Source organism: Aythya fuligula, chromosome Z, assembly GCF_009819795.1.
Source record: "Aythya fuligula isolate bAytFul2 chromosome Z, bAytFul2.pri, whole genome shotgun sequence".
In the NCBI taxonomy this organism is placed as follows: Eukaryota; Metazoa; Chordata; class Aves; order Anseriformes; family Anatidae; genus Aythya; species Aythya fuligula.
In genome coordinates, this window is record NC_045593.1 from 70,874,315 (window position 1) to 72,002,744 (window position 1,128,430).

General features: G+C 39.7%; 3 protein-coding genes and 1 long non-coding RNA gene across 12 annotated transcripts; 3 read left to right on the forward strand and 1 right to left on the reverse strand.

The window, feature by feature from the left end:
* Positions 1 to 227,689: 227,689 nt before the first annotated feature.
* LOC116500872 lies at positions 227,690 to 231,729 on the reverse strand. The gene is made up of 2 exons (XR_004254351.1): positions 231,521 to 231,729; positions 227,690 to 227,965 (listed from the first exon to the last, which is right to left on the reverse strand). It is a non-coding gene; the product is annotated as an uncharacterized LOC116500872 (long non-coding RNA).
* Positions 231,730 to 232,511: 782 nt separating this feature from the next.
* LINGO2 (leucine rich repeat and Ig domain containing 2) lies at positions 232,512 to 791,429 on the forward strand. 5 transcript variants are annotated; one of them, XM_032206181.1, is made up of 6 exons: positions 268,226 to 268,328; positions 441,332 to 441,413; positions 509,448 to 509,540; positions 533,255 to 533,337; positions 614,382 to 614,424; positions 789,249 to 791,429. In XM_032206181.1, the coding sequence occupies exon 6, from the start codon at positions 789,285 to 789,287 to the stop codon at positions 791,103 to 791,105; it is 1,821 nt and encodes a 606-aa protein (XP_032062072.1). In that variant the 5' UTR covers positions 268,226 to 268,328; positions 441,332 to 441,413; positions 509,448 to 509,540; positions 533,255 to 533,337; positions 614,382 to 614,424; positions 789,249 to 789,284; the 3' UTR covers positions 791,106 to 791,429. The 5 variants fall into 5 exon arrangements, with proteins under 5 accessions (XP_032062070.1, XP_032062072.1, XP_032062069.1 ...); XM_032206179.1 differs by lacking the exons at positions 268,226 to 268,328; positions 614,382 to 614,424 and adding an exon at positions 232,512 to 232,598; XM_032206178.1 differs by lacking the exon at positions 614,382 to 614,424.
* A 128,323-nt stretch (positions 791,430 to 919,752) lies between these two features.
* C9orf72 (C9orf72-SMCR8 complex subunit) lies at positions 919,753 to 936,591 on the forward strand. Of its 2 annotated transcripts, XM_032206011.1 has the most exons (11): positions 919,753 to 919,793; positions 920,657 to 921,142; positions 924,041 to 924,100; positions 925,086 to 925,181; positions 925,858 to 925,922; positions 927,944 to 928,016; positions 930,917 to 931,033; positions 931,759 to 931,994; positions 932,524 to 932,581; positions 933,192 to 933,301; positions 933,377 to 936,591. In XM_032206011.1, exons 2-11 carry the CDS (start codon positions 920,699 to 920,701, stop codon positions 933,561 to 933,563), a joined length of 1,446 nt encoding a protein of 481 aa, XP_032061902.1. In that variant the 5' UTR covers positions 919,753 to 919,793; positions 920,657 to 920,698; the 3' UTR covers positions 933,564 to 936,591. The 2 variants fall into 2 exon arrangements, with proteins under 2 accessions (XP_032061902.1, XP_032061903.1); XM_032206012.1 differs by lacking the exon at positions 924,041 to 924,100.
* Positions 936,592 to 954,233: 17,642 nt separating this feature from the next.
* Positions 954,234 to 1,043,146, forward strand: MOB3B (MOB kinase activator 3B). 4 transcript variants are annotated; one of them, XM_032205927.1, is made up of 5 exons: positions 954,234 to 954,310; positions 956,488 to 956,569; positions 994,644 to 995,247; positions 1,025,229 to 1,025,431; positions 1,039,915 to 1,043,146. In XM_032205927.1, the coding sequence occupies exons 3-5, from the start codon at positions 994,830 to 994,832 to the stop codon at positions 1,039,942 to 1,039,944; spliced, it is 651 nt and encodes a 216-aa protein (XP_032061818.1). In that variant the 5' UTR covers positions 954,234 to 954,310; positions 956,488 to 956,569; positions 994,644 to 994,829; the 3' UTR covers positions 1,039,945 to 1,043,146. The 4 variants fall into 4 exon arrangements, with proteins under 4 accessions (XP_032061818.1, XP_032061821.1, XP_032061819.1 ...); XM_032205928.1 differs by lacking the exon at positions 954,234 to 954,310 and adding an exon at positions 954,554 to 954,581; XM_032205930.1 differs by lacking the exon at positions 1,025,229 to 1,025,431.
* Positions 1,043,147 to 1,128,430: the final 85,284 nt, after the last annotated feature.

Sequence of the window (1,128,430 nt, forward strand, 5' to 3'; positions counted from 1 at the left end):
GGGTGGGGCTGTCGGTGGCTGTGAAGGTTCTTCTTCCCCTGATACGGGTACAGACGTTTCCCAGCCACCCGAGGTCCCCTGTGGAATTATAACTGTTCTATATGATGGTGGAGAGGGGTAAGACTGTTCCTCAGCTCTTTGTTGAGTAGAGGAAGCAGCAGAAGTCCCCCCATTCTGACTGGATGATCCTAATTGCTCTGTTATGGCAGCAGCTGTTTTTTGTTCAGCTTGGTGTGTTGCTAATGCATTAGTTACCGCCCTCCATGGCTTCATTAATTTTCTCGCCACCTTGTTATCACTAATCACCTCATCAAATAGTTTGTCCCCGAACTTCCTCCACTGTGCTTGTTCAAACACCATATCAGGATTTAAAAAACAACCCTTAGCTACCCCACAAGCTAATAACTCTGGCAATTCCTTTTTACAATATATACACTGTGTGCTCCGCTTTTCTAAAAAGCATTTGAGCAAATCATACGCCGCTTGCCTCTCCATACCTTTATATGCGTCGGTACCGTTGCAGCCTTTGCAAGACCTCGGCAGCGCTTTCCGGCGGGACCCTCTATGGGCTCGTCCCGGGTGCGAGGACTCTCTTTCCGAGCTGCGGGTGTGGGGATTTCAAGTTTTCGTCCCTTTCACCTTTCAGGCCTCGGGTGCGGAGATTCAACAATTTTGTAATCCTTTTCACCTCCTGAGCTGCGTTGCAGGACCGGTCCCCGTATCCCGTCCAACCGTGGCTCGCAGGTTCAACTCCAGCCGAGTCCCTGTTCCCGTTCATATCGGTCCCTGTTCGGGCGCCATTTGTTGTCGACGGGAGGAAGACACAGACGCTCAATATGAGTGAACAGTGAACTTCAACTTTAATGGATAGCTCAGTCGCCTTTTATCTAGTTCGAAACTCATAAATATTCTTAAACTAAACTTAGGATTGGCTAACATTTTCCCGCGCTTTGCAGTTGCTACCGTCCTGCCCCAGGGGGTCTACCCAATCGCCCAAGGGCATCGTGTCCTTGATCCTGATTGGCTCTCAGCCACCTGTGTACGTGCCCAGACCCATGTAAGCTAAGTACGGTACTTTATTAGCTTATTGCCTCCCAACTGCCCCACATTCACATGTCCCACTTCACTTAACCATTCCTCAACATACATATATCTTTGTGTGTTTTCTATATGGATGCATTCAGTCAAACTAAATATGGAATATTCAAGAGACAAAACTTTGATGGAGACATTTCTACTCCTGGGACAGAAAGCTATCATTAGGAACTACTATAATTATGCCTTGCAAAATCTTGACCTTGAATTTTTCTGCCAGTTGTATTTTACATGTTCATTTTAAAAATCCTTCTTTATTTATTCTATCCTTTACAATGAATAGCTAAGAAAAAAAAGATTTGGGGTACCTCTATAAGAAGTATGTTTTAGAAGAAGAGCCGTGGTTATTCTAGAAATATAATACACTGGTTTGTTTTGACTTTAAAAGCCTGATACTGAAGTAGATTAGCCAGACCCACTGGGAAAAGGATGATGTGGAAGGCTGGATCTTTTCTGACAACCTGTGGAAGATTTTTACAATAAAAATGCAATGAATAAATAATGAAAAACGTGACAGTCTATTGCTCTGGTTTATTGTATCATATTATTCATGCAGGTAGCGGAGAAGCACCCTGTAGTATAAGCCTGTATCCATTCGGGAGGATACATCTCTTATTCCAGAGGTCCTGACCTTACTCTCAAAAGCAGATAAAAGCAGATGAATAATAGCACTATGCGTGATTTATTTTTTAACTCATCCATAACAATCTTGATTGGCATGGGGGGAAGGGAAAAATGGCTTAGAAAATTAGATATAGAAGTTTCAGATGGCAGAGCTGGTGCAGCAGTGTATAAGTGCATATGGCCATCATCAAGTGCCTTCCAGGAGAGTGGAGCAAGAGCTATGTTAGCCAATTAATTCTCACAGAAATGAAGATTGAGTCATTTGCTGTTGCTTGACAGAGATTTATTTTCATCCAATTTCTCTGGTCCTTTGTTGCTGCTTTTTTTTATTGGTAAGTTTCCATACAAACAGAAACCATGATGAGGTTCACCCCACTGGCCAGGAGTCTTCTGTCAGAGAGTTTGGCATTGTTTTCTTCCTGACAGAAGATGTAATTTCTCTTGCCACATACTTCATCCAAATCTTCTTTTCAAAATTATTTGTTATCCACAACTCATTACTTCATCAATAAGTTTATTTATCTTTCTCATACTTGAAACTCTGTACTGTTCTCTCAGGTCAAGACCAATGAAAGCAGTTACTCTGGCCTTTAGTACATTCTATGCATGTTTCCTCTTCAAGTCCTTTAAGAATTTGTTCATTTATGCCTGAGAAGTGATAATGACCAAAGAGGAAAGGGAATTACTCAAACTGGGCCCCTCACATAGCAAAAGGTAAGCTTCACTGCAATCATTTTATAGGCAGATTGTACCTGGCACCCTCAGAGCATTTTACTAATATTAACTATTACTGATCCTCTGAGATTTCTTGTCATGTATGAATATCCTTGTATCATAAAAAGTCACTTCAGTTAACCTGTTCAGTTGTCACCCTATGCAGCTGCCCTACAACAGAGTATAGGATTACTCTGTTCTGTGTGCCTTACTTATCTAACAAGGAAAGATGGAAAATAAGATTAACTAGGGTATACCTGAGGTAGCTCAAACGTAGTAGGGAAGTCAGGATGCTTCATAAAGACCCTCATCTCTCCTTGTTTTCTACCCTTGTTTTACTGTACTTAGTACCCTTTAGCTGGATCATGTAGAAATCTTTCTTTGCACGTACTAAACCCTTTTGTATAACATAGCATTCCTTTTCAGTCATCTTAAGTTATAATTACATCTTTCACCTAAAAATATTTCACAACATATCCTCATGCAGATACAATTTTCTTTGGTATCTGCAAAGCAAACTTATTGTTTCTACAAGGTTTTAAGCTTCTCCCGTTTTTCTTCATTTTCTTCAATAGTCAATATTAAAATAATAAAGTGATTTTTCTTGGTCACCACAGTAACAGAGATAGAGAGAGAGAGATAAAGAGAGAGAGAGAGAGAGAGAGAGAGAGAAGGTATAACATGTTAGAAAATATTAATGTTTACATATAAATATGATATTTAGATTTTTATTTTCATCAGTAAGGTTTCTAGACAGTTTTTGTTGTGCTAAAAGAATTAAAGCACCATGAGAATTAAAATTTGTTAGTAGACATCAAATCTCCTCAAATCTGTTCATTTAGAAAAAAGAGAGCACAATTAAGTAAGGTATATTCGACAAAGCCTGAGCTAGGGTATAGCTGCCTAGCTTGAGCTAGGGTGTGATTTCATGGCACATAATGTATCAACTAGCTGCTTTACTGAACACATGTTCAAAAACCTCATCAGCAAAGCAGCAAAGAACAACTGTCCCACATATTCTGTAAATGTGATGAAATTTGTTACACTGCAGAACTACCTTAAGAATTGACCCAGTTTTGAAGCATCCGTCGTCTTTTGTACTCAGCAGTTTCATCTGAGCACACAGTCTTGTTTATATTTTGTTTTGAATGTTTCAGAGTAAGTAAGGAGTCTTAAATAAGTTAGTTTTTTTTTGTTTTTGTTTTTTGTTTGTTTCTCTTCCTTTCAGCCACAATGATTTTCTATAAGCAGAAAACAGTAAATATTAATAACATTGAACATCTGAAGTGGGAGAGGGAGGAAACTAATGCCATATTGCCTCTTTAGTAATAGAATAGAAGCAACATTTCATTTGAAACAATTTTTATGGGTATGAATTCATCTTTAAGAACAATTTTACAGAACCAGAATTATTTTCTTTATTTACTTTTGTGGCTTAAAAAGTTGTTAATAATACATACATTATATATATATATAATATATATATTTGAGAATTATTTTATTTTTCTGTAGTTGCCTTTTTTATGTAAGAAATTTTTCACATCTGTGTTGTTCTCTGCAGAAAAGGCTCTCATACCTGTAATTATGCCTGTTCTTCTTATTCTACATGGCTTTGGGGTAAAATACCAATATTTGTAGTAGAGGTCTGTTATCTGAATGTACACGGTATTCCACAGTATTAGCAAATTCTGTGTTCCTCTTCAAAAAATTAATCATTTTCAGGGGATTTTCATGAGAGAAGTTCCTTAAAAAATGTTGAGGCAGTCACCCTAAAGTTAAACTGCAAGGTATCTGTTTCATTTTTGACAAGTATTACCAACAAAACATTGCCAACATAGATTTCTGCTCACTTCTAAAGTGTGCAGCACAGCCATCTCCTCCCCTACTAGGACGGTAAACAGCAGAGCAAAATCGGACTTTTAGAAAAGGTAAATCACAGAGTCAGGAGAAGATGGATTACTGTTCTGTATATATATGATAAGAATGCCTATAGAAAAAATAATGAAATTATGGTGTCTTAGGTTGTGTCAGAATATTTTGAGCAATCTTGCCCAGGTTGTGTCAATATGAGAATATTTTGAGAGGTCTTGCCCTACCAATAGAACATTTTAAGTTTTCTAAACTTAAGTTCAATAACTTTCTAACACAAAATATATTATGGTCATATGAGATAGTCCTTCTTTGAACCTAACTATGTTTAGATGTTGCCTCAAGAATCACAATAACATTAACTGTAGGCAAGCAGAGGGAGATCAGATGCAGTAATATGTATAAACAATGCCTCAGATGTTGAGTGCTGAGAACATATGGAGGTAAACTGGTTGAATGAAAAATATGGCTGAAAAATCTGAGAATAAAAGCTTATTGCAGGATCAAGATGGTACAGCCACACAGACATACAGACATGAAAAAGAAATCTTAGGATAGGTAGCCATACTGATTCAGTGGAAGGACAACACAATTAGAAATATATACTGTATGTGTTATCCCCATGGGGAACAAAAAAGGCAAAACACAATAAATCAGAAGTTGTGAGAAACAGAACACTGATGTTAGAGAAAGATGAAGACATTAAGGAAAAGATAGTAGCTGACTCAAGGCTAAGTAACAGAAACATTTTTTCAACAGGAAGAGTCTTCACTAACACGGATATTGTGGGGATGTAGAATAGAATTTTCTGACATACAGTAGGAAATAGAATGAGCTAGTCATATTGCAAGGACATTTTACAGAATTAAAAGAAAAAAAAAAAAAGAAAAAAGGAAGGAAGAGTGACAGAAACATAAGAATATTCAGAAACAAACAAACAAAAACAAACAAACAAACAAACAGATTAGCCCATCTAAATGTATTGTATTAATCTGGGGTCAGTGTTTAAAAACAGATGAGGGTTACATGAGGTCCTCTGAAAATTTCTGCAAGATTGAAGTGAAACTCAACAACAAACTTCTAGTGCAGGATTGATCTGCCAGGTATATTAATAATGGGAAATATTAAAAAGAAATGATTAATTTAAATATTTTCGAAACTGTAGCAGAATCTTTCAGCTCATGTGGATATTTTCTGCCTGACAGTGAGTCTTGATTTATGAGTTCGGTTTGGGTGCCATGAGTAAAGCACATGAGATTTTTTTTTGTTCAGTATATACCACTGATTATACTATGCATAATTAATTACATAGCTGAAATAGAGCTAAATACAGCTTATAGCTCTGGGGATAGTGAAAATTTCACGATTTGAAATTCAGGTCCAGGCTCTCAAGTGTGTTTTTAGATGTAGAGTGGTATGAATTCAGTAGATCTTCACTATTTGCACCAGGCAGCTGATTCCTTATTTTTAAAAGGCAGGTTTTATTTGCCTTATACTCTGTCCTATCATAGATCATATGAGAAAAGGGAGTGGTAAAAAGGATTGAAATATTTCCAGACTGTATTTGTGTTATTTGCACTCATATTGTATTTGCACTCATCCTGCCATTGTGGGAGAGGCAGCTAAAGTGCAGAGCAGCAGTTAATTAGTGTTTCCTGCGTTATTTAATCAAACACACCTTTGTTCTCCTTCAGTATTTTGGGCCCCAAGTTGTGCAGACCTTGCTGCAGAACCCTGAGGAACATTCATTAATCTTTTTGTCTGTCGAATACTAATTTGCTGAGTGAGAGAACTGCAATCATTTCATGTTGTAGAAAGAGTTTCCTACCTGATAAACTGCATGTAGACAAAAGAAAATCTGAGGCCTAGGACATTTTCTTTGCTCATTGACAGCATATATAGTGAGGCTTGTTATTCACAAGAGGTATCTTGTGAAAAATATCATACTTTTAGTTTGCAGGCCAGAATTCTTTGTGTGCTAAGTCCCAAATAATCATCTGTTTTGTAACACCCAGGCATGCGAAGCAGAAGAAGAAAAATAAAATAATTGCAATAAATTTAGCATTTTCCTACAAGACAGAGGATCTTCCTTAGAAGAAATATGTAGTAGCACACAAAAAGGCAAAAAATGGTGTCCAAGGCATATGCAAAAAAACAGAACTTCTCATAGAGTAGTCCATTTTTTTCTCCAAACACAAAACATCACCTTCATTCAAGGAACCCTCAGGGAATCTGAACCAAGAAATCAAATGCCATCTGTTGTTTAGCAGATGTAAATATTGACACTGGTAGTATTTCACTTGTTTAAAAGGATAATATAGAAATCATTTAGCAGTCAAAATAGTTGGTGCCAGAAGTGATCTGAAGGGGCTGAGTTCAAGAGTAAAATGCTTAATTTTTATACAAACGGGCTATAAAATCATTAGATTTCCTGGCAAAAATATTGTGCAAGGCAAAGACTCTTTAATCACAAGTCTGCTTATTTAGTATTTATACATAACTGGAAAGGTACAGTACCTTCTTGATTAGAAGTTTCAGAGAAGACCTCTTAGCATCATTTGTCTTTTATGAAAAAATATTATAGAGAAATTCTGGTCTGACTTACAGAAACTTCATCTGTACTGACAGCAATGATGGACTTTGAGAAGAACATCCTGGAGATGATATACTAAAAGTCATATTATTGCATTATAATGCATAAAGCAGATCATAAATTTCTATTCAAGCCCCTTTCTTCTAATACAGAATAGAAGATTCAAACACGGCTGATAATATATTACAGAAGAGTAGTGCTTGCTTATAGAGCAATTTGGTGTTATACTTCAGAACACTATTTACTGAGAAGTGATTGAAAAACTTTTTTTTTTTTTTTTTTTTTAACTGTATGCTTTGGAATGTATGTAGAATGCTGACCCTCAGTTTTGGCTGCACCAACAAAACAATTGCATAAAAAATTACACATTGTTAAGGACAGCAAAAAGGGAATACAAGATGTACAACTTGGTCTTGATTAGTGGCTGCACTAACAACATAGCATTGTGGGAAATGACAGAAAGAAGAAACAGTGTACAGCAAGGAGAAATTAATGTAAATTACTAATCGGGACAGAAATTATCAGGGCAACTCTATCACAGATACTAAGTAAGAGTTTAAAATCTGAAAAATTTGTGAAAGAATGTATGGGGGAAGCTATTTGCTTGAAATAAAATAGTGTGGTGAAAGAGATAACTTGAAGGAAATAAGGGGTAACATAAGGGATATCAAGATTTGGGATCCTTCTGCAGCAGTCATACTCTTTATTACTGTTTCACAAGAGAACCTGTTCTTGCACCTATGCCTTTGCCCATGTGTGACCCATTTCTGCAGTTTGAGGGTACATGAAAGTGGAGGGAGGGAGGAATGGAAAGGAGGAACTGATGGAGCATCCTTACCGTTCAATGCCATGTATTGTTCAGATGTTGTTCAGATGTGCCTGTACATGGTATCAGTATTACCAGTATTACCTTTTTTTTTTTTTTTTTTTAATAAAAAAAGAAAGGAAAGCCCCAAGGTTTTCAGTCTTCACCTTCACCCTGCATGAAGGTCCTTAAAGTGTCCTATAGATATCCTTAAAAGTGAGCATGAGGGATTGGTTTCACCTGCATGAAAATGACCACAAGATTAGAAAGTCACTAAGCAAGCAGAAATGTCTAATTAGTAATTGGTCACTGCAGTCATCATTCAAGTGTGTTGAAAAGAATGGTTATACCTGCAGACTATGAATTGGAGTTGTAAATAGTTTGAGACTGTACAAATCATTGTACAGAATATATGATTCACTGAAAAAAAAAAAAAAAATCACATGGTTTAGCTGAGAAATATACTCACAGCACTAATCTCAGCAGCTATTTATACCAGACTAATTTGGTAAGTGTTTTCCTTGAGGTACCCTAGATCACTGCCTCCATGTGACAAAATCACTGAAACACAATATATTGTGGGTCTTCAAAAATGGAATAAATAAGAATTTTGAAATTGTTTTGAAATTCTGTACTTTTTCTTACTTTTTTTTTTGATAATTTTACCTGAAATAGAAGTAATTCAATTGCCTTTTAAAATGGCTAAACTAAAGTACAGTTTTAAAAATGAAATTTTGAATTACTAAATTCAGAATTCGTGTACACTCTGAAGTTCATTAATGTGGTATGTTGTGTAGATAAGTGTCAATTTGTTCCTTAAGAGTAGTTGTTGCTTTGTGTAAAAAAGACATTTCTAATGTCTCAAGAAGGAAACGGTGTAAAACTTAATGCTACATTCACCATTCACAGATTTTCATGAGTTTTTCAGACAGGAGCAGTGGAAAAACTAATGGGGAAAAAAAAAAAAAGACAAAAAAAAAAAGGATGAGAGAAGGGAAGGGAAGGGAAGGGAAGGGAAGGGAAGGGAAGGGAAGGGAAGGGAAGGGAAGGGAAGGGAAGGGAAGGGAAGGGAAGGGAAGGGAAGGGAAGGGAAGGGAAGGGAAGGGAAGGGAAGGGAAGGGAAGGGAAAAGGGAATATGGGAAAAGGGAAAAGGGAAAAGGGAAAAGGGAAAAGGGAAAAGGGAAAAGGGAAAAGAAAAGAAACCACTCATACTACAGACTGACTTAAAGAAAAAGCAAACAAACAAAACAAAAGAAAACAAAGCAAAAAATGGAATGGTGTAATTTAAGTGTCTGTGGTGTTTGCCCAATTCCTTTGATCTTACTTTTTGTCTTTCTCCTTTCTAGCCTGTGACTTGAGAACATGCATACAGATCTCCTTCCTTGCTCTGTTAGATAAAGGCTTGCTGAGCCAACTAGGTTTAACTCTCCAGTCAATGTTTGCAGAATGAAGACTGCGAACTGCCTTGAGACAGATCTGCCACCTGCAGCTAGGAGCTTCCTTGCTGTTTAAAGCAAGTAAGTAGTAAGTAGCAAGAAGTCCTCGATTTCCATCTTTCCCGTGACAGCAGTCACACATTCTTCCTAAATTTCTATCTCCTTATTTCATGTTTCCCAATGGAAGCTTTCCACGTGTTTTATCTGGACCTGAAATAGTTAGCGTCCAGGTTGGATCTTCTCTAAAAAATTAGAAATAAAAAAATTATAGGTCTTCAAGGTCTGATCTACAGTGGATTATGACATTAACCACAATAAACTGCAGTTAATTCTCACGGAGCTTACCTTAGTGAAATCTCAATTTGGTGAGTTTATAGATAACCAGTAGCATGTTGAAATGATGAAATAGCAAATGAATTTCAGAGTGCTTGTGGACATGTGTAAACATATACATCATTTCTTTGAATAATTTGCAAACTAGGCTTTCCTCAAAATGGCATCAAACCTGGAATGTTCAAAACTCATTAAGGATCATTAAGGCATCTCTGTCTTCCCTAAAATAACATAGAAACTTTCACTACTGTATCTTTAGTTCGTGTGCTATGATATAAGATGTATTGTCAGACTTGAGAAAGTGCAGCCATGATTTAATTTTGAATTTTTGGATAAAGATGATTTCACATGAATTTTCATGTGTTTATCTGTTGGTGTTTTTATTTATTTGTTTATTTTGGGTGGTGGTGGTGTGGGGTTTAACAGTAACATAGCTGTCTTCCAGCCTTGTCAGCCTAAACAGTTTCTGCTTCAAAAGATAGGAAGATGTAGTAAATGTTACTTCCACTGAATCAATAACAAGAGTTGGAGCACATACTATCATAGGAAATAACATCGCAGTTTAATAGTGAAATAATGTTGTTTAGAAAATGAATGTGTGCCTATGAATGTGTGTCTTTGCAAAGTTCTGGTAACACAAAAACCTAACAAGAAAGCACCTTTTTTTAGCCCTATTTTCTTTTTCTATGCCATTAATAAAACAAGAAAGTATTTTCATAATTAAAACAAACAAACAACAACAACAAAAAAGAGATTACTTGAAAATGAATTAACCATGAGTTGTTTATTCAAAAGTAGACATTAATTTTTTTCTACAAGGACTGATGAAAGTTATATCTGAGTTACAAGATGAGGGAAAAAATACATTTCCTTGTTATATAGTTAATTTTGGGTGAACATTACAGCACATTTTGGTATCATAAACGTGGCAGGTAAATAAAATGATGGCAAAATTACCCTTTATTATGTTATCTCTACATACCTCACTCTGTAAACCTGTAATGTAAACATGAAATTAAAGGGTAAGGCTGCATTACAGTTTTGATAAGATATCCTTGCAGTTTGATTCTGATGGATTGTTCCCTAATTAGGAATTAGGAAACCTAATTGATATTTCATTGGCTACCTAATTTAAATTAGAATTAATCATCAACTTCTGTTTGTCTTTCATTAGAACAATTATTTAGTGGGTTCCTGCTCATGGAACAAGGGTTCTATTGTTCACAGGCCACATTTTTTCCCTGCTGTATCAGGTCACTTCATTCATTGCAACACAGAAATAGTTGTAACTTATCTATTTTGTCTCAAACCAGAAATAATCTTAATTTAAAAATGAGTCATACATGTTTCCCTTCTCCAGCTGCTCTCTCATCTTTGCATGATAGTTTTCCACCTAAACACACCAAGGAAAAAGAAAGTAAACTCTTTCCTCTGTTACTGTATTTTTTCCTCCATCTCTGAACATTAGCCTTCTCAACTGGCTAATAAGGAGCTTCACTTTAGCTTTTATGTAACTATCGTGCATTTAATTGGTGTCTAATCAAGAGTTTTAACTCTGTCTATATTTTACAGTAGAGATCCTTTTCAATGGCCTTCAGGTACATTGTACTTATAAACCTGCTGTGAAATTTTTGTTCTGAATTATGAAAGAAAATTACATTTTTGATATTATAAGAATTAGGTATTCAATGACTAATATGACTTTGAAGAAATTAACTCTTATTGAGAAGATTTGAGCAAAATAACTAGTCAATATTATTTCTTCCAAATTACCTAAGGAAGACTGGTCTAACCCAAATGGGTTAGAATTAATTTGGGTTTTGAATATATATGAGCAGCTGTGATGAAAAGTGGATAAGGAAGCTTGCTTTTTTTCTATTTGTAGCCCGAAAAGTAGGTTGTAGTGATCTATACATGAACACAAGAGGTGACAGCAGCTGATGAGCTGTTTTATTAAGGAGGGTGACCTTATTTTCCCTACCATATAGATCCAATGTATTCTTGTTTCTTAATTTAACTTCCATTTTAGAGAACTGTTGTAAAATTTCTATTTATTTATTTTTAATGCAAGTGGCTAGTTATCTCTAGGTAATTGCCTTTGTGCTTCTAAGCATATATTTAGATCAGTAAGTGCCCAAGTTGAAATTTTATTTATTTATTTATTTATTTATTTATAATGTACAAAACAGAGGCATAGATAACAGTGCAGCATTTTGTTTACCACTTTCTGGGTTTTGCATCCGAATCTTTTAAGTGTCCTGTGAATGTGTGAGGAGACAGCTGAGGAGTTACAGCTCAGGCTTAACAGGCAGACTGACAAGCGTGGAGTTACTACTGTAACATAGTATAATATCTATGGACCTCCTAGTCAGGAAGAAGGTGAAGTTTTCTTCAAATAACTGAAAGAAGCTTCCTCTTCTAGGCCCTAGTCCTCACTGGAGTAGTTCTAATCTCTTGTATCTGTTGTATGGATAATATAACACAGAATAAGCAATCAAGGAAGTTTCTGGAAGTGTATTGATGACAACTTGGGAACACAGGTGAATGAAGAATCAACAAAGGGAGATTCTCTGCAAGATGTGATTCTTATGAATAAGGAATGACCGGCTGGTGAAAGCTGGTGGCAGCTTTAGCTGCAGTAATCATGGTACAGTGGAGTTCAAAATCTTGAGAGGAAACGAGGCAAAAAGTAGAATCGTAAATTTAGACTTCAGGGGAGCACACTTTGGCCTCTTCTTGGGTCTGCTTAGAAGAATCCCATGGGAGACATCCCTAGAGAAGAAATGATTCAATTTTCAAGGATCATCTCCCCCTAGCTCAAGAACAGTCCATCTCTACATGTAGGTTATCAAACAACGGTGGCAGGATGCCTGTGTGGATGAGTAAGAAAGCTCATAAAACTCAGAAACACAGAAAGGAAGTGCACAAGAAGCAGGGTAAGATGATCCAGGAGATGTATAGACATGGCTGAAGGATGAAAGGAGTGTGATACGAAAGAAAAACTTAACCTGGAGTTGGACTGGATAAGGAATATAAAACACAACAGAAAAGCCTTCTGTGGGTAGAGGATCCATGCACCATTATGTGCTGTGGGCTGACTGAAAAGGAGCAATGCAGAAAAAGACCTGAAGGTCCTTGTGAATGGGAAGGTAGGAAGGTAAACATGAGCAAGCAATGTGCCGTTACAGCAAATATGGTCAAGAACGTAATAGGCTGCATTAGGAGGGGTGTTTCTAGCAGGTTAATGAAGGTGATCTAGTCAGCCCTGGCCACATTTGGATGGTTGGATCCAGTTCTGGGCTCGCTATCAAAAAAGACATGTACATACCAGAGAGTGTCCAGCGAAAGGCAGCAAAGATATTGAGGGAACTAGAGCATTTCTGATCTCAGGAGAATGGACCGGAGAAGAGAAGGCTCAGGAGGATGGTATTCATGCTTACAAATACCTGAAGGGAGGACACACAGAAGATGGAGACAGGCTGTTCTCAGGGATTAAGGATCAGAGGCAATGGGCAAAAAATGAAATACAATAAATTCTATTTAAACTTTAAAACTTCTTTACTCTGAGGCTGGCTGAATACTGGCACAGGATGCTCAGAGGGGTTGTGGAGTCTCCCTCCATGGAGATATTTAGAACCTGACTGGACACACATTTCTGTAGGGAAACCTGATCTGACCTGTGGGTTGGATAGATGATCTCCTTAATGCCTGTCATCTTCGGTTATTCTGCAGTTCTGTGAAGCTGATATATCTTAACTCTGTGACAAGCAAAAAGTTTCTAAAAGGCAGGATATGGTGCTGAAATAGTTATGGGCATTTTAATTTCATTAGTACACGAGCATCTTTGCCTTAGATTAATCTTTTTCTCCACACAGAAGTGTACCTAAACACACTTGGTTATTTTTGAATCCACTTGTGTTTACTTGAAGTCAAGGAATGCGGTTTCAATTATTCACATGATTATGTTTTATATTATTAGTATTATACATTATAGCAAGGTACAGCCCAAAATGTAACTCAGGAGTAAGGTATAATCTGGACTAATGCAATTTAGATTTTTGCACAGTTAATTTTATATGTGCATGCAGATCAGCTAGAGCAAGCCCTGTACAGTGCTCATGGACAGTTGCATTGGAGATGCTGTCAAGGGAATACAGGCACTGATAATATTGGAGGGGTGGGAGGGAAGAGGGTAGAATCTCTTGTAAATCTTTTGTAAAACTATTTCAGCTCCAATGAATTCAGTGAAGCAGATTTAATCCTGGAAAAATTTGGTCCCAAGTATTAAGGTAATAAGGAATATAAGGAATTCTAAAATTGTATCCACTCCCAGGCACGTGCAAAATGGTGTTCATGGTATCTTCCTTTTTTTTTAAAAAAAAAAAAAAAAATTCAGCTTTGCCAGAGCTAGTGTAATTTTTGGCACTCTTAAGATAGATGTTTTAAAAAGAATTCTTATTGTCTGATTAAGACAGGCACAAAAGCTGACCTGAATTCTACTATAAATAGGACTTAAATGCCAACACCCAAAACCCAATATGAGTGCACCCCCTTGTAGTCAACAAAATAAAAAGACTAAAGGTATAGACAAGAATATGAGATACAGTAAATCTTTGCCAGACTCCAGTAGTGATATATTATGAACATAAGCTTATTCAAGCTTTTCTAATAAAATGTAAATTGATTAGGATTTTCTGATCTATCAAATATCAGGGATTCATTTTTCAGCTTATTAAAAGGGTGTTAGAGCTGGCTCCTTTTTAAAACAGATAAATTAACTGAGAATGTTGGATTTGTTGATTCTGGAACTGATTATTACGCTGCATGAACTAATGATCAGTGCTAGAGTTAATTAATATGATTTTGATAAAGTTTCTGTATCATATTATCATATTACTATGAGTAACAATTAGTTTTTACAAAAGAGTATTGTGGGGAAGATTCTCTACACATATAAATCAGCATTGCCTCACTGGAGTGAGCTTTTAAAAAACAGCTGAATACCTTATTCTCTTCCAATTAATTGTGTGTTGATTTTTTTACAAAAACCTACCATGGTAGAAAACATTTTTGTCTAGTTAACAAATTGTAGACTGAAAATATAATTCTCAAAATCAATGAAAAAAAATCTATTCACTATACATGATAAGAATTAGCTGTATTAATATACTTGCCAGAAATGCAATGTTTTACATGATACAAGGATAAGTATTTCTTACCAGTTCTAATAACAATTCAATTTGGCAGTATTAATTCACAAATCCACACCTTAGAGAACATTGAATCATATTTTTTCAGATAAATAAATAAAAAAATTCACACACTGATGCCAGATTCTTGATGTGTATTTTCCCATCAGAGATCTATAGACCATGAATATTTTAAGCATGTCTATAAGCATGGATGATTTGAAGCATTAGAAACTTTGAAACAGCAACCTCTTAAAACCCTAATGAGAAGCCTTTGGATTAATTCTTACCACTTTGTAAATTGCTTTGTTTTCAAATGAACCTACTCCTAATTTCTAAGTCTCAGACTTGTATTCTCAGAAGCAATGAACAGAATCAGAGAACAACCTTGCAAATCTTGTGAATTATCTGTGCTCTTCAGAGTCTGTGTGTTTTTCAAGACAAAGAGTAAAGTTACAAAGAGGAAAATCTTTTTTTTTTTAATTATTTTGTTATTATTATTATTTATATTATACTACTATTTCTTATTTTTATTTATTAGTTTATTTTTTTAAGCAGAATGAGGTAATAATTACAAAACCAAACCAAACAAAAAAAAAAAACAAAAAAACAAACACAGAGCTGTATAAAAAACAAACACAGAGCTAGAAACAATCCTAATTGTTTCTAGGCTGTGTTGCGTAACCTCTACAGGAAAACACGTAGGAGACTAAAAGTTTTATGAAATTTAATAAGAGATTGTGCTTGCTGCTGTGATTGTTTTTATGGTATTGTTCCTATGTGACTAGACATTACTGCTTACTGAGCAATTACAGGACAAAAATACTGAAAGAAGAGCAAATCTCAAGGTATTTCTGAGTTACTCAGGATTTAGAAGCAATTAAATCTGAAAATCCTTATGCTTTTCTTTACACTAAATGAAAAGGAAAGAATTACATGAAATTATAGCTATACTAAAACTTACCAGCTTAGGTAAGAGTAATTCAGGTTTGTTGTGCTAAGTAAAAAGCTAACATAAAAACAGTCTTTTTCAATGGTCATGTCTTGAGTTCTAACTAAACTGGCTGAAACACTTTCTCACTACGTCACACAAAGAAACTGCATTTATGAAACACTGTGGTACTAGAAGAAAATGTATTTGGTGTTGATGGCACCAAAATGTTTACACACATTACGTTTTTTTATTATACACGTGGGTCAACAGTTGGGCTTTCAACAGAGGAAGTCTAACCCTGGCACTCTTCATGTCCATGGGATCAAGGCACAGAGTGGCCAGCAGGAAACAGCAGTGCCTTCCACTCCCTCTGTGTCCACCTTGCCAGACATCTGATTTTTCCAGTTTGTTTCCAATTAGACTCTTAGCTTTGGAAGAAAATGAAGAAAATAAAAACAACAAAACAAGAACAACAACAACCGAACAGAGAAAAGGATTTAAGGAGCTGTTTCTTCTTATCTGTGATTGAATCAGTTTCTCTTTGTTTGTTACATTTTTTGTTGTCCCTAACTACTTTTATTTCTAATGATCTCTGATATCTCTAATTTAAAGACTTACGATGGAAGAAAGGAGAAGCGTCACTAAGCTGAGGTTAATAATTGTTCAGGGGTGGCAAGAAAGAGTCTCTGAAAGCTTTCTGGAAGTGTAAAGAGAAGTATAAAGAGAATTGTAACTGTTGGTTTCAATAACCATATTTCCATGGTGTATCTTTTATTAAAAAAGGCTGTAGTTTTTATAAGTAATAGGAGACTAGAAGTCTCCTTTTCTTTCACAGGGCCAGAGGACTGCCAGTGTCATTGAGCTGTGACTGAGGAAGATGCAACTGAAGAAATATTAGAGCAGCTCCAGCCTCCTATTTCTTACAGAGCTCTGTGCGAGTGTGTATCTCCACAGAGCCATCTTGAAATAATTTCCAAAACTCTGCAGATTTTAGAAATCTACTTTATCACAGACTTTGGTAAATTGCATTGTTTTAAATGTAGACAATATTTATGCTTGCATTAGATATAAAATAAAAGGCAGCAATAGTTCTACCTGTAAGTCTTTCCCTGAAAACACATATTGATGTAATAAGAATCTTATCTAGCGGTGCAGCATCAGCTTTGGAATCAGAGATCTGTCCCCGGTCCAAGAATAATTTGACAAATGGCATTGAGGTTGTTGGGAGCTCCATTTATCAACTTTATGTATTATGTAAGTGATAGGGAAAACAAGATGTCTATTAATGCTAAATTACTGCAATGTAGACATAGTGTTTTACTGGGAAAATTGCATAATTGTGCTTTGACAGAGAAACAGAAGTACCCTGAATGATCTAGAGGGCCTGATAACATTGGTAATTCATTTGTATGCCGTTGAACTCAGTTGGCTTAAGACAAGCAAATATAAAGTAAACTTTAATTTACTATGCCCTGAAGATTTTACCATGTCTTCCACTACACTTTGAAATCCTGCTAGATATAATCTTCATGTCTTGCTGTTTTTTCAAAGGCAAGCTCAAACTATTCTCCATTATTTTCTATCACAGGCTACAAAGAATAGATAATTTTAAAAATAAATAAATAAATAAATAAATGAAAACATTTTTAAATAAATTAAAATATACTTTTTTCCTTATCTGACAGTCATTCTTAGGTTTTATTTGTGCCATAAAACTGTTCCACAAATGAGGTTAAGGCAATTGTCGATTTGAACTGGAAAATTGTAATGTAACCTGAAGTTTTGATATTAAATGCAAGTATTAAAAGACGTTTAGATGTAGAGCTTAGTGATATGATTTAGTGGAGTTAGTATTAGGTCAGAGGTTGGACTAGATGATCTTGGAGGTCTCTTCCAACCTAGATGATTCTGTGATTCTATTTTCAAGCCTGAACTTGTTCTCTTTTCATTGAGACTTTCAGTAGTTCATTAGTAATTTTTTATTAATTAGTTCATTGTAATTTTCTATTACATACATATATATATATTAGTTTAATTTTTAATTTTCTTGTACAGGAGAACCTTGGTACATCCTTTTTTTTTTTTTTTTTTTCAACAAGCCTGAACAGACAAAATTTTGGCCTATCTCAAGAACTCATTAAACTAAAGCTTTTATTTCAATCTTGTTCAATTATATCAAAAGAAATCTACTCCAAACACTGTTTTAAATAGTTATTAAATAAATAATAATAATAATAAAATTAAATAATTAAATAAATAATGATAATACTGGCATAGAAATATGTATGTATGTACAGTCTAGATGAGATTGAAGATGAAGTCTGCTATCCATATTTAATAATATTAATTGTAATAATACATGCATTAATAAGTGGCAGACTACTTTCAGATAATAGTATTCTTCTTTTGCATGTTATGTAGAGAACCAACTATTTATGAAGTGCTTTTGAACTTCTGGGGTTCCATAGTGTGTTAAAATTCCTAGGAAAGAAGGAAGAGAAAATTGAATAATTATTACCGTTGACATTTTGAAAAATCTTAATTTCACTGGGCTTTCTGAAAAAAAAAAAAAAAAAAAAAAAAAAGGTTCTTTTAAGCATTCTAAAACTTATTAGAAATGTTCATATCAATTGTTGAAGGAAATTACTAGAACAAAGGCATTCATATGTATGCAAGTTAAGGCGCCAAAACAACCAAGCAAACAACCAAACAAAACTAAAACCAAAACTTGTCCTAATTCAGAAGAATTAGTTAAAAAATAAGAAGCGCTGCACCCTTACCAGGTATGCCACTAATTATGAGAGATAAGGGAGGAAGTCCTCAGAATCCACTGAGTGTTGTGTGAGTGAATCTGTATCATTTGTAATGAAGGAAAGGATATTATCAGTAGTATGAAAAAAACAGACCCTGGTATGGCATCCATCTTTTCCCTCTGTTTTGTGAGAAGAGAATCAGTTTTAAAACTACAAAAATCCTTTTTCAACAAAGCAGAAATTGTAATGTAATATTTCTAACTTCAGTCTCATATTTTTTCTAGTTAAATTACAAAGAGAAACCACTATGTGCGCTTCCAGAAATATCAATAATAAAAAATCTGCAAAAATTCTGCTCTGTAAGACAGGGCATCAACTTCTTGCACTTCTCGTAAAATAGATGAGAAATCTGCACTGATACGGTAAATGCTATGTAAAACATTGTAGGACCCTAGATTCCACTTGGAAAATCAGGGCATTCTGGGAAAATACAGAGTTCAGAGAAGTGTGAATATTGTACATGAATATAAACAGAAAAATGACTATAATATTTGTAGCATACAGCAAATCTAATGAGAAGTGAAATGATGGAATGCAGACAAGGCAATTAAATTAGTAAAGACAGAAGCCTATATCGTTATATGATTTAGCTTTATGCATCTCAGCGAAGACTCTCATTAATAAATAATTTGGAAATTTTGGGCTATACCTTTAACTTTATTCACATAATCTTATAAAAGGCCTTCAGAGCTTATAACACTTTACCTTCAATAGAGTGAAAAAGATCAGGAGTGAGAGGGCTCCAGGCAACACATGTGTTAATGCTCTAGAACCATCTTCTCAAAAAATGTTTTCTTATTGCCATCTCATTACCTCTTGGAATACCGGATTTCAAGGTTGAAGTGGACAAATAAATGAGAATGATTGTTTCTGATCAGGAAAACAGAAAACTGTACTCCAGTGCTCAGGTCCTTAAGGTCATAGGCATTTAATGAAATCCTCATCACTGATGTGTAGGAGATGTCGGAGAAGAATACAGAGATGGTATAACACCCGTATATAAGTCTCTCCATTCCCCCTGAGTTCCCCCTGAAGGGCCTGTACACGACACATACAATAATCTAGGGCTGGAAAAAGGAAACAGTGTGAGTAATGGTAAAGACCTATGAAAGAACAACCATACAAAGTATGCCCAGTCAACTGGCTGGCATCAGAACCAGTGCCAAAAAAAAAAGCACAAAGGGTGTTAGTAATTGAAGACTGCTACCTGAGAGGCACCGAGGCACCGATTTGCTGTCCAGATAATCTCTCCAGAGAGGTTTGTTGCCTGCTCAGGGTTCACATTTGTGGCACTACGAAAAAGTTACCAACCCAGGTGGGTCAGAAGACTACCATCCATTCTTGATCTTCTATGTAGGGTCAAATGAGGCTGCAACAAAGAGACTATGAAATATCAAAAAGGACTTTTTGTCCCTCAGAAAGACGTTGAAGGGATGAGGAGTGCAAGTAGTGTTCTCCTCCACCCTCCCAGCTGGTGACTGGGACCCAAGAAAAAGGAAACAAACACAGAAAGTGAACAATTGGCTGTGGGGCTGGTGCCATGGTCAAGGTTTGGGGTTCTATGATTTCAGATATACTTTTGAGAGACTGTGCATGCTGACATAGGATAGGGTGCACCTGGTTAGGTGGGGCAGGGGTTCTGGGCAGCAAGCTGGCTAGACCCATTAGCAGGGATTTAAGCTAGATTCAGCGGGGAAATGGAATGTACCTCTGAGTGATGGAATGAACCTAGGGACATTGTCTCTAGGTTCATTGTCTCTGTGAGAAGCAACAGGGAATATTTGAGAATTGCCCCAAGGAAATTAGGAAGGGTTCTGAAAAGGTGATGCTACCATGAGAAACAAGCAGGAGAAGCTGGAAACCATAGCACAAGCAGGAAAAGATGATCTGATTGCTATCAAAGAAACCTGGTGGGTTGGATCCCATAACTGGAACACTGGAATAGAGGGTTACAAGCTATTCAGAAGAGACAGGCAGGGAAGGAGAGGCAGGGCTGTTGCCCTCTATGTTAGGAATGGATTGACTGAGAAGAGTTGCCTCTGAGAAACAGCCATGGACAGGTTGAGAGCTTGTGGGTAAAAGCTAAGGCCTAGACAAGACAACCTGTGGTTGGGGTCTACCACAGGACACCTGATCAAGGGAAGCCTGTTGATGAGGCCTTCTGGCTTCAACTACAAGAAATGTCATGCTCACACACTCTCATCCTGATGGGGACTTCAGCCACCTGGATGTCTGCTGGAAAAGCTACGCACCAGGCTGTGAGCAATCCAGGAAGCTCCTAGAGTGCGTTGGGGATAACTTCCCTGTCCACGTGCTATGACAAATCATATAGAGGAGAAGTGTCACTGGACTTGGTGCTCACCAGTGCAGATGAACTCATGAAAGAGGTTAAGATTGGAGGCAGTCTGGGCTGCAGTGACCATACCCTCGTTGAGTTTGTGATCTCAAGGAGTATGGGCCTGACGAAGAGCAGTCAGGACCCTGAACTTCTGAAGAGCAAACTTTGAGCTATTTAAAGGCCTAGTGGATGAGATCCCCTGGAACACTGTCCTTGGGGACAGAGGAGCTGAACAGAGCTGGCAACTCTTTAAGGGATACTTTTCTTAGAGCACAAGAATTCTCCATCCCCATATGTAAGAAAGCAAGCAGGACGGGCAGAAATCCTGGATGGCTGAGCAAGGACCTGATGGTCAAACTGAGGCCCAAGACGGAAATGCACAGGCAGTGGAAGCAGGGACAAGCCTGGGAAGGGATGAACAACAAGGGAGAACTGATAAAAAGAGACATGGAGAAGTCTGAGGTACTCAGCAAGTTCTTGGCCTCAGTGTTCACTGCCAGTCAGGCTTCCCATGTCTCTTGAGTTTGTCAACCTCTAGGCAGGGACTGGGGGAGCAAAGTTCCTCCCGCTGTAAATGAAATTCTTGAGACCACCTCATGAGACTGAACAGGTGCAAGTCTGCAGCATCTGATGACATGCATCCCAGGGTCCTGAGGGAACTGGCTGATGGAGTTGCCAAGCCTCTGGTGACTGGAAAAAGGGAAATATCTTTTAAAAAGGGTAGAAATGAAGACCTGGGGAACTACAGGCTGGTGAGCCTCACCTCTATGGCTAGGAAGGTCGTGGAACAGATTGTCCTGGATGCAATGTAAAGGCATATGCAGGACAAGGAGGTGATCTGAGACAGCCAGCATGGTTTCAACAAGGGCAAATCATGTCCGACCTATCTGGTGGCCTTCTATGATGGAGTGACTGCATCAGTTGACAAGGGAAGACTGGCTGACGACTACCTGGGCTTCTGTAAAACCTTTGACATGGTACCACATGACAACTTGATCTCCAAACTAGAGTGATATGGATTTGAAGAGTGGACCATTCAGTGGATAAGGAATTGGCTTGAAGAATGCACCCAGATAGTCTTGGTCAACGGCTCTCTGTCCAGGTGGAGGCCTAAGACAAGTGGTATCCCTCAGAGGTCTATCTTAGGACCAGAGCTGTATAACATATTTATCAATGACATAGAGAGTGAGATTGAGTGTACATTCAACAAATTTGAAGATGACACCAAGCTGAATGGTGCAGTCAGTGCAACAAGGAAGGGACACCATCCAGAGAGACCTGAACAAGCTTGAGAAGTGGGCCCAGGTGAACCTAATGAGGTTCAACAAGTCTAAGCACAAGGTGCCGCAGCTGGGTTGCCATAATCCCATTCAGTTTGACAGAAGGTATTTACCAATAGAACACCATACCTTTTCTTGCACTTGTATTTTTAATTGAAGGATAGTTCTTGCTGGATTGCTATTAGGAAAAAAAAAAAAATCTTACTGCAAGACTTACTCTTGGGTGCACATTTTACAGAAGGTAAATCAAGATGAAAATAATTGTATCTTCTTCCTTTAGAATCTGACAGTTTTGAAATTTCTCCCTGAAGTACACACATCTGGCCTGAGTCACAATACATTAATAATATTTTACTCTTGAAACCAGCAAAAACTAACTGCAGGAAGTCATAAAAAGTAGACAAGAAGAGTCTGCTTTGTGAAAGACTTTAGCATTTCTGCAAGGTGAGATTTTCAAGTGATTCAGAAAAGATTACACTATTTTGATAATAAAATTGAAGACCTGGAAAACAGGTCACGATGTTCACATCTTAAGAATTACAGCTATTACAGAGGAAAGTGAAGGCAAAGGATGATTGGATTTGTAACCACTCTGATAATCAGAATAATGGGGGGATGTGTTTTCCCTCACAAATGGGAAATGACAGCAATACATGGAATCATTCATCTGAAATCCAGTGAAGAGGACGAGCCATGTGTTACCTTTACAAAATTGCTGACACTTTGAAAAAGGTAAAAAGTTTAACACACATTAGGGAAAATGTAAAATGAAACTCAATATTTTTATTACATTTCCATGAACAAAAAGTTGGAGAACAGTGAAAGCAAAGTGTATTCTCTCTAATGCAGAGAATGCACACTGCTACTTTAATTCCAGAAAAAAGGCAGATTTAGCCAAACAACAAATACATGTACCATGCAATTATCTAAATGTTAGGTGAGAAACAATTTATACTCAATTGAGGAAAGACAGACCTCTCACTGTGTGCAGATACATTTCTATATGTATCTTGCTTGATTTATATCTATATGTAGAGAGGTGCAGTGGCAAAGAAAGAAAAGCTGTTTGCCAGAAATGATAACTGGGATGCTAAAGAGTTGTATAGCACAGGACTTGTGCACGGGTGTGGAAGATTTGTGGTTAAACCAGCTGTTTTGATTTGGTTTAATATTGGTTTAATATTCAAAGTGCAAATTATGAATATATTGTCTTAGTGTAGAAATACAGTCATTAACCAAAAAAAAACAAAACCAAAAACAAAAACAAAAACATATAGTTTAGAAATCTGAGATACTTCCTTGTTTCTTTTTTTAAACTAATACTAGAATGAAACATTCATATTAGGGAGAAATGTTGATCCATTGTATATTATGAATAGAGGGAAGATATGGAGTGACAAATGTCAAAGTGCTATCCATGACCTGTTGAATAGCTCTGGACAACATAATGCATATCTTTTCCCCCCAGAGACTAACCTAGAAATTAAAATGTGTGTTACACATCCAGAAGTCAACAGTCTCTGAAGAAATAAAGGTTATCTGGAAGGAGTGACATTCTTTTGCTTCACTGTTTTGCAGTAGTCTTCTGGACATTTTTATTTAAATTTTTTAATTTTCCCCATTATGTTGTTTACATATATTGTGTTTCTTTGAACACAGTTTAAGATGTTTGCTGCAGTACAATACAAAGAAGACGTATTTTATGGTTATCACATAAATAAATAAGTGTCCTGGTTTCAGTTAAGACAGAGTTAGTTTTCCTCCTAGTAGCTGGTAGGGTGCTATGTGTTGGATTACCATGAGAAGAGTGCTGATAACATGCTGATGTTTTAATTGTTGCAGAGCAATGCTTACATTAAGGAACTTTCAGCTTCTTGCTCTGTCCTGCCAGTGGGCAGACTGGGGGTGCAGCAAGAACTGGGAAGGGACAGACCCAGGACACCTGACCCAAACTGGCCAAAGGGGTATTCCACACCATGTGATGTCATGCTAAACAATGTATAGGGCTGGCTAGCCAGGATGGGAGGGCCAGCTGCTTGGGGATAGGCTGGGCATCAGTCAGCGGGTGGTGAGTAATTGCATTGTACATCACTTGTTTCGTATCCATTATTATTAAGAGTATTATTATTATTATTATTGTGATTATTATTATTGTTGTTGTTGTTATTTCTGTCTTAATAAACTGTCTTTATTTCAACTCACAGGCATCACTTTCCCATTTCTCTCTCCCACCCCCAGAGAGGGAGGGGGGAGGGTGATCGAATGGCTGTGTGGTGTTTAACTGCCGGCCGGGTTAAACCACAACAATTACTTTGAGTCTCTAGCTCCAATGCAAGGTCTGATACCTCAGATAGTGATAGATAACCAGCCTGTTCCTTGCTAAATCCTTTATAACTGCTTCCATACTCCAAGTGACTAGCATGCTGTATTAAAATCCATATACCATACTGAAGGGAAAAGGGTAATACTCTGTTTAACTGTAGCCCAAGTAAGCATGTAAGTTAATCTGAAGACTAAAGAAGTACTCTAGAATAGTTTTGAAATTTCTTTTTTTTCTCAGTCTTATCCATTCATTTTATATTTTATAGTGCCTTTAGTACCCACTATAAGAATTTAAGAATTTGAGTCACAGAAGATGAGCAGAATACCTAATCTCACAAACATTTCTGTTTGATATCTTTCTTTTTTTTTTTTTTTTTTTTTTAATGAAAAAGTTGGAGTTGGGCACAAGAAGTAGTTCCTGGATTCCTGAATAAGCTATCTCATTTTTTATCAGAAGATTACAGATTGATGCCATCTTTTACTTGTCCCGGGAGTTCCTTCTGTATTGGTCCCCCGAGTTCTTATTAAATTTGCAGTTCATGAAAAAATCTTGAAGCAATGAAATTGATCTAGAAATAGAAAGATTTCCCCGTCCTCTTTTGGACACTAACACAGAGAAAAATTGGATGCTAATCCTATGGAAGTTGAGAACATTAAATATTTTTTTGTTGACCCCCCCAAAAAAAACTTTGCAGTTCAATGAATAGCCATTATATTATAAATATTTAGGGTTTTTGCATGACGGAGAGAAAAATGTAGAAGTTAAGTTTGTTGTCAGATGAAATGTCAGAATTGCCCATGAAACAGAAATTTAAGATTTTGGTAATTTGCTATCTTCTTATTCTTCTCTTATTCTGCTATTACTTTTTTAGCAAGGAAATAAGAAAGGATTAAGTTCTCCGCCAGAAGGACTAAGGTCTGGAAGAAAGCCATCATTACTCCAGTCTTCAAGAAGGGCAAGAAGGAAGACCCAGGAAACTACAGGCCAGTCAACCTCACCTCCATCACCGGAAAGCTGATGCAGCAGCTCATCCTTGAGGCCATCTCTAAGCATGTGGAAGATAAGAATGTGATCAGGAGCAGTCAACACAGATTCATCAAGGGTAAATTATGTTTATCTAACCTGATAGCCTTCTTATAATGGTATGACTGGATGGGTGGATGCGGAAACCACAGTGGATGTTGTCTACCTTGACTTCAGCAAACCATTCAACTCTGTCTCCAATAACATCTTCCTGGGAAAGCTCTGGAAGTGTGGGATCCATGACTGGACATTAGAATGGATTGAGAACTGGCTGGAAGGCAGATCTCAGAGGGTTGTGCTCAATGGTGCCTAGTCTAGTTGGAGGCCCGTGGCTAGTGATGTTCCCAGGGGGCAATACTGGTCCCAGTCTTGTTGAATTTATTCATCAGTGACCTGGATGAAGGGACAGAGTGCACCCTCAGCAAGTTTGCAGACAATACAAAGCTTGGTGGAGTGGCTGACACACCAAAGGCCTGTGCAGCCATTCAGAGGGACCTGGACAGGCTGGAAGGTTGGGCCAAGAGGAACCTTATGAGGTTCAACAAGGGCACCACTGAGGAACAACCCCAGGCACCAGTACAGGTTGGGAGCTGACCTGCTGGAGAGCATCTCTGCAGAGAGGGGCCTGGCGGTCATAATGGGCAACAAATTAACCAGCAAATTAAACCAACAAATTAATTAAATTAGCCAGCAGTGTGCCCTTGTGGTCAAGAAGGCCAATGGGATCATAGCCTGCATCAGAAGGAATGTGGACAGTGGGTTGAGAGAGGTGATCCTCCCCCTCTACTCAGCTCTGTGGAGGCCACACCTGGAATACAGTATGCAGTTCTTGGCTCCCCAGTACAAGAGGGACGTAGAACTTCTAGAGAGGGTCCAGTGTAGAGCCACAAAGATGATTAAGGAATTGAAGCATCTGTCCGGTGAGGAAAGACTAAGTGAGCTAGGCTTGTTTAGCCTAGAGAAGAGGAGATTGAGAGATCTTATCAACCTCTACTACTACTTGTAGGGACAATATAAAGAGGATGGGGCTAAGCAAAACCTGGTGGGATGAGTCCTGTGACTGGGGTGTTGCGATAGATGGTTACAGGCTCTTCAGGAGGGACAGGCAGGGTAGGCGAGGTGGTGGGGTGGCGATGTATGTGAAGCAGGGGCTGGACTGTGTGGAACTTCAGGTTGGCAATGGCAAAGTTGAGAGTCTCTGGGTAAGGATCAAGGGACGAACGAATAAAGGGGATGTCGTTGTGGGAGTCTATTACAGACCGCCTGGCCAGGACGATAGCGCCGATAAATTATTCTTTACAGAACTAAGAGAGGCCTCGAGATTAACTCCCCTTGTCCTTATGGGGGACTTCAACTTGCCAGACGTTAACTGGGAGTGCCACATGGCTGACATGAGCAAGTCCAGGAGGTTCATGAAGCACCTAGATGATAACTTCTTGGTGCAGGTGCTAACGGAGCCAACTAGGAAAGGTGCCCTCCTAGACCTGTTGCTAGAAAACAGAGAGGGTCTGGTGGGAGATGTGGTGATTGGTGGCCGCCTCGGTCATAGCGACCATGAAGTGGTTGCGTTCAAAATTTACAGTGACAGAAGGAAAAGTGCCACCAAAACCTCATCCCTAGATATGGGGAAAGCGGACTTCAGGCTGCTCAGGGAACTAGTCAGCAAGGTCCCCTGGGAAACTGCTCTTGAAGGCCTCGATGTCCACCAGTGCTGGTCATTCTTTAAGCGATGCCTCCTAGAAGCACAAGATCAGGCAATTCCTAAATATCGCAAGTCAGGCAGGCGGGGCAGGAGGCCGGCGTGGCTGACCAGGAACATTCTAATGGAGATTAGGCGGAAACAGAGAGTGTTTCGCTACTGGAAGGAGGGCCAGGTGTCATGGAAAGAATACAGGGATGCTGTTCGTGTTTGTAGGAAGAAAGTTCGTGTTGCCAAAGCACACCTAGAGTTGAAGCTGGCTGTGTCTGTGAGAGAAAATAAAAAGGGTTTTTTTAGATATGTGAATGGAAAAAGGAGAACTAAAGAATACATAGGGCCGCTCCTTGATAGGGAAGGTCTCCTCACAGACAATGACATAGGCAAAGCAGAGACGCTTAACGCCTTCTTTGCCTCTGTCTTTAATGCCAATGATGGGCTTCGGGACCCAGGGTGCCCTGAGCTGGAGGACCGGGACGGTGAGGATGACAAACTCCCAACTGACCCTGAACGTGTGCGGGATTTGCTACTCCACCTGGATCCCTACAAGTCCATGGGTCCGGATGGGATTCATCCCCGGGTGCTGAAAGAGCTGGCGGACGTCATCGCGGAACCTCTCTCAATTATTTTTCAACGATCCTGGGAATTTGGAGAGGTCCCGGTAGACTGGAAGCTGGCAAATGTTGTGCCGATTTTCAAGAAGGGTCAGAAAGAAGACCCTAGCAATTACAGGCCTGTCAGTCTCACGTCAGTGCCTGGTAAAATCATGGAGAAGATGGTTCTTGAACTTATTGAGGCGCACCTGGGGGACAAAGCAGTCATTGGTCCCAGCCAGCATGGGTTTGTGAAGGGTAGGTCCTGCCTAACTAACCTGATTTCCTTTTATGATAAGATCACCCGTATGGTGGACCAAGGGAAACCAGCTGATGTGATTTTTTTGGACTTCAGCAAGGCTTTTGACACGGTTTCCCATAGGATCCTACTGGACAAAATGTCCACCATACAGCTAAATAAAAACATCATACGATGGGTGAGCAATTGGCTAACGGGCAAGGCCCAAAGGGTTATGGTAAATGGGGCTGCGTCAGGCTGGCGGGCGGTCACCAGTGGGGTCCCTCACGGCTCCATTTTAGGGCCGGTACTTTTCAATATTTTTATAAACGATCTGGATTTAGGAATAGAAGGTATTTTGAGCAAGTTTGCTGATGACACCAAGCTTGGAGGAGTTGTGGACTCGAAAGAGGGTGGAAAGGCCTTGCAGAGGGATCTGGATAGGTTGGAGAGCTGGGCGATCACCAACCGCATGAAGTTCACTAAGAGCAAGTGCCGGGTCCTGCACCTGGGACAGGGAAACCCTGGCTGCACGTACAGACTGGGCGATGAGATGCTGGAGAGCAGCCTAGAAGAGAGGGATCTGGGGGTCGTGGTAGACAGCAAGTTGAATATGAGCCAGCAGTGTGCCCTGGCAGCCAGGAGGGCCAATCGTGTCCTGGGGTGCATCAAGCACGGCATCGCTAGTAGGTCAAGGGAGGTGATTGTCCCGCTCTACTCTGCGCTGGTGCGGCCTCACCTCGAGTACTGTGTGCAGTTCTGGGCACCACAGTATAAAAAGGACATGAACTGTTGGAGAGTGTCCAGAGGAGGGCTACGAAGATGGTGAAAGGCCTGGAGGGGAAGACGTATGAAGAACGGCTGAGGTCACTGGGCCTGTTCAGCCTGGAGAAGAGGAGGCTGAGGGGAGACCTCATCACAGTCCACAACTTCCTCGTAAGGGGGTGTCGAGAGGCAGGAGACCTTTTCTCCATTAACACCAGTGACAGGACCCGCGGGAACGGGGTTAAGCTGAGGCAGGGGAAATTTAGGCTTGACATCAGGAGGGGGTTCTTCACAGAGAGGGTGGTTGCACACTGGAACAGGCTCCCCAGGGAAGTGGTCACTGCACCGAGCCTGTCTGAATTTAAGAAGAGATTGGACTGTGCACTTAGTCACATGGTCTGAACTTTTGGGTAGACCTGTGCGGTGTCAAGAGTTGGACTTGATGATCCTTAAGGGTCCCTTCCAACTCAGGATATTCTATGATTCTATGATTCTATGAAACTCTTATCAGTGGTGGCCAGTGACAGAACAAGGGCTAATGGGTATACATTGAACCACAGGAGGTTTCATCGCCATATGAGGAAGAACTTCTTTATGGTTCAGGTGACAGAGCACTGGGACAGGCTGCCCAGAGAGCTGTGAAGTCTCCTTTGGTGGTATTCAAATGTCACCTGGATGAAATCCTGTGTAACATGCTCTTGGTGGCCCTGCTTGAGCAAGGGGGTTGGACTAGATGGAGGTCCCTTCCAACCTCAACTATTCTGTGATTCTGTGTGATTCCTGAAAGATTCAGTCTTTTGAAAGTTTACTCAGATAACTAGTCTGGGCAGGACAATAAATGGATAAATAGGGGCAACACAAAGCCACTGACTTTGATTCAGCTCACTATCCTGCTTTTGCTACTTCTTACTAATCTTTCACTAAAAATGAAAAAGGAGAATTACCTGTGCAATCGGATACTCTTTCTGTCCTTCTCTAGTGGCCTTCTTCTTTTTATTCAGTGTGTAAGGCCTCCAGATGCCAATGGGTAGGAACACTATGACCAAGAATTTTGTTGTATATGAGCTCTGGTAAGGGAAGAAACTGGGGGAATTAAACCAGATAGGCAGCAAGTCTGTACAGGCACTTGAGGCATGGAGTTTCAAACCTCTCTCCTGCCTCAGGTAACAAGGCTGAAAATAAGCAGAGATTTATCAGAAATCCTGCCTGAATCTGTTATGCTTCTCCAGGAGAGTATGGAGTAGTGGAGCAGTCTTCTCACCACTTAGCTGTCCTTCTTTACCTGGAATAGAATGTAGTTTAAAAAGTTGATGGATAAAGACAACATTCTTTTGTATGACTTCTGCTTACTCTAAAATCTAAGTATCAAAGCAACACACTAAAATCAACAGTCATTAAAAATCAAAATGATCTATTCAAACATATTCTAGCCAAAACACTTATCATGAAAAGAATAATTAACACATCAGCATAAGCAAATGAAGTTGTTTGTCCCTGAGAGTTGATAATTGTAATTGAATTTGACTTCTATAACATATTCTGTGCATCCATCATTACCCAGGCATTATGTCCCCTCAATTCAATCAAAAATTATCCTCCCAATGAAATTCATTTTTTTCCCATTGGATGAACAGCAGAGATTTCAAACCTGGCCACTGTCCACAGCTATGATAGCAGAGCTAGTAAATACTGTTAAGCATATTTCTCTTTGATTCTACTGTTTTCATGAGTATTGTCTGAGTCCTTGTCTTACTCCTCTCTCCACCTCTCTGCCTACTTGTAGCATCTTTTTATCTTTTGCCCTCAATTTACTGAAACTGACAGACTTGCTTGAGGAAAACATTTTACATTCACACTCAGGGGAAAACAAACAAACAAACAACTTCCTCCTTGTAAAATAAATCAGCTGGACTATTCAGTTTTTCATCCTTTTTTACTATCATATTTAAGGTAGCCATGAATCTATATGTAAACTTGTAGTGCCATTCCAATAAAGGTTACAGACACAATTTCTGTTATGTGACATAAGTAATTTCACATTCTTTTCCTCTGTGTGAAGAAAACCAAGTAACAAATTATATTCAATGATGAAAACATGAGAAAATAGCTTGTTTGGAAAGTATGCATGACATACTTATATTCATATACATGAAACTTCATCAATTTGAGTCTAAGTGAGGACTGGTGGTAACTTCTTCACACTGCCAGTGAATCAATCTTGGCAGTTACCTTAGTTATAACAAAACCTTTGCACTTTCAAATGATCCCTCATTTAGCAAGTGACTAAATCCAAAAAGTGTATGATCTAAAACAGATATAGACCCAAACATTAATTCTATAAAACAACTACATTTCAGTTCTGGCCTTTTAAATTCCTGTCTAGTCTACAGGGAAAAGATTAGAGTCTGATTTGCAGAAACACAGAGTTTAGAGCATACCATTCAGTTTAGAGCCAAGCAGGTCTCTAGGTGTTTGTTGCTTCAGATGTTCAAGCTCCTTATGTCCTGCTTATGGCCTATACAAGCAACCAAAAACATTCCCGTTATGATTCAGTGTGACTATTCCGCTTCTGGCATATATAATGAAAGCATTTGGTAGGTAATGCATAAATAATGGTTACTGTTTACCTTGAATGATGCATAACTTTGCAGTATTATATGCATTTTAGCTCTCTTTACTACAAAATGGTATTCTGAATACATTTGGAAATTTGGTCTTTAAAATTTACATGGGATTCATTATACTGAAGAGGTGAGTTGCCTCACCTCTTGTCAGCAGTCAGTATTAGCAAGCCAAGATGATACAGGTGACGTGTTATAATTTCTGGAAACACTCTGGACTGGCAGTCCACAACAGGCAAGATGGTCCTGACAGTTATTTGGAAACAAAGAGTTACTGACAATATGCTGTTTACCCTGCTGGGTAGCTAAACGCCATCATAGCTGACCTCTCAGTCACCCTCCTCAAAGGAAAAGGGGGAGAAAATAAGATGGAAAAAGGCTCAAGCATTGAGATAAGGATAGGGAGATCACTCAGCAATTATTATCATGGGCAAAACAAACTCAGCATAGGCTTCTACAGGCCTGTCAATCTAACCTCAGAGCCAGGAAAGCTAATGGAGCAGATTATCATCAGTGTTATCACGTAGTACTTAAAGGACAACCAGGTAAACAGGCTATCAGCATGAATTTATGAAAGGCAGGTCCTACAGTGCGAACCTAATCTCCTTCTACAACAAGGTAACAAGGATGTTTATGTGGTCTACCTAGACTTCAGTAAGGCATTTGATATGGTTTCCCACAGCATTCTCCTCAAGAAACTGGCTGCTAAAAGCCTGGATAAGTGTACACTTTGTTGGGTTAAAAACTAGCTGGGTGGCTGGGCACAAAGAGTCGTGGTGAATGGATTTACGTCCAGTTGGAGGCCAGTCACAAGTGGTGTCCCCCAGGGCTCAGTAAGGGAGACAGTTCACTTCAATATCTTTTTCAATGATCTGAATGAGGGGATCGAGCGCACCCTCAGTAAGTTTGCAGATGACACCAAGTTAGGCGTGAGTGTTGATCTGCTCGAGGGTAAGAAGGCTCTGAAGAGGCATCTGGTTAGGCTGGACCAATGTGCCGAGGCCAACTGTATGAGTTTCAATAAGGCTGAGTGCCAGGTCCTGGGAGCACAACAATCCCGTGCAATACAGGCTGGGGACAGAGTGGCTGGAAAGCTGCCAGACGGAAGGGGACCTGGGGGTATTGGTCAATAGCTGGCTGCATATGAGCTAGCTGTGTGCTTGGATGGCCAAGAAGGCCAGCAGCATCATGGCTTGTGTCAGAAATAGCATGGCCAGCAGGACTAGGGAAGCAATTGTCCTCCTGTACGCAGCTCTGTGTAGGCTGCACCTCAAATACTGCGTTCAGTTTTGCGCCCCTCACTACAAGAAGAATATTGAGGTGCTGGAGCATGTTCACAGAAGGCCAACAAAGATGGTGAGGGATCTAGAAAGCAAATCCTATGAGGAGTGGCTGAGGGAAATGGGGTTGTTTAGGCTGAAGAAAAGGAGGCTCAGGTGAAACCTTATCACAGTCTACAGTTACCTTAAAGGAGACTACAGCTAGATGGGGATCAGACTCTTTTCCCAAGCACCGAGTGATGAGGGGAAATGGCTTCAAGTTGCACCAGGATATGTTTAGATAGAATAATAGGAAAAATTTATTTACTGAAATTGTTGTGCAGCATTGGATCAGGCTGCCTAGGGAAGTAGTCTCTCCCAGCTGCTGTTGCCCAGCACTTGTTTCCCTTTCTTAACTCTGCTCGTCCAGCGGCCCACCCAGCATCAATTATGGCTCAGCTCTGGCTCACGGCAGGTCCCTTTGGAGCAGCTGGAGCTGGCTCTGCTCTGACATGGGGCAGCTGCTGGGCTGTGCTCATGCATGCCACACCCAGAACTGCCAAAACCTTGCCACATAAACCCTATACAGAGAAACATCTCAATATACCTTATATAGACTTCCCAGGGAGCAGACTTTTCTGCTGTAGAAAAAGAGGAACAGACTTCATGTGCTACACAACCTTCATGCTACAGATGCATAACATTTATAGGCCAAACCATAGTTTATTTCTGATTAAGAATGTTATTATTCCTGACATCTGTAGGACACGTGAATGGTGTTGAATGTAGGAAGATGTGTCACTGTAACAAACATGAATGAGGATTCAGATATAGTCACATGCTTAAGGTTAGGAAAAACAAAACAACAACAACAGCAACAGAAGGGGGTCCTTTAACAAAGGCCCCCTTGTATCCTGAGGATCCATACTACCTACCTCTTTGCACCATGAGGCAGCACTAAGCAACAGAATAGATGATGTTTGGACCAAAGCTGGACAGTCACCTGAGTAGATGGTGTATTGGCAAAGCTGCAGTTACTTCTGTAGACTTCTAAAAATGGCCTGTGGGTCTGATCACTGTGAAAGAAGGATGACAATGGGTATGAAAACAAACAGAAGATACTTTGATATGAAACCATTCCTAATCATACAGTTACCCAGAGTGAGGACTGTTTTCCAAGACACTCTGAATGGCAGTATACAACTGAATGAATGAATCTTGGACATCTTAAAGCCAAGAAAAAACCAAAATATATATATATATACACATATATATAATATTATTAAATAGTTGACAAATAGTTTCAAACAAAGACTGATTGACAAAAAGAACTAGACATTGTTTCATAGAAACCCCAGGAGAAATTCCCTTCCAGATCCCTGCTGTTAATTTTATTCTGTAGTAATGTGAAACAATATATATATATATAAATATATATATATATATATATATATATATCTGTTGAGTACACATTTTTAAATATTTCTTGGAACTACATAACTGAAATGAGTTCAGAGATTCAGGAAAAATAGTATTTCTTCACAGAATCACAGAATTTTCTAGGTTGGAAGAGACCTCAAGGTCATCGAGTCCAACCTCCAACCTAACGCTAACAGCCCTCCACTAAACCATATCCCTAAGCTCTACATCTAAACGTCTTTTGAAGACTTCCAGGGATGGTGACTCCACCACTTCCCTGGGCAGCCTGTTCCAGTGCCTCACAACCCTCTCAGTAAAGAAGTTCTTCCTAACATCTAACCTAAAACTCCCCTGGCTCAACTTAAACCCATTCCCCCTCGTCCTGTCACTAGGCACGTGGGAGAACAGACCAACCCCCACCTCGCTACAGCCTCCCTTGAGGTACCTAAAAAGAGCGATAAGGTCGCCCCTGAGCCTCCTCTTCTCCAGGCTGAACAAGCCCAGCTCCCTCAGCCGCTCCTCGTAGGACTTGTTCTCCAGGCCCCTCACCAGCTTCGTCGCCCTTCTCTGCACCCGCTCAAGCACCTCCATGTCCTTCTTGTAGCGAGGGGCCCAAAACTGAACACAGTACTCGAGGTGCGGCCTCACCAGAGCCGAGTACAGGGGGACGATCACCTCCCTAGCCCTGCTGGTCACGCTGTTCCTAATACAAGCCAGGATGCCGTTGGCCCTCCTGGCCACCTGAGCACACTGCTGGCTCATATTCAGCCGACTGTCCACCATCACTCCCAGGTCCTTCTCTGCCTGGCAGCTTTCCAACCATTCCTCTCCCAGCCTGTAGCTCTGCTTGGGGTTATTGCGCCCCAGGTGCAGGACCCGGCACTTGGCCTTGTTAAACTTCATGCAGTTGACCTCAGCCCATCGGTGCAGCCTATCCAGATCCTCCTGCAGAGCTTTCCTACCCTCAAGCAGATCGACACACGCACCTAACTTGGTGTCATCTGCGAACTTACTGAGGGTGCACTCGATGCCCTCGTCCAGATCATCGATGAAGATATTAAAGAGGACCGGCCCCAGCACCGAGCCCTGGGGGACGCCACTAGTGACTGGCCTCCAACTGGACTTGGCTCCATTCACCACGACTCTTTGGGCCCGGCTATCCAGCCAGTTTCTAACCCAACGAAGCGTGCGCCAGTCCAAGCCAAGAGCAGCCAGTTTCTTGAGGAGAATGCTGTGGGAGACGGTGTCAAAAGCCTTGCTGAAGTCAAGGTAGACCACATCCACAGCCTTTCCCTCATCCACCCAGCGCGTCACTCTGTCATAGAAGGAGATCAGGTTCGTCAGGCATGACCTGCCTTTCATAAAGCCATGCTGACTGGGCCTGATCGCCTGCTTCCCCTTCAAGTGCTGCATGATGACTCTCAGGAGGATCTGCTCCATGAGCTTTCCTGGCACTGAGGTCAAACTGACAGGCCTGTAGTTTCCTGGGTCTGCCCTCCGGCCCTTCTTGTAGATGGGCGTCACGTTTGCTAGCCGCCAGTCGATTGGGACCTCCCCCGATAGCCAGGACTGTTGATAAATGATGGACAGTGGCTTGGCCAGCTCCTCTGCCAGTTCCCTCAGTACCCTTGGGTGGATCCCATCCGGCCCCATCGACTTGTGCACATCTAAGTGCCGTAGCAGGTCACCAACCAGTTCTTCATGGATAGTGAGGGCCACATCCTGCTCCCCATCCCCTTCCACCAGCTCAGGGTTCTGGATATCCAGAGAACAACCGGTATTGCCGCTAAAGACTGAGGCAAAGAAGGCATTGAGCACCTCCGCCTTTTCCTCATCTCTTGTAACTAAGTTTCCCCCCGCATCCAGTAAAGGATGGAGATTCTCCTTAGTCCTCCTTTTTGTGTTGATGTATTTATAGAAACGTTTTTTGTTATCTTTAACGGCAGTAGCCAGATTGAGCTCCAGATGAGCTTTGGCCTTCCTAATTTTGTCCCTGCACAGCCTCGCTACTTCTTTAAAGTCCTCCTCAGTGGCCTGCCCACTTTTCCAAAGCTTATAAACCCTCTTTTTCCTCCTAAGATCAAGCCACAATTCTCTGTTGAGCCAGGCCGGTCTTCTTCCCCGCCAGCTCGTCTTTGGGCACGTGGGGACAGACCGTTCCTGCGCCATTAAGACTTCCCTCTTGAAGAGCGCCCAGCCTTCCTGGACCCCTCTGCCCTTCAGAACCACCTCCCAAGGGACTCCACCAACCAGTGTCCTGAGCAGTTCAAAGTCAGCCCTCCGAAAGTCCAATACAGCGGTTTTACTGGTCCCCTTCCTGGCCTCGCCAAGAATAGTGAACTCCACCATTGCGTGGTCACTCTGCCCGAGACAGCTCCCGACGATCAAGTCCTCCACCAGTCCTTCTCTGTTTGTGAAGAGAAGGTCTAGCGGGGCACCTCCCCTGGTAGGCTCACTAACCAGCTGCGTCAGGAAGCTATCTTCCACGCTCTCCAGAAACCTCCTGGACTGCTTTCTCAGGGCTGTGTTGTGCTTCCAGGATATGTCAGGGAAGTTGAAGTCCCCCACGAGTACAAGAGCTGATGATTTTGCAACCTCTGTCAGCTGCCTGTAGAATTCCTCATCCGTCTCCTCATCCTGGTTCGGCGGTCTATAGCAGACCCCGACCAGGACACTAGCCTTGTTGTCCCTGCCGATCCTAACCCAAAGGGACTCGACCTTGTCATTCCCAACCTCGAGTTCTACAACCTCGAAAGACTCTCTAATATAGAGAGCCACACCACCACCCCTTCTATGCTGCCTGTCCCTTCTATAGAGCTTATAGCCAGGCATTGCAGCACTCCAGTCATGAGACTGGTCCCACCATGTCTCCGTGATGGCAACCAAGTCGTAGCCTGCCTGCCGCACGATGGCTTCCAGCTCCTCCTGTTTGTTACCCATGCTGCGTGCATTGGTGTAGATGCACTTCAGCTGGGCCATTGCCTTATCCACCGGCCTTGCCATTGTTCCCCCTGGCACAGCCCCAACAATCCTAGCTTCAGCCCCATCCCCCTTCCTACCTAGTTTAAAGCCCTCTCAATGAGCCCTGCCAGTTCCTGGCCCAGGATCCTTTTTCCCCTAAAAGATAGGGACCCGTCTGCGGCCATCAGGCCAGGTGCTGAGTAAAGTGCCCCATGATCAAAAAACCCAAGATTTCTGCGTTGGCACCAGCCCCGGAGCCACGTGTTTAACAGGTGGGCTTTCCGTGTCCTCTCTGAACTCCTCCCTGCCACCATAGGGATGGACGAAAACACCACCTGCACTCCCGCTCCATCCACTAACCGACCCATTCCCCTGAAGTCCCTTTTGATAGCCTTGAGGCTTCTCTCTTCGATGTTATCACTGCCCGCCTGGATTATCAAAAGGGGGTAATAGTCAGAGGGGCGTACCAGGTTAGGAAGCTTCCTGGCAACGTCCCTGACCCTGGCCCCAGGGAGACAGCAGACTTCCCTACGGGTAGGGTCCGGCCGACAAATAGGGCCCTCTGTTCCCCTAAGAATCGAGTCACCAACAACAATAACCCTCCTGTCTTTCTTGGTGGAGGCAGTCCTGAGGCGCGGAGTCGACCTCCTCGCCCCAGGCATCCTCCTGGGAACATTTGCTACCTCTTCCTCACACACCGGCCTCTCAATCTCTAGGGCCTCAAACCTGTTGTGTAAGGGCACCTGGGAAGGCGGGGCCGGAAGGGGAGAGCATCGCCTGCGATGTCGAGCAGGGACCTGTTTCCATTCCTCCTCAGCTCCCAGATCCCCTCCCTCTGCCCGACGGGGACAGGGCAGGGGGTCCGCCCCCATTTGGGGAGTCTCACCTCGGCACCTCCCCTTGAGGCCCTGCAGGGAGTTACTCCAGAAGTCTATCTCCCGCTCACACTCCCTGATGGCCCTCAACCTCTCCACCTCCTCCTTGAGCTCCGCCACCATGCGGACCAGGTCATCCACCTGCTCGCACCTCACGCACGCAGTTTCTCTGCCTCCCGCCGATGGCAGCAACAGGCTCAGACACTCCATGCACCCGGTGACCTGAACTGCGGCATTTTTAACGGGTAGTCGGTCTGCGTGTGTACCGACTTTCTGGAGAGCGCGCCGTGCCTGGTGGCGACCATTATCGCCTAGTTACGGCTGTTGTTAAGGAGGTGTTGTTTGTGTGTAGGGGGAGCGCTCTGCCCTTCCTGCGCGCCCTGCCTGCGCTAACTGCCGCGCCACTCCCTTCTGACGCGCCACGCCCTGTTTGCCCGCCCTGTTCGCCGCGCTCCTGGTCGCTCGCGCTCCCTAGGGGCTGCTTTTGAATGGCTGGGGAGGGGGCGCTGCTGGCTCCGCCTTCGCCTCGTCAGCCTCCCTCACGAGGGCTGCCGGGTCCTGGCGGCTCCCTCAAGTAGGCTCGATGCCGGACAAAATTAGCCCTGCCTGGCCCGATCCCCCGCTCCGCTGCAGAACGCGTCTGCCCCGGAGCCGATCGCCTCGGCAAATGGCCCATACTATTCTTCCCATACTATTTAACTGTTCTAAAGTAATGGGACTTTGACAGCTAAAAATTACTGAAAATGAATGTGTCCTGGTTTCAGTTAAGACAGAGTTAATTTTCCTCCTAGTAGCTGGTAGGGTGCTATGTGTTGGATTACCATAAGAAGAGTGCTGATAACATGCTGATGTTTTAATTGTTGCAGAACATTCCATACACTAAGCCAAGGACATTTCAGCTTCTTGCTCTGTCCTGCCAGTGGGCAGACTGGGGGTGCAGCAAGAACTGGGAGGGGACAGGCCCAGGACAGCTGACTTAAACTGGCCAAAGGGGTATTCCACACCGTCTGATGCCATGCTAAACAATGTATAGGGGTGGCTAGCCTGGGTGGGGGGGCTGGACTGCTCAGGGTTAGGCTGGGCATCAGTCAGTGGGTGGTGAGCAGTTGCATTGTGCATCACTTGTTTCATACACATTATTAGTAGTAGTACTATTATCATCATCATCATTATTATTTTTGTTGTTGTTATTATTTCTCTGTCTTAATAAACTGTCTTTATCTCAACTCACAGGCTTCACTTTCCCGTTTCTCTCCCCCATCCCCCAGAGAGGGAGGGGGGAGGGTGAGCAAACGGTTGTGTGGTGTTTAGCTGCCTGCCGGGTTAAACCATAACAGAATGTTATTTAAAATAAGTGTTTTTAAGTGTCGATATCTTACTTTTGGCCATGTAACTTAGGTGGATAGCAACTGTTCTGGACTCTTTTTTTTTTTTTTTCCTCTGAAAAAATACAACTGTAAAAATGAAGAAAAAATAAAAAAAAATAAAAAGCCAAATAAACAAAATGAACACAAGCTAAAGTTGAATGAATACCATAGAAAAAAATATGCCTTTGCTCTCATGTATTTCCTGTGATCTCCCACTCTGGCTAGCCCAGAGCTTTACTCAATCTGAATTACTGAAGATTAAAAAAAAATAATAATAAAGTGGGAAAAACTTAACAATTATTAAGAATTAATAATAAACCAAAAGATTGAGTGAAAAGTAGATTGAGAAATATGAGATGGAAAATTTATCTCACCTGAATTAAGGCACTTCAGCTACAGTATGTGAAGTGCTGTTGCACAACTTGAAATGGATCTGGAATGCCACAATCCATTCAAGTATATAAAAAGGACGATATGACCCATTCTTCAGCACCTACAATTAAAGTGAGATGTAGAATACCTTTCATTTATTAGAGTTTCAACAGCAAGGAGGTGTTCAAAGTAAAGGATGAAAGAATTTACTTTTAAAATGAAATCACATACACATATAAATTCACAAAGAAAGGCTAGCTGTGTGTTTTACAGCAGGATCTGAGACAGCATAAATCTGACTGAAGTCTCTCTTCATTACTGCCATGGCCATCACATTTAGCCCATTAACTATGTGTAAAATGCAAATAATTAATATAATTTTTCATTCCATTTTGTATCTTTGCAATGGAAATTGGGTTGTGTCCTCACAATTTCCTTAGGATCTTATCTGTATTTGAAATTTTTTTAAAATGGGACTTCAGTTTGATTAAAAACAATAACATAAAGACTCTATTATTTTCTGAAAGTGTTGCAAGGAATTAAATTAGTGACAACAATTATTTTGCTATTTCTAAAAAGATAATATTTCCCTAAACACTTATTTTTCTGTTACCAAAATTACTTTGAAAGCAATAAAATCTGTTCATATAGAAGTTTCATTACTAAAACAAATACAGATTTGGTGAACTTTACCATATAAACTCATGCTAACAGATGAGAGAATATTTTATGTCAGGAACCTGAAGCATCATATAAAAATATGTTGACAGTAACAGTAAAAGTCAGGGAAGCCATGATTAATTATACCCTTTGCTTTGCCTCACTCTGCAGTGTTGAAGGAATGACTTTTGAAGAGCATTCAGGAAAAGATCATGGGAATGAGAGGTCAATGGCAGAAAATGATAGTCCTCATACTAAGCCACAGACTTTTCATTCATTAAGATCAGGGCAGCTTTAGTAGATCTTCTGTTTACATATGTATGGAAGTTGTAATTCAACTAGGAATGTACAAGTCTAAGTCTCTAAAGATCCAAAAGCTGCTGTTCCCACCTTTGCACAAGGCTTGAGGCTTGAGGACTTGTAGCATAGTTATACTGTGGGCTACTTGAGCACAGCTGTTTTACAGTTTGGGTGATGATACAAGCATGTGTTTCACCTTGCAGTGGTAGACAGGTAGGCATTCACCCAGGGAATTCAAATTCATTCAAACTTTAACTTAATAACTTGAACCTTTATACTTGAAATTCTGAACTAAATTACATATATTATTAATATTTCTGACTCACAATTTGATCCAGTTTCTGATTTCATACAAAGTAGGTTTTGAGGTTATTCTTAAAATAGTTCAAAAAACAGCAACAGCAACAACAAAACACACACACACAAAAGCCAACGCCATTCTACCATTACTCGGTATTTCGAAGAAGTTTCACAAGTGATAAACAATGAAAGACTGACACAGCTGAGTAACAAAGTTTCACATAGGTGTAGTCTGGTATGTATAGTGACAATCATTGAGTCTTTCAGTAATTTGTTTGTCAAGATGATGAAGTAACTTGATTTTCCAAAAACTATGTATGTATTTGGTATAACATGTCAAATAAAAATAAATAAATAAATGAATAATGAAAAGAAAAAAAAAATTCAATTTTTGTATGTGACAACTTTGTCCTGGAGTTTATTTTTAAACTGAGCTAGGTTTGTCCTAATTTTTTTCTTGCATGAAACTTCCTGAGATTTCTTCTACAATGTGTACGACAATAACTAAGGTGGTTAATTAGTGCTTTCTGTACAATGAGTATGAAATGTTGAAAAGTGGATTGTTTCTTATGCAAGATAATGTACATTAGGATTGCCACACTCAGTAGGTTTAGCAGTTCAAAAGCAGTGTAATGAAGTGTTTTACTTAGTACTGAGATGGAAAAAGGCAATGTTGCCAAGGTATGCTTCGGTCTTCTGTATCTAAAGGAATTTTAGGTAGTGAAAGCCTCTTTCTCAGTAGTACAAAAATACTGAGCAAATTCTGACTGTTTTGTGTGCTCATATTGTACTTAACTGTCTTTTGAGAGCATAGCTCTATTAAAAAATAGATTAGACAGACATTTTCTTCATTTGTGAAATGTTTATCACTATCTCTCTTTTGCAAACCACAGAAATTGCATATTCTTCCATTAGCTGACAAATCTGTCAGTCTTGAACATGGGCCCCTGAACAGAGAGGAAGGTTCTTTCCTGGCCTAGTTCCTGGCAGGAGCATGTCCACCATGTTTGCCCTGGGCCAGCCCCAAGAGGTGGTCAGGACAGACTGTAAATGAAGTTTCAGGTTTGTTACAATGGTACCAAGCATACAGTGTCAGCTCTGCCTACCTCTTTTCATTGCATAAATTAGTGACATTGTAGGATTTGACATTAACAGTCTGAAACATTTTCAGGTTTTCACTGAGAATGGTCTTATATTTGCTGCCTCCCATGAAATTGATAAACCTGTAATTTCAGGCTTAGAGACTGTCTCCACTTGTTACGCTCAGGACTGGGGACCTGACTCTTTTATGTCAGAGGCACTCCTTGGAAGGACAAAATTTCATTCAATGGATAATATTGACAGACTAGTTCAGAGATACTACTGAGCAGCTGTCCTGCCACTGCTGGCCACTTGCCTGCTCTCCAGCCATTGTAAATGCAAAATAAACATTACTAACTGCTTGTTTTCTTTACTCCCTTTCAAGTGAGTTTTTCAATCATGTTATTTCTGAACAGGAGTAGCTTAATAAATAGTGGTGAACTTGTGTTACATGGCATCAGAAATCAGACAAACTCCTGTCCTGCCTGCAGCCCTCATCCCAGATTATCTTGTCTGACTTTTATCTCCAGACTTCCCCAAGGGTGATATTACCAATTGGTTGTGAAGACTGTGACCTCCAGACTGCTTATGAAGTGGCACACAAGCAAGGAGGTATGCTTCTTTTGTCCTGTGCAGTAGACCTCATTTCATCCTGAGAAAATTTCCATGAAAGTACTCTATTGGCATCCCAATATGAATGAGTGTTTTAGAAAGGTAATGAAGCCCTTGTCTAGGTTAGCAGTGGAAAAGAAAATGGTGAGCATAAATTGCACTGATAGGACAACATTCTGAAAAAAAAAAAAAAATATATATATATATATATATATATTTCCCTTTAGTAGCAAACACTAGGAAATATTTGTAATGCCAATCTGAGAGCAGAGAAAAAATGGCATGAAAATGTCCATGAAAATGGTCCTCATCAAATTCTATAAACAGAGTCTGATTGATGATATCTTCCACAACTCATTTTTCTCTCTGGTAAGCAGAATTTCCATTTGCTTTGATAGAGAAAAATTATTCCATAGCTAATTTTTTCCTTTAAGCGTTTTGGTCCTATGGACATCACCTTATCTCATATCAGGAAAGAGTCTGAAACTGGCAAAGACTTTGGTGTTTCCCTGATCACAAGCAGATCTATCATTATTTTGGAGGATTTTGGAAGTGTGTGTACAGGATTTTATTTGCGTCTCTGTCTCTTGACCTCTATCACAGCTTTGTCCTAAGCTTGAGACAAATATGTATTTTCAGAATAAATACAAAAAAATAAAATAAAATAAAATAAAATAAAATAAAATAAAATAAAATAAAATAAAATAAAATAAAATAAAATAAAATAAAATAATAAAATAATTAAACAAAATTAACAAATAAAACATTTATTTTAGAATGTGTCATTAGCTACCCCAAGGAATGACCTGCTCTACTCTGCTTTTTCCTCCCCCCTCACTCAGTTGTCACCTGTAATGCTGCCTAACGTTAATTACTGCTAGATGAGTTGCCTTCACACCTCTAATGCTACAAGAGGAAAAATCTATGCTCCCTGAGGTGAAAAATATTCTTTTAATATTTTCCTCTTTTGTTTCACTTGCAAAAGCTGGATAAAGACAATAGCTGTTTAATTCCATTTTAACAATTCATTGTTTTGAACCACATTTATCACAAACTGCTCCAGCAGTAGTTAGAAAAGTGATGCTACTGACAATTGTTTGACAAAATGGACTCCTGTCCATCCTTGCACAGTTGAGGGAAGCCTTCACAATAGTTAGCAGCTGCAGACATTAAAGGCAGTCAGGTACAGAAAGCTGAATAGTCAGAAATTTTTGCTGAAGCTCCTTCTCAAAGTCTCTGGAATCTTTTCCTGTTTGGGAAATATCTTAAGTTTTATCTTGCATATTTACATGGTGGTCTTTTGGAAGACCACTTTGAATTTAAGCTTTAGGGTAAAACAAACAGCATGCAGCATGTAATCCCTCTGTATCCAGCACACTCTGATACTACCATGTCTGATGCATTTATGCTAACTTGAATGCTGCATCAATCAAGTTCAAGTTCAAGAATCAAGTTCAGCCATCACCAAAATATATGCAAATGCTAGTATATAACCCAGTACATGTTGCTTTGATCTTTGCAGATGAAATTATTTCTAAAGTCTTCAGGAAATTGTTCAAGTGCAGTAGTATGTCTTTCTGGGCAATTCTATTTCCTGCCTGCAAATCCCTTGATATTTCAAGAACCTCTGATTTTTCATTTTGTAGTGTACTTATCCAGAGACACCTAGCCCCTATCAATGCATAAGTACATTCATTGCTTGCACTAACTCAATGTGCTTTCTCATGGTCTGCATTATCTTATGAAAATACCCTAGGTTTTTTGTTTCAGGGAATTCCTATAACTCTAAGTGGCCATTTGCTGAAAGCAATGTGTTGGTGCTTATTTTCACGTAGTAACAGAATTTTCCAGAAGCATTACATAACGGACAGTGGATAAAAGGACATCAGCTTTAGAAATCAAAAAACTGTTGCAAACCTGCAAGATATTGTTAGAAATAGCACAGGTTAATCCACTTTGTTCCTTATATTTTGAAATTAAATGTATTGCACATGCTGTTTTCTTAAATGTTTTTCACTGTTGCTGTACGTTACCATAAGAATCTAAAGCATGTCAAAAGCCTACCTTCCACCACAGTTCCTTGTCAAGTTTTAGCTAATGCAGCAGTCCTAAATAAGTAATTCTGAATCAAGATTAGGTACATGAAATGCTTGTAGGCAGGCTAATCTTCAGAATGCCAATTCACTGTCTCAAGCTGAAAGTTCAGAAAATCTGTGACAGTCAGAGCAGATTGAAATAGAGGTAGCTAAAATGTTCTCTAGAAAACCCCAAAGATGAAATCAAGTATATGATCTGACTGTCAAATGCTTCAAAAGAAATATTTCATAAGAACTATTTGCTCCTATTGAAAATATTTTATAGTTTATTGTTAAGGAAATGTTGATTGCAGAATGAAGGGAAAAGAGCAGTAGATTTCAAAAACCTGTTAAGTACAACAAATTAATTTGCATTACATATCTAAAAATACATATCATGGTTATGTGATATGGTCTTGGAAATGCCAAGCTTTTTTTAAAATTGTTTTCAAGATTTAATATTTGTTTCTGTCTTTAAAGTGTTTTTACAAAGAATACACTTTAGCTTCCTTACCTAGGCAAGGGAGCTAACAGCTACTTATATCCTACTTCTGAAGAAGGTTTAGTTATTATACTTCTTATGTTGATAGCATGTTATTGTACATGGCATAGGAAAGAGTGCTTAGGTTACAAACAGGTGACTACTATGTTTCTAGGTTTTTAGTATCATTAGCTATGTTGGACAACATCTATGAGACTGTCACTAAAAGAAAGAAAGTCCTTCATCAGGACTTGAAAAGAAGTCAGATAAGGCATTAAGGTGAGTAGTATGTGTTTCCCATAGATATTTTTTCTCTAGATAAAACCATCTTCGCAGACCCCAGCAAGGCAGATTCCTGTTGTATTTGGTGAGTATTCTCTCGTGTAACTAACTAACTTTTCCTTAACACAGAAGGAGTTTCTGCTCTCTTCCACAAGAAAAGCCCCTAAGACTTAACATTTCCAGTCTACTTAGTTATCTCCTCATTTTGTTAAGTTCCTCAGGAAACAGGCACAAACACTGAAGGTGTCTAAGGCAATGGTATATAACCATGTGTCACTCATAGCTCATAAGAATGACAACGGGACACGGAAATCATTTCAACACTGGAGCATCACTGATGCTTTCAGACAGGTTGCCCATTATATGTAAGTTTCACTGTACAAAAGTATTCTTTCCAGTCAGCACCACAGAAAACAGAAAATGGACAACCTGCATCTATCAGCTGTAGTGAATGCTAAACACAGACAAAAAATAAATAAAATAAAATAAAATAAAATAAAATAAAATAAAATAAAATAAAATAAAATAAAATAAAATAAAATAAAATAAAATATTAAAAATAAGTGCAGCAAGATGTCTTTGAGCAAAGCACAGGTTCCTGCTATGATTGAGCTGGGACAAGGATGCAAGTGATTTGTATGAAGGCAAGTGGAATTATGGCTTCTGGCATACAGGCCTATTTCTGTTGTTATCCTGTAGCACGTGAGATAAATCAACTTATATAAAAAGTTGAACTTCTTCCTGCATACCCCTTTACAAGATTCTCCAGTGCATGCATTTTCCCCTGAGAAATGTTAATAAGTAATTCAAAATAAAATGGTCTCACTGTCTAATGCAACATACCGTCTGGAATCAAACACTGACAATAAATACTGAGAACTTGGCAATTATTAAGGGTATATTAACATCATTTACTTATTTCAGTGATAGCCCTACTACTTAAACCCATGTTCCACTTTGAACTGTGAGAAATGACAGTGGGAGTGTGGAAAGTCATTCCATTCGTTTCTGGAAGTTCTCAATTTGGAGCTGAGTCACCACAATAAGTAGCCTGGAACACCAAGATAGCTATGCTTATGTACAACAATGCATGCACTGGATTTTAAACCATCTCCACAATATAAAATCATACTTCACAGTAGCACCCCCATTTTAGCAGTAGGTAGATGGTAGTAGGTGGAACTAAGAAACCTAGGATAAATTCTTATAGTGGAAGTTAACATTAATTAGAGCTTAACCCCTCTCAAGTGATTTGAAGTGAACTGGTACTATTTGCACTTCTGTCTTTGTAGAATCACAGAATCATCTAGGTTGGAAGAGACAACAACTCCAAGATCACCTAGTCCAACCTCTGACCTAACACTAACAAGTCCTCCACTAAAACATATCACTGAGCTCTACATCTAACCATCTTTTAAAGATCTCCAGGGATGGTGACTGAACCTCTTCCTTGGGCAGCCTATTCCAATGCCTAACAACCCTTTCTGTAAAGTTCTTCCTAATATCCAACCTAAACCTCCCCTGGTGCAACTTTAGCCCATTCCCCCCCGTGTCACCAGGCATGAGGTGACAACCCCCCTACACATACCTTGCTACAGCCTCCTTTAAGGTACCTGTAGAGTGCAATAAGGTCACCCCTGAGCCTTCTCTTCTCCAGGATGAACAATCCCAGCTCCCTCAGTTGCTTCTCATAAGACTTGTTCTCCAGACCCCTCACCAGCTTCGTTGCTGTTCTCTGGACTTGCTCGAGCACCTCGATGTCCTTTTACAAGAACAAACACAGGTGAGTTTTTCCTTTTCTCTGAAAGTTCATTTTAGCTGGTAAAACTTGAAACAAAACTAACATCACTCTTGAGAATGGTTTGCCTAGGAAATCTGAGAAGACCAACAGGAACTAGTTAGCTGTTTTCTACCAATACAACACAAAGTGAAATTATAACATCATATGTGACCTTTACATAGAAGTTATTTGCTAATATCTGTCAAAAATATATTTTTTTTCTAATTACTTGCATACATAACCAAACTTCTGTAGTGTAATGATCATGAAATGAACATGCTTCCATTTTTGCAAAGTGAATCTCTAATGTATTTGTTGTTGCTATTTAAAAACTAACTGTTCTGAAGGAATTGTATGGAAAGAACTTCTTTGTTTTGCTTTGTTTTGTTTTGTTTTCTATTAATCACCCACAGAATCATTACTTCTTGAAGAATGACAATTTGCGTTGGGGAAAAAAAAAACACTTTTTTTTTTTTTCCTCTTTTTAGTCTCTCTCGTTTCTCATAAAGTCTCTGGTCTCTTGCTTATAAACAGCTTGCCAAACCAAAAGTATACACAAAAAAAGTACTAAATAATTAAAAAAAATAAACAAAAACAAACAAACAAAAATACTTTTTGTGCATAAATATGCATAGGTTTATATTTATATATAAACAGGTTTATATGTATATATGTATATTTACACACATACAAAATAATTATTGGTAGGGTAAGTCTTGCATTCTACCTCCAGAACATCATATTCTGACCTATTACTGCATACAGTAAATCATAGAGTCATAGAATCATTTAGGTTGGAAAAGACCTGCAAGACCATCAAGTCTAGCCTTTAACCTAACACTGCCAAGTCTCCCACTAAACCATGTCCCTAAGCACCACATCTACACATCTTTTGAAGACCTCCCCAGACAATGATTCAACCACTCCCATGGGCAGCCCATTCCAATACTTCCAAACACCTGAAAGCAAAATATAAATCTTTCCTAATACCCAACCTACTCCTCCCTTGGTGCAACTTGATGCCATTTCCTCTTGTCCTATTGCTTGCTGCTTGGGAGAAGAGACCAACCCCCACCCCACGGCAACCTCCCTTGAGGTAGTTGTGGAGACCAATAAGCTCCCCTGAGTCTCCTTTTCTCTAGGCTTCCACAGTTCCATCAGCCACACTTATATGTCTTGTTTTCTTTTAACAGCTTCTTTACTCTTCCCTGAATGTGTTCTATCAACTCAGTATCCTTCTTGTAGCGAGAGACCCAAAACCAGACATGGTACTCAAGATGCAGTCTCACCAGAGCTGCAGACATTCACTTCCCTAGTCCTGCTGGCCACACTATTTCTGATGCAGGCCAGGATGCCATTGACCTTCTTGAACACCTGAGCACACTGCTGGCTCATATTCAGTTGGCTGTAAACCAGCACCCCCAGGCATTTTTATGCAAGGCAACTTTACAGCCATTCTTTCCCCAGCCTATAATGCTGCATGAGGTTGTTACGACCCAAGTGCAGCACTTAGCATGTAGCCTTGCTAAATGTCATGTGACTGGATGTGACTTGTCAATCCAGCCTATCCAGATTGCTCTGCAAAGTCTTCCTACTCTCAAGATGGTCAACACTCCTACACAACTTGGCATGATCTTCAAACTTACTGAGGGTGCACTCAAGCCACACATTAATGTCATTGATAGAGATACTAAACAAAACTGGCCCCAATACTGAGCCCTGAGAAATGCCACTTGTAACTGGCTGCCAACTGGATTTAATTCCATTTATAACAACCCTTTGGGACTGGCCATCTAGACATTTTTTTACCCAACAGTACATCTGTTTGAGCCATGAGCAGCCAGTTTCTCCAGGAGAAGTCTATGGGAAACAGCATCAAATTCCTTGATGATGTCCAATAATATCACAGCCTTTCAATCTTCCTCTAAGAGGGTCATCTTGTCAGAGAAGGAGATCAGGTTAGTCAGGTAGGACCTGCCTTTCACAAACCCATGCTGACTGGGTCTGATCACTGGGTGTAATATCTCCATTAATTCTTTCACTACCAGGAGTGACTATCATGTTTTCTAGGATTATCATGATTTCTAGGATTTGCAGACATAGTTGTTCTTGCAAGGCTTCCCAATAGAGTTCTTCCCAGGCAGTCTGTTTAGTCTATTTAGAATCATGAAGTATTCCAATAGTGTTTGAGCATCCTGGTATATCTAAGAATTAAAAATTCTGAAACTTAGTGCACATCTTCTGTAAATTCACTGATTCAGAAAATGTTCCTTTGCTGATTTATTTAGCAAGAATACTTGTGCAACATAATTACAAAAGGAACATCTTATAGTTTATGCAAATTCATTCAGGTGCTCAGATAAACATCAACAAATAAAATTCTGAAACATTAACTGCTATAATACTTGGAACATAACTGAAGTTTTTTTGAACAGTAAGTAGTCTTCTGGAAATGCTTACAAGAATGAATGAGTGGGAGAAAAATAAAGATTAAATGGGAAACTGTTTTGAGAGTGTTGGACTGTGAACAAACCTCTGAAATTAAAACAAAGCTTGTGTAGACAGGATACTAAAGGATAAACATCAAAATGAAGGCAGTGTGTTGCTATGGAGAGATTTGAAAATATCAGAGAGGCTTGGGTTTAAAGTGAGAAAAAATATGAAGTAATATGTAGATAAGAGAAGTAATATGTAGATATGAAGATAAGAGGAAAGGGGGGGGGGGGGGAGAAAAAAAAGATCTAATGGTCTGAATGAACTGGAAATAGATGTATTATTAAATGTATTACTTGAGCAGAATTCTGTAACAACAGAAATTACCACAGTGAAAACTGATCTTCTTCTTCATTTTTATAGATAAAAGCATTTTTGCAGGAGTAGAAAAGCAAAGGGCGTCTTACAGTTTTCAAATTATTTTATCAAGAATAAACGTTATTAAAATTTGGAATGTGATCTCTGCCATTCTTTTTATAATCTGACATTTCTTGATGTGAACAAATCATTTTATTCAATAACTACATCCAGAATATAAGCGGTATGTACAAGTGACTTTACCTTTTAGGAATAATTCTAATGAGATAAAGACAATATTTTTTTAAGAAATAATTCTAACAAGGCAACAAAATAAATCAGATGAGGTGGCTGTGGAATTTCAATACTTGGAAGTATTCAAACCCTCACGGGACACAGCTGTTTCGGTTATTTTAAAGCTCACATTTTTGGAATTATCTCTGATGAAAATCAGAGATTTTCCTCACCTGCCTGTTGGAACATAACAATGTCTCTTGGCACTTATTTTGAGGTATAAAATGCACTTTGTTTTGATAAAAATATGAAGGTATATAATAAAATTAGTGTCATTTTTTCTAGACCATACTGAAATAATTCAGAAAATGCAAATTAAAAGCTCAGTATCAGGGCTATTAAAAAATACAGTCTTGATATACACAAAGTTAAGTGAAGCGATGGTTAAATTTCATTGTTATGGGGCTGGGTTAATTTTCTTTTGAAAACTTTCCTCTTTATTGAAGAGATTTGAGAGCAGGCTAAAATGCAGTGCAACTCCCAGATTTGTTTGAAGAAGAGAAGGAAGATCAAGCAGTAAAAGGACTTCACTTCCCCTTTTCCAAACAGCTGCCCACAGACTTCCTTGACTCCACAGCATATTCTCTGCAGCATTCAAGCTGTTCCCATAGATAGACAGCAAAATCCACTCCACAAGAGCAACAAGTAACTAAAGGTTACTTGGTCTGGTCTTCCAATTTTCACTGAGTCCTAATGGAAAAGACAAAAAACATCATTTGCTTTGAATGTGTTCAGCGTGGTAACTTCAGGATCTGTGTGTGTCACATAAAATACATTATTTCAGCATTATAAATGCAAAACCAGAGCCCAGTTTTCCACACCAAGTACCAGGAAAAGTTGAATGAAGATTGATCCATGTGGTCCTCAAAAAGATCTTTCTCATGAGAATTTTCTATTAAATTACTTTGTCTTTGACAAATGCTGTTATTTGATCATAAAAGTTCATTTTGGCAAATATAACTTTTAAAAATAGCAGGATCTGACTTCTTAATTCACCTCATTCAGGACTAGGTGTAGATGTGACTTGAGGTCAGAGAAAGAGGATTACTTAGGGAAGAGAGAAGGCTCAAGATGCACCAAGAATCATGGAGAAGAAAAGTATGTTTTTTATACAAACTATCGTATCATATAACATTTGCTATACATACATCTCCCTTCTTTAACCTGAACTACTGAACACTACAGCACTACACCACTATTCCTTTTCTTTATTTACATGTATTTATTCAGTATTCATGAAAGTACAGTAACTCCCTGTTACACATTTCAAGTTCACAGACCACTTGCTTCTTTTAGATCACAAACCAGAGGGCATTATTTTTCCTCTTGCAGTGGAGAACCCAAATTTGTAACAACAGTAGTAGGGAGATCAAAGGGATTTTATGATAACTTTGCAGACATTAGTTTCAAGCATCTGCACTAATACATCTGAATAAATTTTGCATGATACTGGCCTTTTCTTGGAATGGTTTTGAAGACCAAATAGCTTTTTTACAAGTGTTCACAGCAAACAAAAAGACTGTGAAGATTAAAGCAAATCCATTATTATTATTCTAATGACTATTTTGAAATACCTTCTTTTTCAGACAAGATTCTCTTAAAGAGAATTCAAGCTAGAGTATATGGTGTATACAGAATAAGAGATTATTTGTTCTTATGTTCTTCTAAGCATGAAACAAGCACATTTCTTATAGGAGCTGGGAAACAAACAAACAAAAAAAACCTATTGCTTACAAAGATCATTTTTCAAGACCACCCTTGAGAGGAAACCTATTTTATTGGCAAAGCGGCAAAGCTGAAAACTGCAATTAGCAACTTTTCAATACACTTTTGTTTTCTTTGAACACCATTGCATTTTGATGATGACAGTTAGGAATTTGATGACAAGAAACAGTAAATCATAACTTCGAGTAAACTGTGATGTATAGCCATTAATTCAATAAATTTGTACAAATGAATGTGAACAAAAGCAAACGAGAATATAGTGGCTGAAGTGCTGAAGGAGCATGGCAATTCACCAATGGGACCTGGGCAAAGGAGCAAGAACTGACTGGGAAACAAGGCAGAAGGTATGAACAAGAGTTATTTGGTAAAGAAAAAATAAGGGTGGGAGGGGTTGGAATCAAATGGTGTCAAGCCTTGGATTAGCTAACAAAGAAGTATGGAATTGGAGCAAGGTTACCCAGAGCATGGGAAAAAAAAAAAAAAAAAAAAATCATGCAGTAGTACAAAGAATTTTGTGGTTTATTTCTATTTCAGAAGGCAACAGTAAGAAATAAGACATCACAAGGACTGTTTGCAGAGAAATATTGCTCATTAGAGAAAAATCTATCCAGAAAAATTCTAATATTCCTAGAAAGTCTTAAGAAGATTAAGCATCAGAGAAACCTACCAACAAGAGTAGCAGTAACTTTCACTTTTTAAGTAGATCTGAAGTTAGGTGTCTTAACCATGGTTTTGGAATTTGTCAGAGGAGTTTTGCACTGCTTTAGCTCAAATGTCCTTCAGCAGATAAAGAACAATGATAACAATAATGGCACTGTCATTTCACATCCAGACCTGCAAGTGTGATAACAGGAATTCAGCTAAAAAAGGAGCTCACCTTATTAAGCTGTAGCATTTTCTATAAAGATTCAGATATATCAATTCTGCCTTTAATATTAGCTTGATCTAACCACAAACAGAAAGTGAGGTATGAAGAATTTCTAATTTTCATTATCAGCTTTTCCTTTTTCATGTACAATAGCTCAAGCCTGGTAGTCAAAAAGAAGCAAGACATGCAAGTTCTGCAACTACTGTTGTTATAATCTGGGTGTGGGACCTAAGCAGATAGGCCATTTTCCACTCTTTATCACTGTTTTCCATGTTATCTTTGGCCTGTCTGACTGTTGCTGCTGCAGAAATGTTAATATCCATTCAATTTGCGAGTACAACACTTGCAATATTACAGTGTCATATTATAATCTTTTCATTTTTCAGAATAGTTGACCTTGACTTACTCTGCTTGTCAAGACTTCTTTGGGATGCCCTACAATAACTGCAGTTTTGAGTATCTTTGGGATTCTCTGAAGCTACCGACATATATTTGCCTTGGAAATTACTACACTAGCTAAAGAAACTACCTCTTTCAATTACATATTACCATGTATCTATGGAGATTGAGTCCTAATTTGTGCCACTTTTTATCAGTCAATTCTGATCCACAGTGGGGACTTAAACTGGGTTAGTTTTTAAAAGTCAGTGAAGACAGAACATTTTGCTTCAGGTGTATTGGGGAATACAATCAAAACTGAGGTTTGGCGTTTTATCATCAGTAAAAAACCATGAGCCTGTTAAAGTGCTACAGTTGTCAGTACAGCCAGATCAGGAAAATTACATTTGCTGTTATTAGTGCCATTCTGATCCTATTAGTCCTAGCAATAGAAGAATTAGAGTGATCTTCCCTCATCGTATTTGGGGTAGCCCATTGAAGGGTGGATACAGTCTGTTTTCAAACCTGCAACATACAGCATGTGCTAAGCAGTGAAATGGACATGCTCAGGGGGGCAATTTTTGTGAATACAGTGCATTACAATCCTGCAGATGAAATGAACTGTACAAAAATTGTACTATAATGAAGCCAGGCCTAACCTGTTTATAAGAAATTTAGGAATTTCTGCACCAATGAGCAAAGTCCTCTCAAAGGTTTTGAAAACACTAAGTTTATCTAATGCTGGTTGTTCTAAAACAGCATGAATCTAATCATATTGAGATAACAATATTTTGTCTATTTTATCTATTCTTGGAGAATAACCTTATTTCCTGAGGCCAAAATGCTTCCTATTTTTCTTCACCTGCAGATGGTTTATTCATTGTGAAAAATTTCTGTTATTTTATTATTCTCCTCGGAAAGACATGAGTGTTGCATTTTGCTCTATATATGGTGGTGTTTTTAGCAATCCTCTAAGAGGGAGAAATCTGAAAGAAATCTTTTTTCTCTTCCAAAAACTTTCACTGTCATCATACTTCAAACAGGGGAAATGCATGTGATGTGGAAACAGAAATCTTTCCAGTTCTATACAGTTAACACTTACTCAAACTATATTTTTTGAAGGAATTGTTTCTACATCACATGTATAAGATATGTAAATGGGGAGGGGAGGGGGGAATAAAGCTATTAGGAAATAATATTCTGCAGAATTAAAACACAACTTGAGCTGCTTCAGCTGTCTGAGAGTTCATTTCTTTAGGATTTTGAGGTTTAGTTTTGACTTCTGGCTTTTTTTTTTTCTTTTCTTTTTTTTTTTTTTTAACTTTGAGAAATTTAAGACTGAATAAATGGTAAAGTTCTAGCAACTACTTTCTGATGTATTCCAGACCTGACATGCTTAACAAACACAGTCTTTTTGCAGTCCTCTATGTATTTATTCCTACAAGAGAAGGGTAACTCTACTGTGGCCTGTGCATTCATGTTGCCTTAGTCTGTGTGCAAAGATCTGAGGTTTGTCTGTAGAGCTATTTCTTTAAGCTAAAAATAAATAAATAAATAAATAAATAAATAAGTTAGCCAAAGCACTAAACAAGCTGAATTCATTGTTTTTCATACATAGTACTGAATTTATTGAATTCATATTCATTGTATGGTCAAATTCAATTTTTATTAAGTATTAGAATAAATATCTGTCTATCAAATATAATTTTCTGTAAACAAAATAAGCCAATCTTGTTAATTGATAAAATTGGCATGGAAATACTGTAATTGGAAGCTTGAATCACCAGAAATCTTCTTCAAATGAAGATCTGAGCCAATAAGGGAAATCTAGGTTACAATGAGTATGAAGGAGATGAAGTCCAATGAGACTGTCATTTCTAACCATTGAGAACTGTAAATCTTAAGTAGATTCATGGTAAGTATACTGTCTGAAAAATAATAAAAATAGTCAATTCGCAAAAAAGGAGTTGCAGCAGCTCTGGTTTGGAATCTACCTGATCAATCTGTTGGAATTTATGTAGAGTTAAAGACTTAAGGAAACTTCCTGAGGCAGTATCAATGCAGTTCAAAGCATTTCAGAAATAAATACATATGCATAGAGGAAGACTAGGCATAGTTCTTGTTACCATAAAAATAAATAAATAAATAAATAATAAAAAATTGTTGACTTTCACAGATTTTACATTAAAGGCAGTACTCCAAAGCAGCAATTCAGGCAGACTAATTGTAATGTCAAGTGAGTGGATATATTCCATTAAATAAAGGAAATATTTAATTTACATGTTAAAATAAAATAAATTTACATATTTAATTAATTAATGCAAAAAAATTGATTGTTTTTAAAATGATAAGTATTATTTTTCTAGTGTTAAGATTTACTTTTTTATTCAAGGTCATATGCTAATTAGTGGAATCATTTATATTGTTAAAAACACCTTACTAATGTTGAGAAAGGGTGTTGTTTGGAGAGAAGTTTTCAGTTATTTTTCTTTGACATGGACATTTTTCATTTATCCAAAGTAATTAATCTATCCAATAAGTATTCTCCCAAAAGCATTCATTACAATGTAACAGGTTCAGGTATTGAAGTCTTGTGTTCAACTATGATATTCACTGTATTCATTTTTGCTGGGAAATTTAGAAGTAAAAAAAAGGGGGAAATCTTTCTTCATAAAATTGTTCAAAATTTCATACAGTTTCCCTGTTGAAATTAAGAATTCAACTCAAAAACAATAAAAGTAAGTAGTATAGCTCTTGCCTTTGTTTTGTGGGGGTCATCTGTGGATCTGAAACTGAGACTGCCCAGATGTGGAACTGACTATGCAGTTTTGAAAGCTAGGTTGCCAAAGCCTTTGGAAGCTACTTCACTTATCGGGGAAGGGAAGTAAAGTTTCAGGAATTAACTAAAGTACTTTTCCTAAGACTTGTTTCATTACTAACTTGACACACATGTCAACACAAAAACTTCAGGTAGAAGTTCCTATGGGCTTATTTAGATTTATTTGCCAGGGAGAGATCACACCATTCTTCTTCACCTTCATGTTTTTGCTTCCCTTAAGAGTCTTTAGAAGAGGACAAAACAGTCAAGTCTGAACAGCCCCATCCCTTAAAAGCAGCTCCATTGTGAAAGTGAAGGAATAGATTTCTTTCCTTTCCATAGTCTCCTGCTGTTACTTGTGCCTGTGCTTAACAAAGACAGCAGTCCCTGACAGGGAATGAAGTTGGGAGATAAGTGATAGTTAAAAAGAAAATATCTGTAAATCATCCTTTTGAGTCTATTATTGTATGAAGAACAGAAGAGAAAGCTTTGCCACGCACAAGATTATTTTAGCGGAAATCATGAGGGAAGGGAATAGATTTCTTCCCTTCCACTCTGATTACCTAAAGGCCCAGACAGTTAGGATAAACTGTGTATGGTTATGCAAATTAAACCTTCTTTAGAGGTTCATTCACCAGTAATTTTTCATTTGAAAAGATTCTCAACACTCTGCTGAGCATAGTAATTGATAGCAGCAAAGTCTGATGACATAAACTCAGACTTCTAATTATTTCTCAGGACAGGAGTTAGTGCATATGTGGTTTTGTGAGTTTTTGTGTCCAACTTTTTTTTTTTTTTTTTTTTGAGTTTTGTCACCTTTATGCTTTGTATTACTGACAGTTCTGATAAAAAAAAAAAAAATGGAAAAAATATATAATATCTCTTAAATATATTATTTTCTCTTTTATTTTAATTGTGTAATGTTGCATTTTGTTATATATGGAGTGGTAATTCGTGTCAAGAAAATTGTTGATATTAATAAAGAAGGGGGAGATTTGGGAATGGCCGTGGGGGTTGGAAAGCCCCGTGGATGAGATAACATTAGACTCTTAACGACGAGGCCATCAGGCATATAAAAGAGTTTAGAACAAAGAAGGGTGATTCAGGAGACTCCATGCAGTCTCCAGTTTCTTGTTCTCCAGCCATTAAGGCATGGAAGTTGCTGCGTGTTTGCCGTTGTTGTTACATTCAAAGTTGTTTGACCAATGAAAAGTTGTTTTGAAAAGAACTTCTGTGGAGAGAAGGGTGTAAGAGGGGAGCCTGCCCTCAAGAAAGCAGAAGAGAAAAAAAAAAAAAAAAAAAGAAAAAAAAAAAAGAAAAAGGCAACACGATGAAGTTACATCAATAAAGAAGCAGGAAAAAGAAGTGAAGAGGAACAGGCTGGCAGAATGGAGACCAGGACGGGAACAGGCACTTTGATTGCCTCATGAAGATAGTTTCAGCCAAACTCCGCAAACTGCTCAGAGAAGCTCGTACAGAAGGTCGCTGGAAATAGGCACACCGGAGATGGAGAGAAGCTCGAGCTGAGAGAAGCAGACCTGTGCACACAACTGCCTCTCACTGGTAAGCAGTTGCACATTATGAGGAACCTGTCACAGAATCACAGAATCACAGAATTTCTAGGTTGGAAGAGACCTCAAGATCATCGAGTCCAACCTCTAACCTAACGCTAGCAGTCCGCACTAAACCATATCCCTAAGCTCTACATCTAAACGTCTTTTGAAGACTTCCAGGGATGGTGACTCCACCACTTCCCTGGGCAGCCTGTTCCAATGTCTAACAACCCTTTCGGTAAAGAAGTTCTTCCTAACATCTAACCTAAAACTCCCCTGGCGTAACTTAAGCCCATTCCCCCTCGTCCTGTCACCAGGCACGTGGGAGAACAGGCCAACCCCCACCTCGCTACAGCCTCCCTTGAGGTACCTATAGAGAGCGATAAGGTCGCCCCTGAGCCTCCTCTTCTCCAGGCTGAACAAGCCCAGCTCCCTCAGCCGCTCCTCGCAGGACTTGTTCTCCAGGCCCCTCACCAGTTTCATCGCCCTTCTCTGCACCCGCTCAAGCACCTCCATGTCCTTCTTGTAGCGAGGGGCCCAAAACTGAACACAGTACTCGAGGTGCGGCCTCACCAGAGCCGAGTACAGGGGGACAATCACCTCCCTAGCCCTGCTGGCCACACTGTTTCTTATGCAAGGCAGGATGCTGTTGGCCTTCTTGGCCACCTGAGCACACTGCTGGCTCATATTCAGCTGACTATCCACCATCACTCCCAGGTCCTTCTCTGCCTGGCAGCTCTCCAACCACTCATTTCACAGCCTGTAGCTCTGCTTGGGGTCGTTGTGCCCCAGGTGGAGGACCCGGCACTTGGCCTTGTTGAACTTCATGCAGTTGACCTCAGCCCATCGGTGCAGCCTATCCAGATCCTCCTGCAGAGCTTTCCGACCCTCAAGCAGATCGACACACACAAAGACTGTCCTGGTAACCTTACAGCTTATTCTCCTTATTAACAATTGGACAGTTTATGAGCCTGAAATATGGGACCAAACTGAGGTCAAGGTGTGGGACTCTGCAACTAAAAATGGCAAGGTTGCAGTGGGATTGCTCGGCACCTGGTGAGCAGTCTCTGAGGCCTTAAAGAGCCACGTGGGACCACAGTCAGAAACGTGTGGTTTGCCAGATAGTGAGGGAGCTGCGGGCTCCTTTACTGATCTGACTGCTATGCCATTGGCCCCTCTGCTGCTACAGCCATCAAAGGCTTTTGCTGTTACGCCCCCTGTTGACCTGAATGTGCCTTTTGACCCAGGCCTCGTTGGCCTTGAAAAGGAGATGGATATGTTTTTCTTCAATTTGGGAAGGACGGGATACATAAGGCCTGAAGACCGAGTTGCTTGACAACTTAAAGCGAGACATATTGTTCAAAAGGAATGGAAAATGGAGACTGTTAAGTCATGGAACTTATACGGTTGTTTGTTACCTTTTCTGATTGTGAATATGTATAGGCGTACTTGATTTTAGTAAGTTATGGAACTTAAAGGATTGTTTGTTACCTATCCTGATTGTACGTATGTATAAGCATACTCGGGTTTAGTATGTAAAGCAATGTTCTGTATATTTAGAATGTTTGATGTTCGTGTGTGCGTGTTGGTGGAGCAGAGACTCCCCGCACACCCAGCGCTGTTTACTTGCCTTTTATACCTTTTAGAAATATTTGTTTTATAAATATTACAAAATTCAGATTGAGTTGAGACCTCATTTATAACACATTTCAATGAGAAAATTTGATGTGCCGTGCAATTTTTGTTTCTATGTCACTTTGTAATTAGAGTGACTAGAGAAGTGCACCCCACCCCTAGACCCCGTAACAGAAAGGCAGCCTGCTAATGTTTGCTATTTTACTTTATATATTTATATATATGTTTTTTTACTTTATATATCATATTATATATATGATATATATATTATATACTATTTGTATATATTATATAATTTTTATATAATTATATTTTATATACTTTACATGTTTTTAAAAAGGCAAAACACAAGAAAAAAAGGCAAAAATAAAAACCCTAGCAAAAAAGGAAGGGGGAGGGGAAGGGGAAGAATAAAAGGGGAAGAATAAAAAATAAAACTAGACTGACCAATAGTATTTATGATACAGACAGATGAGCAGTGGTGAAGAACAAACATCATTGACCATGAGGAGTTCCCTGCATTTGGTTTTTCATTATGGAAGATTTGCTTAAAATGTAGGATGAGTGTGTTATAAGGCACTTTGAGAAAGGATGCATATTTCTTTAACATGTATTTTCAAAATTGAAAAGGGAAATTTAATTTTTTTTTATTTTATTTTTAAGTATGCAAAGATCGAATAAAGATAACTTTTTAAGCAGCCTGAACTATTTATTGTCTCACATAAGAGGCTATATTCTAATTCCAAGTTAAATTGTCTGACTTTACTGCAGTTGGGGTAGATTTACACCAGTTTAAGGGAGATAAGATCTCTCCATATGTGTCCTTTTTTGTATATGTCCATCAAAACATTGATCTGCAGGAAAGATTGTGCTATAAAATGGGGAAAGCAAACAGATCTGAACTTCTCTATCAGTTTTATTGCACATCATAGCAATTACTCCTGCTGCCAAAAGAAATAAAGTTTGATATCCTTCGAGTTTAAATGTGTCAGATGTAGTTCTCCAAAATATAATACAAGTTGCAGACTCTGAAACACAGAACACAGGCTGGAATTCTATTTGCAGCTGCCAGTGGGACGTGTGGGGATCTGATTTGCAAGCTGGTCTTTCACAGAAAGCAAGAAAGTGGTTATATATGGTACACCACTGCAGAAAGATGGTTCTCAAGATGGGGGTGAGAGATTACATGCTTTGCCACATGCACATAAACAAGCAAGTGTGACTGCATTTTCAGTATTTTCCACTGGCAGGAAAATACTTGCAATGTGGAAGAGGAACAAGCCAGGGAATACTTAAGCAAACTGAACATACATAAATCCATTAGCCACAAGGGGATGCTGAAAGAACCAGCAGATGTCATTGCATTGTCACTCTTGATAATCTTTGTTCAACAACTTTAACTGCGATAAATTCCCAAAGATTGGGAGAAAGCAAATGCCACACCCTATTTCCAAGAAGGGCAAGAAGGAGGACATGAAAGGCAAGAAAACCATCATCAGTAGTCAGCATGGAATCACCAAGGGGAAAGCTTGACCAATGTGATAAACTTCTACGATAAAATGACTGGTCTGATAGATGAGGAGGGAGCATTGGATACTGTCAACCTAGACTTCATAAAACCTAGCTTTGACGTTCTCCTATAAGATCTTTATAGACAAACTGTTGTGTGGGCTGGATGGACAGACAGTGGCGTGAATTGAAATCTGGGTGAATGGCTGAGCCCAGGCAGTAATGATCAGTGGTGCAGATTCTAGTCAGAAACCAGTAACTACTGGTGTACCACAGCAGTCAATACTGGATCCAGTCCTGTTTAACATCTTCATTAATAATGTGGACAATGGGTCAGATTGTACCCTTAACAAGTTTGCAGATGACACAAGACTGGGAGGACAGGCTAATATGCTAGAGCGTCGTTCAGAGGAGTCTAGAAAGGTTGGAGAAATGGGCTGACAGGAACCTCATGGAGTTCAGCCAAGAGAGAGTTCCGAGTCATGTACCCAAGGAGGAATAACTGCAGACACCAAGCAGAATATGCCCGGAGGGTTCCCGTAGACACCAAGTTCAACATAAGCCAGCAGAGAGTCCATGCCACTAAGAAAGCTATCAGCATTCTTAGCTGCATTAGTCAAAGTACTGCCAGCAGGTCAAGAACAGTGATCCTTCTCAGCATTGGTGAAGCCACACCTGGAGTGTTGTATCCAGCTCTGGGCCCTCCAGTACAAGAGAGAGTACGTAGAGAGAGAGACTACTGGAGAGAGGCTAACATGGGGCCACAAAGATGATGACAGCACTGGAGCACCTCTCCTATGAGGAAAGGCTGAGAGATCTGTGACTGTTCAACCTGGAGAAGAGAAAGCACAGCACAGTGGGAGATCTTACCACTGTGTGTAAGTATCTGAAGGGAGGGTGGAAAAGAGAACTGAGACAGGCTTTTTCCAGTGGTGCCCTGTGCAAAGACGAGAGGAAAAGGGCAGAAAGAAACTGAAACACATTCCTTCTGAATTTTGGGAAACACTACTGTGAGAGTGACCAAGCACTGGAACAGGTTGCCCAAATTGGTGTCCCTGCTTGAGCAGTGAGGTTGGGCCTAAACCTTTCTGTTATTCCGTGACTGGCTTGGCAGTTTATTAACGATGTATTTTTCCCACACTTAACTCCCTCACCACTTCAGTTGCCTCCACCTATTTCAAGCTTTATTTTATAGTGAAGAATTTGTTAACCTGAGTGGAACAGTTTATACCACTAGGAAATTACTGGACATTTCCTTCAACAGCCTCTGTTTCTTATATTAGAATTGTCCTTTTCCTCCAAGAAGTGCAACTTAAATCATAATATAGGTGAGTTGGGGCAGTAGGAATATATGCATAAATCTTTTCAACATTTTCTTCAATTTTCATTCATATATATATATATATATATATATATAATTAAAAATAAATAAATAAATAAATAAATAAATGTCAAATATTAAGCTCATGGCCGAAATGGAGTATACTGGGAAAAAAAAAAAAATATATATATATATATATATATATATATATAGTGAACATGTCTTGCTAGCTATCAGGAGTTTTAGTCTTTCAGTTTCCTTCCCTACAAGTGGGAATTCATTAGAATTGTGCATTCCACCTGCTAAGTCAGATTGTTACATAGGAGGCAAATAGCCAGGCTAATAAGCTCCATCACACTTTGTCGGGTGGTAGAATGGTAGTTTCAGCAGTCCCAGGTGTAAAGAGGAGTGAGGAAAGATTCAGCAAGGTACAAAACATTGCCCTTATTCTCTCATTTGAAGCATATCCAGAGAAAGACTACAGGCTTTCCACTGGTAGCAGTTCAGTTTGCTTTCAGGCATTCAAACAGATATTCAAACCAGTCTTCAACTGAACATGAATTTGGCGTGCAGCAGTAATAGACCTTATAGTTGGTGAGATCTTATAGTTATAGACTATATAGTTGTATAGTTGTACAACTTGCTTACCATGGGAATGTTGCCACATAGCCTACCATAGTTTTGTTATGTCACTTAACTTCTGCATTTACACTAAATGGAAATAACCATACCCATCAAGCTTGGTGAGATTTCTGAAGAATAAATTGATTTGTTCATAATTCTGCAATCAAAATAAAAGAATATAGTGGATACTCTATTGGTTCAAAAAACACTTACTAAATCTCACCAGGCTGAAGCAATACTTTGTGTTCACACATACGTTCTTTGTCATCCCCATTCTGCTTCCCAATTCTATTAACAGTGAAGTAGAAGGAACAACAATCTCCAAAGGAAAATAACAGATTTCATCTGAGATTATTAGTTTATGTAGAAAAAAAAAAAAAAAAAAAATAGAATGTACAAAAAGAAAAAAAGAATGCCAGCAGAGTAATGGGCAAATCCAAACTCTGTTTAAGTCAGTGAAGTATTCATTCACACCCTAATGAGCTCATAAATATAGTATGTCTGTAGTTTTGTAGAATACAAAATAATGCAGTATTTAGCTTTTGAAGAAAGGGCCTTTTCCTTTATAACCTTAATGTCAGCTGTACTGTGATAAAAAAAAGGAGTTTACAGATCTTGCTTGTCTTAGTGCAATTTAAAACAACAGGCTTTTAGGCATTGAATAGCAAAGAACTTTCACAGGCATGCACTTAACAGGAAGTTAATATTTCTGATTTCCAAAAGTGTTTTGTAATCATGATCACTGAAGTATTCATTAAGTTTATAGAAGCTATGATAGCTTATTATTGTTAAGGCATTAAAAAGTTGTTCTGAGAAGAAACATTTTTGAAAATGCTACAGAAAAATATAAAGACTATTTCATCAACTGAAGCTGATAAGGATTTAATGGAAATTAAGGGAGAAAAAAAATATATATATTGCTGTCCAAATTCTAGTCTCAGATATGATTTTTGATTGGACTGTTGTTGTTCCAGTAACATATGGCTTAAATCTGCATTGAATATGTTTAGCATCTTGATAAACACAGTGTTGATTAAGATCATTAATTCAGTATATGTCCATATATATATATATATACACACATACATATATATGTTCATGTATATATCTGCTGTTTTGGGCCCCTCGCTACAAGAAGGACATGGAGGTGCTTGAGCGGGTGCAGAGAAGGGCGACGAAGCTGGTGAGGGGCCTGGAGAACAAGTCCTACGAGGAGCGGCTGAGGGAGCTGGGCTTGTTCAGCCTGGAGAAGAGGAGGCTCAGGGGCGACCTTATCGCTCTCTATAGGTACCTCAAGGGAGGCTGTAGCGAGGTGGGGGTTGGCCTGTTCTCCCACGTGCCTGGTGACAGGACGAGGGGGAATGGGTTTAAGTTGAGCCAGGGGAGTTTTAGGTTAGATGTTAGGAAGAACTTCTTCACTGAAAGGGTTGTGAGGCACTGGAACAGGCTGCCCAGGGAAGTGGTGGAGTCACCATCCCTGGAAGTCTTCAAAAGACGTTTAGACGTAGAGCTTAGGGATATGGTTTAGTGGAGGGCTGTTAGCGTTAGGTTGGAGGTTGGACTCGATGACCTTGAGGTCTCTTCCAACCTAGAAAATTCTGTGATTCTGTGATTCTGTGATAAAGAATGGTATAATTAGGAACAAGCTACTTTTTATTTTTTGATGGGTTTAAGATTATTTCCATCTTGTTTCCAGTCAATTTGTTTCAGCGGTTAATGTAATTAATGTTATTTCTTCCAAAATTGAAAAGGAACACTGGAAAGAACTGGAGTGCAAACAACTCAATTCACATTTTTTATTAGTTATATATACTTTTCTTCCTGATAATCTTAACTTGTATACAGCATTAATTCCTCAGTTTAAATGAGTGAAGAAATGAATGTGGGAATAGAAATGTTGTTTTTGCAGAGTTACATTGTTTAGAAGGAGGGAATGTGGTACTGAGATATGCTTACAGTGATAAGAAAGTTTAGCAGGCGACCTTGTAAAATGCAGACAATCAGACTCCTTAGGACAATTAGGTGAAAATCACGGTGTCAAGTCAAGTCAGATAAGTGAAGAAACATTACCACTTCAAGCAGTAAAAATGTCAAAAGAAATTTGAAATTTAACAGGCCGGCGACTGAAGGCCATGCATTGTTTGTGAAGCATCAGATAGATTGTGAATCTGGATTACCCACTCAGTGGGGAAACAGGGGAGGGTCCTGCCATCAAAAGGTATATAAACTGTGTTTTGGAACTAGTAGATGCGCTCTCTCCTGCTTGTGGGGCGCCCGCCATTGCAATCGCGAATAAATTACTACTTCACTGAGATCCTCGCCTGAGCCTAAGTTATTGGCTACGGAGTGTTTCTCACAATTTGGGGGCTCATCCGGGATCCAGTCACCTACTGGGGAGCCCCACCGCCGCAGCTGCAGGAAGGCATACCCCGCTGATTTCAGCGGTCCTGTGCATCGACGGTGGCGGTTCTGCGGAAAGCTGACAGAGGGCCTGAGACTGGTTAAAGAGGCAGGATCCGTGAAGTAGTGGGGAAAGGAAGAAGGTAGGCACTCCGGGTTTTTAAGAATCGATCCGGTAACTCTGTGCACAGACCAAGGTAAGAAATATTAAGTATTGCCTTGGGGGTCGGGTGATCTGGTGTATGGTAAGCCCTTGCACGGGGAAGTGCTGGCACTACACCAGGGGAATCTGGTGTACGGTAATCCTTGCACGGGGAAGTGCTTGGAAGTACACCAGGGAATCTGGTAAACTCAGGTGTGCGGTAACGCTGGCACGGGGAAGTGCTTGGCGGTACACCCCCATCTTTCAGTACGTTGGTGTGTGGTACACTGCAGAAGGGAAAATTCTGTAGCACATACTGGCGAGGGTTAGGAAAGATGGGAAGTACGAGTTCCAGGGAATCTGGTAAACTCATAGGTGTGCGGTAACGCTGGCACGGGGAAGTGCTTGGCGGTACACCCCCATTTTTCAGTACGTTGGTGTGTGGTACACTGCAGAAGGGAAAATTCTGTAGCACATACTGGCGAGGGTTAGGAAAAATGGGAAAATATGAGTTCCAGGGGACAGGGAGATATCCCTGGGGGAGTGCCTACTAATAGTTCTTCCTGAAAAATGATAAGAAATTGGAAACATAATCCCAAAATTAGAGGGATTGTAAAAGAAAAGTAATTAAAAAAAAAAAAAAAAAAAAAAAAAAAAAAAAAAAAAGGTTAAATATTGTGCATCAGTCTGGACAAAAGAACCAATTAAGGAAACAGCAGTATTTTGGCCAAAATACGGGTCTGATGAAAATTCAGGCTTTAAATGTATGTGTAAACAATAAGATTCCTTTTTCAGAGAAGGAGCCAAGTTATGCTCCCTATAATCTTAATATTGAACTGGTGGCAGCAGCAGTCACTCCAGGAAGGGAGACAGGGACTGTAATTAACACTGTCCCTAAAGAAGGATTGTACTCTAGGCTCTGGCAAGAATTAGAACAAGGTAGAAGATATCTTGAGAATTTTGCCTTCCCTGATACTAACAGTACTAACACTAACTGTGTATCCTCTTAGGTGAACTACCCCCTCCTCCTTACCAGCAGAGAGGTTAGGACTTTTTAAGAAGGAGAGGAAGTCTTTATTCAAGGACCCCAACAGCCTAGCTGAACAATTAGACCAGTTCCTACGACCTGATTTATACTCTTGGGGGAGGGAATTATGTCTATAAGTATGTTGTTTACAGGGAAAGAAATGGGAATGATCAGGAGGAGAGCTGCTATACAAGAATGGGAAAGAGCTCATCCTCCAGGACCAGGGGTAATACCGGCAGGGCAGAAATACCCACTTGCCAATCCTGGCTGGAATAATAATAGTGTGCAACACAGAAATTATATGAGAGACTTAGTGTCAGAATGAGAAAGTACTTGGGGATGAGACCTGAGGACCCAGTATCCCAAGGGCTCTTGAAAGTTCATTGTGTGATTAAAGCCTGGCAAAATACACAGAAAATGCTTCAGAAGGTGGGGGGAATGTAGTGAACAGTCACTGGGGGACCCTCCTGCGGGAGGCCCTGGAGGGGTGTGTCTGGAGGGGAGATAAGAAGGGAAAAAAAAAAAAAAAAAAAAAAAAAAAAAAAAAAAAAGATCGAAACTAATGGTATTGACAGTGCAGCAGGTAGTGAGGCAGAGGGTTGGAGAAAGATGAAGAAAATCTTCAGGGGGAGTCAGGGCCAGGATGGAAAGGAGAGGAAGAGAGATGAAGGAATGGCAGGCAAAGAGGGCTGCCTGTATTGTGGCCCGAGTCCTAGCAGAGACAGGCTTTGATAAGATGTTTTAAGTGTGGCCAGGCTGGCCACTTCGAATAGGAATATCTGGAGTGGAAGAAGGAGGAAAGAAGGAAAATGGGATGAAATATGCTATATTGATATGTTGTTTCAGTATCTTGGAGGGAAAAGGTATGGAATTAAGTTGGACTCTGACTGAGCCTTTGGTGCTGGTATTAGAAAAGTGCGGGCTGGAGAAAGATAAAGGAAGTGTTAAAAGTCTTGCCGAAGGTGTTAAAGGTGTGGCATGTAATATTTAACAGAGCTGTTTGAAATTGAATGAGCAGGGAAAGGTGATGTAGGCGTTATCTAAGTAACAGTCTAGAAGTTTTGGTATATTTGCATATTTGCTGTGGTGTTTGTTCAGTTTCCCAAGCATCCGGGAGGGGGGAACAGCCTGCTCCACCAGGGGCCTCTCCAGCGGCCGCAGGGGGGTTTTGGCTCCAGCGCCTGGAGCGCCTCCTCCCCCTCCTTCTGCACTGACTTTGGTGTCTGCGGGGGGGTTTCTCGCTCTCTCAACTGCTGTTGAGAAGCAGGTTTTTGTTTGTTTCTTTGTTTGTTTGTTTTCGTGGATGTGCTCTCACAGAGGCAAGGACTGTATTGCTCATGGCTTGGCTCTGGGCAGCAGTGGGCCCCTTAGGGCCAGATGAAATTGTCCCTTATCTGCCACGGGGAGGCTTCCGGGTTTTTTTTCTCACGGGGGCTGCCACTGCAGTTTCCCACCCCCCTACTCACAGCCCCCGAACCTTGCCATCAAACCCAATACACTGGGGAACAGCTAGGTCATTACTGACCTGTAAAGTATCAGGGATTAAATTAACTAATGAAACCCTAAAAAGTGGGGCTGGGATAACAGTGCCACTTTGGGGGGGATACCAAGCTGAGACTAGGGGATAAAATGATCACTGGGTAATTATTGTATGTACCCAAGGCAAGGACTAATTTGTTGGGAAGGGATTTGATGATTAAATTGGGCATTCAAATAGTAAATTGTTAGACTGGAATAACAGCGTTATTAATGGAGTGCTCTCTGGCCCTGAGAGCAAACATACATGTATATTCACCTCTGACTGGAAAGACCCTTAAATGGGGGCGGAAGCAACAATATAGGTGGACAATTTTACCTCAGGGGTTTACAGGGCCACCTATCTATTTGGGTCAGTTTAAATAACAAAAGATTTTGGAGCAATTACAACCTCCCAAGGAGGTATTAATGTTAACAAATATGTGGATCGTTTTCTATTGTCAGGACAGGAGAAAAGAGTTGTGAAGAAAGCTACTAACAAGCTGTTCAACTTTCTGGGAAAGCAGGGCTTGGGAGTATTAATAAATAAATAAATAAATAAATTACAATATGGAGAAAGAGAAGTCAGGTATTTAAGGCATCTAATGTCTGAAGGAAAACAGAATAAATGCAGAGAGGATTCGGGGAATTGTTGAAAATTAAGAAAGAACTAAAAAGTTTTAAAAGAAAGATTTTTTTAAGGAATCAGGAGCCATGAAGTCTGAAGGAAAATCGATACTCCCTGATGGGAGAGAAATGCTGAATAAAGTGATAATGAGGCAAATATTAACTGTTTTACATCAGAAGAGTCATTAGGAGGTGCAAGCAATGTGTGATGTTGTGCTAAGAAAGTATGTCTGTGTAGGAATATACACTTTAGGGAAGCACATATGTAGAGGATGTACCATATGTCAAAAGGTAAATAAAAAGGTGTTCTGTAACCCATCTAGAGGGGGACGGGAGCCAGGGGTTTGACCTTTCCAAAGTATACAGGTAAACTTTACTGAGTTACTTGTTTGTCCTAATTGACCACGTGACTAGATGGGTGTAAGCTTTACTGCAAGGGTTAAAGCAGGCCTTAGAGATTGAGTGGGATTTTCACAGCCCCTGGCACCCCTCCTCTTCTGGGAAGGTGGAGCGAATGAATCAGACATTAAAGAAGCAATTAACTAAACTAGTGTTAGAAACCCAACTTCCTTTGGTAAAATGCTTACTCCTACAGGTTTAAACAGCACCAAGAAAGGATATAGGAATTTCACCATATGAGATGCTGTTCAGATTGCCCTATCTGGGCAGAAGGGATGAGATACCACAATTCAAAATAAGAGAGTTTCCTTAAGAACTGTATTCTGGGGTTGTCTTCTTCTTTGTCATCTCTCAGGACCTGTGGGTTATTGGCTCAAACCCCACCTTTGGAATTCCCCATTCACCACCATCATCCAGGAAACTGGGTCCTGATTCAGACCTGGAAAGAGTCAACTCCGGCCTGAATGGGAAGGACAATTACTGACCACTGAAACAGCCGTAAGAACTGCGGAAAAAGGTTGGACTCACTATACTCGAGTGAAGGCATCTGTCGACGCTAGTACCTGGGAAGCTGTTCCTACAAAAGACTTGTTGGAAGTTGAAATTGAAGAGAAAAATCTCGTAGTGGACTCTGAGCAGGATAAGAGATTACAATTGTAAACTAACCTTTTATTTTCACAGGTAACTAACGAGTGTGACTTGTGATTGAGAGAAAAGACAGACCTATAGCGAACTGCAGTGCTCCCAAGGGGGGGGTTGTTATAGTAGTAGTGTACATCTTATTTTTGTATCGATAATTATTTGGAAACCTAAGGTTTAAAAATAATGACAGGGAAAAATCGATTACTAATTTTGTTTTTAGTGATTCTAGGCCTCAGAGAAGGCCTTGGTCAATTGGTAACTTGGAAAAGGCATGACCAGATAATAGCAAAAACAGGATACCCCATCAAAATATGGGTGACTGTGACAGAGGGTTATGTACCACAAGCCGTCACGTTTGATGCTTGTGAGGTGTTAGCTTGTGGAGATTTAAATGCCCAATGACAATTGAGCAGAAAGAACAAATAACTGGGAGAGACACAACAGCCAGATTGAGAATAGCTGTATGGAAACAATCCTCTATTGCCATCAGAGAAAGGGAGAAACTCAAGGAGAAAACAGGAGAGTAAACAGGAGGCCCTCTGAAATGTGGCAGTTCAAACATTTGAGATTCAAACAGGGTATGGGGACGTGAATGCCTGGATAGAATGGGTCAAATATACTGTCCAGAGTCTCAATCGTAGCTACTGCTATGCTTGTGCCTTGGGATGACCGATTGCCCAGATAGTGCCCTTCCCATGGGGGTGGACCAAAGACTCCCAAGGGATGCGATGTATGATTGCATTGTACCAAGAAAAGACTGCCTGGGGAAATGAGGCCTGTAAGTCTCTCTTTGCTGTTTCTTGCATGATAACAATATCACAGTTCCCCCTGCATTCTCTACAGCTATAGGTAACCATACAGCTTGCCTCTCACGGCAGGGTGTGAGTGCTACCTGGCATCTTGGAGAATTTGCCTTGTGCTACCAAGGACTTGATGGGAAACTGTTCAAGACTAGAGATCCCCAGGGCAGATCTCTGGTGGTACAGTGGAGGGAAGATCTTACGGTCCACCCTACCATCTAATTGGGAAGGCACTTATGCACTTGTTCAATCAGCTATACCCTTCACCCTGGCATTTGAAAGAGAAACATCACAAATACCCAGAAGAAGTAAAGGAGGCTTAGGAATATCATTTGATGATAGATTATACATAGATTCTGTTGGGGTACCTAGAGGAGTTCGGGATGAATATAAAGCCAGAAATTAAATTGCTGCAGGGTTTGAGTTACTGTTCTGGTGGGTAACAATCAATAAAAATGTGGATTGGATTAATTATTTCTATTATAATCAGCAGAGATTCATCAATTATACCAAGGATGCGATGAGAGGAATCGCTGAACAACTAGATGCCATCAGCAAAATGGCTTGGGAAAACAGGATAGCATTAGATATGATGCTTGTGGAGAAGGGTGGTGTATGCGTGATGCTGGGCAACCATTGTACTTTTATCCGTAACAATACTGCCCCGGATGGCACAGTAACAAGAGCATTGCAAGGGCTTACCACCCTTGCCAATGAATTAGCAGAAAATTCGGGAGCAGACACTTCCATCACAGGATGGTTGAAATCTTGGTTTGGTAAATGGAAAGGGATGGTAATGTCCATATTTACATCCTTGATTATAGTAGCAGGAGTTTTGACAGCTATTGGCTGTTGCGTTATCCCCTGTGTAAGGGGACTTGTCCAGCAGTTAATTGAAACCACATTATTGAAACAAATGACCATAGATCCACCACCCTACTCAGATAAAATGATATTAGAGGAAATGGAGAACAAAGAAAGTGAAGAAGAGGAAGATATTTACCAAATTACACTTAAAATAAATAAATAAATAAAAATAAAAAGAGTTTTTGCAAAAATCAACAGTTTATAAAAAAAAGAAAAGGGGGGAATTGTGGGAATAGAAATGTTGTTTTTGCAGAGTTACATTGTTTAGAAGGAGGGAATGTGGTACTGAGATATGCTTACAGTGATAAGAAAGTTTAGCAGGCGACCTTGTAAAATGCAGACAATCAGACTCCTTAGGACAATTAGGTGAAAATCACGGTGTCAAGTCAAGTCAGATAAGTGAAGAAACATTACCACTTCAAGCAGTAAAAATGTCAAAAGAAATTTGAAATTTAACAGGCCGGCGACTGAAGGCCATGCATTGTTTGTGAAGCATCAGATAGATTGTGAATCTGGATTACCCACTCAGTGGGGAAACAGGGGAGGGTCCTGCCATCAAAAGGTATATAAACTGTGTTTTGGAACTAGTAGATGCGCTCTCTCCTGCTTGTGGGGCGCCCGCCATTGCAATCGCGAATAAATTACTACTTCACTGAGATCCTCGCCTGAGCCTAAGTTATTGGCTACTGAGTGTTTCTCACAATGAAGAGTCATTTTTCTTTTATACTACCAAAATAACACAGCAAATTCCTTTCCTGTAAAGTAAACTTCCCTTCCCACCCCCCACCCAAACACACCTACACCCCACACCCCATAAAGCCAATGATAACTAGTTCAAAAGGAAAATCTTGCTGCAGTTAGTTGTTGCTGTCTTAGGTCTCGAATAATAAGTATGGAGCCAGTGGTGAGTATGGGAAAAGAGAGAAGAAAGCAGGCAGGTTTTTTGCCTGCTAGGCATAAAGAATTTAAAATACTTGACCTTTCTTCAATCAGCAAAACAAATCCACCTGCTAAATAGTGAGCTTTGTCTCCTCATTCAGACCTGATCTGCAGCGTTCAAGTCAGAGAATACTGAGCAGAAGTCCACCTGAGTGTCAAATTTTGTGGGGAGATGGGACACAGACACCTACCAACCTGTCCACTGTTTCTAGCTAGTTATGAAGCAGCATTACAGTGATATTTCCTCATCTTTGATCTGGAGAGCAGGACTACAGAGCTGAGGAAGGAGGCTGGGGGTTAGGACGCTGACACTTAGAATGATTTTAGTAACTCTGCACTGAAGACCTGAAAAAAGAAAGGTTGAGAGAGCGAGATGAAAGGCATAATTTACCTTCTGTCCTGTTTTTCTTATGCCGAAAAGAACATTATGCTGTCACAAGAGCAGAGGGACATTGCTCTCAAATTTTGGAAGGAATACAGAACAGAGACGAGTTTTATTCTCTAAGAAAGCCTGCTCATTTGTATACATATCACATTTCTCAGTTAAGTCCGTACTTCTAGTGACAGATGTGACTAGAGACACACAGTAGTGTCTGAGCCTGCCACAACTAACTTTTATTCCTGATAAGACTTATTGCCTTGAGCTCAGTTCTAGCTTAAACTTACATTAAAAACACATCATGAACCAGGTGAATGTGCTCCCTTTTTGGTATAACCAGAGAAATCATGCTTCTTGCAAGAGTCTCATCTTGCGTTACTGGGTCAGGCTAACCTCTGTATTTCACTGGAATAGGGACATACCTGCTACAACAATATCAGTACAGCCTGCCAGTTGTCAGTGTAATAATTAAGTCTATTCTTTTTCTCTTAGTTTAAGTCAGTGTGATCAAACTGTTTGGATTTTCCTCACGTGAAAACATTATGAGTCATTACCTAAGTCTGTCACATGATGAAGTCATGTTTCCTAAGTGTGAGGTGGCTGATCCCTGAAAAATTAGAAAAATCACCTTTGTAAAAATGAACTTGCAAGGATAGGCCTAGAATTTTTTGGATTCCTTATAAACACAGAATAAAACCTAACTCTTCCTAAAAGGTATGATTTTCCTCTGGGTATATCCTGTGCAAATCATGAAGAACTCTACTGACTGCAGAATTAAATGTAGCACAAGATAGAGTTGCAGCTTAAGCAGTATCAAATGATTTCCAGGAAATGTGTTTACTATGATTAAAACCTCAAGAAATGCTGACAGAAACACTGACAGATAAGTGGGACTGGAGCCCTAGGAGGAGAGGCTGTGGAGACAGTGCAGGCTCATCCATAAGCAGAGGAGGCTTTGGGACACCCTGCAGAACTCTTGATCCAGAGAATGGAGAAAGGCTCTTCGCAGCAGTTGCTGTGGAGAAGTAAAAGTTTTTTCCCAGGGACCATGGGACTGGCTCACATAGAAGTGGTGTCATCTCCCTTCTCAGAGGAAGAAAGCCCAGAGCAGCCTGCTCTGACCCCACAGCTGTGCCTACTCAGTTCAGGTGGCCAGACCGTCCCCAAGTCCCTGCCATCCCAAATAATCCTGCAGCGCTACATTTCTGAATGATTCAGTAGTTCTGTGAGGACCTGTTTGTCTTAAGATACCAAAGAAATTTCCATCTCACATTAAATATATTTTGTTGGTTTCTGTATTGGTCAGTTCACAACACCATCAAAGTGCAGTCTTCAAAAATTCCTGTGTGTGATTGCTGATTGTACGTTTGCTTGCCTGGCTTGTCTCTAGAATTTCAGTTTTATTGTAACTTAAGTTCCCAGCTGGCTACTCTGGGATTCACATTTACAGATCCTGACCTTTTCAAGAGGTTTCTTATATAAACCTTTATCTCTCACAAGGCAATTCTTTCTCCTTTGAACTTGACATAGAAAGAAAAGAGAAATTTGACATCTTGAAGCTCCAACAATAATATGCTGCTCATAAAAGTATTTTAGACAACTTCAAATATCCTTACATGTGTAATACATTCCCAAGTATCAAAAATATCTCCCTTAAGTAAATCACCCCAAAATATAACGTTTACTGACATGGAATATTTTTTTACAACTAAGTTATTCAAATGGCCTGTATTGGTCATCCACTTGTAAAGTATATTAATAATAATGGAATTGAAATTGTACTGTTGAACAGAGAATTGTAGAGTATCTTTCTACAACAATTGCTCAGGAATATTCCATCAATAATGTGTATTGGAAAGGTAATTTTTCAAATTTTAAATTCTGAACAAAAGAAACACAAATTATTTTACCATTAAAAAAAAAAAAAATCTTAGCAGAACTGAAATAAATCTACTCCAATATGACTCTGGTGTTGCTAGGTTATCACAGCTTGAACACTGCAACTAGCTTGATTTAACTGAATCACAAGTTTTAATCACCGAGTCCCTGTGACAATTAATTCATATGTATTTTTATTAGTATATTGTACTTATTTCTGAATACTTATAGTCATCTTCAAGTTTAAACACAACCAGAAATACACTGCCCTGCATATCTCAGTGTTTCCTCTTTATATTTTGGTGATAAAGGCTGCCTTACAGAAGTTTGGGAATAATGTAGATACTTGTTAAATAATACTATTTAAGAATCAATAGAATGGTACTTGGTACTTTGTAGGTCTGGATATAACTATTATCTTGCAGATTTTGTGTTCATGGAGTATTCTAAGACAGTGAAAGATGCCTTGTCTATATATTACTGTGATATAAAATAAGACCTGAGAATGTTTTATTTCCTCTGTAAAACCACACAATATAGTGTTTCTTAATGTTGATATTCTCTGTGCAGGTATAATGACCAAATAAATTTTACTTATAATTATTCTGCTTGCTATTTAAATCACAGTTTTGCAATTCTGTCCTCAGAGTAGAAAAAATCCCTTTCATTTATGAAAGGCAGGTCCTGTAAGACAAACCTAATCTCCTTCTACAACAAGATGACACACTGAGCAGATGAGAGAAAAGCTGTAAATGTGGTCTACCTAGACTTCAGTAAGGCATTTGATATGGTTTCCCACAGCATTCTCCTCAAGAAACTGGCTGCTAAAAGCCTGGATAAGTGTACACTTTGTTGGGTTAAAAACTAGCTGGGTGGCTGGGCACAAAGAGTCGTGGTGAATGGATTTACGTCCAGTTGGAGGCCAGTCACAAGTGGTGTCCCCCAGGGCTCAGTAAGGGAGACAGTTCACTTCAATATCTTTTTCAATGATCTGAATGAGGGGATCGAGCGCACCCTCAGTAAGTTTGCAGATGACACCAAGTTAGGCGTGAGTGTTGATCTGCTCGAGGGTAAGAAGGCTCTGAAGAGGCATCTGGTTAGGCTGGACCAATGTGCCGAGGCCAACTGTATGAGTTTCAATAAGGCTGAGTGCCAGGTCCTGGGAGCACAACAATCCCGTGCAATACAGGCTGGGGACAGAGTGGCTGGAAAGCTGCCAGACGGAAGGGGACCTGAGGGTATTGGTCAATAGCTGGCTGCATATGAGCTAGCTGTGTGCTTGGATGGCCAGCAGCATCATGGCTTGTGTCAGAAATAGCATGGCCAGCAGGACTAGGGAAGCAATTGTCCTCCTGTACGCAGCTCTGTGTAGGCTGCACCTCAAATACTGCGTTCAGTTTTGCGCCCCTCACTACAAGAAGAATATTGAGGTGCTGGAGCATGTTCACAGAAGGCCAACAAAGATGGTGAGGGATCTAGAAAGCAAGTCCTATGAGGAGTGGCTGAGGGAAATGGGGTTGTTTAGGCTGAAGAAAAGGAGGCTCAGGTGAAACCTTATCACAGTCTACAGTTACCTTAAAGGAGACTACAGCTAGATGAGGATCAGACTCTTTTCCCAAGCACCAAGTGATAAGATAAGAGGAAATAGCCTTAAGTTGTGCTAGGGGAAGTTTAGATTGGATATTAGGAAAAAAATATTTACTGAAAGAGTTGTGCAGCATTGGAGCAGTCTGCTCAGAGAAGTGGTTGAGCCACCGCCCCCGGAGGCCTTCAGGAAATGTGTAGATGTACTGCTTAGTGACATGGTTTATTGGTGGACTTCGCAGTGCTGAAGTTGAAGATTGGACTAGAGGATTTTAGAAGTCTTTTCTAATCTGAATGAGTCTATGATTCTATAGTTAACGTAGTTTCTTACTCTTTGTTTTGTACCATTTGTGGTCATGCTCAGCTTCCTAGCAGAAGGCTGTGCTGCCAGATGCCAATCCCTTAACAGGGGAAACGGGTGTTCTGACAGAAAGTAAACATTCAGATCACATGTGGGAATAATCTCTCTCACATCGCTTGATGAAATGCTCTTGAAACTCTGGACCCTTTTGAAACACTATCCAATGTGACAAAACTGCAGCTCTCCAGCAGGACAATTAATAAATAAATAGATAGAAGCTAAGCAAGGTCTATATAGCATAGAGAAATGCAGCTTTTAAAAGTTCAGTATGACCTTAATTTTTTCTGTCTACTGCTGCTTCTCAAGTGATTGAAAGCCTCACAGGCTGCCAGCTGAGCTCTTCCACCTCTCAGTAAAGAGCATCAGCAAGAAAGACTTTGGAACATAAACTGCAGAGACAGCATTGTGTGAACAGAAAAAAATAGCCAAAACCACCAATTAATAATTATCTATGAATTATTATCTCATCTGTAACCCTCCCAAAAAATCTACTCCTGCTGATAGTCCTGATGTTACCATATCTGTTAATCCAAAACCTGCTACTTTGACATATACATATCAATGTCATGAATTAGCGATGGATTCTGTATGTTCTTATGGACACTTATTTTTTGTTCTGACATCAAGGGTTTAAATGGAAAAGAAGCTGAACTGATTCGGTAGAATACTATGAAGAGGACCTATGATCAGTGAAAATCCTTTGGTTCTGACACAATGAAATATGAAGCAGGAATTTGGTAGGCGTCAGCAAAGCCCAGAAGCAATATCATTTCCACTCTATGTTAGATGTCTCATTTTCAAAGCAATAACATTCTGATATCATTTCATGCATGCCATTTGAGTTAGAATGTGTCAAGCAAAACTTCTAAAATTTATATAATAAGATTGCAACAGAGTTAATCAAAAAGAGAATTTCCATAGAAAACCTTGGCTCTAAGTCCTTGCTCACAAACTTCCTTCAAATGGATTTTATTCACTGAGAAGAAGAATTATCAGCTTGAGATATATTGGCTTATGAAAGACTTCTGGACTATCAAAGGTACCCAGAAGTTGAAAATCTCAGGTTTTTGTTCTTCTCTTTACATTCAGCATTTTAAGTTGAGCTACATCTTTTAGGATGAATCTCTGTTTTACCTACAGTGAAATTCATTTGTCTCATTGAAGTGTTGACATATTGCAGGAAAAAAAATAGGCCAATAAGTTTGCTAGATGTACAGCAACTTCAGTGCACAGCATGCCTATAGCTTAGTATTCCTTTGGCCCACAGAGTATAATAGAACCTTACAGTTTTTTTAGACAAAGTCAAACATGGCTTCTATTAAGTAGACAGATTCGCTAGAGCTCATGCATTACAATATGAACAATATAAACTTGATTAATAAGGAATTGCAAGTTCTGTTGTAATGGTATTACTAGACCGAAGGAATTGAAGTAAGACGTTATGAAAATAATTTGATTAACCAGATAGCATTTCAAACTAATGTATTTCTCCAATAATATAGCAATTCTTACAAAGACAATATTTACATTTGACACAATCAAATATATATATATATAAAAAAAAAACATAGTTTAGCAGATATAATTGATTTCCAGTTTCTTCAGAGCAATGCCTCACTAGTTACATAAAACTGCTCCTGCCACATTGTCTTAAAATAAAAAGCTAACTGCTTTCTTCTTCTTTTTAGTGAAGTTACTACTTTTAATACTGATTTCTGCATAAAGGAGCCAACTATTCTGTGTTTTAGCATTGCTCATTAGAAATGATTCTAATAAAACTTAGAAATATTAATCTGATGCTCACAGGAGCATGTAGCTGTGGTGATGAAGGAATTCCCGTTCACTTTTACCGTTAATCTCCTTAAACAATACATCTATGACTACGTAATTTATTTTTTTTTTTTTAATTTTTGAAGTTATGTAGATCAAATGGGATTTTAGTTTGTTTGTTTGTTTGTTTTTTCAACTTTAATTTTTTGAAATATTGATTCCATTAGAACAAATCTCTTTGTTGACTGTAATCTCCCTGAGAGAAATTTAATGAAATATAACAAGGGCAGTGTAGAGTACTGCATCTGAACAACAACTCCAGGTACCAGTATAAGCCAGGGACTGACCTATTAGAGAGCAGTGTAGGCAAAAGGGCCCTGGGGCATCCTGGGTTGCGGCATCCTGGGGCATCAGAATGGACGTGGTTAGTAGCTTGAGAGAGGTTCTCTTCCTCCTCTACTCTGCCCTGGTGAGACTGCATCTGGAATATTGCATCCAGTTCTGGGCCCCTCTGTTCAAGAAGGACAGGGAGAGAGAGACCAACACAAAGCCATGAGCTTGATTAAGGGTGTGCAGCATCTCCCTTATGAGGAAAGGCTGAGGGAGCTGGGTATCTTTAGCTTGGAGAAAAGATTGAGGGGTGACCTTATATATCTGTAAAAGGTGAGTGTCAGGAGGATGGATCCGGGCTCTTCTCAGTGACATCTAATGATAGGACAAGGGGCAATGGGTGCGAGCTGGGATATAGGAGGTTCCACTTAAATATGAGAAGAAATCTCTTCACTGTGAGGGTGACAGAACACTGAAACAGGCTTCCCAGAGGGATTATGGAGTCTCCTTCTGTGAAGACATTCAAAACCTGCCAGGACATGTTCCTGTGTGGCCTGGTTTAGGTGTTTCTACTCCAGCAGGGGAATTGGACTAGATGATTTTTCAAGGTCCTTTCCAAACCCTAACATTCCATGATTCTGTAATTTCTTAGTTCTGTCTGTTTTGTTGTTGTTGTTGTTTGTTTGTTTTGTTTTGTTTTAACCAAGTAATTTCATACTCCTTATCTACCTGACATATATATAATGCAGAAATAACTGTCCCTTTTACAGTGTAAGGAAGAGAGACCAGGAAATAGAACTAAACAATCCTGCCCTGCTGCTTGGCACTGATGAGAGTGCTGCTGGTGTTCTTTCCTCAAGTTTGCTCTCCTGGTGGAAGACAGACTGTGCTGTATAGCAGCAAGTTCAGTGGAGGGTCCCCATGACTATCATTGTTGGAGCACAGGATGCAGAATGGGAGGCGCTGGGGTGTATGAGGCTGAGGAAGGAGATGGGGAAGGGAGACCTTACCAATGTCTGCAACTACAAGAGATATATTGGAGTGTATAGAGTGGCTGCACCTTCTCAGAAGTACATCGTGGAAGTGTGAAAGGCAATGGCCACAAATTTGAACATGGGAAATTTTGTGTCAAAAAACTTTACCACAAGACAATGACCAAACACAAGCACAAAAAGACTGTGGGATATCCATCCTTGGTGTTTATAAAAAATTGTCTAAGGATGCCCACAAGAAACCTGTTGTAACTGGGTTTGCTTTTAGCAGCAGATTTGACCACATGAATCTCAGAGGTCCTTTGCAACATCCCTAATGCTGTGATTCAGCAATTAGCAGTAATTTGTGCTTTTTACTGTTATCCATGTAATTAGAATACATTCCATTTTCTCTAAAAGTATTTTTTCTCTGTAGATAGAAAACAAGACTAGCTCTATGTTTTTAGTTTGTACACAGATTAAAATATTATACCAACAGAAAAAGCCCTTTCTCTTTACCTGCTTTGCAACTTTCAGCTTGACTATTTACACCAGAAACTACCAGATGGCATTAAATTATTAATTTGATTTTTAGTGAGCAGTATCATTTCTATCTTGAGCATAGCACAGTCCCTAGAGTAAAGGTTCACAGAGGTGATAAGAACTTATTTGGAAGGTTAAGACTATGTCTTAGTGAGGTGATACTTTTGTGAACTGTGTCACATATTCAGATATTAGAGGATAAACTTATCATTTTGCTGAAGCTGTAGGCCACAGTAATTAGAGAAGGTTAACACCCTCATCTTTTCTCTGTTTTAAACCAGGAATTGCTTTCTGAGAATTCAATGTTTTCTTTTCTCTCTGTATTAAAGGTTAAGAGTTTACCAAATTATGTGGCAAAACAATTTTCAAGATGTTTCCTTACCAAAATGGTATTAACTTACTATACTTGTCAGAAATAAAAAGAGTTTTATAGAAGACTAAATACATTTTAAAGCTACCTAGCTGAAAGAGATTATAGCTTTAACTATTTTTCCTAAAATATTTTTATCTGATTCTTTTTTGGCTGGACTGTAGTAAACATTTTTACCTTCAACTTTGGAGTCTCAGAGTTTTCCCTGTGATGCACTGCAAGCTTAACATCTTACAGAGATGTCTGTGATTTTCTAGAGGACTTTTTTAGTTGTTTCCCCAGGCATAACTTTATCTATGATGAAGTCAAGGAGAAAAAACATTCTCCAAAATAGTATATGGCCCCTTTGAAAACAGGTATGTGCCAAGTTCCAAGTCCAGAAATAGAATTTTTATGGTAAGGTTCAAAACATTGCCTTTCAGATCTTTTATTCTTGCTGAAATATAAAGCCATGAGGCAAATCCTTAAGCCTGAAAAGCCCATGACTCCTGACATTAAGCTACATGGCTTTAACATAACGACTACCTTTTTTCTCTTATCAGTTTGAAGCTAGATCAAATGTTAGTTCAATAAAAGGTGCTACAGCTCTCTTATCCATATGAATGTAAATCTTAAGGCCTATTTAGCTTAGCTCCAAGACTGCACAGTACTTGTAGGAGTTGAAATGATATATGTATACCATTTTACTGTCCTGATGCACATATATATTTCAGACACAAATATAGATTTGTGGCTGAAAAGCATCTGCAGATGGTGGGTTGTCAGGCTGAGGGCTTTATTTGTGTTTAATTAATTGAATGTTTCTGAGGTTTTAACTGTAAAACTGCATTTATGCAAGATGGTACTTTCCATCCTCTAAAACTTCAGCAATAAAAGCTTTTGTTTTTAAAACAAACAAACAAAAAAAACAAAAAAAAAAAAAAAAAAAAAAAAAAAAAACCAGTTGTTTGAAGACAATTATAACAAACATGTAGCTAAGGTAATTATGTGAAATATGGGAGACTTGACAACTCAAGGCCCCTGAATGCAAAATGCTTTTACTTACGTCAGATAAATCTCATTACTATGTACGGTTCATTGGGTTAAAAACTGGCTGGATAGCCAGGCCCAAAGAGTTGTGGTGAATGGAGTCAAATCCAGCTGAAGGCTGCTCACTAGTAGCATTCCCCAGGGCTTGGTACTGGGGCCAATCCTCTTTAATATCTTTATCAATGATCTGGATGAGGGGATTACGTGCACCCTCAGTAAATTCGCAGATGACACCAAGTTAGGTGCATGTGTCGATCTGCTTGAGGGTAGGAAGGCTCTGCAGGAGGATCTGGATAGGCTGCACCGATGGGCTGAGGTCAACTGCATGAAGTTCAACAAGGCTAAGTGCCAGGTCCTGCACCTGGGGCACAATAACCCCAAGCAGAGCTACAGGCTGTGAAATGAGTGGTTGGAAAGCTGCCAGGCAGAGAAGGACCTGGGAGTATTGGTGGATAGTCGGCTGAATATGAGCCAGCAGTGTGCTCAGGTGGCCAAGAAGGCCAACAGCATCCTGGCTTGTATCAGAAGCAGTGTAGCCAGCAGATCTAGGGAAATAATTGTCCCTCTGTACTCGGCTGTGGTGAGGCCGCACCTCGAGTACTGTGTTCAGTTTTGGGCCCCTCGCTACAAGAAGGACATCAAGGTGCTTGAGCAAGTCCAGAGAAAGGTGATGAAGCTGGTGAGGGGCCTGGAGAACAAGTCCTACGAGGAGCGGCTGAGGGAGCTGGGCTTGTTCAGCCTGGAGAAGAGGAGGCTCAGGGGTGACCTTATTGCTCTCTACAGGTACCTCAAAGGAGGCTGTAGCGAGGTGGGGGTTGGTCTATTCTCCCACGTGCCTGGTGACAGGACGAGGGGGAATGGGCTTAAGTTGCGCCAGGGGTGTTTTAGGTTAGATGTTAGGAAGAACTTCTTTACTGAGAGGGTTGTGAGGCATTAGAATGGGCTGCCCAGGGAAGTGGTGGAGTCACCATCCCTGGAGGTCTTTAGAAGACATTTAGATGTTGAACTTAGCGATATAGCTTAGTGGAGGACTTGTTAGTGTTAGGTCAGAGGTTGGACTCAATGATCTTGAGGTCTCTTCCAACCTAGACAATTCTGTGATTCTATAAAATTTTCTCTTTCTGTCAATAGATTTAATCCTACATCTGAATCTTCAATTGTGGAAACATCTATTTTCTTATGAGGAACTTATTTAACTTTTAAAAAATAAACTATATATACTAGAACCAGTGTCAATTTTACTACCTCTTATCGCTTATGGCATTTTAAAAACTAATGAAGCAATAAGTCCTATTTGGAAGGTCTTTGAGTTCAAAACAGCACTTTATAAGAAACTGATTGTGTTGGAATAATTAAAATAAAAAATAATAATAAAAAAATATCACAGTATCATAGACATTCAAAATGTTCTTGGAATTTATATGGATTAAGTTCAATGGGACACTTTTGTCAAGCAGTTTGGCAGCCAAGCCAGATATGGAATAAGCCATAAGGAACAGATGGGAATACATCTGTAGAGTTGCCATCTCGGTACAGATGTTCTATATTGTGCTGACTACATGAGAAGTATTAAGAAGATATTTTGCATAATGAAGTTATTCTATCCAAGTAATTACTAGAATTACTGATACTTTTTGTTACTTGTTGACACAAATCCTTGTTCTTCAGTGAACATATACAGTTTCATTCTCATTTATTTTTTTCTTAAAATATGAGTCAGCTAGGAGGAATTTTCTTGAAGTAAGAAACAAAACTGAAGCCAGGCCTTAGCAGTGATGGAAAGAGGAAGTTTCACCTAGACTTGCATAGTATATTGTAGAATAAGTTCTATATATTGTAGAATAAATATCTTACATGATATTTATTGGAGTATCATCCAGTTCTCACAGAGTAGTGTTTGTTATAGTGATTTATTTCCCTATTCATTGCTGTGTGTTCTCTTTTGCACTCCATTTTCTCCATTCTGTTCTCAAATACTGCAGGACAAGTCCTTGTCTCAAGGAGGGATTTTTTTTCCAAATCACTGTGGTATCTTCTAGACTGGACTGAACTCAGCGAAGTTCCCTGACCAAAACAGTAATTGTGAAAACTCTAAATATGTTATAAAAATCTGCAGAACACATTCTTACAGTTACAGAAATGATCCATGAAACCAATATAGGGGTTCCTTAGGAGACTGAAGTCCTATGCTAGGCAAACTAGATAGATAGAGGAAAGGTTCATTATTTCTCCTTAAAGGGAACTTCAGAGGGAGCCTAGGTCACTTTCAGTGAAGGATGTAATCACAGAATCACAGAATCACAGAATTTCTAGGTTGGAAGAGACCTCAAGGTCATCGAGTCCAACCTCTGACCTAACGCTAACAGTCCTCACTAAACCATTTCCCTAAGCTCTACATCTAAACGTCTTTTAAAGACCTCCAGGGATGGTGACTCCACCACTTCCCTGGGCAGCCTGTTCCAGTGCCTCACAACCCTTTCAGTGAAGAAGTTCTTCCTAACATCTAACCTAAAACTCCCCTGGCTCAACTTAAGCCCATTCCCCCTCATCCTGTCACCAGGCACGTGGGAGAACAGGCCAACCCCCACCTCGCTACAGCCTCCCTTGAGGTACCTAATGATTCATTCCTTTATGACTGGAAGGTAGATGACACTTTTGAGTATGCCATCTGCCAGCATGTGAATTTTCATTGCATAACAGTTTTATTGTCTACAAGTAGTGGAAGAACTCCTTCAGTTCAAGCAGAAACCACAGCTATCATTCACATGCTGTAAATGTAATAAATACATTTATTTTTGGAAACCTTGCCTTATATGACATAAATAAATATTCTCAAATAAGGCAAGTATTCCTAGTGTAAAAAGTAGTAAATACATACAGTCTAGAAAAACCTGAAACAGCATCCTCATCCTGGAGTCCGAGCGAGGGTCTCCTCAGGCATGGCACTGCCCCATAATTAATTAGAAGTTCTTCACAGCTGTTCCACTCTTCTTTGTCCAGCCATTGTTGCATTAACTTTAAAATATGTTGTACATTTTTCCCAAAAAGGAATTAGCAACTGCTGCACAATCAATGTTTTAAATCATTTCCCATCAAACAATAAGTCTTTAAGGAAAATATTTAGCTGCCTAAAAGACAAAAAACATATTAAATATGTATTGACTTATGGGTAAAAGCTAAGTTCTTTATGCTGTGATGAAACATTCATTTTTTTTCAGACTTGACAATAACGGGTCACATTGTGCCATCTGGCCTTTAAGGGTACCTCCCTGCTAATCTCATGTTCTGTTTTCAAAACAGATGGCACAATATGGCCCAATGTGCATTTTTTACATGATGGTGTAAGATTAGGGTTGCTTTAACTGCTTTGTTTTGGTTTGTTTCTGCTTGAAGTGTTTGTAGTATTGTAAATGATGTAGTAGGTAATTATTTTGTCACATAGAAACCTAAGCTATTTCTGATTTGTCTTGGGGTCATTTTTAAATTGTCTTTTGCAGAAGATATCATTCCACCAACCTGAAGTTTCATTTTCTTTCAGTAAAGCTCAGCTGAATTTTCTTGGCTCAGTATTTTTATATATATGCAGTATTATCATGTTGAAACAACACAGGCAGGCCTGAGGCCAGGCCATTTAAAATGTATAGAAAATATGTTATTTGAGTTAAGAGGACTTTGTACATGTAGTAGTCCACTTTACTTATTTATTTATGCTTTATTTATTAATTTCATCACTGTATAAATATATATATATATATATAAATCCAATTGCTCAAGCCTAAGTTTGAGTATATGCACTTTACCCAGTTTTGCACAGCTTTAATGGGAGATAAAGAATTTGAGCACTGTTCTCTCTTTTCAGCATTTCTATGTTAATACATCATGTTCCTTGTTAAAAGCATGAACTGAAGGGTGCTAGTGGAAGCATTTATTCTTTCACGTTTTAGTACTAGTTAATGTGGAAGCAGAGGCTATATATGCATAGAGCAACAGTAGGTGCCCTCTAAAACAGTCATAGTAGCTAACTGATCTGAATTTTCTCATACAAAAACCGAGTTAATACACTCATCATCTAGATATTCTCTTTCCTCTGGTATATACCATCATGACCATTATTGCAGTATATCAGTAACAAATGTATGTATATCAGAATTGGGAGATTGAAAGGATTTTCCACTTCTATTTAGAGGGGTAAAATATTCACAGCCCTGGCCTCAGTCAACCACATATATTGTCATTTTCTTCTTTCCTTTTCAAGGTCTTATGAAGTGACTGGAGAGTCTGGACAGGTACCTGGGGAAATACAGTACAAGATCCCACCTGAATACACTGCAGAAATAGTTCAAAGCAAGGTTTTCCAAATGCTAAGTAAAAGACCACAAAAAGCCAGATTTCCATGGTAGAGGAAGGCAGCTTCTTACCAGCTCTACTTTCATCTATATGTAGCAGAAATAATTTTCATGTGCAAAAAGCTCACAATGGTAGTAATAAAGTAACTTTTTTATGGAAAGTAATGTAGGTTTTTACAGCAGACTGAGCAATTTTCCAGCCAAGAACCAATAGGCTTAATAATACTATATTCTAAATGGTATTTGTAGCATCTGTGATTATTTTTATAAAGGTTCCAAAGTAATTTAGAACATAAAGTTTAAAGATTCTTCCATCTGTGAGGAAGAAAAGATTGAAAAAAGGAGCTATTATCTCCTGTATTTCAGTAACAGCTGAAGTGCTAAGATTCTAATTGTTAGCTCACAGTCGTTTATTTTACAGAGGGCTTTCAAAAGTATCTTTTATCTTCCTACAGTTTCATTAAGTTAATTCCACACGTCAGGATGAGATTAGTTCAGTCTTCCTCTGGAACAGGGACATTTCTGAGGAGGGTCAAAAGTCACCAGATGTAGTGTCAGAAAGAGAATGATAAAGACTATCCTAAAATAGCATTTGGTCAGAAATCTTGTCATCAATTTTGAATGACATTTCTACCAGGAACACTGCAAATCACATCGATTCCCTCGCTGAGAGTCCTATTGACTTAGTTTGTCACAGTCTGCTCAGGCTGGTGTGCACTGGAGCATATTTGAAAGGCCCTTCATCTCAGCTACAATATATTATTTAAAAATGTCAAGCCTGTTTTGCTGTTGCTGGAAAATAAATGATTCTGTCTGAGCTCCTAACATGTACACAGAATCTTCTCTTACTAATTTCCTTAAATTATGTATTTCAGTGCTGTCTACTGCAGGAAAAAAAAAAAAAAAAAAAAAAAAAAAAAAGTAATCTATTGTATTTCAATATTCACCTTCCTTCATTTGACTGTAGCTTTGAAGTGTATTCATCCTTATGTCCACTTTTGGTAGGGATACATACATGTTTCACAGGAGCATCATTAAGGATTTCAAAGGAAAGAAAAAAAAAAAAAAAAAGATGTTCACCATAGAATATTTCTCTGATGAAGATCAGTAAACCATTGTTTTATCAAGTCTATCAAGTCTTATTAGCCTACATTTATGTCCTTACATTAAGTTCTTGCCAGAAGCCTGGAGAAGAAACGAGGGTTAAGGACCATTACCCTTCCTGTAGCCAATCTCTTTTTTACAGCTCTATGAAGGACATAACATTCTTTATGGTATCTACAACATATTACAAAAATGACCATACTAGTTCAGACTGTCTGGTCTAGTGACTGGCTTAAACAATCGCATTATCTAGATACCTACAGAAGAGAAAGATCAAACATACATGTATATTATACTTTCCCAAAATACTCTCCCAGACTCTGTTTTCAACCCTGGAATCTCTGGATGTTTTCTGTGTAATCCAGGATCCCTAATGTATTTTCTTTTTTTCCAAGTATTTGAACCCCTGCAACCTTTGGTAATGAATTCACTGAGTTTACTGCCCTGGAATGAAAAAAACATCCTTTTGTTCTTTGTCTTGAACTTGGTTCTTATTACTTTACTTTATGACTCTTATACTGGAAGAGTCACTGAGCCACTGAGCTCTCTCCAGGCATCCTGTGTTTTTGTAGACATCTGCCATGTCCTTTTTTTTTTTTTTTTTTTTTTTTTTCTGTCTGAAAAGTCCCACTTTATTCCTCATATGGAAGGAGATCTATATTTTTTCATTACATGCTATTAATGGGTTTTTCCTACAGGATTTGCAGCTGGGTACTGTATAGTTGTAATGAAAAAACTTTTGGTATTAATTTTGTCATTTATTCCATAATGTCTACTGTCATTTCATTCACAGATATGTTCTCCGAGGACTCCCAGTAAAAAAGGTTTCTTGAATGGGAGATTTTTCCCACAGAGAACACCACTGTAAAAAAATATGTTAAGTTTCACTGCAATCATCTTATCTTCCCTGAATGTTTCTTTTATACCCTGATAATCAATTGGCTCTGCAGGCTTTCTGGCAGGCTTCCCACTCCTGATGTTTTTGAAGAAGGATTTTGCATAGTTTAATTTTGCTTGTTTTTCAGTTTTCTTTCCTTTTTTTTTTTTTTTTTTTTCTCTTGAATTTGATCTGACAGTTTTTGACCCTTTCTATTTCTTCTTCTTTATCTATAAACTACTTCAGTTTTTTAAAGAATGTCTTCTTGATTCAAGTTAGCACTCCTTACCTTGCTAGCTTCTTTTTGCCTTCTCTCAAACCTTGTTTAATAAGTAGAATACTATGTACCGGTGTCTTGTTTTCAGCTTGGATAGAGTTACTTTTCTCCTTAGTAGCTGGTATGTTATTTTATTTTGGATTTAGGATGAGAACAATGGTGATAGCACATAGATGTTCCCATGTTTTTTTTTATTGCAAAGTTATGCTTACACAGGGCCAGGGATTTTTCTACTTCTCCTGCTGTCCCACCAGCAAGGAGGCTGGGTGTGTACAAAGACCTGGGAGGGGACACAACGAGGACAGTTGACCCAAATGGACCAAAGGGATGTCCCACACCATGTGGCCTAATGAGAAAAAAATAAAACTGGGGTAATTGGCTGAGGCAGGAGGGTTGCTGCTGAGGGATGGGGTGACATTGGTGAGCAGGTGGTGAGAAATTTCATTGTGCATCACCTGCTTTGCATATTCTTTTATCAGTAGGAGTAGTAGTATCCCTTCCTTTTCTGATGTATTAAACTGTTTTTACCTCAACCCAAGATTTTTTTATCCTTTTTATTCAATTCTCTCCCCCATCCCACTGGGGGGAAGTAGGAGTGAGCGAAAGGCTATGTGATGTTGTTGTTATATTTTTCAAGAGAATGACCTAAAATGCATAAAATACTAGTCATATAAGAACTTTCAGTGTTGAGTGAGTATGGTGAATGCCTTTCAGATCTTTAAAAATTCAGTGATATGGAATATCTTTATCTCAACCCACTAGTTTTTACCTTTCTGTTTTTCTGATTCTCTTCCCTATCCCACTTGGTGTGTGGTGGGGAGGGATTGAATGTCTGTGCAGTGCTTAGCTGTCTGCTGCGTTAAATCACAACAGCCTGTTATAAGATGTTACTCTAAAGTGTGTTCTAGTATCTTCCATGCTTCATTAAATACTTTAAGATATTAGCTCTTTTTAACAAGCATCTTTCCTTTCCTTTTTCATTTCTCATCAGTTTCCAGTGCCTGATCTATCCCTTAACTGAAAACATAAAACATAGTACTTTTACAGAATCACAGAATCACAGAATTTCTAGGTTGGAAGAGACCTCAAGATCATCGAGTCCAAACTCTGACCTAACACTAACAGTCCCCACTAAACCATATCCCTGAGCTCTACATCTAAACGCCTTTTAAAGACTTCCAGGGAGGGTGACTCCACCACTTCCCTGGGCAGCCTGTTCCAATGTCTAACAACCCTTTCGGTAAAGAAGTTCTTCCTAACATCCAACCTAAAACTCCCCTGGTGCAACTTAAGCCCATTTGCCCTCGTCCTGTCACCAGGCATGTGGGAGAACAGACCAACCCCCACCTCGCTACAGCCTCCTTTGAGGTACCTGTAGAGAGCAATAAGGTTGCCCCTGAGCCTCCTCTTCTCCAGGCTGAACAAGCCCAGCTCCCTCAGCCGCTCCTCATAGGACTTGTTCTCCAGGCCCCTCACCAGCTTCATCACCTTTCTCTGGACTTGCTCAAGCACCTTGATGTCCTTCTAGTAGCGAGGGGCCCAAAACTGAACACAGTACTCGAGGTGCGGCCTCACCAGAGCCGAGTACAGGGGGACGATCACCTCCCTAGCCCTGCTGGCCACACTGTTTCTTATGCAAGCCAGGATGTTGTTGGCCTTCTTGGCCACCTGAGCACACTGCTGGCTCATATTCAGCCGACTATCCACCATCACTCCCAGGTCCTTCTCTGCCTGGCAGCTCTCCAACCACTCATCTCCCAGCCTGTAGCTCTGCTTGGGGTTATTGTGCCCCAGGTGCAGGACCCAGCACTTGGCCTTGTTGAACTTCATGCAGTTGACCTCAGCCCATCGGTGCAGCCTATCCAGATCCTCCTGCAGAGCCTTCCTACCCTCAAGCAGATTGACACACGCACCTAACTTGGTGTCATCTGCGAACTTACTGAGGGTGCACTCAATGCCCTCATACAGATCATCGATGAAGATATTAAAGAGGACCGGCCCCAGCACCGAGCCCTGGGGAACGCCACTAGTTACTGGCCTCCAACTGGACTTGACTTTTACTCATATTGGAAAGATAATCCCAAACTAAGCAGTATTCATCAAAGTAAGGAGCCTTTGTAGTTGAACAACTGATCACATTTGTTGCTAGAAAATATCCAAAAGGATTGAAAGGATATTCTTTTCACTGTTTCAGCCAAAAGTTATGCAGTCTGTTTTGAAAACCAGAGGGGAGGCAATCGAAGGATGGAGCTGTGTTGGAGAAACATGATACAAAACTCTAATTACAGGATAGCAGAATTTCTAAAGTGTCCGAAGTATTTTAGAAAAGAACATACTACAACATGAAGAATTAATTTAGCCACTACAGATCTGGAAGTTCATACCCAGGCAGAAGGGTTTGGAAAAGAGAGTAGCAACACAATGGGTAACGACAGACCCTATGAGGGGTGATGGAGAGGTTCATATAGAATCACAGCATGGCTTGGGTTGGAAGGTATCTTAAAGGTCATCTAGTTCCAACCCAGTACATGTCAACCAAACTTTCCCAGCAGCTGGTGCTGTCAGTCTCTCTTTCAGTTTGGTAGATTTGTTTACCATAAGAATTTCAAAATTTTTTCAGTCTTCAGATCTGGCAGTGATCTGCACTATTGCCTAATGAAAGGAGAACACAGTATGCAAGTTATACATTATAAAAAAAAAATGACCTTTCTAAACTTCTGTTGTCCTGTTTGTTGGAAACAACTTCAATCAGAAATATTCAGCTTGCACACGTGTGAAAGACGTTTCTCCTATGTAGCTGAGGAGGAGAGTTCACCTAACATCTATTTACCTTAAAAATTTCATCATAGTATGCGTTTCCTATCAAACTGTCTTCAGTCTTTCCACCTTCTTTTACACATTTTAGTCCAATGCTTTAAAACAAAATATTCAAACTATGGAATAACTTTTCTAATTTACTGAGTTTATCATAATATTGTAAACAAAGACATATGGTGGCAGAAATTTTTTCACCTGCTACTGTTCTTATCCTATCAAACATGATATAATTGAGGAAGCACATTTGTACATTACTGCAGGATTGTTATGATTTCTGAAGCCCTAACTGGATGATTTTTACAACAAAATATTCCTTGGAAAATAATTAAATAAATAAATGAAAGATTCCTCTGGCCTAAGCAAACATAGAAAATATTTTTTTTATTATTATTTTTTAAGTGAAACTACAGCTGTCACTTATTTGCCTGTTCATCTGCTCCCTTGAATCATTCTGGGGGGACATGAAAAATAATTTTATAGTCCTTCTCTATTCTACATTAGATATATAATTCTCTACTCTATATTAGAAGTATTATTCTCATGATCACATCCTCTCTATTACTAGTTCTCAGAAAGATGTTGTCCTAAAATGAACTGAACTTTCACTTTTTACATCGCAATTTAAACAGAGCAGAGTTTACATAAATTGCAGTAGACTTCCAGAGTCACACTCAGGTATAGATTTTTACAGCTAACTCAGAAGACCATAGTCAGTAGTCTTCCCCTCTGGTCTTCCCATCATACTTCCCCTTGCCGATTTTTCTCTCCCAGCCTTGTACTGCATTTATAACTAGGGGCAATGGCACTCACTGTAAGACAATGCTATACAACGCTATTTTGAAAGCCTCATTTATAAAAAAAAAAAAAAAAAAAAAAAAAAAAAAAAAAAAAATTATTTTTCTTTTCATAAAAGTCATGAGGATTCTGGGGATAAAACACAGTTTAGACAATTAATTTGAGATACCTAAATACTTAAGAATTGAAGGGACCAAATCATAATCACCAAATTTTATTTCCTTCATGTCACAAAACAGTAATTCCCATATCAACCCCATAATTTCTTGTTGAATTAGAAAGTTCCTTTCACCAAGGATTTAACAGGCTGTGTTTTCAACAAAGTGTTGGGTGACTAAGCAAGCAAATAGATTTAAACATACAATGATGCTAAAGAAAGGTGAAGTGACATTGTAAATGACAGACAACATGCTGATGATATTCACTTTGTGATAAAAAGCATTCAGACTTACCATTAAAGAAAAACAATATTTCCAATGTTACTAATCTTAACTTATATATTCCACTCAAATCATTTATAGTGGCAATTACTTACTGTATTGGGGGGGTGGAAGTGGGGAGGAGAGGGAGGGCAACAAAGATAAGAAGAATACTGGTATTGATTTAGAACTATTTAACAAAACTAAGTTCATTCCTGATGTCCTTACCTCTTTTGACTAGAAACCTGCTCTCAATGTTTCCATTATTCAGATGCCTGCTGATAGAGGGAAGCCACCATTAATTACTAAATGGGTCAGAATCAGGCCCAAATCCCAATATCTTTATTGTTACTCAAAAAAACAAACAAACAAAAAAAAACAAACAAAAAAGTGTATAGAATATAACAGAATCATCTCACAGTATAGCAAATTACAGTCAGTTTATTAAAATAGGTAGATGTTAGCCACCAGGTGATAAGCATGTTACGAAGGATGAAGGTGCATACTATAGCACTAAGTATTTTGGTTGCTTGTATATCTACAAGTATTTGTAAGACCACAGTTAGGAAAATTGGACATAGATTTGTTTAATCTACTTCTTAGATAAAATTTTTAAATGAAGCCACAGAAGCAGAATTCACTGAAGAGAGGTAAGATGCCAATTTATTTTAGGATTGACTAGAGAGGGTTGGTATATTCAATGTTACTTATTACATGTTATCTTCCATTCTAAACATGAAGTTGTGGTGGTTTTACTCAGGTGGGCAGCTGTGCTCCACCACAACCGCTCTCTCACTCCCCCTCTCCTCAAAGAGGAAGGGGGAGAAAATACAACACAGAGAACTCGAGGTTTGAGATGAGAAAGGTTTAATTAAAGGGAAAGGGAATGGGGAGGAAAAAAAAAGAAACAAAAGAAACAATCAGTCCACGCGGAAGCAAAGAGAGAGAGAAAAAAAAAAAATTATTCTCTACTTCCCATCAACGAGCAGTGTTCGGCCACATCCTGGGAAGCAGGGCCTCAACATGCATAGTGGTTGTTCAGGAGGAACAGCCCCCTCCCCCACCAGCCCCCCCTTTTATTGCTGAATGTGACATCAGGTGTTATGGAATGTCCCTTTGGTTGGTTTAGGGCAGCTGCCCTGGCGATGGCCCCTCCCCATCACTTGCCCATCCGCAGGCTGCTGGCTCCTGGGGGCTTGGAAGGAGTCCTGGTGCTGTGCCAGCACTGGGCAGCAATAGGCACAACACTGCAGTGACAGCAGTGCTGTTCCAGCTACAAGTGCAGAGCAGAGCACTGTGTGGGCTGCTGCAGGGAAAAGGTGACTCCAGCTCAGACAGGCCCAACACAGAAGTTTAGTCATAACTGATACTGTTTCCTTGCCTTTAACACACACGTTAAATTAGCGTACCAGTGTTGGAATGCAAAAATAAGTATGGAAAAGTAGAGACAAGAATACTGAAGCAAAGCATGCAGGTTAAAGTGTCAGAATAGTCAGGTCCTAAAGAACATGGTTGACTCAGCATTAAAAATATAAATAAATCTTCCATATTACATATAATATCCACTATTGATTAATTATATCTGGGGAGGTGTGAAAGGAAAGACTGCAAGATAATGCTGATTAAAATAACAAAAATAGTTTAGCTGTCATGCTTTCAGTATGTTTTGAACTTGCAGAACTGTGACTGTTGCTAATACTTTGTACTGTGCAGGTACAACATAAGAAACATGACTTTTTGAGTAAGGTGAAAGACGTGTCAATGTAAAAAAACAATAGCATCAAATTCTGATGCATTTAGATATTTAGCATATCATTGGCAAACATCTTATTGATGTTAAACCCAACTACATAAGCTAAATGACAGAGTTACTTTTGTACGTTTGTTCTATTTTCCACTACACTTGGAGATATATGGGATCATGAGTATTATTTATTTCACTTTTCTTTTGAGTGATGAGGATGACTGGTGAATATAAAATCCCACCCAGCTTTTCGCTCTGATAAATGTTTTTCAGGCAGGACAATGACCAAGCCAGTAGTGAGCTCACTCACATTCTTACACAGTCATCAAATTCATCTAATTATGCTCAATTCCTTTGTTGTATTAAAATGTATTAGTTCCTCATAAAATTAACATTTACAGGTTTAAAACTTGCACAACAGTATTAAAACTTGAATGAGAAGGAATCAAGTTCATAGAATGAAATCCTGATACTTTTGAAGGAGCTTGTCACCCATTTGATTTAGGGACCAGCAATGATGTGGGCAACTGCAAGATCATTTCAAAAGTCTGTTGAAATGGCTAACAAAATGACTGCTCTTGTCACAGTGTTGATTCTACTACAATGTACAGAGAATTTTTTTAATGGTAGATCTGCTTCCATATACTACTTTGCCAATTTATCAGCATATATCCAGCTGACAATCCCACAAGGTGTGCAAAAACACAGAAACCCAGACAATAATTAATAGTGAGTGTTTGGGAGGTTGCCAAAGAGAAATACAAGAGAAAACATTTACTTATCCTTGTAATCTAGCTTAGTACTAAAGCCATGATATTTCTAAAGAAAATGTAAAAAAAAAAAAAGAAACGAATTAAAACAATGCTAGTAGTTATTTTCTCTCACCTCTCTCACCTCTGTAAAAAGACAGGACAGTTTTCCTGAAACATATTTATTTATTTGGTTCATACATGTATATTTACAAGAGTGCAAACTTCACAATCAAAGCCAACAGGTCTTATAATAAATGAATAAATAAAATGTAGCCTTTTATATCGGCTTTTCTTGACCTTTACTGATTCAAGCGCATGGCTGTTTCTTCTATATCTTTAATAGATCAAAACAGGTTAAAGCATGATATACCATTGGTCTGTATGAACAGACCTTAATGATTTAAACTAGATAGTGTTTGAGATAGAAAGCTATACTAGATGGTTAGGGGGGAATAACATACCTTGAACTATTCTGATTTAAATCACCATAGAGAATATAAAACAATGCATATGAATGTGAAGATATAACAGTTATATTTAATTATATGTAATTTATTATTTATTTAGAAGGATTACATAAAAATGGGACATTTGGAAGTGGAAGATATGCAATTGAAATAGTAACCTGTTAAATAAATTTCACCTAGACATGAACATGCAGGACAGTGATTGCCTATTTTTTGGTTTTGTATTCAGTTAATTGAATATATATATGGGATTTCCTTAATTATTTTTTAATTATAGCAATAGAAGACAATACTTTCTGTAATATTTATTGTGGCATATTAAAAAAAAAAAAAAAAAGTTTTTAAACCAGCAATAATTGTTTTGTATTTATTTCACCATCTACAGACTTTTTGGTGCCAATATGCAAAGTACTCACAGTAAACCATTGCTCCCTTGGTGTAAGGGCAATGTGTGGCACTTTTAACAGTCTCTTTAAGTACACTACCCATAGTAATGAGACCACATTCTTTACTCTTGTGAGGGCTGTTATTCCCAGTACTTATTCTAGCTTTGGTTCTACTTTATTACTAATACATGCATGCATGTACATTTAAACTATTTAGAATGCCTAGAATTTGGCTATTTGTGAAACATGAGCAGAGTAAACAATGATCTAAAAGCCCTACCAAAGAAGGTTACAACTGTAGCAGAATATGAAAGGGGAAAAAAAAAAAAAAAAAAAAAAAAAAAAAAAGTATTTATGCTTCTCTCTTGCCTAACAGTCCAGCATTTTCAAATTCATCTTAGCCACATCCAGATTTTCCATACACAGGAAAAGAACAACTCTGCAGATAATCCTGTTTTGTTTTTTTTGTTTTGTTTTGTTTTGTTTTTGTTTTTGTTTTGTTGTTGTTGTTGTTTTGTTTTGTTTTGTTTTGTGTGTGTTTTTTTTTTTTTTTTTTTTTTTTTTGTATTTTCCCTGTAGGGTTTTCTCTGGCACAAAATTACAATTGCCCTGGTATGCTTCTAAATTGTTTGTAAGCTTACAACAGCAAAAATGTCAAGAATAATCTTTAACTACATGCACTGAATTCTTGTTGTGTACCAACAGTCCCACATCAGTTAATGGTGGCAGTTGTAGGACAGAGCTATGGTAATGCAAGCATCCACCAGGGCAAAGAGGAAAAAGGAAGCATACATAACAAGAGCTTGCCATGATAATAATAAACAAGCCTATATATAGAACTAACACCTTTAACACCTTTTCATGCTTCTGAAGAGCAGACTTTTTTTCCCTGATTTCTCCTGAATCAGTATAGAAAATATGTGATTCTTTGACTTCTCTTGACAAGATTGCTTGTATCAAAATTGCTTGGCATATAGATGAAATCAAGTAGACAATATAATGGCATTATGGCATATGCCACATGTTTATGGCATATGGCATATGTATTTCATGCATGTAGCCCCCCCTAAAATTCAGTGCTGACTGAAATTTTATTTAAATTTTTCTGAATTACTAGATTCTTGTTTACATTTATTCACATGAAAACAGTCAATTACTTAAATAAAGTTTCCAATTAATTTCAAGTTACTTAGTGCATTAGGTACTTTCTTATCAGTTTGTGAATTAAGTTCTGAATAAACATATCTTCTTTAAATTTGTTTTATTTATTTTTGCTTTAAATATAAGTATCATTATTTTAAAACATCTCAAGAGTTATCATTTCCCCAGAGGAAAACTGAACATTGAAATCCTGAATCCGAGTAAAGTTGCTTATTCTATGGATACTCTTTTTTGAATAGTTGAAAGTTGAACTTCTCTGATAAACAGAACCATAAATGTCGTGTCTCACATACAATTTCAAGAGGTGGAATATATGCACATATTTTATTTTCATTGATTTTTATATGCCATGCCAGTATGGTCTCAACAAATTGTCACACCAGAATTTTCTATCATTTCTCTAACTTCAACTATTATTTTTTATTAATTTCTCTAAATGCTTTGTCAAAGGGAAGCTGAACATGGATTTATGGACAAAGATGGATTTTCACAGAGATTTGACTGCAGCTGTCAGGTGCTATTCAGAGGAAAAATAAAATTGCTTTATTTAATCCATCTGTTCCCTAAAAAGAATCATGTTTTACTGGCAGTGATGTAGCTCCTCAACACTTTTTATTTTCAAACTCCTGCTGGTTTAACTTACCACAACTAGTAAGATATCTAAGATATTTTCTTCAAAGAAACTGCTATCCCTGTCTCTTTATTTTTTTATTTTTGTTACAGGACAGGAATCTCCGGTAACTTAAGCAATGAGTCCACAGTATATACACCATTTTTTAATGTAAATTTAATGTTCTGAATTGCATATTTGCATAACTTTCCTTAACTTATAAAACATAGTATTTAATTTGGCATTAAGGAATGTACAGTTTGATAGTTTGATCTGTTTTTTTGTTTGTTTGTTGTTTGTTTTTTTTTTGGCAAAACAGAACTTCACTAATTAAATTATATACAAGCATCACACTTAAAGCATTTTCTTCTACATTGTTTTTAAATCATAGCATGTTTCATTGTAAAGAGTTTGCATACAGAATGGTTCAAATATTTGGCTAGGAAGGAATTTAACCTTTCTTTCAGGCTTGAACTGAAAGATATTCCCAGTACATCCAGGTGAAGAGGTACACTTATTGATATGATACTTGGATAAAAACATGTCAGAATACAAAGCTCTCCTTGTACTATTTCTTACATAAATGCATATATCTTAATTTAATGCACTTCATACACATCATTTCAAGTTTGGCTAGAACTACACTGAAGCACGTTTACAGAAATACTGGTAGACAATGAACTATACACTAGATCAACAAGTAACAAAACATTAAATGTTTTCCTTATTTATACTTAATACTTTAATATATAAATTTACTTAAGTACTTATAGAATCAATGAAAGACAAAGAATGATTGCTGATTATTAGGTTCTTTTTAGATTTATTTAATTTTATTGTTATTAGATTTATTTTTTATTTGTAAAAAGCTTGATTTCATTAGACAGACTTCATGACAAAATTGACATGACAAAATTTAACTTTAATTCAGACTTAGGTTGATAAAATCTATATGTGAAGGTTCTCCTTTCACTTTTCCTCCTTCCCTCCATATCACATTTGTTTCCAAGTTTTCAGTGCTAATACTTGTAGTGGGATTATGTGGCAAGGTTTTGGTAGCAGGGGACCATAGGGATGGTTTCTGTGAGAAAGATCTAGAAGCTGCCCCATGTTTGGGAAGGGCCCCGTTGTTTTCCAGAGCTGAGCCAATCAGTGATGTTGTTTTGTGCCTCTGTGAGAGCATATTTAAGACAGGGAAAAAAAATGCTGCGCCACACAGCAGCTGGGAGAGTGAAAGGAGTGAGGAACAGCCTTGCAGGCACCAAGGTCAGTGCAGAAGGAGGGGGAGAGGTGCTCCAGGTGCCGGAGCAGAAGTCCCCTGTGGCCTGTGGTGAGGACCATGGTGAAGCAGGATGTCCCCCTGCAGCCCATGGAGTACCACAGTGGAGCAGGGTTCCATGCTGCAGCCCATGGAGGAGACCACGAGCAGGTGGCCCTGCACCGACGGAGGCTGCCGCCTGTGGAAGACCCCTGCCAGAGCAGATTCTGGGCCGGACCTGTAGCTTGTGGAGAGGAGACCACACAGGAGCAGGTGACCTGGCAGGAGCTGCTGCCCGTAGGGGAGACAGGTTGGAGCAGTTTGCTCCTGAGGGATGGACCCCGTGGTATGGACCCATATCTGGAGCAGTTCTGGAAGAGCTGCTGCCTGTGGGAAGCCCACGCCGGATCAGTTCATCAAGGACTGCATCCCGTGGGTGGGACCCCACAGCACAGGGGACGAGAGTGATCGAGAAGGAGCGGCAGAGAAGTGCTGTAGACTGACCATAACCCCCATTCCCCCGCACCGCTCGGGGGGAGGAGGTGGAAGAGGGTGGATGAGGGGGAAGATGCTTTTGGTTTCTTTTCTTTGTTTCTCACTTCCCTAGCTTGTTAGTAATAGGCAATAAATCTTACTATCTCCTTATGCCGAGTCTGTTTTGCCCGTTACAATAATTATTGCGTGATTTTCTTGTCCTTATCTCAACCTTTGAGCCCTTTTCACATATTTTCTCCCCATTCCTCTTTGAGGAGGGGGAGTGAGAGAGCGGCTGTGGTGGAGCTCGGCTGCCCACTTGAGCAGAACCACGACAATACTTAAATATTTAATTTTGTCATTATTACAGGCAGCAAAACAGTGGTAAAAGCAAAGCAATGTCTTATGGAACATAACTCTTCTTAACCACTAGCAATGCACTAATATGGGAGTAGCATAAGTAGGTAGCATTTACAATTTATTAAAAACACATGTACACTATTTCATTTCTTGTTACATGGCACCTTATTAAGTCTAAAAAACATATGTGGAATATTTACCTATGAAGAAATACTGAGTAATAATTTAACAAGTAGATCAGCTTCCTGGAGATGGTTGATCTCCCAGAGAACAATGCTGATGCTTTGCATTATTAATACTTAAATCACAGAACTTAAGATAAAAATGTAAGAAGATCATTTCAATCAGTTGTGCACCTCTTCTGTCACTACCTCATTTAGTGACACAGAATAATTGAGGAGTGTTCTTCCTATCAGGAAGGAAGAAGGGAGGAAAACAGGCAACTAAGTTTGCTCTGCCTAGTGATTTCAATAGAAGGATGAAAATATTTGCCATAGACACTTTCAATATGAAGTTCTATGTTCCTCCTCTATTATGCCTACATGTGCACTCTCTTCCATCCTTTTTCTGCTTCTGGATTTAAGAAAACTTTAAAAACTAAAATCACTAATCAAAGATAACTAGTGGAATAATATAGTGAATACCCTTTGGAAAGTTGAAGACAAAATAAGGGTGGGGTAAAATGGAAGTTATCATGCATTGTTTATTATGGTGATGTCTCTTATTACATGAAAATATTTCATTTTAAAACCATGCTGCAACATTATCAAGCTTGCAAAGAAAATTTCAAATTTTAAAAGTTCAGCTCTGTCAGTATAATCTATTTGATACCCTCTTGAATACTTTTACACTGAGCCCTTAATAATAGATGGGTTTTTAAAATACTTACTTTTTTGATTTAGTATCAATGACTATCTCTGATGTAATTTTTTGTTACAATGACTTCAGACAACATATGCATTTTGCATTGACAAAAGTATCAGATATACAACTTTAATTGTCACCTTGTTTAGGAATTAATCCTTGGCAACACTACTTCTGAACACAGAGATTTTGTAATATGTATCATACATATTTTTCCCTTATACTAAGTGCTGCATCTTCTTTCATTTTTTTATTTTGTTTGTCCAGGAAAGTACTTCAGTAGTGTATTTGCATAATTTTTAGCTGGATTTAATTCTCTAAAACAAAATAAGAATGTGTATAATACAATTTGTAGCCACTTAAGTTATAACAGATTGTTTAGAATAACAATTACAATATTTTTAGAAGGAGTAGTTAGACTTTTGTTTATACCTTTCATAGGCTGGCTTGCTTGTGATTAGTTTAAAAAAAAAAAACTTTTTTTTTTTTTTTTTTTTTTGTATTTTCCTTACTACTTGGGTTGATGTTGACTTGGAGAGAGAGGAAAATGTTATTCATGTTTGATTTACCTGACAAAGATTCCTAAGGATTTTTTTTTTCCTAGATAAGTGAGTTGGTAATATTTGATCAGATTTTCCATATGTTCCATGATTTTTCCATGCCTTTTTTGCAGGGAATAAGATTAAAATAAAAGTTGAAGAGCTCATGAGAATATATATCCCTACATTTGCAAACCTGAAGTAAAAAAAAAAAATCTAAGATGACATCTTGTAAATTGATGAAGTCAATTCTATATAGCAGTATCTCTACAGTGTAGCAGGATATTTACATAAAGGTTCCTTTCCTCGTTTATTAGTAGAAGTCCTTAAGCAACAGCAAAAATTCATGATTATTTTTGCTGAGCCTTACCTTCTTACCCAGCATCTCCACAAATAAAAGACCTCGTGAATAAATCAATTTCACCATCATTTCAGTCTGCTTACAAAAGGTAGTGAGTACATAAAACAATATTACTCATACCCAATGATCTCTTGAGGTCCCTTTCAACGCCTACAGTTTCATGATTCTGTGATTTCATGATTCAGTAGCTAGTATTAATTACCAATGTTTAAGTCTTTATCCCTATTAAATTAATGTTGCATATTCTGGATAATATTTTGAGATGTCCATCATCTCTTGTCTCATCTTTTATCTTTTTATGCCTATCCGCTCTTGCCATGACACTGTTTAATTCTCCAATTACTCAAAATGGAATAATACCATTGTGGGGTTAAAATATCCTTCTGTATAGTTTTCAGCCCAGGAAAGACAAGTTCTGTCTCATATTATTTTTACTCATTTCAACATTTAATATCAGAACATGTACTGGCATGTTCTGATATGATCATAGTGATTCTTCTGAAAGAGGCTACAAAATGTCTTTAAAATCAGGCTCTACATAAAACCTCTATTTGAAGGTTTGTTTTGGTTTTGTTTCCCCAAAGGTATTATTCTGGATTTGTTTTTATTATTATTATTATTTCTTTTAATAAACTTGGTTTACTAATATGACTAGATAAAAAGATTATTTTTTTAATCCTCCATCCCCTCTCCCCCACAAAAAAAAAGTAAAAATGCCATTTGAAGAAAAAGTTTTACCTTAAATAAATAAACAGACAACAAAATAACATTTCATATTTTCTTCAAAAAATTAAAAAGGAATCCAACTTTTCTTTTAGTTTTGTTCTCTGAACAAAAGACATGGAAACAAACACACTCCACAACTGAAGAAAAAGTAAGAAAAGTAAAATAAGCAAGGTAAAATGTAGTAGGTAAGCTTACTTGTCAGCAGACATAGTCTTTAACATATATTAAGAAAGAGAAAGCTCTCAAAAATCCTCTCGTTCTAAGAGATGCTCTAGAAAGAGGTAATGACACAGGAGATGTTGACATAGGAATACAATCCGTAATGGTTCTGGCAACAACTTAAAGTCTGTCTATTCTCATGAGATTACAAGTAGTAGTTCTCCAACAAGAGAAGCAAGGAATAAAAAAAGAGTGATTCTTTAGAAAAGAATGAATTCATGGAAGCACAGCAAAATCCCCAATTCTTCACTGTACTACTAAGGAGAAAAATAAAGGGATGAGGATTAGCAAGGAAAAATAATTTGTTCCTTTTGTTTGTTTGTTTGTTTTATTGACTATTACATGCCCATAACTTACTTATAACAATTAGAAATATCCACAGAATGAATGCATTGCTTGACACATAACATTTGCACCAAAATCACAAAATAAATAAATAAATAATGCTTCATTTTGGAGTAACGTTCTTCAGTGCTGCAGAGGATACCTATGTACCACTGACCATTGCTGCAATACTCATTTGTGGGCTCATGCACCGCTTAGAAGATATAACTGTTATGTCCTTAGGCATTCCTCAGTTTTTTGACAGATGGCCTGCTATTGCTGCTACCTTTAGGGCAGTAACTACATAATTATCAACCTTTGGTATCTCTCCTCCCACAGGTGTTGGGAGTTTGCAGCTTGCAAACTCTTTTTGCTAACTGAGAGTGGTTGACAGTTATGGGAACCAAGTGTAATGTAATTAGAAGTTAATTGGAAACAAGAACCTGAAGAAATGAGGGCAAAACAAGTTGAGTACCAAAATATTGTCTTCAGACCAAGAAAGGTGTAAGATAACTTTACTCGGCACCCAGCCTGATGGCCGCAGATGGGATCTTTTAGGCGAAAATGGATCCTGGGCCAGGAGCTGGCAGGGCTCATTGAGGGGGCTTTAAACTAGGTATGAAGGGGGATGGGGCTGAAACAAGGATTGTTGGAGCTGTGCCAGGGGAAACAATGGCAAGGCCGAGGGATAAGGCAATGGCCCAGCTGAAGTGCATCTACACCAATGCACGCAGCATGGGTAACGAACAGGAGGAGCTGGAAGCCATTGTGCAGCAGGCAGGCTACAACTTGGTTGCCATCACAGAAACCTGGTGAGACCACTCTCATGACTGGAGTGCTGCAATGGCTGGCTATTAGCTCTTCAGAAGGGACAGGCAGCACAGAAGGGGTGGTGGTGTGGTTCTCTATATTAGAGAGTCTTTTGATGTTGTAGAACTCAAGGCTGCGAATGACAAAGTTGAGTCCCTTTGGGTTAGGATTGGTGGGAACAAGGCTAGCGTCCTGGTCGGGGTCTGTTATAGACCGCCGAACCAGGATGAGGAGACGGATGAGGAGTTCTACAGGCAGCTGACAGAAGTTGCGAAATCTTCAGCGCTTGTTCTCATGGGGGACTTCAACTTCCCTGACATACCCTGGAAGCACAACACAGCCCAGAGAAAAAAGTCTAGGAGGTTTCTGGAGAGCGTGGAAGATAGCTTCCTGACACAGCTGGTTAGTGAGCCTATCAGGGGCGGTGCCCCGCTAGACCTTCTCTTCGCAAACAGAGAAGGACTGGTGGAGGATGTGGTTGTCAGAAGCTGTCTTGGGCAGAGTGACCATGAAATGGTGGAGTTCTCTATTCTTGGCAAGGCCAGGAAGTGGACCAGTAAAACTGCTGTATTGGACTTCCGGAGAGCTGACTTTGTGCTGCTCAGGACACTGGTTGGTAGAGTCCCTTGGGAGGCAGTTCTGAAGGGCAGAGGAGTCCAGGAAGGCTGGGCGTTCTTTAAGAGGGAAATCTTAATGGCACAGGAGCGGACTGTCCCCACGTGCCCAAAGATGAGCTGGGGGGGAAGAAGACTGGCCTGGCTCAACAGAGAGTTGCGGCTTGAGCTTAGGAGAAAAAAGAGGGTTTATAATCTTTGGAAAAAAAGGGCAGGCCACTGAGGAGGACTACAAGGAGGTAACGAGGCTGTGCAGGGACAAAATTAGAAAGGCCAAAGCTCATCTGGAGCTCGATCTGGCTACTGGCATTAAAGATAACAAAAAATCTTTTTACAAATACATCAATGCAAAACGGAGGACTAAGGAGAATCTCCATCCTTTACTGGGTGTGGGGGGAAACCTTGTTACAAAAGATGAGGATAAGGTGGAGGTGCTTAATGCCTTCTTTGCCTCAGTCTTTAGTGGCAATACCGGTTGGATACCCAGTACCCTGATCTGGTGGAAGGGGATGGGGAGCGGAATGTGTCCCTCACTATCCACAAAGAACTGGCTGGTGACCTGCTATGGCACTTGGATGTGCGCAAGTCAATGGGGCTGGATGGGATCCACCCGAGGGTACTGAGAGAACTGGCAGAGGAGCTGGCCAAGCCACTTATCATCATTTATCAACAATCCTGGCTATCAGGGGAGGTCTCAGTTGACTGGCGGCTAGCAAACGTGACGCCCATCTACAAGAAGGGCCGTAGGGCAGACCCGCAGACCCGGGGAACTATAGGCCTGTCAGTTTGACCTCAGTACCAGGGAAGCTCATGGAGCAGATCTTCTTGAGAGTCATCACGTGGCACTTGCAGGGCAAGCAGGCGATCAGGCCCAGTCAGCATGGGTTTATGAAAGGCAGATCCTGCTTGACGAACCTGATCTCCTTCTATGACAAAGTGATGCGATGGGTGGATGAGGGAAAGGCTGTGGATGTGGTCTACCTTGACTTCAGCAAGGCTTTTGACACCGTCTCCCACAGCATTCTCCTCAAGAAACTGGCTGCTCTTGGCTTGGACTGGCGCGTGCTTCGTTGGGTTAAAAACTGGCTGGATAACCGGGCCCAAAGAGTCGTGGTAAATGGAGTCAAATCCAGTTGGAGGCCAGTCACTAGTGGCATTCTCCAGGGCTCGGTGCTGGGGCCGATCCTCTTTAATATCTTCATCGATGATCTGGACGAGGGCATTGAGTGCACCCTCAGTAAGTTTGCAGATGACACCAAGTTAGGTGCGTGTGTCAATCTGCTTGAGGGTAGGAAGGCTCTGCAGGAGGATCTGGATAGGCTGCACCGATGGGCTGAGGTCAACTGCATGAAGTTCAATAAGGCCAAGTGCCGGGTCCTCCACCTGGGGCACAACGACCCCAAGCAGAGCTACAGGCTGTGAAATGAGTGGTTGGAGAGCTGCCAGGCAGAGAAGGACCTGGGAGTGATGGTGGATAGTCAGCTGAATATGAGCCAGCAGTGTGCTCAGGTGGCCAAGAAGGCCAACAGCATCCTGCCTTGCATAAGAAACAGTGTGGCCAGCAGGGCTAGGGAGGTGATTGTCCCCCTGTACTCGGCTCTGGTGAGGCCGCACCTCGAGTACTGTGTTCAGTTTTGGGCCCCTCGCTACAAGAAGGACATTGAGGTGCTTGAGCGAGTCCAGAGAAGGGCGACGAAGCTGGTGAGGGGCCTGGAGAACAAGTCCTACGAGGAGCGGCTGAGGGAGCTGGGCTTGTTCAGCCTGGAGAAGAGGAGGCTCAGGGGCAACCTTATTGCTCTCTACAGGTACCTTAAAGTAGGCTGTACTAGGTGGGGGTTGGCCTGTTCTCCCACATGCCTGGTGACAGGACGAGGGCGAGTGGGCTTAAGTTGCACCAGGGGAGTTTTAGGTTGGATGTTAGGAAGAACTTCTTTACCAAAAGGGTTGTTAGACGTTGGAACGGGCTGCCCAGAGAAGTGGTGGAGTCACCCTCCCTGGAAGTCTTTAAAAGGCGTTTAGATGTAGAGCTTAGGGATATGGTTTAGTGAGGACTGTTAGTGTTAGGTCAGAGGTTGGACTTGATGATCTTGAGGTCTCTTCCAACCTAGAAATTCTGTGTTTCTGTGTGATAAAGCTGAAGAAAGGAACTCTGAAAGTGCTTTATATGTCATTATAAAGATCATGGTTAAAGACAAGCGTTACAAGTATGCTGGGGTTTTGCTTTACTTGTAATACAGGAATTAAAACTTGAAAAACAAACTGCAGAAATGTTCTGCTGCTACTACACTTATTGTGCAGTCTTCAAGACAACACCTAATGAGCTTTTTTCATTCAGTCAGCTTTTTTATTTTCTGTGATAGCAAGCCAAATTTTAACAAGGGAATAATGCAAGGAGCAGTACTGACCCCCTCAAAAATATTATACTGTATTTTCCCAATGAATTTATTAGGGTTTGCATTTTATTTGTTGTCTAAATATTCCTCCAATAAAACATGTAATCCACCAGTAGTACTTAGTAAATTAAGACTTATGATATGCTGAGAAATAATGCAGAGCCTAATATATGTAATGAAATTATGTACTTCAACATATGTACTATTCTAACTGAAAAATACTAGTGGAACAAATGAAATTTTAGGGAGAAAGCTGTTAAGAAAGAGTAAAACTTTTTATAAATGTTTGGTCTAGAGTTTCTTGCAAATTATGTCTGTAATATCATGTCTGTAATGTTAAATCTGGACATCAAAAGAAGGGAAAGGGATGACAAACAGATGTTCATTGGAAAGAGTAACACAAATTGAAGATGTTGCTTGAGAAAGAGGGAATTAGCAATACCCTAAAAGCGTGGAGCCCTTCAGCACTCTATGTTTTGTACTCATTTGTTTTGGCCAAAGCAAATTTAAGCATGCTGTACCAACTTTTAAAGCCTGTTCCAAGGATTACAACACATGTTACTTTGTGTAGACAAACCCAATTTGTGTAGCCTGAACCCAATTCCCATTACATTATGTTTCAGAAGGTTCAGCAATACAACCTAGAGATTGTTGGAATATTTTTTGGATGCTTGAGCAAGGATATAATTCATGAAGCTGAGTCCCAACCGTGTTCTTTCAGACATTGAATTAGTTTTAGCACCAAAGAGTTAAAACTTTCTCACAACCCCTTGTTTTATTTGCTGCTATATTATTGCCATATTATCTTCATTATCTGAACATAGCCAAAGTTTGCTTCAGCTTTAACTCTGAAAAGAAAAACAGAAAAAAAAAAAAAAAGAAAAAAAAAAAAAAAGAAAAAAAAAAAGATAGTCATTGTTTCCTTCCGTCAAATCTGTAAGCAAGAAGAAAGCAAAGGAAAACTGCTTATTGACTCAGTGATAATGTTGCTGAAGTTTTTGATACGGCTTTATTAAGTGAACACTTTTCTTTTCTCTGTAACTTCTTTCTTCCAATTAGCCACAGCTAGGGCATGGGTTTTTCACTGGAGCACTTGGCACAACAAAGGGAGTTCTGTGTCTTTCCTTCAAAGCTCTTTTGACTTGTAATAGGCATGTACTTTTCATGGCAAGAGCCAGGTAAGAAGAATGATTTGGGAAATTTTCCTTTCCTCCATGATACACAGAACAAACCAATTTTCCTTCAAGCAAAAGTGTTTGCAGAGTTCCGTTTCCTTTAGATTCAATATCAAACAAAAAATTACTTCATCTAAAGTATAATTTATAATTAAAATATATAGTATGTATTAATAATTGAGTTGGAAAGGATATAAGTCTTGAACCTAAACTAGCTTATTACACTAGAGAGTTTTTTGTTCATTGTAGTGGAAGTAAAATTAGACTTGTGAGGTTGGGGTTTTTTTGAGGCTCTTTTTGTCATTTTTTTCACTTTCCTTTTCTCTAAAGAGATACCATTGATCAAAATTGGTTCAGAATACCTGTCTTGTCTTATATTCATTATAAGCTTTTACTTTTACTAAAGAAGAAAGGATACAGAAAAGGGAAAAACAAAAAAAGGGGGGGGGTGGGGGGAGGAGGGGTGAAGGAAAGGGAAAGGAAAGGAGAACAGGATGGGGTAAATGGGGGGAGGAGAGGGGAAGAGAAGGGAGGAAGGAAGGGAGGAAGGAAAAAATGTATACAGTTGAACACCATTATTGATTCTTTCTGTCCTTAGAATTATACAAAATGTTCAGTTACATACATGAACTCTAACTATAGTTCCAGCTTTAGTTACCTGGCCTGGAATCCTTCAATTACTGGAAGAAGTTATAATCTTTGAAAAGGTAAGAACAGGTATCTGATTCTAGATTTTGTAGGTAGGATATGTCTATAAAATTAATTTATAAAGTTTATTTCATTAGTCAACCCTGAATTTTGAAGTAGATACTCAAAATGTGAATGGGAGGTTCACTTGGAAAAGTTCCCTTGGTCTCTGAAACATCAGAAGTCACTGTACTTAAAAATTACAAAACAAAGAGTGCTGGAGTTTTTATTAAAGAGCAGAAACCTTATATGGATTACAATTTGATTGACAACTAACATTATGACTGTTATTATAACAGAGGTCTGGAATTAGCCTGTCAGCTAAATTGTTACTCTTCATTAAAAATTAATATGACAAACCAATTAATCTCACGTCTTTAGCATTGTTAGGACATTCTGTTTCTGATGTTGTATGTCATTCAATGACAATTAATCTTCAGAAAAGTGTTTTTCTAATTGATGGCCTCACCTTCTTTATTCTGATGATGTACTCAAAGAGCAACACTTATGTTTGTAGAGTCCAGACAAAATTGTTGAAATTGAAGTAAAGTTGAACATAAAGCTTGAGAGGGTAAAACTTAACATTGACCCCATGATTATTTCCCAAATCAGTCCTTGCATAGTCTACTTCATTGCAAGGACTAATTATGGCAGAATGTTATTGTGATTACACAAGAGACTGAACAACTGGGCTACCATATCTTCCTCTGCTTTCCTTATCTTTAACTTTGTCGTTGCACCAAGTGATAGTGAAGGAAATTTTACAAACCCAGGAAACTTGAGTATGAAATTAAGCATGGAAACGAACACATTCAGACACCAAACTTGCCTGCTGTGTCTTGTAATGACTGCATAGTACTGCTGATGAAATTGTTTAACCTAGCCATGCATTATATATCTTCCTGACCCAGAGAATACTTATTTTGTTTTTTGACCCTCAGAGATATGGTGACCCTAAACAGCTGAGTTAAGGAATTTACTCTGGCCATTGTTAGTGACTGAACATGGGGCTAACCAAAATACATCCTATTACCAAATGACAATTCTTTCAAGAAATTAATACATACATTAAATAATTTATTCTAGATAGCTGCACAAGTATTGTTCCTTTGCTTTTTAGGAACAACACTTCTTCATCCATAGAGGGAACTTGGAATGACTACACTTTAAAAAGTTCATTTCATGGGATGTTGGGTACCACTGTCACTAGAATAGCCTTGCAAACAGAGTTTCAGTGTGCAGGGACAAGTACATTTTTTCACTATTGTTAACCAAATATTGGATTTGCAGAAAGGTCTAGAAGAATATCTCAATCTCACCTGCACATGGCTACAGTTGCATAGCTACTTCAGTGGATTTAATCCCACAGGCTCTTCGCTTACTTCATCCATTCACATTTAAATCCACCAGTTGTTTCACCGTCTAGCTCTCACATCAGCTTTGTCAAACACAGTATTCTCTTTGGGTGAGGGGAAGTGAGGGGAAGTTTGGAGCAGGACTGTGAAGTCCTGCATTTGGTACCTTAAATGTTTCACGTAGAGCATGTGTGGAGTAAAACAGCCTCTGGATGAAATTGCCTGATAAGTTTCCCATTGCAGGGAATTGGGAGCTGTGGAATAGGGAGTACTGGTCTGAGAAGATTTATGTTTGGTAAAATCAATGGCACTGAAGGAAATGTTATCAACAAATTTTATTAACTTGAGGTTGTAATCCTTGCCCATAATGTTCAAGTGAAGAGGTGACATAAATCAAATAAAGCCTGAATTAAATCCAAATTTCAATGACTTTTGAAGCAAAATTCTTGATGATGCAGTGGATACATGTTGGTTTTGGTGATCAACACTTCTAAAATTAAACTGAAAACAGTGTTGTTTCATAAATACAAAAAAATGAATAAATAAATAAATAAGGAGATAATGAATCTGTAAGGGAGAAAAGTCAGATCTGTGCAACTTGCACAAATATTCATCTCTCTCAATTGTGAGTTACTTTCATCACATCATAGAACCTGCAAGCATAGAGCAGGTACATATAAATACCATAGAGTTTGCAGTGGCACAATAATGCAGATAATGTTGGTTAACACAGAAATACTGATTTATTTTTTTTTCTTTTTCCTTAATTTAGATCCTGAGAGTCAACAACATGATGTGGCAATATGTAAATCATAATGTCTAGGCCATGTTTGATGGATGAAGCAATAGCTGGAGAAGTGAATCTCTGCTCTTCACATAACTGCTTGAGACCATAAAAATACTAATGAAGATGAAAGTACTAATGAACTGAAAACCATCTTAGTTTTTTCTTTCTCTGATGAAGCAGTCAATGGCTCTATGCAGCTGGGTTTGAAATAGTTTTTTATCTTGGTAAAAAACAAATACAGTTAGAGATGACTGATTTTCAAAACAAAGTAAAGTAATCAAAATGTATAAAGACAAATGAATACTTTTTTGCTTACATAAAAATAGAAATGTAAATTGCAAATCCCCACCTCATAGTTAGTGACTATGCAAGATTATACATGTTGTGCAGCTTACTTAGGATCAAACTAGTAGGAGGCTGATTTTTCAGCAAGGAGACACAGGTTATTTTTTGACAAGTATTTTTAGAATGAATAACATGAATATTTATTGAATGTATTATTTGTCTTTGAATCAGGGTTGGATTAAATACAGACTTCAGATAAAATACTCTTTTTGAAGTCATTTTTTAATAGTAAGCAACCATTTGTTGTTAAGAATATTAAGAATGAAGTGCTGAAATAGAACCATTATGCTAAACTGTATTTTCCTTAAGGCACACAGGATTGTCCTGAACTCTGAACATTACTCTTTTAAGTCACAGGTGATTCCCTTATCATAGAATCATAGAATCATTTAGGTTAGAAAAGACCTTCAAGATCATCAAGCGCAGTCATCAATATGACCTCCTAAGTCCCAATATTAAATCATATCCACTAGTGCAACTTCCACACATCTCTTAAAAACCTCCAGGGATGGTGACTACCCTGGGCAGCCTGTTCCAATGCTTGACTACCTCCTCCATGAAGAGATTCTTCCTAATTACTCACCTAAGCTTCCCCTGGCATAACTTGAGACCATTTCTTTGTTTCTCACCTGAGAAAAGAAACTGACACCCTCCTCACTACAAACTCCTTTCAGGTAGCTGTAGAGAATGATGAGGTCTCACCTCAGCATCCTCTTCTCCAGATTAAACAGCCCCAGTTTCCTCAGGTGCTCCTCCTAAATCCCTTTTTCAAGTCCCTTCATGAGCTTCTGTGCTCTTCTCTCTACACTCTCGAGCAGCTCAATTCAAGATATTTCTTAGAGAGAGAAAGGTTTTGGACATAATAGATGAAAAAAATAGTGAGGAACATAAAAATATTAAGAAGTAAAATATAGAAAAAGGAAATGATTGGGACAAAAAAAGAAAAAAAAAAAAAAAACAACACTTTGGAGTTGAGAGAAATTAAGTTTGCAACACAAATATGTTTGGAATAAGATGTGGATGAAAGAACTTAAGGCTAAAAAGGTAGCAGAGACACAAACTAGGAACTAATAAAAAGTTACAAGAAAAGTTCCAGTATACAAGAAAAGGAACTAAAGGGATTTTTATATAAGAGATAAATTGGATTATTGAAAGTCAATAGAATAAGAAAAATAAAAAGGCAGTTAGGGAATCTCTTGATGACAAATACTGTCTGGACACCCTAGTGTTTGACTAAGAAGCACTTTATCTTTTAGCTGAGCAAACTGAAGTAGTAAGTGGTAATGTCAAATGAAGTAGCTGTAGTAATGCCAAAAGGTGTTTTGCAGAAGAGTAAGAATTACTAGGCAGTGTATCTTTGTGAGAGAAAAAAAAAAAAAAAAATCATGAAATCAGTTGAGGTTCTTTTTGTATAAAAAATTTTTGGCCAAACTACTTTTTCCTCTTGATGATATATAGGCATACATTTTTCCAGTTAGTCTGAAGCCTTTATGTATACCTTATCCTCAACATACCAGCCAGTTAGGATATCAGTGGACACAATTGCCTGGTATATATGTGTATTTACACAAGATACGATTCTATTTTATTTTTTTCAGAATCATTTCTTCACACTTTTGAGTGACATATATTTCATAGGAACTATTTAAATTTCTAAATTATGTTAAAGATTGAGCTTGGAACTGTGTTTAAGTATGTATGTCTAAACTGCTTTTTTCTTTTCCTTCCTTTTTTAATTCAGTCAAGATCAATGTGTTGTTATCATCCACAGACACAGAGAGTGACCTGCAGAATGTCATTGAAAGCTTTTTTTTCTTTGTGAAAATCTTTTCATTCACTCCATTCCCCCTCACTACTACTAATTAATCCTATTATAATTTAATGATATTACACTTCTATTGGCTTTTAAAACATTAAATAAAAACTAAAAATATAAAATAATAGTGTTTGTTGCTGCTAAAATTATAAAACTGATGTTTTCTAGGCACCTTCTTATATAACCTCTGATGAATTTCCCACATTGTGGAGATCCATTTGGTGTATGAATAACTTAAATGCCCACTGAACCTTTTGAGTGTTACCTATACAAATGTTTAAGTTGCCCTGTTAAACAAAACAAACAAACAAAAAAAGATTACAATAAATCTCTCAATAACTGAACAGTTACATATTCATCTGGGAAAATTATTCATTTTGTGTTTTCTAATGTTTAGATTTTTATTTTATTTTTGTTAAATGGGTATATCTACAAGCAACAGATTTTCCTAAAGAAGATGGATTAGGCTTTATTTAGCTTTTACTTCTTCAGAGATCAAAATAAGTATTTATTTTATTATTTTATTTTTTTTAACATGGCATTCTTTCTAAAGAATTTTCTCAAACACAGTACTATACTAAACAGCCTATGAAAGATCCTTCCAGGGGTACAGTCATCCTGTTTGGTTTACACATATGGCAGCTTTGAATCATAATAAAATGTCAATGGGGTTTTCTTCTTATACACATGAATCCTTAGAACCTATATGAAGAAAACAATAATACTCTAGTAAACCAGAGAATATCCTAGTTGTATCTGGTTTTCTTATTTTTATTGCAATATTTTTAAAAAGCTCTTCAGATACTTAATTTCTTTCTTGACTTTCAAAATGAAATAGCTCTTTTAATACAGAAGGAAAACTAATGAAGAAACCACTTTTGCTACATACCTACAGTTTTTTATTTAGTGCTTTGTTTCTTAAGAAACAAACAAAAAAATAGGAAAAAATAATAATAAAAAAGCCTACTTCCTCTAAACCTTCACAGTAATGTTCTTTCTTGCAACTTCATTCTGAAGTTTCCGTCTTTCTCTTGCTATGTCAGACACTTTTGTTGAACTCTCAACTTTTACTTTCCTTATCTCAAAGGGTCTGCTGGGGCAGCAACTGTTTATTTCTGGAGTTTGTCTTTGACGTGCCATTTGCTTCTGTGCTCAGTAGTTCTCAGGTGGCAAAATCTGCCTTCTTGTTCGATCTACATTTGGTCTCATAGTTTAGAAAGACCATAAGCAATAAATCACCTGAGTTACTGAAAAGGTAGAAAGGTGAGAAAAAGGGGGCAAGAGCAGTATGCTGTGCTATCAATTGATTCCTTTAGAATATTGTCTGGATATCTCAATATGCAGTAAGATTCGGGAGCTACAAGGCATGTCCAAGTAAGTTGTACAACTTGAACAACTCAAGCTCAGTTCCCTACAAGTATGTTCTTATGGATATACATTGAATGTCATCATTCTGGTATAGTGAAAATGAACTTGAGTCATTAAAACTCACATGCACCTACTTATTTATCTGTCTTGTTGAAATATAAGATAAATCTGTCCTCAACAGTCTCTTGCTGAGAAGCATTTAAGTCTATAAAAAAATAACTTTTCAAAGACAAGTGCATTTACTAGAATTCTGCATCTGTTGCAGTAAAATGCTGCCCTTAAGGTCAAAATCTGCATATTAATTGATCTATATGCACTTTCTTAGGCTCTTGACAAGATCCTTCTTGACAAGGACTTAAATGTATTTACCAAAAGGAGAATAAAGTCTAATGAATCATGAACTAATTTTTTGTTCGTTAGTGCATCAAGGGAGCCTTTTGTCAGTGGTGGACTGGAAGAAATTCAGGCACTTTGTGTGTGTGTGTGTGTGTGTGTGTGTGTGTGTGTGTGGTTGGGGACATTCTTATTTATGTAGAGGTATATATCATTTTATGCTAACATGGAATCTGCCTCTTGGTGGCAACTCAAATGAGAGAAGTAGACAAGAGAAGTATTCTAAACACTCCCCCTCCTTTGACATAACCCTATTTTAAAGGCATGGATGGATTAATGATTTAAAAATGCTGAAAAGCATTTCCTGCTGAAAAGACAGGAAAATCTGATGTTGGTACCTGGAAGGAATGAGCCATTATATGAAAAAGGTGTTTTCCCAGCACTTCTAACTGCAAAGTGTGAGAATATATGGCTAATGGAATAGAGCAAAACATGTTTCCTCAGCAATGGACAGGCTCAGACTTACCTGTGCTGTTTTTTAAGGTACATATACATTTCTTTCTGCTGTGTTTTATACTTCAGCGGGTAGTTCAGCTCCTGCTCACTCTCCACACAGTGATACAGTGAGATGAGGAAAAAGAATGGAAAGGTAAAAGTGCAAGAATTTGTGGGTTCAGACACAGACAGCTAGCTCAACAGGTAAAGCAGAAGTTAAGTGTGTAAGCAAAGCAAACCAATAAATCTATTCACTGCTTCCCAGTGGCAGGCAGATGATCTGCCACTCTCAGGACATCTGGGCCCATCATACAAAATAGTTTCTTGGGAAACCAAAAGTCATCACTCCAAATTTCTGCCTCCCCCTCCGCCCCTTCACCCCCCCTCCCTCCACACCTCCTTTGTCCTTCTTTCCTTCTTTCCTCCAGCTTTTATCATATGGGACTTCCCTCTGGCCAGCTGGGGTCAGCTGTCCTGGCTGTGTCCCCTCCCAGCTGCTTGTGCATTCCACTGGCAGGGCAATACAAGAAGTATAAAAGGCTTGACACAGTGCAAGCACTGCTCTGCAACAATGGAAACATTTGTGTTATCACAAATGTTTTTCATCACAGATTTAAAACACAGCAGCGTACAAACTACTGTAAAGAAAATTAAATTAATCTCAGACAAAACTAGTATACCTTAAGCTCCTAAAAATGCTAATTTATCCCTGAATGGAGGGGGAGGAATATACTGACCACATAAGTAAATGGCACTGGCAAGATTTGAACTCTATTTGTGTGACAGTTTAAAACAGAAGATACACAGTGATCCTTAAGGTCTCTAAAACTGAGGAACAAAATTATTAACCACTATCTATTTTTTTCTCCTTTCATTTATACTTTTCTTAACATGTTCTATTTTGCTTGAAAACAAGGCCACTTGAATGCATCCCGATCCATCTTCTCTGACAATTTGCTAGTTACAGCTGTGTCCGGTTTTATGGAGCTTTTCATCTATGCAGCTCAGTTGTATTGTGAAGAACACACACTCCTGATTTGAATACAGAATACAGAATTAGCAATGAAACCAGGCTGAGAAAGTTGGAAAAGGAAAAAAAAAAAAAAAAAAGGTATGAGCAATGAGTTCAGGCAACACAGAGAATGGACAATAACACTACCTTTTTCCCACCTGAGGATTTTTAAAGTTGTAGAAAATGCTGTCAGTGACAAGTAAGGGTTTTGATCCTTTAAAATGGTGATTTTTTTTATGAAGTTGTATACCTTAGGGGAAAAAAAAAAAAAAAAAAAAAAAAAAAAGTAACAACCTGTTACATGGTTCATCCTTTTCCTTTGTAGTCTGGTTCCCCAAAACCTGGAGCACAGGCACAGAGCAGCCTTTCAGTGACAGCTAGCAAGCAGCAGAGCAGAGCATTACTCCTGACATGAGAAAGGGTAAACTGTACCACAATTAAATATCCTTTAGGGCTGCCATTATGTTAGCTTATAGCCACTTCTCCTTACAGCAACCCCACTTCCTGAGAGTATTTTTCTTGATGATATCTGTGAGAACACTAAGTGAAAAGAGTGTAAGATCTCTTTTCTTTCCCAATGTTTCTTTGAGCAACTGGCTTCTAGGCTTGATGCAGACAGGCATTAAATGGCCATTTTAGGACCACACCAGAAGGTGCTGCTGCATCTTTTTGTTTTGTGTTAAATTTATTCCCATTCCTTTTTTACCTTTATTCTTCTGCTGTCTTAGGTATGGAAGGTAACAGTAGAAATGACTTTTCATTAAGTAAGGCTGCTCCGAATTCTATCAGAACTGCCAGCATCTGTCAAAAATGTTATTTCATTTTTGCAGTTCTGGACTGAATCTTTCAGAAGCATTCAAACAATTAAATTTTACTTTGTTGGCACTCTTAATATTGTTAGTTCAACTAAGCTAGTAATTTTGCTTTTCTTCCTTCTTCATGCGCATGCATTTCTACTGTGCAAAATGCACTTTAAATATCTTGCATGAAGTCCCACTATCGCTGTGTCTTTGCACCCTGATACTGACAGTAAGATTTATTTCTGTCCTTTGCTTACTGAAGGGATGTGCTCTGTGCACTGGTAGTATTCTGATAACATCTGAAGGAGCCTGATAACATTTGCTTTTAAATGCCTTAGCAGCCATTGTTATACTGCCTTTTCCAAAATTTATTGCTAAATATTTGCAGTGTGAAAGCAGTAATGTGGATCTGTGAATCCAGTGCATTTCTTCACACCTGATGTTATTAGAAAACAAAAGAAAGAGAGCTGTTTTATTTTGGGTTTGTGTAGCACTGTTTGAGCAGCACAGGTTTTGGGTAGGGAGTGGTAGATCTTTTTGAAAGTGGAAAACTAGCTACCACTCCAGAAAGCATGGTATTTTAACTTTACAGATCATCTTTTCTCAATTGACATTTAATAAATGTGGATATAAATCAAAGTAGCCATATGTTAATCTAATTTTTCATCAGAAAAAAAATACCATGCAAGGTGAAAACAGTACAATATAAAGAAAAATGATTCATGAAAGAATTTCGTATACAATAAAAAGAGTGCTAGCCTCTTGAAGACCAATTTGTAGAAGTCTTAGCAGAGACACTGCATGCCTAGTTGTTAGAAAAAGAACAGAAAATATCCAAGGGCTAATTCATTTTCTTTCTAATATTTCTGTTTCCTCAGGCAAGCTTACTAAGGAATGCTCTGCTGATGACCCAGACTGCCTTTATGGCTGAGCTTGTGGATGGCAGAATCGAATACTTATGAATTAGTACTAATTTTGAAAGTGTCTCTGCCCAGTATCTCTGACAGCTTGTATTGCCATAGAAGGTCTACCAAGTACAATGTGCAAAATACAAGACCTCCCAGAAACTTTGTTTACATATAAAACACCTGTGTTTTTTTTTTTAAAGATAAAATGGAAATAAATTAGTATGAAAATAGGCACATTAAAAAATAAATAAATAAACAGTTAACTTTAATTTTAAAAAATAAAAAATTGTTAATTCAAAGAATGTATGAATCGATACACAATAAGAGTTGTTTGAATTTTGCATTTAAACAACGTACTTTGTATTCTTATTTTATTAATTCACCCACAGCATTAACTCAGTGTTACAGCTTGTTTTGCCTCTATCTATTTTCTTACAGTTTTCTGCACCTAACCATCACAAATGAATGTAGTTATGCTAGTTACCAGCAAACTTCAGTACTTCTTCATAACACTAGAAGAACGGGTAAGTAGAGATAATTAAAAAAATAAATAAAACAACTGTCCATTAATTTAGTAGTCTTAGACTTGACCAGTCTCAAGCAATTTTCAATATTTGGTATGTAACTGCATCCATTAAGAACTCCTATTTTCTTGTCACACTGAAAGAAGAGAAAAAGCAGTTAAATTTTTCAAGTCACCAACTCACTTATGGTTTAGCAATCTTTTAGTTAAAATTGTGTGAAATATTGAGGTCTAAAGCTCTCAAAATGAACTTTGAACACCTCTTTACAATGAAGATGATCAGAGAACAGGAAATACATACAAAGATGGCTCTTCCAGACTATGTCAAACAACCTCAGGTCAGGGAAGACATTACATTCTCACCTGTCCTATAAGAAAGCTTCTGACATGCAGTTCTTTAAGTTAAATCAATGCAACAATTACACTAAACAGAATTTCAAACTTTTCCATATCAAGAATAATTTAACCTCCTCAGCTGTCATTGGGTATTCCTTAATCTCATGTCTAAGTAAGGTTTTTGTTGCAAATGATGTTGCAGTTGACAGTAAATTTTCACTTCAGTCAAAATTAAATCTTAATAAAGTATTTCCACATTCTTTAATAATAATTTGAAATGTATTTTTTGCTAAATTTATGAAAAGTGTTGAAAGTGACAAGCTAAATCTTAAGCCTTGTATGTTTTCATGGCCAAATTATTAATAGCATCAAGCAACATCTCTTGACAAAAATTCCACTTCCTTGTAAGGAAACACAACAGTATATTTTGTCTGCTAATTCTATCCCAAATTTTAACAATGTTGGTATAATGTGTTTGATAATGTACAATGTTAAAAGAAGCTGATTGGTTTGTATTACGAAAAGTGTTTATTGTATGATTGCACTACTGTGTAGTCTGTAAAACACTGACAGAATACTGAATTGCAAAACACTTTTCCCAAAACAAATGAAGTTTCAGTCTATCTTGATGGATATTCATCCAATTACATAGCATTTTAATGACATGACATGACATTCACTTTGTTAACACTGACATAAAAATTTCAAGATTATGATGTCAGTTTGTCTGCAGCTGCTACTATCTGTATGTGACATATACACTTACACATGTTTTGGTTTAGTTTTCAAAGTATCATAAGCAATATACTCACCAAAGAATATCTTTGCCCTGAAGATAACTCCAATTTACTTCAAAATTTCAATATCAAATATTTGCAATATTAAATTCAGTTTGGCGTTTACAGATTACACAACAGGTTACACAGGTTACACAACACTGAAGATTAACATTGTAAAACATTTTGGGATGACATATAGGCATCTTTCTTTCAACTATGCACTTAGCATAAGAATTAAGATATTTATAGTTAAACATGAAAATTATATATATATATATATTTATTTTTTTTTTTTTCCCACAGGATTTTTCTTTATTTTAGAAAGACTTTGTTGCATGACTAATCGTATGCTTCTATGGAATTAAAAATCTTGAGTTAAATTTTCATATTTGTGAATTTTGTTTGTGATTTATAAAAAATATCTGACGTGACATTTTTGTTTCTGAATGCAACTCCTGTGTGCTATTATCCTGCACAGCCTGAAAAGTCACGACATAGAAGAGGAAAAAAAAAAAAAACAAAAACAGTGAATAACTGTTTTCCGAACTGCATTTTGCACTTTAATGAAAGATTTGGAAAAAATATATACAAATAAATAAATAATCAAGAAAATGCCAGTTTAAGAAAGTAGAGTATGGCTCCTCCAATTAGCAACTTCAGTCAGAATATGGAAGTGAGGCCATCTTTGGGTATTGCTTTTTGTTATTTTTCTTTTTTGTTTTTGTTTGGTGTTGCATTGCTCTTTTTTTTTTTTTTTTAACTTGGTTGAGAGTTTTGCAATGTATATTACTGCCAATTTAACTTTAATAGCAAAACCTTAGTCACATTATTTATCTGTAAAGAATCTCCACAAAATGTGAAATCTATCATTATCCATAGCTTCAAAACTTGGTCTCCTCTTGAATGGTGTACTTTTCAGTGTCGAAGTGATCTAACTAAACATGCATGGAAGCTTGCAGTTAGCAAATCAATACCAGTTTTTAATGCACTATAATGGAAGGAAATGTCACTAATGTGTTCAAACTGTCATTGCATTCTTACTTAGGACAAATAGTTCTGTCATAGCACACCCAGCCTGAGCACTTGTTGCAGATATGTTGATTGCCTTTCACAAAAACAGTAGTTCTGCACACTGGAGAAGAAGCAGAAAATGAACCATTAATACAGCACAGGTCTTCTGAGTCCCAGTCATATGCTTCATTTCTTCAGCAACACATATCTGTGGCTGCCATGGTATTCAGTAACAATCACACCTAGATAGGTATAAGCCAAGTGAGGAAAATGCAAAATTTAGTATAAAAAAGATATGCAGGCAAAAACAAACAAAAATACAACAACAATAAAACTGAACCGAACTGTTAACTTGTAATACAAGAGCAGACAGATTTACACAGGCCTTTCCAAACAAAATCTGTGTTTAACATCTCCAAGTTAAATAAAGATCATATAAGCGGAAATATACTAGCAAAACTCAAAAACATACTAGCATAACCAAAAAAAAAAAAAAAAAAAGTCTGTCTCGCCTCTCAAGGTCCTTCCACAGGTTTTATAATAAATGACAAAAAAGATAGTGTCAGACAACTGCTATAACAGATAAGAGATTTACAAATGTTCCCAACCTTTTTAAAACTCATTTTAACCATGAGCTACATGATTTATTTCAGAGTAACAGGATTACTGAATACCTTTTGGCAGACAAAAAAAAAAAAAAAAAAAAAAAACCACTCTGTAAGCCTATTTGTCACTCCTAGGTGGCACCTATAAAATTATCTGCAATAGGAAAAAAGCCTATGGAGTAACAGATGAACATGATACCATGATATAGAAATATATTTAGCCAAGTATTATATCTGTATCAACACTCTTCTGACAATAGGAACACTGAACACAGAGAATCTGAGCTTAGATCAGTTTAGACACCTGGCCTGTGATTTCTGTAGCATATGGTTTGGTATGGATGATCCCTTGATACAGCTCTACCTCAGGAATATTTTAAATGAAAACAGTTCAAGACAAACTGCTAATGGAAAAACCTACATTTTCATTTTCATTCTGCGTAAGTTTTGTCTACCTGCAGTGAAGCACAGAGATATCTAGATATACAAACTGCATATAAAGCTGGCTCATGTCCTGAAAGGAGCCTAGCTAAAGCAGGATCGTTCTCCTGAGGATCTCTGCCCTGTGTTAGTGGATTTCCCCTAAGCCTTTGGCAAGCAAAAGCCAAAGCCTTTGGCAGCTGAAAGACTTCTGACTTACTACACAGTACAGATATGCTGAAATAGGAGTGAAGCTGGTGCTAAGCTACACTGGATCCTCAGTGTCTGGAGGAGACAGAAAAATGCAACAGCATTGCATTTTTGAAGGACCCTTCACATCTTGCAATTCCAAAATACAGCTTGCAATTCCAACTCAGTGACAGCAGGGAGGAAAAGCTCCACAGCCCCTGTCTGTAATACATTGATACAGGCAGGGAACAGCCACATTGCCTGGTTTTACAGCTAACAGTAATGTAAGCAGTCATGCAAGGAAGGAAATAAATTTAGTTGCAGAACATTTGAGCAATTCGCCTTATCAAAATTGGAACGTGTTCCCACATTTTAAATCACCTATCTAAAAAATCCATTTTAGGAAAATAAAATAATAATAATAATAATGCCATGGAATTAATTTTCTCTAAGAACAGCTAGAATGCTCTTTAGTTACATCTCTGTGCAATCTTTCTTCTGTCTAGCTTTCTTTAAGTGGCTTCTGCCAGGAAGGACCTTTCTCTGAGAAAGCCATGCTTAAAATTACCTTAACTGCAAGAGCAGGCACAAATCTTTCTAACTTCTTTACCATCTGTCATTTCAGAGAAAAGAGTCTCCTTCCCACTCCCTCAGCCTACCCTTGATGAGCTGCATTGTAGAAAGTTAGGAAACCATTGAAGAGGATGTGACTTCTTTCCTCTACAGCTTATTTACAGCAAGAAAAGTTTTGCTATTGAATTGGCTTTCCAGAGGGGAATAGATAATAATCTCAAAATTATTAGTATTAATATCACTCAATGAAAAAAAAAAAAAAAAAAAAGGTGTGCTAGTGTAATGAATGTTCCAAAGTTCTTCACTGTATTGTAAACAGAGATATTCAAATACACTTGATTTGCTAGAATTCTCAGTTGGATTTTTAAGGATCATGATAATTTGGCCTATTTTTATTTTTTTAAGAATTGATGATATTAAAACATTTTCTGGCAAGTGTGTGAATTAGAAAATCCAGCTGAACTATCATATCTTTATTTTAAAAATGTAACCCAAGCATATTAACATTTCTACTTTTATATTCTAAAATATACCTCTCAAAAGTAAGGTAAGAAGTTTCTGAAGAGTACTTAATGTTACAGTTCAGCTAATGGGTGCAAAGAATTTCAACTCTGGATTGTTTAATACACAAGAGGAACTGTATTTGTGATAATATTTAATAAGTAAGTAAGTAATAATAAATAAGTAAGTAATAAATAAGTAAGTAATAAATAAGTAAGACTTTTACATTGTCAAATAAATTATTAATTATAAAAAAAAAAAAAAAAAAAAAAAAGTGGAGAAAGAGCCATAAACTTCACATGTGATTTTATAGATATTTCAAATAAATGTTGAAAATGTGAAGATAGGAAGGAGAAATCATTTATCTTTGTGAAACATTTTCATGGTGTTTTAAAATAAAGTAATCTCCCAGAATTCATGTTAAACATGTCTAATGTTTTTGGATTTCATTGAAGATATATGTTTGAGAACTTCTAGTTATTACAGGAAAATGTTTAAATTTAGTTGTTCTTCTTCCCCTACAAATAATGAGAAATCTGAGAACCATGAAGTGTATTGGGTTTACGTGGCAAGAGTTTGGTAGCAGGGGGCTGCAGGGGTGGCTTCTGTGAGCAGAGCCCAGCAGCTGGCCCATGCCAGTGCAGAGCCATCTCCAGCTGCTCCAAAAAGGACCCTCCGCTAACCAGAGCCGAGCCATGAGTGACGCTGGATGGGCCTCTGGGAGAGCAGAGTTAAGAGAAGGGAAAGAAGTGTTGGGCAGCTGGGAGAGAGGGGTGAGAGCCACCCCTGCAGCCCCCATGGGCAGTGCAGCAGGAGGGCAGGAGGTGCTGCAAGCAGGCAGCAGCAGTTTCCCTGTGGCCTGTGCAGGGAGAGGCCCCTGGAGGAGCAGGCTGTCCCCCTGCAGCCCATGGGTCCCACATGGAGCAGATCTCCACGCTGCAGCCCCCCCATGGGTGGAGGAGCCCCCGGTGGAGCAGGTGGATGTGGCCTGGAGGAGGCTGCGGCCCATGGAGAGCCCCCGCAGGAGCAGGCCCCGGGCCGGAGCTGCAGACCGTGGAGAGGAGCCCACGCAGGAGCAGGGGGTCTGGGGGGAGCTGCCGCCCACCCGTGGGGGACCCGTGCTGGAGCAGTTTGCTCCTGGGGGAAGGATGGACCCTGTCATATGGAGCCATGTGGGAGCAGTTCTTGAAGAGCTGCTGACTGTGGGCAGCCCCCACAGGCTCAGTTTGGGAAGGACTGCATCCCATGGGAGGGACCCCACGTGGAGCGATCGAGAAGGAGTGGTGGAGATGAAACATCATGAGCTGACCACAGCCCCCTGTGCTGCTCTGAGGCAGGAGATAGAAGAAGGTGGGTGAGACAGGAAGGTGTTTTTAGTTTGCTTTTAGTTCTCACTGCTCTATTGGCAGTAAATTAGCCAGCAATAAATTCTATTAATGCCCCTGAGGGTGCTTGTGATGGAGTTTAGCTAGCCATCAGTGTGAAACCACCATAATAAGCCATGTCATAATTTTACATATTATTTTAATTATCAACCAGCCACAAAGAAGCTTTCAATTGCAGTATGGTAACACCTTGTTCTGTGGCAGAAGAGTTTCATTGTATTATTGTTTCATGTCTACCTCACTACAGGAAAGCAGTGAAAAGATGTTCATTTTGGCAGCTGAGAGATTCTGCATGTTTCCCATCTTCTCTCTGTTTTCTTTGTCAATAAATAAGAGAGTGTTGTTAGTGATCACCCACTTAATATTTGACTACCTGAATCATACATTATGAAATTTCTGGAAAAACAAGATGACAGAATTAACACTTTTGTAACAGAAAAAGCTTCTTTCCAAGCTACCACTTTGTCATATGTACTAAATTTTGTTTCTGCCCATTTCAGCACTAAAACAGTTTTCTAGGAAAGCGTCTCAGCTGACACTGAGCATATGATACTGCTCTGCCAAAGTGGAGAAGGAAATTCTTGATCATCACATAAACAGAAGAAATGCTGAATTCCATGATGCTTCCTCTTTCTCTGGAACTGAAAGTGTCATGCATGCCTCCACACCTTTTATTTGGCACAAGTAGAGCAGTACAGGAGGAAAAAAAATGCAAGAAAAATAAATAAAAATAAAATAAAATAAAAATAAAAATAAAAATAAAAATAAAAATAAAAATAAAAATAAAAATAGTTTTTCTCATATCTATTTTAATATGGGCATGCATCTACCTTTACAGTGGCATAGAATTGTGCAGAAAAAAATGAGGAAAGAGATGCCAGAGTAGAAGTTACAGTTTCTAGATTTGACTTTAAATTTTACTATTAAGTGTCAATCCTGCTTATCCTAAAACATCTCCCTGGTATTTCTGGATATGGATAACCCAGTCTTCAAGTTCTTTGTTTATTTAGTAATAATATTAAGGGGGAAACAAATACTTTCATTTGATAAGCAACACATAAGTAGTGCAGTCGTGGGAAAGCAAACTGAGGATGAGTTCACATAGGCTGAAACAAACTGAAAATGAGCTTTATGATTATTTAACAGGTACCTTCCCTAATATGAACTGTCAGCCCAGATACTCTTCCAAAAAGAGAAATGTTTTTCTCTTTTTGTTACAGAGTTCAGCAGACTGACCTGAATACCCTTCATCTATGCCAGTGGTTTCATGCGATTGAAACCTAAAAACATTTTAGTTAATGTTACTAGGTCTTTGCTGCTTCTAATTCAGCAGGCTTCAGCTCCACATAATCAGCAGTATGTGTACAGTAACCATCAGTGAAAAGACACCTGAAATCACTGCCATCACTGCCTTCTGACTTTTCTCAGGAGAACAGGTCAGTAAGATACCCAACAGATATTTGAATGAAATAGAAACATTTGCTGAGGAATAACTCCTTTACTTTTACTTGCTGACTCCTGAAAAGTAGGCCCTGCCTTCTGTTACCTAGTTTTTCATATGTGGTTCATATGTTCATAAGCATTTACTCCAAACTATGGTTCACAAGTTGCTGTGTTAGGAGCCAAGCTGATGGTACATTTATTGAGCAACCTCAACTCCATATGGAAAAGGAGGGCCACTTCACTGTTTGCTTTATAGCCTAAAAGTTTATTGTTTGTCTGTTTGTTTAATAGTTTCAAAAAATGCTAAGCAATCTTTACCTTGTTGAGTTAGAAACCAAAGGGTAATATTTCACCATGGACAGTATGTAATTCAGTCATTAATATCTCATATTTTAGAAAGAGGTAAGCACTGAAGACAAATGAACGCAGGAAATGAAGGATTTGAAATAGCTCTTGAGAAATAAGAGGGATTCGTAATAAAATACAGGCATGCACCAAACTGAAAAACAGCGGAGGAGGTTTTACAAAACATGAGAACTGTGCTACTGGGTAGACCAATGGCCTGAGTAGCTCAGAGTGTAACAAGAAGAGAATTTGCACTTTAACAAAACTCTCTACAAAACTCTCTCCCAAATGTCTGAGAATATGTGACAGGGATTTTCTGGATCTGAGGTGACTTCTGTATGCTCCATTAGACTCAGTGGGTTCTTTCTTCTGTATCAAAATTGCTAACATTTTAATGATGAATAACACAGCTTGTCAAAACTCAGCATTACTCTTCCATACCAAAGTTTGCACTTGCTTAAGTCATTTTGGGTGAATAAAAGAAAAATGGCAATGCTGAAGATGATGATTCTTAATTTTTAAAACAACAGCACAAAAACTAAAGGTGACATGTTTTATCACAGTATTTTCAATGTAAACACTTGAAAAACAAACAATCAAACAAAAATATTCCGAGGTATAACTTAATAACTTTTATAATAACTGCTATAACAGCAATCCTTTTTCTTTTCTGATCTTTTAAGAAACAGCTCTGTTAACACAGAAAGTTTATCTCAGAAATTTTGGCATTTTACAGTAAAAGAAATGTAACAAAAATTTACACACTTTGAAGTAAAGAGCTTTTCTTTCTGATAGCATTCTTGCTCTCCTTTACAACCACATTTTTTCTTAATCTGAAGAGTAGAAACTGTTTCTTCTTTGAATTCCTTTTCAAAATATCCAATAAAAAGCACATTAATGTACTACAGACAAAGGAAAGATGTTCCTTTCCGGCTCCAAAGGGCGTTGCCTTGCCTTTAAGAATGCTGTTGTACCCATTGATTCTGCCTTTAGGCAAGAATTATTTCAGCCCTGAGTATAATTTAGTCAAAGTCTGAATGAGGGCTAGAAATCTCAAAGGAGATTCTTTTCCTTTGTGTGACTGACATAGGAAATGGGAAATAAATGATTGCCCAGGTGACAGAGAAACTTAGATTTTACTCTTGCCACTGTAACAGGAAAGGCCTTTTTTCTACTGATGATCTTTGTAGGTTCGCACAAGCTGAACTGTTCTATTCTAACTGTAATGAAACACTTTCTTCGTTTATTTGTTGGTGTGGTGGGCTGTACCCAGCTAGACAAGTCTTCCTCTCTACCACAGGTGAACATTGTGTCCTTCCATTTCACAGTTCTGTTAACAGTTTGAGAAGTTTCAAGCCAACCAAAATTGTTTTATTTTCCTGTACTATACTTAGAATATTTGTTGTTGATTTTAAGGGTTCCCTCTTCTAATCTAAGGTGATAATAATATCAGTACTACTACTATTAACACTAGCTGCTAATGTAGACGCAAGAGCACAGTTTTCTCAGGAGAGAAAAAAAAAAAAAGTCAAATAGAAAGTGGCTTATGCGAAAATTACCTGTGATTAATAATAGAACAAATTATTTATTAAAAAAAAAAAAAAAAAAGTCTTTTACCTCATTTTTATTTCCTTTTTAGCTTGAGCTATTATTTTTGGCATTAAAAAGTTTTGTTGGGAATAACTCAGCAAGGGTTTAATGGTTCATCAAATATAGGGTCATAGTAACACTGTTTGGCCATAACAATTCTGCATCTAGGATTATCAAAATATTCAAAATTTATATCCATGGTAACAAGATGCAGATGAGATGATTAACATCATGTTCTCCATTCTTAGAACGAAAACTCAGACGTAGAGAACAGTCATTCCTTGGAGACCTTACCGGTGGCAGTTGCTGACTGTTACAACATCTTTACCACAGACAAAGGCTGTAACTCAAAAAATATCATAGTCAAGAGCAAAGGCTATGGACCATGCTGCCATGAGAAACTGGTCACCTAGGATCATTATTTCTGTACCAAAGACTGTTTCAAGTACTTCCAGTACTTTCATGTTCTGCAGCAGAGGAACTCTTTTTTCTTTCTTAAAGGCCTACGTAAGAAAGGCCTACTAAAGGCCTTTCTTTCTTAATAAGCCTACATAAAGATGGTCTTCCCCATACTCACATGCAAATTTGGTGATGGTGTCACAAGCCAAATTTAGGATTCACCATTTTCATTGAATATCTGGACTGCAGAAACAGTCCCAGACTGGAATGGATTGAGAGGCCAATCATAACACAGCCCTCTGTTAAAATGAAAAGCAACAGTTTTTGGCCAGCCAGAACAGACTCACTCTTCGGCTGCAGCATAATGTCATAGAAATTAATGCTATTCTGGACAGATTCTTTGAACAAATTAAACTTGGCTAGAGGGCTACTGTCAAGCCAAACCTATACTTAAATGTGAGTCCCGACAAATTCAGTTCATTTGGAAATGAAGCTCAGGCTCCAGCAGGAAGAAGAGTCAGAATATAAATTTACCTCCTCCATGTGACATGCTTAGGCCACTGAAGAAGACAAAATGGTTTTGAAATTGCTTGTGTGTGGTACTTTCACCCTGCTGGGCATCTAAACTCCGGCATAGCTGCTTTCTCACTCCCCCTCTTCCTCTGAAGAGGGGGAGAAAATACAACAGAAACGGCTCAAGGGTTGAGATAAAGACAGGAAGATCACCTACCTATTACCATCACAAGGAAAACAGACTCAGCATAGAGACATTTATAGAATTTTTTGCCTATTACTAGCAGACTAGAACAATGAGAAGAGCCACCTAAAAACACCTTCCCACCCCTATCCATTCACTTCCATCTTCTCTCCCCAAGCAGCACAGGGGAACAGGAATGGAGGCTGCAGTCAGTCCCTGACACTTCGTCTCTACAGCTCCTTCACGGTCACTCTCTGCCCCTGCTCCATGTGGGGTCCCTCTCATGGGATACCTGCAGGGGCTGCCCACAGGCAGCAGCTCTTCAAGAACTGTTCCCACACGGCTCCATACCATGGGGTCCATCGATCCCCCAGGAGCAAACTGCTCCAGCACGGGTCCCCCACAGGTGAGCGGCAGCTCCCCCCAGACCCTCTTCTCCTGCGTGGGCTCCTCTCCATGGGCCGCAGCCTCCTCCAGGCCACATCCACCTGCATCCACAAAAAGGACTGTGGTGGTTTTACCGTGCTGGGCAGCTAAACCCCACAACCGCTCTCTCACTCCCCCTCCTTTAGATAAGGAGGGGGAGAAGTAAAGCAAAGAACAACTCACGGGTTGAGATAAGGATAATTTAATTAAAGGGAAATAATTATAGTAATTAAATAAAGACTACCATGAACTAAACAATTTAACTAAGGGGAAATAAAAGGGAAAGGGGAAAAAGGGAGGAAAACAAACAAACAAAATAAATGAAAGCTATATGGAAGTGCAGAGGAAAGAAATTACTCTCTACTTCCCACAAATGAGCGATGATTGACCACGTCCTTGAAGCAAGGCCTCAACGCACGCAGCCGGTGTTCGAGAGGAGGACCGACGTCTTCTCAACGAGAGCGCACCCCTTGCTCCAGTGCAGTCTGGATCAGTCCATGGCAAATGGTAGGGCTGTGTTTCCACCCCATGGGGCTCCTCCACCCATGGGGGAGCTGCAGCGTGGAGATCTGATCCATGGGCTGCAGGGGGACAGCCTGCCCCACCAGGGGCCTCTCCCTGCACAGGCCACAGGGGAACTGCTGCTGCCTGCCTGCAGCACCTCCTGCCCTCCTGCTGCACTGCCCATGGGGGCTGCAGAGCTGGATCTCAGCCCTCTCTCCCAGCTGCTGTTGCCCAGCACTTCTTTCCCTTCCTTAACTCTGCTCTCCAGCAGCAGGTCCCTTTTGGAGCAGCTGGAGACTCTGCTCACAGAGGCCACCCATGCAACCCTCCTGCTACCAATATGCATTAATTTGCCCAGTATACATTATTTTCACCCATTCCCAGCATTGTTCTCTGAATTACCTAGAACAAGTTTGTACAGAGACTGTCTTTATATTGAGACAGAGACAGCAGTCTCCCTTCACAGCTGTTAGGTCATAGCCCTCCTCCTTCCACACCTGTAATGCATTGTTAAAGTTGAGAAGAGGGTGTAAAGGTAATTGTTTTATGCCAAGATGCTAATAGGCAATGGTCTGGAGCAAAATATGTCATCCTAGTCATTGTGAAAAACATGATAAATAAACCATGGAGAGTGGAAACAGCAGGTAGAGATGAAGTGAGTTATTACTCAGTGGTGAGAGGAAAATGGAGATGAGACGAATTAGTGGAGAAGGGACAATGAGATGAGTACACTTAAAGTGTAAGTGTCTAGCCTGAAAGATACCACATTTAGTGATTGAAGACAGGCGGTAATAGATCACCAGAAAGAATGTAGTATGTTAGAGTTGCACAGCTAGAAGTGGGAACACAGACACACTTTTCATCACGGTTCAGATAACATCACTCAGACCAGTCATTCCCTACTGCAGTGCCATGAAGACAGCAGATGGCAAAGTGCTAACTGCACCAGAAGGCTTTAAGAAATACTGGGGAGAAAGGAAAATAAGTTATAAGCATTTGGGGACAATCCAAGATTGAGGCTAATGAGTTATTACTGGGAGAAGAGAGGCCTTCAACTCTTGTGGTGCAGGAATTAAAACTACAATGGAGAGGGAAAAAAGCTGTTCAGCAACAAGAGGCCCTTGATAGAGATAATACTGTGACAGAATTTATAAAGGAGACTGGCAACTGTGCAATTAGCATGCTTTCAGAAAACTCATCCATGCAAATGGAAAGCAGAGTAGAGGCCCTGAAGTCTGTAACAAATCAGCACACATCAAAAAGAGACCTCAGAGTAAAAGTATGCGCCCTGCAGAACAGTCACATTTGTTTCACCAGCAATCCTGCTTCAGTTTCTGCTGCAGCTGCAGCTGCTGCTGCATGCCACTCTAAACCAGACCAAGTCAGGATCAAGTCAGGGTGGGTTATTTGTGGCAAAACCAGTGGAGAGTCAGAAGAAATCAGGATTGGTCAGGGGGAAGGTGGGGCAGGGGAGAACCTTTCTTCCCAGTGCCCTCCACAAGAATATTTACAAAGTAAAGTTAAATAAATCATCCATCCACCTTCTCTGAGCACCACAGATACTCAGAAGTATTTCTCTAGGTAATGGCATTTCTTTAAGTAATGGCAGCAAGTGATAGGAATAAGGTGCTGGTGTTTACGGGCTGTGTTTTCCTTATCCTCTTTCACCATCTGGTTTTAGTGAACTACCACCATCTAACGTTTCAGCTTGAATTCCTTCCTCATGTCCTTTAGCAACTTGCAATCATAGCCCCAGAATACTTGGGGAAAACAGAAAAGAAGGATTAGTACAGCCTTCCATCTGTGCAGGTGCTCAGATCAGAAGATCATGCTCCCTTACCACTTGGTATTGTATCTCAGCCTGCAGAACTCCCTTTCATTACTTCTTAACCTGTTGTTTCTTTCAACCTAAGAGTCTTAATTTAACACTGATAAGCTTAAAAAAACAATTTACTTATGGAAGTTTGAGCTATCAGACATGGAAGCATATACTGATTATTAGCTGAGAATTAGCTAACTTAAACCTTTGTGATAACACGCTGTGTAATGGAAATGGTTTGGATAATATTACTTAAATATGCTTGGAGTTGGGGGATTGCTTAAGGAACACGTTATTTACAAACACTTCTACCCATCTGGTCTGTGTGTTCTTTCAACACTCATAACTAGTAACCAATTAAGGTTCACTAATTTCTTCACCAATCTAAAGAAATGCATGCAGTTCCAGTAGATGTACCCAACAGCAAATACTAGCCAGCTATGAGCCTGATAGCACCAGTGCTACCACAGAATTGACCATACAATAGACTAGCCAACCACCAAACCTCAGGTGAATTTTTCAGCCATAATGTACTGCAGAGCTATTATCAGGTCCAGAGCAAGACAGTTCATTGTTAGGTGACGGAGGTTTCCATAAGCAATAGGGATACCTCTTTGGACTGCAAGAGCATTAATATCCTGATTGGCAAACAAAATTTGCTCATAATGGCTTCTGACAAATTCTTCATGTTTTATAATGAACATGTGGAACCATTGTGATTGTTGCTCCATGAGCAATGTGTCTGGGGAGCTAGCTTGTCAATGAGGAAGAAAGATATGTTTCAAGAAGGTAGTGTGAGAAAATCTTTATTTCTGAGTCTGTTCTTGCTGGCAAAGACCAACAGTGTATGCAGACAATTTCTTCTTCTGTCAAGTAGTTAACCTTTTTGCAGATGTTTTTCCCCAATGTTTGCTCAGCAAATTAAAAAAAAAAAAAATCAGAAATAACATGGATGTTTATTCAAGAGTCCCACCACAGATTCCTGGGCAATAATGACTAGAAATCAAAATATTTTCTTTCTCTGGTGTAGGGAAATTAATAAGGAGCTAAGCAAACTGGTTGTCTTAGCGTGAATGAAGAAGGCTGGAGGTGGAGAAAGAATAGGAAAGACTGTTTCCCAAATTCATCCTTTAGGAAAACAATTTGTCAGGTTTTAAAGCATAGCAACACAATGCTGTCAAAGCATTGTATCATATTGTAGCATATTTAAATATATATGTTTTGGGTACAAATATTAAGGCCTCTATGTGCTACAAATATTTCATACAAATAATTTTAAATAGTGACCTTAGTTGACTAATTTTCCCTTTGCAAACAGCAAAATTATTTCCTGGATTTATTCACTGCATGGCAAATCTTTTTATTTGAGAGACACTTCTCTTTTTCTTCTGTCTGTTCTCCTACTTGGCCTCTGCAAGGATTTAGTGTTCTGGAAAAAAAAAAAAAAAAAAAACATATATTTTCTTCATTTCATTATATTTTTTGATTTGTTTAATGTATAGGTTCAAGGCTTATACAAGACTTATTCATGAAAATGCAAGACAACGTGCTGTTAAAGGTAGGCATTGTCATCTTTAATTTGATTAATGGTTTTGTAAATGCAATTTTTTTTCAAGAATTAATCAAGGACATAGAAAACATTACTGCTAGAGTGACACAAATTGGAGAAGAAATTCAGATACACAACAGAACTTGCATGGCCTGAAGTTTATACTAGGTTGGTTTATGTAAAAGGTGCGTAAAATATTCCCATCAGTTAAATTCTATGCCTTCATTTTGAAGTAGGTATCCAGTTTGGCATATATACTCTCTATATATGCTGTAAACCAACTTTTGTGCAAATTTTGTTAGAGTAGTATTTTGAATATTTGGGGGTAAACTATACTTACCACCTATATACTTCAGGAAATCTGGCACTTTGTGCCATTAGGAATTTATTTGAAATGTATTTGGGTGCAGAATAGCCTTTTACTTTCAATATTTATGTTTAAGTGCAACTGTAATGTCTGCAGGTTTTGTACATTCGTTGAACTACTTCATTATAAATAGCCAAGAACAGGTGTACTGTTTTACTAATCAATATGAGAATTTTTAGTTTTAGTTTTAGTTTTTTTTCCTCGCTACAAGGAGGACATGGAGGTGCTCGAAAGAGTACAGAGAAGGGCAGCGAAGCTGGTGAGGGGTCTGGAGAACAAGTCCTATGAGGAGTGGCAGAGGGAGCTGGGTTTGTTCAGCCTGGAGAAAAGGAGGCTCAGGGGTGACCTTATCGCTTGCTATAAAGGAGGCTGTAGTGAGGTGGGGGTTGGTCTATTCTCCCATGTGCCTGGTGACAGGACGAGGGGGAACAGGCTAAAGTTGTGCCAGGGGTGTTTCAGGTTAGATGTTTAGAAGAACTTCTTTACTGAGAGGGTTGTGAGGCATTGGAATGGGCTGCCCAGGGAAGTGGTGGAGTCACCATCCCTGGAGGTCTTTAAAAGACCTTTAGATGTTGAACTCAGCCATATGGTTTAGTGGAGGACTTGTTAGTGTTAGGTCAGAGGTTGGACTCGATGATCTTGAGGTCTCTTCCAACCTAGACAATTCTGTGATTCTGTGATTCTGTAAACAGATGTTTTCCAAATGCTTTTACCTTTATAAGTGCTCCTTTGTTTTTTATACTACACTGCAAGATAAAATGGAAATACTGGTATGTTAGCTAAAAGGAATACCATTCTTATTTTCTATTATAAAATGTTGCTTTTATTACCAAAATCAAACAGTTTAAATACAAGCAACATATGGTTAGTGTCATTTATAAAAATTTAGGTATCTGATGCAAAACATTTAATAGTTAATGGAAATACACCCAGAGACTCCTACATATTTTGTGTCAGGTCACAGATGTACAATTTGTCATGCTATTCATTTACAGAAGTGAAACAGAAGTAAAGATAATATTTAAAAGTGTGACGATATTTAATTGTTACATTTTAATGGCTTGTCAGGTTAATAATAGTTTGTGATAAGTGAGTTAACACAAGGAAAGCTTTGTAAAATTACCAAGACTGAAAGGTTATCATGACAATCATTCCACATAGTTCCTACACAGCAGACTCTGAGGAGGCTTCATGTAGTTTTTTTGTTTTCATGTAGTTTTCATGTAGTTATCATGAGAGTCTCAAAGCTGTAGAGGGCCTGTGTGTCACATGTATGTTGATACTTTACACTACAGTGAACTTGGCAAGAATCGAAGAAGATTTTGTAGTAACAGAACAATGAAGGAAACACTAACATCTTGTAATGTACAAATAAAACAGATGTGCTTAGCTTGGACACCAGTTGTGAAAACTTGTATTATACCTAGCACCAAAGGTATTGACAGCTTTCACGTGTGTGATGTCATCAAGCAGCAAAACAGCTTTTGCAGAGGTTCAATCATGTAAATTTTTTTATTCATTTATTGGGCAGAGTATGTAGCAAAGATTTTGGAATCTTTGCAACAGGTGATCCCAGGCTATCTGTGCTGCTACTAAATGCAGTATTCTCATGTGGTAATCTAATGAAAACTCTGAATCTGAGTTTATATTATAATGAGCCATTAATATAACAGGTGAGTTAGAATGTATTACTGTGAAAGTGGTGTGAAGGAGCCAGAAGGATCTGTATGTCGTTGTTGGGATGTTGGACAGACAAGGGTCATAATCAGTGTGTTTCAAGACTTGTTATTTTTCAACCCAATCCTCTTAAAGAACATCTTCTTAAACAAATACGAATCTGTGTTTTATAATATTCATAAATTCTTCAAGTCCTGTGTCTCTGTAAAAGATTTCACAAAGACCAAAAGCAACAGCTAAAAAGAATGAAATATGAATGAATAACAAGATCTCTAGACCAGATCATGTAGAATATTATTATTTATTTTTTCTTACTTTTGACATTTGAAAATATCAGAATACTTTTTTTTTTTTTTTTTCCAGGAAATAATTTCACATTCCAGAACTACCTAATCAAAAGGGGAAATATAATTTCATAAATGGGTGTTTTCCAGTCCAATTTTCACAATGCATGTTTGCTGGAAAATGTAGAAATCTTCAAAATAGTGTTAGCTTATAACTTTTGTAGAGGTTTTCAGTTAGAAGTTTTTAAAGAGCAATAAGTAAAACTGTTTTCAGTACAAATACAGGATTCTCAGATTGCTAGGAAAAAAAAAAAAAGAAGACATACTATACCAGCCTTTAAAGGGTCCTATCATTTTTCTCTGAAATTTCCCTGAAACAGCTGGAGAAGCTCTTAAAAGAATATTTTTTATATTGTCTTGCGCTAGAAGCAGTATCAGGTGAAATGCTTTCTGCATATGTTTGCTCCCAGGCCAATAAATACAATTTATAAGCCCCTGGGAAAAGTATTGGTGAAGAACCAGCTGTGTTGCTTTTGGGATCAGGAGATAATGCTTGATGGTTTCATTCAGCTTGTCAATAATTCCTTGCACTTTTTTTTTTTTTTTTTTTTTCGGTGGGGGGGTATGCAGTTTGATGCAGTTAGTACCCTAGAATATTGCACGTTTATTTTAACAACTTCTTTTACACAATAGAACAAAACTCCTCAGGAGAAGGGCATGGCAAGTGATCTCTAGGACAAGGCTAGCTAAACATGTTTCAAGGAAGACACTAATGTCACTGTCTTCAAAGAGAGAAACGATACTAGAAAATCTCTTCATTTCCCTGTTACGGTGTTGGCTACCACTGAGATTACTTGAAACACTTACAATGCCATTCATTTCCCACTCTTTCAACCATGAGGGAACTGAAGCAAGCACATGTACTTCAGATGACACAAAACAGGATGTTCTCATGATTTCTCCTCTTGGGAACATCTAGATTTGTGCTCCAGCAGCTGAGTGCTTGCACTACCACTGACGAACAGTTTTAGACTGTACGTATTGTAGGCTGCTGTAAAACACAACAAATGAGAACATAATAGTAATAATTGTTAATGGGGCATAGAAACTTCCAATGAGAAATCCCTGAAATTAGATAAAAAATCTGTCCTGGTGTACTTTCTGTTTATCATGGAAACATCCTGGAAGCAGAAGACTTTATGGAAGAAGAAGACTTCTTACAGATAATGTTGGTGCTTTTACTCCATGCCATCTTCCTTTGATTTTCAGTAGGAAGAGACTGGATAATATGTATCACAAAGCATATTTTCTGTAAGAAATATCCCAAATTTTCTAAAAACATTATTTGGTTAGAAGCGGTGAAACATCTTTTGTGTTGTCCTTTGTTAAATGCTAGCCCCATTTGCGTTTGAACACCTTAGAGCCGTACTATTCGTAAAAGACTTAAAATATGGAATAAAGTGTAATTAGCATATTAGTTTTAATAGATTATTCTCTCACTTACCCCACCAGCTCCTGAAGCATAAGTTGCCCGTATGAACTATGCAACATCTTCAAGAATACTAAAAAAGATCATTGCCAGTGCTGTGTTATCTGCCATACATGTTCTAGGGCTACTGAATAGTGTAAATTTAATAATAATAATAATAATAATACAATACCAATATTACCTATAGGTCTTGAAATTTTACTGTTTGGCTGCATGAGAGCAGGAATTCTCTGGAGCAGATATTGAGTTGGACTTAGAATTTTAAAATCTCTCAAAACTTTGTTTGCTTTGCAGCAGTATTTTGCAGTGTTTTTTTTTTTTACTATGTAGAGGGAAAATGAGTAATTGTCTATCCCACAAAAAAAATGTGTATTTTTTTTCATTGTGCATGAAAAAAATTAGTCACATTTTGCAAATTATGGTTATTGGCATAAGTCATGCTGCTTGTTTTTGAGAAGGTTATTAAAAAGAGAAAAATAAAAGGTGGAAATTTTGTTTATATTCTAAAGGAAAAACTTAAGCACTAATCCTGCAAATGCTTTGACATGGAGTTAAACTTAGTTGGACCTGAATTAGAGTTAGTTCTGTATATACATGCTAACATTAGAATGGGTGATCTTCAAGTCCACTCTTAAAATATAACCTTTTACATCTGAGAGTTGTTTGCCTGTTCCCAAAATCATTTATCTATATCTCAGCAATGTGATAATAGAAAAAGTTGCTTCCCTACAATGTTCATAATTGTTTTTGAAAAAAAAAAATGTTCAAACAACTATTTGTTTCTTTTGTCCATGTGTAGATCATTTATCTCGGTCTTTTCCCAGACTTTCTTATAACTTAAAATGCATCTATTGTGCAAAGAAAATTTTCAACATACAATTTTGAGAAAATGATGGCTTATTATTATTACAATTAATTATATGCATATAATCCACAATAGTGATGATAAAAGATTTCATAAATCTGTGCATATATGGAGCATAAAACACCGTGTTGAAACCCTTGTAGAATTTGAAGGAGGCTCCCCTTCTTTCAACAGAGCTTAGCTAATGCTTTGCTTAGCAAATATCTCTTTATCACAGTATAGAAAAGTATTCTGTATTTTGTTTTCTTTCCTCTGAAAGAACATTTATTGTTCTTTTGAAAATATTGTCCACTTTTTTATTGTTGACGAGTATGATTTGATACCTGATAAATATAATTCTATTTAGATGTGCATTATTCCAAACCAGGTGAAGTAAACCCTCAGTTCAAGATATTATGAGTTTGAACTCACCACTGAAATATAATAATCATAAAATGGTTTATCTTTTTAATTTTAGCAAATTCTTTATCTGTCAATAAATTTTATAAATTATATATTGAAGCTTATGATCATTATTTTTAATACACAAAGCAGTGTGGTGTTGTAGACAATTAAAACTTTTTCTCCTTGATAAAAAGATGAAAAATTGAATAATCTCATTCTATTTATAGCTGAAAAATGAATATACTATTATTATTTCAAGTGCATAATGGAAGAAAATAGTTTAATTGGCTTTTTTATTTGTTAATAGATTTCATATACATTTCTATTTCTCCTGTTATTTTGAAAGCATTTAATAAGTCATAAGTTTTCATTAAAGACCAAACTATTTGAAAAAATACACATGGAAACCTCAACCATTTTGACAAATTTTAGAGTTTAGTTTCAATTTGAAATTGTAATATAATATTCAGTTGACGAAAACTTTTCTCTAGTGTTGACAAACCCAACATGATGTGGAAGGAATTAGTTTCAGACCAATGTGAGTAATAATTACTTGCACTTTATAGATTCAAAAACAGTTACATGAATTAATGGCAGAGTCAACAGTGTGACTCTAATCCTTCTTATTCTCAGTCTACAGTCCAACTACAAAATGCAAACCAGAGGGGAAAGATTTTACATATAGTAGGTGTCTAGTCAATAGTCTTTAAAAGCACAATTGCTATTCTGCTGCTGCAGTTCTGCAAAATACTCAGCTTAAAAGTTGCTCAAAGTCTGATTCTGGAACTTCCTTCAATGTAGAATATTCTGTACAAAAATATACAGCTGTAATAATCAAAAGGGACTATCTATAATGAGTGTTAGTTTTGGTAAGTATCAGACCTTCGTGTAAGCAAAAAATATTATAAATTTTGTCTTCAGAAAAATACACAATTTACAACATTGAGGAACATATGTTTTAAAAGTAGCTTTGGTTTGATACACAATGAATGGATTTTTAAACACCTGAATACTGGATGCTCTTTGTCTTTATATTTTAACAATCTAGTATTATGACTATATGAACTGTACCATTACCCTGTATTAAATGTAGCTATTCAGGTATGCACAATGTTTGATTCATCTAACCTATCGTGAAGCCTTCCAGGATAATTAATTTAGGATGTGTATTTATATATGAGCAAAAAATAACCTCAGGAGGATAATTCTTTTGTTGTCATCCTTCTGCAGCATGAACTGTATGCCCAAACAAAAATATTGTAATTTTGATTGTTATTCTATATCAAAGACCTGTGCCTGTATTTTCAATTTAAGGAGAAGATTCCAAGTAGCTCTACATTGAGGTCACTGCCTCTCACATAAGTCTGCAGTATCACTGTTATCACGTAAAGTTGCCATTACAACTAATGTAACTTATGAGTAATTCAGATGACTGACTGGGACCTAAGTGCTAAGTGATGTGCTCCACAGCTTCTTGTATTCTCTTTTTCTTTCTTTCTTTTTTTTTTTTTTTTTTTTTTTTTTTTTTTTTTTTTTTTTTTTTATTCTCAAAACAAGCAGATATTACTATTATTCTATTCATCTGGTAATTCCAGAGAGCAGTCAAAAGATCTGTTCAGCTGGTTTATGGTGATAATGCTTTCTCGGGAGATACCCATTTACATTACCTATGTCTCCATTGCTTTTCTCTTGGAATTTCTGGCAAAATAAATTGTCCAGAGTTTTATACAGCTCTTAATGGATAGTAAGTTTTCTTTATGGAAGGTTTTGGAAGGTTTTGCAGTTGGCTGGCCACATTTGACTTATTAGCACAGCTAATCTGTCATTCCTTAATGAGTAGAAAATTTTAGTTATATATGAGAGTTCTCTAGTTTTGAAAGTATTTTCCACACTTTTTTCATTAAATGATTACAAAATCTTTTATTCCCACTAACCACGTAATTTGGGTTATCACATATATTTAACTACCTTGTTTTGGTTGGCACACTTTTACTTTACCTTCATGTTTATGGATTAGTACAATAAATATTTTCTTGCCTCGAATCACTTTCCTAAAGAGTTATTAAAGAAGAAAATAAAACTTTCTTTGTGTCTGATATATGATGTAGGAATTAACACTATATTTCACAGCAGTTTGAATTTGTTGAAATTTGTTAGGGAGATAGTTCTGAATATAAATTTAACTTTCAAGGCAAATAATGGATAATATATATTGAAATAAAGGGAAAACATGTAAGAAGTTTTTGTGGAATGTTTTGAAAAACTTGACAAACCATTTTTATTAGACCAACATTGTGTTTTGTTAACAGGTTGTAGCTGATAACGGTTCCTATATGGGATACAAAAGCTGCTTTTCATCCTTAAAGTGGACTTTCTGAGTAACTTAGCTTCTAATAGCAGTTGCAAAAGACACATGTAGATGATATTTCATTGTTGCTCCTGTATTTATAGCTGTCTGGTATGAGAAATTCTTTATGAACCTGAGGCTTTGAGTTGGATCAAAGGGGCTAGAGAGTGCCCTTGCCAATCTGAGCATTGTTTAGTAGTACTTTGAAGTAGAAGCAATATCAGGTCTTCTTGTTGAATTAGGACTGTTGTTATTTTCTTTTCTGTTTGCTTGCAAAGGAAAAATGGCAGCAATTTTATTTTTCTCTGAAGGCAAATATTGCAAGGTTTTTACAGTAATACAGGCTTGCTGAGTAGTCTCAGAGGTCTGTGAAGGAAGGAAGGGATTTTGCTATTCAATTAACAGTTCAGGTTTTTTTAAGCCTAATTACCTGCAGAACCACAAAACCACAAAACTAGCAATAGCTTGGAGACTGACTAATGACTGTAAGCTGACATAAAGGATGACCTCAATGCACAGAACTTTTAAAGTGCATTAAAGAAAAGATAAAAGAGGAGAAGGGTTTCTCCTCTATCAGCGTATAGACTGAGCCCACTGAGAACTGGCACTCACACTGCCACTCACAATTGACCAGTGGTGTGGAACTGTTGTGTGACAGCACAAGAAGTTGAGGTGTCCAGGCTCCATCAATATAGCTGTTCAGTTAGCTGAGCCATCCTAGTGACTTCAGCAGCATGTTTTCAACAGCAGACATTGCCTGATCACCCACAGGTAAATTCATGAACTAACATAGCACAGAGGTAAATGTTAAGCTATCCACAACATCCTTCTAATGTTGCTTATATTCTGAAACTTGAAGTAAGATATATTGATTTATTATTCTAAAAATGCAACTTAAAAAAAAAAATCCTAATTATAGCAACAGACAATAAGAGACACGTAAAGCCTCATTACCTATATTCAACTGTTGTTTGTTTGTTTTGTTTGTTTGTTTTTCTGCAACTCTGAGTGAATTTCTGATCCCCTGTAATTAAGACACTTTCAGGATTTTAAGCGGTATGTAGTCCGAAATGCTTCATGTTCCTGAAAGAGTAATGACTAAACCTTTCTTCTTTTCTAATAAGACTGAGTTACAGTTTATGTAGCTCAAACCAAATGTTAGAAATATTGGAGTATTTTAGAATATACAATAAGCATTGAAATACAGAGGGAAATGTGACATATGAAAGACAGTGTTGCAGAGTAGGCAGCTAAGTGGAATAACTTATTTAAACCATTCTTTCTTTCAATTTCCCTGAAATGGACAGGAACTGATCACTGATGATACCTCCTGTACTGTCATCCCACACTGGCACCCATTCAGCTTTCCCAACAAAACATTATAGTATCACAGTCCCTCATTTTCTTCACAATTATGTCAGCAGTCAGGGTGTCATTTATACAACATTGTTACCTGCTTCGGGCCAAAAGACAAGCCTTATAATGCACTGTTCAGAAATGTCAGAATCAAGTTATTAGTTATAAAAATTAGCTGTAGGAGCTTATCTGAATCTTTGCACAGAGATGTGCACACTTTTAGCCCAGCTAGACAACAGCAGATGAAATATGCAGAAGACAAGCAAACCTTCATTACTCCCTACCATCTCTCCAAGTATATAGAAAACCTCTCAAAATGAACTGATACAGAACTGCTTGTGCAGGAGGTAAGACTCACACTCACTGTGGTACAGCTGTATAAACAGATAATCCTGCTAAAGACAATGGCAGTAGCTTCCTTAGAGATGGATTGTATTATTTTTTTTTATAGTGCTGAGGAAGAATGACAAGTAATGCTGGTAACGTACTTTTCCACCCATTTCTTCCTTGAGCATCTAGGTATTTTGCTCTATGCTGGAGAAGAAGGGAAGCATACCAGTCATCGTCACAATTTTGGAAATCCAAATATGATTATTATGGCTGACATGAAAGACAGAGCTAGCATTCCCCAAAATCCTACTCTCAATGAAGTGATTTTTTTTATTTTTTTTTATAGACAAAACCCAAAAAGAGCTGGCTTAACAACAGCTTCTAAGGCTAAGGAACCAAGTAATTTATCTTGGCTATTATGGCAGCTAGCACAAACTACAGAATAAATATTACCAGTCTTGACTGTTGTTATTATTATAGACTGTATTTTACCCAGCAGTCTGAATATAAAAAAAACTCATGGCTCCAGGACATCCCTGGATACTGAAAGATTCAGAACATATTTTGTCTCAAGACTTTCTTCAGAAAATATTCCTGGCACAAGAACTTGACTTTACATACTGCTACAGGGAAAAAAAATATATATATATTATTTTAAGTCATCTATGAGAAGCACATGCTTAAGTCCATCTCTATTTAAATGATACCCACACTAGATTTTCTTTTCATGAACTCAAGTTGTATTCAGGGAAGGACTATATGGGAAAAAATATTGATGTAGCTTAAATATATCTTGTGAATCTACCTTTGCTTTAATTTTATATATAATGCTTCACTATTCATTACTATTACTATTGATCTCTTAAACAATGCAGTACTAGATTAAAAAAAAAATTCAAATCATTTCCCTTTCAATGTCCCTCTTCTTTTATCCTTAATCAAATGTGAACAATAGTACTAATTCCCTGCATATTCTTTTTCATGTCTTCATCTATTGGTTATAAGTCACATTGTTTGGGAAAGACAAGACTTTTCACTCAGAAGTTTGCTAGTCATATTGTTAAGAATCTCACAGCTTGTCAAGAATTACCACTGCAAAATAAATCATGTGATCTCACAAATGCAGGCTGATTGCACTGTCATCTACAAATCTTCTAGATACCTGATCCTGATTCTGCATCAATTTGCACCTTGAGTCATCATCCCCGGTTATACATTAATATGCAGCCATGGAGGCCTGACCCAAAATTTGCACCATTCCGTCTTTTGAGTAGAGTTATCAGAAACAAGACCTGTCAGTCATATTGACCTGGGGCATTGAGAAGGGAGAGAAGGCAGAGAAAGTCAAGAGAGATTTCCAACAGAAACCTTTTGCAGAATGTGTCTGCACACACTGTTTTTACATGGAGAGTAAGTTTTGTTCTTTACTTGGAGTATAAGATGAGGAGGTTTTGGTAAGGACTGAATGGCAGCATGCTTACACAAACTAACCACGTGCACTGGCTCACTTCTGAAGAGTTTTCAGTAAGTCACCTCTCTGTTATTGGTAGAAACATCACAGGTCCTCTATCTGTTATCACCACATATGTTATGGTAAGTTAAGTAACTTTGTATTAGTAGGAAAGACAGTACAGACTAGAAAGATCAAATGATTAAATACATATATGGTGACTATGGCTCAAGTTTTGCAGACACTTCAAAGTGTGCCCTCATATTTCTGTATACATAAACCTCAGTGGAAATATTCAGTAAATGAGACTACACACTTCTTTAATGCTTTGCATTTTCAATTCAGGTATTTATAAGTATGTGTGTTTGTGTTTAAACAGAGTTTTACTTGATTTATTTGATGTGGTTCAGTATATGTAATATGTATATTTCATTCTGTGTGTATTTATACATATTTTCATATATAACATACATATATACTAGTTACAAGGTAGCAATGTAAATCTTATTTGCAGATATAGTTTATATCTCAGTGAACAAATATATTTTCTGTCTCCCAATCCGTTTTAAATTTTGCTTTTCTTTTTAACTAGAGGAAATGGAGATGCCATTGCTCATGGAAATCCTCATTAGGCTTCACAGAAGCACAGAATATACAGACTAATTTAATTCTTTTTTATGACTCTGTGAACTGAAACTGTACTTTGCCAGAAAGGAAAAGAGACTAAAAAGAATCACTGCCCCTTGCCCAACAGACTGTCATGTTGGAAGTGGATTTACCTATAGCTCTTCAGTGTCCTTATGGTGAGCTATGTCAAGCCCCCTCACATACCTGTATACCCAGAGGCCAAGAGGATAATACACCAGTTTCTGTGTGGTGGCAGTTTTGTCTTGACATTTCACCGCCACGGTTTTCTGTGAATAAGTTAAATTAGCCCTAGCATTTCAGATCAGACAATGATTGGTTCTGGTTCTCCAGCAATGTTATAGCAAGTCTACTGTTAACAAGAGGGAGAAATGCACTATTCCATACTAGGTAATAGGTCATATTTCATCATCCCTTAGGATATTTTATTCAGTCCATTAAACATTTACAGTTTTGTTCAGGTCCAACGTAACAACAACAACCAAGTAAAGACCTTATTTTATCGCTTCCTTCCGTTTTTAAACTGTTCCGTGTCAGAAAATTATTCAGCACTAAAGCCATTAAACATCCTGGAAAATGAGGTATTGAGAAAATATTGCCAATGCTTTAAACTCACAAAATTGAGCCTGATTTGAGAGAAGGCCTTCAGTTAAGGCATCACAGCACCTTCTTACAAATCCCAACTTTCACAATATTTGCTTTAATTATATATAGTTGTGTATGTATATACAGAGTGTATGTATGTATAATATTGTATGGAAGGTAGTATTTTGTGGAGTGTGTGTATATGTGTATGTTTTTATGTATGAATGAATGTAGATGCAAATATATTTGTCTGTTCCTGTCAGTTTGACCTCAGTACCAGGGAAGCTCATGGAGCACATCCTCTTGAGAGTCATCACGCAGCACTTGCAGGGCAAGCAGGCGATCAGGCCCAGTCAGCATGGGTTTATGAAAGGCAGATCCTGCTTGACGAACCTGATCTCCTTCTATGACCAAGTGACGCGCTGGGTGGATGAGGGAAAGGCTGTGGATGTGGTCTACCTTGACTTCAGCAAGGCTTTTGACACCGTCTCCCACAGCATTCTCCTCAAGAAACTGGCTGCCCTAGGCTTGGACTGGCGCACACTTCGTTGGGTTAGAAACTGGCTGGATAGCCGGGCCCAAAGAGTCGTGGTGAATGGAGCCAAGTCCAGTTGGAGGCCAGTCACTAGTGGCGTTCCCCAGGGCTCGGTGCTGGGGCCGGTCCTCTTTAATATCTTCATCGATGATCTGGACGAGGGCATTGAGTGCACCCTCAGTAAGTTTGCAGATGACACCAAGTTAGGGGCGTGTGTCAATCTGCTTGAGGGTAGGAAGGCTCTGCAGGAGGATCTGGATAGGCTGCACCGATGGGCTGAGGTCAACTGCATGAAGTTCAACAAGGCCAAGTGCTGGGTCCTACACCCGGGGCACAACAACTTCAAGCAGTGCTACAGGATGGGAGATGAGTGGTTGGAAAGTTTCGAGGTGGAGAAGGACCTGGGAGTATTGGTGGATCGTTGGCTGAATATGAGCCAGCAGTGTGCTCAGGTGGCCAAGAAGGCCAACAGCATCCTGGCTTGCATAAGAAACAGTGTGACCAGCACGGCTAGGGAGGTGATCGTCCCCCTGTACTCGGCTCTGGTGAGGCCGCACCTCGAGTACTGTGTTCAGTTTTGGGCCCCTCGCTACAAGAAGGACATCGAGGCGCTTGAGCGGGTCCAGCGAAGGGCGACGAAGCTGGTGAGGGGCCTGGAGAACAAGTCCTACGAGGAGCGGCTGAGGGAGCTGGGCTTGTTCAGCCTGGAGAAGAGGAGGCTCAGGGGTGACCTTAGTGGTATTTACAGATACCTTAAAGGAGGCTGTAGTGAGGTGGGGGTTGGTCCATTCTCCCACGTGCCTGGTGACAGGACGAGGGGGAATGGGCTTAAGTTGCACCAGGGGAGTTTTAGGTTGGATGTTAGGAAGAACTTCTTTACCGAAAGGGTTGTTAGACATTGGAACAGGCTGCCCAGGGAAGTGGTGGAGTCACCATCCCTGGAAGTCTTTAAAAGACATTTAGATGTAGAGCTTAGGGATATGGTTTAGTGGGGACTGTTAGCGTTAGGTCAGAGGTTGGACTCGATGATCTTGAGGTCTCTTCCAACCTAGAAATTCTGTGATTCTGTGATTCTGTGAAAAGATGCAAACTCTGAAACAAAAGTGGTTGATCTAGTATCTGTTACTTTACTTGGTCAAGAACAATAACACTTGTTTTCTGCATACCTACAATATATTCTAGGCTTTACTATTAAATAGGAATAGGAATTAGTAATAACGGAGCATATGCATCTTTGGCTATTATGAGGTACTTTATTGGCATAGTATATAAGCAGAAGTCGCAGTGTTCTCGTTTCATTTTCTTGGTTGTGGACTTAATATCATTAATCATAATGCCAATAGTAAGTATGTTGCCTTAATAGTTGATAGTTAACAAAGGTTTTCTCAGATGGTTTGATGAAGAACATACACGTTGGCATTTTACACTTCCTTTAAATGAGTAAACTTTTCTGGCATATAGAGTAATTTACTTTTTTTTTTTTTTTTCAGGCATTTACTTCCCTGAGAGTAAATCAGGGAAAGGAAATCTGATCACATGAGTTTTAAAGTCTGAACTTTCTCAGGCAGAATGGGCTTGAATTCCGTGACACTTCTTTACCGTGACTTTTTGTAACATTTGGATGTAAATTGGAGTGGGAGTAAAATTTTTAGATGCCAGTTTAAATTATATCAGTATGAGTTTACCTAAACATAAATATAGAAAAGATGCATTGGGTGAAGCTTAGAGCAGAAGTTTGGGGCTCTTTCTTCCTCATTCAAGAACTCTGCATTCTGCTATGTACCTTCAACAGCATCACATTTCTTACAGAGCCATGGAAGTGGCTCAGCTCAAATGTCTCCTATGGCTGGTGCTAAAGCACCATTTTTCCTATTTCGTTAATACCACCAAAGCTATGCCATTCATGACATTCGGACTAAAGGTCCAGTTCATCACTCTTACAATGACAGTCTTCTGGAGTCTTGAGAAATGTGAACTCCCTAGGGACTGTTCTGACAACTGTCATTCTGACAAATTAAAAATGAAATTTCATAATGTTCCTAGCTAGGCATTTGCAGCTTAGCGATTCTGCTGAAATATTTACAGGTAAAAATACCAAAAGACACAACTGATTAAATCATTACTTGCTGTAAACAGGCATAGAACCACTGAAGTCAGTTTAACTATGCCAGTCATTCCATTTGAACATCTAACCAGTGAGAAATTTAGTGTACTGAAAGCTCAGGATGGACAGTCACTGATGTACTTGCTTCGTGACAAATCCAAAAGGTAGTATGATCAAGGAAAGGTACAATTTTTCACAAAGTGAACTTTTCTCTACTTAGATCCCAGATGGATTTCAGAGGTTCCAAAGAATGTATCTTCTATTTTTCATTTGCAATATAGACTTACACATATACACCACTGAACAGTCATAGACTTATGAGTATGGGTGCTATTTTCCTACACCAGCCATACTACAAGTAAACTACTTCCTTTTAATTAAGAACTGTGTAGCACTACACACCATTATCATATGAGCAACTCATCATCTCCCCCAAGTGGACCATTATATTATATTACCAATATGCTTTTCTGGGCTACGTGTATGTTGAATCTTATTTCTCTTTAAGTTCTGATTCAATATGAAACTTGTTAATGAAGCTGTTACATGTCAAACAAATTATCAAAATCCACAAATTAACTTACCACTGAAGAGGAATGGTTTCTTTCTGACTCTTATCCATACAGCAAACTATATATATATACATGCATATGCACATGCATATCTGCATATGAATTAAATGGTGGACAAGCATACAAGTAAGGATAACTCTTTATCAGAAAGTTTTCTTCATAAAATCTTTTAGCTTTTACTCTGATCAAACACAAGACATACAATGCTCCTGAAACATAGGAAGTTTCTTGTAGACATAAGGAAGCACTGGGAAGGTGACCAAGCACAGGTTACTCAGATAGATTGTGGAGTGTCTATCTCCAAAGATATCCCAAAGCTGTCTGGACATGGTCCTGGGCAATCTGCTCTAGGTGTCTCTCCTTGAGTAGGGGGGTTGAAACAGAAGACCTCCAGGGGTCTATTGCAGCCTCAGCCATTCCCTATTTCCATGATTTTATGAATGCCCATCCCAGTTCCATAAATACTTAATAGCATGTATAAGTTACTCTAGAAAGACATGCCACTGAGTAAAATGTGACAGAATATTAACTGCATTACACTCATACATCACTTCTCTGTCACCTCTATTTTTTTTTTATTTTTATTTTTTACAGAGCTATAGTAAAATATGTCTCAGCTAAAAGTAGCATACCCTTCTGATACTCCCTTCTTCCTATCTCCCAGTGCCCTCTGGCTTGGAAAGTGCTGTTTGGAACTGTTGTATTTTATCCATCTCTCTGTTACTTTTCAGAATAATTTACTGGCTACTCTCAGAGGAAACTGATAGACATATCTGTTTCATTGCACAAGACATCTGCGTAAGAAGGCAGAATAGTAAGTAAAGCAGCCGTTGAGACATAAAGAAGCTATCAACAAACCAGAAATCTGAAGTACTTAACTAGCAGATGGATAACCTTCAAGGTGTGAGCAACTAGATGCTGTTAATAAAAATAATATATTAGAATTACATGGTTTACAACATTATGCATTATCAGCAAGCAAAGACACTGCAGCAATTAAGAATCTTCTAAACAAATCTTAGGTTGGTAGACAAATATGCTCTTCCTGTAGATCTAAAAATATATTTAACAATGCTATTGCCAGAAATCTTATGAGGACAGGAAACATTTTGATCAGGTAAAATGTCTTAATGTCTTATAAAAATACTGTATGAGAAAACTACTTTGAGATTTAGTAGAAGCTTTAGAATTTTAATCATGGAAACTGATTTAAAAATGCTAATAACATCTCTCTCTATATATAGATATATAAACAAGCTATATATAATATATAAGCTATATATAATATATAAGCTATATATATAATATATAGATATATATATATCTATATATAGAGAGAGAGTAAGCAAAATGTTGGAGTAGAAGCTTGTTTGAGGGGAGTTGGGAAATAGGCAAACATAGACAGGTGATCTAGAGAAAGGATGACAGTAGTGGAGCCAAAGATTACTGATGTGTATACAAAAACTAATTCTTCTTAATTGATTTTGGATTAGAGTGCTGTTGGCTCAGTATGTCCTGGCAAAAATTTCAATGTCAGCCCTTACTCCATCTGAAACTGAAGTACCCCTTACACACTTACAAGTGGATCTTACAGGCTGAAGTTGTAAGTGGCCCTTAAAGACTGCAGATAATCTTGTTGTGTTACCTCACTCTATGTACTACATTTTCTACCAAAGTGGCAATCTAGCATTTGTTCTGTGGTTTCACATTCATATGTAATTTGCACTTGCAGGGAGGGTTTGGAATAGCAAATAGCAAATTTGGAACAGCAGAACTTGCATTCATTTTGCTCAGCTATAAATGATGACATAAGGCAGTAAAGAATTAAAAGCTTTGTTTGAATACTGCTGGGAAAAGGAGGAAAGAAATATAATCCTGAGTTTTGTGTATGACAAGTGTAAATGAAGTATTATGTAAATAAAACCTTGCTTCCCTGTCCTACAAAGAATAAGCAGATTACATTTGCTACTTCAAGTTACTAAAAGCTCTTTTCACCTCCAGCAGACAATGAATTCCCAGCTCGAATCCGGAGGCTTTTTGCTGAAAGCTTTTTGTTTCATTGTAGTTAAGGATGTGAATGATCAGGTGAAAGTGTTTCATTTCCCTTTTTGTGAAGCAAAGAAGATGAGACCATTGTCTCAATGAATACGACAGGACACAGAGAGAGAGAGTTCAGTGTTTTTTCTGCAGTGGAAGCTACACCTCCTATTACTGAGAATTACTGTCAGTTTTGCAAGGATGACAGATGTAACATATTGAGAGACAGAATAAATAAATCTATGTTGGTGTACTCATTGCTCTAAATGGCTTAATTAATTATCTCATTGAAATAAATCTCCACACTACATCACAGATGTGGCAGTATTTGGAAAATTGACAAAGCCCTTCTATTCCGCGTGTCAAGTTCAGAAGTCCCTTGTACTTATTATTTGTATTTGTTCACTTATTAGTTAGAGAATGGCCATTCCATTCACTAAGAGAAAATATCAAAATTCATAATTGACATATCCCAACTGAGATCCCTCTCCAGACAGTAGTACAGTGCTCTTGTAGTACAACGCTTACTTCCTTTCCTCAGGAGTAAGGACTGGTTCATTCTGTTTGCTCCATTAAAAAGGAATTTCCACAGGGAGCCTGAAAGAAGCAAATTATTAACTGAAGTCCGTGGACCACTGCAGCACTGTGTGGAACCCTAAAAACACAGGGTAATATTTAGATTGGCATTGCACACCATTCAGTGGTATAGTAGAACATACATGTATATCTACAAGGTAGATATATTTTAGAAAATCTCTTATTAAAAAAGACCTTTTTTTTTTTTCACCAAAATATTGATTGTTATAAGACAATCTATCCTATTATTAAAGACTGTTCAATCATAGTTTTTCAGCCACTTTGGAAAAAAAAAAATTCTAGCATAAAATGGATAGAACAGATATGGATTTTCTTTGTAAGTTATATCGTTAATAGTAAGAAGGTGGGCTGCACATTATTTGCTTTTGAAGGGAGACAGAAATAATAAAAATATTCTTTTAAAGTCTGTATCAATATCTAACTGAAAATAAAAGTCAGACTCATTGTTTTGGGGGTTCTTTTTAAATTTATTTTCTGCATATAACATCACACCAGCTGTCAGACATTTAAAATGGAATATTATCATGAGTTGTTTATATTGAGAAGGGACACTTTTCAGAACATTCAAGATTTCTTAAAGGTCAGAATGACAAAGTTGCTGTGGTCAGAAAAGTAGCTGTGACAATGACACTTTGCAGAACAGATTGACTCTCTGGGTTACATCTTCCTATGTGGCGAATTTATGTAGTTAAATTGACTCAGATTGAATTAAATTGATTTGTGTCAGTATTAGGACTTCTGTGTATTTGAGTTGTATCAATTTCTTTTACTGATAAAAGGAAGAGTACTTTGTATACCATAAAGTAAACTGGGCACAAAATCACATGAGAATGATGCCTAAAATCATTAAACAATATTGTAGTTAATGTATTTTTCTTCAGTAAGATAAGACTGAGAAAGATCCTGAATTTATTTAATGAGATGTTAGAAAGGAAAAAAGGGTCAGGTTCTTCTACAGCTGAAAAAGTAACTTGCATTGACAGAATAGCAAAGGGATTTCTGAATGAGGTTTAAATTACCCTGCTTATTGAATGGTATTGTTTTTCAAAACCGATATTGATACAATGAGAATATCCCTGCTAGCTGGTAGCTTTTCTCTGATTTAAGTATATGCATATGCATGCATATATATATGAATATTCTGTGCTATCATTCCTATAGCAATGTCTTTATATGCATTTTAAAAAAATCTACAAGTAGGAATAAACAAGTTACATGCTAAAAGTTTTATTGGGCATCACTATTAATCACATTACTTATTCAAATTCTGCATCTATAAAATACTTGTGTTTGACAAGTATAAATGTATTATGTATATACTAAAATAAATTTTAGACCTTCTCTACATTAAAATTTGAAAAGGAAAAAAAAAAAAAAAACTACTTTTATGGGATTATATGGGAAAATTTGTATCAGCTTTACCATGGAACAGTACATTAATATATCTTAAACTCTATCTGTTATTCAGAGGCTTTTCCTACATTAACCTGAGAAAACTTTTTTACTTCATCTAGGAGAAAATACACCTTCAAATGAACAAAGATAGCTTTCTAGAGTAAAAATCAAATGAAATTGCTATTCCCCTAATTTTAAGTCAGCATCTATAATCCAACAGAAAAGAGTCAGTACCAAGCTAAAAAAAAATGTGGTCTTGCAGACTATCTTACAATCACTTGCTAATTAATTTGTAAATTTTAATGTGCTAAGAGATGCTTCTCAATGCAAGTGAGCCTGATAATGCCAAATGCCTGAAGAGCTATGTATGAACATCTAAAATTTTAGATGTGGGAGTTTTTTGATAAAAATTTAAATAAAATTATTAATAAGTGAGACAGATGTTTGAAAAGCATAAGACCAAATCCACCAGGGATACAATAAGCAGGTGTTTCCAAATTCCAGACCTAATTCAAATTTTTCCTTAAATTATCATTCTCTCCATTTCACCTTCCATGAGAGTTTGTACATCCTCTCAACCCCCTGGCTCCAAACAATCCCCAGCATTGTCATGGCTCATTATAGTCTTGGTTATAGTCATGGCTCATAGTCTTCCTTTGTCATCAAGACCAAAATCTGTCTTGCCCAGAAATCCTTCCTTGGCCAATAGACCCTCAACAGTAGTCCGCAAGGAGCAGTGTAACATTTAATTTCCCGGTTGTCAGGAAACACAGAATTGATTCAGACCTTTCTTCCTACAGATGAATCCATTTATGTGTTGTTTTAGTGGTTGTTTTTTCTCTCTGAGACACGTTTCTTTTTTGTTTGTTTGTTTGTTTGTTTCCTTTTTGAAACTCTAAATATTTTCTCAATTATCAAATCTTGGAAAGATTCTAAATAAATCTACTCTAAAATGTTGTTGACGTTCAGCAGAATGAAGCAGAAACATGTGAAGTTTTATTCAGGCCTCTCCTTTCAGATTGTACAATTTCCTGAGAGAAGCTGAGAGGTGCATTGGCAGCAATAAAGGAACTGCTGCATGAGCCTAGTCATCTGTATGAAACTGTAGGGAGTTCAGTTTATCACTCTTCCCTAAAGCAAAGGGAAGTGGAAAAGCAGTGTCCAGACTATAAGACATACAGAGACAATATAGGGAGGAAAAAAAATATACTCATAATTTGAGGATTATACAAGGCCGAGACAGAGATTTTGGATTCCATTTTTACTCATGCTATGCATGGTCTTGCTGAGGTAGGAAAATTAGTGTCATGTATTTTTAAGACCTTAAATGTTTATGAGTCTCTACAGGATTGCTTTGAATTATTGTGAAATGTATGTTCTCAGTCCCAAAGAGATTTAATCAATCTAAACTTTGAAACCAAGGTTCTTTTAGCTGGGGAAATAAATAAATAAATAAATAAATGGATAGATAGATAGATAAATAAATAAATAAAATCTTTAAAATATTTTAATTAATGCTGCTCATACAGTCTGCCTCTGAGGAAAAGTAGAAGTAAGGCTGGTTTTCTTCACCTGCCCAAATGCAGCTTTAGAGGTAGCTGTTCAAATCCCTGCTTCAGCATTATTCTTCTTCTTGCAGTATTAGTTCATTTCTTAATTTCCCTTCCCACTGCTCTAATGCAAGATGGGCATAAAAGCCTTATTTTTCTACCACACTCCTTTCACAGATGGAAAGTCAGATCTTGTAGGTGGGAGAACTGTATCATCAAGCCTATTTTGGAGTGAATTCATAATGTGATGGGGTCTTTGCCATAGGTTCTGGTGGACTAGTAAGGCCTTCCAGTGGCAGTAAGGCCTTAACCAAAACTACAGTCACAGGATGAGTCTTCTCCAGTAATATGAAAGCTGTAGTTAGCAGAACCATAGCAGATTCTGGTTGGGGATTAAGAACCAGAAGTACTGGAGAGGCAAGTACCTTTGCCTCTCCTTTTTGCTCTTTTGGTTTTGAAAGACTTATTACTCTCTAGATCAGAAATTGCAGCCCTCAGTTTTGTCATAATGTTTTGTTTTGGCTCAATACTTAAGTGAGTACTGTTTTTATGTCAATCTGTTTGTCAACACCCCATACTTAAAACACACTCAAACGGTAAAATACTGATAATGCACTTTGAAAACAACACAGTGCCATCTCCACTTCACAATCAGTTAGAATCAGATCAAATGCTATCTAATACTAACTAGAGTTATCATTAAGTAATGAACCATGCCTTTTGACTTTAACAACTGAAACTAAATAGACACGAATCTTGAAGTTCTGGCAGTTAAACTAAGAGTATGCTCCCATGAGCTTTCTTTTGTGTTTTGTTTGTTTGTTTGTTTGTTTTAAGAATAGTGGTTTAATACAAACATTTAAAGATCTACTTCCATTTTTATGCATTATTTCAGCAAGCAATAATGAATATAGAAGATTTTTTTCTAAGAAAGTGATGCATGCTGAAGAGTTTTATTTTCTTGGCTGCTTGCTGGAGTTCAATTACTTTTTGCAATTAGCTACCATTTTGTAGGATTACTTGGAAAAACAGCATATAGCAACAAAAAGTCAAGGAGAATTCTAGGCCAGTGGAAGACAGATTGACTCATTTATTCAGTTCTTAAGATCTGATAATTACAGTCAGGTTTGTTTGCTGTTTGTCATGGAAATGAGTCACAAGGTATGTTTCTTTAAGAAAGTACCATGTGTATTATACATAGCATCTGCCATGGTAAACTTGGTTTCATGGATTATGGAAAAGAATGCACTTAGCATAGAAAGTACACATAAAATGACTGAATATGTATTCTCAATGATGTCCGTGTGCTGCAATAGCACCACATTCCATTCCCTTCATTTTCCAAAGCATCTCCAGGTGTTTTTCTTCAGTGTGTGTGTGTGTGTGTTTAATATGTACGTATTCACAGGCTGGTTTACACAAGATGATATTGGCACCTCATAAATGGATCAAATGTGAAATTCTACATATCCCATTTTTTTCAAATCTCTCACGACTCTTTATAATATCATTCCCTGTTCCTCTGAGAAGATGCTGTTCTCCTGCTATTTTATTTTTAACCTGTCAACTGAAGGCTTATCTAGGGATCCTATCCATATATTGAAGTCCTTTGAGGACATAAAATTAAACAGCTCCTTTTTATACAAAAACAGCAAGCATGAGTCATGAGGTAGCCCAGAACTGAAAGTGAAGAAGTGCAAAGAACTGAGGGCAAATGCAGCATTAGCAAATTTGAAATTACAAATTAGGAGACTAGAAGAAGAATTGAATACATGAATTTTGCTCTGAATAGATGTGGCACAAGGACTCACTGTTTTAGAATCAGAGGACTTACTTTGTTTGACATCTTTTGATTATCCTTTTGCCTTTTGTTTACTTATCTGCAGTTGCTTTACTCCCAAAGATTAACACACACACACACAAAGCAGCCTTTGTATCTGAAGATGTAATTTCTTACTTTGGCTTTAGAAGAAGGAAAGAAAAGAGAAGGGAAGAAGCACAGTGGGTGTGAACAGTATGACCATATCAGCTCCTTCCATTCCTATGATGGCCTCTGACACTTCATGAATTCCCATTGGACAATGAACAGATCTAGGTCCTAAAAAGAAAAAAAAAAAAAAAAGAAGAAGAAAAAAAAAAAAAAAGCAAAAAAAAAAAAAGCAAAGGGAAGACTAAATATCAACTAAAAGTTTTAATGGAAGTTCCAGACTTAGTTCCTTTTGTGTACTCTCATAACCTAGATAGAAATATGACAAGTTGCTGTTCATTTCATTAAAAACTGTGCGAGAAGATTAGATATAAGTATCATATTACTATATAATTAGAAGGATATATTAGATCATGGAACAAAAAAAAAAAACAACATAAGGTACAACAAGGACCACAAGGCACAATAGGAAAGTATGACATAAAAGCTAGGTACAAAACTGATAAATATTTGAGTTAATAATTGGTAAAATTAAACATTACAAGAAATAACTAGAAGACTAGAAAAGATGAGCTACAAATGAAGACTGAAAGAATTTTTGTGTTATTTGTTTTTTGTTTTCTATAAAAAAAAAAAAAAACTTGTTGAAGAAAAAACAATAGTAGGAGTTAAAATGCATTGCTTCCTGTGTAAAGCATTCTTGCAAGCAAGAAGGAACTATGCTGTTCCCTACACATGAGATGAAGCTTGAGGACTTAAGCACTCAAACAGAAACAAAAGATCAGGATATGAAAGGGTGTCAGCTAAGGACTGTTAGAAGTAATTGTATATTTTCCATAGTCAAGTATTAGACAAGTATTTCAGGAAAGTCTAATTCTGCCACTAGATAGCAAGGCAGACTTTCAAGAATGTTTCAAATGGACTTTACTATTTATGATTCTTTTATGATTTAAACCAAATGATGTTTTGAAAAAACTGGTACATTTTCACCTTAAGTCTAATCTGAACAAGTTACATTTGGTTATGTTAAGCCACAGATAAATTAGCATTTTAAAACTTTCTAGTACAATTTAGAAACTCAGCACAGTTTGCTCTAGATGATGTTTGGTTTATCAACAAATGAACTTTCTGTTCAAGTTCTATCACAATCACAGTATCTCTGCTGTTTATTCAAAAGGTCAGCCTGAAGTTAACTCTTATTTTCTTTGAAAGACAGACAGTATGTGATGCACATTTACAGGAATTTCTCCAAAGTGGAAGCTTTTACGGGAGAATGCATTATAGGAATTCTGACAGAGCAAATGCAAGAGCTGCTGATACTATTCTAAATGTGTCATTATACTATATGGTATAGAAATCTTCCTTATATACCCTTAAAGGAGAGAGGACCAAAATCTTGTGACATTTCTAGGAATGGTAATGGGTATGACTTCTAAGATATTTTCAGCTAGATATACAAATGCAAATATATATATATCATATATATATATAAAAGTTGAAAGAATTTATCCTTTGACCCTGACAAAGACAGAGCAAATTGAAGACAATAAGCAAGCAAGCTCCCATGTAGTTAATGGAGGCTGTAGGAAAGAATTGGATAGATTCCCAGAAGTAATACTAACACTTTCTGAGAAAGTTGAGAAATATATGTATATATTGTTTATCTTCAAAAATATTTGGCAGAACTGCTTTTTGAAATGTTATGTTGCTATCATCTAATTAACATTTAAAAACATGCTTGGGCTTATAGACACCTGATAAAGATAACTGGAAAGGGACTATGACAGACATTCAGAGGATAACTAACTTATTTTTATGATTTCTTTAGAAAAAAAAGTAGTCCTATGTTGTGTACTTAAGCACTTCACTTGCTGTTCAGTTCTCAACAACCAATGTCTCAATGGATGGCAAAGAGGTTCCAGTGCCTTTTCCCTTCCAGCTAATATGCTCCAGTGTCACTTAGCAGTGTATGATCAAATTCAGTCTGTTGTCACCTTTAAGACACTTGATATGTCAATAACTCAGTGATCACATATAAAAACTCAAAAGGATGAGAAAGCGTGGCATTTTAGAAAGATGCAAATAGTATATGCAATACTGTAGCATGTAGGAAAACAATGTACACATGTTTATGATCTTCTTGTGGATGATTCTGTTTGAACTTACATGACTTGTTTGCCAAGGAGGAAAAATAGTGTTAGCTAGCTTTTTGCTAACTAATTTTATTAAAATTTCTCTTGCAAGATCAAATTATTTTTAAATGTGTGCATGAAGATCTCTTTAGCAACAGATAAAAGTATCATAATGAATACCAGACATTTAATTCACTTAATTAAGAGAAGAGGTTTTTTTGTTTTTGTTTTGTTTTTTTTTTTTTTTTTGTAGAGAGATCTTTCTGAATGTACAGTGGAGAAATGGAGAAAAAGGTAAAGAGAACACTAAATTCGTATCCATGAGGGGGAATTAATAGAATAACCCTTTCAGTGTTATGTGTAGATTTTCTCTTTTGTATATTAGGAAATGCATACATCAAAGCAGTGATTTTGGCTGATGTTAGATATGTATGTGCAAGTACATGTAGGGAAGGGGAAGGCAATTAGCAAAGAACCTTTGTCCTTCAGTAATTGATAATTAGTGTCATGGTTTCATAATGAATAAAGTCATGGGATTAGCACTTATCTCTCATTAGCCAGCTAAATAAATTAGAATTAAAATCATTTCATCATTCTGCAGATTCTGCAAAATGAATCATTCTGCATCATATGCTACCTATTATTATACCTTCATTTTAAATACAGCACTACAGTGACATGAGAGAAAACAGAAAAATATCTTGTTGTTAAATTCCATACCTAAACATAGTAGGAAAGCCAGGGAATGACACCAAATTCAATACAGAATACTTAAATGTATCTTGATAGCTGAAAGAAATAACATGTCATCACAATACTAATCTCTCACATAAACCTTTTTAGACCATGATTCTGTAATGAAAGAATATTTATGCCGTCTATGTCAAAGATCTGGAATGAAATTTAAAATATTGTGCAAAACAATAATAATTAAGGAAATATTAATAAAATTTCCTGAGCATTAATTGTATATTTCAAGAGAGAAATTTTTAAATAAGTGAGATTGTGAGTTTTATCATTTTATATCTGAACCAAGAGCCAAGGTAAAGTAGCTCATATGTGTGCCTTGCCTGACAACAACTTCTCATCTTCCTTGCAATGCATAATATATGAGTGGTTCTCCAACCCATTCCCTTCAGGCTTTTTATCTAGCCAAAGTTAAATTTACCAAAGAATTTTCCTGATTTCATGTGTGCGGCTATGCACATCAGTAATCATAGTGATCTGAGGAGGTAAGAAATGTTACACAGTGTCAGACCAGTCATCCATCTAGCACAGTAAGCCATCTCTGATAGAGACAGCAGGAGATGTGCTTTGAGAGGTAGCATGCAGCCTGGCCACTCTCCGCTATTCCATTTGGTTTCCACCATTTGGCAGCTTGGATAAAGGATGTATTAATGGATAAAGGATGTAGATAAATTACTGCAGATAAATTACTGTATCTGTACAGCATTACTATATCCGTACAGCATATCTGTACATTAAGCATCTGCTTATGGATCCCAAGAATTGCTTATCCTTTCCAAAGATCCCAACACAACATTTAGTCTAAAAATCTACTCACTATCCACTGTATAAAAATATTTTTTCTGCTTTAACAGGAGCTCATGTAAATGTCAGTAAATTCTAGTTTTCTGAAATTGGGTGAATAACAATTCTGCATTCATCTTATTCACCACTTTCATGATTGTTGTTAAAACTCTGTTTCATGTTCCCTCAGTGGGATTGCACTAGTTTCCAGGTGTGCTGATGAATCAGTGCTCTTGGTAAGGCTGTTAGAATATTAATGGCAACTAGTGGAGTTTCTTCTATCTATGCAGATGTAATTTTACAGATAATACGTGTTTTGTCCCTCAACGTTAGTCAAAACGGGAAACTGGAAGTCACTGTTACCTAAGATGTCAATGATGTTTATTCACACTCTCAAAACCAAATCAGGAGACACTGGAGAGGAGCTAGGCCCTTACTGTTTCATTGCATTGGTTGTTTTCAAACCTCCATGTAGACATGAAAAGGAATATTCACATTCAGCACTTCATACAGCATATAAGAGAATAGGTAGCAGATGTTACAAGTTCTACAGTAGTAATACGGTTACTAAAAAGTGTACCTTCTTCAGCTATAAGAATTTAATATATGCTTATTATACTGTGGTACTGAGTACGGAGTCAGTACTGCAAATCTGGGGTCGCAAACCTATTTATGTTATTGTAGTCATTAATCAAGTTCATTGTTTCACTGCAGTACAAGCAAATGCATGAGAAAAATGTGATGGCTATAATCGTTTCTGGTACAAAAGTGTCTTGTGTGTTGGTGTTGTGTTTTAAAGAATGTCACCACAAAGACATGGAAGATATATTTTTTATGTTGTTACTCCCCACTACAAATTTTTGAGTTATTAGTGATTAGTTTCCTTCACAGTTACTGCTTGCTTGTGGCTGGTAGATAATGTATAGATAGCTGGTATGGTGAAGGTCATCACAGAAAACACAAAGACATACAAATTATATTATATACTATGATCAGTATCTTGCCTCTTTGATATCAAGCCAGCAAAAGTGTGATTCATAGGCAGGACACGGTGGCTGCAGATTTGTGCAGCTACTAACTGTGCCAATAACTACAGAAAAGTGTGGCTGCAACTCCTCTCTCCAAAGGAAAACAATGAATGCCTGAGAAATGCTGGGTATTATAATTATATATTTTCCATTATATATTTTAACCATGTTTTTATTATTATTTCTCACTTCACACTTCCTTCTTGTTCTAGTTCTTTATGTATACACAAACAGTTGGGTTGATTGTGAAAATGAGTTTGTTTTCTCACTCCTAACTCTCCTACAGTCAAAAGATAGAAGAGATAGATGGTGCCATGATCATAGGAATCACATTCAAATACACAGATATGTAGTTTTATGTTAACCTCTATCAAATGCATGAATACCGGTATTATGAACTTACTTAAAATTACAATCTTTGGAGCAATCCAAATATAAACTAACAGCTTGGAGAAATGAATACATGGAAGTATTTTTTATAATTCTTGTTGGAATTCATTCTAGGTTGGCCCTGAAACCAAAAGTACATAACTATCACCAGAATTTGAGGGTATAGCTTAGATTCTTCATAAAAGCATAACTTTCTGAATGTTTAATGTGACAAACATCATAATTGTAGAATCTGGATGCTGAACTCTTTTTTAGCTGCCTAAATGAGCATCAAAGTCTATGGAAAACTGATTACATAATAAGCACTTGTACACATATAGATGTATAGTTAGATCCATCTACTGAAATATGGATTCTTTCCATAAGAAATATAGATTCTATTAATGAGAAATTTGTCATCTACAAGGTAAGACCTTCAGTGTTGGCAATAGATCTGTGCAAGAGCTAGAGACTGGAGAAGAAACAGAACAGGTTTACTTTCAACTTCTTTCCTAAAAATTAATCCTCAATATGCTCTGAATTCTAGAGCTAATATTATCAGTTACCTCATTCAGTTCTGTATCTCAATAGCCTAAAAGTTTGCATGAATTTCTCTAAATTCAGGTTTCTTTCTTGTGAGAGTTCTACTGTCTCCTAATATTTATTTGTTTGTTTGTTTGTTTGTTTATGTTAAAATGGAGAGAACAGATGTTCTTAAGACACAATCAAATTAAATTTCATTCAAGAATGATATTTTTTTTCCCAGTAAATAAAATTGTGATAGGGTCAATATTCTATTTTTGGCTTCATTAGGATTTATATATATATGATTATTCTCTGTAAGCTTGTCAGACTAGGTTCTGTAAACTTGACATCTATTCTATCTACATGTCATTCCTACTACAGTTGAATTCTCTTTCAGTCTCCTGCTTAGGTTATGCATTCAGAGTATCTCCCTGTAATTGCTCTTCTTTTTGCCATATCACTAGCAATGGATAAAGAAACATGAGATGTACTTCAAGGAAGTTACAGTCCTGTACACTTGAAGGTGGAGTGCTTGCATATGACTCCTTTGCTAACACAAACCTCCAGGTAGCCCCAGTGTCCCATGTACAAGGGAAAATGCATGCACTTGAAGACTGGTCAGCTCTGATGTAAACTGCTTTACCTTCACTTCTCCGTGTATCTCTTGACAAGTCCAGCCACATGTCAAGAACTGGTATGAAAATGATTATGTGTATGCTGAGCACATTTTCTCTGTGAATTCTGCACATTTCTACCCTTCAGTTTGATCCACTGCACTTAATAAAGACTGAATTGAATGTGAGTTGTATCTGACTAGTTATTTCTTTGGGGATTAGTTTAATATTAAAAGGCTCTGCTTCTCCTTTGAGTCTCATAGCATAGGAAGCACACAAATTTCTTTCAAAAATATATCTGCATTAATATAAACCTTAAGTCAGGATTCAAATTGCATCTTTCCTCTCCCTCTTTTTAATCTAGAAGAGTCTTATGCATCTCCATTGAAATTATGGTGTATGTAGGGCTCTGTTGCATTATGGTTTCTTTTTTAAACTTTATAATCTGCCAGCTTTTAAAATCTTGAGAGGATATTTTGAATATTCCACTGCATTTGTGTGTGCCCTTTCACAATGTGAGTGTCACCAGAAAGAGACACATCCTTGAATCTGCTGATCTCACTCAGATAAATCAGCCATACACAAAGCATCACAGTTCTGTTATTCCTGAAAAAAACTGATTTTTAATCCTTTCTTGAAATGTAAATATGTTGCTTTCAGAGTGTATGCTTTGTGCTGTCTGCATGTAGATTAAGTACCGTTGATCAATAAGTAAACTTCCAAAAAAAATGCTTCCAAAACTCCAATGATGAAATTATAATGTAAATTGTAATCAATTACAACAACTTTAAATTGAGTCTTCTTTTTTGTTGACTGGTTCAAAATTGGCTACAGCAGGTCAGCTGAAATAATACATATTTTTCCCCTTTGGATCACACACATACACACAAATAAAAAATAAAAATTAAAAAAATATATATTGTTTTGTAAAAAAAATAGCTTAAATAATTAGATATTTGTTTATATTTGGAAGCCTCCAAAACTACATTGTTGCTAGATCATGTCTTCCCCACTGACTATTCTTATTCTAAGGCCCTTTTATTTTAAAGCAATACTTTCATCAAATTGAATTACATCCCAAGTGTAAAATGTACTTGCATAACTGTTTGAAGTGCTAGACACCTAGCTTAAAAATGTTTCACTTGTTTCTCTTAATTTATAACATGTGTACTTTATCATCTGCAAAGCACAACTAGGCAATATTTCATTGACACTGTATTTGTTCTGCCAGTAAGCTTACTGTCAAACATTTGTGAAGAGATACTTGCAAGTAATGAGATTTCATTATTAAAGCTCTATTTTTTTTTATTTTTTTTATTTATTTTTTGTGCTGAGAGGTATTGTCTCTGATATGCGGAAACCTGAAAATGCTTATGTATGTATGAGGTAATTATATTCATGTCAGCAGTCCCATTGAGTTAATGAGATTATTAACAAGAGAAAAGTTGCTCCTATTTAGGTGTTTTCAGAAATAGACTATATTTTCTGTTTCTGTGTTTTCAAAATCTTAGAAGCTGTTTAAGCAGCTCTTTTCCCCCTGGATTTATTTGTTCGTAATGGTTAGACCTATATTTTACTGAGAAGTGGTATCCAAGTCCTCTAAGCAGCTTTAAAGATCTAAGCCTAATATACTTGGTATACGCCTATGCTAATGTCATCACTTTCCCTGCTTCTGTGCTGATTTTCATAAGCATTGCTAATCAGTATGACAGAAAAATGTGATTAATTTTTTTTAATCTCAAGTGTTCTCAGCCTGTCTTATATGTAGTCCCATGATTTAAAACAAACAAACAAACAAAAAACAAACAAACAAACAAACAAATATATATCCCTTCTTTCAATAATGTTTCCTATATGTGTGTGATTTTTTTTGTTAGGCATCTGCTGCTGCCAAAAGAGGAATTGAGTGGCTCCTACTGTGATCCAATATAGTTTTTCTTCTGACCTCATTTTTTTAAGGAGGTCTTCAACTTCCAAATTGTTTTGAAATTCTATGTCCCACTTTGTGGTTGGATACCCATTCAGCACAGTATACACTAATTATGAATTTATTGTGAAATTAGTTCACAGCATATTCACAAAGTGGAAATAATATTCAGAATTTTGCAATTTCTGTTTTGTGGAATATCTGTTCTTCAAATACCAATAGATTCTTAATTTTTCCTGAAAAACACATTTTAATTACTGTTAATAAAATAGTGGATTTCTTTCATGCAGTAAATGTGCACAGGACTACAACTTACACAGCAGATAACATAATTATGTCTGTCTGTGATATGTTAGCTTCCTTCCCTCAGGTCTCTAAAGATCAGTTTTGGCTACTCTCTTATTTACTGCCTACAGATCACTACCGATCACTTAGGTACAGTTTTATTTTATCCTGTCTATAGACGGCATACAAATCTTTTCTCCGTTTTCCCTTCATCAGCAAGGTCTCAAAGGCTTTGTCTTTCTTCCTCCCTTCCTCTGTGCCTCTCTCCCTCCCTCCCTCCATACTTCCCTCTCTCGCTTTTCTTCCTTCCTTCCTTTCTTCCTTCCTTCCTTCCTTCCTTCCTTCCTTCCTTCCTTCCTTCCTTCCTTCCTTCCTTCCTTCCTTCCTTCCTTCCTTCCTTCCTTCCTTCCTTCCTTGTCTCTCTCTCCCTCTCTCTTTCTTTCTCTAATCTAAACATACCCACTTTTAGTTTTAAACCATTATCCTTTGTTCTATCAATACATGCCCTTATAAAATGTTTCCATATTTCTCATAAGTCACTTTCAAGTATTGAAGGCTGCAATAAGGTCTCCCCAGAGCTTTCTCTTCTCCAGACTAAACAACTCCAGCTCTTGCAGCCTGAACACAGCACTCCAAGTGGAGCTTCACAAGGATGGAGTAGAAGGGAAGAATCACCTCCCTCAAACTGCTGGCCATACTTCTTTTTGAATGATACGATTGACTTTCTGAGCTGAAAAACCCACACTTCCAGCTCATGTCCAGTATTTCATCCACCAGAACCCCCAACTCTTTCCCTGCAGGGCTGTTCCCAATACATTCATCCCCCAGTCTGTGCTGATGTTTGGGATCGCCCCAACCCAGGTGCAGGCAGGATCTTGCTCTTGGCCTTGTTGAACTTCATGAGGTAAATGTTGGCCTGCTTCTCAAGTGTGTCCAGGCTCCTCTGGACATCATCCTTTCCCTCTAGTGTGTCAGCTGTCCCTCTCAGCTGGGTGTCATCAGCAAATGTGCTGAGGGTGCACTTAATCCATGTCCATGTCACCGACAATGTTAAAGAACACCAGTACCAGTACCGAACCCTGAAGAACATCACTCATTACTGATCTCCACTAGGACAGAGAGCCATTGACTGTAACTCTTTGGCTGCAACCATTCAGCCAATTCCTTATCCACTGAATGGTGCCCCATTCAAATCCATCTCTCTCCAATTTGGAGATCAGAATGTCATATGGGACCATGTCGAAGGCCTTACAGAGTTCCAGATAGATGACATCAGTTGCTTTTATTTTTCCCGCTCCATCATAGAAAACCACTAGATTGGTCAGGCATAATTTGCCCTTTCTGAAACCATGTTGGCTATCTCAAATCACCTCCCTGCTTTCCATGTGCCTATGAGATATTAAAATAACTCATGATAATAATAATTTAATAGCTATGAGCTATTAAAATAGCTTATTCCTCAGCACTTGCTTGACACTATACTTTTAACACTTACTGATTTTAGACCTTCAGTACAGGAAAGATGCTGACAAAGTAGAGAAGCTTGGGGGGTGAAACCAGGACAGCAAGGTTAGAGCTCTAACCTTGTGAGGAGAAGCTGTGGAACCAGGCTTTGTTCAGCCTGGAGCATAGATGGTTTTAGAGCCCCTAACCGCACCCTTGTGCCTACTGGGAGGGGGTCAATATAAATAAGCTTCAAAACAGGTTGCTCAGAAATGTGTCAGTCTGTTCTTGAAGATTTTTAGGAATGGATAATGCCCTGAGTACCTTTTTGTGAATTTTCACTTCTGACCCTTCTCCAAGCAGAAAGCTAAACTAGATGACTGCTGAGGTCCCTTCCAGCCCAAACTAGTCTCTGATTCTCAAACTAAATAAGTCTGTGGGTGTAAGTGGGAAGACAGTAGATTGTTCTTGATGGAAATTAAATATATATATATATGTTGGAGAGTAATATTTTGAGTTAGAGTTCATTGACCCATTGACTTTTAATGAGAATACTGTAAAGTTGATTATTTAAGCTGGGAGTTCATTTAATTTCTGGGGTTCACACAGTCAAATCCCTAACTCAGAGAAGATTTAGCTAGATGAAGTTGTTCAAGACTTTTGTGAGTCTTAAAAATTGACTGAGACAAAACATCATGTCTGTATTTTAAGCCATAGAACACTGTACCACTACTTACAAATATTAAATAATAAATAAGAGTTTTGACTGCAGATGATGTCAGTGAGTCATCACGGCCCAGTTTTGGATACCTATTTTGAGAATTAGTATTTGTGGTCATAATGAGTCTGCATGGGATCCCACTGAAGTTTGATATCAACCAAACTTCGTGGCAGGCTGGGTATACAATATGACAAAAGGGCCTTTAGTCACAGATAGAGAAGCCAAATAAGCAGTACCTGATTCTGAAACACAAGTGTTCTAAGAACGAAGTGCAGCAGCAATCCTGATGCTTTATAGCTTCTTGTCAAACTGCTTTCAAAATGTATCCTGTTCAAGTGTTGGTTATGCTTTTCATCTGTTGTGCTTCCTAAAAAGGTCTTGGACTAAATTTTTGTTAAGTGAAAAGAGGGTGGGCATTACTTATTCTACCAATAACAGTTAATATAGTTTATGTTTCTCTGGGAGGCTTTATACCCAACAAAAGAAGTTAAAGAGAAGATCTTTATTAACCATTGCAATATATTAGGCATATCCATTAACACAGACCAAGAGCTACAGAAATGTGGGGATGAAATAAAAATCAACTTTGTAGTATACCTTTCCTTCTAGAGAAGAAATGGGGTTTGGGAATGGAAGAAAAGGGCTCCTGGAAGAGCTGGTCAAAGGAAATCATTGAATGGCTACAGCAAGAAAGCAATTAGGTCCATGAAAAAGTATTAAGAAGTCGTGTTCTCATAGGCATGACAGGAACTGTTTACACAACATGTATTTCTGTGGAATTCAAGGCACATTTACCCAGCACAGTAACAAATTTACACTTCTTGGATACAAACTAGTATCTTTATGTTGTTTAGTATGCATTCAGACCCAGCTTTAACACTACACTGCATTGTGTGTTTTAACCTTAGCTTCTGTGATTTAGAATTGATCTACAGTGATTAGACTGCATTGTCTGGCTACCTTCCATCTCTGCCTTTTAGTTTATACTGTTATCCTGAAATATCTGTAAGGAGTTAATCGAGACATCACTGTGCAGTGCTGCAGGAACTGATTGCTTGCACTGCTTTAGAAACAATATGTGAAAGATTTCCCCAAAGGCTGTGGTTTTCAGTCTGAAGCCCAAAAGAATGGAACTGCTGCTGTGAAGCAGTAAGGACTGAGTGAAGAGACTCTGGAAATGCCAGTCCCTCTTGAAACAGCTTCTTATTCCTGCTTGACAAATATATTTTTCACCCTGTACATGTCTTGAAATTGCAGCATTATCATACTGACTGATTTACCTGCTACTGGGGAAATAGAAGAATTAGGAGTGATCTAAGCACTTTTCTTTCTTCCTCCCTCCCTCCCTCCCTTCCTCCCTCCCTCCCTCCCTCCCTCCCTCCCTCCCTCCCTCCCTCCCTCCCTCCCTCCCTCCCTCCCTCCCTCCCTCCCTCCCTCCCTCCCTTCCTTCCTTCCTTCCTTCCTTCCTTCCTTCCTTCCTTCCTTCCTTCCTTCCTTCCTTCCTTCCTTCCTTCCTTCCTTTCTCTCTTTCTCTCTCTCTTTCTCTCTTTCTCTCTTTCTCTCTCTTTCTCTCTTTCTCTCTTTCTCTCTTTCTCTCTTTCTCTCTTTCTAGTTCCAGGTCTGAATCTCTCTAAATAGCATTTTACTATACCTCTGCTATTATGTTTCCAAGGCTGTATATGTAGTTAACACACACACACACATCCATTCACACTGAACCTACAGAAACGGCCCTTGTAAAATTTTACCTCTAAAATGTAAAAATCCGAAGTACTCTATGCTATTCATTAGCCAAAACTGAAGCATTCCTGCAATTTGTTTCTTTAGCTTCATGCCCACTTTGATTCATGGTTTTATCATGTCTAAATATTGCAGATCTTGGATGCATACCAAGTAGATTTTCCCCATAGTAGTATTCACTTATAAGAGGCTGGTAGCATCTGTGTCAAAGATTAATAATTATTTGCTGAAAAGTAAACCAGTCTTCTTTGATCTAAGATTTCCTAACGAAGACAAATGTGTTTTTTCTTTTATCCTCTCCTTCTTGAATAAACAAAGATTGTTCTAGGCAGAAATTAAAATAACATTAAATTAAATTAAACAACGTTACATAGAAAATTAAATTAAAATACATAAAATAAAATAAAATAAAATATATATAATATAATATAATATAATATAATATAATATAATATAAAGATAAAATGAGATAATCATCTCAGCCTAACCCATTCCTGAAGACTGAGGTACAGACCAAATTCATTACTTTACCTGTCCCCTAACACCTGTCACATCACACCTCTTACAATGAAATGATCAGATTTTGGCAAGTCAGATCAGTGTGAAAGTCCTACTCTAGTGGAAAAAATTACTTGCCTTGCACCAACAATATTACGAGTGATTAATGCCAAATTTAGGCATGGTACAGTAAAGAATCCCAACCAATAAAAATTACCAGCCTGTTTCACATTGATGCCATCAGCACAGAGGATGAACAAAAAATGCAACAGGAAAACTAAGAAGAAAAGAAAAAATAGACAGAAGTAGTTAGCAAAGCAACAAGTCTTCAAGAACAGGAAATGAAGGAAGAAGGAATGACATTATTCCCACATAACATCCGGATCTCCACATTGGAGGGATACAGATTTGATGGGTGGACCATTCAGTGGATAAGGAGTTGTCTTGAAGGTCACACCCAGTGAGTGGTGGTCAATGGCTCTATGTCCAGGTGGAGGCCAGTGGCAAGCGGTGTCCCTCAGGGGTCTGTCTTGGGAGCAGTGATATTTAATATCTTTATCAACAACATAGACAGTGGGATAGAGTGCACCCTCAGCAAGTTCTCAAATGACACCAAGATGAGTGGTGCTGTCAATATACCAGAAAGAAGAGATGACATCCAGAGGGACCTAATGAGGTTCAATAAGTCCAAGTGCAAGATGCTGCAGCTGGGTCAGGGCAATCCCAGACATGAGGACAGACCGGGAGAACTCATTGAAAGCAGCCCTGCAGAGAAGGACTTGGGGGTTCTGGTGGACAAAAAGCTCAATACAATCCAGCAGTGTGCACTTGCAGCCCAGAAGGCCAACTGGGCTGCATCAACCGAGGGGTGGCCATCAGGTTAAGGGATGTGACTGTCCCCCTCTGCTCTGCCCTCATGAGACCCCACATGGAGTACTGCATCCAGGTCTGGGGTCCCCAGCACAAGAAAGATGTGGACCTGATACAGCGGGTCCAGAGAAAGGCTATGAAGCTGATCAGAGGGTTGGAGCACATCTCCTATGAAGAAAGGCTGAGAGAGCTGGGGGTGTTCAGCCTACAGAAGAGAAGGCTTGGGGTGACCTCATTGCAGCTCTTCAATCCTTAAAGGAGGCTTATAAAAAAGGACGGAGAGCAACTTTTATCTTGGGCAGATAATAACAGGACAAGGGGGAATAATTTTAAACTAAAATAGGAGAGATTTAGATTAAATATTTGGAGGAAATTCTTCACTCAGAGGGTGGTGAGGCCCTGGAAGAGGTTGACCAGAGAAGCTGTGGATGCCCCATCCCTGGAGGTGTTCAAGGCTGGGTTGGATGAGGCCCTGGACAACTTGATCTGGTGGGTGGTGTTCCTGCCTATGAAAGGGGGGTTGGAACTAGGTGATCCTTAGGGTCCATTTTAACCCAAGCTGTTCTATGGTACGCTATGGTAAGGGCAAGGAGGAGCACAGTAAAACACTAGTTGGAGAATCAGCTGTCAAACATATACAAAATTCAGGAACCAGGCTTAAGAGTACTTGGAAATATTTGAAGGGGTTTCACCATTTGTTATGACCGCACAACTGGCAAGGGTCAGTGTGATTTTCATAGTTATGGCTAGCTGTATATCTGGCAGTAGACTACTGGGCTTTTAGATATCTGCTACAAATGACACAGTCATCAGTAAAAAATAATAATAATAAATCAATATTTTCAGGTGTCTTATGTTTTTGCTTTCTGTTCAGGGATGACAAGAGAATCATACCCCACATCAGTTTCATTTTTCACAGGATTTCACGGGATTTCAAACTTGTCTCATACACACTGACGTGCAAATAAGATGCTACAGTGAACATTTTTGTGTTAAAGGCAGGCCTTGCTTTAAAAATAAATAAATAAATAAATAAAAATATTATGCAGAGTTCCAACATTATACTCCTAAATGCTATGTGTCACCACAAAAGTCTGAGTTTTCATTTCATTTCATTTGCAATTTGCCTCAAATTATTCCTTTTTTATTTACCTTGATTTTTGCACATTCAAGGAAATTTTCCTCCCTATAGGAGCACATGAGCACACCGAAAAGAAACTTCTTCAGAAAACCCCAAAGATTGGTCTGTCTACCATTACTAGTTTTAAGGTAGGAGGTTCATATTATCAAAACGGCAATGGACCACCAGAGAAACTGTATCTTATTTGTGACCCGGTAATGGTAGGTCACTGAAAAGAAGGAAAAAATAAAAGTGGAATAAGTCATTCCCTGTACCATATTTGGTACAGGAAATTTTCTTTCCTTTTCTTTTACAATAGGTAGAGGTATCACATGTACACTGAGGAATCACCCAAGTTTCTTTAGAAGCCTTATGGTATGAATAACAGGGCTTCATTTCTTCATCCTTTCGTTCCCATTCTCTACAAACAGCTGGCCGTGCCAGGCTGCACTCTCTGCTTTCCTGCTGCCACTTATTTCTAGCACTCTGCTCTCCACTGTAACTGCAGGTTCAAACCTGTGATGTTTCTGCTGTGGCTTTCTTTGCTTCCTGCCCAGGACAGAGAAAGAAGCTTATTAATACTTCCATGCAAAACATCAGAAGGTAAAAGCATTTACTGGTGTCTGTTTGCAATGCTGTGAGGGATGTGACTCCTAGAGATAAAGAATCCAAATAAAGTTAATATGTCTGCAAAACTGCAGTCCAGCTTTCTCTTTCTTTTTCTTCCTTCACAGTCACATCAGGTGAACTCCTCCACTTTAATGAATGCAGTAGGTTGAACTTAGAAAGAAAAATGTCCTATTCACAAGAATTTAGAATTGGAATGAAAATAAGTCTGTCATCATTGTATCATCCATCATCTATGTGCCCTTGGCAATTTTGTTTAGTCATATGTCAAAACTAAGTGAACCAGAAGAAAACTGAGCTGCATGAAAAATAAACTGGAATGAGGGAAAAAAAAAAAAAAAAGAACAAGAAAAAAAAAAAAAAAAAAAAAAAAAACACTCATAAAAACTTACACAGGGCTTCTTTTTCCACAATAAATTATTCAAGTGTCAGTCTACTATTTCTAATCTGATTTCTTTTCCTAGCCAGTTCTTTTATCTCTATTTGGTATTGGAATACCCTAAAAAATATCTAGATCAGGGCATCATCCATAGTCTAACTTTAATAGTTTTAACACAGAAGATTGTAAATACATTGAATTTATCCACTACAAGACTCAATAGTGAAGTTGAACTATCAGGATCTTATCAGGTGCAATTAAATGTTGTATCAACACAAATGTTGCTTCTCCTCCACACTGCAGGAGTACACACTGAAGGTTTGAGAGCGTGAAAAGACATTTTCCCCAGACTCATTTTTCATTTCTAACGTCACCGAAGTTCTTGTTGGGGAGAAACTCTAAAGAGGAATCCCTTGCCATTTTGTATAACTGGCCTTGAATGCTAGATTTTCAGACTTCTTCCTTCCTGCTTTCATCTTTCAAGGTGACATAGGGAACTAGATCAGTGCAGCTGTCCAGTGAGACATGAGTTCCCATACAGTTCACTTAAAGACCACTCACTTCTGGGAAAGTTGTGCACACTCTTACTGACACCTCTTTGCTGCTGACTGCAGCTGTCAATATGAATTCTGTTTTCTGGATGTGATCCCAGTGCTACCTATCTATCTTTTCAGGTGATCAGGCCAGACTTTCAGTACTGTGTTCTAACCCGGGCAGGTTCTTCCTTAAAGATTAAAGGACTTCAGAGCCTCAAAGGCTGCAAGAGAAAAACCTCCTTGCCTCCTTGGGACAAGAACTTGCCCACCTACCTATTTCTGGAAGTGAATGACACATTTTCTGGGTACACCCTGCCATCCACCACTTACCAGGGGGAGCAATGACCCAAGAGGATCAGTTTTCCTATTCTGGTGTGTTTGTTGCTTTTGGCAAGATGTGCATGGTCCATGAGCTGCCTTCACTAGGTGGTCCTTAATAGGAAGTGGGGTATCCTGATAACTAAAGGTCTTTTGAAGAGGTTTAAGGAATTTGAACAATGGGGGTGTTTTGCCCTGGCTTTTCTGTGACAAAGTCAGTCAGTGCTCATTGATGCTGAGAGGCTGGATTCAATGCAGAGATACAGACCACTGATGATGCTAGGAGGAAATGAGGATGCAATGAGCAGGCTCAAAGGCAGCAAGCAGTGTTGAAATCTCTCACTAACTCATCTCACCTTTCCTTTTAAAATACCAGGAAGCACATCTGGTTTCACGTGCATCTGTACAAATGTGTGTATATTGCAGAAATATGTTTCTGGCCTGAGAGTGCTGAGATGGTAAAGTGGTAAAGATGTGGGTTTTTTTGTTTGGCTATCGGTAACCCACTGCACAGATGCATGATGCATCTGTTCATGAATCAACAAAATAAATATCTGAGTAATGAACAGTACTTCAAAGGAGAAACTGAGAAATTCAAGATTTAGCAAGAAAAGTGCTAGAAGAGTATTAGGTGTGAAAATTTCTTCTAGGTAAGGCAGTAGAGGACTGGAAATCTAGTTAAAGCCCCTGACTCTAGTAGAGACCCCATAGCAAACTGCATACAGCTCATGTTCCCTTAGGCAAAATCCTTGTTATTTCTACCCGGATAAAGTGTCTCTGTCTTTCAATTTCCATTGTTTTCTCCTACCTACATTTCAAATTCTTTGAGACAAAGGCTTGTGTTTACCATATGTTTGTATGCTGCCTAGCACAACTGGATCCTGATCTAGATTTGCCCTGTAGGCATTCCCACCATTTGAACAATACAAGTATTGCTATTTTTTATTATTATTTTAATGCTATGTGTTCCCTTAAGGGAAGTTATACTGTTCTTACTCTTCTCTTTCCTATTGTCGCTCATTCGTAATCCTCTTGAGTTTGACTCCCATCAGCAGCACACTGAAACCCACAAATAATTACACCAAAAATGATGTCCTCTTTTGCTTGTTGTTTGCTGTTTTATTTATTTATTTATTTGTTTGTATAAGCTGTCAAAATGAAGCTAATAGCTTGAAGTCAGTGGCTGTTAACGAGAGATACGTACCTACCCTTCTCTTAGATGGATGAAAACAATCTATCTGTGTTTACTGTTGCTTAGTGACATTTATGCTTGTAGCAGAGAAAAATGCAGCACTCTGGAGCCTACAAGTAAATAGATTTACATATTGTAATGCTAGGTTATGGTGTTTTCTGTTGTTCTATGCCTACAGATGGATGCAGTACTAAACAAGAAATAATTTTTTAGTAATAAGCCTTAACAATATGTGATCCTTGCACAGCAAGTATCTTTTCCTCCAAATATGCACAAAAAATAAAAATAAAAATAAAAATCTCCGTTATGAAGAGACATTCTGAATTAAATGATGTATGGTTTGCACAGAGTCCTTTAAGCAGTAGCAAACCTGCTTTGCATCTGCCAAACTATAAGGGGCTGAACTTGGCATCAGTGGCAGAGTCAATGGTTTCTGGTATGATGTTTCAACCTGCAGTGTTAACACAAACCTAGAGGAAAGGGTTTGTCATTTGCTGAGATTAGCACCTTGCAACAGGTCATGTGAGGTAAGTCATAGAATCACAGAATCATAGAAATTTCAGGTTGGAAGGAACCCCAGAGATCTGCTGGTCCAACATTTCAAGGTAAAAGCAGATAAGGTTGTTTAACCTGTTGTCTAGCTGAGCTTTAGAAGTCTCAAGTGTTGGAGAACCCACCACATCGTCGGGGAGGTTATTTCAGTGATTGGTTGTTCTCACAGGTAAAAAAATATCCTCTTATATCCAACTGTATTCTCCCCCAGTGCAAATTGCAGCCATTGCCCTTTGTCTCTACCCTGTGAAAATGGAGGAGACATCTTCTCCTTGCAAAAATGTCATCTTCATCTTCTTTGTAGACACCTTTTAAGTACTAAAACAAAGTGATCAATCTGTGGGAGACCTCATTCATAACAGGCTGCCAGCTTGAAAAAAGAGCCATTTATCACCATTCTCTGAGTGTGGTCCATTAGCCAGTATTGCACCCATCTTGTAGACCACTTATCTAGTTCATAACACATCATAACACATTACCTTTTTTTTTTTTTTTTTCTAGAATAGTTTTCCACCACTTCTGGAAATCAGTGTCAAAGCTCTGCAGAAATATAGATACATATTACCAAATGTTCTCCCCAAGTCAACTGAGCAAGTTGCTTTGTCACAGAAGGCCAGCAGGTTTGTCGAGCATGATTTGCCCTTTGTTGTATGTATGCAGGCTTTTCAAAATTACCTGCTTTATCTACCTTGTAATAGTTCTCAGGAGAAATTCTTCCATAACTTTCCCAGGGACTGAAGTAAGATTGATGGGACTATAGTTTCCTGGATCTTCTTTTAAGCACTTTTTGTAGATGAGTGTAGAATTAGCTCTCTTCCAGTCTCCTAGGATGTCCCCTGATCTACATGACTTTTCAAAGACTATAGAGAGTGGTCTCACAATGATTTCAGCCAGTTCTCTTAACATTCTGGCGTGGATACTGTGTAGGCTCATTGATTTGTAAGGGTCAAGCACCTGTAATTGATGTCAGACCAACTCTTCCTTCTCTGATGTGCCAGTGTCTATGTCAATGTATTTTTTTATTCACAGAACCTGAGACCCTACAGTGTTGGTAAGGACAGAGATGAAGAAAGTGTTGAGAACCTCTGCCTTGTCTGTGTTGATGATAACTAATTTTTCCAGCTTGTTTAACAGTGGATTTATGTTTTCCTTAGGTTTGCTGCTTGCTTCAGATATGTAAGCTTGCTTGCTTATTACATATCTCCAGAATTCTTTCCTGTAATTCTTAACATCTTTAGCCAAATTTCAATTCAAGCTGCGCTTTTGCCTTCCTAACTGCAACTCTGCATGCCCTAGCAACGTCCTTATGACTCTCAGTGGGCTTTTATCATTTTCTTTTCTTTTCTTTTCTTTTCTTTTCTTTTCTTTTCTTTTCTTTTCTTTTCTTTTCTTTTCTTTTCTTTTCTTTTCTTTTCTTTTCTTTTCTTTTCTTTTCTTTTCTTTTCTTTTCTTTTCTTTTCTCTTCTCTTCTCTTCTCTTCTCTTCTCTTCTTTTCTTTTCTCTTCTCTTCTCTTCTTTTCTTTTCTTTTTTTCTCTTCTCTTCTTCTCTTCTCTTCTCTTCTCTTCTCTTCTCTTCTCTTCTCTTCTCTTCTCTTCTCTTCTCTTCTCTTCTCTTCTCTTCTCTTCTCTTCTCTTCTCTTCTCTTCTCTTCTCTTCTCTTCTCTTCTCTTCTCTTCTCTTCTCTTCTCTTCTCTTCTCTTCTCTTCTCTTCTCTTCTCTTCTCTTCTCCTCTCTTCTCTTCTCTTCTCCTCTCTTCTCTTCTCTCCTTACAAAGACACAAATGTCATCATTTGGACCCCACACCCTAGCTCATCAGTTTAAAGCTCATTTTACAAAGGTAAACAACCTGTAGGCAAACATTCTTTTGCTTCTTCTAGACACGTGAATCCCATCTCTTCTTAACAGGCTATAATCATCAAAGAATGTCCAATGTTCATAAAAGCCAAAACCCTGGTGATGGCACCAGCCACAAAGTCAAATGTTGATTCACATTATGCACTTACCGCTAGCTGCTCCTTTTCCCCTAACTATTAAAATGCATGAAAAGTTAACTTGGGCACCAATCTCTTTCGCTTGCACCACCAGGGCTTTGCAGTCTTGCTCAATTCTTCCCAGGTTCTGGCTTGCAGTGTCATTCATGCCCACATGGCAGAGTAGTAATGGATAATAGTCCATATTCCTGACAAGTTGTGGCACTCTCTTAGTGACACCCCAGATCTTAACACCTAAAAGGCAGCATAATACATGTGAATATCTGAGGGGCTGGCAGATGGGTGCCTCAGTGCCCCTTAGAGCATTCATTGTTTTTTTTTGTGTGGCTTTTGGTGTGTGCTGTTGATTTGATTTCTCCCTTCAGAGCTTGTTCATAATTGTATTTGTCTGTTACAACCATATCTGTTCTTGGTTGTTACACAATAAGGTGGAGATTGGAGAGGAGTCCTGCTTTTGTGTATCAACAAGGTCCAGGGTGTCTCATTCTGTGTGGTGTCAATCACAACAGATTGATTGTGAAAGCACTCATCTATTTCTGTTTCAGGCCCTCTAATACTGCAGAGACTTCCTACAAGTACTCCACATAAAATCTGGCACTTTTTTAAGGTTCAAGCATTTTCCTTCCATTACCCACAAACATTCTCAGCATTAATCAGAGCATGTGTGTGCAGAATTCACAATAACATAAAAGGGAGTAATACTTCAAAACCGGTACCATCTGAAATCTCTTTCTGAGGTGTTGGAAACATTTCTGTCTCCTACAAACATCTGAGCATGTTGAGCATGTTTAAGGTGAACAAGCATAAATGGTATGAGCTGAGGTAGCTGTGTTTCAGGGCTGGTGTTCACATTTCCAGTTGGTTTGATTTTAAACAAGAGCCTGATGCGGTACAGCTTGGTCGGTGCAGAGGACACATCTCATGTGGGTCAGCTTGCACTGCAGAGCTGCTGAAATTTTCAAGTGAAAAAGCTGGGATCAGGGTTGACATTTCAGTCCCTTCCCCAGCTGCCACAAGTAATTCTTGAAGTTCACAAGCAGGACAAGTCCTCTGAGGTCACCTTTCTTGAGCAAATGCAGATTATTTTTTTCATGGTTTTGCTAAGGGAGCAATACCTGATTTGCTGAAAACAAAAGTTCCCAGAATTTCTCTTGTTTAGACAGAAGTTGTCTCTGATAATGGGAATCACTTTCAATCACATTTGACTTTCTTGCTATAGGTTGTAGATGTTTTTGAACTACCAAGAAGATAATAAGGCTAGACCATACATAGACTCCAAATGCCAAAGCAGGCACTGGAAATGAAAAAAGCCTTTTTGAAAACATTTATTTTTCATAATACCTTTTACATATTTTCATAATTACCTGAATGTTAGCTTTCTTATCAGCAAAATATAATCCATGTCTGTCTGCTCTAGGAGAAATTCTGTAATATTGATTTTTTCCCCCATCTCATAATTGTTTTTCAGTGGTTCAGAATGATTCCTGGATACAATATGAACAGTTTGCTGCATATGGATGGAATCTGTTTGTTAAAACTATGACAAGAAACAGGTAATACCTGCAATACCCACCCTCCTTCTCTATATTTTTCATAGACTATCATAAGTAATCAGATAATTCAAACTCCATTGTACTTATGAGGAGACAAACATCTCGCTTTCATGCATCATATGCAATTACTTCTTTAACAGGCTTGTGTGCTTTTTTTATTTTTTTTTTTTCTGATATCTGCTATTAGTGTGCTTCTTTAATGAGGAACAGTCAGTTACCACACTAATAATGTTGGTACTGAAGTATAATTTATAGTAGTTACTAACTACTTCGTATGGGCAGGTAAGACAAATGAGCCAACGGGCTAATTACATGTAGCTGAAGTCAATGTGTACAAGTTACAGCCTGTTCAGGCTCCATGCAGATTCTCTCATTCATAAGGAAAGCAACTGTCACTGGTAGCCTAATCCCTAAGAGAGTTCAGCTCTACTGAACTGAAGCCATGTGGCTTTCAATTTAAAGCGTCCACGCAGGGAGTCAATAACTGCCTTGCAATGGGATTAACCTTCGGTGAAATAAAGAATTAACTTCACTCTTTTGTTGACAATCTCCATTTTGAAAAAGAACTATTATAGTTGTAGATGGGACCAAACACAACAGCAGAATTATGCTTTTAAATTACTGCTGACATAAGAGTGGTCAAATGCGGTCAGTCAGCAAAGGATAAAAATTGACAATGCCTCCATTGACAAATTCCTCCATTACTAGTTTTTCTAAATTTGAAGTTTCCATAGAAAATAAAACTCAACAAAGAGGGTTTTGCATTGCTTAAAATGATTAAGTTAAAGGAGGCTGAAACAAGACATTTTGAAAATGTTCTACTGAGAGATGTTTTTGGCACTTCGCTATGTGTCTGTGTGGAATGAGGCCATAGGTGATGGAAGAAACCCTCTCTTTTTAGCATACAAGAGCAATTAAATAAAAATTACAAAACTACAGTGACAGGGACACAGAAAGCACAGAAAAGAAAACACTCCATGACATGCAAAAGTTCTAGGGAATAGGTGTAATATTGTGTTTGCCATCACAGTTTAAAAGGTAGACTAGGAGCAAGGCAAACAGCAAAATATACTGCCTATCACTGCTTGCTGACAGAGATTTGAAGCTACCACATTTTGTATTAAGTCAGTAAAACATTAAGTCATTAAACAAAAGTCTGCACATTCAAATTAACTTTTATAAGAAACAGTTACGAGGTGAGAAATCATCAACAGGAGTTGCTTTTAAAAGTTAAATAGCTATATCCCAGACTAAATTAAAAATAGGTACATTTTTTATTAAAATGTATAATAAGAGTAATCTCTGCTCAGGCCCAACGTGCTCTAATTTGGTGTTTGTTTAGAGAAGATATTAAAGAAGAAACACAGGAGAATATATATATGTTTTCTCATTTTATATATGCAATGGTTGGAGCTGAACTGTCTTGCAGTCTCAGATGCTCCAGACTCGCTGACACAGTTAAGAGCAGCTGGAGTTGAAGGCACAGAAGTTATGAGTATTTCAGCAAAAATGCAGTTTGCATGTCAGAAGTCATCAACAATGCCGCATTGGGATCAGCTAACTGCAATTGTCTGAAGCAGGAATCTGCAGTGATTTGCATACAGCTCTGCTATCCCAGTCACTTCTGAAAGTTAGGGACAAGATCAGGCATGGGCATCCCCCAAGACCCCATGGTCTGTGACAGAGTTGCCAGGCCATCAGTTTCACATTCCCATGTGATGAAACAGCAGCTTACCGGGTGTAGAGAGAGACTTGAATATGAAGACTCTCACCATGCAATGCACTCTTTCCTAAAGATGTTATGATAAGTCTGCTGCTCATTTTGGTGTAAAGAAATCTGCGCCACCAGCTCAGCACATTGAATGTGAGTCCAGGCAGTGGAAGGTGGTTTTGTGCAGCCCAGCTCAGCCATGCAGGAGGGTGTGGCTTGTGCCCTGAAGCATCATTCCTGTGATAACCAGTGCCAGGCTGGCATGGCTGCTATGCTTCTGCAGACCCAGGGTTGTATCTGCATTGCACCTCCCAGCTGGCAACAACACTTGTCTTGCCTGGAGCTATCTAGGGTATTTCTGCACCAAACCCAGATTGCCACTTGAGAGCACATACCAGGGTCTTATAGCTCATATGGACAAGGTGACAACAGCCAAAACAATAGTCCAACTGCTACCGACATACCTGAAGCAGGATTCAGTGAACTGAGCTGTCTGGGGATCCAACAGCACCATGGGCAGTACCAGCAGCACCGTCAGGGTATCACGTTCCTCCAGCACCCTTGTGATGTTAGTTCTCCTGCTGGATTGTAACTTCTGAAGTAATGAGCTTTAGTAACATCTTTTCTGTCACAAAGCAGGCTCTGCCAACCCTCTGACAGCAATGTTTTGCAGCATGGTTAATAAGAAAAGGTAACATGAATCGCTGAGTTATCGACTAAAAATACATGAAAATTCAAAGTGCTGTAGTCAAGAGAGATTGTGTTGTGATTCAAATGCACATACAAGTTTATTTTTCAACTAAGTTACTGGGTTATAAAGAGATCAACAAATACAGAGTTTAGATATAGCTTAGCCACTTACAGCTTATGGTCAGAATTATTGAGTCTATATTAATAATATAGACTCATATGCCAAGAAGGTCAGACATGTCCACGTAGTGAAATAAGAGCTAGCTGAATTCTGCAAGGTCTGCCTCTTCTTGTAGACATCCTAACACTGTAATACTGTTATCATTTAATATTGTAATGTACAACAAAACATGTTTCCTGAAAAGCTAACAGACAAATAGAAAGAATGTGTATTTGAGCCAATTTTTGCTACTATTGTGGTAACTTTGAAAAGGTTCTTTTTTTTTTCTTTTTTCTTCTTTTTTTTTTTTTTTTTAATAGGATGTAGAGTCCCTTGAAATTGCTACTGATATTATTACAACTAATATTCTTTTTTTTTTCTTCTGTAAAATGCAGTAATATTCTAAAGAAATGCTGTAACTTTCTCTCTTTGTAGAATATTCGTGATTTGTTGTTGTTGCTGTTTGAAAATTTCAGTTTAACTGAATCTAAGCAAATTATACTTTTTATTTGTATCTCAGTTACAATCTGGATGTTTTTACCTCCACTCTCCTTAGAATTTACTAAATTATATCAAAACAAATCAAAAGGTTTTGTATGTTTTTTAACAAATATCAGAATTAATAGCATCAAACTGTATGTGGGAATGTATTGCTATACACTCATTATTAGAACAAACCATCTGTACAAGGAAATCATCTTTTTCAGAAGCTAAGGAATTTGTGCTAGTAAATGTTGGCATTCTGCCCATCAGGAATTTAATAGTTGCTCATAGAAAAAAATATCCAAGAAATATCATCTTATTATATTCAAAAAGGATCAGCCCCCAAAATGACTAATCTGTAAGTCCAGAAGACTTACATGTAACTTCAGTTGCCCTCAAATATTGAAGGTCTCAACAGGGAAAACCATATCATGCAAATGTGTATTTAATAACTTCCTTGGAGCCTAGTATCAAAAAGTTTCATCATCAGAGTTGATTGTCTGTCAACTTGAGCACAGAATTATGTGGTTTAGGATTGCACATAATAAATACAATGAGCCTTGAAATTTGAGGACAGTACCAGAAATATACTGCTTTAGACACAGTTTCAGTGATAAATTGAGGCTAAACTGGGTCTGTTGAAGAAGGAACCAAGCTACAAGGAGATGAATTATCTACTAAAACTCTTACAAGAAAAACAGCTTGGGGCAGAAGATTAAATGCAGTATAATATATGATATAATTCATAGTACAAATGGAAAGGCTGATAAGTCTTGTTGCATTGGCATTTAGCACCTTCTATTAGATAAAAACTATTAATTGATTTGGACTTCATATAGTTATTAGCACGTGTCCTAATTCTACATTTACAACCTTATTCATCAGGAGTAAATCTATTTAATAGCAGCACACTGTATTTTCAGGTCCGCAAATATTACATTAAAAAAGATGAGAGAAATAGGAGAGAAACAGGACAGAAGCCAATGGGCACAAACTGAAACACAAGAGGTTTCCTGTGAACATCAGGAAGCACTTCTTCACTGGTGACCACTGCCAGAGATTGCCCAGAGAGGTTCTGGAGTATCACTCCTTGGAGATCTTCAACAGCGGTCTCAATATGACCCTGGGCACCCTGTTTTGGGAGTCCATGCTTGAGTAGGGTGTTGGACCAGATGGCCTCCAGAGGAACCTTCCAACCTCAACCATTCTGTCATTTTGTGAAAGTAGATTATTCTTTCTTACTACTGGAGCACATATACCCTTAAGAAAATGAAATGTGTGAAAGACCTCTCACATATGGGTTCTTCAAGAAAGGAGTTGGACATGTCACAGTGAAAAATGGTGAAGTGAAAATTTCTGCAGAATCTGTCAAGAACTGGACCTTAGTTCTGCAGCCAAAATTGTGATTCTTGTAGCACAACTTAATTGGCATGAAAGTAAGATGTTGAGGTTTTAAGTGAAGTCTTTATCAAACTAGTATAAAAATATTTTCAAATTTACTTGCTTTGAAGTGACTCTAGATTTTTTTTTATATGTCTTTTTAATATATTGCTGCTATGCAAAACTAGCAGAGTGGGTTAGCCATGTGCAAGACTGAGATTTCATTTCCTCATGACTAATGTACTTGGATACTATTTTAAGGGGAAACTTATTACCTTGATATTACATGGAAGAATATTAGCAGAAGTAATAAAAATTACTATCGTTTGGGTTCACAGTTAAAAATAAATAAATAAATAATCAACTGAATGGATAAAGTAGCTGGATTTCTTAATTTTCTGAATTTCACACTGCATGCAGACTCTGAGAGACTTTGTGTTGGCTTTGTTTATTACACGAGCTGTGAAGAAACACTTGGAAAAGTATAAACTATTTTTTTATTGGAATATTTTCATAGAAAATTAATGCTTTCTAACAAGGGAATGCTAGAATAGATGTGTTACTGAAAGTATAGAAGTCTAATTTCCATTGCTTCTGGTCATTCTACACTATGCTTGCCAAAATATAGATCTACAGGTAACTGTGTAATGCAAGAACCTGCCATCACACTGGTTTTTACCCTGCTGGGCAGGTGAACTCCACCACAACCTCTCTCTCACTCCCTCTCCTCAAGGAACAGGGGAAGAAAATTTAATGAAAAAGCTCAGGGGTTGAGATAGGAAAAGAAGATTATTCAACAATTATTGTCAAAGGCAAAGCAGAAACAGTGTCGCTTATGGCTCAGCTCTGGTGTGTTGGGTTTATGTGGCAAGGTTTTGTTATTGGGGGGCTGTAGAATTAAGCAGCTGCCCCATGTGAGAAGGACAAGATTAAGCTGGCTCTAAAGGGACTCACTGTTGGCCAGAGCAGAGCCAATAAGCAATACTGTTTGTAAGAGAAAAGATTTAAGAAAGAGAAGACAAAAAACCTGCTATAGAACAGCAGCTAGGAGAGAGGGGTGAGAGCAAGCCCTGCAGCCTCAAGGTCAGTGCAGCAGGAGGGCAGCAGGTGCTGCAGGCAGGCAGCAGCAGTTCCCCTGTGGCCTGTGCAGGGAGAGGCCCCTGGTGGAGCAGGCTGTCCCCCTGCAGCCCATGGGTTCCACATGGAGCAGATCTCCACACTGCAGCCCTCCCCCCCCCCCCCGCCATGGAGGAGCCCCCGGTGGAGCAGGTGGATGTGGCCTGGAGGAGGCTGCAGCCCATGGAGAGCCCCCACAGGAGCAGGCCCCGGGCCAGAGCTGCAGCTTGTGGAGAAGAGCCCATGCAGGAGCATGGTGATATTTTATAAACTCACTTTAGGATAGAATGAATCTTGTAGTTAAAAATGTAACGAGAACAAAATATACTACATTTTGTTATCTGTTGACCTTCTGTTATGTTGAAGCATCTTGTTAACTCAAACGTCCCATTATCTGTCGACCTTCAGTTATGCTGAAACTTGAGTTATCTTGAGCCAACTTGGCATTCCTGCGGCGTGGAAAACAACCAATTCAGCCAACTCGGCATTCTTTAGCAAAAGGTGAAAAGTACACCATGAGGAAGACCTACAGTCTTCTCCCAAAGACCACCGCCCACGTCCCGATTCTTGGGAGGCTTCACGCAAGCACAAAGGACTGATAAGCTACTTAGCATATGAAGCGAGAGTAGGTGGGTTTTGGTAATGAATATGTATAGGTAGTAATTGAATATTCATTGTTTTACTGTATAAATATGAGGTAGTTTGTCACTTCAAACATGCTTGTTAGGTGGAAGGATCTCCCGTGCATCCAGCGCTGACAATAAAGGATACTTTGTCACTAAGAAATTTCGGCTTCGTTCTTTGAATCAAGAGGGTCTGGGGGGAGCTGCCGCCCACCTGTGGGGGACCCGTGCTGGAGCAGTTTGCTCCTGGGGGATGGACAGACCCCATGGTAGAGGGGTCCCGTGTGGGAGCTTGAAGAGCTGCTGCCAGTGGGAAGCTCATGCAGGATCAGTTCAGGAAGCAGGGGGAAGACGATGTATTAGGGACTCACCAGAGCCCCCATTCCCCGTTCCCCTGCGCTGTTTGGCTTAGTGGGGACTGTTAACGTTACGTCAGAGGTTGGACTCGATGATCTTGAGGTCTCTTCCAACCTAGAAATTCTGTGGAGGAGAAGGTGGAAGAGGGTAGATGGGAGGAAGGTTATTAGTTAGTTTTAGATGTTTTAGTTCTCACTGTTCTGCTGATACTAATTGGCAATAAATTAAATTAATCTTTCCCAAGCTAAGTGTTTTTCCCGTGACAGTAATATCCCTGTTCTTATCACAACCCCAAGGCTTTTTCATTGTATTTTATACCCCTGTTCTGTTGAGGAGGGAGAGTGAGAGAGCAGTGGTTTGTGCTTAGATGTCCATTGTTATCAAACCACAACAGTTCTTTCTGACTTTAGTGTGGGGAAGTACTTTTGCTGATGCAAGTGGCATTGGTGAACATTGCAAAGAGACATTCTTCTCTTTATATATATTGATTATCTTTCAAAGAAGTAGCATCTTAGGCTTGGACTACCTGGTTTCTTATTATGGATCAGGTTTCAGAGTGGGGCAGGAGACAGCAACCCCTTAGTCCAGTATTTGTATGGCTTTTAGAGCTGATGTGGTTGCAGAGGCTGTCATCTCTCATGACACATGCAAGCTACTTCTTGGGGAGCTATAACTGTGTTTGGCACTCGCTATGGATAGAATGGTTTTACTCTGATGATCTGTTTCATTTCCTAGTCCAGAGCTTGAAGAACAAGTTTCAGCTGTCTGATTCACTCTTTGTCTTTCCATTTATATAAGAGCATGATAATGTTTGTGTGGAACATTCAAGGAAAGTCTGGAAACACACAGAGAGATTACTTGTGTGATTAAACAGTAGAAAAGGACAAATGTGACAACAATACAAGTTGAGTGAAGTATTCCTCTGTTATACAATTAGTTCTGAAATTTATATGAATTCCTTGAAGCAATTGTCATCATAGGCTGTTCAAAGAATTGTTACTGGAGAATTTATTACAGACGTATTTAAAGACCTTTTCAATATTAATCTTTTTAGATTGCTGCTTGGATTACATAACACAGCTTGAGGTACACTGAAACTCATGTTTTGATGCATGAAAACTAGAAAACATAAAAAGAGCCTCATTTCTGTTTGTCCCTCAGAATAAAGGGAATGTGTACTCCTGTTTGTAGGCAACTGTAGAGCAAACAGTATCAACTGCCAGTATGGGAACAAACCCAGTATTGCTATTTTAACCTGTCCATCAGAATCAGTCTTGCATCTACAATAGCTATGCTGCCTATTGAATTGATTAAATAGAAGTTGGCTTATGTAGAACTAGGAAATGTTTGGGAGATTATGTCTTTCATAATACCTAAGTAAAGTCATAATTTGTCACTGAACCTTCCTGAACACTTTCCACATTTTACTCATAAAAGCTTTATTTTCAAACATAAGAAGATTTAACCTGGTAAAAGGACTGCAGAACTTCTTCTTCTGAGGAACTAAGGTTTATTGCCCCGGACAAGCAAAACATTTTCAAAAATGTGCACTTAAAACACAACAAAAATAACCTCATAAATAAACAAAGTGTATTTTCACTTAAGCATGTGCTGAGCTGTTTTGTTGGGCTCTGGATACTAGGTTCTCCGAATGACTTAAGTTTCAGCATGTTACCACAGCTGGTTTGGCAGCTTCATTTGTTATTGCTTACAATGCAATTAGACATTTTAACAATAATAGGCACGCCTCTTAGATTAGAGAAAAGATGTCGGATCCTTCAATAGTTTCTGGTGTACCAAAAAGAGAGGAGTTTAAAATCTTTTTGGTCAAGTGACTAGTTAGGCTAACTGATTTTAAAAATAAATAAATAATAATTAGAGGTTTAAAAACATTTAAGAAAAAGATGTGCTATGAAGCAAGTTCAAAATCATAATTTATGTCACAGAAAGGAGTGGGTATCAATCTCATGCCAGACATACTGAATAGGCAAGCAGGTATCTCAGCTAGAACACCATATGGAAGAATGTGCATGTAAGTGTACAATTTTACCAAAAGCTGTAGCTTGTCCTTAGGCAACTATCCAGAAATGAAAGCTTGAAAAACCATGAGAAAATAATTTCAGTTCTTTATACTGATAAATTTGTTATAGGGTTCTTTAAATATATTCACTTATAAAATATTTTTCTTTAAAGAGCATACCTTTCCATTTTTGAAAACATTGTATACAAAAGTGTGTATCTAGAGCTGCTACTCTCCATTTGAATAGAGCCACAACTTAATCAATTCTTATGAATAAGACAGTTGGCTAGCTAAAGGTATATTAATCTTAAGGATTTATGTTTGTGCAAGAATTTATAAATTGAATTTACTATATACCATTTAGATTGTTTGTCTTTTGCTACAAATACTTCCAATGAATTGTCAGAATATTAAAATAGTGTGTCATTCTGGTAAGGCTTCTGCATAGTGAATTCAAGGATTTTCATTGTTCTACAAGATAAAGTACAATTCATGAAAACTTGAACTTCTAAAACAATATGTATTTATGCAGTTAATTTGAGAGGGAAAATGCAATTTACATTTCTATTAATCACATAATCTGCCTTCTGCCTTCTAAAATGATGAAACAATATAGTGTGGAACTGTGTTTTGTTGGTTTGATTTTTTGTTTTTGTTTTGTTTTATATTCAGATATTAGCATTTAATCTATGAATGGAATAAACCACCACCATGCTTTTTCTGAAATAGGTCCACATAAAGCACTCATGAAACTACAGAACAGGGGGATGGTACACTCTTATCAGTGGAGGAATTGGAGAAACTGTAGCTCTTGTCACTGCCAGTGTTACTTATTTGACAGGAAAGAAATGTAAATGTTGAAAACAGCTTTATTGCATTAGTAGTTTATTTGCCATCAGAGATTGCAGATATATACACAGTTCTACTTCCTCTTATGGGCCTAGTCTCAAACCAGTGACAAGCAGAATATTTCTGCCTAGAGTACATGGAATCTAAGTTCTGATCCAACTCAGAAAACCGAATCCTTGCACATAAAATGTTTAAACTTACTTTGATGAGTGAGGGACTAAGGAATGGTAAAACAAAACAGTTCAGGAGGATTCCCCTAAGAACAAAACCCTGTGAGCAGATTTCCCTGAGAGTTATTGCCTTCCAGTGATCCTCCTGGCAATTGCTGAACAAGCAATAGGAAAATACCTGAATGGGTTTTAAATGTCTCACTTGCATCAACGTAATTAACAAATTTAATCTGTTTTCATTCAGCATTAAGAAAGTTGAAATGCCACTGATTTTGACTGAGATGTCGTCTAATGAAGTCATTGCAGAAGTCAAAATAAATTTATCTGCTCTCCCATGATACTCTATTGCCAATGGCAGCAATGGGTTCAATTCTAACACTCCTAATTTCCTCTATATTTTATATTTTTTCTTCATTGTTTGTTTCATGTGTACTGCCCACAAATTTTAGTAAGATCTTTTGTAGATATAAGGAGTGCTGTTACTGAGATTTTTCTCTTCCCTTGGAGAGGCTTCATAATTTTGAAATGTATATGTATGTATATAAATATTTTTTTTTTTTGGGTGGGGGGGAGGGTGTCTAACTATTTTTACCCAAAGTAATAAGAAAAATAATCAGCAAAGAATGGGGCTGTATAGATTTGTAGCAGATTAAAGAGAGTGGCTCACTGATCTTTTGAAGAAACACCTGACTTAAATTTGCAGTAAATGAAGGTCAAATTTATAGTAAACTAGTAAGACATGGGCTGAATAGCTGTCCAAATGAAAAAAAAAAAAATAAAATAAAAAAATAAAAATCAGACCATCATTCAGCTGCTTCAAGCAAGAGGCATCTTGCTTGAAGGTAAACAGTTCTGGCATAAAAATAAAAATATTTAATTGTACAAATTATTTCTTTCTTAACTAGCTGAGGATAGATATTTGAGCCTCATGAAAAGAAACTATTTTTTGAAACAGGGAAAGAAAGAAGAGTTACATAATCTGTCAGTTCTTTGAATTTGTCTTTTTAAACAAAAGCTTTTTCTGTTCATAATGTAGGAAGCAGTTTTGTAAAATTCAAAAGGACATATATAGGTTTAAATGTTTGAGATATACATTTTAATAATAATAAGTCTTGAGTCTGAGTAGCTATCATGAATTTAAAATGGAAGGATAAACTGAAACTGTTTAACATGTCTGTACTAATTCATAATTGGATGTATTGTATTTATTTTCTACAAACATGAAAGCATGAACTGCAAACTGCAAAATTTCATGCAAGGTGAAAATTACAAAAATGCCAAGAAGTCTGAGCAGTTAGGTGCAGATGTACCCTAAAGTACATGGAGTACATAATGTATATAAAAACTAAAAAAAAACTCTCAGAAAAAATAACATCCTAAATCACTAATTAAGTATTCCTATGCTGGCTTTCAAGCCAGTATGTGTAAAATGACAAGGTGGAACGTGACTTGTCTGTTAGAGTTGTCTCAGGTGCAATGCTAAATGCATGATAAATGGCTATATTTGGATTGTCTTAGTGCTTCGTAATGTCTTCCTACTTAAGCCACTCTTGTACAAACTGAAAATATTTTCCATATGATGTTTGCTACACAGTTGACAACTGCATCCCCCTTTAAGACACCCAGCATTTCACCTGACAGCTGTAGGTGTTGGCCAATATATTCCCTTTCCTGGGTTATCAGTGACAAGTCTGCACCAATGCAGAGTGAGACTCTGCAGAAGGATCAGGGCATGACCAATTCTGCTGCCTTGATACCCATGTCAGGTCACATTCCCTGAGTAGTTCTCCCACAACTGCAACTTTCCTCTGCCTTGCTACATGGCATTCAGATTTATCACTTCTAATGTTGTTCTACAATAACTGGAGACTTGAAAGCATCTGTTTAAAATCTTGCTGTCGTTACAGAATACCTGGTGATGATAAGAGTAGCATGTGTTCAATGTTGTGTTTGTTTAGGGCTTTTGCCTTGAGAAAACTATAAAAGCGTATTATCTTTGAAAGTTCTAATTTAATTACACTTTGCATAAAGAAATTCTGTCTGAATTGCTTACATGCTAATCTCTTCCTCAATGTCAATAGGACTATTATTTTTTTAATTAGCTACTCTAAGTAAAATTGCTTATTTGCAAGTCTATTTCTTTGCTTTCAGATTCCTCTGTATCTGATAAGCAGGTAATTTTTTTGTTGTTAAAAAATAAAATGTGTTCTTTCATTTTTCGTATGGAATGAAATTAACAAAGCACAAAAGGTATATGTATATTGTGTATTGTATTTGCTAAAAGTTTAAATTCTTTCTTAAAATCAAACTATTACTGAAACCTTAAAGAATATAAATCTAGTGTATAGTCTTAGTATAAATCTAGTGTATAGTCTTCTTAAAAATAGACCTCATCGCTTTACATATCCAGCTCAAACACAGACAAAACACTTCATTAGACAGCTGAACCCCTGGATGAGAAAACTGGAAAAATCAAATCTTGTATGGATATCACTGCCAACATTTATATAACTGTCATCTGCTATCTATAAATAGCAATATGATACAGTTGATAAGATCAACTTTGTCTGAATATAATTATCATTTCACTGAGTGTTTAAATTGAAGGAAAGCTACTCCACCTGGATCCCTACAAGTCCATGGGTCCGGATGGGATTCATCCCCGGGTGCTGAAAGAGCTGGCGGATGTCATCGCGGAACCTCTATCAATTATTTTTCAACGATCCTGGGAATTTGGAGAGGTCCCGGTAGACTGGAAGCTGCCAAATGTTGTGCCAATTTTCAAGAAGGGTCAGAAAGAAGACCCTAGCAATTACAGGCCTGTCAGTCTCACGTCAGTGCCTGGTAAAATCATGGAGAAGTTGGTTCTCGGACTCATTGAGGCGCACCTGGGGGACAAAGCAGTCATTGGTCCCAGCCAGCATGGGTTTGTGAAGGGTAGGTCCTGCCTAACTAACCTGATTTCCTTTTATGATAAGATCACCCGTATGGTGGACCAAGGGAAACCAGCTGATGTGATTTTTTTGGACTTCAGCAAGGCTTTTGACACGGTTTCCCATAGGATCCTACTGGACAAAATGTCCACCATACAGCTAAATAAAAACATCATACGATGGGTGAGCAATTGGCTAACGGGCAGGGCCCAAAGGGTTATGGTAAATGGAGCTGCGTCAGGCTGGCGGGCGGTCACCAGTGGGGTCCCTCAAGGCTCCATTTTAGGGCCGGTACTTTTCAATATTTTTATAAATGATCTGGATGTAGGAATAGAGGGTATTTTGAGCAAGTTTGCTGATGATACCAAACTTGGAGGAGTTGTGGACTCAAATGAGGGCGTAAAGGCCTTGCAGAGGGATCTGGACAGGTTGGAGAGCTGGGCGATCACCAACCGCATGAAGTTCAATAAGAGCAAGTGCCGGGTCCTGCACCTGGGACGGGGAAACCCTGGCTGCACGTACAGACTGGGCGATGAGACGCTGGAGAGCAGCCTAGAAGAGAGGGATCTGGGGGTCGTGATAGACAGCAAGTTGAATATGAGCCAGCAGTGTGCCCTGGCAGCCAGGAGGGCCAATCGTATCCTGGGGTGCATCAAGAACGGCATCGCTAGTAGGTCAAGGGAGGTGATTGTCCCGCTCTACTCTGCGCTGGTGCGGCCTCACCTCGAGTACTGTGTGCAGTTCTGGGCACCACAGTATAAAAAGGACATGAAACTGTTGGAAAGTGTCCAGAGGAGGGCTACGAAGATGGTGAAAGGCCTTGAGGGGAAGACGTATGAGGAACGGCTGAGGTCACTGGGCCTGTTCAGCCTGGAGAAGAGGAGGCTGAGGGGAGACCTCATCGCAGTCTACAACTTCCTCGTAAGGGGTTGTCAAGAGGCAGGAGACCTTTTCTCCATTAACACTAGTGACAGGACCCGCGGGAACGGGGTTAAGCTGAGGCAGGGGAAATTTAGGCTGGACGTCAGGAGGGGGTTCTTCACAGAGAGGGTGGTTGCACACTGGAACAGGCTCCCCAGGGAAGTGGTCACTGCACCGAGCCTGTCTGAATTTAAGAAGAGATTGGACTGTGAACTTAGGCACATGGTCTGAACTTTTGGGTAGACCTGTGCGGTGTCGAGAGTTGGACTTGATGATCCTTAAGGGTCCCTTCCAACTCAGGATATTCTATGATTCTATGATTCTATGAAAGCTGTTAATGATAAAAAATGCCTAAGCGATTTTAGGATGACATAAGCAGTGGAAAGGAAGATGTATGTATTGGAATTGGTGTAAAAGTAAAGATTAGATATTGGATAAGTTTAGATATTCACACAGCCTATTTCCTCATTTGGGGCTTCTCTTCTTTCAGTTTATTTTGTTCTAGATAAATAATACTGTGTTTAAAGATGATTTTGTATTCATCTATCGCACCATTTGTTCCTGGAAGAAAAGAAGTCCATGTAACGAAGTTAATCCAGGCCACATGGGCTAACTGGTATTGATCTCCAAATACACCCTCAGGCAATCAGAATGGATCAAAAGTACAATTAGCCCAGGGACTCTGATATATGCACCATAATTTGCAGCTCAAGGAGAAAAGTAGAAATGAACATCTCATCTGCAAAATAGAGATATAACTTTTATATGCCTAATTCTCTAGGGACATTTCTGATGCACTACAATAGTGTAATTAATTTATTCTCATTTTTAAATTCATTCTTGCAGTAGTGTACATTGTGCAACATAGTTTTTTTCAGGAGTTTCTCTACAATATTAATATGCCTCTTCACCATATAAAAAGCTGCAGCTAACATTATGTAACTCCTTATATGAACAGCCAGCTGAAGCTACAAACTTGCACAAAATCTTCTGTTACAAGATTCACTGCTAATTATCATAGTCTTGATATTCATACAAGTATTCTATACGTTGAAGTGAAAGAGGAAAGTTTTTAGCACTTAATAAAATACATTTACTACCACATGATCACCTTAGAAAGCAGTGCACAAATATTCTTTCATTAGGGGATGTTTTTGTTTGTTTGTTTAAATACTTTCTTAATTACTAATCATTAATTAACAAAATAATCATTAATGATAGAAGTGCCATTTACTGCATTCAAAAACCTATTTCAGTAAATATCTCGCAGAGCTGTCCTGTGTTTGTATTTCTTAATCCAGAGTTTATAATAAATGATGCACTGAATCTTTAAAATTGGAGTCTTGAACCACAGTTTGTTTTAAGAACTGTGATTGCATAAAGGCATTTTGTAAGGAGGCAGAAGTAAGAATTAATTATCTGTGCTTGGCAGAGATCCAACACAACAAAATTGCCATAGCAAGATGGGCAATTTTAATATCTTTGTTCGTAGACATATTCTTTGCACAGCCATGCTTCAAAAAAAGGCAGACTAATGTGTCTGTATGCATTTAAGAGGATGCATTTGAACTAGTAAAAATGTTGCAGTTCTATGGCTTGATGTCATCAGGGTTGTAGAGTCAATAATTACTGCATTTTTTCCTAGCATGTTTTTATAATTTTGCTTAGGGTTTCTAGGCTTCCTTTGGTTATGTCTTTCATTTCCAGGAAGCTTAAAATTTCTGTGGGGATCAGATCCTTTAAGACATTTGTAATGGGCTGTAAGCATGTAAGAGTGGTGAAATGTCTGGCTTAGACTATCTCCTGGGGCTATCAGGAGTATGAATTAATTTCTACCACACTGTGATTCAGCTTGGTTACTTCTTATCCCTCATCTTGAAGTAAAAGTCAACATTTACCAAACAGAACCATCCAAATTATTTGTGAATGTTGCAACTTTCGAGAAACTTCTATTTAAACAGCATTAATAGTGTTCTTCATGACCTAGAAACATTTATCCTCCACCTTTTTTAATGCTGTTTATTTAAAACTATTTATTTAAAAAAGGCAAGTGTAAATTTCAGTTAAATTGCATCACTTCCTATCTTCTTTTCTTGTAATGTCGTTCTGTAGATCTCAAATGGAAACCTGAAGAGCAGGCTGCAAGGTTAAGTTGGCCCTGATTTTAGTACTTTAGTAAATCACAAGTGCTGTGAGAAACTGTATGCAAAATCATTCTGTCTGTTTTAACAAAATGAAAGATGGCTAGAAAATACAGTAAAGAATGTGTATTTTCTCTTACTTGTGGGATATTGGGATTATCTTGATGCAGTCTGATATGCTACAATGGCATTATTTGAATAGGTGTCAAGAGATCTTCTTGCTTCAAGAGTGTTCACACAGAAATCTAGATTAATCTAAAATATTAAATATATATATATAAATAGAGGAGAGGGATTGAGAGAGACATTGTTAGAGGTTTATAATATGTTCCTCCACTTTCTTCTTTTTCCTAGTGAAAACTTGATGTTGTTATCAATTTCTGGAATACAGAAATGGAGCACTCAGCTGGAAAACTGGACTTTATTCAAGGTTCACAAAACTGAATGCGAGAAAATGTATGTAACAACACTGAAACTCTGTGCACCAGTATGCACCTTGGAGAAAAGTGGTTTCCTAAATTTGAAGGTTTTATTTTCAGTTTTGGGCTCCCCAGTACAAAAAAGACAGGGATCTCCTGGAAAGAGTCCAGTGGAGGACCATAAAGATGATACAGGGCCTGAAGCATCTTCCCTATGAGGAAAGGCTGAAAGACCTGGGTCTGTTCAGCCTGGAGAAAAGAAGACTGAGAGGGGATCTCATCAATGTGTATAAATACCTGAGGTGTGGGAGACAGAAGGATTTGGCCAACCTCTTTTCAGTGGTTTGCAGGGACAGGACAAGGGGCAATGGCCATAAGATAGAGCACATGAAGTTCCGCACCAACATGTGGAAGAACTTCTTCACAGTGAGGGTGATGGAACACTAGAACAGGCTTCCCAGGGAGGTTGTGGAGTCTCCTTCTCTGGAGATATTTAAGGCCCGTCCGGACGCCTACCTGGGCAGCCTGCTATAAGGATACTGCTTATGCAGGAGGGTTAGATCCAATGATCTTTCAAGGTCCCTTCCAACCCCTCAATTCTGTGATTCTGTGATTCTATGTGTGACTTCTGATATACTGTTGTGCGCTGTGCAAATCAGCCTTTCATTTACAATTACATTTTTAAAGCCCGAGCGCAGAAATAAGTCATAAACTTGCAAATTCATGCCTCACTGTAAGATGCAGGAGAGTGGAGAACTATTTTTTATGAAACCAATCTAGACCTCATGTGTGGCCTTGACTATCATGATAAATGCTTTGGTGTAAAAGTACCCATGTATAAAATAATCCTTTCCTTCTTCGAAGGGGTGCTAGACCGAATTTGTTACATGAGACATTTAGCTAGAACAGCAGTGACTGTAACCTTTAATGAAAAGAAAACTAATAATACCTGCTTATAGCTCTGCAGAGGGTCAGGAAATGTCCTCTGCAACTCAGATTCCTTATACCAAGCTAGGAGTAGAACAATGCGAAAGTTCTTGAGATTTTTTTCAAAACTCCATCCACAAGAATCAGAATTTAACTTTTTAGCCTAAATATTACTACTTTTGTGTTTTTGTTTGTTTGTTTGTTTGTTGTTTTGTTTTTGTTTTTTTTTTTTTTTCTTCTTCTCACAGGATTCTATGGGTGTCTCACAAGGTATATAGGGGCACTGGGTGGAATCTCATCATTTAGAATAATACTGTCCAAAAGTGAGCTTTTCACAGATATTTGAGACTTGAGGTATTGTCCTTTTGAAAACAGTGCTATAGTATGTCATATTGGTTTAGACAGAAATCCATTATGGATACGTAATACATATACATATACATATACATATACATATACATATACATATACATATACATATACATATACATAGCCAGAGATTTCATTTCTTAAAAAGATAAGCACAAGCAGGGACAACTTTAGTTTTGATGAAACAAAAAGCTTAAGTGTATAATAGTTAGCTGACATTAAGGCTGAGAGCTAGACTTCTTCATCTTTGGTTCCTTGTATATGACCATATCTTTTGCACTTGTCTCAGGAAAGTATGAACGATGTTCTTCATAGCGGTCAGTGTTGCAGCTAAAGATGGTGTCATGGCTGCACTCTTCCCCTGGATGTCTTCAGACTCAGTCTAGACATCAGCACTGTACCAGAGTAAAAATACCAATGCTCATTCACATCCCGAAACACTCATGTAGAACAACAAGAAAGAGTAAAACTCTCTCTGTGATTTCTAATTTTTTGCCAGCTTCTTGTTGTGTTTGGGTTTGTTAAATAGATAATTAAGTAATGTTTTCAGATTGTTGAGATGTAGCCTCAAAGTAAATGATTTCCTGAATGAAGACGGATGTACTGGTTCACATCTGTCATGCCTTGAAATACAACTGCAGCACAGAAACTTTCAGACTAGAGGTAAAATTATGATTTCTTCAGCTACCAGTACTGTAAAGCCAAGAGGATTTATTCTGATTCAAACATCACAATCCACTGCAAGGATTTTTGTAGCTGTAACTAAGGTAACAATGATGATGATGTGTAGCCACAACAGTCCAATATAAATCCCAAGCCTCTGCTCTTAATATCTTTCACTGGAGCAGTTTGAATTTGCTTATGTCAGGAAAATAAGCATGACTAAATGCAAAGTAATGCTGTGCTACCTTGCTTCTTAACCTTCTAGGGCCTCCTGTGTGTACTGCTGCATGTAACAGATTTAAAATGAAGGCCACATAGAAAACTTTAAGAGGTTCAAGATTTGTCCCTTCTGTAGATAAGGTACTATAATATAACTTTAATAACTTTATCCTGCAGTTCTGACATAAAACTCAGTATGGCTTCTATTGCTTTGACTATTACTAATTTTTACTTGACAGTTTTTACTGTCTCATATGAGGAAAAGCCATTCTGATAGAGTATTTCAAAATACTCTTTCAACTGTTCAAACTACTCAAAATGTTCTGATTTGAAATTGCAAGCAATCATTTTCCTATCTATCCTCAAACTGTATTTTTAACCTAGCCCTTCTTTGGAAGTTAATTGTATAATGCTTTCAATTTTTATACATTTAGTTAACCTAGGGTCTCAATGAAAAAGTAGCAAAGCAAAACTGCGAAATGTACAGGGTTCTCTGCTATGCCGTTGTAAGATAAAAGCTTAACACAACCATGGGGCTCTTAGAGTCAAAATAAATGATTGTTCTAATGAACCTTTTCTCAAAGTCCCAGAACTGAAGGGAAAGAATTGTTTGAGTTAATTCTAGTCTTTTGCTCTGATAGGTCACTTTTCAATGGTGTTAAGGAACTCCTGATATACGAGTTTCTCCAGCATTCCACAAAAGGACATTTTAATAAGCAGGAGCTTGTGTTTGGGGTTATAGTTGTTGGTGTTTTTTGTTTGTTTGTTTGTTTGCTTGCTTGCTTGCTTGCTTGTTTGTTTGTTTTGAATGAATGACATGGCAGCTGGGGTCTCATCTTTCAAAGCATTTTCTGATGAAGAATTTGGGCCCACAACCTTTCCTCTTCGTCTTGTACAGCCTCCTTTCAGACAGTGCAGACTGATACTGCATTACTCAGACTGCCCATCTAAAGAATAAAGAATAGAAATTTCCATCAAAAGCTTATTGTTATATATGGAGTGGTAATTAGTGTCGAGAAAATGGTTGATATTAACAAAGAAGAGGGAGATTTGGGAGTGTGGCCATGGGGGTTGGAAAGCCCCGTGGTTGGTGGTAACATCAGACTCTCAACGATGAGGCCGTCAGGAATGTAAAAGAGTTTAGAGGGAACAAAAAAGGGTGATTCAGGAGACTCCATGCAGTCTCCAGTTTCTTGTTCTCCAGCCATTAAGGCATGGAAGTTGCTGGGTGTTTGCTGTTGTTGTTATATTCAAAGTTGTTTGACCAATGAAAAGTTGTTTTTGAAAAGAACTGCTGTGGGGAGAAGGGGGAGAAGGGTATAAGAGGGGAGCCTGCCCTCAGGAAAAAAAAAAAAAAAAAAAAGGAAAAAGTCAACACGATGAAGGTCAACACGATGAAGTTACATCAATAAAGAAGCAGGAGAAAGAAATGAAGAGGAACAGGCTGGCAGAATGGAGACCAGGACGGGAACAGGCATTTTGATTGCCTCATGAAGATAGGTTCAGCCAGACTCCGCAAACCGCTCAGAGAAGCTCATACAGAAAGTCGCTGCAAATGTGCGCACTGGAGCTGGAGAGAAGCTCAAGCTGAGAGAAGCGGACCTGTGCGCACAACTGCCTCTCGCTGGTAAGCAGTTGCGCATTATGGGGAATCGAACGTCCTTAGGAACAAAGACTGTCCTGGTAACCTTACAGCTTATTCTCCTTATTAACAATTGGACAGTTTATGAGCCTGAAATATGGGACCAAACTGAGGTCAAGGTGTGGGACTCTGCAACTAAAAACGACAAGGTTGCAGTGGGATTGCTCGGCACCTGGTGAGCAGTCTCTGAGGCCTTAAAGAGCCATGTGGGACCACAGTCAGAAACGTGTGGCTTGCCAGACAGTGAGGGAGCTGTGGGCTCCTTTACTGATCCGACTGCTACGCCATCGCCATCGGCCCCTCTGCTGCTGCAGCCATCAAAGGCTTTTGCTGTTACGCCCCCTGTTGACCTGAACGTGCCTTTTGACCCAGACCTATTGGCCTTGAAAAGGAGATGGATATGCTTTTCTTTGATCTGGGAAGAACGGGATACATAAGGCCCGAAGAATGGAAAATGGAGATTGTTAAGTCATGGAACTCAAAGGATTGTTTGTTACCTTTCCTGACTGTACATATGTATAGGCATACTAGGGTTTATTATGTAAAGTAATGTTCTGTATATTTAGAATATTTGATGTTTGTGTGTGCGTGTTGGTGGAGTGTAGACTCCCCGCACACCCAGCGCTGTTTACTTGCCTTTTATACCTTTTAGGAATATTGTTTTATAAATATTACAAAATTCAGATTGAGTTGAGACCTCATTTATAACACTCATTAAAGGTTGTTTTATCAAGTCATATAGCTTACTTCCTTTATTAGGATTTCAGTGGTATTTAACAAAGAGTTTACTTCATGGAATTTCTTTGTTATCGACTGTTAAAAGAAAAACCTTACCCAGCAGAGCTTCAAGGCTGTTACAGGACCCTTCATTTGCAAACTTCTTGGACAAGTGCTCATCCATGTACCGAACACCTTTCTGTGCTCAGTGTTCCCATTTATGCTGTAACTGCATTTCTGTTTTTTGTGTGTTAAAATCATATTGCTGCCTGCTTGTTTAGAAGTGAAAGCAAACCATAACGTACATGTAGGTCAAAATCATGGTTACAAATCATTGATCCCAGATCAAGTGATCAAGAAGGAAGGCAATTCTGTGACAACAAGAACGGACATAAACTGAGTGTACAGCAAGTTAGACTGCTTGGTTATCTCTTGACTGAGCAGAACCATTTCAGGTAAATTGGAAAAAAAAAAAAAAAAATCAACCAGCAAATGTTTCAGTTTGGCCAAATGTGAAAAAGCAAATGTGATAAATTAGTAGGGGTTTGTTCATCGTCCTTGAGAATTTAAAGAATCTACTGAGGAGATAAGGTTTCACAACTCACGGCATTGTAACATGGGGACAAATGGGGAAGGGGGGTTGGGTAAACATACTTGTTAAAACAAAGATTTTGTTAGATACCACCCACCCACCACAAGACATCCTATTTTGCCCCCACCTGAATACAAGCACAACGCATGATCACCGGAGGAAGAATAACGACCCCCAACAACAAACTGCGCAGCCTCAGAACAAATCTCGACAAGTCGACAGGTATCAACAAGTCGACAAGTCAAGTCTCGACAAGACAGAACTTGAATGCTATAAAACAGCGACACTGGAAAGGGGACACTGGAAAGGGGAAGTTGCGTGCTGTTGCGGAGCGGAGACTCCCCAGCCGCCCAGTGCTGTTTTGCTTGTGTCTGCTTACTTGATTAATAAAATAACTTCAGTTGACCAGAAAATTGTGTGGTCTAACTTATAACAGCAAAGAACAGTGTTTTATGTAAAATAGTTTAAATTAGATCTTGTGCCACTGAAAAGTAGTATCATTTAATATAAATATCATTTTTAAAAACTTAACCAAAACAAAAGTTCTCTCATTTGGTTTATAAAAAAGTTTTAATCTTGAAATTTCAAGCTGTGAGTTTTCCTGTAGTAAAGTCACTTGATTGTAAAATAATACAAATTAAGTGAAGATTTCACAAATGGAACACTTGGAGAACAGAGATTTTTTTTTTTTTTTTTTTTTTTTTTTTCCTGGAGAATAAAACAGCTATTAACATCTAAAAGTGATGCATTCTTCCAAATAAAACATAATAACATCTTACAGTACCCAGTTTTTGCAAATTTAACGTTAGTGACTTGGGAGTATTGTACTGGCATCTTAGTTTGATTTTACCCTTTGACAATCATTGCAGCAAGATCTGTATTCCCTTATGTTAATTTTAGATTCCTAAGTAAACAGTACTGCTATCATAATTGCTGTATAATTGCTGTAATAATAATAATTACTATAATAGTTTTTCTCAAAACTCAATGTCCTAATTTCCTGCATCTACACAAATGTCATTATTTTACATATGTTTTCTGTGGCTGCTAATGACCAAGCAGTTTCTGCAACAGCAAAACCCTCTCCTCCCAGACAGGGGCTTAAAATCCACGAGGCAGTATATTCTTGAGTCGCTGCATTTCTAGCTGTTCTTTCTTTGATTTTCTCTGATGAAAATGCTGAAAAGCAATGTTTCATGCTGTATTTAAGAAATACGCAATCTGACAGTCAAGCCACTGTTCCCGCAGCAAAAGGCCCTGGTATCACTGTCAGCATATTTCTGTGCTGGTAGAGGACAGCAAACAACCAGTGGGTGCATTTGTCAGTACAGACCTGCAGACCACAAACAGCTACCCCATTTCCAGGATTTCAGGTATATGTGGTGTTGAAGAACAGATAATATCCTGAACTGACACTTACTCTGTATTAAAATACATACAACTAGGAGGAAGCAAACCTCTTTGTTCTTGCAGCTGTTTAACAAAGCAGGACTATGGCAAAGTACTGAAATATGGCACTTGACATGATGCTGATTTATACTGTTCCCAAGGACTTGACACCCACTGTGCAATCTTATTAGCATTATATGAAATTGAACTGGAGTTTTTTAATATAAATATCATACCAAAAGATTTACAGCAAGCAGAATGGCCTAGTTCCAGTTTTGCATTCTGATTGTTCTTATTGAGAGAGTTTAGCAAATAGTCTTGGTGTGCAGATCTTCTATACAAAAACACAGGATATACACAGTTGTGTTATATATGGAGTGGTAATTAGTGTCGAGAAAATGGTTGATATTAACAAAGAAGAGGGAGATTTGGGAGTGTGGCCATGGGGGTTGGAAAGCCCCGTGGTTGGTGGTAACATCAGACTCTCAACGATGAGGCCGTCAGGAATGTAAAAGAGTTTAGAGGGAACAAAAAAGGGTGATTCAGGAGACTCCATGCAGTCTCCAGTTTCTTGTTCTCCAGCCATTAAGGCATGGAAGTTGCTGGGTGTTTGCCGTTGTTGTTACATTCAAAGTTGTTTGACCAATGAAAAGTTGTTTTGAAAAGAACTGCCGTGGAGAGAAGGGTGTAAGAGGGGAGCCTGCCCTCAAGAAAGCAAAAGAGAAAAAAAAAAAAAAAAAAAAAAAAAGGCAACACGATGAAGTTACATCAATAAAGAAGCAGGAAAAAGAAGTGAAGAGGAACAGGCTGGCAGAATGGAGACCAGGACGGAAACAGGCATTTTGATTGCCTCATGAAGATAGGTTCAGCCAGACTCCGCAAACCGCTCAGAGAAGCTCATACAGAAAGTCGCTGCAAATGTGCGCACTGGAGCTGGAGAGAAGCTCAAGCTGAGAGAAGCGGACCCACGCACACAACTGCCCCTCACTGGTCAGCAGTTGCGCATTATGGGGAATTTTGTTTATAAACTTTAAAACCCTGTTTAAAGATGTTTCAAATACCTGGTGTGATAGCCAATTTTGCCAAATGCCTAAGGACTTGCCAACATGAAGTCATTGTGGAAATTTACACTAAATTTATAGTCTTGCACCACACCAAAGCACTGAGGACTACTTTAGTTTGTGTGAAGAGCGTGGCAAAGAAAGTGTGATGCAGTGTGGAGCTGTGGCAAACACCTTGTTGGAGTGCAACATAGAGGTCACTGTACATTCACGCTTAATTAAACCCACTGCCAAGTAAGACCCAAGCCTGTATCACATTGTGGCTGGGATACCATACAGTTGCTGCTCTGATTGCTTATCTTTCCAAAGGCTAATGTCTTCTTAAAATTATGTAGTGTTTTCCTGTGTCCAAAGCTCAACATTTTACATTCATTTATTATTTTATTTTATTTTATTTTATTTTATTTTATTTTATTTTATTTTATTTTATTTTATTTTATTTTATTTTATTTTATTTTATTTTATTTTATTTTATTGTCAGTGTGTACAGCTTAGCACCCATTCTAAGCTTTTTCATGGTCCTATTTTCATTCAGCTCCAAAACTGACGTCTGTATAAACTGTTTTGCAAAGATGCTGCAGATGTTTCTACATGGACCAAGACCAGAGCAGCACTGAGGCAGTGTTCCCTGCAAGATGATCAGCTCTGTTAAAAAGCTGAGGAATTAATACTCTGCATGGGCTAACATGACTGTACTGCTTCTGAGACCTAAAGTCGTACTGTATTCTGCCAAATAAATTTATTGGCTCATTAGTAGCTTGCTCTGAAGCCTCAGCATGTGCAGTGTTACACAGCACAGGCATCTTTGGAGTATCTGCCACAGAACAGAATCACTAAAACGCAGTAAGGAAATACCAGGGAATCCCACAGCTTTTTCCCATTAGCTTTCACTGTTTCATAACGGTACTGAAGTGAAGTGTAGCTGTTCTTTGTTTTCAAGTTCTCAAAAGTGCAGTCTTGGTACATGGAACTGTCACCCCAGTTTTGCTATTCAATTCAGCAGAGACACAATCAAATCTGTTTTGGTTTGGTTTGGTTTGGTTTGCTCCGGTTTTTATTTGTTTTGTTTTGTAGCAGACTCTCTCTGGTGCCATTTCTTTCAAGAGCTCACCTGTTTCTCAGTGAATGGAAGGCAGCTTTGAGCTCCTAATGTATTCTCACATGAGCCTGCTTGCAAACCTGTCAAGTAGTTGTGAGTAGCTCATTGCTATGGATAGTGGTGAGAGGTAATATGTATTTACAAGTTCCTTGTCCAGGAACTTCTCAAAGATGTTATGCTGAATAGCTCCATCACTGCATGTAACAGTTGTTCCCCCACATGTAATTAAGAAGCATCAAACAGAAAATTCACACATGTAGTAAAAAAATAAGATTTAACACCTTTATCTGATAGAAAATACAAAATCATATTTCTTATTTTAGGATACCATTTTTTGAAGAAAGTAATTCCTTAAAGAAAAAAAAAAAAAATATATATATATATATATATATATATATATTTATATCCAAAAATATTAAACATATGAAACTAGAGAATTAAATGGAAAACTAACAAACAATCCAGCAGACACTGTTTTCAGGAAAAAAAAAATAAAGATTTCCTGAAGGCTTCACACCTTTTAATAGTAAACTACTTTTTAAAGAAAAGATCACTAGATTTTTTTTAAGACTAAAATCTCCTAAAACACAGAACCTCAGTTAGATCCAGAAACAGAATTCCTAACTTCTGCTTAGCTTATAGCTTTAGATAAGGCTAATATTGTGCACAGTAACAAGTATCCCCGTTACTTTTTTTTGCCTAGATTTTAGCTTTTGATTCTGTCTTCAGAATAATTTTCTATCTTTCTTTCTCTTCTACAGTAAGAATAATATTTTTCACGGGATATATTTACTATAGATTATTGCGCTATTAAGAAAAACATCTATATTCTCAAACTCTTTTAGAAATGAAATGTTGAATCACAAAGCTAGGAGGTAAGACTCTACCATTCATATTTTGCCACTTGTAACTACTATCAGAATTGAAAACTATATTCTTTTGAGCAATTAACTATTACTTTTGACAAGAACAAACAAGTCTATAAGATCCTAACAAGAGACATGGGTTTAGATGTTTGTCACTAGCCCCATAGTTGCCTCAGTAAAACATAACTAGAAAATGAAATTTGATTAGTTGATTCTAAAATGGAGGAATATTATCAGCTTCTGTATGATGCTGTCCTAAAACTCCACAGACATGTATCACAGTGGTTTTTGGTGCGATGCTTATGCAGGAGTCACTGACATGAAAAATCTCTCTTCAGGGGTTATATATAGTGGCATATAGATTTGAAATTATAGAATTGGATGGAATAGCTCAGTTGGAAAGGATCTACAAAGATAATGAAGAAAATTAATGTCATAAGTCATATTGAAATCATTAAACTAAACTGCAAAACATGATGGATGCTGTATTTTTGAACTACTGTGCAATTAGTAAACCAAAGACCTTATTCAAAATCCCATAAGGCTTAAATCATTCGATCACTTCAGTAAAGATTGGACATTTAACATGCCTGACTAAGGAAAAATCAGATTTAACCTTAGCCTAGAACTTCAGAGTTTTGTAAAAGCTTGTCTATTTTTCTCTGAATGAGTCCAAATTCTACTAGGGTAGTGTACAATTCATAGGGAAAAACTTCTATCACATTTTACAAAATAAATGGTGATAACTGATCTATTTTTAATAATAATTGGTCATAAGTGGATGCACCTTCTTTATACTTTTTAAAAATGCAATCTTTAAAAATTTAGAGTTACATGCATATGAAAACTTAGTTCAAGGGTGGTACTTTCAAATTACAGAATCTTCATGTTTATATCCACTTATTTCAGGTTTTTGATCAATTTATGCACTTTTTTTTGTGATTTGCCTTGTCACATACCTCACTGTAAAAAAAGAAAAAAAAAAAAAAAAGTAGGAGAGGAAAATTTGCAGGAAGCTCAAATATATAATCATTATGAAAAACAAGATTTAATATGAATAAACTTGAAAGTGTGATGTGATTAAAATAATCCCTGCCACAAACCAGTATATTTTGTCTTTACAAAGCTTACCTGACTTTTTATTCTGGTCTTATTTTAGCAAAAAAATACCTAAATTTGCCCTGACAACCGATGCTTGTTCTATGAGGCTTTTTGTTTGGCTTAAATTCTTTTATGAGGAGGATGACAAATACACTCTTTAGGCAGGGCGTGCACTTTGCCAAAGGCGTTCCCCAACAGAGAAGATTGTCAAGCACAGTAAATGAAGTTGTACCCAGGATGGAAAAGATCCCGTGGCTCTGAGAAAAAACTGAGAAAACTTGGAAAGCAGCCAGCCAGGCTTTGAAAAGGATGAAAAAGCCCTTCTGAGGTCCTGGCAGGACTGGGCAAAGTTTACTACTACCATGGAAAGTAAGTGGATTGTCTCAAAACATACCTGCAAGAATAGACCTGCATGGGAGAGCTGTGGGAGCTGGGGCAGTTGTGAATAATCTGTTTGTTCATGTTTATAATATTCATTTTTTTCATCTGACCCAGTAACCACATGTATTTTCTCTGTGAAATTTTTGGATTTTCAAGGCTTTTCAGTCTACTGTGGGAAATTCACTACAAGAAAAAATAATTAAAAAAAAAAAAAAAAGCAAGGGTGTTCACCTGTGTGTTTTGAATGATTTGAAATCACATTAAAATATTTTTTTTCATAATCTATTAACAGCAGTTCCAAATCTGCATCAACTGCATGCTCAGTTTGTACTCCTCTAATGCTCAGAAGCAGGAAGGTCTTTGTGACAAGGGACATTGTCTTCTGTTTTCATAATTTATTATCCATGGGTAGAAAAGAAAGTCTCTGAGAATACAAGTGGCACTGCATAAGTAATAATATTTTTATACTCTTCCTTAAATTCCTCTGACCTCTTGTTCAAACGTTCTCACTGGTTCTGTTGAATGAGAATGTAGGTCTGTAAGGAACAACACAAGCAAGAGCCTCATTTGAATGGAACATATGCATTTTTATTTGTTTGCAAAACATCATGAATAGGTGGTTATTATAAATTAATGTACTATCATTGACACCAGTACAGCCATACTAACATTCCTTAGTGGAAAGTTTTGTCCTTAATCTTAAGAAAAAGATGATACTATTCTTCAAGTATTCTTGGAGGACTTTTTTTAACACTTTTTCCCTTACTTACTTAAATCCAGCAAAATTCAATCTTTAAAACCAGCCATTCTCTGAATAATAGAACAAAGTAAATTTACATTGCTCTGCTGCTGCAATGCTTCCTCGTATAACAAGCATTCATACAGGCATTCTCTGGAATGTAATATTCTGTTTTCATCTCCTTCTAAGTACACTGCCTAGAGAATTCCCTTTCCAAACAACTAATTAGAATATTCCCATCCTTAGCTGTTAGTCAACACACAGTCATTGTATCTCATTTTCTTGTAATTTCCTAATTTGAAAGCTAATTCTGACACATGCTTCTTATCCTTACATAGTACAAACACCTTTAACCTTTCCTTTCCTTAGGGCAATACCACTTGTGAAATTTTAGACAGGCATTTGTTATTAAGTTGACCTTACCAGGTGAAAGAAACATAATAATCTTAATTCTACAAGTCTATTATATTATTATTTATATAATAATTATAATTACATGATTATATTATATTTCTATGATAATATTGGTATAATATAAATAAATGAATTATTATTTTCATTATCACTACCTTACTAATGCATTGACTAACTTAATTTAAATCACTACCCATTTATGTGAATGCTTATACATACATGTACATAATACATTCAGAAGTTCCAGACTGTGGTGCACCAAAATAAACACCTGATAATTTGACACATTGGTGCTGAATTAAAATAGCTTGATGCTACACTACTTGGGTTTTATGCCATAATTTCACATTTCTTCTCAAGGGAGCAATGACTGAAATTCCACATTAGCTCTGAAATGAGCAGCTCAATGACAAAATAGGCAGGTTATCATCCAGAAGCAGCAGGATCTGGCTGCTCCCTCAGGGATGGGGAGCCAGAAACCCAGTGCCAGACACTTGCACACCAAAAAGCAAAGATGGGGTGTGCCAATGCAGCAGGCAGAGCTGAGCTCTGGCTGGGGGTGCATCTGGCTGGGGGGAATTCGTAAGGTCCAGAATGGGTGCAAGGGCAGCCAGCAGGGGCAGCAGATGTAGCCAGCAGCAGGGATGGAGATGAGGGCACAGCATGGGTCCCAATCACACCTAAGACACCAGGGCACAGGTGTTTGAGGATCCAGATCTGATGACCACCACTCCCACAGCTTCATAAGGACAGGGAACATCCCCAGGTGGAGCTGAAATGGGGCTCCTGAGCAGGGCTGGGGGGAGGCTCCAGGGATAGACAGTGAGATCCAAAAAGGCCTGTGAGTGCCCTTAGGGCTCTTGAAGCTGGTGAGGGGCCTGGAGAACAAGTCCTACGAGGAGCGGCTGAGGGAGCTGGGCTTGTTCAGCCTGGAGAAAAGGAGGCTCAGGGGCGACCTTATTGCTCTCTACAGGTACCTTAAAGGAGGCTGTAGCGAGGTGGGGGTTGGTCTGTTCTCCCATGTGCCTGGTGACAGGACGAGGGGGAATGGGCTTAAGTTGCGCCAGGGGAGTTTTAGGTTGGATGTTAGGAAGAACTTCTTTACCGAAAGAGTTGTTAGACATTGGAACAGGCTGCCCAGGAAAGTGATGTAGTCACCATCCCTGGAAGTCTTTAAACGGCGTTTAGATGTAGAGCTTAGGGATATGGTTTAGTGGGGACTGTTAGTGTTAGGTCAGAGGTTGGACTCGATGATCTTGAGGTCTCTTCCAACCTAGAAATTCTGTGATTCTGTGATTCTGTATCTCAAAGGTGGGTTTGTTCCGATACCCCTGAAATAATGGGACCATTCTAGCAATTAGGTGATGTTGCTGTTTCTCCTCCAAGGAATTTTTTTGTGTTAAGCTAACAAGGTTCTGCCATGCTCATTCTTCTTGTCATGTTGATGGTGAAATAGTTTGGACGTGTGTACTCATAGTGGAGAAAAAACTGTAGAAAACGGACAGTTGCAGCTGGAAGTATTTTTTTTTCCCCTGTTGAATTTCTGTTCTGATAGAGAGGACCATGGTTTAGGACAGTGGATTTAGGTTTTGGAGCTATTTTGTGACATTATTACTTAAAGAAAACAAAAGAAAATTGTTCACCAAGCTCAGAATAAGGTACAAATTTTCAGCAAGGTATTACTATGTGTGGCAAAAGCGGGCAATGCCTCATTCAGAAGACTTTAAAGTCCATGAGTTTACAAGTCCAGAAACCAGTAATCATGCCAATAGTCCAGTAAAGACTTGAGAAAATGGGACCTGAATGTGCATGTCTGGTAACAATGCTAGTATGAGCCCTTCTGCATATGAAGTACATTGCTGAGTTTAAACTAGCTCTGGCTATTGAATTTTCTGTGATTTTCTGTCATTGCAAAGTAATATTACCCAGTTTTGCAACAACAAAAGCGTAGATGTGCCAGAGCTACTGTGGTGCAGGAATAGAGCTGTTTAAGTATTTAGTCAGAGCTGTGTATCTGGTGTTTAGTTAGAGTACACTGTCTTGAAAAACATACAGCATTTGGCTTCAAAAGAGAATAAAATCACAGCTACATATGACAGGTTGTTTTTGTTTTTGTTTTTGTTTTTTTTTTCCTCTTCTGTCATTACTGCCTCCACAACTACAACCTAGCTATTTTTATCTGGAAGACTATTTGCCTCAAACTCTACATTCACGTGTCTACATTTTGTTTAGCTTTTTTGACATTTCTGAGAAAGAGCCATCTCCAAAGGGTGAATTCAGCAAACCTGAGAATCAAGCACTGATAATGGTTACAACACAGAAATTATTTAAGATGAAAGGTATGTTCGAATTCACAGGAAACAACAATAACATGAAAATGAGAATTTTGCTGTTCCTGTTAGAAAAGATCATTCCCAATGAATATAAGATTTTCCAGAGATTTAAGTTAGTTGTTTTTCTTGTTTGTTTGTTTCAGGTGCACAATTATTTTATTTTAACTTCTTCCTTTTTACCTTAAAACAACAACAACAACAAAAAAAAGTTCACATTATCATTTAGAAAAAAAAATATTGCTGCATTTTCAAAAACCTAGACTCCAGCATGCTGCACAATTTTATGAATGGGGGTGTCATTATTTTGATATTCAAAATGGGAATTTAATTTCATTAGAAGTTTCAGCGCCATCATGATCACTGGGCTCTTTAGGAGTTCTGGCCCTCAGAATAACCTGAGTACTCCCAGATCAAAAAAGACATAATATACCTACAGAAAATATTCTCAGAATGACTCATATCTTTTATTATTATTATTATTATTTTTCATGTTCCTGTAGATCTGAGAGCTCTTCAAATTCCAATGAGTTAAATATTTCCAATAAGTTTTGTTTAGTAACACAATTCTGGGGAAGGAAAAAAAATTTAAAAAATAATAAAAAAAAGGATCTCAATATTTCCTATGACAAATACACAAATTAATTCATGGCCAGCAGAGGAAAAGCTGCGGTGCAAGGCATCCGTTAAAGCCTGAACTGCTTCAGGCATGACAGTATGCTCTTGTTGGATCAATTAACTGAAGTAGCCATGTGAAAATAGTTGGTAGGATGTACACAGATGAATAAATTCTTTAATTTTTCATACTGCTGCAAGCAGAAAAATAGTCATAGGAGACAATGCATACAAACAAGCTTGGCTATACAGTGTACCTTAAGGAGAAGAACAAAGGTTTTTGCCAATCCAGAGACACTACAGGACTAAGCAGGTATGGGGAAACTACTCTAAGTTGTGTTCCCCTTCACAAATGAAGAATTCATCACCGAAATAGCCTGTTCTTTATTTTTTCATTTTTCTTTGCACAGACTCCCATACTCCATAAAAGCATGGACTTACCAGTCTGGGGCAGGCAAACACTGATTTTCTGACAAAATGACTAGGGTCCTTCTCTTCAAAGTCAGCTTTGACAGGTAAATTGGCGGGAGGTATGCTTATGTCATTGAAAGTTGATTTAAACAGATAATTTCAGAAAAAAAAAAAAAAAAAAAAAAAAAAACACAATAATTCTGATAACTCTGTGATTGTTTATTGCTTGTTCATTTGTTTTTGCTTATTTCCCTTGCTAGCTTGAAAGACAATACACTGACATTACTGTTTCACACATTATACCTTTCAAAAGGGCATCTAGATCTCCGACACTTCAAATGCTGATTATCTGACCTACAGACACCAAAAGTCTGTTTCTAAAGTTTTGTTCCTGCAGATCTTTTTTTTTTTTTTTTTTTTTTTTTTTTTATACCTCAGCTTCTAAATGCTCAGCACCTCCTGAGCCACAGGCCAGAAGGTAATATCTGACGTGCCAAGAGTTAATTGAAATTCTTAAACTTCAGACGTGAGGGCTATGCACAGGACTGTATGGTGAATTAGGGTCTTAGCAGCTTGTTAAGAAATCAAGAGAGCATGGTTTCTATTCTTGGTGTCTGAACAAGTACCATGCAGCTTTAGAATTATCTGTGGGTGAGTTAAGTGTGCCACTGCCCCTCAAGCCAAAGGAGAACACATAGATGGAAAGGCATGCTTAATATATAAAGTATAAATATCTGAAGCCAGAGTCAGCTTTTTCCCTGCCATTAAAGAGTACAGCTAGATAAAAATAAAATAAAAAATAAAAATTAAAATAAAAAATAAAACATGATGCTGGCTTTCAGTGATCCATATACATTCACTGAAACGAATATGAAAGAACCTCTAATCCACACTACCCTCTCACCAGCTGAATATCAAAAGTTCATTAACTCTGATCAGCCCAAAGATACATTCTGAGCAACAACAGGCCACTTAGTTAGCATATGTGAAAACAGCATGACAGACCTATCTCGAGGACATATATTCAACAGTGGGACAGTGGAATGCAACTATATTGTCAGCACATGATGTTTAATCCCATGATTCTATGTTGTGCAATTACAAAAACAATTTTATCCTGAGAAATTCTGAATTTCCAGTGCATATCATGGCACTGACATTTATTTAGTCTTACGTAAAGGCATAGCTCTCAGAAAAATAGAAGAAGAAATACAGTTCTTTACAAACACAGAACCAGAGCCCCTCTCCTTTCTGTGCCTTGAAAGCAGTACAAAGCAGTAACAGCCAGTTTCAATGGAGCCTGTGGAATTTTGCATTGTGTTCTCTTGGTCTTTCAAAACAGCTGATGGACAGGCGTAAGATGAGTGTATCTTCTCCTGCAATGGTCCAAGTGCTAGGCTGTGTCTAGGCAGCTTAGCCATTCCTTGACAGATGTGGAGCAGTTCTGTGCTTCTGCTACTTGTTTGTAGGGGTGACCCTACTGTTAGCTTGTCCTGGACTAACTGAAGAAAGGCATTTGCAGTTCAGCCACACCTCAATATCTGGATCCACCTGTTTGAAGTTTTATAAAAGTCAATATAAACCTAATACTAGTTCATTGGCTGTTTAAAGATGTGAGTATAGCAACATTAAGATTTTTAGTTTTGAAACTGAATGTTCAATTTTATCTGATTTCATTTAATGTAAATCTGTTTTCCTCCACTGCAGTTTGCTCACATCAATAGGGAAGGAGGAGATTTATATGGCATTTGTGCTGTATATCTGAATACACAAAAACCTATCTGTACTTTATATATATCTATACACATAAATATTTTAAAGTAAAAACCTTCTAGCTATTAGAGAAAAAAAAATTCATAATCTGAGTTTAGATCAAAGAAAAAGGAGTTCTAATACCAATTTAATATCTTTAACAACAACATAGACAGTGGGATAGAGTGCACCCTCAGCAAGTTCGCAGATGACACTGAGCTAAGTGATGCAGTTGATACAACAGAAGGAAGGGATGCCATCCAGAGGGACCTGAACAAGCATGACAAGTGCACCCATGTGAGCCTAATGAGGTTCAATAAGTCCAAGTGCAAGGTGCTGTAGCTGGGTCAGGGCAATCCCAAACAGGAGTACAGGCTGGGAGAAGAACCTGTTGAGAGCAGCCCTGCAGAGAAGGACTTGAGGGTTCTGGTGGACAAAAAGCTCAACATGAGCCAGCAGTGTGTGCATGGGCTGCATCAGCAGAGGAGTGGCCAGCAGGTTGAGGGAGGTGATTGTTCCACCTCTGCCCTGCCCTCATGAGGCCCCACATGGAGTGCTGCATCCAGGTCTGGGGATCCCAGCACAAGAAAGGTGTCGATCTGTTAGTGTGGGTCCAGAGAAGGGCCACAAAGCTGATCAGAGGGTTGGAACACCTCTCCTATGAAGAAAGGATGAGGAAGCTGGGGGTGTTCGGCCTACGGAAGAGAAGTCTCGGTGGTGACCTCATTGCAGCTCTTCAGTGCTTAAAGGAGGCTGATAAAAAAGATGGAGAACAGCTTTTTTCTTGGGCAAATAAGAACAAGACAATGTGGAATAGTTTTAAACTAAAAGAGGAAGAAGCAGTGTTATCTATGGTCAATAACAGAAAGAGCAGAACAGAAAGCTCCATTCTTTTTTCACCAGCCCTGCAGAGGGAAGACAGAAACTGAGAAGTGCTCAACCTCCTGCTTACAGAGCTGGAGTGTGGCAATACTACACTCCACTACACTACATGTGGCAATACTTTTCAGTTGCCATTGCAAGTGCTTTACAGTAATGTCAGACACAAATTACACTGCTCTGAACATTGTTACAGATCAGTAATATTATATACGTGTTCTGCAGCATTTTCTGTTAGAAATCCTGAAATATGAATACCATAAAATACAGTAACTAATTAACTGAGGACTTTTCCTTCACTCAGTACAATGGCATCAATATTGCAGGATCATAATACTTCAGTGAAGGCTGTATTGTGACAAGTAACTGAAGGAAGATACCTTGGATTATTAGCCTTTTAAGCAAGCATATGTGCAAACTGGAAGTTGGAAAACTCCTGAGAAAAATATTACTAGGATGCTATATTAATTATTTGACAATCTCCATCTGCTAACTTTGCATGACTGTGTTATACCACAAGTGGTATTTACACAAGATATTTGAGGATCTTAAGCCAAGGCAAGACTAGATAAGTCTGACTGGATATGATACCCAAAATGAAACAGATTCTCCATGTAGAGACAGTAAGTGGTTTGGATTTGTTTGGCCAGATGGGGTTTGTTTGAGGGTGGGGTCTGTTTGTTTGAGTAAGGGGGTGCTTATTTGTCCTCTGCTACTAATCAGCCATCACAGACCATGCAAATGGTCCAAATATGGACCATATTCTGATACACTGAAGCACAAGATTCTGCATACCAATTTACTAGATTTATGTTTGATTTTGTTGGGTTTTGTAGCACATTTTCACAGTTCTTTAAAAACTACAAAAATTTCTTTCAGTTCTACAGAAAGAAGATGCTTTTATGTTCTTGAATGGCTTGTGTTTTTTATTTTAATTTAAATCTTTTTATTTCAGACCATATGTAGTGAAAACTCTGACTCTGACTTGTGTAGATGATTACTCATACAGGTCTACTGTTTACCCACAATACTCTTTTATGTGCATTTTGGATGCAATTTACCCCTGGAGAGAGAGACAGTTAAGAGTTTTATATAGTCCTTCAATGATGAATGAACTTTATGTATTTCTCTATAAAGTTTCCATTTCAAAGATGTAGAATTGAAAGCAAGATATGTTGAAACTTGGAATTATTTTCTGGAACACAATGAAACCATCTAGCATTGAAGAGTAAAGTAATTGTTTTGCAAATTGTGTTGCTTGTGTAAGTCTATAATTACTCTGTTAACATGACGTGTTTATAAGTCAGTTGCAGCATAAGCACATCATTCCTTATGTGTGGAAATCTGCCAGTGGAAATACAGACTACTGTTGGCAGCAAAAGTACGGTATGTTAAAGACATAAATTTGTCAGCTTAAACAGGTGTTATAGTCTGTGACCTTGACATCTAATTTACACACATTGTCAGCCGTGTTAGATTTCAAATCCAGATCTCTCATAGGTGAAATATGTATGTAGATCAGCTGGCTTCAAATGGAGTTTTAAGTGAGCCCCATCTCTTGAAAAGCAAGAGATTTTATACTTAAATCACAATAAAATAGTATCTGTAGGCTATAATGGTGGGTGTGGTTGCATTGGGCAGCACAGAATTCCTATTTTTATTTTTCAGGAGACTGAAGGAAGGACTTTTTTGGGTAGCATTGCCTGTACAGACCCTTTCTAGCATCACTTAGGGCTCCACTACTGCCACCACAAGCAGAGTATAACAGGAGCCTTTATGTTCCTCCGACCCTCAGACATACCATATCATATCATATGTCAGACAAATCATATGCAATTATTGCAGTTTTTTCTTTCCTGGACTCCTGAGAAAAGATGAAGTTAATTCAGCAGTGTCATTATTTTTTGGGCAGTGTAGACTGCTAGTGATACTAACAAAAAGACTGCCAAAATGCCTGATTATTTTCAGAAGTTCAGATTCCTAACTGACTTTATTGAGTTTTGAAAATCTGGTCAGTATTTCTCAGCTGACAGTGCTATCAGTGACTTTTAAGTAAGAAACAAAGCAGATTTGGATCCTGTAATGACTGGTAACAAGAGGCTGGACAGACTCACCCTCCCATGCTGGGTACCTGAGCACACATTCATTCTCCTCCGACCAGTTCATTAGCAGAACAAGTGAGATGTTGAGATGACAAAAGCAGTAATCAATCCAAGCAATTTCAATCAAAGTAGTTATAATTTAGCAAAGATTCAAGCAAACAAAAGAAGATCCTCAAGCCTCCATTGGGAATTTAAAACCTAGATGTGAGAGTGAGAATGTGGCAAAAAGATGGAGAATCAGTGAAAAAGGGACAATTTCCTGCAAGTGAAAATGACTGATATCTTGCCATGCTCAGTTCTCTCTTTTTCTCACAACTTCTTAATCCTCTAAGGAATCATCATAGAAAATAATAATAGTAATAGTAATAGTAATAATAAATTCTAAGCCTATGTAACAAGCTTATAGTAAACATTGTGAGAAACACTCTGTAGCCAATAACTTAGGCTCAGGCAGGGATCTCAGTGAAGGATCTCACGAGGATCTCTAGAATTTATTCACAACTGCAATGGCAGGCACCCCACAAGCGGGAGGGCACACCTACTAGTTCCAAAACATAGTTTATATACCTTTTGATGACAGGACCCTCCCCTGTTTCCCTACTGAGTGTGTAATCCAGGTTCACAATCTGATGCTTCACAAACAATGCATGGCCTTCAGTTGCCGGCCTGTTAAATTTCAAAGTTCTTTTGACTTTTCTACTGTTCAAAGTGGTAATGTTTCTTCACTTATCTGATTTGACTTGACACTGTGATTTTCACCTAATTGTTCTAAGGAGTCTGGTTGTCTGCATTTTACAAGTTCTACTGCTAAGTTTTCTTATCACTGCAAGCATATCTCAATACCAGATTCCTTACCTTTACACAATGTAACTCTGAAAAAAACAACATTTTTATTCCCAGAAATAAAGAGCAGTTTTCTGGATGTTTCCCGTGCTTTTAGTACATACAGAATGCATGATTCCAGGACTGCTGCAAAGAACACAGACTACCAGCTACGCATGAGTAACCTCCCTTTTCAACTGAAATTAATGTATGGGAAGTGCAGTAACAGGACAACTGCAGTTTGTGATAAAAGAAGAAAATCAGCAGTGAGATGCCAATGGTTTGTCATTTGATCTAACCTTCACACTACAGTTACTTTGTTTTTCATGTCTCAGTTGCTGTTTAAGTCATAATGGCTGGGTAAAAGCTATTTAAGGGGGAGAGAAAAGCCAACCATTAAAATAGCATTTTGAGGAATACAGGGGAAGAGTGGCTGATGACCTGTGTCAGAATCTGCTGTTTGGAAAGACTCTTTCAAAACAGAAGAAGTGTGGATATTTACTGAATATTAATTTGCCCTGTGCCTAGCCAGCTAATCAAAACGAACTGGAACATTTTATTGTTCCTCTGACTGAAAAAAATAAATAAATAAATAAATAAAAGACAATTAATTATGCCTTTTCCTGAAATGTCCCCCATTCTATTTGCCTTGTGACCTATTCAACATACAGATTCAGGGTTGAATATATCTACATTTGAATATTTCGAATATTTAATGAAAGGTAGAGTAGGGGGTAGAGACTGTTTATGCTGAGAGTTTGATTTACACAGTAGTTTTTCAGCCCTTCCCTTGCTTAGGATCTGTCACTCACACAAGGAACTGACAAAATGATTTCTATTCATGCCTTACAGTCCCGTTTGCCAAATTGCATGGTATCTGTGGGTTGGCAGGTTGCTGTTATCTAGGCACACACTTACCCAATGCCTACATCTGTTTCCTGTAGAATTAATGGTTCCTTTTTCTAAAGATACAAGGAGCTCTTTCCAAGTGCTTTACACTACTGCAGATATGTCCAGTGAAAATTACCCCATATCACCCTTGAATTGACACAAATCACATTATTGGTACCAGTTTAAGTGTGAACCTTAATTTCCATCTCACCACAGCAGAGAAAACCTTTCATATGTAAACTGGTGCCTCAGGGACCTTTTCTTGCAAAGCAGCCCAGCTGAACTTATCTTCAGTACAAAATTTCACACAAGTCAGCCCTCAGGAACACCCAGTGATGCAGCTCAGTAACGTTCAGCAGAGGCAGTGGCCATTCCCATTGGAAGTCTTTGGGGGATTTGGGCTGTAAAATCCCAGCCCTCTAAAGGACACTGGTACCTGGGTACACCTGGCCTCCTAAGGTATGGCTCCAGCATTGCCATTGTCTTACTCCTACATTTTTTCCAAGTCTTAAATTCAAGAGACTGGAACATGAGTTTTTAAGAACAATGCCTCTGGAGATGGCTCGTCAGCTAGGATCAGCTTTTACAATCTAGTTTTAATGCACGCCACATGCCCGTTTTAGCCCTGGCAATTGTACACTGCTATCATTTATCACAGGAGATATTTGCTCTGAAATTCAGTGTGAATTTCACAGCAGTTTGAAATATGTTCTTTCTGGGTTGTATTAAAGTCACTTGCAGCCACCCACTCTGGGACAACGAGCATAACCTCAGCAGTGCCAAGGCAACTGAATAGTAGTGCATGCATGTTCCTTCTTTTTAGCCCTGCTTCAGGCAACTCTTGACATCAACACATTTCAATAATATTTCTGATGAAGAAAAGGCCTCAGCTCTCCATCTTGTTGCTTGGAAATGTATTGTGGATTTAACACTTCATGGGCCCTCGCAGGCCTCACTGGTTAAGAAATACATGTCGGCATGACCTACTGGCCTCACCAACTCAGCACAAACTAATTAACAAAGGAGTGAATTATTCTCGAAGGAGAGCCACTGCCTAGAGTTTTCTTACCTGACTGTTCAGAATCTCACTGCGTGATCCACATCTCTGCTCGCTGTTGCAACGTGCTGTAGTCCTGCTTATCTTGCACAGTTTACTGAAGAACTGTGCAACCTAGAGGTTTATAGACACTGAAACTGCCCCCTTTGGGCAGAGCTCACATCAGCAGAGGCTGTGTGCTGCTGTTTCTATAGTAAACTGCTTCTGATCTGACCTATATTACACTTATTCCCATGACTGCAGGATGGTAGAGAATTTATCTCTGTGAAACTTAAAATCACAGAATCACAGAATCACAGAATTTCCTAGGTTGGAAGAGACCTCAAGGTCATCGAGTCCAACCTCCAACCTAACGCTAACAGCCCTCCACTAAACCATATCCCTAAGCTCTACATCTAAACGTCTTTTGAAGACTTCCAGGGATGGTGACTCCACCACTTCCCTGGGCAGCCTGTTCCAGTGCCTAACAACCCTTTCAGTGAAGAAGTTCTTCCTAACATCTAACCTAAAACTCCCCTGGCTCAACTTAAACCCATTCCCTCTCGTCCTGTCACCAGGCACGTGGGAGAACAGGCCAACCCCCACCTCGCTACAGCCTCCCTTGAGGTACCTAAAAAGAGCGATAAGGTCACCCCTGAGCCTCCTCTTCTCCAGGCTGAACAAGCCCAGCTCCCTCAGCCGCTCCTCGTAGGACTTGTTCTCCAGGCCCCTCACCAGCTTCGTTGCCCTTCTCTGCACCCGCTCAAGCACCTCGATGTCCTTCTTGTAGCGAGGGGCCCAAAACTGAACACAGTACTCGAGGTGCGGCCTCACCAGAGCTGAGTACAGGGGGACGATCACCTCCCTAGCCCTGCTGGTCACACTGTTCCTAATACAAGCCAGGATGCCGTTGGCCTTCTTGGCCACCTGAGCACACTGCTGGCTCATATTCAGCCGACTATCAACCATCACTCCCAGGTCCTTCTCTGCCTGGCAGCTTTCCAACCATTCCTCTCCCAGTCTGTAGCTCTGCTTGGGGTTATTGCGCCCCAGGTGCAGGACCCGGCACTTGGCCTTGTTAAACTTCATGCAGTTGACCTCAGCCCATCGGTGCAGCCTATCCAGATCCTCCTGCAGAGCTTTCCTACCCTCAAGCAGATCGACACACGCACCTAACTTGGTGTCATCTGCAAACTTACTGAGGGTGCACTCAATGCCCTCGTCCAGATCATCGATGAAGATATTAAAGAGGACCGGCCCCAGCACCGAGCCCTGGGGGACGCCACTAGTGACTGGCCTCCAACTGGACTTGGCTCCATTCACCACGACTCTTTGGGCCCGGCTATCCAGCCAGTTTCTAACCCAACAAAGCGTGCGCCAGTCCAAGCCAAGAGCAGCCAGTTTCTTGAGGAGAATGCTGTGGGAAACAGTGTCAAAAGCCTTGCTGAAGTCAAGGTAGACCACATCCACAGCCTTTCCCTCATCCACCCAGCGCGTCACTCTGTCATAGAAGGAGATCAGGTTCGTCAGGCATGATCTGCCTTTCATAAAGCCATGCTGACTGGGCCTGATCGCCTGCTTCCCCTTCAAGTGCTGCATGATGACTCTCAGGAGGATCTGCTCCATGAGCTTTCCTGGCACTGAGGTCAAACTGACAGGCCTGTAGTTTCCCGGGTCTGCCCTCCGGCCCTTCTTGTAGATGGGCGTCACGTTTGCTAGCCGCCAGTCGATTGGGACCTCCCCCGATAGCCAGGACTGTTGATAAATGATGGACAGTGGCTTGGCCAGCTCCTCTGCCAGTTCCCTCAGTACCCTTGGGTGGATCCCATCCGGCCCCATCGACTTGTGCACATCTAAGTGCCGTAGCAGGTCACCAACCAGTTCTTCATGGATAATGAGGGCCACATCCTGTTCCCCATCCCCTTCCACCAGCTCAGGGTACTGGGTATCCAGAGAACATCCGGTATTGCCGCTAAAGACTGAGGCAAAGAAGGCATTGAGCACCTCCGCCTTTTCCTCATCTCTTGTAACTAAGTTTCCCCCCGCATCCAGTAAAGGATGGAGATTCTCCTTAGTCCTCCTTTTTGTGTTGATGTATTTATAGAAACATTTTTTGTTATCTTTAACGGCAGTAGCCAGATTGATCTCCAGATGAGCTTTGGCCTTCCTAATTTTGTCCCTGCACAGCCTCGCTACTTCTTTAAAGTCCTCCTTAGTGGCCTGCCCACTTTTCCAAAGCTTATAAACCCTCTTTTTCCTCCTAAGATCAAGCCACAATTCTCTGTTGAGCCAGGCCGGTCTTCTTCCCCGCCAGCTCGTCTTTGGGCACGTGGGTACAGACCGTTCCTGCGCCATGAAGACTTCCCTCTTGAAGATCGCCCAGCCTTCCTGGACCCCTCTGCCCTTCAGAACCGCCTCCCATGGGACTCCACCAACCAGTGTCCTGAGCAGTTCAAAGTCAGCCCTCCGAAAGTCCAATACAGCGGTTTTACTGGTCCCCTTCCTGGCCTCGCCAAGAATAGTGAACTCCACCATTGCGTGGTCACTCTGCCCGAGACAGCTCCCGACGATCACGTCCTCCACCAGTCCTTCTCTGTTTGTGAAGAGAAGGTCTAGCGGGGCACCTCCCCTGGTAGGCTCACTAACCAGCTGTGTCAGGAAGCTATCTTCCACGCTCTCCAGAAACCTCCTAGACTGCTTTCTCAGGGCTGTGTTGTGCTTCCAGGATATGTCAGGGAAGTCGAAGTCCCCCACGAGTACAAGAGCTGATGATTTTGCAACCTCTGTCAGCTGCCTGTAGAATTCCTCATCCGTCTCCTCATCCTGATTCGACGGTCTATAGCAGACCCCGACCAGGACACTAGCCTTGTTGTCCCTGCCGATCCTAACCCAAAGGGACTCGACCTTGTCATTCCCAACCTCGAGTTCTACAACCTCGAAAGACTCTCTAATATAGAGAGCCACACCACCACCCCTTCTATGCTGCCTGTCCCTTCTATAGAGCTTATAGCCAGGCATTGCAGCACTCCAGTCATGAGACTGGTCCCACCACGTCTCCGTGATGGCAACCAAGTCATAGCCTGCCTGCCGCACAATGGCTTCCAGCTCCTCCTGTTTGTTACCCATGCTGCGTGCATTGGTGTAGATGCACTTCAGCTGGGCCATTGCCTTATCCTCCGGCCTTGCCATTGTTCCCCCTGGCACAGCCCCAACAATCCTAGCCTCAGCCCCATCCCCCTTCCTACCTAGTTTAAAGCCCTCTCAATGAGCCCTGCCAGTTCCTGGCCAGTGCATGCTTTGTAAAGGCCAGGTATTACAGCTTTCTTTAGGCAAACTTCTTGACAAAGTTTAATGAACACTTTGTCTGGAGACTATGGACCACAGGTATCTTATTGTTTTCTTCTTGAGATTTTATTTTATTTTATTTTATTTTATTTTATTTTATTTTATTTTATTTTATTTTATTTTATTTTATTTTATTTTATTTTATTTTATTTTATTTTATTTTATTTTATTTTATTTTATTTTATTTTATTTTATTTTATTTTATTTTATTTTATTTTTTAGAATAAATTAAAAGCAGTGTGGGAAAACCTGAATGCAAGCTATAAAATAACCATCTTCCCTTCCCTTCCCTTCCCTTCCCTTCCCTTCCCTTCCCTTCCCTTCCCTTCCCTTCCCTTCCCTTCCCTTCCCTTCCCTTCCCTTCCCTTCCCTTCCCTTCCCTTCCCTTCCCTTCCCTTCCCTTCCCTTCCCTTCCCTTCCCTTCCCTTCCCTTCCCTTCCCTTCCCTTCCCTTCCCTTCCCTTCCCTTCCCTTCCCTTCCCTTCCCTTCCCTTCCCTTCCCTCCCCTCCCCTCCCCTCCCCTCCCCTCCCCTCCCCTCCCCTCCCCTCCCCTCCCCTCCCCTCCCCTCCCCTCCCCTCCCCTCCCCTCCCCTCCCCTCCCCTCCCCTCCCCTCTCCTTTCCTTTCCTTTCCTTTCCTTTCCTTTCCTTTCCTTTCCTTTCCTTTCCTTTCCTTTCCTTTCCTTTCCTTTCCTTTCCTTTCCTTTCCTTTCCTTTCCTTTCCTTTCCTTTCCTTTCCTTTCCTTTCCTTTCCTTTCCTTTCCTTTCCTTTCCTTTCCTTTCCTTTCCTTTCCTTTCCTTTCCTTTCCTGTCAAAATAATTTCAACTTAAAAAATAAAATATTTTTTTTTTCTGCCAGAAAATATGGATACAGTTTTACATATCTTTATGTATGTCACTTATTTAAAAGAAAAGGAAGATGCTTTCCACTGGCATGGCCTCATAAAACTTCCCTGCTTACTAACAGTTTGTTTTGGGATAGTTAAGAAAAAAGATTGCAGTTCTGCTGCTTTGCCTTTCTTCTGCCTTTACTTTTTTAGTAAGAGAGAAGGGGGCTAAATCTAACCTGCTGTTCATGAAACACTCACACAGCCCAATGGGAATTACATAGCTCCAGAAAAGCATCTGTGGCACAGCAATAACTGGGATTGTCTTCTAACATGCAGCATACTTCCTTCCCAAGTGATCCTTAAACTAGAGTTGTCAGTCAAAGTATTTCAGACCCTGTGGGAAAACCTGATTTCCCACCACTAATGCACTGATATCCAGCAACCCTGAAAATTTCCATTCACTAAACAGCAGCAAAGCTCCATTATTTTCCTCTTTGTTCTTGTTATAAAAATGTATCTCACATATGGCGTGGGAGGGAAATGCTACAGAGTGCATTTAGAGGACATACATTGGTGAATTAGAATTGGCGCTAGAAGTACATTTTAAAAGTCACTGAAAACAGAACAAACCTCTATCAACTAAAGCAACTAATCTGATTTGATTCAAACACAAGAATTCTAACAGTCACAAGTGCAAATATTCCCTGTTTATCTTAAAAATTTCTTTCTTTAACCACAATTATCAAGGTTTTTGTTGTTGTTGCTGCTGTTGTTGTTGTTGTTTTTGATTTTCTATGTTACCAGAAGCATCTGGCCTTGTCTTATGGTAAAAGTCTTGTGTTTTGTTTGTTTGTTTGTTTGTTTGTTTTTAATTATTCTTTAACTGTTTGGAAACAGTAGTGCTGAGGTACTAACAGGCCAAGTCTTGTTCTTACCCCTGCCATCAAAATGGTTCCAAAGAGCATTGATCAACATGGTGTTAGGTGCTCTCTCTATATAAACATGTATGAACATATATGTAAAACATATAAAACTCCACCTTTGACAACCACACTTTTTTCACATGCTTTAAGAAAGCTGTAGATTTGCAAGGTTTGTTCTGTTTTTTTCCTATTTGGGTTGCCATTTGGAGCATACAGCTGAGCAGGTATCAATTTAACTTTCAGTCAGACATTGCTCTACTTTCTGGCCTGACTACCCAGTTAATTTGAACTTTTTTGTTTGTTTTGGTTTGGTTTTGTTTGCTTGTTTGTTTTTAAATTTGATGCAAAATGTTAGGAAAGGTTTTTAAAAGCTAATTTGAACATAAAATGAATTAGTAATACTTCACGGGATACTGGGTTGTTACTCTGTAACAACAGAGTAACTACAGGGTTGTTACTCCTGTGGATGAGAAATTCCTAGGTTTGCCCTCTGAACAGAAAAGTAGAATGAGAATAAAAAATACATTGCTAAAGCTGCAAAGTCCTTTAAATACCCCAACATACCAGCTGCATGTCTAGACACTCTGTTCCTAAGATTTTGAATACAAAATAAGGCTTTCGGCTTTCCTCAGTAAGGGGTTGTCCTTGAATATAAAACAGACATGGCTTTGCTTTTGACATTGACCTGCTGTACCTGAAAAATACATTGCATTCAACAAAAACTTTTTTTTTTTTTTTTTTTTAACTTTGGTTAGAAATGACAGAAAAATTCTCTCTGCACATTTTTTTTTTTTTAATTTCATGTATTGCTTTTATATTTTTATTTTTAGGGTCTCTTGCTAATGCTTGGCATGATGGAAGTCTTCACTTGATATTAGAAAATATCTAAACTATCTGTTATTCTCTCCTCTTGACAGAGTTTCCAAGGAATGACAGGTATCTTTCAAGTCTCTGTGTGAAGCCAAACAATTCTGGGCCTCCTAAAGGACATTCCGTCCCTGTATAATGTATTGCTCCTGATTATCATCAAGATTGAACCCAGACAAAAGTTTCTACTGCCCTATTTCTGCTTGAGGTGTTGACTTAGTTGTAGCCATTCCCCCTCAAAATCAACAGGAGAGTTAGGGGCTTTCTGTAGTGATGGGTCCTTCGGTGGTCCTCTAAAAGGTGAGATTCATACATTCAGAAAGGTATGACAGGAACATTCTGGTGTGTTCTTCTTTCAGGCTATGTTCCCACTCTTGTTTGCATCCCGACGAACTTGTGAGGCTGAGTCATTCTCTAAATCATGTTACAGCTGCTGAGTTCAGGGAACGGAGGAGGGAAGAAAAACCTGTGACCACACAGCAGTCCTGTTAAAAGCAGAGTCAGATGAACTGACTAAGCAAAACAGCAGGCCTTCTCTTTGTTTTCTAGACCAGTTTGCTCCAGTCAGTACAAAGGAGTGGAAAACTGAAGGATGTCAGTCGTCAACACAAAAGCTATGGTTAGGACTATGTAGCTAAACCCAATAAGAGAAATGTCAATTTAGAGGAGAGAATTGCTGCTAACCTGAAAGGGGTGCAGTGACACGACTGTGCTCTGGAGAAAAGGGAAAATTTTTCTCCATGTGGATGACTGAACTTTGAGAAAGGGCATGTCTCAGCCATTAACTGCATGTGCCTCTGACACCATCCTTCTTGCTGTAAAGATGGGCTTTCAAGTGACATGGGACTGTAAAACCTGTTATTCTTGTACAATTCCTGTAGGAATTCCTGGATTATTCTGAATCAGAAACAAACAAACAAACAAACAAACAAAAAAAAAACAACCCTTGCTGGGTCAAAATATTCTTGGATCTCCTAATGATCTTTTGCCCTGTAAATCTGTGGACAATGACTCTTTTGCTAGGTGGAGGATCAGGTCAGTTTGTTTGTTTGCTTGTTTGCTTCCTAGTTTTCCCTATTCTTCCAGCATAGGCAGGTTTGGAGCCACAACTGCTAGAGAGGAGTTCATATGAACTTCTCCAGAAAGCCCCTGGGGATGGAGGGCTCAGGCAGTAAGGTCTTCACCTGCGTCAACTGGGGACCAACCCTTTGCTGTAGCAGCAGTACTGAGGTCCACAGAAGCCAAAGGCAATGGGGGTACCAGACTGTGCAGGGTCTCCAGGTGAGGGCTGAAGAAGCTGTGCAGTTTGGTTAAGCAGACTGGCTCTACCTGGGGACAGGCTTTTTAAAAGAACATGGAATAGAGGAAGCTGGAACAGATAAGCTGCTACTCAGAATCTGTTCTGGAAAGAAATACCTTCTTAAATGGATAGTAAGAACAGAGTGCACATGCTGCATCATGGACACAATGGATGAGGAAAGTAAGTGTGAGACTGCCCATCTTGGTTCTACTACAAGTTAAAAATAAATAAATAAATAAATAAACAAACAAATAAATAAATAAATAAACCTAGGTCTAAGTTTGTTCCTATGTATAAGAATAACAGATTTCAGGAAATTTTCAGCTACCTGGCCTGTTTGCTAGTTCTAAGTCCCTTTTTGACAAAATTTTAAGTGACTGGAATCTTTTCTTGTCGTGGAAAAAATAACAATTTACTGCAAAACCCCTTATTCTGCTTAAGCAGCCATGCATTAAATTAAACACTTCATAAATCTTTTTAAAGTTCCCATCCAAAGCATACAGAAGGAGAGATGCCTTAGCTCTTAACATCTGAATGTTAAGATGTAATTATAATATATGCATATGGCAAGGTAGAGAAGAAAATTTTATGATACATTTGTTTTTGCCCGTTTCACTGATTAATCATCTGTGTATCCAGCCCTGCTCCTTGCCTATTCAGCCATTCCCTCAAAAATATTCTACATGTCCAGACACCTGTATTTTCATACAGCTACCCTTTTCAGTATCCTACACCTTTAATAGATGTGTCCTTTCACCCCCAAGGTCCACAGGGTGCAAGGCATCGAGTGGGTCTCTGTGGGCACCTCTGTGTGTGAGAGCACAGTGGTGTCAGCTGTGGGACCAGGGGCATCCCAGTTGGCTCTGGGTATGCATGTGTGCTGTCCCAGCATCTGGAGTGGGACTGTGGTCCTGGCAGCTCATGCCTCCAGGTGTCAGCAACTGGAAATGGGGATTGAGGGAAGCTACTCGGCAGACTGAACACCTGAGCACAGGTGCCGGGGGATCCACCTTGTACATCAGTATATACCTATATATATCCTTTTTATTAGTAGACTTCTGTCCTGCTCACCCAGATAGGCGAGCAGGATGAGGCCATTGGTACTGTGTTTGTGTGAGTGCTCTCAGTGTCTGACTGTGATCTGTACAGCTGGCCATGTATATATGTGCTGTATATGTGTAACCTCTGTGCAAGTTCCTGCTGAAAAAAAGCCTTCAGACATCCTGCTGTTTGGACCTGGCTGGACCTAGGGGCATGGGGTTGCAGCAGCCTCACCTCCCTCAGGCTATCAAATCTGGAATCGTATATTTTGCTCTAACCAATGGCACTCTTGTGGTATCCATATCCACAATGTACCTGTACATTTCTGGGGAAACAAAAGCAAAACAAAACAAAACAAAACAAACAAACAAACAAAAACACTTCATGATGCTTCATATTCATGAGCTTGTCACCACGTGCACATTTCAAATGACCAAACTGCACGTGGAAGAAATCAAAGATTTAGTTGATGAAAGTCAGCAAATGTAAGTAAAGATCTGCTGACAGGTTAGGTAACCTTGAGTTTTGAGCCTGTCTGAATTACTACAAAAGTTACTTGGGGGTGAGCTGGGGAGGGGAGAAGGGGCATTCATACAGACAAAATCTCTTATTCTTCTCAGCAAATTCTGAGCTGGAACAGAAGACTTAGATTTACACTGGGAAGGGACTAGAAGAGGTGCCCAAGTCCTTTCACTAAATTCAGTTTCAGTCTGTGTGACTCTTCTTCACTTGTCTGTGCTAACCATCATCTGTGTATCCAAGCCTAGGATGTTTGATACATTCCTCAATTTTAAGCAATATCCTTCTTCAGGTAACTACAATTCTACTCACTTCATTCATGAATTACATAATATTTTCTTTCAAATCTGAGCCAAGAAACCAAATATCTGAACACTTAAATATTGTACAAACTAGTGCAATTACAACTGGATGTAACCATACAGCAACAGAACTTTTCTTTACCAATATTGAGAAGTTTATTTTTGAAAAACTCTTTTTTTGTTTTGTTTTGTTTTGTTTTGTTTTGTTTTGTTTTGTTTTTCTCTTTTAAATCTTTTGCAAGCTGGGTACATCTGTATTAGCAAATCAAATTACTGAAGGAGCTCTTTCTAGATATGAACTTGCTTTGCATCTGTGCTGGGAGTCCTGCAAAATACAATTGAGTGCCCAACTAGTATAAGCCAAGCAGCTTCCCCCTAGTGGTACCAAAGTTGAAGCCACATACCAAGACACATTCCCAGCACAAAGCAGACATGACTTGCCCCAGCAGCTAGCTATTGTCTTGTACATGGTGTGGGCATAAAACATTCAGTGGGAGTGAATTTCATTGCTGATCTGAACATAAGATCCTGAAAAATACAGGACTGCAACAAATCAGACATTACAGTATACAGTTATTAGGGCATCTGTAATATTTTTTTAGTATCTAGATCTGTAGATAAGTATATGCAGTTTTGCATAGGAGTAATATACCCCTTTTGTGAACAAGAACAACACAAATCAGTTCATGAAACTAGATAGTTAATTATTTATATGTCCCTGAGTTGCAAATTTATTTATGGAAATTAACATAATCCTAAATATTAAGCAAAATATTTTCTGCTAGGAAAACAACATGTTTTAGTTTCTTCTGCCTCTCTGATTCCCTGCCAACTTCAACTTTTGCTTAATATCTGCAACAATATTATTACTTTGATACACACCCACTGATGATTGAAACTTTCTCACACAAAAGAAATCAAATCAGTAAACTCAGCAATTTTTCTAATAAAGATTTGACAAATTTGAAATAGCAGACTAGCCATTTTCTAGACCTATTTGTAGATAAAAGTTCAGATTTCACTAAATTAAGAGTGAAACCGTATTTCTCCTAGGTAACTAGTTTCCTATTACAGTAGTTCAATTTTAATCAGTTAAAGTCGAAGATTTGTTTCCCTGTATAAAACACACTATTACTAGTTGCAGAGACTCAATTATTTTCATTTTTTCACAGAAATGAATTTAAAATTGCAGTTTTAACATTATTCTAATATACTTAAAAATTTATAAAAGTTTGCAAGTGCCCACACCTGTTGCTGTTTCAGAAATTTGTGTCCAAAAAAGCTGCATGATATAGTGAGTAATGTCTGAACAGATGGATTTTCAGCTCCATAGCAATAGCTGGAAATCTGAAGCAGAGTAGGGCAGGGATATATTATTGTTTTCCCTTTATCAGCCTTAGTAACACCATCTGGCTTTCAATTATGGAACTGCAACAAAGCCTATTTTCTCTTTATCACCATCTGGTACCTCATAGTCAAGCAACAGAATCACATGACAAATTTAACTGAGGGTTTTAAGAATTTCATCCATTGCAACTTGCAAGGTAAACAGAAGCTGTAGGGTTGCATATGAACTACTAAATTACGAAGTGTAAGGATAAAGGCACTGGAACTTGATCAGCTTACCTTCATGGAGGAAAGACTTGGAAATGCCCTGGTGTGGTCTGGCTCAACCAACAACCTCCCAGATGACTTCTGGGACCACTCAGCATTTGGATGCAAGTGGATGGGCATGTTTGGAGGCTCTGAGGGTTTGATAGCATTGCCAGACTATTTTAGTTGTCATCCAGGCTAGAGAATGGTCCCAAGGACTATTTAATTTCCTAGTACAGCAGTCTCGTTGCTTGGGAAGAGCAATGTTATTGTTCCTACCCACCCAAAACATAAGAAGAAGACACCAGATTGTGACTGATTACTCAGTGATACAAGCTTTTGGCTTTCTGCTGTCCGCAGTTGCTGTACATGGGATTATTATGTAACACATTGATGTTTTTGGAATATTTCCATCCCTTGTGTGAAGAATCTTGATGAGGGTGGAAATAGTTCTGGGTTAGAGACGCTGTTCTGAATGCATGTTACTGTTCTTTAAATTACTATCTTCCATGACACTTGGTGAAATACTCTAGGAATGAGTGATTAGTTGAATTAAAATTAGTTTCAGGTATCATTGAGAATAAATTGTGCTTATTCATTTTATTACAGCATGTGTAAAGTCGTGTGATATGCCTTTGTAACTACCATATGATAAACCTAGACTCAGGTATTTATCAGCTGACATCATAGTTGAGACTTTCATATGTTTATCAAGGCATGTTTATATTCAGAATATAAGCAAGTCTATATTCAGAATATAATTACTTACATGAAGCTCATATTCTTCACCCTGCATTGCAATCAAAGTTACTGATAGGTTAACTAATGATTATATCAAGGTAGAAAAGTCATCAGAGGACATTGAATAAATGTTTGAAGTAATGTTACATACTATCTATCAGGTTTAAAGTGCCAACCTAAATTGTCTATCATCAACATTTCACAATTTCATAGTTTATTCCTTGTCTGCCAATAAAATTATTACTCTTCCTGCTTTACATGTATGATAAGCACCAGTGGTTTAGTAAAATTAGACATAAATAATATTTTATTATTTAGAGCAGCTTTTGAACAACAGCAATAGCTGTATTCTGTCCCTTAGAAGCATATGAGTGTTCTCTGGCTGACCTTTGAAATCACTAACAGAAATATTAATTCTGAAAATGTACATTGGGTTCACCAGTGAGATGCTCCTATTTTACACTGGTAAATTACATTAATTCCATTGACATTGTATGTTTCATAGAAACTGAAGTAAAGCAGCAGTGAGTAAGATCCAGAAAACAGTATTTTAAGAAAATTATAAACTAGCTTCTGTTCAACCAGAGTTTGCATGACTTTGATTTAAGACCAGCTGAGTGCTTTTCTCAAAGTCTTTCGACCTCAAGATACATGTAAACTTCAAACAAAATGGAAGTATGTATTGCCTCTCTAAATCCTTCCTGTATCACATAAATAGGTGGACAGAGATGCATCATAGCTTTTATTTTTTGAGAGTTTATGTTTGTTATGGCCCTGCTTCCAGACAAATACAGAGAATGTGAGTAACTAAGGACAGAGGAAAATGTATCCTTTCAGTGTAGACAGAGATGCATGTAATCCTGGCCTTTCTCACTTTGAGAAAGTGAAAAAATGCTCAGTTCCCTTTAGGAACTGAATGTTTAACAAATAACATCACTTTTATTTCACTGGTCTTTCCATGGGTATTTAAGAGGGATTGCTTCTCCTCTTGAATTATGTGGTCTCCTGTAAAAAAACAACAACAAAATAAAAATCTGATTTGTACATTATTCATGGTTGCTGAATATTGTTTAATAAAACTGGGACACCTCACAGCTGATTAAAAGCGTAATATGGTGAAACATTCATCGCTGTGATAAAAATAGCCAAACAGGGTATTTATTGGGTCTGAATTTATTAACAGGAATTATGGATATATACAAATGCATTTTATGAAATCTCTTTCCCCACTGAGTGATGGTTCAGGTCAAGGGTTTGCTTACTATATTGAAAACTGGTATGGCTAGCAAGAACTCCGAGATTCCCACTGGTGAATTACTGTAATATGCACAACCAGTGCAGAGTGGTATTATTTTGGTAAACATGATCTGAACGTACAGGTTCTGCCTGTGCTCATTCTCAAGCAGCATGTCTCATGCCAGTAAATTCTAGATTGTATCTGCCTTGTCACAAAAGTGCAGGTCCTGGTCATGCAGCAATTGGGCTAAGAAAGACATGTCTGGCATGGATGGCAAATTGACCATCCTGACCAGCTCTGCTAGGCAATGAACCCAGGAGAGCTATGCTGCACCACAACACTCACCCTCAGGTTTACCAGTACTAGATGTTGATTAAAAACAGAAACAACATAAAAAAAAGTGTAGTATGGAGAATTGATCTTAGTCTTCCAATGAATTTTTTGAATTCTCTTTCCAGGTTAGAAATAATTTTGTGTCATAAAAGTAATCTTAATTTTTCAAAACATCATTACTTTTCACAAGAAACAGTAAAAGATTATATAAATTGCATTAATTTAAATTATAATTTTAAAAAAGTTTCAAGCTTGAAGTTTTTATTTAAGTGTAAAAAGTACTTTTTAGAAACCTCATACCATATGCTGATGGGCATGTGGTTGCTAAACTTTTTTGTTATTATTATTTTTATTTATAGATAGAAGCACATTTAATGGTAGGCTCCAAATTATGATTCAGCCCCTGATTTCATTCTACTGAAATGCCAAATAATTTGCTAACAACTGGGGTAATGAAACATGAGACATGGTGAGCCTAACTCATCAGAGATTCATATGGCTAACCAATTTATTTTTTTAATTAGAAAATACTTGCTGTAGATACCTAAAAAAAAAAAAAAAAGTTTAAAAAGTATGAATTCTTGCTATGGAAACGTCAGAATGTTAGAACAGTAGCTGGACTAAACATTTGCAAGATAATGAAATATAGTAAATGTATTTTTGATATATTTAATATTTATTGCTAAATGAATGTTGATTTGATTATTTCTTAATTTAATTTGTTTTGAAGAGGCACTGTAATCTTTACTTATGATACAGTTAAAGGTAAATGTGTAATCTTTTTTTTTTTTTTTTTCTATAGGAACTACCTTTTTAGAATTAATTTCAAAGTAATTATAGTTCTGATCTTTCTTTATAGTGGATTTTCTTCCTTTTCCAGAACTTACAGCAAAAAGGAAGTACATTGCCCTTTCAAAAGCCCTTTCCAATTAAAGAGCTAATGGGATCTTTAAAAAATGCTTTTAGAGCGTGTTATGTACATAATCCCCCAGAGCAAAAAGAGTCTCATCGGCTTCGATTTTTTTATGGAGCCCTGACTGAATGGCCAGCAATACTGGAACATTTGGCTTCTTCTTGTGCATTGTTGTTCTGGCTCCTCAGAAAGCCAAATACCTACAACCAAAAGGAGATGAAAAGCTTTTCAAGCTGCAGTACCGTTCAGTATCCTGCTGCAGAAGCTTCCTTTGTGATTCACAAAATATGTATAATGCATTGAAATGGTCACCACAACTGGGATTTGACTGATGAGATGCAGAAGAGTTCTTAAGTTTTCCTTTGCTTTATCTTTTGATAAAGTTCCCTTTGGTGATCCACTCTCCTTGAGTTTCAGTCTCTACATTAATGCAAAGTTTAAGAGACATTTATTTTTCAAATTTCGCTTGAAGCATTTCCTTATTTCAAAAACAATCCCAACCAGCAAAGTGATAGCCTTAGTTATTTTACCGTTTCTATTTTTAGTTTGTAGTAATTCAGCCTCTGTACAGCTATGCTGCTTTATCTCCCAGTTATAGGAACACTCATGAGGTGGCAGTATCCAGGAGAGACTCCCATTTATCTTGTTGTCAGTACACTTCTTGGAGTAGATGGAGTACTTTATCTTGCTGTTTATAAACCTTCAGAAAAATTACACCTAACTGGCAAATTTTAGGTACTTCTATATGCAGTATAAAATTTCCAGTGGGTATGAAAACATTGGTGTAATTTCCTCTGAATAGTGATCTCTTCGTATTACTAACACTTGATAGAAAATGCAGGAATGTCTTCTTAAGTATTTTTTCTTTAATAACTGCAGCTCAACAGCTGTGTCCCAGTAGTAACTAATGGCTTTGGGTACTAATTTGAGAAAACTTGTAGGAACTTTGTACCATGTGGGTGTACAGCACTTTCTAAATATGGGTTCACTTGAAAAAAGCCCACAAGTCAATTGCTTTTGAAACTATGGGTTCACAATAGGGAGTTTTCTTAGGGAGTGTTTTTTGTTTGTTTGTTTTTGTTTTAAAGGAAAACAGTTTTGTCAGGTATTGCTCATTGGTGGTTCTTCTACAGATTTTACAATAATCTTCTGTCATTTTATTATGTGTTATTCCTTCAGGTTGTACATGTATCTCTCCTGTTCAAAGATATTACAGATAATGTGCTGTAAGCCCTAGATTTCCTGTGTGGATAAGTCATATGGCATCTGATTCGGGATCAGCAGTGCTTCCTTTTATTGATGTGTGCATTACACATATTATAGCACTGCCAGACACAGAGCCAAGGTCAAGAAACTGCACTTTAGCTTCTTATTTATTAGTGGACAAAGGTAGCTAGCTGCTCTTCTTTGGTACTAGCATTATTATCTGGGCAGTTTAGGCCATATGTGGAGACAAAAGGAAACAGCAAGTCTTGATAGCACTGGGTTGAATATAGAAACTGACCACGAATTGAAGAGAAAAGCTTTTGCAGCAAGAAAAAGTTTTCTTATCTCTGAGGTGTGGCCATCAGGGCTACTCTTTGGGATGCTTCGTGAACAAAAAGCATTGGTATAAAAGAACAAAGAACTATGGCTTGTTCAGTCTTTCTTGATAGCTTCCTTTATTCTAAGTCTTCCATTGTCCTCAACAAAACTTGTGCCTGTGCTTTGCAGAATGCAGGTCTGCCTATTTTCATTTACCTCCTACTCCGCTCTCTGAGAAAAAGCCACGCAAACCGTGCATACACACGCGTTTGTACATGTGCAATAGGGAAGGCTGAGTGTCAGAAAAAAGAGCAACTCACATTTATCATTCAATTATTTGTTAACTTTCCCTTCTATGCTCCAACCGTGAAGAAAAATTCTGTGTATGTGCCCATTTTTCATCAGTTTTATAATCTGCACGTTTCTGAGGATCGCAGCCTCTGGCCAAGTTTGCACGCACAAGGATGCAATTTGCCAATTGTAAGAAATAAATAAAAAAGGTCATTCTTAGAAATCGTTAGGAAATTGGCACTGCTGCTACTGAATTACCCACCGGGAACCTGCCACTCCACATCCTCGATTTCGAGTCGCGTTAAACGCCGCTATTTCAGAGCGTGCAAGAGCCTAAGACGAAGTGCCGAGCTCCGGCAACCAAGCACCACCGCCCCCGGGGGATGCCGACAGGCGGCGGGGGGCGCCCCGACGGCCCCTCCGCACCGACGTGGCCTCTGTTCTCTCCTCGGCATCAGCTCGGGGGCTCCGGCCACGGCCACCTGCGGGACACAGGGATGAGGGGCGTCAAGGCGCCGCTGCCTCCCTCTCTCCCCGCTCGAGGAGAAAATCCCGTCCCCGTCCCCGTGGGGGACTCGAACCCGGGTCCTCCCCGCGGGGCCGCGCTTGAAATGGCCGCCCCCTCCCCTGCGCGCCCACCACCCGTCTCACCCCAAGGGGGGCCGCGCCCCCAGACTACAGCACTCCATAGCGGGTCGGGGGGCTCCGGGCCACACCGGGTATATCGGGAGCGGAGCGGGTGCGTGTGATGGTGGTGCCGGTGGGGGGCTCCGGGAGATCCTGGTGGTGTCGTGGGGGAACTGCGGAGTCCCTCCCCGCCCCGAGCACCCCCGGCGCCGCCGTCTCGGCGGGGGCCGCGGCGCGGAAGGAGCCGCTCCGCCTCTGCCAGGGACGCCCCCCCCAGCGCCCGCCCTCACCTCGAGCTGGCGGCGCTGCCTCCCCGCGCTGCCGCCTCGCCTCGCCCGTCCCCGCCGTGCCGAGCCGCGCCGAGCCGCGCCGAGCCGAGGGGGCTAGCCGGCCAGCCCTCGCCCCTACCGCCCCCCTCTTACGGCTGCCTCTCCCCCCCATCCTCTCTCCGCAGTCAGGAGAGCAGCCGCGGAAGCTCGCTTGCTCCCGGCCCTGCCGGCGATGGAGCGGGCGTCGCCCCCCGCCTCAGCCTGCCTGCCGCCCACAGGAGGGCGGTGACCGAGCTGGCGCCCCGCCGGGGGCCGGCGCGACCCCTCGCAGCGCCCCGCTCGGATGTCACGGCGCCCCGGCCGCTGCCCACCTCGGGGGGGGGCCGTGGAGGGGGCGGCAGGCGCAACCCCGGCTGCCTGAGGGAGCTCCCCAGCTGCCGCCAGGTAAGCGGCGGGGTTGTGGGGCTGGGGGGCGGGGGAAGCAGCCCCGCTGCCGTCGGGGGTATCGGCCGCGGGGAGCCCGCCCAGCGGGGCAGGGGAACTTTTTGGGTTTGGGGGGGCGCCCCCCTCACCCTGCGGTGCACCTCCGTCTTCATCCCCCACGGTGTGAGGGGGGCGAGCGGACGCGGGATGGGGGAACCCCCTTTCCCCCTCCCCCCCCGGCGCTCTCGCGGGGGAAGGGGGACGGAGGGGTCGCTGTTGTGGGCATCGACCCCCCCAAGAAAGGGCTCCCTCCCACACACACGTCTAAACCTGTGATGATGGGGGCTGGAGCCCCCCGGGGTGTCAGAGCGCGACAGTCCTTTGTCGCCGGCGAGGTGGATGTGCCGCTGTGCCCTCATCCCCCCCGGGTGGTGGTGGTGGGGGGAAATGCTCCGCGTCCTGCCGAGCAGCCCCCCCCGAGTGCCTCCGTGAGCAGCCCGAAGTCGGGGGGCCCCCGCACGCAGCTGGCAGAAGCACAGGTACGGCCCCAGGACCACCTGCGGCCACGCAGCCCCTCCGCTCCCCTGGGTGCAGGCTGCGGGGTCTCGCCCGCCCTGTCCCACAGCTGCCGGGATCAATGCCAGATGTTCCCGAGCGTTTCTCGCTCTCTCCCCCTCACCCTCCCGCCCCGTAGCTTTCCTCGCCAAGCAGAGAGGAACCGCAGTGCTTTCTCATTGTATGCCGCTATTTCGAAACGCTGTTCTCTCAGAAGTGTAAGACCTTTTCGTCTAAGAAGGAGAAAAAACCTCTGGACGATTCAACATAAATCAGATTTAACTTGGATGTCTTATCCAAGTGTTGGTGGGGTGTGTGTGTGGGGGAGAGAGCACCACACTCCTTTTTTTTTTTTTTATACTGGCTTTGTCATAAAAATGAGCTGTGCAGCCCTCATTTCAGTCAAAACTACAGCACTAAGGGATGGAAGTGAAAATTAGTTCGTGTAACGTTAAGGGAGGTAATCCGTGACCTGTAAAACCTGCACCCAGTACTTCTGAAGCCTTACCCTGCTTCCTGCAGCGATGCACCTGGGATTGAGGGGTCTACAGTCTAAAGTGCGTTCAAGATTATTTCACCTGAAACTGCTGTGTGTACCCTGAGAGAATTATATAGCGTTTTATTCATTCACTGTCAGAAGCAGCATTCACATAAAAAAAAAAAATACAATGATAATCCAGTAGGAGGTGGAAGAGAAGGGTGCCTTTTCCAGTGGAAACCATGCGGTTAGGAGATGCTCAGTCTCCCTGCTGCCTGCAATCCGAGCAGCAGCCGTGCCATTAGGGGCTACACCCTTTCCAGGAAGTGCTTCCCCGTGGATGTGAAGCTGCCGTGTGGTCTGCTCCGGTGCATAATGGACCACAGCGGAGGGAGGGTGCGGAGGGAGGGTGCGCGAGCGTGGTGGGGTTGTGCTTTCTCCTGCTGTGTGTGTGCAGATGCCCCGGTGGAAACGCGGTTTGGGGTTTTTCCTTCAGATCAGCATGTGAAACGATTGACTCCTCAGCTACTGTGCCACCTTCTCACCTTCCTCTCTTGAAACGTAGTGGTTTTGACAGTAGCTAATATGTGTGCAGCAGAACAGCAGTATTTCATTTTTTTTTTTTCCCTTTTTGTTAAACCGAAGGTCCCTGAAAACTGTTTTAGCTGCTCTGAATCTCCCCCCTCCTATCGTCCCCTCTCTTGAGAAAGTAGGGATGACACCTATGTAGACCGAACAAAATCAGGTGCAATCAGCTCAACACGAGCAGCATGGCTCAGTGGTTTGAGGGTAGTGTGGATTTTTGCTGGCGTTCTAGGATCGAGGTATTCTGTGAAAGGGCTCTAGGTGGAAATGTTTTCCTGCGCAGCGGCAGCAAGAGGTGAAGGAATACAAAGTACTAGAGAAGCTTGTCAGTTTAGACAGACATCCGCAAGTGCTGCGATTAGTACTGTGTTGGCATGTCACTGTGAAATAATGCTGTGGATTTTGGTGTCCTGCAGTTAAGGAAAAAGACCAAAGTAACTTGCCGTTCGTAGTCTGAAGCCATATCGTTTTCTTCAGCGCAGAAAGGTAAGAGGGTCTGGAGGCTGGAAGATTAGTGCCTCTATGCTGAGTTTAAAAACGCCCCTGCGTCTTAGAGGGTTTTTTAAGTCTTATGTAAGACCTTGTGAATAATATAAACACAGGGTGGGTGTGGTTATCAGTGAGGGTATTGATGAGGACTCGAGGAGGATTCCTGTGGCTTTAATAATTCATGCTGGTATGATTGTTGCCTTTGTTTCTGCATTTTTAAATTTGGTGGTTTTCTGTTGGTGGCATTTATTATTATTATTATTTTTAATGCCTTTTGACTGTGTAAAGCTCAGGGAATGAAGTGAGGAAAAAAGGTCCAGGAGTTCTGAAGGCTGGGTGTACAGTTGTCTGCTGGTTCATTGGCTCGTCCTTTGTGCGAAGGTAGATTTCCTTCTAGCTGTTGCTGATAATTAAAAATACAGCTGAGGGACAATTAAGTGGATCAGTTTCAGTGAATTTGTACAAAACTAAGCATGTGTATTACTGCATGCTCCTTTTGCATGCAGTTTGTTCAGCTACAGGTTCTTTAACATATTCTGTTAAATACAATCTTAATTCTGCGTACTTTCTTTTCACATTCTCTACAGATATCCAGGACATTTAAGACAATCCTGTTTCTTACTAGTCAGTGATTGACATTCCTATGTCATTATAAAGCTGATTTGTCTAAGCTGCATCTAATTATGAACCTTTACAAACTACTGCTTATTTCTAATTAGTACAATGAATAGCTTGGCTGTTTATTTTCCAAAATATTTTTAGTTCATGTATCTTCAGCCAGTTTTATGGAACTTTTTTTCCCTAATTTGAAAGCATAAGGAGAAGCTTTTTCCTCTTTTCTGGCAAGAGTGACTTCTTTGTTATTTTAGAAAAATAGTAAAATAAATGAGATAACTCCATAAAGAATGAAATTGAAGTATTTGAAATTTATAAGCATTGCTGCTCAAGACCTATGTTCATGCGGCATACCAATCGATGATTTCTGTGCTGAGATATCAATATTATTCCCATGGGATGTGCTGAGTAGAGCTCATGTTTGGGTTGCTTGCCATCTCATAAACCTTTTGATTTCTGGGGACAATTCCATTTCTTAATGATGAAAACCTGTAGAGGGAAGAAACATGGAAGATAAACTGTCATCAGTATTGTATAATGACATTTCACTGACCCATTTTCTGTTGATAAAATGCAAATCTTGGTGTTTTTTTTTTTTCTTTTCCTTTTTTTTTTTTTTTCCCTCTTCTTTTCAGCAGCTATCCTGTGAAGAAGTAGTTCATAAGATTATTTGCAATCGTACTGATCAGAGATTGTTATTTGATTAAAATCTGATCTCACATTCCCTTTGAAACTGGAAGTAGATGTCTGTATCAGTAGTAGGCTGTAGGCAAGTCTTGTTATATGTTAGTACACTGTGTTTTCAGCCTGGTGATTATGGTGAAACTCATAGCAGGTCAGCATGAGTGCTTAGTGAATATCTCTTCTGTGAGATGGAATTAGTGAGCAGTTAAACTCATCTCCCAAAGATATGCTAATTACATACAAACAGAAGTAAAGGTGCATTGAAATGAATATTCTTGCTTGAGTGTAATATTTGAAACTGCTTTTTACTGCTGATTCTGCTGATTCACACTTTGGCTAATTTTTGTGCCTTCATAACAGACCAGAAAGCCCCTTTTGGATTTAGGTTTCAGGAAAAAGACAAGTATCACCACACTTAACTGGTTTTAAAAAAGACGTTTAGATGTAGAGCTTAGGGATATGGTTTAGTGGGGACTGTTAGCGTTAGGTCAGAGGTTGGACTCGATGATCTTGAGGTCTCTTCCAACCTAGAAATTCTGTGAAATCTGTAAATGACATTGTCAGTGTAGGATTATTTTAATATTTATTTTTTTTCAGAAAAATAGTCTGAAGGAAATGGGCACATGTGTTTTCACCTGATGAGCAAATTAAATTTTCCAATAACGACAACAATTTAGATAATTGTTTTCATAGTTACACAAATAAGACAACAGAACTCATTAGTTTTCAATGTCAAAATTAAAGTTACAGTGAAAGGAAAAAAAAAAAAAGAAAATACATAAATACATGCAAAATTTTATCATCATTAGTAATAAAACTATAATTTATTTTGATAGACTGAATAGAATTAAGTTCAGCATAAAGATTTGTCTGTATAAAATCTTACTTTATTATGGAGTTTGATTAACTGCAAAATGTCTGTCCTTTAGTTAGAATGGATAAGAATAATCATCCCACAGTCCTGTTGCCTTTTGTTTAGCTAGGATTTATACAACAGTGATTTGTGATTAATACTTCATTGCTAGTAGTAAATGTATGTTCTATTTTATATGTAAAAATTATCATATATCTTCTTAAAAACATTATTCAACTGAAGATAGTTACAGTTTCTTTTAAACTGTAACAAAATCACATGTATCCCACAAAACCTGTATCTGAACATACTGTATCTGAATTCTGATATGGAATAATATACATTTTACAATTGAAATTCTACTTTTTAAAATTGCATTTGTTGTGATGATTGAGAGCCACCAGTGATCATCAGCTCAGGTTACAGGGGCTAAATAGGAAGACAAAAAAATACCAATTTCAAATATTTCTGTCTTCAGTGCTGAAGACTTGTTCTAGCCATAGGGGTAAGCCGACACTTACGTAAGGCAAAGGCCATAGCTGAGTTCTGAGTTCAGAAGCATAGCTAAGTCACCAGGCCTTGGCTGCAAGGAAAACAGGATTTCAATGGAGTTCCTTCTCTATGTCTTCTTTTCCCTGGTAATTCTGTGGTGAGTCTGGTAAGGGGAATCACACCACTAGAGAAATTGAAGAAGTTGACATTACCATGGGCAGATTGTCATCCTATGTCCTCTTTCCAACTTCTAATTAGTCTTTTCTCCTATCATGTCCTTTACTTTAACTTGTACATGAGAAAATGGCGTTAATTTTTCAGCAAGTGATGATTATCCCTGCTTGCTGTGCTTCATAAGCTGCATTAGGACTTGTGATTTGGTGTAGTCCTTTGGATCAGCAGATACTGGCCATGAGTTGGAGCTTCTGCTGGAGATCTTTTGAGGAAAACCTCAGTTTGGCTTTTCCAGAATTTCGTTTCCTGCAAAGCAAAAAGGTTTACGTCCTCAGTGGGAAGCTTACAGGTTCCCATCATGGTGCAGATGGGTCTCTGGTGGCTGGCCTGGCCCCAGCACTCTGCGAGCGTTGTGCTGGTGCCACATTGCAGCACAGCTGCTCCTCTTAGCAGCAGTGGGATGGTAAGGAGATTTATGTCACTCATCCAGTGATGGAAAGGCACAGAGGAGTTTCCTAGAGATTAAGTTCTGCAATGTCCAGCAAAAACTACACAGTCAGGTTGTACAAATCTATGTGTGGCTATAAAATAAACAGCAACGTTTCATCTTACTGTGAATGCCATTTGCATGGGGTTGTGCTTTGTTGAACTTTGAGCTCAACCTGCTTTGGGTCCTGATGCAAGCTCCCCAGCAGTTTGAATATGGACATGGTTAAGGGGTTGTGTTAGTGGCTCCTCCTGAATACAGTAAAAAAAGAGAAGTTATTTAGCTGCATCAATTAGTGAAGCTCTGTTACAGCCCATGGGACCACATGCATTTATTACAGTAGCAGGTGAGAAAGTTTTAAATGCTGTTAGTGGGCTATGTGTTTAAAACACTTTCTTCAGGAAGGCTGCTTACTTTTTGTCGATATTTGCTGTTATAGCTGTCTGATGGGAAATACCAGCAAATGTCTTTTAATTCCAGTAACTCTAGTTTCAGTTTATTAGAACAGTAGTTCTCTCTGTTGATAGACCCAGGGAAATATGAATGTCTGCAAACCCATAATTATGTCAGGAACTAATTTATAGCCTGATTTTTTTATTATTATTTTTTATTTTTTCAGTGAAATCATATGGTAGAGCTTACAAAGAGAAATTATATGGGTACAGTTCAGATCTTTGAAAGAGATAAGAACATTGAGAATTTTTAAATTATTTTGAAAAGGATTTTCTCAAGGATTATCAAAGCATTTAATTCCTACTACAGATTGAGTGAACACATGTATCTTACAGATGGGAAAATACTTATATTTATTACTAATACCTGTAACCACTTTCTTGTCATTCTTTATGGTAGAGTAAGCTCTCAGTGCCATCAGGCAGGAGGTTGTCAGAAGGATTTGCAGTTGCTTGTTGGGCACTGATTACCCAGCTTGACTGACTGGGTTATGAAGACCACAGCTAACATTGGGAGAGAGGTAGGAAGAGAAACAAGCTTCTTGGGAAGAAGAAATTCTGCTTAGGTCCTGAAGAAAAGGAGAGATTTCAAGATGGTGAGACTTCACCACTCAGCCATCTGCAGGTCTTACCTGGGACATAGTACAGCTGACAGTCCCATTAAACAGGAGTGGGACTCACTGCTTATGACAATATCCCACATTTCTAAAAGGGAGAAGAATAAGGGAGGCTGAAGCAGGAATGGTGGTGTTAGTGTGTCTGGGAATGAGAGAGCCAGCCAGGCCTGTGACATCCCGGCACCTCCATGGATGGCCATTACCAAAAAAAATGAACCACACTTAATTTTAAAAATTGTGATGCACATTTCTAGTCATGATGGTAACTGTCCTGACAGGACAGATTATGCTCCTATTCCTGCCAAAGGTGTTCAGAAAAGTAAACAACCATCTTTAAGGGCCATGTTTGATTACAAGACTTGCTTTAGAGTTTTCTCTCATGTTACTGGTGCTGCATGCAGCAGCTATGCAGACTAGGGTATTTACATAGAAGAAAAGATGGAATTTTAATTTTATTGAATAGAAGTGATAGCATTCACCAGTAGTAACTTGAATAGTTACTTTTTGTTTTGAAATACTTTTTTTTTTAATTTGAAAAATTTTGATTATTTTTGATTTGAAAAAATTAACATTAATAAAGTATGTAGGGAGGAACTGGTGAGAAATGAATTGTGCTTAGGTCAGAAGATGAGGTTGCCTGGAAGAATTATCAGACTTCTACATTCAGTAGTGGCTTTAGAGTCCTTTTAATTGCTATCTTATTTTTGGAATGCTGAGTGTGACCAAGGGAATGAGAAAATACCTGTCTCATGGCAGATTTTGACTGCTTCTCCACTCAAACTGGCATACTTTACATGGCAAAAGAGGCACACAGGCTACAGACACGAAGACAGAAAAGTGCAGTTTAGTTAGCTGAAGCCTTTAAATAGTGAGTAGACCCATTTAATTTGGCAAAATAGTTCTTCCACATCCCCAGTGTTCAGAGACACTAGTGCAAAGAACAATCAATTCCAGTTGGAATTGACTGTGTTTGCTAGACTAGGTTATAAAGCATTTAAGGAGATGTTGAAAAGTTTAAAATACAGGAAGTCTTTGTTTCAGTTGCTTCCATAGAGGGTGAAGCAGGGATGGTTACAGTAGAGTTGCTACAAGGTACATATATATCAAGGTACATAGAAGTGGAGTAATTGGAGAGAGAAGGCTGCAGCAAATCATGAGGGTGTAACAACTTGTTTCCAAGAATTCTGAAGGAAATGCATAGCCAAGCACCTGAGCGACTTCTGAATCTGTCATTTATTTTTCAATACTATGTGTGACATGGAGGATAGGCAACCATTAGGAAGAAAAAAGATGTCAGGAATTAATAGTAGGTTGAAACCCAAAGCGGTAATTGAGAAAAAATAAATTGTCAGCAACATCTAGAAGAACATGTTGTGAAGACGTAACATACCTGTGATCACTTCAAGAGAAAACAAATGGTTCTACACATGGAAACAGTCCTGTACAACCTCCTTCTGACTCCCAGTGTGGCTTAAACTGAGTGTACAACTGCAGTCTTACTATCAAAAACTTCTCTTACTGATAATGCTTTCCATCAAACTGTTCATATGCTTTTATGAATACCTTGGTGAAAACACTTCCTCTGTAGAAGTAAAAAGGGTGAAAGCTACACGCGTGTATGGGATTTTGGAAAAATTAGTGCTTGTGAAGAAACAGACACAATTCCTACTTTGATTTTGAAGTAATTAAGTACTAGACAACGTTATATATACATTAGGGACTGCAAAACAAGTAATCAAATATCTCCTGTCAAGCAATTAAAGGTAACATGAAAAGACAAGCTAAAGTGGTTTAGGAAGATAAAAAAAATGTACCTAGATCTTTTTTAGTAATTATTTTGGACCTTCTGTTATGTGAACAATTTTTACATAAAATTAATTTGATAAAACTTTGGAATGGAAAAGGTAGAGAAAAAGTGAGGGTGTTTAATATTACATATCTTAGTTTCAATGGATTATTTTTTGCTATTAAACAAACAAAAAGTCATCTGATGGGAAAAGAAATTTGAATTACAAAATATTTTAAAATTAATAATACATTAACCAAACATTACTGAAGTAGGAGTTTCAGAACTGTGTCTGTCTTCTAAAACTTAAGAAGTAGTATATCCAAAAGCACCATTTTTTAACTGTAGTAGACAAGCAAAACAAGAAAAAAATAAGAATATATCCTCTGAATACCATTAGAGCTGTTATGCATTACATCATACTACACAATTGCTTGCTTATGCAGTTGCTTTAGCTGCCCCTCTGGGGGCTTTAGCTGTTCTTCTGAAGCAATTTACATTGCTCATTGGGAAGGATTTCAGGCTATAAGGACCATGAATTTGATTGTTGCTGCATTGGTTACTGCACCACTACTCAGCTTGATTTACATAGTATTTTGATCGTTGAATGCTACTCTTTGTAGTCTTGCTTAAAAACAGTTGAGATGTTACTTTGCAGTGTGAGTAGACAATAGTGTCTGAATACTTAAATTGGCATCCAGTTATAATAATGTAGTATGCTCTATCAACACATAATCCTGATATTAGAATAATCTAGTTTACAATTTTTACTTCTGCTTAATTTTTGAAGTAAAAACAGGTTTGCTTGATTTTACTGTAAAGCAGCTTGCAAGAAAATTTTAGGACTTCCTTTTTCATTTGAAAGGTGAGTCAGGTGAGTGCAGCAGTTGAAGGCAGATTATGCTCAGATTTGACAAGTACCAGCCACCAAACAGTTCACTACTTGTTCAGTTTAGTGGACCTGTACCAAATATTTGATGCATATGAAAATAAAGTTTTTTGCTTGTTTGTTTGTTTGTTTGTTTGTTTTTCATTGTTGCCTCTTAGGAAGTGAAACTGGAAAGTGTTGCTGTAGGTTGCAGTTGAAAGACACTCTTGTTTAGCTAGAAAGGAGACATTCCATAAAGGAGATTCATAAAGGAGATTCAAACTTCTCCATCATTGTAGGGGTTCTCTAACAGAATGAGAAATCTATGTCATCGTCCACTGGATTTTAAATTTAAATGTTTAATCTTGATTACAGATTTATTTTATTCACAAGCTAAATAGATATTAACAATATATGGAAGGCAACACAGTAAGTGCCTGGAATATGTCAGGAGCTTATATGGATTTGTCTTCTTCAGCAGCTACCAAAGAAACTCTGTTCTTCTGTCACTTTTTTAATGCATTGAATGCAGTATGATTGTATCTCAGATTTGATATTGATTGTGAATACTGATGAGAAGTAGGCAATACCTTTGGACCCATGGACAAATTACCATTATATTGTTATGCATAGGTTGTGCAAACTAAAAAAAATATACTGTATGTTCAGTCTTTCTAAAGCAAACAGAAGACTGCAGAAAGTAATCCTTCAATATATATGTTAGTATGGTCTTTTCTGGAGATTCTGTTGGAACAATTAGTTACATTTTAAACTCACCAGAGAGATTTAGAATACCAAGGCTCTCCAAAATTTACATTAAGGAGATCTATGCATGATTTTGTGTTCTTTTGAAACTCCTGCTCAAGTATTCTGTGTTTATACTTGGAGAAATGAACTGTTACTCATGTCAAAATTTATTTTGATGAAAATTTTCAAGGACTTGTGTAAAAATCTGCCAGCATTTTTGCACAAATTTGAAATCTGACATGCAAAATATTATTTCAGTGATTTGTAGTTGTTACATAGATACTCTAAAAGGAAATAAACAAAAATGTGATAGTAGATGAAGATCAGAAAATACTTGATAAATAAAAAGAAGCAACATATCTGCTTCATTCAGTGAGTTTGGAAAATAATTTTTATCCAAGTAAACCAATACGTAAGAATATTTTTGGTTGGGTTTTGTAACTGGAGACTTGTGGTATTTCATTTAGAATACCAACAGCACCATTTTCTGCAACTGTCAGGAAAACAATTTAGGCCTGTGTATGAACTGTTTAGCTTCTTCTTTCTCCTGTAGTTCCATTCAAGTTCAAAATTTATCTTTATATCCCACCTAGGTAACAACAGCGGTATTACTGACTGCTATTTCTTCTGTGCTATTCTTTAAAGCACTGAAAATATTAACTCTTCTAACACTTTGTAGTTAAGAGTAGGTTCTTTTGGATCTGCTACCTGTAGCGTTTTCCTTTGAAATACAAACGCTGAGCTCTCTTTAAAGTGGTAAGTGCCTGAACTCTGATATAAGTAATTATTCCCCTTACAGCTTGTTACATAAATGTTTTGCCTCAGAAAGTAAGACAAGAGTGAAGCTCAGTTATTGATGATACTCATTCTATTTGCAGCATGTATTAGTGCAAACTTTTATATTTATGGTGGCAATCACTAGATGGCACTGCTCTATGGTCTTTGTAAGTTGCTATGTTTTACTTTTCTTCAAATATTCATTCTGTTTCGTGTTATATGACCTAGCAAACTGTTAATGGCTTTATGGTTTGATTTTTCCAGGAATTGTGGCAAGTGGCAGGAGAACTTGACTAATGTGATTTTCAAGGCAGGCTAAATCCCCAAGAACCACAGGTTTATGTTCAGAAAGGGGTAAAGCATGCTGTTTGGCAGTCTGTTCCAGGACTGGTAAACAAGAGGCATCAAACAAAAAAGCTGCAATAAGAATACTCCACAAATCCTGTGTTGCTGATTACGTAAGTGTATCTTCTTGGCAGGAATGTCACCAGGTAATCCTAACTTCTCCAGCTGGTAGTTCTGTTTTTTCTGATCTCAGTTGTCAATGCATCTTTCAGCCAAGTGTATGAGGAACAATAAAGTGCAATAACACCATTCTGACACCGAAGTGGTGTCAGGATGTATGGTTAAATACTGCACATTAAAATGACTCTTGTGGGAAGACTGCCCTAACAACTCCTTCCCTAGTTCAGGCTGTGTGCAGCCAAAAAAACAAACAAACAAACAAAAAACAACAAAGCAGAAACTGCTCTTGTACACATGTGGCATCTTTTCAAAATGTGAGGTACCAAGTCCATCACTAAGGTTAGGTATACAATGGTAGTGAACTTCTGTAGGACATGGGTAAAGCTTGGAGTCTTGACAGTCCTTATGTGTTGGTCTGCTTTGGTCCCAAGCTGATATTGTTTTGCTGATATCGCACCCTGGCACAGCAGGCTCCAGGTTTGCCTGGCTTCTGCTTTGTTTGAAGAATAGTGTAAAAGAGTAAGCTTGTCTAATGGCTGCATATAAATGGAAATGCCTTTGATCCCCAGCAAAGCTGTCTCTGGAGCCTCTTCATTTCTTCTGGCTGGAAGCACTGTCAGGCATTCTTCAACCAGAAGCTGACTGTGAATCTCCTAACGTCAAGCTCGCTGTGCTGCGATTCTCTCAAGGGTAGGTGGTTGTACTGTCAGCAACAGCAGCCAGTAGGCATTTGCCGTTGTTGAATTTTGAATGATTAAGGAGCTAGGCACTAGTTCCTGAGTTTGTCATCTGAAAGTGCTTTTAAAGATGTCTGGCTAAATTCTATATGGCTCAGATTCTACTTCTTGGAATTAAAGTGGTGGTTGAAACTGTGCATATTATTTTGGATTTATTGCAGAAAAAGGATTTACCAATCTGGTTTATGGTGAAAATTAAATTTCACTCCCATCCATTCCTGCTGTGTAGTATAAAGGTTGGGAAGTTTTAAATGAAATCCTTTATTCCAGCAAGGCAATTATAAGTGCTTATTGTAGTACTGGATTTAGTGGCTGTTCTTTGAGTTCTCTAAGGCTTTTTGTTATCAGTTTATTTTTCTTTCTTGCCCTTAAGATGCAATCACAAAAATACAACACTATTTAGCCTAATGCTCTCAGAAAATCTTTTTTGAAAGATGAAACTATAAATGCATTGGGGAAAAAAATTGAAGTTCTTGCATGCATTAGTTTTCAATGTGATATTTGTGTTTTATAATGAAACTGGAATTAAGTGGTTGTTCTTAAATTGCTTTTGAGCATGAAACAATATATTTCATTATGTATTTATCTAATTTGGTTATTATTGTGAAATTATCATCTGAAACAATCTCCAAATATGATTTTGGTGGTAATAATTTGCCCAACAGACAGGTGAAAATGATTTTTGCAGAAGATATTCATGAAAAATTGTGGAAGTTCTTGAGGGATTGCTAAATAAATCACAAAATCTAGTCCATTTCATAATCCATTATTTTTGATGTGAGGTTCTGGAGGCCTGAGCATGGTGTTGGCATGGTAATGACCTGTTCAAAAGGACGTCAGTTTACGTATGCTTTTAATGACCAGTTTCAGGTTAAAGTAGAGTGCAAGATGAGGCAGCAGTGGTGCTAGCTTCAGACTGAAAGGATTTAGGTTGAAGAATTATTTGCCCTGGATATTGAGACTATTGCTCACATCTTCATGCAGCAACCAAATGGTTGACACAGACGCATCAGGACGGGAATACTTCTTTTATCACCTAGTGTTTTTGCTAACAGTAAACTCATGACTGATTTTTGAGTGGAGCTGTTTTGTTTAAAGCATTACACTTGTAGACTGTGCATATATTATAGTGAGGAAGCCAGTTGTTCACCAGCTTGTGAGACAGCAGCCTTGTTACAAGTGTGTCTCACCAGTGCTTGTAATCCAAAGCTCATTCTGTATTCATTTCTCGATATAGTTCACCAAATTGGTGAAAATCTTGAGAGAGACTGAATGAACTGTGACCAAATTATCCAAGAAACTGTCATATAGACTGCACTGTAACAACAAAAAGTCTTAAAATGAGTCATTTTCTTTTAGTGCTGGGAAAGTGATTTTACTAACACAGGAAAACATTGTTATGCCTAAGGCTGTTCTGTCTCTACTTGACTCAAGAGTCAAACTCAGACTCCTTCCCTGAGTTCCCTTATTGCCTTGCTATCAGCTGTAGTTGTAAAAGAACAGGCACACATTTTATACTGTGCTGTGGCAGGAGAATGAGTTTGCTTTCAGTTCCTTGTAGAACAGTTCTTCAAGCTGAGAAGCTGTTTTTAGTAAATAAAACACTAGATTGTTTTAAAAAATAAAAACAAAAATGTGAAAGCTCAAAACAGTTGTTTTACAAATTGCCACTTCATTTGCTGTTTGATGAAGTTGTGATTTGATTATTTTGACAAAAACATATATTAGTGTTTTATTTAAAAGTTCTTAGAGGGTTGTGGGAATTCTCAGTTATTTCCTAATTAGTACGTCAGAACGACTGAAAGCTAGTCACTTTTTTCATAATCGATACTTGAATCTAAAAGCGAAAAATAAAAAGTCGCAGTTCAGAATATACACATGGGTATGAAACACTTTACAGTGAAATTAGGGTTACAGTTACAGTGGTAATTTAGGGCCATTCTTTATATGACAGTAGAATATATACATATATGTAGAGATTACCAATTTCAGTCATGAATATCATATATATAGAACACCTCTTTTATATGTAAATAAAAATATTTTTCAGTATTCTATGAACAGTGCTTATGGCAAAATCTCTTTTCAAATGCATTGTGCAAATCTTCAAAGCTGCTATGGCTGCTACTGCATTATAGAATATGTATTCACATGCAGTAGAAATTCCTGCAGCTTTGTTAACTAAGATAAACAAATATTTTTAATAATGAACCATATAAAATGGAAAATAGCTTGATACAACACTGGAAGAACACTTGTGGGTATCATAGAGTCATCTGATAACTTCTCCAATACCCTAAATTTAGTAAATATTGCACAATAAACTGGAATTTCAAACTTGATAAATGTGTGTCTAATGTGTGACATAAACTGCTCCATTAAATGAAGGTGTGCTTTATATATATCAAAGGCCTAACTGAATTCTCTCAAATGACTAGGCTGAATTGTAATAATAAGCATAATGTTACTGTGTTACACTATTTTTTTGTTCTTGTATAATGTACTCAACTCCCTGAGTACTTCTGAGTGTACTGTACTCAGCTCATCTCCACAGATGAATCTCAGACATGTGGTAAAAGTCTTGGTGGTGAACTTCATAAGAGGATTTATTTGCAGTACCCATTTCTGGAAAGGCCTGTGCCAGAGTATGCGCAATCTTTTGTTGACTTTTCAGAGTATTTTTGTGGAGGAAACCATACAATTCCATGACAGACCCTTTGAAAGATCGTGGTTTCAAAGATGCCAAATGTTGTAGAGTTAGGATCCAAAATACTCTTTCTAAGCGTATTTTAGGAAAAGGAGACCCTCTCAAAGGAGCAGGCAGATTTCCACAAATATTTAGTCTGTGGGTCTTTTTTCTCTGAAATAACGTGTACAAACCAACCATAGAATAGTAGGTATGTAAAGTCAGCACCTACAGATTAACTCACAATGAAAACAATTAAATAGGGCTTGAAGAAGAGCGTTTCTTGTTTCTGAAATGAAAGTTAGACCACTTAATCTTAAGTAATAGAGAATAATCCAGACCTTCTTTAGGCACTATTCTCTTGAATATGGTACAGCAGAAGTTAGAGTTTTCAGGAGACACATCTGTGCATATTCATACAGAACATTCTCTTATTTTTGTTAAGAAATTCAGCATTTCTTGGAGAAGTTTCATTTTAATTTTAGGAGCATGAAGATTTTTTTTGGTCTTGCTTCTGTCATAACAGATTCCTTACAGCTTCTGTTACCATAAAAGAAAAATGGAAACACAACGTTTTATTGAAGAATAGGTATAGCAATGGATTTCTTTTACTTTTTTGCTTTTCAGCAGTTACCCTCACAAGGACATCAGGTTGAAAAAAAAATTGCAAGTTTCCTGAACAGGCACAATAAAAACAATTCCACAAACCACTCCTAGCTGAGAGTGGTTTACCTCAGCTCTATCGATTCTGATGGAAATAAGAAATCTCTAATAATTGCTGAAGGAAGTTCCTGGAAGGTATATCAGAATGCTGAATATGTACCTAAACAGAGGTATAAATAAACAGTACTGCATTTTATAAGCAAGTGTTGAATTCACCTTTATTATTTTTTTCTTTTTTACTCCATTTGACTCAGGTTTACACCACTGTACTAAGAGCATTCTGGCTTTGATTAAAAATGAGAACTGATTAATGTTATCACCAGAAAAGCACTTAACATCAGAAAATGTTTAATCATGGAGTAATGGGGTTTTGCTTGCTTTTCAGCTCTTCCCCAAACTTTAAGTCATAGGTCATGGATTAACTTTTGTTCTTTGTCTTTTGTTTACATTTAAGCCCCATTCCATGATACTTTTAGGCTTCAGAATACTCCTTATCATTATAATGTTTCCCAAACTGTGTTATGATTGCAAGCTTTTCTTGAGCTTATCACTTTTTTGTTGTTTACAAGAGGAATATAGCTCTTCATACAAGAAGAAATATTAATACAAAATACAGTTTTGTAACTGAATATTTTTGCTAGTAAGCACAGTAAAAGTGTCTGTCCAGCAACTTGTTTTCAAAGGATTTTTTTTTTAACCAAGGTGTTGTTTGAAATTCTTCCATTTTTATTTTACAACACAATTTCTGAACAGCAGGATAAAATCTTGCTGTTACCACAAAAAGTAGATTCTAAAAGAATCCATTCTCCATTCCATAGATGTCTGCAAGGAAAACTGGTTTGAAAACTGTCATGACAGTTGAACTATATTCTTTCTTTGGTACGATCTCTGATTCAATATGAAGCATGCCAGCTGGTGAAAATGACTGATTTGTTGTTATTTCTGCCCAGGGAAGCAAAATGTGTTACAGGTAAAAAATAAGTAAATAAACAAAGTAGGACTGGATTCTCATTTGATGGGAAATGATTCATCTTTGTTTAGATCCATTTCTCTTAGTGATGCTGATGTGATCTCTGTGAGCCAAAAAAAAAAAAAGACTTACAAGTATAAAACTTCATGTAATATTATGAGCACTTAATCATTTTTTTTTTGTTCTGTCAAGATGGCTTAACAGCTAATAAAGAAAACCAAGTAGGATATAAGAACACTGTGTTGTATGGCTAGAAGTAGATTTCAAATCATTTTTCACTGTTAATTCTAAGGAATCTTCAGAATAATTGTGCAGAAACATGTTTCCTTAAAACATTATATACCAATTACTTTATTTTTTGTTTGAACAAAATTTCTCAGGGGAATAAAAATCAGGGGAAGAAAATGTATTTGCCCCAAATACATTTTGGGCTGTAGTCAGCTGATAGTTTTGACTCTGTGTCTCACATAGCCATAGCATTTTGCAATCTCATTTAACAAAACATCTTTTTGCTTCAGAAGGGTATTTTCCAACCATATTTATATCATTTGCCTTCTGAAGTATGAAAAAAAACACCACACTAAACAGATACAAATATGCTCAAGAGATTTTTAGAAGGGATTGTCATCAGGACTTAAGGTTTGTCATGAAATTATTCAAAGTTTATGTCATGCCAGAATTGTAATGGTCCATATGATGGACCATTTTTTGTGCTGGAAATGCTAGGAAGAAAGGGTGAAGAAGAAGGAGAAGGAGGGGAGTGGCAAGCAGGGGGTGATAGTTGTAGTTTCAGAAGGACATCCAGGTGAAGGATAATCGTTTATCTCTGTCTTTTCCATTAAGGCACCATCTCTGGGAAACCAGTGGATTACTTAAATGTTTTAAGAGATGCTCAGTAATGGTGCTGTCATTGTATTCTGGGTAGTGAGGGAGAAGTGTGTCTGCTAGGTAAGTGCAGTTGAAATCAATGAATGTGTGAAAAGCCAAGGAAATGTGGAAATATTTAGACGAATTAGTCTACTCAGGTTGCAAAGCAAAGATTATTGGTGATACTGTCTGCCGACCATTTTGCTCCTAAGATTTTTCTCTGCTCAGAACATACTAATTGCATGATGAAACAGCCTGCTGTCACATTGATGTATGTTTGGAGGTAAATTTCTTTTTTTTTTTTTTCCATATGGTATTGCCTGGATAATGTTTTAAGTAGGTTACGCCCAACAGTCTTTCTGTTCCTGTTATCTTCCTTGCCACTTGTTCATCTGCAGTCAGTCCTCCCATTAGCTTTACTGTTCTCTCTGCTTCTGATTTTTACTGCAGAGTTAGGTAAAGTACCAGCCACGAAGACTATTGGCACTTGGTGTGCAAAGGTTTCTAAGTCGCAAATCAGGAGTCTGAGTTACATGAGAGGCAGATAAACACCTGGTTTATAGATATTTAGATCTTAAGGACTGACATAAAACATCCCAAGAGGGGACTAGGTAAACCCCATTCTCAGAGCAGAGACCTATTGCTGCCAGGACTTTGAGTGTTCAATGTTGAAGCTAAGAATAGTGTTTTATTTTGACATAGCATTACTGTATTAGATACACTAGAGAGATGTTTGACCAGTAATTTGCTTCTTATTGAAGAAAGGGGCAAAAATGTTTGCCCGTTTTTAAGATGAAGCTTTTTAAGTGATGTTCTTCGTGTAACTTTGATTCTTGAAACTGCCAACTTGCCACTCTACACTGTATATGCCTCCCTGTCCTTGTTCTTTCATTTGTGTATTGTGCAATTGCAGAAATCAAATATGCTTTTGCAGAGACTGGAAAAGAAACTAATATTAAGATTCTACCAAATATCTTAGAAGAAGTTTTTCGTGAGAGATTTAATATCAGTCCCAGAACATTTCAAAGACTTCACCTGGCTAAATTTTATACATTCACATATGTAGCAAGCATCATCTTCCCTAGGGATACCATGCTACTTCCTGCAGTAAAAAACAAACAAACAAAACAAAAACAAACAATCAAACAAAAACCAAAAACAAACAAACAAACAAAAAAAAACAACAAACAGGTATTCTTCAAAATAGAACAAAATTAGAGGAGAAAGTTGAGAAGTAAGATATAAATTCACCCTGATCCATTTCATCCTGGATGAATTGAGCCAGTATGAGGTAAACATTATTCTCATTCAGTTCCTTTGTAAACAGTCCTCAGGGCATGGTTTTCTGTTCAATCCAAGCTGACTGAATTTATCAGAACTAAGGTCTCTTATTTAGTGACAGGTACATTCTCAGTTTTCCAGAAGTCTTTAGTATATAGGTAGGAGCAGCAAGGATCTGATCCAAATGAAAAAGATACGCATTTTTTAACCAATTTGTTTTTAGGTCTTGTCCATTTGAGCATTTTTATGGATAGCATAAAAAAATTGGATTGACTTAAACCAATGTCAAAACTGGGACCAAAGTATCATCTGGGAGCCGTGGAACCACTGCACAAAGATTTAGGATGCAGAACTGAGATTTGCTGATGGTGTCCTGTGTGCCTAGAGCTACACGCTTTTCCTCTGTAAAGCTTTCATGATAGCATTTTCTTTTTTCTACATTAACTCTTTTTACTGCCCAGAATTTAAGCCCTCTGAGGCCGGGAGTGACATCGACCATATTTCTTTACACTATTACCTGGTATAGACAACAACCTTATGGAAACAGCTCAAGCCTTCTGTGGGACTAATGGATATGAAGGTAGTACTATATTTTCAACACAAAAACACCTCTGAGCTGGCTCAGTCTTACATTAAATGTTTGTCCTATGGTAACACCGGTTCTCCACCTTTTGGTGATACCAATTCATTCTGCTAGAGCAGGACATGCCAGGTCCTGTGCATTAGATAAATTGAGTACTATACCTTTATACAGTCACTTCCTAAGGAACATTGCCTTAATCAGTAGATGTTTCTGGAATATAATGAAGAATAAGTCAAATCAATTAATCTAATAAGGATATATTTAGCAATTTTTTAAAAGCTGGCATGAAGCAAATTTTTGTGTCATGATTGCCTTTCCAGGAGCTTTTGCTATAGCTGAGTGGAAAAACAAACAAACAAAAAAAAAACATAGTAACTTTAAGATACTTAAAATATTCCTCACCAGTAGAGCTTTGATAACTGCAGGTCAAAATTACAAAATCTAGAGATCCAGCAATAGTTTGGAATATTTTTAATGTTTTTCTATGGTCTGCCATAGAACTGTCAGCCTTGGAGTCTAATAGATTTAATGGACAATATGGAAGTTAGAAAGAGGGAAAAGAAGTGAATTTCAGTTTAAACTTTTTCTGAAGATTCCAACTAGATGGTTTAGATGGAAATCCCAAAACCATGATGAATGAACATAACCTGAATGTCTTTTCCACATGCCTAAAAAAAAAAAAAAAAAAAAAAAAAAGCACCGCAAAAGCAGAGGGGCCTTAGAAGAAAAAAATAAGGAAAGAATTTTTGATTCTAACAGGTGTGCTTATGTATGGAATTCTTCTTGATAATTAAGAATAAACAGTGTTTGACATCACTACATTGTACATCTGTATACATATAAAATGAGGAAGTAATAAATCAAGGTGATATACTGTGCTGCATTACCCCTGAAATAAAGTGACACATCTTTGTTTCAGAATAATTAAGAGCAGTACTATTGGAAAATAGACAGTCATTCACTTTTGGAATTTAAATCGCTAAGTTAGTTGTGTAATTCATGTTGAGGATATGATGTTGACGACCAGATTCTCAAATGTGATGTCTAGTAATATGGGTGCTGTGGAAGAGCAAGGTACTGTGTTTTGATTTTAACACTTGTAATAAAAATACATTATTGCTTCTTTCTTTACAAAATGGACATCAAAACAAATTCAAATCTTTAAATCATTGTTTGCATAGAGACTCAAGAAGGAAGTTCTCTTGCTTCTTCTTTCTAGACCTGGGCTTCTTTAGACCGAATGGGAATGAATGCTCCCTGAGACAATGTCCGATGCTTTGGTTTTGGATTCAGTTGTACCATCCAATAATGCCGTAAAGCAGTGTGTTCTGAGTTATGACATACTTAGAGTTCTGGTTTTGTTCCTGGTGAAACCAGACTTCTTCAGCTTGTTATTTTCCAGAGGAAATCTAAAAATGAACCAATAGCAGTTGCTCCAAAATATTTTGTACTTGGCTTCCATTTCATTGTTCTGTTTTCATGTGTGCCATTATAATATAGCATAATACAAACAGAATTTGAAAGGGGAAGTCACTTGGAAGCAGAAAACTTTTGACATTGTCAGAATATATTTTGCTTTTCATCTCCAAAATGAACCTCCATCTAAAAACAACCGAGTTTTGTGAAAAGTTACATTCTAAAATGTATCTTGTGATGGAATATAGTTCTAGCACAAATGTTTGCTCTATTTTCTGCATCACATCTATCATTAATTAAAATCATGTTTGATAAAATAGAATCGGTGGGGAGAAGAATTGTTGAAAACCAATATAATAAGAAATGGGGAGAAAGAAAAAAATCACTAAGCAAGAAAAATACATTGTCATGTACCTCATTACAAATGAGACTGCACAAATGAGACTTCAGTGATTAGCTTTCTGAAAGCTCAGTGTTCGTGTACTGTAATTTGTGCTAGGAGAGTCTGGACTTCCTTAGAAATGTGCTGTTGAAATTGTACCAGCTCAGAGTGATGCTTCCTGAGCATTCTTTATTCATACAGTATTTACTTTAGTTCCCTTTTTTTTTTTTTTTTTTGTCAAGTAGTATCTCTATGTGTATGTTCTTCCTTAAATAATGCTAATTTACTTGCTTTGTACTGAATAATTTTAGATTGCCATAATAATACTCCTTTGGTTAGGTGGGAAATAAAATTACTACTTTCAAACAGTTTATTTAGCTAGTTGTGAATTGTTTATGTAAGCAGGTTTGGGATTCAGGTGGTACGAGTAAGAATAGCTTCTGTGATTTTTTTGGAGAGTTGAAGATTCCAACAACTAAAATTTTTTTTTAATGTTTCTATCACTATCAATTCCTTTTCTAGACTCTTTCTCCTGTTTCAAGAGGAGAGCCTGAAACTGCTGATGTTGATGTTTGGTTTAATATGTGCCATTTGCTGCATTTGAGAGGCAGGGTATACTAACAATGCTGAGAAGCCTTAAAAATGGCATATACAGAGTTTACTTAGCACATGGGCAACTGTTCAGAAGAAATTCACAGTGAAAATCAGTGCCCTATCCCTTTTGATAGAGAAGAGTCAGAACTTTGTTATTAACAGTTATTTTTTTAAGGATACTGAATTTACACATTCAGGTAGCTCTTCAGATTCCTGTTCAAAGACAGGAAATTAGGTCTGTGCTGTACATTGTGACTGAATTCTTACAAGTATATCTGTCCATGGGTTACTGAATCTCATGTGAATGATCTGAGCCATTTGAAAGTAAGTCAGGTAAGTCAGTCAGTCATATCTACTCATGACTGCACACACTGATTTTGTGGGATAAGTCTTGAAGTGGAGATGTGTAGGTCTTCTTAATGAAAAGATAATTTACTGTTTTTCGTGTTTCTTCAGCTAAACATGGTTCATGACATATGGGGAAAATACACAGCTCAAACAGCTGATAAAGAACATATTAAAATGGGCATTTCCTCCTTTGTCATATTAAATCCACAACTGTGAACATGATAATAATGGTGAATGGAATATATTATTTCAGCTACTGCAATAAGTTCTGAAATTAATTTAGAAGACCAAGAAGCATTTCTGTTGATGTGGGCATACATTTGAGATGAAATAAGGATTCAACTTATTCTGTTAGTTAAACCAATAGAGTGAAAATGTCAAGCAAATTAAGATACAAGATCTGAAGACATCTAGTTCTCCTTCAAATTAATTTTGCATAAATTTCTTAGAAATCTTACCCAAAATGTCATTGAGTGGGATATACATGAAAGAGTTATTAGAGAAAGTTTTGTATTAGCTTCTATACTGTTTCATTCATGCTTGAATTTTAAATGAGATTAAACTTGGGGTATGTGTGCATACCATGCAGCTCTGATTTCCACTTGGTATGTGGTTTTCTGTAGGGTATCTAATGTGTTTAATCACGTTGTTCTATGATTAAAAGTAGTTTTAATAGGACTGTGAAATTTTATACATACATAATCATATATACATATCACTTTCTGAGTTGTGCTGCTTTAATTTCGTTAGTATTGAAATATTTTGGATGTTCAATTAGGAATGGTTGCCTTAAAAATAGCAAGAACACAAAATTCTGAAGTTGGCTGTATTTCTTCCTGATGTTAGTTTCCTCTGGTAGTACACTATCAACTCCATTCCTTACCCATTATTGAAACTGTCCACTCATTTTCAGGCAGAGCCTTTTCAGAAACATATTGAGGCACTTATTCCTGTACCTGACTCTTCCTACTTGTCTGATAACAACAAAGGGGGTGACATTTTGAAATGTTACACATTCATTGTTTGGAGTGATGTTGTTGCTTATTGCTGCTGGTGTTAGTGAATACAGTTCCAAGAATTTTCCCATCAGATTGTAGTTGCAATAGATGATATTTTTAATCTACCTTTAATTTCATTGCCATTTCTGAATCATAGTTCCTTGATCCAGATTCTGCTGCGTTGCCTATTCTTAAACAGTTATAATCTTGTTTTCTGTAATGCCATTGATTACTATTGTACTGGATTTTAAATTCTACATAAGAAGGTCAGTTCTGAAGGTGGATTACTAGCCCTTACATACAGCCAGTCCAAGCTGACTCTCATCCATAAATCTATGATACAGAACCATTTCTTCTTCAGAGATTAGTGCATCCATCAGTTTGCCTTTGATATCATTCCTTTAATGTGTAAGTACTTGATGCAGAAGACATGGATGGTTGGTCCTGTCATAAATCATAAAACAATTTAAGTTGGAAGAAGCCTTTGGCTGTCCAGTCCTCTTCTTGCCCTGTCTTTATTCCTCTGTTTCCTTAGGAAAGAGTCATAGTCATGTGAAATCTTGTGATGAGGTTCCACTGTTTGCTTCAGTCTCTGCAGCATCCTTAAAATGCTCTCACTGTTCTTTAAGAGCAGTAGGCTACAGAATACGGTAGGGGGTTGATTTTTATATCCTCTCTGTCAGTAATGTCACTCCATCTTATATAGAATAGAATAGTTAATTTGGAAGGAACATTCAAAGAGTCCAACTGCCTGACCACTTCAGGGCTAACCAAATATTAAAGGATATTATTGAGGCATTGTCCAAATGCCTCTTGAACACTGACAGGATAAGGGCACTGACCATCTAGGAAGCCTGTTCCAGTATTTGACCACCCTCATGGTAAAGAAATTTTTTCTCATGTCCAGTCTGAACCTCCCATGGTGCAGCTGTGTGCTGTCCCCTTGCACACTGTCATAGGTCACCACGGAAAAGAGACCAGTTTCTTTCTCTGCTTCCTTTCCTCAGTAAGTTGCGGAGAGCAATGAGGTTGCCTCTCAGCCTCCTTTTCTCCAGATAAGACAACCCAAGTGTCCTCAACCATCCCTCATCAGACATGCCCTACAGCCCTTTCACCAGCGTTGTTGCACTCCCCTGAATGCTTTCAAGTGTTTTAACATCCTTTTTATATTGTGGGGCCCAGAACTGCATACTGTGTTCAAGGTGAGGCCACATGAATCCAAAATGTAGCAGGAGAATCACCTTTTGACCCGTGTCTATTGCTGTACTTAACACACCCCAAAATGCAGTTTGCCATCTTGGTTGCCAGGACATACTGCTGGCTCACATTGAGCCTGCTATAGACCAACATCCATCTCTGTTCCATAGTAAACACTTACTGGAGAAGAGACTTCCTTTTTCTGATAAGAAAATGTTTTTTCTTCTGAAGATAAGAGGCTAGTTCTCCAACTCTATCACACTGGTTATTTCTAGCTATGTCTTTTTTTTTTTTTTTTTTGTCACAATTTTCCATTATTTGATCTGTTAAATAATCTGATCTTTCCTATCTTGACATGGGATATCTGACCATTTTGTAGTTAGATTTGTCTTCATTTGCATCTTCAGTCTGTAGCTCTCCTTCAGTATAATGGTTACTCTCTAATATCTCCTCTTTTGTAAAAATGTTTTCCCTTAGTTGTTGAGGCTCTTTGCTGTAAAGGAGGTGAGCAAGCAGTTAGCTATGTGCTCCTCCCTCCAAGGAAAGAGTAAATCACATGGCTAAAAGTAACCTTTTGGAGGAAAAAATAAATAATTCTTATTTAATGAGATTAGTACAACTTCAAAATAAAACAAAACACCAGTTCCTAATGTTTGTCTATGATACTAATTCTGAACATTGGAATATTTGTGCTCATTAATAAACTTAAAAGAGGACTTGCAACTGGAGTAAAACCCAGATAGTACATATTGTGTGTATAATCATAAAAAATGGATCAACATATCAAAATTGCAATAAGGTTAGTAAGAAGAAAATTGTGTTTTTATTTAAAGATTTATGAATAATTGTGTTTGTTAATGCCACACAAAAGAGGCAACCATGTATCTCACAAAATTAAGTACAGTAGTTGGGAGTCTACTGATGGTTTCACCTATCCAGAAACAGGCCAAAGGAAAGGTGAATATAGAAGGGGAGAAGTGACCCCCCTTCTATAGTTTTGTAGAAGTGACATCCTGAAATAAAAGTGAAGCTTAAAAAATATATATATCTGTTATTTTATGTCATTATAACAGATGTTAGGTTTTGGAGATTTATGATGTTTAACTTATGAAAGCGGTTTCTGCATATTCTGAGTAAGTGCTTCTAAAAAGTCATTCTAAAATTTTGTGCAGGTAGTACCTTCCAGTAGCAATTATCCTTTACATTCATATAATCTTCTCTTTATACTTTTTCAGTCTTTACTAGACTCCAGAAGTAATTTTCTCTCTAATAACTCTTTTTTTCAGTAATGTGATATTTTGGATATTCAGATAAGAACTGTGCAGTGCTTTCATATGTTAGTTGTTTCTTAAACCAGTTTTACATGTCTTACCAGGTCAAGAAACAATGTCAATGTCTTATATGGCTTTTTCTGCTATTACTACTTCCTTTCCACTCTTTCTGTTTCTTAATGACATGGTCTGGAAGGCACAGCAAGAAGTGAAGAAGGTAAAAATTGGCATGGCAGAGCATACCAGTGTCAGCAGTCATTGTCTCTGTATTTGGGTCATTGCTTGGCAAAGCTCAGAGGTGTTAGTTCACTGCTGATTAAAACATCAAGCATCCTGCTTTCCTGAAAGCAATGTGTCCAGTAGGAAAGTTGAGAAATCATTTGTCAATATGTATTGGCATGACTAAAATGATACCTGGTAGTTGTCTTAGAATTGTTGCACTGCACAGTAGAGCAGCTGTCCCTGAGATAATGGGGTGCTTAAAGTTGTCTTATTACATGAGTGCCTAGCAATGAGTAGCCTGCTGGTTAAATACATGCCAAGACTTTCATCAAACACTCAGTCTGGCAGGTCTCTTAATTTCAATGTGTTTTTTCTAATAATAAGAAAAAGAATCATGGATACATACAAGCATATTCATTGGTACTTCTGGAAGAAAGAGTCTAAGATAAAAGGCAATAATTAATAATTAAATTAGTATTCAAAGGGAAATGTTAAGAGCTGTTCATTGGGATATGATCATAGGTAGCTTGTGATTTCCAGAGTGTTTAACCGCAGAGGTTTAGGGAAGCTTAGTTAAAACTATTTGATTTAATGAATAGTTTACTTGAGTGAAACCAAAATTAACAGCTTTTAAATTATCTCAGTATAAATGAAGCCAGTAGTTTACTAGTGCATCAAACTGCACTGGTGTTTCATTTATGAGTGTTTGTGGAAAAGATATTATTTCTGATTTTCTGCTTTTTTTTCTTTTTTTCTTTTTTTCTTTTTTTCTGTAGATCCAAGAAAATAATGAAAATCTGATCTAAACCAAGGAGTATTTTAATTTAATGAAGAATGTTCTGAAATTTTCACTGTAATCTAGCCTTACAGTAGATGAAATCACTTATGCACTGAAACAAACAAATAAAGAAAACCAACACCAATATTAAAAGCAAGTGGTTTAATGAAATAAAACAAATACAGATTTAAAATACAAATACAGAGTTAAGACATGGAAGTTTTGCATGAACTTAGAAGCATTAGGAAAAAAAAAAAAAAAAAAAAAAAATGATCCAGCCTATTATATTCTCTGTAGGAATTCACTTCTAAAATTCATTTCTAAAAGTAATGCCCTAGGTACAGAACAGATTTCAGCACCTCTGTTGTCAGTTACAGTGTTTCATATGACGGAGGAATTCCTGCTTAACAGGATTCAGCCTGTGTAATTCTGTCATTACTTTATTTGAATCCCTTTTTACCAAATAAATTAGCATAACCTTCATTTTATTAGCAGAATGAGTAGTTTGGACAGCTAATGTGTTTAATAAGGGCACACTGATTTATCCAAGTCATTTGTATTATGAAAACAGAGGTTCCAGACTACTCACAGATGACACTTCTAATTTATGAAGGAGTAGTTCTAATTTCAGTGCTGGTATAGACTTCTGCAGTAGAATATACCAAATGGCTTGTCCTCTCCCTTGAAAAACAGTACAGGTGTGAATCATGTTCACGTGTACCACATGCAATGGCTGCTTGCTGTCTTCTTTGCAGTACTAGTTAGCCTCTCCAGCTGACTTTAATTCAGTGATTACCTGATCAAAAACAATAGAGATGTTTTAGGTGTGGAGACCTTGTCAAGTAAATAGCTGTTCCTCAGCATATTTCTACAGAAAAGCTGAAAAGCTTGTAAGTTCTTTGGGCTGGTCTCTCAAAGCCCCAGAAGAATAAAAACAACAGCCTTCAAAGTATGCGGTTTGCTTTTACAGTTGTGGCATGCCTACTATATCTTTCCAGAGGCAACTCTAATCAGAATGCTGATGAATGTGATGCTGACATTTGCTTCTCTGTCATGTTCTTTGGCACAAAATAATTTCCACTGGATTTTTGCTTATTTTCATAAAAAAAAAAAAAAAAAAAAAAAGCAGGTAGATCCAGTTATGCTGAAAGTCTGTCAGTTCTCTGTTAAAAATCAATTTTAATGCTTGACTAGTTTAAATTCATAAACTCATGTAGTAAAACATTAGAGTATCAGAAAAATATTTCTGTGATGCTAAACTCAATAAGAACTTCTGGTATTCTTATCTAGAATTCAAGCCAGCTTGTGAAAAACCTCTTACAATCCTGAATTATTTTTAGAAACTGATTTTGATAAAGAGAATTTAGCAATATATAGGTATAGGCTATAATGTGAAACCTGAATTATGCTCAGTAAGTTCCAGCACTGGATTTGAATAGTAAACAATTGGTTAATGACATTTTAATAAATATATCAAGTATAACCATATACCTTGAAGACCGTGATTTCCTTTCAGCCTGATTCTGTGTTCCTTACTAATTCATTTAATCCTAATCATGCAGACTTCTAAGCTGTTTTTCACTTCTATAACTGGCAGAGAATTTTGCATTGAAAAAAGTTAATTTTTGTAAGATATTTAATAGACATAAAATACTGCATACAAGACTACAGGTAAAATGATCTCAATAAAAATTTGAGGTATCTGCATGTGTGGACATGGATGCTCAGTTAATTTTTGCAACCTAAATTCAGAGAAGATAAGGACTGTTGCTGTTAATTTCAAAAAGTTCACCACAGTAACCCTAAAAGAAGATTACATTTTTGCCCCCCCCCGTTATTTTAGTAGTGGTAATTTAAGAGGGAATAACCAAAGGCCTATGCAATGCTATCTGTGATGATATTTCACAGTATTAAATAATAAGAAAAGAAGAAAGTCAGAATTGACTGGGACTTTTAAAACCTCATTTTCTGTTCTGTCAGGGATCTATAGAACTAGTTGAGGTGTAGTGTGAGGTGTTTTTGTCAAGAAAACAAAGTTCCCCTACATGTATGTGGCAGCTTGGAATTGAATCTAGCAGAAGGAATAAGAGGAATCTGATTTTAATTAAGGCATACAAGTAAATAATGATCTTAGAGATACTAAGATCTTACACAGAAACTTTTGAACTGTCACGTGAGGTTTTCAAATATGCAAAGCTCATGGTTTTATTACTGCAAACAGTTCTGCAGTCTAGAGTCTTCCATGAAAGACTTCAAAAATAGAAATCAAATAGAAACAAATAAGGATTCCAAAGGCTAACATGCTGCAGGTATACTTTGGCAATTAAATAAAGGGAAATAACTTCCAGATCATTCACCTCACAGCTTCAAAAACTATAGCAAGTAATAACACAATAAATCATCAAAATACTTGTTGCAAAACTAAGTTGGACAGCAAATAGCTTTTGTTTCCTAATAAGAAAAAAATCTTCTGTCAGATATGACTTCTTTTTTACCTTTCAAAAAAATATACTCCATTGAGGAATTCAGAAAGCTAAAGCTGCAGCACTTTGAGTGTGTAAATTAATTTCTGTGCCTCCTGCACTGAGATGTATTCCCATAAAACATTGATACACCCAGTGAGATGGTGAGCATGCAGACTTCATACAAATGAGTACAAAATACGCATTTGAAAATACAGGCAGAAAATTACCTATCTAGAATGTGTATAACCAGACTGATGGTTAAAAAAAAATAATTTTTTAAACCACTAATATTTTCAATATAGTGACAAATATCTTAGTATGAGATGATAATACATTGTTCAGCCTGCAATGGCTGAATGGAAGAATACATCTTAGTTTGGTGTGTGGATATTTTTGTATAAGGATAAACCTTCTCCACAAGGAAGACATCAATAAATAAGGTGTTTATGTAGAGGTATGAATTCCATTTCTTCCTTTCCCTACACAGAATGAGGAAAACAAAACAAAAAAAACAAAAACAAACAAACAAAAAACAGAAAACTAACTGGTTGCTTTGTAAGTTCTTTGGAAACTGTACAGGATGGGCTAGTCCTATTCAAATGAGGTGATGATGTAAGAACTGTAAGACTGTGATCCAGTCATTTGAGTCTGATGTGACACAACATTCCATAGCCTGTAAATCTGCACATAATTCATTCAAATTTGTGATAATTGTGTGTTTTTATGATGAGCAAATATTTTGATTCAGCATTAAGTATGCTGGCTTTCCACTTTTCACTGTTGGATAAAAATTCAAGAGACATCAGTAAGTGAGGCATTGACCTCTGAAGCTCATTTAAAAGGAGTTAACCATGCCTGTGGTTTTAAAAATGTGAGTCATTAACATGTGGATGTTGAAGAAAGGTGATGAATGTCTGGGTGTGTTTGTTATGTTGTGGTTTCACCTTTCTCTATAATATGCTCCTTCAGGGCATGTAGTATATACACTGCTTTGCGTGGTTGCAAATATTCTTCTGCCTCACATACAGCCTTTTAACATGTGACAGACAAGAGCTGTTTGTTTTCTTTTTGATAACCTGAAATCCACCACAGTAAATTGAGACAATAGAGCAAAGTGGGGTGTTAAGTCTTAGTAACTCCTTGTTTCAGTACTCCCCTTCAGTATTTTTCTTTTCCACAATAAAAGTAATAGGTTTCCTGACTGCCCTAGTGTTGTGCTCTGTATTAATTAATAGTATTTTAAAATGTTTTAAGGTCATTTTAAATACAGTAGGAGAAGTTTAAAGAGTATTACAGAAGCAAGGCCAAACCCCGCTGAGTAATTTTTCCTTGATGTAATACTCCATTTCTGACTGATAATTTCAGACACAGCATGTAAAAGTAGTAACTTCTCCATCTATTATTGTAATAATACCTTGTTGAAAGAGTTTTATAACAAAACGTTTTCTTTTTGTGTATTAATCTAAACTAGATTCAGATAAGTCGAATGACCATCTTACATATGTCAAAAAGAGGGCATACTTAACCAAATGAACTACTTCTAGTGATTGATGGTGTGATTTATGTGTGAAGTATGATTTAGTATGATTTATCAAATCTATTTTTTAATTTAATCGTAGGGATAGATAATATCTTGGGATGTTACAAACATCACTTAGGGTTAAAAGTTGAATTTAGTAGTTTTGTCCTAAAGCTAACTATCTCAATTTATGCAGTCACCTGCTGTGTTTCAGGCCATTAGTCAGCATCATTGTGTTTTGAGCTGAATTGGAAATGAGAGATAAATCACAGAACAAAGTAAAATATACAGTTTCTGGCAGTCTTGCAATGATAATTCATTCTTTTTTTCCTTTTCCTGCAGTGAGAGAACAGTCATTTTACTGCATACTTTGTACAAGGTGAAAGTTTTGTTTCTGATGTAAGTTAGACTGATCTAGTAATTTTTACCTGGAAGCCTTCTGATATGCAGAAATTGAGATTTAGTTGTTCCCTCTATTTATATTTAGTTGTAACCTCTATTTTAGCCTAAGTCATGCCTTCTGTAACAATTTTTTAGTGTTAACATTCATCTGCTGCTCTTAATTTTAAGTTCTTGTCACCTTGGAGAACTACAATATTAGTATACTTTTTTCTCAGTTTCCTCATCAGTAAAATGCAATGAATTTACCTTGATGGTAAAATACTTGCTTAGTTTGGTTTGATATGAAAATATATTGTATTTTGTTCTTAATAATTTCTGTAATTTTGTATGTTTCTGTTAATTAAAATTACAGGTAATTTGGACTAAATGATCCGTATCAGTCCCTTCCAACTTGGGATTTTCTATGATTCTAGGTAATGGAAGAAATTTTTATAAATATACTTTTAAAGTAAAGACAATGCAAATGTGTTGAGAACTATCAATGCTATATACCTTTCTATTGTCTGTAATGTCTGGGTGTCTCAGTAGGATCAAGATCAAATATATCAGATGCATGTGTATATTTCATCAAAATGTGATTTTAAGTATCACAGAATCACAGAAGAGACCTCCAAGATCACCTACTCCAACCTCTGACCTAACACTAACAAGTTCTCCTCTTAACCATATCACTAAGCTCTACATCTAAGCATCTTTTAAAGACCTCCAGGGATGATGCCTCCACCACTTCCCTTGGCAGCCCATTCCAACAATCCTTTCAGTAAAGAAGTTTTTCCTAATATCCAAACTCAACCTTTCCTGGTGCAACTCTAGCTCATTCCACCTCATCCTAGCACCAGACACATGGGAGAATAGATCAATCTCCACCTCGCTACAGCCTCCTTTAAGGTACCTATTGTGGTGGTTTTACTCAGGTGGGCAGCCGAGCTCCACCACAGCCGCTCTCTCACTCCCCCTCCTCAAAGAGGAACGGGGAGAAAATACGATGAAAAGGTCTCAGAGGTTGAGATAAGGACAAGTAGATCATGCCATAATTATGGTAACGGGCAAAACAGACTCGGCATAGGGAGATAGTAAGATTTATTGCTTATTACTAACAAGCTAGAGAAATGAGAAACAAAGGAAAGAAACCAAAAGCACCTTCCCCCCCCATCCACCCTCTTCCACCTCCTCCCCCTGAGCAGCGCAGGGGAACTGGGGAATGGGGGTTATGGTCAGTCTACAGCACTTCTTCTCTGCCGCTCCTTCTCCGTCACTCTCGTCCCCTGTGCTGTGGGGTCCCACCCATGGGATGCAGTCCTTGATGAACTGATCCAGCGTGGGCTTCCCACAGGCAGCAGCTCTTCCTGAACTGCTCCAGATATGGGTCCGTACCACGTGGTCCATCCCTCAGGAGAAAACTGCTCCAACCTGGCTCCCCTACGGGCAGCAGCTCCTGCCAGATCACCTGCTCCTGCGTGGGCTCCTCTCCATGGGCTACAGGTCCGGCCCAGAATCTGCTCTGGCAGGGGTCTTCCACAGGCAGCAGCCTCCGTCAGTGCAGGTCCACCTGCTCCACCGTGGTCTCCTCCATGGGCTGCAGCATGGAACCCTGCTCCACTGTGGTACTCCATGGGCTGCAGGGGGACATCCTGCTTCACCATGGTCCTCACCACAGGCCACAGGGGACCTCTGCTCCGGTGCCTGGAGCACCTTTCCCCCTCCTTCGTCACTGACCTTGGCTGCAAGGCCTGCAAGGTTCCTCACTCCTCTCACTCTCACAGCTGCTGTGTGGTACAGCGTTTTTTCCCTGTCTTAAATATGCTCTCACAGATGCGCAAAACAACATTGCTTATTGGCTCAGCTCTGGTCAGCAATGGGGCCCTTCCCAAACATGGGGCAGCTTCTAGATCCTTCTCACAGAAACCATCCCTATGGCCCCGTGCTACCAAAACCTTGCCACATAAACCCACTACACCTATAGAGAGTGATAAAGTCACCCCTGAGCTCTTCTCCAGGCTAAACGATCCCAAGCTCCCTTAGCTGTTCCTCGTAAGTAAGAGTAATTTTTTCTTGCAGTCAGGTTCATGTGGATCCTTACACAACGCAGACTCCCCATAAACTTAAGGAAGGTAAATCTGCTCTCTTTTTGTTATTCTGAATTTCCAGAGAGGTATAAATATATATAATAGAAGCAGAATACAGAAATATAATTAGGTGAAATTGAAAAGTGATGTTTCATAATTACGTGTGTATTGATCCAACCTGCCTCTGATTAATTTTTTTAAAGAATATTTATTAAAGAATTTTTGTTCAAAATGGTCTAGTTAAAGAGAATGTCAACGAGTCTGTTATAAATGATACTCTATTTCATTTACACCTTGACAGTAATGTATTTATGAGAAACTAATACATCCCCTCTCCATGCTGCATGACAGAAGCCATAGAAACACACATTAGCTGTTAGTAGCTTATATGGAAACATAGTGCCTGTCCTTTCTTAGAGCAGTGAATAATGTTGCTTCTACAAATCATTCAAAAAGAACTAGAAAGGGATTCTAAATTTCATGAGTGTCATATTTTTCCCTGCCGCTTATTCTTTGTAAGTGGAGCACCCTCACTAATGCAGATGATGCACAGAGACTGTATGAGGTTTTTGGCAGGCTTTTTCCTCTTCTTGAGGAATTTGATCTATGAACCCGTTCCGTGTTTCAGAGAAGCTGTAGTAGTTAGTTAACATCATGCTTCCATTTTTCATAAGCTCTGGATAAATTTGGTCTATGTAATAGCTTGTCGTGAAGACCAGAGTGCAGTATTTTTCAATAATGTTTTTATTGCTAGTCTTTAAAAAATCATTGGACAGTTTGTAGATACATATATTTTAGATGCTAGTTTGTAGATCATGAATCTTCGTTACAACAAAATGACACTGATATAATTTAAATGTACTTTATTTACAGCAGAGTTTTTCTTTGGACTAGTATCACTAATTAGCTTTGCTGTCTGCTGTTGTGGGGTTGTGTCCACACTAATGTCATTGTTTTGAATACAAGTGTGATTTCTTGGAAGCAAACCTCATAGCTGTCTTCAGTTGTTCTTTGCTTCAGCCCAGCTGTCAACAGCAGTCTCAGGATGGTTGGCTTTGTTGAAACTGAAGTGATTTATGTCCACCTCTGGACATTTGGACTCTTGGGCCAGATAAGACCTAGACTATAGTTAAGTTTCCTGAATTATGAGGGTATGAATTATTTGGCTGTATGGATTCACTGCAGTGCTTGTTAAAGTAGTGTGTAAAGCCAGTGTGTAGAACTCAAGCCTCTTGATGTTGAAATTAGAGGAAGCTTTTTAATTCCCATGACTTTAGCGATTTCAGGAAATTAATTCCTACAGCACTGTTTTATTCAAAAGTTACACTTAACAAGACTAGGATTACCAAGTATCATTGCATTTTGTCTACATGTGCATAACCAGCACATGTAGGTTTGCCACCATTCATTCCTTGTGTTTCTGAAAAACAAAACAAAACAAAACAAAACAAACAAACAAACAAAAAAAAAACATTTGTAGCTAACTTACTAGTTTTTAAGATTGCTTGTGATTTTCTTTTGTCTGTTTGTTCAGTAAACTCTTTCAATATCACAGTTATATAATCTTTAAAGGTTACTTTTTTGAAACAAGAGTACATTGAATTTGGTAGCTATCACTGATGCCAAAAGAAGTCTTTTATGAGTAGGATTATCTCAGAATTATTTTTCTGTGCCTTCTACTTTCTCCTGATCTTAGCGTCTAATACTTAAGAGTTAAAAGAGTTCGTAGTAAGGAAACAAGAATACTGCTTGGCTGATATAACACTTCCTTCATAGAGGCTGTTCTTCTGGGCTTTGCCCACCTTCAGCTGAGAGTCATGATTCATCTACTAACATCAAAGATCATCCTACACAGAAGAACATAAATATATAAAGTAATTATTTAAGACTGCATGATTCAGCACTCTGTTAGATGAGCAATAGTTATCAACAATAATAAGCCCGTGGAAGTGAGTGATAATGCGCTTATAATAGAAGGCAAAACAAAATCCTTAAATTCAGTAATACTTTCCAGGAATTCTGCTGTGTGCTTGGTGCCTGACACAAACCATATATTTTAAACTCCTTTCATGTGTTTAAACTTACTTGGCTAATCATACAAGTAAAATAAGGATGTGTGAAAATAATTTTAGGATTTAAATTCACTCCAGGGCCTTGGACTGTGTAACTACTGACTGGTGAAACAGTAAGCACTATTGGTAATACATGTAGTTTATACATGAGTTTATATGCCCTTATAATCCAGCAACTGTTGGATTTTCTCTTAAAAAAAAATAAAATAATAATAACTTGCCAACACACTGAAGAGTAAGGATAGTTCTAAATGAGTGGCCAGATTTCTGTAGTTATATTAGTTAACCAAGGACACAAATGAGTTTATGAAGGCCTTCAGACTTAAGTGTTAATAAGGAAATATTCAGTGGAAAAACAACAATATATTGGTTTGCTATGTATTTAGGGGTTTTGTAATGTATATGCACAAAAACAAAATCACAGAACAAGCAACTTTTACCTCTTGCTTCAGACTGAGAAAGCTGCAAGCTTAAATGAAAGTTGTTTGTTTTATCTCCTTTTTGCCTAAAGCTATTTAAGATTGACAGCACTATAATGAAAGAAACCTAGAAAAAAAATACCAAATGTATACTGTGTGCCTATGTGGAATGCCTGTTGTCACTTACGAAAATAAAATTGAAACACTGCTTTTTATTTAGTGCATTCTCATGTATAGAAAACTTATTTTCTTTTGCTAATCCACCAAGGACAACTGGCTAATTCTTAAATCTCTTGGGATGCTTTCATAATTAACCTGTCATGGTGAGGCCATGCATTGTAGAGCAGTATTTCAAGATAGATCTGTGGCATAATATGTCATTATAGTCTGTGTTTACAAAAGCAATTTACAGAGATATTAAACTAGTGAAATTGCACTTAAATATAAAGCTGTTTAAAATTGTGGTTTCTAAACTGTGACATCCATTTTTGAAAAGAAAGCAGTGAGTTAGGTGTCAGATAAATTAGTTTTTAAGATTATATTTTGTACCTCACTGCCCATTTATTATGTTTTTAATTAGGTATTGGCTGTGTATTTGGTAAGAGTAACTGAAATCAGTGATGCAAAAGTTGTCCATGCTGCTTCACATCTCTGAGATGGCAGTCCAAGCAATATGAAATTCCTTCATAAGGTACATATTTTCATTTTCTTTATTTACAGGGAGATAACTGTCACGAGACGTTTAGCTAGCCATGTTCCAAAGCAGATACACTAAGAGTCATATCTCTGTTAAGAAAAAGGCTTTTAAGAATGACCTGTGACATGCTGATTATATTTTTTTTTTTAGCCATGCAATCAATACATTTACTGGCAAGCATAAAATCCTGCTGAAACTCAGACCCCTGTTATGTTCTTTCTGCTGTCAAAAATGGTAAATTTATCTGTTTTTCAGGAGTCATGCTGACCAAGGGAAGCTAGTAGGTGCGTTTTGTTTGTTTGTTTTAATCAAAGCTTTTGATTTTGTGTCTCATAGTATCCTTCTGGAAAAACCATCCGGCATATAGTTGGGCAAATACAAAGCACATTGGGTGAAAAATTAGCTGATAGGTTGGGCCAAAAATGTTATAATAAATGGGTTTACATCGAGCTGGTGACTAGCTACTAGTGGGGTTCTGCAAGATTCCATATTAGGGCTAGTTCTCTTCAAAGTTTTTATAAATGCTCTGGACACAGGAGTGGAGTATGCAGTAAGCTTGCAGATGATGCTAGATTAGGAAGAGCTGGTGACTTGACTGAGCAGAGAAGCCTTGCAAAGAGAGCTTGACATAATAGAGGTCTAGGCAAGCACTGACCATGTGAAATTTAGCAAGAGCAAGTGCCAGGGATGGGCAATCTTGAATATACATAAAGACTAGGGGTCAAGAGGCTGGAGACCAGCCCTGCGGTCTCCAGCATCGCTAGCTGGTTGAGGGAAGTGATTGTCCTGCTCTAATCTACTCTGGTGTGGCCTCACCTCTAGTACTTAGTGCAGTTTGGGGTACCACAGTATAAGGACACAAAACTACTAGAGAGTGTTGAAAATAGGGCAGTGAGGATGGTGAAGGGTCTGGAGGGGAAGACATACGAGGGAGTGGCTGATATCCCTGAGTTTGTTCAGCCCAGAGCAGAGGAGGCTGAGGGGAGGCCTCATGGCAGCCTGCAGCTCCTTCACAGGGGCAGCAGAGGGGCAGGTGCTGAGCTCTGCTCTCTGGGGACAGAGACAGGGCCAGAGGGAACAGCATGGAGCCGGGACAGGGGAGGGTCAGGCTGGGGGTTAGGAAGTGGTTCTTCATCAAGAGGGTGGTCCAGTGCTGGGGCAGGCTCCCCAGGGCAGTGGTCACAGCACCAAGCCTGACAGAGTTCAAGACATAATTGGACAGTACTTTCAGACTTAGGGATTGATTTTTTGGTGTAGCCTTATCTGGAGCCAGGAGTTGGATGCAGTGATCTTTCTGGGTCCCTTCCAACTCAGGATATTCTGTGATTTTGTGATTTGGTGTATCTATGCTACACTTACGCCCTGGTCTAGGAAGAGATGTAAATAATAGTCTTGTTTTCAGCCCTGCAGGGAAGTGTTGTTGCTGGGTTAAAAGTGTTAATAGCTACTTATAAGTGGGATTTAAGGATAAAATAAATATATTTCTCTTTATTATGCCAGCTGTTCTGATTATTTTTGTTTTGACTTCAGTGTTTAATACCGTTGGTGGAGACAGTAAACAATTGAGAACTAGATTAAGCTAAGAACCATTTAAGTCAGAGTTTTTGTTCTACTCTTTTATTTCCAGGATGATGAGGTTGAGAAGCAGAGCATGGAAAAGAATGTTGATTTTCATCCAAACATGAGGTCTGTGCATGGGATGTGGAAATGAGGTTTTCATTGTTTTGAACATTTCAGCACAGCAGAGCTGAGCTGGTATAAAGAATGAATAACCTGCTTTTGCCAATTAAGAATTCAGGCTACTTTCACATAGCAGGGTAGAAAACATGTCAAAATATTCCAGCTCTTGTCTTCTCAGATATCCCAGTTATTATTGGCAGGAATACTGCCAAGCATTAACTTTACTTGTTGTAAAGGCAGGAAAGAATCACAGCATTCTAGAATAGTTTGGGTTGGAAGACACATCTGGAGGTTAACTGGTACAACTGCCCTGCTCAAACACAACTATCTAGAGCAGGTTGCCCAGCACAAAGTCCAGGCAGTTTTTGAAGGAGGAGTGTGACTCCAAAACATCTGTGAGCAGCTGGTTCTGGTGTTCAGTTACCCTCACAGTAAGAACACGTTTCTGATGTTCAGATAGTGTTTTTCAAAGGGAAATCTAAGTTCCATGCAGGGAGTCTTAATTTTGCCTTAATTTCCAAGTTATCCAGCCAGTGTTAAACAAGGCAGAAAGCTTAGGAGAAGAAGGAGTATTCTGAAGGTTCTTTAAATTGTGACTTTTTTCTGTTCTACAGGGAATTAAAAACTATCAGTTATTTTTGAGCAGAAGCATGCCACAGTCAATAAAAGTCTTCACTGCTTTTTCCGTACTATTGCAGTTCTACTATCTGTTATGTTTAACTTGTTATATAGTTGGGTTGTGATAAGGCTTATCTTGAAACAAAACAAAACAAACAACCAAAAAATTAACATAAACAGGAAAGGAAGTAAAGTTCCTGATGTGATTTCTGTGGTCTGTTTGGCCATGGTGGAGAGAGATTTAACTATATGAAATTGTGGCAGGGCTGTGAAACTGGGAATTTGGGGCTTTAAGCATTGCACAAAAACATTAGCTATTAATTATTTATCATAACAGACGTAGAGTTAGGTGAATACAGCAATTAAAAGGGAAACTGTTTTTCCCTTTGTCTTCTTTTCATTAACTTTCAGTGAAAATGAAAAAATATAAATCCAGCCAAACCTGAACATGGATTTCTATTTAATTCTCCTGTTTATGTTATCATTTATTCTTTCTGTCATCCTTTCTTCTGAGTTTTGGGTGATGTTTTTTATAGTCCTGAAGCATTTTAGTGTATGACTACAAGACTAGTCTGCATACTTTTTTAAATCCCATTAATGCAAACCACTGATGAGAAATATGTCAATGTAGAAACGTGAAAACCGCGAAGTAATGTATTACACTAATTTATGTTGTAAAATTATAGAGCTGTCACATAGCTTGGATTTGTTTTGAAATATTTCTGATCCAAATTTAGATTAGATGGGAAAAAAGCATATCTGGTGAGAAGATAAAGTTGGCCAGATGGACCTTGCAGCTTTACACCCAGGTCATAACAATATAGGCCTGGAACTGTTGGAATAAAAGATTGAGGCATGGGTAGTATTGGAACAATTTGAGGTTGCAGCTACCCTTAAGAGCTGCTTAGAATGATGTATTACACTGAGCTACAGCTGATAGAACTTCAGTTTTCCTTTTAGTAAATTACATGAAAACATAACATTTACAGGAAACATTTTACAAATGAACCAGTTTGGCTAGGAAAAGACAAGTAAATATGATCCTATATGTTTTCCCCCCTCTGATTCTTTCTTTTTTTTTTTCACCTCACAACTTACGACTGGTGATTCAGATAGTAAAAATCTAATGTACTGAAACTGCATTAAATAATTACTCCTTCCTTTGGATTTACATATAACTACATCAGTGTTTTTTTTCTTTTCTTCCCCAAATTTTTAGTGTATTTGCTTAAAGTTATTTCTTTGTATTTATTGATGTTACTTATATCCCTTGCTTATCACCATCATCTAAAGGTTTCTTAAAATCGATGGAATTGAAGAGGCACAAATCAAATCCAAATGCGTAATGAAGTTAACCAGTGTGATGAGGGTAGACAGGGGACTAAAAGCTGGTATTGAAAATCAGCACCAGATTAAGAACTTTCTGTTGAAAATCTTATATGTACAAATAAATTTAGAAATTATACTGAAAGACTAGCATCTATTGCTTGAAGAAAACTGAAGCTATAGGGTTGGATTCACCTTACATTTCCACCAGTGGAACAAATCGTTGAGGTGGTTTAATGCCAAAACCAAACCAAGAGAGTTAAAAAAAAATATTTCAAAGCCTTTCATTCGGTTCCAGGCCTGCCTCTTAAAATCACTGTCTATAAATCAAAGGTTAAGGTACATTTACCAATGCTATGCTATGTTTTTTATTTTTGTGTGTTGTACATGTTTGACTCTGTTACTGCTTTTGGACTGTACTAGGAATATCTGACTTTACTAAGAAGTTTGTTAACTAGAAAAGTAGGAAAAGAATCATAGTTTGCCTTTTTCAAAAAAGAATCCAGAATAGTCGTAGAAGGAGTTATCTGTATAGTAGAAAGGTCATGACACATAATTTTAATAATTCAATTTTAATTGTCGTGTACAAAGAAGCTTGACCGGCAGAATGAGGGAGATGATTCTCCCGCTCTACCCTTTTGAGACCCCATCTGGAGTACTGCATCCAGTTCTTAAGTCCCCATCACAAGAGAGATGTGGACCTGCTAGAGTGGGACTGGAGGAGGGCCAGAAAAGTTATCAGAGGACTGGAGCACCTGTCCTACAAATAAAAGCTGAGAGAGCTGGGGTTTAGCCTGGAGAAGTGAAGGCTCTTGGGAGATGTTACCGCATCTTTTCATTTCTGTAAAGGGCTTATAAGGTAGGTGGAGAAACACTTTCTAGTAGGGCCTATCGTGATATGACAACGGGTAATGGTTTTATTTGAAAGAGAGTAAATATAGGTTATGTACAAGGAAGAAATTAATTTCTGTGAGGGTGGTGAGACACTAGAACAGGCTGCCAAGAGAAGTTGAGGATGACCTATCCCTGGAAGCACTCAAGGTTGGACAGAGCTTTGGTCAACATCATCTAGTGAAAGGTGTCCATGTTCATGACAGGGGTGTTGGACTACACGGTCTTTAAGGGTCCCTTCCAATCCAAACTATTCTATGTTTCTATGGATCTTTGATTTTGCACTTAGTATTTTTATTTTTGTTTAGTTTTGATGTCTTCCTCCTTGCTAGAAGGATAACTTAACCATGGTTTGCTTTTGTAGAAGTTTTAGAAGCATTCCTCCAGTGTTTTGTTTGTGCCCCACTATTCATAGGGAAAGGAGGCAGATTTATATATATTCTTCTCAGAGTTAAATACAGGAAGAATAAAGGAATTTACATTTGTAATGAAAAAGTTGAAGTCCAGTTGGCCAATATCTTCAAAAAAGTGCTACGTGCGATCTTCTGTTAAACAACAATAGATTATGTTGGTGTACACATTGGAACAAATCACAGAATGATAGACTCACTCAGGTTGGAAAAGACCTCTAAGATCATCCTTAACGCAGCACTGCCAAGTCCACCATTAAATCACGTCACTAAACACTATGTCTACATGTTTCTTCAAGACCTCCAGGGGTGATGATTCAACCACTTCCCAGGGCAACCTGCTCAAATGCTCCACAATCCTTTCACTAAAAAAAAATTTCTCCTAATATTCAACCTAAACCTTCCCTGGAACAGCATGAGGCCATTTCCTCTCGTCTTATTGCTTGGTGCTTGGGAGAAAAGCCTGAGCCTTGTCTCAGTATAATCTTCTTTAAGGTAACTGTAGAATGCAATAAGGTCTCCCCTGAGCCTCCTCTTCTCTGGGCTAAACAACCCCAGCTCCCTCAGCCGCTCCTTGGAAGACTTGTTCTCTAGACTCTTCCACAGCTTCACTGCCGTTCTTTGGACACAATCCAGGACCTTGATGTCCATCTTGTAGTGAGGGGCCTAAAATTGAACACAGTATTCAAGGAGTATTCATCAGAGCTGAGCACAGAGTGACAATGACTTCCCAAATCCTGTTGGCCACACTTACTTCTGATAGAAGCTAGGATGCCGTTGGCCTTCTTGGCCACCTGAGCACACTGCTGGCTCATATTCAGCCAACTATCAACCAGTATCCCCAGGTCCCTTTTCTCCTGGCAGTGTTTCAGCCACTCTTTCCCCAGCCTGTTGCTTGGGGCTGTTGTGCCCCCAGTGCAGGATCCAACACTTTGCCTTATCTCATCCAGTTTGTTTCTGTCTGCAGAGTCCTCCTACCCTTGAGCAGATCAACACTTGTGCCTAACTTGGTGTCATCTGTGAATTTACTGAGGATGCACTCAATCCCCTCATTCAGATAACTGATAAAGATATTGAAAAGAACTGGCCCCAGTACTGAGCGCTGGGGAACACCACTTGTGACTGGCCTCCAGCTGGATTTAACTCCATTCACCACAACTCTTTAGGCCCAGCCTCCCAGCTAGTTTTTAATCCAACAAAGCATATGCCCATCCGAGCCATTAGCAGTCAGCTTCTTCAGGAGAATGCTGTGGGAAACATTGCCAAAAGCCTTATTGAAATCTAGGTAGACAACATTCAGTGTTTCCCTCACCAACTTGTCATTCAAGGAGATCAGGTTTGTCAAGCACGACCCACCTTTGATAAACTCATGCTTACAGCCTGATCATCTGGTTGTCCTGTAGGTGCTGTGTGATGGCACTCAAGACAATCTGCTCCATGACCTTCCCAGGCACTGAGGTCAAACTGACAGGCCTGTATGTAACACTGAAGGTAATTACACCTTATTAAAAATGTATTCAGGAGTAACCTACAGAATTACTGTGCTCCTGTTTCCTAGCACAAGATCTATTTCTGCTTTTTAAAAATGTCCGTCCTTCCTTCCTTCCTTCTTTCCTTCCTTCCTTCCTTCCTTCCTTCCTTCCTTCCTTCCTTCCTTCCTTCCTCCTACCCTCCCACCCTCCCTCCTTCCCTCCCTCCTGTCCATCCTTCCATCCGTCCTTCCGTCCTTCCGTCTTTTTAGTGCTAGAGCCATAGCTAGTTATGTGGTGTACTGTCCCCATACATTAGCAGAGTAAGATGGTCTCTATCCCAAAGAACTTCTGTCCTTCAAGTCTGCTTAACTTTGATTGTTAACTCAGATTTGGTACATAACTAGAAACAACTCTTTATTTATCTGCTGCCTCATACAGTAGAGATGTTAACTAATCAACCTAAACTCTTGCAAGTGGAGATGAGACCTAGAGAGAGGTTAAAGCAGAATGGAAATATTTGGTTAGCAAAATTGAAAACAAAAAACAAACAAAAACAACAACAACAACAACAAAAAACACATGGTGACGTACACCAGTAATATAGGTACTATACAGAACAAAAGGTCTCACTTCAGCATTTCAGACTGAGGAACTGGTTAACAATGCAGAAATCTTTCAAAATACTTTTTTATTCTGTAAATGCAAAATAAATACATAAATAAATAAGTAAAAATTGCAGACTTTCTGTATTCAGAAACAAAGCTCTTTAATGTTGAAAGGAAATTCTCTTCCTGTTTTTTTTTTTTTTTGTTTAATAAGGCAATTTCATTAATTTCAGTGACTGCAGAGACCTACCAGACAGCTCTTTTGAGCTGTGGTTTATAGCTTCTACAATTTCAGACTTACTGAGTAACTGTTTTTCCCCAAACAATTTTGTAAAAAACACATCTTTAGACATAACTTGTCTTTCCCTTAATGCACATACAGATGTTCAAGCATTGTTCAAAATATAATTCAATTTTCCGTAGCCTAACCAGTCTGTATATCATTTTTTGGTGAATGATACCCAGGTGTTTTATTTTGCAAAGTGATGGGTTTTAGAGTATATTTGTAGTATTTCTGGTTTCTGATACAGATCTATTAGAAGTTCAAGATTTCCAATGATCCACAATATAAAACCATTTCTTATTTTACCCTGTATTTCCGTTACACTGTTTTAGATTTTTATTTATTTATTTATACCTTTTAAATTTTGGATACTTATGCTTTATCCCACACAGCACTAAAGGCAAAGTTTTAAAAATTGTCTTTAATTGTTATTTGTTCTGTCTCTTGCATGTTCCTGAGCAAAGATACAGAATGCAAACAGAGAATTTTTATGTGTTTGAAAGCACAGCTTTGAAACATTGATGGCATTGCAGAATATCCAAGCCATTCATGAAACCTTGCAGTCTTTTTAGCCTTTCATGATATTTCTTCTTTATCCCCTGAAGGTGTAACATCTGAAGTATTGATCCAAACCATGAACTGAGAAGAATATCATAGTTTCATTCTTACTTGTATATCAAGTAGATGCCAAGATTAATATATATTGGCATGTCAAATCTATCAACACAGAGTTCACGAAAAATTCTTTGTTCTCATTCTTTTGTGCTTAAAGTCACTTTTGAGTAGAAGTACCATGAGACTATGCTGTTGAAAATACCAACGATATATTAAAAATAGATACAGATTTGAAGAAAAATAGCTTATGGCTTATCAACCCCATCAGAGAAAACATCAAAGAAAACATTGTGAACCAGAGTAAAAAAAAAAAAAAAAAAAAAAGGTTTGAGTTGGTTTTAGACATCGCTTTTACCAATCAAAATTGCAAACACTATTTATCAATGGACGTTTTATATGAGATCTTCCTTCTAGATCTGCTGTTATACATATCTTTGTTTTTAATTATATTCACAGTATTGACATTTATGAGTGACTTGTGAAGCTGTCAGACGTTAGTAGTGTTGCGTGATACAAAAATGCAGATATGAAAATGTGCACTATGCATGCTTGACAAGAATCTTTGGAATTCTGTTCAGTGTTAATTTTATTGGAATAGTGATGCTTAATTTTTCTCAGTCCATGTTTTATGATTTTCATAAAATTTGAAATTTATGAATTTCAAATCAATTTGAAATTTCAAATCATTTAAAGAAATCAGTAAAAGGAAATCTGGATGTCTTAGAATTCTGAGCTCAAAAAGTAATGTTGGCACTGCCTTTCTTTTGAGAAAGATCTGGATGGATCAGAATGGGTTTCACCTGGGTGAGGTTCTCCACATGGATATAAAAGAGATGAATCATTGGTTTTCTGCTCGATTTAGTCCCTAAATAGTATTAAAGAAACAGAAATGCATTGGTGGTTGTAAACAAGTATCTTTTCAGAACTGGAACTCAAAATACATTTTTAAGTGGAATTAAGATCTCTTTTCCTCATGTTTTATGACAGGTACAAATAACAGTTGAGATTAAGATTTTAATGTATTCAATCTTACCTTATTAATTTTAATACCAATGAATTTTATTTTTCTAGGTTACTACACTACTTACTAGTAGGAAAGATGAGGGCAATCACTTTTGCCATAATTTTGAGGATGATGTTTGGGTATATCAGAGTGAGTTCTTTTACAATATCCTGCTTATAAGAGCCTGTTTTTAAAGTTGATGTGTATTTGCTGCTATGCTGACTTGAAGAAAATCCCATGACCTTCAAAGAAATGAGGTAATCAAAAATCTCTTAACAATTTTATCTATGCAGTTGATTATATAATGTGGTTGATTATATAGGCAGGAGAAAGAGAAAGGTACATAGCCAATCAATTAATTAATTAATTAATTAATTTATTTATTTATTTTCTGTCTTCACTTTGTCCTCACACCCCAATGATCCAAATTAAGATAGAAAGGGAAAAAAAAAAAAAAAAAAGTTTTGACTGGCTTGGTTGTGTTTGATTCTTAATTCTTTAAAGGCAAGAGTGAGTCACTTCTTTCCCCTTCCCCTGTCTTACTCTCTGAAAGGATTTGGCTGTGTTTTCTAGAGTTAGGACGTCTAGTTTCCTTTACAAAGTACACTTCTTCATTTTTGACACCAAGTAGTATACAACATTACTGGTGTTAGTACTTCATTTTCACCAATTTTTGTATAGTTTAGCAATGAAGGAAATGTGTGTGATAGGGAAGGAGGCACTTACGCAAAAACAAAACAAAACAAAACAAAACAAATATATGTGGCTACTCCAATTTTAACTTAATACAACAGGAAGCCAGCCTTCATCAAATACAGTTTGTTAGCTCTTAATGTGAATCCTGACTGTGGATGTCTTGTAGTAAGTTACGGACATAGTCCATTTGCAGGGACTATGGATCAGAGCTATCTAAGGAGGAGGAAGATATAACATGTGAGAAGGACATGATGGTAACATTCCTTTGGAATTAGGTAGAAAACAATAGGCGTGTGTAGCTGTGCATAATAGTAAATTGTGACCATGTAAAGCAGACCTATAGTTGCCAACCCATAGTAACTGCCAACCACCAGGAACCAGGGGTAGCTCAAAGAATCTGGGTGCAGGCTTCCTTTGGAAGCACTTTGTCTCTCATCTGACCAGTCTGGCATCAAGGTGTGACATGCTGCGTCACAAGCCAGTGAGGAGGGCTGTTTTGCTTGGGCTCGGATCTGATTCGGTTTCTTCTTACTGCTTTGATTAATACTATGAATCATGGAACAGAAATATACTTTCTAAATCTGTAGACGACAGGAAGCTGGGAAATATTGCAGGTATGCTGGGACTAGATTTCCAACTGTTCTTAAATAAAAGAAATTGCTTGAAAGAAATACAGGGCAATTCAATGGAGACAATTGCAAGGTACTGCACTTAGTCATGAGCAGTCAACTATACAAACACAAATAACTGTCAGTTCTTTAGAAAAGAGACATAATGGATCATAGGCTCAAACAAGATTCATGAATGAAATACCTTTTTTAATATATAAGCAGGAGTATAACAAGCTAGATATGTAAATAATCCTGCTTGCTTCAACATAGATAATGCTTTGGGTGGGATATGATGTGCTGCTTTGGGAAATGCACATCAAGGAAGGAAGCATTAAGGAAGCACTATAATAGCTGGTTAGAGGAGGTGGCAGTATTCTTGCCACTGGATGTGTGTGTAACTAATCTCGCCTTGAGGAAGGAGAATAAAAAACATCATTTTGCAAGATCCTTTCACACCTAAGACTTTCAGTTGCCAATAGTGATATTTTAACACATTTTCTGTTAGCTTTGAATCCATTCTCATCAGATCCTTTCCCACATTTCTCTTTTCTTTCTTTTTTTTTCTTTTAATAAAATTTCATAATGTTACATTTACTCTTCACCTGTTTTAAAGACTCCATTTCTACTGGAATGGTGAGTGTTTGGGTGCATGACTAAGACCATTTTACAAATTCTACACATAATGTTGTAAAAGTTCAGAAAGGAAGATGAAAGCAGCTCTTTGTAATATTGAATGGTCTTTTGTTTAATTGTAGGATTAAGGGCCTTACCTCACTTTAATAGGGGATATCCTGACAGGTAAAACAAGATGGCACACTTAGAAAGAATGAGACTGGAACACTTGCAAATGGTGGAGGATCTGCTTTGTGCTATGGGAATGTAATTATGTTCTTTTCTGTCGTGGAGGGGGAAAAAAATGTCCTTAAATAAGAGTAGATTTTAAGATGAGAAATGTGCAAATTTTTTGTTTGTTTTTTCCCTTCCCTTATGACTTCCAACATTTTTTTAAAAAAGACAAAGAGGTATTGTATTTTATTTTATGTTTTATGAGGAAGATTCATCAATAAAAAAGGCTGTTGGTGCTCAGAGATGAAGATGAAAGAAGAGTGCCTGAAATCTAGATTAGTTTTCAGAGTAACCATGGTGTTGTTCTAGGACCTTGATCCAAGAGCTAAAGACTAGAGGTTAACAAGTCTCACAGTCTAAAAAGGAGGTTTATGGTCTTCCTCAAGATTAGGGAAGCTGTGTGTGCATAAAAAGGGCATCTAAACACAACCATGTGACCTTAAAAGTATGCATGTATTTATATGAAGCATGCATGCTTTTATGTAAGCAGTAATGATACTTGAACAAAAGTTAATTTTAGTTGCTGCATTCATGCCTTTCTTGAGATGCTTTATTTACACCACTGATAAGGGCATTTCAAACACAGTTGTGCAGCAAGATTTGCATTACTGTGAGGCTCTGTGCCTGCTTCTTCTTTTTTCTGGCAAATACTTCCATACTTGCTGTCATCCTGCCTTCCTCTCTTGGAAAAAAAACTCTGCTCACACTCTAAAATTACACTATTTTATTCTTTCAAGTTGTTGCCTAAAATTCTTCTCTTCTGTGACACAAAGCCATGGGAAAAGGTTATCTGATAGGAGCCAAAGATGAGATTATCTGGGTTACAAGATATTTCCAGTTGACATTGTCTGAATCTTTCATTGTGAATTGTCTTATTTTTTGTGTATTCTTAAAGGCAGAGACATTCTGCTTTCTTTTGGTAACATGGCTTCTTCATGACTAAGTAAGGTAAAGCTGTAAGTATTGTAATGCTTTACCTTTTTCCTGGAGAAACTTATATCCAGACAATAAAGAAAATATTTTTTCAAAGCCTTTATGGATATGTTTGGATTCATATTTCATTCCAACTCTGATTCATAATATTAAGCCCTATTGAAGCTCTTTCATATCTGGATTTATAGGTCATGCCTCAGCACTGAACTATTGCTTTCATAATAATGAAAGGGGCTCACTCTGGTTTACCTCACGGATTGTTATTTAGTTTATCCTGATGTTTTTCTTTCTTTTTTCTTTCTTTCCCTTTTTTTTCCCCCACACTTTATTTTGTTTTGCTGCACCTTCTGTTTCTGTCTCTTATTCTCTTGCCTCTGGAAACTATAATAAAGAAAATAATTTCCAGGCGTCTTTCTGTACACTGGGCTTGTGCTAGAGAGCTCTTTGTGTATATTTATATTTAAAAGTTTGTTATTTTTAAAGAAGGTGCTGATTCACTTCTGTTAGAGCCTGTTCAATTCAGGCTTAAAACAGTTACAAAAGAAAACTACAAATAGGATGTAACTGTCATAAATCAATTGGCCAGCAGAAAAGTGTTATACCATATGTGGTTTGCCAAAAAGAGTTTCTCTAGGGAGTTGGATCTATGTTTATTTAAACATCAAGAATCCCTCATTATTGTATTATGTTTTTATAATGAAGTGAAAAGTGCTGTTGACAGTTTAATTATGAGATTTGCATGTAAAGAGATAGATAAGTTCCTCTTCATATTAAAAAAAAATAATAAAAACACATCCATGTTTCTTCTGAGAAGTGAAAGATACTTTTTTCAAGAGCAGACATGGATTCATTGCCTGGATAACTTCATATCTAAGATTAGTTTCAATATCCTGTGTGAAAGATTGACTCAGTTTCTGAATATTTGAAACCTGTTGTTCATTGTCCTGCACATCTGTAAGTTTGTGCACTGTAAATGAACTTAAATAGTCAGAAAAAGGCTCCTGCTTTGTTACAGTTTTTTTTTGAAAGGTCTAAATCCAGTTCCCATTCTTACAAGTCGGTATAAATAAAACTTTGGATTTCAGCTGTGAAAATATTCGTTGCTTCTGTTATGTGTGCCAAGAATCTCCACAACTAGAGCTTGGACATAAGAAAAGTCACGAGAAAGCTCTGCTCTCTGAAATGGTGAATATTTTTGTTTACAATTCTTTAGATTTATTTTGAACAACTCTGTAGAAATTTAATTTCTAGGTAAGATTAACAATCTTCTCTCCTTCCCCCTGAAGAGATACCATTTGGCATAAGCTGAGACTGAGCTAATGTGCAGCCAGCAGGATGCTGGTATTTACATATCAAGTCTCAGGAGCAAAGCCAAAAATGCTGTAGATACAACATTTAGATGCCTTCTGCTAGCTGAAATACTAGTAAAAATGATTAATTTGAAACACCAAAATAGCCATAAATAGGTTAATTGAAAGCATAGATTGAAATCTTCATAGAATGATAAAAAAATAGGGCAAAAGAGAATTAAGCAGGTTATGTTGTCTGTGGCTGTATGTATCTCAGTCATTCCTGGGAAGCGTTTAGTCTTCAGAGATGGGGACAGCAGAACTTCCTTAAGCAGTCAACTCTAGTACCTGTGTGTACGGTGAGAACTGCTTTATTGTCTTGAACATATAACTCTCTTGCAGCAAATTAAGCATTACTTTTACTACTTCCTATCTTGCTTGTAGAGGAAAGACAAAACAGATTTTTCTTCTCCTTTTGCACCTACTGCTTTCTCTTTTGAGGATTGTTATCATGTAGCAGACCTGGTTGTTATTTCCTCTGGACCAAACCTCTTCATTCTGTTAATTGCCCTGGACAGTAGATCAGTTTCATGATTTTCTCCTCCATGGTCTCCATCTTTTTCCAGTATTCACTGCATCCTGAGGGAGGCTTTACAATGGTAGAGCTAAGTGCATTGTTTATGAGCTGTGATCCTGCCTCTGTTTCACAGCATATATTTTCACTTTTGGGCAAAAGCTCGATGCTACTGAATCTTGCTCATATTGTGATTTGTCCAATTACTCAGGTCCATGCCATGTGTGGAGTTTGTTTTCCACCTGCATTTACTGATTGTTTATCCCTGTTTATACAGCTGAATGTCTTTTTTAAATCTGGCTGTTTGTTTTGGGGTTTGTTTGTTTGTTTTTGAGGGGCCAGCAAGATATAACCAAAGAAAAAGTAACTGTGCTAATATGTAGAAGTACTGCATTGATTCTGCTCAGCCCAGTGGTTGTCTTTTTATTTTATTTTATTTTATTTTATTTTATTTTATTTTATTTTATTTTATTTTATTTTATTTTATTATTTTATTTTTATTAAAAAAGGACTTGTTTTTAGAAATGAAGGGCATAAGGAGGGAAAAGATGCAGCTATACATGGATAACTTTCTCTCACTTAAAAATTCTAACTGCTGCCCAAGATCTAAGGTACTGTAAATGTAAAGCAACACCTGAACGGTTTAGATGCCTATCTAATCCTAAAATCTTCAATCATTCTATGCAGTAGAGAAAGCTGGTAGAATTGCTTAAACTTATTTACAAGGGCTTTGAAAAGTTTAAATTTGATAACCTTTGTTTGTTTCTGAAAGAAACATGGATAAGAACTTGTCAAGACTTGCACATCAAATTTACCTGAGAATGTTTTGCTGGAACTCTGAAAGGAAATTGCTTATTAATATGTTTTCAGAGATTACTGAAATTTCTAAACCTAACATGGAAAATAGCTTTATATTGTGTATTAGTGGAACACCAAGAGCAGACATACCAGCAGAAGTCTGTAATATATTACAATTTAGAATTGTAGAACAGTGTTGGTGACTGGTAGGCACAATGCAGGCTCTTTTAAAGGCATTGGAAGTCACAGTGCTGTTCCCCTGTGGACTTCAATGAGTGCAGCTTTCATGGCAATAGTGTTAAGTATAAGTCTTGAATTCCAGCTGTCCTCCTCATGGTATTCAGGGGCAAATTATCACCATCCTCATGAGAAACTGCATCAAGAAATAGTTCCTTTTTTTGTTTCTTGTGATTACTTGCCCTCCTGCTGCAATAATAGTGTGAGATGTAACATGTAATCATCCGGGAAAGGTAGATAGTTTCATGAGAAATAGTTATGGCTCCTCAGTCAATCAGTCTGTAACAGTATCTGGAAGAGGAAAAGTTGCTACCTGCAGGACTGAATTTCTGCCACCTATTGGGAGAAGGAAATTTAGTTTTAGAGAGAAAGAGCTGTCCTGATAAACCCAAATATGAAAGTCCTTTACTTGTTTGCAGAATTGGCAGCATATTGCTTTGAGGGGGCTTTCAGTGAGATCTTGGAACACTACTAGAGCAAAATTAAGAAATTTAGTCATTGGCTGTGGTGATTCTGTTAAGAAGTTTATTTAGAATGCAGTCCTATGATACTGTTGATTTTCATTCTGTGTGGTTTAAGTCTTATATTTTACCTTTTTAAAACTCGTACATATTTCATTCTCATGCCACTTTTTAAGCATTCTGTTTTAGAAATGCATGAACTTTGAAGGCTGCTTTATACAGGTCATGTTACTTTATCACCTGATTTTAATGGCTGCCAGCCCATATTTTAATCAAATTCAGTTTTTAACATTGTAATCATCATTTTCCTTTTTGCTCACACTTTAAATAGATATTATATTCTGTTAAGATTTCTTCAGCTTTTTTGGCTGGGTAGCGGTATATTCTTTATTATGAATAGAGATAATCTTGTGGGATAGTGATGACAATATGATGTGTCCCCTGCACTTAAGCCATATAATCATCAATTCTGTATAGTAAAGACATATTTTTTTCTTTTATTTCACTGTAACTACACAAACCATGATTAAAGAAGTATCACAGAATCACAGAATTTCTAGGTTGGAAGAGACCTCAAGATCATCGAGTCCAACCTCTGACCTAACACTAACAGTCCCCACTAAACCATTTCCCTAAGATCTACATCTAAACGTCTTTTGAAGACTTCCAGGGATGGTGACTCCACCACTTCCCTGGGCAGCCTGTTCCAATGTCTAACAACCATTTCGGAAAAGAAGTTCTTCCTAAGAATCAACCTAAAACTCCCCTGGCTCGTCCTGTCACCAGGCACGTGGGAGAACAGACCTAACCCCACCTCGCTACAGCCTCCTTTAAGGTATCTGTAGAGAGCGATAAGGTCGCCCCTGAGCCTCCTCTTCTCCAGGCTGAACAAGCCCAGCTCCCTCAGCCACTCCTCGTAGGACTTGTTCTCCAGGCCCCTCACCAGCTTCGTCGCCCTTCGCTGGACCCGCTCAAGCGCCTCCATGTCCTTCTTGTAGCGAGGGGCCCAAAACTGAACACAGTACTCGAGGTGCGGCCTCACCAGAGCCGAGTACAGGGGGGCGATCACTTCCCTAGCCCTGCTGGCCACACTGTTTCTTATGCAAGCCAGGATGCTGTTGGCCTTCTTGGCCACCTGAGCACACTGCTGGCTCATATTCAGCCGACTATCCACCATCACTCCCAGGTCCTTCTCTGCCTGGCAGCTCTCCAACCACTCATCTCCCAGCCTGTAGCTCTGCTTGGGGTTATTGTGCCCCAGGTGCAGGACCCGGCACTTGGCCTTATTGAACTTCATGCAGTTGACCTCAGCCCATCGGTGCAGCCTATCCAGATCCTCCTGCAGAGCTTTCCTACCCTCGAGCAGATTGACACACGTACCTAACTTGGTATCATCTGCAAACTTGCTGAGGGTGCACTCAATGCCCTCATCCAGATCATCAATGAAGATATTATAGAGGACCGGCCCCAGCACCGAGCCCTGGGGAATGCCACTAGTGACTGGCCTCCAGCTGGATTTGACTCCATTTACCACGACTCTTTGGGCCCAGTTATCCAGCCAGTTTCTAACCCAACGAAGCGTGTGCCAGTCCAAGCCAAGAGCAGCCAGTTTCTTGAGGAGAATGCTGTGGGAAAGTAGTCACATATCAACAGATTGCGTCTTCAGTCTATATCAGAATGCATTAATGAAATACCTACATTGATGCATTGTTGCATTCAGAATGCATGCATTGATGCATTCGGCCGGAACTAGCTATGTCTATACTTTCAGGCATGTCAATCCAGTCATCATTTTGTCTCTTAAAGATTCCTGATGTCTGGAGGCCTTTATAGTGAATGTCCATCCCAAATATCCTGGTGGCTATCTGGATTCAGTTGAGTGCCTTGTCTTAGCTTTCAAATACCAGTATGCCTTCTACTTCTAGTGCCTGGAAAGCACTTTGTCCTGTTCTGATTCTCCTGATACTGGTTCTAGAGCTTCCTGTGGATCCACCAGTGTTCTGGTATGTTCTGTTGTCCTGTGGATAAAATCCTGTGAGTAACAGTATTTGTCCAAATGTCCTACAGAGTTGAAGAATACCTTATTATAATCAGAGATTGCTTTTTTCATCCAATGAGATTAAATTTTAGCACTTATTGAAAGCCTTTAAAATACTATATCTGGATATATTTCTGAAATGTTTAACTGAGAAACCAGAAGAAAAGCCACATTTACCTGTCTTAACATTGAATTTGGATTGGAAAGTCTCTCTTTTCCATCTCCCCAGCTTGCATGTAGTGGTCTTCAAAGTTCAGTAGTTTTATCTTTCCATATTTGTATGCTCCAGGATTTCGGAGAGCTGACCGATTCTAAGTGACATATTTTAAGTTATAATCTACATCCCTACCTTTGGAGTGCTCTAGAGTTTCTGTATAGTATCTATGGTATCTTCTTTGAAGCTAATTTATTTTTCTAAACTTGGAGTCAGTCTGGCTGTTCACCCTAATAAGTGTTACTGCACTTTCTTGGAAGTGTAAAATTCCCTTTATTTGACCACGTCTCATGTCGTGCGCTTACCTGTTGACTCATTCATTCCTTTTCCACCAAGGTGTAAAATCCTTTTCCCAGATTTCAGTGACTGTGGATGTAGTTTGATGACATGCATCAACAATTTAGAGGGTAGCTGCCTCCAAAAATCTTACCTTTGGCTGTCAAAATGGGCAGATTCAGGGCAGTGAGTAAAGAGGAGATTGACTCTGCCTGATCCCCTGTCAGGATGTGTTCTGGCAGCATAGCTTCTGTGGCAGCATTGCTTGCTGTGGGTAGTAGTGTTGGCAGTGTGGTGAAGCAGGATGCTGCCAGGTGTAAAGGGCAGAAAGGGCAAAGGTAAAAAAATAAAATCCATGTAATAGCAAGTATACAATATGTCTATTTCTATGTTCTTTTTTAAATCAAATGCTCAATGTGCTTGTTTCAGTGTGTTTCTTAAGACCAAACTCTTATTTTGAGTAAGATGAGCATACACAGTGTATTACGTGTTCTCATTCTGAAACTGAGAACTTCGTGGTTTTAGGGATGACAACAAGGAAAATTGTTTTCTTTTAAAGAGACCATACTTGAAAATTAGTGATGAATATTTGCAACAAATTTTTAAATTTGCAAAGCTTTGTTGTTATTCTTTCACTGTACAGGTAACTTTTTACCCAGGTTGTACACTACTTTTAACTTTCTGTTGCTGAGGGAACAGTAAAATGTGTGTAGGTGTTAGACATCTTCAGCAGTGAAGCACAATGTTACAGTAGTAACTTACATCCTCTCTAGAATGATAATCGGTGCCATTATCCGAGTGTAAGAAAACTGAAATTTATTTAGCTGTATTGTACATCACGGATGTCAGGGTTTAAATGATACCTGTCCTGGGCTATCTAAGCAGTCATTTAAACTTGAGACAAATTAAGTTTGATGTACTCATTTCAAAACATACCTGCTTCAGTGTATTGAGTAGGAGGAATATTATCCACCGGACTCAAAATTTCTATTTATGGTGGTTTGTCATTTCCCTCACTAATCAATAAGTCATACAGGCAAATTATTTGTGTAATGCACTATTGATGCTCAGATTAAAAAAAAAATAAGGGGGTGGGGGAAATGCTGAAGCAGTGTCAGTATAAAACAAACCCTGTTGGTTATTATCTGTTGTTAAAAAACTGTCCTTCCCTATCTCTGTACTTCTTATATTGTACTTTATATTTTGAAGGAGTGATTGAAGAAGCTAGGCATCCTTCTTTAGCAAAACCCTGAACTCCTGGGTCCTCCTCTATGTTTGGAGCCGTGTATAATGCATGAGGGAGCTGGGTACATAAAAATGCCTGTGGCTTATTGCAAGTTGCACTCTCCTGTCCATGTGGGAGTGGGCTGGTCTGTCTTCCTGCCAGACGGATTTCCTGTACCTGAAGAATATATATTACAATTAATTAAATTATGATTACACTACAATGTCTAAAATGGACTTTATTCATTAGAATCAATAGGCTCAACCTATCTTTCCTCATAATCCACACTAAGACCCTATACTAGTAGTTATATTTTTTTAAAGCACAATGTACTAATCACCATTTGGATATCTTTTTTTTTTTTTTTTTTCTCTACACAAAGTTAATATAGTCATTATGGATCTAATTTGGCAACACTTGTTTTTCCTTGGGTATGGATTACTACTAAATGGCACAGAAATGGGGACAGGAATTATTCTTTTTCCTTTGATACAAATGCAGCAAAATACTGGTTTCTTCATAGGCTCTGAGTGTGTTTGAGTTGCACGTAGGCATAAACCTTTCTACCATGAGTGTTTTAGGTGTGGGGCCAGCAGTATCAGGGCTCCCCACAGCAGGTGGGCAGGGCAGGGCCTGGCAGCCAAGACCTGTCCCTCTGATGATGGCCCAGCCAGGAGCTGAGCAAACGGAGACATCTCTGGCCCAGGCACCTCCCTGGAGATGGGGATGGACTGTCCTTAGCCATAGCAGCCAAATCCTGCCAGCTGGGAACAGCCTCAGAGCCCATGTGTTAGTTTCCTCCTCACTCCATCAAGGAAATCAAGAAGTATGTTTAAAACACGCAAGAGCTTTTGGTTCTCACTGAAATATTGCAGACCATGGACAACAAAGTTAGTGCCTCCTCTGAACTCTCATATTTGTGTTTTGACAGATGACGAAGCATTTGAGTAAGAAGGGAGTCATGAATTCCTACTATCTCCAAATTTAGCTATTCTGTTCTTAAATGCTGACATGTCAATGAGCCAGTGATTGCTGAATCACATTTCTAAACATGAAAACTTCGTGGAAGGAAACACTACTAAGATCTTGAGGTAGAGGAGAAAACTTTTAATATAATTTGATCTTTATAATGTTTATATGTGTGTAAAAAAAAGAGAGATACATTCACAGTGGTGCACCAACATGGCATGCTGTGTTCCTTAAGAAACTATGATATTTAGGTGAGTTTCCACAGGTAGAGAAAACTGTCTGAGAACACATCAATGCTCTTGTATTTTTAACCAAGTTAGGCTGTTAGCCTGAAGCTAAGGTAGCTTTTTTTATATTGCAAAATCTCTGGTGTTTTGAAAGGATAAAATTTGGTTTCCAACTCTTTCCTTAGTAAGGCCATGGAAGATTTCAGTCCTCCATACCTACTGGTTATTTGTTTTCACAGAACCTTTAGGAACTTAGTATCTTTGAAGTCTAGACTCTTCAGTCTGTATATTGAGCAGTTATTGATAGTATGTGCATATAGTGCCAATACCTATGCCAGACATGATAATGTCTTTTTTTTTTTTTTTGCTTTGGGAACCCAACTGACAACAGGAACATGAAGTTGTACTTTAATAGTGTCTTTTGTTGTGTGATTTTGAAAATCTAGTCTGTAACTTTGAAAAGACAATCCAACATTAATTTCTATCTGAATTATACACACATATATGTACATGCACACACAAATTAGAAACAGTTTTTTTTTTTTTCTCATAAGGATATTACTATTGAGATAATATACATAATGCAATGTTTATATGCCCAACAGGAAGTAAACTATATCGTACAGCATCGTGAAACAATAAGCAACGCATAGCTCTTATGATCTGACCCTTGCTGAGGTCTGTTAAAGGAGTACTCCAAGGAATACAGCTTCAAAGATAAAAGGTCTCATAAGATACTTGGAGCTGTGTGAAACCATTCTCTCACAAGGATGAAGCATGTGAATGTCACTTGTTGCCTAATTCATCCTAATTAAAAGTCTTATTAAATATTAATCGAGATTACAACTTCATAATGAGAATAATAATTTGGTAACATTACAAAGTGACTTCTTTCATAAGAGAGCCCTTTTTTGAAGTCTTTCTAAAGCCTGCATATGAGAAATGAAAGTATGATCTGATGAAATTTTCATTGATTGGTCAGTGCCTCATCTTGTATCTTTATTTCTCAGATATTTCTTGCAATCTGATTTATATCTGTAGGAAACTCTCTGTAGGCATTTGGCTTGATTTCTAAGTAGCATAGTTATTTTAATTTATTTATTTGCAATTTGGCATAATCACATATGTAAACGCAATGATATATTTTAGTTGTTCTTATTTTCTTTAGTTAAATTGACAGCAATATTATATATATATATATATATATATATATGCATATATATATATAATTACTGTTCTTAATCCTGAGCTGAGAAGATTAAAGCACTGAATCACACTTGTTTTTGGCAGTCTTATGAAAAGATACACATATGTACTTCTCAATAAATATACGTGCCATTTGTTCATCTCAGGTCAGGAAATCTTTACGTTTGTACTTACAGCTTGAAAATTATGTGCCTTTTTTCTCTTCTTAGAGATTTCCCTTTCATAGTCACTCCCCTTAAATGTAATTTAGTCATGAGGAACAATAAGAATCTAAGTGTTGAAAAAAGTTTGAGTAACATAACATATACTATCTTGACTTTCATCATGGTCTTTATCGACATAAGGTTTCCAATAATCACATCTTGTTCTGCCTTAGGTACAAACTAGTATCAAAAAGAGCATTAACAAACCAGTTATTGTGTATTATAGCTCTAGTTCTTGATCCATGGAGTGTATACTGTTAAGATCTGTGATTCAGTCCTCAGAACAGTTGACTCTGCCCGTATATATTACTGTTAATATTTTGCACAAACAGGTGAACATACAAATTCTCACAAAATCACAGAATTTTCTAGGTTGGAAGAGACCTCAAGGTCATCGAGTCCAACCTCTGACCTAACGCTAACAGTCCCCACTAAACCATTTCCCTAAGATCTACATCTAAACGTCTTTTAAAGACCTCCAGGGATGGTGACTCCACCACTTCCCTGGGCAGCCTGTTCCAGTGCCTCACAACCCTTTCAGTGAAGAAGTTCTTCCTAACATCTAACCTAAAACTCCCCTGGCTCAACTTAAGCCCATTCCCCCTCGTCCTGTCACCAGGCACGTGGGAGAACAGACCAACCCCCACCTCGCTACAGCCTCCCTTGAGGTACCTATAAAGAGCGATAAGGTCGCCCCTGAGCCTCCTCTTCTCCAGGCTGAACAAGCCCAGCTCCCTCAGCCGCTCCTCGTAGGACTTGTTCTCCAGGCCCCTCACCAGCTTTGTCGCCCTTCTCTGCACCCGCTCAAGCACCTCCATGTCTTTCTTGTAGCGAGGGGCCCAAAACTGAACACAGTACTCGAGGTGCGGCCTCACCAGAGCTGAGTACAGGGGGACGATCACCTCCCTAGCCCTGCTGGTCACACCGTTCCTGATACAAGCCAGGAAGGTGTTGGCCTTCTTGGCCACCTGAGCACACTGCTGGCTCATATTCAGCCGACTATCCACCATCACTCCCAGGTCCTTCTCTGCCAGGCAGCTCTCCAACCATTCCTCTCCCAGCCTGTAGCTCTGCTTGGGGTTATTGCGCCCCAGGTGCAGGACCCGGCACTTGGCCTTGTTGAACTTCATGCAGTTGACCTCAGCCCATCGGTGCAGCCTATCCAGATCCTCCTGCAGAGCTTTCCTACCCTCAAGCAGATCGACACACGCACCTAACTTGGTGTCATCTGCGAACTTACTGAGGGTGCACTCGATGCCCTCGTCCAGATCATCAATGAAGATATTAAAGAGGACCGGCCCCAGCACCGAGCCCTGGGGGACACCACTAGTGACTGGCCTCCAACTGGACTTGGCTCCATTCACCACGACTCTTTGGGCCCGGCTATCCAGCCAGTTTCTAACCCAACGAAGCGTGCGCCAGTCCAAGCCAAGAGCAGCCAGTTTCTTGAGGAGAATGCTGTGGGAGACGGTGTCAAAAGCCTTGCTGAAGTCAAGGTAGACCACATCCACAGCCTTTCCCTCATCCACCCAGCGCGTCACTCTGTCATAGAAGGAGATCAGGTTCGTCAGGCATGACCTGCCTTTCATAAAGCCATGCTGACTGGGCCTGATCGCCTGCTTCCCCTGCAAGTGCTGCATGATGACTCTCAGGAGGATCTGCTCCATGAGCTTCCCTGGCACTGAGGTCAAACTGACAGGCCTGTAGTTTCCCGGGTCTGCCCTCCGGCCCTTCTTTCACACTATTCATACTAATTTAAAATTGTTTCTCTTTGGATACAATTTCATTAGCAAAAATAGTATATAGTCATTTTTATGTCACCTGTTTTCTCTTTCATATGGAAAACGTTTTTGCATTACACATTTTTGCCTTACACATTCATGGAAATAAGAAGTCACCTCGCCCTACATGATCAAACATGATTCCTTGCACTTGCAGAGTTCAAGAATGAATTTCACATTTACTGGATGGATTTTCCTTTACACCTCTTGGATATTTTGAAAGTTTTCCAGGAGTCTTTTTTTTCATAATCTTTATAGTTGCTGGCATAGACATTAACAATATGTAGCATGTTTCACTTTTACGAACCGATAGCAAGTGGATGCCACTCGTTAGGTTGAGCTTGCAAGAGGTAAGGCAGATAAATAAAACAACAGCAAAAGAACAGCTAATTGAAGTCACAAATGTAGAGACTATTACAAAGGCAGAATCACTACACAGTATGGGAAATCAGATTCCAGAAACTGAAGATATGGGATATCATTCTGCAAGCTTCCTACTTCAAACTTGGTTTTGGAGGTCATCTATTGTAATGGCAGTGGTATTTAAATCACCATAGAATCATAGAACCATTAAGGTTGGAAAAGACCTGCAAGATCATCAGGTCTTCAAGACCACCACTTTCCTGGCAGCCCATTCCAATGCCTGAAGAGGGTATTGGAATGGGCTGGAATGGGAGGATTTCTGAGAAGAAATGTCTCCTAATTTCTAACCTAAACCTCCCCTGGTGCCACTTGAGGTAGTGGAAGTGTTTCTTTTCTTATGTGCGTATTTTAGTTATATTTAACACTTGGCTGCCATGTCTGAATGGTATAAAGACAGCCATTACACCAAAGAACGACAATTTTTGTAACTTTAAGTTCAAAGTCAAGATATATAATATTTTCATTAATAAGAAAATAAAAACAGACATTTTATGCTAAGAAAACATAGATGAGAATAAGGTTGCATATTTTATTAAAAAAAACACCCTTGTGATAGTTTAGTAAAGCACAGTATTCTTTTCAGATATGATATCACAGTCTGTGATTTGTATCTTTAATACTAAGAAAGAAATCTGTAGGAGCCAGATAAACATGTGAAGACTCTGCAGATGTAAAACTGGGAGAGAATATAACAATGAGTTGCCAATTATATGCCCTTTGTATGGAAGTCGTTCATGTATCTCTATGCTTTTCTGGTAACTTCCAATTGTGCATTAGGTTCAAATAGCTACTAAGTATTAGAGACAATGTCTCTGATTAAGAGAATATTTGCATTCAAAAAAAAAAAAAAAAAAAAAAAAAGGTTGAATTCTGCAAAAATGAATTGATTTATTGAAGTACTTTCAAATGAGAAAATTTTGATTCTATCTAGCTCACCTAGGATATGCTCAGCTAGTTAGAAGAGTTGGAGAAGATGAACAAGTGACCTTACTATAAAAATTGAAAATAAATCAAAGTTCAGAAATTAAGCCTGCAACCTTTTGGCATGCTAAACTGATCCAATAAAGTCAGAATTAGTGAAAAAAAAAAGTTTTAAATTCTGTCGTTACATGTGGTCATTGAAAGCACTAGGACTGACTGAAATGTATAGATAAACCTGTAGCAGCTAATAGTATTGGTCACTATTCTACATTTGAAAGCACGATGTTGTTGTATTGTACTTTAACATATAAGCTGCCACTGATCATAAGCAATATCTGACATTCAAAGAAGGTGTTAGCACAGATCCTATGAAGAGTTGCCAGCTAAACTATAGTGAGAAGCTCCCCTCTCCCCCCCTCCAATCCCCCCCCCCCCCCCCCCCCCCAAAAAAAAAAAAGTATTGATTTTCATAACAAAGCTGTTATCACTTCTGATATTGCTGGGTGTGGAATGAGTTCAGAAGCTGAACAGCAGTTACTTTCACTTCTGATGAAAGCATGTTTGCAGAATAGAGGACACATACCTGTGTAGCTGAGAAAATTTTAAAACCTCTTCCTAAGACCATGATTCCAAAAGAGACGAATCTTGAAGCGCAGCATCTCTCTTGGTTCCACCTGCTGTGCCACTAGCATTACCCTACATGAACCTATTACTTCTTGAGGTACGGATGCTGTCTGTCTGTATATAGAAGAATGCCAAATAAAATTTTCAGTGACAGTCAGAACCTTCATAGAAGAACTAACACTTCTTCCTTTGAGATGCTGTCATTTCTGTCATTGTTTATTTATGAAATAAAAAAAGTGGCAGATGAAAGCATGGTGTCTTCCACCCATACAGTTTTGAATATTAGAAGATTATGATACTCACTTCTGCAAAATGTATAAATATAATTCTGCTCCCTGAAAAGAGGGGGTTGTTTTGACCTCATAGACATGACCTCATAGATGAAAATCCTCAGTAGATTTGGACAGTGTTAAATTCATCCAGTGTTCCTATGATGTACTGGTTTTGACTGGGACTGAGTAAAGCAGCTCATGTAGTTCTGTGTTTTCAATTTGTGACCACACCAGTGCTGATAACACACTGATGTTTCAGCTGTGGCAGAGCAGTGCTCACACAGTGCCAAGTTTTTTTCTACTTCTCATGGTGCCCTACCATCGAGGTACCTGGGAGTGCACTAGAAGCTGGGAGGGGACAGCCAGGACAGCTGGCCCAAATGGGCCAAAGGGATGTCCCTTACCACATGGCATCACGTGCGACAATAAAACTGAGGGAAAGAAGGAGGAAAGGGGGGACATTTGGAGACATGGCATTTATCTTCCCAAAGAGCCATTCCAGATGATGGCCTCTGCTCTCCTGGAAATGGTTGAACGTGCCAGTGGGAAGCAGTGAATGGATTCCTTGGTTGCTCTGCTGGTACGCACAGCTTCTGCTAGAGCTGTCTTCTGCTTCAGCTCAAGCTTCTGCTTGAGCTGTCATCTCAATGCAGGAGTTTTTGCACTGATACATTTCTGACCTGTCCAGCTGGGAGGGAAGTAGTCAGGGAGTGGCTTTGTGGGACTGATCTGCCAGTCAGTGTTAATGTGTGACTGTGGGTACCTATTTAAGACTTGGGAGGATTGACCTTAGCTGGCTGCCAAACCTCAACCTAGTTGCTGTCTCATGCTACCTCCTCAACAGGACAAAGGGAGCAAATAAGAAGAAAAAGTCAGGGGTTGAGATGAAGACAGGGAGATCACTTACCAATTACAGTTATAGGCATGGCAGACTTGACTTGAGGAAACTTTATTTTTTAACTGGCAATTAAAATAGATGTGGAAAGGTGGAAACAAAGACAAAGTTAATACACCTTCCCCTGCATCCCCTTCTCCCAGGTTCAACTCAACTCCTTAATTCCCAGCTCCTCTGCCTCCCCCAGCAGCACTGGGGGATGTGGTAGTTGCAGTCAGTCCGTAACAGTTTGTGGCTGTCGCTACTTTCACCTCATGCTTTTTCCTGCTCTGCCATGGGATCCATCTCACAGGCTGCAGTACTTAAGAAAATATCCACCTGCTCCAGCATGGGGTTTCCCATGGTCTGCAGGTTGCATAGCCACTCCACCGTGGTCTCTCCGTGGGCTGCAGGGGGTCTCCTCTCTGGTACCTGGAGCACCTCTGACCCATCCTTCTTCTCTGACGTTGGTGCTTTTACTGCTGTTTCTCCTGCTTTGTTTTTCTCAATCCTTTCTGCCTTTTTAGACTTCAAAAAAAAATCTGTTAAGGATACCAGTAATATTTAGGCATTGAAACCAAACATATTTTAATTAAATGTTAGTCTTTATTAAAATAACAGGAAAAATTAATGTTAAATAAAAATACATTTGCTGGCCTGGAAAGCCATGTTTCCAAATGTTATTATGCAGTGCTGCTCAGATAAGAAAAAGCTAGAATTATTTGCTATTGGGAAAAAAATAATGATTAAATGATGAGTTTGAAATGTGGACTCACATTCTCAAATGTGGTAGGTTCACATTTCTGTGCTGACAAAATAGCTTGTATACTTAATCTCTGTTCTTCAACCGATTCTTTTACATCCAGAATGAAACTATAGAATTATCTGGAGTTGTACCAGTGAAAATGAAAAAACATTTTTCTGAAGATGTACAGAATAAATTCCCTGCTGCTTTACTACTGTGAGATGACAAATTTGACATATTCTGTGATTTCTCAGCACTCTGGTCTTCCTCTGTGGCAATTTAGCACTCACCAGTTCTCTGTTTTGAGAGCCGTGAACATACCGGTTTGTCCCTTTCAAAGAACATGTTCAATCATGAACATATTTAACTTTATACAAGTATAAACTGCATAGTCTTTCTCCAACTTAAAAAAAAAAAAAAAAGACAATGATATATGCTACTCCAGACCTTTTTACTTGATTATCCTTGACACTTGTGTGGTTGAGAAAAATGGTTTTAGAAGAAACAGAAGGAAAAGATAGTCAAATTTTCATTTTAATCTGCTTTCAGTGGTACTTCTGCATTTTTTTTTATCCTGTCCAAAAAGCAGCTAAGTTGCACTAATCTGGAAGATGAATCAGTTATGATTCTTGGCAAAAATTACTGACATTATAAGACACAAAATTCCCACAGGGCATGCAAAATTTTCTCTAATGATCATCTGTAATAATCATAACTTCAATTCTAAGAGTCTATCTGCCAGAATATTCTTTATCTATCTAAAGAATATCTGTCTAAATATAATATCTATCTAAAGAATAAGGAATATAGATCCTGTATCTATATAATATACACATATTATATTTTGAAATGTTACTGAGGGAACGCTATCTTTTAACTTATGGCTGAGGTTTTAAGTTTTAGTGTTTATTTTGATTCTGGTATCGATGCTGTCTTCAACAGCTGTTAATAGCTAGGCTTTCCAAGAGAAAAAAAAAAAAAAAAAAAGTGCAGGCTTTGTACAGAACATATGTTTTACTTTTTAGAATTGTAGATGTGTCTTCAAATATATCAGAAGAACTTTTATAATAACTCAGGTAATATGCCAAATTAGTAGTAACTGGAGATGCTCAAAAAGTTTCTGTTTAACTTTATTTTGTTTATGATGGCAACCTTAAGCTTTCATTTACTACTAAAATTATCCTCCAAGTCATCCTAAAATAATCTTCAAAAGAAAGATATCTATCAAAAAAGTTGACTTGGTATGACAATGGAACATCTGGAAACTGGGAAGTTTAAACATTATAGATATTTTCCTGTGCTTTGCAGTTCAGATGTTCATTTCCTTAAGTGAATGAGATTCTGCACATGAATAAATTGGAGAGAGTCCAATGCATGGATAATGGATCTAGGGTATTACACTGCTGACAGGATAATCAAAAGAACTTAGTTCTCTAGTATTAAAAAAGAAAGAGGTAGTATGTCAGTTTTTTTTTTCTTTATTCAAGGAAAAAGGTAGCTTATAATTTGTGAAGTAACTTGCATTGGACTACTGTTCTTTAACCACTGCTGTGAGCTTTAGAATAAGAATGTATGGCATTAGAAAATGCACTTAACTGCATTACCTGATGGCTGAACATTGCTTAGAGAGATTCTGGTCCAACCTGAAAAAATACCTTTTTGAATTATATTACGTATAAAGCTGATACTGCTTTGAGATAGAGGACAAGACAAAATGTCTTCCTGAAATCCTTTCTAAGTGACTCTGATTAATGCTTATTCATGAGGTACTTCAACATAGTAACAAAAAACAAGTTGGGGTGAAGTGGGGATGAACAGGGAGAATGAAATACTTGAATTATGGTATGGGAAACTGCAAATGTGATATATCTTCCGATGGCATTGATTATGTCAACACTTCCATTTCCCCTACAGAACAAAGAGAACCTGGGCTTGGACTTTTTAAAGTGTTTTTCTTACAAGTGCATGATTAAAGTATATGTGTTTTGTATTTTCTAATTCACTCTAGCAATAAAATAAAATAAAGAATAAAGAACATTTCTGTGAATTCAAATGTGATTCCTCCCAAAAAAGTTTTTGAAAAAATCTGGCTAAGGTGTTGCTAAAAATCAAAGCTTTAATGAAAGGAATAACTGGGTGTATTTACTTAAAGGTGTTTTCTCAGAAGGGTCCAAACAGCATTAGGTGCTGCCTTCCAACAGCCAAGAGCATTTGTGTGCACAGGACAGGGTAGTCCGGGAGCAGACAGAATGCTGTAGTGTTGCATCGTCCTTTTCTCCACAGTTCACAGCTGACATTTCAGATCAGATGGAACATGAACACTATCATCTTCAATTAGAGTGAAATTACTAACACTCCGGCACAAATCATGGCAAATATATTGAGGAGAAAATACATTGCTACCATTTTTTTTTTTTAATGTTTTCTTTTCATATATAAACAGAATAGAATCCAGAAAATCTTCACTTCCTTCTGACATTAGCATTTATTACTGTGGTTTGAATCTATCATGATTCAGTGAGTAACTTATGATCATCCACAGAAATTCATTGACTGTAAAAGATTGGAGACGGTTTTCTGCATAATGAATAATTTGTTCTTCTTAGTGCAAGGACACAATGTATTTTGCATTCAGTACAAAAGTAGGTTAGAGTCCTGTCTTTACTAGGCAGAAATGCACAGGGCAGAATACAGCAAGCATGAAGGTCCAAAAATCCACAATGGTTTATGTTATGGCAGTTTGTGCTAATCATACTAATTGTGGCATACAAGTTATTTTCTGTAGATATGTTTACGAATGAAAGGGAAGTTGGGAACACATCAAACAGTTAGACAAAGCTTTTTTTTTTTTTTTTTTTTTAATTGGTCTGCTTCTGGAACAGAGGCACAGAAGAAAAATCATTTTCCAGAGCACCTTATTGATACTCATAATTGTGAGAATAGTGTATCACAAATGCTGCATTGAATTGGGAGATGCATAACAAAGCAATTTCTCTATGCTATAGAGAAATCATCTATACCTTGATGAAGTAATGTGTTAAATCCTCCATTCTGTGTACACAGGTACTGTGCGTAGATGTGATACCGTCCTGTTACTCAGGGACTCTTTCGGTTATTCCTTGTGTGGAATATTCTTTGTTGGATAATATTTTCCTTATTTCTGGTTCAGGATTAACAGATTTCTTTCCACTAAATGAGGTGTCCTAATAACAGCTCATAAACAAGAAAATGTTGAACAACAGTGAAGGATAAAATAAAGGAGGGAAGTGTAAATGTATTAATTTCTCAGCATATAGTTTTAGTTTGTGGTGAGATTTTCATAGTTCTATTGCTAACTTTGTTAATAGCTGGATGTGTAGGGCAATTCAGACTGATACAGTTCTGAATGAGTCAACTTTGCAGAGCTTGTGTTTATACACAAGTGGAACTGTTAATTAGGTAGTGTTCTCTTTTTTGATGACATTTAATTTCTATTTCTCAGATAGTTGTATCCATGATTTTATCATATTGACTAGGTGTATTCTAAGGTAATTGACTAAAATAGCTTAACAAAGTTCACAAACATTTATTTGCTGAAGATATGGGCAGGAGACAGCAGCGTCCTTTTTTGGAGAGTTTCTATGGAGGGATTTCTAGAACTCTGCTGTTCTTTCAGCATTGTTTTCTGCAAATTATATACGTTCAGTACACAGCACATATTTTTTAAAGAAAGTAATAGGAAATATTTTTTGCAAACTATGAGAATGCCAATGTAATCCTCCTATAATGACTAATATTTTTTTTTGGTGTAGGATGCCTAGCTGCTAAAGGCAGAATTGGCCTTTCTCCCATCCCTGAAGTTTCTCCATTCTCCTGGGAACCAGCATGAGCTTAGTAACAAATGTAACAAATGTGCACTCTTCTGATATATTTCAGCAACTGTTTCCAAATTATGATGCCTGAATAAACTTACTAACTTATTTATTGCAGTCTCCTATTACTTGTCAGGTGGAGGACTGCTGTTTAGATTGTGATCACCCATTTATAGGTATGAAAGAAGCTGCTTTCAAGTGTGTGCCTTGTGTTCAGTGCATCCTGAGCATAATAGCAATTTCTTTAGCAACTGGAAGCACCGGACCTGCTTGCCACTGGTTTCAAGCACAGAGAAATTATTGACATAGGGATGTCTTCCTCTGTGTTTAATATAAGAGATTGTGACTGTTAGTACTTGTTAAAATGCCTTTTAGCAGTCAGTAGAACTTCACTGAAGACCTGTTAACACAGGTAGCAGCTAATCACCTAATTATATGAATAGCTACTGTTCTCCTTTAATGCTTTCCAGAGACGTTTTCTATAAAACTATTAAAAGTTCACAAAACCTTATTAAGAAGAAGATATTGTGGTGTTAATAGTAGTGAAGACATTTGGTTTTAACAGTTTGATAGGAGTGTGAAGAGTTGGTTATAGAAACTTACCCTTATAGATACCTACTTGACTTAAGACAAAAAGTGTGCATATAAATGTAATATGTCTGTATGTATTTCAATCCCCTATGTAACTTGTTAGAACTAAGCACAGGACTTTTTGCCAAACCTCACACAGCAGTATTACAGAGTCCCAGAATGACTGAGGTTGGAGGCTCCTCAGGAGTTCAGCTAGCCCAAGTTCCTCGGTCAAAGCAGGGCCACCTAGAGCAGGTTATACAGGACTGCATCTGGATGGGTTTTAACTGTCTCCAGGGACAGAGACTCCTCCATAAACTCTTGGGGCAAGTTGTTTTGATGTTCAACCACCCTCACATTAAAAAGTCTTTTTCTTAAATTTGCATGGAATTTTCTCATTTTCAGTTTGTACCTGTTTCCTCTTGTCCTGCCACTGTACACCCCAGATGTCTGGGCATCTACCTCTATCTTCTTTATGCTCTCCTGTCAAGTATTTTTCCATATGGCTAACTTGCCCCCCTGAGCCTTCTCTTCACTTCTCTAGGTTCAACAGTCGTACCACTCTCAGCCACTTCTAGGTCACATAGGTCACATTCCCCGGTCTGTTCATCATCTCTTTGGTCTTTTGCTGGACTCACTCCAGTATGTCCGTGTTTCTCAGGGAAGACAGGACATACTTCTACTGGGCAGCCCAGGACTGGATACAGCACTTCAGATGTCCCTCACCAGGACTGATTAGAGGGGAAGGGTCACTTCCCTTAGCCTACTGTCATGGTTCTCCTAACGCACCCCAGGAGGCAGTTGGCCTTCTCTACTGCAAGAGCACATTGCTGGCTGAGGTTCAACTTGCAGTCCACAGGACCCACAGGTCCTTCTCTATAGACCTGCTTACCAACCAGCCATCACTCAGCATCTACTGGTGCCTGGTGTCATTCCTCGTCAGTGCAGGTTTTTGTTGTTCTTGCTGCTGAACTTCACAATCTGTTTCTCCATCCTTCTGAGGCTCATCTGAAGGGCTGCACAACCATTTGGCATATCAGTCACTCCTGCCTGTTTTCTGTCATCAGCAAACTTGCTGAGAGTGTACTCTGCCCCATCATCCAGATAACTGAAGAAAAAGTTGAACACTATTGGCTATAGTATGGAGTCCTGGGGTTCTTCATTAGTGCCTGGCCTCCAGATGGAGGCCAGTGATTACATGTGGCATTTTTTATCACACACAGAATTATTGTGAAATAATAAATGATTTCTTTATTTACATCTTTGTTTCACAGAGCAAATAAAACTGTATTGGGAATATTAGTAGGTATTAACAAAATTGCTTATACTTCAACTACACTTAAGTAATCCTGTGAAACATTCTCATTGGGGAGACTGAATTCAATAGAAAACTGGTAGTGGCAAAAACAGGTAGAATTTACTAGAATTACCATATACAAGGAAATAATGCTTCACTTTAAAGTAGTTCCCTTTAAAGTAGCAAGACTGATTTCATTCACTCGGTTGAGTCAAATTGACTTTGACACATAGTTCAGAGAAGGTTAAAACATTTTTACATTCCATTACATATTGGTACAGTACTTGTTCTAGGTGAACTTTTCAAATTGCTCTGTTCCATACTCTCAAGCAATTCATCTGGCCACATAGAACCAAGTTAAAGAAGTTAAAGAGATGTTAAAGATACCTGTGTAATTTTCATCACTGAACATTTATGGAGTGCAAAAATTTGTTTATCCGTGTACTGGCCTAAACTAAAAGACCTGCATCTCTTTGAAGGAGCACCATTAATGAATAAATCTGCTTTGTTTAAGTCTGCTTTGCTTTCTAAAATGAAAGGGATTTAAGATGTTATTTCATTCTGTCATTTCTTACAATTGAACTGGTTTTGTGAGACAACTAAAACTAAAATCATTACATTTCTGTATACCAATCAAGTAATGTAGTGAGCATTCAAGTTTAACAAATACATGTGGAAAAATCTACCTTTTCTATAAAAAAAAAGAACTTTACTGTTGTTTTCAGAAGTTTACACCCTTTTCTGATATCCTTAATGTATAGACCTTATAGGAAAAGCAGAAGTTGCTTGCCTGCAGTTCCACTTCTGAGCATGGATTATGGAAGTCTGCAATGGAGAGATTATTTTAAACTATTTCTTTCTACAGAAGAATAATAATTTGTTTTAATCCTTCTATATCTATAATTAAAAAATGATTGTGATCTTTCTGATAAATTTTATTTATTATTACAAAGTTAAGATTAGCAATGTGTATAGGCCATGTACTTTTTTTTTTTTTTTTTTTTTAACAGTATTTTACATATCTGAATATAATTGTATTCTGTGATTTTGAGAAAGGGCACTTTTATGCTTGGATACAGAAAGTGAGGTGATCTCTTACAGTATAACTGGACAGAAACAGTCTGTTGGGGAAGTGATTGGAGAGTCAGAATTTCTGCTGTAAATCTTACTGCGTTATGAGATATTGGAAGAAGTACCTTTTGTTTTTATTTTTTGGTGCTGTGTAAATGTAGAATTGATGGATATTTTGAAAGCAACCTTTGGCACTCACTATGGGTCAAATCCAGTATATCACCTAGCTGTGGTATGGATCCATTTGCAGCTTTCCTTACATACCTGATCTCTGACTTGAGTGGTCTCTTGTGGATTGATGGGTGTTGTGGGCTCAGAGCCCACATTAGAGATCCATCACTGTATTGGTTTATGTGGCAAGGGGAGTGGCAGGAAGGGAAGTTTATGTGGGGGAGCTGCAGGGGTGGCCTCTGTGAGCAGAGCCCAGCAGCTGCCCCATGTCGGAGCAGAGCCAGCTCCAGCTGCTCTAAAAGGGACCCATCGCTGGCTAGAGCCGAGCCATGAGCGATGCTGGGTGGGCCTCTGGGAGAGCAGAGTTAAGGGAGGGAAAGAAGTGCTGGGCAACAGCAGCTGGGAGAGAGGGGTGAGGGCCAGCCCTGTAGCCCCCACGGGCAGTGCAGCAGGAGGGCAGGAGGTGCTGCAGGCAGGCAGCAGCAGTTCCCCTGCAGGCTGTGCAGGGAGAGGCCCCTGGTGGAGCAGGTCATCCCCCTGCAGCCCATAGGTCCCACATGGAGCAGATCTCCACGCTGCAGCCCCCCCATGGGTGGAGGAGCCCCCGGTGGAGCAGGTGGATGTGGCCTGGAGGAGGCTGCGGCCCATGGAGAGCCCCCGCAGGAGCAGGCCCTGGGCCGGAGCTGCAGCCCCTGGAGAGAAGCCCACACTGGAGCAGGGGATCTGGGGGGAGCTGCCGCCCACCCGTGGGGGACCCGTGCTGGAGCAGTTTGCTCCTGGGGGATGGATGGACCCCATGGTATGGAGCTGTGTGGGAGCAGTTCTTGAAGAGCTGCTGACTGTGGGCAGCCCCCACAGGCTCAGTTTGGGAAGGACGTCATCCCATGGGAGGGACCACGCGTGGAGCAGGGGCAGAGAGTGACTGAGAAGAACAGTGGAGACGAAGCACTGGGAACAGACCGCAGCCCCCATTCCCTGTATTCCTCTGTACTGTTTGGGAGGAGGAAGTGGAAGAGGGTGGATGGGGGGAAGGTGTTTTTAGTTTCTCACAGCTCTAGCTTGTTATTAAAAGGTTAAAAAAAAAAAAAATATTAATCTCCCTATGCTGAGTCTGTTTTGCCCATGACAATAACTGCTGAGTGATCTGCTTTCCTATCTCAACCCCTGAGCTTTTTCATTGTACTTTCTCCCCCTGTTCTGTTGAGGAGGGAGAGTGAGAGAACGGTTGTGGTGGAGTTCGGCTGCCCAGTAGGGTAAAACCACCACAATCATGATGTGAGAGTTTTGTAGAACATTGTATTTGCTTTGTCTCTGAGTGTTTTTAAATTAGCACTTCCACAAGGCTAAACATCTTGAAATTCCTACAAAACAGTTGGAGGTTGAAAAAAGTTAGTAACATTTGGAGTATTGGTCATGACCTTTCATCATTCTGCAGGCTCTTTTTTTTTTTTTTTTTTTATTGGTGGAGGAGAACTGATGAAAATCACTTCTAAGGCACAGAATTTCTGTAATGCCTGTATTTTCATATTCATATAAACTGAAACGTAAAAGTTTATGCATTCTGATGAGAGAAGGAGTTTTGAGAATCTTATCAAGTAGAGATAAAGCACTGACGGCATTAAACTAGGATGCTACTTAGTGTCTTTGCTAACTATGGTGCATTGTGCAAATTAACTAAAGTAAGAAGCTTTGGGCCCCTTACCAAGGTCAGTCTCCTAATAAGAGTGTGAGCCTATTTTAAGAAACTGGTAGAAACTGGTCCTGCGGATGGACAAGAACTAAGGAGCAGCTGAGTCTGCGCAAAGACAAGAGGTCAACTAGAGGTGACGAGGAAGAGTCATCAGTCTTCATCCCCATGACCTCCAATGACCACCACCAGGAGACACTGCGTAAGTGCAGATGGGAGGAGCTTATGGAAATGACTCATTGGAACTAATTTTAATATGAAGCAGGGACAGGTTATGAATATGTATAGGCGTATTGTAAAACTTCATGCATATGTAACTCTTTACTGCATATAACCAAGGCAAGTTGCCACGTCAGGGGTGCACGACTTTGGAGGGACTACCCCCTGTGCTGCCCAGTGCTAAACATAAACGACATAAACATACCTACTTTACAATCTTACTGATTGTGGAGTCTGTTTTCCACAAGTCACTGAAGAGAAGATAAATACAAGTTTAAACCACACAAAAATATAGGTCTTAAAAGTGACTATTGCATAATTCTGAATTCATATACTTATTCACCTGAACATCATAGGATATGTATGGTGAAATACATGTAGGTACAGACATAGATGGAATATAGGACTAAAACTTCTGTAAATTAAAGACCACAGACTTGCCCATAAAACCTAGACTTTTTTTTTTTTTTTTTTTTTTTTCAGTTTAACCCAATCTGAAATTACTGGTAATAAAGGAAGAAGTTTAATGATCTAAGTTTTGTAGGGTGCTGAATATAAAAATCCTAAGCCATAAAATGTTATTCAAGTTTTTTTCTTTCTTATTATGATGAGTGCTAAGAAGTGTGCAGTAAGTGTTTCCTCATTACTAATTTTTTTTACAGAAGGGGAAGAAAGGATGTAAGAAGGTTTTTGTTTGTGTTTTAAGAAGTAATATTTGTACCTTAGACAGTACATTCAAAGAATTGCTTGGGGAAGGTACCCTGAGGCAAGATTGATTCCTGATACAATTTTAATTGACTTTGGTGATGTCCTAGAAGAACTAAGGTACATATATTTATGAGTGTGAGGAATTTCAGTTTATTTTCATGGTCTTATTTTTAGTGTGATGGCTAAAATATTGCTGTAGGATCTATTTGAGCATTACAAGAGCATAAGCATAGTCAAACCCTTTGAGTCCACTGATACACACAGGGTACTGTTCTTTGTTAGGGCACAGGTGGGATCTCATATTTATTGAATGATGAATCATACTTTTATTCCTTTTCAGTTTTGACCAAAGTAAAGACTCTATAGACTGATTAGAAGTTTTTCTCTTTTTCTCTATACCTGCCACTTCCTCTGAATGGATTTTCATAATGTAGATAAGAGCTGCTGGTGGCTGACATAATTTATGATAAGGCTGAAAGGTACAAATCAAAAAAAAAATTGTGATTGCTTTACTTCCCCTGAAATGCTTTCAGTATGCATTTTCTGTTCATGTATGTGGATTTAAAGAATAATGATTTTTTTCAGTGATATTACAAGGCACATTTTTTAGTAGGAATGACATCTAATGTGTCTTTGTTTCAAAGGTGAAATAGCAAATGCAAGTTCCTGATTAGAACACTTGTTGTTGGTCAGATTACATTTTCTTCAACCCAGTGTAGGCCATCAACAGTGGCAGAAAACTTTTCCAGCACACTTTGGTTTTAATTACCAAATCCACTGAAAAGCACATATAAACTCCAGATCAAACTTTTATTACACTGGAGGGCTTCCACATTTTTTTATTCTAAAGATCCAGCTCTTACAATCACATTTTCTGGAAGATGTGTACATTCTAGAAGGTAGGAAATCTCTTGCAACCTCTAATGACTATTTATTTTTCCATCAATATTCTTTTCATTTTTAATACTTCTAAAAGTACATTAATGATGCATGATTTTGTTCTTCTTCAATCAGTTATTAATCTATACAGAAGTAACACAAGTAAAGTGAAAAGAGATGCAAATAACCCTGTTATGTATTTTTAATAATTCACAGCTCTCATTTTTGTAATCCATTTTAATTATTACTTTTCTTTCTCCCATGATAAATCAACAGTCATTCTTTCTCAAGAAAAAATAAAATAAAATCCAAGTTTTACAAGAGAAAACAAAAAAGTTTATTTTATTTTATTTTATTTTATTTTATTTTATTTTATTTTATTTTATTTTATTTTATTTTATTTTATTTTAAATTTTAACATATCTATTCAAATGTTAGGAATGAGGAAATGAGCTTTACTACATTGTTTTGTATCATTAAAATATAAGAGATATGTAGCACATAGATGAACAGGTATGATTAAGAAATGTATGACTAAAGCATAACTAGTGCATTAGAGTAAATTCCTTTACTATGGAGAGGTTTTAAAGCTTTCTTGTTTTTCCAGTTATTTTGTTGTGAATATATGTATATTTTTGGAAGTTAAGTCTGACCTTTTACAAAAACTCTTCTTTTTCATCTAGGGTATTTCATTTTATTAATTTTTTTTTTTTTTTTGTAAAAAAGTTTTCTTAAAGTTGTTCAGGAGTACACTAATTATATAGAACTAAATCATTCTCATATTGATCTGGGTGGGTGATAAAAGAGTCATGCCTTCAGGTTTAATTTATTTTTTTTAGGTTACATAGGTTACATTTATAATCTGTTAGTTTTCATTTACTTTATTTTGTGGAACAGATTAAAGCAGTTACAAATAATCTGAATATTTGGGGGTTTATTTTATATTTATTTTTATATTTATTTATAAATTGGAGGATTGATACAATTTCTTGATTATTAAATTCGATAAAATATTTTTTTTATTCTGAATCTCTATTAAAAAATAAAAGTAATGTCATAAAATAGGCATTTTTATATTGTAATTTTGATTTTATACATTTTTTCCTCTGGCAGTCATTTAATCTTATATGTTTTCAATTATACATTTTTTCTTAAATAGTCAGCTGCAGTGAGGTAGGTTATAGCTATAAGCTGTTCAGTTATAGCTATAGCTCTTCAGCTACAAAGAGATTACATTTGCAAGTAGTTGTATAAAGTTCATTTGAAGACATTCACTTTGACGAAACCAACCCATTTTTTAAAGTATTTTGAATCAAACAATAATAATGATTACTGATTTGTCATGGTGCTGAATACTGACAAGTATTTTAAAAATAATGGCAGGGACCATGATTTTATTTATGTTTTTTTTTTCTCTTAAAAAAAAATAGTTTATGAGATCTAGAGGATAATTACAGTAAGGCTTTGAGTAATGTATGTGCTATTGTTACTTTTTTTAGTAGTAAAGATAATACAGATATAAGAATAATAAGATACTACAATAAAAATGAAATTACTTTTTTTCTCTTTAAGTTTCTTGCGTATATTATCATCATTGTCAAGAACTCACTTTCCTTTGTGATTTCCGTAAGTAATCACCAAAGGAAGAATCCAAAAGAGATCAAATGGTTGTCAATATGTATTCTGCAAGATAAAAGACAGAGAAATGTTGGTCAGTAACTGTTTGCAGCTCCTTTCCAGAGTAGATCCCCCCTCTCCTTCAAGCTACAGAAATCTTCAAAGGAAATGTTTCCCATTGGAATGCACTCTGTGTCTTTCCTTTCATATTGCTGTGTGAAAGGAGGAATACATTATTCCCATTTTTGTTTGATTTTGGTATTTCTAGCTGGAAATCATAGCTGGTATAAACTGAATGTTGTGGGTTATGACTGGTAAGAATATCGCAGTGTGTTTTACACATTTAGGTCTGAGTTGCAGGCATGATACACCTCTAGGAGGTTTTCAAAACACTATGGCAGCAGAGCATAGAATATCTTACTATTTTACAGTTGAATGAAATCCCTACTTCTTTCTTGCCTTGGTTCTAAGAAAACTTTACTTTGACAGGCAGTTAACTTTCAAAAAATAGTACTTTTTATAAGGTTTACACTTTTTTTTTTTGCCATTTGTTTAATGCAGTATACGTACTGTCAGGCACACCATCGAGTACATAATGCATCAGCTTTTTTAATCCCCAGTCAGTTAATTGTCTAATGCCACTTACTAATTAGTGTCATTAGCAGCTTTGGTTTGTACAATTATGAATATGATGATTTTTCTTGAGTGGTAGTCATGTTATCTGTTGCAGCGGGTTGTTTCTGATCTTCTGAGAAGATCAGTAGCAGGAGGAACAATTTAATATAAATCCTGTCGGAGAGATTGGTCTGGGCCATGGAAGTTGGATTCATATTTCAGTTCAATATGTTGATAGCAGAACCCTTTGCATCTGCATTTGCAGAACAAAAAAATGTTTAAGGTCCATTTTGCGAAAGTTTTCTTTACAAGTCTTAATGAAAATCAGAACCTGTCCATGTATTCGCTGCCTTAGATGTGAAGCTCTATGCAAAGATGGTTAAGTAGCCTCTTCATAAACCTCTTTAACCAAACAAAAGGAAGACAACAAATCTGTTGGTTTAGATTTAGAAGCGCGAGTCTCCCTGTTCTGGACTGTAAACCAGACTTGATTATGCTTAAAACATATATGGGACAGTTTGGAAAAGTTTTAGTCTTTTGTGCTGATGTCATGAATATGTAAATATTTTGTTTTCACTTTGTATAACCTCACATTAAATAATGTATCTGGTATTTTTCTGGTTTGGAGGGTGTCAAAATTGTGTGCAGCGGAAAACCCTTCTGTTTGTTTGAATTGTTTTTGTTGACCTGAAGTTGTGTTTCTTTCTGAGGCAGTTAACTAGGAAAAGAGCTACTCATCATCAGCTCTAGCTAGAGCTAGTCATCAGAAAGCACGTTATCACTTCAAGTCCAAAAAGTAAATCCCATGAGGAATTGTTACTTTTTAAAGGGCTTTTTACTGATGGTTGTAATCAATAGGGGATTTTAGTTAAATGTGTTCTGAGCAGAGACATAAACATTTGAGATAAGCAGGAAACATTTATTTTGTTTTCTGTATGCATTCACCTGTGTCTATCCTTGAAGGATTTATGTATGTTATGTGCAGCACATTCAATATGGTGATATTGTACAATCTTAGCCTAAGTACATTTGAAGCCCTTAAGGTCTTTTGCAAGAAGGAAAGAGGCAGAGGAAAAGGCAGTGTTAAAACTGCCCGATGAATACCCGATGAATATATTTGATACACTCCTCTGAAGCTGTTACACCTAATGAACATTCTGCCTGTATTTCATTCTTCCTCTACCTTCAACTGGGAGGATGGCATTAACTGTGGTGGAAGAAAAAAATGGCAGATGTTATTAAAATTGCAACTCTCAAAATGCAGCAACATCTTCTGAGAGAGACTTCAAATCCTTTATTGAATCATCTACAGAAAAAGCATGTGAAATTTAAACGAGAATTTGAAATGAGAGAGAAGACTAATTTTCTTCGCTGCAGTAGTTACAAGTTGAATGTTCTGCCTGAGGTCTGACTGCATAACATAAGACACGTATAACTTTATAAGCAAAAGGTAGGGCATCCCAGTATGCGCACGGTGCTGTAGTTGCTGCCACAAGCAATTGAGTTCAGCTTTCTGCTGTACTTCAGTGAAGTTGAAGTGTGCAGTCACTGTGCTAATCAGTATGCAGGTGATCTCTTAATCTAACCTTGCAATAATCAAGCTGGGAAAGTATCTGTCCCTCATCCCACCTAGCTCTTCAGATGCAAAACTTCGAAGCTTATTGGGGTGGTTTAAATACAAGTACATTTAAAGGTGTGATTAAAGTGTAGCATTATGTCTTTATTTTTTTATTTTTGTTTTTTCCCCTCACATTTTAAAAAAAGATAAAAGTGTTCCGAGGAAGCAGGCTAATACAGCATTAGACATCTAAATGAACAGACCAAAATGAACTAAAATTAACACTTCAATGAATAGCTTCCTAGAAAATGAAAAACCTTTCACAAAAAGAAAAAAAAAACTTAAAAAAAAAATCTGTGATGCAAACACAACACCAACAAGAACAGTTATAAAGTTACAGTGTTAAAATCAGACACTTTGCCAGATGTGAATTCAAATAGCAATGGGAACATTTATATTAAAAATAAGAAAATGTACTATGAAGTTAAGAAAAATGTATCATAAAATATGTGCATACAGGTAGGTAATATTACAGGTGAGTTTATTACAGATATAAACTTTTGAATATACGTCTGGAAAAATAGCAATTTTCTGTATGCTTTTGCATGGGGCATACATACCTTGTCTGTATGTTTGTGTGTGTGGATTTGTAGATAACCATGTTGAGGATATATTTCCTGGCTGTAATGAAGGCCAATTCTCAAATTGCCAGAGTTGTACAACTTAATCTGTAGGTGTTAACTTTCATTCTTGTGGAGAAATTAACTGACCTTTTTGGGACTGCATGTCAAAATGCAAGTCAGCCCACGGAAATCACAGCAGTTTTGGAGCATTACCTAAGAGCTTAATTTTAGATTAGCTGCTAATCCTTCACCATTCAATCAAAGAGGATCCTCTTCAACAGAGTGCAACTGTAGTGCAGACTTTGCTGAAATATCCTGATCCTAAAGCAGCTTTACTACTAGTCATTTTATTTTTAAGTTGCTTAAAAAGTCTGCTGGTGCTACTGAATTCACATTGAAACCTCTGAATATTTCTGTGGGTGTGCTGGCAGGCACTGTGCAACCATAAGCCAAAAAGAGAGATGTTGCAGTGACACTAATGACTCACATGCATTGCCCCCTTTTCTTATGTGACAGACCCTTTTAGTACTCCTTATGTACAGTTGTTCTAATATGTAACTTGCACATTCTTTGCTATTTCTTTATTTCTAAACTTACATAGTTATCTCCATTCGATGTTGAAGAAAACATTTCATAAGGGTGAAGGTTACATTTGAATGTATTGGAAGGAGGGGAGAAAAAAACATGCCTGACAGCAGTATTTATGGGAATCTTATTTGGAAGTACATGTGACATGATAGAAAGAAATTAAGGTGAAAACTACTTAATGTCATCAAAGTAGCTCTACAACTGACTGAATATAATACTTGTAATATGGCATGACTGAAGGCTGTCTCTGAGTTTTGTTGATACTTGCAGTGGATCTAGACCAAAGTAAACTTTTTAGTAAGCTTACTGCAAACAAATGGCATATTGACATTGAGTGCTGATTTTGGTGTGGAAAGATGGAATATTTGTGATAGCAATGTTCATTTGGGCAGTTCATATCTTTAAACATTTTTTGGACACAACTCTGATGTTGAAAATTTAAGTTGCTCACTTATTTCTGTATTATGAAATGTAACCGTAGACATAAACAGAGTAATTGGAAGCCAGTGGGACTTAAAAGAACAGTTCATCACTGCTGCATGAATTTGCAGAGATTTAGTTAACATGAAAACTGCAGTAGAAGCTGAAGCCACCATTTAGTCAATTTCAGAGAAGTTGTGGATACCCCATCCCTGGAAGTTTTTGTGGATGTTCAAGGCCAGGATGGATTGGGCTTTGAGCAACCTGGTCTGGTGGGAGGTGTCCCTGCCCATGGCAGGGGGTTGGAATTAGATGATCTTTAAGGTCCTTTCCAACACAAGCCATTCTATGGTTCTATGAAATTCAAGAGTTGAGACAGTGTTGGAGAGGTATACTGGGCATAAAGCACTGACTTTTAAGAATTGCAGTGAACGCAGATGTATTTATATGCATGTTCTAGTCTGCTATCACTATATCTAGACATAGAAGCACAAAAAATCTAATTTTTTTAAAGTAAAACAGTGTTGTCTCTTTTCTTCAGTTTAACTTGTACTCTTCTGCCATATTTTATTAATGTTTATCAGAGAACTAAACTTTATCAATCTGTTGTGAATGATCTAGCATTTCAAGCCAATTCATGTGACAACTAAAGTGATAAATTGGCAGCTCTGTTGTCCAGAGACAACACTCTGAAATGTTTCTTTTTTTTTTTTTTTTTTCCCAGCAGTGACATCTGGGTTCTCATCTGGCTTTCTGGCAGGTCTCCCCTTGGTTTTGCTGGTCTAACCACGCTGTTGGCTGATCAGCTTACTGCAAAGCTGCCTTGGAGGCTGGCGCATGTTCCGCCTGTTCCTAGCCTTCCTTGCATCCTTGGATGCCATTTTTATTTGGCTTCCCTGCAGTGAAGGGAAAGTCTGCCAAGCTGCAATGCGTAGTCTAATGCTAGGAGAGCATTTCAGCAACAGCAGTCCAAGGAAAGAGAGAGAATATGAGCTCCTCAAGACAGTTTATTTCATTATTCTCTATAGTGGAAAACAATGTCAGATGCCACTAGCAGCATGGCAGCACCAGACTGCAGAGAGAAGCTTCCAGTGTATTAAGAGAAGAATTCCACACTAAAACAAGCAAAGTCAAAGCAACTAAAAATTACTAGGTAAACACTGACAGTGATCCTGGGGCATAACTGACACTTGGAACATGTTGAATCTGGAGCTATTCGCCCACTCTTGTCAATATTCTGTTAAAATGGCTTTGAAATAAACTGCTTTCATTTAGTCCAAAGGTGGAAGTAAAAAGGACCTGATATGTGTCAAACAGTGCAGATTTTGTTTTTATTTTTTTTTTAATTTTTATTTTTTAAATTTATTTATTTCAAGGCCTTCATAGAAAATCAATATTCTATTAGTGTATTAGCTAATGAGGTTGCTTAAATCATCTGTCAGGCTTCCATTTCTCTTATAATGTGAGTGTACACCTGCACTATTATAGCCTTCTAGTAATAAAATGAGCTGTCACTAGCACACATTCTGTCAAGAAACAATTCATTTGTCAGGGAGCATATAAGTGCTATACCTTTGTACTTTTCTCAGGTAAAAAGCAATTTGGTTATAAATAAATCTTTGCAAATATGTTTTTCATTTTCTTCTGCTGGTACCTTCCTACGCATCTTGTGAAATATCTCCCCCTCTCACCATAGGAGAATTTCACAGGATTTACAAATATACCTTATTACACTCATTTTTTTCATTTACTAGAAACAAAGTGTTGGAATAAATAATTCACCCATTTACAATATAAGTGCCAAGAAAGTCCCCAAAGTAACTCATAACTTAATGCAATAAATTATGTGCTAACAAGATCCTGCTAGCTAGCTTCTAGCAGGAAAATCAAATTTAGTTCTAGTAATTTTTGATTTCAGATGATGCTTTCTCCTCCCTGCAAGTAGTCTTTAGAATAAATATTCATTATAGGAGGATGAGTACTCAGGGAGGAATACTGCAAGAATTTACTTTCCCCTTTCTTGATAAGTTCTATTTCAGAATCTTGCAGTACAGATCAGTTCTGAGATAGTTCTCTTGTACCATCTTAATATTTACCAACAACAAGAGCCAAATCTAATATGATACTACACTTGCCTACACACCAGGTGTTAGTGGGCATTGAGGATGGGAAAAAAATGTTCTTGCTTTGCATTTCAGAACAATATTGCAAATGCTTACTACTTTCTGACAGTACAACCAAGTGGTGGCAACTAATTGAAAGTAATTTGCATGTTACGCATTCTTTTACACGAACTCTTTGCTTGCACCATTAAGTCTAGATTTCAGAAGGGCTGACTCTGAATAGAGGTGGGTTCAGACTTTTTCTTGCTTGGCTGTCATCACCTTCCACAAAGGATGTGTTTTGTTGCTGTTACCAGCTAAGAACATGAGGTGTTGGGCAGGCAGTGCAAACAGCTTTTTTCTGCTTCTTATGACCAGTAAAAACGTATGTTGCAATTTCCAGATATATTTCAAGAGGAAGGTTTGGAAAGGACAAGAGAGGAAAAGAGCAATCAGAAACATGAATTAAATGCCTGAGGCAGACAAGGGAGTTTTTATTCACCACAAAATTGAATGTGAGCAGAGGATGTTCCAGACTGATAAAATGCACCTTCCATAAGAACAGTAAGCTTACCAGACAAGATGCTGCTCAGGAAATTTGAGAATTATTGACAAATCAGCCTGCATACAGTTGAATGGAAAATGTGGTTCTATATAAATCACCTTACAGTGTGGCCAAAACATATAGATCTGTCTGCCTATTCAGAAATACTCGAAAAAGTCTAGTGCACAAAGAAATTTAATATTGTCCGTATATCTGTGCCACAAGTTGTATAAATCACCAAAGCACTTTGATGGAAGAAAATCATGGAAACTAGTGCCCTTCTTCTAATGTCTGAAATTGCTGATGCCTTTCTGAGAACCTGGCCACCCAAAATGAAATGATGCAGAGTTGGTTGACTGGAGATGTTCTGCTTGAGATGTTTCAGATCACTTTTAAAGTTGAAAGTAATGTTCAAAGTATCAAAGATTTTCTACTCTTCAAAGGTGGTTGAATTTACGATCTTATTTGGTAGACTAAATTTCATACACCACTTCTTCAGGTTTCTTCTTATGTCAGTATTTGTACAAGTAGTACTCAAAATTATTATGCATATTTCAGTGGTATGATATAGTAGCATTAAATGCTGTGTTTTTATAGCTTTGGCCGCCAGATACTCTTGGTTTTGTACAGCCTTATTAATTTGCTAAGGCTAGCCTTGCAGAGAGGTAACTGATGTGTTAAAGAAATAACTGAAAATTGAGTGCTTGCTTTTTAAAAAAAGAATTGAGCTGTGTAAGCACTGCAAGGTTGTACAATGCAAAACTATTCCGTGGATGCTTAAATGGATTCTTTTGAAAGATAAGCAAAGAGCGCTGCATTTGACAGTGGCTGGAGAATGTGTCTTGGCTTATGCTCATGGCTGTGTTTTTGGGTTAAGGTGCTTAACTTTGCCAAAGAGACATAAACGTTCAGAGGGGCAAGTTAAAGTGAACAGCAGTGCAGTCATTCAGAATGGTTTAATGAGGAGCATTCATTCCTGGCAAATTGGGCTAAATTCTGATCTTCAGAGTGATAAAATACCAAAATCATTCATGTCAAAATAATGTTGCTGAGTTACTGCCTGAGTAACAGAGAGACAGAGGTGTCATTCTCCTCCACTTGCATGAATTTTATGCCTCTTCTGACACCAGGAGAATAATGTTGTGATGGGCAGGAAAGTAAGGCTGCTGAGGAGAAAGAAAAGTCAGTGCTGAAGATCTGTGTTCAGTTTGGAGATAACCATTTTTTACATATCAAGACCACTGTGGAAGACTTTAGGGGTTTTCTTGACAAGATAAAGAAAAAATAATCCCACCTGTTGTTTTCATGTTGTTTCATTAAAACCGTTATGTTAGCAGAAAGAAAAAGTAAATACTCTCTTGAGAATAGTGCTCAGATGCCTGTGGTTTCAGACCTGCTTTGTTGAGCATAATTTCAAAGTGCCAGAGACTGTTGGAGGATGTTGATAATTTTTTATGCTTGAGATTGTTTTCATTACTTCATCGGCACAAATGCTTGCTTATATTATATATATATATATATATATATGTGTGTGTGTGTGTGTATATGTATATGTATATATATATGTATATGTATATATATAATATTATTCTATTCTATTATATTAATAGCATTGATGGCATTGGGGTAAGAAAAATGTACCTAAGTAGTATTGTAGAATTTAAGTAAAAATCAACAAAAGAAACAAAGCCATCAGACTTTTTGGAAGAAGTCATGCAGCTGTAAGCACCGTACTGTGTTGGAATACTTTCCAAAAGCATGGCAGTCTGATGCTTGGCTCCCAAGTAAAGTGATGTAATGTTACAATATTACTTTGGGTTATTTTTGATACACCAAAGTAAGTTTTGAGACTCAACATAATCCACAGATCTAGATATTTCAGAGGAAAGCATACACTTACAAACGTTCTTTTTTGAAGTTTCCTTTACATTTTTGGAACTTAAAATACCAGAGTTTTATTTCCTTTTCTAGGACAACCACTGATGAATTCAGTCTCTGATTCATTGCCTGGGATATATTCTGGGCATTCATTATACAGCAATAAATCATCACCAGATTGCTGCTATCACACCTAGCATGAGTTGTTGCATTATTTAGCTTTTTTTATCTTTGGAGCACCTCTTCCTCAGCTTTCACAGTGGACAGCTGGTACAGTCACACAGCTTGCACACTGGCATTCTGTTCAGAGGGATGACTTCTTTTTCTTGAGCTGGTAGTCTTGGCTTGGATTAAACAAGTTTAGAGTTTCATGCTAAACAGGACTAATGTACTGAAGCTCTTCTGTGAAAAACTGTTGTGTTCAGCTCTTGCCTTTTGAAGTTGCATGGTACTTTTCTGAGCACTCTATTTAAAGTTACATAGTTACAGCTGTGTCTTTTTGAAGCTAGCACTACCCTTCTTTAATTATTTTTCTCCTTTCTCATCTCCTTTCATTATTTCCCTTTTATTTGTTTATATATATTTCTATTTTAATTTTGTGTTACCTTGTAGCATCACATTCCTATTGCTCTAGGAAAGGTTTCACAGTAGCCTGTGGGTTTCTTGTTTCCCTTGTTATGGCAGCGAAAACAGCCTCACTGCAGTCCCAATAAACAAAACACAGCCTGCATTTAACTACATTCTGTCAAAGTTCATTCGTGATTATCACTGTTAAATTGTTAGTGTTGGAAGATGTGATCTTTATTTCATTACTGCTCCACTAGAAGCTCCAAAGGAATGCCAATAATCTATTGTGGCAGCAACTATCAATTGGTGAAAGAACGACAAACTTCTCATACCATCCTCTACGGGAAGATGGGGTTTGCAGGGTTTTTTGCTTGTTTGTTTAGTTTAGTTTATCTTTTTGCTTTGACTTACTGTGGATTTGACTTACTGAGCTAGGAAGCCCCTGAGCGTCTGGCACAAGCTGGACCTGCTTTTGTGGGCTTGGACTAAATGAACAGCACAGATCCAGCCTGTGCAATTATGCAACGCTGATGAAAATTTCCACTGCTTGGTTATCCAACTCAAAAAAAAATAGACATTCTGGAAATAAAAGAAAGGATCCTTTGCTTCAATAAAGTATCGAAAGACAGGATGGTTTGTGAAGGAAAAGTAATAGACAAAGGTAGGATAGGAAAGATAGAAAGATAGTTAATAGATAAGGATTTCCTATCCCAAAAATTTGAAGGAAAACATGAGAAGGATGCAAAAATTATTCCTTAAAAGAATATAAACTAATGACCTTTTTTATGTAGCAAATTGAATGACATCAATATAGGGTCTTCAGATGAAGTGATCAGTGTTTTAAGCAGACATAAAGCACTGCTTGTTTAAATTACAGCATAAAATCAAATTGTCAAACTGATGCCATGGGATGTTTTAGAGACCAGAGCCATTAATATGTTTCAAGAGAGGTTAGACACCTGAGTGAGTTTACAAAACAGGGCCTCATTTGGGTAGCTGTCCCCTTGGAAAGGTATACTAGCAGGATAATTCTGTTTCCTGTATTACTGATGTGCTTTCTCAGATACCTTCTGACCACTCGACAGTACTTCTGAGCAAATGTGAATGTGTTTTGATCAAGTGATGGCCTTCATCAGTATGTAGGCTTGAGCACTTCCTTCCCCTAGGGAAGTGCTCCTCTAGTGTTTCATGTGCGTACCTGTGTGTATGCACATACTGTGCTGGTCAGGAGCAGCATTTTTTATTCCCTCTCCTCATCTGACTGCCAATTCCCTGGTGGACTGCTCTTTGAGATGGCAATGTTTGCCCTAATTGATTACACAGTAGTTGTTTGAAGACTTTATTGCACTTGCTTGCAGCATGTTCTCTCTCAGATTATGGCACAAATCAACTTACGTGGTTTATTTTGCATGCACCCTGGCTTGTTGCAGTTATTTCCATTTCTCCACGTGAAAGAAATAACTTTGTTTGGGGAAAAAAAAAAAAAAACAAAAACGGCAGAAGTCTGAAGATAGCGGCTTACACATGATCTAAACCCTGTGGTGCATGATGAGACTGTGAAACCTGCACTGGTGTAAAGTTGTCAAACTCTCATATAATGCAGTCATTCTAATAGATGTATTTTGCCACCCCCTTTTTTAAACAAACACTATCAGAGAATTTCAAAATTATCTACGGAAGAAAGATAGAAGAGAGATATCAGTGGGGTGTGACATGTAATGAAGTCATCAATAATTGAGGACATTATTGGGAACACTGGGATGTACTTGGGAATTTACGGAATTGGGAACGTTGTGAATGCATGAGAAATGCATTCTGTTCTTGGAAAAAGAGGAATAGAGGACAGAATAAGCTTATTTTGTACATCTGCAGTTTCATATAGCGCCACAATAATACACAGTCTAATAATATTTCTAGTATTTAATACCATCACTCTTTCTTAGCAGTGCCATTTTAATCTCTGTTTTCTGGTTAATTATAGTATAATTTGTATAATATTTTTGGAATCATGAACAGTTGCCTTGGGCTTTCTGTGAAATACTCCCTCTCTCTACTTCAGATCTGTTGACTGCCAGATGTTGGAACATATCCCAACATTTCCAGGTGCTTATCATTGTGTGGTCATTGTCAGGACTAACGTGACATTTTCCTTAAATTATTTGCTTGTCATAAACCTGGAGGTGTTAGCCTTTTTATTTTTTTTTAATGTCCTTTTTCTTAAAAAAATATATATATATATGTATATATTCATATGGGGAAACCTGGATCCACGAATACTGGACTACATAAATTCTGAGCTGGTGTTATACTGTTTGCCGGGAAGCATACTGAAGATGCTCCATTTGGCTCTGATCCTTTGGTATCTGCAGTTGTAGAACATCCACCATGATGTACAGCTGTGTAAATAATATGTTTCATATGAAAGTCTTAACTTCTGAGTCTTGATTTTCTTTTTCATATAGACACAGAATCTGAATATTTAATTTGACATCTCCCTCCCCTTCTTTTTTTTGTGTAAAGTCAGACGGAAGTAGAGATGTCTCTTAACCACGTCATGTCCTTTTTCCTAGTGTTTGCATTTTTGTCTGAACTGTAAGAACAGTGGAAATTTCCCTTTCTATCTGGATTCATTGCAGATATATCACTGCAAGTACTGTTTATCGTACATTCAGAACTGAACTGCATTGATTAATTTTCAGTGATCACAGGAATTGTTCAGTTTTGTTTCATTTCCTTAAGAATCAGGCTCTATAATCTCTATCCCATTGTTCTAAATAAGTTTTCCTGCAGTGTTGCTTTCAGACATAGAAAATAAATAGAAAACCTGTGACATGGCAGGGAAAAAAGCAAGAGCCACCTTCTATATTGTTGCCATGTGGCCACAATGAATCTGGGACCCTAACCCTCGTCCCTTGTCAGGCTAGGGCCTGAGTGGAGTGGATACCAGTCACTGGAACCAGATTTGTTCTGGAATAATGACGAAACACACCAAGGAATCCATCGTGCCTGTGAATCTCTCAGGAGAAACGGCAGTTTGGAGGAAGATGGCAGCCCAGTATCAGGGTTGTGATATTTTAAAGCTATTTCCTACATGCAGCTCATATGTTATGCTCAAGCCACTTGCCACCATCCAAGAGTGAGGCTACCAAAGTCAAAAGGCTGATAGCTGTTACAGCTTCAAGAGAAGGTATATGTGCTTCAAGATATATATAGAGAGAGAAAGAGAGAAAGAGAGAAAGAGGGAGATTTTTTTCTCAGGATAGACAACATCAGGGCGAAAAGTGGAAATTGAAGTCATTCTTCCCCACTGTGTACATTTTCCTCTTTACCGTGTGGCCTCCATGATCTAAAACTTGTCAGGTGCATTGAATTCCCTGTGTCTCTAACATTGTCAGTATAATTATACAAGCTACTGCCTGTGTGCATCACTAACATTTTTACTTTAAAAAAATGTGTATGAAGGAAATCCATCTGTTCGTATCAGTCCACAAATGTAAAAACTTGAGGCTAGTTATTTCTAAGTAGAATTACACTACTAATCTTACTGTTGTTTTAAAATCTAATTTAAAAATTGTGGACAAAAGGTCTTTAATAGATGCAGCGGGAACATTTATGTTTATGAATATTTATGTTTTAATGACTGAAAATGTTTACTGAAGCTGTAGTTCTAAGTAGCTTCATTGTGATCAGGATATCACAGCCTTACCACAGCAGGTTCGTTGCATGGTTTGTTTTCCCCTCTTCAAATTTCATTATTTCAGTTTCTTCCATGGTGTTTCTTTTTTACTGTAAAGTTGGATGGAGCAGAACAGTTTATGTCTGTGCATGCAGAGAAATGCAGAACAGGTGGGTCTCCTGTTAACTTCAGTTTGCTCTCTACAGTGCTGGGCAAGTGGGCAACCTGCAAGCAGCCCTGTCTTTGCATCACATGATTGCCTCATGCATGACAGCATTATCATCCTGAAACCCACAAACCTTGTACTAACCCCTTCTAAAAGAGGAGAGATGCACACAGGAAAATAAACAAATCCCCAAAGCAAAAGAAAAGCCTGCAAACACAAATGTTCCCATTTGATAGGAAATAATCTCATGCGTACACACACACAAAGTACACAAACAAACAAAAAACAGTCTGGAAGAGCTAGAAAAGCAGAAGAAAAAAAAAAACACAAACAAAAACAAAACAAAACACACAAGCCACTGGAAAAGAAAAGACTGAGCTATAGTACCTAGGACACCAAGGTTAATGGAGTACTTTTGCTGTCGTCTAAAATCTGTAGAAGGACATCATTTCAGAGGTCATTCCAGACCATTATGGTATCAGTTAAGCTGTGCAGTTCCTGTTCTGTATGTGCACACAGAAGAAACGTTAAGAGAATCTTCTGTGAGTTTCAAAAACACTAATTCTGTGGTGGGGTTGGCAGATGACTTCTTGAATATATACATATTACAGCTCTTTTGATGTGACAATTTCTATAGAGAGCTCAGTTATGCCACATATTGCATGAGCATGCCAAGGCACAATAACCTTCCCATACTGGTCATGAAACCATGCTGTATACACCTGAGTATCACTGCTTTCAGCAATTCTTGAGGTGTGAGCTGCAGAACTCCTCTGACAAATCATAGAACCATACAGTCATTAGGGTTGGAAAAGACCTCCAAGATCATCTGATCCAACCATCCCCCTACCACCAATGTCACCCACTAGACCATGTCAAAAAAAAATAAATGCTTACTATTAAAAGAAAACAGTAAAATAATCTAAAGTATAAATGGTCAGTGCATTTGTGGCTTTTTATTTGTGCTGTAGTACTTGAGACTTCAATGTATAAGGCAAAGGCTTTTAAGCTGCCTAGCTTAAGCAGCAGGGCTTGAAGCCTGATGTTCATTAAGAGATCATAAAATATGCAAAATGTGCAAAACAGAGAAATGCAACATGCTATAATATTCTGAGGATGATAAAATATGGTAACCATGGAAGAAGCAGTTCTATCACTTTGCCTTTTCAGGGAAACTAGATTTTTGAGCTGTTAAATATGTGGCATTAACATTTGTAGAATTTGTAAGCAGTTAAGTATGAGAACTACAGCATAGGTAGAGATGATGTGTTTTTCCAGTTATGCCATGAGATTTTAAACAAAGCCAGGTAATGCAGCTGTAACTGATTAATGCAGTGGTTTGATTATTTATTAAAATTTCATTGCTTTGGTAATATCTGTGATATATTGGATTGATAGCAGTAGCTCCATAGGTGGTCATTTAATTTAAATGCTTGTTGTTTAAAGTATAGCAATCATTTTATTTATTTATTTATTTATTTATTTTATTTATTTATTTTTTGTACTAAGAAGATATGGATTTTCACAATATTTCTTGGGAGAATATTTTCTCACTGGTAACTTTAGAACTGGCCTTCATTCTTCATGAATAATATTTAGTAAGATAAACTGTACTGGTTTTGATTTATCATTTATTTAGTCAATAGCTATTGATTTCAGCCAGTCAATTTCAATCAATAGGTCATTGATTTCAGAAAGATTCAGTCTGTCTTGTTTAACAAGATATCTCTATCATGTGACCAAGGATATTGAAAGTGAGGATGACATCTGGCTTTGCTGAAGTCTATAGTAAGATTTATTACTGTGGGTTAAATCTTGGACTGTGTGTAGTCAATTAAGTTCTATTATGAAAAAAATGCATAAATTTCCTTCTTTGTGTGTAATTGAATTTATCTATGTGTGTTAAAGTCATCAGCAGTATAAAAGGAAAGAAGAAAAGTAAAACTCAATCTGGGTCAAAAGTACAGAATATTTTTTCCCTTGGTAGCAGCATAGACAGGCACGTACTGTGTTAGAGTATACCTAAGAATATAGAAAGTACTTTTTAATTACTTACATAATGCATAAAGGAACAAATGCAAGTCTCATTTCTGTAGTAGATGTCTAAAGAAGTGTCCTGGGAAACTCATGGCTTTATTAACTGTAAAAGAACATGAGTTCCAAAATGAACATGGGAGCAAAACTATCCAGTATCAATAGCTAAAAAACAAACAAACAAACAAAAAACAACAACAACATAATAATAATAGAAGATTTTTCCCAGAATACTGGTAATAAAAAGGGTATATAGTTATATATACACACAGCTATACCATATATGTGTGTATATATATACCCATGTAAACCCCTATTCACAGCAAGTGAACTTAAAATATATAATATATTATTTTAAGAGCAATTGCTTTTTATATTAATTCTTTAACAGTTTTCAGCTTTTGCCCAGCATTAGTATCCTGAATATTTTTCTGGTAGTAATACATACCTGGTTTTGAATTTCACTTGCATAGAAATTCCAGATTCCTGAAAACTGACGTGGTGAGTTGATGATTTGTAGCTCATTATATGCTGGTGTTATCTAACCATATATGGTTGATACTCAAATCAGAGCTTATATATGTGGTTTTAATCCTTCAGTCTGTTGATTTGGCTCAACAAAATAGAGATGTCTTAAATTCTGGTAACCTAGTTCTGTAATCTATATGCTAGAATGACTTTTTTATTTTTTCTTTAAAATTACTTCTGTGTATCCCACTGCTATTTTTCCGAAGTCTCAATAATGCTAAGTAGCCTTTCAAAGTGTTGATTTGAAAGCAACTCTACAAAAACTGAACCTCTGTTAACTCTGTTCAATGATATGGTAACCACACGTGCATATGTTTCCTTCTGTTGTGGAATGATTGTTTTATACATACAAGCATGTTTAATTTTCATTTGATCAACCAAGTTGTAAAAGTTTTGAACTTGCTGGTGTTTTGATACTGAAAGTAATGGAAAAAAATACAGATTTTAACATGATTAAATTTCCAAGAAAGTCATTTTTCTGTTTTTCCATAGTGACAGCTAGGAGGTCCTAGACTAAGGCTTGCTATGCTGAGATAAAAAAAGCAGTAGCAACAGTGTTCCATCCTACCAAAAAATTTACTGAGTCAGAAGGTTGGTTTATCCTAGAAATGAAATCATTTGACTAAAACAAATTCAAAATGCCCCTTTATCATACTATATGTGTTAAAGACATTTTCAAAATTCTGCAACATTTGTTCAGTTTAATGAGGAAACCTACTTTCATACATCTGTCAATTCTGAGTCACTTTACTCTTGAGCCTTGTGAAAATTAAATTGTCTTCTGTCTGCTTTATGAGCAAGAAGGCAGATCTCTTATTTTAAGTTATTGTGTATCTGTAGTCTTGAAGGCATCACATACATGGACATATTGCAGATTCTGCAGATCCTTGACTCTGTTTTATTACTGTGTGTGGTTTAGACAGATGTCTGTGGGAACTTAGGGTGGGGTAGCTACAAGAACAGGATCACACCTTTCAGTGACTTAAAAAATTAAATTTATTTGCTAAGCAGGAAGGGTGTTTGCATAGAGATTTGTATTCTAACGTTCCTGAGATTTCTGTCCTGCAGGGCAGCTGCAGGACTTAGCCACACAAACCAGAGCCCGCACAGAGGATGTTCGCTTGGACCACCTGAGGTGCCTGAGACATACTGGCTGGTGGCTTGCCACATTGTGGCCATTGCCACAGCCCCACAGCTGACCCTCAGGCTCAACCTTCTGCACGCTGTCAGATCTAGCTGTATGAAGATGCCCCGCGGGGCTATTTTCACTTCTGCTGTGTTTTAGCCATTATAGGCAAGCCAGAGCCTTGTTAGTCATACCGCAAGAGGCTGCTTTGTGTTCTTCCTCATATATAAAGTCAATTACACCTTGTTCTAAATGTGCAATAAGGATATGAAGCTGACCACAGTTAAATAACAAAAACCATCCCCGTTGTGTTTGTTGTTGTTGTTGTTATTTGTTTGCTAATTTTTTTTTCCTAAACAATTAGAGAGGGCAGATGTACTCAAGGTCTCACTTACCTTTTTGGGGCTTTCAGGTAGGCTTCACCCTGTAACAACAGCCTTGAACAATTTTCCTGTGTTACAACTTCAGCAGTACCTGTTGAAAAGCAAGCACACAATTGCAGTTGCAGTGGTGATAGAGCAAGTAATAGGCAATCAGGAAATTTTTGAGTAACAATTAGAAGTCAGCAAAACCTATGGATTCTGCTCTAAAGAACTATAAATTACATTGCTGAGAGTTATTATCTCAGCTGCTGTGGGTTATTTTGAGGGGGGTTGCTTTTTTACGTTTTCAGTCTGTTTTTGAAACCATGGAGTGGTTGAAATAAAAGTCAACACGACACTTTTCCATGCAGTTGTTTGTTACACAGTAAGTTCAGACACTGCATTAGCAGATCAGGCTTACAATTTCATAACCTTATAAAGTACTCCATATATCTGTATCTATTTCAATGCACTTGCTTGAAAAGACATAAAGACTGTGATTATTTTTGAGAGTTAAGATGCAGGCCTTGAAAGTTTTCCATGAAAAATACCAATGTTTTACTGAACTGGTGGTTCCCATGCCAACCACTTCTACAAGATGGTGAATGCTGTTATTTAGCACATATATGTAAATGCAAGCTGAGAGTGCATTTTTATACCTTCCACTTCTACCAAGTAGAAGTCACGCAGTCAGGTCATTCCTCTCCACTGTCGATCTTTCTAGCAATGAAAAGTCTAAATATGCTGAAGGAAAGAAAAGAGACTAGTGAACAGAGAAGATAAATGAACATCTTGCACAACATTGTAAGAGGGGATTACAAGAGGAGAACAGCAAATTCAATTTGGATTTTGTAAGTCCCAGTCTATTGTCACAATCAGAACCCCACATTCCCTATTGGGTATTAGATCTCTAAGTAGACAAGCATGATTTTCTTCATGCCACTACCCTGCAATGCTCAGTATCTAGAATATTCTCCTTTATTTTTGTTATACTGAGATTTTAATTGACTTATTAAGTTATCTTATGGAATATAAACCAAATATACAGTAGTTGTATTTTAAGTCACAGAGCTTTTTTTCTATTACTTTTTTTTTTTTTTTTTTTTTTAATCTTGGAATATAATCTTTTCAAAGCAGAAAACTATTAAAAAACATCTAACCAGAAGAGTTGATGATTGTTTTAGCTGTATTCATATAGTGTCTGCAAGCTTAAGTAATGGGCACAAGATGATGTGTAAACACATCAGGGGGATTTCAATTTAGGCCCTGGAACGTGTCCAGAGAAGGGCTACAAGGCTGGTGAAGGGCCTGGAACACAAATCCTGTGAGGAGTGGCTGAGGGCACTGGGGTTGTTTAGTCTGGAGAAGAGGAGGCTCAAGGGAGACCTCATTACTCTCTACAGCTACCTGAAAGGAAGCTGTGCGGAGCTGGGTGTCTGTTCTCACAGGTAACTAGTGACAGGTCTACAGGGAATGGCCTCAAGTTGTGCCAGGTCTGGTTCGAAATGGGGAGACATTTCTTCTCAGAAAGTCAGGCATTGGAATGGGTTGCCCATGGAGGTGGTGGAGTCACTGTCCCTGGGGTTGTTCAAGGAATGGTTGAACATGCTTAGGGATGTGGTTTAGTGGGTGACATTGGTAGTAGGATAATGGCTGGACAAGATGATCTTGAAGGGCTTTTCCAACCTTAACAATTCTATGATCCTTTGATTCTAAATATAAGCATATTTTCTTTGTGGTCCTGCAGGGGTTGGTGGTATCTTTTTACTTTTGTTGAAGTACAGGAAAAAAAATCTGGTAAGTTAAAATTTCGAAATATTAAACTCTATAGACTCATTCTAACTGCACTGAACATGATGTCCCCAGTCTTTCAGGGAACTTAAGCAAATAAGTATGTCAAAAATACTCTCTTAAAATGTAGGTGCATGCTTTAATGCCTTCTTATTTAAGGATGAAGTAAAAAAATCCATTGGATTTTGTGGAAAAAAAAAAAAAAAAAAGAAAAAGAAAAAGAAAGGAAGACATAACATAGTTCTAAGAAGCACAGAAAAAGCAGGAAGATTATAATATGTTTGTTTTTAGGTTAATGTCCTAAAACATGTTTCATGTCCTAAAACATGTCCTAAAAAAAATGTTTCAATTGGGATAGAGTTAATTTTCCTCCTACTAGCTGGTAGGGTGCTATGTTTTGGATTAGGATGAGAAGAGTGCTGATAACATACAGATACATAATTGTTGCAGAGCAGTGCTTACATTAAGCCTAGGACTTTTTTCAGCTTCTCGCTCTGTCCTGCCAGCGGGCAGGCTAGCAGGAGCAGGAGCTGGGAGGGGACAGACCCAGAACAGCGGACCGAAACTGGCCAAAGGGGTATTCCATACTATCTGACGTCACGCTAAATAATATATAGGGGTGGCTAGCTGGGGTGGGGGGTCTTGCTGCTTGGGGATAGGCTGGGCATCGGTCAGCGGGTGGTAAGCAATTGCATTGTGCATCACTTGTTTCATACATATTATTATTATTATTATTATTATTATTATTATTATTATTATTATTATTATTATTATTTTCCTGTTTTAATAAAATATCTTTATCTCAACTTACAAGCTTCACTTTCCTGTTTCTCTCCCCCATCCCAGAGAGGGAAAGAGGAGGGTCAGCCAACATCTGTGTGGTGTTTGCTGCCAAACGGGTTAAACCCCAACAGTTAAACATTTATTTATTCATAAAACACAGATTTTTCTCTTTTTTTTCCATAGAACATACTTACATGTTTTAGCTTTTTAGACAGAAACTGTAAATGTTTTGTTTTGCTCTTTTTTCTCAGTGACAAGAAAGGAAAAACTTGACTCGTTCACATGTACACTGATCTTCAGCGACTGACCATCTAGCAGTTATTTAGGGCAGGTGATACTGAAGCACAGTGATTAATATAATAATAAGATTTAAAATTATGCTTGATTTATTTATATTTGTAAGTAAATCATAGGACTATAGAGGTGAATCCTGAACTGTCATCATCCCTGGAGGTATTGAAGGAAAGGTTGGACATCGTGCTAAGGGATACGTTTTAGTGGGTGGTATCGGTGGTAGGGGGATGGTTGGACTAGATGATCTTGGAGGTCTTTTCCAACCTTAATGATTCTATGAAATGCTCAGGCAAAATCTTCTACTTAATGTCTTTCAGCAAACCAAGAACCATGAGTTTGTATGAGGTCGATAATGTTTAAAATTATATTTTATTCACTTCCACACCTTTCAGTACTAAAAATACATACTTGCCATCATAGCATGTTGTTCTTATCAAATGTTTGTCTCTTCATAAGCCAGGTGAGTAATTTTTTGGTTTCAGAATGGGGGGGAACTCCAATTTACCAGTAGTCAGGTGTAATGCTAACGAAGGCAAAAGTGAGGTGGTAGAAGTGAGATTTACAACAATGTTAAAATCCCATCCTGGCAAAAAAGACAAGTTTTTCATCAGAGTGGACTTACTGTTACCTCTGACATATAAGTCTATGCAGATTCAAGTAAGAGAAAGAAAAAGCAAAGCAGTGAACTCATCTGCTTCACCACATGACCAAGTGATTTTGCCATGTCTGTGCTTTTGTATTGTAGTCACTTCCTTGAAACTGGTAAAAAGTAACCTGTGCAAAATGTCTCAGTCTTTGTATGTGATATTAAATACTTATTCACCTGATTATTGTGTTTTTTTTTTTTTTTTTTTGGTAGTTTTTTTTTGGTAGTACACTGGCATTGTTTCTCACTGTCTTTATTATGGTTGTCTTTTGCTATGGTTGTTTTCAAGGCAAAACAAAAGGCAAGGTACACATTGGTATCGTGTAATAAAGGTGTGGTTGAGATAGTTGTATTCAATTTGACAGTGCTGCATGAATATGAAATGATTCCAAATTTAGAATCAATATTTTATTGCACCAAGAGAAAATAAAAACCTGTTCTGTACATATGTGAAGTTGTGAACTTATTTTCTAGCCTACTTTCTGAATAATCTTTCTTTAATATCAAATATTTATAATCAAATATAAAGATATTTTACACTTGCTGAAGTGTTTTGTTTTGTTTTGTTCTGTTTTTTGCAGATGCATAGTTGGCCAGTGTTAGAGATCAGATTGCATATGAACTGTTTGAATGTTGTTTGATGTGTGCCTGTTTTGAGAAATAGTTATTGGCTGGCTGACATTTCAGTAGTACATCAGTAGAATTTTATTAAATACTGAGACATTTTGACTAGCCAGCTCCTGACTTTTCTGTTTTCAAGAACAATGTACTAGTGTCCTGTTCATGCCACATTAATATTCTGAAAAAGCACCTGAATGGCATGTATATGTATCACTTGAAGTCAAGGGGATTGTAACCTGAAGTTAAGTTCTGCAGGCCAATCAATTCAATGACAAGGTCACAGATGAATTTGAAAATGTAAAATCAGCTCTTTGTGGAATGTGCTGCTGAATAACTATCAACTTTTAGGAAAGTGTTTCTCATGCAATGTGGCAGTAGGAATGTAACAGTTTTAGGGAACAATTATCATATAATTACTTAGTTTTACAGTTTTGGAGTATGTAAGTAAATCAATGGTGTTTAAAAAAAGGTTGGGGGTAATCCAAATAGAATGAAACCCCAAAGCATTGAAATGAATAAGGGATGTTGTATATATGTATTGATTAAATTAGTGGTGTTTATTGCAGATACAAATCTGCAGTTGCAACAAGACATCTTAAAACAGAATAGAAAGCAGAAATACTGAGGTTTCTTGAAACTTCTTCTTGCATTTTACTTGACTATACTTCATCAGACTTACTCATACTAGTGGATTTAACTCATATGAGTAACGTTTTTCATGATCAGAGCCACACTCTGTTAACACCATGTTCAAAGAATATCACACAAGGGACTGTTTTACAACGAATGCTTGTGCAGGTTAAAATTGCAATTCCCGTTAATTAGTAATTGCATGATGTAGACACAGTAAAATTTCATGGGAATGCATTTAGACACAATTCTCTAGAATCACTGATTATTAATTATTACATAGCAAAATGCCATGTTTTATAAAATGTTCTACATAAATTGAGCAAAATTTATAATGCATCAATCTTTTGTAAAGCATAGGAATATGCAGATAGTACTTAATGAAGAAAACAATTTCTAGGATAACAGCAAGGTAAAATCTTTGTGTTGCTGGTGACATATACTAGAAGTAGGATATTTTTATAAGCACCTATGCATGAACTTTCTTCTGAGATTTTCTTTTGAGGAGGACAAGGATGGTTTCAGATGCCTCTTTTTAAAAGAAATATTTATTTAATAGTCAATTAGCCTAATAATTATTGTTTCTATTAATATTTACTGTCTTAATGTAGCTATGAATTAAACCTTCTGTCTACATTGATGCCTGCTTCCTCTCAACTATTACTGAATCTTGAGGCAGAATTCTGTGACCAGGACATTTTCTCTTTTCCTAGAGCATGTGCATATCTGGGCTGCATTCTTGCACCTTAGTCAAAATAACACTGCAAAATGTTTGCCTTGTGCTGAAAAGCTGCTTTTGCATTAATCTTTCATAGATGAGTAATTTTTCTATGTGTGGCGTACTGCTTTTAGAGTCCAAATGGAGAAACCTGAGTTTCTGCTGTTGTGGTAATAATGAAAGTCAGGCTTCGAAAAAAAAAAAAAAAAAAAAAAAAAAGAAAGCATCCTAAAATCTGTGGTCTCTGTGAGTGGCAGGAAAGAGACATATTTGCTGGATTCATCTCTGTGAGTGGCAGGAAAGAGACATATTTGCTGGATTCAAGTTAGAAATAAGTGTTAGAAATAAGTATAAAATTATGTTAAAAAGGCATTGTTGCTGAGCATCAGGAAGTACAAGAATTATACATTTTAGATGCAGACTTCCATTACACAAATCCAGTAGTAGTAAGCTATAAATACCTTTTCTTATTCACCTAGCAGGTTGATTAGCAATGGATTCCATGCATGTTGTAGCAAAAGGCTACAACAATCTGTCATAATGGTGCTCTTTTGCCTAAGGAGTGCAGGATAATAAAGAGGGTCTGAAGCACAAGAAAAGTACATCATCTTTTAGCCAATAGGTAGTCGAAGAGTAAACAGCAGCTGCTTTTGAGGGGGGCTGTTGTGACAGTAGTGAAAGGGTTGTTACATGTCAAGGCAGTAGACGTAGTACCCACTCACCATAAATATTCATAGAATCATAGAATCATAGAATATCCTGAGTTGGAAGGGATCCTTAAGGATCATCAAGTGCAACTCTTGACACCGCACAGGTCTACCCAGAAGTTCAGACCATGTGACTAAGTGCACAGTCCAATCTCTTCTTAAATTCAGACAGGCTCGGTGCAGTGACCACTTCCCTGGGGAGCCTGTTCCAGTGTGCAGCCACCCTCTCTGTGAAGAACCCCCTCCTGATGTCAAGCCTAAATTTCCCCTGCCTCAGCTTAACCCCGTTCCCGCGGGTCCTGTCACTGGTGTTAATGGACAAAAGGTCTCCTGCCTCTCGACACCCCCTTCCGAGGAAGTTGTAGACTGTGATGAGGTCTCCCCTCAGCCTCCTCTTCTCCAGGCTGAACAGGCCCAGTGACCTCAGCCGTTCCTCGTACGTCTTCCCCTCCAGGCCTTTCACCATCTTCGTAGCCCTCCTCTGGACACTTTCCAACAGTTTCATGTCCTTTTTATACTGTGGTGCCCAGAACTGCACACAGTACTCGAGGTGAGGCCGCACCAGCGCAGAGTAGAGCGGGACAATCACCTCCCTTGACCTACTAGCGATGCCGTGCTGCCTATTACTTTCTAATTGTCCAAACTAAGAGTGACATGTTGTCAGATAAGCACTTTGTCGCCTTTTCACAGCTATGTTCCTCACTGTCATGTATAGAGATTTGATGTTTATCCTTGATCCTGGCATCTGGATCATGTGATTAGGCAGGAGCTTCTGTTCTCTTTTAAAAAATGTAAACAATAGGAACACACAGAGAAATAAATTCAAAAAGTGTTCTAAATGTCTTCTTAAAACCTAATAGCTAGGAAGCAAAGAATCTTTCCGTGCTTATAAATTAATCTCAGGGGGAGAGGCAGTTGAACTGTAATTTTTAATTATTAGGAACTTCAGATACTGTGTAAATAGCAGCAGGAGGAGGAAGACAGGGAAAAACTACCATAGGTCTGTGGGTTTGTTTTTTGTTATTGTTGGTTGGTTGGTTTTGGTTTGATTTGGTTTGGTTTTGGTTTGTCTTGATCCTCTTTTGGCTTCCATTATCCGATGATGCTATGCTGATCCCGTGCATAAATGTAACGTTCCATGTTCATTTTAGATTAAAAAATAAATACAAGAGTATCTATGCAGCAAGTATCAGAAGCATAAGAAATGTATAAGAAGCAAGGTAGCGTTTTAGCGTTGTTGTGAAGGAGAATAAGGAAGAAAGGGGAACTTATCTTTGAGTGTGAATTAGGAAGTGGAATAATCAGCTATTTCATATGTTATTTTCACAGTCAGGGAGAGTTTGGTGAAGGGAAAGAAGACTGAAACAAAGAATTGGAAGGAAAATATATATCTATGGGTTTTGTGGAAAATACCTAGCAATTACATTAAAGATTCTGTTTTTTGTGCCATTGATTCCTGGGACTCTTTTAATTGTGATGGTTCTTATTCTTTCACTTTTTCTCTTCCTTTTTGTCACCTTTCCTCATCTCAAAGAGTTTCTGGTCCTGTGTAGTTTTGGTTATCATGTTATGACTTGCTCCTGAATATGAGGAAGTGTGCACATTCCAGTTGTGGTCCATGATAAGGTTGGGACAAATACAGGCATCCTTCCAAAACCAAACCAAACCAAACCAAACCAAACCAAACCAAACCAACCAACCAACCAAACAAACAAACAAAAAACACAAGGAAACATATCAAGTAGCTTTGCAGGCATATGGAGTATCAAAGAAACATGAGAAGTTTCTATTTAGTTTTGTAGGTAACCTCAAATAGAGCAACACAGGTTATTGTAAACTGTGGAATGAAGTCCAAAACTCCTGAGGCATGATAAGTTGAAATGGCCATTAATTACTTATTTCTGTTAGAAGAGAAGTTGTAAGACAGTCTAGCATAAGCAGGACCCTAAATCCAGTCTGCCTTGTATTCAAAACTGTTGTACTATAAATGTCTTTAAAGTTAGCAAAATCTTTGATTTTGCAGTTTTTTGTTGTTGTTGTTGTTTGTTTGTTTGTTTTTCTGTAAATTGATTGCATAGTGGAATTTGCGGTTACCTACAGTAACTTCCAGCTCTGTATCTCCTCCCAGACTACTGTTTGAAGTTGTCCCTGCTGAAAATTGTTACTTTCTTCTGTTCTGTGTTGTGTTGTGTTTGTTTGTGTTTTTTTTTTTTTTTGTCTACCCAAAATTTGTTTTTTTTTTTTTTTTCCTTATAAAATAGGTAAAACTTTGTCAAGTAGTTTGACAACAAGGGATTCAAATACAATGTTGTATTCCTCATAAATAAGTGATCTGACAGAAAGAAAACAAATCTTCAGAATTTGGATCTGTAGTATCACACATCCAGTGACAGCTTTTCAAACACAGTGGAGGGAATAGTTAAGAATTAGTGCTTGATTTCATGTTTTTCTGTCTCTTCTGCCATTGGGTCACTCAATACCCTTGAGTCCAGTTCCTTAATACAAAACGGAGATGGATTGAGCTACCTTTCTCCCTTCTGCAGGTCCTTGGAATCCTTGGTGCAAGGTGATGCCAGAGATATTGCCTTAGCTGAACCTTAGCCATGTGTGACATTCTTTCTTGAATATATTTTTGCTCTGCTGCATCCTGCTATGCAATTTTGCATGTTTCTAAGTGCTGTGGTTTGGGCCCAGCAGGCAGCTCAGCACCACACAGCCACTCACTCACTCTCCCCAGCAGGATGCGGGAGAGAATCAGAAAGGTAACGTGTGAGAGCTCATGGATTTGGATAAAGGCAGTTCAACAGGTAAAGCAGAGGTAAAGCAGAAGCTGTGCATGCAAGCAAAGCAAACCAAGGAATCTATTATCTGCTTCCCACTGGCAGGCAGGTGTCAGCCACACCCAGGAGGGCAGGGCCCATCATGTGTAAATGCTTCCTGGGAAGACAAACATCATCACTCCGAATGTCTCCCCTTTGTCCTTCTTTCCCACTGCTTTTATTGCTGACCATAACATCCCATGGTATAGGATATCCCTGTGGTCCATTTGGGCCAGCTGTCCTGGCTGTGTCCCTTCCCAGCTCTTGGTACACCTTTGGCCTCCTCGCTTTTGGGGCAGCATGAGGAGCTGGAACACAGGTCAGGTACTACTCTGCAACAACTGAAACAATTGTGTTATCAATCCTGTTTTTCTTCACAGATCCAAAACACAGCACGGTGTGAGCCTCTATGAAGAAAACTATCTTTAGCAAAACAAAACAAAACAAAACAAAAAAGTTTTATTTTTTGGTCTCAGGTCTCTTGCAAGAGAAAAAGTAATTATATCAATGGAGTTAAATGCAGTTTACAGTTCTTGGACAATACATTTTAAAGAATGCCTTCTGCAGGGCAAAGTTGCATGGGAGAATGATTGTGCTCCCAAGAAATGTTACTTATACATTTTTATCATTGTTGTGTTTTTTATTTGTTTGTTTGTTTGTTTTCTATGGCTGACTGCAATGCATTCAGCCTTTCCCTTTTCTTTAGAAACTGTTCCAGCAGGAAAGAACATTTGTTCTCCTGCCATGAACCGGAAAGCAAGAGTGGATATCCATGGGGCTGCTGAGTTAGGCTATGTGTTTTCTTTCCATTTACTTGAGAACTGGGAAGTTCTTGATGAAAGCCCATGAAGATACTGGTTTGATTTTTGAAATTATACAACCCTGAGGTAGAAGGAGTTGCCAGTTATCTGCATTTAAACATACTGATAGATTGACATATCTTTTTCTGCAATATCATGAGTTCCATATGAAAATGAATATCAACTTCTTTTGATTACAGTCTTTGTGAGGAATAATCCATGTATCTATAATCCATATACAAAATTCTCCTGCAAAACTCTATAAAGTGTATGCTCATTTCGTTCTTTTAGATATTTAGAAAATACTTGTCTATTCAAAATACTCTCATTTCACCCTTTATGATGATACACTATAAGATAAGGTTGTGCCTGTTATGCATGGACACACCAGATTATTGTAAATGTGAAGGTAAATACATGGGCAAATGTACAGGGTTGTTCTCTATTGGTAATTTTCTCTGTTACATTTCCAACAGACAGAGGACAACAGTCTGAGAGATTTCCTTTTAACTTTTCTTGGTTTGTTGAGACGACTACCAGTTACTGAGCAACAGTGGAGATACTTGTTTATAGTTGCGATGGTGGGCAACATAGAATCACAGAATCACAGAATCACAGAATTTCCTAGGTTGGAAGAGACCTCAAGGTCATCGAGTCCAACCTCCAACCTAACGCTAACAGCCCTCCACTAAACCATATCCCTAAGCTCTACATCTAAACGTCTTTTGAAGACTTCCAGGGATGGTGACTCCACCACTTCCCTGGGCAGCCTGTTCCAGTGCCTCACAACCCTTTCAGTGAAGAAGTTCTTCCTAACATCTAACCTAAAACTCCCCTGGCTCAACTTAAACCCATTCCCCCTCGTCCTGTCACCAGGCACGTGGGAGAACAGGCCAACCCCCACCTCGCTACAGCCTCCCTTGAGGTACCTAAAAAGAGCGATAAGGTCACCCCTGAGCCTCCTCTTCTCCAGGCTGAACAAGCCCAGCTCCCTCAGCCGCTCCTCGTAAGACTTGTTCTCCAGGCCCCTCACCAGCTTCGTCGCCCTTCTCTGCACCCGCTCAAGCACCTCGATGTCCTTCTTGTAGCGAGGGGCCCAAAACTGAACACAGTACTCGAGGTGTGGCCTCACCAGAGCTGAGTACAGGGGGACGATCACCTCCCTAGCCCTGCTGGTCACACTGTTCCTAATACAAGCCAGGATGCCGTTGGCCTTCTTGGCCACCTGAGCACACTGCTGGCTCATATTCAGCCGACTATCAACCATCACTCCCAGGTCCTTCTCTGCCTGGCAGCTTTCCAACCATTCCTCTCCCAGTCTGTAGCTGTGCTTGGGGTTATTGCGCCCCAGGTGGAGGACCCGGCACTTGGCCTTGTTAAACTTCATGCAGTTGACCTCAGCCCATCGGTGCAGCCTATCCAGATCCTCCTGCAGAGCTTTCCTACCCTCAAGCAGATCGACACACGCACCTAACTTGGTGTCATCTGCGAACTTACTGAGGGTGCACTCGATGCCCTCGTCCAGATCATCGATGAAGATATTAAAGAGGACCGGCCCCAGCACCGAGCCCTGGGGGACGCCACTAGTGACTGGCCTCCAACTGGACTTGGCTCCATTCACCACGACTCTTTGGGCCCGGCTATCCAGCCAGTTTCTAACCCAACGAAGTGTGCGCCAGTCCAAGCCAAGAGCAGCCAGTTTCTTGAGGAGAATGCTGTGGGAAACAGTGTCAAAAGCCTTGCTGAAGTCAAGGTAGACCACATCCACAGCCTTTCCCTCATCCACCCAGCGCGTCACTCTGTCATAGAAGGAGATCAGGTTCGTCAGGCATGACCTGCCTTTCATAAAGCCATGCTGACTGGGCCTGATCGCCTGCTTCCCCTTCAAGTGCTGCATGATGACTCTCAGGAGGATCTGCTCCATGAGCTTTCCTGGCACTGAGGTCAAACTGACAGGCCTGTAGTTTCCCGGGTCTGCCCTCCGGCCCTTCTTGTAGATGGGCGTCACGTTTGCTAGCCGCCAGTCGATTGGGACCTCCCCTGATAGCCAGGACTGTTGATAAATGATGGACAGTGGCTTGGCCAGCTCCTCTGCCAGTTCCCTCAGTACCCTTGGGTGGATCCCATCCGGCCCCATCGACTTGTGCACATCTAAGTGCCGTAGCAGGTCACCAACCAGTTCTTCATGGATAATGAGGGCCACATCCTGTTCCCCATCCCCTTCCACCAGCTCAGGGTACTGAGTATCCAGAGAACATCCGGTATTGCCGCTAAAGACTGAGGCAAAGAAGGCATTGAGCACCTCCGCCTTTTCCTCATCTCTTGTAACTAATGTTACCCATATAAATCTCCAGGAATTTCCAATGGCATTAAAAATATGAAGTCTGATATTCACCAGTGGATGCTCATGACTTTGTTAGGTCTGTTCATACTTTTTTTTTTTTTTTTTTTTCCAAAATTGTTTAAATGGATTAAAAGACCTTGTGCAAACTAGTTACTTATATTTGCAAAATTTTTATAGTTACACATATTATTGTTCACAGAAATGAAAGAGAAGTAAATTCTTTGCTCTTACTTGCTCATCTTGTTTGATGTTATTTGTTGCTATATCCATTATTTCTAGCTGTTTTAGACAAACATAATAACTTACTTATGTACCAAAGATCTGTTAGTGTAATGAGAAAAACCTGTGGTACTACAGCTGTTATTCATAATTCTGACAAAAATTCTTCCTGGAAATTTATAATGAGAGAATACTAAATACATTTTTGCCAGTCTGTTTTATGGTAAAGACTTCTAAGTTCTCCTTCCTTCCCATAGTCTTTTATTAAAAACTAATGAGAATAATTTTACTTGAGAGGAACTATTTACATTGTTAGACTGTGTAACTGATTAGCAGATGCTCTGGGTTAGAATATAATGTCTGTTTATATAATAGCCACAAAACAATTGCCTTATCTTTCACATCATTGCTTATGAAACAAATTAGCCTTCAGAGTAAGGATTCGTATGTTCTCACAAACTAACCCATCTATTTGCCAGTTCTGCTATTTAATTAACTGGCATGTCTCCCTTATGACCATCAGGTTGCAAGTTCATTTCCTAGGGGGATGTAATAAAGCCTTTTTCCTTCTCTAGCCTATGTTTTTGATTAGGTAATATGGTCAGCCACAGCTTCTTCCATGAATCGTTCTAAATGCCTAAAAAGTTGTTTCAACACAAAGTGTATATTTGCAAATTTATTTTCTTTTGGCAAATGTTCCTAATGAGATATGGCCGTATTAATTGAGTCTTCTGTTTATTTTCAAATCTCTAAAACACAGATCAATGTAATCATTGTATAACTATTTATTTTACTTACATTTAAATCATAGCCTAGCATTTCAACCTCTAAGTATTTAATTATGTAAATTTCTGTGAATTTACAGTCTCATTGCACAGTTCTGGGCTTCGCTGATGATAGCAGAGCTGTGCAGTTGTACTTTTTCAAGTCCATGAATGTTAGCAATTTAGACATGGATTGAGAAGCATAGTTTTTAGATTATCTTTCTTGGTTTTCTAATTCACTACATGAAGATGAGAGTAGTTACTGCATAGGATTTTGTGGGCCATTACACACCTAAAATATTTTGAGATCTTTTGAATATTCTGTACGGAGACCTCCAGCCCCTAAAGAATCCATACAGCATTTGCCATTCCATCAAGTTTCTGGTAAGTATTCAAATGGTAGAGAGCTGATCAGAAGCTGGTGCTTGACAAATCTTGGGAATTGTTTTCTTAAGCGATAAATATTGTTGGTCAAAAGTCAGGAGTTCTTGGGTCTGGAATCACAGCTCTTCTGTTGTGCCCAGTTTACAGTTTACAGGAATTCAGGACCTTCTGTCAGTAAGAGATGGGAGCCCAAGCTCCTACCTCAACCAGAGGCAAAGTTTATTTCTAAGCAGAGCAGCTATTTCTGCTCCTCTGCTCCCACAAAGTTCAGAAGTCATGGGACGTACCTGTCCTTCACAGTCAGGGTCAGTTTCTGAATACCAATTGCTCCTTCTGTGTGTGGAAACGAACCTTTATGATCTGTGCCAGTCTAAGAAAAAGCTCTTTCCTTTTGTGGTGTCATTTCTCCGCTCTCTTTTGTGTCACTAGTTTAAACAGTTCTAAACATTGCAGGATGTCAGTAAATAGGGGAATGAAAAAAATATATATTTCTTCCTTTCCCTTCTGAGTGGAGTGCTTCTTGTGATTCCTTACTCTCAGAACAGCTAGGGGTGGTGATTTATGGATCTATAGTATTCTCATTTTCATCATATTCAGGGAAAAATAAAATCATATGAGTATCTTAATATTGATTTTTTTTTTTTCCAAAGGAATGCATACACCAAAGCCACCAAGCTTTTAGCAAAGCAAGCTGAATCTATTGGAGAAAAATGAGAAGATGAGGTTCACTTATCGTAGTCAAATATTTTTTGTTTACTCCCCAAACTTTAATGTTTTCCTTGGCCCATATTTAAACAAACATGTATGTTTATTTTTTAATACTGAGAGGCATGATGCAGATTATTAGACACAGTTCTGTGATTTTACTTAAAAATCTGAATCGCCAGTGTTCTTCATTATAAGGCAAATTCTTCTCAGCACTGTATACCAGGTTACTATGAACCAATGAATTAACTCATTTCTAAAAAATAGTGTGGTATGTACATAAGCTCACAGACCACAGAGATTCATGAGGTGAGATGTATTTCTAAGTTAACAATTAACAAGTACTTGAATTCAAAGGACAGCTTAGGAAAGCAAAGTCAAGACAGATACCCATCGCAGTCCCAGCAGACCTTCCTCCAATAGCAGATGAACTAGACCTGCTGTGGGCAGGAACGGCAGTGCAGGATGGTAGGAGGTGAGGCAGTGATGTAAAAACAGCCTTCCCCAAACCAAATCATTTCTTCAGTTCTCCAGGGTGTGTCTGTATTCATGCCTGTTCATAAGTATTTTGTTTACTTTTTAAAATGTGGGTTTTAAGGGGTTAGTTGTTGAGTTTATTTGTTTTTGTAGTTCAAGCTGGCCCTGCAGCCTTTCCTCCACATAAGAAGCTTAAAAAAAAGCATAGTATGAGGACTTAGATTAAGTGGTTTAAGCCATTCTGTGTGTCTCAAATCATTTCCTCTTAGCCGTGTTTGAAAGATGTGCACTTAATCTGTTGTTTACGTAATTCTACTGAGTTTATCAAGTACATACGTTGAAGTTAAAGTAGCAGTTGTTCCCTTGAGTTTGATAGTGTTGTCCATTGCTATGAACCAAAACTGAGTAACTTTGTTTTTTTCAGAATATTCTTTTAATGGTCAATTGATTTTGATAGAAAAATATTTGTAATAAAACCTTCAGTCTGCCTTGAGCAAGCTTATACTGTGGTTTCTGCTCTGTTATTTCCATTTCCTCAGTTGTGTGAAATGGAAAGCAACAGGAGCTCATTAAAATATATGGTGATAATGTTACATTATACATTTTGTTTTTTGAAAGGTAAACTTGCATACAACAGTTGTGTAGATGAAAGTTTTGGTGCAGTTGCTTCATTCAGGCTTCGCTGCATTTGAAAATTCCAGTGACTTCCACAAACTGTTAAAATAATCAAAACATTGTCCAATCAGAGCACAATTTTAGACTTATGGTCTAAATGGGCTAATTTAAAAAAAAAAAAAAAAAAAGAAAAAAAAAAAGGGTTCAGAGTACTTGTGAAGGCTTTGATGAAACCGTTGTAGATGGGAGTAGACCATGGGGTGCAGGCAGCTTTGGATCTGATCTCTGCAACAGGCCAGTATTTTAAAAATATTGCTTAAATAGTGATGGGTGAAAACAAGGTCAATTGACAATACCAACTTCTCATCCTGAAATGCTCTGTGGAACAAGGGGGGATGGGGGGAGTGTGGAACACTGGTGGCTGGGGGCAGTGGGGAGACGTGGTGCTGCACCTGCTCACCTGACTGTTGTCTCCCTGTGGAGATAATCATGCAAAAAGGGAGAAATTTAGGTTTTGCTTTTGTAAAGATACCAATCATTGTGAATGTCTGGCAACAACTCAAGGTTTATTGAAATGCACTGACTGTCAAGAACACCCATGCTTAGAAGAACCGTTAGATATAGTCTTTCTATGAAGGGAGGTTTAAAAAAAAATAATTCAACAGTAAGTAGAGAAGAAGCTTTATCCCAAAAATAAGTGATCCAGGAAGTCAGAGGAGTAAATGGTAAGGTGGAATTAAAATGGGAAGTGCCTTACAGTCTTCTCTGTGATAGTCTGTACTGATGTGACTGCCAGAAAGCAGTTTGACTAAGCAGTAGTATACTTTTCTTTTTCTTTTTTTTTTTGAACTAATCATTAGTTAGGGATTAAAATTTTGTCCCACATCATATATTATTTCATAAGTGACTTTTTGGCATCGTTCCTGTGTCCACTACTTAAACACATAATGTTTCTCCTAGTAGGATACTTCTAGTAATAATACTGTATCTTTAAAATTTGAAGAAAGGTAAATAGTCTGCTTTTCACTTGAAAATTTTCTTTTTTGCTTTTGTGTATCAGAAGTCCAATAAAAGATTGCTACAGGTTAAGGTAGATTGCACATAATTGACATGCTTTTAACTATCAGCATGTTTATTTCCCTATGTTGTGTAGAAATGCTGTATGGGAAAAAGGAAATAAACTTGATACTTCTGAAGTAGACTCTGCATGCAGAAGAGAACACCTGTTAAAACTGTCTTTAAAATGCTTTTATGTTATTAGTTCTTTTCACTTAAGAACTACTAACATACATGTAATTACTTTCTTTGTAATCTCAAGGAAAAACATTTTGTAGATACAGTGAGGGTTTCTATAGAGCTGTGTGAAATTTCAATGAAAGTATTGTATGCATCACATCATTTTAAACACATATTTTTAGTATGAATCCCTTTCCTTTATGATAAAATAAAAATGTTCCATTCCTTCTTCTGCAAGCATTTAATCTTGCAATTAAAAAATTATACTTTGTCTGTAAATTTACTGGGACCTTTTTTTGCATATGCTTGCATTACTTGCACTGCAATGCTTTATTTATACTATTTGATTTTGGGATTGAAAAGCATAAGCAGGGCTTCCAGGTTGCTTGTTACAAAAGCAGTCTCTTAACATGCATTTCAAGCTAGCTCCCCAGTTTCATGAGATGCACGTCAAATCCTTAGACTCCTTACTTTACCCCTCTCTCTTTCTAATGTGGAAGAAAGAAATAGAAGATGATTTTTTTTGAAGTGTTACTGATTAATGATCCAGTAATTTCAATGATGAGACCTCAAACCTTCTGGATATAACCAGCTTTGTGTTGTTAAAAATTTTATTTGTAATAACTGTGTGCACAGCGGATGAGTAAGCCCGCTTTTAGCAAATCATGACAAAGTAACTTTACAAACTGGTAGCAAGCCATAAATTAAAGCAATTTTATAAGCAGGTCGGTTTTAGTTTTATGGCCTAGTTGCTTGACTCAACATATTCTTCCTTCTCAGTTCCCAGCCCAGGTACCTCTTTCTGTGCAACAGCCATTCTTGTTTGGTAACTTTGGTGAACATTTTTGTTACCAGAAAGATATTTCCATTCTTGTTCTCCAGACGTTTAGCATTGTATACATCTGAACTATAACAACTCTAGGAAGGAAGTTGGGCTGACATTTTGGTCACTAACTTGTTAAGTCTTTTGGAAATAAAATGAAAAATAAGGACAAATATCTGTTACTCTGCATGCTCACAAAGTAAAGTGATTTGAGAGCCTAAAATGTGAGGTTATAACTCATTGACATTCCTATTTGACTGAAAGTAATTAACAAAATATGTAATCTGTGGTTGCCCTGCTGTCTAAGCCATCTGCAAAAGAATCGAGCAGGTGCCTTCGTTCTACATTAATTGGGATTTAGTGCTTTTTACACACCCTTTGCTGTTAAGTATATTTAGAAATAAATATGCTGTAGCTAGAGTATTTTTAAAATACTTATCACTTCTGCATTTCAGTGTACACACTGAACTTCTTTGGTTTCATTAGTGCTTTAATATTTTTTCATATATAAAGCCTATAGTGTCTGCTGATTAGAAAATCTCATGTAAGTGTAAAACATGATACAGATGTATCAAAATACACTTTTGCTGCTACTTTTAGTGGGACTTCCCATCAAAATAAGTTTAGCACTGAGCATCAAGAAATAAAGTTATATATATGTTTTTGGTTACTGAAATGGATTTTGATAAACTGATAGCTGATTGAAGTGATACGATAATCCAGCTTTTCTTATTATTATCCATGTATATATTCCAATTTTTCATACTCAAAACCTGACTGTCTCATCTACACCTTAAATAAATTTAACAACAAAAAAATCAATGAACTTATAAAATCACACCAAAAATCAGAAGGAAAGGAAACTGCTCTCATATGGAAAAGCAGATATATTAAACAAAAGGGTGGTGGAATATTGTAAAAAATATGTTAACTTCTTACTTCATTTTTTTTTAAGTTAACACAAGTGCTTGTAGAGATTGAAAAGCACAATCATTTGTCCCTAGGAAGCACTACTTGTATAATTTTGACCTTTTAAAATAGCTAAAGATTCCTTTGGGTTCCTCTTATTGAAGTAAGGACTTCCAGTCTACTTTTGGCTTAGAGGCTTTTTTTTTTATTATTTTTTATTTAACCTGTCATGCTATTGGAAATTACACATAACAGGGTCTGAAGAACTCGTAGATGAAATTACTCTGCAGAGCTGAGAAGTGAAAACAATTTCAAGACTGACTGTCAGAAGAAGAGTCTCATTCAAGTTACATCACAATGGGAGAAATGTTGATGTGCTACTACAAACCTTATTTCACACATATTTTGCTGATCTGTCTTATTGTTTGTATTCAAACATGCTCCATATGATGAACTACATAAATTCATGGCATGATGCCCCTTAGCAGTACATCACACTTAATAGGAAGGTTACCTCGGTACTCCTAAAATTGATTTTCCTTATTATTTTTTCAAAAACATATGTATGCATTTTGTGTGAAAGGAGTATATCATCTTGTGTGAAATTCATTCTACTGCCTGTAGTGTGAGCCTCCGCTTTCATTGTCAGTTACAAGTCTGTGGCTGGAGACTGTTTGCATTCTGTACCTAGCTGAGGAAAGCATGGGTCTCAATGAGATTTTTTCTGCAGTTGAATTACAAATACTTCTTACTTCAACTTACTTGAGTTAATTGTTCTTTGCAGGGCACTGCTGGCCCCCCTGCAAAACACACACACTTCTCAGTCTGATATGAATGTCCCCAGCAGCTCAGTCAGTAGAGCCTTTTGATTAGGTTTCTGTAAGCTGATTCATGTTGTGTCGTGATCTGCATCTTGGAGGTTCTCTGTTAATTTTGTCCAATATCTTGTGTTGTGGCTGGTTTAAACCACCAGGGACAGTGGCCATCATCATGATTATCTATTGACTTCTTGGAAGAGGACAGAGGGTTAATACTGCAAAAGTTGTACACATGTATACCTGAGACTGCTAAGTGCCAGATCCCAATATTTTTCACAGAATCACAGAATTGTCTAGGTTGGAAGAGACATCAAGATCATCGAGTCCAACCTCTGACCTAACACTGACAAGTCCTCCACTAAACCATATCGCTAAGTTCAACATCTAAACGTCTTTTAAAGACCTCCAGGGATGGTGACTCCACCACTCCCCTGGGCAGCCCATTCCAATGCCTCTTAACCCTCTCAGTAAAGAAGTTCTTCCTAATATCCAACCTAAAACACCCCTGGTGCAACTTTAGCCCATTCCCCCTTGTCCTGTCACCAGGCACATAGGAGAATTGACCAACACCCTACTTTAGACCAACCTTAGGTAGGTGGAAAACCTACATCCAAAACGCTAGAGCCAGTCTTCTGTATTCAAATCTCTTTCTTTATGGCATTGTGCCAGTTATTTATTTTTATCATTTCCTTTTTGAAATGATGTTTTAACTAAAACTTAACTAAATAAATTTAAGTTTTATATCTTAAAAGGAGGATTAACTGTCAATACACTCTTTTGGAACTGCCAGTTGTAGGTTTTAAGTTGATTTCCAAGATAAGGGTTGCAACTGTTATAGTAGGAAGACTTGTTCAGTTGAGTACTTGACATATAAGTAAATACAAGTACAGTTCAGTTCTATAAATATTAGAAAATTATTTGGTTGCTATAGCCAGAAAATGTGGAATTTGTGTGCCATATCTAGAACTCTAGAACTCCATTTCAGTAATCTGTCAATTTAAATTCAACCCGTGGAATGATTCTGAAAACAAATGGCCCTTTCTTAACTGTCACCTTTGCTTCAGAAAAAAAAATAAATCCATCAGAGAGATTAAGTGGTAGTTTTTGTAATAGTTTCCATTTAATAAGCTTTTCTTTTTTATCTCCCCTCCCCTCTCCTCCCCTCCCCTCCCCATCCTGCTTCTTAGAAGCATGTGTTGCACTCAAAGTAATGATAGGTGAAATTACTGATTTACTGGTACTCAGATTTAGCCATTCTCAGCCTGTTATCTTTAATAAAAGAGCACAGTTTTCTGCCACATTTTAAGTTACGTTGTTTACTAAGCTATACTTGTGTACAGCATACATGACTTGCAGGTTTTAAATGGTTGCCTTAAATTCTAGAAAGTCCAACATAGTTTTCAGATTAAAAAAAAAAAAAAAAAAAAAAGTTTTAATAAATTTTGAACCCTGTATGACTGAATTTTTTTTTTTAGCCTGCATGGTGGTTTCCCTGGAATATCAAAGAAAAAAAATGTTCTTATCATTGGATTTATTTCTTAGGAGAACTTTGAGAAATGGGAAGTTGATGTACTAGGTGGGTGGAATACAGAAATCTAAAAGTAAGGGCATGACTGGCCACTGTGCTATTTTCTTCTTTATGTGAAAAGAAAGCTGAAAGGAAATGCAGAAGAACATTCTGTCAGAATGTGTTTGGTTTCATTGTTTTTGTGGCTACTCCAGGCAATGAAATGAGGTTTCTTTCCCTCTTGCTGCAATTTTCTTGATCCCTTTAGACTCAATTGTGCTGAGTCCTAGTCTGATGAAATAATAACTACTAATGTTGCTCTCCTCCATGAATCTGTCTTTATAGATCTATTCTCTTGGAGTTACATGCTGACCCTACAGCAATAAAGAACCTAGACCAGCTTCTCTCCCACTGCAGAGTTTTTTGTTACAGCAGGCAGTTGCAAAGAAAATGTGTTACCTGAGCTAAGGCACACAGTCCCAGCTCATGTTGTTTATTTTCTTACGGGTCTCTGTTCTCTGGTCAGTGACTCAGAAGAAGGTAATGTGCAGACCAATGTATCTGGAAGACTGCAGTTGCCTAATTCTGTTTGAAGGTGTGTGGATCATTTATATTTACTTATCCTTCTGCGGGCTAACCCAGAAGTGTAAAACACGCATTTTGAACCACAGGTTGTTTCTTTCTGTCATGGTCTTCATTCTGTTGCATAACTTTTCTATTAGCTCAGAATTCTCACTGTCTAGCTCATAGGCTTGGTAAAAGATAGTTACAATAGATTGAATAACTTCAAGCATATGAGTAAGTTTTTAACCATGCACTTTTAAGTGCTTATTTTAGAAAATTTTAATGTAAGATGACAAGCAAAATATTTTTTGGTTAAAAAATTTCAATAGGCAAAATTAATAACCACTTACTCAAGTATCCGTAAATTACATCTACAATCATGTATCAGAGGTATTGGAGAAGAATCATTATGTGATTCTGTATGTGTTGATCTGTGCCTTATAAGCAACTAATACACTTCTCAGTCTTCTCACCAAAACTCCAGTTGCATCTCTATGCCAGCCACGGAAAAACTAGCTGCGCCCGCTGAGCACTTGTATTGTCAGTGCTTGGATTAATAATATTTATTTCTGAGTATCAAAATCACAGGGGATGCCAAAGGATGTCAGGCACCCTGGCTCTAGATGACATCTCAAAAGTTGTTCTGCACCTGTGAATGTGTGGTTTTTGATTCTCCTTGAGAAACACAGTGGTGTCTGTTAAATAATTAAGTTTATTGCTATGTTTTATATCACTTTCTCATCCTAGTTTAAAAATTTTCAGTTTCTAACTACAGAAGTAATTATGCTTTTTAATCACCACTCACAGGAAAAAAACAAATTGGCAGGGTCCAAGGAGCAGCATTTTAAATTCCCAGCTTGCTGATATTCAACTTGATTATAAAGAATCATTATGATTGCATTGTAAGGTAATAACTGATCTTTAAAATTGTATTTTCAGCCTTTTACTAATATTTTAATGGCGATTTTTTATTTATTTTTATTTTTATTTTTATTTGTTAATGATTAAAATGTACTCTATGGCAGGGCAAAACGCCAGAATTTATTTGAAAATAAATTTAAAAAAAGAGTAATTTGGACTGTCTGTTTTGAATCAAGAGTGGAAGGTTCAAAATAACAGTATTTTGTGGGGTAACAATTTCAAAATAATCACCTCAAAATTTTCTGTTTTCATTTGGTTTTATTTTAAACTGAATTGTGTTAATGTTTTATGAATATGACTTTGCCTCTCTTTCATTTTTGATTAAAGATTCCTGATTTTGTTCAGGAATTACACATCTTAGAAACACAGGCTGAAACACAGCTGAATTAACTGCACCTTCAGCTTATGGAACTATGCTGCTGAAGGGTCTGAACAATAGAAGGATCAAAAGCACTGTTGACCTGAAACAAAACTCCTTCAAGCCTCTCTGATAACTCAGGCAGACTGAAGTCTGAATTGAAATAATGTCCAATAGGTATTATCAGTATTGAGGGAAAGTAGTCTCATTATAATTAGTGCTAAAACATGAAAATGAGACAGATAGTGTTCAAATATCAAAAACTGATTTCATAAGTAATTTACAAACCTATTAAAGAATTTGTTTAGGTGAAATGAACAGCACTGTTTAAAATGTTTGGTCAGGAGTGACTACCAATTAAAAAGGACATTTCCCAATGAGTACTGATGAACAATTCATGAGAAAACAAATTGCTAATTACCAATTCATCTTTGTAGTCAGCAGCACTAAGGTCTTGCAACTCTATTATGGACTTACATCTTCCTGACACACAGTAGATAAAGCACACTTAAAGTACCCTGCGACAGAAGCTCGTCCATTTTTTTTTTCCTATTTGTAATACTCAGAAATAAAGCTGTTTGCACAAAACAGTCTTTGCTGTTTTCCTTCTTTTCCCTCCTTTTCCTTTTCTTTCTCTTTGCTTCATTTGTACATAAAAGATAAAATAAAATTCACACTGTTTTCAGCAAAAGCAGACCATATATTTGAATGTTTTGTGCTGTCAACTCAACATGGAATCATTTTCCCTCATGATAAGTGAATATTTTGAATGAAATTCTATATTTAAACTGAAAGACATTCACACTTATGTGCTTTGTGAATCATTGTACTTGAATGTGTATTAATCACACAGTGATTCAGTATTAATATTTTATATATCACACAGTCAGGTAAAAGCTTAATATAATGTGTTTTTTTTTTTTTTTAATTAATTTTTATTTCTTCCTGAAGAACAGGCTTATAATTGCTACCGCAGTATGACAGCAAAGGTAAATAATAAAGACGGCTGTTAATTAATAGTATATGCCTGTGAATCACATATTGATTGTTCACTAAGAACTATATTTTAAGGAGAAAAAAAATAATCATCTTTCTAGTCATCATGACCTGCAATAGATCATTCAAGTTATTGGAAATCAAGATGGAAATGAGACTTGCGCTGTGTTATTTCTCAGTGGATAGTATTGTTACACAGGTGGTATAAAGTGTGGGGTATGTTCTTTTTTGTCTTGAACCACCTTTCTTACTAAGTGAGCAGAGGAAACCTAAAGTGAATCTTGCTACCAAAAGTGAGAAGTATACAAATGATTTTGAACAACTTCATGAAAAGTATACACTTCTCTGCGTGCCAGCATCTTCCATACCTCATAGTTTGCAGTAGCTGTTTAGTCTGGCAAAATAATTTAATGAAGTCTGAGAGTCTGGAAAATAGAAGTGCTTAGTTTAGGAGTTGTGTCACAGAGTTTAGTTTTTCTAGATAGGAATTGAAAAAGAAGTAACGGTATTGCAGAAGTTAACTTTTGCCTCTCAAAATGTGCTCTCTCATCATCAGCAACAGTTTAGTGGACTACTTAGCTGTAATCAGCTGCCTCTCGATAAGTGTGTCACTCAGTTCGCATTTATTGGAGGGCTGATGAATAGTTCTTCTCATGCCTACACTGACCATAAGCTCACAGTAATTATAGGTTAATTCATACATCACATTTATTGCATTCATATGGCTCCTGAATGGCATTTTAAATAAACACATACTCTATAAAAGCCTGAGAATACCTGCCTTCAAGGCAGGTAGAGCCCTCACCAAATGTGCAGTACTTAATGGCAGTGCTGAGTGCACAGATGTCAGCAAAGCTAATGATTTTTTTCTTTACATTTAGTGAGAACCTTCAAAAAGTCTACTGTCAGAAGTCACAGTTTCTGCAGAAAGTCTTTACCTGACACTGGAGTGGGGCCAGACTTGTATTTGTAGTACAGTGCTGCAGCAGTCTAGTTTTGACTGCCATTTCATTACAGCTGGCTCCCTAAGAATGGAGGATGTGAAGCTGAAGAATGAGTGTTCTGTTACGTGGGTGCTTTTGTGTTGCTGGAATATGCATTGGCATTCTAAGGAAAAGTAATAATGTTCTTTGCACATAGAAGTCACATGTAGTAAAAAGGTAAAGCATCAAAGGTAAACAAGATGAAAGTGGGGAAGTGAGGAAGGGAAAGTTGTTCCAGAAAGTGGCAGTGGATGGACAGGTACTGCCTTCGGCTTGTGGGTTCTATTTCTTTGTTGTTGTTGTTGTTGTTGTTGTTGTTTTGTTGGCAATACTTCTTGGTATTGCTGGTGTCATTTAGCATCATTTTTCTCAGTGGGAGGTGTGTTTGAGGTAAGCCGAAGCTGCTACATTGCTATTATGTCAGAACTGGCAGCTGTGTCCTGAGATCATCTCTGCAGCTCAGCTGCTCTGAAAAATATTCTAATATCCCTGTAGGTTTGAGTCTTCCCATTTATACCAGGTAAAAGTGTTTTGATTGGGCCGGAAGGCAGACCCGGGAAACTACAGGCCTGTCAGTTTGACCTCAGTACCAGGGAAGCTCATGGAGCAGATCTTCTTGAGAGTCATCACGCAGCACTTGCAGGGCAAGCAGGTGATCAGGCCCAGTCAGCATGGGTTTATGAAAGGCAGATCCTGCTTGACGAACCTGATCTCCTTCTATGACAAAGTGACGCACTGGGTGGACGAGGGAAAGGCTGTGGATGTGGTCTACCTTGACTTCAGCAAGGCTTTTGACACCGTCTCCCACAGCATTCTCCTCAAGAAACTGGCTGCTCGTGGCTTGGACTGGCACACGCTTCGTTGGGTTAGAAACTGGCTGGATAGCCAGGCCCAAAGAGTCGTGGTGAATGGAGTCAAATCCAGTTGGAGGCCAGTCACTAGTGGAGTTCCCCAGGGCTCGGTGCTGGGGCCGGTCCTCTTTAATATCTTCATCGATGATCTGGACGAGGGCATTGAGTGCACCCTCAGTAAGTTTGCAGATGACACCAAGCTATGTGCGTGTGTCGATCTGCTTGAGGGTAGGAAGGCTCTGCAGGAGGATCTGGATAGGCTGGACCAATGGGCTGAGGTCAACTGCATGAAGTTCAACAAGGCCAAGTGCCGGGTCCTGCACCTGGGGTGCAATAACCCCAAGCAGAGCTACAGGCTGGGAGATGAGTGGTTGGAGAGCTGCCAGGCAGAGAAGGACCTGGGAGTGATGGTTGATAGTCGATTGAATATGAGCCAGCAGTGTGCTCAGGTGGCCAAGAAGATCAACAGCATCCTGGTTTGTATCAGGAGCAGTGTAGCCAGCAGATCTAGGGAAATAATTGTCCCCCTGTACTCAGCTCTGGTGAGGCCGCACCTCGAGTACTGTGTTCAGTTTTGGGCCCCTCGCTACAAGAAGGACATGGAGGTGCTTGAGCGGGTCCAGAGAAGGGCGACGAAGCTGGTGAGGGGCCTGGAGAACAAGTCCTACGAGGAGCGGCTAAGGGAGCTGGGCTTGTTCAGCCTGGAGAAGAGGAGGCTCAGGGGTGACCTTATTGCTCTTTACAGATACCTTAAAGGAGGCTGTAGTGAGGTGGGAGTTGGTCTGTTCTCCCACGTGCCTGGTGACAGGACGAGGGGGAACGGGCTTAAGTTGAGCCAGGGGAGTTTTAGGTTGGATGTTGGGAAGAACTTCTTTGCCGAAAGGGTTGTTAGACATTGGAACAGGCTGCCCAGGGAAGTGGTGGAGTCACCATCCCTGGAAGTCTTTAAAAGACGTTTAGATGTAGAGCTTAGGGATATGGTTTAGTGGGGACTGTTAGCATTAGGTCAGAGGTTGGACTCGACGATCTTGAGGTCTCTTCCAACCTAGAAATTCTGTGATTCTGTGAGTGGGGTGAGAATATAAGGCTTCATCTCTGATGCTGTTTCCTTTCTATACAGATTGCCTTGCATGTTTCTGCAGCATCATTATTCACACTGAGACACAAGTGGGAAAAAAAAATAATACATTGCATTTTCTATCTTGGACAACACTCTGAAGCAGTGTCAGAACCCTGAGAGTTATTCATGTGAATAAAGGTTTTATTGAAACAACATTTTACATGGGCAACAAGTGATCTTTGACACTTTCACATGGCATCTTTCCAGTTGTCATGCAACTCTTGAGACTAGTGTATTTGGCAACTCTGTTTCCCCAGGTCGTATTTAGGCAATAAAATTGTACAACTGCATCTCAAGAGTATCCTTAATGAAGAGGAATACACACTGTACTAAGTTCACACCTTTAATAACATTTTCTTTTCCTAAGGTGCTCCTAGAATATCAGGAAAAAAAATCACTGGGCTAATGGTTTGAATAACATTATATCTTTAGAGTTGCCACATAATGGGTAACCCTAGTACTTTCTGAAAAAAATAAAAATAAAAATTGATTAGCTTTCCAAACATTTCTCAGTAAGTCCTTATGAAGAAAATGTTCTTGGGTATAGAAAAGGGTATTAAAAATGGTAGGTCAGATCAGAGTTGCTGCTGTGACTTAAAGGAGTCTCAGAGTCTGTCCTGAATGTATTTAGGAATGCTTCCCTCTCTGAAATTAGTCAGAATAGGGTGACACGGGTGGTTTATCTTTGGGCTACTGTCATGTGAATTTGGTATTGTATGGTGAGAATAAGTTTCATAAACACTCATACTGTCTTTCATCTGAGACACATTTTCCGTAAGTCTCACGTTATTCCAGAATGACACTAAAAATCCACGCATTGGGCTGTACTTTCTTACCCCTCCCCTCATAGCAGATGCCCCCATAACAAAAAAAAAAAAAAAAAAAAAAAAAGGAATCTTGACATGCAGCATTTTTTAGTAGCCACAAATAGTTGTATAACTTCTATCAAGGTATCTTCATCAATTGGCAGTGCAAAGTAACATCCTGTTACTGTATCATACTGGTTTTGATCTTAAAAATTATTTGGTGGTCTTGTCTTCCTTTTTAATTTCCAAAAACAATTTGTTTGCATAGTGAGAGGAAAAAGAAACTCTGAAGTGCCTGGATACCAAGGAAGTAGGCTGTTCCCAAGTAGTTTAGAATAGCAGTTTAAATACTATGTTTTGCTAGTATTTTACCCAAAACATGATTTTTAAAAAGTCTCTTTACTTTCTGGAAAGCAAATCAGCACAAAGTTCCATGCTTCTGTTTAAATAGATCACTTTCCTTTTGCTTCCTCTTTTTTTTTTTTTTTTTTTTTTTTTTTTTCCAGATACAACTTGGTACAATGATTAATCCCTAGAGCAGTACGAGAAAATTGAAATTGATTTTCATCACAGCAGTCAACAGTATACCTAGTAGGATGGGTTTGCAAGATAACTGGTAAGATTGCAGGTGATCAGCAAAACCCTCATAGAGTGTACTCATGAGCCCATGATCTTCTTAATTACGGGAATTCTGTTTTTTTTAAATAGCAGTATGACTAAATGGTTTTGTAGGAACATATAACTCAGCTGAACTACTATGTCCTAGCAGGCATTGAGCAGCTGTAATTTCCTATCTGAGTGACACCATTTCTGAAGACTTGCCAGAAGTGTTCAATGTACTTTCGTATGGAAATATCAGCAGGATCACAAGGCTGTTTGCATATTAAAGAGTAAATAGGGGAGCACTTTTGCTGGAGAGGATTAAACACTGGTAATCCCTTTGAGAAACTATCATTTGGATATGTGTGCTGTGGAGAAGAATTCATCTTTGACATTTGATTTCTGGCTTTGCATACTTTATTTTACTAAGAACATAAAGTAGTTCCAAACTTGCCAATGATTATTTTGGCTCCTTTGGAAAGTAAAGTATATTGTGATTATCATAAACAAATGTTAAGTGCAATTTGATTTCTTTTAAAGAAATGTCATGACACCTAGTTTCTAGTTATATTATTGGTTAATTAGGATAATAGAAAATTAAATTACAGAAGCCAACCTGAGACACATCTAGTTTCAGTATTTTAGTCTTGAGTGGAATATAACATGTTTGATAAAACTCTGTGGTCAAACAGCATAAGCGAATGGAAGTATTACTCTAGGGTATTTATGGCTCTTCCACCTCGAGTTTTCACACATTCTGTTCTGAAAGTGTTGTTTAGAAAAAAACAGTTACAGTATTTTGATTTTTTGCTGCTATACTGTCTTTTGGCATCATTGGGTACCAGTAGAGGGCAATAATTGGAGTATGTTGGTGGTTTTATATTATGCTAAATGTTACCTTATGCTATTTTACGTTCCTTTTACCTTTTATTTTATTTATTTATTTTTATAATCCAGAAATTTATTGTTTACACACCAGTCGCTATGGATGTCACATTGCTGTCAAAGTGACGCAGAAAATCAAGTGTAGCGTGATGTGTGAATGATATGGAGACGCGGTGCACCCAGCTCAGGGACCTATTCTGCTCCATCCCTCCCCTTCGTTGCATCCTGTTCTCCCTGAATCTGTCACAGTCTGGCCAAGGAATCCCAATTTTTTTTTTTTTTTTTTTGTCGGAGCAGAAATTGTCTCGAAGCATAAAAATTTTCAAGCAATGCTATGTGTTTCATCCAAGTGGGATGGCAATGATAGCTTCCAGTGCCCAGGCACACGTGGTTTCTGGCACTGCAGGGGCCTTGCTTGATGACAGCTACTAGATTTTTCATTGCCTGACAAGCACATGATTAATTCAGGCAATGCATTTATTACTGGCAAATTGAGGAGGAGTGAAATCCTGCTGTATTTGTCAATATATGTTTTGTTGGAAATCTGAAGATGACTGTGTAACTCGCATTATTTAGAGGCACTGATGGCTCATCCATACTGCCCTGCCGTAGGAGTCCTTCCTGCATAGTGCAGGGCTCAAAACAGTAAATGAAACCTTTAGGAACTGGGACATGAGGCTGCTAGGGGTGGGATTCACCGTGCAATAGCCTCTGCAACTGTCAAATAGTACAGGGCACACTTTGCATACTGCTCTGACTACTTCTTCCATACTTTCCTGTGACTAAGCCTGGTACGTGAGGAGTACTGGGCCTTACTGTGTTTCTGACTTTCCACCCAACGTGTTTTGTTTCCTTTTGTCCTTACTGTAAAATTCAGATGCAGCATGCCTACCAGAGATCAGGGTGGGTTGCACACAATGTACTCTGGTTATCAGAGTACACCAGTACCACTGGTAGAGTAGGGAGTGATGAAAAGTCTGTGAAGAACTGAACAGGAGAGTGCTTTTTGCCACCCTGAATACCTCTGACAGGATTACCCATAACTTCAGAAGAAGGGGATGAGGTGTTTGTAGATGAAATTATCTGCTCAATTTTTGGAGTGCTAAAGAAAGAAAGAAGGAAAAGAATGAGCATACATCAAAATTTAACATCTCCTTTCCTCTCCCCATGAGGGCAGTTAACAGCAGTGTGCCTCTTCTCTTGCTGCCACTGAAATGGCTGCCCTCAGCCCCTCACCCTTTGTGAGAGCATCACCTCAGCATTCATGAGAGAGAGGGTGGTGGCCTACCCCGCCACCCCTAATAAGCTGGCTTCAGTGAAAAGGGTTACTGGACACGGTTTGGTCCATCCCAAGTCATTCCCTGAGAGGAATCTTCAGCATAAAGATGCCTAAGAAGTGACAGAGTGATTTTCTTTTCCAAGTCTTTCAAATACATTATTTCCTACCCAAAATTCATTTTGAAACTTTTCGCTTCATCCCTTCCCTTTTCCTTTCCCCACCTCTCCTCACCTTGCCTCCAGCAAAGTAAGCCCTGAACATTCTCTCCATTGGCAGTTCAGGTTTCTATGTTTTTCGTGAAAAGTATCAGCTGCTGATAGGGGGAAAAAATCCTCCTCAGTACAAGGACTGCCCCATCAAAAGGAAGGTTTTTAATGAGGTCAGTAGGAAACAGATGTGGTATGAGAAAAGAATAATAAAAAATAATAATAATGTGTGTCTAGTGAGACAGAATTTTCCAGAATGGATCTTAATTCCACCTGGGTGGAAATTTTATTGAAAAAAACATGTAATTTTTCTCAAAACTTTTACATCTTCTGAATTGCTGAAGTATTATAAACAGAAGCAAGCAAGAAGCAAGCACAGAGAATACATTCTTTTAAAAATTAACAATCAAGATAAATATAACAGTTGGATAAAGTCAAAATATTCAAAATCAAAATATTTAGATTCGTTTTTGACCTGTAAAGAGATTTAAAACTTTACATATCTATACATGTATTAGTTATATATATATGTGTGTGTAACAAAAATAAGCTAACTGGAGAATGCAGAACATATATAAAATATAGCTTTTCCTCTAGAAATTTGCAAACCACTATTCTGACACGTAAAGCATCTTTCCTTTTCTTCCCACTTCCCTGATCTCAAACAAGCTATCAAAACAAGAACAAAAACCATCCCCAGTCAGGCTTGCAGTGTCTTTTTAAAGACATGGGTTTACATTACTCACTGTGCACGATGCGTAGCCCCAGTAAATGGCACAGTCACTTGGCAGAGTCGAACAGCACTGGCCACAGGGAGGAATCAGGGAGTAGCTGCATATGCTCATGAATTTGTACTTCAAAGCAGAATGAGAAATAATGGACCAATGCTAGAATTCAGTTCATCAGGATTATTTTAGTTCAGCTTGAGTGTGTGTGCATGTGTGTGTGTGTGTGTTTTCACCATGCGGATATACTGACTAACTGGATGGGACAAGTTTTAGACATTCCTAAAGCTAGACTTGATAAGAAACTGTACTGTCGTGCAGAAAAGAAAAAGCTTGATGTGCTGAAGTACCTAATTGTAGCTTAGGGCAGAAGCTAGCATTGTGTATGTATGTATTATTAAAATATATATATATAAGAAGAAAAAATTTTACGGAGAGATGCTGAGTTCTGTGAAAAATTCTGGAGACATTGGGCCCCTTCACCAGGACATTATAGAGAGAAGCAAAAGCACAACTGAAAATTGGTAATTAGATGAGCAGTTGCCATCTGAGTATGAAGTACTCTATGCTGTCATACTGTATGCAAGCAATCTTCTTCACTTTGAAAGGGTCGTCTTTAAACAGCAATTTGTGTAAAACGGATTTCCACAAAGGTGTATCTATGGTTTGCTATTTATTTACAAGAGCAACATGCTTTTTCTTTCTTTACAAGTTTGACACAAGTTTTGTAAAATTGAAAAATCATCTTTAAAATTAATCTTTCCTCTGCCACCCTCCTTCCCCCCCCCCTTTTTTTCTTTTTATTTTTTGCTTCATCATGGTGGTGACAGTATTTCTTGCTTATCTTTTTATTTTTATGTTAACTGCATGCTCTGTTGTCTCCAGTGGCATAATCTATTTGTTCTTATTATAGGTATATTTGATTCACTGATGTGTATTGCTATGGGGAAGCTACTGTGTTTACATTCATAATAATTAAAACTCATCAGTTAATCATCTAATCTTGCTCTGTTTTATATGTGAGATCTTTCTGTGTCTTTCAGCGCATATTCGTCAAGCTTTTTCTTAGCAATGAGGACAGTTTTCACTAGCATAAGAAAACAGTTACTTTGGACAAAGCCTCTCTGATGTGTTTACCTAGGGCCTGTCTCCTCATCATGTCCGCCACTGCCCAGAACTGCAATACATACTCACACAGTGGCGGGATGGTGGCTGGTGAGTGATGTGCCGTGCAATCTCTGACAGCGGCTGCTCAGCACAGATGTGCTGAGAATGCTCCTCTGGGTAACCTTGCAGCCCTTCTCAGACTCTGTTTTTTTTCCTGACACACAGAATATTATGTGCTCTTGCTCAGGTGTCTGAAATAGTGGGAAAAAGCCCAACACAGAAGGAGGTCTCTGGAGTTACAATCCTAATGCAAATGTGCGAGATGGAGGAGCTCGAGTATGTGCACACATTCATACGTGTGATGAGCAAATTCATTTTGCTGTACTTGTCAACATGAGACCTAGACCAAGGGTTTGTGTGACAGCCTGTTAAGTGCGAGTTATAAGTAGTGATAACAAGATATTTCCCTGGAAATATTCATGCAACTTCAATTGAATAGTTGTGCCTGCTATTATGTGCACTGTATATTGAATTATGCATCAAATATGAATCTGCCGAAGCTAATATAATTGAAATTGCAAAGGCTAGTGAGTTGTGTGGAACTGTCAATGTATGCATACCCTAATGTTGGTGAAGAGACAAGGAAAATCCAGGTTGGAAATGATCTGTTGGAAATTAGGCAGATACTACCTAGCTTCAGTTCTCAAAAGAAACAAAAATAATAATTGCTCCTTACTAGCAAATTTGTTGAGATGATTTTGAGAAAGTAAACCCCTTTATTTGGACAACATGTAAACATCTAACTTGAAGGAACATAAGGATGATTTAAAGATCAAAGCCGAATTTCCTTAAGTGGTATATTCTTTTTTGCAGCGCTGGATGCACGGGGGATCCTTCCGCCTATCGTGCATGTTCAAAGTGACAAACTATCTCGTATTTATACAGCGAAACAATGAATATTCAAGTAGCGTCCATACATATTCATTACCTAACCCCGCCTACCCTCGCTTCGTATGCTAATTAGCTTATCAGTCCTTGTGCTTGCGCAAAGCCTTCCAAGAATTGTGGGCCAGGGTCTCCAGGATGTGGGCAGTGGTCTTTGGGAGGAAGGCCGTAGGTCTTCCTCGTAATGCACTTTCTTAATCAGTTGTTTTCCAGGCTGTAAAAATGCTGAGTTGTCTTTCGGTTTAACTGGGGGCCGGCGGATAACAGGATGTCTCAGTTAACAGGACATAACAGACAGTTGACTCAAGTTATCTCAAGTCTCAGCGTGACTGAGTGTTAACGGATAATGTGGTGTTTTCAAATAACAAAATGCTTAAACGTAACAGAAGGTCTACGGATAACAAGATGTTGTTTACTTTGTCCTTGCTAACTTTTAATCACAAGTTTTATTCTATCCTAAAGTAAGTTTATACAATATCAAACCACAAGATTTATTCTATCCTAAAATGAGTTTATACTATATCAAGGAAAAGAAAACTCACTTTGCCTTACTGTAATATCAAGACATTCCTGAGTTTTAGATCAATGGTGAATGTCAATCAAATATATAAAAATATTTGAATTAAATATTTGCATATAGCATTACTGTTGTACAAGGCTTGTTTAGTGAAGCAATAATTGCATTTAAAGCAGCTTGATCTCCTTTAACCAGTTTTACCTGCAGTCATTTGTTTGTACATACAGTAATTTGCATCTGTCTGAATAATGAAACACCTCTAAAAATGAGTAAGGCTCTTCACACCAGTTATGTGAAGTTGTGTGTATTTCTTCTGGGCTGACTCTGAAAGAAGGCATATAAGCCTTTTTGTGGCTATAAGCTGTAGTGGTGTTACTCGGGTGGGTGCCGACCTGCACCTCAGCCACTCTCTCTTTCCCCCTCCTCAAAGGGGAAGGGGCAGAAAATACAACACAAAGGGCTCAAGGGTTGAGATAAGGATGGGGAGATTGCTCAACAATTACTGTGATGGGCAAAATAAACTCAGAGTAGGGAGACAGTAAGATTTATTGCCCATTATTAACAAGCTAGAGAAGTGAGAAACGAAGGAAAGAAACCAAAAACCAAAAACCATCCACCTTCTTCCACCTCTTCCCCCCAAGCGGTGCAGGGGAACGGGGAAACGGGGGTTGTGTTCAGTCTATAACGCTTTGTCTCCACCTCTTGTCCCCTGTGCTGTGGGGGTCCCTCCCATGGGATGCAGTCATTGCTGAATTGAGCCTGCGGGGGCTGCCCACAGGTAGCAGCTCTTCAGGAACTGCTCCCACCTGGCTCTGTACCACGGGGTCCATCCATCCCCCAGGAGCAAACTGCTCCAGCACGGGTCCCCCACGGGTGGGCAGCAGCTCCCCCCAGACCCTCTGCTCCCGCATGAGCTCCTCTCCAGGGGCTGCAGCTCCGGCCTGGGGCCTGCTCCTGCGGGGGCTCTGCATGGGCCGCAGCCTCCTCCAGGCCAAATCCACCTGCTCCACTGGGGGCTCCTCCATGGGCTGCAGTGTGGAAATTTGCTCCATGGGAGACAGCCTGCTCTACCAGGGGCCTCTCCACAGGCCGCGGGGGACTTCTGTTCTGGCACCTGGAGCACCTTGCCCCCTCCTTCTTCACTGACCTTGGCACCTGCAAGGCTGTTTCTCACTCCTCTCTCTCTCCCAGCTGCTGTAAAGTAGCCATTTTTGTTATTTATTTTTTTTTTTTCCCTTTCTTAAATATGCTCTCACAGAGGTGCAAATGACATAGCTTATTCGCTCGGCTCTGGTCAGCAGTGGGACCTTTTACATAACACAGGGCAGCTTTTAGATTCTTCTCACAGAAGCCACCCCTATGGTGCCCTGCTATCAAAACCTTGCCACCTAAACCCACTACACAAGCATCTTTTCAGTCTTGTGGTATAGTTCCCATTTTTAGCAATCTGAATGATGGTAAAATAAGGAAAAGAAAAACAACAAACAACTATGTAAAAGTGAAAAAGCAATGCGTTAAAATGGCAAAGAAGTGAAGTTAATGAACAGGTTTTCTTACGCTGTGCACCAGCCAGGTACAGCACCTTCATACTGCACTTGGAGTGTATGCCTCAGGAGCAGGGAAGGAGATTCTGGACTCGTACTGCAATGCTTACGAGGTAAGGTCTATGGTATATACATGCACAAACATGTAATATATCTGTAGTTCATTCTGTTTCCTTCCATATACAACTTAAATGTAGGTTGGAAAAAGTGTCTCCTAAGTGTTTGTTTACCCAATATGGATAATGTTTTGGTAATATCAGTTGTCAGCTAAAAGTTAGCTTGCACCTTCCTTTAGTGCTGACAAAGCAGTCATCATACAGCTCACACTGTGACTGCTGGGGAGCTCAGTGGTATTGAAACTTTTCCTTTCCTTTCCTTTCCTTTCCTTTCCTTTCCTTTCCTTTCCTTTCCTTTCCTTTCCTTTCCTTTCCTTTCCTTTCCTTTCCTTTCCTTTCCTTTCCTTTCCTTTCCTTTCCTTTCCTTTCCTTTCCTTTCCTTTCCTTTCCTTTCCTTTCCTTTCCTTTCCTTTCCTTTCCTTTCCTTTCCTTTCCTTTCCTTTCCTTTCCTTTCCTTTCCTTTCCTTTCCTTTCCTTTCCTTTCCTTTCCTTTCCTTTCCTTTCCTTTCTCCTGTGGGTTTGGTAAACCCAGAAAACTGTTGAAATTGTTGAGGGTGAGGAAGATGAGCTTCTGTACTGCAGAGCCTCTGGAGAGCCTGCCTGCAGCAAGCTGACCTTGCACACACATCATCTCAGCAGGTGGGCTACAGGGTCTGTGAACATCCTGTTGTGTGTTGTGGTGAAAAACGTTAGTGACACAGGGAGGGAGACTTATTTAAAATAGAATGTAATATAAAAATGGATGCAATTTGGAATCTGGATTCAGTTTGCTGGGTCTTCCTAGGTTTGGAGAAGGTATTGGTAGGAAGAGGATGGTGACAGGTCTCTAGTCAGAGTGTGCAAAGAACAGGGAAATTGTGGGGAGCAGCATAAACGCCAGACTGGCCACAGTCTTTATTGCTCTCACCTGCTTGTCACCTCCAGGTTTTCATACTGACATGCAGTAACTGGTGCTGCTCGCAGGTCTTCTGAAATGGAACTATATAGAGACCACACAGCCTGAAGATACAAAGGATGATTTTTCCTCTTAGAGAGAATGGCTGTTTCGTGTCTGTCTTGTCTTTTTTAAAGCCTCAGTTCTAGAAAAAAAAAATAGTTAGCATTTTTTTTCCTGTGGATGAAGGGTTCCCTAGCTCGGCACCTTGGAAAATAATGCTATTGATCCTTGACTCCTACTCTTAATTGTCAGTGCTTCTGCCCGATGTGGTGGTTACTTAGCCAGTGGTAATGTATGGTTTTGCTTCCAGATAATGGAGGAAAGCTGACATTTTCCCTCGCTTTCTCATCTTTCCCTGGTGACCCCCAAATACTTTAAAAGTATGTAAAGGAACACATTTTCACAAAAACTAAATAGTCAAAGAGATTTGTGGCATCATGTGAAAAATGTGGGCACTAGGCCTGGGTCCTTTGGGTGCGTTTTTTCTGCAATTTAGTGATGATTAGAGTATCTCTAAGCCTAATGTGAAATATTACTGAAGAATAATTAAATTTTCTTGCTCAAATGCACAGCCATTTATAATAGTTATTATAGTTTCTGAATGTGTTTATTACAGAGAAATTGCTGAGAAAATAAAAATTACTTGGCTACATGGTGTTTCTGATTCAAGAAAAGCAGCAACAACCTACTGTTGGGTTTATTGTACTTTTCATTAAAGCAGCTGGTATTGGCCATTCGCAGAACCATTGTTCTGATACAATACAGTACAATACATAAATTTCTGCTTGCCTGTGAAGCCATCTGGTTCTACCTCTGTTCTCAGTATTTTTAGCATTGGTGAGAAATATTGTAATTCTTATGAATACTCCAAAAAGCTATGAATCTTTCTGTAAGTTACAAATACTTATATGCATTTGTTCTTAGTTCAATTAATTTAATACAGAAAACTAAGTTAAATTTTAACTTTGCTGCTAACAAGAAAAAAAAAAAGAAAAAAAAAGAAAACGTTTAATGCAGAAATTAAAAAACAGAAATGCAAAAACTAAAATGCAGAAATTTATTCAAATTGCTTTTTGTTTTGTTTTTCACTTTTAAATGGAACTTTATGTAAATTTGGCCACAGAAGGTCCACTTTGATGGTTTCTCCAGCATTTTTGCATCAAGGAATCATAAAGTGCTTTTTCACAGCTGCAGCAGGAATAAGTATAGACTAGAATCAGGTGGAGGGGTGTCCTCTTTAAACTGGACTCAGGCATGTCTTATAATCAAACCAAGAGATTAAAATGTAACTTGGCCCTTCACGGCTTGACAGAGTGGTAGCAAACTGTTGATTACAAGATACTCATAATAATTAAGCTCCTCTCTCAGAATGCAAATGCAGGACTGCATCTCACAGATTCAGAGGAATGTGTTGAAGCTGTTTGCTTTTTCAGGCACTGGTCACAAATCTCTGAAATTGCTGTAGTTAAAATTCTGCTAATGACTAGCTCAATTACTTTCAAAAAGGTTTTGCTTTTTCACAGTTTAAGATAGCCCCAGTTACCAAATCACCTCTTCTTTCTTCCTAGTCCCCTTAGTGTTTGTCTCCTTCCCAGATACAGCAAAGAACATTTCATAGTTTCAAAGGTATTCCTGGCAAAAGGTATGTAATACCTTTTAATTAATATTAATTGCAGAATTCTCCAGGTACTTGTCTAAGTCCTGAAGAGATCAGTCTGTGCTGGCATTGTGCATTCAGATAAAGCTCTGTGAGCAGTGGGGTCCTTGGAGCTAGTACTGCAGCCAGTAAAAAAAGGACAGCCTGTTGCTAATGGGCTGCCTGTCAACAGGGCTGTGTGCGCTTACAGAAGCTGCTGGCCATTTCATTTTATATCTTACCTAAGGTTTTAGGGCATGTCCTACTGCTTCTTGACTAAATATCATGGTAGTGTAAAGAAAGGACAGAAGCAGTCCACTGAGCATTAAGATGACAAAAACTGTTAAGGCATTAAACAAGTCAGCATTAATAGAACCACACACCTGGGAATTTTATGCTAAAAATTATATTCTAGAATGAGAGTTTAAGTGTTGCGTGCATTCAAAATAGACTGATCTGTTTTGTAGAGCTGATTGTTATTCAGATAACTGAATAGTCCTCTCTAAATAACAAATCAGATACAGGTTATTACTGGAGATGAGAGAAGATCTATATTGAATTAAATGACCAATGTTTTGAGTTTTAAAGGAGTAAAGCTGAGTCATGATGATGTCTAGATGCTGGATGTTATAAAAATATTCACTTTGGAAGCTCAGGCTGTTGCCTCCTTTTGATGTGTGGAAGAAGAATGCAGTTAAAGAAAAGAGAGTCAGAGAGCTTTTAGGGGTGCTTTCCCAGAATGGTACCTCAAGGCACTCCACAAGGCTATGGGATGATTTTGACCTGTTCCAGCAGCTGGTAGGATGAATTATGTGGCTTAATTCAAGATTTAATTTCACCTGCTCTTCATCTCTTAAAGCTTTTCCATGAGTCTGGACAGATGTGGCTAGCCAACAGAAGCTGATTGATAACAGCACTGTCCAGCTGCCAACTTTGGGAAATTTCATACTCTTTTAAGGCGTTCTAGTGAAGAACATGAGACTCTAAATATCCTTTGTATTTGGGTATCTGATCAGATGTTGCTTTGTATAATATTGACTTCCTCTGATTATCTTCGATTTGAAATTCTAAGTCTAGTATACATGTAGGTCAGTGTATAATTTAGATGAGATATAAAGAAATTCTTTACTCTGAGGGTGGTGAGGCACTGTCACAAGCTGCCCAGAGAAGTTGTGGATGCCCATCCCTGGAAGCGTTCAAGGCTGGGTTGCATGGGGCTTTGGGCAATCTGGTCAGGGAGATGTCCTTGCCCATGGCAGGAGGAGGTGGAACCAGATGATCTTTAAGGTCCCTTCCAACCCAAACCATTCTATGATTATACTCTCTAAGTAGCGCAAGAACTTTTAATGTCTGCATTAACCTTTGAGTAACATTAATGATCTCCAAATTTCCTGTGCAGAAGAACTGCTTTCTGTTTTATTCTGGTTAACTTCAGATTACTGAGACTTGGTGTTTTGATTATCATTGTTCTTCTTATTTCCCAGCACTTACTGAAAAATAAATTTGGGTTTCTCAAAACTGGTGTCTAAGTGTGGTCAGCCCTCTAAAATGTCACTCGTCATTTTCGTATTTCTTATAAAAATGTTAGCCTCTTTGAAAAAGAATCCTGGAAAAGACCTAATTTCTTTACTTCCATACACATCCATTTTCTTTTTCAGTACTAGTACAACAAACTTTTCACGTTTTTTCAGATTGGCTTCAGTAATCACAGTGCATAGTTTACACTTCTATATGAAGAGTTCCCCCAGTTTCTAATCAAAGCATTAGAGGTAGTGAAATCAAGAGAATATGAAAATTCAAACCTAATCTCATGGATAGAGTGCTATTTAGGAAAGAGCTTACTTTGAGAACAGGAACATACAGAAAGTTTATTTAAGAAAAAAAAAAAAAGGATCATTAAAGGCACTGTTTAAATCAGTCTTGCTCTCTTTCTGATCTACATTCATGACTTACAGTACAGATACAATAATTAAAATAAAATTATTGTATTTTTCTAAATGTGAAATGAAAATTGTGTGTATTTTTCAAAGCAGTTATTCTCCTTTATTTTATGTGGTGATAATATACATGTATGGATATCTTAGCCCGGTTATTTGGATAGTGGTTACCAAGAGTAAAAACCATATCATTTACTGCATTAATGCTACAATTAATTGATGGTGTCATTTTTATCTTAGGATATAGCCATTTCTGCTCTCTTAGAAAATGGAAGTAATATGATAATTGGTGCTGAAATTATTGCTTATAGAATGCACACAGATTTAGTGGGTTTACTGAATTGCTCTGTGACAAGGAGGCCTAAGACACCATTAGGGACCTTTCCGTTTTGTTTTATGCAAATTTGTAAGAGCCAATGCATTCAAATCCATACAAAATCAGCAGTAAATGTAAGTAGGAAAAGTGTCACTAAGAATTAATTGTTCACAGCTTTTCATAGTTTAGAGAGATCTGTTGGGTACTACTCTTGCTGTCTGTCCTGTGCTGTATGCACTTCCCCATAGCACTGTTTTTTGTTTGTTTGTTTGTTTGTTTTTTAAGCAAATATTACTGGATTATGTTTTGAAGAATATGTATATATTGTGAGGATATTCTGGAGTCTTTGAATGTCTCCGTGTAGACATTTTTCCTCTGCTTATTGAAGGGTGAAAATTAGAATAGAAACATGATGCAGCAGCAAGAGCATATGCAATATAATCTCTAAATCACTTACAATGTTGTGAACATTCATTTTTTTAAAACGAAAACATGCTGTAAAATGAAACTCTTTACCATACCATAGATGTATTATTAATGCCTAAATTTAAATTGAATCCTCTTTCTTCTGAACACTTCTGAAACTGGAACAATTTTAGATCAGAGATACAATTTATTTATTTATTTATTTATTTTTGTAAAATTTCAGTATTAACCAGTAATAATAAAAGATGTCCAATTTATTTACTTTGAGTCTTTCCGTATTGCATAGTGTATGCTACTGTGAAACCAGAGTGTATGTAAATAACCACTTTTCAGTCAAGATTTTCATAATATTTGTGAAGGAAAATTAAAGACTTCAAAAAAATGCAGTGACATTACTTAATTAAAGAGAATACCTAGATGATGCACATGAACATTCAAATAAATGAATGTTGTGCATGTCATATTCACTTTTCCTTGAGAATTAAAGCTTTTGTCACTAGCAATCAAAGAGACTAAGCTTCCTCTGCAGGAAGGAGTACATGAACAGGTGGGCAAGTAAAGAGACATAAAATAATGGGTTGTCCTTCAAGACTTTTTGTAGGGCCATATAAATCGACAGTTGCAGATTGTTCTAATTTACATAAATGTTGCTTGTAGATGGATTAATAGACATTTTGCAGTAGTCATAAAGACAAAATTGCTATCTCAACAAATTAAAACTTTACCATATTTCAAATTTAAGGGAAAGAGAAGAGAAACTGTAATTTCTGTATGGGATTGGAACTTTTAAATATACATGTTTTAGGTTTTTACTGCTTAATATGTCCAAAATGTGTATCAGCACATACTGGAAAGGTAATGGGAAAGAGAAAGTGGGACTTTTGGCCAGACCAGAGATCATGTGGTCAAATCGCTGGCTTGAACCAGGACTCTTGATATGATCCCATGCTCATCACTCACACAATTAGTTTGTGCTTTAGTGGCAGATGTTGGTGTTCAATGCAGAGAACACTTCTAGCTCTTTGGAGTACAGGACTTTGGGATTTTAAGGCAAAATGTTTTACAGTAAATTTGTAGGACCTGAACCAAACACAGCTGGTGCTAAGACTTCATTTGGATCACAGAAACATCCTGGAGTCTGTTGCACCAGGTGGATTCTCTGGTACAGTATAGCACCTACCTGTATCTGAAAAAATAAATGCAGCCTGGCACAAGGAAAAAAATGTCTAATCGATTCAGCAATTCTTTGTGCAGATCTTTGATTTCATTCAGAAACCTCTGAAGTATAGTTTGTCTTAGATCCTTTTATACTTGATAGTGTGAAGGCAGCATTTTCTTTCCAAGACTCATAAATGTAAATTGTTGCAGCAATGACACTTTTGCCATTTAAGCCTACGGGTTTCAGCCTTCTTAGTTGTTAGCCAAGTTAAAGGATTGTGATCTCCCAGTGAATGAAGTATCTGTAAAAGCGATGCTATAAAGCTCCCTGCAGGTCAGGTCTTGGAAAACACGTCATGTTATGGTTGCATATTCATGATCTCTAGGTAGCAATGTTTTTTGTATACTACCACTATTTCTTCTTACTGACATCTTCAGTTAATACAGAATCTGAGCACTGCAGTCCTCTGTTTGCATAAGAAGCAGATCACAGAGTACAAATTTAAAGTAGAATCCTATACACTGCTGATAGGGGGTAAATTGCCTTTCATTGTTATATGAAGCTGAAAATCATGTATATCCTTCTCTAGGAAAATCTAAACTTAATGACCTACATTGCTTTATTTATTTATTTATTTATTTATTTATTTTATTGCTTCTTTAAGTATGTTCAGATATTCCTTTTACATTACCAGTAGAATTCAAAAATGTTTGTAGTGACCTTGCTATAAATAGACGCACATAAATGAAATCAACTGTCAAGTGAGAACAGCCTTCAACATTATTTACAGGGGTACTGGATGACATAAATACATTATTTTACAAGATATTAATGAGTTTCACTGAGTTGCAGCACAGACTCGATGGACTGGATAAGCGTTTAAATTTAAAATGGTACAAAATAGAAATAGTCATTTTCTTTCAGGAATCATGTGTAGAAGCTTGCTGGGAACTTTTCAGATGAATCTAACCTGTCATTTGGAGTCATTACAGTAGACTGACATAATGAAAAAGATCTGAAAGTAGCATATAGGCAAATGAAAAACTACCTGATGACAAACTTTGGATTCATTGTAACCTCTAGACATGACCAAATTACTTAATGTGTTACAGAAAAACATCCTGAATTAGAGGGTTAGATTACATTAAAATCAGCTTCCAAGGAAAACACAGTAGAGTGTGTTTAATTTATTTCTGTCTGCTTAAGTTAGGACTTTAAATATATTCATTATTCTTTTCAAATCTGGGAAAATGGTACTGAAGTTACAGTGCTGAGATACAAGACAGAGTACCCAAGAAGAATGTAGCTTTTATGTCAACTTTGAAAAGAGTAATTTAATTATTTATTTAACTAAATATATAACTAATATTAACTAAAGAGGAAGTTTTTCTTGCAGCATGACTAATGGTGCTAAAACAGGAAATAATGAGGAAAGTAGTGTAATCCTTGGTCCTTGTAAGATCACCACTGTAAATAACAGTACATTCTGTGCCATAAGGAACTAAGTGATTTTGCTTCTCAGACCCTGTATGTGGCATTTCTATGCAGGAAGTCATTCCAGTGATAAAGAACGCAATATGTCCTTGGTGAAAACTATGCAAAAAAATGAAAACATGACAAAGTATAATACTCTGTCCTCGGCATTATGTAGGTCTGTGGTTGTTCAGTAAGATTAAAGCTTAGCAATTGCCAGTAGGCATCACAAAATTAGAATTTTAACTGCATTTAATAGGATAAATGAGCATTTTTTTAGAACTTTGTAGACTTTCAACAAAACTGAATATACTTTATTAAAGGGAAACTAATTTTTAGAGAGTTTTTACAATAGTTTCCACTAGAAACTGGAGACAGTAAACTCAAAATTATATGGTATTCCACAGTACTTTTTACATTTAAGCAACATTAAGGTGCTTCTTTTTCTTCTCTATTTTGTGCTGTAGGAAAGAGATCTGACTTGACTGTCTTGAGGTCTCGCAGTTACAGGGTGTGCCTAGTTATTGGAATTAAATTAAATTTCCAATTTTAATTTTCTTCTTTTGTCAAAAACTATACAGTGATTTTGTTCCTTGCCAAATAACAGCATTCTGTCAGTGACATGAACTTTTTCAGAGTTGCTACTGTTATTTAAAAATACATAAGGATGAAATAGAAAAGTGGTGATGTTAACCTTAAAAAGTTTTGTCATTTCAAAAATGGTCATATGGAGAGAAAAGTATTTGGATGAATACTTGATAATGAAATGTAATAAAAGTTCAACATAAAGTATACATGAAAATTTATATTGTAATTGACAAAGGAAGAAGGTGTTAAAATAAGTTTTTGTTGTCATTGTTTATTCATAGCATGACAACACAAGATAGTTGAATACAATTCATATACCATAAACATAAATGTCAGCAGCTGAGCAAAATTTACCGCCATCTAGATCTCTTACTCTTACAAGGACTGTGGAAGTAGCACAGACATGAAACAGAGGCAAACAATCCCTGTTTCTAAGAGTTAGAAAAACAAATTATGTGCTTCTTTTTATTCAAACGTCTGTCTGAAAATTTTAGATTTGCGTATTGAATTTACACCATTTTTATCAAATAATTTATCTGAATTTAGCAGAACAAAAATATATAGCAGAAATATCTGTGGGATTGAATGGCTTTTCTCACAGTTTTTATTAATTTGACTTAAAAACAAAACAAAACAAAAAACTTACTACTTTATTAGTCTTAATATTGACTATATGCATTGAATATTGATACTTCTTTTATTTCCATTGCACTATATATAGAGATGAAAAAACTCTGATTTTGAAACTTTCAATAGATATCTGCCTTTCTAGTGAGACTCATTCACTTTTCTAACCTGTTCTCTCCATAATTTTCATGGTCAGGAGTAGCTCTTTAGTGGCTGTAAGTAAAAATTCAGCTTTGCTGCTTCTACTGTTTCTTTCTCCTGTCACTTCCTCAGGTACTAAAGTACTGAAAGAGAAAAGACTAAGCTTACAGAAACTGCTGAGCAGTTTACCTGCACTGAAACAAGTCCCAAGAGATGTCAATAACCTTTGCAGAAGAGGCAGTAAAGGGCAAGATGTTGACAGTAACTCTCAGGTTAGCAGTCTTCTTATCAAGAGCTGCAGTAATGTCTTAGTTTATACACTCCATTTGCTCTCATTGAAAATGCAGACTCCAGGCATATCACATACTTAACATTCAGCAACAGTGGAATGACTGCGTCTTACAAGAAGTTACTCTGTCTTACAAGGAAATGCCTGTTAACAATGCGTTAAACAGAACTCAGGAGGAGAAAAGGACATCCGAATTATGAAAATCCAGTCTTTCCATAATGTTACAGCAGTAATACTCATAAGCAAGTCAGTCTTTCTTCAGCAAGGCTAACTCCTATCTCATCTATGAGACAATGACTTCTTTACCTGCCTTATATTGACAGCAATATTAATTCTTGTATTACTAAGAATAATTACTAAAATAAGCACTCCATTTTCACCTTGTTGTCTGAAAAGATTGCAATACAGCTTTTTACAGAAGTTGAGCAATGAGAGCAGCAGTCCCCATCTCTCCACACTGCTGTTTATTTCAACTTTAAATTCCTTCAAGACCTAATATCAAAGAAAGCAAACTCATTAAAAAGACCAATCTGACTGTGATGAGGGAAATCCTTAGTTAATAATTAATTGTATATTTTAGGCAGTGTTGTTACCTAACCTTGTTGTAGATTATGAGGCTTTTTTTTTTTTCTAAATGGAAAATACTGTGGAGGAGATAGAGCTGACAGTATTGGACTGTGCTTTTTGGAAAATATAAGTATGTGGAATTCTTAATTCATAAACTGAGCATACACATTAATCTTGTCTTTCTGTGTAAGGTGGTCAATGATGGAAACAAGTTGAATTTCTGAGTTACTGAGACACAGTGTATAGTGTTAGAATTTTTTTCATCTCTGCTCTTTGAAGTCTCCATAACTGTGTTAAATATTGCAGCTACTGCATTCTTGTAAGCTCTACTACATTTACAGGGGGTCAGGATGTTTCGTCTTGGATTCTTTATGTTTTTATTTTTCTTTGCTATCTTGAAACTGTAATGATCAATCCTGTGTTTTGCATAGGTGAGTTTTAAGGTTGGTTTTCCAAAAGTCTGATTTTCTCCTTTCCTGTAATTATAAAATCCGTTTTTTTGACTGGAGTCAAACCCTGCCTTTGTGGTATCTTGCAAGCATTTTTGCAGGAAGGTGGTGATGTGATGAATATAAAGAGGGAGCTCCAGATAATATTTCTTTTCCATTTCTGTTACATCTGCATTTCCTTAGATAAGCTAATTTGGTGTGAAAAAGGACAAATGACTCTGCATGCCGTGGGCAGAATAAATGTTGGATTAATAGAGTCTAGGAAGCAAGCTTCTTTTACGTTGCTGATGTAGCCTATAAAATACAGAGGAACAGTGTTGTATTTTGCAGACTCAATATAATTGCAGTTTCTAAACAGTTGGGAAACGATTTTTTCCAACAAATGTAATGGGGTTTAGAGTTAATCTTTTACTGCATAGTACCCATAAGAAACTAGTAATAGGAAGATTTTCCCTTCCAGATCAAACCAGAGTCTTTTCAGGACACCAGCTTTCAAATCTGGAAAATTAGTATTCCTTTCATGCCAGTTGCACTTCGTTTAATAAGAAATCCTGAATTATCAAAAGTAGAAGTCATCTATCCAATTTACTCTACCTCATAATCACTTCTCTATTGAAGTGTTCGTATTTGCATAAAATGTTGAAAGATTTTTATAATGCAACTTTTTTCATATTTTCTCTCCTGTGCAAGGAAATAGCAATCATTTTAGTAAGCATTTGTGGCAATTATATGAAGACGTTTGAGATCATGTTATAATGTGTTCTAGCTTTTCAGTGATTTAAATGAAGTTGAATTTCACATTCTTCATTTACTGTAGGGTGCAAATTGTATCAGTGATTTAAATAGATTAGGAGATTAGGTCACTGTAATAGAGAACACTAAGGACACAAATCACTGCAGGTGAGCTGTGTTCTGTAGTCTTCAATACTGTGGACAGTTCTTAACATGATGAAAATCTGTACTGAATAATGTATCACAAAGCAAAATTAAATTAAGTAGCAACCATACGTGACAAAGCTAATATACTTTTGCATTTAGGGTAAAGGCAATTCTGCTCATTCATATTACATATAGGAAAAAATGTAGGAAATTGAGGTGAAGGTAAATGCATTTTAATTGAACTTTAGGAATCCTGAAAGACCTGATTAATACTGCTTCATGGATGTGTCATGAATACATTCCTGGGAATATTAAAATATGTACAGTGTGTTTTTTATCTGTCATTTATACTTTGTGAAAAGCAATTAGATTACAGAAACTGTATTTATTTATTATGGTGTATTAGTGAAAGTAGTTTATTTATTATGGTATATTAGTGGAAGTGTTTTCAGCTCTTTAGAATATTTCTGTTTATACAAAAAAATGCTTTCTTACATATTTTCACAAGATTTGGTAGTATATGGTTAAACAATAAGACAAATATTTTCCAGCATTTGATATTCCAAAGCCAGAAATCAGGAGATTTCAGAGATTTCAGACTGTTTTTGAAAGTAGACACTTTGCATGGATGTATTCTATTTTTTTTTAATGCAAAACCAGCTTCCTTGGGTGGGAGGGAGAGGGAAGGGATAGGAGGCAGTGAGTACAATTTTTGGCAAATTTGAAGATTTGGAATTTGTAGAGGCCCTTGCAGTTGTTGAGTTCTCATTTTTAAAGCTTGTGAGAAACTGGGAGAGAACAGATTGAACACGTGAGAAACCTGTTTTCAGGTTCCTTATCGTATCCCAAGGTTTTCTGATGCTGAGAATTAGAAAGTGAATGATTTTTTTTGAACTAAATTTTCATTCATAAGTGGTTTGGTGCAGGATCCAAGGAGTATAAGTATTGATTTAGTTTTGGGCTCCTCACTACAAGAAAGACATTGAGATGCTCAAGCAAGTCCAGAGAACGGCAACAAAGCTGGTGAGGGGTCAGAAGAATAAGTCCTCCAAGGAGTGGCTGAGGGAACTGGGATTGTTCAGCCTGGAGAAAAGGAAGCTCAGGAGCGACCTTATCGCTCTTTATAAGTACGTTAAAGGAGGCTGTAGTGAAATGCAGGTTGGTCTATTCTCCCACGTGCCTGGTGACAGGACAAGGGGCTAAAGTTGTGCCAAGGTAGATTTAGGTTGGATATTAGGAAGAGCTTCTTTACTGAGAGGGTTGTTAGGCATTGGAATGGGCTGCCCATTCCGATGTGGTGGAGTCACCATCCCTGGAGGTCTTTAAAAGACATTTAGATGTAGAGTTTAGTGATATGGTTTAGTGGAGTACTTGTCAGTGTTAGGTCAGAGGTTGGACTAGGTGATCTTGGAGGTCTCTTACAACCTAGATGATTCTGTGATTCCCTGATAGTCAGCAATTGTACTTGCTTAGACTGTTGTGGAGCTGCAAAGTGGAAAAGACAGGAAAAAAATGCTGTTAGCATCAATTAATCATAATGCAGCTGTTCTATGAATAAGTGATCTAGCACAAGTCCTTACCCCACCACTAAAATTAAACCTTTCTGTACAAATTAAAGCATATGGAGTCTTCTGACTTCAGGCTGTACTTCAGATCAACATACTGGTTTTCACATTGTATATTGTTCATTCTTAGCTCCCTGAAAAGATATGAGGTTTATTTCAATGCAGAATTTTATTTCCTTCTTAATAGCTTGAAAATGGCTAACAATATCTAGTCATGTTTGCTCTAAAAGTCAGCCTAAATACATTTAACATCATTGGCTGCTTGTGTATAGAAAAACTGGCATATTTTTTAGGAAGTCAAAAAAAATAATAAATGTTATTTAACCAGATGTCTGTTATATGAAAGATCCTGGTCAGGTGTTTCTTATGTGACTATATATTAACATATATATGCCAAATATGTAAAATAATTTGAAGTGTGTACTATAGTGCATCTCTGAAGATAATGCATAACTATGTGAAAAACAGATCATTTTCTAATAATGATACTTACAATGAAGATGATTTTCTGTTCTTTTTGTTCTTTTTGTTTGTTTGTTTTCCCTTAGGCATTTGTTCTTTACTCCTATTGCTTACGATCCTTCAGGTACTTTACTTTTCTTTGAAATTGTTGGTTTTGCCATTGTACTTTCACAGTGTTTGCTCTCAAACCAATATTTTTTTTTCTAAGTATGAGTTTTCTCATATAGATACACTCCCAACAGCAACACCTCTCTGTAGAACATAAAAGGGGAAAGAGTGCTTTGCACTTCATGTTCCTTTTCTCTGTTTCTTATGATCCCATATGACTAATCCTTATCTTTCTTGCACGCTGTACCACCTTTCAGCCAATAAAAACTGGAGATAAATAATTTTTGTTACTCCTCTGAAACTGTTGCCTATGAAACACGTAAAAGCAGTAGGCTATACTGCTCAGTGCCAGTATTTGATTACCCCACACTTAAATCAGAAATCTGCAAAAACAGCTGGAGACAATGAGAGTTAAAGATACTTTCTTTGTGGAACAGACATTGTGACGGTTAATGGTATCAAACTGATAGCATTCTGCTGTAACCTCTTTAAAATAAGCCACATACTTTTTTGATCTCAGTTAGGGCATATGGCCTTTATTTCTCCTTTCCTTGTGTCAACTGAGTATGCCATAACAGGTTTATATTTAAGGTGGTGTGAAAGAGTAAGCTGTATGATTTTACAATGAAGTAACAATAGTTACAGAAAAATAAATGATAGACCAGTGGCCCCTTTGTGTGTATCAGCTCTGCCATTTTTCTCTGAGATACAAGTCTAAGAACCTGCAGTCCTATAAAAACCGCTGCTAAGAACCTTCCCGGTTCTTCAGCTGGAAAGCGGATGCATTTATCTGGAACCCTCTGATGTGTGATTTTTCAAATAAAGCTTTAAGTGGAAGGAAGTGGATGTCTGGAGTTAACAAAATAAGGTGGACAGCAAGTGACTTAAAGAGCAGAATGATAAGCTATGGATGCTTAGACCATGCTTCTTTGCCATGTATCAACATATGATCCCAGTAAAAATAGTTTAATTTTATTGTGTTTAATTTACTCTTTGCAGAAATTAAGTTAATCTTGTTTTAGTTGAGGGGGTATGCCATTCAAAATGGGAATCTTCTTTGTACAGTATCATCAACATCTAATGCAGGTATCTCTCAATTCCTGCCCTGCTTCTGGTCTCCTTCAGTAGTGACTTCAAAAATTGTATGCAATATAGTTTTGAAAAATTATAGCGTTTTGCATAGGAATTGCTTTACTGTTTGACTATGCATGTATCAGGCATCAGTTTTATATTTGCTTTTAGAAGCAAAATGGAAAATAATGTGACTTTGCATAAAGTGATTTATTCCCATTTAGCCTTTTTATGAGAGTGTTAGACAAATGTGCTTCATATAAGATACTGGTTGTTGGGAATTGACTTAATAAAATGCTTACTGTGCTTAGATACTAAATGGAGGAAACTTGAAAAATGGTACTTGGTATTTTCTTCATAATACAGAGTAGTATGGGTTTTATTGCTGTGTATATTGACTTCAGGACCAAACCGTGAATAAATGAATAGGATATGTTTAACACTTTTTTTGAGAGTAATCATGGTTTATAAAACTGACCTCTGAATTCCTTCAACTGTTTTTTGTTTGTTTGTTTGTTTTTCTCCAGTAAAATTAAACAGTTGTGTTTTATTTTATTTTTTTTGAAGGCCTTCAAAAATACATGCTGAGTTTCAAAAAGCTGTAAAAAGATGAAAAATTAATTAGTGTCATCAGACAAAGAACCAATATAGAGTTCTGAAGAAGTCTAAAATTTAAGAATTCAGTCTTACCAGAATACCTCCAATCATTTGAAAATCCTACATTTACAAGATTAAAAATCCTACAAATCCTACAATATTAGATATCAAAAATTATTTAGGACATGCAGTGTGGAAACCAAAAAGAAGCCTCTAAGAGATTTTGTTGATCCATTTATCAAGGACTGCAGATCACAGAATCACAGAATTGTCTAGGTTGGAAGAGACCTTAAGATCGTCGAGTCCAACCTCTGACCTAACACTGACAAGTCCTCCACTAAACCATACTGCTAAGTTCAACATCTAAACATCTTTTAAAGACCTCCAGGGATGGTGACGCCACCACTTCCCTGGGCAGCCCATTCCAAGGCTTCACAACCCTCTCAGTAAAGAAGTTCTTCCTAATATCCAACCTAAAACATCCCTGGCACAACTTTAGCCCATTCCCCCTTGTCCTGTCACCAGGCACGTGGGAGAATAGATCAACCCCCACCTCTCTACAGCCTCCTTTAACGTACTTATAAAGAGTGATAAGGTAGCACCTGAGCCTCCTTTTCTCCAGGCTGAACAAGCCCAGCTCCCTCAGCCGCTCCTCGTAGGACTTGTTCTCCAGGCCCCTCACCAGCTTTGTCACCCTTCTCTGGACTCGCTCAAGCACCTCGATGTTCTTCTTGTAGCGAGGGGCCCAAAACTGAACACAGTACTCGAGGTGCGGCCTCACCAGAGCCGAGTACAGGGGGACGATCACCTCCCTAGCCCTGCTTGCTACACTGCTCCTGATACAAGCCAGGAAGCTGTTGATCTTCTTGGCCACCTGAGCACACTGCTGGCTCACTGCTGACTATCCACCAATACTCCCAGGTCCTTCTCCGCCAGGCAGCTTTCCAACCACTCATCTCCCAGCCTCTAGCTGTGCTTGGGGTTATTGCGCCCCAGGTGGAGAACCCGGCACTTGGCCTTGTTGAACTTCATACATTTGACCTCAGCCCATCGGTGCAGCCTATCCAGATCCTCCTGCAGAATCTTCCTGCCCTCAAGCAGATCGACACACGCACATAGCTTGGTGTCATCTGCAAACTTACTGAGGGTGCACCTGATCCCCTCATCCAGATCATCGATTGGATGCCTTCTTACTTTGGAGTTTTGTTGTATTCAGGGAAGATGGATGATTCTCAAATGAGATTTTAAAGAAATTAATTACATGGAGATTCTGGAGTTTCAGACTACCCTGTTACTTCATAGTTTGACCTATGTTTCTTGATATATGATTAGTTTAATAATATTAATTTAGGTGTTTAAAAGAGAATACTCTCTGTAAATATTAATTTAATTCCAGACCAGTCACATCATTAGTCTAAACCAAGAGAATGTAAGGAATGGTTAACTGAAGACACTAAGTCATGGCTACCTCATGGTCATATGCCAACTCCTTATACTACTGGAAAGTAGTTAATTGCTTTTAAGATAAGTATGGTAGTCTGTTTACTACTGTTCATGAAAGAGTAAGTTTAATTGTTATGTATAAGTTTCTGTAAGATTTTTCTGCAATTTAAGAGTTTCAGACTTAAATGCTTAGATCTTCTTCCATATTTGTAGGAACTAAGCATTGCTACAACGACTTGTAAAACACGGTAGATTGTGTATGTTGTGTTGCTTTGCCTGGGAGAGGGATTTGGGTTCAGAATCTCAGGCTAGCAAAGGCAGAAGGTTTCATGCCGGATTTGCATTGAATAGTGGGAGGAGTTGGGAAGCAGGGTATTATTTCATTCTGTGCATAAAATATGCCTAAACAAAGATTAACATCTCCAAGAAGCTCTAGAATGATGTGTGCTTTATAGACCTCACTACAATATCTTGAATATTTCAGTGTACATGTCTTTTATGCAAATTACCCAAATATATTGCTGTTATAGGTATAACATGCCTGAAATAGCTAGAGATTACAGATTTGGTTTAGCCAGTACCTGAAATGAAACCCTGGAGCATTTTGGATCTTAACAGCTTATCTCTTGTGATATGTAAAAGGTAGTAGCTAACTAATAAGATGCAGAATAACTTATTTATATATATATATATACATATATATATATATATAAAATATAAAGAGAGTTCTTAAAAGCTTTTTGATGCTCTTTAGCACAGAAACATCAAGCTCCTTTTGCACAAAATACCTATTAAGTATGATTACCTCAGTTTGATGCTTAGCGGTATGAGTTCATAGAATTTATAGGAGTTAAGTGGTTATGTTCAGTCTCTGTAGACACATTTCCCTGTGCTGACTTGGTACACTGAGTAATGCTCAGGCTGTCCCATATATTTTGGAAGTACTTTTTTTTGATTTGTAAAACTGATTCTGATTACAAAATTTAGTTGTGTTTTACAGATGGATTTGCAGTGTATTCTAAATGATTTTAGCTAAGGTAAGAAGCTTCTTATGCTCTTCTTTTTTCTTCCACGACTCTTGCAATTTTCTACTCTCTGTTTATTTCATCTGCAGTTTTTCAAATGGGCTGATCTCTAGGCAATCAGCCATATTCAAAACACGTGCAACGTATACAGTGATAAGAGAGACTGCTCACTGAGAGATGTAAGTCTATCAGTACCTGAAGAGAAGGGTAAGATTATAGAATCTCCTGCATATGCAGTAATTAACCGATTGACTAGATTTACATAGGGAATATTTGCAGAAACCATTATTTGCTATGCATTCTAAACCTGGTATCAACAGCCCTTTGCTGAACATTCAGCTGAAAATAATCTCGACTCCTTCATCTAATTTTAGTGAGTATAAGATTGCATTAAGGTTATTAAACTTTTTTATTTTTTTTACTACTGGCTCAACTGTGTTGCTCAGGTTAATTGACTTCATTACAGGAAGTGAGATGCAGTCTGTAAATGCTAGGACCCAAAAAATCCATATGAAATCACACTGAGTCTGCTTGATTTGGTTTCTAGACCATGTGTATGTGGCAGGGGAAACTTACCCATTTCTAAGATAGAATGCATAAGCCTTGGATTTCAGAACAAGAGGATAATGTTCTCTCTCATTGAGGTATTTCTCTGTCAGCTTTGGAATGTGTCTAATATGCATTTCTTGTCCATTGTCTCATGTCAACTGATCTGACCTGACACTTGGCAGCAGAGACAGTATGGACAAAGGCTCACCCATTAGCTGAGAAATTGTTCTGAGCTCTCATTATGAAAAGAGAATTCAACTGTTTCAGGCCTGTGAATACATTTAGACTTTATTTGCCTGTGTTGTAAAAGAAATGCATGATGGAAAAAATTAATTGAAAAAAATTTTGTTTTTAATTGGGCTTTGCACAAAAAACTTATAGGAAAATACCATATGCCAAAAATCTAAGTATAATTCAGTCAGGTCAATTCTGCATTAAAAACCAGAATATTCACAGAGGTAGTCAGGAATTCTCTTCCATTTCATCAATGCTTCAGTGTATCTGTTTAGGTTTAGATATTATGAATTCTTCCATTGAGTTTGGAGTATTGAGAAAATGTGAGCATGAGGATGGACATAATCCCTAGTACGCTGGCAATTATGACTTCCCTGCCCGTACAGAGCCAGGCTTTTAAGACCCAGAATGCATTTTGCCTATATGCTTGAAACTTTAAAAGGTAGTCTCAGACTTTTTCATCTATATACTTTTTGCATTGTACTTAAGAGCAGGGTAAAGATGTTTTATCTAGCCTTTTAATAAACAGAAGACAGTGTGGCCTTTTCAAATTTCCATTGATTACGCCTGTAAACAAGTTTATGGTAACTAAAAAGGTGAACATGATATAGTCTTTTTTTTTTTTTTTTTTTTTTTTAATACTACTTGAGTGTAGCTGACTTTATTCAGAAAAGAATGAAAATCAGAAAAAATTGCTGGGCTAGTGGTATGATAATGATCACAATTATTTCAAACTATTTGTATTGGATCCTGATTGACCTTCTCTAGCTGTTGCCAGTCTGTATTCTTTGAAGAAAACTGCCCAGTAGCCCAGTAGCAAAGAAAGGAGTTGTCTCAGAAATGTGTTGTGAAAGCAGAGTGACAGGAATAGAAGTCTGAGCCTCAAACAGAAACAGACATCAGCACTGGTGTATATGACATCCTCTATCTCATGTATAGCACTTCTCACAGCATATTCATGACTTTGCTCTTGGCTGAGCATGGTTTAGCATAGCTTTGTACCAAGACAAGAGGGCCAGTAGTACCTGGTTTGTTTGTTATAAATATTAAAGTCTATGCTTTCAGGCCTGTCAGTTTGACCTCAGTGCCAGGGAAGCTCATGGAGCAGATCCTCCTGAGAGTCATCACGCAGCACTTGCAGGGCAAGCAGGCGATCAGGCCCAGTCAGCATGGGTTTATGAAAGGCAGATCCTGCTTGACGAACCTGATCTCCTTCTATGACAGAGTGACACACTGGGTGGATGAGGGAAAGGCTGTGGATGTGGTCTACCTTGACTTCAGCAAGGCTTTTGACACCGTCTCCCACAGCATTCTCCTCAAGAAACTGGCTGCTCTTGGCTTGGATTGGCGCACGCTTCGTTGGGTTAGAAACTGGCTGGATAGCCGGGCCCAAAGAGTCGTGGTGAATGGAGCCAAGTCCAGTTGGAGGCCAGTCACTAGTGGCGTTCCCCAGGGCTCGGTGCTGGGGCCGGTCCTCTTTAATATCTTCATCGATGATCTGGACGAGGGCATTGAGTGCACCCTCAGTAAGTTTGCAGATGACACCAAGTTAGGTGCGTGTGTCGATCTGCTTGAGGGTAGGAAGGCTCTGCAGGAGGATCTGGATAGGCTGCACCGATGGGCTGAGGTCAACTGCATGAAGTTTAACAAGGCCAAGTGCCGGGTCCTGCACCTGGGGTGCAATAACCCCAAGCAGAGCTAGAGGCTGGGAGAGGAGTGGTTGGAGAGCTGCCAGGCAGAGAGGGACCTGGGAGTGATGGTGGATAGTCGGCTGAATATGAGCCAGCAGTGTGCTCAGGTGGCCAAGAAGATCAACAGCATGCTGGTTTGTATCAGGAGCAGTGTAGCCAGCAGATCTAGGGAAATAATTGTCCCCCTGTACTTGGCTCTGGTGAGGCTGCACCTCGAGTACTGTGTTCAGTTTTGGGCCCCTCGCTACAAGAAGGACATGGAGGTGCTTGAGCGAGTCCAGAGAAGGGTGACAAAGCTGGTGAGGGGCCTGGAGAACAAGTCCTACGAGGAGCGGCTGAGGGAGCTGGGCTTGTTCAGCCTGGAGAAGAGGAGGCTCAGGGGTGACCTTATCGCTCTCTATAGGTACCTCAAGGGAGGCTGTAGCGAGGTGGGGGTTGGTCTGTTCTCCCACGTGCCTGGTGACAGGACGAGGGGGAATGGACTTAAGTTGAGCCAGGGGAGTTTTAGGTTAGATGTTAGGAAGAACTTCTTTACTAAAAGGGTTGTGAGGCGTTGGAACAGGCTGCCCAGGGAAGTGGTGGAGTCACCATCCCTGGAAGTCTTCAAAAGATGTTTAGATGTAGAGCTTAGGGATATGGTTTAGTGGGGACTGTTAGTGTTAGATCAGAGGTTGGACTCGATGATCTTGAGGTCTCTTCCAACCTAGAAATTCTGTGATTCTGTGATTCTGTGATTCTGTGATTCTGTGCTTAATTAAGAAGAAGTTTCAATGATGTCACTGTTAATTGTACTTGTGTTTGCAGCAGCAACAGAAGTACTGTGAATCAAACAATTCTGGTCTAAAACCACCTGTCGTGGTTTCAGTTAGGACAGATTTATTTTTCCTCCTAGGAGCTGGTAGAGTGCTATGTTTTGGATTAGGACGAGAAGAGTGCTGATAACATGCTGATGTTTTAATTGTTGCAGAGCAGTGCTTACACCAAGCCAAGGACGTTTCAGCTTCACACTCTGTCCTGCCAGTGGGCAGGCTGGGGGTGCAGCAAGAGCTGGGAGGGGACAGACCCAGAAAACAGCTGACCCAAACTAGCCATACTAGATGGTATTCCATACCATCTGGCGTCATGCTAAACAATATATAGGGGTGGCTACCCAGGGTGGGGGGGCCAGACTACTCGGAGTTAGGCTGGGTATCAGTCAGCAGGTGGTGAGCAATTGCATTGTACATCACTTGTTTCGTACGCATAGTAGCAGTACTATTAACATCATTACACGTAGTACACGTAGTAGCAGTACTATTAACATCATCATCATTGTTGTTGCTGTTGTTATTATTATTATTATTATTATTATTATTATTATTATTCTGTCTTAATAAACTGTCTTCATCTCAACTCACAGGCTTCACTATCCTGTTTCTCTCCCCCATCCCAGAGAGGGAAAGGGGAGAGTGAGCGAACAGCTGTGTGGTGTTTAGCTGCCCGCCGGGTTAAACCACAACACCACTATAACTTAAACGTGTAAATCAGTTGTAAGCTTTGTCTCTACCTTACAATTACATAAATATGCCTCATCATTGCATTGATTACTCTCAGACAACTGACAGCATGAAATTCATTATTATTAGGAAAAGAGGGGTTTATTGACTTAAGCGCAGTATGAATGGTTTAATTTTTATTCAGATATATTTCTAAGATGTTGCTAAAAGACCTGTTTAGCAGGTAAAGACTTTGAAAGAGTGCTAGAGTAAAGTCAGGAGGGACAGAGAGGACTATGGAGGAAGTACCAAATGTGACATACTCATCATCTTTCAGAAAAGAAACAATCCACCTTCAGTGAATTTAAAACACATTCTTTTAAATATGTATTTTAAAAAGTAACTTTATAACAAAGAAAAACACTTGCTGTTAAACAAGAGCAGCTCAAGAGCAGCTTTATATATAGAAAATTGACTATTTTTGTACATGCAGTGCCAGAGGCATTAGCTTATTTTAGGAGCATTGTTTGACCCTTTCTAGATAACTTTCACAGTTATACAAGTCAGACTCTGAGAATTACATAAGAGTGGAATGATAGCATGATTTTACATGTATCTCTTTTGCAATCTAATCAGTAGTCTTAAGTTTTTGGAGTAGAAGAAGCATTTGCCATGGATGTATTTATTTATTTGTTTATTTTTAATTCTCATGTTAGGCAAGCAACTTAATTTATGTTTTATAAAACACCTTAGACAGATGTAATAGAATACAAATGAAAATAAAATTTAGGACATTTTGCTGAACTGGAAAAGCAATGCAGATTCAAACCCTGCCTCAGTATCCAAGTCTAGATGTTAGGAAGAGTTCTGTTCCCTGTTGCAAAAGACCACTGTGTATCCCTAGGGAAAGAAAACCAGTATTTTCTGGGCACATGGCCCAGAAAAGCTGAGAATCAACAGAATCTGTGCAAAACCACTATCATTTGTAGTGTGGGACGGATGTTTGTCATATTTCTTTGAAGATGATGTAGAATTTCTTTAAAGCAACATTTTCTAAGTGCAGAAGAACTCTAATGCACTGACCTTAATTTCACCCTTATTTATTAATCTAACAAGAAGAAGACTCATTGTGTTTTCTCCTGCAGAAAATAAATCCACCAGATAGGTGAATAAATAGCACTGAATATAATTTGTTAATATGCAAATGTTTCTTTCTGCTTTCTAAAACATAGAGTCATAGAATCATAGAATACCCTGAGTTGGAAGGATATTCTCCCCACAGAGAATATCCACACGGATCCTCAAGTCCAACTCCTGCCTCCAAAGAGGACCACCCAAAAATCAGACAGTGTGTCTGACAGTTCTGTCCAAATGCTTCTTAACTTCTGGCAGGTTTGGTGCCGTGACCACTTTGTGCCATGACCACAGGCTCCCTAGGGTCTGTTCCAGTACCCTCTTGTTGAAGAATCTTTTCCTGATACTGAACCTGAGCCTTTCCTGAGCTCCATGCCATTCTCTCAGGTCCTGTCACTCTCACCAAGAGCTCAGTGCCTGCCCCTCCGCCTTCCTCGTCAGGAAGCTGCAGGCTGCCATGAGGCTTCCAATCAGCCTGCACTGCTCTGGGCTGAACAAACCGAGGGACGTCAACCCATCCTCATATGTCTTGCCCTACAGTCCCTTCACCATCTTTGTTGTCTTCCTTTGGACACTCTCTAACAGTTTTATGTATTTCTTATATTGTGGCACCCCAAACTGCACACAGTGCTAGAGGTGGAGCTGCACCAGCACAGAGCAGAGCGGGACAATCCTCGACCAGCAAGCCATGTTGTGTCTGATGTACCCTAGAATGCGGTTAGCACTGTTGGCTGCCAGGGTAAAGTGTTGACTCATGTTCAACTTGCTGTCAACCCAAACGTCCAGATCCATTTCTGTGGAGCTGTTCTCCAACCTCTTATTCCCCAGTCTGTACATATATCCAGGGTTTCTCTATGCCAGGTTTAGAATCTGGCACTTCGTATGATCAGTGATTACCCAGCCCTCTGATTTGTAAACATCTCTGCAAGGCCTTGCTACTCTCAAGGGAGTCAACAGCCCCTACCAATTTAGCATCATCTGCAAACTTACTTAGAATACCTTCCAATCCTGCATCAGGGTCATTTATGAAAACATTAAAGAGACCTGGCCCTAAAATGGAGCCCTGGGGAACCCCACTGGTGACTGGCCACCAGTCTGATACAACCCCATGGTACTATAACACTTTGAGCCTGATCCATCGGCCAATTGTTCACCCACTGTGTTATGTACATGTATTTATTTATTGGTCTAGATGTATACTGGACATATAGTCCAGAGGGATACTTTGACAAACATCGCCAAAAGCTTTGCTGAATATATGTTAATGTAAGCCTTAAAAGTGATGAAATTACATAATCAGGAGTGTTCCAAGGGAAGCCAGCTGTTGTCATCTTTTGGTACATCATCAAAGCTTTTGACAATGTTTGTCCAAGTATCCCTGTGGACTATATGTCCAGCATACATCTAGACCATGTGTCTGAGAACATTCTTCAAACTCTTCCTGAACTCTGTCGGGCTTGGTGCTGTGACCACTGCCCTGGGGATCCTATTCCAGTGCCCGACCACCCTCTTAGTGAAGAACCTTTTCCTGACACCCAGCCAGACACTCTCCTGTCACAGCTTCAAGCTGTTTCCTCAAGTCCTATATCCTGAAAGTCATTTGAAACAGTAAAGCTATTACTTGTGGTTTAGAATGTGATCAGTGATGTAAAATCAGTTGTGTAAAGTAAACCAGAATTTAAAGTTTAGTATAGCCTGAAAATAAAAATTCTCCACATACGTAACTGTAATGTCATCCCCTCAAATCATCTTCTTTCTGATACTTGTCATTTATTAAACATGCCAGGTTAATGTGTATATTGCTGTACATATAGACACTCATATGTGCTTATAGCTTCTCTACGTTTAGATAACATACTGGAGTGCACAGCAAATCATAACGGAGAATGTCTCCACATGATCCACCAGATGGTTGGACACCTTCACGTCACGTTGCAAAAGCTTCAAGATAATTCATAAAATCATAGAAAAATAATTCATGATATGTTAACTTTTATTCACAGATAAAGCAACGTTTCTACTGAAACAAAGTAATACATTGTTTGAAAAAGTAATCTAACTATGGCTCTCTGTTAATAAGCAATTGGTGTAGCATACATGTATATGGTGGTTGTCAATAGTTCCACCTTAATGTTCATATTAAAAAAAAAAAAAAAAAGTTAAAAATGTTTAATTAACATTAGACTAAAATCACCAACGTTTTGACAAGTCAAATTACACTATTTAGTGAACAGAAGAAAATACCTAGCAGATGTCAACTAGAAAGTTGATAAAGAAATGACTGTCACCTTCATATCAGATGTTTTTAACTGTTGGTTGGTTGGTTGGTTGGTTGTTTTTTCAATCCACATGGATGCTTCTGCATTAAATAACTTAATGTACTGAATAAGTGTCTCTGGGAAAAACCTCTTAGATGTCCATTTTTTAGATAATATGTATTATTAAGGTGGGATTAAAAACTGTACTTAATATAGTATATACCGTATTTACATATACTTAATGTATTTGTTTAGGTAACAGGGTTTCTGAGGCCACAATTACCTAGCAGACGAGTAAGGGTGTTCCTTTATATGTAGTCAAAGATGAATACAGTGTTAGATTGAGTTCAGATGAAGTCAAACAGCAAAAAAAGGAAAAATAACCACAGGTCAAAAGACTAGTCCAGCAGGTGCTATAGTCATTGTAAATGTCTTCTACTGCTGATGATCTCCTAAATACAAGATGCAGCTTGTTTTTTGTGGGTTTCAAGTTCTGTGTTCTACTGTATATAGATTCTGATCACAATGAAGAGATGTTGATTATAGTGTTACTTAAAATGAGCACAAAATTCCACTTCTTTTTTTCTTTTTTTTTTTTTTCCCCTAATCACAAATTTAAGTTACTTTGTGTTTGTGTTTAAGTCTGAAAGTGTTTGTGTTTAAAAGCTACAAAATCTTAATCACTTTTCATAGCTTGAATATGTTGGCCTCACAACCATATTTAATAGATTTAATTAGGCTCAAAGAATAGGATAGTGAATCTTTAAATGCTCCAGTTAACTAGAAAATGGCATCGTCTTCCTTTCACTCCCCCACACTGCCTTTAATTATTCCCCTTGAATTAAAACTATTGGCTGTAATTAATTTTTTTTTTTTCTTGCAGAGGTGCCCCTGTATAAAGTAGGGGGAAATGCATGACTATTACAAATAAAGACAGTTCATCTGATAACTAATTTCTGAAGATATATGACTGAATGTAACAAAAGGGTCTGCTTATAATAGAACTGTTTTAGCCCCAGAGGAAGTGTGGTGGGGATTACTGAATTTCATGGCATGTTAATTTTAAGGTAAAAAAGGCCTTCCTTCCCCTCATTACCTTCCCATCTACAGAACCCACAATATTCTGTTTTTACCTTAAAAAAATGTAGGTGATAAAGTGTGAGGATCTGGCTTGTCTCAACACTTGTCACTTGTCTCAACAGAAGTTAATTTTGCTGTCTGAATGAATTATTCTTCCCTGTATTTATTCAGTTTAGCCTAGCCTCTCAAGGACAATGGATAAACAAAAAGATACCTAAATAGTACTCTATAACTTGTGGTTGTTAAACAAATTCAATATTTCAATTTGCTAAGGAGAGCTACAGAAAAAAATGCTTTTTTTTTTTTTTTTTTTTTTTTTTTTCCTACGAGGCGGAGCTTAGACCTTCCATCTCCACAAGTACAGTTGCAAAAGAAAAGTGTGTTTACAGAAGGAGTTATAAATATAAACTCAGGGAAGGTACACTTGCTCCTTCTTTTCCCAAACCAGTCATTCTCAATGTTAATTAACCTTAAATCGCTGCTAAGGCATCATCATCATTCACAACGAATGTATGTAGAGAGTAATATTTCAATGAAAGAAGAGAACAATAGAAAATATGTAGATTTGGAGAAAAATTCAGTGTTATTTCACCTCAAATTTGCTTTGAGGCCGTGAAAGGTTTCAGTCTTTAAGAAGAGAAAGAGATATATAAATCTCATTTTTAATTTTTGAATTGCATCTTAATCCTAAAATAGTATTTTCAAAACATGGAGTAACAGTTTTAAGTTGAAATACTTTTATTTCATTTTCAAAAATGCTATTTATCATTGTTAAATTTTGAGCATTAAGTCTTTAATTTTGTCTGCCCATTAAATATAGTTTCCTTTTGTAATAAATTGCTCAGTCTTCAAAATAGGACTATAATCAAAGTTTACAATTTATTAAAGGAATAGAGGTAAGCAAACAGCGCTGGATGTGCCGGGAGTCTCTGCTCCACCAAGACACACACCAATTACGTCAAGCAGCTGATTTTTATGATCCTAGGCTAATACATATTATTTACTACTTCTAAAAAAAACAGGGTTATTATAATTAGTTTCCGGAATCCAAACCCTCCTACTGGAGCATGTGTGTCAGTCTCTGGTGGTCCCTCTGGGAGTCTCTGGGGGTCTCTCGTACTGAAGGCTCATAGTCTTCCTCTCTCTTGTCCTTCTCCTTTGTCCAACTTGGCTGTATGTCAGAGACTTGTGCAATGTCCCCTGCAAGCTTTGTCTTTTAGTTGTTCTTCAGCTCTCTCAGTCTCCTTAATCTCCTGGCCAGATGTCAGAAACTTGCATAGTGTCCCATGCAATAGTCATAATAGTTAGTAGATATTCTGAAACCCCCCAGATATCAGAGACTTCAAGGAAAAGCCTACAAATACATTTCCCTTCAAGCTCTCTATTGACATGAATTGCTAAAACATTCCTTTGCAAGATAAGAGAATTATATACATTAACCACTCTGTTTTTCTTAGACTTGTGCTTATACAAGGGTATGTAAGACAGAAGGTCACATTCATCATACCATGCGGCCCTAGCATTGTTCCATACTGACAGGAATCAGATGAACATATCTCACACTTTTAACAAAAGAAACAGAATTTAAATATTTTTACCAGCTCAGCTGTTTAGCTTTCTCATTGTACAAATACTTGATGCTTGAAAAACTTTGAGGATGGGTTGGTGTATCTTTGTTCAGACCATAGAAGTTAATTGCAAATACTCCCATAGCAACAATCTAATAATCTGTGAAAATATAATATTGTGCTGATTAACCACATTTTTTGTGTTAATTACTATGGTTTTTTGTTTTGTTTTGTTTTGTTTTGTTTTGTTTTGTTTTGTTTTGTTTTCCTCTGAGAAAGCAGGTGGTAGCCCCAGGTATGAGAATAATGAATATATCTTGTAAGAAGAGATTATTTCTTCAACACTGGTAGCTGACTTGGAAGAGACAATTAAGTATTTCAGAAAAAAAAAACAAACATGTTCCTCCTTTGTTCAACATCCTATTTGGTACTCATACAAGGGCCTTTCTTGTCCACTCTCCATTTATTACATTTATTGCATTTATTATACCATCCTGGTATTTGGCATTTCTCTCAAGTTGTATATAATCTTTTTCCTCAAAGACTGTAGAATTTACAACACATTCAGACTTCTACTTAAATCATATTACTAGTTGCTTTTAGTATTAAAAAGCCTAAATCAAGTCTAAATCAAGTTACTGGTTTTTATTATAAAATCTATTGTAAAATCACATAACAGGTACATTACAGTACCTGTTATGACTCAGCATATGATTATATATGTAACCACGTGTTCATCTGACATGCCTGGAAAGTGCTAAATCAACTTAATCTCCTCATCTAGCACAGTAATATCAAAATATTCAGGATTTGATTCCTACAAATGTCTGTTTACCATTCCAAGAGTAAATGTAGAAATGGTAAAAAACAATTACATATTTTCTGAGAACACAAATCTGTTTTTCAAAATAAAAAGATTATTTTAAAAGACATCACAAGCCTATTTCCATGGCCCAATAATACAGGAAGTCTTATAATTACCATTAGTAATGATGGATTTGTCCCTAGCATGGTGAAATTAAAATAAAAATTTACTAATTAGTGGTTATTATTAATGGCTAGGAAATGGTAGCCCCATGAGATCTTTCAATGATTTTAATAGTGGTGGTAGTTATGACTAGTTATGATCTCAAAACTCTTCTTTGATTTAATGTGTATGTTAGATTCTAGAGACCAATGTCACCACCTCTCAAAATATTTCTACTTTTAAAAGCAATGTATAGAGTAAATACATACAGCTTGTGTAGAAGCATTACTAGCAAAAGTTACACCCTTCACAAGTTGGATTTTGTTGTTTTTTTTATTAGGGGATATGTCCGGAATAATGTTAAAACAAACTGACATATCAAATGATTCTTGGTCATAAATAATTCTCATGTGTGATTGACTGTAAAGGGAGATTTTCTTCTGCAAAAGTGAAAAATGTAGCAGATTATATGAAATGAAAATATGAAAATATGAAAACATACATGAAAATATGTAGCACATTATTTTGGCTGTGGCAATGTAAAGTTAATCAATTAGATTTGAAAGCCAATACGTAAAAATCAAGGAAGATTTTAAAATGATAATATTTGTATTTCTTTATTATTATTTTTTTATTATTTTATAATAGTAATTGGATGTTATTACTGTGAAGAAATAGCAGAGACTTGGTTGCATTTCAAGCAATGATTATAATTAAAGCTGTATGGGGACATGGCTTATGGCTATTCATATCATCTGGGAGGTGACATAGAAGTACAAGATTCTTGCTGGTAACATAATTAATCTTAATTTCTGGATGCCAGAAGGTAGTGCCATTACTGAGTTCAAAATGGTTGTTAGCTTTGCTTGTTGTATTTGCTCCTCTTTACTTTCTCTTTTGACTTGGTATCAGTCAAGTGTCCTTATTTGGGGAGTTCATAATAATGAACAAGGTTCTGATGCAAAAGATTTGAATGTAAGAGAATTTTTGTGTTGCCTTTTTTTTTTTTTTTTTTTTTTCCCCCAGACTTTAATCATATTATGTCATAGGTACTAAGAAGTCTGGTTAGTGATTTACTAGGAAAAAAAAATCTTTATGCAAGAAATATGGTTCATTACTTCATTTTTAACATATTCTTTTGTTGTGGTTGTTATTGTTGTTATTATTATTTTTTGTTTTTCTTCATCACTGGCCAAGTTACCTTTTCTTTCTGAATTCCCCTTAGTTATTTTGCATTATTTCCCTAAAGACATACATGTATACAAATAGGAAAGTGCGAGAGGAAAAATGGAACTATCTGCTTTAGGAAGAGGTGTAAGTACTGTCGTTTAACTACCTGAGGAATAGAAGAATGCCAAGTAGTCTACATATCAAAAGATCTTTTTTTTCTTACAATTCCAAAATCCTACAGTGATGACAGTAGGTTTCGGAATAGAGTGAAAGTCCTGAATTGAGCAGTAAGAGTTACTATTGTTATTTTGTTCTTTATGGAAGTACAATAAAAATAATAGGTAGTAACATGAAAAATGTACCGAGATAAAAAATACACATAAGAGAAAGTACTTTTTGCCCATCTTATGTTTTTGTCTCTAGTATTTGTAATATTTTGATAATTATAAAGAAAAAAAAAAGCTTCAGGCTGTTAAAATTTGTTTTTAATATATTTTGATCCATTCTTTATTTATTTTTTAACTCATATCAGTAGCAATATCTCACAGTGACTTTTTTGGTCTAGTTTATTTTTTATTTTTTTATTTACGTTGATGGAACAGAAATGCAGCCCTCTGGATAATTTGTTTTCATTATTTTCTTATCCGTTCTGCTTCAAACAGGGATTGAACTGTCTTTCCACAATAGCAACATTCTCCCTGTTTTGTAGTCATTTTACACAGGCTACTGTTGAGCTTGTTTGCTTGCCATTGGTATAACTGTGCAGCAACACAGGTGAAGTAGAGGTCTAAACTGGAACTGAAGGAACTTTTCCTTCAGTTGGCCAAGTTGGCCATTGGAGTGTACACTGCATCAGTTAGACATATTTTGGTACTTACATTTATATTTTTTATCTGATTTACACCAAGAAATCCTTAACAAATAAGAAGGTAATTTCACCTTTTAAAAAGTCGTTGACAAACAGTTTAAAAAGTCTTTTATATGCCTTAGGTATTTAGTCGTCTGCTAATGGTTTTAATCAATGGACATCAACGTAGTTTTTTCATGGTTTGGGTAAAGTGGTTCCTTTTCATTTAAATGTTAAAAAAATGAATGCAGTGTACTAAATTAGTTAATGATCATAAGCTTGTTCTTTATTATTTAAAAGTTCTTTCCAATTACTGGAAGAAGCAACTATTTAAGTTACTTACTTATGAATACTTGCCATTGACAGTAAATTGCAATTTTTTATGCAGATGTACTTTTCAGTTTCACATAGGATGGGTCTGCTCAATCATTAGTAAAACCAAAGCCAAGGGATTTAATTCTGTCATGAATTTTGTTTTTGGGAAGAGTTACTATAAACTAGAGATGCAAATTAAAAAAAATAAAAATAAAAAAATCTGTTTTCAGTACATACACATGGAGAATGAAGTCTTCTGTATGTGGGTAGAGTAATCCACATATTTTTTTTTACTTACCAGAAGTGAGCAGTTTTAAGGGTAGAAATCTTAGAAATCTTTTCTCAGGAAGAAGCTCTTACTAATTCCATCTGCACCATAGATTCTTGGATTTCCCAAATTCAGCTGCAATTGTTGGTAGTACAAGCTGCAATTGTTGGTAGTACAGGTGAGGTCAGGAGAAGCAAGAATTAACAAAGTGCAGCCATAGGATTTGCTCTGCTTTTCTGTTTTTGTCTGGATTCATCATTCCCTGCACCAACATTCTGCTTTTGATTTTTATCTCACTATGAGCTCTGCTGCTGCTCTCAGTGTCTGTTTAGGTCAGTTACATGTAGTCCTACAACTGTAATTGGTAGAAGTTTTTATATTGAGAAAGTGTCGTAGTAATCTTCTACTAAGTTAACAGTACACCGACAAAAATTATGTGGATTTTTTGGAACCAATTTCTCTTAGTCTTTAATCTTCATGTTAAGTGCTCCATAAGTTCATTTTAAACTTCCTTTATTTTATTTTATTGTATTTTATTATTATTATTTTTGTTATTATTATTATTATTTTTGATCAACTCTAACCTGGTTGGAATTCACTGAGACTCCTCTTAAAGCAAAATAGTTTACATTAACCTGAATTAAAATATTTCAAAATTGCCCTGACTGCAGCTACTTTGAACCTTTTAATTGCTTGTATGTTCTCTGTTACCTAATTACATTGCATTAGATAATTAGCGATTTCCTTATTTTGCCTAAATACATCAAAAGATGAATTACTAGAGAATGTTGAGAATGTTGCATGTGAGTGTAATGAATTCATGAGCACTGTGAGTGGTTAATAGCTTTACAAATCACACTGAGAAAACCCAGAATTTATTTCAACACCTCATTGGTTTTCCTTGCTAAGCCAGCAGTTCCTAGTCTTCCTTCCTTCCTTCCTTCCTTCCTTCCTTCCTTCCTTCCTTGCATTTTCAGCAACATGATGTACAGAACAATTCAGGTACTCTTGGTACCTGAAAAGGAAATATTATGATAGATGACATGCTGATTTAACAGCTTTAATGAATAAAAGGAAAGCAAGCTAATGGACTTTCTGACAAGCTTGTACATGTATGATTGATTGATCTTGAGATTTTCATCTAGTTGCTGATGGGCAGCAATCCACTTCCACTGCAAGATAAAATGGGTTAATAGAGAAGCTGCCATGTTTTCAGTGTACAACCAAAACTCAAGTTATATGATGTTTTTTTGTCTCAGGATACCAGTGAACATAATTCATGTCACTCACCCTGAGCTGTAGTTATCTTCATGATGTCCATATTGTGGGGTATTTCACTTACACTGCTCTCATGTGGTCTTCCCAGCCAGATGCACCAAAACCAAAACAAACCAAACCAAAACAAACCAAACCAAAACAAAAACAATAAAACACAATTGCTTTGCTATTACAATGCATGGCAACAGAGAGTTTTGTCTACTTTATTATAAAACACCAGGTCCTCACCCATGCCAAACAGTACAGAATCACAGGCAGTCAGTGCCACTTTTCTAATGTGGAGGACACTGACAACTGCTGTGAGTGAAAGATATGCTTTTTTGTTGGTAGTTCATGGAAACCTAGTAGGTAGAGCATCACAGAGGATTCCTCTGTAATGAGGAAAAGAAGAATAAAATGTGTTCTCTAACATTTCTGCATATTTCTGAGACTGAGATCCATTTGAAATAACTCAACAGGCAATAAGACACTGATTTCTCATCATTGCTCACTTCAAAAACACATGCAGGGTGTCATAAAGAAAAATTCTAATTCTATTTCTTTTTCTTTACCCCTCTTTGTATGTTGATTCTGTATCTTATGGGGATAGAGATGGAGGTTTGGGGTAATATGTAGGATTTTTGTCTTGATGATTCACTCAAGTTCAAACGTATTCAAACATTAACAGGTCAGTTCTAGATAATGTTCAGCAAGAGTTTGTAAGAACAGTGAATATTTTAACAAAAATAATTAGCAATTTTATTTCTTTCTTTCTAAGGAAAAAAAAAAAAAAAGCATATCCTTCAGTGTTGCCATATTCAGGGGTCTTCAAAGAAATATTTCAGACTTTATTAGGCAATAGGAGGAGGAGGGGCTATCAAGTGGCCATTCCCTATACATACTCATTAATCTAAAGAGACATTTTATTTCAGTTAAAAATATGAAATACTGTGATCGGTATTAAAATATTTTTTATTCATACATAGGCATTTTAACATAAGAGTTGTGAGGCACACGACAAGGTTTCCTAGGGAAGCTTTGGATGCCCCATCCCTAGAAGTGTTCAAGACCAGGCAGGATGGGTCTTTGAGCAGCCTGGTCTGATGGGAGGTGTCCCTGCCCATGGCAAAGTGTTGGAACTGAGTGGTATTTAAGGTCCCTTCCAACCCAAACCACTCTATGATTCTATGATTCTATCAATACTTAGGAAGTAGCATGTTGCTAAATATGAGGCAAAGTTAACGAGCTGTAGTAGTCAGAGAGGCAGCCTCTGTTGTGCACACAGGTCTGGTTTCTGAAGAGCAATGGACACTAGGAAACAATAAATGCTGTTAATTACAGCTTACCATTCACTTTGATGGATGTTCCTGTGAAATGAATGTGTTAGATTCAGCCCCGGAACAGTACCATTCTGAATTCCTGAAAGATGCACAGCTAGAAACATAGTTCATCATTAAGCAGCCAATAAATTTCCATGGTAATCTATTCTAGTCCATGTTTTCAAATACACAAGGATACTTTTCTTACCCTTTAACTGTTTGAAGTTAACCAGAAAACTGGTTGTTTTGTGTGTGTGTGTGTGTGTGTTTCTAAGTCTGACAGCAAAAGTTAACTTTCTCATATGCAAGTACTAAATTAGATTCTGTATTCATAGAACACATGAGCGAATGCCTAATATTTTTTAGGCATATAATTTAAATGCAAATGACTCCTAGGCTTTAAATGAATCATGTGCTTTACTAAATAAGTACTGAAACAGTGAGCAGGGCCATGAGAAGTGGGAGGAAGCTCTTCTGTTAGAAACATATGTTAGTTCTGTCTTCTTGCCATGGTCTTAGGGCTGGCTAATACAGGGTACTACATTGTGAAATAATAAATTTTAATTGCTTTGTTTACAGCATGGAGAATTTGTGAATTAAACTTAATTTACGTAAAAGTGTTGTCTAAGGCAAGAGGATGTGGACAGTAGTGGGATAGATGGATTGTATTACTAAATCTAGGAAACAGCATTCAATTAAATGAAAATTAAATTTTCAAGAAATACGATGATTGTTTATAGAAATGTGATTAGCTCATTGCTTGTATTACCTTCCACTGGGGGAAAACAAACAAACAAACAAACAAAAAACACTTGTAATACAATTATAGCAAATTAAGCTAAAATATTTTGTATTTAAAGATTTAGAAGCATTGTGAGTCCTTGTTAATCGAGCATTTTTAAAATAGGTTAATCTCTAACATGTTTTAAAAAAGATAAAAAGCCATATATTTACACAAAAAATACATCTTATTTGGAGCATATTAAGAATGTATAAAAAAAAAAAAAGCACAGGAAAATTATAAGAAAATTTTGATGTGTAAAGAGAATAAAAATGTTTCTCAAAAGCTAACTAATTATTATTTTTTTCTATATATATTTTGATACTAAAAAGAGTGACTGACTCAGATCAGAAGTAGAAATATAGCAATCACAACACACTTAAATTAAATAATTTTAAAATTAGAATTATTATTTAACTATGTGAACACACACAGGTTGGGAAATATTCTGTACCAGTTTACTTTGCACCTTAAAGACTGCACTGCACACTACTGGTATCAGTTCAAATCACAAAGCAGGTCTACATTCAGATACCATAATGAACTATTCCAGTTCTTGCTGATGACAGGGACTACTAGAAATATTTTAAAATATGGCCCTTCAGTTGGTAGCCATTGAAACAGTTTCACACCCAGATGATCTAACAAATATTCATTCCTTACTTTTTACCTGAAGTATGCTGTTCTGATTTTCCCAAAGGTGTAGGAAGTCATGCCGGCCTCTAGCAACTTTGCGATATAGTCTAGTGTGAAAAATATTTCTGTGCAGGCCTTCTTGAGAGGGATTTTTAAGACGGATGTTGCTTGTTTGAGATGAGCAAGAAAGTAATTGCGGTAGGTAGGAATTTTTGCTATACAAGCATTGACGGTTTACGATCAGCCACACCACCAAGTTTTGGGGACAAAAACTAATAGCAAATAGAAAATTAGGAAACTAATTGTCACTAATAGGAAAACAAGAGAAGAACTAGAAAAGGAAGACTACAAGTACCAGGTATCTTTTATAGTGAAAACAATGCCTACAAGAGGAAGCAACCTTTCCTGAAACTGTAGGAAATTGAATTTTGTTACAGCTTCCTCTTTGAATTGAAGATCTCTAACATAGTTTGGCAACATTTAGGAGCATTTAGTTAAGGCATACAGCTAAACCACCAAGGTAAGACTAACTGCAGCCTTGTGTCAGTGGAGGTTTCATACAGACCAGCTGCTAATTAGTTGTTTTTTTTTAAATTCAACCAAGGCATCTCTGGACGTAGCTGATTTCCAAGCTGCTAGAAGGGAAGGACTTAATACCATTCCTAACCTTCCCCACTCCTCACCATGCTCTCAAACTTCCCCATTCCCCACTCCTTCCCAGCTCTTAAACTCCTCTGATAGTCTAATATTACAGTTAATAAATTTTAAGTATTAACCAAATAAAAAGTTGTTTGTTTGTTTGTTTTTGGTTTTGTTTTTGCTTGTTTGTTTTTTCCTTACTGGGTTAGTTTTCTCATGTTACAGTGGGAGGAATTGGCTTTCTGTTTGTCAGAAGTGCTCTAAATGCCTCCCTTTCAGAAGCAGGAGATTGAGAGAAAGTAAAAGAGAAAGCTGGATTTTTTCCATTTCAGTGGCAGTGAGCCATCTGAATCCATCTTATGGACCTGTATCCTTGGGCAAATGTGTATTTTATATACATATATATATATATATATATATATATATCTCCAGGGGCTAGAGAAACCCCTCTGTTTGTTACTAGCTGCAAAGAAGGGTGTGTTACATGCACACAGATACAAGGATCATTTACCTTTGACCTTGCAATAGTACTTTTTGCAAATTTCCAAGTAGAGTCCTAGAACAAATGTATTTGCTTCATTGCTTCTAACTCCTTAATACACTCAAATCTCAAAGGTATGATGAATAACTTTAGTTTCTCCATCAGTCATCTACTTCTCTCTGTTTCAATATAATAAACCCTTTTGCAAATCTACATGCATTTGAATTCTACAGATGTTTCTTCTGTATGCCTTAATATGTATCTGGATCAGGGATAATACAATTGCTCTTGCTGGTCAAAGAGAGCGTTTAGTCCGTGTGATGTGGTCAATTTGCTGCTGCTGTAGGTGCTCACTCACAGCTGTATGGTAGCTGAGCTTTTATTTTTGAATAGATATAACTGTATCAACCATTTTAATGCTTACCTTTTTTTGTGACAAATAGCATGAAGATGTATTTAATTTAATTTCCAGTAAAGAGGGACACTGTCAAGGTTGCATAGGCTTGAAATGATCCCATTTCGAAAGTTGTCCTGCAGTGTACGCATTAATATTTTTCCACAAGCGATCTCTGAAAGAACACTCCACCTTATGAGTCTTATTTCTACCTTTATTATAGGTTCTCTTGAAAGCCTCTAAGATTGCTGTTATCGTAAACACATTGCAATGACAGCACTTCTAACTGTACAAAACATCTTACATATACCTTGGTGGCATGGTAGTACAAGTCTTTGTCATTTCTATTTCTTCTTCTCCTTTGTGAGATTGGTTTATTCTATCACCCAATCCTCTTTATAGCTAAAGGGAGTGTTTTCCTGTTCATGTAGTTTGTTTGTTTATTTATTTATTTATTTATTTATTTATTTATTTTTCTCTATTTAAATTTGCCTGAAAGAGAAAATTTTGCAACTGCGAGTTTATGACTGCAGATGGATAATAGCTCAAAAATGATGATGGGAAATCATAACTGCTTCTACGATGTATAGGTCTCAACGATAGTTTGGCTTCTGGGAATGAGACAGGTGTGGAAAATGCTGTCATCAGGACAGTGTTTGTGAATCTGTTCCTCCAGCATAAGAAGGCCAGAGGTGGAAGGCTTCAGGCCAAGCTCTCCACAGGCAGCAGTGATAGAAAGCTCCACAGCAGGAGCCTCAGAAGCCCTGTAAGTAGGGAATGGCAGCCAGGCTTGGGGTTTTCTGGCACGTGTGGCTGAGAATGACTGAACCTCTCTGAAAAGCAGCTTTAGATGACTACACCTCAGGTGAAAAGGGGTTGTTTAATACCACATGAAGTAAAAGAGGTGCATGAGGAATTTCTGGGATGAAAAAGAAAATTATGAGTATGTAAAAAGAAAAATCATGCTCCATGGAGGATTCAGCTGGGGATGCATTAAATGTGGTGGTCTCGTATATATACTACATGAGTAAGATAGGATGAAAAAGCATAGTTTGACTTTCCAAGAGGTCAAGAAATTAGATATACAGCATCTGTGGCAGAATGCCAGAAGAGCCTCATGGTAGAAGCAAAACTTTATGCATTCTATAATGTTCTTATGGTTGGTTTAAATGCCTTTTTGACATAAAATCTCCTACAGATGGAGCAGAAAAAGGAATTCTTTATTTCCTTATTTATGAAAGTGTTGTTTGTTTTGGTTTGGTTTGTTGTGGGGTTGTTATGGTTTCTTTGTCTTTAAGGTTTTGGGCTTTGAAGAAAAAGTGCAAAGCAAGAGATGTTAAAAAAAATTAAAAAGTTAAAGTGGAAAAAAAAAAGAAAAAAAAAGAAGAAAAGAAACAAATGACAGATGCTACTGTTGCACAAGGAAAAGTCTTGCTGACATTCAGGACAGCCTGGGCCTTTTCAGCAGAATTCAGATTGATTTTAGATCAGGCATTTTTTCTAAGTTTGTCTCAAAAATCTCCATATTTTATACATATATGTTTCAATATGTTTCAATATTTTTAGTAACTATGTTCCTTTAAACCTACTGAGGGCTTATGCAGACCATGGAACCAACTAAAAATAATAAAATCTGAATAAATGGAAAAATGCCTTCTGTATGGAAATTCATCTTATGTAAATGGAAATTTTGACTGTGAGCTTTCAGCAATTCCTATCTAAAATACATTTGCTGTCAGGAATATCATAATCTATTTGCTAAGTAAAACATGATCATGCTTAGATTTCTAGAATTATGTTTTCATGTTCCTTCTTGTACTGCATAATGCTCTGCTGGTGAAGAGCTTATCTGACCTACAAAGATGTCTCAGTACATAGTGCTCATGTATATTGGGACTGCCATAATTAAAAAAGCAATCATGTCACTACTTCAGATATAGAGAAAACAGGAAAAAAAAAATTGCTTTTGTTTCATAAACTCTACAAAAAAAATAATTGAGGAAACTGTACTAGTTTCATTGGGATTAGGATTCTTAGGGGATCGTCATTTGCGAGAACTACTCTGAAGTGAGATCAGTAAGGGAAATTGTCCACCTTCCCACACCATTTTCCATCACTTGCCTCAACCAGGCAGCAACATATACAAACCTGGGGAGGAGGCAGATGGCAAAACAAGCAAAAATCAGAGAGCAATAACTTTTTTTTCCAACAGGAATGTCAGTGCTTTTGTTTTTCTTTTTATGTGTTCCAGATTTTATCATAGCATTGATAAAGCTTTGGGTTTTACATCTGGGGAAAAAAAAAAAAAAAAAAAAAAAGTCTTAAAGTCTTAAGAGTTTTAGGAACTATACACAGTGTAACACAGTCATTTAATACTTTAATACTTTTTCTGTCAGGATGACATGTAGCCTAAAATTATAAGATGACCTATGGAAAGACAAAAGGCTGCACCTCTATTTCATGCAATTTTTCCTGTCCTAATTAATGGTGAGGCGTCACAACATGGCAGAGCTGATTAAAAATCACTGCTGTCAGAGGCCTCCAATTTCTCTTTCATATCCACCATCAACTGCCTTCTGACACCATGTTCTTTTGTTGTTGTTGTTGTTTTTCCTTTGCAGTAGTTCAGTAATTTTGGTGCTCATTTGGTGGCATAGTGGATTTATTCATCTTTCTAAACTGTCAGGGAGTTAACCTGACAAAGTGGCAAATTGCTTTATGTCAGGCTTACAGGTCAATTTGACTCACGCAAGAGGTGAGAGCTGGTGCCAGAGGTGGTGCATGTGGCATCCTGAGGCTATAGGATGTCCTTGTGAGAGTCACTAAGCTCTTAGACAACATTTAATGCAACAGATTTAATGCAGTTATCTCAGGAAAACTTCAACTTCACATGTATGCTTTTCCTTGGTTTCTTTCATCCGCCTAGAAGTCTCACACAATTTCATCTCTTTGCAGAAATGACAAAGTTTTCCATCCAGTAAATAACATGCTATGTGCCTAACTACGTGTTTTGGATTATTTCCATTTAGCAAAGCAGGCAAGAATGTACTATGAAAATAGCAACACACATTCAATGCTTGACGAGACAGCAATTGAATCAGTAAAGTAGGCAAATAGTCTGTTTAGTAAGACTCACATCAGGTATTAGCTTACAGATAAATAGAAAAACTGCCTTTTTTTTTTTTTTTTTTTTTTTCACCTGTTAATATAATAGAGCACTGGTAGGTCCACCTAATCATACTGCTGTATTAATAGCTTATTAGTATTTTGTATGTGATAGCTTTATAAAACAATTTGACTACAATGACCCTTTGCTATTCAGTTCTTATTTACTGTAAGTCCGTACTGTACTGTGCTACTGTATTGTCAGATTTCCAGGATAAGGACTTCTTGCTTTGACACCTTTTTTTCCTATTACTCATTGTGGTGCATGCTAAAATTATGCTAGCTGTATAAATAGCAGTAGACTCGGTGTGTATGTGTACATGAGAGATGGAGAAAGAAGAAGGATAGAGGGTGAGCAGGAAGGATATAGAAGGAGAGAAACGTTGCCCCAAACAGCAGCTAAAAAAAACACAGGGTTCCCCAAAATAGTGTGCTATGGGCTCTACTGCCTATATTGACAATATGGAAATCAGGCACATTATTTACTGTAGTCTGCTTGTGGTTAATTCCTCATTTGGAAAGGAGACTGCAGGTTTGGAGCTACGTAACAGCTGAATTTTCTATAATACTGTGTGCTGAAAAGGAATAAGAAGAAATTTAAATATCAAAAATTCATAAACAACACAACCTTTACCTGCTGAAATTGACATGTTTTTAGTTCAGTGGAGAAGAAGTATATTCAAACCTACTTGCTGCTTTTAATTAGTCCTCAGGTGTTTGTCCAAAACTTGTGAATCAGATCAAGTGCTGACTAAATGAATACTGACCACCATACTGCTGCTGACTAAGGGTCTTTTAACTCATACTAGGTTAGTCTAATTTTGCAGTGTGCATTTTGCAGACATTCTGATACTCCTTTTCTCTGCAGCAGAATATGAATTGTAAATAGTTCATTCCAGCTTTGTGACTGGACTGTAAAAAAATTGCCCTGCTCTGACAGTCACCTAAATAATTCATGATACAGAAACTAAGAAAACCAGGACGTCTTTCTTAACTATCAACTGACAAAGGAAAGATATTCTCAGTTGGTATCATTCAGTTACTTGGATTCCTAGTTTTGATATGGAATACTTTGAAAATGAAATAAATATTTAACTTTTGTCTATCATTATTTATGTGACAAAGGGACAGTGGAATTGAGTACACCAATACAACAAGACACAGTAGGGACTGAGGTGATACCTCTCAAGAAGAAGCCAGTACTTGGAAAAAGTACTGTATATACTTTTGTGAGTTGTTAGACCAAAACCATAAGGCAACTACTTTTAAATTTTTAATATTATTTACATAGAGATTAGGTAAACTTCAGTACACTGGCATATATGCAGTGCTTGTATATTGACCTAGCATTATTTTATTTGTATAAATCACAGATAGTATAAAGTAGCAACCGAAAAGTATCAACCGAAAACTATTCATCAATTCTCCACTCTTCCAGTATTTACAGATCTGATGTGAAGGGCTTAAGAAAACAGTAGCAGGCAAGGGCAGAATAAAAATTCAAAAAACATTTTTGGACATGGAAGTAGCTGCTACTAATGGAGATCTCTGGTGGGTTTCCTCTACTGTTACTGCTTTTATGCAGTTTTTGAATTACCATTTTTATGTCTACAAGTGTGAGTGCTGCCCACCAAGAAGTAGACATTGTTTTTTCATTATAGCCCAGTTGTTGAGACAGTGTTGCGTTGGGTTGACGCAGATACAACCACTTCTCACAGTGATCAGCAGGAGAGGAGGATGGGTTGGTACATCTCACTGCTTCTTCAATTGCAGGTCACCTATAAACAACACAATAGCAAGGGTGTGTAAGTGGAAAAGAAGCAGGTGACAGAAGCACATGGGAAAAGGTAGAAAGTGTCAACCCTTATTCTTATCCTAACCCTCAGGCTCAGAGATGAAGTTAACAAGAGGGCCAGGATGTGCAAGTTTCCCATTTTGCAGCTGACAGAGCTGATGTTCTTGTCCTTGAAAGATATACAACAAAGCACTGGCAGCTGTTTTTCTTCTGCCAGTCAGTTCCCAAACTACTCTCTGATGTGCAGCCCTTAGGGGAATTTACATTGTCTTTTCAATTGTCTTTTCTGCTGGCTTCCCCTCCTGTATTCCTTCTTGGATTTTTGCCATTTGCCTCAACTGTACCCCATGGAAAGCACTGAGGATACTTTAATGTCATCACATTAGAATATGTCATGTTCCTGTATTGCTGTGAAGGAAATAAAAGATCAAGAAAATATTTCCCATGTAGTTCATTTCCAATAAAGTGATCCTGAGTTGAGATGTATTTATCAGCAGTTCGGTAGAATTATCTGATAGTTTCACTGGTCATAATAGCATGATGGCTTTTGTTTCTATTTTTGCTAGCATTGGATTATAATAACGGAAGCAGAACTGGTCTATGCATCTAGAACAGGTCTCAACTGGAAATTATGAAAACAAGACACTATTTAAGTTTTGTTGTTGTTGGTGGTCTTTTTTTGTTTGTTTTTGCTTGTTTGTTTTTGTTTTTAGATTGGTGTCTCCAGAAGAATCATGACATTGCAAACATAGCAGGATGCAGCCTTAAAAATGGTGTACAATAAATAATCTAATAAATAATCTAATAACCCCTTCCTTCTTTTCTGCTCTCTTTTCCTTTCCATTCTGTCGATGTGAGGCTTGGCACAGAACAGGTTTCTGTTCTGAATGCTTTTAACGTGGTAACAAAGGTCTGACAGGGAACCTCCTGACCCTTATGTTTTTTTTTAAGCTATGAGTGGATGAGTAATCTCTTCCTTCAGTCTCCTCCTCCTCAGGAGAACTTAAGTCCCAGCTTATGCAGGGAAAACAAATGTGATAATTTCTGTTTTAAATCTTCCAAATGCAAGCAAAGTTTATAAAGGACATTCTCATTTGATGGTCTTCCACACAAATGCTTTGCTAACATCTTGGTTTTGCAGGTATATATAGTTACGTACTCATGTAGGAAGCTCACTGTTAGATCAGCATCAATACATGGAAAAGTTCTTCTCAGCCATTTGCAGTTATTTCACTTTTCATCATGCTGTATGTGATATAATTATTTATATATAATACACTCAACAAGGAATATTTCAGCACAGAAATGCATAAAAGGCCTATGTCTTTCAAAAAATTAGAGACACGTAACTTTAACCTACTTCAGTATGAACAGATGGTTGTCATATTTACATTATTCACGACTTACTGCTTTTTTAAAAAATAAGCTATACCACTTCTCTGTAACTTTGATATTTTAGAACATTCATTTGCACTGGTTGATGCTCTGTTTTTCTGGAAGATGTTATCAGTGCATAGTGTAAATCTTCTGAGAGTATTTGTTGCAATTCTCTGAATGCAAATTTCTATGTAAAAAATATTAAGAGTTCTAGCAAAGAGTTAAGAGGCTGGTCTAGTTCTGAAAGACAATCTGATGTCTATTAAAGTCATTTTTCTGTACAATCCAAAGTGTTCTTAAGAACAAGTTTCCAGTAGCAGTGCATCTTCCCATGAACAAATAAATTATAGCTTTAATATTCAATTATTGTACAACTAAAAGACGCATACAGTGTTCTAAATAAGTGAACTGCACAAAAGGTTTGCTAGTTTTCAATAGAGGAGTGAAATATGTTACAGTATGTTCATTTTGCTGGAGCATTTTTATTTTTTTCAGCTGAAACTTTACCAGAATTTTGCCTGCTAAGCAGTAAATGCTGTTATCCACTGGAGCTACAGCAATATAACAGATGGTAGCTAAAGTCTTAGCAGAGATGCAGGTCCTGGTTTATTGATTACTTGAAGAGAAATTCATTTTAGCACATGTCAAGATGCCTGGGCATAGGTGTAGGCCTCCCCAGAAAATCTTTGGAAGGTGGATTTTGACATGCACCTGACATAGAGTCACTGCAGCCTGACACTGGGCAGAATTAAGAGTCCTTCTTTTGTATCACAGTGCTTGTCCCTCCCTGCCTCACCTGCGTACAAGCTCCATACACCTCTGCATGCAGAGAGTACCTGTTGGGTGTTTGTGCAGAGTTCATGTAGTGAGCTAACAGGGGAGCAGCTCACTTGCCTTGGGGTACCTCTCCACCAGAACTTGATGAAACTTGCCAAAAATCTTTTGTCATTCGACTCAGTGGTGAGTGGTAGGACAATTCTGTGCAGGTTCAAGAGAGTAACAGCATACAATCCCAAGAATAATACAGAATAATATTTGTTACCAGGAAAACAGAAGCAAGATGGATTTTTTTCTTATTATTATTATTTCTTTATATGAAATAATTGGCAAACCGAAGTGTCCTTTACCTCACTTTTGCACTCCATTTTGTTCTCTATAATGCCTGTATCTGTGAGCTCAGTTATAGCTGGTAAAATCTCTACTGCACAGGTATGTGATGGTGTTAGAACTTTATGATATGTTTAAGTGTTGGTGAAAATATATGTAACTATGGCAACTTGATAAAACAACATATAAGAGCTTGTTACAGGATAGCATGTGAGATATAGACCCTTTAGGCAATAGCCCAGATTTGTAGTGCCTTGGATATTGGATAAACTGCACCCAAAGCAGCTTTCTCTGGGTAATCATAATGGAGGTCTAGTAAAGGAAGAGCTTTGCTTCAATCCCGTGCAATCAGATTATGGTCTGATTTCATTTTTCTCTGTTAAATTAGATGGCCTGAGTGCCGTAAAAGCTGTAGGGAAATGGATATGCTGCCTACCAATTTCTACAAAAGAAGAGTTATGTCGAGTAACACACCCCACACTTGGCTTCCCATTTGACTCCCTCTTTAAACTTTTCTTTCAACAGACAAATTGTTTTGAGAAACAAATAAACAAACAAACAAACAAAAACACAAAACAAACAGATTTCAATATAGAGAAGATTGGATCCTGTTCCAATCATTGTTTTATGTGTTCCTAACATCATTGTTTTATCTGATTGTCACGTTATCTGACAATATTATATATGGCAATTATATATGGCTGTAGGTGTAGAGGGTAAGAAGGGAAAGGGGTACAATATGAACAACACTTGCATTGTATTTTCTCTTTAACATTGTATTTTTTACTTTTAAAAAAAAAATTATATCATCTCCTGTATTTAGGCAGGGGGTTACTTCAAGTTTTATTAAGGTCTGTGTTGCAAATGGAGTCTGTGGAAATACAGTGCCTTAAAATTATAAGTAATTATGAGAATAACCACAGCATACCATGACTTCAACAGTGATGAACTGTGCTCTGCAGTCAAGGTCCACTTCCTGTTAATTGCCATTCAGAGCTATTTTCATCCCATATTTAAAGGCAATCATTTATCCACAACCACATCTGTGAATCTGATTACAAACTCACTGTAGGAGTTTCACTGGTTCTGTAATACCCCTTTGTGGCAAACCTCTGCCTGTGGTAATAGCTAACACTGCTGTGGCCTAAGCTAGATGTAGAATTTTATACACCAACAAAACATACTGCAGTGTTTGGGCTTATCTTTCCAAATGAGGTAATCCTTTACATGACAAGATCACGAATGAATTTTGCTGCCTTCAGTACGGATTCAGATTATTGCTTCTTTTGTGAGGGTACTGAAGGATCAGTATTAGCAGCAGGGCCTGGCCTGATACAGCAGAGTTTGTAACCTTTCACTGAGATTTATTAGCTCTCCATCTGTTTGTTCATGTAGTATTTGTTTATCCAGGCATTTTAAAGTCATCTGTATTTCAGGGCATTCAATATCCTAGTGATAGCCTGGACAGAACTATTGTCAGTATTCTAGCCCTCTGTTGTTATTTACTGTTAATTAGGATAGACTTACAGACTGTTGAACAAGAATTTAGAAGAGTTTGTTGTAGTGTTGGCTTATTCTTCTCCTTCATTTGATAAATGTTTACTGTCATGGCTCAATAAGGTATGAGCTGCAGTCTGTTAATTTTGGCAGTTTGTATTTGTTGAGAATGCTTGGCTTACCCTACCAAATGTCCACCTAACTTCACTTAATTTATTTACTTTCGTTAATCTTTTACATGATTCTGTGATCAACCATGTGGCCATTATTAATACTGATTGGATGCATAATTGAATTCAAAACATTATATTACATAGAAGAGAGAAAGAGTCTGATTTAGGCTTCCCCCCCCCCCCCCCCCCCCCCCCCCCCCCCGATTATCTTCTCAGATACAAAGATAGCAATAGATGAGTTGTGTCAATGGAAATAAATAAATGTTGGCATAATCATACTGACATTATTGTACAAACTTCACTCCTGATGAGCTTTTTACATACATACAGATCTCTAAATACTCTCAGTCTGGTGCAGAGATATTTACATGTGAGTCCTCACTTTAAAAAAGTACATGAAATAAATGGAGATGAAGAACACAGTGACTTTTCTGTACAGGTACACCATTTTGATTAACTCCATTGTCAATAGCAATTTGCATTAAAATGTGGTATTTGGGCTTAGCAATGTTCCTGTGTAAGTTGCAAATGTAAATATAAATATTTATATAATCATCTGAGAGGCAAAAATATGTTAATTTGAAGAGTTGTGCTTATACAGCCCAGCACCTTGTTATGGTTGCTGCAGGTGCCTGCAGACAAACATGCTTTCAGTGATCTTTGAACAGTAACCAGTTGTATCAGCTCTTTATTGTTTTACTGAATTATTTCATTCAACATACCATCGTTAGACTTTTCACTCATTGACTATGTGAGAAAACCTAAACTGGGTGTTGATTATAAAGGTTTAAAATTTATGGTTGATAACAGTAGTTTATTTTCTAAAATGCCATTCTACACAACTTTAAACTGTTGAAACCAGATGCAGTTCATTCCAGGGAGTGGGTCGTTAGTTTAAATGTGGATTAGACAAAATTGGCTGAATCCAATGGTAGGCATGAAACAAGGGAATTAAAGCCCTGACTCATCTGAAGATAACCTTGTGGTAGATTACTAATGTTACCATTTTTTATAAGTGTAATTGTATGGGAAAGACAGTAGAAAGTGATCATTATTTTTGACCAAGCCACTGATGGATTTGAGACAGTTTAATAACTGCAGCTGTTTACCAAATTTTTGCAACCAAAATGATGCAAACCAAAATCATATTCAGTGAAAGGAACAGAATGTCTAAAAATGTGACAAAAACATCCTCTGCCCATATAAATTTACTGCATTCATAAAAGAAAGATTTCATATTTCACGTTCAGTATTCTTTGAAGTTCTGGTTAATACCAAAAATATACCAGCCAAATAATTACAGAGAGTTCTGTTTGAACAGATCTCTCAACTGTCAATTTTAATGTACTGAAATATAATACTGGAAATGGAGCTCAGCTTGTCAGACATGCTTTCAGTGATCATAAGCTAGACACACAAAAAAGCACATGGAGATAGAAGAACTGCTTAGACTAGATGGGAATCAAAAATTCTACTCTCGAGAAAAGCACAAAAAAATAGTAGTTTCTTCAGGCCTTGAAAGTTCAGCTAGGTACTTTTCTTGAGATTCCTGAGATTCCTGAGAAGGAATACTGTATAACTGAAACACGAGAGAAAAAACAGCAAAACAAGAATTCTCACTATTGCTTCTGTCTACTAGGACGAATTGAGGCTATCAAAAATTAGCATATCTTGTTGATAAAGATTGATGCCTATCTCACTCATCTGTATCAAGCTTGAGATTCATGTTTTTTTGCCAGTTAGTTTGGACAGGTCTAATGCCTTTCTTGCAGAAGAACTCATTTACAAGAAGAACCTTGGCTCTGAGCTTCATTATAGTGACGCTGTAGTCCAAATCTTGCTTTCCAGTGATCAAGTACAAATACAAGTACAATCGAGTATAAATAAGGTAGGGTTTATTTATTATTTTTTTTTTCAGTGTTAGGAAATACTCTATGACAAATCCGTATAGCAGACTTTAGGAACAAGGAAAACCTCTTGCACCTTAGCGGAGAATAGTGTGTACTGATAGTCTAGAGAATATGTAATGAAATTTAACTACAGAACAATTTAAGAAAGCTTATTGAAAAATCAAATGTTACTGCAAGAGTGTGGAGGTACTTGAATAGATTTTCTGGGTGAAGTAGTTCAGCCAGGTGAGTAAGGTATCAGGAGAGCTGATTTGGATTAAGGTAGTGGGGTTGACTGGGTGACTCTCAAAGGTCCCTTTGAAATGAAGTTTTCTCTGAGTCATGCCGAAGTTAAAAGTTTTTATCCCCATCAAGAGGAAGATCTCAACTGGAGTAATTCTGCCATGACATGGAAGAAGTTACTTTATTTCTAGAAGTTGATTTGCCATACTTCTCTCGTAAAGAGGAGGGTGAGATGCATCCTTGTGTGTATGTGGATATTGCAACTATAGTAATGTAAATGGAGAAACCTTTCAGGCATGGCCAGGAGATTTGGATTGTCTCATTTTTTTCTGCTGAAGTTCAAAAGCAAATACAACATCCACTTTTGGAAACCCCTCTGGTATTGCTAAGATCAAAAAGCTTATGGACATGATGATTGAAAGCATAATAGAAATAAATACACAGTAATCATTCTCTGAAACAAAACTGATAGTGATGAGAGAGCGAGGCACTCCCTTTATTTATCATTAAACTTTTTCTTGTGTAATGCACTACAGAGTATTATCTGTAGAGAAGATATGTTATGATAATGTAAGCTGCTTGAGAGTTTTTAATAGAATTCTTTATTGTTGTATTTTCTGAAATTAAGTGCAGATCGAATTTTCTTAGTAGTTGTCTTCTGTACGTAGTATACACCAGTCTAAATAAAGACAAGATAGCATCTGCCATTGTATTAGGCACACCAGTGTTTTCACTGACTTAATGAGATTAGTGTGAGCAGAAAAAAACAATTAGTTTTCTGTATTTCCTGGTGGCTTCAGTGCTACATGCACCTATAATTCTTTCCCTCTAAAAAAGTACTCCAAGAATATCAAGATAAGCCCCAGAATACTCGGGTGAGGCACACCAGAAATATTTTGTGCATTTTGTAAATGGAAAAAGAGAGCAGCTGCATACCTGAAAATACAGAAGTTAGATTTTCTGAGTTGTTCTGTTGTTGCATTATTATTAGAGATTTTCTTGGCATTCCAACTGATTATATGCTGTATAGTTTTTATTGGTAAAAGTGAAACAGGTTGCAGCCCTTTCCCTTCAAAACTGGGAAGTCTGGGAAGATGTGCACAAAGTCTTTCAGAGCCAGCTGTGCATGTTTTTTGTGTGTGGCCATCTTCTACCCAGGAGGTTGCTTCTGGAGTCATCATCTACTTGCTTGTTCCCAACATCTCAAATTTCAGGGCCTTACTATGCAAGCCAACAACACATGAAAGGCATGATCATAGTTGAGGTTATCTCTGCACCTACCAAATAAATATTCCCTCTACAGCCTCTAGGTAGCATGTAGCCACACCAAGTAGCTCTCCAGGCCAGTCCTGCATTGAAGCTTGCATGAAGCAGGAACAATTAAGTCATGCTGGATCTGAGCTTGTCCCAATAAGGAGGGCTTAAATGGTTGACACTGACTGACTTAGCCCAGGCTGGATATTTTGTGAAGATACTAAAATGTCCTTGTACCATAAACTTCGGTCTGCTCTCTATGACCCTGCTTAGCCAGATTTTTCAATTACTTCCTAGTTATCCTGGTTAGTAGTGTTGGCTACAGTGTGCCAGCTACACTGGTGCTGCAGAATCTTAGGAAAGAAAGGAAAACAAAATATAATATGCTCTCACCCCTTAAGCACTGAATATCTCCTTTTCTTCTCTTCTCAAAAGGGATACTGTAGAAATCAAATAAAGACTACAGAAAAGGGGAAAAAAAAAAAAGAGAGAGAGAGAGAGAGTTTAAGGATGTGAAACATTGTTATTATAAAGACATTAAACAGATATTCATGAGCCTAGAAGAAAGTAATGAATGAGATATAACATAAATATGCTAACCTGAATGTCACAAAGGTGAAGAGGATTATTACTTTCTGTTTCTCGTAACACAGAAAGAAAGAAGTGTTGGATGTTGTTTCCTAACCAGGGTTATAGAATGAATGAAAGGTGTTTTCCTGAAGTTGTGGAAGTCATAGGCAAAGGATCTTGCAAAAGCTAAAAAATGAATAGTGCCAAAGGGTGATTTCACAGTTTAGCAAAAAGGATGGATCTATTAAATGAAAGGATCCAATTATTAGCTTAAATGCAAAGTTTCCCTAAACTATAGATTTATGCAATCTGAAAGGATACATAGAGCATTATAGCTATGTGCTTGCTTTTACTCCCTTTACATCAACCATTGTACAATGTCAGAATGATACTGAACTCATATGGACTGTCTAATATACTGAATATTTTATTTTTCATCATCTTTAATTATAAATATTTTGTGACATTTTCAATTATATGTTTATTCTTTTGCAGTTCTTCAAGTCTTAAATAAATCTATGTATGTTATTATTTTACATCTAAAACTAAGTTAGCTGCTTTCAGTAGAGGATAGCAACTTGATACCTTTGAATTATGCCTCTAGACTGTAATAAGTGTGTTGGTACAAATGGGACATCAGAAGAACTGATGTGGCAAGAAAAAAAAAGAAAAATCTAATATAGTAATATCTTGAAAAGAACAGGACTAATATTCCTACATGAAATTACTGAACAAAATATTGAAAGGATTAGGGTCTTTTAACCATCACTAGTTTGTATAGGCATATTTTGTCTTAAATTCCTTTTTTCTAAGACGTCAGAAGGAAGATTTGCTACCATTTATCTCTTCAACTAATAATTTCAAGTTTCTAAAGCATCATATAATTTTTCTGTCTCTGACTTCTGTACATGTTATCAATGCAAAATAACATTAAAATAATTAAGAAAGTTAAAATAATTAAGAAATGCTTTACTAAGTTGGTTTTCCTAGGCTGGTTTTGTTCATTTTTTTTTTTCCTTTTATGAGAGAGTACATTACATTTTCTTCTACTAGAAAATAATCAGTTTGCAGCTGTTTTGTTTTTTTTTCCACTCAGTTTGTTACTGTGTCATCCATTTTCTAACAATGTACAAGTAAACATTGAAGAGAAATGAGGTAGATGAAGCTGCTGAAAACCATTCAAGAGATAGCTATGCAAGGGACTTCTCTGTGTCTCAGAGTACATCACTGTATTTTAGTGTGAACCCCTTGACAAAAGGTAGACTTGCTCTCTTTTGAAAGTGCTTGCTCATCTATATTCACAATGAATAACCACACTGGCAAAGGAGAGTTGAAGTTAATTTCCTAGCTTCCTTCCAACTGACAAAAATAGTCCAGGTAACAGGAGATTTGTGATGGTCCTGTTGCACATAGATATACTCGGTCTGGATGATAATACACATTTCTCCCTTTCCCTTAACAGTAACATATATAGTCCTATCATTTTTCGTCCTGGTTTCCTGTTCATGCTCTCTTCGGACAGGCACAAGAAGTTTACCTGGACATCTTTTGAAGGAAAATCTGAAGGACAAAGAGCACCAGATAGCCATGGTGCTTTGTACATTATACTGGCAGTCAAAGGGGGTGGTCGCACTGCACTGTCCTGCAGTGTGCAGGCACTGAAGCAATTAATCTTTGCGCTGAGGATGCCTCTGTGCCTGCGCCAGTCAAGTCAGGTAAGACCTACCCGCACACCTGCGGACAGAAGGAAGGGTCCCGTGGCACCAGCCACAACCTGGCACTTGCACTAGGCCTAGCGTGACTTCAGAAGCCAACAGCAGCTTGGGGACATGCTGTCAAGTGAGGGGAGATTGTTGAGGAAGGAAGGAGAGATTCAGGATCTTGATTCATGCGTATTTTTGAGGGCTGATGGATCTTGTCTGCAGAGACTGGTCGAGGTTAGGTAACAGTAAAATAAACATAAACGAATATGACAGTTTTTACAGTTTTTTGTTTGCTTTTTGGGCCCCCGGTTTGCTTGCCTTTTTTTTTTTTTTTTTTTTTTTTTTTTTTTTGCTAAATCTTCAGAACAAGCTTGGAGTTTTTAAGTGTGTTAACATTTTGTGTCGGCATTTATAGACTACCCTCTGAAGTGAACCCCCAGTCAGGGGCGCCCTTTGGTTCACATTGGAAATCCCTTTGATCACATGGGAATGTCAGAACACACCAAATGGATTCATTATAGCTAAACCAAAGCCAAAAACATCAGTTTGAGCACACAGCTAGCATACACTAAACAGTAACATGCATTCAGTCCATGCACACACTCTAGAGCTAGACCAAAACATAGCTGCAGGTCTTCAGACCCAAAAGTTTTGCCCCACAAGCCTGTTCCTGTTACATTGCACTGCTTACTAATGTAGATACAGAATTTATGCTGAAAAACTAATCATTGTCAGCATGTTCAGTACAGGCAGACAAACAAGCTGTTCCAAAGTTATTTTTTAGCCTTACCACTTTTCCCCCAGTTTTTGCATCTTTAACGTACTTTAAGACCCTGACCTAAACATCATATTGCAATGCGGGCACTGAATTTATTTCCCGTTAATATCTTATTTCTGCTTCTTGCCTTGCAATATCTTACATGGCTTTCTTTTTTTAAGTTTCTGTTTAATGAAAAAAAAAAAAAAAAGCAATTCTGAAAGACTAAGAATACTTGATAGTAGAGCTCTTACAGTAAGTTTTTATTTGTACATCTGCTCCATTACTAGGTAGGATGAGAGCTGGGTGGCTGACAGTCTTCCCAGAAAACACATCCTGCTTCAGCCAGCAGTTCCTGGGTTTGCGGTGGGAATTGCTCAGTAAAACTGTCTGCCTTCTGATAGGTAAGAATTGGTTTAGATTACATTAGGCTAATTTAGGTGATCGTAATGGTTGGTATGAATCAGTTTTGTGGCTCACATGCTGCCAGAATCTCAAAAGAGCAGCCAGACGTTTCAGGGTTTGCACCTGGATTTAACACCTTCCTCAGCCATGTATCTGTCATCAATCTGCATCTGTCCCTTTGAATAGCTTCCAGATTCCAGGGTGATCCATCCCTCAAATGCCGTTCTATGTCTTACTAAACAGTTTTCTCATTTCATCATGAGGCAGTTTGTTTAAAGTCATCTGTTGCTACAAAAAGTCATATACATACATATATATTCTAATACTATAATTTATTCTTCAGTTCACTACAGATGTGATTTGGATCTTTCATCTACACAGCTCTGTTGTGAATAAAAGACAAATGCTGTAATGAATGAAAATATTTATGATACAGAATATTAAACATATCCTTTACCTTCCTACTGTGAGGAAGAGAAAGTGTAAGATGAGTATCATCAAGAATTAGATTCAATTTGCCCTTCTCATTGCTCTTCTTTGGAGAATCCCTGTAATTTTTAGATATTGATCAATCTTCACATATCTCTATAAGTTAGACAAATACATTATTAGTATTTCATTTTAGCAGCCCAGAATGGAAAACATTAAGTTCTATGTATAGTATAAAGATTTATTGATTTTTTTTTCTCTCTCTAAAATGAACCAGATAGTGGGCCAGGAGAAGAATTAGAAGTTTTGATTCAGTTTGCATGAGATACGATACTGTTTTGTATTATTCTGCTGTTTTCAGGTTTTAGTTCGATTTTTTGTTTGTTTGTTTGTTTGCTTTTGCAGACATAACTGCAAAAACAGGACATATCTGAAATGTTCTGCCAAGGTACATGCTTATTGCTGGAAAAATGTTTCTGGTTTGTTACAAACTAGCAGTACTTTGTCTGTAAGCAGTCTGGTCTTGGCTGGCCCTCCACTGAATGTGGCTCTGTAGACATGGAAATGAGCTGCACTTCTGTCATCCGTTCACCTCTGTTTGGATACCCTCTAAAGCATATTTCAAACTGCCATTCTGTGCCCAATCTGTCAACCCAAGCTAGGTTGCATTAACTGCCTAGAGACTGTTGGAGAGCAGGGATTTTTATTACTTGGTGGACAAATAAATGCTGGCAAAGCTGCTTTGTTGCTTCTTAGTTATACAGTTAAGCACTTTCCACACATTTGTTTGCAGAAGCTTAGTCACTCAATATGTTAATGCATTTCCACAACATGTCAAAGAATCTATAGATCTTATTCATTATATTTGGAATATTTCATTGCAAAAGAGCCAGATGGAAGAAGATTAAATGTATCAGCATTGAATTGGAGAAGGTTGGAAGGAACTCAGTGCCTAACTGCTGTTTTGTTACTGACAAGTGTCCTTAATTCTGTTTAAAATTGTTTCTGAAATATTATCCTTGAGGTTTTTGTCACAATTTGAGGTTCAGCTTAGGGTTTTCCTTATTGTGGTCTCTCTCTGCTTCTAGATATCATTTTTGCTTAAAAAGCTTCAAGTGCTCAGGTTCCATGAACCTACATGTAATCATGTAATACACTGTTTATGTGTTTATGGTCCCCCCCCCCAGTGTATTTAGCAATGAACCACTTCTGTCAAAAACTGTACTAGTTCTGGTACAGTAGCCCACATTTTAACATTCATTTGTTTCCATTACAGTCTTTCTTAGACTTCTTTCACTTTGCATATGAATGATATGCTCATCCTTTTTGGTGTATACTCATTACTTATATTTCTGTCGTACGGAATTAAAAATTGCAGTCTCTTTGTTGTCACTGTGACTCTGTTTGCTGATGCCCCCAGTGGCAGGAATTTGAACATCTTTTCTGTAGTAGGCTGAAGGTGTTTTCACTCTTCAAATTCTCCTAGGTTCTTTTGCCTATTCTCATGTCACTTTTAGAGGAGCGGGATCTTGGGTTATTTTCTTTTAAATCTCATGCTACGCTCCAGTAAAGCATGCACTTATAGCTTGCATGTAAGTGTATATACATGCTTATAACTAAGCACATGCTTAATATACTTGCTGCATTTGGAAGATCAGAATCATTGATCTGGTTAGTTTCTAAAATGACCTTTATTTAACATTTGGTGGTTCAGAACTAAAATTGCCACTGCTCTTTGTAGACACCAAATTAACAGTGACTTGGTTTACTATAAACTTGATGGGTAGAAACATAAAATAGTACAAATAATGTGCTGGATTATATATTTTATGAAAAGTGAAGCTAGGATGCTGTAAATGGAGGGTGGATGCACCCTGTTAACTTATCAAATGCATGAGAAAAACCCTGTTACTGATTGTAGTCTTACTGTTTTCTAAGTTGCCATTAAATACTGCATTAGACCAAGTATTAGAAATGAATATACAAATATGTGCAGTTGATATTAAAACTGAATTTTTACATTCATACAGATAGTGTTTTTCTAATGCTTTCATATTGAAAATGTATTTTTCTAATCTCTTACTCTTTGAATAATAATAATTGGATTGCCAATATTATAATTTGTTGGAGCACTTAGCCAGGATTTAGTTCACAGCATGTGTAGTAGACATTAATCAGTTCATGATCAGTTACAAGGCAGAGCATAAAAGAACCCATTATAAACGGCACCTAAGAAAGAAAACCATGCTCCAACTTCATACTAGAAAATATAATGTTTAAATTCAATCAAAATGGACAAATCTTGTACATTTTTAGACTTGGAGGTCTCACTTCAAAGAAGGATAATCAGAGTGCAAAACCACTTCGCATTTGTCTGAACAGTTCCTCGCCTGGGGTCAATATGCTAGTACCTACTGTACGCAAGTATGGCAAATACAGTGATAAACTCTATGACAAATTGCAACAGGTCACACTGAGAACAGGTCTCATTGATCCTTCTGTAATTTCATTTCTGTGGTACTAAACACGTTGTTTTGGCTTTGTGTTAGGGATTGGTGTGTACAGTGTTGCAACAATTTGGCATTTTGCCTGGAGTTATGATCTATATTACTGCTGTTCCTGTCAGAAAGATACTAATCTGGTCTTGTGAGGTGATTCTGCTGCGGGGGTCATAACAACACTGAAGCAGAGGTGCAATTCAATTCATGACCTCCCTCCCAAATTCCTCTTAGGTTGCAGATAGCCTGCTATAACTCCTGACCTCACTCATTGCCTTTGAAGGAACAGATGGCCCAATATTGACAGCTTTGTCTTCTGTTTTAATAACAGATAAGCTGTAATGTAGAAAGAATTTTGGTTAATTCTCGTGAAGGAAAAAAAATAAGTTCTTGAGCTGTGGAGATGCAGAAGAAAAACATAAGGTGAGAAAATGAACATAATTCTTGTTAGCTTTCTCTCACATCCACAAAATTCATTTTTCTGTGATAGTCAAAAGCAACAACTTATCAAGCCAACCACCTTCTGATTACTGTCTTTCAGAGGAGGACCTGAGTTAATTCTGTACAGAATTAGGGCTGGCAATTTTTACTGCCCTCTACTTCTCAGTATGCCTTGGGCAGCTGCCTTTGACACTTTGTTGCTCCTTTAATTCTGATCAGAGCAGCCTCGCAAACACAGCAGCCAACTCTCTCAGCACATTTGGGTGCAGCATGTGGGCTTGTGGAGAGCTCAAAAGTAATCCCTTAATCAACCTCTCATAGTTATTCTCCTTATCCCTGAACCTTGTCCCTTGTCCCTTAAGCACAGCCCTGAGGCCTTGTGGATGAAGACTGTAGCAGCGATCATTCTCTGTCTAGCCTGATGGGGATGGCGCGCTCTTGCCCTTGCAGGATCATAGAATCACAGAGTCACAGTTTGGGTTGGAAGGGACCTTTAAAAGATCCTTTAGTTCCAACCTCCCTCCTGTCATGGGTAGGGACACCACCCAGCTAGCTCCATCCAGCTTGGCCTTAAACACTTCTCAGGGATGGGACTTCCACAGCTTGGCAGTTTCTTCCCATGCCTCATTGCCCTTATAGTGAAGAATTTCTTCCCCATGTCTAGTATAAACCTACTCTCTTTTAGTTTAAAACCATTACCCCTTGACCTGTCATTATACTTCCTGATTGAATCCCTCCCTATCTTTCCTGTGGAGCTCCTTTAAGTACTGGAAGGCTGCAAAAGTTCTTCACAGAGCCTTTTGTAGGCTAAACAAACCCCATCTCTCTCAGCCTGTCTTCACAAGAGAGGTACTCCAGCCCCCTGCCAATCTCTGTAGTTCTCCTCTGGACCTGCTCTAACAGGTCTCTGTCTTTCTTTTGCTGGGATCTCCAGAGCTGAATGCAGTACTCCAGGTGGTGCTTCATGAAGGGGTAGTAGAGAAAGAGAATCTCCTTCCTCAACTTACACTTCTGATGCAGCCTGAGATGTGGTTGACACATTGCAGGCTCATATTCACTTTTTCATCTACCCCAAAGATTTTGCCCTAAAGCTCTGCCAGCTCCCCAAGCTCCCTGACCTTTCAGAGTTTTTACCCTTGGGATTCTGCTTTGTCCCTGAGTAAGACAAAATCTGCTTACTTGAAGCCCCATGTCAGTGCTCTGCTACTGACCTCCCTCTCTTTCTCAGAGATCTTGCACTCTTCATTTCATGATCACTGCAATCTCAGCTGCTAGTGACTTTCATCTGGACAGTTCCTACTTGTTAATGGACAGTAGACCCAGTTGTGTGTCATGCTGGTTGGCCCACCCAGCACCTATACCAGGCAGTTATCCTCAAGCTCCTAGACAGCTTTTTTGTCCCACCATACTGCTCAAACAGGAGATGACAGGGTGGTAAAAACACCTAGGGACAACCAGTGTCAGTGACTGCAGAAACTTTCTCACGTTGTTGAACCTGAGGGGTTGGTCAGCTCCCACTTCCTGACATGTGGTGAGGTTGGTAACACTCTCCTCACCACAATGTCACTGCTGTCACTGCTCTTTCTTCTGAACCTGACTTCCAGCTCTCACCTGACTTCTTGTATGTCCCACAGAGGGGCCCTGTGTATCTACATTGTGCCATCACACTGAGAAACACTCCCTCTTCCCTGTCCATCTATACTTAAGGGTTTTTACCTGCCTTCTGCTCACCCCAGTCCAAGAACCAAGAACCAAGCTGTTCCACCACACTTTAGTCACTGCAGTTTTGTGGCTGCATGGCAAACTCTAGTTCCTCCTGCTTGTTTCCTCCTGCTTGTTTCCCTACTTGCAGTTGTGCACATACCATGGGCTGGGAGCCTTACCACTCTGTGATACTCATCCAGAAGTGTCTTTTGCTCCATTGCCCTGCACTCTTTGCTTTCCACCTCTTCTCTACAACCTCTTCACCAGGCTCAGTTGTCCTCTCCTGATTTTTTTTTTTTGATTCAAGATTTTCGTCACTGAGCTTTGATCTTTATACAAAAATGATACATTCCATATTAGCAACACCAAGGACAGATTTGGGTTTTACACAGTTTTCTCCATCTTACTGGGAGACCGCTGGAGAAGTTGTTCCCTTCCTGCAATATTGCTTATGGCTTCTGAAGTCATGATCACCATCACACTGAGAAACAGACAACAGCCTTGAGGGTCTCAACCTATCATTGCTATGTGAATTTCTGATAGGTTCTGTAGTTGGCTGTATTTCTAATCTCCTGTCTGGTAGTTTGTTTTCATAGTTTAACTTTATTTATTTATTTATTTATTATTTTACCTTTCTGCCAAAATAGAACATTTATACTTCCAAGTTCTTATACAGAATTTGTGTGAATAAGTTTAAGCTCATATGCATTGTCATAACAGTTTTATAATTTAAATTGTGGTCATTGCCATGACGTTCTCATTTTTTTTTCCATATATACAGTTATGCACAAAGCTTCCCTATATAGAAGCTCTCATGAACAGAATTAATGCTCAATTTGCAGCCAAGCTGGGGACTAAAGTATTATTACTAAATCTTTAATCCTGGAGACTCTAATAAGTGTGAATTTTAGAGTTTTCATTTTGAAGTGACATTTACAGAAGTCCAGTGTTGATTTTGTCACTAAAAAAAATTCCAATTTCTTGGGATGTCAGACTATTTGTTAGCTAAATCCCCAGCCTTAGTCAGAGAATGTCAATAGAAAACAATCTAGCCAACTAGCTGTCCCTACAAAATTGGCAGTTTCTGCATGCTTTTGTTTTAGATGAGACATTTCAGAAAATCTTGAACATTTCAGTCAGGTAGATATTAATATCTTCTGATTTTTGTGGAAGTTTGAGTTGTTTTACAGACAGTCCCAAACTTTAATTTCCTTCTGAATTTGATGTTACTTTGCAGTAAAGAGTTTGGAGGAAAGATTTCTGGCTTCCATTTTAGATTTTACTTGTAATTTCTTTAGTAAATTCAGGAAAGTTCTTTATTGTTAGATCACTGATGCTACAGATTATACTCAAAAAAATACTGAAATCAACTTCTGTAACTGCAGCTGAACAACTGCTACCAAGTGATAATTTTTTTATTTTTTTTTTTTTCCCAGCAAAGAATGGACTTCTGTGAGTTTACGTGTTTGAGCTCAACCTCCATACAGTCTCACTATCATGCAGGAACTTTCACTTATGTTCATGCGTGCTCATAGTAACATACAACATCTGTTTACAAGCTGTTCATGACCTGAAAATGCTAAGCAGTCATAAGATGAAATAAGAGGATGGTGTGTTTCTTGCCAATGTGAATATGATGAAGGCTCAATGCTGTAAGAGAGAAATGAAAATGTCTGAAGCTTCCTGCAGGGTTGTGGATTCTTTCACTATGTAAGCAGAGTAAGGTTTACAAAGTAGTTCAAATACAGTTCTGTTATCAATTGAAAAAAATAGCTAGAATTATTTCCAGTTCTAATAGCATGCTGCTCGTTGTCGATTGCTTCATGAATGCAGTAGGGTACTTCAGACAATAAATTGCTCCCACAATCTTTGCTATAAGTATTCCTTCAGGTATCCTGCACTCAAACACATTTTTATGGCCCCATAGATGACATGATATATTTCTGTTACTTGGCTGGATGAATCCAGCAGCTCCATGAATCATGCTCCCCATGTGAATTATGAATTGAGAACTTGCCTTCTGCAGTATTTGCTGAAAAGGGCAGTCATTCCTGTTGATAATGATTCCTGTGTGCCAGTAGAAATCTGCAGAAAGTGAATGCAGATAGTATAAAAACAATGGGTATTTTAAAAAAGGACTGAATAATAATTTGAATAACTGAATATTTTTAGACTTTGCTCCGTGCTTCTCTGTGGAATGAGAGGTTATTTATTTATTTAATCTCAGAAGAATGGTGAGGAACCATTTATGTAATGTCTGGCAGTGTTGTAACTGCTAATGCTATTATTTTTCATTACTGTGTTTGACAGGTTAGCCAAGTTCTTGAAAATAAATTTAGTTCTTCTTTTGTACAAGCTGTTGTAAACTATGATACGGTCATCTTTTTCTGTGCCTTCCTTTCTATTCTTTTGCACTAGATATATCCAGGTATATCCAGGTGCCCTAGAGTATTTACATGAAAAATTATTCCCATGGTAAGCATGTAGTGTGATAGAATGTTGGTGCAGTTCCATGAAATGGGGTAAGTCAGGTTAATAACCCAGAGCTGCAGAAAGGGGCAGTCCCCTTCCCAAGGTTCTCCCACCTTACTCCTACCTTTCACAATCTACCTTCTCAGGTGCTTACATTGTGCATCTTCCAATTGGCTTATTTTTTTTTTTAATGGCTCTGCTAGTCATTAGACTCCTCCCTAACCTGACAGTGTCCTGACCCACTCGAACTGTCCCAGCTGGACCACTGAGCTGAGTTTATTCATCAGAGATATTAACAGGGTCTACAGGTGGAAGAAGGCTGGTGACAGGGTCATACAGCCAGGACTGCTGGGGAGCAAGAAAGAAAGAAAAGGGAAGAAGTGGAAAGTGAGCCTGTCCCTTACAAGTAGCTGTGGTCTGGTGACCAGCTGCTGGTCAGCTCTGTGTGTTAGCTGGTATGTGCTTGGAGACAACCAGCTGCACCAAGGACGTTGCTATTCCAGCTGAGAGGTCATTAAAAGAGGTCATAAGCAAAAACTTATCTTGAAACAGGCAAATCATTATTTTAATTTACATCGTGCCAGAACCTACCACTTATGTTTTGACCAAGTAATATATCAGACAGACTTTAATGCCACGATGTGCATTCTCTGTGTCAAACATCAGACAAAATTTCCAATGCTCCTCATGTTCATTTCATGCCAGAGTGAATTGAGATTATATATCCTCCTTCAAAATGATCATGCAATGAGGACTGAAGCAAAATAATTAGTCTTTGTATCTCAGTCAAGCTAGGTTCACCAGAGTCTTGGTGGATTAGCAGGAGACAGTGGTTGGAAAAGACATGTTTTTCAGATGCTGTAATAAATATTTAGGTCTGACAGCAAGTTGCCTTTACTTGCCTTGTAGATAATTCTTTCTGAGGGGAGAACTGAAATCTGAGTTTGTCTCATTTCTTCTGTTTTGCTGGTGGTTCTTCTGTGCATTGTTCCTTATTTCTCTCTATGACCTCTTTGTTCATGCTGTTTTGAAAAGTGAGGAGACACCATGGTTCTGCTTTGTGTTCCACAGAGAATATAAAGGAACACTATATTTTCCTTCTGTTGTAAACACCTTTTCTTACTTGAAATAACCACCTTTCATTCTCATTATTTATAGTCCATGGTAAATGCATAAAGCACTTCATAGAACACATAAGGCAAAGTCTCTGCACTTCAAAGAGCACTATTCTATCTCAAGCAAGTTAGAGAAAATAAATGAAAATATTGTTAGTAGTCCAAGATCCTAATCCTACGGTACTAAGATTAGAGTGAACCTTGTCATTAATTTAAAAAAGCCAAAAATTAGCTCCTAAAGAGTTCTCAGGATAAACCTCAGAAGAGAAGTAGTAAAGTAAGTTTTGCTTCTTGTGGTTATTTTAGGAACTATGTAACAGGATTACTTGACAGCTAAAATAAATTATGGATGTTTGAATTTTGACAGACTAGCCTGGACTTCACAAATCATATTTCAGGTCCCAACTTGATCAAAAGTAGACTGTATGGCTTCAGGTGGATTAAAGTCTGCAGCCAAACCTTTAAAAGGAAATTGATACCTCGCTTCTGCTAGGCACAACTTCTCAGTAGGTCTGTGAATCAGTCCTGAGTGCTGATTTTTATTCACATTTTACTACCTTAATTTTTCTAAAATACCTTGTAAAGTTGGAATGTGTATAATTAGTTAGAGTTCCTAAGAATTCAAACAGAGATTAGAGAAGATTTTTGTAGTACTACAAATGGAGGATATTTTGATATGTATATATGGAATCAAAGAAATTAAATCTTTTTTGAACAGATTTTGTACCAGTATATCTGTACTGAAGATAACTGAATTAATCTAAGATAGAGCAAGGAAGGTGGCTGAGCTGAAGAAACCTAGGGACCTTGGAGCCCTGAGCAACATGGTCCAACCCCATGGCTGAGCCTGCCCTAGGCAAGGTGTTAGACTGGAGACCTTAAGTGGTCCCTTTGATCCTGTGATATTTCAATGGGGAAAAGAAATATAAAAATCTAGCAGTAATTATTCACAGTCTGAGATGATTAAATCTGGCTGGACATTAAGGCCTGATTTAGGTGCAGCTTACCTAGCAGTATGAGTGCTGCCTGTTGGCTACTCATTTTGCTGACAACCTTTTTCCTCACTGCTCCTTTTAACCATGTTTTGAATTTCTTCAGTACCACACCTAATCGACAGGGCGTTTGCGTTCTTCCACACTTTTCACTGTACTGTTCAGTATACTTCACTTCACATCATGCCTCTCTTTCAGAGCCACTGTAGGTTATTGTTACAGCTCTACTAACAGGTTTATTTATTATTATTATTTTTTTCATCATGCTTCTTGTAATAATATGTATGATGCTAAAAATAAGACATGGTTTTTGAACTTATATCAGACCATTAAGTAGGTTTTCTGATTTTACACTTTGCAGAAAGCCTTAAGACGTGTTCATTTCTTTCCATCCCAGGTTTTGGACCCTAATGCTGGGAGATGTTGGCTTATTGCTAATGCTTACCCCAGGCTCACCGACACAGATAGCTGACTCACTTCTGTGTAAGAAGTTTCACACCTCTCATGCTTTTTAATTGCTATGAAGCTCTTTTTAGCAAAGATTCCTTCCAAACATTATTGCACAAAAGAACTTCCACTGGTCATCTTTATTCTTCTGCCTTTGTTCTGTTGGATGTAAGGAGGCTTCCTGTTCTTGGTTGAGTTTCTCTCTCCTTCAGACAGATAGAGAAACTGAGAAGGATACTTGGGGGGTTGCTTTCTGTTTTGGCCTCTCTAAGTGGCCTCTACATCTGGCTTAAATTTCTAGATTATATTCTTAAATCTTCAGCAATGAAATGCCCACCTGGCAGATTCAAATGGCACAAATTGCTGTAAAGGAATTGTGAGTAGGAATTTGCAAATCTCATCACTCTTTATACACAAAGAAACATCTTACATTTTCCATACATTTTAGAATACCCCAAGACAAGTATATTCTCTATGTAAGCTAACTCCAGCATTTGTTAAAAACATCTATTTTGTGATCCAAAATCAGTTTAGTACATAGTAATCATTTTTGATATTTACACATTTTGTAGAAAATATTTCAACTGTTCAGATGCCAAAGCAACTTGTTTAAAAAAATAATAATTAAAAAAAAAAAAAAAAAAGAAAGAAAAGGAAGTAGAGTCTCTGAGTTCTTTTTGCAAGCAGTCAGAACTTAGCCTTTTTTTTTTTTTTTTTTTTTTTTTTTTTTTTCCCTTCACATTAAAATGTTTTCAGCAGAGTTTCTTTATTTTGGCATATTGTGGGCTTTCAAGCATAATTGGAATTCTGCACAGAGTCGTAGTTCTGATTTGCATGTCCTGTTAGAGACACTATTCAACTGTAAATTAATTATGGAAAATAATGGAACTCTATAATTAAGATTTGGCAAAAGTCAGTAAGTCTCTGCTTTATTGTATTTTATACTTTTTTCAATGTTAAATGAATATGCTTTCATATTTTTATGTGCCTAAATCCGAGTCATTCATATATTTCTAAATAAGCTACTGAAATGTCTAGTTACATTTGTCTCTGAAAAGTATAACCTTGACTGGAAAGTTAGTCATTCTTTCCAGTTGATAGGAATCAGCAACAGAACAGCAAGAGCATTGCTTGTTATGGTTTATTAGCAATGGAGAGATACTCTTAACAGTGTCAGTCACTGAATCTCAGTTCATTTCTGGTTCTCCTAGGCAATACGGGGAAGACTATTTCATTTTGTAGCCTTTGCTATCAAGCAAAATTATACCACAAAGGGAATGCCTATGGTTTACCCAAATCATTTGAATTTGATAAAATTATATTTATTTGTCATAGGGAAGACAACATATAATGATATTTTGAAAAATTAATGTTCAGTGTGTTTTAAACACTGTTAGACATCTGAGTTACACTCACAGTAATATTAGCTTCTTAGATCCAGAGATTAAAAACAAAAACGAAAAAAAGAGCAAACAAACAAACAAACAAACAAACAGCAGCAACATAAAAACACTTATTTTTACTTATACAAACATTAAGCAGATGGTTTGCCTTCTACTCTGTGATGGATTGTTTTTTCCTGATTTTGTCATGGTGCTGTAACAAAGAATACTGCATGCACAGCTCATACATGTTTCATCCTGCATTTTCACACTCTACAAGAAGTGACATTTATGCATATATTATATGAATAAAATAGTGTTCTTAATATAATACTCTTCTTAGTTATGCAGTTAGTTTCAGAAACATAACTGCATTATAACAACTGTCCTTTACCCAGATTTTTTTTTGGAGGTAAAGCAATCAAAAATATTGGTTGTATAGAAATACACTAGAAACTACTTATTTATTTGTATAAAAGAATACCAGTTAACAGTGTTTTACTTGAATTTTTGTTTCTGTGTCAAATTGATCATGGATATTAAAAGTGATCAGTCTTTTATCATCTTTGCATGGGCTCAAATTTTGTCCCTCGGGATCCAGATATGAGATGTGGAGAATACCAACCCTGTTCCTTTCAGAACTTTACAAGTATCCAAGAAGCTTCAATGCATCTTTGCAAGCAAAAGAGGCAGAACGTATGTTAGCTTTGCAAAATGTCTTGGCCATGTAAATAGCCATAATAAGTAATCTCTTACAGCTGCATGTTTTGTTACAACAATCTAACTAAAGTACTTAATATATTTTAAGGGAGTCACTACATTTCTATATCCTGTCAGCAACCACCAAACTCTTCTTTAAACAGTGTTTTTGTTTGTTTGTTTGTTTGTTTGTTTTTTTCCAATCTGTTCTTATACATTCATAATATTCAGGCTCTTTGAAAACAAAGACCTTGTTTACAGAATCACAGAATCACAGAATTTCTAGATTGGAAGAGACCTCAAGATCATCGAGTCCAACCTCTGACCTAACGCTAACAGCCCTCCACTAAACCATATCCCTAAGCTCTACATCTAAACGTCTTTTGAAGACTTCCAGGGATGGTGATTCCACCACTTCCCTGGGCAGCCTGTTCCAGTGCCTCACAACCCTTTCAGTGAAGAAGTTCTTCCTAACATCTAACCTAAAACTCCCCTGGCTCAACTTAAGCCCATTCCCCCTCGTCCTGTCACCAGGCACGTGGGAGAACAGGCCAACCCCCACCTCGCTACAGCCTCCCTTGAGGTACCTAAAAAGAGCGATAAGGTCACCCCTGAGCCTCCTCTTCTCCAGGCTGAACAAGCCCAGCTCCCTCAGCCGCTCCTCGTAGGACTTGTTCTCCAGGCCCCTCACCAGCTTCGTCGCCCTTCTCTGCACCCGCTCAAGCACCTCCATGTTCTTCTTGTAGCGAGGGGCCCAAAACTGAACACAGTACTCGAGGTGCGGCCTCACCAGAGCTGAGTACAGGGGGATGATCACCTCCCTAGCCCTGCTGGTCACGCTGTTCCTGATACAAGCCAGGATGCCGTTGGCCTTCTTGGCCACCTGAGCACACTGCTGGCTCATATTCAGCCGACTATCCACCATCACTCCCAGGTCCTTCTCTGCCTGGCAGCTTTCCAACCATTCCTCTCCCAGCCTGTAGCTGTGCTTGGGGTTATTGCGCCCCAGGTGCAGGACCCGGCACTTGGCCTTGTTAAACTTCATGCAGTTGACCTCAGCCCATCGGTGCAGCCTATCCAGATCCTCCTGCAGAGCTTTCCTACCCTCAAGCAGATCGACACACGCACCTAACTTGGTGTCATCTGCGAACTTACTGAGGGTGCACTCGATGCCCTCGTCCAGATCATCGATGAAGATATTAAAGAGGACCGGCCCCAGCACCGAGCCCTGGGGGACTCCACTAGTGACTGGCCTCCAACTGGACTTGGCTCCATTCACCACGACTCTTTGGGCCCGGCTATCCAGCCAGTTTCTAACCCAACGAAGCGTGCGCCAGTCCAAGCCAACATACCCATTCCCATACCCATTCCTCATACACCATACACATACCCATTCCTCCTGTGGTTATTTTTCTGTAGCATGGTTTCTCTAAAATATCATCTGGTTTACTTACTTCCTTTTATACAAAAGAAATAAAATGCCTAAATTCAAAGCTAGCATTAACTTACTATCTGCTATATCTTCCATTAAAATGCCTTATTCTGAGCGTAGCTGTTCATGCTGTTATTTCAGACTAGACTTCACCCTGCTGATGGTTCAATTCAATGGAAGCAAGTGTTCACATAGTTTGAAAACAACCTTAGCAAAGTTAAACAGCATAAAGAATGTGGTGTGTACAGATCAAGGAAGCAATATCACCTAAGGGGAAGAGTTCTTAATTTAAGGCTACCCAGTAGTCTGTAACTACTCCCCAGGGCGATCATGAGGTGCTAAATTCAGACTATTAGCATTGGTATTTATGGACTGCCATGTAATTTCTCAATGATACTAAGTGATTAAAACTTATTTTTGGTACATACTAAAGTTTATTCAGTGTGTCAGAATAGTTTATCTCTGTAATTCTACTCACAGTTTATTTCCTTTGAAATCTGTGATGCATTTGGAGGCATATTTTGAGCATTTTACACTTGTGACTCAACATACCAGATTGTATAAGAAATAATTTACATTTTCATCTGAACACATACCTTTGCCAATAAACATAGTCAAAAATTAATTGTGGTATATAGATTTCTTCCTTCATAAATTCTAAATTCTATAGCTGCTGTTATTCTTCAGCAATTGAAGTAATTCTGTGCCTATTTCTGGGGGAAGGGAAGAGGGATCCTGTCTTTTCTCCTACATCTAAAGTTTCTATACTAAATTCTTTCTGATAGAGAGAAGGAAAAGGGTTTGAAGCTGTGGAGCACAGATAGGCAGAAGACAAGTATTTCAGAGGTTATATGTCCTGGTTGTCAAGTCTGAGTTTCACAGACTTAAATTCTCCCAGAACCTTATTAACTTTTAGCTCTCAATAAATGTGGATCTTTACAACACTTTTTTTTTTTTTTTCTTTCTCTTCTTAAGAAAAAATGTTGGTTTTCTTATATCTCTTAAATAATATTAATAATAAAAAATCAGTGTCAAACTTCACAAAACTCTTCTGGAAAATATTCTCTCCTATTGCCTCAGAGGAGAAAAGAGAAAAGATGAAATGTCTTCTCTATGCATTTACTGACAAGTCATCTTTATTTATATCACAGAGAATTTTCTCCTCTTTTCACTAAACCAAATTTTTCTGGAGATAGAAATGTTTTGTTGAGTACCAGATTCTAGTAAAAAGAATGAATGTAGTATTCCAAGTGATAGATTGCTAATATGTGTGTTTATTTATTTATTTATTTATTAAATAGATTCAATATTTTATATAATATAGATTATTAAAGATTATTAAATATTTAATTTCAGTCACTTCATTTGGAGTTAGAACATTTTCATTCACTGAATAGAAATGATAGTGATTTTTTTGGGACTTATTTATGTGGTAGTTTATATTTCCCACTACAAGTGCAGTGCTGGATAAGGGAAGCAGATCCAGTTCTGATTCTGTTGTGTTCCAGAAGTGAAAAGGCTGTTCTTTGGAATAGGACTTGCCTCTGTGTAAATTGTTTTCACTGGAGGAATTAAATGGTTCTGAGCAGCTGATGGAGGATGTTTTTCCCATTGTCAAATGTTTTTCACATTTAAAAGTATGTCAGACAGGATCAATACAACACTAAGAACCCAGTGCAATGTTTCGGGAAAAGAAGAAAATATATATTATTTAATTTACAACTGTTAGGTGATACTGATGACCTGAAAGAAAACATACTAATTTGGCAAAAATTACATCTTTTTGTTTGGATTGCATATACTGAAACAACAAAAGACTTATAAAATTTCCTGTTAGAGTCTTTGGAACATATATTCTTCAACAACAACAACAACAAATCAAACAAATAAAAAAAAAAAAAGGAAGAAAAAAAAAAAAAAGAGAGAAGCCATGTATGAGAATTTTCTTCAGCTGAAATAATGAAAAATCACCTTGAGTTACAGCAAAGTTCATTCAGTTTCTCCTAGTTGCTGACACATTTGGGTAGAACTTTCATCTGCTTCCAAATCCCTTTTTAATATGTCATGCTGATCTTCTGCTTTGCCATTTTTTCATTAAAAACTGGAAGAAAGTAGACAGTTTAAGAGTTGCAAAATTCAGACTATATATGACAACAACCAGTTCTCAAATGATCGTTAGAGGCATATGAGAGTATCATTTTCACAGTATGACAAGATCTATAACATGCAAACCTTCCCTGTACCAGTCAGTGTCATTAAAACTCTGTAGAGCTGTCTCAGACTGTGAGCTAAACTTCAGAGCCTTTAATACATTCTTTCCAAGGTCAAGGAGAAAACTTGTAGATTTGGTGTACTAATTGTGTTTCCTCAGGGCTTGAAAACTGTAGGCTTTTCCAGATTTGTTCCATGAATCTATTTCATTTATAAGTTCAAAGGAGACTATAATTGCTGAGGACTTGCTGAAAACCAGATGAAAAAGTTCTCAAGCAGATAATCCCTAATGTTCTCATATTAGTATTAAAAAAGACTGGATAAAAATTCTCAGATTAGCATTGAATAGAAACTTCAGCATCCTGAGTACCTGAGTTCAGTAGAATTAGACTTGTGTGCATATTTAAGCATCCCCAGGAATCAGAGCTAGAGTGTATGCCTAAATAAAGCAAGAGAAAAGTTTAAGCCATTCTTCCCAACCTCAATCAGATATCAAGATTACAGGACCTCCTAAGAAATCTCTTGGACTGTTTATTAACTGGTTAACATTTGAAGAAAATTAATACCCACAGAAAAGCTCACTGCATTGTTTTCATCATGTGATCATAGTAATTTTTCCATTATTAACAGTACTGTTTTTCTTCCTGTTTCATCGTTGTGGTTTTTTTTTGTTGTTTGTTTGTTTTTGTTGTTGTTTTGTTTTGTTTTGTTTTGTTTTTGTTCTTGTTTTTTGTTTTTGTTTTTGTTTTGTTTTTGCCTTTTGCAATGTGTATCTCTTTCTTCAATCTGGAGTCTTCTCAGTTAAATGTTGCCTTAGACATGTGACAGTAGCTTTGATAACTGCACTTGCCTTTAATGCATGGTACATCCTGCCTTGTGTTCCCTAATAATACCAGCACCAGTGAAAAAACTCCACTGAAAGATCTATGACAATTTACACAATGGAAAGAATGTGAATTTCAATTAATACTTGTTTCATATGTCTACAGGGCTAAATACCATATAAAGCAATTTGTCCCTACTTTTCCAATATAGTTAGTTAGGATATTTGCTGTGCTTATAAATAAACAAAAGAAATAAATCCATGCTATGATCACATTTTCAGGTTCACGGTGATTCATGCTGATTTATATTAAAGGTAATGGATATGAGCTGAAGTCACTGCTTAGATGAACAAAATAAACCTGTGACAGTCTCTTGCAGTAATGTATGTTTGCACCATAACCATCAGGGAATTTGCAGGAGCTGTGTAAATGCTGTAGGGATAGGAATGGGGTCTGCATTTCCTACATGGACTCTCCTAATACCGTGCCTGGAGCACTGGTGGGTAGCAGGGGTTCCAGAGGAATCAGCTCAAGCCCAGTTTACCATCAGTAAGTCCATGAACTCCAAAGTGACTCTGTCTGAAGTCTTTTTCCTCCCTGCACCACGATTCCCATGATTCATTTTTCCAGAGATTGCTTTTGCTGGAAGTTTTTGAGTGCAAGAAAAAACTGGCTATCTTGTCCCCCCAAATTCAGTTAACTCCTCAGATAATGTTTTGCTGCTGCGTTTGCCCTCTGGTACATTAAGTACTTCCATAGTGCAAAGTGAAAAAAATCAGCCTACATTATTCCACTGTACTGGGTCTGGCTGGGATGAGAGAGTGGTTGTGGTGTTTAGCTGCCTAGCATGGTAAAACCACCACATCTACGTGCTTCACTCTGCAAAGAAATACTTTCCTGTGGCAAAGGACATGAAAAAGTGAAATATGAGCCCACCAGTTGGTGGAGGTTCTTCTCTATGATCTTCTGTGGGTTCCAAATTTCACGACAGGTATGTATTCAAAACCCTGTGAAAAAAAACTTCAGCTGTTTATAAATTTATAAATTTATGTTTATGAATTTATGTAAAAATTGTGGGGGAAGAGTTTATGATCTGCATTGTACATATTTGTAGCACGAAATTTTAACCTGTACATAGATGAGAGGAAGGTTTTGTAAAAGCCTCTCAGGAATATGAGTTCAATTTTGGGTGGCAGATACAGTCCATTCTCAGAAGTAATATGCTTTAAATAGCCTCTGTATATTCTCTGAATATCTGAATCAGAGAACAATAATTGGAAAAATAAATCACCAGTCCAGATGTTATCAATGACATTTGGTAAAAGTTTTTGATATTCTGGGAGTATTTATCATCTGAATTAAAGCATAGTAGATTTTATCCAAACTCTCAGCTCACAATCTGGGTAATATCTCAAATACCATTCAGGCAGAAAACACTTGTAATTCATAGTATGTTAGCTCTTAAAATAATGTTATTCCTATATTGACATACTAAACTCAAACTATACACGCTATATTCACAAACACAGACTAGTTTAAGTGTATATTTTATCTTTCTGTTTCATATGCCCAGATGGTAATCTGTTTGCTTTGGGGTGAATTCATGAAATGAAGCGTCTGGAGTTTAGAGTGTTTTGATTTGCTTGACTAGCTGCACCAACCTCTTGACTGTGAAACAAAATATTTGCTGCTAGAGCTCTTACCCTGAAACTAATGTTGCCAAAGGGTAAGAAAAGCATAAATGTATTGGTACTCTCTTCCAGACTACTATTCTACTAAGATTACTTCAAACCTTGGGGGCAAGAGCTCAGTTCCCCAATCTGAAGACAAATGTCATGTGTTTTATAAACACAGCCTGCTAAAATGAATCAGGTCTGTACTTGAATCATCCATCATCTTAAAAGTGCAAGGTCAAATAACATTCTGCTTTAGTATAAGAACAGTAATATAAAGTTGATTTAGTTATAGTAACAGTTCTATATTCTGTTTTATATTGCTAAAAGATATCAATTACATTACATGTAGGTTACAGCTATAAAATGAAGTGCATCTTATGTATGCATGCTGCCTTATTTTATAAGTGTAACTTTTTTAATTCAGGCACATGCATGTATGACTATGGATAAGGAGAAATCCTGAGTGTGTAAGACAAAAGAGGAAATCTCAGAGACAACTCAAATTTCTTTGTTTCATAGTATGCCAGAGGAGTAGTAAGCAAAGCAAGAAGAATTAGTTCTTCTGTCATTGGTAATTCCCATGGATTTTAGCAGCACTTTGTGATATCATTAAGCCATACCAGTGGCTCTCAAATTGCTGTGTTTGTGTACCTCTGGCTAAAGTAAATAGCATCCATGGAATTATGACATGTATTTCATACTTTTCTCTGACATAGAGGAGATGCAGGTCCACTCTGAATAACAGGTAAAAGATTAAATATGCTTACCCATGCAGGCTAACAAACAGCAGCTTAACTGAAGGATTTGCCCTGACTTGCATTGACTACTGTAATTGGGCACAAGGCCTACTTTTAGGCATTGCTGAAATTACACATACTGTTTGTTTTTGTCATTAACTTGTCATTAAGATCTGAAAATAAGTTATGCCTGGTTTTGAATAGCAGGAAAGTAAATCATAGAATCATAGAATCATAGAATATCCTGAGTTGGAAGGGACACTTAAGGATCATCAAGTCCAACTCTTGACACCGCACAGGTCTACCCAAAATTCAGACCATGTGCCTAAGTTCACAGTCCAATCTCTTCTTAAATTCAGACAGGCTCGGTGCAGTGACCACTTCCCTGGGGAGCCTGTTCCAGTGTGCAACCACCTTCTCTGTGAAGAACCCCCTCCTGATGTCCAGCCTAAATTTCCCCTGCCTCAGCTTAACCCCGTTCCCGCGGGTCCTGTCACTAGTGTTAATGGAGAAAAGGTCTCCTGCCTCTCGACACCCCCTTACGAGGAAGTTGTAGACTGTGATGAGGTCTCCCCCTCAGCCTCCTCTTCTCCAGGCTGAACAGGCCCAGTGACCTCAGCCGTTCCTCGTACGTCTTCCCCTCCAGGCCTTTCACCATCTTCGTAGCCCTCCTCTGGACACTCTCCAACAGTTTCATGTCCTTTTTATACTGTGGTGCCCAGAACTGCACACAGTACTCGAGGTGAGGCCGCACCAGCGCAGAGTAGAGCGGGACAATCACCTCCCTTGACCTACTAGCGATGCCGTGCTTGATGCACCCCAGGACACGATTGGCCCTCCTGGCTGCCAGGGCACACTGCTGGCTCATATTCAACTTGCTGTCTACCACGACCCCCAGATCCCTCTCTTCTAGGCTGCTCTCCAGCGTCTCATCGCCCAGTCTGTACGTGCAGCCAGGGTTGCCCTGTCCCAGGTGCAGGACCCGGCACTTGCTCTTATTGAACTTCATGCGGTTGGTGATCGCCCAGCTCTCCAACCTATCCAGATCCCTCTGTAAGGCCTGTAAAATATTCATTTTTACACAAGAAATTAGCATTATGCCATGGAAAATAACATTGCTGTTGCAGATAATAGAGGCAGGCAAATTACAGAGGTGGAAGACACCTGAAGAACAAAGCCACTTTGTTCTTATAGGCAACTATAAGAAATACAAGAGTACTGAAGAAAACAAGAGGCTTATGCTCGGACAGATTAATGCTTGCTTAATTCTTGTTCTTGTAACTTCTCATCTCTGCTTGCCTCTGCAATCTAAGTGAAATGGGAAAGTTTCGTGAATAAAGGTCATATGCACTTTTTCTCATGACAAATCCTATTTGCTGACCTGAGGAGAAAAGATTATAAAATGGACTGTTGCAGTAATTTAATATTATATTATACAATCATATTGTTAATTCCTATTTTTTTCTGTCAATAGGTGATTTAATTGTATTAATTATCATGCAGCTAAATAAATCTGTCTCCCAGGACTAATGAAGCCTACAATTAATAGCAATGAGTGAATGTCAGATGTTACAAGTGGATATTGGGAATTTTAGATGTTCATATTTAGTTTGTCCAGTTCAATGTGACATGTTTATAATGTGCCCCTAAATTTTTGTTGTTGTTGTTGTTAATTATTATTATTTCTGAATGGTAGTGTTCAACTGGCCTTTAATATACTTTTGTCAAATGTTTGGTTCATAAAAGACTGTCCCTCTGATACCAATGATAAAAATATCTCATAAATAGAGATAGTCGACCTAATAATTTCAGCTATTATAATCACTCACTCACACAAGCCTTCAAAATTTTAAACAAAGTTAAATCAAGAGTGTTTTCCAGAAAACTGCTTAACCATTGGATATTTCAAAATTGTAAGAAAACCTATGGTGCTCTGGAGCCATGTGGAGCCATGTGGTGTTGCCACAGATTACCAGAAGTGATGTTGTTCTTTGCAAGAAATATTCAAAGTATTTGTTGATCATTAGGCAATTCTTAATAGCTATAACCTGCTCATATGCAACATGCCAAACAGTATTTCACCCACCATGCAAGGACAATTGGATGGGATGGGATGGGATAGGATGGGATGGGATAGATTGAGACTATATATATGTTGTTGAGGCATAAACACCACTGATGTCTGGTTTTCAAGATATACATCATTTGATTTTGGTAGAGGGCTGTAAACTTTGGCAGCATTTGAGCAGTATGTAGTATATACGATCTAACAATTGTATAGTCTTTATGGAAGTAATCTGTTGGTGGATAAATAACTGGTTAGTATAGAATAAACACTGAAAAGAAGAGAGACGGATGATGATTTCATTGGTTGTCACTTTTACATTTATCCTGGATTCCAGTATTTTCTCTGTTATCACTTTTGCTCTTGTTTCCTTGTTATTCTTATTTTGCACTTTGTGGCATATTGATACTATTGCAGAGTGACAATTATTGTGACTTTTATTGAAAAATGAGCAAATTTTTGAGAGTGATAAGAAGTAAGAGCTTTGGTGGGAATTTGTATCAATGTTACAAAGACATATGCCTCTACACATCACTTTTGTCTGTAGTAGTTCTTAAACATTAAACTTAGCATTCATTTTAACTGAAGGTTGTATGATGATGAAAAATGAAGAGAAAGATATAATTTAATTCTCTTTTCTCAGAATGCCTCAGTATCTGACTTTCAACAAAAGCATCAATGAATATGCTTGGGTCTTTTGCAGAGCCAGTGAAATAATACATACTTTGGCTTCAGAAATCCGAAATGTATTAGTTTCCAAAACTCACACATAATGGCTATCTGATTAAAAAGAAATTATAGGAAGTGAAGAACGTATAACTTTTGAGAACGTTTAAAAAGAGAAACTTGAACAAATAGTTTGAACATCCTCGTGGTTATAAACCTGAAAATACTGCCACAGCTGAGCTTTGGTCACTTGTGGTAACTGAAATAAACTAATGAGAGATGTATATACCAAGCTTATATGCAGTTTCTATTGTTAAAATGCTAGACATTACAGATACAACCATGGAAGATAGGTCTGATGGGTCACCAAGATCATATGACCCATCCTTCTCCTGCAGTAGTGATCTAGATATATAAAGGTAATTTCTGACATGTTTATCTGAGTTTAATAATGATAGAAATACTGGAGGTTCCACAGGTAGTCCACATAGTCAGTACATTTCAGTGCCAAACTATCCTTAGAATTAGGAAGATTTTTCCCCAGAGGAAGTTTAATTAATTAATTTATTTATTTATTATTCTTTTTTATTTTTTTTTTCAGCAATGTAAACTCACTAGTTCCAGTTGCATCCACTTTAATGTCTCTCCTTGTTTTGTTTTGCTTATTTTCCAGAATTTTCCTGTGCAGAGTCTGAAATGCTAAAATGCAATTACATGTATACAGAGCCCAGTGTGTCCCATAACTAAATAGGAAGCAGTAGACATTTGAGTCTGATGCCTCCTCTTAAAAATCTACATTTTCACTGTGTTACTGTGAAACTCCCTTAGATAAGGAGAATGGAATGCAGTCAGGAGAAGAATTATAGAATCATTTAGACTGGAAAAGATCTCTGAGATCATCAACTCCAACCATTAACTTAGCACTGACAAGTCTACTACTAAACCATGTCCCTAAGCACCATATTGATGCATCTTTTGAATACCTCCAAGGATGCATCTTTTGAATACCTTCAAGAAGTTGAATACCTCAACTACTTCCTTGGGCAACCTCTTCCAATGCCTCACAACCCTTTCAGCAAAGATTTTTTTCCTAATATCCAACCTGATGAACATGGTGCAACTTAAGGCCGTTTCCTCTTGTACTATTGCTTGTTGCTTGGGAGAAGAGACCAAACCCCACTCCACTACAGTCTCCTTCAAGGTAGAGTGCAATAAGGTCTCCCTTGAGCCTCCTTTTCTCTAGGCTAAACAACCCTAGCTCTCACAACCACTCCTCACAGACCATTTACCAGCTTCATTGCCCTTCTTTGGACACACTCCAGCACTTCAATGTGTTTCTTGTAATGAGGGGCCCAAGACTGAACACTGTATTCAAGGTGTGGCCTCACCAGAGCCTGTTGGCTGTGCTATTTCTGAAACAAGTCTGACAGGACAAGGGAAATGATTGTCCCCCTGTACTCAGCTCTGCAGAGCCCTCCTACCCTCAAGCAGATCAATACTTATTTGCTGTCATCTGCAAATTTACAGAGGGTGCACTTGATCCCCTCGTTCAGATCATTGATAAAGATATTAAAGAGAACTGTCCCCAGTACTGAACCTTCAGGGACACCACTTGTGACCAGCCTCCAACTGGATTTAACTCCATTCACCATAATTCTTTGGGCCCAGCCCTCAGCCAGTTTTTTACCCAGTGAACCATATGCCCATCCAAAGCCACAAGCAGCCAATTTCTCCAGAATGCTGTGGGAAAAGGTGTCAAAAGCTTTATTAAAGTCTCAGTAGACTACATCCACAGCCTTTCCCACAACCACTAATCAAATATCCCTTGTCATAGAAGGAGATCAGGCTCATCAAGCAGGACCTGCCTTTGATAAACTCCTGCTGACTGGGCCTGATCACCTGATTGTCCTGTATGTGCTACAAAATGACCTGCTTCCTAACCTGCAAGATGATCTGCTTCCTAACTTTCCACAGCACCAAAGTCAGACTGACAGGTCTGTAGTTCTCCAGGTCCTCCTTCTGACCTTACTAGTAGATATGTGTCACATTTGATAGCCTCCAATCAACTGAGACCTCCCCTGATAGCCAGGACTGATGATTAATGATGGAAAGTGGCTTGGTGACTGCTTCCACCAGCTCTTTCATTACTGTTGGGTGAAACCAATCTGTCCCTGTAGACTTCTGTACATCTAAGAGGTCACTAAATATTTCCTCTTGGATTATGAGGGCTTCATTTTTGCCCCCACCCCCCAAAGAACAACTGGTTTTACTGCTAAAGACTGAGGTTATGAACGCATTAAGTACCTAAGCCTTTTGATTGTGGTGATCTGGCACTACTAAGGGCAGTAAAGTGTTTTTTTTTTTTTTCTTTTTCTTTTTTTCTTTTTTTTGCAACATATTCTTAGAGTTGTCTGTAAATATTTGTATTTGCAAACCTCAGTGTGCAACAGATTTTCTTAAATGTATTTCTTTGATACCAAGTCTTTGAGATACACATTCGGAGAAAGTATTTGCATCCAGTAAGATTTACTTTTATGCTAGTTAGTTCATCTATGTTTTTTAAAAAATTGTTTCTGAGCTAAATATATATTCCAAACAACCTAACGCATCTGTTAAATAAATAAATAAATAAATGAATGAATAAATGACTTCACTAGGCTTATATGGGATTTTTATTTGATCAATTCTTTAATGCCTGACAAGAAACGTTCATTTTAAGTGCATGTTTTGAAATATGACAAACTTATGAAACAAACAACTGCTCTCCTCAATGAATCCTGCTTAATATCTCTTTGGAAATCTTTGAAAAAAAAAAAAAGTCTGATTTTATATGAAGGAAAACATGACTACTAGCCTTACAAAAATGTATTGCCAAAACTATTCATTATTTTATGCCTGAAACCCTGCCATAAATTATACATAAAACTAATTAACTATAGTGTCAAGATATAGATCTGAAGGATCTTCAGTGTTATTAATAAAATTTTGAAACCTTTTAAAAATCTGAAATGTTTATTATTTGACACTTAAAGCAGTAAGCTTTTTCTCCACATTTTAGCTCTGTGGCCTTCAATGTCTGCCATATCTTAGGCTATATAGAATACATAACTTACTTTTCTAATGCTCATGTTTATTTTGTGCTTTTAGGCCAAAACTATATTCATTAATTTCACGTGTCTGCTGTGTGTCTCAAAAAACAACAACAACAACAACAACAAAACACCAAAAAACAAACAAACAGACAAAAAAACAACTACTAAAATCTCTGTGATATATCCAAGCTGTCCCTGAGCTGTGCATTTCGGTGACTTCCTGTTTTTGACAGAAATTTAAATTTGAAGTGTTCCAGAGCTACCAAAGGTTGGTTGCCACACATGATTTTTCTGTAAAATTTGACTAAGCTCAGCACCTGGGCAAAATGTTCTGTGTTTTTCCTGCACAAATCATGAATGAAGTGAATCTTTTTGTTTGTTTTCAACTTTTCTTCCGATGAATTTTATATTGTTCTCACCAGTTCTTGTAGTGACTACTATCTGTGCCACTAATGATTTTAAATTGTGGTAACCACCCCCCTATCTGTCTCTCAAAACTTTTCAAATTTTTTCTCTATTCTATTCACAACAATTCATATCATTTTGGTTTGCTTTCTTGATTAGTAAGCTGATGTCCTCTCTGACCTGCTTTCTAAGTCTCCCAAATCTTAGTTCTGAGGGGTGATACTGTGATCAGAGTCCACTACTTTTTATTTACTGAGGCACATTTTTATTTATTTTTTTATTTATTTTTCATGTGTATCACTCAGCAACTCTGAATTTACTTACTTGATAAGTGTGCAGTTCTACAACTTCATCTTAGTACCACTCAGAGAGCAGCTTGGGACCAAGGACATCTCACTGTAAGATGAGACACTCGTGACACCCCACTGCAAGGGAAATCAATTTCTGTCTCAGATTTTAGGCAGTCACTTGTCTGTATGAGTATCTCTTCTCTTGTCCCAGAGAAACAGTTTCTCTACGATACTTTTGTGGCAGACCTGTTGAACGCTTGTTGCAATCTGTCAGGACAGTCTTTTAGTCTCCTACTGCCACCTGGGTTTTGTCTTCAGAAATAAAGCACTGTTGAGACCGAGATATTTTCACCATTTGGGAGTATGATTTTTTCTTCCATACACAAGATTTCTCCCACTGTTTTGGGTAGGTTGGGAATCTATATATTTAAATGCCCTTTGAAAGTTTGATATAATATAAAGCACAGTTAAATTCTCCCTGGCTTCCAAAGACTCAGGCTGATCTTTATTCTAAATCTGCTAAGTCTGCAACCAAAAGTAAAAGGAAATGCCTACAATATTTAAAACACTTCCCATTTGTTTCAGAGAAAGGAAAAAAAAAAAAGGTAATTAAACAAACATTTAGACATACTTTGCTTATTTTTATGTTTCTGTTGTTGTTCTATTTTTATTCTGTATTTAGTCTGAGAAGAACCCAAACTAACAAAAGGCAAGATTCAAAAATAGTTGCAATAGCCCTTAAGAAGGGAAAACCTGAAAAAACATATATCAAGTAAAGCTCCTCCCCTTCTCCCTTAAAATCACCAGATAAGTTAGCTTTGAACATACTGAAACCTACGCAGTAGTGAAAGCAAAGCTTGCTGTTTAGTTAATATAATAGTACATAATAAACACAGGAATTCAATACAGTGTAGAATGGCATAGTGAAATATATATTTAGACTGCTCTTCCCGTATGGTTTGAAAGAACTGCTGCTTCTGTGGGAGAGCACTATGAAAAGACTGCTGTTCTTAAAATGAAACAATAAAGTGGCCCAAAAATAATGATGTTAGATACTGCAGTGGTGGAACAACTTGTTTACCCTTTGTCTTCTACAAGTGTTTACTTAATCAGTATAACAGCACATGCATTGAATAACCAACTATATGCTCTTACCAAGCAGTGTGGTTCTGTTGTAAACTTTATCACAGAACAGCACTGAAATAGTGTTGCTTTTTCTGATTTGTCCTCATAATGGGGGCTCGAGTGGCAGCATCACTCATTAGGAAGTAGTAGACACCTCTGTCTGTCTTTCATAATCAAGAATTGGCAGGAGCATGTAGAGAAACTGAAGTGAATTGACTGTGGCTGGCTGACAGACCTCACCCAGACAGTCTCTCACTCCTCAACAGGACACTGGTAGAAAATAAGACCTAAAAAAGCTTGAGGGTTGGAATAAGGACAGGGTGCGCCTTTACCAGTTACCATCATGGACAAAACAGACTTGGGGAAGATTCTTTTTATTTATTGGCAGTTAAAAATATAGTAGGATGATAAGAAGGAAAACAAACAAACAAACAAACAAACAAAAACCACTACAAACATCTTCCCCCAACCCTTTCTTCCTATGCTTAACGTCACTCCTTCATTCCTATCTCCTCTGTTTCCTGCCCCAACCCTTAGCAGTGTGGAGTGATGAGGAATGGTGGTGTTTACAATTCCTAACACTTCAAGTCTGTCACTCCTTCTTAACACTTTTTTGCCCTGATCCACCAGGGGCCTCTCCACAGGCCACACGGGAACTTGTGCTGCATGTCTGGAGCACCTCCTGCCCTCCTGCTGTACTGCCTGTGGGGGCTGCAGGGCTGGCTCTCACCCCTCTCTCCCAGCTGCTGTTGTCCAGCATTTTTTCCCTTCCTTAACTCTGCTGCCCCAGAGGCCCACCTAGCATCGCTCATAGCTCAGCTCTGGTCAGTGGCGGGTCCCTTTTGGAGCAGCTGGAGCTGGCTCTGCTCTGACACAGAGCAGCTCCTGGGCCCTGCTCACAGAGGCCACCCCTGCAGTCCCTTTGCTACCAAACACTTCCGCGTAAAACAAAGATATGGAGTTCTAGACTACTTGCAGTGCTGGCAGGTTTTTGCTGCATTCCAAGTCTTCTTCTGCAAATTTTGTAACTTCCTTATGTTACAGATTCCCTCAACAAATCATTTTTTGACCCATTATCTTATCCGTGATCAACCATATAATATAGTATAAAATGATTGAGTTAATTCACCTATTTGTGTACCTCAGAATAAGAATAAGAATTAGGTACAATATTATGTTTCATCATGAAATATGTATTTACTTAAAATACCTGGCCTTTCCTATAATTACAGTTTAATGTTTAAAGAATATCTTAAGAATATTTAAAATATTTAAATACTTAAAATACTTAGATAATTAGATGCTTAGATAATACTATTTAAATATTTAAAATACTTAAAATATTTTAAGTATATTTGTTTCTTTCTTTTTATATCTCATTATTTCACTTCTCTAATCAATCTTTCCCAGATCATACTGTATTTTATGAAGAGGTGCAGAGTCTTTTTCAGGCAATTTGAAAGGTCTCATAAAGATCATTTCTGCACAGCGGGATCCAAAGCATTTTGTTCTTTTGGTTGCTTTCTGAAAGTCATAGGTGGTCATGTTGATCAGAACAGCCCATGTCATTTATTTCAGAATAATTTTCAGAAATAGCACAGTCCTTCATAGTCTTTTTTGTCAGTGTAGTTTGGATTATTGTCTAATCTATAGTTCTTTTGCTCTGCCAGGACTTATTCTGGTCCTGGCAAACATACAAGAACTTTTCTTACCTTTTCTTACCTTTGCTGTTGAAGAATGTTTTTATCATATGTTCCATTAACATGAACGTAATGTTCCAATTTCAGTTCAATATGGCAAGAGGATACCATAGCTCAGAAATGCTCCTTTCTTTGTCTGTGGATTTGGAGACATGTATGGAAAAGGCTGTGGAGGTGCAAATTTCCATCGCCAGTAGAGAAAGTTTATCCTGATGTTGAAAAGACTTTATTTTTTTCCCCTCAGTGTCCATTCTTGGTTTAATACTTGTGTCAGTTTCACCTTCAGATCCCTTAGTAAACTGCTTTCTAAGCTACTGCAGTTAATGCAGTTGCCTGCTCTCCATGAGTGCCAATGAGTACACAATATTACTTGGGAGCTTTCACATGCCTCTGCTATTTACTTCAGGAGTGACATTCATGGTGCTGACATACATTCTGTTCCTTTATGGATAGAAACTGCATACGATCCTAAACCATGTCAAGGAACTTCCCTAAGAGCATTGCTATTTCAAAAACCTTGATACAACGGACAAGTCTAAATGTATTTTCCTCTTCTTGTTTTCTAGTAAGCGAGCAGCAAAGCTGGAAAACTTGGCACTAAACTCTTTGTCTTTCCTGCCTGTATCCATGGATTGTGGATTTTGCAAGGTAAATGTTCTGTTTTAACTGACTACAGTAGTGTATTGTTCTACAGTTTCCAGTGCCTAAAATGACCTTATAATACTAGTTGTTGAATATACTGGTTGTATAACTCTAGCTATAGAAGAAAATACCCTTGTTTATTATCTCTACATTTTTAGCAATGAATTGTAGTCCTACACCTATATTATATGATACACCTATATCCTTGATATAGGAAGTACCTATATTAGGTGTAGTCCTACACCTATATTATATGGTGTAGGACTACACCTAATATAGGTCCTACACCATATAATATAAATAAATACAGTAAGTTTGCTTTGGATTGATTAGCAAGCACATTTTCAGGAAGAAGGAAAATGATGCCATGATCTATTTTTTTTTTCTTTTCCATGAGTTTCTGTGTTATTGTTCCTATATTTCCATTGATCTGAGTGGACAAACAAATAAATTGAGCCTGAAGATTTAAATCCGAATATGAATGCATTTTTCTATCAAGATATATTTTGTGTCTTCTTTGCTTATTGGTGATTTTGTGTTTCTTGAAAATTTTATTAGATGGGAGACTAAAAGTGATCTTTCAGATATAAATGGCTGTGGTTCATGATCTTTATTGTTGTACAGTTTTTAAAATGAGGTGTTCTTATACCAGGTTTTACACAGACATCTTCATAACATTCTGTATTACAGTATTCTATAATATGATATTTGATTTATATTTGAAAGCTAGTCATACGAAGTATTTGGAAAATTTTGTTTTCAAAATTTGAAAATACCTCAGGGAAACTAGCTTGTTTTGATAATTTTGTTACTCTGAGAGACAGTGCTGCTTCTGCCAGGAAAACTAAATCCCTGAATATCTTCCTCAGCTTTGGTCTAGACTTAATATTACTCTCTTTCCTTCGAGACTTTATTCACCTCTGAATTTTATCTTTAAAGTTGTGTTAGTTGTCTGTAGGAAAGAACATTCCCTTGAATCTTTCTGCCATTGAAACTAGCTCTATTACACATGGTGAAAAAAGGTTTTCAAAAGCTTTTTTATTATATATTAAAAAGAATCAAACTAGAAGCTATGCAAAAGCTGCTCCAAATTCATGCTTTTAAACAGAGTGCTGAGCTGAAGAATTACCCCCTCTTGACAGAAGTGCCACTATGAGCTGTATATTCAAGGTGGAAAATTGGCCCTTTTGAAAAATAAAATCAGCAGCCTTCCCAGCACCTAAGACGGGGGAGTGAATATTCTACTCTTCAGCATTTATTTAACAAGCTGAACACCAAGGCTGTGCATTTTAATGTATTGTATTTCTTTAGTGTGGAGAGAAAAAAGGGTGAATCAGCCTTTGCTGTGAGTGATACCCTGCTATGAGATGTGGGTGGTGATTGTAAAAAGAAAAGTAGCAGCATTTCCTTCTAGTCAGCTTCTGAGGATGGAAGCCATTTGTAAATACTGAAAAAGGGTATCCATTTTTTTACCAACTCTCTTTCAGCTTCTGGAAACAGTAGAAAAATTCCTGTTGTAATGAGAAGCCCAAACACGTTATTTTCCATATAGATTGTTATGCTTTGAACAATAGAACTGGTTAGAAAAGTGTGGGTGATGCTGATTTTCAAAGGGGTGCTGGTACAACTTCAAAGACTTTGTGGTATGTTACATAGGCCTTGTCTATTGTGACAAGCAAAACAAAACCAGCAGAATCTGGGAAAGCATTAGCAATCAACAGCCCAATGGCCACAGCCATAATTTTTACAAGACCTTAAATACATTTTTTTGTGATTAAGTAGTGACAGTGAAGACAATGAGTAAAATTTTCAAAGCATCTAGGCAAGTGTCAGTCTTTCTCCATAATGTATGATGGATTAGTTTCTTATGCAAGATAATAGATGCTGCCTCCCCCTCACCCCAAATGTTTTTAAACAGAATGGACAAACAGCATTTAGTTTCGTTCTAAAAAGCTAGTGTAAAGATTTTTTAGCTGAAATAGCTAGTACTGAGCTTCCTTTGGTTAGAAGTGTAGTTAAATCTGGAGGTGCCATTGATTCTAGAGAGCTATGAGTAATTTTTGGCATTGACATTTCAATAGCAAAACATCAATATTCAATTTGGAGTTGGCAATAAGTCACTGTCAGTGAGAATGGAGTAATATGTCTTATGATGATGATCCTGTGTACAGTAATGAGATGTTTTTAATCAGCAAAAAGGGGAGGTTCAGAGTTGCAATTTGATAATTCTATTTTTAAATAGGTTGGGGAATTATTTTGAACCAAATTGTCTTTCATTCTACCTTTTGTCTTCCTCCTTCTGAAAAGATTCATTACCGCCTACTTAACTTGTTTTCCTAGCATTCTTGCTGTGAATTTGGAATGCATAGTACTTCACATCTGCAGATTTGCATAAGCTGATATTGTGAAAGTTTTCTCTGTACTTTTGATTTAGTATTAGAGTACTAACAAAAACATCCCAACCCCCTGAATAGTTGTTAGGCATCTCAAAAATGTCTGCACTTAATAACCTAGAAAGTATTATCTACTAACGTAAGGCAGTAAAGGTGTAATTACTATTTCTGTTTCAGCAGTTAAAAAAAAAAAAAAAAGAAATAATACTTTGGAGTGTCACCATCTATGTCCATATATATGTATTAATTTTCTAAAGAGAAAAGATATCAACACTTTGTAAGAGGAAATTTTCTGCATGAGCAGAAATTATATATCTGTGCTTGGGAGAAAAAAATAAAAACCAAGAAAATATTGATGAATAGATGTGAATAAAGAAGACAACACACTTTGTGGTGATCTTCCATAACCTAATGTCCCTGTTGTGTTTTTTTTTTTTTTTTTTTTTTTTTTTTTTTTTTTTTTTTTTATGGAAAAGGCTAGTTAAAATCATTTTTCTTCCTGGATGATTGTGAACTCACATCTGGCTTCTGTGTATGGGAATTCTCTTTCTCAGTGTTTTATATAGTCCTTTAATCCTTGATCAGTAAATGCTATTGGACCAGAAATCTTCTAAGTATTTTTTGCAACACTCTTACTGATGAACTGTTTACCCCTTTTTCTTCAATGAACAGCCATTGTAAAGAGAACCCTTTGAAGGTGCTATAGAGTTGAGCTTTTGAGTACCTGCAGTTAACAGCCTAGAGAAGAGCAGGCTGAAGCCCTCATGGCAGCCTGCAGTTCCCTCATGAGAGGAGCAGAGGGGCAGGTGCTGAGCTCTTCTCTCTGGGGACAGCGACAGGACCCGAGGGAACAGGATGGACCTAGGACAGGGGAGGGTCAGGCTGGGGATTAGGGAAAGGTTCTGCACCCAGAGGGTGCTCGGGCACTGGGATAGGCTGCCCAGGGCAGTGGGCACAGCACCGAGCTGCCAGAGTTTAAGAAGAAATTGGAACACACTTTCAGACGTAGGGTCTGGTTTTTGGGTGGTCCTGTCTGGAGCCAGAAACTGGGCTTAAGGATGCTTTTGGGCCCCTTCCAACTCAGGAGATTCTATGATTCTATGAACAGTCTGTGTTCAATACAGACTGTTACTATACAAGCAATACAAGCAATGTGAAGGTTTTCCGTGCTGTGACATTGGCTGTTGTTGATGCTGTGTTCATGTAACCAGACTAACTTAGTTTCCTTCCCCAAATGTGCAGCAATGCTGTGGGAAGTGATTTTCACTAAGGCAGTTACCCCAAGTTTCAGCTTACTATGTAGAGAGGCATATTTTATATCATCAGATATAACCAAACTTCCTATCCATGCAACAAGTCTAGAAATAATAATCTAGTCTTGCCACTGCCTTCGATATTGAGTCTAATTTCTTGTATTTAAACAGCTATATTTAATGTATAACTTCAGTGAATTTGATAGAGTAGCACCTGTATGTTGAGGAAAAAAAAAAGAAAAAAAAAAAAAGACTATCTCGTGAACATTCGTAGAGGAGAAAATCAAAAACTTATGGATGCCAGCATTCCTCCTTCCCCCCTATTTCCCTTTCTCTTAGTGATACTTCTGTTTTTAATCTGTTATTCTTATCCAGAGGTTTAGTAGTGTAATTAATTAGGATTTGTCAGATCTTGTATTGTTATCAGGTCTGCCTGCCTGAAATGAGTAAAGGCTACTCAATAACTACTGTGCTTTTGAGACCAGAAGCTACTGTTCTTCAAACTAAAAAGGAAAATTTGAATAGTTGTGTTGGAATGAGTAGAAATGTATACAACGTGGTATGTAAATAAAGAGAGTAGATCCCCACAGATTTAAAGCATTTGTTTTAATTCATGTGCTTGACTCCTCTCTGATTATTCAAAATAGTATCTTCAAAAATAAGAGGTGACTGTGGGTACTTAGATTTTACAGCATGAAGGAATGTGATTTTCAGTAAATTCTGACCACTCCTTTTATGAAATTCAGGCTTCTTCTTAATTCAATGTGCACAGCAGTAAAATCATTTAGAGAAATCTTTGCTTTTGCTAGAGCCACTTGACCTGCTGATTCTTAAAACTTCCAGAATAAACTAAAATTTCTGGACTTTTTAGGAATTGAAACATCAAAACATGTTTAAACCTGATGCAGAGCAAACAGGACCATCATTTAGAGAGACATGCAGTTCATTCAGTGAAGACATTCCAGCTTGCTCCCTGGCTTTCCCTAAGCATTGAATGAAGTTTTCATCTAAAGGGAGACTAGAATTACTGTTTGAAAATGATAAACTTAACCTCACTATTTTTTGGTTTGGAAAAACAATAATATCAATCAGAGATTAATACATTTTTAGGAAAATGATTTTCCAGAAAATGTGAAATTGTAATTCATAAATAAAAGGGGGATTTCTTTCAGCAAGGAAACATCACATACAGCTACTCTGCAGCCATTTCCTATGGTTTGCTGAAGATAAAGACACCTTAAACAAACTTACAAGATCTGTTGTCTCCCTTTAGTATCAACACCAAAAAGCTTCCATTTTCTGTCACAGGCAATGTACCATTTTAGATTGTGCATCTTCCTTGAAATAATGGAATCAGCCCTTGACTTTCCTTCATGCCTAGCTCATAACCTCATTTTTGCATCCTTAAATCTTTCATTTTTGCATTTTCATCATTGCTCTTTGATCTTTGGTATGGAATTTTGCAATGAGAACTTATCACAGTAAAAAACTGTGGTACATTTAATTAATCAGAAGGTATATAAGCAGGAAACAAAAGGAATAACTTTGTATATTATTACTGTCAATATAATTCTGACACAAGCTACAGTAATAAAAGGAGACTATATCAAGAAAGAGATGAATGTTACTATTGAAAGATGAATAGTATACATTGGTTTATTTTGATGTTGGAAGAAGAATTTACATGCCTAGAAGTGTTTTTCAGTTCCTGACTGGCAAAAAAAAGGAACACGGAAAAATCTGTTACGTAGCAGGAGACTGATGGGATACCATTTTTTAATAAATATATAGATGATCACAGCTTAACACCTTGAATTCTTTTACATAATCTGTATTTTTAATACAGCTCTGATTTCTGGTGTAAAATATGTCAGTACCACTAGAAATTGTATGGAAGCTTTTGACACAAATGTCACATCTCATTCTTGAATAACAAGTTTCTGAGCTCAACTCCAAGCGTGTTTACTGCCTCACTGTGAATTAAATCATCCTTAGACAAGAAGATCATTTTCAGGCTCACTAAATGCTTAAGTTTAATCATGCAGTGTTCTCCCTCATTCCACTCGGTGGACAGAACTTTACTGCCAGGCAGGGGATTTTGAAGCAGGTGAGGCCCCAGACCTGAAAGGCCTTGAAATACAGGGATGCTGGAAAGATATGGCCAGGTACTTGATGAAGAGGAGCCCCAGCAACTCCCTGAAAAGCCCACTCTCACATCTATAAAAAGCCCTAGAATGTGCAAAGAACAGGTCACCTGTTTATGTGAATAAGTGACACACCTATAGGTTGATTGAACATTAATTTTGACACGTCTTGAGAAAGTACTCAAATAGAGAAGCATACAGTGCGTGTGCTTTCCTGGAATAGTGAAAAGGAGCTATGGGTACCCCAAAGATGGAAAGTGATATTTTCCTGCAAATAGTTCTTCCAAAGTGGTTTCTGTCAATGTGAATGTTATTAACTGTATCAGAATAGTAGATGCTACTGTCATGTTCTTAAAGGCAAAATGATGAAGGCTGAGGAGTGAATGTAGAATAATTAGAATATCTCACCTCCGTAGAATATGAATATTTTAATGATAAATCTGGAGGTATTGAAGCAGCATGCTCCTCACTTTGCATATAGATAGCAGGATGAGAAAAAAATTCTTCCAAATTTCCCAGAGAGTCACTGAGATTGTTTTTCCCTTTGCTCATGTAGAGCCCTGTGCAGAGCCTGGTGCTCTGTCTCTGAAAAATATTGTTGCAGCTTCGAAGGCTGTTACTCAGACTCTCTCAGTGCAGCCAGTAGGCAGAATAAATCTGTGCAAAATCCGTCGTTTTCCACAGATGGTTGTTTCTGCCTGTGCAACTGTGAGCATAGATTTGGAATCTTTCTGGAATTATTCTCCTCCAAAATTTGGCCTTCTAATGGGGAAGATGATTTTGCTACAATTTCACAAAAGCGGAGTAGTTTTAATTGGAAGGTTAAAAATAGCTTCTAGTCACCTTCATTTACTAAAAAAAAAAAAAAAAAAAGAAGAGCTCTCTGGTACCATTTATTCAAATGTATTCACTCTAAAAATATTCATATAAATTAAGCAGAAAGCAGCCACCATTTCAGTTTCATGATGTCTTGTCAGACAGGAAGATCAGTGCCTCAGTAGGACATAAAGGTCAATTCAGAAGAGGGAGGGAATGGATAAAAGGGAATGAACGAAGAACTGTATGATTTTAGCTTTAGTTTGGACATTAGGAGAACAGGGATGCTTTTCAAAGTCAAAAACCCAGCATTATGGAGGCAGGAGGCTATTTCTGCAGTATTCATGGTTATATAAAACCATGCCATTCCTAATGCATTTCCCTCTCCTTTTGATTTTCATCAAGGTCTAATTCATGTCATTTGGCACAAAAAATTAAAGGCCATATCCTAGGCTAATGTAAGACATGGTAGCACTGGAGTTATCCTAACTCCAAAGAAATTAATATAGCTCTTTGACCTATTTTGGAACTTCTACTTGCTCTATCGTGAAACTCATGGGAGAAACATTTCAAAATATTTTTGATTAAAAAGTTGGTGGAAATTGTTGAGTTTATTCATTTGAACATTTTCAAAGTAAAAATGTTTATGATTTTTTTTTTTTCTGTAACATATGTTGTTAACTCGATTTTTGTTCTGTCTAAAAAAAAATACTAGACATTGAAATTTGGCAGGTTTGTTATATGCAGCAAGAACAATTAAAGCAATGTGCCTACAGATGGTATCCAGGAGCCAAAAATCCGTCTATTTTAATTTCAGTTATGAAATATTAGGATCGCCTACACTTCCTTAGCAAATCAGTAATTATTTAACAAACGTTAGGAAGAGAGAGAACAAAATAAATCTAAGAGCTATGTTGTTCCTACTTTAAAAAGGATATTTACTGTATTCATAGGCTGCTAAGCAGCTACTTAAATCATTAAAACAAAGAAGAAAAAAAATAAGCAAACACCAAAGTTATTTGCGTGCCGAAGTTGTTCGTCACTCAGTTCAGCACTTCAGTGTACTGAAGTTGTTCGTCTTCATGAAAGAACCCCTGAGTGCTTACAATTGGATATAAGCACCTTCAATTTGAATGTTCTTAAGCACCTCATGCCTGTAGGTTTCTTTAACAACTCAGGAGCATTGTTTTAAATATTGAGGGGTATGTGTTCAATAGTTGGGGTGTTAGTTGTTTTATTTTATAATAATGATTTAAGGCAAGTTAGTTCACTAGATCCCGTCAGCACCAGAGTCTTGGGTAATGCTAAAATCATTATTAATACCTAGGCCAATAAAGCTACTGGTCATGATTTTCTAAAACCACTCTCACAACATTATTGTTTTCATACTTCTCCAAATGCATAAATGGATTACATATAGCATGATTTTTGTGTTGCTTTTTCTCACTTGAGTTTGGAAACCGCTCTCACTTTTATAGAGATTTTATTAAAAGTGAACTCTTCTTGTTTCTTCTCAAAACAGCACAACTGATCATGCCTGGATTTATCTGCATATGATTTGCATATGTTATTTACAGAGCATCCTTCTTTTCACTTTTCCTTTCCCTTTATTCTTGGGCCACCCCATAGTGTCACGTATCTCTTCATGATTAGACAGGAGCACCCCTGGGAAGCATGGCTGCTTGTTATAAAAATAGTACTGTAGTACTGAGTTTTACTCAGGATTTTTCAACAAACCTGTGCAGTCTGAAAAAGGGGTTAGACCTATACTATACACTACAATCTTGCATGCATGCAAAACAACAGTAACATAATGCAAACCAGGAAAAAAATAAAATAAAATAAAAAATTGAGTGATAAAATTTCTCATATGCTTGGACAATGCAAGGAAACAAAAGTACTTTTAGCACATCTGGGTGGAGGGGCTAAAGAAGAGCAGTTAAGCAGTAAGCATCCCAGAAAATGAGAATCATGTCAGTGAAGGTGACAGTGATCAGGGTTTTGAAAGCAGAGGTAATGCAGTGAAGGCAGGATACACAGGAAATGAATTGCAGTACAAAAGAAGTGCGAGTGGGGTTCCAGTGAGTGTCAGTTTTGGCAAAACTGGCAAAGATGACAGACAGATGAAACAGGGACTAATATACGGCTCTGAGGAGAAGGGTAGAGTAAATCTCCAGGGAGACAGAAGACCTGAACTTTGATTGGAAACCACTGTAATTAAGATGTCTGACCCATTTCAATTAAGATTCTGATCTTGGCAGCTCAGAATTTCTTCCCAAGTTTTGGGCTGTAGACCTGTGAAGGCTATTCTGTATTCTGGGCCTGGAGTGCTTACACTTTGTAAGCTGTAAATTACATAATGTGATAATATTCCAGCCTCATTTAACCATATTACAGAACTCCTCAGCTCCGCTGAGCATCTTAATTACAGGAATTCATTTTAGGAAGATGGTATTCGATGTGCAGAAATAAAATAGAATAAAGTGGTTATAGTTGCTGTAGTCAGCAAAATGTGCATTTCATGAGTAACAGCAGGTAGATGGATAATGGTTAGCAGACCTGCATCCTGTGGAGAGTGACACATTTTCTGGGTCACTAAATAGTCAGCTCTCTCAGTTCAAGTACAGTAGTAATTGAATGCAGGAAGATTTATAGTGATAATGCATTGGAGGTACTAGGTCTCAGAATAAAAACAGCAGAGTCCGTTCCTCTAACCACCATTTTCAGCAGTCAGGAAAACGTTATTCTTCTGATATGCAGTGAGCATACTCTGGGATGCTCCCCTGCTACCTGAATTCCAGCTTTTCCCTTGAGTCCACATCCCCTTCAGCAGTCTTGGAGAGAGGTCAGCCTGTGTGTTGGTTGGAGGGATGCTCCAAGTGCTGTCCCCTTCGGTCTTTCATTTCTTTCCCTTCAGTTATATAAACAATAACAGTTTCAGCCCTGTCCCCCCAAGGTTTATGAGCACCCCTGGGTGTAGCTGGGATTCCTCTGAGAGCAACGGGAGGCAGCGCTTTGGACATTGCATGCTTCTGGGCAAGATTTTTTTCCATCTTCAGCTGTCAGAGGAAAGGCTTTTCCTTTTCAGTCAGATGAGGTTTTCACTTTCTAAATGTCGTCTTACTCTGCAGGTGGCTGCATGAAGAAAAAAGGCTTGCCACTTCAAAGGAAAACACACATATATTCATTTGACTGTGCTGACGATACTGTGCATCCTCCATTTACTGCACTGTCCAGTGCTCTAATTCACACACAGTACCCTGCTCACCTTATGCAGTCTGCTAATGGCATATTTCACCTTGAATTGCTGGAATTTTTGTCTTTGCCCTCAAATTAGCATTTTGATTTAAAAACAGAATATTCAAAATACTTGAGAAGAAAACAGAACAACAATAACAACAACAACAAAAGACTCAAGACTGGAATCAGACTGAAACTTCTGTTATTTCTCAAATAAAAGTATTTAGCAGAGCACTGAATTTTGAATGAATACCTGAGGGAAATTAGTACTTAGATAATTTTGCCTTTGAAGCTAATGTTTTACTGAGGTCTCCTAAAGTAAACGTATCGTACTTTTGAATATATTTTATCTTTCAAATAATTTATCCTGCTTTTTGGGTTAATTCTAACTTCTGAAGTGTATAGATCAGTAATGTTAAAAACAAACACAAAGAAATCCAGACAGTTTTTGGTTACAGAAGTGTATCTGAATACATGATTTAATTCCATGCATGTAGGATTTATTTTCAGGTGAAATTGAGTCTGCTGAGAGGAGAAGGCTTTCTATCATTGTAGCTGTGCTTTACCAGACATGCAGGACTAGGCAGGTATAGGATTTTTGTGGAGTGCTGTGACTGTGCACACAGAGAAATACTTCTCTGAGAATACAAAGAGTTCACTCTCAGGATATAGAGAAACTTCAGAGTTTCCCCACTCCAGTTTTCTTTTGGATCCTGAATAAACTATGGTTGTTACATTTATTAAAAGGTAAATTATTTTAATTTATAGTGTTCTGAAATACTAATCCCCAGGGGGAGGGGTGGGGTGTTTGTGTGTGTGGGGGCTCAATTGTATTTTTCCCCTAGGGGTTAGTATTTTACTTGTGTTCCTTATTCTAAATGGTGAAGGTATTTGTTTTGTTCATTTTCCTACTATTATTTTACTACTTTCCCTACCCCTCTCATATTCTTTTAAAGAATTTTTACTGCAATAGCATCTTCTGTTTTTTCTTTTTCTAAATAGAAAACAAAACTATTTAAAATATATAATTCAAAATTCATGAACAATTGAAAATGTCTTATGTAGTGCCCTTAATTAAGTATCACTGATCATTTCTGGCTACTGAGGGAGTCCATGCTCGACTGCAGAAAATATTTCTGGGCAGTTCTGAAACAGATACAAGAAGGATTCTCTGTGCAGTACATTTGCTTCCTTTTTTTTTTAAACAAGTAATAATAGATGGTGCTTCTTCTTTGTCCTCCATCATTTTTTAATGTATAAGTTAGTTGAGATCTTCAGGGGCACTTCATGGACTTTTTGCTTCCCTGCTCTTGAGTAGCCATGTTATACAGACAAAACATTTTAAGTGTGAAGGAGTAGAATCCAATATGGTTCTTTGTTGGTGCTCAATTGGGAAATTGTTTTACCTTCAACAATTCTGGAATGTCAGTCACCCACACTTATCATCTAGGCTTGCTGGCGATTGTTAGCAGCAGAGGCAGTTAGTGCTACCACGTGCTTCCTTCAAGCCCTGGCAGTGGCTCTTGTTACTTGTAAAAAGAGCAGACATTGAATTTTACCTTAAAATATAATATTTAATCCTTCTCACTTTTGCTCATTCATGAACACTTGCTTCCTTTAATCTTATAGTGTGAACATTAACATCTAATACTTCCAGGAGTGCATGATTGCAGCCCAGAAGGCTGACTGCACCTTAGCTGCATCAAGAGAGGAGTGGCCAGCAGGTTGAGGGAGGTGATTGTGCCCCTCTGCTCTGCCCTGCTACATCCAGTTCTTTACAGCACAAGAAAGATGTTGAGGTGCAGGTCCAGAGGAGGGCCATGAAGCTGATCAAAGGGCTGGAGCACCTCTCCTGTGCAGAAAGGCTGAGAGAGGTGGGGCTGTTCAGTGTACAGAAGACAAGCTCGGGGGAGACCTCATTACAGCTCTTCAATGCTTAAAGGAGGCTGATAAAAAAAAAGATGGAGAGTCACTTTATTTGGGCAGACATTGACAGGACAAGGGAGAATGGTTTTAAACTAAAAGAGGGGAGATTTAGATTAGACGTTAGGAGGAAATTTTTCACTCAGAGGGTGGTGAAGCACTGGAACAGGTTGCCCATAGAAGCTGCCCCATCACTGGAGGTGTTCAAGACCATGTTAGACATGGGTTAGACTCTGAGCAACCCGATCTAGTGGGTGGTATCTCTGCCTATGGCAGGGGGCTTGGAACTAGATGATCTTTGAGGTCCCTTCCAATCCAAGCCATTCTATGATTTTGTGAACATAGATGGTAATCATTTCTTGGTCCATCTTGTTATCCAGTCACAGACAAGGCTTTCTTAAGCTCCATTCTCTTTTGTGCAGAGCTAGGACAGATTTAAGTTAAATCTTTAACTTTAAATTAAAGCTTCAGACATAATTGCCCTGCTTTTATTTTCTGTTTCAGTTTGCAATTTCACTGGCTTCCAGTACAAGGACATAGGGAAAGGGCATGTTTTCAGGTGTTTGCATGTTCATTAATTCATAAAACAGAATCATTAATGTACTTGGAGTTGAAAACAGAAGCATAAATCACGCCTTTATCAAATGAGGGATTATGCAGTTCATATGAAGAATCGCTTGCATAGCAGGGAACCATTGTGTATGTTTTAGAGGTCATATACAGATAACAGAAGCTCAGACCTTTGTGCAAATAATTACGTATCAGTGAAGATATAACCAGAAAATCTGATTTGTCATTTCATAGAAAAAAAAAAAAAAAGATTTTATTTTTTTTAATAATTTATTTATTTATTTATTTTCTGATTCTTTTTCTACTTCAGAAAACCCATAACAAAATGGCCATGCCTGTAATGCAGATCACATTACCACTGTGTGGAACCTTTCTTTATTCTTGAGAAATGTTGATCTACCTACAGCATATTCATTATGTTTATAATCTTGATCGTTGTTATTTTCAACTTTAGATGTTCAACTTTAACCACTGTGCAAACAGATAGAGCATGAGTAAAGGCAGAGAAGGATGAAGAGCTTAAATTTACTGATTTTGGAGAAAAAATCTCTCTTCTCTGACAATGAGCATTCATTCTTTTGTTACCAGAATAATGTAAATTAATTATGCAGTAACTGCCCAACTGTAAAACCATCTTGGAGATTGGGCATTGGTATTTTTATTGCGGTATAAAAATGAAATGGCAATAGAACTGTACAAATAACAACTTTTTAGTTTTTCTAATATGAAAATATGGCCAAAAAGCTAAGTTCTGTATGATCAAACTTGTCCAAATTTATGTCATAGTCAGAACAGCAGCTTTCTCCTATTGGTTTTGTTCTAGGTAATTAACATGTTAGCGTAACATAAAAATATGTCTTGCCTGCACAGAGAACTCAGCAAAGGGAAGATTATTATAAGCAATCTTTCTCAAGTTTTCATTACTTTTATAAGTATTTATGAAAAAATAGAAAAGGAAGGGGGGGGGGGGGGAGGGGAGGGCAGGGGAAAGGAAATATGATGTTTTAAAAATTCAAGTGTATATGAAATTCTGGATATTCATATTAAAAAAGATGAATTTTGATGAAGAAAAGATGAAGAAAATTGCTGATCAAACATACTGGTCTTCTATGTAAGATTGCACCTCTTTCATTTGTAAAAGATTGGGAGAACTCAATACAAGAGAGTGTCAATAGGAACAAATCATCATTTTCTATTAGTATAGAAACAAAGATATGTTCAAGAAACAACTTGAAAGATCAAAAAAGATTTTATTTTTGTAAGATGGAAAATATATGGAACTAATAATTCCTGGAATTTATGTTTAGAAGAACATAACAGAAATGTGTAATGGAACTGAATCACAGAATCACAGAATCACAGAATTTCTAGGTTGGAAGAGACCTCAAGATCATCGAGTCCAACCTCTGACCTAACGCTAGCAGTCCCCACTAAACCATATACCTAAGCTCTACATCTAAACATCTTTTGAAGACTTCCAGGGATGGTGACTCCACCACTTCCCTGGGCAGCCTGTTCCAATGCCTCACAACCCTTTCAGTAAAGAAGTTCTTCCTAACATCTAACCTAAAACTCCCCTGGCTCAACTTAAGCCCATTCCCCCTCGTCCTGTCACCAGGCACGTGGGAGAACAGGCCAACCCCCACCTCGCTACAGCCTCCCTTGAGGTACCTATAGAGAGCGATAAGGTCGCCCCTGAGCCTCCTCTTCTCCAGGCTGAACAAGCCCAGCTCCCTCAGCCGCTCCTCGTAGGACTTGTTCTCCAGGCCCCTCACCAGCTTTGTCGCCCTTCTCTGGACTTGCTCAAGCACCTCGATGTCCTTCTTGTAGTGAGGGGCCCAAAACTGAACATAGTACTCAAGGTGTGGCCTCACCAGAGCCGAGTACAGGGGGACGATCACCTCCCTAGCCCTGCTGGTCACACTGTTCCTGATACAAGCCAGGATGCTGTTGGCCTTCTTGGCCACCTGAGCACACTGCTGGCTCATATTCAGCCGACTATCCACCATCACTCTCAGGTCCTTCTCTGCCTGGCAGCTCTCCAACCACTCCTCTCCCAGCCTCTAGCTCTGCTTGGGGTTATTGCGCCCCAGGTGCAGGACCCAGCACTTGGCCTTGTTGAACTTCATGCAGTTGACCTCAGCCCATCGGTGCAGCCTATCCAGATCCTCCTGCAGAGCTTTCCTACCCTCAAGCAGATCGACACACGCACCTAACTTGGTGTCATCTGCAAACTTACTGAGGGTGCACTCAATGCCCCCGTCCAGATCATTGATGAAGATATTAAAGAGGACCGGCCCCAGCACCGAGCCCTGGGGGACTCCACTAGTGACTGGCCTCCAACTGGACTTGACTCCATTCACCACAACTCTTTGGGCCCGGCTATCCAGCCAGTTTCTAACCCAACGAAGCGTGCGCCAGTCCAAGCCAAGAGCAGCCAGTTTCTTGAGGAGAATGCTGTGGGAGACGGTGTCAAAAGCCTTGCTGAAGTCAAGGTAGACCACATCCACAGCCTTTCCCTCATCCACCCAGTGCGTCACTTTGTCATAGAAGGAGATCAGGTTCGTCAAGCAGGATCTGCCTTTCATAAACCCATGCTGACTGGGCCTGATCGCCTGCTTGCCCTGCAAGTGCTGCGTGATGACTCTCAGGAGGATCTGCTCCATGAGCTTCCCTGGCACTGAGGTCAAACTGACAGGCCTGTAATTTCCTGGGTCTGCCCTCCGGCCCTTCTTGTAGATGGGCGTCACATTTGCTAGCTGCCAGTCAACTGGGACCTCCCTTGATAGCCAGGACTGCTGATAAAATGAAGATTTCTAATATCTGTCAAAATTATGTAGCATCTGACCTGGAACACCCATCAATTTCTAATTGCTGAAAGTGTTTGTAGGGGAACATAGCATGTCTCCTGTGCTTACCTGTGGGCTTTTGGTAATGTTCCTCAGTAGTGATGGAATATCTTAATGGTCAATTGGTTTCATCACTGTGAGTCTAGCGTTACAATGTTACGATTTGTTTCGTTTTGTGTTGTTTTGTTTTGTTTTGATTGCTTGGTTGTTTGTTTTTGAGGTATACCCCATACCTTCTATAAAGCAAAGTCCCAACCATATCTCAGCAATGAATTCTGTTGAGAATCATATTTATGGAAAACGCGGTGTTAAGTAGATAAAATTTGCACAGGTTAGAAATAAAGCATTGGCTTTGTATTTATTAATTATTTTTCAAAATGTAAAACATAAATATGTTTGCTATATAGACATTTAGTTTTCAATCTTCACTAAAATGCTGGCAAGTTTGTACTTTAAGATGGAGTAAAATTTTAAAATGAAGAATGAACTAATAACTTGTCATTTGAGGGTCAGTGCTGAAATGAGAATATGCATTAATTTTAGATGGATTTCCTTCATCCACCTTTCCTCTAATGTAATGAAATTAAGTCAAATAACACTTTGAAATGTTAGCTTAAGAATGGCCTGATTTCTTCTAGGGACATAATTTCCCAAGTGTCTCAAGTTTATGTAAATACTTATAAAATAGCCAGTCATGTTAGCCTAAAATCTCTTCCCACCTACCTGGGTTTACATATCCATTTTTCAAAATTATGTTCTTTCTTATTTTTGTTTAAAACTACTACATTTTTTTTTTTTTTAATAATTAATAACTGGATAAAATCATTGTGTCATTTAAATGGTAATGACCAGCTTTTCAGCCAGAAAATGGTAAGCAAATCCTATTTGACCTTAACTAGTTAAGAATAAGATGTAGGATTGGATTTTCTACTCAGGCTTACCTAAAGTCACATGAAAAGCAATGAAGTAGTGATGCATGGTGAATGAATGGACAAAGTTTGGCCTCTGATGATCTCCAAAAAATGATCAATAAGTGAACAATGATCACCTGGCTTAAAAGTTTTCACACATCCTTACTGAAGGTTTATTCCAGCATAATGCCACACATAATTTGGGGTCAGGTTTGTGCATTTTAGCTATATCTTCATATTAGCAAAGCTAAATCTTAACTTTTGGGGGCACTCTGAGCCCAAAGTCCTCTTCTGGCCTGACAGAGCAGCCCAGGGCACCTGCTGCAAGGAAATGTCAGGAGGGAAACAGCATACCATGGTCTCTGTGCTTTTTTGCTTGCTTGGTTGTTTTTCTGCTTCAGGTCTGAGAAGGGCATGCTCATCTTTCTTTTGTGGTAGGGGCTGACCGGGGATGGCATCCCAGATCTGAGACCTGTTTCCCACAACTGTGGAGTCTGCACGTGTTGCAATCTACATGGCATATATGGATCAAAAAGTGTGTAGGGTCATTTTTTAATAATTAAATCTTAAGCATGGATTTCAGATCCATCTTCTTCTTAATTACAGGAGCTACCTGCAAATAGCAGAGAAAAAAACAAAACAAAACAAAAAACAAAACAAAACAAAACAAAACAAAACAGCCTTTTTATTCATGGCTGCTTCTACAACCAGCATGCAGAAAGGGCAGGACTAGCTGAATAGCTGGCTTGGAGACGTCCCAGGGTCCAGCTACCACCTGGTGGTCCATGCTGCATCTCGGCCCAGAAGCAGTGCAGCCATATGGGTGTTGCAGGGGCAGGGCAGGCATGCAGAGAGGTGCCCCGGGGTGGGCAGTGGCAGGGGGAGCTCAGCCATTTCTCATCACCCCAGAAAGCATCACTTCAGATTTATTGCTAATAAATGAAGTGGGTCAGGTGTAGCTTTAGGCAGCGGGGCTTACCATTTGGGCATAATTCAGTCTGAAAACCTCAGGGGATCCCATATCCAATGTTATTCATGTATTCAGGTTTCTGACTTGCTTAGCTGTATGCAGTGTTGGCTGGCCATGAAATAGTTACGGTTGTTACTAAAAATAAATAAATGAAGTGTACCGATGGAGGTTGTCAAAACTGACTTTTGCATTCAGGTGTTTTTTTTCTTTTTTCTCATCAAGGAAAAAAATTCTAGACCAAAAAAAAAAAAAAAAAAAGTTAAGCTATACAGATATGTAAATGATGTGAGAGGAAGGGAAACAAATTTTCTAAGATTACTTCTCACTGTGCTAAAAAAAGCACTCCCTCCCCTCCTCTTCCTTTCCCTTGTCTTCTCCCCCCACCCAGATCCTAACCCAGCTCTCTATTTAAATAGCTAAACAACATAAGCATGTTCTGGGAAGGTACCTTCTGCACAACAATCTGAAGCTTCAGAACTGATTTCAGTTTTTATTTATTTCATGAGGTGCCTTGTATGTTCGTGTCTGTTTGTTTATTTCTTATATCTGTTCTTTATTTACTCAGACATTTAGGCAATCAGTTTTGGAAATGTAATTGTGGATTGAATAACCAGGGAAGAATAAACACTTTGGCAAGTCTGAACTCATTCTATAATAACTTGATTCTGAGCTTATAACTTGCTTTACATGACCTCATGCAACTGAATCTGAGAAATGTCAAGGAAAAGCTGTAATCAAGGTCAGAATTTTTAGAGCGAAAACATTCCAGTTACAAAATACATATCCAGTAAATATATACAGAGCTGTAACAAATACATACCATGCCAGTTAGGAACAAGTAATATGATATGCTATTGGCACTAACAGGATTGTTTCTTATGAAGTTGCTTTGTGGGTCCCAGTTTCGTTGTCAGCATTGCCTCTAGTATGTCCTTCAGACACAGAAGACCTGTGCCGGTGGCCTCTTAATGTCTGGCCAGCCTAGCACATGGTAACATTTGCTTTAGGCAAGTGGGTATTTCCTTGGAAAAAGTGTTGCTGTAGGCACTGAAGGTTTGTTGCTGGTGGCTACTGTGTCATCTTGCAAACAGTGATTTTAGGGTTACTGCTTACTGTTTTATTAGCAATCTACTGCAAGACTAATAACTAAAGGAAGGCTTTAACTTTAATAGTGTATATGGTAAGAATCATTAATAGTAGAAAAAAATATTGCAGTCTTTCAAGCATTTCCATTTTTTTTTTCTTTCTTTTTTTTTTTTTTCCTTAAGACCTTAAGTACAAGTTTCCCGATAAATCACACTCTAACCTTGTTCTCCACCACCTCCCTGGGCAACCTGTTCCAATGCCCAACTGCTCTTTCTGAGAAGAAATGTCTAAATGTTTAAAACACAGATGTCAGTGAGGACATGCTCTTTGTCACCTACATTTCCTTTCATAATTTCTCAAATTTCATAATTTACTGAGTGCACCCTCTGTAAATTTGGAGATGACACCAAGCTGGGGGGGATGTGCAGGAGGTTAGGAAGGCCCTGCAAAGGGACCTTGACAGGTTGGGTCAATGATCAGAGGTCATTGGGATGAGGTTCAACATGACTAAGTGATGGGTCCTGCACTTTGACCACAACAATCCCATGCAGTGCTACAGGCTTGGGGCAGAGTGGCTGGAAAGCTGTGTAGAGGAAAAGGATCTGGGGGTGCTGATTGATGTTCGCCTGAACATGAGCTGGCAGTGTGCCCAGGCAGCCAAGAAGGCCAACAGCATCCTGGCTTGTATCAGGAATAGTGTAGCCAGCAGGACCAGGGAGGTGCAGCCTGTACTCTGCTCTGGTGAGTACCTCGAGTACTGTGTTCAGTTTTGTGCCCCTCACTTCAAGAAGGACATTGAGGCCCTGGGGCATGTCCAGAGAAGGGCTACGAAGCTGGTGAAGGGCCTGGAGCACAAGTCTTATGAGGAGTGGCTGAGGGAACTGGGTTGTTTAGTCTGGAGAACAGGAGGCTCAGGGTTATTGCTCACCTTATTGCTCTCTACAGCTACCTGAAAGGAAGTTGTGGGAAGCTGGGGGTTGGCCCCTTCTCACAGGTAACTAGTGGTAGGACTAGAGGGAATGGCCTGAAGTTGCACCAGGGGAGGTTTAGGTTGGAAATGAGGAGACTTTTCTTCTCAGAAAGAGCAGTCAGGCATTAGGACGAGTTGCCCATGGAGGTGGTGGAGTCACCGTCCCCAGGGATGTTCAAGGAAAGGTTGGACATGGTGCTTAGGGACATGGTTTAGTGGGTGATATCAGTGGTAGGGGAATGGTTGGAAAGGATGATCCTGGAGGTCTTTTCCAACCTTAATGACTCTGTAGTTCTGTAATTTCTCAGAGGCTGTGTTTTGAACTGGTGACAGTATTATTTTAAAGTAGGAAATACTCATTTCAGTATTATACCAGGCTTTGTTGTACAAAAAGATTCCAACTTTAGTTTTATTAATACAAGATGCACATTTATGATATAGACATCCCTTGATATTTCCTATTAGTAAACTTTATTTTTCTTTTCTGCATGCATGCGTATTGTTTTGTGGTTGTTTTTTTGTTTGTTTAATATGTATCATTTGTCTGAGACTGTTTTTTTTCCGTGTGCATGTGCCTTTGTATCATCGCACTGTGTATGCTTCTGGATCAATAAAAAATAAAGCTGCAATGCTTTTTTTTTTCAGGAATATGAAATTGGAATTTGGGTACAAAACCATATATAGTTCAAAGCTGTTTCATTAAATCAATTACTAATCAAATAATCATAAATAAATTACCTGTGTTAAATGGGTAGTCTCTCATCTAAGGAAGATCACTAGAATTTTTGCCTTTACTTTCCTAGGGGAAAAATTTGACCTAGACTACAGTAGAGAATCTCTCTTCCCTCTCCAATATGCTATTATATTCAGTGAAAATTAGACATGTCCAAGAAATAACTTACTTATTGCCTTAAGAATATTTTATGTTTTTTTTTTTTTTTTAATGACTTCATCAAAATCCTGATGTGCTAATTTAACTCAAAGTTAAAGAGTGTAGTGATTTAGTAGGCACAGAACACTTTATACTTAAGAGATTTTAAAATAGAAATAAAACAGTATGTGAAAATGACATACTTCATTGTCCTCTTCTTAACCCACCCCCATGAGAAGTTATTCATTTTCAGTTAATGGGTATTTCCTCCTGGAAACGTTTGATTATCTATGGCTTCCTGACTGGTAATAGTCCAGGTTCACAATTTGGTTTTAGACGTAGGTCATTTAAAACATACATGACCTTGGTAACAGGAAATTCATAAATACAAAAACAAGCAAACAAAAACACCCATGAATTTGAATCTTTGATTTTTTTTTTTCTATTAATTCCCCTCACAGAAACCTTGCTAATTGAAATAATAGGTGATTAATAACAAATGGTGTACATGAAAACTGGATGCAAATGATCCACTCGGATCTGTTATAAGCTGTTAGTACTAAGTGCAAAACAACACAGTTTTTGTAGAAGCAGCATTTAAATTATATAATAATAATTTAAAAAGAAAAAAAAAAAAAAAAAAAAAAAAAGGTAAAATTAACCTGGCACTTATTCAGAAGTTTTTTGTTCTCTAGTTTGTAAGTTAGTCTTTTAAGGTCAAGCCTGTTGATGTAGAATCAAGTGCACACTTCAGCCTAAAGAAAAATGTTCATGTAGCATTTCTCTTTAATAAACTACCAATTTCCCACAAGACATTAAAATTACCTGATATTTAGATATATTGAGATGAGATTGGTTCCCTGTCTCTTCTCTTGTTAGTTGTGTCAGATTTTGCACACCAGTAATAAATACTCACAGAAAACAAAGCAAAAATTGCCGCCTCTCTATAGCCTTCTAGGGGGAAGTACATACAGGTAACATAATTTATCATCGGCAACAACTGCATGAATAAAGCATGCTATTTACATACAAGCTGCAAAAGAGTACACAGCTGGCTAACTTTAGGGAGGACATGAAATGCTGTCAGTCATCGCAATGCCAATGTGTTCTGGTGTCATCAATAAACATGGTGCTCTACTAAGCTTAAACAAAAAATTCTGAAAAAGTTCAAAAGTAGTAAATAACAGATAAAGAATACTATTGCTAAAAAAACACTAAGAAAAAGAAAAAAAAAAGTGTTAGACTTTTCATTTATAAATTTCATTTTCGTTTATAAAAAACAACAACAGCAATACACTAAAAATAAATAAATAAATAAATAAATAATCCTTGTTAGAGCATTTCCCAGAACAGTTTCATGCAGAATTAGCATACTCCTGGGCTGTATCAAAAGCACTGTGGCCAGAAGGTCAAGGGAGGTAATTCCCCCTCTCTGCCCTGCTCTTATGAGACCCCACCTGGGGGGGTCTCTGCACCTAGCCCTGGGACTCCCATCACAAGGACATGGACATGTTAAAGCTGTTATAGCAGAGAAGTGCTATAAAGATGATCAAGGGGCTGGCTTGTTTTATTTAACTAGTTATGTGACTTCTCCAGGTGATTGACATCATTTTTGGGGTAGTCTTTTGGCGACCCAGGAGTTGGACCCGATGATTTTCATGTTTCCCTTCCAACTCGGAATATTCTATTATCCTATGATTCTTTGATTTATTTGTTTTCCATTTTCATTTCTATTCTGCTTCCATATTTAAGGCAGTCAACTCCTCCTTAACTCAGAGTCCAGCTGTGAAATGTTTATAACCTTATTTCTGAGATTCAGTTTAGGTCAGCAAGTGATTTCTTTTCACTGAAAAGAAAAGCAAACTGAGGTCACAGTTTCCTACTTTAAAACCCAACTCCTACCTCCACTGAGGTCAATAGTAATATTGATGTATTCATTATGAACAGGAGCTAATCTTTACATACTGAAACGTGAGCAGTTATCTCTGAAATTCAACATCTGAATAACAATGAAGTTCCTAAAATGATTATCTGGTTTAGCATAAACTTGCTTTAAAATTCTCCATCATCCACAAATCCAAAGAGAAACACCTTTGTCCATGAACTCCACTAAGTTCTGTTGAGGCCAGTTTCTAGCCTTTTTGCAATCAGATTTTAGGCCTCTGCAATAATGTGACTGGATCAACATAAGAAGTTTTCTTCACATCCGTGTTATACAGATTATGGATTACTAACCTCACATGGGAGGTTAATATTTATGGGGCAGTGCCATTACTACTAGAATGAGAAAAGCTGGTAATAACAGATAATCCTTCAGTTTCCCTGGCCAGGCCAAATCTGAGATGCATTAGAAAGCACTACATGATAAGTTTTTAGGAGAACATACTTGAAATATGCCAGCATTGTCAAGTTCTGAGTGGGAAAATTTGAATCTCTGCTGAAAGTGATGTAAAAGCAACACATATAAAGGTCTAGCTGTATTAAGAAAGGGCTGTATAAATAAAGTATAGTGTGTTTTGGTGAGCCTGTATTCTTCTATTATGTCTGGGCTCTGATGCTGACCGGTGGTGACACGCTGAGTTCAGCAGAGGTGTCAAGTAAAACCTAGACACCTCTGCTCTGGTGTACCTGACACAGAACAAGCACATAGCAGGGGCTGCATCCAAGTCAACCCCCTGTGACCTATTTCATTCCCTGGTCTCCTGATTTAATAACACGTGATCCAGATCATAGAGAACTAGTTCATTTTTGCTCCACAAGATCTCTTTGGCATCCATTTTTTACTTGTTACTGCATATTGTTTGAACTTTTCAGGGCTGTGCATGCAGTGCAGCTCTGCATTTTCTGGTATTTTTCAAGCTGTTCCCATGCAAAATGCTACATTTTAATCAGAAACACGTGAAGCAAAACCTGTAAAACAACTAAAGGATTCATCTTTTTTGCTATAAATATATGAAGAATGGTTGAAGTTATACGGTCAGGACAAAAAAGTTGCAGTATACTTCCCTTCACAAAGAGAACAGTTTATGACATCTCAACCCATGTATTTATTATGAGGATAACTTAACATCTTTTTTTTTTTTTTTTTTTTTTCTTTTCCCATTCTTTCTTCTCCTGAGAAATCCATGGTTTAACAAAAGAAGAATGTGCTGCTATTTTACTGTAACTTACTGTTAGTCATTTTCTGAGTTGCATTGTTAGGAATACATTATGAAAACTTTTTATTTTCCTACTTAACGTAGCATTTAGGAGAACAATATAGATGGCCCAAAAAGACAGAAGATACAAATGAAATGGTTGGATAGTCCTTTGGGAATTATAGTGTGGAGATTATTAGAATGCAAGAATATCCACTTGCAGGGGCCACACCTTCCCAAAATTGCATCTTTTGAAAAATAAAATGTTTCAAAGCTTTCAAGCCTTTTGAATTTAAACGGATCTTTTATTTATTTATTTATTTTTATTTTATTTTTTTTTCTTGGCCGAAGAATCACATGGCTGTGTCCTAACTTGAAGATAGAAAGTACTGGGCAGGTATCAGAATCTTTTAACAAATTGCTAACTAACTGGTATGATAGTGGGAAGGGTTGTATCTACTGTGAATGACAACCGGGGCTGAAACTCTAAGGACTTCAAAATGGTCTTCTGCTGTGCTAATCCTCTCCATCAATTCACACTTTTTGGGAGAATCTGTGAGTGGACATTAGCCATGCAGTTAGAAAAGGAGTAACGTGAGTCTCTGTGGAGCAGACTACTTAATGAATTCCCACTGCTTCATCTCAGACCAAAGTGCATCTACCATCACTATAACTCCAGTGAAAACACATAAGAATTACATTGTCCCTTTCAAATGCCTGCCCTCTGCTCCTGAATGCTGAAAGTCCTATGAAATCTCTGCATACCCTTTCTACCTAGGCATGGTACCTTGGGAGCCCCTGCTGTACTACTGACTAAGGCTATCTTCTCCTTGCACTTTCAGATTATGCAGACAGCCTGTGATATCCATAAAATGGTAAAGTTTCATTTAAGATCTTGATGTAGAACAGCAAGTATACTAAATATTTTAGCTGTTAATATAGAATTTTATAAATGTATGTTGTCTTCAAATAGTACCACACAGACACAGGCAGAACTGTACTCAATCATATAGGATGTGTTCAGTAAAGGTACTTACAGGATGTGTAAATACTGCTGTCACAATCAGGTTTGTGTATGCAGATATCTGTAGGCTCTCATACACAGTAGTATAAATAGAATTGAGCTACCTAAGCTGAATATCCTTGGAGGGAATGGGCAGTTCACGTTGTTTTCTCAGCTTGATAGCTTGGACACATCACTTATTCATATTCTCTGTTTTTACTTGCAGAGATGTGTGAAGTTGTGCAGCATTTCCCAGAGGGGTTAATTAAAATATTTGGTCTATTTCATTTCATGTAAGTTTCATCCTCTTGAGTTTTAGATGTAAATGAACAGTAGAAACAGCTCCGTTTCCTTGTGACTTTGATCTGAGGCCATCAGTGCCTGTATGAGTTTCCTAATGTTTGGCTAGGAGTCATCTCCAAGTTGACTCAGTCATGCTCAAGGTTAGTGAACCCAGGTCAAGTTTCAAGACTTCTGTAGCGTTGTTTTCATGCAGTGGGAGTTGCAAGGGGTTATTGGTGTTGCTGCTGAATGAAGACAACTGATTTCTTTCCACAATCCTGACATAGATTTACCTCTTTCCTGTAAATAACTGTGGCCAGCACATTCCAAAAGGTGATTCCTGCAATTTGAACAGCCACTGATGACCATTACACATGTCTCTGGACAGCTAGATATCACCAGCAGGACACAAGCAATTACATCTGCTGTTTTTCATAGCCAAATTGTCTTTGGTTTGAAAATGGAAAAGGAAGAAATAGCTAGTGGGAAGCTTTTGGATTTTATAAATTTGTTATATGAAACCTGTTTACAGTATCAAGCTACTCAACAATGTTATTATACAGCTCCATATTCTTCTCATTGTTTAGCTCTTAGGTGGTCACCAAACCACGCAGAAAGGCAGAGCACTATTACTTCTTGATCTATTATAAAAAAAAAAAAAAAAAAAAGTTGATATAAATATACATCTGAAATATATTGGTGGAGGACCGGGGGAAGCAGCGTGGGTTTGATCTTTCATCTGCATATTTGCAATAAATGCATCCAGGCCAGTTTTCCTTGTTTACCTAACAAGTTTGTTTAGCTACTAATGGAAAATTGCTTTAATTAAGAGGTGTTCTAAACATAGATAAAACATAAATCATTCACATGGAGAATAAACTTTAATTCTGAAATATTTTGTCTGAAGAATTTTTTAACTTTAATTAATTGCAAGTAATTTAGTTATGACAGAATATGACATCATAGAAAAGAAATAAAGAAGAAAAAAACAAAAAACAAACAAACTTCATAACCTCAAGATCTATTTCCTTTCTGTGTCTCTTTCACTAATCTGGAGGACAACAGCACCTAAAACAGACAGTTGTGACTATCAACACTTTTTCAGAGAGATGCTCTTGATATCAGAATGTCTTCTTTCAGGTCACACTAAGCGTGCGACAGGGGGATCCCTCTTCCTGGATTCTTGGGATCCCTGGCAGCAGGAGATGTCATGTACAGCTTGGGTCAAAGCTGAAGTTGCCACTATTTACAAATAAGGTAGGATCAGGACAAGACTGGCTGTTCTCAGTGGGTACATAAAGTAAGGTGTCGTGTTTCAGTTATAGATTGGTCAACACAGAAGATCTGGATCACATACATGAAATGCACGTGTCAAAAAAAAAAAAAAAAAAGACATACTGAATCTGTGTGTAGATAGAAATATAGAAACATTTTTTTCTTCTTGTTTGCTTTTTATTTGGTCTTTTGGATTTCAGTCACTGGAATCTTTCCTTTCTCTTAAACCTTCACTCCTGTCAGTGAAGTCCCGTCCAGCCTCCCATCTCCTGTTCCTAGGCCAAGAACAGGACTGGAGTGGCAGTACGCTTGGCTCAGTTTCCTCCCCACACCCTGGAACAGATGTTGCAGTGTAACACTCTCTGGAGAAAATGCAGAGAAATGGGACCCAGGGTATCCATGTCAGCCAATTTTCCCTCTTGGCATGGCAGTGCCATGAAAGAAGCAGCTGATAAAAACACTGCCTGACCTGCATGTGGGGTTGAACTAGAAAGCCCCAAAGGCACTTTCCAGAACAGGTCGGTTCTGTGACCCTACTTATAGAATAATATTGTAAGAAACTGATTCAGGAAGAAGAAAGGAATATCAGCTCAACAGGAAATGTTTCACTTTGCTGCTGGTATAAAGCTATAGGCAGCATCATGACTCATCCCTACATTGAAGGCTGACTCCAGAAACCCAAATGTATTACTCTTGATACATCAACAAGCAGGCAAATCAATGAACAACACATGGTTACCAAAACTCTAAAAACTGAAAAAGAAACCTCATACTTGTGGTATTTTGTTCCCTAAAAATTTCCCAAAGAATGTTACTTTTAAGGACATGTACATTATCTGTTTTCTGATTATTACCTTCAAAGGTAACTCAGTATGAAAGGGGTCAAGGGGATTGATTATCTGTTTGTTTTCTTCTCCTACCTCCACGCATGTGGGTGAGTCACAGGAGGATGACAGACATCGTGGTTGCTGGAGTTAAATGTGGCAGTGGAGGTTTATCCTTGGAGATGGAAGTTCCCAGAGCCAACTACCGCCACTGGTGGCCAGTAAAGGAAATAAATATTTCTTAGCATCTTGCAGGGGAGAGTGCACTGCATCTGAATGCACAATCTGAGAAAGGCAGATGGTAATATATATTGGATGGTGGTGCAATAAAATGTATAAAAGTGGCTTAAGGTATTCAAAGAAGGGGCTGTTGAAATGTTTTCGGCTGTTATTTGACACACAAGATGATGTTATTATTAAGCCTGGCAGTATTGAATCCTTTACACCATTGACTTTGATTATCCCTTACTAATGGCTGCTTCCTTTTCCATCTCACTTTCAATACTTTCATTTTCTTACCTATGTCTTTTTATCAAGTCATTCAAAAATAGTGAAAGTCATATTCCAAAGCTGAGAATTGGAATAACTCTATCTAAAGAACTCATAAAAATGTCATATCCACAGAAGAGGTGTTCAGAAAATCAAGAATGATTTCATCCTTACTTTGCAGTTGCCAAGCAGTTCTGTTGTCACTGAATTCTGCTGTGTCTAACCACAACTCCATCTAGACCTGTATTCCTATGCTGATCCAGTCCAGAAAACAAATTTGCATGGCAATGACCTGAATCAAGGCAAAGGCAGAGTAAGACATAGAAGACTGTCATTCCTTACTGCAAGGTGATTTATTTAACTAGCCAGGTCCTGACAGTGCATTGATAGGCAGAAGAGCTGACAATGAAAGTTTTCAATTAACTGTTTACTGCAGTGGGTATGGAGCTATGAACAAAACCACAGTTACCTAAGACTAATTATTACTTTTGCTGCAAACAAAGAATAGTGTTCTTTACTTTCTGTGAAAGAAACACTATTGCATTAAATAGCTGTCTCTCATAACTTTTATGTCTCAAGCAACTGGTAGTGGCTTGAGCTTGGATATTGATTATATATATATTTTTTTTCTTTATAGAATTTCCTCAGCTGCAGACTACTGCAGGACAATGTGGCCTAAATGTAGGCATCAGGAAAATGGTTGATATTATATACGAAGATATAGATGCTTTTATGCAGAATAGGGGGAGAAGTGCCATCTGAAATAAGTGTTTTATTTGATCCTGTTCTGCCATTCTTATAGGCTATGTTAATAGCATTGTTAACTGTGGTAGCATATTCCCTAAGAAAGCAAAAATACATTACAAAGGTTACTAACCTGCACCCTTTTTTGGCTACATAATCTTCACATCTGCACATGTGAAAAAAAAATAATTCCATTTTTATCCATTTGTTAGGAAGTTTATGTAGATCATTTTTGCAAAGAAAAGGAAAATGCTTTGTTAGTTTGATGTCAAAGAAATCTTACTTTTATTAAGAATATTAGTGTGACTGCAATGGGTCAGAGTACAGGTACTTCTAGCCCAATATCCTGTCTCTGACACCGCACAATAACAGATAATTACACACATTACTTAAGTTTACTGGAGAAGAAGCTGAGAAGAACAGACAGTCCTCCCCTACAGAAATGCCTGTAGGTGAACTGTGCCCATCATATTAGGCTAGTCAGAATAACAGTGTTCACAATTGCAGTTCACAAAAATAGTGTATCCAAAGAAATATGGGAAGTGAGTTAGAAAAAGAATTAAAATTATAGGCACCATGAATGGTCCAAAGAATTCATCATGAAAACAACACAATAAGCACAAAGACAAGTAGCAGGTTTGTAGACTATAGGGGATAAGATGCATACAGATTTTACATTCCAAAGAAGTGGGTTCCACCAAGAAGAGCATCAATATTAGCGTGACTGAGAACTAAATCCTTGTAATGCTAAGAAGACTGTCTGGAGTATCGCTTTAACAGATTTTACAACTCTCAATGTGCACATAATGCATGAAAAGGCTGTCAGTTGTACAACAGCCAAATTTGCCACTGTGTTGTTAAATCAACAACAGTTAAATCACAGTGGGATTAGGAAGACATCTGTAATTCAGTACTGGCAGTGCTGAGGGGCAGAAATGGACTGGAACAATCTGACTTTGTGTTTGTTACAAGACCTGTTTACAGGGGAAAGCAAGAATAGTTTTAAAACCTCAAGAAACAAAAGGGGACATGACTTAGACTTTATTGCAGTTGACACAGAGGTCATTTTGAGGCAGATGAATACAATATGAAATGCAAGAGCCCTAACAGGAAAATTTGTAAAACTATGTCTATAACCTGGTTATTAGAACATATTAGTATCATACTACTATCCTAATCTTGTTCGTGTTGATTAATCTGAGACTATTATATTCACTTCTTTGTTCATGAAAAAGAAAATCCTGATAGTTTTGTTTCAATGAAGAAAATGTTTTGTTTTGGTTTGGTTTTACGACATCACATTCTTGGCAACTAGCTGCTCTTTCCAAAAAGATCCAAAGCTGGAGAATAGCACCTAATAAGGAAGCTGCTATGTCTTCCTAGCAATTGAGAACATACTGCTTGATTTATCCTGGGAGATCTAGTATCAGAAAGGCAATAGTTTAGTGTAATTGATAAAAAGTGTGTAAAAAAACTCAGTGGAAGAGTATGAACATACAGAAAAGAAGCTACTAGCTGTGCTCTTTGGAATGAGATCATCGCAAGGTAAATCTGCTTTGTACCTCAGTGAGTCTTGATCATGAGCTTCAGAAGCAACATGAAAAAGCCACTGCTGAAAACATCCAGGTGACTAAGATGTCTGCTATTCAGATTCAGGAACCATCAGCTGAAGATGAGGCGTTGCCCCCCAGATTACCAGGACCAAAATAATTCCCTATTTTACAACATTGATGGCTCTTCCTATCAAGAATGTAAGATAGTCTCAACACAATACATTATATGTCCTGCTCTTGTGAGAGACTATGTAATCTAAAAAGCACTGAGATGACAGCTAAAGACAATGTAGGTGGAAGATGTACCTCATGTGTCAAAAGTGTTTCAGTACTTCCAGTGAACTGACAGTAGCTTAGAAAACAGAAGAGAAGAGAAAAGCAAAATTGTGCTTTATACCAGATTTATCTACAAAGGAAATAAAATGATAGCTAGAAATACTAAAATTAAGAATAGTGAAGTAGTATAGCAACCTGGTACAAATGAGGAGCAGAAGCTCCAAAACCATGATAACAGATCACAGATCATAGAATGATAGAATGGTTTGGTTTGGTTTGGTTTGGTTTGGTTTGGTTTGGTTTGGTTTGGTTTGGTTTGGTTTGGTTTGGTTAGGTTAGGTTTGGTTTGGTGTGGTTTTGGTTTGGAAGGGACCTCAAGGATCATCTAATTCCAGCCCCCACCCCCCACTCTAGAACAGGTTGCCCAAATGCCCAAAGCCCCTTCCAGCCTGGCCTTGAACATTTCCAAGGATGGGGCATCCACAGCTTCTCTGGGTAACCTGTTCCAGTGCCTCACCATCCTCACAGTAAAGAATTTCCTCCTAATATTTAACATAAGTCTCTTCTCTTTTAGTATAAAACTTCCCTCTTGTACTATCACTATCTGCCATGCTTGCCATTTGAAAAACACACGATGTTGCAACAACAACAAAAAATGATAAACTGCACTGAAACAGAGTATTTTACAATGATTTTGATTAAGAACAGAGAAACTAAGTTAGAAAAGGGAACATATGCTGTGCAGAGGAAAAGGATCTGGGGGTGTTGGTTAATGCTCACTTGAACATGAGCTGGCAGTGTGCCCAGGCAGCCAAGAAGGCCAACAGCATCCTGGCTTGTATCAGGAATAGTGTAGCCAGCAGGACCAGGGAGGTGCAGCCTGTACTCTGCTCTGGTGAGTACCTCGAGTACTGTGTTCAGTTTTGTGCCCCTCACTACAAGACGGACATCGAGGCCCTGGGGCATGTCCAGAGAAGGGCTACAAAGCTGGTGAAGGGCCTGGAGCACAAGTCTTATGAGGAGTGGCTGAGAGAACTGGGGTTGTTTAGTCTGGAGAACAGGAAGCTCAGGGTTGACCTTATTGCTCTCTACAGCTACCTGAAAGGAAGTTGTGGGAAGCTAGGGGTTGGCTCCTTCTCACAGATAACCAGGGACAGGACTACAGGGAATGGCTTCAGGTTGCACCAGGGAAGGCTCAGTTTGGAAATAAGGAGACATTTCTTCTCAGGAAGAGTGGTTAGGCATTAGAATAGGTTGCCTATAGAGGTGGTGGAGTCATCATGCCTGGGGGAAAGGTGGAACATCATACTTAAGGACATGGTTTAGTGGGTGATAGCGGTGGTAGGGGGATGGTTGGAAAGGATGATCTTTGAGGTCTTTTCCAACCTTAATGAGTCTATATGGTAGTGTAGCCAGACAGCCTCAGCCACTCTGAAAACTTTCATTATGTATTTGACTCTGTTAAAAGTATTGGAAGAAATCTAAGCAGTATAGAATGCCAGTCCAATAGTGTTCAACAGAATTTAACATAAGCAAAATAAATCTGAAGTTTCTATCAATGGTGGTGACATGAACAAGAAAATTTAAATCTTTTGGAGATCATATATTGCGGAACTACCAGGCGTCACGGACTACAGCAAAAACACACTAACACTTATGCCCCTGAGATGAATGTGAAAATACTTTTTCAAAATGACAATGTAGCAATGCAAAAAGGTATATATATATATATTAAATAAAAAAATGACATAGCAATCCATCAGAAATTGGAAGATGGCATCAAGCGGTCAATTACACAAGCCAATAGCATGCAGAAAGCAGAATGTTTCATTAGACACTAGCACTGATAAAGCTGACCAGACCTGCATCAAGAGCTCCAAAATTACTAAGCACATGGTATGGGAAAAAATACAGTTGTCGTGCATGAAAAGGAAGTGCAATAGGCTGATAATACAAATGACGCAAATCTTGTATTTGTCCTTCAACTTGAATTCCAGTGTAACCACACATGGATGTTAACCTGCAACATCTGGGACAGAAAAGATTTCACAGAAATATTCCCTAGTGGTCTTTCCCTGAAAACCTCTATTGAAATCTTAAGTTACTTTACTTTTGTGAAAATTGTCAGAATATAAGGTTTGATTGATAATATTATATTGCCCAGATTGTATTTAGAGACAAATTCTCTAATTTTGTCCACAAAGTGAACAAGGTAAATTCAAAGTGAAACTGGTCCCAGTAAACTATTTGTGGCTTTAGGAAATACATACCTTCAGTAAAAAGAGACCAGTTATTCTTCCTCTCACTGTAAGCTTGAGTCTTTCAGGGGCTACTTCTCACAACTAAATTTATTTTTAAATAACTGATCTCATATATAAATGAAGTTGGGAAGAAATGTGTTCACAAAAAGGCACAAGGGAGTTGAAGGTAGTCTACTTCATTGAGATTCATTGAATTCTATCTATTCAGCATTGTTTAGTGTCCCTTTGCTGTGCAATAAATAAATCACTTTCCATTGACTCATGTTTCCTGTCCATAGGGAGAGTAAACCAGCTCAGCTTTAGTCTTGGGAGTGACTGAGTACTCCCACCCCCCTCAGGAAGCAGCAACTGTTGGGCAGCTTTGCAAGGGAGAACAGGCCAAGGGGTGAGGAGGTAGGAAATGCAGGACACAGGACTGGAAATAGGCAGAGTGAGGAGTACAGCTGTGTTGCAGCTGTGCTTCAACTGTACAACTGGTACATGCCAGGGCCTTTACAATCTCTGCCCTTCAATCCTCACTGTTGGGTACAGGTCAGTCATCCAGCTGTGTGAAGAGCCTGAAAATGGGGGTACCAGTCCCCTGCAGAGAGCTGTGGCACCTGGCATGTTGTGAAAGAACTCTGCTGAATCTCCCAGAAAACCATAGGCTGCTCCATGCTAAAAGAAATGTCCTGAGACAGCTAGTATCCATGCAAGAGATGCTTCACCTGCCTAGGTTGGTGTAAAGGCATTTTTTTTCTGGTCCTGCTATTTCTGTAGAACCTGCTGGAAATGGGAGCATTGTCTCAGATTATACCCCACTAACCTAAAGCCTCATGAGGGTGCGTGAGTGCAGCAAGAATTAGAAGTAGCTTCCATCCCTTGATTTGTGGCTTCAAAAGGTCTTGCTAGGAAGGCAATTATTCATAAATAATCTGAAAAATAATGCAAGAACAGGGAAATGCCCAGCAGTGAACAAGCTAAGGCAATAGGACTTAAAAGATTCACTGTGGGGACGGAGAGGCGTTTTGGACCACTGTGGCTGGAGAATTTCCCAGTGCTTAACCTAACAGGTGCATTTAGGTGTTTGAAAATAGAATAATTTGTGCACAATGAAATTCAACTGGGAACTTCAACTGTGGAGAGTCAGATGATGTTCAGTACCATATTGGAGCTTTTCTTCGAAAGGCAGCTTGGAGATGTCATGCTAAGAGCAGCAGATGTCTGAAAGACTAGTTTCTATAACAGCTTAAAATATTTCCATCAAATGGTTCTCAGGTACAAAATGGGCATGAATATTCTGTGTTTCTTTATGGAACTTGCTGTTATTGTCTTTTTTGCAGTCAATAGAAATGCTACAAATAGCTTTCTCTAATTGAGCATGCAAGATCTGCTTATGAAGGCTCAGGCATTCAAAAGCACAATGGCTTTTATTAAGTATATAGAAAACTATTTTATAGTAAAATGTTATTATACTTCTAAGCACATGTTAGAAATAGAACAGAAATTGCCTAGACCTATTGTATGCTCCAAACACAGGTAACAAGAGCCAGCATGCAAACAATTTTCATGTAGTTATAATTATTTTGATGCAGAATTAGAAAGAATAACACAATAAAATTGTAAGAGAGGTATATTCATAAAGTGTCACGCTTTCCTTAATCATAGCTAAAACATAAAGGAGGGAAAATATAAACAGGAATAAATTAAAAAGGTACTCAGGACATGTGTATAAATGTAAATAACAGCAGTAAAACATAAGACACGTAAAAACAAAACAATAGATTCTCTTACCACAGTTTTAATGGATAAAAAAATTGAACAAATTAAGGTGAAAAGTATTCTTTATTGGATTAGCTGGAAATCTAGTGGTATAAATTTTAAAAATATTTTTTCTTCTTTTTGCAGTAACAAAATAGTAGACACATGAGTAATATATAGATTTTCCACTACTCTAAAATATATATATTTGTATTATTATATTATATACATATATATATATATGTATTATTATATTACGTACAATTATTATATTATTAAAATATACGTATTTGTATTATTCCTGAAATCCAAATTATACTTTAATTACTTGAGGTTAAATCAAGATTAGATATTAATAAAATGATAAACTTGCCCAGAAAAAAAGTACTGGTGAAGCAACACCTGGAGTACTGTGTCTGCTTCTGGGTTCCCCAGTACAAGAGATATGTGGAGCTACTGGACAGAGTCCAATGAAGGGTCACAATTAAGGGACCAGCATACCTCTCCTATAAGGAAAGGCTGGGAGAGCTGAGACTACATTCAGTTTGGAGAAGAGAAGGCTTAGAGAGCATCTTAAGAATGTCTAAAAGTACCTGAAGAAAGGTTGCAAAGAGGATGGAGCCAGGCTCTTTCCAGTGGTACCCAGTGCCAGGACAATAGGCAATGGGCATAAAACAGAACAAGAGAGGTTCCCTCTGAACATCAGGAATCCTGATCCTGCAGAAATCCCATCCAACCTCAACAACTCTGCAATTCTGTGATTCCATGGTTTTATGTGGATTAGCACACAATAGTAGTAAACACTATAAGCCAACACATCATTGTAAATTATTTATTTATTTGTTTGCATAAAGAAACCACTATTTGCAATAGTAATGTTTGAAATTTGGAGAAAGGCAAAGTAAAGGAAAAGACAGACAGCTGACTGCAAATATATCAGTTCTAAGAGTGATGTTAGTTTACCTTCCTGAAAAGGCCTTACTGCTACGGAGAACATGAAGATATGCTTTTCTACCACAACAGATGGTTTAGGAATAATAAATCAGAATGAATAAGACTATTCTCAAATTTTATGGGACTCTACTTGTCACTGCTTATTGGATAAGCATGAATGAAAAATTAAATACAGATGTTTGTGTGCATTTGTATGCTTGATGACTTGATGGTGAAAAGAAAAAGTGTATTTCCAGTGTAAATCTAACATAGAATGAAACATCATGGACTGTCAGCTCACTCTCAGTAATACATGTACATCAGTTTCTTATCTGTGTAAAAATTCCTAATTCAATTTCAATTCAAGCAGTATATTTTCCTGTGTATGGAACTGTAATGTCCAATATATATGTCACAATACTCATACAGAAGCAAATATATCTAAATTTTGCTTTATAACAGCAAAGTCCCTAGTTATTACAGCTAAATTTTTTTTTTTTAAAGCAAGTGATATTCCAGGCCACCTTCATCTCAGAAACATTGCTTGCAGCTTTTCATCAGGAGATTTTCACTTTCTTTTCCCAATGGGTTTTATTGAATTCGCCTTCCAAATCTCTTTTAGTCTAAAAGGTAAATGAAATGTTTGCGCTCTCCACACAATAAAATTTGTGGTGTTGGTAAATAATTTATCTCAAAACTAGTCTGATAAAAGCTGTGTAGACAAATTGTTCACTGTCTGAAAAATTATCGTCTTTTGTTTATTTTGCATTTGTTTCAATCCTTTTTTATTTCAAATGTCCCCTTGAGATGAGGACTCTGATTCCTGCTTCACTTAAAGCATCCTCCATGGTATTCTCAGTCTTACCTAGATAACATTTTGGAGAGAAAATTTTCAAATTAGCCTCTGTCAGCTTCTGCTACTTCACTGCAGGATACTTCAGTCTTAGTTGCTGCAGTATAGCCATATATAGATGTTTTTTCTGTCTGATACTGTGTTAGTATTTCTTTAATAAATTCTGCAATTCATGTCAGCCATTCCTCATGACTACCAAATGACAGGTCAAGTCTCCAGGGAAGGCCTTCATTTTCTTTATTTCTTCTCTTTCAGAAATCAAATGAGAATGAGAAATGAGTGGTGGAGTTAGTTGTATGTTATCACTGAATGTCTGTTGCAAGACAAACCTGAAAGATGATACAGATACCTTTTGTTCTAGCTTTGACAGTCCTCCTGTCCACACTGAAGCCTACTGAGGTTTTGCCCCACACTGAAACCTATTGAAGTTTTGCTATCAATAACAATTTAAAAAAAAAAAAAAAAAAAAAAAAAAAAAAAAAAAAAAGGAGAGAAAAGAGATGTGGTAATATTCCTGAAAGCACCTGATTGCTGAGAAGCCTTGTTTTGTCGCATTCACAGAGGTTTGATATGTTACCCTATCTCCTTTTAAACATAGTAATTAGGGGTTTATTCATTTCCTAATTTCCTTCTTAACTAAGATAAATCTTGACCCAAGCTTGTTTAGATTATTGTGTCGGTTGGATATTTTTCCATGTTCTTAAAATAGCTATCAAAGTAGAATCCAAGTGGGAATGTGATTTTCTGTAACTGTTCTGTTATAGGTATTAGAAGCATAACAGTTCATGAAGTTTTTAATATTTTTAATAAGGCATTTGCTGACTTGTTTCAGTCATTTGCTCAGAGATGCTTCTATTTATTGCTTCCAAAACAAACTAAAGTTCTTTTGAGTTATCATCTTCCGTTTTTGTTTTATTGGAAATTGCCAGATTAGGTTTGTCCAGATAAGGCAGAAAAAAAATCAGTAAATCTAAACGTTTTGATTTTTCATTTCAAAACAACTGTTATTGTTTCAAAATGGATATACAAAGGAAAAAAGAAACAATTCTAATGAGAAGCAAAATGGGTTTCTAGGATAACTCAATATACTTTGCTAGTCCTGAAATGTTGCTGCTCTTTTTATCCTTGCCACAGAGTAACCCAGCATGGCATTCATTCAAATTCATAAATATATCTATGTAATATTTTTAAATATATTTCGTTAATTAATTCATTGGTTTGTTTGAATACATTTGCAAATCCATTATTCAGGCAACCCTATCTGAAGTTGCTGACTAAGATGATACAGGGCCTGGAGCATCTCCTCTATGAGGAGAAGCTGAGAGACCTGTTCAGCCTTGAGAAAAGAAGACTGAAAGGGGATCTTGTCTTGTCAATAAATACCTGAGGTGTGGGAGACAGAGGGATATGGCCAACCTCTTTTCAGTGGTTTGCGGGGACAGAACAAGGGGTAAAGGCCACAAAATGGAGCATAGGAAGTTCTGTGCCAACATGGAAAAGAACTTCTTCGCGGTGAGGGTGACAGGGAGCTGGAACAGGCTGCCCAGGGAGGTTGTGGAGTCTTCTTCTCGGGAGATATTCAAGACCAATCTGCACGTCTACCTGTGCAATTTGCTCTAGGGAACCTGCTTTGGCAGGGGAGTTGGACCCAATGATCTTTCAAGGTCCCCTCCAACCCCTACAATTCTGTGATTCAGTGATTTTGAATTTCTTTATTGATGGTCACAAAATAAAAGGAATTATATTCCTTTTTAACAGATAGTTCAAATATTTAAAGCATTTTTCTGTCTATTATATCAGTGACAGTCTTTGTCATTGTTCAGAGCCAGAGCATAGACTTTTTTGTGTCCTCTTAAGAGTCTGTCAGATCATCAAGAGAAGAGCAGTATATGTAGGACCCATGTTAGTCTTCATTGTCTGCCACCAAGGATAGATCTTTTCTCCTCTTTGCCAAAAATGAGTGGAAATCTGAATAACAGGTTCATGGTGTTAGTTGAGAAACTGACCTTCTGTACTCCCCACAGTTCTGACATTTCAAAATAAAGTTCTCAGAAATGAGAACAAACTAAAATCTTGAGCAAGTTTCTAATGCAAACTATGTGAGTAAAATTGTTCATATACTTTCAGTGAATCTTGTGTGGCAAAAAAAAGTGTGGCAAAATGTACAGAATGAATTTAGAATGCTTCCAGTAAATAACCTAGTATGCTTTGTTAGCTCCTTTGCAATCAGCTTTGGATTATTACCTGTAAATTGCAAGCTCAATCGTGACAATGACATTTTTCCATCTTCTCTGCATTGGTTACTAGTGCTTCCATGTCAATGGTACCATAGAGGTACCAAGCACGTACCAAGCAGGTTCTGGTAAAACAATTGATTAAGGAACTGTGTGCATCCACAAAGGGCAGGTAAGCAGGTGCTTAGGGGAACACCAGAGATGGGTTACCTCCTTTAAGCCACCAGAACCTCTCAGGCAGTACAATTTCACATGAAAGATCTCAGCTAGGGAGCCTTTCTCAGCTGATAGGCTCCCTTGCCATTTACAGGCAAGCTACTTTGAACATTTTGTTAGAAAAATACCACTGCTTGCAAAGTGTCAGGAAGTGTAGCAGCTGATAAGAGGAATAACAGCATTTTTTGAAAAAGTGACTGAGCTTTGAGAGAAGAGATAAGAACATGTCAAGTGTTGTATGAAATGGATTTTCTATATGCAAAGTTTGAAATACATGGAAGGAAAGTATTTTTAAGAATAAAGATTCAATGACAAAGGTCAAAAGTATTCCAGAAAAATGCTTTCTTAGCCCTAGTTTCTTTATTCTATCTCTAAATAATCTGAATTCTTCTACTAGTATTCTTTTTACAAAGAAGTATGAAAAATATTTCTGCAGAAATAATCTATAGGAAAGAAGATGTTTTAAGGGTGCAACTTGTTACATAGATCACTCAAGGGAGATACATGTACATGTATTTCATATCCAAATTACCGTATTTTCTCTACTCGTGTATTTTAAGCCTGTATAGATCAAAGAAAGATCTGACAGTGATAAAAGATGAATAAATTAACTGAAGGCAGTGCTTCTGGAAAGTACTCAGTCACCTGCCCTCACATCTGTAAACAGGTGTAGATTATTCACTATGTTTTATCACATTATCATATCAGAATAGACTTAACAGGTATAAACAAGCTTGTGGGATATGACAAGGTATTGATGTACCCCATGTATCCTCTGCATTCCTCATTTATACAATCTCTGGGGAGTCCTCAGCTCCTGAATTTCCTGGCAATAGAGTTTACAGCTGCAGTGAGGGAGTCACTAAATGGAATAAATGCAGAAGAGAAAAATGGATCTAGAGAACGCTTTTAAGTCTGACAGTTCATCCAGCTTTGCTGGACATATCTGTTATTTTCTTGATGAATTTGCTTTCCTTGTTGTTTTTCAAAGTTACAAGATGCCAAGCAAGGTCATTAAACAAGAGGAAAATCTCTGGCTTTCTGTTTTCCTGTAGGGCAAGTATAGATCACAGTTCAGAATAATATTGCTTCAGGCTAATGGATTTACTGTTTTGTTTTACTGTTTTGTTTTTGTTTTCCTCTTACTCACTAAGACCCCATGTTTAACTCTGGTCTCATAAGTTCACCAACATTTTTCAAACAAGAATGGACAAGGAAAATAAAACTTAGGTCTCTATATGATTTTCCTTTTAGCTAAGGGCAAAAATAATGCTGCAGGCTCTTTGCTGTTTGAGTCTCCCCGGGTGTCTTGTTCGTTGAGGAAGTTGCTGTTATTTGAATTTCCTGTTTCTTAGGAGTTATTCCCTCAGGCCAAACTAAGGCATGTCCAGGTAAGGCGAAGGCTGTTACTAAGAAAAACAAGTTCCCTTTCTACTTGAGCTTAGCAACAGTGCTCTCCTCTGCTGTTGGGCACTGACTGGCATTACCTTTTTTCAGAGGACATTCACTTCACCCAGGTGAGGTGAGGAAGGTGCTGCCTTTTTATTGGCAGAGGAAGAGGAGCGTAACAGCAGTACAGTCACCCTCAGTTGTAGTAAGCAGAGGAAGCAAGGCTTGCTTGGTCACATACAGCCTGTCTGAATGCATTCCCTTTCAGAAGGGAATTTAAACTCAAGCAGCAGATAAAACAAAATTTGATTGAATGAAAGGGGAGGATAGAAAAAAGGGAATATTTTATCTATCCCTGAGGACATATGGGATTTAGCAGATCCTTTCTCAGAAACCCATATACAGATTAAAAAAAAAAAAAAAAGAAAAAAAAAAGAAGAAAAAAAAAAGAAAAACAAAACAAAACAAAAAACTTAATCCCTTCTGCAGTTCTGAAAGGTTCTCTTTCTTCTGGTTCAGGTTCCTACCTATGCAAAACCAAGTAACTGCAACTGGCCCAGCCTCAGCTCACCCACTGATCTTTGGAGAAGTAGGGATTTTATATATTTATGTAAGTACAGCATTGTATGATGCCAGGGAAGCAATAAGGCTTCATCAAGAGGGCTATTTGCTCCAACATTTGAGTGGATAGTTTTCTAATGTAACTATACCTCTTTGCTTCCAGACATTTAGCTTCTGTCCCATTAATTTCGGTTTACTGTGCAATTTTAATTTATCTTTTCCAATACTTACATGCACCTGCAATACCATTAATTGTATTTGTTGTGCTATGAGCTTTAAAGCTTTATAAACACCATAAAAATAACAATTAAAGTATCAAGTAAAGTGTATGTTGTATGAAAGAGTATTTGTCTGGAAAGATGCATCATATTTCTTCAGGGGATATATCAGTTCTCCATACAATAACTACTAAGATACAATTATTTGCAGTCTTTAGGCTAATCTGAGGTGGTTCCTGAACAGTAATAATTCTTTATTATATTGACTGTCCTTTAAGGTATAAAAATTGAAGTTATCATGAGGTTTGTAACTGATGTCCCTCTCTGCTACTTCTCCCATCTATGGATGTGTAAGTAAATGAAAGGGAAGAAGATCTGAGACACAGACTTTCACTGAAGCTTCTTTGTGGGGAAGAAATATCACTTTTTCCTGGGAGTGGGAACATTCAGCAGTAATATGTAACGATGCTCAAAGCAAAGGAATTGATACCTGATTCACCATGCAGGAAAGTGCTAAATAACATGAAATGTCTTTTCTCCCTGTTCCACTTCAGTTTTTCAAACCTGCTTCAAATTTCTGGGCGAATGTCACAAAGATAGTACACAAAGGTGAAAGCAAATGAGAGTCCAAATTGTGCTAAATTCCCAAACCCTATGAAATGAGTGGATTTCTTCTGCAAATCTTAAAGACAGACAAACAAAAGAACATAACCCCATACCACACAACCTCCCACTCATACCTTTTTTTGTAGTCACAAATATTAAATTAAAAAAAAAAAAAAAAAAAAAGATTTTAAAAGGTAGAAAGAAGAAAAGACATTTCATAAAGAACTCCTTATTAGGAATAACAACATATTCTTGCTTCATTAGGAAATTTATTTCTCTATTAGCTTTTCTTCTTTCATTACAGTCTGTGTTCAGCATTCTGCAGGCCCCAGAAATAAGGTTTAATTTCTTTTTTCTTCTTGTTTTGCTATATACACACTACTTTGTTCATTTAGTGTTTTTTGGTTCTATACTATACAGTTCCTAAAATACCATTCAGACATGCAAAATGGAAGTTAACCATAAGTAATGTACCGCAAGCACATTTTCAAAGTACGTTGACCAATGAATGGGCTTTCAAGCTGTCTTCATAGGCACACAATTACCTTTCATATACAAGCCCTCTTGCTAAGTGATTCAAAGTTCCAGTTCTTTCAAGTAAGATTTGCCCACACTCGTTTGGTAAAGTCTAAAACACTGTATTATGTAAATGGTGATAAATTTGATTTTTTTTCTATGTTAAGAAAAACACATACACACACTTTACAGCCTTCCTCTGTTAACAGCGTAGTGAAGGGGATTCCTGGTAGGAGCATAAGGCTTTGCCTCAGTCTTTAGCGGCAATACCGGTTGTTCTCTGGATACTCAGTACCCTGAGCTGGTGGAAGGGGATGGGGAGCAGGATGTGGCCCTCACTATCCATGAAGAACTTGTTGGTGACCTCGTACGGCACTTAGATGTGCACAAGCCGATGGGGCCGGATGGGATCCACCCAAGGGTACTGAGAGAACTGGCAGAGGAGCTGGCCAAGCCACTATCCATCATTTATCAACAGTCCTGGCTATCGGGGGAGGTACCAGTTGACTGGCGGCTAGCAAATGTGACGCCCATCTACAAGAAGGGCCGGAGGACTGACCCAGGAAATTACAGGCCTGTCAGTTTGACCTCAGTGCCAGGGAAGCTCATGGAGCAGATCGCCCTGAGAGTCATCACGCAGCACTTGCAGGGCAAGCAGGTGATCAGGCCCAGTCAGCATGGGTTTATGAAAGGCAGGTCCTGCTTGACGAACCTGATCTCCTTCTATGACAAAGTGACGCGCTGGGTGGATGAGGGAAAGGCTGTGGATGTGGTCTACCTTGACTTCAGCAAGGCTTTTGACACCGTCTCCCACAGCATTCTCCTCAAGAAACTGGCTGCTCTTGGCTTGGACTGGCGCACGCTTCGTTGGGTTAGAAACTGGCTGGATAGCCGGGCCCAAAGAGTCGTGGTGAATGGAGTCAAGTCCAGTTGGAGGCCAGTCACTAGTGGCGTCCCCCAGGGCTCGGTGCTGGGGCCGGTCCTCTTTAATATCTTCATCAATGATCTGGACGAGGGCATTGAGTGCACCCTCAGTAAGTTTGCAGATGACACCAAGCTATGCGCATGTGTCGATCTGCTTGAGGGTAGGAAAGCTCTGCAGGAGGATCTGGATAGGCTGCACCGATGGGCTGAGGTCAACTGCATGAAGTTTAACAAGGCCAAGTGCCAGGTCCTGCACCTGGGGCGCAATAACCCCAAGCAGAGCTACAGGCTGGGAGAGGAATGGTTGGAGAGCTGCCAGAGCAGGCAGAGAAGGACCTGGGAGTGATGGTGGATAGTCGGCTGAATATGAGCCAGCAGTGTGCTCAGGTGGCCAAGAAGGCCAACGGCATCCTGGCTTGTATCAGGAACAGTGTGACCAGCAGGGCTAGGGAGGTGATCGTCCCCCTGTACTCGGCTCTGGTGAGGCCGCACCTCGAGTACTGTGTTCAGTTTTGGGCCCCTCGCTACAAGAAGGACATGGAGGTGCTTGAGCGGGTGCAGAGAAGGGCGACGAAGCTGGTGAGGGGCCTGGAGAACAAGTCCTACGAGGAGCGGCTGAGGGAGCTGGGCTTGTTCAGCCTGGAGAAGAGGAGGCTCAGGGGTGACCTTATCGCTCTCTATAGGTACCTCAAGGGAGGCTGTAGCGAGGTGGGAGTTGGTTTGTTCTCCCACATGCCTGGTGACAGGACGAGGGGGAATGGGCTTAAGTTGAGCCAGGGGAGTTTTAGGTTAGATGTTAGGAAGAACTTCTTCACTGAAAGGGTTGTGAGGCATTGGAACAGGCTGCCCAGGGAAGTGGTGGAGTCACCATCCCTGGAAGTCTTCAAAAGATGTTTAGATGTAGAGCTTAGGTATATGGTTTAGTGGGGACTGCTAGCGTTAGGTCAGAGGTTGGACTCGATGATCTTGAGGTCTCTTCCAACCTAGAAATTCTGTGATTCTGTGATAATGTTGGCATTTGGAAGCTGTGACCCAACAGCACAAAGCTAAGTGCAAAAAAGTTTTGAAAGAAACATGTTTGACTGGGTATGAGGGTTTCGATCATCTCAGTCACACTGAACTACAGTGAAATTCATGGATAGTGTCAGCAATTTTCTTGAGGCTTGATCCTGCTTCCTAGCAGACTGGTTTCAGTGGGATCCTTGTAATGAAGGTAAGTGTTTTAAAAGTCTGGCCTTGTTTCCTTTTGAGAGCAGCAACATGGAATTTAGATTTTGTTATTTAAAGTAACATAACTTGATGTTTGTAGGTACAGACAACATTATGACTTGCCAACAGTTTAGACTAATTGATAATTTTCCATGATTATAGTAACAAATTATGTTGTTACAAGGAAAGTAAGTCCCATTTCTCAAACCGAACTGTGAAAATTTGTGCTACACGTTAATATTCCAAAGTGAAGATTCTGTTGTGTGCATTTAAGCTATTTGCAGGTGGATTAATCATAGCTTGCAGCCAGTCTAGCTATAGTCTGAAATAAATAAATAATCATGTACAATGAAGTAGGGACAAGGCAGACAATTCACACTTCAAGAACTCAGAAAAACAAGATCGATTTTATCTTACAGGTCATCTGGCCATCTGGTCTCCTAATCTGGTGTTGTGAAGAGAAGAGTATTTTGGAGAAACCACAAAGCTAGAAAATTGATATTTAAAACACCTCAGTTTGTGTCTGATCATTTGTATAATCTTTCACCTGAGTGTGGACCTACTACATCTTCTGTAGCTCACAGCTTAACTTGGTGGGGAGCGGTTCTCAAAAATGACAGTCAGACACTGTTTTAAGTCTGGCACACTGTGACGTCTTTGGAGTCTTTTCTGCCCAGCCCTCCAGATATTCACAGAGGTCTGATAATCTTATTTTGTGAGGGAGACTCGGAAATAATTGATTTTTTTTAACCTTCCCTTAATTTAATTGGTATTTATTCATCCCAAATATATAAACATTGTATAAATGTATAAATGCATAATGTCTAATAAAAGTATAGAAAGAAAATGAAAACTTAATTCCAGTTTCACATCTCAAATTTCTTTAAAATGGCTTGATCTGGCAGTCATTTTCTTCACCCTGATTTGCATAAATACCTTCATGCAGACACGTCCATAAAATGGTCATTTTTAGTGACCATGAAGAGGAACTAAACTTTGTGAAAGTAAGAATCTGCATGAACCAGTTTAATTCAGTATAGAGCTGAAGGTGTCATTTACCTACATCACGGAGGCTGTTGCCAAAAGATAACCATTTCTAGCAAAAAGAATAGAAGAAGTGAAGAGATATCTCAAAGTTGTTGTGTTTGTTGTTTTTTGTTTGTTTGTTTGTTTGTTCGTTTTCATTATTGAAAGGTTCATTTCAATGCTAAGAATTGATGTGGTGGCGGGAATATTTCTTAGTCTATTTCCAGTGCCCATAATATAAAATATATACTATGAAATCTAGAATTGTAACTGTTTATTGGCTTTTCAGAAGAAAAGGAGAGACAGAGATAAAGTAAGGTTATACTTAGCACTGATATTTAGTTTTCAAAATGCAGATAGTCCTTTGAGCTTGCAGTACTTAAAAAATTACTAGTGGTGTGAAATCTGTGATTTTTTTAATCTGGTCTAGGCTTTTGGGGGTTTGTTAGATTTTCATGAAGTTTACAAGAAAACTCTGGGCCTTTTTTTTTTCTTTTTTTTTTTTTTTTTCAATTAATAACATCTGATGATAAACTTGTTTTTTAAAGTGGGGGAATACCTATGATATAAACAGGAGTGTCAATCCATCCACACACACTCAATTGCATAATCTCTACTACTTTGTATTCTGTTCTTGTTAGCGGTAGTGATTTTTGCTAAATCGTGTCTTGGAAGTCACATGGTTGTAATTAAGAGCTCAACACTGAGTTCTGTAAAAGTGAAATTAGACACTGAGGAACATTGTGTAAACACTTGTGAATGACAGCATCTTGTAGTTTGTTTTAATGTCTTTGTTAATAGTTATATAACAATGAAAAGAGAAGGATAACTGCTTAATTCTTAATTCTTCTCGAAAGCTGTCACTTCTGTTGGCAAGGAAGCAGTTTTCAGGCTTTTTGTAATGTCCAAGAAACATTCTTCAAGGGAATTGTACCAGTATCACAAAACTGTCAGTTTATATTTTCTCCTTCCTTAGATTCCTTACAAGAAAACTCGTCTAAAGCATCCTAACAGGAGCCAAAATATGCCATGTACTTTTCTAATATGCATTTTCTCATGAAAGAGCATATGCAATAGTATGGCATCCGTTAGACCACCTGAAGTCAATTGATCTGAGTTAAATAATGTTTGTTTTGTTTTGAAATAATGTTGTGTTGAAAATAGTGAGAGAATGAAATTCTGATATGCTTTGGGTTAATGCAGTTGCACAGAAGAAGAAACCAATGAAAGAATGATACTAAAAAAAAAAAGGGGGTCGAGGGCAATGCTGTCCTCTCAGACTGGGAAGTAGAAAAGACTGTCTTCATCTCGGTGCAAGTCATGTGTCCTGCAGTGATAACCATGGCCCACACATACTTTTTTGCCGACGACAGTGTATATCACTTTGCAGTTTGTGAATTCAAGGACATTCAGCTGCACTGGGGAGAACACCCTCAAAAGGGAATGCAGGACCCAGCAGTGAAGCTTTCTAGTCATTTCAAGTTAATATTGTTCTCCATAGAGCAGATACCTTTTATGGATATCCAGGTGTAAAAGATAAAGAAAATCTTAGTATGTACCTATATATTTGTTGCAATTGCCTCAGCCTTTTTGCCCCATAATATATAGTCTTCTATTACAAAAAAAGGTCAGGGACAGTGACATAAACCTGGTAGAAGGGACACACTTACTGATTCTCCATTGTTGACAGATCAGAAAGATGTTTTCTGGGCTTGAAAACAACAAACCTTCCAGTCCAGGGACTCTTCCCCCTGCTACTTCACTTGCAGCAGGGAAGAGCAAAAGATTTTGCAGGGGCATGGTGGAGCAGGGAGTGGTGACTCCTGGCAACAGATGCAGAATGGCACTGGAGAGCACCTGTCCACCTGGGCAATGCACTGAGTTTGTAGGTGCTGAGCCTGACTTGCAGAGCCTCAGAACAAGTCCTTGTGCTGGAAATTTCCAGGTTGAATCTACTGCTGATAGAGAATCTGACCTCCTTGTTTCTTTTAGATGGGATGACAGGTCAGGGAATGTTCTCTCTTGAAAGCTTTTGTGTAGCCACATGTGTAGCTGGGGTGTCATAATATCGTTACCTCTTTGAGTGAAAAAGGCTTGAGTTTGAACCTGCTCTTCAAGTGGATGACTTGAAGGACTATGAGAAGCAGCTGGACCAGGGACAGCCAGGTCCTTTCAGCATGTGACCCTGAGCATCCAAGACCAGATTCATTTACATATAGAAATAAAAATAAAAATAAAAAATCAACTACTTTAAAGAAAATAATAATAATAATAATAATAATAATAATAATAATAATAATAATAATAATAATAATAATAATAATAATAATAATAATAATAATAATAATAATAATCAATTTTTTCCATTCTTCTGAGGAAAAGTTAAACATGGTGGCTTTTTTTTTTTGTCTTTATGTCAGTCTTTTTGCTTTGTTGAATGAAAATGTTGATGAAAACAAAGGCAATTTTCACAGCTGAAGGGTGATCATTTTGGCACACAAGTCGTGTCAAAGTGTAAGTTTCTCATTGCTCTGTTCAATACCCCTCTTTCATTATATGTTGAACATAGCATAATCAAGCTTAACAGCATGTCCAGCTGTTAAATCCACATGGGTTTTCACAAGTAGCAGAAAATCTCAGAAGGCTGCAGGAGGCTTTGCTTATTCTTTCATTCATTCACATTTCCGTTGCAGTTGGTGTAACCTTTGAGGTTCTTTCCTGTGTGTGACTGATTAGGTAATGTAGCAATATGGCTTCTATGTTAGGTATCACCATAATATTTCTCACTTTCTTTCCATGGGGAACCAGTACAAAAGAATATTTCTTCCCTACTTACTGGATTTAAGAGCTACAAATTTTGGACTAATTGGCTATACAAAGATGAATATCAGACTGTTCAGATCTGAACATTCAAAAACCATGATACACTTTAGTAGATACAACTCTTATTAGTCTTCTTTACTGGTCCAATTAGATCTCATAAGGGTCACATACATGCATACATGTACATATTCCGCAGCCAGAAAAACAAAAATCTATGAGTTCTTTTTAATATGGAATCCAAATTCTCAAATGAGACAAAATTACTGTAGTTGGGACTTTAAAAATGCACCAACCATCAGAATAAAATTGTCAAACCTGACAACACCAGGGCTACTTTACAGTAGGAAAACAACATCCAGTTTTCAAGGGGACTGAAATATTTCACCTTAAAACTGCTGTTCGGACAAAGACTCACAAAGACTCTCACAGAGGCTCCTTCCACAGAGTGAAGTAAAAAGTTGATCTGTGTACTGCATCTATCTAGATCGAAATGTCTTTGGTCATAGATGTTCCAGATACTCAACTGAATTCTGAAGCATGGTGTGCAATTGCAGCAGTCCTCAGTCTCCATTCCCATATTGCAATGCAGCTTGTTTCTTGCCCACGTTACATCTATCTTTCTCCATCATACATGTTAGTGCAGACATTAATGATGCTATAGCCACCTAAAGGTCTTGCTGCTGTGATAGCTTGACGTTAGCTGTCTACTACATCCAATCTTTGCCTTCACATGTGTAGAACAGCTGGCTTTTCAAATGCAAGAGGGGACCTGTATGTATGTATAGCCAATTTTCAGAGATGTACTTTCTATTTGGTATTGTCAGAGAAGCACTCTTTGGGAGAGAGGTTGGCAAAGAACTGGCCAACAGGAACTGGCAAGTAAGTGATAATTTGCAATGTACATGTAGGTGGCAGCAACCTGTTTTGGCATAACACAGAATGGTTCTCTGCCTAATTCAGCTCCAGCCTGGGCAAACATGACACAGGGGAGAGAAGGAATTTGCTTTCTGATCCCGTTTATGCTCTTGTCTTCTTGCCAGGAGTGGGTATGATTTGAATGCTTAATAAGAGATCAGTAGGACAGAATGTACAGGAATAACTAAACTGGACAGCCATTATGATCTAGAATAAAACTGTGCTTGTAAACATGCTTTAATTGCAAGTCTTGCTTTCATTCCAACATAGAACAAAATTGTGAGCCTTTGCAGTAAATCATGGTAGTTATACATACAAAAGTGAAAGTAAGAATTTAATTTTGAAAGTTGCACACGGAGTGTCCTAAATAGAAGTCACTGTTTTTCTGTGGGAGCAGTGAAATATTTCACTAATGCTTGATAGAACTCCCAGACAGAACTCCCAAATACTACATATACAGGAATGAGTTGCAATGTGTGAAGGGATAGCCACAGGTTTCCAAGGAAAAGAAAATCTGTGTAATGATTCAGATGGGGGATTATAGTAATGTTTGGGCAACATCATAGCTATCATTGGTTGGCAAAATGTAAATAAAGAGGCAGCAGCAGAGACTCTTTTCCCTGTCTCTTTTTGCCAGAGATAAATATTCCAGACAGAACACCTCTGTGCTTCTGGCTTGAAACCACTGCATTACCTTCACTACCTGGGCAAGCAGCAGCCAATGCCAGAGACAAGCATCTCAGCCGACACCTTTTGCACATCCTGATGGAGCTGCCAGGTACATGACCACCAAGCAGCAGGACAGAACTCAGTGACTCTGCCAAACTCCTTACCTGCTGCTGGTACAGTGCATCCCAGACAATGCCCCGTCAGTCCTGGATTCTGGCAGCTGGGTTGGATGCTGCTGTTTCTTCAAACAAGACACTACACTTTAATTAAATATGTAAAGTGATGTTATTCGCATAAAATGCCAAGTTTTAATTTTGGGTTTTGACCTGCAAAACCATCAGGTTTACTTCCTGTTTCCAACATGTGGAGTGGCAATTGTCATCTCCGACTCTCTTCCAGTAATTTGGTAGTTACTGAATTTTCAATGGTGATGACTACTGTGGTACCAGAAAATGACATTTATGAATCAATGGTATCTTGCTTTGTGTTTTCTGGTAACCAGTGAACATTCAGTCTTGACATTAGGTTATCTTATAGAAGGGTTTCCAAAGCCTCACTTCTGCAGATAGCTTCCCCCGTACTGTTATTCACACGCATGATTCAAATGATAAAAGTTATGAAGCCATGCTTCTGTAAATGTCTCCAATTTTTTGTAACCTTGCACGGCTCCAGGTCTCATGCATGCATTGGGATGAGTCTGCAGATGCACCAAAAGTATGTTTTTTCTAATCCCACTAAGGGTGATACAAAGTGGGATGTCATAGAGCTGAGCAGTGGAGTCGTTCTTATTAGTATTAAAACAAGCAGGTTCCCTAAAAGCATAAGAGAGATCCTAATCTGCTTCCTTCTTGCCAGTCATACACATATGTTTCAGTTGGATATGCCATTTAAAAATATGAACCACAGTTTTCTGGGGCAGGAGTTGTGTGCTCACTAAAGGGTAATTGTTCCTCACAGAATACACACTGTTACAGTCAGTGGCCCAGTGATGTGTGTGACTCTGCATGGCTCCCTTTTGTACTATGTGTATCCAGCACGCCTCTCAAATCCTCTGTGCCTGAAAAGTGTTACTGAATAGTCTTTTTAAGTTTTTCTTTGTTGGTGTCACTCCTACAGAAAGAAGCAAAAAGTTAAAAATTCACTTATTTTGAGATTAGACTGAGAACGCAACGACCTGCTTGGCAGGTTCAGTGGGGCATCCACAGTCAAGGATGAGAGCACCGGTCAAGAAGTCGTTCTTGGCTCTTGGTGAGGCTACACAAATAGGCAGCAGACTATGTATCTGCCCACTTTATGGTAGTTACCTTTAGTTTGACAACTTCTATTTCCACCTTCAGCTCTCAAGTATTTGTCATCATTGTAGAAAACCAGAAAAATCTCTGGATAAATTCATTCTGACAGTCGAGTGGCAATATAAAAGTATCCTTTTATGTGTTTCATTCTAAACAGCAGTTTCTTATTTCATTTACAGTTTTCACATTTATGGCTGGCTCATAACATACTGGTCATCGCATCCTTTCAACATTTTTATCTAAGGAAAGAAAAATATTATTCATAAAAAAGGAGTCTTGGGTATGATATTCCTGATAATGGCTATATTAAAGTGAAATAGCTGAACATAAAAATCGGTAGTATGTGTAAATTGTAGAAATCACTGGAAAAAAAAACTTACACATTGCTAGTAAATGACCACGGAATACCACTCAACTGTCGTCAATTTTGATTATAATAACAGGTATGTATATTATGCTTGCTGCAAAATAACCTCAAGGCACTCTTGAAACTGAATCAATAGAAAGCAAATGCAGCATTTAGCAAATTGAATATTATTTAACTTCAGTACAGCACATGCTAAAAATGATATATATATAAATGAGTAACTTGATTTTACAAATGTATGGATGATTGTGACTGTTAGAGCCATTAATCAGAAGTCATAGACAGTTTTCAATTTAAGTCTTTATAAAATAATGTCTCATTAGAGCCTTATTGCTAATAATACCATGCCTGTATGAATGCCTCTTTCTCTTTGATGAAGAGTTGGAGAGGTAAGATATTACAATGGATTACAAGGAGCTTGCATTGAAAAGAAAGTGACCACTTTGTCTCTTTATGCTAGAGTTGTTCAGGCAGTAATATAATGTTCCCTGCCCATTTGCTTTTACCAGCAAGAATGTGACATGCTTTTGAAGTTAATTTTTGGAAAGAGGCAAAGCAATACAAAATAAAATGTTAGTGCCAAGAGCTGAAGATTCCCACTTTTGATCCATGAGATGAGGAAAAAAAAAAAAAAAGTCTTTATGAAGAAGTTGCTGTTCTAGAAATTGCAGTCTGCTGATATCTGATAGACTGGCAAGAAGCCCAACCTGAGTCTGTCATCTCCCCCAGACTTTCCATAGGAGCTCCCTTGGCATGGGTATCCAGGGTCTTGGTCACTGAAAAAACTTTTTGTCCTCAGCTTCCCATTCTGTGATAGTTATATTAGTTTTACAAGCATGAGACAACTCTTCATTTTTTGTCTTTGGTTATGTGTATCTGATCTTCATTTGGAACAATTTCACTTCTCTTAATCTTTGATTCTTGAACCTGTGTGGTAAATCATTCATCAAAAAGAAGGATCTTGCAGATAAAGTTATGGGGTTTGAAATACCCAAAGTTGCATGAAAAAAGGGAGGACATACCCAATACTTTGGGTACCAAATCAAAATACCAATATTTTGATCGATTAGGGAAACAAGTGAGGGAATCTCGGCTTTGTCCCTATAACTTCTGGCTGAGATGCCCTGTCAGAATCACTTTCTACTAGGGTTCCTTAAGAAACACAGACGCAAGGCAACATCCTCCCAAAAGTGAAGGAGATATACAGACTGAGTAGTTATTAAAAATAATTTGGTATGAATCACTGAGCGAAACGGTCTATGAAAAAAACTGCCAAAATCTTTATTTTTCTGTCTTTTTAAATAAGTAATAACAATAATAATAATAAAGTGTAGATCAAATGTTCCCCCTCTCACAGGTGAGTCTGAACTCCCACAGTATCGTTATCTTTTTGACTACATTTGTAGAGAAAAAGCACTTCAACTGTTTCACCAAAGTCTGATTTTTACAACTCAATCCTTAAGAGTGTTTAAACCCTTAATGACTCAAAAGAAATGAAAGAATAAATATGTGGTGTCTTTTAAAACTAATGTGCAACGCTTTTGTTTTAGAGACTGTCTTCTTAAATGGTAGTCCAAAGCTTAAGTTTCTGTAGTAGAGGAATGAGGTAAATATGACTAACTCAGAAACAAAATGTTGAATTTTCCTCTAAGCTTGTTTTTCATTGCTTCATTCTTAAGAAATCCAAACCTATCGTAATAGCTACATTTTTTTATGCTGTCATATACTATTCAAGTATATGACTAATCACCTACAATGTTTTTTAGAGTGTTGTTAATGTAGTATAGGGACAGATAAAAATAAATAAATAAAAATTCTTTAGACAGACTGGCAAAAGACTAAGGGAGAAGACTTAGCTTTATTTAAATGGTACTCTGTTGAAATTTCTATCCTAATTGAATCAGTTTGTACATTTATACCATGAAACAGAGCAGATGTAGAGATGTCTTAAGCAGGTACAACTGAGCTAATCTTGAAATTTGAAGCATGTACATAGGTATCATAGTTTACATTAGGTATTGCCTGTCAGCAGCTGCTGTGGGAGGTCTCAGAGAATTGTGTACCTTACTCTGTAGGATGATGAAGCCATGCCCAGTTTCTTCCTGAAAGATAGACATACACATATTGTGGTTTTACCGTGCTGGGCAGCTAAACCCCACAACCGCTCTCTCACTCCCCCTCCTTTAGATGAGGAGGGGGAGAAGTAAAGCAAAGAACAACTCACGGGTTGAGATAAGGATAATTTAATTAAAGGGAAATAATTATAATAATTAAATAAAGACTACCATGAACTAAACAATTTAACTAAGGGGAAATAAAAAGGGAAAGGGGAAAAGGGAGGGGAAAAGGGAAAATAAAAAGAAGGGAGGAAAACAAACAAACAAAATAAATGAAGGCTATATGGAAGTGCAGAGGAAAGAAATTACTCTCTACTTCCCACAAATGAGCGATGATTGACCACGTCCTTGAAGCAAGGCCTCAACGCACGCAGCCAGTGTTCAAGAGGAGGACCGACGTTTTCCCAATGAGAGCCCACCCCTCCCCTCTTCTTCCTGTTTCCACCTTTTATTGCTGAGTGTGACATCACATGGTATGGAACATCCCTTTGATTGGTTTAGGTCAGCTGCCCTAGTGATGTTTCTCTCCTCACTTTTTGCCCACCCCCTAGGAGGGTTAGAGAAAGGCCCAATGCTGTGCCAGTGCTGCTCAGCAGTAGACACAACACTGGTGTGATAACACTGCTGTTCCAGCTACAAGTACAGAGTATAGCACTGTATGGGCTGCTACCGGGAAAGTTAACATTCCAGCCAGACCCAGTACAACATATATAGAGTATATACATGTATTTGCGCCTGTATAGTATAGGTGTGTGCATCTGAAGTATGCAACACAGATACTACCTCTGTTTTGCCAATTTTATATGCCAGTTTTTTGCTAATTGCTTTGGCACACTGAAATGATTTAGCTAACAACTGCCAGTCAGATTTGGAGCATCATAGAAGTATTTTCAGCTAGTTTTGGCACTTCTCTGAACTGGATAGTGGAATCAGCAAAGCCCACTGACAGTCAGGTACCTGATTCTTTAATTGTCTCAGCTAGAACCATGGAAACTGCAGAAAATGCTTGGTAAACCCAACTACCATGTATGCAGCAATGCTTTTATTAACATTAAAACATGTTTGTGTGTGTGTGTGTCTCCATATTTATATGGAGAGTAATTTGAAGGTATTGTTTCTTTAACAAGAAATGTAATGTTGCATATATATGGTACAATTTATTCTGTCAATGCGTACATGTATCCTTGAAAGCACCGAACATATTTACTTTGACAAGAGTGGTAAATCCCATCCAAGAATATTTAACTCCTGAAACACAGACCCACAGATTTGAGCCATATATTTCAGATTAAGAATGGTTTATCAGAGCAGTCATAAAAAAAAATAACTCAGTCTCACACTTCACAAATGAGAAACAGGCTAAAGCCAAATCATAATCCATTGTGAAGGCCAGATCTATTGTCAGCAAAGAAGAGTAAATAATGCTCACATCTGGATAATTATGTGCTCATTGAGCAAAACATTTCCCCCCTGTGTTTTGACATTGTGAGAGAAAGACAATCCAGAGCACTCAGCAGGCTTCCTGCTACTATGCAAGCATCCTAGATATGGGTATCACTGCACAGTTTATCACAGAACAGTTTTCATTTGATTGCTACTGCCAGTAAATATTATCAGAATATTTTTAATACCCAGCACAACTAGACTACAATGAACAGAGTACTTGTTTAGTTTTAGTTGATGTCTTAAGAATATCATCTGGGGAAATTATTATTATTATTATTATTATTATTATTATTATTATTACTACTACTACTACTACTACTACTACTACTACTCCTACTACTATTACTATTACTATTAGGTTCAGAAAGTGGTAAATTTAAAATAATAATAATAATGGTCTTACACTGTGGTTTGTGTTGCTGTGATTTTTTTTTTCCTACTCTGATTTTGTAATTCATGTGAGCAGCCATTGCCTAAATAATTCATAAATGTTTCATATGTGCCAGCATACAATTACAGTGATGTAAGCAGATTTAATTACAATCCTAGCACAACATAAAAATTAAAAAAGTTCCCAATTAAAAAGGTAGTCAAAGACATGTTTTGGAACAATGCAAGTGGAGATAGAATAAAGGAAGAATGGGAACAAATAGATCATCAGCTATGGAGTACTTTCTTTCAAAACTTCAGAAGGTGGTATTTCTACAGGTCAGAATGGAGAATTCTTTAGGATAGCGTTGTGACAAATGCACATTAGTTTAAATTAGTCCTTTTTTTCTTTTCCCCTTTGTACATGGAATAAAAACTGGAATGTACATTTACAATTCCTGTAGATAATTATGTGTTACTTTATTGTGCTTCTTCTGAGATAGCTATGAAAATGTTGCCCAGTCATCTCCTTTAATGTCTGACATGTTAACCAGAGTAAGTCACCTAGTCTTTCTGATAATATCAAAGCTTCGGAATAGCTTCCCTATTAACATCAGTTACTAATGGAAAACTATTTTTTCCTTTCCTGTTCAAATACAAGCCACGGGACAGTATTGTTGAGTGCTGCGAAAAAAAAGCTGCTGCATTTCATCCCTGAAGTCACCACATGTTGTCTTCCATGGGACTAATTAGTTCTGCTCTTCTGAAAACATCTTTCTTTTTTCCTTTCAATTGAGAATTTCGTCAAATAACATCTAATAGTTTATAAAAAATATGACACTTCCAGAAATCATCCCAGAGAGATCTACTGACCATTTACAGCAACTATATTCAGGGCCTCACTCTTTTTGAAAGTACCGCAGTCAATGTACTTTCGCAATATTTCTGGCACTTTCAAGGCACATTACACTGACTCAGTGTGCCAGCATGTATCAGTAGATTATGTATGCAGTGAGATTGATGTCCCAGAAGCATTGGTTCTGTGGCATATGCCATCTATACACAACTGATGCCTGAACAGTAAATCCAATGTATTCTGCAATTTCACCATATGTGCAATTCCTATTATGTATGTTATTGATACGCTACACAGTAAAAATGCAGGCAACTCTGCCCATAAATCAAAGATGCTCCTAATATGGGGAATGCATCTTTGAGGTCAGAGCCTGTCTTATGGTCTGACTGACATGAATCTGTCAAACCTGGTAAGGTCTACAGAACTTAGCACAGTGTAAGGATGATGAAATTATGCCCAGAATTTGCAGACTCACCTTTACTCAGGTTTTTGGTGTTTATTGCAAGGGAGTTATGATGTAGAAGAAAATTAGTGAACTAGCATAGTGAGAAACTTTGAAAGATTAATATATGCCAGGAAAAAAAAAAAAAAAAAAAAGGTAAAAGAAAAAAGTTGAATTAGCTTAATCAACCTGGGGGCTGAATAGATAACATTTATTAATAGGCTTTACACTCTTCCTAGCTCTGATATTCACAGCTGAAGACAGCTTATATTAATACTGTCTTACTCACATGAGATGAGATGACATTGCACACTCTTTTGTTTGTTTGTTTGGAAGCAAGATTGATGTTGACTGTTGCAAAACAGAATAGGCACAAGTATCTTTAAAGAGATAGTTTTCTTCCCTATACATTTAGCTCATTAACCAAAAAGATCTTTGTGAAAAACACACATAAGCAGTTTTCATATATCATTGTGCTATGAATATAAATTGCAATTTCAGATCATTCTGGCAGCCTGCTGATTTTCTTTGAGATTTCTCCAGAACAGTTTAATGTTAATCTATCTGGGTACAGGAGAAGAAGTCAATAAAGCTGGTGCAGAGAGGTGGAAATTACACCTTCCTATGTTAGTAACAACTTACCCCCTAAGAGGAACTTTCTTCAGCAGTTTTTGCTGGGAACTTTGACAAGGATGGAGAGACCCAATTACAATCACCAGAGGACATCTGCTAGTTAGTTTTGCAGCCGACAGATGCAGAATGTCTGCATGCTTCAGGTGCCTTAAATTGCCCTTTTATGCTTCTTACCGATTTCATAAGTAGAATTACAGCAGTTGAATATACACTCACAATCTGGCTCCTAGTTCAGGGTGGGTGAGGAACAGAGAATGAGGGAACTCCACCTGGCTTTCTGCTAGCATGTGCCACTATGGTCTACAGGAAAATCTGTCACATGCTCAGCATGGGGAGCTTACAGAGAGATTCTGAACTAAACAGAATTTTGTACCGTGGATGTCTTAGAGGACAAATTGAGTGGTTCAAATGTTTTCCAGTGAAAAATATTCTTTAAAAAAATGCATTGAAGAAAAGATTGTGAGTCTCTCATGACTACCTGTGACTGTAAACTAAGCTTACCTTAAAACCAGGGCTCACCTTTTCCTGCCTGCTCTTTTACTAAGGAGCTCAGGAGAGCCACAAGAAATTTCGTGCCAGAATTGGCAAACAAAACCCGACAATACTAACCAGCTAACTGGTCCTTGCAGTTTGGTGGGATACTAGCTGCAATTATTGGGGAAGTCCTGGGATTTCCAGGAGACAAAATTGATTTGGACTCTGATGTGAGCTGTTGTAAAACAGAAGATGAACAAGTACTTCTTCAAAGAGAGTTCGTTTCACAAAATTTTAGCTCATTGACTCAAAAGGTCTTTGTGAAGGAGACATAAGAAATTTTCATATAACTTTGTGTTTGAGATTTTCAAAAGACCATAACTTAGAGGATGAACTTTCCTCTATATGGTAGGAAGATACAACCGGTGTCTTTGAAAAAATACTCATCATCTTGCTGAGTAAATTCTTGTTTTATAGAGTTTCAGAACTGGCAACTGTATAGCCATCCTCATAGGCAATTGGATGTCATTCAGGTACAGCAGAGGCAGTTGATATTCTTATTTCTCTCCTCTTTTAGAATGCAGTTACCTGTTCTTATTAAGTAGGGACATCCCACTCCATTAGAAAACAAAACAAAACAAAAAAAAACATTTTGATGTGGATCAACAACCCTTTTTTGAAGAGAGTGTTGTATAAATATTTTCTGTATAAATTTTTTTCTTTGAATTCCATTGTAGAAGTGTGGGTTTTGTTGTTGTTTTTGCTTCGTAGGTTAGTTGGTAGGTTGTTGTTTGGTGGTTTGTTTGTTTTTTCTCAAATGCTAATTGCTTTATTTTGTTCAACAAATTATGGATTCTTTGAAATACCGGTATTTCTCTGCTTCCATTTTGAGCTCTTCATGGAAAGACAGCATAACATTATCTATTTCTTCTTACTGTCCAGTCACTGAGCCTATGAAATGAGTTCTTGTCAAAGCAGGAACACCTTGCAGTCTGTTTAGATATACTAAACTAAAACAGCAGTTTAAGGTTACAAGGGTCTCAATTACTAATGGAAGACTCTAGCATTTAGATTTATGAGTTACCTTGTGGAAAAGAAAAGCTTTTCTAGGTTTTCAGCTTAAAAAACTGAAAAGGCTTAGAAGAACCTCCAAGGACTACAGTAAGTTAATTACATCCTCCAAAAGGTGGTTAACGTTATAAAGTTTGGTGGCAGCTGCTAGGAGGCTCAGCTTCATTTCAGGGGCAGGGGAAAAGGGAAGGATTAAGCTCAAGCAGAAGGTTATTGTTTCTTACTGATTGCAGTTAAAAAAAAAAAAAAATCAGGTTATGATATATTAAAATACTTCATAGAAAAGTAATACTAATCCATACAGTGACCCACCTTTACTTCTCCCAGGCATAACACACGAATGAGGAATCATTGCCTTTTGTAGTGGATCTGTTTTGGCTAACAGCCACATGACTCCCAGCTGCCTCTCACTGTCCACTCTCAGCAGGGCAGGGGAGAAAGAGGATGACAAAACTCATGGGTTGAAATAAGAGCAGGGTGATCACTTGCCAATTACCACAGGCTAAAGATAGGCATGATAGGCTTAAGGAAAAATATTTAAATTTATTGTGAATTTATAGTTGGATAGGATCATAGAACCATAGAAACCTCTAGGTTGGAAAAGACCTTCAAGATCATCAAGCTTATCAAGACCATCAGTGAAAAACGAAAATAGAAATTCATCTGCCACCTCCTTAACCTCAGCTCTTGTCTTCATACCCAGCTGCCCTTCCTAATCTCTGAGTAAATGGGGAATGGGTGGGTGCAGTCAGTCTGTAACAGCATATCTCTGCTGCTCTTTCATGCTTTTCCCTCTTCCACCGTAGGCCTCTCCATGGGTTGCAGGGGCATCTGCTCTGGCATGTCCTTCAATGACCCTGGTGTTCATGGTGCTGTTTCTTACAATTTTTGTTTGCTCTTCTTCTGCCTGTGTAGTATGTTCTATTCTTTATGAAGTGTATTTTTCTCAGAGGTGCCAGCATCTTCACTACCAGGCTCAGCTGTGTCTGTTGGAAGTGGCCATTGAAACCACCCCTACAAACTGCCTTGTTACTAAAACCCTGCCATTTACACGCAGCACAGCTGAGTTAGGGGTTGGTGGTATGTAATCAGAGATGAGACCTCCAGATCTGACCAGTGGACAGGGCGTGCTCTTAGAGCAGATTTCCACCACCCAAGGAGCACCGTTCACATGGAGGCTGTTTCTCACTCAGAAATGGTTTCTCATGTCCCCCTGCCTGGTGCTCTGAATGTTGAAAACAAACAAACAAACCTCCTCTGCCCTATAAACCACTCTTTTGGGATGCTCTGTTGCTCCTCTGTCTTCCAGGTTGAACTTTCCAAAATAGCTGCCAGGGGCTGCTGGGGCCTGGGGAGCACTGGGGCTGTCCCAGGGGTGCATGGCATGGCCTGGCAGCCCAGGACCATCTTGTGACCTCATCAGGAAGCGAGGCAGCCAGGTCAAGCAGCAGACACCTCCCTGGGGGTGGGAGCTGGTGAGGCAAGGCCAGGACATGAGCCTGCAGGTGGTGAGGTCAGGAGCAGGTCTGAAGCCCAGCACCAGAACCTCAGAGGAACAGAATTGCCAGGAGCCAGGGTCAGCCTTTGTTGGGATTTATACAGTCACTGGGATGGGTGGGAGACAAAAATGTTAATGAGGGAAGAGCTTAAAAGGAATGAAAAATGGAAAAGAAAAAAAAAAAAAAAGTGAAAGATTAAACAATTAAATTTAAAAAAATGCATATTTCTATCAATGGGTAAACCAGTCAAAAACAAATTTAGCCAGAGAGATTTCTTAGTACCTCAAGGAAAGATTTCCTCTCTTGATAGCATTTGGCTGCCAATTTTAAAGAGAATTTTCCTATCCTATCACAAAATTGCCCCCAATATGTTTTTTCTTTAAATACAATTAAGAACTCTTTTTCTTAAAATGAATCCTTTCAAAATTTAACATACCTACTTTGTATGACTCTCCACAACATGAGAAGGATGACGATTTCCACTAAGCATGAAGGTGGGTAACCATGTGACCCACCTGGTCAAGGTGAAAGGCCTTGATTTCCCCTGAATGGGTGGGTGGAAAGAAGCAGTGATGCTACTTTGACTCATTCAGTCTCACTGAGCCAGAACAGAGGAGACAACAGGAACAAAAAGAAGTCATGAGAGTGTATTTCTGATGTTTTGCCTTGACAGATAGTCAACTTTCCCTTATGGATATGGCTCCTTTCCTGAGCTGTTCCTAGGGTAAAAAAGCAGTAAAGCACTCTAATGGTAAATCTAGATATAAAAGTGCAATGTAGTATTTAATTAGTAGTAAATTAGTTTTTAATACAGTGTTTCTTGTGCAGCTTTGCCTTTGGATACTGAAATATTATTGCTAAGCAACTCACTAGAAATGGTGAAAGGACAAGTGGTAAATGTCTCCTACATTAATGCTTCCATTCTACCTGAATATGGCACTTTATATAATTAATTCACAATTCATTGTAAACCTAAGGCTCTTTTTTTTTTTTTTTTTTTTTTCCAAAAATGCCAGCAGGTATGTAGTCAAAGTAACACACCTCTCCTGCAAAGTATTGGGTAATCTCAGTCAGATTCTGGAAAACTTCTGTTAGCTAACTTGAAAGAACTAGGAAATTCTAGTCTCTGTTTAGCAGCATATGTGATCTTAATTATGGTATCTTTTTTGCTGTATTTTTATCTGGACTGAATTCTCACTGTAGCCTTAAATTACTCGGGAACAACTGTTTCATTACTTTGCCTTTGTGACATATGTCAAAGGTCAATTTTCCAGTAGATTTATAATTCTTTGTAGTTTAGCCTTCTAAGAGTGGTTTTACTCAAGACACGGTTAGTTAAGGATTAAAACTGCTACATTCAAAGGAGTTCACAACAAATTTTTAACCACTAAGTACCACAAATTATTATGGCTAGGTTTTCTAAGTTTTCTGTGGGGATAAAAAGAGATCATAAGTATACTGTTCTTAGGAGCCATGAAGTGGGAACATCCAGTTCCCTCTTCCAGAGAGGAGTGGATTTTGCACAGCCTTCTTTATCTTACTTTGCCATGCAGTAAGTGAATGATGATGGGGATGGCCCGAAAGTTGATTCTTTTCTTCTTTGCTATTTTTCCCGTGTATAACAACAGAAGCAGACTTCACCTGGGTGTAGTCTTCTTCATATGAATAGTAATACCTATGTATAGTTTATTTCTAAACAAACCATCAAATATTCCCAATTCATACTTTCAGTTATATACTGCTTTCACCTAAATATGCATTTTCTGTTCACAGTGATAAAACTGTTCACATGATAAAACTGACCTTTTGCCTTTCCTGTTTTGTTTTGTTTTGTTTTGTTTCAACTGAGATGCTTTTTTATTTTTAGTGGTTGAAAGCACCATTTTAGCTAATACATTGCATAAGCATAAACTGTTCCTGATAGTCCTAATGTGATTCCACTAGAAATTGTTTGTGTTTAAAATGTGACAAATTGCAAGTGCATAGAACACTTTTGGCTCTGTAGAAGAAAAATGGTCTGAACTTTTCCAGGGTGGTAAGTAACAAAGAATGAAAGAATAATAACATTTAACGATTACAGAGTTTAAAAACACCTTTTTATGTGTTAGTCAAATTTAGCCAAGTCTTAAAAAAACAAACAAACAAACAAACAAACATGGTAAGTCTCCCTAGTATTAGACAAGTCAGGAAAAACAAAACTGAAAGCATGTTTTACTGGTGGTATTTTTAAACCAGGAACAGTTATCCTGTTTCCAGTGTTTTTATACCCATTTTTTTCATCTGTAAATCATCTTGGTCCAGAAGCTTTTGTGTTTCCCCTGTGTTGCAGTGACTTGCTTAGATGTAAATGCTACCAGCATAAACAAACGCTCACTGAGCAGCATGTCTTTCAATAAGTGGCGTCAGCAACACCTAAGAGTGAGCTTGTGCATTGTTATGGATGCTACCAAGCATAAGGCATGTGACAACTGCTGCAGGCAGCAGATCTAAAATGGAAGAAAATATTATTTCCCATAGTGTACTGTGGGTACTGCTGAGCTGTGGAAGTCTTTTATCCAAGGATCTGTGGACTCCAGAGCAGGGTCCTTATAAAAGTGACAGATAAATTCATGAAGGTCACTCTTAAATGCAGGGAAAAAGGTGTAGCATCTAGACACTTCTCATTGTCAGAAGCTGGGCAGATAGTAAGGCAAGAGACTAACTTCAGGCTTTTTCCTTTTTAGAAAAATCCTTCCCTTCACTCACTGCTACATGTTACTGGATGTAGGTACTCGGACAGGCCATCTGATTTAGGCAAATGCTGTCTTCGTATGGGATTACTGCCTGGACTTCATGGATTTAGTATAATAATATCTCTTATACTTTCTTCCAGTTTTAAACTAGATCTGAAATTAATTTGAATTTAGAACTGAATTACTGCTTTGGCTCCATATTTACTTTGGCTCTTTTTTTCTTAGGATTGTAAGTCAGTTCTTCACTTCAAACTTGAACTACTTCAGGCTTCACCCAGAAATTAGTAGTAGCAAGCAGCACAAGTTGTTTTGAGGGAGGAATAGTTTCAAGATATATTCAAGCTACTCAAATGCATTGTTTCATTAACTGCTCTTATGCTTTTTCATGAACTTGGACTAATCTTAGAGCTAAGAGATAAATTAGCAATTCAGAGTATATGCTTACCAGATGCTGTTGACAAATGCAAATAAAACAGCAACACAGTCAGGCTGAAAAGAACATTTGAGGATCACCTTGTCCCTTCAATACTAAAGACTAAGCTAGACAACAGCAGTAATATATTCATTCACCCCATGCCATTATTAAATTAGCTAAGCTGAGAGTATAGACATAATACTGTACAAGAGTTTTATTGGTATGAGCTTCATTCCCCATAATTTAGCAAACAAATTGAATAATTCTGACAGGGTTGTTCTGTCTGGCTGCTCATGGTGAAAGTTTCCCAATGCTGGACTCAGTTATTTACAAATTACACATCTTTCTCCATACATTTCCTGACTCCATGATGAGTGTTCTGCAGAAGATGAGGTCATGTTTTTCACACAAAATGATGTACGCCTGTTTGCAAGCCAGTAGATCTGTTTTAAAACAATCCACAGTCCCAGTCACTCCATAATGGTTTATTTTCATGCCTGTTCAGTGTAAGTCAGGGACTGATGCAGAGGGCAAGAATGGCTAGTGCAAAGGGACCATCTTGCATAGGTGAAGCACCAGTCAGAATCCAGACATGTTCATTCCTTTTTATTTTGGTCTTCCTGACAGAGATATGTTTATTTATTTATTTATTTATTTAAGCCATACACTGGTTTAAAAAATAATAATAAAAAACAAATAAGTAAATGGGGGAAAGCAACCATCCAAGTTTCTGAGTTTCCAGCCATCTCCTGTCTAATCATTAGGACATTCCTCTCAGGAGAAAAGTAATTTGAAAACAAAGATGAGAATCCCATCAATATTAAGAGACAATCCCATCAATATTAAGAGACACCTACAATTTTTTATTTTTTTTTTCTAGAACCTATATAAATCTATTAAAAAGAGAGCTGCTATTCCTAGCATTTCTTTTAATCATCGTGCCCATGCTTGTGTACCATGCAGGATTCATTGCTACCTGTCTTTTATTAATATAACTGTGATTGACAATGAAAACTTAACTGTGATTTGGCTGATTCACATAGTATGAGGTATATCTTCTATTTTGTGCTAGAATTGCCACAGGGCCTGTAGCCGTAAGTAGAGGAGACAGGTAGAATCCAGTCAGCCAGCAAGAGATTTGTTGAACAGCAAAACTGGAGTAAACTACTATTAAATCTGACTAGAATGTTTGTTCTAAAATACTATTTCAGCTTGCAATTACTGTTACAATTTGCACTGTTGTTTCAATTAATTTTCCATCATTTTTTTCTGATCCTCTTTCTATCCTGCAAAACTTTTTTCCTTCTGTGTATTTTTTAGTGGATGATTTCCCCTGTCATTAGATCATGCCAATTCCTAAAATATTTGCCTGACAGCTTTTGCTTCTCCACTGGGAGGAGACATCAAAGGAACTATAATCTAATTGATTTATGTTTTGTATTTTTCTTCCATGAAAAATGAGGTCATCACAACACAGGATGAGAAAAATAAAAAAAAAAAATATTAAAAAAAAAAAAAAAGATGCCTTTAGATTCAATATGATCTGTTAATAACCACTATGAATGTTTTCTTAGCTTTTTTTTTTTTTTTTTTTTTTTTTTAAAGATGTTTTGTTATTGGGGGATTTTTTTGTTGGTTCCTTGGTTTCATTTTACCTAAAGTATAAAGAGGTTGGAACATTGAAATACAGTGACATAGCTCACTAGAATATAGAAATCGAATAAATTGTCCAAATGAAGTGGGACACTGAAATTTTCTTAAGATTTATGGTTAGACAGACTCCCTTGTCTATGTAGTTAAGGCTTAAAAACTAACCACTTAACTACAAGCAATATGGATCCCCTGTGCTGCCATTTCAAATGATGTTTAACTCAAACAAATTAGTCAATGTGTAAAAACTGAGATGGGCAGATCTTCAGTTTTCTTAATTCTTTTGTCAAATGTAGATCTATATTATTCCATGCTACTATGTGAATGAAAGACAGTTGAAAGAGTTGTGATTAATTTATAAATCTGTCAGGTAAATTCCCAGGAAAATCAACTGAATTTTCACATACAAAGGTGAAGACAAAGTAGATTGATGTATGTCAGCAACATCTCCCAAATCCATAATCTTCTAATGATTTTTTGTTAGTTATCAAAATGCATTTAAGTTTCAGTCAAACTACTGAGACCAAAAATAGGGCCACACAGTGGGGAAAAAAAGAAAAAGAAAAAAAGGAGGAAAAATGCCTGCTTGAATTGAATAATGGTTCTTTAGCCACAAGACAGTACCTTTCAAATAGCATTTCTAGTGGAAAAATCACCATGACTTTTGGGAGCTTGGGATATTGTTTCGTTGGTTAATTTTTCTAGAAGGAAACTGTGAAATCTGTAGATTTTCATAGTAAGAAAGAATCTCTTTTATCTTCAGTTAGGGCACCTACTTCATGTTTCCAATACAGGGAAATGTTTGGCTAATTAAAACATTACCTGAAGTTTCAGTCCATCTACTTGTAAATTGTGTTGTATTGGTTGGCAAACTCAAAGCCCAGTGAATATTTGCTGTATCTCCAGTTGATTTATTTTCATTGCAAATACCAAAAAGACCAACCTGCATAAATGCAAGGTAGTCAGTTTCTCAGAAAGAATCAATCTTAAATGGTGAGGCACAGTTCCATGTCCCCTCTTTTCTTGCCAGCCAACTCGTTGAGGAATATTTACAAGATTAATTAATTAGCATGCTACTTAGCAAAGAATCTGTAAGCCCAAACTACTCTGTCTCTTCTATCTTTGCTAGTGTGCACAAGGATCATAGCTTATACAAAAATTCTTTGCAGTCTCTAAAATGTTTCTCATGCATCTTACATTGCTTAGTCCAGTTGCCAGAGTGCAAAAGATAGATCCGAGTTTTGCATGGGGCCTCAAAATTTTTGTGTCATTATGATTTTTATTTTAACATTTATGATAAATATACACATATATGATGTGTCTACTCCTATATGTTATAGATCCTCACAGTAGAGTGCAAAACAGGTATAAATTGAATGGATGTAAATTGCTACTGTTCCCTATTTGCTTTCAGGTAGGTGTAACTGATTTCTTCTAGAATATGGCAATAGACAACCAGCTGTGATAGAAAGTTGTTTGCATTATTCACTGAGTAAAACATACTTTTTAGTGAATTTAGCCTGCGTTATCTTATCATGTACTGTTTATCACAAGTTACTTGACAATCCCTAAGCTGGACTGTGCTCACAAGATGTTTCTGTTTAACTTGACACCTTTCACTCCATCACTCAGATAAGCAAAACCTATAGGATATTTCTCCTTCCATAATGTGAGTGGAGAGGAGTGGCAGCACTGGTGATAGCTGGGGAAGAAGAAAGGCCCCCATGCCCTTGCAGCCTTACATTGGCTGCACCATGAACATGGTGCTCTGAGGCAAGTGGTCCTCTTCATCTGCTTTCTTCCCTAACTCCACAGACTTCATTTCTGTAACAGAAGAGCCCCTTGAAGTGGCAGAATAGGGAGGTCAGTGAGAAGGGTACATGGCTCCTTGAATGGGAATCCAGTGCTGCTGCTGTAGGAAAAATGGCAGAACTGTCTGGGAAATGTGTAGTTCCTTTGCTATAGGAAGAGCAAGGTTGGACCTGAGCTGAGCATCTCCGCAAAGAGGGAAAAACTGTCCTGCTTGCCTAGGCTGTGTGTTTGGCTGCATTCTGACCTACAGAAAATTGAATAAATAAACCTTAAGGTATAAAAGTGTGATGGGATTTGCTTTTGCTGTCATATAAATATGAAAGCTAGAATTTCAGAGACCAGCACTGGTCACTAGAAGAGCTATGTGGTCTCAGAGATTAGAGAGCTACAGCATTAAGCAAGCCTTGTCTATCCTTACCTGATAAACATTTTCATGAAGGATGTACAAATGAACCAAAAATTTACTCTTGTCAGTGAGATCTAGCTGACACACTTAGTGATGTCTGGAGAAAAGCTCATCTCATAAAATGAAAATGTTAGTTGCCAGTCTGGTCTCTAGGCTCTGCTGACTGTACTGACATATATCCGTTAACTATTAATAGGAGCTTAGACAGCTACGTGTAGATGCCTAAATATAGTGAACTGCATGACACCCAGATTGCTCTGTTTTAGCATGAAGATTAAGACAAGCATCTGATTGTTATTTGGGCCAGATAGCTTTCTCTAGCTGTTATGTAATTTTCTCCAATTTGTTGAAATTGTTTCAGTTGTTTCTGACAAATGGAGTAGAAATTAGTTTCACATTTATAATCTCCACGTACTGAAATTATTCCTGAGAAAGCCCTCCTAACTGTTTGATATCTCTATGCCTCTAAAATTCCCTGCACTTTTCTAATATCTGTGGTCATGATAATGAAGTCTATCTAGTCTCTGTGCCCCATTGCTCAGGCCTATTTAAGACAAGGTTATGCCATTTTTGATTCTGTGTATTATGTCAAATATTGCACATTTTGTTTTGTTTAGTTTTTAATTCCTGCTGACAATCTACTTCAGAATCCTAGTTTTAATTTTTTAAAGTTTCTAATTTAGGAGATGTAGAAATAAACTAAAAATATAGTCCTTAAAGATTTATTATGAGGAATGAATAACAGGAGTAAAAAATAATTCTTGAAATGACAATATTTTAAAAACTATTTTAATGACTTGAGTACCACTGGAGTCTGATGCTTCTGACTGCTTAGAATTGGATGTGTTAGTGCTGTAGTGTTACAGTGGCTTATTCACAAAAATATGTAAATAAAGCAATATCTGAACACAAATACGTAACTGCAGAGAACAAGAGAGTATGTTACTTCTGAGGCAGTGGTACCCTCTAAGGACTTCCCAAGAATGCAGTTAGGTTAAGCAGAAGATCTGCAGGCAGAAATTGCCCATGAGAAGAGTCAAATCAATGAACATCTGCTCTTTATGGTTCACACAAATTTTAAGCATTATACAGTCATTCACCACTGTCAGAAATACCTGTGACACTTTGTTGATTATTGCATGTACTCCGGAAGTGTATGAGAGATGGATTATAACTTTTCCTGATATTTATTTTTTTCAGTCTTGCTTTTTCCATATATCACTAGAGTCCAAATAAGCATCAGAATGATGATTATTGATGGGTTTTACCTCTTGCTTGCCTGGATATTTACTATATATTAATGTATTAGATTTATAATTAAAAAAACTCATAATGTTTTATTCTGTTAGGATGGCTTGCAGATTTGGTACCTATTTCATCAGTTTGTATCACACATATCTCTTCTCTTTTTAATAGAGTGAGTGGAAATTATACGATTTTAATTTATTTATTTGAAGTATGACACTCCTGGAAATATTTTATGAAGAAATGAAAGTTGTTGGAACCTTTAGGACTGCTTATTTGCCTCTTTTGAAACAAGGGAATCGCCTGGTTTTGGCTGTAGTAACTGCCTCAGCTCCCCTAACTGAGGCCCAAAAAACATGTCTTCCTCTGTTCAGGTCTGAGTATATGATTCCACCACAGGCCAAGGCCAAAATTCTGTCATGAACCACTCAAACGAAGAAAAAAAGTCCAAAATAGAGGAGAGTAACAGCCATAAGAAAGCATAATGTTATTAGAGCAACGTATGAGTAAAGAGACTAATTATTATTTTGTTTGTTTTCCAGCTATATTCGTTGCTTTAATGCAAGCATCTGCTTCATGAGATGACCTCGCTTCACTAATATCTGTGGTCTGTATCAAGCTACAGTATCACTGCTGTAAGTATGGCTTTCTGTTTTGTTTTCAGCCTAATAACAAAGTAGTTTACTAGACCACTTAAGATCTGGCAGGCTTTGAAATGATTCAAAATGAAAGGCTTGTCATTGCTCAAAATATTTCAGATAAATGTGGCCAAGGCTGAGTGAATGTCAGGTTTGTACACTCTTATCAAAACCATAAAGTTAACAAGCAGGAGAAAAGGAAGAAATCTTCATAGCTGAATAATCTTAATTGCTATTTGTAGCTGTAATAGATAGATTAGAAAGCAATACTTAAATTAACAGACATTATTTTAGCTGAGATTGTCTCTTTAATAATTAACTCCAACTGATAGAAAAAGGTATTCCAAAGCTGGAACCCTTTTTTCTTGTAGTCAGGCCTGCTATCATTATTTTTCCCTTGATGTTGGATTATAGAGCAAAGTTAAAAAAATAAAATAAAAATGTAAAAAAGAGAACCTCAAGCCAGATTTTTAAATCCAGAGATAGGCAACAAATGTAAGTGCCCTGATTTCTGAAATGCTCAGCCTCTAGCAACTTTAATTTACTTTAAAGAAAGCTGCCAGAGGCTCAGCACCTGAAAATAAGATCAGTTACTGAGGCATTTCGCTAAGGACTGATCATCCAGAGACAGGAGACACATAACCAGATCATGGCATGCTCTGCCCCTTTGGGAAGAGAGAATATTTTCAATAGAAAAACAGATGTACAGCCTTATACCTATTAAGCAATATCCACAACAGAAAGCAAAGTATCTCCATGTTACATAATGTGAACAATGACTTCGTTTAGTTTTTTGTTTGTTTGTTTGTTTGTTCATTTAAGAAAAACAACAAAAACCCACACTGGAGGAAAATAATAATAATAATAAAATAATAATAAAAAATAAGGATAGCATGGTTTGAAAAGGCAGATTTCTGACCACTGTACCACAGTGTACCACAGTGGAACCACAAGTTTCCTTTCTGGTGTCTGGACTGCTCCTGAAGGGTGGTATATTCCCATTCTTTTCTCTTTTTTTTTTTGTCACATTCAGGTAGAAATGCTGCAATTAGCTTTATTTCCAGCATCAGCATGAATGTAAGACCATAAGGCTACATTAAAGTTGATTTCCCCTCTGTCTTAGCAGTCTCCTAAGGCTGAGTATGGTAGTACTATGGTGTGTTTTGTTTGGGACAAATTTGTTTGGACATTTTCTTTAAAACTGTTGAAAGGAGGGATATAAAAACAGAATTTCCAGCAGTCCTGTCAAGTTACATTGCTGTGACCTTTCATTTCCTTTTGAGCTCCAGCGTGTATTTTTATCAGATACTGTGTCTTAATTTTGAGTCTTCTGGCTCTCCCCTGCACAACGTTGTCGCATGGTAAAAGCTGTCCTGGCACTGACAATAAAAACATCAATATTTGAGGGTTCTTTAAATGACCTGTAGAAATTTGCCCTAGGCAGACATATGCCTCAAACCTGAGATGGAGACTTGAAACTTTCACATTGTTTGTCCCCGAAGTGGCAGTTACAACGTGAAAAATCCCAGAGTTTCGTTTTTATGTTCTACCTTGCTGAAATTCTCCAGAGTTGTCTCCAGTTGCTCTGGTGATTCAAAGTGGTCAACCAGCACCAAGCAGCCCAGCACAGAGCATGAGCAAGGCATGCAGCTGTGTGTGTTGAACACATGGCTAACAGGACTACCTCTTAAGCCCCAGATCAGTGTGCAATAACTCAGGTGTTCACAGTGGCCTGCTTTGAAGACACTAATTTGAACAGGCAGGCCTGACAACAAATGTAGTTTTCCCTCAGAAACTGATTTATGAATTTCCTGGACTCTTCCCTACCCAGACTTTGCTTGTTGCAGCCAGAGATAAGGTTTGGATATATGTATGTGTGGAAAGCTAACAGTTTGAGAAGTGAAAAATCCTCCCAGCAAATGTAAAAAGCCAAACACATCTGGCAAACTGAATGTAGCAGAGGCAAGAGATTGACAGGTTATTTTTTTATTGTCTGTTTTGTTTGCTTTGGTAGAGTCTTCAGTCTAACAGTCTAAGGCTGTGTTTTAATGTGTTTGGATTGAACACTCTTGAATGTACTGCAGGAGTGAGCTGGAACCTCTAGACATTTTCAAAGTTGTTTTACAGGAGCTGCAGAACAGAGGGCTGTATGAAATGTTCCCTTCTGTAAAAAAAAAAAAAATGAGTTCCAGTGCTAATGGTGGTGAAAATTTTGTGAAAAAAAATAGAAAGCTTGGGGAATGTTAAAAGATTGTGATTCCACAGCACTTCTATGTAAACTACTCCAATTCTGAAACACTCTTACTGTTAAGAGTGGTTTTCATTTTGCCCATTTTGAATTCCATCACTTTTCTCCCAATGCAAGGAGTACCTCAGAAACGGATTATTCCAGGTCCCAATCACTATCTCTAGCAATCATTTTATAAGCTGGCCACACTGTCTTTAATATTACCATCTCAACAGAAACCTGTTTAATCTGATTGTGTGTGCACGTCTGCACTTGTATAAAAAAAAGATCATTGAAAATAAGATATGAAAACATGTAAAACTACAACTGTATTAAAGCAGTCTTATGTTTATGTAAATTACAATGCTTCAATGACAATTTTGAATAACAGACATTGTTTGGAAGGCATGAAAGAAGCACTGATATTAGTATTCTGTCACATTTATAGATGATCATCTACTAAAAAGTAGCTATAAGCAATTTGTTATTTTCAAGGTTGCTTCATAAATATTAGATTATGTTTGCAGCATACATATATATATATATATATATGGATGTTTGTATCAAGTATAGCACTTCAGTTTTTACCGACTTTGTACTCTGAAAAAATTTATCTTTTGGCAACAGTTTCAGGTGAATAGAGATTTTCACAAACTCTCTTCCTGTTGGGATAATTTGAAAAATTTTGTTAGTGATCTCTCTAAATGCATGAGTTAATTGTGACAATGTAAATTAAACCACTCAGAAAATAGATACCTACTGAATACAAATTCAGCAATATAAATATGTGTTATATGCTGCCACCTTATGGTAGCAAAAGCTATGTGAGTCTTGATGTAATAAACTACTGTAAAGGAAAAAATTACCAGAAAAATAGGTAATATTTCTCCTGTTGATAATCCTGTATAAAGCCAAGTCTACTAAAAAGATCTTTTTTAATATAAGAGTTTAATTAAAAAACAAACAAACAAACAAAAAACCCTGAAAATTATTGTAATTTCTCTGCAATATTACTTGCTGTTAAAAATCATAGAATCGTTGAATCATTAAGGTTGGAAAAGATCACCAAGATCATCTGGTCCAACCATTCCCCAGCACCAATATCACACACTAAACCACATAACCACATCCCTAAGTGCCACGTCCAACATTTCTTTAAACGCTTCCAGGGACGTTTCACTAAATTTCAAAATTTTCATCCTAAGATTGAGGATGTTAGTTGTTATTGTCTGAAAGGTCATGTTTATTGGAGAATATGGAGATCTAGATATTTCTGGCAGGTTTGTACAAATAACTACTGAAGTGGTATCTTTACTATTATATTTTGAACATGTAGGCATTCTGCCCATTTTTCTGGACAGAAGATGATCATTGTTATTATAGCAAACTAATACCAGAGTACATCTATTTTTGTAAATGTATAATAAAGTCACTTCATTAGCAATAAAGCTTTAAGTTTATTTCACAAAATGTAAACTGCTAAATGTATGTATGACTAAATATCTTCACAAAAGGCCTGGAAGGAATATCCACACAAGACTGCTAGAGCTGAAGGTACCACATGTGCTTCAGATGTCCCTGGCTTGCTACAAACTGGGCAAGAACATGGAGCTACTACAGTAACAAAGATACATTTGCCCCATCCTTACATTTTTCCAAAAGCCTGGCATTTGGCCAGGTGGATCTTTGCTCTGATCAGATTAAGCCAGTCCTCTGTTTATTGGCAGAAAAGCATTTAATGTTTATCTCCATTCTTAATAGTAATTAATATAGTAAATCTGATCCCAGAATACTGTAGTTAAAGAACAATTGATATATACCTTTTTGCTATAAACAGTCAAACTGTGGTATTTATTAGAAAGCAATCTTAAGTATTTAGCAGCGTTAGATTTATTTACAGCACAAAGACAGACATACAAAAACAGTTTTGATGCCAAGTAATTTTCTGTTTGTTTATTTTTGTACTTCCAACTCTATTAAATACAAAGCACAAGAGCTCAGTTGATGAAAATGTCAGACTGAAAACATAAAAGTTTATGTTTAAATGAATCTGAATCTGTGTTCTAGACTCCAGCTGGAAATGGATTTCAAATTGACAAGCATAACAACTGGAAGTATGTGCATTGCTTTGAAATGGCCAACTTCAGATAGTCTCAGCAACTTCTAGACTCTTAAAGATAATAGGGTAGATAAAAACGGAGATTCCAAATTGTGTAGAGCTTTATACTGTAAGTTATCATATAGCAATTTCAAATCAATTCAGTGTTGAACAGGAAGCCAATGTAATTCTCTCAGAACTCAAGCTTCATACCGAGACCTCCTTGCACATGCCAAATCACAGCATCTGGATTTTGTATGCCTAGGAAGAAATTGCATTTAGGGGAAATATTCAGAAAGTCATTCAGTAATCCAATTCTTTATGTTAAGATACTGAAACAACATACGGTAGCACATGCAGTAATGGCATTTTGTGAGCTGTAGTTCAATAGACTAAATCTGGTCTTGAAGTTCCAAGGTCATATTCTTGACTGTTCCTTATATAGTGTGTCAGTTTATCCAAAGAAGTATTTCCTACTTGAAGAGTCCAGGTCTTATTTTCCTTGTTTTCCTTGTATTTTTTTGCCCTCCAGATGTATGAGAAAACTTACTATCCATAATGAAAAGCTTGCCTTTTTTAAAAAAAATCAAGTGCACAACTCAAAAAACTGTTTATAGATCCTGTCATAGCTACTGTCTGTAGAGCTTTACTAAAAGCTATTTTAAACAAGTTTGATGCTCAGCATATAACTTACTACCAAATTTTAAAGGATATAAAGTAGATTTATACAGATCTTGACTAATGCTATCCTACAGACAAAAACAGGAATTTAACTAAGAAAATGTAAAAGTTCTATTATGAAATGTGTCAGTTGACTGAGACAATCTCTGTAATATACCGCTATTTTGGTGAAGTTCATTTTAAGTGAATTTTAACATTTCTCTTTGGCTCCATTCAGGCTACACAGCTTCAAGTAACTTAGGGTGGAATATTCTGTTCCATTGAGAGTATCTCAAACTTGGTTAAATAAAACTTTATAATTAGGACACATCATATGTATGAAATCATAAAAAATAAAATCTTCAAATTCTTATGAAGTAATGCAGTAATTTTTCCTTCCCTTCCATCTCTCTCTTGCTGTTTAGATTGAAGCTGCTATAACAGGTTCCCCAACTAATTGTAAAGCCACCTTCAATTACTTTTCAGACCAATAGCACTACTTGAAACTTTTTGTTGTGCAGAAAAATTGATACTACTTTTTGCTCAAATTTCTTTGTGTTTGGTTCTTAATGTATTTATTCCAGTCTTCATAAGCACTACTGAATGACACTAGAGCTGAAATATCTATCCTTCCAAAGTACTTTAGGAATATTCACTGTGATGCTGGGCTTTTTTATGCTTCTTTTATTTCAAGTTGTTAATAAATTGAAAACTTCTGTGTTACACTTCGGAATGACTATAGAAATTCTCCTGTTGTGCTTCAGAAGATATATGTATGATTTTAGATGGCACTTAATTCAGCAAAGACAGTATTCTTCAACTTTTCTTTCTAGTCTTAGGCTATATAATTCAAGTAACGATCAAAGCAAACGTGCATAGACAGTTATTAGTTTCTTCTTTAATCAGTGAATTATTTAGACTTCTCCATTCAGTGTTGCTCATTCTTCATAGAAAACCTGGTCATTAATATTTTTGTTTAAATGCTCTCTGAAAATTATGAGCAAGATGGAGGGACTTGTTTATTTCTTTACACTACTCATAATAGACTGGAGATGATCAGTTTGGCATAAAGGAAGATTGCAATATTCCAATGAAACAGAAGCTTTCCTGGAAGTTGTAGAGATGGAGGGGCAAAAGAGAAAGGTTTTGCATAATCATCTGGTTATTTTAGCCTTTACTTTCAATGCTAGTTCTTAAATGAAGCTGCAGTTGAGCTGAATTAAGATGATCAGATTGTCCATAAGTGACACTGGTATATGAACTATACCACTTGGGAATGGTGATGTATTTTCTGAAGTATTAAAAAGCAGAAGATAAAAATATTAAGGTAAAGTATTATTGGTTAAAGCATGGTATTCAATAACACTAGGAGAAATTTCTAATCACAGTTGAAATGACAGTGGACAGTCTAATGTAAGATAGTAGATAACATAAGCAAAGGGAACAAGCTCTTACTTTTTTTAAAGAGCTGATATAGCTAAAAAATATTTCAGTAGTAGAATCGATTAGATTAATATGATAAAAGAATATATTAGACAGCACATATAAGCAGAGGCAGACAGGATGTTTTATCCCAGATGCCTTTGACAGTCATACACTCCAGTCTTAATTAATACTTGATGACAGCTGTACTGACAAACCTCAGCTACTGGTCTTTGAGTTACCAATTTGATCCCAAGTAGCAAAACAGTCTGATGTGCTGGAATTCCACTATCCTCCTTTACCACAGAGAAGAATCTGTTGTACTAAACCAGAAGATACAGAAATGTCTCTTTTGCCCTGTCTCCCTTTCTCACTTTAAAAACCAGAAGACTTTTAATAATGAGAGTTAGTAGTTCATTGAATAAAGCTCTCCTGTTTAGGAAAAGTTGTTCAGTTCCCAGCTGTGCAGGTGAGTTACACAAGCTTGAACCTTGATTTCCTGTGTCCCGAGGGAGTGTTGCACAGTCAACATATATAAAATATCACTTGAGAAAGAACAGAGGGGTATTAGAAAGAAAGAAACAGACCTCAAAAGATTCAGGCAGTATGTGAGGCAGTATGTGTCATGAAACAGAAGGCACGACGAAGCTAGAATCCTGTAGTATCAGGTGTAAGAAAACATAAGCTGCAGGTGAGCAATTGAGCAGTACTACAATCTAGGTAATCAGAAAATTAAAATAATGCACAGTTGTATCTGTTTCATGGTGATTCTTAGAATGTTCAAGCTGTATTTTATAGCAAGTACAATCAAAGCTCATTTCTGAAAGGCATCAAGAAAGGGTGAAGGTAGTGTTAAGCATGAGAGGATTTCTAGTAACTCAGCTTTTTTTGTGGTGCCTCACCACAATTTGTATTTGTATTATTTTTTTTTATTATTATAATAAAGGTTATTGGTCATGATGATTAATGGGGATCTCAGTCAGGAATTTGCCAAGGAAAGGGATTACAGTGCTTCATTAAGTTAAGCAGTCCACACAAAGAAAAATCTGAACATCTTTTGTGAAAGGAAGTAAAATGTTCTTGTTGATGTTTTCTGCAGGTGTGGGTTCATCTCTTGCACTGCTAATCTGAATGTGTAACAATATTCAGACCTCAGTGAACTAACCACTTGAAACACAGTGCTGGTGCTGTCTCCCTGATATATGTCTCACCTCACTGACAAATTATTTTGCTTAAATCAGGGTCCTTCAATCAGTCTTGATATCTTGATTATTTTGACAAAATTATATATATATTATTTTGACAAAGATATATATGCATGTTTGATATATGTATATATCTTTGTTCTATTCCCATTAAATTCAGGGCAAAAGCTCACATCCTTTTCTTTTCTATGAACAGAGTTAAACTAACGAGTGCTTTAAACTTCATACCTGAGCTTCCTACTTACTGCTAAAATCCATGCAGTTCATTAAAACCTATGTGTTCTATCAAATTTCAGTCTCTGCCAAGCTTGTGTTACAATGGACTGCAATATGTGTTTAGACAGACAGTTTAAATAACAGACAGAAAACTAAGTTGTTAAAGATTCTGAGACATACCGGCAGATGGTGAGGTTAACTACATGCCCTTCCATGATTTTTTTTCATAACGTCTTTGATGGCTTATGTTACCTCAAGACATTGTTTCCACCAGAGATAATGGCTTATGGCAAAGAGTTATGCTATGTTAATGGAGTTGCAGAGACTGATGATCATGCTGTCATTGAATGAGTATCTGTCATCCCTGTCTCTGTCACCCCTCTTTGGTAAAACAACACTGTGTAATGTAAGAATTCTCATTCAAGGACAAGAATATTTTTAATTCATTTCATTCTTGCTCTGTACTCCTGGGCATGATAACTGAAATGAATAGCAATACTATACTTAAGGAATCTCTGTCAAATAAGCCTTGAAGTACCACATGAAATTGATATACATCTTATCTTTTCTGATGACCTGGATGAACAGGTGCAAAAATAACTTGGTGAAGCAGGTTATTTCAGTCTCTGCTGTTTACTTAATATTAAATCCTTCCATGCCTATATTCATAATAGATTAGACCTTTTTTCTGCTGCTGTTAAAAATAATTTCCAGGAAATAAAAGAGATTAAATAAAGGCACATTAGGAATTCTTGTGTTGACCAGTAAAATAATTAGTTTGTCATTCCTCCATCCTTATATTTAAGGCAGTAGTTATACATTTGTGCATTAATCACCATGAAAGCTTAGAGCTGAAAACTAAAAGAAGGAATTTAGCTTAAAATTTCTAAAAAGTGGGCTATTGCTGTCCTTCCAGATTTGGTTGCTAAGATAGCAACTCCCTTTGGGATTAAAAATGTTAAAAACTTGCTTTGGAATTTGTGCTAATTTTACACTCACAGACCAGACTATGGTGGGGAACTGTATAATGTACATTTCATTGCAGTGCAATGTTGGGACAACAAAAATCCTGTTTCGCCACTTAGTGTAAAAACAGTACAAAAGAGTGAGATTGAGTCCAAATGAAAATCCCAGAGCTGCAGAGAGGAAATTAAATGCCATGCATATGTTAGCATTGTAACCAACATGTTTTCCAGTTTCTTTGGAATTTGCTTATAAACATCAAGTCATATTATTTATTTCTGGTGTTTAGTTAAAAATGCCAAGATAGATTTTACTGGCACAGTTGTTAGGGACTTAAGAACAAGAAAAAAAAAAAAGTCAGCCTCACTTTCTTTAATAATTTTTAAATCTTCCTGATACTATTTGCTCCTGCATCTTTTATTTCCTGTTCTCACTTTATGACAACACAAAACCTTTCTCTTTCTTCTATGTGAAAATTTTATTAATGAGAATTAAGGAGAAAGGATTCTGTAAATATTGAAAGCTCAATATTCTTGCAAGGTCATCTTTTTCCCTTCCAATCATTTCTCTTACAACTTATAACAGCTACTGAGGATTTTATGATTAAAACAGGTTGGTTACAGTAGCTGTAAATTCTTTGCAAATGCACAAAAAAATAATATATTAGATTTTAAGTTGGTGGCCATTACTTTTTATTGTGCTTATGCTACTTTTATCCCTTGGTACCTTGCCGAGTGACTATACTGCTAAATATTATCTGGCATTGGAAAAGGATTTTCCAGGGAAATCATTTAGGTCCCTTGCCTGTACCATCTCTTTCTCTTTTGTTTTCTCTCTCTGTAGTATTAATATTCTATAATTGGAAGCATATTGTTATCCATTCCATTACTTTCAAAACCATAATTTAGAGAAGGACTAGCAGCAACATGTAAACAAGTAGGGGGAACATGACTTTGATTATCTCTAGACTTTTTTAAGGAGCTGTATCAGATTCATTTGTCTGGTTGGCGATTTGTAAGACACTGTCCTTCCATTTCAGTATTAGACTCTGGTAACCATTGGATGCAATTCCAAAATCTTGCTTAAGCCCACACACTCATTCTTGAGTTGGGTACTTTCTTTCTGCCTAAGCATACAAGTTCTCCAGCATTTTGTATGAAACAGAAAAATGTGTTCTATAGCATCCATTTCTCTGAATGGACTTCTGGGGCCCTGACAGCCAAAGATTCTCAAATTAGATGTTAAATGAAGTTTGGTTTTGATGTAGAAGAAGCTGCAGTTATGATATGCTGTACTCTAAAACATAACTGTTTTAAACCTGTTAGCCATAGCATTCTGTTAATGGCAAGTACTGTAAGATATTCCACTCAGGCAAACAAATATTTATGTTTATTGAAATTGCAAGGCTTTCAATAAATGGTCATTGAAAAGTTATTTTTAACCTTGTAAAATTTTGTGACTCCTAAACCTTAAATTAAAACGTCAGTGGCAGCAACTCTACCACAGTTTGTTATTGATTACCACAAGAATTTTAGTGCAACTAGATTCAGTAAAAGCAGTATCAAAATGTACTTCAGGTTTCTGCATCTAGTGTACTGAAGTGAAAAAGCCTAATTCACTTCCCCTCTGTATGTGATTGCAAATCTGGAAAAATTCTCAAGGGAAGGGAAGGGAAGGGAAGGGAAGGGAAGGGAAGGGAAGGGAAGGGAAGGGAAGGGAAGGGAAGGGAAGGGAAGGGAAGGGAAGGGAAGGGAAGGGAAGGGAAGGGAAGGGAAGGGAAGGGAAGGGAAGGGAAGGGAAGGGAAGGGAAGGGAAGGGAAGGGAAGGGAAGGGAAGGGAAGGGAAGGGAAGGGAAGGGAAGGGAAGGCTTCATGTTTTAGGTTTGATCAACAGAATTGCATCAGCCTCAAAACCGTACACATCTGAAATTCTTGCAGTCTGCTGGCTGTGGTGCTTATTGTTCCCCTGTGCACATGCCTGGAGGTGTTTATCTGTTACAGATGGTCTCTTTATTCAATTCTGTGTGTGGTATACTTGGTGCAACCACTGTATTCTGTAAGTAGGATTTGCCCTGCTGTGAAGTAGCAGCTTTTCTTTGTTGATTTAACACTGTTCATAAAAGAGGTTAAGCACAAGTAAAACACAATTTAATTTAATTCAATTATTTTTAGCACTCATTTCCTACATAAGCTTAGAAAATCACTAGACTATGATATTAAATATAAACACATGTATTAGTAGTATAGCCTGGTTCTTGTGCAGTAGTGAAACTCACTGTAAACAATAGGTCAAACTTCATCCTTAAGTTTGATTACAGGGGTGTATACATTCAGTAACTGTTTTCCTTTGGGAATGATAAAAATAACAGCACTACTGAGCATCTTACAGAAATGAAGCCAGTAAGTTAAAGTTATTCATGTAAAGGTTTATTGGATCAGACTTGTTTCCTGCCACATGGTTTTCTAAATGTGTTGGGAAAATGTGCATGGAGAAGGCTGATGAAGTCAACACTGTATTTTATTTCTCTTGAATTTTTGAAAAAGTAAAACTTTCTCAATTAAGCTATTAATATTAACTAGACCTTATACATAGAAAGACTAGCTAGTTTATGTTTCAACTCTTGTGAGAGACTCTGAATATAATAGAATATATAAATTTAGAAATTTATGAAATGCTGCGTTTTTTCCAACACACCTTTTTCATTTCTGATGTATTGGTTCTCCCTGTTTTGTTTCAAGTACAGATAAAAGTTTGATTCATTATTAACATAAAGAAATGGATCTGATTGAGGTAATAGGATTTGAAACATGGTTTTATAACTGTCACACAAAATTATATTTAAAGAATTAGAAAACAATGGTTAAAACGTCATGAAAAAATGCATTGAAAACCCACGTTTTTCATTCTCTTTTTTCAATCAATAGTAGCTGCACTGACTGAACACTGTTAGTCTGATTTATTCAGGTACTTAATGTGACTTATAAGTTATTGACATGCATTTTATGAGATTTAAAAATGTGCTTATGTGTTAATTGGATTGATTGTTTGGGTCATTTTGATGAGTAACCAAATTAGTAGACCAACATGATTTTTAATGTGTCCAGTCTAATGGAATAGATGTTACCTTTCGTGTTATCTAACAATAACAACTGCCATTTGAATATAAATTCATATAAATTACATCATAATATGCAAATCCATTTTGTCATTATGGATGCAGGTCTGTGAAGCCCAACAGTACAGCAAATACTAACATTTTGTTGTTAAGTGTTCAAAAACATAAAATAAATGAGGCATGGGTATTGATTGTCTTTGGCCTACATTATCTGCACAGGAACTATTAAGAAGGCTTTTCCATCTTCCTTTCATGCCTCATTTTCTCATTCTATCTAATGAAGAGCTTCACTTAAACTGTAATGTGCTACTGTCTTGAAAGTACATTCTTATGGCAGTAAAAAGCTATAGTTGTACATTATGGTCTTTTTACTGCTGTGTTTATTGCTGTGTTGCATTGTATAGAATAATAAAATTTTGTACTGCAGGAGTTATTTGTTTAATTAATTTTTAACTGTGAAATATATTTTGGCCTCTATAAAGGCAACCTGCATTTCTGACTTCAGAAAGCAGATGGTCAGCTGTAGCTCTGGACTTCAACTTGTAAAACTGAGAACTGTTGATCAGAATGTAGAACTGTGGAACATTCTGCATTTCTCTTCCTTTGTAGGTGTTAATAAAATTCCAATACATAGCTGGGTACACTACCAATGAAAATGCTTCATTAGTGATCCTTGATTTAGCTTCTGCTTTCTTGAAATGCAGGTATTCTGCTAGATTAAAACTGGAAGTCTTGTAGCAAGGCATAGAAAGAAACAAAATAATTTAATTCAAAAATCACATTGAGAATGAATCTGAAAATGAGTTAGTATGCACTGAAATGTTTGGTCAAAAGTTTCACGATATGAAATGATTTAACATTCTGACTGTAGGAGGTGATAACACATAACCTTTGCAGACTATTTAGAGGTAATCTTCAGATAAAGAACTCTTACTAGGGGATCTGTCATTTATTAGTGCTCAATATGTATTTATCTAAAATGTCCTTCAATGCTGGATTCTGTAATTTGTTACTGGTAACTAGCAGGTTTTTGCAGAATATAAATTCTCAAGGAAGGACTCAAGTTTTTGATCCAGCATAAGACCTTCATCTAGAAGAGAATTCCATAAAGTAATCAGAAATGAGTGATGAGAAATATTCAAAATTGCAAATGAAATCTTTCCTCTATTTTTTTTCCTGTTGAGGGAACAGATTTGGTATTATTAGGTAGGTTGGTAGGTCTTCTGTGTAAGATAATAATAAGCAATCAAAAAAATTGTGTTGTTTGGTTGGTTACACTCAGCAAAGTTTGAATTCTTGCGATTTTCTGGCACTTATTTGTGGGCATTATAAAAACACCTTCTCCATGCCACTATAAGAGGATCTGTAACAAAATGTCAGTACCTCTGAGCCTTATCTAGAGCATGGAATGGACTGAGAGCAGCTCTGAGCAGAAGGACTTGGGTGTGCTGTTTGACAAGAAGTTCACCATGAGTTGGCAACGTGCGTTTTCAGCCCAGAAAGACAACCATACCTTGGGCTGCATCAAAAGAAGCATGGCCAGCAGGCCAAGGTAGGTGATTCTCCCCCTCAGTGCTGCTCTTGTGAGACACCACCTGGAGAACTGCATTCAGCTCTGGGGGCCCCAGCACAAGAAGGACGTGGAAGTATGAGTCCAGAGGAGGGCCGTGAGGATGATCAAGGGGCTGGAACACCTCTCCTATGAAGGCATGCTGAGAAAATTTGGATTGTTCAGCCTGGAGAAGACTCCAGGCAGACCTTATAGCAGCCTTCCAGTACCTAAAGGCATCCTACAAGAAAGCTGGGGGGGGACTCTGTCAGGGAGTGTGGTGATAGAGCAAGGAGTAATGGCATTAAACCAAAAGAGGGGAGATTTAAATTAGATATAAGGAAAAAGTCTTTACTCTGAGGGTGGTGAGGCACTGGAACAGGTTGCCCAGAGATGCTGTGGATGCGTCATCCTTGTAGGTGTTCAAGGTCAGGCTGGATGAAGCTCTGAGCAACCTGATCTAGTGGGAGCTGTAGGGTTTCTTTGTAGACTTTAATTACTAAGAAATGTGAAGAGGGAGTATGAAATCCAAGATCCTAAGACTTAGTTATAGCTAGTTCATTCCTGACAGATTTGTGTCTAAGAGGCTAAATTTATTTAAGGTGGAAGTCCTCTATATCCTAAATAGCATCTCTATTTATCTGCCAAATAATTTGTTTCTGCAAGTTGTATAAAAATTTCTTGTCTGGTTTGCAGTGGAACTTGAAAGCAGTTAATCATCATTCTTCTAGTGTACTACCCCACTTGTCTCAACTGCTGAACAATCCAATGTACTTACCACAGCCTTTCTTTGTAAATCACATTTCCTAACCTTTCATGATTCTTGTTTCTCTCTTAAATTATCCATAGCTTGTGTATATTTTTCTTGAGAGTTTAGCATTTCTTAGGTAATATCAGCTTTCAGTGTATAATAATGTGTAACAAAAATATTGTAAATATAAATATTCACAATTATGTAAAATGTGTAACAATATTTAAAACACAATGTAAATATATCTAAAATACAATCTACAGAAGTATTTCTAACTCTGGTTATTAGAGAAAATTTAGGCACATGAAGAACAGAGTGTAACTGACCTGGAAATGAAATCTTCTAAAATATTAATGTAATACCTGTACTAAATACATAATCTGTTTGAAGTTGTCACCAAGCTGAATACCAAGTTGGAGCTTGCTGAGAAGATGTTGCCTCATCATCCAGATCATTAATGAAGTTGCTAAACAGAATTCGACCCAATATTGACTGCTTAGGTACATTGCTGGTTACTGGCTTCCAAGTAGGTTTAGCTACACTGACCACTACCCTCTGTTGTCAGTTTTCAGTTCGCTGTCTGCTGATCTAGCCCATGTATCAACAACTTGTCTATGAGGTTCATATGGGAGACAGTGTGAGAGACCCTAAGGGAGTCTGGGTTGACAATACCCAATGGTCTCCCCTCATCTATCAGATTAATCTTTTTGTTGCACATTGTCTACTAAGAAGAAAGTTAAGTCCGTCCTAACTGAAACCAGGACACAGATGTTTTTCTCCTTAGAGAATCCATGCTGACTCCCCACGATGATTTTCTTGTTTTTCGCATGCCTGGAAATTGTTTTCATGATTAGGTACTCCATCACTTTGCCAGGAGTCCAGGTGAGGCCTGTAGTTGCTTGTGTCCTCCTTCTTTCCCTTTGTGAAGATAGGTGTAGTGGCATTTGCTTTGCCAGTCTTTAGGCAGTTCTTCAAATTGCCATGATTTATCAGAGAATATCAAAAGTGGCCCTGCAGTAACATCTTCCATCTCCCTCAGCATTTGTGTGTGCATCCCATCAGGTCCCATGGACCTATGTATGTAAAATAATTAGGAATCTGAGACCAGAACTCTATCTGAAACCATCTTTAGTTATTTTATTTAAATATGATAAATTTATCCTATTTCTCTGTACATTAAATGTAGGCGCAACTGCTACATTGACTGCAGCGACTACTAAAAGATAAGGACTTATGCTCAGAAAATCATTGTTGCACAGCTTAAGCCAGCTGAAAGTCAAAGATATCCCTGAGGAAGAGGTTTTGCAAAAATTTTTTGGTATCTTTCAGAGTTGTCACTGTGAGAAATATCAGAGAAGCAAACATGAAAAATATGAACTGTAAATGCAAAGTAAACTTATTTTGATCAGTGAACGATTTGGCAGTATGAGTTGTGAATGCAAAAGAAATGTCTCTCTTTTGTCCCATCTACATTTTTCCTCTGAACACAAAAGTACTTACGCAGGAGTGCCTCCAGTAAACACCTTACACTTCACTGAGTCAGAGATTCAGGTGGTATTTGTGCTTTCCTTTCGCATTTTCCCAAGTGAAGGTGCAGAAGCTGTCTCTCAGTATACAGATAATGCACTTGTTTAGTAAATGAGCAGTGTAGATGGGAGGTAGCCCCATCACGGGCATTAATGCTAAAGTCTGAAAAAGGCTGAGATAAGTCCTTATATTAAATCATTTATAAAGACAGACAACATGTAAAATACAAGTGCAATTTCTCCTCTAACACTGACCAAACTAGAAAGTGCAGATTTAACATGGTTGCAGCATTACTAGCATCACTAAGAAGAATTCTAGGTGTACTGTTTTTCTTTCTACCAGTCTCCCCAGCCCAGTGCTAGTAATGTTAAAAGCTAATAGGTGACATCTAATACAAATTTCATTTAGCATGCAAGGTCTATAACGTAGCTTCTTTTATTAGAACTCTTAATGCAATAGTTCAGTTGCAGAGATTCAGGCTGCATCTGTCTGTCTGCCACACCTATGCCTCATTGAGTGCCTGCTGCTATTTCTCAGGTTTGTCATTTCTTTATTTACTGTGGAGCTCATTTAGTTTTATTCAAAAGCTCTTTTCAAAATGCCTGTAGTACACAAAAACACACTTTATCAACAAATAGTATGTTGCTGTGCAGATGTGAGTTTCAAGAAGCATTCTTATGGGATAAGAATGTTATCTATTAGAGTGATAAGGCTTCAAGGAGAAACAATTTTAATTAAAAAAAAAAAAAAAAAAGCATTTTTGTTAAATACATACAGCTGTGTAAAAATCCAGTTGCATGTGTCACTTTCAAACACTATTAATAAAGACTCCATGTTTTAGAGATACCTTTTTTTTTTTTTGTTTGTTTGTTTGTTTGTTTGTTTGTTTTTTACACTTTTTCAGGAACAGAAATCCTTACATCTGAAGCATTAAGCCCATTGACCATATTCCTGAAGCTTGTTTCTAACAATATCGTTGCCATATCATAGAGCAACTGACTTTTTAGAATATGAAATTTCAGATAAGGAGTTACAGTATTTCTGAATTGAGGAATAATAAAAATATGGTTACTGGTAATAAGTGAAAACTGATTTCTGCTGATAGGAAATCCCAAATCCTGTGTTGTTGTTGTTGTTTGCTCATTTGTTTTTTGACTGTTTTCAAACTGGAGTTTGTAACTTTCATATGTATTCCAAAAGATCATGTTTTATGACGCCCAGCTCCTATATGCTACCTGATTCTTCTATTAAAAGTTCAGTCAGTGCCTACATGCAGTCAATTTAAGAAAATAGTCAGTTTCCAAGCCCACTGCCCTTAGGATTCATCCATTGTCTTGACCAAGCCATAACTTGATTCAGCATTTCAGTTGCAGCTAGAGAAAGCCTCTTATCCTTACAGCTGAAATATGTACATGTGCATAGCATCCTGTAAGAAAGTGTACCACCTACATTTAATGTAATCAAACTGATTGTGTTAGCTGGAAGTGTGCTCCATATATATTGACAAATCAATTAAGACATTTATTTTCAGCTACTGGTAAGACTCCAGGGATGTCAGGCAACAGATCTGTTAACTGGTTAATAGCTTCATAGTAGATATCCTGGTGATAGCTCCTTTTTCTGCAGGTACCATCTCATTTTCTCTGTGGCACACAATTAAAATCAAGCCTCCACATTTTTTGATTACACTGAGAAGCTAAGTTTGTCTATAAATAGTCCCTTAGAAATGAATAGGTGCTGTTCAGTGAGTAAGATACTAGATTAGCTCTAAATATTTCTGGTTGTAATAGGATGCATATGTATCACAGCATTAAAAAAAAAAAAAAAAAAAAAAAGAAACTCAAAATTTCAAATTCTGGTTTGGTTTGGTTTGGTTTGGTTTTGATTCAAATGCTTATCATATCGTCAACTGTCTTGTCATGTTGCTCAATTGTAAGATACTGCTGACTTCTTAGCTGGGAAGTCACCTAAATTACTTAGCAAAAACATGATTTTCACCGTGAGACTTTCCTTATTTGCTCAGACCTCAACCGTAATCTCAACAGTAGTCTGTTCCCAGCATTGCTAAGAGAAAGTTAGGATATGTGTATACAGTGAGCAGTGTCTTGGTAAACCCTCTTAGCTTCCAGGACTGACAATTTAACGACCTGAGCTGAATGTCACTAGTATGTTTAATTAATGTTGATTTTATAGCCATCTGCACAGTCAAATGATGTCTGTGTTTGGTTGTTTGATACTTGTTCATAAGCAACTATCTTAGTCCTTAACCAGTCAAGATTTTACATCTTTATGTAAGTCTGAAGTATCATTTGCTACTGGGGATCTGTGCTACTATGTTTCATGTTTTAAACAAACAAACAAAAAAGTTCTTGTAGTGGTAGTTTATACCCTCAGTTGCTTAAGATACCTTAAACTCTATTCTGTATCATGAATAAAATCAGAGCTATACTGCTACATATCTTTCTGAAATGATTGGGTACAGATGTTTTTTAAGTAATTGCAGTCTATGCTACTGTCTTTTCGCTCTGCTGCCTTTTTTTGGCTCTGAGTTCTTTTCACTGTTATTTAATTACTTTCTGATCATACCATTGCTCTTCTCTAAATCTGCTAAATTCCAGTCACATATTACAAAAAGATTTGGATCCTTTTCTATTTGGAAGACTTGTGGTAAGTCTGTTTAAGAACAAATTAATATTAATTGGCCTCAGACACATGTAAACTGGAAATTAGACATCTAATAAGAGAAAAGCATGGTTCTGGAGCAGTGTTTCCATTCATCCCATTTGTCTGGAGACATCTGAGTTAATATTTAGATAGACGACTGTGTAACGTGATTGCCAAGATAGGAGGACTGAAGAAGATTCTTTCCAGTATCGTCTCTTAGTCCACTAGGAAAATATGATGCCAGATAGTTTGTGTCTTTGAATAGGTGCTTACTGTGAAAGAGCACACAGGTCTTCTTGACCTTGAGACAGGTTTCTATGATGTCTTTTTGAGATTTTGAGAAGATGTCTCAATTTGAAATGTTTGTGAACGTGATTGTAGAAAACATTGATAAAACAAATAATATAGACAAAGGGACATTGACAAAGAGCAACAATGTTACTGACATAGAAAGAGTCTGAATTACACACCACATTAAAAAAAAATAGCAGAAGAATCCCAAATAAATTATATTCAGCACTAAAATATTGGATCTATAGCACATATAGTCCAAAACTATGCAGAAAAGGAAGGTGTCCTTTCACTGTCTGTTTGATTATGCAAATAGCCAGGTTATAGTGCTATAATTCTTTTTGTCTAAGCATTATATACAAATACATGTATATGTATTGAAATTACATATTACTTAGATCAAAGATGTCTCACACATTAGCGCTGATAGTTACCAATCAATGTTTTTCCGCTTCACTTTTTTTGTTTCATTGTTTTTCCCTCGTTGTTTCTCCTACAGTTTGACTGCTTCTTTTTTAAGACTTCAATCTACATTATATTTTCAGTAGTAAACCACCTAGGCAGCAGTATAATGCACCTTCTGTTCCTAAAAATATGCCATTGTGAAAATGCTGTCTGTCTTCAGGATGAGGTGTGCTGGAGGAGGAAGGGAGGAGTTTCTTTTTTCATTTTAGTCATGAATATACACTAAAATTGTGACATACTGGTTGTACAAATTGACCTACTCTTTCTTCTGTTTCTGTGGTTTTTTTTTTGTTTGTTTTTGCTATGCTGTGTTTCCAGGATATAGTTGCATTTTTTGAAATGCATTTTTGTGAATAGCTCTTTCTGCATAGATACTCTCCCAAGATCAGGGAATGCAGAAGGACAAGTTGTCCTGCCGTCTTGAGATGTAGAGCTTAGCGATATGGTTTAGTAGAAGACTGTTAGTATTAGGTCAGAGGTTGGACTTGATGATCTTGAGGTCTCTTCCAACCTAGAAATTCTGTGATTCTGTGTGATTCTGTGACTAGATTATCCTCAGTAAAGAATTATAATTCAGTGTCTCTGTTTCTTCCTCCTTTCCAGTGAGGCAATACTGTATGATTCATTCTACTCCAACGTCAACAGATGTGAAATGAAGCCAGAACTCTTTTTCTTTCTTGTCCCTGATTTTTAATTAAAGAATGGAGGATGATAAGTAGATGTTTGAACAGTAGTGTTCAGCCCCAAGTTGTGCATTTTCCTTATACACTGGTACTGCTTTTTCTCCTATTTTGTTGTGTGAGAATATATACAAGCCCCTGTTTGGTCCTCTCAGATCAGCGGAACTTCTTTCAGAATAAAGCTAAGTAGTGCTGGCAGAAGCAGGTTACGTTTTCAAATACCAGTCTGAGAATAATTTTTAATTATCCAATTACAACTTAACTAAAAGGAAATCTAAAATTGGAAGAAGGAATTCAGGCAAAAGGAAGGAACTAGACAAACATATTGAATCTTATGTTTGGCAGATCAAGTTCTGCAGTTTATTTTAGAAGTAGTCCTGTCCAGAAGTTCAAATGATTAATCCTTTGAGATGCATAAATATTTTAGAAAGTATCAAAAATATTGTCTGTCTAATTCCCAAATCCTAAAAGACAAGTAGAAGAGTTATAATGCATCCAGGCTGCATTCATTTTGGTTTTGACTCTGGGGCTGTGAATTTCATTTTCTCACTTTTTCCAAAAATATAAAATAGAATTATTTTAATAAATAAATAAACAAGATATTGCTATTAGCTGAAAATTCCTAATGACTTTCAGAACTAATATGCATTCAGACAATAAGCTTTTACATAAGGCCATAAATATTTAATATATTAATATATTTAATATATTACATATTATACATAACATAATAATATACATAATAAATATAACAATGCATTATACTATGTATGATAAATTTTAATTATAATAAATTATAATATTAATTAATAATATTAACATGATAATTTGACATTATCTAATTTAATTGTATAATAATATTAATGTAATGTTAACATATTTAATATAATACATAAAATATTTACATAATTTGTTGAGTTATGTTGGCAGACAGAAAGTAGACAAAGGTTTAAGAAGCTGTCAATTTATCTTCCTGGCAGACAATGCTATTTCATGTTTTCACATTTACAGAGGTTTATGCTGAAAAATTAGAATAACTTGCATATCTCACAAGACAGTATTTCCATTGAGGAATTTGGGCACTTTTTAGACTTAATCATAAACTTACAAAGAAATTTTGAAATGTCCTATATAACAGTAAAGAACATAACAGCAAAGTCCCAGGTGGTTCTCAGTAATTAATACAAACATCAAAAAATGGCATAGCATGAAAGGATTTCCTTCTCTGTTTTTTCTTTCAGCTCCTCACAAGTTATATATAAGTTTTATTGCCTTAAACTCAAAGAGCTGTGGTGGGTTTACCCTGCTGGGCAGCTGAACTCCACCACAACTGCTCACTTCCCCTCCTCAAAGGAAAAAAAGGGTATAAATGTAGGTAATTACCATGTGCCTCTTGAGGTCACCTTGACTGCATTTTCCTCTTATTGTTGCTGAATTTACTCTATATTCTACAAAATATTTCACAAGTGGGTGTTCTTACAGCCGTTCTCAACAACATGTTACGTGTATATGATGCTGGCTAATATTAGAGTACCAGTAACTATCACTCATCACACAACATAACTCATCATAATACACTACAATGAACGTTATTTAAAACAGTGAATTCTGGAAATAGAATAATGGAGAAAATGCCTTGTATCCCATATTTATACTGGTAGTAGAACATTCTGCAAAACTAGTCATGAAACGCAAGAATTGTTCTCTTAGCATTGATACCTTCTAAGTAGATATTATTAAAAATAGATATTCTTACAACATCAAATTATCCATTGACCAAATATCAGTCATTATAATAAGGAAGAAGTGGCTATTTTGCTGGCTTTAAAATTAATTTGGCAGGAAAAGCCATTCTGTCGCATAAATTTGGACTGTAGCAAATTTTAACTGAATTGTTCTGTCCAGATATAGAAACAATCATATCCAAAAATGGATGGGTATCCAAAATATTTCATGTCATGAATAGCAAGACTGTGACTGAGGTGTCTCTCCTCCTTCATGTTTGAATTTACATTACATTAGAGAAAGCAGTGAGGTAAGAGAACAGCATATAATACTATGCGTTCCTAAGGAGGAATTCAAAGTATATAAATACAGGGCTGAGTTGCCCCAACAAATTAGTATAAACTGAATGAAGTTACTTAAATGCTCACTCTCAAATTATTTCTTTTTTTAACAAAATGTATCATGGGAGCATGTTTTTCAATAGGGAGAGTGTTTTTCAATACTCAGCTCAACCAATCAGTGAGAGATGTGGTCTGAATTCAAGTGCTGACCCTGCACAAAAGTGATGTTGGTCTGGATCTCCTCAGGTTCCTTCCAACCAGTTATTCCATGACTCCATTATTCTTCACAGAAATTTTAAAAATTAAAAAGAACTGATACCACAGGTCCAGTTCCGAATGTCAGTCACAAACCTTTGGCTTTAAAAAGCTTTAGGACAGTTGAATGTAAGGAGCAGACAAGACAGTCTTCTGATAAAAGCAGTTGTCTTGGCTGAGGTCTTAAGGACAGAGAAGCGAGAGCTAGATTTAGGATTACTTGTAGAAAGAAACCAGAACACTATAGGTGAGTTAGAACACTATAGGTGAGTTGTGTGATACCTAAGCCCCTCAGACTAATTTTTTTTCAGCAGATATACAGTTTGAGAGTACACAGGTACCTAAGAGTGCACATGGAACAAAATGTAGCAGTACTTATGTTATTTTTATTAACTTTACTCCATTTTATACAGTTTGTACTCTCAGTTTATATGATTTTCCTGGGATTATACAAAAAGGCTTCTAGAAACAAACAAACAAACAAACAAACAAAAACTTCCTCCTTGACTTCTCTAGTATCTCTAAATTCTAAATCTTAACTAATATAAGCCTGCCCCTTTAACGTGATGAGTGAATCTCATGATTCCAGGAAGAAAAAATTATAAGCTCTGACCTTCTTAAATGTCTTGTCAGTTAGGTATATTATTTTATAGTGACCCATTCTAATTTTGTACATCACAATGCTTCTGTGTAACACTGAAGGGTTGAGATTGTTTCAAGTGGTGAATCCAAAACACAGTTATCTTTATGTTATTTTTAAAATATGTATCTTGGTAATAAATCATTATTTCTGAGACCAAACCCTGGTGTAGGTGGAAAATACGGATGCTTATTATAATTTCCTGAACTAAATATCTGAAGCATTGGTTTAGCTCTTCTTATTTACTTGAAGAATGATACTATGGCTGGTTATATAAACAGAAGGAAGAGTATTTTTAATGAAGAATCACTAAATGCTAGATCTTAGCTCTCCAATGTTGTCTGCTTCCTTTTAACTAAATACAGAGGCCAAGTTTTAAATTTTTGTTTTATTAATGCATAACTGTTATGGTGCTTTTTAAGTTCTTCCCCAGATAATACAAGCCTGCAAAAATAGCAAGTAGGCTAGGTAAATAACTGAGACATCCAAGATTCCATCTACTCATACAATCTATATGACTGCATGTCAGGGTTTACCTCCTGCTGCCTGAGACTACCAGAGCTCTAAAGCTTCCATTATTATTCACTAAATTCATAAGGAAAACTTAGGAGACATGTTATGTAACAGACTACACTGCAGTGGTTTGTTTTTTTTTTTTGGTGTTGCTGTTTTTTATGAATGCTTAATGGCAGTCTGTGATTTGCTATGTACTCAATCTTGAAATGCAAATATAATGAAAGGAGAACGTGAGTTATTATGTTGGTCTGCTGAAAGGTTTCTGACCCTGTTAATCAAATTATTTTATCCAAAGACTTGAAAGCCGCTGTTTATTTATTTATTTATTTTTTATTTTATTTTATTTTATTTTATTTGTTCAGTTGTTATTTTTAATTTTTTGTTGCTGTTGTTTTAATCAGGTTGATATGAAGATAACAGTCTGGAGAAGGGAAGTGGTGGAATAGTACCACCAAATGCGTGAGCAATGAGCAGTTTCAACTTGGTAAGTTTCTGTTAATTTTTTCACTTGTGACCATTCTTCCATAAGTGATCTCATTCATGTTTGCTGTAACATCTCAGCTGGTGCTCGTTGTTATTCTTGTTGTCTGTGTTAACTTTATAAACTTTGCCTTCTGTGTTAAAGTACTCAATATGTCATGACCTGTTTGTCATGTACCCAAGTATTTTCAGTCCCCAGCCACAGAAATTATTTTCTAATCATTCAGATATGTTCAAAATTTTGGCCTCTTGTGCCAGGACTAGATGCTGAAATGTTGAAAATTTTGTAAGCTGAAGGGTCTCCTTTTAAAATGTTGGTGTTTGTTTTATTCTAATTTTCAGGGTTTTGTTGTTGTTGTTTTTATCAAGAAAATCATAAACATGAATTTTAAAAATACTGTTCTAGAATTTCAAAATACACTTTTAAAACATTTATTTATCCTACTCTTATGCTGAAGAATGTTTGATTCAGGTGATTTGCTGTTTTATGAAAGAGCAGTCTGTGCTATTTCTTGCAGGTGGAAAAATAGAAGCATTTACAGAGAATAGTCTCCAACCTCCCTCAGAAAGTATAACTAGCCCTAGTAGTGTTTATAAACTAGCATATCGGTAACAAACACAACCTTCAGCTAATAAAGTACAGTGCTGAGTAGTTGTAAGGTAGTTTTATAAATTCAAAAATAATTCAGATGAGCTGCAGCATTTAATAGTGCATCAATTTCAAATTTTTAACCTGAAAATATGAAAACAATGTCACTGGAACCTGGCAAAACTTAAGGCCATAATCTGTATGATTTACAAAGATACTAACTTTGTCAGCAAATAAATATGTAATATGGAGATGTACTTCTGTCAAGGTAGGTCCTATCTGATCCCTATTTACATGTATATGTGTATGCATACTCAATTATATATCGGTATTTATAGAGCTTCTACTGATAAATGGACTATCTATATCTTTTGTTTAAAATAAATGCTTTTTTTTTTTGCTTTTTTTTTTTTTTTTTTTTTTAATTTGACTATTGTATCAGTAGTGACAATTCATCAACAGTGCTTCACCACTGTACTGGGTTTAAAAACGTACCAAATAATAATGTAGGTATAAGAAAAGCTCTCCAAAAATTAAGTTCTTTGACTCCACCTTGTGCTCACTGGTAGGAGGTAGAGTCATCAAAATGTTAATAGTAGAGAAACACAAGAAATATGGCTGTATCCTTTATGAAGGAGATTTATTTTCTTATTATGGGAACTTAGTTGAACTGTTTGATCTGTCCAAGCTAAACAGTGAGTCCACTAATATTGTAATAACTATGCTGACTCAATCCCCCTCTTGTCCTTATAAAACCAGTCACTGTCACTTCTCTTTATGAAGCACCATGAATCTTTTCTTGCTGGGTCCCTAAAATCCCACTTGCACTGCATACAGGTATTTACATATTGTCTCCTTAGAGATTTGCAAGGAAGATGACAATTCTGGTATTCAGTTCTTGTGCATAAATGGAGATGGTCTTGTTGGGGCATTTTTATTGTACCCCTTGAGATGAATTAAATACACATCTGTGCTTAAATACAAAGGGGACTAACCTCTAATGACTAATGCATTGTACAGAGTCCTATGAGGTGTCTGCAGAGATACGTCATGCCCTGGCCCCTTACACATACTTGCCCCATCATCAATTCCATGAGCACCTAAGCGCCCTGCTGGGTTCACCCCCAGTCCCACTGCTCAGAGGTGGTCCCTGAGCAATCACATTGCACCATTGCTACAACACAAAGCCCCAGCACTGTCTTATCTCCTCAGCAAGGGAAACCTCACTCCCTGACATGGAGTCCTTCTGTCTCTGGTGTCCCTGCTCCCCCAGTTTAACCCCTTCTGCAACCAGACTTTCTTGCCCTCTGTGCTAGATCATTCCTTGGTCACAAATTACCACTGCTGAGCAATTACAGCTTTATTTTGCCCCATGGTCTACTATGTGGAGAATAAATAAATAAATAAATAAATAAATAAATAAATAAATTAAAAGTGCTATTTTTTTTTGGTTGGTTGCATTTATTTTGCTCTGTTTCTGCAGGTTTAGGAGTGATTTTTGCTCTAGAGCTTACACTTGCCTTGGCACTTAATAGGCACTAATAGGCACGAATTTCTTGCCTTAACATCAGCACTTCATGTGCCTATGCTATGTTTCAAATAAAATGAAAGGGGTACTAGTTTTTCAGATAAATCTTCTTTATTTTAGACAATTTGCAGTTTTTAAGATTTCAGTAGCAAAGTGGAAATGGTATATCACAGGAAGGTTATAGCATATGTAAAAAAAAAAAAAAAAAAAAAAAAAGAAAAAAAAAAAGTAAGTTGTGCTCACTTGAAAAACAACCGGTGATTCTTATGCACTTTTGACTTCTTTTCCTATTGACAGTTGTGGGCATTACTGCATATTTGCAAACTGTCACCTCTCTGGTTCACTGAAATTCAGTCACTTACCTTGTCTTTGCTTTTGTGTTCAGAGTGTTGGGCTCGTGAACCCTACAGCCTCATTTCAGAGTAGAGTGCAACTCCATGTGGATGCAACTCACATGAGTGGAGTGAATTTAAGTGCCCTTTCATTGCTTATTGGATTACATGTCATCTACCTCATTCACACCATTTCTTATTTGTATAACAGTCATGTCATACAGTTTTTCATCTCTTACTGCTATCAAGCCCACCAATCTTGCATTTGTACAAGACAGAATATGAGACGTGAAGAATCATCTTTGGACCAGGGAATTTTGTTGTTGTTATACCCACTGACAGGCATGGTGCCACTGCTCTAGGTCCACCAGTTCAGTATGGGTAAGACCACACCGGGAGTACATTGTCCAATTTTGGGATCTCCAGTAAAGAACAGACACTGACATACTGGAGTATGTTCAAGGGAGGCCATGGAGACAGACAGGGGACTGGAGCACCAAGCACCATGAGAGAAGCCAAGGAAGAGAAGACATTGTTTTTGACAACTACCTGATAGGAGGACAGAGAGAAGACAGACTCTTCTCAGATATGGACAGTAGAAGGGCAAGAGGTGACTGGTGCAAGTGAAATTGTGGGAAATTCTTGCTAACTATAAGGAGTTTTTTTTGCATCCTTGTCTGCTTTTCTTAAGCATAAGTTGATCAGATACTGGAGCAGTTTGTCCAGAGATGCTGTGACATCTCCATTCTTGGAGATGTTAAAGACTAAACTGGGCACAATCTTGAGCATCTTGATCTCAATAGACGTGTGTTTAGAAGTCAGCTGGACTACCTGACCTCCAGTAGTCCCTCCATTTCTAAGTTATCCTGTGGGTTTGTGACACTGTAGTTAGCATTGTTCCCAAAAAGTAGGAAAAAGCAAACAAAGCCTTCTGAACTATTTTGCTCAACCATTTTTACTAACTTTAAGCAATTAGTTGTGAAAATGTTGACTAAACCAACATGAAAGGTGTCTTTTCCTAATTCTTGTTACAGTAATTAGAATATTAAAATCTTACAGATTTTGGACAATGTACAGATATGGGATAGATTAATGTGCTTCCAGTAGACATCTTAGATATTTGTAATGGCAAACATTTCCATTACACATCTACCCACCCTTCTTATTGAGAAAAAAAAAATAATAATAATAAAAAAAAATATATATATATATCTATATGGATTCCTGGTTGCCAACATGAGCTAGCCAAATCTAATCGTGTAAAGATTTTGAAAGTAATCAACTTTTTTTGACTTTCCAATGTGGAGAGTTGGATGAAGATATGGTTGTTTCTTCAGTGTTGGTGGCAGGTAAGACAGAAAGGAATTAGGAGAGACATGTGAAATGTTTGGAGCAAAGTAGGCATTCCATATAATTTACAAGGCTATATTATCATTGGTAAAAGATCTTATTTAAATGCACCCGGTTTAGGTGGATTGTTTTTCACGTGAACATAGCATGACTTGCCATAGCATGACCTTTTATTTCTGCCTGGCATAATGTGCAGTTCTTAGATTTGCTATTCCCAGGGCACATTTTCTATGTAAGCTAGAGACATTTACACATAGAATAAAGTCATGCTATGGTACTTCTGCAGTTTTTAATGCATATTAAGGGGCTTGTCTAGATATACCCATGTCTGGAGATCTTTTCAGGGTGATGGTGCGGGGTTGAATAATATCATTTCCATTTTCTAGAGCAGTGGTCTGCAAACTTTTTTTTTTTTTTTTAATCATGCAGAACTATCAATATATATATATATATATACGTATTTAGCATGTATACCCAATATCTGTATGCTTATTTAATTACAAATTATACATATGTATTACTGAAGTTATAATATTTTCTTCCTGTATTCAGCAGATTGTCTTGCATACCCTGTGGTGTGCATGCACTCACCCACTTCAGAGATCACTGTGCAAGAGGAGGTTTGAAAATATAGTCAGAGTAGACAAGTCATATTTACCACTGTTTGGGTGCACTACCTATATGAGTATTGGAGAATACCATATCACTTTTGTAACTTCCAGGATGCTTCAGAAAGTTACTGCTTGCAGTTGCAGCTTCTAATAACATCTGCTGCACTGTATTATAATATCATTCCTTATTTTGTGGAAGGCCAAAGTGCTGTAATAGTTCAGTCCATGTACTGTGGTATAAAGTAAGCATGCATACATAATATATTGTTGTTCATCACTGAGGGTGAGGATCACTGTAGTTTAGCAAAGATATGAAAAAAGCAAAGTAATACACACTTCTTCAATTCTTTGTTGTTATTTGTTGTTTGATGTCCTTTTACTCTGTAGGAAGTCCATCTGAATCTGCTCAGATAGTTGTTTATTTGAGGGCAGGATTGCTTAAAAACAGAACGTTAGAACACTGTAATGCTAAATATGTCATCCGAATTTATTACGGTAGTTTTGTATGGTCTCTTACGAGTGACCAGGTTATGGTGGATTTTCTTAAGACAGATAAGAAGTGTTATCATTCTACCAAGTAGTATGCAACAAATGTTTCATTTGCCATTTAGGATTGACAAACCCAAGCAATTACTAGCTTTCATTTTATTAAAAGGTAACTGGGAGAGACGGAAAATACTGTGGGGAAAGTAACAGAAGTCGTAATAGCTGTCTTTGGTTAAGAGCTTTTTGTCTTCCCTTTGGAATAAGGAGCAAGGAAAGGGAAAAAGAAATATGAAAGACAGGGAAGAGCTTTCATCCTGAGTATAAGAAATGGACTCCAGAAACTCCCAAGGCTAAATAACACTGAAATGGAGGTCTCAGCTATCAACCTAAAAACTGTCAGAAATCATGGATCAGCTAAGGAAACAAAACAAAACAAACAACAACAACAAAATTTACTACCCACTTGATAAAATACAATTGTTCTGGTCATTTCTTATTTCAGAACTGTCTCCAAATTTGTACTTAAGAAAAAAAGCATTTACTTCTCTATCTTGTGTGTTGGGTCTGTCTGGGATAGAGTCACCTTTCCCTGCAGCAACCCACACAGTGCTGTGCTCTGCACTCGTAGCTGGAACAGCACTGGTATCACTCCAGCACTGCATAGTGCTGGCATGACATCAGGACTCCTCCCAAGCCCCCAGGAGCCAGCAGGCTGGGGGTGGGCAAGTGATGGGGAGGGGTCATCACAAGGGCTGCTGACCTAAACCAACCAAAAGGATATTCCATAACACCTGATGTCACACTCAGCTATAAAAAGGGGGGCTCTTTTGGGGGAGGGGGCTGTTCCTCCTGAACAACCACTATGCGTTTTGAGGCCCTGCTTCCCAGGATGTGGCCAAACATCATTTTTTGATGAGAAGTAGAGAATATATATATTTGTTTTCCTTCTCTGTGCTTCCGCACGGACTTATTGTTTCTTTTGGTTCTTTTTTTCTCCCCAGTCCCTTTCCCTTTAATTAAACCATTCTCATCTCAAACCTCAAGCTCTCTGTGTTGTATTTTCTTCCCCTTCCTCTTTGAGGAGAGGGGGAGTGAGAGAGCAGTTGTGGTGGAGCTCAGCTGCCTACCCGAGTAAAACCACCACATCTTGAAACTTGTGCTCTTTGTAAGACAGGATAATGTTTAAAGTTCATTAACGTGATTATGATAGTATTTAGTAAAGGCATCTGAAACAAATAGGGTAGTATGAGATCACACTAGTGCGTGATCTCAACCAATGTGCAAAAATGCTTTGCAGTACAAGGTTTTCAAACAGTAGAATGAGAGGAGAAGCTTCCCAAGTCACTTTGAGAAGAGAAGGCAAAAAAGAGGCAGACAGTGATATTGTACTTTCTCACAGCTAGTATGTGTGTTTTCTAAAAAAAAAATGTAAAGAAAAGGAAAGTGCAGGCAGATTTGCCTCCTCTGGAAACTCTGCCAGAGAAGCTGGTGGCTTTGAGCATATTATGAGTAGATGAGTAGAAGCTGAAAAAGGTTTAGCATAAACGTAGATACCTTTATTTCTCTCGTAATATGCAATTAATATTTCTAATCCCTATTGTCCTTGCTGGCTCAATAGACCCTGCTCAATAGACGTGCACAAAAGAGCTTTACATTTTACATCTACAATGGTTTATGCTCATTACTGATGTTTGTAGTGACAAAAATATTTTCACAGCTTGATTGGCTTTCTGTAAGGAAGGCAGGGTGGAGTGCTAAGTGATCTAAAAGCTAAGTTTCACTACTTAAGGCAAAATATTTGAGTATTCATTCACTTCCAAATAGACCTGACCACGTGCAATGGAAAAAAAAAAAATGTTGGGAAAGAAGTTAAAGCATGGACTTGAAAGTGAATAACCATTTCAATAATTTTTTTCTTTTGCCATGATAGGAATCCTAGTAGAGAGCTTAGATTTCCTATGCCGTGTACAAAAAATGCCCTGCATGTTTTTGAAGTTTCTTTTACATCCATACTGTACACACTAAGCCTCTGCATTTAAAGCAGAAATGATAGTTAAAAAATAATAATAGAAAAAAGCAGAGAAATAATAAAGAGAAAGAAAGACTGGACAGAAGAAATAGACCTACTATGTAGAAGAAATACAACTAATTAAAGACTTAGTTTTGCTAAAGAACAAAGAAAGGATTCAGTCTTGGGAGACTGGAAACTTAGTAGTTCAGTTTTGAGAAGACCAGATACTCTTAGGTAGTAAGATTTTACACTCTTGTGATGGTTTTACCCAGCTGGGCATCTAAGCTCCACCACAACCGCTCTTCTCACTCCCCTCCTCAAACGGAAAGAGGGTGAAAATACAATGGAAAGGGTTCAAGGGTTGAGATAAGAACAGGGAGTTATGATACAACAAGGATCATAACAGTTAAAACAGACTCAGTGTAGGGAGATTAATGAAATTTATTACCTATTACTAACAAGCTAGAGCAGTGAGAAATTTAAACCACAAACATCTTCCTCCACCTATCCTCTTCTCCCTCCTCCCTCCAAGTGGTGCAGGGGAATGGTGAATGGGGCCTTCAGTCAGTCTATGGTACTTCATGTCCACTGCTCCTTCACAGTCACCCTCTGCCCCTGTAGAAGGGCGTCCATCCCACGTGAAGCCGTCCTTCCCCAACTGAGCCTATGAGGGCTGCCCACAGGCAGCAGCTCTTCAAGAACTGCTCCCACATGGCTCCATACCACAGGGTCCATCCATCCCCCAGGAGCAAACTGCTCCAGCACAGCTCCCCCACGGCTTCTACACACTAATTGTAATTCTTTGGCAAGCTTGAAGTTGAGCTGGAAATTGAACTCCAAACTTTTGACACTCTTCATTTCTGCTTTTAGTCTGGTTCTTACTATCATCTTTTCCAAAGACAGTTTACAGTAACTTTAAAAGTTAGCCATATAGTTATTTTAGTTTACAGCTCTACTTGTTTGTTGTTTTACTTAAAGGAAACCAAGAAAGACCTAATGGATGCTATTTCTTCTTCATTTGCAAGGGTAGATTGTAAATTGCTGTCTTAATGTCAGAGGTACAAAGATCAAAGCAATAATTCATCTCTGGTATAGCTTTCCAGATGCCAAACGAATTGTACCAGAGATAAATCTGGCCAATTACTATTTCAAGGAAACACAGAATAATTTGATTAAAGAGCTATCCCCCACCTCAAAAGTGATTAATTACTGAAAAAGTACTAATCTTAAAAGCACTCCTTCCAATAGGTCATGGAACATGTAGAAAGTATTACTAATGACCACTTAAGCCCTTACTTTTAGCTACTTCAAAATACCATCTAATTTCTGTCACTTATCTTTTCAGTTCCTGTCTGTATGAATAAGTGTTATTTTTTTTTTTTCCTGACCTTGATCTTCTGTTGGCATTTGTGAAACACCTATCATGTAATAAGGAATTCATTTGCACTTGTAACAGTAATTTATTGTCATTAGCTTTTTTGCTGTCAATCTGTTTTTAAGCATGCTAATTGGAATGAGAAAGAAAGGATGGTCTGAGGAAACTATCATAATTGAAGATAGTATTTTATTTATTTTTGTAGTGTGAACATCTACTCTAAATTTCATTACTAACATTTCAACTATAATATGAAGTATTCCTAGAAGAAATGGCAACACTTCATCTTAAAATATAACCAGTCTTTTTCCTAACATACAAAAAAAGTCATATGGCATTACTCCATCAAGCAGTACCATCAAGGCTTCTTCTTGTCTGTTTATTCCACACTTCTGTACTGATAAAATAGAAATAGTGAAGCTAGCTGCCTTCCCACAGGTACGGACAACGTTTCATAAATAGCATTTGCATAGAGAAGGATCCTGTCTTGGAAACTGATGTGCTGAGACATGTTTTGATTTATACTTTGGCTCCTTCTGTTATTCTGACTGTGAAAAGGTTCTGATAGCATAAAGGCTTTTCTCAGGACCAAATGCTGCCAAAGTTCTTTTGCATAATCTAGAATTGTGTCCTAGCATCCATTGTGATGGAAGGTAAATATGACGCAACAAGTGTAAAGGTTACCCATAATATCATGTCTACTTTCCTTAGCTGAAAAGAGCGGATAAATCTACTTGACTGTTAGAGCACTAATTAAATGAGGGTATGTCTTCAAAATCAGTTTCACATTTATTCAGGGCTAGAATCTTATACTTCTGCTCAAGTTTAACAGCTCTTTTTTTTCACAAATGGGTAAACCGAATGGTATTTGAGCTCACTCTGGAGTTTAAGGTGCATGTCCTATTCACAACTGCATGTTTATTCTGTATAGCTGCTACAAGTCCTTCTATTAGCACACTATGCTTACATAAAGCTAATATTAGTTATCAGTTTAAGTATCTTCAGAGAAGATAATCCAATTTAGGCAAGCCACTCTCTGATCCTAAATTTTAATGTACATTTCTGGACTTTTTTCATGATTTAGAAGTAGAATTGAAGATTCCTTAGATTTTCAGATTCTACTTTATTTCTGTTTTATTCCTTCATATCATTTTTTCTCTAGCTATTTTTGAATCATCTCTTTGGCAGATAAAGTGTTATAAAATCAGTGGGGGACAGGTTGCTCTCTGATCTGTTAATTTAGTAAAGGGATAAAAAAGTGTTTTTAAGATGCTTTGCAAACAGTAGGTGTGGGTGGGTGGAGGAGTCATGAAAGACAGGCAGAGCAGAGGAGCTCAGAAAGTAGGGCAATAGTGTATCAGGAAGAAGTAAAACAAAATAAATCTGAAATGAGAATAAAGACTAGATTGGTAAAAAATGATACAAAGGTGGTGAGCAAGGAAAGCACAAAATTCTGAAGTTAGATAGCATGTAGTATACCTTCAGTGTCTGGTTACTCCTGCATAATAACAGGGCAGGGATGCCACCCACTAGATCAGGTTGGCCAAGGCCCCATCCAGCCTGGCCTTGAACACCTCCAGGGATGTGGCATTCACAACTTCCCTTGGCAGCCTGTTTCAGTGCCTCACTAACCTTACAGTGAAGAATTTCCTCCTAAAGTCTAATCTAAATCTATCCTCTTTTAGTTTAAAACCATTCCCCCTTGTCCTATCACTATCCACCTGAGTAAAGAGTCTTTCTCCATCCTTCTTATAAAACCTCTTTAGGTACTGAATGAGATCTTGCCGGAGCCTTCTCTTCTCCAAACTGAACACAGAATCACAGAATCCTCAGCTCTCTAAAACTTTCTTCATAGGAGAGGTGCTCCAGCCCTCTGAGCATCTTTGCACCCCTCCTCTGGACTTGCTTTAACAGGTCCACATCTTTTAGAGCTTAGGTTTAAAACTTCTTATATTGATTGTGTGCTTCAACATTTTATTGAATTGCACCCAGTCTTGGAGAAGTTATAACCATTTATAGAAGTTACAACCATAGGGGCACAGGTTGTGTTTGCCTCTGTCCTTCTGATGGAGGAATCAATGCTGACAAGCGAGCTCATCACATTAACACGTGGCATTGGGACTGGAGCAACTGGCAGAAATTTGGGTTCTTTGATCATGGGAAGGTCTATCTGACACCATGTTCATGTTTTCAGTGAGAAAATTTGGCCAAAGCCCAACTAGAGTTGAAGTTGGCCCTGTCTGTGGGAGACAATAAAAAAGTTTATTTTAGATATGTGAACAGAGAAAGGAGGACCAAAGAAACATAGGTCCACTACTTGATGGGGAAGGTCTCCTCACAGACAATGACATAGGCAAAGCAGAGACATTTAATACCTTCTTCGCCTCTTTCGGTGGGAATGACAAACTCCCAACCGCCCCTGAATGTGTGTGGGATTTGCTGCTCTGCCTGTATCCATACAAGTCCATGGGTCCGGAAGGGATTCATCCCAGGTGCTTAAAGAGCTGGCTGATGTCATCGTGGGACCTCTCTCAATTATTTTTCAATGATCTTGGACATCTGGAGAGGTCCCAGTAGACTGGAAGCTGGCAAATGTTGTTTCAGTTTTCAAGAAGACTAAGAAAGAAGACCCTAGAAATTATGGGCCTGTCAGTTTCATGTCAGTGCCTGGTAAAATCATGGAGAAGATGATTCTTGAAGTTATTGTAGCGTACCTGGGGCACAGTACAGTCACTGGTCCCCGCCAGCATGGGTTCATGAGGGGTAGATCCTGCCTAACAAATTTGATTTCCTTTTATGGTAAGATCACCCATCTACTTGATCAAGGGAAACCAGCTGATGTGACCTTTTTGGACTTCAGCAAGGCTTTTGGCACAGTTTCCCATAGGATCCTACTGAACAAAACATCCAGCACACAACTTAACAAAAACATCATACAATGGGTGAGCAATTGGCTGACAGGCAAGGCTCAAAGGGTTGTGGTAAATGGGGCCACATCTGGCTTGTGGATGGTCACTAGTGGGGTCTCTCAAGGCTCCATTTTAGGGCCAGTCTCTTCAATGTTTTTATAAATGATTTGGATGTAGGACTAGAAGGAGTTCTGAGCAAATTTGCCAATGACACCAGACTTGGAGGAGTTGTGGACTCGGGTGAGGGTGGAAATGCCTTGCAGGGAGACGTGGACAGTTTGGAGAGCTGGGCAATCACCAACAACATGAAGTTTAACAATAGCAAGTGCTGGGTCCTGCAGAGGGAAACCCTGGCTTTGCATACAGACTGGGCGATGAGACACTGGAGAGAAACTCCACAGGGAGGGATCTGGGGGTTGTGGTTGACAGCAAGTTGAATATGAGCCAGCAGTATGCCCTGGCAGCCAGGAAGGCCAACCATATCCTGGGGTTCATCAAGCACGGCATCGCTAGTCGGTTGAGGGAGGTGATTGTCCTGCTCTACTCTGCACTGCTGCAGCCTCACCTCAAATACTGTGTGCAGTTCTGTGCACCACAGTACAAAAAGGACATTAAACTGTTGGAGAGTGTCCAGAGGAGGGTGGCGAAGATGGTGAAGGGCCTAGAGGGTAATACGTATGAGGAGCAGCTGAGGGCACTGGGCCTGTTCAGCCTGGAGAAGAGGAGGCTGTGGGGGGACCTCATCGCAGTCTACAACTTCCTCACGAGGGGGAGTGGAAAGGCAGGTGACCTATCGTCCGTAATCACCAGTGATAGGACCCGTGGGAATGGTGTTAAGCTGAGGCAGGGGAAGTTTAGGCTGGACATCAGGAAGAGGTTCTTCACCGAGAGGGTGGTTGCACACTGGAACAGGCTCCGCAGTGAAGTAGTCACTTCACCAAGCCTGTCTGAATTTAAGAAGTGATTGGACTGTGCACTTAGTCACATGGTCTAAACTTTTGGGCAGACCTGTGAAGTGCCAGGAGTTGGACTTGATGATCCTTATGGGTCCCTTCCAACTGGGGATATTCTATGATTCTATTATTCTATTATTCTAGGATTTAATTATGTTCAGACAAGCCATGTGATGTCCGAAGAACAGAAAGTCCCGTTAAGGAAACTAAGTGTCCAAAGATTAACTACTCTATCCTCTTTTCTAGTGCAAATTTTCTAAGTGGGAAAGTTTCTATTATGTGAAATTGCAAAACCTTTTTACTGTCTATTCTGGTATCTTTATTGCCAAGAGTGTGCTTCATAATAAAATAGCAGCAGCTCGAGGTAAGATTCACTTTGCAAATTAACTATTAAATACAGGGGAAAGAAGCATGTCTTGACCTATGAAGCAGTAGCTTAAGGTCCACAATCTCATTTTTGGATTTAATTTCCAGGGTATATATGTATCTATTCTGTAACATGCAGTTTATTATTGATTATGTTTTATTTTTGTCTTACACCTACTACATGCAAGTCAAATTCCTGTATGCTTCAATGACTTTTTAATACTAACACACACACACACACACACACACAAAAAAAAAAAGCCCTGAAACCTTTATATTCCTTTATATTAAAAACCATTTTTAAGTTTAAGACCTTAGACATATGTTGCATTGTCGATGAGCCAAATTTAAGAGTGATTTACTGTACTTTCAGAGTAGTATGCTTATCAGTTCATAAATTTATGCTACAACAACTTTCCCAACAGATTGTTCCTTACCTAGAGGAAATCCTGAAAAACACTGTTCAAAATCAGTAATTATGGTCCTCTGTAATTTGCCATGTAAAATAATCTTGTTGAAATATGCTTTGTTGTACCCTGCCTAGATAGTTAATTCTTTTCAAAGAGAATGCTTAGCTGAGTTGTTATTAATCAAAATCTATGCCTCCAGCAACCATTTCTACAATAAAATAAAATACAATGTAGAAATGGTACAAAGCAAAATGAAGCTGTAATATGAAAACTGTCCACAATCTTGATCCCTTTCATTCTACCTGACAAAAAAAAAAGAAAAAAAAAAAAAAAAAAAAGTTTTATTGCCAGCACTAATGTATAAATTAGCTCCTGGGTTGCAAGATGGTAATATTGAAGGCAATTGCTAACAACAGTGAGGATTTAAGTTTGCATTTCATAATTTAATGTCCTTAATTTATCAGTAGATTGAGATTATTATTCAATAGTCCTACACATTAAAGCATTTCAATTAAAGTAACTTTTCAGTTTTCTGCCACGTGAGTTGGTACTAGAGCTGATATCTTCTTTTTGGAAGAGACACAAAGCACTTCTCAATTTGTAATATATTTGCAGACAGGAAATAATTATTTTTCCATCTTGCTGATAAACAACTCCATCTTGCTGTTTCTACGTACAGTATTACCTTCATAAGTTGAAGTTTTATGGCAATTTTGCATTAAAAATATTATAGCAATATTACATCTCTGCCATCATAATACGTTTGACTAAGCTAAGTGTAATCAAAAAAGGAAATGGAGAAATTTGGCAGTGTCCACTCCAGGACAGAGAAAAGAGGTGGCTTGGGTGCAGCGCTTTTAAGAGCTAAATTTGGTGTTTGTTTAATGAGGAATTAAACAAATTTCTGTGAGGTTCTCTTGGCTTTAACAGCTGCAAGGAGTAGCAGTTTTGTTTGTTTGTTTGTTTGTTTGTTTGTTTCTGTTGTGTTAAAACGTATTCTGGTATTCTGCCAGCCCTGGACATGCTACTAAAAGCAAAAATATTTTTGTCCTAGTCCTTGACCACTCCTTGGAAAAAAAAAAAAAAAGGGGGGGGGGGGGGGAGGAAGGTCTGAGTGCTTTATTTCTATTGCATTGGTACTACAGTCTACTGCTATAGGACTAACCTCAGAGAAAGAACAAGAAACATGACTTGGCCATCTGTATGAATAAGCAGAGTGAAAGTCTTTGAAATTACATTGCTATTGCATAAATGAAAATAAGAGTGAATAAAGAGGAGAGAGAGTCGTCTCAGCATATGGGAAAACCCAGATCTCTGTGTGCTCAAGATAATCCTACAAGAAGGAAAGAATACATTCTCAGATGCCCTCACATCATCTTGGGCTTCGGACTTACACTGCAGGATACTCCTGCTAAATTAATTAAGCACTTTCTGCTCCAAGGGCAGTCTGAGAAGATGCAGATAGAGGCAAGATGCAGAATGTGAGGAACATTTTCACTAAGTGCTGGAGTCCTGAAGTATTTTATACTGCTGTCCATCTCTGTGCTTCTGACAGGTAGCAGAGAGGTATTTGGCAGGTTACCTGGGTCAGCTTTTAGCATTCCTGCAATAACTGCATTAACACAAGAAGCAGTGAGCTCTTCTCCTTCAGCTTTCACTACTGACTGTCCACTGATCTTCCTTCCCTACCTCCATGGGTCTTGGCTCAAGATAGTCTTAAAAACACTTCTTCTTTCAGGGACATTCCAAGTAAACTTTCATTTTTCGTCTAGTCACATAACTTTGTTTTCAAATTTAGTTCACTCTCTCGCCAGACACTCTTTCCTTTCTAATGGACCGTATCATAATGAAAATTACAAATACTTTGCACCTAAAAGCAAAGGAATTCATTTAGTTAATGCAGGACTAGGCAGATAATGTGTAATAATTATGGCTAATGTGTCACAAGAGGCAATAAATACAGATAGTAAGATGTACAACAGACATTTCCAGTAATGTGAAATATATTCCTTCTATCTCTTTTAGTTCATTTCAGTATGTAAATTTATCCTTTTAAGGCTGTGCAGCTGTTGTCAGATTAAAAATGTATCTGCAGCCTACTAAGATCCAGCATAATTTTCCATCAATAAACTTCACAGAGAGGAAACAAACAGAATTAATAAAATCAGAATATTCACTGGAAATAATATACCACTGAATCTACAGATGTGTAAAACACATACACACATAACCTACATTCATGGATGCATGCATATTTGCTTTTGTGAAGGACCAGCTGCTCTCTAGGGTGACGATGTGTCTTTTAGGAAGCTGATCAGAGTCCATTTTCTTCTCTGCCCATTGATTGTGTGAAATGCATCAAGCAAAACAAAAGCACTTTGCTTCTAATTATGCATTATTATGAATTTCAAATCCAAAGTTAGAATTGTATCTGAAGTAAATGGTTGAAATCCTTTGAGGGTTTTTCACCAGCATATAATTTTATTAGAATTCATTAAATCACTGTAGAGGGGGAAAAAAAGAACAACCCCAGGGAGGGTTTTTCCTCTTAGCATTTATGTTAGCTACTTCAAATTAAATACTTGAATTTTTTTTTGAAGTTTTTCTGCCTTGTCTTTCATGATGGTTTGGCTTGCTATTTCATAGCAAGGCAACACCAATTGGATGTAAAATTTCAATGAAAATATTCTGAAGTTCTGAAGAGATACACTTATGGCTTTGTATATCATTTCTGCACTCTACTGAATGTGTTTTAGTTCTGTTTAAAAGAATGTATTTGTATAGCAGTAAAATATTGAAGGACTGACACATATTAAATATTTGCTGCAGTCTCAAAATGAAATCCAATTGTATACCTTGGCATACTAAAGCTTTAATACTTAGCTGCAAAAATTCTGTAGTTTCACAGGGGTTTTGTGCCTTTTTTATCTTCTTTGTCTTATTTCATTGCTGGTATAACTCAACAGCACTGAAATTTGAGGAAGTTCTGTGTAATCTCACCATTATTATTATTTACTGCATTTTCTCTTTTGCCTTTGTACTGAATTGTAGTTCTGGAAACAAATGCTTCTACCTGAGCCATAATGCTGATAGTGATTGACACTTGGAACATCTGATGCACGGGTAACTCAACTCTTCCGTAATTGTGCCTTTTCTAGACAGAGAAAAGTTTGGAAATAAGTAATGGAAATGGAATTAACCAATGAGTCTTTTGACACAGTCATCTTTGCTACAGAGTTAAGAAAAATCTTGGTTTGCTACAGTGGTTGAAAAGTGTTTTACATCTTTTTAATCACCTGTGTACTGATATTCAGGAGGTTAAAGATGTGAGGAACTTGATTTCACAAGGCTGATGTTGTATTAATGTTGAGAAATTTTGTTTTCTCTTTAGTTTCCATGAATTTCTTTTGGAGAAGCGGCGAGCATGTTCAAAAGGTTGACCAAGGAAAAGCATGTTTTTTGCTTGTATTCTTTAGGTGAAAAAAAAAGTCTGCCAAATGATAAGCTCTTGCACACCTGAGCACAGGACTTCCTGAAACTGGAGTCTGTTTCATGGCAAAGCATAAGAGCTCCAGAGTTGCTTCATTTGCCAAGTCAAGCAATGAAATTGTGCAAACTTATATGATGGAACCACTTGGGGACCGGCATAAATTTTATCATGCTGCAGCTATTGGGCTGCCCGTGCTCAGTATGGTTTTTTGGTATAAGCTGAAGATGAAAGCTGTTGCATAACTAATCAGCATAAACAAGAAAAGAAAGGAAGAAAGTAACATCAACTTTTTGGCATTATGAATGTTTAAGAAATACTGATTTGGAAATAGCCTGAATCCTATTGTTCCTTCAGAAATACAGAGGCTTTTTTGAGTGCCTAGGATAAAATATTATGACATTTGGTTTAATCAGTGTCCTAGCACTGATTAAAAATTGTTCTAGTTAGATGTTGACAGAAGATAACAGACTGATATGGAAGTCAGGTAAAGGAAGTAGCAGTTTTTGTCTTCTCCATCACACACGAGGAACAAGATAATCTTAATAAAAATATTGTAAAGTATTTTTTTTCCTTAAAAAGTCAAAAAAAAAAAAAAGACAACAGCAGTTTCTAATTAGCACTACTTATAACATCTGCATAGATGAGAAGACAGTAGTTACACAGTCTTGCCTTTTCTTTCTATAAAGAAAATATCTATACATTGTTGAGTCTGTGTCCTCTCTGAAACTGCAGGAAGTATCATGGCCTTTAAGTCTCACATCTCAAATGGCACAGAATGGATAGCAAAACTGAGCCAGAATGTTTCATACATCTGTTGCAATTTCTTACAAAATTCATTGCAAGTACTTTGACCAAAACCTTGTAGACCATACAGATTGATTTCATGTTGTCTAAGTGCCTCACAGAAATCAAGATTTTTTTTCCAAATTATAAAAAAAATGGGATATATTTTGTCCTCTCCATGGGTTATCTGAAGTGGTAGACTAGACAGTATGATAGTTGTTGTTAATCACAGGTATAGTTCTCCTCTGGCATTTTGACTAGCTCCTTTTTCAGACATTAGGAAGGGTCAATAAACAGCAATTAACTTTTCAAACAGGGGCACTTAGGAGGATCCTAGATCTAAAATTAGACCTCTCAGTTAAAAAATCTTGCCTCAAAACTTAAATGCTTGGATTTCCCTTGCTGGTACTAATGCTATTAATAAACCTCAGGGCCTTAAGCTCTCTTCTCATTTATACGTTCTCTTCTTCTCCCCTGTGAAAAGAGTGTTCCAGATGAATCCTCTTGCCTTATCAAGGCTATACCCACTGCATTCTTTTTTTATTATAACATATTGCAGTGCAACTTTGGTAATTGCAAGAGACAGCTGGTAGTGGGGCTTAAAATGCTATGGGAGGAAGCAAATCCTTCTGACAGTATTGTGACTCTTCTCTTCTTATATTTTTATGAGTGCAGGAATGGGTGCCACATTTGTTGATGAAGCCATTTCTCACAGATTCTCTTAGTTTTTCTTGCAATGTTTCTTTGCCATTTGATTAATACTTTTACCATATACTGCCTTAATGATATTTCTGTAGGAAATGAGTATTTGAGTTAGGTCAAAAGTAAAAAAGCCTCTTTGTTTTTTGTTTTGTGTTCTGATTATGACTCTCTTTTTGAATGCTTATCCCAGCTTGTCCATCAGCTCTCACTCTGAGATGTCTTTCATTCTTTGGAGGTATCATTTTTAAATAATAATAATTATAATGTTGAAAGTAGGGGATGTGCAGCTAAAGTGTCATCTTATGAGCAGCCTTTCTGACTGAATTAATTAGTTGTTTGAAGTTCAACTCATGGTGTTTTTTGTTTTGTTTTGTTTTGTTTTCTTTACTAATATTTGGTCTGCTTTAAACACAGAAGAAAATGTTTTTAGAACATTTTAGAACAGAAGAAATATGTTTTAGAACTCTAGATGTTCTTGTCAGTGAAAGCATGATTGATCTGAAGGACATTCACCTTATAAATGGTAGATGCAGTCAAGCTAAATCGTGTTTTCTTCAGTGTTCTTTTGCAGAAATTAAAATCTGAATTGAACTGAAATACCAGTATCCCTGTGTCTTAAAAGTTCAATTAATAAGATTAGAGTATATCTCCTCATAGCATTTTTCTCTTATGTATCCATGATACATGGGACATAAATGCAGTCAAAATAAGGATAGACTTAAGCTCTGTAAGCACTCAACTCTTTCTTCATTAGTTGTACAGTTGCAGTGACAGTGTATGTGAGTTCAATTATTGTGTGTGGACTGAGTCATGAAATCATGGTTAACATGAGCTGGAAAAGATTATAGGCGTCACTCTTGCACAATGATAGTAGAGGTTGCAATACCTAAGTTTCTAAATTGATGTGTTCCTTTTTCTGTATGCTAAAAAAAAAGGGACAGTTAATGTATAGTTACAGCATATGGTCAGTATGAGATGACTGGCATAATTATGAATAGTTTACTATAAATAGTTTTTTTGTTTTGTTTGGTTTTGTTTGTTTGTTTTACTGTTTTACTTAAAAATACTTTCTTGGACATAATTTGGCATAAGAAATCAGGATAGTCATCAGAATTCACATAAAATTAATTTGGATTAGTTTTAAGTATATTTTGCTCTCAGTGCTCAGTGAATATTCTGGGACTACATAGTCTTCACCAGAGAAAAGTTCTGGAACTAGTACCTTCAACAGTTAACGCCAGTGGTGAAACTGCAGGTGACCCACTAGACTTTGAGAGTTAGTGTTAAGGCTTTTTTACCATGGCCTCAATGAAAAGCTGCTGAAGTCAGTTTTGAAAGTCCCCACTGACCCTGGAGGGCTCTTTTTGTTTCCAGGCTTCAGCCAGGTGCATTCAGCTGGGTTCAGTTTGTGATCTTTCCTGATGTGTTTTATGAAGAGTGAATACATATTGCAATGTAACCCCTTGCAGTCTGTTCCCCAACTTCTTCAGCTGTCTCTGCTTGTAGTACCCTGGCAGATTTTCCTCACTATCAATTTTTCTGCCTCTATTGTGACAATAGTTCTTGGGGGAAAAAAAAAAAAAAAAAAAAAATATCTCCAGGGACATAACTTCTTTGGGTTTTGTTTTGTCCTCAGAGCAGAGGAGGACTTTCATTGTGTACCTCCACCAAAAGTTTGAGGTCACTATTCTGATATCTACTAGAGTATTCAGCTCTGGTAGATATCAAGTACCTTAATCCCAAACTGTTATATTCCATTTGCCCAGGGAATTAGTGAAGGACTGTCTGTGTTTCCGAACCTCAGTGTATTTAAGGACTGTCTGTATTTTTATCCATATATGAATACCCTAAAGTATCATTTTTGTCTATGAACAATATGGGACTTCAGGATTTCTTATCTAGTCAGTTTACTACTAGTTCACTACAGGAACTCAAAGGTTTTATTAAAACATTCATGGTGGTGAAAGTCTCATTTTTCATAACAAATGAGACCATAATAATAATTGGTACTGTTATTTAAAATGCTGCTTTTAGTAATGTTCATTCTTGTTGAAGAAAATGTTACCCAAAAAAGGGTGATTTTGATGAATTATTTTATTTTTTCCTTTTGCTGCTGACTGTTTTTAAATATGAATAAAATTCCCAGTTATGATTCATAAAAAGTCTTTCACTGGTATTTTAGAATTTTTTGATTAGTTATTTTTTGCTCTAAAAATGCCAGTCATTAATTCTGTAGCAGTTCTGTGATTTCCCCTTCTTTCCAAATTGCCACACTGTTTTGATCATTTGGTATTTTGAGCAATGCTTTAATGTAAGCATTTGATTGATTTTTGCACAGGTTTATAAAATTCATGGAATTTATGGTGAATAGCAGAACTGTTCAGCTGATTCTGCTACACCAGCATGCCTGAAATTTGCAAGTTTTCTCAAGTATGCCAGTGGAACATTAACTAGATTTATAATAATTATTTTGTTTCCATAGTCAAATACAAATGAATGGCATGAAATTAGGTAACAGTGATGGAAGTCTTCCTGACAAGTGTAAATCTAGTGCTTTGCCGAACTTTTTCTTCTTAAAGGAGTAGTGCAAATATTTTAGTTCTTCATTCCAAAGGTACATGAATGAACACACATGGTTTGCACCATTATTTAGTGTTAGCGCCAAATAATTCTGTGTGCACTGCATGAACAAGGACTTGCCTATTACCGAAGGATGGATATTTTGTAAGTTTGGTCTTCCTGAAGTTGCACATTTATATTGGAGTTGGTAGTTGTGGTTTATATGCAAATATAATAAATAGTTATCCTGGCATACTACTTTCCATTTCAGCTTTTCTCTTTCATGCATAATCTTATTTAAATGGTTTGATTTAATTATTGTAGGAAATGGATGAATGGCCTTAGGAACTGTGAAGCAAAAGTTTAATTTAATTTAATTGCATTTATATAATGTTACCTGCCTGAGATGAAATTTCGAATACCACTGAGAACAAAACAAATGAGACAATGGTATAGAGACACTTGCAAAGTGAGCAAAAAAGAGCAAAAATGTAATCTAGATGGCACCAAAAAATAAATATATAAATAAAAAATAAAAGGATACTAATTAATCTGAAGGCATAATAGGTGAAGAAACCAGTGTTTTCCCAATTGTTCATAGCTAAATTTGGATGAAATGGCAAGAGACTGGCACAGACCTTTAACAGGGAGCAAACACCAGACAAGGTAAGTACCTGCTGAAATGGTAACGGAGAGGTCAATGGAAAACAATCTTGTTATGAAACAGGCAAATGATAATTGCCTTTCTCTGTTGTGGTTGCCCTTCTATGAGGAAGGGCATTATTTATATTATCTATCAGGAAGGCCAACCATATCCTGGGGTTCATCAAGCACGGCATCGCTAGTCGGTTGAGGGAGGTGATTGTCCTGCTCTACTCTGCACTGCTGCAGCCTCACCTCAAATACTGTGTGCAGTTCTGTGCACCACAGTACAAAAAGGACATTAAACTGTTGGAGAGTGTCCAGAGGAGGGTGGCGAAGATGGTGAAGGGCCTAGAGGGTAATACGTATGAGGAGCAGCTGAGGGCACTGGGCCTGTTCAGCCTGGAGAAGAGGAGGCTGTGGGGGGACCTCATCGCAGTCTACAACTTCCTCACGAGGGGGAGTGGAGAGGCAGGTGACCTATCATCCGTAATCACCAGTGATAGGACCCGTGGGAATGGTGTTAAGCTGAGGCAGGGAAAGTTTAGGCTGGACATCAGAAAGAGGTTCCAACTCAGGATATTCTGATTCTATGATTCTATTAAGTTGCTTTCACCACATCTTCCCTTGTTTATTGCCTTCCGACAAGGTAACTTACTGCCTTCAGTGAGTCTGAAAAACTTCCTTGAATGCCTGCTACCATTTTTGGTCTGTCAGACAACCCTAGTTCTTGGCAATACACCAACGGGAAGTGATCCAAATTCCTCAGTCTTGTAAACAAACCTGAGACCACAGGGGTTTTAGTCCTCTGGAAGATAATAAAATGGAGCATGTCTAACTTGGCCACTGAACTGTGGGAACTGAGATAAAAGATGAAGACAGAGACTGGACTGGTTTTTAACTATGATGGGTACAGAGGTATTAGTTTCATCAGATTTTGATAGAAGCAGAAACCAGTTAGGCAAACCTGCCTTATAGTAATTCAAAAATACATTTAAAAATGTATTTTTGTGGTAGGTGCAAAAATTTAAAGGTTCAGATTACAAGTTCCTGGTGAAGTCAATGTTGATGAAGTAGAATAAAATTGATAGATCTCACTTTTGGTCTCTTCTTGAGGAGACCTACAGATAATGCTCATTTCTTTTGCGGATAATTTTAATGATGGACAGCTGTCTAGTGGAGACAGTCCATTTCTTTGTTTTCTAATACCATGTACAGAAAGAGGGAGGTGCAGGTGAGGCATCAGACTTCCACAATAGTACCTGAATGACTGTGGGCTTTAAGTATTGCCTTTTACTTCATGGACTGTTTTTTGTTTGTTTGTTTGTTTTTGTTGTTGCTTTTTTTTTTTTTTTTTTTTCTGACACAGTACTTATTTGTATCCTACTGAACCATGAAAACCATACCAGGCACATCACCGAATTGTAAACAAGGAGTTTTGTTTTTGGCTATAGCTCTTCAGATACTTCTCATGAAATATAGCAAGAGACAACTTATAGACTCCACTCTTCCGTTAGGAAACTTTGTTTTGTTACCCAAAATAGAATAGATAGACATAGAGCAATGTATTTCCATGTTGTCTGCATAACAGCCTGTATTAGCTTTACACGGCAAAGTTTTGATACTGGGAAAGCTGCAGGGAAGGCCCTTGTGAGCAGAGCCCAGCAGCTGCCCCATGTCAGGGCAGAACCAGCTCCAGCTACTTGAAAAAGGGACCCGCCACTGGCCAGAGCCGAGCCATAAGCGATGCTGGGTGGGCAGAGTTAAGGAAGGGAAAGTAGACTTGGGGAACAGCAGCTGGGAGAGAGGGGTGAGAGCCAGCCCTGCAGCCCCCACGGGCAGTGCAGCAGGAGGGCAGGAGGTGCTGCAGGCACACAGCAGCAGTTCCCCTGTGGCCTGTGCAGGGAGAGGCCCCTGGTGGAGCAGGCTGTCCCCCTGCAGCCCATGGGTCCCACATGGAGCAGATCTCCACGCTGCAGCCCCCCCATGGGTGGAGGAGCCCCCGGTGGAGCAGGTAGATGTGGCCTGGAGGAGGCTGTGGCCCATGGAGAGCCCCTGCAGGAGCAGGCCCCGGGCCGGAGCTGCAGCCCGTGGAGAAGAGCCCATGCAGGAGCAGAGGCAGAGAGTGACCATGAAGGAGCAGCAGAGACAAAGTGTTATAGGCTGACTAAAACTCCCATTCCCCATTCCATGCTGCTGAGGGAGAAGAAGAGCAGGAGGGGAAGCTGTTTTTTCTTTGCTTATAGTTTTAATTGCTCTGTTATCAATAGGTAATAAAGTACATTAATGTCCCTATGCCAAACCTGTTTTGCCTGTCATGATGATTGGTGAGTGACTTTTCTGTCCTTATTTTGACCCAAAATGAAGAATGAAGACCAAGCATAAGGGAAGGTGAAGGATTTGACTCCTTTCATCTGAGGGCATCTAGAAAGGTGGTAAATTGAGGCTGAAAGGGTGAATTTACAAAAAGTCCAAACACACTCTGACCATCCACAGGTGGAAATTGTGATTAAACCGCTCTGCAAGGCCCCTTTGGCTGACATCAAAGTCATTAAAGAAGCTGGCACTGATTTCAGTGTTGGTTTGGTTATGCTAATTCCAGAGAGCATGATCTGACTTTTACTTGTTCTTGTGTGAGCATGCTTCCAGAGAAGGAAGGATGTATGCATCAGGTTTGTGTTTTCTGGAGATCAGACCAAAACAGGGTCTTCCCTTATCTTCAATCCCTATCCCTAATCTTTGAATTAATTAAAAAATATAATCAGTGAAATCTTGGAAAACATTTTCAAAATCACGGAATTTGGTATAGGTTAGTTTGAAATTTAGACACTGAAAGTAGCCTGTTCCAACTTCTCAGAGCCTTAGCTAACACTTTTTTTTTTTTTTCTGTAGAAAGTATTTGTTTATATATTTGTCTAAGTAAAGAGAAACTGCAACTTTAAAAATTCATAAATATTTCACCACATGTGTGAGGTACACTATTAATGTAATATGTATATACTTTGTTAGAATATAATAAAATTTTAAGTGTATTTTATAGTGGCTTCATTTTTCTCTGTTGGATTTGCAGAACCTAGACTGAGAAATAAATCATTGCCTCATGTATCATGTAGCGCTCCACTTACTTGTGCATTCTTTCATGTGGGTAAGTAGGGAATAACCAAACACTACCAGAACTTTAAGCTTCCACAAAATATGAACTCTGTATATATTTTCAAACAAAGCCTTTGAAAATGACCTGTTAATTTAGCTGCAAATACTGAGGACATAGATTGCTCTATGCTGAAATCAGGATCTTTTTTTTTCCCCCCTTTGGAAGCACAATATAAATTTGTTAGATGAGCCTGTTTGCAAATGACAACTTTAACTGGAGGGTTCAGGTCAGATGTATTTTATTTTCACATGGACTTTTCTCTGAATTCCACTTGTGAAACCATTACTGTTCAGTTAGTTTTGGGAATATACACGTTCTATTCATGTGGAAAAGGAAAAACAGCAACATCGTGCATTGTAATCGTATAAGAGTTTTGTAGTCCTCTTCACTATCATCAGCTGTTTTAATTACCATTACTTCAAGGAGATAAATAGAACTGTATTGATATAGACCAAAGGAGGTTTTAACATGTATGCATATCTTTATTTTCTACTTGTAATCTCTTCATGTATTGAACATGTAATTTAAATTTCAGTCCATATCTCAGTCATACATAGTACCATGCATAAGGCATTTGTTTATGAAAAAAAATTTCACTGCCATTCATTGCACATCTCATCTCTGCTCTCCTGTCATGGATTGAGTACCTTATGGCTCCAGATTCCATACCGCTGTTGTTTTCCTCATAAGTTTTGTTTCTGCACAACTGGTTGTATATCTTTTGATGTATCTGAATCAAAAAACATATTTTGAGATTTACCATCCTTAGTAAAAATTAAAAGCTCCATGAAATATAATATTTATAAATATATTTAATTTAAAGCATATATTTTAGGCTGCTTTAAAGATATGATGAAACTGGCTGATGGTAGGAATATTAAGGGGTTGAAGGGTAAATAATTCTTTTTGCTTATGTCCTTCTATGAAGAAAGCTAGAATGCAGAGAATATGAAATATCTGCCATTCAACATATAAATATTTAAGTATTCCTTATTTTGTGTCAGCATACTCCTGATGCATGCTCAACCGCTCTGCCATATTTATCTCCCCTGAACCACAAAATGTCTTAAACAAAAGGAATACTTAAAAAAAAAAGAAAAGGTGGTTTTGTTCATCACTGAGGAGTCATTCAATTAAGAGCAAGTCTGGTTCATCTAAAAATAACGAGAAGTGCTGTCAGCACTGTCTGTTATTAGTAATTGACACATAACAGCCTATAGAATCGTGTGATGTGGTAGGTCAGTCTTACTTTGAAAAATATTAACTACGTAGCCTAAAAAGTTAAGTCTTCTGCTCGCTCTCTCTCTCTCTTTTTTTTTTTTTTTTTTTTTAATGGGAGTAATCCAAAACAAAATATATTTTTGGGGTCTAAATTAATGTAATATTTCTTTCTGCATCTAATCATAATGAAGAAATATTTATTTTTTTCTGTGTGTTTTCCTTGCATTCCTTGAATGCACTCTTCTCAAGGTATGTAGTTATTGTTTGTAACATGAATGAACCATAGTCCATGGAATATGGATTATAAACTATATCAGATAATTCAGTCACAGGTATTGAGCAGTAACAACTTTCAAACATTGCAGATCAGGTCACAGTTACAAGCAAGTAATATCCTTATTCTAGCCAATAATTTGTATGTGGAATGATTCACGGGTAGGATCGTATTTCCCTGTCCATTTATGTGGTACTCCTCTCAGTATGGATATAGTCTTTCTTGGTGTTTGCTACAAAACAAGAAAACAGTAGAAAAGGTAATTAAGATGAGCTAATTAGGTTAAAAATTACAGTATAATAGTAGATTATACCATTATACCTTCTTTTCAAATATCAAATATTTCTTAGGGCAGTATTATGGTGTATGTATATTAGGTAAGTCAGAGTTAATTGAGTAATTTATTTTTTGGATTTTTTTTTGCATGCTATTAAATAGAAGCTTTGAACTTAATGGTTACTTAGAAGCTTTTTTATATCATCTTGGTACTAGTGAACACTAACAGAAGGATGTTTTTGCAAACAGATGAAATATAACTGAAAACTTATGTTTATATTTATTTTGTTTGTTTGTTTTTACTTCAGATCCTGTGATATTTCATATAATGAATACATAACAATAGAGAACACTAAAAATACTATCTTGAAATGTTTGTCTATACACACACACAAAAACAAGCAAACAAACAAACAAACAAAAACCACATGGATTTTAGTGCTCAACATTTCACAGAATCACAGAATGACAGAATTGAAGGGGTTGGAAGAGACCTAGAAAGATCATCAGGTCCAACACCCCTGCCAAAGCAGGTTCCTTAGAGCAGGCTGCCCAAGTAGGCGTCCAGATAGGCCTTAAGTATCTCCAGAGAAGGAGACTCCACAACCTCCCTGGGCAGCCTGTTCCAATGCTCCATCACCTTCACCGTGAAGAAGTTCTTTCGCATGTCAGTGAGAAACTTCCTGTTTTCTAATTTGCAGCCATTGCCCCTTGCCCTATCCCCATAAACCACTGAGAAGAGGTTGGCCAAATCCCTCTGTCTCCCTCACCTCAGGTATTTACACACATTGATGAGATCCCCTCTCAGTCTTCTTTTCTTCAGGCTGAACAGACTCAGGTCTCTCAGCCTTTCCTCATAAGATGCTCCGGGCCCCATATCATCTCTGTGGCCCTCCACTGGACTTTCCAGGAGATCCCTGTCTTTTTTGTACCAGGGAGCCCAGAACTGGACACAGTACTCCAGGTGAGGCCTGTCCAGGGCAGAGTAGAGGGGGAGGATCACCTCTCTTGACCTACCAACCATGCTCCTTTTAATGCACACCAGGATCCCATTGGCCCTCTTGGCCACCAGGGCACCAGGGCACCAGGGCACACTGGTAGCTCATGGTCAATCTGCCATCCACCAGGACTCCCAGGCCCTTCTCCTCAGAGCTCCTCTCTAGCAGGTCGTCCCCCAGCTTGTGTTGACACACGTGGTTGTTCCTTCCCAGGTGCAGAACTCTACACTTATTAAACGTCATTTGGTTTCTTCCTGCTCATCTCTCCAGCCTGTCCAGGTCTCACTGAATGGCAGCACAGCCTTTTGGCGTGTCAGCTTTTAGTCTTACTTCTTCCACCAAGTTCCATCTTGAACTCCACTATCTCATGGTCGCTACATTCCAAGCTGCCCCCAACCTTCACATCCCTAACAAGCCCATCCCTGTTGGTAAGGACAAGATCCAAGAGCACCCCCGCCTCGTTGGCTCCTCCACCACCTGTGTCAGAAAATTGTCTTCAGTGCATTGTGGGAACTGTTTGGACAGCGCATGCCTGGCCGAGTTTCTTACCCAACAGATGTCCAGAAAATCGAAGTCCCCCATAAGAACCAGCGCCCGTGATCATGAGGCTACTACCAGCTGCTTGTAGGCCTCATCGGGCTCCTCCTCCCGATCTGGTGACCTGTAGTATACCCCCACAACAGTGCCCCCCATACCAGCCCACCCTTAATTCTCACCAAAACATATTTCTCTTATCTTAATTCTTCTCAAAGCACTTCTTGCCTCTTCCTGTTTTCCTATATAAACCGGACTAATTTCAGAAGTTTAGAACAATCTGTAAAAGCATATCTTGTGAAAGTAAAGGTCATTTGATCAGTTAGATTGAAGAGGGAAGTGTTAGATACACTTCTGAATCTGACCTGAGGAAAAATTACAATTAATTTAGAAACATTTAGAAATGTCATGTGAAATTCAGGTTGGAAATTAGGAGACATTTCTTCTCGGCAAGAGCAGTCAGGCATTTGAACAGGTTTTTCTGGGGAGGTGGTGGAGTCACTGTCCCTGGAGGTGTTTAAGGAAAGGTTTGATGTGGTGCTTAGGGACATGGTTTAGTGGGTGATATTGGTAGTAGGGTGATGGTTGGATCTTGGAGGTCTTTTACAGCCTTAATTATTCTATGAAATTGGGGGGGGAGGGGGGGGGGAGTTAGAGATAAGAAGTTTTTGGCATGAAAGATGCTTCAAAGCTTTAACTGAAATAAAAAAAAAAATGCAAGCAAGCCCATCATACAGGTAATTCCAAAATGTGTAACAAACTTAATTTCCTTCTACAAGATCACCAGTTTGTTGACCAAAAGAAGCCAGTCGATGTAGTCTTTCTGGATTTCAGTAAAGCTTTTGGTAGTGTCTCTCACGGTACCCTTCTAGACAAAATGACCAAAATAGTTAGATAAAAGCATAATATGATGGGTGAACAATTGTTTGACAGGCTGGGCCCAGAGGATTCTTGTCAATGGGGTTACATCAGGCTGGTGACCTGTCACTTAGTGGGGGCTCAATTTTAGGACCAGTCCCCTTTAGTGTTTTCCTGACTGATTTGAATGAAGGACTTGAAGGTTTTTTGAGCAAGTTTGCAGACAATATCAAATTAGGTGGACCTATTGACTCTGTGGAGGGCTGTGAGGCCTTGCAGAGAGATCTGGACAAATTAGAGCTAGGCAATCACTAACAATGTGAAGTTGAACAAAAGCAAGTGACAGATTCTGCACCTGGGAAGGGGCAACCCTGTTTATATGTACTGGCTGGGGGATAGGATTCTGGAGAATGGCCCCACAAAAAAAGATCTGGGGGTTTTGATTGACAGCAAGCTGAACATGAGCCAGCAGTGTGCCTTTGTGGCCATGAGGGCCAAGCATGCCCTAGGGTGCATCAGACACAGCATTGCTAGCCAGTAGAGGGAAGGGCTAGGCACTGGTGCAGCCTCACCTTGAGTACTGTGTGCAGTTTCGAGTGCCACAGTATAAGATATAAAACTGTCAGAGAGTGTCCAGAGGAGGGCAACAAAGATGGTAAAGGGTCTAGAAAGGAACACATATGAGGAGCTGCTGACTTTCTTTGGTTTGTTCAGCCCAGAGCAGAGCAGGCTGAGGGGAGGCCTCATGGCGGCCTGCAGCTCCCTCAGGAGGGGAGTGGAGGGGCAGGCGCTGAGCTCTGCTCTCTGGGGACAGCAACAGGACCCGGGATGGCATGGAGCTGGGACAGGGGAGGGTCAGGCTGCGGGTTAGGGAAAGGTTCTGCACCCAGAGGGTGGTCTGGCACTGGGGCAGGCTCCCCAGGGCAGCGATCATGGCACTGAGCCTGCTGGAGTTCAGAAGGCACTTGGACAGCACTCTCAGGCATATGCACATGATTTATTTAAATTTTTGTTCTTTTCTTTTCTTTTTGGGTGGTCCACTGGGGACACAGGAGTTGGACTCCTATGACAAAGTGGCGCGCTGGGTGGATGAGGGAAAGGCTGTGGATGTGGTCTACCTTGACTTCAGCAAGGCTTTTGACACTGTTTCCCACAGCATTCTCCTCAAGAAATTGGCTGCTCTTGGCTTGGACTGGCGCACGCTTCATTGGGTTAGAAACTGGCTGGATAGCCGGGCCCAAAGAGTTGTGGTGAATGGAGCCAAGTCCAGTTGGAGACCAGTCACTAGTGGAGTCCCCCAGGGCTCGGTGCTGGGGCCGGTCCTCTTTAATATCTTCATCAATGATCTGGACGAGGGCGTTGAGTGCACCCTCAGTAAGTTTGCAGATGACACCAAGCTAGGTGCGTGTGTCGATCTGCTCGAGGGTAGGAAAGCTCTGCAGGAGGATCTGGATAGGCTGCACCGATGGGCTGAGGTCAACTGCATGAAGTTCAACAAGGCCAAGTGCTGGGTCCTGCACCTGGGGCGCAATAACCCCAAGCAGAGCTACAGGCTGGGAGAGGAGTGGTTGGAGAGCTGCCAGGCGGAGAAGGACCTGGGAGTGATGGTGGATAGTCGGCTGAATATGAGCCAGCAGTGTGCTCAGGTGGCCAAGAAGGCCAACAGCATCCTGGCTTGTATCAGGAACAGTGTGACCAGCAGGGCTAGGGAGGTGATCGTCCCCCTGTACTCGGCTCTGGTGAGGCCGCACCTCGAGTACTGTGTTCAGTTTTGGGCCCCTCGCTACAAGAAAGACATGGAGGTGCTTGAGCGGGTCCAGAGAAGGGCGACGAAGCTGGTGAGGGGCCTGGAGAACAAGTCCTACGAGGAGTGGCTGAGGGAGCTGGGCTTGTTCAGCCTGGAGAAGAGGAGGCTCAGGGGCGACCTTATCACTCTCTATAGGTACCTCAGGGGAGGCTGTAGCAAGGTGGGGGTTGTTTTGTTCTCCCACATGCCTGGTGACAGGACGAGGGGGAATGGGCTTAAGTTGAGCCAGGGGAGTTTTAGGTTAGATGTTAGGAAGAACTTCTTCACTGAAAGGGTTGTGAGGCATTGGAACAGGCTGCCCAGGGAAGTGGTGGAGTCACCATCCCTGGAAGTCTTCAAAAGACGTTTAGATGTAGAGCTTAGGTATATGGTTTAGTGGGTATTGTTAGCGTTAGGTAGAGGTTGGACTCAATGATCTTGAGGTCTCTTCCAACCTAGAAATTCTGTGATTCTGTGTGATTCTGTGACTCTATGATCCTTGTGGGTCTCTTTCAACTTGGATATTCTATGATTCTACCACAGACATTTTCTACCACATTCTATGATTCTACCACAGTCTACAACTTCCTCGGAAGGGGGTGTCGAGAGGCAGGAGACCTTTTTTCCATTAACACTAGTGACAGGACCCGCGGGAACGGGGTTAAGCTGAGGCAGGGGAAATTTAGGCTGGACGTCAGGAGGGGGTTCTTCACAGAGAGGGTGGTTGCACACTGGAACAGGCTCCCCACGGAAGTGGTCACTGCACCGAGCCTGTCTGAATTTAAGAAGAGATTGGACTGTGAACTTAGGCACATGGTCTGAACTTTTGGGTAGACCTGTGCGGTGTCAAGAGTTGGACTTGATGATCCTTAAGGGTCCCTTCCAACTCAGGATATTCTATGATTCTATGATTTTCCTAATCCCTGTCAGTTTCTAACTTTCAGGGTAGGTCTTTCCACAGCTTTCTGTGCTCTGTTTCATTTTGAGTATCACGCATAGCTCTGAGGAGTGTCAATTTCCACATTGGAAACCAAAAGCTAAGCTCTTATTAAACTAAGTAAGGTCAGTATTTTATCCACAAACTTTTTCTGTATTTTCTAGTTACTTGTGTTTTTATTCATTATTTCATGATTTGTATCTTCATATTTAATCTTGGATGTTCTGTAGTTTCCAGTGTGCTGCAGGCTGAGAAGTTTCTGAAGAGCTTTAGACACTGCTTGAAGAATTTGTAGGGTCAGGAATCTATAAAATGAAAAATTTTCATTTTGCTATGTATTTGTATTACTAATGAACTCCTGGCATACCCCATAACAAAAGCAAGACCTATAAATATTCTTTCTCAGGTATGAAGTTTCCCCCCGTTCCATATAATACTGTATAAGACTGAATACGTGTAGTAAACTGTTATGAAGACAAGTTGGGACACCCTTTTGAAAAGGTTATAAAGCTTTAACTTTAATAAAATACAACTAAAAATTCAGTTTTTCATCTTACCATTACTGTTCTTTGTTCCCAAAAATTGAATTGCATTTTTAAGGTACATTGATATTTGGAGACTGAAACTAATGCAGGCTTTTGATAAGTCATTTAGACTTTTTTAAATCTGTAGGAAGTTGTACCAGTGATAAGGTTTAGCTTAATGCAGGATAATGTAGTCCTACCACTCAAATGTTTGATATTATTTTTGCATTTGTATTTGAGACAAATGTGTTTTTCAGTATTGATTCATTGAGTTAGACTGTAGAAACGGTTTTTTTTTTTTTTTTTGAACTATTGTGAAATACAAATTTATTTTTCACACAGTGTTTTTGTTTTTAGTCCATCTGATTACGGTATTTACAGAAGGAAGAAAAATTGGTCATCTGAAAATTTGTTGTGAGCTAAGCTTGATTTTATATGGGAATCAATTGCTTAGGTACTAAATGTCTGACATGCCCATGCATAAGATACAGGAAGGTGAACTTGGTAAAAGGCTGAGGAATTCTTTCTCTTTCTGAACCTCTGAATGCCACAGACAGCTCATTTATGAAAACATGGAGGAAATCCATCCTGTATAAAATAAAACTGTTTTATGCTTAGAAAGACGATTGCAGACTTGGGGGGGGGAGGGGAGGGGGGAAGGGATTGAGGGGAAACAGACTTTCTGCATACAATGTAATTAATGAAAATCAATCATATTTTTTAACATTGAAATTAACAGTCTTCCCAAAACTGGCATGTTTTCATACCTCATATTTCCATCCTACACTAGCAACAACTTCATTTTGTGATTTCACACTCAGTGCTATGGGATGCAAACTAATAGGCACTTGTCAGTAAATTGTTAGGTGCTGGCAGCAGTTTACCAATCTCACACTCATATTAGCAGAAGACAAATTCCCATGGAAAGTCTGCAGAAACAATTTCTGCCTTTTTCAGCAGACAATGTTGTGATCATATGCAACAGACAAAGAAAGGATTCCTAATATAATATGTCTTTTCATAAAGCAACGGTAAGGCTTACTTTCTTGTACTATTCATTACTAGCAGGTCAGGAGAAAGAAAGAAAGATCTTTTATTGTTCCAAGCAAAAAGTGTCTGTCTTTGAGCTTGAAAATATCTTTAAAATTAATGCTGCTAATTTTGGTTTTCTTTGTCCCTGATTGGTAGAAAGGAGTCTGAGTTCTGTTTGGCTTTGTAAGGCAGATTTGCTTGGCAATGCGTGTTGCTAACAGGGCAACCAATTGACCTACAAGGAAGAGTAATGAGATAAAGAGACTTAAATAATGTAGTAGAAGAGTTCAAATTATATCTCTGTGAGGAATACATGGAAGTTGTGATCACTAACAGGAGTACCCCATCCATTTAGCTTGCATCCTACAGAAACTTGTCATAGCAGAAGGCAGCACCAGCTCCAGTGTTTCCTGTCCCTCATGTGGCAGAAAAGCTGGGGAGCTGTAAATACTCAACAGTTTCTATTCCCTAGTTGCAGGAGAAAGCTGTGGTGCAGCAGCACTGGAAATCTGGCAAGCTCCCTGTCCATATGATACTCATATATTCTTACATCACATGGAATAAACCTAATAATAAAAGGACTTGGTTTGTAACAGTCCAAAAGAAGTGTATCTTCCTGGGTGGAAGTGAGCATCCCACTCTCCAGCAGATTTGAGGTTTTGAAGGAAAGATGAGTTATACCTCATCTGTTAGATTCAAATGGGGGTTAACTCCACAGAACACGGAAACAGCCCAAGTAGCAGAGGAAAGAATGGGAAACCGTTATCACAGGAAACTTGTAATGATGAAACAAAAAGTGAAGGATTGAAGAAAGGGTCAGCAGTAGGATTGAGATCTCATGGAGGCTTAAATGACAAAAAGCAGAAGGAAAAAAAAATGCAAGAAAAAACATTTCTATGTTCATGTTGCATGTGTTATTGCAAAGCAAGCTAGACAAATTAAACGTTATATGTGCATTCCCTTTAAAATCAGTGATTTGACCTTCTTAATATTAACTGCTAAACTGTCACCTGCACATAAATTGGAAGAAAACATGGTTTCAGAGAATCCTCTACAGCAATGCTCTTTTTCATTTAAATTAAATTCAGACAAACTAAGGCTTCAGACAGGAAGGCCAGTCTGATTCCCTGAAGAAATCTTACAACAGCCGGTATAAACTTCTTTGCTTGTTTGAAACCTGAAGGATACTGCCTGGGATGGACAGAGACTTTGGTGCATTTCCTGTGCCTAAAAGACAAGGGGGAACAAATTTTAAATGTAGTGTTTCTGCTGTCTAGTGGAAGGTTCTATACTCTTTCAAGAACATATATGATATGCTCTGCAGCTGGATCATAATATATTTATTATGCAGGTTTTCTTGCAAGTGCATGGAGGGCAGATCATTGCAAGATGTTGATAGATGCTCAGAGAACAGATGTTTATCACATGCCAGCTGTGTTGACATCTTTCAGTCATCTTGAATGCTGGTGTTTCTTGAAGAGACAGTTATTATACCTATGAGAAGATACTTGATCCAGGAATATTTTTGATTTTTTTAAAGACCTGCATAGAGGCCATACTTTATCGAGCCTGAAATTACGCAGTAAGCCATGTATTGTTTGCAGGCTATGAATCTTAGTGGAGTATCAGCACTAAATGCTGAATCAACTAGCTAATCTAGCAGCATTCTAGCTTTATGCATGCAAATGTTCCCCTTGACATCTGCAGGCCTGACTGCAGGGTTAAATTTAAACAAACATTGAGCATTTTTATACATCAGAGACCAGTAGACATTATTTCTGTCTGAAAGTATGCAATTACTTGTAGTTACTAGTTCAGTATATTCCTGTTGCTCCACAGGTATAGCCTATGAAAATCTTCTGAAGTTATTTGAAAGTTTATAAATTGCTAAAATATTCCATAAAGAATCTAGTTATGACACACTATCCTCCTCTTTTTAGACTGAATTTGACAGCCTGGTGATTGCAAAGTGCAACAAAAAATGTGATTCAATTGTGATGCTCTCTGGTATTTTAGCTTTTTACAGCAAGACAAAGATAGGGGAAAAAAACAAGTCGTGACAATACTTGAAATGACACATTTCATGTTTATCATCTTTCTTTAGCTAAATAAGACAGTCGTGGCATGTACTTCTTTGAATACAGCCTCTAGATAAGTAGGATCAGTATCTGTGATCAGACAAACATAGGTTTCTCTGATCCTAGATTCCCTTCAGCCAGCTCTGAAAGACCTAAGAAACCTGGAACTGGGAAACTAGCTTGGAATTCAAACTCTGATGCTGTGCCAGTACTGAAAATCTGTATGCATGTTTAAAGGAACTGAAATATCTTGATTAAAGTCTTTTGCGTGCTGTTTACATCCAATTTCTGGCTACAATAAGCACTGACATCCTTTGAATCATGCAAGCCAAATCTGGAGTGCAGCTTGGACTTGAACTACCATAATTCTTCCCATAGAAGAGGCTGAATAATATTTCTAAGTCATCTATAGAAGCAGATATGATGGGAAGAAGTCGTTTATTAAAGAAAAAAAAATAAAATTAAACTAAATAAAACAAAATAAAATTCAAGGAGATTAAAGTGTAAGATTTCAGAAATTTTAGTTACTTTTTTTGCAAATTCAATCTCAACATTTCACATCCCAGTGTTTTCTTATTAGTAAAAATTATTGAAAATCTGCGACATTTTATGTCCATATCAGTCTCCTAAGTAGCAATAATAGATGTATGACACATCCTTTTTTTCTTATTCCTTATTTCTTTATTTTCTCCTTTTCCATTTACCTGTTCTTCTGCTTAGCTATGTCACTTTTGACACCTGCCTTCTTCCATTATTCCCTGTGCAATTTATAATCTGTTTAGGAAATCTTCTGTAATTGGTAACCCTGGGTATAGCTGGATTTAACCAGGAGTAAAAAAGAAGGAGTTGATTTCATGTGATCCAACAGCAATCTGCAGTCTACCACTTTTGTCCATTCTTTGTGTGGCAGTATTCATCCCTGATAAACTAGAAGCTGTACTGCCCTTTAATGCAACGCTGAGCATATTTACTTTGCCTTGAAATTCATAAAGCAAGGACATGATACACTTATATTCCATGACAGAATAAACTAATAATGCTTCCTGTCTTCAAAAAACAAATCTACATTTTTGAGCCTTTCCTGACAGTTCCAGGATACTCATAAAGGCATGTTCATCATGAGCCAGGATTGATGGTTACTGAAAAGTTAACATCTGACAACAGAAAGATTGATGAATCTAAAAACAGAAAAGAAAAAAAAACAAACAAAAACAAACAAACAAACAAACCAAAAAAAACAACATTATTTCATATAGTGGATTTGCAGTTCAATGCAGCTCAATACTCTTGAGATGAGGCGCAGAACTTATGAGCAAATGTTCCCAGTGCTGTGGGGTGACTCAGAAGACATAACTGCCAAATCTGAGGTCTTGCATGAGCTTTGTAAAAGTGGTTTATTTGTGAAAGCCAGGTGGCAGGAGGATTCCCATATCTTGGGGAATGCTAAATGAGCATCAGGTGCATGTGTAGATCTCCTAGATCATTGTGAATGGTGAAGAGGAAATCCTAAGTGATCCTTTTTCTTTTCCTCTCTCCCTCCCTTCCTCCCTCCCTCCCTCCCTCCCTCCCTGCCTTCCTTCCTTCCTTCCTTCCTTCCTTCCTTCCTTCCTTCCTTCCTTCCTTCCTTCCTCCCTCCCTCCCTCCCTTCCTTCCTCCCTCCCTCCCTCCCTCCCTGCCTTCCTTCCTTCCTTCCTTCCTTCCTTCCTTCCTTCCTTCCTTCCTTCCTTCCTTCCTTCCTTCCTTCCCTCCTTCCTTTTCCCTTCCTTTCTTTCTCCCTCTCCCTACCCTCCTCCCCCCATCACCCTCTTCTCTCCTTTTTTTCTCCCAGCAGATATTACTTACTGGACTTACTGGACTTTACTTTTTCTGACTTAATTTAAAACAGCAAGATAAGATCAATTTCCATTTCTGAAAAAAAAAAAAAAAAAAAAAAAAAAAAAAAAAAAAAAAGCATTAGATTTAGCTTGTAGCTACAATTCAAAGGAATGTGCAAAATCCAGTCTAGAACCTTTTCAAATATCTTTGTTATTTAACTCATTATATCATTTTTCAAGTAACACCATCTCTATTACAAAGAAACAGACAATTGTTTTTAAGTTTCATTTTTGAGGTTATTATTAGCATGCAACTGATACATATAATGAAAATACACTACACTAAACATCTGTCTAAACTTTTATTCTAATAGTCTTTTTGAAGCAAAATTTCTTTCCAAACTAGTAAGCTTTATTAAAAACTTGTATGAGTTTAGAGTGTGTCAGAAATATATTTCAGCAGGGCTACCACATCAAATTGTGTCAGCTCTGTTGACCTACTTCTGTTAGAGCTGATAGTACTATATTAAAATTAGATAATAAATACATGGTATGGAAAACAGATGGGACTTGTGATAGATACAAAGAGTACCCATGCCACCAATCCCGTATTTTTCTCTTACCTGGCAGTGCTGCAGTGTACTTCAGTGGTTTTCCAGACGGCATACATGTCTGAATAGTAAGCAGGCTACCACATTACTGCAGATTGCATAACGGGCTGTGGTGTTTATGCCTAATTGTGATATTTAACTTTGTAAAAATGTATAAAGCCTGGGTTTATGTAGGAATAGGTCTATTGTTATTTAAATAAAGTCATTTCTTTACGGAGTTAGTAGAAGAGCAGTATTTATTCCTCAAATTCTCTTTTTAACTTGATGGTTTCTGTAGTGTTTACTCTGCCCATCTGCAATAGGAAGTGTTTCTTCTGGAAATATCCAATAGGAGACAATATTACAAAAATAACTGATTTTGTTGTTGTTGTTGTTTTTAATGGAATATGCATTAATTAACAATGGATACAGCCTAAATAAAATAGTTAACAAATAAAGTGAAAATCAAATCCATTTGCTTCTAGCATTTCTACATAGATCATATTGTCATCTCATGATTTTCCAAAGCAAAGAGTTGAAGTAAGACTTTTCTAAACTGAGCTGAGGAAGAAATCTGGATTTTTTATGATGAAGTAGCTTGTACACCCATGCTTGTCTACAGGCAGATACTTCATTAATTAAAATATTTTTTAAAACTACTTTGTAAAAAACAAAACAACAACAACAACAACAACAAAAAAAAACACAACGTTGAGGTGGTTATATTTGTTCTCAGAGAAAAAGTCACCATCAGTACTTCATATCAATTTAAAGTTATTTAAAAGGAACTGGATTGCTATATTTCGTATTATCTGGCATTTTCCTATATCCGCCCCTGTGTAATTTAGAGTTACTCAGTATAAAAGCAAGCCAGTGTGAAATTTAATATTTTTACTGTCTTCTGCATACCATTTAATCATTCAACATAAATTTGCAGTTTGTTTTTTCTTTTTTTTTTTTTTTTTTTTTAAGACATAAGAAAGTGCTAATTGAATAATTAGAAAATTTATTTAGAAGAGGTGTAATTATAAAAATATTCATTTAAAAAAATATTCTTTCACATGGGGAAAATGATGAAACCCGACAGGGAAAACAAAATGTGAATGAGAAGAACACCTGCCAAAGAAAAATAACATCAGTGAGAATGCAAGGCATTTTATTTTGCATGTAATTCCATTAATTAATGCCCTTCTTAAAGTTTGGAAGGATATGTTGCATTATTTCTGATCCTTGCCCAAATAAGCTAAGAACCTTAAAATGAAATCCTACACTGTTCAAGAAACTATCCTTTTTAAAACTGTCAAACAAAGTGTATAGATTTTGTTGTATGCTGATAACAAACACTGACATTTTTCTCAGTCTGTGAAAATTGAAACATACAGTGTAGCTTCTGAATGTGACCTCTGACTGCTAGGAAAAATATGACCTGATCTGTGGTTTAATCCAGAAGATAATTTATCATTGAAACATATGAAGTGCATTCTTCTATAAGTAGTAGAGATCAAATACTTTTAAATGGGTGAGAGCTTGCATCCACATTTCACAGAATCACAGAATTTCTAGGTTGGAAGAGACCTCAAGATCATTGAGTCCAACCTCTGACCTAACACTAACAGTCCCCACTAAACCATATCCCTAAGCTCTACATCTAAACGTCTTTTGAAGACTTCCAGGGATGGTGACTCCACCACTTCCCTGGGCAGCCCATTCCAATGTCTAACAACCCTTTTGGTAAAGAAGTTCTTCCTAACATCCAACCTAAAACTCCCCTGGTGCAAGTTAAGCCCATTCCCCCTCATCCTGTCACCAGGCACGTGGGAGAACAGACCAACCCCCACCTCGCTACAGCCTCCTTTAAGGTATCTGTAGAGAGTGATAAGGTCGCCCCTGAGCCTCCTTTTCTCCAGGCTGAACAAGCCCAGCTCCCTCAGCCGCTCCTCGTAGGACTTGTTCTCCAGGCCCCTCACCAGCTTCGTCGCCCTTCTCTGGACTCGCTCGAGCACCTCCATGTCTTTCTTGTAGCGAGGGGCCCAAAACTGAACACAGTACTCAAGGTGCGGCCTCACCAGAGCCGAGTACAGGGGGACGATCACCTCCCTAGCCCTGCTGGTCACACTGTTCCTGATACAAGCCAGGATGCTGTTGGCCTTCTTGGCCACCTGAGCACACTGCTGGCTCATATTCAGCCGACTATCCACCATCACTCCCAGGTCCTTCTCTGCCTGGCAGCTCTCCAACCATTCCTCTCCCAGCCTGTAGCTCTGCTTGGGGTTATTGCGCCCCAGGTGCAGGACCTGGCACTTGGCTTTGTTGAACTTCATGCAGTTGACCTCAGCCCATCGGTGCAGCCTATCCAGATCCTCCTGCAGAGCTTTCCTACCCTCAAGCAGATCGACACACGCACCTAACTTGGTGTCATCTGCAAACTTACTGAGGGTGCACTCAATGCCCTCATCCAGATCATTGATGAAGATATTAAAGAGGACCGGCCCCAGCACCGAGCCCTGGGGGACGCCACTAGTGACTGGCCTCCAACTGGACTTGACTCCATTTACCACGACTCTTTGGGCCCGGTTATCCAGCCAGTTTCTAACCCAATGAAGCGTGCGCCAGTCCAAGCCAAGAGCAGCCAGTTTCTTGAGTAGAATGCTGTGGGAAAAGGTTTCAAAAGCCTTGCTGAAGTCAAGGTAGACCACATCCACAGCCTCATCCACCCTCATCCACCAAGCATATCACTTGGTCATAGAAGGAGATCAGGTTCGTCAAGCAGGACCTGCCTTTCATAAACCCATGCTGACTGGGCGTGATTGCCTGCTTGCCCTGCAAGTGCTGCATGATGACTCTCAGGAGGATCTGCTCCTTGAGCTTCCCCAGCACTGAGGTCGAACTGACAGGCCTATAGTTCCCCGGGTGTGCCCTCCGGCCCTTCTTGTAGATGGGCGTCACGTTTGCTAGCCGCCAGTCAACTGGGACCTCCCCCGATAGCCAGGACTGTTGTTAAATGATGGTAAGCGGTTTGGCCAGCTCCTCTGCCAGTTCTCTCAGTATGTTTGGGTGCATCCCATCCGGCCCCATTGACTTGCGCACATCCAAGTGCCGTAGCAGGTCGCCAACCATTTCTTCGTGGACAGTGAGGGCCACATTCTGCTCCCCATCCCCTTCCACCAGCTCAGGGTACTGGGTATCCAACCGGTATTGCCACTAAAGACTGAGGCAAAGAAGGCATTGAGCACCTCCGCCTTATCCTCATCTTTTGTAACAAGGTTTCCCCCCACACCCAGTAAAGGATGGAGATTCTCCTTAGTCCTCTGTTTTGCGTTGATGTATTTGTAAAAAGACTTTTTGTTATCTTTAACGGCAGTAGCCAGATTGAGCTCCAGATGAGCTTTGGCCTTTCTAATTTTGTCCCTGCACAGCCTCGTTACCTCCTTGTAGTCCTCCTCAGTGGCCCGCCCTTTTTTCCAGAGATTATAAACCCTCTTTTTTCTCCTAAACTCAAGCTGCAACTCACTGTTGAGCCAGGCCAGTCTTCTTCCCCGCCAGCTCGTCTTTGGGCACGTGAGGACAGACCGCTCCTGCACCATTAAGATTTCCTTCCTGAAGAGCGCCCAGCCTTCCAGGACTCCTCTGCCCTTCAGAACCGCCTCCCAAGGGACTCTTCCAACCAGTGTCCTGAGCAGCACAAAGTCAGCCCTCCGGAAGTCCAACACAGCGGTTTTACTGGTCCCCTTCCTGGCCTCACCAAGAATAGAGAACTCCACCATTTCGTGGTCACTCTGCCCAAGACAGCTTCTGACAACCACATCCTCCACCAGTCCTTCTCTGTTTGTGAACAGAAGGTCTAGCGGGGCACCTCCCCTGGTAGGCTCACTAACCATCTCCGTCAGGAAGCTATCTTCCAGAAACCTCCTAGACTGCTTTCTCTGGGCTGTGCTGTGTTTCCAGGATATGTCAGGGAAGTTGAAGTCCCCCACGAGAACAAGCACTGACGATTTTGCAACTTCTGTCAGCTGCCTGTAGAGTTCCTCATCCGTCTCCTCATCCTGGTTCGGCGGTCTATAACAGACCCCGACCAGGACGCTAGCCTTGTCGGCCTTCCCGACAATCCTAACCCAAAGGGACTCAACTTTGTCATTCCCAGCCTTGAGTTCTACAACCTCGAAAGACTCTCTAATATAGAGAGCCACACCACCACCCCTTCTGTGCTGCCTGTCCCTTCTAAAGAGCTTATAGCCAGGCACTGCAGCACTCCAGTCATGAGAGTGGTCTCACCACCATGTCTCCGTGATGGCAACCAAGTCGTAGCCTGCCTGCTGCACGATGGCTTCCAGCTCCTCCTGTTTGTTACCCATGCTGCGTGCATTGGTGTAGATGCACTTCAGCTGGGCCATTGCCTTATCCCTCGGCCTTGCCATTGTTCCCCCTGGCACAGCTCCAACAATCCTTGTTTCAGCCCCATCCCCCTTTCTACCTAGTTTAAAGCCCCCTCAATGAGCCCTGCCAGCTCCTGGCCCAGGATCCGTTTTCCCCTAAAAGATAGGGACCCGTCTGCGGCCATCAGGCCAGGTGCCGAGTAAAGTGCCCCATGGTCAAAAAAAACAAGATATCTGTGCTGGCACCAGCCCTTGAGCCACGTGTTTATCAGGTGGGCTTTCCGTGTCCTCTCTGTACCCCTCCCTGCCACCGTAGGGATGGATGAAAACACCACCTGTACTCCCGCTCCATCCACTAACCATCCCAGCCCCCTAAAGTCTCGTTTGATAGCCTTCAGGCTTCTCTCTTCAATGTCATCAGTACCTGCCTGGACTATCAAAACAGGATAACAGAGGGGCGAACCAGGTTGGGAAGCATCCTTGCAAAATCCCTAACCTTGGCCCCAGGGAGGCAGCAGACTTCCCTACGTGTAGGGCCAGACCGACAAATAGGGCCCTCTGTTCCCCTGAGAAGAGAGTCTCCCACAATAATAACCCTTCTGTCTTTCTTGGTGGAGGCAGTCCTGAGGCATGATAATTTCTTGTTATTTAGAAAATTTGAGGTAGTTGTAAAGCTTTCAGATTTCATCTTTCAGCTGTACTACAGCCAAAGATCTGGAAGTTCTAAGTTGGCTAACTATAAAAGACATGCTATCCATAGCTCAATTTCAAGATAATATTGTATATAATAATGATGATGATGATGATGATGATGATTATTATATTATAAATAATTATGATATATATAATGCTTTATATATGCAGCAAACCAACCAACCAAGTGCTATTCATATATATATATTTAAATATACATATATAAATTTAGAATTTTATCTATAATTTATATTTTTATTTAATTTTATATATAAATATATATATAAATACATATATAGTGATATACACAGTAGAGTATGGGTATATCATGAATAACATATACAAGGTAGAAAGCGATACAAAAAAATATCTGCATACCGTGAAATGATCTAATTAAATATTTTGCAATTCTTTTTTGTATGGCATTTATTCAGTTAAGGAAGATACACATGCAGTTAAAGAAGACATGCAGGCAACACTCTGCTCCAGGTATTTGTTAGTATTCTTTGCTGCAGGCATGTCTCACTTCAACCTGTGCACTGGGACCCCGGACTGTACTGGTTGCATGAGCTTTTGTAAGGGCTGTGCAGATAGCTCTGCTGTCTGTGCCACTATCTATATATACATTGAGCTGTTTTTAAAACTTCATGAGTTCCCCAGGTGCAGGACTTTGCATTTGGTTTTGTTGAATTTGTTTCCCTTCTTTGAACTTACAATTTCATCATAGTAGGTAATTTCTTCTTCTTATCACTCTGTAATGTCATCTTCTTCATTTGAAGAATGAAGTTATTTAATTTTGTGAATGCACAACTTCTAAAAATGTAGTGCTTAGGTATACTCTTCTGTGAAGACTCTTAGAAACATCTTTTAGATGTGGGAAATCATGCATATAAAAAATAGTGAGAATTTAAAGCGTAAACCCTGTAATTTTGAATCTATCATTCAGTCTAAGAGTTCTTCACATCATAATTTCAGTGCTTAATGACAGGGTTGTTTATTCTTTGAGAAATGCTTAGAAGTAACTGAATGTTTGGGAATATCACCCAAGTTAATGAAACGGTAGAAATTTCGGCTTCAGTCAATATGTGGTATAAATTGGCATTAAGGTCAATGAAACACTGAGATTTTATCCAAAGAAGTTCTGGCTGATGGTTCTGGGTTTTGATTTTTTTTTTTATTTTTTATTTTTTTCCTTGTTAAGATGAACAAAAAAGAAAACACTCTGTAGGCTACATCTACAGGATTTTCTGAAACAACATTGTAATCACTAGAGATGAATGTTTACCTTTTAAGACTTTCTGGAGTAAGTTTTGTGATTGCTAGGATTTGGTGGGTTTATTTTGTTGTTGTTGTTTGTTTGTTTATTTTTACTTTTTTTTTTTTTCCTGATTATTTTTTTCAATGCAGTTCTTAACATAAATTCCTCTTCTTTAAATCCAACCCAGAGACCCCTTTTTGTAGACCTTGTTGCATTATCACACTATAAAAGGCATGAAGAAATTTGGCTTTCAAAGGAAACAAAAGAAAAATAATGAGATCATCATCATATGGACTGGTTTCCATTAAGAATTTTAAGAAACGGAGTGTCATTACCTTTACTTGATTATTTTTTTTTTTTTCCCCAGGAAGAATAGACTGAAGTTTTATGTAAGACAACATAGAAAATGTCTAGCATGTTAAGAAGTTAAATCATGTGATGTGGAAACAAAATAGTTTACTGGAGTGATTATGAACTCATTAATTTTTAAAAACATCTACGTGTATGTATGTAGTAGCAAAAATAAAGTTGCACGGCCGTTACAAAAAATGTGTGTCCTGTGCCAAACTCTGCATAGCTGTCACCATCTTGCTAGTAAATATGAGGCCAGCTAGGTTTATTTCTGTCAGTGTGCATTCTTTGTTTCTCGATCCCTATCATTTCTTTGCTGCCATGGAGTAATGTAATTACTGTAGCCAGGCTTTCTCTTGGATCTTAATGGACAAATTCAAAAAATACAAATTGACTCACTAAGATCTCTTTATGTATCACAGCCATCTTTTCTCAGGAAGGCCACAAGAAGAGAGTTGATGGATGGTTGAGTTTCCTTCTGTACCTCATGAGATTATTAAAAATGTTAATATAAACCTTTTCAGATGTCTAAGAGACAAAGTCAGGGAAAGTAGGAATGTAATACAGTGGAGGAGAGAGGTGAGGGAAAGGTTAAGCTTATTTGTGAAATGCCAAGTTGTGAACAGTGTGCTTTTGCTCAACAAACATAATGAACAATTTGGCATTTGGCTTGTATGGAATACAGAATAGAAGAACAAAGGGATTTGGGCATATATTTCTGCTAATCAATAAGGTAATATCCCTTCTTGCTGTACACAGAGTCCTCAAGCTAACAGATGTAGCAAGATTATATAAATGGTTTAGGGTTTATTTTATTAATGTGTTCTACTGGTCATCTTCCTATATCTCCTTCTTAGAAATATGAGTTAGAATAATAAAGCCGACTGTTTCTTTAATGATAGTACGATGTAACTTTTCTTAGCTAAAACCTTTCAGGAAAAAAAAAAAAAAAAAGAGGTTTCAGAAAATACAGTTTCAGAAAATGTAAACCATAGCATTACAATTCCTCCATGGTGTTACAATAAAATCGATGAAAGCAAGGATTGAGATGAGTGGCGACTCTACTAATAGTTACTCCAATTTACATTATTTGACTTTTCATTTCCCTATTTTCAAGTATTTTGCTACTTTGGAACTACTAGAATGAGAAAAGCTGGTCATATGCCAGACACATGTGTTACCCAGAAGCTTTCTCACAGCTGATGTCTTTTCTCCCTCTTTTCATGTTAAATAGCATGTTTTGCTGAAGCACAAATCAGAAGTTTTGCAGTGTTGGGCACTGTTTGCTATGAGGTGATACACAATACACCTTCTGTTCTTTCCCCTGATAAGTTGAGTGACATTGGTGAAGGAGATTTGCTAATAGTATCTCCCAAAATCTTCTGCTAAAGCAGAGCCTACAGGTATGTACTGCTGAAGTAATTAATTAAAGTCTTTGTATCATCTTTGCAAACATCTAGTTTCATCTTAAGTCTTCCCCCTTCCCCTCCCCCCAACCTCTTTCAGAAGACACTCTTCACAGTACAATGATTCTACAGAATTGTTTTTATGAAGCATATTGTGTACCACACCTGTCATACAATCATACAATATCCAAGCCGTTCATTCTTTCAGAAAAGGAACATGTGAGTTAGAGGAAAAAACAGAATTACATTAATGCTAATGAAGTATCATGTAAACACAAAAGTATTTTCTCTTTTACTCTTTTATGTGTAGAAGTAGGATATGTGATAAGCGTAAAAATATTTAGGCTATACTTTGATTTGTGTTACTCCTCTGAACAGCAACACAAAAAGCCTGCTGTGTTTTTTATATATTCCCAGGTCTGAGCAGCTCAAGATGAACTATCAGCTAATTACTGATTTCATATAATTGCAGCATCAGGTAGGTTGGAAGAGACAGTGGGAGTTCAGCTAACCCACCCTCCTGCTCAAAGTAGGTTCAGTTAGATTGTTCTGCTCAGGGCTTTGTTCCATTTAATTTTGAGCATCTCCATGAATGAGGATGCCAAAGCTTCCATTGGCATCCTGTTCCAGTGTTTGACCATCCTCACAGTGGTCAAAAATTTTTTCACTATATTGAGTCAGAATTTACCATGTGCCAAGCTGTGTTTGTTGCTTTTCATCCGATTGCCGTGCACGTCTGAGAAGAGTCTGGCTGCCTCTTCCTTATACCTCTCCATCTCTCCTGAGCCATCAGCAGAATCTCCCTTTCATCTCTTTCTCAAGACTGTTAAAACCCTGATCTCTCAACCACATTCTTCAGCTGTGATCCTCCACTGAACTCACCTCTGTCTGCCAGGGTCTGTCCTGTGCCAGGAGCCCAGACATGGAGCCTGCATTCCTGGCACAGTCTCAATGGTGCTTAGCAGAGGGGCAGAATTCATACCTGGCCCTGCTGCTGCACTCGTGCAGGTTCTGCCCCCAGTAAAGGGACTGTCTTGCTTTCCAGGGTGCACTGATGCTGCCTGCCAATTCCTTACCCATAGGGCCTTTTCTACAGAGCAGCTCCTGGCTAGCCTGTCCTGCTGAAGGGTTAATGCTTCCCAGAGCTTTGGAGTACTCCATGAGGTTCTCATCAGACCATTTCTCATGCCTGCCCAGATTGCTCTGAACAGCAGTGGTGCCATCCAACCCACTGACTGCTCTCCTTTGGTCTAGAGTGAGTCCCTGAGGGATGCCTCTATTAACCAACCACTGTTGGGATGTTGCATCCCTGACCATCTTTAGACACATCTTTCCAAACAGTTTTCTCCTCACCTTTTCATATCCATACTCTGGCCAGACCTCCCTATGGCTATAATTAGTCTTTGGATGACTATGTCAAGGGTCTTGCTGAAGTCAAGGCATGCAATACTCAATATTATTCCCTCACACATCCAGCCAGTCACGTTGTCATAGAAGATGGTCAAGGTTGCACTTGGTAGATTTCCAGAAGCATGAGGGCATTATGGATAAAGTGCATGTCTTCCGGAGTAAAGGTCCAATTGCACCACATGTGAGCAAAACTATGCAAGGTTAATCTTGACAAAAGAGGCAAATATCTATTTCAAAGACAAGGAAGGTTATGGAACAGGTCATCTTGAGTGCAATCCGACAGCATGTGCAAGACAGCCAGGGGATCAGGCCCAGCCAGCACGGGTTCATGAAAGGCAAGACCTGCCGGACCAACCTCATTTCCTTTTATGACCAGGTGACCCACCTGGTAGATGAGGGAAAGGCTGCTGATGTAGTTTACCTAGACTTCAGCAAAACCTTTTACATGGTCTCCTACAGTATCCTCCTGGAGAAGCTGGCAGCCCATGGCTTGCACAGGTACACCCTCAGTAAATTTGAAGATGACACCAAGTTAGGGGGAGGTGTCAATCTGCAGGAGGGTAGGAAGGTCCTGCAGAGGGACCTGGACAGGATGGGTCGATGGGCAGGTTGGGTCAATGGGATGAGGTTCAACATGGCTAAGTGCCAGGTCCTGCACTTTGGCCACAACAACTCCATGCAGTGCTACGGGCTTGATGCAGAGTAGCTTGAAAACTGTGGAGAGGAAAGGAGCTGGGGGTGCTGATTGATGCTCGCCTGAACATAAGCCGGCAGTGTGCCAGGTGGCCAAGAAGACCAAAGGCATCCAGGCTTGTGTCAGGAATAGTGCAGCCAGGAGGACCAGGGTGTAGATTGTCCCCTTGTACTTGGCTCTGGTGAGGCCGCACCTCAAGTACTGTGTTCAGTTTTGAGTCCCTCGCTACAAGAGTCCCTAGAGCATGTCCAGAGAAGGGTTACAAAGCTGGTGAAGGGCCCGGAACACAAGTCCTGTGAGGAGTGTCTGAGGGAACTGGGGTTGATCAGTCTGGAGAAGAGGAGGCTCAGGGTTGACCTTATTGCTCTCTACAGCTACCTGAAAGGAAGTTTAGGGGAGCTGGTGGTCAGCCTCTTCTTACAGATAACTAGTGATAGGACAAGAGGGAATGACCTCAAGTTGTGCCAGGGGAGGGTCAGGTTGGAAATGAGGAGGCATTTCTTCTCAGAAGGAGTGGTTAAGCACTAGAACAGGTTGCCCATGTAGGTGGTGGAGTCACCATCCCTGGCAGTGTGTAAGGAAAGTTTTGATGTGGTACCTGGGGACAATATTTAGTGGATAATATTGGTGGTAGGGGGATGGTTGGACTGGATGATCTTGGAGGTTTTATCCAACTTTAATGATTCTGTGATTCTACAGACTGTAGGATACGCTATCAAACAAAGCAAGGATTCACCATCTCACCAGTTTTGTACTTAAACAGGACACTTTAATGGCTTGATTCACTCTATTTAAGTGAAAATTTATTTTTTTAAAACCACAGATATATTTTTAGGTACAGCATTATGAATTAAGTTAAACTAGAACAAATTCTGTTCTGTTGAGTTTCTGATAATAGAAGTCCACACTAGAATAAACTTCATACACCTTACATGGTGCTCTTGGGCCAGTTGAAACTGACTAGTCCCCATTTCTTTGTTCCAAAGCTTATTGAATGTCTCTTAATTGTGTTGGTTTTGCAAAAAAAAATAAAAATGTCAGTTTTAAGTCAGCCTGAATGTGGGATTTTCTGTCCTTTCTGTAGATGGGTATATATCCTGTGAATGAAATGTGTTCGTTGATATTGTGTTTGCTGTTAAAGTATATCTTTTTTTTTTTTTTTATTACTTTGTTTATCCATTAAAGGGCAATAAGCTTCTCCATACTTTGGATTTTATTATTAGGGTTTTATACTTCCCTGTCCGTAAACACATCAATGCACAGAGGTTCAGCAGGATAAGTTTCAGTAGCCATGATCTTTATCTCTGAGTTCTGTTTCTGGGAAAAGAGGTTAGACAATAGAGGGAAAAGAAAGATGAACTATATATGTGATAAAATCTTCTGTGAGGAGTGAGTGGTAGGTGTTTGTTTAGTAAAAAGTAGGGAAACAATGCCTGTGTTTTGTGCAGTCCTTACTCTGTTATGCCTAATGCATTTGGTTGGAGGAAAAGATGCTGCAGCCTCTCCAAGGCTTCTCGTGTTCCTCTCAAAGGCAATTAACTACTGCTGTCAGACTTGAGTTCCCAGAAGGGCCAGTACTGCAGTATTTTATTCATGACGTTCTGCAGTAAAATGTGTAATGAATTGTGCTGTTCATTAGACACAAAATCTTCCTGGCTGCTAAGAGTTTATGTTTCTCTAGTAAGCTGTTACTGAGGGTAGCTACCTCACTGAGCATCCCTTCAATTTTTGTGTATGAAATGTGAATATGTATGAACGTGTATATATAAATATGTACTCCCTAGCATTTTTAAATTGCTCATAAAAATTGGTTTAGTAGAACCAATTTGGTGGTTCCTATTATGTATAGCATAGTCAGGAGTTTTCCAGAATTAACCTTTGTGTAAGGGTATGTGTGTTGAGTTTTTTAATATTAAGTTAGTCCTTTTTTCCTTTGTTTAATGTTTCACTCTGAAAGGGAGATAAATTGAGGTTCCCTGACCACTTTCTGCTGGCTTACTACACCAACCTACTCCACACCACCCCATTCCTATGCACACCTCACTATTCTAGAAACAAATGGTAGCTTTTACTGCTCTCCATTTTATGGATCCAGCAGAAACTGCTGAATGAACAGCAAAGACTGGTTCATAATCTAAGAATCCTAAAGGCTAACAACCAAGTTGCTGTTTTCCATTTCAGTACTCATGTAATATCTATTCAGACAATAGATTTAAATACACCAGAAGCATCAAGGAATCACCATGTAAATTTTGGAAAATCACTGGACATGAAACTATCCTTGTTTCATTGTGAGAACAGTTTGGATTAAAAAGTTTTATGTGATATAAATGCTGAATAATAAATTAATGTATTAGTCCTCCATGGAGTAACTGTGACTCCAGGTGCTGTGACACTTCTGAAATGCCATTGTCCAGCACTGAAGGAGTCAAGATTTGGCAAGACCAGTGCTGTTTAAATCTCTGAGCATACCAAACTGCCTGGTTGCATGGGACTTGCTTCCAGGTGCTGACTGTGTGGACGGAAGTAGGAGGAGGAAGCAAGTGTGAGTCAGACAGTTGAGAAATATGTTGAAGAGTATGTATATGGGCAGGCAAAGACAAACTCAGGCTCACCCAAGTAGTTCATTCAGTATGTAAATGATGATGAAGTCCAGTGTGTGTTTCTTACAGACTACTCTCAAAAATTACATTGGAGTATCACAGTAAGATTTACACACCTTGCCAGCTGAGCCTCATGAAGAAGTTTCTTCTCACAAAATTTATTATTTTACCTCTTTTATAGAGAGTCATGGCTTATAATGATTTTCCTCAGGAAACTAGAGAAAGCTCAACACATCCGTGCCACATGTTTAAAGTCAGCAGATGATAATTACATACATATAATTTAAGTAGCTACTAGGGATGATGTATTTTTTCTGTCAATGAAGGGAATAACTTTTTTTTGGTTACTTTTTGTTCAAAGAATATAAAGTTCAGTACGAAGGGACCTACAAAAATCCTCAAGTCCACCTGCGTGACTGTGCTAACCAAAATGTGCTAACCAAAAGTTAAAGCACATTACTGAGGGCATTATCCAAATGCCTCTTGAACACTGACAGGCTTGGGGCATCAATGAAGGAATCTTGGGGCAATCTCTAAGAAGCCTGTTCCCGTGTTTGACCACCCTCACGGTAAAGAAATTTTTCCTCATGCCCCATCTGAACCTCTCCTGCCACAGCTCTGTGCCATACCCTTGTGTCCTGTCATCAGTTACCAGGGAGCAGAGACTGGCACTTCTTTCTTTGCTTCCTCTCCTCAGGAAATTGTAGAGAGAAAGAAAGCAGCAGTGTAGTCCATTGAATTTATAAACATTTTTATGTAGTTGCCAGTCTTGTTGGATCAGCACAAAAAAAAAGTTTGAACTCTGCAGAGCTTGTTATTTTGACACATGGCTTTAAGAAAGAAGCTGTATAACAGTGTTCTGCAACAAACACTGGGTACAGTCAACAGGTAGTGCACACAAATGCCACACCCATTCAAAACCACATAAACAGCAGTGGTGCTCTGTAGTTGATATTTCCAAACTTTATTACAAATGTTCAAATATTTTTAGATAATTTCTATCAAAATATCAGCACCAAATTTGAAGGGCTGTTTATGATAAAACATAAATGAGCTGCAGTTACAGTACTATACATTTGTTTTAAAATTTCTCATGCTATTTTCTGTTGGAACAGTTTCAAATATTTACCTGTAAATCCAATTGAATTAGTGTAACTGATAAATGCTTATGAAAAAGCTTTCTGATTGTTAAAACATGTTTGTTTGTTTGTTTGTTTTTTTCACTCTTAATCATGACTGAAGATCACATATCTGTTTTACAATCAGCAGATTTCAGAAACCTTCTGAACTTCTTGGAAGTAATAGGTTTCTCTATATGGGTTAAAAGGTCTTGAGGCCCTCTGTTAAGGCCCCCTGTGTTAAAACTGCAGGAGGCAAATATTAAAACATTATGAAAAATGCACTGAATATGCCATCACATTTGGGAACAATCTAATTATCAAACTGAACATGTTGCAGTGCTTACTCTATGCTCAGCATGTACTCTTTATGGCAAGGATATGACATAGAATCACAGAATCACAGAATGGTTTGGGTTGGGAGGGGCCTTAAAGATCATCCAGTTCCAACATGGGCAGCGAGAGACACCTTCCACTAGACCATCTTGGTCAACAGCAGTACAATCAGAGAAGCTGAGGACTGGTTAGGTCATCTGCAAATTTCAGGTTGAATCTGTCTTTCTTGCTTGTTTCTTGTTTGTTTGATTGATTTTTTTAATTGATTTTTAATTATTTATTTTTTATTAATATGCTAAATTAGACCTACAATGATCTCTGGAACTGAAAGATGAAAAGTAGGTATATGATCTGGGACTGTATCTCCTCTATCACCAAGAAATTGTACTACGTATTTTATCAACTGTAAGAATTATTTTAATTTTCTTAAAACCTTTATGCTTTTCCTTAAATATTGGCAGAAGTTAGGATGTCATCACAATTCAAAAATGTGTTATATAGAACATAATGTGATAAATTCATCCTTGTCAGTTGTGATCTATAGCTTGTCATGTTGAATTATTCCTGGAGTGAGTTTGGCTCAGCCATGCTTCCACAACATTTATACAGAACTTGCTTAACACTGTCCAAGTAAACACTCCAATAACGAGGCTTTCGCTTTCCACTAGGAAAATGAGTTCCTATTTGGAATAAAACTGCTTGACTGCTTCAGGGCTAACCAAAAGTTAAAGCTCATTACTGAGGGCTTTATCCAAATGCCTCTTGAATACTGACAGGCTTGGGGCATCAATCATTTTACTACCCATCATTATTATGCTACCCATCATCATAATTACCACTTAGATACCAAAGCATTGATTTTACAGTCAGTTGTATAGTTTGTTCTTGAGGACCTGGACCTATCTGCAGCATATTATTGAGACTAGTTGTCACACAGTTATCAAAATAGACCAAATCCTACAATTCAGCACCTAGGAAACTGATTGTTTCATTTTCTTTAATTTCATAGTTCTTCAATATCTTGAGTGTTGTCTACAGCACAAAGCTTTAGTGATTTAACCTCATGGTAAAAGCAGCCTGACCCCCTCTTTGTATTTGTGCTGGATAACTCTGATAGTTGGTATTGGGTTAAGAAATTGTTACAAATTGCCATGTGCATCCCTATTAAAAAAACAAAAACAAAAACAAACATTCTTGCTTGTTTTTGTTGTTTTGTTTTGTTTGTTTGTTTTGGTTTTTAATTTTCTTATTTTGTCCCATTCCTGCAATTGTTCCAATTTTTCTGTGGGATGGTCTTCTCCAGTTTTACAGTGGCTGTGGTATGAACCAGTTTTGTTAATTTTCCCGAATAATCACCTTGAAAGCTAGTACTGTTATGTTTTCTATGTCTATCTGTATATCTTCAGCTTGTAGATAGCTGTAGACCTTGTTAAAGATACAGCGATACAAGTATTTCACTGCTTGCATTTAAAAACACAGTAAGAAAGCTTTAAAATATTTGATTCTGGTGAAAGGAAGGTTAAAGATAAGAGCAATATTAAAGAAGCATGCTCCTTGGACTTCAAGTGTAGTCTGACAATCAGGAGGCTTTGCCCTAATGAAGTTTTACTGAGCAAAGAATGTGGCCATATATGTTCCTTGGTCAGTATCAGTAGCTAGTTTTCTTTTGTTGATAGTGAGGGATAACCTCTACATACCTGTAGAACTTCTGCATGCATTTCACATAATAAGTTAGAATTAACTCTAAAAGCCTTGAGGTAAACATGTTTTCCCAGTGCAGTTTTATGTAGCCCACAAACAAGTGTGCTTCTAGATAGATGTATTCTGAAACAGACTGTTAGTAGGAAATTTCACCAAACGCTCTACTGGAATTAGAAGTCCTTCCACAAATTGGTTGGAGTCTGGAGTCCACCAAGCTGTGTAGTGATAGTATGTCATGTGCTGACAATATGCCTCTCATTGAGAAGGTTATTAATATATCACTTTAGTTCCCTTTACTGCAGAAAAAAATGGTGGGAAATTGTGCTTCTAACAAATGCACAGGCACATCCACTCACAAACTCAGTCAATAGTGAAGCTGACTTGAGAATTACACACTAGTCAGTCACATCCAAAACTGCTAAATCTTAAGAGATTAGGGATGTGAGTAATAGTATATGTTAATGGTACATGGCTAGGGATGTACTATTGTGTTCTGTTCAGGCTCATCCTCAAGTTTAGGAGAAAGAGAGAGTTGACATCTAAGACTGTAAGTTGACAGCAAGAGTTGACAGAGGTAAAATGTAATGGACATTCTACTACCATCTTCTCATACCTATCTCCATGAATAAAAATTCATTTGCGGTGACAGAATGGATGAGACATAGTTTTCCTGTTTAGTGAAAATTCAGTTGACAATAGCAGTCCAAGTAGCTAAATGTAAATTAGTTAACGTAAAAATCAGAGTAATGATGAAAATAAAGGTCACCTAAAAATGTGAATTGCTTGAGCAATCATTACTCTTGGCATTAGGTCTAAAAAGCAGAAGTAGCAAGTTTAGTGGAGAGATAGAATGGAGGTTCATAGAAAAGAAATCAGATAGTGAAAACACTAACTGAAAATTCATTGGAAAACCCAACACCAGAGAATCAGAAAGCTTAAAATGCCTCATCTAAATTTTTAAAGGAGTTGAAAGAAGTTCTTGTATGATCATTGCTGTGGAATTAAATTGATATAATTCATTTGCATGTCTCTGAAGTGCTATATTTGTTTAAAGAGAAATGAAAATTAAAAAGAAGAAGAAAATAAAAGGGCTTAAAAATGCCCACAAAGCAACAGACCTAGCAACTGTTTATTTGGAACTGTGTCTGTCTATCAACAGAGTCTTGAGTAGCTAATCTATGCTAACTTCTTAATCTCTGAATTTTGAGAGTACTGTAACTTGATATTTTTCTATATTTAATTCCTGTAATGTATGCATATTGAGTTATATAAAATATTAATGTTAAGTGCACTTCTAAGAATTAAAAATGATCTTCTAGCACTTAAGAGCTTTTGAGTAAAAATCTTCTGAAAAATTTTTGAACTTTTTTTTTCATTACAAGTTACTATGATGAGATAAAAGCATTCTTTAAAAGCAGAAAAAAATTATATATATATATATATATATATATATATATATATATTGCAGAAGTACTGGAAATGTTGAAATACCAAAACAGGATTTGCATTCTGAAATTGCTTTTCCTTTCAAGTGTTTTATATTAATGTGGCAATGATATGAGTTTCTTAAGTGGATACACATGACTGCAAGTATCTACTATTCATTTTTTATCTGGTAAAATGCACTTTAATACATACAGTCTGTATTATATTCTTTTAAAACCCTTCATGCCATTTATGCAGTGTAGGAAAGGGACAATATAGGCGTCCCATGATAAAGGGAGTGGAGCACCTCTCCTGTGAGGAAAGGCTGAGATCTGGGACTCAGCCTAGACACTTGGAGGCTCTGGAGGGATCCCAGCAATGTCTATAAATACCTGAAGAGAGGATGCAATGAAGATGGATCCAAGCTCTTTGTAGTAGTACCCAGTGAAGGTACAAGAGGCAATGGGCACAAGCACAGGAGGTTCCGGGTAGATATCAGGAAGCACTTCTTCACTGTGTGAGTGATGGAGCACTGGCACAGGTTGCCAGGAGAGGTGATGAAGCCTCCGTTCCTGGAGAGCTTCAAAAACCACCTGGACACAGCAGGCAGCCTGCTTTGGGTGTCCCTGCTTAAGCAAGCAGTTGGGCCAGGTGACCTCCAGAGGTCTCTTCCAACCTCAGCCATTCTGTAATTCTGTGAAAGATGTAAAGAAATAAATTGCACCACTGTTAACTGTAATACCCTTTGATAATGCTAGACAGGGGGAAAACATGTAAGCTGAAACATTCAAAGTGAACAGAAGTTAATTAAAACACTCATAAAAATATCACCTGTTCTTATCTGCTCCTCCCCTGTACCTCTCTGTCCTAGTGTTATTCTTTTATCTTATATGTTAGCTGCAGCACAGTTGTTGTAAAGTCCACTTTGCTATTCATCGTAAGATTATTGTGTGGTGTCAGATGCATGTTTTTTCAACAGTGCATTCCCACAATCTGTGATCAAAGAATTAGCTTTCATGGCTGTATCAGAGTTAATACCTGAGAAACTAGCCAGGCTGTCAATGCACCTTCTCTTGGAACTGGCTACCCAGGACATTCCTGGACAGTGCTTTTTATCTATGGTTGCCTTGGCATACGGCAATATCAACAATCTGCAACACAGCTGTGAGGCAGGCATTTTTATACCATTTTGCAGATCAATGAACGGAGCCACAAAAAAAGTGGCATAATGTTTTAAAGGTCATGTGTGAGTGTCAGTGGCAGAAATGAAGAGAAAATTCCAGGTTCCCGCACTAAAAGCTAAGCTACTTTGAGAAAGATCTTTCCAGTAAGGAAGGGCAGAGTGAACTTATGCACTATCTATGAAAAATATAGAAAAGAAGCTTGAATGTCTCAAATGGTTCATTCTTCAAATCTACTCTAACATCCAATAGACCTCTGTTATGTTATTTTTAACTGAATTGAAACATAAATTCCTGTGTGTGTTTATGTACGTAATATATGTATGTGTGTGTGCATATGTATATTTCCTTCATGGGACAATCGCATTTCACAGAATCACAGAATCACAGAATTTCTAGGTTGGAAGAGACCTCAAGATCATCGAGTCCAACCTCTGACCTAACGCTAGCAGTCCCCACTAAACCATATCCCTAAGCTCTACATCTAAACGTCTTTTGAAGACTTCCAGGGATGGTGACTCCACCACTTCCCTGGGCAGCCTGTTCCAATGCCTCACAACCCTTTCAGTGAAGAAGTTCTTCCTAACATCTAACCTAAAACTCCCCTGGCTCAACTTAAGCCCATTCCCCCTCGTCCTGTCACCAGGCATGTGGGAGAACAAAACAACCCCCACCTTGCTACAGCCTCCCCTGAGGTACCTATAGAGAGTGATAAGGTCGCCCCTGAGCCTCCTCTTCTCCAGGCTGAACAAGCCCAGCTCCCTCAGCCACTCCTCGTAGGACTTGTTCTCCAGGCCCCTCACCAGCTTCGTCGCCCTTCTCTGCACCCGCTCAAGCACCTCCATGTCCTTCTTGTAGCGAGGGGCCCAAAACTGAACACAGTACTCGAGGTGCGGCCTCACCAGAGCCGAGTACAGGGGGACGATCACCTCCCTAGCCCTGCTGGTCACACTGTTCCTGATACAAGCCAGGATGCTGTTGGCCTTCTTGGCCACCTGAGCACACTGCTGGCTCATATTCAGCCGACTATCCACCATCACTCCCAGGTCCTTCTCTGCCTGGCAGCTCTCCAACCACTCCTCTCCCAGCCTGTAGCTCTGCTTGGGGTTATTGTGCCCCAGGTGCAGGACCCAGCACTTGGCCTTGTTGAACTTCATGCAGTTGACCTCAGCCCATCGGTGCAGCCTATCCAGATCCTCCTGCAGAGCTTTCCTACCCTCAAGCAGATCGACACACGCACCTAACTTGGTGTCATCTGCAAACTTACTGAGGGTGCACTCAATGCCCTCATCCAGATCATCGGTGAAGATATTAAAGATTTGTTATACTTAAGTTTGTCATGGATATATGGTTTGGAAATGCATTAGAGTAAAATTGACAGTTGACTACTATATCATGAATAGATCAAAGAGGATGGTTATTCTTCAAGGTGCTGCATTCTCATAGTGATCAGGGGAAAATACTGATTTCTATTATTCAGTATTTGTTTGAAAATATATATTCAGTATTTGTTGTTTCATTTTGAGCTGCAACAACTGCAATTAAAACAGTTAGAATTTAAGTTTTCTAGCAACTAAAATTTTCACTGTGAGTTAGAAATAAAAAGTAAAAAATATTAGTGTCTTGTACCAGCTTTTTTTTTTTTTAAGTTAGATTCTGACACTTTTTTTTTTTTTTTTCCTTTTCCATTTTGATCCATGTGTTGTCTGTGCATTGTGCTGAAGGAGATGGATGATAATTGTGGGATTCAGGGAAAAATCATTTTTCACTGCTTTTTAAGGAATTCTGAAAGGTCTCTGTACATTGGATCACATTCCTTCTGCACATATTCTAGAGTTTGTCCTATATCTATAAAGACTTTCTATGTGTAAAGAGTTTGTGACTTGACTTCACTTGTGAGCAGCCACACTTTTTGCATATTAATCTCTTCTTTTACTGGTTCTGTTCTTCTGTTTCAATCTTTCTTCTTTAATTGGTACTATTTCTCTGAATTCTTCCCTTCATTAGAATTTGAGAGAAGAAGTTATATCACTTGTGCTATGTGAATTTCAGTGTTTTTATAAAGAAAGTTTCAGCAGAAGTGGAAACAATTATCTAAGTATTCAGTCTAGATACAGAAGGTCATGAAAGCACAGAACAAGAACGGTATAGGTAATGTCAATATTTATTTTTGCACTCATGACATTATCAGATGTGAAGGTAGTGGCATGGACAGCAGCCCCAAGAGAGTTATAGGAAGGTTTTGCCTTGATAATAGATTATCTGCCCACACACTAAAAATCTAATATATGTGGATGCAGTGCTCTATTTTATTTAATCTGTTTCAAGTGCTCTAAGCAGGTAGGTGAGGTTATTCATTTTTCAGACTGTCCTTGTAGTTTATTGGTACTTATTTTAATATAGTTCTAGAAAGTAATACACTATAAATTCTCCCCAGATGTTGAAAAGCCCACAAAGGTGAAGTACGTTAGCTTTTTTTTTTTTTTTTTTTCAATTTTCACAGTAGTAGTTGACAATGGCCTGAATCTATTTTGACATGGTGCAGAGAATGTTGCAGAGTGGATCTTTGTGGGCTAACATACTTCTTGTTGTCATGTTTTCCAAAGGATCTGCAGACTGGTAGGTATAGGGTCCCCTCAGACTGCCATAACCTACATACCTGTTCTTGCATGGCCTTTATTGTTAGCTGCAATATTACCTTGCACCATTTTACAGATTTTTAACACCCCCCTAGCAGTGCTTTTCTCAGTCCTTTGCAGTGTGAATCTTAAAAAAGATTACCTACACTCCAAGCTTCCTAATTTCAATCCCATTCATCTTCTGGTTGTAATAATCACAGTTGGGCAGGGAACAAATTATGTTAGGTATTAACAAGTTATATACTTTGAGTTAAGGTACTGCAATTGGTTTTCACTTTCTGGGGCAGAAGGCAATAATCAGGATGCTCATTCTTTCATTTCTTGCTGTCATTTGTTGTTTGTGTTTCAATGTCCTTTTTAATCTCAGCCTTCAGCAACTTCCAGATGCTTGTATTTTACACCCACTTTAGTCTTGCTTGATGCTCTTTTCTCCAAAAACATTGCTTATCCATCATATTTGCTCCATGACTTCTTCTATTTATGTGTGAATGTTTCTTCTTCACTCGTAGCTCTCTTCTTAATCTTAGTTCATGTTTATTAATGATGGTTGATGACAAGCCCTTTTCTTGTGCTACATGTGGTTGACTGACAGAAATTATTATGCTTTGCTTTCTGCAGTCATTTGTTTCTGTCTTCCTAATTCATTTTGAATTAGCTGTCCTGGAGAAAATAGTGTAGTTGGTTTCCTTAGGTGTTTTTATATGTGCTTTAATTTTCCTAGGCATGTGTAAAACCTGTTTGCTAGAAAGCAAACCATGACCACATAACTAGCCATCTCTACTGTTCACTGTTAAGAATTGCTTCCATGTGTGCATGATTTATCTCAAACAAGCTAATAATAAAATGATTAAGCCACAAGAGTAAGATGGAGCTTGCCAGGGCAAACTTTTGATCTGAAAGTCTTATTTAATAATGAGGTAACAATATTGATATTCATTATGCTAGCACTTTACCTTAGGCTATGTTTAAAAAACTGTTTCTGATCTCAGTAATATCTAGTTAAAGAATAAAACTGAGACCTAATCTTTAGCCTTTGGGTCACCTATCTTTGCAGAGAGCCAAGAAAGAGTATCAAATTCATTCTACGAAATTTTCTGTAACATCTCAGTGTTGCTGTTTAGCTGAAGACATGAATTCACTTGTAAATGGGGGCTGGGAGAGAGAGAGCACTCCATCACTTTATCTATAAATAAATTCAGCTCAAATGTATCATACTGTCCAGTGACTATAAATGAATGGATTGATGGCTGATCTAGGAAGGATTCTGGCCCCAATGAGGTGGCTTAGAAGAGTGTGTACTTGCTCTAGTGGTGTCATTTTGTTGGGATCATTTCTCAGGTCTCAGAATCTGTTCTGATTATTTGTTTAAAATGTACCACCATGAGTCAAATTGTAGATCATATGTCCTGTGTGGATTTAGAAAGGCAAGCTTTGCTGATAAGAATTTTAGAGAGTAGCTGGCCTGTTAGATTTTGTGTAGATCCAGCTTCTGTTATCAGTAATTCCCTAGTCTATTACAGAATCAATATCTCTTCACAAGCACTGAAAGTGACTAAATGCCTAACTAAAGGCTATGAATGGCATTCTAATTTCCTTGGATCTTGCTCACTATTCAGACACGTAATCACCATGTTCCTTTTTATCACTTTCTGCCAGCCTAATTTCCAAGGCTGTGTAGACTCATTGTTACTGGTATATACCACGTACAAGACCTTCTGTGCACTTTAATGAAAAACGGATGATGGATTCCCTCACCTGATGCCTTGCATAGTTAATGTGAATGAATGTCTGTGAGGGCAGGTATCCTTCGTGTAGCATCTTCTTCAAGTAACCTCTTCCCAGAACTGCAATTTCTGCCATTCCTGTGGTCTATAGCTTTGTGAAAAGAAACACGGGCACATTCAGTTTTCTACTTTCCCAGCATAAATTTTAACTAATAGTCTTCTTTGGGATTTTGCTGTTATGGAACTTTGAGAAAGAAATGGAAGATTTTAATCAGCTTGTTTCAAAAGCTGATCTGAAAAAAAAAAAAAACAAAACAAAACAACAACAACAACAACAACAACAACAACAACAAAAACAGCTTCCTCAGATCACTGAGAAGTTAGTTGTGCATGTTTGCAGCTGAAGTCCGTGTGTATCTGTGATGAACTGTTCAGTGATATGCCTACAGGGCAGATGAACTAACTCAAGGAAAATCATGTAGAGCAATGGAGTACTTGCAGTCTGTCCCAGCAAGCTACATATTTGATTTCTAGTACTTTCATCTCCCTCTGTTTCTGTCAAGAAATTGAGAAATCTTCATTTCTCTGCAGACTGAAGAAGTTTTGTTTCCTTTTTGCAACCCAGCAGGACAGAAACATATAAATAATCATATAGCAGTTTGAAGTGTTTTAAGTGAGATTTATATCCAAATAGGACCTTTCAAGGATGTCAGAATACTCAGTCCACTAACTGGCCAATATAGTATTGTCAACTGTCAATTTTCTGAAGGAAAAAAAATAGCACATATTCAGTTTACATTAATTTTGGTCCCTTTTACATTCCCTGGTTTAGATTCACTCTTATAACATATGCACTTTTACTTTCTATGTCCTTTCTTGTTCTGTGTTTTGGTTTAACCCGGCTGGCAGCTAAACACCACACAGCTCACGAGAGAAACGGGAAAGTGAAGCCTGTGAGTTGAGATAAAGACAGTTTATTAAGACAGAAAAATAATAATAACAATAATAATAATAGCAATAATGATGATAATAGCACTACTAATAGTAATGTGTACGAAACAAGTGATGCACAATGCAATTGCTCACCAACCGCTGACTGATGCCCAGACTAACCCCAAGCAGCCCAGCCACCCCACCCTGGCTAACCACACCTATATATTGTTTAGTATGACCCCATATGGTATGGAATACCACTTTGACCAGTTTGGCTCAGCTGTCCTGGGTCTGTCCCCTTCCAGCTCTTGCTGTACCCCCAGCCTGCCCACTGGCAGGACAGAGTGAGAAGCTAAAATGTCCTTGGCTTGGTGTAAGCACTGCTTTGCAACAATTAAAGCATCAGCATGTTATCAGCACTCTTCTCATCCTAATCCAAAACTTAGCACCCTACCAGCTACTAGGAGGAAAATTAACTCTGTCCTAACTGAAACCAGGACATTTTGTATAGAGAGCACTTCCAATTTACTCTTATTGGAAACATTTTCCTGTTCAAGTTAAGATTTTTTTTTTCTTTTCCTATATTATGTAGCATAAAATAAAGGATCTTGTCTAGCATTTGAAATTAGCCTTGGTGGAAAACATCTTTTTTTTTTTTTTTTCTCTGTGTTGTTATAGAACCTGGAAATCCTTACTTTATTTATGTGTTCTGTACTCTATTTAAACTTCTGTTAAAAGGTACTTTATGATTAATACCTAAATATGGATTTGAGCATTTTTGCTGAGCATAAGTGGAGTTTTTCCTTCAGGCAGTAAAGCATTGAAAACTAAATACAAATATGAAAAATTAAATTTAAAAAATGCATGAGTAAACAGGTAACAGCCTTTTTCATTCATTTGAATCAAATTTAAATCAAGCTAAGTTATGTCATTACAGTATGGATTATATCATATCATATGTGCCTCAGTTAAGATTTTGAATGAAATTCCCAGGTTTCTCCAATTTTTCCCTGGTGCTGAAGGTGCTGAAAGTTCAGGAGCAACTAGGTGCATAATTCTTCTAGTGAGACTTGATAAGAAATTTAAAGAGTCTTATAAAGTCTCATTCCTTGAAATTTTAGGAATTTTGCGGATCCTGGAAATTTGGATAAGGATAATTAAACTCATTCAAGCTTTTGCTACTGGCTCAAATGAAATATTTCATCCTTTAGTAGTTAGACTATCGATAGTACTTGATAGTCTTACTTTTATGAAAATTTAAAAATGCTCCCTACGTTTCTACAAAACAGGAGGAAAATTGCTGCTGTCAGCCCTCTCTGTTTCTATGCATTCTGTGACTAAAGTAACCTCTGAGGTAAGGATGAAGGAGATTGCTGACTACTACTTTGTTAATGAAATACTCTAATGAGTCATAAACAGTCATTAAACAAAATTACAAATCAGAAAATACTAGATGTAGTAGAGAAGTGCCTGCAGTTGTGAACTACCTCCTACTGTAGAACAAACACAGCTTTCATAGTGTTTTTGCCTATCCACTTTATCTTATTGGATAGTAACAGACATTTTTTAACATTCTCTTATACTGGTTAACCATACTTGGTAACATCTTCCCATCATTCTGGTTAACATTCTTTCACTCTTTTCTTCATTAGTTCTCTGAAAATAAACAGGAGAATATCTTATTTCCCATATCCTTAGGCACTAGCTCCAGATTATATGTCAAATTGAAGCTGGCATGTATCAGTTACTGTTGACATAAGTTACTGTTAAAGAGTACCAGAGTGAGATAATTTAAACAGGAAAATCTATTTTGTTAAATGTTTTACTGACTTAATGAAATTATTTGGCCCTCCTGAAGCTACTATACAGCATAATAAGAATGCAGTCCAAGAAGAAAGTCTTTTTAATCCAGATTGAAGTATTCATCTCTGGTTCTCACCTAGTAGGTTCTAAAATGCAACAAAGATGCACCAAGAATTGTTTGTGTATCAACTCAGTTATATTTTATATCACTAAAACAAAAACAAAAACAAAAACAAAAAAACAAAACAAAACAAAACAAAACAAACAAACAAACAAAACAAACAAACAAAAAAAACACAAACAAGCAAACAAACAAAAACAATCAAACAACAACAACAATAATAGTAATAATTTTGCTAGAGAACCCCTTAATCAGGACATTGATTGACCTAGAAAATATCTCTTTTACTCTTGAGCAGAAAATCACCTAAATGAAGAAGGACTTAAACTAATTTAGACTTCAGCACTTCTCTTTTGCGTAGTTGCTCCTATTGAATACCTGTCAATTCCTCTTATCATCCAATGAAGCATCTCTCAAATGTGTTAATGATAATGGAAAGAAAGCTGACTTTCTGTGACCTGCAGCAACAGTCTGCCTTTATATTGTCGAGAACTGTTAACTTCCTTGTCCTTAAAAATCATGGCATTTCATAATCCATGTCTGCAATACTGTGAAGATGCTTAAGATTGTATCTGCTGCTTCTGGTCTGATGTCAGTTAATGCACAGATGAGCTGAGCATGAAGACAGACAAATCATCCATAATTGCAGCAGTATCATAAGTCAGTTCTCTGGGGACTGCTTTCTACCTATTCCTCTTGCAGTTATGCAGATAGACTGGAAAATAACCCTCTACCTTAATGCTTGGCAAGCAGAATTTGAGTCCCTGCCTCAAAATAGTCTTAGGCATGAATCTGCTTACCTTTTTTCTATGTAGGACACACAGTTTCCTGGGTAGGTCAGAATGTAGGCAAAGATCCTTCTTTCCCAACAGCCAGACTTATGAGGTGTTACATTCCCTTTCAAGGAGCTTAGCAATTTAAATCCTCTGCTGTGTAGGATGGGAGGTATAGGAAATGCACTGATTTATCTTGTTTACAGTACAGATCACAACACAGTTCTGAAAGCTGTTTAGTCCTCCCGCTACATGGCATCCATTCCCACAATACATAACGTCAGTTCTTGTTATATGTGGAAGCAGCTATATTTAGGGGCCTTAGGTATAGATAACTTTTTAAAATAGATTTATTTATAGTTGTTCCCTTTTAGCTCTCACTACAGAGGCAATGATCTATTCCATGTGAATAAACTTATTAAATTAAGAAAATGAGAAGTTATCTGTGACATCAAAGTGCAACAAAGAGCAAGGGTAAACCAATCTGCAAGTTTTCTGTCAACCTCTTCTTCCAAAGGTAATGGAAGCTGTAGGGACCAAATTTCTAAAAGATATCTTTATCAAGAAAGAGAAAGGTTTCACGGAACAGGGCAGAGAAAGGAGTTGCTTGCTTTCAAAAGCAGTTAGATGCTAACTCTCCAATTAAATAGAGAAAGCAGATAATTAATATCAAGAGCAGGTTCTAATATCAACATGGATGTCTTTCTGAACCTCAAGGTTTCCGTGGGCTTTGCTATATCTAGCTTATAAGTGCCACTGTCAGGTAAATGCCATTGTTTTGTAAAACCCACTGGTTTCTGAGCCTGGGTAATGTATGACTTTTTCTTTCCTCATGAGAATATCATATTTCACTGTTCAGAAAACTTAGGCTCTCTTGCATTTTATTATTCAGATATGATCAAAGTCAAGCTTTACAACTATGATATACCACTTCCAACCAACTGAGAATTGTCAATGCAATCACCATTCCATTCCTCACATTCAGATGTCATAACAATTTTAACCCAAGTTAATAAAACTCCTCATGTGTAGTAATGAGGCTGGTAGACTGTTTTACCATAATATGAAAAGAATTAAAACAGTCAGGAAAATATGCAAAACTGAATACTCGTGGCACTTTAAGCCACCAGAAACCTCCTACCTAAAGAGTGCTGGTGTTCTTCTCAAACCTGCAGTTAACTATAAACACAACCTTATGGTTTAATACAACTTCAAAAGCAAATGTGTGCAAAGGATTCAGGATCCAAGTCATTTTCCAGACTTTTTTTTGTATTCTTTCTTCTCTCTTTTGAAGAAGAGTTATATAACAGGTGCTTTTAAGGCAAAATGTGACTTCATTGCCATGTGTGTGCCATGCTAATATTCAGTTTGTTTCTTCTTCTGTGTTGATTTGTATATTTTGTGTAGGCCTTCTGTATTTAATGGAGTCAAGTCCAGTTGGAGGCCAGTCACTAGTGGCGTCCCCCAGGGCTCGGTGCTGGGGCCAGTCCTCTTTAATATCTTCATCAATGATCTGGATGAGGGCATTGAGTGCACCCTCAGTAAGTTTGCAGATGACACCAAGCTATGCGCATGTGTCGATCTGCTTGAGGGTAGGAAAGCTCTGCAGGAGGATCTGGATAGGCTGCACCGATGGGCTGAGGTCAACTGCATGAAGTTCAACAAGGCCAAGTGCTGGGTCCTGCACCTGGGGCACAATAACCCCAAGCAGAGCTACAGGCTGGGAGAGGAGTGGTTGGAGAGCTGCCAGGCAGAGAAGGACCTGGGAGTGATGGTGGATAGTCGGCTGAATATGAGCCAGCAGTGTGCTCAGGTGGCCAAGAAGGCCAACAGCATCCTGGCTTGTATCAGGAACAGTGTGACCAGCAGGGCTAGGGAGGTGATCGTCCCCCTGTACTCGGCTCTGGTGAGGCCACATCTCGAGTACTGTGTTCAGTTTTGGGCCCCTCGCTACAAGAAGGACATCAAGGTGCTTGAGCGGGTGCAGAGAAGGGCAATGAAGCTGGTGAGGGGCCTGGAGAACAAGTCCTACGAGGAGTGGCTGAGGGAGCTGGGCTTGTTCAGCCTGGAGAAAAGGAGGCTCAGGGGTGACCTTATCGCTCTCTACAGATACCTTAAAGGAGGCTGTAGCGAGGTGGGGGTTGGTCTGTTCTCCCACGTGCCTGGTGACAGGATGAGGGGGAATGGGCTTAACTTGCACCAGGGGAGTTTTAGGTTGGATGTTAGGAAGAACTTCTTCACTGAAAAGGTTGTTAGACATTGGAACAGGCTGCCCAGGGAAGTGGTGGAGTCACCATCCCTGGAGGTCTTTAAAAGACGTTTAGATGTAGAGCTTAGGAATATGGTTTAGTGGGGACTGTTAGTGTTAGGTCAGAGGTTGAACTCAATGATCTTGAGGTCTCTTCCAACCTAGAAATTCTGTAATTCTATTTGTGTTCACCTGTGGGAATACAATTATTTATTTATCTATTTTTCTATCTACAGGAAAACAGGGATACTGTAGTTTCAATGCAAGCATGTTGTAAAAACAAGTTGGATTAAAGCAGTGAATAGTACTGCATACTATTCTTTGCTGAGGGAGTAGTGGAAGGTTTTTACTCCCTCCTTTCAGGAAAGATGAGTATAGCATTTCTGGAATAAGACATAAATAGCATGAAACAACCTCTGCCCTAAAGAGCTTTCAGGTCTTGAATGCTCAATCAGAACAGCCATGAATAAATAAATAAATAAATAAATATGTCTGGTGGACAGAGAGTAGGCTGTCATTTTTTCCCTAGCTGTGTTTCTGACCACAGTCTGAATGTCTTTGTTGTCCTTTTTCTTGGTTCCCTCCCAGTCATCTTGTCTATTGCAAATACTGTGGTTTGGTTATCCCATGCTTGACACAATGTCTTCATTTTTGTGTCCATGTGGCACAAGGAATGAACATGAATGGTAAAGAAGAGCCAGTTATATATATATATAAATATGCAAAAGCTAAACTACTAAAATACCTTTGCCTAACTAGTACCCTTTTTAAGTATATCTTTGGCATTAGACCATGTTGCTTATTTTTTTTTAGATCATACTAAATTTTATCATATTGCTGATTTTATTTCTTTCAGATGATATTTCTCTTTTGTTTTCTTAGTCTAGATAGCTGTCAGACCTCTGTTACCACAGCATTCAAATTTCTCATCTTCTTTAGTGTATTTTTCCACCTATCTGCAGCCATGTCATCCTGTTACCTGTACTGAGACAAAGTAAGGCACTAACTCACTTCTGCAAAGGAATTTTATGCTGGAACAGAGACTGAAGCTTTTTCTCCCACATTCTTCACTATATATTATTAGCTACTTGACCACTGCTTGTCTGTCAAAAGCTTTGGGGATGTGAAGGGAAGTTACAGGCCCATCTCTCTTTGTGAAGGAACTCCTCTAATAACAATAGTGTCTGAGTAAGAAATAATTCTTCCTCACCCCTTAACTGTACTTGAGCAGTTGGTTATGATGGTAATTCATGGCATGCTTCATACAAAAGAAAAACAGCATAAAGAAAGTGCTCATACCAGTTTTTCAGTAGCAGAAAAAATACTACACAATTGTCTTGCAGAGTGAAAAAATTTGTGTCTGAAACTTGAACTGGAGATCCAGGAAAGTTTGGTTTTAATTTACCACCTTTAGTGACATGCAAATGGCTTGTCAGAAGGAACCATGAAATTTTTCTTTCTTCTTTTTTTTTATATATTTTTTTATTTTTTGCATTCATTATCAATGTCAACACTGTGATTCTTCTGCACTCCAGCTCATTGAATCCCTCCCATTTAAAATCATTTATGAATCCACTTAAAAACAATCAAAGTCATTTGGAGCCAAGCAAGCTTATTCAAAAATAAGATTTTCCATTATCCTTACAAGTGATGTCCTCTTTCCTGGGGGTTGAAGAAAAGGATTACAGTGGCTCAGTTTCAGCCTCTGTGATTATCAGTGTTTCCAGAACCAGGGCCTGAGCTTTGAGAAATTTCAATAGCCTAAGTATTTCAAATGGAGCATTTTGTGATGAATGCTGGAGGAGAGTTAAAAAAATATATTTTAAGAAAAAAAAAAAAAAAAAGCTCTTTGTACTGTTGTAGCTCTTTCTAAAAATACTTCTATTCCCACCTGGTGTCTTAGCAGCCTTATTAACATATAATTTTTTTTGTTTCTGTTTCATTTGCTTTTGTTATCTAAGTGTCCGATGGCCTAGACAGAAGCCAGTGTTGCACAAATTCTAAAAAAAAAGTGGTGATGTAAGTAAGAGACATAAGGATGACAAACAGCAGGAGTTAAAGGGAAAAAAAAAAAAAAAAAAAAAAAAAAAAAAAAAGAGGACTCTAGGAGTGAAAAAGCAACGTTGCTTACCTAAGGAATTAGTGTATGTAGGGTGAAAATAAAAATAAAAAATAAAAGATTTCTATTGCCTGCCTCTCTCCCTTTACCTTAAGAAATACAGATTTACTTTTTTTTTTACAAATTTTTTTTTTTTTTACAAATATCCATACAGACATAGTGGTTGTCATTCAGAAAATTAGCTTTTAGTAACTTTCTCCATAATTTGTTGTGAATTTCCTTGAGATATTCTCAGTGTACAGAAGTTGCAATAGGATACACAATGACTTTGAGTTCTTTTTATATGCTGTATAAATTATTACAAAGAGAATAACATCTCTAGCATATAATTTCTGTGTTGAACGCCTCAAGGAAATAAGTCGGTATGTAAAAAACACTGTAACCCAACTATAAATTTATTTTCTCCTTTAAATTGGAATTAATGACTATAACCTTAATTCCATTTCCTTTAGTGTAACCCATGATGGCCAATAATCCAAATGCCATTTTGTAACATGATCACTCAGTTTTCTCCCTGCATTGTGAATTGTGCTTTCAGAGCTGTTGGAGCACACATCAATCCAGTTAAACCCATAAACCACCTACTGTAGATTCATTTACTAGTCCACACTACTGGTGATGCTGCTGTAATTTATATAGGCTAATTCTGTTTAAATAACCTATACTAATTACAAATCTGATAAGTCTTTCTGTAACACAGATGGTGCTGATTTAACTGTGTTTTGATTTTTAATTTAATATCTCTGTGTTGAGAAATCCTCAGTAATCATAGTACATCACAAAATGTAGGCAGGCTTTTCAATGTATTTTACAAAGGAGGTAGACTGAACGCTGGGAGGTTTCAATGTGACATCTCCTTGCATATGCATTTAAAATAAAGTCAAGCATACACATACATAAGGAATAAAATAGTTCATTGCTGTTTCCTCCCTTTATCTGTTATAAAAGCATTCTTCCACATAGCATTATCCTCCAACATTTCTGTTTATTTTCTGTTTTCCACTTAAATGAATTTCTAAAATCTCCTTGCTTTCATCACTTTTCCAGAGAACTGTGTTCTGTTGCATAAATGAGATACTGATCCTTCTTCTGTACTGACTTACAGGATTGCTTCTGCTCTTGTTGATAAAACATTCGTGTTATAGTCATTGCCTTCAGATTGGGCTCCCACATCATTTCTTTCAGATTCCCATTCTTGCTGTTGGTTATCAGACTGCAGTCATTCCTTATTTCTACTCTATGTCTTCTAAATAATAATAATGTAGGTAAACTGGAAAATGACAGTCGGTATCAACCCATTAAAAGCACAGTAGACACACTATATAACAGCTCTCAGTTTCTTTCTTGCTCAAAAGAGTTGCTGTTTTAACCCATTGGTTACAAATAAATCCGTTAAATGAATTTCATATATCATACAAAATAATGGATATAGTGGATCCGAAATATAAAATGAAAACAATAGAAAAGAAACAATCATCTGTCTGAAACAATCCAGTATTTTTATTTAAACACATTAAATTAATTTTTTTGCTCTATTAATAATTATAACTATTCATCTGCATGTTTTGTCAATTTTCCTTATTAATATGTGAACATTTGTCTACATTTTCATGAGTATATACACCTATAAACATGTTATATGGGATTTCAAAAGAATGGAGAAAAATATATCTAGGTATTTTATTTTTAAAAAAACTTTCATCAATGAAACATTTGAGCGCCATTTAGTCACTGATGGATTGCATACTTGACCTTCAACCATGTGAAACACTGTTTCCAAAGGGTGAAGCAGGTGTTTCTGAGTGGACATAGTAAGTGTGTCTCGTTAGGGAGCAAACCACGTCTTCAGTTGTCAGGATTGGAGTTATCAGGACTGGGTCATGATAAAACGTAAATTCTTACTATGGATTTTGGGATTCTTTGAGTTATTGAAAATGAGGCATTCTAAACTGTTTAGGTTTGTTTGTTTGCTTGTAAAAAAAAAAAAAGTAACATCCAAGAGGGGAAAAAAAAAATAAAATCCATTGAAGTGGTTTAAATCAAATCTGTATCAAAACTGTTTATTGTTAACAGGACATAATTAAGTGCTAATGAGTGAATGAGGCATTTGGGACCAATAGACCAATAGCAGCAACCAAAGCAAATAAACTACAATACTAGACACTTACAAAACATTAGCAAAGATCTGCAGATTTGTAGACACCCTTTTGTAGCAAATCCCAAGACACAATCTCCCCCCAACGAACACAGATAGGTGCAAGCATGTAAGGCTGCACACACTGCTGCATGTCCACCACCTCCCCTCACTGGCCTTGGTACAAAACATGCACCAGCTGTACCCATGCCCATGCAACCTCCACAACAATATTTTTTTTTAGCACGGTCAGTTCTGGAAAGACAGCTCCTCAGAGACAGTTTCTGGTGTCCCATTCACACTTACCACTATGTGAGGAGGGGCTCTGTGGGCATCCCCAGCATTAACAGCTTCTGCTGCAGCATAATGGAGGTGATGTGGGAAATGAAGAAGGAAAACACTATTCTGCATTAGTTTTCTTCACTTTAATAAGGCTCCTGCAGTAAGCAGGACCTCATTGAAGAATGAATTGTCTCCTTCCAAATTTTGAAAATGTTCATATGCCACCTTGTCACAGATGTTTAGGATAGGTTTAAAGCAACAGTGGCTACATACAATAGGAGTAAAAATGACCAACACCAATGCATCTGCTACTCTTTTGTTTGTTTGTTTGTTTGTTTCTGGTGAACATTCTGAAAAAAAAAGAAAAAATTGTATGATGTTAGATGTTTATTAAATTTCTGCTAAAACTTTCTGTATGAAAAGTAATCACAGATGATGCCAGTGCAATAGCACACACAATACCAGTATTTGGACAGCCATGTGGTCTTGGGTTTTTATATTATATAAATATGAACTTAATAGTATTCCTTTGTTTGGCTCTATAGCAGGAGGGACCATGTAAGGTGGAATAATATAGTGTGCTGGGAGAATACATTTTTCTTCCTCTAAAAAGGCAAGGAAGTTTAATTATACTTGTATAATTCTGTTCTATAGCTCCTGATGAATATATATGCTTTCCTTGGAAATCCCATTATATGCAGTTACCTTCTAAAGAATCTAATTATGTATACTGGAATATAATCCTTAAGAAGGGAGATGAGCATTTCAGAGAGAGAATGCTTTACAACAGCAAGTATAACTGTGTTCAATTATTTCAATTAATTGTATATATTTTAATTAATTATTATTGTTTTCTAATAATGCCAGTTAATAATAGCAGCCTTCATTCACTGATATGGTCTTTCTCAGCTTCTCTTTTGAATGTTTGAGAAATTATCTACAATGCTTTTTCAGATGCAGATAGCAATGAACTGTGATTGATTTTTGCTTTGGGTGCATTACTATCCACATTGTTCTCTGACAGCTCATTTCTTTAAAATTGAAATCTTTAGTTGTTTACCATATGGTTGTTTCTTTTTCAAGACTGGTTTTATTTTATTCACCTTTTTTGGTTGTCTTTCTTCTTTGTGTTCTTATATTTTTGTCCATTGTTTGCTCTCATCATGAAAGCAACAGATACTTAGCTGGGCTGCTTCCAAGTATTGCTATAGTTTTGATGCCATTTCCAGTGAATCTCACCCTTATGTTGATTAGTGTTGAGAACTCATTTCTAATAAGCAAGAAGTTCATTTTGCAGGTCCAAGTGAAAGTACTTTCAGGGGAATTGAATGCTTTTGCATATTCAGCTTTTCATTTTGAATCGCCTGAAGTCAGTATTTATCTGTTTGGGCAAGTTTAAACATGGTTTTCTGCTTTTTGTAGTTGTCCTAAATGAACTATTCATGTTAAGCTGTTACTCACCTCAAGATATATACTGACAGTAGCCGGACAATTTCAATCTGATTAGTTAGGCTTATTGTCACTACGTTGCTACTACAGGCATAGAGTTTTTTATTTACTATGTATATATTCCCTATATTTATAGGAACCTCATGGAGTTCAACAAGGAGAGGTTCAAAGTCCTGCACCTGGGGAGGAACAACTCCAGGTACCAGGCAAGACTGAGGGCTACCCATTTTGGCAGCAATTTGGCAGGAAAGGACCCAGGAGTCCTGGTGTGCAGCAAATTGAACAAGAGAGAGCAAAGTGACCATGCTGCAAAGTAGCCTAACAATATGCAGCTCTGCATTAGGCAGAGCACTGCCAGCAGGTGGAGGGAAGTGATTCTTCACCTCTACTCAGCACTGGTGAGGCTGCACCTGGAGTGCTGGCTCCAGTCATGGGCTTTCCAGTGTAGAAAAGATGTGGACATAATGGAGAGATTCCAACAAACGGCCACAAGGATGATGAAGGGACTGGAACACCTCCTATGAGGACAGGCATCCTGTCCTGACAAATGACCATTCTGTGATTCTGTGATTATTTTTATTGCAGTGTTTCCTCTTAGGAATACAGGGATGAAAGGTTGTTAGTTTTACTTACTCTTCTGAAAGTAGACACTCCTTGTTATTCAAAATGGGCAAATTTGCTTTCAAATAGCACTTTTAATTTAGATAACAATGAAAATGTGGAGTCTGACTTTGGCATCTGTGCATGCTTTACTTGATTTGGAGTTGGGTCAGGCAGGGACATCAATCCAGATTTAGGTTGCCTGGGATTCAAATCAATGGCTTGGCTGCTGATAAATCCTCAGTAAAGGACAGAGCAGTAGGTTGGTCTCTCTTATAACCCCATTTTAAGAGACCCATGTGATCCCTTCTAAGAATCAGCTAGAAAATAGGATTATCTGACCGGCTCCTCTTTCCAAACCATAAAAAAATGCATCCTTTCTATAAAGATATCTGCCTACACATTAATTTTTAAATGCCCCTGCCCCAAATCTTCCTCAGTAAGAGAATATACAGGAACTAAGTGGGATTTCTTCTCCCTATGTGAACATAATGCCCCATCATGAAGAAGCTGTCCAGAAGCTCAGCAAGGTAACCTTTTATTAGAATGGTGTTGAGGGAAGGAAAAACATGTTTTGGTCCAAGTTGAATGAGAAGAAACAGCTGAGATTCACATGCATTAAGTCTCAGTTTTGCGCTCAGTAAAACACATTGATTGTAAAATGACTTGTTTCCTGCAAGAATACAGTAATATTAAGCACTAAATGAGGACAGTAAGTAAAAATAGCTTGGTTCCTAATTTTAGGTCAGTTTGCCTGCTGCAGTCTTTCCTAACATTGTATAACTTCACATTATCTCTCTCCTTGCAGGAAAAAGCTTATATGTGTGTTTCTCATGAATTAATAGGGTATTTGCAGATATATGAATACATATGAATAACAGGGAATAGGTAAGCATTCATGATTGTATATGAAACTGGCAGGTTGTCAGGACAGTAAACACTTACTCCTTTTTCTTCTGGGATCTCTGAGTAATTCACATTAAAAATCTTAGCTATATTTTCAGCTAGTCTAAATTGCCTTCAGTAGAGGTACTCTTACTTATACCCTCTTAGGCAAAAAGCTATTATGAATTATTCCTGCTCCTTCAGCAGCTATATTAGGATGAATCCAACCCCATTGAGATGGTCCAAAATTGAGTAGAAGTAAACTGCTTAGACATGAGTGGCCCGTATTCATATCCCTCAGTGTTGATGTGGAGAGATCAGAGGTGGAGAGACTAAATGAGTCGGGAAAGCTACTCAGTCAGATGGCTTTAAGCTATGTGCGTGGAGGCTGTCATACCAGCTATCATTCTGATGATTAACACATGCAGCAAAATTCCAGCCTGTACTCAATACAGACCTAAGAGATGCTCTGAAAGTAAATAAATAAATAAATAAATCTTCAAACAGCTTAAGATTTCATTCTAAAGTGGAATGAAAAGCAAACCATGGAACCTGGAAACTGTTGTTGAATAGGCTTATAATTCCCCAGTAGTCTTTGCAAATGATTTTGCTAATAATACCTGTTTGAACCAACCCTGAAGGAACACAGGTAGAAGGCTGACAATGTGTTGTTTTTTTTTCTTTTTTTTTTTCTGATGTTGTTTTCATCCATTAGTTGAGCTCTTTGCTGGGAAAAGGATTTGAAACTTAGCTCTTTCTAAACTGTTTTCAGTGACTAAGGTTTCCAGAAATCATGAGAACAGCAGAGTTATTGTTCGCATAATCGCTTTTTGTGTACTTTGGAAAGGATGATTGGAACATTAGTCCTGCTGCACGCTGATAAACACTACCAAAACAGTTGTTTTCATAACCAACTGCTGGAGGGCATTGTCTTTCTCCTGTTTTAATAACTCTCAAGGCAGGTGCACCTTATCGATCAGGGTTTTTCTGTCTGTTCATTTTTGGTTTTGTTTTTCAGTTGTGTGAGGAGATACAGACTTACTGTACAGTCTTATCACAGGCAAATTTAGTGGTTGTTACAATCTCAAAATATGTATTGGTGCCTGTCAGGCTCTGCTTCACAGTGTAACTAAGCAGGATGTGTTTCTGACAGTACTTGCACAGAAGAAATAGCAAAGTTGTCCCAGAAACAAGTGCTCTTGGAAGGTTTGCTGACAACAAACTTACCCCTCAAATGATGAAAATTAGTAAGAGGAGTGTCTCCTTCTGAGAACAGTATAATAACTATAACTGTCTTTGTGTTTGCAACATTTATAGCTGATTTTATTTCACCTCCAGTCACACAGGAGTTGGTTGTTGGATAGCCAGTGCAAGTAATGCAAATGGCGAGAATTCTGGGGTGATATACTAAAGGAAGTGAAAAAGCTACAGGAGCTTCCTTTTGAACAATTTAAATTGGCCTGCTGAGAGCTGTTAGCAGAAGGTGTAAATTAAAGTTCAGTAGGGAATTGCTATAACATGCAACTTCAAATAACCTTTTGTTAATTGCGTTTTTGGCCACACACTTATTTCAGCATGTTTTTTAGACAAGAAGTGGTATAAGACAGGCTTGATAGCAGATGTCATTCATGTATTGCCTACAATACTGCATAAGGAAAAAGCTCCAGAAATTGGTTTGGCTTTTATCTTACTTAAAAGCCAAAATAGAAGAAAGCAGATGCCCTCATAAGCAGAGTTTCAACTGCACAGCATAGTGCAGGTTTTATTCTAGCAATGAGATCTTGACTGTGTACTGAGAGCAGAAGGTAGAAAAGCATTTTCTACCCAGTGCAGCTCCTTCATACACATACCACTTCAGTCTCAGACTTTCTTGCAAGCTCCTGTGTACTTTTTATGAAGAACTACGGGGGGACGCTCCTAGTCTATATGAAGCACATTCAGCCTGTCCTGTGGCCCTGATGCTCCCTTAACCCATTACTATCAGGTTCCTGCAATGCCCTGGTATCCATGCAAAGAAGGTGTCTGAGTGCTAAAACACTCACACTTGCACTGTGCAGAATCTGGACAACAAAAGAGACTTCATGGTATTCGATACTTCATTCTTCTGTGACTCTGCTGGGGACAAAGTTGCCCTTTAAGTGAAATTACGTGAAATTTCAGTCTTTCTTCTAATATATTCCTTTCCCATAATTGTTCACAATGACATACCATGTTTTGATAAAGGACTGAATTTCATAATGGGTACTCTGATTCTTATGGGCTCCATTTGTTTCATTGTTTGCTAATATTATTGGTGCTTTTTTCATGTTATATAAGGTTCATTATCTTGATTTAAACACAAAGTCGCCTACATTAATGCAAGTCTTGGCTTTTCTATATTAATGCTGTTAATTAACTCAATACAAATCCATCTGTAACATACCAGAGACTTAGTCTGGTCAATTTTCTTGGAGAAGGATGTAATATTTTAAGATAGTAAATGAATGCAGAATTTTTCTTGTTCTATTCAGTAGTGACATGTTACTGGCATTGTTCTCAACCTCATGTCAGTAAATGGATGTCTGCAGATAATGATAGTATCACTTCAAAGATCTTAAAAATGTGAAAAGTAGTAGTCAGTGAAGTATGAGACTAAGCCATCAAGAAAGAAGGTGATGGGTAGAGAAAAATAAGGAGCTAATGCTATTTAAAGCAGGACAATAAGGAAAGGGATGAGCTGTGAGCAGGATGAGGATCTGCTGGTTATGTTCCTTCCTTTAGCACATCCTGCTATGAATGCATACCTTCTGTGGTTGTGATGAAGTTGATTCCTGACAAACATGATTTTGGCAATGCATATTTTAGCTTCCTGCAAAATTTTCCTGTGGATGCTGAATAATTGTTTGGGATTAAATATTTTTCTTCTTCCTGGAGCTGTACCTTCTCTTGCATGCCAAAAGTAAATCTCCATTGTTAGTCCACAAAATAAGCTCCCAAGATTCTGTTCTTTCTTGCTTTTGTAATCAGCATGCTAGACATGATTATATATAATCTGAGGACAGAAATTCATTCAGCTGTAATTATGTGATCTCATTTGGCATCTAACTATATGATAAGAAATCAGTGATTAAATTTCCTTTCAGAATCTTTCTTCATCAGTCACAAAACAAGCTCAGTAATTATCCGTTAGTTATTGTGAGAACTGTGCCTTCATTATTACATTGCTAATTGTTTACAGTTAAGGAAATTTATTTTTATAAACCACTGAGCCGTCTCTTTCTGACTGGGTGATTCTCCATTGTTTTCAAAGTAGAAAACAAGATTTATAGATTATGTTAAATGAAATTCATATTATCCTTCTAGTATACAAAATAGGACTTTGTACATAGTACTTTGTTTTTGTACCAGGCATTTCAATCCAAAGTGTTTAATAAGTATTCCCAGAAAATCCCAGTGGAGACCTGCTTGGTAGTTTGCACCAAAATGCTAAGAGCTGTATCATCAAAGAAAAAACGGTTTTATGTTGTAACTTGGAGTAGTATCAGTCCATTTCCAGAGGGCTGGAAATTAAAGAGGGCTGATAATAAAGTTACATCTTTATACAAACATCTTGAAACATCTCCATAATAAAGATGGAGAACAACTATTTACTCAGGTAGATAATGAAAGAACAAGGGTGGAATGGTTTTAAACTAAAAGAGGTTTAGATTAGAGGTATTCTTCACTCTGGATGAGAGAAGCCCCGGGCAACCTGATCTAGTGGGAGGTATCCCTGTCCATAGCAGGGGTGTTGGAACTAGATGATCCTAAGGTACCTTCCAACCCAAACCATTCTGTGATTCTATGATAGGTGATCATTACAGGTCCTTTACAACCCCAAGCACCCTATGATTCTATGAAATGTCACGTTCACCATCCAGTCAATGCTGCAGACAGAGTCCTTGTTTTTAACTGCTCACTTGCAAGTTTCTACTGGGCGTATGAATATTACAATAGTAAATACTCTTGAAATTAACCACATTTTCTAGGTTTCCAGAGGGTCAGGAAAATGGCAAATTTTTGTGTGTGTGTGTGGGGGGGAATAACAAAATATGAAGAGTCTTCTGTAAAGGATGGGAACACTAGATGGGTATAACTATAACTTGTGTTTTATTTTTTTTTTTTTTTTATTGTTCTATTGTTTTTGTTTTGTTTGGAATTTATTTTGTTGTTATTTATTTGTTTTGGGTGTGTGGTTTTGTTTTGTTTTGTTTTGGGGGGGAGGGGAGGCAGAGGATTTATTTTTCTCCATATCTCAGTTTTTTGAAGCCATTGAATCATTTGGATAGAAACTCAAAAACCATACACCTGAGCCAGGTCTTCCTCTGATGTTTTTTGTTCAGACAGATGAGGTCTGTAAAAGCTTTAAACAACCAAATAGTCATATTTGGATGCTTTATGATTCAGCAAAACTGATTTTGTGCTCATCATTCTGCCACTAAGAATAAGCTGTCTCAACTCCATCATTGACATTATTCTGCTTCAAAGAAGTATTTGCTCATTATTAACAGGCAGAGGAAAATCTAGTGATACAGTAAGAACAGAGTTCCTCAGAGTAAATTAATCCTCTCACCTGATATAGGTGTTTATATATGTATGTTTATATATATATATATATTTATATTTATATTATATATATATGTTGGTTTTACAAATCAGGACTTTAATTTTTGTGTTTGAATAAATTGTGACAGAAAGATAATTAATTAATTATTGAGACAAAATAAATTGTCTAGGTCATGAAGCATGTTAGTCTGTTGTGAGATTGTTCTGTTCCAAGTGTACGTAAGGTCTGTTTTTTTTTTGGAATCATAAATATTTCAGATGATACATTAATTTTAGTGAGCCACGTGCCTTAGTGGAATCAAGTATAGCCATCACTGAAGGATGCCAGATAATTTCACATCAGTGATTATTATATTTGATAACACTGACTGCAATGTGATTGTATAAACGAGAAATTGATTATTGTCAAAAATAAAACAATAGGAGCTACACAACCAGGACTTCTGAGGTCAGTGGTAAACATTATATCCATTGACTTTAATTGGATGCAAATAAAATTGGCATTTTTTTAGCTCTAGGTGCTAGATCAGCTGAGGAATCTAAACTACCATTACAACATTAGTTCTGAAGGCTTGAAATACATTTTGTAGATACTATATTGAACTAGGAGTAGTTATTTTGGGGGAAAAAAAAAAAAAGGCAAAAGAGTTGATATAGATCTGTTTGGGAATACAAACAGTACTACGATACAAACAGACAAAATAAGTCTGTAATGTGCACAGTACTGGAAGAAGCATGACTAAGCATACTTATCTGCTCAGTTTATGAGACGGTAGTTTAAGACATATACATGTATTCTATGACATATAGAACATAGATTCTATGACAATATATTTTAAGACATATATTCTATTCTACAGCTAAAAACTTGTATTCTGTGAGTGCTTTCTACCTTTCATTGTTGTCCTTGCCTTAAGGAGGGTAATTTTTTTTTTTTTTTTTTTTTTTTTACCATTGAGCAACAACTCCCATTATGTTTTCCAAAATCACTCCTTTTATTCTCTTTGTTCCACTCAGAAGGAAGATGCACTTCCCTCACATTATTGCATTTGATTCTGATAAAATATTAATCTGATTAATACAAATCAGCATTTTTTTGTTGTTATTCTGTTTTTGTTTGCTTCTTTTGCTAAAACAAAAAACTTCATAAAGCATTATGAAATTTGGAAAGTTTTGGTTTTTGTTTTGTTTTGTTTTGTTTTCTGCAAAAGTAGTTGTCCGAATTTTCTCCTTATCTGCATGTCAATGCAGTTGAAATTGTCAGAAGTTGCAGTGTCTTTAAACTTAAATAAATATCAGTATGTGTATGTGTACACAGAAGTATACACTTAAGGAGAAGAATGCCATTTTGCTATACTGAAAATCAGAATTCATCTATAGTAAACCTTTTTCTGAGACACAAATAATATGATTTATTTTTGTGTTAGCTACTTAGGAAATTCATTCTATTCAAGATCAGCTCTGTAAGTTCCTAATCTAATAAACTGAAAATTTCAGGAGGCTTGGGAATGGTGTAAGGTAGGAGCTAGAATTTTAGGGAAGATTAATCTTGAATTACTCATGGTACAAATTTGCAAATGTTCTTTATCTGACCAGATTCAGTATGCATGCGTTTTGGATTGTCTTTTGGCCCCCCGCAAGGGAATTGGAAGTCAGGTTGATGAAGATGGGGAAATACACTTTTATTTGTGGTGGCCAATAAAGCAACAACTGTTAAGATGAGATTACTTTGATTCTTATATTGCTGTGACAGTTCCTACAAAGGTCTTTTAATGAGGTGAACCTAAATGCAATATCTTGGATGATCCCCATAACCTGTGCATTTTGCTATAGTGCAGTTAAACCTGTGAAATTAAGATGAGTTGAATAGTTGAACTATTTGTATTATAATAAGGCAAGCTTTGTAGTAGAATAGCAGTATAGTAATTGGACTACAAATCTCTTATATTTCAGGGATGAAAGGTAATTTCATACTTCCACAAAACTGGACACAGCAAGTACAAAGCTTCATGATTTAAGAAATTGTCAAGGGTGTGGAAAGTAAACAAATATTTTCAGTAATTATTTGAAATATATATACCTATGCCAATGCTCATATATAGGGGGGATGGCTGGGGGGGAGAAGGGGAGTTGGGGTACATGTGTGTATAAGATGCATGTGCATGCAATTCAGGGATGGCAAGGACAGGCTATCAGGGAAGTAAAGCTTCTTTGTGGTGTCTCAAAAAATACAGCAGAATTGTCTGTTTAGCAAGAGGGGTTAGGTGTCTTGAACTCAAGCGGTAGGATCCTCAGATGTTATAAATAGCTATCACTTTTCTGAAATCACTATATATAAAAGAGCAAATAATCTTCTCCAGAGATTCTTACATGATAGAGTATGAGAGAATCGTGGTGCCATTCAAATATGTCCAAATGGCAGAAGTTAGAATGTGAGAAGACTCATCAAGGTGTTCCTTTGCAAAATAAGCTGCTCCCAGTGCTCTGGCTACAGTGCTTTGTCCAATGTGCTGACATGAGCATTGGCAAACCAGGAGAAATTCAGTCGTTATGTTCCCCTTGATTCCAAAAAAGCTGAGTAAGAGGTTGGCGCTAGGTATGTTATTTTCTGTCATCTGCGAGATTGGTATTTATTTTTGAACAGTGTTTGTTAACTGTTACTGCTGCCGCAGTAACCAGTGCTGCAGAGGGAGTACAAAATATTCTTGATTCTTGCTTCATAAAATAGTTGCTTTAGTAATATTTCTTGCTAGGCTTTGTAATACAAAATGAGATGAAGGTTGGGAGGCTGAGGTGGGCAGGAGTGTACATTACTGTGAACCTCCTTCTTGGATACTTCAAAAGAGGAACCGAGGAACTGAATAAATTACACTCATCTCTTCAAGGTAGCTCTAAGTCAGAAAGGGGCATGCTGCTTGGTACTGAAGAACCTTGCAACCTATGTATCTAACCAAAAGATTTCGGATAATAGGACTTTTTGTTCTTAGATAACTTAATTGTAGAAGTTTTAATAGGTGAATTTTATTTTCAAAGGTGCAGTGATCATCTCCTGGACTTTAACCCATTAAGTCTTAAGGTAAGTCATTTATACTTTCAGTAACAAAATTACTTGATCTGAATATATTTTGTGCTATTGTTTGTAGTTATATTGAAAGAAGGTTAAAAATGAGTTGGTTTTAGTTGTATGTTTACAAATTATTGATTTTTTTTTTCTCTGTGTGGAAGAGATGGCATATATATTATGTCCTTTTGGTTGACCATGGCAAGTTGATCACAGGCCATATATCTCACCACTCTTAACTGAGTGGAAGAGATTTAACTGATTCATGGGTGATACGTTGTGTTCTGTTTTGTAACTTCCATTCTTAGTTTATGAGGCCTGAAAACGGAAGAAAAAAATGCAGTCTCTTCACAATTTTGTTAAACCTTTCTTTATTGAACCTTAAGTTTTGACATAATTTGTATCAAAGCTTCAGTTCCTGGAACTGGATCATTATTTTAGAATTTCTGTTTTCCTTTCTATATAAAAGGAGGCTCTATACATCCAAGACCACAGAGGAAAAAAATGAAGAGATGAATTTCTACAAATGCAGGAAATAGCAAAGAAAAATGCAGTGATTTTTGAAACCAAAAATATTCTGTTTTTAGAACTTGATTTCATGATTGTTGGTGCTCTCCATGCATGTTTATGTTTTCTTGTGCTCTGTGAATGGGAGGCTAGAGAGATTAGAAAGCCATATGAATACAGTTAGAGAACAATTCAATGAACTCTTCAGGGTTTATTCTATTTTCCTGTTATCTGACAGGTATGTTTTTTCACAGTCTTGCACCCTTCAAGGCCTGAAAGAACATTTGAGGAGTCCCTGTTTCCTGCAGCCCACACTAGATTCACTGGCAAAGATATCCCCGCTTTTTTGTACATATGTTTCCTTGTGGCTTCCAATAGACCCATCAACATTATCAGAGTTCAGAACTATTGTTCTTGCAGTAGCTTGATGGAACCAGGTTGTGTCAGAGCTGTTGCAATAATAAACTTTGTTCACGACCCGCTTCAGCTGCTGCTCATGTTCAGAGCAATGGACAGCTCCTGTGATGCAAACCAAACGGGCCATTGCAAAACTGGCCAATTGCATTCCATCAACAGGAAGTGAACCAACAAGCAGTAATAGTCAGGGATGTTAGTCAATCAGGAAGTCAGTCAGTAGTACCACTTTCCATGCAGGAGTTCCAGTCAGAAACGAAAAGTTCTTGTCCCCCGTATTGCTGGCTAATTCATTCCAACAAGTTGTCATGGTGCTCTTATCTGCAGATTAACATCTGACAACATTTCATAGAATCATAGAATCATAGAATATCCTGAGTTGGAAGGGATCCTTAAGGATCATCAAGTCCAACTCTTGACACTGCACAGGTCTACCCAAAAGTTCAGACCATGTGACTAAGTGCACAGTCCAATCTCTTCTTAAATTCAGACAGGCTCGGTGCAGTGACCACTTCCCTGGGGAGCCTGTTCCAGTGTGCAACCACCCTCTCTGTGAAGAACCCCCTCCTGATGTCAAGCCTAAATTTCCCCTGCCTCAGCTTAACCCCGTTCCCGCGGGTCCTGTCACTGGTGTTAATGGAGAAAAGGTCTCCTGCCTCTCGACACCCCCTTACGAGGAAGTTGTAGACTGTGATGAGGTCTCCCCTCAGCCTCCTCTTCTCCAGGCTGAACAGGCCCAGTGACCTCAGCCGTTCTTCGTACGTCTTCCCCTCCAGGCCTTTCACCATCTTCGTAGCCCTCCTCTGGACACTCTCCAACAGTTTCATGTCCTTTTTATACTGTGGTGCCCAGAACTGCACACAGTACTCGAGGTGAGGCCGCACCAGCACAGAGTAGAGTGGGACAATCACCTCCCTTGACCTACTAGCGATGCCGTGCTTGATGCACCCCAGGACACGGTTGGCCCTCCTGGCTGCCAGGGCACACTGCTGGCTCATATTCAACTTGCTGTCTACCATGACCCCCAGATCCCTCTCTTCTAGGCTGCTCTCCAGCGTCTCATCGCCCAGTCTGTACGTGCAGCCAGGGTTTCGCTGTCCCAGGTGCAGGACCCGGCACTTGCTATTATTGAACTTCATGCGGTTGGTGATCGCCCAGCTCTCCAACCTATCTAGATCCCTCTGCAAGGTCTTTCCACCCTCATTCGAGTCCACAACTCCTCCAAGTTTGGTGTCATCAGCAAACTTGCTCAAAATACCTTCTATTCCTAAATCCAGATCGTTTATAAAAATATTGAAAAGTACTGGCCCTAAAATGGAGCCTTGAGGGACCCCACTGGTGACTGCCCGCCAGCCTGACGCAGCCCCATTTACCATAACCCTTTGGGCCCTGCCCGTTAGCCAATTGCTCACCCATCGTATGATGTTTTTATTTAGCTGTATGGTGGACATTTTGTCCAGTAGGATCCTATGGGAAACCGTGTCAAAAGCCTTGCTGAAGTCCAAAAAAATCACATCAGCTGGTTTCCCTTGGTCCACCATACGGGTGATCTTATCATAAAAGGAAATCAGGTTAGTCAGGCAGGACCTACCCTTCACAAACCCATGCTGGCTGGGACCAATGACTGCTTTGTCCCCCAGGTGCGCCTCAATAAGTTCGAGAACCATCTTCTCCATGATTTTACCAGGCACTGATGTGAGACTGACAGGCCTGTAATTGCTAGGGTCTTCTTTCTGACCCTTCTTGAAAATCGGCACAACATTTGCCAGCTTCCAGTCTACCGGGACCTCTCCAAATTCCCAGGATCGTTGAAAAATAATTGAGAGAGGTTCCGCGATGATGTCCACCAGCTCTTTCAGCACCCGGGGATGAATCCCATCCGGACCCATGGACTTGTAGGGATCCAGGTGGAGTAGCAAATCCCGCACATGTTCAGGGGCGGTTGGGAGTTTGTCATCCCCACCGTCCCGGTCCTCCAGCTCAGGGCACCCTGGGTCCCGAAGCCCATCATTGGCATTGAAGACAGAGGCAAAGAAGGCGCTAAGCGTCTCTGCTTTGCCTATGTCATTGTCTGTGAGGAGACCTTCCCTATCAAGGAGCGGCCCTATGTATTCTTTAGTTCTCCTTTTTCCATTCACATATCTAAAAAAAAAAACCTTTTTATTTTCTCTCACAGACACAGCCAGCTTCAACTCTAGGTGTGCTTTGGCCACATGAACTTTCTCCCTACAAACACGAACAGCATCCCTGTATTCTTTCCATGACACCTGGCCCTCCTTCCAGTAGCGAAACACTCTCTGTTTCCGCCTAATCTCCATTAGAATGTTCCTGGTCAGCCACGCCGGCCTCCTGCCCCGCCTGCCTGACTTGCGATATTTAGGAATTGCCTGATCTTGTGCTTCTAGGAGGCATCACTTAAAGAATGACCAGCACTGGTGGACATCGAGGCCTTCAAGAGCAGTTTCCCAGGGGACCTTGCTGACTAGTTCCCTGAGCAGCCTGAAGTCCGCTTTCCCCATATCTAGGGATGAGGTTTTGGTGGCACTTTTCCTTCTGTCACTGTAAATTTTGAACTCAACCACTTCATGGTCGCTATGACCGAGGCGGCCACCAATCACCACATCTCCCACCAGACCCTCTCTGTTTTCTAGCAACAGGTCTAGGAGGGCACCTTTCCTAGTTGGCTCCGTTAGCACCTGCACCGAGAAGTTATCATCTAGGTGCTTCATGAACCTCCTGGACTTGCTCATGTCAGCCATGTGGCACTCCCAGTTAACGTCTGGCAAGTTGAAGTCCCCCATAAGGACAAGGGGAGTTAATCTCGAGGCCTCTCTTAGTTCTGTAAAGAATAATTTATCGGTGCAATCGTCCTGGCCAGGTGGTCTGTAATAGACTCCCACAGCGAAATCCCCTTTATTCGTTTGTCCCTTGATCCTTACCCAGAGGCTCTCAACTTTGCCATTGCCGACCTGAAGTTCCACACAGTCCAGCCCCTGCTTCACATACATCGCCACCCCACCACCTCGCCTACCCTGCCTGTCCCTCCTGAAGAGCCTGTAACCATCTATCGCAACACCCCAGTCACAGGACTCATCCCACCAGGTTTCGCTTATGCCGATGATGTCGTAGTTGCGGAACTGGACCAGGACTTCTAGCTCATCCATTTTATTCCTCATACTGCATGCGTTCGTGTAGAAGCACTTCAGGTGCGTCTCCTTACACTCAGCACCTTGTGGATCTGACCGAAGGACCTCATTGGCACACAGCCCCTCTGATTCTAGCGTACCATCCCTTAGGTCTTCACCAGCGTGCCTGGTTTTAGCCCCTTCCCCCTTCGACTCTAGTTTAAAGCCCTATCTATCAGCCCTGCCAACTCCTGACCAAAGATCCTTACCCCTCTTCGAGAGAGGCGCATCCCAACCGGTGCCATCAGGCCCGGTGTAGCATAGACCTTCCCGTGATCAAAGAACCCAAAATTCTGCCGGTCACACCAGTCTCGAAGCCACGAGTTTATGTGAACAGCATGCCTTTCAGCTTCGATCCCCCCTATTGGAAGGACAGAGGCAAACACAACCTGCGCCCCTGATCTAAGTAGTCGCCCCAAATCCCTAAAGTCTCTTTTGATCGCCTTCGGACTTCTCGTTGCTACTTCATCGCTACCAGCCTGAAAGACCAGTAGCGGGTAGTAGTCAGTGGGCCGTACCAGGCGCACTGGTTTGTGATTTCAATTATTTCAGACCAGTTCTTAGCAGTTGATTATACTAGTAGTTTTGGATTTTTTTAACATGGTTTGCTGATTTGTCAGAGAGAACAAAAGTCAAACAGTTCATGGGGAAGGAACAGCCATGGGTTGTTTTCAGGGGCTATTCTGCCACGAAACAATTAGCTGCTATCAGTCTTCCAAACCAACAACCAGAACTGCAAATGCAAACTATGCTGCTGAAACACTTGATACTTCAGCCTGTAGCCTTTGCATCTGATGTTAGAAATTGATCTCTGAGGACACACATTCTATAACCACCACTAAATATGTATCAGTATAATGCTGAACTTTGTTTGGCCCTACACTGTGGCTTCAGAAAGTCAACCAAACCTATGAGGAGAGATTCAGATATCAGCATTATACTGCTTTCTATATTACAATTTCTCACTCACTATTCTAGCACCTTTTCACTTTCTTCTTTGTTTTGATGTTAATTCCATAATCACATATGTCACAAGCCCTCTGAAAGGACTGAAAATTCATCACCAACATTTAAATGAGTTATCAGAACAGATATATTCATTGCATCTGTGTTCTCCTCTCTCCACTGTCTCCTTCTCCCTCATTTCCCTGTCCTCTTCATTTAAATGGTAAGCCCTTGGGTCTAGTGTCATAGAGTTATATGATGTAATACAGCAACAAACTCTTACACTGTCTTTCTTCTCTATTAGTACTAGAAAATATTATTTTAAATGACAGCACTCATTTTCTTTGTTGGGACATTGGTGTAGTTATACATTGCAAAACAAGACTGCTAAAACTGAAATTAACAGTGTGATTCCCACACCTGAGCAGGATTTCATGCCATCACACTGTCTAAGACACAGAGGAGCACAGACAGGGCAAACTGCTGTCACCAGTAATGTCACAGAGCCTCTCGATATGTGGAAATTGGGTTCTGTACCATGTCTGCTTCAGCCACAAATACCTGATCAAAGCGAGTGCAAAAAGTAACTCATTCATTTATGAATTTTACTTTCATGATGGTGGAAATGTAACAGAAGGTGTAGGCTTGTTGCGCATGCCTTACTTGTTTGACTTTGCTAGCTTCCATTACCTAGCACACTTTTAGGTATTTGTTCTGTAGGACTGTGTTTTTGAAAGTATCTTCCAGACTTCAGCTTTACTGTCTCTACAGTGCTATTACCTCAGTTAACTTTAAAACTGAGCTGCAGTGATGGTAGAAATGAACAAGTAGAGAATGAAATTGGTGTTAAATATTAAAGCTGTCTACTTAAATAGGGTTCAGGAGGGTTTAGATATAGTGGCATGTTCTTCTTGTACAGATTCTTCTTTTAAATGCCAGTTTTGCTGAATGTCTGTGACTTCAAAAGTCACAGCTAATATTATTGCACTAAAAACACTGTCTTGGCAGAGTACAGAGACAAAATAAGCTTTCTTCTACTGCTGTAAAACAATATGCAATTACAAAACAGATTACACTAATTTGTCTCAAGGTAATGTGAAGTAAGCTAAAGCTATTGATTTTTTATTATTATTATTCTTTTTACCATTTTATCAGTTTTCACAGAATCACAAAATGTTTGATGGCAGGCACCTCTGGGGATAGTTTAGTTCAATGCCTTTGCTCAAACTAGGATCAGTGAGAGCTGGTTGCGCAGGGACAGGTAGAGACAGGTTTTGAATATCACCAAGTATGGAGACTCTATAGGCAATCTACTCCAGTGTTCAACTATCCTCATAGTAAAAAATGTGAAACAGAATTTCCCTTATTTCAGTTTGTGGTTGTTGCCTCTTTCCTCATCACTGGACACAGCTGAGAAGAGTTCACCTCCATTTTCTTCATGTCCTCCCATCAGACGTTTAGATACATCTATAAGATCTCCCTGGGCCTTCTCTTCAAGCTGAACAATCCCAGCTCTCTCACCAGCTCCTTAATGGTCAGATGTACAGCTCCCTTCATCACCTTTCTAGCTCTGTGCTGGAGTCACACTAGTATGTACATTCTCTCGTGTACTTGGGGGTCTACATCTGTTCACAGGATTCCAAATGTGTCTCACAAGGGCTGAGCAGAGGTTACATTCCACTGCTGGCAACACCCACCCTAATGCAGCCAAGCAAGCCTTGGTTTTCTTTACTCCAAGGGCACATTGCTTGCTTATGGCCAGCTTGTCCCCCTAATCCCCCAGATCCTTCTTTGCAGATCAGCTTCCAGCCCATCAGCTCCTACCATGTACCGGTGCTGACAGTTTTTTCCTACCCAGGTGCAGGCCTTTGTATTTCCTGTTGTTGAACTTTGTGAGATTGCTATAGACCTATTTCTCCAGCCTACTGAGGCCCCTCTGAATGGCTGATATATTAACCACTCCTTGTTTTGGATCATCTTTAGATCACTTAGGGTGCACTCTGGGCCATTGCCCAGACCATTCATGAATGGGTTAAAAAATATTGACCCTATTATTGTATCCACCTGTGGCTAAACTACTAGTGACTTGCCTCTTCCTGGACTCTGGGCTACTGAGCACAATCCTTTGAGGCTAGCAGTTCAGACGCTTTTCAGTCTATCAGTGTGCACTTATCTAATGTGTTCTTCATCAGTTTGTAAGTGAGGATGTTATGAGAGATAGTCATGAAAACCTTACTGAGGTTGAGGTAAACAACCTCCAGCACTTTTCTTTTATCCACCAAGCTCATCATTTCATCGTAAAATGCTTTCAGATTGTTAAGCCAGTTCTCTTTCATAAATCTATGATTATAACTTCCAGTCACCTTCTTGTCCTTGGATTTGGAAAGGATTTCAAGAGCTATTCATTGCATTTGCCTATAGTTCTGCAGGTAGTCCTTCTTACTGATCTTGATGACAGGGGTGACCTTTCCCTTCGCACAGTCCTCAAGAGCCTCTCCCAGTAGCCATGACTGCTAAAAGATAGTTGAGTGTGGCCTTGCAATCACATGGGCCAGCTCCCTCAGTGCTCCTGGGGGCATCCTATGGATCCCCCATGGATCCTCATCCACTGCATGAATAGAATCATAGCATATCCCGAGTTGGAAGAGACCCACAAAGATCATCAAGTCCAATTCTTGGCTCCACACAGGACCACCCCAAAATCAAACCATACGTCTGAGAGCACTGCCCAAATGCTTCTTGAACTCTGGTAGGCTTGGTGCCATGACCACTGCCCTCAGGAGCCTGTTCCAGTGCCTGACCATCCTCTTGGTGCAGAACCTTTTCCTAATATCCAGCCTGAACCTCCCCTAATGCAAGTTCATGCTCTTCCCTCAGGTCCTATCACTGATCACTAGAGAGATGAGATCAGTGCCTCCTCCTCCACTCCCCCTTAGGAAGAAGTTGTAGGCCACTACCCACTCAGCCTCCTCTTCTCTAGACTGAACAAAACAAGTGACCTCAGTCACTCTGCATATGTCTACCCCTCTAGCCCATTCACTGTCTTTGTTGCTTTGCATTGGACACTAATACTTTTGTATACATACTTGTATATGCCTAGGTTGTTTAAGTGTTCCCAAACGTGATCCTTCTCCACCAGTGGTAAGTCTTCCTTTCTGCAGACATTCCCTTTGATCTCAGAGACTCAGGATTCCTGAAGGCTTATCTGTCCTATAACAAATGAGGTGAAGAAGGCACTAAGTCAGCCTTTTCCATGTCTTCATCATGAGAGCCCCTGCCACATTTAGAGACAGTTACAGACTTTTCCCAGTCTTCCATTTGCTGCTGATCTACTTTTAGAAGCCTTTTTCATTGCCTTTCACATCCCTTTGAGCTTCATATCCCTCAAAACTCTTTTCTTGCACACTTAGACAGTATCCCTGCTTCTACCTCTTGTACTCTTCATTTTTATATTTGTTTTTAGTCAGGTGTACATCTATGGAGGCCATCTGCCACGATTGTTTGATTTCTGCATATAGTAATGGACCACCCTTGAGACTAGGTTCTCAAAAATTAATCAGCTTTTTCCAAAGAGAGAGGAAAAGATAGTGGAAACAAATCAGTCTGCTACACGAACTCTTCCAAAGATGACAGGTAAAGTAATTCCTAAATAATCTAATTGATTTTATTTTAAATCTGTCATCTAAATTTTATTTATAAACTTTCCTAGTCCAAAGCTTTGGCATGGCTGCTGAGACAAAAAGTCCGGGTCAGCAGTAGTTATGAGCAGTGTTGAGCTTTTCTGCAAAACTAGACCTCCTTGATTAGTCGTTATATCATCCTACTTTCAGCATCTAGAGTTCCAGCACAAATTTTATGCCCTGGGATTGGCTAATAGCTATCTTAGAAATCCCAGGAACTACACATAATTTTTCTGTCATTCCTCCACTTTATGCTGAATCTTAATGTGAAGTATTTTATATAAACCTTGTTGAATTCATGTCACTTTGTTTCTCATTTTTGCTCATTATTCTTCCACAACACTTGAGATTAATCTACAGGCCTCACCTTATCCTTTACTCCTGCTGTTTTGGTAATTTCTTTGTGTCACATGATTCTCATAGTGGATCTGCCCTTTGAGGCAGTATTGACAGGGAAGGATATCAAACATACTTTTCTTTTACATCATTTTTTCTATTTTACCTTTGGATCTGATTTATTTATAGAGGAATATATAAACTCATGTTTATTGCAACATGTTTGACTTTTCATACATAAATTCTGTTGACGCCTTTGCTGCAGTGATTGTCTTGTACACAGTCTGCTCCATATTCCTTGTCTCTTTTGTCTCTATTTTTAAAGCACTGTCCCATGTTTCACCCTTCTGCTCTATCTTTATTTGGCTTTTGCTGTGCTTTGACACTCAAGTAGGATGAAAGGAGGTTTTGGAGCATCATGAATGAGGAATCTTGTTCTGTGGTATCCTGAACTAACAGGTTATCTTCTTTTGTTAGCACAGACAATGTGCATTTAGCAGGACAGATTTGCAGGACACTTGCTTGATGTTCATGTTCAGAGACATCATGCCATCATTCATGTTTAGGGACAAGTATACTTCCTTGATACTGTTCCTTTTCCCTATTTTTTTGCGCCAAGTTCAGGCAAGAGCTCTCTTTTTAACAATCAAATCTACCTCAATTTCAGCACAGTTTATTTTATTCTGTCACAGAAATGCCCCCTGCCAACATCATTAATAACTTCTAGTTTCTGGAGTTCTTGACCTTTGTCCAGCCAGTTTATCTCTTGATCCTCCTTCCATCCTTCTCAGTTGTATTAAAGATCAAAGATGTCTCAGTTTGGTCATACAAATCCTGATGTATCCAAATCTGCAAGTCACTTTTCCAAGTCTTAGCCCATTTCTCTCTTTACACTGTAAAATTAAAATTACCCTGCAAATTTGGAGGAATATCTGGAGGATCTAAATTTGGCTATGCACAGCCTGACATAGTCTGAAAATTTTAAGACAACAGTTGAATAAGACTGCTTTTTATTGCTTTACTGGAAGGTACTGATGAAAGCTTTACTTTTTGTTTAGGCTTCTTTATGTGTCTGTGTTACTGCATTTCTAAGAAAAGCTTTCTTGCATAAAGATTTGGCTATGGGAATGACTGCTAGAGAAAAAGCACCCTTGCCTGTTGTAGTTTATAGTTTGATATCAGATTTATTCTGAGGCATATTAGTGTGTCCTCTCCTCTGTCACCTTAAAGTTCAGTTCTGTATCTGATCATGATACATACGTCGTTGACCATACATCAATCAGTGGCTGATCAGAATGCATTGAGTTGGATGGAAAAGTTCTGTTAAGATATTGTTGTGGTTTAACACGGCCAGCAGCGAAGCACCATGCAGCCATTGACTCACCCTCCCCCCTGCAGTAGGATGGGGGAGAGAATCGGGATAAAAAAAAAAAAAAAAAAAAAAAAAAAAAAAAAAAGGTTGTGGGAGCTTGTGGGTTGAGATAAAGACAGTTTTTTGGGACAGAGAAGGAAGAAAATAATAATAATAGTAATAATAATAATAATATGCACAAAACAAGTGATGCAATAGCTCACCGCCCACTGACCAATGCCTACCCCATCAGGCATCATTGGGCAGCAGTCCCTGCTCAATGCCCAACTCAAGCCAGCCACCACATATAAATTCCTCAGCATGATGCAATATTGTATAGAATACCCTTTGGCAAGTCTGGGTCAGCTGTCCTGGTTCTGTCCCTTCCCAGCTCCTGCTGTACCGCCAGCCTCCTTGCTGGCAGGGTGGTGTGAGAACCTGAAAAGTCCTTGACTCAGTGTATGCACTGCTCTGCATCAACTAAAACATCAGTGTGTTATTAGCATTATTCTCATCCTAAATCCAAAACACAGCACCATACCAGCTATCAGGTACAAAATTAACCATCCTTGATGGAACCAGGACAGATATTCAGCTGATCTTGAAAGTATGTTCCACTAACATTTTCACAGTGCCTGTATTTATCTGAACAGGTGTATGAAGAGAGATCAGAACTAATCATGTAGTTAGGTTCATTCCTACTTAAGTCAAGAAGATGTGATGAATAGATAAAGACAAATTTTGTACATTTGGAAACTGTTTATCAAGTTGATGCATCATGCTTTGCATGCACTGAGTTCTCATTTTAGAATTAGACTAAAAAGTGGTCTTGTCCCTTTGTAGAAATATGTCCTGTTTGTGTACCTTTTAGAAAACATGCTAATTAATGACTGGTGGAGGTTGAATAACAGTTTCTCTTTTTACTCACTGTTTTAACTCAGTTCTTGCAGTCTAAAAAGTTTGATTTGCTAAGTCATACTCTCTATTAATCCAGTAGTGAAATATTCTGCAAAGTTAAATGAGAAGTCTCTTGGACTATTACTTAGGACATTTCTTAATTTGAGTAGAATATTTTATTTCTATCAGGCATTCACTTGTATGCAGTAGCACTCACCCCTGTGCTCATGTGACAGAGAGCATATTTTCATGCTCTCTGTTATAAAATCTTTTGCAACACTTGAGAGGGTGACAATCCTGTGTTAGGAAATTTTCTCAAGGAACCTTCGGAACTATACAGAACCAGAGTGCTGGACAGAACTGTAAATTTCCCTGGCTCCATTAAAGACATGTTAAAATATGCCACCAGAATACTTCATGGTCTGCATGCCTTTTCTTAGTAAAAAGAAGAGCACTTGTCTGGTGTCGATTTGCATTGCATCTGCTTGCAGGTTGTGTTCTCTATTAGAGACCCTGTAAGAAATTGTACCCAGCAAAGCTCTCATGGAACAAAATATATTACCAAATCCTTTCTGTGACCTTCCTCAGATAAGATTGTCTTTGGTTCAGTTTATGATCTTCCTTTTGAAATTCATATGAGAAGAGACTTAGAGGTCTATGTGTAGAAGCTGGAATTTTGTTTGTTGTTTTCTTCTGTTTTTAAGATTGATACTGTTTATTAATCCTAAAAGTTTTAATGTGTCAATAAGTACAAAAGAGCTGCATATACTTAGCAAAAACTGTTTCTTTGGAATGTGAGCTTTGCAGTCTCTGTTCTTGGTGTTTACCAGGTGATATAGTGATATGGCCTTGTACACACTCCTTTATAATGTGTTAATTGATTATGTACCTTGTCCACATGGTACCTTGTCCTAGGACATGGTTGCCTATTTTTTAATTAAAATGAAAGAATATCTATGTCTTCCAGGTTTGTTTCAAGCATTTTGAGTGTGGTGTCATGTGAGAGGTGCTGTTGTCTGTAACATGTTGGGATTATCCTGATGAAGTGCTCTATTTTGACCTCACCCAATGGCTAAAAGTTTTGTATGTTAGAGAGTAAGGATTGGACTTTTAAAAGCAGTAAACAGGCAAAGCTATTTAAACCTGTTTGTTTATTGACAGCTTCCAGGCTTATTTCAATTGCAGTTGTTTATAGAATCATATACCAAGTTCCTTCTAACAGGATTTCCTCTTTATTACAATCTTGGAGTAGTAGCTATGGCTTGGAACAAAATTTTGCTGCTCTGTAAGTGCAGTATGAAAAAGATGAGGTTAAAATAAAATTTCAGTCATATACCTCAAACAAAAGAGAAATACAAACTACATTGGACTGAATTGTGTTAAAGCAGATTGCTCATTTTGCATTACTTATTATTTGAGAGTATTTGCACGGTCCTACCTAACTGCCAAAAATGTCTGTATTCCATAAGCACAAATGCAAAGAACCTTCAACTTCAGTTCTAAGCAGCTATTTATTTTGTGCAGTAAGTTGCTATCTTTACTGAAAACATGTTTTCGGCAAAAGGAGATGGACTCATTTCCCTTAAAATGTGTTAACAGGAAGAATCTCTGCTATACCAAGTGACATAGCATCAATGTGAAAACAATGGAAGAAATGTAAATAATTAGGCTAAGAGCAAAATTTAATGGTTACTGTTCTTATATTAAAAGACTGTATGAAGTATGGGCCTAATTGCATGTTTATTTCAAGGTTATTTTAGCTTGGTGCTTTGTTTTATTATTAGATACTGAGAATTCCATTTCATTTTCAGAGAAGATTCCTGTTTTGAACATTAAATAATTTATCTAATTCCTTAGAGTAATCTGTAGAAACCAATTAGTTTAACAAAAAGCAATTTGATATGGACACTTTGAAACTACTAAAAATACATGTTTCTTGTCTGGTTTAAACTGGTGTTTTGCAAAAGGTGAAAGAGAGAGTGAATACTTTTATTTAATCTTTTTTCTACATGTACGTAGTTATTCTGTTTTTAAGCAACACTCTTAGACATTGTGCAGCAATATAGCATTTTGGCAAAGAACTGGAGTGCTCAATAGAGACTTCTGTTGCTGGTATATAGTCCTCATATTCATGGCTGATTAAGGATGATCATATTCACCTTCTCCTTTTTGAGTTGGTAAAGAATAAGGAGAGTTTAAAACTGAGAGTATTCAAAACTGTCTTGGGCTGCATCTAGGGTAGCAGAATGTACAGATGCACAAAGTCCAAGCTTAAGTCAATATGAAAACCATACCAATATGCAGTTTGGATCAGGAAGCATTAGAGCAATGTTCAGATGGCACTGTACCACATGAACTTGACTATACAACTTCAGACATGACCTCACTGGTAAAAGTCAGCATTAAATAAGGGCAGAAAAGTTATTTTTACATTTGTTTTCCCAAAATTCTGTTGTCCCTCATTTGTAGAAGTGTTTTGCTGTCTGTACTGCTATCTGCCAAACCAAGCTCTTCCTCTTTCCTCTCAAACTCTGCATGATGGCACTATGCACTTGTTATCCTATGAAGGCCCAATGATTTTTTAGGGGCAGGAGAAAGACCAAGGACAACCCTAGTCACCTAATGAATGACTCAGATATTTTAGAAGAGACTGTTCCCAGGGTGCGGAGGCTTGCATTAACTCCGCAAAGTATAAAAACAAGGCACTGTTTCTTACACATTTACTGGTTTGTGGGGACTTCTTGCATGGAAAAGTTGTTTTCCATAGTTCAACTTTGGTTTAATAGCAGTACTTCTGTCTGCAAGGCAATGTCTTTGTGAGGAAGTTTCAATGGCTGTTTTTCGGCTCCTATTGTATGGTTATAAAAATGACAACAGCAAGCCTAGATCAGAATATCATATTCTGCCTTCAAAAAAATAGTGTATACCTTTTAAGTTTTCAGAATAATAGAAGTTTCAACAGAATACTACTGTGCATGGAAACTCAGAATATTTCACTGGGTATTAAATAAAAATGAAAAATGTTCCTAAAGGTGATAAGTTTATATCACAAAAGCTTTGCATTTCTTATTTACCACTAAGCCAAGTGTGATATGCAAACTAGCTAACTACACCCTGCTTTCTGTAAAAACCTGAGGACAAATGCACATTTTAGATCTGGAGGCTTTAAGCGGCTGATAACAGCACTATGTCATTCCTTCAGTGTTATTGTTGGTGTGCAACAGACTGATAACTCCAAGTCAATCTGAGGCTGTTTACTATAGTACACTTACAATGTGAAGTTAGAAAAGAGCATGTCTGGCAGTGCAGGGAAGAGCTGATGAAGTTTCTCTTCGACTTATTCCTCCTACCACTTCTTCCTTCTTTTGAAATTAAAATATATTTAATGACTCAGTTATGTAACTTATGATCTCTACATTTTGAGACTGGTGCCTTCTTGCAAGACAGGGTCCCTAACCCATTTAAATATTGAAAAAGTAAAGTGTATTTATGTCTAAAGTGTTCTGTAGCCTACAGTGCTGGAAAAAAAAAAAAAAAAAAAAAAAAACTATATAAAAAGTTGAACCTCAAGAATCAGAAGACAAAATTTAAAAAGAAATTTAGAAATTTAATTATTTTTAATTCTCACAATATTAAGATAGGCTCATGAAAGGTAGGCTCACTGTAAAATCAAGAGTCATCTGTAGATTTTTGTATCCTTAGTTATATAATGCTGAATAATGCTTCCTGCAGTAAAAAAATACTTCTATAAATCCTTTTCTGTTTCCATTTAAGGCCAGCTGATTCACTTTACTAGATTCTCATTGGATTCAGCTAGGGAATGTGCAGTTAAATAGTTAAATCTGAGCAAGGGTCTTCAATAGACCACTGAGAAAAAGAAAGTATTGCTTTCCTGTGTAAATGCTGTGTGAAAGGAACTCATACTCTACTGATCCTATTATTATACTGGGTCTCTGGGACATACCTTCCTCTTTTCTTTTTTCTCTTTCGCTGGTCTTCCCTGTCTCAGTCATTTAAAAGAATGGTCTGCTTCTGGTAGTTTATCACATGTGCAAATGGATTGCGTCATCCCTTCCAGCTGGGAATAGGTGAGTATACTGGCATGGAAGAGTCTGAAAGGGGCCAGGAGGAGAAACAACGGGAAAAGAAGCTAACCTATTATCTTCTTTTAAGTCATTAAATGAAAACAGGTAAGTGGAAGTGTAAGGTAGGATTCCACAATCTGAGGAAACAAAGTATTGACCATTTAAGAAGACTGTCCACATCTCCCCACTGTTGAATATGGACCAGAAAGTCAGGAGTACCCCTGGGAATAGCCCATGCAGTCTTGTCCTACCAGTTGCCACGTAGACAAATTAACTGGTGCTGCTCTGTCCCAAACTGCCTCAGATCTGGAGAGACAGTCCTCTTTCCTGCTCTACGGGAGGACACACCAAACTGAAGGGTAGACAAATGCAAACTTCATACAGCATCATCTGTTAATGTGCAAAGAGATTAATAAGGTGGTGCTTGCTTTAACCTGTTTTACCCATAGTATAAGGCTTTGCATTACAGACTGTTATCCCCTTTGAACCGTACTGCTCTGAGATTACTTAAATACATCTTTTCACAATGGGCCATATCACACCAGAATGGGTCAATATCCAGTGCTTGTGACTCTTAAAACTCACCCCCATACGCATTTGTTGAAATGAAATCTCATAATCCTGTTCCTCAAATTTATGTTTCAATTAAAAGCAAAGTAGCTTCTTCCAAACTTTATTTCTCTTATGTGGCTTTTATATCTCAGGTTTTATCCTTCTATTCTTCATTTTATCACCTTATCAATCATTAATTTTCAACTCTCCAGCAAGTTCAGCAGGCCAAAAAGGAAGCCAAATGCACATATCACCACTATGCTCACTAATAAATATAAATGAGCTCTTAGGGAAAGTTACCAAAATTGTTGCATTACAGACAATCTTACAAATAATAATAATAATAATAATAATAATAATAATAATAATAATAATAATAATAATAATAATAATAATAATAATAATAATAATAATAATGAGACAAAGCCATGAAAGATCTGGAGAAAGGTTTAGGGATACCCTGAGCATGTCAACACAAGAATCCTTTTGCTGATGGGAGGAGTTAAATCCTATAACACTGCAATTTCTTTAGTAAAGTCATCCCTTTAACAAAACAATATGCAGCTGAAGGAGGATATCCAAATTTGATTGGATTAACAATCAGTGGTCTGAATCTAAGTATCCTTTAAATATTTTTTCAAGTGTTCTTGAAAATCTGTAAACCTCTCTGAATATTCATCACTTCACAGAAATAGATACCTGAAAATAATAAAATAATAAAATAATAGACATGCATGTAAAAAATGTGCCAGACTATTTGGGTAATTCCTTCTAGTGCTCAACATTTTGCCATGCAATTTATGTAAATGCGTATAAATTTATATAAAAGTCTCTTCCTATTCCTTCTTTTTCCTCCTCTTTTTCTTTCTCAAAATATCCTGCCTGTTTGAATCAGATTTCCATCCCACTACAGGCACCTTTAAAAAGAGGCCACTCTTTCAAGGACGTTTGTGTACACAACAGAGGTTCAGGTGGTAATCTGATTGCCTGTGGATTTTATCAAAATCAAATGGCACTTTGAACTTTCTGTCTTTACAATTTCATGGTTTTACAGTTCAGGTTTTATGAGAGTTTGCTTTTCTCTTCTTACTGGCTGACCTGTAGTGACATTGTAAAGAAATACATACTTGCGCACTTCTCAGAACACAAGAGCTTCATCCCATGATGAGACAGGAATGAACAACTAAGAGACTTTTCTGGTGCTTCTACAGCTAAGGACAGATCTTTACAGATTGGAAAAGAGAATACATTTAGCAGTCAGTGTACATTGAGATAAACTTCAACTTCATATAAAACTCCTAAACTAGATGTGAGCAATACCTCATATTCTGTCAAATGAATAATATGTATTTTAAGTAATCTCTTCAAAAACATTTGAAATTATACATTTTAGCAGCTTTAAATGAGCTGTCCAAGTCAGTCAAATAATATTTGTCCTTTCTTCCTTTCCCCAAAAAGGTAGGAAAAAAGAGGAAGGAAGAAGGGAGAACTTCTAATATATACTCAAAAAATAAAATATCCTTTAAAATATAAGCTCTATAGTTTGACAAGTGAAATAGCTCATATCTTGTAGAAAGTTCTGTATTCTGGAGATTTTGTTATTGAAAATAACTTTTTCCACCCGCAAAAAAAAGGAGAAAGAATATTAATAAAAATTCTACGGCAATGTCCATTCTTCGCTTGAAACCTACAACTTCAGAGAAAAGCTTACATGTAGTCCTCCTTTTAGCCTTACTAAGAATTTCAGTTGAGGAGCTCTGTAGTTGTCACTGTCTATCCTTGCCCCATTGCTTTTCTTTCTATGGTGAGATAGGGTGATTAGAAGTCTACCAAATCTTAGTCTTAACAGTGAAATGGAATGCTTCATAGGAAATGAGTACAGCCTTCATTGAAAATACACAAATGTGTATGAAGACCATTGAGGGGAATAAACAAACACATTAGCCTGAATCCTCCTTGCAGCAAGCAACCTCTGTGAGTGTAGTGTTGAATGCACAGGCCTGATCTGAAATCTGTATGTGTGATGAGCATCCACTGAATCTCTCTGTGAATACAGAGCATGCAAAATTAGTAAGTGAAGCTTCATGTATTAACTCTCCACGTCTTAATGCTGCTTCTATATCTTAGGGTTTAGGCATTCTTTGAGTTCATTTATTATTAACCAGATGGTATTGTCCTGGTTCATGAGTAGCTTGGAATCATATTTGTCTTTTCTGTGTCAGCTTGCATAATACAAGAAAAGGAAGAGTTTAGGGTTTAGTTACAGGTTATCAATATGTTACAGAATTCTAAAGAATCTTGAATAAGGGGTTTGAAACTAAATTTTGGCATTTTAAGTTGTAGATAATTTGAGGGAGCATTTCTTCCCACAAGGCCCATTTGCTTTGATATCTTGTTGTATATGTGACGAACATTATTAAGCAGCCTTCTTAATTGTGACCATTAAGATCAAATCTATCATATATTATGTAACACCTATGTCAAACAAACAAACAAACAAACAAACAACATTTTATTCAACTGTTTATGTTTCAATCCTTCAAAGAAGAGTCCAGTGATGCTTTACAGATATTTCAGGCTGGGATCTGACTGTGTTGGTATCCTTGACATCTACATTACTTCATGTGTAGCTGCAATGAAATTGGAGGGACTACTTAGGAGTAGATTGCCATAAGATAATTCTAGTCCTCATGTCAAATAGCCTTTCATCATGAACAGTAATATATTTTTAATATTAATAGAGTATGGTATGTTCCTGTCTCTAATGAGGTGTGTTCGATACATGGAAGAAAGATGAAATATTTTTTGGATGCTTTAGTCTGTTGCCATGGAACTAACTTCACATTAAGGCATAACTGCACATGTAGTTTATATGATATATATACATATATAGTTCATATAGTTACATGACAATCTTTGTGCATAATTCCAGTATGCACAAAAATGCATTCAACTGCATGCATGACAGTAAATTCTGGCCACAGACTTTGTGAAGGTACATTTAGTAACTAAATGTTACTTTTAAAGGAGCTGTGATATGAACTTTGGACTTTCTCTGTCATCTCTTTGTGTTACAACTCTATCACAGTAATAACCACATTTGCAGTTAGAAGACAAAGTAATGATTCATCATAACTGATTCTGTGAAATTAGAACACTGATACTACTATTATTTTCCTATTGTAGTTTCCTTCTAGCAAAGCAGATGAGTGTGTTGTATTTCTCTTTGCATTTGGGGATTTTTTCTACTTTCTGATTCTGTGAATTCTACTGCTGCTCCATATAGTGGGGATAAACACTTCTGGGGCTTCCTACAAGGGATACATACTGCTCCCTCAGATATCACCAAGTATTAGTTTTTACTGTGTTTAAAGACGTCAGACAATAGTTAAATTCAGCCTACAATGTTGTGGTGAGTTAACCTTGGCTGGCAGCTGGGTGACCACCCACCTTCTCCCTCACTTCACCTCCTTAGCAGGACAGAGGGAGAAAGTAAGATGAAAAAGCTTGTGGATTGCAGTAATGACAGGGAGATAAATTACAGTCATGGGCAAAGCAGACTTGGCTTGGGGAAGATTAATTTATTGCATATTGGAAATACAGTAGTATACTAAGAAAGAAAACTAAAAATACCTTCCTCCATATCCTGCATCTTCCCAAGCTTAGCTTTACTCCTTTGTTCCCAATTCTTCTACCTCTTTATGACCCTCTGAGCAGTGCAGGTGGATTAGGAATGAGGTTAGGATCAGTTCATAACACTTTGTCACTCCTTTCTCCTTGTACTCTTTCCCTGCTTCAGTGAGGGGTTCTTCCCAACTGATCCAGTTAGAATCATAGAATCATTAAGGTTGAAAAAGACCTCCAAGATCATCCGGTCCAACCATCCCTCTACCACCAACACAACCCACTAAACCATGTCCCTAACCACCATATCAAACCTTTCCTTGAACATCCCCAGGGACAGTGACTCCACCCTGGGCAACCCATTCCAGTGCCTGACTACTCTTTTGGAGAAGAAATATCTCCTAATTTCCAACCTGAATTTCACATGACAATTCTAAATGTTTCTAAATTAATTGCAATTTTTTCTCAGGTCAGATTCGGAAGTGTATAACCCTCTTCAATCTAACTGATCACAAGACCTTTACTTTCCCAAGATATACTAGTCACCAGTGGCGTTCCCCAGGGCTTAGTACTGGGGCCAGTCCTCTTTAATATCTTGTGGTGGACTGGTGGAGTCACCATCCCTGGAGGTCTTTAAAAGACATTTAGATGTTGAACTTAGTGATATGGTTTAGTGGAGGACTTGTTGGTGCTAGGTCAGAGGTTGGACTCGATGGTCTTGAGGTCTCTTCCAACTTAGACAATTCTGTGTGTGTCTGTGTGTGATACTTTTATAGATTGTTCTGAACTTCTGAAATTAATCTGGCTTATATAAGAGAACAGGAAAATGCAAGAAGTGCTTTGACAAGAATTAGGACAAGAGAAATGTTGAACACTAAAATCCAGGGTGTTTTTGTCTTTTTTTTTTTTTTTTGTATAGACAGATATTTCAAGATAATATTTTCCATGCTCTCTATTGTTTTGTGCTCCTTATGTTAAATATAATAGGATCTGAAGTAAAAACAAACAAACAAATTAAATATGCTTATATTTCATATATATATAATTTTATAAGTCAAGTTTTCAGTTACAATTCATCTGTTTGCAAAAACATCCTTCTAACTGTTAAAGTGTTCACTAGTTCACTAAGATGATATTAAAAAGCTTCCAAGTAACTATTAAATTCAAATCTTCTATTTAATAGCATTCAAAAAAAAAAAAAAATCCAAAAATTAAATGCTCAATTAACTCTGACTAACCTAGTATAAATATACCATAATACTGCCCTAAGAAAAATTTGTTATTTCTTTTATTCCGCTTTGAAAAGAAGTACGCCAAACTACTATTATACTGTAATTCCAATGGCTGCAGTTCTACAAGAACTGCACCCACATGGCTCCATACCCCGAGGTCCATGCATTCCCCAGGAGCAAACTGCTCCAGCATGGGTCGCCCATGGGTGGGCGGCAGCTCCCCCCAGATCCCCTGCTCCTGCGTGGGCTCCTCTCCACGGGCTGCAGCTCCGGCCCGGGGCCTGCTCCTGCGGGGGCTCTCTGTGGGCCGCAGCCTCCTCCAGGCCACATCTACCTGCTCCACTGGGGGCTCCTCTACGGGGGGGCTGCAGAATGGAGATCTGCTCCATGTGGGACCCATGGGCTGCAGGGGGACAGCCTGCTCTACCAGGGGCCTCTCGACAGGCCACAGGGGAACTGCTGCTGTGTGCCTGGAGCACTTTCTGCCTTCCTGCTGCACTGATCTTGGGGGCTGCAGTGCTGGTTCTCTTGTATTTTTATTTTTTTTTTATTTTTGACTCCTTTTCCTCACAGCTGCTGCACAGCATTTTTTAGGCTTTAGCCTGTGTTTTCATAGAGGCATCACAAGCATTGCTGAACTCTTAGCTTTGTCTTAGCTTTGGCCAGCGGCAGGTCCCTGTGTCCAACATGAGACCATCTCCTGGTCTCTTCTTGCAGAGGCCACCCCTGCAGCCTCCTGCCGGTACCATAACTTTGCCATGTAAACATAATACAAGTGTTTACTGAGTTGTAAAGTAAGATAGACACACAGTTATCCTTAAATGTTAAGAACTTTAAGAAGAAAGAAGAAAACAGTACAGGTGACAACATTGTTAAAGGATTATGAATAGTGAGTGGAGTGTAAGGAATTTCATTTCTGGAGAGTAGGTAGGCTACAAGGAGCTTGATTTACATGTAGATTACACTGCTAAAACTATTCAAGTTTAAGTAAAAAACATGATTAAAATTATTGCCAATTTAACAATACTTTCAAAGTCAGAGGTGAGCAATTGCACTGATGCATTTGCATGCATTTAATATCCTACAAACAGCCATTGTGCATACACAAATCAGGTATTTATTCATGCATGTGACCTAGCAAAAACTAGCTGGCTATTTGCTTATGCAAATACCTTGTTTTCACATCACTCAACTGGGAATTTGCACAAAAATTGTCCATGTGTAAATGTTTAAGCTAATTGTGTACACTGAACTAAGTTTATAACTGAAAAATCAGAAGAGAAGCTATTTTCCTCATGGTGCCTCAGATTAGGCTGTGTGAACATCAATAATGTTTCATAAGAATTTGCCTGAAAATTATCTAATGGTATTTCTTGTGAGTTCTCATCTGTTAAGTTTTATCTGCTAACCTTGCAGATTCATATGTTGTTCATTCAAAACAGAATGCCATATGCAAGCCTGTGAAATAGTAAAAGAGTAAGCGAATTTTTCAAATGGTTATAGGTCATGAATGTTTTGTTTCTCTGAAAATACTATTCTGTGAAATCCCAAACCAAGTAGTTGGAAGATTATTTTTTTTTTTTATGTCAGAACTGGAGAGGTTCAGTAGATTTACTACCAGTATTCATCTAATCAGTAAGCTGAGCCATAACACATGACCTCTTGTTATTGTATGTATAATTTTTTGCCACAATAACAAATATGTTGTATATACCCATGTTTTGTTGGTTAGGTTGGTTATGCCTTACCCAGCATTACCTTGGGAACATTCTGCTTGTATTGTGATTGCCTGGGTCAAGATTTTCAGTCCTGCTGGAAAAAATCTAAGGAGAAGAAGCCTAGTCTATCATGACTTCACAAATCTTATCAGAATATTTTTGTTTGTTTATTTTTTGTTTGTTTGTTTCTTCATTCTAGCTTACCAGGTGTGTATGGCACACAAAAATAGATTGTATGGAGTCCTTTCTTTCAATTAGAAGGACTATTTAATTAAATAAAAAGCTTTGCCCTAAGGCCACAAGAAGGATGACAAGGCTAGCAGAGAATTACTGCTTGTGCTGCAATCTCTGTGGGTAGCCTACTGATGCAGTTTTTTGAATTATGATTTTCTCGAGTTCATGAGATCAATTCATATCTTGTTCCAATCAATGGGAAGCATTCTGTAATAGAATTGTATCTCAGAAATACATTTGTATTTTTTTTTTGTTGTTTAGCCATGTTCTGTAATTAATCAGCAACCAGTTGTATAAATTACTCTGACTTGCAAAGAACTAATCACAGTATAAGTATTTTGCAGTACTTATTCATACTGAGCTTACTCAATTGTTCAACATCTTCAAAGCCATGAGAGAAATGGCCACATTAATTCTTTTGACAGTGTTTTGATTTAATGTTTATATGCAACTTTTGCAGATCATAATTCACACAAAGATACTAACTGCCACAATATTAGCACTGGAGCAATTCCCCGGTAGAGGTGAACTGGCTTTAGTGAGGATGGTGTCAGTGTTGTTCATGGCAGCTTGTATGGTACTGTTTTGTTTTTCTGACCAAACCAGTGTTGATAACATACTGATGTTTTGGCTGTTGCAGAGCAGCGCTTACATGGAGCCAAGGCCTTTTCAGCCCCTCGTGCTGCTCCACCAGCAAGGAGGCTGGGGGGGCACCAGAAGCTGGGAGGGGACACAGCCAGGACAGCTGGCCCAAATGGCCCAAAGGGATGTCCCATACCATGTGGTGTCATGCTCAGCAAGAAAACTTAGAGGAGCAAAGGAGGAAGGGGAGAAATTTGGAATTAAAGAATTTGTCTTCCCAAGTAACCATTACATATGATTTTCAAATGTAAAATTGAAAACCACACAGTGACTTTTCTGGAAATGGCTAAACATCTGCCTGCTGATGGGAAGTACTGAAGGAATTCTTTGCTTTGCTTTGCTTGCATTCAGTCTTTGCTCAACCCGTTAAATTGTCTATATTTCAACCCACAACTTTTCCAACTTTCACCTTGCTGATTTTCTTCCCCTTCTTTCTGTAGGGGGAGCGAGCAAGGGAAGCTGCCTGCTGAGGTTAAACCACAGCAAGAGTCATGGAATCACACAGAATCACAGAATGGCTGAGGTTGGAAGGGACCTCTGGAGGTGTCATGGTTTAAGCCAGAAGGCAGCTCAGCACCACATGGCCGTTTGCTCTCTCACCCCCAAACAGTGGGATGGGGGAGAAAATTGGGGGGGGAGGGGGGTGAAGAGAGAAGAAGTAAAAACATGTGGATTGAGGAAAAGACAGTTTAATAAGACAGAAAACAGAATCACAGAACCATAGGGGTTGAAAGGGACCTCGAAAGATCATTGGGTCCAACCCCCCTGACAAAGCAGGTTCCTCAGAGCAGGCTGCCCAGGTAGGCGTCCAGACAGGCCTTGAATATCTCCAGAGAAGGAGACTCCACAACCTCCCTGGGCAGCCTGTTCCAATGGTCTGTCACCTTCACCGTGAAGAATTTCTTTCGCATGTCAGTGAGGAACTTCCTGTTTTCTAACTTGCAGCCATTGCCCCTTGCCCTATCCCCATAAACCACTGAGAAGAGGTTGGCTACATCCTTCTGTCCCCCACCCCTCAGATATTTATATACACTGAGGAGATCCCCTCTCAGTCTTCTCTTCTCTAGGCTGAACAGACCCAGGTCTCTCAGCCTTTCTTCATAGAGAAGATGAAGGCTCCAGGCCCCGTATCATCTTTGTGGCCCTCCACTGGACTCTTTCCAGGAGATCCCTGTCTTTTTTGTACCGGGGAGCCCAGAACTGGACAAAGTACTCCAGGTGAGGCCTGTCCAAGGCAGAGTAGAGGGGGAGGATCACCTCCCTTGACCTGCTGGCCACACTCCTTTTAATGCACACCAGGATCCCATTGGCCCTCTTGGCCACAAGGGCACAATGCTGGCTCATGGCCAACCTGTCATCCACCAGGACCCCCAGGTCCTTCTCCTCAGAGCTCCTCTCCAGCAGGTTGTCCCCCAGCCTGTACTGATACTCCGGGTTGTTCCTTCTCAGGTGCAGGACTCTACACTTGCTCTTATTAAATCTCATTTGGTTTCTTCCTGCCCATCTCTCCAGCTGGTCCAGGTCTATCTGAATGGCAGCACAGCCTTCTGGTGTGTCAGCCACTCGTCTCAGCTTTGTGTCATCGGCGTACTTGCTGAGGGCAGACACTATTCCCTCATCAAGGTTGTCAATGAAGATGTTGAACAAGACCGGACCCAGCACAGACCCCTGGGGAACACCACTTGTCACAAGCCTCCAGCCAGACTCTGCTCCTCCGATAACCACCCTCTGAGCTCGGCCAGTCAGCCAGTTCTCAACCCACTTTGCCATCCACTCATCTATCCCACACTTTCTCAGCTTTGCTAGTAGGATGTCATGGGAGACAGTATCAAAAGCCTTGCTAAAGTCAAGGTAGATGACATCCACCGTTCTCCCCCCCTCTACCCAGCTGGTGATGCCATCATAGAAGGCAAAGAGATTGGTCGAGCACGACTTCCCTTTGGTGAATCCATGCTGACTACTACTCATAACCTTCTTCTCTTCCAATTGCTTGGAGATGGCATCCAGAACAAGCTGCTCCAATACCTTTCCAGGGACAGAGGTGAGACTGACTGGCGTGTAGTTTTCCGGATCCTCCTTCCTGCCCTTCTTGAAGACCGGAGTGACATTGGCTATCCTCCAGTCTTCAGGCACCTCACCTGTTCTCCAGGACCTTTCAAAGATGATAGTGAGTGGTTCGGTGATCACATCTGCCAGCTCCCTTAGCACACACAGATGCATCCCATCAGGACCCATGAATTTGTGTGCGTTGAGCCCACTCAGACGCTCCCGAACCACTCCCATGTCCACCAGGGGGGAGCCCTCCATTTCCCAGACCCTTTGTCCTATTGTCAGGGGCGAGGAGTCCTGGGGAAGTGTCCTTGAAGCAAAGACTGAAGCAAAGAAAGCATTCAGTATCTCTGCCTTCTCAGCATCTCCCGTGACCAGGACACCCCCTTCATTCAGCAAGGGACCCATGTTATCCCTAGTCTTCCTCTTGGTGTTTACATACTTGAAAAAAACCTTTCTTATTATCTTTTATCTCTTTTACAAGCCTCATCTCTAGGTGGGCTTTAGCCTTCCTCATTGTGTCCCTGCAGGCCCTGACAATACATCTATACTCCTCCCAAGAGGACAGGCCCTTTTTTCACATTTCATAGACCATCCTCTTCCCTTTGATCTTATTGATGAACTCCTTGCTCATCCACGCAGGTTTCTTGCCCCAGTTCCCCAGTTTCCTATTCCTTGGGATGCACCGATCCTGAGCATGGAAGAAGTGCTGCTTAAATGTAGCCCAGCTGTCACAAGCACCCTTGCCTTCCAGCAGCTTATCCCTTGAGATACTCCCAAGCAGGTCCCGGAAGAGGTCGAAGTTGGCTCTTCAGAAATCCAGGGTAGCAATCCTGCTTTTAGCCTTACTTCCTTTGCCTAGATCCATCTGGAACTCCACCATCTCATGGTCGCTGCATCCCAAGCTGCCCCCAACCTTCACATCCCTAACAAGGCCATCTCTGTTGGTAAGAACAAGGTCCGGGAGCACGCCCCGCCTCGTCGGCTCCTCCACCACCTACGTCAGAAAATTGTCCTCAACGCACTGTAGAACCATTTGGACTGCTCGTGCTTGGCCGAGTTGCTTACCCAGCCAAACAAATGAATAATAGTAATAATAGTAAATAATAAGGATAATAACAATGATAAAATAATAATTTCATATCTAAGATTATTTTTATATATTATTATATGATAATAAGGATAAAACAATATACAAAACAAGTGATGCACAATGCAATTACTCAGCACCCGCTGATCAATGCCCAGCACAGCCCCAAGCAGCAGTCATCACTACCCCAAGCACCCACCCCATTTTTGTTGTTCCTCATGGTGCCACATGGTATGGGACATCCATTTGGGTGATCCATTTGGGTCAGCTGTCCTGGCTGTGTCCTCTCCCAGGTCCTTGTGCACCCCCAGCCTCCTCACTGTCAGAGCAGTGTTAGAGGCTGAGTGTAAGCACTTGTCTTATTGCAAGCACTTCTGTGCAACAACATCAGTGTGTTATCAGAATTAATCTCATCCTAAATCCAAAATGCAGCACCATGCCAGCTATTAGGAAGAAAATTAGCTCCATTCCAGCTGAAAACAGGACAGGAAGTCACCTGGCCCTGCTGCCTGCTCAAGCACAGACACCCAGAGCAGGTTGCCCAAGATCACTTCCAGCTGGTTTTTGAAGATCTCCAAGGAGGGAGACTCCACAGCCTCCATGGGCAACCTGTACCTACACAATAACAGAATCACAGAACGGCTGAGAAAGACAATACTGGAAGAAGGACAATGATATTTCTAACCTGTAACATCATATAACTTAGTACTCAGTGGGAATATCATGTTGTGAGTCGTACACCAATACTTTTTTTCCTTTTAACCTATATAAATATTTTTTTCAGGCATATTTCTTTTTGTGCCCTTCTTTAATGAAGGTTTGATTGAAGAAATTGATTTCTCTAAGTCATAATAATTTTTTCCTCCAAGCCACATTATTTCCATCCATTTTTTAGAAATAACAGAAAAGACAAGAAAAGACAAGAAAAGACAAGAAAGGAAAAGAAAAGAAAAGAAAAGAAAAGAAAAGAAAAGAAAAGAAAAGAAAAGAAAAGAAAAGAAAAGAAAAGAAAAGAAAAGAAAAGAAAAGAAAAGAAAAGAAAAGAAATAATAAAAAAAAAAAAACAACAGATTTACTAAATTTTTTACACATGGATTTTTTTATACAGCTCTCATTTTTGAATAACCCTCAGAGCTTGCCAATTTAGAAGATTCACATAATCTAGGGGTAAATGAAATCTTAACAGGAAAAAGAAAGGATCTTTTTTCCTTGCAATTCATATGATTTTATGCATAATGCCAGTTGACCTATATTTTGAAAGAGTAAGTTAACTTGTTTTAAACATAATAAAAATAATAATACACTTAGAAGATTTCAGATATCTTAGTAATGTAGTGTAATGAAGTCAATTCCTTACATGAAAACAAGTTGTAGAAATGCCTACTCTAAGAGGACATAATGAGGGAAAAGAGGACTTCCTCAGTTAAAAAAAAAAAAAAAATATTCAAAAGAAGGTGACACAGCCTGGATTCCAAGTCCATTGGAATTATACAGATTTCTTTACTAGTTAGTTGTTTGGTCCTAAGCACATAAGAATATATTTTTTGCATATTAAGATATGTGCAATATTGTCTAAAAGTACTCATATTTTCTCTTATCTGGCCTGAGATATTCCTAATTCTATGCTATCTTTTAACCAGGCTCTTAGATATCATGTGTAGAACTTGGTGATTTTTGGCCTTGTGATATTATTAGAATGACATTTTAAAATGATAACTTTTTCATTTCTTTTTGGTGTGTATATGTTGCACAAGTACTGTTAATCTATTTGAATCAATGAACTAAGCAGCTGGATTTCCAGTTTCCGATATCTCTCTTTTTATCATCAGTGATTAATGATCGCAGATATCAAAGGTCTGTTCAGTTAGCACATAAACTGTAAGAAGAATCACAGAAGAGGGACCCTGGCCTTGATACTCTTGAAATACTATGAGCTTTGGAAGCAGGAAGCACAGCAAAAATAAATAATTAAATAAGAATAAAGGAAAAACTTTACATAAAGCACGAACATGATTTAAGTTAACTTACTATACTTTGTAACTGGAGTGGACTAAGAAGATCCACGTGCTCATTTATTACAGCTCAGCTGATGAGTGCTAGCAGTATAAGTTGAACTAAACAAATAGCCTGTAATTGCAGCACTGTACACCAGAAAAAAAAAAAAAAAAGAAAAAAAAAGAAAAAAAGAAGTTTCAACTCATGAGTAATTCAGCAAAGAATGGCTTGTGAAGAATAGTTCAGAAAGGATAGAAACAATTCCATTTCTACAGTGGGACCACTGATAAAGGAATACATTGTTTTTTAACTCCCAAGATACAGGGCCAGTGAAAGACACTTATCATCTTAAGAAAAGGCTGTTAGATTAAGTAGGTTCCAGCCTGATGATGCTCATCTGAGAATTCAGATGTTTTCCTCTAGGTTTCTTTCATCTTCCTTGTAAAGAGGCAATGGCAGTTTGTTTACCTCAGGTTATTTTGAGACTTATGCTTGAAATACTTCAGCATCGTCCATTTGAAAACAGTTGTGAATTTTTGCTGCTGCATACCTTTTCTTAGAAGTTGAAGCTGTACTGCAGTGTCTAAGATAAGCACTACTGCCCCTGCACTATAATAGGAGGCCAAAAAAAAGGGTGGTGATGGGGAGCTGAATTCTTTGATTTTTATTTAAGGCCAGCACAGCCATGCTGCCCCAAAGATATTAATTCCCTTCTTTCTCAATCACTGCTATCTGAGAAGATGTGTATTTTACCCACATACCATGCAGGATCACTCTAACCCCTCCCCTCCCCTCCCCTCCCCTCCCCTCCCCTCCCCTCCCCTCCCCTCCCCTCCCCTCCCCTCCCCTCCCCTCCCCTCCCCTCCCCTCCCCTCCCCTCCCCTCCCCTCCCCTCCCCTCCCCTCCCCTCCCCTCCCCTCCCCTCCCCTCCCCTCCCCTCCCCTCCCCTCCCCTCCCCTCCCCTCCCCTCCCCTCCCCTCCCCTCCCCTCCCCTCCCCTCCCCTCCCCTCCCCTCCCCTTCCCTTCCCTTCCCTTCCCTTCCCTTCCCTTCCCTTCCCTTCCCTTCCCTTCCCTTCCCTTCCCTTCCCTTCCCTTCCCTTCCCTTCCCTTCCCTTCCCTTCCCTTCCCTTTTCTTGTTTTAATATCATGACATTTTCAAATGCTTATTAAACTATGTGTTTACCACTATGCATATTTTACATAACCAGTGCAAACTGACCTTTCTGCTATGAAATAAACAATGGAGAACAAGAGTTTTGTGCCTTTTTTTCCCCCCACATATGAAGCATTTTATTTGATTCAAGAAGAGCTGCTTAAGTAACATCAGATCTGGGTGTGTTGGGGCTAGCATTTAGACAGTCACAGGTACTGTAAGTGATGGTCAGGAATTTAATTTGTTCTTAATTCCAAATTTAATCTCAAAACCTTCCAGATTTCCATTTTGATGCTAGAACAGCATCACAAACTGCACCAAACTACATGGATGCTTATGCACAGTTTTATTTCTGTGGTACCACAAATTCATTTTCTTCTCACCACTGTAGGAAACCAGCAAACTGTACAGATAAGTGTCTCTGTGATGCAGAACTGCCCTCTTTTATTCAGCTTTAAATCTCTTTTAGAGCCGCAACCCCATGCTCTCCTTCAGCTCCTTGCTCTGCCACACAGTACCTGTGTGACATTAGGCTCACCAACCTCATGCCCCATCTGTCAAAAACTAGTAATAATGCTTCTTGCTGTCCACATCTGTCCCATTTGTTTTGATGGCAAGTGATTTGGAGAGGGGACTGTCTGGTATTGTGTCTGTACATCACTTAGTACAATAGGACTTCGCTGCTTGAAATCTTGCATGCGTCTGCAATTCAAGCAAGAAGGAGTAATATGTAGTATGTTTTACCCAAACTCTCCCAGAGGACCCGCCTTTTCAATCTCATTTTAAGTGGCAGCAGTGAAGGCACTGTGTTTTGTCGGAGAGACAAACTCTATATGCAGAGCAAGGGAAAAGAGGAGCGTTTTTCTCTGTCCAGCATAAGCCTCACCTCTGACTGGGAGGATTGACTTTTGTGGGTTGAAGGGCAGTTTATTTTCAAGGTTCATTCAGCCTTGGCCTCTCAGCCATGGCTGCAATCACGGATGTCAATCAGCATTAGCTGTAATTGTTTTATGATAGAGAACTGGAATGAGGCCACCAATTCATTTCCTATAGGCCACAAAGCAGCCATCTAATTGTCACAATTTTCAGTCATTGCTGACCTCAGGCAATTTCATGCAGTTATCTAGAGGTAAAAAGCTCCATATGTCATTACCTGGCAATAAAGCCATCTACGCCTTCAAATTCTCATTTCTAAAAAGATCTTTGGCCTTCCTATGCTTCCTCATGTGCTTAAGGCAGCTGTTTAATACAACAACAACGAAGTATGACCAGGGAGGACCAGCTGCCACCTGCCCCTTTGCCCCTTTGCAGAGCTTTTTCTACTGTGTGGCCTGAGGATGCAGAGTGGCTTTAGGCCACCTGCATTCCACCCAAAGAGGGAGGTAATATTTATGAAAGCCTTTCAGCAAGTAGCTGCAGATTTTTTAATGCTGTCTTGGGGACTGATATTCAGAAGTGTAGAGAACACTAGCAGGTATCTTTCTGTTAACTTTATGTTAGCCTGAGAGTAACTTGACATTAGCTTGATGCTGTATTTAGGAATTTAGGACCATTGACTCTGCTGGGAGTAAGGGAAAGGCCACTGATTTTGTATGGCTTTTTTTTTTTTTTTTTCTTTTTTTTACATGAACACAGTGAAATGTTCATAAAATGGTTGGTTTTGCAGACAGGTTTCTGTTATGTTTTAAAAGATGTTTGAAAAAGTCACAGAAAAATTCATCCTTAGAGACACTTCTGAATACAACCCATGATATTGCCGTCATCTTTCCATTTCTTCTGTTGTATTTATACGATGCAACTATCAAGGTTTTCTAAACATAATTTCATTGTTTTCAAAAGTAAGATTCAGGTATCTCTGGTTACATTTGCCAGTATTTTACTGCAAAATGAAACCTAATAAAATTAAAAAGAATGTCTTGAGAAGGAAAATATGTTGCTGTATAGTAAAATTAAGCAGGATTTGAGCTTCAAATTATTTTGGAAAAAGAAAGGATTACATTGTATTTTTATTTTTGTGTAACAGAAAAAGAAATCAAACTTTAAAAAGCCTTAGAGCATTTGTGGCTGATTTTATGTGTATATATATATATTGCAACCTATCATTATTTTATATAGATATGTTGTCTCTCTTAAGGGTAATAGAAATAACAATAGAACAGCATACAAGAAAGTAGAACATAATAATTTCATCCTTTTTTAAATTAAAATAAACATAATATCAAACATAACACTGTATTGTTCTTCTACCAATATTTATTTGCTTTACATAATGTTCCAAACAGATAACAGTAAAAATAATTAACATCAATGTCAGAACAAAACAATCCCCCCCTCTCCCCCCCCCCAAGGAAAACAATTTTAAGTCCAAGTCTGGTTTGCAGCACCTAAAATTACTGAAATGTTCTTTGAAAGAATTAATCTACATTTGTCTCAGCAAAAGTCTGAATAGGAGGGAACAGTCAGGGATGCACAAATCCACTGATTATGGATGCTAGGAGAACACAATGGCAGAAAGTATCCTTTATTTTTGTTCTGTTTATGGCCACTTCCAGAAAGAGAACAGTGACCTTAGATGCACCACTGGGCTGACCTACCAAGGTATTTTCAGAATCTTTTGAAGACTTCTCACCACTAGCTTCTAAAATAAAAGTGCAGATTTACTGGATCTATTTTAATGCATTTTATTAGGTCAAAAATATTTTCCTTCTATATGTTACCTTGCCTTTTTCTTTTCTGCTCCAGAGAGATGCTGTCTCATTTTATTTCTTATTTTCTTGAATTTCATATTTTCTATGCCTTTAGGCATGATTTACTCCTAAAAAAAATGCAGCAGGATAAAAACAAGAAACTAACCTATGTTAGGCCTTGAAAGAAAATAAATAGGCATAAGCTTCTTGTCCAATAGCTCTTCCCACTGAAACTGAACTTTCATTGCCAAGCAGATATGCCATAATACAGAATTTAGAATGTTAAAAACAGTCGTGGTTCTAAAACTAAGTTAAATATCTATTTAAAAAAAAATTTATCGCCTCATCCCAGAATGGATTTTTGACATCTTTTGATGGAATAATAACAATTCAACTAATCTCTGCTTAATCTTATAAAGTGATGAAGGATTTCTGGTTTCCAGGAATGGATCAGGAGTGACAAATATGATTAAACAGTATTTTTGGTAGCTCAGGTCATTCTTTATCTATTGTTTTTCTTTCTTTTACTTCCTCTCTACTTTGGTCTCTGTCAGATCCACAGAAATTCAAGGCTGGGTGTTTCTTTTTTCTTTCTTTTTTTTTTTTTTTTTTTTTTTTGGTTTGGTTTTGTTTTGTTTTAAACTAAAATTTTTAAGAAGTATAATAAGCTTTAAGTGTCACCGTTTTTTGAGCGGCTGAAGAATAAGAAGAGGAAAGAGTGAATTCCAATTTTTTGTCCTCTTTAAGGGAATAAATAGGATTTATATCAACTTCATCAGCAAGATGTTCAGAAGTCTCTGATACAACAGCACACCATAAACACAGATTGGAACATAAAATGTTCATTTTCATCCCTCAAGCTTTATTTCTTGACAGTTATTCTTGCTTGTGATTTAAGCAGTACTTTTGTGAACAAATCTCTGGACTGGAACTGAACTCTGGCTTAGGAAACTCATGCTGGTTTTGATTAAGTATCTACTGAAGAATATTTTCATTAAGAATCCTAAAATGTGAAAGACTAGGAGAACTGAGAGGGTTGTCTACAAGGGCTATATTTACTATATCTATGTCTATAGGAGCTATCTTTGCTATGTCACTTTTTGTCTCAGGAAGGCACATGTAGTCATGCAATAAAGGCAGCATACTTTGTACTGCTGGCCTCAGTCATGCTCACATTTTCCATCATCTCTTCTCTGTCCATGTTGCATCATTTATTATTAAAGAGGTTTTGGGGCTGCAAGTGCCCAAATCTTAAAGCCTGAGAATCTTAACTAACATCTCTTATTTCCATTCATAAAGCCAAGTCTTCTACTCTTAGGTTGAAAGACTCTTTCCATGATGTCATCATTTATTTACCTCAGCTCAGTAGTCAAACAATACTTGTACACAAAAAAATGTCTGAACCAGGAACCACATTTCACACTAGGAAGACCATCAGTTTCCTTGTCCAGTATGAAAGGAAAGGTGTATATTGTTTCATTTGGTTTTGTTTTACCTCTACAAACATTAAAAACAAACAAACAAACAAACAAAAAACTCTTCTCCTCACAGTGTGGTGATGAGTAGACTGATGAGTCTCACAGCATAGACTAAGGTTTGGAAAAAGAGATCCTTCCACTGCTCATTTAAGAAAATGGCCCTGATAGTTCACATTCTGCTATTTATGCAGTCCTTTATATCCAGATAAAAGCAGGTATAAAATGCAATCAGTTCAGTCTTGTTCTCTTACATTCGCTTTGTACAGACATAAATCATGCATGAGTTGCTTAGCAGGGAAGAATCAGGTCTGAAATATCTATGTTTTATGAACTTCAGTAGGTTTCTGTGAGTCAAAGCTAAGCTGGCAGAAAAAAAAAATATTTTTCTGAACACTGGGAAAAATCATGGTACTTAAGGAACTCCAAACACGTAATTTTTGCAATCTATTGTGTAAAGTATTTCATGAGCTTTGTCAAAAGTGATCTGAAACTACACTGTCCCATGCTCTCAGTACAACATTAATACTTTCTATCCTGGGACAACATTAGCCACCACCTCCCTTGGCTCCACTCCCCATCACCAAACAGAGTTAAGAGCATATGAATTTGCTGCAAAAATCCTTTGCCGCCTTCTCTTTCAAATACGTGACACAGTAAAAGTCATAGTCATTCATTTCCTGGAGGTATGTATGACCACAGTCTGTTCTGTTTCTCCTGCATGCAAAAGTTAATTTTGAAGAGCGGGCAAGGAACCAGGGGAAAGGAAAGGGGAGGGCAGAGTCTCAGCCTTCCTTTGGTGTCTCTTTCATGGAAGTTGCTGAGCTTCATAGGTCATAAAATATTCATTGCATTGTTTGAAGAATAAAGCAACATGTATGTGCCTGCTGCCAGCCTTTAGGAAAGAGAGAAATTCCTCCTGGATATGATTTATATTCATTGTGTAAGCTTTCTTGTGGTTGGTAAGTCAGTGAGAATAAAGATAAGGTGGAAAAATGGTTTGAAAAAGATGTTCTGTGTTGTAGCTCACAGCTTTCATCGTGCTGCAGAAATCTGATTTATTTTCATACTTCACTAACAAGGCTCTCTGGTGAGATGGATGTTAATCTCCACAGACTGTTCTTCCCCTGGAAAAAGAAATATATTCCTAGAAGATATTTTTTAATGAGCTATAAGAAGCAGCATATACTTATCTCTGCCTTATGTTAAAATGTAGGCAGCCAACTTCTTAAAATTCTTTTACTGTACATGTTAAAGTGAAAAAAAGCAATCAAAAATAAGGAGTACTTGCAGAAATATTCTTATAGGTTATTGCCTTTTAATTCCAAAATTTTCCTTCTGGCTCCCCTTCTGCTCCTTCCATTTCCAGTGCTTTATTTGTGTTTGTTCTTTGAGCTGCGCATGGGGAAGGAGGAAAAAGAAGGTCTCAGAAGGGCCTGGTGACAGAAGCAGTGGCACCTTCCCACCACTTCCTTGCCTGTTGCACAGTCCTCATCACACGCACACATGTACAAATGGAGCTCTAGTCTTGCTTCATACTTCCCTTAGTAATGTGATCTTGTTCCTTTATTTTTCCATGATGGGCACTTCTTTTCTGAATTTCTTGAAACACTCCTGAATTTTCCTGAAACTCTCTTGAATTTTTAATATCAGTCACTTTCATGGATAAGGGCTAAGATTTTGTAAACTTTGGTTTTGTTGATTATCTGTCATATGTCATATGTCATATCTGACTATGTGTCTGGTCAGATTTCTTTATTAAAAGCTCACTGAAGTTAGTGAAAAACGTGGTGGCATAATATTCATCATGCCCTTAATCTCCTTGAAACAACTCCTCTTGCTGTCCCTCCTCATGGAATAATATACCTAAATTTTCTTGTGTCATTTATTTAATGTCATCCTTCAAACTTCCCCCCAATGTTGTTTTTTTGTTTGTTTGTTTGTTTGTTTTTGTTTTTGTTTTTGTGAAAAAAACAAATGAAACATGACATAATGAAACATGACATAAACTGACACACAGCATGGTTAGTACAAGCGACAAGGTTTGGGAACATGCTTTCTGGTGATATCTGGTGGTTCTAGCAGTTCCTCATGGTCACCTCAGTACCATTCAGTAAGAATTCCAAGGTGGTGAGATGGTCCCAATATATGTGAGTAGAGGAAGTACAAAATTCTTCTGTGATCATTTTCTGTGTCAGACAGCTGCAGTTCTACTTTTATTCTTCCACTGTAATTTGAATTACAGAGAAGCTTGCTTTGGGAAAACTAATTCAGTGCAGGTGTAAATACTCAGTAATAACAGGAGGTAATAATTCTAACTCTGAAAATGTGGTGTTGGGGAGAAGGGAGAAGCCATATCACTTGAATGATATGAAAGAATCAAAAGCTATACAGTTTGGGCCTTGTGAAAATAACTCAAGAGAAAAATAATTGCCTACTTCAAAAGTGTTTCTGCTGAGTGTTACTTCTTATACCTTTTTCATGTAATATACTGATATATGTACTGTCTTGATACCTTGGCCATGGTCCAGGACTCTCTCATACTAGGTGGTATACAAGCAAAGAATAAGCATGCTCTTCCCCATGGTGTTTACAATGTGCATTCAAGATGAGACAACGGTTGGAAAGAGACATGCTGTGGGGATACAAGACAGCGAGGCAGTACTGATCAATACATGAGGCAGTGATCTCTGCAGTATCTAATTGATGCTAGGGCTTTGTGAAGCAGTACAGCAAAGGAGAATTTTAAGAAGGCATTGAAAGTGTTTCCAGGCAATTCTAAAGTTTTGAGAGAAAGCTTAGAAAGAGATGTAAATCTATTACACAGAGTAAAATCCGTAAGTGAGGAGAAGATAATTATATTGCATTAAAAACTCTCTGCAGTGCTAGGGCAATGCAACAGGCATTCTGATCTCAGATGTTCTCCAGCTAGGAACAATGATAGAGGACCTGGGCATAATGAATTTTTAAGGCTTGAGAATTTTACAGAACATCAAAGGTTACCAAGGAGGTTCATTTCAGCTGGGACTTTCTGTAGTCAACAGTTTCTCAGTCACCTGCAGAACACCTGAAAAGCTCTGCAAGCTCTTCTGCCTAAAGACAGGCTGGTATTATACTCTTGGTTCTGGAATTTCTCTGAAGTATGCCCATGAGTCAGTTTTCTTATGCATAACCATAAAATGGGAGAAATAGGATTCCATTGTCAACCAAGCAGGCAGATCTCTAGTTCCAGAATAAGGGTTTTAGTGACAGTAAGTGATAAAAATACCTTGACCAGTTATATAAAATATAAAATGTAGCTGAAAGAATTTAGACATGCTTTTTGGTTAAGATAAGAAAGAATAAACTTTTCGATTTAAAGTGGCTGAAAATACCACAATCTCTCTACATGGTATCAACTTTAACAAAGTTGAAAAAATATGTTAACTTTAAACAGATTTAAAAAAAAAAAAAAAAAAAAAAAAAAAAAGACATGCATTTTATTCTCAGCAAAGCACTATATTTTTATGGAAAATGTGCATACTATTTTTTTCTTATTGCTTATCTGGTTTACAGCTGTCTCTGAGTGACAGTTTTTGGGAAGCTTAATTTTATAGAACAAAAAAAAAATAAAAAATCACCACAGATGGTAAGATTTCTTGAGTCCTTTCTATGTAAGCTATAGGACAGACACCATAGGAAAAATAGGCTCTAACTTTTACAGTGTTAAAAGGTAACTTTAAAAAGCCATAAACCTCAACAAAATAAAATAAGAAGCATTTGTTATTTAAAGTCATAATTAATATACTTCTCCATTAATATTTACTCCATAATGAGATTTAGTAATCAGTTTATTCAATATTGGTGTCACATTTTCACCTGGAAACATATAAAAATGTGGACTAAGACTTCTAATGTCAACAATAAATTCTAGAGTTGTTGGCAGTACTACAGTTATCACAGAAAAATTGAAACTATTTTTCAGTTGATTCTTTAAAACAATTCAGTTACACTTCTAAGAGTGGTTTCTGTTTGTTTTGTGTGTTTGTTTTTTTTTAACTTTTTTTTTTTTTTTTTGCTATGGGATAAGGTCAGATTTTTTCTACCATACCTATTAAACTCCTTAGAAGTAATTAAAAATATTGTAAAGAGAAGAGTGAGAAAAACATTCTTCTTATAAAGATAGATATTTATTCTGTCTGTTTGAAGCTCAATTTAAATGTGCTTTCTTTGAATAAAAAATAAAAAGCCTATTTAATGTTAATGATCAGGGAAGAATTTTTATTTCTGACTGAAAGAATTATAGTTCATCTTTTCTTTAATAGGAACAGTAAGTAAAAATACTTATTCATGCATGCTTGCCATCTCATTAGGCATTTGATGTAAAAATCTCTCCAATAAAATCTTTAAGTAGTTTTTTTTTTTTTTTTTTTTTCTTTTTGCAAGGTTAGACTGAATAAGGTTTATTATTTCCATTAGGACTTAGAATTTGATTATTCAATCAACCTACTTCAATCCAGGAAGTCTCTTATGGTCCATTAATTTAGTGATGCTTATTGGTTTGTGCCATGATTGTTTAAAGAAAAAAAAAAAAAAGTTCTAATTAAAAGAATAAAAAGATGCTTAGCTCCTTCCAGCTTCCCTTTCTTCTCAGTGTTGGGTCAGTCTTGCAGCTAACCTCACAAGCAGAAAAGGGGAAGAGTCGTAAAGAACAGAAACAAGCCAGAGGAGCCTGTGCAGACTGGTACTCGTCCTTGAGGAAATGTCAGTTTCCTTCCTGATCAAGGGTGAATTTTTCTTTTGTTTGTTTCTTCACATTTATGCAGATGTCTTTAATAATCTCTGAGGTCTTAAAGAATTACCTTGGAAATTGACTTCCCCTTGTCTAAAGAAGAGACTATGAAGGGTCTGTAATAATACTAGGGGTGTTCTTTACCTGTCAACTTGCAAATTCTTTATTATCAGTTAACATGGGCCTAAAATCTTTATACGGGAGGACATGTAATATTTACTTAACATAGCTGCAACACAGGACTTAGGCAGTTCCCTGCATTCTGACTTGTGTTTTTTTTAAAAGTTCTTGAAATGGCTAATTCACACTAAAACTGATGAGTCCAGTGTCTAAGTAATCCTGTAGAACTGTTCCACTGAGGCTATGAAATGCAGAATAGTGGATTATACAGACTTATCTCAGTAGGCTATTGTTGTATATTAATAGCAACACTTGAAATATCCATTTATAGGTAGCATTTATTAGGTAGCATTTATGGTTGCTGAATGCCGAAGGTTTATTTCAGGGAAATTGGCTGCATAATGCTCACAGTAACAGAAATTTTGGGAGTCTCTCCCTGCAGTGAAAACATGAGACCTGCTTTTGTGTCTTGAGAAAATGCAAAGCCTTTCTACCATCTGAAGTAAACATGATGAAGCTGCTTGTAACTTCCGATGATGCTCTGAAGTGTAGGATGGAGATGGGGTGAGGAAGTGGCATAAATGAATTCTTGTGGTCACCCTCCACTTGCCTGTTATACATGTCCAGGGTCCCTTTAATGCAATATAACTCTGTTGCACTAAAGACAAGAACTGAATAAATCAAGTAGTCTAAAATCAAAGTGCTGAAGACTATATAAGCTCTCATGTGACCCATAAGCATCATAAGAAAAAGTTGTTGAGTTTGGAAAGAGTTCAGCTATGATATTTTGCTATGTAGGATTGCTGCATAACCTAAGGAGTTAAACAAATCCTAAGTGTTAATGATTAACACCTTAAACAGTCAAATTAATTAGCTAAATCAGCAGTTTGTTCCTGATTCTGTGATTACAAATACTTAGACTCACAGATTTTAGCTCATTGAGTGACCTGCCTGGTTCTGGAGGAACCTGAATGGAATATAAAATGATAGTTCTGGAAGGGGGACTAAATGGAGATTCTTGGTTGAGGGGAACCCAATTTTGCAAGTTTCTTATACTGTCTAGCTTGCTTTTTGTTGTTACTATTAGTTTTGCTTTTTTTTGTTGTTGTTTTTGTTTTTGTTTTTTTCTAAGTACTACACCAGTCTTGTCTCTGCTTAATTTTGACTCTTTTGGAAGATAAGCTTAAAAATGAAAGGAAATCTGTTGTTTTGAAAATTAGTATTTGTTTTAGTGCCTTTATAAAGCAGGACCACAGTCTCTTTTTTAGAAAGTCTGCATCAGTCCTTCTATGTTCTAAATCAGAGTTAGCTTTCTTGATATAATTAGTTCCTCATCCTTCTAGAACACTTGCTCGCTTGATGGCATCACTTAAGCTAAAACAGAGACTGTCATGATTTTTAGTCCAAGCCTTGATGTTCAGGGTATAGAGGTCTCAAACACTGTTGACCCAAATTAAATTTCTACTCCTAATGTGTCATTGAAAAGGTGTCACATTTCATCACTAGCCTTTGAAGCTGATCTTGTATAAAAATGAATCTTCAAAGCTTCCTAAAGCTCTGTAAAGAAATGTCATGTTGTTCTGATGAACAGTTAAGAACAATCTTGGTTGAAGAAAGTTACTTTCATTTATTGTTTTTTTTTTAATCCTTCCCTGCTTCTTTTTTTATTGGTATACCACTAAGTTAAAGAACAAAACACATGGATTTTATCTATGATTAAGTGAAATATTGATTCTTTGGCAAGTATCTTCATTTCTATGCAAGTGTATATATATGCTAAAATTGTATTTTCATCAAGTATGAGAAAATTGTATGAATAGAATGAAACATGTCACAGACCCTCTATCACCACAGTATTTTTTTTCTTTGTGCTGGTTTTGACAACCTGAATTTTGTTGAGAGTTAATGGTGTGGAGTTTTTTTATTGATTTGTTTATGCTTGCTTAATGTTGGTGTTTTTAAGTTACAACTGAAGTGTTTTCTGTGTCAATGAACCAAAATTGATGTAAGCAGCAAGACTGCAGTCTCCATTTTTCTTAGTCAATGTGTCTCAGCTGTGGTCTGACCAAAGAACTGTTAGGAATGACAAAGAGTTTCTCATGACTTAATCTAAAGCATCAGCTGGGAGTTTTTATTCATTCTCCACAGAGTGATGTAGGTGTACAGAAGTCAAACTTTCTTAATGCCCCATACTAAATATATTACAAAAAGCTTTGTAATTTATCAACACTGTTGCCAGCCTTAGTCATTCTTCATGCATTTGACATACGACCACTGCACAGCCAACTGGGTTGCTCATAAACTGGCCTAGTGCAAGCACACAACAGACAAGTTCTTGCCAGAGCTATACAAACAGTAGGCTTCTGTCCAGATCCAGATAGTGTATTTTGCTGAGTCTTCACCAAACGCCTAGACACTCTGTTTCCTCTGTTCCTTCTCAGGAGCCACATGCAGGAGGAGCTGGCCAAGCCACTTTCCATCACTTATCAACAGTCCTGGCTATCGGGGGAGGTCCCAGTTGACTGGCAGCCAGAAAACGTGACGCCCATCTACAGGAAGGGCTGTAGGGCAGACCTGGGGAACTATAGGCCTGTCAGTTTGGCCTCAGTGCCAGGGAAGCTCATGGAGCAGATTATCTTGAGAGTCATCATGCGGCACTTGCAGGGCAAGCAGGCAATCAGGCCCAGTCAGCATGGGTTTATGAAAGGGAGGTCCTGCTTGATGAACCTGATCTCCTTCTATGACCAAGTGATGTGCTTGGTGGATGAGGGTGGATGAGGCTGTGGATGTGGTCTACCTTGACTTCAGCAAGGCTTTTGTCACCGTTTCCCACAGCATTCTCCTCAAGAAACTGGCTGCTCTTGGCTTGGACTGGCATACACTTCGTTGGGTTAGAAACTGGCTGGATAACCGGGCCCAAAGAGTCGTGGTGAATCCAGTTGGAGGCCGGTCACTAGTGGCGTTCCCCAGGGCTCGGTGCTGGGGCCGGTCCTCTTTAATATCTTCATCGATGATCTGGACGAGGGCATTGAGTGCACCCTCAGTAAGTTTGCAGATGACACCAAGTTAGGTGCGTGTGTCGATCTGCTTGAGGGTAGGAAAGCTCTGCTTGAGGGTAGGAAAGCTCTGCAGGAGGATCTGCATAGGCTGGACTGATGGGCTGAGGTCAACTGCATGAAGTTCAATAAGGCCAAGTGCCAGGTCCTGCACCTGGGATGCAATCACCCCAAGCAGAGCTACAGGCTGGGAGATGTGTGATTGGAAAGCTGCCTGGCGGAGAAGGACCTGGGAGTATTGGTGGAATAGTCGGCTGAATCTGAGCCAGCAGTGTGCTCAGGTGGCCAAGAAGGCTGACAGCATCCTGGCTTGTATTAGAAGCGGTGTGGCCAGCAGGGCTAGGGAAGTGATCATCCCTCTGTACTCGGCTCTGGTGAGGCCGCACCTCGAATACTGTGTTCAGTTTCGGGCCCCTCACTTCTTGTAGGACATCGAGGTGCTCGAGTGAGTGCAGAGAAGGGCGACGAAGCTGGTGAAGGGTCTGAAGAACAAGTCTTACAAAGAGTGGCTGAGGGAGCTGGGTTTGTTCAGGCTGGAGAAGAGGAGGCTCAGGGGTGACCTTGTCGCTCTTTATAAGTACCTCCTTTAAGGAGGCTGTAGTGAGGTGGGGGTTGGTCTGTTCTCCCATGTGCCTGGTGACAGGATGAGGGGGAATGGGCTAAAGTTGCACCAGGGGTGTTTTAGGTTGGATATTAGGAAGAACTTTACTGAGAGGTTTGTTAGGCATTGGAATGGGCTGCCCAGGGAAGTGGTGGAGGTCTTTAAAAGACGTTTAGATGTTGAACTTAGCGATATGGTTTAGTGGAGGACTTGTTAGTGTTAGGTCAGAGGTTGGACTCAATGATCTTGAGGTCTCTTCCAACCTAGAAATTCTGTGATTCTGTGATTCTGATTCTGTGAAAAGGCTTTATGCAAGGTTTGGGCTTCATACCAGAACAAATGCTGGCATACTGCTTCTCACAGGGATCCTAGTAAAGTTCCCTGCCTATTTCTAGGCACTTATTTTTTGTTCTAGACATACTGGGTTTTATTAGAAAAAACTTGTACCTCACATGCCACATTTTGGTACTGAGAATGTTGACATTTACAGTACCTCCTTTACCAGTATCCTGCTAGGCCAGACAAGAAAGAAGTTGCTGCTTAAATTTCCTCCTCCAGACACAATTTAGGTGCTATTACATTATGAGAAAGTAGAACCAGATTAAAACTGCTTTGATTTCAACTTCTTTGCAAAACTTTCTCCCTCTCAAATAAATAAATAAATAAATAAAAGTGGATTTTGTGAAACAACAGAGGTGAGCAGCTTCAGTCATGACTTCAAAAGGGTGATGAGGAACATGACTGCATGAATCAAAAGTGGGAGCTGAACAAAGCTATGGGATAGGACTGGAAGTGACCGTTCCAGTGATTAGCTATACTAGTAGGGTTAGATTTTCTATTTAGTTCACCTCTGAGGATTTTTAAATGCAGGTGAACAGCTTCTCTGTTGTGCAGTAATTATATATATATATATATATATATATATATATATATATATATATATATATATTATATGAACCAGGTTGTTGTTCCTCTTAGATGGCTGGACAGTAAGGCTTTTCTTGGTTTTACACAACCTGTATATAACAGAGCTGTATATATACAGAGCTGTATATAACTCCTGCTGAGGTTGGTCATAGTGTTGTAATGTCAGTGATTATAAACAGACCTATCTGTGAAGCAGTACACTAGGACTAGTGTAAGTCTGCTGAAGCTTTTAAAATTAAATCATGTACTGTACACTTTATAGGAACAGTGCTTATATTAAAACCCTTCTCTCCCCAGAACAGCATGAGCAATTCATCTACTGGCTAGCAATGTTGTACCTGTTGTTGCTTTTCAGACAGAAGATCAATGAATATGAGTAACTTGAAAAACTAACAATTTTTTGATGCCCACCATTGGGGAGAGCCAGAGAATTGACTTTGCATTGAGAGAATCACAGGAGAAGTTGGTATCTGTCTTTACTCATTACTGGTGTCAGTGGGCAGTAACTAGGTAGCCATATTTGAGAAATAATGTTTTATGTAACCATTCCTCCCTGTAGTGTCCAGGCTCTAGACTTCTTGTAGCTCATTTATGTCTGATAAGCTAAAAAAAGTAGTCCCAAATCGCTTCTTTTTAGACATAAACTGAACACCTTTTGACAATCAATACCTTTCTCTAGCACCAGATGAGAGACAAAATAGAACCTATTAAGGATGCATGAAAATAAATTGGTAGCACATCTCTATAGTTGTAAAACTCGCCTTTCTAACAGTGCATCATCCCAAGAAAGCACCCATTCGTGGTCTGGCACCAAAAATTAACCTACCTGTTGGGTTTCATTTTTTACATGAGATTTTCACTTAAATTGTTTCTTTGGGATTACTGTTACTGATTTCATTGAGATCTGCTACATGTTCAGCATTTTCAAAAATTTCTGTCTATAAAGACATTACTTTAAAAGTGTTATGTTGGTGTATTCCTTCCAACCACCTTTGTAATAAGCTGTAAAGCATAAAAAATAGATAACTCTTAATTAATTTCCCTTAATTAGTATCTGATATTCTCAATTCTGTTATAATGTTCTAATATGATTTTGATAGGGGTCCATTCATATAAAATACAGAAAATTACTATATGGTATAATGATAGAACACATTCTATCCTGTACATTATGAGATATTACACTGTGTTGTAATGAGCATCACATATGCAGTAAACTAATAATTTTTAATTGGAATGAGGGATACACTGGGGGAAAACAACAAAGAAAATCTTGTTCTACAACAGAGCTCTAATAAAAAGTAACAAAACGAAATATGTTGATTGTATTTCAGTCTCACTGTCAACTCTCCTAATTCAGCAAGACTTCTAACAAGGCAGCAAATCTGCCTGTTCAATTACATGCCTTGGAAAAGAAAAGACCTTCTTTTGTGATTGTGCATGTGGTTAATTATTATTATTTCTTTGTTGCATATTCAGTGTGCTCCCAGGTGTATTTTAGAAGTGAAAGGGGAAATCCTTGTTTTGATGAAGCCTGTTGGAATTCTGCCACTGGTTTCAGTGAGGAAGTGTCACTGATTTTACCAGAAAAGCACAACTGCCAAATCTAATTAATGAGATCTTCCTTTGACTTTTGCTAGAATGTATACATCCCAGTATGTGTAAGGGTTGTGAAAATGGGGTTTGGATTTTCACCATAATAGCTAGCAGGAATGCATGATGAAATTACAGTCAAGTGAGACAATAAATCAGATGTATAAACCAGAAAACATCAGGTAGGGACAGAAAGTAATCTTGTGCCTTTATAGCTAAAATGAGGCTATTATTCAGGATTCAAAAGAGTTGTTAAAAACAATGGAAAAGATTCAGAGAAAGGCTACAGGAATAAGTGGTAGAGTTAAGAGCTTACCCTGTTTTTCACCTCCAGTTGTAGTATAAGAAATTAAATGGCATATGCCTACATGAATTTTTCTGGAAAAGACATTTGTAGTAGGTAACTTGAAAAAAAAAAAAAAAAAAAGGTAGTATCCAATAATTGACATCAGTGATTGTCCGGGGAATAATGCTGGTCTACATTTGAAATTCTGTTTCAAGACAGATCCTTTCTAAAATGTGGACTGTAGTTTAAAAGAAGTAATGAGTCTAATGTGCAAACTGCTAGAAGGCCGCCTGGTGTGCTGGAAGTGAGCCAGGTAATCATGCCTGCAGTCTCTTAAACTAAGAGACACATACATTTTTGTTTGTTTGTACAACATCTTCTCCTTTTAAAATGATTTATTTTGCAAACCATTTCTTACACAAAATTATGGTATGGACTACTTGAAACTTAGCTGTTTCGTCTTCCAAAGTCTCTACACGTGTAGCATGTGATGCTATATGGAATATCTTATATTGAAATAATTATTTGGACAAAATTCATAAATTTAATTCTAGCATTGATATTCAAAATAATAATAATAACATTACTATACCCTTATGGAAACAGCTTCAGTTTCGAAATGGTGTAAAACAGTCAGAAAAAAAACTTCAAATATTTGTGAAGAACTTCATCATTTTCTCATTAACTAGTTTTTCAGGAAAAAAAAAAAAAAAAAGTCAAGAATAGTCAATTATTGCTTGGTTGTGTTTGGATAGTCTTTATTTCATTTGGATAAAAATAAGGCATTATGTAAACTTAAATGACATCCAAGTTTTTGTTTGACAGGGAAAACATCAGCTGTTTTTAACACATGGTAATCTGACACATCCTGCTTTTAAAAACAAACAAACAAAAAATCCAGCAATTGAATCCAATCCGGACTTAACATTAGACTGGCATGTATTGTTTATTAGCTATTGTTGAAGTTAATTGTATAAAATGTTCTGCAATTGTGCATATCAGCAAGAAATATTAATAACTATGTCATAGTTTCAGATACTACAAAGTTTATCTAAAAGTCATGTGAGCATAGATTTTTATAAGTCTTTTAGAAAGACGTATAAACCTTTTTCCTTCTATGAAAATAAGAAAATAACAGCCTAAATTGTAAGAAAAGAATAGACCATAAAAATATGGATGGCAGTTCTTGTTTTACAATAATGGTGTCTGGAATACTGTTGGATTAATTGTTTTGTATTATTATGGCTATAGTTTTTAAAATACTGTAATCGTTTGGAATAATAACTTTTAGAGAGATCCACAGGACAAAAAAATAGTATTACATAATTAAATTGTGCATACAAACATAAAAACAGCAAAAACTGTATGAAAATTAAGAAGATTTAAAGATTTTATTGCCTAAGAGTGTATGCCTTTCCCTTAAACTGATCTCCTCTCCCATACAACCTTCCCAAATTATCTTGGAAAAGCTTCCTGGCATTATAATGAGACTATCACTTCTTACTAGATAATGTAAGAATATCCTCTATAGTGTCCTGTATCCTATATACTGTCCTGTATGCTCTTGCTTTGTTCATCTCTGAAGACAGTGAGCAGTATCGTGCTACAGAAACAAGTAAGACCAACTTCTTGAGAATGGGAATTGAAACAGTATCCCTTACTTCCTAATGAACAGACTATTAAAAATGCATGGAATGCATTTTTTTTTTAATTTCTTTTGGAGAGCTTTATCACAAGCAAAAGAGGTAGGGTTTGTTTTTGTTTAGTTTGGCTTTTGGTTTTTGGATTTATTTATTTCTTTCTGTACATAAGAAAATTTGTGAAAACTGCCTTTGTTTTTCCTTATAATTTTACACCCTGAAGGAGTAACATCTAAGTGTTTAACCTCTTTGCAGAAACTTGAGTGCTTTTTTCTAAGAGTGAAATTTTTCTTCATGCACTTATATTTACAAGACAAACTACAATAGCAGCAGAAAGAACATCTGATGCAAGAAAGAAACACAAAATAATCAATAGGAGAGGAGATGAACTAGATAAATTTGATGCTTAGTGAAATGTTATTCCAACTAGTTTGCAGAGCTCAGCAGAATCAGGAAGGCCTGCTATTAAGCTGTTCTTATTAAATGTGAAGTGTTCTTTGTTGGAGTCACATTCAAACAATGCACTCCCAGTAAAATCTGCCGTGATCTTATTTATTCTTTTTGCCTAGTTTTGTTTGAATACCCATCTAGGTAGTAGTAAAATTTAAAGAGCATATTTTCCTTGACTGTATGCACAGAGATGAAATCCCTGCACACACAGCAAGAAAGCGATGTGTTGTGAGTGCCCTGGGATGTGTGCTGGGCTTGGGCATGGCCCTGTTGAGCCTTGGGACACCCCATCCTCAACTGCCCCAGTGGGGTATAATCCACTCCATAATCGTGGGTGGCCCACTTCAAAGAGGAGCAAGAAGACAAAATCCATGTTGATCTCATAGGGTATTTCTGAAAATAGCCACAGCCTGGTTCAGCTATCCTGTGTCCAGCAGTAGCTTATTTATTTACGTGTTCATTTATTTTGCTTGTCTTCTCTTCCACCCAAGTGACTTTGTGTGTTTCCGCCTAGAAAGTTATGTTTCGCAGTCCATTCTCTAGTGAAAGTTTGCTGTCTCCTTCAGACTAAAAGCTTTTCACTTGTCTTTGGAGACTTCACTTTCAGAAACATGCTAGGTAATTCCAAATGACAATGACGTTGAGTACAGATATTGCCTCCCAGTTAGAATAAAAAGACCTGCTCCATCCCTGCCACCATTGAAGATCACTCAGTGCTTTTTTGTTTTGGCTGAGCTGTTCCTGTTTCTTTCAGAAATAGTAATATCCTTGTGAGATTTTTTTTAGCCCTACTAAACTGTGTTTTGTTTGTTTGTTTGTTTGTTTTTGGTGGTGGTGGTTTGTTTTGGTTTCTTTGATTAATTTTTTAGAAAAACAGTTTAAAAAAATGCTCACGGAGATTATGAAAAAATAAAAATCTTTACAAGTTAAGCCAATTTGAAATCTGCTGGTTTATATTTTTGAGTAGATACACTTACCAAATTAGGACTGCTTTAATAGGAAAAAACAGAAGGATAAAGCCCTAAGAGATGAAATCCTGACTCAGGAAACAAAACAAAACAAAACAAAAGCAAGCTGTTTTCTAGCCTTCACCTTGGAATTACTAATAGGCTGAAAGGAAAGAACCATGGGTAAATATATTAAACATTGCTTGTGCATAAAAATAAAAATAAAAATCCATATTCATTAAAAATTCATCAGTTGACTTAAATGCTTGATTTGATGAATTTTTGAAATACTATATTAGACCTTGAATTTCTATAATGTTGGTTCAGAAATAAAATATTTTGGACAGAATATAAATTAACATATTTGAGTTATTTATCACAATGATATGTTTTTTAATGGATAAAAATATTTTTCCATATCTTGTTGTGATTTTTTTCCCTTTGGAGAGTACATTCATCTTTATACACACAAGGATCTAAATGAATATAATTGGTACTTTAATTGGGCTTCTTAGATTCTAAACTGCATGATTTTTTAATCCAGGTTGTAAACCATTGCAGACAGGAAAAAAAAAAAATCCTGATCAATCCTCCATTTGCATCATTGCCATATTGTGTATATTTTGAATATGTTACAACTTTTCAATGTCAGTCTGGCAGTTTCAGCACAATAAGGTCACTGAAGAGTCCTAACTATGCCATAATACATTTTTTTTGTTTGCTTGTTTGTTTGTTTTTGTACTTGCATTTTCAGAGTTACACGCATACCAGCAACTAGCGATAGATACTTCACAACAGCTTGATAATGTCTGTTCCTCTCAGCCCTGAGACATGTAGCTCATAATTAAATTTAATATTATTTAAATGTAATTCATTTTTTAAAAATAAATTTAATTCATTATTGCTTTAGTGTATATATAGAACATCTTTTTTCATTTTTGTCATAAATAATGACACTAAGGAGAAAATTCAAAACAATGTGTACACCTTAAAGTAATGAAAATGTGAATCCAACTTCTCCAAAACTAGACTTCATATTTTACATGTATTTCTACTTACTCTTTAAGAGTCACATGCAAAAAGCATTAGCAAATCAGCTTCTCCAATTCTGTTTTATAGTACTTTCTTTTTTTTTTTCCAAAAAAAAATTTGAAGTCCGGAATGTAAACAAGCATCAAGTACAAACACTACCAGAGAGCATGAAACATTTGCTTTCTCAAGTTTCTTGTTTTTTCTGATACCTTGGGATGAAAAATCTGGAAACTTTAAATGTACATGTATACCAACTGGAATTATTGCAGGGCAAATTCCTATTTATAAGTTGAAACACTCAGATATGATCATTTAAAAACAAACAAATAGAATAAATGGATTATTTACAGAATCACAGGATCACAGAATTTCTAGGTTGGAAGAGACCTCAAGATCATTGAGTCCAACCTCTGACCTAACACTAACAAGTCCTCCACTAAACCATATCGCTAAGTTCAACATCTAAACGTCTTTTAAAGACCTCCACCACTTCCCTGGGCAGCCCATTCCAATGCCTAACAAACCTCTCAGTAAAGTTCTTCCTAATATCCAACCTAAAACACCCCTGGTGCAACTTTAGCCCATTCCCCCTCATCCTGTCACCAGGCACATGGGAGAACAGACCAACCCCCACCTCACTACAGCCTCCTTAAAGGAGGTACTTATAAAGAGCGACAAGGTCACCCCTGAGCCTCCTCTTCTCCAGCCTGAACAAACCCAGCTCCCTCAGCCACTCTTTGTAAGACTTGTTCTTCAGACCCTTCACCAGCTTCGTCGCCCTTCTCTGCACTCACTCGAGCACCTCGATGTCCTACAAGAAGTGAGGGGCCCGAAACTGAACACAGTATTTGAGGTGCGGCCTCACCAGAGCCGAGTACAGAGGGATGATCACTTCCCTAGCCCTGCTGGCCACACCGCTTCTGATACAAGCCAGGATGCCATTGGCCTTCTTGGCCACCTGAGCACACTGCTGGCTCAGATTCAGCCGACTATTCCACCAATACTCCCAGGTCCTTCTCCGCCAGGCAGCTTTCCAATCACACATCTCCCAGCCTGTAGCTCTGCTTGGGGTTATTGCATCCCAGGTGCAGGACCTGGCACTTGGCCTTGTTGATTTATTTAAAGGATACCGTGGCATGTCATCAATGGAAAACAAACAAAACAAAACAAAAACATTTATTTGTATAAGAAATTCTTTTCATCTCATCTCTTTCATAAACTGCAGAGATTGTTGTACAGATAAAACAGCATATTATGAATTCATCATTCAAATTTCAATAAACAAAATCTCTAAAAGTTTGTATTACAACTCATATACTTACATAGAGTATGAAATAAACTGTATTACACAGATATTTAAGTTTGGAGTTTCAGGGAAGCTTTTTTAACTAATGAAAAAGTTTTAGCTAGGAGTACTCCATAAATCAGTTTAAGTATACTTTATTTAAAAGCAGACTATTTTAATTTTGGTTATATGTCTTTTTAAGCCCATGAACAGTTCATCTGAAAATATGCTGTTTAAACACAGGCTCAGTTTGTCAGCTAATTCTGCCTAAAATGATACAGTAGTAAGTGTCATGACAGCCTGTGACTGAGTGCTCAAAGATACTTCATTCAGTGCAATAGTCAGTCATGTGAATTTAAGCATGTCCTCATGCTGGAAAAGGCAACATAACATTGTGACCTAAGACCATAGCACCACAGGACAATTCAGGCCAACAGGGACTTGAGGAGGTCCCCATCTGATCTCCTGCCCAGAGCAGGCTCAGCCCTGAGGTCAGTCCATGTTGCTCAGGGCTTTATCCAACAGGGGCTCGAAATCCTCCAAGGAGTGAGATGGCACCACTGCCTAGCTATAGAGATGCCTACACAGTGATGGCACGGGGATTTCTGTTGTCTATATGCTGTAGATGCTTTATCTGAAGCAAGCTACTTAGCGTCTTTCTCTTCTGCAAAACAAAAATTCTATTTTCTATGCTTCTTTTACAGATGTATGTTTAAGGATAAATATTCTCAAGAATATCAGATTCCCAAATATCTTATGTGTTAGTGACTAAAACATAAAGTGTTAGTTGCTGTAAAATTCTGAAATGAAGATTATTGTACAAGAAATTCTTCATATACATCATATTTTAAATGTTCTCTGTCAGATCCATTTTCAGTTCTAATCATAAAAACTTTTCTTTTTGCACTCTGGTAATGTTATGAAGCCTAAGCAAATAGTTGTTATACATCCACTGGAAGAAAATGAAGTGTTCTGTTACCACTCATAATGTAGTTTACTTTTTTCTGTTGAGAGGCATGTAGCATTACCACCCACACAGGGTAATGATCCAGTACCTAAAACATAAACTGGACCATTAACTTTGAAAGGATCTAAAATAGGAGGGCTAGGCACAGCATCTCATTTTAGATTCAGTCTTACTGGATTTTGTTTTGGTACCATCTGTCTGTAATATTTTAACAAAGGGGTACAATGTAGGGGTTTTGCACGTGACTTAGAGCCACATGTACACTCAGAGAAGAAGAAAAAACAAAACTGGTTTAGGGAAATTAATTCAAATCTCATTTCAAATCTCTAGGGATGAGGAAGGCAAGTGCATGGGATAAGTCCGAATTCCCAATGAGACACACTCACAGATCACGGTATTCATAAATTCAAAATCTAACATGACAGAAAATGAAATACAGGAACATGAATGTACAAGCATATATATTTTCTTCCATAAAGGGTTCCTCAAAACTAGATGTTGACAGAGTAGGACTTCTACTATGAAGGTCTCTGTTAATTTATGAAATCTTAATAGATATCAAATAGGGGCTATCTGTCCAAGTAATTCCCCTGAAAAAGGGCTTCCCCAGAATCTTCACAGATGGCTGACTAGGGACAGATATCTCTGACAGCATCAGGAAGAGAGAAAGAAAGCATGTGAGCAAGAGAATATGCTTCAATTTCTTGTACAAGTGAGGTGAATTACACCTGGCCTTACATTTTGTGGTGAGTGGAAGGGAAGAAATGACCCTGATTTGGACCTGTTTGCATTCCTTTGTTTCTTCTTTTCTTCTGCTTCTCTCTCTGCTGTTGCATCCACATATCATATTAGAAAGTTTACTTTGTTTCTGATGGAGTCTTTTTAGATTTACATGTGTTAATAAAAATGGGCTGTTAACTTGGAAACTATTTGGAATGGTACTAACAGAGAATAAAAGATTTCTGTTAATCTTCTCCTGGGAGGGGGAGGAGGGGGAATAAAATAGAGATTTCAGAAAGCCATTATCTTGGAAAACCCACTCAGAGCAGTATCATCAGGTACTTGGAGTTGTCCACAGGAGGAGACTGCGTTATCTTGCCTGGGAGGAGACTTGTATTCCCATCCCATGTTCATCACAAGCATTGCAATCCCTGTGCTGGCACAGGCGTGTCCAGCTGGCACAGAAGCCCTTGAGACTGACTGCTGATCAAGCCCATCTATTCTTCTTCATTACTAGCAGCTCCTTCCCAACTCACCCTTAGGCATGTCTGGGCAAACCTCACTGTTGAGCCATTGTATTTTTGGATCTGCTCTGCATCAGACAGCATGGCTGTGGGCCAGTGGATTGCCTGGGTACATTCTGGAAGCTCTGCACTGCAGAAGGCTGAGGCCTTTACTGGACTGCATTTTCTTGACTGGAGCTTTCAACAAGGTAATCCATTTAATGTCTGTAAAATAATGCATAGTAATGATTACTTGCTTAGGTGTTGCTGTTAGCCTAGCTTGCTTTTTACTAGGGTGCATATATATATTAAGATATAACACTTTAATCACATTTCAGTGTAATTTTTTTCAAACTGATAACTTCAAGGATTCAAATACTCATAATTCAAAACAGGTATTTTGGTTTTGCATTTTCACTTATATGCTTGTAAGCTGCACACTGCAGCATCTTACCAGAGAGAGTATTCATTTAAAGAAGCTCTAGGGTGAAGAGACATCATCCTGAATAGTGAAGGGATTTCTTCTCACAGGACATAATTGAAAGCCCACTGACTTTCTAGACTTTAAAGCTTGGCATCCATCATGCTAAAGCTAGCGCAAGAGATTGTTTGTACAGTCCTGCAACATAATGATGTTATTTTTTGCATGAACACTTGTAGCATGCTCAGCCTGACCTCTTTCAGTATTTACAGATCCCACAAAATGGAATCTGACTGCACAATTTAATGCTGTTTCTCTATAGTTGCCCATCCAGAAGGGAGTTTGAAGAAAAGCAAATGGCTGGGTCAAGATGAAGGAGGCAAATACTAACATTCATTTCTGTTAGAAGAATTGGCTCATAAGAGAAGACTCAGAAAGAAGTCCAGGGTATGACTGAGTGTTGTACAGGAAAAACATCACGAATGTCTCAGAAATGTCTCAGTGCATCCCATCATAAGTCAAAACAGAGTAAAAGAGTGTAGTAGCATGAATTACATACATTTGTGTGTGTGCATTTGTGTGACTGTATATATATCTTCAAATATGTGTAAATAGAATACTTAATCTTCCTGAAACCATTAGATTATATGTTTTTCATAGAGCAGTCACCAGAGTCAAAGCCTTTCTCACCAACCATACAAGTTAATCTAGGCCTGAATATTGAGATTCACTGTAGGTATATTACTGAAGAGAAACATTGGTTGCAAGCAGAAATTGAAAGAGAAAACTTCCTTTTACTTTTTCCCCCCATTTTCAGAAGTTAATAAACTAGGCAACTGAACTGATTCCCTGAAATGAACCTTCAGATTTCCTATGGGAAATTCACTGAGCATTTCTGCTGTCATGCAGTATCACATATGTACGTAGTGTCATTTAGTGCTCTGTCACACACAACTGAAATAAGAAAGAGAAAATCAAGTTATTTAAGTAGCCTGTGTTCTTATTTCTACATTTTTCATTGAAAATCTAAGCCTCTGATTCACCACATTCACCTGGCATGCAATAAAGAACATAATATTAGCTTCTTAAGTTCAGCCTCAGAGTATTTGTGCTTCAGGTATTTAAGGTTTCATCAACTTATCCTCTTTTCTTTGTTGCCCCATACCCTTACTTTTCAAATAGCTAGGACAGCTCTCTTCAACGTTCTTTACATATGTTTCTCCTGTTCTTTATGCCCAGCATCATTGTTCTTGAATTCTGAAGCCTTATTAATCCTGCTTATTAATCCTTTTTGCTTAACATTTCTCTCAATTTTTCAAGACCAGAGAAATGTTCTGAAGTTGAAAAGCACAATATTAAGATGAAAGGGGAAAACTGGGAGATAAATTTATAGGTGATAGAGAAATAAACTTGCCACATGATTTGGAATAAGAAGCGTTTATAAAAAAATGAGGTTAATGATTAATCCCTCATGTGAGAACACTGACATTTCTGCATATTTAGAAAAAGGGGTACATGGTGATTATATATCAATTAGTGGAATAAAATTCCAGCTGAAAGAACTTAGTAGTATATCATGTGAAGATACAGAACAGTATAAAATATCTAGTGACTAAAAAGGGTAAATGTTTCCTTTTTATTTCTGTCCATCTAATTTTTTGTGTTTCTTAGTTGCGTTTCCTTTCTTCACTTTCTTGTGGTCTGTATGGCTTGAATTAAAAGAACTGTGATGGTGATTTAGTTAAACAATGGTGGAAACAAATGAAGTTATTGAAATGCTATCTGTATCTGCATGTTGCATATTTTCCGTGCATTCACAATGCTCTCATGAGTTTGAGTTCTGTTACCCTCATTTTATTCATGGGAAGCTGAAAACAAACAGCTAGATAGAAGCCCAGATCCAGATCATGACTTAAGTTAACAATTGCCAAAGATTCTAGTGAGTGTTAAATATGTGGTTTACCAGGGAATATGTGGTTTACCAGGGAAAATCAAGATACCTGTAACAGAGCAAACTGAACCTCAGCTCTTAAATCTTAGCCTGCCTGCTTAACAAATAGGATGTTCTTTCCTTTTGAAAGTAAGCCAACTGTTCTTTCATGACTAATGTACTGAGTTTAAAGAGTAATTTAAATCTGAAAAACAACCAGAAACATATCTTGAAAAATTTGTACCTAAAAACTGTTTATAAATATCTACATATCAGATGCTTCATAATCATATATATTGAATAACTTCTTCAAATTAGAGATACAAAAATTTTAGAACAGTTCAGTAAGTAAAGGTCAAGAGGAAGCATTTATAAGTGTTTTGCATCTGCATTTTAATACAAGGGAAACTGAAATCATAAAGTTGCTACAGAATTTAACACTCCTGCTGAAGTATATTCCTTCAAATTAGCTTGATTTTGTGTGCTGGCTAACAAGTATGCTTCTGTGTCTTCGTGCTGTAATTCAAATGACTGCAGCATAAATTAGGTAGCTGCTTATAGCCATTTTTGCAAAGGAAAAATAAACAAATAAACTCTTTACCAAGCTTTGTATCTGAAATCAATCCTCTCAATTTAACTAACATTGAAAGAAGAATTGATTTTACTGATTTCTCCCTGAAGCATAATTGTGCCCCTTTCAATAACCGTCTGTGTACTCCACTAGGAGAACAGCATTTATTTCACAAGCAATGTATCCACTCTCAGACATAATACCTCCACTGAAATGGCTCTGACTGGCATAAATTAATGAAAAATTCTAGTTGCAAGATGTGGAATTTAACATTTCAAGAGAGACCTGCAGGTTGTTTTGCTGGACTCACACTGATGCAATCTGCTTTTACTGATACCTCTGATGAAGTATAAATTTAATCCTCAAATCCAAGGATGGCTGATGGGTTGCCCATAAGCGAAGTCAGGCAGTTTGGCTCCCCATTCTTTGGGAGAGGACCACACAGCATGCAGCTGAGTAAATTCCTGTCTCCCAGGGAAAGTACGACAGGTCTGAGAGGAAATACTGATTAACTATGTGCATTGTATTGATAGCAACTCAGCAGTTCAGGTGGCAAGTCTAGAAGATGATGAAAGACATGGGATATCCTTAGCATGGAACCAGGGGAGGCCTGGAGCTGTTGTGTCAGAGCACACTGACACTGTGCTGTGGGGCAGCGTCTGTGCCGGGCTGCTGATGGCCTTTCTTTGCCTTGGGGCTGGAGAAGAACACCCAAGGTGTGCAGTTTGGAGGTGCCCATTTGGTCCTTTGTGCATGAAAAAAGCACAAAGCTATGCTTTCCAGAGCTGGAAGTCTTGTGGGGTGTCAGCTTGACTTGGGGTGATCGCATGTTGCCTCTGTCATGTCTTCTAGTACTTACGAGTGCACATAATATCCACTTCTCTTCTCTGCTTTCCCGGGATAATACACCGCTGACGGATAAAAGAGATGAAAGATCCCACAAGCCTTTGCCTTTGCATCTTCCTCATAATCCAGTACCTTCCATAGAAGCCCATTTGGTTTCTGTAGCTCTTCAACTGAGCCGGTTTTATAGTCACTTAGTCCACCTCACTTGACACTCGACCTAAGCTTCTTCAAAGGATCAGAGACCTTGTGGCAGTCTACATCAAAACAGGAATGCTTTTGAAATCTAATCAAAGCTGCAACATATTGATCCCTCCCTCTGCTATCACTCATAAGAAAAAGGCTTGAGTAGCGCTCAGTCTCCAGCTGACTGAACCAGTATTTTATCACAAGTGATGAAGTAACTCTGAAAGAAGGAAGAAGGGTAAAAGAATTCTGAATGTATTAAGCAACATGAAGACTGGGTACAAAAAACAGAGGGCTTTTTTGTTGTTGTTTAATTCTATTGTTTTAAAGTGAGATAGTTGCTAGAAGCAATGTAGTGTTTCAAAGTTAATAACTGCTAATGTTTCATATGCTTATCAGTGCATTTATAATTTAAAATTAATTTTGAAAATCATGCGACCAATTGATATGAAGAATTCTGAACTTGTGTAAACGTTATGTTGTCTGAAGTTCTAGGTAATCTGTTTGATATATTAGCTATATTCAGTTAAATGTATTAACTGATTTTTGAAAGTGCTTTTAGCAAATTTCAAATAGTGTTTTTAAACTTATTTTTTGAAAAAAATTCATATGACTCGAGTAAACAAAATTTCTGAGTTTGATTTAGATTTCATCTAGATAATTCCTCAGTGATTTCAATTGTGTTTTATGCTAATATAAGTGCATTCATTGAAGCATTTATGATCAGTCTGGGTTTGCACAGATTTCAGAGAGATAACGGTCTTCCCAAGTCTGTGAATTCCAAATGTATAGCAGCCTATCGCAATGTTCACTTTACTGCTACTGAAGTTCATGTAGCAAAGCTTTCGAAAGCTTAATTTAATTGAATATGTAACTTCCAGTTCTCCCAGTGGCTTCTTTGCATATCCCTGTTTTACGTCCGTTCTAAGATGTGAATTGTACAAATTAGGATTAGACCTTAGACTTTTACAATGAATAATATGCAGGTATGTAGAGAAGTGTAAGCTGCACACATAGGAAGCTGTATGATCTTGGAAGTGTGAGTTACAAGGTATGGCTCCTCATAAGTTCACTGGACTTATTAACCAGTGTCCAACTCTGGTGTTCTCTTAGACAATGACAGTTTGTCTATTTCTAAATTAATATACAAATTGCAAAGAAAATAAAAATATTCACTTAACCCTAGGATGGATTCATATGAACTAGTAAATACTGGGTATTTAGCCTAAGTTATTTAGTAATGAATAGTGGTGTTTTGTTTTGTTTTGTTTTGTTTTGTTTTGTTTCCTCTTCAGATGTAGACCTACCTACTTTTGATGAAGAACACAACTTTATTTCTAAGCTCCTCAATCATTTTTGAAATGCCTAGACACATTAAAAAATAGTAGGATACATGATTAAAACCTGTTTATAAACAACATCTACAAATTAAAAATTCATAGACCTTTATACATACATGCTCCATACTCACTCTGATACTAAGTACTTATTACCACAACTATTACCATGTAATCACTTTATGTGCTTGAATTTGATTATTATAAGGTTACAGAACTTTGCAGGCCTCATTAAGCTATAAGTAATGGTACATTATTGGTCATTTACTGTGCTTATTTGTCCACAAGGGAAAGAATTAAATTCTTCAAAAATATACTTTTATCTGGCATTTGGAAAGCATAGCACAAAGGAATCAAAGTGAGACATCTTATAAGATGCTGCAGCAGGCTATAAATGAAGCAGCTGCCTCTAGGCCCAGTAAGATGTGCCCTTGATTAGTTTTCTTGCATGCAAACATCTCATAATGTGATATAGCTGCTGCACCTAGCTAGGGTCAAGACTTCATCAAAAAGATAGATAGGATGGTAGTAATGAGTATTTCTCTCTTGTAGCTTGAGAGGTGATTTGTATTAGTATCTATGAGATTTGTGTTTTCCAGAAAGCCACGGGATGAGCTTGGTCCTGTTCCTAAGCAAGGTGTACAGGTGACCTAGCAGACCTGTATAACTTGTAGGTGCTATCTGAAGGAGAGTTGCAGCGTTTGCATGGAAAGCCTGAAGAGGAGTTCAAATTTGGTCAGTGGAAATCAATGATAAGTTACCAGGAATCTTTTACCATTTAAAAAGTAATTCAGGATTGTTTCAACTTTTATTCATGTCACATGGGTACAGTTTACGTCTGCTGTCCACACCAGAGAAGGAATTCTAATGACTTGGGTCATTTTTTCACTCTTTCTCTTGAATTGTATATATTTAAAGAACATTTCCTTTAAGTAACTGGATTCCCTGAATAGCTTATACTGCTATTGCGTGCTATACTCAGATCTAAAGAGTTATAATGAAGGCTTGTGATTTATTCTGAAGCATGCTTGACTGGATGATTTCTAATTTTGTGTGGTGATTTTATTTTAAAGCTAGATTTTAAACTTTAATTAATGCATAGATTATTTAGATTTGTTTCATACTCCTTCAACCTACATTTTACCTTTGTCCTAATGCTTCCTTGTAACTCCAGTCTTTAATATCAAAGTATAAATGTGGTAAGGAAGCAGGCCATACAAGACGGATGTATGCAAAGTTAGAGTCCTATTTACAGGACAATGTACACCTCTCTTCCTTTTCGAGCACTTGCCTCTCTATGCAGTTAGGTGTTGTAGAAAACAATTTCAAATTTATCATGAATCTTCTGATTGACCTAACATTCCCTACCAATCCATTTCCTTCCACTAACAGTTTAACAGCCTGTATTAATTGCATTGATGCTATTTCTGAAAGCAAATTAGATCTTTGTTATCCTCCACCTGCTTGATAGGCTTTGGAGAGTTTACATTCAGGTCAAAATTTGTAAATGTAAATGTGTTTCAAACTCCCATGTGGTATTAATTCCAAAGTTTATGTCTCATCTGGATTATTTCTGGAACTCAAATAGATCTCACACACAGAGATTTTTATTTTTTTCCCCTCTGATACCTTGCTATTATGTGCAAGCACCTACTTTGTCCTTTTCTTCATACTGAACATTATTATTCTTCTGCGAACTTCAGTGCCATAGTCTGAAAACTTCAGTTAGAATTCATAAATTACCTTCCTTCCAAGCCTTCAAGATATCTCACAGGATGTCACCAACAGAGTAAACTGTAATTCTGCTGTATTTCCAAATCAGTCCTCATTAGAACCCAAAATGCATTTAAAATCATGGCATCATAGCTTTGTTCTTCAGCTCTTGCTAGCCTTCAGAGAAACATCTTTTTCATGGAAATGCAAACATGGGTAACTCTCTGAATTGCTGACCTCATATTTTGTAGGTTAATCATTCCAGAACTACTGTTGTCTGGTTCACATGAAACTCTGTATTTTCTACATAGATGTCTTGACTTTTTGCTGCCATGTATTGCAAAATTAAATACTGATAGAGCAGAAGATGAACGAGTTTGACAAGAACAATGCTATTCATCTTCCCTAGGCTTTCTCAGGGAAATCTCCCACTGATTTAAATTGATGTAAAATGGAAAGTGAAATTCCTTATGAAAATTAGATTTTTGTTAATGGAAAATGCTATGAAAGTGATGTCATGTTTTGTTGTTTTTTTTTGTTGTTGTTGTTTTGTTGTTGTTGTTGTTGTTGTTTTTTGTTGTTGTTGTTGTTGTTTTTGTTTGTTTGTTTTTTTGTTCCTTGATGTGCTTTTATTCCAGTTTCCATCTCTGGAAACCAGCTTAATGGTGGAATCTAGCCGAAATGTTCTTGCGATTAGCATTTAGTTAACAGATCTGCCAATATGTGCTTCAAAAACATGCTGTTCCCTACACAGAGAGCTCACTGAATTTTAAGGGTCAACAGACCCATGAGAACAATTGATCATACCCACAAGAATGAGGCCCAAGCAGTAGATTTTAAAAGTTTAGTAGCCCAGAAGATGATTCTTGGCTTTCAGGTTGTTTCAGAAGAGATGAATACAGAGAGGTTTCCTAGATGAAGATGGCCAACTCAGTGCTGCCAGAAAAGAGCTGTTAGAAAAGCTGTTTTTTTCAGGATTTTTGTTTGTTTGATGTTGTTCTTGTTGCTGGTATTTGCTAAAGTTGCACTGTTTTGTTATTTAAAATAAAACAAAGATGTGCAGAGCCTATAACATTAATTTTCTAGACTAGCAGGAGGCACAAGCAGACATAAACACTCTAGTTCTTAGACTAAGATGCAATTCAGAATAATGGAAACTACAGCTGTGCCACATTTCATGTGTAGATTGGCATTTAGGTGTTATTTGGAGCTGAACTGTAACACGTACATGCATGTGAGAGGATGGGCCGATGGGGAGAAACCAAGCGTATTTCTTGGATTAGTTTTCTTCAACACAAAATGATTTTCAATTTGTCTCAAAAGTCATCTGACTTGTGTATTCTGTTTTTTCAGATTTTCCAGAGTAGTATCTGCAGTTTTCTCATTTAGGTCACTTCTCATCCTTTATTTCTTTGTTGTCTCCCTGCTGACTTTGGGTAGGCAAGATGTCTTTGCATTGACAACAGAAGTCCTGAAATGAGGCATATGCTTTAGAAGGAAAAGTAAATACATCATGTAATTTGAAATGTGAAAACCATGTTACACCAGTTTTTCAGTGTCATTATGTAAAGATGTAGCATCTGGGGCATAAGAAAAAGTCAGGAAAGATGCTTTAATAGAAAGTGTCAGAGCAACTGAACTCTTGTTCTCTCGCTCTGCCTGGCAAATTTGTATAAAGTAGAGGTTTAAATAAGAAAAACTTTAAATTCTGGAACTCTTGGAGAGATACATTGTATTTCTCTTGAAAGCTTTTACATGTACAGGCAATTGGAAATGACTCCCTCAAACAGGAGGACAGCTTTAATAACTGTCAAGTGTCAGTGAAGTAGACATATAAACAGAAGAAATGTCACTGTACATCAGCTTTTCTGTACTTCTCCAATTCACTTTGCATGGCTTAGGCACCTAGACATATATAAGACTGTGCATCAGTTCTGCACTTCATCTACTACAGAAAAATGCTGGTAGATCTGCTTTGCACCTTTCCTGTCTGAGCTACTCTTGCCTAGTGTTCAAATGAATTTTCATTTTAGCACTTAAGAATAATCTGTCCTTGAGGTACGATTATGGTTAAAAAAAATGATGCTTTGGTATTTCATATATATTCTCCCTCAGTGATTTCTATGTAGAAGCTGCTCACTGCACATCCAAAACCTTTCTAGTTAGTGTGAGGAAAAACTCAATTTCGTACTGGAAAATAAGTCTGGAGGCTTTCATTTCAGCAGTGAAAACCACTTTTTAACTAACAGTTTAACTGTGTAAAAACAGAGACAGATTAGAGGCAGACTTACATTTCAAACATCTGAGAAAGGAGAAAAGTAAATCATACCAGAAAGAGGGGCCCTACCCAGTCTTGACTCACAAGACAATCTACTTGTTTGCTTTTCACAAAAGCAAGGACAGCAGAATTGTACAGAATGTAGAGAAATTAGTAGAAGGATTAACTAGAGCATATTTTTCAAGATTAGAATTCAACAAAAAATGAAATGCAATAGAAATACTACTGCATTATTCTTGTCAATAAGTCAAATGAGAATATCCATCTTTGGATATATAACCTTCTGCTACAACCTTATGATTGATTTCCTTGAATATTTTACTCCCTTCTTTAACAAGCAGTCAATAGTAGGCTTTCCCTAAGTATCTATGCTGGGGAGAGGAAAGAATTAATCTACTGTTTTCTGAAGATTAAAGGATAGAGCATATTTCTACTGTGTGTTATGCGCTCATTTTCATCCAAAGGAATAGAACAGAATTTAAGCTTTTCTACCAAAGATACTGATAGTCTCCTACTGCTATTTTAACAGAGTCTGATCTCTTGTCTCAGCTTTTTGGACCCCTGGAGATCCCATTTATTTCAATTCCAACTTCTGACAGCCTATTAAGGACAGTGAGGACATACTTATTCTGCTTCTTCTAAGGATGAAGACAAAGAAAAAGTTTTGCCACATAGATTAAGCAAATCTAAGATGGAATATTTTAAATCCTGAGAAAGCTAGCTTGTTAGAGACAACTAGAGTAGGTGGTAATCTCCCCTAATAAATAAATAAATAAATAAATAAATAAATAAATAAGTAAATAAGTAAATAAATAAACGAGAGTGGCCAAACCCCTGGGAGAAATATAATAGTGCTTATTTTTAAAAAGTACTATGGTCTTTTGATGCTTCAGATTTGCAGGAAAACTTGACAAGAAGCAGGATTTTGGAGGCTCCATATTCCATATTCTTTTTCTCTGTATTTATATGTAGTATACAATTGCCTGGTCTACAAAGAGAGAAGACAGATTCTCTCAAAATTCAAAGTTTGAGTCCTTAGAGCCTGAGGTAACCACATTTTAATTTTCTTGGTCTGTTCATAGATCAGATATAGTGATGTATAACATAGCTTTGCAAGAATACTTTATCAAATTAAATAGTCTTACCTTTGGGGCAGGAGAGATGCAAAAAGAAAGACAGGGTATTTTTCAATTATTTGAATCAACTTCTATGATCATTATAAAGAATCAAAAGAAACATGAGAGAAGACAACATTATGTAAAAGCTCACTTCTGAAGTATAAAATACAGCAATGGTATCCAAACTTTTCAGAGTTAAGAGATTTTCAAATTTTATTATGAAATAAAAGTGGCAAATATTTATATGCTTGCACTTCTTTATGCCCCCTTTTTTATGTACCCACATAGGTGACCTTTAGTTTAAAAAGGTTGGTGTATTTTTTCCAGATTTAGTTAGCATTTTTTTCTAAACAAAATCAGTGTACTTTGTGTAGAAAATATTTTCCTCAGGGGAAAAAAAAAATAAAAGTTTCATTAGTATGTGAGTGAGGTAAGTTTTGACATGAAGAAATATTAAAAATGCTAGGTGAGACAGAAAATAGATAGTAAATGTTATTAGTAATAGTAAATACTAATAGTAAATACATTAGTTCTTTTGAGTATTTGCATTTGTGAATCCTTGCTTTTAAGTCATGATGTTCTGAATTGCTGCATGTTCTGTCCCTAAAAAACAATTATTTCCCGCCCACTGGAGGCCTGTCTTTTTATACCATGCTCCTCACTTTAGACCCTCTGACTCTGCACAACCTTCATTTTCCCAGCTTCTGGGATTCTTCTGTTTGACACACCCTGGAGTGTAAACAACTTTCCCCAAAAGCAGTTTCAGTGCCTCCCACAGAGAAAAGCACATCTCCCCTCTTTCAAAAAGTTTGATTTGGACTATTTGAAGGAACATAAATGAGAGCACCCAAATAAAAAGCACCAAATGCACAATGGTACATGACCATTACTTCAAATGTGCAGTCAAACTAAGAATATTTTGAACAAAGTAGATAATAATTCATCTTTGTCTTGAAAGCTTGGGAAACTGTGAAAGTAATGGGAAGGATAATGTGAAATCTTATGGAATAGTTGTTGCTTTTCTGCGCAATTTGGAAAATGTTTTGAATTTATTGAGTTTGTAACTTCATGAGACAAAAAGATACCCATAATTCCTTCAAAAGGAAAGTTAAAAAATGAGGAATGGAATCAATGTCCTTGTAAAGGTTTTTCTGCTCTCAACTGGAGACACCCTTCTGTTTGGTATCTTAAAGTATACATAAGAAATGAGGAGATGAGAAAGATGCTTAGATCCATCATTAAGATGTTTATTTATTCCACAGCAATTGCTTGACTGTTATGGCTTATCAATCCAATTTCATTCTGTAGTAGAAAAAGCTCCTGTGGATATGCAGTCAAACATGGTGTCTTACAACTTATTAATTTCAGTTAGAAAAACATGTATATGTTCTAAATTATTTCCTCCCTTCTTTTCCCCACATTTTATTTTCCTTGGAGGAATCAACTCCACAAGGTATTTTAGATGGTAGGGAAGACTGATACAGAAGAAGCCCCAGGAGCGTTATGTAGCAGATTGACTATGCTTAGATTGAGATGAACTCTGAGCATGACAGCACTGTGCTGATATTGTAAACACAACAAAATATTTTAAAGAGTACATAAACCTGAAGTTGCCTTGTTATTACACAGTCATCCCTGTGTAAAGTGTGGCAGTCAGAGAACAAACTGAGACAGGTTCTGCATTTTGTTTGGTGTGGATGAAATTTTCTGTGTCATGGCATTTCCAGTCAATCTGGGCAAGCAGCATAGGTTATTGTTCTGTACAAAGACATCTGCTAGAACTCAAATGAAGCTTGCTTAATTTCTCTGGGAAGATCATGGTGTTCCTCCTCATGCTGCTAAAACTCCTCACCCCTGAGTTGAGAGGAAAGTATTTCTGAGCAGTGTGAACCATTGCACTTCCCTGACATGATTTGCCAGGGGAATTCAAATTGTTTGTTCAAATTCTAGAGAACTCACACTGTCATGTTGGGCTGACAGCCATCTTCCAAGTAAATCATCCAACATAGAGTCTCACTGACCCCAAAGGAAACTGAATGTATTATGTAGATATAGGATACATATTGTAGATATTGGAAAGCTTGGCATACAGCCACGCATGCATATATGATGAGTAAAATTTATTTAATCAAAATATAAGTCAAAGACAGATGCTTATGAATCAGTGTTACGGCACAAGCAGAGATATCCAGATCTGAGATTGAAAGGGACAAAGAAGCACTGATTCTACTGCAGTGGAGTTTAGAGCTTTTATTCTACTACTTTTATTGTTTCCAAGTAACACTGTCTGCTGTGATCTTCAGAGGTTTTTAATTGCAATATTTTACTGACACTACAAGGTGAAAATAAAATTTCACTCTTCTAGTTATAACCATTCTAAGTGCTCTCTAAAGCACATAGCCTATACATAGACCCACAACAGAAAAATTTTATGGAATGCAGCATCAAAACTAAATGTGGCAGTGTTCCCCACTGCCAAAATTAGACAAAACAAAACAACAAAAAAAATTGTCACAATTGTTTTGTCATATGCTGATAAGAGAGAGAGGGGAAATAAGGTTTGATTATAATAGAGTAATCTGTTCACATTGTTGAGAATCCGTTGCCAAATAGGCACTGCATCAGCAGTAAATGTCTCCTTAAAAGATGTTAACAGGTGGCTTGACTGATCATATATCATAAAATCTGCTGTTATCAGAAAAGAAAAACAAGTCTATGCTGGATCTAAAATACAGGGACTTCTCTGTGCTTAGACCTTGAACCAACAAGTATGGATATAAATTTCAATCTGGGGAATTGAAAAGTCAAATTTTAGTACATCTTTCAATATATGCCCTCCCCAAAAGATGAAGCAGGATGAAGTTCTAATGGCCAACATTGGAGAAATGGAGCAGCAGGTGCCAAGAGTTTCATATACAGTGATATAGTGTTTGTCATAAAAAATGTCATATAATAGCATTTTATAGGCATTTTTAAAGTGAAAATACAGTCAGCATATTCAGCCTTGACATTGCTCTGTTATATAGCAACAGAGTGTTAAGAATTATCTGAACACATTTAAGCAGATGATGAGGTATTTTCTTGCAACCCATGGTGATGCATATGCTGTCTGTCAGTATCCCTAATGCTGCGTGTAGCTAAGGGAACAATTGTACAGAATTTGTTGCTGTTCCTCCTTCTTACTCCTCCAGTAACTTGAAGCTAACCAGTTTGAATGAAATCCAAGAAGGCAGATGTCTGAAAGCTCTCAAATTTCTACAAGTTTTGTTGAAGTGAGTGTTGTGTAGAAGGATCCCAGGCCCATGTCATGTGGAGGAAGATGAGGGCCTAGGGGACGTTTGCTTTGCTGGTCACAGTGCACATGCTGCTATGACAAGCTACAGAGCATGAGCACCTCTCAGTTGTCATCCTCAGACCTGTGGGAGGACATACTGGATAGGGGAAGGGACAGAAAAAGGAGGAGAGATGCTAGAAGTGCTGCAGTCACAGTTCATTATAGGAGAGAGCCGAAAAAACAGGTTTTCATCTGTTTTATCTCTGTCCACTGAATTTTCACTTTTATTCTATACTTTGCATTTTTATGTATGTGAAGAGCTGAAAAAAAATAAAAAAAATAAAATGACAACCCTGTATTTTTTTTTAATGATTTAGAAAAACTCTTTGCATAGAAGTAAGAGAGGAATTACTTTAGCTGCTTTTATAATGGTGTAGCTTTATCTGTATGTATTCAAGTTTCACGTTATTCATCCAGCCCCCAATTGCAGAAAATACTCTTTGATACATTTCTTTTTAGCCCTGCATTTTCACTTGTAGTCTATCTTGTGAGAACTCTGTAGCTTTAAAATGATTGCCAGGCTCTTCAAAAACAGCATTTCATCTGAAAACCTGAAACCAGTTAGAAGATACAGTGAGGCAAGTAAATAGTTCACCCCTGGGATTATCATGGCATCAAACTGAGAATATTGCTTGTGTTGTGGGGTAATTCCATCTCTTCTGGGAGGAGAAAACTGTTTAGTGTTTCCTTTCTGGCACGCTAAAACCTCACTGATGGCAAGCTAGCACTATCTGTTTTTTGAATTACCTCATGAGAAAAAAACATGATTGCAAGCTCTCTCTGGACCTACACAAAACGCACTGTAGGGGAAGCAGAAATAGTATTTCCTCTAGATATTTTTTGTAACCTGTACATTTACCCCTTGCCTTTGAACATTCTCAGAAACACCAGATAGATTTACATACGGTTGTTCTTCCAAGATTTCTTATCATCTGGGTTTGATTTACAAATCCAGAGGTTGTCCCCTATGAGTTCCTAAAGGACGCAAACCTGTACATTCTACACAAATGAGCAGGTGACATTCTCTCAGATAGGACTTTAAAGTATTTAAATATGCAAATATTAATTAATTACTGAATAGTTTTGTAGGCTACTAAAGCAGTATGAGTGCCTCTTCTTACACATATTGACAGGCACGTGTTTGCTCTAAGCAACAGTGAGTAAGATCCTGCACTCTGTAAGATAGCTCAGTGGCTGCTTCCCTGTGGCATAAAACAAACCAGAAACTACCCTATTTCTTATGCTACTTTGAAATGTTTCTTGTCTCTGAGAACTTTATCATGCCTTGGTTCACCATGGTGAACCCAGAGCCAACATCAGGCTCTGCAGGCTATTCCTAAGCCATAGCAGATCTCTCACTACTGAAATAGCTGTGCTGATTGCCTATCCACTTTCAAGTGTGCTATTCATAGCTGTGCTGTATTTGCATAATCAATCAAGTCAAACCAGAACTGCCTGTTTCCAATATGGCTAAATGTTGTGTGAAAAGTAAAGACCAGGTTAAGTGAACCCAAATCATGCAGGCTCAACCTACTGTAATCTTCCACCTATGCACATGCAGGCATGAAGAAACCTTGAAGAAACAAGCCTCTCCTCTTAGAAGAAGGGGAGACTTCACACCTTATTTTGCTGTGCAGTAATCCAGGCCAAGAGTGAGAAATGCCTTTTCTGACTGGAGTGTGGGCACAAGATAAATATGCAAGAAATGGTATATTAGCCAACAATTTGACTTAGTGGGACTTAAAATCTAAGCCATCTAGATCTTGAAATAATTTTTGGCTCCTTCTCAGTCTTCAATGTCCACCCTTCATTTTCATCTCTTTTGATGCCTACTGCAGGAAAAAAAAACTAAAAAGCATGAACTCCCTTTAAATATACCCATTTTCCAAGAAAGCATTTATTCTGACAGCAGTTAGAAATTAATGACACATCCGTATCTCATTAAAAACACTTTCTGAGTAGCTGTTCTTCAAGTAATTAGTTCTTTTTTCTCTCTATGTACAGTTTCACTGTTCAAAAAATTGCAGGGAACAGTTATTTCCTATTCTGTCTCCCTTTTTACTGGCTTGCACACATGGTAACTTCTGCTTTCACTATCAAGTCAAGTCTGATTTAGTATTCCTGTATTACATTTTGAGGAAAAAACAAAACAAAACAAAACAAAACAAAAAACAAACAAGCAAAACAAACAAACAAACAAATAAAAACACACAAAAAAACATCAGAACAAAACCTTACTTTGACCCAAAACTGAATCTCTAAAATATTTGAAACTGCAGCAATGGTGTATAAATGCAGCATTTTACTAGTCATATCTGCAGGTACATTTTGTGAAAATTCTATTAGAGGAGCAAGTGGAAGCATCCTCTTCCTTCTTCTTTAGGCTATGCTTCTCAAATTTAATGAGAAAATAATATTCTTTTTTTCCTAGCTTTATGCTCAACTGATGGTGCAACTGAAATTAATATTAACTATCTCTCAAAAGAAATTATCTAGATCTGAAGAACTACTCCACAAATCAAAATGCATAAATACATTAATGTATGTGTAGGTATTTGGGCTGGAAGGTAAGATTGCTGATTGAAAGTTCCTTTTGACTGAAGATAATTCTGCATGTCTGCCTGCACATGCAGATTGAGTGTGGTATTCCAGACTTGTGCAAGGATTTGTAATGAACTATTGTTAGGATAAAAAAATAAATAAATAAAATAAAATAAAATAAAATAAAAATAAAACTCTGTATAATCAAATACCACAGGAAATAAAACAGTGTACACAGTGCATTTTTTTACTTTGCAAATAATAATAATAATTAAATTGCCTGAGATGTGTCTTATTTCTCTGGAAGCTCATAGGCTTGAATAGCAGCTATTGTAGTAGTGTCAAGGCATGGATACCCTGTAAATTTCATGACAACAAGATCTTTCATGTAAGAGTCATATTTTTCTGCACAACGTGTCATGAAGCCCAGGGAATATTTCTAGACCATGTGAATACACTTCTATGAACTCTCCAGATCTCCTATTTGATAAAATATAACTGCATTGACATATGATGATTTTCAGATCACCATCATCTTCATCTTTTGAAGAAAAGAATAAAGAAATAATAGAACTGCAGTGTAAAAAAAGGTAGGAATAATTGAAACAGACTTGAGGACATAAGAACAGGTGTATAAGGTCAAGCTGAAGATCCCTCTATCCCCCCATTATCCAATCCCTAGTGATGGGCCAAAAAATAAAATCTCAGGAAGAATATAAACTCAGAGCAAGTATATACAATACTTCCCCTGAGAATTTGCCCAGCCTCCATCCAGCTGCAATCTTGTGAGATCATGAGTTGGAGATAGTCTTAATATCTTTCTTTTCAGTAAGTTTCTTCAGTCCTGCTTTGAAACAGTGTACACCTGTGATTACTCATCACATCTGGTGGGATGGCTTTCATAGCTTAATGATATATTCTGGAAACAGACACTTACTTTGTTTGCTTTGTACTTGTTAATTACAAACTTTGTATGTTACCTCCTAGTTATTATACTCTATAAAGTTAAACCAGCATTTTTCATAGACAAGGTTACAGAGATTTCAAAAATTCAAGCATTTTATTTCCTCTGCTCTATGCTTACAGAAACTACAAAGGCAGGTTGAAAAATCCACCTAATCACAAAAATTTCAATCCAAAAATTTGCACACCCTGACAATTATTTTTCAGACTAAATGAATTCTATTTAATTGGTTTATTTGTTCACAGATGCAGATTAAATAAGATACTTTGCATCCTAAGATGTTGCTGCTGAACATTCAGTCCTTAATGATACAAGTTTATTTTCTTCCTGTACACTGTCTGCAGGACAGGCACAGAGAGATGAAATACATGTAGAGCTAACCTCTCAGCAAGAAACAACATGTTGCCATTCTCCAGCAAGGAACTTTAATTACTTTTCTCCTTTCTACTGTTCTTTGAGGCATTCTTAATAGTTCATGTTTTCTAGACTCCTTGATGATTCTTGCTGATTTACCATCTTTAGTTTCTTGCCTCAGCTCTGTCTTGATCCTGCATCTTCTGTGGATGAGCACTGGCTGTGAAAGGGACATGACCAACCTGTTTCTTAACTGAACATTCAGAAAGGTTAAATATATTTCAGAAAATGAGTAGGTGACATGAGGAATGACCTCCCATCAATAAGATGAAACACATAATGCAATAACTATTGTAAGCAATGCATAAAATGTTAAACTTGCAGATACTGTCTCTGTGTTGTTCTCATCCTTACCTGCGACTGAAAGCTCAACTCCTCACTGCTTATCTTCTGGCTTTCACAGTACTGATGTTCCAATCAAATATATGTCAGGTTATAATGTGTCATGAAATAATTTGTTTAGAGGACTTAATATGTTAAATATATACATGCAGTAATAAATAGTGTAGTCATTTACCAGTTCTAATGCAAGAACATTCAAAAACAAGAAAGCATTTAAAATCAATTGGAATATACCACACATTCATACGTCAAAGTCAAAGCTGAAATAGTGTACAGAGTTTCTAAAGATAAGTAGAGACAGCATCAGAGAACTTATTGTAGAAAAACTCCTGACAAAATGCCTGTTCCTTCCAGGAGCAGCTTGAGTTCTTTGGCTTTTAAGTGGTCAATTAAAGAAAAAAAAAAAAAAAAATCATGGGTATATGAAATGCCATCATGAGCTTCCTTTGGAAATATATTCGGGTCTTCAGTGATTCAAAAGTGAATGTCAGCAATATCATTCTCATTCTCTAAACCTTACAGTCTACTTTATTAAAAGCTCCTCATGAAAAATACAGTGTAAATTCAGTAAACTGTCAGTGAACTGGTTTTGCTTATTTGTTTGTCATAATTCCAGTCTTTCAAGTCTACATCATTTTCCGCTAAGTGTTATTCAATTTACTGCTTTTAATGATGTCTTATTAAGTTATTTCTTTTAAGATAGCTTTCTGTGAAGATCTCCAAATTTCAAAAATAATTTCTCTTATCACTACAGAAAAAAAAAAAAAAAAAAAAAAAAGTCCTAATGTAATTAAGATTTACTGAAGATTTCTTTTTCAGCACTCAGAGAAAAGCTCACAGAGAAAATAAATGCTTTTTTTGATTTATGGTTCGTGGCAGACTACAATGGAATACATATAGGATAGCCAGCAGTAAGCTCATTTATCAGAGAAGAAAAGTCTTAGTTTAGGTATCACTGCTAAGCTTTGTCTACGTAGAACAGTTTAACAAGCACTGACAATGACTGTGAGAAACATAGGTAATAGAAATGCTAAAATAGCTTAATTGCAAGATTAGACAGGCCAAAATGCACTGTACATGTATGTAAAACTCATTTTAAATTTCCAAAGCAATTATGTTTTGATACACTTATAGAAGATATGAAGATACAGTTCACATCAAAAAGAACTTTTGAAGAAACGTTATGAATTCTGACTGGAATTTTATAAATTTTATAAAGTTATTCTTACAGCTTTCCCAGTTGCCAAATATCGCTCTGCTTTATTTTACAAATTCAGAGTGGATTTTATTTTTTTTTTTATTTTTTTTTTTATTTTTACAAAACTAAGCTCTTTACAGAAGTTTTCAAATATACCTAAACCAATAAACAAATATACCTGTCTTTTTGTGCAGCTGCATTTGCTCTTCTGCTATCTTTATATAGTTGCAAAGTCCCTGAAAGAAGAACTCTATCCTAAGTAACTGGTGTTTCACCCTTTTCTCCACTGCTGTTTCTGAAAATGGAAAGCACTTTTGACATTGCTAATTAATACTGTATTATGCTTCTCAGTATTCACAGAAAAGAAAGGGGTTATTTTTTAGCTCTCTTGCCAGGTATGTATGTGCAATTGGCTTGATCCACTTACATCCTTTGCACAGTAGCTTTTGCAAAGAAACAAAAGAGACTTGACATAAAGGCATCTAGATTACTTTTCTCTTTTCTAACAAAATGTAAGAGTCAGGAATTACAATTTGTGGTAAAACATAGTCAAATACACTAAAATTCATGCTTAAATTGGTCTGAGTAAGGCTGAAGCCTCCAAAGCTGAAGCACATGTCTGTAATGCACACTCTGTCATCTACACTGTTGTCTCTGATGTCCAAGGAACATACCACACAGGCACAGCAGGCTCCAGAATGCATAGACTTCTCTGATTGTACAGACTGTGCTACCTAACCTCTTCCCAGCTGCTTTTTCTTTGTGGTCTTTTGAACAGTACAGGGACAGAGCTGAGGCCTTGCTCGCATTAAGAACTAGAAGATTTTTAATTCAAATCACTATTTATAAATAAATGATTCACTGTATTATCTGTGTGTTTTATTTTCCATCAATCCTACATTTACAGTGTTTTTCATCCCTGAACTACTCATCTAGCTGACTAGTTATAATCTGTTTTTCTAACTTTGGGTCACATTCTGCCATTGTTGATTTTGGAATATCTTAGAGTCACTGAATCAAAGAATATCCTGAGTTGGAAGGGTCCCACAAAGATCACTGAGTGAAACACCTTACTCTACACAGGACCACCCACCTTCACTGAAATTAGTTTGATAAGCCAGTGATTCATTTAGAATTCAAATGTGTTAAAATCTGGTCCTGGAGATGCCAAGATGAGTACTGGTATCAGAGTGCTACTAAAAAGCTCTTCTAATTTTCCTGCGATTCTAAGTTAGCCTCCACACAGATAAATGTCTGCTAGCTTCCTTTGCACTTTAACTTGTTTGCTAGGCAATTGCTAGGCTAGGTAATTCCTCTGGGTTCACTCAGTTTCGGGAATGCTGCTAACACAACATTAACCAGTTCTGGGACTTAATTTTTTGTGATTTTTTTATATGAGTGCAATCTTCCAAAACCAACTTCTGTATCATTATAAATGCTTGACTTGAAACAAAGAACATGTACTTTATCCAGCAGTACTTCAGAAGACTTTGCTTCTACAAAGGTATTCCTTTCTCCTCTCATGGCATTTTGAAGTCCTTAGATTTAAAACTCCTTTGAGCATCAGTAGTGCAGGGTAAAGAGAGGAAAGGAGTTACTGAGCAGGGGGAGAAAGACTTTGCTTTTTGCAGAAGGGTGAGACTATGGCAATTGGCTAAGAGCTTTTTGATGTAGGAGTGATGTTGGAGGCGTGAGATGCCAGTCACAAAGTAAGTGAACTTCAGAAGAATATGACACAGATAACAGGCAAAAATGGCCTTTAAAGAGGGTGACTGTAGAGTGATCAGAATCTCAGCTGAGAATAGAGGGAGAGTTTCCCAAATGAGTAATGCTCTATTGACTGCTTAGCAAGGGCCTGAGGCTGCCAGCTCCAGGTGCTTGATGGAAATTCTTCTGTGTATGCTTATGTGCCTATGCCTTTCATAGAGTGTCTTTAACAGAAAACTGCTGTGCCTTTAAATCCGTGAAACAGAAGTTGTTTTTTTGTTGTTGTTGTTGTTTGTTTGTTTTTTAATTTTTCCTATTTTATTTATCCTTGCAGTAGTACATATAGCAAGAGGAAATATCTCTTTTGATAGTAAGAAAAAAATTAAGTCTCACTGGCCTAAAGTTCATTGATCAATATTCTCCAGATTAAAAAAAAAAAAAAGCAACACATAGAAAGTTACAAGAAGAAACCAATTTCAATCAATACAGTCAGCACTGAAGTTGACTTACCTGAAGGTGTGAAGGTGTCCTTTCCTCTACCCTAACAAAACAATGAAGTTGTCCTTCCATTCTTAAGGAATAGATAAATAAATAAATAAATAATTTCAAGTAGGAGGCTAGCCTCTAGAAAATACAGAAATAACAGTAGGATTGCTTAAAACAAATTGTGAGTCTCAGTTTTGTTCCAAATCCTCAGTTAAGAAGAAGTCAATCTATTCTTTTTTGCTTTCCATAGCAGAATGTTAAGAATTAAAATATGGGGGTAGAAGCAAAGAGGGGGAGCAAAGTAGTCAAGAAACTCAGGTAAATCACAGCTACTATCTCTATTCACAACCACTGCATTTCTGTACACATTATCTTTTTTCATTTTAAACTCATTGCTAAATAATGTTCAGAATGAATTAAGTTTTTCTTTAATTGAGTTTAGCAGTGAATAACAAGGTGGACTTGCCATCATCAAAACACATTTGCCTGTTAACAATATGTGTTCAGAGCTGCTGGAGAGGGATGAGCAGTTAGTCTGATAAGAGAAAGTGTATGCATATTTGGGTGCTTTTCTTATGGGTTCCATCTTATTTACCAGAGACATGATGGTGGCTTATAGCCAATAAATACAGATTTCACTTTTGCGCTCAATCTTACACTATACATGTATATTGTTTATTCTTACTATAGTATACATATGTTAAGGGAGTGATGAATCATTAAAAATAAGAGGTAAAGCATAATATTGAATGACCTATATTTTGCAATGAATTCATAAAGTTAATTCGTCTTTTTTTTTTTTCAATTTGTTTTTTAGTCTTTATTTCAAGTATAATGAGAAAATATTTCATTTATTTATTTTATTCTACCTGTAAAGTAAACAGCACTGTCCTTTAGCCCTGTTTACATTCATATGTTTGTCTAAGTACCTACGAAATGGGAGCTGCTGTTGTGGTAAAGCTTAAAATTGTAACAGCAGCTACTCAGCTGCTCATGATCAGCCTTCAGTCAGCCTGGAATTACTTTTATTCTTTGCACCGTTTCACATACAGATCATGCTTAATTTGTGTATTGTTTTTAGTTTTAATGAGGAAGAGATACAAAGTATTGGCATTGTTGCATTTCCTGTCATGTTGCAGGTAGACAGATGATTAAAACCTTATAATCAAGCAATAATTTTTCACATTCAGAGTGCTTGTCCTGCTGCTCAGGACTTTTATGTTTTAATTAAAAATCTGAGCTCTGATATGTATTGCATGATGTCAATGGTAATAGCCAGGAAAACATGAAAGAGTCATCAACAGTTTCCTTAGAGCAGAAGGGGAAGGCAGTGGGATATCTTACACCTTCCTTAACTTCATGAAATGAATTGCATTGGACACGGTATAATGTGAGCTCTTATCAAGGATATCCCTCCCTTGGTAATTTGCTGTCTGGGCATGGAGGAAGTGGAAAGGCAGAAGCAGAGAGCTTTAATAGCGGGTAATAAAAGTCAAGCATGCTCTTTTCACTTAAGACTAGTTCAGAACTAAAAAGTACAGTTTGCTTGTTTGCTTTGTTGTTAGTTTAAAAATGAGGTAAAATAGCACAAAATGCAAAATAAGACAATAACTCGTCCCTCCATAAATTGTGAACTACTTAATGCTGGAATCTCTTATTCCAGTGGGGAAAAGAGAACAGGAAGTCCTTGCTTTTTTGCCTGCTGTTGTAAGCAGGATTAACACATGAAAGCCAAGCTTATAGTGTAGGAGCAATGAACTTTATCTGAAGAATCAATAACATAGTCTCAATAGATTGGACTTTTCTGATGATCAAATCTCACTGCACCATTGCACTAGTATCTGCAAATCCTGCTAAGCCACGTGGTAAAACAGAATCTCAGCACAATCCTGGCACACCATTACAGAATCACAGAATTGTACGGGTTGGAAGCAACCTCTGGAGATCATCGAGTCCAAACCCCTGCTAAAAGCAAAGAAAAGAAATTGTCCAGGCAGGTCTTGAATATCTCCAGAAAAGAAGACTCCACTACCTCTTTGGGCACCCTGTTCCAGTGCTACATCATTCTCACTGTAAAGAAATTCTTATTCACATTTGTGTGGAACTTCCTGTGTTCCAGTTTTTTGTCCATTGACCTTTGTCCTATTGCTGCACACCACTGAAAAGAGCTTGGACCCATCCATTTGTCTCCCCCACACTGGATTTTTATAGACGTTAATCAAATCAGCTCTCAGTCTTCTCCAAGCTGAACAGACCCAGGTCTCTCAGCCTTTCCACATACGGGAGATGCTGCAGGCCCTTATTCATCATTGTGGCCCTCCTCTGTACTCTCTGTAGAAGATTCCCGGCTCTTTTAGCTTGGGAGCCCAGAACTAGACATAGTACTCCAGGTGAGGCCTGACCAGGGCAGACTAGAGGGGGAGGATCACCTCCCTTGACCTGCTGGCCACATTCCTTTTAATGAACACCAGGATTCCATTGGCCTTCTCAGACACAAGGCCACACTGATGGCTCATGGCCAACTTATCATCCATCAGGACACCCAGGTCCTTCTCCACAGAGCTCTTCTCCAGCAGGTCAGCCAGTAACATGTAATGATCCGTGTGTGGTTATTACTCCATAGTGTGCCAGACTCTGCACTTGCCCTTGTTGAACCTCATCAGGTTCCTCTCTGCCTGACTCTTCAGCCTGTCCAGGTCTCACTGAAAGGCAGCACAGCCTTCTGGTGTGTCAGCCACTCCTCCCAGCTTTGTATCATCAGCAAACTTGCTGAGGGTGTACTCTATCCCTTTGTCCAGTTCATTGATTAGGATGTTGAACAAGACAAAGCCCAGTACCAACCCCTGGGGAACACCACTAGTAACAAGCCTTCAACTAGAGTCTGTGCTCGAATCACAACCCTCTGAGCTCTGCCAGTCAGCCAGTTCTCGGTCTACTGCACAGTCCTCTGATCTATCCCACACTTTCTAAGCTTCGTCACAAGGATGTTGTGGGAAACAGTGTCAAAAGCCTTGCTGAAATCAAGGTACACAACATCCACTGCTCTCCCCTCATCTACCCAGCAAGTGATGACATCAAAGAAGGCTACAGGTTGGTCTAGCATGATTTCCCCTTGGAAAATCCATGCTGACTACTCCTGATAATCTTTGCTTCCAATTGCTTGAAGATGGCATCCAGAAGAAGTTGTTCCATCACCTTTCCAGGGTTGGAGGTGAGGCTGACTGGCATATGAAACAACGTATGTGGGAGGTTTAGTGTCAGTCCAGACACAGCTTGGTTTCACATTCTTGATTCCTTCTGCAGATTGTGATTTTACAAAAATATTTAGTTGTTAGGTAGTGGTTAACATCAAACAATTGCATATAGGTGAATATACTTGATAAGCATTATTTTGCTGTATGGGCTCAAGCTATCGACCATAGAAAGGGAGTTAAGTGGAGGTGAAGCATTTGCATGGAACATGCAAATGCTTCCCACTCCAAATTAGGTACCAGATTGAAGTCGTCTGGGGGATCCTTCCCAGTCACACTATAAAAAGATGTAGAATATCTGGCTGAAAGCTTTGTCTTTTCCTTTTCCTTTGTATGGTGTATAGTACACATTGTTGACATATAGAAGGGAAAGAATACTAAAATAATTGCACCCTCAAACAAATGAACAGGTATGTAGCATCTGAGAGATCTCAGCAGGTATTAGAAGTGAACACAGCATGGGGAAATTATTTTTGCTTCCTGTAGATAGATAGAAATGGCCTAGTGAATATACATACTTATGCGTATGTGACTTGGTCTAGGCAACTCAGAAAACATGCAGTTTTCTGTATTATTTTCTTGCATGAGAGCATATTAACGGATGTAAAACCCTCTTGCTATCTCTTACTCATTCACCATTCAGATATGCTCCCCATTTAGCAAAACAGATGTTCTCTTTAAATAGGCTTCAGGTAATATGGACATCTCAGCCTTTCTGTAATGAATCAGTTGTAACTGAATTACATATGCATAAATGCAGCCTAAGTCCTTCAAGGACATACTCATTAGCTGTGTCATTTTGGATTCACTCTTTGGAAGAAATATGTCCCTGTGGCTTTTTGAAGCATTTAGATTCACTGATTATATTTGAAAATACCCATTTGTTATATATGAACTATATACTGCTTGTATATTAACTATATATAGCTATGTATGCAGGAAGAAAAAGAGACCACAAGATAGTTATTCACAAAGGTATAAAGTAATTCCTGTTATATTCCACAGTGCAGTATTCTTTTCATATACATAAAATAATAAGGTGAGAATCTGATCAATCATCCCTAATAGCCCTATTTCATTCACAGTTGTATAACTTTTTCTTTAACTGGATTTTTCTGACTTAAAATGAAGTATCAGCAAATACTTTTACCTGTAATAATTCATAAATATGTACATTGTTAGTTATGGGATGTTTTGATTTCTGTCAGTGGCGGTAGCAGGGTTGGTATTTTGAATATATGTCCTAAAGGAACATAGCTTGGGATAAAACATCATGAAGGGAATGTGTGATATTCAGAAAACTTATCATGAGATCTTTCAATAACAGCAAAGTTGTAAAATGCTGAAGCTTTTATGTAATATATATATATATATATATATATATTACATATATATATATATATTACATATATATATATGTAATATATATATATTACATATATATATATTACATATATATATATTACATATATATATATTAAGATACATATATATATATCTTGCAGATCTGAAAACTATTTTAAAAACACAAGTTTTGTGTACAACAGGTAAAATATGTTGTGTGAGTTTGGATCACTAGGTATAGAGATCTTCAGTAAAGAGATATTTGGTTTACCTTAGCCATCTAAGGTTTGTGACACAACTCTGCCTAATTAATCAGTTCTGCCTTTTTAAGTTCAATTTTTACACTTTTTTCAGTGCACTAATTTTCACTGTTACAAATGAGGAAGCTGAAGTTACGAGCAGTTTCCCCAGTGCTGATGTGAATTATGATACTGTTGAAATCAATGTGCTCTTCCTTGATGTCAGTGCTTTGCAATGGAATACCTATATGGCTTATTTCATAAACAAAATGTCCCAGAGCCCGTAATTATTGCAGAGGCCATTTGGGACCATCATACAATCAGTATTTCTTTCTTTTTCTCCTTCATCTGGTGTCAACATTTATCAATATTCAGGGTTTTGGTCCTCTTCATTGTAACATAGGGATCTTATTTAAAAACAAGCACCTGCACTTCGCTGGGAAGATGAGGTAGCTATCTACATGTACTTCAGCTCCAGGCAATCTCCTCTGCATTATTTGTTTTTTTCCTAATAAAAAGCTAATTTGGCTCCAAATAAAGGCCTAGCTTCTGCTGTGTTTACTCAAACACGTATTTCAGTGAGACCACTCAAGGAATAACCATGGTAATTTGTGCATTAGCGATGGCATGTCACCCCAAGAAGGTGACAGAACACCTTTTCTGTTTCCATTCAAGTGCAGTAGGTATCCATGATTAGTTACAGATGCATAAGTGAATATCAGAATGATAGTGAGCCCCTGGGGTTTCCCCAGAGTAAGAAATGATTTTGGCCTGCCTTTGTTTCCACATGAAAATGGGTCTGCTAAATGTGGAGGAAGATTTACCCAGTGGGCCAGAGTGACTGATCCACCAGAAATAAACTTGAGTTGTACATTGGAAGCTGTTCTGTGTGGCAATGGGGAATGCAGTAATTGCAGATTCATAATGTTTGATTATAAATTATGTTTGAGTGCTCATTAGGGCACAAGAGCATGCATTTCATTACAAAAACACAAGGATTTAATACAGGTAAGAAGTCATTATGGCACTCAAGGGCATAATAAACTGTAAGCAATGCAGCATTCCTTCATAACAGTAAACTAATATATATTCAGTTTTAAGCTTTACCCTAATAAATAGGCCCCAATGCCAGACAATGCTCCAAACAAATGAGAAACAGAGAGACGGTATTTTCAGATTGGCATTTCTCTTCTCTGTTGCTTGGCCTGTACTTATTTAAGGCTGTTTTTCTATTGAAAGTTGGTCTGAGGAGAATTTGACAGCATTATTGCTACCCTGATTTTATAGAAGTCACAGAAGGCATTAATAACATGATCAAAGCACTGTTCTGTTCTGGGGAAAATAAATAAATTAAAAAAAAAAAAAAAAAAAAAAAAAAAAGGTGGATGTGGGGGCCTCTTTGCTACAGCAAAATGCCAGTGTTATAAAACAGATTATACAGGCAGATTCTGAATGCGTGCTTGACCTTTTTTCCTGTTATACTTTATATGTGCTAGAAGCTTCTTTTAAGAACAAATGCATCTTTCCACTTCCAATAAAATCTCTCACCATGTTTCTCTTGTGTGCTCTGAGAAATCACGACAAGAATGTCTGCACTCCTAACTCCATTGTGCAAAGTTTGAGTTAGTCTGAAATCCTGCATAGTTGTGTAACTGCAGTGCTCTGTGGTACTTCTCAAAAAGGCTAATTACCCTGTGTCAAGCATGTTACCAGTGGAGTGGTGTTAATTACCTTTTTTCTCTATTTGTTCAACTAATTGACTTAATTAGGTTCAGCTTAGGCCCATTGTTTCTCACCTATTCTTAGCTTGAAGCTTGCAGCTGCTTTGTCAGTTCTAATGAGAGACTTACCTTTTTTTTTTTTTCTTCTTTTTTTTTTTTTTCTTTTTTTCTTCCCCCATTTATATTAGTTATGTCATCTAGACAAGTTAGCCCCCTGAGAGTTGTCCAGGGTACCAAAGACTAAGGGAATGATATGGTCTCACTGTGGTCCCTAGAAAACTCATCAAACAAGTCATTTTAGAGCACATTTCTGGGCATGGGAGGGAGAAGAATGTGGTGGGGAAGAGTTTGTATGGTGTGGACATGGGTGAATCATCCTGCTCGGGGCCCAGGACAGGAGAAACATCAGCACATTGCAGGGGCTCACATTGACTGTAACAGTGGTGCTTCAGAAGTGCTTACCCTGTGAGGAAAGGCCACAGAGCCAGGACTGGTTCAATGGGGGCAGAGGAGGCTTTGATGGGCCTCACAGCGCTCCAGTACATGTAGGAGTGGATCAAAGGGATGGGGATGAGCTCTTCACAGTGGTGCCTCTGGTGGGAGTGTGAGAGACAGTATCTGAAACAGGTTTTGTTCAAGCTGGACTTAAGGAAAAGCTTTATTTTCAATGAGGACAACCAAGGAGCAGGGTTAGAGCCCAGGAAGGTGGTGTCATTTCCCAGCCTGGAGGGTTTCCAGCCCCCATGGGATAAAGCTTTGAGCAACCTGGTCTGACCCCTCATCTGGGCCTGCTCTGGGCTGAAGTTTGGGCTAGAAACCCCCTGAGGTCCCGCATGGCCAGAGGTATTGAGTGCAGCTTTGTTCCCCTCTGTGGCATTTCATCACTGGGTAGAAACAGTGCTTGCATGGCATAGTTGAGCCAACATTGCTTTTCTAGCTTGGGGTCTGGAGAAATTTTGTTAGCTGCCACCACTGTGCTGAAAATTCTTGTGTGGGTAGAGTTTCCTTCCAGAGAAGACCCTCTGTTGGAGAAGTGGTGTAAATTCCTTTAATCAATCTATTCTGCAACTAGGACAGTGAGCTGTGCACCAAAAATGCTTTGTATTGTAGTCAGTGATTTGCTGCTGGGGTTATACTACACTTTTGAGATCTAATTCATAGCGATACATTTCTTTAAACCTTCAATTTAAGAATCTTTTCTAGATTTGTCAAATGTAAAATAAACTGCATACTATCCACATGGCATCATGAAACATTCTAACGCAAGAGAAAAAATGGAAGCATAGATTGATCCATTTATCCAAGATCATGTAGTCTATGTCACAGCTAGAAAATGGATCCATTTCCGTTTGCTCCTGATACTATGACTTACACATGGGAGTATTTTTCTTCAGTTGTTAGTCAGAGTATATAACAAGTAAAAGCTTCATAGTGTTGAAGTGAATATCCCTTACTTCCTCTTGTCAGAAAATTGCAGCAGCAAGAGAAAAGAGCTGCCTTACTTTTCTCTAGTTAATATAGGTCAGGAATTTTCATGCCCTAGTGGTAAGAAGACAAAAAAAAAAAAAAAAAAAAAAAAAAAGGGCAGCCACTTCTAGCTGAATCAAAGTGAAGGTTTGGCAATTTGGAAGGTTGGAATTTGTTGTAGAGAATGCATCATCTGGTTTTGACTGCCAAATCCTAAGAAATGTTGCACTTTTTACTAAGTTAATATATGTATAGAAATGTATAGAAATGTAACTCTGAACTCAGGACACCTTGTGGAACTAGAGTGAAAGATGACCAGTTCAGATAGGAGTATGAACTTTTACTGTTGTAGCCCTTCTTATTGTTAGCTGCTTCCAGTCCACTGCCACAGAGTGTGCATTACATGACCATGAAAATGAAGGATTTTTGGAGTGATGGAGTAAAATGGTGCCTTGATATATCATCACTGAAATTGCTCTAAAGCTTCATGCTTTGAGAGAAAAGAAATGCAACCTTTTCCTCTCCCACAGCATTTCTTTGTGCTTTGTTCTTCTGGCTTTTTCTTTATTATTCAAAGATCAACATAGAACACCATAAAACACACAGAATTTGAAGATATTCCTTCATCAAATGAAAGTAATAGACACTAAGAGATTAACCCAAAGTCAGAGGAGTCCCCTTGCTTTCCACAGTCTTTCATTTTAGTTAAAATTGAAATGTCTCAGACAGAGAAAACCTAGGCAGATGCAAAATAATATATTTTTTTATTCTGATCTTCAAAAGACTTACTAAGTGTAGCAAGTGCAAGCTTTGTGCTGTACATTCTTTAACCTCTGCTTAGCTTCAATTTTCAGCTTTTGTGAAAGATTTTTCTAGTATCGCGGGATGCATCTTTCATCAGACTATTTTCAGCAGCATCAACAAAAACTCCAAAAATCAAGCCTTCTACAAAGTATTAAGGACTTTTCTGCAAAGAAAACATCAGTTTTTCAGTATTTCAGATGTGAAATATGATACTTAGAAGAAAGTGCAACCCCTAAATGTATTGTAATATGAGAAGCTGAGTGATTTATGAGCAAGGCAATAGTTCTAGGAATAAAATGACTGTGATCACTTACTGCTATTAGGAAGTGAACATTCCCTCCCATTCCCTCAGGAAAAGGTTACTTTACTGTGTGAAGAGTATGTGTTCACATCAGGTACTGACAGATAATCTTTTGCCACAGTAGATAAAGTGGGTGACCCAGAGTTTATATGCCCTTTCTTACCCGCAATGCTTTGGATAGAGTGCCACATAGGTTAACAGAATTTTCCAGGTAATGTACCTTTAGAAGTAACTGACTCCGTTTGTAAGATTTGCACCATTAATGAGCATTCAAAAAGAGTAGAAATATTGTTTGAATAAATAAAGGAAATATGATGAAATATCTATGGTAGAATTATGTAATGTGGCAGGTATGTCATTGCTAGTAATGTACACATGCTCAGCACAGAGTTATTACACAAGATGAACTGATTATCTGTATTATCCAGTCACTGTGTAAGTACCTGAATAGTGCTGTAGATGTACATAATCCTGACCTATGTTGGTACATATATAAAATTCAACCTTCTTTGAGTTTGTTTTACTTGTTTCCAGAATTTTGTGCAAAGGTTCTTCATCCATTGCATGATGCACTGTTTTGAAAAAACCAAACAAACTACTTTGCTCTAGTTCACCTGGAACAAGTCATACTTCCTTATGTTATGTTGTGTGTTTAGGCTGACTGCTGTTAAACACCCTTAAGTGGAAAGTATTTGGAATTCCTTCCTAAACTGTCTGTTGTTACTGGTCTTAGTATTATTGTAGGTTGCACTGCATGTGCACTGATATTTTCTTTACCCGTTGTCAGAGATTTTCATAATTTTTGTTTTTTTAAGATTTAGTTTTGGTTTACATTTTAACCATATCTGCAATCTCAATGGCATATATTGAAAACATCTAACAATTTTGTTAAACATTATCTCCTTAAAATATGGTATCTATTCTCTTAGTATTGAACCCAAATGACTCTTAACTTCACAGCTGCCAATAGCAAATTAATCAGAACCACAGATATTTAACCCCAAGTACTTCATGATACCTAAATGAGCTTTGGATAGTAGTTTTCTTGCTTTGGGAAAAAATTAAAATAGCATACATAGCTAAATGATTTTTATGTTCAGTGTAAATTACTCAGAATGGGGAATGTAATGTAGAGAAAAGCACCGAGATGATTTTTTTTACAAAAAAAGGAGAAAGATTTTTCTAATAAGCTGAATAGTTAAGAGTATATGAGAGCTGTGGGTTTGTTTTACATCCTCACTTTAGTTTGCAAGTGTACTTTTCCTGATGAATTGTTCTGTCTGCTTTCCTCCTCTTGGCATGCACGCTGTCTTAATTTTTCACATTCTACTTGCTTATGGAGGTCACATTATATTTCTCCATACACTTCATGCAAGTTTTGAGCAATATACACAGACCAGTCCAGGTTCTTCCAGCCCTATGTGCCGTGTTTTTTTGTTTGTTTGTTTGTTTTTTCAGTTCTAGTGTTTGGTTGGTTGGTTGGTTTTTGGTTTTTGGTTGTGGGGGTCTTTGGTTGGTTGTGTGGTGTGCTTTTGTTTGTTTGTTTGTTTGTTTGTTTGTTTTTTGTTGGTTTGTAGGTGTTTCTTTCTTGGTGCTGGATGTAAGGTTTTTTTTGTTTGGTTAGTTGGCTGGTTGGGTTGGATTGGTTGGCTGTTTTGGTTCTTCTTCTTTTTTTTTTTTAATTTTCTGTGGCACAGCCCATAATGCCCATTTAGAATAATATTTGGGATGCTTAATTTAGAATGTCTCAGAATGAGAATCCGATATTCTTACCCACCTTTAGTGTGCCCTAGTTATGGATTTATATAGAGTAAGAAATAATTTCTGTCTTGCAAAGTTGCAGGGCTGACTTAGAACTTAGTTATCAATATTTACATTGTTAATGTGTTTTACACACATAGTTCTATGAAAGGGAATCATATCTGGAACATAAGTTTAAAATGTCTGGTTACTGAGTTATAAGTTACTTTTAAATAACTTGATTACTAAAGTTGTCATTTGTTCACTAGTTCCCCAATGGTTTTCATGTCTGCTGTTTTCTGACAAGACATTGTCTTGTCTTTTCTTGCTGAACAGAAATAATTTAGTTTTCTAGAACTGACCTGTAGAAAACAGACACAACACAAATCTGCTGATCACTGACTCAATAAGCTCAGTCATGTCAGAAAGTCACTGCCCTGCCAAATCTGCTGTGCAGGGCTCTGAGGAGTTGACATAATGAATTAGCCCTCCCTGGTGAAGATTACTGCATTGTTGTGTTGTTGTTGTTTTCATCTAAATGCTAAGCATCTGTCTGTTCTTCTGTTTTCCTCTTTTTCCATGGCAATAAAAAATAAAAATGAATGGGATATGCATATCAAGCATACATGGCACTGTTTGTTCACTTCAGGAACTCGGAGGCTACCACTTGACCAGCAGAAATGTCAGCATGAATCAACATAATGTCACACAGTGATTATAGTTAGCCTCTCTGCTCTTACTGTGCATTGCCTATTGCTTTGGTTTTTGCCTGCTTGACATAGAAGATTTTAATGACCCATCGGAAGAGAAGTTTCAAATCACTTGATTAAAAAAAAAACAAATCTATTAAAAAAAAATAATGATAAAAGATCTGACCAGAGAAGATAGAGAAAGAGAAGAGTTTTACTCCTACGTTGCCAATTTATCACTATTGCTTTACATTATTTTGTCTTTAGAGATGGAAAAGCAGTATTAATAATTTATCATGTCATTAATTGTCAGAGTGTCATATGTCATCACCGTCCTTGCATGCCAGCTCCTACATGTTTTTGCTTTTCCTAAACTGATCCAACTGAGCCAGATATGAAGACCTAGATGATTGGTCTTCTGCAGGAAAGACCAATTGACTAGGAAAATCTTTGAGAAAATATTTGTAATTCTGAAGATAAAAGACAGTCATATGGAAACAGTGAAAAGTTTTAATGAGGGTTTCCATTTAGGAGAACAGAAGGACAAGCTGCAGAAGAAAAAAAGATCCTTGAAACTGGACTGAAACCAGTGTCTTTCAAGCTTTCCATGAAAAATGTAAAGAAACTAATCTAGAATAGCCTATCTTTATGATCAGTTTTTTGTTTGTTTGTTTCTTTCTTTCTTTCTTTTTTGTTTGTTGGTTTGTTTCATGGAAAAGCTTCAATTCAAGATCTTCTTTCTGATACTTTCACAAACCAGATAAGCACTGTGGTTTGCAGGAAAGTATTTTGTCCCTTATTGAAACTATCAAACTCTGTATTAATAACACAACTGCTAGACAGGAATTTTTAAGGTAAAGCTCCTGAAACATATGAATAATTTTCTCTCTATCTGTTGGACTTGTTGCCTGAGAAATGAGTTGCCTGATCTTGATAAATCATTGCTTAAAACCTTTTGTCTGAAATTCCACATTCCCTGTGAGATCTTCAAATCTCGGGAGTAAAATTTCCTTGACCAGAAACTATTGGGTTCAAAAAATGCCAGGTCATTTCTATGTAGGAGCATCTCTGCATCTCTGAATTCTCTGTGATGAATCTTGATAGATTTACTGTGATGTCAGGAGTCATCAACATTAGCAGAAATGTTCATTCAAGTACACAGCCCTAGGAATACAATGGGTGCATTTAAAAGAATGAATAATACAGTTAAATACATTTGTTACTGGAGAATCTTCACTTTACTTCCCAGTCTCATTAAACTTGTGTTCAGACTCTAAACTACAATGACATACTGCTTTCTTGCAGTTGGAAGGGTGGAGGGAGGCATTCATCTCTAAACTTGTAATTTTAGGGAAAATTAAGTTTTACTGATACTTCCACTAAAATTATGCAGTTTTAGTTACATTTTGCCATTTGCAATTGGATTAATCTTCTCCAGACTAATGAAGTGTAATTTGTAAATGAACTATTTGTTTCTCTGAAAAGATAGCTCCAGTCATCTATCTGTCAAGTCTCCTCCAAATGGCTGCATTGTTAATCAAGGATGTCAAAGCCTAGCCTTTTCAAATTAGATTGGTTTTCTGGGGCTGACATTTGCCTTGACTCTTTTACAAAGAGTAGGAAGGGCAGGGAAAAGCTTCTTTTTCTCGTTTTCCTCAAAGCCCCAATGAGGCAGAAGCATGATGTAGGTCTTCCATCTATCTTACGATAGTGTAAAAGGGTGCTTAGCAATCAGATCCCCTTACAGAAAATCTTTCTGTTGCATGTTCATCATGCTTGTGCTACAAGAGAGGTGAAAGCTAAGAACAATTGTTTTATGGTTATAAAAAGATCAAATATGAAAACTGCACAGTGCACTTTGCACAGTAATGATAACATGATGTGGAGCCCAGGGACTAGTAAGCCCTGAAGAGGTTTAAATTACTTTTTTTTTTTTTTTTTTTCCTCCAGTCATCTCTTTCTAATGTTTCTCCTGTTAGTGGCTCCTGATTCCAGAAATCTTGGTTTGTAATTGCTCTTTCAGCTTTCATGTAATTTATCCTCATTCTTCTCAGAAAATATCCTTCTCACGGGCTTTGAAATGCTTCTGTGTGTGCATGTTTTGATTTGGGGGTTTGCAGAAGGGAGGGTGCTGGATTTTTTTACATAGCAGCAGAAGCAGCTAATCTTGTTCTGAACACATGTATGCTCCTGATAATAAAGCTGAGCTGGTTTATACACTTACAACAGCATTTATCTAAAAGAGTTGAGCTGAGCTACCAGTTGTGTTTTGTGGGACTGCAAATACATGCAGAATATATAGCACAGGATATCAGAACTAGTATTCAGATCACATTAGTTATTCCTTATCTCTCATTTCTCTCATGCCTCTGAACTTTGACGGTGAAATGCTTCACTGCAGGCCCTGTTGTTTATACAACAATTTATGATGGTGTACAGCTCCAGAGCTTCATTGTAAACTCTTCTGGATTTGAGTGAATAAAGAAGGTTGTCAACAGAAGCATATTTGTAGTGGTTTTTAAGGCTGAGAAACAATTTGGGATTACTTACTGATTGTTTTCAGTCCCAGAACTTTGGGATTGCTTACACCTTGGCTCATGGAAGATGGATGTAGCAGATAAGAAAATAAATAAATAAATAAATAGCAACAGTTGAGATGGCAGTATTTGAAACTTTTGTCCTGTATGTCCTTAAAATCGAAATGATGCTGCTTAACAAAACTCAGAAAAGAGACAAGAAAGTGAGATATGTCAGAACACAGAACTTATTAATATAACCTCTCCATTTTCCTTTGCTAAATTGAAATGTCACTTGTTTTTTTTCCCCATAACAAGTTGAAAGCAACTAAATGAATTCATTATTTAACAGTTTTGTCTTTCTATTAGCTTCTTAATTGCCCACATATAAGTTACAGAATTCTCATTTCTACTCTCTGAATTTTTACATAAGTTTCCAGTAAAAGGTTTTATTTTTCATGTAGATAGTTTTGGTGATATTTTGGCATAGTCAGTTTTTAGCTACCAAAGTAACATGTCACTTAGTTTCTTTCCTCTGATTAGATTATTTTAGCAATATCCAACAAGGAATGAACAGTAGCTTTTAAAGTCTAATATGCATTTCAAATATGTGAGCAGTGAAGCTTACAGTTCACTTGTGTTTGTTCATGCTAGAATGGTTTGAGAGCTCAGAAGTCTGCAGAAAGCAAACACAAAGGCACTACAAACACGTTCAAGTGAAAATTTGCTTTGCATTTGAACAAACATTAATGAAAAACATTCCACTACCACTCACTTTGCTCTGCAGTGGCAAATCTGGACTTCACTTTCCACCAGAGCCAACTCAATTTTCCTGGTAGACATCCCACTTCAGAGTTTGCAGTCACCCTGCCAGTTGTGATTCCCATGTCTCTATTTCTACTGTTGTCAAAATATCTTAAGAATCACCTTTGCAATGACGTGTCAATTTCTTTGATGGCAAATAGATGTTTTGTCCCAGGGTCAGATAAAGCCACTGTGCAGAGTGGTGACAATTTTTTTTTTCCCATCTCCTCCAGTTTAGTCTAGTGTCAAAAGGAATGGACTAAGCCATCTCCTTTGTCCTCCTTTAATTTAAAACGGCATAGCTTATTTCCTTCTTGTGCTAAAAGGCAGCTACTCCTAGGAAGAAAGGCTCCACCTTTTCCCACCGTGGCTTGTGCTGTCTCTTGCCATCTTTGTCTGCCAAAGGACATTAAGCAGGTGTTCCTTCTGCTCATTGTCATGTCCAGATCTTGAATGGCATTTGTAAACAAAGTTAAGTACCATTTGTAAGAATGGGTGGAAAAAGGGCATTAAGTAAGAGCTGTGATGTTAGCTCAAGCAGCTAACATTTATGAAGACCTCAATTCAGCACTATTCTGCTAGACTGAGGTTATATCCAAGGGCTAGCTGATGGGTAGAGGGATTTTCACAAGAGAGCATTTACTGCAAATGAAGGAATAGATGTGTTGGCAATTAGAGACTTAGGGTGAATGTAAAAGCTCAGCCCATGGAATTGGATTTAGATGTGACTGTTCTATTTTCTGTGATTGATCAGGCTTGTGCAATTGTTTAGCTTTTCATTAATCTCAATGCCTAGCTGTGCCTCTGCCACTTCACTGGAGTGAAGGCCACTCAAATGCTTCTTCCATCCTCCTTTCCTTATTTCCCTGGAGTTCCACGTTCAGCAATCAAAGTGCACATCACTCAGCTGGAGCTGAAACTTCTTCTCTCTCAATGAGTGGACTCTGAAAGAGCCCTGCTTATATGGATCATTTGTATTGCTGTTTGCCATTGCTATTTATCTTACAAAAAGAAGAAAAATACATCACCCATGCTAGTCCTGCCATCCTTTAAGATACCATTCCTCATGCCTGTGCATACTGGTATCCTTATTGTATGTTTACGTCATATGCATTCATGATTTCTTTAGCACATGTGTGTCTTTCAAACAGATATAAATGCTCTTTAGATAGACTGAAAAAGATAGCTTAGGTCAAGGGTGATCTTCAGTTATGGAACAGACTGTGAGTCATTTATTTCCCCATAAGGCAAAGGATTATCATGTTTACTGGACCATTGAAGGCCTTTCAAAATTTATTGCCAGAGCTTCCCTTGGGTCTTATGAAAACTTAAATCATGAGTTTTAAGTTTTAAATATCTTAAAAAAAAAAAAAAAAAAAAAAAAAAATTAAAAAAAAATGCAAAGTAGTACTTAACTTTTCTTCTGGAGTTTTAGGGAGTCAATTAGCTAGAAATGGAGAAAATAGAACTCTAGTTTTTTATCTACCACATGCTTTTTTGCTTAATATTTTGTGCATATGTAAAGCCAAATATTTCTTTCATCTATGGCATTTCATATATGAATAATATACTTCATGTATACTCTGACACAACACAAAATAATCTTTTAGGGAATTTTTCCTTGCATCTTGCTGTTAGGAACAGTGCAGCTTATTTAGGCACCATGATGTTTGAGTGAAACTGAACAAAAGGAAGTGGCATGTTATGAGTGCCAGAAGGGGCAGATAGCAAAGTGATACATCCACTTATTCCTTCTGCTGTTTTTCCTTACACTACCTATCTTCAGCAGCTGTCCCTTGGTTTTGCTTTTTCTCTGGCTGATAACAAACACTGGCAGTTGTTCCTGTAGCTACTTTATTCTTTGGTTAGCCAGTTCAGCACTGTTGTTGGAAGCAGTATATTTGAACACAGAGCCATGGATTTCCACCTGCATGGTGTGCTTGGGATCTGCCATCCAGCAAGCTGATTAAAAAAGAAAAAAAAAAAAATCCCCAATTCAGCTTTGAGTTTCTGCTGTCAAATTATCTTCTGAATTTTTTATTTTATTTATGCACTTATACACACACAAGCTTGTCAGACCTTCTTTTTCACTCCTTAGTAGAGTAAACAAGCAGATGGTCAAGCATGCACTTGTATAAACGTTGTATATTGCAGATGGATAGATTAAAGGTATGTTAAAAGGCAGAACACACACAACTGCTTGTGCATGAAGTAGTTTCTCTTCACTCTTCTGTGGTTGAGATTTTGTTTAGGTGATCTCCAAATAACCATAACGAATTAGCTCAAGAAAACAACACAAAACTTTAGATGAGGTAAGGTAATGAGCTCTACAGTTGCAGTCAGCTTCCCTGGGTGATTTAGCAGAACAGCATTATGGTTTCTCTTGGCCTTGGAAATCCTCTGGCTTCACTGACAAAATTTCACTTGAGCACTCACAGTATCTTCTATCTCACTGATAAATTAAAAATGACAGAAGATCAAAAATGAAGAGTGAGTTGGCTATTCTGGGTTCAGTGCTAAAGGACAGCAGATCAGATGATTCACCTTCAAGGACTAAAGGCAGGAACAGCATCCCTTTAGATGATGAGAGCTGAGTGCTTTCCCTGAAGGAATCTACACCCAGTGTGAGTTTGAGGGATTTCACATCCAGAACTTGAATTCTGTTGAGCCGTGAGGGTCAACGCAGAGCATTGGGAAGAGCCTGCTGCCAGCAGAGTACAGCAGGCACCGGGGAGAGGTAGGGCAGTGCAGGCACAAAGTACTCCTTGGCTCATCGCGGATGCATAGTTCTTGCGCACAAGCCGGTGTTGCCAGCTATGCCTTTACGTTGAAGCTACGCTGAACTGAAACAGGAATTAGCTGAAGTTTAAGCAGTAAAAGAGTGCAGAGTTCCTGTTTCTTTACTGCTTTTTTTTTTTTTTTTCAATTAATTTTATCAAGAAAAATGCAAACTGAGGAAATATTACTAGCCTTTGTTCATACCATTACAAGAGGCAAAAGAAGAGGCAAAAATGCTGAACTGAAGTAATGTCTTCATCAATTTCTTGGGAAAAAATGAAAAATAAAATGTTTTATTTTTATTGTAAGAATAAATTACAAAATGGTTATTAACAAATAAATAAATGTGCAGAAGAAGGAACTTTCATGTTGTTCTCCATTCTGAATTTGTGTTACTTAGTTAGTTGTATGGAATTTGTCTCAGATAAAAATTAAATTGGAAACAGGATTTCCCAGACCACATACTATATCATTATCAGTGATGACATTAATTTCACTATGGTTATTTCAATTATTTTCTCATGAAAAAGATGTATTTTTTCTCTGTGTAAGGATTTGTCATCGCTACCGATCACTGTGGTATCAAAGGCTTCTCAGTGATAAGTGATAGCATGTGAGGAAACAGTCTCAAGTTGTACCAGGGGAGGTTTAGTTTGGATACTAGGAAAAATTTCTTCACTAAGGGAGTGGTCAGCCATTGGAACAGGCTGCCCAAGAAAGTGGTGGAGTGCCCAGAGGTGTGTGCACATGGCACTAAGGGACATGGTCTAATGATGGGACTCAGTTATGGCAGATTAGTGGTGGGACTTGATCTTGAAGGTCTTTTCCAAACAAAATGATTCTGTGTTTTGAAACATTATGAAGTACACCAGGCTGCTGAGTTGGCTAAAACTACATTGATTAGGTGCCATACATATTCTGGTAAAACTGGAGTGCTGCTCAGCACAGATTCATTCATTCCCACTTAGGTCTATTTGCCAGTGTACAACTCTGATGTGCCATGCAGCACCATTTCTAGTGCTCAGTACTTAGATTTGTACAAGATATCTCTATATATCACAAGGAAGATGGTATTTTTGCTGGATTTCTTAAAATCCCCAGCTCTGACCTTTCCAGGTTCAGAGGAAATATACTGTTAGGGTGCATATATAAAAATGTCTAATGAATGTTTTTAGATACATCACTTTCTTCCATTTAAAAGGTGGCTGTGGGCATGAATGTATATGTGTATTTGCATAAATATGTTTAATGTATAGATATCTATATGCATGTTAAAGACATTGTGTTAGCAACAGCTTTTCTCCTGCCATATTTTACAAAGGTTTTATGTAAAAAGTCTGTATTGAGGTCATCACAAAGTGAAAGGAGAAGATCACTTTTGTTCTCACGTCTGCCCCAGGTGGCGGTCTAAAGATTGTTTGCAATCTAGCACATACTTCATTTCATCAGATTTAACTCACAACTAAAGTATTGCAGGATGCTCCATCTTAGGAATAACTATTGAAGAAGAAAACAATCTCAGAAAATGTATTTAATCTCCCATCCTTGTGGTTTGGAAACAAGCCAAAAAAAAAAAAAAATTACAAATGGGAGGAAAATGATTCAAAGGTACATGTCTTCACTTTTCTATAAATAAGTCACAGCATTGTCAATGTTTTAAGGTGACAAGTGCTATATAACTAAATAAAATGGCCACAACATTGAGGTTTCTGTGTGTCTTCAACATACATGTACACTAAAGTTTAGCTATTGTGACTGCTAAGGAATGTAGAACAGAGGGATTACTCTCTAACATCACCCAGAGCAAGTGAAGTTATCTGAGATGTTTAACACAGATGAACTAATTAGAGGTGTCAAGATTGGTGGCAGCCTGGACTGCAGTGATCCTAGTGGAATTCATGATCTCAAGAGATATGGGCCAGGCAAACAGTAAAGGCAAGATCCTGAATTTTAGAAGAGTGATCTTTTAATTGTTCACAGAGTTAGTGGTAGGATCCCTTGGGAAGCTGCCCTCAGGGATAAAGGAGTGGAACAAAGCTGGTAGCTCTTTAATGACATTTTTCTTAGAGCACAAGAGCTTTCAATTCCCAAGAAATCAATCAAGGAAGGAAGGAAATCAGCATCACTGAATATAGACTTCTGGGTCAAAAGCAAGTGTAAGTAGGAAATGCATAAGCAATGGAACCAGAGACGTGTATCCTGGAAAAAATATAAAGATCTTGCCCAGATGTATGGAGATGCAATCATGAAAGCTAGGGCACAGCTGAAGCTTATTTGGCAAAGAAATAATTAGAAGGGCCACAGGTATGTTGTTCAGAAAGGAAAAATAAAGAAAATGTGCACTCCTCCCCAGATAAATAAAACAGGAGACTAGTAACAAGCAACATGGAGAAGGTTGACAACAATAATTTTTTGCCTGTTTACACTGGAAATCACTCTTTCCATATCCATCAAGTCCCTCAACCTGAGGAAAGTGACTCAATTAATGAAGTCCCTCCCATCATAGAGAAAATCAGGTTCAAGACCACCTGAGGAACTACGGCATACACAACTCTGTGGGACTCATTCCATGAGATGCATTCCAGGGTCCTGGGAAAATTGGCAGATGTAGTTGCTAAGCCACTCTCTATCGTGTTTGAAATGTCATGAGAGTCAGACAAAGACCCCAGTGACTGAAGAAAAGGGATTATCACACCCATTTTTAAAAAAGGGTAATAAGGTGGAGCCTGGAAACTACCAACCAGTCAGCCTCACTTCAGTGTGTAGTAGGATCATGGAACAGATTCTTGTGGAAGTTATGACAAAAGAAATGGAAGACAGAGAAAACATCAGAGACAGCCAACATGGCTTCAATAAAGGCAAATTGTACCTGAGTAATCTAGTGGCCTTCAATGATGGACTGGACAGGTATAGAATTGATGGATAGACTATTAGAAAGAATTGACTGGATGGCCACACTCAGAGAGTTATAGTCAGTGGCTCAGTAACCAAGTGGAACCAGTAACAAGTTCAAGCAGCAAGACCCTCTAGGATCTGTACGAGAATCAGCACCATTTAATATCCTCTTTAATGACATAGTGGGATTGAGTCCACCCTCAGCATGTTTGCAGATGACACCAAGCTGTATGGTACAGTTGCTATGCTAGAGGTAAGGGATTCCAACCAGAGGGACCTTGACAGGCTTGAGAGGTGGGCCCCCTTTAACCTCATGAAGTTTAACCATGCCAGGTGCAAGGCCCTACATGTGGGCTAGAGAAATCCCCAGTATCAATACAATCTGGATGATGAGTATGTTGGGAGCGGCTCTGCAGAGAAAGACAAGGGAGACAGGTGGATGAAAAATTGAATATGAGCCAGGAATGTGTGGCTGCAGCCCAGAACAGTCATATCCTGGGCTGCATCAAAAGAAGAATGTCCAGCAGGTCAAGGGAGGTGAACAGCGATGGTCTTTAGCACTAGCTTAAGGGTTGGCCTAGATGATCTTAGAAGTCTTTTCCAAACTGAATGATTCTATGATTCCCCTACTACACTGTTCTTGTGAGATCTCACCTGGAGTACTGCATCCTGATCTGAGGTTCCCGTCACAAGAAAGGCATGGACCTTTTAATGCAGGTCTAGAGGAGGGCCACAAAAATGATGAGAGCTGGAATACCTCCAGAGACGTTAAGAGAGGTACCTAGAGCAGAGTACGTTTAAAGAGGTCTTATTGTGGCCTTTCAGTATATAAACAGGGGCTTATCTGATGGAGCAGAAACATGTTTTACAAGTGCCTGTAATGACAGAACAAGGTGCAACAGTTCTAAACTGAAAGAGGGTAAATTTAGATTGGGTATAAGCATGGATTCATTTGACTTATGCCAGGCTCTGCCTTTACAATCTGTGTTTCCATACGTGCTGTTGAAAAGCAAAAGTACAATAATAGTGTCACCTTATATTTCTTTCATCACAGACCTAAAACTACTTTGTAAGAGTGGTCAGTATCATTATTCTTGTCATTGAGAGTGGAAACAGAGGCCCAGAGCAGCACAAAACACATGGGCATGATTAATCAGCACAGTTGAGAATGAAAGGGAGTGTGCATGATGTGCACACTGGGTCACAGAAGATTGGCTTATTGGCTACATCACTCCGATAATCTTGATTAAAGGTCTAGGTTTGTAAGTGTACATTTGTTTCTCACTTGGCAGTGTTTCTTTTACTTGTACATTTTTGGATATGCAAGATGAAGAACGGGTCAGTTCCCTTTGGGTGGAAACTGTCTATTTTCCTGTATTCTTGCAGATGAGAAAGTAGAGCTGCTAGTTGAAGAGGATGGACATGTGGCTATTATAATTAATAAGTAATAAATATTTATAATTATAATTACTCATATAATGCATAACTAATTGCATAGTGTATAATTATGTAATCAAATCTATTATGTATTGAAGCTATCATATATCATGTGTATTATACAATTATAATTATACTTAATTAGAGTAATTACAGTAATAACACCCCCTCAGCCTATGTACTCTGGTCATTCTAATTTTTGAATCAGCTGTTTTATCATTTTTGTATACTCCTATCATTTTCATGTATTTTAAAGGCAATCAAATTATGTAATTTTGCACTTGAGAGTCACTTCTAAAGGACCAAATGTTTCACCTTTGCCATGTTCTGTAGAGCTTCTCAGACAGGAGATGACCACAGATTATGGGGCAATGCTTAAGCTTCCTTTGCTAATGCCAGCCATTCCCTCTTAATAAAAATGGCTCAGCTGACTACAGTAGGGAAAAGTTTGAGAGAGAAGTCCAGAGACTTTCATAGCCTTTCCATATTCAGGAAATTGTCAGGAGACAGAAGGCATTCTTTAGGTTTCCAACCGCTAAAATTTCTATGCTAATTCAACAAGTTTTACCTGATGTTAAAATGTGTATTGTCCAAGCTCCAAGAAGCTCTGTGAGATTTAGCTGTGAACAGGCTTCTACTTTTTATCTATAAATGTTCTCAGTGCCTGAAATATTCTGCTTCCAGATCTGTTAAAGAAAAGAAAAAAGAAAAAGATAGGCAGATGTGTCTGCCTTTAACCAATTGACAGATAACATTATTTGTCTACAGACAGCATCTCAGGATTTGTCAGACTTGTGCTTAGCATAGACAGGACAAAATATTGAGGTAAAACTAGCAAGCTTAGTAAAGAAGTCATGGTATTCTGATCACTGATACTTGAAGGCTGTCACAATGTGTTCAATGCTAAATTCAAATAAGGCTTTTACAAGATATCCATCTATCTTGAATCGAGACAGATGACTTCTGGCAATATTCTCCAGTGTTAGCTGATAAGAGCATTTCTGAGTGACAGGACTTCCTTGGCTAGAGGAGTTAATAGGAATGCTGCTTGGCTAGTGATAAGTTGATTAAGTATTGATAAATGTATTTGTGTCATGTCTCATAGAGTGAAGAAGAAAATCAGCATATATGATGACTAGATTCCCCCTTCCTTCACTTATATGTTTTACAGAACATTATGTTACCTCCAACACTCTTTTGAAATGATCTTCTCTCAAATAAATCCAATATCTGGCTATTTTTTACGATGAACACCGTAAAAAACAGGGAGGGGTGAACTGTGAAAATCAGGACTTCTCCCTCATGCTTTGGGAGATTGCCCACTCCTTATTCTTGAAGATGCCCTCAGTTTTTATACAAGTTTTTTGTGTGTGATTTTTTTTTCCTGATGTAGTTTAATGCGGAGAAGCACAAAACTCACTTGAAATGCTACTTATTTTCTGACATTTTATTTACACTGACATCCGTGGGAATTGTGGGTGTTCAGTGGGTTTTAGAAACAAGTCCTTCCTCTCTGTGACAAAGGGATAATCTGCTTATTACCATCTTACATGTATGTGCTGCATGCTGTTCCCCCTGTAAAGCCACTGTTGCAAGTGAATTTATTGTGGGGTAGACACAACATTCTTGTCTAGTTTGTCTTGTCTTGTCTTTCCTCACGTTTCATGTGTAGTTTTTCTTTCTGTTTCTTTATTCCCTGATTTCATTTGTACTGGGTTATGATGTAGAAAGGAAGTGTTGGTTTCCCAGGCAACAAAAACCAGGCAGAATCTTTAAGAAGTTCCTAATGTTTTTTTTTTTGGTTTTTTTTTTTTTGTTTGTTTGTTTGTGTGTTTGTTTCCTTAGGAGAGACTGTTTCTATTCTTTCTAAGCTGCTAAATGAAAGCTTGCAATGAAGTTACTGTGCCAGATAATACTGCAACCTGAAGATGTACGGGCTGTTGTGAAAGACTGTTACTTGGTAGTCTGAACCTCTTGCAGTTATCTGGACTTTGGGTCCTTTCATCAACCTGCCAGTGATTTGGTTTCGGTCAAGCACATAGCAAATGCCAGATCCCCTCTTTTTCCAATTAAACATGGGAATGAGGATGTCCCAGATGTTTTTTGTAGACATCTTTGTTCCTTTCTTCTCCTCATACTTCTCAGAAATTGAATGTTTGTGCAATTCCACCATAAGGAACATCCTAAGCAAGTGAAAGAAGTCAGTATTTTCCTGAATACAGAATTATAAATATAAGAATCTATTTCATTAAGTTGGGTAGACCCTGTCATGCCAAAAATAAAGAAGAGAGGACTTGAGTGCCATGGTAATCAAACATTTAGAGGCTTGGTGTAGGCTCTGCAGGCAGCCTGCAGCCAATAAAATGTATTTGATTTTGTTACCCCAAGGACAGTTGAGTCAGCTCTGGTTTTGAACTCCTTAAAGTAAAGCTTTAAGAAGACTGAATCAAGAGCACAGAAAGTTATTTACTTTTTTTTTTTTTTTTTTTTTTTTCAGCATGGAGAAGGGCAGGTTATCAAAAAGTGGCACTGAAAATGATTTTGAACAAGGCTGCATGAGGGCAGCACTGGCAATTCTCTGTCAGACTTGGCAAAATCTACACAGGTTGTACTGTCATCTGGAGACAGGGGAGCATTAGAAGGAACTAAATCCGCCAAATCTGCAACCACTTTGAAAATAAACTTATTTTTTCCAATGCACTTTCCTAAAGGGTGATAGTATTCTAGAAGTTTAGCTTGCTTCACTGGGTGAACTACACACGGCTACAGCAACCCTGTATTGCATGCTTTCTGAGCTCTCTCTGAGTTACTGTATGTCCTTAGCTGACCCAAGAGTCAGTATGACTGCTGTACATTTTCTGCCTCTAAATCTGTCAGATCATTACCTAACTCTGATTTTTGTAATGTTGTGGATGTTGGTTTTGCCCTCTTGGACAGTGTTATGTTTGTTCGCATTATATAAGTAGGCACATTGTTCTTATGATTCAATGAGTATAAAGCAAATTACAAGAAGCCTCAGATGTGAATTATCTAAGTCCATCTCAAAAAACTCTGTATGTGCCCCTGGCTCTTCATTTGTCTCTCTGTTACCAATGACAGTGAAATCTTGTCTTTATTAATTTCACATCAGCATGCCCTGCAGTGAGACTTCAGGGAGAGTCCATCAGAACCAGATTCCTAGTTAAGACTTCAGTGCCTGAAATAGTAATGGGGTACCCATAGTTTTTTGTTTCCTCTTATATAAGAAGAACACAAAACAAAAGGTCATTTGTTGAGAAAACATGTAAAGATGTGGAGACTAGGAAAAAATGATTGTTCCTTTAAAAATCAGTTTTACCTCTGTCCCAAAGGTAAAAAGCAGGATATGTACTGCATATATATGTACATATGTAAGTACCATACATACATATATACTTACCATAGAAATATATGCTGAAATTACTTTGACCTTTCATCATTCTGATAACTCTTGAAATAAGAGTTAGTTCTGTAATGAAAACCAACTAATGCTATCCCAGAACTGCATCATTGCTCTAGGTTGATGAGGTTGAATTTGCGAATCACCCTCAATTTCAGTGATGGCACACATTTTAATTCTGACACCCGTCTCCTCAAATGTATCGTCTGGCGTACCTTCAGCTTCGTTTTTTGTAGAGGGGTCAATAAGAGATTCTCTGTCTCAAAATGAAACACATGAACAAAGGGGAAAGATGGAGGAACAGAAGGGTAAAATGTCAGGAGGAAAATTGAAGCGGGGAGATGAGATGAGATGAGGTCAAAAATTTAACAGGACAGATGACTGGTGAGTTGATTTATTCTGCTAGAAAGTAATCATGTTGTACTCCTTTGTTTTGGAAGGATTATACTGCTTCTTCTATTCTTGATTCCATGCCTGATAGGCAGTATAAACTCTCAGAAAATGTTTCAGCAGTGACAGAAAAACTTCTGCAGTGTATTGAATACTTTCTGATCTGGTTAGGCCCAAGGATTTGCAGGGTAGCCATGACACACTTTAGTAACTTGTGAAGGTCTTCAGATAGAAGAAAGAAGGGCAGAGGCTGCTAGTATGTGTATAAATATATATAAGTATACATGTAAATATATTGTGAAAATATAGTGCCTTAGCTAGATATACATACTCTTTCTACCTAGCATGGATTGTAAATTTTTTACATGGTTATGACAAACTTTTTTTGAGTATGTATTTTCAAACTAACATAAAATATTTTTTTTTCATTGGAAAGTTTATTTTCAATAAATAGATCTACTGGAGGGTGGGTGATTTCAATACCATTGATGAATCATTTGATGAAATCATTGATGAATTATTGCCATTACTCTCCACAAACTACCTTTTGGGTCTTGCTAGCATCTTTTGTCAAGGTTGTTTCCTCTTTCTTTAACTATGATAATAACTGAAGTGGAAAGGCAGCTCAAAAAATCACTTTGGGTCTATAAGCATAATTTAGAATGGTGAGATCTCTGTGTTAATTCTAGAATATTTGAATGAAAGTTACAGTTTTTCTCTTCAAAACCTTCATGGTATTTTGACAGCTGAATTTAAAGGAGATGCAAAATGTGTATGCAGTTATGTTTTCCTTGTTTTCCTTCCCACTTTGACACAATGGGGAAGAAAAAAATTAACAGAAAACAAAAGCTTGTACTTAAAACTCTGTTAATTAGGAGTGAAGGAAATTAACTACTGCCTTCTTCCTCACTCGTTCATGCGTTGTCTTGGTCTAATCTAAAAAATGAAGTGGCTTTTCATTTATGTTGGAATTGTACACTCTTGATTCATTCTCAATGAGCATGTGTGCACAAAAAAGAAGCAACTAGGAGGAAATAAATTAACCCCAAACTCACACTTTCATATTCCTCATGCCACTTTCTTCTCCTGGTAATTAGTTAGGTAATTAACTAGTTAGCCATGCATAGATTGATCAAATGAGAATCTACTGTTATGGCTTCTCTAAGCCACCGGTACCTCTGTCTCAAAAGCTTATTAGCTGAGGGAAAATAATTCCTTTATTTTGGAGCTGGCTTAAAGCTTCACCATAATCCATGAGCATAAGAGATGAGTATTTTCCATGTCAGGAAAAAAAAATCAGACATGGCCAGGTCTTCTCTGAAAGACCTCAGTATTATTTCTGCTCACCTCTCAAAACAAATGTTCTTTCCTAGCTTCTTCAGGTGAACCTTATCTACAGAGAAGTTGTTTTCTTAAGGTAGGAAGTAATCATCACCATTTCTTTCTCATTTTCTCTGACATTTATTGATCAGCCAAGCCAAGACTAGACCTTCCCACCAGCCCCTCATCCTCTTAAATAAACAGGAAACATGATTCGTCTTCTCTCAGTTGCACTAGTCAAGGTGCCAAGTTCATCCTGAAAGACCTCTGGGTAAACACAGCCAAAGCACCTTGATGACTAAGTGTAGTAAAGTAGTCAGAGAAATAAATGTATGACTGACTACCTACCCCCTTTGTTCATGGCAATTTATACTAAAACTCATGCTCATTGCAGCACACGTATAGTTTGTACAGTTTTAACTGAGTTCAACAGGGCTGTTTGTACAGCATTACTCATAGACTTTAGTTAGTTTTAGTTTTTAGTTTTATGTGTCTGGGGCATATGACTTCCCTCATCTCACTGTAAGCAGTGTTTTTGTAATGAACCTATTTGAAGAGTGGGGAGATCTGAAGACCTCTACCATTTTCTTCCTTTTTTTTTTTTCTTCCTTTTTTTTCCCCTAACTTTTGGGCATGTTTGACCCCAGGACAGACCACTGTGCCTGTCCCAGGGAGGAGCTGTTGTCTCCGGGAGGCAGAGTATCAAATGACTCAGCAGGCAATACCCTTTCTGTTCTGGTTGAAGATTATCTTTACAGTGTGTACAGTGTGTCATTCTCTTCAAGCAAGAAAAGCAATCATTTACATTTTTAATCAACCCCTCCTCTCTCCCCCCCTCCAAGAGCCTTGACTATGGAATTATCACAGCGATACTCTGGGCGGTATATCAGTAATGAGTCTGGCATCTCTTTAATAATAAAACTGTGACTGTCTCTAGCTCTGACCTTCATTTCACACTTAAAAGTTTCACTTTTGTGGTACCAATTATACCTATCTGTCTATCTATCTGTATCTATGCAAACTTGATTCTAAAGACTCAGACCTCATTAAATAAGGATTAATTTATATTAAATACATAATTAATTGGTAGGGATAAGGACTGTTTCACCTTTCATCGTGACCAATCCATCTCCACTATGTATCAACATAGTGGCAAAAGAGTGAGAGTTTTAACTTGAGTCCTGCGCTTTTATTCCTCCTTTCTCTTCTATGACTTTTTAAATATTACTGGCAATGGAGAACAGACTTTTTCAAAAGTACCAAAATGTCCTCCTTTAAAGAGTTCACTTGCCTACACAGCAAACTAACATAGCTACAGTAAGGATGGCTGCAAAACTGAAAGAATCTTACTGCATTTAACAATTTGCCCTGCTTTTTACTTATAGTTTATATATAGAAACTGTAGGGATAGTTTCAGTATTTCTTTTCTGCATTGCATTCTACAGTGTAGGCTTTTCCAATAGGCATTTAAGAATTCAAATTGAAAATCTCACATTCTGGGGTAGGTACATATTTATCATGTGAGAATTTGGGATTTGGTTCCTAATCAGGTTAGCCTAAGGGTACACTTATGTTCCCTTTTGAAACAGCTACGAGGGTTTAAGAAGGTACCTCTCTGAAAACTGTTTTGTTGTCCCTTCAGTTTTGAGACAGTAGCTCAGTCAGCGAGCAATAGAGAGATTCTCGCTTTGTTCTTTACCTTCTGTAAAAATCTTTACTCAGCTATGTCCTCGGGAATGGCCATGAGAGTCATGAAAACGCTTCTTTTTGTCTGTTCAACACAACATAGTTATTAAGTTACAGTTTTGTGATAAATGTTGGTGTGCTAGACCCTTACTAACCTTTTCAGGCTGAAGTGTCAAGTTGCTTTAAAAATGTTTGTATCTGCTTTGATGTTCTGGTAAGAGACTTCTACTCTGACATTGGATAGAAGAGAGCTTGTTTTGAAAAAGCATAATTAAAAAAAAAATATTCTTACACATTTGACTTTTAAGCTGCAGGATTTCATTTCTGATTCCTATTTGCACTCAAATATGTGCATATATTTTAATTAAAATAACAGAGCTTTTTCTTTTATCTTATCTGTCATATTCAGTTTTAAAGACAAAGAAATGCTCATCTCTGAACATGGCCTATTTTTTCTTCTTTGCCTTCTTCTTAGGTAGTGATTATTTTATTGTCTCCGATCCTGATGTGATGACAAAATATAAATATATCCTAATTTTTGCCTTCCTCCTGAGATATGGAGTCCTTGTCAACACTTTTTCCAGAAATAATGGCAGCAACACTTAGGAGCTGCCAAATACATTCCTGCTGTAATTTGAATACTGCTTTCTGAAGAGTCCTCTGAAGGGCTGCATTTTGGTTGGATGAAAAAGTTGTTTTCTATATTCAGATGAAATTCTTAAGTTGTTTAATGAGCCTGAGTTCATTTTAAGGATATGTCACTTGTTAATAAATGAGATACATGTGTGAGAAGAAGGAGGAGGTGTCAAATGACCTCCCATGGGCTATGAGGCATCAGGCATTAGCCTTCCCACCTCTCCTCATTCCAGTCCACTCAGCAAATTACCCATTCCACCCTTTCATCTGGTTGCCTCACCTTTCACATCTCTTCACAAATACTCTTTTTAATTTTTTTTTAACTTCCACTGCTATGCACACATCCATGGCTCTGATGTACCAGACCCCTCCATCTTTGTGTGAAGTTTTTACCTTCGTATTCCTCCTCCTCCATTTACAACAGTCTCCTTAGCATTTCCATTAAATAAATAAATAAATAATAAAATCCATTTATCTGTTTTCTAAAATCCTTCTGAAGAGTTCTTTATTCTACAGCAATAACCTACTGAGACTGTTAATTTACATTGCAATCCTTTAATTTACTTCCTACTAGGCAATAATAATATTTTACCACCTTGGAAAAATCTCTGACCTCTCAAAACTGATTTTGTTTCCTTCAACAACCCTAATCCTTTGTTGTGTTTTTTCTTACCCATAACAAGACAAATGTTACATGTCTGTAAAGTACCACTTACCTAGTAACTTTTTATAAACAATACAAAAGAATAAATAAAATCCGGAGTACAAGTAAATTAAATAAATTTTAATCCTTGCCAAGTTTATTTGTTTTCGTATTATAATTCTAAATCACAGAATGATTTGGGTTGTAAGAGACATTAAAGGTCATCCAGTTCCAAATCCCCTTCCATGGGAAGGGATGCCACCCACCAGACCAAGTTGTCCAAAGCCCCATCCAGCCTGGCCTTGAACACCTCCAGAGATGGGGCACCCACAGCTTCTCCGGGCAGCCCATTCCAGTGCCTCACCACCCTCTGAGTGAAGAATTTCTTCCTTATATCTAATCTAAATCTACCCTCTTTTAGTTTAAAGCCATTACCCTTTGTCCTATAACTATACCCCCTTGCAAATAATCCCTGCCCATCTTTCCTGTAGGCCCCCTATAGGTACTGGAAGGTCACTGGAAGATCTCTCTGGAGCTTTCTTTTCTCCAGGCTGAACATTCCCAGCTCCCTCAGCTTTCCTTCACAGGAGAGGTTGTCCAGCCCTCTGATAATCCTTGTGATATTTCTCTGGGCTGTCTTAAAGGTACACAACTCCACTATGCTGAGCACTATGCACCCAGAGCTGGATACAGCACTCCAAGTGGAGTCTCATGAGAACAGAGAAGTGGGGAACAATCACCTCCCTCGACTTGCTAGAGATGCTGATTTTGATGCAGCCAAGGATGTCTGTGTTTCTGTGCTGCAAATACACGTTGACAGCTGGTGTTGAGCTTCTCACCAACCAAACGTCCTTCTCATCACAGCTGCTCTTAATCCAGTTACCCTCTAGTCTGAATCCATGTTTGGGATTGCCCCAACCCAGGTGCATGACCTTCCACTTGGCCATGTTGAACTTTATGAGGTTTTCACAGTCCCACCTTTCCAAACTGAGATCCCTCTGGATGGCATTCTTTCCCTCCAGTGTGTCTCTTTCCTTGCATCTTTCACCTATCTCCCATTTTCTTCTCTTCTTCCTGACATCTTTTGCCCCACTGTTTTGTTTTTATCCTTCTCTCATTTTCTTTAACATTTGGCTTTGCTTTCATTTCCTCACTTATTCTGCCACATCTACCTGTCTCATTTTTCCATTTGTCTCCTTCTCTTCTCTCTGTATTATTTCCTACGTACTTCCCTTTTCTTTCCCCTCTGTAATGTCTCAGCATCATTCAGTTTCCTTTTGATCTCTTGGAACTTCCTTTCCTTCCTTTCCATTTCACCCACTTAAAATAAATAAATAAATAAATAAATAAATGTAATTACCTTCTCCTTGCTCATTTGCTGATCCAGTAATCCCTCCAAATATTCTTTTTTCTTTATGTCTCATTTTCTGCAAAGTTTCCCTTCCCTCCTGTTTTTTGGCTGGGTGGGTTGGTGGGGTTTTGCTTGTTGTATGTCTTTGCAATACCTCCCTGCCCTACCCCTCAGGTCCTTTTTATTTATTTTATATATATATATATATATATATATATATATATATATATATATATGTATATATATATATTTAACTCTGTTTTTGGTTCCCACCTTTTCCACATCTCTTCTATTCCTGCATGATATGAATGTGGGGAGAGAGGTGGAAAAGGTTGGTGCAGGGGTTCCCAGGACAAGAGGAGACATATGGGCACCTCAGCAGTCCTTGGTGTGCACGGCATACAATTTGGAGGCATTTTGCATAAGCACAAGTTGCAGTCTTCCATGGCACCTTTGTAGGTATTCCTGTCCCACAGACATGGGTGACCAGGTAATAATTCAGCACTGAAAGGCAAGTTGAAAACATGGCTGTGTCCTGACTTGGAGCTCCAGCGCTGCTTGCTGGCTGCAAGGAGCAGATGCTAGCACCATTTTCTCCAGGGAGGGAAGGACGCCGGCCATGTGTTGCAATGGCTAGGGCCTTCTGGAGAGCCCTTTGGGGGCAGGAAGACTCATGTACTTTCTGTCTGTGCCGCCCTTTCCATCTCTACACCCACAGTGAACTGGAGGATGGCCTGACAGGGTAATTGACAGGGGAAGTTGCTGGTATGAATTCATGCCAGCCTACAGTGACTTGCTCACTAGAGTTTGAATTGCCTGTGAACAGCTCTCGGCAGCTCTCATTTAGACCAGGAAAATGTCAAAATATTTTATTCAGTGGAAAACATAAGTGAGTTATCAGGGCTGACTGTTTCTGAGTTCATGCCTTTTAGCAAACAACTTCTGAAATGAGTTCTCCCTCCTCCTCTCAGTTAACACTAAGCAGTTCATATGTTTTGAAGTTGTGATTTTTTTTTTTTTTGAAGCTTTTCTTTAAAACACAGTGGTTGTCATATTGAGGGACTGATCCTTTTGCTAGTGTAAAGAACGATAAAACAACTGCAGACTGTGAAAGGGGCAGCATAGCAGTCTTTATCGTCTCTGTAATGTGTCTGGAGTCCATCTGGTCTATTCGTGGCAGTAGGAAGATTTGAAAACATTAAAGTAGCAAGGAAAAATTGCATGCTGGAATGAAGAGAAAGCACTGAGATTAGAACAAAATCATCTATTGCCATACACTTTCCCTACAGAGAAAAATGTCTAGATACCCATTACCTTACATAAAAGAGCACAGTTTAGCTTTCCTTGGTAATAGTCTGCTACTATTTACATAGTAGCTAGATAAAATAATGTTTATAATTTATGAGCAGTTCTTCGGTTCCATAATTTCATTGCCTTGATCAAAGACTTCCCAATACCTTGAGCAGAAACATGGACTTTCTGATTCATTCGCAGCTACAGAATGTGAGAAATGGTGGGGAAAAGAAAAAAAAAAAAAAAAAAAAAAAAAAGCCTTCTTTGTTGTTCTTATGCTTATTCTTACTGTTTTTGTAGCTGTTGTTTTTATTCCTCTTCTCATCCTTAGTCTTACTCTTACTAAATCCTGATTCTCTCTGTCTCTCCTCCCAGTTATAAGGCTTTGAATCCACTGCAGGAGACTGCTAGGAGCTATAAATGCTGAATTTTTTTTTCAGAAGCTTTTCATCAAAGTATCTTGTATATTAAGCTTAGAGGTTGAACAATGTAGAAAATGCTGTCAGTGTTTTAAGATACTTGTGCTTGTTTTGCAGTACTTTGCAAAAGAAAAAGAAGGAGCTTTAAGTACCTGCTGCAGGTGTGTGATGGCTGAAAACAAAGAATGTGTTTTAAAAAAATGCCTATTTTTTTATATTTCACTGAAATTATCCAAATGTGTCCTCCTTAATTAGACTTCATGAAAATTTGATTGATTAGCCTAAGAACAGTAGCCACCATCAATTTAAAGACATCAGCAAGTAAACTTGTAGCAGCAGGGCTTCTTTATCAGATTATAAGCAATGTGAGTGGAAAAACTCTCCAAAATAGCCCAAATTTGGGGTCTGTAAGCCGATATCTAAAGCTGGCTTATCACTGATGATAAATGATTTGAAGTCATCACTATTATCAGTTTGTTTTGTTTGCCCCTTGATTCAAATTAGAATCTTCCTTTGAACTCTTGCACAGCTATCTCATACTTTTTCAGATTCCTCCATAATTCCCATGACAGCTTGATAGAGGAGGCAATGCTGACATGCTTGTAGCTATCTTCTCCTCTGACCAATACTTAATGGCTGTTTTTTTGAGCATCCTCATCTGCCAAAGACATTTGCTGTCCTTTGTACGCTGCTTGGAACAGGTAGCTATGAAAGCCTGGTTTCCAAAATAAAGGAGGCTATAGTGGCTATGCTTCCTGTTCATGGGTTGATCTACTAAATTTGAACATTCTTCTCAGTTTTAGCCAAATTCAGCATAAGGAGGAATCACAAAAGCTAGTATTTTCCTATTAATTTTGTGCAAACAAGCCTACAAGGAAAGAAGGATACTAATAAAATCCTCAGAAAGAGTGACTGCAAAGTACACTTTATTGTGGTTATTGAAGAATGTGGATAGGAGCTAAACCACAGAAAAAATAAAAGAAAATAAAAAAATAAAATAAAATAAATGCTGTTGTATGCAGGACTTTGTTAATTCTGCAGCTCAAGTAATTGCATGTTTTATGTTTGGATGGCATGATTCTGGTTCATCTCTGTAATATGTGTAGGCTGCCAAAAATAGCAATGTTTTGTAAAATATTTCAGTATCTACTTACTGTGAGACACTTAGGAGAACACACTGAGATTCACTGAAGATTAAGAGAACATGAAGTAAAACAACTGCTTCAATTTTATGGATGTTTCTTTATGCAATCTATAAGTTAAACACAATAGCATGCCAGAGTGCTGAGAGACACATTGATCCAATGTGATATTCCACAGCAGGCAAAGTTGAATCACGTAATAGAGAGCAAGTTTCTTTTTATGTCTGTAAGGAAACTTCTAAGATCATCATAGTGATGATTCACTCTTAGTTGTGCCTGTCCATGGCCATGTCCTACATGTATAAGCTTCTGCTCCAAATATCTTCTCTTTCACAGAGAGAAGAGACACATCCCAAGAGACATCTGTGTGTCTCTAGGTCACAGTAACCCATCGCATTGCAAGACCCACATAGAGTTTTAGCCAGCAAGTTTGGATACTGACAGGATTTCACAGTACCCTTGTTTCACTCAAATTTTGCCAAAATGAAATGAAAAATTTAATTCTTTGTCACACTGTAGCCAAAATAAAATTCTGTTCTTTACTGAAGGAGGACTGAAATATAAGCTAAGATGTCTACCAGAAATAACTAGCTGCATAAGAAGAGAGCACAGATCAAATATGTTCACAATCCCATTAAACCTAAACAATTCAGATTGACCAAGAACAAATCTCATTTCTTTTTCCTTTCCTTAGGATGCCTGTCAATTATGTTAAACTCAATTCATTCTCATCCTGCAACTTGAATAAATATAGATAGTACAACCTTTCTAAACTATATTACTTGTCTGAAAGGAGGACAAAAACAAACAAAAACAAACAAACAAACAAACAAACAAAACAAAAACAACAACAAAAAACTTATTTTTCCAGAAACAATGATTACCTTACCAGTTGTAATTCATTGAATCTGAAAGAGCTTTTGTTATTATAATTATCTTCTGATTGAATTTTTTAGGCATCTATGATGATAGTAATGCAGCTTTTATCTTCTTTTAAATCATAAATTTCATAGACAAACACAATGGCTGGCATAAAACAATAACAAAAATGTTTTTTACCAGAATAAAAACAAAGACAAAACATTTTTGTTAATCAGAAAACAGCAAAGCATGGTACATCATCTTGAAATCTTGCATTCTGCTGTGAAAATGGCAGCCTATTAGGGAAAATTGATTTCATAATGGAAATAACTGTACTGTGTGCTTGGTTGCATTATGTTTTCTTTGTGTTTGTTTTTATTTTGTTGTGTTTTTTTTTTCCTCTCTCTCAGGCCAATGTCAAAAGCATCATAGGTAACGTTTCATGTTTTGAGGTAAAATTTGTTAATTTAATGGTGTCCCTTTCCAGATAAAAAGTCACCATGATCTAGTTTGGGGTAACTGTGCTTCTCAGCTGCACAGGCAAAAGCTTTTGGAGGGAGACTGGTGGGACTTGTGCAGCAGAGAACCAAGTAGTGAGGCCTCCAGCAGTGGCTGCAAGTCAAGACTGACCCCCATTGTAGGTGCTGTACTGGTCTGCATCTCTTGCGCCTGCACTTCGTGGATGCCTGGCCAACCAGGTTGTCCAAAATGAAAGAGTTCAGCTTGCTTAGAGACTCCAGGCCTAAGAGCCATGTGTTTCAGTCTTGGTACAGGAGCTGTACATAATTCTCCACCATCTGGTAAATCCAGATTTATTTCAGTGCAAATGTTAAGTGAAACACAGTAATACACACTATTATTTCCCTTTTGCTTTACTTTAAATCTGTTTTCTTTTTCAATTACATTATCAGAGCTTGTTATTTGTGACTTTTTCTTTTTTTTATAATCTTTGTAAGGAACCAAAGTGATAGTGGGAAGTAACTGGAGTAAAATTATGTGAAAGGAGAAATTGTGTTACTGACAATACAAATATAAAACTGAGGACAGCAGAAAGCATATGTAGCATTACAATAAGATCTTCCATTTTTTGTTGAAACTGACTTTCCTTCCTTTCCTCATCACATGGTTCTGTCTGCACTTCATCAAAAAATGGGAAAATCATTTCAACAAGAAATTTCACTTTTTTTTTTTTTAAAAGACTCTTCAAGATCTAGAGATACCCTTCTGTAAGAAGGCCTCTCTGCTCAATTTTCCCCTGTCCACAGCAGCAAATTTGTTTCATTTCCATGAAACCCTGCATGTACTGACATAAGAATACAAGGAGATTAGATCCACAATCTTCAAACTGATGAGTAAATCTTAGAAGCAGTGAACTGCTAAATTCTATCTGTGGATTTTTTTTTATTTTTTTTTTATGTTCACAGTCTGCTTTTCATGAAAATCTGCATTTACATTTCTGCCCATTTGTTAAATTTTACAAGCTTACCTTCTTTTCACGCTTAGTATTGACATACTGTAGGCATTTCTTGTTTGTTTGTTTTTTTCTCAAGGTAACTTTGGGAAATGTAGACCATTGGACCATCACAACAACAGTAACAGCACTGTGGTAGTTGTATTATCAATTCTAAAGCCTTCAAAAGAATCCCAGATATCTTTCTAGGTGACATATGAGAAAAAATTCCATATGAAAATTCCATATGAAAAAAAATCCTGAGTACGTGAGTTAGAAATAATCTGGTGGACCTGAAGCGTGATTCTCAGAAATTCTCTGGTGTGTGTGGTGTAAGCATGGCCTTGTACCTTGCATGCAGATGCTTGTACTGGAAGTATGTGTAGAGATGAACATCAGCCCTTGCAAACAAGGGGTAACTGTGGGAACAAAGTAGATCTAAATGTAACAGAATCTGCTGTCTTGGTTCCATATCGCACCTTTCATTAGGATTTCATCACCAAATAAGATGTCAGGACTCGTGCAGTGTTCACCACAAGCATACTGTTTCTGTTACACCAGCATGAAGCTAGCTAACAGGCAAGGATAATCATGTCTTCAGAAATCCCAGGGTAAGCATTTCTGATAGCTAGACTGCAAGAAATCAAAACTGATTTACTCCTCTGGTTTACTTTCAAGTGTTAGCACATCACCTCTGTAGCTTTAATTCCTTTTCTCATGGACATATTTTAAGTGCAGGTTAAGGTTCACGTATGCTATTGTTTCTGACACAGTGCATCTGGCTTGCAAGTGCAAACCTGAAAAATCTTCTTTGGTCTCACAAGGTGCAGAAAGAGGATGAGCAGTCCTGAGTATATCGTTCAAGTCAGGCTCATTTTATTAGAATTTTGATCAAGCATTCTATATAGCAAAATCACTTGGTTTGATCTGAAAAGTTGTTTAAAGTACAAATGGCCTGTTGATGTAAAGCAGATGACTCCACAGTGATTATTACATGTCTGGAGGATGCTAGAAGGTTTCTCAGTGATGATCACACATAGATCACAAGTAATTCATAGAGCTATAAGATATGAGGCCATAAGATATAAGATATAAGCCACAGTATCAGCCATGTCATTTTATAACAAGCATGCTTCCTATTTGACAATTTAAACAATGTAGCTGTAGCAAAGATGCACAACTGTTAACCAACACCATAAAAAGCTGACCTGCTGTTTCTCATCAGAGAGTTTAATGATTTGGAAGATGACAGAGAGATGCCAAACCACAATGCTTACTTGGAATATGAATGGTGTCAAGGAACAGCAGCTGCCAATTTGATGAAGGGCCTAAACGCTGTAGGCCATTTCTCTCTGATGCTGTTCCATGTGCAACCTAAGAAAAAGGGAGCAAAATTAACACATAAATCCATTGTATTTTTTTACACTAAAGTAGTATAAAGGGAGAAGAGATTGCATTACTTATAAGAAAAAAACCACGTGGTGTGGTTTTATGTTCTTGAACTACTTGAATGTGAATGTCTCTTTAAACATTATTTTTTTCTTGTGAATGCAACACATTTTGGTCTATAAATTCTCAGACTAAAATAAGAAGAATTAATATTATACATGTATTTTCAGGGGAATGGCTAGAAGAATCTGGAGGATCTATGTAATGCAGGCAGATGTCTTTCAATTATATTGTTTTAGATGTTTCTTCATTCCCTGCTGTATGAAGTCTAAGATTAAAATTTCTATAAATAATATATTTTGATGCGCAATTTTGGTACTTGAGATGCTACATAGCAAAAGAGGGAGACCTAGGAACTTAAAATATCTGATTTGTTATTCTGCTCATGCCTCATGATACTTGATCTCATGCATACGTGAGAGAATGAGAGCAGGTCCATGCTCTGCACAGAATAGACTATACAGAAGGAGAAAAAACCTCGGTTCCTCAAATGTACTGTAATCTGACAAAAGAGGGGAGTTTGCTTTGTATTGTGCTGGGCAGCCTGCCCTAGAAAAGACTTCATTATAATCCTTTAATATTTTAAATCAACTCTCAACATGTGGTTAAATATGTGATGTAAATTATGTTGGTATAGGCAACCCCCTTAACTGTGAAAAGTGAGTGTAGTGCGCAGCCTTATCAGAGCACCAGCAGGGATTACCACAGCATTGGCAAGGTGGTTTTGCATGGTACCCAATGCTAAGGAGTTGACTCTCATCTTCTTTACTACCTTGTGACTGCGCTGATTGTAGAGGCAGTATTCTTTATTTACACCAGTGAGACATGATCACAAGTGAGTCTTCATTAGGAGTTAAAGCCAAAGTGAGGAGGAGAAAGTGCTCCTTCAAAGGGAGCATCTGAGCCCTGCTACACTCAAAACTATTATTTAAAAAACAGTTAAGTGAGTGCAGTTAGAATGCTATTGTGCTTTAAATCTCTGGAGGAAAGAAGGTGATTAGATGTAGTTGCTATTTTTTTCTGTAATATTTTTGAATAGAATATGTTACTTGTACACGCTGCAGAAGCTGAGCATAAATTGCCTCACTAAGCTCTATTATTCCGGGGAACAGCGAGAATAACAAGCTGAGACAGTGATGAACTCAGAGAAATATGAATAACACGTTAACGCTCAGGATGTATCAATAGCATTCTGACTGATACTGAGGACATGCATCTCGAGGATGTAAGGGATTGCAAGAATGGGTCTCCAAAATCAGGTCTGGAGATGGGAGATTTTCACGACCGCTTCTGATGGCTCTAGGGAAGACAGATTCAGCTGCAGGGGGTAAGAAATCTTGCCAATAAAAAACAGAGGGGGTTTGTCTCTCAGATGTCATTAGGATCCACGTAAAAGCAGGGGGGATGCTAAGCAGGAGTTATTTTTATTTTCATACACAGATAACACAGTATGGGGATGTTTATGGTACTCAGCTGATTATATCTCAGGCTTACTGCTCTTCCAACCTAACTTCCTGCTTAAAACTCAGGAGAATATGATGCATGAGAGAGCTTCAGGGGAGGGAGGGTGAGATGCTATAGAAACATTCCCTGGTTGGCCTTATAAGACATCACAGTGCTATATAGGCAATGCTGTTTACATGGGATTCCAGACACACACATACACAAAATTTATTGAGAAACATAAGGGTGCACAAAGAGGAATTTTTTTTCATTCAAGAGATTCTTTTTGTCTGCATTTGGTGCAGCATGCTGGATTAACAACCCTTATACCAAAAGTCCTCTTACCAGAGAACAAGCAGCCTGCTTCTTGAATGATGGACCCTTGAGCCACCAGGGCTTAGCTCTATCTCTCAAGTTACAGTTCTTTCTTCTGAAATTGCCCAGCAGGATTCAGCAGAAGCTGGACTGAACACACTAGCTTAAATCGTGTAGCTTATAAAATAGCTACAATAATTCCAGTTTTGTCTCTTTTAGCCCGACATCCGCAGTTCGCACTTTGATTAAGGAGGAACTTGTGAAATTAAATAACTGAATATGTATGCCAATGGGTATTTAAGATGCTGTATGCTATAATTTGCCATTGATTATAATCAATCAGAAAAAATTCAGATCAGTTTCCACATCTGATCATTGTTGAAAGCTACACTGTACATAGCAATCTGACACACTACAGAAGAGCAGCCGGAAATTATACTATACTTCACTGACACAGCCAAACAATTTAAGTAGTCCTGTAGGACCACTAAGTAGTTCAGTAGCCAATAAGTTCATAGTGCTGATGTAGTTATTAACGTTGCTGCAGCTTGAGAAATTCTAGCAGTAAGAAACACCTGTTCAACTGAATGTTAGTGCACCATCATAGTGGGGGAAAAAAAGTGCTACTACAGTTTGCATCTCTATTGAGTTAGAAATTAGTTGGTACTATATCCCAAATGATGGTTTCTGAGGCATAAAGAAGCACATCGAGGCACAGCACTATTGTAGCTTCAGAAACTAGAAGCAGTATGTCTATAAGGCAGGAGTATTTGAAATGTTGGAGCATCCTGTCAATAGGGTCCTGCCTTGACAAACTAGAAATATACATTTTGGGGGTTTGCCATTGATGTGACAGTCAGTAAGTTAAAACCAAGTTTCCTGTCCTCATTTCAGTGTCTTGATGCTTTCCAGAAAGACTGTGTGGCCAAAGGAGAGAGAGATGTCTCTATATTTTCAGCTTTACCAAGTCATAATTATGTTTTTATAAGGGTGAAGGAAGACTCTGCAGTGGCTTAAGGAAATCTTGACTTGTTGAGGCGTCTATTACCTCGGAGGAAATCAAGCACTGTCTGGAATTTCTTTATTCCTTAGCAAATGAGATAGCCAGTACTTTCTAGGTTATCCTTAGGACACTTCTAATAATGGAAAATCTAGGAAAGATTTTAGCAGAGGTGTAAAATCAAGCAACAACAATAACAAAGGAAAAGAAAAATATAATGTTAGCAAAAGTGTTTAGAAACATGACAAATGAAACAGTGCCTTAATTTGCTCTGATTTACCTTAAAATTGTGGCAAGAGCTGTAGAGCCTTAGTTAGAAATACGAAAATCAAGTTTTTAATTAGTTATAACCATGGTGCAGCTGTTTTCAGGATAGTGCCTGTGAGCACACCCAGTGCAGCTGAGTTATTAACTTAGAGGTAGCCCAGCCAGCTTTTGACAGAGATAAAATGAGGATTTTGTGGGAGAAAATGGGCCTGGTTAGGAACTAGAAAACTGACTGAACAAAAACAAAGAAGTCTTTGACTGATTGTTAGAGGGGCCGTGCAGGTAGGAATTTTAGGCTGGTCTCAAGATTTTCCTCAAGGAATCTCCTGATGTGTCTGCTCTTAATTGTATGTTTAAACTTGTTGGGATAATATCATGGATAGAATGAACTAAAGACTTCCCCTAGAGCATTCCTACTGCAGAAGTAAACAAATTATACATCTGTAAGTAGTCAACAGAAGCTCTTCCTTCTGAAGTGGTTGTGTGTGACAGTCTTTTTTATGTAACTGAGACAATCTATGATGGTGTTGATCAATAGCACTGGAAAATATTGGTGCTGGGGTGGTTTTGTAGGACCACGTCTAGCTGGGTTATAACTGTACAGAGCAGAGGTTTGGGGAGCATCTCCTGATGCAGCTGAACACATCCTGTGAAGATAGTTGTGGTGGAGACTCCCATCGCCACTAGGCAGTGAATGGCCATGTTGCTCAGAAAATTTAATTTCACAGAATCACAGAATCACAGAATTTCTAGGTTGGAAGAGACCTCAAGATCATCGAGTCCAACCTCTGACCTAACGCTAGCAGTCCCCACTAAACCATATCCCTAAGCTCTACATCTAAACGTCTTTTGAAGACTTCCAGGGATGGTGACTCCACCACTTCCCTGGGCAGCCTGTTCCAATGCCTCACAACCCTTTCAGTAAAGAAGTTCTTCCTAACATCTAACCTAAAACTCCCCTGGCTCAACTTAAGCCCATTCCCCCTCGTCCTGTCACCAGGCACGTGGGAGAACAGACCAACCCCCACCTCGCTACAGCCTCCCTTGAGGTACCTATAGAGAGCGATAAGGTCGCCCCCGAGCCTCCTTTTCTCCAGGCTGAACAAGCCCAGCTCCCTCAGCCGCTCCTCATAGGACTTGTTCTCCAGGCCCCTCACCAGCTTCGTCGCCCTTCTCTGGACCCGCTCAAGTACCTCGATGTCCTTCTTGTAGCGAGGGGCCCAAAACTGAACACAGTACTCGAGGTGCGGCCTCACCAGAGCCGAGTACAGGGGGACGATCACCTCCCTAGCCCTGCTGGTCACACTGTTTCTGATACAAGCCAGGATGCCGTTGGCCTTCTTGGCCACCTGAGCACACTGCTGGCTCATATTCAGCCGACTATCCACCATCACTCCCAGGTCCTTCTCTGCCTGGCAGCTCTCCAACCATTCCTCTCCCAGCCTCTAGCTCTGCTTGGGGTTATTGCGCCCCAGGTGCAGGACCTGGCACTTGGCTTTGTTGAACTTCATGCAGTTGACCTCAGCCCATCGGTGCAGCCTATCCAGATCCTCCTGCAGAGCTTTCCTACCCTCAAGCAGATCGACACACGCACCTAACTTGGTGTCATCTGCGAACTTACTGAGGGTGCACTCGATGCCCTCGTCCAGATCATCGATGAAGATATTAAAGAGGACCGGCCCCAGCACCGAGCCCTGGGGAACTCCACTAGTGACTGGCCTCCAACTGGACTTGACTCCATTCACCACGACTCTTTGGGCCCGGCTATCCAGCCAGTTTCTAACCTAACGAAGCGTGCGCCAGTCCAAGCCAAGAGCAGCCAGTTTCTTGAGGAGAATGCTGTGGGAAATGGTGTCAAAAGCCTTGCTGAAGTCAAGGTAGACCACATCCACAGCCTTTCCCTCATCCACCCAGCGCGTCACTTGGTCATAGAAGGAGATCAGGTTCGTCAAGCAGGACCTGCCTTTCATAAACCCATGCTGACTGGGCCTGATCACCTGCTTGCCCTGCAAGTGCTGCATGACGACACACAAGATAATCTGCTCCATGAGCTTCCCTGGCACTGAGGCCAAACTGACAGGCCTATAGTTCTCCAGGTCTGCCCTACAGCCCTTCTTGTAGATGGACATCACATTTGCTAGCCGCCAGTCAACTGGGACCTCCCCCGATAGCCAGGACTGCTGATAAATGATGGACAGTGGCTTGGCTAGCTCATCTGCCAGTTCTCTCAGTACCCTTGGGTGGATCCCATCCGGCCCCATCGACTTGTGCACATCCAAGTGCCGTAGCAGGTCACCAACCAGTTCTTCATGGATAGTGAGGGCCGCATCCTGCTCCCCATCCCCTTCCACCAGCTCAGGGTACTGGGTATCCAGAGAACAACCGGTATTGCCGCTAAAGACTGAGGCAAAGAAGGCATTGAGCACCTCCGCCTTTTCCTCATCTCTTGTAACTAAGTTTCCCCCCGCATCCAGTAAAGGATGGAGATTCTCCTTAGTCCTCCTTTTTGTGTTGATGTATTTATAGAAACGTTTTTTGTTATCTTTAACGGCAGTAGCCAGATTGATCTCCAGATGAGCTTTGGCCTTCCTAATTTTGTCCCTGCACAGCCTCGCTACATCCTTAAAGTCCTCCCTAGTGGCCTGCCCACTTTTCCAAAGATTATAAACCCTCTTTTTTCTCCTAAGATCAAGCCACAATTCTCTGTTGAGCCAGGCTGGTCTTCTTCCCCGCCAGCTCGTCTTTGGGCACATGGGGACAGACCGTTCCTGCGCCATTAAGATTTCCCTCTTGAAGAGCGCCCAGCCTTCCTGGACCCCTCTGCCCTTCAGAACTGCCTCCCAAGGGACTCCACCAACTAGTGTCCTGAACAGCTCAAAGTCAGCCCTCCAAAAGTCCAATACAGCGGTTTTACTGGTCCCCCTCCTGGCCTCGCCAAGAATAGTGAACTCCACCATTTCGTGGTCACTCTGCCCAAGACAGCTCCCGACAATCACATCCTCCACCAGTCCTTCTCTGTTTGTGAAGAGAAGGTCTAGCGGGGCACCACCCCTGGTAGGTTCACTAACCAGCTGCATCAGGAAGCTATCTTCCAGAAACCTCCTAGACTGCTTTCTCAGGGCTGTGTTCTGCTTCCAGGATATGTCAGGGAAGTTGAAGTCCCCCACGAGTACAAGAGCTGACGATTTTGCAACTTCTGTCAGCTGCCTGTAGAATTCCTCATCCGTCTCCTCATCCTGGTTCGGCGGTCTATAGCAGACCCCAACCAGGACACTAGCCTTGTTGTCCCTGCCGATCCTAACCCAAAGGGACTCGACCTTGTCATTCCCAGCCTCGAGTTCTACAACCTCGAAAGACTCTCTAATATAGAGAGCCACACCACCACCCCTTCTGTGCTGCCTGTCCCTTCTAAAGAGCTTATAGCCAGGCACTGCAGTACTCCAGTCATGAGACTGGTCCCACCACGTCTCCGTGATGGCAACCAAGTCGTAGCCTGCCTGCTGCACGATGGCTTCCAGCTCCTCCTGTTTGTTACCCATGCTGCGTGCATTGGTGTAGATGCACTTCAGCTGGGCCATTGCCTTATCCTCCGGCCTTGCCATTGTTCCCCCTGGCACAGCCCCAACAATCCTAGCTTCAGCCCCATCCCCCTTCCTACCTAGTTTAAAGCCCTCTCAATGAGCCCTGCCAGCTCCTGGCCCAGGATCCTTTTTCCCCTAAAAGATAGGGACCCATCTGTGGCCATCAGGCCAGGTGCTTAGTAAAGTGCCCCATGATCGAAAAACCCAAGATTTATGTGTTGGCACCAGCCCCGGAGCCACGTGTTTAACAGGTGGGCTTTCCGTGTCCTCTCTGTACTCCTCCCTGCCACCGTAGGGATGGATGAAAACACCACCTGCACTCCCGCTCCATCCACTAACCTACCCAGCCCCCTAAAGTCTCTTTTGATAGCCTTGAGGCTTCTCTCTTCAATGTTGTCACTGCCCGCTTGGACTATCAAAAGAGGATAATAGTCAGAGGGGCGTACCAGGTTGGGAAGCTTCCTGGCAACGTCCCTAACCTTGGCCCCAGGGAGGCAGCAGACTTCCCTATGGGTAGGGTCAGGCCGACAAATAGGGCCCTCTGTTCCCCTAAGAATAGAGTCTCCAACAACAATAACCCTCCTGTCTTTCTTGGTGGAGGCAGTCTTGAGGCGTGGAGTCGACCTCCTCACCCTAGGCATCCTCCTGGGAGCACTTGCTACCTCTTCCTCAGCTACTGGTCTGTCGAGCTCCAGGGCCTCAAACCTGTTGTGTAAGGGCACAATGGTTCCATGCAATGGTTCTTGTAGAAGTCAACACATATGTTGGGTGAGTGGACTTAATGTTAGCTGGAAAAGAAGCAATTAATTAATGTGACGTGAATTAAGTTCTTCCCACCAGCTGATGGTAGTCCTCAAGCTCTTCTGAATTGCCCCAAGGGTTTACCTTCAGTACAAAAACAAACCATTAGAGAAACATGCAGTTGATTTGAGAATGAGGACAGCAGCACCATATATGGCTTGCTCTTGCTGAAAGGATCCGTGACTTTTTTGAAATGAGTAATTTTGAATCTTTCAGAACCAACTTACTCTGGAAAATTGAGCAGACACTCATCTGGTGTAACAGTTTGCATGTATAAAAAAAATGGGAATTAAATTTTTTCTGCTTTTGAGTAAGTGCTGAGACTGACAGGTGAAAACTGAAAAAAAAAAAAAAATTCTAGTAAAAGCAACAAAAACTCCTCCCAGTGAGGTAGATTGGGTTGTGTGTTTTGTATGGTTGGTACACTATTTATTCTATAGGGACTATATTCTGGCATGTCTTACACCCCACTACTGAGTTAAATGAATTAAATATCATTAAAAGAACTAGTTCTTTTTCTTTTTTTTTTTTTTTTTTTTTTAATTCAAAAGTTGATATCAGCAGTCTAAATATTGATACTATATAAGAGGCAGTTATGCATCAATTAGTGATGCTGAATTTCCAATAGACACTGAACCTTTTTTAGGTACTTGCTTATTGCAGAAGTTGAATGGAGTAGCTGGGTAACCCCTCACATAAATTCTCTTTGTCAGCAAAGACATTTCTGAAATTCATGTCACTGTAATAGCTTCTTTTTCCCTGATGCTATTACATCATGTCACATGTGTTAATTTAGGGAATGATGTAATAGCACAGCAGTTTGGCATGCCACAGGGACAACCATTTCTAGGAAGGTGCCCACAGCTATGGTGAGGGAATGGAAACCTTATATGAAAATCTGCCTTTAATTACCAGCAAGACTTGAGGCGTGAGCAAAGCTGTATCACATATTGGGAAATGCCTTGTTGAGGAAAAGCAAATACTTCAGTTCTCTATGGATTAATTAGAAAAAGAGCCCTATCCAGGACCCACAATTGTTTACTTGAATAGTTTTTGAGCAAACTACAGTGTTTCAGCTGGGCACTAATTGTGCCTGATGGACCCATTACTTTATAATCAGAGCAGTGTTGTAACGTTTTCCCCAGTGATTAATTAAACCGATGAGATAGTGCCCAAACCTTGCTAGCAAGCAAGACCACTTCATTTTTTCACCATCTCTGCCAGAGGCATTGCTAAGATGTGTATATTGTTGGGTCTGCTACCCCTCACTTAGTAGGTTACAATACCAAGATGATCCGGAGTGCTGTGCATCTTTGTTCCCCATCATGACTCGGCCCTGCAGTTGCCCACAGAGGATCTCATAAGGATCTGGAAACTTCAACTGCTTTTCAGTTAGGCTTATTTCCTACAAAGGTTGTTTTCTGAACTAGGTTAAATGTGCAGCAATTGTGAAAAAGCCTGTGCCTGTAGCCAAAGGCACTTAAAAGACAGGAAAGCTGTCACTTAACTGCTGTCCACTTCAAAAAGCACTAAGGGCAGCAGGAAGCCACAATGAATGGTAAGGTGATTGCATCTTTTACAATTTCTTTTCATTGCTGCTAGAGCTGCTGCCTGCTCGATGATCTGACCTTATATTATTTGATCTTTCTTTCTCCTTTTAATGTTGAATGTTTCTGCAACAGGATTATCAGGCAAAATTTGGTTCTGTGTGTGCAGCAGATGCAGGGGAGAAAGGGAGAGATGGGGAAAGATGTGCTTGAAACTCTGCTTGGGTCTCACAGATGGCTAAGGAAAATGAAGAAAAAATAATTTAATGGGTGATTTGTTAATTTTTTGTATATTTCTGAGAAGAGGCAATGCTATTTGAGAGAAGAGGAAATGCTATTTGGATTCCCAGTGAGCAGGTAATGTACCTGCACTGCAGTCTTTAACTGAATTTGTTATAATATTTGAAATAAATCGATGTATTTTCATCTTTAGCATGTACAGAACTGTATGAGACCTCTATACATGCTTTAGTTACAAACATGTTTACCTTTGTGGGATGTTGGATCTATTTTTCCTGTAGATGAATAAAGAATTGCATGTGAAGCCTGATCGCTTAGGCACATTATTACCTGTAAACACGGCCACCTCTGATCAACAAGGCATTAAATGAAGTCTTCATTCACTTCACAGTGAAGCTGATGAAGACAAAAAGTCTGTTTGGACAGCCAATCAATGCTAAGTGTAGCTGGGTTTGCTGAGTTGAGGCCCATGGTCTTATGAACTGTGAGTTACTAAATCCTCATGGAACTGGTGTTCGTTCCCCACCACCCCCTCTCTCTTTCAGGTCAATTTTATGATTTTGTACCAAACCCCAAAACAGCAAGCAGAATCTGAGATTACACACATACACTGTGTCCAGCAGTGGTTTATAAGAGTTTCTTAGACTGTACAGAGCTGCGTGCTTATACATCTTCCCTACTTACAGGACTGAAACTATATGCAGGTTCCTGATCATGCAGCATTGCTCTGATGTGGGCTGACATGGTGTTAACCTATTCATGTTCCAGAGGACTCTTCTGAGATTAAAAAAAAAGAGCAAAAACATCACTGTGAGGAATGTTTTCTCTCTAGTTTGCATTGTGCAGTGGAGTCGTAGAAACTATAGGTGGGAAAAAGCTCTATGTATTTTTAGGGTTCATGCTATTGTCTGAAAAAAAATTGTGGAAGCAATTTGAACTGCTCTGAAAATTTTCCCAGAAAGTTTTTTGTTTGTTTGTTTTTTGTTTTTTCTTTTTAATTCTCACTGAAGTGCCTACCTTTTGTACAGAACATTGATATTGGAGCACAGTTTATAGAAAGCAAAGTTTTAAAACATCAATGGTATATCTGAAGATCATGTCTGAAAATGCTCAGTGCTGTAAAATACATGTAAATGAACAGTATCACAAAAATAATCAAAAATGTTGATTTCATTGACACTCTTTACCTAACAAAGCTGCACCAAAGCTGCTGACTTGCAACAAAGAGTTAGAACAAGAAAGCAAAGTAGTGTAATCTGAATTCAGAATTTGCAGCTTATTTTTGATTTATTTAAGTTTTGCAAGTTCTGAAAATAAAGTACAGATATTGAAAAGATTTTTTTTCTTCCTATAGAAAAATATGAGATAAGCATGAGAACCTGGTCCCTATTAAAATGTTATGCATAGTAAGAAGAATATGGGAAACAACATCAATTGACAAATACAAAATATTGTATACATGTTCAGAAATAGCACAATCAACCTGTATCAGGCTGATCTTTATAGGTATAGGTTTTGTGTCTGGTAAGTTGTTCTCTTATACATGAAAATAAACAGCAGATTTAAATAAGACCACACTTTTTTGAATAGCACCCCACATGCCTGAATTATGGGAAAAACCTGTGCTTGGAGATCTCTAATGTTTATGAAACCTCAAAAGTCATAAAACTTTTCCCTCTACAGGTAAGCGGTGAGAAAGTCTGGATACTCCACAGTACATTTCTCCACATAGGACACAGTGTTAATCTTTTAATGATTAACAATAACTTATTCATGAAAGCAGTATTATTTGTAATCTGTCATCATGTCAGGTTCCCAATGAAAATTAGTTGTTTTCTGTACCGCACAGTATGTCACACATATAACAACAGGTAACCTCTTCAAGGAACTTGCTCTTGAAATTTGTTTGGTACACCTAGAGGTTTATAGGTAAAAACTGCTGGAGTGCTGAAGCAGAGTGGTGGGATGGTGACCTCCTCAGAGATCTAACAGAAAGTGCTGAATCAAAACCTGTTTTTTAATCTCAATATAAGCCATTTCCTCATACCACATTTCTGCAGTGCAGAACTGGCAGATGTTGCTTTGTGAGAATGGATACGGGAAGTGGATGCTATAGGTGCCTCCAACCTGAAGAGCCTGGGTTCTGTGGGTTTTTTTTAGGGTTTTTTATCTGTTTTCTTTTTGGGGGGAGGGGGGAGGTTGTTTGTTTGTTTTTCAAAGTTGCTTCAGTCTGTGACTTGAACGTGGCGTTATTGTTGAGGCAGTATTGTCAGGCTCACTGGGACAGACTTAGATCTGCCCGTGAATGTATATATCTTATTTCAAGGCTAGATTAGTGCAGTTTTGCACTGACAGTAATGTGCCACTGTGTCATCTCAAGGATGCAGACTCATTGGAGTGTAACAAAAACTCACTTGTACGGTTATCTTGATGTAGTCCTTCCATTTCATAGTCACGTTGTGCTGACTTCCTTCCTGCAGGAGTTTCGTTTGCATTGTAATAATATTTCACTTCCTTTCAGAGAGGGAGCAGGCAGAAGGCCAGCCAAGGTCTCCCTCAAAACAGTCTTCGGAGTCCAGAAATCCTGAAGCTGTGTCCAGGGTGGAAGGTAGTGGAAGGGACTTCCAGGGCTTGGAGAAATGAGCCTTAGGAACTGTGCCAGCAAGCAGGGCTTCACTCATGCTCTGCCAGCTTCCAGGTCCTTTCTGCAGGCCCCACACAGAGCAGAGGAGCAGTGGTTCCAGCAGTGTCAGGCAGTCAATTTGCTACTGTTTCCTGACCAGTGAGCATGCCCTTTACTAGCCCTGCTCATGACCTCAGAAGGAAAGTCACTGCTCATGTCATTCCTCCCTGCAGTAGCAAAGTGCACTTGTTATCATTCAAAATGCTCTGTTCTTTTCCAGCTTTTAAAAATTATTGATTAAAGTTGTTCTCTTCCTCCTACACACACACACACACACACATACACACACATCATTTTTAAGCTTGTTCTGCTTTTACAATCGAAATGTCAGTGGACAAAATTGAAATGTCCAAGGACCTGCAAAATCTGTAATTTCAGAGCGTGTTGCAGAGTCTCTCTTCATTTACTGCAGTTTGCTGCAGTGTAGGAATTCTACATACCATAGAAAACTGGAGAAGCAGTCTACCAGTTGAGCTTGAGAATTTTCAATTATATTTATTCAGCCCCATTTTACCCACCCAGTCCTCACCCACCTGACAGGTAGATGGAGAAGCAGGCTTGGAGAGAGGGATCTCTCCCATCTGCCTATTTTCGTGGCTACTTGTGTTTCTTGTTCTGATTCAGAAAACTAAGGCAACTCCTCCACTGATCTTAGTTAACTTCATCTGGAGAGCCTGCAATACTGCAAAAGGACAGGACATAATCCTCATATTTTGCACTAGCATTGCTCAGTACTCTAGACAGGCCCTCCTGCCTGCCTACAAAATTTTCTATCATTTTCTGTGTTTGGTACGTGCTTGTTTCCATAAAGATGTCCACTGTGATTCTCCAAAATGAGTTGAATTTCAGCTGGGAAATATGTATCCCATTGAAAACCTCAGCAGGTTTCCTTGTTTCTCAAAAATGTAATTGTAAAAAGATCGTTTTTTCTTTAGAATATGGAATTTGAGCCAAACCCTGTCCTTGGTTACAGTGGTGGGACCCCTTTTCTCCCTAGAATGGTTGCCAAAGGGTAAATGAATTTTGAATTCTAAACCTGTATATTTTTACATACCTGCTTTAGGAGAGAGAGAAAAAAAAAACTAGTTTTCTCATCTCTTCAACATCATTATTTGCAATTCAAGGATTTAGGGGATGCATGAGGGAAGAAAACAAAGTACTGTAGGAATATGAAAAACTACAGCCAAAGTCAAAGTTCAGTAACCAGGTGTCCCTGAGAAATGCCAGCAGTTTCTTCCTCTTTCTTTCTGAGCTCTCTCAGAAGACCTATCAGGAGGTTACTTCAAATTATTCATACAACTGTCCAGAAGAATTAATGGTACAGACCTCATGTGAGAGAGTGCGGAGGCTGAACTTCTCAGATGTTGTTTGCTGGTTTAAAGAAATTATGATGATGTAGAGAAAAAACATGACATCTTAAATTCTTGGAAATGATAAATGAATCATGAAAACTGTCTGGATTTGATAACAGTAATTCATCTTGGAAAAATATAAATTAAGAAACTCAGAGAAGTTTTACAAAGAGGTTTTCTGATTTGCCATTCAGAGCTCCCAAATTTTCAGACTCATACCTGACACAGAACTGTGAAACAGAAGATCTGCATTAAAGTCCACAGGTACATAACATATATTTTTTGCATTTACCTTAAACTGAAATCTCTCTGTTTTTCCACTGGTGAAAAAATGAACAATATACTTTTTCTCCTCTCAGGTCTGTTAGAAATATTCACTTTGTAATAGTTAAGGTAGTTTAAAAAAAATAATAATAATAAAATAACACTAATTTTGAGTTAATTTGCAGCACCAAACCAGGACAAATTATTTATGGTGTATCCTTCCATAGCCACTCTGTAACAGGAAGGTCTACAGGGACATTTACATTCTCCAAAGGGTTAAATTCAAAGCAAAACATGGAACAGATCCTCTTGAAATATTTTCTGTTTGTTTACTGAGTGGTCAAAGTTCTTGGTGGGAAAAGTATTATACATTTTAAGGCTGTCATAACATATGCGTAACAAGAAGGAAGTTCTTTGGCAACCTTAAATCTTGTATGTCCATTCAGAAAATGGTTTTCTTCACAATCTTCTTTTCTTCTAAATTAAATAAGGGTTTGGATGTTAAATTGATGGTAAATATTTCTCTTTCCAAATGTCCTATGCTGGGTTTGATTTTTATGGAAAACTGAATAGAAAGTAGACTTCTATGTGCCTATAAACTTCTTTGCCTACATTAAAAACTTCTTATGCCTATTTAAACTTCTTATGCCTACATTATCTGAGAAATCAAAAGAACTTTTAAAGAACTGCAGAGCAAGTTATTCGCCCTACCAAGAAATTTACCTTACATATGGTAAGAGTATCTCAGAGTTTGAAACAAATTTTTTTTGAAGGAGCCTGGCTCACAGAAGCATGAATGGGAAAATTATTATTAAATGAAACATGACAGTAAGCTCAGAACAGTAGTGTCTTTGTCTTTGTCCTGGTGTTTTTAAGGAATAATGTATTCACTGCATGGTGAATTTTACTGAACTTTTAGCACATGAGACCTGGGGGACTACATGTCAGAAAGGTTCAATTAACCAAAACATTAGTGCTCAGAGACGCCTGATTTTAATGATCATATTCTTGAAATTTTAAAGTGGGTAAAATACATTTCACTATTTTCAGTATGTAAGGTACAATACCTTGGAGGGAAAGATGACACAAGGAATTGCAGTTTAAGAACATGGTTGATTTTTTTTATGAGAAAAATAAAGAAGCAGTAGTGTGCCTGAATTGCCTATAAGTTTGAATAGTTACACAGGTTTCTGGAGATAGTTTGGTTCTTCTTTATTATTCAGAAGACATACTTTCAGTATTAAGTTGGTGGTGACCCCCTACCTTCTCAACTCAGAAAGACTGGGTTGAAGATTTAGGGTTTGACTTGTTCTGTTCTTGTCCAGATGTAAGGAACTATACAAAACTGTAAATAAATCTTATTGCTTCAATGTATTTTCTGTCATCATGAAAAGTCTATGTTATTTGAGTTCAGAATATCAATTTCCTGGGTATATTGATAAGACACAAACAGAAGACTTTCTGCTTGAGACAAAGGGATCTCTGTGTATCCAACATCTAGACATCGAAGCATCAAAGAACTGGTAATGCTACCATCTTACAAACGATACCAGACTGCCCAGTACAAACATTCAAAAATCAGATTGGGGCTGAAGCTGAGGTGTTCTGAGATTCTGTCCACTCTAACTGGGAAATATATATATATATATTATAATACATAACATATATATATATATATATCTGTTAAAAACAAACTGCAGTGACTGTCTGATCCTATGACTCAGGAGGGCCATATCTGAAACCAGACTTTAATAGCAGCTGTGGTAGTATCTCCCCAGAGGAAGCTCTGTAGATTAGGTACTCTATATGAGGTCCCAAAAAAGAAGCAGAAACTTGAAGGAGTGAGACAGGTATAGGCACAAATCAGGAAAGAAGTTCTGGCTATCTGCTAACCATCTGCACCTAGCATGTAGAGCTGTGGCTGTGGTATATTTATGGGATATATACAGGGCTTCACTAGAGCTCCTCTCCAATTTTAACTCTCACTGGCCTCTGTTCCTTTCAACTGAATTCGGTCTGATCATGTAGAATTTAGTTCTGGTGTGACACAGAACTGAGACCAAAATCACCTTTTATTTGGTCACCAGCGCTCACTATTTTCCATGCATGTGACATGTAAAAGTGTCAATGACTGCAGAGTGCAGCTGAGAAGTGGCTAAGATCTGAATTGTCCTCAGGTTATCACATAACCAATAACATCTGTTAGCATCACTGTCCTTTGCACTACCCAGTCTCATTGCCAGGGATATTTCTTCACATTTCATTTCATTCTAGAGACACATTAATCAAAAGTGAATCTTACCTGTAGCCACACAGGACCTAACTGGCCACAGTTATCCATCATAGCTGGTATGTACTGAATTTTGCTCAGTTGTAGCAGTAATTTTGTCTTGCTATTGATTCCCAGAAAAAAAAAAAAAAATGGAGCACTGATGCTAAATAAGAAAGGAAGTGGTCTAGTAGAGTGAATCAGCATATAGTGATAACAATAATCCTGATAGGCATGAAATTTAGCCTTTATTAGGGGGTCAGACAAAAGTCATCAAGAGAGACCAGGTTATAAACTCCACTCCGTGGTGGGGGCAGCCATATGAAAGGTGAGTAGAGGTTAAGCCTCTACCCCAGAGCTGCTTACAGACACTGGAAACAACCTCCTGGAGGAACAGCAGCAGCATATGGATCATCACAGGGGTTCCACAGGCTGCAAGACAGGAGGGCAGATTATCTTTGATGAGATCAGACCCCACCTGCAGGAGCTGTGTTAGTTTGGTAAAGCTGATTCTTTGGCTTAGAGTTCAACACTGATATTACATGCCTTCCCCTTTGGATTTCCAGTGCTGTCACTTGATCTTTGTGGAAAGTTTTCCTAATGACCTGCAAATTATTCCTAGACTCCTCCAGTATCATCAAACTAGGGTTATTTCTTTCCACATTTTATAGGTAGATTTAAAAAGTTCAGGAGGTGAAAACGCATGAAAACAAACAGGAAAATGTGTTCTCCCTCTTCTTATTATTCAAGAGGTCCATGGAAAAATAAGTTCTAAAAACTGCAACCCCCAAAGTTCTATCTCACTAGGAATTAAAATCTGTCTATTTTCTTATACAATAATGAGATTCTGAAAGGCAGTTTTTACTAGTTGTGCAGGTCTCTGATACTCTGCATGAAAAGATAACTTCAAAAGGAAATGAAATAATAATGAGCACTGATTTCCCAGTACATTTTTCTAGTACATCTTTTTTTCTTTTTTTTTTTTTTTTCTCAGCCGACACTATTGTGTAATAAGCTGAGTATATCCTCCCTCCCCCATCCTTTTATATTCTCTGATGCATTTCACAAGCTTCTCTTAGATTATACACGTAATGCTACACTTCATTACAGATAGCGGAAAGCTGTGAAATTTCCAATCATGCCATCTTGTTGAGTTCAGTAAATGCTCCTATTTACAAAAGTCCTTATGCGTGTGCATGCTACTGTGGCTTATGTATTTGCAAACCAGTACATGATTGCACTCATTGACATTACGAGGCATATTTGGGATTTGGCTATTCGTTCTCCATATGCCAAATGCCAAGTCCCAGAAACTTTCTGTACCCTGGATATGTGCTATGAGTCAAATATTTGTTTGGTGGAGAAGACATTAGTGTGGGACAACCTGATCACTCTGGTTTGTGAAGAAGGACTTCCCAGTGGTAAGGTAGTCTGACAGCTGCCCATATGAGCTCTGAAATCTCAATGGGGAGAGGGATTGTGTTTCTCAATGGGGAGAATGTTTTTATAGAAACTTCTGGGCCAAAACCGCACACAGCCCCAAAGACCTACACAAACATACTTTTTTTCTTCTTCTTTTATTTTTTTCATTGTGCTGCTGAGCCATGTGATGAGCTAACCCATAGTGGTTTCACACTGCTGGGCAGCTGAGCTCCACACAACCACTTCCTTGCTCCACCTCCTCAAAGGGAGCTGATGGGAGAAAATACTCAATCGACAAGCCTTCCAAAAAATAAGGCTTGTGGCTTGAGATAAGGATAATTTAACTGAAGGGAAAAGAAAGAGAAAATCAGGCAAAAGCTACATGGAAACACAGAGAGAGAGAAAACAATTATTCTCAACTTCCCATCAATGAACAATGTTCGGCCATATCCTGGGAAGCAGGGCCTCAACACACGTAACAGTTGTTCAGGAGGACAGATATCTTCATGACAAGAGCCCTCCTTCTCCTTCCTCTTTCCCACCTTTTATTGTTAAGTGTGATACCATGTTCCATGGAATATGCCTTTGGTTGGTTCAGATTAGCTGCCCTGGTGATGTCTCCTCCCCAACTCTTGTCCACCCTCGGCCTACTGGCTTTTGGGGGCTTTGGAGAGAGTCCTGATGCTGGTCCAGCACTGCTCTGCAGCAGACACAACACTGGTGTGATACCAGTGCTGGTCCAACTGCAACTGCAGAGCACAGCACTGCATGGGCTGCTGTGTGGAAAGTAAACTTCATCCCAGCCAGACCCAGTACAAGCTGCATGTATTGAAATGATGGACAATGATATCTCTTTAATTAGAGCCATTTTATTTAAAGTAGCTCACTGTGTAATTGGTGATTCTGGCAAGGAGAAGGAGAGAGGGAGAGGATGAGAGCCATTGTTTCCTGAAGGTGTGGTAATTGCAGAGAGCATCCTTTGGTTTGTCAGCACTGTGACAGTGGAGACTGAGAGGAGTTGTAGGGAGAGCATAGAGGGAGAAGAGTGTGCACACCCTAATAGTTTGTAGGGAGAGCATAGAGGGAGAAGAGTGTGCACACCCTAATAGTTCCTGGGAAAGGCGTTCATTCTAGTAACACACACCATACAAACATCATAAAGCTAGTGCTTGTTAAAGCAAGAGGTTAGTTTGAACACACTGCAATAGAAAGGGAAAAAAGTGCCTTGTACTGTACAAGATACTTTAGGAAAGACACTTTAGAAAAAAAAATATTAAAAAAATTGCAACCAGTTCTCTTTACCCCCCAATGACATGAAATCCTGCCTATGCCCTTTTAAAAAAGCACACACATGTCTTCTCCAGATGTGTCCTTTGCCTTTTTCTAGCTAGGAGGCAATTTCCAGGTAACTGCTTCAATCTGTTAGATGGTATCAAAGAGCAAAAATTGGGCAATTACTTAAGAAATACCTTGAGAAATATCTTAAGATTTTGTTTAAACTATCCATTGTTATCTCCTAGCTTTTTCTACTGTCTGCTTTTTAGAGCACTTCAGCAGCTTGCTTGTGGGGTCCCGAGCTCCATGCAGAATCCTGGAAGCATCTGTCTTTTATTTTATATCTCTTTTTTATTAGGTTCTGCAGGTCTTGCATATATGTGCATGCATATACACATGCATATATAATATTGCATGTATCCCCATCTTCAAACTTCAGAAGTGTTTTTTCCAAATATATAATCATCTGGATAGATGTCAGAGTTCATTAAAAAATGTCTATGCTCTGCAGACTAACATGAAAAGAAGCAATTCTGATAAAAACTAAAAATGTCTGTCACATGATAATGTTCTTTTTGCAAGGCAGAAACATTACATTGTTTTAATTAGTATATCAAGTACTGTCTGAAGAAAAACAACTTACTATTAATGATTGTATTAATAATAATTGCATGTCAGTAGACTGACAAGATTAATACAAACACTTTAAGAAATAAGCATGTAATTTTTCTCTAGGAAGGCTTTTCTCTCTCTGCTATTTCTGGTCTACAGCTACAGGACACTACCTTCCTTCTTTTATACAAAAAAAAAAGTTAATTGTAATTACTGAATGTACATACTATCCAGCTGGGAAATAGAGAAATTCATCTCGCCTTTAAAGAATCAATCTGGCTTGATAACAAAAATTCATAAATGAGAAAGCAGGATGGGGAAGTTTCCAGGAGAAACTTACAGATACTTTAGAATATGTTAGAAGTTCTACAGTTGAAGCACCAAAAAATAATTCCTAACAACTTCTCATGATACATAGGGTGTAGTATTCTGTGCTCTTTAACACACCAAAAAGATCTGTGAAATTAAAAAAAAAAAAAAAAAAAAAAAAACTGTTCTCAAAAGTAATAGCTTATTACTTAGAGGGACTTTTTTTTCCCTTTGCAGCAGCTGAGTAAAAATGTAGAAGTTACAGTACGAAACCAGTAGGTCCAGGAGATATTAAAAATACAGTATTTGAACATTGTTGTGTTTAGAGATGATCTGGAATTCTGAAGATGTTTGCTGCATGTTACTTGGTGAGACTATTGCTTTAGATTCATGCTGAACATGGAATTATTTGTTCTTTAATTCCCATTCTGGCTCCTAAAGACTTCAGGGAAAAGTACAAAGTGCATCTTCTCATTTTCCTGGTAGCTATTTCTTAGCGTAGGTGAGTTTTCATGAATTTGTTACTCGAGTTAAGAAGAAGTAGTTGGTAAGCTTCTGCAGAGCCTTGATCTGATAAGCAGAGGCACAGTAGCAGTTCTCAATTCCCCTGTGTGTTTTTTTGTCCTTGTTTGATGCTAAATGCTTTTTGGGGTGTCTCTGTCACACCAGGAAAAGGTTGAGATAATTATTTTAATCGGCCAAATAAAGCTCAAACTCCAGTAGAATCTGGATTCACTTTGGCCATAATCCTTCTGCATTGTTGGATGGAAACTTATTGCAGACACCTGCTCTGCTTATGATATATGTCTGCTGCTGCTTGCCTATCCTCTAAGGGACTGAGGATAATTTTCAGGGAATATCACAAACAGCAGATATTGTACTGTATTTTAAAATACCTGTGTAGCAATTGCAGTTCACAGACATATTATTATGAGGTGTTTGAACCAGAACTAGGACCAAAAAGTCCCAGTTTAGAAGTTTTGAATATACAACGGCTGGTTAAAAAAGAGATACATGAATATACCTTCACCAAGCTGACAACAATGTCAACTGTGAATAATTCTCCATAATTATAAAAAACATTAGCAAACAGGTGTAACCAATAGTCAGTAAAAGCTTGTAGAGATATTTTTCGCTATACATTATTGCAATGTGTATGAATGCATGCAATGTACATGCACTACTGTATATGCTCAGAACAGCTGACTGGAAAACATTGCTATAGTTTACGCAGCCCAAGAGAAAATGACTGTACTGTGCAATCAATATAAATGTATGTGTGTCGGGCAGTGGTCAGAAGTCCTGTTTCCAGCTGCACTGCAGTCTTTTTGTGAATGAACTTTGTCAGTCTCAAGACTCAACCTGAGGTGTCTTAAAAGCTTTGCAAGTACTGCCCAAATACACAAATAAATAAATAAAGGGGAAAGCACTTTTTGTTTTCCCAGTTGGCTCACTTAGGAGCTAAGAACATTTGCCTTATGACTAATTGAGATTATGTCCTTTCAGAGAATTTTTTTTGGTCAAATATTAAGAAACAGTTTGATTTTTGCAGTAAAATCCACTAGTTCAAAGTCCATGTTACAAAGTCCTGCTGGTTCATGAAAGGATCCTTCAGTTCAGCTATGTGAGTGTCTCTGAAGAGCAAATCAGAAGAAAAATGCATGTCTCTCAGGACAGATTCACTGATCACAATTCACTGACCATATGTTTTTGTTATTTTTAAATCCAGGCAAAGCTAAGGAGGAGTTTTGGGCTTACAAAGGCCATCAGTTTTTAAAGATTAGGGATATTAAACTTGTCTTTTCTCCAGAATACCAAAGAACTACTTATTGTAAGATCAGAGTAGCACTTGATTAATGATAAAGAAGAGATGTCAGTGACAAGCACAAAGTGCTGTAATTTTGAAAATACATATTTCTTTGCTCAAAGATTTCCTTGAGGGCCTTGAAAGAATCAGAACCCATAAAATGGAGATGAAAGAGATATGTTTTTTTGTTTGTTTGTTTCTTTTGTTTGTTTGTTTGTTTTTTGAAAGAAGGGTATGTAGCTCTAGGAGCATAAAACATTAATGATGACTGACCAACAAAAATTTTAACGGAAGCATCCTTGCTCAGAACATTTCAGCATTGGTCACAAACTCCCAGAATCCATGCAGTACCTGCTTATTATCAAACTACAAGTAAAACAAATGAATTAGTTCTTCCAGTGTACTTCTTAATATGGTAACATTAAGCTTTCTGTTTCAAGGCTTTATTTTTTTTAACACATTATCTGCATCATCAGACATAAGGCATCATGCATTTATGCAGACATAGTTGTGTTTCAAAAATTTCAGAGATAAACACTATTAATGGGCTATTTTCAAAAGTGCTCTTGGCTTTTTTGTTTGTTTGTCTATTTGTTTTGCCTCTGATAAAGTTATATCAGTTCCTTATAAAACCATTTCAAGTTCCACTATTAGAAGAGCTAAAGACTTTTCCATTTTTGGTAGTGGTGGTTGGTAGCTTGGTTTTGTTTGATTGTTTTTAATGAAAATGCTGAGCTCTGATGTAGAAGTACATGATGTTAGTTTAAAAGAGAAACCTGTGCTGTCATTTCCATGGTGGCCTTCTTACATGCTATATATCATTTTCCATTACTACTAATTAAATTGTGAATATAATCCAACATTTTTAACCTCTTTTGTTGCTTCTTAGCATTCCTTCTGTGCTGGCATTTAACTTAATACAACTCTTAGGCTGAGAAGCTGTGGAGGTGAGGAAAAAACTTCTGTGCCTCATTTAGAGGAGCATATACTGGCATTACTGGGCTAAAAAACAAACAAACAAACAAACAAACAAACAAAAACAAACAAAGAAAGAAACAACAAAAAAAAACAACTCTAGTCACTCTAGTCAGACACTACCTATGGGGAAGAGTTTTCAGAAGGGTATTTTTATTGTTTGTTTGTTTGCCATATCTGAGTAAAATCTCAAATATTTGGCCATTTATGACACTTAGTTGTTTTAGTGAAAGCACAGTGTAAATATTCTTCAGTCTTTGCAGCTTCTCCATCTTGTCTCCTTTCTCAAAACACCTGTTGGGTTCAGCAGTTGCTCTGCTCAGAAGCAGTATCCTTCTACTCTCTGGCCCTGGGTCACCAATGGAACTTTAGTCACCACTCCATTCCCTCTCTGTGATTGGCTGCCTCGATAGGAATGGGAGGCTGCTGGTGCCAGGTAGATTACAATAAGATATGGCTCTGACAAATGGCTTAAGAACAGAACCCATGATATAATTCTTTTTATGGATTTTCCTTAGGTGATGGTAATAGCCTAACATTGCATAAGACTGGATTTATTTCTCTCACAAGAAGCCTAACCAGGTGTGGCAAAAGAGGGCAGGAACAACTGACTGTCTCTACAGAAGAACTGAACTACTTGGTGTCTGAATAAATACAATAGCATCAACCAACAGGTGCCATAAACACACGTCAGCGATAGGGTCGGTCTCACCAAGAGAAGTATAATTTCATAGTTGTGATTCTAAGTACACTGCTCTTCCATTTGTGTGGAACTTCTGGATTTCCTCTTTAAACCCTTTCTCTAGTCATGGATTACTCCCTCTTTCAATCATGCTTTGCATCTAACAAGTACTGCATGTCAGCACATTGAAGTACAAAATGATGTCCTCTGAATTCTGTATACTCATTTCTCCATCTTGAACAGGTAATAAAACTAGAAGGATTTGTCTTGATCTATTGAGCTTTGAGATTTTGGGAAAAAGTGGACCCAGACTCATGGCAGCAATTGCAAGAAACCGGTTTTCAACCCTTCATAACATCTCCCATTTATAATTAAATGGGCACAGGAACTCACACAGGCCCTAGCCATGATACCTGTGGCACCAGGAACTGCAGTAGTATCAGAAACAAAGACCAGCTTGGGCCACAGCAGGGTAAACGGGTAAATCTAGGCACATGCAAAAGGCTTCTCTATGCAAAATACCCATTCATTCACACAGCTACCCAGAGACTGCCTTACTCCCCAGCCTTACAAAATCTAGTTTTCAATATGCCCGTGCCTTGCCTCAGTTTAAGCAAAAAATTTATATTGCAATGATGACACTTCATTGTGATTTCTTGTTGCTATGATATGCTTCATAATAAGCAAGTTATCTTGGTCATCAATGTCTTAATACCATCACTACAGAAAAGACCTGATTTGATCACTTTCTCCTTGTCATTTTTGTCATCAGCTGTTCTTGTGTATTCAAGACACCCTTGGACTTTTTCCTTTTCCTTTCCTTTCCTTTCCTTTCCTTTCCTTTCCTTTCCTTTCCTTTCCTTTCCTTTCCTTTCCTTTCCTTTCCTTTCCTTTCCTTTCCTTTCCTTTCCTTTCCTTTCCTTTCCTTTCCTTTCCTTTCCTTTCCTTTCCTTTCCTTTCCTTTCCTTTCCTTTCCTTTCCTTTCCTTTCCTTTCCTTTCCTTTCCTTTCCTTTCCTTTCCTTTCCTTTCCTTTCCTTTCCTTTCCTTTCCTTTCCTTTCCTTTCCTTTCCTTTCCTTTCCTCCCCTCCCCTCCCCTCCCCTCCCCTCCCCTCCCCTCCCCTCCCCTCCCCTTCCCTCCCCTCCCCTCCCCTCCCCTCCCCTCCCCTCCCCTCCCCTCCCCTCCCCTCCCCTCTCCTCTCCTCTCCTCTTTTTTTTTTTTTTTTTTTTCTTAAATGCTATCATTTCCTTATTCTTCTCCTACCTAAAGGGCTTTTTTCTCACCAAAAAGGGACTAGCATATTACTCTTCTGCTAAGTTTCTCAGATATTATCTTTCAGTATGTTCAAAATATTGCCGCTAAGGAGTAGTTCACACATTAGGGTGCTTCACCTTTTCATTTTGCAAAGCAGTATGGACATATTGTTTAATTTCCACCTGTGTTTATGGTTTCATTTCACAATCTTTCACTTGTTCCTGCTTAGCGACAAAGTCTGTCTTGACTTATTACCTTCTCTGTGTTGTTTCTGGATCTCCTTCTGTGATGTCCAATTGGCTAGCAATCATGATCAAACACCTCAGCCTTTTCCTCATCTCTTGTCACTATGTTTTCCCCAACACTCAAAAAAGGATGGAGATTCTCCTTAGTCCCCTTTGCTTGTTTATATATTTATAAAAACATTTCTTATTGTCTTTAACAGCAGAAGTCAGAATGAGCCCAATCTGGTCTTTGGCCCTGCTAATTTTCTCCCTGCACAGCCTCATGACATCTTTGTGGTCCTCCTGAGTGGACTGTCTCTCTTTCCAAAGGACACAAACCCTCTGTTTCTTCTTAAGCTTCAGCCACAGCTCTCTGTTCAGCCAGGCTGATCTTTTGGCATGCTGCCTCATCTTTCAGCATGTGGTGACAGCCTCTTCCTGTGCCTTTAGGATTTCCTTCTTGAGGAGTGTTAGCCTTCCTGAACTCCTCTGCCCTTCAGGACTGCCTTGCAGGGGACACCCTCTAAAAAAACCAGGGTGGCAGTTCTGCCTCTTTATGAAGATAACTTATCCTGAAGATCTGCATTTTACCCACTTACTCGCAAACCATCATTGTTTCAACTAAGTACTTTTCAAACTCATGCCTGCTTGCTTTGTTTAAGAAAATAATAATAATAATAATAAATTAAAAAAAAAAAAAAAACACTCTTGGTATCAATTACAAGCTCGTATATCATCATTTTTAATGCCATATTGAACATTGGGTGCAAACCTTTGGGGATGAGTTCTGTATTTATGTTCATCTAATATTAGCAGCTTGAAAGGTGTATGCATTGAAGAATACAGTGTTTATTTTTCCTGTTTCCTGAAAAGATTCCTGGAGTATTTTCAGCTGCTAACAGTTAAAATGGATAGAGCGTGAATTATTCATAAATGAATCTTCAAACGAAGTCAGTGCCCAGTGGATTTAGCTATTTCATATGTGTCCATGTTGGTAGGTCACAGCTGTTTACCAAATACTTCATCTACGTCTTTAGCTTTCTGAATTCTTTCATATGGTAACTGGAAAGTGTCCTATATTGGACTCTCTTAAACTTTTGGTTTTAATAAGGGTTCTCAGCAGAAGGGAAATGAAGACAACAACCTGGATTTTTATTTTTATCCCTTGGAATGTGTAAGAGGAAAACATGTAACTGCCCCCACCACCTCCACCAACCAAAAAGTATATGTATATATATACATTTAAAAACCAGTGACCTGAATTGTTGTGTATCATCTGTGGAGGTGCAAGTAATTGTTGCATGGTGATTATTCTCATCAGCCTAAAGCATGAAAGCAATTGAGTGAAAAAAGATACTCATGTTATGTAAAATGATTACTGCCTGTGAGCCATAATAAACAATGATGTTCTCACAGTGGTGATGTTAAGCAGCAGAACAAATGAGAACAGCCCGCTGATTGTGCAATGTCTTCATCATTACCAATTGTTGTAACACCCAGTAAGTAAATGATTTAATTATTGAGGTGTTTTCATGGTCCATTTCTAAAAGAAACAAAGAGGGATAATAAGGATGCACCTTTGACACCAAATGACATGGACATCTAGCTATAGATGCTTCTCCTTTCTGTGTTTTGCTTCTGCACTGCTGAATGTCTGGGAGGTATGTAAAAATGCACCCACAATGGAGTGCATTGTAAATTAAAAATATTTTACAAAGGTGGGAGGGAGGGCACAGAAGGGAAGTCTAGGTCTTAGGTACAAAGCACACCACAGCAGCATCACTGCGACTTCACAAGGTTTGCTTTGTACAGTATAGCTTCATCCAGAAATGAACAGGTTTAACAGTGTGTTTGTTATATTTAGACATTAAAATAAATGCTAATCAGAGAGTGATACTGCTCTAAAACATCAGTAAGTACACACACAAAAAAATGTTTCCCCTGTGTTCTCTCAGTGTCTTCCTTTACCCAAAGTGGGTGGGTTACCATGATTTGCAAGTTTAATGACATCAGTTTGCACCTATGGCAGTCCAGACCTTCAGCTACAGTGTATAAGCACTGAAAATTAAAGGAAATCATTATCTGACCACAGTAAATTTTCACAATAAGCTGCAGTGTAACATTGAGTTGTCTGTCCTTAGTTTTATCTGTGCTCCTACCCATACTACAGCCAGATCAAGTATCTGAGCGCTGCAATGTAGCTGGCAGCATGGACGTACCCCAAATAGCTTATGAGCCATAATTCTGTTTCAAAAGGACATTCAACACTTAGAAACTGAAGATTTCCTGAAAGCCAGACAACCCTTTTTCACTTTTCCCCTGCTGGTCAATGTGAGATCAACACCTAAGCAATAAAACCAACCTTGCAAGTAAAAGTCCTGAAATCACAGTGCTTTTGAAGTACCTTGAAAGCCTTACTGCCTTGCCTAATTTGTGGATTTAAGTATAGCAGGATTGGAAGATGAAAAATAAAGTGACATTTCTTAGCTGTATCACAGATTCTCTGGATCTGCCATTTAGTTTTGAAGAAAAGACCTTTGAGGTGGGAACTCTCCCTCTGTCTGGAAAACGCTTAGCACTGCCTGGTGCTTTTACCTTCCAAACATACTAGATTTCTTGTTGGCTTTGTAGGATTCTTTGTGTCACGTGCACATGCAGTGGCATTATCAGTCCAAAGGAGCACTGTCTTCTCTCTCTTACTCATATTGAGTAGATCACAGCATTCTTCCTCATTAGACTGTAATTGCTCTGTAATTATTTTAACTACAGCTGGGACAATAGTTCTTGATAGAACAGTATCTTAAAAAGAACACTGAGGAATCAAAAAATCATCCCCTCATTTCATTTTTGTTTCTTCTTACCTTCTTCTGCTGCAAATATCGCAAAAACAGAAAGGAAAAGGACAGAATTTGACTCAAGATGATTACCCTCATAACCTCTATCAACTTGTTCTCTCCAAAAAAAAACAACTATATAACTATATGACAATCCACATTTTGCTTGATAAATTATTTCAGTGTGAGGGGAAAAAAAAAAAAAAAAAAAAAAAAAAAAAAAAAAAAAAGTTGATTATTTAGATTACTTCCTTTACATTTCACACAATGAAGTTCTTCCTCCAAATACACATTCACCCAATAGTAGCACTTCACTTAGCAAAGAAGGACTAAGAGAAAAAGAATTTTAAAATGTTACAGGGCTTTCACAAGGGTGGTTTCAGCTTCACCTATTAGTATTTTCTGCTTTCTTCTATATGCTTTTATATGTGTTTCCTGACTGGGTATCAAGATATTTTTGTTAGAGGGGGAGAAACCCCTTTTAACCTTACCCCTATTTACACATACTGAGCACCGTGTTTCAAGACTTGTCCAGGGTCCAGTAACACTTTGCTATGTACCTCTTTCACTCTGAACAAAGGTTTTCTACCTGTGACCTAGTCTGGTGCTTCTACCCTTGTCTCTTCAGATGCTACAGAGCTCACAACACAAGTTACCCACAGCCATCCCTTTTACATGAGATACATTTCTGTAGCAAAGGTCTTGCAGATAAACTTAGAAAGATATTTTGTAAATGTTTACAACCAAAAATAGTGATTGTATATTATTCCTATGTATGTTTTATTCTGGGAGGTTCAGATCTATGCATACATGTATTTGAAGGAAAATAATTGTGTTATTCTGACTTTGTCCAAATTGATCGTACACCTACAAAACCTACAAACCTACAGTCTTTCACTCTTCACTTTGCTATTCATTCTCTTTTCTTCTTTGTTGCATTCTCTCCTGTCTGCATTCACTAAAACTGTTTCAGCTTATGATTTGAAATATGATTTGAAAAAAGTCATATTCCAAACAATCAGCTGTTAGAAATCAGCAGTGATTCCTCCACACTGTGTAAGTTAAAATTAGTGCAACAAAACTGACTAGCTGAAGATTTCTCTCTTTGTTACTGCTGTCTTCCACACATGAGTGAAATTCAGAACCTAGAAATTTCATGTCACAGTTTTTCTTTTATCTATTTTTTTTAATCACATTTCAGCTTTTCCTGGAAAAGCAGCCTTCCAAGCACTGGGACCAGACACTCATAAGCTTTTTAGCTGTGTACAACAGTTAACAGAAGCTCACATTTATGCTCATTTGTTATATTCATAAACCAATAATTTGCATTAATGTAATGCAGATTTATTTTCTTTGTAAGAAGGACAAACAAGTCCTCTAATGCGAATTGCATGGTGTGTTTCTTCTCCTCCTCTACCCACCTCTCATGTTTTGAAATTCTGTTTGTTCAGAATTGCTGTCTTATAGGTGCCCCAGTTTCTCTCCTTTTATTCCCATCTCATTCATTTAATGTAGTCTGATACTTGTGCTTGAGCTGAGTTCCAAATCAAATGCTTTTGTTAAAATATCTGCAAATCTGGAACTCACATTTGTGTGAAGTCATGAGGTAGCCTTGCAATCTGAATCTCTTAATAGCAGAATTCTTTTAAGTGATTTGTTTTTGAAAGTGGTGTGTTTACAATATAGTATTTAATATGTTGAATAAATCTTTCATTGATGACTAGATTCAGGCCAGAATAGTTTTTGGCAAATTTCCACGGGTTTCAATAATGGATTGGCCTAGGGAGGCTGTAAGGATCCTATTCAGCTTTATTGCTTTAGTATGTCTTGGAAAATGACAGCTCATACTCAGAAAGCTGTGGTGAAATGAGCTTTAACATGATAATCCAATTGCAGTTACTTAGGACACCTTGTTTTTATCCTGTATGGTTACCATAAAAAGAACTGTGCAAGAGTGACTGAGATATCAATGGGAAAGGTCCATCTAATTGCTGTGGCTGTGCGTGACTATCGAGCCAAGTCCACTGGGGAATTCCACCCTCTGCTTCATCTGATCTTCTGCCTTGTACAGCAGTTACAGGATCCATTAGCTTTCTGCTTATACAATACTGTTGCCTCAGATGTCACACACAGCCCATGTTGTTTTGGCCTTATTCAAAGTGCAATGAGGATCATAACTTTATGTTATGATTTATAAAGTATATGTTGATGACAAAGGCTTCTTTCTTTTCCCAGAACATTAGGAACATTCTTAGGTCTTAGTTCAAACATGACTGGGTACTTATTTTTTAAATAAATCAACTCCTTCATTTGCAGTTTCTCCTTCCCTTCTGTTGACTTTGTGCTCTTTGTGTATTCTGTGCAGGCAGAGGATGCTCACCAGTCTGCCATGTTAAGTTTTGCATGGTTTCAGATTTGCCTTACTTACCAATTTGTAAAGAAAATGCATGTGGTTTCCTGGCACTTTCATTAAAAGTGGTGAAAAAGGAACTTGGTATACACAAGCAAGCACAGGGGACAGGTTCACAGAAATGCCTATCTAACTGAAAAACAGTTGCTGGTACCCCCTGTTGCGCTGAAAAGAGAGTGATTTGGAAAAGTATCCAAGCATTTTGAATAACAGCTTCATGCAAGGAAACTCTGGGTGGAAGGAATGAGACTGTCAAAGAGCGTGTATGTGCCTCAGGTGGCTTGTGAGCTCAGCCTTTGTGCCAAGCACTAGGGAAGGGAGGTCAGACATTAGCTGTACCATATGAGAGGTGGATAACATGTGGAGCTCTTTGTAATGTGGCAAGAAAAATGCCTCAGAACAACATGCAAAGCTTGAGTCAATACTATGGGAAAAACTCTTGCTTGCTTCGACATATTTCTTTCTTGAAATTGTCTGAAAAAAAGCAAACAACAACAAAAAAGTCTGAGAAGCAAGCAGAGAGATTCTCTTGCAAGCCAGCTCTAGCCCAGAGACTTCCTGGGTACAGATATAGACACAGCAATCAATTTCCTTTCAAATTACTCACCTCTAGAGCAAATGTGGGACCTCAGCTTTCTCACCCATTTACCTTGTATTAAACTGGAGGAAGAGGAGAGGAGTGAAAAGGCTGTATTAGCAAAACTGACTAATGCTTATCCGGCTAAGAAACCACACTTTTTCCAGGCATCCAAGTTTCAGATTTGCTAAAATAGTTGATTTTTTTTGTTGTTTTAAATATTGCTCACAAAGCATGAAACATGAAACAAAAATCCAGTGTGGCGTCCCAGAGCTGCATTACAAATTGCCGTTAAATTCCTAATTGGTAGAAAACCCCTGGCTTTGTAGAGTAAAGAAGCAGGCTGTTTTGTGCTGATGAAATCCCTCCAGGATTCTGAAGGGCACCACCTCATTTTTTTGAATACATATTATGTCCTCCTACTGATTCCATTAGTGATTCATGGAAATTATACCTATTAAATGCAAAAAATATTCATGGATCTGATTGCTGACATGAATATATTGGTTACAAAGATACTGAGATACCGTCTGTAAATCGGATGAGCCTTTACTGTGTGAAGTTAAAACACAGTGATAGGATGGTGTTTTCTTCGGACTTCTGAATCCCTGCAAGGTAAAATCATTTCTCTCAGAAAACAGAGCATTCTGGTTTAATGTCCTTTTGTTGTGATAGCAAATAGCAGAGGAGTAGGCTTCTTAGCTAGTGTAAACAGCGTGGTTCTGTGGGGTGCAGTGGGTCTCCATCACACATGAGACGTCCCTTGTATCCATAATCAGCATATGCAGATGCTTCCAGCCTGGTATCTGCAGCCTGAGAAAAACACCAGCAGCATCTCTTACTTGCAGTCTGGCACAAAAGACATGTGAGAGTGTGAGCAGAGGGACAGGAAGCAAGCATTAAAGTATTATTACATTAAGCTGTTGTCAGGCCTAGTAAAAATTGATAGAGAGTAAGTGAGATTACAATGAAAATTTTGAGTAGGCAGCGTTGTACACTGAGCCTGCTAAGACACGACTGCATGGCAGGGAACCACGACTGACACCATCTTCTGCCATCTTTTACAAATATCTCCTTCTTGAGTGTGGCACTCTTGTCTCAGCTCCGTGTGTTGTTGCCAGGAGGGCTGTCTGGGGTGGCTCAAGCTTGGTTCTCATATTGACTGCTCACTCATTTCAAATACCACGCTGAACACATTCCTGATTTTTCATTTTGGGGACCTGAAAGGCCATCTTCACAGTCTCTCAGTTACCCAGTGGGTAATTGCAGCTTCATGATTTTCTCTTATCTAAAGATGGCATGGGACAGACTCTATTAGCAGAAAGGAAAAATGGTCTTGTGGTATCCTACAGTTAGACTCAAGACTCTTACCCAAGCAAAAATTGCCAAATTTTGCAAAACTCAAAACAAGCATTTGTAGAAGTAGAACAGATGAGAGCCTACAGCTGATGAATTAGGTGTTTCTATATATTGCATATAATACCTTTTCTGGACTTAATTTTATGATTCATGGAGTGCAAAACCAGACTGAAATAATGAAGTCATACAGAAACAGATTTGTGTTAAATGGCATGGCAGTAAATCTAAGCCTATCACGTGTGTTAGCCGTGGTGAGGTTGGATGCTTGGACACCTGCTTATCATGCTCATATGTCCCTACACATGCTTGTGGTGGTTCAGTTCTGCTGACCTTGCTTACAAGAAAATGCTCCTGAGCAGCAGATTTTCTGGCAGTACATCTCGAGAACAAGTGTTTAGCTAGATTATACCAAATCATTAACTGCAATCAAAGGTGTAATCATTTTTCTAAGCATAATATTATTGCAGGAAGAGAAGTTGGCTTGAGTGAAATCCTACACTTCTGTACTGTAAAGGTAAATGCAAACTGGTGGATATAGACTCTGCATGTCTTGACCACCCCTTTTAACAGAACACTGGATCCATCTATCACAGCAGGTGGCAGGAGGTGACAGTTGGTGCTTAAATTCTTTACTCACAGGGTGGTGAGGCACTGGAACAGGTTGCCCAGAGGACCTGTGGATTCCTGGAGGTGCTCAAGGTGAGGCTGGATGGGGCTTTGAGCAACCTAGTCTAGTGGGAGGTGTCCCTGCCCATGGCAGGGGGCTGGAACTGGATGATCTTTAAGGTCCCTTCCAACCCAAACCATTCTATGGTTCTATGAAAATATGATTATGTTTAATGTTTTTACTTAGGAGAGGAAGTGCAGTATGTTAGCAGAGCAACTTTCCAAACTCCCTAAACTAACTGAAGTTACCTTTGGGAAAATACTTTGGGTTCTGAGTTTTGGCTGTTTTTTGTGTTGCTTTTTGTTGTTGATGGTTGGTTGGTTTTGTTGTTTGTTTGTTTGTTTTTTCAGTTTATTTGGTGGCAAGATTGTTGTCTATAATTGGGCTTAGACTTTTTCATTCTGAAGAACCAGAGGTTTGAGACATAGTGCGGTCGTATATCATATATCCTCCACTGTGACATCTCAGTGGAGAAATCACTGAGATACACATGAAAAAGGGAAGTATTATAAACATCAAGAAAGTGAATGTGCACTAATATCAGCACATCGACCTCTCCTATATTAACTATATGTTTACTAGACTGAAATTTAATCTTAAAAATCTTGCTGAGTTGAGGATTTGTACTGTTTGACACAGCTTTTATATAATCTAAATCTCTAGATGCAATTCTGTAAACTTACTAGCTCTTATTTTCTAAATATGAGCTGTATAAAATATCTCATTGTGAATATTCTGTATGAATACTTTTCTTCATGCACATAGATTATTTTTTTTAACATCCTTTTTTCTCTGCCCATCTTTTTTGTTAACTCTTTGTTCCATGTGCTCAGAGTGTTTTTGCTCCAGCTTCATTTTAAAATCTGGAGTTTGACTCAGCTTTCAGAAAGTCCAAAGCAATTTTTTAATTAAAGTTCATGAAAATGTGATAATGGATTCCATTTTTGTAGATGTGCTTTAATTTACATTTAGGCTTCTTATTATGTTGGATAAATATGTTCAAGCAATCTAACTTCCCATGTGTTTGCTCCTCAGAAGTAACTATCCTGAAATACTGATAACATTGGAGGAGAATGGTACTGCTGTTCTGTCTGATAGACCAAGACTTTATCTTCTCTCCTTTTATCCCAGTGATAATTGCTTATCAACACAAGCAGACTTCTCTGTGAGACTCTGAAGCCACCAGGTTTATGGTCCCCATCAAAGACATATTAGGAGCTGGGACCAGTGTGTCAGTTCTAGTGGTTTTAGTAAAAACTGGATGAGGAAACATTGTATGTGATTGGCCGTGGTGTCTGAGGATGATAAACCCCTTCCATGGATTTGTTTCTCACTCTTTTGAACCCCTGCCCACTCTGACTCTGATATGCCGATGACAACATGGTGAGAAACAATGAGAAATATTTTCAGTGGAAATAAACAATAAATATTGCATTTCTTATTTTTCCCATAATAACGCTTCTAGCTGCAGTGCAGCTTTCACACCCTCACCAGATCAAATGTATAAAGATAAAAAACATCTAAGCGGTTCGTGTTCTTAAAAAAGGCCTTACAGCATTATGTGCAGCAAAAGCAAGAGCAGCACTAGATTTTTTACTGACTGGTTGAAAAAAAACAAGGGGCTTCCAGTTCAGAAATAGTGAGATTTAGGTTACAACACTTGCCAGGACCACCAGCACCATTTATGGTGGAAAACCTGGGCAGACGGTCAGCCTGAGGATGTAGAGACCAATTGCACAGAGGAAGAAAGTGGTGAGAAGGGGACAGTGCTGGGGGACCTGCATTTCCTAAATTCCAGCCTGAGCTGTAAAACCTTTCTGCACTTGCTTATGAGGCTCCAACTTTTTCTTCTTTTCTTTCTTTCTTTCTTTCTTTCTTTCTTTCTTTCTTTCTTTCTTTCTTTCTTACCTTCCTTCCTTCCTTCCTTCCTTCCTTCCTTCCTTCCTTCCTTCCTTCCTTCCTTCCTTCCTTCCTTCCTTCCTTCCTTCCTTCCTTCCTTCCTTCCTTCCTTCCCTCTTTCCTCCTTCCTTCCTTCCTTCCTTCCTTCCTTCCTTCCTTCCTTCCTTCCTTCCTTCCTTTCTTTCTTTCTTTCTTTCTTTCTTTCTTTCTTTCTTTCTTTCTTTCTTTCTTTCTTTCTTTCTTTCTTTCTTTCTTTCTTTCTTTCTTTCTTTCTTTCTTTCTTTTTCTTTCTTTCTTTCTTTCTTTCTTTCTTTCTTTCTTTCTTTCTTTCTTTCTTTCTTTCTTTCTTTCTTTCTTTCTTTCTTTCTTTCTTTCTTTCTTTCTTTCTTTCTTTCTTTCTTTCCCAAACTTGCAAAGATTTGCTGTTTAATGAAAAGGATTAGCATATTTTTCCTGCTGTCTAAATTATAGATTTTGCCATAAACACTCTGCCATTAAGCAATACATTTCTTCTTATTTTTATTTAATTTAGCTAAGGTGGTAATTCCTATTTTATGCTTAAGTTACTATTGAGTTGTAAACAATAAGAATAGTTTGTCCAACAGAGTAATAATAATTCACTGAGCATGGAAAAAATGCATCATTCATCTCTTCCCTTCTCTTCTGACCTTTCACTTTTAGAAGTACAGACCTTCTTCCCCCTTGTTGTGTTTTGTCCCAGCTATGTTTTCTCTTTTTTGGCCAAAGTCACTCCTATATGTCTCTGTGATTTTATTGTCATTTATCTTTTTTTCACTCCCCATTCCTATTTTGTTCTTCTGTTGCTTCTTAGCATACAGCTTCATTCTCAGATTGCTTGGACAGTGACCTGTCCTTTCCTGGAGCTTGATCCCTTCCCACAGCTCTTCTCCATTCAAGGCCATGGAAATCTGTCTGATCTTTGACACACAGCACCTCTGTGAGGTTGTCAGTCACATCTTGAAGTGTGTTTGTTGACTGGAGAAGCAAAGCAAAAAAAAAGGGGGGGGGGGGGCAGGGAAATGTGCTAGGAACTATGCATCAGGGCTCAGTTTTCTTCACAATCTTAAAACTGACATTAAATGGAGGGAAGAGTGAAGTAAAATTCGTAGCATGTTGGCTTTTTAAGCTTATTGTTGAAGGAATTGTAGAGGGTTTGGGTTAACAGTTAACATTTTTAAAGTTGTGCTGACAACAATTAGTTTGCTTTGGTCAAGGCTGATCAATGGCATCTCTCTCCATTCACAGAAAGAATATAATCACTTTGGATGGTTAATGCATCCTCTATGTCCTTGTTCTGGCAACTTAAAGAACTCAAGGTCTAGATAAGCCTGAAAGAATGTGTTCTCCATTGTTCCTTTCTTTTCTCTGACAATGGTTGAAAATTTTCTTAAATAATAGTGATTTCTTAAATATTTCAGTATTACTTCTGCCTGAGAACTGTCTATTGCAAAAAGTCAGCACTGAAAACCTGGCAGCATTCATTAACCAGTATCATTATTGTATTTCCCTTTTGGGCATGCATTAAAGAGCTCCAACAGGGCAACCAGAGGTATTGAGTAAAAACCTGTTGTGTTTTTAATTTTTATAGCCAAAGCATTAAACTGTGCAGTCCTGCAGATTTAAATGACTCTATTGGCTTGGGGAGAAAAAAAAAAAAAAAAAAGCTGTGAAAAATTCACACCATTTCTTCAGAACGGGACCTAGCTAGTGCAAATGGGGAGGCTTTTTCCAGTGGATGAAGTGCAGTAAGTAAACAAGATTCATCACTTCTATGGAAGAATGAACTGATTATCTTCTCAGGCCTGTTGTTAAAGACCTGAAGCTTTAAATCACATGAGAATATATTAAAAAATTAAAAAAAAATAAAAATAAAAATAAATTAAAAAAAAAAAAGGAAGAAAAACAAAATGAAGCCCCCCCCTTTAGGGGGCCTTTGAAAAAATGATCTCAAATCCATAATTTTTATTGTAAATAGATGTTCTAGTCACATGCATTTTCAAATGTCCTGCAGGAAGAAAACTTTCAGGAAAACTTCCAAATGTTGCTGTCTTTTGTTTCTTTGTGGGAGCTTCAGCTCTGTTGTGTTATATTGCACTGCTTTCCTATGTCTTCATCTTCCTGGCAGAGCTATTTCTATCACAATGTAATGTGATTTATTATTCTTATAAAATAAGCTTTCTCTTTTCACCAAGGTAGAGATAATGATGCATCACAGAGCGAAACAGTCCAGCTTGTAGAAATCCCAGCTCACAGAAGTAGGATATAGCCAGATTGTAATTCTAGTGAGACAGTGCCTAGACATTTTGGGCACCAGTCAAAATGCCACAAGTTTGGGTGTTGGGTGGTGTTTTTTCATACTTTTCTGCCCTCCTTCCCCCCAACACCCCCCCTTTTTTTTCTTTTTCACTCAAGTAAAAAATAATAGTTCTTTCCTAGGGCAAAAATAGACCAAATACAATCTGTAAATAAAATATTTGTTTTTGTGAAACTCTAGTTTATGAAAAGCAAGCTAGAGCAACTGCTGTTGTTTGAAACTGGAAACATTGCATTCAAATCTTCATCATTATTTTTCTTACAGTACCAGAAGAATAATAGACCTCTTCAATGGCTGGAGTTGCATTGAGATGTCTCCCCTGTCCCTTGGGGATATGGGACTGTAACACTAGCTTCCAGTAATGCCAGCAATAAAAATCTTACTTGTTTGAATGTGAAAATGAGATCTTTGAAAGTTACATGCTGCAATCTTTTTACAGATGTTTAAGGGGTCCCTAAGTCTGCATCCAAAATCCTGTAAAATCTCTCCTTTCTAAAAGATGATCTCTTAAATCAAATCATATTTGATTCAATTGCTTGAAAAGAAGAGAATGAAAAAACAATGGAGAAGCAAGAAAAAAAAATAAATCACGTCTTGATAATATTTGTCTTAGCCATCCAGTACTAAAAGAATAGCATTTCTGCCCTGTTCACTAAATACTGCATTATTCAGTTTGATGCACCTGGTGTGATGGGCACCACAGCAAACTTCCCAGCTTTTGATTGAGGACTGTGTGGTCTCGGAAAGCCTGCAGTCTGGAAAAAACATTTGCCAAGGATATATCTGGTTTATTTAATGAACAGGAAACAGTGTGTTTGACTAGCACTGACCTTGCCTGCAGGTAATGCATCCCTGAAAGGCTGCAAGGGAAAAGTGATGGACGGTGGGGTGGGGTGACACGCAGCTGGACGGGTGATGCTGCCGAGTACAGTTGTCTGATTTGGTCGCGCTGTATTTTCTTTGGACGGGTTTACGAGGCGTGCTTGTATCTTCCAGCAAGACTTGGGAGCGCCGCTCTGCTGCAGGTTAGTAGGGACACCTAGTGGCTTTCCTAAATTAGACCGGGATTGCTTCTGCGGCTTGCTGATAAACTTGCGAGGTTTTGGGGGAAAGGCTGCGATGCCTCTCTACTTCAGTGTTACATCTTAAAGCTTTTTGCACCGCAGTCTTTCTCTGTATCTTTATCTCGATTATGTGAAGCAGGAAAAATGTCATGTGTTCTAATGTGATTGACTTTCAAGAGAGGAAAGAGGGTCGTTAACTGCTTGCATGGCTGCTGAAATCAGGGTTTGCAGAAACAAACATGCAGAAAGTCACTTGCAGTCATGAATTCCACATACCAACTTTGTCATTTTATCTGTATTAAAGCAGAGCAATCCGTTTATGCTTGTGGTGCTGATTGTTTAATGTTACCCATTTTAAATGTAATGCAAATGGCTGATTTCTTTTGTCATAGAGGCATTGTGCATTATAACATTTTTCTCTCTTCTGGGACTAAAGAATTCTCATGAAATCAATAATGCTTATGAGGCTGAGACACTTAAATGTCTCCCAAGGACTCTTTGTATATAAACTGCCTTTCCTGTCAAGCCATCTTGTAGGTGAAATTTAGACTGGTGCACACCCAGAGCACAAGGTCACCTTTTCCTACAGGAGTTAAAAGCAGCAGTACCAGATTAGGCAGGGATCCAACCAGCCTAATATTGTGTCTTGTTTGGTGCACTAGATGCAACTACATGTAGATGCATCCCAGTGATAGACGTCTGCAGGCTAGGGTTTGGCAGGGTCCTGTGGCTGCCCCCTAAAGAAAGCAGGACACACCAGGGTGTCAAAGGTCAGCGTGGTTTGCCAAGCACAAAACCTGGCTTGCAGTGCCAGGGGCTGCTCTGGGCTGGAGACGCACCCTGTGCTCACCATGGTGCAGCTTTAAAGTGAATGGCATTATGACCCAAAGGAAAGCCCATGTCCGTAGTTATTTGAATCAAAGAAAGAAATGTCTGATCCCATTTGCTAGGAACAGAACTTGGCTAAGACCTCTCCATATCCTGTGGGGGTGACTTTCAGAAAAGTTCTTTCTCAGCAGGTGGTGGTCTCTGTACCAATGTTTTTGGGTTTTGCTTCTGTGCATCACTAAAGAATGTGATTTGCACACTTAGAGAAGTCTGAGGCCATTCCTTTCTCACTAAACCCCCCCCTTTTTTTTTTTTTAAAAAAAAAAAAAAAAAAAAAAAGAAGTCTATGGAAGCTATCCTCCTGTGATTTCATTGATTAAAAAGCAAGAGGTCACATAGACCACAGATGATGGCAAGCTTTGTTACATTAAAAAAAAAAAAAAATTAATTAATAAAAATGGTTTTACGTGTGAGGAAAGACTGGTTACATATGGGTGGGAGCAGACTGTGATTTTCCCTTCTCTGGCTTCATTAGATGACATGACAGTTTGCTTCCAAATCTTCTTCTTTCAGTATATTAATGCTAGATTGAATATATTATAAGCATCCAGTGCATTCAGAGAACTGAAGGCTGAACAGATTTGTCCTGGAAAGGTTTCAAGATTGCTAGCTTTTGCTGGTCCTCACAAGCACATGATTTCCTTCCACAACTTTCTGGGGTCACAGTATCTGTTTATCCAGCTTCTTAAACATCTGCACACTGCCTCCTGTGCAGGAGAGAGGTTTTTCTACCAGCCTTGATCTGAGACTAACCCAGATGAAAATTTGCTGCTGATGGTAGTGATCCAATTTAACCCCAGCATTTACTGACTTTCTTGGTTGTATTCTCAACTCGGTTTCACTGCCCGTCGAGCAGTGAAGCTGCAGAAGCACTGTTCCATGGGAACACCCAAGGCACTGGTGTTGCAGGGCTGTGCAAAGACACTGCCTGCCTCCTGAACAGTAGCTCTTTGTTCCTTTCCTCTTCCACAAGGCAATCAGAGAGGAGGCCTGAGAGTAAGCACAGGGTGAAAGAGATTGTTAAAAATTTTGTGGTCTCGTTTCTCACTCTGCCTACCCTCAAAGCAGGTTTAAAAGCCTGCATTTTTCAAATTGCAGTGAGTGTGTTTCTTTCATTATGTACCATCAGCTAACACTCTGCTCCCATCTTCATTTACATTTTAGATATGAAGAAGGTTCAGTATGCTACCCTACCACTACTACGTGATAATATATAACTCATAAAACTCTGGATTTTCATGTCTGAATTTTGCTTTAGAGTATTATATATTTATTAAGATACTGAGAAGTTACTGTTGTCAAGTTTTAGAAAAATGAATGTTTTTAATTCTTCTTGGCAGTATTCCTTATTCCTATACAAGCATTACTTATGTTACCTTTTGCCAAGGTTATTACTGCTAATGCGACTTGATTCTAGCTTTATGGCACTATTTGAGAATCAAAAGTTGTTTCAGATGCCATTACCAAATAACAAATGGCTTTTTTGTGTTAAAAATTTAATTTCCTAGACTTGAACTGGAGAAAACAAAGTCCAATATTATAGTTGTTTTGAGATTTCTTTATTCTGCTCAGCCTGAAGGACTCATTTACTTGCTTGCTTTGCACTCATTTTTTTCCATTTACCTTAAAACTTTTCAGTCTCACCAGTGGTGTAAAGGGACTTTGAATTCACACAAGAAGCAGGCTGAATACATGTATCAATATACTTATTCATCAGTGTCTTGGTAAGTTAATGATAAAGATATTTCAAGTAGTATAGCAGCTGTTTTGAAAAATAAGATCTAAATCAGACCTGAGAATGATGTATTCAGCATTTCCTCAAATGGCATGTATAATTTCATGCAGATATAGGTGTGCATTTCCAGACAATTTGTCGTGTAACTGAGTTATCCAAATATATTTTAGTTTTTGTTTTATTTTTTTTGCATCACTTTTGGAATTTATAATCCTCATTTCCATATCAGGAAGCAGGCATTCCTGGTGGCATATTAACAGTGTGTTCTGAGTGGAATATAATAGAAAGAAAAGTTTATAAATTATATGCCAGTATTACCCAGCAGGGAAGCACAGTGCTGAAAATGCCAATGAAATGGAAGTGTGGAGTGTTGACCTCTAATGTTATCTTAATTAAATTTTCTCAATTAAAGTCCATGTACTTGCAGGAGCTGACTGCCATAGACACCTCACAATTCATACTGTGCAAGTGTAACTTAAACTTTGAGACAAGAGGGTGAAATTATCACTTTCCTTACAAAAGCTATGAATCACACATAAACACAAGAAGTAGTATATCACCCTGTCATATTAAGGTGGTAACATGCAAGATTGGCTTTTGGGTTCTCTGTTACAGATGCTGACTCAATTTTATTGATCGTATCTCAGACTAGCAAGTGCAGTACATATTATACCTAGGAACAGTTTCTGAACACATGGCAAGTTCTCTGCCTGAACAAAAAACTAGCAACAGATAGCAAGGCAGGACATCCTCTAAAACCTTCATGAATTAAAACTGCAAAGATTTGCTTTTCTGCTCCCATCTAAAGCTCCTTGAGTAAATTCAGATGAACATGTAAACTGTAAGGTGCTCCTTAGCGATAGATAGAAATCTTTTTCAGACTGTAGCTTGCACATTGTTTTGTACTTGGTCACTTTGGTCCATGTGTTATTGAAATAGCATATTCAGCCTTAACGAGCTTACCTAGTTTTGAGAACCTGTGAATTCAAAAAGGAAATATTACAAGAAATTTCTTTTGTACTTGCTTTGTACTTACTTCTGTTTGTTTGTTTGTTGGTTGGGGAGGAGATGCTTTTTCTTTTTCCTTTTCCTTTTCCTTTTTCTTTTTCTTTTTCTTTTTCTTTTTCTTTTTCTTTTTCTTTTTCTTTTTCTTTTTCTTTTTCTTTTTCTTTTTCTTTTTCTTTGTCTCTTTGTCTTTGTCTTTGTCTTTGTCTCTTTGTCTTTGTCTTTTTGTTTTTCTTTCTTTTTCTTTGTCTTGTCTTTTTGCTTTTCTTTTTCTTTTTGTTTTTGTTTTTCTTTTTCTTTTTCTCTTTCTTTTTCTTTTTTTTTTTCTTCTTTTTTTTTTTTTTTTCCTCCAGAATCATTATATAAGCTTCAATTATTTGTATTCCAGGATGTTTATAAGGCTTATTATTAATTCAGAAACAATATATTGCATGTTTTTATTGGCAACAACATTTTTAATTTGTAGAGGGCTTCTTTGGGATACAAAGGCAAGAATAATGACACCTTTTCTTTCTCAAGGTGTTTGGAAAGTTTCAGGGCTCTTTTTGGGTCATCCTTTTGATAGATGATACAGACAGTGTCTGCTGATCAAATGATATTGTGTACGTGCTGCCATGTCATGCTGAGCTTTCTCCTGAAATGGCATCATCAGGCCTTCTGAGTGTGTTGTGGGTATTAGAGGCTGTTCAGTCAGCTTGAGTCTGAGTGTTCCTGAAATGTAACTGAACACGACAACTTTGCTGTCTAGGCTCATTTGGTCAGATGGTGTTGTGGTTGCTTTCCACAGCTAAATAAAACATTACCGTTGCTATAAAGCTAGTAATACAGGGAGAGTCATTAAGCGGGAGGAAGAGGACTGATCTCCTGATGGAAATGGTGACTCAGAGAAGCAGACAAATTCAGGGAAAATGCAGCAGACTGCAGACATTCTTGACCAGAAGGTCCTCCCACCAGCACCTCCAGATTGTGTGAAGGGATGCAGAGGACACGCATGCTAGCCAGGCAGTGGGAAGTGCATCAGAGACTGATACATTTAATCTACTTTCCACCCACCTCCCCTGTGCTTTCTGAGGATGTGCAGCCTCTCCAAATTACGGCCATTAGCCAAATTGCTGTTTCGAACTGTTTGGGGGGATTTCAGGTCTGCACTCAGATTGTCATTCCTATCTCCTCTGTGCCTATTTCCCCTTCATCCTACCCCATGCGGAGTCAGTGATTCATACTCTCTTCTTCCATCCATATGGCAGGATATATTAGAAAAGAGGGAGAAATGCTCAACCAGAACATATTCTTTCAGTCCCAGAGGAGAGAGAGGGGAATAAACAGCATTTGCAGCTTATTTTCCCCTCTTTATATCTGTGCATAAGCCAGAAGGTTTGGGCTGTCTTTTTTCCCTTCCAGTGACAAGGGCTGGTCACTGGACTCCCGATGGTACACTTAGTTGAGTGATAAGCAGATAGTAGCATTTTTTGCATCTACCTAAAATCCTCTTTTGTGCAGTTGATACAGTGTAGAATTCAGTAAAATGTTGATCAAACTCCAAGTTGCACTCACTTAACATCTGCTTGATGCTAACTTCATCTTATAAATTATTGTTCATGAGATCTTCACAGTCAGTGGTTACACATTGGTATTTGAATGTAGTTACCATCCAGAATATGAGAGAAATTAGTTAGTCTGAGCATTTCTTAAAGGAAAACATATCAATGTATGTCAAGTATCAATAAAAAACAGCTTAACCAAAGTTAGAGTAGTATTTAAAAGCAAAGAACCTCCCTCTTTATTGACTGTAGAAATATACCAATCAGCAAAACCAATGAAAATTTACCAGCATAATTTCCTTTCACTAAAACAGCAAGGCAGATATTGACCAACTCTCTTAATTGTCTTGCAGTTCAGCTTTTCAGGCATTAAATTTCCTCACTGTGAATGGAACAGGCAGATAAGTGACTCTTGTTTAAAACATGTTTGTGGTAAAAAGAAAATGGAGATGCCAGTATGCAAGAACAAACTGTGCTTACAGATTTATTGGTAATTACAATTCATTTTTTTCAGTGATGGCAAAAAATAAATTTTAATCCACAAGAATTTGAGTCAAAACTTCACAGTAGAAACAACAACATCATTTGATTTGTGCTCACACGTATATTCGTACGTGTCTGTGTTGCTTTTGGGTGGAAGACTAGATTTCTGAGTCATTTAAGCATGGTGCTATCTAACTATAAATACCTTATCTGTCCATCTGCCCTTCCTTAGACGTAAATTGAAAATATGCTTGACAAATGAGTTATTTTTATTTCCAGGTTCTTGGAAGATTACTTGAACATTACGAACATATACACATTCAAGTAAGCTGTATGAAAATAAGTCATCTTCCTTTCTGATGAGTTAGCCCTTAATTAAAGCTTGATAAGGACTACTCATCCTATAGACCCCAAAACATTGTAAGAAGGAAGCATGGCTGGAACACAACAGTCTGCTGGATGCTCAGCTACACTACCTTAAGACTTCATGGTTGGCTTATGATCTTTTTAGTAAATTTTAATTCTTTGTAGTCTGCAGTCTTTCAGCACAGAAATTTTGGTTTTTTTTGACCATAGGGTGCTTTACTCGGCACCTGGCCTGATGGCCGCAGATGGGTCCCTATCTCTATGGGAAAAAGGATCCTGGGCCAGGAGCTGGCAGGGCTCATTGAGAGGGTTTTAAACTAGGTAAGATGGGGGATGGGGCTGAAACAAGGCTTGTTGGAGCTGTGCCAGGGGGATCAATGGCAAGGCCAAGGGATAAGGCAATGGCCCAGCTGAAGTGCATCTACACTAATGCACGCAGCATGGGTAACAAACAGGAGGAGCTGGAAGCCATCGTGCAGCAGGCAGGCTACAACTTAGTTGCCATCATGGAGATGTGGTGGTGAGACCACTCTCATGACTGGAGTGCTGCAATGACTGGCAGAAGGGACAGGCAGCACAGAAGGGATGGTGGTGTGGCTCTCTATATTAGAGAATCTTTTGATGTTGTGGAACTCGAGGCTGGGAATGACAAGGTTGAGTCCCTTTGGGTTAGGATTGGCGGGAAGGCCGACAAGGCAAGCATCCTGGAGGGAGTCTGTTATAGACTGCCGAACCAGGATGAGGAGACGGATGAGGAGTTCTACAGGCAGCTGACAGGAGTTGCAAAATCATTGGCGCTTGTTCTCATGGGGGACTTCAACTTCCCTGACATATCCTGGAAACACAGCACAGCCCAGAGAAAACAGTCTAGGAGGTTTCTGGAGAGTGTGGAAGATAGCTTCCTGACGGAGATGGTTAGTGAGCCTACCAGGGGAGGTGCCCTGCTAGATCTTCTGTTCACAAACAGAGAAGGACTGGTGGAGGATGTGGTGGTTGGAAACTGTCTTGGGCAGAGTGACCACGAAATGGTAGAGTTCTCTATTCTTGGCGAGGCCAGGAGGGGGACCAGTAAAACTGCTATATTGGACTTCCAGAGGGCTGACTTTGAGCTGCTCAGGATGCTGGTTGGCTGAGTCCCTTGGGAGGCGGTTCTAAAGGGCAGAGGAGTCCAGGAAGTCTGGGCGTTTTTCAAGAAGGAAATCTTAATGGCACAGGAGCGGTCCGTCCCTACATGCCCAAAGACAAGCCGGCGTGGAAGAAGACCGGCCTGGCTCAACAGAGAGTTGTGGCTTGAGCTTAGGAGAAAAAAGAGGGTTTATAATCTCTGGAAAAAAGTGTGGGCCACTGAGGAGGACTATAAGGATGTTGCAAGGCTGTGCAGGGACAAAATTAGAAAGGCCAAAGCTCATCTGGAGATCAATCTGGCTACTGCTGTTAAAGACAACAAAAAATCTTTTTACAAATACATCAACGCAAAAGAATGGAGAATCTCCATCCGTTACTGGATGCGGGGGGAAACCTAGTTACAAAAGATGAGGAAAAGCTGAGGTGCTTAATGCCTTCTTTGCCTCAGTCTTTAGCGGCAATACTGGTTGTTCTCTTGATACCCAGTACCCTGAGCTGGTGGAAGGGGATGGGGAGCAGGATGTGGCCCTCACCATCCATGAGGAAATGGTTGGTGACCTGCTACGGCACTTGGATGTGTGCAAGCCAATGGGGCCGGATGGGATCCACCCAAGGGTACTGAGAGAACTGGCAGACGAGCTGGCCAAACTGCTTACCATCATTTATCGGCAGTCCTGGCTATCGGGGGAGGTCCCAACTGACTGGCAGCTAGCAAAAGTGATGCCCATCTACAAGAAGGGCTGTAGGGCAGACCTGGAGAACTATAGGCCTGTCAGTTTGGCCTCAGTGCCAGGGAAGCTCATGGAGCAGATTATCTTGTGTGTCGTCATGCAGCACTTGCAGGGCAAGCAGGCAATCAGGCCCAGTCAGCATGGGTTTATGAAAGGGAAGTCCTGCTTGACGAACATGATCTCCTTCTATGACAAAGTGACGCGCTTGGTGGATGAGGGAAAGGCTGTGGATATGGTCTACCTTGACTTCAGCAAGGCTTTTGACACCATTTCCCACAGCATTCTCCTCAAGAAACTGGCTGCTCTTGGCTTGGACTGGCGTACACTTCGTTGGGTTAGAATCTGGCTGGATAGCTGGGCCCAAAGAGTCGTGGTGAATGGAGTCAAATCCAGTTGGAGGCCGGTCACTAGTGGCATTCCCCAGGGCTCGTTGCTGGGGCCGGTCCTCTTTAATATCTTCATCGATGATCTGGACGAGGACATCGAGTGCAGCCTAAGTAAGTTTACAGATGACACCAAGTTAGGTGCATGTGTCGATCTGCTTGAAGGCAGGAAGGCTCTGCAGGAGGATCTGGATAGGCTGGACCGATGGACTGAGGTCAACCACGTGAAGTTCAACAAGGCCAAGTGCCAGGTCCTGCACGTGGGGCACAACAACCCCAAGCAGAGCTACAGGCTGGGAGATGAGTGGTTGGAGAGCTGCCAGGCAGAGAAGGACCTGGGAGTGATGGTGGATAGTCGGCTGAATATGAGCCAGCAGTGTGCTCAGGTGGCCAAGAAGGCTGACAGCATCCTGGCTTGTATAAGAAGCAGTGTGGCCAGCAGGGCTAGGGAAGTGATTGTTCCCCTGTACTCGGCTCTGGTGAGGCCACACATCGAGTACTGTGTTCAGTTTTGGGCTCCTTGGTACAAGAAGGATATGGAGGTGCTCAAGAGAGTTCAGAGAAGGGCAACCAAGCTGGTGAGGGGTCTGGAAAACAAGTCCTGTGAGGAGCAGCTGAGGGAGCTGGGAGGAGGCTCAGGGGTGACCTTATCGTTCTCTACAGGTACCTTAAAGGAGGCTGTAGCAAGGTGGGGGTTGGTCTGTTCTCCCATGTGCCTGGTAACGGGACGAGGGGGAATAGGCTAAAGTTGCGCCAGGGGAGTTTTAGGTTGGATGTTAGGAAGAACTTCTTTACCAAAAGGGTTGTTAGACATTGGAACAGGCTACCCAGGGAAGTGGTTGAGTCACCATCCCTTGAGGTCTTTAGAAGACATTTAGATGTAGAGCTTAGTGATATGGTTTAGTGGAAGACTTGTTAGTGTTAGGTCAGAGGTTGGACTCAATGATCTAGAGGTCTCTTCCAACCTAGAAATTCTGTGATTCTGTGATTCTGTGTAACTTGCACATTGCAGTTAAATTGCCCTCCCTAAATAAAAGTATTTTATTTGTTTCAATTCTTATTTATTTATATTTTTAATTAAAAATTCCACAGAGTGGCTAACTTCCTTCTGTTGTCAGTTCTTGGTTTTATACAATAGTTTCCTTAATTCCTGGGGGGAGCACTCTCTTCATCAAGACCTGACAGCAGAATGCAGAATAAGGCATTCTGAATCACTGATTCAAAAAATAGATATAATGCTCATTATTAATTCTGTGTTCTATTCTATCAGACATAGGCAGATAATTGAAGAGTGCAGTTTTCCTTACCCAAGTGATTGTCAATGCTCCCAAACGCTGAAAAGGAAGCTTGGGCAGGAGGGTTTTGAATCACAGAGCTCAGATTTAGCTTGTGTCATTCTCATCTATCAGTTGTCTACAGAAGAGGTTTTTATTATACAGAAGAATGGATAGCACAGTAATTATTTACTGTTTACTCTCTGCCATATATACCATTACTGGTTACCAGCTTGTCCCACGCTGCCACCACATAATCAATGCCACCTCAGTAAATAGACTCCCTGCAAATCACAAGTCTGGCATGAAGTAATACTGAAGTTTTACAAAAATAATGTTCCATCTTTTTCCTTTTTTCTTAACTTTTAAAACATTTATTTATTTTTTTAATATGTCTTTGCTACAATGTTTTAGAGCTCACAGTTTCCCAAATTCAGGGTTTTGAAATTGTTTGTGAAAGTGGGCATGGCTTCTCTAAATTGAATCCAGTTGCTTATCTTTAAGAGTAAATTCCAGTAGCTCAAAGATTTTCAGAATTTGCATTATCATCATACTAAGTACATCTACGCATTTAGATAATTTCACGTTTTCCTGTCTCTACCTCCTGAGCATATGCTTGGCATTACAACTGATTGAAGATGGAATAGCAAGGCATTTTCTGATTTTATTATTTGTGTTTTTTTTTCTAGCAGAAAGAGTTTGGCTTAAATGAGCCTCTAAAAACAAAGACTTTCTATTACAAAGGGAAAAATAAAAACCCCAGCCTTTTTTGGGAAGGAGAAAGAAACTATGAAAGAATCACCTATTGATCAAATAGTTGTCCTTCAGCTAACTAATCTCACGTATAAGAGTCCTCCTGTCAGATTCAGTAGTTTTTCTGCTTTTAAGTACTTTATGGTATTGCTGTTTTTGAGAGCACAGAAACCTGTGTGGAAATGAAAAGACTTTTTATTTGAACTCAGTTTATATAATTAAAAAATGAAGTAAAATCAGTGTCATGATCAGAGATATTCACTGCTAATAATATATATATACATATAAAAATATATTTTTTTAAAAATCTCTCTTTTCCTTTATCAACTGAGAAAGTCCCATCCTTCTACAAGGAGACTGTAACAGGTACAGCAAGGCTGCAGAAAATCTTACAAGCTTAGGGAAAGCCTAGCAATGAGTAAAATGTTAGTATTTGGTATGTATCTGACACTTTGTACATGAGCATTCAGCCTCTGTCAAAATTACTTGCTTGAGGAAATTAACTGGAATTTGGTTCACAGCATTTCTGCTTCCAGTAAACCTACTGGCAAACTGCTTTGGCTGTGGTGGGAACAAGATCCTTTTCATCCTCTTGCCTAACAAATTTAGCTGGGAGTGATGCTGGTCTGTAAAACCAAATATTCCAGTGGATCAGAGTCAACTGTCCTTAAAAAAAATGGTATTTTAGCTAGTCATATGCAGCAGTGGGTCTGCTGTATGACAACAGCACAGCACACCAGAAGGAGGTCCTCTATCCATGACTGCTTGAGAACCATACACAGGTTGTGGGTGTCTGGCAGTTAGAAGCACAGGCATCTCAAGGGTTGCCAGAGCAAGCCACAAATCCCCTCTTTGCAGGACTGAAGAGATCCATACCTCTGTGCCTTCCAGTGCAAGCTCTGACTGTCTGACCCCTCCAAGACAGAGAAGGCAAAAATAGCACGTGTTTGCAACAGGGAAGAGGAGAGTTGAAACAAGGCCTTCTGAAGCATGAGGCTTTAACCAGCTCTTTGTTCAGTCACTTTTCAAGTAACAAAACATATCAAAGACATAAGCCCTCACATCCTGACAAAGGATGGTTACGTAAATGTACATTTAGTGATGTTACCCGTGGAAACTTGGTTTGACATTGCTGGAAGTCTGGACTCAGCATTCAAAGCAGTCATAGTTAAATCACAATGTTATGACTAATATTAGGTCTTATGATATTAGGAAACAAAGGTGTTATCCATGAATTATCAGGTGTGATGGTGAGAGGTCACAGCAGGTGGGTGACGTCTTTTTGGCAAATCCTCTAGGTGTCCCATCTTAAGCTGATGTGTCCAGTTCTCCTGTCATGGGATGAAATAGGCGTAAAGTCACAAAAAAGAGGAGTCTGGATTTAATGTCTGAAGCCACCACTTGGTGAGAAGCCTGCATAGTTTGATACGGTGCTTATTTATATCCTAAATATATTAAATATATGGGGGAAAGAGTATCTATCAACATTCCTGCATTTTTGATATCAGCTGCTGCCCAGGTGCTAAGCTGAGCTCAGACAGTGTTACACCAAAGAGGAAAACACAGACTTTATTGTGATGGGTCTGAACTGGTTATCCTTTTAATATTTCACTAATTAATTGTTACTATACTCAACAGATAATGTCCTGTTTTGAAAAAGACTAAAAAGTAAGATTTGGGCCATTGCTGTATTATTCTCATCCTCAATTAAATTGGAATATAATTACTTATAAGCAAGAAGTCATGATAACCCTTAGGAAAGGAGAATAAAAGTAAATCTTTTTTATTTTCACTTAGCTAGCAAAAAGAACAAAAATAGCAAAACACTGAACACCTTTCACTGCTTCATATCATCTGCTGAAATATGGTTTTGATTTCCTTTAAATTTATACCTCAGTTCTGTGCACCTGCAACTATATGCAATATGAAAACAGAGTCATTGTTCTTTACCCTTTCAAAAAAAAAAAAAAAAAAAAAAAAAAAAGACTGTGTGAATAGTCTGAATTTTGCACATCACCTGGTCTTTTTATTTCCTACAGCAGAAAAATTAGAAAGAGAGATTGTCTTGAGAGTCCACCAGGTGTTTATATCTGACTCTTATTCCCATACCAGCTGCTTCAGCATGAAAATAAGGAGTGGTCATTGCTACATTTTTTTTCCTCCCTTGCTTTCATTTAAGAAGCTAGTGAAATCACTGAGACAGATTACCAGAATGTTTTTGATATAGTTGGAAGCAGACTCAGGAAATCAATAGGAAAACCAGAAGGCTTTGAAAAAAATCATCATATGGAAGATAGGGAGTTGTTCTTGTATTTCTGTCATACACAATAACAAGGATTATTGCTTTACAGAGGATTTTCTGCACTATGAATTGTGTAAAAGATGTTGAATTAAAATCTGGCCACACAATAAAAAAAATGGATGCAACTGTGAGAAACAGGCTGAGTATAATGTCTTGAATAATCTTGTTGTGTGAGTCCCTAAACACCACCAACAATTATGGATCTACAGAGTTTCGTGAGGACTCCAAGTTCAGACACAGCGAAAATATTCTTCTGAGGCTTATGGATCCTCCTTTACAAAGTACATGACAACAGTTAGAGGTCAGGAATGCAAATATGGCATATGTAATAGTATGGACCACCTCTTAAGATATACTATACTGATGTACTTTGTTGGAGGGAGGGGTGTGTCATGAAAAATACTACCTCAGATACCCATTTCACAGTAATTTCTTATGAGTGAAATTGTGTTCTTTCATGTTTTATTGTCTTTGTCAGTTAGTCATCCCACCTGCCAGCTCCTGACCAGTTTCATACCATACAGAAAGTTAACTATTGGTATTTCCAGTGAGATTTGTGGCAATATGCACCAAAGTTTTTTTATACCATTGATCAATGGAATTCAGCCTGTTTGAATCGTGGATATCTCCATCTTACTGTGTGTTTGAAGAATAAAATCATATCTGAGTACCTTTTGCAACCTCACTGAGATTGATTGAGATCATCTGAAAGCAGTTTCACAAAGATAATGTAAGTATCTAAAGCTACCCAAAAACACCTTTAAATACCTAGATGTATTTATCTGACCAGACCTCTCAGTCAAGCCAGGCATAAGACAGTTTGAGTTTGAATCCCCATGCCAGGCTTACTGAGTTACTTGTTAGTGCCCTTGAATGAGTGATACAATTACAATAATAAGTAGCCCAACTTGGGGAATTGGATGAAAAGAAAATTTCATTTACTACTGATTATATCCATGCATGTACACATTTAAATAAATGTTGTTTCTTATGATCATTCTTGAATTCTAGATCATTCTAGTGATGTTTGTCATTGGATGGGTAAAAAATATTAAGACTGTGTTGAATTTTCCAAATCAAATGAATTGTAACTTACTGACAAGGAATTTGGAGGAAGTCATGTCACATATTTCAGAGCCATGGGAAACTGCCAGCATCTATTGCTTCACAGATGTCCTTTCACCTTAAGACTCAGAGATTATAAACTTCGCTTCAAGGCACAAGTGAAATTAATGCCTCTATTCGTGTGCCTCAATCATTACACAGATTTTGCATTTCTGGTAGTATCTGCTCAGAAATGACACACACATGCAAGGTATCTTTCACTGGAGGAGATGCAGAAAGGTCTCCAGTGCACAGCCTCAGTGGTGTCCTTCTTGTTCATGTACCCACTTTGTCTGCAACTCCCACCCCACTTCAGTAACCAGTGACAAGAAATACTGAAAATATGTAATGCTTTTGAGAGTGAACCAATTGCCATCAGTCAGTTCTCTTTTTCTCAGTTTGTCAGGCAACTGTTTGATGTATGTTACATTTTAGTTAGATACTAACTGAAAGACTGAAATATTATGTACAGACTTCAGCAAGAAGTACATCGATGCTTACAGTCAGCTCTTGAATAAGTGAATTTCAGTTGATGGCAGGGGTGCTGCCTTCAGTCTTAAGATCCCAAATGGTAGTCTCATTGGAGTTTCTCACAATTGTCTTTGATATTAATGAGTTTTTAATTAGGAATAAGACTGAGACATCATTATGGATAGATGTATCCATGCAGACTCAAGCATTCATGGTTTTTTGTTTAGTTTTGTTTTTTAATTAGACCATATGAAATTGTTCCAGCAAGAGAAAACTGTTTTAGCATTAATTTTATTTAGGATGAGGACAAGTGTGTTATTCTGGGAGAGTATTATTATAGACGCTATAAACAGCCCTCTCCTTTAAAGACTTTAAAGCAAACGTGCATTTTTTGTGTGTGCTAGTGTGCATGAATGTTATGTTTTTAATGAATACTACTGTTGCAGTAACTGTCTTAAATTTGTTTAAGCAACTGTGGTTAAAAAAATAAAAAATAAAAATAAAAGAGAGAGAGAGAAAAAAGAAAACAGTTGTTCAACAGAAACTATGATACCTCTGCAACAAGCCGGGCTCAAGTCAAAAGACCTGATTATGACTCTGACCTAAGTGAAAAAATCTGAGTACAAAATTTCAGCAATTTTGTGTCTTCAACATTCTCTCAGTTTCATCTCTTCTGCTGACAATTTTATTTTGCTCTCCAGTTTATACGTTTTGATCAACTCTATTTGGAGCAGTAGCTTCGTACAGCTTTCCCTGGGCTATCTGCCCTACCTGAGCCAGTAAGTAGCTACAATTGGGTCTATCACACAACTTGTTCCTGCAGAGACTGTCGGCATTGGCCAGTGAGCTGAAATACATCCCTTCTGTCCTTTGTTCCAGTCCTTGAGTGCTGGCCACAATTTTCTGCTGTAATAGTCACACTGAATCCAACAACATTGTATCAGCAGAGATCTGGCTTGCACTTTGGGGACTTCCAACAAGGACTAAGAAATGTGTTTATTCTCTTGTGAGTATTTTTAATGTACCAAACATAATACTGTAGCTGCTGTATTGTCTCTCCAGACTCTCTAACTGCTCCTGCAGTCTACAAACAGAATCTGATGGCTCAGGAGCTTCCTTCCACGCTGTGCTTTGAAGGCCTTGCATATGACAGTATGAAGACAGTCCCCAGGGAATACGCTCTGTGTATCGACTAATAGGGTTTCTGTGCAAGACACAAACAGAACAGCTGCCAACACGCTTATCCAGGTGGAAAAAAATGCACAGCTGATGCATTTCATTTTTCCTTGTATTAACCAGATAAACTCTAGTGCAATTATGTGTGTATTACAGCTTCACTAAGTGAATCTTGTCTCCCCACTACACGTGCAGTACCCACATTTGAATTTTTTGTCTTAGCAGAAAAGAAAATATATTGGTTTTTATCTCTTCAGATTTCTTCTTCAATTTTTAGCCAGTTTCAAATAGTTGGAGCTGTAAAATTTAAACTGCATACCGCCACCTAAAACCTTAAACAGACAGAGATCAGTATTACCCTCATAAAACCTATTTGCTTTTTGAGGTGTACTTGGCTAAAAAGATTCTTAAAACTACTGGGCCTTAAATATTTGGAGCCATTTGGCTAAACAGACTTTGAGTTCTGAAATGAACAGCAACAACAACTGTAGTACTAATTGATTGATCTTTTAGCTTTCCTGGGCATGCTTTGTTTTCAAATGCTTTAGCCTCTTCACATGACACAATTAGTCACCAGGCTCTGCTGCCAGCAGAAAGCTGCAGGGAACCAAGTCAAGTGAATGAAACTGTTTGAGACCCTGCTTGGTGACTGCAATCACAACATTGACTTCACCAGACCTCTACCCTGTGGAGGACCATACAGTTTTGGTCTCCCTTTTGCCCTGTTCAGTATTTACATACAGCTGCATGCAAAATACTTGTCACCTGCCATCATTGTACAGATGGCACTTTAATCTGTTTGCCTCTCCTAACAGCCAGTAAGGTCACAATCACATACCTCTCTTGTAATGTGTGGATAAAGTCATCACAACAACAAAGATCTTTGGGTGTTAAACCTAACAAAAAAATGAAATGATGTTAATGGGCAGCTTGAAAAATACATTGATATAGCATTCTCACATTGCAAAAGGTGCATACAAAACTTCACCAGAACATTTCGTTTCTTCTGGCAGCCACAGAGATCTTTGGGCTTTGAAGTGCAGGTATTTGAAGGAAACATCCATTTGTAACAGGTGACATCAACATCCTTTTTTATGATGTCCTAGATCCTACTAGAGATGCTTGTGGCTCCATAAATGGATTACTGAAGCAGGATTCAATTATACTTGAATGTACTTGCCCTAGAAACACTGCAGCTGGCACACATTTAAAGCAGGATTTCTCTTATCTTTTCAGTGGCTTTCCATCACCAAAATTTTCACTTGTGGAAGCTCAGATACAGCTGGATGTCAGAATTAACATTTCTGAAGGAATTCCATCTTTTCTCAATAGAAGAGATCCCATCTAGGCAACAGGGACGTCAGCCTTATTGCCGTGTCATGAGCTTTACTGCCATACAGCTCTAAAAGAAAGCTTAGTTCTTTCAAGATGAAGAAAGATAGCCTTTTAACGTAGAACTGCTGTCAACAAAAGCTTCCCTTCCTTCTCTTTAGTCAATGCAGTTACTCTTCCTACTGACTTGTTTTGAGTTAATTTATTTAGACTGCATTAATTAGTATAGATATGAAAAGCAAGCATAGGACTTAGCACTTTCTCATTCTCTTGTTCAGTGTCCTACTTACAGCAGCAGAGCTTTCTTAAGTTCACCAGCCTGGATATATTGTGAAACACAGCAAGGTCCCTTCTGAAATGATGAACTTTATCTTGCAAGAGATTTTTACTATTGTGACTGCTGAGTTCCCAAAAAGCAACAGCTGTGGCTCTTACCTTCTTGTCATTTTGTCTCCCCTTCCATACTGTCATAAATCTGCCTTTCTTCCCCCATGATAAGTCATTCTCAGTAAATGAATCATTAATATTTTCCACGAATCATCAATGAAATACAGCTTGATGGATTTTTGCTTAGTATCACTCTGGGTTAAAGCAGCTTAATAAAAATGTGAACTCTTTTAATATAATATCTATCATTGTGAAGTCACCAGTCACACAGCAGACTACCATATACCGACACTTAACGCAAAGTCCAGGTATGTTAGGTTTCGCTGCATCAGTTGGGTGCTCTTTCACTATTAATTGGCTTCAACAAAATATAAGCTATTGAGGATCTCTGTCTCTCTGAGAGAGTCTGTGTCTTTCCCTATAATTGCATTATCACATTTAGGTGTATCAACACATCTGTAGTCATGGTAACTGCGCTATTCTTGTCTTTGCCATTGAATTATTATCTCTTATTGACATCACTTTTCACCAGTAGAATAGGGATAAAAGTTACCAGAGATGAGTGGACAACTTGGCAGAAGTAATCTGAAGAACTTGGCCATTCAAAATCTTGTTTCTGAGTTAGGAGGAATAGATGATGGAAAAGATGTGCAATTCAGAGCAATTCATGTTTTTTTCAACCAAGATTTTTTTTTTCCAAAAAACATTTAATGCAAATATTTGTGATCCTTACAAGCTATTTAATTGTGTGAATAGAATAGTATTGTTACCTTTCCCTGAAGGTTGACTTGCATCATTAACCTATGCAAAAAAAAAAAAAAAAAAAAATCTGAATTTTACTTTTTTACAGCTCTTCACATAATTGTTCATATAATACCTTTCATAAATCTTTTGACCTTCAACCTACCAATGGTGTCTGAGGGAATATCTTCTGTCTATTCCTGCAAATATCTCCACTTTCTTTTCCTGATATTTATGCATAAAGTGTCTCCTATGAGATAATCCTTATTATATTTTCCTTCAAATTTCTTCTCAAGATTCACTTTCTTTGTGACAAATGCAAGAAATTGGTTTATCAGTCTTAAAAACATGGAATTAGAAACAGAAGGTATACATACATATGGCTTCATTTCTTTGCTTAATTTCAGAAAGCCTGGAATTGTAAGGCAACTTGATGTATTGGGTTTACATGGCAAAGGCCTGGTAGCAGGGGGGCTGCAGTGGTGACCTCTGTGAGCAGAGGTCACCCAGCAGCTGCTTCATGTCACATCATGTATTTTTTGTTTGCTTTTAGTTTCTTACTGCTCTAGTCTGCTAGTGATAGGTAATAAATTCTATTAATCTACTTTTGCTGAGTTTGTTTTGCTTGTTATGGTAATTGGTGGGTGATATCCCTGTCCTTATCTCAACCCTTGAGCCCTCTCCATCACATTTTCTACCTTTTTCCTTTGAGAAGGAGTGTGAGAGAGTGGTTGTGATGGAGTTCAGCTGCCCACTAGGTTAGAATTAATGCACTTGCACAAACAAATGAATTTTGAATCAAGTGATTTTCTTACTTTCTGTTGTTTGGCACAGTTATTTCTTTTACTTTGATTCAAACAATAATCTAAGCATTTGGAGTAAAAACTCTGCCCACTTGTCTAGCTTTGTAAAACATGGTAAAAAGACTTTAATCAGTCTTACAAAAATACTTCTGGATAAGCACTTCAAAAATTTTATTTTTATTGTATTTTTTGATATATTTTTTTTTCCATTTCTGTATACCGTCTTTTATAATGGAATAGTGTCCTGGATCTGGGTCCTGAAAATATAACCAGAAAGCAAGTACCAATTCTCCTGAAAACAAATGCAACATGACTGTCCTCTGAGTTGGTCTTAGTCCAAGAAGCTTTTCCTGAAAAGTTAGTGGTGGAGAATGATTGCAGGACTGTAGAATAATTGAAACAAGTCTTTGTTTCAAATTCAAGTGAATCAGCAGCCTTCTTTGGTTTTGTTTTCTTGTTGTTCACAGTTCTTTCCAATCTATTAATTATTGGAATGCAAATAACAGCTACTTCATGCTTGCATTTTATTTAAAAGCTGATATGTTTCAGAGATCAATGAAGGGACGGAGAGCAGAATCTCTGCAGAAGTAAGAAAGGTTTGATTGAAGAGGCAAGGAAAATTATATGCCGTACTTGCATTGTTTCTGAAATGCTCCATTGTAAAGAAAAAAACATCCTTTGAAGAGCATATAAGAAGGCTTGACATGGCCTGTAATAGAGCTTGAGATCCAAACACAAAGCTTAGGTGTTTTCCTGGCACAAGACTTGGTGAGGCAAACCCTTTGCTACACATTCAGTCTTACATTGGAAGACCCTGTGAGAGTAATGTCAAAATTGCAGGAAATGCCACAGTCAGGATTTCAGTCCTCCCTGTAGCATTGTCTCTTTCTATAAGAACATGCCTAGCATTTTAATGGTTTTCTTCCACTGTCCCTTGAACCATCTTGGTTCATTTCTGCCATCCTCCCAGCCTTTTCTCACTTGTCCCCAGTACAACTTCCTACCATCGCCTCCTTGCTGCAGTCCAGCAGCAAGGACTCATCCCCCTTTCTCTCCACACTTACCTGGAAAGCTCTTGTCCAGCATCACAGGAGAGAACAGGAAAGCTAGATCAGCTGGTCTTATGAAATAATCATTTATGATGGCTGCTACAAGTTAAGGTTGTGAGGAAAAAAAAAAAAAAAAAAAAAAAAAAAAAAAAAAAAAACACACCTTCCTAAACCACACTGAACTGGGTGAAAGTTTGCAGGACACAGCTAAAATCTTCAGCAGCAGCTTTAGCTGCTCACATTCAGTAACTGTCTACTGAACACACACAAGCAAAGGTGTCTTGTTGCAAAGGTTTGAGCGAAGGTTTTGTTGGCTTATTGCTTGCTGAAGCATTGCAGATGGTGACATGAATGGCAAAGACAAGACCTTTCATACTCCTCAGGATCTGTTACATGCTCTGAAACACAGGAATGCTAAAATTCAGCAACAAGATAGGAAATAAACAATCTTATACAAGAAGAACAATTTACTGTCTCTGAACAAAGGCTCATAAAAAATCTGTCTTGATGCCTTATGACTTGAGCAATGGGCAGGACATGATTTAAAATTCTTTAAAATAGGGACTTTGCTTGCTTCTCTGGATTAGCTGTTAAGAGCTTAGGTGTGTGAGTACAAGTCAGACACCTGCTATGCAAAACTTCATCTTAGGAAGTTTGTTTAATACAGTTATATTTTCAAAAAGAGAACCATAGAAGAGAAAGTACAAAATGACTGTAACGTCAGGCAGAATTATCAACTTTGATATGGTCCAGTGGATTTTTTAACTGTCAGAAAGACTGAGAGATTGGGAGGGAAAAAGGGATATCAAAAAGTGAAAGCATCAGATGTGAGACCAATGACAGAAACGAATCTGGATCTCACATCTTCTACCTAAAGCCTGGTCATCCACAGTACCATAGTATCAGATGGGATAAGGAATAGAGCCTGGTCAGATGCACTGAAGCTTTTAGCTCTAAAAGCTTGAAAATGAGACTGAGGGAGAGGCAGAAATAATACAAAATATAGCACGTTTTCATGGCTTGTCACATTCCTGTCTTTGTTGTTCAGATTTGTACAGCAATCTGAAGGATCAACAGTTTGCTTTTTATTTATATTTTGGTATACTTCAATTCAAAAGCTATGGGGTACTGATACAGACACATTTTTGTATAGCATTTATGAGTAGGTTCAAAGCTGAAGAATTCTATGCAAAATGATTTGCATTTCAAAGCAGTAGGGATTGCAATTTGGGGTGAGCTCACACAGAGCTATTAACTAATAACTTCTATGAGCTTTGTGAATTGCATAGCTAAACTTTGATTGAGGTCTTGTGTTGAAAAAGAGTACCAGCCAACAATAACTTGACTCTTGACATGGGACTTAAGAAACAGAAGCAGAGAAAGGCAAAAAAGGGCAGAGTTATTTTTTAACTTTCAGGGAATCATATAATCATTAAGGTTGGAAAAGACCTCCAAGATCATCCTGTCCTACTACCAACGTCACACACTAAACCATGTCCCTAAGCAACACGTCCAACCTTTCCTTGAACACCCTCAGGGATGGTGATGCCACCAACTCCCAGGGCAACCCGTTCCAATGCCTGACTGCTCTTTCTGAGAAGAAATTTATCCTAATTTCTAACTTTAATTAATTAAAAGTTAACATTCGTATTCAAGCATATAAATCCTGCTGGTTCCTAATTTTTTATTATTTTATTAGTATTTTTGTGCTAACAGGTTATCATCTTAGAGAAGTACTCCATAGTGCAAGGCATAGTGTAATTACAGTGCAAAAATATGATTATTTTAGCTTACTTGTAGATATGTATGTATATTGGTATATATGTACTTTACTTTCTTGTATGCAGCACAATGAATGAAAGTTTTACGAAAGATGCAAAGGATAGTGAAGTAAACCCTCAGGTCTTTAGAGCCTAGACTGGCAAAGGATAAAGTATGTACGTGCAGGTTGTTTAAGCAGGAATGAAAAATACCATATTGATCAATGACACATATTTCAGTACTGTGTCAGTAAAGCTGGCAATTAATTAGCATCCCACAAGTCTAAAATAATGTGGGTTATCATTAAAAGTATTGTGAGCTGAAAAAAAAATAATAATAAAAAATCATCTTGCAGTGAAAAGGATTATTTAATGGCCCCATTCTGATTAGATTTTTAAACAGCAGCATTGCTGTTTAATGGATGTATAATAGTAAGCAATGGTGATCACACTGACACAAAAATATACACTAGGGATGAAGATGTATGCTTTCAAGACGTACTCACACTGATGGCCCAAGAGAGGTTCTGTTACTGATATTAACAGACATGTCCTGAAAGTTACACTTTACATTCATTAAATTCAGACTGGATCATATACAGTTCACTGTAAGTTTCTCCCACCATTCACCTTGTTTTTCAAATAGTCAGAAACTTTGAAGTTGCCCATACTTCCTGTGCTAGACCTTTTTACCGTTTGTTTGTTATCTGTATAAGCATCTGAGCTAAGGTTATATATTTTCTATAATGAAGAAAAAGTAATTACTGCAAAAAGAAGTTCAAAGTTCAGTATGTAGTCACAGATATGATTAGCAGGAAGTGTGGTAGTATCATCTGTGTCAATGAAAATTGAAATAATCCATTTAATTTACGTTTTCTTCTAACCTCTATTTGTTGCTATAAATTACCTTTGTTCTCCTGTCTTGTAACTAAGTATAACTTAATGTTTTTCCTTATTTATGTGTAATTTACTCCAGCTTAAATCTCAGTTCTGAATCTTCCTTTCCTGCAAATGCATGCACACACATGCATACACCATTACAGCTAAATGCATATCCATCTCTATCTCTGTGCATACGTTCTTGCAGAGGATAACTATTAATGTTTGACACACTTTATTAACACTACCTTTCTTTATTTCAGCAACGGTCAAAAAATTCTTTTATCATCTTTTATACCATCTACCTACTTCACACTCCTCAGAAGTTTTAGTTACCTGGTGGCTTGGATAGCTGCAAGAGCATTTCATATTTTTGCCATCTAGAATGAACACTCCAGGGGTGCTTGTATTCCACTGAAGCTGTTTACTTTGTGCTTCATGTATTAGGGGAATAAGATAGGAAATGAATTCCCTGCTTGCAGAAGTATTGGTATGAAAGTGCTAACCTCACAGACTGAGCTCTGAAGGTAGTGATCAGAGCACCCAAAAGCCTCTTTGATCTGAATTCATTGCAAACACCTAACTCACAGACCCCTATAGATTTCCAGTTTTAACTTTGTGCCTAATGAAGTGAAGTTTATCTCTGAAAAGCTTTATCACAGCTGGACATAACTAGCAATAGTTACTTGCAAGAGTACAACGTAAGGGGGTAACTAAATGAATCTCAGCAGTTTGTCCTTCTAGGACAAAGCTGAAATGTGCTTTTATAAGTAGTATAATACAGAATAGTCTTCATCCAGGTCTCCAGACTACACCGCAAAAACAGCATGCAATTTGCCTCTCTGCATAAAAAATGTCAGTGGAAAGAAGCCATGTCAGTCAAGAGGAAGATTCTTCCACAGAGTTAAGAAAGGAGCGTTATGTGCATCATTTATTTGCAGTTAGTCAAACATAACTTACATGCAGCTCCAAGAGAATTTATTGTTCACCCATTTAAGATTTTAATAGTCAAAGCACAACAGCTATTTATTACTGAGTTACAAAAATGCTGATGTTTACAATTCGGACCAGGGGGTTTCTGTTGAGGATTGTTAACGATACATCAATACATCATTACCAATCCCTACCCATCTGATTGTCCACGATCTGAGAAGGACAACCCTCCATGATCAGGAGAGGATTACTTGATGAGTTACCACACCCTAAGGTCTTTGCCAGGGAAGTATAGTGTTGTTGCAGCACAGTTAGTGGTGGCTGTTTCTTCTTCCACTTTCTGAGGTACATTTAATATTATTCGTACATGTTTCAAACACCTTATTTGCTAACATAACTGTCTGGTCGGATCATAAATTTACTTCTACTATGCTGAAATCTACGAATCGTTCTCTGTGTATGGGGAGCATTTCTTCTAGGATCTAATCTACATGATTGCACACAGCTGAGCAAAATTTGACTGAAATTTAAGCACTAGTCAGATTGTCAAGACTCAAAGCCGCAGGTCAGGCAATGAATTGGGTAATTTTGTCAGTATGCGTAAGTCCAGCTGGACAACAGTCATCTGTCCAGATCTGAGAGGAAGTTACAGGCAGAAGTTATGTAAACAATTTTACAGATACAACTAAAACCAAGCACAAATTAACCAATCCAGTTAAGGCTTTACAAGGCCGAAGGCACCTTGCAATGTTTGTCAATGTTACAAAGCCAGGTTCTCAGTCCTACTACTTGGCCATATCAAGTTGAGTGGGCAACAAGGCTGAGGCATTTCCTTGCTTGCAGTACACCTTATCCTGCAAGTGTATCATACAAGCCTTCCTTTGAGTACCTACACTGTGTTGGTGTTGTTTTTTTTTTCTTCTTCTTCTTTTGAAATAGGCTATTGAGTGTCTTTGTTTAGTAGCTATCCTTAAAAAGTCTCTTACCTTTGGTGACTAAACCTGTAAAGTATAGCATTTCATGAAGGCTAGTTAATTTAATAGGGGCCGTTTTGTCTTGTACTATCCTCAGTTTTAACATGAAGGCAGAAAAAAAATAAAAATCTCTTACTTTGGAAGTGTGACTTCCAAACAACCTGTTGTGCTTCTTAGGACAATGTGCTGCTTAAACACTACCAGTTCATCTCACCTTGTTTTTCTTTCCAAAGCTAATTTACATGTCTTGCAAGTACATAGACGTATTCTATAGTACATATTCTATAAATCCTTTTCAGGTGTTTGGTTCTAAAAATCATGTAAAATTTCTCTGTGTTGTAAAAGCAAAGAATCAATTTGTTCTTAATACAAATTCTAATCAGAGGTGCAGTGGTTCTTTCTCATCTGAGCCATTGTGTATGTGTATATGTGAACAAGATCCATCTATTTATAACTGCATGCAATAAATGTTAAAAGGAATCTTTTCATTGTCAAGGAGCTCTTTTTCTTGAAGATAATACATTATTAAGGTTTGCCGTAAAACACTGATGTGAACAGGAAAGGCAAAAGCCTAGACTGATATCACCTCATGGAGGCCTGGTGCTGTAAACACATCAGTAGTGTGATTAGCCCTATTTACAGAGTGCATGGTGTTTATCTCTGCATTAGTTATAGCAGGCTTGTGGAGACCCACTGAGAGTGAGAAGAAAAAAAAAAGAAAAAAGAAAAAGAACTAACATCTTTTACTGTTTTCAGTGGGAAAAGCTGTTTTGTCTCCTCTGATGTCTGGTTGGAAAATGTTAGATAAACAGGTCCTTTGACAAGCCCAATGTTAGTGAAGGAAAATTTGCTTTTTGTTGCTGTTGCTGTTCACAATAGGCTTTCTTATTTTATTTCAAATTAAAACACATGTGCCTGCTTTGAAATGGCACTTAAAATTTGTCAGAGTTCTCCTTTTGCTGCAGACTTAACACGTTCCCTTTCCCATCCTCACCCCTACAGGCCCGTGACAGAGGGTTAGACCAAACCGGTGGAGTCATGCTTCACTCAGCTGTATCTTGCTGGCAGCCGTTCCTAGGTCTGGCTGTGCTGCTAGTCTTCATGGGCCCCACCATAGGCTGCCCAGCCCGCTGTGAATGCTCGGCCCAGAACAAGTCCGTCAGCTGTCACCGGAGGCGCCTGATGGCCATTCCAGAGGGCATTCCCATCGAGACCAAAATCTTGGACCTCAGCAAGAACCGACTGAAGAGCGTCAACCCTGAGGAGTTCACGTCATACCCCTTGCTGGAGGAGATTGACCTCAGCGACAATATAGTTGCCAATGTGGAGCCTGGAGCCTTCAACAATCTCTTCAACTTGCGCTCCCTGAGGCTGAAAGGAAACCGTCTGAAGCTGGTTCCCCTTGGGGTGTTCACTGGGTTGTCAAACTTAACAAAACTTGATATAAGTGAAAACAAGATTGTCATTTTGCTGGACTACATGTTCCAAGATCTACATAACCTAAAGTCCCTGGAGGTTGGGGACAATGATTTGGTCTATATATCACACAGGGCTTTCAGTGGACTGCTTAGCCTGGAGCAGCTCACCCTGGAGAGATGCAACCTCACAGCTGTACCAACAGAAGCTCTTTCCCACCTCCACAACCTCATCAGTCTGCATCTGAAACAGCTCAACATCAACACTTTGCCTGCTTATGCCTTCAAAAGATTGTTTCGCCTGAAAGACCTGGAGATAGACTCCTGGCCCCTCCTGGACATGCTGCCTGCCAACAGCCTATATGGTCTCAACCTTACTTCTCTCTCCATCACCAACACCAACCTGTCTGCAGTACCTTACTCTGCTTTTAAACATCTGGTTTACCTGACACATCTAAACCTCTCCTACAACCCTATCAGCACCATTGAAGCAGGCATGCTCTCCGATTTGGTACGCCTGCAGGAGCTCCACATGGTGGGGGCCCAGTTACGTACCATTGAACCACATGCTTTCCAAGGGCTCCGATTCTTACGTGTGCTTAATGTGTCCCAAAACCTGCTAGAAACCCTAGAAGAGAATGTATTTCATTCCCCCAGAGCCCTTGAGATCCTCTGCATTAACAACAATCCTCTGGCCTGTGATTGCCGTCTCCTTTGGATTTTACAAAGGCAACCCACTTTGCAGTTTGGAGGCCAAACACCGATGTGTGCTGGCCCAGACAGTGTCAAGGAGAGGTCATTCAAGGACTTTCACAGCACAGCTCTCTCCTTTTACTTCACCTGTAAGAAGCCCAAGATACAAGACAAGAAGCTGCAGTACCTGGTAGTGGAGGAAGGGCAGACAGTGCAGCTGATGTGCAATGCTGATGGGGATCCGCAACCCACCATATCATGGGTTACCCCACGTCGGAGGCTGATCACAACTAAATCAAATGGAAGAGCCACTGTTCTGGGAGACGGCACACTGGAAATTCGATTTGCTCAAGACCAGGACACTGGAATATATGTTTGTATTGCAAGTAATGCAGCTGGGAACGATACCTATTCGGCCTCCCTTACGGTGAAGGGGTTTACTTCAGACCGTTTCCTTTATGCCAACAGGACCCCTATGTATATGACAGACTCCAACGACACCAGTTCCAATGGAACTAATGCGAACACTTTCTCTCTGGACCTTAAGACAATATTGGTGTCCACAGCTATGGGCTGCTTCACATTCCTCGGAGTGGTTTTATTTTGTTTCCTACTTCTTTTTGTGTGGAGCAGAGGGAAAGGCAAACACAAAACCAGCATTGACCTTGAATATGTCCCTCGCAAAAACAATGGTGCTGTAGTTGAAGGGGAGGTTGCTGGACCACGAAGGTTCAACATGAAAATGATTTGATGGTGTTCTGCTAGCAGTGCTTTTTCTGTGGCATTATAACCAATTAAACCAGCCTGGCATGTGGAATTGCTGGGCAGAAGCAGCTTAATGCAGCTGTCACTGTATCAAAAGGTTACGTGGAAATGGAAAGACTATTTGTGGTTGTATAGCAGAGCCTCCAGACCTTGAGGCAGATATGTCAGGGCCTTTCATAGAACTGGTAAATTGTACTAACTGTTTGCATTGCAAATATTGGCATTCTGGGGATATCAGCAATGAACCGTTGGCTCATGCTCATGGACAATTGTTCAACATTTTCTACCACTACAAAAAGAAAAAGAAAAAGGAAAAAAAAAAAAAAAAGCCTACAGTGTAGGATTTACATACTTAAAGAAAAAGACACATTTGTCTAAAGCATACTCTACAGTGAAATTTGTATCTATAGATCTCATTTGGTAAAGAGCCTTGCATCATACCTTCTAGTTGGTTCAACACCACAAAAATTGATAGTTTTTTTTTGTGTATGTTTTTTTTTTTTTTTGTTGTTGTTGTTGTTGTTGTTGTTGTTTTTTTTAATATACATCTATACTGTGTACATTTTAAAGCAATACAAATGAGAGGTTGTGCTTTTAGATATCCACCAATACTGACCCAAGTGTGATGTCACCCTCCTTTTAACAACCATCTAACCCAAATTAGACTCTTGTAGTTACCAATTAGAAAAAACATAAAATATTTTTCTCCTCATGTAGAAGGCCAGAGATGAATAGTTGAGAGCAAAAATACTCAGCTCTGTTGATCTTCTCTTCATATAAATATAAGGCATGTGCCTAGTTTTGATACAGAGTGGAATATTTTTTATATCTGTGATATCACACTGGACCAGTTTACTGTAATGTAGCCCTGGATCGCACCCAGGGAAGGCAACCCACTAGATATTGCTGGCATAGAAGAGCTGAGTTCTGCCTTGATGAGACGGAGCTGTTTTTGTTAGCCTTGTTTTTAATTTCTAAGCTACTGTTAAAATGTTAATGTATATGGGGCAAAAAGAAAGAAAGTAATATATTCTTCATACTCCTTGGGAAATATGATCTTACTATTTGCAGGAGTGAATTAAAACATACAAAAGCTTTGCTGCTAGGAATGAACTCTTCTCCAATGCCAGTAAACTAGGGTTGTCCATGCATAATATGGGGATTATAATACTAAAATAATGTTTAAAACATGATAGCCTCAAAAAGGCTAACATACTGCCAGATATAATGAACCTCTAGCCACTGTCATTCTCATCTTGTATATTTGTAGATAACATAAACGCAAAGCTAATTTCCAAGAACAGATTACTTAGCTATTCTTGATGCCATTTTAATAACTATGTGGTTATGTTTCTATCAGGGGCAGTATATTAGAACAAGAGGTGCAAGTTTTTCCAGGTTTTAGAAAGATTTTTTAATGGGGAGAAGACGAAAGTGGAGTGTTAGTTCAGTACAAGTATTTTTTTTTATTGTTTTATGCCTCTAAACAAATCCTCAAAAGGCTCAGAACTGAAACTTTATTCTTTATTGTTGATTCCACTGTTCTTAATTTGAAACTCTCAGCAATGGGAAGATACGGAGTTATTCATCAACCCTTCAATTTTCTAGCGATTATGAGCCATAGGTTTGTTGCTAAGTGGTTGATATCAAATATGATTTATAAATAATTGGAATTAACTGGAGTAAGCATAATAATGACTATGTACATGTTTAGCCAAAAGGGTATGAAAATGTTGTAAGACAGAACATTCAGAATAATGTGATTTAAGAGCCTGTGTCCAATCTTAAAATTAAATTTCAGCACTCTGAAACCAAAGTCAGGCTGGCCTGTAATGGGATGCTGGTGCTTCTAAAAACTTCTACCCACATTCTTTGGCAGAGATTTTCTAAGCAGGTTAAAAATCTTACACTGCTATCAAGGGAAATGTGCCAGAAGTCGTACAATCCAGCTGTGCTCTCCAGGTATATCCCTAATATAGCTGTAGGACCCAGGGCCAAGGCAGTTTTGAGAATCTCTGTTCTTAGTGGCTGATCTTTGGTTGCATCACTGCTCCATTTTAGGTCACCCAATAGAGAAGGATGCGAGGGTTGTTAGAATTTTCTTCACTTTAGCTGGTTTTAAGTTGAGCTTCATTTTGTTGATTTCTTTTTTTGTGTGTGTGTTCTGAACTAGACAGCTGGAGACTTATGGAGATGCTTGAGATTAATCCTCTTTGTTCTATGAAAGTTTGTGAAATATTAACAGGATTGAATAACCCCTGACTAAACAATAACACCAGGGAAATTGTTTTTGCTGATAAAATAACCACCGCACTGAAGCCCAAAACTCTACTGTACCTTAATGTGGGCAGTTAAAGAAACAAATGGGGATAAAACAAAGTGTTTCTAAACTGCCCATTAAAGACATTTGCATGTGCCTTTCCCTTGTAATTGTTATTTTTCAATTAGTAATCTATTACCCCTGCAGTCATTTCATGTTAAATGTTAAAATCAATGTTAAAAGCAAAAATTCTCCTCAATTCTAGACAGTTGCAGCGGATTGCTTCATATTAAATGTCAAAAAAAAAATCTTAAAAAAATATAGGAAAAATGTGCTGTTAGGGTTAATTATGAATGGCTGAATTCCCCTCTTTACTTAGAATGGTTCTAAAAAGTGATTGCATTGTTAGTGTACTGCAAGGATTTCTGAGCAGTAATGTGCTTAGTTACCTAAGTAAAATATGTCCTGGTGATGAAAATTACTGCTTGCTTTTGCAGAGCACCACCTTACAGAGCTGTCAGCATCGTGTGTATTGCCCTGAGTTCAGTCAGTACTCAGTTTTTAAGAATCAGTGTTTGCTCCCTGCCTTTAGCTATGTTCTACTTTTTGCAGCCTACTTATTTCACCATGGACTTGGCAAGGCATATGGCATCTCTTAATAGAAATAAGGAGAGCAAGACTCAGAGGCAGGCTTTTATCTTGCTCCCCACAGTCTTGCTCCCCAGATGTGTATTCCTGGGACACACACTCACTGCAGGGTAAATAGCAGTGCAGTGCCAGGGTCAGACCTAGACAACCACCATTTGGGCAGTTCTTTGTTGGCTGGTTGTCTTTTTAAGAATAAAGGTATTGTAGCTGACTGCATGCCTACTCTGCCTCTAATGTGTTCCAAATCACTTCTCCATCAGTTCTAGAGATCAAGGAAACTGCAGTTTACTGCAAGGGAGTTGGAGCATATCAGAGGAAGAGAAAGATGAGACATCTGCCACACACAGCTCCCCTGTCATTTACTCAAATGCAGGTGGACAATGCGTATCTGCCATTGCATTAGAAAATGAAGTGGTTTTCTCCTCTTTTGACTTGTACACTGGCTGCTCCTTCATGCTGGCACAAGGCCAAACCTGGCCTTTCCTGCTGGTCAGCATAACAAGCCTCTGCAGAGCAGCAGTAGTTCTGCAGAAAGGGAGAAAACAGAGAAGGCTGAAACCAGCAGAGCCACATGAGAAAGCAGGTACACCATTATATTTTTCAACAGTTCTTGTAAGTTCTGTGTTACCATAATAAAGTTCTCACTAATATATTTTGAACTCCACTTATACAGACCAATGCTTTGTTCTCTTCCTTGTTTATAACAAATGGATCCTTACCCTTCCCAAGAGTGAGTTAAAGAGGACACTGCAAGCAGTGTCTCAAAAAAAGAGTTTGCAATGATAAAAGGGTGATGATGAATAACCAGCACCCCATCTCAGCCATATGTCTAGATTTGGGGCTGCTTCTCTCTTTTTTCTTTTTTCCTTCTTCTTTTTTGTTAACTTGGGAATATTCTTTTCAGAAAGGCTTAGCTTGTGATATCACCTCCATTAGATTCAGACTGGGGAGGCTGCTTTTGCATTCTGCTCCCCACTCCTTCACCGTTCATACACATTGCCAGTGTCAACAGGGTCAACAGCTCCACACGCAACAGAAATCAGACAGGAGACACTGAGACCCTGGAGAACTGTTGATGTGACCTGATGCCAATAGGCATTTATTTAATTAAACACTCTTTAAGACGATTCCAAAGTTGATGTCATTCATACTGCCATTCAATGTTTCTTTTATTTACATGAATGGTATGTGTTGTTTTTTTTTTTCCTTATTTCTTGCAGCATGGTATTGCATCACCTATGATGGTAATAATGATATCATGAAGGAAATTTAGAAAGCCAAATTGTGGACTCAGCATCATAAATGTAGTTGAGGTATATGAGACACAGTAAGAAATCAGCATTAATATTTAATGCAAAGTCAAATCTAACTCTTGTGATTGAAGAAGAAAGAGGTATAGAGGAAATTTGGAATGTAGGCCATGTTGCAAATAAAATAGATCAAAGATATGTAGAAACACTCTTTTCTATACCATGCCTAAACATCTGCTTTAGACATTGTTAGACATTGGTCTTTTCCATAAAAATAATAAATAAATAAATAAATATATAAAAACTTCAAGATGCAGGAATGCTAGAAGCCCACATTTAACCCTTAGAAAGATGAAAGATTGGTTGAAAATCCAGTAGAACAATGAGCTTCTGGCTGCCCGGCAGCAGCAGTAGCTTCTAGCAAAGCGAGCTAAGAAACTGCAGTCAGTCATTTTTGTCACATTTTTGTCACATTTTTGCACCATCCTGTGAAAAAGGGGTCCATTAGTCAGTATTGAAAGGGCCAATACTTATTCATTTTTCTTCAGAAAGGGAAACATTTGTGTAAATAGGTGACTGTCAGTTCCATCTCCTTCCCCAGCTATAAAACACACAGCAAGAAGCGAGGAAGGGGAGGCCTATTGGCTTGGTTGGGTAATCACCTTTTTCCGCTAAGTGATTCCAGTTTACCTGGGACTAACATGATGACTGTGTTCTGTCCATTCCCATCCTCTCAGTTCACAATGCAGCTTGATATGGAGTTGCAGGGAAAGGAATGCATGGACAAGCTGTCCCTCCTCCCTCAGCTCTAGCTCTGGTCTTGTCAAATCCAAGAACCAGCATAGTCTCAGTATCGTCGAAGTCGCAGTCTGCTGCAGCTTATCTGTAGGTTTGCCACAAGGCAGTGTACAGACTAGCACTGGATACATGATTTCTGACCTAGTATCAGTGTCCCAAGTGTCTTCCCTTTGCGCTGAAAAGATATAGGAGAGAACTAAAGAAGAACAGAAAAACTGTTTCATACAGTAATTTAAACGTTAATTGTTCCTGGAGTTAAAGGAACATCTTTGGAAGAGACAAAGGCCTGATTGCTGTTGAATCACTGAACAATGAAGGAGATTTTTCAAGTTAGCTGAGCAGTTTGGATACCCTATTCCTATCACCTGTAATGAGAATTATAAACTCTATTTTCATTGGCAGCTTAGGAAAATCGCAGCTTGTTGGTTCAGTGATACATGTTACCTTTCTTTGTTTTCTAGCTCTGCCCTTCTTCCTTCTCAGTTGCAAATGACAGTAATCCCAAATGAAGATCTTTGGATTCAGTTTAGTTTCACTGTATGCTCCCATGGTTTTTGGAATCTAGATCTCAAAATACAATCTTAAACCCTGTTCAAATCAAAAACAATAATAATAATAATAAAAAAAAAAAAAAAAAAGGAAGAAGCACAAGTAAGCCTCCTCCTGCTAACGAAAGAAACAAGCGTCTGTGAAGTTCTTATTGCTACTGAGATAGCTACAAGCCAAAAGCAATCTGCAGGTTGAATGATTCTTAGTCTTTTTTTTTTTCTTCTTCTTTTTTTTTCTTTTTTTTTTTTTTCCACTAGAAGCAGGCGGTTGGATATAAGGCCAGCTGAAAATAGAATTCTTTACATATAGCCTCAGCGGAATGAGAAAAGAGCTGGCATAGGCAAGCAAATTGTTATTTTAACTTAAAAGTTAAGGATACTTTATAATTCATATTCAAACAGCTCATAGAAGTATATAAAAGAGCAGACTTTTACCTCATAACTTGATTATTCTTATTTATTCAAACTGGCACCAAAATTGTCATGAAGCAGAAGTGTTGGAACAAAAGACTAAAAACAGATTTTCTACTCTAGTGAGTCAGTATAAATTAGGAGAAATACCCTTGACACCCTTTCTGTTACTCCTTGGTTACACAAGAAATTTGATATAGGAATATAGTTTTTTATTTGTTTGTTTGTTTGTTTTCTACTAAGGGGCTATAGTGGAAAATAAGCAGAAGTTTTAATTATTTCTCACCTTGCGGCATACCTTCTGTTCTGGATTGCTTTAATATTTGTCACTGTTAACTGAGCTGGAGAATTTGAAAATACAGATTCTGGGAAGAAAAGAAAACAAGCAAAAGAAAAAGAAAGTCTGCCGACTTCTATGTGTGGTATTTGCAAGTCAACAACGCTATCTCTTCATATACAATCCAAGAACAATGAGTTGAAATTTCAAGGCAGCTGTGAAGATGGCTGTCAACTTGTACACATGTTAATATTTTTGATTTTCCAGAAAACAAAATGTTATTGCTTCTGAAATAATTAATTTATGCCGCTTTGATCCCTAAAAACAAATGACACTTTGTCTTCATAACACTGGGCACTGTATAAATAGGTAGTAAATGACAACACTGATCTGGTGAGCTTACAGCCTTATAGTAGGAAGATGGCTTATGGGCAAGTACATATGATAGCAAGTCTCTCATTCTTTGGGGAGGGAATGCCATAGTTCATAACTATTAGAGTATCATCACAGTTACTGAATCTATTTGCAAGCACATGTAGTTCATATGTATATGTTTGTGTGTGGAACAAAAAAAAAAAAAAAAAAAAAAAGTTATATTTGTTTTGTTCTTTTTCTTACTTCAAGTATTAAATGTATATTGTTTTTAAAAAGTGACAAGGTTAACCAGAAAAAAATGTGTTGTAATTTATTTTAATATATATGATCATGATTATGGATGGGAAATGAACTAGCGCTGCTGTTATGATTCATGAAGCACATGGCAAGTCGGGTTTGTCCATTAAGTCCGCTTCATGTTTGAGCAAAATATGGTAATATTAATGAAAAAAAAAAAAAAAAAAAAAAAAAAAAGTTGTTTGTCAAGACGGTTGTCCTGAATGTCATTTTAAAATTTACTTTAGGGCTTATGTCATGATGTGTATCATACTTATCCAAAATGAAACCCAAATAAATAATTCCATGGAGTGGCAGCATTTACTGGGAGAAGTGAAGAAATTTTACACTGCTTCCCTTAATGTAGCTGGTCGCTTTTTTTTTTCAAGGGGTAGGGATGAAACTAAGCTGAAAAAAATACAGTTTTCTTAGCACCAGTCCCAACATCCTTGGTGTCAAGTCTTCACAACAGGTAATGCACTCAAACCAATCATTCCTGAACTGAAAATATAAGCCATTACAGTCAGGAAGAGAATACTCTAGGCATTTCTCATGTGCTGACTTACACTCCTCCATCATGGCATTGAGCTCTCAGAAACAGAGAAAATCCTAGGTCATATTCAGACATGCTTTGGGATTTATTCTCCAGGCAAAGTATCAGACAGTCTGTTCCTTCACCCTCCCTTGCACAGCATGTGCAGATAATTGGTGGGGATACTGGTCAGCCTAATGTCAGAAGGAAAACGCCTGCCACATCCCAATACCCTAGATATAGATATAGATATAGAGATAGATTTCACCAAGTGTCTATCACTTTTTTTTTTTAACCTTTTTTTTTTTTTTTTTTTTTTTTTTTTTTATGAAGGCAACCGATACTGAAAGTCTACTTCTGAAACATGTTTTCTAAGGAAAACACCAGTACAGTATCCAAACTTCTTTATAACCGCACCACAGAAATTAAGTGGTGAAAGACAGAAGCTGAATTTGAAAGCTATTCCCAGCCTGAGGCCTGCCATGACCCATCAAATCAATGGCAGAGATCAGCTTCGAAGGACACAGGCCATAATTGGCCTGTGCTGCTGATGCTACTCTCATTCTCAGCTAGCTGCTTTCACCAACAGACGATTTTGCTTACGTTTTCTGGGATAATCTGAAATAAGATTTATCAATCCTGAACCCATTATCCTCTAAACCAGAGTCTTGTTCACTAGGAGGGGGAAACAGAGTTGGTTTTGCTACCTCAGAAAAGGAAGATGCAGGCTGAAATCTGGATGGATTGCTGGGAGCAGAGACAGACAGAAACTGAATGTGAGCTCTCCCAAACCTCTTGCAATCTGTTGTATCCTTTTGCATTTGACACCCTCGAAAGGTTTTGGCTGACTTGCAACACTGCACACTCCTCCACAGTAGACTATCAAATGTCAAATGTCAAATTTTTGTGGGAGAAACTTAGATCATGTTAAGGATCTGATTGATTTCATGTTATTTTCTTTCAGTCTGATCACCTGATTTACAGTCTGCAGTGTGCTGCAGTAGAGCCTTCAATATGACATGAAAAAGAACCATCACACTACTACTGCATTGAGAACACCGAATTTGCGAAGGACAGGCAATGGTTCCTGGAAGGGTTCTTTTACACTAAGCTTTATACTTCCTTTATGCCATTCAGGTTACTCTTTTGGACTACCTGATACTATCTCAAGAGGGGGAACTTGTTCCTATAACACAGGGTTTAATACACAGTTTCCAGTTCTTACAGTAAAAGAAACCATGAGTCTTTTCCAGGATAACCTGGTAAAGAAAAACGCTGTCACATCAGGCAATCGCTGACAAATTCATTGAAATCATCCCCATTCAAGCTGGGGTCTGAACAGAAAGATTTGTGCTCTCCTGTAATATCTTTTAATTTCAGAAGAAAAAAAAAGAAAAAAAGTAGTATCTACAGTTAATTCATAACACACAAACATAACTTCAGGTTTTCAAAAGCATCCAAAATTCTCTAGGGCACACTTGTTTTCATAAATTTCAGAGAATATTTATACTTTTACAGATCTACTATAAAAGAACGATATCACAGTTAGTAGCCCTATGTTGGATACCAGGGTAACCTTTAAATAAATAAATCTGAGCATCCAAAGCTTATTTTAAAAAATGCCTAGCTCTAGAATTTTTGTATTTGAAAAGGGCAGGGGGAAATGGGAGCATCACACTATCTACCAACTAATAAACTCAATACACAAAGATGAAGTTATTCAAACATGGGGGAAGTGAATTCCAGTTAATTTTCTGCATCATAAAACTTTCTCATATGAATCTGTAGATGGTTGGCTATAAAAAGGGCTTTATCCATCTCTTGTACTTTCTGGACTAGGGACTGGGAAGAGAGGGAAGAGGGTGGGGAAGGGGGAAGAAAGGCTGGAAGGCTGGTAACTCATGCTGGAAAAGCACAATTAAATCTGAACTAGTGCATTAAGAAACATGGAGTTATTGAAAAGGACCTGACCTTACTACCCAGAGCCTCGGCAGCAGGCAGGGAAATTTGGTCTAAGTTCCTTCTTTCCTAGATAGAGGAAATTCCCAGGGAAAGCCTTATTCTTTCTCTGTTCTTGGAAGGATGTTTCAACTTTAGTATTCAACGGGAAAAGTAATACAGTAATAAGTTAGTGAAATACGGGATTGGACTGTAGAAAGAAAAAGAAATTAAAACTAGTGTAAAAAATCAGATGACATTGGTACTTAGCACCTTCCCTAAGTACCTGTAGAATTATGTGGGTTTGCAGAAGCTGATTTATTAATTAATACCTAGGGGATACATTCAGCTAGTTTAAGCTGTAATCACCAGCTGGAAGATCTTATTTACCTCATCAGTCCCTAAAGTGGAAGTTATATTTTTCTGAGCTATTTTCCGATAACTTTGCTATTTATATAACTCAGAAGCACAAGTGATGGAGAGCACACTTATTTTATTAGAGGAAGACAATGATAATAAATTTAATCTATTACTTTTGCTATGAGAGCTGTTTGCTGTATGCACAAAAACTAATAGATTACATCCATTATATAAACTATTGCTATCACTGAAACCAAATAACATTTCCTCTTAAAAAGCTACTAACCTGCAGTGCATCTGTGAGGTGTGTCAGTTCTATTGAACTGCAGAAAACACTCTTCTTTTACAGAGAAAAGGCATATCATGCAGTGGGGTTATTGACACAATATAGCCCCCTGACTTATACAAAAGACTGCATTCTAATAGGCCTTATGCAATCTCATTGTCTTGGCTTTAGTGAGTTTGGCAGCCTGTCACATTTTGCTAACGGAAATCAGATCAGCACTGCCTAATGTGGAGAAGTCACAGCTGTTGGCTAGTAACATGAGCAGAAGGCTCAGCATTTCTGATCTGCAGTCAAAACCCCTGGGCCTCTAGCGGTCTGGGGAATACAGTACAATACCATACACTAACAATATTCACCTTTCAAAAGGAATATTCTGCCACTTCCCTTCAGGATTATAAAACTGAGGAATTACAGTTCAGCCATCCCTATATGAGGAATTATAATTTTTAACATAGATTGGTATGTGATAATAGGCATTGTTATTAGACAAATAAATTCTTTATTTATTTATTTATTTATTTTTAAAATGAAACAATTGCTGCCCATAGTGTTCCAGAAGATGATGGCACTGTGGTGACAGCTACAATCTGCCCTGTAGTCGGCATTTCCAACAGCTGTAAAATAGATGTTCCTGCAGAGGAGTGGCAGTATATGAAATAAAACCGTCAGGGAAGATGCACACCAACTAGATTCTTGCCTTTTTTGCAATTCAATGGTATATTGCATGAAAGGACCTCTTAATGCCTCATTTAATTAGTGTTTTTGCAATGCTTAATAAACGATTCATCTCCTAACGAATCTATGAAGATTTATCTCTTTGCCTTTGATTATAGATGAGAGATGCTGAAATGAATGCAAACCACACATCGTCAGGTTGTCAAGTGTATCAACCCCAGCACTGAGCACTCAGACTACCAGTACAAAAACATTACCATTTGGTCCTTGTACAAGACTGCCAAAAATAGGTCCTATAGTTTCTGTACTCTCTAATCAAACTGTATTGAAAGAAACCTAGCATTCCCATAGGTTCCCCAGATCTCTAACAGACAGAGTAACAAGTGTCTACTTTTTAAATTTCTACTGCCAATGTTTATCGCAAGGAACTTGAACTAACATTCTGTTTGCTTTATTTGCCACAATGCTGAATCATGTCCAACCTCAACTTCATCTTTTACTCAAGATTGGTTTGCTTATACATAATCCAAACACTTGCAGCTGCCCCATTCCCAGCTTCTGCTTTAGGACTAAAGCCAGAAGAATTTGCTATGAAAGTCAGTGGAGCATGTTTGATAGTTAATGGCCAGTTACTGCTTCACATTCAGCAGTCACTGGGAACTATATTTGAAGTATGGGCCTATCTGGCACAATTAAAAATACCAAACTGGCCTTTGGGAATGAGCTTAACCACCATATGTCCATTCTGTCATTCGAGACCAACAGCTGAAGACACTGGAAGGTGTGCGTTCAAGTCAATGAGAGCTGAAGGGACTACCTGCTGAATGAGCATGTCATCCTCAAGAACTGCAAACAGGCACAAGTGAGAGATTAACTTGTCCTTTATGTCTTAACATACTGAAGCAGAAACTCCAACCAGTGCAAATGGAAAGAAGGCATATACATAAAAAACAACAAACAACAACAAACAAACAACAACAAAAACTTTGCTCCAATGGACTCACAGTATGAGAATGAAATGTATGAAAAATGGATGAGATATGCTTGTTGATGGGAAAATTATTTTCTCACTATGATAAAGTGTTCCCTCCAGATCCTGTCTTAACATAAGGATTTTCCTCTCTCCTTGTTCAGAAAAGGAAAGCTACAAACCACATCATTTCATTACAACTACTTTCTTAAAATGCAGTCTGTTCTGATCAAAAGATCAAACTTTTCTGGATTTTCAACAACTATTGTAATTGTTTTTCATATCAATTGATTTTAATTGTAACACTGTACTGCTACAGCCCTATTGTCTGTGTCCTTCCAAATTGTCAGTTACTTAAATGAAAAAATAAAAGCTGGAAAGCACATTGTTGTAATTGATTTCTATGTTGCAATTGTCTTATCAGAAACAACATTCGTCTGTTGAGGCACACACACACACACACACACAAAAAAAAAAAAAAAAAAAAAACCTTTCCTAAAAATAAAATTGAAAAGAAAAGGTAAAATAAATTAATTAATAAATAAATAAAGACAAAAATCCATTGCTGTTTCACTTGTGCTTTTTAGGGCAACAATTTGAGGCTGTCATTTTCAGTCCCCTGTTACAGTTTTGGAAGTATGTTAAGCATTCCAGTGAGTATACTGATTACAAAGAAAAAATGTTTTTCATTAATATTCTAACAAGGTTGCTTTCCCCACATATGTTAAGTCGAACGGCCCCTAACTAGGCTACTTCTTGCCATGCCATGCCTTGTCTTCTCCCATGCTGCCTTTTCCCTACGCTACCCAACAAGTGTTTGACCAGTAAGTACAGCATGCATCTTGACTCATTTGGAAGAAGGAAAGGGCTGACTTGCTAGATGAAAAATATTCTCAAAATAGATGAGGCAGATGTCTGCCAGTCTTACTCTCAACGGAAGGAGAAAGCATGAGAAAGCACTAAACTTCCTTCTGATGCCCAGGCCCTTGGCACACATATACATAGATAGGAAGCAGTTAAAACCCTTTTGATTCTTTTTCCAAACAAAACAAATGAAATACTCTTCTCTTCTTCACAGTGCCTTGAAAATGAAAACATTGGTCTGCTCGATTGTTTTTTGTTTTTGTTGTTGTTTTTCTTTTTTTTTTTTTTTCTTCAGACCACAGTTCTTTTTTCTCTTCAGTAAGTGCCTGCAGTGCGTTGACCTCTGTTGTGTGGCAGATGCCCAACCAGCTGCACTCTCAACAGGACCTGGAATAAGAAACTAACGTGGAAAATCTCATGGTCAGTATAATGACAGGGAGATCACTTAAGAATGATTTTCACAAGCAAAACAGGCTCAACCTCCCAGTTAAATCAGATACAGAGTGAGAGACAAAGTGACACCTTCCCCCGGCACCCTGCGTAGTTCTGATGGAGATACCCGGAAATGGCCAGAATCGTTTGTTTCTGGCACCAGTGGAGCCCTTGACCTCTTCTCACAGAACCCACTGCTTAAGCACCACACTCCACCAAAGCTCTCCCATTTATGCCCGATACAGTGCCCTTGTGTGTGCTAGAAAGCTGGTGCACACATGTGCAGTCACACGCAACCATCTGTCACAAAACTATTTGTTGATAACTGCAACAGTTACACATGGGTCCCCGATCAGAATCACAAAATCATAGAATAATTAAGATTGGAAAAAACCTCCAAGATCATCTGGTCCAACCATCACCCTACCACCAATGTCACCCACTAAACGATGTCCCTAAGCACCACGTCCAACCTTTCCTTCAACACCCCCAGGGACAATGATGTCACCACCTCCCTGGGCAGCCATCAGATAACCTTTCTGGAATAAATCTCAGTTAGTGTGACTGGCCAGGTGTACTGGGTCTGGCTGGTTGCAGTTAACTTTTCCCACAGCATCCAATACAGTGCTGCACTTTTCACTTGTAGGTGGAAGAGCAGTGGTATCACACCAATGCTTTAGCTACTGCTGAGCAGTGCTGGCACTGCATCAAGGCTGTTTCTCCAGCTCCCCTCCAACCCTAATGCTAATAGGCTGGGGTAAGCAATAGTTGTGGAGGGGACACAACTGTACTGGGTCTGGCTGGAATGTTAACCTTCCCGGCAGCAGCCCATTCAGTGCCGTACTCTGTACTTGTAGCTGGAACAGCAGTGTTATCACACCAGTGTTGTGTCTACTGCTGAGCAGCAGTGGCACAGCATTGGGCCTTTCTCTAACCCTCCTAGGGGGTGGGCAAAAGTGAGGAGAGAAACATCACTAGGGCAGCTGACCTAAACCAATCAAAGGGATATTCCATACCATGTGGTGTCACACTCAGCAATAAAAGGTGGAAACAGGAAGAAGAGGGGAGGGGTGGGCTCTCGTTGAGAAGACGTCGGTCCTCCTCTTGAACACCGGCTGCGTGCGTTGCGGCCTTGCTTCAAGGACGTGGTCAATCATTGCTCATTTGTGGGAAGTAGAGAGTAATTTCTTTCCTCTGCACTTCCATATAGCTTTCATTTATTTTGTTTGTTTGTTTTCCTCCCTTTTTCCCCTTTTCCCTTTTACTTCCCCTTAGTTAAATTGTTTAGTTCATGGTAGTCTTTATTTAATTATTATAATTATTTCCCTTTAATTAAATTATCCTTATCTCAACCCGTGAGTTGTTCTTTGCTTTACTTCTCCCCCTCCTCATCTAAAGGAGGGGGAGTGAGAGAGCGGTTGTGGGGTTTAGCTGCCCAGCACGGTAAAACCACCACAACGACTCGGGCAGCTGACCTAAATTGTCCATCAGTTACATGATAACAGACCTTTTTGGTACCCAACATTGGGCCTGAAGGATTGGAATAATAACAGATTTGACCAGAATGTGTTAGAGAAATAATATTTGTTTAACAGTTGCTGGTCATAATGTTGACTGATTTGCTCTCAATGTTGTTCTGTGTGATCCATGTCATGTTCCCTCTTCTGCTGCATGTTGGATTTGAGATCTTAAAGGTTGTGTTTGTCTTTTTCAGTTTGCTGCTCTGTAAAGCACTGGCCTAGAGCTTGATCTGGCATTTGGGACCTTCATTGCTATCATCCTTGCACTCTGGAAACTATCTCTCAGAGACTATTAACAATTATACCTTCTCCTTTTTCTCCCCTGAGAGCCAATTGGTGGAGGAAATAAGGGATGGTACCTTTCCTTTCTCTTCCTGAAGGCTAGCTACAATACCTCCTGAGTATTTTGAACATCTTTGGTTAATCAATGTAACCCTTCCGCTATGTCTCCAGAATGTGTTTCCAGCTTTTCCTAAGATGAAATGACTATCTAAGAATACCACTCAGGAACATGCCACAAGGCAGGACAGATGACAAGGCACGTGGGAGAATTTGGGTAGGCGCACAGAACAGTAGGTATCTCCACTACTTTGGGACTCCACCCTTAAACACATGAAGAATCCTGAAGTACTGATAAAATTTTTGGAAAAAAAAAAAGTATACCCTGGCAATTCCAAAGAGACACAAATTACCACAATGTGCTCGGGCCTGGCCCACACCTGCTGAGCCCTGTTTAGCACCCTCAATGGGAAGAAAAGGTCTCTGGATCTGATGACAAAACAACAGACACTGTGGCTAAAAAACAGAGAGAGAACCTACACTAGCCCTTATAGTCAACAATAGTCATCAATAGAAGTGGAAGTCAGGTCATTTAATAAGGGAAGAACAAGCTGCTCCTAAGAGGGAGCAGGAGGAAGAATCATAAGAGGCACACTGCTCTGTAGCAGAGCAAACACAAGAACAGGGAAGAGAAAAGAGAGAAATCATAAGTCAGAAACTATCTGATCTATATGATCCAGTCATAGCCTGGGCTGCCTCAAGAGCAGCAAGGCCAGCAGGTTGAGGCAAGTGATTCTCCCCATCTTCCCGTGTACTCTGCTCTCCTGAGACCTCACCTAGAGTGCTGCAGACAGATCTGGGGCCTACTGTACAGGGAGACATGGACTTGTAAGACAGGGCCTAGAGAAAGGTCACGAGGATTATCAGGGGGCTGAAAAACCTTTCCTGTGAAGACAACCAGATGGAGTTGGGGTTGTTCAGCTTGGAGAAGGGAAGGCTCCGGGGAGACCTTACAGCATCCTTACAGTACCTAAAAGGGGCTTAAAGGAAAAAAGACGAGGGACTTACTGTCAGGGAGTGTGGTGATAGGAAGAGGGGTAACAATTTAAAACTAAAAGAGGGTAGGTATAGATTAGGCATTAGGAAGAAATTCTTTATGATGAGGGTGGTGAGGCACTGGCTGCCCAGAGAAGCTGTCGATGCCCCATCCCTGGAAATATATAAAGCCAAACTGGATGGCTCTTTGGGCAACCTGATCTAGTTGAAGGTGTCCCCAAAATGGCCAGGCAAGCAAGGGAATTAAACGATCTTTAAGGTCTCTTCCAACAGGTCTCTTCCAACCCAAACCATTCTGTGATTCTATTACCACTATTCCTGAGTCAGCTGTGAAATATGTGAAAAGATTTCAGCCATCACCCAGGCTATAACATTGTCACCTGGTTGCTCCAATGCTGGGGTAATGGAGCCAGGAGTCAGGAATGAAAGACCAGCAGCTGGGATCCCTTCCTAAGAAAAGGACATTAACAAAGTGTTTGGAAAGGGGGCAAAAGTCCTCAGCCTCTGGATTCCACTCCTGTAGGGCTTAAATGATAGGTATCCTTTCAAGGAAGAGACTGTAAATTACTTAAGTGGACCAATATGGAGGCAGGTATCTAGTATGCAAGGAAATCAGCCATGAGGGAGGTTATCTATAGCAACCTGGACAATAACCAGGCATCCAAAGACACAGATGAAGTCCAGTGCAGAGGGGCCATGCAGTGAAAATTTTTACAGAGCACTCCGCTATCCTAAGCCAGCATCTTGACATTCATGAACGGGACAGGCACAGAGGCACCAGTGGTGAATGGATTGGCCAGGAAACTCTGGCAATACAAAGAAAATCTCTTTGCCTCCCTACAGACCTCCATCTCACGTGTGCAGAAACTGTCCAAACAGCTTCAACAGCTTGAATACAGTATGTTTTCCTCCTCATTTAAACACATCAGTATCTCAGCTATGAGGCGTCAGCATTTCTATTCTCAAGAGAAAGGGTACTGTGGGCATACGCCACACGGCACCCTATGGTTTTACCTGCGTGACCACAGGGAGGACATCAGCACATGTGACAGCAAACCTAACTTGAACCTACCTGCTCATAAGAAAATACAAAGACTTGAGAGGTTGAAGTCTGGGTTCCACCCTCTTCCCAGATACTACTCATCACCACAGAAGCACTGGCCTGTTTGTGGGGAACAGGTGGGCAGCACCAGGCCCCAGTGAGCCATCATCTCAGCTGCAATCTACTGCCATGGGCACCTGAGAACATGGATGGCCCATGGTGAGGACACCAAGTGATGGAGCAAAACCATGCAGCCTTCATTTCTTATCCTCGGGCACCAGCAGAGCCCGTCCCAGCCTAGCTCGTGGCTGGACTCCTGCTGAGCGTGTGTGTGAGGCTTGGAGCATTGAGTGAGGATTTGGTGGAGCCATGCTGTGGGGCTGCCGGCAGCTGTTCTCAGTGCCCATCCCCATAGTAATTGCCCATGTTTCCCTGGCCCTGCCTGGCTCAGGTAGGTGGGGCCCTGCGGGGTGCACTCACAGCAGTGCAGGTGAGCTGTGTGGGCACATGTGTCCTGGGGCAGCCTGCAGGGGGCACGGGATGGCCCAGCCATAGGGCTGAGGGGGTTCCTGCTGAGGGGCTGGGGCATTTTTCTGCCCTTTGCTGTGACAGCAAATGACAGTGGCCGCTCTCTCTTCCAGCACACGACACCCTTTGACAGCTGCAGCTCCAGTGCAGCGGAGCAGCACCTCATCCTCAGCTCTCCCCACACCACTGCACTGCACGCTGGTCACGGCCACGACATCGCACTGGACCTGTCCCATCTGCCACAATTCTATGATTCTGTGACACTTGGGATGGCCTGCCCATCATCCTACCATGGCAGCACGAATTCTGCTTTGGATGCCTCATGCAAGGGGCCAGGCAGAAACAACACTGCCCACTCTGCACGGGGCCAATCAAGGCCATCAAGTTCTCCGTGTGGAAGCAAAATGATTTCATGCAGTTGTGCAGCGAGGAGTACCTCGAGCACGTGGGGTTCCTGGAACCCCGTCCTGCCAGCCCGCAGTACAACGGCCCTGAGGCGGACCTCGAGGGCTCCCAAGACACCTGGGAGCCAGAAGACAGCCCTGAGGCCACCCCCAGCCCTGCTGCCTCCCCCCGGGGACACTCCTGTCCCCATCCTGCTCTCCTCCAGCAGCCCGGAGGGTTCTGACCTCGAGGAGCTGCCCAGCACCTCCAGTGCTGCCCTACCTGGGGGGCCTGGCCACCCATCCACCGCACCCATCCCTGAGGAGGAGCAGGAGGAGACCTTCAGAGAGCCTGAAGAGGAGGAAGGAGAACATGATGCGGTGCCAGGCTGCAGCCAGGGACCCTCTCCTCCTGGCCAGGGCAGGGACAGCTCACCTGGGGGGCCCTGGCGCCCCCCGAAGAGGAGGGCCGACAGCAACTTGGACTCTCCCCAGCCCTGCAAGAGGCCCCTGCACCTTTAGCAGGGCACATCTGGGCTTGTCATACAAATAAAAAGTTGTCACCCTGACACAGACAGTGTCTTGGTCTTCTTCGTAGAATCACGCAATCCTACAGCCATAGAAACGCCGAGTGGCTCAGGTTGGAAGGGACCTTAAGGATCATCTAGTTGCACTCCCCCTGCCATGGCCAGGGATGCCACTGTGATGATATACGGCATAGTAATTCATGTCAAGAAGATGGTTGATATTAATAAAGAAGGGGGAGATGGGGGATTGTGGCCATGGAGGTCAGCAAGACCCGTGGTTGGTGGCAACATCAGACTCTTAACGATGAGGCCATCAGGAATGTCAAAGAGTTTAGAGGGAATAAAGAAGGGTGGTTGAGGAGATGCCATGCAGTCTCGGGTTGCTTGTTCTCCAGCCATTAAGGCATGGAAGTTGCTGCGTGTTTGCTGTTGCTGTTATAGCAAAGTTGTTTGACCAATGAAAAGTTGTTTTGAAAAGAACTGCTGTGGGGAGAAGGGTATAAGAGGGGAGCCTGTCCTCAAGATGAAAAAAGCAACCCGATGAAGTTATGTCATCAAAGTGGTGAAGGATCTGGTGGTTAAGATGGATGAGGAGCACATGAGGTCTCCGAGTTTGTTCAGCCTGCACGAGACTGAGGAGAGGCCTCGTGGCGGCCCGCAGCGTCCTCACAAGGGGAGCAGAGGGGCCGGCGCTGAGCTCTGCTCTCTGGGGACACTGACAAAACTCGAGGGAATGGCAAGGAGATGGGACAGTGGAGGGTCTGGCTGCAGGTGAGGAAAAGAGTTTTCACCAACATGGGGCTTGGCCACTGAAACTGGCCTCCCAGGGAAGTGGTCACGGCAGCAAGTTTTGTGAACTGCAGGAGTTCCCAAAACGTCTGGGAAGTGCTTTCAGACACGTGCTTTGGTTTTTGGGGGTCACCCAGAGCGATGGGCTCTGAGGTCAGCCGGCAACAGGCTGTGACCTCACAGGTCTCGTTGCTTATCTTGGGGCGCCGTCAGAGCCTGGCCCAGCCTGGCTCGTGCCTGGACTCCCGCTGAGCGTGTGTGCGAGGCTTGGAGTGCCGAGCAAGGATTTCTGGAGAGGATTTGTTGGAGCTGTGCTGTGGGGCTGTTGGCAGCTGCTCTCAGTGCCCGTCCCCACAGCCAGTGCCTGCTTTTCCCCAGCCCTGCCTGGCTCAGGCAGCCGGGGCTGTGCGGGGAGTGCTCGCAGCAGTGCAGGTGAGCTGTGCGGGGACACGTGCCCTGCGGCAGAGGGCAGGGGGCACAGGACTGCCCGGATGTGGGGCCAGGGAGGTTTCTGCTGAGGGGCTGGGGCATTTTTCTGCCCTTTGCTGTGACAGCAAATGACTGTGACCACTCTCTTCCAGCACATAACTCCCTTTGACAGCTGCAGCTCCAGTGCAGTGGAGCAGCACCGCATCCTCAGCTCTCCCCACACTGCTGCACTGCACGCTGGTCATGGCCATGACATCGCACTGGACCTGTCCCATCTGCCACTATTATGTGACTCTGGACATTTGGGATGGCCTGGCCTTCATCCTACCATAGCGGCATGAATTCTGCTTTAGATGCCTGATGCGATGGGCCAGGCAGAAACAACACTGCCTGTTCTGCACAGGAGAGACGGTGGCCATCAAGTTCTCCGTGTGGGAGCAAGATGACTTCTTGGCATCTACTCTTTGTAGATATACCCAACACCTCTCACTGCCCATGTCCCCACAGAGCAGAAGATGCATGAGGTGTCATGGAAGGAGCCGGACCACAGTGCTGGCAGGGTTCATTGGCCCAAGTTTTTCCCACCAGTCTGTCCAAAACCAACACAGTTTCCAGCTGAGCATGTGGCTCCCCTTTGGTGTCCTCCACCCTGAAATCTGGCCAGGCCTTTTCCAAGAGTATTCCACCGCAGTATTCTTGAGTCTGTGAGGCCATGGCTGTGGCAGTATCCACAGCAGACCTACGGGGCCATCAAGTTCTTGGTGTGGGAGCCCAGACTTTTCACAGGTATACTCCACCCTGAAATCTGGGTATCCCTTTTCCAAGATCACCTCAGTATCCTTGAGTCCATGATGCCTCAGCTTTGGCAGCAGCTGAAGGAGATCTACATGGCCAAGTGGTGGAAGACAGCTGTAGTGGAAACTCTCTTTCTCTCCATCCTCTGCCTCCATGAGTTGCACAAGGAGGACCTTCTCAAAGAGCTGGAGCTGCTGACCTGTAGCACTACATATTAATCCTTGCGCACCAGATCCTTGTGGTCATTATGCACCACTGCAACAAAGAGGTTTGCAGGCAGCTGGACCAACAGGACTGCTTCACTGCCAGGGTACAAGGACAGCCCCATGAATGCCCCTGGACCAGGCACCTCCAGCATGCCCATAGGATGCCACCTCAGCAAGCTCTTAAGTAGGGAGCTGCAGCGGATGGAGCTCTGGGTTCATGTGGGTGGTGCTCATCCCCACATCTAGCCATCTCTTTCCCAGGTGCACCCCAATATCCTTAAGCCTGTAGTTTTTGTGGCTACAACAGGAGCTGCAGCTCTATGAAGCTGAGTAAGAATTCACCCTTTGTATCTACTATTTGTATATTTCTTATGTCAGTGAGTAAAGACTATTACTTTTTAAAAGGTACTTGTAAAACTACTGTGTGCCTTGTTCCATGTGCCCTTGGCTTCTTAACCCCCATAGAGATGTGCTTCTGAGAAATGATACTTTTAACTGAACAGAATGTAGCTTTGCATTTCCATGAAGGACAAAGATGCTGTGGCATCTTTGGCATCTCACAGCTGTGCCATACAAACCTGTGAAAGAAATAGTTTTTCAGCACAGAAACTCAGAGCACATTAGAGCACAAAAGCCAACTGGAGTGAGAATGACCAAAGCAAAGTGTTCTATGCCCCAGAAGAAGGGCTTGACTTTTCAGATATTGTAAAGAATGCATCCTGACGCTGCTACGACCATGCTGGAGGTTGCCAAGTAACTGCATTCATCTTTGGTCTATGTGCACAACAAATCTCTTTGAAGCTGGTGGGCTTTTAATTCCAGCTAAATGAAAGGAATCGTTTGACTCTTCAGTTAGAACCAACCAAAACAAAAGTGATACCACAGCCCTTGTATCCAGCACACAGCTAACACAGTTAAAGGTGTTATTGCCAGTAAATATTCAACCTTCTCCTCTGATTGAGATTATGCATACATTTTCTGGGAGAGCTTACATGAATAATTTTTACACTTCTTCAGCTTCAAGGAAATGTTTGTAATGCACCAGCTTGGAAAGACAAAAACAGGCTGCCTTTCGAAAGAACACTAGTCTCTTGTCTTGCCCCCTCCCTTTTTTTCCCTTTTTTTTTTTTTCTTTTTTTTTTTTTTCAAAAAAAAAAAAAAAGAAATTAACAGCACACTTACAGACCATCAATCATATTAATCATATTACACCCTGAATACACCCTGAATGCACAGCTGGTGCACACAAGAGGGAATATTACAGTCTTTCACAGGATACTGTTATCATGTGGCAGGAAAATTCACAGTGACTGTATCTCACTGACTCTCTCTACAGAATTTAGGAGAGAAGCGGCTGTGCACCATTTCTCTGCTCTCAGCAAGTTTCATCTGTAGTGTTAATCTATGTCTTTGTCATGGTTTCCATCACTGCTCTTCCTCTATCCCAAACATGCCCTCCCATAGCACTCATTTGTCCCAGCCAAATTCTCCTTTTCTGCTCTTTGCTGGCACTTTGGTATACTCCATCACCTAGTGCAAACCACCCTTTGCTCATAGCAGTCTTTATTCCCTGTCATACTCTCTCTGCAGCTTTTTTTGCAGTTTTATCCTTGGCATTATTATGTCTGTATGTTGCATTTCAAAAGAATGTGTTCTTTATATTTAGAAATTCGTTAACATTCAGAGTCTGTGTACAGTACAACCTGCTTATTAAATAATAAGCACATGGCATGCAGAACGCCCACTCACTCTCGTGCATCAGTAGGAGCTGGTTGGGACGAGCTCTAGTAAATTGAGTAAAATTGTTACTACATATTCACCACATATGCCTTTGAAGCCTCTACAACATGTGCCATGAATGCATAATTAGCATAGGGAACACAGAGCAGAATTCCACAAGACTTTCTTTGGGACTTTATGGCACCACTGACTGTAAGAAAAAGTTCACTGGTCTCCAGTCAGCAAGAAATTAAATTCAATGAGTGTCAAAGTACATACAGTGTACGAGGTTTGACTATAATTGTAACTGTGAGATTTAGTTGCTACTTAGAATTAATATTTGTACACAGCAGTTTAAATGCGAACACACAATGCTGAATTTTGAAATGAAATTTTAATAATTATGAAAAGTCTGTGTGCTGTAAATTGTATCTGGAAGCAATATCTGCATTTATGGACCCACTTTTAAAATGGGCTGGACAGAAATTTCAGTGCAAAATCTTGCTAAAGCTTTGATTACATGCTGCACCCAGTATTGGTCCTATTCCCAGTATTGGAGTGATTAGGTACTGGAGTGATATTTCTGTATACAGAACCATAGCCACAAGTAGCACTTAGCATCTTTTTAAAGCTATATTTTCAAACCTCAGTGTTGTGAATATGCAGACCTTAAGGTTCAGTGCTTACAGTTCTGTGGATGAGAAGCACCCCACTTGCTCATTTTTTCCACCAGGTAGTTACCCATTTCTCATGCATAAAACCAGCACTGCCTGGTTGTATACATACAATCTAATCTGCTTTTTATTTAGGACATTTTTAACAAAAATTTTTGCATTACTCCAGCTACCAGAATATCTACCAGTATTTGACCATTCCCCTGAAAACATGGAGAACAAAGTCACTGCCCTGCAGGTGGGCTGGCACATCCATTTGTTTGACTAACAGTTTTAGTTTTTTACATTAAAATTCCAGGGTAGTTTCAGTTCTCTTAGATTGTGAAAACAACTAGTACCTCCAAAGAAAGGTCAGAGACCTGAAGGCCAGCATATCCTCACTGGTGGGCATATCTGTACCACCTACCAGCTCCTAAGGTCCTGCTCATGCAAGTACTTGCTTTTCTCCAGTCCTTGGGCAAACAGGGTCCCATGGTCACAGAACCTGTCTTCTTAGTTGATTAGCTCATGTAAGTTCCCAGAAGGTAACAGGAGACTTTCCTTTTTATTCAATGCGTAGCCAGTGACTTGAGACAAAAAACTGTCTCATACCAAAATCCAGTTCTGTGGATCTCTGTTTAAGCCATGCTTCTGTCCCACTCCCCTATAAACCCCACCAACACAAAAGGGTGAAAAATTAAATACATCTTTTCGCCTGACATGTTAAAATCTAAAATTAGAATCTATAATCTAAAAATAAAAATTAAATGAAAATGGTAATTACTTCTCTTAATATCCTATCTTCAGGGTCTTAAAATTAATAGGTGTCTAACAAGTAATAAGCCTCTTAAACTGGATGTAACCGAGCAATGTATCTCTTAGACCAGTGCTAAGTGCAGTTTGCCAGCTCTGTGCTGATCAGAATACAGAAGCAGAGAATTACATGAGGAACAACCTTCCCATACTTTGCGTAATTCAATTGAGCAGTCCATGATCATTTTTCTCCTGCGGACGCAACACACACACTACTACACTCCCTGTGGATTCAAGCTGACTGACTCCTGCTCAAAACCAAATTATCTTAAGTCTAAAGAAACAGCAATCAGGGTCATTTGTAAATAGTAACCTGAGCTGAAAACTGTAATGTTAGCTTGTTAGCTATCTCAGGATTCAGAGCCAAAAGCTAAAAGATCCAAAGCAAACACCAAAGAGAATAAGAAAAATAGTAGTTACAGTAGGCACGTAGTAATAGTATGCATGTCCCAGAAAATAAATAAATTAATTAATTAAATTTAAAAAGCCTGAAACAAAGTCCTTCCTATGGTTTCAGTAAGGCATGGACTAGACCCTTGAACAAAATTCCTCCCTGTGCCTCTTGAACAACAGCAACAGGGAACTTGCACCAGAAGCCCCTAGCGCTCATCCAGCACCTTCGATCACCACCTCTCAGAAGTGGCTGGCTGGACTGGGTGTAAACAGCACGTGTTTGTCAGCAGGGAGGGAGGCAGCATTATGAGCCCTGTGAGATGAGACTGGGCGGTGCAGTGGCAGCAGCAGCCAGTTCCAACCTGCTCCAAGCAGCTCCAACATGCACTGGCAGTGCAGAGCCCTGCCCTGGGGGCAGTCCCGCAGCCAGTCAGAGGAGCCTGGGCGCGGCATGGCGCCTCAGGGCAGGGCCTGCTGTAACCAGGGCAACAGCCAGGGGTCTGCAGTGGGGGAGGAGGGGTGGTTGTACCCGGTGTTTGTGTCCCAACACCCGCTGCATTAACTCCATGCAGCAATACAGGCAGGCTTCCCAAGGTCGCACCCTGCTGTGCTTTCTGTTGTGTCCTGAGAATGCTTTTAAGTTTGACTGAAAAACACGTAAGCTGTGCCTTTTATTACAGTAAAAGAGGTGTTTTTATAAATACACAACAAAAGGGTGACTAAAGAGAAGCTCAATCCTTTATTGCATGTGAGAAGAAACATGGTAATGACAGGTGAAAAGAAACTGAGCTACTTAACGCTCTCTTTCCTGCAGTCGTTAATAACAAGACTAATTGTTTGCAGGATACCCAGCCCACTTAGCTGGAAGACAGAGACAGGGAACAGAATAAAGCCCATATAATTCAAGGAGAAAAGGTTACCAATCTACTTTAACACTTGAACACAAATCTATGAGGACAGATGGGATCCACCCAGGGGTGCTGAAGGAGCTGGTTGAAGTGCTTACCAAGCCACTTTCATTAATTTATCAGCAGTCCTGGCTCACCAGGGAGGTCCCTATTGACTGGAGGTTAGCAAACGTGACAAGAAGGTTCACAAGGAGGATCCAGGGAATTACAGGCCTGTCAGTCACACCTGGGTGCCAGAGAAGGTCATTGTGTAGATCATCTTGAGTGCCATCACATGGCATGTACAGGATAACCAGGTGATCGGACACTATCAATACGGGTTTTTGAAAGGCAGATGCTGCTTGACTAATCTGTTTGTAATAAAATGATACACTTAGTGGGTGAGAGAAGGGCTGTGGATATTGTTTACTTGGATTTTAGCACAGCATTACGATAATTTTTTCTCACAGCGTTCTCTTGGAGAAACTGGCCGTTCATGGCTTGGATGCATGTACTGTTCACTGGTTAAAAATCTGGCCCAAAGGGCTGTTGTGAATGGAATTAAATCCAGTTGGTCGCCAGTCACAAGAGGTGTTCCCCAGGGCTTAGTCCTGGGGCTAGTTTTAACATTTTCATCAGTGATCTTGATGAGGGGAGTCAGTACACGGTAAGTTTGTAGACAACATCACGTTGGATGGGAGAGTTGATCTGCTTGAAGGTAGGAAGGCTTAGCAGAGGGATCTGTACAGGCTAGATTGATGAGCCACATCTAATTGTATGGCATTCAGCAAAACTAAATGCTGTGCTGAGTCGTGCACATGGGTCAAAACTACCCAATGCAACCATATATAGCATGTTATCTACAGAGAAAATTGTCTAGAAGTTTTACTCTAAAGAGTAAATCAAATCTACTTGATTATATTAAATCAAATTGATTTACTCTAAAGGTTAAATCAAAATCTGAAAAATACCTGGGTTTTATGTCGTGTCTAGTTTTGAATGTATCACTGATTTTCTTCTCTGACCATTTCACTTAAGGTGGAGAATTAATTATCCAGAAACATGCAGTGTCTACACAGTGCCATGATTATTCTCCTCCAAGTAGTAATTTACTTTTGCAGTTGAGCAGGGCATATACTGGTTTCATTCATCCTGGACAGGACAGATGATGTTCACATGTCTTGCCCACATGGTAGCCAGGCCTCAGAGCAACTGATAACCTCATCTGCCTTTTCTAAGGCTAGAGTAGGGAATGGAGAGCATATGGTGACCTCCAGGAGTCAGAACCGGCAAATGCCCTCCTTATAAATGCTGAGTTTATGCTTTCTGATGCTGCTGAACAGCTGTTTGGGTGGTGTTTGGAGGAGCCAATCCATGAGCTAATGACTGCAAACTAATATTTTGGTAAAATCTCAGATGTGATTTCTTTATGCAGTAGCTGAAGACTTTGGTGTGGTTGCAAGTAAGGTTTGCTTTGTGGGTCTTCTAGTGTGACAGAAATGAGGCCTGAGAACAACTTGGGAAAGTTAAAGTAACCCCAGTCCGACAAGGGCTTGGACCTAATAGGGAGTCTGAGCAGAGACTTATCTATATAACTTCAGAGCGAAAAGACCTGTGGAACACCAGTTTATCCCCAAATGCAGCCTGACAAAATGTAGGTCAGAGTAGGGACTGCAGTAAAAGGAAAAGCACAACCTGTTCCATGAAGTCTAAACCACTTTCAGCATTCTCTTGGCACATCGTAACTCTCAGTAGAAGAGGTGCAGATTCATGGCTGATGTAAATCCACAGAACTTCATCAAAGTCAGCGGGGTTCCTCTAGTTTAAGCCAGCTGGGGAATCGAGTCTCAAATCTCTTAGTCATAACAGTATGCTGTAAGCCAAGAGAAAATTAGTAGAGGAAATAACACATAAAATTGGTGCTGTGCTGATTTTCTGTGATAAACAACTTATCATAAATATTTAAAATCCATTATAACTTTTTATTTATTCTTAAATACAGTATGCTAATTTTGTAATGCTAAAAACATTCAGTCCACTTATTTGCATAATTGCTGTACTGCAGTTTGTTAGAAGTTTTGATTCAAGATACTTATAAGTGATAGCATGATTGTACGTTCAGTTGAAATGAGAAAAAAAAAAAACAATGGCAAAAAGAAAAAACTTTCAATGCAAAATAAGTTATAATAACTAACATAGATAAGAGGAGAGAAAAATTACTATTTGGGCAGAGAAAAGCTTTCCATAAATTAGAACTATCTCTTGGGTACGAAGACATCATAATAGTCTGAGCAAATGTTGAGTAAGATGCTCTGGATAGAATAAACAGCGTTGCAGTGCTGCAGTGATTAAAATATTAACTGTATTTAACTGTAATTGGCAGCAATTCAGCAAAAGTGATTTTTTTCTGAATAATGGCATCAGTTTGAAGAAAAAAGGATGTAATCTGGGAAAACGAATGAGTGTTTCAGCTTTTCCATCACTAATTTGTCAGCTAAGTGTATCCTCTTGTGTAGTTATGCCCTGTCTCAGGTATGTGTATGTAGCATCCGCAGATTTCTGGGCACTTAAAAGAAACAAATTGAAAGTACAAGCACGTACTAGCCCATTGGGTGGAGTCAGATAAATCATAGAATCATAAAATCATTAAGGTGGGAAAAGACCTCCGAGATCATTTGGTCCAACTGTCCTCCTGCCACAACCCACCCACTAAATCATGTCCCTAAGCACCACATCCAGCCTTTCCTTAAACACACTCAGGGATGGTGCCACCACCACCTCCCTGGGCAACCCGTTCTAACGCCTGACTGCTTTTTCTGAGAAGAAATGTCTCCTCATTTCCAACCTAAGTCTCCTGTGACACAACTTGAGGCTATTTCCTCTAGTCCTATCACTAGTTATCTGTGAGAAGAGGCCGACCGCCAGCTCTCCCCACTTTCCTTTCATGTAGCTGTAGAGAGCAATAAGGTCTCTCCTGAGCCTTCTCTTCACCAGACTAAACAACCCCAGTTCCCTCAGCTGCTCCTTACAGGACTTGTGTTCCAGGCCCTTCACCAGCTTCATAGATCTTCTCTAAACATGTTCCAGGGCCTCAATGTCCTTCTTGTACAGAGGGTCCCAAAGCTGAACACAGTACTCAAGGTGCGGAGTACCAGAGCAGAGTACAGGGGGACAATCAGGGACATCAGTACCTCCCTGGCCCTGATGGCTACACTATTCCTGATACAAGTAAAGTAGTTCATAGCATGCTATGTAACAGGCTTTATCAGAATCATTCCCTGTTCTCATGTATACAAATGAATTGTAACCCAAAGGGGAGAATTGAATACAGAAATTGGTCTAATCCAGGCCAATTCCAAGGTTTTCCAAGGTTTGGAGGCAGCTCAGCCTTGGAGGCCAGCACCAAAGCGTCTCTGCAAACTTTACAGGCTTGCCAATGGAAACCCTCAGTGTCCAAGACTGCCCAAAGCCAATATTTCAGCATGCCCATTTCAGTCTAGCGTAGAACTTTTTACTGTAAAATCCAATAGTTCAGAATAGCACAAAATATGGGTGAGGAGGAATAGAAGAAGTTTTTTTTAGAGGTTTATTCAGAAATGTTTATTTTAAAAATCCCTCAGAATACCATGCCACCAGTACCATGTATCAGGTAAAAGCAAGGTAAGCCATGAAGAAACACCTGTGTGAAATTACCAGTGTTCAAAATCCCACCAAAAGAGGGGCAGAGTATGGAAACAGGACTTTATAAAATATCCTTGGGAGAAACTTCATGGCAAATTTATATGGAAAAAAGGAGACATATTTTAGAGTGTTGGCCCTTAGCAGAAACATTAAGAGTTTGGTGACTAAACATCTAAAATACACTATTCCACACATCTTGGCGGAAAGCATTGTTTCTGCAGGGAGGTGGAAGAAATATGTTTTTTTATTTTCTTCTCTTTCTTTTTTTTTTTTTTTTTTTGTAATATGACAAAATTGTCAGGATGAGAGTTTTGACATTTGACATTTCCCTATGTTTGAGGTAAGCACAGATGGGAGGACCAAAGCAAAAAAGAAAAAAAGCTTTCAGTATTTAATCATAGACATTATTAAATGCTCAAGTGTTGCAGGAGGTAATGCAAGGGGAAGAAAGAGAGATGGGAAGTTGAAGTCTTCATGGTGAAATAATTCTGGGGATAAGAGCATCAGTTGCTGGCCATGAAGAAGCAACAGAGTTTGAAATAACTTCACAGGTTTTCACAAGCAAAAATGGCATCTCTCTACTTTGAAAGGGGAGTAGCAGGCAAGAAACATATCCCTTTAGACTGGGGATTCACATGCACTAGAAGCAGGTTCTGAGATGGACTATAATGATCTGGAGATAGCTGTGACAGAGTTGGAGATACACAGACAGCTCTGCTCAGTCTGCAGTCCAGCAATTGAGAAAGGTGTTGTATCCACTACTAACAGGGACAATCATCGTTGTAGAGACCTGTAGAACAGAGATAGTGAAACAACTATAAGAGATACAGGCATGTATAGAAAAGGATGGTGAAAAGCATGGTTAACTCCAAAACCAAATTAAATACGTACCTATTCACCAGTGCTTTCAAGGTGTGTTGCTCAGGCTTCTGATTGAAACCTGATTAAAAAAGCACAAGTTTACATGCTGGGATGTACCTCACCCTTGACAGGTAAAAGAAGGAGTTTCTGTGCTGTCTTCCATTTCACTAAAGTACTGAATTCACTTTTTCTTATATGTTTGTACAGAACACATTGCAGGTAAACCATGGACCTTGACAAATCAAGGTAGAGATATTATGATCAATTTGGTTATCAGCTACAAGGACGGTGTTAATAGGTTGTGTAGGCGCAACAATACAAAACATAACAAGCCACCAATGGTTCTGTTTATTTTAGTGCTACTCTTCATTTCAAAAATAAGCAAAGAAGGTGGCATTTCAAAGCAATTTTTAAATATACTAAAATCACAGCTGTGAAAGAAATAGGATGATGACAGCTGTGTAATCTGAGTTTGCTCTTCCTCACAGATAACAGCAACAGCATTGACCTGCTGTGAGGAGTGGGGAAATGCTGATTTTTTGGAAGCTTTAATTACTGTTTGCCTGACCCACTTCTAGAGCTGAAAATTAATCACTTTCTGATTTGTTTATTTTTAAACCACAACCCATGCTGGCAGGGATTCAATGCCTAACAGAAGTACTAAAATCACATACCTACAATGTCATGGATCAAAGCTGACTTCCTAGAATAAAAGTAGTCATATAGTCTCTCTCCAATCTGTTGGCATTCGAACTAAAGGAAAAGGAAAGCTTTAAAATACAGGTACAGTGCATGGGGGCCCTTTCATCCTTTCATCTGATGAATTGAAACAATGGCATTCCCAGACCAGCTGGACCCTCTTAGTTCTGTACTGAACATTATGTGCAATTTGTTGACTTCACCAAGCCCAGCAGCCTCCCTCCTTGCTCATGACATGACTTTTCCTCATCCTTAAACTATTCCCTCCCTTTTTTTAAAGGATCCTCAGGAAGGAAAAAAAATAAAATAAAATAAATAAAAGGAAAAAATGGTTTACAGAGAAAACTGACAGCAGCCTGGGGGCTAGCAAGCAAGTCAGATGTTTTTGGGCTTCGCTTGTTCCGCAGGTGTTATGTTCTTGTGTGCCCAAACTACTAACTGTAATTTTAATATTATTGTTTTTCTATCAACTTCTGGCACAAGATTTGCAATGCTTGCTTGAAGGAGTTTTTATCAGTCGTTGTCTGGTATAGTCAGTGGAAGCTGCTGTCTCCTCACTTTGCTTAGTGACAGTTGGCAGATGTCTCCATTTCTCAGTGAAAGGAAAACTCCTAACTGTTCAGAGTCTTCTCACTGAACTTGGTCAACTATCCTCATTTCTTTTAAACATGAGCAGCACTGTTCCTTGTCAAAGTGCAGACATGAATTTCAGTCTGAATTTCTTTCTTTGAATGGCTAATCACAACACATCAGTGTAGACCACAGGCAATTCTTGTTAGAGGCAAATAAAAACTTATTACTACAAATTTGTAAGTACTTCAGATGAGCAAAGAACTACAGTCCTTCATCAAGAAAAGATATTTTAGATCCAGACAACTTGTGCTTTGTGGGTGTCATACAGCTGAAGTGGTGTAGAGCCTTAAAGTTGAGACTCCCTCCTGCTTGTCTGGAGAAATAATGGGTCTCTGAAACAAGTACCATCCATTCCACTTGTTAACCATGCAATTTATCAGCTATATGAACATTTTGGATAGACAGAGAAGAACACAATGTGTCAGATGTAAAAGTCAGCTAAAATGTCAGCAGCATGACAATGCAAGGGCTCTTGTTTACCACCTGTGACTTCTGTTTAACAGAGAGACTTGTTAAGAGAACACAGTATTTTTGAATGACTGCATAAAAGTATTTATCTAGTGCTGTAAATAAAGCTACATCAAATTCCCCTTTCCCTGACATCCAAGCAAGTGCATTGCTAACAATTATGGGCCACCTACAGCAACACTTTTGGACAACAGGTTTAACCTCCTAGAACAAGGAAACTTAGTCTTGTTTTTCCCATCTGAGGAGAGAGAGCTGGAGAAACGATGGGATTTTTTGTTAAGTTTTGAATTCTCCTACAGGAGGCTTTTCAGAGAGTGTGGCAGTACCCTGGTGAGTAAACAAACCTGCCTGTGGGAAAGAGCCATGAAGCAGGATAAATCAGGGAGAAGAGCTGCCAAAGTGTGTCGGGTGGTTGCAGTGCACGAAGAGAAACTGCTGAAAGCAGCAGGATGTAGACGGGCCTTAGAGGGAAAGAGCTCTTTATGAGCTCTAGAAGAGGCTGGGCAGTTTGCTACAAGCCAGAAGACCACTGGGTTGCTGGAGCAAAGCCTAAGAGAAGGCATGGCTTCTGAAGGAACACAGCGAGGTCAAAAAGAGGTGCATGTGAACCCCTTGTAGTTCTAGTCTGTCAGGCCAGATTTGCCAGACTTTCCTCCACAGGATGAGAATCTTATTTTACATTCTAATAATACTGCTTTCATACAATAGTTAGGTTTTGTGTTGGTGTTCTTTTGTTTGTTTGTTTGTTTTTCCATTTAAAAGACTTTTGGTCTCCATAAATCTTATCCATACAAAAGGAAGTTTAGGCATAACTGACTGAGAGTCCCAGCAGACTTGAACAGCTGTCACAAAAGGACAGATGGATGGAAAGAGCTCGATGTACATGGCAGAGTCCGTGGAAGGTCATCTGTCATGCAGTAAGTAAACCACCAGAGGAAGACCTAAAGTAGCTTGAGTAGGTGCTGACCTGCTGTCACCTGGCTGGACTCCTGTCTAACTCCATGGTGACAACCTGTCTCAAGGGAGCTCAGCCTGGTTTCCCAAGAGGTTTTCATACTTGTTTCTATAAGCAGCAGCAAGGTCTGATGGATCGAGTGCACCCTCAGTAAGTTTGCAGATGACACCAAGTTAGGTGTGAGTGTTGACCTACTCGAGGGTAGAAAGGCTCTGCAGAGTGATCTGGATAGGCTGGGCCAATGGGCTGAGGCAAACTGTCTCATGAAGAAAGGCTGAGGGAACTGGGGTTGTTAAGCCCAAAGAAAAGGAGGCTCATGGGAGACCTTAATGCACTCTACAATTACCTTAAAGGAGGCTATAGTGAGATGGGGATCAGGCTCTTCTCCCAAGCACCAAGTGATAAGATGAGGGGAAATGGCCCCAGGTTGTGCCAGAGGAGGTTTAGGTTGGATATTAGGAGAAATTGCTTTACTGAAAGGGTTGTGTGGCATTGGAGCAAACTGCCCAGGGAAGTGGTTGAGTCATCACCCCTAGAGGTCTTCAAGAAATGTGTAGATTTAGAACTTAATAGCATAGTTTAGTGGTGCACTTTAGTACTAGACTGAATGTTGGACTAAGTGATGTTAGAGGTCTTTTCCAACCTGAATGATTCAACGATTCTGTAATTCTACGGGGTATGACTAGTGCAATCCTCCATGAAGAAGTTCATTCCAGCCTAGTTTTCATCTTTCTTTCTGGTATGGTTAATGCTCTTCCTATAAACCTAGTGTTGTAGGAAACACCGGTAATTTCATAGTTTCTCACATATGGGATTATAAATCAAACTGCACTTTATCCCCCAGCAGCAAGGTGAGAGCCAAAGGACAGGGACTTGATCGGTGTACTCCCAAGGCTGAATAAATTATTTCTTTTTTCTTACTTGCAGACCCATCCAGGAAGGTCCTGTGTGGTAGACGTTAGAAATCACAAATGATCCATTATTGTTTCTGTCATGGAGGTGCATCTATTGACTGTGGAAATTCCTATTCTGATGAGAAAGTCTGTGTAGGCTCCTAGCAAAGCCAGCAGGTAAACGAGCTTCCAGCAAATACAAATGGGAAATAAAAAATGACTGTGCTTGAGAAATCTGCTTCTTGAACTTTATGAGTAAGCTCTTAAATCTTTGTGCTTCACAAAAACATAAGACACTTTAAACCATACTTGTCAAATACTCATATAGCTTCTGTGTAAATATGAATCTGTGAACTTGCATTTCGTTGTGGCCAAGGTCTTTGATTCCATGCAGATAAAGATTCATGATGCTTTCACTAACCTTCATTTATGGGGGCTCTGGGACTGCCACTGTTTGTGGTGGCTAGAGAGAGCACTTCACTCGCTAAAGTGGTAAACTTAACCCCAGTGTGTTTAGGAAAGACAGCAGTGAAGACATAGCATGTGAATGTCCTTGGAGACCCTGGTACTAAACTAAAGAAAAAGGTTAAATTCATTAGTGACCAAAGAGTTCCGTTGTCATGCAGACTTGGCCCTCAACTATTAATTTTGAGGCATATATCTGTATATTTATTACTATTATTAGGCACCTTGATAAGGATTTCTTAATTTGTTATCTCATAGAGATTCTACTTTTGTTCTGCCTAATCTGAGGAACTTCTGGTTATTAGAACTAAAAGACTGTGTTTTAATCTTTCTTAGATCCCTTTGCCTTGCCTTACCTTGCCTTTCCCTTGCCTTGCCTTTTTCCCTTTCATCGTTCCTTAATGATGATTGAGCAAAGCCACACTATAAATTCCTGGGACTGTTTCAAGCAGTTATTCTGTACAACAGAGCACCCCAAGCTTTCAGGCTTTATGCCTTTTTCTTTCTGAAAGGAACTTCTACTTTCTTCTAATGCATGAAAATGAAGGAGTTGTTCCCCAAGCTGTTCATGCTTTCACCGGGCTGTATGTTACACTTTGAAGATAACAACATCTCTAACATCATGTTAGATCATTGACACTGTCTTCATGATATATTACTGTGTTTAAATTGGAGAGAGGTGGATTTGACAGATGGACCACTTAGTGGGTATGGAGTTGGCTGGATGGTTGCACCCAGTGTTGCAGTTAATGGCTCAATGTCCAAGTGGAGATCAGTAATGAGTGGTGTTTCTCAGGGGTCAGTACTGGAACCAGTGCTGTGTAACATCTTTGTCAGAAGCATGGACAATAGGATCAAGTGCATCATCAGCAAGTTTGCCAATAGACACCTATCTGTGTGTTGTGGTCAACACACTGGAGGGAAGGGATGCCATCCAGAGGGACCTGGACAAGCCTGAGAGGTGGGCCTATTCAAATCTCATAGAGTTTCAACATGGCCAAATGCAAGGTCCTGCATCTGGGCCCAGGCAATCCCAAGCACAAATACAGTATGAGCAGAGAATGGACTGGGAGCATTTCTGAGGGGAAGGACCTGGGGTTTTTGGTTGATGAGAAGCTCAACATGAGCTGGCAATGTGTGCTTGCAGCCCAGAACGCTAACCATATCCTGAGCTTCATCAAAAAACAGCACAGCCAGCAGGCTGAGGGAGATGAGATGATTCTCCCCCTCTGCTCTGCTCTCATGAGACCCCACCTGGAGTTCTGGGGTCAGCTATGGGGCCCCCAGCACAAGAAGGACATGGACCTGTTAGAGCAGGTCCAGGGGAAAGTCACAAGGATTACCAGAGGGCTGGAGCACCTCTCCTGTGAAGACAGGCTGAGGGGGTTGGGGTTGTTCAGCCTGAAGGAGAGCAGGCGCCAGGGAGACCTTATTGCAGCCTTCCAGTACCTAAATGGGGGCCTACAGGAAATCTGGGAAGGGAGTCTGTCAGGGAGTGTAGTGATAGGACAAGGGGGAATAGTTTTAAACTTAAAAAGAATATATTTAGATTAGATATAAGAAAGAAATTCTTTACTCAGAGGGTGTTGAGGCACTGGAACTGGTTGCCCAGAGAAGCTGTGGATGCCCCATCCCTGGAAGTGTTCAGTGATGTTCAAGACCAGCTTAAACAGGGCTTTGAGCAACCTGGTCTAGTGAGAGGTGTCCTTGCCCATGGCAGGGGTGTTGGAACTAGATGATCTTTAAGGTCCCTTCTAATCCAAACCATTCTGTGATTCTATGATGCAGTGTAAGTTAGCACCATGATTTCTGGATGTGGTATCTGATGGGCTGATGCATGAATTTGGAGGCCAAAGGAGGCTTCTTCGACCAATATCTCTGACCTTCTGAGTAGCACAGGCCAGAAGATTTCTGCGGGCTTTTACTCACAAAGGAAGAAAAAATATGGCAAGTAGCTGTCTCAATTTCTATTCATTTTAATTAAAACATAATAAGATTTCACTAGATTTCAGAGTGTTATCAGTACAGTGATTAACAGTACATACAATGCAATGCATCCACTTCTAAGGAAAAAAAAATGTTTTTCTTTACTGTGATGTGTGCAAGCCCAAGGCTGCTGCTTATATATCCAGAAACATCTGCATGCCCAAACTATTTTAATTATAGTCCTAAATGAACATGCCATTTTAATACTATGTCACTGTATTCCCAGAAACCATACTCATTGTTCTTCTCTAGGTAATCCATTTCTTCCTTCAGCCTGGAAACAAAACACTTTTCAGTTACATGACAGTGTGTCACAGAGAAGATAAAATTGATAATAAAATAGATATTTTTCTCTGTAGGGACACTCCTCTTAGGTATCTGCAACTCAGATATGTTTATTCAAAAGACTAAAAATTAAGATTTGATAAAAGCTGTCCATGACATGCATTTCCTCTGGTGAATTCTGATTTACAGAGAAGTCAGTGAACTGATGCTAGTGTAAGAGGAGCATCACATTTACATTCGTAATCCTCATTTTTAAAGCACCGTTTCCCTTTCTGACATGAATGCAATTGAGGAAACTAAATCAGGGATTCAGGGCATACTGGGAGTGCCGGCTGCTATGCAGTAGTCTTTAAATGATGCAGATGGCAAAGCAGTGCCAACATTCAAGAGTCTCTGTCTCAAAATACAGCTCTATAAACACCACTCAAAGGAAGCAACCCAATTTTCTTTTGCAAGTCTCCTTCCCTCCTTACCAGCACTGCTTCTGCTTGCTGCAGGTTTGTTACAGGTCCAAGCAGCACATCTTCCCCAGAATAAAAGCCTGGCTGTACGCTGAGAGCAAAAATGAGTAAGGCAGGTAGACCTACTGTAATAGTCACTCCTGGGGGGCTACTCCTGACTTACAGTTGTATGAGTGATAAATCCACCAAGTATAATTTACTACAGACAGAGGTAAAATGATAGTTTAGCAACTTCTAAAAGTATTCAGTTTTGAAAAGGTATTTGCAAGATGCACTAAATAATACAAATACTAATCAGACTTTTCAGAAAGTATCTTGATAAGTAGTATTTAATGCTCTGCAGAATTACATCTTTTGAATTATGCTATTTATTGTAAGTTAAACAATGCATAAAAAGCAATGTTTAAGTATCTCAGTAAATTTTATCCCCAAGTAATCAAAATTGTGTGCTGCTACTGGAGGTAAAAATCAATGGTGAAGAGAACGTATGGCTTGGTATATATCTGCAAGTTAGTCAAATGTGTGTGTGGGAGGAAGCCACACAAATTTATTCAGGCTCCTACTGCAGTTCAGCGCACCAGTGTAAGTTAAAACAGAAGGCAAAATTCAGACAGGATAGAGAATCTTAACACCTGTCTGAGATAAAAAGAGAAGTTTAAAGTGCTTTGAAAAGATGCCTCTGGAAGACAAGTATACAGAGGTCACATTTCCATGTTTGTTTGTGTTTAATTTAAGCACATCCACTTATTTTAAGTAGGACCACTTAAAGACGAGATAGGTTTACAGAAGAAAGAGGCAAGGTAGTCAATGTCATAAAGTGAAGGGGTTTCCAAATTTGCTGTAGAAATGATATTCAAGATACTGCTTTGCATAGTGGTAAGTTTTGAGGTTGCTGTAATATCCCTGCGTAGGGCCTCATACTATTTGTTCTCTTTTTTGTTTTTTTTTCTCTACAGAAATGGATCAATAATGAAAGCAGTAATGGAGAAGTCTCCAAATAAGTGCAAGTCCTGCAACAGAAAATTTACAGTCAATTTAATATCAATATCCATAAATAAACTGTATGTCACTAACTAGCTTAAGGCATGAACATATGGGCATGAGGGGGTACAACTGTCAAATATTAAATATATTTTTCCATCTGTAAAGTAGAAAATTTGTCTTTGGCAGATATCTTGTACAAATTCTTGAAAAAAAAAAGTGCATTTTTACAGAAATTCATAATCAATGCACGTAATTTGGAAGAGATGCTATTAGCAATAATACAACAGTATCTTCTAGCTACTTATAGAAATATATAAGCCCTGATGAAGAACTAATCCTTTCCCTTGTTCCCTTAGAAATTATTTACCCATCCAGTGTACCCAGTTATGGAAATACATAAAGGGGGAATACTTCAAAAATTCTTAAGTCCTTCCTAAGTCTGCAGTGGACACTTATGCCAACTCCAAAACTTTGAATGCATACTTCGATTATGTGAAAAATGGAGTGGTTAAATCAATATACATGGAAATAGTTGGCACTTTTGCAGTGTTTTTCTAAAGCTTTCAGTTTATTTTAAAATTTTACAGTGAAGTTCTGTAAAGCTCTTCCTTCCTTCCTTCCTATATATACCACTTCCTTCTTGCAGGATAAAAAAGCACTAATGCAATTTTAACTAAAAGTAAAACCAAGAGAAGCTTTTGATGGGGATGTCATAAGATGGCCAAGTTTCTACCCTGTACTTCCACTAAAATTCAGAGTCCAAGTGATATAACAGAAAGCAGACACAGCATAGCAAGAATGGAAGCTTATTCAATCATCCCTTTTTCTAATGAATGAGACAGTTCTTATAAGCTGAAGTTTGTCACTGATAGAACATCAGCTAAAATATATCATTGATTGAACAGCCACTGGAACCTGATACACGCTTACGTTTTTCAGTAATTGGCCTTTCAAATTGACCCAAGTTAACCTGTGTTTTTTGAAACCTAGTGACTTCCAAGCACACCAGAAAAAAAAAAAAAAAAAAAAAAAAAAAGAAAAAAAAATGCACTGTGAATTCTTTGACTAACTTTCCCTGCTGTTCCTGGTCAGAGCTGAATTACAAATGTTTAAAAATTCAGATAATGATATAACACATTGTTCCCTGGTATAGAAAGGGGCTGATCAGGATCCCATACTCTACTTTACCTTGGAAAGAGCAGGCACTTACTGGTTTACAGAGCACAAAGTGAGTAGGAATCAGGGGCACACAGTAAAATCAAAGGGATCCTTTGCACTCACAACCTGAAGGGTATCTTTAATGCAGCTTTCTAGCACACACCTCTTTACTGACTAGTCTTGCAAGTAAAGGAGTCAAGAAAATGTAACACTTGAACAGAAGAAAAAAGGCTTGGTCTTTAAAACACAGTAATGGTCTTTAAAACACAGTAATATGTAGTAGAGACTTGGAAACGGATTCCCAGCCTGATTTTCTTGTCCTCTGCAAACCAATCTGCCTGACATTGATTAAGATAGGGTCCTCAGCTTCAGCAGCAGGATAGATTTGCATCTTTTTTTTTGGGAAAAAATAATCCACACAATTTAGTTTTTGGTCCTAGGAAACATGCATGCAGCTAAATTTCAAAATATCTTATAAACCACATAACATTTTGTGTACTGTTCTTTCTGTTCATGGTTCTTGGTAAAATGTATGCATGTCTGCTTCTAAAATGTCAGACATTATTCTGGAACCCACCACCCAAAACTGAAGATTAATTTGGTGTGGCCTGAATTGTTTCTTTAGAGTGAACTGCTATGCTCCAGTGTACTCTAATTACATGAATAATGTATGATTCTCTACGCGAAGGTTTTCCATGGAAGATAAAATCTTGAAAATCTTGTATTAGAACAACTGATACCACTGGGGTGGTGGAGGGGGTTGGTGAGGGGACCATGAAGGAAAAAAAGAGATCTTTCAAACATGCAAGTTCTTTAGGTTTCTATATACATATTAGTCTAGTAAAAACAATGAAAAACAATTCTGCCAGTTCTGTTCTGAAATAATATTTATTTGTTTTTAGAATGCTGTTTGCAGCTGATATTGATTTGTAAATTACCTAAAGGGTTATGAATCATGAACCTGTCATTTTTTGAGGCAGTGCAATTAATATCTTTCAGATCCCAAAAAAAGACTATATACCATAATAACTTATTGGTGTTACCTCATCCTGTGAACACAACAATTTTTGTTTTGTTTTGTTTTGTTTTTTAAGTTGGGAGGTTTGGGACCTATTTCATCACAGGATCACTCTCCTATTTTGTAATCAACAGGAGTAAATGATGCCTGGTGGTGAGCGAGAGACAGAAGCTCTTTGTCCTACACTGTGCCCAAATGCAATTCCAGGATTAGTGTGGACAGTGCATTTTGGAGTGTGCAGATTTAGGGAGTTCAGTCTGACAAATTACTTCTATGTGTGAATAGCCTCTCTGAATTTAGTGGACTACCTGTGCAGCTGTAGTTTGGTGCTGTTTAGACTATATGAAGACATATGCAATGACACTTGAAAACAGTGAATTATGAAACACTATTTTGCAACAACCTTTTACTCTGAAGAGGTTCTATATTGTTATAAGTTGCCCCCTTAATTAATTTTCAGAGAGCATTGCATTAATAACAGAAAGGAATTTATTGAGTAAGCAACAGCAAGCAAAACAGCGCTGGGCGGCCGGGGAGTCTCGGCTCCACCAACGGCGCGCACCTCATCCCCCCCCACGGTCCCTTTTTATATCTTGGTGATTTCAGGATTACGCAGCACATCCTGGTGTATTCTGCGACTGCGCGCGCTGTTGCTAGGGGGTCGTCTCTGTCCCTCTGGTGGTCGTGAAGATGAAGGCCGTAGTCTTCCTCAGCGTTGTGGTTCAACTTCTTTCTTTATTTGGTCATGTTGGCCCAGCGTGAGACAGGAAGGCAGGATGTTGATACACTAGTTTAACAACTTATCAGGAGATGGTTACATGAACTTTGCAGCAGTGGTTTTTTAACAAAAGAGGCTACTGAGATGCAGAAGGAGAGAAGGGGAGGGGGTTCTCTATTTTGTTACATTAAGCAAAAGAATTTTCATAGTGTCTAGCAAAGCATTATACAGCTCCTTACTTCAGCAGGGAGTTTTCACAACTCCTGTTCCTCAAACAGAACTCCTTGTTTTTATAATACAAAAGACAATGAACAAACATTTATTGTGTATTACATATATTAATTTGAATTTCTATTTTTTTTTCATCTTCATATCCTAGGTGTTTTTTTTTCATTTTTGTTTTTGTTTTCCCAAGTAATGATACTTCACCCTGGAAAATGCCTTTTCCAAATATTTCTGTGCTAAAAGTTACAAAGTAGTTATGAGTCTCCTCAAGCTCTGAAATAATTAGAGTATAAAATGTCTCTTTTTAATTGTGGTAATTTTTTTTCCTATTACAAATTTTCTTATAGATTTTGTGGTAAACAGTATTTTTAAAACAGTTCTTTTGTGTCTTACCTTTCACCCACAATTATTTTAAACTTTGTTTAGACCTTAGTCTAATGTCATCAAAGATGTATGATTTTACTTACGATAGTCAATCCCAGTGCTAGAACACATACTGCTTGCATCTTCAAAATAATTTAATGCTGAACATTTAATCTACAATGGATGTAATAATAGAAAATTGCCAATCTAAATGACGTCAGATGCGCCTACAGAAACAGCACTGGTGAAGATCAGCGTTGCACATTATGTTGGACTATTTATTCTAGACTAATGACTACTACTATTCTAGACTAATGACTACTACTACTACTAGACTAATGACTAGTCTAGACTACTCTGGACTAATAGATAAAGCTGGTGTCCACAGCTTTATCTATTAGAATAACCACTATTCCAGAGATAACATAGTTAAATCATTGTGGTGGTTTTACCGTGCTGGGCAGCTAAACCCCACAACCGCTCTCTCACTCCCCCTCCTTTAGATGAGGAGGGGGAGAAGTAAAGCAAAGAACAACTCACGGGTTGAGATAAGGATAATTTAATTAAAGGGAAATAATTATAATAATTAAATAAAGACTACCATGAACTAAACAATTTAACTAAGGGGAAATAAAAGGGAAAGGGGAAAAAGGGAGGAAAACAAACAAACAAAATAAATGAAAGCTATATGGAAGTGCAGAGGAAAGAAATTACTCTCTACTTCCCACAAATGAGCGATGATTGACCACGTCCTTGAAGCAAGGCCGCAACGCACGCAGCCGGTGTTCAAGAGGAGGACCGACGTCTTCTCAACGAGAGCCCACCCCTCCCCTCTTCTTCCTGTTTCCACCTTTTATTGCTGAGTGTGACACCACATGGTATGGAATATCCCTTTGATTGGTTTAGGTCAGCTGCCCTAGTGATGTTTCTCTCCTCACTTTTTGCCCACCCCCTAGGAGGGTTAGAGAAAGGCCCAATGCTGTGCCACTGCTGCTCAGCAGTAGACACAACACTGGTGTGATAACACTGCTGTTCCAGCTACAAGTACAGAGTACGGCACTGTATGGGCTGCTGCCGGGAAGGTTAACATTCCAGCCAGACCCAGTACAATCATCCACAATATGATTATGTAAGAGTGTAAATATTAGTAATATTAAACACACCACATCTATTAAGGGATTACATTCTTAAAAATAGTTTCATTATGTATATCAACATTTGCTATTTTATTTCACTTGCTTGTTAGCAGCGCAAATTATCCAACTGGTGTGAGCACCTGGAGAAATCCAAATGTTGTGTCCTTTGCATCATCTTTCTTTATTACGGGTCTTTCTTTGTGTGAACAAACATTTCAGTATCAGAAGGACAAACTACATTTCTAGTATGCCTAATTTCTCCTCACCATCACCCCCTTTCTCCTCAGTGTCATTATTATTAGTTTAATTTTTCCTCCATACTAGAAGGTACTTAGCTCATTTTGGTAGAGACATTGACAATGAGGACTCTGCTGGCCTGCACAGTGGAGGATTTGGCCCAGATTACTGCTTGACTGTGGTAGTTCCCATGGAGTTAAAATCCTGAGCAGAAGCAATGGCTATAATGCCTTGAAGATGATTGTTTGGTTCAGTACTGAAAAAATAAAATCAACGTGCTACTAGATGTGCCTTTATCTGTGTTGCTTTGCTTTTTTTTTTTGGTACAAATATATATAATATATGTGAACAGCCTGGACTAAGGATGAAAACTATTCAGTTGGTATTAAAGATGTTGGCGGTGCTACAAGTGCTAGTTCTATAGCTGGTGGTAGAAGTTCTTTTTATTGCTTTTTTTTTTTTTTAACAGATCAAACCAAGTGAATAATCTCATTTTTGTAAAATTAGCATGCAGTATTAAAGCTAGTTTTAATTGTAGGCTATTGTAGACTGAGAATGCATGATCTGTCATAAAGCCTGCAGAGACAGTTACCTCTTCTCTTGCACAAAAAGTACATTTTTTTTTCTAATATACCTAAACTCAAACTATGCATTTCACACCATGGGACCAAGCATTTTCACTCTAGTATTGGACACCTAATCCCAGATTTATTAGAAGATACAATGAAGGCCCTGGAGAAGACCTGAAATAGCAGCAACTTGTGGAACAGTTCCCATTTAGACTGGAACAGAATAAATGCAAAGGCGTTCACCCTGTGAAGAATGCCTTGTTTAGGAAAAATTCCCTTTTTACACAAATGGAACGAATCATTGTAAAAGTACAAAATTCATCAGAAATCCAATAGTAAACAAAGGTGATAGAAAAGTACTGTTCTTCCTCTGGAGGCACAGTAACTATGTGAGAGGGAGTTTATATAAACTGGTCCTTAATTCCAGTTAAATTTAGCTGCTTGGTGCTGTGTATTTGTTCTTCTTTGCCGGATTAAAAATTAGCATTACCTAGCTGTAGCACTACCTATTTAAAACAGGCTGAATTACTGGCCAGCAAAATAAATAAATAAATAAATAAAAATAAAAAATCCAGGTAGCTTATGCAACAACAGCAAGCATGATGGCTTCCTGCAAAGGACATCATTACTAGTCTATGAAAAATAGACTAGTTTTTAGAAAGCAAAGCCATGAGAAAATCCAGCAGGGTAAGTACTAACCAGAGCAAGGGAAATGTAACATACAGGCTTAAAATTTAGAAGTAGGTTTAGGAATTAGACATGGGGGAGTCTGTGCAATGATTGATGATATTTTTCACAGTTTTAATCATTCTATAATTTATCAAGTATTTCAGATAATGATCAGGGCTAGTCTATGAGTGATTGCCTGCTAACTACAAGGCACTTAGAGGCTATCCAGGGACAGCTGTCTGACAGAGATGAAGGTCTTCCTTTTGCATAGTTTGGCTGATTAATAATATTCTGATGTTGCGTGGGCATAGATTATCCAAGATCAAGTGCTGATAATATCCTCTCTCATATTTATACCATTTCCAGTTTGATTAGTCACTTCCCTGTTTCTGTGAGGTATATCTAACATTATGCTTTAGAACAAATACCCAAAAGTAGTTCTGAATTAGTGAACAGACATTGTCTGTCTTCCCTGATATGCTGAAGCAGGAAAACCTGTAACCCAACAAATTTCTCAAATAACTCTCAGTAAATTTTAATTCTGTGTCTATCCTTTGGGGTCTGCAAAATGTGTTTGCCAGGAAGTTCAAAGAGGGACTGGAACCTCAAATTTTCACTCTTTAGAAATGTAATGATGAGGATAACCACCAATGTGCACAGTGAAGCAGATACTACTTACACTCTTTGAATCTGTGTTTGGGCAAGTTTACCTGGACTCTGGGGATGAAATGCTGAGGAGCATTATGCAGAGGATTACAGAAGGTAATGCATGTGTCTTTGCATGGCTCCTGGGCTGGGGTGATTCAATAGGCTGCACTGATATGATTTGGACCCTGCTAACTAAGGGAAAAACAAAACAAAACACAACAAAACAAAAAACACAGCCATACTATCTAGACATGGGGCAGAAATTGCAGGAGGGAGTCAAAAGTACCTTTGGCATTAAGGCAGCTTTGTCTTCATTCATGCTACAAAATGGGAAGTTCATCAGCTAAGTGAAATTCATGAAGTACAGAAACTATCCCTAAGCCAGCCACTCTGATTAAAATTGTCCCATAACTTAGGAGTCATTGTAAGTTATCAAAAATGTGAAGACAGGATTTTTTCTGCCCTATCTTTTAAAACCATCCAGAAAAGTTCATCAGAATACTAAACTCTATTTCATGCTTACCATGACTCTCCACTGGCTAGCCCACATCTTGCCTATGCTAACTCTGCTGACTGCTTCAGCAGTGCTACTTATGGGAGTGCTATTTCTTTCCTTTCTGCCGTGACCTTAAAATAAGAAAAGCTCTACATATTCTTTTCTAGCCAAGATGGCAGTGGGCTTTTTCCTCCTTCTCTTCTGAGTGTAAGCACCCCAGTGCAGCTAAACTAACTGATGTGTTATGTGTAGGGCTTTTGCGTGTGACTAAGAGCCACCTGTACCCTCAAAGAAAGTGCAAAAAAGGAAACCAATTTGGGGAAATTAATTCAAATGGTGCCTACAGATTCAGAATCTCTGAGGATGAGGGTAGCAAGTGCATGGGCTAAGGTCCAAATTCCCAGTGACACACACACACACACATAGATCACAGCATTCATAAATTTAGAGTCTAATTTGACTGAAAATGAAATAAAAGAACGTGGCTGTACAAGCATTGATATTTTATTATTGGGTTCCTTAAAACTACTTGTTGATAAAATAGAATTTCTACTATAAACAAAGAATCATATCTTTGGTCATCCCTTTGTTAATTTAGCAATTAACAGACGCATCATACAGAGCTTATATCCCTGGGAACTCCCCTGATAAAGTCTTCCCCCAGTCTGGAAGATTATCAGATTTTGATTTAAAATTTAAAGCAACCATCACTGATAGATGTCTCTGATAATATTTGGAAAAGGGAAAGTAAGCGTGAGAGTGTGTGTGAGAGAGTGTTTCACTGTCTCACACAAGTACAGTGAGGAGCATTATACCTATCCTTGAGTATTATGGTGAGTGTAGTCAAGGTCCCTGGTGTCCAGTTTGAACCTGCTTGCCTTCCTTTGTTTCTTCTTTCAGTCTGCTTCTCTCTCTGCTGTTTCTATGTGCAGACCCTACATTTACATTTTAAAACTTACATTGATTCTTACAGAGGGTTTTTAGTTTTACAAGTGCTAATAATAATTAAAAAAAAAAAAAAAAAAAAAAAAAAAAAAAAAAAAAGGACTCTTCACCTAGAAGCTGTTTGGGGAAGTACGAGCAGAGAATAAAAGACTGCAGTTAATCCTGTTCTGAGGGAGGGAGGTAATAGATGGCTTCATCTCCTGGGAACAACAAAAAAAAGAGGCTCCAGAGAACCATTACCTTCAAAGTTGCACCCAGAGAAGAATCATTGTTGTACTTGGGGTTATCCACAGGAAGAGACTGTATTGATCATCTATTCCCATCCCATGTTCATCACAAGCATTGCAATCCCTGAGCTGGCACAGGCATGTCCAGCTGACACAGAAGCCCTTGAAACTGACTGCTGATCAAGTCCATATATTCCTTATTGCTAGCAGCTTCTGCCTGACTCACCCTTAGGTGTGTCTGGGCAAACCTCATTGTTGAGCCTTTGTATTTTTGGATCTGCTCTGCATCAACCAGCATGACTGTGAGCCAGTGGAGTGCCTGGGAGCAGTCTGGGAGCTTGACGTTACACATGGGGACTCCAGCATGTTCTCATCAAGGTGACTTAACATGCTTTACAAGACTTTGCTTATCCCAGCATCTTTAGAGGTGCATGTTCAGGCATAGAAGTTTAAAGAGGACTACTTGTTCACACTTCTGGGATTAACCAATGTTTCAAGCCCTATTAAAAACAACCATGGGGAAAGAAAAAATGTTTCAGAAAACTAGCTTCTTTCTACTCCAGGTTAGGTCTACACTGAGTGTAGAACAAGGGCTGAGGGAAGATGGTGTGTCTAGCAGGAGAAGGTGGCTGGCTAAAGTTTAAGCTGTGATGACTAGATGCAGAAAATGTGGGCTCCTTCTGTACTGTTAGCAGCTGTTTTGTGGTAGACTTACTCTTTGTCTCACCCATCACTGTGTCCCAAGAAAAGCAATGACTGGTCCAGGGGCAGTGTTTCCAAACAGCAAAACCCACACTTGCAACCTCAGGTTGCCGTGATTCAGTGGTTACAGCCTTGAAAATCCTTTCCGATTATTTCTTCAGTCTTGAGCACTGTGATAAATGGTACTGAGGTAAAACTTTCCAGACAAGTCATCAGCAATTCTCAAGGAAATTCAGGCTCAGGCCTGTGTAGCAGTAAGCAGGGCAAGCCAAATATATTTACAATGCTAGTATCTGATCATTTATTTTAATATGGGTATGATCTAGTGGCTATGATCTATTCATCTATCTTGATGTGGTACCTTACCTTTTTTTCCCTTCTTTCACAAAACAAATCCACCTGTCTGAACACAATGGGTACATCACTGGTTTTCTGCTCTGAAGAAACTTACAACAGGATTAGACAATCTTGGGAAAGGAAAAAAAAAAAAAAAAAAAAAAAAAGAATGTTGGCTTGAAATTGAATGGTACACAGACTAACAATCAGATCTCTTTACATTTTGTTTTCCCACAGCACCTGTTCTTAACCTGTATATTTTTGCTGAAGAAATAACTAATTGAAAATATAATTTTTGACACGGAGGAGAACATTACATAAATAGCATGCTTTTCATTGGTGGTCAAGATTTTTGCAAGTGTAGTCTGTATTTTGGATTTATGTAAGCACTGAAATGGAAAGGGAGTCCAATGTGATTATACAACTACCTGGAATGGTACAGCTCCCTCCTACACAGATGGACTTGATGACTGAGGCTGAGTCAGTGGTTTCATGTGTCTGTGCATCTCTCCCTTACCTAAAAATGAGGTGCATAGCTTTTCCTCATCTTGCATATGGCAGGTACATCATAGGCTACCAGATGCTCTTGTGATGCATTTAGATTTGTGATTTTGGTGGCTTTGATGCATTGTGTGAGATTACCATTGTCACTGTCTTTGCCTACACGAAGAAGAGGCTGTTTTGTTCTAGGTACACAGAATAATCCTGTCCTTAATGTCCCCAGGGCTGTACCTGTGATGGCTCTCTTGTCAAGAGAAGGGATCACTGCATTATAAAGAACACATGCCTTTTAATCTTTTCCTGCAATCTAGTTCACAGCCTGTGGTGAATGTGCTTTTAAGCAGTAATGAAAGAAGAGAGGGCAATTCCAGTGGATGGAGTGCAATATTCAAGCCATTATACCAAATCACACCGAATATGGTATCCAATTCAGTTTATTTGCATTCAGAAAAGACCTGTTAAAATCTGAAAAGTTGCAGATAATGATGATTAGGCTAATCAGAGGTCTGAGAGTAAAATTGCATGAAGTTAAGGAAATAATTATGTAATAAATGGCATGAGGTCACTGAGACTCAGGATCACCCAGAATTCTTTCTGATTCAGTCCTGATAATTTCTGATCCTTTAATTCTTACTTCCATACTCCAGCCTACTTTCCTATATAAGCATAGCTGATATGATTAGATTGGTCTGCCAGTTCCCCAAAATCTGTGATTGATCAAGACATGAACAGATACCAGAAAAGGAGCTCAAACAGATCTTGAAAAAATTAGTAGTTATGCAGAGAAGAAAAGTACATGGGTATTATATACAGCAAAAGGTGCTGGGTAAGGTCAGGACATTGATCATCCAGTACATGTAGAGCTTGAAACCAACGCTGACACCATCTGTATCCTTCTGAGCTGGTAGCTTAGGGAGCATGAGATGAAAAGTAGCTAAGGACACTATTTGGCAGTTGAAAGCAGCAGAATAGGACTGAGACTTGAAAGCACTTGGACATCAGCCTGGATCTCAGGGAATATGGGATGGGGATCAAGGGGAGTGCAAGGTGTATAGTGACAGGGGACACAAATTCACCAGAAAAGAGAATTCTTATTTCTCTGCTCTAAAGAGATTATCTCTTTGCTGAAAATGTTGGACAAAAGGACTGTATTCACCAATCTTTCAGATTTCTAGTTTCCAAATACTCAGTGGAGAAACTGCCTTTCAATTACAATTTGCCTTTATGATTTCTCTTTTTTCCCCAAGCTTTAAAAACTTCTGCCAAGGAATTTTCCACTATATTTATTCTCTATCCAACATCCTTATTTTAAGCCTCTCTAGGAATGTAGCAAGAAAAAGTTTATTTGGTGAGTTCAAAATGGAGAATTATATCTAAAAAAAAAAAAAATGTTGTGCAAATGGGAGACACCACAGTATATGAAGACCCACAGAAGACCTACAGGTTTTTACAAATTCTGCAGTATATTTTTGGGGCAAGTAAAAATTAACTTGAGCCTAATACAAAGAAATAATTCTATCTCCAGAAGTTCATAAAGGTCTCAGGACATACAACAAAATTGGGTACCAGATGCTCACTTGAAAGTCTTATTCCTGGTCCTTATGGGGCAACCCAAGTTAAAGACTGAGAAGAGAGAAACATTATATGATGTATAGCACATGAGATTTGCCACAACAGATCATACTTAATGTATTGGAATTTTTTTAATCTTGTTATGCTCTAATCCTTAATAACTCCTTAGGCAGTGAGTTCCAATCACTCCACATAGGAAAAGTACTCTTGTATAATTTTTCAGTTTCCTACAGTTAAATAGCAGAAAATGTTCTCTTGTGCTGGAAGGAGAGGGGAGTAGCAACTCAAAACTAAACCATCTTTCCCTTACTAGCCATTATTTTCTATCCTTTGCTTTTCTCAAGTGCTCTCTTTCCATTCTTCCTAGAGCAAACACCCATCTCTCCTCCTAGAAGAATGGTTGCAGGCTCTGGTAATCGGTGATAAGATCCAAATGCTGGTATGGAAAGGTGTTAAGGCTGTAAATGGCCTCCACAGAATGGGCTGGCGCAAGCCTATTTCTCTCTGCTTTGTTTAGGTAATGAGACAGTGATGATGATGCTCTGTTTTTCCAAAATGTAAGAAAAAAAAAAAAGCATAATGAGAATAAGAAACAGACAGGCCATTCACAAGAGAAAGGACCCTGAATCAGCCCCTGTGGTAATCTTGATGGAGTTCGCTAGTTTGGTCCTCTGGCTATGTGGGACTAGCATGCAGCACATATTAAAATATTCAGACACTGAGTGATAACCATATTTCAAGACTGATGTGAGATTGACTCAGAAACACACATCCCCTGGGGCTTGGTCTGTGTTTCCTTAATGCCTGCTGTTGGCAACACTGCTCCCATTGCTAAATTCTCAAAATAAACTTGTGTGCCAAACAGCTTTTTTTTTGCGCTATGACTGATACTTTTTCGCCCACAAACCTTGGTCGATTTACTTAATAGGTAAATTGTGTTCATCCCCTCTAGTGCTAATTCTCTGTGAAGGAAAGGGAAAGCATAATTTAGTTTAGTATATTTGTCTTCTTAAAATTCATTTAGTATAGGATGCATGTCAAAGAATATGTCATATCAGATATCAATATCACTGCATTTACATTCATCACTGAATGATAGCTATTTTTTCCATAAAGGTAATAATAAATGACTATGCTATTAGCACTAAATCTCCCAAAAATCTGTTGATTACTTTAAAAAGTCCAAATTTTTATCTGAAGCATAATTCAGATTAATTTTTGACTTGAAGTTTAGGAATCTGTGATATGACATACTCAAAAAACTTATACTAGACATAGAAAAAAAAATTTCTTTTTCCACACTAAAGCTTTATGTGGTGATGTTTTCCAAGTAACTTTTGTGTGATTGAGTGAGGGGAAAAAGAGGAAATGCAGTATACACATATCTGATGTTTCAAGAGTTTGTTTATAATGTGTGCCATTATGTTTTGATGATCCTTGGTCTACAGAAACATGAAGGTGTTAGCATGGGTAAAAGAGGAGCTAAGCATTTATGGAAGCAGTGGGAAATATGTATACTATAATAATAGGTATGGGGAATGACTTCCAACAGAAATGTAAAGGGTATAAGATATAATTGTGTGGTTATGATATATGTAGTATGTATCATGGTCAGAATTCTACGTATGAGCATGCCACTGCTCTCTGTGTCATTCTCTGAGGTAAGTCCCTGTGTGAGTCTCACCAAATCCACCCTATTAGAGTGACTGATGTGATTTGGAGCTCGGGTTTCAGATTTATACCTGAATACACCTCTAGCAATAGAAGCTGCCTTAGCAATGCTACCTGATGCACAGCAAGACTCTGCTGTAATATGTTTTCATATTGCCAAGAAATGCTTCCTGAAACCTGAAAACATGAAAGGAGCTATACCTATGTAAGTTACACCAAGTTTTAAGTTATAAATAAGATAAGTGAGATGACAGTTTCATGTCGTTTTCCTTCTTGCACCCCTAACCATGTTGAGCTTTGTGCAAGTGTAGGACTTTGAAGAGTCCAGAAGAGGGTTCCCCTTCAGATTTTGAAAAAGAAGGGGAAAAAATACACTCAGAAGGCAAAATCACAGAACAAGCAAACAGGTCTTAAAACTGAAACCATCTCCCAGGTCCACATTTGACCCTTCACCTTTAAATTTTGCTGAACCTCATGTACTCTGTGATTTTTTTCTGAGTGTTTCACATGAAAGCCTTGATATACATCCTATTGCTGATCTGATTGGAGAAATGGAGAAATCCGAGGTTTACACAAGGGTGTGTGACATGGGGCATAAAATATTTTACATATTCTATATTAAATATTCTCATAGTTTCTTATGTATTCACTCATTTAGGCTTTCATCTTGCACTCAGTGGTATCAAACTAAAGGTATCAAAGGTCTAGGACTGTGATTTTGCTGCCTTTCCATTCTGCTACTGACGTTTTCTCCTTTTGTATTCATGTCTCCAGCTAGGACTTTGAAATTTACAGAATTACCTCTTCAAGAAACTCCTGTTAACAAATAAATAAATAAGCAAGCTTCATTTCTGGTTTAATAACATCCTCTAGAAGACTTGTTTCCCCTTCAGTTCTGTCTCTGACTTGGCCTAAAACCAAAACATATTGCAAAGTGTAATTGGAAAGATAAATCAGCATACAATTACTAACAGTGGGTATTCCCTTAAGACCCAAACACCTAATAAATAAATAAGAATGGCAGATTTTCTGTATTGTTTGCGTGTTTCAATCCTCCTTTAATTGTTGCTGATATTTTTGATAGTCCCTTCAGAAATAATTGTTCATAATTATTCTATGCTATTGTACTGATTAAAGCAAAGAATTATTGATCTCCAAAATGGCCATTACAGATTTATAGGGTGCTTTGGACACAAAATGTATTACATACAACTTCATTTTACCTTCTCATTCTACTGTTGGTCAGCGCTACGCTATCTTGTAGGCTTCCCTATGACCAGTTTATTTTCTGATTCTCAAATAGTCAGCCAGGTAGATCCGTTTCTGCAGGGTCGCTCTCCTGCCACTTGGCTCCCAGTCTGTACCTGTGTCTGGCACTACTCTGTCCCATTTACCTTTGCTGAACTTCATGCCGTTGCTGGTTGTCCAGTGCTCCAGTATATCTTGGTCCTTCTGCAAGGCTTCTCTTCCCTTGAATCAACATTATCTTCCAATTTAGTATCATCAGCAAACTTGCTAAGGAAGCATCTAGACCACTGAGAAAAATATTGAACAGAACTGGTCCTAGAACTGAGACCAGGGAAACACTGCTAGTGACTGGACACCAGCCAGATATAACCCCCTCCACAACAGCTCTTTGAGCTCTACCATTGAACCAGTTCAGCACCCAGCATAGCATGTACCTGTTCATCTCACAGTCAGACAATTTGTGTATTCATCCCCTGAGGGATGATACAAAAGGCTGAAATCCAGAAGGATTATATCCACCACCTTCCCTTCATTCTTTCTTTGCAATTCACCTTGATCATTTCAATATTTTGTTGTTTCTTCTCTCCACTATGCAAAGGTGGACTTTCTTCCTGTTTGGTTTGTCTTCATCACATTTCTTTGCTCAAATACTGTTTTGTCTATTTCTTGAAGCAGATTGGAAGGCAGATAAATAACCTCTCATGATGACTGAAAGTGGATTCAGCCCAGGTATTGAGCCTTGTATTGCTCTCTTATGCCCATTTTTCCTCATTCTGTGGTCACTACCAGAAAAATAAGAATACAAACATTTTCCTGAGGTTCACTCAAGAGGTAAGGTAGCTTTGAATACACCAACTCAGCATCAGTATGAAAATCCCAAAGAATCATTTGGAAAACTTCTATTAAGAGCCTTATCTCTTGATTTTTTGTTGCAGATTAAATATTATTTTTCTGTTTAATTCCATCATGGATGTTTTCCAAATTCAAAAGACTGGCTATTCTGTGATAATCCTCCCAGTCTGAACAACAGTCAACATTATTTTTCTGCTTAGAGACAGTAAAGATGAAAATATTAAACTCTAATAATAATAATAATAATTAATAACAACAACAACAACAAAAACTACGGGCAATACAGCTTTGGCCATCTCAAACTGGGACCTTAAATTGAAGAGGAGCCCTGCCTAGTCCTACTGCCTAAGGCTACATCATGGTTACAAGGCTTTTCTTTGGGAATCAATGACCGTATATATTCTTTCCCATCCTCCACTAGTCCTGTTCTGGTCAGTTGTCATCACAGCCCTACACTGGGAGGAGATGTGGGGTGTAAGACCCAAAGTTTTCAAACAAGACATCATGACCTCATTCCTCGGGACCAGTGAAGCCCCTAGCTTTGCTGGAGGTACAGCATCAACACCAAAAACGTCCAGAACACAGTAGTGGCACCAGTGTACTTCTCTGGCTCCCGTTTTCCAAGTGAATGCACACAGACTCTTTCTTTCACCAGAAAGACTTTTTAAGCCTTTTCCCAAAACTGCCCTCATTGGGTTTACTGTCCCTGTGCTCCAGTGGAGATGTGCAGTCTCCCCTGCCCCCTGAGGTGTTGCACAAACACTTTAACACTTCTTGCACAGTACCTGCAGGAAATTGTATCTCTGCCGCTGTCCAAGACATACAATATCTGATCAGTGAGGGTGTAACAGCAACTGCAAGGGCTCATTCACCTTTGATTTTCAGAAGTTTTTTCACAAAGTGCTATATTGACTGTAAGAAAAGAAATCAGAATTACCTTCATAGCAAAAAGACAACCCACCAGGGGACTGTTGCCTCTGTAGCAAATAATACCAACTATTTTCCTAGTGTTTTTTGACCACTAGGTTTTAGATTGGACATAGGAAAGTTTACACTGAATTTCCTCAATCTCTCTCTGTGCAAAATTCTGTAATCTGTTGCACTACACAGTGGGAAGTCTTTTAGCAAAGGGCCAGGTTTCTGCTCTTTATAGTTCTTCCCAGTACCTTACTTCCATCAATCCAACCTGAACAGTGAAGAATAGGTGGCTGTCTGTCCCTGAAGCACAACCATTATGTATTACAGTTTTATTTACATTTAATTTTAGGGTTCTATCAGTGAGCCTAAATCCTCTCTGCAGTAGTGCCCCTGATGGTATGAGTGCCTTTACTGCAAATAGATTTGTCAGCTGGATCAGATAAACACTTCATTTATGCCTCTGTTTACTCACTATGTGCTATGGATTTGTTGGTGTAAATGCTGATACAGAACCATGTACATTGTTCATCTGAAATATTAGAGCTGAGCTCATGGGCTACTTGCATTTTCATGGTGTAAAATGGCCTGGCAATCTTTCAGTTTTCCAAACTATTGGAGCATTTATCATCACTGTGTGGCTTCAGTAATGGTCTTTATCTGTCACTAGGATCTTGGTACCTAATGCTATTGGCCATTCTCTGAAATTAGAAAATAAGTATGCCCATTCACCATTGCTCATGTCTGGTCACTGTGATGCCTATGAACATCAGCCTTTCCTTGCAGCAACTCGGGTATGGTGAGACATGGGGGAATACACAGGTAAATTAGGTAATCCAAGAGGATATAAGATTAAGACACAGTTTTATGATAGGACTCGGTAGGTCAGGTTGATGGTTGGACTTGATGATCTGAAAGTCTCTTCCAATCTAGATGGGTCTGTCATTCTATATGGAGAAAACAAACAAACAAACAAACAAACAAACCACTGTCTGCATAGTTTTAAAACATAGCATATTCCTGTAGGATGTAGCAGAGAAGAAGACATCTTTTCAATCCACACACAGCAGTCTGTACATTTCTGACTGGCCAGACCAGGGAGGATGGCTGCCTGGTTATGCCTGGTTGCCGCACTCTGGACAAGTGAAAGCTTTGGCTTTCACCAAATGCAAGGCTGTATGATTTAAGGGTCAATGTCATTCCCTTCTTGTAGTACTGGACTTCACTTACAGGGCATTATCTCTGTTTTATTATACACACCAACCACAACAGAACAATAAACCTGCTAAGCCTAACAGCATGGCCAGATTCCAACAAACCTCGTTTTTTGATGTCTTCAAATGAATGCCACATTCTTCTAAGATTTTTGCTCCCCCACCCCCACCCCACCCTGAGCTTCAGCATTTTGACAGCTATCTGCTCCTCACACACACCCAAACCAGCTGCAGTTTACATGAAGCTATTATTCCATTGCTGACTAATGAAAAAGAGCATTGAGACGAGAAATGGCATTCAGACTTCTGGTATTCATGTCATCACTGATGCTGCTGTAAAGTGTTGTTAGCAGCTATATGGATTTGCTTTCACAAAAGCAGATGCTTTGGTTTCTTTCCTCCTTGCATGAGTATGGAGGGCTCTTTATTCTCTTTCTGGTGTGATCAAGGGCTCTAAATGGGTCTATGTAGAGCTGTTATAAGGCACTGAGAGAGTTATTAGGCTGATAGCCGAGACTGGCTGGCAGACACAGAACAAAAACCTCTCTATATATACGGTAGTCAGCTGCCAGTCTTCAAGGGGCTTTCATGGTGTTCTTTCAACTACATGGAAATTATCTGTTCTGCAGAATGGACTGTTCTCCTGAAGGATTAGGCAGCTTATCATTACCACATAATTTCCTCAAAGAAGAGCTGGCTCGCTGCTTCTTTTCACACCATTAATGAGTTACTTGAGCCAAAAAGCACAGCTTGTAACTATGATTACATTAAAAACCCTTTGTGAAGATTCCTCTGATCTTTAATAATAACAAAATAGACAAACTTTGACCTGAGAGGCTGTCTTGAGCCCTTGCCTAGTAAACCTGCCCAATGCAGTATGAATTTGCCACAACCATACTTCAAATTTCTGTGGCATGCTGATGTTAGACCTCAGGCATGCCATTAAGTCTTCTTAATTTCCACAAAAAGTACACCTAGATACTGACCAGTGCTGATATGTGAGCTGCCCCTCTTGCTTGTACCTCAGGCTGTTACCTTTTACCACAGTAAGGTGCAAGCACACAGTCTGTTTTAATTGTCAGAGTTTAACTTAGAAAAACAAACATCCACATGAGCCATACAAGGATTATCCTGGGTGAATACTATCAAAATCATATAGCAGAACTTGTTAACACTTGTGAATTAATTATAATTGATTTATCATATTTTTCCAGGAACACATTTGCGCAGCCAAATTTAGTTGTCAAGAAGACTTCCATAAAGTACTTCCTCAAGCTGTAGGTTTGATCTCTCCTGAAACCTAGCATTTTAAAATCTCAGTATTTATTAATATTGTGTCATCCATCACTACAAAAGCAATAAAGATCATTTATATAATTTCTCCTGGGAAGTATTATTGGATTGTTGCACAGTTTTAATAACTTACTCTTTCTTTATGAAAGCCTAGTTACATCCTAACATGTATTGTGAAATAAAAAAATTGAAGATGGTCTTAGACAATCACTTTCACATAAACCCTTTAGTGAAAATTTAAGTATGGAAGGAAGAATATGAGAACCAAAAATTATTTTAAAAGCAAATCACAACAGTACTTAAAGCACAGAGTGACAGAGACAGGGCTTTTGAGCAACTTGAAATATCACTAGAAGCAGCTGAATTTTACAGAGTTTTGATGAAATTCAGTTCCAACAGAAGTCTAAATTTCAGGCACTAATGGTCTAAACTGTGAAGAATTACTAAACCCTTGTGAAAGTCTTAACAACCTAAAAGAAACAACTTTGATATCATAGTTATTATTCCATCTGATCCACATCCATAACCTGTTCCTGCAGCTTTGGTCTGGTAACCACTTCTGTGACTGGCAGGCTATTTTAAGCCATCTATTTAACCAGAGATGGAGTGCATAATAATTCTGTTCTTTCCTTCTTCATCAAAGCACAAGAATCCAAAGCAAAAACAGGTGCAGTTTTGCTGGCATCAGGCTGCACTGAGCTTACTGAGCTCTCTTTTTTTTTTTTTTTTTTTTTTTAACTAAGCTTCTGATTTTGAAAAGACAGATCATGGAAAATTAGTACAAATGAATGACTATTCCATTGCATGCATGAGAAAATCCTTCCATATTTAGGTACCCTTCAATTGCTGAAAGATCAAAATAGAGTGGCAATGAGAAGTGGTCATGGCAATCAATTGAATCAAAGCTACATGAACAAGCATTTGAGAAATGAGATGCATCCAAAGTAAGGAGAACAGAGATCCTTTGCTGTTTAAAACAAAAACACAACTCTTAAAGTACATCCTGTCTAAATACAGATTGATGTATCTGTTACTACTGGAAAGTTCTGTTTCTAAGCCATGTTGCTCTCTTGTTTCTCTCTTGACAATATTCACAATGAGAATGAGATATGGCGTTAGCACTGCTATTGCTTCCTTTCTGAATAATAAATAAATAAATAAATAAAATAATATAAATAAAATAAAATAAAATAAAATAAAATAAAATAAAATAAAATAAAATAAAATAAAATAAAATAAAATATTGTCCCAGAAACTTGTCTTCTCTGCCATTTGGTGCCCTTCCCAAAGCCAGAATCCCTACATCACTGGTGCTTTAAGTGGACAAGTTACCTTCACAACTCTTTTCAAGACCCAAACCCTTCATGTGATGTAGTCCCTAGTAGAACATTATGATGTGTCTCTGCTGTGTGCTGGGCTGTAAAAATTTATCTGCATGGTGCAGTGGTACGTAGCTCTTCCCACTGGGATGGAGCATTATCTGATACATGAAGTACTGTGGGCACCAGGAGAGGAGGACCTCACAGAATCACAGAATCACAGAATTTCTAGGTTGGAAGAGACCTCAAGATCATCGAGTCCAACCTCTGACCTAACGCTAACAATCCCCACTAAACCATATCCCTAAGCTCTACATCTAAACATCTTTTGAAGACTTCCAGGGATGGTGACTCCACCACTTCCCTGGGCAGCCTGTTCCAGTGTCTAACAACCCTTTCGGTAAAGAAGTTCTTCCTAACATCTAACCTAAAACACCCCTGGCGCAACTTTAGCCCATTCCCCCTCATCCTGTCACCAGGCACGTGGGAGAACAGGCCAACCCCCACCTCACTACAGCCTCCTTTAAGGTATCTGTAGAGAGCGATAAGGTCGCCCCTGAGCCTCCTCTTCTCCAGGCTGAACAAGCCCAGCTCCCTCAGCCGCTCCTCGTAGGACTTGTTCTCCAGGCCCCTCACCAGCTTCGTTGCCCTTCTCTGGACCCACTCAAGCACCTCCATGTCCTTCTTGTAGCAAGGGGCCCAAAACTGAACACAGTACTCGAGGTGCGGCCTCACCAGAGCCGAGTACAGGGGGACGATCACCTCCCTAGCCCTGCTGGTCACACTGTTTCTGAATCAAGCCAGGATGCCATTGGCCTTCTTGGCCACCTGAGCACACTGCTGGCTCATATTCAGCCGACTATCCACCAATACTCCCAGGTCCTTCTCTGCCTGGCAGCTCTCCAACCACTCATCTCCCAGCCTGTAGCTCTGCTTGGGGTTATTGCGCCCCAGGTGCAGGACCCGGCACTTGGCCTTGTTGAACTTGTTGACCTGCTGCTGGGTTGTCCCATCTGCCATGGTGGGAGAAGATACCCTTCATATGATCCTTTATATCAGGAGCTGAGGAATGCAAGGTGTCACAAGAACAACCTCAGGCTGGCACAGCTGTGCTGTACCTGGAAATGGTTTCACATGGTTTAATCAATAAAGGCTGATCTTGAGCCTGGAAATTCAAAGGGGGGTAGAGGTGATATTTATATAACTTGTAGGGGAGATGCAGAGGGAGGAATAAGAATAACTAAGCCTCCTATCAAATTCCAAATGATTCAGCAAAACTTCTCTTGCTACATTCACTTTTTATAGAAACTTTTCAAGTCTCTAAGATCCTTCTCAAGACTATCCCTCCATTAAAGGCAAGTAGCCACAACACACTTATACTCTGCTCATAGTTTTGCTGAAGATGCACAAAGAAAGACTGTGACTGAGAGGCTTACAAGCAATGGCCTATTAAAGATCCATTGTTATTCTGAAGGTAAAAAATACAAAACAAAACAAAACAAAACAAAAAATCACAAAACCACTTTCTTGGTAAGCATTGGCAAAAGGACTTCCCCAGTATTGTCAGCTAAAGTGGTTTCTACAGTGCTCATGATGTTCAGACTTCGTCAGGTTTTTTGTTTACTTGCTTATTTTTATAATTTTTTGCTGTATTTCATTGTAGAAGAAGCTCTGCTTTTATTATTTTCAAGTGTTTTAGTTGCCCTGGCTCAGACGTAAAATTTGAAGGAATGCACACAGTTCTGTCCTGCAGGCTCAAAGCTGTCTTGAGTCAAGGACAAAGAGTCCTAGTTAAGTTTCAGAAGGATTTCAGATCCATCTTTCACTAATTTTCATGTTGGTTCTTGATTATGAACACCTTAAGATTCTGTTTTTACAAAGATGATAAAGCTATCTGATCATTTCCAAAAATAAATTAAATACCATCACTTTTATATAATTAATTGCTAAACTTCTATCCAGAAAGCATCGCTGCAAAGCAAGAAGTTTGTGAAATTCAAGCTCTAGGGAACTGATGGGGATGATTCATTGCCCACTGAATCTTCTCAGAGTATACAGAACTAGGCCTCTTCTATAGGCATCTCAACAGTCCTTCCTACGCTAACAATGGTTTTTAGGTGAGTTTTCAGCATCCTCTCTGCTAACATGATGGACCTTGATAGAAATCTTTACTGTTTCAGAGGAGCAGAGCTAAATAAAGAAGCATGAAGAGCATTTTAAAACTGCCTCCTATTTCTTCTTCAAAGGCTGTCTTCTTGCAGCACTTCAGTGAAATGGAGGTATCTTGGACATTATTGATTTTAGTACATGGCTGTTGCATGAACAACGTTCTTTATGTTGTGCTGTGCATCTTTGATTTATATTCATTTTGCCTCCCGCTCCCACATTCTGGATGGTCATTTACACCTGTGCAGCACAGATGTAGAACAGAGTGTCTGGCTGGATATTTCATGTGAGTTAGGTGGAAACATAAGATGCTAAACTAAGCAGAAGCAGGACTTACTGCAGCACGTAAGTGACACAGGCTGACACTGGATATACTGAGTGACAGGAAGTGCTGGCCAGCCAAGCTGCAGTGAAAAGCAGATTCTTAATTTTCCTGTCAGCATTTCACAAATCATCCTGTACCCAAGGGAAATAATAAAGTCTGGTGCTTGTCATATTACCCCCAAATTGTTCTATTCTCTGTACTCATCAAGTTTGACTGAAATTGGACAGTAGGTTAAAAGCCTTTGGGACATGGAATGCAGGATACTTAACCATAAGCAAACATAGGGAGAATATGTAAGTAATTGTCTACTCAGGAACTTCGACTAGGAACATCTTGGTATGACAGCATGGGTTGCTCAAGCACAAAACCAATTTTTTAACTCAGGGCCTCACTGAGAACTTTTTGATTTACTGATTTGCTTAGTATTGAAATCTCTCACTGTTCATTGAACTACAAAACAGGGTATCACCCAATCTTCATACTTCTGGAAGCAGATCTGTCCAAGTACAAATTTATTTCCAGAAGTACTTTCTACTCCCTGCCATTTGTTAATTTTTTTCCGAGAGAAGTATTTTGACATATTACTTTTCCTTAATATTACAGGTTGGTTTGTTTTTGCTTCTTTTCTGGATAAACTGCAAAGATGTAGGTAATTTCAATATTTGCACAAATTGCAGTTTACAATAATTTTGCTGACTTTTTTTTAGAGAAGTGCTTATTGGAAGCAGGACTTGCAAAAGAGTTGGGAAAAACAACCCATTCAGCTATATAATTCTGCACCCAACTTTCACAACTTACATTTGAATCTTTGAGATATCCATTGTATACTTACTAGGGAATGTGTAACAGAAAGAGGAGTGGAATAATTCTTTCAGAAACATCATTGGTCTAAATATCAACACTTTACCCTACTGTTAATCAACAGAATTATAAAGAGAGCAGTAAAAGAAGTACCTAGATGCAATTTTTAGAACAATTCTTTGCAGAAATAAGAGGAAAATAGGTGGACCTGTCCGAACAGTCTTATAATGCTTTCTGTAGTCCTATCAAAAATGTAGTTGTTGCTTTCACATAGGGAGGAAGAATGCTAAAAGTGACAAAGAAATAAATTGATGTATTTATAAAATACACTACATGCCAAAGGATGGGGGGTGGTGGTGGTGATAGAGAAGTATGTCCCAGCTTGGCCCCAGCTAGGCAAAGGGCTCCCATTTCAGTGTCAGCAAGGTTTCACTGTATCACTCAAAGAGAGGTTACTTAAGTGGCTCTTCAACTTTTTGCTTTCATCTGGTGCTCTGTGACCTCAGAACACATTTTCAGAGCTCCTGAGGTACCTCCAATTGAGTCACAAGCACCTGTTCACTTAAGTGCCTGTTTCTTAGCTCAGTTGAGATACTTTCTTCAACATCTTCATTCACTGATTCTGCAAGATGCTGCTTTTCCCCTGTGCTAAAATGACAGATCACCATGTGAGCAATTGCCTGCTGATGTAAGAGTGAAGCAGGAAAGAAAACTGTGCTGTAAATCATATTAACAAATACACACAAATATTACACACCGAGAAGACGTGTTGATCGGGAAAACAATGCCTATTAAGTAAGGCCATTCACTTATGTTTATCTTGCAATCAGGATGGTGTATAAATCATTTTAACTTGCAGTCATCTTCCTTGGACGATCTTCTTGTCCTCATCTGTCCTCCAGAATAACATCACTTTTACTGTCTTATTTCAGCTCCTTTGTGACTGAATAAATGTGTGGCCTGGTGATGTGGTGGGGGTCCATCCAGATAACATTTGGAAAATACAGCCTTCTGTAGCACTTCTACACAAATAGGGGTATCTACACATTAAGACATAGCTGCACTTTAACAGTATGGAAGCAATGGCCATACTACACTGCTTTCTGAATTGAACTCATCAACTCTATGTGCAAGACATAATCAATGTAGTCACAAAACATCCAATAGCAAAATTACTTACATTGGAAAAGTTATTTGTTTGATAAATTTACAGACAAATGATATGATGTGAAGTCTAAACTATAATTCTTAATATACTATGTTTTAGTGTCATTTTATACAATCTCATTGGGTTTACATGGATTTTAATATCAACTAAGATAACCAACCTATGGGGGAAGTGTCAAAGCTTAGCAAGATGTCACTCATGTGAGAAAGTAATGGCTGGGTACAAGAGTCAGTACTTTCCACTGGTAGATCTGACTCAGAAAGCAGGGCACCTAAGGAAATTTATATTACATTCAAGAACTGAAAACTATTATTGTACTTTCTATAATTTTCATGCATATATATTCATACTATGATTCCATCTCTCCTCTTTAAAGATAGGATGAGTTATTATTCTATCCAGAAAGTGCAACTGCACAGATGAATGGTTTTTCAAAGCATTGCAATGCCTCCATTTCAGCTGTAGCTCTACCTGAGCTCAAAAATTTTGTTAGGGCTTGCTGACTCAGGTAGAGACATGCTGCAGAACAATGAGACTGAAGGAAAATCATCAACCATTAGACTATCCTCCTTCATTCCAGCATTTCTAATCAGGCTTTCTGCCTTCATTTATTTGCCAATCAATGGATTTCAACTGGTATATTTCTGACGTGAAAGGGGAGGGAAACAGGCAGACGGATTCTCAAAAAGTAGAAAAGGAAATCCAGCTTGCTCCCAGGCAGCCTGTTTGCTATAAAATTTGAAGATTCCTAATCTACATTAGTAAAATTTCCCTATTGCAAATAAAGTGGTACTGGTTTCCTATAAGCACAAGAAATGCTACACACGGTGAGTCACCTCATTCTTGTCCTAGGCACACTTTGATGGTTGTGCCTCAGTGAGCTCATTACTGAAATCTTGATAACACCTAGAAAAGGCAAACACATTTAACTGGAGATTGTACTGTGCTGGTCTCACCAGAAAGAGGTTGCTGAACTTTGAACAGATCACATTTTTGAGGAGATGCAATTAAGAAACCAATTACGTGCAATGAATGATAGCACAGGATTAACAACTTAAATGTAAACACATGGCTTTTTATGACTGGCAAAGTTCCTATCCTCCTTCATTTCAGAAAGAAGGACTTGGCTTAGACATAATATGGATACAAGTGTTCATTACAATTTTTGATGGATTTCAAAAGCATCAGCTGAAGGTCCTCCACTCTCACACAGCAACATTAATTGGATTCAACTGAAAGCTTCAGAATAGATAATATTAAACTATTTGACAAGTGTTCTTTCCAGGGGATTTACTACTGCATTTGTCTTAATTATTAATGTAAAAAGCCTACAGAAGTAGAATACGTCTTTTATTAAGACTAACTACAAGGAATCTGGGAATTCTTCAGCGGTTTCATATTAACTTCAGAAAGGAAATAATGAACTGAAAATAACTTTAAAGAAAAAATCTACATTTTCCTTGTCACTAGAACTGATAATATCTTTTCTGCGTAATGCAAAGAAGTTTGTGTCTGTAATAAAAAGTCAGATGTGCATGGGCTGTGGATGAAAAAGAAGCTGTAGACAGCCCAACACTAACTAAAAGCATAGGCATTAGTCCATAATAGTTCAGCATATCCTGAAAACAGTGAACAGTCAACAACATTTTTAATAACATATTTAGAAAGAGAAAATAGTTTTAATGCAATGGAAAGGACTGTGCTCAGGAAATGCAAACATTTTTCATAACCACTGTTCACAAGACACCATTGTGCCTCCTTTGTTTTTCAGATTTGCATCTTGTACAGCATCAAAGCTACAGAACATGTTTCCTGGAGAAACCTAGCAGTTACTTTAACCCGTGAATGCCCTCAGTGTTAACACAGGCACCTAAGCTTCCTACAGTGCCAGTAAAAAACAGATAATTAATAAATTAGCTGTTAAAAAGAATGGTTTAAGTGGGGCAAGAAAAAAATCCATGCAGAGCTACCTTGAGATGAGCAAGTAGAGGACTCATCCCTGATCACTCACAGGTTCTTGTCTGAAATGCTGGTTCTGGTAAAGGTCAGCTCTGTACAAATGCAGTGGTTTTACCCAGCTGGGCAGCTGAACTCCATCATAGCTGCTTTCTCACACCCCGTCCTCAAAGGGAATGGGGGAGAAAACATGATGGAAATGGGTCAAGGGTTGAGATAAGGACAGGGAGATCACCAACCAATAACCATCACAGGCAAAAAAGGCCCAGCATAGGGAGATTAATGAAATTTATTGCCTACCATTAGTAGACTAGAACAGTGAGAACTAAAAGCAAACTATGAACACTCTCTCCCTAACCACCTTCTTCCCCCTTCCTGCCCCCATGTGGCACAGACGGGTCCCCCACAGGTGGGCAGCAGCTCCCCCCAGACCCTCTGCTCCTGCGGGGGCTCTCCATGGGCTGCAGCCTCCTCCAGGCCACATCCACCTGCTCCACCGGGGGCTCCTCCACCCATGGGGGGGCTGCAGCGTGGAGATCTGCTCCATGTGGGACCCATGGGCTGCAGGGGGACAGCCTGCTCCACCAAGGGCCTCTCCCTGCACAGGCCACAGGGGAACTGCTGCTGCCTGCCTGGAGCACCTCCTGCCCTCCTGCTGCACTGCCTGTGGGGGCTGCAGGGCTGGATCTCTCACATTTCTCACTCCTCTCTCCTAGATTTTTCACAGTGTTTCTTATCCTTTCTTAAGTCTGCTTTCCAGAGGCCCAGTCAGGGTTGCTCAGGGCTAGCAGCAGATCCCATTTGGAGCAGCTGGAGCTGGCTCTGCTCTGATATGGGGCAGCTGCTGGGCCCTGCTCACAGACCCTTGCCACACAAATCCCATACAACAGATACGTATGGATCTCTAAAAAACCTCAAGGGCAGAACCATAGAAACAAACGTACCTGATTTCTCTTTCACCTTCTCAGCAATAACCCTTCAGACAGAGGGCTGCAGAGAATATGCCAAAGCAGCACAAGAATCTGTGCAGAAAAGCACGACACAATGGATTACACCTTGCAAAAGTCACAGTAACGCAGTGGCCACAAATGCAAGATCAAAAAGTGCTTTCTCAGGTATTAATCAATGCTTCCCTCTGCCTCACTAGGGTGACAAGCCCTATCCAGTTATTCTTCATTACTTACACAGAGCCCCAAGCCAACCGGAGGTGTTCCCCATATAACAGCAAAGAATTTTATTTCAGCGTGCTGAAATATTTTATTTTGTGACAGCAACTAGTTCCTCAGAAGGGCTTTATGCTGAAATCTTTTATAAGTCATGGACACAAAAGAATCACGTAACAGCACAAAGCTATCCAATTCACAGCTTAACTCAAATTTAAATGTGCTTAGAAATGTTAATTGCTGTGTTTATATGACTAGCCCTTATAACTTTAAGAAAATAATACAGCAGTAGTTGGCTTTCCTTAAAATCAGTTGTTAACAGCTATTTGGGCTAGTGCCTGTTTCAGTCTTTTATTGAGTAGAGAGTATGCCTTTCAAAAGAATGCCTAAGGTGGTTTGTAATTTTACAGGAAACCTTCTGGTTAGTGCCTTTTTGGATTATTCAAATTGCTTTCTTGGATAAGATTAATTTCTTACAAATTGATACTGGTGAATGACTGCCATATGGCAATCTGGGTACCTGTTACCGTAACAATAAGTGGCTTGGAGATGCTGAAGAAACAGCAGTATGGAGAAAAAAAAAAAAAAAAAAAAAAAAAAAAAAAAGCAAAGTTAATGCAGACCTATTGGATTTTGTAATCATGTACTTTCAGCTTTCCAAGGAGAAACTGCTCATCATGTGTTGCTGTAACCTAAGGGCAAAACTCTCAAACCCAGATGCATAAGGTTAAGTCACTAAATCTGTATTTATTTTCCTACACAAAAGCAGTTTCATTTTCACTCTCACCTTCCAGCTTTAAGAGGTCATTTACTACTCTCTAGCTCAGAATTTTTCAGGATGGATTCTCAGCTTATGGTAATTAGTATATCTCCATTAACGTAAGTGAGGCTAATCTAAACTTCAGTGCTTAGAATAGATTATTGAATATGCTTTTAAGGTTACATTCAGGCAATCAAAATATATTTTAACCTTAAGAAAAATTGGTGTTGTCCTTTGCAGGCTATTATCATAGAATCATAGAATATCCTGAGTTGGAAGGGACCCTTAAGGATCATCAAGTCCAACTCTTGACACCGCACAGGTCTACCCAAAAGTTCAGACCATGTGCCTAAGTTCACAGTCCAATCTTTTCTTAAATTCAGACAGGCTCGGTGCAGTGACCACTTCCCTGGGGAGCCTGTTCCAGTGTGCAACCACCCTCTCTGTGAAGAACTCCCTCCTGACGTCCAGCCTAAATTTCCCCTGCCTCAGCTTAACCCCGTTCCCGCGGGTCCTGTCACTGGTGTTAATGGAGAAAAGGTCTCCTGCCTCTTGACAACCCCTTGCGAGGAAGTTGTAGACTGTGATGAGGTCCCCCCTCAGCCTCCTCTTCTCCAGGCTGAACAGGCCCAGTGACCTCAGCCGTTCCTCGTACGTCTTCCCCTCAAGGCCTTTCACCATCTTCGTAGCCCTCCTCTGGACACTCTCCAACAGTTTCATGTCCTTTTTATACTGTGGTGCCCAGAACTGCACACAGTACTCGAGGTGAGGCCGTACCAGCGCAGAGTAGAGCGGGACAATCACCTCCCTTGACCTACTAGCGATGCCGTGCTTGATGCACCCCAGGATACGATTGGCCCTCCTGGCTGCCAGGGCACACTGCTGGCTCATATTCAACTTGCTGTCTATCACGACTCCCAGATCCCTCTCTTCTAGGCTGCTCTCCAGCGTCTCATCGCCCAGTCTGTACATGCAGCCAGGGTTTCCCCATCCCAGGTGCAGGACCCGGCACTTGCTCTTATTGAACTTCATGCGGTTGGTGATCGCCCAGCTCTCCAACCTGTCCAGATCCCTCTGCAAGGCCTTTACACCCTCATTTGAGTCCACAACTCCTCCAAGTTTGGTGTCATCAGCAAACTTGCTCAAAATACCCTCTATTCCTACATCCAGATCGTTTATAAAAATATTGAAAAGTACCGGCCCTAAAATGGAGCCTTGAGGGACCCCACTGGTGACCGCCCGCCAGCCTGACGCAGCCCCATTTACCATAACCCTTTGGTCCCTGCCCGTTAGCCAATTGCTCACCCATCGTATGATGTTTTTATTTAGCTGTATGGTGGACATTTTGTCCAGTAGGATCCTATGGGAAACCGTGTCAAAAGCCTTGCTGAAGTCCAAAAAAATCACATCAGCTGGTTTCCCTTGGTCCACCATATGGGTGATCTTATCATAAAAGGAAATCAGGTTAGTTAGGCAGGACCTACCCTTCACAAACCCATGCTGGCTGGGACCAATGACTGCTTTGTCCCCCAGGTGCGCCTCAATAAGTCCGAGAACCAACTTCTCCATGATTTTACCAGGCACTGACGTGAGACTGACAGGCCTGTAATTGCTAGGGTCTTCTTTCTGACCCTTCTTGAAAATCGGCACAACATTTGCCAGCTTCCAGTCTACCGGGACCTCTCCAAATTCCCAGGATCGTTGAAAAATAATTGATAGAGGTTCCGCGATGACGTCCGCCAGCTCTTTCAGCACCCGGGGATGAATCCCATCCAGACCCATGGACTTGTAGGGATCCAGGTGGAGTAGCAAATCCCGCACACGTTCAGGGTCAGTTGGGAGTTTGTCATCCCCACCGTCCCGGTCCTCCAGCTCAGGGCACCCTGGGTCCCGAAGCCCATCATCGGCATTGAAGACAGAGGCAAAGAAGGCGTTAAGCGTCTCTGCTTTGCCTACGTCATCGTCTGTGAGGAGACCTTCCCTATCAAGGAGCGGCCCTATGTATTCTTTAGTTCTCCTGTTAGTGTGCTTGTTTATGTTACTGGAGTGCATCTTTAAGTCAGGCGCAGCTCCTCTTTCTGCAAATATTCATTAGTTCACATGCAACAGTTTGCTAGTTCACAAATTGTGTAAGTGTACATGAAATTCCAGTCATAGAATCACCTTATATCCACGTGAACAGCATGTACACCAGGCAAGAAGGATAAGGGGATACCATGATATTGCAGTTTTGCCACATAAGCCATATGAATACTGATTTAAATTAACAAACCTTTTCTTCCCTTCATTGAGACTCCACCTGGAGCACTGCATTCAGCACTAGGGTCCCCACCACAAGAAAGACATGTGCCTGTTTGAGCAGGTCCAGAGGAAGGCCACAAAGATGATAGGAGGGCTGGAGCACTTCTCCTGTGAAGACAGACTGAGGGAGCTGGGGTTGTTCAGCCTGGAAGAGAGAAAACACAGGGGAGTCCTTGCAGTACCTAAAGGGGCCTACAGAAAAGCTGGGCAGGGACTCTTTGCCAGGGGGCATAGTGATAGGACAAGGGGGAATGGCTTTAGCTGAAAGAGGGTAGGTTTAAATTAGATATAAGTGGGAAATTATTAACTGTAAGGGTGGTGAGACACTGGCACAGGCTGTCCAGAGAAGCTGTGGATGCCCCATCCCTGGCCGTGCGTAAGGCCAGGCTGGACGGGGCTTCAGGCAACCTGGTCTAGGGGAAAGTGTCCCTGCCCATGGCAGGGAGCTTGGAACTGGATGGTCTTTATGGTCTCTTCCAACAGAAACCATTCTATGGTTCCTTAAAAAAAAATAAAATAAATAAAAATAACATAACATAACATAACATAACATAACATAACATAACATAACATAACATAACATAACATAACATAAAATAAAATAAAATAAAATAAAATAAAATAAAATAAAATAAAATAAAATAAAATAAATAAAATAAAATAAAAGCAGTCAAGAGTAGCAGTGTTAAAACTTGCTGCAACCGAAGACAGAATATGCAGGCTGTTTCTGGTTTGGTACAAAGTTACAAAGCAAACTCAAAGAGAATTTGAAATCATATTTTCAATACAGTCCAGTGTGAGATTTCTATAGATAAACACGTGAAGATGTGAATATGGACCCTTCATCTTGGTCGCCTGCAGAAGTGATCCCCCTGGTTATTTTTCTCTGATGTTTTTTCAGCATGATGACCAGTGTAATTGGTGTTAGAGTATTCTTCTCATTTAGTTTGAAAATTTGGAATTCACACCTGAATTAACCCAAAGTATACAAAATGTAGACAAACCCATGTCAAAGGACATCACTTACTGCTACTGAATTAACATAGCTTCATCACCCTCTTCCCCTTTGTTTTGTACAATGCACATTAACCCAAACTACTTGAGTTGCTTTGTGACTACAGAAACAATGTGCTACAGAAATGGTTGTTTTCAATCATACAAGTCACAACACAGAAACAGACTTTTTGCAAAATAACCAGATTTGGGGTAAAATCTCATTCAGCACCCTGACTCTCCTGCATTCAAGCTACTTGCGGCAGCTGTGGAAGTCTGCTCAGACCAGTGCATGTAGCCCTGTTTAAGGGTGAGTTCTCATTTCCTAACATCTCTGGGAATGAAAATGCTTATTTATTTGCGTTGATTGCTTTGGAGTTATAAGAGTACCCAAAACTGCCCATTTCTGCCACAGTCCATTTATTTAGGGCTCTACTGAGTACAGAAAAATCTATATGAACCCATTTTCTTGCTCTGGCCTGCTGGGACCCACAGCGGGTGTATAAACGTCCACTTTCTGAGAGGGAAGTCATTAGCAGAAACGCCTGCTGTTCTGATGCCTCTCCACCCGGTTGTTTCCCTATTTAGGATAGTCGGTGGGGTGGCCAGCAGCCCTGCTCCCTTCCATGGTTGTATTAGCAGTTGAAAGGCAAGAGGAAAGTAGAGAGAAAAGAGATCTGCTTTCTTGTCACTGGCATCTTTAGCAGAGGAGTTGTAAATCCTTTATCTCTGTGTCCTGGAGATCCTAAGTGGCAAAATGCATGCTTCTTACCAAGCAAATTTTGCAAACTTTGCAAGGGCCGCACTGCCCTTTCTCATCAGAAGGGCAGTTTCTCAAGAGTGGCCAACCTACACAGTCACAGGAATACCTCTGAAGCAGCGTACATGCCTGCCCGCAGGAGCAGTGGGTTCAGCAAAGCCCTGTTAACACACTGCTCCTTACCCAGTGCCTGTACAGAGAGCTGGGATGAGCTGCAGCAAGGAGGCTCCTGACACATCACCACATGCCCCACAGCAGGGCTGGAGCCCAGCTTTCAGCCCCAGGGATGGAGGGCCCCTTACCCAGGCTCGGGCTCACACTGCAACTGCATACTCATTTCCTCCTCTCTGTTTGGGTCCATGGTAAAACTATTGTGGAGTTGCAGGTCAGACCAGACATGTTCTGATGCACAGACAAGTTAATGGGGAGCCTATCCTTTGTAATTACTTTTTTTATTATCATTATTCCTGAGTACTATTAAGGCACAAGTGTGTATTAGCTGTTTAAAAAAAAAAAAAAAAAAAAAAAAAAAAAAAAAAAAAAGCTATGCATGTGCAATAAGAAATGAAATTGAGAATCTAGCATAATGGTGAAAGGCAATGTTATGTGTAGGCAATACAGATAGTGTTCATTTAAATCTGCGATAATTGGACTATTGAAACAGAATGGAATCCTTATCTGAAATCCTTAAAGGAAAAAAAAAATCACACCTTTACCTCAATTTCTGTTTCAGTTTTATCAGAGGCAGGAGTCACAGTGAGCTTAGACACACCACAGTGGTTATTAAGGATGATCCCATTCAATGTAACAGGAAAAATTAAAGGTGTTGGATGCACAACATATTTCTATGGCTCTGTTTCTCAGGCTTATTTCTGGTCTGGAGGTGAGAGCAGGTAAGAGCAGTGAAGGCATGGTGACACAGGACAGCAACCTGACAGCTCTGGGTCACTGGAGGATTTGCTAGCCAATATTTCTCTCATGCCATAATGCTTCCTGCTTTGTCACCATGTCACTTCCAAGATCCAGTATGTTCACATTTGAAATACTGCACTTGAGCAGACGCAAAGACCATCTCCCTTCATTCAGCCCATGGCAAGCCTGGGGCCAGACAGTGCAGACTGAACCTCAACAAGTAGTCCTTAAAATTTATCTCTTGGCAGTTTAACTGGTGTGGTAAATGCCTGAATGCATGCTCAGTGGATGCCTAGAAACATACAGCATCCCTGACGTTATTACACAGTTTCCTCTGAATGCAGAAAGGTCTTCTGTTTCTATAATGCTGTACTGCAGTACTGCATATTGCAGTATTGGTGTACTGTCAGTGCCCAGTTGGCTCTGGCATATTTTTAAGACTAGCATTTATGTGGTGTGAAGTTGTGGTAATCAGCATGCTTGCTATAGGAAAAATAGGCTATAATTTTCTGGTAATGGTCAGCTGTTCTTAAATGATAGAAATATCATACTGCATGAGATCAAAAAGCAATTTAAGAACTTAAATATTAAGAGCATAAACATGTTCTATACAGAGTACCACCAGAATAGACAGTTTTAGCTCATTAACTTAAATATCGCAGGGAGACTAAGCTTCATAAACTAGTACAATAACAGTCCTTCAGCAAGTTCCCTGCTCATATAAATAAGTGTGTATAGCATATAGAGGCAGGAGCCTGTCCTATTGAACAGAAGCTGGTAGCTGAGCAGTTTGTCTGGAGAGGACTCAGGGGACCACAGCCACCCCCTGTTGGTTCCCATAAACATGTGGAGTCACAGCAGAGGCAGATCTGTGAGGAGAACTGGGATATGCCTCCAGAGTTCTTCTATATAATGCAATGTTTTGCAATTCTTTTTAAAGAAATGAAGTTTTTCACTCAGGAAAGCATTTTTTCCTCTTTTTTTTTTTTTTTTTTTTTTTTTTTTTTTTTTTTTTTCCTACCATGAATGGTGGTAATAGCCTTTTGTCATCTGTTTTGATAATACTATGAGGATAAATGAAACTCATCAGTAATTGCCAATGGCTTCTGTACCACTCCTCAGCCTTGTTATCTACATACAGCTCTTCAGTGGGATAGTTGCTTTGTTTAGTTATATCAGAGTTATAGAGGTTTTTTGGATGTGATGTCTTAAGCAAGACTTTTTGGTACTCATCTGAACTGTGAGAAAGAGAGATCTGAGTACAGTTTTAGTAACCCAGTCTCCAAACTCAGATTTCTTGTCCCACATGTTGCCTTGGACTTGAGCAGAAACAATTTCACAAACCATTCACAATACAAACACACCAGTTCTTTTACAGGACACCAGTGCCAGGAAATACAATCTCCTTTTCTGTCCTTTCTGTGTCCTAATTTACAGAGAACACATTGACAATTAAGTGCCAGTGCACCAAGGTGACTTACGAGATCAGTTTACTACATGGCAAAGCTCGTAAGTATACCTTCAGGACTAGGTTGCAGGTTGTTTGCATTTGGTGTTTACCCAGCAAACTGTCTGTCAGTGCCTATTCACAGTAAAATGATTCGAATTATGCTAACAAATCCTGAAAATACATTCTTAGCTAGAAGGATGGTCATATGGTAATTTAAGTGAAGGATGTGGCATAACTTTCCCGTGTTGGATAGTTTGCAACCTAAATAGCCTTTGGATACACATACATCTTTAATTTTAAGCAGAAGTCAGTGGAGTGCCTATATGTTTACATGTCTGTTGAAATTAGAACAAGAAATAGAAAATATTTCTTGGAGACTTATTTCCCATGGATTGAAAAAAACAAATGTAAGAGAAAAAAAAAAAAATTATCTGTTTCTTTATTGCTGACTGGTTTGGTGGTGGGCAATCATATGAAATCATCTGCCCCACCTGGGACCTGTCCAGACATTCCTCATGAAACAAGCTGCAAACATGGCTTAGGGGAAAAGACAGCAGACTCTACAGCAGGTCTTGAGGCAAGGGATGGGAAAGAAGTCCCTGCACCCCCTTAGAAGCAGCTCCATGCAGTTGGTGAAGAAACCATCTGGCCAGGGACTATACCTTGGTTTTGTCACAGTGAAGAAACTGTCCCAGAAAGGACCAGGATTTGGTACAAAAGATCAATGGAGAAAATCCAGCTTCTGTGTGAGCAGGGGCAACTGAGTCCAGGTATGTTTTTAAAAATGGCGCATGCACAGAAAACCATCAACACCTCACCAAGGTGGATCAGCTCCTCAGTAAAAGCCCCCTCACTGCTCTTTCACTGGCATGGAAATCAGCAAAACTGCAGCAGCTGACAGCAGCTGAAGCTCCAAATGTCTGAGCACTTTCTTGGGATTTGACCTGCCAGATGTCTTCACACTTGGGTTCCACAGCACAAGAAATCGGGTACTACCAGCGTGGGCTCTGGTTTCGCTCTTGCTGCAGGATCCTGTGATAAAAAGTTTCTTTTCAGGTTGTTGGGGTTGCAGGATCAGGGGGAAACCACAGACCATGGCATATGGGCCCAATGGCTTTTTGGAGCACTGTGTTGTTGATCACTCCACCGTTGTACAACTATACGAGTGGAGACATGCAGGAGAGGGAACTTGCTTCTCTGACCCATAGACAGTTCTCTAGGTTGGAGAGGATTTAATAAGTCTTTGCAGACAGTGCTCTTTTAGCATGAACCTTCCTTTTAGTGCATGAAACATACACCCAGGACCCATTAAAAGCTGTTTGTGTAATCTTAATCCAATAGCTGCATAGGATCATTAAGCCAAGGCACTCCAAAGCTTTACGACCTTTTAATTTTGAAAAAGCTACAGAACATATGCTCAGTGCATGAATCTTTTAAAAAATTAGCATCTTGATTTTTTTTTTTTTTTCAAAAGGGGGGTGTATGTGTTACATTTGTTTCTTTCTGTGGCTTTTATTAAAACAGACAAAAAAAAGTTTTCAATAATAACTGAGAGGAGACAATGAAGAATGGTGACCTCTTGCTCTTAGGGCAAGACCCCATAGGTCATGTTGCAGTGAATTTTTACAGCTGTGTCAGCCTCATAAACCCTGTAAAAATAGAAGTTTTATGGTAGAAATGCTGACACCACCTTAACTCTAACGGCAGGCATGTAGTGCTATAATTTTCTTTGCTAGTTAATCTCCTGGTACAGTAACCTGTGCTGCCCTGGAAAACTTTAAATCTCTTGGAGAAAAGGGAGTGATGGGAGTGTGGGGGAGCATTATCTCTTGTGGTTATAGAAAGAGCATAGTAAACTGAATTAATGTTGGGAGAGATTTCATGAGTTCATGAGTTCCTTAGAGCATGTTAAACTGATTGCTTTCATGAGCTAAGACGTGGTTGTAGCTTGCCTCTGTTGGTGCCTTCTACTCCTGCTTTTTATCAAGTTACTTCATTACACAGACCGGCACAGATGCAGCTCTTTCACCCTCCCCCTGCTAATTTTTGTTCCTGTCATGTATCTCTTAGATGACAAGGTCACCCAAGTGGTTTGCCACTCTTGGTACATAGCATGGTTTTCTGGCTGTCTCAGTGCCTTGTTCTTCTTCCTTCCTTGCAGGTCTTCACCATGAGTCCACAATGCTCTTCGTGTTGTGTTTTTTAAATGCAGCTTTCACATCTCTGTGCTGCAGCAAGAGCTGGTGGCTCTTGGTAGGGCAGCACCACCATCTGCCAGAGTGCACCAGGGCAGTGCCTGCTGCAGCTGCCATACCTCAGCCCAGGAGCAGTGCCTCTTTCACCCCTAAAAACCTTTGCTGCAACACCCATGGACCCCTCTCCTCAGATTTCAAAGCACACCTTGACCACCCATGGGCTTATGCACTATGGCCACCGTGCTCCTGACTGCGATTTTGAGGGCTGAAGTAAGAGTTAAGCATCTGGGGGAAGGCTTGACTTACTTTCCTGCATTAGTAAGATATAGTAAGATTTGGGGAGACAGGTTGAAAGCTTGTCTCATCTCCTTTTGTGTGTGTTTGCCTGCTGACAGCATCTCTTCAGACAGCTGGCTCTCTTTCTCTTGATACTTCCTCTCATTGCAAGCTTTTCTACCCTTTCTTCCCATTTTCACTCTCAACTTGTTTTGGTTTTGTTTGTTTCTGCACACCCCTTTTTGCCACACTTCCCCTGGTGGCCATCTGCTGTCACAATGTGCTCATTTTTCCTCTTCCACTCCTTGTGAGAGGATTAAAGATTAACTGTGGAGTCCGACCTGCATCTTCAGTCCATGCTTCTGTGTTCCAGTTCCCTTGGTCTTCACGGTGAACAAGTGGACGGTGCATTGCTCTGTGTAAAGCTAGATCAGGGGTGAGAAAGTTGGGTTTGGAGACACTAATGCTTCTGTAATCCTGCCAGGGAGAAGAGGTATGGAGGCAGGACTGCACAAGGTAAAGCCAAGGCACTTTCACAGGCTTAGTGTGTCTTCATAGTGAACTCTGGCATGCATTTTTTTGGCTGGAAGCGGTCTTATTTGCATGCTGGGGAATCATCCATGGACACACAACCATATGGCTGCTTTCTGTTTACACTGCATTGCATGCAAAATCCATCCAACACGTGGAGACTTTTTGTGCATGCAGAAGAGTGATTCATTTCTGCAGCACACAAGAGGAAACTGCTATAATGGACACCTGCTCATCTGTATAGAGGTCAGGAGGCTGAAATATATATCAGGGCTTCATCTGGTCTAACAACAAGTCCTGATTAATGAGGAGTCTCAGACAAAAGCAGATACACCTCACAGAGAGTCCTTTCGTGAACGCTTATCTGCATCCGCTAGAATTTAGTTAAAGCAATATTGGCATCGTGCTTCTATGGAGAAGTTCAGGGTTTGACAGGGGTTTCTGTGGTGGTTATTTCCTGCATTGTTCCACAAAACATAAATCTGTTCAGTTTCCTTCTTACTTCATCAAGGCGAAGCCCCAGGCTTTCTTGAGCAATAGGTCAGCAAGGATTGGTACAGGTTCTCATAAGAACAGGAATAATCTCAGAGCTTTCATGTACTTCCCTAAGGTAAATGTCTCCAGACTGAGGGAACTAGGCATGGTGGTTGTTGTGTGTCGTGCTCTTTGAACCAGGTTTTCTTCATTTTCTTCCCGGGAATGATTCACATAGAAAAAAAAAAAAAAATCTTGTTGTAGAGGGAAATATGTGCTGTGCTCAGGCACAGAAAAGACTTGTTCCTTCCTGGATAAGCTACTACAGTCTAATGCAAACTGGCAGAATCTTACTCAGTTTGTAAGTAGTTCTCATTCTCATTTTCCCTCACTCTTTTATTTTCATCCTGATTAAAGGAAGGGGGAAAAAAATAAATAAATAAATAAAAATAGAAATAAAAATAAAATAAATGTTTGAATTCACCTTGAAATTCTGCACCTGCAGTTTTTGCATGGGTGCCAGCCCATCCTCCACACCACATTCATAGAAACTGTACAGCATGAGGTGCCCAACCCCAACCTGAAGGGATGCTCTGCCCCACCACTCCATTGCCCACCAAGGTGGTCCCATCGGGACACGATGCTCCATCTTGCTTCTCCTCCTGCTCTTGAGTACTCCAAAGGTTTGTCTCTGTGGCAAAGGCACAAAGGAGGGTGTAGTGGGTAGCAGACAAATTACCAGAAACTGTGTTTTCAGGGGAAAAAATGAAATCAGGAATAAAATGGGTTCCCACAATATATATACCAGGCTGCTGACCACCACTTAATTATCCCTTTCAGTGAATTCTGGGATTAATTACACATTTAACAAGAGCAGCCCAAGACTCCAAATATTTTTCACCCTCATGAAATTCTTGCATCAAAGTGTTGCTCCTGAAGAATCAGGTGGCAACTTAAAGAATTTTACTGCTGATGAAAACAGTCCCTTCTCATCAAAATGCATTAGCCATGCAGCAATAAAGGTCTTTGGGCAGCTGGCCTTTGTAGTTTTTAACAGGTTGGCAGTCAGCTTTGAGCTCAAGTTGGTATTTGTAAAGTTCTGGAAACAAGAGGAGGCACTGCTGTTTATCATTGTGGGTCGCTGGTCTCCCCACTAGTTGGCTTTCTTCTGTGTCCCTTGCCACTGCTGCTAAGGTACAGAGCAAGCTAACCTCCTCGCTCGAAAGTATGTCCCTGCTTGCTGGCTTCAAAAATGAGAAAGAAAAAATGTGATTTATTTACAGTACTGACTGAAAGCCAGAGGCTCAATCCCTGCTACAAACTGTTGGCTTTTTATCTTGAAATTCAGGTGTGGCTGGACCCCTCTGGAGCAGAAGGACAACAGGAGACACAGAGAAGACAACAGATCATCAAAAAGCAGCAGCACTGCTCCACACTGCTGGGGTTTATGGGGAGAGTGCATGTCCTGTCCCCTGTCTTTTATAATTCATCACCAGGCACCTCTGAACCAACTGACAGGCAACAGGCACAGCTTCAGAGGGCAAACCCAGGCTGTTTTCTGTTACCTTTGCAAGCCCCAGCCCTGGGACTGGTTAGCACTATTTTTTGCCCACATATTTACCTGCAGTGGCCAGGATTCACATGTACAAGATTTCCTATAGCACTTCATTGTCCCTTGTTTTCTGGGGGAATGGCAAAAAAGCATGCAGCAGGAAGCATCTTGCAAGAGCACATTAGAGCTTGCAAAACCCTGCCTGGCACCAATGCTCCCAAAGGAAACTGTTTTTCTCTGACACTTGTGGAGTAAGACAAGTCTGCCCTCGGCATCTGCCCCTTCTGCAGTGTTTTATCTGTGAAATGGAGGATTTCCTTCAGCACGATAAGAAAAGTGTTCTGCTTTTCATCTCCTGTGACTGGGGAGAGGGTATTTGTTATGCATGAGGTCATTCTTTATTTGGGGTGAGGGATGAGGGTCTGAATTTTTAATGTCTTCATCTATTTTTGATCCCTTATGGACTAAAAGGGGTCTTACTTGATCATTTTCCCATTACCTCCAGTGAGCCTGCAGTCTCCCAGAAGATGCTCTACCTCCCACTGGAGCTTCCTGCACCCTTAAGGGGGCAAAGGCCATAAATCTTCATCATGTTTGTAATGGGTATACTCAAAAAAGCCACCATTTTCCTGGAAAAAAAAAAATTCAATTTTGCTCCCACACAGACATGTTATCCACAAATATCTTTTGCAGTATTGGGTGGGAACGTGGACATAAACAGGTCCATTCCAGGTTTTCCTTTGACTAGATGGGAATACAAGTTGCCACACATTCCTATGTGGGATCCGGAAGGAAAACCAAAGGGTAAATACCCTACACATGGCAAGGATTATAGGTGCAAGAGACTGGGTGCTGACAGCAGTTTCTAGTGGATGACATGACAAAGTCGAATCATGTAATATGTGCTTCCGCAGCGCCTGATGAAGCAGAAGTGCTAAATACCTTGTAAGATTAAGCCCTAGAGGAGTATCACTATGCACTGATGCCAGATCACGTATTCAGCTGGGCTGTGATACTACTCCTACATATCACAACCAAGCCTCTGCACTCCCTAATGAAAACTTCTGGCCTTAATGCTGTGGATTATGTTGGCATGGCTACTAACACAACGGGACCAGCCAGGATTGCCAGTATGCATTGGGGACAAGGGCTGCAGGAAAGATCTAAAAAGAAGAGATGCACTTTGCAACTTGAAAGCAGTTGTTACATTGTCCCGGTCCCACTGCTGGTGGTGCTCTGCAGTTTGAATATATTCCTTCACAAACAGATTTTGGGGCAGAAGGAGAGGCCTGAGTAAAATGTATGGCATAATAATGCCCTGCACAAAGGAAAAGGATGAGCTGGAAGAGAAGGGGGAGAAGGGAACCTGACACATTCAAGTTGTGTCACAAATAAGCTTGGGAATAACTGAAACAAAAGAAGGAATATTGCTCACCTGCCTGCAGGCTGAAGGATGCCACGCTGTATGCATGTCCAAGACCAGCTGCTGGCATGCCAACTTTGGTGCAAATCCTCTGGTGCCTTTAAAGGCCGAAACTTGTGATTTTTATATATTTGCCAAAAATGAATATCTGATATGAAATTATTGTTGTGCAATTGACGTTTTAAATGTATTATCCAATTAAAAAGCAGTAACATCTGCTCCCCTGCACTAAACTTCCTGTAAGTAAAGATGCACAAGCCCTGGAGATTCAGCATTACGTGAAATAGATTCATTTAATATAATTGAACATAATTGTGCATGTAATGTTTTAACGTAATATTATTCAGCAGATGTGCAAATAATAGCTAGGTTACTTGCCACCAGCCATATGCTGGTGACATGATGGCACAAGCACCATAATACTCATCAAGACAAGTTCATTAGTCTGAGGGCACTGGAACTGAGATGTTGTGGTGACCTGGGGACACTAACGTATGCCTTGAGGAAACACCAACACCAGATACCAGGTAATAAAATTTCTTGCCCTCTGTTGGTAAGAGAGACTGAGCATTACTTGTAGCTAATGCTTCCATTGAAGTAGATGTTTAAGATGAGGAAGCCAAGATGAGTATAGGAATAAATAAATAAGAACAATAAAGTCAATACTTGTTTATCTGATGACTGATAACCTGCTTACACACAAAACTCAGCTTTCATTTACCAAAATTTTGGTCCGAAGCATATTTCAGACATGCTCCTATTTTAAAGAAACTTCTTGTATTTAGGACTGTGGGGAAAAAAAAATACACCAGCAAAAAAAAATCATTCCTGTTTATTAAAAGTCATTCCTGTTTAGGGAGAGGAGAGGGGACGGGAGGGGAGGGGAGTCTACAGAACTGGCCAGTTTTCCAAAAGACAGTGTTGGGAAGGGAAGGGAAGGGAAGGGAAGGGAAGGGAAGGGAAGGGAAGGGAAGGGAAGGGAAGGGAAGGGAAGGGAAGGGAAGGGAAGGGAAGGGAAGGGAAGGGAAGGGAAGGGAAGGGAAGGGAAGGGAAGGGAAGGGAAGGGAAGGGAAGGGAAGGGAAGGGAAGGGAAGGGAAGGGAAGGGAAGGGAAGGGAAGGGAAGGGAAGGGATACTACCAACATTTGACCTAGGTTCTTCTGGCCCTCTTCAACCAAATATAAATAAATTAAAGTATTCCTGTATATTCAGAAACTAATAAAATTTGTCCCATGGTCTTTCAGTAGAAATTAGGCGATGCTGCATTTTTACATGTCTAAACAGCTTTAAAGCTGGCCTCCTAACAGTCTAGTGTTTAAACTCTGGTCTTGCAATTCTGAGCTCACTAAGATATTTATTCTAGTAGATTATGCTTTTCTAACAACTGGGCTTCGTCCTTTTGTCCTGCTTAAAGAGAAGACACCCTGGACTTAAAGTAACTGACATAAAAATATGAAATCAAGCTGTGTATTTGTATGGTGTACTGTCTCAAATACCTTACATTATAAAGGAGAATATTGACTGCTGTTATGGAGGGACTATACGTGGCGTATGTTTGAGCTGGTATGCCAAGAGCAGCAATCCAGCAGTCCCCACATTCAGATTTCCATGGCTGCTAGGCCTGTCGTTTGTGAGAGTATGAAAAGGTTTAAAAGTGATACTTGAAAATGGCCATGCGGGTAACAGAGTAATAAGGGGGAAAGGGAGGGGAAGGGGAGGAGGGGGGAGATGGGCACAGACACAACACAATAAAATTAATGAAATTGCTCCTTACAGACAGACACTTAATGAAGTTGTGCTGACTAGTTGCTCTTGCTCGGGGATTTCTAAAGGTCTGGAGAGGGAGCCAAGAGGTAAGGATTGCTGGGTGTTCACAATAGGAACAGAGTATCCTCTACAATGAAATGTTATCCTCAGCATGATCGCAATATTCATTATTATAACAAGTAGTTGTAAGCTCACTCTCACTGTGGCTGGAAAACAACAACAACAACAACAACAACAAAACACACAACTAAGCCCAGGAAATGTCAGTTTATTCAAAGATGCTGCCCACTACCAGACATCTGCAGAAGAGCACTTCTTCAGCAACATAATTCTCTTCATCTGGTTAAAGATCATTACTTTGCCACTTCTGAGCTTATGAAGGTGTTGCTTTTTTTTTAAGTTGTGATGTGTTCAGAGAGGTTCATCAAGCTGATATCAATGAGTGTGATATGGGAATGTGACAGCTGCACTACCAAATGCCTTTGCTCCCCTTATTTTATCTGATTATTCTGCTAAGAATGGTTTAAGCCTGAATTTGAAATAATGCAAGCTTTTGGAGCAGGGATTGATTTGAACTTGGTGTTAACAGTGGGTTCAAATGCTTACTAGGATGCAGCGAAGAATTTGTGTGTGCATCAAATACTTCAGCACAGAGTGCTGTAGTCAGTGGATTTGCATATGTTTTTCAAATGAAATAATTCAGCTCGACACCAGAAGGATTCATTACGTTTATCTAGTTTAATCTCACGATTAACATCAGCCATGAAATACTGCCCAGACATTTTTAGCATCAAGGAGTCAGTTTAAACTGTAGATGGATATCAATTCTATCTCCTAAATCTTCTCTCATTATTTTAATAGTGGAAAAGAAAAGATGAGCCTAGTGATCTTTTAGTGCTAAATTTAAAACAGTTCTATCATTCAATTTCCTTTTCCATAGCAGATATTATCAGAGATGTGTCTGAACACTCAATCTGGATCTGTACGTTCCTCTTTGTGGGGGTATTCATGGACAGGGTATCTGCCTCAAGGATTCTGTAAAATCAGATGCTTGTCTCTCAAATGGGCTCACATTTACAAAAACTGAAATTAAGAGAGACCCTGCAGACCAGTACACAGTGTGAGCCTTCATTGCCACTGTTCTGCTTCCTAGGCAGGAAGAGAGGACTTTACCATGTCTATCTCTGGTCTGGCCCCAGGATCACTGAAGGAGAACAAAACACGGGTCATTTTGTCAAATTTGCCCTGTCACAGATCCCAGGCAGGTTGTTGTGCCTGGAGAATGCGGGATTATCTCATTCTTGGGAAAATCCTGCAACAACACGCTATAACAATCTTCCCTGCCAGAACTTTATTAGTCTGGTCTTCTTTCTCAGCCTACTGGTGGCTGCGTGTTTACAGATGCCAAACTTTTTCCATTGTATTCAACAGATCACAGGTTTTCCAGGTAGACAACAGGGGAGACTTCCAGTCCTTTGTTTTTGTAGATACGATTTAATTTACCTTAATGTCCTAAGTCCAATAATGCACATAGAACCTGTTTTATACAAGGGGGTCTATCTCCTTTAGCTCTCTAAATAGTGTTCACAGCACCATAGTAGATGCTTCTTTGACCCTAAGGTCTTCTGTTCCCTCACACAGACTGGATTGAGCCATCTTTGCAAGTCTCCTATATATCCTCTGAGTTTCTACCCTGACTACCCATTTGAGCAGGAAAATGAGTATTTCTCATTTAATTTCCAGGCATTTGATTTTCACTTACCTATAAGATGGTAATTGTTGGCAGTACAGGTCTTGTTAAGCACATAAACCTTAATGCATCACATACTATATCTTTTTTTTTTTTTTTTTTTTTTTTTTTTTTTTTTTTTTACATTTGCATGAAAGTTGAAATTAAAACACACTCGTGATTAGGAATTGATTGTTTGTAATCTTGTTCTCAGTGCGTGTTTATGTATAATCACAGAGGGATGGGCATACAGATAAATGCACTTGGCTGCTGGCTGATGAGAAAGTGTTAAACATGCCTCCTTCCCCATGAAATATCTCTGTTGTTAGTTCAAAGTGACTGTTCTGTGTTATCCTGAAAAGCACCTATGCTGGGGGACTGGTAAAGTTATGAGACTTTCTGTGCATCCACTGATGTGCTTGGGGATTCTTCTGTTTGGAAGGCACAATATAAATGTAAGATATTATTATTATTACTTCTGCTAATAATAATAATTCAGCCCCAGAATAATGTTTATGGCCAAGTTATTATAATCCCCTAAACAAATGGGTTTATGCAGCAGTAGAACTGCTGACACAAGCCTCCTGTAACAAGACAATGCCAGGAAGCATTACTATAATTCAAGCAAGGGCCAGTCAAAATGATGCAGCCATTGTGTTGATGTGTTGTATATGGTTGTGAGTATTGGTGCCAGCTGTGTCATAAACCACTCCCTGGAAATAATAACCTTGACAGATAATGGAAGTGAATCAGCATTTTCTCCTTAATCAGAATGTTTTGTAAGCCTGACCATACAGTCCCAATATTCAGTAAGTAATATTTTCAGCTCCCTCCCCCTCAAAAGAAAAGAAAAGTTTCGGTGATGTAATGTCCTTTATTTAATAAAGTTGGCAAGCTTTATTTTTTCGCACTTTTTGAAGTTTCTCATGCAATATCTCTTAGCTGAGAGAAAATTATGCAGGGAATAGCAGTTTCCTCTTATCAGCCCTGACTGCTGCATGACTGCAGTGCTGGAAGGCTGTTCAGGAGCTGAAGTCCCAAGCTGCAAGTGCAGCAGGGACTCAAAGCAGGCTACCCACGTTGGCTCATTTCATTTTGGGGGGCTCAGGGGAGCAGGGGGTGGTTCAATGTACATGTTAGTTACACACACCTATTGGCTGGCAGATGAAATGCTTTGGGCTTGATTTGGCAATGTTATGAAAGCTTTTAAGCTGTCTCAAAAAAAAAAAAAAAAAAAAAAAAAAAAAAAAAAAAAAGCAACACATCCAAAAAAACAGATAATAGATATTCTCAGTTAAAGTTCAACTATTAGAAAGTGGAGCATGTTATTATCTGGCAATTAAACTCAGTTCATGAAAGTTTTGGAAATAGATGTCTTGAGTGAAAATCCATCCCATTTTCTCCCTAGTTCAAAACTTGGCCTTGCCTGCATAGACAAAGCTATATGCATTACACTTCCTGGCTTCCTCACAGTCTTAGTTTAGTTGTTTTTCTTCAGTATATTTTTTGGCTTACAAAAAATCATGTTTCATAAGTAAGGCCATTCTGGAAAATAATTATAACCCGGTTTTTATTTCATCATCTCAATAAGCTTTAGATTTTTCCTTTGTCTGGAAATGTTCAGTTGTCTCTTCCTTTTCAAAACCAAGAATGCCTCACAGGGTTAAAGGTACACATTGATACATTTACTGAAATTTTGGAAGCAAACAGAAATAAGTTATTCTTCTATTAAGTGTTTTAGCAACGTGAACTTTCCTGGCAATTTATGCAGAAGTCTTTCATTAAAAAGATAAATTATTTTTACTTTTAGCATACATGTATATATTTCTTCCTTTTTTTTTTTTTTTCACAATAGCCCTATCAAGTATATTTTTATATAGTATATCCTAAGACTCCCTAGTGGTGTGAAGATATTCTGGTATACTGGTATACTGGTACACAGCCAAAAAAAAAATTATAAAATAAAAAATAATGCTTTAATTAGAGCTAAGGAAGGCACAATTAATTTAGCCTCTAGCATGTATTAGCATTTGCCACAACAGCTAGTTTTCAAAATGCAAGGTCTAGCTGAGAGGCAGTAGCAGCTTTCCATACCCAGAGTTAGAACAACCTTTGGACTTTCAGACTCAGAAGTCGTTCTTGGTTTTAGTACAAGGGCACCGTACTGGTCAATTAATGAGACGGGAATTTCCTGGTATCATATCTCCACCTTTACGAAGTGAAAGAGGAGTAGCATTTGAGCCAGCAACATTCAGAGTATTGCAGGTCTGTCACATATAGTGTGCCTTTTAAAGAGCTGTGGCATGAGTCACTGGTGCAGAGAAGACAGCTGTACCAATGAAGGCTGCAAGATTATTGCTTCTTGGCTAGGATGTCCTTTCTAAAAAGAAGCATGATATGATATGAGATCTTCCCTGCAGAATTTATGAGTAGGCTTTTCATCAAAAATTTGAAGTATGTAGTTACAAAAGTCTTATGTAGTAGGTGGCTGACAAGAAATACTCCAGTGATACACACAAAAGAGAGATCTAGATTTAAATATTATCAGGCCACTTCACAGTAAATACAATCCCAAAAATAACACTTAAAAACTGAGATGGTAGGAAAAGCCAAAATGGAATTGTGTGTATTTTTATTATCATTGGTAGTCTGCGTACGAGCAAGAGGCAGCTGTGGTGCAATTCCATGTACCAGTTACAGAAAGAAGAGTAGGACTAGCACCTAATAGGGCACAGAGCATGGGAAAGATTGGCAAGTGAGCTTTGAAGAGCCTTACAAACCTAGGGTGCATACACACTTGGAGATGTACATGTATGTGTAGGACTAACTCATTGCACTGACTTTGAGACAAGTTAAAATGAGATTAAAGACTTAAAACAGAAAATGGTGTGATCACAGGTTTTCTCATCTTTGCTTTTATTCAAAGCTTTTATTGCCAGCTAATGTAGCAAAGTAAAGAGGCTTATTTGTTAGAACAATAGGAGATGTAGTTGTTTTTTTCTTTTAAATCTTACACACAAACCACCACCAATAAAACTTACCTGCCCTTACTTTCCAAACAGAATATGGATTGGTTATTTGTGCCTACACTTCAAATTTCTCCTCCCACAATCTTTTTTTAATGGAAGTGAAGGTAGAAAAACTGCCAAATAAGCTGTGTTGTCCTCCCCTTAGTTTGCTGTAAGTGCAAAGCCATTATAGTTTTCCTGTTATCTCAGCAATATGTTGCCTTTCTGTTCCTTGTAAAAGCTGTGTATTTGACTTACACTGTGGGAGAGAAGGAAGTAAAAGGGGTGCTTTTACAGTGTATATTTTCTGTATAGGAAGGCCAAACTGCTGTGATAGCAGACGAACTAGTCAAGTGTTCCCTTGGTCTATGCCCATTGCAAAGTGAAAATCTAAATTGCAGTTCTCTCCCGATTCCCTGCAGAAGGTGATAGCCTTCTGGAAGTTCTGGCTTCAGATAGCAGGAGGGTTCATGAAGCTCAGATTAGATACATTTGCCTTGCTGTTCAAATTGGCATGACCTGCTCCAATTTCAGCTTGAGATTTTGCTTCAGGGATGCTAATTATTTTCAGAATATTGTCTAACAGCACCTAATATTGAGATGGGGGCTGTCTGAAGTGTGTTCATCCTTTAACTGCTACGACATTTTTGTCTACAGTCCTGAAAAATAGTGAGTGAGGTCAGCATGGACTACTGAAAAGAAAGAGAGGGAGAATTCAGGTTGTTTGTGTAACAATTCATTTTCTAAAATGAGTGTAAGTGTTGCTTCAGCGGTCATCTTGATAACCCAAAGGCAAATTGACCCAGCCAGCCTGCACAGTAGGTGTCTGGAAGCTTCTGTATAAAGGTTTCCAACCACAAACAGATTATATTCTGCCCTGCCAGAGGGTTGGACTTACTGGTCTGATCTTTTTCTTGCCTGACCCTGTGCTAAGGACTATATGGCTAATGTTCTCTGACATAATGTATTTTCATTAAATCCCAAACCGGTTTCCTTAAAGTCCCTTCTATATATATGGTACAAGAACAACTTGCAGGATACATCATCTAGGAGGAGGAGAGATGGGGCAAAGGGGGCTGGAGGGGAATGCAGATGACTGTGGTCTATTAAGCCGATGTGTAGCACGGTCATGACAGCAAATCTGCTTTTGTACTTTCTGTACGTTTTGGGGATGCTTATTCTTTGGTTGCAACAGGACAGACACAGGTCAGTAGTTTTTAGGAAGTCCTCCCTTTATAAATGATCATCCCTATAGCAATCTCCTGTGCTTAAATAGAACAACTCGTAGCCGGTGGGAGATTTATAACACACTCTAGGCCAAACAGTGACCCATGAAGGATGCTCTGTCTTGCTTTAATTTGGCATCCAACCAAGCTATGTCTGCACTGTTACAGAGAAATCTGCAACCCAGACTTTGCTTGTGTGCTTGAATGTGTGTGAACACACACTGAGCTAATTGCTAGGGCTAAGCATTGCTTGAGACTGAAATATCTGTGTCTCTGTGATGATACATGAGTGTCTGAAAGATGTCAGATCCCTAATCAAATGTCTTTTGCCTTGGGGGCTGCCGGTAACCACTCTGCAGCATTACTCATTCTGGCAGGTAGCTTTGCAGAAGCTCACAGATGCAGAAGACTGAAAAATTAGAAGATGAAGAAACACCTCTTTTATCTTAAGATTCAGTACCAGGACCCCCATGGTTCTAACATACTTTGGACTGGCTTTCAGCAAATACCCCTACAAGAAAGCTAGACCCTCAGCTGTTGAAAGTCAGATAATTTTGACTTACTCACAAGTGCAGATATCGTGGTTTAAATCAAGAGATCAACAGGCCCTTGCCAGTATAAGGATTGCCTTTCCACCAGGGCATGATGCTGTGCTTGTTATGATGAAAGGCAATACTTCTTTATGCAGAGAGAGGTCTCTTTATGTTCTGAAAAGTAAAATATGCCTTAACACTGCAAGCAGTGTTTATGGGGGAAAATAAATAAATAAATAAATAAACGAAGTAAAAACACAGGTTTTATATATATGCCCTTGAAGAATTTATTTTTATTTTTTTTTAGCCTGTGTTATACACCATGCTTTTATGCTGCAGCTTAATATATATATGAGAAATTTCAGGGCTGTTGAGCATGCAGATTTTCCTAGGGGATGAGCACAAGGTTATTTAGCACAGGTGTTTCTGTAATTGTACAACACTCCCTATTCATATGCCCACAAGCTCTTATTCCCTAGTGAACTATACTGTTGTTTAGCATTAGAGCACCAGGTTCTAATAAAAAACACAAATAATATTGCTTTACAGTGACCCCTTCTGTGAGTCATCTTTCATTTCATGAATGCGTGAATCTCAGAGAGTAGGTGCTTTTGTGGTAACTGTTATTCATTTAAGCAACTGCATATGCAGAGTTTTCTTTCAGATGTGGTTTTAGACAATAACACACTGCACAAACTAGGCTAGATGCACGGTGCAACACATGACAAAAGACAGAGAAAATCACTGAATCCTATGCTCCAGATTATTACTGAAATGGCCTGGGTGCTCCTCATATCTGGCCACAACAACCTACATAGGGCATATCTCCACTGACATGAATAAAGTCATGCTCAAGATTCTAGAGGAAGCTGGAGATCACAGCTGTTTGATTACCTTCATTGTTGCCACATTGATTCTGTTTTAGAAAAGCTGTGTGCCCCACTGCTTGCAGTATATACATCTACCATGTTTGCAAATCTGACACCTTGAATGTGGAAATGAGCAAGCAGCAGGTAGCCTGTCTGATTTCCCCCCACTGAAACTCTTGTATACCTTTCTGTATTTTCACTTGTACACCTGCTAAATCTGTCAACTACTATAGCCCAGAGTCTGTAGCAAAAGAAACAAAAAAAATTACTGATTTATGTCAGTATGGCTTTTATTTTATTTTACAAAATCATATGTTTGTAGTGATCATTGTTTTAAAGGCTGTGATAAGACAATACAAATTATTCTGTTTTTTTTTTTTTTCTTTCTTTCTTTTTTTTTTTTTCTCTTTAACTTAAGCCAAGCACATGTAAATTCATGAGGCATCAGCAGGAGCTGGCTGTGCTCAGCATTTCTGATAATCAGCCCAAGAAGCTGGAGCTACAGTAACTGAGCTGGTCAGTGTTCTGGTACTCACTGCTGCTCGGTACATATATTTATAGAATAGTATTATCTATTATTGATGTCAAATTAAAAAAATAAAATGAATAAAATAACATTAAACTTAATTTAAAAAAAAAAAAAGAAAAAAAAAAAAAGGAGAGAGATGTGTTCATTTCTCTTCAATTCTTTTATGTCATTTCTATGTTGCTTGGATTCAGTTGCCTGGGTAAACACCAGGTACTGTAATGAAAAGATTAGTTCTCCCTTGTTCAGCTGCAGAGGGTCCCTCCTGATTTTGGATCCCAACAGCCCTTCTTAATTACTAATTAGTGTTCCTTTCCATTTCTTCCCATGTCATGATTGCTTAGCAAGTTGACTTAGCACCTTTGTTAATTGCCCAATAGTGCTGTGCTTTTATTTATTTATTATTTTTCCAGGGCTTTTGAAACACGCTAGCTTCAGTAACCCTTTCAGATGCACTGCTTCTATTATTGATAATGTTCTTGGCAGCAAGAGAAAGAAGTGTGCATCCTTCATTTTGTGGTATATTTTTTACTGTGCACTGAATGGGGGGTGATGCTGACTGAGGTTACAAGCTTTAAAGGCAGAGTTGAAAGGGCAAAGTTACACAAAAGGGCAGGGGTTAGTAGTGGAGGGTAGATAACAGTTGCGAGTGTGATTTAGGAAAACAGAATCAAAGATTACCTACCTCTAAGAAAATTTGCTGTTTGGCTCCTTAGTGACATTTCCTAATTCTAGTGAATTTCCTAATCTAACTGCAGTTCTCCTAAGGCAGCAGAATTTTTAAAACGTAGTCTGGGTCACAGTTCCCCAAGGCCCTCCCAATGTATGACTGAGATCTTGCATGTAGAGGGATAAGCCTGGTTTAAAACAATACGGCTTGCTAGTCATGACATCTACCTGAATGCATTCCTCTCGTTACCACCATCTAACTGCAAGCGCCAAAGGGGTGTGAGCTGGGGGAAGAATGGAGGGGGAGTAGAGGAGGCAGGAAGCTGTAACTGCTAGTAAATATTGGAAAGAATAAAAATACAAGAGCAAATTTAGAGATCTAGATCTCAAGTAGTATAGAACGGTACAGGAAAGCATGGTAGGACAATATAAATTGTTCATCTTGCTAGCCTGCCGTTGCTGTTTTTATGTTACCTCTTATACATATGCTCTTCATGATGCTCATTGCTGCTTTTCTGGGATCCATGAACTCACAGTTGTTGCCACAGCTTGGAGCCCTCGCTTGTATTCTGCACTATTTCTTTTCAGTTGGCAAAAGGAGCTCCAGGGAGAAGGAGTTCTGAAACTAAGAACAGAGGTAACTGAGGAGAAATGATAGAAGAAATTTTGATACATTTTTTCATAAGAAAAGAGAATCCTGTTTCTCGGTTCTCTGCACACAAAGCAGATGCTGCTTTGCCATTTCACTTCTCACTTCCCAGCCCACTGCTGGCCTGTGGGTCCCTTCTCTTTGAAATAAGATGCCAAAGGGGCAGAGAGCAGCTGAGCTTCTGCCCTTCCTGGGAGAGAGCTAGGAGCCCAGGGCTGCTGAGCCACATGCCACAGCATCCCCCGAGCTGGCATCCCTCCCTCTGAGCTACAACCTTACATGCACAGGCTTTGTGCTGTGTCGGCTTGCTCTCCTTATGTTTTCTGATGGTTGGTTTTTGGAGCTTTCCTCCACACAAAACCCTGCTGTAAGAAAGAGTGAGAGCACTTCATTCCAGTCAGCGATGCTCTCAGTCAGAAAAGTGGCAGCCTCCACAGGGGACAGAGCATTGCATCTCCCCCAGATGATGCTAGCAGCTTTTGAACAGGGATTACGAAAGACCACACTAGTGAGCAGGGTTGAACTGGGGAGGAAGGAAAAAAAATGAGCTCATAATGGACTGAAATTTAGTGGAGCAGTTTGCAAGGAGAGGAAAGGCAGAAAAAATAAAAAAAATAAAAAAAATTGGAAGTTGAAAATTGTCACAGGAACACAAAGGAAAGAAATCTATGTTCAGAAACAAAATGATAGTCTGGAAAATGGAAAAAGTTTTAACAGAAGGTTTTGTAATGTCAGGGGATGTTATGTTTGAAAGCAATTTTTCTGAACCGATCAGAACTCTTTGAATTTGCAGAGCTGTCACCTTCAGAAGAGCTCAATTCACTGCAATTAAATGGCCTGAAGAATAGAGTCATACTTAAAGTCAATTGCATTTCTGAAGAGCAATGCTGAAATGAGGAGCCCAGCGTCTGTCAGCAAGTACAGAATGAAATGAATGGGACCTGAAGATGTTGTATGACAAGACGGTGAATTTGTGAAAGTAACTAAAACAGAAAGCCTCTGCTGAAAAGGCCTGTGTAAGACAATGCTCTGCCTTCTAATCAGAGAAAAAGTCTTTGATATGATTATTCGATTCAAAGACCTGTTCTGTTAATCGTGCCTTTATCAACATACCCACCAGAAATACCGGCCTGCAGCGTGTGAGCTCTGGGCAAGCAGAGAGTGAAGGCAGGGCGGCTGCTCAGGCGGCAGCTGGCCCTCAGGCACAGCTGGTGCGGGCAGGCCCAGCATGCCCACTGCTGGCCTCTTTCTTTGGCCTAGATGTAGGACCTCAAACTCCTGCAGAGTTTGGTTTTGACAAACCAAAAGTAAAAAATAAAAATAATAATAATAATAATAAAAATATTAATTCACCACGTGCAGAGCGGTGCCAAGCATGCAGAGTGGGACATTCCCCTGTGCCCATGAATGCCTGCAGGCCAGCTGGGGAGCTGGCAGCGGTGTGCCAGGGTGGGCTACATGCCACCGATGGCTCCTTTCTGGGGACATTGGGTAGTGGGTGGGCAGCGGAAATCCCAACCAGACCTTTGTGCTGGCAGAGGACCACCACACCACACCCCAAGCTGGGAAGACTTTTGGGGCCAGGGTGTCCCCAGCCAGGCATCAGGCTGGCACATCAGGCTGGCACACGGCTGCAACACTGTCCCTGTGGTCTCTGCCTGTGCATTTTCCTAATCTAGTACTCCCACGTTTCCACCACAGGACTTTGGTTTCAGAGTGGAGAGGCTTCAGCTCTGCCCATCTGCCAGTGTATCGGCTCGGTGCGGCAAGCATGAACTTTACATTTGTGCTTTTGGGGATGTGACTGAGAATTAGCAGCAAGCACTGCTCTAAGGGGACCTGCTGGCTGGGCTGTGAAAATGTGTGTTTATGCGAGCTCAGATGCACAGTGCAAGAAAAATCAGAGGTGCCCTTTTGAAACGGCAGCCCCGCAGAGGTACGTGATATTCCTACTCATAATTACTGGGATGGGGGTATGGGAGGGGTGTCAGTTTTCCAAGCCCACAGTAAATTTGATACTTTTTTTTTTTTTTTTTTTTTTTTTTTTCACAATTATTCTGCCACATGCAAAATCAGTTTCTCCATTTACCCAAACATCAGCCATCCATTTCTAGTTATTTGGGTTATAAGCAGAATGGTGTCATCTGACTATGTAGAACAACATTTTTACCTCCCAAAACCAATGGGGTTTGACCAGGGTCTGCTCGAACAATGTTTATGGATTCAGTTGGCTCTGAGTTACTTTTCCAACAGGCTGTATCAGTCAGGCTGACCAGAACCTCTTCTGCAGTCCTGTCCCAAACTTGTGGCCCAGGAGTGAGATGCTGAAGTGGTAGTGCAGATTTCTTAAGTCTGTTTCAAGCTGTCTCTCAGGTTTGGCATACGTAACTTCATGTCAATGTGAATGAAAGGTAGGAGAGTGGATTCCTAATGCTTAGCATGCTCCAAAAACACAACCTGTCCATCTCAGTATTTTAGCAGGTTCTGTTACATTTGTCAAACTTTAGACTTGAAGGAGTAATCCAGAGGGACATCGGCCTGAAGTCAAGCAGTGCAACAACGCTGTTTTTTGTTTGTTTGTTTGTTTTGTGGGTTCATTGCTAGTTTTTTGTTTTGTTTTGTTTTTTACAATCTTGAAGGGCCGCTGTGATTCCACAAAACTTGTACCTGTTAAAATGAGCTCTGTCTCCACTGATGTCTTCCAACATCAGCTACCAACACCTGCTTCAGTAAGACAACACCTACCTAAATGCCTGTCTCATCACTTGGATCATTAGCCTCCTTTCTGACATGTTATTAGCTTTATTACAGCTCTGACTTCTAAAGGTGATCATCTGAGACTTGTTCACCTTTCAACAGGCATAAAAACACTACCAGTAGAATCTCTGGTTGCAAGGCATTAGGTAAATCATGTAATTGTTTCATTTTGGTGGTTAAAGAAATGTGCCTACTTATGCTGGAAAGCTTTTAAAATTCTTTCATTTTGAGTAGAACAGAAACTAGGGCAGAGTACAATCTGAGAAGAACACTTAATGGGACACTTCTACCCCATCTCCCCCTTACATTTATGTCTACATGCCAACAGGTCTCAGACCACCTGAAAAGTCAGATTTATGTTGACACAATCTGCTGTGTAATGGCAAGATTTGCTGTACATATACGCTTCCTCCATTTACTCCTGCTTATTGATGAAAATAAAAATTTATCCCTGAGGCACAGACAGGAACTCTGTTATATGATGCAAAAGAAGCAATCTTACAGTCCTGACCACAGACATGTAAATATCTCAGCCTGCTGGAAATAATTTTCATGGTCTTTACATTTTTGCATGGTCTTTACATCTTTGCTCTTTACATCTTCTTTCCTTTTTGCTCTTCCTTTTTTTTCTGTTTTGTCTGACTAAGATGAAATCATGGAACGTAACAAAAAGAATCAACTCCATCTAACTCATCCTTCCAAATATAGAAGACTGTCTTACTCCATATGATGTTTTCCCAGAATAAGCATCATAAAACATTCACCTCTTTAGCACCCAATTGTTTTTCCTTCAAAGTGCCATTGTCCACATCTGCACAGCAAGAACAGCAGTAATCAAGACAGTGACAGTCAGTCTCTCCCCATAGCTGGGTTTACTTTTCACATGGCCCTTGTCTTGAGACCACACCTTTCTTTCTACAGTGTAGCCCTACAATTTCTCTGGCTTCAGTCGCTATTGCTTCTTGATAATCCTTTGACTATTTTTTCTCTTAGAAGTTCACCTCATTTCATGTAGTGATATTTTATTTGAAATTCCTATTCCACTTTGTCATAACATACATATTTACATCCTTCCAATTTTTTAATTATGTCCACTTTTCTTCTTTCCTCCTTTTTCTTTTTCTTTTTTTTCTTTTTCTTTTTCTTTTTCTTTTTTTCTTTTTCTTTTTCTTTTTCTTTTTCTTTTTCTTTTTCTTTTTCTTTTTCTTTTTCTTTTTCTTTTTCTTTTTCTTTTTCTTTTTCTCTTTTTCTTTTTCTTTTTCTTTTTCTTTTTCTTTTTTTCTTTTTCTTTTTCTTTTTCTTTTTCTTTTTCTTTTTCTTTTTCTTTTTCTTTTTCTTTTTCTCTTTTTCTTTTTCTTTTTCTTTTTCTTTTTCTTTTTCTTTTTCTTTTTCTTTTTCTTTTTCTTTTTCTTTTTCTTTTTCCTTCCTTCCTTCCTTCCTTCCTTCCTTCCTTCCTTCCTTCCTTCCTTCCTTCCTTCCTTCCTTCCTTCCTTCCTTCCTCCCTCCCTCCCTCCCTCCCTCCCTCCCTCCCTCCCTCCCTCCCTCCCTCTCTTTCTTTCTTTCTTTCTTTCTTTCTTTCTTTCTTTCTTTCTTTCTTTCTTTCTTTCTTTCTTTCTTTCTTTCTTTCTTTCTTTCTTTCTTTCTCTCATGTCAGTCATTTAGTTTCCTTACTTATTCCTAATTTCTGGACATGGGGACAATTCCAGGACATCCCAATCCAAGCCCTACAGCAGGGCAATATATTGCTCCAACTCTAAATTGCTATCCATGTCATTTAGAGAATATACCGTCCTAAAACTGCATCAATGTTTCTGAGCAACCTGACCTAACTTTGAAGCTAGTTGTGAGTGGGAGGCTGGACTAGAGATCTCCCCAGATCCCATCCAGACTAAATATCTGTCATATTACAGTATGGGCAGTCAGAGGAAATGACTACTACCTGAAGTGAATGTGTCTAAAGCATAAAAACAGCTTTGAACAACACAAATAATATATTTATACATGGTTTTCAGAGTCCCTTGGGAGGTGGGGGGATTGCATGTAAGATATGAAGTTGTGTAGATCAAGCACAGATCATTTACTAAACAAATAATATTTAAAGCATATCATCATCATGCTTGCTTTTTTCTTTTTTCTTTTTTCTTTTTTTTTCCCCTCAGTTTTGAAGCAATGATGTGACTGTGAGATAGATGCAATACAATGTTGGAAACTCTTGAAACCAATTATGGTAGATGATTGTAACAGTGCATCCTCAGATATGCCTAATTTGTTCTTATTGCTGTAACTAATGAGGTAGATAAGAAAATAATGTCTGTATGTGCATGTGAACATATGTTTTTATTTAGTAGCAATAGCAGAAATAATTATATTATGTAATAAAATAAAAGATATACCTAATAAAAAAAAATATGTCATGAAGAACACAAAACTATGAAACACCTCTTTCCTAAGTAGCAGGAAGAGTCCAGGAAAAGGTAAGTGCAAAACCTCTAAGCAACAAGAGGATTCATGTAGGAATAAAATATCTGGTAAATGCTGGTGATCCCCTCTGTCCAACCAGCTGCAGCAGCCCAGCACCAGCCTATCTTTTGTTTTATTTTTAAACACAGTCTGGGGTAGCCCTAAGTGGTTGCAGAAATTTAACGCAGTCCAAATCCTCCAGCTCCCCTTTTTCTCTCCCTTCTTTATACTGTATCTCCCATTGATGCCCTTGCAAAGTGAGCTGGTTCAGTGGGGTGACCCACTAGAAAATCTTTCATGTAGTAAACATAAAAGCTGGTTATTTTGTGTGTATTTGCTTTCCATCATGTCAGATCTGTGTCAGCTGAACATATATCAATGTGTTTTCTAGACCTAGCACAACAGGAGTGACCAGCAGTGCATGGAGAGCCAGACCTGCCCTTTCGAGAAGAAGCAGTTTCTCCATCACAATATGAGACAGGGTGCTTGGTAGAAAATGGGTTAGCTGTACTGCTGTCATACTAATCAAGGCTTGCCTCCACCAAGGTGTTGGGATATTATTATTTATATTATCATATTATATTATAATATAAAATATTTAGATGTTAATATAATAATATAATCATATGATTTAGATGCTCCCTTAACACCTTCTGGAACTGGCATAAGCAGTGTACCAATGCCAGGTAACTCTGTTTTATTCTATGTGTTCCACTGGTTTTTCCCCAGAAAGTTTCTTATGTCTTGTTTTTCCACACCTGTCTTGTCAGTGTCTATTGATCAGCCGGATTTGTCCTTAACTACCACTCCCAAATAGACTCTGTTCTCCTATCCTATTTAGAACAACCTCTTCAGAGGCAGACAGTATCCACAAAGGACAGAATTGCATCCTTGATTGCATGTGGCATGTCTTAACACCTCTACTTTCCTACCAATTGGCAGATGAGAGAGGTAAAACCATTGATACGAAGTAAGAGGCTGGTATCTTCATTCATCTGCACGAACCTCTTGTTTTACCTTTTTTGGAAGGAGAACACAGGGAATTTAATTCCATTCTCACATGCTCCCACTGCTTTTCCTCTGTCCATTCTGCCCATACTTGCAAGACTACAATGCACCATACGGATGTCAGCTGCAAGGACGGAGTTGTCACTGAACATAACATCAGGCTTTATGGGCTGTGCTCCATTTCACATTGGCAGAAAACATGGAAAAACTAGGTTATTTATACTTCCTTATTCTCCGCCAAGAGATTCGGTTGCTGGGCTTGCTGGGATGAATGAACTGGCTTTTAGTAGCTCTTTTCACTATGAACCTTCTGGTCTACTGCAAGCTTCATCCTCTATATGCACAGGTTCAGGTCATGAGTGTGGATGGTCACTTACGTGCCTCATAAAAACTTGCCTAGAATTTTTCATCTCAAGTTTTACCTCGGATGCATTAAAGAAAGCTTTGCATGAGTGAGGCTCATTTTTACAAGTCATCTATGCTTTATTAAAGTGCTTCTTTGTTGAAATAATAGAGCACTGTGGAAGGAGGAAAAAAAAAATTACAGCCTTGATTTAACCATAAAGACCACAGATAACAGGCATTGCCTAAAACTACCCATGCACATCTGATGGCTTACACAGATAATTACAGGGTACTCTAGCAGAGCAAGTACTCATTCTTTACCTCTGAATTCCTCAGCTAGGAATTATATAGAACAGAAATGAGTTACCTGTGTACCTTAGGTGAGCAGATGTTTGGCTATTCATTGACAAGAAGCTCCTGACAGTTTTAAGCATGGGGCTGGCTGAGTTCTTTAATAACCTCTGAAATGTGCATGATCCCATCTGAATTTCAGGTATATAGCATAACATAAAGTACAGAAATGACTGAACTGTGAGCAGAAAGGTTTTTGTTTTGTTTTGGGAACTTCTTCCATTACCACCTTAGTTATAAACCTGAAAATCCAGCTAGAAGCACACTAGTTAGCTGATGGGAAAAGAGACATATTTAGTACTCAAATTTTTATTAATTTTGAATGAGTTCCTCTCTGCAGCTATCCCCAGGAAGCTCAGAAGCAGCATTATGTTTGCCATGAAGGATGTAACAATACCATGTTGCCATTGAAAAAGGTGACTCCAGGTATTCTCTTACTCAGTAATATGCACAGAAGATGAATTAAATCTGTTAAAGCAGTGACTCATTTCTGAGAATAGAAAGAAAGCATAAACATGACAGAAGAGTTATTTCATACAGCACATCCGTATGTTTTCTCTTTAGGTACTGTCTTTGGTGGTAGAAGAAAAAGTTATTGCTTGCCTTTACTAACATAAAGTCTTCAGTGAAAATGGAAAGTAAATCTTTTTCTGCCCACAGGCAGGAATAGTTACCCTATTTGTGGAAGTTTCTTGCAGAGTATTTGCTGATGGGGTGAAATTTTTCTACAACAAAGAAAACATCAAAGCATCATCTGAAATGTACATGAAATTGTATGAGAAGAGATGCACAGAAAAGATGTGGCATCCTTAACACATTTGAATTCCATGCAAGGACATAAGGTGCTCTATTTGTGTCTGTGCCATTTGTGTCACTGCCCACAGAAAAAAAAAAAAAGGTTACACCATCAGTTCAGGAAATGGAGGGACCTGAAGATCTCTTGTCTTCGTACCTAGGTTCTGCAGTTTTGCTGGCTGATCCAAGGCAGCTCGTTTAATATCTGTCTCTCAGGTCCTAGCTGTGAAGGGAGGTGACACTTCACATAAAACACTCTTGGCGGAGCTGGTACACAGGCACTTACAATTTAGAGATCCTCAAATATTCTGCTGATTAGACTACTCAAATGACAAAGAAAAAATTAGTGCGGGGTAAAAGGCCTCCTTTCAAAAAAATCCTAAGCCTATTCAGGACTTAATCAGATAGCAGCAACAATTTCTTTTAAGCTGCCAGAATGGTGTGCTGCTGCCCAAGGATGCGGCGTACTACTGCATGGCCCCAACTTCATTTGGGTGTCCCAGACAAGGTCAGAGGTCTGTTTTGGCTGCTGAGTGCCCTGAGGTGTGCTCCCACACAGTTCCTTGTGCTCCTCACCACACCCAGGACAGGAGCTGAGCATAACAGCCAGAATTTGATTGGGTAATTTAAATTATTGGAAACCTAGCACAGAAAACAAAACAAAACAAAACAAAACAAAACAAAACAAAGAGCCAAAGGAATTGGCAAATTTATTTATACTTATTATTCAGATGGACAGGCATTAATATGACTTGTTCTATCTACATTATATATAAATGTAAGTGCGTGCACAAATACATTTACATAGGTATGCTATGAATAAAAAGTATACAGTAAATTATAGGTGGACTCTGACAAAGAATAGATAATGCATCACAATGAAAGAACATTTCTTGTAATCTAAACGTTCTGTTGTATTTAACGTTACTCTTCTTTATGTCAACTGCACACACAAAATCTGAGAGAAGACGGAAATGCTAACTTGGGTTCAGTGTACAGAACTGGCCAGCTTTGCAAAAGACAGTGTTGCAAATGGGAAGGGGAGGGGAGGGGAGGGGAGGGGAGGGGAGGGGAGGGGAGGGGAGGGGAGGGGAGGGGAGGGGAGGGGAGGGGAGGGGAGGGGAGGGGAGGGGAGGGGAGGGAAGGGGAGGGAAGGGGAGGGGAGGGGGAGGGGAGGGAAGGGAAGGGAAGGGAAGGGAAGGGAAGGGAAGGGAAGGGAAGGGAAGGGAAGGGAAGGGAAGGGAAGGGAAGGGAAGGGAAGGGAAGGGAAGGGAAGGGAAGGGAAGGGAAGGGAAGGGAAGGGAAGGGAAGGGAAGGGAAGGGAAGGGAAGGGAAGGGAAGGGAAGGGAAGGGAAGGGAAGGGAAGGGAAGGGAAGGGAAGGGAAGGGAAGGGAAGGGAAGGGAAGGGAAGGGAAGGGAAGGGAAGGGAAGGGAAGGGAAGGGAAGGGAAGGGAAGGGAAGGGAAGGGAAGGGAAGGGAAGGGAAGGGAAGGGAAGGGAAGGGAGAAAAAAGTCCTTTTATATACTCACAGTTATTACAATGCAGCTATGCTATCATGCATATTTTGAAATAAATAGGGTCTTTTTCTTTAGCAAAGCATGTAGAGTATCGAGTGACATGCTTGTTTCCTGATCACATTTGGGAATATTTACTTGTGCTTTTTGTGTATGTTCATTTTGGATGTGTCATGTTGGCCTGGGGTTACAGTCAGGACATGGTGGTCCGAAGAAGGAAAGTGGTTTGCTGTCCACAGCTGCAGTAGCCTAGAGGGCTACCAGAGAATCACAGACCTTTCAGTGCTGTAAAGATGGTTTGCTGTCAGCTGTGCTCTGAAATTCAATCAGCATCTCCCTTGCTAGACTTCTAGGGCCTTTTGGAGATAATTTGGAATTAGATATTAAGGTAAGTAAGGGCCCACATAGTATTATTTCCTGACTAACACAGATCACAGCTCTTCACCTGATAATTTCTGTACCAGAGTCATAACCCTTGTTTGTGCTGCAGTATCTCTCTGGGAGAGGCAATCTTGATTTCAAAATGTCAAAAGATACGCAATTATTTGCTGAGCACTACCAGGAGTATGATATGAATTGTGAAATGAACCCTGCTTTTTTTTTTAAGTGGGGATCTTGGCATATCTTAGCATCAGCTGAACATATTGTAACAGCCTATTTCTGCATCTGAAAAGTCCACAGGAAACAACTGCATTGATCAAGCTAGCGCATGAGAATTGGAAAAAAACAGACTGTGCACAAGATGCTGTTTCTCACTGCCAGTTCCAAGGTCCTAGAAATGGCTGCATGTGTAAACACGGCTGCTTGCCGTAGATCACTCCCGTGTAATGAGGCAAGCAGCACATGGTGCTGTACAAATTTAAAACGTGCCAAGATGAAGGCACCAGCACACAAACACAAAGTTAGTCATGCAGAAGATTACCAAACAATACTAACTGGAAACTTAAATACAAACCCTTTTTATTTAAAATAATAATAACTCATGTTTCTCTTTACTTCGTTGTTGCCATTTGTTACTTTATGAACACAAATTTATCTTGACTGTGGTGAATGCTGATGACAGAAGAAAATCCAAAAGGATTATATATGAAATCTTTATACATGGAACATCCTAAAAGACACACCACATGGAGAACAAGGCAACTCCCATCACAGGTAATATTAGCAAAACTGTTAATAATAGTGCAATCAAAACAGGCAATTTTTGACAAACTCCAGATGAAGTGCTCACATCAGAGGACTTTCATATTCCTCAAACAATCCATGAGGGTGCTAAATAAACAACCTATATGGCTGTAATTTATTTCTTTATTTTTCCTGAGGGACAGGCAGCTTGCATCTCAGAATTTGAGCCTGTCTTCTCAAAAAGAGAAATGAAATGAGGAAAACTTCACTACCACCCTTCTCCCTGCAAACACTCATGCTGATGTTCTTTCCCTCCAAAATCACTCATCCTTCTAAAACCTGTCCTTTCCTATTTCTGCCATTCTGTTATTTCAAACTGGAACCGTTTCAGTCCAAATATCCCATTCCCCTGTCTCTAGCCAGGGAAAATCCTCTCTTGAACATGCTCATCCTGCAGCCAGAGCCCATCAAACTTCCCCTTCAGTGTTTCACACTTCGTCCCATTCGGGAGGGAAAAGCCCACAGCAAAGACAACAAAGAGCCCTGGGCCACCAATGCCTAAGGCTGCTCATTCCCTAAGACTGAAATATTTTAAAACTCTCCACATTTTCTTCAGTGTTCAAGGAGGAATGAACTGCTTGACAATGGTGGACTTTCAATCACCAGAATTTAAATTGAGTCTTAAAGTTTTTTTCCCTCCAGGTACGCTCTGTTCAGTGGAAAAATAATTCACGGGTCTGAGCACATAATCCCTGAGGAAATTCCTGAATGCCTTTATGACATTTTATTTGACCACAGATTTTTAAAGAGCTGGGTTGATGACAAAGTCAGTGATTTCAGATAGCTATGGTGACTTAAAGGAAACTAAACATTCAAAGCACAGTGTTTCCACAGAAACCCTGCTTAATAAGGTACATCACTTGAAGGATCTTCGTTTTCACTTTCAAAATCTTGCAGAAATATTTGTCACGTAGGTTCAAAAGGTGTTTCAAAAGGGTAAATGTTGAGTTTGGCTCTGTTTTTTTTATGGGGTAGGTGAATAATGTCCATAAATTCTCCAATTGATTGCAGGCTAGAATCATGTATGTGTGCATATACAAAAGACTGCAAGATTGCTGCAGGTTTCATGACTTAGCATTTCTATCATTTTATAATTTCTAAGCTCTGTACAAATATTTTCTAAACATTAAACAATTACTCCATATCTTGAAAGGGTTATATGTTGTTTGTTTTGGGGGATTATTTTGTGGTTTTTGTTTGTTTGTTTTTTCCATGTTGAATTTTTTCACACACACACACACACACACACACGCACACACTTTTATTCCTCTTAAGATCAGTAGCATACGTTACTGGACATTTCAGAGCTCTTTCATGACTGAGCACTGTGCATTAGCAAGATGGAGAAAAGCATTTTATTAAAAAAGCAGGGTTTTCATTACTCCCTAGGCATAGGCTTAAGATGTTTGTACTTCCTTGGTGCAGATTTTGTGAAGGTGATTTAGCTTTCAACAGTGACCCCTTCTGGTAAGCACGGGTAGCTTGTTCATGCCGAGCACACCGTGCTGAAACTGTCATTTCTGATATGAAGCACTTTGCTTATAAAAATTATTGCTTTTCAGTCGTGACCTGAGGAGTGTAAGTGGAAAAAGGATTCTGCCATAAAGGCTCAGCTTCCTTCCTGACCTTGCTTTATTAAGACATCTCCGAGAACTCTTGAGCGTTTAAACACTGAATGTCATTTAACCAAGATCAATGCCTCTTAGCAGAGCTGCATTACTTAGAGAATATGAATCGATGTGCCGTCCTGTGCTAAGTATAGAAAAGACGAGAAGTAGGGGTCTTTGGCAATAAGACCTGCCAAACAACTCATTTTCTTTCTGAACGTGAAATACTGAAATCTCCCATTCCCACAAATTCATTCCTCTCATCCTCAGTTTAAGCTTCTTTCTGAGTTGAGAACCCTAATGTCATTTAAAAGTTTAACAGGTCCTTTCAAGACATTTGACTGTAGTGATCTCTGTTGTAGAGCTTTCATTCTCTACTCTGCTCTGAGGCATTCTTCATTAATTTAACATGCGAGGGCCGGTGGTTTTTTAGTGGAGAGGTTATAATCCCAGCATTGCAATGAAGTTCCAAATAAACATAATATGCAACATAGCCAGAAATTAAAGTCCTGTGTAGATTCATTGTTGCCATAGTTTTCATTTTGGAGACTGCTAACTTGTCTTCTAGGCATGCCACCATTTCATTTCACTAGATAAGCCTTTAAAATTTGTGCCTTATTAGATGAAAAATTCATTGTTTCTTCTGCAGTGGCATGAGACATTCTGTCACATTCCTTTGAAAAGTGACAACATTTCTTCATTAGCACAGCTTTGCTTCCTCGGTGCTGTTCTAGCATTTCGCTCCACTTTTTGCTTGTTTGGGTGTTTTGCTGATAGGGGTGTAGGACCTGATCTAATTAGATGTGCTTCCAGTGGGAGCACTTTACAGTTTGTAATATTGTGGTGCCTCTTTTCCTTTTACACACTGGAATACACTTGTAAAAACATCACGCTTAGCAGGAACTGGGGTGTATTTAGTCCATTCCCTTGCTCCAACACTGAAGCAATACCACCACAGTCACTGCTGCCAGGTGCTTATCCAACCTATCCAGCAGACCCTAGATTGCACAGCCTCCCTGGGTGGTTCATTTCAGGGCTTGGAAAACATCAGAAATTAGATTCTCCCTTACCACTTCTAATAGATTCTCCCTTACCACTGCTTAATGTTGACACCGTCCTGTCCTGCCCTTCATGGAAGCAGAGAAGAGGTTATTTCCACTGTGAGGCCTACACTCAAGGGGCTTTGGCTCACTCATCTCAGCTGACCGTGGTCTTCCTGCAGTCACTCCCACCATGTCCCAGACTCGAATTCTGGGGTGAGGCTGTGTGAGACTGCCTGCTGTGCCTTAGCAAACATCGTGAAGTGACTACTACAGCTGCGTGGCTGGGAGATGAGAGAGCCAGGCAGCCATGTGCACCATGGGCAGAGCGGGCACCCCTCCACTGGGATGTCTGGAGCCATGGGCTTCTTTCAAGTCAGGTGGGTTTGTCATTACAGAAAGAGCTGTGATGATCCTCCCCACATGAAGGATTAATGTTTGTTATTGTCCTTGAACTCTGATCCTTTCATATTTCTGTTTCTGAGTTGCTGCAGCAAGCCAGGGAGACACTGGAAGTTTTCTTTTTTGTCTCCCATTGTGGATGCCAGACCCTATCTCTAGGGTCTAGACGTTTTTTCTCCTGTCATAGCTGCAATCAAAGGCTACAAGCACAGCCAGGTGTTTTCAGGTGGATGTGAAAGGTATCACAGCTTTGCTGGGGGTCAGGATGTTTAGGGAAATAGTGAGCACACCACTAATGGAGGGCTTTTAATAACTGAGGCTATGGAGGAGGAATCTAATGGGAAACATCACATACAACCCTGAGCAGAAGCTGCTGATGTGCTGATGTGGCTGAGACAGAGATGAGGCAGGAGGGCTTTTTTTTTTTTTTTTTTTTTTTTTTTTTTTTTTTTTTTGAGTTTTACTGGTGTTGAGATGGTTGCTCATAAACTACATGCAGTTATAAAGAGGGTGTGGATAGGGGTATGTTCCCCCTTTCTCATTTACAGCAGGATTTTCTTTTCTCGGGACTCCTTGAGTACTTAATTCATCTACTGGAAAATAGGAAGGGTAGGATCTCCTGAGACTACCTTTAAGAACATCCAATTGCTGCCAAAGGCTATTATGTAGCTTACTTGTGCATGATAGACCTTCATGGTCACTTTGCCCTCCACTGAAGTTCATTCCACAACAAAAGGCATATGGGATGGGCAACGTGTAAAATACTGGGGAACCCTCCTGGTGTATATTCATCTAAATATTATTATATCATGTACCTCTACTACAACTTTCCCAAATTGTAAAATATGCTGAATTTTGAAATGTATCCCAGTGCTCTCTGGAGCATTAAAAAAATACTTACAGTATCTCCCGAGCACTGGGTTTTGTTCTAACATGTGCTTTGCTTGCTTTCAGGTCCACTAGCTTCTCTGTTTAGGATCTCATTCTTTTTTCTCTGTTCTACTACAAAAAGACAGTAAAATGAAAAAAAGTAAAAGGCAGAAAAATAAGTGTCAGGATAAGTTTGAAACAGTCAAAAAAACAGACTGGATGTTGTTTTAATTGTAATGTCTTTTCTGGGTTTTATTGCTAAATATATGAAGATCCCTTATTCGGTTTGCTTCTTGTAGCAATTGCATTAGACTACAGAGCATAAGAACTTTTAATGGAAAATCTCTATGAAACATCCATGAGCAATGTACTGCTCCATTCTCACAAGTGAAATGCAAAAAGGGGTGAACCCAATTGTGGGAATTTGGCCCCAGGGTTAGCTTTTGAAGTCTTTGTCTTCAGGGTCTTTGACAGTGAAGAGTTTTTTATCAAAAAACAAACAAACAAACAAACAAAACTATGTAAAGGAAAAGTATGTATCATTAACACTGTACAGATTTTTATCACTGTTACATTTCAGTGTCCCAGTCCTGCAGTATGATATAGGTACCCAGATGTCTACAGCAACATTTATCAGCTTAAGGTGAACTATAAACATGAAAAAAAAAAAAATTTCGTAAAAGAACTACTGACCCTGAAATTTTCAATGTTGCATGCCATGAATGCTCAGCCAAATCAGAGATGAAGCACAGATGACATGATAAAATTGCATTTTACCAGCACTCTGTCTCTCTTCCTTGTGCAAAAAGAGCACTGAAATTGTTATGCAGTGAGTGGGTTTGTAGGTGTTTCTGCTTAAAAGAACACCTCCAAGGGTGCTCAGGTTTCAAACACTACAAGTTATGATCTTTTCGCCTCTCTTTTGAGTTTTGCCTCTGACTGTTTTCAGGTGTGTTATACTTCTGGCTCTTTGTTTTTTTTTTTCTGCATCAGCCCACAGTGGAACATGGTGAGCCTGTCAAGAATATGTCTAGCTGACTGACCAATCACTATCAGACAGCAATTTCGGCAATGAATCTGTTTAATCAAGTTATCTAAGGTGAAGAAGATACTTGGGGAACCTTGCAGGAAAGGCAGAGAGATTTGTTATAGCTTCTCATGCTATTCTTAAGTTCATAAGAGCAGAGTAACTCAGGTCAAGGAGGGAAATCAGTGAACAAGAAGTAAGTCACTGAAGTGCTTTGCTCTATCAGGTTTTAAGTGTGTACTCAGATGCAATGGGAATTGTGCATCATCTCATTCAGGGCAGCACGGAAATCTTTCTAAAGTTTATCACATTCTTATCTGATATCCTGAACAAGGGTCGCCTGCTGATTTAATGCTTAAGGCTTTGGTCTGCAAGCTGCCATCTTCCCTATACATCCCCATACATATCCTTTATAGACGTTTAAAGGGTTTATTGTTTTTTTTTTTTTTTTTTTTAATCTGGTACTCACTTCTTTACCTTCCCTTAATATTACAGTCATCAGTGCTGTTGCAAGATGGCATCGTTCTTTCTTACACCCCTTATGCAGACAGTCTTCAGAATCTGCTCCAGCCAGAGGAGCCCTCTCTCCCCACACCTGCCCAACATCAGTGCTCCACGGCGCACAAAAGTCCCTGAGGTGCTGCCCCTGTACCCCAGCACAGCTCCACCAACCCCACCAGCTCCACTCCCATTGCCTTCTGCAACTCAGCAGGAGTTGCAGTATGAGCTGCTAGAGTAATAGCCATTCCCTGAAGATGTCTTTGGATTTTATTTGATGCATAGGTAAGACTGAAACCACCTGCCTGTCTGTATAGAAACAAAACAAAACAAACAAAAAAAAAGGAAAGGCCTATGCCACTTATGAAGGGATACCACACTGCTCTTTGACATATGCCAGATATCACATGGAGTCCTTCAGGGAAGAAATCTGTTCTTTCCAAAGGACCCAAAATACAGCTATCAAGCCCAGCAGTTCAGAAGCCACAGCTTTCTTGTACAATTTTGGCCATGCAACTTCATCTTCATAGCTCTCCCTTGCACCTCTGCAATTTGCGCTAACTCCTTCTGAGCTCAGTGATGGAGAACCATATGCAAGAAGACCGAAGAAGCTCAGCATGTTTAGACCAGCAGAAAAGAGCTTCAAGCAAAGATGTGATTCTCTGTAAATACATTAGGGTAAGCACCAGGGAAGGATAAGGACTATTTAAGCTAATGGATGATGTTGTGAGCTATTATGGCAGTCTGTTTGCAGACTTCTGGAAAAACATCCCTATAGATCTTCATATTCCTTCACTTCTGGAAAGATTTCTCTGTCAGCATGGGGTTAGAATTCACCCCCCTCCTTTTTTTCTTCCTCAAATGAAAGATTTCAGACTTGTATGCAATTCTGCAGCAGGTGGTCAATGCGGAAAGTGGAACAACTGAGGAATTAAGAAAATGATTAAACCAAGTATCCTGCTATTAAGTCATTCTGCGAATCATACCTACTGTATGATAAAATAAAACACAGCAAGGATCTTTTTAACCCATGAAATTTCATAACACATCCCAGTCCCACAGCTGCAGGACCTCCTGGATGGTCAGCCACACCAAAATGTTTGTATGGCAGAGAACCCCCATCCACACAGCCCAGAGGCAAGTTATCTCCAAAATAACTCCCAGGCAGGAGGTGGCTGCTGTTTGCTGGGCTCCTGTTGCCCCTCTATGTGTCAGGACTGAGCTGGGCATGAAGGGACTCTCTGAGCAGAGCTGGGTGATGGCCTCAGCAGCCCTGGGTGTCTTTCCCCAGTGGCCAAGGGCTGGGGCTGCTCCGCTGCCCTTCTGCCACCACAGTTCCCCTTTTTCACATGATATTCCAGGATGGGCACCACATTTCTCCCCCACATCTTCCAAGCTATAAAAAAGTCCACGTTAGTCATAAAACTGTATGTTATCACTATAATACCACTCAATCAAAGATCTCCAGGTACTTTTTTAAGTAATAATTCACTTTCAGCATTTTAGGGCTGACAGTGCTTCTTTTATAGCTGAACTGAGCAGCTACCCTTACAGAAACACTGCTGTATATGGTAACTACACTTCTGGTTGACTTCTGGTGCCACCGAGTGGTCCTTTGGTCAAGAAAGCAGCTTGGCTAGGATTAAACTGAAGCAGAGCCATGAGCTTCCAGCTCCTTGTGGGTCTGCACTTTTGTGCCATGTTCACTGCTTTATGTGGTGATGGTAAGGGTGGTGCCTGGGTTTGCCTAACTAAGATGCTGTGCACAGTTGACAACATTAGGAACACAGGTGTGGATTTACCCACAGGTGCATAATACATGTCTGAGAGAAGAGAAATGAAAACCTCCTAATAAGCAAGAGCAGTTGTGTGCAGAAAAAAAAATAAACCATGTAGCTGCTAACAAGGTCATTAGAGCAGTCCTTAAATGAAATCTGTCTCCATCAACACCTAACTAATGGTTGGACAAGTCTTCTTTTTGTGTTGTGCCTCTGCAAATACACCCTATTCTTGCATGTTTGCTGATTCCTGCTACAGGTGATATGATAATATCTAATTCACATATTGATTAATAATTACCTTGAAGTTTATTCACACCTTGAGGAGAGACAGTGGAATGCTGCACAGATATGTGGGGTCCATTAAGCCCACATCATATTAAATATTAGAATTAAAAACTGGGGGGTTCAGTTTTGCTGGGTCAATATCACAACCTGGACTTTGGAAAACTGCCATTTTTCACAGCAGTTAGGGTACAAAGTATTATTCCAGACAGTAACAGCCACTGCTCAACTGTCCCTATTTACTGCAGATTTGAAAAACAACTGGGCTTATTCTGGTTATCAAAAATTACTCTGTTTGTTCTCATGCCTCACTGCATTAGCTTCAGTGCATTCTGAGAATCCTCCATCTTCCCTGCTGCTCTCAGAATTTGTCACCCCAGTGTGCCTTCACGGCTGGCTCCAGAAAAACTGCCCTTCATCTCCTGTCCCTGTTCCTGTCCCTTCTCCCTCTCCCTCTCCCTCTCCCTCTCCCTCTCCCTCTCCCTCTCCCTCTCCCTCTCCCTCTCCCTCTCCCTCTCCCTCTCCCTCTCCCTCTCTCTCTCTCTTTCCCTCTCTCTCTCCCTCTCCCTCTTCCTCTCCCTCTCCCTCCCCCTCTCCCTCTCAACCCTGTCTCCAGACACTGGTTTCTGTACCAAAGCCCCCCACCTTGATCCCTAGGGGACTCACTTGCAGGTGGGAGCAGTGTAATTCAGCAAAAATGGTGAATGCATTTTCTTTCCCAGAGGAATGCATTATCGCTGAACACCCAGCTATCACCGTGTCTTTAGTAATGCCTCTCTGAATAGTAAACAACAAATAGAGGTGGAAAAATCACACGTAGTAATATAAATGAATAAAGTCCTCCCTTTTTGCCTAGTTTCCTGTGGTAATTATTAAACTTTTCTAAATTAATTTACTGAGCTCTTCATATCCTCTACCATGCATTAAGCTTCATTATTACAAAATATTACAGATCTTTTATCATCTCTGACTGCTTGTTTCCAGTTTAACAAGAATAATAAAGGTACCAATTGCCGGGAATGAGACAGGCATACACAATATTCTTAAGCTTACTAATTTTCTTTGTGCACCGAGCATTATCCAGACTTTCTCGTCGGCTGACAAATGTCTCCACTGATCTTTTTTTCTGTCCTTTCTCAGGGGAGGATGATGCATAGTCTCCGCTTCTGAAGAACCTCACAAGTGGAGCATTCATTGACCCTCCTGGCTTTTGTAAGTTCCTTCCAGATGTTTGTCAGGCTGCTCCCCCAGGAATTGGAGCAGGGAAGAGCTGGTGACCATGACCAGGGCATCTCAGGTGGCACCACAGGAATGAGCAAGGGCTGCAGGGCAAATCTAGGTATCAAGGTGAAGCGCATGTCAGCAGACTTCCAGCCATTTTCAGCTCCTCTGTAACTTGAGGTCTAGGTCACGGTGGCTTTGGGGTGAAAGAGGGGCCCTCGTTACTTCACACAAAGAATCAGGATGCAGATGTTTGCCTGCGTGACAGATGTCAGAAAACAAAAACAAAAACAAACAAACAAAAAAACTAGCCTCAAAGGTTGGTACATGTTCCTTGACAAGAGCTCCTTTTAAGAGGGGCACGTAATGGGTCCTCTAGGATGTGTAACAAAGTAGGCTCAGGGCACCAAACAGCCCTCACTTAAACAATCAGTACACAAGCACAACAGAAAACCAGCAAGTATCTGACACAGCAGACGGGATCTACGAAAGGGCAGGGTCGATTATAGCCCGTAAATTTTTCTTTCTTCTCTGTGAAATGGTCAGTATAATAGAAAAATTGCACCTTGCTCCCTCAGTACGCTATTGAAACCATGAGTTGTGTCAAAAGGATAGGTGCAAGGCCAAATTGTTGCTTTCATTAAAATCCTCCCATTGTATAGCCTTTTTTTAAATAACTAAAACCCATTCACTGCTACTCCTTCATTCCTATGTTCATTTTGACATATATAATATAATTTTTTAGGATCATTCACCATGGATAAGATGTGAGACAGACAGGGCACAGACTCCCTGCAGAAATCACTGGGCTTTGCTGCAGTAATTTTTCTCAGTTCTCTGATCTTTTAGATTTCAAATGCAAGGTCACAAACTTTATTTTTTTCTCAGCTTCTGTTTCTAGTGATTGCAGTTTCATTACCTCCTCTTACTTTGTCTTGCACAATTTGATGGATGTTTTAAATACAGGAAGGCCATATATGAGTAAAGAAACCAAAAGAGACAATGCCCAACCATGGAAAAAGTAGATCTTGAGTTAGACTTTCTTCTTAAAGAAACAAACAAATGTTTAAGCTGCAGCTTGATTCTTCATAGTTCATCCAAAATCCTTCCTTTTCTGAGCTAACTGTATTTTTAATAGTTTGTGGTAATGTTACATATCCACTTGATATCTGGCTGGGGGTGCTTTTATTTGTTTGTTTGTTGATAACCTCAAGTCAATGCAAATAAGAAATAAATCTGATGGTTAAAAGGCTTTCAGAAAAGAAATGTGTGGGAAATGAAATTGATGTTAAGAGGATATTTTGTGCCTGATAGGATGAAAAATATAGAAATTAATATTGGGACATTGTTTTTTCTTTGTATTTCATGACTGGGTTGCTCAGTTTATGGCTAGGCATGTACCCTATTCAAGAAAAAGTTCAAACAGGTCAGTGAGCAAATAACTGAAGGAGCTTCTAGCAGCCTGTATGTGCAAGCAGTTAAGGAACAAGGATTACAAATAAGGGAGCAAATTTTGAATTCACTTGAACTGCTGCTAGATGGAAACAAAAGAAGAAATGCTCAAACACTTAAAGAAGAGACCAACTGGCTGGCCTGGATGTGCAATAAACTGAGCAGGGTCACCAGCCTCTCCAGAGCTCTTAAGTTTGGCCACACATATTATAACTGCATGCCCCATCCTAAGGCCTCCAGCTGGTTCTATCACCAGGACTGTGCACATTTTGCTGCTTACAGAGAATATTTTGTAGGTTAGAAAATGCTATGACACTGTGATGATAGTGTCCTTGTAGCTTTTCCTTGAATGCGTGACTTTTTTCTTCTCTGAATAAATTAGGTGTTATTTTAAGAGAGAAAACCTCAGCCTTTTAAAGGCTATGATTTAAATTTATTTTATTTCCATATGCTGTGCTGTGCAATTACTAAGGGATTTGTCCTGCAGAACTTTTTCTCCCCTTTGAGTAAGGAGAGGAAAAGAGTTATTACAACAGCTGTGGAGGCTTTTAGAAACGAGATTTTTGGTGTAAGTTGAGCACTGAACTACTGTTGTCTTTGAAAAAGTCTCCCTTAATGACATGCTTTGGCATCTGTTTTAATTTTGGTTGCTGACATACTGGTGAAAATTTTGCTTCCTTTCATTATTGTTTTCTCTAGGGAGCTTCCAGAGAATAAATAAAACACACATATCTTCCTCTTACAATACCTGTGAGATGGATAATGCTAGCAGCTCCTGTATCCTTTCTATTCCTCTAGTCAGCCCTATTAAGAATATCTTTGTTTAGTCTTTGGGAAAACAAAATATATTTTTTTTACTGCCATCCTGAGGAACTGGTTATTTCTCTGCACCACACTGTGATACTGACTTCAGTCACATCACACTAGAAAGCACCCATGTGTTTTTTCGCTATTATATTAAGATGCAAGGAGATTAAAGTTATATATTTCATTTAAGGTGATGTTTAGTTTCAGATGTTCCCAATCCAGGGTGTTTATGCCCAATTAGATACTCAGGAGGGCTTATCGTTTCAAGTGCTTTCAACTGGCATCAGAAGAGTAATGTTCATTTTTTTTAGAACTACCTAAAATTAAAGCAAGTCTAAGTTACTGCAAGTCATCTGAACAGTGAATCACAGACTCCATGACTACAAGTTTCTAGACATACAAGTATCAAGCACTCCTTCAGAGCTCTCTGAAAGGTAAGGATGTGTGTTTCATCGCTATATATGCAAATCTGCGTCAAAAATACATCTGTGGGATAGGAATAGCACTGAGCATTACCCATATTCACTGCCACGCCTTTGGTCTAAATATACAGAAATAAATGAGACATGCTGGATCTTGACTAAACTACGCACACAGCTAATGCAACTGCGTAACCACAATGTGGTCTCTGTTGTCCCTGTGTCCACATAAGGTAGGATTTTCAGACATCTAAGGGTGACTGAGCTGCACTAATCCCCAACACCTGTTTAAAAGTACAGAATTTCATCCGAATTTGCTTTTTCCCCCCTTCATTCTCTTAACTGTTTTGGGGACTGCTGGTCTGAATTTGGATGACATATACATGGCACACTTTTTCGTGTATGTATGGCTTTTGTGTCCTTTTCCAGATTTCTGTCTTCCTTAATCGCTTCAGTCACACCAAGGCCTGAACATATGAGAGCTATGCCATACTTGTAGCCCTCCTCCCCACCTTGCAATCCTTGTGCTTCAGCAAGACTCCTTTTTACTACAAACACAACCAGTATTAGGCCACAAGGTGGGCAAGAAGAAACCCATGATTCCAGAGCAATGTGCCAAGAACATTGACAATAATCCCTGTTGCATCCTGCAGGGACTGGCACGAGCATGAGGTCAAAGTAGCTTTCCTCACACCAATATAGACGGGCATGCTGCATTACTCCTGTTTTAGAGAAAGATTAAGTTTGTTGTGGCCAAAGCAGGGATTTGTGACATCTAGAGACTGAGAGTACACTAATTAGGGTACATTAACATTAGCTTACCTTGAACCCAATGCAGATGAAAAAGTGTAACCAATGTAAGTATTTTGTGCCATCATAACAGCATAGCCATGCACAGCATATAAGCATTTCACATAAGTGTCTAAGCAATGTGATCAGTCAAGGAGGAAGCACATATAAATATAGCTGCATGCAGGAAGCACCTGGCTAGGAAGAAGTTGCCAGACCAGGTAAATATAAAAGACTGCAGTAGGCAGGATGTCCTGCTACACACAGAAGAAGGACAATGGTCAAAGCCAGACCTAAGATGAGCAGCAAGAGGATCAGATCAGATCCCTCATTCAGGAGGGGGCCAACGAGCACGCAGACATCGGGCAGGACAAGGAAAGACAGAGAAGGAAGAAGACAGGCACACATCTGTTCAGGCTGTCCTCATCGAAGAGCTCCTGGGCCTGGTCACCTTGATTTCTGGCCACCAAGGGTCCAGACCACGCGGCATTGGCCTCAAGGTACCGCTTACACACAAGTGATTCAGGGTAGCAGTGTGAGGACAAACTGTTTTACATACGTAGTAAAGATGATTAATACCGTGTAAGAACTAACCATTAGCACAAAATGAGTTGTTAATAGATGAATTTAATAAAGGCCTTTGAGTTTAAAATTAGCCTGCTTAATCAGTCTGCTAAAAATTCCCATCACAATAATCACTAATTCCCTGATATATATAAAACATATTTAGTTGTGAGATTACCCTCTTTTTAGCTTTAATAGTCACAAAGTAAAAATGCAAACTATTATCTTTTATGGATGTCAGGGTCCTTGGTTATAAACTTTAACTCATCCTCGCTCTGAGGGTACTGTGTCTGAACCCTGCCGGGTTGTGTGCCTCTCTCTCAGCGAAAATAGTTAAACAGTCTACTTATACAGCAGCTGGGGCATCTGAAGAGCCAGAAAATGCCAAACTGACTGAAGCATCTGTAATGACTGCAGATAGCCAAGCAGGTAACTTTTGAGTCTAATCTGACTACATGTTTACAGAACGTGTCCTCCTCTGGTATTAGATGGCCCAGCTCCACAGAAGTCCATCTGGCCCAGGCGAGGTGCTGGTCTAAACCATGAAAGCTAATGCTGCAATTTGACCACCTCTTGGATTCTGTCTAGGAAAATGTACTTACTTGGTGAAAAGTGTAACAACTAATCTTCTGCCTGCCACTGCTTATGCATCTCATATGGAATCTCCTGCTGCTGACAACAAATGCCCTACCACATGAATAATCACCTATAATTTTGCAAAAGCATACACTTTAGCAGCCCTGGAGTTCCACTGGAAATATGTGTATCCTGCTGCCCTGAGCTTTACAAAGACATAAGTAGGATTTCACTTCTTCTTCCCATTCCACTGTTATTTGTCTGAAGATTTTTTTCTCTTCTGTTCATAAATTTCAAACCAAAATAGTAGTGACTGAATTACAGCAGCCTTGGGTTCAATCAGCAGTGCTGTTCACCTGCCTAACGCATTTGTTTTACAGATCTTTTGTTCAGCATCACAACTTCTTCAGTTTGGTGTCAGGACTTAACCCTGCTACTCTGTGTCAGATGCCTCTGTTATTACATTTCTGTAGCTGATGCTGTAACCAAAAGCCTTCTCTGCCTGAATGCTGTGCTTTGTCTGGACAGCTGCTCAAGCGTACCTATAACTCTGCATGTGACTGATGTTGTCATTTTCATTTAAAAATATAGAAAAACTTTAATGATACTCCAATAAGTACTAGGAGATTGGTAGTATCATAAAATATTTAGTAACGTGCTTGAAGTCCAATTAAAAGTACCCATGTGACTTTGCAGACCGAAAGAGAACAATGACATAAAAGATTTCTAGATCAGGTTTCTGTGAAGCAGAGGTTTGAAGCAGTTATGCAATATCTGGCAAAAGAGGGTTCCTTGGAGTTTAGAAGCTGCTCCTCTGTTCTGACTAAAGGGTCTTGGCTGCCCCAATTCAGGCTCCACTGATACTGCAGATACTTTCCTGTTCCTAAAATACGCATTGCTATATGTATTATCATTAGGAATATACTCAGCTTCTCTGAGTATGCATTAAATGTAATTCCATGAGACTTGCCAGGTGTTTGTGGAATAAATCTCATCACCTTGTGAAGCACATGGCGTTTTGTGTGGTCCTCAGTACCCGTGGGAGTTGGGGCCGGCCAGGATCCCCACTGCTGCCTTGTTAAAACTTCCTCTAACCATAAGGCATTTGGATCCTATGGGACTGACATGTCCTTTCTCCTCTCATTGCATGCCAGAGCACCGTGCGAGGAGCCCAGAGACAGCAGGTCTCAGACCAGCCTGCTCTGCTGCCTGCTACATATGCTGGGGCTTGTGCACATTGTTAGGATGCCACATCTTCAGTTTACAGATGCAACACACCACTCCCCCATATAAGAAAATGCTTCACTTCTTACAAAGCTAGTTTAAAATCAACCTAAAAACAAGCCAGCTTGAAGTAAAAAGAAATATAAATACATATATTTTTTAATAAAAAAAAAAAATTAAAAAAAAAAAAACACAACAACAACAACAACAAAAAAAACACCAGCATTATAACACCTAACACAGCATCATTACAAATGCTTTTAATAAAGTAAGCAGAGTTGGGGCAGGAGGTATTTCGATTGAACACTGGATGTGTTTACATCACAGTCATGCTCAGGTCCCTTGCTTCAGGCTGCATTCATCAGAGAAAACTTTCTGATGGAGCTGCTTGCTCTGAGCAGCCAGCTCAGCTCATTCCTCAAGGCACAGAAGTGTCCTGTGACGGGAACACACAGCCTCCACTCTCTTTATGCAACTTCTCAATTCCTTGACGCAAAGTAAAACTTCTTCCTCCCACCTGGGTGGCTAAGGGTGATGCTTTTGCAGAGTGAAGTACCTTCATCTGTTGAGCATAGTATTTAGCATAATTTGCACACTGACAAAATGCTCAACAGAAATATTTGAATGGGAAAATGCAAGTGGCTCATTACCGGCTCTTGACTGAGATTAGACATGGCCGTAATTAATCACTGCAGGATGACATTAAGCTTCATGTGACTGACCTCCTTTACAATCTCTGAGAAAGCACAGCAATTACAAAATGTAGGTAACAGTATGGTGCGGCTTCCTGTCTTACTTGTGTTCTGCACCTTTAGCATTGTCCACAATTTTTATTGTTTCTTCCATCAACAAAATAACGTAATTGACTTTCACACATGTCCTGCTTGTACAAGATAGTTTTCTCAGATAAACATATCAAGGTTGGATTCATAGTCAGGATCTCATAATATGGTTATAGTACTTATGGATCAAGGGTCTTCAGAGTCAGGGTGGTCAAGGACACTAGTTACAGGATATATCACCCCTCATCGTGCGACCTCAAATAGGGCAAACTTCACATTAATAGCACACAAAACTCAGTTACTTCTGAAGGTGGTAAGCAGCTAATCCATCAGCTGGTGAGTTCAGTTCCATCCCCAAAGATGCGGTCAGATGTAACTGTAGCTATAACACCCTGGAAAACTTGTCTAGGGGGACCTACCTGGCTTTATTTGACAATTTTCTAAATGGCATTGTGTTGGAGCAATTCCTGGATTCTTGAACGAACTAATTTAAACTCTGTCTATTCCCTGTCAGGTATGCTAGAGAGAGCTGAAACAGTGAAGTTTTTCAGTCTTTATTTTGAACTTACATTCTGAAATATGCTCTGGAAACTAAACCTTTCTCTTTGGAAGAGGTTGAGTAATAGGCATGCCTCAAAACTGATTGAAATGGCATTTCACAATGAAAGCACATACGTTGGTCACTGTCAACACGTGTCTTTATGTTGGTGACAATGTTCAGTGGCAGTGGTTGCTGGTGTTTGACTCCTAGCCATGGCAAAATACTGCTAGCCCCACAAAACCCCACAGCAGTGGAATAGTAGATGACAGCAGATGGACCACACCTGGCCTTTTGCTGAGCACCCTGAATGTCAGCAGAGCTGTACCTGCTCCACCATCCCCACATCAAATCACAGTGTGCCTTGATTGGGGTGGATGCTACCTGCACAGTAAAGGGGATATCAAATGAAACCGCTGTGTTTCTCCTAAATGACCTTCCTGCTATATTCATTGGAAGTGTGTAAGAGCTGTTAAAATGCAAGTGAACTTTACATAACAGCACCAGTCTGTGCCAAGCATTTGATTCACACGTGAACTGCTGTGGCAGAGATGCCAGTTCTTTGCAGTATTTTTGTTGTGCTGCACTCAAACTCCTATGGCATCTGCACTGTAATTGTGCAGTTTCAAGCAACTGAGAGTGGCAATGTTACTGAACAAACCTTTGATCAGGCAAGTATCTTGGCTTCTGTGTATTCAAAAAAGGCACTGCAATTAAAAAGTGTCCACTTATTGTACAGGTCTTTGAGCAGGTAGGAAAGATGTGAGCTCCTGGAAGCGCTCTGGCACTTGCTAGCAAAGAGAATCTGAAATAATGCATTTTTTTTTTGTTTGTCCTGAGGTGAAAAGCATGCTGTAACCAACAGGTGAAAACAAACCACTCCCCGCTCCTTCAGCTGCACCGCAGCAGGACCCAAAGTGCACTCAAGTGCCCCCAGCCTTGAAGGACACCCATGGGTGCCAGCTGCTAACCTCCATACAAAGCCGTCACCTACCTGTCTCCCTGATGTACCTCACAGCAGCAGAGCTGCATTGAGCTCATTAGCAAGAGGCATGTTGTTTGCAGAACCTGTTAACTCCTGCAACAGATTCTGATCTCAAATATTTATTTTAATAAGAGAGAAGCTTGTTCCTTGCTACTCTATTTAAATGTACTGATTGAACACAGTAAACATCTGAAAAGGTATCTTTCTCAAGTATTTGGCTATCACGAGAAGTGCAGATTTGGCCTTGTGCTTCCTGTAAAGGGCATTATTCTAACAGGGCAAAACCCGGGGCAATTCTCTTGTCTTGTTTCAATAGCCACGATGACTGATGGATTGCATATATCTACTGTTTGTAAACAGCTACATAGTTTCCAAGGTCTCTGAAAAACTATTTATTTTTAAAGGCAGAACTTCTGATCTAACATGCTGACTGAGTTTGAATAACAGATGGAAATGAGCTTTTTAATCTTTGCACCCAATACCAGTTTGCTGCCTCTGCCATTAATAAATCTTGACAAAAATGAACTGGTGTTGGTAAAATAAATGCTGACTGTTCCTCATCCAACACTTTTTCCAGTACTTTTACTAAATCATCATTGTGACAATAACGGTGACTCCATATATGCTTATTACTTCTCTGGGGTTAGTTTCTTCATCTGCACCTGCAGTTTAATTTCTCATGATCTAATATCTCATATTTCTAGTGGTTATTTCTGGCCAGCATACCAGCACCTTTGACTTGCATATTGGAAAGAAAACAATTACTAACCCTACCAGGGAAAGTGTACAGGCTCTACAGCTTGCTTGAAAATTTCAGACATATTGGACAACCTTCTATGATGCTAAATGACAGAGAAATCATAAATTCTTGTCACAAAGCGGCAAAGAGAAGTGGCTTTTCAGTTAGGGACAAAAGATAAAGATATAGATACAGATACAGATACAGATATAGATATAGATATAGATATAGATTAGATATAGATGATACAGATATAGATATACATGTAGATATAGATGATATAGATATAGATGTTATAGATACAGATATATTTTTGCTGGCAAGTGCCAGAGCACTTCCAGGAGCTCACATCTTTCCTACTCTTAGGTCTGTATTTTTAAGCCACCCTTTTAATGCTCCTTGGTTGCACTGCAGTTTTCAGATATTATCCATGCTACCTAGTCAGACAAAGCTCCCTCCTGAGGTTCTACAGCTCTGCCAAAACAGAAAGTGTGAAGAGAGACCTGATTTTTCAGTTGTGTTTCTTCTTGCTTGTGAACAGGAAACAGACTGTTAAATGTTCTCCCTTGCCTCTAAGTATTGCCTTGTACTTCCAAACCCCAAGCATTTCTTATATTGGATGTGGTACTTCATGCCTATAACCAGTCTCTAGAAGTTCAGAGCTTTCTCAGAAGCCACTGATTTTTGCAATGAGGTGAAGACATTGTTGGAACATTATTATTGTATCCATTGAGATGAATTAAACACACATCTGTGCTTAAATACGAAGAGGTTTAATGAACAATGCATTGTACTATGAGGAGTCCTATGAGGAGTCTGCAGAGATGTGTCATGCCCAGGCCCCTTACACATGCTTGCCCCATCATCAATCCCATGAGCATTGGCACAGGGCACCTCAGCCACCTGCCGCGTTCATCCCCAGTCCCGCTACCCTGAGTGGTCCATTGCACCACTGCTACAAGACAAAGCCCCAACCCTGTCTTATCTCCTCAGCAAGGGAAACCCTGGTCCCTGCCATTGAGTCCTTCTGTCTCTGGCATCCCTGCTCCCCCATTTTAACCCCTTCTGCAGCCAGGCTTTTTTGCGCTCCATGCCTTGCTCACAAATTACCTTTGCTGAGCAATTACAATTTGAATTTCCCCTTCATATTATTAGGCTAGCCCACCCATGTCAAACCGCACAGCAAAGCAGCATTTACTTTTAAAATGCCTGATAGGAACTTAAGTCCCCAGTGGAAAATGAATAGCGTGTTACCTGAAACATGGATAAGAAACTAAGAATAAGGCTATTCATTAAGAAGACAGGAAAAATTGCAAGCAGAGCATACAATAGTTTGTGGTTTTATACCTTTTAAATGTTGATACAAGTAAACATGTTGGATGAGAAATAACTTAGACTGTTAACATCAACAGGCAGGCAGTAACTGTAGTGGCAGGAGGAGTGGATGTTCAAGACTAAGCTGCTGAATTGTCAAGCACAGGACTGGTACTTGTTAGCTACAACCCCTATGGGCTCATTGTAAAATGTAGTAAGACCTGCACTAATCAGAGGAGACGTGTACTGAATCCTCCAGTGAATAAAAAGACACATGCCGTACATCAGGCAGAACCCTCAATTAAGAGACAGAGCACGTTGTGTTTCTGCAGACATAATATTTAATTGGAGAAATGCATATCTGTAAAATTGGAAGAGTTCCTGGAAATGGGGGAAGATCCCCAGAAATGCAGCTACGGAATCCTAGGAGACGCTTGGAGTCTTGGCCAGTGACACCCAAGATCAGCAACTGCAAGCAAATGGAAGGCACAAAGTCAACAACTCCTTCACAGCTCCCCAGGACCAGCTCCAGTCTGCCCAGTGGGATGGGAAGTCAAGGCTGAAAGTGACTTTGGGAAGTGAGTGTGAGAGGGTGTGTGTGAAACAATAAAGGATTACATTGGTGCCAACACCACCAGTTCTTAAAACCCCATTACCAAATATGTTTTCTCTGTAATGCTGATGACAGTAAGATGTGAAAAAAGGGACAAAATATCTAATAAAAATGCATTACTAGGTTATGTAGAGAGAAGCTTCTGTGAGACTGAAGCCTGCCATAAGCTAATACAAGTATAGCTGAACACTAAAACAAATATTTGATGAATTACAACACAGTTTTTCAGTACCATCCAGAAAGACCTGCTCTCTAATATTTGAACATACCAAACAAGATAATCAAGGCCAAAAGATAGAAAAACAGAGAAAACAAATATTGAAGTCAAGACAGAATGCCACAGATGCAAAGCACGATTCTGTTAGCAAGCTTCCTATGCAGCACAGGATCAAATGAAGGAGGTGCAGAGAGCTACCAAATCTTTTTGCCAGTGAAAATAATCATACACGTTACAAGGCAGTGTTGAATTGTGCCCACACTGTCGTTCTAAAATAAAGCTGTCATTGAGTGCTGCAGTAAATAATGTCTTGCTCTGCCTCAAGGCTTACTTTTTCTCTCCTGGAAATCAAAAGAAAACTTTCACCACTGATTCCAGTGGAGGTAAAACCAAATGCAGTGAAAGAAAAAAAAAAAAAAAAAAAAGGCAGCGCAAAATGAGAGGAGTATGTTCAACGTAGGTTTATTCCTGCAGGTCTTACTGATACTATAAGCAGTCCAAGATTTGCCTGGATAACACGACACAGTTTGCCTTAGCTGTAGGAGATGAGAAAGTATCTGCAATCATTTTAAGTATGATATCCTATTTGCGCTATTAAACTGACATATACTGACCAGAATTTCTAACAAGTAGCTCAGAAGGCTTGTTAAATGTGTTTGGTGTGGCTGCTAGTTAGCTGTAGGGTTGCTTGAAGAAATCTGTTCATCAACACTCCTAAAAGCTATGCAGCCAGCAGCTACTTATTCATGTGGTTACATACACACTCACCACTGCTGAAAGACACAATCTCACATGTGGCTCCTTCCAGCTGACAACGAAGTGCTGGGCTGCATCTGGATTTTAAGTACTTTCCCATACGGAAAGGATATGAGACTTGGCAACTGCTGTGATCCTCAGACACCATCATTTCCCTCGGCTGCCTAGTCCAATTGTTTGCAGGACTGACTCCTGAGTCACAAACAGCTCGTAGAAGTTCAGTACCTGTTCTGAAGCTACAGGCAATGAAGGCAGCAAACCATTATGAGGACAGTGCTGATGGATAATCAAGTATCTCACCATGAGAGCAAGTGTGCCTAAGGTGCCAGTTCACTGCCTTGGTGTCTAGCTGAATAACTAGCTATCCCTCAATGAACAGCTACTGCCATTTTCTGCTTGCAAATTACTCCCAGGGCTTTTGGTTGGAGGTAGGTGCTATGTGTCTGGGAAGAGTTGGTTATGTACCTTGAGTATGTCCTGCCTAAGTGGAGGGCAATGTATTTCTTCAGACTTGGAGCTATAGAAAAATAGCTAAAGTAATTTTGTTTGGTTCTACAGGGGGAGCACAGAAGCCGACACACCTATGAGCTCATAAAAGTGCATTTAAAGCTCTCCATAAAATCCAGCTGAGATACCTTTTGTCTCATACAGGTGGATAAGCCAGAGAGAGGTGAGGAAGCTGCTCTAACAACATGTGAATTTGGGGTGCCACAATAATTTTTTTTCAGAGGAAAAAAAAATATCTAGTTCTTCAATACCTGTAAATGTCTTAATAACAGCAAACAATTTTTATGTTTATGAGATTAAAATGAGCTGGCAGTGAGACAAACCTACTTAAACAGCTTGGCTGCAGACTAGCTCAATGTTCATAGCTCCATAAAGCTGTGATCACGCTCCAGCTGGTGCTATTTCAGGCACCAAACATACTAGTGCCACTCATATTCTTTTCAAATATCTGAGCTGATGAATTACATGTACAAAACACAATCACAGCACCAAAAAGATATGATCTGGTTTGTAGCAACAGCCTCCTAACCCTTTTGGGATGTGCCTATGGGACCTTAAAGGAGACTTCCTCAGTAACACATGGGCCAGTGGGCTTTAGGGGCAGCACAGGTGCAGGGGCAGATGGAGCACCCTGCCACCCACAGCAGAACTCAGAAGAGGTGACACGAGCTTGTGTGACCCACCAGTCCAGTCACCCGTTTGATTGGGGGACAGCTTTTGTGAATGATATTTAACTTCTGAGGATTACAGAATGACACACAAAAAAATCTGTAAGTGTATACTAATGTTTTGCTAGACTTCAGTAGTGGTTTATATATTGCTGATATTGATACTGAATGCATACTTCATTGATTGCCATTTAATTTCATATTACTAGTAAATCACGAAAACTTAGATCACTTAGATCCTGATTTGATGATGGAGATGTGAACATTTATACAGCTTTAGAGCTGCAGATGCTTTCCAAAAATAAATAAATAAATAAATAAATAATAAAAATCCAGCAACCTACACTTAAAAGAGCAGTGAAATACTGCATTCAAACCTGCAACATAATCACTTTTGTAGTGAGGACAAGACCTATCTGTGTCAGTAGGTTTTCACAACTTTTTGTGCAGACATCTGCCTTCTGTCACATTCCCAAGCCCTCCAACCCCCTGTAGTTTCTCATTGTAATTTTTTACAATGATGAACAAGGAACCTAAACCACATTTTCATGGTGGATCAGCTTGGGCAGAAATATGTCAGTAGCAGTTGTGATATAGCAGATAGCAGATCCTGCCTCTTGCCTCCAGCCTTATTTTCTGAGTTTTGAGTGAAGCTGCTGCCTAGGGTTCATTAATTCATGGCTGCAGTCATCTTCTGTGATGCACCTATCATGCTATCAAAGGTATCACGCTGGCTTTGTATATCCATAGAACCACTGAATCACAGAATGGTTTGGGTTGGAAGGGAACTCAAAGACCATCCAATTCCAACCCCCCTGCCATGGGTAGGGTCACCTCCCACCAAACCAGGTTGCCCAAAGCTCCATCCAGCCTGGCCTTAACACTTGCAGGGATGGGGCATCCACAGCTTCTCTGGGCAACCTGTGCCAGTGCTTCACCACCTTCTGAGTGAAGAATTTCTTACTTAAATCTAATCTAAACCTACACCCTCTTAATTTAAATTCATTATCCCTTGTTCTATCACTACACTTCCTGATAAATAGTCACTCTTCAGCCTTCTCGTATGTCCCCTCTAAATACTTGAATACTTAAATATGTTGTGGTGCTGAGAATATATAGGTACAGCCAAGATAACATGTGAAAAGCAAACGGTTTCTTACTGGAAACACATGAATAAGCAGATGTTTGATGGCCATTGGTTCTAACTGACTACATAAAACTGTATATGTAGAGAACTCATCAGGAAGATTTATGAGGAATATAACTTCTGAGGAAACTTGCACGTCCCCACAAAGGCCTTCAGTTTACATAAAGTCCTACAGAAACTGCTTTTGCTTATGGAGCAATTTCCTCTGAAGACATTACTGTAGACCAAGAGCATCAGAATGCCCCTGATGCCATCTCTTGATACAAATTCTGACATTGGAATCATCCCACCTTTTACCTGGGAAAGCGTGCACCAAAACTGTGAGCACTGACCTTAGATACAACTTGAGAGAACTTTTTACCCATCTTTGGAAGAAGACCAGTTTCTGATAACTCCACAGCGAGTCTCTCCACAGCAAGATTCCAAAGTCAAATTTGAAATTGAATGTTGCCATCCCATTTAAGAGTGTACATTAATGTATCTTGAGAGCACATGATAATTTTTAAAGTTATGTATTTTCTTCAAGACTAGTAAGCACTCCCCGTATGCAGAGTGGTACAGAAACACTTCCCACATCAGCAGGGCAGATGCCTTTAAAATCGGTGAGCATTTTTCACGAGAAAATGAGACAGGAAATAATGGAGTGGAAAATACATTCTAAAAAAACTCTGTACTTTAATTTTCTGTTACAAGTGGAAGAAATCCTTGAAGTACAGGAATATCATAAATCTCAAAAGTTTGTATGTCAGGGCTTATAAAAATGCTGTCTATCCAAGCAAATAGCTGGGTAAGGTGCAGAAAAATATATATGTGATGTTTTAAATTCAAAACTTGAACAAATTCAAATATTTTCAGTTTTAATATGAAAATCTTCAGATTCTTACAAATAAGCAAACGAATTTTAAATTGCCCTCATTAGCTTCCCGATATCATTTTTCTCATGAATATTACTATTGCATGAACAGTACAGCTTGTCTGATGTTCAGGAGTGTCCATCAAACATCAGACTTCTGGACTAAGTCTGTTCAGCCATTCCTTATCATGAAGGAAATGCAATTTGTCATCAGAAAGTCTTTCTCAGCGTTGGCAGTCCTGGTCCGTTTTGCTATCCAAATTTCAAGAAAACCATTCATGACAGCTGTGAAGTCTATTTTGCAGTCTACTTCTCTTTAGTGGATAAAAGCTAATGCATTCATACCAAAGATTTTAAAATATTCCCCAAACCTGCCTGTCCTAAGAGAGTAGTGCTAAGCCATTTTCATAAGCCTTGGAGGAAAGGACAAGATTTGCTTTGCTTAAAGATCCTTTAAGATTGCCAGCAGCAAGCATGGCCATGGAAAAACTACAACTTTTAAAAACAGCATGTTGCCACAGATTTTCATTAGTACATGTCCATCTCCACCAAGAAGAGAAGTAAAACTCAACAGAAGAAGTGAAACTGAGGAAGAAGTGGTTGCTGTAGTTTCTCCTGTCTTTGTCTTCACAATGTCTTGAAGCAAACTTCCTGTTAAAGCCAGGTTTTGGCATTCTTCAGACTTGACTATTTCCCTAAGTATACATCTTCTTTCTTAAAATGTGTTGGGTTATGACCTACTTTATCATTCTAAACCTTAATATGAGATAATGATATATACTTGCTTTTGTACATCATTCTTAAACTTAGGTTTGCTTGCATGGCAATTCAAAAGAAAAGAAATGGATTTTCAGAGAGATGAGCCTGATCTGGTATACAACTAGGTTTCATCATCACACAGGTGTTAATACAAGCACAAAGAGGACAGTGGGAACATTTACCCTTGACTGGAAAAAGAGATGAGACCAAACCAGACCAGCTGTTTTCAGTGTCTGTGCAAATTTAGATTTTACTAAGTCAGCTCTGTAACTGCGCCCGAACAATGTCTTTGAGTCTAGGAAAGTCAAATACACCTAGCATAGTAACATGAATCATGGAAAGTAGATAATTTTTAAATGTTTAAAGTTTGATGTGTACCCATGGCATCTGTTACACATGATGTAGATACAACTACACCCCAGCACATGCTCTACACATAATTCACCAAAGACCTGATCACAGTTCTGACTGGGGAACTGCCTTTCAAATTAAACATAAAAAGAAAGAATCCTGTGCTACTTCTAGCAAAAGCTTTGTGCAATAGTCTACACTGAAATAAATTCAAGCACCAACTTATTTACTTACTCCCAGTCAGGAGTTCAGTCAGGGCCAGTGCTCTTCTCCTAGGGTGCCTTGTAATGTTTGCAAACACTGTATTTTCCATGCCAAATGCAACAGATGACTGGACATCTGTAGATGACAGGGCATCACAGCTTGTTCAAACCAAGCTCTCACTGATACAAGGATCTCAGTTTTACACAGCCTGTCAGAGAGATACACAAATCACAGGATGTTATCTGTTACTTAATGAAAGTGACATGTCTATCTCCGCAATCCAGCTAAACAACATTGATTCATTATTGTACGCTTGCTTTAACATCATTTATTTTCTTATTGAGAGCACAACCTCATTCAGTGGCTGTAGACTAAAACAGCTGAGCTGTATATTATCCCAGTGCTGGATTCTCCTTTAGTTTTGTAACTTATTTCCAACTGATGCTATAGCAATATGTTGTGGACTCTATATTCCTACTAGTTTGACAAGTCAAATGATAAAACCACATGGGTGCTTATTGTGGCAGAAACTGTCTTGCTGTTTTGAAAACTACTCTAGAATCAATAAAAAAAACTCAAAGCCCACATGATCACTACTGCATCACAAATAAAATTGTATCACCTTTTGAATTTTTAATTTTAATGATTTCTAATCAGTGCTAGGCATCTATAGTAAAGATAGTGAATTTGCTTTTTCATCTCTTAAATTTCTGGCAGCTCAAGAGGAACTGTAATGTGACCCCAACTGCCAAGCAAGAGTTAATTTTCTTTACTGCGTAAATCCAGTCTTTCTATCCTACCAGTATGAAGTTGAATTGCTCATGTAAAACTTCAGTGCATCCTTCCAGGCACAGAATTTTCCAATTTTCGCAAGCTTAACGTTGCATGGGCTCTAGCACTTATGAGAGCTCGTGCCTAAGAACGAGTTAAAACTCGTAAGGAAAGAGACTCCATAAACCTAATCGTGTGTGAAGTGTACTTTACTGTTTTAAACATGGATGTGAAACTACAGCCTTAAACCACCAAAGATACTATGGAAAGTCCCAACTTCCCTCTGCTGGAAGAAATGAATAGTTGGGGCTTGAGGAGTGCAAAAGTGCAAGAGTTGTCGTTTTCTTTTCTTTTCTTTTCTTTTCTTTTCTTTTCTTTTCTTTTCTTTTCTTTTCTTTTCTTTTCTTTTCTTTTCTTTTCTTTTCTTTTCTTTTCTTTTCTTTCTCTTCTCTTCTCTTCTCTTCTCTTCTCTTCTCTTCTCTTCTCTTCTCTTCTCTTCTCTTCTCTTCTCTTCTCTTCTCTTCTCTTCTCTTCTCGTCTTAAATCTAGCTTTATATAGTTTATATGTGCATAGTGTGTAATCTTGCCACTGATTTCTGCACAACCACCAGGTGTTCCTGCTTTTTTCAATCCCAGCCAATCATCCTGATTTGCTCTACTTTGTATATCAATTTTGCAGCAATGTGATCTGTCTGGAAAACACTGTTTTTATTACTGTGCAATTAGCTTTCTTCTAGACCAAGTTTTTTACAGCAGTGCAAACCTGCACTAGCCTGAATGCATGCATGGTTTCAGCATAGCAGGATAGCTAGGTAATATCTTGTGTTCCTTCCATGCCCATGTTTCAATTGTCCTTCTCAACCAGGCTGACCAACTGAATTCCATTGCTTTTTTCATCCCTTTCCTTTTTTTGCCTATGTGCTCCCTTATTTTAAAACAAGGCATCAGTCAAAATGATGATTCAGGATGGCCTACTAAAAACATAAAATTGAAATGTGTTTTTGCTTGAGCTCAGAACCTGAGCTCATTTTCGTCTTCTGCATTCCACAGTCTAATTAATGTATCTGCAGGCATGCAGCATTAGGCTTCATAACCAGATGTCTGGGGAAAAAAATCCTGCTTACAATGCAGCCTGTCACTTCTCTGATGTGTCCACATAATGCACCTGCAGACTTATTATTAGTCTCTTCAGATTGTATGCAATGGGATTGTGATTCTCTCTGTCTGAAGAAAATACTAAAAACTGAAGGAAAAAAAAAAAAAAGGTCAATATTACTAAAACAGACAGAAATTTCACACTGCCAGTAACAACATTCAGGCAATTACAGAGACTCAGCTATTATTTCAAAAGAAAAGATTTGTACTTCATGCTAGTGCTTCTTTGCATATAATATGGTGATTTGCTTTCACACCTAGAATTCTTAAAGCAGTTCCTAATGGGAAATCAATGTGGTAAAATCAAGTGCCTAATGCAAGGCTCCATGACATTTCAGTGACAAAATAAAGATAAACCCTGCTCCTCATCCCTGAAGCCCGCTTTTCCTACATCATTACTTACCTGAATTACTTACCAATGCATCTTTCATACCATAGAGTCTATGGCCTACAAGAGGTTTTATCTTCACTGTTGAAATGTAAGTATTTTTAAGCTGCATGGGTTTCTAGCACTTAAATGGGCTGCCCTAGGAAATGGCAGTCTCCATCCCTGGAGGCACTTAAAAGACATGTGGACATGGCACTAAGGGATGTTATAGTGATGGGACTTGGTGGACTTCATGATCTCAAGACAGGGAACAGTGGAAAGCATGTTGATTTTGCAGGTTTTAGCTAACACAGGGAGCATGTTGTGCATCAACCACAAGGACAGGGCTGAGGCAGGGAGTACGAGGATGGGACAACCCTAAAAGGTAAGGGAAGGAAAGACTTCACAGATAATAGAACCAGCAAGAACTGGCTGGGCTGCTGAAGTCTGTAAAAGAAACGAAGGGTCAGAAGTTTAGCAGCAAGGAAGACTTGTGGCCTTCAGCAAAAGACCACCAGAGTATGTCGGGTAGCCACCCAAGAACTCTAGCGCTCATGAGAATAGGGGTGGGAACCTGTGTCAATGCTTTTTCAGATACCTCATGAATATGCAATAGACTTACAGGGAAGTATGATGAATGTGTATAGATGTCATTATTATAAGCACCCTGGCAGTAACCTTTGGTGTGTGTGTTAGGCAGAGTGATCCACCCCACACTCAGTGCTGTAATAAAGAATAGCCACTTGGTAACATTGGTCGTCAAGTTTTCTCTCTATCAGTCTCAAAGGTCCTTTTGAACCTAAACGATTCTGTGATTGTATGGTTTACATTGAGGCAACAAGCAAGTGGTGAAATTCCATCGATGTTGATACCTGTTTTTTGACTGCAGCAAGTATCAGCAATTTCCTAAAAGATTTTATTTCTGCTGTTTCTCTGTGCTCTTGTTTAATCAGAGGTTTTGTGTGGTGGTTTAGTTTGGAAACAAGGTAAAAGTACTTGCTGTGGATCTGTAAAACTAAATGAAGCCTGAAACAGCGCACTTTCACTGCCTTGCATACAGATTATTTGGTCTCTAACCTGTCATAAACTTCCTATCTTAAAAGCCCCTTCGTGAAACGCTGCAGCTAGCACAAACCTGCTTCCCCAGCCACGTACACCCGAGGCTTCCTTCACAAGCAACACCTTCTCCCCTTGTTTTCTACACCAGACGCGGGTTTGTTTGTTTATTTGATTGTTTATTTTGCAGCCGGTGACAGTGCCAGACCACCGGGCAGCGCGACAACTGCCTGAACCCGCCGCCCTCCCCGCGCCTGCGGGGCGGGCACTGCGCAGCTCCTCCCACCGCCATCTTGTCGCCGCGGCGCCGCCATTTCGCCGCGCCGCACAGGGGCGGCTCCAAGGGGGAGGGGTGGGGGAGGGTGCCGGCGGCGCGCATGCGCGTCACGGCGGAGGCCGGTCGATGGGCGCGCAGGTGAGGCGAGGCAGGCAGGGCGGGTGGGAGGCGGGCGGCGGGGGCGGTTGCGCGTCGCGGCCCCGGAGCGGTTTTGGGTAGCGCTGAGGAGCCGGGTCTTGGGGGTGTGGGTCCTGCCCGAAGGCAAAACCAGCGCCTGGGCGGTGCTCAGGCTGCCCTCGGGGCGGGGGCTAACCTGGTTCTGTCGGGCCTGAGGGTGCGGTGCCCGCCGTGAGGTGCGCATGGAGGGGCGCGGTGTGGGGGTGTCACGGCTGGCACCCTGAGGCGCCTGGTGCTGGCCCTCGGAGCAGCGCCTGGGTTGTGGCAGCCGCCTGTCCTGGGCCGAGCGCGCTCACCAGCCCCCTTTCTGCTGTATTTATCATCCCCCAAGCCCTTGGGGTGGGGAAGCAGCGGGGCTGTTGGCAGCTGCCAGGGCACGCGTCCCGGAGGTTGTGGCTGAGGAACACGAGGCGTCTTCCATCCACACACACCGCACAGTGCTCGAGGACTCGCCTGGTGTCCCAGCCACCAGCGTGCCACCCGCAGGTGAAGGTCCCGGCCACCCGTAGGTGAAGGCGGTGTTTACCATGCAGAGTCGCCAGGTTGGGTGTTGTGCAGGCTGGTCATACTTGTGCAGTGAGTAAAGGGCACCCCGAGGCCTGACACATCTGTCACGCGTGCTCCGTTGCTGCACGCGCGTGGGTTTCCTTTGTGAACGTAGTCTACAGTGGAATCTCGGGTGTAAAAAGTCAGAGCTGTCTCTTAAAGTCGTATTTGGAAACGCAACAAAAAGTGGTCATAATGAGTAGTGCTCTAATTAATGAGCAGTGCTCTAGTTACTTTTTTTTTTTTTTTTTTTTTTCTCCAAAACCTTTGTTATTTAGGTCATGTAAGAGTTTCAGTGATACGCAAGAGAGGAAGCAGTCATGTCAGCTCTTTGTCCACCGCCATCTCCCGCAGTGGCCAAAACAGAGATTGCTTTGAATGGCGAGTCACCATTATTAGCTGCCACTTTTGCTTACTGGGACAACATTCTTGGCCCCCGAGTGCGGCATATCTGGGCCCCAAAGACAGACCAGGTGCTTCTCAGTGATGGTGAAATAACCTTCCTTGCTAACCACACCCTGAACGGAGAAATACTTCGAAATGCAGAAAGCGGTGCGATAGATGTGAAGTTCTTTGTCTTGGCAGAAAAAAGGGTTATAATTGTTTCTTTAATCTTTGATGGAAACTGGAATGGAGACAGAAGCACATACGGACTGTCAATCATACTTCCACAAAGCGAACTTGGCTTTTACCTACCTCTTCACAGAGTGTGCGTGGATAGGTTAACGCATATTATAAGGAAAGGAAGAATATGGATGCATAAGGTAGGTTTGTTGTTCATTCCTAAAAATAGTTGTCTTGAGCAAAACCAAGAATGAAGATTTTGTGACACCTTTTATGTTGACACAGGAACTTGGAGGAGGCTGACCTCTCTACAAGGATAGGATTTTGAAGTTAGAAAGTTATCCATATGTCACCAGATTTGAGGCTGGGGTTTTTAGCCACATGATTTGCCCTGGGAATATTATAGAAGGGTATACAAGGCTATTTAGTTAAATTAGCTGTCCTGTAAAGTTTTTCGTCTTTCTGAATTTAAGTCATTGCTTTTAACTGTGTTAATTACTGTATTTAACCAAGGTAGAATTGTAAATTTACTGCTTCACATTTTATTTATTTATTTATTTATTTATTTATTTTGCTGTTGAGGTTCAAAACAGGAACTGATGGAATTAATACTGTCACCATATGTATTGTAGTCACATTTTATTTATCAAAAAAGGGTATCAGCAAACTGTTTGGCAGGTGTTAAATTGCATTAAACTGATGGGAGAACAAAGAAAATACAGCTACTTGAGTCCAAATATTGCTGCTTTTGAATCTGAAAAATGGAAAAAATAGTAAAATTTTTGAAGAGTTGCAGCTCTTTATTTTGGGTACCTTATGAGTGTTTCCTTATGCAAATGAAATTATTACGTATTTTTGTTAAAAGTCAATAGCATTCTAGTAATAAAAACACTCTCTGTTGCCTTCACGGAGTACAACTTGTCTTAGAGCAATACATTGCATGTCAGCTGTAATGTGTGTGGTGATGCATGGTTGTTCCATCATGTTTCTGTTCCTCTTCTGAGACCTCTAGTCAACGTATTTTAAACTTCCTTTTTAAGTGTTCTAATTAAGATTCCAAAAATAAGAAGTTGACATAAATTTTGCATTGTCATTTCCTTTTTGTTACACTTAACAGTGTCCATTGATGGTTGGCAGTGTCTTCTTTCATGTTTGCTCTTGATAATCTAGTGTTTATTTTTTTGGAGTAAAGTTAGGACATAAATTTTCATTTTCAATAGAGTAGAAAGCAATGGTACGTTCCTAATTCCTAAAATAAATTGTTCACTGGATGTTAGTACTTTTGACACAAGCGAATGCTACCTCACACTCTTGATTACATTGTTTCTCTGTCATTTAGTGTTTTCTCCACTGATGTCTTATGTGAATGGTCAAATAAGAATTGTCTGTTATTGTTAAATACTGTATGTCTTCACTCTTTTTTTGACATTGACCCATATCAATCTGTTTCTGCAGTAAAAATGGCCCTCAAGTGGCTTTGAGAATGACAAAATGTTTTCTTGTAGTTCCCTCTGAAACTAGTCATGAAGTTCTTATGTTTTTTTCAGGTGATCTTGAAGTAGCTAGGTCAACTAAAACAGTCACAACAACTCAAGGTTCTAAAAGAGACATTTATTGTCTTTTTTTTTATTATTACTTTTCTTCTTTGGAGGAAAAGTGTGCCTGCATGTAACTGCATATCTGCAGACTTACCTAGAAGATAATAAACTGCATTAAAAGTGTAAATTAAAATTTAGGTATGAGTTGTAGAATTACAGTATTGAATAAAAACAGGCCCAAATACTATAGTTTGCTGTTTGAGGCAGTTCAGCAGCTATGGCTACAACAGCGTACAAAAGGTTGAAATAGTATCTGAGAGGAACTATGCATCTCTTCTGGCATTTCTAATGGGTGTTGTGATTATCAGCTGTCACAACTTATGTTCAGAGAGAAGAAACTGAACTCAAGGACTAGGAGAATCATGGAACAATGCTGAGACTGGCAAAGACAAGCAACTCCAATCAAGTCTGCTATGTGAGATTAGAAACCCCAAATGTTTACCTAAATTTTATGGTCTGGGTGTTTGTCTAATAATTTGTAGCGGTTGTATTTCTAAAAAGAAGTGGCTTATGTCATTTGTTCAGCCTGGTCTTCATGAAGACTGACTTCTTTTGAAGCAAAAGATCTTCATTATTGAGTATGTCTTACTGAAGTCAAAGCTCAAGGTCCCCAAAGGAATAATCTGCCAAGTTCCAATGTTATTTTTCACTGATGCTTCTTTAAAGTGGTCAGATGAGTTTTACAGCTGTTTTAGGGCCATTCACTGTAGCTTGCTACCTATTCATCTGCTCAAAAAACATTATGTGGACTCTTCCCACTTGAGGTTGATCATCTTCAAGCAATTCAGTCACAACCATTAAGAAGGCAACAACTACTTAGTGTATAGCAAAAGCTATCGTTATTTCTGTCTGCATCTTTGATTTTTTTTTACATACTGTATCGATTGTTCTGGTGATTAAGGCTCAGCTTTTGATTAGTCTGTTCTGAGAACTTTGTACAGTCTTTTGTGCAGTGTTTTGCGTAGTTTGAGGTTTCATGTCTCCTGTACTTGTTTACAAAACAATGATTTAAAGACTTGTCATTGTCTCAAGATGTGGAAAAAAAAAATGGTGAATACCTACCCTCCCCAGACATAATCTTCCTCATTCAAGAGATCTCATTTTTTCTCTGGTTGCATCAGGAACCATCAGTCTGTACCTTACCCATTTGAAATAGAAATGCATAAAGTGGAGTTCTGCACCATAGTCTGATCATATGGCATTTTCTTGGTCTGTAACGAAGAAAATGTTGTTCTTTTGTCATTGCCATCACACCCTCGTTTTGCTGCCACTCCTGCCCAAGCATGTGAGAGGTTTGATGGGGTGTTGATTTAATCTCAGGGAACATTGATCTGTTTAAAATGACATCACTTCCTACCAATGTCAGCTCTGTAAAAGAAAAAAGACTTGAACATCGAAATTTGAACCTGAGAAGCATGCCTCAACAGGGAAGAAATTGTTCCATATGACTGTTGTGTGCATACATATATAAACAAGTATTTAACTGCTTCTCTTGCTCAGGAGAGGCAAGAACATTTCCAGAAGATTGTCTTGGAAGGCACGGAGAGAATGGAGGATCAGGTAAGACCGTCTGGTTGATGCATATGGCCCACCACCACAAACCTGTTTGACTGGATCTGATGACTGTAGAAGTTGGTGCTGCTTCTTATTTTTGGGATCCAGGAAGATACTTTGGACTGGCTGGTGACCTGACATGCACAGGAGACAAACTTTATGAAGATAGGATGATGGAAGCTGTGAACAAATTGAAGGAAAATGTATTTCATCACTTTGTGGGAGAAGTGGAAATCTATGAAGAATATTACCTTTCAGAAAAGGGAATTCATTTACTTGAACTTGAAGCTCTGTAAAGGTAGTAGCTTCCTAGATTTATGCTCTCCTCCTGTCAAGGGTGGTCTTTCACTAGGCTGTTTTACAGAGACGTACAGAGTCTGTTGTGCTGAAATGTGATGGTAGACTTAATGCATAAGATTGTGAAAAGACTTCAATTTCTGAAACTGCAAATACAAAATTGTGGCTTTGGTTTTCTTGTGAAGAGATGAAATCAGATAAATCATAAATAATTTCACGTGTTGATAAATAATAGCCTGATTTCGTTTTCCTGTCATCAAAATGTCAGATTTTGGATCTATAAATGTATAATAGTAATTGTTTGTTATATGATATGATCAGATTATCTCATTCCAAATGTGTCTTGTGTGGGCAGATCAAACTGATTGGGAAAATTAGCACAGGACCCTGAAAACGTATTTTAGACATGATGTTGAAAAGTGAAATGCATGTTTCCAGTTCATAATGAATGATCAGCAAAACCAAAGAAGACTGTGTATCAGTTGACACCCACAACCACACTTTGAAACAATAGGAAGTTAAAGATGCTTTGCATGTAATTTGATTTTAAAGATGTTTTTGCATGTTAGAGGTTGGAGCAGATGATCTTAGAGGTCTTTTCCGACCTATATGATTCTATAATTCGATAATACTGCAAGTTTATGTTATTAGTAATTTCTTATACTGCACTTCAAGCATTTTATTTATTGCACAGGGCCAGAGCATCATTCCAATGCTGACAGGAGAAGTCATTCCTGTAATGGAGCTCCTTTCATCTATGAAATCACACAGTGTTCCAGAAGAAATAGATGTAAGTCCCTATGTCCTTTGTGTTCTGAATAAGAGAAAGACACCACCAATCTAATTTGCTGCTCTCTGGCAGGAAAAAAAAAAAAAAAAAAAAAAAAAAAAACGAAAACCAGTTGTCATAAATTCCTGTATGCTTCTGCTGTTTCGCATCAAGTTCTCCTAAATGCTGTAGGGAATGGTATAACAGTTTTAGTTTGGTAAATGCTAACAGTACTAGCAGTGCTTTTTATGGTTAGCACTTAGCAAAATGGACTGCCTGGGGTGACATGCTTCTGAAGAGCCATGTGGAAAGGCTATTTGATGAAAAACAAATGGGGAGGTAGATGGCTTTAATGTTGGTATCTGTTCCAATGTAGTATAGTGTTCTCATGAAAAAAGTAGGAATGATTTCACATGGACTAGGTTAAAGTATTCTGGACAAGACTTTAAGAAAAAACACTGGGAGGGATCTTATTGTTACTGCTGGTGGGGGAGAAATAATAATAATAATAGAGTGACTTTCTTATTTTCAAAATGCTTTGGGTAAGTGACAAGGTCTTTTTAAGGTTGTTCTTTTCTGGCAGTCTTACAATGTACCTTAAATGGATCCCAAACAGTTCCCACCTATCAAAAAACAAAATCACTTCATTCTAAGGTGATCTTTTTCTAACCTTTGTTTATGTTTATCTGCATTTCAGATAAGTGAGACGGTGCTAAATGATGATGACATTGGGGATAGTTGCCATGAAGGATTTCTTCTCAAGTATGAATTTCTGTTTTGACTTATGCTGTAGTAAAATTGATTAAACTTGTGTGAGTGTACACGTATCTGTATGTGCGCGTCAACGTGTGCTATAATAGCTTTTTTCATAGGAGGGGGTAAATTGTTTGACTTCTTGACTTCTCCAGAATTTCTTAGACAAAAATCTCAGTAAGTTGTTCTTAAAAGAATGGTTCTGGGCTAGTAGCTGCAGCTGTTCGACTGTGTTGTCAGTCATTTGCTTGAAAATAGAATTCCTATCAAATACAATTTTTGCTTGACACTTTTCCTCTGAAGTTCTAAGTCAAAGTCTAACGTCTTTATGAATTAACCAAAACACTGAGTCATGCCTAATGCATTAATTATGAATAAAAGTATTAATGGCATGGCATGTGGAGTGCCTATTATTAAATTATCCATTTTGATTTCCCCCCCCCATTTCTGCTGCATAAGTGGAAATAGTTGCACTTCGGAGCAACTTGGTCTCTTCATATGGAAAAGCATATTTTAACCGGTGTTGTGTTTCAGAACATCTCCTATATAACAGCATTTAGTGCTAAAGAGTTTGTAGTCTATTTAAACAGCATCACATTTAATAATTCTTCACAATAATGTTTTATTCACTTTTCTGGAGAATTTAGGATTTCTTTGTGTTTTCAGACTTACAACTCAATCTTTCAAGAAAAAAATGAAGTGCATATTAGGGAATGAGTTATTGTTAAGAACTAAAGCTACTGATTAGTGAGCTATTCTCATTTGTAAATTTTGGAGGCGTGTAATAGACTGCAGGGATAACAAAGGGTATCAGTTCTCTCTTTGTGCTACTACTTCTTCATGGAAATTTTGTGCAGACAAGGAAAGAATCACGATTTGTGTGATTGGCTGAAATGTCTGCTTGTCTGCTTTTTAGAGGGAAGCAAAGCTTGTCTGCTCATCTAGGTTCAGATTTTGAGTCTTGAATGTGGTGTTGGAGTGGATTTCTATGTCATTGGATAAGAACTGGATTAAGCAAAATGAACTGCCATTTTAACAATACCAACTTGTAAAATAAACTCATAGTTTCTTAGTAACTTCTAAATGAAACAAAACTTCTGATTTTGTCCCAAAGGAAGAATTCAAGTGACCTTAAATCCAACTTAAAATTGGTAAGATAAATAGTAATGAGTCCAGTATAAAGCCCATCTCCTGGACTTCAGAGTCTGAGTGTAGCTGTTACAGTCCCTATCAGTTAGAAGTGTTTATTAGAACTGGTCAATCACCATACGAGGCATCCTTCAGTAAGATAACATAATTGTGCTTCCATATATCAATAGGTATTGGAGAAAACTATCTAGTGGTATCTTGACTTTTTGAAACTGGGGGCCAGCTATGGGTTTGAGAAGGTGAGGCACAAGGAGAGGGTGAAGAAAGGAACCTGAGAAGACGTTTGCTAGGGATAGGTTAAGAGTTACCATGGTTAGTCCAGGTGTACTTACTGCACCCTCCAAACTTAAGATAAACTAAAACATGGCTTTGCTGATGGCAGCTCATGAGACAAGATCACCCATCTCTCAGCTTGCCTGGCTGTATTCCAAGGGACTGGAATATGAAGTGCCCTTACCCTTGTAGTTGCCAAATTAGTAGTTTACCTGCCAGGTCTCCCAAAACTAGCTTCTGATCCACAGTTGTGTCAAAATAATGAGAACAGGTCATCTTTCAACACACTTTCAGATCCTTCATTATTAATGCTTCTGTTGCTTTAGATGATATTTTTTTAATTGATTTTGTGATACAGTGATACAGTAATGATTTGTATTTGCTCTGTAAGTGGTGTTTGGAGGTTCTGTCTGGCAGTCTTTTTATTCACCAAACTGCAAATACAGATACTGCTGAACTTTGGATTTCAGCAGTACCCACGTATGTGAGGGCTATGCTATAGACTTGTAGTATAACTTCCAGCCATTAATTCTTATTGTAAAGATGATAATGGTTTTATTTGAAAAGTCTGATTAAATTTATTAACCTATGTTTGTTTTTATTTGCAGTGCAATTAGTTCACATCTGCAGACCTGTGGTTGTTCTGTAGTTGTAGGAAGCAGTGCAGAAAAAGTTAATAAGGTAACACAGTTCTTAATAAATGAAACTTAAATGCCAATTATAAGCAGTGTTAGTGTGTTATTTGAAAAAAAGTTTTTTATATAAACATGCTTTAGGTTGGAGAAGGAGAGGATATTGTCTGGTTATATTCTGTTGATTGTTCTAGCAGTTAATAATTCTGCCAGAAAATTGCCTTACCAGTTGTATTCTGAAAACCATAAGAAAACCAGTGAATTTAATGTAATTGATACTGTTATACATAAGTTCTAATTGAGTCTGAGCTTCTAAAGTAAGTTTTGCTAGCTAAAATGTGCTATCTGAACAGATTACAGCTGACTGTAACTGTAACCAGTTCCAGAAGAACCAGAGAAGCAAAATACAGATATAAACACCTAAAATTGAGTACTGTAACAAACCAAAAAAAAAAAAAAACAACTCAGTGTGTCAGCAAACTTGCTGGAGCACGTGCAGAATTTATCAGGAGGGATGATACTTAGGAGCCTTCAGGTCTAGATGATAAAAAAAAAAAAAAAAAAAAAAGCAGCATTATCTGTTCTCTTAATAGAGAAAAGCAGAATGTGTATCTGTTCCAATGGTCTATGTGGAGGAAACAAGGTCACTTTTGGAATCAGTCATTTCAGAACAGTAATTACATTTTCTGGTAGACAGAATTTTTTGCCATGCTGTTTATTTTTTTGTTTTTGCCCATTATCAAATACTGTATTTGAACTGATACAAAATTATAACCTGCCCTGCTTTTTTTTTTTTTTTTTTTTTTTTTTGTGTAAATGACGAGTTTCTTGATGCTTATTTTAAGCTGAGTATGTGAAGGAAAAATCAAATGAAGAAATGTTCCTTATTCAGAATTCTCCAAGTACTTTTTGTATGTGTTTTTTTGATTATACCAAACTGATTGCTTCAGATAAATTGAAAGCAATTCTTGGAAGAGATACACTTGTATTTACTTCCCATTGAAATATATCTTAAAATATTTCTTTATAGCACTCTGCAATGTATTGGCATTTTGTTCAGAAAGGTTTGCCTTTGACTGGCATTTAATTAGGCTGTTATTCCATCCCTTCTAATAAAAGTGCTTGTTAGTTTTCAGTTAGGATATTCAGAGACAAATCATTGAAGAAAGTGTTATTTTCTTAGAGAGAAAATGTATTTCACTAAATCAATTGCCTCTCTATGTTCACAGTTGAGTCCTTTAATAAACCTCATTGATTCAGAATATCCCTGCAACTGGGAGTGAAAAGAAGGATTTTATAAAAATGTGCAATCCTACAGCTTTTTAGGTATTAGGCACCACTGCACTTAATGAGTATACCAGTACTGCTGTGAGGGTAAGGTTCTTTGTAGTTCCTTAGCACGATAAGTTTTCAATTTACACTGGGGCCTCTGTGCAATGCAGTAACAATAGTTCCCCATTCCAAGACCAGGACAAAGCTTCTACTGCAGTACATGTGGTGAAGCAGTATATTTAGGTAACTTCATTTTTTGATTGGAAATCTTTTATTCATGTTGGGCTTTTCTGTCTGACTTTCCTTTTAATAGTGTTGTAATAGGCATTGTGTTCTAGTTCATTTAGTAAGACTGAAGCCTTGCCTTGAAAAAAATAATTCTTGAAGTTGATGCTTTTTTGATATATGTGTTTACTGATAGCTTCAGTGTCAAATAAAATTAACGGTTAGCCTGTATTAATTATATAATATATACAATTGTATAATGTATATTTTACAGTATGCAGGGTTCTCTGCTGCAGTGAAACATACCTTCTTGTAAAAAGATTCAGAAAATGTAAGGCATCTTCAGCAAACCTGTGTTTTGAAATATGCTCTTCAGGACACTTTACAGGAATCTGGAGAAAGAATACATTGTTTTGTGTGTTTTTGGCAGTAGTGTTTAAGCACCTCTGATCAAATAAGTGATAAATGCTGATGCTCAGTTAAAACAACTATGAGCAACAAGGGAACCTGAGAAAAGAAAAATCTCAGTCCTCAGAGGAAGTCAGTTAACCATAGTTAATACACATAGTTTTAGTGATGTAGAATTTGCACATTACTAAGTTACGTGCAATACACTACTAAGCATTATAATTAATAAAAAGGCTTAGGTGTCTAAATGGTTATGAGTGTGTGTAACAATGTATTGATAAGTTGAGTACTTAAAAAAGCAGTCTAGAAGAATGTGAGTCTCAAGATCTATTCTGGACAAATTTACTTAAAATTGCATAGGCTCTTATCAGTAGTGTGGCCATTGTGTTGTGGTGCTATGTTTTGAAGTAATTCCTTTTTTTATAGTATACCTTAGCTTTACTTAAAGTTAAATAAATAAATAAATAAAAACCACTACTGCAGGCAAAAACATTAGTCAGTAATGTATGTTTGACTACGAGACAAGAATATATATTTGCATTTGGACATGATTGCCTGCAGCAGTTGTAGCATAGAAGCTTAAAATAATAAAGTACCTTTGTTGCTTTTAATGGAGAGTTTGAGCAAATTAATGAGGAAATAAGCATGGATGCTTATTTATAACATTAAATGTGCCTCATTGGAGACAATAGCTGACATTTCAATATGGAACAAGAGGCTTAAAAGGCTAGGAAATTAATCACAGCAACTTAGGTTTATGTAATATGAAGAGGCATCAAAAGGCAAAAGTTGTTTTGTTCTACATAGTTGGCAAAAAATGTTGCCAAAAATTTAGGCTTTCCTTTTCATTTGACAAGAAATTGGACTTGCATGGCTTACATCTTAATTATTTAAGCATGTCACTATTCTCTGATGTTATGCAATTTTAGTTTTTTCTAGTAAGCAGGATGAAGTCAGAAATTGCATTTGAAGATCACTTAATTCCTTACATTTTCTTGTTTTGTTTTTTTTTTTTTTTTTTTGATCCTGTCTTTTTTAATGCAGATTGTGAGAACATTGTGTCTGTTTCTTACACCATCAGAGCGGAAATGTTCCAGACTCTGTAGAAATGAGTCTTCTTTCAAATATGAGTCAGGGCTTTTTGTTCAAGGCTTACTCAAAGTAAGTACACTTAGTAAAATTCTATTCTGTGTTTAAGAGCATTCTTCAGTATACGTGGATGTGTGCACATATGATAAGCACGTGCATAATAGCATTCATGTTTGAAGAAATATATCTTCACTTGAGTTCTTCTTGGTGCAAGAGCTGGCTTATGACTCTTTGCATGTTAAAATTCTAAGCCAGTCTTTTCTCTGACCCAGACATTTCTTGGGTTGAGTATTGATCAGAATTATTCCTATGCTTAATACAATAATAATAATATTTTGCCTTCTTGGGGCTAGAATTCAAGAAAGCATTCAGGTTCTGTGTCATCAGTAAAAGAGAACAGTCCATCAGTCCTATGGCTTCCAAGTTTATTAAAAGGGCTGTAGCAACTAGTGAAGGTAATTAGGAAAGTAATACTTCTTGCTCTAATGAGCAGTCTAAACTTCACAGATAAATATCATATTGAAATGTTAATGGATTCAAGAATCAGATGATGCAGTGGAGTACACAGGATACCTCAATACCTGTTTTCACCATTACATTAGCAGAATCATGCAGTATTGAGGACATTTGTCTGGTTACAGCTATGATTTCTTTCAAACAAAATGTGTCTACACAAATGGGATTTGAAATGTAGGCATGATGTTTTGTTCCAATTTTTGTTCCTATTGTTTTGTTCCAATTTGGTTTGGTTTTTTCTAAGTAACTAGAAGAGTTTTGTTTTGTTTTGACTAAAACAGGATGCAACAGGAAGCTTTGTGTTGCCCTTCCGTCAAGTAATGTATGCTCCGTATCCCACAACACATATAGATGTAGATGTCAATACAGTGAAGCAGATGCCCCCATGTCATGAACACATCTACAACCAACGTCGGTATATGAGGTCCGAGCTGACAGCATTTTGGAGAGCTAATTCAGATGAAGAAATGTCTCAAGATCCTATTATCCACACAGATGAGAGTTTCACACCTGATTTGTATGTACTTCCCTCCCAAGCGTCTTAAAATTACTTGATTTGAGATGAAAGAACAAGGTGTAAAGCATGCTTTCTAATACAAAAAGTACTGGAGTTTTGTTTTGTTCTGTTTTTTTTGTTTGTTTGTTTGTTTTTCTCGTAAGAAGCTTCTTCAGCTCTGGTGGTTGTATTTGTTCTGCAGAATTTAGGAGTTCTGTGAGTTTTTTTGTTGCATTAAGTGTTACTGAAATCCAGTGATACTGACAGTGTTATGGTAATTTTGTTGCCTATTTTAAATAGCATATTCCAGAGCCAAGTGTACTTGGCAAGGCACAGTGGCTTTTCAGGGTTTAATGCATTTCTCCTGAAAGTTCTGCTTAAAAGTTATATATTACCTTTAAGTAACACGATTATAATTCACTCAAATTTTGAATGCACTTTCAATTTCTGCCAAACCGTAAAAAGCAATAGTATTATGTGCACAGCTGCTGGACATAGCTGTCTCTTCATGTCATTACCTCACGTATTTGTTTGCTTTTTTTTTCTTTAGAAATGTCTTTCAAGATATCCTGCATCGAGATACATTAGTAAAAGCCTTTCTGGATCAGGTAATAATTGCTTTTTCAGAAAGAACAAGAGCTAGAGAACAGTATTTTGAACTCTTAGTAACAGGTAATTTAACGTGAATAGATGCTTTGTTGGTGTGGTACCTCTTTTTTCATACAAGTGCTGTGATTCTTTTCTGTATAGCTAGAGAAGGCATCAAGAACTGACCGTTTAAAATGTCTGTCTGGTAACAAATTATTTAAAAAAAAATGCTTAAGTGTCATTTGTAATAATACAGTACTGAAACTACTTCTTATATATGAAAAACAGTGCATATTTTTGTTTGCTGTGTAAGAGTGTCTACAATTACAGTATTGAATAAGCTACCTGAGATCCATTTCAGATCATTTTTAGAAGGGAAATAGTACTTTATCAAAATAAAATTAAAAAAAAAAAAAAAGGTAGAAGTTTAAAGTTTAACGCATTGCATCTGAGTGGCAAGAAAACTAAGAATGAATCTTGAGTACGCCTACAAATCTGCTGCTAATATGCTTGTTTTGGTATAATTAGGAACACGTTACATGTGTATGCAATGTTTTTTTATATTACACATTCTTAAAATGATTCTCGAATTTCTGTATCTAGCTGATTTTCTCATATCATTTTTAACAGATCTTTCATCTAAAACCTGGCTTGTCTCTGAGGAGTACATTCCTTGCACAATTTCTACTAGTCCTTCACAGAAAAGCCTTAACTTTAATAAAATACATAGAGGATGACACGTAAGTGAACAGATCTAAAGCAGGCTTTGAGAAACTTTGTTCTTTTTTACAAACCCCCTTTTTATTTTCTTTCAGGCAAAAAGGAAAAAAGCCTTTTAAGTCTCTTCGTAGCTTAAAGATTGATCTTGACTTAACAGCAGAGGGCGATCTTAACATAATAATGGCTTTGGCTGAGAAGATTAAACCGGGTCTACACTCCTTCATCTTTGGGAGGCCGTTCTACACTAGTGTGCAGGAACGTGATATGCTAATGACATTTTAAAGCTCTTCACTGCTAATGTGTAATATCGCTGCCTTGCATGGCACTAAAAGAAGTCTCTCAGTGTGAACTTGTGACACTCATTGACCTGATTTAGAATGGATCAGTAGGAATCAAGTAACACTACAATCTGTCTGAAGCAGGAGGGGGTTGTATCAGAGGGAATACCAGCAGAGCAAGGAAAGCATGATTATAATGAATCCATCTCTTCTTTGTGCTTTTTTTTAACCGTAAAAATAAACGTTACCAGACGTTCCTTTGCCATATGGGCTCAGTAGGTAAATTTGAATGTGTTGTGTATGACAAAGGGAGGCACTTTTATCTTCTTTCCCCTCAGATTTCCTTCAAGTGTGTGTCTGTTTTTCCCCGTTCTGCTGTGTCAGTAAAGAAAACAATGAGTATGTCCTCTCTAATCAGGGAGGTCAGGGGATAGGAGCTTTTCCAGAGTTTCAAGGAGTTTTTAAATGTATTTGTTCTTATGTATATGGTACAATTCTGAAATATGCCTTCCTTTATCTCCCTTTTATACACTACTGGCTCCATTTGCAGCATTTAAAGATGTGGGGATTTTTTGTTTGTTTGTGGGTTTGTGTTTTTTGTTTGTTTTTAAATATACTACACAGTGTTCATGTGGGCGAACTGTTGGCTAATAGCAGCATAAATAGCAGCACTCTGCACATGGGAACTGGGTCATTATTTAAGCTGCTTCATGCATGTAAATGCCAACCAGGATACTCTGTCACAGATTGTTGGCCATCCTGCGGTTAAGTATTCAGTGATCCAGCATAATTGAGCTCTTTCAAAACACAAAGCAGGAAACCTGTATCATTCAGCAGCAGTTGTCTTTGTGTCTAAATTGCTTCTGCGTTGTCTATTGTCAGTTAGAATAAGGTTCAGATTAAAGTATTAGACCTTTCCAAAGAACACCAAGCTCATAGCCAAACTAAAAGATAAAAGTAATTCTTTTTACTTTGCCATTAATGTATTTACTAATCCTTAATTCAGAGAGCAGCACAGTTATGAACTAGTATGATTCACTTTTTACTAAGTGAATTTAAGTCAATAATAGTGCCAATCTTTTTAGTTCATAGTTAGCACATGTTCAACTTTGTTTTACTTGAAAAGAATAAAACAGGGAGGTCCAAAAGCTCATCTGTTTGTGTGCCTCAACCTTTCTTTCTCAGTAACATGAAGAGAGGTGCAATGTCAAGTTAACCGGACCTATTTTTTTTGACGGTTCTGGCACATTTGGTGTGTTATATCGAAATCAGTGATACATCTGCACTGCATGATGTGTATTTATCTTTTTGGACAGAGGCAGGAATAGATTTGTTTCATGTTTTAGTGTAACCTCATAACTCTATATTCCTCGTAAAGGAGATACACTTGTGATTTGAGAAGCTGCTGTTTCTTGTTGATTAAACTGTTCATAGCAGTCCTTCGTGAAGAGGTTTCTGTTTTCAAAATAGCTTTTTGGCATCTTCTTCATGCATAAGAGTTAATGACTCAGACCCAAAACTTCCTGAAATGTCCAATACTCAGTTCTTAAAGGGAATGCCTTTTTTTTTTTCCACATGTCTGGAATTCCTTTATATTTCCTGAAAAATAAAAATTTACAATTAAATATTTAAATCTTCTGAAACAGGTGGAACTTGGCCCCTACTGCATACCATTTTTTATGAATAAAAATCAGCTGTGTTACTGGATGATTATATTGTGTAGCCCTTACACAATGTAATGTAGTCCTGTAGCCTCTTTTTTGTGCTTTACATGTATGTTGGATTCCTGCAATGTGAGGTCAGCACTTCATCCAAAGAACTTGTCAGGCATACAGTGACATAAGTTACTTGTGCTGAAATTATTTTTGTTTTACTGACATTATCCTTTCATTTTGCGTTTTTAGTCAATTTATGCATCAGAAAAGAGCCCGTTGCTAAGTTTTACTCTCAGGTCTAAGATTGTAGAAAAAAAAATGTAATAAACACTTCTCAAACTTCTAATGTAGAAGTTGTGTTTGAGGTCTAAACAGCTTTAAATGTGCAGCTGAAATCACTTCATAGGCATTGCAAACTGAACACTGACACTACTAACAGTAAAGCTCTGTTTGTTTACGGAATGTGCTGTCACTTTGAAATGACTAAAAGCTGGAAACTTAATTGCTACCTTTGTTGCACAACTGTCACAAGTGCAGAATGTATAGTGAAGTAAGTTATTAAATGGATCTGCATGTTGTGTTGTAAATCTTGCTCAGGAAAAAAGTGTTCTAATAAAAGTCATGCAATTTTTTTTTATTTTAATTTCTGCTGATTTTTTTAATAGAATTTCTATATATTACGGGATCGTGATCCTTTCTCCTTTGAAATAAAGAAGAAATGTTCTTCCTTCTTGTTACATTAAAAATGTGTGTATTTGAGGATGGTGAGTCTTAGAATGTCACTGGTGGACAATCGTGTTACTAACTCTGTGTCTGACTTGATTCGTTTCAAAACTGCGATTTTCTAAAGGTCTCCCAACTTTGTTCTTTTATTTCTGTCGAGGACTCCTTCAGAGACCTAGCAAGTCATTTTGGAAGTGATGTGCTTAAGTAAGAATCTAGCCTCTACTACTGAGAATTTATAAGTGTTTTTAGAAGTTCACTTCTTTCTAGCCATCAGTGAAAACCTTTCTTCAGGGTTCTGCTTCCTTACAGCCTAAGGAATATAGTAACTGTGTTTCTTCCAGTTGGATTTGGAAAGGAATAGTGCTATAGCACATTTTTAGCAGCATATTTTCTCTGATCCTGATTCCTGGTGTTTGCAGCCTTACAAAGTTAGCACAGGAGGGCATCATCTGATGCTTATCTGGAATGTCTGTTTCCTCAGGACTGCAGAGGACTTCTCCAATCTGTATAAACATGTCACCGAGAGAAATGAAAGTGTTCCAAAATAGGAGGGCTATCTCATACAAACATGTTGCTTACTCCTAAAGTGTAATCGGAGTTGGTTCATCAGAATGTACTTTGTCCTTTCCTCAACAATAAAGAGAAAGAAAATGAAAACAAAGATAGTATGTTGAGTGGCTTTTTGCACCTGGTAGAACGTTGCTGTGTAGTTCACCTTTGTCCTGGCGTACTGTTAAGCTGTAATTGTTACACCTCCTACCTGGGCAAAACACCAAGGAAAGTCCCTGGCAGTCTGTCCTTTTCCAGGCTGTCCATGTGATATTTGTTTTAAAGGAAGTAGCTCTCCTGTCAAAGCCAGACCGTTTGTATGAATGTCCAGTTTTCAAACACAGAAGACCTCAGTTAAACTTCAGAGGTATGATGAAAATGGGACACAATCCTAATAATGACGATTAAGTAAGTTTGACTTCAGTTTAAACTAGAGTAATTGAGCAACCATGCAAGGAACTTCAAATCTTCAATTACCATGCAGGGCTACTTTTCAAAGTAAAAGATAAGTGGAACAAGAAACTTCTATGAAGTTTCTTTTTTGTAAGGAAAACCAGTGGAATGACAACTGATAATTATTCCCATCTTTTAGATGTTCCCATATTTTTGTCATGGCAAAACTGCCAGTTTTTCCGGGAAATTGCAGGTTGGTCAGTTTTGCTCGGGTGGCTGGGAAAATCATGTCCAGCGCCCTCTTGGGCCAGCTGTCAGGCCACATGGAGGAGAGGAATGTGATGGGAAAATGTCAGTGTGGCTTGACCAAGGTTGAGTCATAGCCCATCTCGTTGCTTTCTGTGAAAAAGACTGGATTCACAGGCAAGTGGAAAACGGGATGTCACTCATGTTCACTTCAGCAAGGCTCCAGCACTCCTACAGTGTCCTCATGCACAAGCTGGGTGATGGGGCCTGCAGTGGGTGTCCCAGTGGTTGGGCAGTCAGGCTCTGAGGTGGTGGCTACTGGGAGGCATCTGCCTGGAGGTTGGTGCCCCATAGGGTCCTGCAGGGTCTCCCAGTGGTGTGTCCTTTTCACCACCTCTATTCGTGGCCTGAGGAGAAGGCCACGGGCCTTGTGCAGGGAGCGAGCAGGGCCAGAGAGGCTGGAGAGAGAGGGGAAAACTTTTTCCCCATGTGGACAGTAGGGCACAGAGAGATGGTGTCATCTCCCTGCTTGGAGGGTCTCCAGCCCCTGTGGGATAAAGGCCTGACCCCAGGGCTGAGCCTGCTCTGGACACACGTGGGCCAGACTTTGAGGCCTCCTGAGGCCCCTGCAGGTCCCAGTTGTCCTGTGGTGCTGCAGTCCAACAGACAGGCTGCAGTCACTGCTGCTTAGGCTCAAATAATGATTGAGGTGGGCAGTAGCCACTGGAGGCTGATGGGTTTGACCCTCTGCTCAACCCAGAACAAGCTCCATCAAAGCTGTTTGTGGCATCACCTCCTCAGTTCTGAGTATCTCCTGTGAAAGCAGGGGCTGAATAAACTCCGTCAGAAGCACGGTATCCACAGGGACTAACACATGGTACAGTTCACAGCAGCACACCCATTAATTGAAGCACGGGGGCTGATCAGGACTTGGTGCAGAAACAGCTACCTGCAGCAAAAGACCAAAGATTTTGAAGAGGGAGGAACGCAGGCATGCAAGCAAGGGTAATCAGATAAAGTCATGAAAGAGGTTTTTGGCTGAGCAAGTTTCAAAGTAAAAGCTTGATGCTGTGAAGCTGTGATACCTCAAAGGCAAACGTCTGAAGCTTCATCCCTAACACGCATCTAATAACAAGCCCAAATGTTTGAGAACGGCAACAGCCAAAAGCTCATTTGTGAAACACGAAGTTCAATGCCAGTTTCTCTTCCATTTAGAAAATTTTCTCATCATAGTAAGAGAGAGCGTCTTGTCCAACTTGTGTTAAATATGGCTGAGGGTTGCCAGGCTTTTGATTTTCAGTAGAAGCAGAAACACAGGAAATTACAGGTCAGGGAATACTGAAATTTAGTACTGCAGACTGCCCATACAGTAATCCAGTATTTCTGCCAAAATGTTCAGTAGTACAGCTGAGCTATGAGCTGTGTTTTCAGCCTTCCACACTCATCCACAGGGATGTGTAGGAGAGATTGCCCTTCCTGAGATATCTGCCTGTTTTCTGGCTACCTGTTTACCAGAGGTTAATCCTGCATCACGTCGAGCTCTGCTGGCATTCCCTGGCCTGTCTCTGTCACAGCATATTTGGAAATAATTTTGGATAACCTAGATTCCGGAGGAGAGACTTTGGGGTTATTTTTTTGTTGTTTGATTTTGTTTTGATTTTGTTTTGTTTTTATAGTTTCTGTTTGGTTTTGTTGCTTTGTTTTTTGTTTTTGATCCAAGGGCAGCTGTACAGACAAGCCACATGGAGTATGCAGGGCCTGGGCAATAAGTAATGACTAATTAACTCCATACAGTTTTCTGGCAGAGAACTGGACACTGGCAGGCTGAGGAAAAATTTGGGTTCAGTCTGCTGTTAGCACTGCTACTGCCAACGTTTGACACTTCCCCTGCAGGTTGGAGACTTGGGACATAACTGATGCAAATTGATGAAGATGTTTGTTAATTAATGAGCACACGAGAAGGAAACTGGTGGAGCGGCAGAGCTGTCAGTGATCTGGGCAATGAGATACACCAGTTTGCAAGTGAGCTACAACGCAGAGCGTTGGACTGGACTACAAAGCTGCCAGTCACAGATCTGAATTCCAGTGAGGTAGGTAAGAACATACTCACACTTGAATTGCACCTCTGTAGGTGTGGAGGTGCACATCTGTTTCCCCTCTCACCAGCTCTGAGGACACATAGACCTGACAGCAAGCTGCCCGAGGAGGGTCTGAGGTGTCCCCATGGCAGCTCCATGCCACCGCTGCCTGCGGCTGCATGTCCTCTGCTGGAGGATCTGCCTCCTCTTTTCTCTGCCTGGATTTACACCATATGGCCTTTTCTTTTTCTTATTTTGAGAGGACTTCTTTTTGTCATCCTCGCATCTTCCTTCCACTGCCAAGTTCCTCCCAGCAGGAGCTCCAGTTGCTTTTCCATACTGGTCCCAGTTTTGCTATACCTGTACCCAAATTTGGTATTTCTGATGCTGGCAATACTGCCCTTATCAACAGGAGTCCCTTGGCATGAGTGGCTTCACAGCCCAACTTCCCCCATGTGTTGATCAGCTCAGCCTGGCTGGATTCTGTTTACCTTATTCACTTCCCAGACACAACGATCTTACTTCAACCTCAGTTCCCCTGCCCGTCTCCTCCAGTTCTCACCACACACACCAAAGGGCAAGGGAGAAACTCACAAGTCCCCCTCCTGTGGCAGCACAGCCTTTCCATCATTCCTCGGTTCCTCCTTGTTCACCGAAGGGCAGCTGTATTTCTGAGCATTTTTACATTAGCTGCAGCCCACATGACAGGAGCATCTGGCTGGGCTGTATTTACAGCTATCTGTACCTCGGGCAAAATTTTCATGTGAATATAAAACATATACAAATAAAATGCAGGCTATAAAAACGACAAGAAGATAATAAAGCATTCCAGTTGCCTCTCTGATAGTGCATTTGAGGGACAAAATGCCCATCCAAAAATGTAGTGAATAGACGCCACAAGGTTTCAGAAAGGCTGTTTTCAAACCAATCGCCCAGTTTGCATTCCCACATGCTCATATTTCAATAGATTCTTTTATCCATTTGTGGCCCAGCCTACTGCTCTGTCACATGTGGAAAGAAATGTTTGCTTGGCTGGTCTTAAGGATGTGATGACACCAAGATCTCCTTAATTAGTCTCAGAGAAATGCCAGCTTATAAAAGTGCTTGCAATAGGAAAAGGGAGACAAAGCTACAGGACTAGCTTTAAACATTAGTGTCAAAGTGTAACACTATTATTGTTATTGTTGTTGTTGTTTTTGTAGTTATTGGGTTTTGTTACTCTGGAATGTGTACACATAAAGAGCTGTGCAGTGCTCCGAGCAGATGGTTGTGTTGGTGGAATCTCCAAATGTTAAATGTTCCTTCACTCTGTGTGGCTTTGTCCTGCTTTCTCCACTCGTTATTTTATCTGAGGTTGCACATTCACAGACTGGATACCAAAATGCCTTTCAGAACCTTTCAAAGTGCCTTTGCTCAGATAACTTTCATTTTTAGTCCCATTGTTTTTGTTGATTTCTGATGCTTAGTAATGACACATACTAAAAAAAACAATGGATTGGGACAGAGGCCAAAAGTTCTGTTTGTTGGATTAAGAAAGACCCTTTTACAGAAGATAATATTTGGGAGCTTCAGCAATTTTGAGGCTAGCCTTGGGCTGCCAAGAGCTACCGGCGTGCTGTCGAAGCCAGAGGCTGAAATTAGAGAGCAACCTGCATTGGCTCGGCAGCTGCATGAGGGGCTGAGGGGTCTCCCTTTGCAAGGGGGAAATCACACCATGGCCTTGCAGCAGTTTATATGGGTAAGAAGTATTTCTCACATGAGGCTATTTGCCTGAAACCCAAACAGCCTGATCGTGCAGAGGCTGAAAATGTTTTTGCTTTCAAACCCAAACAGCACGGCTTCTTTCCCGAAACACAACCCGGCGTTATTCTGCTGTGCGATGAAAGATCAATTATTCAGGCTGTGAAAGGGAGGCTTCAGACGAGGTGGGTGCCAGCGGTCACCACGCCGTCCCCATCCCTGAAGGGCTCACAGAGATCTCCTGTCCTCGGCAGCAGCTGCTGCAAGCAGCCCTGGTGCAGCCAGGGCTGCCCCTGACCGATCCCAGCAGGAGCAGCCGCTGGGTTTTCAAACACCCTCTGTGTGCCAAGGGAATGTACAAAATATTTTGAGGAAGGAGCTGGGAGGAACAGCATGATGACACAGCGCAAGCAGACTGCGTGGTTACAGATGTGCTGAAAGGGCAGCGTTCACCCCGGCATGGAGAAAAGATCTAGGTGGAAGGAGGAGGACTTTGAGCAGCTAGGCATGAAAATCTTGCCGAGTGGGAAGGTACAAAAAGACCCAGTGGTGGAGGTCAGGAAAACTGAGCCAAAGCCTTCTTGGAAAGGGAGAACCAAGAGCAAAACGTTGTTATTGAGTCAGAGCTGCGAGGGGCATCAGGGTGCCCTGGGGAGTGGAGCTTTGGCTGATCCCATACACTGACTGCTCACGAGTGGCTGGAGTGCATCATTCCACTCACCCCAAAGGGTTGCAGTCTGCTTTATTCTGTCCTTTAGGTGAACCAACCACAGCAAGGAGGGGTGGATGACCAGGTGAACGATCTCAGGGAGAGCTCGTGGTCTGCACTGAAACACTGCTGATCTTGCTCCCTCTGACCAGTCACAAGCATGTAGAAACTAGAAAGGAAAAAGGATAATAAAAATGAGAAAATGGGAAAAGGAAAAGGGGAAAGGAAAGGATAAAGTCTCCAGGAAGCTCCCAAAGAAGAGGAGAAAGCAGTATTATCAGACATTTACATTCAAAGGTAGCATGGAGTAGGGCAGAAACGAATGTAAGTAGAGAACTTTGCCTCTGGTTACAAAAAATAGTCTGTAAGGAACAGATTTGAATTAGCATCATTAAAGAAAATCTGGATGTGGGAAATCACACAGGAATTAGAATGCTTGCATTTATTTGCCTGATTGTATTTGCCTCTAGTTTTTCCCTCACATCTGGTTTGGATTACCATACTTTTGTCTCTAGTGGTAGAAGTTTGTTGAAACACACTTATCCAGCTCCTTCCCTTCCTTCTCCTCCCTGCCAGCTAATCACCGAGTGCAGGAAACCTTTTTATTTCTAGCAGAAAATTGATGCAGCATGCATCAAAAAAGCAGCAGAAACATGCCCCAGCAAATATTTCTCCACGTGCTTTAGTATGAGAAGAATTTTTAAAACAATTGTAATGAGTCCAAGCACTTGTAAGGACATACAGCTTGATCAGAGGGCATTGAAGTGGATTGAAAAACATCTATTGACACCAGTCATGGGATGAGGTCCTGGAAAAACTTAGTATGTTTAAGTTTTTCACAATTCGTTTGAAATAGCCTACAGAAAAGTACTCATTACTCCGTTCATTGCTGTAGGGCCCTGTCAGTTTCAAATGCAGCCTGGTTTAATTCCACTTCCACCGAGCTTTGCAGGGTTCCTCTCCAAGAGCTTTGTGTGCTGCAGCATCTCCACTTTTCGGAAGTTTGGCTTCTCATTAGAAACCTCCTGCAGTACAAAGGAGCAAGGCATCCTGGAGCCATCTCACACTTGCTTGTGGGCAGAAGCTGTGGAATGCTGACTATTCTGCATTTCAAATCTCTCCAATAGCTGAAGACAAATAAAGCCATTATTATAAACAGCACTGCTGTTTTTTTTTTTTTTTTTTTTTTTTTTTCCCCAACAGAAGCAAGACCCATCTGTTTTTATACTGTTTGAGTCCATGACTGTAAGGTTGAGCAGTGCAGAAGGTAGAAGGTTTTTCTTTGCTGACTTCAAGGCACAGACATCAGAACCAGCATATCTTTAGTGTTTCATTTTGAAATCTGCTTGGCTTGGTGCTGGGGGGAGGTTATAGGTGAGGAGAAGAAAGAGAACAAATGACAAGACCTACTTGTTTCCATTATTTCTGAGCCGGGAGAGACCTACATGCTACCTACTACAAGCTGGAGGCACTTTCTTTGCACCATGGTACCACTTCAGCCTTCCAACTCATGCGCTGAGTATATCTGAAAAACCATCTCCAGGGATCTAGGGAGTGGGGGCTTCAGCAGCTCTCTGGTGCTGGAGTTGTTGGCCTTACTTTCCTTAGAGGTTGCTCTGATGGGTACTAATGACTCTACAGGCAAGCAGCTGCAGAGATAAAAGGTGATGAGGCTCATTAGTGTTAAGTGATTGTGGCCAGCCACAAGAAGCCAGCTAGAGACAATCTGGGACAGGAATTACTCGACGTTTGCTGTGCTTTTATACTGGTTTGCTTTAGTAAGTGATTTCTCTGAAGGACACATTTCATTTGCTGTTAAGTTTCCTTGAGACCATTTGATAACTGTTCTTAGTGGTGTTCTGGGTTAAAGAGTGGCAGAAAAAGCTCTTGAAAGTTGAAAATTTTAGTTAACAAAACAGATTGTTTTTCTCCCAAGAGCAGACATGTCCCAAAGTCAATCTGAGCCAAGCCATGGCTTGTCGGTAAGAAAGCTAGGCTTCACCCTAGAAGGTATACCTACCTCAGTATTTCATTGCCATGATGATACAAAAAGAAAGAAAGAGAAACAGAAAAAGAAAGAGAAAAAAAAAAAAAAAAAAAAAAAAAAAGAGAGAGAAACAGAAGAAGAAAGGGAAACAGAGAGAGAAACCATAAAAGTTGTAATGGAATTATCTTCTTTTAGGCTTTTTACTGTTTCATTTCAAAGCTTGCAAAGACATTTTTGATTTTCTGTGTTACTTGGTTTCAGACAAGCAGTGTTATGGTTTGTAGAAGTGGCAGCCTCACCTGCTGAAAAGCCAAACTGAAATTTCTCAGTTTTTCAGTCTCAGGCATCTGAGCCCCTGAGTGCTCCTCCACATGGTTTGCCATGCTCTTGGACCCATTTAGATAGAATTATCACAGAACTGGCTGAACTGGCCCAGTCCTGATGGAACCATTTTTCACACCAAGTAATTCATAGGAGTTATGCAATATATATAAAATCAAAAACAGCCCAGAGTGACACATACCTGGAAAAATATACCAAAAAGCTTTGTCTCTGAGGCAAAACGGGAGTGAATTGCAGTATTTCTGGATGAGAACTGAGTTCTTCTTTTGGTTCCTCCATGGGAGGTGGAGTTGGGATTTCACTGTCTGGATTCTGGTTTGCCTCGCGTGGATGGACATCACTTTCAGGGGGTTTCAGATACTGCCTTCTCTTCACTTTGGAGGTACCTGTCAAGAATATTTTGTCATGGGCCGACTCACCTCTTTGTCTCATGAACTCGTAGTTCGACTGGCCTGAAAAGACGTGCCTCTCTGGTCTCAGCAGATTTAGGGAGGCTCAGGGGATGCATGAATCTGAAAAACATACTGGAACTTGGTGAGCAAAAGGAGTGGTCCCATGTTGACCTCCTAGAGACTGAAGCTGTGAGATTGCAATCCATGTCAACAGGCACAGGAACATGTTGCAATAGTCCAGTGAAAAATGGTAATAGCAGAATGTGTTTGTGATTAAAGACGCAAATGGCATTTATACAAAAGGAAACTTAGGGGCTGACATATTTTCTCTTCTATTTTGACACTTTTTCTAGAGAATAAGGTCTCTGACTGAGGCCAGTGGAGGATTACAGTGCCAGAAGGCACCATCTCTTTTGTGTCACGTGCATGTGGATGGGTGACCACGTTGCCTCCTCTCTGTGCTTGCATTGAGCAGCCAGCAGTGACAGAGCTTTCACAGCCAGGATGCAAAGAGTCAGTGTGATTGGAGGTCCCTGCCACTAAACTGATGTAAGAGGCTGTGTGGCCGTCTGGAGACAGACAACCAGCGATCAGTTTATGTAGTCTGGCAAGGCAGTCACCGTGACACCAAATTAAAGTATCTGGACAGGGCTTCACACTCAGATCTGTATAATCTTGCTGGCATTACACCAAGATTTCTGCACGTAGACTGAGCCCACTTATGCACAACTCCCTTCGTTTATTCAAACCCCTCCATTTCTCCTGAACAAATTGTATTTCCTGGATAAATTGCACTACTGCAGACAATACACAAGGATGACTAGGCCAGCTATGCGTTTGGAAATGCTTTCCCCAGTCCCTTCCATTACTCCTTTGCGCCCGCTGCAGCGTGCTGTCTTATCTTGTGATGGATTAGCCTGCATTTCCCATCTCTCGTGGAGATGAAGGGGTGTGCTGCTACCTGCTTTTTAATGAATAACTGCATCATATTTTATCTACAGACATGAAATTGGTGCTTTGAGAGACAGGGCTGTTATTAAGCTAGCAACTTAATTAAAAAAAAAAAAAAAAAAAAAAAAAAAAAAAAAAAAAAAGGAAGTCGTGTGCTTTCAGATGAGATTTTAGACAAAGAATTCTGCCTTTATTAGCAAGTGAGTCCTTGACATTGTTTGAAGGAGACAGTCACCTTGGAAAACATAAGCCTTTGTGGTGTAGCTGTGTTTTGGAGCTGTATTTGCTGGTTTCCTTTGTTTCACGAGGGAGTATCTTGTGTACGTCTCAGGTCGGTACCCGGCACTTGTTTGTCCTTCAGCGACTGTGGTAGGAGTAACTGCAAAACTTGCAGGGCTTGGGAGACTACTGCATGTGCAAGGAGGAGCTCCTGTGTTCATCTGGGTGATCCTACAGATCCACTCGGTGAAACACAGAGTGCAGGCAGAAAATAAATGTCTCTACCCTGCTAGCCAGCTCACGCAAGGTTAGCCAGGACATCCCTGTGACAGCTGAGGAGCAGCCAGGCTGTGGACCTCAGCTTTGTCCTGTCCAAAGCAGGCAATCTGGTGGCACCTTGAATGCAAAATCTGATGGTTTTGGTCCCACAGCTGTACATGGGAGCCCCGGTACTATGGGCTGAGACCTTCTGTGGGGCATCAGCCCACTCTTCTTGGGGCCTGGTGTTCATGAGAGTACATCTCTGTCACCGAACCGGCGACACCAGTCTCAGAGGACAATTCCCAAGAGTATATTTTATTTAGGTATGTTTTACAAGACACGCACACCAGAAATGTTTCCCCGAGGACTGAATAGTCTTCCTAACTTATGGTAATGTTCAAAATAGCACAATTTCATCCTCAAAGTATTCTGCCAGCTGATGCTACTGCACCCAGCACATAAACTAATTATATGCTGCAAAGAGCTTCTCCTAACCTCCCCTATCCCAATTGTCAGGCTGGAAAATAGGCTTTAATAATACCTCTGGGATTTTAATCTGGGGAGAAACAGACCTGAACATCCAAGTGCCCTTAACACCCACTTCTCTTTTATATCAAGGCTTCTCGAAGTGGAGTGCCTCTTCTCCTGACAAAATAACCCAGATCCAAAACAATTAGGGCTTTGAAAGCTTTGAATTCTCCCTGGAGGCTTGCAAGCAGCCAGTGCAGCTGCCTGAGCAGCACCGTAATGCTCTCCTGTCATACAGTCCCACTTCGTTAGTGGGCTGCCAGGTTCCAAATTAGCCCTGGCGTCCGAACAGCATCATTAAAAAGGAGAGATTACAGCCAGACAGGGAATAGGCCAGCCTGAAGCTGAAACAACATTAATCCACATCTCTTCTGTTGCATATACATCTTTCTGAACGTTGCTAAAATGCTGTGTCAGCACTCAATGGGGAGGATTAAATGACAAGCAATAATATAATAATATTTATCATTCGGGGGATGAGGGGGAGGGGTGTCTTTTAATGTGTATATTCATACCCAAACTGTTCTGATGTGTAATTTATAGCTTGTATAAGAGACACAAACTTTTCTGCGCCCCAGAGGTGTGCAAACTGTTGTCAAGTGTCTGGCTGCAAAACACAACAGGCTTCACTGAGGGTCTCCCTTTGAAATGTGTGAGAAAAACCTCAAATCATTTTCTTCAGACAGGCTCTTCTGTAAAGCTATTTTATTCGTGATTGCAATGGCGGGTGTCCTGTCAATCAGGAGTGCATTTTGGTAAACAAATAATAGCCTTTTATTCCCTATTACCCGACACCTGATCACCTCTCCTGTTTCCTCATTGGGTGAGTACAACAGGTTCACAAGCTACTCAATGCTCCTCTATACCATATATGCACAATTTTTTTTTTTCAACCCTTCAATTTCTCCTTTCTTATGTTTTGAGAACTTGTGATCTTTGTTTTGCTGTTCTCACACTGTTTTCCTCAAGCTTCTACCTTATTTTGGAACAGTGAGACCTTCTACTGTCCACTTACCTACTTAACATTTCTCCTTATTATGGCTACACAACTACCTTGGAATACAGAAAAGTAATTCTCTACTGCAAAAATACAACTTTGTTTCTCACAAACGTGGCTAAAATATTTAGACAACCGAAAATCTCCACAATTTTCATTCTTTTCTAAGGTATTTACCCCATAGTGGCACGCCAGGATAATACAGCACAGAGTTACTGGGTTTTGCATGAAACAATGCAGAATGTGTTTGGAAAAGGGCATAACCCCTATTAAATGCTGGGATTACTGGGAACTTGGGCAAGGAGGGCAGCCTGCAGGATGTTGCGTACGGTCTTTTGATGACCAGCTTTAAGGTGGCAGGGGGACCGTGGGATCTCTGAGCAGGAGTGGAGAAGATCCACGGGGAACCTCTGGAAGCAGAGGGAGATAGACCAGGAGAAAACCTGGAGAGAGAGGCAGCAACAGCCACACTTAGAGTATGTCAAGTAGCCCTTGTACACCAGGAAGGAGCCGTGCTGGAGCCTTGCTGGCTATCCCTGTCACTGTAGCTATCTCTGTCATCTCTGTGTGTCCTGTGGTAAGCGGGACACTTGCTGAGGGGTGACAGCTCTGGGCTTCAGCAGTACGGGATCACTGATGGAAGTTGGTTTTGGCCACGGCATTACCGCTGATGTGACTGAAGTCTCTGAAACCAACATCTTTAATCAAACAGCCCTTAATGGAGCAGGAAACTGAACCAGTGTGTGCTTTGTGGATCTGCCAGAGTGCCTTCGTGTTACATTAATGTTGAAGCAGTCCCAGGAGGAGATATAATTTTGCCACTTGTTCCAGGAAAGCATTGAACTGTTTCTGCTGTTTATCCTCAAGCAGTCTTAACCATTTAGGCAGTCACATTATCTGAAAAGCATTGGCATTTGACAGCTAACTTTAGTGTCCTCTACCAGCTTTTGATACAAATTCGATTTTTTTTTCTCCTGAGCTGAAATTATAGCTACTGTCTTGGAGGGGAAGGGGAGAGGAAGCAAGGATTTCACAGAAGTGAATTAATAAATAAAAGGAGGGGACTTCTGTTTTGTCAAAATGCAGTAAGATTACAGCACTTTTTGATCCACGCATTTTTGGCAAATCTGTATCAAAGAGACATTGCAATTTTAAGAGCAGAATTAAGCCCAGAGAGCAGCCTGAATGCAGCCATTGTTCTGAGGGAAGCCTTGAGCAGTGTTTGAGTTAGAGGAAACTGTGATTGGATTTTGCTGTTTACTTTTCCCTAGGTAGGAATGGCAAACAATAATCTCAAAGGGACAAAGGGCACTGAGTTCCACTCCTGGTCACCCTCATATAAGTTTATAACCTCTTCATTGCTAGGAGTGGAAGCTTTTCTTGGTGTATCCTGCCAAGATTGGGCAGAACTTGTTTCCATGTACTTCAAGACAAAATCTGGAAGGATTTATGAGCACCAGCACAAAAGTTACATGTGGCACTGCGGAGCTCTAGAAAGGATACTTAATGCAGAGAGAGGCAAGGCTAATGATTTGGTCGCATGCTGCCTTTTCCTTTGAGATATTCTGTTTCTTGCTTAATTTTAGCATTGTTCACTCTGCTTAGAGAACACCAAAGGGGCTGTGCTACAGCAGGAACACTTGTGTCCTGCTCTCCCATCCGCTGCCAGCAGCAGGAACCTGTCAGCGTACCCTGCAGGTGGGCAGAGGCAGGCAGGCAGCAGAGATGAACGGGGAGGTTTTCTTTCCCCCTCACCAAGTTTTCAGCCCAGAAGCTGTGCTCTTGAGGCAGTTATGACAGACCTGGAGAAGAGGCAGGCAAGCAGTGACTTCAGTGCACCAAAATGTGCTCAGGCCTCTGGCACCGCACAGAGGCCGCCAAATGTTCTTGCTGATGCCATTCAGCTGCTGGAAATGAATCTTTCTGCAGGCAACTATAATTACCAGGAGGGTCAGTGGAGGGAATAGCTGTCTTTCTGAGCCACTGAACCAGAAAATAGGCTTTTGACAGGATCATCATAATCTCCAGCCAACATCAACAAAAAGGGCTTCCTGCCCTAATGAAGCTGCCGTGGGGACATCCAGTTGCTCTCTTTTCGGAGCTCTTTTGTCGTCCCTTCTTGTGTCCTGCCTCTGACCAGCACTGGGAACTGGGAGCTCTGACTGCAGGTAGGAGCCGTGGCACTGGAGCTGGTTGTGGGTGCTCTGTGGGCCACCTGTGAGAATGGCAAAGCTGGTCTTACAGGGCGTTTTTACCACTACACTCACTGCTGCTGCTTGCCACAGTAGTGAGTATGCTGGAATATCTCCAGACTGCTGAATGCCTTCCTAAATTAAATACAAATAGAGAGAGAGAAAATAAGTCAATAATATGGAAAAGCTGATCCTGTGTCCACTCAGGACACAAGAGACACTGCTTGAAATTTCCGCATCCAAACCATGTTCTTTTGCTAGGCTTATCAGTGGGAGATGTGTTTCTCGAGAAAACTGTATTAATTTATCTGACATTCTTCTCCTTCTCCCACCATAACGTGTCTCTGTGGGCCCTCCCTGTGCTCACCTGGCTGGCAGCCTCACTGTGAGGGCCGTGAAGGGAGCATGGCTTGCACAAGAGCCGGCTCCAAGCTTCACAGGGGCACAGGCAAGGTCTTGCTGTGACCAAACCTCCAGGGTTGCTCTTGCCATGCAAAGCTGGTGGCTAGGGAACAGAAATAAAACTAGGAGAGATGCTTCCTGACTGCTGGGGGCTCTGCCTGCTGTGGCTATGCCTAGGTTGGTGGATGCTCTGCATGTCAACATAACTGCTGGGGATGCAGCCATGCTAGATCTGCACCAGGTACAGGATTTTCAAGGGCAGCTGGCCCTCATTGCCTTTTGTAATTCAGGGCTAAATCGGGACTTAGTGCTTGGTGCTGCATGGAGGATGGTTGTGCTGTGAACTGTGGGCTGTAACCTATTCAGAACTTCATTGACTGGTTCTTTGTATGTGCTGACTCTTTGTTTTCAATTTCTCTACAAAATCATCTTTCTGTAGACTTGGCAGGGGAGAAAAATCCTTCTGGTGACTAAAGGGAGGAACAGTCTTTTGAAGGTGGCTGTACAGAAAGACATGGTCTGCAGATATAAAGGTTACATTGGTCACACCCTTGGTACCCTGCATAACATTAGATTTAATAGCAGAAAAAAGGACTTAGTGTTTATGTTTGTTTGTTTGTTTGTTTTAATTATTATTATTTATTTAACTTTTAAGAAATCCCCCAAACACAATATATCTGATAACAGCTTAGTTACGTGTCATTGGCCATATGCTCAGCAGGTGTAGGCTGGCACAGTTCTGTGTTTTCTGAAAAGCTCTGTAACTTACACTCAGTCACAGGGCCAGTCCTAAAGTATGCAGAATTGAGTGTTGGTAAACACAAAGACATACTTCCTTCAGAGACAGAGTTGTTGAAGTTGTAATTCCAAGGCTTTTACTTAATCATTTAGCAGCTTAACGTGTCTACAGCCCCTACAACCTACTTTACTGCAAAATCAGCAGGCGTGAACTGCCATTGATGGTGGCTGACCTAAATGAAAAAGTAAAGCAGAGTCAGCTTTGGGTATGTTACTCATCCCAAATGGGAGGCAATCAGTTGCTGTGGATAGTAACTTCTTAACTTCTTAAACAGCCCCAGCTGATTCTGCCAGTGATCATCCAGCAATGGCCTCTGTTGTGTTGGTTTAAGCTGATTCTGGACCTTGATCTAAAACTTGGTTTTAGGGTTTGATTTAGAATGGATTAAAAATTGTCTCCTAATTTAAGTTGGGTTTAACAAAGCCACAGTTGTTTCTTCCAGTCTTAAGCCAAAACCATAGTGGGCCACTTGAAAAAGGAAAGGGGATGAGGCAGGCTCTAATTTTATTTTTTTATTTTTTATTTTTTTATTTTTTTTTCTCCTGATAAAGCAGGATTTATGATAGAGTTTTGGTTACATCCATGTTTCTACTCATCTACTTGTTCCCAGGTCAAATTCTAGCTGGTTTCAATAGGTTGGTTAAGGGATACAGGTCTCAAAGACAAAAAGTTCCAGCAACTTCTGTGCAAATATACATCAGTGTAGGCAAATAGATGTGCGTAAACTTAGTGATCCGCCAAGGAAGTAGCATGAGTTTAATCGTATCATGCACAAAATAACCAGAGAGAAAAGAGCCCCAGGAAAAGTGTTTTAGCTCCACTTGCAAGATCTTGGTTCTTTAAGCACATCCAAGCACCAAGAACATCTAACAGCAAGCAGAACACTACCAGCACAGGCTGCTTTTGCTAGTTGATGTTGTTCACAAGTAAAGCACGTTTTGCTCCTGGGAAGCCTGCAAGTTTGTGTGTGTTTTATAAAGTGCCACCTGCCTGGTCTTGATGAGACCTTTCAGTTCTGTGCGTGTGAACTCCAAGCGAGGGGCTGTAAAATGTTCCCACCCTCTACTGGCAGGTCTACAGGCTGTCTCAGGATGCTGAGCAGTCTGTATGTGCCTACAGTGGCCATGATTAATGGGACAAAACAAACAAACAAAAAAAACGTATACCATGTCCAGGCTGAAAGTGTAATAAAAATGTCCTTTCACTCAATACAATGCTAGCTGCACTGAAGTAGTACCATTAGATGAAAACAAGTTTTATTGTTGCTAATATGTAACTAAACCTGTCCCTCTGTTCCCTGTTCGTGACTTTCATTTTCTAAATATTGATATATTCCCATAGAAACCTTCCTGCTTCTTTCCTTTACTAGAAGGTATTGCGTTGAAAGCCATGTCTGGACCCAATCACAAGTTGCAAGAATATTTCTGCTGGTTTTGGACCTCACCTACAATGGACTTCACCTACAATGAATTTCCTGTAGGAAATGTCTCTCCATATCTGTCCCTCCTCACTTTTCAGTTTGGTAGAACATTTTTTTGTGTTTGGTTTTAAAAGAAAAATAATAGTTTGCATGAGATTTACCAATAATCTCTAATATGTCTGACTGAGGGGCAATTATCTGGTATGGTCTCCTATTACTGTGATTATCTGGTATGATCTCCTATTACTGTGACGTGAGACAAAAGAGGTTTTCTTGAGCCCACTGTTATCCTTTAATAGGTAAAATCACCTGCTGTGAAATTATACCAATGCTATGGTAGAGACAGAGGTTTTCTGGCTTTAGTAGGAGCAGAGCCTAGAATACAATTAGCCCTTCTCAGCTCATTCTTTCTTTGCAGACTAAGCATTATTTCCTCAAAGGGCATGCCATTTAAGAGAGAGGATAGGAAGAAAAATAAGGCAGAAATCAACTCTGAAAAGAATTATTATAGTAACACCGTGATCCGCGCCATCTGTGTCCTCCTCTGTTCTGCAGCCCCAGCAGTGGAAGACAAACAGCTATCCTCACACATTTGATGCTGAATTAAATTGTGTTTCATTTTGCTCGTACTGAGAATAATTAGTCTGAAGACCTGCTCATTTATTTCTTGAGCTGCGCATTTTGTATTGTAGGAAGAAGAAACAACCTTGCCTTCAGCGTCTTTGCTTAGAATAACGTGGCATATACAACTGAATCGATTCCTGTCTAAATTCTGGGGGAGCAAACTGATTGATGGGGCTCATGGTCGTGGTCACTGGCTTCTCTGCCAGCAGCACAAACCTTGGTTGTTAAAGTGTGGCTGTGGGGTCATCATGTTCCAGTGGACAACGTGACTGCTCGTAAGGGAGATGCTCACGTCTTCCTGCTTGGAAAGCCACCTGTCCTCCACGTGCCCTTGAGCACTTCATCTCTTTCACTTCTTGCTCTGGCTGGAGTACACTAACACCTCCAGTGATTTGTGATGATTAGAAAGGAGCAAGGGTGTCAGGGACTGAGGTCCGGGAGAAGAATCGTGTCTGTAGTTTGTCCTTTTGGGGCCACAGTTTGTCACCAAAAATAATTTCTGCCTCGGCAAAGCTGGTGGTTACTTGATATGCTTTAATGATTCTCAGAAAGGAGAATCCTGTACAAGGAGAGACACTGTCTATCCTTGTTTGAGTGTATATAGTAGCCTAACCTGCTGCACTTCTAAAACATCCTTCTCCATAGGGTTTAGCAGGATCCAAGTTTTAAACTTTGTGGGTATTGGTACAATGGGAAGACTATAGCTTGTGCAGGTGGTTCAGTTATTTTTAACAGGTTACTTGCTTGAAAATAGTTTTACTCGGTCTTCTCCATTAGCCAAAGTTGTTTGGGTTTTTACCTGGCTTGTCAAAAAGTCTTTCCAAATATTTTAGGAACTTCTGAGTAGAGCATTTTCTTTTCGATTCTCTTCTTTTTAGGAATCTAATCCCACAAACTTTTTTGTACACTTATTTTACTGTCTTCGGTTTCCTATGTGGCAACATGAGATAACAGTAATGAGAGTGCCAAACCAGGCTGAGGTGCCGTTTTATTTTGGGTTGGGGGCCTTGCAAAAGTGTGTTTAGCTGTACAATGGGACCAGCAGAGTCCCACAGACTCCACGGACCAGACAACCCCAAAACGACGGTGGGCACACCGTGATTTACCACATCCTGCTACCTCGAGGGAAGAGGGGCTCGTGTCATGTCCCGGACTCTGCGCTGCCCTGGGCACACTTTACACCCCCCTGCGCCGCACACTGACCCCTTCAGGGCTACGACGAGCCCCGGGGGGAAGTTTTGGGGCCCTCCCTGCCTAATGACTGACCCAATTCCCCCGGGAAGAGGCGAGGTCCCCGCGGGAGGCGGGCGGTGCCGCGGGGCTCCCCTCAGGGCTCCCCTCAGGGCAGCGCCGCCATTTCGGCGACCGCGCGGCCGCCCCGCAGCCCGACAGGGGGCGGCCGAGCCGAGCCGAGCCGAGCCGTGCCGGGGCCGAGCCGTGCCGAGCCCAGCCGGGCTTGTGGGGCCGGGGGAGCCGCCTCCTCGCCTCCACCTCGGCTGTGCGGCGGGGCAGGCACCCGGGCGGGCGGCGGAGAGGCGGAGGTAAGGCAGGGGCGGCGGCGGGTGGGTGCCGGGCTGGGGGACGAACTTCCCTCGGCGGCGGCAGCGGGCGCCCCCCTTCCTTCCCCCCCCCTCCCCCCCCGGCCCGATTTCTCCTGTTTTTAGCCCAAGTGGAGGTGCCCCCCCAAAACACACACTCCCTCTGCCGGACCCCAGCTTCCCCTTCTCCTCCGGGCCGGGTTTGGCTGCGAGCTCCGTGCGTGCCCGCTGGGTTTTGGGGGGTGCTGTGCTCGGCAGCCCCGGCACCCCGCAGGTAGGTGCTGCGCGCATCCCCCCCGCAGGGCTGCGGGGTTTGCTCGGCGAGGTGCTGGTCCCGCAGACCTGCTGCCTGGGCTTGGCGGGGTGTCTGGGTGTCTCGGCCACCCTGCTGGCAACCCAGGCAGGTTTGGAAAACCCCCAGCCTGGCGTCGCCCTCCCGACCCTCTCACCCGCACCGCCGAGGGAGAGGTGAGAGCAGAGGCATGTGGACGGGCGCAGCGCCGCAGGCTGGGGGCTCACCCGCTCACCTCTGTTTCTCTTTTCTTTTTTTTTTTTTTTTTTGGCTAACGCCCCGGTGGCTGCGCTTGGCTTCACGCTAGGGACGAGGTTGGTGAGTTGAGCAGCCGTGCTGCGGACCCGCGTGGTTGAGGGACAGGCTCGGCGTGCCCGGCTTTGTGCTTGGTTTGCTCCTCGAGAAGTGGTTTGTGATCAAAACTTCCTCGCGCACTGGAGGGAGGCGGATTTTGAGATCTCCGCGCACGTCTTTGCATCGTCACGGTGTGACAACCTGACAGCTGGTGTCCCAGAGGCTTACCCAAGAGGCTTGTTGCGGAGAAGTGAGGAATTGCTGGTGCGAGGACCAGCAAACCCTAGAGGTACCCGCTGCTGGCTGAAGAGCTGCAGCTCAAGCATGGAGAGGTCCTGGTTGGTGGGGCTCCTGGGGAGTCCTGCAGCTGGTCCTGCAAACCGTCTGCCTGTCTTCTGGCAAGAGCACTGCCAGATGGCATCCAAAGATGTAGAAGCCTTCTTGCTCCAACCTGGTGGTCAGATCAGCCTGTTCTGAGGCTGGTTGTGGGCAGCACTCATAAACAAAATGTTCCAAATGATGCTGGGGTGTGTCCTGAACCAAGTCGGAGCAAGAACTGGTTGCCTCTTTGATTATCGGAGGGATAAATGGTGGCTGAGGATCCTTCCCGCCCCTGCTCAGATTGCAGTAATTTCTCATACAGACAACAGGGTTGTTTTTATTCCTCAAGCCATTTAATTGCATTTTTACTGTCCTGGTTTCAGCTAGGACAGAGAGATAATTTGCACAGGTATAATTCATCTATAACAAGGGGTGCTGTCACTGCTTGTAAAGAGAGGAACGGAAGGAGAAAATCTTATGGATGTTCTTGAACTGAGGAGTTCACAGTCCGGGTGCTCTTCAGGACGTAGGCGGAGAACCTGTTGCCCTCTCTCCCACCATAGTCAAGCAACTTATCCTAAGTTTCCTATTCATCTGCATACTCTCCTGAGTGGACCAACCTTTGTTTCCTTCTCCTCTCTGGGGAGGAGGGAGGTAAAAGTGTTCCTGGCATGAAAGAGGAAGAGACTGTGCTTTTTGTAGCAGAGACAGTGTGCAGATCTCAGAGCAGGCAGGACAGAAAGAAGAGGAACACAAGGTATGCAGGGTGCAGTCAACCAACACTGGCTTCCAGAAAGTGCTAAAGAGTAAAAAGTGGGGGATGCAGAAGAGTATGGTGTTGTTTGGCACCAGGCAGCTAGGAATTAGGATTTAATAATGTTTGCTACAGTGTTGTTGTAGTAGCCCCTGCTGCTTAGAACAGATTACTGAGCAATGTGAAACTTGGGACTGGACCAAATCACTTCAGCTCCTTTGCTGATACTTTGTCACAATAAATGTTTCTTTATCAGCTGCCAGCAAGCTACTCAGCATCATTCAAGATCCCAGAGGAAGGTACTTGTGTTCTGGAACAGAAACTAAGAAAAGTAGAAAGGGCTGAGTACCCTGGAAACGTGGATCTCAGAGTAATTTGGAGTACTAATTGTTTAGAAATGTTACAGGAAAACCATGTGGTATAATTCTTTGTTCAATATTTAATCTTTACCGTGAGTCAGGTAAACTGAGTTCTCAGAATACAGAAAAAAACAACGTTATTTTCATTTTTCTGTTTTAGGAAATCATTGATGTTTCAGAGGTACCTTGGACAGACATGAGTTTGTGAGCCTCCTCTGAGCAGTGGACTTAGGCCTGTGCAGGTAAGACGGGTACAGGAAGCTGAGATGAGTAGGATGTAACTGGCATCTTAATGCTAGCTGGTGTACATTTAAACTTACTTCTGGGGAAATTTGCAGCATACTACTGCAGTACGTTTATTTGGTGATGGGTAATCAGCATATTAATAGGAAAGAAAAGGTCAAATGGTCACAAAGGAACGACAGGAATGTCTGAAGGTCTAAGAGTAAATATTTCAGAGAGAGACTGAGAGGCTGTCATTTAAGGGATTTCAGATCACACAATAACAGAGGAAAAGGTTTTTCTCCCTGTGGTACTTAAGAAGTCTTGCTGCCACATTTCACTTTCTCATTTCTGCTGAGCTGAGGAAAAGATTCAATAAATGTTAGAGCAGGACCAGAGAGTGGGATTTAAAAAGTTGGGGATGGGAGAAGGATATTAAATAGGGTCATTCTGGCTTGTAAACCGTAACTTTAGTTTGATATTCCTCAGAAAAGATAAAGAGTGACTTAGCCTAATCAAACATCTTCATGGGAACATGCTTCTTATGAGCAGGGGACCCTCCAGTCTAACCCTCCAGTCTAACCATTAGAGATCTTCCAAGATCACTTTGCTCTAAAAAATGTGTTCAGATCTGATTTAAAATATTTGCCTCTTTTGCTGTTGAGGGCATTTTCTTTCTGCGCCACTACAATCAGAAAAAATGCATTTTCTGGTTTTGTTTCAAGGTTGACCATATGGTCGAGCTACTATAAGAGACAGGTGTTTAACGCAGAAGGTCTGTGGCAAATTCCTTGGCCAGTAATGTGCAGTATATCCAGGTACTTGGTAGTAGATTGCCCCTTTGGACTTAAAGCTGAGCCTTTCCTCAGTCTACTGAGGTTGGTTGGTTTTTGATTTTTCTTTTTGTAACTTTAACTTGTTTTGTAACTTGTAATTTATTACCATTTGGGAGTACAAAAAAAAAAAAAAAAAAAAAAGAAACATATCTTAATTAAGCAGCTTTGATGTTTTAAAAGAAATGCAGGCAGACAGATGAATGCAGTCTGTAAATCAGGGACTGGAATGAGTGCTCAACAGACGCGTAAAAAAGCTGGGGGAGGCTTGACACAGCCCATGACCAAATATCACTCTGTGTCTGAAACCAAAGAAACATGGCTGAGAGCTATAAGAAATGAAGTCCTGATTTATTTCTCACTCTTCAGTCATACAAAACTTACTCCACCTATAAATCTTGGGAAAACTGCAATTTGTCTTCTCCATCAGACAGCTGTCTATATTTCAGAGTGACCCAAGCATTCATTAACCAGTACTGCATGGCACAAAAGTTAGTAGTCAACATTTCAGATAGTGCTTCTCTGCAAAATACACAATCATACCATTTTTTTTTCTTTTACTGAAGAAAATATTCAAGAAATGGTCCAGTTCCTGGATCTGGAAACATAGTTAGGTTTTTCCTTAAAAGAAATTTTAAGTGACTTTAAATCTCTCTATGGATTCTGACAGTCTTACAGAATCCTAGAATGGTTTGGGTTGGAACGGACCTTAAAGATCACCCAATTCCAACCCCTCAGTGGTTTTAACGCCATTTTTGCTTTCACAATTAAATGCCTTTGTTTGTCCTGTTCTGGAGTGGCACTGACATGATAATAGAGTGCTCGATAAAGGAAGGCATTGAAGTGGTGTGTATCTATAGTGGTATCAAAACCCACAACTTAAGAAAATTTGAACAAAACAGATATATTTTTGATTCTTTGAGTCTTCAGTTACAGTAATTGTAGAAGTTACATGTAACAACAGAACTCTAGGGTTTTTCTTAGTAAAGTGTGGTACTTCATTTCTAAATGATCCTTTAAAGGAAAAGATAGAGATTCAAAGCTCTTTGACTTGAAATAATCATTACACAGCCTGAGATTAACTATGGTCTTCTCTTTCCACAAGAATGGAAAGTTGCATATGTGTCCTCATTGAGGGTTAGTACTGAATTGCAAACAGGAAATGTGAAAATGGTGTTGGCTATAAGCTATAATAGTTACTTTTTTCTTCTAAGATAGAATTGACTTTAACTTGTAAAAGCGAAGATGTTTGCAGAAAGCTGGCATGGATACTTCTTCAACACCTGTTCCCTACAATTAACAGGCACTAATGAGTTAAGGTTACTTGGATACTGCGAACTATCACCTAATAAGTATGTGTCTTAACAATCTCACTGTTCATCCTTTTCAAAATAAAACTGCATCTTGAAATGTCAGTCACAACTGATAATAAAGCACACACGAGTTAATAGGCATATCTGGTTAAAATTAATGAAAGCTCTTCCCCAGAAGGGCAGATAAAGGAGGCTAATGTTTCTGCATTGGCCAGGGATGAGCTTTTGTTCATGGGCTCTCATTACCTGCACAAAATATCCTTTAATCCCTTAAAAAATTAAAGGAATCTAATAGGATGTGTAAGGTTGTGTCATGTCATATCTGCTGTACCCTGTGCTGACTCTTGGCCTTTCTGAGGCTGAAATCCAAGTGCAGATTTGAGTAGCATCATCTTGTATTATGCGCAGGGAAAACTCAAGTTCATGGGCTGCAATTCATCAAGTTACTTAGTTGGTTATCCAAAATTGGGCTATATGAATTGCCTACAGTAACCATATATTAAATGCAAAAATTGAGAAAAATTTGGAATGGAATGCTTGATGGCAACAAAAAAACTTCAAGCATCTGTGGTCCCAATTTAGTTGCAAAGTACTTGAATTAGCAAAAGAGAGATTCCACTTTAGAGATTGATTAACGAGCTCATTGCGAATATTCCTAATTAAGCTCCCTATACAACCGGTGAAAGAACTGACCTTTTACATTGGTGATTGAGAGCAGACACATGTGGGAGTCTGAAATCCGTTCCCTTTTTCCTATTTCTCTCAAACAGGAGTGCACAAGAGTGATGGGTGTGGGCCTGACCACCTTAGTTCTATGTCTAATTTACACAAATAAAATTAGGCAGTTGTAGCTACTCTCTTAGTTTCCCCCCACAGGTTTTTTTTTTTTTTTTTTTTTTTTTTTTTTGAGTGAGAATGGATTTCAACATACGTCTTTCATTTAAATAAGGGAAAGATACTGGTTGACAGTTGCTGTCCAGCCCCTCACGTCTCAGGCAAAATGTTGAGATTCAGGTAATAGCAGCAGCATATTGAACTCTTTGTCTTTAGAATTTTCCCTCTTTTTCGTTCTCATATAGCCACAGATGTATTTTTTAGCTCTTGCATTCTGATTGAACATGTTCCATTATGGTGAACATACTTTGGGAATCAGATATTCTTAGAAATCTGAAGTGGGAAAAATCCATGTCGAGAAGTGTTGTCATACGTAGGGAATGGCATGGAGGCCCAAGGCTTTCAAGGTCTTTTGGGAAGCAGTTAAACCGATGAAGACAGATGTTGATTTAAACCACGGCCTGGCTCTGCCTGTACAGAGAAAGCAAAGATGGTAGGGGAGTGGAATAAATTTTAGATCTATGTCCGTATTGTAAGTATTTTCAGATTAATCTTGTCTGGTTATGAACTGAAAGCTGATAGAAGAGAGAGATGTTGTCGATAATAATTTCAACCAACTTATTGTAAAAAGCCATGCTGTAGTTATTAAATATGCTGCAGAGGAAGATGGGTTCTGTGTCTCGTAGGGATGTGTCTATTTGCAAGATAAGGATCAAGGCTGGAAATGGACTTCTTGATCTTGGGAGCTCTAAGCACCATTATTTTTTACTTCTGAGTGTAAGGAGCTTTGTTGTTATATTCTGACATTAATATGTCAGACAGATGAGTCATGCTATATTCTCTTCTGTTTTGTAAGTTAAAATCTTTGTAGCATACAGGACTCCAGGAAGGTCTGTCTGTCTTATGCATCTCTGCACCTTGGACCTCTTTCTGCATAGGAGAAGTAACTAGAGAAGTAAAATCAATGCAGCGTCTAAATGCAAGAGTTTCAGATTGTAAAGCAACTGGCATATTCTGTGGGAAGACCACAAAATATTTTTCAGTGCAGAGAGAGAATACATAGAGGCACTATCCACACCTTTTTCGAAAAGGTCATCTTCAACAGAAGGTGGTGATACCAATCACCCCAACATCCATACCAACATTCACTGAAGTACTCTACTTGCTTAACTTAGACCACTGAGTGCTTTTTGTAAACAAGTACCAATTTGAGAAATGTTTGGACTGAGGAATTTAAAGCCTACCAAAATGGGAAAATTACCAGATTCCCACAAAGAAGCCAAGTATAAAAGATTTTACCTCTTTCTGATGTGTGGTTTTCATAAGGCTGTCAAAAATTATAAGGCATGATATCAGTTCCATTTGCACGGCTTCCCAGGAACAGCGGCTGTATTGCTTATCTTTTAAGAAGTTGAAGATTCTTTGGAAGTACTTCTTCACACTGAGACCTGTGCTTTTTAGGATCCATGTCTGAAAGCTGTTTCTTGGTTTTGGTATCTCTTCTAGCACGCATGTCTCCAGTTCTTCAATTTGATGATGAATTCCGTTTTGGAATTTCTCAATAGTGCTTGTACTCCAAGCACCTTTGGGAAGGTTTCTGCTGAATAGCTGGAAGGTCTGCTGGAGGAACTCGTAGATAACCACTGTGACATTCTTCTTTGTGACCTTCGTAATCAACACGGGAAACCTGAAATCAGTTTTTTCGTTGAGACACGGCTGAGAAAAATATCCACCCATTTTGCGCAGAAAGTTCATGTTCTGGTAGTTTGCTTCGATTCCTTGGAAAAGGCAAACGGGGTGTGAGATTTTGGAGCACAAGGCCAAGGCAATGCAAAGTTGCAGCAAGCTCCTCTGAACCAAGATGGTCATGCTGACAAAGTGGTCAGCATTACTTGCCATTGTGCAGATCTGTAAGCCTGCGGTTTCTCGGTCGTCTTTTCTGTGTTCACATGCGGCTTTTTCGTGACTCTGAATTTATTTCCCCTGTGTGACATGTTGGGTATTACTCATTTTGTAGGAATTGTGTTTCTGTCAACTGTGATTCTGGCCAAGTTTTGCTGTTGCTTTCAGTTGCAAAGGCTTGCTCATTTCTACTCTAACTTCATTTCATTAAAAGAAGAGTAAGTGAATCAGTATGGTTAGTCAGTGGACATGGGCAGATCAGCATCTGATAATGGCATTTAGTCTTCTTATTCTTACTAGAATTGCTTTATGCTGAGAAATTTTATTTTTATGGTTAAGTTGGAAAACAGTCTGAAAAAGGATCGCATCCCTAGCTAACAGTTATGTGCCCTAAGCAAGATGTAATTTTGTCGATTTAAAAACAGATGTGTTTTTTTTTTTTTTTTGTAGGACAAATTGTTTTGTTTGGGGAGTGGCTTAAATTTTATTAGCAAAAGAACCCTGTTGTTGCCACAACAGCATCGACTCACTAGGGCATTTGTTGCTATCACAATGTTGGCAAAAAGAAGTGTGTACAACTCCTAGGGCAGATGCCTTTTTCCCCAGTATCTCTGATCATCTGCTGCTCAGAAGAGCTTTCTTCTACTTTACCACCAGGTGAACGAGCCTAGATTTTGACTAAATCCGTAATTTAGTCAAAATTTTGGACACTGTAAACTAAATTTTTGACACCATCAAGTGTTCTTTTAGGTAAAGAAGAGGAGTTCTTTATCATGCAGAGAAGGCAGCTTCTGTTCTGAAGCCTCCTCCTGTGAAGATAAGCTCTCAGGGAGACTGAAATTTCCCTGTGCTGGTAGCAAAATGCCCTGTTTTTGGGACCATCCTAGCCAGAATAACGCTGGAATGGGTCACCCAGCGTCAGGCCACTGCAATTCCAGTGCAGTTCTGTGGGTGTCGAGGCTGTGGGCCAGCTGGTAGCAGGGCTACCTGAGGCCGTGCTAACCGAAGTGCCCCAGCAGCCTCATCCTGCTGTGGTGGCAGTTCAGAGACCAACCTACGTAAGTGGAGCACTGCGGGTTGGCAGGGGAGGGCTCGCTTGGTGTGTCAGCTCCTGAACATGCACCAGGGAGGTGCCACGAAGCCAGCGGTCAGCCCGCTTAGCTGGCTCCTGTGATTGCAGTATGGGAGCTCAACGGAGATTGAGTGGGACGACTGGGTTGGGTATTAAGATGAGCAGAAGTTACAGGGCATTTTAGCCAGCGGATTTTCCTCTCTTGTGGGAATCTCTGAGGATTGCTAAATCTGTATGTGAACTGACCTGATCTGGTCGCTGAGGCGTATAGTTTGCAAAGCCGGGGGATGTGCCCTCATCTAATTCAGCCTGCTTAATTGCAGGGATATTTCAAAGAGGATATGGAAAATGGCGAAGTGCAAGAATGTTTGGTGTGAGCAGCAAAGGAACTCCTGGATGCTCTTGAGATTATAAAATATTTTCCTAAAATTAATGCTTGGGAGGATCTGTTACAGTGTGACAGACTGAAAGATTGCTATGGATGAGCAGTTTCTTTAGCAAGCTCCATGATGACTTTAGCAGGTATACTACCTACTGATGTGGTAGTGCTCCTGTGGTTATTTTCCTTGTTTTGCTACTGCTGATGGTGATGCTGTAGTAATAATTGTGGTGTTGTCATAAACTATTAAGAGTAGGAGATCTTCAGAGAAGTTATGAATGAAGCTGTGGTAAGTATGGTTTTGTGATTGAAAGACTGGACACAGAAGAAGGATATGGCAGGTATAATGCATGGATATGCCACAGAAACCCATCAGTGAGACATTCAATTGCTTTATCTTTCCACTGTTCTTATTTTTTTAAAGGAAGGGTTATTTCATTTCTCTAGCTCTATGCTGTATCTGTATAGTTGAGCACAGACATATGGCTTCTAGTATGTAAGGGATCTAAACTTAATTGGAGGCATTGCGTTTGTCGTATATCTTTACATTTTCTTGAAGTCTGTGCACATATCAAAATGATTTAAGCTAACCTGTAATTACCATGTAGTGTTTTGACGATCAAAACATCTAACTGAAGTTAATCGTCATAAAAGATTACTGAAGCTTGTGCTGGAGGAATAACCGTATGTTCTGAAACTGCATCTGTCACAAAAGACTGCAGGACACCGTCACAACACACACACAAGTCACAACTCACAGTCTAAATCAGTAGCAAATATTACTCTGCTTTGACTTTTTTTTATGTTGACACAAAGTGAGAGCTAAAACAAGGCAGTGGAGCATGTCTTTTTCAATTGAAGTTAAAGTGTCAGAGGATTCTGGCTTGATTGACTTGACTGAGCAGAACAAAAGTAAGTAGTGGACTGAAACAGACCTTGATGCATGGCTGGAAGTGTGTAGTGAGAGATTAGTTAAGTGTGTTGAAGTGCGTTTATTCAAGGTGGCATATGGGAATAAAACAAGTTGGATCCGGGTCTAGGTACAGCTGGAGTAATTGCATTTAGGAGAGACCTCCATTTAGTAACACGGGAGGGACCAGGGTCTGGCCCAAACACTTCACCATCAGGAACGCAGTTTTAATGGGCCATGGTTTTGGTGGCTCAATTCAGAATTATGTGCCAATTCATTTCACCTTCACACTGGCTCAAGCTTTGTAGAGAAAATCTCAGACCTACACAAAACTTCAATTTGGCATATATATGCATTGCTCTCTTGCATTAAGTGGAACAACATCGGCATAAATCAAAAGCAACACAGAAAAACAAATTAGTGTTGCGAGGCAGAAATGGATCTGATCCATTGTTAAATGGAGTTTTTTGTTTGTTTATTTGTTTTTGGTTTTGTATTCTGTTTACACACTGGAGTGAATAATCACATCCCCATTCATTCTTTGTCTTCCTTGCATTGTGATTTCATAGATGATCCATGACCTATTCGGCTGTTGTGAAAAACATCACATTTTCAGTGGGAGATTGAGCAATAATTAAAAGTCTTTTAGGTGTCATAGGAGTAACCGAAGAAACTTCCTTTTTTCCCAGAAGAATAAGCAAGGAAAAAACCATCTACAGTCACTTCCAGATGAGTTGATTGTAGGTGGTGAAGGACTGAGATGTGTTCACTGTGGATGAATATTTTGGCCTTGGTTAGAGATCACCGGCATGTTGGCTTGGTGCTTCTTATCTAGGCACAAGTGAAGATGGCTGCTCTCTGGGGAAGTTACATTGTCTCTACACAATGTTTTGTGCAACTGCCTTTCTTGGAGGACATCTGTTTACCCACAGGAAGATTGCCATCTGAATTAAAACTCTCCTCTCCTCAAAAATCAGAGAAGAAGAGAAACACTGCAAACCATACACTCTGAGACCAGTCTCATCACACAGGCCATTTCTGAACGTGTTGTTGGCTGTTACTGCAGACATACAAATACTTTCCCCATGGAAATGAGAAAAATGATTTGAATGAACAAAGCAGGAGCTATGAATCTGTGTTTTTGTTTCAGTGCTCCAGGTTTTCTGAAACTTTGCATTACATTCTTTCCTCCCAAGCACTCATCTGGAGTTTGGTCAAAGGAACTAGAGTCCGTGGAAGAACTGTATTTTCTAGAAATACAGAAAGAAAAAATGTTTTTGTTGTTTTAAAAAAGAAGTTTAATTCCATTATAGATTTTGTATGTTTGTAAGAAGTAGGAGCAGGGTGTCTGGTGGCTGTACTCACACAAGCTCAGCTGTCCTTCAGCAATGGCTAAAAAACTTTATTTGTACTGTAGATCCTATTTTGTGCCCTAGGAGCTGAGGATGTGAAAGTTTTGTGGCTCAAGTAGGAGCTGAAAACAAAATTCAGAAGTTAAAGCTGAAGCAACAGGTCCAGTGCAAATGTCTAGGAGTCAAGTGAATCAAACTGAGATCCCCATCTGAATTCACCTAGATGATGCCTGCATTCAAATTGCCATTTAGTTTTCCTGTATTTTAAATGTATCTTTACAAGGTAAACATACCTAGCTACTACATGCCTTGGGATTTTGTCAGGCTTTATCCAGGCTTTGTGTCAAGGTTGTCTGGTGGGTGTGTCATGTGTAATGCTGGGAAAAATGGGGGAAATAAGTGGCCAAGAGCAAGTCTGTTTTGAATCCAGGTGACGCTGTAAGTCCTTAGAGAGAGGCTACATGAATTTCTGGATTATCCTTGTTTCATTCAATACTGGCCTATGTGCTTGCTGAAGAAGTGGTGATAACCTAACTCTGTTAGGTTATATGCCAAAAGCTTGCCAGCGTCAGAGCACAGAGGCAGTGTCAGGGAGAGTCCACGTAACACTTGTGTGGGCTGCCCCAGGCCCATCACGGGAGCCATCAGCCCAGCAAGGCCCATCCTAAGGGCAGGTGGGAACCCAAATTAAGGACTGTGAGGAAGGGCTGCCTCCAAGCTGCCCCAGCAGAGCCTCAGCCCTGTGGGCTGGTAGAAGAACCCATCAAGAAGGACCAGAGCTGGAGCACCTTACAGACTGCGGCCTGGAGGTATGGGACACGTTATGGGATGCAGGAGCTGAGCATTTCAGGATTGCACGGGACTTACCAAGGGGTGTTCAGTGAGCATGTGTGTGTGCATGGGTACTGTGTACGTGTTTGTGTGTGTGTGTTCCTTGCAGCAAGTTGGACCTGGAGGCACGCAGCTCTGGCAGCCTTGCCTCTATGGGGCTGCCAGATTCTGCCCACCCTAACAAATTATGGTAATTTTCTCTCAGCTGGGGACCAGCAATTCCAATAGGAAATCCACAGTCTCATCTAAATGCTTATGAAATACCCACCTCACCCTGTATTTACCTTACTGAAGGCTGTACAAGTGAAGGAACACCTGCAGGGATCAGTCTTTACTGGAGAATCTGCCATGGAGAAGGTAAAAGGGCCACATATACCCTGCTGGGAAAACAGAGGTGGAATACCTTACAGAGACTGTTCTTCCAAGGGAATTTCCATCTGGCTGCTCTGTCAAATTCTTCGTGTTAGATTTCTGTGACTTAGCTGTTCTCATCTGCTTGCAATCAGTTGTAATAAACAGTTAGCATAACATTATTATTCATCCATCTTGGCAGCCAGTAAAATAACATGAAAAAAGCATCTCCACAAGGATGCCAGATAAAACGTTCCTAATGCTTTCTCACTTGCCATAATCACCACTAGTCTTTAAAGTTGTTCAGTCATGTGTTAATATGTTCCTGTAGCAGATGAGAAACCAAGAGGCTAGACAGTTTTCCAGGAGACAGACTCACTTCTTTTTCCCATTTCTTTCTTTCTTTCTGGGAAGACTGCAAACATTTCTATATATCTTGTCTCAGATGTGAAAAACCCTCAGACCTGAATCACCAAATCCAATAAATGTGATAAGGAAAGCTCCACCCAGCCAACTTATTTACCCCCAGCTGCAGCGGAAATGTTTCATGCTTCATATGTTTTTAGAGATCTTTGTCAGTCAAATTACTTTTGGGAATAATCATCTAACAGGGCACAGGCGATGTAGAGCTGAGAGTGAAGTTTTACGACACACAGCCAAACTGATCTGATAGCTAGCGTATACCCAGAGATGTAGTCGGGTCTCTCTCTATCTCCTGTTTGGCCTTAGGACTGTTTCAGCCCAGGAAATTAATCTGACAGACAAGTCAATCCTCTTCTCTCTCCCTGAGGAAAAAAATAATGAGAAAAAAAAAAAAAAAAAAAAAAAAAAACTTTGTATCTTCAAGAGGCTAATTAGAGCAGAGCTGGTGCTGACACATAGGGAAGACTAGCATGGCTGCTAGCATGGGGGCAGGATGTACTTTCATCAGGTCACTGAGATGGTAAGTTTAGGTTTATTTATTTTAGGTTATTTATTTCTCATGGTAGGGTCTCTAGTGTTTGGAGTGATGCTGGCAATTTGGATCGGGTCTCTTTGCCTTCAAACTTCTTTAAAAGGAGATGTGACACTGAGGCACCACAAGGCTGAAAACCTGGTATTCTGAATTGAGGAGCCTGGGCTGGGTAGAAAGCAACCTGAAGCATTTGTGTCATCTTTTCTCATCGTGACATCCACAAATCCCATTTTCTGGGACAGGGAAGCCTTAGCTATATTGCAGAGTGTCTTAGTTCCTCGTGTCACGCGGTTGGGTCTGAAACTGGCTGCAGAATGTAGGACAGCTCCGAGCCATTTTAAATCAAAGCAGCTGAAGTGAAGAAACTAACCAAATTTAACCTAAAGTTTTTGACTGTGAAATGTTTGCTACTGTCCTCTCTCTTACAGAGTTGATGCCAGTAAAAATCAGTGTTGCATGTTAGCCTGTGTGAGCATTAGAGGCCACAAACATGCATTAATATCATTAGCATGTATCTGGAATTGAGCATTGCTGTCAATTGTAGTTGCGGTGGAGTTTTTGTGAACAAACATGATGCGAGGGTTAAGACAGAGAGTACTGATGTTGACTTGAGTGGACAACAGAAGTAATAACCAGGCCCATTCCTGTTTTTTTTTTTTTTATTATTATTATTAACCATGCACAGCAAATGTCAGTTTGTCAAGTTAGCTTTGTTTGCCACAAAGTGGTCGTATCAGGAAAATGGCCATTACCGGCAGCTCCAACAGCCTGTCTCGCTAGGGATCTCGGCTAAAGGACTGTGGTAAATGGCCATGAGGGTGCTGGTCTCTCACCGTGGTTGTTTGTGCTTGCAAAGATTTCTGCAGCAGGACAGATGCCAGGGGCAGCTCGCATTGCTCCATGTAAATACATCCGCGTCTGCCGTGTACACAGGAGTGTTTGGGGTCCATCCGTTCTCACAACACGTGCCACATCAGAAGTAGTTCAGACCTCCCGTTTGAAATCCCACAGTAAATCCAGCGGCATTCAGTCAATTTGCTGTGTAGTTTGTTTTTTTTTCACTGCAGAGTGAAGAGCTATTGGTAGTTTGTGTTTTGCGACTTGGGGTTTTGTCAAAGTCCATCTGTGAAAGAGCTGTGTGGGTTTCCTAAGTCTTTTATCAGCCTTTGCTTATTAGGAGGTTGTTTGGACAACACGAGAGGAGATTGCTGCTGGAATTAGTGACTAGGGCGTGTGCTTTTTAACACGGTGCAGTTAGTAAGTCGTCTAGGCTTCTGTCACCAGTGCATGTTCTGAAATTGCTCTGCACACCACGGGCAACCGAGCAGGCGAGCACATGACAGATCAATGTTTTAGATGGCATCCAAGCACAGGACTTGTTGATGTGCCAAAACTGCACACCAGTTCACTGTAAAGCTTGTTTTGAAGGATACAGGAGTGACAGCTCTAAAACCCCTGACAGAATACAGAGTAATAGTTGGCCAGGTTTTTGTCTGGACACCTGTATGTTAAGCCAGCAGAGGAACTGTGGCAAACGTCCACGACAGGCATTGACTAAACAGCCACCCCATCACTCCAGAGGCCTTGCTTTCATTGTAATCTTCTTGCTGTCTAAAAAAGGATCATAAAAATAGTATTCAATAATATAACGTCTTTGCACAGAACCTGTGAAAAAAGGGTGCGAAGTCCTTTTACAATAACAATTCATTAGAGAGCTGCTGCAGCTGCTCATGAAGATACTTGTGTGAGGAACAGCTTGAAATACCGATACTCTACAAGGATTATTGGCTAAGAGGAAGCAACAAGACCCTTCCTAGAAGGCCTGAAAATAAGCCCTTACGACACACGTAAGAGTAAATTATGGAAGATAAATGTGTTATGCTAGTGACTTAGCAGTCACCTTTTGTGAACCATGATTCAGATCTGGATTAGCTGTCTGGACACGTGTCAGCACTGCTGTTGGGATGGATGTTGAGCACTGCAAGCAGGACGCAGCTCTGGGCACAAAACCCAAAAATTATTTGTAACAGTGATGTTAGCAGGGTCATGGACAGGTTGATGATTTTTGGGAAAGAATAAAACTGGGCCCAGTGAACAAGATCCCTTGTAGTTCAGTGCTCCTGTTGACTAAAACTAACAATGGCCTGGAGACCCTGACGTGTGCACATCATCCTAAAACTTCTTCCCTAACAACTTCCTAAATGCCTCTGGTGCTTTTGTAGAGATCTACAGCAGAGTCTTAGTGTGATGAGAGGAGAATTCGAGCTGATAACAGGATTTTATTGTCAGATTTAAAACACATACCTACTGTGTACAACATACATGTATTTAGGAGGCTAAAAGGTTTTTATTTTGAGAATCACCTTGTGCTGCTGTTAATGCAGCAGGTTTTATCTGCCATGCAACATCCTTGTACCAAGAAGGTGAAGCAACTGAAGTTCCTCCTGCAGGTCCCAATCCACAAGGTGGTACCAGGAGAACCCTTGAGATGTGCCGCTGCTTTTGGCAGCTTTATGTTGGTTTTGATTACCTCTGATGCTATGACACGTTAGCATAAAAAAGTAGAAATGTTCTATATGAAAAACTTGTTCAGCAGTTAGACCTTTTTTATACTGTGTTAGTTTAAGGATATGGAAAGAGAATTACTTTCATCCAGCAGATAGAATTGAGAAAGCAGCAGACAGGCTTTCTGGTGCAGAAAAGGAGTCTGCACACACTCCTTGCTTGCGGTGCCATTGCTTAAAATGTAAAAACAATTCTGATTGTCCTGCATTTTTGAACTCAGACAGGAACTTCTGGGTCTGGAGACCTCTATTTGACATTCAGTTCTTGTCTACAACTGTGCAGTTAGTGTGGCACCCATCTTTCTGTTCATAAGCCAGGAAGTAGGAAAAGAGGTGAAATTTATTATGAATTTATTATGAATTTATTAAGTCTGTGAAATAGACATTTTGACCTTTTTAATACCTGTCTGAGCTCAGAGCAGTCTTCAGTTTAATCTAGTACTTTAAGCAGCACTCTTCAAGACTGCTGAAATGTTTTCCTAACAGGAAGGCAGTAGGATCTTATTTTAGGCTGGGCTGATCCTGGACAGCACAACAGAGCTACAGTTTGCACTGCAGGTAGGTCATTTGCTTGCATACCATTTGTGTGGCTCTGGATTTCCCCCGAGGTCTTTTTCAGTAACTCTCTGGAGCAAAATTGCATTTGGAAGACCCATTTTTAAAAGACAATTCCCACTTAGATGGTTCCTTCCATCCAGTGATTATAGGCAAGAAGGGACAGCTCAGTGCCTGTGTTGTTTGAGAGAGATGAGGGGAGAGAGCAGAGTTTGCATTCACCTCTCCTTTCCTTTAGTCACTGCTTCCTCCCCTTTACTGTCAGAAAGATGCCTTTCTTTTTCACCAGCATTTTGGTTCCAGGCAACCAGGACAGCACTAGGCTGGACTGACCAGTTTGGGCACTGCACCTGGTTAAAAGTCCCTCACTTGTAAGCAGAGCTGTCCACTCCCTGTCTCAGAGGAAAGCAAGGACTTGCAGGACCTCTGGTTGCAACACGTTTTATGTCTACAACCTTCTGTGTCTTGGTGAGGTTGTGAAGGGAAGTAACTTTGGGTAACCTGCATCAAATCCTTTTGGTGCTAAAAGGGGTAAGATTTTCCTCCCATTCTTTTGTATTTTTTAAAAATTAGAATATTTTACTAAGTGGAAGGAAAGTGCTGTTCTGGCTTTTATTTTATTTCATTTTATTTATTTTTTCTATCCAACTTATCCCCTTGTTTTGGGCTACCTGTACTTTGTAGATGTGTCATTTCAGCGGCAAAGAGTTTCATTAACTTGGTGAGGGCTTTTGTTGTCCTTCTATAGCTTATGCAGGAGGTTAATTTAAAGTGCTCCACAGGAAGGGTGTTGACAGCAGTGGTTGCCTGGCAAAAAAATAGTAATTATATGATGTACCTATCCTCTCCCAGCATTGGGTAAGAAGGGAGGGGAACTCCCAGCTGAGCGCTCAGCACTGAGCTCCTTCACTCTGGATGGAATTTGGGTGGAAGAATTAATTGAGATTTTGCATCTATGTAAAGAGAGTTGGGATGGGATATACACTTAGGCCTTTGGATATTGAACAGAAGAGATCAATGGTAAGCAGTTTTGAAGGAATTTGGTTTCTTGTAATGAACATCTTTGTATGTAATACATATCCTTATAAGTTACATCTCTATAAGAAACAACTTGTGATGTTTATAATGGAGTCTTGGACAAGATAATTTCCTGAACTAAAATATTTTCCCCTCAAATTTGTTGTGGTTGTCAGCCCCAGTTATGTTTATTAGCAATTGGAGGCCTGATTTCTTCCTTCAATGGGATAACGATAATTTGGCTTGGAGGAGGTGCATTTCACAGAATCACAGATTCTGTGAAGGGATTGGAAGGGACCTTGAAAGATCACCTGGTCCAATCCCCCTGCCGGAGCAGGAACACCTAGGTCAGGTCACACAGGAACGCGTCCAGGTGGGTTTTGAATGTCTCCAGAGAAGGAGACTCCACAACCCCCGTAGGCAGCCTGTTCCAGTGCTCTGTCACCCTCACCGTAAAAAAAAAAGTTTTGTCTCATATTTAAGCAGAACCTCCCATGTTACAGCTTAAGCCCATTTCCATTTATCAGATGTTTGGAAAATACAACAAATGCTTATTCCTCCACTTCTGAGTAGTGCAGCCTGCCTGGCAAGGCAGAACAGCTGCAAAATGCCTGGGGGCCGTGTGTCCTTCGTGCAGGGGTCTGCACACCTCTCAGGGACATCTGAATGCTGGTAGCAGAGCTGCTGAGACTGGATCTTAAGGAACTGGAGTCAAGCTATCAAAATAGTATAAAGAGTGCCTAGATTGGTGGCACTGTCAATAATATATTGACTGTACATAATCCTAGTCTGTGTTCCACATTTTACTATGGAATTGGGTTTTATGGCATAGAACTGGTGTCTCAGACCCTGCTTCTGGGAGAGGTCTGAATTTAGACACATAGTGGGCAATTTGTCATAAGTCAGAGAGCAAAGAGTACTCCCAGGGGCTTCCAGGTAGAGTTCTGCCTTAACTACCACAACTAGTCTTAACAGCTAAATTTTCACACCCCCCCCAAATAAAACTAGTCCTCTGAGGATCAAGTCATTTGGCCATGTCTTAGCACTTCTACGAACCACCTGAAAGTATTTCTATTGAAAACAAAGTCTCTGCATCACCTTACCAGACCTGTCAGAGCTGTTGAGATGGATCCCTTCAGTTTCCTGATCAAAAAAAAATCTAGTTCCGGAAAACTGTTCAGTGTGTTAAGAGTCCAAATGTACACACAAATTGGAGAATCGCCTACATAAGTTCAAACACAGAGACCTTTACACTGCGTGCCCTCGGTGAATGAGTAACTGCTGTGTTGTCTGTTAGTCACAGATCGATGGAGAGAGCTGCTGTGCTGGAAGGAGGCGCAGGTAAGGGAGGGAAGATGCTGGTCCCTGTAGCCTCGGAGCCAGACTTTTGCATTTTCTCTCATCTCTAAGGTTTATACCCTTTATACCGTTTGTCTTTATGATCCTCAGAAATCTGTATTTTCAGACAATGATTTAGAGGATGCCTTAAGTCCCCTCAATACAAAATCCTGCTATTTCTTCAGAGGGGGGGGGGGGGGTACAGTTTCCAGGGCTAATGAACAAGACAGTGAAAGAGAGGTGGCTATCAACCAAATAAATGAAGGAGTAGAGGACACACGGGAGACAAAGGTGAACCCATGAAGTAAATCAAATTCATTCTCTAATCTTTGATCTGCCCCAGGAGGCCTTATGAGTCGTGCCCATACTTTCCCAAAAACCTGAGATGGCATATTCTCTCACTTCTACTGTTTCCTGCTCTGCCTGCAGGTTGAAAATGCTGTTTAATAACTATGACCCATGACAATTCTAGTTTAAAAACATTGAGACTGTAAACAAAGTGCAATTTCCTAGCAGGTCAGAGGCAAAACTTCCTGAGGGGTAAGAAGATGACAACTTTGCACTACCTTTTCTGTCATCTTACGAGTCCAGACTTATTTCATTTCCAGTGCGAATCCATTAGATCCAAAGGACTCCATTGTCCAGTGGAAATTGTTTTTTCTTTAAGCAGATTCAAACTGAGTTAAGTAGAAGCTTAAAAGCAGTTTAAGAAAGCAGCCAAAGTCTGCTTCAGGAATGTATTTGGAGTCTACCTTATGAACAGATGGCAGCCCTCTGAATGAGGCAACTGTGGGTTTGTACTTTGGCCTGCTGTTGGCCTGCAGTGTGACCTTGGGCAGATGACTTACTCACATGGTTCTTGCTTTCATCTGCTGCTCTCTAAATGCTTGAGGAAATACACTTTACACAAGGGGCAGTGGGATTGGTTTTGATAAGAAGTTTGTGGTTACATCTTACAGCAGAGCTTACCTTAAACAAATAACTGATTACTACTTGTTAATTGAATTGATGTTCTTTGAGACAAAGGGTTTGGGATGCCGTGTAAAATGACATGTGTGTACAAAAGTCTGTGTTTATGCATTGATGACAACGTAACAGTCCCTGGAACAGGACTGATCAGGGTGCATTCATGAGTATCCAAATGAGAGATGGTTGCAGGTGCAGTTACTACAGGTGGACTGTTAGAGGCCATTTGAACACCAGGTCTTCTATTAATGTAGCTTTTATAATCCAATTTCTTCTTGGTTTATTGTACTGATTATAGACATCAAACACAACTTGACTACATTAATGGCTTTACTAAAGTTATAAAGAGGAAAATACCTCTTGGATCATACAATTCATTCTACTTGCAGGCGTGGGCTTCTACTCTAAAAAATGTGGCTGATCCCCACAGTGCACAGCACAGGTGAAACACAATTTGATTTCCTTTGTGTCCTGATAGCAAAGGAATTTGTAAAAATAATTCTTTACATACAAAATAGTTGGGAATTCTGCATTCCTCCCTGACTACATAGCTAGGCAGCTCCCCTCTCTTTTTGAGGGATTAGAGGAAGCACAACTTTGCTCCTGCTTTTACCACTAGACAGCCCTGAGTCCTGCTTTGCAGTGCTTTATAAAATACATTCACCCAAACACAAGTGCCAGCACACTTTTTAGAGGCAGAATTGCAAATATTGTTATTAATGATCCAGCTGTTTCTTGTAAAACTAGAGCATGAACAGGGAGACAATTGTGTAAGCTGGTCCTTCCACTCAGACGCTTAGGTTTGCTGCAGAGCCAGTTTCCAAAATTCTCAAGGCTACTTTCCATTGATAGAGGCAGCAAAATGCAGATGCAATGATGGATGAGAGTACATGAAAAAGAGGGTGTCTGTTAATGAGGCAGCAGAACTATCTTCTTCCTCACTTTGTAAACTGTCTGGCTGTAAAACTAACCTTATCATATACGTAAAGGCCTGTGGAAGGGGTGGTGCCAGTCACCACTGATAAAACTTCTGTTTTCTGGAGTCAGGCATAACGTCATTCTCTTCTAGGAACTGGTTGGGATTAAAAGGCAATCTGAGCTTGAGGTCTTCTAAGAGAGAGTAAGGTAGGTAAAACAGGTTCATTTATGTTCCGGTAGAAGGCTTCAGACAGTAATAGGGAGTGCTTATGATACGTTGGATAAAGGATTTAGCCCTGGGACTCTGAATTCAACCGGCTGCAGCCTTTTAATTTCATGCCCTAGTCCTCACAGAAACATGTTCAGTGTAGTTAAAATCAGGTGTCTGGAAGGAAACTGAATTTATAAGGGCATGGGTGGAGGCCATGTGAATTTAGCAGTCAGTTTCCTCAGGTAGGTAAGACCGAAAATAGCTTCCTGCGAGCAAGCAAGGATGAACAAGAAAGAGATACTAGTTTCTGACACTGTCCTCTGGGGAGGGCAAATTGTTCAATAGATTTCTAAAAATGTTGCTTAATAATTGCTACTGAGTTCTCCCCACCATGTTCACCCAGTGATATTTCAGGTGTTACAGACTTCTGCAGGTAAAGTTACTGCAGTGAATGCCAGGAGGATTTTCTCTCTGTAACATTAGTGGCTAACCTGTTTGAATTTCCAAACTCTTTGTTTTATTGTATTTCTTTCCATGTATCAAACCAGGGGAATTGCCATCTGTTGAATAGCAATAAGTCTGGAAGGAGTGACTTTAAAGTTTCAGTGTGGTATGTGTGAGGATACCAGTGCTTGTATTAAACCCATGAAGCCCCCAGTGGGATTTGAAAATGTAAGAGATTTTTTTTTTTTTTATTGTCCTCTACATTTTAAGTCGTGTGTATGTGTGGTGACTTCACACCAGTAGGCAGTTCAGCAGCACCACACTGTGCTCTCACTTGTCCTCTTCAGAAGAACTGGGGAAGAAAATATGATAAAAACAGCTCATGGGTTGACATGAGGACAGGGAGATCACTCACCAGTTATTGGCACAAGCAAAACAGACACAGTGTAGGGAGATTAATATGTATTGCCTGTCACTAGCAGACTAGAGCAGTGAAAAACTAAAAGCAAACTACAAACACCTTGCCCCCATCCACTCTCTTCCACCTCCTCCCCCCAAGTGTCAACAGGCAGCAGAGAACAGGGCTGCAGTCAGTCCCTGATGCTTCATTTCTGCCACTCTGTCAGGGTCCCTCTCTGCCCCTGCTCCCCATGGGGTCCCTCCCAGGGATGCTGTCCTTCCCCAACCAAGCCTGTGGGGGCTGCCCACAGGCAGCAGCTCTTCAAGCACTGCTCCCACACGGCTCCGTCCCACGGGGTCCATCCATCCCCCATGCTCCAGCACGGGTCCCCCACGGGTGGGCGGCAGCTCCCCCCAGGCCCCCTGCTCCTGCGTGGGCTCCTCTCCACGGGCTGCAGCTCCGGCCCGGGGCCTGCTCCTGCGGGGGCTCTCCATGGGCCGCAGCCTCCTCCAGGCCACATCCACCTGCTCCATGGGGGGCTCCTCCACCCATGGGGGGGCTGCAGCGTGGAGATCTGCTCCGTGTGGGACCCATGGGCTGCAGGGGGACAGCCTGCTCCACCAGGGGCCTCTCCCTGCACAGCCCGCAGGGGAACTGCTGCTGCCTGCCTGCAGCACCTCCTGCCCTCCTGCTGCACTGCCCGTGGGGGCTGCAGGGCTGGGAGCTGCACCCCTCTCTCCCAGCTGCTGTTGCCCAGCACTTCTTTCCCTCCCTTAACTCTGCTCTCCCAGAGGCCCACCCAGTGTTGCTCATGGCTCAGCTCTGGCCAGCAGCGGGTCCCTTTTGGAGCAGCTGGAGCTGGCCCTGCTTTGACATGGGGCAGCTGCTGGGCTCTGCTCACAGAGGCCACCCCTGCATACCCCTGCTACCAAGCCCTTGGCATGTAAACCCAATACCCAATCTTTTGTCTTGTGGTCTGTTGTAGAAGTATCATCAGTTTTGGGAAGCACTGCTATACGACTTGTATTAAAAATCAGTAAAGAAAAATTACTCATTCATTTTCATAAAGACCTAATACAGTATTTACATCATTTTATTTATTTATTTATTTATTTTGGTAAAAATGCCCTGCATCAAAGAATCACACAATGTTAGATATATTAATGTAACCTTGTCTTATATGTATGCATCTTTGCCCATCTTTCTTAAATCAAACACAAAACAGCATGCCCATAATTTACGTGCTAGAGAGGGCAAGAAGGGATGTTATAAAAGAGATCTGCAGCTTCCAGCTTAAAGACTTGCACATCTGAGCTGATTGCCTTAGGATACTTTTATTGTCAGGGGAGGCCGGTGATCACTTTTAAGTTTGATGTATCTGATGAAATTTGGGTGTCTAAAATGAGGTGAGTCATGTTGTAGAAATGAGTTTTACTCCGTTAACTATGATGGAAGTTTAGGCAAGAACCAACTTGCTGAAGTCTACACCAGAAATACCTCCATTTGGACATCTGAATTCCATCCCAAATTCCATTACATCTTACCGCTGCCTTACACTCCTCCCAAGAGCAATGAATTCACTGGCTTTATGCACTTGGCTATGGCAGTGACCCACACATGATCTGAAAGCTGAAACTTCTGCCATGTTGTCAGTCACAGCGGTGGCAGCTTTCCCCTACCAGACTAGTCCACGTATCCATGCTAGTGTCACCGATGTTCTTGGACAGGGCATTGATGAGCTGGACCAAGCACACAGGAGGGCCAGAAGAGCTCCCCAGCTCAAGCACTCTGATGAGCGTGGTGCAGCTGCACCACATGTCCTGGTGCCAACCAGGACGTGCAGCAAGGAGGCATCGGTGCTGAGCAAGGCATAGCTGATCAGGATGTGCTTGTCTGCCCTGGAGGACCTGTGTTGTCCCAGTAAGTCATACAGTCCAAACTTGCTCAGTCCTAAGCCCTGTCAGAGTTTAGCCTGGTTTAGGCAATGTCAATTGAGGGGCATAGGTGGTTCACTCCCTACCACCCCATCAGCTCTGATAGGTAGCTGGGAGTTGCTCGAATTGCTCATCAGGATTTTTTTTCATGCGCTTATTTAATGTGTGATTGTTTATTATGCCATATAATCTGATGTTCAGTCCAGAAGGGTGGAATTGGTGAGTTATTATTTGTAATTATTAGATTTCTAAGGCAAGGCCATTAGTTGCCCTTAATATAGGCTTGTGCTCAGCTATGCAGTAAATTAAGCTGATAGATAGTATATTATCATGTTGTTCATGTCACCCTGCCGCTTGTAAATTCCAGGGTTTAATTATGTCCTGATCACCATTCATATTGCTGCTGTAATACTATGAGGCATTAGTATTAAATTCAACACAATTTATGCTGTTCTTAATGATAGAGGCTAAGTGTCTCTTTAGACAGGTTAGTCTTGTTTCATTAGTTAAACTAAAGGAAGGAGTATACGATGGTCCAGTATATTTTACCTGATGTAAAAGCTGTTTTTCAAGCGTTTTTAAGACTCAAGTTCACAAGATTTAAAGTAGTGAATTGCAATGTTGGCAGGTGTTTGTTTCTGATCTGTAAACACGAGTGAATGCGTATGGCTATGATAGCAGGGTATGACTGATAATCTGCAAAAACTGGCATAGAGACTGGATTTTAAATCTGAATCACAGAACTTAAATGGAAACATGTTTCCTACAAAAAAAGGCTGCTGCTTTACTTTAGGAAATGTGTTAATTTGATTATGGGGTAAATTTATGCATTTCTAGCACAGTTTTGTGCTATTCTGTGCTCCTTATTACACCTGTCTCGTCAAGGCACACCTCAGTTCTTATGCTCTGCTTAGAACAAGTATAGCTTAAGTGAAAATGTGTTTTTACTGCAGGTTTATTCCTGAAGATCATCTGTGTGAGTGCCAGTGTTTCAGCTCAAAGCAGAGAGCAGGGTAACAGCAGGGGTTGTTTCAGTTTTTGGAGATGCTGAGGCCTGAAAGAATGAACTGAGATGTAGTGTTTCCCACAGAGATCCCCTTTTCTCAGCTGTCCCAGTACCCGTGCACGCAGACACAGCTCTTGGCTTAGCCATTGAGTCCCCAGGACCTCTTCCATCTGAGGCTACTTGCTGGTCCTTGGGTACCCACATGGACCTGTCTGCCTGGTGGTGCTCCAGGAACAGAAACATGACTAAGTCCGAAGACACAAGAAGTGTAGTTCTTGATGTAATGTTTCCTGCATTTTTTTTCAGTGGAGCTGTTCCTTAACATCTGCCTGATACTGCAATAAACGGTAATAAACCACGAATCCTACAGTCCCAACAATAGTGATGCGAGAAGCAAGTGTTACCCCATATCTTCTAGCAACCGTATGCTGAAATCTCTTCTGTGTGAGGAGCTGTTAGGTATGGAGTTATGCTGTTTCACACTCTGGATGCAGGATCTCTGCCACACGGATGAAATGTGAATCAGGATATCCAAAGAGTGCTGTCAACAAGCAAGAGTTTTGTGTGTCCGGCCTACCATGGGTGGCAGCTATTCTGGGGGAGTCCTGGGGGTTATTATTTCATTTGGCTTAAAGTGTGTTGGGCAGGTATTGTTTCTGGATGGACATCTGAGTTACCCATCATCTTGTGTTGAAACTTACCAGTGTGATCGTTGTACTGCTGTAAGCTTGGTTTTAACTCCTGTGTGCAATCCAGGTCAAAAAGGTACCTGAATTTGAATGTGTATTTGTATTGCAAGTTAGCTTCTCTTGTAACTTTCAGACCATTTCAGTGTTGCCTGTTGTTTTCACTAGTTTTCTTTCTTTCAGTAAGTACTGGAAAGTACAATACTGTTGTTTGTATTTGTTCTAAAAAAAACAAATAGTTGGAGCTGAAACAAACTGAAGAGTGGTGATGATTTCCAGAGCTGGGAAAATCCTATTTTCCCAGCCATAGTAAATATTCCCATTTAATTGTAACTGATATAGTTGGTACTTGAAGTTTTTTCTCCTTTCATTTATCATGTTCCTTTATAGTGATCGTGTTCACTAAATTTATGTATTATTTACACTGCATCTTTCACGTTACCTTCAGTGGGTATGTTAAAGAACAAATCTCAGAGTGGTGGTTTTTGTCCTGAATTCTCGGGAGTGCCACATCAGTGTGTCTCTGACATAAATGGAGCTAATCTTGCTTTATTTTAGAGCAAACAGAGAAGGATGGGGTGATAGGCTCTGGTCTCGCAGGCTGTATAATTTGTGATAGGTTGTCCTGTTCTTAAAACAGGAAGTGTGCAAGAAGAATACTTCCCTAATTGTATGTACACCCACACACGTGCAGTAATTTAATAATTGAACTTGCCTGAACATGGTGATACCAAGAGCAGCAATTGGGGGTGGTTTACACTTTTTTTGTACATTTGCCTAGTTATTTTCTTTAGTTGAACCCTGGGCTAGAAACTCAGAGATAAAACAGGGTGTAGCCAGCAGCATTTGCTTTAGTGCCTCCTGTCAGCCTTCTAAATTGCTGTTTAGCTGGCATTCGAGCCAGTGCATGGTGCAGTAGTGAACGTGAATGCAGGAAACACTTGGGAGAAGGGGAGAAGAAGATGAAAAAAAGCACAAGGAAACTTGGGCTTCTGTCCCAGCTGTGGTGGGACAGGAATTCAGTCTTCTCTGTTAATCACCTGGGTGGCATACTTCTCAGAGAGTAGATGTGTTGTTATTTGGGATTGCTCTTGGGATCTGCGGTGATTGCTGCCTCAAAAATGATGATGGCTTCTTCCTACCTGATGGCAGATACTGCGTGCGCTACAGCTGGGTTTAATCAAATGATCTGGGATTGGATCAAAACCATAATATATGGGATGTGTGGATGGCAGAAGATGTGATTGAAATGGGATAAAGAATAGCAATTGCAAGGTAGCAATCCTGTTTCCTAACCACTTATTTATGTAGCAACCAGAATGACGACGGCATCCTAAAGGGCAGTTGGAGTAAGCTTGTCCTGGCTTGCTGCCAGTTTAGAAATAAATTACTGGTGCTAACCTGCATGTGAACATAAGCAGCATTCTCAGAAATGCTAAAGACTCTTCAAAATTCTAACCAATAAATTAAAATATTAAATACAATAAAGACATGTAGCAGAATTGCTAACTATTATAGTGGAAAAAAAATAAATCTCCATTGTGAAAAAATCTCCATAATGGAAAAAAAAAAGAAAAGGAACCATTTTCTGTATGTTGCAGGATGTATGGGTCTGACAGGATGTAAGAGGGAGAGGAAAAGAGGTGCAGAACTTGGGCATGGACACATTCAGCAGTGTAACAGGTAACTCTTGTTCATATTGTGGTGTGAGGCAAGTCCTGTTAACTAAGCCATGGTCTAGATGAACAGATGAAAAGCATGTTTCTGATTCAAGTGCTTCCCACCTAGAAGACTTTACTAAAGTGAGGAGTGGGCTTGGGTAGGGTAGAAACCTCAGTTGCTAATTACCTTTTAAGATCAAGCCATGAATGATCTTTTTAGGAGGATGTTCTCTAGTAGATGTTCTTCAGTTAGATGCAATTAACCTGAATGTACATCCTAAGTTTTATGTATGGTTATCCAAATTACCTGCAAAAAATTTATCTTGCAGCCTTCCTGGTATGTTGGCAGGGAGTATTTTAAATATTTTTTTTTCAGCTGCACAATATCAGTGGATAATCAAGTGCCAATTCCCAAATTGTGAGGGAGTTGTTAATGAAGACAAAAGACCCATTGTCAGAGCGTCTGTCAGGTATCGAGTGTATGGCTTTATACCATGTATTTTGGTGGCTTTCCTGCTCTAAACTCACAGAGCCTGTTTTCTCTCTTCAGAGGTCTTCTGAGTTTTTTAGTATAATTACTTTGCACCAGCCTCTGACATCTTAAGGGTTATATGAATGTGTGAGTCTTATGAAATCTTATTTTGAGAGAATGAGACTGTTCAGATGTGCAGGTTGTGTCTATATGTTTTCACTGATTTATTAGAGGTGATGTGAATTCCTCCACTGCTACAACCACTGTAACTATCCATCAGTTTGGATGTGTTTGACAGTACATCCTCTCCTGTGATACAGGGTCCCCAGCACCTACCATCCCTTAGGGAAAAGTGCCAGGACTTAAATACCGTGTAGCAGTTCTCTCTGAACCCTCCTGTCTGGCAGAGAGCCCTGCTTTATGAGATTTGAGGTCATGGCATGAGGTGTGACAGAAAACCACCTGAAAAGTTTGTGGGTTCATTATGAAACTGACCACAGAACCTCCCTACTAAAATTTTGGAGTTATATCAGCAAATAAGTGTCTGTAATGGAGTTGCTGTGACTGGGTCGCAAGACAGATGGAGACCTTGCTTCTGAATCACCGTATGTACTACATACAAGTCTACAAGTCGAAATGGGAAGCTATGATGTTTTCTTTTTTCCTGGTCAGATTTTGTGTGGGAGGTACTGAAATTATGGTGTGCGAAACACGCTGCATAAACTAGTTCTGTAGGAGGAAGCTCAGCCACCTTGACAACTCCCACTTTAAAACTGTGCAAGCTTTACAGACCAATTTTTAATTAAATCAGCAATCAGTTCTTACTTAGAGGTGAACTGAGCCGTGCCAGGCAGAGAAAGGCTGTAGCTCAGACTGGAGTCCTTCAACTGCTGCCCTTCGGTGACCGTCAGCTGTGCTTTCGCTGTTAGCTGTCTGCTGCAGCCACACAGACCCCAACGAGTAATCAATTATTCTGCTTCAGAGTAAACTGCTTGTTATCGTGGTCGGGAAAGGACCCATCCTAACCCTCCCTCGCTGGTCATTTTTCCATGTTGTGTAAGTAATGATTTTTGTTCCCCTTCTTTCTGTAGCATTGAGTACTTGCTGGCAACAGCTGTGGGCACCTTGCTGCGAGAAGCCAGATGCTTGTTTTGCAGGGAAGGAAGTTTTCCTCTTTTTGTACCTGTTGAGAGACTGGTCCTGTGGGTCTCACAGTAAAGCTGTCTGTACGTGGCTGGAAGCGGCGTACTACAGAGTACAAAACTGTTTAGGGAAACATGAAAACCAGTCTGAGAGCTAGTACCGGATGATGGTTGATCTGACCACAAAACCAGACTGTAAAGAATAATTAAATGCTGTGCTTCTGCATATAAACTGCTTACCATGGGGGCTAATTAGGAAACCACTGAAACTCTCCTTCCAGATCAGCTGGTGAGTGTAAGTTTTGTTTGCCGTGTTGAGTGGCTTCTGGAGCACAATATGGATTAAGCAGTATGCAGTGGCAGAGAAAAGGCTTTGAAATCTTCAGTAGTTTAGTTTGCTGGAGAGATAAAGTAGCACCATAAACTAGAAGCTTCTTGGGAGTGTAGGGGGAAGAGGGCAGTTCCTTCGGTGTCTGCTACAACTTACTGCTGGTGCGTGGCTGCCCTGGAGTTGGTGCTTTATCCTCTTGTCTGGTGGTTCTTGCAGATCTATGCAGTTAGTATAGTCCGGGCTACTTAGGCTCTGCTAAACTGCACTGAAGGACGTTTTCAGCTTATGTTTTCTCTGTTGCAATGAGCAATCCTTGTTACAGCAACAGATGTATCATCGTGAATTGGAGAGGACTAAGGCTGTCCTCAGAGGAGGTAGTTATTATACTCAGGTTTCTTTCCAATAGTAAGTGTTCAATAGATTGTGTCTCTGACTTCACTTACTCACTCACATTATCTCTCTGGTCTCCTGGATGGCAAAGAAAGCACTGTTTTTGTTTTTAAACAAGTGAATCCTGCAAATTACAGACTTAGGGCACTGGAGTGTGGATGACTACCTCGTCCCAGGTATTCTGTTCCTACTCTGGTTTATGGGGATGCGTATATTTAGCTGATTCTGTGTTTTACCCTCTGTGCATAATAGTAGGTCATTTTGACCAAATGATACGGTTGAACACGGTAAAATTGCAGGGTGGTGATCAGAACAGTCCTCTGCAGAAAAAATTTCTTCAGCCTTCAAGTCAGTTTAGTCCTGCGAGTTAAGACCAAGATACAAATCAACACTGTGGATAATGCATTTTGCTGAATTTTGAAAGCAGGGATCACACAACCAGACATCCGTGACCCTACTACCAACTGCAAAGGCTGTGCTTCGTGATTACGTGCTTTTGTAGCACAGCAGGACTTGCCATGTTGCAAAGTACCAGACCACCAGACCCTTGGCTTGCAAAATCATCTCTCTTAGATCTGTGAAATCTTTTGTATTCTTCAAAAGACACGAGTAGGAATACCTCGACGCTAAGTCTTTTTGGTCTGAGTTTGAAAATGTCCATAATTAACTGTAGTTGCTGCCACTCTCACTACCCCACCATACATCGGGTGCTTTGATCCAAGCCACGGGAAACAAAGATTTCTGATCTTTCTTACTTAGCTCTTCTGATAGTTATGCAGAGCTGTGCATTAAAGTCAGTGGATTGGTCCCTACGGCTGCTGAATGTGCGCTTCAGGACAAGATTTTAGACTTATGGCGTAAATAATTTAAATATTTGCAATTAAGGTATCATTTTTGTATTTCTCTGTTTGTAAAGAACTGTGTGTTTTGCCTGGGCTCACGCTGCTTTATAAAGACAAATAACTCCCCCCTCCCTGTGGTTAATAGTGAAGCTACTATTGCTGTCTTCTTACTGCAGTTCTTAGTGCCCACAGCAGGCACACTCAGTTTTGGGTTCGTGGAGGTCCAGCTGAGGGGCTGCATGGGGTCAGGCTTCACCTCAGTCACTAATTCCCACGTGGTTTTGGGCAAATTTTGGCTCAGCGTCATGGTGTTAAGGGTAATTGCTTTTCATGCAAGATCGCTATGCTGTCTTGAGAGTTATCAGTGTCTTTAACAAAGTGTGCAGCACGCTGGCTGATGCTGCTGGCAGATGTGTGCTGTGGAAGACATCTCTGAAATCCCGAGCTGCGTGGGGCTGCTGCTGAGGCTCCCTGTCACCAACCTGCCTCTCCCCTGTCCACCCTGAGCCCGTCAACTCGAGCTTCGCTAGGAAGAAGCCAGACTAAGGCTAAAGAGTCTGAATGGATGTCAAACAGATGTTGCATCTGTTTTTCAGCATATATGGTTACAGGAAGCCCTGTTTTGTCAGCAGAGCCTTAGTTATTTGTGTTGGCCGGTGTAGTGTACGTAACATGACTTTGCATTTGTATCTCTGTTTCTCTGCATGAAAATGAGTGGTTTCAATTGAAATGACACTGTGAGATGGAATGTATGATTTAGACTTTTTTTTTTCTTGAACATATATGTGGTTTCCAGAAACTAAGTCTTGGACCAAAAATAACAAGCTTGGCCAGTGGAGGCAGAGTAGGGAGCTTGAAGTCTCAGGGGATAAACTGCTTACTGCTAGCAGATAAGCTGCTGTCCTGCCATGTACAGAAGGACCTCTGCTTAACCTGTACATGAACGACAAGAGTGAGGCCCTGAGTTCAGATCTCAGACCGCTGGAACATTTTTGCATGTGCGTGTTTTGCTGTTCCCTATCACTCACGTGACCGGACATGCACATTTTTTAAGTAGACTTCAGTGGATTCACATTAAAGCTCAGGTTTTAGGCTTTTGTGTTTGGGAATTGCGTGGATGGCCTTAGAGTGTAGGGGTGAGCAGGAACTCATATTTTAGCTCTGTATACCTGGTTGTGCCAGTGCTTTGAAAAGCCAGAATGTAGATTAAGGAGCAAGTTAAGCTGAACAGGACAAAGAGATTTATGAAGTTAAACCATAGTTTAATGAGTTCTTATTCTCCTCTCAAGGGAGAGCGTTCAGAGAGTAAAAGTAAAATTTTACCTCTATTTAGTCGGTGTCAGAGCTCCTACTGACTGCAGCATAGTTGAAACTGGTTGGAGTCAGAAATTAAGCAAACTGAAGGAGACAGATGTGTATTATCATAAAGAATCACCAAATAGTTCAATTTGTATCTCTTCTCTCAACGCTGCTATATTTTTCTTACATCTTTCACCAGTCCTGTCAATATTTCTAAAGGAATGAAGGATTATAACAGTTCCCTGTCGCAGCAAATTCTGCAATAACATGCTACAGAGGTGTAAGAACAGCACCCTGTTGTGGTAAGGACTCCATCCACAGAAACCAAAAGGTTTTGGCATAAGCAGGGTTAGTGAGCTGGTTCTGTTGCTGCTCCTACCACGGTAAGTCAGCCCAACCACGCAATCCACTGGTGAGGTAAGTGTTTACAAGAGCAGTGGTTATAGGACCAGCTGGTCAAACCACGCACTTGCATGTGTACAGGCTTAGTTTTGTTTAGTGGTGGAAGGAGGTAGCAGGTCACAAGCACTTGGTAACTGAAAGCAGAGGCTGTTTGTGTACTTACAGAGCATGTGGTTTCGTGGCAGTGCTTGTAAGCACGCTAGCCACAGCTCAGACCAGTTGAAGCCTGTGAACCAAGAAGAGAACTGGAAGAACCTGGATGTGTATCCAAAAAACAGCATTGGAAGGGACTGTCAGAACTGAATTCTTCCCTGTGTGATCTGTCAGCCTGTCAAAATTCAACCTCAGTAGTTGCCTGAGCTAAAGGGAGTTCCCTACCTGCTTTAAGGGCTGGGGAGGTCTGAGATGGCAGTGGTAAACGCTGTGATTCACTGAAGTGGCTGTGGCTAAAAAGGTACTCCCTCTTGTCCCATCTGTCCCAGCCTCTGCCCTCCACAGACCTTGCTTCGTGCTGTCCTCTTCTCTGTGCTATATAGCCAAACAGAGGATCAAATAAATTGACTGGGATGAAAAATCACTGGTCTCTTCAATGAGTGTGGTTTAGTTCTTGGTCTCACGTAGGTCCTGCAAGGGAATGTAAGCATCAGGGCCAGGTATCATAGAAGGCATGGTAAGGAGTAACGTGAGAGAGAGTGTTGAGGTAGGACAGAACTTTTCAGAAAGAAATTACAGTAATACCCATGCATGAATATCAGTCTGTAGAAGCCCTTGAGTTCCTGAATGACAGGAACGGGGTAATCTTCAGTGTAATCTAAACCATGAACATTTTGCAGTTTCTGTACTGTAATTCTGAGAGAGAACTTTTCAAATTCACCTTAAATTGTACCTCTTTAGATCTTCAGATGGGATGTAAGTCCTGTTATACTCATAAAAGACTGATACCGGTTGAGAAGTGAGTGCCCTGTTAAAACAGAAAAATATTTCCTCATAGTGAAAAGCCTACTTCATTTGTGCAATGAAGTTTACACCTAAGATGTATGTCTGCTCACCCCTGTGTGAGCCATTGCTACTCAGCCACAACAGAGGGACTGACCCTGTTCTGTATTTTTTTTTAATTTAATCCCTGTGAAAATCTCTGTAGTTTCTTGGAAGCATAAAGCATGATTCTGTTCCCGTTATCAAATGTTGCCACTGTACTAGTTTAGGTTAGATTTTCAGGCAGAAGCTGATCCAATGAAATTCCTGTTTGTCAAATGTTATAGGAGTATGTGCATTTTTGAAGGACACAGCATTTATAGACAGGTATCCATTCTATTTTGCTTTCCCTTCTGATATTATAGCTTAGAAATGAGGTAGAGGAGGGACAGGAAAGAAGTTACTGCTCTAAACAAGGTAAGAATCAGGTCAAAACTCATTTATATTCATTTCATTGAACCTGGACACCTCAGTTATTAAAATACTCTTTATATTGTTTTCTGTGATATTTTACAGTTGTAGTTTTTAGTAGTACCAGGAAAGTACTTGCTCCTTTTGTCTCTCCATGCACAAAGGCTAGCTATTGCATGTCAAATGGATGTTGCTATATCTGGGAAATGTTTCTGACTTTAGGAAGACTTTTCACAGAAGATTTTTCACAGAGCAGTTTGGGCTGGAAGAGACCTTAAAGATCATTTTGTTCAACCCCCCTGCCATGGGCAGGGACACCTCCCACCAGACCAGTTTGCTCAAGGCCCCATCCAGCCTGGTCTTGAACACCTCCAGGGATGGGGCATCCACAGCTTGCTTATCTGGGCAACCAGAGCCAGCGCCTCACCACCCCCACAGTAAAGAATTTCTTCCTTACATCTAATCTAATTCTCCCCTCTTTCAGTATAAAGCCATCACTCCTTGTCTTATCACTACTTGCCCTTGTAAGAAGTCTCTCCCCATCTTTCCTGTAGGCCCCCTTCAGGTACTGGAAGGCTGCAATGACATCTCTCTTCTGTTCTCTAGACTACACAACCCCGACTCCCTCAGCCTGTCTTCATAGCAGAGGTGTGCCAGCCCTTTGATTTCTTTGACTTCGCAGTCTGCGCTTTCCACCCGAGAACCCTGAAGCCTCAGTGTTGTTCTTGCAGTTATCATATAAGGATTAATGCAAGGTAATCCTGGTACCTTTAGAGAGAAGTGAAGAAACCACAGGAATCCTTTTGTGAGAAGGACATTAAGCCAAACTGCAACTTCCTCTAAAGCTGCTGGAACCTCTGTTATCATAAGCAAATTATTGTCCTCAAGCATCAGTTAACTTCTTTCACTGCATGCTACCATTTTCTGTTGTTATTTTGTGTATTAATTAAAATGCTCTATGTCTCCAGGTAAATAACACAAACCATGGACAAAAGCTGCAGCAGGACATTTTTTTCTTTAATAATGTTGGCTCTTCCTGAAAGCTTTTGCTGTAGAAACCATGGAGAAGCTATGCAAGTGAGCACCTGGAAAACAAAGTCATTGTTTATGCTTTTCTGTTTACTTCTGAGACTTACAATACTTTGGAGTTCAAAAATGAAGTTTGCAAGACTCTTGAGAATAGGATAATATGTAGAAAAAGGATACAATAAGCTTCAGAATCTGGTTCCCATGTATGTGCTTTTTAAGAATCATTTTTGCAGTAACCTAAATTTGCCTTGATCCTTTTTTCTTCCTCTTTTGACTCTGCCAAAACCCTAACGCAAATCTGTTACAGGTTGGTAAGGTGTTTTGTGTGTGTGTGTGTGTGTGTTTCTTTTTGTTCATGAGGAAACTCTTTCCATTGCATGAAGTTTTCATCATGAAGTTGCACAGCATGATTGTGCTACATTTTTTCCTTGTGATTACAGATAAAACTTATCTGAATTGCACAAATTTAAGTATGTAAATAAGATACGGGGGATATTATTGTTTCTACTCACTTGGATGCTTTTTGATGTGTAAATAGGAAAGGTGTTTTCAGACTTCAAGACAGGCCTTTGCTCACTCAATTCTTCATACTTAAGTGTGTTAGAGAACCTGTTCATTATCTATTATAATACTGGCTCTCAAACAGGAGCCTGGATTTAGAGAAAGCGTACACTCAAAAAGGAGCATTGGTATATACATGCTCCTACATTTAAAATATTTGTTGCCCGTGATGTCTAATGTAGCTGTAGTAAAATGCATAGTGAAATATGAAGTCAAACATGAGAAGTCTACAAAATGTTTGTGCTCAATGGGATTTTGATTTCATATGTGCTTTTCTACAGGCTTCAGCTGTCTTTGAACCAGGCAGTGCAAGTGCCCAGAATGAAGGCTTACATTTTGGAAAGAAAAAATGTAAAAACAAGTGGATGAAAAGTTGATTTTCAGACTGTCTTGCTGGATAGACAGCTTACTGTGTCACTGTTGCTGGAGAGATCATATCTTTCCACTTCCTTGATGAATAAAACGTGAATTGTACCAGCTACACTCCCAGCAGCCCTCTAAGACCTGTGTAGTGCTCACTAGAGTGCTGTGAGGAAAGGCGTGTGTTTGTACACAGTGTGTCACTTAATGTTGTTATTACCTATGATTTAATAGAAAGTATATGAAGAAATGATGTAGTAGGTTTTTAACTCATTAGTGACTCAGACAGGACAGTGATCAAGCTTTACTTTTTTTCTGTGTGTGTGGTATTTGTGTAGGTAGGACTGGTTTATTATTTCCGTGTGCTGACTTACTATACCTGCTGTTTATGCTGAGTTGCCCTGAGCGTGGCCTAAATTTCCATATGTGCATGTTTCTACATAAAGCTGGGGACAACAGTGATTACTGTGGTGCTGATACCACACGTGAAGATTTTGTGGGTCTAATTCTTTATTCTGAGACCATCTCCAAATCTGGGGCAACCATTCTCAGGCATGGCTTTGCCAACAAAGGAATTCACCAAACTACATCATTCATGCCATGGAACAGGCACTCAAGAAAAGCTGCAGGTGACTATCACACCTCTTCACAAATACACTACTCTGAGAGGAAAGAGGAGAAGCTGAAGTGTTAGAAGGAGTTATCTATTTGCAGTGCCCATACCAGGACAGCCAAAAATGTATAGTTCAGAAGTGCATCCAGAACACGGTCTCCATATGTATAGTTAGAATCTGTCATAGGGGATCAGAAGCCATTTTCTACGGCCTTTGACACTAGTACAGATCAGAAGTTCTGCTGGCATTACTGTGGTGTGAGAGAAGAGTTGAACATGAAACAGTGCCAAATGCATCAGGAATAGTCACGTTTAATTTTATGTGGAAGGAGGATGCTACTCTACCATAGATTTCAAGGAGCATTTAGTCATGAAGTATCCCTTTCAAGACCAGATAATGGAACTGGGAATATTTCTCATTCTCTGCAGATTAAAATTGTCACGGAAGTGAGAATGATGGCAGGCAAGCCAAGTTACATTCTTGGTACTTTAAAAATCACGAAATTTTGCTCATTGCTTGTTGTTAAGGTTATCTGATGAGTTTCTTTTGATAATGCTGCATGAGTTTGAAGCAATAGCTTTGCTTTATACGTCTAACACTACAAAGTTGTAATTGACAGTATGTGATCCATGATGGAATGACAAACCTCTCATTGCGTGTTCTTGATTCAAACACAGTGCTGCAAGGTGTTGGAAGTCTAATGGTGCATGAGTTTCTGCAAAGGTTTAGTGATTCAGTCCAAAGCAGAGGAGTGGCCATCCTGCTATTAAGTACCAGCACTTTATTGCCTAAGCAGTAACGATGCTTTTAGAGCCTTGACTGTGGCTGCAGCTTTCCCATTAGTTGAAGTCTTTGAAGAGCCTAAACCTAAAGTGAATCTCCACTGAAAATCAGGTACTCTGCTGAGCCACAAGCTGAAGCTTAGACTGTTCTTTTGTCCCTTGTAAGTAAAATGAAAGCTTCTTTCTTCCATTGAAGTATTGGCAATGCTGTTTGTAACTGTTTAGAAATGCCTGACTGAGCTGGTTGCTTAAGTGGGGGCAGTAAGGGCATTGTATAACCTGCAAGATTGACGTCTGTTTCAGCAGTGAGGGGGTGTCTCAAAATTCTTTATTTCTTCATTCATTTCTGCTAGTTTTTGAATGAAGAACAGGGCTAAATAGACAGCAAATACCCTCAGGAAGCAAGATGCACAAAAGTATTTCAGAGGGCTGATTTGCTGTGGTATTTTTGTCAAATTCAGACCATACTTTTTTCTGTCTTGTATGTGAAAGTATATGAGAAAGCCAGTAACATGTCCCTAGTTTTGCACAGCCTTCTGTGACATTTTAAGAGAGAGAGAAAAGACTCAAGCTTTGGTACACAAAGAGTCAAGATAACGAGTTGTTTGGTGAATGTTTTGGTCGCTTCATCTCTTGTTTCGTGTATGTCCTGGTTTCAGTTAGGACAGAGTGAATTTTCCTCCTAGGAGCTGGTAGGGTGCTATGTTTTGGCTCAGGATGAGAAGAGTGCTGATAACATGCTGTTTTAATTGTTGCAGAGTAGTGCTTACACCAAGCCAAGGACGTTTCAGCTTCTCACTCTGTCCTGCCAGTGGGCAGGCAGGCTGGGGGTGCAGCAGGAGCTGGGAGGGGACAGACACAGTACAGCTGACCCAAACTGGCCAAAAGGGTATTCCATACCATATGGGGTCATACTAAACAATATATAGGGGTGGCTAGCCGGGGGGGGGGGGGGGGGGGGGGGGGGAGGGCGGCAGACTGAGAGTTAGGCTGGGCATCGGTCAGCAGGTGGTGAGCAATTGCATTGTGCATCACTTGTTTTGTACGCATTAGTAGTAGTAGTACTATTATCATCATTATTTTTATTATTATTGTTGTTGTTATTATTTTCCTGTGTTAATAAACTGTCTTTATCTCAACTCACAGGCTTCACTCTCCCGTTTCTCTCCCCCATCCCAGAGAGGGAGGAGGGAGGGTGAGCGAATGGCTGTGTGGTGCTTAGCTGCCGGCTGGGTTAAACCACAACAGTCTGTTAATTGTTTTTCTGCAAACTTACTGAACGCGTGCTGAGTGAACATATTTAATATGATTGTGTTTGTATATTCAGTAGAAAATAGCTTATAAAATATGGTGCCTTCTGTTTTTCTTGGAAAAGGTTTAACAGCAGTGAGTACTGAGATTCAAAATATATCTTTTGAAGACAAGTTTTATTTGGTGCTCAGCTTTCTGTTAAAAACTCCTGTCACATTATGGTGAATGTTTACAGGTGAGGAAGGGAATCCAAGTGGCCACATTAGAGTGCCAGACTAGAAAGATTAGTTACCTGAGCTGTAAAGCTCCACTGCTAGCATCCTCGTTATTGCAGACTGGGACTTTGGCTTGATGCCATCTCAAAGTGTGCTGCTCACCAGCTTGGTCTGAGCAGCAGTACTCACCAGTCCTTTTAAAGGGCGTTAAATAAACAGACACAGAGCTTCTAAGAATTGGAGAGATGGAAGTTTCAGGTCTTAGCAACAAACAACAAACTGTAGGGCAAAAGTTGTCTCTTTAAAGTGCCCTCATCTCCTGCCAATGACACTTAACTAAATTGTTACAAGGTTAGCTTTATTTCAGGTCTTTCCCTGACCTTCATCAGGTTTCAGCACCTCTGCGCTGTGCTTGAACGCTCTGTCAGGGACTGTGTCAGATCTGACAGTGGTCTGCATGGAGTTCATCCCTGAACGTCTAACATTTTGCTGGCACTGAAAGTATGGCTGTTTATGAATTCATGATTGAAGTATCTCTGCATGGCAGTGTAAAGATGTGCCATCAGTAAAAGGAGAAGCAAACACATCTCTGCTGGATTCATTTAGCTGCATCCTGCTGCTAAATTGAGTGGATGCTAATCTTCCAGCCATTTGGGAGAGTATTTTTCATGGTGCTTTTGTTCTACTGCATGGAGATGGGGTCTAGCACATCAGATTTCTCTTTCCTTAGGTATGTGCAACTTTCTTGTGGTGCTTAAGAAAAAAGAAGTACCTTTATCAAGTTCTTTCTTGCCCCTCAGCAAAGCTTTGGGCAACTGTCTTCAGAATAATTCAGTACTTTCAACACACAACCTAGCAGAGTTTTCACGGATGTGATTTCTTTTAGGGAAAACAGTGGAGCACGCATAATCCCTTGGAGAGTATTCATTATGCACTGATAGGGTATGATTTTTGTAGAACTGTGCAAATGTAAAACATTGTGTTATTTAACTTAAATAATGCACAGCATGAAATGTTTGCTCTCTGAGTCTTTAATTGTAAATCCTTTGATACTAAAACAAAATTCTTGTTGAGCTAGCTCCTATCTATGCTATCACCTACTAATTGTCTGCATTTACTGATGTTAATACTCTTACACATCTGAGTATGTGTAAGAAACGAGGATCTAAAGCAGTAATTTACTTTTTTTCAATCAGGCTGGCTGTTAAAGGAGTTAGGGTATTCTGAGTTTGAAGGGACCAACAAGGACCACAGAGTCCCAACTCCTGGCTCCACACAGCACCACCCAAAAACCAGTCCCTATGTCTGACAGCACTGTCCAAATGCTTCTTGCACTCTGGCACCTCAGTGTCGTGACCACTGCCCTGAGGAGCCTGTCCCAGTGCCAGACCACCCTCTGGGTGCAGACCCTTTCCCTAACCCCTAGCCTGACCCTCCCCTGCCCCAGCTCCGTGCCGTCCCCTCGGGTCCTGTCGCTGTCCCCAGAGAGCAGAGCTCAGCGCCTGCCCCTCCGCTCCCCTCCTGAGGGAGCTGCAGGCCGCCATGAGGCCTCCCCTCAGCCTGCTCTGCTCAGGGCTGAACAAACCAAGGGACCTCAGCTGCTCCTCATACACCTTGACCTCTAGACCCTTAACCTAGCCCTTCTAGCCTTTCTTTGGTCACTCTCTAACACTTTTATGTCTTTCTTATATTGTACTGCCCCAAACCACACACAATGCTTGAGGTGATGCCACACTAGCACAGAGCAGAGCAGGACAATCCCTTCCCTTGACCTGCTGGCACTGTTGTGCATCGAGTCATGGATCCACTATGCCAAGTATTCCCCTGTGGAGAAGATGAATAGAGCTATAAAGAAAGTGACAGCTTCACCATTGCTTTTTAATCATTTTACGCAGTTCAGTGGAAAATTAACACCGCTGCTGAATTCCTGAGGGTGGGTCAAGAATGATAACAACCTCTGTACCGGTCTGTGGAATGTAGTAATTATTTCTGTGCAATACCGTAGGTAGGCTCCACTCTAACTACATCCTGTGAGGTCTGCAGAACAAATAGCCAATTAATTAAAAATACAGAACAAATATGGAGAAATCTTGCTCGTGGATTGTTTTTTTTTTTTTTTCCTACGGGGAAGAGGACTGAATCTATGGTGAATGCTGAGAGATACCATCTGTCGCTTTGGGAACAGTTGGATAAGACTTCTAAATAGTCACGTGGTATTTCGTCTGCTAATTTTATACATGTATTAGGTATGGTGTTCAATCACTGTAAAATACAGCAAAATGTAAGGGTTGGTTTAAAAATGGTATAAAGATGGTAAGATTATGCAAGATACTTTTAATTCCCATCTTTATGATAACTTAATAGCGTTTGTGTGTGTAGATATTTTAAAAAGACAGAGATGTTAATTCCTTAATACTTTGAATAAAATGAAGCTTCTCATTTAATTTAGGTTAGGGATTGGCTAGTTTTTAAGGCTGGCTTGTTTTGGATTCTAAATTTGCTTTTCAGCTCATAATTACTACAGTAACAAACGGATGGGTCCAGACTTGAGCTTACCATTAACATATATTGTTTCCATATCCTTAGGGACATGAAGCCTTTCGGGAAGGCTTTCAAGTGGAAGAGCTAGTAGACGGCTTTGAAGCTGGTACAAACTTCAGTGACGAAAAGAACCTGGAAGACCTGTAACAGGGAGCAACTCTTTTCAGTTACTTGCATTAAATCTCAACGGTGCTTTTCTGCCATCTGCTGCAGAGCAGGAGATTACCAGACATGTCCATAGCACTCAAACAAGTCTTCAATAAGGATAAGACTTTCCGTCCAAAACGCAAGTTTGAACCTGGAACCCAGAGGTTTGAGCTTCATAAACGAGCACAAGCCTCTCTGAACTCAGGTGTGGACTTGAAAGCAGCTGTGCAGTTGCCCAGCGGAGAAGACCAAAATGACTGGGTAGCTGTCCACGTTGTTGACTTCTTCAACAGGATCAACCTCATTTATGGAACTATCTGTGAGTTCTGCACAGAGAGGACCTGCCCCGTGATGTCTGGAGGCCCTAAGTACGAGTACCGGTGGCAGGATGACATGAAGTACAAGAAGCCTACAGCATTGCCAGCACCCCAGTATATGAATCTTCTCATGGACTGGATTGAGGTGCAAATCAACAATGAGGATATATTTCCTACAAGTGTGGGTAAGTGCAAGGAAGAACCGTAAACTGTGTTTCATTCTGTGTACTTAGCACATTTCCTTCCTGACCTCACTTCTAGGGACTGCATAATCCAAGCCTTTAAAAGAGCAAGTGTGAGCAGGAGAGTTTTGCAAGAATAGTCTGAAATGGATGAAGTGTTAATTATGGCTGCTACATATGGGGAACAGGGGGGTTTGTAGCCTAAAAGGTTTTTGTTTGAGCCTGTTGTCCCTAGTAAGCTTCTGCTTCTCAGGTCAATTGTTAAAGGTGGACTACATTTCATTATTACTGTATTATGTATTATTACTAATTAGTAATAATGTATTATTACTAATCAAGTTTGAATTGCTTTGTGCTTTGTCTGTCCACTTAAGCAGATGCAGCGTGGATGGAAAGCAAAGCCTAATTAGAGTGGTATCTTCCCTTGGAAGCGTGTACAGCGCTGTGCAGCACCAGGTAGTGGAGAGTCAGGAATAGGGAGAACTCTGCTCTCTCACCCTCTTGTGACTTCACACCCAAAAAAGCTGATTTAGGAAGTGAGTTATTCTCCAAATTACTGTTTCTAAGAACAGTAATTTTCTATAAACCATAGCAAAGCCTACCAACTGTATCAGCAGACAGCCTGGAGAAGGGAGCTGTTAAGATCAGCACAGCTTTCCTTTTAATACTATAGTTAGTTTTTCTGAAGAGTAGGCAAGTAGGTTCAAGTCTCTTTGCCTGAATAGTTTGCTCTGGATGAGGAGGACTTTGCAGAAGGGTGCATTGTGTAGTGTAGAGAGCCTAAATCTTTAATGTGACCGCAGGTAATGAGAAAGGATGCTGTGCCTTAGCAATGTCAGTGTAATTAGGTAAACTTTAGCAGTTTTATTTTATGAGTCCTGATATACTTTTTGCAAGTGCAAAAACTGGGAGCTATTTGTCAGAATTGTGAGCTGGTATGTAAATACTTGGATCAGTAACAAACAATAATAATTATATGTTAAAATTAGTTCAGCAGAATATTTTACAGTTTATGTGGTTACAGCCTCTGGCTAATTGTTAGGAGATGATACATCAAGAGGTTGCATGTATTGGTAATCTTTCTTAACCTTTGAAATGCCTTATTCTTGGCCCTGGCTGCTGCTTGCTTGGCCAGACTTGTGGTTTGCTTCCCATACCTTATCCCTTCTCTTTTCTAAACTAGTAGGTAGAAGGAAGGATGTAGCTATGCCTGATTTATAATATTTTGCCAATTTAGCAAGAAGCGAGATTTCACAGGAAGCAGCACCATATTATTTTGTATAGTGAAAAATAAGTTTGATTTCTTAAAGCATTTGTTATTTTTGTGTCTTTGGTATGAATGAATTTTGGAATTGAAGGTGGGGCTGCAGGTCAGGGTGCAGTGAAATTAAGTGTTTTTGCTTCCATTGGTCTTTTTGCATGCTTTTGTCATACCAAGTTTTGGTCTTGGAGTATTCCATGGTCATTCTATGCTATTGCTGATTGTAGATGCAGAAAATATCTCTGGCTTGAACATGGGCATGGTAAGCAAGTAACACACAGGCATATTGAAACAACAACAACAACAAAATACAGCGCACAAGCTTTCAGGTCTGGTGTCTTCCCCCTTATGTTTTCAGTAAGATACATCTAGATAAACTTTTATCTCTTATCTCTTGCAAGCTTAAGAAGGAATCAGTAAATATCCTCTACCATTTTTCTCTTCCCAGCAGCTACTGCTGTTGTGGATTGGTGAAACTGAGGAAGGGAACAGAGTTGTGGTCTCTGCAATGGGGCTGGACCCTGATACAAACAGGAATGCTTGATGTCTGTTACAAGTCTTTGTCTCCCCCCCCCGAATTGGCCTCAGGGAAGAGGAAGAGACTGCTTGAGCCGATGTGGAGTGTTGGATTGTGCCATGGTTGTGTTAGAAGTGAAAGTGACTGGAAAGTCACATAAAGATGTTTTACATAAAACCTTTGAATCAGTATTCCATGAGGCAGCATTTGCATCTGTATTCCACTTTCCACTCCTCCTGAGCTTTTATTGCAGATACCATGGTGACCACCTGCCCATTCATTTCTCATTATCTTCCTGATTCACCCATTTGTGGTGTGAAACTGTTGGCATGATTGCTTGGGAGGCCTGAGATCTTAGGAGAAGGAGATGGACACCGTGTTCAATCTGGAGTTCTGCGTACCTCTGCTCCCAGCAAGTCCCTAAGTAGGCACACAAATAGTCAAAGGGATATTTGGATCAGGATATCCCCAACAAAAACAATATTCTGAAGCCTCAACCGGTAAGACATTGGGGAGCCTGGGACCCATTCCAGGGTAAGCTGCTTTTCTTCCAAAGGAATCTTTCAGGTTTCCTACTTGTAAAATGGAAATGGTACTACCAGCCCGTACACGTACCGTGAGTAAAGCAGCTGAATGAAATGTAATAGCTCGGCACGTGTATTGTTACATGCTCTGCCTTCCACAATTGATCAGGGAGAGAAGCTTTGTTACGGCGCTGGACACCATTTGTTCCTGCCTGTTCCACAGCAGCCTTGGGTTAAATGCAACCACAGGGTCGCTGTTACGTTCAGCATTAATGCAGACCTCTGCTTTCATTCAGAGAGATTAATGGTGGTGAAAATTAAGATTGTTCCTTCTTCAAAGTAGTTGGAATAGAGCTTGAAACGCGATATACTCAAAAGTCAAAACAAAACAGGTGTAGGTATGCCATTACTAACAGTACGTCAGTATTAAAACATAGTATCTGGCTATAACTTAAGGAGATTAATTTATTGCATTGAAATCTTTGCAGCATATGGCCTGCAGAGAATTCCTCTGGAAAAGGCGTATGTCCACTGGATGGGATTTCAGCTGGCCTTTCCATTAGCAGATAAGTTTGGGATCTAGAGTGATTTATAGGAGCTGTCCATAGAAACTAGTACACATTTTTCTCAGCCTAATCCTATGAAAATCGCCCTCTTTTATTTGACATACCTTTGGCGAACTGCTTAAAGAGGGATGGGGGTAGCCCAGCTTGTTGTGCTTTTGCTTTGTTTCTTTCCTTTCCTTTTTTTTTTTTTTTTTTTTTTTTTTCTTCTAACCACATGCAGTCGAGTTATAAATTGTTATGAATACAGTATTTAACACAAATGCCCCTCGGTGTTTGTAAACAGCACCATAACCTCTGGCCTGTGGCCGCTCACCAGCCTGCCTGCTTCCTGCGCTCCGGCTCCTCTCTTGCTTTCTCCAGTCGTGCTGGTGAAGGGCCTCTTCCTCCAGCCGCTCTCCTGCCAATACTGAACTGGTGGCAGGAGAAAAGGGGGCTGCTACAGGAGCCGAGGAGCTGTTCAGAGCTGTGTGAAGGTGACAAAAACAGGTGCTGAATATGAGGAGCATTTCTGCTTGAAGCAAAGTTTAAAGGACTGTCTTTGGGAAACAGACTCACAGCCTGTGGGGTACTTCACTGATGATGACCCTCATCTTATTCCCATTATTCCCCCTTTCCTTTGTCCATTTTTAAGTGGATTTAAAGAAGCTGACAGCTCTGGAAACGCATTCTGTATGAAGCCAGCCACACACCCTGACCTGTGCTGCCCCTCAGGAGCAGGGCGGAGGAGACTTCACTCTGCTCAGGTCACTCTGGTGAAGCTCTCAGTGGTAGGCCCCAGCATGGATTTTTATAGCACGCTGGGGTTTCGTTTAGCTTTGGGATAAACTTTTGTCCTTCCATGATACTAAGTGTTTTTCTAAGCACCTAGGAACCTCACTATTTAAACACCTTTAAAGGGGTTTATTTCCATGGGTCACAAGGACGACTTCTGTAGTCTGTTGCCTCAAGCCGTGTTTTTCTACTTTATCTCTGTGCACTTTGGTAAGCAGGCTGAAGAAGTCATTTGGAGCAGTAAGTCCTTGAGGCAGCTTCAGCCTTTATTGAACTGTAGTTGTCTGCTTTCACCATGTGGGCTTGGGCAGCGTCGGGGGAAGGAGCTGACAAGTAAAGCAGCGCTCTGCTGCTGTGCTCCCTTCAGGCCCTGCTTCCTAAACATGACAAAGCCTATCCTCCTCCGCGTTGCAGGCTTAAACTGGGAGTAATTCTCTCTTGTTTAGATTCCTGAGCAACTGGGATGTTTTTTTTCCTGTTTAAGAGTCTCTGGGGAAGATGCTCAGATACAGAGTCCACGAGGGATTATTATCTTCATCTACTTTGATGTGACCTCTGGCATAGCACAGGCTGGAGAATGTCACCACATGACTTCTTCACCAGGTCCATAACTTCAAGTACAAAGAGGGCACAGAAGACAGAGTTCTGCAGAAATAAACAAGAACGTGAACATGAAAACGCAAAATCACTTCTAAGCTAGGAGAGTTTGCGTGGAGTAGGATTTGAAAAGTATTAAATTACTGTAATCAAGTAGCCTGGTTATGGCTTCTCAAAATGGCAGCACGCTCTTAAAATGTCTAAGACTTCAGCTGAAAACTTGATGTATCTCAGACAAAGCTTTGCTGGGGCTGAAGGGAACGGGTCGTATGTACTTACAAGAGCTCTAAGTAATCTTTTGTGCAAATGAAGTAAAGAGAGGGTTCAGCAAGACGTAGGTTATTGCATGCTGAGGCTTTTCTGTAGTCACGAAACAGTGTGAGTTACACGCTTGTATGTATGTTAGGGCTAAGTTATAGCAGCAGCAGAATTATCCTTTCAGAAGGTTTGGAGTCGTGAAGTATACGGGCCTGGAAAATAACACACAGATATTTTAAAATTAGTTGATATGCCAGAACCTCCTCCTTCTCTCCCCTTTTTTTCCATTCCCATGGTTCAGGATGTAACAGATACTGTTCTGTAAACTAAACAGGAAGATGGATCTGCCATTTCAAGAGTACCATCAAAGAAGGATGATAAGCATTGTGTTGTCTCCATGTGGGTGGTGAATCATATCATTTAATAGATAGATAAGTATCTTGCCTTTTATGCATTGCATTACTTTCTCACTGACTGATTATACTTTGGAGCAATTTGATTCCCTGATTTTGTCTGGAATCTAAAATGCCTCGATCGGTCCAGGCTTTCTGCTTATCCAAGAATAGGGACTGAATCTTAGGAGTACTCTAGCCAGTCCTCAACCCCAATCACTGCTAATTACTTGGGGTAATAGTAAGGAGTGACGTAGATCGTCCAGCAGCCTGCTGTGCAGTTTTAATCAAGTTTTTTTTTTTTTTTTTTTTTTTTTCATTCGGCTAAAATTGCTGAGGATTAAAGGCATAGGCGGTTTGGATTTTCCACTATTTGTCTGGTGGGGAAGTGCGTTGTGTCAGAGGAAGTACGGGGAATATTAGGCAATTTTAAGTGATTAGTGGATTTCAAAGTGTTCCAGAGGTGTTCCTTCCAAGTGATTTTTTACTGCCTCCTCCATTTTCCAGAAGTGGTTTTTGAATGGCTACCTCAACCTGAAATTTTGAAATTAGGCTCTCTGCCCCAACTCTTACATTACAACCACTAGTATTATGTTCTTCCCCACCCTGTGCTACAGACCTAACTTAGCTGGCAGGGCATGCATTTAGCAGTCTGTTGCTAGTAACAGCTAATAGCACATTACTTTATCTTGGAGAAAGGCAGGATGGGGAGGTTTGCTGGGATGATACCAGATTCATGCTACTACCCATCACCACTCAAAGCAGACTAGAAAATCGCTAGCTAGTCTTCATGCATGAGTTGAAGAAATGCAAATTCATCTCACCACAGGAATGAATATTGTAAATCCCAAACAAGCACATTGCCTGGAACAGTGCAAAAATTCAGTGATGCAGCAGCAAATACCATTTTCAGACTGCAGGTACCTGACCTGGTAGGTGACTGTGCTCCCAAAGCTGCCTCATCTCCCCCGTGTACCCTCTTGATCTGATGCTAGATGTGCCATTTCAGGAATGTTCTGGTTTACTTCTATCTAAAGCATATAAATTAGCCCATTTTTCAGTCTATTTCTGATAATAATAGAAGATAAGTGCAAGGGAAAGTAAGTGCAAATTCCACAGGAAGGATTTGGCACTGCTGGTATGAAGAAATCCTTCCTCACCTGGACTATGGGCTGATGCCTCACGTGCCAGGTTTTCTGTGTTACAGCCATCCATAAGGGCTAAAAAGCATCTTTGCTAGCATGCAGAAAAACAGATCTCTTCTTCTGTTATCCATGCTACAGAAACTGAAAAAGGAAAACAGAATAAAGACTTAAGTGGTAGCATGATGGTAGAGAGAAAGCTCCTGGGCAGAGGGGTGTGTCGGCTGGGTCTGTAAAGACTAAGAGATTTCAGAATCTGTGCTCACTTTGATTTTACTGCTGCAGAGGCAAGAAACAAGAAGTATGGTGCACCTGCAAGTGTGGTGACCCTGGTGGGAGCTGGAGGCACCTGTCCTTTAGCTACTAGACCACTCGCTCTTCAGGAATGGAGATTTCCAGCACACTGTGATCGCACATCACTTGAATTAGTCTCTTGAAGGATCTGCAGCTTCACCACCACAGCTTCTCCCCGCTCTGAATGTGTGACCTGATCTCATCAGCAACCTTTGCTGTGTGGCTGAAGTCTGCTGTGTGTCCTGTCAGGGATGCTGGGGTTGGGCTTGTGCTGAGCTCCAAGTGTGGGAAATTCAGTGTCTTTGAACATGCTTTGTCTTGAAAGTGGGTTTTCTAGAAGTGAGATCCCTCGGCATTCCACAGCCTCGTGTGCATTCTCTCCCTGGCGAACAAGGAGAATAGCTCCTTACATGAAACCTTATAAAACAGACTTTGTCTGATATGCTGGAAAGCAGAGCACACGTGGGAGTGGCATTTACAGTCCATAATTGCTTTGCTGAACGATTTTCTGGAACCCAAACGAAGTAAGATTCACAAATACCACCGTTTTTTATTTTCTAATTTTTATCCATGTTTGTTTTGCCAAATATGAGTTATTTAAGCTCCGAAAGATTTCAGAAAATTCACTTTACTCCCACAAAGTATTTTCATGCACAAGGTCGATCTTCTGAGCACAACAGCAGTACTTTTGGGCATGTTTTAGGCGGAATCTGCCCAAGGAGGGAGATAAGCCAGTGTGGTCTTCAGCTCCCCCAGCCACGTGATAAGAACGGTCAGCATCACGTGTGGTCAGAGGGGTCTGAAAATTATTTAGTCCTGATTAAAACACAATTGTATGGAGAATTCACCATGGAACTGGTAGAGTGCTGAGGTAGGGTGGTTCTTGGGGCACTTCTGGAAAGCCTACAGCGAGGGCATGAGCAGCCAGAGGTGGATCCACCGACCAACACTGCCTTCAAGTTTGACCTTCCTCTTTCGAATAGAAGTTTGGCCTTCTCGTTTCAGTTAGTGTCTAGTAGAGCAAAATTAGAAATCTTAACAGGAGAAAACTCATTAGTTTCTTTTAAATGAGGCCCTCCTGTCTTTTATAGATAATTTTTGGAGGAAAGTCAAATATGTACTTAAAAAATTACGTGGTTAGAAACTCCTTGTGTTGATAAAAGCCATGTGTGAGCCTGTGTTCTTTAAAAAACAAAATAAAACAAAATAGAATGACATTCAGATAATTTGAAACATTTGTAAGCACCGTGTTTTCATCCTCAGAATGCTTCAGAGAAAACCATCAGGGTTTCTTTATCAGTATTATGTGTGGTTGTCACCTGTGCACTTGCCATGGCAGACAGATGATGGAGTGGCACATTTCTGTGCCTCGTTATGCAGCAGCCCCCTGCACGGAGGAGAGCAGGTGCCCATCTAAACGAAAGTCAATAAGGAGTTGTGGGAAGAAAAACTTCCTGAGAAAAAAGATGCTCAAAAGTGTGGCTCCTGGAGGTAGCTGTATTCTGTCTACAGCATTCGTTCTCGAGGATGATGATGTATTGAGGAAATGTGTTTGTGCCTGTATCGATCCACAACAAGTGGCAGAAAGTAACTGAGAACACTGGAACAACAGAACAAAAATGGATGCTTGTTGGCTTATCCTCTGTGCTTCAGTGGAGTGTGTGTGTGTCTACTCTGATTCTCATGCTGCCAACTGTTACGTGTAGGTGGTCAGGAGACCACCTGACTTCAGGAAAATTAAAATAAAAATTGGAAGCTTCAGTGGCACGTGCCTCAGAGCTGCAATAGGTCTGCCAAAGCAGAGAGGAAAAGGCTTTCATCTACCTTTGTTAATGTCCTGCAGCAATGCAAGCACAAGTCATACTGGCTGCTGGCCTGCCATAGCTGCAATGCAAATGCTTCTGTAAGCGTGTCCAACAGGAGGTATGTCCACAGGTGCATTCTGGAGGGGAGGGCTTTCGTGGTACTTGTGAGCATTACTTTTCAGTCTGCTGGTGTATGCAAGCTTCTCTTTCTATGTGATTTGAGTCCTACTCCTAAACCAGCTGTCCTATGGCCGTACATGACATATACAACCATAAACCTTTCATGAATTTCAGAGCACTGTGGAGCTCCCCCAGATGCCTCTGACTGATCTCAAGGAACTTCTGTGCTCCTCTGCTACCCCACAAAAGTCTGCCTGCTGTTTGGCTGTCAGCAGTGCACAGGCACACAACAAAGGCTGGGATTTCATTGACATTCTCATGCATCCTGGACGTCCTCCTAACATATGTAGCTGCTGGCATAAGTATTTGGTTTTTATGTTTGTTTGTTTTTTCCCTAAGCTGGGTGGTTTTGACTGGAGCCTGTCAGCCGGCGCAGTCAAAAAGCAGCCAACACTGAAAGAGGAGACAAACCTTGCATCCTGCATATTGCCCTTTGACATTTGAAGCCAAAAGATGAAGGCCAGTCTTACCAATGTAGCTGTGAAAGGACAAGATCTTGTCTTTTCCACCTGGAAAGAAAAGATCTAACGTGTCACAGTGAGGTAATTAACTTCACCTTTGCCACCTACCAACCGTGTTGACAGAAGTGTCTTAATTTCCCTTCTCCTTGGCTGCTGGTCCATGCTGCTTCCATCTGCCCGAGCAGTGTGCTGAGAGAAACCGAGCTGCTGTTCGCGCCACGACTCGCGCTGACGCAGGGTCCCCAGAGGAAGGCTCTGCAGCCTGACACTCATTCTTGGGCTGGGATGTAACCTCTGTGTCACAGACAAGAAAACCGACAGGAAAAAAAAAACACCTTTGGTCATAGTAGGCAGTGTGCTACAAAACTTTATGTGCAGCAGAACTGGAAGTAACAAATCATTTTCAGCACTTGACACTGTTTGTATGAGACCCAAAGTCTTGTTGCTAACACATTTAACTTTAAGTAGTTCTTTTCATGTAGGGAAAACCATGGAGCCAAGGTCTAAGTGGTTTTGTTTTCCCTGAAGATTGGCATAGGACACTATCCGGCAGAAGATGCACCACATGTTTCGTGTGTCTCCCTTTTCAGAAGTTTTGCTTTAACTGGAAAATCCTCAGGGCTGTAGAGTCCTTGGGATGGTGGATAAATGCAGGCCTTGGTACTTGACGGATGACAGTTTTGTGTGACTTAGAAGAAAAACCCGGCTTCAGAAAAGTCGAAGATTAAGACCTCACAAATGTTCAGAGAATCTGAGCAACTCAGCGAGGAGTGGGGCAGGCTTTACCGCCGGTGCTGACACAGAGGATTTTTGATTCTTTCCATCTCACAGTGAGTCACATGTCTGAGGAGCACCAGGGGGGCTGTGCCCTTTCGTAAGCCTAAAAATATATGGTGGAAACTTTTATTTTCTTCTCATAATGTGAATCAGTGGCACTTTGACTCATGAGAAATAAAAGGAAGGTTGCCGAGCCATCTGGAATCAGGGATGCTCAAGAAGGGAATAATCAAAAGTCTGTTAGTAGTTGGAAGGGAAAAAGGAAGACAATGAACAGATTGTCTTTGAAAGACAAAACTCCGTCTGGATATGGAAAAAAAATACCTTTAGTTTTAAGAGGCAGATGTTCAGCTGAACAGAGGAACGTTACAGCTTACCAATAAATGTGTGCTATCAACATTAGCATAGTGAAATGGTGGTAATGGTTGTTCGTACAGTGTCAGCTCTAATCAGCCATAATAGAAAGAAGTCAGCCCTGTGATGGATAAATCCCTAAAGCTTGACGCTAAAATACTCAGCAGCAGAGACACTTCCAAACCACATGCTGGATGGAATCAGACCTTTTAGAAAAGTGCCAATGAATATTTGGGCATTAAAACGATACATCTGTTTAGAATTTAAGTGCTTTAAAATTAGTAGCATACCATGGCTGCCTTTATTTTGGAGTTTTAGGGCTTGCTTCTGGATTATTATTTTTAAAGATCCATTTTTGGAAGGGCCCCATTGAACAAGGTGAATGTGACTATTTCATCTGTCAGGTAAGAGACCAAATCTCAGGTAATCAAAGTAGGCTGTGTAAGTGATTTGTCTTGTGCTATGTAGTTATTCATTGGAGTGTCCAGAGACAGGTAGTATTAGGGATTCCCGATACTGCCTGTCTGTTCCAAAAACATTAGCATTTTATGTATGAATTTGGAGTAAACAAAATTAAAGCTAATGCCTTCAGAAAGATTCCAACCCTGTGCATTGTTAGCCCTCAAATTAAAAACCTTGTCAAAGTTTCTGGAGGAATTAAAATCGCAGAGCAAACAGAGCAATGTTTTGCCTGGTTGTTTTTTTTCACTCAGGACTTACAAGACGACAGTGTTTTGAGTATTTTCTTCCAGAACCATGGATTTTGAGCACATGGGTTGCAGAAAAATGGCCATACAAGTTCAGAGCAGGGGTCTGTGCAGCCCACTAGAGAATGTCCTTGGAAGATGAATGCAGGAAAAGGGCAAGGTACTATTTTCCTAGCACTCAACAGCTCACTTTTAGAGGTTCTCTCAGAGGTGTCAGAACACCCTTTGATCTGGGAGATTGTGGCAGAAATGAGCATCTCACAAATGGCAGTCCCACTCTTTTATCTTCCTGCTGGTTCCCTGCTCTGCTCATTTCAGTTTTCTAATGGTTTGGGCTTTCTGCAGCTGAGGATTTCTGTCTATAAATTCTCCAGGTGAAGAAAAAAGTAGTTGTTAAGTTCGGGTTACAGCCAAAGATACATCCTTCCTTTCTCCTTTGAAGTGAAAATCAGGGGTGTAAAACTTTATGCCTGTTTTGTCCTTCATTTACACCTGCAGTTCCTTTAAATCCTTCATAGGTTGTCTTGGAATAGGCATTATTTTAAGAACTCCTTATACCACAGTAGCTGTCATATCCAGAGACGGCAATTTTGGAATAAAATAATAGTGCTTATTTTAGTGTTCAGGTTGCATACCTTGAGCTGATTGATTACCATTTAAATAAAAGTTTGTATTTTTGCTGCAGAGACCGCAAAAGCATTACTTCCCAAAGGCACAGCAACATGAGTTAATAAACTCAGAAAGAAAGGTCCCGTTATTTAATTGCTTTACAATAAAACTGTGTGAAAAAAAAAAAAGGTGTGTGTGTGGGGTGGAAACAACCATGAAGCATGTTGACCCGAAGTGATCAGTTATTATGCATTTGCGGACATTTGCCACCAGAATTGTGATAAAGTTTTGGTTTTGCATGTTCTGTGCCTCCTGCAGACATTTGGGTTGCAGGGCACTGAGGACTTCGCTTTGAAGCTGCAGCTGCTTACACGTGAGCTGAGAAGCTTTACAGTAAAGCAAGTGATGATGCAAATATTCAAGATGAAAAAAATGCCTTGTGGAATGTAGCCTTCAGCTGAAATGAAGGATTTGTTTGTTATCTCTCTTGTCATCTGCCTGAGCTTATCCTAGCATGTCTCTGATTGTGAGGGCTCGGCTGCTAACACACACAAAACTTCTTTTCACTCCATTTAAAAATGTTTCATAACAGTTCCTTTTTAAATAGCATTAAAAAATCTTGCTATTCTCATCATAAGTGCAGGCTGACCATGACACCTTCTTTGGTCTTTTGAGTAGGCTTTTACTTCAGGTGAGAAGTTTTTGTAAGGATGATTTACAAAAGATATCTTTGTTTTATTAGGATCTTGTTGTTTAGTTGGTATTGTAATTTCTTCTGATTTTTTTTTTTTTTTTAATCATCAGGGTGGGTTTCGTAATGGATATGAAAAAAATATGGAGGGAACAGAGTCAGGCTCTGACAAATGTCTTTGACTTCCAGTGAGATTTCTGAATCTAAGATCTGAACCTTCTATAAAACTTTTTGAAGGAAAAATGATACTATATTGCATAACTGGGAGCATTAAGCTAAGGATTTCTGTCACTGGAAGTAATTCAGATTGTGAAGGCCAAAATGCACAAAAAAAAAAAAAAAAAAAAAGCCCAATTCTTTTTCCCAGCTGCAGTCTGTCTTCTCTGCTTAACCAAAGCTGTGCTGAAACTTTGGGAAAATTTGTCCTACAGACATACACCAGTACCACCATAGTGTACCAAACCTAGCTTAGGGTGAAATTGTGTGGGAGAACAAAACTGGACCTTTCTGCTCCAGCGGGTGTTCTGTGTTTGGCAGCCATGGAGATCCTGCAAAAAAATTAGGGCTGCCTATTTAATTTCTTGTTTTATACTGCAATTAAGCCCGCAAAAAGGTAACCTGAAATGGAAACAGGTAATGAACTGTGCCTGCCTTACAACCTCGTATAGCTGGAGATGTATAGCTGTGCAGTTAGAGGTCTAATTACAGCATCATTCCTTCAGAGGACTCAGAGTTTATACACATAGATGAGATCCTCTTGAGCCTTCTCTTCGTCGGGCTGAAGAGTTGTACCTCTTCGCCTCTCTTCCTATGAGAGATGCTCCAGTCCTTTTGTCACCTCTGTGGCCCTGCACTGGACTCAGTCCAGGTAAGTCCATGTCTTGTAGTGGGAAGCCCAGGACTAAGCACAGCACCCAAGGTGTTGCCTCAGTAGTAGTGCTGAGAAGAGGGAGGGATCACCGTGTTTAACCTGCTGCCCGTGCTTTTCCTCTTGCAGCCCAGGATACTGCTGGCCTCTTTTGACAGTGTAAATGTCAAAGTGTCAGACTTCACTGAAGTCAAGGTTAGCTACTTCCATTGCTCTCTCCTTATCTACCAAGCTAGTCATCTCATTGTAAAGACTACCAGTGATTTCCCCTTGACTACTCCTGATCAGCTTTCTGTCCTTCACGTGGTTGGAAATGCCTGCAATGAGAATTTTCCCCATCACCTTCCCAGGGAGTGAGGGAGGCTGCCTAGCATGTAGCTCCCCACATCTTCCTTGTCGCCCTTTTTGAGAACAGGACTGATGATCACCAGCCATCAAGAACCTTTAGGAGTCTCCATGACCTCTAAAAGGTTATCAACGATGGCCTCTAAGTGCCATTAGCCATCTCTCTCAGCACTTGCAGGTGTAACCTTTCAGATGCTGTAGACTTACATATGTCCAATATATTGAAGTGCCTCTGATCTGGTTGCTGCAGAAATGCTCCTTGCTTTTAACAATGGATGGCTGTCCCTCTCTTTGAAAACCCCTTGGGATATCAAGGCTGATAGAGATTTGGAAACGCCGACAGCTGTGTTGGGAGACAAAAGGTGGCTCTCTTGTGAGTGATAACAGAAGGTGTAGCAGTGAAAATCAGCATCTGTAAAATCTCCCAGAAAATAATCTAGTTGTATATGCCCTTTGACTCTTGTTCAGAAAGTATTTCTTGTATGAGAGACCCATCTCTTGTGGACAATAGAGAAAGACAGGATGGAAACATAGGTTACGAATCAAATCACAAATCAAGGCAGAATGACTTAAAACTGAACACTGCCTTCCTGTAGTATAGGTGATTATAAAAAGTATTGAATATTGAAGATGAGGCATGTACAGATTAATTAGAATAGTTAGACTTTTTTTTTTTTCATTTCAATGAGTATAATGAAAATTCATATAAAACCATACTTTCATTTTCATAATATTTTCTCCTTGAATAAAATGGCAGGAGCCATATCTTTCTTGTATTTCTGTTTTGGCTCTGCTGGCTGCTGTGTGTCCCCAGCATGTTCCTTTATAACATATAATTTCATGTGATCTATATCTAAATCACCCACGTGTGATCTAAAAGCTGGGCACTTCCACCATCAGCTCTGTTCCCCTAGGACTGAAGTTTTAACTTGCAACCTGTTTCTCGCAATGTGAAGCCAAAGGGTAAGGAGTGCATCTTCCGTGTGAACTTCCAAAACACGCTGCTGAGCAAAAGGGACACTCCTTTCTTTTTAGACTTTCTTTTTGTTAATTCCTGGTGACAAAGAAAAGAGTGTAAGGACTCTCAGCTGTGGTCTCCAGCTGCTAATGCACCCAAACAGCCTCTGCTGGCCTTGGCAGATGGTTCCTTTTTATCACTGCATCTTTAATGGCCCACTTCCCCTTGTTGGCCAGAGACAAGCAACAGCTGTAAAATCATCTAATGGTACTTAAACATACCTATTAAACTTTCCATCTGTGTACCACATTTGAACTCTGCACGCTGCCTCATTGCTAACATGGTTATCCCAAGAGAGACAGCCACAAAGAGCCCAGTTTATATTTTATTTATTTTTTAACATCAGATGATGTTCACAAGCAGGTTTTGAATTGTCTTTTTGCTTTAAAAATGTTCAGTGTAATGCGGAAGCACAAAACATTATGAATGCTGACTTTTAGCTTTGATGGTCTCAAAGGAAAAAATGAGCGTGGAGTAGCTTGTGAAATATCAGTGCAGTATTTACTTCTGCCAGAGTTATCAGAAATTATTACTAATTAGAGCATGCCATTTTGTGAATGCCAGACTTTAGAGACCTTTGAAGAAACCTTGCTTTCTGGATGCTTCAAGTGCAGTGGAGGCAGCACATGGTACAGGGCAATGAACAGTCTCTGAATCCTAAGCCTGTACTTCTGGTGGCAAAAAAATTGTAGGGGTGTAGTAAAAAAGGAGAGCTGTGAACACCTCCAGGGATGGGGCATCCACAGCTTCTCTGGGCAACCTGATCCAGTGCCTCACCACCCTCTGAGGGAAGAATTTCCTCCTAACCTCTGATCTAAATCCCCCCTCTTTTACTTTAAAACCATTCCCCCTTATCCTCTCAATATCTGATTGAGCAAAGAGTTGCTCTCCATCTTTTTTAGAAGTCCCCTTCAAGTACTGAAAGGTTGTAATGAGGTCTCCCTGGAGGCTTCTCTTCTGTAGCTGAACATCCCCAGCTCTGTCAGCCTGTCAGGAGCTCCAGCCCTCTGACCAGCTTTGCGGCCTCCTCTGGACTCGCTCTATCCACACCCTTCTTGTGCTGGGGGCCCCAGAGCTGGACGCAGCTCTCCAGGTGGGGCCTCATGAGGGCAGAGCAGAGGGGCACCGTCATCTCCCTCGAACTGCAGGTCACTCCTCTGTTGGTGCAGCCCAGGACGCAGTCGGTCTTTGGGCTGCAGGCACCCACTGCTGTGTTGTGTCGAGCTTTTTGCCCACCAGAGCCCCCAAGGCCAAGCTGAGGGCTGCTCTCAGTGAGTTCCTCTCCCAGTCTGGGCTCATGGCTGGCATTGCCCCAACCCAGGTGCAGCGCCCGGCACTGGGACTTGTTGAACCTCATTAGATTGAGGTGGGCCCACTTCTTAAGCTTGTCCAGGTCCCTCTGGATGGCATCCCTTCCTTCAGGTGTATCGACTGCACCACTCAGCTTGGTGTTGTCTGCAAACTTGCTGAGGGTGCACTCGATCCCACTGTCTGTGTTGTTGATACAGATACTAAACAGCACCGGTCCCAGGACAGACCCCTGAGGAACACCACTCACCACCGCTTCCACCTGGACATGGAGCCATGGGCCATCGCTCTCTGGGTGGGGCCTTCAAGCCAACTCCTTATCCACCGAAAGGTCCGCCCTTCAAACCCATCTCTCTCCAATTTGGAGACCAGGATGTCATGTGGGACCACGTCAAAGGCCTTGCAGAAGTCCACGTAGATGACATTGGTCAGTCTTCCCTTATCAACTGATGCAGTTATAAACTACCTCACGTCGCCTCCTGATGCGCAGGGAGGTTTCTTGGTTCACAGCTGAAGTTCTGATCGAGCTGTGTAACAATGTACACAGGATTTTCCCCATCTGCTCATTGTTCTTTATAAATTTTTGATGAACCACCGTGAAGAAAGCGGTCTCTTGATCGTGATACAGTTATGCAGTTTACATCCTAAAAGCTACTTTTGCAATACTAGGAGTGCAGATGATAAATGCATGAATTATTGGCTGGAAAGGGAGGCAAGGGGGAGGAGTAAATGGTTGAGATCTTGCACTGTGGGACTGCTGACAGTCAGCAGTGGAGTTCTGCAGCCTTACGTGGGGCACAGAAGAAAAGCTGCAATTCTGCCATTGTGTAAAACCCTGCTTCTCCCACGGCTGTTTGTAATCTCTTTGCATAGAAGAGAGGCATGCAGGCCACCAGGGTTTGGTGCAGGCACATCGGGCAGTGTCTGGCAGCTTACTGCTGTTTGGTGGTGATGCCAGGCAGACAGACACGCTTCCCAGCTCGGCACGGTGTGCCAGCTCTGACTGCAGTTCGTCAGGAAACAGGCTGGGTGTACGTACCCTAGCAGTAGCAGAGTATGCGAGCGAAGTGGCGAGGTAGGTGGCAGTAAGTGCAATTCATTTGCTGTCCCCATGGGGTGTCTGCCTGGGCTGTAAGTTTTAGGGAAGACAGACAGATTGATGGGTGTTAAGCTGAAAATCTCTGTTAGATGTGACAGTGTAATGGATCTTTTGAGTTATTAAAGTAGTGGTACACTGAGTGCAACAGCTTTTTTGTTGTTGTTGTTGTTGTTGTTGTTGTTGTCCTATCAGCATTATCTGTGTTTCTGATACTCATGTTAGACTTTCAAAGGAGGTAATAGATAAGAAATGTTATAATGCTACACAGAGAGATGTTTGCAGTAGCAGGGAATCCCATGTAACTTGTACTTGTCACCTCATGTTGTGCACTAAGATTACTTTAAGAAGCTTTGCAATTTTACAAAGGTAAGTCTTCAGCTGCCATCATTCAGCGCAGCAGTTCCTCCAGTTTTACAGGGACAAAGCAACCATCTTGTTAAAGAATTTATTGGACTTCTTGAAGGACACCTGCCCCTTTTGATGTGTTCAGTCATGGAATCTGTTTTGCCACTGTAAAAGACAGATGATAAGAACATTTGTTTGATTGATTAATTGTTTTGGGGGAGGCAGTGTTCTTTTTTTTTTTTTGCTGGGACATGTCCAAGCACCAATCATAAGAAGTTTTGTCCAAAATAAATCATGGGCTTGTGTACAGACTAATTTTGTCACTTCTGGAGGAAGAACTGTCCTTTGGCATTTTATGTGGTATCAAAATGGGAGCTCCAAAGAGTCTTTGCAAAAGCTTAATGTGGAAAGTCTCAATGCAGAATAATTATTCTTGTTCTTCCCGGGGCTTTTATTTTTTTTTTTTTTTTTGTGTGTAGAATTACAATTCTCCTTTTTCCAAATCCTGTGATGGGAGCAACCTCATTTTTTTTCTTTCCATTTCTGAGTGAGGTGCATTTATCTACACGGATCACCCAGAAATCATAAACCTTTTATTTTCAGTGGATTGTAGAAGCAGTTAAATTTCATGGCAATTTCAGTATGCACAATAAGAATAAGCTCATGGAATCATTTGCTGCCTTGCCAATCCTCACATTCAAAGTATGTAAACCAGACCCAAAAGCACTTATGAAAAATTACTGTTGGTTAGTTTTTTATGTCTTTTGTCAGACCGAGATGTTCACAGTTTCTAAACAGATTTCTGGAATTGGCAAGGTGCCACAAACCTCTCAGCTTCAGGGACTGATGCAGCTTTTATTCTAAACCAAAGCTTCCTGCTAGGAAGGAAGCGAAAGTGTTACAGACTATATATGCTGCTTCATGATCTATGCACAGGGAGAGCTTCCTTTTATTTATATTTAATATGCTCTTCCCTTAGCCTGGTTGCAAAGCAGTACTCTCCACAGCAGTGTCAAAACTTTTGTTGGGACTAAATGTGACTCATTGTGGGTCTGAAGGAGCTCCAGGTGACACCATCGCAGAGTTTCTGGTAAGGGACAGTCCTTAGAAAATTCCAAATGGATGAACACACGGAGGGGGTCAGTGGGATGTCTCTACTCTTCAGTCATCTTGCATGAGAACTCACTCACAAGTTAAAAGGCAACCTTCAGTCTGTCTTAATAACAGCAAAAGAACACATTTTTTAAACAAATTTATTTATTTGTTTTTCGGTATTTTGGATACCATCCTTAGTGTTCCATGTTTCAGACTTTTCAGCAGAATCAAGAAGACTCACACATTGCAGTTAACTTTGCGATATGTCTACTTGTGTATATGTGTGTATAAAATCATCCCAATGTTTCATATAACCGAATGATTCCCAGAGTTTACGTGCTACAACAGAAAATATGCCAGTGTAGGAGCAGTTGTGATGGCACCGTAAGAGTTTCCCATGCTCACTAAAAGCAGCATGATCTCCTAAGCTCCTGAAGAGGTTTGGGGATGAAGTCAGTTGCTTCTGAATGTCTTGCAGCCTTCGCAGTGTTTGGATGCTCACCAAGCAATTAGCTTGGTCAGTACTTGTCCAGGGAGCAGTCCCACTGAAAAAGTTCCCTGAATCAGGACCAGGAGTGGCAGACTCTGTATGGTGACGCTTTCAAGGAAAAAATAAACAGGCTAGCTCTGACCTCATGTCCATGGTGAGCAATGCAGTTGTATCCATGGGGTTCAAGGTAAACTTAGCTCAGTTTACTTAACCAGAAATTCGGAATTTCCAAAGTCAGTCAAAATGTATAGGAACATGCCGTCCATACTGACACAATGCTGCTTTTGAAGATTTTTTAATATTTTATCATGTTTCAGTAACACAGAAGGTGTTATTTCTGGGAAATGAGTGAATTCCCAACCATAGTAAAGCCAGAAAGTATGACTTGATACAGAAATTACTGAGTGAATTTCTGTGCCCTACATATTGAAGAGCACTGCACGCTGCAGCATCAATCTATTAGGGGCAAATGGAGTCCCCTCTCTCTTCCATACCATTTGTATTCTGCCCAGGCTTTTACCCTCAGTGTAGCAGCTCTTTTGAACACAGTCTGTAATAATTATTTTTTGAATGCCAGTGTATTTCCCAGCACAGATCCATCCATGCTCAATCCAAGTGCTGGACCACAGACACTCCTCAGTAAGTTTCTCTTTTCCATAGAGTCAGGTGTTAGTTCTTAAATACTATACATTAATTCCCTGCCAGATCCCTACTAGCAATTAGATCTCAGGGAATGCACATGTCTAAAGCATATGTTGTCTAAATGAGCAGTTGCTTAGTTGGTATTTGTAGAAATCTCGTTCTGAAGGTTCAGTGATCCTCTGTGTATTTGCAGGTTGAGGCACTGTATTGCAGATGTGTAACACATCACTGGGTCTCTTCCCATCCTTCCACTTTGCATGCTGAAGCCTCTTGCAGTGCACTGACAGAGCATACTATGCTACTGTTAAAGATTCAATATTTTGCTCACTGATTTTCTCTCATCCTGACCAGGATCTATGCAATCCAAGTAGAGAAAGTCAAGTATTTGGTCCTTGCAGACCGTCAGTTTTATCTCATTGCAGTTACTAGCAATTAATTCCCTGCTCTGAAAATACGTGTGTGTGCTGACATTTATTGTTCTCCGAACAGTCCCACTTCCATGACCACGCTAAGCTTTTGCTTTCAGCAGAACTACATCTGCTTCTGAGTTCATTTCGGAGAGAGGAGGAAAGAAAAAGGCACGGAGCCTCGAGCATGTGATCTCAGGACCCAGTTGGTCTCTATCATGCATCACAGGTGGAGTTCTCCAGTTGTAAAACACACTCTGAACAAATTGCACCCCATTAGACATTATTTCCATAACATTCAGCTTCCTGGAACATCAGTAAAGGATCAGTTGTCAGGCTGCCCCATTTGCCAGCATGAAGACCTAGAGTTTTAAGAAACATTCAACTGGAAATCCTCACTGGGGCGAGAGGAAGCTTCAGGCAAGTAGTATTGATGCTGTCTTTAGGATTTTAGGAATCAAAAATTTAAACAGCTGTCTTGTGAGTAAGCATGAAGAAAATAACATTATTTTTTTTTAATGATTTATTCATGCTTTTTGTTCCATGGAAGAGACGGGTTGAGCCCAGCATCTGCAGATACTCTTCAAAATACAAAAATGAAACCCTTTTGAAGGTCTGCTCCAGCTGCTTGACCTGTCAGACCTGTGCTAGTGAGTGCATGCCAGTGAAATGAATCTGTAGTGGCTTAGAGCTCCCTACCCAGTTCTTGGTTGTCTTTTTTTTTTTTTTTTCTTTTCAGAAATGCACAGCAGACATGACTCCATGTGCTAGCGTAGTTCTTCTCTTCAGCAGCACTGTCAGGTGCAAGTGCTCTGAATCTTACCTAGCTCATTGGTACTCATATCCTGAACAAGGAGACTCAAAGCCTGCAAACACTGCAGAGGTGGCAACTGGAACCTGTGCTGTTGTCTGCCTCTGGCTTGGAAATGTCTCAGGATAATGGCTGAGCAAAGACCACACTCTCTCATCATCCTGCCTTGCAGACAGGAAATTTTAGGTGTCCAGATACATAAAGCTGCCAACTCTTTGTCAGGTTTTACACACAAGTTTTATCTATACTTCCACATCTTAGTCTGCTTTCCAGCTATGTTAGTTACAGCGTGACCGTATAAATCTCCGTAAACCTAAAAGGTGATTGATGTTGAATACCATATGAACAGTGGCAGAGATCGTGTAAACTTACATTAAACATATAGATAAAAACATATAGACATATAGACTTTAAAAGAGTAGACATAAGATGAATGAATGTTTCCTCCTCAGATGATTAATGTTAAACAGATAAATCAGTCTCTTCAGCAATAAAGAGAAAAATGTTTAGTTCTGTTGCTGAACTACGGTGACTACCCTTGCTAGACTAAGTGCACTTAGTCTTACTGTAGGTTTCTAAAGCTGTGCTAAAAAGAACAACAACAGAAAAAGCACTATATACATCACTTTCAGTTAAATTGTCCTCGCCTAATAAAATCAGCATGGGGATCTGAACAGCTTAAGATCCGACCAGTTTAAGATACAAGGTAAAAGGAAATACAGAAGGGTAAGTGGTATCTATTGTGTGTCTGTGAGATGAAATAGAAATAAATGGTCTTTACACAAAAAAAAAAAAAAAAAAAAGGATTTTATTAATTTGTGTGGAAAGCAGATACCGTAAAGAGACATACTTTATGGTTTTGGTTTTGCCCTTCTCTAGGCTTTTCAATTATGAATCTTAAGGTATATTGAGTGTTTTCTTCTACATGAAATAAAAGTAATGGAAGTTGGAAAGAGAGCTTCAGTGGAAGAAAACAAAAGTAAAATAATCTTTGCCTTATTTTCCTTTCAGTTCTATGGCATTCACTAGGCATTAATGGAATTGCAGAAAATGTTTACAGGCAGTTTTCAAGACCCCAAGAAGAGTTCATGCAGCTGTAGCTGTTGCAAAGTAGAAATGTTCTTTATATATTAGTTAAATGGTCTGTCAGTGGCTCCCATTCTGATGCTGCCCATTATTAGTGGGGTCTGAGGTGTTTCTGCTAAAGGTAGTGTTCAAGTCTGTCAGAAATCTTTCATATTTCAGGCAGTGGTGAGCAGGAATTGAACGCTGGAGGATGAGTTAGGGAAGGATGCATTAACCCTGTGAAATGTCTTTTAAAGAGAAACTTTTACTCTGCTGAAATCGGGGTGCATCCCATTCACATTTGAATTTGGTAATGCAGCAAAACAACTTATTTTTGGGCAGGTATGTTTTAAATTACTACTTTTATTTGTTATGTTTGAAAAGTATTTGTCCCGTGGAACATTTGATTGTTATTGATGTATGCTCATTAAAAGCTTTGACCAGTGCATTAATCTTGCAAAAGTATTCGGTTAAGGTCAAGTTAATGCAACATTTGAAATTAATTCTGTAATTCTCCGTTGCTAGTGATGTTAAAATAATATTATGCTGCTTAGCTTTATAATGCTTTAAAGGAAGGAGGATACTCTTGCTCACTGATTCTCCAGACCCATTTTCGATGACATTGGCTGTAAAGTTTCATTAAATTTCCAGGTACCAGCCAGAGCCCCAGGCATTTCAAGAGACAGATCTCACCTATTTATGACCTATTGAAAAAATTACACTGGAATTACACTGGATCCAAAACCTGTTAGGAGTTTTTTTTCACAGGCTTCACAGGGTGAGCATGCATGGCTGTGTTTGTGTGTGGAGTTGTGCTTGTAGACATAACCTGAAACCTTGTGTGTGCAGGTAGAGCTTCGGGTAGCGCAGTCCTCTGTGAGAGTGAAGTCCAGTGTGCTCTGGTTCCTATCCCAGCAGGACGGAAAATGGGCTTCCTTTTACCTGACAAACATGTTACTGCAGAAAGCAGAAGCACTCCTAAGAGCAGGACTTTACCCACATCAGTTTGTGTTTACAGGGGAGGAGGGAGGTAGGGAGGGGGAGGCTGACCTCTTCTACAGAGGCAGTTCCAAGAAAACGAGAGAAGGAAAATTTGGGAGCACGGAGAGGTCCCAGTGGAGCAGGGGAAGGGGCTGGGGACAGCGGGGGCAGCATTGCTCAGGCTGCAGCCTCAGACCTATGTGCAGGTGAGGAAGGTCGGGTTGGTTGCTGTCTCTTCAGCTGGTGGGTCCATTTGATTTTACAACTCCTTCAGCAGCTGTAACAACAGAGTAGTAAAAAACATCTGTTATGTTACCCCCGGATGTGGTGTTATAAAAGCACGAGTAGTTAAAAGCAGTTTGGGAAGCCCTGACGGACTCTCGCTTGCCAGCCTGCGGATTTCTCTCCCAGGACACTGGGCTTCGCTCGAGGCTGCTCTGTTGTAAGTCAGGGTTAACCTGAGCAGAGTCAGGACCCGGATTTTGTTCTGCTTTCACTTAGTTTTTTGGACCAGGACTCCTGGTCTCCCACTGAATTTCCCTTGCACGCTGCTGTTTTATTCTCTTTCCCTGTCTCATGGGAGAGAGCTGCGTTCTGCATTCTCTGCGTACTGCAGAGAAAAATCACTTCATTAAAACTTACAAATCTTTTTTTTCCAAAGAACTGTCAATATACACTGAAGGTACCTTTGTGCAGGTAATTGACTCCTAGCTCAGCTCAGGTATCAGAGGATCAGAAAATGGTTTGCCCTGGGAGAGACACAAGGGCTGTGATCTGAGCTGTTTGTGCTCTGAACATTTCTCAATGGTCCCCTGGAAAGGAGCTGAACACAGCAGTCATTCAGGGAGCAAACATTGCTTTAGTGATATTAACCATGTTGACCTTTCAGATCCAGTGACTTGTTAACGTCGTGTCATGTCGTAGGTTTGGGCAGGTGTAAGGCTTCTGCTTTTAGTTAGATGCTGGCACACAGCGTGTGCTGGGGACAGCAGGCTGTTCGGTCTCAGTGCTTCTCCAAGAAAGACCACGCTGCTTGCTGCTTGCAGTAATGCTTCACATTGCCTCTTCGTACTGCAGCAGCAAGCCCAAGAGGGGCCCTCGGAACAGCCTGTTCTCGTGAAATAAATGGGAGACCAGAATGTTTGTGTCCTGAAAATATCAGAAGTTAATAACAAAAATGAAAGCCACGCTGGGTGGTGATGTACTCAGCATGGGATGCTGAAACCATGTCATTACCCACAAATTGTCAGGCTGTGGTAGGTGCTGTAGGGACGAAGCTGTTAACAGACCTGTGCCAGGTGGGAAGGAAAGTTTTTCCAGCAAAGCCTTAGTCGGGCTCCAGTGTTAGTACCTTCTTTTTTTCTAACACTGACTCAGCAAGTTGCTAATCTCTCTTTTCCCACCCTAAGCTGTCACATGTTACTCTGCCAAACGACTGCAATTTCTGCCCCAGAAGTGGCTGCCTTTTGTTGATCTGTAATATAGCCTCCGCTAAGGCAGGGAGAGCCATGAATTACTCTGATGCATCTCCAAGCCTGTTTTAGGCTGTGTATATATTAATGCCATACACAGTTGTCCAAATGCGGAGCTCCAGCAAATCTCATTTTGTTTCTATGGTGAAGGTGGCTCTTTCAGGGCAGACAGATGTGTTTGATGAGTTGCGCTGTCACACAAACATGATTTGGCTGCTTTTTATGGCCCTCAGTTTCCTTATTGCCTTGTGGGCCTGCAGATCTGCCCTAATGGGTTTCTTGGCCCGTTTGTTGGCTGTGACAGAGCTCACCTTGCCTGGGACAGGCAGCAGGAGGGCGTCCAGTTCAGGTGGTTTGTGTACTCAGGTATTTGCCTGCCTCTAAGACACCTGGTGGAGTTAATTAAATGGCAAAATGTGCTGCCATCATCCTTTTGTTGGTGTACAGCAGAGGAGAGAGCTGCTGGATGCTTGGGCAGTGCAAAGAGTCGAATGATTCTCTGATGTGTGCCCTTTTCCCCTTAAACAGCCCTTTCTAGAGCACCTCATCAGTACCTTTAGTTAGTGGCAACACTGCTTAAAAAAAAAGATAAGAACACCATTTATCTTAGAAAGCCATGTCATGTAAGAGTGTTTTCCTTTCCTCTGGTGTGAAAGCAGAAAGGAGGTCAGTATCAGGAGCATGTAGGTGCATGGCAGTCTAGTTTATCCCTAGTGTTGTGCACCCTGCCAGCTTATTTAGGTGAGGAACGAAGTCCTGCAAGACTGATGTTGTTTTCGTTGGCACTTGACACAGACCCTTCCTTGGGTAACACAGTGAGGTAACATTAAACATCTGCTTGGATAGGTGTTTTTGCAGCAAAGTTTCTAGCCACCACTGAGGGCATCTTTTGCAAATTTTTGTACTTGGGGCTGGGGTAGGAGGAGGAAAACGCAGAGGGAGGAGGTTGTTGGTTTCTGATAACACTGCTGTCTCTCTCTGTTATTAAACTGAAAAACTTCCGACTTTCCCAGTGTGGCATGCTTTTAAGCAGCATTTGCAGTAGTATATTATCTGTCTTTTTGCTGATGGAGAAAGGAGCCACCCTACTTTTCCCATATGTGTGTTTAAAAAAAAAAAAAAAAAAAAAAAGGATGAATTATGACTGTGGCCTGCTAAAGGACCTTAAAATGCACGGTGCTATTTCAGTGCACAATTGCCAAAGGGCTTACCATCTTCCCTTGGGTAAAGCGAGTCTTCAAACCGCACAAACACAGAAGGTCAGAAGTGCTCGTGGATCTGGCATCACGGAAGGTTTAGCTGGGGCTGCGTTCTCGTTGCAAGCTGCCGGCAGGAGCGTGAGCCAGCCCAGAGCCGACGGCAGCGTTGCAGGCAGAAAGGCCGAGCAGCACGGCCTGTTCCTCAGCGCCAGCTTCCTGCGACTGCATGGGTTTTTCCTCTTGCCTGGAGAAGAAAAAAAGGCAGCAAGGAGAAAAATGCGTCGTGACTCGCTTCCTGCGGTGCTCACCTGCTTCTGGGGGAGGTCATTGCACGTACTGGGGTGAGGGGAGTCACGATGGTTTTGTGTCAAAGGAAAGAGCCTCTTTGACAGCTGTATTCATCTCAGGCCTTTAGTCACCCTCTTTTATCCCTGCCTAATTTAGTTTCTTTAACATCTGGTCTCTTATCTCTTTCTTGTCCTACCGATATTCTGTGTCACACTAAGAACAGGTTTTGTGTTGACAGGGCTTCATCACAACATGAAAACATCTCCGTGTTTTAAACCAACAGGCCATTAACTCACTGGTAGACACTGCACAAGCCTTTTTAGCAGATGCAGTAACAATACTGCTTTTCTAGAGTGAGTTTCCTGAGAGGTGGGCCTTGACAGTGTTTGCTGTTGCCATGTAAGTGGATTACTCAAAGAAATGAGACCACAGGCCAGTAGTGTCAACACTGGGCTAAATGTCCATTTGGTGGAAAGGGATTAGGTCTGGAGGCTCATGCACAAATCTGATGACAGCAAATTAAGAAAGGTAGAGAAGAGAAGAGGCCGACCCCTAGCTCCCCACACCTTCCTTTCAGGTAGCTGCAGAGAGCAATGAGGTCTCCCCTGAGCCTCTTCTTCTCCAGACCAAACACCCCCAGCTCCCTCAGACGCTCCTCACAGGACTTGTTCTCCAGGCCCCTCACCAGCTTCGTCGCCCTTCTCTGGACACACTCCAGGGCCTCGATGTCCTTCTTGCAGTGAGGGGCCCAAAGCTGAACACAGTACTCGAGGTGCGGCCTCACCAGAGCCGAGTACAGGGGGACGATCCCCTCCCTAGCCCTGCTGGCTGCACTGTTCCTGACACAAGCCAGGATGCCGCTGGCCTTCTTGGCCACCTGGGCACACTGCTGGCTCATGTTCAGGCGAGCACTGACCAGCACCTTTCCTGATCCTTTCCTCTGCACGGCTGCAGTGGTTTTACTTGGGTGGGCAGCTGAGCTCCACCACAAGCGCTCTCTCACTCTCCGTCTCCTCAAAGAGGAAAGGGGAGAAAATACAACACAAAGAGCTCGAGGTTGGAGATGAGAATGGTTTAATGAAAGCGAGGGGGAATGGGGAGAAAAAGAAACAAAAGAAACAACAACAAGGCTGTGCAGAAGCAGAGACAGAAGGAAAAAAAGGTTATTCTCTACTATGAGCGATGTTCGGCCATGTCCGGGGAAGCAGGGCCTCAAAACGCGTAGTGGTTGTTCAGGAGGACATGCTGTACCTGTCTATCCTCCACTAAACTGTTTTCCATTTGCATGTATAACCCTGAAGAAAAGGAGCACTGCAGCAGCACTGGGTCTTAGCCTGCAGAAGAATCAAGGCTGCCAGTTCATGCGTCCAGAAATATCCAGAAATACTTTTTTTTCTTTCTCAGCAAATAGCAGCTAGATTAAAAAAAAAAAAAAAAAAAATCACTGCCATCTCTGTATTCCTTTGCCTTTTAATAACATGGTTTAGCAATCTAATTTGGTGGTTTTACATTCTGTCCCTATCACCTTGCAGATATGGAGACGGTCATCTTTCTTGGAAGCACACAGACTTCAATACTTGGACACTGATTTTTTTAATTCTTTTCAAATATCCAAGAAATAAATTAAGAAACACAGACTGCATGCTGAAAAGGACTTGGGGGGGGGGTGAAGGCAAAGGCTACTATTGCGCAGCTGAAGGACTGTTGGCTCCTCAGCAAGTCAAGGATCTAAATCTAAGCTAGTCATTTCCCAAGGGTCGCTGGTAATGATTGCGCTCGGTATTTGATTTATTTATAACAGTTGCAGTGGGAAGAAAACATTAGGCCAAATTCTGACCTCAGAGTATAAATCTGGAACCAGCTCGCTCTGATTTTTCAAGTCTTGATGGCATTACTTTGGGTTCAATTTGCTGTAACTCAGTTCAGGATCTGTTCTGTTGTATTAGGTATGTTTTTTTCCTTTGAGATGGCATTTCTGCCACCCTTCTTGTCTAATTTCATGGACTGCAAGGATCTGCCTATTGCCAGTCTGATGTCTTGGGCTTGCTTTTGGCAGCTGTGGCAGCAGTGGGACCTTCTTCATTACAGTGTTGTTCTTGCCAGCCCCTGGGGATGGACCTGCTTGTTCTGCACTTGGGGCGTGCATGTTTTGGCCTAGGAAACTCTGCCCTCCTTGCTCAGATCAGCTTGCAGTGACAACATCAGGAACCGTCCCTGCCCCATTTTTTTTAATTGTTACATATTTTTTAGAGGGCATCTTTAAAATTCTGGTTTGGGTAGATCAACAAAACTGTAAATCGGGCTGCTGATATAGCTGTTCCTGAAGAAATGTGATCCACCTAGTTAACTAACTGGTGTTTCTGTTACATCTTTTGGATATATTAATTTTGCCTTTGGAAATGACAACTCACTTTTAATAATCCAGGTGTTTGGCTAATTGTGTGGGATTTTGATTCAAATATTGCAAGACAGCTGTACCTACTGTGATTTCTGTAGCTTAGAGGTGTCTAAGCTCATGGCTTGAGCATTTAGGCCTCCTCCTCCGTGGCCTGAGATACTGACTTTGGCTTTGAGATGAACTAATTCCTACAATTAGATGTGACAACCAAAAGCAAATGTTTCTGAAGGAGGTAAAGTAGGTGTGCTCCAACAGATGCAGTTATTTCTCTGGACCCTAGTTTGTGCATCAGGAGCAAGAAGGCTGGGCTGTGTCTTTGAAGCTGCCCGAAATTATGTCAGAAGGATTAGCCTCCAATGAGCCAGCACAGGCCAAAGAAACCAAGGCACTTTGGCACATCATCTGTACCTCAGCAATGGCAAACATGGATGTAGCTCATGGATATCCTGAGCATTTCTGTTAAATGAATAGTAGGAGTGAACTCTGCCCTCCAGTCTTGTCCTTCCCACTTTCCATACCTTGTCCCTCAGCGTGGTAAACTGAATTTCTTTAATTGACTGTACATTAGTTCTGCTTTGCTGGCTGTTGTTACTGCTCAGGAAACGTGTGAGAAAAAGAGCACCAGAGCTTCCTTGATGGCTCTCTTGATTTCACACGCTCAGACCTTTACTCCTGCATTTGCTGCAGACTAGGGTCTGCAGTCTTGCTGTGCTCGTTTGTGTCGTACTGTGTGTAGGCTGCTGTGTGCATAGCATAAAAGGCTGTTTCGTTTTAGTTTGAGGGAATGTTAGGCTCCTCCAGATGACTAAGGAATTATTTGGATTAGTTGGGCCTAAACATAGTTTCTGCTCGGACCTACTCCTACTTGGCGTGGAGTGTACCTTTAGGGTCTGCCCACAGGACTGACATCAGGACACATCTGAGTGCTGAGGCTTCCCCACTTGTCTGTTAAGATGCATAGTGCTGCTCACATCAGCCACAGATACACCTCATCCTGTGATACCGACATGCATGGGACCAGGGAGTCCAGAGTAAGGTGTGTTTTCCTCTTGGGACCCAGAGCGATACAGCCACAGCTGACAATTTAGTTAAAATTCTCTTTTAAACATTGAAATTCTCACTGTATGTCCTCATAATAAAAATTCACCAACTGAGTATCGAGGAGTATAGAGTATTGAGGAGTATTGAGCAATATGTAAGAGGATACTAAAACTTTAAAACTATAAAGTTTGTTGTAATGTTAATTTAATATCTCCATCTTCCTTCTGCAAATAATAAACATTTTTCTTGCTGAGAACATGAGCCAGTCTTCCAGTGGTTATGGAGCTGATAAGCTATGAGATTTTTTTTTCTTTTTTAAGAAGTAATAACTACAGTTATGTAGTTCAGATCTGACTAACACGTGGAATATAACTGAAAAATCAGGAGGATGTGCAAAAAAGCAAAGTAGCGTTGGAGTTTTGAGGATGACACTGAAGTCATCATGTCCAGGGCACAGCCGGAGAAGGAGATGAATCCTTCAGGGTTTTGTGGCAGCCCCATGATACACAATGCCGTATAGATAAGTCTCTAATGAAGGGGAGCATTGAAGGCACTGTTAGTGCTACACTGTGGACTGTTGATGATTTACTTGCAAATCTTGCTTTTGCTGCTGCTTCAGAGTCTTCAGCTGCAGAGCGGTCTAACTTACAAGTTATTTTGGGATGGTTGTTTTGGGGTATCTGCAGAAACATGCGGGTCTATGAGCTTTTCTGTAAAACAGCCATCATAGCAGTACGCGTAACTGAGAAGAAGGTGAAAGCAAAGGGAGTGGTCCTTTAATCTCTCTTCATTATTAAATCTGCTGTGGTGAACATGCCACTGAAGACAGTCGATCACTTCTATGACAAACTCTGTCTATAAAAGTATGTGAGAGCCACCTCAGGACGTGAAACCATTGGTGTTAATGAGGCAGTGTGCAGTCCAGTGAAAATCACTGAATGTTACAACACGGGCTGTTCCACCATTAAACTACTAAGGGAAAAAAGATCCTGTACCTATTGGTCTTGAGCCTTTAAAATGCTTATGTACCTGGTTACCTTTGGTGCTAGCAGTAAGCTAAACAGATTCATGAAGTGATCTCATGGGTTGGAAAGGAGGCCCAAGAAGTCATAGGCTCTTTTGTAGTTACAAACTTACGCTTTGCTCCAAAGCCGTTGTCGTGGGATGACAGGATGGTTGTGACAACCCTGTCTTCTCTATTCACAGGTGTTCCCTTTCCAAAGAACTTCCTTCAGATCTGCAAGAAGATACTCTGCCGGCTTTTTCGGGTGTTTGTTCACGTCTACATTCATCACTTTGACCGTATCATCCTTATGGGGGCCGAGGCCCACATCAATACCTGTTACAAGCATTTTTATTACTTTGTGACAGAGCTCAACCTGATAGACCGCAAAGAACTAGAGCCTTTGGTAAGTTTAAGGTCTGGGAGAAAGCTCTAGGAAATTTTCAGCTGCCCTTCACTGAGCCTTTCCCACACTTGTTGCAGTGGATTTCCTCTGGGAATAAGGTCAGTGGTTGAACACAGGCAATTTGAAAGGAAGAACTTTGCCTCTGACCACAGATCTGTTTCATCTGCTGCGGCATTTGTGGGGTGCTCTGTAGGCTCAGTCAAAAGATAAAAATGCAATGTGTTTTGTATGGAGAAATGCAACGTGGGGAATGCTGTCATTTTTCAAAAGTTCATTTTTATTCTGCTCCTTCCTGTACTATATGTTTTATATAGTTTTATTCTTTTTTTTTTTTTTTTTTCACTAGTTAGTAACAGCATGGTTCTCATAGCAGTCACCTGAATACATGTGAAGGGAACAGTGGTCTGTATAAAGGTGAAATGGGATTTTTTTTTTTTTTTAAATCTCTAAGTAGGTGTTTGTGAAAGTACTGCCTGTGTTAGATCTGGATCTAAGTGAAACAGATGAGGTGAGACAGAGGTTCAGACAATTAACAGTGTAACAAAACCAGACACTTCCTTTTGGCCTGAGATGGATCAAAATGAAACTTCCTGTATCCAAAAGTAAGACTTCAGACATTGAAACACTTTTGCTGTTGCTCTTAAATGAAAATAAAAGTGTAGACAGAGAAGTGAAAGCATGGGACAATTCAGAAAGCAGTTGACCTACAACCCCCCACTGCGGTCGTTCAGCCAACTTTAAAAGGGATCAGGGCAACATTTCTCCACAGGTCAGGGTTTGGAAAGTACTTATCATACAGCTCATTTATGCAGTGCTAGAACCACTGGGATTTCTTTTCCTGCAGAAGCACAGAACAGCTGAGGCTGGCTGGCACCCGTGGACACGCTGTAGTCCAGCCCACTCCTCTGGAGGCAGTGTCACCTACAGCAGGTTGCCCACAACCATCTCCAGGCAGGTTTTCAATCGTTCCACATAAACGCACAAGGAGATGGTATTAAATATTCCTGGAAGCGTGGCAAAGTGTTTCTGTAGGAGTCTGAGCTGTTGCAGGGGTGGTACGTGTACGTGCTGTGTAATGACTGAAGCCTATCAGGAGAGCAGGCTAGGAATGTGCTCCAACTGGTGTGTGCTTCCCCCCTGCCTTCCACTATTCCCTCCCTTCACAAAACTGCCCTTAGTGCTATCACAGGATGCGGCATTACGAACTTAGCTGGGGTTCATGGTCTTCCAGAAAACTGTTCCACCTGCACTGGGAGGGCATCATGTGAGCCAGCTGACGAAGCCCCACCTGCTTCTTTCATCTCCCTGTCCGCCACTTGGGTGGGTGTCAGCAGCATGGAAATTCAGGAAAAAACAAAAAAAAAAAAAAAAGAAAGAAAAAAAACCAAACAACTACAACAAAAACAAACAAACAAAAAAGTCTGTACTTTTGTCTTCAGCTGGGCAGAGAGAAAGGGAGGAGCTGCCAGACAACAGCAGACATTGCAAATAATCTTGGATTGTAGTGTGGTAGTTGAGGACAACCTATGCCCTGTCAGGTTCACCATGGCAGGAAACAAACCTACATTATCTCCCTTAATTAGAAAATAGGCCAAGGGCTGATTAAATAAAAAACAGACTGCCACATGCTTTAATAAACAGGAAGGCAACGTACTTATCAACATATCTCCAAAAAGGGAGAATAATGAGGGAAGCAGGCAGTAGATGAATAGTAATATTAGCCTGCTGGCAGGACTTACTCTGTCTGTTTAAAACAGATTTTATCAGCCTTCTGCAACCCCGTGCAGCAGCTGTAAAATCAAATGAAGCAAGTGAGTCAAATAGGGTTCCTCCCTTCCATTCAGGAGTTGCATAGCTTCAGTTAAAGTGGGGGCTGTAGTCTAAAATGCTCCATATCTTTTTCACATCCCCAAGGCTGTGTTAATTTGACAGGTCCCTGAGCCTTTCACAGAGCTGCTTTGGGAGGAAAAAAATGGAAGCTGGCACGCTTTCTGACCACACAGGTGGTCCTGAAGAAAACAAGGCATGGCCAGTTGGTTAATGTGGGAGGAAATAAGAAGTCTGAGGACATACCTGGTCTCTCGCACAGTTGACAGGCAGACAGGCAGTGTGCACCACAAGAGGTCTCAGAAGACCCTCACGGCATATCTCCGCGGGGAAGTTATCAGGAAATAAACAAAGGTCTGAGTTTAGGATGTGGCATCTGCTTTGTACTGGCTCCCAGTGACTGATTTTATCCTCCACTGTCACAGTTCACCTTAGCTTACCTCTGAGCCTGTTTTGGTGGCTGAAAGTTGTCTAGCTGGGCAATGTCTGTGCCTCCATCCCATTCTCACCTTGTGCAGATGCTTACACAGGACGCTTGAAACAATCTAAATGTGCTTTTTAGTGGGACTCTTAGTGCAGCTCCAGAAGCAGCAATGCTCTTCTGCTTTTTTCTCCTGCACTCTTCTTTTTAAACAACTGTTTTCTTAGCATGTAGGACTTCAGAACACGCCAAAGCACCTTGTAAGCACCTTGTGAGCAAAACAGTCCTGAGCTGGGGAATTCGGCTTCATTTTTTTGCCAATTAAAAAAAAAGTTTTTGATAAATAATATGGATATCAAGGGAAAAAAAAAAAAAAAAGACTAGTAATTGAACAAAATGCTCAGGAAAGAAGGGCCTTCTTCCCCAGGCTCAAATTTAACAGAAACCTTCTCTCCCTTCCTCGGAGTCTCTACTCACTCTGTTTTTTCCACATTATACCCAGACATTGCCAGTCCCTTTGGTGAGGTGAGGGATGATGCAGGCCCTAACAGTGCCTCCATCCCCGTGTCCTTGCCTTCTAGCAGCTGCTGCTCTTTCTGACTGTTTGTGAGCAGAGGAGCCACAGGCTTCTCTGGTTGAGGTTCTGGCACATGGTGGGTTATTGATGGCAGTTTTGGAGCCAGCTGGAAGTGGCTGTGAGTGGCACAGGGCAGTTGTTGGCCTCCCACCACCCCTGTAACCCTCTGCTACCAAAACCCGGCTGGTTAAGCCCAGTACAAAGCATCCTCTGCAAAGTAAGGTGCAAGTGTTAGTTGTCATATGCAAACTGTGGGGTGAAGCCTTGCATTTTGTTTCAAATTTGGGTTTCTTACCTATCAACGGGTAAACTAATAGCTCTCTTCTTGAGTTTTCCTCTGTTGGATATAGTATTTAGTGGATATAGTATTTAGACAGTATTGTGAGCTTGAATTCATCGGTGTTTGTGAAATGCTCTGGTACCACCAAGTAAGAGCTGTAATAAGAGTAGAACTTGCTCCTGGTTCATCTTCCTCCCTTCGGGTCGATCATCGGTTTGTGTATTTTTAAGGAATACAAGCTGCTGCATGCAAGGCAACATAATCCCTTCCAAATACTTCTTGATTTCTTTAGCTCAGCCCAGTGAGCTGAGTCATAAATCTGCTTTTCCTGTAAAGGGAGGTGAGTACCTTCCCTGATACGCATCTCTTTCCATTACTCTTATCTCAGAAGAGAAAGGCTAACTAGCAGGAATAAAGTGCTGCTGCAGGTGGAGCAGCCTCCCTGTGAAGGAGTTTATCTTTTGAAAGTGGCTGCTAGGTATGACACAGCCTCGGGTCACAGAAGCAGTTTCCCTGGCCCTGCTGCTTCGAAGAAGCTGAATTCCTCCTTCCACTCCTGAAGGCAGGGGGCTCTTTTTGGATGCTGGGTTTGGTGATCACAGAGTCTGTTTATTGCTGTGCTCCAGGCTTAGCTGGAGAGGCAGTGATCGTGTCATGAAACCTGAGGATCAGCACAACCACAGCAACGTGTCCTCTGGTAAAGGAAAGGAAAAAAAAAAAGGCTTCTGAAAAGCAATAAAATTAGTGCCATGGAGGCATTAAACCACAGTGTGTTTTTTTTTCCCCTGAGCCAGAAGGTGCCTGCCAGACAGACACAGAGGCAAAGAATCCTGCAGCTGTATTTCTCCTCTTGTTCAGAGGCCTTAGAGATTTGTGGCTGAACCTCAGTGCAAAGCATTTTGTCAGGTAACAGCATGACAACAGGTGAGGCAGCAGTTTGCTCCCAACTTCTTAGTGTATGTTGCAGTATCCTGATTTGATTTCTAAATCCCTGCATTTTCACTGGCCTGCTGTTTCAGTATGCCTTGTGCTTGTCAGAGTTATATTAAATTAAAAACTACACCCCAAAACATGGTGAGATTTCTGTGTTAAATTTAAAGATCTGAGCATAGTGTAAATTCATTCAAAGGAGCAAGGTTCTTAAGACACTTTTTTTTTTTCCTTGTGGGAGGTGTGGACCTATTTCTCTCTCACTACCGAGCACTACTGGTTAGCATAACCTTAAGGTACAACTCTAAAGAAAAAAAAAAACGTGTTATTTGGTCTTCTTGCTCTGCAAGTTTGAGGAAGGTCATAGAGGGCCTGGAAATCTGTGCATCTGTGTATTCGATACGTACTTTGAAACTTGCGTTCTAATAACAAATCTAGGTGGCAAAAACACGTACATTTCAGAACTGTGGGCAGGTCAGGAGTTCATCTGGTGCCAAAGAACTGTGGGAAGTGATGAGCAAGGGGGTCAAACACTGGCAAATATGATGGAAGGGTTCATCTGGTTTGAGTACATTTGCTTCTCTCTCAGTTACCAGGAATTGTCAAATGTGCACATCTATTGGCCAGACAGATAGAGATACCAGCACATGCCATTTTTGTACATTTTCATGTTTAACCAACACAGTGTCCTCTTACAGAGCAAGGAGTAACTTTTGTGCTCTTTCAGAAATAGCCAAAAATACATAGCAAACCAGTCAGATTCCCAGCAGATTCCTACGCAACTTTGAAAACTATTGATTGCAGTGAAATTCCCCTCTGAGGACAAGGATAAAAGACAGAAGAATGTGGCCATCTGCTTTGCTCATACTTTAGATTTTTATTTTTATTTTTTTTTTATAATTCCCATCCCTTGAAAACTTTGACCTTTCTCTCAGAAGTATTTTTTTGGTAAACATTTTGTTTTATGAGAACAGAAAGTAATAACTACATTTGGATGGAGAAAAACAGAGAAGGGTTTTACTTAAAGATGTTGTTATGATAACTGTTAAAGTAGTGATTTAATTTTGATGTGAAAATAATCAGCTATGGTAGCAAATAGATAATTTGAGGGTTGGAAGTGATGGCAGTCAGTGGAGCTGCATGCATAAAAATGGACAAACTGGTAATTGCCTCCATGGGGATGGAGTTAATCTGCAGAATAAACACAGATAGTAAGGTCTTCTTTCCTTATTCTGTATAATTCTGAATGTAAAATCTTCCATTGACCTTGTGGCGTGATTGGCTTCTGATAACATTTTCATCCAATATTACGAGTCGCTTAAAAGTACTTACATGTTTTTTGTTTGTTTGTTTTTTTATCTCTCTAGGAAACTTCCTTTCTCAAGTGGGAACTTGAGAAAGTTCCCTGGAACTTCTAGGGTTTATCCAGGCAGTCTAGCAAGTAAAGAGATGAGTGTTTAATACATCAACCTAAACATTAAACTGTGTTCAGGGTTTGTATTTTTTTCCTCCCTTATCAAGCTGTATTGTAGGTTAATTGCAAAAACCCATCATGGGCTGAGTGACAGTAGGATTCCAAAGTTAAAATTAATTCAGGAAATTTCACAGCGAGGTTTGTGTAAAAGCTCTACCTTCCCATATTTTATGCTTCAGAGCTGTGTTGCTGCCCTGATTACATTGATGTAAATCTGGAGCACTTTCTTCTCAGTCAGTGGGATTATTTGATATCTTCCCACAAAATTCAGAGGAAAATTGTAGCCCCACAGTCTTGGGTGGTATATTCATGTGCTGTTTTGTCACCAACACCAGTACTGCACAGTGTGCTGGTTTTTATGCTTCTGTACCCCATGGACAGGTTTGTGCGCACATTTAGCAGAATGGCCAAAAGTGACGCGAGGAAAAGGAAGGGTTATTTTTGTATACAGCTGGGATGTAAAAAATGCCTGCTGTACGTGTGGCATTGTTGTGAAGAGGCAGTATTTCCACCTCCAGGTCTTCCATCCAATATTTTCTTTAATCTATTTAAAAAAAATCACTTAAGGTATGGTTTCACAGTCATCTTATGCCACAATGAGCGCAGTCTGACACAGGAAAATGTGGCACCTTGGGCTTGCAGCAGCTGCTTGAGCCAGTGCAGCCACTGGCTGGGGGAGTCACACAAAAGTCAAATCAATGAACCAAGCTTCACCCTGCTTCAGGATGAGCTATTCAGCAGTACTCGAAGCAAATGCTGTTCAGGTGAACACTATGAGTTTCTCATTTTTACTTCTTGCTTTCCCAGGGGTAGGTACAGCAAGGCATAAGAATCAGTCCCCAGATCTGTCACTCCTGTGCCCAAGTAGCTGCTGTTAGACATACAGCTTACTGCAAACAGTACATCTTTTCACAAAATAATTAGCAGTTTTGCTGCCTCTTTGTCTCCCACAAAAAAAAAATAATGTTTATTCATCAGGCACTTCATTGCCAGAAATTCATTGCCATAGATGTTGCAGAAAAACTGTAAACATGGCCCATCTGTCAGTAGCCCCCTCCAGAGCTTACAGTGGAAAAAACAGCGGTAGCAGGCTTAACAAAACATGGCAAACTACTGGCATTTCAACAAGGGCACGCTCAGGTGAAACACAGCAGAGTTAAACAGGATGATCAAATGAGGCTTCTACTGCAGATACATTTCTCAAGCATAGATTTTTAAACAGAATTATACCTTTCATAATTCACTTTTTTTTTTTTTCTTTTTTCTTTTTTTTTTTTTTTCCCAAATCATTGCTTTTTCTGCTTGGCTGTTTTTTATGTTTGTGGTGAAACTGGAATTTGCATTTTTTTTCCAGACCGTTTTCTCCATATATACATCCAGCCATCGTGAAAGCAACGTTGGCACCCATAAATCAATGGGCTGTGAAATAAGCAGTTTCAAACCTTGACTTATAAATGATCTGCCACTCAGCAAAGGACAGTTTAAGCTTGAAAGCAAAGAACTAATTTCATTAAGTCATTGTGTTTTTGTTACCACCATCCTTCATAGCTACCCAATTCTGTTTTATATTGATGTTCATTACAAGTACAGCCCATTGGATCCTTCTGAGTTGTCCCATTTTGCAGCACTTAAAGGAGCAAGACAAGAAGAATACTAGCACGTTGTTTTAAAGGTATCTGTCTTTTTTTATTTTTATTTTTTTTTATTCTAGACTTTCCAGTGTGTTTTGTATTCTGTCCAGATGGCTTAAGCTTTAGGTAGGGAACCCATAAGGTTTAATCTTGTTCAGAGCCATAGGTGGTGCTCCAGAAAGGATAACTGGTCAGTGTCTAATTGATCTGTCATGAACAGTTTCTGACTCTGAAATCTGCCAGTGAAGCTTCTGTGTGAAAAACTTTTCTTTCTGCTCTCCTCATGCATTGGCATTGGGACTTCCAAAGGGAGGGCAGGAAACCCTCTCAGTAACAAGAAATTGTCCTAATAGACAAACTGGCACCCAACTTTCCCGTCCCTCCTCCGACATCTGCACTCCCACAAAATTGCATGCCACGCCTTCTGCTAGATGGAATTGACCATCAGCCCCTCTTCAAACAGAATTCACCTACTGAGTATCTGCCATGCACCTTGTAGAAAAGTGTCTTCAACAGCCCAGTGCTTCAACAGCAGATGCAGAACGAACGCCTCGCATGCGTGTGCATGCAGATAATGGTATCAGAGGCTGTGTGTGTGTGCTCGCTGGTTCTATCCGTGCATATAATGCATGCATACAGCTATTCTAAAAATGCTCATAACTCAGGTACTTGTGTGTCAGTTTTATTGTATAAATTCATAGTAGTTTCCCTGAGATGTTCTTGCTCACAGTTATAAATTCGGTCACTCATTTCAGAACGGTAGGCTGCCTTACTACTTGCCCGGGTATTATACAAAAATAAATAACTAGTAGCTAAGTCAGCTTTAAAGTAGTCATTAGATTCTTTATTTCTTTTCTTTTTTCTTTATTTTTTTTTCTTTATTTTCTCCAGCTGTTTGCTGTAGTAAAAGAGTCCCTATTCAGGCAAGGCATGTCACTGCTTCTAACTAGCCATCAGTATCTTTTTTTCCTTAAAAAAAATGGAAAGAAAAAAAATAAAAAAAGAAACCAAGCATTCCCTGCTGCCAGTCCCTTTTTTCCACTTCAACAAGGTATGGTGATAATACGCAGCAGGATTTCTTTTACTCTGTACAAATTGCCAAAATTTCTCAACAAATGAATCTGATCTCTAAATCAAAAAATATGTAAGTGATATCTAAAGAAATGCCATATTTTTTCCTCATCTCCTCCACTTCCTGTAAGAAATTATGGAAACAGATGAGAACATCAGGACTTAACAATGCTGAAAAGCAGAATTCTCAACTGTGATGCTTGAAAAAAGCAAAGTCATAAGATGCACTGCACTGCCAGAGTTTTTGAGTAGATCCTTTCTGGCATGCATGTTTTTAATGACTATTTTCATCACGTCAGCTGCTTTGCTTACACTGAATCCAAATGTACGGTGCGAAGAACAGGAAGGCTGAAGGGCAGTCCTACTGACAATTTTCTGCATGTCAGTGATTCACCAGAGGTTTTGGTGTGGTTCTGTGTGGTGCTTCGGATTAGCCATTGAGCCATCTTGTGCTCTGACACACTTCTGTCTATTTTGTGGTTACAGAAGTATATTTTTCTTTCGCTGGTGAGACACCACATGAATCCTGTTTTAAAGTTTTGCTAATGAATGTAAATTACAGGCTGTTGAATAAAAAGGGCTTCTCCAAATTAGCCCACATTTCCTGTTTTGTGATAAACAGCAACGCGTTTGTACTTCAAAGAGATTTATTAATACCAGATTAAAAGAGTTAGGGTTAATAGTCTAGGGTAAAGTGAGAACAGGAAACTTCGAAGGAGCTTGGTCTTCCAACTGTGTTCAGTCCTGCAAAGCTTTAGAGGAGAAAGTAACTGTCAGTAGCATCCATTTGGTACTTCTGCACTTCTTCCTTCATTTTTGTGTTACAAGGAACTCCTACAATATTGCTATAGGCATGACTGTCAAAAAATCCATAATTATTTAATTAAGGCAATGCTTCTGATGAGTTAATGTGAATCTTGCATTCCTGGTGAATTATGTGTGCTCATTTAGTAAGTGTGGGGTGTAGCTGGCCTGGTTACAGCAGCAAAGAAAAAAAATAAAAAAAGAACAAAAAAAAAAAGAACAGAAAAAGGCAATTGTGGTTACAAAGCCACAAAAAATGACGGGGTACTCCAGATCAGGTGTGGTACAAAAAGGAAATCTGAATCTCTGTTTTTGATAATGGATAGATAAGTGTCCCCTCTACTTGCATTTGAGCTTCCTGCCCATGGGTTTAGGCCCGTGTTTAAGTTGTTGGCTGAATCAGAGCCAGGATTGTTGGGCTGGAACCACAGCTGGGCACCTTCCTTGGCCCCTTCTGGTGCCCTGTCGCCGATGGGAGGCAGGGTTGCAGGTCACACCTGCAGGTTCTGGTTGCAGGTAGAACCAGACAGTGGCAAAACTGTCCAGAATTGGATCAAACAGGTTTTTCCATCTGTAATTGTAAAAAGTTGAAGAAAACATGAAAATGCATTTATTGTGCCCTTGTTATAGATCTGTTAGTGTACAAAATGATTTATGTGAAACCTTAACCATGTTGTAGCTTATAGCAGAGAACTGGTGTGTCTGAAAAAAAATCTGCAAACTTTTATACTAAAGATAGCCTCACCATTTGCTTGTTCAGTCTGCATGACCTCAGTGCCAAGGGAAAGACACACAAAAACCAGCCACAGAAGGAGGTTTCTTCCATTGTTACTGAGGAAACAAACATGCAGGAGGTGAAGGCACATTCTGGGAACATGACTTATTTAAGCAAGTCAGTCACCCGAGTGCACGTTGTGTGTGTATCAGCTGCCTGAACCCAACCCCACTGACAGGTGCGTTTCTCAGTGCGATCTCCTGGTCCTGCTGCCACGTGCAGTCAGTTGATGAAGTGCCTTTGTCACCAGTGATAAGGGATTACATTTGCAGACAGGAATATTATCTGTGTCCTGCAAACGCTGCTGTACAAATTCAGGAGTGATCAACGAGGATTATCATCAGGCCTTGCTTAGCTTTGAAACATCTACCCTGGAACCAAGCAGATTGTGGGAGGGATTAATCTAGTCCTAAGCATCATCATAATTGAGGCTCACTCAAGGAAAAGAAGTTGTAACAAAGGAAATACCCAGATGATCAATTTGCCTGTTGGACAGTAGCAATTACCAGCCTGTCATTTTTTTTTTTTCTATTGGTGTGCAGAGACAGTGGCAACTAAAAAAATTGTAAAATAACTTTGGAGAAAACAACTTGTAAATGAAGATAAAAGGTATGACTAAAAACACAAGGGAAAAAAAAAAAAAAAAAGGAGTTTAGCAAATAACTTGTTACAAATATGGCTTTAGCATTCCTATCCTGATTAATTAGCTGTCTGAATATAGATCAGTTGTGCAACGCTGGATCTTGGAGGGCGTGATCTGCATTCCTCCCAGCAAACAGCATCCTTTGTGACCAGGATACTGAGACCTTTGTCCGCACGATGATGGTTCATCAGTTGTTGAAATCTTCGTGGGGAAAACCACAACAGCAAAAGTGGCAGAAGTCATGACCCGTGCTCGTTTCAGTGAGGGCAATTGGCACAGCAGTGGCATACTCACAGGGTGATGTTGTTCATGCCGTTCACGTGTGTGAATTCACCCACTCTCCCATCAGCTTTTGCAGACCGTGGATCCCCCAACATCCAGCATTTGCTTCCATTAAATGCTGGTGCTGGGGTGACGTTTGTTTTTTTACGCCTTACATTTTGGCTACTCTAATTCTGACTCTCACACGCGTAGCAACACCATTTTCTTAGAAGAACATCGTTCTTTGGTGGGGAACCCATCTTTGGTGGGGCTGTCTTTTGGTGGCTGTTCTCTGGGCACAGTCATCTCACAGATTGGGTCGAAGCTTTAATATCTGCTTTGTATTTTGGCTTTGAAAACACCGCTCATTTCTGCCTTTGTTTTTTTTGAGTTGTGTGACCCAAAACTGGGAGAAGGAACAAGCCTCTGAATGCTGTGGTACAGAATAAAACTCTAGAATTTCTGGTAATTGCTTTTGAAGGGGAATTGGATCTATTTTCACCAGCTCAGGTGTGGAGCTTTCTGCTAGTCTTGTTCTGGGTGTTTGGTCAGTACAGGCAGACTTTGAAAGTTTTAAACATCTTCAAAAAATGCCTGTGTGTGCCTATCCTTATCTCCACACCTACTCCTTCAACTTGCTGCCTGGCCTGGACATTTCATCCTCCAGTGGGGCTGGCTGTCCTTGTCCTTGCCAGGCATTCAGCACTTCCAGTCTGCAGGCAGACCACAACCAGTTGTCCTTTTCCCAGTTTGGGAAGTACTCCTAACATGCTTTTGATGAGTAATCATTAGTCAAGAACGTACCTCTGTGTTTTCCCCAAATTAAAACAACCTGTTAGGTTTCAGAGAAGCACAAGCAAGAAAGACTCAAGAAGCTCTGGACAAGACTTAGCCTTGAGCTTGTGCTGAAGGCAGTGCTCATCTCTGCTGTGCACCACCAGGACGGCTGAGGAGCCACATCTCTGGAGAGGTCTGAGAGGGCTGATTTAACTGGCGTGGGGCTGTGTCAGTCTCCCTGGTACCTCCAAATTTCACGGGAGACTTTGGTGCAGGCTCCATGCCAAGGGAGAGGCTGGCTGCTACAGTCCCTGGCTGGGAGAGGTCCCAGCCCCAGGTTTGCTCTGTGAAAGGCTCGGCAGCTGGGCCCTGTCTCACCTCTCTCGCACCAGAGTTTTGGCTGAGGCCAACTTGCCCTTTGCCAGCTTTATAATTATATCAGTCTTTCTAAAAATAATAATAATAAAATCTTTCCTTTTTGTAAATTCCCGTACAGAAAAAACAGCTAGAAGTAGGTCACTGTCGCAAAGCATGGACCAATTAACTTCTTGACGGTTTTCTTTCTTTCTTTTTTTTTTTTTTTTTTTTAAAGCATTTTCAGCTCATTGTCTGAAATAAGTAGAAACGTGCACATATGTACAGGAATGCAATGTGACCGTGTTTCTGTATTTCTGTGCACTGTGATCTATAACAATCTAGGTCAGTATAGAAGAGGTTTCTGTGCATCAGAAGATAATGATACTCTGTAGGTTTCAAGGATTTCCTGACTTTGTAACTTCGGTGAACATTTTCCAGACCAAAACCAAGCAGGTGCTGGAAGAAGACCCTTTGAGCAGAAGCTGGGAGAAAACGTGCAGAGCCTTCTGCAGCAACGTTGTTGTGACAGGGTTGGGTGGGGGAAATAGGAGTTGGGGGGACGATGGTGGACACCATTGTCCTAGCAGTATCACAGAGGTGAAGGGAGGGACAGCCGTGGGCAGGAATTGTGTTACAGTAAGAGATAATTTCTGTCCAAACTGCGGAGCTCAGTGGCATTGTAGCTCCATGGGTCATGACACCTGGGCAGTGAAACTTGCAGGGGCAATTTATTGATGCTGAAACATTTCAGACACTCACATAGCAAGCTGGTTTAAAGCACTCTGGTTTACAGATAACCCAGGCTCCTGCTCTTTCCTTTGCCTGGATATATTTACCCACGTCTCATCTCCTACCTCTGACACTACTTTTTTTATTTAGGAGTGGAAATGCATTTTGCGTGTTGAATGAGTTGCTTACAAAGCTTTATTATTTCATTGAGAGGGAGAGTCTGCCTCCCACTGCTCCCGAAGAAGCATGGCCAGGTTTTTTACAGGGACCCTGGTGCTGCTTTATTGTCCTGCATGCTGCTTTTGCAGAGATAGATGCCGCTGCCTGCCCACAAGCAGATGCTGGGCAGCAGCTGCAGCAAGGAGTGGTGGTGCTGCATCGCACAGACTATCTTCAGATGGGGGAAATAGAAGATTTTCCTGCAGAAGATGCTGTGCGAGCGGCAGTCCTTCCCCAGGCCTGAAAGCCTGGCACCACCGCGTGGAGGCAGCTGGGAGCACAGAGACACACCGCAGGTCCCCGGCTGGCAAAAACGCCCCTGGGGACACTGCCGTGCCACCAAAACTCACGGGTGGCAGAGCACATCCAACATTTAACAGGAAAAGGGGACAGATCCTTCCACAACAGTTTACCTTCATCACCTTTAACAAGTGAGAGGGAGAATCAAGTACCCGTTTGGATTACTGTGTGGATCACTGTGGGTATTACAGACAACCCTAGAAATTGCTGGACTAGTTGCATTGCCTTTATAGCAGCTGCAAATGACAATATCCCATTCTGTTACCTGCATGACAGCAAAATAACAGGTGATGTAAGATAGTCTGTGAAACAACCAGGAACAGAAACCAATTAAAGCTCTGAAAGGGGAAAGAAATCCTACAATTCCATGTTTTAAGTCATAAATTACCTGCTATGCCGAGAGACTGCCAAGGCCTTTGCATTATATTCTGACACACATAACAAATTATTCAAGCAAGCTACGATTTTTAGAAACTTCTGCCAGCTTGGTAAATCTAATTTCCATAGGAAATGCTGTACAGGTCTGGAGACACTGAAAGAAGAGCCAAAGGTAGAATCTGCATGGCCCCACTGACCTGTAGGTGCTTCAGCCCTTCAAGCCTGACCTCAAATCTGGGGCTTCTTTCCTTATTCCTACATCTTTTGCCAAAACCCATACAAAATAACAGACTTTTGATCTTAACATGCCCCTGTTCCCACAGAAGACTTGACCTTTGTTCAGAGCAAGACACATTTTCACCTCCAAATTCTGACAGAAATTTAGAAAAGTACAGACCCATCTGATACTTCTTTCCAGCATTTCTGCTGACCAGCATGAAGGATTGTATAGAATAGGATAGTCAGCTACCAGACAGTGTGCATCAAAATGCCCATAAATAAGTCAAATAAAATAAAATCCCATTGTGGATCCCAGGCCCCAGTTCCTAATGCAGTCTGAATGCTCCCAGATGCCATCATGGTCAAATTCCACAGCTCTGGTCGAGTCCTGGAAGAGCCTTGCCCTGTGTGTCCATAATTTCCAGGCAGAAATTATTAGATAGAAATGTATCTCCACGTTTCTTGTTGGATGTAGGTACAGTGGAATCCTTTTTCTCACATTAAGTTAGAAGTTTTCTACCTCTGAGTACGTTGTCAGGTGATTTATTCCTTTTGTGTGGGATGCAGCACCATTTATATGGCAGGGCTAGGGAATTAGTGAGGTATTAAAGCTGTCAACAGTGACAGAAAGCAGCATGCTAATTGCCAATTACGTTCATTGTCCTTGAAAGTGACAGAGAGGAGCAGAAGGATGGTGGCATATAAAAATAGGTGAGTTTGCACAGATGCCGAAATGGTAATTGGGAAGAGGAATATGCATACTTTACAACAAATGCCCTTTGCTATTTAATCTCCCTTCTTGTTTTACAGAAAGAGATGACAACCAGGATGTGTCACTAAAAAACACCCACTGAAGAAAAGCAAAGTCCAATTTTCGTCTTGCTGCAGAGTTCGAGAACATGACAGCCCTCGCAGAATGAACCTGCTTGTTAATCCAGGAAAGCTGAGAAGCTGGGAACCACAGTTACTTTCACAAAAGCTTCCCACTGCTGTCCGTGTGCTTAACCCTGAATATGCTGCTAGAACCTCATCCGAGCGACGTGGGTTAGTGAGAAAAAGAAGAATCAACTTGGTATTAGTTCCAGCTCCTTCGTTAGGGATAAGAACCTCTTCAGCCATGAATGATGACAGAACACCTTCCTGCTGCTAATGCTTTACTGAAATTCGTCCCCCCCGGGCTGACCTCCAGGTTATCAAGGCAGCCTGGAATCGCAGAAGACTCACAGCCTTTCATGTCTCCCTCCCTTCACCACCACCCAAGGCTTGGCCACCATTCCCAAATCCCAGCGAGCCGTGACTTTCCAGGAACACAGCCCTGTCCGTTTGCTGATCAGATGGTTTGTGCTTTGGTGTGACTCGTAGTGGGGTGACAGTGGGGCAGCCTCTGATCCCAGCTACCTGAGTGCACACCCAGATACAGCACTGCAGTGTTGATGTCTTACCTTTGAATTCTTGCTGTAATGGACAGGAAATCTGGTTGGTGTTGCTGCATTACATAAAAAAGCAATTCATAGTCAGCATTGTCATGAAATACCCTATGAAGTGCACTGATCTGTCCTGTAAATGATGTCCTCCTATCCCCTTAGAGAAAGGACCCCACCCATTCACCTTAAAGTTTTATATTTTCAGGGAGAAATAAATTTAATGTAGGTAATCAGGAGATAAAGATGAGTAATGTAACAGTCAGGGCAGGAGGGACTAAATGAAAATCTCTGTCGCATCTAAACAATGTCCAACCATGTGGCTCCTTTCCCCAGTGGAGTAATTCACATTATTTTCTGCACTTCCCAGCCCAGCTTAATAACACATTGGTGGACAGCCTGGAAGGCTACATTGCAGTAAATCCAGTCTTCTATGTAAATATGCCCAATAAAAGGCTTTTTTTTTTTTTTTTAAGCAATACTTAACAGATCACAAGAGAGATTTAGCTGAATAAATGGGGATCAAGTGGAACACACCTATGTATTCTGTGCCTTCTAATGCATTTTGCACATTTTTGTTATAGTTAGAGATTACTCTTCCTTGGTGAGTGCTGAACCCTGTTGCTGCCTTCCCCTCAAGAGTGTTGGTTTTGTTTATTTCTTCTGAGGCATTTTCAGAAGCAGATCTCGTAAAGCATCCAGTGTCTGGGACATTTGAAATAGGGGTGTAGCAGAAATTAAGCATAACAGCAAACCTTTCCTGGCTCATGTTGTGGTGTATTCTGATTTGTTTGCTTGCTTAAAACAGAGCTTGTAAGTGTTGGTGATCACGTCCTTGCTGGGACACAGGGCCTTGGTCTGTGAACATCCCATGTAGCTAGGTGGAGACACTTCTGCATCTTTAGGATGACACAAGCAGCATTGTCCTTTGCTTCCAAGGGAGTGGTCTGGAGTGTCCTACCTCCTTCAGTGGTCTTTGCAATCAGGTTAATTCTCTGGGGACTGCAATACACGTATAATTTTCGGGGCGCTGGCACTCTTGCGGGATAAAACCAGCTTGTGGAACTCACTGCCATAGCTGCTGCTGAGCTTAGCTGCTTCATTTTAGACGGAGGATAAATGTGTCTGTGGAAGAAGGCTTCACAGGACGTGTGGATGAGGACTGCCTGGATTTGCAACATCAGTTGCATGTGGCAGGGTTTCTCCTACCCTGCTGCGAAGAGCACGGTCACTGCCCTGCTGCGCTTGAACTTCACTGCAGTCAGCCCCATCTGGTGGTCCTATGGCTGAGCAGCACTGCCATGCTCTGTGCTAAAGATTAACGAAAAGATCAGAGCCACTACATAAATTGAAAAAGATCGCATTTTATGCATAAAATAATCTACTCTTCATTCTGTTGTGCTATCTACCATGTGCTGTCTTCAGTCTAATTGCTGTAGTGGAGTTTGAAAACACAGCAGAATTTGTTCCCAGTTGCTTTTAATTACTTTAAGATAATCTTCTTGTAAATGCATTAATCTCAGTGTGTTTGCAAAACTGCTGGAGTATTTTCCTTCTTCTAACAGAGTCTTTCAGTTTCCTAAACTCTTCTGTTCTCTTCTGTGGTGAAGCACGTGTTGTGAGGCAAAGGAGGGAAACGCAGAGTGGAAGGACTCCTGAGGGACTTGTGTTGGACCTGGACAAAATTCCTGTGGGTCTCATGGAAAAGCCCTTCCAGCCCAGGAGCTGAACCAGCCACAGAACGTGCTCGGTTTGGTTACTCGCTCTGGTGCTTTGCTCCAGCTTGTATTTTCCCCGTGAGCCTGTAGCTATTGCAGTCAGCACCCGTGGTGTGGTGACGGGCACTGGCCCAAGCCATGGCCCAGGAGGCAGGGGAGCGGCTTCCTGGCACCCTCCTCATTTCCCATCTGTGCCAGGCTAAGCGCAGGCTCACGTCTGGGCATCTCAGACCTGCCCGCTCCTGAAGAGACTGCAGAGAACCCGGGAAGCTGGAGTTTGCCAGGTGATGAAATAAACTTCCTGCACGTGGCGGGCTTGGGCCTTTGCCCAGCTGTCTCCAACAAGCCCTGCCTTTGCTGCAGAGGTGTTGGGCCATGGCCTCACCATCTCGTGCCATCCCTCCCTTTCCTGTGCCTGGTATTTGATGTCCTGGCAGGAATGATGTCCGGAAGGTGGCATCGCCGCATGGCAGTGCCGTGTTCCCTGGTTTCCTCCTCCCCTGGAAGAGAGGGGCCGCACCCTGTTGGATCCAGATCTGACAGATTCCGGCTTCAGCAGCAATTTGCTCAGGGCCACATCCAGTGTCTTGTTTTGGTTGTTAATCACAGGTCCTGATTTATGCAATTCCTCAGGATACGTTACGAGAACCATAGCTTAAATGCAACTGTATGCAAAGACACTCATTTCACCTACTGAGAAAATCTTTCTGCTTGATCTTACCAATTATATGTGTTCCTAACCATTCCCCAGCCTGTGTTTTAACAGCATTTCATGTGGTTCTGGGATTATGTTTTTTGTTTGGTTTGGTTTGGTTTTATTTTGTTTCTTTTACTCACCTTTCCACCTTTCCAGTCTTTCAATTAGGTCTTTTTTTTTGTTTTGTTTTGTTTTGTTTTGTTTTTTTCCTGCCTAAAAACAAAACAAAATTAAACAAAAACAAACAAACAAAAAAAAAACAAACAAAAAAAACCCACAACACTCTTGAGTCTGGCAGTTATCTTAAGAGATGTTGTTAGCGCTGAGCTTCAAGGCAATGTAATTGGCATCACTTTAATTGATTGAGGCCACAGCCAGCTTTACTTCAGAGTGTGAAAGGCTCCTGTGATGCCAAAATTGCCTTCAGTGATTATAGACTTAATAGCCTTCATTGATTTGTCTCTGTAATAAGGGATTTTGTAATGAACTGCTGCTTTGTGTGAACATAGGTTAGTGCTACACTGCAGTGACAATGTAACTTGAAAAAGATCTTAACCTCTCTTGGGCTGTAGGAAGGATGGAGTCCCAGGGACTACTGGGGAGTTTTTTTTGCTGATAGCAGTGAAAATGATGATTTCCATTGGATTTGAGAGAAGGTACCTCTGGAAATGAGCTTTTGCCAAGAACTCAAGCTCTAAGCAGCAAAGCTTGCACCATACAAGGTGTTCAACTTTCCTGACTCGTCATTAACAGGGCAGGGAGACAGGAGACAAGCAGTTAATGTAACTCGGTGGGACCTACAGGCAACTACTGAAGACAAGCAGAGACCTAAGGGCTGAACGCTGAGCATCCTTGCAGCAGTCATGCACAGGAAAATTCCCAGGGCTGCGTAGAAGGAGACAGGGGGAATGGTGCCCTTGGTATCTGGGGAGCAAGTAGCCAAGTCACTGTTATCAATATCCTCTCAGGTCTTTGCTCTTACCAATGGCGATTCCAGGGTGTTTCCAGCTAAAGGCGGCCTTCTCTCAGCCAGAGAGATCTAGATGAAGGTCCAAGGTCTCCGGTTGCTTTCTCTCCTAAATATGGAACAGGGTCTTCAGCACCTTTGCACTTGGGTTGAATAAATTACACGTTCTGGAGCCACCCACTAAAGGCCATTCCTTCTGCTTCTTGTCATTCCTACATGTTCTTGGGGTTTCTGAAAATACCTTGGGTGTGAGGGCTTAGAGCTGACCTTCTGCCTCTTAATTTTCTCTGTACCTCTCCAAGGATGATGTTGTGTTGAAGATGAGCTTTCTCGCCTCTCTGCCTCCAGAGGGACAGCTCTCACCTACGCCCTCTGACGAGATACCAACAAGGGTTGTTTTTCCATTTTCTCTTCAGAAGAGCAGAAGCAGAGGGCAGGAATTGCCTTCAAGCACTGCGAAACAGAATGCACTATGTATAAAACAGGAATATGTTTGCCACTATATGACATGCTTCAAGTGCTTTAGAAAGGGGATGACACTGGGGGATCAGATGTATACAAGTGGTCAGTGATCAGACATTTTTTCCTATATCTTGGGAGAAATTAAAGGTATTTTTTAATAATTACACAAGTAGTTCCAAGGGCAAAGTAAGCCAAATCATTAGTAAGAACCTGGTAGTGGTACACGTTCAAATCCAAAATGATTAAACTTGATTTTTCATGTATTTTATGCTAATGAGAAAAGCAGTGCTTTTCAGGGTATTAATCAAATAAGCTTGAGCTCTTAAAAGTAGTTGTTTCTTTTCTATTTTAATTAGTTTTCCTGTTTTAAAGACAAATACAACATAGTAAAAAGATGCAACAATATTCTCCCAGGGGAAAAGTAAACAACACACAGACACTCACACACCAAAACAACAACAACAACAACAAACCACAACAAAAATAAAAATAATTACTTTTCCAGTCTAATGTGTGTGTGCGAGTGCGTGCGTGTGCATGTGTGTTTTGGTGAGGATGTTGATGTGGAAGTATCGGTGTGTAAATAGGTACGCGTATAATCCCCACACATTCCCACAGAATATATATTTTTCTTTTGCTATTTTTAAGGGGATATTTCTAACAAATAAATGCTTAATTCATTTTCCTCTTCATCAGTGCTGTTTGGTATTTGAATATTTTTTAATGATGTTAGATGTGTCTTAGTCTCTTTTTGTTCTGCTTGTTGTTAAATGGGGATTCAGCTGTCTGAGAAGAGAGACCAACACTAACTGCTATAGTCATTAAAGGAAAAGGACACCGTGAAAGACTGCTTTTCAAGTCAATCCTGGTGGATGAAGCTATAAAATCCAAATATCATGAATAAAAGAAACGTAATCTCACAGGAGTGTTGTGAAGTTGTTTGGAATCCTGATTCTCTGGGAAGGCAAATGCCAGTGTTTTCCGTGCTGCAGGGTGAAATTTCTTGATAGGCTCACGTGCCTATGTGCTGTATGGGAGCATAGCTGGAGGGGGAGCAGAGTCGGGGCACCCGTGGTGCTGCAGGGAGATGGGAGAGCAGGAGCTGGACACGGGTCAGTTACAGAGCTGGAGGGGAGCAGTGAGGCGAGGGAGAAGGAGCTGGGGTCAGTAGTGGCTTTGGGAAAGGCAGAGACAGCCCACGAGAGAAGACCTGACACCAGACTTGGGGTGAGGAGCTCTCTTTAGGCTCCTCTTTGGGGAGCTGAGTATTAGGATGCTAGGATGAGTGGAGTAATTGGAAAACAGGAATCCCGTGGAATTTAACAAAAGGAGAAGCAGAGCCCTGCACCTGGGAACAGGCTGGGGCCACCCAGCTGGGCAGCAGCCTGGCAGAACGGGGCCTGGGGGTCCTGCTGGACACCGAGTTTACCACGACCCATCCACCATCCCTACGGGCAAAGAAAGCCAAAGAAGGCTCTGGGGCTGCAGCAGCCCGAGCAGGAGTGAAGCGGCAGGGGAGAGGGCAGGCTGGCTGCCTCTTACACTGGAGAAGTTGTGTCAGCTGCATCTTCTGCTGTCACTGGGATGGCGTGGCATCGTCTGCGGCTGCACAATGTGGTGGCGAGGCAGGATTCGGCCTTCCCTGTTGTATGCACTGCTCTGTGCAGCTCCCAGGGCCAGCACAAAGCAGCAGCGAGGGAAAACGAGCAGGAGATGCCACGGAAAACAGAGAGCTCTGCATGAGTGAAAAGGTGGTTCTGACTTGCGGCAGACGAACCTCATGATTTGAGCCCTTGGATTGCATTTAATAGATCACAGCAATTTAGAGCAATTTGAGTTAATTGGCTGGTAATCCGAAGGTGTCACATGCCGGGTGCATGTGTTTGCATGGCACCATTATCAGCAGAGTAAAAGCTGCATGTTGCTCACGTCCCCGAAAACCATGCACCATGTAATTATCAACCATTCAGTAATAAATACGACACTAGGAGTGGCAGCGGTTAGGAGGGGAGGTGGCATCTCGTTGCAGAAGCAGTAAATCAAGCCACTCTCCTGCTGTAAGAAGAAATACATCACAGTCTAGCAGCCTTTTGCTGCAATGATGTGCATTTCTCTCACAGTCTTTTGGTCTCTCGTGGGCTCGGGAGGTAGAAATCTGACGTTTCCACAAATTGTTCTGTTCTGATTCCTGCCGATGAGTGGTTATTGAAATAAATGTATTTTCAATTTATGCTGTTCTAATGGAAAGAGAGAATCACTTGCTTTTGACTTCACTGGATGAGTGTTTATCTTAGTGAATGATGAGAGAAACACACAAACCATGCAATCTCATAACTCTCACGCTTTACACACTTGAAGTCACACATGTCTGTCAGAGCTGCACAGTTAATCCTAATGAAAAAGTCACCTGCTTTCCCATTTGCCACCATAAAACTGTGTTAATTCCATGCCCAACTAATCTGCCTGCTTGCTTAATTTTTAGGTAGTCACAACATGATCAAGCACAAGGAGAGAAATGACATTTATTTGTTTACAAACTCTTTGGGGATTTAAATAAGTAATTAAAAAACCACACAACAACAAAACCTTAAAAACATAATGCATGGCCTTTATCCTTCTCAAAATGGCTGCTGTGAGTTTTCAAGCTGATGAAGCCTTGGAAGCAGAGCTGGTGTTCTTAGTGGATTACAGTAACAGAACATCTTTTGTTATTGTCTCCTGCGCTACATTTTCCTTGCAGCCCTGGATAGATACAGCAATGCGGAGAGAAGGCTGGGCCCTCCAGAAAGGTGTCTATGCTCAACTCTGTAGATCTGTTGGAGAAGCTGAACACCTGTCTGCTGTAAGGTGGCTGTAAGGGGTGACTGCTTTTGGTTTAGCACAAAAAACAGAGTGTAATGTGTGGAAGAAACAAGGGAGTTGAGCTGGGGGATGAGGGCTGACCTTGGCTCTGGGGCAGTAGGGAAAATGTGCCTCTTCCCTAAGTGGAAAAAAAAAAAAAAAGAAAAGAAGGAAAAATACTTGCTGCCTAGAGCTCCGCAGTGTCTCTGCACCTCTCCTGAGGGAGATACCCCCCCATGGTGGCCCTGCCTTCCCTCCTGCCCCTGCAGCTTGAACACGGAGCACCAGCACTGGGCAGCCACTGGCTCCACGACTGGCACAGTTTCTGCAGCTGGCACCAACCAGGCCCTGGGCAGCCAAGGGCTCGATAAGCCAGGCCAGCTGGGGAGCCACTGTGTCACCGGCTGGCACACACCGGCCCTGAGGAGCTGGCCCTGGCAGCTCACGCTTCTTTTAGTTTTGTTTGTGTGTCAGGCTCCAAGGGCACCTCCCTTTTCTCCCTTACTATTTATTTATTTTTTATTTTTTTTTTTTTTTGGTATTGTGTTTCTTCTCTTCTGTTTCCTTTTTTTTTTTTATTTTTTTTTTTTTTTTTTCTTCCTGAGGTCATTTTCTAGTGTGTACCTGTGGTAAAATATTTTTCGGGGTCCCGAGACTTTCCTCATTTACTACAGGTACTCCTTTCCCATCCTGATGCCTTTCAATTTCCTTCAGTTTGTTTTTGTCTCCTTTGGCTTCCTGACTACAGAACCGAGTTGTCCTCAGGTGTCGATCTTGTGCCTTTGGACTGTGCCATGCCCTGAGGGCCACACTGACTGCTTTGCAGTGCTCAGGTCTCTGCCCTGAGTGGCAGTAATCCGCTCAGGGGTAACTGCGAGGGGCAGCCAGGTGTCCTGGCCTAGCAGTGATCGGCACCAGGGCCGTGATATGGCCCTCACTTCTATCTGGGGCAGGAGACCTCCTCTGGAATTTGTGGCCAGCACAAATATTCTGACTTTCATATACCAGGTGCTCTGCAGATGTTCACATTGTGGTGGATTAGGAGAAAGTGGTGCTTCAGGGGCATGGGGCTATATCCAAAAGCTGTCTGTGCACAGTGGTGGTGTCCCTGTGGGGCGATGGTTGGGTCCTGTGTTCTCCCAGATGCTCGCCTAGCTAGGCCAGCAGGGGAGAAGTGGGACTGCAGGGAGATGCTGGCAGGGTTCCGTCAAACGACCTAAAAGAAGACCAGGAGCTGTAGCAAAGCTGCTCTTCCAGCCTGACACAGCATTTCGTTGCTGTTAGCTCACATTTCACTGACTGTTAGCTCACATTTTGCTGACTTCATTGGATGCACCCACATGAAAGATCTTTTATGCCACTCTGTGAGAAAAAGATGAATTCCTAAGTACAGAGTGCAGAAGCAGAGAAGAAAAACAACTTCGCAAAGAAAACAAGACATAACAGGTGTACTCAATGGGATATATAGAGTAATGATTCATGTCAAGAAGATGGTTGATATTAATAAAGAAGGGGGAGATGGGGGAGTGTGGCCATAGGGGTCAGCAAGCCCCATGCTTGGTAGCAACATCAGACTCTTAACGATGAGGCCATCAGGAATGTCAAAGAGTTTAGAGGGAATAAAGAAGGGTGATTCAGGAGACTCCATGCAGTCTCGGGTTGCTTGTTCTCCAGCCATTAAGGCATGGATGTTGCTGGGTGTTTGCCGTTGTTGTTAGATGCAAAGTTGTTTGACCAATGAAAAGCTGTTTTGGAAAAGGACTGCTGTGGGGAGAAGGGTATAAGAGGGGAGCCTGTCCTCAAGAAGAAAAAGGCAACCCTCTGGAGAGGGATCCCAGCTGCTTGGCTTCACTGCCTTCTAGTTTTTGGCCATTGGCCCCAGTGTCCCAGCATCAAAGTAGCCAGGTGAGGATGTGCTCACCTGGATGACGACTGAAATTCTTTCTTATTTCTCACAACTTACTCAGGGATAGACATAAAGTGGTTTCTGATTCATTTAGGGTTTCTAAATGAAATTATATTTTAATACAAATTAATTAAATTTTATTTCTTAAATTATGGTAAAATAATAAGCAAGGTAGGAATTAAAGTTATTTCACTTATTGCGAACACAGAAGAGTGGCTTTTAAAATGGGGAAGAAAAAACAGCACAAAGAGCTCAAGGTTGGAGATGAGAACGGCTTAATTAAATGGAAGAGGAATGGGGAGTAAAAGAAACAAAATAAACAATACGGCCACGTGGCAGCACAGAGAGAAGGAAAAAGACATATTCTCTACTTCCCATCAACGACCGATGTTCGGCCACGTCCTGGAAGCAGGGCCTCAAAACGCATAGTGGTTGTTCAGGAGGACAGCCCCCTTCCTAACAGTAGCCCCCATTTTTGTTGCTGAGTGTGGCATCAGGTGCACTGGAATATCCCTTTGGTTGGTTTAGGTCAGTTGCCTTGGCGATGGCCCCTCCCCATCACTTGTCCACCCCCATTGATTTCCTTTCATGAAGTGGCCAACCATCTGGTTGCCCAAGGGAAGCCAGCTGATGGCACCCATTTGGATTTCAGCACAGCTTCAATACTGTTTCTCACGGTCTCCTTCTGGACAAATTGGGCAGCACACAGCTAGAGCAATGCAGAATGCGATGGGGGAACAAGGGGCTGACGGGTCGGGCTCCAAGCGTTCTTGTAAATGGGGTTGCATCGGGCTGCCGGACAGTCACTAGGGGCTTCCACAGGCCTCCATTTTAGGGCCTGTTCTCTTCAGGGTTGTCCTGACTGACTCGCATGTAGGACTTGAGGGCAGATGGAGTGCATTTAGGCATGACAATGAACAGGAAGGAGTGACTGAATCCATCAAGGGGAGGAAGGCTTTGCAGAGAGATCTTGACAAATCAGAGAGCTGGGCAATCCCCAAGCAGATGTGGTTTAGCAAGAGCGAGTGAGGCATTCCACGCCTGGCAAGGGGCAACCCTGGCGGTACGGACAGTCGGGGGGACGAGAGGCTGGAGCGCAGCCCTGCAGAGAGCGATCTGGGGGTTTGGGTCGATGGCAAGTTGAACGTGATTCAAGCACGGGCCCTGGCAGCCAGGAGGGGCAACCGCATCCTGGGCTGCCTCCAGCACAGCATCGCCAGCCGGGCGGGGGCAGGGATTGCTGTGCTCTGCTCTGCGCTCTTTCCGCATCGCCTCGAGTCCTGTCGTGTGTGCACTTTTGGGCAGCACACTAACAGAAGGACATCAAGTTCTTGGCGAGTGTCCAAAGGAGGGCTTCGAAGTGGTGAAGGCTCTGGAGAGTAAGATGGATGAGGAGCACATGAGGTCCCCGTGTTTGTTCAGCTCTGCTCTCTGGGGACACTGACAAAACTCGAGGGAATGGCAAGGAGATGGGCCAGCGGAGGGTCTGGCTGCAGGTGAGGAAAAGATTTTTCACCAACACGGGGCTTGGCCACTGAAACTGGCCTCCCAGTGAAGTGGTCATGGCAGCAAACGTGCTGGAGTTCACAAACTGTCTGGGAAGTGCTTTCAGACACGTGCTTTGGTTTTGGGGGGTCACCCAGAGCAATGGGCTCTGAGGTCACCCAGAGCGCTGGGCTCTGAGGTCAGCCGGCAACGGGCTCTGAGGTCAGCCGGCAACGGGCTGTGACCTCACGGGCCTCGCTGCTTATCTTGGGGCACCGTCAGAGCCTGGCCCAGCCTGGCTCGTGCCTGGACTCCCGCTGAGCGTGTGTGCGAGGCTTGGAGTGCCGAGCAAGGATCTCTGGAGAGAATTTGTTGGAGCTGTGCTGTGGGGCCGTCGGCAGCTGCTCTCAGTGCCCGTCCCCGCAGCCAGTGCCTGCGTTTCCCCGGCCCTGCCTGGCTCAGGCAGCCGGGGCTGTGCGCGGAGTGCTCGCAGCGGTGCAGGTGAGCTGTGCGGGGACACGTGCCCCGGGGCTGGCGTTGGGGTTTTGTCCTGCTGAGGGGCCGGGGCAGTGCCGCTGCCCGCTCCGGCACAGCCACTGAGCCTGGCCTCTCTCCTTCTTGCAGCACACAGCACCTGTGGCAGCGGCGCCAGCCAGGGGAAGCAGCTCCCCATCTGCAGCTCTCCCCAGCCCGCTGCAGCGAGCCGACGCCATGGCCAGTGAGGCCAAGGACGTCACCTGCCCTGTGTGCCAGGGGGCCCCCAAGGAGCCCAGCTACATCCTCCCCTGTCTGCACCACTTCTGCTTCGGGTGCATCATGCGCTGGGCCAACAGAAGCAGCACCTGCCCCCTCTGCAGGCAGCACATCACCTCCATCCGCTACTCCATCTGGGCGGAAGACGACTTCCTGGAGGTGCAGCTTGCCCCCGACGCCGAGGCCCAAGCTGACAGCCAGCAGGACGAGCCGGGGGCTGCAGAGCCGCTGCCCCAGCCTGCCGTGGGACGCCTCCTGCCCGAGGAATGGGCGGCCCTCTTCAGGGAGCACCTGGAAGTCCTCGGTCCGCTGCGCTCCTGGGTGCGACAGCAAGCCAGGGAGCTGTTCGACGCTGCCTGGTGGGACCAGGACATGCTGGAGGCCACCGTCATCGCTTGGCTGTGCCGCTGCGGGCTGGATGAGCAGGCCTTGGTGCAGGAGCTGCGGCCGTTGCTGCAGGGCCACACGCGGAGCTTTGTGCAGCGGCTCATCCCCATCATGCTGCAGACGTGCAGCGAGGAATACCTGGAGCACGTGGGCTTCCTGGAACCGCGTCCTGCCAGCCAGCTCTACAACGGCCCTGAGCTGGACCTCGAGGGCTCCCAAGACACCTGGGAGCCACAGCTCCAGGGCTCCCAAGACACCTGGGAGCCAGAAGAGAGCCCTGAGGCCACCCCCAGCCCTGCTGCCTCCCCCCGGGACACTCCTGTCAGCATGCTGCTGTCCTCCAGCAGCCCGGAGGGTTCCGACCTCGAGGAGCTGCCCAGCACCTCCAGTGCTGCCCTGCGTGGGGGTCCTGGCCACCCGCCCACCGCACCCATCCCCGCGGAGCACGAGGAGCCCTTCTCCGAGCCGCGACAGGCGGCAGAAGAAGATGCCGTGGTGCCGGGCTGCAGCCACGAGCCCTCTCCTCCTGGCCAGGGCAGGGACAGCTCACCTGGGGGGCCCCGGCGGAGGAGGAAGAGGAGGGCCGACAGCAACCCGGACTCTCCCCAGCCCTGCAAGAGGCCCCCGCGCCTTTAGCAGGGCACATCTGGGCTTGTCATACAAATAAAATTTGTCACCCTGACACAGACAGTGTCTTGGTCTTCTTCGTAGAATCACGCAATCCTACAGCCATAGAAACGCCGAGTGGCTCAGGTTGGAAGGGACCTTAAGGATCACCCAGTTGCACTCCCCCTGCCATGGCCAGGGATGCCACTGTGATGATATACGGCATAGTAATTCGTGTCAAGAAGATGGTTGATATTAATAAAGAAGGGGGGGATGGGGGAGTGTGGCCATGGGGGTCGGCAAGCCCCATGCTTGGTGGGAACATCCGACGCTTAACGATGAGGCCATCAGGAACGAAAAAGAGGTTAGAGGGGATACGGAAGGGTGATTCAGGAGACTCCATGCAGTCTCGGGTTGCTTGTTCTCCAGCCATTAAGGCATGGATGTTGCTGGGTGTTTGCCGTTGTTGTTAGATGCAAAGTTGTTTGACCAATGAAAAGCTGTTTTGGAAAAGGACTGCTGTGGGGACAAGGCTTTAAGAGGGGAGCCTGTCCTCAAGATGAAAAAGGCAACCCGATGAAGTTAGGGCATCAACAGAGAAGTAGCAAGAAGGAATGAAAAGGAACAGGCTAGTGGGACGCACACCAGGATGGGAACAGGCACGCTGATCGCCTCATGAAGATGGCTTCGGCCAAACTCAGCAAACAGCTCCGAGAAGCTCGTCCAGAAAGCTCGTCGCTGCAAATGGGCGCACCGGAGCTGGGAAGAAGCTCAAGCTGAGAGAAGCGCAGCCGCGCACACAACTGCCCCTCGCTGGTCAGCAGTTGCGCGTTAGGGGGAATCGGACGTCCTTAGGAACAAAGACTGTCCTGGCAACCTTACAGCTTATTCTCCTTCTTACCAATCTGACAGTTTATGAGCCTGAAATATGGGACCAAACTGAGGTCAAGGTGTGGGATTGTGCAACTAAAACCGACAAGGTTGCAGCGGGATTGCTCGGCACCCGGCGAGCAGCCTCTGAGGCCTTCAAGAGCCATGTGGGCCCACAGTCAGACACGTGCGGTTTGCCAGACAGTGAGGGAGCTGCGCGCTCCTTTACTGATCCGGCTGCTATGCCATCGGCCCCAGAAAGAGCGTGCAGCCTCATCCAGGGCAGGGCTTGGAGATGGCACGGGATAAAGCCCTCAAACACTGCGTCTGACTCTGCTTTGAGCGGGAGCTTCAAGCAGAAACCTCTGCAGTCACTTCCAACCCAACTATCGTATCCTCCTCCGCATTCACCAGCTCATTGGCTAGAAGCCAATGCCTTGCAAAAGGCACAAACCGCTTTCTTTTTATGGGGAAAAGCTCTGTGGAGACAAAGATCTCATCAGCTGTCTGTCTGGGAAATTGCCTGAGCTCCAAGAGTTTGCTTTTCTCAGAGATATCAGCACCTCTACAAGTAGCAGGGGGAAGCACTTTGGTCCGACCACTTCACCTAAACCTTTCCACAAATTTTGTATCTAATACATCACACTCATGTCATGGGTGCTACAAATCAGCCAGGGGAGATGGCAATGATTTGGGTGTTCTGGTGTCCCACAGACCTTGCTGAAGCTATTTGAAAATCATTTAAACAGTAAGGTAGGAATTCAAATTATTTCACTTCTTGCGAACACAGAGGAGTGGCTTTTAAAATGGGGGAGAAACTACAGCACAAAGAGCTCAAGGTTGGAGATGGGCATGGTTTAATGAAAGGGAAGGGGAATGGGGAGAAGAAGAAACCAAAGAAACAATAAGGCTGCACGGAAGCACAGAGAGAAGGAAAAAGAAAAATTCTCTACTTCCCATCAACGAGCCATGTTTGGCCACGCATGTCCTGGGAAGCAGGGCCTCAAAACGCGTAGCGGTTGTTCAGGAGGACAGCCCCCTCCCCCACGAGAGCCCCCCTTTCATTGCTGAGTGTGACATCAGGTGCTCTGGAATGTCCCTTGGGTTGGGTTAGGGCAGCTGCCCTGGCGATGGCCCCTCCCCATCACTTGCCCACCCGCAGGCTGCTGGCTCCTGGGGGCTTGGAAGGAGTCCTGATGCTGTGCCAGCACTGGGCAGCAATAGGCACAACACTGCAGTGACAGCAGTGCTGTTCCAGCTACGAGTGCAGAGCACAGCACTCTGTGGGCTGCTGCAGGGAAAGGTGACTCCAGCCCAGACAGACCCAGCACAACCTCCACCCCTTAGTCCAGAACATGCGTGTCACACTCAGGTCCCACACAGATTAGGATATAGATACACTCATCACCAGTGTTCTCTGGCCATTAACGTACGGATACATCTGCACTTCTTTTCATTCCACAGGTCTTTCCCAAAAAGAATCTTCAAAACATGGAAACACGATGGTTTCAGCTTCATCTGTCAAAGTGGTCAAACAGGGCAGGCGAAGTTGGTTTCCTTGACACCAGCCCCAGCTCAGCTCACATCGCTGTTGCACTGCCAGGTTCCTTGCAAAGTTGACCCGTCGCCGGTTCTGCAGTGTCCGTCTACACCACATAACTTGGATTACAGATTAATTGTCTCCCAGTGCTTAATCTCCTTCGGGCACACACCTCATATCCCCATCTTTCTGCATCACCCACCAGGTACACCCTGGTCGTTGGGAGAAGACAATCCCACGAGTGGGGTTGCCTTTTCCAGGGGAAGGGGCAACGCACACCGCCTTCCCCATCCACTTCCCCACATGCACTACGGGGACTTGAGCTTCTCCCTCAGTGTGCAGGGGTTTTGTTTCGGCAGGACCAGGACGGCTGTCAACCCCCCTGTTGTTAACTAGCCAAGTGGCCTCTGCTGGATTTCTATCCCAAGGTTTCCACGTCCCAGCACCCAATGCTCGCACCATAGTTTTTAACAGTCCATTGTACCTCTCCACGTTCCCAGAGGCTTGTGGGTGATCGGGGATGTGATCCACCCACTCAGTGCCATGCCTCTTGGCCCAGGCGGTGACCAAATTGTTTCGGAAGTGACTCCCATTGTCGGCCTCAATCCTCCCTCGTGTACCATGTCGCCACAGCACTTGCCTTTCCAGGCCCAAGCTAGTGTTTTGGGCCGTGGCATGCTTTACTGGATATGTGTCCAGCCACCCAGTAGTTGCTTCTACCATGGCAAGTACGGACCGTTTGCCTTGGCGGGTTGGTGGGAGTGGTGCGATGTAGTCAATCTGCCAGGCCTCACCACACCAAAATCCAAGACATCTCCCCCTGTTCCAGGGAGACTTTACCCTCATGGCTCGTTTGATTGCAGCACAGATCTCACACTGTTGGGTAACCTCTGTGATGGCCTCAACGCTCAGGTCCACCCCAGCCCTCGATCACAAGCCCATCTGGATGTGGCATCCCTCCCTAGATGTCCTGATGTTTCATGGGCCCATCGAGCTACAAACAGCTCACCCTTACGTCCCCAGTCCAGGTCCACCTGAGCCACTTCAATTTTCAAAGCTCGAGCCACTTCTTCCTTGTTCTGACGTTCTTCAGTGGCACGATTCTTAGGCATGTGGGCATCTACATGACGTACCTTAGCAGCCAGGTGTCCTAGCCAGGCAGCACTATCTTGCCACAGGGTAGCAGCCCAGATAGGTTTACCTCTGCGCTGCCACTTGTTCTGTTTCCATTGCTGCAGCCACCCCCACAGAGCATTTGCCACCATCCAGGAGTCAGTGTACAGATACAGTGCTGGCCAATTTTCTCTTTCAGCAATTTCTAGGGCCAGTTGTAGAGCTTCACTTCTGCATACTGACTCAACTCACCTTCCCCTTCTACTGCCTTCACAACTTGTCGTGTGGGACTCCACACGGCAGCTTCCCACTTCAGACGGCCCCCTACCACACGGCAGGATCCGTCAGTGAACAACACCTACTGCTTCCTGTCTTCTGGCAACTCATTGTACGCTGGTGCTTCTTCAGCACGAGTTACCTCTTCTGTCAGCACTCCGAAATCCCTGCCCTCCGGCCAGTCCATGATCTCTTCCAGGATTCCCGGGCACTTGGGTTTCCCCATCCGAGCCTGCTGTGTAATTAACGCTACCCACATACTCCACGTAGCATCGGTTGCATGGTGTGTAGTGGGGATTTTCCCTTTGAACATCCAATGTAACACAGGTAGCCGTGGGGCCAAGAGGAGTCGTGCTTCTGTACCAACAACTTCTGAAGCGGCTCGTATCCCCTCATATGCTGTTAATATTTCCTTCTCAGTTGGGGTGTAATTGGCTTCTGATCCTTGATAGCCCCGGCTCCAGAACCCCAGAGGTGGACCTCGAGTTTCTCCTGGGGTCTTCTGCCAGAGGCTCCAGGTGAGCCCATGCTCCCCAGCTGCAGTGTAAGGTGTGTTTTGCACAGCTGGCCCAGTACGGACAGGCCCAAGGGCTTATGCACGAGCTCTTTCTTGTTTGACTTGTTCAAAGGCCTCTTGTTGCTCGGGGCCTCGCTCAAAAGCGTTCCTGTCCAAGTCACTTGATCTAGAGGACTCACAAGCTGACGATGAACAGAAATCCGATCATTGAGACTAGTGTATGCTACTTGTAAATACTTCAATCAATTCTACTGTTCTCTCAACCCTCGGGCCCCACGTTGGGTGCCAAAAAGGACTGCGGTGGTTTTTCTCGGGTGGGCAGCCGAGCTCCACCACAAGCGCTCTCTCACTCTCCGTCTCCTCAAAGAGGAAAGGGGAGAAAATACAACACAAAGAGCTCGAGGTTGGAGATGAGAATGGTTTAATGAAAGCGAGGGGGAATGGGGAGAAAAAGAACCCAAAGAAACAATAAGGCTGCGCGGAAGCACAGAGAGAAGGAAAAAGAAATATTCTCTACTTCCCATCAACGAGCCATGTTTGGCCACGCATGTCCTGGGAAGCAGGGCCTCAACAAGTTTGTTCAGCGGTTGTTCAGGAGGACAGCCCCTGAAGGGGAGGAAGGCTTTGCAGAGAGATCTTGACAAATCAGAGAGCTGGGCAATCCCCAAGCAGATGAGGTTTAGCAAGAGCGAGTGAGGCATTCCACGCCTGGCAAGGGGCAACCCTGGCGGTACGGACAGTCGGGGGGACGAGAGGCTGGAGCGCAGCCCTGCAGAGAGCGATCTGGGGGTTTGGGTCGATGGCAAGTTGAACGTGATTCAAGCACGGGCCCTGGCAGCCAGGAGGGGCAACCGCATCCTGGGCTGCCTCCAGCACAGCGTCGCCAGCCGGGCGGGGGCAGGGATTGCTGTGCTCTGCTCTGCGCTCTTTCCGCATCGCCTCGAGTCCTGTCGTGTGTGCACTTTTGGGCAGCACACTAACAGAAGGACATCAAGTTCTTGGCGAGTGTCCAAAGGAGGGCTTCGAAGTGGTGAAGGCTCTGGAGAGTAAGATGGATGAGGAGCACATGAGGTCCCCGTGTTTGTTCAGCTCTGCTCTCTGGGGACACTGACAAAACTCGAGGAAATGGCAAGGAGATGGGCCAGCGGAGGGTCTGGCTGCAGGTGAGGAAAAGATTTTTCACCAACACGGGGCTTGGCCACTGAAACTGGCCTCCCAGTGAAGTGGTCATGGCAGCAAACGTGCTGGAGTTCACAAACTGTCTGGGAAGTGCTTTCAGACACGTGCTTTGGTTTTGGGGGGTCACCCAGAGCAATGGGCTCTGAGGTCACCCAGAGCGCTGGGCTCTGAGGTCAGCCGGCAACGGGCTCTGAGGTCAGCCGGCAACGGGCTGTGACCTCACGGGCCTCGCTGCTTATCTTGGGGCGCCGTCAGAGCCTGGCCCAGCCTGGCTCGTGCCTGGACTCCCGCTGAGCGTGTGTGCGAGGCTTGGAGTGCCGAGCAAGGATCTCTGGAGAGAATTTGTTGGAGCTGTGCTGTGGGGCCGTCGGCAGCTGCTCTCAGTGCCCGTCCCCGCAGCCAGTGCCTGCGTTTCCCTGGCCCTGCCTGGCTCAGGCAGCCGGGGCTGTGCGCGGAGTGCTTGCAGCGGTGCAGGTGAGCTGTGCGGGGACACGTGCCCCGGGGCTGGCGTTGGGGTTTTGTCCTGCTGAGGGGCCGGGGCAGTGCCGCTGCCCGCTCCGGCACAGCCACTGAGCCTGGCCTCTCTCCTTCTTGCAGCACACAGCACCTGTGGCAGCGGCGCCAGCCAGGGGAAGCAGCTCCCCATCTGCAGCTCTCCCCAGCCCGCTGCAGCGAGCCGACGCCATGGCCAGTGAGGCCAAGGACGTCACCTGCCCTGTGTGCCAGGGGGCCCCCAAGGAGCCCAGCTACATCCTCCCCTGTCTGCACCACTTCTGCTTCGGGTGCATCATGCGCTGGGCCAACAGAAGCAGCACCTGCCCCCTCTGCAGGCAGCACATCACCTCCATCCGCTACTCCATCTGGGCGGAAGACGACTTCCTGGAGGTGCAGCTTGCCCCCGACGCCGAGGCCCAAGCTGACAGCCAGCAGGACGAGCCGGGGGCTGCAGAGCCGCTGCCCCAGCCTGCCGTGGGACGCCTCCTGCCCGAGGAATGGGCGGCCCTCTTCAGGGAGCACCTGGAAGTCCTCGGTCCGCTGCGCTCCTGGGTGCGACAGCAAGCCAGGGAGCTGTTCGACGCTGCCTGGTGGGACCAGGACATGCTGGAGGCCACCGTCATCGCTTGGCTGTGCCGCTGCGGGCTGGATGAGCAGGCCTTGGTGCAGGAGCTGCGGCCGTTGCTGCAGGGCCACACGCGGAGCTTTGTGCAGCGGCTCATCCCCATCATGCTGCAGACGTGCAGCGAGGAATACCTGGAGCACGTGGGCTTCCTGGAACCGCGTCCTGCCAGCCAGCTCTACAACGGCCCTGAGCTGGACCTCGAGGGCTCCCAAGACACCTGGGAGCCACAGCTCCAGGGCTCCCAAGACACCTGGGAGCCAGAAGAGAGCCCTGAGGCCACCCCCAGCCCTGCTGCCTCCCCCCGGGACACTCCTGTCAGCATGCTGCTGTCCTCCAGCAGCCCGGAGGGTTCCGACCTCGAGGAGCTGCCCAGCACCTCCAGTGCTGCCCTGCGTGGGGGTCCTGGCCACCCGCCCACCGCACCCATCCCCGCGGAGCACGAGGAGCCCTTCTCCGAGCCGCGACAGGCGGCAGAAGAAGATGCCGTGGTGCCGGGCTGCAGCCACGAGCCCTCTCCTCCTGGCCAGGGCAGGGACAGCTCACCTGGGGGGCCCCGGCGGAGGAGGAAGAGGAGGGCCGACAGCAACCCGGACTCTCCCCAGCCCTGCAAGAGGCCCCCGCGCCTTTAGCAGGGCACATCTGGGCTTGTCATACAAATAAAATTTGTCACCCTGACACAGACAGTGTCTTGGTCTTCTTCGTAGAATCACGCAATCCTACAGCCATAGAAACGCCGAGTGGCTCAGGTTGGAAGGGACCTTAAGGATCACCCAGTTGCACTCCCCCTGCCATGGCCAGGGATGCCACTGTGATGATATACGGCATAGTAATTCGTGTCAAGAAGATGGTTGATATTAATAAAGAAGGGGGGGATGGGGGAGTGTGGCCATGGGGGTCGGCAAGCCCCATGCTTGGTGGGAACATCCGACGCTTAACGATGAGGCCATCAGGAACGAAAAAGAGGTTAGAGGGGATACGGAAGGGTGATTCAGGAGACTCCATGCAGTCTCGGGTTGCTTGTTCTCCAGCCATTAAGGCATGGATGTTGCTGGGTGTTTGCCGTTGTTGTTAGATGCAAAGTTGTTTGACCAATGAAAAGCTGTTTTGGAAAAGGACTGCTGTGGGGACAAGGCTTTAAGAGGGGAGCCTGTCCTCAAGATGAAAAAGGCAACCCGATGAAGTTAGGGCATCAACAGAGAAGTAGCAAGAAGGAATGAAAAGGAACAGGCTAGTGGGACGCACACCAGGATGGGAACAGGCACGCTGATCGCCTCATGAAGATGGCTTCGGCCAAACTCAGCAAACAGCTCCGAGAAGCTCGTCCAGAAAGCTCGTCGCTGCAAATGGGCGCACCGGAGCTGGGAAGAAGCTCAAGCTGAGAGAAGCGCAGCCGCGCACACAACTGCCCCTCGCTGGTCAGCAGTTGCGCGTTAGGGGGAATCGGACGTCCTTAGGAACAAAGACTGTCCTGGCAACCTTACAGCTTATTCTCCTTCTTACCAATCTGACAGTTTATGAGCCTGAAATATGGGACCAAACTGAGGTCAAGGTGTGGGATTGTGCAACTAAAACCGACAAGGTTGCAGCGGGATTGCTCGGCACCCGGCGAGCAGCCTCTGAGGCCTTCAAGAGCCATGTGGGCCCACAGTCAGACACGTGCGGTTTGCCAGACAGTGAGGGAGCTGCGCGCTCCTTTACTGATCCGGCTGCTATGCCATCGGCCCCAGAAAGAGCGTGCAGCCTCATCCAGGGCAGGGCTTGGAGATGGCACGGGATAAAGCCCTCAAACACTGCGTCTGACTCTGCTTTGAGCGGGAGCTTCAAGCAGAAACCTCTGCAGTCACTTCCAACCCAACTATCGTATCCTCCTCCGCATTCACCAGCTCATTGGCTAGAAGCCAATGCCTTGCAAAAGGCACAAACCGCTTTCTTTTTATGGGGAAAAGCTCTGTGGAGACAAAGATCTCATCAGCTGTCTGTCTGGGAAATTGCCTGAGCTCCAAGAGTTTGCTTTTCTCAGAGATATCAGCACCTCTACAAGTAGCAGGGGGAAGCACTTTGGTCCGACCACTTCACCTAAACCTTTCCACAAATTTTGTGTCTAATACATCACACTCATGTCATGGGTGCTACAAATCAGCCAGGGGAGATGGCAATGATTTGGGTGTTCTGGTGTCCCACAGACCTTGCTGAAGCTATTTGAAAATCATTTAAACAGTAAGGTAGGAATTCAAATTATTTCACTTCTTGCGAACACAGAGGAGTGGCTTTTAAAATGGGGGAGAAACTACAGCACAAAGAGCTCAAGGTTGGAGATGAGAATGGTTTAATGAAAGGGAAGGGGAATGGGGAGAAGAAGAAACCAAAGAAACAATAAGGCTGCACGGAAGCACAGAGAGAAGGAAAAAGAAAAATTCTCTACTTCCCATCAACGAGCCATGTTTGGCCACGCATGTCCTGGGAAGCAGGGCCTCAAAACGCGTAGCGGTTGTTCAGGAGGACAGCCCCCTCCCCCACGAGAGCCCCCTTTCATTGCTGAGTGTGACATCAGGTGCTCTGGAATGTCCCTTGGGTTGGGTTAGGGCAGCTGCCCTGGCGATGGCCCCTCCCCATCACTTGCCCACCCGCAGGCTGCTGGCTCCTGGGGGCTTGGAAGGAGTCCTGATGCTGTGCCAGCACTGGGCAGCAATAGGCACAACACTGCAGTGACAGCAGTGCTGTTCCAGCTACGAGTGCAGAGCACAGCACTCTTTGGGCTGCTGCAGGGAAAGGTGACTCCAGCCCAGACAGACCCAGCACAACCTCCACCCCTTAGTCCAGAACATGCGTGTCACACTCAGGTCCCACACAGATTAGGATATAGATACACTCATCACCAGTGTTCTCTGGCCATTAACGTACGGATACATCTGCACTTCTTTTCATTCCACAGGTCTTTCCCAAAAAGAATCTTCAAAACATGGAAACACGATGGTTTCAGCTTCATCTGTCAAAGTGGTCAAACAGGGCAGGCGAAGTTGGTTTCCTTGACACCAGCCCCAGCTCAGCTCACATCGCTGTTGCACTGCCAGGTTCCTTGCAAAGTTGACCCGTCGCCGGTTCTGCAGTGTCCGTCTACACCACATAACTTGGATTACAGATTAATTGTCTCCCAGTGCTTAATCTCCTTCGGGCACACACCTCATATCCCCATCTTTCTGCATCACCCACCAGGTACACCCTGGTCGTTGGGAGAAGACAATCCCACGAGTGGGGTTGCCTTTTCCAGGGGAAGGGGCAACGCACACCGCCTTCCCCATCCACTTCCCCACATGCACTACGGGGACTTGAGCTTCTCCCTCAGTGTGCAGGGGTTTTGTTTCGGCAGGACCAGGACGGCTGTCAACCCCCCTGTTGTTAACTAGCCAAGTGGCCTCTGCTGGATTTCTATCCCAAGGTTTCCACGTCCCAGCACCCAATGCTCGCACCATAGTTTTTTACAGTCCATTGTACCTCTCCACGTTCCCAGAGGCTTGTGGGTGATCGGGGATGTGATCCACCCACTCAGTGCCATGCCTCTTGGCCCAGGCGGTGACCAAATTGTTTCGGAAGTGACTCCCATTGTCGGCCTCAATCCTCCCTCGTGTACCATGTCGCCACAGCACTTGCCTTTCCAGGCCCAAGCTAGTGTTTTGGGCCGTGGCATGCTTTACTGGATATGTGTCCAGCCACCCAGTAGTTGCTTCTACCATGGCAAGTACGGACCGTTTGCCTTGGCGGGCTGGTGGGAGTGGTGCGATGTAGTCAATCTGCCAGGCCTCACCACACCAAAATCCAAGACATCTCCCCCTGTTCCAGGGAGACTTTACCCTCATGGCTCGTTTGATTGCAGCACAGATCTCACACTGTTGGGTAACCTCTGTGATGGCCTCAACGCTCAGGTCCACCCCAGCCCTCGATCACAAGCCCATCTGGATGTGGCATCCCTCCCTAGATGTCCTGATGTTTCATGGGCCCATCGAGCTACAAACAGCTCACCCTTACGTCCCCAGTCCAGGTCCACCTGAGCCACTTCAATTTTCAAAGCTCGAGCCACTTCTTCCTTGTTCTGACGTTCTTCAGTGGCACGATTCTTAGGCATGTGGGCATCTACATGACGTACCTTAGCAGCCAGGTGTCCTAGCCAGGCAGCACTATCTTGCCACAGGGTAGCAGCCCAGATAGGTTTACCTCTGCGCTGCCACTTGTTCTGTTTCCATTGCTGCAGCCACCCCCACAGAGCATTTGCCACCATCCAGGAGTCAGTGTACAGATACAGTGCTGGCCAATTTTCTCTTTCAGCAATTTCTAGGGCCAGTTGTAGAGCTTCACTTCTGCATACTGACTCAACTCACCTTCCCCTTCTACTGCCTTCACAACTTGTCGTGTGGGACTCCACACGGCAGCTTCCCACTTCAGACGGCCCCCTACCACACGGCAGGATCCGTCAGTGAACAACACCTACTGCTTCCTGTCTTCTGGCAACTCATTGTACGCTGGTGCTTCTTCAGCACGAGTTACCTCTTCTGTCAGCACTCCGAAATCCCTGCCCTCCGGCCAGTCCATGATCTCTTCCAGGATTCCCGGGCACTTGGGTTTCCCCATCCGAGCCTGCTGTGTAATTAACGCTACCCACATACTCCACGTAGCATCGGTTGCATGGTGTGTAGTGGGGATTTTCCCTTTGAACATCCAATGTAACACAGGTAGCCGTGGGGCCAAGAGGAGTCGTGCTTCTGTACCAACAACTTCTGAAGCGGCTCGTATCCCCTCATATGCTGTTAATATTTCCTTCTCAGTTGGGGTGTAATTGGCTTCTGATCCTTGATAGCCCCGGCTCCAGAACCCCAGAGGTGGACCTCGAGTTTCTCCTGGGGTCTTCTGCCAGAGGCTCCAGGTGAGCCCATGCTCCCCAGCTGCAGTGTAAGGTGTGTTTTGCACAGCTGGCCCAGTACGGACAGGCCCAAGGGCTTATGCACGAGCTCTTTCTTGTTTGACTTGTTCAAAGGCCTCTTGTTGCTCGGGGCCTCGCTCAAAAGCGTTCCTGTCCAAGTCACTTGATCTAGAGGACTCACAAGCTGACGATGAACAGAAATCCGATCATTGAGACTAGTGTATGCTACTTGTAAATACTTCAATCAATTCTACTGTTCTCTCAACCCTCGGGCCCCACGTTGGGTGCCAAAAAGGACTGCGGTGGTTTTTCTCAGGTGGGCAGCCGAGCTCCACCACAAGCGCTCTCTCACTCTCCGTCTCCTCAAAGAGGAAAGGGGAGAAAATACAACACAAAGAGCTCGAGGTTGGAGATGAGAATGGTTTAATGAAAGCGAGGGGGAATGGGGAGAAAAAGAAACCAAAGAAACAATAAGGCTGCGCGGAAGCACAGAGAGAAGGAAAAAGAAATATTCTCTACTTCCCATCAACGAGCCATGTTTGGCCACGCATGTCCTGGGAAGCAGGGCCTCAACAAGTTTGTTCAGCGGTTGTTCAGGAGGACAGCCCCTGAAGGGGAGGAAGGCTTTGCAGAGAGATCTTGACAAATCAGAGAGCTGGGCAATCCCCAAGCAGATGAGGTTTAGCAAGAGCGAGTGAGGCATTCCACGCCTGGCAAGGGGCAACCCTGGCGGTACGGACAGTCGGGGGGACGAGAGGCTGGAGCGCAGCCCTGCAGAGAGCGATCTGGGGGTTTGGGTCGATGGCAAGTTGAACGTGATTCAAGCACGGGCCCTGGCAGCCAGGAGGGGCAACCGCATCCTGGGCTGCCTCCAGCACAGCGTCGCCAGCCGGGCGGGGGCAGGGATTGCTGTGCTCTGCTCTGCGCTCTTTCCGCATCGCCTCGAGTCCTGTCGTGTGTGCACTTTTGGGCAGCACACTAACAGAAGGACATCAAGTTCTTGGCGAGTGTCCAAAGGAGGGCTTCGAAGTGGTGAAGGCTCTGGAGAGTAAGATGGATGAGGAGCACATGAGGTCCCCGTGTTTGTTCAGCTCTGCTCTCTGGGGACACTGACAAAACTCGAGGAAATGGCAAGGAGATGGGCCAGCGGAGGGTCTGGCTGCAGGTGAGGAAAAGATTTTTCACCAACACGGGGCTTGGCCACTGAAACTGGCCTCCCAGTGAAGTGGTCATGGCAGCAAACGTGCTGGAGTTCACAAACTGTCTGGGAAGTGCTTTCAGACACGTGCTTTGGTTTTGGGGGGTCACCCAGAGCAATGGGCTCTGAGGTCACCCAGAGCGCTGGGCTCTGAGGTCAGCCGGCAACGGGCTCTGAGGTCAGCCGGCAACGGGCTGTGACCTCACGGGCCTCGCTGCTTATCTTGGGGTGCCGTCAGAGCCTGGCCCAGCCTGGCTCGTGCCTGGACTCCCGCTGAGCGTGTGTGCGAGGCTTGGAGTGCCGAGCAAGGATCTCTGGAGAGAATTTGTTGGAGCTGTGCTGTGGGGCCGTCGGCAGCTGCTCTCAGTGCCCGTCCCCGCAGCCAGTGCCTGCGTTTCCCCGGCCCTGCCTGGCTCAGGCAGCCGGGGCTGTGCGCGGAGTGCTCGCAGCGGTGCAGGTGAGCTGTGCGGGGACACGTGCCCCGGGGCTGGCGTTGGGGTTTTGTCCTGCTGAGGGGCCGAGGCAGTGCCGCTGCCCGCTCCGGCACAGCCACTGAGCCTGGCCTCTCTCCTTCTTGCAGCACACAGCACCTGTGGCAGCGGCGCCAGCCAGGGGAAGCAGCTCCCCATCTGCAGCTCTCCCCAGCCCGCTGCAGCGAGCCGACGCCATGGCCAGTGAGGCCAAGGACGTCACCTGCCCTGTGTGCCAGGGGGCCCCCAAGGAGCCCAGCTACATCCTCCCCTGTCTGCACCACTTCTGCTTCGGGTGCATCATGCGCTGGGCCAACAGAAGCAGCACCTGCCCCCTCTGCAGGCAGCACATCACCTCCATCCGCTACTCCATCTGGGCGGAAGACGACTTCCTGGAGGTGCAGCTTGCCCCCGACGCCGAGGCCCAAGCTGACAGCCAGCAGGACGAGCCGGGGGCTGCAGAGCCGCTGCCCCAGCCTGCCGTGGGACGCCTCCTGCCCGAGGAATGGGCGGCCCTCTTCAGGGAGCACCTGGAAGTCCTCGGTCCGCTGCGCTCCTGGGTGCGACAGCAAGCCAGGGAGCTGTTCGACGCTGCCTGGTGGGACCAGGACATGCTGGAGGCCACCGTCATCGCTTGGCTGTGCCGCTGCGGGCTGGATGAGCAGGCCTTGGTGCAGGAGCTGCGGCCGTTGCTGCAGGGCCACACGCGGAGCTTTGTGCAGCGGCTCATCCCCATCATGCTGCAGACGTGCAGCGAGGAATACCTGGAGCACGTGGGCTTCCTGGAACCGCGTCCTGCCAGCCAGCTCTACAACGGCCCTGAGCTGGACCTCGAGGGCTCCCAAGACACCTGGGAGCCACAGCTCCAGGGCTCCCAAGACACCTGGGAGCCAGAAGAGAGCCCTGAGGCCACCCCCAGCCCTGCTGCCTCCCCCCGGGACACTCCTGTCAGCATGCTGCTGTCCTCCAGCAGCCCGGAGGGTTCCGACCTCGAGGAGCTGCCCAGCACCTCCAGTGCTGCCCTGCGTGGGGGTCCTGGCCACCCGCCCACCGCACCCATCCCCGCGGAGCACGAGGAGCCCTTCTCCGAGCCGCGACAGGCGGCAGAAGAAGATGCCGTGGTGCCGGGCTGCAGCCACGAGCCCTCTCCTCCTGGCCAGGGCAGGGACAGCTCACCTGGGGGGCCCCGGCGGAGGAGGAAGAGGAGGGCCGACAGCAACCCGGACTCTCCCCAGCCCTGCAAGAGGCCCCCGCGCCTTTAGCAGGGCACATCTGGGCTTGTCATACAAATAAAATTTGTCACCCTGACACAGACAGTGTCTTGGTCTTCTTCGTAGAATCACGCAATCCTACAGCCATAGAAACGCCGAGTGGCTCAGGTTGGAAGGGACCTTAAGGATCACCCAGTTGCACTCCCCCTGCCATGGCCAGGGATGCCACTGTGATGATATACGGCATAGTAATTCGTGTCAAGAAGATGGTTGATATTAATAAAGAAGGGGGGGATGGGGGAGTGTGGCCATGGGGGTCGGCAAGCCCCATGCTTGGTGGGAACATCCGACGCTTAACGATGAGGCCATCAGGAACGAAAAAGAGGTTAGAGGGGATACGGAAGGGTGATTCAGGAGACTCCATGCAGTCTCGGGTTGCTTGTTCTCCAGCCATTAAGGCATGGATGTTGCTGGGTGTTTGCCGTTGTTGTTAGATGCAAAGTTGTTTGACCAATGAAAAGCTGTTTTGGAAAAGGACTGCTGTGGGGACAAGGCTTTAAGAGGGGAGCCTGTCCTCAAGATGAAAAAGGCAACCCGATGAAGTTAGGGCATCAACAGAGAAGTAGCAAGAAGGAATGAAAAGGAACAGGCTAGTGGGACGCACACCAGGATGGGAACAGGCACGCTGATCGCCTCATGAAGATGGCTTCGGCCAAACTCAGCAAACAGCTCCGAGAAGCTCGTCCAGAAAGCTCGTCGCTGCAAATGGGCGCACCGGAGCTGGGAAGAAGCTCAAGCTGAGAGAAGCGCAGCCGCGCACACAACTGCCCCTCGCTGGTCAGCAGTTGCGCGTTAGGGGGAATCGGACGTCCTTAGGAACAAAGACTGTCCTGGCAACCTTACAGCTTATTCTCCTTCTTACCAATCTGACAGTTTATGAGCCTGAAATATGGGACCAAACTGAGGTCAAGGTGTGGGATTGTGCAACTAAAACCGACAAGGTTGCAGCGGGATTGCTCGGCACCCGGCGAGCAGCCTCTGAGGCCTTCAAGAGCCATGTGGGCCCACAGTCAGACACGTGCGGTTTGCCAGACAGTGAGGGAGCTGCGCGCTCCTTTACTGATCCGGCTGCTATGCCATCGGCCCCAGAAAGAGCGTGCAGCCTCATCCAGGGCAGGGCTTGGAGATGGCACGGGATAAAGCCCTCAAACACTGCGTCTGACTCTGCTTTGAGCGGGAGCTTCAAGCAGAAACCTCTGCAGTCACTTCCAACCCAACTATCGTATCCTCCTCCGCATTCACCAGCTCATTGGCTAGAAGCCAATGCCTTGCAAAAGGCACAAACCGCTTTCTTTTTATGGGGAAAAGCTCTGTGGAGACAAAGATCTCATCAGCTGTCTGTCTGGGAAATTGCCTGAGCTCCAAGAGTTTGCTTTTCTCAGAGATATCAGCACCTCTACAAGTAGCAGGGGGAAGCACTTTGGTCCGACCACTTCACCTAAACCTTTCCACAAATTTTGTATCTAATACATCACACTCATGTCATGGGTGCTACAAATCAGCCAGGGGAGATGGCAATGATTTGGGTGTTCTGGTGTCCCACAGACCTTGCTGAAGCTATTTGAAAATCATTTAAACAGTAAGGTAGGAATTCAAATTATTTCACTTCTTGCGAACACAGAGGAGTGGCTTTTAAAATGGGGGAGAAACTACAGCACAAAGAGCTCAAGGTTGGAGATGGGCATGGTTTAATGAAAGGGAAGGGGAATGGGGAGAAGAAGAAACCAAAGAAACAATAAGGCTGCACGGAAGCACAGAGAGAAGGAAAAAGAAAAATTCTCTACTTCCCATCAACGAGCCATGTTTGGCCACGCATGTCCTGGGAAGCAGGGCCTCAAAACGCGTAGCGGTTGTTCAGGAGGACAGCCCCCTCCCCCACGAGAGCCCCCCTTTCATTGCTGAGTGTGACATCAGGTGCTCTGGAATGTCCCTTGGGTTGGGTTAGGGCAGCTGCCCTGGCGATGGCCCCTCCCCATCACTTGCCCACCCGCAGGCTGCTGGCTCCTGGGGGCTTGGAAGGAGTCCTGATGCTGTGCCAGCACTGGGCAGCAATAGGCACAACACTGCAGTGACAGCAGTGCTGTTCCAGCTACGAGTGCAGAGCACAGCACTCTGTGGGCTGCTGCAGGGAAAGGTGACTCCAGCCCAGACAGACCCAGCACAACCTCCACCCCTTAGTCCAGAACATGCGTGTCACACTCAGGTCCCACACAGATTAGGATATAGATACACTCATCACCAGTGTTCTCTGGCCATTAACGTACGGATACATCTGCACTTCTTTTCATTCCAAGGTCTTTCCCAAAAAGAATCTTCAAAACATGGAAACACGATGGTTTCAGCTTCATCTGTCAAAGTGGTCAAACAGGGCAGGCGAAGTTGGTTTCCTTGACACCAGCCCCAGCTCAGCTCACATCGCTGTTGCACTGCCAGGTTCCTTGCAAAGTTGACCCGTCGCCGGTTCTGCAGTGTCCGTCTACACCACATAACTTGGATTACAGATTAATTGTCTCCCAGTGCTTAATCTCCTTCGGGCACACACCTCATATCCCCATCTTTCTGCATCACCCACCAGGTACACCCTGGTCGTTGGGAGAAGACAATCCCACGAGTGGGGTTGCCTTTTCCAGGGGAAGGGGCAACGCACACCGCCTTCCCCATCCACTTCCCCACATGCACTACGGGGACTTGAGCTTCTCCCTCAGTGTGCAGGGGTTTTGTTTCGGCAGGACCAGGACGGCTGTCAACCCCCCTGTTGTTAACTAGCCAAGTGGCCTCTGCTGGATTTCTATCCCAAGGTTTCCACGTCCCAGCACCCAATGCTCGCACCATAGTTTTTTACAGTCCATTGTACCTCTCCACGTTCCCAGAGGCTTGTGGGTGATCGGGGATGTGATCCACCCACTCAGTGCCATGCCTCTTGGCCCAGGCGGTGACCAAATTGTTTCGGAAGTGACTCCCATTGTCGGCCTCAATCCTCCCTCGTGTACCATGTCGCCACAGCACTTGCCTTTCCAGGCCCAAGCTAGTGTTTTGGGCCGTGGCATGCTTTACTGGATATGTGTCCAGCCACCCAGTAGTTGCTTCTACCATGGCAAGTACGGACCGTTTGCCTTGGCGGGTTGGTGGGAGTGGTGCGATGTAGTCAATCTGCCAGGCCTCACCACACCAAAATCCAAGACATCTCCCCCTGTTCCAGGGAGACTTTACCCTCATGGCTCGTTTGATTGCAGCACAGATCTCACACTGTTGGGTAACCTCTGTGATGGCCTCAACGCTCAGGTCCACCCCAGCCCTCGATCACGAGCCCATCTGGATGTGGCATCCCTCCCTAGATGTCCTGATGTTTCATGGGCCCATCGAGCTACAAACAGCTCACCCTTACGTCCCCAGTCCAGGTCCACCTGAGCCACTTCAATTTTCAAAGCTCGAGCCACTTCTTCCTTGTTCTGACGTTCTTCAGTGGCACGATTCTTAGGCATGTGGGCATCTACATGACGTACCTTAGCAGCCAGGTGTCCTAGCCAGGCAGCACTATCTTGCCACAGGGTAGCAGCCCAGATAGGTTTACCTCTGCGCTGCCACTTGTTCTGTTTCCATTGCTGCAGCCACCCCCACAGAGCATTTGCCACCATCCAGGAGTCAGTGTACAGATACAGTGCTGGCCAATTTTCTCTTTCAGCAATTTCTAGGGCCAGTTGTAGAGCTTCACTTCTGCATACTGACTCAACTCACCTTCCCCTTCTACTGCCTTCACAACTTGTCGTGTGGGACTCCACACGGCAGCTTCCCACTTCAGACGGCCCCCTACCACACGGCAGGATCCGTCAGTGAACAACACCTACTGCTTCCTGTCTTCTGGCAACTCATTGTACGCTGGTGCTTCTTCAGCACGAGTTACCTCTTCTGTCAGCACTCCGAAATCCCTGCCCTCCGGCCAGTCCATGATCTCTTCCAGGATTCCCGGGCACTTGGGTTTCCCCATCCGAGCCTGCTGTGTAATTAACGCTACCCACATACTCCACGTAGCATCGGTTGCATGGTGTGTAGTGGGGATTTTCCCTTTGAACATCCAATGTAACACAGGTAGCCGTGGGGCCAAGAGGAGTCGTGCTTCTGTACCAACAACTTCTGAAGCGGCTCGTATCCCCTCATATGCTGTTAATATTTCCTTCTCAGTTGGGGTGTAATTGGCTTCTGATCCTTGATAGCCCCGGCTCCAGAACCCCAGAGGTGGACCTCGAGTTTCTCCTGGGGTCTTCTGCCAGAGGCTCCAGGTGAGCCCATGCTCCCCAGCTGCAGTGTAAGGTGTGTTTTGCACAGCTGGCCCAGTACGGACAGGCCCAAGGGCTTATGCACGAGCTCTTTCTTGTTTGACTTGTTCAAAGGCCTCTTGTTGCTCGGGGCCTCGCTCAAAAGCGTTCCTGTCCAAGTCACTTGATCTAGAGGACTCACAAGCTGACGATGAACAGAAATCCGATCATTGAGACTAGTGTATGCTACTTGTAAATACTTCAATCAATTCTACTGTTCTCTCAACCCTCGGGCCCCACGTTGGGTGCCAAAAAGGACTGCGGTGGTTTTTCTCGGGTGGGCAGCCGAGCTCCACCACAAGCGCTCTCTCACTCTCCGTCTCCTCAAAGAGGAAAGGGGAGAAAATACAACACAAAGAGCTCGAGGTTGGAGATGAGAATGGTTTAATGAAAGCGAGGGGGAATGGGGAGAAAAAGAACCCAAAGAAACAATAAGGCTGCGCGGAAGCACAGAGAGAAGGAAAAAGAAATATTCTCTACTTCCCATCAACGAGCCATGTTTGGCCACGCATGTCCTGGGAAGCAGGGCCTCAACAAGTTTGTTCAGCGGTTGTTCAGGAGGACAGCCCCTGAAGGGGAGGAAGGCTTTGCAGAGAGATCTTGACAAATCAGAGAGCTGGGCAATCCCCAAGCAGATGAGGTTTAGCAAGAGCGAGTGAGGCATTCCACGCCTGGCAAGGGGCAACCCTGGCGGTACGGACAGTCGGGGGGACGAGAGGCTGGAGCGCAGCCCTGCAGAGAGCGATCTGGGGGTTTGGGTCGATGGCAAGTTGAACGTGATTCAAGCACGGGCCCTGGCAGCCAGGAGGGGCAACCGCATCCTGGGCTGCCTCCAGCACAGCGTCGCCAGCCGGGCGGGGGCAGGGATTGCTGTGCTCTGCTCTGCGCTCTTTCCGCATCGCCTCGAGTCCTGTCGTGTGTGCACTTTTGGGCAGCACACTAACAGAAGGACATCAAGTTCTTGGCGAGTGTCCAAAGGAGGGCTTCGAAGTGGTGAAGGCTCTGGAGAGTAAGATGGATGAGGAGCACATGAGGTCCCCGTGTTTGTTCAGCTCTGCTCTCTGGGGACACTGACAAAACTCGAGGAAATGGCAAGGAGATGGGCCAGCGGAGGGTCTGGCTGCAGGTGAGGAAAAGATTTTTCACCAACACGGGGCTTGGCCACTGAAACTGGCCTCCCAGTGAAGTGGTCATGGCAGCAAACGTGCTGGAGTTCACAAACTGTCTGGGAAGTGCTTTCAGACACGTGCTTTGGTTTTGGGGGGTCACCCAGAGCAATGGGCTCTGAGGTCACCCAGAGCGCTGGGCTCTGAGGTCAGCCGGCAACGGGCTCTGAGGTCAGCCGGCAACGGGCTGTGACCTCACGGGCCTCGCTGCTTATCTTGGGGCGCCGTCAGAGCCTGGCCCAGCCTGGCTCGTGCCTGGACTCCCGCTGAGCGTGTGTGCGAGGCTTGGAGTGCCGAGCAAGGATCTCTGGAGAGAATTTGTTGGAGCTGTGCTGTGGGGCCGTCGGCAGCTGCTCTCAGTGCCCGTCCCCGCAGCCAGTGCCTGCGTTTCCCCGGCCCTGCCTGGCTCAGGCAGCCGGGGCTGTGCGCGGAGTGCTCGCAGCGGTGCAGGTGAGCTGTGCGGGGACACGTGCCCCGGGGCTGGCGTTGGGGTTTTGTCCTGCTGAGGGGCCGGGGCAGTGCCGCTGCCCGCTCCGGCACAGCCACTGAGCCTGGCCTCTCTCCTTCTTGCAGCACACAGCACCTGTGGCAGCGGCGCCAGCCAGGGGAAGCAGCTCCCCATCTGCAGCTCTCCCCAGCCCGCTGCAGCGAGCCGACGCCATGGCCAGTGAGGCCAAGGACGTCACCTGCCCTGTGTGCCAGGGGGCCCCCAAGGAGCCCAGCTACATCCTCCCCTGTCTGCACCACTTCTGCTTCGGGTGCATCATGCGCTGGGCCAACAGAAGCAGCACCTGCCCCCTCTGCAGGCAGCACATCACCTCCATCCGCTACTCCATCTGGGCGGAAGACGACTTCCTGGAGGTGCAGCTTGCCCCCGACGCCGAGGCCCAAGCTGACAGCCAGCAGGACGAGCCGGGGGCTGCAGAGCCGCTGCCCCAGCCTGCCGTGGGACGCCTCCTGCCCGAGGAATGGGCGGCCCTCTTCAGGGAGCACCTGGAAGTCCTCGGTCCGCTGCGCTCCTGGGTGCGACAGCAAGCCAGGGAGCTGTTCGACGCTGCCTGGTGGGACCAGGACATGCTGGAGGCCACCGTCATCGCTTGGCTGTGCCGCTGCGGGCTGGATGAGCAGGCCTTGGTGCAGGAGCTGCGGCCGTTGCTGCAGGGCCACACGCGGAGCTTTGTGCAGCGGCTCATCCCCATCATGCTGCAGACGTGCAGCGAGGAATACCTGGAGCACGTGGGCTTCCTGGAACCGCGTCCTGCCAGCCAGCTCTACAACGGCCCTGAGCTGGACCTCGAGGGCTCCCAAGACACCTGGGAGCCACAGCTCCAGGGCTCCCAAGACACCTGGGAGCCAGAAGAGAGCCCTGAGGCCACCCCCAGCCCTGCTGCCTCCCCCCAGGACACTCCTGTCAGCATGCTGCTGTCCTCCAGCAGCCCGGAGGGTTCCGACCTCGAGGAGCTGCCCAGCACCTCCAGTGCTGCCCTGCGTGGGGGTCCTGGCCACCCGCCCACCGCACCCATCCCCGCGGAGCACGAGGAGCCCTTCTCCGAGCCGCGACAGGCGGCAGAAGAAGATGCCGTGGTGCCGGGCTGCAGCCACGAGCCCTCTCCTCCTGGCCAGGGCAGGGACAGCTCACCTGGGGGGCCCCGGCGGAGGAGGAAGAGGAGGGCCGACAGCAACCCGGACTCTCCCCAGCCCTGCAAGAGGCCCCCGCGCCTTTAGCAGGGCACATCTGGGCTTGTCATACAAATAAAATTTGTCACCCTGACACAGACAGTGTCTTGGTCTTCTTCGTAGAATCACGCAATCCTACAGCCATAGAAACGCCGAGTGGCTCAGGTTGGAAGGGACCTTAAGGATCACCCAGTTGCACTCCCCCTGCCATGGCCAGGGATGCCACTGTGATGATATACGGCATAGTAATTCGTGTCAAGAAGATGGTTGATATTAATAAAGAAGGGGGGGATGGGGGAGTGTGGCCATGGGGGTCGGCAAGCCCCATGCTTGGTGGGAACATCCGACGCTTAACGATGAGGCCATCAGGAACGAAAAAGAGGTTAGAGGGGATACGGAAGGGTGATTCAGGAGACTCCATGCAGTCTCGGGTTGCTTGTTCTCCAGCCATTAAGGCATGGATGTTGCTGGGTGTTTGCCGTTGTTGTTAGATGCAAAGTTGTTTGACCAATGAAAAGCTGTTTTGGAAAAGGACTGCTGTGGGGACAAGGCTTTAAGAGGGGAGCCTGTCCTCAAGATGAAAAAGGCAACCCGATGAAGTTAGGGCATCAACAGAGAAGTAGCAAGAAGGAATGAAAAGGAACAGGCTAGCGGGACGCACACCAGGATGGGAACAGGCACGCTGATCGCCTCATGAAGATGGCTTTGGCCAAACTCAGCAAACAGCTCCGAGAAGCTCGTCCAGAAAGCTCGTCGCTGCAAATGGGCGCACCGGAGCTGGGAAGAAGCTCAAGCTGAGAGAAGCGCAGCCGCGCACACAACTGCCCCTCGCTGGTCAGCAGTTGCGCGTTAGGGGGAATCGGACGTCCTTAGGAACAAAGACTGTCCTGGCAACCTTACAGCTTATTCTCCTTCTTACCAATCTGACAGTTTATGAGCCTGAAATATGGGACCAAACTGAGGTCAAGGTGTGGGATTGTGCAACTAAAACCGACAAGGTTGCAGCGGGATTGCTCGGCACCCGGCGAGCAGCCTCTGAGGCCTTCAAGAGCCATGTGGGCCCACAGTCAGACACGTGCGGTTTGCCAGACAGTGAGGGAGCTGCGCGCTCCTTTACTGATCCGGCTGCTACGCCATCGGCCCCAGAAAGAGCGTGCAGCCTCATCCATGGCAGGGCTTGGAGATGGCACGGGATAAAGCCCTCAAACACTGCGTCTGACTCTGCTTTGAGCGGGAGCTTCAAGCAGAAACCTCTGCAGTCACTTCCAACCCAACTATCGTATCCTCCTCCGCATTCACCAGCTCATTGGCTAGAAGCCAATGCCTTGCAAAAGGCACAAACCGCTTTCTTTTTATGGGGAAAAGCTCTGTGGAGACAAAGATCTCATCAGCTGTCTGTCTGGGAAATTGCCTGAGCTCCAAGAGTTTGCTTTTCTCAGAGATATCAGCACCTCTACAAGTAGCAGGGGGAAGCACTTTGGTCCGACCACTTCACCTAAACCTTTCCACAAATTTTGTATCTAATACATCACACTCATGTCATGGGTGCTACAAATCAGCCAGGGGAGATGGCAATGATTTGGGTGTTCTGGTGTCCCACAGACCTTGCTGAAGCTATTTGAAAATCATTTAAACAGTAAGGTAGGAATTCAAATTATTTCACTTCTTGCGAACACAGAGGAGTGGCTTTTAAAATGGGGGAGAAACTACAGCACAAAGAGCTCAAGGTTGGAGATGGGCATGGTTTAATGAAAGGGAAGGGGAATGGGGAGAAGAAGAAACCAAAGAAACAATAAGGCTGCACGGAAGCACAGAGAGAAGGAAAAAGAAAAATTCTCTACTTCCCATCAACGAGCCATGTTTGGCCACGCATGTCCTGGGAAGCAGGGCCTCAAAACGCGTAGCGGTTGTTCAGGAGGACAGCCCCCTCCCCCACGAGAGCCCCCCTTTCATTGCTGAGTGTGACATCAGGTGCTCTGGAATGTCCCTTGGGTTGGGTTAGGGCAGCTGCCCTGGCGATGGCCCCTCCCCATCACTTGCCCACCCGCAGGCTGCTGGCTCCTGGGGGCTTGGAAGGAGTCCTGATGCTGTGCCAGCACTGGGCAGCAATAGGCACAACACTGCAGTGACAGCAGTGCTGTTCCAGCTACGAGTGCAGAGCACAGCACTCTGTGGGCTGCTGCAGGGAAAGGTGACTCCAGCCCAGACAGACCCAGCACAACCTCCACCCCTTAGTCCAGAACATGCGTGTCACACTCAGGTCCCACACAGATTAGGATATAGATACACTCATCACCAGTGTTCTCTGGCCATTAACGTACGGATACATCTGCACTTCTTTTCATTCCAAGGTCTTTCCCAAAAAGAATCTTCAAAACATGGAAACACGATGGTTTCAGCTTCATCTGTCAAAGTGGTCAAACAGGGCAGGCGAAGTTGGTTTCCTTGACACCAGCCCCAGCTCAGCTCACATCGCTGTTGCACTGCCAGGTTCCTTGCAAAGTTGACCCGTCGCCGGTTCTGCAGTGTCCGTCTACACCACATAACTTGGATTACAGATTAATTGTCTCCCAGTGCTTAATCTCCTTCGGGCACACACCTCATATCCCCATCTTTCTGCATCACCCACCAGGTACACCCTGGTCGTTGGGAGAAGACAATCCCACGAGTGGGGTTGCCTTTTCCAGGGGAAGGGGCAACGCACACCGCCTTCCCCATCCACTTCCCCACATGCACTACGGGGACTTGAGCTTCTCCCTCAGTGTGCAGGGGTTTTGTTTCGGCAGGACCAGGACGGCTGTCAACCCCCCTGTTGTTAACTAGCCAAGTGGCCTCTGCTGGATTTCTATCCCAAGGTTTCCACGTCCCAGCACCCAATGCTCGCACCATAGTTTTTAACAGTCCATTGTACCTCTCCACGTTCCCAGAGGCTTGTGGGTGATCGGGGATGTGATCCACCCACTCAGTGCCATGCCTCTTGGCCCAGGCGGTGACCAAATTGTTTCGGAAGTGACTCCCATTGTCGGCCTCAATCCTCCCTCGTGTACCATGTCGCCACAGCACTTGCCTTTCCAGGCCCAAGCTAGTGTTTTGGGCCGTGGCATGCTTTACTGGATATGTGTCCAGCCACCCAGTAGTTGCTTCTACCATGGCAAGTACGGACCGTTTGCCTTGGCGGGTTGGTGGGAGTGGTGCGATGTAGTCAATCTGCCAGGCCTCACCACACCAAAATCCAAGACATCTCCCCCTGTTCCAGGGAGACTTTACCCTCATGGCTCGTTTGATTGCAGCACAGATCTCACACTGTTGGGTAACCTCTGTGATGGCCTCAACGCTCAGGTCCACCCCAGCCCTCGATCACGAGCCCATCTGGATGTGGCATCCCTCCCTAGATGTCCTGATGTTTCATGGGCCCATCGAGCTACAAACAGCTCACCCTTACGTCCCCAGTCCAGGTCCACCTGAGCCACTTCAATTTTCAAAGCTCGAGCCACTTCTTCCTTGTTCTGACGTTCTTCAGTGGCACGATTCTTAGGCATGTGGGCATCTACATGACGTACCTTAGCAGCCAGGTGTCCTAGCCAGGCAGCACTATCTTGCCACAGGGTAGCAGCCCAGATAGGTTTACCTCTGCGCTGCCACTTGTTCTGTTTCCATTGCTGCAGCCACCCCCACAGAGCATTTGCCACCATCCAGGAGTCAGTGTACAGATACAGTGCTGGCCAATTTTCTCTTTCAGCAATTTCTAGGGCCAGTTGTAGAGCTTCACTTCTGCATACTGACTCAACTCACCTTCCCCTTCTACTGCCTTCACAACTTGTCGTGTGGGACTCCACACGGCAGCTTCCCACTTCAGACGGCCCCCTACCACACGGCAGGATCCGTCAGTGAACAACACCTACTGCTTCCTGTCTTCTGGCAACTCATTGTACGCTGGTGCTTCTTCAGCACGAGTTACCTCTTCTGTCAGCACTCCGAAATCCCTGCCCTCCGGCCAGTCCATGATCTCTTCCAGGATTCCCGGGCACTTGGGTTTCCCCATCCGAGCCTGCTGTGTAATTAACGCTACCCACATACTCCACGTAGCATCGGTTGCATGGTGTGTAGTGGGGATTTTCCCTTTGAACATCCAATGTAACACAGGTAGCCGTGGGGCCAAGAGGAGTCGTGCTTCTGTACCAACAACTTCTGAAGCGGCTCGTATCCCCTCATATGCTGTTAATATTTCCTTCTCAGTTGGGGTGTAATTGGCTTCTGATCCTTGATAGCCCCGGCTCCAGAACCCCAGAGGTGGACCTCGAGTTTCTCCTGGGGTCTTCTGCCAGAGGCTCCAGGTGAGCCCATGCTCCCCAGCTGCAGTGTAAGGTGTGTTTTGCACAGCTGGCCCAGTACGGACAGGCCCAAGGGCTTATGCACGAGCTCTTTCTTGTTTGACTTGTTCAAAGGCCTCTTGTTGCTCGGGGCCTCGCTCAAAAGCGTTCCTGTCCAAGTCACTTGATCTAGAGGACTCACAAGCTGACGATGAACAGAAATCCGATCATTGAGACTAGTGTATGCTACTTGTAAATACTTCAATCAATTCTACTGTTCTCTCAACCCTCGGGCCCCACGTTGGGTGCCAAAAAGGACTGCGGTGGTTTTTCTCGGGTGGGCAGCCGAGCTCCACCACAAGCGCTCTCTCACTCTCCGTCTCCTCAAAGAGGAAAGGGGAGAAAATACAACACAAAGAGCTCGAGGTTGGAGATGAGAATGGTTTAATGAAAGCGAGGGGGAATGGGGAGAAAAAGAACCCAAAGAAACAATAAGGCTGCGCGGAAGCACAGAGAGAAGGAAAAAGAAATATTCTCTACTTCCCATCAACGAGCCATGTTTGGCCACGCATGTCCTGGGAAGCAGGGCCTCAACAAGTTTGTTCAGCGGTTGTTCAGGAGGACAGCCCCTGAAGGGGAGGAAGGCTTTGCAGAGAGATCTTGACAAATCAGAGAGCTGGGCAATCCCCAAGCAGATGAGGTTTAGCAAGAGCGAGTGAGGCATTCCACGCCTGGCAAGGGGCAACCCTGGCGGTACGGACAGTCGGGGGGACGAGAGGCTGGAGCGCAGCCCTGCAGAGAGCGATCTGGGGGTTTGGGTCGATGGCAAGTTGAACGTGATTCAAGCACGGGCCCTGGCAGCCAGGAGGGGCAACCGCATCCTGGGCTGCCTCCAGCACAGCATCGCCAGCCGGGCGGGGGCAGGGATTGCTGTGCTCTGCTCTGCGCTCTTTCCGCATCGCCTCGAGTCCTGTCGTGTGTGCACTTTTGGGCAGCACACTAACAGAAGGACATCAAGTTCTTGGCGAGTGTCCAAAGGAGGGCTTCGAAGTGGTGAAGGCTCTGGAGAGTAAGATGGATGAGGAGCACATGAGGTCCCCGTGTTTGTTCAGCTCTGCTCTCTGGGGACACTGACAAAACTCGAGGAAATGGCAAGGAGATGGGCCAGCGGAGGGTCTGGCTGCAGGTGAGGAAAAGATTTTTCACCAACACGGGGCTTGGCCACTGAAACTGGCCTCCCAGTGAAGTGGTCATGGCAGCAAACGTGCTGGAGTTCACAAACTGTCTGGGAAGTGCTTTCAGACACGTGCTTTGGTTTTGGGGGGTCACCCAGAGCAATGGGCTCTGAGGTCACCCAGAGCGCTGGGCTCTGAGGTCAGCCGGCAACGGGCTCTGAGGTCAGCCGGCAACGGGCTGTGACCTCACGGGCCTCGCTGCTTATCTTGGGGCGCCATCAGAGCCTGGCCCAGCCTGGCTCGTGCCTGGACTCCCGCTGAGCGTGTGTGCGAGGCTTGGAGTGCCGAGCAAGGATCTCTGGAGAGAATTTGTTGGAGCTGTGCTGTGGGGCCGTCGGCAGCTGCTCTCAGTGCCCGTCCCCGCAGCCAGTGCCTGCGTTTCCCCGGCCCTGCCTGGCTCAGGCAGCCGGGGCTGTGCGCGGAGTGCTCGCAGCGGTGCAGGTGAGCTGTGCGGGGACACGTGCCCCGGGGCTGGCGTTGGGGTTTTGTCCTGCTGAGGGGCCGGGGCAGTGCCGCTGCCCGCTCCGGCACAGCCACTGAGCCTGGCCTCTCTCCTTCTTGCAGCACACAGCACCTGTGGCAGCGGCGCCAGCCAGGGGAAGCAGCTCCCCATCTGCAGCTCTCCCCAGCCCGCTGCAGCGAGCCGACGCCATGGCCAGTGAGGCCAAGGACGTCACCTGCCCTGTGTGCCAGGGGGCCCCCAAGGAGCCCAGCTACATCCTCCCCTGTCTGCACCACTTCTGCTTCGGGTGCATCATGCGCTGGGCCAACAGAAGCAGCACCTGCCCCCTCTGCAGGCAGCACATCACCTCCATCCGCTACTCCATCTGGGCGGAAGACGACTTCCTGGAGGTGCAGCTTGCCCCCGACGCCGAGGCCCAAGCTGACAGCCAGCAGGACGAGCAGGGGGCTGCAGAGCCGCTGCCCCAGCCTGCCGTGGGACGCCTCCTGCCCGAGGAATGGGCGGCCCTCTTCAGGGAGCACCTGGAAGTCCTCGGTCCGCTGCGCTCCTGGGTGCGACAGCAAGCCAGGGAGCTGTTCGACGCTGCCTGGTGGGACCAGGACATGCTGGAGGCCACCGTCATCGCTTGGCTGTGCCGCTGCGGGCTGGATGAGCAGGCCTTGGTGCAGGAGCTGCGGCCGTTGCTGCAGGGCCACACGCGGAGCTTTGTGCAGCGGCTCATCCCCATCATGCTGCAGACGTGCAGCGAGGAATACCTGGAGCACGTGGGCTTCCTGGAACCGCGTCCTGCCAGCCAGCTCTACAACGGCCCTGAGCTGGACCTCGAGGGCTCCCAAGACACCTGGGAGCCACAGCTCCAGGGCTCCCAAGACACCTGGGAGCCAGAAGAGAGCCCTGAGGCCACCCCCAGCCCTGCTGCCTCCCCCCGGGACACTCCTGTCAGCATGCTGCTGTCCTCCAGCAGCCCGGAGGGTTCCGACCTCGAGGAGCTGCCCAGCACCTCCAGTGCTGCCCTGCGTGGGGGTCCTGGCCACCCGCCCACCGCACCCATCCCCGCGGAGCACGAGGAGCCCTTCTCCGAGCCGCGACAGGCGGCAGAAGAAGATGCCGTGGTGCCGGGCTGCAGCCACGAGCCCTCTCCTCCTGGCCAGGGCAGGGACAGCTCACCTGGGGGGCCCCGGCGGAGGAGGAAGAGGAGGGCCGACAGCAACCCGGACTCTCCCCAGCCCTGCAAGAGGCCCCCGCGCCTTTAGCAGGGCACATCTGGGCTTGTCATACAAATAAAATTTGTCACCCTGACACAGACAGTGTCTTGGTCTTCTTCGTAGAATCACGCAATCCTACAGCCATAGAAACGCCGAGTGGCTCAGGTTGGAAGGGACCTTAAGGATCACCCAGTTGCACTCCCCCTGCCATGGCCAGGGATGCCACTGTGATGATATACGGCATAGTAATTCGTGTCAAGAAGATGGTTGATATTAATAAAGAAGGGGGGGATGGGGGAGTGTGGCCATGGGGGTCGGCAAGCCCCATGCTTGGTGGGAACATCCGACGCTTAACGATGAGGCCATCAGGAACGAAAAAGAGGTTAGAGGGGATACGGAAGGGTGATTCAGGAGACTCCATGCAGTCTCGGGTTGCTTGTTCTCCAGCCATTAAGGCATGGATGTTGCTGGGTGTTTGCCGTTGTTGTTAGATGCAAAGTTGTTTGACCAATGAAAAGCTGTTTTGGAAAAGGACTGCTGTGGGGACAAGGCTTTAAGAGGGGAGCCTGTCCTCAAGATGAAAAAGGCAACCCGATGAAGTTAGGGCATCAACAGAGAAGTAGCAAGAAGGAATGAAAAGGAACAGGCTAGCGGGACGCACACCAGGATGGGAACAGGCACACTGATCGCCTCATGAAGATGGCTTTGGCCAAACTCAGCAAACAGCTCCGAGAAGCTCGTCCAGAAAGCTCGTCGCTGCAAATGGGCGCACCGGAGCTGGGAAGAAGCTCAAGCTGAGAGAAGCGCAGCCGCGCACACAACTGCCCCTCGCTGGTCAGCAGTTGTGCGTTAGGGGGAATCGGACGTCCTTAGGAACAAAGACTGTCCTGGCAACCTTACAGCTTATTCTCCTTCTTACCAATCTGACAGTTTATGAGCCTGAAATATGGGACCAAACTGAGGTCAAGGTGTGGGATTGTGCAACTAAAACCGACAAGGTTGCAGCGGGATTGCTCGGCACCCGGCGAGCAGCCTCTGAGGCCTTCAAGAGCCATGTGGGCCCACAGTCAGACACGTGCGGTTTGCCAGACAGTGAGGGAGCTGCGCGCTCCTTTACTGATCCGGCTGCTATGCCATCGGCCCCAGAAAGAGCGTGCAGCCTCATCCAGGGCAGGGCTTGGAGATGGCACGGGATAAAGCCCTCAAACACTGCGTCTGACTCTGCTTTGAGCGGGAGCTTCAAGCAGAAACCTCTGCAGTCACTTCCAACCCAACTATCGTATCCTCCTCCGCATTCACCAGCTCATTGGCTAGAAGCCAATGCCTTGCAAAAGGCACAAACCGCTTTCTTTTTATGGGGAAAAGCTCTGTGGAGACAAAGATCTCATCAGCTGTCTGTCTGGGAAATTGCCTGAGCTCCAAGAGTTTGCTTTTCTCAGAGATATCAGCACCTCTACAAGTAGCAGGGGGAAACACTTTGGTCCGACCACTTCACCTAAACCTTTCCACAAATTTTGTATCTAATACATCACACTCATGTCATGGGTGCTACAAATCAGCCAGGGGAGATGGCAATGATTTGGGTGTTCTGGTGTCCCACAGACCTTGCTGAAGCTATTTGAAAATCATTTAAACAGTAAGGTAGGAATTCAAATTATTTCACTTCTTGCGAACACAGAGGAGTGGCTTTTAAAATGGGGGAGAAACTACAGCACAAAGAGCTCAAGGTTGGAGATGGGCATGGTTTAATGAAAGGGAAGGGGAATGGGGAGAAGAAGAAACCAAAGAAACAATAAGGCTGCACGGAAGCACAGAGAGAAGGAAAAAGAAAAATTCTCTACTTCCCATCAACGAGCCATGTTTGGCCACGCATGTCCTGGGAAGCAGGGCCTCAAAACGCGTAGCGGTTGTTCAGGAGGACAGCCCCCTCCCCCACGAGAGCCCCCCTTTCATTGCTGAGTGTGACATCAGGTGCTCTGGAATGTCCCTTGGGTTGGGTTAGGGCAGCTGCCCTGGCGATGGCCCCTCCCCATCACTTGCCCACCCGCAGGCTGCTGGCTCCTGGGGGCTTGGAAGGAGTCCTGATGCTGTGCCAGCACTGGGCAGCAATAGGCACAACACTGCAGTGACAGCAGTGCTGTTCCAGCTACGAGTGCAGAGCACAGCACTCTGTGGGCTGCTGCAGGGAAAGGTGACTCCAGCCCAGACAGACCCAGCACAACCTCCACCCCTTAGTCCAGAACATGCGTGTCACACTCAGGTCCCACACAGATTAGGATATAGATACACTCATCACCAGTGTTCTCTGGCCATTAACGTACGGATACATCTGCACTTCTTTTCATTCCAAGGTCTTTCCCAAAAAGAATCTTCAAAACATGGAAACACGATGGTTTCAGCTTCATCTGTCAAAGTGGTCAAACAGGGCAGGCGAAGTTGGTTTCCTTGACACCAGCCCCAGCTCAGCTCACATCGCTGTTGCACTGCCAGGTTCCTTGCAAAGTTGACCCGTCGCCGGTTCTGCAGTGTCCGTCTACACCACATAACTTGGATTACAGATTAATTGTCTCCCAGTGCTTAATCTCCTTCGGGCACACACCTCATATCCCCATCTTTCTGCATCACCCACCAGGTACACCCTGGTCGTTGGGAGAAGACAATCCCACGAGTGGGGTTGCCTTTTCCAGGGGAAGGGGCAACGCACACCGCCTTCCCCATCCACTTCCCCACATGCACTACGGGGACTTGAGCTTCTCCCTCAGTGTGCAGGGGTTTTGTTTCGGCAGGACCAGGACGGCTGTCAACCCCCCTGTTGTTAACTAGCCAAGTGGCCTCTGCTGGATTTCTATCCCAAGGTTTCCACGTCCCAGCACCCAATGCTCGCACCATAGTTTTTAACAGTCCATTGTACCTCTCCACGTTCCCAGAGGCTTGTGGGTGATCGGGGATGTGATCCACCCACTCAGTGCCATGCCTCTTGGCCCAGGCGGTGACCAAATTGTTTCGGAAGTGACTCCCATTGTCGGCCTCAATCCTCCCTCGTGTACCATGTCGCCACAGCACTTGCCTTTCCAGGCCCAAGCTAGTGTTTTGGGCCGTGGCATGCTTTACTGGATATGTGTCCAGCCACCCAGTAGTTGCTTCTACCATGGCAAGTACGGACCGTTTGCCTTGGCGGGCTGGTGGGAGTGGTGCGATGTAGTCAATCTGCCAGGCCTCACCACACCAAAATCCAAGACATCTCCCCCTGTTCCAGGGAGACTTTACCCTCATGGCTCGTTTGATTGCAGCACAGATCTCACACTGTTGGGTAACCTCTGTGATGGCCTCAACGCTCAGGTCCACCCCAGCCCTCGATCACAAGCCCATCTGGATGTGGCATCCCTCCCTAGATGTCCTGATGTTTCATGGGCCCATCGAGCTACAAACAGCTCACCCTTACGTCCCCAGTCCAGGTCCACCTGAGCCACTTCAATTTTCAAAGCTCGAGCCACTTCTTCCTTGTTCTGACGTTCTTCAGTGGCACGATTCTTAGGCATGTGGGCATCTACATGACGTACCTTAGCAGCCAGGTGTCCTAGCCAGGCAGCACTATCTTGCCACAGGGTAGCAGCCCAGATAGGTTTACCTCTGCGCTGCCACTTGTTCTGTTTCCATTGCTGCAGCCACCCCCACAGAGCATTTGCCACCATCCAGGAGTCAGTGTACAGATACAGTGCTGGCCAATTTTCTCTTTCAGCAATTTCTAGGGCCAGTTGTAGAGCTTCACTTCTGCATACTGACTCAACTCACCTTCCCCTTCTACTGCCTTCACAACTTGTCGTGTGGGACTCCACACGGCAGCTTCCCACTTCAGACGGCCCCCTACCACACGGCAGGATCCGTCAGTGAACAACACCTACTGCTTCCTGTCTTCTGGCAACTCATTGTACGCTGGTGCTTCTTCAGCACGAGTTACCTCTTCTGTCAGCACTCCGAAATCCCTGCCCTCCGGCCAGTCCATGATCTCTTCCAGGATTCCCGGGCACTTGGGTTTCCCCATCCGAGCCTGCTGTGTAATTAACGCTACCCACATACTCCACGTAGCATCGGTTGCATGGTGTGTAGTGGGGATTTTCCCTTTGAACATCCAATGTAACACAGGTAGCCGTGGGGCCAAGAGGAGTCGTGCTTCTGTACCAACAACTTCTGAAGCGGCTCGTATCCCCTCATATGCTGTTAATATTTCCTTCTCAGTTGGGGTGTAATTGGCTTCTGATCCTTGATAGCCCCGGCTCCAGAACCCCAGAGGTGGACCTCGAGTTTCTCCTGGGGTCTTCTGCCAGAGGCTCCAGGTGAGCCCATGCTCCCCAGCTGCAGTGTAAGGTGTGTTTTGCACAGCTGGCCCAGTACGGACAGGCCCAAGGGCTTATGCACGAGCTCTTTCTTGTTTGACTTGTTCAAAGGCCTCTTGTTGCTCGGGGCCTCGCTCAAAAGCGTTCCTGTCCAAGTCACTTGATCTAGAGGACTCACAAGCTGACGATGAACAGAAATCCGATCATTGAGACTAGTGTATGCTACTTGTAAATACTTCAATCAATTCTACTGTTCTCTCAACCCTCGGGCCCCACGTTGGGTGCCAAAAAGGACTGCGGTGGTTTTTCTCGGGTGGGCAGCCGAGCTCCACCACAAGCGCTCTCTCACTCTCCGTCTCCTCAAAGAGGAAAGGGGAGAAAATACAACACAAAGAGCTCGAGGTTGGAGATGAGAATGGTTTAATGAAAGCGAGGGGGAATGGGGAGAAAAAGAAACCAAAGAAACAATAAGGCTGCGCGGAAGCACAGAGAGAAGGAAAAAGAAATATTCTCTACTTCCCATCAACGAGCCATGTTTGGCCACGCATGTCCTGGGAAGCAGGGCCTCAACAAGTTTGTTCAGCGGTTGTTCAGGAGGACAGCCCCTGAAGGGGAGGAAGGCTTTGCAGAGAGATCTTGACAAATCAGAGAGCTGGGCAATCCCCAAGCAGATGAGGTTTAGCAAGAGCGAGTGAGGCATTCCACGCCTGGCAAGGGGCAACCCTGGCGGTACGGACAGTCGGGGGGACGAGAGGCTGGAGCGCAGCCCTGCAGAGAGCGATCTGGGGGTTTGGGTCGATGGCAAGTTGAACGTGATTCAAGCACGGGCCCTGGCAGCCAGGAGGGGCAACCGCATCCTGGGCTGCCTCCAGCACAGCGTCGCCAGCCGGGCGGGGGCAGGGATTGCTGTGCTCTGCTCTGCGCTCTTTCCGCATCGCCTCGAGTCCTGTCGTGTGTGCACTTTTGGGCAGCACACTAACAGAAGGACATCAAGTTCTTGGCGAGTGTCCAAAGGAGGGCTTCGAAGTGGTGAAGGCTCTGGAGAGTAGGATGGATGAGGAGCACATGAGGTCCCCGTGTTTGTTCAGCTCTGCTCTCTGGGGACACTGACAAAACTCGAGGGAATGGCAAGGAGATGGGCCAGCGGAGGGTCTGGCTGCAGGTGAGGAAAAGATTTTTCACCAACACGGGGCTTGGCCACTGAAACTGGCCTCCCAGTGAAGTGGTCATGGCAGCAAACGTGCTGGAGTTCACAAACTGTCTGGGAAGTGCTTTCAGACACGTGCTTTGGTTTTGGGGGGTCACCCAGAGCAATGGGCTCTGAGGTCACCCAGAGCGCTGGGCTCTGAGGTCAGCCGGCAACGGGCTCTGAGGTCAGCCGGCAACGGGCTGTGACCTCACGGGCCTCGCTGCTTATCTTGGGGCGCCGTCAGAGCCTGGCCCAGCCTGGCTCGTGCCTGGACTCCCGCTGAGCGTGTGTGCGAGGCTTGGAGTGCCGAGCAAGGATCTCTGGAGAGAATTTGTTGGAGCTGTGCTGTGGGGCCGTCGGCAGCTGCTCTCAGTGCCCGTCCCCGCAGCCAGTGCCTGCGTTTCCCCGGCCCTGCCTGGCTCAGGCAGCCGGGGCTGTGCGCGGAGTGCTCGCAGCGGTGCAGGTGAGCTGTGCGGGGACACGTGCCCCGGGGCTGGCGTTGGGGTTTTGTCCTGCTGAGGGGCCGGGGCAGTGCCGCTGCCCGCTCCGGCACAGCCACTGAGCCTGGCCTCTCTCCTTCTTGCAGCACACAGCACCTGTGGCAGCGGCGCCAGCCAGGGGAAGCAGCTCCCCATCTGCAGCTCTCCCCAGCCCGCTGCAGCGAGCCGACGCCATGGCCAGTGAGGCCAAGGACGTCACCTGCCCTGTGTGCCAGGGGGCCCCCAAGGAGCCCAGCTACATCCTCCCCTGTCTGCACCACTTCTGCTTCGGGTGCATCATGCGCTGGGCCAACAGAAGCAGCACCTGCCCCCTCTGCAGGCAGCACATCACCTCCATCCGCTACTCCATCTGGGCGGAAGACGACTTCCTGGAGGTGCAGCTTGCCCCCGACGCCGAGGCCCAAGCTGACAGCCAGCAGGACGAGCAGGGGGCTGCAGAGCCGCTGCCCCAGCCTGCCGTGGGACGCCTCCTGCCCGAGGAATGGGCGGCCCTCTTCAGGGAGCACCTGGAAGTCCTCGGTCCGCTGCGCTCCTGGGTGCGACAGCAAGCCAGGGAGCTGTTCGACGCTGCCTGGTGGGACCAGGACATGCTGGAGGCCACCGTCATCGCTTGGCTGTGCCGCTGCGGGCTGGATGAGCAGGCCTTGGTGCAGGAGCTGCGGCCGTTGCTGCAGGGCCACACGCGGAGCTTTGTGCAGCGGCTCATCCCCATCATGCTGCAGACGTGCAGCGAGGAATACCTGGAGCACGTGGGCTTCCTGGAACCGCGTCCTGCCAGCCAGCTCTACAACGGCCCTGAGCTGGACCTCGAGGGCTCCCAAGACACCTGGGAGCCACAGCTCCAGGGCTCCCAAGACACCTGGGAGCCAGAAGAGAGCCCTGAGGCCACCCCCAGCCCTGCTGCCTCCCCCCGGGACACTCCTGTCAGCATGCTGCTGTCCTCCAGCTGCCTGGAGAGTTCTGACCTCGAGGAGCTGCCCAGCACCTCCAGTGCTGCCCTGCGTGGGGGTCCTGGCCACCCGCCCACCGCACCCATCCCCGCGGAGCACGAGGAGCCCTTCTCCGAGCCGCGACAGGCGGCAGAAGAAGATGCCATGGTGCCGGGCTGCAGCCACGAGCCCTCTCCTCCTGGCCAGGGCAGGGACAGCTCACCTGGGGGGCCCCGGCGGAGGAGGAAGAGGAGGGCCGACAGCAACCCGGACTCTCCCCAGCCCTGCAAGAGGCCCCCGCGCCTTTAGCAGGGCACATCTGGGCTTGTCATACAAATAAAATTTGTCACCCTGACACAGACAGTGTCTTGGTCTTCTTCGTAGAATCACGCAATCCTACAGCCATAGAAACGCCGAGTGGCTCAGGTTGGAAGGGACCTTAAGGATCACCTAGTTGCACTCCCCCTGCCATGGCCAGGGATGCCACTGTGATGATATACGGCATAGTAATTCGTGTCAAGAAGATGGTTGATATTAATAAAGAAGGGGGGGATGGGGGAGTGTGGCCATGGGGGTCGGCAAGCCCCATGCTTGGTGGGAACATCCGACTCTTAACGATGAGGCCATCAGGAATGAAAAAGAGGTTAGAGGGGATACGGAAGGGTGATTCAGGAGACTCCATGCAGTCTCGGGTTGCTTGTTCTCCAGCCATTAAGGCATGGATGTTGCTGGGTGTTTGCCGTTGTTGTTAGATGCAAAGTTGTTTGACCAATGAAAAGCTGTTTTGGAAAAGGACTGCTGTGGGGACAAGGCTTTAAGAGGGGAGCCTGTCCTCAAGATGAAGAAGGCAACCCGATGAAGTTAGGGCATCAACAGAGAAGTAGCAAGAAGGAATGAAAAGGAACAGGCTAGCGGGACGCACACCAGGATGGGAACAGGCACACTGATCGCCTCATGAAGATGGCTTTGGCCAAACTCAGCAAACAGCTCCGAGAAGCTCGTCCAGAAAGCTCGTCGCTGCAAATGGGCGCACCGGAGCTGGGAAGAAGCTCAAGCTGAGAGAAGCAGAGCCGCACACACAACTGCCCCTCGCTGGTCAGCAGTTGCGCGTTAGGGGGAATCGGACATCCTTAGGAACAAAGACTGTCCTGGCAACCTTACAGCTTATTCTCCTTTTCAGACAGCTTATGAGCCTGAAATATGAGACCAAATTAAGGTCAAGGTGTGGGACTCTGCTACTAAAAATGACAAGGTTGCGGTGGGATTGTTCAGCAGCTGGTGAACAGTCTCTGAGGCCTTAAAGAGCCATGTGGGGCTACAATCAGAAACGTCTGGTTTGCCAGACAGTGAGGGAGTTGTGGGCTCGTGCACCAATCCTTCTGCTACACCAGCGGCCCCCATACCACTACTGGCATCGCAGGCCTTTGCTCTTACGCTCCCTGGTGACCTGGACATGCTTTCTGATCCAGGCCCTATTGGCCTTGAAAAGGAGACGGTTCTGTTCCCTTCGATCAGGAAAGAATAGGATACATAAGGCCCAAAGGCCGAGTTGCTTAACAAGTTAAAGCAAGACATATTGCTCCCATGACTAGCCGAATTCTCCAGTGTTTGTACTCAAGAAAAGGAATGGAAAATGGAGACTGTTACATGATTTGAGAGAAATTAATGAAGTCATGGAAGATATGGGAGCAATTCAACTACGATTACCAACTGCAACTATGCTACCCCAGTCATGGACATTAATAGTAACAGACTTAAAGGACTGTTTGTTAAACACTTGCCAGAATTCAGAAAACTTTGCCATGTTTATGTTTCAATTTATACCTTTTCTGATTGTATATATGTATAGGCATACTTGGGTTTCTTATGAATTTGTAAAGCAATGAAGCAATGTTCTATATATTTAGAAAGTTCGATGGTTGTGTGTGCATGTTGATAAGAGCATAGGCTCCCCATGTACCCAGCGCTGTTTACTTGCCTTTTATAAATATTACTAAATTCAGATTGAGTTGTACCTTCATTTATAGCAATTGTAGCAATTGTGTTTCTTCCCTCACCCACTTCTGTTTCCTTTTTTTTTTTTTCTTCCTGAGGTCATTTTCTAGTGTTAGATTCCCCACCTATGGTAAAATGTTTTTTGGGGTCCTGAGACTTTCCTCATTCACTATATGTACTTCTTTCCCATCCTGATGACTTTTCATTTCTTTCCGTTTGTTTTTTGTCTGCTTTGGCTTCCTGACTACAGCACCGAGTTGGCCTTGGGTGCCAATTCAATCAGAAAAGGTCACTGCAATCCAATAACTTATTAAAGAACAATTGAAATTAAGACATATTACCCTCACTACTAGTACCTGGAACTCACCAGTTTTTGTGATCAAAAAGAAAAGTGGGAAATGGCGACTGCTCCATGACCTACATCAGATAAACAACGTCATAGAAGACATGGGAACTCTACAGCCCAGATTGCCTTCCCCTGCTATGCTCCCTCAAAACTGGAATATACTAATTATTGACTTGAAGGATTGTTTTTTTTACTATACCACTTCATGGTGAAGATGCTCCCAGATTTGCCTTTTTGGTCTCTAAAATCAACAGGAGTGAACCCATGGACAGTTATCATTGGACTGTACTACCCTAATGGATGAAAAATTCCCCAACTATATGCCAGACATACATTGCAGAAGCTTTGCGCCCTGTGCGAAGGCAATTCCCTCATGTATACATTGATCACTATATGGACAACATATTGCTCTCCAGCCCATCTGAGAGCTTAGCACAAGAAGTGCTGCCTGTTCTACACCAGGAGTTTCAATAAAGAGGATTACAAATCACACCAGAAAAAAAAATCCAGATGGAGGAGACTTGGAAATATTTAGGCTGGAAGATAAGTATTGAATATTCAGCCCCAATATGTAGCCATCACAATGGAAATCCGCACACTGAATGATGTCCAGAAGCTTATAGGAAATATAAATTGAATACAAATGCTCTGCAGCATTGATAATCAAACCTTAGCACCATTGTTTGAACTTTTGAAAGGGGACACAGACATTAATGTGCCCCGAAAGATGACTAATGTGGCCAGAATGGCTTTAAGCAATGTTGAGGAAAAAATTTCAGCCCAACAATGCCAACAATGCGCAATGCCAACTATGATTTACCCATTTAACTCTATATATGCAACCAGGACCCGCAACCTTTAGAGATCATCGAGATCATTGCACAGTGGGATCCCGCCACAGCAAATCCACTGTTGTTACTAGAATGGATGTTTTTACCTTATTAACCTACTAAGACATTTGCGACCTGCATTTAAATGTTTGTGGCCGTAATTAAGAAAGGCAGAGAACGTATCATAGAGATAGCCTGAGAGGAACCAAAAAGCATTGTTATTCTGAGAGTTAAGGACTACCTTAACTGGTGCCTCCAGAATAGCCTTGAGCTACAAGCAGCCCTGTCAGGCTTTGATGGTCAACTAGATATACACCTCCCACCTTATAAAATGTTCACCTTTTATAATAATGTCCAACTCAAGGTTAAACCCTTATACAGATGGCACCCTGTCCAAGGACAAACTGTATTCACTGATGGGTCGGGGCAAATGGGAAAAGCTGTAGTTACATGGGAACAAGAAGGCCAGTGGCGCCATATAATAGAGAGCATTCAAGGCTCCCCCGAAATAGTGGAATTGCATGCAATAATAATGGCATTTAAACAATGGCATCAGGTCCCAGTGAATATTGTGTCAGATTCACAATATGCAGTGGGAGTGGTACAAGAAACGGAATGATCTCAAATCAGGCACATTCAGAATGAGACACTATTTGCAAAATTCAAGGAATTACTATTCCTTGTTGAGCAACATACCCATCCATACTGCATAATTCATATTAGGAGTCATACCACCTTATCGTGTTTTTTTATAAAAGGGAATGCCCGAGCCAACCAGCTAGCTAACGTGGCATTGCAAGTCCCGGTACCAAATACACTATCTCAGGCTCATTTGTCACACCAATTCTTTCACCAGGCAGTGAAAGTATTATCCAGAGTATTTCCAGTATCCAGTATCATCCAGTATCCAAAGTATTTGCCATCCCTATAGCAGAGGCAAAACTTATCATTCAAACCTGCCCGGATTGTCAGCAGCAGTCAGGCCCACTGACTACCATCAATCCCAGGGGCCTCTCCTCCCTCCAGATTTGCCAAACTGACATTACTCACATTCCCAAATTTGGAAGATTAAAATATGTTCACATATCCATAGCTACCTTTTCACATGCAATCTAGGCCACGGCAATGGCAGGTGAGACTAGCCACCACGTCGAAGCACATTTTCATACAGCCTTTGCCGCCCTTGGTATCCCAAAAGAAATAAAAATAGATAATGGCCCTGCATATGTCAGCCACTCTACAACGGCGTTTTTTCACACTTAGGGTTTCACGCACAAGACAGACATCCCACACTCACCCACAGGACAAGCCATAGTAGAATGAGTCCACTGTACAATAAAGAACCTGCTAGCAAAACAGAAATGGGGAGACTCAAGAGACGCCACAGAATAGATTAGCTAAAGTAATCTATGTTATGAATCATTTAACACTACCTTTTCAACACAAAGATATACCACCCATTATTAAGCATTTTAAGATAATGGAATCAGGACTAACGTCAGTTAAAACAGGAAAAGTGATGGTGATGATGCAAAACTTGGATACTGGGGGGTGGGAAGGTCCATACCAGCTGATAACATGGGGGCAAGGGTATGCTTGTATTTCCACAGGACAAGGATCACAATGGGTACCAGCCCATGGTGTGCGGTGTTGGTTAGGACTACTGCCCTCCTCCACCTCTGCAGTTTCGACACCGCATGGGTCTCAGTCCAGCCCAGACAAAACATTTGGGTCACCCTCACCAACATGACTGGACAGGACTACATGTGTCTCTCGATGGCCAGCGCGAACAATCCGTTCACGACCTGCTTGGTCGGGATTCCACTATCGAATAATGAGCTTACAGCTTTTGTCAACAGTACGGGAATGGGGCAGTCCTTACGGTGAGGTGGAATGCCTCTGATACGGGAAATGCCTTTAGGGAGGCAATGAACAACTGGGATGGTTGGGCTGCCAACTTACCAATAGCCCTGTTAGAGCCTCAGGAACTAGACATCTTAGGAAGTGTTAATGCACTTGCCTGCCTAAAATTCAATTATATTGAGAAAAATATCACTGCGGTCAATATAACGGCCAGTCTATCTATATACCAGAGTGAATCTGAATGGTGCAATTACACCACCCCTATTATATTGAGGTCCTCAAATGCACCCTTGGCCTTGCCAACCAGAGTATTCCTTATTTGTCAAGACTGGGCCTGGCAAAGAATTCCCTCTCAAGTTGCAGAAGGACCTTGCACCTTGGGACACTTAAACTTGTTGAGACCCAACACGTCTATGATCTTGAATATCACCAAGATCCATAGATGACCAAAACGATCAGTTAATCATTTCCAGGAAGACTGTAGGGATAATTTGGATTTTTGGGAGGCGGGCAAGATTTTTGCAGCTTCCATCCTTGCACCTGGTGCCTCTGTCTCCCGTGCCTTGGCAATGCTTAATAAGTTAGGGTGTTGGCTTGCCAAACAAAACAACACCACATCTGCTGCCTAAAGTGTTTTGCTGGCAGATACTGATTCCATTAGGCATGACACTCTGAAAAATAGAGCAGCTATTGATTTTTTGCTATTAGCCCAAGGTCATGGGTGTGAAGAATTTGAAGGTATGTGCTGTATGAATCTGAGCAATAATTCCCAGACGGTATTTCAACAGCTTACAAAACTGAATGAGTTGTCTGATAAGCTAACAACAAGCTCACTGGGACTGGAGTCATGGCTAAAAGGATTAGGAATAACTGTGTGGTTGATGGAGTTCATAAAAGGGGAGTTTATTTTGCTTATTGCATTTGTTGCAATTATAACAGTTGTACCATGCCTGTTGCACAGTTTGCAAAAAAAGATTAATTGTTCGATGCGTATGACTTGGCTTGTAGAAACAAACAAACAAAAAAAAAAGGGCAATTTAAACTGGGCAATTCTGGTACCCTTTGGCGTGAGCATCAGGGGTGAGGGAGTCCATGCCATGGCTTGTATGATCCCTTCATAATGAACATCAATAACTCCAGGCAGTACAAAAAGTCCTGTTAAGGTGGCACTTGACTGTCCCAACAGGAGTGCACATCCTTTACCTATTGGTCCCTTAAAGTTCAACATTATTTTGCACACCCAAGTGTCCCACAGGGTCCAGTCCTCTACTGCGGAGACATCTAAACCTGTGCTTCCTTGGGTTTTGGCAGTGAGGGAGTCCATGGTGACATATTCGGGAGGGCCATTAGAGCAGTGCTCTGTTGCGGTTGTGGTCCGGCTGTCATCATTACACAAGGCGGGTCCCATGAGGACAGCCTGCCCACTGCTGAGGACCGGGGCACTTGTGTCATCGCACAGCCCCGCCCTGCACTCTGCCTTCTGTTTCCCTGCTGTGGATGCAGGGGTCAACCTTCTGGGTTATACTTTGAACGGCACTGGCTAGCCCAGTGCCACCCTTTTCCACACCAGCGGCAAGCAGATAGGGGAGCAGGGCTACCACAGCCTTCCCTCATGCCCTACTGGGGCCATTCAACAGCAAAATGTCCTGTAGCTTGGCAGCAAAAACGTTTTCATCCAATTTGGAGCACCACTGCAAAGGCTCTGGCTAATGCAGCAGTGTGGTGCTCCACTGATCCAACTCATTTACATGCCTCTATCATCTGCACTAACGTAGTATTAACTGGTAATGCTTGGAGTATCCTTTTACAGCCCATGTTTGCGTTTTCTATAGTTAATTTTAACATCAATGCCTCTGTTGCCTCAAGATTGTCAACCTGTTTATCTACAGCATCCCGCAATCTGTTGATAAATTGCATGTACTGTTCACTTACTTGTTGTCTAATACTCGTAAATGAGGGTTCAACTTTTCCTACTTCAGGTAATTTCAACATTGCCTGGAGAGCCAGAGACGCAGTCTGCCATAGGATGGCATCATTGAGCCTAGCCTGCAATCTCAGGTCCCCATTAGTTGTGAGATCCGAGATCCCATAAGAGGGTCACCAGGAGGTCTCTCCAGATTTTGTAAGGCGGCTGTTTCGCAGCCCTCTCTCCATTTTTGGTCCCATAGCAACTTCTGTGTTGGGGTTAGAATCATTGTGGCAATCTGGTAACAGTCTTAAGGCACCAACAATAAACCAGTCATGACATTCTCTAACAACGGTGCATGCAACCCATACGTAGTCACCATCTTTCTTAATTCTTTAATGAGATCCCATTGAAAGGTGCTATATTGATTTGGATCACTGGCACGCACTGGTACCGGGAAAACCATACCTATTGTGTTCCTGTCTCTTAATGCTTCCCAGCACACCTGCTCGCATCATTCCCGTGGATCAAAAACTTGAGCTCCCAAGGAGGCGTTGTTAAGGGGAGGTGATGTGGGAGCCGAGGGGGATCGCGGAATAGGGCTTAGTAGTGTGAGTCCACAACCCTCCTCTTGATCGTCCCCCAAATCTATTAAATTGTCCTGCTCTGGTGGCTTATCAGACTCCCATCCCAGAGCTTCTGTCAGGATCGCCCAGGCGGTGGCACTCTGTACCTTCTTTTCCACCTGCCAAGCCCTTAAAGTCTCCGTTACCAGGTGCCAGGTAGTCATAACTTCAGTGGCGGTTGTATCCCCACTTCATGCTGCCTCCCACACTTTCTCCCCAGCTTGTTCCCAAGTCTTTACATCGAATACAGATGACGCCGTTGAGGGGACCCCTTGTTTTTGCAAAAACTTCAATAGTAGCTTTATCTTAAACAGATCATATTTTACACCCTTTTATTAATAGTTGCATTAATAATTTTACTATAGCCTCTTCTTCTGCTGAAAGATTTGCTCCCATTGTTAATGCCCAGCCACTCACTTGTCCTTCATGCGATGTCCCAGGGTTGAAGTTGCAGTCCAGTTGCGAGCTTGATTAGTTTGGCTGGGTTTCCTCCAGACATTCGTGCAGCGTTGCTCTACCCCTTACCACATCGGGGTCACCATTTGAAGGGAATGACGACACAGACTCCAGGATTGTCAAGAACTGGAGAGCCTTTATTTTTCCAATGCAAGACATTATATAGCTTCTGAGCCAGCTACCTGTGCTGCACGTGGCTAGCGGGCATAGTTACAGACTTCTGATTGGTGCATTGCTTTTGATCACATGTAGCTCTCTATAGGCCCATTCAAGCCTAGCAGCTTCTTCTGATTGGTTCCCACTTCCTCCTGCTATAGCCTGGTTACCTTTAGTGCACCGCTGCATCAATCAGCTCTAGCTTATCACTGAAGGAGTCACCCATAGGAATCTGTCTCAAAAAACAGCTGAGACTGACCTTGTGGTTTGGACAAGAGCCAAGGAGCAGCTGAGTCTGTACAAAGGCAGGGGGTAAACTAGTGGTGATGAAGATGAGTTACCAGCCTTCATCCCCATGACCCCCTGACAACCACCACCAGAAGGCACTGAACAGGCGCAGATAGGAGTTTACAGAAATTACTTCTTGCAGCTAATTTAATACAAAGTGGGGATAGGTTATGAATATGTATAGGCATATTGGGAAACTTCATGCATATGTAACTTTTTACTGCATATAACCAAAGCAAGTTGCCACATTAAGGTGCGCATGCCTTTGGGAGCTATCCTGCATATGCCCGGTGCTGAAATAAATCACAGAATCACAGAATCACAGAATTTTCTAGGTTGGAAGAGACCTCAAGGTCATCGAGTCCAACCTCCAACCTAACGCTAACAGCCCTCCACTAAACCTTATTCAATTGTATCCTCAATTTGAGAGGGGTTAAAGAAGAGGAAGAGAATCTACTTGTGGCTTTTCTTTCCTACTCTGTCAGAATCAGACAAAGAAATCCCCAAAGAGTCACACTGAACAGATATTTAATACAATATCACCCCTAAAAAATAAGCAAACCCACACAATTTAAACTAAGCTATTGTAACTGCTTTAAACTAAGCTACTGTATTTTCTGAGTACCTCTACAGCTGTCAAATACTTCATAAAGTATTCTGCTGCAGAACAGGACATTTTAAAGTCTAAAGAGGGAACAAACCACGATTTCCTTCCTCTGAAGAAGGAAAAGCTTTCTGCAAAGAACCTGCTTTGCTAGATTACAGAGGTTTACAGTGTGAATATTTATACACACACAAATACATATGCATAAATACACAGACATATGTACAACTTATACAAAACACAAAAGAATAAACTACATACCTACTTTATAACTTAGCTGCTTTGAGTTAAGGAGTTCTTCCACGAATCACCACTCTGAGAGAAAAAGATGAATTCCTAAATACAGAGTGCAGCAGCAGAAAAGAAACACAACTTAGCAAAGAAAACAAGACATAATAGGTGTACTCAACAAGTCTGGAGAATGGTATCAAAGGTCAGCTTGTTCTCCCGTTTTTGGCACCCTCACTTCAGGTGCTGGGAAACTCCGTGGCTTCAGCTTGTCACTTCTGATGCACTTCTGTGAGTTGTAACAGGTCAAACTGGTCTCTGAAATGACATTAAACCACTGGAACAAAAACATATCCAAAACTGCATTTGAATTTAACCAAATGTCTGAAAATTTGGCCTCTGTAAAGCAAGTGATATAGCAAGCCTTATTGCAGCAGTTTACTCATTAAACAGATTGGAATAACAAGTGGGGCTAATTTTTACTGACATTTCCTCTTCTTAGCTTTCAGGTGGCTCTGCAGGATTCACAGTGGGCCTGGTGCATTCACTCAAAACCCTCAAGTTTTCCAGCAGGTTGGCTGTTCCCCGAGGCTTGCATCAGATCCAGACAGGGTTTGTTGTGCACCACCTTCAGAAGGCTGAAAAAGCTTCTGTTTTTGTTAAAAGAAATGAGAGAGGCATAGAGCAGCACAACCAGCACCGAGAGTGAGTGAGGGAGAAAGATTTATGCTTCATCCAATGAAAGAAAGAAGGATCATGAAGTGGGAGATTTATCTTCTCCTTGTGAAGCAACTGGAAAGTGTTACCTCCTGCTCTGAGCCTAGGGTGATGTGGAAAAAGATGAGGAAATATTGAAATCATGTGTGTTTTTTTCAGCAGGTTAAAGTTATCAAGCCTATTTCTTAGTTGTCAAACCCCTGTTCATAAGAGCAAATTCCTAAAACCCTGCTCAGAGTAAACCTTTGGCAATGTATCAGCATGCTGGAATGGCACTGGAGCTGCCAGTGCTTGAGGCTGCTATGCAATCACTAGTTTGCTTTTCAGTTTTGAGATGAAAAATTGTATGTCTTTCAAAGTCAAATACAACAGAATTCTGTTGGCAGATTTTAACTAGAAATCTAATTATCTGATTGATGAGCAAAATCAAATAGAGTTTTCTAAGCAGTTAGTATGAAACTGCTCACATTATGTTTCATTCTGGGGTTTTGATTCATTTGTTTTTGTTAGAACCTCCTCTGCCACTTGTTTTGGGAAACAACAGATGAGGAATTCATAGAAAATGATCTAATTTGGGCCAAGAACACCCTCCAGGAGCAGGAGGTGTCCACCAGCTGTAGTGAACACTCATCTGGCCCCTTCTGGAGCACTCAAGGAGGGTAAAGAGACGAAGAGCTGGTCCTAAATAGAACATGTTTTTATGTGTAGGAAGTAATGCATTTTCAAAGGCCATGACATAAATTCAAGAAGCTGGAGCTCATTAACTTTGATCTTGTAGCAGTGCTTATTCATTAAAATGACAGGCAGTATAATTATTTCCTGAAAGGTGAAAATAGAAGAGAATCTGTGATCTACGGTTAAGTGAGAAAAGTACGGAATAAGACAATTAGGTTGTTGCTAACCAATTGCAGGAGAGCCAAGAACGAACACGCTGAAATTAAACATGTTTTACATTATATGTGTAATACAGTTATACATGTGTCTCCTTCTCCATAAGGAAGCAAGATGCATACATAACATACACTTGGATTTAACTTCAATATCCTGTGGTTGATGCTAGAAGATGGCTTAGGCTATATATATGAGCTAATGTCGGTTTTGAAAATATTTTTGGACATTGCTATGTAAGGGATGATCTAAATCTTCTCTGCTACCTCTAGCAGAGACCTACACCATGCGACTTCTACTTTTGACACCTGGACCTTCTGCCAGAAAATGAAAGGTACCTCAGAATGCACGGCGTGTGGCCCAGGCTGCCATTCATCGATCACTCAGCATGTTGACTTGGCTGGTCTTAGTACTCCAGCTGTACTACTGCAGTAAGCAGTACATGCTGTGTGCAGAAGTACAATGGTATGTCAGATGATCCAGAACATTGCCTATGCTTGTACTCCAGCACAACAGAAATTTAAACATGTAGTGAAGATGTAAGAATTAAAGTTGTGTTTTTTTGGAGTGGAAAATTCCACTAACCCTGCATTTTCAAAGGTGATTGCAAAGGCATAGAGCAGGGGTGTTAAGCAGGTAAGGAGTCAGGGGAAGGTCCCACTGTCCTAAAATAAGGAGGATGGCTAAGAAAAACAAAACAAGCAGTGATGGAGTCAGCAAGAACAAGAAGCTATGAAATCATGGGCCCCTCCAATTTAAAAAATCTTTACATACAGGGCATAGTAACAAGTGTCAGGCAGGTTGTGAACCTGTAGTACTCAGCCAGTGAGGAAACAGGAGGAATCAAGCGTCAGACTGTAGGGAATATAGGGCTATGCTGCACTTCTGTGCATTTGCTGCTTGCAGGATGCCCACTATTGCAATCATGAATAAAAATGGTAATTCACTGAGATCCTCACCTGAGCCTTTGCTTTTGGCTGCAGATTATCCCTCACAGGGATGCTTGTCCAGATATTTTACTATGAATTTGCAGAAGACAGTATGCTCCAGGTCACTCTGGCAGCATCCCTTGGGACAAGAGGGAGGCTGCTGGTCCCAGTGCTAGACAAGCAGCAGCAATCCCTCCGCAATGTCCAAGTCCTAGCAAGGAGCAGCCTACCTCCACAGCAGGTCACGTCACCAGGTGGGATACTTGTCCCTGCAGCAGGAGCTCCCTACTAGAATCACCTTCCTCATCTTCCTGGTGCTGCTGCAAGGCTCCGGCACTGTGGGCTTGATGACTTTGTTGGACACAGCTCCTAGACCCTCCACTGCTGCCAGGACACTGAACATGATCTGTAGCTGCAGCTCTACAGGTGGCGCAGGAATGAGCCTCCTGGTGCAAGTTACCTCCTGGTGAAGTCACCAGCTCCCAGCCTTCAGCATTGAAGGAGCCACAATTTCCCAGCCTGATGAGCACTAACTCCTCTGGGACAGCTGGCAGCTCAAACTTTTGTTTGGAGATGGTCCTGTCAAGCTCTTTCTCATTGAATCTGGAACTGCAGAGCCTGCTGACCTTCTCCTTGAGCTCCTTACTCAGAACAGAGGTCCTCCACCAGCACACACCTCCTGTGAGTAAAGGCAACACTGCCCCAACCAGCAAGGCATCAGAGCTGGATGCCTGTGTTTTGCCTCATTTTGTTAGTTCAGCTCTGAGCTCTAAATAACATTTGCTTTTGTCTTGCAGCACAAATTTCCTGGTAGCTCTTGACGTTGACTTGTCAGTCAATCACATGTAGGCTGCTTTGGATATGAATTCTAATTTTTTCCTGTAACTGTGCTATGCTCAGTTCAATGTCTGTCATTCTGTTTAACTCAAAATTCTTGCAAACAGGTTTGTGGGCTGTTGGTTATGACTGTGCAGGGAATTAAATAGTCTCCTCCGTGTTACTCCTCTCATCTGTATTGGGTGATTTATCACCTGAATACAGTCTAGCTGGGAGAACACTTGGACTTCTCTGTGTCTGCAGAAATCAAAGCTCTTCTCCCTAAGGTTTTTCACCAAAAAAAAGGCTCACATGCCTACGTCAAATTGCAAATTTTAAAAATCAGTGACTGTTTCCCTCGGAAAGGAGTGTTTCTAGGCAGGGCGATGGCGCTCTAAGATCACAGTTCACTTTATCCAGCTGTGAACTGCCAAAGCTACGGACTGCGACCTGTATGTGCCACACCACAAATGCTGTTCCTTCCAGTCTTTGAATTATTCCATCAACTTTAAAACTCTTTCTTACACTGATAGCGTAATGATGTTTCCAGCCTTTGCTTTTTCCTCCACATTCTTCTGCAAGACCCTTTCCCCGCAGCACTTACTCTTCCATTTACCATTGTAAAAACAGAGTGACTTTTCTTTCTGTAGTCAGCAGAGGGAGCTTTGTCACTTCTGCTTTTGAGGCCGGCTCTGTGCTTGTGTGAAGAACTACAGTTCTGCTAGACTTCTGCTAGACGGCGGGGACTTCGCTCACGTGATAGAGCACCGAAGCCAGGCAAAGAACATAGGGTTTGGTGTTTTGAATGGACTTTTTCGTCATTTTTACGTTGTTTAGTTCACATAAGTTAGATTCTTTTAGTTCACAGGAGTTAGATTCTCATGCCCTACCATTTCTTTAAAAGATTCTGGCACAGTGACAGTCACATAAGAAGTTTGACAGATATTGGTAGATCAAGACCTTTCCTAGGTTTTTAATCTGTTTATAATTAGTCACAACAAATACTACTCGAAGACTGCGCTCTGTTCTATCTAAACAAAGAACATTGCGTTTTGAAGCAACAGAGTCTTCAATGGGTATGGACAAAGATGTTATAATTGTAAACATGCATTTGTATCAGTTATAACATCCTATAATTATTAAGGTTGGAAAAGACCTCCAAGATCATCTGGTCCAACTGCTCCCCTACCACCAATATCACCCATGAAACCATGACCCTAAGCACGACGTCCAACCTCAGCGAGGAGTTAGAGCAGAGATTTCCATCCTCGCACGCCCACAGGACCCTCTGCACGTGAGTATGTCAGAGGGAGGAACAAGTGTGATGTCTCCAGGACATGCCATCTTCCCCGCCATGTCCCCTGTGGATCCCCTGTCAGGCCAGGCTCTGGGGACAATGGTGACATCACATTCCGGGAGGTGGCCGGGGACAGCAGCCACAGGAACCATAAGAACCCCTGGGAAAGCAGCACTGTTTCTGCTATGAGGGGCACGTTGCTCATCTTTGTACCACTCCTAACCGCAGCAAGGATGACCAGACAATTTACTTTACCTTCTGATGGTATGTACCAATCAAAACCTGTTTCTGGTGAAATGGATTAACTCAGATACCACTGAAGTGATGTGGTTCTCCAAGAAATGCTAACTAACAATATGGAGCAGCAGTCTTGATACCTTTTGGACACAGAAAACTAGGAATACACAGAATCTATGGTTCTGCAGATAACTTCAGACACCCCTCTCTCCTCATAGATGAAAAAATGAGTTTTAATGAAACTCAAAATACAAACCACAGCTAGTAACTCAAAATACTACAGTTGATGGAGCTGCTAAACTTCTGTCAGAATTTCCCATGATGGTGGATAAAAGTCATGTCTAGAAAATTTGGAAGAGGTGTACTTTGGGCAAAGTCATTGACAACTAAACATGGATCTGTGTTTTTGTAGAGGTAGTCATTTTACTAGGATGCGCACACATTTATTTGCAAAATGCATATGTATAATCTGTTTCTACATATGTCCAATTGCACAGTGCACTACCATTTCAAATGCTAGTGGTGTGATGTGCTTTACTGTTGTAGTGTCAGAGAACGCTGATTTGCTCCAAAGGAACGCAACCGAACAAACCAGCCAGGAAGACTTTAAAGTGCAAGCAATGCTTATTGCATCATCTACAGCTCTTGTCATCTACATAATATTTATGATATTCTTTTGTGCGATTTTTATCAAGCACAGAATTCCAAAAGGGTAAGTTTTCCAGTCATGTACCGTGTCTGATATTTAGATCCCTTTAGAGCACCTCTGAACTCTCAGCGAACCAGAGGCAGAAACTGCAATATGGTCCTACAATATTCTGTCAATTACTAGATTGTGTGTTGGTTGGTAGAACACTTCCCCTTACAAATAACAGCCATTGACAGGACTGTATGTTTTTGGATAACAAAATTAAGTTCTACTGCAAACATCGCATTACAAAATATGCAAAAATGTGAAGAAAGCTGGGAAAGGCTGCACAGACAAATGAAAAGTAAAAGTAGAAATTATTAAAAATCTATATATAAATTATGTTATTTCCAGGAGTCTGTGTACTAAGTATTTCATTATAAGATGAAATGCTCCTCTTTGTCAGTTCAAATCTTGAAAAAATTGAAGTTCAGTAATTTGTTGCCCATCTTTAGTGGTATCTGTTAAGTTTCTGCTGAATTCCTCTAATCAGAATAACATTTTTTTTGTTCTGTGTTGTAGGAATTTTTGTCGTATGTTCAGATGCTCACGTGAACAGAAACCAGCTTCGGAGGCACAGGGTGGGATAAAAGCATTAGATATGCAGAGTGACTCACACAAGACAATCTCAGAAACTGTACCCCTCATGAGTTCAGTAGTTGATATGCCATCTGTTTCTGATGAACCAAATCACAATGATAGTCCTTCATCAGAGGACTAAAATGAAAAGTAATAATCTTAGTGAAATGATATAATCTTAGTGAAAAATGAAAACAAATATATCTAATAAATTATAAAGTTACCGTGACCAATAAGCTCTCAAACTCATCTGCTGGCTTATGTGCAACTATGTTTTGAGAAATCAAGGGGAAGTTCAGGTTGGAAATTAGGAGACATTTCTTTCCAGAGAGAAATCCAGTCAGGCACTGGAACGGGTTGCCCAGGGAGGTGGTGGCATCACCATCCCTGGGGGTGTTTAAGGAAAGGCTGGACATGGTGCTTAGGGACATAGTTTAGTGGGTGATATTGATGGTAGGGGGATGGTTGGACCAGATGATCTTGGAGGTCTTTTCAAACCTTGATTCTATGATTTTATGAAATAGTGCTTGTGATTCACTAAATAGGTAGCTTGAAATCTCATGACAGAATAGAATAAGCTTTATGCATTGACAGGAGCGGGATATAAATTTCAGTTCTGAACACAAATGTTTGCAGGCAAGCATTAACTACTTCAGAATAAAGCACCAGGGGGTACAACTATGGCAAGCTCCACATTCAAGTTGAAAAGGAAGAGCTGAAACACTGTCACAATGACTTTCAGAAAGGAATCCAACCAATACAACATAGGTGGCTCACACTGAGTAGAAATCTTGTGGTGAGATCTCTGAACAGTAATTATTTTCTAAACAAATATTTTCTGAGTGAAAAGTAGCAAGTGGAATTTTGAAATATATCTAGTTGCTTTTGTCTTTGGCATCCAATATAGCAGATTTCCATTTTCCTGCCATGTTACTGGTCAGCAGGAGACAGTTAACATTAGCAGCCCATTTTCAGTTAGTTTTTTTCACTCTTTTTTATGGTTATTACTTTCATGTTTTCAGTGTTTTGAAACTGTATTTGATCACCTGAAATTAAAGTGTTGTCTTAAGGATGGTATTGAAGCTCACCCCACTATGTGTGTGTTGACAATATGGATGACACAACCTACAAGAAATAATAGGAAAAGAATGCAGAACAACATATGAAGATGCTATAAAGGAAACAAATAAATTTCTACAAATATATTCTATATTATATACATATATTCTACAAATTCCCAGTTAATCCACACCGTGAATACTGAGAGTAATCCTGGTCCCTTATTCTTGTTTTAGAAAAGGTTGGATGTGGTGCTTAGGGACATGGTTTAGTGTGTCACATTGGTGGTAGGGTGATGGTTGGACCAGATGATCTTGGAGGTCTTTTCCAATGTTAAGGATTGTACGATAGTATATGACAAAAACAGGAAAAAGGTTCATGGCACGGCAGCAGAGACCACCATACATAATGGAAATGCTTCAACAACGCAACCATAAAGCCAGCTAGAAAAGAGCAAGCGTTGGAAGGAGACTGGCTTTAAGAAACTCATGAGTAAAACAGGTAGCAAACAACCACCTGTGCCAGCAAGAGGACCAGTGTGCTCCAAATGGCATAGCTGGGAGCCAGGCTGGAGATACCCTACAGAGGCTGTTGTAGAAGGCCACGGGCAGGCTGGATGAGCCACCACATGCTGGCAGCGAGAGACTTTCACTGAAATCCCTCAGCATAAAGCTCTCAAAGACCCTGAGGGCTCTGTGGCGAAGGTCTCCTCACCCTGCTCACCTCTCAGGGCAAGCCCTCTGCCACCTCCCCTCCGCGGCAGCCCCGCCCGCTTCTCCCATCCCCTCCTCCCCATTCTGTAGGCGGTAGAGACGGGCTGTGGCGGCGCGGTGCCGGGTCGCCCCGCGCCCCCCGACGGCTGTCATGTTTCGCCCCGCCGGCTACTTCTCCGGCTTACCCTGCCCGTTCGACCAGGCGGAGGACGGCAGCTGCCGGCGCCCGCACTGCCAGTACCTGCACGAGTCGTCGCGGCAACCAGCGGCCGAGAGGCATCCGTGTGCCGTCGCGGGACCCTCGGAAGGTGAGGATGCCGCGGGGAACAGGGGCAGGAGCAGCGGAGGTGGGGGGGGGGGTCTGCGGGTCTCTGCGGGGCAGGTGGTGAGCTCCCCGGCTTGGGAATGTCCCCTTCTCCTTCAGAGGATGTAGCAGCAACTCTGCTAGACGTGGTCCAGGGTGAGCAACCCGTGGAGGGCTTGCTTACGCAGGAGGGAATAAGCAGGGTGTGCTGCCCAGAATCCGGTTTATTATGGCACTGTCATGATCCTCGGGTTTCTTTTGAGGTTTAACAGGCAATAAGACGTGTAAGTTTTCTTCTGTGGTTCTTCCATCAGGTGTTTCTGTGGGGTAGATGTCATTTGGAGATGTAGTAGAGTAATAAAGCTGAATGGGTGAGGTGCAAGGGGGAGGGTGCTAAAATGATCTCCTGTTACAAATTACAAAGCTTAGCGACGATAACAGCCCTTATTAGTGGGAAAAAATATGCTTCTGAATTGGACTTAAAAAGTGTATTACTAAAAACAAGTGGTTCTCAGGTTATTTTGAACGTCGCTGGATCTCTTCCACATCATTTGCTGTGGACTGCACTGATAGTGTACCTGTTACAGCTGCTTGACAAATCAGTAATTATCAAAGTATTTATCATCTGTTATATCTGTGGATTTTAAGTAGGTGTGACTGAGTTTCTGGCTTCATGCTAAGAGTGCCCACACCCCTGTTACAGTACAGGTTTTCACTGGGCATGTAGTGTCTTTCTGTGCATCAGGAGCTTCCTTTTCACAGTAAGTGCCTGGGTTTTCACACTTACCAATAAAGGGTAGCATGTACTAGATGTTTTATTTCTTTCTCCAAGTTTGCTGCACTTGAGCGTAAAGACCTGCAGCCTAGTAGAAGGACTTGGATAATATGATGGTTGCAATGGGCAGTCGGAGTCGGGGTTAAAACAACCTGTGGCATGGAGTCCTTCCCTTCCTGACTTCCACCTGTGCAGTGGGATGTGACTTGCTGAAGGCTGAATCTGTTGGCATCTCCTTTTTAGTGGCCAGAGTGCTTCATTAAATGGCTTCTGCAGTCTCTAGTCAGCTTGAACCCTGAAGGCTTGCTGATTCTCATTTTACTCAAAGAATAACCCTATAGCATGGATTACTGTAAAGTTTAAAGGGTGTCTTCTATAAAATGTCATAGAAAAGTTACTAATGTTAGGCTATTTGTATTTCTGTTAAGAACAATTGCCACCTCAGAGTGGCCCAGACGATTTCTTTGAGGTACGTAGTAGTACTGGTTTGGGCAGGAAGGGAGTTAATTGTCTTCATAGCAGTTTGCGTGGGGCTATGTTTTGGATTTTGGGCCAAAACAACCTAGATAACACGTCAGTGTTTTAGTCGTTGCTGAGCTATGTTTGCATAGCATCAAGGCCTTTTCTGTTTCTCGCTCTGCCCCACCTGTGAGCAGGCTGGGGATGCAGAGTAATTTGGCCTGTGATGTTGTGCTCAGCAATGAAATCTGGGGGGGGAAAGAAGGAAGGGGGCTGTGTTTGGAGTTACAGTGTTTGTCTTCCCAGGTACTAGTTGTGTGGTTCATCAGGTGTGATGAAGCCCTGCATCCCTGGAAATGGTTAAGCACCTGCTGGCCAATGGAAAGCAGAGTACACATTCTTTATTTTGCTTTGCTTGTATGTGTAGTTTTTGCTTTTCCTAGGAAATTGTTGTTATTCCAGTCCATGGGTTTTCTTGGTTTTGCTCTTCCAATTCTGTTCCCTGTCCTACTGGGGGAGTGAGATGGGTTAAACCACAGCAACTGGGTGCTGAGGTTTTGTGGTACCTCTCTGTGCTTGCATGTTGTTATGTTAATGCCAAAGCTATGGATTTCTGAGTAGCCTGGAAAGAATGCTGTTCACCAGCAAAATGCAACTTTCTAGTAGGTCCCTGAAATGTTCTGTAATTACGGGTAGAATTGTTTTTGAAGAAAAGTGGTTACATATGGTTTTAAAAGTACAGTTCTATTAAATACTATTGTTAAAAACACTAGATTGATACTAGCAATTCTCTGAGACCCTGTCAGCCAGTGAAACTTTGGGAAATAACCACTACACTGTAATCAGTGAGAAGATGCAGGAGAGGACAGAGACAGTGCCTTGAGAAAATATTAGCTTACCATAACTCAGTCTCTAGTCTGTAAAAGCTGGAAAGATGGAGGTTAGTTTCTCACATGTGCAGTTGGAAAATTCAGCTTTCAAGGCCACTTAAAGTTTGTGCGTGACTGTAAATATGTCTGGCTTGAAATGTTACTGGGGACATTTGGGACAATGAGATTTGTTCATAATTAATAAAGCAGATTACGTATTTTAGCTGAGAAAAAAGAAGTAGATGGTTTGCGACTTAAGGTGATATCATTTCTTTCCTTGACATGGACTGGTGATTTGCAAAAACTTAAAAGGGCTGAAATAGCAGGAGATAAATTCAAGATTGAAACTGAAGAACTGAAAGAACTTTCTCAATACAGTCTTCCAGGTTAAATGATTAAGAATTCTATAACCCTTGAAAATAATCTTAAGACACTTTCTTGTAAGGAAGCCATTGTAGTGCTTTTTTCTAGCACTTTTATCATATGATTTTGTTTTTTTGGTACAAAAATAACATCTCTTCCTTTAATTGGGAAAAATAGAAAGTAATATTTATGAAATTATTTTCAGGGCTGTCTATCTCTTCCATAACAACAGAAGATGAAAATGCTAAGCAGCAGTCGGCTAAGCCAACAGAACTATTTCCATGTGAATATCAAGAGGGGAATTCAGAAGCGTTTCCATTTAGGAGGAAATTCAGAAAGAGGTCAAGAAGCTATTCCCCAGTGGAACCTGAAGAATCTGATGATGAATGTGATCTTGTCATTGATGAGCCACCACTTGTTAATAAAAGACCAAGAAAAAATAGGAACTATAAAAACTTGAATAGAGAAGAAGAACTGGATGCTGTAATACATGCAGAAGAATTGCATGGTAGTGTCATAGCAGATGGTCCTGGGTATACACCAGGAAAATCAGAGAAAAGAGCTGATTTGGAGAAGAGTGGCAAATGTTTAAATGAATCTGAAAAAGCAGGGAGTGTTTCTCTGAAAGCAAATACAATTTATTTGCCTGATGTAAACGCTGAAACACTGAAGATTTCTGAACAGAGAGAGAGGCATGCTTGTAACTCACAGAAACATAAATCTGCTTCTGCTGAGGCAGATGTGCGGAAGAAGATTCCGAAGCAAGAGAAAGCAGAAAACAATATATTGGTCAAAGAATTTGTTCAGAAATATACTGGTAGTGAAAAGGGTGTGGGCAGTGGAGGAGTAACAAAGTCTGTCTTGTGTACTAGTCACTCCTCTGGAAATGAAAGTACAATAAAAAGACCTGGAAAGCAAATAATACTAGATACAAAGAAAAGTTGCAGCACTGATAAAAAATTGGGGAAAAGCCCAAAGGATACGTACTCGTATCCAACTGATTTCTTAAATGTGGGCAAGGAGGCTTGCTCTGGTACAGTTTTACAGACCAAAAACATTGATAAAAGCAGTTCTGTTAAACCTGTGTGCAGAAACAAGAAAGAAGGTGAAAAAATTCTGAGTTCATCTGCTGAAGACATGGAATCCAGTGGGGAGGACACAGAGCTCTCAGAATCAGATGATCCTATAGAGGAGTGTCGGAGGATTTTTGAGGAGTTTGAAAAAGAGGCACAAAAGAAAGACAATGATAAGCAGGTATTATGCTTCTCTTTAAGTTCTTGCTTTTTTTTTTTTTTTTTTTTTTTTTTTTTTTTTCCTGAGCATATGGAGGAGGAATGTTATCTGTATAGTCAAGTTCAAATGCTCTTTTATGTATTAATAAAGGTTAAATAGTTGAGCCTTCCGCGCTAGTAGATGAACTAATGAGGAACACTTACAACTCTAGTCTTGTTTGACACTGGGTGATCTATATGTTTCCAAAAGAAGAAAATCACCCCAGTGGCTCACTTCCTTGTAGTAGACTTCGTTTTACTGTTCTAAGCAAAGTTTTAGAGGCAATTGTATGTTCAGTAGTCTCCTGCTCATCTTATAAATGAATGTGGGAACTTTGAGTACCACTACCCTGCTTTGAAGCACTGTGGCTGAGCTGTGCTGAATGTAGAGTACCTATTTAGTACTGGTGGAATTGTACTTTCCTGGTGACTTTTTTCGGCTGAATATCCTGAAACATTGGAGTGAGTGGGTCATGAGGGTATTAATGAAGTCTGGAAGTTGGTCTAAGTAGCCTGTTCTTATTTTTAATAGACTCATGAAAAAAATGTGGATGCCAGTTTATTAGAAACTGAAGATAACGTTGCTGGACAAAAGAGAAGAATTACAGACATCCCGAAATTTGATGCGAGTTTTAATCTTGTAATAAAGTGAAGTTTAACAAAGCTCCACTTAATCTGAGTAGACTCATTTTGACTTCGGGTTGGCTGAGTCTTGTAATTTTAAAAGTATTTTAAACCAAAATAGAACAAATGCTTCATCATCTCTTTTTCTAAAAATGGAAGCAAATATGTGATCACCTAGAACCTGGAGTTAGTTCCTGATGCAGGTGAAGTAAGTTGCTGCCGAGGGCCGCTGAGGCTAATGAAAAGAGCCTTGAAAAATCAGTTTGTAAAGGAGGCTTGTTCTGAGATTATAGATACAGCAGTGGGAAACCAGAAGTGATTTATACTTTCTCTGCTCTTAAAATGCTTTAAGTGGCAATGTTAATAGCAGCAGGTATAATTCTTTAAGCTCTTGCCCCTCAGTTCTCTTCCAGATTGGCCTTTTCATTCTGGGACAACAAGTAGAGAGAGCTCTGAATCTGATAGCAAAATTCAGTGTTAAAAGTTAACACCGTCTTGCTGTGGTTTGGAACTGCTTGACTGCTAACCCATCTCTTTCTGTGTGTATACATAACAGATACATAACAAAAATGAAATGGATCCTTCCAAAAGATCTCCTGTGCAGCAGGGTCTGAAGAATCCAAGAATCCAGACAGCACAGTTGAAAGCAAGGGAATTAATAGCTTCTATTGCTACTGATTCTGGACAGGAGAAGCCTATGTCTAAACAGTCGGCTATTCAAATCCAAAGTAAGAGATCAACTGGTATGAAAACTTGATCTTTAGTTTTGACGAACTAAATTTCATTTGCTTGCTAGCTGTCTTGGAGTACGTTCGCTTTGTGGTGATTGTCAACTGACTGATGGTGGACACTTAGCTTGGGAAATAGATGCCCTGTCCAACTACAAAGTTATTTGAAGTCCTTTAAAGTACTTCAACTGAGCTGAAGTGGTAACAGAAAAGTCTTTCAACATTTACAGTTTTGACCAAAATCCTGAAAATACATTTGTTTCGTTGTATCAATACATGAGTTAAAAGAATGAAAATGTACCAAGTTTGATTTTGGTACTGATTTCAACTGTTAGGGTTCTGAAATAATTTGTTTCTGAAACCCTTAATAATTGCATTGGAAAATTAGGTTAGAATGATGGCTTCCCTGATTTTTATTTTTTTAACTTGTTACCATTTTTTTTGTGGGTTGAGGAGGGAGAGGGGACAGGGAAGGCAGGTAATTATGTGTTTAAAAATCACTATCACTACAACATCTAAATAGCTTTTTAACTTGACTTGCGTGGTTGTTTCTATCTAAGGTCTTCAAAAATACTGGAGGATGCTTTGGATAAAACTTGTTGGCAGAAGTGAGGTCTTAATGTGTTTCCTGAAGCTCCAAGTTCTCTTCTGTTGTTTAGGTTATTTTTACCCTGCTTTATGTTAAAGAAGCAGTGAAATAACAGTATGACAGATTAATGGTAACTGTTATTTAAATTCCATCACAGTTCAGATTCAATCTGTATTTTCTCTGTGTTTCAGCTTCTTCAAATTTGCTTGAAGTTCAGCCTGTTGAAACCATCAGTGGTCAACTGCATAAACCAAGTAAAGGAAATGCTGAAATAGCAATGCCATGCAAACTGTCTGTTCGTTCAATTGAAAAGACTGCTCTCATGCTATTTGAGGTACTGTAGAGTTACAGAGCTTTGGTATATAAAAGGGAACAGAGGTAGAAAAACTGCAATTTCAGACACTATGTTAGAATGTAAACCCAATAACATGATATATCAATTAAGCTTTTTAAAAAAAACACACAACTGATCATTGTATGCATTAAATCATATTTCAAATCAAGATTACATGTATACGCTTGTGGAATGTTCTGCAGTAATGTTCGATGTGATGCATGCTGGTAGAACTTGAGTTAAATTTGTACCTGTTTGTCTTCATAGCTGCTGCTTATTTCCTATGATGTATTTTTCTTAACGAAAAACAATTTTATATATATATATATATATATTTAATATGATAATGTGTGAGAAATCACACAAGACTCTCCTAATATTGCATTATGCAGCATGTCTCAGTTGTTAAATATAGTGCTTTCACATGCTGTCAGTACCCCTTCTCCCAGGAATCTCTGAAAAAAGCAAGAATTTTTGCTTGCAGCAACTTCTCCAAAAGAAATTGTACCCAGATTCAAACTGCTTCAGACCAATCAGCACATCCACAAGAAAACAGGGAAATGACATGGTCAGCAAGGTGAATTCCTTGCAGTGAGGGTGTACTGAATCCTGTGGTTTTCCAAAGGTGAAAATTCTCTAAATTCTCTTGAGATTGGAGACAATGTGCAACTCCTGTAGTCTTTTAGTGCTTACTTAGAATTACTAAAGAAATAGTGATCATAGTAATGGCAGCTAATAAAAGTGCTGCTTTTCTCCATAGCTAAATCAAGTTGCTATGCAAACTGTGTTTTTGTTTTCATGTTTGTACTAGCTTGCACTGTACAGATGTAAGCAATTCGTTGTATAAATTGCTAAGTCACCTGGAGAAGGCTCTGGGGAGACTGCCTTGTGGCCTTTCAATTCTTTATGGGGGCTTATGAGAAGAATGGAGAGAAACTGTTTACAAGGACAGGTAGTTTTAGGACAAAGGGAAATAGTTTTAAACTGAAAGAGGGTGGGTTTAGATTAGAATTAGGAAGAAATTCTTCACTCAGAGGGTGGTGAAACAGGTTGTCCAGAGGAGCTGTGGATGCCCCATCCCTGGACGTGTTCAAGGCTAGTCTGGATGGGGCTTTGGGCAGCCTGATCTAGAGATGTTCCTGCTCTACTCAGAACTTCAGACTCTAATCTTGAAATTTCTTTAAAGCAGATGTCACTGAAGATTTTCTGAGGTAAAATTAATTACAAGGTCGGTGCTTCATTTTCTTATCAAAAATGTCAAATCATATAATGGCTTGGGTTGGAGGAGATCTTAAAGATCATCTAGTTCCAACCCCTGCCATTGGGGGATTGCCTTAACCCAGGTGCAGCACCTTGCACTTGGACATGTTGAATCATACGTGGTTCGCATCAGCCCACTTCTCCAGCCTGTCCAGGTCACTTTGAATGGCATCTCTTCCTTCTTTGGTATCAACTGCACCACTCAGCTCTATAACAAACAAATGTTATGGCTTTAGTCAGTTTGGTTATTGATGTTTTTCTAGTATATTAAGTATGGATTACTTCATGCTTTATATCTCTAATATGTAAATTCTTGTTTCCTGAATAGCTTACTCCATGGCTCAGGAAAGGTAAAACTAGCTTGTTACAATAATACGCGTTGCCTTTGCTACTCATATACCAAAACTACTACTTTTCTTGGTAGCAGTATGCAAATATAAATACCACTCTAAAGTGAGCTTTCCTAGATTACAAAAGGGAAGTACAGAAATACTACTTCTTGCTTGATACGCACCATGTATCTTTTTTAAGTGTCTGGACCTTTTCGGCTGCAACAGTGCCAGAGTTAATCTAACTTACTGTTGAATTTTTAAATGTGATGATTTTAACTTCTGTGTTTTATTGTAAAATAAGCATTTCAGGGTTAGCAAGACCTTAGCATTACATTGGCTATGAAAGTTTATAAATTCCATCAAAACAAACTTTTTCAGTCTAGTTCATTTTGTCCTTAGTTTATGCTATGAATGAAATACTACCTGCAATGAACACCAGATGGAAACCCTGACTGTTAAATTGTTGCTGAACTGCCAGTGCTCTCTGAAAGACTGAACTTTTTCTAACAAAAAAGAAGTTAGAAGTTGAAAAGTATTTTTAATGTCTCACACAACTTACTTTGAGTCAAAAACTACTTTGCTTAGTTCAAGCAGGAAAAATCTCTAGCTAGTATTTCTGATGGCTGTTTCTGGTTCCTTGTGTAACTGTTGTGTAAGTTTTTGTAATGGCTTTTCAGTAATGTATGACTTTATCTAAGGATGGGCAAAAGCATGCCTGGTTTTAGTTCTTAGGACTGTTAATATTGATCAGATTACTGTTTTTTTTTTTTTTGTTTTGTTTGTTTGTTTGTTTGTTTTGTTTTGTTTTATTTCTTTAGGGTTACGTTAAGAAAAAACCTTTCATTCCTGAATCAGCATCTAAAGTACGACGGGAGATAAGGCAGCGATATTTCAAACTTTTTTTTGAACATTACCTCAAAATTTGTAGCACGGTGGATGAAGCTGGTGGCAAGGTTTGTAATGTTTTACAGGTCTTTACAATTCTTCCTCTTAAGTCAGTAGGTTTTAAATTGCACAACATGTTTTGTTTGTTTGTGTTTAGGACCAATATTTCAGCCTTTTCAGGAAGCAAAAGTTAAAATGTACTGGATCTTACACTTTCCTCATGTTATCAATCAGTTGCAGTTTTCCACCAGCAAAACCAGTTTTCTTAGCACTGCTGATTATCTTTTAAAATGATGTATGTTAGTACTAGAAGGGATTTTTTTTTTTTTTTTACATATGCATTTCTGTGTTTTTTTTTTTTTTTTTTTTTTTGTACTTCAGATTTAGGACGCTATTTGAATGTGTGTCTCTACATGCAGGTTCAGAATCTCAGATTCTAAATGGCAGTTCTTCCTGTGTTTGGGGTGGTGGTGGGGGAACCACAGCCAAACAAAAAATAAACACCGACCACATAAAGTACCCCACTAACACTCAGTCTTTCTTTTTTATACAGGCCCGGATAGAAGAGCAATCTATTTATGATCGTTGTGGCAGTAAAAACATGTACTTGAATTTTGCTGTAAAGACAGTGAAAAAACTGAGAGATCATGGTAGTTTTGCTTTCAATTAAGATTATTAAATGGGTTCCATGTATAGAATTTAGGATGGGAGAGGGATTATAAGGATAATTTAGTTTCTCTTTACTGTAGAGATTTCTGGTTATTTTCTTCTTCCTTTGTAGAAGTATATCACCAAAATAAAAATTGATATTTTCATTTATAAATACCTGCATAGCACCTTAACAGGAAATCTGAAATTCAGAATTAATGCTAAAAATATCCTTTCCTGAATTCAGGGCAATCTAGTGACATCAAGACTCACAGTGGTGCTGGATCTGTAAAGGCAGACAAAGAGAAAGGTAAAGAAAGGAGAATGGAGATGTTGGTTGTGCACTTTAGCATGTAAATCGGCTTATTTCAAAATGAGAATGTTGGAAGTGTGAAAATGTTGTTCTTTTTTTGGTTGAGTTTTATCTGTTAACTACTACAAGGGTTCCGATGCAATTTGCTCTTTTTTTTTAAGGTTCATTCTTTGGGGAAAAATACTGAACTTCTGTTTGAAAAGAGCATGTTCTTTGGTGTTGTTTGCGTAGCCTTTCTGGGATATCTAGTAATTTACCATCTCTATTGTTTTGTGCCTTTGTTTTAAGCAATTGTTCACCTCTGATAGCTTCCAATTGCTTTGATGGATAAGCATATAATTTTTGCATGTAAAGCAAGGTGCACATCTTCCAATTTCAGTTTTAATTTATTTTGGAAGTACTGGGATATTCAAGTGCTGCTTATATTTGGCCTAATATTGTTTAAACTCTGGGTTGGTTTATTTATTTTAGGGTGTTGGTGTGTTTGTGTTTGTTTTTTTTTTTTGCTTTTTTTTTTTTTTTTTCAGAACTCACAGGTGATGTTCTGTATGAACTTTTAAAAGATTACCTTTTAACTGAGCAACAGATGATTGAAAATAACTTCCCTCGACCAAATCCTGAAAAAAATGGTAGTGCTATATTTCATGGAGTTAGAAAAAAAGTTGTTTCAGATAGTAAGTATAAAAAAAAATTGACTTTGAGTCATTGTTACACAGGAAACTAAAATATGCATGAGTACAAAATACAAAGTAGTTTCATACTTAGTTCCTGGACCTCAAATAACTTCACAAGCTTTTATAACTAAACCGTGATTCTTCATCAGCATAGCAGCTGATCTTGCACGTAAACCTGACACTGAAAGTGCTAGAGAGGAGCTTTATTTATCTTAAACTCATGGCAAGTCTTGGGAGACTCTGCTTATGTATTGATTTGCTGGTCTTGCAGTTACTGTTCATGTAACTTTCATACTTCAATGCAGTATTTTTCATCTTTTTTCAACTTGCTGACAAGCTGGTGAGGAAATACTTTTTTTTTTTTTTTTTTTTTTTTTTCCAGAGTTCCAAAGAACATGCTGTAGGTGTGGTGAAGTATTTACTGTTAGTTCAGGAAAACATAGACTTAAAGAATGCAATTACCATTCTGGTAGGCTATTGGAACAAAGAGGTAAGTACTCTTTGGTATTCAGTCTTTGTGGAAGCTGTTACAAGTCATGACGTCTCATCTCAAAACTGAATAAAATCAGAGTAAACTCTCTTGCACACGGTTCAGATGAGGTACATTATGCTGTTCTCTAAGTAACGTGTCTAGTTACTGGAGCTTGTTTTCTCTGTATATGCCATAACTTCAGGAAAGTTGATGTTGATAAAACCCCATGTGAAGAAAGGAGAAAAATACTCCTTGTGTGGCCCAGTATTGACTTCTAAATGAACCTTGTCATCTCTGCTAAGACTCCTTAAGTACTCAAAGCTATACCCACAGTGAGAACCTCACGGGGAATATTACAACTTTCTTCCATTTGTTAGCATTTTCTTTGATTTACAACCTTTTATTGAGGTACAAGTGACATAGCACCGTCTTGATGGTACTGAGCAGTACTCAGGCTTACCTCTTTCCATAGTGCAGTCTCAAGAGAAAGTGGAAAAGGAGTAAAGGTGCTGATTTTTGTTTTTCCTTGCCAGTGCCATTTGCTGCAAAACTGCTTCACTTTCAACTTCTTTTTGGCAGTTCCTGGTGGCTTGGAAAAACACTATAGCTGTTGTGAAGGAATAGTTGGGTCTCCTGGGTGCCAGATTGCAAAGGTAAGATTGATGTTCTTTAATGCAGTATCTCAGATTTCCTTAACATCCTTTTGACTTGAAGCTGGGTTGTGTCTTTTTGCAAGCTACCTGGTATAAGATTTTTGGGTTTCCTTGCCTAAGGCTTAATAAATTTGTTGACATCTACTGACAGGAAATATATGTGCTCCTTAATCTATTAGAGAAACAGATTAGCAATTTGCTTAAGATAAGTTTAGCAAGCCTGCATGTAAACACTAATGGAAATTTTGCAGCTTCACGTTCATGATGGGAGAAAGGAGACATTGGATGGCTTTGTGAAGACATTAATTAAATCACCGCCTTCTGATAAAAAACATGGTGTATATGCCTTGGACTGCGACATGGTATGAACAACCTAAAAATCTGGTTCAGTTAAAAGTGTACTGCTACTTACGAGGCAATTTCCTGGATATAGTAGTTTGGCCCTCATAGCCCTGAGAGGCCTGCACAACTCTGACTGGTTACTGTAAGTGAATGGACCTTCTGTGTTAAATATGCAGCGAGCAAAGCTGTTTGGATTTCTTGATGCTGTAGCTGGTTCTACGTTTTGTATAGCCATATACTATAAGGAAACACTGGTGCTCAATAAATGCTCATTAATTTTTATTTTTTTTCTTCAGTGTTATACAAGCCAAGGCCTGGAACTTACTAGAGTCACAGTGGTTGATGATAAGCTACAGGTTGTCTATGATACGTTTGTTAAACCCCATAATGAAGTTATAGACTACAATACAAGGTATGCTATTCTGTCTATACTACTTGAGGATTAGGCTCCCTAAATTGGCAGATGTAAACTTCAGATGTAAGCAGAAACCTGCATCTATTAAATGCCTATTACTAGTTACACAACTTGAAGACTTTCAGTCAGGAATGAGGCTTTCATTCTTGCAGACTTAATTAAGAAAGACATTTCTCTTTGAACAATTTGTTTGTTTTTAGACTGAAGACTCCCTACCTTCCTTCAAAAAAACAAACAACAACAACAACAACAAAACACAACACAACAACACAATAGGTTTAACCTCGCAGGACTTACTGCATTCCCTAAGAATTAAAGCAATTTCAAATTTTCAAATTTCATCTGTAAATGTCTCACTGAAAAGCAGTATAGTCATAAATCATCTAATAAACCTGTAAGAATGTTGTCCTGGTTTTAGCTAGGATAGAGTTAATTTTCCTCCTAGTAGCTGGTAGGGTGCTATACTTTGGATTAAGTTGAGAAGAGTGTTGATGACATACTGATGTTTTAATTGTTGCAGAGCAGTGCTTACACTAAGCCAATGACTTCAGCTCCTTTCTCTGTCCAGCGGGCAGGCAGGGGGTGCATCAGGACCTGGGAGGGGACAGACCCAGAACAGCTGACCCAAACTGACCAAAGGAGTACTCCATACCATATGGGGTCATATATAGGGGTAGCTAGCTGGGGTGGTGGGGCTGGCTGCTCGGGGATAGTCTGGGTGTTGGTCAGCAGGTGGTGAGTAATTGCATTGTGCATTACTTCTTTGTACACAGTACTAGTAGTAGTACTATTATCATTATTATTATTATTATTTTCCTGTCCTAATAAACTGTCTTTATCACAACCCACAGGCTTCACTTTCCTGTTTCTTTCCCCCATCCCAGAGAGGGAGTGGGGAGGGTGAGTGAATGTCTGTGTGGTGCTTAGCTGCCAGCTGGGTTAAACCACAACTGTACAGTTTAATAAGATTTGGCTGTATTTAGCCCACTTGTATGTTGTCCTCCTACTGGGTCTTATTTTTGAGATCTGGAAAAAAATAAGTTTTAGACTCCTGTTAGTTCCTTGAAGTCCTGCAACTGCTCTGAGAACAAACAAGTTTTGAGTCTGCCTGTAAAAAAAAATATATATAAAAAATAAAGGAGAACCAGAGTAATGTGTGCCTGCTTCCTTGGCAGCAATAACAGTTTGCTCAGAGACTTGTTTTCAGTCTGTGCCTAAAACATAGACTCAGCTTGTGAAGTTCATACATGTGAAGTTCATACATCGTGATGCTCATACAGTGAAGTTGAACAAAGCTACATGATATTAAATTGCCTCATACAGTCTAAGTGAAAAGGAGTAGAATGGAAAAAATGCCTTGTCAACTAGGGTTAACTTTAGGTGCTTGGGAAACATTTCTTACATGTCTCTGTTAATGATGTTGTTCTAAACCTGTCCTTAGTTTCTCAGGAGTAACAGAAGATAACTTGAAGAATACGAAAACAACTCTTCAGGACGTACAGGCAGTACTGCTGAACTTGTTCAGTGCAGATACAATTTTGATTGGACATAGCTTAGAAAATGATTTCTTCGTTCTCAAGGTAAAATAAGCTGTTTGAAGCAGATTTTAGGAGTTGACTACTTGTCATGTTGTTATAATTACTTTCAAAAAGAATGTTGTGTTTCAGCAGACTAATACATGAAAATGAAATATACTTGATTGTATATGACAATTGTACTGAAGATAAAATTACTTTCATAGAAGGAAGAAACATTAAGATGTGGCATGGTAAACTTTCTGAGACTTGGGCTTTCTACTCTGCTGTTTTGTGCTTCTAACTAGGTAACCATGCATCACTGTAGAAGAATGAAATCCTTATTATTGGGTTGATAGAAACCTGAAATTTATTGCTTTCTGATATTGCTGAACTTGTGACTGCAAAACTGTAGGGGGCACACTCAAGTAATACCAGTGTATTGCTCTTAGAATCTCTGTAAACAACAATGCTGCCTGTCAAGTAATCACCAGTAGCTGCCAGAAATACATGGATTATGCTATTATATATCAAAGACAACAATATTCCATGAAGAACACAACCATTTGCAAACTTTTCTCATCCTAGAGAAGAAAAGGCTTATGGGGAATCTTACCAATGTCTCTAACTAATAGAAGGGAAGGTTTCAAGAAGACAGACAGGCTTTTTCTAGTAGTGCCCAGTGACAGCATAAGAAGCAATGGGCACAAACTGGGATGGGAACACAAGGGATGCCCTAGGGGTTCTGAACATCAAGAAAAACTTCTTTACTATGTGGGTGACCAAACACTGGCATGCCCATATAGGCTGTGAAGTCACAGAATCACAGAATCACAGAATTTCTAGGTTGGAAGAGACCTCAAGATCATCGAGTCCAACCTCTGACCTAACACTAACAGTCCCCACTAAACCATATCCCTAAGCTCTACATCTAAATGTCTTTTGAAGACTTCCAGGGATGGTGACTCCACCACTTCCCTGGGCAGCCTGTTCCAATGCCTAACAACCCTTTCGGTAAAAAAGTTCTTCCTAACATCCAACCTAAAACTCCCCTGGCTCAACTTAAGCCCATTCCCCCTCGTCCTGTCACCAGGCACGTAGGAGAATAGACCAACCCCCACCTCGCTACAGCCTCCTTTAAGGTATCTGTAAAGAGCACTAAGGTCGCCCCTGAGCCTCCTTTTCTCCAGGCTGAACAAGCCCAGCTCCCTCAGCCGCTCCTCGTAGGACTTGTTCTCCAGGACCTGCCTGGACATAGTTCTGGGTAAGCTGTTCTAGGTGACCCTGCTTAAACAGACTGGATGAGATGATCCCCAGAGGACCTTAACAACCTCAATTTTTCTGTGATTCTATCATTATTACTAGTGAAGGAATTAAAATTTAGTGTTAATAGAATTTCATGCAAGTGAAACCACAGAATCATGGAATGCCTTGTGTTGGAATGGACATTAAAGATCATCTAGTTCCAGCACTTCTGCCATGGGCAAGGATGCCATCCTCATATATACACAACTAACAAATGTCAATGCACAAACGTACAGCAATCACTGTACAACACTATTTTTCCACAGTTCTTGCACCACAGCTTGCTGTTCTGCAGTGATTAGAGCAACATAAGACAGATGAGATAGTATTAAGAGCTCAAGGATTAGCTTGGATGTATTATTCAGAAAGTAAATGATTTTGATCCTTCATATTATTTCTTTAATAAGTAAAAGGAGGTGCCAGACTGTAACTGGATATGTCATCATTGATGTGGCCTTTGCTTTTTTCCAGCTGATACATGACACAGTAGTGGACATATCAATATTATTTCCTCATCGGTTAGGTCCACCTAACAAAAGAGCACTTCGGAGTCTGATGGCTGACTACCTCATGAGAATTCATCAGGGTGATGGTAAGAGCATGGGTTTTTACTAAGCAATCAGTATGTTGTGTCATGAACTGGTAGACAGGAATAACCCAGGAAAATGTAAGATAAAGTAATACACTTGCTGTAATTTAAAGCTTTGTCTTGGGTATATTTGTTCCAGTACAGTAAATGCAGAGGATATATAAGGTGATTGACTTGTCAAAGTGATCAGCACATAGAAGTGTTACAGTTGCTCTGTCTTGTCGAAGGGACATTGGAAAAAAATCCTGAAGGTAGTGTGAAGAGGCTAACCTCTATTACAGATTCAGTTGCTTAATCAAGCTGATAGAAGAACTCTTCAATTCAAATACTGTGTTTTTCAGTACTAATATTAGAGTAAACTTCTAGGCTGTAAAAGACAAATGAATAAGCCTATTCTATGCCGTGTGTATAATACTTAGGAAATGGTACATTTGACAGATGTATATTGCATTGACTATGTACAATTGTTTTGAGTCTGATCTTATATACTCAAATTCAGTTTCTTCTAATGAATGGGCAGTTGCCTGTTTGCTCTTACTTGTTCTCCAGGAGGCTTCACTGATGAAGTTCTATTCTGCTAATGTGTCTTCTTTGCCCAGGGAATAGATAAATAGTAGCAGTGAGCAAAACTAAGAATTTTTGATAGACAGTGGAGGAGCTGGGTTTTGCAACTGAAAGCTTGTAACATCTTCTGACTTCCTTTGCACTAACAGTCTTATGCACAACACTGTGGTGAGAATGAAAGGAATGTCAAAGTTATTTGTACAGAATTTTAGATGGCTATCTCAAATAGTGAAAACTGCCATTTTCCAGACTGCTCTGTTGGAGTCTGGATTTAATCATTCTTTGATCACCAGTGAGCTAAATTTGAAATTTAACCTATAGAGCTGAATAGCTGCCATTTCTAGAAAAAATAATCCTGACACATAACTTCCCCTCCTTGTGTTTATGCTGTGTTTTTTTTTTTTTGTTTTGTTTTGTTTTGTTTTTCTGCTGATCTGTCTCTTACAAGAGGAAAATAACTAAATTGAAATTTGAATTATTTTTTTTGTTGTTGTTATCCCAAGGATTGTTAGAAGAGCTGCCATTGCTGAGGTAGCTTGTATTACAAAATACCAAATACTTGATTTGGCTGGGAAACTATGGCTTTAATAACTGAGTTTTGCTAGACTGCTTGAAACAAAACAAAACAAAAAACTGTCTTGTACATGCTACACTTCCTTGAGTAGTTAAAATAGCATCTGAAAAGTGGAATAGTAAGTCTGGGGTGTGAAGCAGATGCAACTTTCTCTGACAAAAGATAATAGAGGGTCTGGAAAGGTCACAGGATTATGACTCCTCAGTTTGCTTCTATGGCTTTTTTAATATGTCCAGTCTTTATAGAAGCTGTACAAGTATAGAATCTTTTGCAGAGATATTTCTTGTATTTGCAGTGACATTGGTGTGTTACATGAGTGCTTTCACCAGCTTGTCTGTCACAACTGTTTAAATTATGTTTTCGTTGGGAAGGAAGCATAGCCACATACACATCCAAGGAAATACTTCACTGCTGTATGCCAATATATATCTGAATTGCAACTACCAGTCTGAAGATCTTTCCTTTTGAGTCTAGGCTGCTATATATGGAAAATGATCTAAAATCTCTGGCATTTAAGTTTTACAAGAGAAAGCTAGAAAATGGTACCTCTATTAAGTCATCTTTTGTTATGATAGCACTTAAATCCTCTGCTTCTTTGGAAAGTGGAACACTGTAATTAAATCTAAGAATTATTTTGTCCTTACTGTCAATGTATTGTATTGTTTGTTGTTCTCCCCTGCCTGAAGCATGTGGAATCAGTGCATTAATGCAGTGTTATAATGCAAAGAAGCCATACTGTTTGCTTATTGAGCCATTAGTTCAAAATAGAAAGGGGATAGGATTTTTTACCACCTTCAAATTAAAAAGCTGAACTTTATGATGTCAGGGTTTTTTTTCCTCAACTCTTTGGGTTTCTGAATCACCAGCACACATCCCAAACCTGTTTAAATGACATCTTCTGTACCTTTATTAAAAATTCTACTCTTGGAATCACAGAATCATAAAATGGTTTGGGTTGGAAGGGACCTTAAAGGTCACCTAGACCAACCCCCCTCCCATAGGCAAGAATACTTCCCACTAGACCAGGTTGCTCAAAGCCCCATCCAGCCTGGCCTTGAACACTTCCAGGAATGGGGCACCCACAGCTTCCCTAGACAACCTGTTCCAGTGCCTCAGCACCCCTATGGTGAAGAATTTCTTCCTTATATCTAGTATAAATGTACCCTTTTTTAGTTTAAAGCTGTTACCCCTTGGCCTGGCACCCTGATAGAGTTCTTCCCCAACTTTTTTGTAGGCCCCCGTTAGGTACCAGAAGAATCACAGAATCACAGAATTTCTAGGTTGGAAGAGACCTCAAGATCATCGAGTCCAACCTCTGACCTAACGCTAGCAGTCCCCACTAAACCATATCCCTAAGCTCTACATCTAAACGTCTTTTGAAGACTTCCTGGGATGGTGACTCCACCACTTCCCTGGGCAGCCTGTTCCAATGCCTCACAACCCTTTCAGTAAAGAAGTTCTTCCCAACATCTAACCTAAAACTCCCCTGGCTCAACTTAAGCCCATTCCCCCTCGTCCTGTCACCAGGCACATGGGAGAACAGACCAACCCCCACCTCGCTACAGCCTCCCTTGAGGTACCTATAGAGAGCACTAAGGTCGCCCCTGAGCCTCCTCTTCTCCAGGCTGAACAAGCCCAGCTCCCTCAGCCGCTCCTCGTAGGACTTGTTCTCCAGGCCCCTCACCAGCTTCGTCGCCCTTCTCTGGACTCGCTCGAGCACCTCGATGTCCTTCTTGTAGCGAGGGGCCCAAAACTGAACACAGTACTCGAGGTGCGGCCTCACCAGAGCTGAGTACAGGGGGACGATCACTTCCCTAGCCCTGCTGGTCACACTGTTTCTGATACAAGCCAGGATGCTATACAGTCTCCCCAGAGCCTTCTCTTCTCCAGGATTTAATTTGCCTTTGTTTAGCCTGTTTAGGATTTAATGAGGTAAATGAGGTACACAAATTCAAATCTCTCAATTTGAAACCAATTTCTCTGTATGGAGATGGCTGAATACTATACTATAGTCTATACCTATCCTAGACTTGCTAGAGTCTAGTTTCTTCAACACGCAGCTTTGACTTTCAGTGGGGAGTGCTCAGAACTTGCATACTTAATAACATACATAATTACATACTGCTATCCTGATGGCCAATGTTTTCTTTTATATTGACTTAATGTTAGGAAGGGTATTCTGGTGCCTACATAAAGTGACAATTAATGAACATTGTGTGGATAGTTTGTTTGTGTGGCTATCACCACTTTGCAGCCAGAATGCATTGAAACCTTGCTGCTGTACTAATGTAGTTACAGGAATGGTATAAAATATATGTAGACTTGTTACTTTAAATTGTTGACTTTGAATAAACATGTTCTTAAAACGTATATCAATATATAATATAATTCCTTTAACACCATTTAGTTCAGATATTGTGGACTCTTTCAGCAGATCTTTATCTCTGAGGAGAAAATTACCACCTAGTTGTAAATCAGTTTGTCTTCAGTTGCTTTTTCAACTTCTGATTTTGCACAAGATTTGGAGAGGCTGACTGTCCAAAGACAGTTATGTTGGATGCTCTAGTTTACTAACCCAGGCTCAATTGCGTATTGAAGCTAGAGGACTAGAGGATGTGGCAGGAAATGGAATACTACCAGACAATATTGAGCTTCTAGACACAGTTATCTAGACACAGTTATCTTGAGTATAGCAAGAACTTGCACCAAAAACAGTCTGGATGCTAGGTACTCTTTCAACGTTATTCACAGTTGTTCAGCTTCTTAATAAACAAACCTACCATTATTCCTACCATTATTTTATAAAGAAATGTGTAATCTGACACTTCTAATATTTTTTATTCTCCTTTAGTTAATGGCCATAATTCAACTGAAGATGCAATTGCATGTATGGAACTGATTTTCTGGAAGATAAAGGAGGACAGAAAAAGGAGAAAATGGTGATGATTTTGACTTTGAAGGAACTGGATGGTGGGACTAAAATTCTACTTTGGTTTGACTCACTAATGACTGTAATTTGACTCAGCTTCGGTAGCAATTATTTTTCATGTGTAAAAGAATGCAGTGGGAAAAATTAATGTAAAAATCATACTTCATCTGCTTTTGATGCTTAAGATGAACATAAATGCACAAAATAGAAGTAGGATACACTGAGTGAATGCTTTTGTGTTAAATAGCATATCTGTTCTGTTAAAATAATACTTTCTGTAATCATCTATCATTAATCATTAATTAATCATTAATCATTACTATTATACATAGCTGTATATACCAATCACAGTGACTGAAAGCACTTGATTAAAGTTCTGGAGATAATTTGATTCTTTCTTGTTCAGCCTCCGGCAAATAACGCTTAAGTGCTCTAATTACTATTGTGTGATGAAAGGTTGATTTAAGATTTGTTTTTTTTTTCCCTCTTTCCCTATCTGCTTCTCTCCATCTCTGTGTGCTTCCTGAGAGAGGGAAAATAAACCTAGCTACTTCAATGAACTACTATGTCAATTGACACAAAAAGGCACAATACTAGAAATTGGATCATTTATGGAGCATAATAAACTGGTCTCTTTAACAAAATAAATAATAAATAAAAAAGACCTTGGAGGAAGCTTTTCAACTGTGAAAATGCAGTGTGCTTTACTGGCTTTATTGGGGTTCCTAAAAGCACAGTTATCTCAAGAAATAAGCATGCTTATTGCTTCAACTAGAATTGGACTACACTATAAGCTGTAATTCCTTGCCTCCCTCTTAAAGCAAAATGCAGCATCTGCTACCTTCACAAAGGGATGTAAGTTCAAGATTTTAAAGTCTTGTTGCCACTTCTGTGTGAAGGAAATCAAAGACAATAAAAAGAAAATGTACAAAACTGTTTTTACAGGATCATAAAGATGAAGATATGCTTTGCATTGATTCCTGAAAAAATATTGTGTGTGTGGGGAAAATGGTCTTGACTGAGGTGTCTGTAAAATGAGTAGCATAGAGAAGATCTTGCAGTTTTCATGGACATGCTGTGCATAATAACAACAAGTAAACTGCATGACTAGATTTATATTGAAGAAAAAAAAATCAATGTGCTTGTTTTTATGCTTTTTCTCTAGGGCATGCCTCATGTTCGGTAATATACTGTGAGGTAGTAGCTCTGGTTAGAAGTGGTGTTGCTTGTTAATTGTCCTTTCTCCAATACTCAGATTGTGGTTTAAATAAAACACCTTACTACAGCTTACAGAATGGCTTTGAAGTTTTTTGTTTTGTTTTGTTTTGTTTTGTTTTGTTTTGTTTTTAAGAAGGATATACTTGCTTCTGGATCCTGGAACATCTAACTTTGAAAGTAGGTCTTTTTTGTGAAGATTGCTGTTATTATTTGGCTTGGAGTGAATCTGAGGAATTAGATGAAAGCCTACTCTACAGAATTTGTTACTCGTTGTTGGATGACTAACACAGGTTTCTCTACTAACTGTTAGCACTGACCAAGCTGATAAGTCAGATTTTATAGGCAACCTAAAGAACATCCGTTGTCTGATTTGTCCTCTTCATACCTTTTTTGTGTAGTTTACTATTGATAAAAATACTATGCACAACATGTCAAAGAATTTTAGATTATATTTTTTTTTTTGAAAAAGTGGCAAAGGTGAGCAATCCTCTGATCCTGGAAGTAATAAAGTTTCACCAAAACTGAAAGGTGTTGTGAATAGAAGAGCAGTTAGACTTAAGTCATTGCTCCAGGGATTGAGTCATCTTTCTGCTGCTCTAAGCACACTTTTTCCTGTGTATGTTTATGATGAAGACTTTACTGCAAAACATGACACAGAATCTTCAAGAGCCAGAATTTTAGCTCATGTTTGTTAGAAGTGGGAGACTTGGCGTGGTCTGATTGTAACCTGCAGTTTGGAGGGACTTGCTGAAGCTTCTGCCTCCTACTGTGAGGATATCACCTATATTGTATGTTGTGCTGGTAAGGGAATATGTGAAATAGCTCTGAAATGTTATAAGGAAACATAATAGTAAATTTGCTGTATTTGAGGATTTTGATTTAGCAATCCAAACTGCTCCAGGCTGTTTGTTCCAACTGTTGTTTAATCTGAATTCCCCTGTGACCAAGCAGTGGCATTGCAGATGGTAATGGCTGATCAGTATGTGGGTTAGTATCACAGAATGGTTCAGGGAAAGACAAAACGGTGTGTTGGAAGCAGGAATGTCATGTACCAGCACAGGGAGGGAATTAACAGTAAGAGGCAAAACTTGTATTGTTGAACTAGGCCTATGTAATTTAGTTGCTTTATCTGGGCTTCTGTTTATTTTCTCCATTTCCTCCTTCTCCAGTCTTTCAGAGATCACAGAATAGCTGAGACTGGAAGGCATCTTGGGAGATTATCTAGTCTAGCCTTCTGGTCAAAGCAAGGCTGTGTCCAGTTAGGTTTTGAATATCTGCAGGGATGGAGACCACAACCTGTTTGGGCAACCTCTTCTATGGATTGACCACCCTTAATGGAATTTCCTGTATTTCCATTTGTGCCCAATACTTCTTATCCTGTCACTGGATATCACTGAGAAGAGCACATTTCCATCTTCCTAACTTCTTTCTACCAGGTACTTATGCACATTCTGATATCATGGTCAACACTATTTATTTTTTTTTTAAGCAGATGCCCAACCATTATGTTTTGGGCAGTGGAGAAGAGGCCATGTGTGACTTCAAACATAAGTTTAAAGTCAATCTGTTCACAGAGAAGTAGGAATTGAATATACCTATCATTTGAGACAAGATGCATTTTTTCTTTTTTGTTACTGAGGAGTAAGGAGTAGGAGAAGTGCAGCCTTTGAGCACAGTAGTTGGATTCAGCCTCAGGGCAATTATGCTTTACTTTTTGGCCGATCTAATGAGGGTAAAGGTTCTTGTTTGGACACTTATTCCCCCCCCCCCCCCCCACACACACACACACACAATGGTGTCTGGTGAAACTTTGTTATTCTAGTATGTGATGTCTGCTCTCAGATCTCTTCTTAGCTTTCCTGCCAAATATGCTGTGTGCTTCTGTAGCTCTTGAGATTTCCTTGGAAGTGTTAAGGACTTGTTTTTTGTCTAACTGCACTCAGTGTTGAACAATCAGAACTGTTGCACTAAACCAAAGTGAGAGATGGGGAGAATTTCTGCAGGAGAAGTTGTATGCAAGTGTTTCTTCTATGCTTTTTTTTTCTTTAAGGCTCCTCTGTCTCTGAATAGTT

Excerpts from the sequence above, each read along its gene's own strand:
- C9orf72 (XM_032206011.1), top strand. The coding sequence starts at position 920,699 with ATGTCAGCTCTTTGTCCACCGCCATCTCCCGCAGTGGCCAAAACAGAG. Across the intron at positions 925,182-925,857 it reads GTGTTCCAGAAGAAATAGAT|ATAAGTGAGACGGTGCTAAA; the intron begins GTAAGTCCCTAT and ends TCTGCATTTCAG. Across the intron at positions 928,017-930,916 it reads GTGCAGAAAAAGTTAATAAG|ATTGTGAGAACATTGTGTCT; the intron begins GTAACACAGTTC and ends TTTTTAATGCAG.
- MOB3B (XM_032205927.1), top strand. The coding sequence starts at position 994,830 with ATGTCCATAGCACTCAAACAAGTCTTCAATAAGGATAAGACTTTCCGT. Across the intron at positions 995,248-1,025,228 it reads TATATTTCCTACAAGTGTGG|GTGTTCCCTTTCCAAAGAAC; the intron begins GTAAGTGCAAGG and ends CTCTATTCACAG. Across the intron at positions 1,025,432-1,039,914 it reads GCAAAGAACTAGAGCCTTTG|AAAGAGATGACAACCAGGAT; the intron begins GTAAGTTTAAGG and ends CTTGTTTTACAG.